The following is a 1,052,500-nucleotide window of genomic DNA, read 5'->3' on the forward strand; positions in this document are numbered from 1 at the left end:
GGCTTAAGGACATGTTTATCACAATCCACAAATTATTATTTTTAAGTGAATGTAGCAAAGAGATCTTGACCATAGATGGACTCCAGTAAGAGTCTGTCCTGGTCAGGTGCTAACAATAACAGACAGAACATACTGTATTTAATTGATTACAAAGTAGGAAACGTTACACTACAGTTTCAAATGCCACTTATTATTTATATTACTTGTTGTCCCTTACAATCAAAGAAAATGACCAATTGGTGAATGTTATATAACCCTAGTATGTTATGACTGCTAGCGTAGAACATTTTCATTTGGCTGCATAACACTTTAAATACGTAACTTACATATAATGTATTCACAGATAATTTTTTTCCTAAATATCCATATGTAAAATAATGTAATGTAAAATGAAACAATGTATGCAACTTTTTTTTATTAACCACTAAACTTTGGAATTACAGCATACTTAAATATTTTTATTGTGTCAATTAGCGCCATTTGATAAGTATATGTGTTTTGCAGTATTTTATAAAATGTAGCTAATTGTCTCCTAAATATTCCAAAGTGTCGCTTGTATTTAGATATTTTGTATTTATGTTGTATTTGCTTTGATATTTCTTCTAATCTTGTTAGTTAATTAACCCTCAAAACTACTGAAGCCGCTACTCACTTTCATTGCCTTTTTGAAGAGGAATGCTCTGCTCAGCTGAATGTTATGTTGCTTTCTGGAGACATATTTCCCTTTTTCTTTTTTAGTAGAGTATAAGTATAAATTAATATGTATTCTTGCATTAAGTGCAGCACCACTAATTTACCCTAAAATGTAATAATGTTTTTCTACTGGGTTTACAAATAACAAATATGTGCAGCTCTGTAGCATTACACATAGGCCTGTGATAAAATCAGACATACTGTAATACAAGTTTCATACCAAGGACAGTACAGAGGACAAGGAACCAAAAGCTGTGAATGGAAGAAGGGTTCACCATTATTATAAGGGGTCTAGTACTGTAAGAATGATGTATGTTGTGGGGATCCTTATCACTGGAGGAGGTGATAGCAAATTCATTAACTGAATTTAAAGACTGAGTATATACAGAGCTGGCCCTAGGCATAGATAAACTAGACAAATGCCTAGGGCTTCTGCTGATTAAAATGATATGTGGCATGCCTATAGTCTGTGTGCGACTGCGGCTGTATCTGCATACAAAATGCTACGCTACAGTGTATTACTGGAAATCACTGTAACGTAGCTATTCATATACAGATACAGCCACAGTCACACAAATAATATAGGCATGCCGCATATCATTTTAATTGGCAGAAGCTGCTTGTGCATCTTAGTCACATAGCAATGCTAATAAGATGCATTTAAAGCAAAAAAAGGCTTCCAACATTGGCAGAGCTGGCCAGGAGCTGCCAGCTGACTCACGCCAGGCATCTCCTGCTGCATGGCATGTTGAGGAAAGATGTATGAGGACACATATGTATCCAAGCAGAGACAGAGGTCACAGTGTGGGCAGCTGTGTGAGTGCTGTGTGCATGTGGGTTGATTGTGCAATAGTGTTCGGCTTGTATGTAAGGGACATTATGTGTGTCATGTGTATAAAGGCATTAATAATGTGCAGCGTATGTGTAAGGGGCACTATGTGTGTCATTATGTGTATAAGGGCATTAATAATGTGCGGCATATGTGTAAGGGGCATTACTGTGTGGTATTAGGTGTATAAAGGCATTACTAATGTGTGTCAATTTGTGCATAAGGTGCTCTACTGTGTGGCGGAATGTATAGAAAGGGCACTACTGTGTAGTCTAATGTGAATAAAGAGCAGTATGGTTTGGTGTAATGTGAATAAGTAGCAATTCAGTGTGATGTAATGTGAATAAGGGGCACTACTGTGAGGAGTAAAGTACATAAGGTAAAGTGGTACTACAGTGTGATGTAACGTGAATAAGGGGCACTATCGTATGATATTATGTGAATAAAGTTGCACTACTGTGTGGTGTCATTTGAATTGGGGGTACTGTTGTGTGGCCATGCCCCTTTCCAGCAAGAACACGTCACTTTTGTGTGCACTGTTCCTTTTTAAATTATAGGGGGTAGGAGCACCAAAATGAGGACTGCTATGGGTGAGTGGTGATGGTGCAGGGAAAGGAGTGCTGGGTCAGAGGTGGAAATAGCAGCGGTGCTAGGGGGCACAAGCCAAAATCTTGCCTAGGGCATCCTATTGGTTATTGCCGGCTCTGAGTATATATTCCCTACTTACATTAAATAGACTTTTTACAGCAGCTGTATTTAGTAGAGGACATTCAGGGGCATGATTGATGCATCAACATAAGTAGAAATTATGAATAGTGGAACATTTGGGGGGGGGGTGTCCCCAGCTTTCCTTTCTGTTCAGTTTTCTACTCACTTGTCCATTGCAAAATGGGTTTAAAGTTTTCCTTCTGTTATCAATGTTGCTATTCCAATGCTTTTGGGTACACAATGTTTTGTCTTCCTACCTCAGTTTCTGTCAGTTACTTTAGTTCATTGATTTATGGTTATTTCAGTCAGTTATTTTAGGTAATTGAATTTTGGTTATTTCTGACAGTTTTTACAGTTCATTAAAGTTGTCATCCAAATCTATCCAATGGAAGGCCCAGAACAGGCTCCCTGTGTCAAAGTTCTGTCTGGCATACACCAATGGGAGGTCCGACCAGGACTTCAACCCTTTAGTATGTGTTCTGGGACCCAATATTATCACTCTGTGAAGTTTACATCTAAATCCATCCAGTAGAGGGCCCATAACATGCTCACCAGGTCAAAATTCTGCCGGGTGAACACAAGCAGAAGGTCCATCCAGTGGAAGGCCCAGAATAGGCTCCCCGGGTCAAAGTTCTTTCCAGCAAACACCATTAGTAGGTCCAACCGGGACCCTAACCCCCCTAAAACCCGTCTGGGATCCAACTGGTCCAACTTGCATTGGTTTCAGACCAATCAGTGCAGGGGGTGTAGTACTGGTGACCGGCGGTCAGGAGACTGCTGGTCAGCTTACCGCCGCCGGGATCCCGGCAGCATACCGACGCCGGGATCCCGGCGGGGAGGGGCGAGTGCAGCAAGCCCCTTGCGGTCTCGCTGCGGGCTCGGTGGCGATCTGCGGTCGCCACGGGTTCTATTCCCACTCTATGGGTGTCGTAGACACTCACGAGTGGAAATAGTCCCTGTTGGTCGGCATGCCGACCATCGGAATACTGACCCGTCGGGCTGGTGGAGGAGGTCATGTGACTGTCGGTCAGCTGACCGGCGGTCACATGAATACCACCCAGTGCAGGGGTGTCCGAATGCATAACCAGAGAGACAAACAAACAGACCAATGAATTTTATATATAAGATTATATATACAGGTTGAGTCTCCCTTATCCAAAATGCTTGGGACCAGAGGTATTTTGGAAATGGGATTTTTCCGTATTTTGGAATAATTGCATACCATAATGAGATATCATGGTGATGGGACCTAAATCTAAGCACAGAATGCATTTATGTTTCATATACACCTTATACACACAGCCTGAAGGTAATTTTAGCCAATATTTTTTATAACTTTGTGCATTAAACAAAGTGTGTGTACATTCACACAATTCATTTATGTTTCATATACACCTTATACACACAGCCTGAAGGACATTTAATACAATATTTTTAATAACTTTGTGTATTAAACAACGTTTGTGTACATTGAGCCATCAGAAAACAAAGGTTTCACTATCTCACTCTCACTCAAAAAAGTCCGTATTTCGGAATATTCCGTATTTCGGAATATTTGGATATGGGATACTCAACCTGTATTATATATCATTTGTATTTGAACTATGTTCTTAATAAAATGTGAATATAAAATGTAAATTAATTTTAATATTTATATAAAATTTTCTTTAAATTTATATTGGCATACCCATTTTCCTACTGACATATTTTTGCTATGGTCTATCTGACTGTACATGTAATGATCCACTTACTTTTTTTTTTTATTCACATGAGTTACATTAACAGAAGAATGCAGATTTATTAAAACCTGAAATAGGTGTTTGAGTCATACCTACAGTAAAATGTGCCTGGGGACCTCCTACAATTGCTGCCTTTCTCCCCTTATCAATACCGATTATGACTCTAATAATAAAAATATTTTTAAAGTGCTACTTCGCTTGACACGCTTCGGGCGCGGTGGCTCACTTTACTTGCCACAAGGTTAGTACAGGTAATAGTTTGTGACATGAATAGTAAAATGCAGCAAAAGTTGTAAAAACATGAAAAAATCCTAAAAAATTTGTCGACCCTTTTCATGTTGACCTTTTCTCATGTCGACCTTTTTACCCTATTGGAATTTTGACTGTCGACCTTTTCACTGTCGACCCTATGGTGTCGACCTATTGACTGTCTACCTTGTAACTATCTTTCAACCACCTCCCGTTTTTGTCAATTGTATTTGCACTGTTATCTGCATACTGTATGAATTGTTTGGTATTGATGACTTTACATGAACATCTATTAACATTGGGAATATGGATGGGAATTTCTCCTTTTCTGAGGAAATCCCTGCCCTTCTGCTTTTATAGCTGCCTTGGAATACTAGCACTATATATAATATTTAGATATTCTCACTGTCTCCTTAGATGTGCGTGCTTGCGTGCGTGCGTGTGTGTGTGTGTGTGTGTGTGTGTGTGCAGAGCCGGCCCTAGCCAATTTGATGCCCTAGGCAAAATTATGGCTGGTGCCCCCTAGCACCGCCGCTAGTTCTGCATCTGACCCAACAACACCGCGGCAGTGTGGCCCACCGGGGGGGGGGGGGGTTACCCTGTGGGTCAGTTCAACCCTGCATAATGCCCCACAGTAATGCCCATAATACACATAATTCCACACAGTAATGTACCTTACACGTATGCCCCACATTATTAATGCCCATAATATGCAAAATTCCACACAATAATGCACCTTACACATATGCCCCACATTAGTAATATCCATAATACACATATTTCCACACAGCAATTCACCTTACACATATGAACCACATTAGTAATATCCATAATACACATAGTTCCACACAGCAATTCACCTTACACTTATGCCCCACATTAGTAATATCCATAATACACATATTTCCACACTTTAATTCACCTTACACATATGAACCACATTAGTAATATCCATAATACACATAATGCCACACAGCAATTCACCTTACACATATGCCCCACATTAGTAATACTAGTAGCTTTTTTTTTATAAAACTTACTTTTGTTTGCTGGCATGCTTGCAGTCAGTGTGTGCACCCATGCAGCTCCCTAGATCCGTGACTGCGTTTTGTGAGATGGGGATGGCAGGATGGGTGCGTGCTTGCGCTCACACCCGTTAAAGGGGCACCCGTACAAGGGATGTGACCTCATAGGGTATGCCATCCTTTTGCAAGCCTCATCCTATATTTTAGCTTGCTGGCTGGACACAGATGGCAGCAAAGTCCAGATACTGACATACTTGTTGGTTATACAAAAAGACCAGTATCAAACATGTAGCAACTGTCCATTGTCTTCACTGTTCAGTGTGTTTGCTGGTGTCTGTTACTCCCGGAAACTGCATGCCCTTTATTTTATACTGCGTGAGCAGTATGCTCTACTCTCCAGTCTGACGCATCTGAAAGTCACGCTGCACTGACGCTTCATATAGAAATAGTGCAACGCAACTTACCACGTTACAGTGCTGGATGGCAAAGGAATTTTACGGCATGGACTGACTGAGAAATAAAGTGTGGGGAGAACACTGCCCATGTTATATTGCTGCAGACACCTGGGGTTTGCACAGGGATAAGGGACACAGGATAACAGGGTCACCCTCCCCCATGTGCACAAGCAGTATAGGTGATGTCAGATTAATGTGGAGCAGTCTTCCACAATACACATGTGGTATCATAAGGAACCATCCAGTAATAACCTTATATAGTCAGTGAAAATGTCACAGGTCCATGAACTGCAGTTACTGGGTTTCTGCTGTCTAAGGTCTCACAAGTCAGGGGCATTCAAGCATGTTGGAGGGAGTTCAAGGGACAGTGTATTCTATTTGACAAATATAAACAGCAGTGTATACAAGTACTGATTGAATACATTTGGAAAGTAACAGTTAGTTTGCAGACTGTCCCTCCCAGCATGAGATACTGCAGAGACATGTTTGGATGCCCCTAGACATGCTTGGATGCCCTAGGCAAATGCCTAGCCTGCCTATAGCTAAGGCCAACTCCTTGTGTGTGTGTGTGTGTGTTTTTTTGTGTAATATATATGATATACACAGAGTAATAGTGCTTGCAAAAATGTACTGTGTAAATGGCTTAGGACAGGACAGATACAGTTGAGCAGTGCTGAATTAACAGGACTCCTCACACATGGGTAGGGGCACACACAGCTATATCACCATATTGTGGGTGGGCACGGAAGGGAAGTGTGGAATATGTGAACTTGCGTAATGTGTGTTATAATGTGAACTAGGATCATACAGTGTATTTAACCCATTTGTGAGTATTTACACATTATACCTTTTAATATAATCTCCATCTCCATAAACCTTACTCCTAGTGCGGATGAATGTCTTGAAGTTGGTTTTCTACTCTGAGCTTTTCGAGTGGAAAATGCAAGGCTGGGAATCAACACCTGTGGTACAAGAATGTCTTGAAGCATCACCTGACTTCAAGCGGCCTGTCTCGCAACACCTGGGAGGAACTCACACTAGGTAGAATGGTGTGGCGAAATGCTGTCAAAATTGGAACTGACGACTTAAATTGTTTTCGCCAAGAAGATCTTGACGCCAAGTACCAAATCTGGAAAACCCACTCGAAGCCCTCCTCTAACTACACAGTCAACCCTAATGGACAGTTATACTGTGCTGCCTGCAGCTGAATTTTCAAGACCAAGGGGGACATTTACTAAGCAGTGATAAGAGCGGAGAAGTGAGCCAGTGGAGAAATTGCCCCATCAACCAATCAGCAGCTTTCTATCATTTTATAGTATGCAAATGATAGCTGTTACTTCAGTGCTGATTGGTTGCCATGGGCACTTCTCTACTGGCTCACTTCTCCGCTCTTATCACGGTCCCCCCAAGTTTGGCTTCGCTAGTCACATAAGAGTGCACGGTAAAAGATTATGTCAGGGAGTCGCTGTCAACGGACACGTCGTGGTGGACATCATCATGATGACAATTTTATTGGTAGGGACCCCCACATATTAGTTGCCCTGGGGCCCCCACAAACCTTAATCCTACCCTAACCCTAACCATCGCATCCTGCAGCCAAACCCTAACCCCTCCCCCCACAGCCTAACCTAAAGCTGCCCCCCAGTGCCTAACCGTAACCCTAACTGTAAACCTAACCCCAGTAAGTACAATTTGCATCCATCTGAATTCTGAGTTTCATAATCCCACTTTCAGCATTCTGACTGTTGGGATCCTGAATATTTACAAACCTCCAAAGAAGCATACACATACATACATAAATGCACGCTTGCCGCTTCCAGGAAGTGCCATTGTATAATCTCGTAACAGTACATGCTCATTTGTGGGAGAAAAACATCTTATGAGAAACTGCATGTTTCCAAAGTAAGTGCCATCTACTATTTATCCACCTTGGACCTTTTTTTTTTTTTTGCCTTTTAAACTTATGTTTAAAAGTATGGAATATTTATTGGAGATCCGGCACACCTGTACATTCAGGTTCCATCAGCAGACAGATTGTCCAAAAACTAAGTTGACAGATTCAGAGTTGTAAGCTATTGCAATTTCAATTTTCTACACTACGCAACTTCTAATGTTAGCAAGTGAAGCTGCCACCCAGAAATGAAAACAGACACCCACTGGAGCGACTGCAACTATTCGCAATCTGTGTACACATAAGCAGCCTATACACAAGAATGTTAAATATCGAATGCTCAAGTAGGGGGATCCGGACTGAAAGTCGACAGTAACTAGGTCGACAATGTCTAGGTCGACCACTATTGGTCGACAGTAACTAGGTCGACAGGGTCTTTAGGTCGACATGTTCTAGGTCGACAGGTCAAAAGGTCGACATGAGTTTTTCACAATTTTTTTCTATTTTTGAACCTTTTCATACTTAACGATCCATGTGGACTACGATTGGAACAGTAATCTGTGCCGAGCGAAGCGGTAGCGGAGCGAAGGCACCATGCTCGAAGCATGGCGAGCGAAGCGAGCCATGCGAGGGGACGCGGTGCATTAATTGGGGTTCCCGGTCACTCTACGAAGAAAACGACACCAAAATAACATTAAAAACTCATGTCGACCTTTTGACCTGTCGACCTAGAACATGTCGACCTAAAGACCCTGTCGACCTAGACACCCTGTCGACCTAGTTACTGTCGACCAATAGTGGTCGACCTAGACATTGTCGACCTAGTTACTGTCGACTTTCAATACCACACCCCAAGTAGGTATGTGGTTATGCAGACTAGAAGCAGCAATAGTCACGATGACGCCATGTTTTTGTACACAGGGGTTCTCAACTGACATCACATACATGTAAACGGCCATGATACGCCTATGTTTTTACAACCATTCCCCACTAACACCATGTTTCCACCCCCAAACAGTCACTTCCTGTCAATCACTTTGCGACTGAATAGTCCTTGCGGATGCAATCGCAAAGGTACCTTTGAGCATGCACAGTGCGATCACAGCGCATGCGTTAGTCTGCCGGTAATCGCTCAGTTGTGAAAACATCGGCATAGTTTACAACTCTATATTACCACAGGTAAGTTCATTTTGATAAATCCACTTTACCAATCTACCATCACACAATGCATCTTATTAGTCATTCTGGGGGAGGTGTATGAAGCAGTTATAACTTATAAGAGAGGAGAAGTGGACCAGGAAAGAAATTGCCCATAGCAACAAATCAGCTATGAGGTAGCATTTATCAAGTCCAGCCTATAAAATGATAGGTAGTAGCTGATTGTTTGCCATGGGCAACTTCTCCTCTGGCCTACTCTTTTCACTGCTTCATACAACTCCCCCTCTGTTTCTCTTTTTGAAATACACATGGTTGCGACAATTGCAAAGTTTTATGGACCCAAATCTATTTGTTGATCCACTGTGTCATCTCAGCAAGGCCCGAATGGACTGCTACTTGCTGTCTACTCACATGTTAAGCCTGTCTGCGTAGGGGCGACACAAACTGCTGATAGTTCACCTTTAAATTTATTCTCTATACTGTACAGTCTGCCAGCAGGCGTTTCTAAGCTTGAATTATTACTTACCCTTTTGTTCTTCATTTGTACTGAGTTGCTTAGATATGTGTAATATTTCCTATTTAAGCTTTATGTACATATTTTAAATATTCAATGAAAATAAAAAGTGAGCGCAGATTTGTTATAGATTGATGGAGTTGCAGTGCACTGTTATACTCTATGTAGACAAAAGTGATTGGACACCCCCTCCGCGCAAGTGAAATGGTGTGCTCCTGCAGCAGACATGTTCGTGAAGGTATAAAATGGGTACAGGGGAACTGATTAGATCATTTGCTAATGAAATGGCTTGCTGGAAGTGTGAAAAGGGGATCATCATAGGTTGTACAGTGTCATGTTTCCAGGGCATGGCTGGACTAGTATACAGAAAATTCAGTAACCCTGATGACTGGTCAGCTCAGAGTTCAGATCTTAACCCCACTGAGAGCCTCTTGGATAAATTGGAGCAACGGATGTGTTCTAGACTGACTCAACCTTCTTCAGTGTCACATTTGGTCACAGTTGGTCACTGCACTTAAGGTGGAATGGCAAAACATACCGCCTGCTGTGTGCAGGAACTTGTGAACAGTTTGCCAAGAAGGGTGTCTGCAGAAATCACTGCACAAGGTGGACTTACAAAGTAGTGACATCAATAAAATCGCGATCTATTTGCTGTCAGTGTCCAATCAGTTTTGTCTACATAGTGTAGCTTGATGAAGTTGGATTGCACTTTTATACGTTGAAGGAGCTGGAGTTCATTATAATAGGTTGAGTTGGAGTTCACTATAATAGGTTGATGGAGCTGGCGTGCACTGTTAAAGGGTGATGGAGCTGGAGAGCACTGTCATAGATTGATGGAGCTGAAGTGCACTGCAGAGGTTTTTCAAGAAAAGGCGGCCAGACTCACATGTCACCTTTCCAAGGGTGCCGACACCAAAATGCAGACTCCTCACCAGTGACAGGAGCCAGATGCTGCAAAGTGACATTATCCTGCAGCACTTGGTTCCTGTCACTGAGAAAAAGTTGCCAGTGCTGGAAGAGTCTCCAGGGGCAGCCTGCATGCCCCCAGAGTGAGGTAATCTGGTGGTTCCCTTTAGTGATATCAGAAGGGCCCCTGCAAGGCAATGTCCCCTGTCTGCAAAGCCCTGCACCCTTTTTGTGAACACTGTAGGCATGCACAGAGGTTTTCTTGCCGCACAGGATGTCACCTACCCCGGTGCCACCACTGGTACATTGTAATGCAGTAGGTTGATGAAGTTGGAGTGTACTATAATAGGTTGATGGAGCTGGACCGTACTGTAATGGGTTGATGGAGCTGACGTGCACTGTTGTAGATTAATGAAGTTGGAGTGCACTGTTATATGTTGATAGAGTTGGAGTGCATTGTTATAGGTTGATGGAGCTGGAGTGCACTGTTATAGGTTGTTGGAGTTGGAATACAGTATTATAGCTTGATGGAGTTGGAGCACACTGTTAAAGGCTGACGGAGTTGGAGTGCACTGTAATAGGTTGATGGAATTAGAGTCCACTGTAATAGGTTGATGGAGTTAGAGTGCACTTTTATAGATTGATGGAGTTGGAGTGCACTGTAATAGGTTGATGAAGTTGGAGTACACTCTAATAGGTTGATGGAGTTAGAGTGCACCGTAATAGGTTGATGAGGTTGGAAAGCACTGTAGTAGGTTGGTGAAGTTGGAATGTACTGTAATAGTTTGATGGAGTTGGAGTGCACTATCATAGATTAGTGGAGTGCACGGTCATATTGCAGATTGTTGGAGCTGGAGTGCATTGTTATAGGTTGATACAATTGGGTAACATAATATTTAATCAATGTATGAGTAATTCTTGGCTAAAATGTAGTAATTGGGTTGAACCAGTTTAGAGAATAAGGTAGCATGTTTACAAAAGTAGCATAAGTACATTTATACATGTTTACATATTTTATGTGATTTAAAGTTTGTTTTAGAAATGTATTTTACAAAGTTGAAGCTGAGGTATCATGAACCATGCATGATAAAATGTAATTTTGCTGTAAATAACACTGCTTGACTAAAGGTATGGAATAATAGCTTAACTGTAGTACTGTATATTGGTAACTGTCTTCTCCATGATGCCTGATAATGGCCCCAGCATCATTAGTCGACATTGCAGTCATTTTGGACCACACTGTTGGCCCATAAGCAGTTGCAGCCTTATAGTGTCATTCTGATTCCTGAGTAACCTTTTCGTTAGTTCCACAAGAGCTGTATTCTTGCTATGGTACCTACATCAAACCTTATTTCTCTTCCCAGATACAGGGCCAAATGCATCATCGCTTGGAAGGTGATAAAATGGAGAGTGAAGAAGTACCAGCCAATCAGCTCCTAACTGCCATTTTTCAAACACAGCCTGTGACATGTCAGTTAGGAGCTGATTTGCTGGTACTTTTTCACTTTCCAAGCGATGACGCATCTATCCGACAGTATGTTAGAATATGAGGAGGAAGATTGCTACTTCTCATTTATATCTAGACAGGTTATGTTTTTTTTTTAAATTAAAAACCACACTATTTCTTTATCATATAATTGGCTATTATACACTACTGTTCCCTTATGTAATCTTCAGTACGTATATAAAAAAGCTATTTAAAATTGTAATCTAGTAAACTGAATCCATTGCCTTTGTTTTGCTCATAATATAAAGTGTTTCTTAGGCTGTGACAACAAGCAGGGACTATTAAAAATACTAATTTAAATTTAAAAACAAAATAAGGTGAAACATAGGTGGTACACAGCTTATGCTTATATTAAAGCAGGGGAAAAAACTTGATATGTGAAAAAGTTTTAATGGGGAAATTATTTGTGAGTAGTTAATTTTCCATAGTAAAGAATGTTTTCTGTGGAGCTTGTATAATGTCCGATTATGGTAAGAGTCAGTCATTTGTCAAAAAACTTTCAACTCAAACCTTATTGAATTCTATTAAGAGATAGCTTTACATTTAAGAAAATGAAAGCTATTTAAAGCCTATATCAACCTCTGGGGTGGAATTTCTTGCAATTATTTTTATGTAAATTCATTGGATAAATACATTTGTGGTGAGTGATGAAAGATACTAACATTTTCTTTTAATGCTATAGCTAAACCCTTTAGGGGATTTAAAACGTGAACGTGAATATAATATTTTGGCAGCTGCGTGGGACTGCTATCAAAGAAGAGTTGTTAGCAACTGCTATGAATTGCAGATAATTCATTTATTAACAGTTGATGATATTGGCATTGATATGAGTGCATTGAAAGAATAATTCCATGCCAGCATCAAATAAATATAAATAGTTCTCTATAAGAAGGCAGAACACTTCACACCTTGGTTACATACCATTAAAGGTCACAGATACTTGTAAAGGTCTGCAGGCGCTTAAGATAAGTTATTATAACATTGAAAAGCAGCTGGCAGAATTTGATAAATCACTTCTTTAATCTTTTTGTATGCAGTAGTGAAGATGTCAAAACTGAAAAGATGTAATAGTCAAACTATTCTTTGCATGCGTACTGTACTTGCCGCTGGCATCTTTTTATTCTGTTTCCAAAATAGAATAGCTCTTCAGATGTATCTTTGAGTCAACAAATATCACAATTCACGTAGCTGGGAGATTTCCTGACAGATCTCTACCCAGAACCCCTTTGTTTCTTGTCATAGCTGGCAAAAATGGTTCACCCTTTATTTATATATAAGATTAATATGAGAAAATTATATTGTTTCTTTCTCAAGCTGGTAACTCACATTGTGATCTAGATATTCAGTTTGGTGCCAAACAACCAGACCGTTGACATCTTTGTGCCTAATGTACAGGTGGTTGTCAAGTTGAATAGCTGAATCTTATGGTGGTCATTCTATGACAACATACAGTACATGCAATAATTGCAGACACTGGATGAGTATAGTTATAACTTATAATCTATGTACTGTTAATTGTTCTAACGAGACTGATAATGTAGATATGGCGATGTGAAGCTCTAATTGAATCTGGACCATTCACAATGTATAAAAGAACACTTAAGAACATTGCTTATAACAATACTGTAAATTTCTAAAATAGTATCTGGATATATACAGCAGTTGTATGGATTTACTTATTTGATATAGAGGTACATTTCACACAAGAGGATCTCAAAGTACAATGAATCCTTTTGGGCAGAAAATAGTACAAACTAAATCCCAATCTACCTGATTTAACCTTAGCTTAACTAAGTAGATATCTTATCTGAGAACTCCAGATACAATTTCAAATAAGGTGCAGACGGAATCTTACTCCTGTTTCTTTCAGCACGTTTGTATGGCTGCCGAAGTTTAAAGCCTCCTGCATGCTGGACCATTGTGTGGGCATTATACCAATCACAATGATGGGTACAGAAAATAAAGATGACATAAGGTTCTGTTGGCAACATACTGTATTTGCATATTCTAAAGCGGACAGCTCTTTGCTGGATCCCAATTTCTCTAGGAGCTACTTTAGTGCAGAGGATGTGGCTTCCAGAAGAAGGACAACTACAGCTAAGGTAAGAAACTGAAAAATCAGGTGAGAGCTAAACTGTAAAAGTTTTCACCCAAATAAGAATTATCCTTAGGGTTTCGTACTATATTTAGTCAGGAAAGGTTTAAATGCTTCAATCATTATTCGCTATGGAGATAATCTGATGGAGATTGGAAACTAGCGGTGAGCTGTAATAACATTTTAGATTACTGTAGGTGTGGGATGTTGGCCGATCGCGGATGTTTTTTATGGGGAGTAATCACTTGCACAGTGATGGCCTTTAAAAAAAAAAAAAAAAGTCTGAGATCGGCCGGCATCCTGCACACCCGACGATCTCTGGTGCCATTAAATCCTGCCGTAGGTGTTGTTTATGCTGCAGTTTAGCTGGGAGGTTAAACTGAAATTGTCAAATTACTCTCACTCTGTCCTCTATAGATCAGGACAAACACATAATAATAAAAGCTTGTCCATTATGCCTTTGTATGCTGGTAATTTTTAGCAGTTGGGTATGTCAAGACAAGTACAGATCCAACTTCCAAAACAAAAGTTTGCCCTAGTATCTCTCTCTCTCTCTCTAGCTTGTCAGTGGAGCACGACCTAAACTGGGTACACACTATACAATTATCTGGAAGATCATATTCCAGATCTGGCTGGTTGGAATGAAAATCTGGTAAAGGATGAGAGCAAATGACAATTGACCATTTTCCCAAACACTGGAAAGCAGTCAAAAACGGTCATTCATAGAAGTTGGTTAAGTCACGGATTTAGCCAATTTGTTTGAACAAATTTACATATATATATATATATATATATATGAGCGGGACGAGCGGGAACGAGAGATGAGCGGGTTCGGTTTTACCCATTTCTTCTTATCGGCTCTCGGATGTCACGTGCTTTGGTTAGCCAATAAGAAAAATCCAGAAAATCTGAACTTGCATTAATTCTGGCATTAAGAACAGAGTAAATCCGAACCCACTCATCTCTAATATATATATATATATATATATATATATATATATAAGATTCAGAGGGGGCACTCTCCAGACTTTTTTTTCCGAGGAAAACTTTGCTATCACGCTGAAATATGTAACGTATACTATGAATAAAATGAATTGATATATTTACAAAAAAGTCTGGAGAATGCCCCCTCTGAATCTTATATACAATTTGGATACCTCGGTATTTGAGTGGGACACCCCAGTGTTTGCGTATCATGAAGATGTGAGTGCTACCATTGTTTGGAGTTATATATATATATATATATATATAAACAATAGGAGTACGGCACAACAGGTGGGTGTGAATAAACTTAAATAGATAGTCACTGTTGACACAATACAAGCACTCCCTTCTTTTTATAGGGTGTCAGCTAGCCCCTAAGTATCAGGCATAGGTAAGATGCCATTTATTTATTGAATTGTTGAGGATAAGTGAGTTTACTTTGGTGAGTGCTGGGTTCTCTGTTTGTATTTATTAGAGCGATGTGGTCATGGGCTACATGCACCCCGCCCTGTGAGTGGTAAGTACAGCTGTGTACCCCGCTTCTGTGGTGGAGAGTGCAGTGTTACATGCACCCCACCCTGTGAGTGGTAAGTGCATAGCTGTGCCCCGCTTCTGGTGCGGTGAGTGCTGTGGTTTTTACTCTGTGTGTATATGAAGGGGTTAATCTATGGTTAGCTCTTATTAACCGTGGCCACTAGCTTTCTCATGCACCCCTGTGTGGACTTCATTATCCTGAACCTGTCTCAGCTGTTTTTTAGCAATCATCTTTGAGCCAGTGCAATAGGTGACTAGTGTGCCTTTAAAAGCCATATAGTCTGTGGCAGGTACACATTACATCTAGCAGGCAGATGATGCAGCAGTGTGGTAGTCAGGTTTTAAGACTCTGTGATAGTGTAGGACCTGTATGAAGGTGGGGTACCTTGAATCGGTATACAGGCTTCCGTGCATTGGCCAATCCACCAACTAAACCCCCATCATTTATTTATTGAATTGTTGAGGATAAGTGAGTTTACTTTGGTGAGTGCTGGGTTCTCTGTTTGTATTTATTAGAGCGATGTGGTCATGGGCTACATGCACCCCGCCCTGTGAGTGGTAAGTACAGCTGTGTACCCCGCTTCTGTGGTGGAGAGTGCAGTGTTACATGCACCCCACCCTGTGAGTGGTAAGTGCATAGCTGTGCCCCGCTTCTGGTGCGGTGAGTGCTGTGGTTTTTACTCTGTGTGTATATGAAGGGGTTAATCTATGGTTAGCTCTTATTAACCGTGGCCACTAGCTTTCTCATGCACCCCTGTGTGGACTTCATTATCCTGAACCTGTCTCAGCTGTTTTTTAGCAATCATCTTTGAGCCAGTGCAATAGGTGACTAGTGTGCCTTTAAAAGCCATATAGTCTGTGGCAGGTACACATTACATCTAGCAGGCAGATGATGCAGCAGTGTGGTAGTCAGGTTTTAAGACTCTGTGATAGTGTAGGACCTGTATGAAGGTGGGGTACCTTGAATCGGTATACAGGCTTCCGTGCATTGGCCAATCCACCAACTAAACCCCCATCATTTATTTATTGAATTGTTGAGGATAAGTGAGTTTACTTTGGTGAGTGCTGGGTTCTCTGTTTGTATTTATTAGAGCGATGTGGTCATGGGCTACATGCACCCCGCCCTGTGAGTGGTAAGTACAGCTGTGTACCCCGCTTCTGTGGTGGAGAGTGCAGTGTTACATGCACCCCACCCTGTGAGTGGTAAGTGCATAGCTGTGCCCCGCTTCTGGTGCGGTGAGTGCTGTGGTTTTTACTCTGTGTGTATATGAAGGGGTTAATCTATGGTTAGCTCTTATTAACCGTGGCCACTAGCTTTCTCATGCACCCCTGTGTGGACTTCATTATCCTGAACCTGTCTCAGCTGTTTTTTAGCAATCATCTTTGAGCCAGTGCAATAGGTGACTAGTGTGCCTTTAAAAGCCATATAGTCTGTGGCAGGTACACATTACATCTAGCAGGCAGATGATGCAGCAGTGTGGTAGTCAGGTTTTAAGACTCTGTGATAGTGTAGGACCTGTATGAAGGTGGGGTACCTTGAATCGGTATACAGGCTTCCGTGCATTGGCCAATCCACCAACTAAACCCCCATCATTTATTTATTGAATTGTTGAGGATAAGTGAGTTTACTTTGGTGAGTGCTGGGTTCTCTGTTTGTATTTATTAGAGCGATGTGGTCATGGGCTACATGCACCCCGCCCTGTGAGTGGTAAGTACAGCTGTGTACCCCGCTTCTGTGGTGGAGAGTGCAGTGTTACATGCACCCCACCCTGTGAGTGGTAAGTGCATAGCTGTGCCCCGCTTCTGGTGCGGTGAGTGCTGTGGTTTTTACTCTGTGTGTATATGAAGGGGTTAATCTATGGTTAGCTCTTATTAACCGTGGCCACTAGCTTTCTCATGCACCCCTGTGTGGACTTCATTATCCTGAACCTGTCTCAGCTGTTTTTTAGCAATCATCTTTGAGCCAGTGCAATAGGTGACTAGTGTGCCTTTAAAAGCCATATAGTCTGTGGCAGGTACACATTACATCTAGCAGGCAGATGATGCAGCAGTGTGGTAGTCAGGTTTTAAGACTCTGTGATAGTGTAGGACCTGTATGAAGGTGGGGTACCTTGAATCGGTATACAGGCTTCCGTGCATTGGCCAATCCACCAACTAAACCCCCATCATTTATTTATTGAATTGTTGAGGATAAGTGAGTTTACTTTGGTGAGTGCTGGGTTCTCTGTTTGTATATATATATATATATATATAAGATTCAGAGGGGGCACTCTCCAGACTTTTTTTTCCGAGGAAAACTTTGCTATCACGCTGAAATATGTAACGTATACTATGAATAAAATGAATTGATATATTTACAAAAAAGTCTGGAGAGTGCCCCCTCTGAATCTTATATACAATTTGGATACCTCGGTATTTGAGTGGGACACCCCAGTGTTTGCGTATCATGAAGATGTGAGTGCTACCATTGTTTGGAGTTATATATATATATATATATATAAACAATAGGAGTACGGCACAACAGGTGGGTGTGAATAAACTTAAATAGATAGTCACTGTTGACACAATACAAGCACTCCCTTCTTTTTATAGGGTGTCAGCTAGCCCCTAAGTATCAGGCATAGGTAAGATGCCATTTAGAAGTTAAAAATAGAAATTGGGGGATAGGGGTATCAGCGACCGATGGTGTCTGAGTAAATCTAACTATCCATGAAGAAATGGCAAAAAAGAGATATGCAGACTTCATCAAGGGGTCAGGTTGGACTGACGAAACGCATTGGTTGTACCTCATGTGAATCTCCTCACTAAGATAAGCTCGAATCGCTCATTTTTTATCCAAATTTATGGTTTTAGCCCTTCATTAATATCCATTGTTTTGTAATAATTTTTTTGTTTACTTCATTTTATAGTTTTATCTTTTTATGAGACTTTATCATTATACTTGTCTATATAAATGTATTGTTAAAATTTTTACTATATCCCAGTACCGCATATCTCTTTTTTGCCATCTCTTCATGGATAGTTATATTTACCCAGACACCGTCGGTCGCGGATACCTCTATCCCTATATATATATATATATATATATATATATATATATATATATAATATAATATATAATATATAATATATATATACACAGGTTGAGTATCCCTTATCCAAAATGCTTGGGACCAGCAGTATTTTGGATACCGGATTATTCCGTATTTTGGAATAATTGCATACCATAATGAGATATCATGGTGATGGGACTCAAGTCTAAGCACAGAATGCATTTATGTTTCATTTACACCTTACACACACAGCATGAAGGTCATTTTAGCCAATATTTTTAATAACTTTGTGCATTAAACAAAGTTTGTGTACATACACACAATTCATTTATGTTTCATATGCACATTATACACACAGCCTGAAGGTCATTTAATACAATATTTTCAATAACTTTGTGTATTAATCAAAGTTTGTGTACATTGAGCCATCAGAAAACAAAGGTTTCACTAACTCATTCTCACTCAAAAAATTCCGTATTTCGGAATATTTGGATATGGGATACTCAAAATAAATAAATATATATATATATATATATATATATATATATATATATATAGAATGTGACAAGAGGCAGAACACCTGAAAATCAATTGCATAGACACACTACCCCATCCATCCGGATGAACCATCACTAACATTTAGCAAGGAGATATGATTTTATTCTATAAAGTGACCTGTATATTATTGCAATTACCTCCCTTGGTAAATTTATGTGTATACCATCTGGAAAGATGTTTAATAATATTGGCCTAGATTGGACAAATCTGATCTATCGCCTATGATAGACAAGTAATGTATAATGTCTCATATGGTCATTATGACATCAAATATTTCCTAGAATATCCCTCTTTATTTTTTTGTTCCTTTCTCCTGTATAAGTATGACATACTATACAACCAATGTTCATTTGAAACTATGGACCATGAAGATGCATTTTACTTTATACTCAGCTGTAAGAGAAGAAATAACCAATCTCATTGTTTTACTTTCTATATACAGTCTTGAACACATTTATAGCATTTACATTATCCTATTTATATGACATTATTGCATGCAATTTTGTTATGCTGCATGTATGTAGACTATCTCTGCTATGAAAAATTAGAATTGTTTCCCTGCCTATGGCTGATATGGACTGAAATATATATCTATGAAGAGTATTATTTATGTTATGGTAAAGGCAAATTCACTTTATGGTAAATGAAAACTACAGTATATTTTTGTACATTTGTGGACAAAAATAATGCCCAATCTATGACAACAAAGGATATTCACTACTTGTAAATGTACAGTATAAGGTTCTGATTTCAGTATTTACAGTGTAAGTCTTTTTGTCCCTGCAAAACATAATAAATGTCATGTTACAGGACAATTATTTATTTTGCCGACTTTTATTATCTAAGGGTTGATACACACTGTATTTTCAGCTGTGGTGACAAAATGGTTTACGTTAGCAGGATTTAACGCGTCTCTGTTGTCGTTTGGTTAGTGTTAGTTTTACTTGAATTCTAGTGACCTTTTCACTTACCTGTGAGTGGAAATAGTCTTGGCTTTATTTACATAGCAGTTTATGCTAAATAGTACCTATATATGCAATGTCTATTGTTATATTGGGTTCACTACGATATGCCGGCGGTCAGGCTCCCGGCAACCAGCATACCGGCGCCGGGAGCCCGACCGCCGGCCTACTGACAGTGTGGCGAGAGCGCAAATGAGCTCACCACGCTACGGGCACGCTATTTTATTCTCCCACCATGAGGGAGAATAAGTGTCGGTATACCGGCGTCGGGATCCCGGCGCCGGTATACTGTGCGCCGGGATCCGGTCAGTCGGCATCCTGAAGACCACCCATTATATTTTGCCTCATTAGGAAAAGGAATAATATATAGTTTGCATACTGTTTCCTATTACTGTATTTGGTATGATACAGTGTAATACCAGTCATTTCCAGCCAATTATAAAGATCACGAATAGGTGTTAAAACACTATAATTTGTTCTCTATTTTAAGAATATTGAAATAAGCAATATAAAAAAAAATTCCTTTATCATTTCAATACATACATTTAAGTGTGCACCACCAGTCTTCTTCTTTTGCCTCTGCAAAAGACTTTGTACAATTCTGTTCTCTTCTCATACATACTTCAGCGCATGTCGACAGAATTGCAGACTATGCAGAGTCGGGCATAAGTGTAATTATATCTGTTTTCATATAGATCTTTGGCTGGTGCAAGATTGCAGTGATAATGAGAGCTACCAACTGTACAGATAGGGGTGATATGACTACAGAGATGTGTACATCTCCACATATGGACAAACATACCCCTTCAGTACTCTGCACGCAATGTGGCATCAATTACGGCCAGCTTGCATTCAACGCTACATCGGTGCCTTCGTGGTTAACTAACAACCAGGTGTTTTGCTTACATTTCAGGATATTAATATTTGTTATGACATTTTGAAGACATTTAACAAAAAAGAAAATCTGTGTATTTGCACGCCAACAGTACAACAGCAGAGTAGATCCCTATTCAGAAATGCACGTTAATGCAATCACAGCTGCGAATTTGGTAGCAGCGGATGTGTGAAAACATGTTAATGCTGCAGCACCTGATAATGCAGTGAGTAACCTTATGGTCGCACAGAATGGCAGCAGGAACTGAGATGCTGGTACCATAGTTTTTGCATATGGGATTGCAGCTGTAGGCTCAGAAATGTCTTGAAAACAGTTGCGACACACCTGCCCCAAACGATCCCTGGCTATAAATCACTTTGCATAGGAATCCTCGCTGCAAGCGGCATCTCTAAAGTACCTTGGCACATGTGCAGTTGGCTAATAATCGCCCAAACCGTAAATATCAGCATTGCGTACATCTGTAAATCAGGCCCTTAGCTGGAAAGTTTAGCTTACGTGTCAATAGAAAACAAAGGGAGCAATAAAGACTGATGTGATGATTCGGCAATTTTACCGTGGCAATAATGAAGATAAGTAACTAAAAACAAACATAAAAGATAACAGAAAAGTATATTGCAAAATATATTCAAGTTCAGTTTTCTTACAACAATGCTGTGCAACGTTTCCAAACTGTGTATACTGGCAACAAGTAACCATTATGTAAACTGCTAATGAAATTGAGTATTTCTCCATTTTAAGCACAATATTGAAAACATTCATCTTTGGCAAGTTCCTGTGAATGTTCCAGAAAGTACCGTACATTGTTTGTTGTCAGAAGTGGCAGAAGCACACAGACGTGGCATAATACGCTCATCAGCTGCAGTGTGGGCACTTCTCTGCCAATTAGTTGGTGTTGAAACATATGAAGCACACAGTGGCTTTGTTCAAGCACAAAGCTGGGTAATACTGTGTTAAAGAGGTCTCTGACATCCATGCATGAAATGACGACCACTAAAGCCTTCTGATGACAGCATGATGAAATATATCTTAGTACCACCCAAAAAATTTAAAATCTGATAAATTAATTCTCAGTAGAGTACTATAACATCACATCCCTCACAATTGACCTGTACACATTCCTGATATAAATAATTCATCACTTGTAAACAAGCTGTACAGTACATGTGTGTTGTCTTAAAGATCAGAATATGTTCTATATTTCCTAAAACTTGGCAGCAGTGGGAGGTCGCTCCTTTTTCTGGTGTAAAACCACATATCTATGTGGGTACATCTTGATCCCATAAAGCTTAAAGAGACGCTGGCATATCTTCAGTTGTGCTACCTCAGATAAATGGAGAAGCTTGTAATGAATCCAGTCTGCTCATTGCACCAAAGCAAAGTGTTAGGCTGTGCAGAAGCACGTCATGCTTGTAGTATTGTTCCCGCTTCATGCACACATCCTGCTCAGAAGGATTTCAGAATAAACCTGATTCACTGGACCCTGGACATGATATTGTGATTTCAAGTCTGGTGCAATGTCTTGTTTTGGAGGAAAGATTTTGCCGCCAAATGTATAACTCTGTGATAATTTCATTCTTTTGTCTTTCACTTTTTCAGACTTCACCACCTGGAAGAAAATATAGTGTACATAAAACATATTATAAATCTAAGTTGTAATTAACTCCTTCTAATATTCCATCAATCGACCTGAAGTATATCCATGTACACAAAACTTACCATATAGGTGGTCATTCCGAGTTGTTCGCTCACTAGCTGCTTTTAGCAGCATTGCAAACGCTAGGCCGCTGCCCTCTGGGAGTGTATCTTAGCTTAGCAGAATAGCGAACGAAAGGTTAGCAGAACTGCTACTAAATAATTCCTTGCAGTTTTTGAGTAGCTCCAGACCTACTCCTAGATTGCGATCACCTTAGTCCGTTTAGTTCCTGCTTTGACGTCACAAACATGCCCTGCGTTCGGCCAGCCACTCCCCCATTTCTCCAGACACTCCTGCGTTTTTGCCTGACACGCCTGTGTTTTTTAGCATACTCCCGGAAAACGCTCAGTTACCACCCAGAAATGCCCCTTTCCTGTCAATCACTCACCTATCAGCAGTGCGACTGAATAGCGCAGCACGAACAGCAAAACTGCTAAGTTTTTAGTTAAATAACTAAGCGCATGCGCGCTGCGTACCATGCGCATTTAGCAGCAAATCGCAGCATAGTGAAAATCGGCAACGAGCGAACAACTCGGAATGAGGGCCTTAGTCTGTTTATATTGCCTGAAGTGCTTACACATGTTTCTAACACCCATCACAACCTAAAGCATTTTCTATGATCAGACCCATAGTCACTGTTTTGTTCTGTTTCACTGAAAATTACTTTTTCATTTCTGATTCTAACTATACATCTATGAATTATTTATACTTCTTTTCATATTTTTAGGAACTATTACATATTCAAAGTAACCACAAATTATCCTGAAATATGTAAGTCTATTTCTCTGTAATAGCGAACACAGTAGTTTTAGTCAATGATCATAGCACTTGGGGGGTAATTCAGAGTTGATTGCAGCAGCAAATTTGCTAGCAGTTGGGCAAAACCATGTGCAGAGAGTTAGATTTGGGTGGGCTATATTGTTTCTGTGCAGGGTAAATACTAGCTGCTTTATTATTACACTGCAATTTAGATTTATGTTTAAACACACCCCACCCAAATCTAATTCTCTCAGTGAACAAGGTTTTGCCCAACTGCTAACAAATTTGCTGCTGCGATCAACTCTGCATTAGGCCCTTAAGGGCCCTACACATTTAACGATCCGCCGGCGAGCTGCCCGATGGCGGATATGGCCGACGGGCGACCCGGTGGTGGGGGGGCAGTGACTGGGGGAGTGAAGTTTCTTCACTCCCCCCCCATAGAAGTGCAGGCAGATATGGACGAGACCGTCCATATTGGCCTGCATGCACAGCCGATGGGGCACCAGCAATGAACGAGAACGGGGCCGTGCATCGTTCATCGCTGGTGCCTCCACACTCAAAGATATGAACGGTATATTGTTCATTAATGAACGAGATCGTTCATATCTTTGACTAATATCGCCCAGTGTGTAGGGCCTATTAGTGTCTGGGTAACTCAGCTATGCAGTGTGCCTTGCTGTGATTACACACTCAGGGGCTCATGTACAGGTGGACAAAAGTCCAAATTATAGAGCAAAATATGCTTTTATTTATGTGTATTCTGCCAGCCTAGGCTGTATTGGCAAAATAGGGGTGGTAAAAGAAGCATGGGCTCCCCTAAAAATGTCAATACCAGCACTAGGCTATGCCTGCAAAGGATATTGCCACTATTGCAGGGAAACCAGCAGACAGTTATTACAGGGTTGTATTCCCTAGCGGTGTGAGGAAAAGTTAGTGTTAGTGCTTCTTTCCTGGTGGAATGCTAAATAAAGCAAAATTAGCCTTTTGTCAGAGTGTACTACAGTACTGCACCCAAGCATGTCTTCAACACCTTAAAGTGTTTGTGTATGCTGGCACCTCTATTACTAAGTGCTAGCATTATCATGGCTACCAGGGTATACTAATACTCTGAGAACAAGAAATAACAGCTTGGCCAGGCATACAGGGTCTGCTGCAATATTAGCACACCATGGAGAAAGATACACTCACACAACAATTAAAAATTGTATTTGAATAAAGACACTCCCCCACATTTTCCACATTATTGCTCCCCAAATTCCAGAAGTTCTGGGGAATCCTCCTTTTCAATCCATGTAAGCATCCATGGGTTAAAGATAAAGAAAAAAACCTCTTAACAAGCTTATGGAAGTGTGACACAAATCACTTCTATATATGCAGTGAGTTTTAACCACGGTCAGAGGCATGAACACAGGAATCTCATACAGTGGGTCAAATGTAATAGCCTATGAGAAGCAGGCTGTGCCGGGCAAACTCGCACAAAGTCTTCTTGCAGGCTATTACATTTTACCCGGTATCTTACTTTTTTAGTGCATCTTATTTTAGTTATGTAAAGTAGAAAGAAAAGGAGATTTATGGTAAGAATTTACCATTGTTAAATCTTTTTGCGAGATACACTGGATTCCACAGGGAATAACATTGGGGGTGTAGAGTTGGATCTTGTTCCGAGGCACCAACAGGCTAAAGCTTTGACTGTTCCCAGGATACCTTGCACCGCCTCCTCTATAGCCCCACCTCCAGGCACTGGAGCTCAGTTTGTAAGTTGGAAGCTGCAGTTTTGTTAACCAGTCCAATGCAGTAGCAGGTAAAAGAGACGATAACAGTTAGTAGCCACAGCCAACCATATGAGCTCCTGAGGGTGCTGACGTCACAACGCAACCGCGTCATTCCACGAAACTCCGCCCCCCTGGGCTAGGTACTCGGGGAGAGGGAGGAGGGGGAAGCTTGTGCAATCACCATTCTAATCCATCTGGCCAAGGTCTGCTTATTCGCAGGCCAGCCATGTTTATGAAAACCAAAAAGGACAAAGAGAATCAGATCTCCGAAGGGAGGCGGTTCTCTTCACTTAGATACGGAGAGTCCGTACCACATCCAAAGACCGCTCTTTGGAAGACAAATCAGGAGAGATAAAGGGGGTCATTCCGAATTGATCGCTAGCTGCCGGTGTTCACTGTGTAGCGATCACTTAAAGAAACTGCAAAACTACGCATGCATGGCGTACAGGTACAAAGAGCATCGTTGTTTTGCACTGCTTGTAGCGACAATTCCATTCACACAGCCGAACGCAAGGAGATTGACAGGAAGAAGGTTTTTATGGGTGTCAACTGACCGTTTTCAGGGAGTGTTTGGAAAAATGCAGGCGTGTCCAGGCGTTTGCAGGGCGAGTATCTGACGTCAATTCTGGGACCTTCGTCCCTGCAATCATCACACAGAATAAGTAACTACAGGACTGGTCTTGTTCTGCACAAAATGTGTTTGTACCCGCTCGGCTGCACAGGCATTTGCACACTTGCAAAGCGTAAATACACTCCCCCGTGGGCGGTGACTATGTGTTTGCACGGCTGCTAAAAGTAGCTAGCGATCGATCAACTCGGAATGACCCCCAAAAGGCCGGCACCACAATCTCTTGGTTAAGGTGGAAAGATGACACCACCTTAGGTAGATAACCAGGGCGAGTTCTAAGAACCGCACGGTCACGGTGAAAAATAAGAAGGGAGACCTATAGGATAAGGCACCCAGGTCTGAAACCCGTCTAGCAGAGGCAATAGCCAGCAAAAACTAAACCTTAAGTGTAAGCCATTTAAGGTCCACAGACTCAAGAGGTTCAAACGGAGACTCTTGTAGGGTGTCCAGAACAACCGACAAACCAAAGAGCCACAGGAGGAACATAGGGAGGTTGAATCCGTAAAACACCCCGAGTGAAGGTATGAATGTCAGGCAGAGTCGCAATTTTTCTCTGAAACCACACTGACAAGGCTGAAACTTGAACCTTGAGGGAGGCCAGACGAAGGCCTGAGTCCAGGCCCTGTTGCAGAAATGCCAGGAGTTTGGCAGTACTGAACTTGTATGCATCGAAATTCACCAGGTGAAGTAAGAATTCTAGACCCTATAATAAATCGGAGCCGAAGCCGGTTTACGAGCTTTCAACATCGTTTGAATGACCGCCTCAGAAAACCTTTGGCCCTCAGAACTGAAGCTTCAAGAGCCAAGCCGTCAAAGCCAGCCGGGCCAAATCCTGGTAAACACATGGGCCCTGAACGAGGAGGTCTGGGCGTTGAGGAAGTAGAAGAGGACACTCTATTGAGAGACCCTGTAGGTCTGAGAACCAATGCTGGCTGGGCCACGCTGGAGTGATCAGAAGTAGGATTCCTCCTTCTTGCTTGAACTTCCTTATTACCCTGGGCAGGAGTGACACCGGAGGGAACACATACAGCTGCCAAAAATTCCATGGAATTGCCAGTGCATCCACGAACGCTGCTTGAGGATCCCTTGTCCTTGCTCCAAAGACCGGAACCTTGTGATTGTGTCGAGACGCCATCAGGTCTACATTTGGTAGGTCCCATTTGTCCACTAGGAGTTGAATCACTTCTGGATGAAGGCTCCACTCTGAGAAAGTCAGCTTCCCAGTTGAGGACTCCCGGAATGAACACTGCCGATATGGCTGGCAGATGGCGTTCCGTCCATTGAAGAAACTTTGACACTTCCAACAATGCCATGCGGCTTCGAGTGCTGCCTTGATGATTTATGTACGCCACCGCGGTGGCGTTGTCTGACTGTACATGAACAGGCCTGTTCTGTACCAGATGCAGGGCCAGTTTCAAAGCATTGAACACTGCCTGCAATTCCAGAATATTTATTGGGAGGAGAGATTCCTCCCTGGTTCACCGATCCTCAAGAGAGTGTTGCTCCAACACCGCACCCCAACTCCGCAGACTGGCATCCGCCATTAGGAGTATCCAGTTGGAGATCCAGAAGGGATGACCCCTGCTCAATTGTTGGTCCTGTAGCCACCAGCTCAGTGACAGACGAACTTCCGGAGTCAAGGAAATCATTTGAGACATGATCCGGTGAGGGAGGCCTTCCTACTTGGCAAGGATTAGCTTCTGTAGAGGGCGAAAGTGAAATTGAGCATACTCTACTATGTAGAAAGCCGACACCATGAGGCCTAGTACTTGCATCGCCCAGTGTATCTACACTCGCGGATGAGAAAGGAAGCATCTTATCCTGTCCTGGAGTTTCAGGACCTTCTCTTGGGACAAGAACAACCATTGAGCAGGGACCAGGGAGGATTTCTTCCAGTTGATGAGCCACCATGGGCTTGCAGGAATTGGACTGTCAGCTCCAGATGGAGGAGAACCTCTGGGGAGTTCGCCAGGATCAACAAGTCATCCAGATATGGCAGGATCCTGATACCCTGATGGCGGAGCAGAGCCGTCATAACTGCCATGACCTTGGTGAAGATTTGCGAAGCCGTGGTCAGTCCAAAAGGCAAGGCCTGGAATTGATAATGTAGGTTGCCAATAGCAAACCGCAGGTATTGCTGATGCGATATGGCAATAGGTATATGTAGGTAAGCATCCTGTATGTCCAGGGATACCATATAGTCCATAGGCTTCAAGGCCAGAATAGAGCGAAGAGTTTCCATACGGAACTTGGAAACCTTCACAAACTTGTTCAGAGACTTGAGGTTGAGAATGGGCTGGGAGGAACCATTCGGTTTCGGAACTAGGAACAGCGTTGAATAGTACCCCCTGCCTCTCTGAGCCAGAGGCACCGGCACTAAAACTCCTGTGTCCAGGAGGGATTGTACCACCAAATGGAGAGTTTTTGCTTTTACCGGATCCGAAGGGATATTTGTCGAACAAAACTGGCGAGGGGGACGCTTCTTGAAAGAGATGGCATATCTGTGAGTGATGACTTCCCTTACCCAGGCATCAGAAGTGGTCTGTAACCATACCTGGGCAAACCGTAGAAGTCAGCCTCCCACCCTGGGATCCCCCAGAGGGAGGCCAGCCCCGTCATGCAGCAGGCATGTCTGGTTTGGAAGCAGGCTGATGGGCAGCCCAGGAACGTTTAATTTTGGGCTTAGAGGTTTTGGAAGTGCGAGCCTGTTTCGGGTACGCCTGACCCTTTGCTTTAGTTGGAGGTCGAAAGGAACGAAAGGTGGTACTCTTAGCCTTCTGAACTGAAGGATTAGTACTCGTCAGACATACAGTTTGAGCAGACGCTAAGTCAGCAATAATCTTGTTCAGATCTTCCCCAAACAAGATGTCTCCCTTAAAAGGGATAACCTCCAAAGTCTCTTTAGAGTCCAGATCCACAGACCAGTACCGCAACCACAGAATATGGCGAGCCAGAATGGACGTAGTTGACGCTTTGGCCACCAGCATCAGAGGCCGCCTCCTGAATATAATGAGAAACTGTGATATATGAAAGACACTGGCATTATCAGAAAAATTAGAAGGTAGCTCCGCTTCAACTACTTGAACACAGAATTCAATAGCCTTTGCAGCCCAAGAAGCCACTATAGTGGGTGTACGCACAGCACCTGCAAGGGTGTAAATAGACTTCAAGCAACCCTCTACACGCGAATCTGTCAGTTCCTTCAGAGAAGTGATGGTAGTGACAGGCAGAGTAGAGGACACCACCAGACGCGTGACATGTGAGTCCACCGGCGGCCACGTTTCCCAATTTTTACTTAACTCTGCAGCGAGGGGATAACGAGCTAGCATCTTCTTAGACAGGGAGAATTTCCTTCCTGGATACTCCCAGGATTCCTGACGTATGTCAACTAAATGGTCGGAATGGGGCAAAACTAATTTAGTGACCTTCTGATGTTTGAACTTATCGGGTTTCTTAGACGTATCTGGAGGTTCAGTTTCATCATCAATCTGAAGAATCAGTTTGATAGCCTCCAAGAGGTCAGGAACATCCACCTGTGAAATAATAGCATCCAAGAGGTCAGGAACATCCACCTGTGAAATAATAGCATCCAAGAGGTCAGGAACATCCACCTGTGAAATAATAGCATCCAAGAGGTCAGGAACATCCACCTGTGAAATAGATTCCCCATCAGAAGCATGTGCATCAGTGTCTGAGGGATCAGTGTATACACCATCTTCATCGGATGAAGTATCTGTAACATGTGTGGATTGTGAGGAAGAAATGGCCCGCTTAGATGACCCTTTGGTACTTGGAGGGCGTGGGTTAGGTTTTTGTTTAACCAAAGACTGATTTAATTGCTATAACTGAGTTGACAGAGCATCTGCCCATAGCAGATTAACTGCAGGGACAATATGTGGCTGCAATGGCACAGGAGGTCCCACAGGGGGTGTAAGTCTCGTTACTAGTGTAGTCAGCAAATAAGAAAAAGCAGCCCAGGTTGGGTCTCGGTGTGCCACCGGTGCTGCAGGCTGACTGAGGGGTACTGAACCCCCGGTACCTGGACCCTCAGCTGGAATATTTTCCTCAGGTGCATCCGCGGCGTCAGCACTGCATGACGCAGGATCCACCATGGATCTCCCGCCCTGTGTAGCAGACATTATGTGGGAATGTAGCCTATGGGCGTAACAGTACAATATAGCCAGACACAGCACCTAACAAAAACCCCCTGTGCAGTGTGACTGCAAATGCAGAGCACAAACAGAGGTATACGGTGACTGAAAGGACAGACAAAAATCCTGTGAAACATTATATATATATATATATATATATATATATATATATATAGCATCTACCACCCGTGTGGTGGGTGCACTCTCGCAGAAATCAATCACTTTGAAGATCTTGATGTGTCAATCAGGTTCAATAACGTTGCCTTTAACATTCGACGTTTCGGTCCTATTGTAGGACCTTTATCAAGACTGGCAATTCAGAGCATCTACATGATCAAAGAGATAAATGCAATATATATAAAATCAGACTAAAAGTATCAGATCATACCCACACCACCACCAGTGCCTCCCAGGCCCTTATAGCAGAAAATAGTGACATCAAGTTAATTAATTAATAGAATCATACTCTATATGGAAACAAGGATGAAGATCAGCATACTCCAAATCTACTCCCACAGGACAAGCATAGGACCTCACACTAGAGTAAACTTCACAGATTTACCTTGGTCAATATTAGACACAATGAGTCAAATGATAGCTCCTGGAACACAGGACTACTATAAAAGAAAATTGGAAAGCTTATTAAAACACTGACCCTCACCAGTGTATAATAGGACACAATATACCATGTAGAAGTCATACCTGGATAATTTAAAAGTAACACTAGGCAGCTACAGATCAATCAGCAAAGGCCATATAGTTTTCAGCAGCAAGGTCTGCAATTTAAAACACAAACAAGATATATAAAATAATCCAAACTAGATAAGATATTCCTACCATTGGGGTCCACACCGGCCAGTCCACTCACCACTCTGCTGTTTAGTATCTGATGATAGCTGCATGCTGCACATCAGCAGCTGCATGCTATTTAACACAATGGGACAGGAAATGCCACTTAACCCCGAGATGTAACTATATGTGTGCTAAACGTTAACCCCATAAGAAATATATTTGTGACCTGACAAGGTCATTGGGAGCACCCGCCTATTTATCTCTATGAACTGATGAGAGTGCAGGATATTCTGTGGGTATATACAGTATATATATATATATATATATATATAGGACCCTGATGCATTTACCCCCCTCAGGGTACAGAATATAGGGATAGCAATATGTGTGAGATACATGGAATAGGAACCACCCAGCAGCTATTGGCACACACAGTCACATGTACAATGTAGAAATTATTACACACAACAATAAAACTGCACTGGACTAGCAATACTAAGTAAAGCTATGTATGTAAACAGATATAACAATACACAGTAAATACCGGATGTATATCACAGGGTACTTGTACTGAAATATCACTGTAGTTATGCACTTTTTCTTAACTAACACTGTGTAAACGACATGTAGAATACTTAAGTGTCCTGTAAATGCACAGCGCTGATGAGGTAGGCGGCTTTACAGAGGAGACAATGCCCAGCAGTCCCAGGATCAGCGCAGCTCTTGTAATGGCGCCTAAACGCTGACAGGGAGTGAGGGAGAGAGAGAAATGCGGACTAAAAACTTTTTTTGAAACCGCACTGGATACTGATAAATAACTACTTAGTAATCCTATGCCAACATATAGGCTGTGGCTAAATAAATTTATTGTGCAGCACTCGGTTGGCGGTGCTCCCAGATAAATAGTCAATGAAGACTTTATATGTAAGAAAGGTTTTTTACGAAAACGCAAAAAAGAAGAAAGGGACTATAATTGCCTTTTCTGGGGCACTCTTATTGTTAAAAATTATCTTTTATTTGCTTAATTTAAAAATATATCTAGTTGCTACTGAAACATATTTAAGCTATAACACATGACCATAAATTTGTATGTAGCGAAAATATAACCCAGAATGGTTAACCAAACAAATATGTAATCACAATTGGGTCTAACCATAGGCCCACAAATATACCCATGTTCGGTTAACCATAGAATGTTCCCACAATTGTGTCTAATAATAGTTCCACAATTGAGTCTCACAATGGACTAGAAACATACAAGAAAAAAGCATGAAATAGATAAAGAAGGCATGAAATCAACTTTTGCTGGTAATAGTGGAGTTTGTATGTACTCCCTTTTGTACCCTGCTGAAACAACAGCATTTGGCCTAATTTGTTTTCCAATGGGGCATTGCATGTCACCCACACGTCTGATTGGTGGATAGACATGGCAACCCATGTGATATAGATACATTTTTCTTTTGGCATAGATCATTTTCTGTTGGGCATCTGATGCAATACTGAATTTATTTTATAGAACTTGATGTATTGTGCCAATTTATACCAATAATATACTGTCTTGAGGTAGCTCAAGAATATGGTTTCAATCCAGTCTGTAGCAGGGTATTTGTATTATCCACACGTCTGGATGGTGGTGTATCACAGGAATAGGACCTGCTATCAAGCAAGTAACAACAAATGGAGTACATACAAACTCCAACATTACGAGCAAGATTTTTCCTTTTTTCTCTGGTCTTGCATTTTTTCTGTGGTAATTTTATCACAGGAATAGGATTGGGTATAAAGCAAGTATTAACAAAAAGGATAACATACAAACTCCAATATTACCAGCAAAAGTTGATTTCATGCCTTCTTTATCTCTTTCATGCTTTTTTCTTGTATGTTTCCTGTGGCAACATTACTATTCTTTTGATTTTCAGAACTTATGGTACTAGGTGGTGGACAGAGCGCCCACAATTCCCAAAATAGTCCATTGTGAGACTCAATTGTGGAACTATTTTTAGACACAATTGTGGGAACATTCTATGGTTAACCGGACCTGGGTATATTTGTGGGCCTACGGTTAGACCCAATTTTGATGACATATTTGTTTGGTTAACCATTCTAGGTTATATTTTCGCTACATACAAATTTATGGTCATGTGTTATAGCTTAAATATGTTTCAGTCGCAACTAGATATATTTTTAAATTAAGCAAATAAAAGTTAATTTTTAACAAAGTATAATACAATAAGAGTGCCCCAGAAAAGGCAATTATAGTCCCTTTCTTCTTTTTTGCGTTTTCGTAAAAAACCTTTCTTACATATAGAGAGAGAAATGCAGATCCAGGGTAGGAACATTTGCAGTAAATGGCGCCTGGGACTGGGGGAGGGGCTACAGGTCAGAGCCTTATCCCCTCTGCTGGACTTCATATTGCGGGGCCTATACTAAACGGATATTAGTAAATCCGACCTGTGCCCCTTGCCCTGGTGGATATAGTGGGGTCCCTGCATGGCCACAGTGTCCATGCCAGTGGCGCAGTCTGTCTCCGGAGACTGCGCCAGATCGCGATTTCGGCGGATCCCACCTGGGGGACCCTATTACCTCCTCCCTGAACTTGCGGCCACGTGGTCCCAGAGAGCAGCGTCGGGTGTGTGCCTGATGAAGCTGGAGCACCTCCGCTGTAAGTACTCGGCAACCAGGGTGCGGGAGTATACAGTGCCGCTGGAGGAGGTGAGGGAACCGCAGCATGCTATGTCAGACTGACACATAGCACTTCTAAGTGCCTGTGCTGCAACCCTTGAAGTCTTCTTTCTTCAGAAAAGCTCTTTCCAGGGCTGCCTAGCGCAGCTCTTTCTGTTAGCTGCCTGCACTGCAGGTTCCAACTTACAAACTGAGCTCCAGTGCCTGGAGGTGGGGTTATAGAGGAGGCAGTGCAAGGCATCCTGGGAACAGTCAAAGCTTTAGCCTGTTGGTGCCTTGGATCAAGATCCAACTCTACACCCCCGATGTTATTCTGTGTGGAATACCAGTGTACCCCGCTGCAGAAATATACATTTAATATAAAATGCACATTCGCAGACACATTAAGGTACCTGTGGATCTGCATATTGCGCAGATTGCATATTTTTAATGGACATAATTTATGCCTACTTGTTTGGTAAAAATTACGAGATGTAGTTGGCACCCCGGTAGTCAGGATACTGGCGGATGGAAGACTGGCGCGCGGAATCTCGACACCTGTCAGAATACAGATGCCGGAATCCCGACAGCCGACATCCCGAACGTAAGTATCAGGGGAAGGTTAAGCTTTGCGCTGGAGGGTTAGGGTTTGGCTGTGGGGAGGGTTAGGGTTAGTTTGTGGTGGGGGAAGGTTAGGGTAAGGCTGTGGGGGGGTTAGGGTTAGGCTGCAGGAAATCAGGGTTGTGGGCAGAGCCGTTTCTTGCTTTGGGCGAGGCGTGCCATCTCACGGGGCGCCCGCCACAACTCTTTTGGTAGCTCCTGGTGCTCTCCCTCCTCCCCGGCATTACTACTCCACTCCGGGGGCGGAGTTTCACGTAATGACGCGTACGCATCGTGATGTCAAGACGCAAACACATCATTACGTAAAACTCTTACCCCGAGCGGAGTACTAATGATGGGGAGGAGGGGGAGCAACAGGACTGACAGAGCAACGGGCGAGAGGAGGAGGAGGGAGATGCTGGCTGGCGACGGCTGGACGGGTGATGTAAAGTAAACACCCCTTACAAAGAGCATTACACAGCCCTGGCAAATAGCATTACACAGCCCTGGAAACTAGCATTGCACAGCCCTGGCAACGATCATGACACCCGTTCCAGAGCATGAAACCCCTGGCAACCAGCATGACACCCAACACGTGAAACCCTTGGCAACGAGCAGGTAATTTAAAAGTAATTAGAAGCTTTACTGTAGGGTATAATGTATCAAGGGCATTGCGGTGTGTGGCATAGTATGGTGCAGGGGGCATTGCGGTGTGGGGCTTAATATGGTGGAATTTATTTTTTTCCCAGTGGTGGCCATGATCTGATGGTTCAGAGTCAAAAAGTGGGGTGTACGGTAGTCTTTTCAGGTGAGACCACGCCCGTTTTAGAGATCACGCCCATTTTAGCGAGGTCATGCCCCCTTGCCTTGAGTGTGCGCAAATTTGTATTTTTTATATATACGGGGGGGGGGGGGGGTTGGGGCATATTTTTTTATGTCAAAGGGGAGGGCTGCGCATTTTTACATTTCTCACTAGGAGACAAATTGGCTAGAAACAGCCCTGGTTGGGGGATGGGAGTGGGTTAGAATACTTATCTTGCAACTGTCGGGATCTTGGCCATCAGGTTGCCGGGGTTAGTGACTGCCGGCATTCTCAATACCGTGATCCCCCACCCAACCCAAAATAACATCCAACTATACATGAGCTCCTCCCCCCCATGTCAAATTCCATTTACATTGATTTTACTGTGTTTTAACCTCTACAAATATGTCATTCCATAAACTTGCCTTCTTTTCACCCAGAAAATAGTTGAGTGGGTGATCTATATAGGATTCTGGGCACAATCTTAATCCATGCAGACATGTGTAAGTGGCTGGTTATCTGTGTAAAACGAAACCTTTTGCCTTATGTCATGTGTTTATGTTATACTGTATGTTCATATGTTATTATCATGTTGTGTTTAAAATACTGTATTTCTTTATACAGTGCTTCATAATATGTTGGAACTATGGGCCTAATTCAGATCTGATCGCAGCAGCAAATTTGTTAGCTAATGGGCAAAATCATGTGCACTGCAGGGGGGGGGGGGGCAGATATAACATGTGCAGAGAGAGTTAGATTTGGGTGTGGTGTGTTCAAACTTTAATATAAATTGCAGTGTAAAAATAAAGCAGCCAGTATTTACCCTGCACAGAAACAATATAACCCACCCAAATCTAACTCTCTCTGCAAATGTTATATCTGCCCCACCTGCAGGGCACATGGTTTTGTCCATTAGCTAACAAATTTACTGCTGCGAACAGAGCTGATTAACCCCCTAAATACATATAAAAGGAAGAATAATATTTAAATAATATTAAACAGGACATTATGTGTTATACAAATTAAATAAGCAGATAGGGACATTCTGTACAGATATATATGGTGAATTTCCACTGGCCTTGATTGGACAAATCTGATCTTTCTACTATGTTAGACAAGTAATATATATTTATAATGGTTTAATATGATCATTGTGACATTAAAACAGTTCTAGAAAGTTCCTATTCATGTTTTCATTCCTTTCTCTCCTATAACTATGACATACCATGCAACCAATATTCTTTTGACCTATGGACCATGAAGATGCATTTTCCTATATGTTTAGAGAAGAAATGACCATTATACCTGATATTACCAATGATACTGTCAGGCCTCACTCTAGTTCAGTCTCTGACTTATCCTGCAGTTAGTCCATATGTACATATGCTTTGAAATATTCCAAGTTTTGCATGCAATGGTCATTTTTTGGGATCTCTTCACCAACATGGCAAAGCTGCCCCACTGACTCAGAAACAGGGTTTCTCCTACAGTTCCAGACGCACATTGCCCACCCCGGGTAGCAGCTGAGTAGCATCTGTGCACCTCGGGCTCAATAAATAACTGGATGCATTCCTTTCATTTCATCTTAGCCTAATGAACCTGTTGTTTGTAGGTGCTAGAAACTACCAATGGTGGTCATTCCGAGTTGTTCGCTCGGTAATTTTCTTCGCATCGCAGCGATTTTCCACTAATTGCACATGCGCAATGTTCGCACTGCGACTGCGCCAAGTAAATTTGCTATGAAGATAGGTATTTTACTCATGGCATTACGAGGTTTTCTCTTCGTTCTGGAGATCAGAGTGTGATTGACAGGAAGTGGGTGTTTCTGGCCGGAAACTGGCCGTTTTATGGGAGTGTGTGTAAAAACACTACCGTTTCTGGGAAAAACGCGGGAGTGGTTGGAGAAATGGAGGAGTGTCTGGGCGAACGCTGGGTGTGTTTGTGACGTCAAACCAGGAACGACAAGCACTGAACTGATCGCACTGGAAGAGTAAGTCTCGAGCTACTCAGAAACTGCACAGAATCTTTTGTTCGCAATTTTGATAAGCTAAGATTCACTCCCAGTAGGCGGCGGCTTAGCGTGTGCAAAGCTGCTAAAAGCAGCTTGCGAGCGAACAACTCGGAATGACCACCAATATTTCAGGCTTATATAAACAGCTACCTGGGAACACACTTCCACTTTATTGAGCTTTCATCCTTGAATGAGTACTCTGAATTCTTGTTACCTGGCTGCCTTTCTGTGTTTGACTGTTGTCTCTCAATCTACCGTCTCTAGCTCTGGCTCATGGATGACTATCTCATCATCACTGGCTTTGGATCCTTCCCCTGGCTAAACCTTGGGTTTGACACAACCTGACTCCATTGACTCATTTATGGTATTTAAAGAGAAGGTGCCTTAATACAACACTTTTCCTATTCTACAACCCCCTCCCTCCTCATCACTGTCCATTCCATGTCCATGTTTATGCCATTATTTCCCATAATGGTATGTGACTCAATGAAACCAAACTTCATGTATGTCATTGCCCTGAATATGTGATTTGTTCTGGTTTCTCATTGTCATGTTACAGCTTTATGCATATGTTGTCACTTCATTTATGTTTCCATATTTTGGGTAGAGTGTTTTGCATACATGTAACCTTTTATGCGACTATATAACTTTCTTCTGTATCTTATATAATTCTTAAATAAAAATACATAAAACGGATAAGGTGCTTCTTTTTGTAAAGATTGGTCCTCTGTGTTACTGATATTGTAATCTAACAAAGCAATATTTACAAACATAATTCCTCAGTGACCTTACAGAATACATTGGCCATAAAAAGTGCCAATAGCCTGGCACCTTTGTTATCTCAAATTATACAACAGAAGCAGATAAACCTTATGCAAGATAAGTTGAATGAACTCAAATCCACTAGTTTTCTGCGTGACCTCTCCAAGTTCCACCAGTGGGACAATCTTTTTGAATACTATTGCAACCTAAACTCCATCTGGCTATGCTGGAGAAGTTCACCTGTAAGAATGGGTAGTGGAGTACCTACCAATTTACTTCTCAGTATCTGCTATTTATTATAAACAACACATCTATTCCATAGATCTGCTAAAAGTCAGCATGATACCATCCTTACCAGATGTGTCCTAGCTTGGTCAATGCCTTATTTGGAATGAGAGGCTTCTTTTATTTAGTCCCTACTTCACTTAAGGTAATCTTATACAACAACCTTCCATGGCCCTCACCATAGTGTTACAACCAAAGCAACTTTAACCAAGTTAAGACATGGTACTAGATCTATAGTATGATGAAATACAAAACCATATTTCAGAGACAGGTGGGTAAATCGCTGTGGCTAGACATTCATTTTGTTTGGCTCTTAATTGAGGATAATCTGGCATGTATGAACAACTGGAGGAATTCACTTGCCTGTGCATGACTACTGACACTTGTCGTTCAGAACGATGGGAAGAAAATAAGAAGGATTGTAATCCTGCATCAGGTACCTCCTCTTCCTAGTGTCCTAATCTTTATGTTATTTAGCAATAATGTACACATGAAAATTGGTGGAGTCCACTGTCCTCTAATGGCACAAGAAATACATTCCCGCCATAGCAATTACCTCTGTCTGTGTAATGCTAACAAAAAACATTTTCTGCAACAGTGTCCTCTTTATGGCATAAAAACCTGTTTGTCCATCTTTTACCTGCAAATATAAGCCACCATTCCAGAATGCTCTCATGACTTGGCACTGCATGTCAAACTCCAGAACAATTATATAACCATTTTATTTATCACTGATTCTGGGTCTATGTGAAGCTTTTTGGATAAAACGTTTACTGCAGATTCAAAAATGTCTATTGTTCTGAGCCACTTAACTTACAATTGGACATGTTTGCCGGCGGCTTACACCCTACACTTAAGGCACAGGTTATCGCCAGCAGCTATATTTGAATCCTTTCAAAGCCGCATCAGTATACCACCTGCTTTATTTTTCTGTCACCTGCAAGCCCTCTCAATGAGACTATAGAGGAGCTGCACACTGTGAATGGCTCAATTATGGGAACATGTACCTTTCAGCTCAGGAGCGCAATTTCAACTCCAGATTTCTCTGGTAAATAGATTATGTCATAATACAGGTTTGTCATTTGTTTCTACTCAACGCGGAATTTCTTCAGATAATTAACCACCATTATCAGAATTGCTAGTGTTGACAAACAATATTCATTTATTCATTACTGCGGTTAAGCCAGACTACCATTATGCAGATCACAGGATTCAATTAACACTTTGTATACCAGTGGCATTTGTGCATTTATTCAGATATATTTTATATGTAATTTTATACAACAGTAATTCATTGAATACACATTTTTTAACTTATAAGTGTCTTGATTGTTCAGCTCCGTTATACCAGGAATCCACTACAATATTATATTGCATTATCTATTAGTTTATTATGAGCGCAGTACCAACAAACAGATAATGCAATATATCATATTATATTGTAGGGCGATTCTCCGTGATGCACAGGACAGCTACACAAATTCAAACGACATACTTCTCCAAAAGACCGAGATTTTAGTGGGTTCTAAGTTATAGGATAAGGCATTGTTACTAAGCAATTAAGTTTTCATATAACAACAATTTCTTAACAGACCAGTTTAAAAGTGTGTGATGCATAGGACTTTATGTTCACTTTCTGGAGAAACACACCGTATTGTATTGGGGGCCTACTCAGAATTAAACATCTAAGTATTCTATATCCACACTAATTCATAGCCAACTTTAGAGCATGTTAGTCAATAATACTGTACATATGAATTTTAAAAAATGGCAGCTGAGTGGATGGCAGAGAGAAGCAAAATAAAGCCACATAAAAGTATTAACAAGATACATTTTACTGGAACTTGGGGATAATTAAGGACAATGGTTGATAACGGCTGGTATCCTAAGTGTCTTCCTGATTGCAATTTGTGGCAGGTATCCAAACTGTAACCTGCTGGCTCTACTCTCATATGGAGCTGTCCCCAGATCTTCTGCAGAGAAGCCGCTGGAAAGTGTGATGTGGGCCCGGCCAGTGGCAGGGTGGTCCGCTCAGCAGTGCAGGCACAAAGCGCTGCTATGTTTTTCATGTAGGAAACATCCACTTTTGCAAGGAGGCTATGATGGAAGATCTGTCCCAGCTATTTATTCACAAGTATGGAGCGCCAACTATGTAGGATATAGCTAATGTATAGGATGTGCAACAACTGCTGTGTAGGTGATCAGATTGTAATTCCAAATAATGACACTATCAGAAGGTCTGGAAAGAAGTTGCTCCTCTTGTCTGAATCACAATAATCAGAATGTTGACATGGACAGAGAGTTGATATTCAACATGATGACATTCACAATATGGATACAGATATAATGTCAGTATTGTGAATGTCAACAGCCAGAATATCGACAACCAATTTTAGGGTTGATAGGATTATGGTTAAATGAGAAGTCAATGCAAAGTCACATGGTCAACATGCAAACTGTCGACATTCACAATGTTGATATTCTTACAATAATAACATTCTGACTGTCACCTTAATATACCACACTCTTTGGTAGTGGTACACTAGAATGGGGAATGAACAAAAATAAAGCATAACTTTTATCTATTAGCGCTTAAAAAATGGAAATTAGCAGAATAATTAGAATCACAGTGAAAGATATAAGATGAAATTGTGCAATGTATTACCCTTTTCTATATATTATCCTATTCTAGATATCCGTAACTGTATTGGCTTACTTGATAGGAATCTTTATCTTTATAGGGTATGCTTAGAATGTGAATGGCTAGGAGAGCCTTCCCTTGTAAGATGATCAGTGCCAGGTCTTATATGTGGCATATACATGTAGTCTGAAAGCTAAGTATAGGATGTTATAATCACAGTATAAGAAATTGATATAGATCACTGTTGTACTATGATTTTAGGCAAAGATACTGTGGAGTATCTGATAATGAGCCCTCACACTCAAGTGAAATGTTATCAAGATAGTAATCGTTGTCTACCCACATTATATTAAAGACAGATATTATAAGACATAACCTTTCTGAAGTCCAATTGAATAAATGTTCTCTATTAAATACACTACTAAGTTTAGCTAAATATTTACATGACATAAAACTATGTGCTACAATATAAGAAATTGAATTTTCATGTTGGGTGTTTGTTAGTTTTGTTTACTCTGAAAAACTACGTCTACCCAATAGTTTTAAAGGGATATTAACAGACTTCATTTGTTTGACCTTATAATTTGAATGGCTAATAGTGTTTGCGATTTTTTGAGACACTAGGAAGGTTTCCTCAATAATGAAAGCATATAATGAGGCTCCATTTATAGATCTGGATTTAACTAATAATTACCCAATATCACACTCTAATTGAATATCTCACTAACTATACCTTATATACAGTATATAACTGAAGAAACTAAATAATGCACAGCAAAACTATACTTTAATCACAAATTCCTACTCTATTAAACGACCTCTATTTTATTTTGCTGAGCTTTTAAAAAATTATTCAAAAGTTATAAACTCATGTAAGTAGTATCATCAATAAAAGATAAGTTTTATATGTGTGCACCACATCAGGACAACGTTTGTCTCTCCTTTTTTATTGCTACATGAAATGTAACCATGAGTGTGGGTTTTTTAGACATATTCCAACAAAAATATTGAATATCATGTAAGAATAACTAGATATTATATTTTGTGACCTTTAAGATATCTATTATTATTAAAGTTATACCTATTGGGAAGTTGCAGTAATATGTAATTTTATAAGACATATTGACAGATGAATGGCTATTCATTCAATATTTTTGCATCATTTTCCACCATTTTTCCGGTCAGATCTTTGAATTTGAGTTGTAAAATGTTTTCTGTTATGCCTAGAACAGTACTTTTAACTGGTTCTCTGATCCCCCATTAGTGGTGATGTTTAGGATGGTGCATTGTGTGTAAGCATGTTCTAGTAATAAATCTGCCTTTGTTTAGGTCATTGTGTTTATCTTTAAAGACACATCACTTCGGCTATAGGAGTTCTCTTTATGTTTAAGTCACGCACACAAGCCAACACTGCAAACATTCTACAACATCAGCATTGAAGCAACTTTGTAGTACCAGAGACAGTTGACACTGTTCTCTGGTCTGTGAGGTGTGTATATGATATTGGAAGAAACATCCAGACAACAAATACGTTTAGTGACTTAAACTTCCTACAACTGTGTGTTTAGCAGTATTATATACTGCATGTTTTATTTGCATTGATCCATGCATTGTAAGTGACCTGCATACTGACACAACCAGCATTTGTTTATTCTACCATTGTGAGTTGCATGAATTGCAACTAGAACCATGTGCACAATATATTGTATGACAAGTGCCTGATTATTGGAGTAATCTGGTTTCATTTGCATAGCTGCTGCATAATAAACTGTGATGTTTCACTGAAGCCATGTACCACTCTGGGTTTACATGTACAGAGATAAATATGAACTTTACTACATACGCTTGCAGGATGCTTATACTGGAGTGAACATGCTAACATACTAATATTGATCACACTACGTCTACAACTCTAAACACACCTATGGTATCCCGTCAGAATGTCGAAACATGTTCGAAATAATGACATGTTCATTATGTCGACATTTTACATGTGGACTGTCAGAATGCCAACAGTACATTTTAGTGTTATATTTAGCTTTAGAGTTATGTTTAGGGTCAGGCTTAAATATTTTAAAAAATAATATGCTAACATTCAGACTGTCAACATGTCATAACACACTCAGACCTACACCCTTGCCTCTTTAATAAAATTACATCTTTAAACACTACTTAGAATATCCTACTGATGCTGTAGAAACATTTAAGTAGAGACACCTCAACACACTAGATGGACCCGGATACTGTGTGGGGGTGTGGCCACTCTCCCTATAAAATTACTAGGATACTACTATGTGTGCTGCGTGTCCCTCAACAAGGGGCAGATTCGGTGGGGTGAGGTGATCAGTGCAATCACCACCCTCCTGCATATAATGCAAGCAAAGTAGATGATGACACTGCTGTACCAAATATGCACATAGCACACATGCTGTACAGGGTGTTGTTTCTATAAAGTGCAGTCTCATACCCATTCTGTATTGAGCCGCAACTCCCACTCTACCCTGAGTAGGCCGACCAGCTGGTGCTGCTTTGTATAGTGCCCTCACTGAAGGTGTTGGGGCCTCTTTACCTGCCAAGGCTCACTGACAGCCAGGCAATCACAAGGGTACAACTGCTCAGCAGTAGCACAGTCTCTTTTGGCACACTGCAGCCCAGCACATGGGAGAGAGGCTGCTGCTGCTAACAGGTAGTAGAAGTGTTACGGGGGGTGGGGGGCAGTCCTGGGCCTGAGTAATTAGTACCTGCCTCCCCTTCTCAGTGGCCCTGCACACTAGGAGCCCAATTCCGAGGTGGGAGTAAAGCAGCAAACAGATTTGCAACATGGGACCTGATTCAAGTAGCAAAGTACTTGCAGTACATGCAGTAAAGTACTGATGTTCGTACTTTGCACAGTCAGTGAGTGACAGTCTTATGGCATTTGGGGGTGGGGAAGGGATGGCGCCGGCCTCCATTTCTGAAAATGGAGGGGGTCTTTCTGTGGTTGTTGGGGGAGGGCCAGGATCTCTGTCCAAGAATGGATATTTCTTGGCCTCTTGCTTGGACCTGCAGCAGCCGGCTTACATTACCCCATGGGTCACACAGCCAGCTGATGGTGTTGCAGTTGATCCTATGCTGCGTCCTAGGATGCAGCTCGGGTCAGTGATGGAAGCAGGAGGAGTGACACCTCCTGCTGCATTACCATATTAGAGCTATCACTGCTGCTTCCATGTAAGCGGCAGCAGCAATAGCTCCTCCAACCACATCTGAATCAGGCCCATGTCTTGTCCACACAGTTACTTGCTCTTTTTGGCTTTACTCCTGCCTCAGAATCAGGTTCTAGAAAGGCATCTGCACATAGAGGCAGAATCTGCAGAAACATAACCCAACCTGCTAACACTATAGCATAATATTTGAATATGTGAAAATGGGAGTCCTGCAAAAGGGGTGTGTGGTCTATGTGTAAGGGGGAATGGCTTTGCGGCCACGCACCCGTTTTCCATCGCTAAGGGGGCGTGCCCATTGCTCTGTGAGCTGTTGGCATGCCCTCAGTCCTCTGTTTCCATTGAATAGATGCACGTGCACATCGTCAATTCACTGCTGTTCTTCTGCGAATGACAGGAGCAGTGGCGGATCTTGCCACGGGCAAGCAGGACTTTTGCCCGGGGCGCTGCCTTCCGGAGGGCGCCGGCGCCATCCGGAGGGCGCCGCACCATGGCAAGATCCTCCACTGTCAGTGTGCGCCCCAGCAGTGTCCCCCCGCTGTGCCCCCCCTTCCGCTGTGAGAAGGGAACCAGACGCTACGCGTCTGGTTTCCCTTCGTGGCGCTGGTCCTCCCCCGCTCTGAAGGGAATCAGACGCTAAGCTTCTAGTTTCCCTTCATGGAGAGGACCTTTGGTGTGCGGTGCGCGATGATGTCATCGCGCACCGCACAGCATTGTGGCATAGACGCTAGGGGTCATAATTGACCTCTAGTGCCTATGCTGTGCTATGGGAGAGACGTCATGACTGACGTCTCTCCCATTGATCCGAGGAGAAGAGCGGCGCCGGTCTGCAGGGCCTGGAAACAGGAGCGGGATACAGTAAGTATACTTTTTTTTCTTTCCTTTTTTTCCCCAGCGGCGCTACAAATGGGGGGCGTGACGGACCACGCCCCCATGTTAAGCCACGCCCCCAACTTTTGCCCGGGGCGCCGCAAGGGCAAGAACCGGCCCTGGACAGGAGCCCCCCAACTGCCCTCCCACCCACTGCGGAACACTGTGGCACGCAGGTGGGACAGCGGGACAGTCCCCCAAAAACTTGACTGTCCCACGAAAATCAGGAGAGTTGGGAGGTATGTTATAAAACCATCCCGTGCATTCAATAATATTTATTCTCCTAGAAGACAAATCAGATAATCCTGATTTATAGCTTCAATAAAACATGTAAGCAGACACTAAGGATGCCTTCTTTACCTGAAACACTTTGGTATATTTGAAGATTTGTTCGTATAGTATGCCTAAAAGGAGCTTCTTTGCTGAAATTCAACTGAATGGAGCGAAAACCGTAGGACAGTGCCATCTCTCTGCCAGCTCAGAGCTGTGATAAAATGAAGTCCTGTGGAATGCAGTGATAACTGCTGCCGGCCACACATCAGCACATATAATCATATATGTAATGTTGTATGTAACATATGTGCTGGCTTGCCTTACCCATGGATCAGCAGCCGTCACTGTGTGTGACATGCCAGCTGGCGATGCACGAGAGACAGCACTCTGCTTGTCTGGCATCTTCTATAAGGCCACAGACCGATTCTCACTGGCTCACTGAAGTCGGGGGCAGGCGTATAGAAAATGATAAACAAGCGTGGTGGTGTCTCCCATGCAGCGGCGGAAGGTCAGCAATACACGCAGCAGCAGCTGCTGATCACTGGGCAAGCCAGCACATATATTACATACAACATCACATGTATGTTTATATGTGCTGACTGGCTCCTCCCTGCAATGTGTGGTCGCTGCTTCCCAGGGGCAGCAGCTGCCACTGGTGGAATGGAAATTATGTACACCTATCTGCACAGCCAGCAATGGGGGTAATTCAGAGATGATCGCAGTAGCAAATTTGTTAGCAGTTGGGCAAAACAATGTGCACTGCAGGGGGAGGGGGGCAGATGTAACGTGCAGAGAGAGTTAAGGCCAGTACTCACTGGCAGATCAGGGGAGAGATGTGTGCTGAACGAACCGCTCAGCACACATCTCTCCCCCCCGCTCAGCACAGCGCGATGTGTGCTGAGCGTGCGGGGGGAGACGGGAGGCGCTCATTTCACCCAGCGGGTGAAATGAGCGATCTGCTAGATTGGCCTGCATGGCAGGCCAATCTAGCACCAGCGTTAGCGCTGCACAGGGCCGCGCATCGCTATCGCTGTAGGGGGTACACACGGAGCGATCTTGCTGAAAATCTAAGCAATCTAGTCAGATTGCTTAGATTACCGCTCCGTGAGTACCCCCCTTTAGATTTGGGTGGGGTGTGTTCAAACTGAAATCTAAATTGCAGTGTAAAAATAAAGCAGCCAATATTTACCCTGCACAGAAACAAAATAACCTACCCAAATCTAAAGGCCCATACACACTGGGTGATTTTGAGCTGAAAGCAGCTCACTTTTGATATTTTCAGCTGCTTTCAGCTCAAACCACCTAGTGTGTATGCACAAGCGATTAGCAGTGAGCGCTGATGCGCGCTCCCGCTTCATCGCCAGCGGCCGCCGTTCATCTACTGGTATTACCAGTAGATGAACGGCGGGGTGAGCGGCTTTCCATAGCGTCCTGCTATGGAAAGCCGCTCACCCCCGGTGACATCACTGGGCAGGGGGGAAAAGCGCTACATACTGAGCGATTTTCAGCCCAGCGATGACAGCCATCATCACTGTGCATACACGCTGGGTAAAACGTACAGTGTGTATGTACCTTAACTCTCTCTGCAAATGTTATATCTGCCACACCTGCACTGCACATGGTTTTGCCCAACTGCTAACAAATTTGCTGCTGCATCAACTCCCAACCAATGTCCCTACAAATGTCTTCTCTCCATTCCTATCTCATTTCATAATCATTTTGTTCTGCAAAATGAAATCATATTTTCGCACTGCTCCACAATATTGTCATAGTTGGGAAAAAGAATGGCCATTGAACCCTAAAATAATTATCAACTAGCAGCAGGGATCGTTGACTGCTACATTGCAGGATTTTTCTGATAAAAGGGGCCCATTTATCGAGTGATAAAACTCATTGCGTATAATAAATGGTGCTCCAGCCAATCAGACACCCCTCTCAGATCAAAATCTCTCTGTACATTTTAAAACTTTCCTCTCCTGCAGTACAGTTTTCTCAAGGTGCTTGATTCTATACTTTGATCCCTAATGAGCTTGAGTATTCCATCTGTCAAGCAATGTACCACTCACGAATCATGCCACCACAATTATAGTGTATATTTATTATCAGGACTTGATCCTGATAATTCTAATCTGTAATCGTCATTTCTCATAGTAATCAGATCTTAAGGATACCTGGCATTTAACAAAATTCACATCCAGATACATGGACTCTGATAGGACTGCATCCCGCAATGTATAAAATTAAAGTGTTAGCCACACTACTCAGGGGCGTAGCCAGCTTAGCCCACGTGAAAACACCATGTTATAGACAACCTATTTACATTTTACACGGAGTCAGATGCAAGTGGATATGTACCTGAGATGCGTATGATTCTGCCCCTGAAGCTCTGCAGAATGAGCTAATACAAGATTTGTTGTATAAAATTTGAAAAACATTCACTAAAATAAGAAAATGATAATAGCTAAGGGGATAAATGTGTTTCAGTGTTATTTAATTAAAAATCTTTCTTAGCAGGAACATTTCTAATTTAATTTGCCAACTACTACAAAATGAAAAAGGAGAATAGATGACTACACACACTCTATGTCTAAGTACCCTGTTGCGTGATATGTTTTAGAGAGGGTGTCAGCACATGTGTGGCCTCCTATTTGTCTCTAAGCACGATCACTGTTAGATATAAAGTGACTTTAATTACACTGCGTCATGCTATTTGTTTTCTCAAATAAGGGACTAAGGGGTCTATTTATAAAGACTTGGATGGAGCTAAAGCACCAGCCAATCAGCTCCTACTGTAACTGCCGTGTCACAGGCTGGGTTTGAAAAATGACAGTTAGGAGATGATTGGCTGGTACTTTATCTCTGTCCACGTTATCTCCATCCAAGGCTTAGTAAATAGACCCCTAAGGACATACAGCAAAGTACAAAAAAATAGATAAATATATTTTAGAATAATACTAGTGGAGCAGTAGTAACCCTAATGGCTCCTTCCTGTGCTGTCTGACACAGCGCTTCTGATTTCTACAGCTAATTCCAGATCCGCTCAAGGATTGCTGGCAGTAACACTCCTAGACAACCAACAGTGACATTGCTAGACATCTGCAGTGTATAAGGGTCATGTAGCTGTCTGCCTCTGAAGACTGGTTCAGTGTACTAAGATCACACACACCCTATGGCAAGGTGCATGGTGGTACGCTAGTGGGGCTCAAGACTCTGGGGATATCCCCTATACCTTGGTGAGCCAGTATGACATGGTCAAATTCAATGACTACTTCTATTGGAATTACATAATTATGTGCTATCATAAGCTAAAGGTGTCAAAATCTGCATACAGATGCATTCATACTGTACATACAGGGCCATACTGGCCATCTGGCACTTCTGGCACATGCCAGGAGGGCCGATGGTCAGGTGGGCCGGTCCGGTCTGGTCCCACAGAGAGCCGGGAAGGAAAAGCGCAGCACAGCCTCTGGCTCTCTGCCACGAATCCACGCCCCACGGAATTGCAGCGCTCCCCGCCCCTAGCAAGCATCACCATAGAAATGAGGGCATGCCATAAGTCCATGCCCCCTTGACTCACGGCATGCCCCTGTACATCGTGACGGTGCGTCCCACGATGTGCGCGCGTTCACAATTGCCCGGGCCAAAACGGAGGCCCAGTCCATCGCTGCATACATATTTTAGGTGCACATGAGCGTTATGGAAATGCAGATTTTCCTCTACAAAGCAACAAACTTCTGTCTAACTCTTTATAGACCTCACCCAGGGCCGTCTTTTCGTATGGCCTCAATGGGCACTTGCCCAAGTGCCCTAGAAGTATAAGGGCCCGAGGTTGATAGCTGAGGGTCCCCTCTTTCCAGGGGTACCAGATTTTTTAAAATCGGCCCAGGGGAACTAGAGATATCAGACTTCAAAGCAGTGGTCCCCATCCAAGCCTGTTAATTGCTCTTCCCAGCCAGATATCTCGGATTCTGTTTGACTTATAGTTTTCTGAAGGTATACTCCAAAAGCTGGGACTCTCCCCTTTTGGTGAACACTGACAGCTTGTCTCTACTATGCCCAGAACCAGAAATATCAGCCTTGCAACAGCTGGTCCCTGCTCCAGCTCCACACACCTGGTATACAGTTTTATATTTTCATTGGTGGATTGCTCTGGCTTCTGAACTCTGTTTCCTAAATCCCCAGTACCTCCTGAAAGGTGGGACTCTTTTGTGTTTTTATCCCATTCAAAGCTAAGAAATGTATTTCCAGGAACTGGAGATACCTGCAGTCAAGCAAGCTGCCCTCCCACCAGAAAATGGTGAATATTTAGCCCACTCCACTACCCCTCCCCTGCGTATTAAAACCCCCTACGACCCTGAAAGTCATGTAGCAGGGCCTCTTCATTCAGCCCAATGCCCCCTTATACCGTTTAGTGTTCCCTCCGCCGCATCTGTTCAGTAAAGGATTAATTAGCAGAAATTACTGCTTCAAGTCCTACATGCTGAGCTGAAGATAGCATACCCCCTACCGCCCACGGGACATCAAAGCTGCCGCTGATAGCACCCCCAGCCCCTACCGCTGGAGGATAGGTAGGGGCCCCAGTGCATTGTTCTGCCCAGGGGCCCACACTGCTGTTAAGATGCCCTGACCTCACCTATATACACTCATACTGTATATAGGAAAGATAAAACATTATTGCAGCTTATTGTATTATAAGAACTATTTTCATGGTCAAATAAATCTTTGGAGATTTCTGGCATCCTTAAAATTTTCAGTAACTAATATATCTTAAAACATATATAAACTCTTGTTTAAATACCTCATGATAATGGCATCCACATTTCCCTTGCAAGAATTCCTTGTAGCGTCCAATAGTAATTCTAAATGTATCCACCACTTCATAACCACACAGTTTTGCCGTCTTTAGGATTAGACTGTTTTCATCAAATAAATGTCTTACTTGGATCTGTATACAAAATTTGAAATGTAATAATTTAATACTGTTATAGTAAATCTGTTATTACCAATTAAAAACGCATAAAGCAAATTAGACTTTAGTTAAGTGATTATAAAAATTATATCATAAATGATATACAGTAATTGCCTAATACAAAATTTTTATTATTTCGATGACAACATATTGAGGCATTTCAGGTCACATCCATAAGCCACATATAGTAAGCTGCATTAAAAAGAACATTTGAATGATTGTGTCAGAAATCAAACTACGAGACAGTTGAAACCTAAATAACATTAGGAATGTAGTAAAACAACTGAAATGGAAGGTAATGAAAGCCTTGTTCAAAAGAGTTTACAATCTAATAAATGCGTGGAACACTTTATACATAATGTAGGGGAATAACATTTGTGCTGGTTGGGTGATACAATAGGAATGAGGAGAGATTGTAGGCGTTTTAACAGAGGAGGGGGCCCCTGTGCAGACTATGGGTGGGCCCCCTGTGCAGACTATGGGTGGGCCCCCTCCCCTGTACCAGGCAGCAGACTCCGGCATCATGCCATTGTCTCATGCGCATGCACAGGTCTCCGGAAATATGACACCCGCCATGTACTGGAGACCGAAATCACTACTACGCATGCGCGGTTGCAATTTTGGCTGCAAGTTTTGCCATATTTGCAGCGCCCGACGCTGGACTCCGGAGAGGTAAGTATTACAATATGGGTGCAATGTGTGCACCGTACACATTGCACCGATTATAGAAACACCAACGGGTGAAGAAAGGAAACTTAATTGTACAAATCTTATACAGTCAGCTGATCGCAATCATATTGTCCTGTTAATTTTCCTCCCTTACACTTTTAGTTCTAGAGAAGGATGAGATTGGGTTACCCATCGGGGAACATAATAACCAATATATTGCCTGTTCAATGAAGGGACTATATGTCTGTAATGCATCTGTGGGTGTGTACACCCGATATGTCTGTGAACCACATCATTTACAGACATGGGGTTGGTGCTACAGCAATGTTATATCTTTTTTTTTATTTGTCTGTAACCTGTTCTGTGTTTTTCTGTTAAAGTTTACTCCATGCTCAGAGGTACCACAGTGGACACTACATGTGTGACATTATACAGTATGCCAACTTGTTATTGACTGGTGGGAAGACAAAGGGGCATTTTTATCTTTATTCCTGCAAAATGCTGTTAATAAATATGCCCCATAGTGCTTTCCTCCATGTGCAGAATTTGGATTTGGCTGAGATTTATCAGTGATATGTTAATTTTTTTGGAATGACACCGACTAATGAAGATAGTCTCAAACTGAATGACTTGAGGCTACTCTTTGCTTGTGAAATCAAATAAAAAATAAGTCTTTCAGGTATTAATTTAACATTACAAGTGTGATAGCACTTAAGGTGGGTACACACTAGGCGGCGAGCTCTATGAGCGACGTGCTCACTGAGTGGTATGAAGTTCATATCGCTCAGCGACATCACGCAGCGGTCGGGTCGTGCAGGCAGCTTATGGTCAACAGACCAAATTGAGCTACCTGCACGGCCGACAGCGAGGGTCATTAATGACCCGCGGGGCAGCGCATCGCTGGTTGGTGGCGGCATACACACTTGCCGAGAAAGTGAGCGACGTCACTCAGGAAGGGTGAAAGTGAGTGATGTCGCTCATTTTCTCGGCAAGTGTGTATGCACCATTTGTTAGATATATTTTGTACATAACATATAATGTTTACTGGGTCACAACAGTCATTACCCTCACACATTTGCATGAGAGTAATCCTAAAGAGCAACATCTTAGCTAGAACTGTAATGAGTGTAAGTTAGTTGGATGCATAAACGTATGAGATCTTCAGCAAATTCCTTTCAAGCGACCAGAGAAGAAGTTTTGGTTAGGACAATTGGTACGTACTGTACTTCAATCACCTTCAGAATATCTTCAGGTGACAGAAAGATTTTTATTAGAGCTGTCCAGACTCGAATCTCAGAGATCTGAGCCCACCTGAACTTTGCCGTTCCGAAGGAATCTGAGTATATCTATGTATAAATGAAAATTACTTTTAGGAACTAAAAACTTGAATTTGTAAAACACTTTTATTTAAATTGGTAATTATTAATAATTAAATTAAATGACCTGAAAAAACAAACCTGTATCCATTAAATACAACGTACTGTACTGTAGCTACTAAAATGCACAAGCTAAGCTTAAACAGAGATGATCATATATCAAAGAACAACACTGGAGTGGCTAACATCTAGAATTAATCAAGTGCTTTAATATAAAATTACGTCTTATCAAATTTATCAATGTTTATTGATTTTTATTTTTGAACCAAAACACTTGAGTGTGGGTTTTTTTTTTCCAAAACCAAAACACGATGGTGAATTAGAACCAAAACTAAAACACGGGTTCTGGGCAAATCTCAAATTGGGATTTGGCCTGAAGGTAAATTCAGATGTGGAGACTTTCAGTTTTGGAATCATGACTTGCTCATGTCTCAAGAATTATGTGAGGAGACAATCCGGACGTAGAATTGTGCAACACATAAACACTGTGGATTTTCCAGCAGACACTTGCATTGCTCATCATAATTTGGATTCCTCATGCTTATGCTTCTTGGGGATTGAAAATAAATCAAAGAACCAGGAGGTGCAATTCTCATTAAATAGTGCTGAGGAAGGACTACTGTGTACTAAAATTATTATTTGTTTGTTCTATGATGATCAATTTGAATTGTGATATAATGTTATCTTAAACCTGTGAAATGTTTTACAGTGTTTATTACAATCCTACTGCAGAACTTTTTCCTGTGAGCTATAGCTATAGAATATTAGTATTGTTATTTATATGTTTTGAAACATACAGTATGTGTGCGATTTGTACAGTCTCCATGTCAGTGATTCCTCAGTCAGTCCCAGTTCTGATGAAGTTTCTGACGAGGGCTCAGGGTAGGGAGAAGAAACATCTTGGAGCAAGGAACGTTTGTGCAAGAGAATGTTGAACATTACTTACTGGAGGAATGGCCTTGTACATTTGACACACACTGTGTTTTTTTTAAATTACTTATGATTTACCTAAATGCTTCTGGCCTTGTATTAATAATTAGGGATTTTTTAAATGCAGTCATTTTAAGTATAATACTGTTCATGGACGTTAGTTCACAGACATACAGAGTATTAAATAATGAAGAACAAATTGATTGATTGTATGTTATATGGCATTTTATCGACATGTCAAGACTAATATTTTTTTGTTTACTGCACAATACTATCACAAACTAATATATTAATTTAGTTAGTAGAAAATATTACCATGGGTATTCAGATTATAAAGGGTTAGTTCAACTTTCTGTTCCAAATGTTTATAATCATATGACTTTCTATGCATTTTTATTAAATGTAATTTTGTATTAATGTATTTGAATACTAGATGTTATCCATGCCACTGTTGTTCTTTGATATATGATCATCTCTGTTTAAGCTTAGCTTGTGCATTGGAATAGCTACAGTATGTTGTGTTCAATGGATACAGGTATATGTTTTTTTCCAGATCATTTCATGTAATTATTAATAATTACCAATTTAAATATAAGCAGTTTACAAATTCAAGTTTTTAGTTTCTAAAAGCAATTTTTATTTATACATAGATTTATACAAACACCCAGATGTTACATTGGTTTAGTATGGAACATGACTATTTAACTATTCAATGAGTACACAAGTAATAGAGTATCATTTTCTTTTTTGTTTTAGAAAAAATAATAGAAATATACCAATGATTAGATTCAATATTTAGTATTACATGATATAAATATATATTGTAACAGACATTAATCTACAGTTTTTAATTAGTGGTGTTGGTCATTTTCAATCATAACATCTCATAATCAGGCTCTTGGATCCAAATGTCCTGAATCTTACAGTTCACTGCAACTTAAGGTTTTATATGCAGAAACCTAATATATGTTTGTGTAATAAGAAAACACACATCAACTAGATATGCCTAAAAAGCTGTATTGTAAATATTTCAGTAAGTATCACAGCAGGATGCACATTTGTTTCATACATATTCATAATAGCACGATGTAGCCCTTTTTGATGCACATTGTTTGTATAGATTGGCGCCAATACACCTGGTTAGTAACTAACCCAAATATGTAGGATGCTTATTTAATGGCATGTAGTATTTAAATCAGTATTACAGAGAGGAGCCTCATGCAGTGTTTAGTTCACCTCAAAGCAGACATATTTTGAATGTTTACAGTGCGGTTGTTTGGTCATATTGAGCAGACAGGAATTTGTTTGCTAGTCACTGTGGATGTGTTATGTGAGCACTTCTGCCTAGACTTGGAGCACAGTCAGTACTGCACATATGGGTAGAGTTGTAATGTCAGAAAATGTAAGATGTGCAACATACGGGATTATATTATTTATGGTGTGATTGTTCTGTTGTATTATGTTCGTTAACCATCTCACTTGTATGTCAGTATTTGACTTGACACTTTTATACAAATGCAGGATAGCCATGTCCAGCGTTTTCATTCTGTTCACAATGGTTTAACATGTGGGTTAGATTACTACCAACTTGTTAAGCAGACAGACTTTTTACAAACATATTATGTATACCACATGGATAAAGACTTCAGTACCTCATGGCTTGCATTATCTACAGCACAAAGAAGACTTGCAGCACCATTTCTGGAAAGGAGATGTTTGGGTGACATCTTGGTGGTCTGAGTAAAATATTATATATTTTAGTGGGATCACAATTGGTGTTTAACTGCAGTTTTTATAATCAGTGATCAAACCATAGGAGATGTAGCAAGCCTTGGAATGTGATAAAATGGAGAAGTTACACAAAACAACCAGTTTCTGAAATTTATCTAGCAGTCTTTGAAATGTCAGAGGCTCATTGGTTGTTTTAGGCAACTTTTCCACTTTCTCTCTCTACAAGACTTGATACATATGAGAACAAAACTTGATTAGTATTACCAAATGTGATGTTTTATTCTGCCAATATATTAGCTGGTGTAAATATTTAGCAATTATTATATTGTCTGTGAGGTGTTCCCTGTACATTAAAGTGTGTATCATAAACTTTTGTAGGGAATTATCTATCTAAATGAAAAGCAGAACAAGAAGTGATTATTAATGCTTTTAGAACAGACACAGAACATGGGTCTTATTATAAATATTTTCTAACAATGAGAACTTACAGCCTCAGCTATTAACCACAGTTCAGTCGAGTCCATAATTGCAGTTGCTGACGAGAACCTGGACGATTCCCCTATAGATTGCAGCATGACTAAATGGGAAATGGCCCTGTTTGAAGAAGCTATGTGTCACTGCAAAGCATGTGCAAACAGGGCCAAATTGACAATGGGGCGGATGGAGCTCCAGCTCCAGGCCTACTTATAAAAATAGGCCCAGCATTATGACAGCATGATGATTGCTGGCTAAACAGTTGGCAATAAATCATAAGTATTAAAATTGTATTCATATTTTTCTGACAAATAATGCAAATGTTATACATTTACATATGTAGGGAGATATTGGGGCTGATAATGTAGGGGGTGTATATGCCCACATGGTTTTGGCCACATCCACACAGCATTGGTTACAATTACTCCCCTTCTCACAATAGACCTTTGAACATTTCCAGCCCCAGGCCCATTTGGGCCCTTAATCCAGCCCTGTGTGCAAAGAACGACATGGCTGTGCCATCTTGGGAGCAAGACTGGCCACCCAGACAGGACTGGGCTTGGCTACTTTAAAACTGCCCCCCCCCCTCTCGGTGCCCCTAATGATTGCTATGACACAGTTATGATCACTGAGTATATTTTCCTGCAATTACTGTGAGAAGCACTGCTACAGGAATGAGATTATGGGGCTGATGCAGAGTGGAATGTTTGCCATTTGTGGAGTGGATCTTGCATGATTTCATGCTGCACATGCTCTGAAAATGGGTACACATAAGTAAGGGTGAAACAGAGTCATACGCTTTTCAACCACAGCCACAACTAACAAAGGCAGAACACCAGTGATGGGCATGCTCACATGACGGTCAGCGAGGGCATAGTCACACAAATGCACACCTGGGCATAAATGACGTAATATAGGATAGGTGCAAATACACATTTCTGATATGCTTCACACTTGTTAAAAATGCTGCAGGTTAAGTCTCCCATATCCCAAACTCCAAAATATGGATTTTTTTTCGAGTGTGACTAATATAGCAACACCTTTACCTTCTCAAACTTTGTTACATGCACAAAATGATGAAATATATTATCTACAATTCCCTTCAGGCTATGTGTATAAGGTCATACAGACCAAACGGTAGTGGGTGTCCCTGCACACATCAGCCAAAATACCAATAAAATAGCAAAATAGTATATTTACATTTATATAAAAAAGCACATACAGATCTGTATTTAACACAATACAATCATACAATTACAATGACACTCCCGGGAATGTATTAAATTCAATGTATATGTAGTATATTCATCACCACTACCTTTTTGCCTGTACAGATGGAGCCGCGCTCATGTAAGGCGGCCCTATCGTAAACGAGCACTGCCGGCGTGACTAGGTGATCCGTCCGCCTAGTCACGCTGAGAGTGCACAGAGACGCTCCCATTCAGAGCGTCTCTGACCGGGCGCGCGGACGGGGATGCTCTCCATTCAAGTAAATGGAGTGTGTCTCCGTCGTGGGCGCCCATGCCCGAGCAGGCGCGCCTGGTCACAGATGGAGCCACGACTACAGTGGCTCCATCTGTATATTCTTTGTGAGAGAAGTGGCAATTCTCTCAGCAGGTGTGCAGCAGCTACTTTCATCCAGTCTATTGGGACATCCATTGCAGTTAGGTGCCTGGATTATTTTTTTCTTTTTATATGTATAAGGTGGGGTTGGGTTCATGTGACCGGCGGTCAAGAGACCGCTGGTCACTATACCAATGCCAGGATCCTGGCTGTGAGATTGCCAGCAGGAGGGGAGCACAGCGAAGCCCCTTGCGGGCACGCTACGCTCGCCACGCAGCAGGCTCGGTTGCTCACTGCACTTGCCACAGGTCCTATTTCAACTCTATGGGTGTCATGGACACCCAGGCGTGGGAATAGTCCCTGTTGGTCGGCATGCCGACCGGCGGGCTAGTGAGCGGTCAGGATCCCGCCGTCAGTATTGTGACCGGCGGTCAATTAACCGCATCCCATAAGGTGTATATGAAACATAAGTAGAGTAGTAAGTATAAGTAGTATATGTGTTTAGACTTGGGTCCAATTCCCAAGATTCCTCATTATAATGTGCAGATATTCCAAAATATGGAAAAATCCAATATCTAAAATACTTCTGGTTCCAAGCATTTTGGATATGGGAGACCAACCTGTTAACATTTCCTGTGCAAGCTCCTCCTGCGCATTGTACATCCAATTTAATTTAAATTCTGCATCAGCCCCTGTGAGCGCAGTGCGGAGGAAGATAAGAGACATTTTTAAATGTTCTATAATACATTTTAGGTGTGTCCCAAAGCATATTATACCTGTATTAATGTAATGATTATTACTTCTTGGATTAAAACATGCACAGATGCCTGATTTTAAAAGGCCGAGGTAGCATCTCACCCAACAACAGAGACAACAAAACACATCTTGAAGAAAATAGAGTAACTGAGGAATTTCATGTTCACAGATCATTTTCAGTGTGTACATGGAATCTACTAAAACAGAATGATTGTAATCTACCGACATCATTAGATGTTATCATGTAATGTTGTACCACTGCAGAATGCATTGTTATATTATACATTATCTTGTATTACAATGAATAACATCAGCTGTAGTTGCATCTGCCAAGAGGTTTGTGCCGGAATCTGGAATCGTTCCAGGAGACTGTGAATGGGAATTGAGTGCAGGCAGTACATACTGTATACCTCTATTTACCTCAAACTATTTTCCATTGTCTGTTCAGTCTGTAAACATGTACTTTTGGAATTGTTCATGTGGGTCTGTTTTATTCTGCAAATTATTCATTATTATAGTTAACATTTCTTTTGATTTTCAGAGTTTACAGTGCATATGTGCTTTTTTAAAATTCTAAGTAGAACTGTTGTTTTCTTTGCTTTTTATTTTATGAAGCGTAAAGCATTTTTTTTTATCAAGTCAGGAAAAGATCTGTCTTCAATGCTTTTTTATTAGCTCATATAAAGTTGGATGTAAATCTTTTTTTCTAGAACTGCACTGCGCATATGCACAAAAACTATACATCCTTTGCCAGGCTCGGACTGGCCCATAGGGGTACAGGGGAAACCACCGGTGGGCCCCACTGCCTGGGGGCCCACCCTCTCAATTATACATTATAAATATGTTACATTATATTGCACAGGATTATTGTGTATTTTCTACAGGGCATTGCTGTTATTAATCTGGTACATTATCATGCATGCACTAGCAGTATTTACCATATATATTATTTATCAAGGGGCCCAGACCATGCATTAATGGGTTGCCAAGCCTCTAAGAGTGGGCCCCTACCACTGCATTTCCCCGGTGGGCCCTTCATGCCCCAGTCCAACACTGTCCTTTGCAGACATATCCAATTCTTCCATTTGCAGCTCCTTCTTTTCACTTCTTCTGCTTGTACTGTAACTCTGTAGCTTGTACTGTACTGTGTACTGATTACAATGGTGGACAGGGAATGGAGTGCAAGCATAGGCCCCATACAGCAATGTTCAGTTGTGACACATTTAGAGAGGCAAGCACCCACATATATGCCTATCAGGAGGTATATCTGCTTTAGGTGGCTGACCCCTGGTGCCAGGTAGATGATGATGATGATGATGATGATGATGATGATGATAATGATCATCACCAATCACCATCAGCAGCAGCAGCAGCATGGAGTTCCCTAGACAAAGCTGACACCAGAACTACAGTAAGCAGTATGACAAGATGGGCTGGTAAAACTACACCAGGGAAACCACAGCATGTGCACCCCTGCCATAATGTCTCACAGCCTTAGTCTGTTCAGCATGTGGCTGAAGTGCCTAGGGAAATTTGGCCACATAAAAAAGCCAACACCATGTCCTAGAAGAAACAGCTCCATGCTAAAACACTGGGGCTCCTCTCAACATTCCTGACAAAGGGTGTTGGAGTAATAAATGGTTAATAAAATGAAGAAAAGTCTGTATTTTTGCATGGGGAACTTCTGGTCCTAGCAAGACCTGGCAGCTATATACATCATAGGTATGTTATTGGTGCTTTACTAGTGCTGACATACCCTTTTCTGCAAGAGCATGGTGACACTCTACTTCAGACTGCTATTATCCTCTGTCACCAGCAATAGTTATCTGCAACATAGAGGCCAGACGAATATTGGATGTGTAAACAGCTTAGATACTGGAGGATTTCAGCCATTCATTGAGTGGTAATAGCTTTTTCATCTACTATTTATTTCATCAGAAACAATTTGGGTAGATTTTTTCTAAGAGAGATTTATTTCATCTTCACATATGCAATTTACTAACATCACGGAATAATTTGAGTAACCTTTGCTTATTAACCCTCATAGAGCAGATACATACAGTATATGATTACAGTGCGGTTCATTTATAAGAAAAAATTCTGTAACATTCATTTGAATATCTGTACATATTATAAATGCAAGTCTGTCTGTCTGTCTGTCTGTCTGTCTGTTTGTTTGTCTGTCTGACATAACTCAGAAACCACTGAACTGACTGCAATGTGGTTTTGACTACTGTGTAGGTAATTTTCCCAGGTAGGTTTCAGGTTAAGACTGGGTACACAATAGACGATGTTTACCCTGCCCAACTTCGCCGCCGACGGGATCCGACGGGCAGAGTCACGTGACATAGAAACATAGAATTTGATGGCAGATAAGAACCACTTAGCCCATCTAGTCAGTCCCTTTTTTAACCATATTGTTACATCAAACCCTATTTGATCCTTATTTCTTTGTAAGGATATCCTTATGTCTATCCCATGCATGTTTAACTTTAAATCTATCTATCTATCTATCTATCTATCTATCTATCTATCTATCTATCTATCTATCTATCTATCCATCCAAGCGGAGCTGGGTACTACAGCTAGTTAGAATATATATGTTATATAATATATATTACAGTGGGGTTCATAAATATAGTATATATATATATATATATATATATATCTACTATAAATACTTACAAATGAAAGTCTGTCTGTCTGATTACACATTAAAAATGGCATAATTAAAAGGAAGACCTAATATATTTTTATAGTGTCAGTTGTGGGGTGAGCATTGGGGTGTGGGCAGGCCTGGCGCTACCCGCTCAGCAAAGGGATGCAGTGCAGGTAGGCGCCTGGCATGAGAGGTGCTCTAGCTGCCCTGCATCCCCACTGCTGCGCCTGGCCTCCCTACTGCTGCTGGCTGCTGTGCCTGTCACACTGACAGACAGGCAGCAGCGCCGGCAGCTTGAAGCTCCTCTTATCCCCTGGCCCTGACAGCGTCATCTTCAGGTTCCGTGTCACAGTCCACTCCACTGTCAAGCCCGAAAAGGGGGCGGGCTACATGGTGACAAGTGGCGGAGCTACACGGGACCAGGTCAGGCTGCAGAGAACAGAAAGTAAAACTGCTACAGAGCCTGCTAGCCAGATGGTAAGTTGAGGGAGAGTGATTGAGAAAGTGTGTGTGTGTGTGTGTGTGTGTGTATGTCTGTGTGCATCTACAGTCTGTATGTGTGTATATAATAGTTGCATACCCTGCCGCAGCTCTCGGTTTACAAAGGAGGCTTCCGCTGCCCCTGAATTCCCCAGTGAGTCGAGTAGTGGTCCCCTGCTTCAGCTTTAGCCTATCTGTGTTAATAAGAGGTGTATGCAGCAGCATGTACCAGCCTGTGCTCCTCCCACTGGCAGGGGGTGCTGCTATTCTATAACGGGATGTGGTCAAGATCCCGCCGGATGGGATCCCGATGGTCGGGATACCGACACCGGGCTCCCGACCGGCACAATCCCAAAATATTCTCCCTCTGTGGGTGTCCACGACACCCATAGAGGGAGAATAAATTAGTTGCCGAGCGTAGTGAGGCACCGTGCCCGCAGCGTGGTGAGGGCAGCGAGCCCGCAAGGGGCTGCGTTGCGCTCACCCCCCTGTTGGGATCCCGGTATCAGTATTCCGACTGCCGGGATCCTGTCTGGTGGGATCTCGTACTGATCCCTCTGTAACGCCGTACTGACTGTCAGCACGATAACCTGGGCGCCGGGATGGTAACGCACCATACACCGGATACCGGCACCCTGCAGCCACAGTCTCGGTGAGTGAGATACAAGTGGGGGAAGGGGAAGGACCCAGGGTGGTACAGAATCCCCGTCTCATTCGCCCCTGTGTTACTGCGGCGTGCATATTGTGTGACAGGTGCTCATTGCAATACTGCTTGCTGTATGCCTCCTACAGCTGCCTACTCTATTGACTATTTCCCAGGGGCGTTTCTACAGAGGAGGGGGCCCGTGTGCACCTCTGGGTAGGCCCCCTCCTCTGTACGGCACTGGTCTCCGGAAACATGGTGCCCGCCATGATCCGGAGACCAAATTTGGCATAGATTTCCACCGCAATCGCTTCGCCCGCCACTGGACTCAGGTAAGGTATGTATTTAAGTGGGTGCAGTGTGCGCGGTGTTGGCCTCCCTGGACCCAGGGGCCCGTGTGCATCGCACACATTGCACCCATTATAGAAACACCAATGCTATTTCCATATGCTGCCTCTCTGGTTGCAGCTCCCGGGCCAGCAGCAGCCGGCTACTGATACTGACAAACAATACACACCGCTGCTTTCCCTGTGTACAGTACATGTAGACTGTGGCATGCTGGAGCCCGCACAGTGCTGGAATCTGCTGATACTGCGCATGCGCCACGTCCATGGAACAAAAATCATTTACATACAAAATATAATGTGTCGCCTCCTACAGTAATTGAGGGAAATGTATGGTGGACGCTCTCTAATATTAATGTTATATAACTTAGTGGTCACCAGAATCTGCAGGAGTCATGGTGGAACATAATGGATGGGAGGTCAGTGTGTCTCCTGCTGCTGCTAGTGTGGAGGTCTGTGGCTGGGAAACGAGCTGCAGTGAGGTCCCGTGGAGGTGAGGCAGCTACAGTAGTATGGAACGTCTGCAGTGTGTACAGTGTCTGCTCCCTACATGGGTCGGATATGAACTTTCAAACCCGTGACTGGCAAAGCCACCTGCAGTGTGCTCTACTCATGGAAAGGGGTGCTTCTTACCTGTCTGTCCCCAGGAGGAGGAAAGGGGACCTTGTACTGGGAAAAGAGGGCTGTGCATATATATATATATATATATATATATACATATATATACATATATATATATACAGGGTTTAACCTATCTATCCTGTACTAAGGGCACACTAATCAGATACAGAAACATTTTGTGATGGGTGTTTTATTGGAGCATAGCATGTGTGGTTTTGGACTCAGGCGACTGAACTGTGCACATTGGAGTCATACTCTGACAGATATTCTGCACCTAGCATAGGGTTGGTGCAAGTCCTACTGTTAGTTCCGATGATTGCAACTGAAGACACGTAATGTGGACATTCCAGCCCTGGCGCATTTAGACGCACATTGTACACCAAGGGAAAGGGATTTTAATGGTATTGGCATAAAGTCACAGATGCAACCAGCAAAATATGCTAAAAAGACCCCTGAGTGCCAAAGGATATGCTCATGGGTGAATCTAGACACGCCCTTTCGGCGGAGCATGGCACACCCCCTCGATGGCGCATACTACTACTGACTAGATTCTCCCTGAAATTAGTTTCCAAAAGTATGCAAGTATGGTGTATCTGTGTGTATATATGTGTGTGTATCTACAGTATGTGTGTGTATGTATGTATGTATGTATGTATGTATGTATGTATGTGTGTGTGTGTGTGTGTTTCTATGTGTATGTGTGATTGTGTGTCTGTGAGTGTGTGTGTGTGCATCTATGTGTATGTATGTGTGTCTGTCTGTGTGTATCTACAGTATGTGTGTATCTATGTGTATGTATGTGTGTGTGTATCTACAGTATGTGTGTGTATCTGTGTATGTGTGTGTGGGGGGCATAATGTGTATAAGTGGCACTTCTGTGGGCATTATACAGTATGTAACCGGTACTACTACAGGGAGCATTATGTGTATAAGCGGCGCAACTACAGCAGATATTATGTGTATAAGCGGCGCTACTACAGCAGGTATTATGTGCATAAGCGGCACTACTACAGCAGGTATTATGTATATAAGCAGCGCTACAACAGCAGGTATTATGTGTATAAGTGGCGCTACTACAGCAGGTATTATGTGTATAAGCGGCGCTACTACAGCAGGTATTATGTATATAAGTGACGCTACTACATCAGATATTATGTATATAAGTGGCACCACTACGGGTGACATTATGTGTGTAAACAGCACTACTATGAGCGGAGTAATGTGAATAAGATTGTGCTACTGTGTGGCATAATTTGAAATGGGTGTACTATTGTGTGGCCATACCCCTTCCTTGAGAGACCACACCCCTTTTTTGACGCACACTGTCCCTTTGTAAAATATGGAAGGGCGCAAATTTATAGTTTGCAGGGGGGCGCCGAACACCCTAGCACCAGCCCTGGGTGTGGGTCCCCTGAGCTGTTCTGGCTGGGCCACTTTTGGGCATCACCACTTAACACTTATTTTAACATCTTATATCACTTTTTGTAACACTTTTTTACACATTATCCACTGTTGTAAAACTCCTAGCGCTGAGTAGCTGCTTTCACTCACCTAATACTTTGTAACACTTCACTGCTATCTTTTATTTGTGTAATTTTTATTTACATTTTGAAAAATAATGTTTGCATAGTGCACCAACATCTTTTTTTCTATGTGTAGTACTATAAGTCTCAGCAAGGTAGCACCTCTCATTACAAGCAGCTAGGGTGTGCAGTCTAGAGCGCCGATTGTGATGCGGTTTTCACCATTATGTGGATAATTTTCACACGCAGATTTTAGGTTAAGTATCATCATGGTCGGTCGTCAGGGGGCTATGGGCGGGGACTATATAAAAAGGTGTGTTATAATGATGGAAACCCACTAACATGATTGGATACACCAGATCACCTGACCGTGCATTTTTTCCCCAACATTTATACGTGAACTACTTCAAATTGTCACCAAAACCACCATCAGAGAGCCACAGCTGTATTATTCCACAACTGTAAATGCCAGCATCATTCACAGAGACACAACTCAAAGAAAAGAATCCCTGCCTCGCTGACAGCAGCACATCCCTGCCATCCCTGAATCCCTGCCTCAGTGACAGACACACACATTTTTTAAAAATTACTACATACTGTAACACACAGGATCTGAGATCAATCCTCACCAACGATGACCGATGCAATGATTATCTGTCCAAGAACATGAACATTACAGGATTATTTTTTCCTCCAAATCTATATCTGTTTCACCCTACATCATCACGGGTGTAGTAGGGTATGCCGGCGGCCGTGCTCCCGGCGGCCAGCATACGGCACCAGAATCCCGACCGCTGGCATACCGACAAGCTGGGCGAGCGCAAATGAGCCCCTTGCGGGCTCACTGCACTTGCCACGCTGCCCACTACGCTATCTATTCTCCCTCCAGGGGGGGGGGGGTCGTGGACCCCCAAGAGGGAGAAAAGTTGTCGGTATGCCGGCTGCCGGCAAACTGAAGACCACCCATCATCACATGTAGAACTATTTCATAACAACAGGGACTATTTTATAAGCTAGATATGCCACTCTTGGGTGTGCAATTGTACTATGAAATGCACACGCCTTCGGTGGTGGAACACACTTGGCCTACGCTATCATATATGTTTAGGTTTGCATAAGAATAACACTGATACGAAAAGTTGCTGTTTGTACAATAAACATATTGGTTTATTGCTTCTAATCTTGATACTTGTGAAGAATAATGAGCTCTAGCACCTGGGCTATAATTTTTTTTATTATTAATTATTTATTTATATATATTTTGAGTCACTGACTGGACACATATTTTCTATCTATCTATCTATCTATCTATCTATCTATCTATCTATCTATCTATCTATCTATCTATCTGTCTGTCTGTCTGTCTCTGTCTGTCTGTCTCTGTCTGTCTGTCTGTCTGTCTAAGTGTAGCTGATATTATAATATATTGTATTAACACAGATTTTGAATAAGATGTTTAGATACCCCTAATTCTAACCCTAACCCACACCTCCCGCAGCCTAACCCTATCTTCCCCCTCCTGTAGCCTAACCCTTACCTCCCCCAAACTAACCCTAATCTCTACCTCCCGCAGCTTAACTCTAACCATTCCTCCTGCAGCCTAAACCTCACCTCTCCCTAGTGCCTATCCTTAACCCCAAACCCTGTACATACCTCTGGGATGTGTTGGGATTCTGACTGTCAGGATCCCGCTGTCGGTCTTCTCACTGTCCGTATCCCGACTGCCGGTATTTTGACGGCATCCCTTTCATACTTACCTAAAGTCTACAATTTGCATAACATGTGAGGGTCCAAGTGAGAAAAAGGAGAAATAGATGGAGCTGCAATAGAATCTTTCTTAACATGAAAAATTCATGAAAACATATTTCATACTTACGGGTGATAAGGAACGAATGCCATGCACTGGTAAATGGAATCCCATCCCTATAGACTTTACTATTACCAAAATATCCAAGAGATTTTCCCTGTGAATACAGAAGGCATCTATTTGAGTAATGTTAGATATTATTCCAAAAAAACTTATTTTCAGCTTCAGTTTGCTTATAATAAATATTGAGCAAAAATAAAAAGAACATTTCTCCACATCAGACCCACAATCACATCTTGGAAAGAAGTAACTTAAAATCAGTGTTGGTTTTAGAGTTTTGAATGCTTACTGCAAAATGTTCAAAAGTGGTGAGACTTCTGATATGGTTATGTGGTATCCACTGGCATATTTATAATGGGTGCAGTGTGTGCGGTCAGCACGGGCCCCTGAGTCCACATCTCACATGCTGCACCCATTTCTTGAATAGAGTCCCAAACTGACGGCAGCACCGCTGTAGCAATCAACATGAAAATGGCACGGCGGCCATTTTCATGGTGTTTTACGCATGCATAGAAGAGAAATTGATGGACGCCGCGCCATTTTTCCGGAGATCTGTGTATGCGCATGAGAGTCTACAGCACTGCCAGAAGAAAGGAAGGGGCCCGGATGGTGGAAGATGCACACGGTCCTCCTCCTCTCTTAAAAATGCTCCTGGTGCTTTCCTTTATTAATAGGAAGAAAAGCATTACCCATTGGGCAACACTGGACTGCCCATCTCTAATACTTCTGGCAAATGCCAAAGGGCCCATGGCCTGATGGGCCGGTCCGGCTATGCAGAGATACTGAGGCTGGAGAAGTACTCTGCCTAGCTGCCCTGCACACATAGACAGGGGCTGGCAGAGCAGCTCCACCTCCCGACGCTGTGCTGGTCACCCGCCATACAGAGACATGGGGCATGCAGTGAGGCCAGGCCCCCATGATTTGCAGCATGCCTGTCTGAGTTGTGATCATGTTCACTTTTTGTGCAGGTGCTCTATATTCATCAGTTCATCAGATACATATAAACGAAATTGGGAAAACAAGGTTATGATGCATTGTCACATTGGAGGGGAGTGCTGGCTGATATTGGAAGTATACTATTGTGCTTTTGGTAGCACCTGTTGCAAGGCACCTGATAGAAACTTTTTTAGTCTGTACTTGTGAACCTATTCTTACCCTACACCTATTTGTGCCTGTTGGAAGATGGAACACAATTTGGCAGCATCACATGACCTTTTGGGCTGTCAGATTATGAGCAACATGGCTCCTGGTGAGACTTAGCATCACGCCAGCACAAATTGAAAATATTCTATTTAAAGAAAGTTTATCCATTACAAAGCAAACACACAATACGGAGGACTGTTATTACCAGATACTGAAACTCAAATGTGGCGTGTCCCAGTCAGAGTACTATAGGGAACATAAAATACCAAGCAGGTGCGGGTATGAAATGTGGCCACGATAGGGCATCATAACCCTCAATTCTTGAGGAAATGGGTTGCCATTCTAAATAAATGTGGGTTTGACCTCATGGTATTAGTCATAGAGGATGCCAACAGAGAATTATAAAACACAGGAATGAAGATTGCTGCATTTGATTATGACAAGAGAAAGGTCCTTGAGGAGGATAAGTCACAAAACTGGATCCTGAAATTAGAAGCCCAGGTTGACCAATTCAGAAAGGATCTTTTAAAATTCAAATGCAACAAGACATTTCCTGTTGATCAAGATTATGAGGAGAACAAGGTATATAGGTGGTTGATGGGCACAGAATCGAGTTTAAGATCAAAACCAACCTATAGACGGAGACCATGGCAAAAACCAAAGTGAGGTGATAAAAGTGGTAATTCAAGCACTGACAGTGGCTTTGGTATCTCTGAATCAGAAGACTCTGTGAGCCAAAAGAGTGGCCCTTTAGGACGACAACTGCAGGAGGGGGCTAGTACATCAAACGCTCTCCCACCCATCGGAGTAGGCAGAACAAGAGGCGCCAGAAAAACGGCTCTGAAGAACAAAGCTTAATAATTTGTCCAAAAGGACACTGACTGCTCCATAGATTCAGATATTAAACCGTGATGAAATTTACAGAATCCCCAGCTAAGATAAGGTTGAATCTCTCCAAAATGCAGAGAAGCTTTAAACCAGTTGGAATACTAGCAAGATATAGTTATACAACAAAGACCGAGCCATCATGCTACTGGGTTTAAAATATTACCGTGATAATATTCTATCGCAATTGGCCAAGGACGGGGTATATAAGAGGCTTTGATTGGATTGGACATAGGACAACAGAAAGAGTTATTTAACATTCTGAAAGAGGCCAAAGATAAGAAATTGCTCCCCAATAAGGTTCATGCAGATTTCTGTTATTTACTTCCAAGGACCCCAGTGCTATACACATTTCCGAAATTACACAAATATGATACTATACCGCCAGGTAGACCGATTATTTCAGCCAGAGACTCCCTGTACCAACCGGTCTCTCAATTATTGGATTGTGTGCTGCAACCTCTGTTGGTACAACAGGGTACCTTCCTGAAGGACTCAAATACATTTATTTAAAAAAACTTTTGCATGAGCTTCTGCCAGTTATGGATTGTCCTTTAAAGTTACCGGAAAGGTCCCCGGGAGGCCGAACGCACTGTGGGGCCAATTGCCACATGTGGCTCCACCCCCAGTAACGCATCACTCAGCATAATATCTGGCAGCCGCCATCACCTATCAGAGGCCGCATCTTGGTGGAGCTCTGACACTGTGAGGATAGGCTGTAATCTCACGTAACAGAGCTCCTCCAGTCGCCAGTTCACCGCAGCCACAGCACCCACACACGGTGACTGATATCTCTCCTCTCCTGCTCTATCGGCCCTCCCACTCTCTGCTACACCTTTTCACTCACACCCCAACCGCCCATCTTCTCCCTCCTGTACCCGCAGCACCCCCCTCGGGACCCCCGTCTCCCATCCTTGGCACACCCAATTCGCTGCACCCCCTCCCCCACCCGCAACACCCCAACCCGAGGTGTAATGTAAGTAACAGACGCCGCTGTGCAGTGTAATGTGAGTAACAGATGCCACTGGGTGGTGTAATGTGACGCCGCTGTGTGTAATGTGAATAATGTGACACCGCCATGCACTGTAATGTGAATAATGTGATCCGCTGTGTGGTGTAATGTGAGTAACAGGCGCCGCTGGGTGTTATAATGTGAGTAACAAACGCCACAAGGTGTTGTAATGTGTTGTAATATGTAATGTTGTAATGTGTGTAAGGTGTCTGGGTGTTGTAATGTGAGTTACTGACATCGCAAGGCGCTGTAGTGTGATGTCACTGTACACTGTAATGTGAATAACGGAAGCTTCTGTGCAGTGTAATGTGAGTAATGGATGCCGCTGGGCAGTGTAATGTGAATAACGGATGCTGCTGGGCATTGTAATGTGAGTAATGGACGTCGCTGTGAAGTGTAATGTGAGTATCGGATTTCACTGGGCATGGTAATGTGAGTGTCATATGCCACTGGGTGGTGTAATGTGACGCTGCTGTGCGCTGTAATGTGAATAATGTGACACCACTGTGCAGTGTAATGTGAGTAATGGATGTCGCTGGGTGTTATAATGTGAGTAACGGCCACCGCCGAGTATTGTAATGTGAGTAACGGGTGCTGCAGAGTATTTTAATTTGAGTAACAGATGTCGCTGGGCGCTGTAATGTAATGTCACTGTGTGCTGTAATGTGAATAATGGAAGCTTCTGTGCGTAGTAATGTGAGTAATGGATGCCACTGGGAGTTGTAATGTTAGTAATGGATGCCACTGAGCGGTGTAATGTGAGTAATGGATGCCACTGGGCAGTGTAATGTGACGCAGCTGTGCACTGTAATGTGAATAATGTGACAACGCTGTGCACTGTAATGTGAGTAACAGACGCCACTGGGTGTTATAATGTAAGTAATGGACACAACAGAGCATTGTAATGTGAGTAACAGACATCGCTGGGTGCTGTAATGTGATGTCACTGTACACTGTAATGTGAATAAAGGAAGCTTCTGTGCAGCGTAATGTGAGTAATGGACGCTGCTGAATGATGTAATGTGAATAACGGATGCCGCAGGGCATTGTAATGTGAGTAATGGACACCGCTGTGCAGTGTAATGTGAGTAACGGATGCCGCTGGGTGTTGTAATGTGAGTAATGGATGCTGATGGGTGCTGTAATGTGTGTAACAGACACAGCTGGGCATTGTAATGTGATGCCGCTGTGTGCTGTAATGTGAATAACAGACGCAGCTGTGCATTGTAATGTATGGGATGCCTCTGTGCATTGTAATTTGATTACGGACCCGCTGTGCAGTGTAATGTGAGTAACGGACGCCGCTGGGCATTGTAATGTGATGCCGCTGTGTGCTGTAATGTGAATAACAGACGCAGCTGTGCATTGTAATGTATCGGATGCCTCTGTGCATTGTAATTTGATTAACGGACCCGCTGTGCAGTGTAATGTGAGTAACGGACGCCGCTGGGCATTGTAATGTGAGTAACACAAAGCATGACTCAGGAGAGTAAGAAACTGCTACTGGCTCTGAGTGCATCCTTCAGGGATGGATTGACAGTGCGCCCCCACAGATACCTTTGTCTTTATTTTTAGCAAAACTTAATTTCTTGATTAAAATGGATTGGGAGGAAGCAATAGTAGACAAGGAAAAACAGGTGGAATGCTTTTTCACATTGTGGCAGTCATACATAGATACCCTCCCCCTTAAAACCAGATGTCAGATCCACCATAGCTTGAAAAACACTACTTGGTATCTTAAGGTGTGTACACACGTGAGATTTTTTCTTACGATTTTGACTATATAGTTAAACTTGTAAGGAACGTTAGTGCAGATCGCAAGGTCCCGCGCGGTTGGTATTGCAAGCCTAGATAGACTGTGCAGGCAAGTCAATTTTGACTATATCGTAGAAAATAGCAAAACTGCAATCAACCTGTCCCTAACGTCTGAAGAGCATATGAAACCTTTAATGGTGGAGAATATGTTTAAAAACATTTATTCTTTAAAATTGGCGGAAACAGGAGGGGGTGATAACAAAACTGTATGACATTAATTTTTATTATTAAAGAATGAGAGACTACTTATAAAGTATCAAACTGTGATTCGATCATTATTTGACAATTAGTCTCTCTGAAATTCACTAAAGGATACACAAAATCTGAATAAATGTGCATAGTACAAAATAATATATTATGGTAATTAATTTACAACCTTAACACTCGCTATTATATCCATTCAGTTACAAATTATCTCTAACATTTATGAATAGTAATAATTAGTAATTATCTCTAACTTAAAAGGACTATTATAACAAAGCTAATTATAACTTGCAATTGTCCTCTATATATAAGTTCAGTGTTGCTATAATTAATTGTAATCAGAAAAGTGTCTCTTCTAAGTGGTCTCCATTTACTTAAAACTCATAAAAATAAAGAGAACAATATAATTGATGAGATATGGTACTTTTGGGTTTAAAGATTTATTATTATGAACTTTTGTAAATGCTATAGTAATTAAACTATAATACAATGCTGTATTACATTTCTGTATAGCTATAAGATGATATTTAGCGGCTACTAGATCTCAGCACTTGCAGATCATATGATTAACTAGGTGATTCATCGCGCCCTACGGGCGCTCTTCACACCGTCGTAAGGGGCTACGCCCCCGTAATCTCTAGTTGGTTTTAAACGGGGGTGTTGGGCATGGTCGAGGGGGTGCATAGGTGCTGTACTTGTGTAAAGGTAGGTGTATTAGGGGTAGGGGCATAGTAGTTATGAGTTTTCAGTTGTGGTCTCTTGTGGTTTGTGGAGGATGAAGAATGTTGTGAGGTTTTTGGAGTGGTGGTAGGGCGTGTTAAGTTGATTGTGTGGAGTGGGCCTGTAAATGTTTGTAGTGCATGTGGTTGGTTGTAGGGTAGACGGGTAGTGTTGTGGGGTAACTGTTGTTGTTGTTATGGGCAGATATAATCCGTGTTGAGGGTCAGAGTTTGTACGTGGTAGGTGTATATATTGCATGCTGTATTGTGGAGGGGGGTGAAGGAACAATGTTTGGTGTTTAGTTTGTTGTGGAAGGGGTACATAGATTGTGCATGGTGTAGAGAAAATTGTGTGTTTGGGGGGCTGAGCAGAGTGAGGGTGGATGTGGTGTGGCCAGTGTATAAGTTGGGCTAGGGATGAGGGGTGGGTGAGGGTTTAGGAGGTGCAGTAGTTGGTGGAGTGGTATGTGTGTGCTTTAGAGTGAGTGTGTTGGAAGGTGGCATGGCTGTGGGTTATCTGCATAGGTTGCTATGTGTAGGGTAGTGTGGTGTGTGGCTGGGAGGTTGTGTGGGGGGGGGGGCAGCAATTGGCATGTGGGTGCCTGGTTGTGAGACGGGTACTGTTGTGGCCTAATTGTTGTGGTGATGGGTTGACATAATCCATGGGCTGTATAGAGAGAGAGGTGGGTGTGTAATAGGGGTAGTGTGGTGTTGTGCAGGATTGTGGAGTGTGTGGAAGGGAATGTGGGTGTTGGAGTGTTATGTAGGAGGGGTATGTTGGTGTGTGTGTGTGTGTGTGTGTTAAGAAAAAGTGTTGGGTAGTGATGTATGGTGCTTGCGGAATAGCGTGGGGGTCGGTGGCTGCCTCTATATGTATTGGTCTGGGGGTGAGGGATGGGGGTGGTGACAGGATGTGCAGTGTGTGATGTGGTTGTGGGTGTTAGGGGGATGGAGTTGGAGGTGTGCATGGGTGGAGTGTGTTGATATGTGATGGATGGGTGGAGGGTGGTGGGGTTTTTTTTTTTGGGGGGGGGTAGGGGTGTGTGCATGGAAGGGGGGGCCATTAGGTGAAGGTAGAGGAATTATTTATTATTATTTTTTTGGGGGGGAGAAGCTGGATGGGTGTTGTATTTGTGGTGGGTGGTTGGCAGGTATGGGGTTATGGTGGGTGTGGGATGTGTAGGAGAGGGGTTTGAGTGGGTGTGAGTGTGTGTGTGTAAGAAGGTGTGTTGGGGTGTGTGTGATTTGTGTATGTTATTGTGGTGTGAGGGTGATAGGGGTAGGTGTGAAAGTTGGTGGGTGTTGGTGGTGTACACATGGGGAAGGTCTATTGTCTGTGTTTGGGGGTGGGTGTAGGGTGCGTGTGTTATGTTAGGAGTGTGCAGGCTGAGTGTGTGTGTGTGTGTGTGTGTGTGTGTGTAAAAGTATAGTAGACCATGGTATATGTAGGTGTAAAAGGCAGCACCGCGGGCCACCCCACCCTGAGATGAGTGAGATGTGAGCAGAGTTGTGAGCAAAAGGAAGGCATGCTCATTTATGGCCTTCGGGGGATGGCTGATAGGGGTGTGTGGATGGATGATGGGGGGGGGGGGGTAATGATGGCTGATAAGGGGTGGGGGGATGGCTGATAGGGGGGGGATGTATGGCTGATAGAGGGGGGGTGGCTGATAGAGGGGGATGGCTGATAGATGGGGGTGTATGGCTGATGGGGGGTGCCTGATAGAGGGGTGTGTGGCTGATAGGGGGGTGGCAGGGGCGGTGATGGCTGATGGGAGGTGATGGGGTGATGGCTGATAGGGGGGCGGAATGGCTGATAGGGGGGGTGGGGGTGATGGCTGACATGGGGTAGAAGGCTGACAGGGGGGGGGGTAGATGGCTGAGGGGGGGTAGATGGCTGACAGGGGGGGTAGATGGCTGACAGGGGGGGTAAGTCATGGGGGGATGGCTGACAGGGGGGTGATGGGTGATGGCTGACAGGGGGGATAGATGGCTGACAGGGGGGGTAGATGGCTGACAGGGGGGGTAAGTCATGGGGGGATGGCTGACAGGGGGGTGATGGGTGATGGGGGGGGTGATGGCTGATAGGGGGTGGGATGGGTGATGGGGGTTGATGGCTGACGGGGGTGTGTGATGGCTGAGGGGGGGAGATGGCTGACAGGGGGGGGAGATGGCTGATGGGGGGGGGGGGGCGGAGATGGCTGACAGGGGGGAGGTAGATGGCTGAGGGGGGGTAGATGGCTGACGGGGGGGTAGATGGCTGAGGGGGGAGGGGTAGATGGCTGAGGGGGGGGGTGGCTAACAGGGGGGTGGGGTGATAGGGTGATGGCTGAGAGGGGGTGATGGCTGATAGGGGGGGTGATGGCTGATAGGGGTAAGAGGTGATGGCTGAGAGGGGGTGGTGGCTCATGGGGGGGTGATGGCTGGCAGGGGGGGGTGATGGGGTGATGGCTGATAGGGGTGTGATGGCTGATAGGGGGGCGGGATGGCTGGGTGCGGGTGTATGGTGCTGGGAGGGGAGAGACTTTGTGTATGTGGCGCTGGGGCTGGAGCGGCGAGAGCCCTGTCTCCTGCACACAGGACAGGTGCGGGTGACGGGGATGTGTGAGTGCAGCGGGTCCCGGCGGTACAGTGTGGTCCGCGGTCGGGAGACAGTTTGTGCTGGGGTTGTGGGGAGGGCGGGTGCGGTCTGTGCGGCCGTGGTGTGGACGGAGTGCTGCGGGACTGTGTGCCCGCGGTGCGCCTGCAAAGTGACAGATGGTCCGGCGGGGGTGGGGTGTTATCGGCGGTGTGTGCTGCGGCCGTGGCGGGGAAGGTGTGTGTGCTAACGGGAGGGGCGGTGTGCAGTGCGGATGACGGGAGGGCCGGTGTGCAGTGCGGTGCGGCCATGGTGCGTGTCCCTGCCACTGGATGTGGGGTTAGGCTGGGCAGTGTGGTGAGTTATGCAGGCGTCGGGATGGGGGGTGGGTGGGCCGTCCATGGCTGGATGTGGGAGCTGGTGGAGGGGGGGGTTGGGTGTGTGTGGTGCGGGTAACATTGGGGTGTCCGTGGTTACCTGGCACTGTGGGGTGTCCATGCACTGGTGGCTGGGGCTGGTGGGTGGATTCTGTGGCTGCTGCTCCGTTCTCCTAGTGGTGTGCTGGGACAGGGCAGGAGCTGCTAACTTCACCCACCACTGTGACTCCGCCTAGCGTTAGAGGGCCAAGCACAGAGTCACGGGGCAAATATATAGGAGATGTTGTTATGTTCTACTCACTTGCCCCTCTTCTTGCTCACAGTTCACAGGGGGCGGGATGTACTAAGCGGAAAATGCGGTAAACTCCCTGTTTACCGCATTTTCCTGATGTACTAACCCCCGGCCAGCAGGACAGCGCCGCGGCGGGGTACGCCAGCTTTAGCTGGCGTACGTCCTCAGAAGCCTATGGGCTTCTCTCTGCGGCGCTGTGTGAGGGATCCGATCGGATCCCTCCCAACATGCCCTGCGGCCGCCCCCGTCACCCCGCGCATGCGCAGACTGACTCCTGGGGCCGAATCCCGGAAGTCAGGCTGCCGCTGCGCATCGCGGAGGACAGCTCTTATCGGAAGAGCTGTCCTCCGCAATGCTGATCGCATATATTAGTACATATGCGATCAGCATTGTGGTGCAGGGCGGCGATGGGCGGCGATTTACATTAGTACATCCCGCCCTGAAAGTGGTCCTGGCTGGAGGCTGCTTCACACTGAGGTACTGTGCTAGTAACACTTGTGTTCTGCCTGCTTTGGGCTACAGTGAATAGAGAGGTGTCATTTGGCAGTGACGTTTGCCTCAGGTAGAAAACATTTATTACACTTACCTAACAGAAAATACACATTTTCATTATAAATAACACATTCTCTGATGAAAAAGATCACTTCCAGCACTGATAGTGACTCTAATGTCACATACATGAAAGGCAATGGCGGACAGCTGTAAGTATTCTGTAAGAGCAACAGAGTCAGCTTCATCCCATGTCAACATTGTGCTGCAGAAAAATTTGCCTGAGGGGTGGACCCTAGTGGTCATATGACCTTTAGCTCAAACAGCTAATAGTCTCCTCAGTAGGTGGCAATCTTTTCACTTTACCTTGTTCCAGCAGTAATCGGGAGGTTTGCCTATAACCCACCAGCTGTTGCTAGTTTGCAAGTTTCCTGACAAATAAAATGATGTGTCTAATGCAGTGACATTACCTGTATGTATATAACTGATTAGTACACAATTGTTTGCCTGGAACTCTGATGTTGAGAGATCTGCACCTGCTCAGATGCTGCACTGCGCATGTGCAGAGATGGGGTTGGAAATAGGGACCATTTAAAAAAAAAAAAAAAGGGATGTGTGGCCCCCCATTTGTAGGCATGCCGAGTCCAGGGTCTTCATCTTCCAAAGCAGATTTCCTGGCCCCAGCAGAAGAGTTCTGGCCACCCTTCTGAGAAAGCTTAGGCACTTGATCTGCTGTCCTGGCAGGAGGCATCTTTTTTATTCTGACAATTCCTAATGCATTAACATGTTATCCCATCACTGCTGCATCTTTGGCAGCAGTGATGAAAATAGTGTCATGAGTCTTATGATAAGGTAAACTTAACTCTAAATATAATTTCAAGAGGTTTCTTAATAACCAGTTTATTTTTGTTTCTTGCCCTTGTTATTATATAATAATAATAATAATAATAATAATAATAATAATACATTAGGTAGTAATAATTAACAGGTTACACACATCTACTTTCTTATCTCTGGATCAGGTACATCAATACATAGGGACAAGTGGACAGCTTGGCCCTCGTAAACAGTTGAGAGGGTAGCCAGACATTGCATTGGGTAGGTTGCTAGGAAGTGGCAACACACCACTAGTCCAGAGGAACACAAGAGCCGAGAAGGGGTGGGCAGGAGAAGGGGCAGACCAGATGAAGTACATTACTAATTCCCATACTAGGGGCCATGCAGTCTATTGCTACAATGCACAACCCCTCCTCTTCCGTGTTGGTCCCTCCTACTCATAGTCCATGGCAGGACCAATTATTTCCTATGCAGCTCTAGTAGCAACATCCCAGGATCACAGTGGCAGCAGCAGCAGCACTTAATTAGATCAGAAACAGGTGTGTGAATGTGTGTAGGAGGGGATGGGGGGAGGTCTTGAGGATGGATATCAAGGTTCTGTGACGGTGAGAGTAATGGGTATAGTTGAAGGAGTTTAATAAGTATAAAGATATATGATTCAAACTAATTGATGATGGAGATATTTATTAAATGATAAGGGATTTAGGCCCTCATTCCGAGTTGTTCGCTCGCAAGCTGCTTTTAGCAGCTTTGCACACGCTAAGCCGCCGCCTACTGGGAGTGAATCTTAGCTTATCAAACTTGCGAACGAAAGATTAGCAAAATTGCGAATAGACACTTCTTAGCAGTTTCTGAGTAGCTCCACACTTACTCGGCATCTGCGATCAGTTCAGTCAGTTTCGTTCCTGGTTTGACGTCACAAACACTCCCAGCGTTCGGCCAGACACTCCTCCGTTTCTCCAGCCACTCCCGCGTTTTTCCCAGAAACGGTAGCGTTTTTTCGCACACACCCATAAAACGGCCAGTTTCCGCCCAGAAACACCCACTTCCTGTCAATCACATTACGATCACCAGAACGAAGAAAAAACCTCGTAATGCCGTGAGTAAAATACCTAACTGCATAGCAAATTTACTTGGCGCAGTCGCACTGCGGACATTGCGCATGCACATTAGCGACTAATCGCTCCGTTGCGAGAAAAATATAATGAGCGAACAACAGCTCGGAATGACCCCCTTAATGATTATAAAGAGGTTCATTAATGATGAGGGAATGATAATGTGTGACGGTCTCCAAAATGCTACCAGTGTTGTATGGCGGTCTCAAATTAATGCAATCTGTATTGTATGGTGGTAAATAGGGTGTTTTCTCTATTGTATAATATATTTAAAATCCTCTCTGTATTGATGGTAATGACCAGGAGGCAGTCTATATTATATATTGTCCTTTTTCTGTAAATGATGTTCATATAGAGAAAACTGACATCAGTTGTGCATTTTTTTACCAGCTTTATATATTGCAATTTATGGTTGATTGGAGACAATTCTTTGAATACAACCTTATTCCATAAAAATTGAATATTAATATAGATATCATTTATACCATATAAATACATATTTTTCCTAGCTCTGTTGTTAATGACATCTGTACAGGTGTGGTCAACCATATTTGAAAGAGGGAAATCCCCTTTTTTCAAATGGTGTGGACCATTAGCTGCTACAGTGTTGTCTGGGGACCTGTGACAATATCACACTGTGCTACGGAAAAAAATATGTTTTCCATAGATGGGGGAGCACTTATTGTAGGGACACCATTGTTTGAAAAGAGAGGACAATTTCTAAAACAGTATATAAAAAATGATGTTTCCTACAGATGGGGAGGTTATTTATTTCATACCAAGATCTCCCTCATCTTGTCTCAAATAATAAAAGGTTTCCCTCAATGAATGCAATAGTTTGCCTTACTTAAAAAAAATGGTAGACCCTGTTGGGCTATCAATTGTTCCTACACTTTGTAAGCATTTAAAATGAGACAGGGAAAATGAGCCAATAAAATATAATAATTCTGTTACAGTATTGTTTCAAGTACAGGTATTTATTTGCTCTGAAAATTGCACATGAAAATCCTGCTTTTTGAAATTGTGGACACTTGGATAAATGCTGAAGCAAGATCCAAAAGTATTTCTGCTATTTTTAGAAAAAAAGTTATATCACATGTTAGAAGAAGCAAAAACTAATGGCATTTTGTAAAAATGTAAAGTCTTCTGACAAAAAAACCCAAAACAAGGTATAATTTGCAAAGGGTATAAATCATGCGGAATCTGCTGTTTCTGAATGATTTAAGGGGGTGTTAACTTTGATAAATAGGCCCCTAAAAATGTTATACTATTTATAAAAACACCATTAACAGTAATTTATAACTTCAGCATTTACTTCACTGGCCATCGAAGAACAATTTTTATATCTTCGCAAGGCATAGAAAAGACCAGGAGGAACTTATTAATCTTACATCAGAGGAATATATTAGCATGCATTAACATATTAATAGAGACCTTGCATATAAAGTATAAGTCTAAAGGAAAAAAAAAAACAAGCTGTAACTATATCTTTGCAATATGCAGCTTTATTGAAACCAAACCTGCATGGCACCTGGTTATTTCCTGTGTGTGCTGTACTGATTGCAGTGTTTTCCAATCTCCATCTCCATCTATAATGTTTTAGTGTGTGACACATTCCAAGATCACTTACTGGCATTTCTGTAGTCTGCCTATTAGCATTACTTGAGTCTCTAATTACAGGGGTTCTACTCTTAAAACAGCCCTTAGAATTATAACATGTAGACTTAATCTACATGATTACAGTTAAACTGTATTAAGTCTGTATTTATTCCTTAATGAATAAAACATTGTACTAACAATTCATCAAAAACATTTTCATTTTGGTATTGTATTTTGGTATTGGCATGTGGTTTACATAGAAAAATATTTAAATTTACTTTTTCTAAATAATGTATGTTATCACACACAGGGGGGATCATTTAGTGTTGGAAGCATATGTGCTCTAATTGTATGTAGAAAATGGTGTACTGTATGCAAGAAAAAGCATACTTACTGTGCTTGCATAAGTGGAGGCTATAATACCACTTATTGTTGTTCTTTGTATGTGATACTAAATTATAAAAGTCTAAGCAGTGATAAAAGTGGAGAAGTGAGCCAGTGGAGAAGTTGCCCATGGCAACCAATCAGTATTGGCGTAACATTTATCATTTGCATACTATAAAAGTATACAGAGCAGGAGATTGGTTGCCATGGGCATCTTCTTCACTGGCTCACTTCTCCACTTTTATCACTGCTTATTACATGTCCTCCTAAGTCTGTGCAATTTTGGATCGTTATAATCATCCAAAATTGAATAGTATAGTTACAGTTTAGATTTTAAATTAAATGTAAATCTTTTCTTAATGAGATTCACTGTGTATTTTCTAGTTTACAATCCCACTATAATCTAGGAAATGGTAAAGATTTAGAAGTGTTTCTGAATTAAAATGAGCATAAACCAGCATTGTCCATCAATGACACAATTAATATGAGAATTACCTGTTTAGCACTCTGTTAATAATCTGCAAATGATCTGAGTTAAGCCATTGAACTCCACCTACAACCAATATGGTCTGGTTTGTGTTCTTAAGAGGACGAGATCTAAAATCAGGAATACTGACCAGTTAAAAATGGTTGTTATAAAACTTACATCATTCATAGCAAAGAAAGGGTCTCTATGGGGCATATTCAATTAGCCACTGGATTTACAGCTGCCTCTTAGAAGCTAGGGTAAGTGCCCAGAGTTATTCAGTTACTGTCCGCGGTAAGCCCCGAGGGTACACATAGTGCAGATATCCGCTCGCACCTCAAGAGGGTGTTACAGACATTTGCATTAAGTGCATCCGCTGGGCTTACTGTGCACGGTAACTGCATAGCTCTGTACACTTAGGAGTCTATGTACTAAGCCTTGGAGAGAGATAGAGTGGAGAGAGATAAAGTATCAGCCAATCAGCTCCTAACTGCCATGTTACAGGCTGTGTTTGAAAAATGACAGTTTGGAGCTGATTGGTTGGTATTTTATCTCCATCCACTTTACCTCTCTCCAAGTCTTAGTACATAGACCTTTTAACCTGTAATCTATGCCTTGCTGTGCATTAACTGTGGGGCTTACTGAGGGATATGAGGCTTACTCGAATAGCTCCGGGCCTGTGGTAAGTCCAATGGCAAATTGAAGATGACCCTATGAATAATAAAACACCTACTCTTTGGGGTTATTTCAATTTGGTGTAAGCAGTGCAATGTGCCATTGTAACACTGTGCAGAATCCGTCAATGGTACAATAACTCACTCCAATCTCGCAATGGAGTTACAGAATTTTGTACATAGGCTGGGGCTGCCATGAGTGTCACATATAAGTGGACTAACTAGTGTGTAAAGCTGACTCACTTTTAATGGATATTGCTCTAAGATACATACTGACAATTAAAACAATAATTCAAAAGAACAATACATTTTTCATTTCACTGTACACTAATTACAGTTTAATCCCTTTATAGAACAGTATAACTCCTGACCAGGTATCAATACAGATATTAATATGTATGACACCTCCTGTCAATTGCTATCACATGTACTAACATTTGTATCACAAAGTACTTCATATGCACAGAGGGGTGGTCTTCAGTTTGCCGGCTGTCGGGATCCCGGCAAACAGTATACCGGCGCCGGAATCCCGTCAGCCGGCATACCGACACTTTTTCTCCCTCTTGGGGGTCCACAACCCCCCTGGAGGGAGAATAAATAGAGTGGCGCGCGTAGTGCGCCACCGTGCCCGCAAGGGGCTCATTTGCGCTCGCCACACTGTCGGTATGCCGGCGGTCGGGATCCCGGCGCCGGTATGCTGGTCGCCGGGAGCCCGGCCGCCGGCATACCATAGTACACCCGCACAGAGCCCTTTAAAGTTGTGACTTTGTGAAATATGCTTATTACTAGCAGTGCTGTAATAGGTGATTGTATACCTTTCAATGAGATGTTCTAGTGCTTCTTCAAAGGTCGGTCGTTGTCTGACATCAATCCAAAATTGTGGATAGTAAGAGTAGCTAATACTCGTCCTTCCATAATTTATGTTATTATAGAGTTTCATGTCGTGAATCTTCTCCCATTCCATTAAGGTTCCATTTAATCGCTCTATCAGATAATACATCATTCCTCGGTTGGTGGAGTCTCCAATAAAAAGAATCTGATAGTATAAAATCAAACAGTTGTATACATAAGGAGCCCTGTATTCTTATACCTTATGTATAATATCACGTTAAGTTTAAATTTTACTCATATATAATATAGAATAAACATAATAAAGGTTGAATAACTATAAAATAATGCTCAAATGTGCCAGATGCCAACAAACAGGTAAATAAATAAAAACCAATAAAAAGCAGTTGAAAACAAAGATTTATTAATATATACTGTATTAAGGTTAAAAAACATTGTCTGCAGTATTCAATATAAGTAAGTGAATAATGCATTTGTGTAATAACGATATTACACAAAGGTGTGATTAGAGGCTGCATAGATAGTGCCTTGTCCTTTAATGAATGGAAAATGTTGGATTGTAGTTTAAAATAGTCTCATGTGCAACAACATGACGTGGTGCTATCCATGGATGTACAGTATTTACTATAATTAGTGTATAGTATGGACAGCAGGGAAAATGATGTGTAATTTAACATAAGACAAAACTTTTTCACTGTTTATTCTAAATAAAAATGATAAAACTGTGCTGAGAATCATTCATACTAATAATGACAGTGCCTGTGTGTAATGATTATCTTCTGTTTTTTATTATTATTATTATTATTATTATTATTATTATTATTATCATTTTATTTATATGGCGCCACAAGGGTTCCGCAGCGCCCAATTACAGAGTACATATGCACATAATCAAAACAGGAAAACAGTGACTTACAGTTGATGACAAGTACAGGGTAACTAAGCATAACTACACCAGTAAATGACAGAGAAGTTCCAGGTGGCCAAAAAACTGCTTGATTTGGGCAGTTGAGGATTATTAAAGTAAGAAAAGGATAAGCACATGAGGGAAGAGGGCCCTACTCATGAGAGCTTACAATCTACGGGGAGGGGTAGACAGACAGTTTTTTTTTACATTTGATTGCGATACAGAATGTTAACACTTGTTACATTCTGCCTAAATTGCAGCATAACATTGGATCCAAACCTAGGTGGAAATTACCTGTAGTGCGCAACAATTTTATAGTTTGTTATAATCTCACATTTTTTCTGTGATTTTTGCTAAAGAATTACATAGTGCAATTTTTTTTACAGACAAAACCCAGCAAGATTTGCCTTTAATAAAACTGCACCATCAAATTGCAGGTCATTACATTTAGTCATACAGTATGCTTTTGGACTTAGAAATCTTTTCTTTCTTTTTTGTTGTTGCTGTCAGTCAAAATTCATTAATGATAGAACTATGGAAAGCCTTATTGTTATAATTGTAATATAGTAATTATATAGTAATTATCCATTGTACAGCCCTACAATTAAGTGGGAAAATGAACTAAATAATTTTATACATAGAGCTACACCAGAGTTTCCCAAAATCTGCCATTACTGTCCAGGTTTTAAGACAATCCATACTTGATCACAGGTGACTTAGGGCCTAATTTAGACCTGATCGCAGCAGCAGATTTTTTCTCTAATGGGCAAAACCATGTGCACTGCAGGGTGGAGGGGGCGGCAGATATAACATGTGCAGAGAGAGTTAGATTTGGGTGGGGTGTGTTCAAACTGAAATGTAAAGTGTAGTGTAAAAATAAGGCAGCTAGTATTTACCCTGCACAGAAACAAAATAACCCACCCAAATCTAACTCTTTCTGCACGTGTTAAATCTGCCCCCTCTGCAGTGCACATGGTTTTGCCCATTAGAGAAATATTTTGCTGCAATCAGGTCTGAATAAGTCCCTTAATTAGTACCTCAGTCAACTTGACTTAATCATTTTGGGCTCAAGCATGGGTATCCTTACAACCTGGACGGTAATAACAGAGTTTGGGAAACTCTGGGCTACACACTATTTACTGTGGTGGTTATTCAAAGCTGTTAATTTTGAAAGGTTTTGCCCGAAGAATATAAAAATGGCAACAAGGGCCCTCATTCCGAGTCGTTCACTCGGTATTTTTCATCGCATCGCAATGAAAATCCGCTTAGTACGCATGCGCAATATTCGCACTGCGACTGCGCCAAGTAATTTAACAATGAAGATAGTATTTTTACTCACGGCTTTTTCATCGCTCCAGCGATCGTAATGTGATTGACAGGAAATGGGTGTTACTGGGCGGAAACACGGCGTTTTATGGGCGTGTGGATGAAAACGCTACCGTTTCCAGAAAAAACGCAGGAGTGGCTGGAGAAACGGGGGAGTGTCTGGGCGAACGCTGGGTGTGTTTGTGACGTCAATCCAGGAACGACAAGCACTGAACTGATCGCACAGGCAGAGTAAGGTTGAAGTTACTCAGAAACTGCAAAGTAGTTTGTAATCGCAATATTGCGATTACATCGGTCGCAATTTTAAGAAGCTAAGATACACTCCCAGTAGGCGTAGGCTTAGCGTGTGTAACTCTGCTAAATTCGCCTTGCGACCGATCAACTCGGAATGAGGGCCAATATACAATGCAAAACCATTGTAACCATCAGAATTGAAAACCTTCCAAGTAGTGAATATAGGGCCTTATTTAGCCTCAGCAAAATTGCAAAATCTCAAATCAGGTAATTATCAGCAGACTGCACATGCGCTGCGAGTGCATTGCGCATGCATGGTGGCTAAAATACAAATGCAATTTAGTGAAATGCGATCGCAATTTGATTGACAGGAAGTGACCGTTTGTAGGTGATAAGATGGTGTTTGTGAGGAGTGGTTGGAAAAACGCAGGCGGATCATGGAGGTTTTTTCGGGACATGTATCTGATATCAGTTGCAATGGATTGCGACTAAAAAATTGCACCAGTGCAACTGCATTCTCATTAATACGATTAGCCCTGGGTCAACTGCAATTCTTGATGGTACTCTATTTCTGCGTATACATTGCAATTCTGCTGTTGAATATGCAATTGTGCAATTGCTTCGGTGGGGTTCTTTTACCTTTCTGGGCGGCTATTCACATGCAGAAGCAGGATTAAGAAAATTGCAATTTCAGTCTCAATAGCGATCCAAGCTGAATTAGGCCCATGGTCCATTATCTTATTGTTTTAGTACTGAGAGGAATGGGAATGAAGACAGACATTGGGGCAGATTGTAAGTTGAAGTTACTCCAGTTTACATAATTTAAAAATGCAATCTGGTTTCATATGACAAAAAAAAGTGCTAAGCATATGTGCATGTGTGAGCTTAACATGAGAAATGTAACTGGACAGGTAGGATGGCATGTAGGCGGAGTACAATAAGTACCAGGGACGTGAGTGTACAGGGACGTGAGTGAGGTAAATGGCTCAGGAGGCACTGGCTAGTACCAGAGACAGATTTACACATAATATATGAGCCAAAGGGTACATATGGTCATTATACACAGGTGCAGCAGAATAATTTCCTGCCAATTTGATGAGTTTTGATTAGAGATGTGCTGAAAAGATATGCTCACCTGCCATAGACTTTTTACTCCAGAGTTTTTACTATAAAAGTGATTAGTATAATACAAAGAAGATATTTTTAACATATTCTTTGTATTTTCCATATACTTTATACAGTAAAAACTCTGATGCAAACATTAGTGTGACAGGTAAGGCTCTGCCTCACCTGTCTCACCCCAAAGCAGGTCACTGTTAAGTACATGTTCACAGTGTTGGACTGAGACAAGAAATGCCCACAGAGAAAACCAACAATAGGGCACACTTAATGGGCATTTGTGGGCATGGCTTAACTGAAAAATAAATATATATATATATATATATATATATATATATGTGTGTAAATATTACTATTTTTTTGTTAAATATTGGAATTAGGTGTGTTATTATTGCAGGATTATTTATGAACAGTTGGATGTCACAAATTAATTTAGAATGTTTCAGTAACATCTAAGCTTGTGCAGCAGACCAATTACCCACTAATGTTACATGGCCACTGAGTATGGACAGAATTTTGTACAATCATTTGTTTTTTTAAAGAACAGTATATTATATACCCACATACATTAAATTACAACATAAGCAAAGCCGTGACATGTATGCAAGAAGAGGGTACGGTCACATCACATTGGGGCAAGCATGTCAGGAACATATCCATGGTTTCAAAGTCTTTGGCCCACTACCAGCCAGCTTCCCCTTCCCAGAACATCTCTTTAATACATCTGCACAGCATTGATGACACATCCATTATGTGTGTGGGTGCTAAGGGATGCAGATCAACTGCCACTAATCTTTTAAACAATAAGGAAATAATATGAAACTAACCAGAAAATTACATACGATAGCCCTGAGACACTAATAATATTTTTTCCACAGTTTGCAACAAATTTGTCAATGTCCCATGCACTGTAAGGTAACAAGGCTGTATATAATTATGGGGTTAACTCATGATTCCTTACAGGACCATTATACATGCAGAGCCACTAGTTCTCACAATTTTTGTTGAAACAGGCCCATTCATTATTAGGGGCCCAATGGGTCCGCCTAATATTCAGCAAACTCTGAAACATCTTCAGGTTCCAAAAGCTCCACTCCATCCTTGGAGCGACTGGTTGCAAAGTGGGATCCAATCGGATCCCTCTGATTCTGTGTCACCTGTGGCTGTACCTATGTGTGGACTCAGGTCACACGTGCAATTTATATTTCCAGCCCAGCACTTGGCATTTTTATACCTTTAATTGTCTGAGCTGGTTTAGTAAAGCTAATTGCAATTGTAACCACATATTAATTCATGATACCCCTTCATTCAACATTCTAAACCCCAGCATGCCCAAATAATTCTTTGGGATCTCTTTATGTTTTCTAACAACAACATAAAATTTTGCCCATGAACATCAATATTATTAAACTTTCCCAAAGCAATCACTTGCAGATCCTGTATCCCAATGTTAATGGCCTGTAGACACCGCCCCCTCAGCACTTACCTCTTCTTTTTTATGTGTGGATTTGATGTAGCTATGCAGTATAGCCAACGGCCTCTAATTCCTAAGTGCCGGGTTCTATGATAATGTAACAATCTCTCCTGGGCTAAGTACTATACAGTCATACAGCACTGTGATGCTCCAATAACACAGTGACAAGATTGGGCATATGCAGATTCTTTTATAGAGCATAGTAAAAAAACATGCACCTGAAGTCTAATTGGCCTGACCTCTAAGTCTGGTGGGCAAGACATGTGATGTTATTGTGGCTGATGAGTAATGCACAACAACACTCAGTTAAGAGACAGCTTGTAGATTTTAACCATTTAACTACAGCACAAGTTAATAAACTGATTGCATGATGATTGCAGCCATTAACTTAATTCTTCTCAATGGCTGATTAAATTAATCTCTGGAGCTGACAGGTGCTGTCTTTGATGCACATGCTTATATTACAGTTTATGTGCATGTTATAGCAATTTTTTTTAATTTTTCACACACAAAAGGGAGATTTGTAGCTATTGTATTACAAAGATTAATTTAAAATTTGATTGAAACCCATGAGAAAATTCAGATTTTGCAAACATAACAAATGGTTAATAATATGGTTGTAAGTACTATATATGCAACCTAAGAGGTGTGGCTATTAAATAAGTCTGTGCTCATAAAAAATAAATCATACCTTGTGAGCTAAAAGGAAGTAGGTAACATTGACTTTGGACTATCACAAAGCAGTTTTGCAAGTTTCACCCCTCTCACACAGATAGTTTGCTGTTACAAAAGTAGAGCAGTGTTAGGTTTAATTGAACAAAATGTCCACCAAATCTTTCCGTATGATAACCGAAGCTAATGGGGAGATTGTCACATGTATGTAACATGCCCATGTGTTTGAGTGGAACAAAAGATTTAGTGCTTGTCATGAGGATGTGGAAAATGACGAACAGAAGGCCTTGCACATCAAAAAGAAATGAAAATGTGGAAAAAATTGAGAAAATTGATTTAATTGGATGTTGACATCCGGTGATAGCAGAAATGGTAAACATTGACAATGAAACTGTTAGGCAAGTTTTGCATCAAGATCTTAACATGACAAAAATTGGTGCTAAGATGGATCCAAAAATTCTCAGTGCCGGGCAGAAAGAAAATCGAAAGCAAATTTGAACAGATATATTGGAACAAAGTCAAGCAAATTTACATTTACTGTGTGACTTCTTCCTTTTCCCTCAAACCAAATCTGTACTCAAAGGAATCTGTTTTGCATCAGTTACTGAGGTAAAGAAGAAAATGTCAGAGTTGTTGAGACAACTGACAGATAATGAGCTACAGCATGGCTTTGACCAATGAAAAATAAGAATGCAGTGGTGTGTGGATGTAGAAGGGGAGAACATAGAAGAGGAACAGAGTTAAAATGTACTTAATATAATTAAATAAAAATTATAAGATCAGTCTTGTCATTTAATAGTCACACCTGGGCTAAACAAATTCTAAACGCTACTGATGTAGACCTACAAAATTTTGTTATGCATACAATGCAGCTTATTTTAAATTTATTTTTTATTTTTTTATTCCATTAAAAATGCATCCAACCAGCATCTGGTCCATTGTATGAAATCATGAACTATTCCAAATGTGCAGAGCTCCTGCCCTCTCAGAGTCAGAACTATTATGCACAAATCAAAGAAAAGGTAATAGACCTGTACGGAAGGCGAGCTAATGAAGCGGAATGTTATTACTGAAGCACTGTTATATATTAAAAATTGTTATCTGAGATTTGGTGATTGCTTTGATTGGATGAATACACACTGTTTCTTCTTTTCAATCTTAGTTTTAAGTTTCTTTGATAAACATATGCACATGTAGCTTATTAACCAATTAGTACAAAGCGTATTCCATATTCACATTATAGAACTACACTTCGATGCTAGAGTTTAGAGTTAGTAAATGTTTAAAATTTTAACCTACAACAGACTTGTTACATTGGAAGAGATGCCAATGTATTTTTAGGCAGCAGGATAAATTTACCTGCTTTTAATTATATCACACAAATACTGACCAGAATTATTTTAACATTGTTATGTGCCCCCTTCCCAATATTAAATATATCTGATCATTTTATATTTGCCACTCCTGAAACATAACTTGTAAAATTGGTACCTCCCAGCTGGATATATTGCTAACTAGGAAGTCAGGCTCATAATGCAATATAAGTTAAGCACTGAGAATCTGATTTTCAGTAATTTTTACAACTAGTTCTGTTTTACAACTGTTTTTTTTTCCAAGTTGTAAATAAAAAAAACAAATCCACAGAAAAGTGAAGTTTAGTGAAAACAATGGATCTAAAGTGGTTGTAGGTTCACGTGGTATTTGCACTTTTGTACAGCGCACTTCTTCCGGCTTTCTTCACCACCCCACAAACCTATGTGCACTTGTAGTCTGCAAAAGTACGTATCTCAAAGACCAGAAAGTAGGTATGGCACTTGAAGCACGTCATCTTAGTGCAAAACCACATAGATTTGCAGTACAAATACACTGTGCTTACTAAATGAGGTCTAACACGTGCAAGCTTTTCAAAAGATTAGGCTACATTAGTAATTTGTTATTTGTGACAAATTATTGTTATTATTAAGCTGTATTTTCTGGAACAATCCATATATCATAGAAGTTTGCTCCATCTTGGATAGTGCCTGGCACATTGCTTTTTGGAGATACAAAACACAAACAATCCACTGAAGGCAACATGCAGAGCCGGCCCTAGCCAATTTGATGCCCTAGGCAAAATTTTGTCTGGTGCCCCCCAGCTCCGCCGCTAGTTCTGCATCTGTACCTGCAACGCTCAGGTAGTGGGGCCCACCGGGGGGTTACCCTGTGGGCCAGTTCAACTCTGCACAATGCCACACAGTAATGACCATAATACATATAATTCCACACAGTAAAGGAACCTTACACATATGCCCCACATTAGTAATGCCCATAATACACATAATGCCACACAGTAATGCACCTTACAGATATGCCCCACATTAGTAATGCCCATAATACACATATACTGCCACAGATACTGCCACACTTGCTGGTTATACAAAAAGATCAGTATCAAACATGTAGAAACTGTCCATTCTCATCACTATTCAGTGTGTTTGCTGGTGTCTGTTACTGCATGCCCTTTACTTTATACTGTGGGAGCTAAATGCTCTGCCCTCCAGTCTGATGTGTCCGAAAGTCACGCTGCACTGATGTTTAGAAATAGCACAACGCATCTCACTGACCACGTTACAGTGCTAGATGGCAGGGGAATTTTACGGTATGGACTGACTAGGAAATAAAGTGTGGGGAGAACACTGCCCATGTTATGTCCCTGCAGACACCTGGGGTTTGCACAGGGATAAGGGACACACACAGGATGGCAGGGTACCCCTCCCCCATGTGCACAAGCAGTATAGGTGATGTCAGGTTTCTGTGAAGCAGTCTTCCAAAATACACATGTGTTATCATAAGAAGCCATCCAGTAATAACCTTATATAGTCAGTAAAAATGTCACAGGTCCAGGAATTGCATTTACTGGGCTTCTGCTGTCTGTCTGAGGTCTCACAAGTCAGGGGCATTCAAGCATGTCGGAAGAAGTTTAAGGCACAGTGTGCATTTTTTTTGACAAATGTAAACAGCAGTGTATACAAGTACTGATTGAATACATTTGGAAAGTAACAGTTAGTTTGCGGACTGTCCCTCTCAGCATGAGATACTGCAGGGACATGCTTGGATGCCCCTAGACATGCTTGAATGCCCTAGGCAAATGCCTAGCCTGCCTATAGCTAAGGCCGGCTCTGGCAACATGCAGCCATGTTTAATGTAAGTAAATGAATCTTCTAAACTAGGTGAGTTAATGTATTGTATTCCATTTACTTCCAATCATCATACAATATAAAGCACCACTGAGGTGTCCTAACTATCTGCACTGTCTATGTCAGTGGTGCAAGTAGAAATATTTTCTTAGTGGTAATGAGTGCCAAAAAATGGGCGTAGTCATGTGTTGTGAGGGGGTGTGGCCACATGTCACTAGTGGGAGTGGCTACATGACACTAGCGGACAACACAGACCCTTTTCTTTGGACTCTGGGGGCAAGGCTGGAAATATATAGTAATGCCTCCAGTATAACAAATACATATAGTAATGCCCCCAATTTGATAACAATATATAGTAATGCCTCCAGGATGCTTGTGGTGCATTATAATTGTGGTAATGGCAAAGTGTGTGGCAGGTGGTACTGCGTACCCACTGCCAAATTCTTAAGGGTACTCCGTACCCGAGCGTTCCCGCATACTTGCACCACTGGTCTATGTGGGATTTGTATATCCCTCCAGTGTTTGCATGGGTTTTAGCCCACATATCCAAACACATACTAGTAGGCTGTCTCCTGGCAAAATAGGAACCATGGTGTGTATGTGTGTCTCAGGTTCGTGCGGGGAGCTAAATAGCACTGTATCTCCATGTTATGTCAGCTGCTACCCAGGGGTTAAAGTGGCGGGGAACGAGGTGGAACTGAGTTCCACCACCTGTAATGGTAGGGGGAACTAGTTCCACCACCTCCATTGCCCTGCATAGTAATTCCAACAGAAAAACCTGACTCATTACCTAGATGATGCAGGTGGTGCTAGTGTTACTGATGAGCTGCAGCCACCTCCCCCTTCCTCAGGTCCTGGTGGCTCCATGCTCCTCCTCCATTTACAGCCCACCACCCCTGGTACTCACATACAATGTGTCTGTTGGACAACATTCATCCCCTGCTCAGGTCATATCAGCTTCCTTTTCTGTCACACACCGTATGTGATGTCATGCTGTCACCACTGCTGAAATGAAGGGGAGCCATGAAGAGGAGCAGGCTCTGTGCATCTTGAAGACAATTTGAGAGGGGCTGAAGGGACAAGAAAGGTGGGGAAGCTGATGGAGGGATACAGGGCATGGAGCTGCTGAAGGAACACAGGGCATGGAGCTGCTGTAAGAACACAGGTGGTGAGCTGTTGAAGTGACAGAGGCAGAGATGTGTATAAGGGCTACTACTGTGGGCATTATGTGTATAAGCGGCACTACTGTGGTCATTATGTGTAAGGGGCACTACTATTGTGGCCATTATGTGTAAGGGGCACTACTACGGTGGATATTCTGTATATAAGCAGCACTACTACTGTGGGCATTTTGTGTATAAGTAACACTACTGTGGTCATTATGTTTAAGGGGCACTACAACTGTTGGCATTATGTGTAAGGGGCACTATTTCTGTGAAAATTGTGTATATATGGGGCACTACTGTGTGGGATAACATGTATAGAGGGTAGTATTGTGTAGTGCAATCTGAATAAAGGGCACTACTGAGTGACGTAACCTGAATAAGGGGCATTACTATGTGGTATAATATGAAGCAGGGGCACTGCATGCGGTGTGAATAATGAATGTGAATAAGATTGTGCTACTGTGTGAATTGTGAATTGAAGATTGTGCTACTGTGTGGTGTAATTTGATTTAAGGGTACTATTATGCGACCACGCTGCATTATTGTGAGATCAGTGTCCCTTTATAAAGTATGGGAAGTAGGACACTGATTTATAATTTGCAGGGGGGTGCCAGAATCAATAGTACTGTCCCTGGCTCCACTTAGTATAAGAGAAAGGGTGCGGGGGGGGGCGGGGTAAATAAGTTCCACCACCTCTCCAGGACCACTTTAAGCCCTGCTGCTACCTATAATTTTATAGAATGCACTTGATAAATGTTACCTCAAAGCTGATGTGGCCATTTACTTATTATTTATTACCAGTTACTTATATAGTGCACACATATTCTGCACCACTTTACAGAGAATACTTGGCCATTCATGTTTTTCCCTGCCCCAGTGGAGCTTACAATCTATATTCCCTATCACATGTACATACACACACATTCATGCTAGAGTTAATTTTGTTGGGAGCAAAGTAACCTACCAGTATATTTTTGGATTGTGAGAGAATAACGGAGCACACAGATGATACTCGCGCAAGTACGGGGAGAATATACAAACTCCACACAGTTAGAGCGATGGTGGGAATTGAACCCACGACCTCAATGCTGTGAGGCAGTAATGCTAACCATTACACCATCCATGCTGCCCATCCGTGCTGGCCATGGGCAACTTCTCCACTGGCCCACATCTCCACTCTTTTCACTGCTTCATACACCTTCCCCAATATTAGGTTTCCTGGGGCCTGATTCATAGGTGGACAGAGACACAGTCATGTCTGCATCTTTCAGCAATTGCCAGTCTGTGACATTATACAAATGCTACAACAAAGCCCTTCCCTGGTGAACATCCCTGTGTCTGACTGTGCAAGGACTGAGATGCCCACTTTGAGCACCTATTGGCAGTGTAATATCGCCTGGAGCATCTTTACAACACAGCATCTGTTGCACTATTGAAACCCTATGGCAGGTTCAGATATTCTGTCTGAGTATGGCCTGCACTGTGACACTCTCATAATACGGTCATAAGATGGGACATCTCCATGGCAGGCAGCTACCCGCCACATCCCGGGTCGCAGCGGCTGCGCGTGACATCATGCAGTCGCCACAGCCCACCCCCGCAATGGTCTGGACATGCCTGCGCCTGGACTGCGTCCCACCAATGGCGTCCTAGCACCGTTGGCATGCCCCCTCCCGCCCTGCGACCGCCTCTGCCTGTCAACCAGGCAGAGGTGATGGCAGCCCTGAGATGCTTTTAAAATCTCACTGGGCCTCCCAGGGTGTGCACGCACAGTGCACACGCTACGCGAGAGCACTCCCCAAAAGGCTTCAGACTGCGATCGCTGCAGCGATCCAGTCTGAATTAAGCCCAGTGGCAACAGCGCCTTTTTGTGTGTACACACTTTATGGTATATGCCATTGCTCATACATAGAAACACAGCAACGTTTTAGCCATACTCGTTGTGATTCACTCTTACATTGAAACTTTATTACTTTAGATTTTGCAACAAGACCTATTTAATAATGTATAGAATACACATTGTTGTATTTCATACAATAAGAAGTTGTGACATTGTTAGCATAAAAAGGCTGGCATGAAATAGACAATACAGAACACATTAATACCTTTCTTTCTTTCAGGCACTGCTGTAGCTCATGGATCGGTAACATTGGATGATGGCAATGATAAGGCTGCCATGATATTGCTCTCCAGTCGCAAGTTCTATTATCTGAGCAGCTCAAACACGGGACAACCCATTGACCTACAGTACATAAAACACACGGTTCTTTTTAAGCACTGCAGATTGATTTAAATATTTTCTGCTAAATATATCATGCTGGGATGAAATAATACATTCATTATGCACTGCAATAATGCATTTGTTTTTGTTTATATTAAACATAAAGAATATGTAAATTCTTATATAAAAAATGCTCCATTTTTTAGCATACGAAATAAACTTAACAAACTTGGAATTGCAAGACCAGTCATCCATGATCCAAAACTCAAGTATCACGCTTGGGGAGATTTACGTATACCACACATTATTATCACCAAAATATGGTGAGCACAAAGTCATCTGTTATTAATGTCAAACATATAGAAGCGCACATATATTGTGGCTAATTATTTAATATCAAGAGCCCTACTGTATATGTGGTTATGAATTGGTATTTTTGTTTCAAATAGTCCTTGAAGATGCCCAGTTTCTTCACTAAATTTCTCTGGCAACCCAAGCATTATGTACATACATTCCATATCCTATTGGGAAACACATTTACACACAGCTGATGAGGTGCTTAGGAACTTAATTACATGACAGGTAGACTCAGGGAACGTGTATGTGTGTGTGAGTGGGGTGTGTGTGGGGGGCGGGGAGTCGCAGACGGGATGAAGCAGTAGGAAAAGCAGGGGTCAGAACAGAATAGAGGGGATGGTGATAGAGTGCAGGGAAGGATGTAAGGTGATAGACAGAGTGTAGGGCAGCGTTTTGTCTTTCTTTTCTTTACCAGGACTTCATCAGGAGAATAAAGTCCTGGTAAAGAAAAGAAGGAAGAAACTCGGTGAGGCTGTGTGGTACTCCTGCTCTGGGATCCATATGCTGTTGTCTCTCCTTGAACTCAGATAAACTTTTATTGCACTGACCAAAAACCTGTGCACATTTTGGGGCATATTCATCAAGAAAGAATTGTGCAATAAGAATTTTTAGTTTTCAACTCTTATTCTCACACAATTGTTTCATGATTCATCATGCCCCAGTGAGAAAATTATAGCTTTCAAAAAACTGGTCTTTTGGAGAAGACAGTTTTTGAGCAGTGATAATTTTCCCCTTTGGCTGCGGGGTGCTCAGCTATAGAAACGGTCACTGCACCAGATCCAGACCCCCGTCGACACCCTAAATAGCCCCCCCTCCTCCACATCATATTGCCGTGGGGCTGCCTGGCATAATGAGCTGTGCAGCCGTGGCCCCCCACATGCCCCACCCCTCGCAGGCATGTTATTTGTGCCACGGCCATGAATGCTCCCACTGCACCGATTGATTATTGCAGCCGCGACAGCCCCCACTCGCTGTACCTGATGACACCACCCACAGGGCATCAGCCGAGGACAGCTGGAGCAGCGCGGCCCACTCACCCCCTGCCGAGACTTTCAAGTCCATGTGTCCGGCTGTAAAGGGAGGTGAGCGCTCAGCCACAGACCCCTCTCTCCCCCGCCGGCTCCTTACTGCCGGGGCTGGCAGGTCGGACTGCAGCCGCTCACTACCTCTCTCGGGACTTTACTGCCAGGGCAGGTCAGCTGCAGGGATTGCTCTGCAGCCACGGCACCCCTCCTCTCCCCCACTCCTGCACAAGCTGCCGTGTAAATTTTAAGGATAAAGAATATGCCCCTCTATCTTGTACGCTTTACCTTTTTTTTTTTTTTGTATGTGTGTATTAAATATTTTAAAAACATATTGCACTATATTTATTTTTTTATTTTCCAACTGTATATTATTCACTGCAAAATGAATCCTGAGAGGACTGTGTAAGCTGAGAAGCAATTCCTGGATTTATTATTCATAAAAGAGCTTTCAGCCCAAATGGTACTGGGCTTTAATTTGGGTACGTGTGGATGAATACCTTTTATATGTCACCTTGGAAAATCATATTTAATACAGTAAGAGGTGCATTTTGTCACTTTCTTTATCTCTGGGCTGACCAGAGAATCCTAATAAAACACATTAATAATAAGATGATTAAATTGTTATCATATAATTATTAATTTGTTAGGGGACAGAAAATGGTTAATTCGTTTTGTTTGACAAAGTGATAAATATTACTGAAAACTGGATAGTTTTAAATCATGGCCTGTTAACAGTCACTGAGTGTACCAGGTTATGGAATTGTGCAGGAGGGATGCAACACCATTCCCGCATAAGAAGACATTTGGCTGTTGCCTGGGAATTGTAAATCACTGTGATGATTACACTGTCCTTTCATGCCACAGTTTGACATTTGCAGTCAATTTACAGTATATCTGCAGGTGCTTATCCTTCTATTTACTCACACTTCGATTAATGCACAAATTGTGGAGTACGGTGTCCCCACTGATACCCACCAATGCTGATGTCTATCCTTTTAGTTCCATGCTACCATCAACTTAAATACTGTATCTTATAAAGCATTCAAAACTTGATCTGCCTAGGTCACTAAGACTTCTGCCAAATGTGCTCCAACAATCTCACAAGTCACAAGGTCCCCTCTTGCAGCCATGCTAGCCATAATTGTAGGCAACCAGGGCATTATAGCCTTTTTGTTCATGACCTTGATCATACAGGGATGTTACTTGCTTATTTAGCGCCATACTGTGCACCATTTTTATTCAATATATATTTCAAACCCCTTATATAAACAGGTGTTTCAATTTTTTTGTCCACTACCTACATGTGTGTTTTTAATACAGTATGTGTAACTGTGTATATACAGTCGGTAGTCGCTTTGTAAATATAGACTAAGGAAAGGCTGTACTGAGAAATCCTGTGGACACTTTTTTGTCTACTCACCTACAGGAGATGCATTGACATTAGCATGTGAGCTTAGTTAGCACAGCGATATTGTGCACACAATCTCCTATTGTGTATACAGTGGGGCAAAAAAGTATTTGGACAGCCACCGATTGTGCACGTTGACCCACTTAAAAAGATGAAAGAGGTCTGTAATTTCCATCATAGGTACACTTCACTTGTGAGAGACAGAATCTGAAAAAAACAAACTAGGAAATCACATTGTATGATTTTTAAACAATTTATTTGTATATTCTTGTGGAAAATAAATATTTGGACAATCAAAAAGTTTAACTAAATACTTTGTAATATAACCTCGGTTGGCAATTACAGAGGTCAAACGTTTCCTGTAGTTCTTGACCAGGTTTGCACACACTGTAGCAGGTATTTTGTCCCACTCTTCCATGCAGATCTTCTCTAGATCTGTCATGTTTTGGGGCTGTTGCCGGGCAACACGGACTTTCAACTCCCTCCACAGATTTTCTATTGGGTTGAGGTCTGGAGACTGGCTAGGCCACTCCAGGACCTTGAAATGCTTCTTACGGAGCCACTCCTTAGTTGCTCGGGCGGTGTGTTAGGGGTCATTGTCATGCTGGAAGACCCAGCCACGTTCCATCTTTAATGCTCTTACTGAGGGAAGGAGGTTTTTGCCCAAAATCTCACAATACATGGCCCCGTTCATCCTCTCCTTAATATGGATCAGTCGTCCTGTCCCCTTTGCAGAAAAGCAGCACAAAAGCATGATGTTTCCACTACCATGCTTCACAGTGGGTATGGTGTTCTTGGGATGCCAATCATCATTCTTCTCCCTCCAAACACGGCAAGTGGAGTTTATACCAAAAAGTTTGATTTTGCTCTCATCTGACCACATTACATTCTCCCAATCCTCCTCTGGATCATCCAGATGGTCACTGGCAAACTTTATAAGGGCCTAGACATGTGCTGGCTTAAGCAGGGGGACCTTTCGGGTGCTGCAGGATTTAAATCCATGACGACGTAGTGTGTTACTAATTGCAACCTTTGTGACTGTGGTCCCAGCTCTCTTGAGGTCATTGACCAGGTCCCCCCGTGTAGTTCTGGGCTGATTCCTCACCGTTCTCAAGATCAATGATACCCCACGAGGTGAGATCTTACATAGAGCCCCAGGTCGAGGGAGATTGTCAGTGATCTTGTATTTCTTCCATTTTTTAATAATTGCGCCAACAGTTGATCTCTTCTCACCAAGCTGCTTGCCTATTGTCGAGTAGCTCATCCCAGCCTTGTGCAGCTCTACAATTTTGTCCCTGTTGTCCTTAGACAGCTCTCTGGTCTTGGCCATGGTGGAGAGGTAGCAGTCTGACTGAGGGTTTGGACAGGTGTCTATTATACAGATAACCAGTTCAAACAGGTGCCATTAATAAAGGTAATGAGTGAAGGATAGAAGAGCTTCTAAAAGAAGAAGTAACAGGTCTGTGAGAGCCAGAAATCTTGCTGTTTGATAGGTGTCAGGCTCTGGAGCCTTACTTCCAGTGGGTGCTCCCACAGGTTACCGTCCTGCTGGTTGGCGCGGCTGCGGCGGCAGGTCCTCCTGGACGGATGTGCGGCTGCCAAGGGCCAAGGGGCCGAGGGTCTGGAGAGCCAGGCGCTGCGGCGGGGATCACTGCAGTAAGGTCCTCTAGTGGTGACACAGCATAGTGTGTCAGAGACAGAAGCTGGCTAAAGCTGTGTGCTAACAGCTAAGTATGTCTCCTGTGCTGGGGGCAGCCATGTTGGAGACCAGAGTATTACCAATGATGTTCCCAATCTGTGTCCAGCCAATCCTGCATGTTTTCCCCTTACAAAAGGGGGCTGGCTCAGAGGGAGAGTGCCAGTGCTTCAAGTTACCTCCTTGTGAAAGGTTCACCAGCTCTGTGCTCCCAGGTTACTTCTGGTTAACTGGTCCTGGTTGCTCTCATCTATCGGTTACCTAAATGCTGCTGCCCTCCTGCTTTCTAAGTCCATTGCCACTCGTGGAAGCGCTCACGGGGTCCCAGGTCGTAGAGGAGCTCCAGGTGCTAACAGCGGTTCCCACAGACATCTTAATTTCTTCAAAGTCCAAGTTCTTCAGCCTCGTCTTTCAATCACAAACCACAGTCTCCATTTCTTCAAAGTCCAAGTTCTTCAGCCTCGTCTTTCAATCACAAACCACATCTTCATTTCTTCAACATCCAAGTACTTCAGCCTTGTCTTTTAATCATAAATGCATTCTTCAGTTCTTCTTTACCGGAGTTCTTCAGCTTCACTCTTCAAGTCATTTAACCATAGACTCTAATTCTTCCAGTTTCTTCTATTTCTCAAATATTCGTGTACAGCAGGGGCGGGGAACCTATTTTCTACTGAGGGCCATTTGGATATTTATAAAATCCTTCAGGGGCCATACAAAAATTATCAACTTAAAAAATTACCCTGCCCCCCAGTAGGTCTGCCCCTTAGAGGTACTGTGTGTGCGCGCGCGCCACAAAATGGGTGTGGCCAGTTAAAATGGGACGTGATACACATATGCCCCCAATAGTGCAGTGCCAGATCCACAATTGCCCCCACAGTGCCAGGTATACAAATGCCCCCACAGTGCCAGGTATACAGATGCCCCACAGTGCCAGGTATACAAATGCCCCTCACAGTGCCAAGTATACAGATGTCCCCACAGTGCCAGGTATACAGATGCCCCCACAGTGCCAGGTATACAGATGTCCCCACAGTGCCAGGTATACAAATGCCCCTCACAGTGCCAGGTATACAGATGTCCCCACAGTGCCAGGTATACAGATGAACCCACAGTTTCAGGTATACAGATGCCCCCACAGTGCCAGGTATACAGATGCCCCCACAGTGCCAGGTATACAAATGCACCTCACAGTGCCAGGTATACAGATGCCCCCCACAGTGCCAGGTATACAGATGTCCCCACAGTGCCAGGTATACAAATGCCCCTCACAGTGCCAGGTATACAGATGTCCCCACAGTGCCAGGTATACAGATGACCCCACAGTGCCAGGTATACAGATGTCCCCACAGTGCCAGGTATACAAATGCCCCTTACAGTGCCAGGTATACAGATGTCCCCACAGTGCCAGGTATACAGATGACCCCACAATGCCAGGTATACAGATGCCCCCCACAGTGCCAGGTATACAAATGCCCCTCACAGTGCCAGGTATACAGATGCCCCCCACAGTGCCAAGTATACAGATGTCCCCACAGTGCCAGGTATACAGATGTCCCCACAGTGCCAGGTATACAAATGCCCCCCACAGTGCCAGGTATACAGATGTCCCCACAGTGCCAGGTATACAGATGACCCCACAGTGCCAGGTATACAGATGCCCCCACAGTGCCAGGTATACAAATGCCCCTCACAGTGCCAGGTATACAGATGTCCCCACAGTGCCAGGTATACAAATGCTCCTCACAGTGCCAGGTATACAGATGCCCCCCACAGTGCCAGGTATACAGATGCCCCCCACAGTGCCAGGTATACAGATGCCCCCCCGTCCCCCCATCCCCCCGTGCTGCTTACCACTCCTTTCGGCGGGACACGGAGGAGAGCGCGGCTATGTTGGGTGGCGGCGTGTAGGACTTGAAACCAACCGCCGGTTCGAGAGCCAATCAGAGCTCGCGGACCGGCAGCCGCGGCTCCTGATTGGCTGCCGGTCCGCGAGCTCTGATTGGCTTATGAACCGGCGGCTGGTTTCCAGTCCTACACGCCGCCGCTCCCACCCGACAGCCGCGCTCTCCTCCCTGTTCTGACAGCTGAGACACGCTGCCGCCGGACTGAGCGGCGGCGTGTCTCATTGAGAGAAGCGGGTGGGCCGGAGCAAACGGCTTCGCGGGCCTTATACGGCCTGCGGGCCGGAAGTTCCCCACCCCTGGTGTACAGCCTGATTATTCATTAAAACTACAGTTATCTTCCTACAAAGTCCCCCTTTTCTTTACGCCCTCCGGCCAACGTTAACACTTAGCTTGGCTTCCACCCCATGGAGAGGAATTACATTCAGCCACCTCGTTTACTTTCCTCACAGGTAGCTGTCCCTTCAGCCAAAACTCGGTTGTCGGAACCCCAACTTACACAGAGCGTGACAATAGGTGTCCAAATATTTATTATCCACAAGAATCTACAAGTAAATTGTTTAAAAATCATACAATGTGATTTCCTGTTTTTTTCCCCTTCAGATTCTGTCTCTCACAGTTGAAGTGTACCTATGATGGAGATTACAGACCTCTCTCATCTTTTTAAGTGGGTCAACTTGCACAATCAGTGGCCGTCCAAATACTTTTTTGCCCCACTGTATGTTAACACATAGTTATTTATGGTTATGGATCAATAGATTTACAGTAAGAAGGTCTACAATCAGTAGGTTGAAATCATATGGTCAACAGTGAAAAGGTCGACATTGTCATTAGGTCGACCTATGAAATGTCGACACAGGAAAAGGTCGACAGGTACAAAAGATCGACACATGAAAAGATCACTATGGAAAATGGTTGACACTGGAAAAGGTCGATACAACATTTTTTTAAGTTTTTGGGTGTCGTTTTTGCCGTCACCGGATGTGAAACCCCAATAAGTGTACAAGGTCCCCTTTGCATGGCTTGCTTCAGTTACTATTCCCAATCATAGTCCACGTGGATGGTAAAGTATGAAAAAGTTGAGAAAAGATTAAAAAACTTATGTCGATCATATATGTGTCGACAGCCATCTTTGCAAGTACAATGGCCCTCATTCCGAGTTGTTCGCTCGGTATTTTTCATCGCATCGCAGTGAAAATCCGCTTAGTACGCATGCGCAATGTTCGCACTGCGACTGCGCCAAGTAACTTTACTATGAAGAAAGTATTTTTACTCACGGCTTTTTCTTCGCTCCGGCGATCGTAATGTGATTGACAGGAAATGGGTGTTACTGGGCGGATACACGGCGTTTCAGGGGTGTGTGGATGAAAACGCTACCGTTTCCGGAAAAAACGCAGGAGTGGCCGGGGAAACGGTGGGAGTGCCTGGGCGAACGCTGGGTGTGTTTGTGACGTCAACCAGGAACGACAAGCACTGAAATGATCGCACAGGCAGAGTAAGTCTGGAGCTACTCTGAAACTGCTAACTCGTTTGTAATCGCAATATTGCGCGTACGTCGGTCCCAATTTTAAGAAGCTAAGATTCACTCCCAGTAGGCGGCGGCTTAGCGTGTGTAACTCTGCTACATTCGCCTTGCGAGCGAACAACTCGGAATGAGGGCCTATGTCTGTATACAGTCACACAAGGTATTAGGATGTTACTCATTTGGCGAGCAGGTGCTAGCTATCTAAACACACTGAGACAATTTACCACATCTGCAAAATGTAATGAGTTTCAATCCCTGCATATGCTTGTGTAGTGGTTCTAGCTCCCTTATGTTTGCATTCAGCAATGTCTCACTTGCTACTTTTTTGCATAGCAATATAAATTAAAATAACAATAAAATTAATTATACCGTTAGACTATGGGGGAAATTAAATTATGTGTGAGTTTTCAAAAATCTCACATAGTTACCTCGCACAATTCGCCTTCATTCGTGCATCCTAGATTTCAATCACAAATTTCAATTTGCACTTCTCGCAGGGTGTGCAAATTTTGTCCAAAACGCAATTGAGAAACGAGCATGAAAAAAGTGTGGAGACCTTCCAGGACCCCCAAAAAGTGACAACTTAATTATTAGGATCACATAAAAAGCTGTTAGTGGGCATAAGGAAATACTGGAAGTTTTTAAAAGGAGTCACATTGCTGATTTGTGCATTAAAAGAAAAAGTTAAATAATGTTAAAGCTTATGAATTGTTTTTAATTACTAAGGAACTAAATGTAAAAAAGCAAAAAAATAAGTAGAAAAAAAGGCAATTTGGGGGTAATTTGAGGCCATTTGAATTGAAATAAAAAATTCTAAATCTATAAAAATTATACAAAGCAATTATTTTTCTCTGAAATAAATACATTCATTTTTATTTTGGAGTGCATAAACTAGCAAAAAAGGTGATTTTGGGGTAATTTGACGCCATTTATTTTTTTTCACCACAAAAACGCCATGTAATTATTGGCCCAATTAAGCTAATTGAAAACTTCTAAATGTCTAATTAGTCATTAGGGGGGATGTCCAAGGGGTTCCGTAGCAAGACCATTTTTACCTTAAAATACAGATTTTCCCTACCTTTTCACTTGTATAGGAGGAGTGTGGACAGAAACAGGCAAATTTACTCTGAAAAGAAATTGGAATTGAATTGCAAATCTAATTTGCAATGTGAATTTGCTGTGCAGCATCAAACTCGCACCTAATTGAATTCCCCCCAATGTATTTTGTAAATTGTGAAAATACATTTTGAATATGTATGCCTAAAATATTTTATATTTTATGTTGCATGCTTTTTGCAATACCTTTGGCATCTCCAGTCTCACATTTTCTTTGCCATGCTTGTGAAAGCTCCAGCGATTCAGAAGAAATATCCTGTAACCCACACGACTCGTCAACATAAATAATTAAACCACAATCCTGTAAAATAAAATAAAAAATAAAAAGCGTAAAAATGAACAAAGAGAAATAAGTGACTGATAATGTAAACCTAATTCAGACATTAAAGTAGCCTTGATAAAAATTTGAAAAATGGCTTCATGTAGGCAGGGCCAAATCAACTGTAGGCTGGGCCAACACGAACGTAGGCAGGGTTAAAAGACATTTTCCCTAGCGGTGTAAAAATAAAAAATACACAATGCACCCTAGTGACAACCATACAACACATAAAGTACTCCAGTGATCATCATAAAATATAGACTGCCCCAGTGACGACCACACAACACAGATAGCACTCCAGTGACCATCATAAAGTATAGAGTGTTCCAGTGACCTCTATACAATGCTGATAGTTTTTCTAGTGCATTTTATGAGGTCCATCATTTTGCTATTTGAGACTGATGCATATTACTTCTCCAGGGAGTAAATTGAAAATATAAGTGACCAAGAATACTTTGCACTTGCAGTAGCTGCTCTGTGTGATAAAGCCAACATTGTATCAATGTAAATGCACCATAATAAGGAAATAATGTGTATTTTGTCATGCACAACAGCGGTTAGAAAGTATTCCGTCACTGCATTTGAAATGGCGGCCAGCTCAGTCAGGGAAACTCATTTGTGACTGCATCTTAGCAGTACTTCAGTAGTAGTGACCTATTAAATCACTGCATACTGCATATATCCCATTGCTTTCCCATGCATGACCAGGTACTTATTCAGCAAAAGGAAAACACCCAGGGATCTATTCATGAAGCAGTGAAAAGTATGGAGAAGTGAGCCAGTGGAGCAGTTGCCCATGGCAACCAATCAACATTGAAGTAACATTTATAATTTGCATACTATACAATTGTACTGAGCAGCTGATTGTTTGCCATGGGCAACTTCTACACAGGCTCACTTCTCCACTCTTTTCACTGCTTCATGAATAGACCCCTGGGAGAGGCTGAGGCAGAAATGAATGGATGCCTGCTTGCATAGTGTATCTTGCATGAATTTGCTCTGTGCGTGCTAATAAAATGAGCACATGCAAATGTGAGACTGCAAAGTCCAACGCATTCCAACCTCATCTACATATATGACTGGGCAGACGGAATGGAAGTGTGATGGGGTGTTCTCACATAGGCAAAGTTCAGTAAGGATGTGTTAACACAATGGGGGTCCCCCACAGACCAACACATGTTAGGAGGCTGATCTTTTGCACCTTGTATAGGACTGATGCAAGTACACACTGATGATGATGATGATGATGATGATGATTAGTAAAAAACCAGGTGCATATGCAGCCGATACAAAGGCGTGCACATAACAAGATACAAACTATGTATATGTGTGAAACTAAGCTATTTTTCTGAACATGTAATGTACAATCACTTAGGTTGTAATTCAGACCTGATCGCTGCTCTGCTTTTTTGCACAGTGGGAGATCAGGTCTGAACTACGCATGCGTATGCACCGCAATGTGCAGGCACGATGGACCGCAGCAACGGGGATGGCCGATCAGTGACGGGTTTGTGCCAAAAATCCGATCGCTTGGGCATTCGCAAGGAGGTCGACAGGAAGAGGGCATTTGTGGGTCGCAACTGACCGTTTTCAAGGAGTGTCTGCAAAAACACAGGCGTGTCCAAGCATTTTCAGGGAGGGTGTCTGACGTCAAATCTGGTTCCGGACAGGCTGAAGTGATTGCAGCGGAGTAAGTCCTGGGCTGCGCAGAGGCTGCACAAAATCAGTTTGTACAGCTCTGCTACACATGCGATCGCACACTTGCACAGCTTAAATACACTCTCCTGTGGACGGCGACTATCCCATCATAGGGCTGCAAAAATCGCTGTCCATTATCAGGTCTGAATTACCTCCTTTATTTCCAGCCCTGCATCAGCCACACGGTGTTGCAATCCTCTATCATTTGCACCAGATTTTAACTCCCTTGTCTTAGAAAAGATGTGACCCTAAGTAATCAGGTGTAGTACGTTATGCCGGTGCTTGGGATCCCGGTGCTCAGCATACCGGCGCCGGGATCCTGACCGCCGGCATGCAGGCAGCAGGGTGAGCGCAAAAAAAAGAGCCCCTTGCAGGCTCGCTGCTCTCGCTACACTGTGGGCACGGAGGCGTGCTATGCACGCCACACTATTTATTCTCCCTCCAGGGGTGTCATGGACACCCCAAGAGGGAGAATAGTTGTCGGTATGCCGGCTGTTGGGATTCCTGCGCCGGTATGCTGAGCGCCGGTATCCTGACAGGCGGCATATCAAATGCCTCCCTAAGTTATCATGCACACAGCTCATACAGCAGAGGCTACTTATATACAGGTTGGCACTGCTTCTATTTTGGAGAAGTATACCTATTATCAGACTAGTTTGCTAAATTCCATTTACTGATGAAAATAGAAAACTTTGCATTAGAGCAGTGGTTCCCATACTTGGTCATCCTAACAGTCACCCTAACAGGCCAGGGTTTAACCTTATCCATACATGAGCACAGGTGACTTAATTTGCACCGCATTTAGCTTGATTTTACAATCTGTGCTCTGCCATGTATATCCTAAAATCCTGGATTGATACCTATGGTTATACTACCTGTGTGTCCTGAAGAATGGACTGAGGTCCTGAAACGTAGACAGTGGATACAGGTTATTATTTCTTTGGAGTCCTGTTGAAGGACTATATATATATATATATATATATATATATTGTTACTATGCAATTGTGGCACTCCTAGAGGTGACTGAGAAACACTGGCATGTATATGTTTTTTCCTATTCATCTTACAAGCATTTATTCTTTTGAATGCAGGGTGAATACTGTTTTTTTTTTTTTTTGCATGTAGCACACAAATGCTAGAGAGTTTTATTTTTACACTGCAATTTATATTCCTATTTGGACAAGTCTCACTTAAACCTAAGGGGTAGATTTTAAAAAGCCTCTAAAAATGAAAAGTAGAGGGTTTGCCCAACAGCAGCCAATCAGATTTTAGCTATAATTTCTCTATTGCATTCTAGAAAATGATTGACAGAATCTGATTGGTTGCTTTGGTCAATACGTCCAATATCAACTCCTCAATCTCTGCACATTTTAAATTGGCTCCACCTGCAGATAGTTTTGTCAAGGTGCAAAGTTACTTTTTTTTGTTTTGCTCCAAACTCAGAATTATCCCCGCAATGTTTTCAATTGGGACCAAAAGACCACAGAACTCTTATCCCACATTTTAACTGGGTCACTGTGTTAGTTTCTGTCAAATTCCAGACATGCTTTCATTTGGTTTTGTTCAGTAATGGCTTCTTTCTAGTCACCTTCCCATACAAGCCAGTTGTATGTAGACCGGATGATATGGTTGCTGGTGCGTTTTCATGGGTTGGGTATGAAATGCCGTCTGTCAAGATGTGGTATGTCAACAGTCAAAATACAGACAATGGGTGGTAAGTAGTCTAACCCTCCCCCTACCCTACCCCTAACCCTCCCTTATAGGTGACTTACCCTAAACCCTCGCCCCCTCCCCCCGCAGCGTAACCCTAATCCCCCGGGTGGCGCTTAAACCTAACCCCCTTCCCCACAGCCTAAGCCTAACCCCCTTCCCCACAGCCTAAACCTAACCACCTCCCCCGCAGCCTTACCCTAACCCCCCTGGTGGTACCTAACTCCCCATCTCAACATCCTAACCCTCCTCCCTGCATCCTAACCTTAAGTTCCCCTTGGGTCGCCTAAACCCAAACCCCCATCTTTGCGTAGAACTTACCCGCCCGGCTGTGTTGACGATCAGGATCCCGTCATTCGGAATTCCAGGGTCGGTGCCCTGGCCCCTTTTGGGATTCCAGCATCTGCATTCCGTCTTGTGTCGGGATTCCAGCGCTGGTGTCTTGTGTGCCGGGATCCCGACCGCCGGGTTTGTAACCGCATCCCGTTTTCACTACAGTCTCAGACACTGAACATTGTAGTACCTTCAAAATGCTGTTTGGCCTCTCTGCAGATACAGTTATAGACATACACAAGAGAGGAAAAAGCTATAAAATAATATTTACGTGCAAGTCCCCTTCTTGCTCTGATGCTAAGATTTGGGAGACACCCTTGTCTAGGCAGTGCCTAGGGGCCTATTCATCATCATCACTAAGTGTAACTAAAAAATAAATTTTCAATTGTATTTGTTAAATACAGGTATCGGAGCTGCTCAGCCTAGCGGTAATGCAGGAGATTATATAACCTGCTTACTCTTCATCTCCGATCCTGGCTGCTATTCCCATACTGTAATATGTGGACCTTCATTTTTCAAACTCTGAAATCCAATTCTACAAGTAGAATACCACAGTATCGGGGGCATTAGAGGCATATTAATGAATATATCCCTGGGTGTTTTAATGCAGCTTTCATTTCCTCATTATTGATTTAACAGTTACCATTGGGATATTCAAGCACTTGAAAGTTATTTTACAGCCTTTTCCTATCTTGTGCATGTCTACAATTTTTATTGATCACCCTTTGGTTTTCATTTTCACAGCTTTTCTTCAGATTTACTGTATGACCAATGTTATTGGAATTAGGGGACCTTGTATCTATAGCAACTGATCTTTTGAATGATTCACAGACAGACGCTACTTGAAAGCCAATTGTTAGGGCAATTTATTTCATTGGTGTTACCTTGGAGCTACCATAGAACATGAAAATAAGGATACACCAGGGCCATCATGTTATATGTTTACATTTTTTATTTGCATGAATTTATGGTGGCTATTAATGTATCCCTGGCTTCCTATGTGAAAAGTTCCTGGCTAAAGCTGGGAACACAGTGAATGATATATCGGCCACTCAATCGAATGTCCGATATATCATAAGCCCATCTGCGGTTGTATACCCCCGATATGTCTGTGAACGATGTTTACAGATATATCACCTTGACCCTGTAGCACAGCTGATGGCTGATATATCTACGGATATAATGCCGCATTTGGCTGTGTGTACAGGCGGTCTACTGACATCAGGCACGACACATCGGGCGGATGATTGGTAAGTGTATATGCACTTACCAATTGTCAGATAGGTCGGCCAGATGTGTACCCCGGTTAAAGTAGGGAAGACTTCCACTAAGTGACCAACCTAGAATATATTACAACATGTGTGAATGCTAATCTTTTGTTAATTACAGATGTGGAAATTTAAAGGTTGAAAATGTTTGTAAGGGCACTGACTATGCACACGCCAATATTTTGTAGATTTGTTTTTTATTCTGCCTTTAAAAATTCAAAATTACCTGACTTTACCAAACATTATGCAATGGTTGAGTTTCAACGTAAAGGCTGCAATCTTTAAACCAGTTCCCGATGTGCTCACATGTTAATGTATTTTTTTTGACAGCAATTAAATACATGTATATACTGTACTACATTGTATAACTAACCTCAATAAATGTGAATAAGGATGGCATGTATACAAATGTCATGCACTACAGTCTTCTGCTGTTCTTGTGTATATGTATGGACCATACGTTTCTATAACCCCATGTTATAGCAGTGTATGGTCCCATGTGCCCTACATCTGTGTTTTTTTTAATACATCAGGAAAACAGACCGCACATGTGGTTACTACATCTATTTGACTGAGTCCTAAGTACTATGTCAGTATGATACATGCGTTGTACATATAATTGCTATCTGCATCATGTTGCAGATTTCAATAGAGAATGATTGGAATAATGACCAAATCAGTCATAATTTATCAAACATAAATTTCAAATGACAAAGTATTTCATCTGTTATGTTTGATGTGACATCAGTTCATAATTCTTGTGTATGAACCCACTAACTTACAGATTGTGCAGCCTGTTTCTGCTATATACTGTATGAAACTTAGATGCAAGACACAAAAGCTCAGGGTATGAATTGCCCGCAAGTGATACAAGCTAGAGAAGCATTACCCGCATTACCTTTACATTCAATGTCAGCATTCTCTAAAATACTAAAAACAGACAGATTGGTGAAAAGGTTTAGAGCCATATTTAATTAGTCATGTTAAATAACCACTAATTGGTCTGCCGGGACAATTAAAGTACAGCCCATGGCAGCCCACTGTAAGCTTACAGGCCTCACTTAACGCAGATTTATTTTTGAGCCTGAAGGAGGCTTGAACATAGATCTGCGGTAAGTGCACCTATCGCGGGTACTATGAATGCATTAACCCATAGGTCCAGGTAATTTTCACAGAATCTACTGGTTAACGTACATAAGCGGCATATTTACTGCGCAAGAAAAAGGTGCTGAAATTGAATAGCTACACCTGAGGCTACAACCCTTCTGCCTGCGCTGTAAATTACCACTGCAAATTGAATATGGCTCTTAGTTGAGTATATATTTTAGGTATTTTATTTAATTTACTTACATGCATATTTTAACATTAATTTCAAAGACCTGTCAGCATATATGGCTATGTTTAGAATATTGCTATAGAAGTATTTAACCTATGGACTGGGAAGCAAAAAATTGAAGTCCTGTCTTTCAGGATGGCTTATCATTATTAACACTTATTTATATAGTGTCAGCTTATCCTCACAGTGCTTTACAAGGGAAATGTTGCAATTTGTGCAAAACCTATTGGGTGCTACCATCTAAAAAATAAATAACGAAGGGTAACACCCACTGCTATATATATAATTAAACCGCACATCTAATTGAATTCCCTATTATTATTATTATTATTATTATTATTATTACTACTACAACTACTACTTTTTCTTATTATTATTTATTCTTCCTTATATTGCATCATAAGGTGTCCACAGCGTCATACAATGGTAAGAACAAAATGACATAAATATTACATGAAAACACTGATTAATAATAAACACAATAATAAAACCAAAGACGTTGAAGGGCTAGGGCTAGTAGAGGGTAAGATACAGTACAGAGAGAGTCTCAATATGGCTTTTAGAAACAAGCAATGATGGATCTCACAGATAATGGGGAGTAGCAGGTAAACTACACACAATGGGGTAAATGTATGCAGCAGTGATAAGAGTGGAGAAATGAGCCAGTGGATAAGTTGCTCATGGAGACAAATCAGCATTGAAGTAACATTTATAATTTGCATACTATAAAATTATACAGAGCAGCTGATTGGTTGCCATGGGCAACTTCTCCACTGGCTCACTTCTCCATTCTTATCACTGCTTCATACATTTACCCCAATAAGCCTTGACCCATTTAGTTGTAGGCGAATATGGAAACCAGAGTCATCAGTGGGAAAAATGGAGGCAAGGGAACATATACTGTAAGCACTGGTGACAGGGCTAGGACAAGAGGATATTTCTGCAATTTAGAATGTGAATCAGATTAATGATTATCCTTACATTGCTCCTGGTTTGTCTTCCTGGGGTAATGGACCAAAGTTGTGAGTTCAAACTATTTGTTAAAATTCTGCTTAATATTGTCAAAGTCGAAAAATATTGCAGTACACACATCACGTACAAACTACACACAAAAGGCCTTCGTGCGTGTACTTGTTCTGCCGTGCATGCGCATATTCGCAATTTGCGTATGGTCGCTCCCACGGTCCTGCGCATTAGCGCATGGTATGAGTATTTACGTTAGAGTTTGTGGACGCATGGTAAAGCTATCAAAACACATCACATATTTAATCCAAATAGTGCACAATGTACACATAGTCTCCCTGCACCACACCAGCAAGTTACAACAGTTTAAATGGTATCAGAACAAAGGGATTCCCCTTTACAGGATAGGAGGGGACAGAACAAGGTTATAAGGTGGTGTTTGGTATCCAGCTGTAGGGTATTTTAAGGGTAATGTTCCGGTGTTGGTTTGCAGAAGATCGCACGTTCCTGCGAAAAGTTATGTGCAGGAGCAGAATATAGATATAAACTGTATTTACTGTACATTAGGTATGCGGCGGGAACCCAGAGGAGACCACCCACAAGTGCATCTGGAACAGACATCACCCACCTATTCAAACTAACCTATGACCTCTCCTGTACTGTAAATGACCATCCCTGTGTCCAATGGACAAAGAGATTACAGTATCCATTGTGTTAAGTTTTGGAAGATTGTATAAAAGGAGCCAGCTGCAGGCCTGGTCACACAAGACTCTAAAAGTTATCTATCTAGATGACCGAGGACCAGACTGTGTAGCGCGGCGAAAACCAAACACGTATGTACCATTGACTGTAGCCATTATTCTTTTGTATTGTATTGGTTTGTTATTGTAACCCCCTTTCAGTAATAATATGTTGTGGTGTCGGAACCCGACATTTTAAATACAATCTTGTGTCGTGTTTTCCTTTCCCTGCTAAGGTTTAAAGTGTATTACTATCGCATGCATAGCTGTTAAGGGTTCACGGAGTATCTTTGGGTGTGTACGCGCTGAGTGTACTTTGTACAGCCAGCGCGGTGTTTGTACGCAAAGTATGTACACGGTATGGGGCTCTGTACGCTAATGGTGTAATAAGTACTTAGGCTGAGGATTAAGTATAGTGGCTGCAGCGGCTCCATTTAAAGTGTATGAAATGTCTTTTTAAAGTGTTGCTTTTAGTCCTGTATGTAAATCAGCATTTACAATTGGGAGCATTGTCCGGTTTCCACATACTCACAGCCTAACAGGTCATAGCAGACTTAATCTATCGGCAAAGGGCGGAAAGAAGGTATCCTACGTAACCTTTTCTTGGTCGATGGATACACTGAAAACCCTACTTGTGTGCTGATTAGATGGCATCTGCTCTGTATGGTTTGCAGAGGTGCTGGTAGAACCCATAAAACACAGGAATAAAAGCTATTTAAAAATCTGTGAATTTTTTGGGGGCGACAAAAAGCATACACAAAAGGCACCCATACTTTGCATACCCTCTCACATTGTTGCCACAAGATTCAGATTGCTAGATTAATTTAAATCTGTGTGAAACTGGATACATTTGTTGCTATATAGTTAAAACTGAAATAACAGTGTTTAAGGAATTAAATATAAGACACAAATGCAGTTCTGGCCTGGTTGTAAAGGTATACAGAAAAAACTAGGTGTTGTGTTAAGTGAACGATTATAGTTAGTATTGCTCACATTTATAGAGACTGTGTGGTTTGTTGAATTGCGGACGTACAGTTTTGTACATGTGTCTCGGACAAAGTACAGGACTGCGCACGCAGCGTAAAAGACACGCACGGTCGCATGTTTATGCAAAGTGCGTAAGAGTGTGGGCGCTAAGTACAAATTACACAATAGTGTCGTTTAGTTAAAAGGTGGGACAGTAGCCATGTTACAATAGCACAAAACTATCCATTTTCTAAAGCAGATTAGTATAATACTTTTGTTTAAACTGTATTGCCTCTGAGGGTAAAGCTGCCAATCTGACTGAGTGAAAATTTTCTGTACAGAAAAACAAAGTGTATTTGAGTGAGCGAAAGCGGAGTGAGTGTATTTGAACCCCGGAAATCGGGTCCCATGGTACACCAAGTAAGTGGAGGTTTGGTGGCGTGAGGCGGCTGACTCACGTTAATATAGATTGAAATACGCAAATCGTGAGGAGATTTGCAGAGGAGCGTAATAGGGAATTGTGCATTGTGTAGTATTGAAGTAAAAAGGTTTTTTGTTATGCTCCGAACTGAGGGTCGCAGTTTGTTCATCGACCCGTGGTCGTACGGCAGATAGGTAACAAGTACCTATACGCTGTGCGATTGGACCGCGCGTTTGTGGGTGCGGTACATAGTGCAAGTTGATACCCCTTTTACAAGTTTTTGCGTAAAATCGCGGTATCATTAGCGCTGTGTAGAGCATACGCAAGCGTGATTGTGTATACAAAAAAGGTGTATAGGGAGTTTTCGCTGGTCTCCCTCAGGAAAATCTCCAGCAGTGGATATTTACTGGAAAAGGTAAGTCACTCCTAACACTTCCAGTAAATAGAAACCAATAGGGCCTCACTGGGTACGCGGTGTTCACTATTGGAGTGAGTCTTGGTACTCAGCGGAGAAGGAGCGAGTGAAATCGCTAGGTGTCTTTCACCATCTATTTGCGGTGTGCATTGGGGATTGCGTTTATTGGTAAAAAGTCCGCGATGGGATCCAATTGCACAAGCAGTGGGCGTTTGGTAGCTAGAGTTCAGGCTGAAGAAGTGGGACCGAAAAGGTCAGAATTGCGACCGAGAGGGTCAGCAAGGTTTATTATGTGTGAAAAATATGATTCACACATGGAGGCTTTTTGCAATGAATGGTTATGTATGACTGACAAAGATAGAGTACCATTCCCTAAGGTGGGCAGCTTTGAATCGGAGGTATTGCAGAACTTAAGGATAAGGATATGTCTGATAAAATCCAGAAAACAAAGGATTAGACATACAGATTGTTTAAATTTATGGCAGCAAGAGGGGGAGATGCAAAGGGAATTAGCTCGCGCAGCAGGTTCCAAACCTAGCGGGAAAACAATGGCGACCGCACCACCATATATTGTTGGGGAGAAAGTGGCTACAAGCAATGGTGCATTAGTACAGGATAAGAATGTGATTGATAAATGTACTAATGCTAACCCTTGCCAGCTGTATCCCATTTTACATTTTCCTCAGGATTGTGAGCAGGAAGATGATCCCAGCACGATATCGGCACTCTCTCTAGCAGCCACTATACAAGATACTCAGGTGGGCATGGCCCAACCATCAAGAGTTGTAGCAAGGCCCCCTAGCGGAGGAATAAGTGAGGTCATGTCCACAGGTGAGTACGGTACTATACATTGTGCAGAAACTATAGCTCCCCACATTATAGAATCAAACCAGAAGGATGTAATTGAATTAAATCCTGTCAGGGTAATTGTAGTTCCCAATGGGAAAACTGACAATCAGGGAGTAACTCCCATCAGGAACATTGCCATGCATTGTCCCTGGTCCCGGGCAGAGTTAAGGTCAATTATGTCTGAATTTCCCGATCCCAGAAAAGATCTAGTAGGATGCCAGAGATTCATTACAGAGTTAGGTAACGCCCATGAGCCTACAAATAAAGATTGGCGAACAGTGCTACGAGTGTGTTTACCCTCAAATATTGACACCACGAAATTCATAGCAGACAGTAAGTTAGATGCAGACGTACCTCTCACTGATGAATACAATCAGGAGAACATAAAGCAAATCAATCTGCAACTAGGAGTGTATTTCCCTACTGTTGTCAAGTGGAATAAAATTTTCTCCATAAGACAAAAGGAAGGTGAAATGACATCCGAGTATTTCCATCGAGCACTACAGGAAATGGCTAGATACACTGGGATCGAGGACATTAAAGCTAATGCACATCACAGGGAGTCTCAGGGGGATAAGCTGATGACAGTAAGTATAAATGCTCTTACAACAAAACCACATCAGCCAAAACTCCAGACCCCTGATGGTAAGTCACGGTCAATAATATGCTTCTATTGTAAAAAGGAAGGACATTTTGCAAGGGACTGTAGGAATAAAGGTACACATAACGTATACTGACCCCCTAGACTAGAATATGAACCACACTACAATTCACATAATTGGGATCAGGGACCACATAGGAGAAATTACGAGCCACATGCAGGGGAAACAAGGAGGTACCCACCAAGGAGAGATTGGCAGACCTCCGAAAATTCTCAGTTACCCCCCTCACATATTGTAGCTGCCAATGCGCTGTGGGAGGGTCCCAATATACAATAGGGGTTGGGCCACACCTGTAGTCTGCAGCCAGTGAAATTGATTGCTAGCCTTGGTAGCGAACCTGAGGTCACGTTTGATGTAGCTGGTGTACCATTACCATTTCTTGTAGATACAGGGGCGGCGAGGTCAGTGTTGAATTCCACATCAGGTATAAAGACTACGGGAAAAATGATTTTGGCATTGGGAGTAACAGGAACGGTGCAACAATACCCTTTGAGTAGACCTACAGAGATTACGATAGGGCCCTTGCAAACCAAACATTCTTTTCTGTTGGCTGCATCGGCTCTGACTAATCTACTCGGCAGAGACTTATTGTGTAAAATGCGGTGTGTCATATATTGTACTCCTGAGGGTGTCTTCTTGGATATACCTGAGAACCACGCTCAAGAAGTGCAAGATATATTAGACACCAAACAAAAAATGAGACAGCGCTATTCACGTTGTATATAAAAGGTAACCTTTACTTTATATTTTATGCAAAGTACATATATAAAATTTTACACATATAGATATCACATTACGATACCGGCCAGTATCAATTGATCTAAAATATACAATGTATTAAGAACAATTCCACATTAAAAAAAATTCATCCAATTTTATCCAGCTAAAATAACAGATATCTTATAACTCTATAAATCTCTTAATGAGGCTCTGAGATAAGATATTCTATACTCTTGATATAGCACGATATGCGTAATTAGTAAGCAGGTAAGTCTTTCAGAAGCTCCACATGCAGATGTTAGTCAAGCAGATAAGATTTTGAAACAGATAGATATGTACATTAGTTCAAGCAAACTGTTTATTAGTGCACTATAATTGTAATTGATGATGCAGCTGTTAGTTGGAAATCAGCTGTTATTGCTTTTAGTCAGGTAGATATGTAGATATAAACTTCTGTTAGATTAAATACCGTCCATAAATCATACCAGGCTTAATGTTATGATGTTGAACATATATCGCTATTTAGATGTAGTCAGTTGTCATGCCAAAAAGCAGCCGGGATTTCCAGTGACCGCTATCACTCTGTACTGCCGCGGCTGTGGCTGTTTGAAGTGGGCATCAGGATATGCTGCACTAAGGAAGTAAACTCACACACCGGAGAGGGGGACATAGACCCCAGCCACCATTGCCTATTGCGGGAGAGGCTGCTACACCCACAAGCATTGTGAGGAGAGGTATTAAAATAGAGTACATAGTACATTGTACTCGTGGTGAAGTGTGGACTTTCAGCTTTTAGATTCTTATATCTATTGCTTTTTGGCATGACAGCTGACTACATCTAAATAGCGATATATGTTCAACATCATAACATTAATCCTGGTATGATTTATGGATGGTATTTAATCTAATAGAAGTTTATATCTACATATCTACCTGACTAAAAGCAATAACAGCTGATTTCCAACTAACAGCTGCATCATCAATTACAATTATAGTGCACTAATAAACAGTTTTCTTGAACTAATGGACATATCTATCTGTTTCAAAATCTTATCTGCTTGACTAACATCTGCATGTGGAGCTACTGAAAGACTTACCTGCTTACTAATTACGCATATCGTGCTATATCAAGAGTATAGAATATCTTATCTCAGAGCCTCATTAAGAGATTTATAGAGTTATAAGATATCTGTTATTTTAGCTGGATAAAATTGGATGCATTTTTCTTAATGTGGAATTGTTCTTAATACATTGTATATTTTAGATCAATTGATACTGGCCGGTATCGTAATGTGATATCTATATGTGTAAAACTTTATATATGTACTTTGCATAAAATATAAAGTAAAGGTTACCTTTTATATACAACGTGAACAGCGCAGTCTCATTTTTTGTTTGGTTTCTTTAACTCTTGGGATAACTGGGATCAGTGTCCCGAGACTAGCGGCTTTTCACATTGTAGTTGACAGCGCCAAGTGTAAATCTCTATATATATATATTAGACACCCCTCAAAGGCTAATGTCGCATTCTACTGTTATAGACAAGTGTCCATCAAAGGTAGAGGAAATGATCTCACAAATACCGGGTTCCCTTTGGACCAAAGATGGACAAGACACTGGATTGATGGCGAATGTAGCTCCAGTAGTAGTACAAGTTAAAGATGGTAGGATAGCTCCAAAAATCCCTCAGTATCCTCTAAAGCCAGAGGTAAAATTTGGAGTGTACTCCGTCATAGAGCGGCTGCTACAGCAGGGCATCCTAGTCAGGATGTCCAGCAGCGCCAATAGTCCCATCTTCCCTGTGAAAAAGAGTGGGGGGAGGGGTTACAGGCTAGTGCAGGATCTAAGGGGGATAAACAAGATAGTTGAGAGTCAATTCCCCGAGTGCCCAATACAGCTGTCATCCTAATGCAAATTCCCTCTACTGCAAAATTCTTCACTGTCATTGACCTCTGTTCTGCTTTCTTTTCTGTCCCTCTTCACCTTGACAGCCAATACCTTTTTGCCTTTACATACAGGGGAGTACAGTACACCTGGACTCGTCTCCCCCAAGGTTTCATTGACAGCCTAAATATTTTCTCCCAGGCTTTGCATGACTGTTTACAATCCTTTCAACCTGAGAGTGGATCAGTACTAATATGGTATGTTGATGACTTATTGTTGTGTTCTGACTCACTCGAATCGTCCTTGAAAGACACGAAACAGCTTCTGTTTCATCTTTCCCAAATGGGACACAAGGTTTCAAAGGACAAGTTGCAGTTGTGCTGGACCAGGGTCAAATATTTGGGACATTGCTTGACTCAAGGACTTAGACACCTCACTGCTGATAGAATACAGGCAATTCGCGACATGACTCTGCCACAAACTCAGCAACAGATCCGCACTTTCCTTGGAATGTGTGGGTACTGTCGAAACTAGATTCCAGGGTTCTCTATACTGGCTTTACCTTGGCAAGAAATGGTCTCTTTGAACAAACCGGAACGGATCTAGCACACAGATGAGTCCGAACTAGCATTTGAGAGACTCAAACAGTGCCTATCACAGGCACCTGCATTAGGTATGCCAGATTATGAGAAGCCCTTTAAATTATACGGTACAGAAAGTGCCGGGTGCGCGGCAGGGTTTTTTAACTCAGAGACATGGTGATGCCAGCAGACCGGCAGCTTACTACAGTGCACAGTTGGACACTGTAGCGCGGTCTCTCCCCACTTGCTTGCAAAGTGTTGCAACGATAGCTTTGCTGGTAAGTAAAAGCGAGGACGTAGTGTTAGGACATGACCTGACCATTCATACACCTCATGCAGTTTCAGCCTTATTAAACTCAGCCCAAACCCGACATGTCTCATCTGCTCGGTTTACAAAGTGGGAATTATCACTGATGGCCCCGGTAAACATCACCATTAAGAGATGCAGCTCACTAAATCCTGCAACTTACTTGCCAAGTGTGCCTAGACAGGCACAAAGGGTGGAGGATGAGAATGTTGGTGAAGGAGGATTTAGTGCAGACACTGATACGCATGATTGTATGGAATACCTGAATCAGACTTTCACAGCGAGACCTGACATCAGTGACAACCCACTGGAAGGAGTAGACTTTACCTTCTACACTGATGGTAGTTGCCACAGACAGACAGAATCGGGAGACTTGTGCACTGGATATGCAGTTGTAGATGACGAACGTATCATAGAAGTTGAACCCCTGGGCCCACCGCACTCAGCACAAGTTGCTGAGTTGGTCGCCCTAACCAGAGCGTGTGAATTGGCCAAGGGTAAGTCAGCTAATATATACACAGATTCTAGGTATGCCTTTGGAGTGGTGCATGATTTTGGGGCTCTATGGCGCCTCAGAAATTTCATGACGGCAGCTGGCACACCTGTAGAGCATGCGTCCCACATCAAAAGGATTTTGACAGCAATACAGGAACCAGACAGAGTGGCTGTTATCAAGTGCAAAGCACACACTTATACCCAAGACCCAATTTCACTTGGTAACAGCCGGGCAGATGAACTTGCTAAATCAGTAGCAAGCACCCCCATACAAACGAACATCACATCACTGATGACATTTAACACGATCAACACATAACAATTAATCAAAATGCTAAATTTGTGTTCCCTACAGGAAAAGGCAGTCTGGAGGGCAAAGGGGTATGGCCAGGAGTCCTCAGGACTGTGGACAGGTGGACACAGTAAGCCAGTGGCCCCCAGAGCATATCTTCCAAGCCTAGCTGAGGCGGCACATGGTCTGACTCATCTGGGCAAAGAGGGTATGTGCAAGTTGGTAAGAGTCTACTTGTATGCGCCAGGATTCTCTTCTCATGCAGGTAAAAGAGAAATTACATGTTTTACTTGCTTGAGGAAGAATATTGGAAAGGCAATACCAACAGAGCCATCCCATATCCCTCCTACAGACGGACCTTTTCAGGTAATACAAATCGATTTCATACAGTTACCACCCTGTAAGAATTTGAAATATGTGTTAGTTTGTATTGATGTATTTTCCAACTGGGTAGAAGCGGTCCCTGCTGCCACAAATATTGCTACGTTCACTGCAAAGAAAATTGTGCAGGAATCTGTGTGTAGATATGGTATCCCTAGAATAATTGAAAGTGACAGGGGTACCCATTTTACAGGTGAAGTCTTTCAGGTCATGTGCAAACTGATGGGAATTAATAGCAAGCTGCATACTCCGTACCGTCCACAGGCGAGTGCAAAGGTAGAGAGAGTGAACAGCACTATTAAGAACAAGCTGAGCAAATTAATGGCTGAAACTGGATTGTTGTGGCCAGAAGCTTTGCCACTTGTGTTGTACAGCATCAGAACCACTCCCATGTCTCCACTTAACTTATCACCCTTTGAAATTCTTTTTGGTCGACAACCTCATGTAATGATAGGATGATTTGAAATGTAATAATGAAGTGACTGTGAAATATTTGGTTGGGATGAGCCAGCAGCTGAGAAATCAACAAAGAAATTTAAAGCTGGTGATTCCTGACCTACCGAACAGTAATTGTCATGACATTGAGCCTGGGGATTATGTGATGATTCGAAATTTCTTGCGCTCAGTTTGCCTCATAGACAGGTGGGAAGGACCATACCAAGTCTTGTTAACCAGCACGACAGCATTGAAGGTCGCCGAAAGAGAGACTTGGGTCCACTCGTCCCACTGCAAGAAGGTCGGTGACCCGGAGAGTACTCGTGACAAAGAGCAGAGTGTAGAGAATCTCGTATCACTGGAGTGTTTGTTCCGGGAAAGTTGAGAGGCAGGACTGTTGAAGGGCATCTGAGCAGAGAGAGCAACAAGATCTAGAATGGATGTCGCACCATTTTCTTTTTTCACCTCCCCCTGCATTTTCCTTTCTTTTCTCCTTCTTATTTTCCTCCTTTCTCCTAACGAAATGGATCGATCACAAGAGACTGCGTTTCGGGTTCTGTTAGTAATTCTAGTTTTGATCAGGACAGTTTGTTTTGGTGAGGGTACCAGAGAGGCCGAGCAGGGATCTGGAATGGGTTCTGATGGCGAGTATGAATTTGTAGGATCTCAGGAGCAGCACATCACTCTAGTAAAGGCTGGCATCGGTAAGCGCTCTGGTAGTCAGGGAGTTTGGAGGCACTGTGAAGGGTTATTGTCTGATGAATATTGTATTTGTAGGAATTGTGAGAATATAGTAGAGGATGGGTGCATCCAGAGATGTCAGTCCAACCTTAATATCGACATGGACCGCCATCTGTTGAGTGATTACCACTCACTAGTGGGTAAGGTCTTAAACCAGACAGAATGCTGGGTGTGCTCACAAGTACCTCAAGGTCAGAGTAAGTCAGGATTAGTACCATACCTTTAGCAATAGACGAGGTACTCGAATTGCAGGGTGGGAGACCGGTGGACAAGAAATTCAATATCTCTAGGCTCCCTAGTTTGAAGCTCCACCAGTATCATGTAGACAGGTCCTTATTGTGTTTTAATATTTCCAATTACCAAAAACTGGGAAATTGGGAAGTGACGTGGAATATCCAGACAATGACTTTTTCACACATAGCTGATAGGATACCCACAGACTCTGAACTTGTACGCCAAATAGCCAACAGTGGGAGGTATTTTCGGTATAGGTATACCCGTGGAAGCAAGACCATGTGGGTTAGAAAAGTATTGTCAGGGTATTGTGCTCATATCGTCCAGCCCGATACTTGTACTGAGCAGATGGGAGAACTAGGGATTAGTTTCTTTACTTGGAAAATTTGTAATATGGTGATGTTATATTTTGTCCCCTATGTTCTCCCAGATGATGCCTATTTCATATGTGGGAGGAAGGCGTACAAGTGGCTTGCCCTGAGCTCAGAGGGATTGTGTTATATTGGGAGAGTACTACTGGAGGTCATGACCATAACCCATGATAAAATGAAAGACGTTCACCGCAGTGCTCAGGCTCCTTATGCTCATACCCACTATGAACACATCATCAAGAGACACCTCATAGATAGGGCAGAGCACGCAGCCTCTGATTTGATCCACGAATCCACCGGGATTCCGTTCCTTCTCGCATTAGACATTACCCGTACTGCCAGAGGAACTATAAATTATAGGTATATCCATGCGCTAGCGAACTTGATAGATAATATCACTGAGATGTATGACGACACCTTCAGGTATACGAGAAGGGAGTTACAAGCTTACAAGAAGGAACTGATTCAGCACAGGATGGTCCTTAATTATGACACAGCCGTGACAGGTGGGTACTGTGTTACTCTGGCAACTCAATATGGTGTGAAGTGCTGTACATATATTATAAACAGCACTGACGACCCAACGGAGATCATCGATCAAAAGATGGACGATATCTTGCAGTTGAAGTGGGAGTTCAGGAGGAAGCACAACCTTACCTTAGCGACTGTGAGTAATGAACTGACCGGCTGGGTCTCATGGTTGAACCCACGCAAATGGTTCTCAGGTTTGGGAGAGTGGGCTCAAAATGTCATTATGAGTGTGGGGAAGTTTCTCCTTTGTATCCTGGGAGTCGTCATAATTATTGGTTCGATATTTAGGTGTGTTCAAATTCTAATGCGGTGAAAGCATGGCACAAATTTGATGAGTCTAAGGAGCGAGGGCACTGTTATAGCAGCAGATTTAATTTACAACCCATCCATAGAGACAGCGTTATGATAATGATTGCAAATGAATTCCATGGCCTGTTTCTTTCACCCGTTTTTCTTTGTTTCCCCCTCTGCCCAGATACATCTATCCAGAAAAGACGTCAGCCCTACCCAAAATGTTTATGTTAATGTATTTTTATATATGTGTCTTATCTTCATCTCTGCAACCTCCAGCTGATGGCACACATAGTCGACAGGTGATATCCACATATACTAGCACTCACATATCTTTCCCCCTCCATGTATCATCAACTAAATGTGCACCCCATTTGTTGGAACGTGAAGCCGAAAAGAGCTCGGTAGTGTTTGTTGGCCCATTTACAGACCCTTAATACGGGATGAGAAGGATTTAATGTATACTTCGCAATACTTCGAAGCTTATGTAGAACATATACGGCACTATGATACATGCCCCTCAGACATGGATTCATACATACATGCTTTTACTATCCCACTAGGTCATACATTTCCCACCTACAACTCTCCCCCGACCATCCAAGCTTCTGTAGATATTGTATAGATATTTTTCTGTTTATTGATTAGGTAGTGGTAGTTATTGGTGACTGCCAAAGGGTGGACTGTCAAAGTCGAAAAAATATTGCAGTACACACATCACGTACAAACTACACACAGATGGCCTCCGTGTGTGTACTTGTTCTGCCGTGCGTGCGCATATTCGCAATTTGCGTATGGTCGCTCCCGCGGTCCTGCGCATTAGCGCGTGGTATGAGTATTTACGGTAGAGTTTGTGGATGCATGGAAAAGCTATCAAAACACATTACATATTAAATCCAAATAGTGCACAATGTACACATAGTCTCCCTGCACCACACCAGCAAGTTACAACAGTTAAAATGGTATCAGAACAAAGGGATTCACCTTTACAGGATAGGATGGGACAGAACAAGGTTATAAGGTGGTGTTTGGTATCCAGCTGTAGGGTATTTTAAGGGTAATATTCCGGTGTTGGTTTGCAGAAGATTGCACGTTCCTGCGAAAAGTTATGTGCAGGAGCAGAATATAGATATAAACTGTATTTACTGTACATTAGGTATGCGGCGGGAACCCAGAGGAGACCACCCACAAGTGCATCTGGAACAGACATCGCCCACCTATTCAAACTAACCTATGACCTCTCCTGTACTGTAAATGACTATCCCTGTGTCCAATGGACAAAGAGATTACAGTATCCATTGTGTTAAGTTTTAGAAGATTGTATAAAAGGAGCCAGCTGCAGGCCTGGTCACACAAGACTCTAAAAGTTATCTATCTAGATGACCGAGGACCAGACTGGGTGGCGCGGCGAAAACCAAACACGTATGTACCATTGACTGTAGCCATTATACTTTTTTCTATTGTATTGCTTTGTTATTGTAACCCCCTTTCAGTAATAATATGTTGTGGTGTCGGAACCCGACATTTTAAATACAATCTGGTGTCGTGTTTTCCTTTCCCTGCTAAGGTTTAAAGTGTATTACTATCGCATGCATAGCTGTTAAGGGTTCACGGAGTATCTTTGGGTGTGTGCGCGCTGAGTGTACTTTGTACAGCCAGTGCAGCGTTTGTACGCACAGTACGTACACGGTATGGGGCTCTGTACGCTAATGGTGTAATAAGTACTTAGGTTGAGGATTAAGTATAGCGGCCGCAGCGGCTCCATTTAAAGTGTATGAAATGTCTTTTTAAAATGTTGCTTTTAGTCCTGTATGTAAATCAGCATTTACAATATCTATTTAGATACTGTACATGTCTATCTCAGTTGTGGATGTCCACACAGTACTATGTATTACTGTGAGACTGGCTTCCCTTGTCAATAATACATTTGAATAAGGTGAAAAGCCATCTAGGCTTGTGGCTTTGGGAGTTATTCAGGTTGCATCGCTACTGCGATGTGACCACAATTCCCCGGTGCCGAAGCCAGTGTGCATACGCAGGTTTCATCCTGCATGTGCACGGCCTGGTCAACGCAATTGTCAGTTAGAAACGTTCATGGGACAGGTAGGGGTGCGATGGGCTATTGCAGGTTCGGCGTAGGGAAAACGGGGCTGGGACAGCAGCATTTTCGGGGTGGCTGCGTGAAGTCACATGCAGCTGCTCTGATGGGAAAAATGGCGGCTGGCTACCTGAATACGCGGCCTGCAGGGGGTCATCCACAATTGTTGCAACCGCAATGTCAATTGTGGTCATGGCTGGGGCCACCAGTTAGCCTTGCCCTGTGATGGGCGGCACCCAGCATGGTACAGCAGGGATAGCAGATTCAGATTTTTAGCAGAAGCTGCAATCCGTGCTGAATAACCCCCTTTGTCTGCTTTCTGGAACCTTAGCAACCTGAATAATTTTGTCTGTGGTCATATTGGTAATAAGCTGTTCTGCAGCTTTTCTGGTAATATTATTTAGGAGGGTTTGTCTATGAGAGACATATTTCAATTAATTGTGCCTGTCATTCTTTTGTAGCACCACTGGAAAGTTGTGGGAGATTATATAAATGTAGATCATATATGAAGTTTTTTTGAATGGAAATTATAATTTTGAATCATTAATATAAAGGTGTTACCCAGTCACTGAACATTCACAGAAACGAAGTCTAAGTGCATAATTCAGCATGGATCGCTAATATGAGAAATCGCAAATTGAGCGATTATGGAATGATTCGCATTGCGCATGCACGAGGGGTAATAGCGGCAGAAACTGTGTACAGATCCTAATCACAATGAAGCTTGCGTTTCTGAGCCGAAATCTGCCGTTTTCTGGGTGTGTCAGAAAAAATGCAGGCATGGCCAGATATTTTTGGGAAGGTTCTCTGACGTCAGCGCAGACCACTTCCAGCCCGTCTCAGTCGCAGATTAATGACAGCCTCAGACCTACTCACATTTGCTCAGATGGCAAAAAATCGTCGATGTACTGGAACTTGCGTATGCATCTGCGAATGGATAGCAATTTGTGATGCATTTGCAAATTTGCAGGGGGCATTTTTTCTTTCTGTCAGGGCGGCGCCTTTCTATTCGCAGACTACTGCAATTTCTCAGATTAGCGATGCATGCTGAATTAGGCCCTAAGGGCGGTATCCAATTATCCTTGGTAATTTATTGCAGCTAATTGACTCCCCAGGTCTAACCTGTTAGCCCTGATGCCGGCACTTTTCAGGGATTTTATTTAGCGAAACCAAATCCCTGATAAGTAGGCATTTTTCTCGCAATTGCAGCCACGAAAACACATTGGGAGTAATTCCAAGGTGATCGCAGCAGGAAATTTTTTAGCAGTTTGGCATAACCATGTGCACTGCAGGGGAGGCAGATTTAACATGTGCAGAGAGAGTTAGATTTGGGTGGGGTGTGTTCAATCTGCAATCTAATTTGCAGTGTAAATATAAAGCAGCCAGTATTTACCCTGCACAGAAACAAAATAACCCACCCAAATCTAACTCTCTCTGCACATGTTATATCTGCCTCCCCTGTAGTGCACATGGTTTTGCCCAACTGCTAACAAAAATCCTGCTGCGATCAACTTGGAATTACCCCCATAGGTCCATGGCTTTTCGCAGTTCCTTTGTATTTTTGCACAAAAAAAAGGTAATTTTTCTTGTGAAAAAAACAGGCTATAATTGGATAGCCTGAAAATTACCATCAGGCAAAAATTGCAAAAACCACAGTTCTTTGGGGAGAGAAATTGCCGTGGCTAATAGGATATCCCCTTAATTATGGTGTAGACTCACAAAGCCACTGTTTTAGGTCTGTGCTCATTCTCTGCTGCAGGTGTAAAAATAGCCAGCCAACTTCATAAATGCAGTTATTTTATCTCTGCAGCAAGCTATAGTTCATTCCTGTATTTAATCCTGTGCTGGTGTTATTCATTGTTCCCAGGAGCAGCCATTTGCTACATTGTAAAGCGAAATACAGGGGCCTGTGATTGTCTAATATTCATCTGCGATGTTCACTTGGAGCCACAGGGTCTGGGCACGCTGTGTAGATATTTAGCAGTGTTACTCCAACTAACATTAACATCAGACAGTTTTGCCCTCGCACAGAAACAATTTGCACAGGGCTTCACACAACAGCTTCAAATTCCTAAATGGCTTGTGACTGCTCTCAACAAAGTGCTAGAGGACAACTTAACAGGGATTTTCTTGTTCATACTTGTGTATATGTTTAACTCCTTAATAACTCCCGTAATAAATAAGGTGGGGACTTACGCAGCATGTTAACAAGAAATATTATTTCAATGATCAGTTATTAAAACATGCTTTTATTTTAGCTAAAGAGAAACAACTGAAAGACTGGATAGGACTCTTGCTGATAAAACATACTGTACAGGAAGTATATATATACTGTATATATTATTTTTATTTCTTCACACATTCAGCCATAAAAAACAGAATGAGTCCTGCTTATTGAGATTGCTGGCTGGGCAGCAATGACGCACTTCTGCTGTTTTCCAATAACACATTTATTTTCATTTGTTTGCAAGAAAAAAAATATATATCAGTATATTACAATTCTTTATTCTCTGTATGATTACTGACACAGCACAATATAAATTAATCTGTATTGGGAATTGCCATATTGCAGGATTTGTAAAATCATTGTAAATATAAATTTATATTCTACAAAAGAACTATTCCATCCAATCCAGGTGCTCCTTAATTTTTTTTTGAATATTTGCTCATTTCCAGAACTCATTGTATTCATGTGATTATGTTTCGAATAAAAGAAGTAGAAAACAAAATAAACATAAAAATCATAGGCCTATAGCACAAAGTTATTGGATATCTCAATAATAAGACCAGTCTTAAAAACACAGGCTCAGCGTGTGCTCCCTCCCTCAGTGGCAGAGTATACTATGCATGTACAGGTCTCCAGGAACCAGTGGCGTGCAGTGAGGTCAGTGGCTGGTGAGGCACTGCAGCCATAATGTTCGCTGAGTCCTGCTGATGACCCCTACCCATTGGAGTTTCTATAATGGGTGCAGTGTGTGTGGCACACACTACACCCATACATTATACTTACCTCTCTGGAGTCCCGCAACGGTGGCACCGCTGTGCGGGCACAAATCACCGCCGCGGCCATTTCTGAGTGATTTGCGGACTGAAGGTGTCCCCGGGAACAAGGCACAGCCGCCATGTTCCCGGAGACTTGCGCATGCGCAGTAGACTCTGGCATTATGCCAGAGTCTACTGATGCCAGAGAGGAGGGGGCCTGCGATGGAGCTGCACATGGGTCCCATCCTCTCTTAAATCGCCCCTGCCTCTACCGCCGCTAAGCTGATGCCTGCTACCACAAACTGATGACAGTTACAGCCACTGTCCCTGATACAGCAGCTTGTTCAGGTGAGGGATCTTTTCAGATCCCTCCACACCGTTTCACAGCTCTGTGTCCATTGCTGCAGTAATCCTGTTGCCCTTCTCACCACACTGGGCAGACCCTGCAGCAGAAGTCTGCAGCTACTTTACAAGCTTCCTGTCAGGAAAACAGCAAGAAAAAGGAAAGACTCTTTTTGGGGCACTGTTTTAAAAAATAACTTTTGTTGACATTTAATAATAAATAATAAAAAAAGGGGAAAAAAATTCTTTAAAGGTTGAGTAAGCACAGTATGGGAAGAATCATGGGTATAACAGTGCTCATTGTGAACATATGTAAAAAAAGAATATATAAGTAATTAATATAATTTGAAGGTAATTACCTATGATTGTTCAATATGCTGATTGAATAAAATGATCCCTGACAGTCACAGGAAAAGGCATATACTGTACTGTATTTAACCCTCAAATTTTCTGGCTATCAACAGGCCAATATTTATGGGTTTAGTAAAGCCTATCTTATCTTAAGAGAATAATCATAATGTTCCATAGTGTTAATGTTGTACTGTATATGAGGAAAAATCAAAGTGAAATATCATCAAGTGGCGATAGTATTTAATGTTTACCAACACATCCACGGTATACAGTAGCGGATTTTGCCACGGGCAAGCAGGACTTTTGCCCGGGCGCCACCTTCCGGAGGGCGCCGGCACCATCCGGAGGGCGCTGCACCATGGCAAGATCCGCTACTGTGCCCCCCGCTGCCGCTGTGTCCCCCGCTGGTCCCCCGCTGTGAAGAGGACTAAACGCTATCCGTTTAGTTTCCCTTCATGGAGAGGACCTTTGCTGTGCGGTGCGCGATAACGTCATCACGCACCGCACAGCATTGTGGGACTGGCACAGACGCTAGGGGTCATGATTGACCTCTAGTGTCTATGCTGTGCTATGGGAGAGACGTCATGACGTCTCTCCCACAGATCCGAGGAGAGGAGTGACACCGGCGGAGGTCTGCAATGGCCGGGACTCAGGAGCGGGGATTGTAAGTATTCTTTTTTTTTTTTAAGCGGCGCTACTGGGGGCACAAATGGTGCTACTGGGGGCACAAATGGGGGCACAAATCTACAGGGGGCATAACTGACCACGCCCCTGTATGAAGCCACGCCCCTATTTTCCGCCCGGGGCGCCACAAGGGCTAGAACCGGCCCTGATGGTATACCACCGATATAATATGGCAGAACACTGAAGGCGATAATTCTGTGGCTTAATAGAATTCTTTTTGCTAAATCTGAGTTGTCAGTTATCATAGGAGCACAGTAAACATTATTTATCATCAAAAAAGCTGTGACAATAGGCTCCATGAATTGCAAACATTCCCTTTGATAGATTTGTGTGCAAACCAAAGCAGAAACACTGTTCATTTAAATCAGCAGCCACGGAGTACTTGCATTGGTAAGCAGAGAATGTCAAGCTGTTACACTTGTGAAATATATCATGGTAACAGTGTAGCCTCAGAACAACTTGATACAATCATTGTGTGTTAATTGCTCGATAGGCACATTGAAACATTACTTGGTAAAAAACATTCAGAAGAGCTCGTATTAAATTCTCATAGGGCTGTAGTCACATTCTGAATGGAGTAATTCTCTTTAAAGATATTGCAGCTGCCAGCTATAAATATTTGTGCTGCTAGAGAATTGCTGGCACCTCGGTATATATCAGGTGCTAAAGAAACGTACAATTGTACGTATATGGGTAAATTAGTAATTAAAAAAATCTAGGTACAGAGGAACTAAGAGCCCCTTCTTATTCAGTAGTTCAGAAATGCAGCTACAGTACTGCTCAGTCACTCACTTCTATAATAGCATTGAATGACTGAGTGAGCGTGCCTCTGTATCACAATAAGGAAGGGAGAAGGAAGAAAAATGAGGCTTCTGCTGTTCGTTTTATAATCCCCAGGCAGCCTTAATGTATAAAGGCTGAGTGCAAGGCTGAGTGTAGGGGTGAATCCAAATGAGAGAACCATGAATTAGATAATGAAATACGAGAGTAATGGCAAAAGGAAAAAGAGCCACACCAGGGTTTGCGATGGATTGCTGCTACCAATTGTGTGTTGTTAATACCACAGTGAACAGTGGAAAGCGCGTTGCATCCACTGTCCTGTAAGTAAGTAGAGACTGAGGTTGGCAGGCAAGCATTGACAATCAGCATATGTCCTGGTGCTTCAGCATTGCAGGAACATGAGCCGCTGTTAAGAGCTGCACTGTCAGCCCTCCGTTAGTGAGGAGAATGTGTCTGGTGTGGTAATGTAGCAATGTTTGTAGAGGGTGCAAGCCAACTGTTATTAGTAGCGGGAACGGAGAGGGGGGTCGCTGCTCCTGCACAACGGAAAACCCTGAGAGGCACGAGGTCCCTGTCGGGGGGCAAACACAGCAGGTTTCAGCGTGGCTGCAGAAATGCCCCCCCCCCCCCCCCCCCCCCCCCCAGCCCCCAGAGAGCCTTGCTCATACTGCCAGGCAGACCCAGCAGCGATACCTCCTTACAAGGCAGCCCTCCCACCCAGTGGAGCTTCCATCACCTGTAGTGATCTCTCCGGCCAGAGTCCTCACATGGATCCATGGCACTCCCTGCTCACCTGGACACCCGCTGGTGGTGCAGTGTTCACAGAGGATCTGGGTAGGGTGCGGGGACACTGGGGACCATAGATAAGTGGCAAACAACTCTGTATGGAACTGCTAATTATTGCAAGTGAAGCTGCTGTCCAGGACACAATATAGACGCCAACCGGAGCCATCGCTAAGACCTCCGCAATTGCGTATACATACACCGTACCAGTGCAATAAAGAGGAACACCAACTCCTAGGGTTGGCTATGGCTACGCATACTGACCGCGGCAATAGCCACTGCCATGTTTCTCTACATACATGATCACAGCTGAAGGCAAATACACATTTAAAAGCTGCATTGCTGCCTCCACACCTACGTTACCTCCCCTAAACATTCTCTTCCTGTCAATCAGTGTATAACATGTCAGTGTGTGCGCAATCACAAAGGTACTGTGACAGGTGAGATCATGGCACATGCGCAGTCTGCTATCAATCGCTCTACTGCAAAAACACTGGCAATGCATAGAAACATGACCTTGCAAACAAGCACCACACATATATTAAATGGCAGAACTGGCAAACATAGCTGAGTGAAATACATGTGTTATTGGCACGCTGCACTTGCAAGACCTGATGGAAAGCAGCCAAGTGAACAAAAAACCCTGTATACTTATCAAAACTATGGGCCTAATTCAGACTTGATCGCAGCAGCAAACTTTTTCTCTAATGGGCAAAACCATGTGCACTGCAGGTGGGGCAGATACAACTTGTGCAGAGAGATTTAGATTTGGGTGGGGTGTGTTCAAACTGAAATCTAAATTGCAGTGTAAAAATTAGAGATGAGCGGGTTTGGTTCTCAGAGAACCGAACCCCCCTAAACTTCACCACCAGAGCCCGGATCCGAGTCAGACTCGGGTTTTCCCGCCAGACTCGGAAACCAGAACGAAGCAAAACTACATCATCCTGCTGTCGGATTCTCGCGGGGTTTGTATTCCATATAAGGAGCCGTGCATTGCCGCCATTTTCACACCGGCATTGGAGAGTGTAGAGAGAGGACATGTCTCCGTCCTCAGTGTCCTCAGTGTCTGTGTCTTGTGCTGCATCTGTCCAGTCACAGTTTTTGTGTCCTCTGCCGCCATATGTCCAGTGCTGCTGTATAAGTACAGTCCAGTGGTACTGTGTTGTGCTGCATCAGTCCAGTGGTGGTGTCTTGTACTGCATCAGTCCAGTCACAGTGCTGGTGTCCTCTACTGCCATATGTTCAGTGCTGCTGTATAAATCCAGTCCATTGCATTGGTGCTGTGTTGTCCTGCTCAGTCCAGTGGTGGTGTCCCTGTGCTGCTGTATATGTCCAGTGATCCTGCCGTATATGGCCATTGATACTGCCATATATGTCCAGTGGTACTGCGGTATAAATCCAGGGATCCTGCCGTATAATGCCAGTGATCCTGCCGTATTATTCCAGTGGTACTGGCATATAAATCCAGTGATCCTGCTGTATAATTCCAGAGGTACTGGCGTATAAGTCCAGTACAGTGATACTGCCGTATATGTCCAGTGATACTGCCATAAATGTCCAGCGGTACTGCCGTATATATCCAGCGGTACTGCTGTATAAATCCAGTGATCATGCCGTATTATTCCAGTGGCACTGGCGTATAATTCCAGTGATCCTGCTGTATAATTCCAGTGATCCTGCCGTATAATTCCAGTGATCCTGCCGTATAATTCCAGTGATCCTGCCATATAAGCACAGTGATCCTGCTGTATAATTCAAGTGATCCTGCTGTATAATTCAAGTGATCCTGCTGTATAATTCAAGTGATCCTGCCGTATAAATCCAGTGATCCTGCCGTATAAGTCCAGTGATCCTGCCGTATAAGTCCAGTGATCCTGCCGTATAATTCCAGTGATCCTGACAAATAATTCCAGTGGTACTGGCGTATAAATCCAGTGATCCTGCCGTATAATTACAGTGGTACTGGCATATAAATCCAGTCCAGTGATACTGCCGTATATGTCCAGTGATACTGCCGTATATGTTCATTGATACTGCCGTATATATCCAGCGGTACTGCCGTATATGGCCAGCAGTACTGCCGTAAAAATCCAGTGATTCTGCCATATAATTCCAGTGGTACTGGCGTATACTGTAAATCCAGTGATCCTGCCATATAATTCCAGTGGTACTGGCGTATAACTCCAGTCCAGTGATACTGCCATATATGTTCAGAGATACTGCCGTATATGTCCATTGATACTGCCGTATATGTCCAGTGGTACTGCCATATAAATCCAGTGATCCTGCCGTATAATTCCAGTGGAGCTGGCGTAAAAGTCCAGTGATCCTGCCATATAATTCCAGTGATCCTTCTGTATAAGTCCAGTGATCCTGCCGTATAATTCCAGTGATCCTGCCGTATAATTCCAGTGGTAATGTCGTATAAGTCAAGTGATCCTGCTGTATAATTCCAGTGATCCAGCCGTATAATTGCAGTGATCCTGCCGTATAAATCCAGTGATCCTGCTGTATAATTCCAGTGATCCAGCCGTATAATTCCAGTGGTACTGGTGGATAAGTCCAGTGATCCTGCCGTATAATTCCAGTGATCCTACCGTATAATTCCAGTGGTAATGTCGTACAAATTAAGTGATCCTGCTGTATAATTCCAGTGATCTAGCCGTATAATTGCAGTGATCCTGCCGTATAAATCCAGTGATCCTGCTGTATAATTCCAGTGATCCTGCCGTATAATTCCAGTGGTACTGGTGGATAAGTCCAGTGATCCTGCCGTATAATTACAGTGTACTGGCGTATAAGTACAGTCCAGTGATACTATAGTATATGTCCAGTGATACTGCCATATATGTCCATTGATACTGCCCTATATGTCCAGCGGTACTGCTGTATATGTCCAGTGGTACTGCCGTATAAATCCAGTGATCCTGCCGTATATTTCCAGTGGTATTGGCGTATAAATCCAGTGATCCTACCGTATAATTCCAGTGGTACTGGCGTATAAGTCCAGTCCAGTAATACTGCCATATATATGTCCAGTAATACTGCCGTATATGTCCAGCGGTGCTGCCGTATATGTCCAGAGATACTGCCGTATATGTCCAGTGATACTGGCGTATATGTCCATTGATACTGCCGTATATGTCCAGCAGTACTGCTGTATAAAACCAGTGATCCTGCCGTAAAATTCCAGTGGTACTGGCGTATAATTCCAGTGATCCTGCCGTATAATTCCAGTGGTACTGGCGTATAAGAGTCCAGTCCAGTGATACTGCCATATATGTCCAGTAATACTGCCGTATATGTCCATTGATACTGCCGTATATGTCCAGCGGTACTGTCATATATATGTCAAGAGATACTGCCGTATATGTCCATTGATACTGCTATATATGTCCAGCGGTACTGCCGTATAAATCCAGTGACCCTGCTGTATAATTCCAGTGGTACTGGTGTATAAATCCAGTGATCCTGCCGTATAATTCCACTGATCCTGCAGTATAATTGCAGTGAAACTGCCGTATAAATAGAGTGATCCTGACGTATAATTCCAGTGTTCCTGCCGTATAATTCCAGTGGTACTGGTGTATAAGTCCAGTGATCCTGCTGTATAATTCCAGTGATCCTGCTGTATAATTCCAGTGATCCTGCTGTATAAATTCAGTGATCCTGCTGTATAATTCCAGTGATCCTGCTGTATTATTCCAGTGGTACTGGTGTATAAGTCCAGTGATCCTGCTGTATAATTCCAGTGATCCTGCTGTATAAATTCAGTGATCCTGCCGTATAAATTCAGTGATCCTGCCGTATAATTCCAGTGATCCTGCTGTATTATTCCAGTGGTACTGGTGTATAAGTCCAGTGATCCTGTTGTATAATTCCAGTGATCCTGCTGTATAATTGCAGTGATCCTGCCGTATAAATTCAGTGATCCTGCCGTATAATTCCAGTGATCCTGCTGTATTATTCCAGTGGTACTGGCGTATAAGTCCAGTGATCCTGCCGTATAATTACAGTGTACTGCCGTATAAGTCCAGTCCAGTGATACTGCCATATATGTCCAGTGATACTGCCATATATGTCCATTGATACTGCTGTATATGTCCAGCGGTACTGCCGTAAATGTCCAGCAGTACTGCTGTGTAAATCCAGTGATCCAGCATATAATTCCAGTGGTACTGGCGTATAAGTCCAGATCAGTGAAACTGCTGTGTATGTCCAGTAATACTGCCATATATGTCCAGCGGTACAGCCGTATAAATCCAGTGATCCTGCCGTATAATTCCAGTGGTACTGGCGTATAAATCGAGTGATCCTGTCATATAATTCCAGTGATCCTGCCGTATAATTGCAGTGATCCTGTCGTATAAGTCCAGTCATCCTGCTGTATAATTCCAGTGATCCTGCCGTATAAATCCAGTGGTACTGGCGTATAAATCTATTAATCCTGCTGTATAATTGCAGTGATCCTGCTGTCAGGGCCGGTTCAGGGGTTTTTTGCACCCCGGGCGGCAATAGGGGCGTGGCGTCATACAGGGGGCGTGGTCAGTTACGCCCCCTGTACAGTAGTAGCGCCGCTGAAATGATGTGCGGTGCGCGATGACGTCATCGCGCACCGCACAGCAAAGGTCCTCTCCACAAAGGGAAACTAGACGCTACGCGTCTAGTTCCCTTCGTGGAGAGGACCTTTGCTGTGCGGTGCGCAATGACGTCAACGCACACCGCACATCATTACAGTAAAGGTCCTCTCCACGAAGGGAAACTAGACGCGTAGCATCTAGTTTCCCTTCACAGCGGGCAGCGGCAGCGGGACAGAGCGGGCAGCGGGGGGCACAGCAGCAGCGGATCTTGCCATGGTGCGGCGCCCTCCGAAAGGCGGAACCCCGGGCAAAAGTCCTGCTTTCCCGTGGCAAGATCCGCTACTGCCTGCCGTATAAGTCCAGTGATCCTGCCGTATAATTTCAGTGGTACCGGCATATAAGTCCAGTGATCCTGCCGTATAATTACAGTGTACTGGCGTATAAATCCAGTCCAGTGATACTGCCGTATATGTCCAGTGATACTGCCGTAGATATCCATTGGTACTGCCGTATATGTCCAGCGGTATTGCCGTATATGTCCAGCGGTACTGCCGTATATGTCCAGCGGTACTGTTGTATAAATCCAGTGATCCTGCCGTATAAGTCCAGTGATCCTGCCGTATAATTACAGTGGTACTGGCATATAAATACAGTCCAGTGATACTGCCGTATATGTCCAGTAATACTGCCGTATATGTCCAGCGGTACTGCCGTATATGTCCAGAGATACTGCCGTATATGTCCATTGATACTGCCGCATATATCCAGCGGTACTGCCGTATATGTCCAGCGGTACTGCCGTATAAAGCCAGTGATCCTGCCATATATTTCCAGTGGTAATGGCGTATAAGTCCAGTCCATTGATACTGCCGCATATGTCCAGCGGTACTGCCGTATATGTCCAGCAGTACTGCTGTATAAATCCAGTGATCCTGCCGTATAATTCCAGTGGTACTGCGGTATAAGTCCAGTGATCCTGTCGTATTATTCCAGTGATCCTGCCATATAATTGCAGTTATCCTGCCGTATAAACCCAGTGATCCTGCCATATAATTCCAGTGATCCTGCCGTATAATTGCAGTGATTCTGCCGTGTAAATCCAGTGATCCTGCCGTATAATTCCAGTGGTACTGGAGTATAAACCCAGTGATCCTGCCATATGATTCCAGTGATCCTGCCAAATAATTCCTGTGATCCTGCCATATAATTCCAGTGGTACTGGCATATAAATGCAGTGATCTTGCCGTATAAACCCAGTGATCCTGCCGTATATATGCCCATTGATACTGCCGCATATGTCCAATGGTACTGCCGTATAAAACCAATGATCCTGCTGTATAATTCCAGTAGTACTGGCGTATAAATCCAGTGATCCTGCCGTATAATTGCAGTTTTCCTGCCGTATAAACCCAGTGATCCTGCCATATAAACCCAGTGATCCTGCCGTATAATTGCAGTGATTCTGCCGTGTAAATCTAGTGATCCTGCCATATAATTCCAGTGGTACTGGAGTATAAATCCAGTGATCCTGGCATCTAAATGCAGTGATCTTGCCGTATAAGTCCAGTGATCCTGCCGTATATACGCCCATTGATTCTGCCGCATATGTCCAGTGGTACTGCCGTATAAATCCAATGATCCTGTCGTATAATTCCAGTGGTACTGGTGTATAAGTCCAATGATCCTGCCGTATAAATTCAGTGATCCTGCTGTATATGTCCATTGATACTGCCGTATATGTCCCGTGGTACTGCCGTATAAATCCAGTGATCCTGACGTATAAATCCAGTGATCCTGCCGTATAATTCCAGTGATCCTGCCATACAATTCCAGTGATCCTGCCGTATAATTCCATATAACTCCATATAATTCCATATAAATCCAGTCCAGTGGTGCTGCCATATAGGTTCATCGGTGCTGTCCTGTGCTGTATATTATTTACTCCAAATAAAGGAGTTATTAATATCTAATCCAAATAATTTTGTCCTGTGTATGTACCACATATTGTTATATAACTCCAGAAAAATAATGGAGAACAAAAATTTGGAGGATAAAATAGGGAAAGATCAAGAACCACTTCTTCCTAGTGCTGAAGCTGCTGCCACTAGTCATGACATAGACGATGAAATCCCATCAACGTCATCTGCCAAGGCCGATGCCCAATGTGATAGTAGAGGGCATGTAAAATCCAAAAAGATAAAGTTCAGTAAAAAGACCCAAAAAAAGAAATTGAAATGGTCTGAGAAGAAAAACTGGTCAATATGCCATTTACGACACGGAGTGGCAAGGAACGGCTAAGGCCCTGGCCTATGTTCATAACTAGTGGTTCAGCTTCACATGACGATGGAAGCCCTCATCCTCCCGCTAGAAAAATGATAAGAGTTAAGCTAGAAAAAGCACAGAAAAGAACTGTGCGTTCTCACAAATCCCCAAGGAGAGTCCAAGTGTGTCAGCGGTTGCGATGCCTGACCTTCCCAACATTGAATGGGAAGAGGTGGCTCCTTCCACCATTTGCACGCCCCCTGCAAGTGCTGGAAGGAGCACCCACAGTCCAGGTTCTGATATTCAAATTGAAGATGTCACTGTTGAAGTACACCAGGATGAGGATATGGGTGTTGCTGGCGCTGAGGAGGAAGTTGACGATGAGGAATCTGATAGTGATGCGGTTTGTGTAAGTCAGGCACTGGGGGAGACACCTGTTGTCCTTGGGACGAAGAAGCCCATTGTGATGCCTGGGCAAACTACCAAAAAAGCCACCTCTTTGGTGTGGAATTATTTATCCACAAATCCAGACAACAGGTGTCATACCGTGTGTTGCCTCTGTCAATCTGTAATAAGTAGGGGTAAGGATGTTAACCACCTAGGAACATCCTCCTATATACCTCACCTGCTGCGCATTCATCAGAAGTCAGTGTCAAGATGTGAAACTTTGAGTAAGAGTGTAAGCAGTCCACTGACACCTAAATCCCTTCTTCCTCCTGTACCCTAGCTCCTGCAAGCCACACCACCAACTCCCTCAACGTCAACCTCCTCCTCAGTCAGGAACGTCAGTAGTCATGCAGGCCATGTCCCTGGCAAGAATGAGGCGTCCTCACCTAACTGGGATTCCTCTGGAGGATCCTTGATGGAGGATCCTTGAGTGGTATGACTGCTGTTGTTGCCGCTGCTGTTGTTGCTGCTGGGAGTCGATCGTCATCCCAGAGGAGAAGTCGGAAGACCACTTGTACTACTTCCAGTAAGCAATTGACTGTCCAACAGTCCTTTGTGAGGAAGATGAAATATGACAGCAGTCATCCTGTAGCAAAGCGGATAACTGAGGTCTTGACAGCTATGTTGGTGTTAGACGTGCATTCGGTATCCGCCATTAGTTCAGTGGGACTTAGAGAATTGATGGAGGTAGTGTGTCCCCGATACCAAATACCATCTAGGTTCCACTTCACTAGGCAGGTGATACCGAGAATGTACAGAGACGTCAGAAAAAGTGTCCTCAGTGTCCTAAAAAATGCAGTTGTACCCACTGTCCACTCAACCACGGACATGTGGACAAGTGGAACAGGGCAGACTAACGACTATACGAATGTGACAGCCCACTGGGTAGATTTATGGCCTCCCGCAGCAACAACAGCAGCGGCACCAGTAGCAGCATCTCGCAAACGCCAACTCGTTCCCAGGCAGGCAACGCTATGTATCACCGCTTTCCGTAAGAGGCACACAGCTGACAACCTCTTACGGAAACTGAGGGACATCATTGAACAATGGCTTACCCCAATTAGACTCTCCTGGGGATTTGTGATATCGGACAATGCCACCAATATTGTGCGTGCATTACATCTGGGCAAATTCCAGCACGTCCCATGTTTTGCACATACAATTAATTTGATGGTGCAGAATTTTTTGAAAAATGACAGGGGCGTGCAGGAGATGCTGTTGGTGGCCCAAAAAATTGCGGGCCACTTTCAGCATTCAGCCACCGTGTGCCGAAGACTGGAGCGCCATCAAACATCCTGAACCTGGCCTGCCATCACCTGAAGCAAGAGGTGATAATGAGGTGAAATTCAACACTCTGTATGCTTCAGAGGATGGAGGAGCAGCAAAAGGCCATTCAAGCCTAAACATCCACCTACGATATAGGCAGAGCCGGCCATAGGCAAACTAGGCAATTGCCTAGGGCATTTGATATGCCTAGGGGCATCAGCAGCTTCTGCTGATTAAAATGATATGCGGCATGCCTATATTCTGTGTGTAACATTTCATATACAGATACAGCCACAGTCTCACACAGTATATAGGCATGCTGCATATCATTTTAATCAGCAGAAGCTGCCTGTGCATCCTAGCCACATAGCAATGCAAATAAGATGCATTTTCATCAAAAAATAGGTGCCCAACATTAGCATTGAGGCAAGATTTATGAGGACACATCTGTTTCCAAGAAGAGGCAGAGGTCACAGTGTTAGTGGCAGTGTGAGTGCTGTGTGCATGTGAGTGGGTAGGTTGTGCAGTAGTGTTCAGAATATGTGTAAGGAGCATTATGTGTGTCATGTAAAAATGCATTAATAATGTGCAACATATGTGTAAGGGGCACTATGTGTGTCATTATATGTATAAGGGCATTAATAATGTGCAGCATATGTGTAACAGGGTACTACTGTATGGGTGTCATATGTGTAAGGGACATTATGTGTAAAAGGACATTAATAAAGGTTGTCATAATGCGTAAGGTGAATTATGTTTATAAGGACATTAATAATGTGTCTCATATGTGTAAGGGGCATTACTCTGTTTCATTATGTGTATAAGGTGCTCTACTATGTGTTGTTGCGTATAGAAAGGGCACTACTGTGTCATCTAATGTGAATAAAGAGCAATAGGGTGTGGTGTAATGTGAATAAGGAGCAATTCAGTGTGAAGTAATGTGAATAAGGGGCTCTACAGTGAGGAGCAACGTTTATAAGGTAAAGTGATACTACTGTGGGATGTAATATGAATTATGGACACTATTGCATGATCAAATGTGAATAAAGTTGCATTACTGTGTGGCGTAATTGGAATTGGAGGTACTATTGTGTGGCCATGCCCCTTGCCAGCAAAAACACACCCCTTTTTGGGCTGTGTGCCAAATGTGTGAACTGTTCCTATTTAAAATATAGGGGGTACAAACACCAAAATAAGGACTGCTATGGGTGATGGGTGATGGTGCTGGGAAAGAGGTGCAAGGTCAGAGGCAGAACTAGCGGTGGTGCTAGGGGGCACCAGCCAAAATCTTGCCTAGGGCATCATATTGGCTAGGGCCGGCTCTGGATATAGGCAAAGGAGGGGGAATGCACCTGACTCAAGCACAGTGGAGAATGATTTCCGTGTTGTGCAAGGTTCTCCAACCCTTCGAGCTTGCCACACGTGAAGTCAGTTCAGACACTGCCAGCTTGAGTCAGGTCATTCCCCTCATCAGGCTTTTGCAGAAGCAGCTGTAGAAATTTAAGGAGGAGCTAAGATGGAGCGATTCCGCAAAGTATGTGGGACTTGTGGATGGAGCCCTTCATTTGCTTTGCCAGGATTCAAAGGTGGTCAATCTCTTGAAATCAGAGCACTACATTTTGGCCACCGTTCTCGATCCTAGGTTTAAAGCCTACATTGTATCTCTCTTTCCGGCAGACACAAGTCTGCAGAGGTTCAAAGACCTGCTGGTGAGAAAATTGTCAACGCAAGCGGAACATGACCCGTCAACAGCACCTCCTTCATTTTCTCCTGCAAATAGGGCTGCGAGGAAAAGGATAAGATTTCCTAGCCCACCCGCTGGCGGTGATGCAGGGCAGTCAGAAGCGAGTGCTGACATCTGGTCCTGACTGAAGGACCTGCATATGATTCTGTCACCATTGAAAGAATGGTGGAGGATTATATGAGTGATAGCATCCAAGTAGGCATGTCAGACAGTCCGTACGTATACTGGCAGGAAAAAGAGGCAATTTGGAGGCCCTTGCACAAACTGGCTTTATTTTACCTAAGTCGCCCCCCCCCCCCCCCCCCCTTCAGTGTGTACTCCGAAAAAGTGTCTAGTGCAGCTGGTAACCTTGTCAGCGATCGGCATAGGAGGTTACTTCCACAAAATGTGGAGAAGATGATGTTCATCAAAATGAATTATAAATTCCTCCGGGAAGACCTTGACCAGCAATTGCCTCCAGAAAGTACACAGGGACCTATGATGGTGGATTCCAGTGGGGACGAATTAATACTCTGTGAGGAGGAGGATGTACACACTGAAAGGGGTGAGGAATCGGAGGATGAGGATGAGGTCGACATCTTGCCTCTGTACAGCCAGTTTGTACAAGGAGAGATTGATTGCTTCTTTTTTGGTGGGGGCCCAAACAAACCAGTCATTTCAGTCACAGTTGTGTGGCAGACCCTGTAGCTGAAATGATTGGTTTGTTAAAGTGTGCATGTCCTGTTTATACAACATAAGGGTGGATGGGAGGACCCAAGGACAATTCCATCTTGCACCTCTTTTTCTTCTTTGCATCATGTGCTGCTTGGGGCCTAGTTTTGTTAAGTGCCATCCTGTCTGCAACTGCAGTGCCACTACTAGATGGCCGACAACAAGAACTGAAGAAAAAATCTGCACTCTCAAATATCCAGTAACTTTACTGCAGTGAGGGAGAAAGCCTCACTTCGATACCCCAATGTATATCATAAGGGATTCCTCATATATATCTCCTGGGGGTGCTACCTAGGACAACCAAACTGGCATATAGTACAAAAGAGAGAATGGGGTTGTACTAATTAGGTGCACAGTGAAATATAATAAAATATAACTTTTATTTATTAATAAAAAAACCCAGTATTGGGTTGACATGCGAAATATAGAGGTAAAAAGAATAGAGATTTGAGAATGTGCTCTAAGATAGAAAAGTGATGAAGATTAAAAGTTCATCCGCTCCGAGGATTGCATTGGCTATTATATATACTAATATATTGATGTGTGTACCACAAAAAAAATGTCTTAATAGACAAATAAACACTGATGTGTCTCTTCTGTTTCAAACGACTGTGGCTATCTGGTATTCTTTTGTTGGTAAATATTGTGTACTACCAGTTTATGCACTCTTCACCAATCACACAAAAATGAGATATCCAGCTATTGGATCATTGTTAGAATAAAATTGCAATTGTGCAGTATGTCTAGCTGTCAATTACTCCTTAAATGGGTGAACTACAGTTCTGAGAATGAGCTAGGAAGACACATGTGCTGTCTATATTGGCTGCTCACACCTCATATTTGCCTGGCATGATCAAAAAAAGGTCATTATCTGTTGTATGGGGACTGCTTTTAGGAAACGAAATATCCGTATCCTGGGTCCCGCAATGGGAGGATGCCAACACTGCAGTATTGTAGAATAATCGATATTAATTGTCGTTTGTTGCCATATTGGTAACAATTCAAATGAGTTGTCCCTCATACATTTTGATATGGTATACTAATGAGACCGTGCTTGAATGACATGGAGGCGGCCGCGCTGTAGCAATGTCCCACTTGACCCTTATATGGTTGGTAAGTATTGCCTCATGTGTCCTGATTTAATGTGTTGACCTCTGGAGCATCCAAAGTATAAGATGCTATGAATAGTAGTGCTGTTAATAGGCAGTAGGACAGTACCTATACTGCAGCAGCTATAATCTAATAACAATTCCAATGCTTCTGTGTTGACCCTGTAATGGTCATCTACTCTAACACAATACAAGCCAATATTGTTATGAGATAGAGTGAGTTGAGCACGACTCTGTTTATATTTGGGTAGAACTATGCTACCACGATTATACCAACATTTATCCTATTAACCGGGATTCCCGTCTCGGCCGTGCTATAATTCTCAGTCTCTATTTTAATCAAAATGCAAGCTACTGTTAAAAATAGTGCTGAGGTTTGCAAATAACCTAGTTGTTAGTACTGCATCAGCATATAGTTGTTCAGCACTTGTACGATCGGCAGGTGTTCCCGTACTAGCCATGCCGTACTAGTTGTCAGCAGTTGGAGTATGTAATTCACATGCTGCTGCTAGTGAAGGTGTTACTGGTTAATATATCCTAAATTAATAAATTGACCTCTAGAGCATCCAAGGTATTAGATGCTGTGTGTGATAACGCTGTTTGTTGGTACAAATAGTACAGTACCTATGCCGCAACAGCTGAAATTAATTAATGATCCAATTATCTGATATCACTTTATGGACCATGTATAGTCAACTGTTCTGAGACAATACAGGGCAACTTTATTTGAGAATAGAAATGAGTTTAAACACGATTTATTGTGAGTAGAACTGTGTTACAACAATTACACCAGCGTTTATCCTATTAACGGTAATTCCTATCCTGGCCATGCTGTGATTCTCAATCTCTAATACACTTAGGATACACGCTACTGCTAAAGAGAGTGCTATAGTTTGCAAATAGACTAGGTAATAGTACTGCATCAGCATATAGTTATTCGACATTAGTCTAATCAGCGGGCATTCCCGTGTTAGCCGTACAGTACTGATTGCCAACAGTTGGAATATATAATTTGCATGCTGCGGCTGACGAAGATGTTACTGGTTAAGGTAACAATAGACAGGATACACGCTACTGCTAAAGAGAGTGCTATAGTTTGCAAATAAACTGGGTATTAATACTGCATCAGCATGTAGTTGCTCGACGTTAGTCTGATCAGCAGGCATTCCCGTGTTAGCCATACAGTACTAATTGCCAACAGTTAGAATATATAATTTACATGCTGCTGTTAATAAAGATTTAACTGGTTAAAGTAACAATTAACTTGGAAGTCAGAGCTGCAACGGTTTCTAATTGATCAGCATTTGTCCGATCCACGGGGTATTTCCGTGATCACCGTGCAGCAATCTGACAATCGCGGGCACACACAATATGACAATCATCAATGTAAGAGCATCGGAGCAGAAGTAGGTGCCGATGCGCACATTTCGCATACAGCTTTTTCCAGGCTTGGAAAAAGCTGTATGCGAAATGCGCGCATCGGCACCTACTTCTGCTCCGATGCTCTTACATTGATGATTGTCATATTGTGTGTGCCCGCGGTTGTCAGATTGCTGCACGGTGATCACGGGAATACCCCGTGGATCGGACAAATGCTGATCAATTAGAAACCGTTGCAGCTCTGACTTCCAAGTTAATTGTTACTTTAACCAGTTAAATCTTTATTAACAGCAGCATGTAATTTATATATTCTAACTGTTGGCAATTAGTACTGTATGGCTAACACGGGAATGCCCGCTGATCAGACTAACGTCGAGCAACTACATGCTGATGCAGTATTAATACCCAGTTTATTTGCAAACTATAGCACTCTCTTTAGCAGTAGCATGTATCCTGTCTATTGTTACCTTAACCAGTAACATCTTCGTCAGCCACAGCATGCAAATTATATATTCCAACTGTTGGCAATCAGTACTGTACGGCTAACACGGGAATGCCCGCTGATTAGACTAATGTCGAATAACTATATGCTGATGCAGTACTATTACCTAGTCTATTTGCAAACTACAGCACTCTCTTTAGCAGTAGCGTGTATCCTAAGTATATTAGAGATTGAGAATCACAGCATGGCCAGGATAGGAATTACCGTTAATAGGATAAACGCTGGTGTAATTGTTGTAACACAGTTCTACTCACAATAAATCGTGTTTAAACTCATTTCTATTCTCAAATAAAGTTGCCCTGTATTGTCCCAGAACAGTTGACTATACATGGTCCATAAAGTGATATCAGATAATTGGATCATTAATTAATTTCAGCTGTTCCGGCATAGGTACTGTCCTATTTGTACCAACAAACAGCGTTATCACACACAGCATCTCATACCTTGGATGCTCTAGAGGTCAATTTATTAATTTAGGACATATTAACCAGTAACACCTTCACTAGCAGCAGCATGTGAATTACATACTCCAACTGCTGACAACTAGTACGGCACGGCTAGTACGGGAACACCTGCCGATCGTACAAGTGCTGAACAACTATATGCTCATGCAGTACTAACAACTAGGTTATTTGCAAACCTCAGCACTATTTTTAACAGTAGCTTGCATTTTGATTAAAATAGAGACTGAGAATTATAGCACGGCCGAGACGGGAATCCCGGTTAATAGGATAAATGTTGGTATAATCGTGGTAGCATAGTTCTACCCAAATATAAACAGAGTCGTGCTCAACTCACTCTATCTCATAACAATATTGGCTTGTATTGTGTTAGAGTAGATGACCATTACAGGGTCAACACAGAAGCATTGGAATTGTTATTAGATTATAGCTGCTGCAGTGTAGGTACTGTCATACTGCCTATTAACAGCACTACTATTCATAGCATCTTATACTTTGGATGCTCCAGAGGTCAACACATTAAATCAGGACACATGAGGCAATACTTACCAACCATATAAGGGGGAAGTGGGACATTGCTACAGCGCGGCCGCCTCCATGTCATTCAAGCACGGTCTCATTAGTATACCATATCAAAATGTATGAGGGACAACTCATTTGAATTGTTACCAATATGGCAACAAACGACAATTAATATCGATTATTCTACAATACTGCAGTGTTGGCATCCTCCCATTACGGGACCCAGGATACGGATATTTTGTTTCCTAAAAGCAGTCCCCATACAATAGATAATGACCTTTTTTTGATCATGCCAGGCAAATATGAGGTGTGAGCAGCCAATATAGACAGCACATGTGTCTTCCTAGCTCATTCTCAGAACTGTAGTTCACCCATTTAAGGAGTAATTGACAGCTAGACATACTGCACAATTGCAATTTTATTCTAACAATGATCCAATAGCTGGATATCTCATTTTTGTGTGATTGGTGAAGAGTGCATAAACTGGTAGTACACAATATTTACCAACAAAAGAATACCAGATAGCCACAGTCGTTTGAAACAGAAGAGACACATCAGTGTTTATTTGTCTATTAAGACATTTTTTTGTGGTACACACATCAATATATTAGTATATATAATAGCCAATGCAATCATCGGAGCGGATTAACTTTTAATCTTCATCACTTTTCTATCTTAGAGCACATTCTTGAAACTCTATTCTTTTTACCTCTATATTTCGCATGTCAACCCAATACTGTTTTTTTTTATTAATAAATAAATGTTATATTTTATTATATTTCACTGTGCACCTAATTAGTACAACCCCATTCTCTCTTTTGTACCACTACTAGATGGGCCAGGTGTTTGTGCCACACTTGTGTCGCCTAACTTAGTCATACAGCTACCTTATTGCACCTATTTTACTTCTTTGCATGATGTGCTGTTTGGGGCCTAGTTTTTTTAAGTGCCATCCTGTCTGCAACTGCAGTGCCACTCCTAGATGGGCCAGGTGTTTGTGCCGCACACTTGTGTCGCTTAGCTTAGTCATACAGCCACCTCGGTGCAAGTGAAGGCCTTTTGGCCTAAAAACAATATTGTGAGGTGTGAGGTGTGCAGAATAGACTGGAAATGAGTGGAAATGAATGTTATTGAGGTTAATAATACAGTAGAAACAAAATTACCCCCAAATTATGTGATTTTAGCTGTTTTTGGTTTTTTTCAGATGCAAAACCAAAACCAAAACACGCAAGGGTGGTTTTGGCAAAACCAATCCAAAACCAAAACACGAGCGGGGAATTAGAACCAAAACCAAAACACAAAAAGTTCCTGCCGCACATCTCTAGTAAAAATAAAGCAGCTAGTATTTACCCTGTACAGAAACAACATAACCCATCCAAATCTAACTCTCTCTGCACATTACAGCTGCACCCCCTGCAGTGCACATTGTTTTGACCATTAGAGAAAGATTTTGCTGCTGCGATCAGGTCTGAGTAAGGACCTATAATCGATTCCTTTAGTAACATGTACAAAATCAAAATCCCCATGTGCATGAGCACATGGGACATTTTGTGGTCCTAGGGGAGGGTCCCTGTGTGGTGACCCTCCCTTAAGAACCACCTGTGTGGTACCCCTCTCCCGAGACATAAAGGCAGACACCTGTGTGGGGACCATCTCCTAGGACCCACCTGTGTGGTACCCCTCTCCATGGGACATAAAGGCAAACACCTGTGTGGGGACCTTCTCCTTGGACCCACCTGTGCAGTACCCCTCTCCTGGAACATAAAGGCAGAAACCTGTGTTGGGACCCTCTCCTAGGACCTTACCTGTATGGTACCCCTCTCCTGGGACACAAAGGCAGACACCTGTATGGGGACCCTCTCCTAGGACCCACCTGTGTGGTACAACTCTTCTGGGACATAAAGGCAGACACCTGTGTGGGGACAATCTTCTAGGAACCACCTGTGTGGTACCCCTCTCCTGGGACATAAAGGCAGACAACTGTGTGGAGATCCTCTCCTAGGATCTACCTGTGTGGTACCCCTCTCCTGGGACATAAAGGCAGACACCTGTGCGGGGACCCTCTCCTAGGACCTACCTGTGTGGTACCCCTCTCCTGGGACATAAAGGCAGACACCTGTGCGGGAACCCTCTCCTAGGACCGCCCTGTGTAGTACCACTCTCTTGGGACATAAAATTAGACACTTGTATGGTTCCTATCTCCAGGGTTATAAAGGCAACACCAGTGGTGCAAGTAGAAATATTTTCTTAGTGGTACTGAGTGCTGAAAAATGGGCGTGGTCATGTGTTGTGAGGGTGTGTGGCCATATGCTGCTAGTGGGAGTGGCTACATGACACTAGCGGCATGGCCACATGACACAGACCCTTTTTTGGGGGGAATCTGGAGGTAAGGCTAAAAATGTATGGTAATGCCTCCAGTATAATAGTGATACCTCCAGTATAATAGAAATATATAGTAATGCCCCCAATTTAATAACAATATATAGTAATGCCTCCATTATAACAGGAAAATACAGCCACTGTCGCACTCCCAGTAACCCTAACAAAGTGGGCGGAGCCGTCATGCTTCCAAGCACCATGGTCTTGTTGCTTTGTGGCACATTATAATTGTGGTAATAGCAAAGTGTGTGTCAGGTGGTACTGCGTACCCGCTGCCAAATTCTTACGGGTACTCCGTACCCGAGTGTACCCGCAAACTTTCACCGCTGGGCAACACCCATGTGTCACACCTCTTCTGGGATATATAGGCAGACACCCGGTGGTTGTAGTGGAAATCAGGGGGCTTTACTTAGGCAGGCCCAAAGCCTGAGTCACCCTGATATTTCCATACCCCCCACTTTTAAATAATTATACAGTGATATGAGTCTAATACCAGGGACACTTACCAGGGGTATAGGGTCTCTGCCTGTCTAACATGCACCACAGGCCTGAAGCCTGACTGCACCCACAGGCCTAGAATCCAGCAACCTTGGTGGTCTAGGGAGGCATGGGAGTAACTATAGTGGGTGCAAGGGATGCCATTGCTATGGGGCCCAGAGGTTTAGGGGGACTGGACCCAGGTTATAAAATTGCATACCAAATTCCCCTGATTTGCCTGCTAATCCGTTGGATCTGATCCATTGCCAGCCTGAATTGTGTGACATTACATTTTCAATGAGAGGTGTGCGTAGTGGATGTTATAATGGTAAGGGGGCACTGTAATGTGGCATAATTTAAACTGGAGGGCATTGTAATGTGTCATAATCTGATCTGCTCATTGCTATGTGAGGCCACTATAATGTTACATAATAAGAACTAGGGCACTGTAATGTGGCACAATATGAAATGCAGGCGTTATATTGTGACAATATCAACTGGGGTACTGTAACGTGGCATAATATGAACTGGAGGGCACTCTAATGTGGCATAGTATGAGCAGGGGGCATTGTAATGTGGCATTATATGAACTGGGAGCACTGTATGAACCAGGGCACTATTAACCGTCATAAAAGTAATTAATGCTGTGGAGAGGTGTCTCTCTTGTTGGGACAGGGGTCCCTTCAATATATTGCTATAGGGCCCACAAAGTTCTGGTTATGCCTCTGTAGGGAGGGTTAAATAAGTTGAGGTGGCCCAAGCTTCCTACCGTGGTGCTGTGAGAGGCTGCAGTGGGGAGCTGCACTTAGATCTTTTTCTTTCGACCACTGCAGCACTCTCTGGTACTCAGCTTCTTGCTAGTCCATCCTAGCCAGCAGCATTTCCTCTGCTTTCTTCCACCAGGGCTTCTTCCATGCACAGCACTTCAATCTTCTTTTCTTCTGGTGGTCTTCTTTCCTCCGCTCTTAGCATCCCCTCTGCATTATTTTGAATTTGTTACCGGCCGCAAGATAATCTTGTGCAATCTCCAACTATTGAAGCTCATTTAAATGTCTCATACTACAGTAATACAGTACATCCCATTTTTGCATTTGGCTAAGTTATTGTTAATAACCTGAAATCATGAAGAAGGGTCCTGATTCTCCCAACTCATCCTATTAGAAAAAGCTAAAATTTGTACCTACACAGTCACCATCATTTCCACAAGCAAACACTTGGGGGATGACATAAAATTGAAGAAACTTAATTTGCACTGCTTAATAATAATAATAATAATAATAATAATAATAATAATAATAATAATTTTATGTATATAGCGCTCTTTTTGATCGCAATCTAGGAGTAGGTCTGGAGCTACTCAGAAACTGCAGGGAAATATTTAATAGCAGAACTGCTAATCTTTCGTTCGCAATTCTGCTAAGCTAAGATACACTCCCAGAGGGTGGCGGCTTAGCGTGTGCACTGCTGTTAAAAGCAGCTAGCGAGCGATCAACTCGGAATGAGGGCCATGGTTTTGCCCAACTGCTAACAAATTTGCTGCTGCGATCAACTCAGAATGACCCTGTTTCTCCCATAGGACTCAAGGTGCTTTACAGGCATCAAAGATATAGCATATGGTACATAGAATTTAGTATTATGCCAAGTAAAAAAAACACAGAAATAAAAAATAGAAAGAAACCAAGGGAGCCCAATATATATAATGCAGTAATGGAGCAGTCACATTGGGTAATTGTGACCGGACGGTCTCGTCCCCAGTACACAGAATGGATGCTTAGGTCACACGGGACCTCACCACATAGGGGATTCTCGCTTACCGTCAGTAACCGCCTGTTACTGACTCCACCCACTGCGCTGTGGGCGGGATTATGCTACCACCACCAAACTCCTAACCAGCCGTGGCATTTTGAACCACGGTTCTGCTCTGTATGTGCCGACACGCTGCCTTACCACACCTGTGTGGTATGGACGAATCCCCACTAGTCCTCTACCGGTAGCTGGCGGAAGGCGGAACTTGGAGACGCTGATTCACCCCAGACAGCCGGTGAACGGAGTTATGTTTCGCATAGCCCTGTAGGTCACAAGATGATGCAATCTTCTTGAGGCAGATGATGTTTTAATGCCAACAAATAGTTCTGAAAAGAACTTCAGCAATACAGCGAGATGTTTACAGCAGAATGAAGATGGTGCAATACAATTTTCACGGGGCAAACTGCCCTCCTTTTATCCTACTCCAATACACACTACCACAGGGGGTAAGTCCGCCCTGTGGTTTACAACCAATCAATGTTTACCCATGGGCTGTGCATGCCTCGGTCACATGCACAGCTAACATTGTCCTCTATGGACAGTGGGGAGTGGTCATTCTCCTTTGACTTTCCCATCCTGGAGGATCAGGATACGCCCCGGTGCCATTCAGTCTAGGCTGGGGGAAGTTTTCCCGCCTAAACTGACTTCCAGAAACCTGCCCGGGACCTAGCCCACTGTCTGCAGCCTGGATTCGGGCTCCAGAGCTGGGCAGCCTAAATCCCCTGTCAGGGTTTCCTGGCCATTACGGGTGATCCCTATGGAGCTCCAGAAAACCACTCAGCTTGTTTCAAAGCTGAGCTTCTCCTCTCTCTTCCAAGACCACTTTCAAGTGTGAGGCTGGAAGGGAAAGTATTCCGTTTTTGGGGAAAAGGTCTGGGAGAATCCATCAGCCTGCACAGCCATGGATTCCCCCCTTCTGGGACACACAACCAAGTAAGTGCAATTTACCTTTAAATACATTACATTTAACACATGTGTTCCCCTTTAAATATACACTGAGCCTGTGCCCTGCACAGGCTCCACATACCTAGACACTGCAGTGCCTCACATCACAATATATATTTTATTACATTTAAAACAATGTTTTGGTTTTTGAATACTGTGCCCAGCACTCAGCGCTGGGCTCCCCTTGCCCTGCAGCCTGGCTGCTAGGGCTCTCTCAGTTCTGGAGGTAAGGGGCTGGCTTCCCCCATCCTCCAGCCTGCCTGCCTGCCACTGGGGTCCAGGGAGATGGTTATCCCTGTCCCCCCAGTGTGGCACTACTTGGTGGCCTCGCCGCACCGTGCGGCGCACCCCCCGATCTAAAGCCCGGTGGCCCGGGACACTTGTCCCGGCCGCTGTGGCGCTGTGTCTCTGGAGCGCTGAGGCGCCAGGAGCCTAGCTCCCGGTCCCCAGTTTACACTGCCCTTCACGTGCCTCCGCCGCTAGGGAGCCGGCAAGCCCGGTCCCCCGTGAGCGGCACCCCCCCCCCATGCATCGCAGCAGCCCGGGATGCCCATCCCGGCTGCCACGGCTGGCTACCTCCAGCGTGCTGAGGCACCGGGAGCAGAGCTCCCGTCCCCCAGCAGAGGCAACCACAGAGCACGCTGCAGCGGGAGCTGAGCTCCCAGCCGCATCGGCTCACCCTTCCCCCCTGGCGCGCACACACAGCTAGTGCACTGGGGGGCTGTGCTCTATGCCGCGGTCGCCGGGAGCAGAGCTCCCGGGCTCCGGCGGCGCACACCAATCGCTGCAGCGGGAGCTGATCTCCCGGCTGCAGTGGTTCCCCTCTCCCCCGGCGCACACACACTGCTCAGTGCGCCGGGGGCCGCCCTCACTGCCGCGGTCGCCGGAGAGGTCCGGGACCACGGCACACATCAAGAATATATTAATAAATCACACGGCGCCTAGCGCCCAATACATTTTAAAAGTGGCGCCAAGCGCCTATTGTCCATAACTATGGCGCCGGGCACTGATGGTTAACGCCTTCAGTGCCATGGCCGCCATTGTCCACGTGGGCTGGGGGTATCTCCGGCCACACTCCTCCCACCCATTCAAGCGGGTCAACCAGGGACCCATTTCCCAACGATTTGGTCCCTGGTCCCGCAGTCCTTAATGAGGTTACCGGGAGTTCTTTGGGGGTTCAGGCTCCTCCTGACGTGACAGTCCATCCGCATTGCTATGAGCCTTGCCTTGCTTGTGGATAATATGAAAGTCATAAACCTGATGAGCAAGGTTCCACCGCAACAGTCTGCCGTTTTCCCCCGTGGTGTGCTGGAGCCACTGTAATGGATTGTGGTCCATTACCACAGTAAAATGGCGGCCATACAAATAGGGCTGAAGCTTCTTCACAGCCCAAACAATAGCCAAACACTCCTTTTCAATTGTGGCATACCCCACCTCCCGCGGTAGCAGCTTTCTGCTCAAATAGGCCACAGGGTGCTCCTGTCCATCCGGCCCCTCCTGGCTCAGTACTGCCCCGAGTCTGTACTGTGACGCATCAATCTGTACAACAAAGTTTTTACTATAGTCCGGCGCCATCAGTACTGGAGCTTTTACTAGAGCTGTTTTCAACGACTGGAATGCCAACTCACATGCGGTCGTCCATTCAACTATCTTGGGAAGTTTGTTCTTAGTAAGATCAGTCAGGGGTTTGGCCACGGAACTAAAGTCAGGTACAAAATGTCTGTAGTACCCTGTGATCCCTAAGAAAGCCAGGACCTGTCTCTGGGTTGTGGGCCGGGGCCAGTCGCGGATTGCCTCCACCTTCTCTGGTTCAGGCTTCACCTTACCTCCCCCCACACGGTGTCCCAGGTACTGTACCTCTGACATCCCCATTTGGCACTTGTCTACCCCGATGGTCAGACCTGCCCACCGAATCCTCTCTAACACCAACCCCACGTGCCTCAGGTGCTCTTCCCTGGTTCGGCTGAAGACAGCAATGTCATCCAAGTAGGCCTGGGCGAAATCTCTGAACCCCTTCAGCAGGTCATCGACCACACTCTGGAAGGTGGCTGGCGCATTCTTCATCCCAAATGGCATGGTTTTGAACTCAAACAAGCCAAAGGAGGTGATGAAGGGGGACCGTTCCTGAGCCTCGGGAGTCATTGGTATCTGCCAATACCCCTTGCTCAGGTCGAACGTAGAGATGTATTTCACTCCAGCCAACTCGTCTAACAGTGCGTCAATGCGGGGTAGTGTATAGGCGTCGGATTTGGTCACTTCGTTCAACCGGCGGCAGTCTACGCAGAATCTGTTTGTCCGGTCCTTCTTGGGAACCAGTACAACGGAGGCGGCCCAGGGACTGTTGGAGCGTGTGATTACGCCTAGCGCTAACATCTCCTGCACCTCCTGGTAGATACTCGCCTGTGCCTCTGGTGAGACCCGATACGCGGGTTGCCGAATCGGCCTATGCTCACCAGTGTCTACATGATGGGCACATAGGGAAGTCAGGCTGGGCTTCCTGCTGAACTGGGCCTCAAAGGACTGCAGCACTGACTCCAGCTGCTCCCTCTTGTAGTTACCAAGCTCACTGCTCCAGCTTACTTCCTCTACACCACCCTCACCCTTGGAATCCGCGAGGAGGTCAGGAATGGGTTCTTTTCCTGGTTCCTCCATCGGCAGGCAGCACACAGCGGCTACCAACTCCACACGCTCGTGGTATGCCTTTAACATGTTTACATGGTAGGTACGCTGCCTCCTACCATCGCTGTCAAATGACACCACGTAGGTGATGTCGCTAAGGCATTTTGCGACCATGTACGGTCCCGCCCAGGCAGCCTGGAGCTTGTTCTGACGTGTGGGCACCAGAACCAGCACCTTCTGCCCTACTCCAAAGACCCAAGCACATGCGCCCTGGTCATACCAAGTCTTCTGCTTGGTCTGTGCTTCCGCAAGATTCGCTTGCGCTAGTCCCATGAGATTCTCTAACGATCTCTGAGCTTCAACACATACTCCACCACGGACTCATCCTAGTGGATCAGCTCCCCCTCCCAAGACTCCTGACACAGGTCAAGAGGTCCACGAACTCTGCGGCCATATAGTAACTCGAAGGGTGAGAATCCGGTCGACTCCTGGGGCACCTCCCGATATGCAAACAGGAGGTGCGGCAGGTATCGATCCCAGTCTCCCCCCTCCGAAGTCACAAATGCCCGTAGCATCTGCTTCAGAGTGCCATTAAATCTCTCGCAAAGTCCGTTAGTCTGGGGATGATAGGGGGCAGTGCGGAGTTGACGCACTCCGCACCTCGCCCAGACACACTGGACCAGTTCACTCATAAACTGCGTCCCGTGATCAAGTAGGATCTCACTGGGGAACCCTACTCTACTAAATATGCCTAGCAGAGCATCCGCTACCTTTTCCACAGTGATGGCGAACAGAGCCACAGCCTCTGCATACCGGGTAACATAATCCACCACGGTGAGGATGCATCTCTTCCCCGATCTACTGGGCACAGGTAGGGGACCTACTATGTCCACAGCCACTCGTTGGAAAGGTTCCCCGACTATTGGCAAAGACCTCATGGGAGCCCGAGCAATGGGGCGTCCAAGCCGTTGGCATACATCACAGGACTTACAGTAGGACCGGATGTCATCCGACACTCCGGGCCAAAAAAAGTTCAGTGTTCGGTCCCTCCCCATGTGTCCCGCCAAAGGGATTTCATGTGCAACTGACATCAGTTGCTCCCGAAAGCTCCTGGGAACCACCTGTTGAACTTGCTCCCGCACTGGCCCCCATCCCAGAAAGGCCGCTGCCAGCTTGGCGCCTTATACCTTCCAGGGATGGGTCAGAGAGCTGAGCTTCCCTAAACTCCTGCCTGCGGCCCTCACTTTCTCCTAAGTCTGGACACTCTACAGGTGGAATATTAGGGTCAGTCAAGTTGGGGTCAGTCATGGTAGGGTCGGGGTGGTCGCTCATACTCACCGCCGGAGTTGGCAAACCCCTAGGGACAGGAGCATCACTGGGCACACCCGCAGGATTCAACAAACTGGAACCGACATCCTCTGCATTGCTAGGGAACGTAGGCCCACCAGAGGCAAGAGGCAGATGTGCTGATCTGGCCGCTGTGATCTTTTCCTCTGGGATGGCTGACGCTGTGGTTGGCAGTTGTCTAGCCGCTGTGGTCTTTTCCTCTGGGCTGGGCTACACTGGCAGAGACGATGAAGACTGTAGTCTAGCCGCTTAACTTCGGGTGATGGCGTTCGCAAAGGCAGTAACGATTCCTCCACCGAGATCATTCCCAAAGACGACATTAGTTGGGAGGCCATCCATTATGGCAACATTTCTTAGCTCTTGTCCAGCTCCCCAGTCGAGGTAGACTCTGGCCATGGGCACTTCTCGCTCTAGCCCATCGGCCACTGTAACTTTTGCAGTGCAACCCTGCAGTACTGCAGCAGGATCGACAAGGTGGGGGCTCATAACAGTTATGGAGGCCCCAGAGTCTCTTAAGCCTTAGCCCTGCAGGGACCCCACTTGGACCGGCTGAAGGTGCCGCCACATATTTGGTGGGGGCTTCTTAGCCATGCAGGTGACTCTCTCTGCAGAGTCTACCTGTTCCTCGCCACACTCCATCGGACTGACAGGAGGGGGTACAGTCTCTGAAGGCTCATCTCCATGGGTTAAGCATGCAATCCGGGCTCCAGCACTCGGATTTGGGGCACGAGTCTGGGGTGCTTGGGATGCAGGACAGTTCATCCTCAGATGTCCGATTTTCCCACAGCCATAGCACTTTTTGTCCAGGCGTGGCTCCGATGTCCTCTGATTACTGGCAGGGGCACTGCAGGGTGGTTGCTGGCCAAAAGCACCCGGGTTGGAAGATGCTTGCCTTGGGGGGGGATGAGCTGAAGAGGGGTGTCCCCTGGTGGTACAGTCTTTTGGGGCTGAATGCTGGTTGGGCGCTTTTGCCCCTGCGGCCGAATTGCCACATACTCGTCTGCTAACTGGGCAGCCATCTTTAAGCTGGGTGGCTCCCGGTCTAGCACCAACTCCTTCACTTCTGGGGCGCACCTGCGGTAGAACTGCTCCCTGCAGATCAGGTAGATCAGTGTGTCCCATGTAGTGGCTTCAGAATCCTTCCCCCACTTCACCACGTACTGCTGCAGCTGGGTGGTGAACTGCTCATGAGTGCTGCTAGAATTCTTGGTCAAGTCTCTGAACTTCTTCCTGTAAGACTCTGGAGTGATGAAGAATCGCTGGAGGAGGGCCTTCGCGACTTCGTCGTAATCCCCACAGTCCTCCGTGGCCACTCCTTGATAGGCCTCCAATGCCTCTCCATGCAGAGTGGGCACAAGGTGTCTCACCCACTCCAACTTGGGTAAATCGTGTAGTTTACAAGTCCTTTCAAAAACTTGTAAATGTCCATCAATGTCCGCATCACTGTCTGCAAACTTGGCAAACTGAACGCGTCCCGATCTGTGTACAGCAGCCGACAATGGCTCCTGGGGTACCACAGCTTGTGATGCTCGCTCCGCATGCCACATCCGAATGACAAGCATGCGTTTTTGCTCCGTTGCCCTTTCCCCCAATTCCACTAGCCGATCTGCTAGGGTATCCATGCCACCCCCCCTGGGACGTTGGGATCCTGGCCCTGCTAGGGATTGCTGGGAAACATGACTGTTGATAGAGGGGGCAGGGCTTGTGGGTCTCACCGGTTCCATACGAAGGTCCACTGGTGGGCCGTCCTCTCCGATGCTGATACCGTCAGTGCTTTCCACCTCCGCCCGGCGGGACTCCTCCAAGCTCATGAGCGCCGCTCTCATGACACTCTTGGACGCGTTGTAGTGGATCTCCACACCTTCCTGCTGACACACGATCTCCAGATCATCCTTGGACATTCCGCTGAAGTCCACCATCTTGTGTGTTCTCCTGCGCTGCAGTTACTCCTCTCCTGAGTAACTCGGCTTCTCCATTCCGGTGACCGAAAAGCTGCATGGGATGATCCCACTGCTATGCCACCAATTTCTTTGACTGGATGGTCTCGTCCCCAGTACACAGAATGGATGCTTAGGTCACACGGGACCTGACCACATAGGGGATTCCCGCTTACCGTCAGTAACCGCCTGTTACTGACTCCACCCACTGTGCTGTGGGCGGGTTTATGCTGCCACCACCAAACTCCTAACCTGCCGTGGCATTTGGAACCACAGTTCTGCTCTGAATGTGCCGACACGCTGCCTTACCACACCTGTGTGGTATTAATGAATCCCCACTAGTCCTCTACCGGTAGCTGGCGGAAGGCGGAACTTGGAGACGCTGATTCACCCTAGACAGCCGGTGAACGGGGCTATGTTTCGCATAGCCCTGTAGGTCACAAGATGACGCAATCTTCTTGAGGCAGATGAGTTTTAATGCCAACAAATAGTTCTGAAAAGAACTTCAGCAATACAGCGAGATGTTTACAGCAGAATGAAGATGGTACAATACAATTTTCATGGGGCAACTGCCCTCCATTTATCCTACTCCAATACACACTACCACAGGGGGTAAGTCCGCCCTGTGGTTTACAACCAATCAATGTCTACCCATGGGCTGTGCATGCCTCGGTCACATGCACAGCTAACATTGTCCTCTATGGAAAGTGGGGAGTGGTCATACTCCTTTGACTGTCCCATCCTGGAGGATCAGGATACGCCCCGATGCCATTCAGTCTAGGCTGGGGGAAGTTTTCCCGCCTAAACTGACTTCCAGAAACCTGCCCGGGACCTAGCCCACTGTCTGCAGCCTGGATTCGGGCTCCAGAGCTGGGCAGCCTAGATCCCCGGTCAGGGTTTCCTGGCCATTACGGGTGATCCCTATGGAGCTCCAGAAAATCACTCAGCTTGTTTCAAAGCTGAGCTTCTCCTCGCTCTTCCAATGCCACTTTCAAGTGTGAGGCTGGAAGGGAAAGTATTCTGTTTTTGGGGAAAAGGTCTGGGAGAATCTATCAGCCTGCACAGCCATGGATTCTCCCCTCCTGGGACACACAACCAAGTAAGTGCAATTTACCTTTAAATACATTACATTTAACACATGTGTTCCCCTTTAAATATACACATACTTAGGCACTGCAGTGCCTCACATCACAATATATATTTTATTACATTTAAAACAATGTTTTGGTTTTTGAATACTGTGCCCAGCGCTCAGCGCTGGCCTCCCCTAGCCCTGCAGCCTGGCTGCTAGGGCTCTCTCAGTGCTGGAGGTATGGGGCTGGCTTCCCCCATCCTCCAACCTGCCTGCCTGCCACTGGGGTCCAGGGAGCTGGTTCTCCCTGTCCCCCCAGTGTGGCACTACATGGAGGCCTTGCCACACCGTGCGGCGCACCCCCCTGATCTAAAGACCGGCGGCCCGGGACACTTGTCCCAGCCGCCGTGGTTCTGTGTCTCTGGAGTACTGTCCTGGCTGCCCGTCCCGTCCCGGCTGCCGCGGCTGGCTACCTCCAGCGTGTTGAGGCGCCCCCAGCAGAGGCAAACACAGAGTGCGCTGCAGCGGGAGCTGAGCTCCCAGCTGCAGCGGCTCACCCTTCTCTCCCCCGGTGCGCACACACAGCTAGTGCGCCGGGGGGCTGTGCTCTATGCCGCGGTCGCCGGGAGCAGAGCTCCCGTGCTCCGACGATGCACACCAATCGCTGCAGCGGGAGCTGATCTCCAGGTTGCAGCGGCTCCCCTCTCCCCCGGCGCACACACACTGCTCAGTGCACCGGGGGCCGCCCTCACTGCCGCGGTCGCCGGAGAGGTCCGGGACCGCGGCACACATCAAGAATATATTAATAAATCACACGGCACCTAGCGCCCAATACATTTTAAAAGTGGTGCCAAGTGCCTATTGTCCATAAATATGGTGCCGGGCACTGAGGGTTAACCCCTTCAGTGCCACGGCTGCCATTGTCCACGTGGGCTGGGGGTCTCTCCGGCCACAGTAATAAATTCCACAGGTTATATTTTCCACCTACAAAAGGCACCAGGTGAGGAAGGTTGGTTCTGCCTTGTAAATGATTGGCGCTTTAAAAAATATGAGCAGACACACACAAACGGGGTTTGGGTTTGTTAGTAAACCAAAAAAGCACACTAATGGGGAAAACCATGTGCACTGCAGGTTGGGCAGATGTAACATGTGCAGAGAGATTTAGATTAGGGTGGGTTATATTGTTTCTGTACAGGGTAAATACTGGCTGTTTTATTTTGACTAGTGATGTGCACCGGAAATTTTTCGGGTTTTGTGTTTTGGTTTTGGATTTGGTTCCGCGGCCGTGTTTTGGATTCGGACGCGTTTTGGCAAAACCTCCCTGAAAATATTTTGTCGGATTCGGGTGTGTTTTGGATTCGGGTGTTTTTTTACAAAAACCCCTCAAAAACAGCTTAAATCATAGAATTTGGGGGTCATTTTGATCCCATAGTATTATTAACCTCAATAACCATAATTTCCACTCATTTCCAGTCTATTCTCAACACCTCACACCTCAAAATATTACTTTTAGTCCTAAAATTTGCACCGAGGTCACTGGATGACTAAGCTAAGCGACCCAAGTGGCCAAAACAAACACCTGGCCCATCTAGGAGTGGCACTGCAGTGTCAGACATGATGGCAGATTTAAAAAATAGTCCCCAAACAGCACATGATGCAAAGAAAAAAAGAGGTGCACCAAGGTCGCTGGATGGCTAAGCTAAGCGACCCAAGTGGCCGACACAAACACCTGGCCCATCTAGGAGTGGCACTGCAGTGTCAGACAGGATGGCACTTCAAAAAATAGTCCCCAAACAGCACATGATGCAAAGATAAATGAAAGAAAAAAGAGGTGCAAGATGGAATTGTCCTTGGGCCCTCCCACCCACCCTTATGTTGTATAAACAGGACATGCACACTTTAACAAACCCATCACTTCAGCGACAGGGTCTGCCACACGACTGTGACTGAAATGACTGGTTGGTTTGGGCCCCCACCAAAAAAGAAGCAATCAATCTCTCCTTGCACAAACTGGCTCTACAGAGGAAAGATGTCCACCTCCTCCTCATCGTCCGATTCCTCACCCCTTTCACTGTGTACATCCCCCTCCTCACAGATTATTAATTCGTCCCCACTGGAATCCACCATCTCAGGTCCCTGTGTACTTTCTGGAGGCAATTGCTGGTGAATGTCTCCACGGAGGAATTGATTATAATTCATTTTGATTAACATCATCTTCTCCACATTTTCTGGAAGTAACCTCGTACGCTGATTGCTGACAAGGTGAGCGGCTGCACTAAACACTCTTTCGGAGTACACACTGGAGGGGGGGGGGGGGCAACTCAGGTAAACTGAAGCCAGTTTCTGCAAAGGCCTCCAAATTGCCTCTTTTTCCTGCCAGTATACGTACGGAATGTCTGACGTGCCTACTTGGATGCGGTCACTCATATAATCCTCCACCATTCTTTCAATGGTGAGAGAATCATATGCAGTGACAGTAGACGACATGTCAGTAATCGTTGGCAGGTCCTTCAGTCCGGACCAGATGTCAGCACTCGCTCCAGACTGTCCTAAATCACCGCCAGCGGGTGGGCTCGGAATTCTTAGCCTTTTCCTCGCAGCCCCAGTTGCGGGAGAATGTGAAGGAGGAGCTGTTGACGGGTCACGTTCCGCTTGACTTGACAATTTTCTCACCAGCAGGTCTTTGAACCTCTGCAGACTTGTGTCTGCCGGAAAGAGAGATACAACGTAGGTTTTAAATCTAGGATCGACCACGTGGCCAAAATGTAGTGCTCTGATTTCAACAGATTGACCACTCGTGAATCCTGGTTAAGCGAATTAAGGGCTCCATCCACAAGTCCCACATGCCTAGCGGAATCGTTATGTTTTAGCTTCTCCTTCAATCTCTCCAGCTTCTTCTGCAAAAGCCTGATGAGGGGAATGACCTGACTCAGGCTGGCAGTGTCTGAACTGACTTCACGTGTGGCAAGTTCAAAGGGTTGCAGAACCTTGCACAATGTTGAAATCATTCTCCACTGCGCTTGAGTCAGGTGCATTCCCCCTCCTGTGCCTATATCATAGGTAGCTGTATAGGCTTGAATGGCCTTTTGCTGCTCCTCCATCCTCTGAAGCATATAGAAGGTTGAATTCCACCTCGTTACCACCTCTTGCTTCAGATGATGGCGGGGCAGGTTCAGGAGTGTTTGCTGGTGCTCCAGTCTTCGTCATGCGGTGGCTGAATGCTGAAAGTGGCCCACAATTCTTCGGGCCACCGACAGCATCTCTTGCACGCCCCTGTCGTTTTTTTAAATAATTCTGCACCACCAAATTCAATGTATGTGCAAAACATGGGACATGCTGGAATTTGCCCACATGTAATGCACGCACAATATTGGTGGTGTTGTCCGATGTCACAAATCCCCAGGAGAGTCCAATTGGGATAAGCCATTCTGCGATGATGTTCCTAAGTTTCCGTAAGAGGTTGTCAGCTGTGTGCCTCTTATGGAAAGCGGTGATACAAAGCGTAGCCTGCCTAGGAACGAGTTGGCGTTTGCGAGATGCTGCTACTGGTGCCGCCGCTGCTGTTCTTGCTGCGGGAGGCAATACATCTACCCAGTGGGCTGTCACAGTCATATAGTCCTGAGTCTGCCCTGCTCCACTTGTCCACATGTCCGTGGTTAAGTGGACATTGGGTACAACTGCATTTTTTAGGACACTGGTGACTCTTTTTCTGAGGTCTGTGTACATTCTCTGTATCGCCTGCCTAGAGAAGTGGAACCTAGATGGTATTTGGTACCGGGGACACACTAACTCAATAAAATTGTCTAATTCCCTGTGAATTAACGGTGGATACCGGACACAAGTTTAACACCACCCAGGCTGCCAAGGCCTGAGTTATCTGCTTTGCAGGCGGATGACTGCTGTGATATTTCATGTTCCTCACAAAGGACTGTTGGACAGTCAATTGCTTACTGGAAGTAGTACAAGTGGTCTTCCAACTTCCCCTCTGGGATGACGATCGACTCCCAGCAGCAACAACAGCAGTGCCAGCAGCAGTAGGCATTACACTCAAGGATGCATTGGAGGAATCCCAGGCAGGAGAGGACTCGTTAGATATGCCAGTGACATTGCCTGCAGTACTATTAGCTTTCTGTCTAAGGAGGAAATTGACACTGAGGAAGTTGGTGGTGTGGTTTGCAGGAGCTTGGTTACAAGAGGAAGGGATTTAGTTGTCAGTGGACTGCTTCCGCTGTCACCCAATGTTTCTTGAACTTGTCAATGACTTTTGATGAATGCGCTCCAGGTGACGTATAAGGGAGGATGTTCCTAGGTGGTTAACGTCCTTACCCCTACTTATTACAGCTTGACAAAGGCAACACACGGCTTGACACCTGTTGTCTGCACTTCTGTTAAAATAAATCCACACCGAAGAGGTGATTTTTTTTGTAATTTGACCAGGCATGTCAATGGCCATATTCGTCCCACGGACAACAGGTGTCTCCCCGGGTGTCTGACTTAAACAAACCACCTCACCATCAGAGTCCTCCTTGTCAATTTCCTCCTCAGCGCCAGCAACACCCATATCCTCATCCTGGTGTACTTCAACAGTGACATCTTCAATTTGACTATCAGGAACTGGGCTGCGGGTGCTCCTTCCAGCACTTGCAGGGGGCGTGCAAATGGTGGAAGGCGCCACTTCTTCCCGTTCAGTGTTGGGAAGGTCAGGCATCGCAACCGACACAATTGGACTCTCCTTGGGGATTTGTGATTTAGAAGAACGCACAGTACTTTGCTGTGCTTTTGCCAGCTTAAGTCTTTTCATTTTTCTAGCGAGAGGATGAGTGCTTCCATCCTCATGTGAATCTGAACCACTAGCCATGAACATAGGCCAGGCCTCAGCCGTTCCTTGCCACTCCGTGTCGTAAATGGCATATTGGCAAGTTTACGCTTCTCATCAGACGCTTTTAATTTTGATTTTTGGGTCATTTTACTGAACTTTTGTTTTTTGAATTTTACATGCTCTCTACTATGACATTGGGCATCGGCCTTGGCAGACGACGTTGATGGCATTTCATCGTCTCGGCCATGACTAGTGGCAGCAGCTTCAGCACGAGGTGGAAGTGGATCTTGATCTTTCCCTATTTTACCCTCCACATTTTTGTTCTCCATTTTTTAATGTGTGGAATTATATGCCAGTAATATATATCAATAGCAATGGCCTACTGTACTGTACTGCTATATATATATACTGGTGGTCACAGCAAAATTCTGCACTGTCCTCCTACTATATACTGCGCACAACTAAAATGCAGCACAGGTATGGATGGATAGTATACTTGACGACACAGAGGTAGAGCAGTGGACTACTGTACCGTACTGCTATATATATACTGGTGGTCACAGCAAAATTCTGCACTGTCCTCCTACTATATACTGCGCACAACTAAAATGCAGCACAGGTATGGCTGGATAGTATACTTGACAACACAGAGGTAGAGCAGTGGACTACTGTACCGTACTGCTATATATATATACTGGTGGTCACAGCAAAATTCTGCACTGTCCTCCTACTATATACTGCGCACAACTAAAATGCAGCACAGGTATGGATGGATAGTATACTTGACGACACAGAGGTAGAGCAGTGGACTACTGTACCGTACTGCTATATATATACTGGTGGTCACAGCAAATTTCTGCACTGTCCTCCTACTATATACTGCGCACAACTAAAATGCAGCACAGGTATGGATGGATAGTATACTTGACAACACAGAGGTAGAGCAGTGGACTACTGTACCGTACTGCTATATATATATACTGGTGGTCACAGCAAAATTCTGCACTGTCCTCCAACTATATACTGCGCACAACTAAAATGCAGCACAGGTATGGTTGGATAGTATACTTGACAACACAGAGGTAGAGCAGTGGACTACTGTACCGTACTGCTATATATATACTGGTGGTCACAGCAAAATTCTGCACTGTCCTCCTACTATATACTGCGCACAACTAAAATGCAGCACAGGTATGGATGGATAGTATACTTGACGACACAGAGGTAGAGCAGTGGACTACTGTACTGTACTGTACTGCTATATATATATACTGGTGGTCACAGCAAAATTCTGCACCGCCCTCCTACTATATACTGCGCACAACTAAAATGCAGCACAGGTATGGATGGATAGTATACTTGACGACACAGAGGTAGAGCAGTGGACTACTGTACCGTACTGCTATATATATACTGGTGGTCACAGCAAAATTCTGCACTGTCCTCCTACTATATACTGCGCACAACTAAAATGCAGCACAGGTATGGATGGATAGTATACTTGACGACACAAAGGTAGAGCAATGGACTACTGTACCATACTGCTATATATACTGGTGGTCACAGCAAAATTCTGCACTGTCCTTCTACTATATACTACAATGCAGCACAGATATGGAGCATTTTTCAGGCAGAGAACGTAGATATTTTCAGCACAGTGAGCACAGATATTTGCAAGCACACTGAGCACAGATATTTGCAGCAAACTGAGCACAGATATTTGCAGCACACTGAACACAGAAATTGAGAGAACGCAGCCACATCCTCTCGCTATCATCTCCAAAGCATGAGTGAAAATGGCGGCGACGCGCGGCTCCTTATATAGAATATGAATCTCGCGAGAATCCGACAGCGGGATGATGACGTTCGGGCTCGCTCGGGTTAACCGAGCAAGGCGGGAAGGACCGAGGCTGCCTCGGAACTGTGTAAAATGGGTGAAGTTCGGGGGGGTTCGGATCTTGAGGAACCGAACCCGCTCATCACTAATTTTGACACTGCAATATAGATTTCAGTTTGAACATACCCCACCCAAATCTAACTCTCTCTGCACATGTTATATCTGTCCCTCCTGAAGTGCACATGGTTTTGCCCATTAAGGTGCTTTTTTGGTCCGCTAACAAACCTGAAAAAGGCCCAAAGTCCCGCACCTCTGGCAGCTCGCAGGCTATTATATTTAGACCCTTATTTTTGTTCCTTATGATGAGACATCTACTGCTATTTAACATTAATATTTGTCTATCCGCGTTATACAGTAAATATATTTTGGGGTAGTTTATCTTTTCACACAATAGACATAGCATACATGTTATTATTCTATTAATAAGGAAAGTTGTCATTGTAAATGGTACTTCATTAACATCATAACAATGTTACACAGATATTTATAGAGGTTATTTAAAAGTAAAAGTATTTAAAGGTGGATGGAGCATCACTCCCACAAAATCTACAGGTAGCATGCAGTTAACATTTTATGTATCTGTGAAGTTACCAAAATGTAGTGTAGTACTATCAACACCCCTGTAAGTTTTCTCAAAGATGAAAGGCTCACTGACCCCAAGCATATTTACAAAGTGCCACTCAAACTAAAGATGAGAGGGACGCAAGGCAACATAAATGATTAGATAGTTTTTCACAGTGTCTGTTTCTAGAAAGCCTGGAGCCTCATATTTTAACAGCAGTTCTAATGTGTCTGGACTGAAGTAAAGAGTCACAACATAGGCTTTACCATGAGAACAAGAAACCTGTGTTTAAAGCTTTTCTTGAATATAGGTGGCATTTATAAGACATGAACATGTAGGGGTCTATTTGTTATCCCTTAATTTATTTATTAAATCAAAAATGTTCACCTACTTTGTAGAAACTATCAGTGCCATTCATTATAAAGGTAATGCAGTAGATATCATGGATATCTCTTGCTTGCTTTTCACTCCTGATTAGGGAGGCCAATCCCGGGCCATTTTTTCAATCCCGGGTATCGGGATTGAAAAATGGTCAATCCCGGGATTCCCGGGATACCTGGGATTGGCTTTCAACTGTTTCCAGCCATCCCCCATGCCCCTCCTCGCCCCTCCCCACCTGCCCTGCAGACATTAAAAAAAGTACAAACCAGCACAGCCGGGTAGCTGGGTAGGAGGAGGCGGCGGGGAAGTGCAGGGGAGACGGTGGTTGAGTGCAGGGAAGCCGGGAGGAGGCGGTGGGTAAGTGTTGGAGGAGCCGGCAGGTAAGTGTAGGGGGAGGCAGGAGGAGGCAGCGGGTGAATACCGCCGTACCTCCTGTTCTGTGGCTGCTGACAGCGCAGCGGGACCTCACAGTCCCAGGTCACGCTGCGCAGGGGGAGCCGAGAGGAGGGAGCCGGGCAGCGTCTGAGCGTCCTGAGGACGCTCAACGCTGATCCCTCAATCCCTGGGATTGGAGCTTCCAATCCCGGGATTGAATCCCGGCCGTTTTTGGGCCTAAATCCCGGGATCCCGCCGATCCCGAGATTGGCCTCCCTACTCCTGATCTAGCCTGCTGTCTCCATACTATTGTAGGGGGCTAAATTCATCATAATACTAGAGATGTGCGGCGGGCACTTTTCGTGTTTTGTGTTTTGGTTTTGGATCTGGATCCCCGCTCGTGTTTTGGATCTGGATTGGTTTTGCCAAAACCACCCTTTTGGGTTTTGGTTTTGAATTTGGATCTGGATGGTTTTTGAAAATCCCCCCACAAAAACAGCTAAAATCACAAAATTTGGGGGTAATTTTGATCCTACGGTATTATTAACCTCAATAACACTCATTTACACTAATTTCCAGTCTATTATGAACACCTCACACCTCACAATATTGTTTTTAGGCCAAAAGGTTGTACTGAGGCCCATATAGGAGTAGCACTGCAGTGGCAGACAGGAGGGCAGATTTAAAAAATAAGCCCCAAACAGCACATGATGCAATAAAAAAAAAAGAGGTGCAATGAGGTAGCTGGATGGCTAAGCTAAGTGACACAAGTGTGAGGCACAAACACCTGGCCCATCTAGGAGTGGCACTGCAGTGTCAGAAAGGATGGCACTTAAAAAAACTAGTCCCCAAACCGCACATGATGCAAAGAAGAAAAAGAGGTGCACGAGGTGGCTGGATGACTAAGTTAAGCGACACAAGTGTGAGGCACAAACACCTCGCCCATCTGGAGCGGCATTGCAGTGGCAGACAGGATGGCAGTTTTAAAAACTAGACCCCACACAGCACATGATGCAAAGAAAGAAAGAGGTGCACCAAGGTCGCTGGATGGCTAAGCTAAGCGACACAAGTGTGAGGCACAAAAACCTGGCCCATCTAGGAGTGGCACTGCAGTGTCAGACAGGATGACACTTAAAAAAACTAGTCTCCAAACAACATATGATGCAAAAAAGAAAAAGAGGTGCACCGAGGTTGCTGTATGACTAAGCTAAGCAACACAAGAGTGCAGCACAAACACCTGGCCCATCTAAGAGTGGCACGCGGTGGCTGAATGTCAAAAGTGGCCTGCAATTTTTCGGGTCACCAACAACATCTCCTGCATGCCCCTGTAATTCCTCAAAAAATTCTGCACCACCAAATTAATTGTATGTGCAAAACATGGGACGTGCTGGAATTTGCCCAGATGTAATATATGCACAATATTCGTGGCACAGGAGAGTGTACCCCTAAACCACAAACACACGGCAAAGCCTGTAAAAATAATTTGGATAATAATACCTTTTTATTTGGATAGCGTTATATAACAATATGCGGCACAGAAGAGCATACCCCTAAACCACACCGGGCAAACCCTGTAAAAATTATTTTGATTAAATATTAATAACCCCTTTATTTGGAGTAAATAATATACAGCACAGGACAGCACCACTGGACTTATATGGCAGTATCCTTAAACATATATGGCTGCACCACTGGACTTGACTTATCCGGCAGTACCACTGGACTTATCCGGCAGTACCACTGGACTTATCCGGCAGTACCCCTGAACTTATCTGGCAGTAACCCTGAACTTATACGGCAGTACCCCTGAACTTATACGGCAGTACCCCTGAACTTATATGGCTGCACCACTGGACTGGACTTATACGGTAGTACCACTGGACTTATACGGCAGTACCCCTGAACTTACACGGCTGCACCACTGGACTGGACTTATACGGCAGTACCACTGGACTTATGCGGCAGTACCACTGTACTTATACGGCTGCACCACTGGACTGGACTTTTATGGCAGTACCACTGGACTTATACGGCAGTACCCCATAACTTATACGGCAGTACCGCTGGACTTATACGGCTGCACCACTTAACTGGACTTATACGGCAGTACCACTGGACTTATTTGGCAGTACCACTGGACTTATGGCAGCACAGAACACCACCACTGGACTTATGGCAGCACAGGACACCACCACTGGACTGATGCAGCACAACACAGCACCACTGCACTGTACATATACAGCAGCACCACTGGACATATGGCAGCACAGGATACCGCCACTGGACTTATGGCAGCACAGGACACCACCACTGCTGATGCAGCACAAGACAGCACCACTGGAATGGACTTATACAGCAGCACTGGGCTTATGGCAGCACAGGACACCACAACTGTGACTGAACTGATGCAGCACAGGACACCACTATGTGACTGATGCAGCACAAGACAGCACCACTGGACTGGACTTATACAGCAGCACTGGGCTTATGGCAGCACAGGACACCACCACCACTGTGACTGAAAAGATCTGACTGAAAACAGGCAAACTCACTTGAATACACATATCTGCATAGCCATCAATTTCATTTGCATTCCCTCTCTGAACTCTATATGTGTAACAAAATCTGGTTACATCCATTTGGCTGCAAGTAGAGATACGGAGCATGCACCAGACTTTCTTACATGTTGCTCTATATTATAATGTTTACTCCCATTCCCTCCCCATTAAGATATGCAGAACAATATGTAGAGCCAAGTGTGATATTCAAATCCCTATTAGCATTATGTATGATGGTTCCTTTATTATTGCTAATTATCAGTATAGAAACATAGAATTTGACGGCGGATAAGAACCACTTGGCCCATCTAGTCTGCCCATTTAAACTTACACAATAGGGTTAATTTTTTTGTCAGGAGCTAATTAATCTATCAGTATAATTTTGGATTGTGGGGTTAAACCGGAGAACTCCTAGGAAACCCATGCAAATATGGGGAGAATATGCAAATTCCACACAGTTAGGGCCATACTGGGAATCACACCCATGACCTCAGTGCTGTGAGGTTGTAACGCTAACCATTACACCGTCCGTACCATCCAATATGGGTTTACACTGCAAATAGTGTTACCATTTTAAGGTTTATGCAATTACACTGATATTAATTGTAATTGCTCAGTGGTTTATGAGAAGATTCTGGTTTTAGCCTTCTTGTTTCAAATACGATGGTTACTTTCAATTGAGTTGATTCCCATTCATAAGGGAGAAGCATCCTAGCAACCTTGACATATTATGCATAACTGTCAAATTAGTGCAACACTGCACTGACCATGCATTCTATTCTATTAAATAAATCCTGGCTAAATTACAAATGTATTCCCTTTTTTTATTCAATTCATTTTTTATAGGAATATAAATCTGTGAAATGGAATTAATATTAGTTTTTCTCAGCAAGTAAGTCACTAAAACAAATGGCTTTGATTACAATAAACATCCTAGTGATATTTGGTGGACCCCCTTCATTCGAAGTAAAGCATTCGTTACCTCTAATACCAGGAAATAAAGACACGGAGACTTGATTTTGGCAGAAAAATTGCTAGCTATTTATTTGACCCTAACCATAGCAAAAACCTGTAATTGAAAACTTTGTTAAAATGCCAAATCAGCCGGCATAATGGTGGCAGCAAAAAGAACGGCTCTATTAAACTAACGCTAACCTTAAAATGGTAAAATCAACAACCATCCTACTTTAAACTACACACTATCACAATCGGTATTAGGTGTCAACTCAACCCCCACAGTGACTACCCACCCAGGACGGGTGCCCTGCCGCTGCCTCCCGGACGGGTGGTCGAGCGGCCAATAAGTCGATGGAGGTGAGTGCACCTAAACCATATAATCACTACAGCTAACAATAAAAATACAAACTGCCGTTCTTTTCCGCCAATAAATAGCCAACGATACTTCCAGCCAACAATTCAACGCCAAGGCACTCCGTGCCGAAACCTCTACCCACAGGGCGGGAGGAAGGGAAGGCAATTCACCAGCAGAGAGAACCAAGATGGCCTAGCCTACTCTATATATATTAACCCTCCCCTTTTTCTAAGGGCTGTACTTCCTCACAGCTAGGTCCACCCCTCACAAGATGTTTAACTCATTCCTTTCCTATGTAGTCAATTCTCTCTCCTAAACATCCTAGTGATATTTGGTGGACCCCCTTCATTCGAAGTAAAGCATTCGTTACCACTAATACCAGGAAATAAAGACACGGAGACTTGATTTTGGCAGAAAAATTGCTAGCTATTTATTTGACCCTAACCATAGCAAAAACCTGTAATTGAAAACTTTGTTAAAATGCCGAATCAGCCGGCATAATGGTGGCAGCAAAAAGAACGGCTCTATTAAACTAACGCTAACCTTAAAATGGTAAAATCAACAACCATCTTACTTTAAACTACACACTATCACAATCGGTAATAGGTGTCAACTCAACCCCCACAGTGACTACCCACCCAGGACGGGTGCCCTGCCGCTGCCTCCCGGACGGGTGGTCGAGCGGCCAATAAGTCGATGGAGGTGAGTGCACCTAAACCATATAACACTGTAAATCACTACAGCTAACAATAAAAATACAAACTGCCGTTCTTTTCCGCCAAAAGCGAAAGACTCCTCCCCAGAGTCCTCGCACCGCCACCATAACCTCACCCTAACTCCTGCAACACTAGGAACAGATCCTCCAGGAAAAACATCATCCCCTCACCGGATAGATGCACACCATCAGGCCGAAAAAGGTGACTGTCTCGGAACCGAATCCTAGGGTGGCGAACTACTTTGCCTCCGTGGGACAGCACCCACTTCGCCACCGCCCCATTCACTTTTTTTCTGGCCTCATCCATCACGCGACCGTCCGCCACACCTCGCCAGATCAACCTTGGCACCATCAGGAAAAATACCAATACACAATTGGTCCATGCTGCGGCCACCCTTGCCAGATCCTGTATCATGGCACACCGTAGCTCCAAAGAAGTCCCCTTCCCAAGGTCGTTGCCACCTAGATGGACAACCAGTACCTTGGGGACTCCATGCTTGCTGGCCTGACTGACTAGTCTATTCCTCAGATCTTTCCACATCATTCCTCGCCAACCAAGCCATCTAATTCCCTGAGCCCTAGGAAACCTCTGAGCCCCCTCCGAGGCCAAGAACTTTGCTGCCCAAAAGACATACGAGTGGCCCACCACCCAAACGGGCAAGTCATCAGCAAACCAACCTGAAGAAGAGGAAAAGGGGTAAAATTGGTTACTAGATATCTATGCCATTGTTTGTCATTGCGTTAACCTGAAGGATCTGCCAAAAAGAAAAATTTTTGCTTCCGAATATTGCAGCAGTCACGGCCTAGCCAATCTGCACGAGCTTCGAGCCAATTTGAAGCAGAACATGAACACACGAAGGGAAGGATAAAATAACGTAAGAAAATAATCTGTGGGGGGGGGGGGAGGGGGTATAAAAAAGGGGTAAAACATGTAAGAACTCAGCTGGAGGTGAAAGCGTAAAACCTGCTGAGGGACTTTGATTAGAACAGATTAGCCAAATTGAAGATCAGAATTCAGTCCGTCAAGTCAGGCAAAAATCGCAAAATAACTCCAGACCCCCGCTGCTGGCTCACGCCAACAGCGGCGAGTGGCTAATCCCTGAGTAGGATAACAAACGGGTAAACAGACCAACATACAACGCCATAACACACTGAACAGAAACAACATGATCTTAACACTATAAATTTACACAGACTTCGCGCGAGCCAACATCTCAAGCAACGGGGCGAATATATCGTCTGTAACTTGACGACTTCCATCGCCCCACAGCCTGGATTTCAGCCCTTGAGAAACCCGCCGACGTCGCAGCCCCTATGCGGAAAGAATGTGTCCCAAAAGCAGCGGGTGAAAGGCCCAAGCTCGTCAGACAGCGACCCAGCATCCAACGAAATTGATACTTCGTCACTGGCAGCCCGTCATAGTGCAGCAGCCACGACCCCCGACTGTCAGGCCTTACTGCCGCATATTGTACTGCCAACCGTACTGGGCATATGCTCTCCTCAAGTGACGGAACCAACGTGACCCATCGACCTCTCCCCACCTGGTCCGTCTTAGAGCGTCGCAATCTGCAAAGCAAGGATCTCTCACCCACCACCACATCCCCGACGAGCATGCGCGAATCTGCTCGCTTAGAAGGCGCTACCAATTCCGAAACCCTAAAGGCTCCGTGGTAAGCCATGGAGAACGCCAAACTAAAAAGCAGTGATTCAAACATGGACGACGCGCTACCTCTGACCGCCCCGATGACAGCCGGCATCAAGGCCGCATCAATGGGCCGCCTCCTGTCAGGCAGCGTCGGCGCCACACGCGCCCATCCTTTCATCGCCTTCAGCAGAATCCCACTTTTCGTCACGTTGGGAACGCCCTTAATTTTGCTGAAGAACGAAATACCCACCAAGTATCGGGATACCACCGCTCTGGACCTGCCCGAAACATACAGCTGCCAAATAAAAGAAAGCATCATCCGATGCCCGCTCTTACCTCATTGATTCCGTCCTCGAACAAACTCCTCCCATTCGCTCCAAGCTTGTCCGTAAGCCTTCAGCGTGGTTGGCGCGACCGATCGCAGTGCTAGACCCTCCAGTCCGGCCCGATGACCTGCCAGACATAACCGGGACAGTGAAAACCCTGCTCGTCGGCCTCAGGAGCCAACAAGCAAAACCTTTCCCACTGCCCTCGTGACAATGCGTCGGCAATTCCATTCTCCAGCCCCGGCACATGCTGCGCGCGAAACCACACGTTCTTGCGTAGGCATGTCAACAGCAACTGCCCCAGCACCCTGAGAACCACCAGTGACTTTGCCCTCTGGTTGTTTATCGCGTGCACCACGCCCAGATTGTCACATCTAAACAAGATGCTGCGATGGGCCAGCCGCTCGCCCCAGATCTCCAGCGCCACCATGATGGGGAAAAGCTCAAGGAGCAAAAGGTCCTTCGTCAACCCTGCACGACGCCAATCCGCCGGCCATGAGGCCGCGCACCAAGATCCCTCCAGATAGCAACCGAATCCGGAGGCCCCCGCTGCTTCGGTGAACAGCTGCAATCTAGCGCTGTCGACCGTTGGGGCCTGCCATATACACACCCCGTTGAAGTCCTCCAGGAACGAGGCCCATACAGCCAGATCCCTTTTAATCTCAGCGGACAAACGTACGAAATGGTGTGGCCTGGCGCACCCCGCAGTCGCCCTTTCTAGCTTCCGGCAGAAAACCCTGCCCATTGGAATTACCCGACAAGCAAAGTTCAACATGCCCAGCAAGGATTGCGCCTGCCGCAGTTTTACCTTGCGCGACCCCTCGAACCGGCAAATAGCGTCGCGCAGCTTGACCACTTTGTCTCTAGGCAGACGGCACGATCCCGCCACCGTGTCAATCTCAATCCCCAAAAATGACAAACAGGAAACCGGCCCCTCTGTCTTGTCTTCGGCCACGGGAACTCCGAAGTGACAAAACAGAGCTCGGATGCTGAAAAGCAAGTCGCCGCATCGCGGCGAGTTCGCTGGTCCCGTACACAGGAAGTCATCGAGGTAATGGGCGACCCCGTGGCCACCCGACGAAGACTCCACGCACCAATGCAGGAATGTGCTAAATCGTTCGAAATATGAGCACGAAACGGAACATCCCATCGGCAAGCACTTGTCGATGAAATATTCCGTTCCAATCCGGAAACCCATAAAGCGAAATGAGTCCGGATGTAGCGGCAGCAACCTAAAAGCGGACTCAACATCGATCTTAGCCATGAGGGCCCCAGCACCGTAGCTGCGGACCAGCTCCAACGCCTCGTCAAGCGATTGATACACCACCAAGCAATGAGCCGGTGGTATCGCGTCGTTGACCGACGCCCCCGACGGGTAAGAAAGATGCTGGATAAGCCTGAAAGCGCCTGGAGTCTTCTTGGGAACCACCCCCACCGGGGAGATGACTAAACCCCCCACTGGGGGTGACGGAAACGGCCCCTCCATCCTGCCCAGCCTGACCTCTTTGTCTACCTTCTCCCGCAGCACCAAAGGCAAGGCACGAGCAGACTGGAGGTTCCTTTGGGCACTCGCCGTAACCTCGCTCGCAACAGGCAAGCGAAAACCAAAACGAAAACCTGAAAACAAAAATAACGCGTCGGCCCTATTTGGATACCAATCCAACCACCTGCCCATCGTATCCAAATTAATTGGCGTTGGCGCTCTGCGGAGCGCTCCCGCCCGCGGCCGATCTTGGGTAAGGTTGCTTACCCCGAGTACCTTGACGACTACCTTTGAAGCAGGAGGAGGCCGGGTGGGACCCGCCACACTGCAGGCATGAGTGTCGAAACCGACACTGCTTGCCAAAGGAACATGTCGCGTTGTTAAACGCGAAGCATTTTCCCTTTGCTGAGGCCTGTCCCCCTGCACGGACGGCCGACCTACCTGGCTTTGCCGATCCGCCGTCCGCGCCGGGCCCATGGGCGGACGACCCTGCGCGGTGCCCGTCCGCTCCCGCGTTCCGGGGCTCCTTACCCTGTTGCATGGCCCGAGTGACCTTGAGCCACACTTCCACGTCCTTAAACCCAAAGTCCATAACCTGTAACCCGTCCTGCTTCTCCCGGAACTCTTCATCATATCTACGCCATTCGGTGCCCGACGACGTGCGCTGCATATCATGTACGAGATGCAGATACCGAATTATATTCATGTGCTCGTCCGGCCTATCTTCTAGGTAACAAGCCGCGAAGACCCAAAAACCAGCCAGCCAGTTATCGAAGGTACGGAAGGCCTCGGCCCCGATGCCCTTCTTTGCTGCCGCCGCTTTAAAGTCCTTCTTCGCGTCTTTTGTCAAGACGAACACATCGACGTAGTCCCCCCTGCGAATCTTTCTCCGGCAGCTGTCCCTTAGCCCCTGCATAACGGCAGTATACTCGCAGCGAACTACACCGGGTAGGTCGCGTTGCTTCTTGGCCCTGCGAGCGTCTTCGCTAAGTCGCCTTCGCCTCTTCCGCCTCTCCTGCTGCCCCGCCGCCCTCTTGGCGAATTTCGTCGCGCGTTTCTTTGCCCTAGTCGTGCTACTGACTTTGGACGCTTGCGACGACGGGGAGGAAGAAGAGGATGAAGAGGAAGAAGAGGAGGAGCTGCGGGAACTCAATCGCGTGCAAGAGCCCGACCCCAACTGCTCCGCCTCACCTGATGCCGTCGACTGCTCAGATCCGGAATCCTCCGGCGTAACAAAACCGACATCTTCATCTTCCGACACCGTCATCTCCGCATCTCCGCGCTCACTTGCAGGCGAAAGAGGGAAAGAGGACGCAGACAGCAGTCGCAGCGCGCGCCTAGCACCCCGGGGGGCAGGCGTATCCTCCGACAGCTCCCATTCGCCCCGCCCGGGCTGCTGCTGCAGTTGTGACGCGGCCACTCCTAGCTCGTGGCAGGCGCGAGCAACCCGTTAGGCCGCAGGCATTGGGCGCGAACCGGAACCGTCCGCCGCCGGCGGCGCACCTGAACCGCTCGCCAACTCTGGGGCCGCGGCCAGCGGCCCCAGCGCCACCTCAACCGTTCCTAGGGCCGCCGCCAGCATACCGGGAGGGTCAGTACCACCCCAGGACGCGGCGCCGACCCCCGCGGGCTCCCGGGCCGGCGGCGGCGCGCGCCGATCCACCCAGCGTCCCAGAGTTGTCCCACGGTGCCCTGCTGCCCGGCGCCCAGATGGGCCAGGCGGGGAACCGCCCGCGCCCCTGAGGTGCCGCGGCCCGGCCCCCAGCCCAGAACCACCGGCACCTGCAGACTGTTCTGTGCTATGCCTTCGGTAATCCCTGGGGGCACCCACCCCCCGTCGGCCGGAGCTACTTCCGCCCGCTGGGTGGGCCCCGCGTCGTGAGGGATCCCTTGACCTCGCCTCCCTGCCAATACCTGGTTGATCGCTGCCCCTCCTCCTCCCCCCCCGCCCCTCGCCGGGTTCCGGCTGAAGGGGAGAGGGCTGGGGAGACGAGGAGGCCTGCGGCGCCGCTGCACGCACTCGTGCGCGAGCGCCGCCGCCGCCGGCGTGCATGGGCACGTGAGCATGCCATGCGCGCGTCCCACTGCTTCCCGCCCGCGATCCTCCGGCAGGGACCTCCGCAGCTTCCAACATGCGAGGCCCCGCGACAGGCCTCGCTCGGCTAAGCGACGACTCCCGCCCGGCTCCCCCCCCCCCGCCTGGCACCACCACTCGGCCTAGGCAAGTGGGGCGTAGTCGGAGCCGATTGCGGCTCCACGGGCGGTCGCCCGGTGAGGCGCGCCTGCGCGCGCCCGCGGGCACTGGACACCAATGACTCCTCCGCAGTGATCGGAGGAGAGGGCTGCTGCCCTATCACCTCCGTGCGACCTGGCGGAGCCCCCGGCCCACCCCGCTGCCCGCGCCCAGATGGCAACGCCGCCCTGGCCTCAAGCGGCGGGGCCGACCCGTCCCGCCGTCCCGTCTGCCGTCCCGCACCTGTGGAGGCCCCAGGGGACAGGGCCCAGTCCCCCAGGCCAGCCACCCCGTCATCGGGCCCAGCCCGACCGCCGGACACGCGGTATCGGGCTGGGGTCCCAGCAGATCGACGAGGACGGGCAGACATAGATAGAGGAGTATTGAAGTAAGTGTAAGAAAAACTGGGGAATATTCTGCACTGTTACAAGGCAATTCACCAGCAGAGAGAACCAAGATGGCCTAGCCTACTCTATATATATTAACCCTCCCCTTTTTCTAAGGGCTGTACTTCCTCACAGCTAGGTCCACCCCTCACAAGATGTTTAACTCATTCCTTTCCTATGTAGTCAATTCTCTCTCCTTACATAATGTAATCTCAAATCAGGTTCTCATATAGAAAGTGTTATGTTTCACATTGCTAATGTAATTACATTTATGAATTCATTGATGCATGATTTATGATCTAGATGTTATCCAGCCTCCATTTTTACAATGGACATGAGAGCTAATAAGGCTTTTTTTAAAGCATGTTTGACTCAATATGCATCACTTTCTTGATGAAGTGGGACACACGCATGGGGGACGAGTTGTAGTGGTGTTAATGAGGACACACATGGAGGGAGGGATCACACACACACTCATACATACTTACAACACATGCCGCTGAAGACTGCATTTCGACAGGCAGGAGGAAGAAGACACCACTTCAGAAGGTGAGTAATTAAGGACTAATTAAGCTAATTGGAAACTTCCAATTGTTTAATTAATCATGGGGGGGGGGGGAGCAGAACAAGTCCCAATTATTTTTCCCTAAGAATAATGATTTTTGGAAAAATCATACTTGCTCTGAGGGTGCAAGAAAAAAGATGCAGTGGTTTCCTTGCCTCATTTTCTCTCCTTCAATTGAATAGGAAAAAAACCCACAGCTGCCCGGCTACTGAATGTGCTTCTACGTGTACCTGCAGGGGGTATTTGTTAGCCACCAGGCTCCTCAAACAAGCCCGATCCCAGATAATTAGTACCTGCTCCCACCCCTCTCTCTGCACTCCTCTATATATACACATACAGTCTGGAAATACGCTGTATACACTAAAGAGAGCACAGACTCTGGCACAGAGTCTTTGCTAGCTCCTGTGCAGTCACCATTTTTCCAAATATATCTCCTGACGCAAGTAGGAAGTGTACACTACACAGGCACGGTATCATATCTGCCCTGGGTGCAGAATGTGCAGCCTGGGGAACCTATGGGGCTGTATGCATAATGGACTATTAATGGTCTAGAACAGGGGTGGGCAATTATTTCAGCTGGGGGGCCGCTTAACACTTCCAGCGAATATTCGAGGGCCACACACAAAATACTCAAAAAGAGTCCCCTTTTTACACATTACGGCAGACAGCGTGCCCTTTTTTACACAATACGGCAGACAGCGTCCCTCTTTTTACACATTACGGTAGACAGCGTCCCTCTTTTTACACATTACGGCAGACAGCGTGCCCTTTTTTACACATTACGGCACACAGCGTCCCTCTTTTTACACATTACGGCAGACAGCGTCCCTCTTTTTACACATTACGGCAGACAGCGTCACTCTTTTTACACATTACGGCAGACAGCGTCCCCTTTTTACACATTACGGCAGACAGTGTGCTCTTTTTACACATTACGGCAGACATCGTCCCCCTTTTTTACACATTACGGCAGACATCGTCCCCCTTTTTTACACATTACGGCAGACATCGTCCCCCTTTTTACACATTACGGCAGACAGCATCCCCCATTTTTACACATTACGGCAGACAGCATCCCCCATTTTTACACATTAAGGCAGACAGTCCCTACCCCCCTTTCCTCCCCTCCCCTAAACCCATATTGCAGTTTTTAATCCCCCTCCCTCCCCACCCCTAAACCTATATGGCAGCTTAAGCACTGATCCAGGGGTTGGCTGGACAGGGGGTTTACCTGTTTGTCACCGTGACAAACGATCCCCGCTGTCCGAAGATCCGCGCTGCTGCTGGCCGGAGTCACCACTGATGTGGCCTCTCCTGCTCCGGCTCGCTGCCCGCCGCTTCTCCTCACTGGCCACCGCTTAATCTCCTCCTCACAGGCCGCCGCTCCTGGTCACTGCAGTGCCCGCTCCCCGTGCCGCCCAGCTAACAGAGGAAATCCCGGTCAGCTGACTCTGTGACGTGACCGGGATTTCCTCAGCGGCGCCGCGTCTGAGAGCAGTGCAATGACAAGCGGCCTGTCGGGCCGCTTGTCATTGCACTCTGGTGGGGCACAGCGGGCCAGGCAGGATCGGTCCGCGGGCCACATCCGGCCCGCGGGCCGCCTGTTGCCCACCCCTAGTCTAGAACATGCCTGATCCCTTTACACTGCAAACAAAAGGAATACAGCAGATCTCTTGGAGACACTACAGGACTAATATAATGAATGACCCTTGTGTGTTCCAGCGCATTGTACAATGGGATAATATATGGGGATGGAGGCGCTGCGGTAACCTGCTGTCACATTCTTATTTGTTAGAAACTAAGTGATTGATTATTCCCCATATACAAAAAATCTATGCAGGTAAACACTGTTTAACGTATTGCAGCTTTCTATAACTGCTCATAAAGTTATTCTCTAAACCTGTTTAGTAGATCATAATTTACATTCTTGACAGGTACAGATATATTTGTACAAACTGCTTGACCAGAAAAGTATCTTTGCCACTGGGGAGATTTAATATGTCAGTCTAAAGTTTCTAATATTGCTTATGTGATATGCATTATTCAAGGATTTATTCTAGAAATGTATTCTTAAGTGTGGTAACATTGAAACTGCTGAGATATGTATATAGGGCCTAATTCATGATTGTACACAACTGCAATTGCCATTTTCTAGGCTACGGAGCAGCTAATGTTAGTGGGTGACGCTGCCACCCAGAAATGAAAAGAGACGCCCACCGGAGCCATCGCAAACTTTAGTACAATTGCATACACATTCACAGCCCTATAAGGGTTGGTGTATGGCTATGCAGACAGGACGCAGTAGTAGCGGCACAGACGCCATGTTTTTTGCACATACAAGCTCGCAGACTTCATTAGATACACGCCCGCGAAAATGGCCATGACATGCTGCGCTTTCCCAAACACTTCCCGTTAACACCTCCAAATGGTCACTTCCTGTCAATCACTTTTGCTTGAAATCCATATTGCAAGCGGGATCACAGCCGCACCTTCACACATGCACATTGTGATCGCAGAACATGCACATTCTGCCTATATTTGCCCCAGTGTGTGATAATCGCCCATTGAGTACAAACATTAATTAGGCCCTTAGTTTTCATCAAAATAGTGGTAAAATGTTTCCTATTTGTACAATATATTTAATATGTATTTTCCAAACTCATTTGTCTTTAGAAGAATCCTAGATATAACTTAATAAAAATATAATTGTATTCTGGGGTGTAATAAAGAATGTTACATGCATGTGTTAGCATTACTAAGTAATTCATGCTCAATTACAATGGCACCTAGCTGTACTAAACAGTGTCAGTATCAGAAATGTCCTTCATTTTGTTTCTTGTTACTATATTCAGTGTCGGACTGGGGCATGTAGGGCCCACCGGGGGATTGGAGTGGTAGGGGCCAGTGTTTAGGGGTGTGGCCAGTCTGCAGAGTGGGTGGGGTCTGCCACCTCATTGGTTTGACTAACTATTAGAGAGTGCAATGTCTGGGCCCCTTCATAAATATATACAGTAAGTCAGATGCTGCATTCAATCATGATAATGTATCAGATTAATAACAGATTACTGACAGCAATGCACTGTAGAAAATAAACCATAGTCCAGTATAAGGTAACCTATGTATAATGTATAATTCAAGTGCACAATAGCAGAAGGTGGGCCCCCCAGGCAGAGGGGCCCACCGGTGTTTTCCCCTGTACCCCTGTGGGCCAGTCCAAGCCTGTATATAATCCTTTTATCAGAACATCGCTCCAACATCGCCTTTACAACACAACATTGCAGTGAATAACGTTAGAGAGGCATATAAGAGGCAGGTGCCTTCCGTGTGTTTTGCAACAAATTATGTTTTTGTGGTAGGTACGCCCACTGAAAGCACTGACCATGCACACCATTATGGAATTATGTCCTCAACGTGTTACAGCCACAACCCAGATGCCCAATTCCAAATATACTAATGTTGGGAGGTATGCAATTTCCAACTGTAACAATAATTTGTTTTAAAGGCATTGGACAGTCTGGAATACAATATGTAGAGTTAGGAATAGAGCCTGGAAATCACTAAGCTAATACTAGCTGTACTTTGTATCCAGTTACTGACATCGGATGAGGTCAACTGATTAATTAATTTTTAAATTAAAAGTTATTTCCAAAGTAAAATATTGTTAAAGTGGCTAATTTCCTCCCCACAATCTTGTATCACAAAAAGATGCCAATGCCAATGTTCCAGCTATCATTGATCATTCTTCCAAGGGAAGATTAAGGTTTGCACTTAAGAGGATGGTTCAGTTCTTTCTTAAGTTGAAACATGCTTTTATGTGGTTTAGCTATTTTCATCTTCGGCAATACATTATAGGGAAAGCTGTATGTGGTTTATTAACTATTAACAGAAAGCCACAGGCGAATAGTATTTTATTAGACAAAAAAGCAATAAAAAAAATTATACCAGCATGTAGCCCTGTGCATTAAGGTGCTATATTTTACATTACGTTTTAAGCCATTTGTATTTGTTTTTTCTTAATTTCTCATTTTAACATATAATGCAACTTTTTGTGTCCAGAGTGACTTGTTTTTATTACGGTCAGCAAGTATCAGCTGCATATTTCTTTTTCCTTGTATTCCATTCCACAAACTTTCGAATACAAGTTGTGTGCACTTTAAAAGGCAAATATCGTATTTTAATGTAATATCAAATGTATACTAAAATTAGAAATGTGCAGTTTAGTTCTCCAGGAATCCTAGTACATCTGAATTTTGTGGATCTGAATCAAACCAAAACCCGATCTGGATCCCCCGAGGATATCGATCCAAAACGAATCCTGGTTTGAATCTTCCCACGATTTGGAATTCAGATTTGAAAACTGAATTTTGGGTTTTGGATTGCAAAAATTACCTGATTTTAGCTGTTTTTATAAAAAATTTTCAATGATTATCAATTTTTGTATCAATTTTAAAATGAACCAAAACACTTGAGGGTGAATTTGCTACAACCAAACCACGATGAATGAATTAGAACCAAAGCCAAAACATGGGGGTCAACACACGTCTTATTAAAACAAATGAATATAACTAATTTGCATAGAGAAAATTGTTATCCTTTCATTTTGTTTCAGCCCAAAATCTGTTTCCTGAGACAGCTGCATAAGCATTATAGGCAGCCTCTGTATTGTGTGTTTGGTAATTGACCTAAAAACATGCATAGCTCTTCTCCATACTTCTTTTGCATATTATCTTTTTGTTTAGAGAGCACACTTCAAATATACAAACTGAGCTATATGAAAAGTTATCTTGTTTAATATACACTCAAATAGATGGAGCTCCAGCACCAGGCCCCAGATAAAGATAGGCCCATCACCATGACAGCATGATGATGATTAGCTGCCCAGTTGGTCACATGGTTGTCATAAATTATAAGAACTAAAATTATATTTTTCATTTCTTCACAAAGTGATGCTGTTTTTTTTACTTGAACGTATTTTGTGAGATATTGGGGCTTATAGTGTAGGGAGAGTGCACACTCATATGTCACTGGCCACACCCACAAAACATTAGCCATACCTCCTCAACTTCTCACAATAGGCCCTTGATCATTTTCAGCCCCAGGCCCATGTGGACCTTAATCCGGCCCTTCAATGATAGAACACAACTATGATTATTACAATCCTTGATTCATAAAGTGCTAAAACACTACAAAGCTTTTATACAAAATAATGCAAAAGGTTGAAGAGGGCCCTTATAATGATAAATTCCAATCTAAAGAAAATACTAGTGCTGTATCTAGGTAAAGGCACACAACGATATTGTATGACTTATCCTTTGTATACACCTTGGGGCTGATGCAGGGCGAGAACTATGCCAGTGAGCTAGCATATATTGCAGGGTTTTGCTGCTCTGCGCAGGCTCTCAAAGAATGACTTACTATGACTGGAGAGGCTGTATAGGGGAGGAAAGGGGTGGTCTAACAAAGGCAGCATACAAAAAAAGACACATATAAGGCTGTTAGTAGGGTGCTTCTTTCACCCCTGGGGCACATACACACTAATGAGTTATGACGTGCCCTAAGCTACATGGCATGCATATGCAGCAGGCTGTTGAGGCGTATACATCCAGAGATATGTTTGGCTCTCCATTTGGGCAAAAATGCACTATTTTTTTGTGTTTTTTTTTTTATTCCTTTGTTTTAGAGTAATGTAGTAATACAAGCCTGCGAATAACATACAAACATGTGGGACCCTCCCTGGGGCAAATCAGTTCCATTTTTAATAGTACTAGTGCTCTATTTGGCAGTACTGTTGTTGAAATACAAGTCCCAGAAAGCCCTGATAGCCATTGACTGTATGGGCATACTGGCACTTCTAGAACTACAAGTGGCAGCAGGCCTATGTCTGCCAGAGCATGCTGAAGGAATGGAAACTGCAAGAAAAAGCATGCCCTGGCAGCCATGGCCCACTGGAACATTTAGGGGTCTATTTACTAAAATTTGGATGCAGAGCTGGCCTTAGGCATAGGCAAACCTGGCAAATGCCTAGGTGCACAAGCAGATTCTGTTGATTAAAACGATATGCGGCATGCCTATATTCTGTGTGTGACTGTGGCTGTATCTGCATATGAAATGCTACGGTACAGTGCATTTCTGTAAATCCCTGTAACATAGCATTTTTTCTGCAGATACAGCCACAATCGCACACATATGCAAGCTAATTAACATTTTAATCAGCAGAAGCTGCTTGTGCATCCTAGTCACATAGCAATGAAAATAAGATGCATTGTCTGCAAAAAAGGTGCCCAATGTTAGCAAAGCTGGATGGGAGCTGTATGGCATATTGAGGCAAGATGTATGAGGACATATCTGTATCTAAGCAGAGGCAGAGATCACAGTGTTAGCGGGCGTGTGAGTACTGTATGTGGGTAGGTTCGTTGTGCAAAAGTGTTCGGCATATGTGTAAGGGGCATTATGTGTGTCATGTGTATAAATGCATTAATAATGTGCGACATATGTGTAAGGGGCATTATGTGTGTCATTATGTTTATAAGGACATTAATAATGTGCGACTTATGTGTAAGGGACATTAGAAACATAGAATTTGATGGCAGATAAGAACCACTTGGCCCAACTAGTCTTCCCCTTTTTTTAACCATATTTTTACGTGTATGAGGGAATTAATAAAGGTTGGCATAATGTGTAAGGCGCATGATTGTTATAAGGATATTAATAATGTGTTTCATATGTGTAAGGAGCATTACTGTGAGGTATTATGTGTATAAAGGCATTACTAATGTGTGGCATTATCTGTATAAGGTGCTTTACTGTATGGGGTAATGTATAGAAAGGGCACTATTGTGTGGTCTAATGTGAATAAAGAGCAACATGGTGTGGTATAATGTGAATAAGGATCAATTCAGTGTGATGTAATGTGAATAAGAGGCACTACTATGAGGAGTAACATATATAAAGTCGTACTACTGTGTGATGTAACGTGAAAAAGGGACACTATTGCATGATAAAATGTGAATAAAGTTACACTACTGTCTGGCGTAATTTGAATTGGGAGTACTATTGTGTGGCCATGCCAGTTCCCAAAAGAACACACCCCTTTTTGGGCTGCGCGCCGAATGTGCACACTGTTCCGATTTAAAATATATGGGGTAGGAGCACCAAAATGAGGACTGCTATGGGTGAGGGGTGATGGTGCTGGGAAAGGGGTGCAGGGTCAGAGGCGGAACTTGCAGCGTTGCTAGGGGGCAACCAGCCAAAATCTTGCCTAGGGCATCATATTGGTTAGGGCCAGCTCTGCTTGGACGGCGATAAAGTAAATGGAGATAAAGTACCAGCCAATCTGCTCCTGTCATTTTTCAAACCAGCCTGTGACATGGCAGTTAGGAGGTGATTGGCTGGGACTTTATCTCCGTCCACTTTATCTCCATTCAAGGCTTAGTAAATTGACCCCTTAGTACTAAAATAATTCCAGAGTGTAACAAAAAATACCAAGACATTGATATACATAGTAGTTTAATAAAATTCCACAAAATCCTTCCCTAACCATTTTATTAGTCTTCTAAATTCATTGGGGATATTTATTTTTTTGTTCCTGAAGTAGCCTAAACTAATTAAAAATAAAAATATGTAAGTGAAGCACAATACTTGATAAACTTGGATGCCAATGAATCAACTTAATTGACCTTAAGGGGTCAATGGGGGTAATTCCAAGTTGATCGCAGCAGGAATTTTGTTAGCAGTTGGGCAAAACCATGGGGGTAATTTTGAGTTGATCGCAGCAGCAAGTTTGTTAGCAATTGGGCAAAACCATGTGCACTGCAGGGGGGGGGGGGGTGGGGGGGGGCAGATATAACATTTGCAGAGAGAGTTAGATTTGGCTGGGTTATTTTGTTTCTGTGTAGGGTAAATACTGGCTGCTTTATTTTTACACTGCAATTTATATTGCAGATTGAACACACCACACCCAAATCTAACTCTCTCTGCACATGTTATATCTGCCTCCCCTGCAGTGGACATGGGCCCTCATTCCGAGTTGTTCGCTCGGTATTTTTCATCGCATCGCAGTGAGAATTCTCTTAGTGCGCATGCGTAATGTTCGCACTGCGCATGCGTCAAGTAACTTTACTAAGAAGAAAGTAATTTTACTCACGGCTTTTTCGTCGCTCCGGAGAACGCATTGTGATTGACAGGAAATGGGTGTTACTGGGCGGATGTACGGCGTTTTAGGGGCGTGTGGCAGGAAACGCTACCGTTTCCGGAAAAAACGCAGGCGTGTCTGGAGAAACGGTGGGAGTGCTTGGGCGAACGCTGGGTGTGTTTATGACGTCAGCCGGGACCGAAAAGCACTGAATTGATCGCACAGGCAGAGTAAGTCTGGAGTTACTCAGAAACTGCTAACTCGGTTTTGATCGCAATATTGCGAATACATCGGTCGCACATTTAAGATGTTTAGATTCACTCCCAGTAGGCGGCGGCTTAGCGTGTGTAACTCTGCTATAATCGCCTTGCGAGCGAACAACTCGGAATGAGGGCCATGGTTTTGCCCAATTGCTAACAAAGTTCCTGCTGCGATCAACTCAGAATTACCCCCTATGTGCACTGCAGGAGAGGCAGATATAACATGTGCAGAGAGAGTTAGATTTGGGTGTGGTGTGTTCAATCTGCAATCTAATTTGCAGTGTAAAAATAAAGCAGCCAGTATTTACCCTGCACAGAAACAAAATAACCCACCCAAATCTAACTCTTTCTGCACATGTTATATCTGCCTCCCCTGCAGTGCACATGGTTTTGCCTAACTGCTAAAAAATTTCCTGCTGCAATCAACTTGGAATTACCCCCAATATGTGATCAGCCAATCAGAGCAGTTTTCCAATGCACCAGCCAATAAAATCAAAGTCACCCAACCCATAAACTGTTTGTGTATTAATCCAGTCATCTGGAAATATAAACAACTCTAACAAGGCCGCTTATTCAGGGGACATGTTACCCTTACCTTTGCCTCAGCTGCACACTACTTGTGCTATCCTGCCCCTAATCCGCCATTCTGGGTTTAAAATCCAGACTCCCATTATTGAATAGAAATCCTTTTTTTTGCAGCAGAACAATCTGATTTAAATGCAACATGTTGAATATATTAAAATATGTTGTGGATGCTTAATATAAGCAGAAATATAATAAAATGAATATTAAAAATTACAAAAACAAAAATGATATATAGAAACTAGCACAGCTGCAACTAATTTGCAGGGGCGGATTGGCCATAGGGCTCACCAGGACGATTCCTGGTAGGCCAACATGGCTACATGTTATGTTATACCTCTTGTGCTGCCCATGTCAGGCCACTTCTACAAAATTTTACAGGGCCACTTTTAGTTCCCAATATCCGTCCCTGGTCTCAGACACAACTGCGACAAAAGATGCATGGAAGGCCCAACTGTGTACAATCAGGCCCTATGATGAGCTACCCCACCCCTCTAAACAGACCCCACCTTCTCATCTGCCCGCACTCCCATTAGGACTGCTTTCATAAATTTCCCAGGCTGGTTTTCCATCCCAATCCGCCCCTGTTAATCTGATATCACTTTTGGGAGCACTACGACTGCTGGCAAAGGTAACCATACAAGCCGTGTGCTCCCCAAACTCCTGCAGATGTAGGAAGGACCTTTTATAATAGACATTTTATTCAGGTGGGAATTTCAAGCTACAAATGAATAAATGTAACTATATGCACTATTTACCATGGGCATTCTGCACATGAAATAATAATACTATTTCTAATCAACATTTAATGACACCCTGAATAGCCGCGGTCCACACCATTCACTTACTTGTGTGCTGAACAATATCTACAAGGGTCACCAGCTTACTACAGGAATACCATAAGTATGCTACCTACCAGGCCCGGCGCAACCCGCTCAGCAGAGGGATGCAGTGCAGGTAGGCGTCAGGGTGGAGAGGAGCTCTACCTGCTCTGCATCCCCGCTGTACCTTACTTGCCGCTGGCTGCCGCTGTGCACAGGCTGCGGTGCCGGCAGCTCTGTTGTTATAAACTACGGCATAATTTTATTGTGCTCCTCTCCGGCACTTACAGTGGAGACCGCACACGGAGAGTGTGGTAATCTCCGCCCCCTTACGTCATCGCAGCACCTCATATTCCTGCTGCAGACCTGAAATGACACGACTTGCTTCTCCGCGACTTCCCCTCCGCGGCAGCAATAAAGCCCCAAGAGTTCCACAGCTCGTCACGCTGTACAGGAAGCGTGCTCTCCTGGCAAGTGAACCGGTTATACAAGGCAGCCACGTAGCCAGAAACTCGGCATCTTGAGTGGGGGGACGCAGCTTTCAGCTGTAGAGCATTTCAGGTCACTGGGCTGGGGGAGGGCATGGGGGATGCACAGTGTTCGGTATCTGTGTTCTTACTGTTCTGTCACTTTCAAACCCCCACCCCATGTTCTGTCCCAGCCATTTTGTCACAGAACCCTTTCCCTCTGTGTTCTGTCACTATTCCTCTCCCCCTCTGTGTTCTGTCACTGTTTCACCCACCCCCCCACTCCCTGTTCTGTCACTCCCCCCCCCCCCCCCTGTGTTTTGGCACTATTTCACCCCCTTCTGTTCTGTCACTACTTCACCACCCCCCTCTGTTCTGTCACTACTTCACTCCCCCCCCGTGTTCTGTCACTATTTCACACACAAACACACACACGCACACACACACACACACACACACACACACACACACACACACACACACTTTCTGTCACCATTTTACCCCTCCTCTGTGTTCTGTCACTGTGTCGAACAACCCCAACCCCTTGTTCTGTCACTGTTTCACCCCACCCACTGGCGTGCGCAGCACATTTTATTGGGGGGTGCACCGTCGGAGGGGTGTGTCTAGCACCGCCTTTTGGGCGTGTCTAGCACCATCTATTGATGGTCAACGCATATAAAATTTCCACCTTTGTACCAATCCTAATAAAGCAGATACATTGTCAGATGTTGTGGTGTGCACCAAACAAACACCCCTGATGGCACTCACTGCAATTACACTGCTCCTCCTCAGCCTAGTCTGGCTCCCCCTCTCTTTCCCCTGCAAGCTGCAGCAGCTTACTTACAAGTCAGTCACTCACTGACACTGACAGTCGCAGACTAGTACTGTTGCTGCTGGAAAAACGAGTGACCTGTCAATGCTGCTGCCGGCCGCCTGCCAGTATTGAATTTGTCTTCCTAAGAGGAACGCTGGCTGCATGCTGCTCCTCATCAGTGGCTTGCGTTGGCATAGAATAGAAGGATTGAGGTGGGCGTGTAGCGGGTGTGACGGGTGGGCATGTGAGCAGCATGACATAATCACATCACATCACGCTGTTTTTGTACATGGTGGTGGAGCTGGGAATTTGAAAGCCGGTGGCAGTGGCACCCTTGATTCACCCAGGTATCCGGTCTGTAATGCAGTCCTGACAGGGTGCAGCACAGAGGGTACAGTAATCAGCCTGCTCGGCGATCCCTGCATCAGGCATGTGAGATCGGGGTGCCAGACATTAGGGGGTGCCTGTGCGCACCAGGCACCCCCCCTGCGCACACCTATGACCCCACCCCCCGTGTTCTGTCACTGTTTCACACACCCCACCCCTCTGTGTTCTGTCCAAGCTATTGTGTCACCTGCCCCCCTCCCCCTTTGTGAAGTATGATAAGGCACAAATTTATAGTTTGTAGGGGGGCGCCGTAAACCCTAGCTCCGGCCCTGCTACCTACAGTTTAATGCCTTGACAGAAACATCTTACAATGCAAGTGTCAAACACTGACATAATTACAGTATACTACTACTTTATTTTAGATATAAATAGTCTCTGACACTTTTTACAGCTGAGTGCCCTGGTCTTGGAAAACATTTGATAGACACCTTCCTGTATCTTACCGGGCAAATAAATGTCTTCCTTGTAGGTAAAGGTAAAATAGCTAAAACGCTTTTGCACTGTAATTTGAATTTAAATCCTGGATTTCTGATTAACATGCTAAAAATATCTAATATGATTTTAGAATGTTTGCATGTCAGAGCTTACAAAATACTAGACTTATATTTCTAACAGAAGTAATAGCACCAAACCATGTAATGAATTTTTAGTTCTTTCATTCTTAAGAGTAGGCACTTTTACTCGTTTTGTATACATTTACTTTGCTGCTGAATATTCAGATGCCGCAGGCTAACATGTGGGGCACAGCTGATGCCGAGAGGATATCAAACTCTTTTAAACCAGATTTGCATGTTTGTTTTACAACAGATGTTGTCTTTTGACACCAGTCATTTTGACTAGGGATCTCTTAGAGAAGAGTAAGCCATCTGCAGATGCAACAAGCTCTTTACAAGAAATACACTTTTTCTGTCTGCACAATAATTTTACATGATCAACTGGTAGTGGACACAAAGGGAAACACCTGGGTAAACGAGGGACCTTACGCATATTGAAGGCAAGGACATCCATCCATGTGGCTCATGAATGAATTAAGGAAATAACATCCCCGCATGTTCAGGGTCATGTATACAATTTCTGGCCTGCCTGACTACAAGGCTGTAAGGCTAGACTGGCTACAAGAGGTGATCTCAGTGACTATGAAGAGGAATGATAGTTGAGGCATGTTTAGCAGGAGCTTCAACAACCAACTTGCTGTTCCAAAAGCAACAGTGTCTAAGGCATAGGTCGGCAAACTCGGTCCTCAGGACCCCACACAGTGCACGTTTTGCAGGTCTCCTCACAGAATCACAAGTGAAATGATTAACTCCACCTGCAGACCTTTTAAAATGTGTCTGTGAGTAATTAATACATCTGTGCACCTGCTGGGTTACCTGCAAAACATGCTCTGTGTGGGGTAATGAGGACCGAGTTTGCAGACCTATGGTCTAAGGCAGGCATGTCCAAACTGCAGCCCTCCAGCTGTTGAGAAACTACACATCCCAGCATGCCCTGACACAGCTTTTGAATTCTCTGACAGCAAAACTGTGTCAGGGCATGCTGGGATATGTAGTTTCACAACAGCTGGAGGGCCGCAGTTTGGACATGCCTGGTCTAAGGCAATGGCAGCATGGAACTACAAGGGAAGATCAGCAGCAGCAAAGGTTGCAGTGCGAAGAAACGCTGTTGTAATATCAATGCATTTATTTGTGGTGCAAGGCAAAACAGACAAGCAACTGCAGACTGGTGCACACCTATCGTAAAATGTTGAAACAACTCCACTGAGCAGGATGTTATTGTTTGGGAGTTAATGGTAAAAAGAGCACAGCCATTGGACTTTTGGGCAGAGGAGGAAGGTGATATGGTTGGATGAATCACCCTTTTTTCATTTATTGGCATGGATTGTGGGCAGTCACTACCTTAGAAGGCAATGGTAATAATAATCATTATTTAACGATACTGAGGTATCATCCTCATCCCAAGTTTCAGCAATTCTTTACTGAAAGGAGGGCAGCCTTCAAGGAGAAAAAAAAAACACTTTTACACAGAGCACACATAGGGTCTGATTGCAATGCAAGACCTGTCAATAGATAGATAGATAGATAGATAGATAGATAGATAGATAGATAGATAGATAGATAGATAGATAAAGTCCTAGATACTTGATGGAACAAAACGCGTTGCTGGACTACTTGTGCTGCATATTTCACAAGGACTACTGATTGATTCTCCTGCAGATAAGCTCTATGTTTGTAACTTAAATGTATGTCTGGATATATCATCATTAAAATGTTTTTGTATATATACATCTCTTATCCATATCATCTGATTTCACATGGTCCGCTGCTGCTACAAACTGAGCACTAAAGGCTATTAAAGTTTGGTGTCTACTGGGCAAGTTATGACCAAAGCAGGTTAAGGCAAAAAAACTAAGGGGATCTTACTAAGCAGTGATAAGAGCAGAGAAGTGAGCCAGTGGAGAAGTGCCCATGGCAACCAATCATCACTGAAGTAACATCTATAATTTGCATACTATAAAATTAAACAGAGCTGCTGATTGGTTGATGGGCCAACTTCTCCACTGGCTCACTTCTCCGCTCTTATCACTGTTTAGTAAATGTCCCCCTAAAACTTTTTTGCTGCATCTTATGGTACGTGTGCTACCTATCACCTCATTGTTTGATTCTTCAAGATTTTGGATATATTGCACTAGGAGGCACTTGTTTTTCATTATTATTATTATTATTATTTACAGATTGTCACTACCAATGTGAACCATTGGATTGGATAACGGAGCTGCCACTGAAACGTTACAAGAGTGCACTGTCTTTCTAATAAAAAGGACGTAATACACTGTATATTTTTGTTTTCACATTTATTGCACTTTATTTTTCACAACTTGTGTTTAGTGCCATATCACTATTTTATATATATATATATATATATATATATCTATCATACAATTGCCCACGGCACTCCTAAAGCCCTCAGGTATGATGAAAGTGATTGATCAGCCGGTGCCCTCCAATGGTAGCAGCATGCGCTGTGTCCAGTAATATGTATAGCAATCAGGCGGCACTCACGGCGTGGAAATGAAGACAGAGAAGCAGTCTGAAGTGCATCAACGTTTCAATGTCACAATAACATTTTCGTCATGATATATATATCATGCAAACCAAATACTGGCTGCTTTTGCATGTAGCCCACAGATGCTGGACAGGTTTATTCTTATACAGCTATGTAGATTTGATTTTGTACACAGCCCTGTAACATCTATATCTGTGTATAGTTTAAATCTCCCCCACCTGCAGTGCAAGATGGTTTTGCTTTACTCCCACCTCAGAATCAGGCCCATAGTCATCAAATAATGTAATGTGCATAAGTCTGCTGTTATTCTGATGTTATTCTCAGGTCCGAATTCAATTAGCTCCGTTAATATAACGAGGGTAAAAGAAGGGAAGTAGCCTTGGTATTTAATGCCTGGGGCTATTCAATTCCAGTCCCTTTTTCACCCTAAACCCTTTTTAACACCCGTTAAATAACGTGTTAATTAATGTTTTCACACACAGAATCTGTGATAAGTTTACAAATCTAACAAGGTTGCGCCACCCGTTAACAAGCTAGCTATCAAGGATTTGTTTCAAGCCTGCTCAGGCTAAAACATAATCCCCATTAAGTGCATCTTGCGGTATGCCTTTGGGGCTAATTGAATAGCCTCGGGAGGATAACTTGAACAGCAGTAAATTACCATTACTAATTGAATTTTCCCATTAGTCACCACATACAGACTTAGGGGGAGATGTAGTGGAGAAGTGAGCCAGTGGAGAAGTTGCCCATGGTAAACAATCAGCTGCTCTGTATAATTTTATAGTGTGCAAATTATAAAATGTTCCTTCAATGCTGATTGGTTGCCATGGGCAACTTCTCCACTGGCTCACTTTTCCACACTTTTCACTGCTTAGTACATCTCCCCCTTCTACAGAAATATCTGAAAAACAAATAAAAAAAAACACCTCAGGTAATTAGTATATGCTATATTGCTACTTTCATATCAAATGGCAAATTTTGTGATTCTTTTTATGAAATTATGGTACACCTATCCTGCACACTTCCAGACATTGGAAGACTCAATGCCAGGAAGGGCATATGGAGGGCATTTCCAGCAGAGCGTTCCGGGTGCAGAACAGGTCAGAGGGCGCTGGCTGTGACTTCAGTCTGATTCCAGAAGCTGTCTAGTAACTAAAAGACTTCCAGCTCCTGGTGCACTGCTTCTTGCTCTTGGAAGCAATGGGCTCACTGATCCGCTCCTCCTCTGCTCCTGACACAGTGACACAGCAAGGAGCCCGTCCTGGATCCTGACAGTCCCCACTCTTATCAGCCATCCAATATCCTAGCAGTGGTGCAAAAGTCAGGTGATGAAGATGTTGTGATGCTGCTGTAAATGCTCATGATGACTCTGTGATGCTACCTGGTGGAGCAGCAGTGTAGAGAAGCAGAAAAACAGGAGGGGGCCAGCAGAACAACGCATAGAGACCTGGGAGGGAGGGGGGAATGCAATATAAGACAGAGGGTGGTATGTGTAGACAATACAAGACAAAGGGGTAGGGGAAAGGACAATTAAAAGGCGGATGGGGGGGGGGGAGAGGACAATACAAGACATGGGGTGAAGACAATGCAAGATACAGTATTGGAGGGAATCTAAAACTTGGGGTGTGGGGACACAATATAGAAAGCATAGAAAAGGGGGAGTGCACAGAGTACACTACAGGGCATAAGTATTGGAGGGTGATGTAGTGAATAATACAAACAATACAAATCATACATACAGTACGTGTTGGACAGTGTTATGTAGGTCATATGTATAGGGGGCAGCACAATGCAGGACATACAGATGAGGGAGCATAACAATGCAGGACATTCAGATAGGGAGGGGGACCGACAGCACAATGCATGACATACACATGGGTATGGGGTCGACAGCACAATGCAAGAAAATGTATATGAGGACGGATGGACAGCACAGTTCAGAAAGTACACATTGAGGGAGGGCAGACAGCACAAAGCAGGACATACAGATGAAGGGGAGTAAAGGTTAAGAACAAAATTTACAGATTAGGGGTAGCACAATACAAATCATATTGGGGGAGGCTTAGCACAACAAATGCAGATATGGGGGTCATATCAATACGATGCAGACACACAAAGGGGCATATACAGATATATGGAAGGTCTTAAGGAAAGACAAAAAAATGTGGCCTCCTCCTATGTTTTTATCCTGATGGAGACATAGGGCCTAATTCAAACCTGAATGTAGATGTGCTAAATGTAGCACATCTACGATCAGTTATACATGCGGGGGGACGCCCAGCATGTCAGGCCCTAACCCCCCCCCCCCCCGCACAAGTACAAAAGCATCACACAGCGGCGATGCTTTTGTTCTTCACGAGTAGCTCCCTACCAGCGCACGGAGCTGCCCGTCGCTGTCTGGGTCGCAGCGGCTGCGTGTGATGTCACGCAGCCGCTGCGGCCCGCAAAAACGCACAGCAGCGATCAGGTCTGAATTAGGCCCATAGTCCCAATCATTTTTGGGACTGGTTAATTTGCTTTTATTCGCCTTAACCTTCTCCTCTAGCTGACTTTACTAGGATTCCGGGGGTATATATAATAAAGGTCAGTTTTTGGTTTTGGTCATGTTTCCATGAGTTTTGCAAACCGACCATTTCCAAGTCAATACTGGCAACAAAATTACCAAAAACCTGACTTTAGAACAGTTTAGAGCATTGGACCAACAATAAAAAAAATGTTACACAGATTTACTAATGGTCGGTTTTAAAACTAACTAAAAACCGACCAAAAAACGTCGGGAAACTGACCAAACATTAGACCTGTGGCAGGTGAGTTTCGGAGAAGCACGGCACAAAACATTATGATCTGTACAGCCTTCATTAGGTTTACAATATTAAAAAGAGATACATTTTTTAAAAAAAGCATGGGGTCCCTCCCCAAATCAATAACCAGCCCTGGACCTCTCAGCATGGGCTGATATGGGAAAATAAGGGGGAAAACACGGTGGGGTTCCCCCTTATTTTCCTATAACCAGCCGGGAAAAGGGCGCAGGAGGGTTGTTGCTATAGCAGGGGGACACACAGCATACAATTAATGCCATAATGGCAACCAGCCCCACATTGGTCAGCCAAGGGCTGGATTTCTCCAGAAAGGCATGATCCCATTGCAGACCGTAGCATTGTTCAGCTGACATTTGTTTCATCCTGGAGGCAGTATGGCAATGCTTTTTGAATTAGGCCATGCTCCCTTTAGTAACTGATCCATGGCTGTCTTAATGACTCTGATGAAGGGTGTAAAGTGCACAAGGACCCATGAGGCCCTATGCCACACACCTTTTATTCTCTGATTGGCCTCTGTGGCTGTCTGTGCAGTGGAACACAGCACAGTGGGTGGTGGAGCACTGCCAGCCCTCTACCAAGCCCTTAAAACATCTCTGCCTTACACCTTTTTTGTACACATTGTATTGTGATTGAATAAACCTTTTTTTAACAGTATTATACTCTGTATGCATTTTCTACTATCGCTATATGAGCTGGGCAATAGACCTAAAAGATGTACAGTAACTCGATAGGTTGCCTTGAACCTATAAAAAATGAACAGATAAGCCTTACTGTAAATACTCTGCACGCTGGCATGCAGTCCAGTACAATTTAAATGAAGCTACAGTATTTCTATCATATTATTATATAATTAGACACATTCATGTTATTCATATAAACATTTGGCTCATACTGCACTAATATAAGTGTCTTGCTATCTTTTATTCCTCGCCTGAAAAACTGGGTGAACTCTGACCCCTAAAATATACTTGAATACTGATGAAATAACAAAAACTAGCCCTTGAAAATACACTAACTATAAATATTGTTGGAAACTAGGAAAGTGTTAAACACCAGTCGAGCACCTGTTAAGGGTTCCATACAGACATCCATAAAGCAATCACCACTCATTTTATACCATAAAGAGCAAGTTCTAATGTTTCAAATGTCTTCAGAATTTTAACTTACTGCAGACATCTTATAATTCTGGCTACTTACTTCTACGTTGCATGTGTTATACAATACACTCAATGAATATTCAATTGAGCCTGCTGTCAGTGCTTTGTTTTAATGTCAGACGTGCAAATATTAAGACATGCATATTTGATGTGCTATAAATATTAAGCAATTAAATCAAACACTACATTGTTTGCCCTATCCACATCTCTATGTAGCGTAGAAACAACACATCAATGTTTTGTGGGTCATATCACTCAACTGCTTTCAAAGTTAGCATGCTACATTTTACTGGAGCATTCTTCATGAAACACATGTGCTGCATAGTTCCATGAATGTATTATTCATGGCATATACTTGTTAATGCGACAGTAGTTAAAAATATGATACTTTGAAGTTCAAGACATTAGAAATACCTCCTAATAGCAAGTCACTTAGAAGTACATCTGTATCATTCCACAATGCATGACACGTTAATCTGAGTCTTAGCTTGTAAGTAAAAGCACCTGAACATGTTATCGCTGCATTTCCTTGGATTAAAGAAAAGCTTTCAGAAATGTAGGATTTATCTTAAAATAAAATAAGTTACATTCGGGTCAACTTGCTTGGAATTCTGTTGGGATGTTTAGTGACAACTGAATTAGCGCAATATAAATATAGATCGACTTTCAACTCTAATTTTAGAACAATGGTTTTGCGCTTTTATGGTGAAAATTATAGTTTTCAGCATTTTTAAGCATGTCACTCATTGGAAAGAAGCCAACGTATCCATGCATGACCTGTGCATATTAATGTACTGTAGATGGGAAACTGAAATTCTATAAACCTAAAGCCAAATGTTATGTTAATTCAGGTATTTGTATACATTTTATTCAGTAGCACTAGTAAAGCTCATTATTGTTGAATGTCAGACTTGTGACTAAACATTGGAAATAACCGCATTTAAAAAAAAAATCATTTTATAGTAGGGCAGTGGTTCTCAAACTGTAAATAATAAAAACTGCTGTGGCACCCTGAGTGGTTCTCAAACTGTGTGCCGTGGCACCCTGGGGTGTCTTGGATTAGTCATCTACTACCAATTCAAATTATTAATGTAATAGGCAAAACAAGTGGGGTGTGGATTATAGGGTCGACAGTAACTATGGCGGCAGTCATTAGGTTGACTGTCGATTGTTGACCACTATTGGTCGACAGTGACTAGGTCGACATGTTCATTAGGTCAACATGGACAAGGTCAACATGAAAAAAGGTCGACATGAGTTTTTATATTTTTTGGGTGACGTTTTCTTCGTACAGTGATGGGGAACCCCAATTAGTGCACCGTATCCCCCTTGCTTCAGGTAACTATTCCCAATCGTAGTCCACGTGGATCGTAAAGTATGGAAAAGTTCAAAAAAGAAAAACATTTTTTGTAAAAAAAAACTCATGTCGACCTTTTCATGTGTCGACCTTTGCCATACCGACCTAGTGACCATGTTGGCCTAATGCATGTCGACCAATAGTGGTCGACCTTATGAGTGTTGACCTAAAGACCGGATACCAACCAGTGCCGGTGGCTGCCAATCATACAATATGTGGACAAACAGAGGCAAGTCTTGTCCATCACCACATAACTGACCCTAAGGATGAGATATAAACACAAATTACTTAATTTAATATTTATTTCTAAATTTCTCAATAAGAAACTCTTTTGGCCTCGGGGTGCCATGAATTCTGATACACTAGGGTGCCGTGATTCAAAAAAGTTTGGGAACCACTGTAGTAGGGTTTGATCTCTTGACAGTAGTCAATATTATTCTGTACAGTATCTTTTTTGCAAGATAGTCTTAATCACTGAGACACATTTCCTAAATAATAGTGGAATAGAAAGTTTTGTGCTAATTTGCTGTGGAATAATACATTAAAAATGAGTTATTCATTATGTATTTTCTTTGTGCCTCACCACATAAAATGATGAGCTGAGTTTGCTGCGTGACAAACGCTGCAGAGGTTTTCAGGTTAGCAAATATGTTTATTGGAATTCTCACAACCTCAAGTAGTAATCTTCCAGTACTTCATAATAAGCAAGTCATAAAGAACTGCTGTATTCAAGCCTATGGCTGATATATTCAGTAAGTTTACTTCAACCAAGCATTATGGCAAGAACTAATCTTGCTAATAAACTCAACTATGGAGGAACCTTTCTTCTCAATCAGGTCAGCGTTCACCTCATTATATAATAAGAAAAAGGAAACTCATGTTATATGATGTCTTCAAGGACAAATGAGGCTGTCAGAGGAGGTGTCCCTTATATATAAAAGCCTTAACTAAATGTTAATGAAAAACTTCCTTTGCTATAAATTCTTATTAAGGAATTTCCTGACGGCCCCAGTGAATGCACGCAGGGGTCGCAGGCTGAAATTACAAATCTTTTTTTAAGATGGCAGTCATTTTGCCGTCACAAATCCATGAGACAACCTGTACTAAAAGGGCACAGACATACAGGGCGGAATTCAAATGTAATTTGACCGACAGCCAGCAGATGGCGCCCAACGGAGATATTCAATTGTAGCTCTGTTTGGGCGCGTTGGCTGCAGGTGCTGACATTTCATATCGCACCTCCCTCCCCAGCCCCACTATATTTTAATTCTTAGGGCTATATTCATTATCCCTAAAAGCTAACAATTTTTTCAAAAATTTTTTTTGTGTGAAATCCTCATTCATTAAAGCTGTAACAATATGACTAATATCTCCATTGTTACAGCCTGCTTAGATAATCTCTACACGAATTAGTACATTCATAAAACTCTGAAGAAGCATTTTCTTCGGAGTTTGAACGTGAAACTGTTCGCCATCCTGGGACGGCGTTCAGTTTCACGAATGTGCATCCAAGCTGTATACTGCTCTGTATACAGCTCAGCTGACAGGCAGGGGAAGGCAGGGAAAGGGTGGGCGTGAGGCTGCAGCAGCACTCACCTCTGTATATGTCCAGGTGGGAGCAGTAAGAGAGCTGCGTCTGAGCACTCACCTCTCCCCACTGACAGTCCCGGCAGTGGAGGTGGAGTGGTCACAGCTGCGCTGAGCTTTCCGGTTCACCGATCACATTACCAGTACGAGGATGGGGCGGCAGGGAGAGGGGTGGGTGTTGGCTTCACACAATGGCGGCGGGGGTCTGTAATAGCGGTAGGTTGTATAGCTGTGAGGTGTGTATTGTAATTATCTATTAGCTGCAGGGTGTAGGGGAGGTACAGGCGCCGGCAACAATTTGTAAATGTTAGAGGTGCATGCACAGTGTGAGGAAGTCCTTAAGTACACCTGACCTGCAGGGTGAAAAATATCACTTTTCCGAAAAACTGCTTCACAAAAATAGCAGTTTTTCGGAAGTGATATTTTTATATGGGATGCATGATGAATTTCGAAAAAAATTGTGAAATGAGAGGGTGAAAACTGAAAACTAAAAATTTTCATTTCACAATTTTTTCATGATGAATATGCCCCTTGGTCTGTGAAAACAATGTTCCTAATGCCTAGGTCCCACTAAGTCCTTCCTTTTGTCTATTCTATTTCTTAGTTTGCAGTCTTCTGCCCACATTTTAATATACTACAGTATGTTTCATAACAACACTGTAAGCATATTAGCCATCATTAACTTAAGGTCTACAGCATAGGTGTAACAATAGTGGATGCAGGGGCTGCCATTGCTATGGGAGCAAGGTCATATAGTTGTCTAAAAAGTTCCCTGAATTGTCCGCTAATTGTCTGCCTCATTCCCTGGCATCAAAGAGGTGGCGGCCTCTCCCTCTCAGTAAAGCTCCACACTGATATGATCTATCTGTCTTGCATCTATTGCCTTCTAACAGGCACAACTGAGCTAATAAGTGAGCCTAGCACTGTCAGACAGTAGACTTCTCTTCATTACAGCTTTTGCGGAGTCAGCGGGATTGAGAGTGTGCCAAAGTTATCATCTCCACTGGAAGTAGAATTTCCTGCATTAAGAAGTATCCCTCTCAGGTAGGACTTGGTTGGTCCCCAACCCCCTCCTCCCCTGTTTAAACACTCAATGGCAGCTACTATTAACTCACCTCTTTAGGCCCTACAGACATAGGACTGCCATGTAATATTCAAAAGTTGCCAACAGAGATAAGCAACTGAAACGACATCAACAGCAATTAAGGTGAGATAAATAAGAGGCCAACGGGATATTTCCTCTAATCACACATCTATGAAGGATAAAGCTGCTTAATGGGGTGACATTCCATTTGTAGTCAGTGTTGTGTGTAGTAGATGTAATAATGGTTAGGAGGTTTGTGTAGTGTATGTTATAACTTATTTGGCGCATTGTAATATGGCAAAATCTGAACTGGGAATACTGTAATGTGGACTGTAATCTGGCATAATATTAACTCGATGAACTTTAATGTTACAAAATATGAACTGGGGCACAATATTATGGAATAATATGAATTTGGTGCACTGTAAAAGTAACAAAGTCTGAACTGGGGCACTGTAATGTGGCTTAATACAAACTGGAAGGCATAGTAATGTGGCACAATATGACCTAGAGCACAGGTTCTCAAACTCAGTCCTCAGGACCCCACACGGTTCATGTTTTGCAGGTCACCTGTAGATTTTTAAAATGTGGCAGTTGGTGATACACAATGCAGCTGCTGGGTGACATGGAAAACGTGAACCATGTGGGGTTCTGAGGCCTGAGTTTGAGAACCACTGAACTAGAGGAAATAGAGGAAGTGTGTCATGGTATGAATTTAGGACACCACAATGTAGAATTCTATTTACTGGTGGCACTACAATGCAATAGTGGATTTACCGCAAGGCTTCCAAAGTGGACCCTCAGGGCCCAGCAGATCCCAGAGGGCCCACCAACAGGTCCTGGATTAATCACTGCATTTCCAAAAATCTCAGCGCACTGGGCTGATTTAATGGTCCCGGCATGCTGTCAGTGATTAGACAACTTCTGGGTACCTGCTCCTCAAGTGCTTGCCTGTGTCCACCTTCCTGTTGAATATGTTGCGCTTGTGACGTCATGACGCACGTGCGTATGACGTTATACACAGGTAAAGAGGAGCCGGCCAGGACACAGTGCAAACGCTGCCACTGGGACCATGATGGGACTGCTCTGAGCCCTACACTGTGTCCAGAAGCAGGCTGCAGGAGGAGCGCATCTGACACTCTGAAGCTGCCGCACTGTCCTGCTGACCAGTGATGTGCGGTGAGGTCATAGGCTCGGGAGGCACTGATTATATATATATATATATATATATATATATATAAAAACAACAATATCCTTATCTTGTGCCCAAGCAGGAGCAGCACTATGGGAGAGATTTCTGTTGACATTTCTCAAATACACATAAAATAAAACACAATTCCCAAGTGTGCTGTGTTAATTGCATATGATTTGCATAAATTCTTCCAAGAAAACCCAATTGGATGTACACTGTAAACTGGAGAGTACTGTTTCCTGGGGTCCTTATCAAAGTGTGAGCTCAAAAGGGAGTATCTTCACAAACTGGGTTAATAACTCGTGGCTGACAGACCCAACGCATTTCATCTAAACGACTTCATCAGGGGTAACTCAGTAAGGAAAGTAGGATCAAATAAGTACTTAAGAATCTGTATGTAAAAGGGCATACGGTAGCCTTAAGAGTAAGTGGATTCATCTCATATATAGCTTCTAAAAGTGCTTATGGTATAGCTCCTCTAAAAAATTATGATACCCATATGCCGAGGTCCTTAAGAAGTCAGACCGTTTCTACCTCCTCTATAGGGTCCCAATGTTTTAGATTCAGAAAAAAGATGGATTTTTGGCAAAGATTCTTAAATTTACCATGACATGAATCTGATCACACTACAGAACTGATACCCATGTTCTCCAATTCTGCAGCTACTGAAATGACTACAAGCTTCTGACATTTTTACCATGTTAAATCTTAGAGCAGAATAGCTTATAATGTTGCTAGGATCACAGCATTCTACATCCTTAACAAATACTATGTCATTCCCCTTCACCTTTGCAGTACCCTTCTGTCATTCAGCACTTCATTAATGACAGGTTTAAGATGGGTCTATTCATGAAGCAGTGAAAAGAGCGGAGAAATAAGCCAGTGGAGAAGTTGCCCATGGCAACCAATCAGCTTTTAAGTAACATTTATCAAGTGCATTCTATAAAATTATATGTAGCAGCTGATTGGTTGTCATGGGGAACTCCTCCACTGACTCACTTTCCTACTCTTTTCACTGCTTTATGAATAGATTAGTGGCCTAGTTTGCAGTGGCTTACTTGGAAGGCATCATTGTTTATTGCCTGCCTCTTTTAAAACAACAATATCATGTACAAATAGTCAGCATCATTTTATTTTGCCAAACTGGAAAAACATTCCTTCAAATAAGAACAACTGGAGTAGTAGGGCCACATAATTTCCCCCTAGGCTTACAGATGTATCCTCCCAAGTCCAAAATCATGATCAAGAGCTTCTTTCTATTAAATCTGCCTACATCTGCTGAGAGTATCTTCATTTCTGTTTAACATATTTAAGGATCACTAAAGTACTTTAAAATGGTTTACTGTAGCAGGTTAACCCTCACCTGGCATGGTGGGCCCTGTTCTTTGTAGGGTTCCAGATTTACTGTATACTGTATATTAGGGATGAGCGGGTTTAGTTCCATGAGAATCGAACGCGCCCGAACTTGGAGATCTGAGCCCGGATCCGAGCCAGGCTCAATTTTGCGCGCCTGACTCAGATCCGAAAATGAGGCAAACATCATCAACCCGCTGTCGGATCCTGCAGGTTTTGGATTCTATATATAGTCCCGGTGATCGGCGCCATCTTCACTCCAGACTTGGAGAGTGCACAGTAAGGACGTAGTTAGAGAAGGGGACAGGAGAGAGCATAGGGGTTGCAGGAGAGTTGAATTAACCTGGGGTGCTGCTTGTGTAGGTGTGCTGTCCCTGTGTTAGGGCTCTGCATAGTAGTGCACTGCATATAGCATACTGTGGCTGTGTATAAGACCAGGCGTTGTTCTCTGTCTGTAAGGGGCTGTGTACTGCGGTACACTACTGCTATATTTCCTCTGTGTGTGATCCAAAGCAAAAAATATATTTTTATTGGTGCGTCACTCTGACTACTAGTATTGCGGCTGCCGTACGCTACTGCTATCTATCTGTGTGTGATCCAAAGCAAAAATATATTTTTATTGGTGCATCACTCTGACTACTAGTACTGCCGTACACTACTGCTATATATCTGTGCGTGATCGTGAGCAAAAAATATATATCTATTGGTGCGTCACTCAGTGACAACTACTAGTACTGCTGTACACTACTGCTATATATTCTGTGTGTGCAATCCAAAGCAAAAAATATATTTCTCTTGGTGTGTCACTCAGTGACTACTAGTACTGCGGCTGCCGTACACTACTGCTATATATGATATATCCTGTGTGTGTGATCTAGAGCAAAAAATATATTTCTGACTCATTTGTGCAACACTGTTGCTGTATCATATGAAGCATTTGTATGTTGTCACCATTCAAATAATGGTTGCTGATTATTTCAGTGATAGCATCCAAATAGGAATGTCAGTCTATTTCAATACTGGCAGGACAAAAAAGGCAATTTGGAGGCCCTTGCACAAACTGGCTTTGTTTTACTTAAGTTGCCCACCCTCCAGTGTGTACTCATAAAGAATTTTTAGCGCAGCCTTTTGGCCTAAAAACAATATTGTGAGCTGTGAGGTGTTCAGAATAGACTGGAGATGAGTGGAAATGAATGTTATTGAAGTTAATAATACTGTAGAAAGTAACAACCCCCCCCCCCCCCCACAAATTCTGTTATTTTAGATGTTTTGATGATTTTTTCCAAAAAATACAGATCCAAAACCAACAACCGCAAGGGTGGTTTTGGCAAAACCAATACAGATCCAAAACACGAAGGAGATCCAAAACCAAAACACAAACCCCCAAAAATGGCCTGGTGCACACCCCTACTCTATATCACTGGACCGGTATACAAATGCTGATGCACAGTGAGACTGCTATTACTTCCTCTTGCTATATTCACCAGTTAATATTTTGTTAGATAACATAAAAGTATTATCAAAGCAAGTTAAAATAAACAACTTCAAAAGCATGAGTCCTAAAGCAAGTGGGTAATTTGCCTAAATGCTTCCTCTGATACAGTTTTAATGTTTATTTTTTGTTGCAGTGGATCAAACAATGTATTGTGTGAACACCATTGTCTGTTAAAGTACCTCCCAATGACCTTGTATGCACTGTGTGACATCTCCCCTATGAAGGAAGAGGCCTCCACTCATTTTTCCTCTATATGTGTGTATATATTGTACACTTTACACTTGAAGGTGAGGCACCTTCCCTCTGGCATTGGCACCCCTCTCATTTACCCTCAGGTGTTTTAATGAGCATTTCAGATCACACATTAATAAGGACTCTATTGGAATGTAAAACCTTGATACATTTATATAATGTGATAGTATTAGAGATGTTAGGGACCCAAATTATGAAGTCACCTGGTTGCGGAACATGGGCCCACATATTTGTGCAAATGTGTGCTAAGAACTTCACTTACACTCCAAGTTAAATGTGAGGGTTTATCTAAATTATTTGTATTATCATTGTTCTCAGTGCTAGGAGTGTGCGCCATTATTTTTCTTCCCCCAGCATAGTATTAGAAGCCTAAGCATGATAGCACCTCTTAATATCTCTAGTAATAGGGTGTGCAGTCCAGCCCCCCCCCCACCTCTTTTTGATTTTCCTATGGCCTTGTTGTATGTACTTTATGACCCTCTTCCCATACAGACACACATGGGGGTAATTGTAATAGGGTGCGAAAATCCAGAGGAACAGAAGTTTATGCAAGAATACCCGTATTTTTAATGAGACAATCATTTTCAAGCAAAACCAGATTGATTTTTTACATGATTGCCACTTTAAAAACATGGGCTTTCTTCAACAAACTCTCATACCTCCGGCTTCTCGCATCCTATTACATTTACCCAGGGTCTTGTATGATTTATAATATATGAACCTCATGGCAGAGCTGGTTTAAGACTGGAGGGCTCTAGCACTAGGTAAAATGACAACACAGTGCAGTAAAAGTGGTCCTGGGCTCCCCAACCTTTCTGCGTAATCTCTCTCAATTTCATTGTGTTACATCAAAGATTGGCTCCTTGAATCCAGTATTTATACTGATTATTAACTAGAAGAAAAATTTATTGACTCCGTATTCTCCATGCGCACTACTGCATACAAACTTTAAAAATATTCCTTTAGAACTGTGGGATAACATTCTATTCAGAGATGCTAATTATGCATGGAAGAACATCAACACAAAATGTAAAAATAATCCAACGGTATCCCCTTAAATTCCTTTATGGGGAAATCTGGCCTTTTCACCATCAATAACAAATTCCAACTACAAAGGTTTGTCGTCCATTACAAATGTCTTTGACCGAGGGGGACAGTTTCATTCCTTCATGACATTACAACAAAATTATGCAATACCAAGGCAACATTTGTATATGTTTCTTCAGGTAAGACATTACATTAATTCTCTTCCTAAATTGCCATGTTCGGAGCAATCATCCAATCCATTATTCTCACTACTTAATACGCTACCTTCATTATCATATAAGCTTAAGTTTCTTTATGTTCACCTAACAGATAATCACTCTGCTACTCATTGGACCTTTTCAGTTGATAAATGGTCCACAGATATTACGCCAATTAATAAGGTTTCAGATTTAATCCAGTTTTATGACTCAACACTTAAATTTCTTAGTTCTTGATATTTACAAGAGGTGCATATACGCACGATTCACACAGCATATATCTCCCCGGTTCAACGCAGATGCATAGTGTCATCAGAATCAGGGGTGTGTCCGAAATGTGATATGTCAAATGCCTCTTTCATACACTGTATATGGGAATGTGGTAAGGTCAAAAAATTCTGGTGTAAAGTTACTTAATTTGCCAATACTATGTTCTCCTTTAACTTAAAACCAGATTTACTAGCATGTACATGTTGCAATTTAAAAAAACTGGAATCTAGGGCCGAACAAAGCTCTTATTATCCGTCTTCTTACAACTTTAGTAACCATAGCAAAGAAGGTAATCCTTACTCATTGGGTTAACAAATCTTCTCTCTCACTAACGGAAGTTAAGCATAAATGAATACAGATTTTATATTATGACAGAAGATCCACCATGCCAGATATCAATAGCAAAGTAGAAAAATTCTACCAGAAATGGGAACACTTTATAGATACGTTTGACGAAAGCGCGCAAAATCACATTATTTAGTTATACAAAAACACAGAGTGGTATCTCCTTAGACGTATTGATTCAGAGCCTTGAAACGCCTGCTAGTATTCTATTCCAATACATTTTTCTTCTTGCTTAAACCCACAACCAGTGATGCTTAATATGCTCCCCTATTTTCCCCTGTCTCGTCAATACCCTAGTGTGTCTCTCCCCTGTGTTTCATGTTGTCCTACGGTTCAATAAAGTTATTAAGGTGGTTAGGATCCAGCACAGTATTTCGTCTTTTTGAAGGAAACTTGTTTTTCCGTTTTTTTCATCACATTTTGAGATCTTGATATCGACAACTGTTTTTTCTGCAAATGATAATATACTTAATGTAGAACAATTTGGCTAACAAAAATAACTTGTATTATATATAATTACCTCTATGCTGGAATCTTCAGTTTATTCTTCTTTCATGTATTTGTCCCACTTACAACAGTGGAAGCATTTGTGACTTTTTTCAGAACAAAAACAAAGTTGTGTATATTGTATACACTTTATTTTATTTTATGCAAAAAAAAAAAACAATAAAACTTTATTTAAAACAAAAACAAAACTGTGTGTGGGGGGCTCTAAGGACCAACATTTGGATTTCCGGGCATGAGCCCTCATTCAGATGTAGATAGATTTGCTATCGCTGCTGCTTACATAGACCTCCCTTCCCTCCTCTCAGGAGCGATGCCGCCTGAAGTCTGCACTGAAACGGAAAGCACAGGTATCCCCCAGTCACCGGCTCGGACTCCACCCCTCCCTCTTCTTTCTTTGTAATTTATACAGCTTGCGGTGCACTTTGCACTGCATATGTACACTAATGTTGGGGGGCCCCTAGAAGCAGGGGGACTGTGGTATCATTATTTCAACCTTGAATTTAAAAAGAATGAGTAGCAGACCTTCAAACAGGACCTAAATCATCCCTCTTTATTTAATATTATAGTAAACTGGGCTTAATAAATTCTTAAATTAATTAATTAATTCCAGGTAACCGAAATAGGAAAAGAAAAAAAAAAATACTGTATGCTACACCTCCCAGTGTGGCTCAGGCACACCAGGCACCTTGGGGTAAATGTATGAAGCAGTGATAATAATGGAGAAGTGAGCCAGGGGAGAAGTTGCCCATGACAACCTAGCAGCTGCTCTGTATATGTTTATAGTATGCAAATTATAAATGTTACTTCAATGCTGAATGGTTGCCATGGGCAACTTCTCCACTGGCTCACTTCTCTACTCTTATCACTGCTTCATACATTTACCCCCTTGTGCAGTATGGCATATTGAAGCTGCTGTAGGTGTATGAGGGCACATCTGTAGCGTCCTTATAGTACATACAACTGTATATAATTCTAAGAGACGTTGTTCTTCTTCAATTATGCTATCAAAGCCTTTCTAATTCCTAGCCCATATATATTTCTGTGAATCCTCTAGTCTGTCTGCCCCACTGCACACCCCTGCAGCTCTCTTTCTCTCTCTCACCAACAACACCTGTTTTATTTTAAAAAGAAACTGTATGTATTATTTCCCCAGCAGTCCATTACATTACACCTACATACTGCTGCTACACATTTTATACTATTACAATTCCATCAGGCACTGGCTAATAACATCAGGAATACATTCACATTACCCACATGCAACTGAAAAACCTATTTTGATGTTTTCTTTACAGGATCAATGTGTTCTGGATATACATATAATAATATAATATAAAGTAAAACGTTATAGATTTCAACGGAAACAAAAGTTATATGTAATAAATAATAAATCATTACAGACACAGGGCCTTATTCAGGTCGCATAGCAATTTCTGAGATGGGGCTGCAGTGCACACGGCGCATGCGCATGCAGTTAATGCAGTCAAGCCGCATTAACTGCGAGCGCCTCTGCCCGATTGACAGGCAGAAGCGTTCGCGGGGTGGGGGGGCGTTTGCGGATGGTTGTGGGGGTGGCATTTTTAGGGCAGCTGCATGACATCACATGCAGCCGCTCTGATTGATAAAATGGCGTCAGGGCTGACTGTGACGGCAGGAGGCTTCCCTAGTTTCTGCGACCGTGCACTAATTGCAGCGTGGTCACAGTTGGTGGGTGGCAGGTAGCATGCTGAGTGGCCTTGCCCTGCGATGGGCAGCCACCAGCATGTGAAAGAACAGATTGCAAATTCTGCTTTTTAGCAGAATTTGCAATCCGTACTGAATAGAATCCACAGTATTATAACATAATAGCAAATATCAGTTGTCTTCTCACATTTGTATAAGTAACATTTCCTTGCACACAACATCTATTCACCACTGCTCTGCACAGAGCAGTGACTGACAGGAGCCTCCCAACTGCGCCCCCACCGCGGGACACTGTGGCCTATGGGTGGGACAGCGGGACAGACCCAAAAAATGGGATTGTCCAGCGAAAATCGGGACAGTTTGGAGGTATGGTTTTACTTAGGTAATTTCCCCCAAACTAACTATACTCGAACTGTAACTCCCACACTCCAAAGACATATTACTGTAGTAGGTGAATTGAACATTGACTAAAGGGTCTATTCATGAAGCAGTGAAAAGTGTGGAGTGAGCCAATGGAGAAGTTGCCCATGGCAACCAATCAGCTGCTACGTATAATTTTATAGAGTGCACTTTACTCCACTGGCTCACTTCTCCACTTTTTGTCACTGCTTCATGGATAGACCCCTAAATTACAGTAATTTATATGTGTTTCTCCACATGTCCATGTGGTAGGGAATGTAGATTGTTCTACTGGGGCAAGGACTGATGACAGTGATTAAATATTCTCTGTAAAAAGTGTGTAATGTGTGGAGGTGTTATGTACAAGGCAATAATAAATCATAATGATAGAACCTAATAATAAGAATTTACTCACCGATAATTCTATTTCTCGTAGTCCGTAGTGGATGCTGGGGACTCGGTAAGGACCATGGGGAATAGACTGCTCCGCAGGAGACTGGGCACACTAAAAGAAAGATTTGGTACTACCTGGTGTGCACTGGCTCCTCCCTCTATGCCCCTCCTCCAGACCTCAGTTAGGATACTGTGCCCGGAAGAGCTGACACAATAAGGAAGGATTTTGAATCCCGGGTAAGACTCATACCAGCCACACCAATCACACCGTATAACTCGTGATATTTTACCCAGTTAACAGTATGAATAACAACTGAGCCTCTCAACAGATGGCTCAACAATAACCCTTTAGTTAGGCAATAACTATATACAAGTATTGCAGACAATCCGCACTTGGGATGGGCGCCCAGCATCCACTACGGACTACGAGAAATAGAATTATCGGTGAGTAAATTCTTATTTTCTCTAACGTCCTAGTGGATGCTGGGGACTCCGTAAGGACCATGGGGATTATACCAGAGCTCCCAAACGGGCGGGAGAGTGCGGATGACTCTGCAGCACCGAATGAGAGAACTCAAGGTCCTCCTCAGCCAGGGTATCAAATTTGTAGAATTTAGCAAACGTGTTTGCCCCTGACCAAGTAGCAGCTCGGCAAAGTTGTAAAGCCGAGACCCCTCGGGCAGCCGCCCAAGATGAGCCCACCTTCCTCGTGGAATGGGCTTTCACTGATTTAGGATGCGGCAAACCAGCCGCAGAATGCGCCGGTTGAATTGTGCTACAAATCCAGCGAGCAACAGTCTGCTTAGAAGCAGGAGCACCTATTTTGTTGGGTGCATACAGGATAAAAAGCGAGTCAGTTTTCCTGACTCCATCCGTCCTGGAAACATAAATTTTCAAGGCCCTGACTACGTCCAGTAACTTGGAATCCTCCAAGTCCTTAGTAGCCGCAGGCACTACAATAGGTTGGTTCAAGTGAAAAGCTGATACCACCTTAGGGAGAAACTGGGGACGAGTCCTCAATTCTGCCCTATCCATATGGAAAATCAGATAAGGGCTTTTACACGACAAAGCCGCCAATTCTGACACACGCCTGGCCGAAGCCAAGGCCAATAACATGACCACTTTCCACGTGAGATATTTGAGATCCACGGTTTTAAGTGGTTCAAACCAATGTGATTTTAGGAAACTCAACACCACATTGAGATCCCAAGGTGCCACAGGAGGCACAAAAGGGGGCTGAATATGAAGCACTCCCTTTACAAAAGTCTGAACTTCAGGCAGTGAAGCCAGTTCTTTCTGGAAGAAAATCGACAGAGCCGAAATCTGGACCTTAATGGAACCCAATTTTAGGCCCATAGTCACTCCTGACTGTAGGAAGTGCAGAAAACGACCCAGCTGAAATTCCTCTGTGGGGCCTTCCTGGCCTCACCCCACGCAACATATTTTCGCCAAATGCGGTGATAATGGTTTGCGGTTACTTCTTTCCTGGCTTTTATCAGCGTAGGAATGACTTCCTCCGGAATGCCCTTTTCCTTTAGGATCCGGAATTCAACCGCCATGCCGTCAAACGCAGCCGCGGTAAGTCTTGGAACAGACAGGGCCCCTGTTGTAGCAGATCCTGTCTGAGCGGTAGAGGCCATGGGTCCTCTGATAACATTTCTTGAAGTTCCGGGTACCAAGCTCTTCTTGGCCAATCCGGAACCACGAGTATCGTTCTTACTCCTCGCCTTCTTATTATTCTCAGTACCTTAGGTATGAGGGGCAGAGGAGGGAACACATAAACCGACTGGTACACCCACGGTGTCACTAGCGCGTCCACAGCTATCGCCTGAGGGTCCCTTGACCTGGCGCAATATCTCTTTAGCTTTTTGTTGAGGCGGGACGCCATCATGTCCACCTGTGGCCTTTCCCAACGGTTTACCAACAGTAGGAAGACTTCTGGATGAAGTCCCCACTCTCCCGGGTGTAGGTCGTGTCTGCTGAGGAAGTCTGCTTCCCAGTTGTCCACTCCCGGAATGAACACTGCCGACAGTGCTATTATGTGATTTTCCGCCCATCGGAGAATCCTTGCGGCTTCTGCCATCGCCAACCTGCTTTTTGTGCCGCCCTGTCGGTTTACATGGGTGACTGCTGTGATGTTGTCTGACTGGATCAGTACCGGCTGGTTTTGAAGCAGGGGTTTTGCCTGACTTAGGGCATTGTAAATGGCTCTTAGTTCCAGAATATTTATGTGCAGGGAAGTCTTCTAATTTGACCATAGTCCTTGGAAGTTTCTTCCCTGTGTGACTGCTCCCCAGCCTCGAAGGCTGGCATCCGTGGTCACCAGGACTCAGTCCTGTATGCCGAATCTGCGGCCCTCTAGAAGATGAGCACTCTGCAGCCACCACAGTAGAGACACCCTGGTCCTTGGAGACAGGGTTATCAGACGATGCATCTGAAGATGCGATCCCGACCACTTGTCCAAGAGGTCCCACTGGAAGGTCCTTGCATGGAACCTGCCGAATGGAATTGCTTCGCATGAAGCCACCATTTTTCCCAGGACTCGTGTGCAGTGATGCACCGATACCCGTTTTGGTTTTAGGAGGTCTCTGACTAGAGATGACAGCTCCTTGGCTTTCTCCTGCGGGAGAAACACTTTTTTCTGTTCTGTGTCCAGAACCATCCCCAGGAACAGCAGGCGTGTGGTAGGAACCAGCTGTGACTTTGGAATGTATAGAATCCATCCGTGCTGTTGTAGCACTTCCCGAGATAGTGCTACTCCGACCAACAACTGCTCCATGGACCTCGCCTTTATAAGGAGATCGTCCAAGTACGGGATAATTAAAAACTCCCTTTTTTCGAAGGAGTATCATCATTTCTGCCATTACCTTGGTAAAGACCCTCGGTGCCGTGGACAGTCCAAACGGCAGTGTTTGGAATTGGTAATGGCGATCCTGTACCACAATCTGAGGTACTCCTGGTGAGGATGGTAAATGGGGACATGTAGGTAAGCATCCTTGATGTCCAGGGATACCATGTAATCCCCCTCCTCCAGGCTTGCAATAACCGCCCTGAGCGATTCCATCTTGAACTTGAATTTTTTTATGTATGTGTTCAAGGACTTCAAATTTAAAATGGGTCTCACCGAACCGTCCGGTTTCGGTACCACAAACAGTGTGGAATAGTAACCCCGTCCTTGTTGAAGTAGGGGCACCTTGACTATCACCTGCTGGGAATACAGCTTGTGAATTGCCTCTAGCACAGCCTCCCTGCCTGAGGGAGTTGTCGGCAAGGCAGATTTGAGGAAACGGCGGGGGGGAGACGCCTCGAATTCCAGCCTGTACCCCTGAGATACTACTTGAAGGATCCAGGGATCCACCTGTGAGCGAGCCCACTGATCGCTGAAATTTTTGAGGCGGCCCCCCACCGTACCTGGCTACGCCTGTGGAGCCCCCGCGTCATGCGGTGGACTCAGAGGAAGCGGGGGAAGAATTTAGATTCTGGGAACTGGCTGACTGGTGCAGCTTTTTCCCTCTTCCCTCGTCACTGTGCAGAAAGGAAGCGCCTTTTGACCCGCTTGCTTTTCTGAAGCCGAAAGGACTGTACCTGATAATACAGTGCTTTCTTAGGCTGTGAGGAAACCTGAGGTAAAATTTTTTCTTCCCAGCTGTTGCTGTGGATACGAGGTCCCAGAGACCATCCCCAAACAATTCCTCACCCTTATAAGGCTCTATGTGCCTTTTAAAGTCAGCATCACCTGTCCAGTGTCGGGTCTCTAATACCCTCCAGACAGAATGGCCATTGCATTAATTCTGGATGCCAGCCGGCAAAATATCCCTCTGTGCATCCCTCATATATAAGACGACGACTTATGTTCGCAAAATAGTATCCCTGTTTGACAGGGTTACAGACCACGCTGCAGCAGCACTATCTGCAGGTCTCAGTCTAGTACCTGAGTGTGTAATTACAGACTTCAGGATAGCCTCCTGCTTTTTATCAGCAGGTACCTTCAAAGTGGCCGTATCCTAAGATGGCAGTGCCACCTTTTTTTGACAAACGTGTGAGCGCCTTATCCACCCTAGGGGATATCTCCCAGCGTAACTTATCCTTTGGCGGGAAAAGGTACGCCATCAGTAACTTTTTAGAAATGACCAGTTTCTTATCGGGGGAACCCACGCTTTTTCACACTTCATTCACTCATTTGATGGGGGAACAAAACACTGTCTGCTATTTCTCCCCAAACATAAAACCCTTTTTTAGTGGTACTTGGGTTAATGTCAGAAATGTGTAACACATTTTTTATTGCCGGGATCATGTAACGGATGTTCCCAGTGGATTGTGTATATGTCTCAACCTCGTCGACACTGGAGTCAGACTCAGTGTCGACATCTGTGTCTGCCATCTGAGGGAGCGGGCGTTTTTGAGCCCCTGATGGCCTTTGAGACGCCTGGGCAGGCGCGGGCTGAGAAGCCGGCTGTCCCATAGCTGTTACGTCATCCAGCCTTTTATGTAAGGAGTTGACACTGTCGGTTAATACCTTCCACCTATCCATCCACTCTGGTGTCGGCCCCCAGGGGGCGACATCCCATTTATCGGTATCTGCTCCGCCTCCACATAAGCCTCCTCATCAAACATGTCGACACAGCCGTACCGACACACCGCACACACACAGGGAATGCTCTGACTGATGACAGGACCCCACACAGCCCTTTGGGGAGACAGAGAGAGAGTATGCCAGCACACACCAGAGCGCTATATAATGTAGGGATAAACACTATCACTGAGTGAATTTTCCCCAATAGCTGCTTGTATAAACAATATTGCGCCTAAATTTAGTGCCCCCCCTCTCTTTTTAACCCTTTGAGCCTGAGAACTACAGGGGAGAGCCTGGGGAGCTGTCTTCCAGCTACACTGTGAAGAGAAAATGGCGCCGGTGTGCTGAGGGAGATGGCTCCGCCCCTTTTTCGGCGGACTTTTCTCCCGCTTTTTTATGGATTCTGGCAGGGGTAATTACCACATATATAGCCTCTGGGGCTATATATTGTGGTTATTTTGCCAGCCAAGGTGATATTATTGCTGCTCAGGGCGCCCCCCCCCAGCGCCCTGCACCCTCAGTGACCGGAGTGTGAAGTGTGCATGAGGAGCAATGGCGCACAGCTGCAGTGCTGTGCGCTACCTTGGTGAAGACTGAAGTCTTCTGCCGCCGCTTTTCCGGACCATCTTCTTGTTTCTGGCTCTGTAAGGGGGACGGCGGCGCGGCTCCGGGAACGAACACCAAGGACTGGGCCTGCGGTCGATCCCTCTGGAGCTAATGGTGTCCAGTAGCCTAAGAAGCCCAAGCTAGCTGCAAGCAGGTAGGATCGCTTCTTCTCCCCTTAGTCCCTCGTTGCAGTGAGCCTGTTGCCAGCAGGTCTCACTGTAAAATAAAAAACCTAACATATACTTTCTTTCTAGGAGCTCAGGAGAGCCCCTAATGTGCATCCAGCTCGGCCGGGCACAGAAATCTAACTGAGGTCTGGAGGAGGGGCATAGAGGGAGGAGCCAGTGCACACCAGTTAGTACCAAATCTTTCTTTTAGTGTGCCCAGTCTCCTGCGGAGCCGTCTATTCCCCATGGTCCTTACGGAGTCCCCAGCATCCACTAGGACGTTAGAGAAAACTGATTAATCTGTTACTATAGCTCATTTACACCCAAGCCCAACCTGTTTTCTTAGGGTGTGTTACATTAAATGTAACATTTCTGAAGCTTTCACTGGACTATTCAGAAAGCTATCATCGTTCATGGAGAAATGAGGAAACCGGTTGTAATGAATATGAAGTATATCAAGATCCATAATTAAGACCAGGCAGTATGACATACACTGTGTTTCATTCTTAGGAGTGGTTATTGAGAAAGTAGTTGAAATACAATTGAAAATTAATGTGTCCAAAATTGAAATCTATGACAGATTTGGGTTATGTTTCAGGAAACAGCATACCACAGAAGAGTTCTTGTTTGTGTGCCAAGCAATCTTTTGCTGACAAGACACACTATGAATTGCTCAAGCTTTGCTCTTCTGAACTCCTGCTAAAGGCCACGTAATGTAATGTAGATGTGTCTTGGAAGAAACACTTTATTTCTCTAATAAAGCACAAACTGTATCCACCACTAAACAGTTACTGCACATAGATAAAAATGACTAGGATGTAATTTAGCGTAGGAAAGGAGAGAAAAAGAAAGAGATAACTAACCACATGTAATTTTGCATTTGCATGAGTGGAGACTCAAGATAATACCTGACTGGTGAATAAGAAGAGACAGGCGCCTTAACATGAGGTGGAAGAATGTGTGCCTAATAAGCTCAATTCTGTCTCCCACTGGTTATATTATGAATGTACAGTATATTTATTATAGATGTTTATCCTTTTTCTGACCACTTAAGTTACTTATATGAGATAAATGTACATGATACAGAAAGTCAGTTTTTTGGACTGTCTCTGCAACACTCTCTATTACACTGTATGTACCTTTCATAGTGTTGTATGTATACACACACACACACACACACACACACACACACACACACACACACACACACACATACACGTTTAGAGTGGAAAATATTTCCTACATGCCAACTATGAAAAAAAGCTTGAGATTGAGGGCCTTATACAAAGGCCTGCATGATGCAGGCGCAGGCGTGATTTTGCCAATTTAGCCCATAGTTTTAATGCAGCAATATTTAAACTGCAAAAACCAACCTGGTTCTTTATTATAATTTACCCATACATATTTGCCTACTTCCAGGATTCACTATATCATTCAGTAGGGACAACCAAGGGCGTCTTAACAGCAGTGTAATCCCATGGGCAAAACAATGCACTAGGGCCCCTACCCATCCTCCAGCAGTAAGGGCTGCTATCAGTGGCAGCTTTGATGTCCTGTGGGTGGTAAGGGGTGTTCTATTTTCCGCTCAGCCTGTAGGACCTGGTGCAGTAATTTCTGCGAATTACACCTTTACTGCACAGATGATGGGAGACTGGGCGGGAGGGATAACACTAAACTGTAGAAGGGGGCATTGGGCTAAATGAAGTGGCCCCGGTACATGACTTCCAGGGTGGTAGGGGGTGTTTAATATGCAGAGGAGGGGTGGATAGTGTAGTGGGCTTAATGTTCGTCTTTTTCAGGTATGAGAGCAGCTTGCTTGGCTGCAGATATCTCCAGTTCATTGAAATAGACTTCTTAGCGTTCAATGGGATCAAACGGAGAGAGTCCCACCTTTCAGGAGGTTCTGTGGACTTGGGGATAAGAGTTCAGTAGCCAGAGCAATCCTTCAACAAAAATGTAAAACTGCATAGCAGGCATGTGGAGTTGAAGCAGGGACCAGTTGGAAGGCTGATATCTATGGTTCTGGGCATAATAGAGGCAAGCTGCCAGTGTCCACCAAAAGGGTAGAATCCAAGCTTTTGGGGTATTCCCTCAGAAAAACTCTAAATCATACAGAACCCGAGATATCTAGCTGGGAAGAGCAATTAACAGGATTGTATGGGGACCACTGCTTTCAAGTCAGATATCTACGGTTTCCCAGGGCCGATTTTAAAAAATCTGGTACCACTGTAAAAAAGGGACCTTCAGCTATCAGCCTAAGGACCTTATACTCCTAGGACCTTGGGCAACTGACCATTGAGCCCATATAAAAAGACAGCCCTGGGGATAAATCTATGATGACATGATGCTTCTCAAATTGCATTCTCAAGCCCCCATCCCAACAATTTCACTAGTTAAGTAGTACGTTTGAGTGTGCCCTGAACTTCCAGTAGTCCAGGAGAACTTCTCAAAGTTTATAAGTCTCTCGGAGAGAGAGACAAGTCTGCCATACATATAGCTGCATAACTCTATTATCAGAAGAATACAGACTGATTTACACTAACAAACAATTGAGTGTTTTAGACATCACTGCACATAAGCAATGCAAAAATGTAAACTGGATTACGCAAATGTGTATTATTTGTAATCTATAATACACGTTAATGTTTATCTAGTATATCTTAATAACTGTGTGATGTGACTTTTTAATATATGTCTAATAAATTATTTCAGGCTCAGTTGGCTTTCTCTGGTTTGTGTTATCCTTAAAATATTTAATCAATCCTTAAAAACCACACTTGGACAATTTTGCTGAGATAACTACTATCATATGTTTTTATGTCATTATAGCACATTTATAAAGGACAACTGTAATTAAAATACATTTTTTAATGTTGTGTAATCTTCAATATAATTAAGATCTGCAGTGAATTTAAAATAAACAGACATCAATTGCAGTATTTTTATTTTATTTAGGGGGATATCAACTGGTGATGAATCCCTTCTCCCAGCTGAATCAGCGTGTCAATAGCCATGCAATATAGCAGCCTGACCTTGCACAAAAGTGTTCGCTGCCCCAAAGGGTAGCAAGCAGTTTTGTGAGAATCTGGCATTCGCGAAGGTTGCGAGATGGGGTGCTTATTAAGATGATCCCTCTCTCTTTAGTAAGCTAGTGATTCTAGACACTGAGGTGTTTATTTACTAAAGGTCACTTTTCATAGATTTTTTTTATTGATTTCAAATCAACCTAATTCGATGTGGTACTTCCAGGGCTAAAACACACATTTACTAACATTTAAAAATGAATATCAAAAATCAGCTGTTAGTAAATGTGTGTTTCAGCCCCTGAATATTAATTCAGATCGATTTCCATCAATTAAAAAGTGATAATAATTTAGTAAATAAACCCCTGAGAATAGGGAGGAGAGAAGGGAAAAATCTTTCGGTGAGGTCTCCTTTTGAATTGTTAAAACATAAAATGTATTATTAGGAAAAGTTTGGTTGAGGGCTTTACCACCAAATCAAAGAAGTAGCTGCTGTGAGAGGCAGTGAGGGGTATCCACACTTTCTCTAGGTTTTTGGGTAAAAATATGGGTATGTCTCACTGCGCTTACCTCCTCGATACATGAATGCCTATGTACTAATGGGAATTAAACCAGTGATTTATTTGAACTGTAATTCATGTATCTATTAAAGTGCTGTAACTAACATTTTAGCGCTGTGTGCAAGAAATGGCATTGGTGCCCCCACCCCCCTTATCTAAACCAGGGCCAGTGCACGCCGGAGGGGTGCACCAAAAATATAGGGGCATGGCCGGAGGAGCGCACCAAAAATATAGGGGCATGGCTTCAAGGGATAGGGGTGTGGCCACAAAATAATACCAATTCACAGTAAATAATACCAATGCATAGTAATACCAATGCACAGTAGTCTCCATTATTCAAATTATGCCACACAGTAGTGCCACTATACCAGGTAGAGCCCATTTTACACATTACGGCAGGTAGAGTCCCCTTTTACACATTATGGCAAATGCGTTGTGTGCAGTGCCAGATACATATGCCCCCAGCTCCAGGTACACATATATCCCCAGTGCCAGGTACACATATGCCCCCAGCAGTGGCGGAACTTGCGGGTGTTGGGCTCAGGTGCAAAAATATGCTCTGGGCCCCCCCTCCTCCATCCAATGGCAGTGGGTGACTGGAAGATATAGAGGGAGACAGCAAGAGGCAGGGGGAAACAGTAAGAGGCAGTGGTAACAGTGGAAGGCAGAGGGTGACGGGGAGGCTGAGGGTGAATGGAAGGTAGAGATTGACAGGGAGAGGCTGACAAGGAGATTGTTGGTGATGGGAGGGGGCAGATTGTGACAGGGGAAGTCTGAAGGCGATATCTGTGAGGTGGCTGGAGGCAGACACACTGCAATATTGTGCATTTTTGGAACCATTGTGAATGAGGACCACTGTAACATCCATTCCGTGAAGTGGGAGCCAATTGTGTAAACCAATAGTTGCTGGCTCAGGTACAGCACAACGCAGTAGTCCAATAATGTTTTTATGGGAAGCGGTTAATTTGCCAGCTGCTGGGATCCTGGCGGTCAGGATACTGATGCTGGCATCCCGACAGCTGTCAATGCTGACAGCCAGAATAAGGGTGCAACAGGACTATTTCCACTCGTGGGTGTCCATGATGCCCATAACGTGAGAATAGATCATGTAGGTCCTGAGGCGAGCGTAGTGAGCCACTTAGCTCGCAAGGTAACTCTTACCGCTTGCCCCACTGCTTGCATTCTGGCGGGTGGGATGCCGCTGTCAAAACACTGACAGCCGGCATCCCGTCCACCAGCAAATCATATGTAAACCGTTTTTATGCCCTACTTTTGCTACCTCATGACTGGCTCAGTCTGTGAGATGTGCTCAGGCAGGGTCAGCACTATGGAAGCTGGGACGGGCAGAGAGGGGATTGCCACTTCTTCCTGGCAGCAGCAGCAGGGCAGAAACAGGCAGTGCATGTCTCCGCTGCTGTAGAACTACAAGCATCACACTAGCACAGGTCTACAGCATGATTTCAGAGGGGACATCACAGCTCCTACACCTTCCTGATCCCCTCAAATCTCCTGACTCCCCCCCCCCCTCCCCCTCTTACTTTTTTAGGTCAATGCAGGCCAGCCTGTGTGGAGCTGAAACCTGCCAGTGTGGCCTCCTGTGTCAGCTCTGTAGACTCTCTGCTGCTGTAGTCATGGTTGTAGGTGAGGCCCATGCTGGAGTAAGACATAGAGCTGCTCACTCTAAACTCTGTACTAGGATGCAGTGCAGGTGCGGAGGAAGTGTGACAGTACAGCAGCGCACAGTAACCACCACTGTCAGCACTACGGAGGCAGGGCGAGCAAAAATGAGATCACTTGAGGCAGGGGCAGAGCGGCTCCTCATATCCGTCCACTTGACATTCATCCCGGCGGGACTGCAGTCAGCACCCAGCAAATCACTTGGGAGGAGGCAGTCCATAGAGGTGGACCAGGAATAGACGGGAGAGGGGCAGGAGGGTCCTTCCTCCTCCTGCCGAATGCTTTGATAGTGCGTGTGCTACCGTTGGACTCCGGAGAGCAGCAGCTCCGGGCCCGTGGGAAGGGGATGGGAAGGAGGGAGGGGGACTCGGGAGCTGCAGCAGCGCAATGTCATTGGTGGTGGTGCCGCTGCAGCTATCCCTCTCTTTCACATTGGCTGGCTGCGATCGCTCCCTCCCTGCTCTGTCCGATCAGTGTGATCCCCCTGGTCTTTATTCCCTGCCGCTCTGTTGTTTACACCCTGACAGACACGTCACATCCGCCCTCACTGTGATTGCGGTGCATCACTTCCGCCTTTTGGAGCGCACTGTATCACTGCCGAAGAAAGAGGAGAAAAGAAGGAATAATAGGAAGAGTTTTAAAAAATAAAAGGTAAAATGTGCATGGGGTTTGAAATGTATAATTAAATTAAGACTATAAATAATGTAGGTATTATGATTTGGTCTATTTGGTATTTTCCCATATTTGCCTATATAGGTAATTAACTAGTGGTGGCAATAAGCTTTGTCCTTTCTTTGCATCCAGCGGATCTATTCACATAGGAATGGATGAAGTTCGATTTTTATCACTGTAAATCTAAGAGATGAGGGATCGCTGTTATGTGTAGTTTTGAAGTGATCTGGAATGCTATGGTTCTCATTATTTTTTATATTGTTTAGATGTTTATTGATTCTAATGCTCAGTTTCTGAAAGGTCTTGCCTACAAATTGAAGGCCACAGGGACATGTGATGGGATATATGACCCCTGTGGAATTGCAAGTGATTCGCTCTTTAATCCTTTGCTCCTTTCCTGTGGCTTTTGAAAGAACTGTTTTAATCGGTTTGGTTGTTGAATTCCTAGTTTTCTTGCATGCCATACAGGTGTAACAGGCATAGAAGCCCGAATTCGTATTTCCTAGCCAGGTAGATGTTTCTGTTTTGTCTTTTTTCAGGTAGCTTCTCACAGGTATGTTCCTAATTGTAGGTGCTCTTCTAAATATCACTTTCGGGGCAGCTGGTAGGATGCTTTGAAGTTCCTCATCGGCTGTTAGAATGTGCCAGTATATTCTTATACTCTTCTCCAGTAAATTTCTTTGGCTGGAGTAGTCAGTTAGGAATAAGAGTTCGTGATCATCTTCATCCTGTTTTTTCCTTATGTGTCAGAAGAACTCTTCTCTCAATTTCTTTTATGATGTTTTTATCCTTCTTCAATTCTTCATGGCTGTATCCCTTCTCTTTGAATTGCTTCATCAGATGGTCTATTTGTATATCACTATCTTCCACTCTCAAACAATTCCTCTTGATTCTTCTCATCTGACCTCTGGGAATATTCGAGATCCATTTTGGATGGTGATTACTTCTGGCATTAAGATAATTATTGCAATCTACTTTCTTGACATACATTCTAGTTTCAATTCTATTATCTTCTATAAATATATTGCGATCCAGAAAGTTCAGTGATTTTTTGCTGATTTCGCTCATAAATTCTAGATTTTCTTTATTATTGTTGATTTTGCAGATGAAATGTTCCAGGTTTTCTTGTTCCCCATCCCATATTATGAGTACATCATCAATGTATCTCGCCCAGACAATTAAATTGGGTAGGTAGATGTTATTCGTCCAAATATTTCCGTTCTCCCATTGCGCCAAAAACAGGTTCGCGTAGGATGGTGTGAAATATGTCCCCATTGCTGTTCCTTCAGTTTGAATGTAGAACTTCTCTCCATAACAGAAATAGTTGTGCTTTAATGTAAATTTGATAGCTTCTAGGATGAAGTCAATTTGTTTGATTTCCATTCCAGATTCATTAATGAGAATTTTCTGTACATTCTTGCAACATTGTTCATGTTTAATACATGTATATAGTGACTTAACGTCACATGTTGCCATAAGGTACATTTCTTTCCATTCAAGTTATTTTAAACTGGTAAGTACTTGTGTCGTATCCTTTATATAACTCTTTTGTTTTACCACCAAGGGTTTTAGGAAATCATCAATATAACATGAGAGTTTTGATATCAAAGAGTTTATTCCAGCTACAATTGGCCTTTCTAGTGGTACTTTTTCATCCTTATGCACCTTTGGGAGGTGATAGAATACTGCTGTCTTTGGGTGCTTCAGATAGATTAATTTGTATTCCTCCTTTGTAAGGATCATATCTTCAGTTGCTTGTCTCAAAATGGTGTCTAATTCCTCTTTGAACTCATCCATTGGATCTTTGGTTACTAGTTGATAGGTGTCTTTATCCCCTAACAGTTTAATTGACTCGTCATATGTAATCCGGTCCATAATCATGACTCCACACCCTTTTTCTGCTTGTTTAATGACAATCTGGTCGTTCTTCCCCAAACACTTAAGGGCTTTGTTCTCTTTTTTAGTCAAGTTCTATTTATGTCTGGGGTATAGGGTGTCCAGTTTGTCCATGATATCCAACTTCAGGTGTGCTGGATAAAATGTAGATTTAACTTTAAAATTGGTGTGTATATAGGGATCTTTGTTTTCTTCATTCTTTTCTATCTTTTGATGATCATTTCTATGAATGAATTTTTTCAGGGTTATTTTCCTTATAAATTTGTGTAAGTCAATTGTATTAAATTTATCTAAACAGTTAATATTAATATGGGTAGAGGTATCTTAATGGCGCTGACTAAGCAGCAAAGATCTTCTGTCATGGTTATACCCTATAACCAAAATATAGACTTGAAAAAAAGTGGGGTGGTGACAGAAAATCAAGTGCGCTTAGGTTCTAGAACAGGTGCATGCATGCAGCACCTTGTGATATAGAGCTGATACTTTTCTTAATTTCAACTCTGAGTTTTGCAATCAAGGCGGATATTTCTGAATAGATGATTTCCTTATACATCAAACACCAATGAACATGTAAATAAATAAAAAACAATGTACATAGTGTGATATTGTTTCAAATATGTCCCAAATAAGAACAGCAGAATGCTAGATGGTATATAGAATATGTGTATCCCTAAGGTTCAAATTGGAGGCTTCACCGGACAAATGCAGTTTTCAAGCACGTAATCAATGTGGAAATCTTCAGTGTTGCTATCAACGGTGCGGTCTCATTCAAATATGTGGGAACAAGAAATACGAACCCACATAGCATGTTACCGTTTAACAATTTATTCAACAAACACTTGATACATAATACAAATAAATAAAAATAGGAATAGGATTGGTGGCGTTTACCAGATCAAGAGTCTAATTTAAGCCTGTAGATCTTAAATGGAAGTGCCAGGTTCCGGATACTGGACCTCCTCGCTTGAATCGGATTCCACCTGCAGCGCTCTAACCAATCCTGGAATTTGTCCTCCTGTCACAGGCTAACGCGTATCGAGATGTTGCTCTTCGTCAGGGCGATGTGACAGTAGGATAGAGAAAGTGAAACTAAATAGCATGGTGGCCAACTACTTCCGAGTGAACAGCACTTCCGGGTCAATAACTAAAAGTTGTTACTCCTTAATAAAATCTCTCAGTGAAGACATTAACCGCTTAAACTGGTTATTTAAAATAACATATATAAGAAGATATAGAAAATTATATATATATATATATATATATATAATTTTCTATATCTTCTTATATATGTTATTTTAGGTGACCTAGAGTCCAGATTATATATATATATATATATATATATATAATCTGGAGTCTAGGTCACCTAAAATGCCATATGGAATGCACAACCGGAAGTGCGTTTACTTCCGTCCGCCGTAGTATGGAATATTGCGTGGACCGAACACTTATAAATACAAATGTGTACTGTTGGATCAAAGCGTCCTTGGAAATTATGGAGGCTTTAGTGTTATACTCCGATGTAATACTCCCAATAATGCATTGCATATATTGTATCTGAAGCGGCGTCACTTCCGCCGGCCATGGAGCGCAAACAGAGAGTCTTGAGGCGCATACCGCCCGGAAATGCCGTACCGGAAGTGACGTCACTTCTGCACTTTGTGAAGCGCACACTGTACTGCTACCCATCTCGAGACAGGGAAAATAAGCTGTGGGACGTAATAGGTTCCTTATCCACTCTACATAATAAAGAAGTTGAATTAAGTACACTGTATAATACCAAGGGTAATCTACGCACTGTGGTGATGAATCTGTCCTGTTAGGGATGTGCTGCTGGTTAATGGGTGTCCTTACCCTCTTAATACTAAACAAAAAATGGCTGCTAAGCCTAAACAGCGCTCACCCCTACAGTAGTGTCTGCTTATACAAATATTGTGCAACACAATGATGAATAAATATGAATATTTATTGGATGGTAATAATCCTAATAAAGTAAAGCTACTGTGGGCAAATAAAGTAGGAAAATAATATCATTGATGTAGGGAAAAAAGAAGAAAGAAAGAAATCTTTGAAAAAACAAAACTTGAAAAGTGCAACTCTGCACTATTGTAATGAACAGTAAAAATGAGGGGGAAAAATGCAGGTTTTTAATGCTTTACTTGTTCATCTGACATAAAATAAATTGCAACTGCACTGTATAAGGTATATCACATTACTGGTGTGACATGTCATAAAATGTTTGAGATTGTATTGTTGTTCTCTTACTGTGAATTTGGTATATTTTGAAGTGGAGGTCTTTATTTCTTTACACGCCAAACAACTGCCACAGTGGTGAAATCCTTTAGTTCTGATTGGATGTGTGTTTTTTGTAGGAAGTGCACTTCTTGTCGGACAAACAAGTAGAGCATTAAAAACACGTCTTGGGGAACATCTGAGGAATATTAGAAAAGGACTCCAAACACACTCGTTATCTAACCATTTTAAGGAGGTTCACAATTGCTCAACTTCTGAGATCACTATGTTTTTAGCCATCGATAATGTCCGCAGTTATTGGAGAGAACAGAAATGCGATGGATACATAGACTAAAAACCCTAGCCCCAAAGGGGTTGAATCAAGATTTCGAATTGAAATGGTTTTTGGAATAAGCCACCACCCATTCTCTATCTTCACTCTATTGTCCTCTTTGAAATCACTATCCCCTTACCTTTTAGTCACCCTTTTTTTTTTTTAAATGATATTTAGATTTTTATCTATGACTATTTCGTTTTTATGCATTATTTGTATTGCTCCCTTTTTTTCGGTTGCTTTCCAGAATTATGATGTCCAGGGTAAATCAACCATCAATGAAGAAATAGCAACCTATGAACTTTGGAAATCCTATTGGACTTTTAAATCATGGAACTTTTTAGAAGCATAACATATGAATTATTACATGGACATACAGTGCTAACCAACTCTTTTGTATTTAACTTTGTATAGTGAAACAGGAAACAATTGTGTTCCATATTTTATTGTTCCCTGTTTTGAGACGTGCGTTCCACGGAGAGCGGAAGTGATGTCACTTCCGGCACGTCATCTCCGGGCGGCATGCGTCTCATGGCCCTCCGTTTGTGCTCCAAAGCCGGCAGAAGTGATGTCACTTCCGATACAATATGTGCAATATATGTATCATTGGAAGAACTACATGTGAATCACTACACAGACATACAGTGTACTTAATTCAACTTCTTTATTATGTACAGTGGATAAGGAAGCTATTGCGTCCCACAGCTTATTTTCCCTGTCTTGAGATGGGTAGCAGTACAGTGTGCGTTTCACGAAGTGCAGAAGTGATGTCACTTCCGGTACGGCATTTCCGGGCGGTATGTGCCTCAAGACTCTCTGTTTGCACTCCACGGCCAAGGTGCTGCATGCATACACCTGTTCTAGAACCTAAGCGCACTTGATTTTCTGTCACCACCCCACTTTTTATCTTAACAGTTGTTTGGGGCAAAGTTTAAGCCCTTTTGTAATACTGTAGTTTCTGCCTTAGTGAGTTGGTTTTGGCTTAAATTGAAAATCCCCTCTGTTGGGTCCTTTTCTTCTGTTGTAGAGAGTTCTTTTGTCTTTTCTTTTGACCTGTTTTTTGTTCCTCCTCATTCTCCCTGTATGTTGAACTTCTTTTTCTTCTTCTTTTTCCTCTTTCCTTTGAACTTGGTACAATTTTTGGGATGGCTCCCGTACTCCTGAACAATTGGTTTTTTTTTTGGCCAGTTCTAAAAAAGCATCAAGGAATTCTTCAGTTTTTTCATAGTCCTCCTCCATATTAGTAAATTTTGTTTCTTCAGGTTGTGTGGTTTTCTTTCTGTTATTTATTCTTTCCATTAGAGTTCTTGCTGAGGTCTCCATGAGTTCTTGTCAATCCTGTTTACCTCGGTTGAAACTCATTCTATGTGCATCGTCCGTTCGGTGGTTTGGGATTCTATCTTTCTTTATTTTGTCATTCCCTATATACACACCAATCTTAAAGTTAAATCTACATTTTATCCAGCACACCTGATGGGACATTTAATAAATTCTTTCCAGAGACTCATTGAGTCAGATATCATGGACATACCAGACACCCTATATCCCAGACATAAATAGAACCTGACTGAAAAAGAGAACAAAGCCCTTAAGTGTTTGGGGAAGAATGACCAGATTGTCATTAAACAAGCAGATAAAGGGGGTGGAGTCATGATTATGGACCGGATTACATATGACAACAAGTCAATTAAACTGTTAGGGGATAAAGACACCTATCAACTATTAACCAAAGAACCAACGGATGAGTTCAAAGGGGATCTAGACACCATTTTGAGACAAGCAACTGAAGATATGATCCTTACAAAGGAGGAATACAAATTTGTCTATCTGACACACCCAAAGACAGCAGTATTCTATCACCTTCCAAAGGTGAATAAGGATGAAAAAGTACCACCAGGAAGGCCAATTATAGCTGGAATAAACTCTTTGACATCAAAACTCTTATGTTATATTGATGATTTCCTAAAACCCTTGGTGGTAAAACAAAAGAGTTGTATAAGGGATATGACACAAGTACTTACCAGTTTAAAAGAACTTGAATGGAAAAATTTTTACCTTATGGCAACATGTGATGTTAAGTCACTATATAGATGTATTAAACATAAACAAGGGTGCGAGAATGTACAGAAAATTCTCATTAATGAATCTGGAATGGAAATCAAACAAATTGACTTCATCCTAGAAGCTATCGAATTTACATTAAAGCACAACTATTTCTGGTATGGAGAGAAGTTCTACATTCAAACTAAAGGAACAGCAATGGGGACATATTTCACACCATCCTACGTGAACCTGTTTTTTGGCGCAATGGGAGAACGAAAATATTAGGATGAATAACATCTACATATCCAATTTAATCATCTGGGCGAGATACATTGATGATGTACTTATAATACTGAATGGGGCACAAGAAAACCTGGAACATTTCATCTGCAAAATCAACAATAATAAAGAAAATCGAGAATTTATGAGCGAAATCAGCAAAAAAATCACTGAACTTTCTGGATCTCAATATATTTATAGAAGATAATAGAATTGAAACTATTGAATGTATGTCAAGAAAGTAGATTGCAATAATTATCTTAATGCCAGAAGTAATCACCATCCAAAATGGATCTCGAATATTCCCAGAGGTCAGATGAGAAGAATCAAGAGGAATTGTTTGAGAGTGGAAGATAGTTATATACAAATAGACCATCTGATGAAGCAGTTCAAAGAGAGGGGATACAGCCATGAAGAATTGAAGAAGGATAAAAACATCATAAAAGAAATTGAGAGAAGAGATCTGCTGACATATAAGGAAAAAAAGGATGAAGATGGTCACAAACTCTTATTCCTCACTCACTACTCCAGCCAAAGAAATTTACCGGAGAAGAGTATAAGAAGACACTGGCACATTCTAACAGGTGATGAGGAACTTAAAAGCATCCTACCAGATGCCCCGAAAGTGATATATAGAAGAACACCTACCTACAATTAGGAACATACTTGTGAGAAGCTACCTGAAAAAAGACAAAACAGAAACATCTACCTGGCTAGGAAATACGAATTCGGGCTTCTATGCCTGTAACAACTGTATGGCATGCAAGAAAACTAGGAATTCAACAACCAAACCCATTAAAACGGTTCTTTCAAAAGCCACAGGAAAGGAGCAAAGGATTAAAGAGTGAATCACTTGCAATTCCACAGGGGTCATATATCTCATCACATGTCCCTGTGGCCTTCAATATGTAGGCAAGACCTTTTGGAAACTGAGCATTAGAATCAATGAACATCTAAACAATATCAAAAATAATAAGGAGAACCATAGCATTCCAGATCACTTCAAAACTACACATAACAACGATCCCTCATCTTAGATTTAATGCGATAAAACAAATAAAAGAAGTGGAGAGGGGGCAATTGGGATAATTGCCTCTTAAAAGAAGAAGCCCGGATGATATTCGAACTAGGGACTTTATCTCCAAAAGGACTCAATGCATATATCGAACTTCATCCATTCCTATGTGAATAGATCCACTGGATGTAAAGAAAGGGCAAAGCTTATTGCCACCACTAGTTTATTACCTATATAGGCAAATATGGGATAATACCAAATAGACCAAATCATAATACCTACATTATTTATAGTCTTCATTTAATTATACATTTCAAACCCCATGCACACTTTACCTTTTATTTTTTTAAACTCTTCCTATAATTCCTTCTTTTCTCCTCTTTCTTCCCCCTTGGGAATAATATAATCAACCCCCCATAAACAATAACCTATTATTGGCTCCACAGAGAATATGAGATATATGCCTCTATGATTATTTCATATACATGTGTGTATGTGTTTTATATATATATATATGTGTATGTCTGTATTAATATATAATATATATGCGTATGTATATATATATATATATATATATATATTATGATGTATTCATAATTACATTTTTATCTTGATTAGAAACCTGATTATATTTTCTTCTTTTACTCGAATATTCCTTATTTTTATATGCAGGCTTTTCAAACATTACACTTTGTTTATATCAGTTTCTTTATGTTATCTAAATTCAAAAAATGTATATGTTGTCTGTATATGTCCTATATCATATCCTCCAGATGTACCTTTTTAGCAGGTATAGTACCTTTTTTTATGGTCTGTACCGATTTTTGGCTCTCCAAACTTCCATTGATAGTATAGGAAAAGGGGTGTGGCCACGCCACTTTACCCGTGGCTACGCCCCCTTTTTGAATTTGTACTGATTTTTATGTGTAAATTGTTGGAGGGTGTGCTATATATGTATTACAATCACTATAGCTACAAATTATTATTGCCACAGTATCGGGCAGATCACCTATGTAAGTCAGGGCGGAAGTTGTACAGCCTGGTGGAAGACAGATGCTGAAACAGCTAGCATTCACACCATAAAGCCATACTCATTACATTACATTACAGCCGGGCGGAAGTGACGCTACTGAGGCACCCAACGGCGGTGATACAGTATGCTCCAAGTGTGCTAAGATGGAAGTGATGCACCACAATCCCAGTGAGGGCGGATGCGACGTGTCCATCAGGGCGGAAACAACAGAGCGGCAGGGACTATAGACCATGGGGATCACACTGATCAGACATCCTGATGAAGCCTGTGAACAGGCAAATCCAGTTGATTCCAGCACAAGTGATCAATCTGCCGGCAGACTCCTGGGGGTATATTTACTAAGGTCCCGATTTTGACCGAGATGGTGTTTTATCTTCAAAGTGTCATCTCGGGAATTTACTAAACTCAAATTTCGGCAGTGATGAGGGCATTCGTATTTTTTTGGAAGTCAAAGGAAAAAAATATGAATGAATACACCATCGGTCAAATACGACTGTTTTTTGATACAACTCGGTAATTTACTAAAAAGTGTATTTCACGAACAGTGCCGGCAATAGCCAAACACTGCCGTGAAAAAATACAAATCGTAAAAAAAAGCAAATTTAAAACAGACCTGCTTTTTTTTACCGTGTTCTGATAGGCATGCACGGATCCATGAGATCCGTGCATGTTTATCAGTGGGAAGGGGTGGGAAAGTGTTAAATTTTCTGGAAAAAAATGCGTGGGGTCCCCCCTCCTAAGCAAAACCATCCTCTGGCTCTTTGAGCCGGTCCTGGTTGACAAAATATGGGAAAAAAAATTACAGGGGTTCCCCCATATTTCATAAACCAGCACCGGGCTCTGCGCCTGGTCCTGGTTCCAAAAATACGGGGGACAAAAAGCGTAGGGGTCCCCCGTATTTTTGAAACCAGCACCGGGCTCCACTAGCCAGGTACATAATGCCACAGCCGGGGGACACTTTTATACTGGTCCCGGCGGCCCTGGCATTACATACCCAACTAGTCACCCCTGGCCGGGGTACCCTGGAGGAGTGGGAACCCCTTAAATCAAGGGGTCCCCCCCTCCAGCCACCCAAGGGCCAGGGGTGAAGCCCGAGGATGTCCCCCCCATCCAAGGGCTGCGGATGGGGGGCTGATAGCCTTTTGAAAAAAATGTGAATATTGTTTTTAGTAGCAGTACTACAAGTCCCAGCAAGCCTCCCCCGCAAGCTGGTACTTGGAGAACCACAAGTACCAGCATGCGGTGGAAAACCGGGCCCGCTGGTACCTGTAGTACTACTACTAAAAAAATACCCCCCAAAAAACAGGACACACACCGTGACAGTATAAGTTTATTACATACATGCACACCTCCAAACATACATACTTACCTATGTTCACACGAGGCTCGGTCCTCTTCTCCATGTAGAATCCTAGGGGTACCTGTGAAAAAAATTATACTCACATAATCCAGTGTAACTTCTGTTTTTTGTATAATCCACGTAATTGGCAAAACAAAAAAACGGAAACCCGACCACGCACTGAAAGGGGTCCCATGTTTACACATGGGACCCCTTTCCCCGACTGCCAGGACCCCCCCTGACTCCTGTCAAAGAGGGTCCCTTCAGCCAATCAGGGAGCGCCACGTCGTGGCACTCTCCTGATTGGCTGTGTGCTCCTGTAGTGTCTGTCAGGCTGCACACGGCAGAGATACAATGTTGCGCCTATGCGCTCCATTGTATCCAATGTTGGGAACTTTGCGGTCAGCGGTGAGGTTACTTTCGGTCAACCGCTGACCGCAAAGTTCCCACCATTGGATACAATGGAGCGCATAGGCGCTACATTGTATCTCTGCCGTGTGCTGCCTCACAGACACTACAGGAGCACACAGCCAATCAGGAGGGTGCCACGACGTGGCGCTCCCTGATTGGCAGAAGGGACCCTCTTTGACAGTAGTCAGGGGGGGTCCTGGCAGTCGGGGAAAGGGGTCCCATGTGTAAACATGGGGCCCCTTTCAGTGCGTGGTCGGGTTTCCGTTTTTTTGTTTTGCCAAGTACGTGGATTATACAAAGAACAGAAGGTACACTGGATTATGTGAGTATAATTTTTTTTCACAGGTACCCCTAGGATTCTACATGGAGAAGAGGGCCGAGCCTCGTGTGAACATAGGTAAGTATGTATGTTTGGAGTTGTGCATGTATGTGATAAACTTATACTGTCATGGTGTGTGTGTCCTGTTTTTTTGGGGGTATTTTTTAGTACTAGTACTACAGGTACCAGCGGGCCCGGTTTTACACTGCATGCTGGTACTTGTGGTTCTCCAAGTACCAGCTTGCGGGGGAGGCTTGCTGGGACTTGTAGTACTGCTACTAAAAACAATATTCACATTTTTTTTTCAAAAGGCTATCAGCCCCCCATCCGCAGCCCTTGGATGGCTTCAACCCCTCCAGCCACCAACCCTGGCCCTTGGGTGGCTGGAGGGGGGGACCCCTTGATTTAAGGGGTTTCCACTCCTCCAGGGTACCCCGGCCAGGGGTGACTAGTTGGGTATGTAATGCCAGGGCCGCCGGGACCAGTATAAAAGTGTCCCCCGGCTGTGGCATTATGTACCTGGCTAGTGGAGCCCGGTGCTGGTTTCAAAAATACGGGGGACCCCTACGCTTTTTGTCCCCCGTATTTTTGGAACCAGGACCAGGCGCAGAGCCCGGTGCTGGTTTATGAAATATGGGGGAACCCCTGTCATTTTTCCCCCCATATTTTGTCAACCAGGACCGGCTCAAAGAGCCCGAGGCTGGTTTTGTTTAGGAGGGGGACCCCACGCATTTTTTTTTTTAGATTTGTAACAATGTTATTTTTTTTACGAAAGGTGCACAATGAAGCCCTGCACGGATCTCACAGATCCGGCCGAGATTCATTGTGTTAATGTCGGCAGTGTTTTACTATTCACTCCCGTAAAACACTGCCAAAAAATACGAATGACATCGACATCGGACAACACGAAAATGCAGAATACGACAGCTTAGTAAATTAGTCGTAATAAATTCAAAAAGTTGCAAATTTACACTTTCGATGTCATTCGTGTTTGAACTTTAACCTCATTCTGAAAAATACGATTTTTAGTAAATATACCCCCTGGATTCCTTTGGATTCTTTTGCATTCTGACAAGGGAAACTCGCTGAAAAGCTGCAGATCCATGCCAACGCTGTGAGTAATCACTCCTTAGTCTAAACTGGCCAGGCTGTACAATACTCACCTATCTGAGGGACATTAGACACTGTAGTGAAAGTACTTTAGATACCTGTGCCATACACTGACTTCACCTCACATGAGGCTTGCAACTATATTGTGTTTGGGGACGAGGAATCCGCTTCTACGTGGTGTATCTATTCCCAAATCAACACATATAATGTAGAAAAGTTTCATAACTGTCAGAATAACTTTCTTTGAATAAGATTCCATTGTTTTCCACAAAATATTTATTTAATTTGTTTAAAACCCCTTATGTTGTTTCTGGATGATTTAACAAATACGAAGACATTTTTATGTTACAAACAAATTATTATTTTTAGGTTGTGCCTATTGGGCTCATTGCGCCTGTTTATGTGACTTCGAACATTGCGCCTGACCGAAGTTTAAGTTTCAGTTTGAACACTTGCCACCCTAATCTAACTCTCTGCACGTTACATCTGCCCCACCTGCAGTGAAACATGGTTTTGCACAGTGCTTGCTTTTTGCTTTGCTTGCAAATCAGAATCAGGCCCTATGTTCATAAACCTAAATAATGATACAGAACCAGAAGTAGGTGCATAACAGGCTTATTGGGCCTTTTTCAGTATTTGGAAACATGAGTAAGCAGTAGCCATACAGAAAAATCCAGACTATATATACATATGTTACTCAGCAGTGGACAGGCAGATGATCAAAGTCCCAGAAAAAGTGTATATCATTGGCAGGCTGCAGATGGATAAATACTAGAGATGAGCGCCTGAAATTTTTCGGGTTTTGTGTTTTGGTTTTGGGTTCGGTTCCGCGGCCGTGTTTTGGGTTCGACCGCGTTTTGGCAAAACCTCACCGAATTTTTTTTGTCGGATTCGGGTGTGTTTTGGATTCGGGTGTTTTTTTCAAAAAACCCTAAAAAACAGCTTAAATCATAGAATTTGGGGGTCATTTTGATCCCATATTATTATTAACCTCAAAAACCATAATTTCCACTCATTTTCAGTCTATTCTGAATACCTCACACCTCACAATATTATTTTTAGTCCTAAAATTTGCACCAAGGTCGCTGGATGACTAAGCTAAGCGACACTAGTGGCCGACACAAACACCTGGCCCATCTAGGAGTGGCACTGCAGTGTCACGCAGGATGTCCCTTCCAAAAAACCCTCCCCAATCAGCACATGACGCAAAGAAAAAAAGAGGCGCAATGAGGTAGCTGACTGTGTGAGTAAGATAAGCGACCCTAGTGGCCGACACAAACACCGCCCATTTAGGAGTGGCACTGCAGTGTCACGCAGGATGTCCCTTCCAAAAAACCCTCCCCAATCAGCACATGACGCAAAGAAAAAAAGAGGCGCAATGAGGTAGCTGACTGTGTGAGTAAGATTAGCGACCCTAGTGGCCGACACAAACACCGGGCCCATTTAGGAGTGGCACTGCAGTGTCACGCAGGATGTCCCTTCCAAAAAACCCTCCCCATTCAGCACATGACGCAAAGAAAAAAAGAGGCGCAATGAGGTAGCTGACTGTGTGAGTAAGATTAGCGACCCTAGTGGCCGACACAAACACCGGGCCCATTTAGGAGTGGCACTGCAGTGTCACGCAGGATGTCCCTTCCAAAAAACCCTCCCCAATCAGCACATGACGCAAAGAAAAAAAGAGGCGCAATGAGGTAGCTGACTGTGTGAGTAAGATTAGCGACCCTAGTGGCCGACACAAACACCGGGCCCATTTAGGAGTGGCACTGCAGTGTCACGCAGGATGTCCCTTCCAAAAAACCCTCCCCAATCAGCACATGACGCAAAGAAAAAAAGAGGCGCAATGAGGTAGCTGACTGTGTGAGTAAGATTAGCGACCCTAGTGGCCGACACAAACACCAGGCCCATTTAGGAGTGGCACTGCAGTGTCACGCAGGATGTCCCTTCCAAAAAACCCTCCCCAATCAGCACATGACGCAAAGAAAAAAAGAGGCGCAATGAGGTAGCTGACTGTGTGAGTAAGATTAGCGACCCTAGTGGCCGACACAAACACCGGGCCCATTTAGGAGTGGCACTGCAGTGTCACGCAGGATGTCCCTTCCAAAAAACCCTCCCCAATCAGCACATGACGCAAAGAAAAAAAGAGGCGCAATGAGGTAGCTGACTGTGTGAGTAAGATTAGCGACCCTAGTGGCCGACACAAACACCGGGCCCATTTAGGAGTGGCACTGCAGTGTCACGCAGGATGTCCCTTCCAAAAAACCCTCCCCAATCAGCACATGACGCAAAGAAAAAAAGAGGCGCAATGAGGTAGCTGACTGTGTGAGTAAGATTAGCGACCCTAGTGGCCGACACAAACACCAGGCCCATTTAGGAGTGGCACTGCAGTGTCACGCAGGATGTCCCTTCCAAAAAACCCTCCCCAATCAGCACATGACGCAAAGAAAAAAAGAGGCGCAATGAGGTAGCTGACTGTGTGAGTAAGATTAGCGACCCTAGTGGCCGACACAAACACCGGGCCCATTTAGGAGTGGCACTGCAGTGTCACGCAGGATGTCCCTTCCAAAAAACCCTCCCCAATCAGCACATGACGCAAAGAAAAAAAGAGGCGCAATGAGGTAGCTGACTGTGTGAGTAAGATTAGCGACCCTAGTGGCCGACACAAACACCGGGCCCATTTAGGAGTGGCACTGCAGTGTCACGCAGGATGTCCCTTCCAAAAAACCCTCCCCAATCAGCACATGACGCAAAGAAAAAAAGAGGCGCAATGAGGTAGCTGACTGTGTGAGTAAGATTAGCGACCCTAGTGGCCGACACAAACACCGGGCCCATTTAGGAGTGGCACTGCAGTGTCACGCAGGATGTCCCTTCCAAAAAACCCTCCCCAATCAGCACATGACGCAAAGAAAAAAAGAGGCGCAATGAGGTAGCTGACTGTGTGAGTAAGATTAGCGACCCTAGTGGCCGACACAAACACCGGGCCCATTTAGGAGTGGCACTGCAGTGTCACGCAGGATGTCCCTTCCAAAAAACCCTCCCCAATCAGCACATGACGCAAAGAAAAAAAGAGGCGCAATGAGGTAGCTGACTGTGTGAGTAAGATTAGCGACCCTAGTGGCCGACACAAACACCGGGCCCATTTAGAAATGGCACTGCAGTGTCACGCAGGATGTCCCTTCCAAAAAACCCTCCCCAAACAGCACATGACGCAAAGAAAAATAAAAGAAAAAAGAGGTGCAAGATGGAATTGTCCTTGGGCCCTCCCACCCACCCTTATGTTGTATAAACAAAACAGGACATGCACACTTTAACCAACCCATCATTTCAGTGACAGGGTCTGCCACACGACTGTGACTGATATGACGGGTTGGTTTGGACCCCCCCCAAAAAAGAAGCAATTAATCTCTCCTTGCACAAACTGGCTCTACAGAGGCAAGATGTCCACCTCATCATCACCCTCCGATATATCACCGTGTACATCCCCCTCCTCACAGATTATCAATTCGTCCCCACTGGAATCCACCATCTCAGCTCCCTGTGTACTTTGTGGAGGCAATTGCTGCTGGTCAATGTCTCCGCGGAGGAATTGATTATAATTCATTTTAATGAACATCATCTTCTCCACATTTTCTGGATGTAACCTCGTACGCCGATTGCTGACAAGGTGAGCGGCGGCACTAAACACTCTTTCGGAGTACACACTTGTGGGAGGGCAACTTAGGTAGAATAAAGCCAGTTTGTGCAATGGCCTCCAAATTGCCTCTTTTTCCTGCCAGTATAAGTATGGACTGTGTGACGTGCCTACTTGGATGCGGTCACTCATATAATCCTCCACCATTCTTTCAATGGTGAGAGAATCATATGCAGTGACAGTAGACGACATGTCCGTAATCGTTGTCAGGTCCTTCAGTCCGGACCAGATGTCAGCATCAGCAGTCGCTCCAGACTGCCCTGCATCACCGCCAGCGGGTGGGCTCGGAATTCTGAGCCTTTTCCTCGCACCCCCAGTTGCGGGAGAATGTGAAGGAGGAGATGTTGACAGGTCGCGTTCCGCTTGACTTGACAATTTTCTCACCAGCAGGTCTTTCAACCCCAGCAGACTTGTGTCTGCCGGAAAGAGAGATCCAAGGTAGGCTTTAAATCTAGGATCGAGCACGGTGGCCAAAATGTAGTGCTCTGATTTCAACAGATTGACCACCCGTGAATCCTTGTTAAGCGAATTAAGGGCTCCATCCACAAGTCCCACATGCCTAGCGGAATCGCTCCGTGTTAGCTCCTCCTTCAATGTCTCCAGCTTCTTCTGCAAAAGCCTGATGAGGGGAATGACCTGACTCAGGCTGGCAGTGTCTGAACTGACTTCACGTGTGGCAAGTTCAAAGGGCATCAGAACCTTGCACAACGTTGAAATCATTCTCCACTGCGCTTGAGACAGGTGCATTCCACCTACTATATCGTGCTCAATTGTATAGGCTTGAATGGCCTTTTGCTGCTCCTCCAACCTCTGAAGCATATAGAGGGTTGAATTCCACCTCGTTACCACTTCTTGCTTCAGATGATGGCAGGGCAGGTTCAGTAGTTTTTGGTGGTGCTCCAGTCTTCTGTACGTGGTGCCTGTACGCCGAAAGTGTCCCGCAATTTTTCTGGCCACCGACAGCATCTCTTGCACGCCCCTGTCGTTTTTTAAATAATTCTGCACCACCAAATTCAAGGTATGTGCAAAACATGGGACGTGCTGGAATTTGCCCATATTTAATGCACACACAATATTGCTGGCGTTGTCCGATGCCACAAATCCACAGGAGAGTCCAATTGGGGTAAGCCATTCCGCGATGATCTTCCTCAGTTGCCGTAAGAGGTTTTCAGCTGTGTGCGTATTCTGGAAACCGGTGATACAAAGCGTAGCCTGCCTAGGAAAGAGTTGGCGTTTGCGAGATGCTGCTACTGGTGCCGCCGCTGCTGTTCTTGCGGCGGGAGTCCATACATCTACCCAGTGGGCTGTCACAGTCATATAGTCCTGACCCTGCCCTGCTCCACTTGTCCACATGTCCGTGGTTAAGTGGACATTGGGTACAACTGCATTTTTTAGGACACTGGTGAGTCTTTTTCTGAGGTCTGTGTACATTTTCGGTATCGCCTGCCTAGAGAAGTGGAACCTAGATGGTATTTGGTAACGGGGGCACACTGCCTCAATAAATTGTCTAGTTCCCTGTGAACTAACGGCGGATACCGGACGCACGTCTAACACCAACATAGTTGTCAAGGCCTCAGTTATCCGCTTTGCAGCAGGATGACTGCTGTGATATTTAATCTTCCTCGCAAAGGACTGTTGAACAGTCAATTGCTTACTGGAAGTAGTACAAGTGGGCTTACGACTTCCCCTCTGGGATGACCATCGACTCCCAGCAGCAACAACAGCAGCGCCAGCAGCAGTAGGCGTTACACGCAAGGATGCATCGGAGGAATCCCAGGCAGGAGAGGACTCGTCAGAATTGCCAGTGACATGGCCTGCAGGACTATTGGCATTCCTGGGGAAGGAGGAAATTGACACTGAGGGAGTTGGTGGGGTGGTTTGCGTGAGCTTGGTTACAAGAGGAAGGGATTTACTGGTCAGTGGACTGCTTCCGCTGTCACCCAAAGTTTTTGAACTTGTCACTGACTTATTATGAATGCGCTGCAGGTGACGTATAAGGGAGGATGTTCCGAGGTGGTTAACGTCCTTACCCCTACTTATTACAGCTTGACAAAGGGAACACACGGCTTGACACCTGTTGTCCGCATTTCTGTTGAAATAGTTCCACACCGAAGAGCTGATTTTTTTGGTATTTTCACCAGGCATGTCAACGGCCATATTCCTCCCACGGACAACAGGTGTCTCCCCGGGTGCCTGACTTAAACAAACCACCTCACCATCAGAATCCTCCTGGTCAATTTCCTCCCCAGCGCCAGCAACACCCATATCCTCCTCATCCTGGTGTACTTCAACACTGACATCTTCAATCTGACTATCAGGAACTGGACTGCGGGTGCTCCTTCCAGCACTTGCAGGGGGCGTGCAAATGGTGGAAGGCGCATGCTCTTCACGTCCAGTGTTGGGAAGGTCAGGCATCGCAACCGACACAATTGGACTCTCCTTGTGGATTTGGGATTTCGAAGAACGCACAGTTCTTTGCGGTGCTACTGCTTTTGCCAGCTTGAGTCTTTTCATTTTTCTAGCGAGAGGCTGAGTGCCTCCATCCTCATGTGAAGCTGAACCACTAGCCATGAACATAGGCCAGGGCCTCAGCCGTTCCTTGCCACTCCGTGTGGTAAATGGCATATTGGCAAGTTTACGCTTCTCCTCCGACAATTTTATTTTAGGTTTTGGAGTCCTTTTTTTACTGATATTTGGTGTTTTGGATTTGACATGCTCTGTACTATGACATTGGGCATCGGCCTTGGCAGACGACGTTGCTGGCATTTCATCGTCTCGGCCATGACTAGTGGCAGCAGCTTCAGCACGAGGTGGAAGTGGATCTTGATCTTTCCCTAATTTTGTAACCTCAACATTTTTGTTCTCCATATTTTAATAGGCACAACTAAAAGGCACCTCAGGTAAACAATGGAGATGGATGGATACTAGTATACAATTATGGACGGACTGCCGAGTGCCGACACAGAGGTAGCTACAGCCGTGAACTACCGTACTGTGTCTGCTGCTAATATAGACTGGTTGATAAAGAGATGTAGTAGTATGTATGTATAAAGAAGAAAGAAAAAAAAACCACGGGTAGGTGGCATACAATTATGGACGGACTGCCGAGTGCCGACACAGAGGTAGCCACAGCCGTGAACTACCGTACTGTACTGTGTCTGCTGCTAATATAGACTGGTTGATAAAGAGATGTCGAAGTATGTATGTATGAAGAAGAAAGAAAAAAAAACCACGGTTAGGTGGTATACAATTATGGACGGACTGCCGAGTGCCGACACAGAGGTAGCCACAGCCGTGAACTACCGTACTGTACTGTGTCTGCTGCTAATATAGACTGGTTGATAAAGAGATGTCGTAGTATGTATGTATAAAGAAGAAAGAAAAAAAAACCACGGTTAGGTGGTATACAATTATGGACGGACTGCCGAGTGCCGACACAGAGGTAGCCACAGCCGTGAACTACCGTACTGTACTGTGTCTGCTGCTAATATAGACTGGTTGATAAAGAGATGTCGTAGTATGTATGTATGAAGAAGAAAGAAAAAAAAACCACGGTTAGGTGGTATACAATTATGGACGGACTGCCGAGTGCCGACACAGAGGTAGCCACAGCCGTGAACTACCGTACTGTACTGTGTCTGCTGCTAATATAGACTGGTTGATAAAGAGATGTCGTAGTATGTATGTATAAAGAAGAAAGAAAAAAAAACCACGGTTAGGTGGTATACAATTATGGACGGACTTCCGAGTGCCGACACAGAGGTAGCCACAGCCGTGAACTACCGTACTGTACTGTGTCTGCTGCTAATATAGACTGGTTGATAAAGAGATGTCGTAGTATGTATGTATGAAGAAGAAAGAAAAAAAAACCACGGTTAGGTGGTATACAATTATGGACGGACTGCCGAGTGCCGACACAGAGGTAGCCACAGCCGTGAACTACCGTACTGTACTGTGTCTGCTGCTAATATAGACTGGTTGATAAAGAGATGTCGTAGTATGTATGTATAAAGAAGAAAGAAAAAAAAACCACGGTTAGGTGGTATACAATTATGGACGGACTGCCGAGTGCCGACACAGAGGTAGCCACAGCCGTGAACTACCGTACTGTACTGTGTCTGCTGCTAATATAGACTGGTTGATAAAGAGATGTAGTAGTATGTATGTATAAAGAAGAAAAAAAAAAAACCACGGGTAGGTGGTATACAATTATGGATGGACTGCCGAGTGCCGACACAGAGGTAGCTACAGCCGTGAACTACCGTACTGTGTCTGCTGCGACTGGATGATAAATAATGATATAAAAAATATATATATATCACTACTGCAGCCGGACAGTTATATATATTATATAATGACGGACCTGCTGGACACTGTCTGTCAGCAGAATGAGTTTTTTATAGAATAAAAAAAAAAACACCACACAAGTGAAGTCACACGACGAGTGTTAACTTTTTCAGGCAATCACAATATAGTATACTACTAACTATACTGGTGGTCAGTGTGGTCAGGTCACTGGTCAGTCACACTGGCAGTGGCACTCCTGCAGCAAAAGTGTGCACTGTTTAATTTTAATATAATATGTACTCCTGGCTCCTGCTATAACCTATAACTGGCACTGCAGTGCTCCCCAGTCTCCCCCACAATTATAAGCTGTGTGAGCTGAGCACAGTCAGATATATAATATATACATAGATGATGCAGCACACTGGGCTGAGCAGTGCACACAGATATGGTATGTGACTGTCTTGTACTCCTGGCTCCTGCTATAACCTATAACTGGCACTGCAGTGCTCCCCAGTCTCCCCCACAATTATAAGCTGTGTGAGCTGAGCACAGTCAGATATATATACATAGATGATGCAGGCATGCAGCACAGTGGGCTGAGCAGTGCACACAGATATGGTATGTGACTGAGTCACTGTGTGTACCGTTTTTTTCAGGCAGAGAACGGATATATTAAATAAAACAACTGCACTGCTGGTGGTCACTGTGGTCAGTCACTAAACTCTGCACTCTCTTCTACAGTATCAGCCTCAGGTCAATCTCTCTCTCTCTCTCCTAATCTAAATGGAGAGGACGCCAGCCACGTCCTCTCCCTATCAATCTCAATGCACGTGTGAAAATGGCGGCGACGCGCGGCTCCTTATATAGAATCCGAGTCTCGCGAGAATCCGACAGCGTCATGATGACGTTCGGGCGCGCTCGGGTTAACCGAGCAAGGCGGGAAGATCCGAGTCGCTCGGACCCGTGAAAAAAAACATGAAGTTCGTGCGGGTTCGGATTCAGAGAAACCGAACCCGCTCATCTCTAATAAATACAGAGTTCAGACAAAGAGCAACAGCAGATAAAGACTATATATAGATTTGACTAAGCAGTGGACATGCAGGTAAACCCTCACAGGTAGGCATGCTAGTATTAGTATAAATAGGGGGTTCAGCAAACAGTACTTGAGATTAGCATCCAGATAGCTTATAACATTGTCACTAATTTCTTGCGTATCAGTACAGAGCTTTCACCTGACCAACACGGGTTGTGGTCAGAAGGGTCTGGAGGAACAATTCAATGGTGCTTAGAGCTCTGTTAAGATAGTTTCCCCCTTAAGCTGTATATAGAATGAAGACAAGGACTTGCAGCAATACGTAGACTTTACAAAAAAAGTATACAATAGTGGATGAAACACGTACCGCTATGCAAGAAGTGAGTGGAGAGGTCTTCAGCTATCTGGACACTAACCTCATGGATTGTTCACAATTGTTAAATTGCTTTATAGACTGAATGATGAAAATCATTCTGAAGACACCTACTGTATAGTATGATTCTATGATATGTTTAACCGGGATGTAGTTGGCATCCCAACAATCAGAATGTCGGCAGCCAGAAGACCAGCATCTGCATCCCAACACTGCTCAGATTCCCAACACCGGAATACTGATGGTCACAATCCCAAACATAACTATGAGGGGGAGGGTTAGGGTCAGGTTGCGGGAGGGAGGTTAGGGTTGGGCACTAGAGGGAGGGTTACAGTTATGGTATGGAACGGGAGGGTTAGGGTCAGGTTGCTGGAGGGAGGTTAGGGTTGGGCACTAGAGGGAGGGTTACAGTTAGGGTATGGAACGGGAGGGTTAGGGTCAGGTTGCTGGAGGGAGGTTAGGGTTGGGCACTAGAGGGAGGGTTACAGTTAGGGTATGGAATGGGAGGGTTAGGGTCAGGTTGCTGGAGGGAGGTTTTGGAGGGTTACAGTTAGGGTATGAAATGGGAGGGTTAGGAACAGGTTGCAGGAGGGGAGGTTAGGGTTGGGCACTAGAGGGAGGGTTACAGTTAGGGTATGAAATGGGAGGGTTAGGAACAGGTTGCAGGAGGGGAGGTTAGGGTTGGGCACTAGAGGGAGTGTTACAGTTAGGATATGAAATGGGAGGGTTAGGATCAGGTTGCAGGAGGGAAGGTTAGGGTTGGGCACTAGAGGAAGGGTTACAGTTAGGGTATGAAATGTCAGGGTTTGGGTTAGGTTGTGGGAGGGGAGGTTAGGGTTGGGCACTAGAGGGAGGGTTACAGTTAGGGTATGAAATGGGAGGGTTGGGGTCAGGTTGCAGGAGGGAAGGTTAGGGTTGGGCACTAGAGGGAGGGTTACAGTTAGGGTATGAAATGGGAGGGTTAGGAACAGGTTGCAGGAGGGGAGGTTAGGGTTGGGCACTAGAGGGAGGGTTACAGTTAGGGTATGAAATGGGAGGGTTAGGATCAGGTTGCAGGAGGAGAGGTTAGGGTTGGGCACTAGAGGGAGGGTTACAGTTAGGGTATGAAATGGGAGGGTTAGGGTCAGGTTGCAGGAGGGAAGGTTAGGGTTGGGCACTAGAGGGAGGGTTACAGTTAGGGTATGAAATGGGAGGGTTAGGATCAGGTTGCAGGAGGGAAGGTTAGGGTTGGGCACTAGAGAAAGGGTTACAGTTAGGGTATGAAATGGGAGGGTTAGGGTAAGGTTGTGGGAGGGGAGGTTAGGGTTGGGCACTAGAGGGAGGGTTACAGTTAGGGTATGAAATGGGAGGGTTAGGATCAGGTTGCAGGAGGGAAGGTTAGGATTGGGCATTAGAGGGAGGGTTACAGTTAGGGTTTGAAATGGGAGGGTTAGGGTAAGGTTATGGGAGGGAAGGTTAGGGTTGGGCACTAGATGGAGGGTTACAGTTAGGGTATGAAATGGGAGGGTTAGGGTCAGGTTGTGGGAGCGGAGGTTAGGGTTGGGCACTAGATGGAGGGTTACAGTTAGGGTATGAAATGGGAGGGTTAGGGTCAGGTGGCGGGAGGGGAGGTTAGGGTTGGGCACTAGAGGGAGTGTTACAGTTAGGGTATGAAATGGGAGGGTTAGGATTAGGTTGCAGTAGGGAAGGTTAGGGTTGGGCATTAGAGGGAGGGTTACAGTTAGGGTTTGAAATGGGAGGGTTAGGGTAAGGTTGTAGGAGGGAAGGTTAGGGTAGGGCACTAGAGGGAGGGTTACAGTTAGGGTATGAAATGGGAGGGTTAGGATCAGGTTGCAGGAGGGAAGGTTAGGGTTGGGCATTAGAGGGAGGGTTACAGTTAGGGTTTGAAATGGGAGGGTTAGGGTAAGGTTGTGGGAGGGAAGGTTAGGGTTGGGCACTAGAGGGAGGGTTACAGTTAGGGTATGAAATGGGAAGGTTAGGGTTAGGCTGCGGGTACAGAGGGTTAGGGGCAGGGTAATCCTACTTACCAAAATGTGTCGGGATTCTGACCGCCAGCATCCTGACAGTCGGGATCCTGTACCCAACCCATCTAACCATGGCATTTGTCTACAGCATATGTTACCTATTTGTTGATTTAGGTTTTCTGGCACCCATTTAGATAATAACATCCTCTGGGTATGGAATCATCCTCTCTTGCACTTGTTACTTCTATTGCACTGTGTTATATTGAATGCTATACATTATTGCAACTCAAATTCCTTTTATTGTTTATGAGCAATCCACCCATATGAGGTAGATTTTTACATTGTCTTAATAAGTATCAAATATATGAATCATATATTTCTGACTTGTAATCATGATGAAAACTGAAGTAAGGGAATAACAAACTTTCAGCAAGCTAGTTATCAAATTCCAGTGTTTTGATGTATATCATCTGCTGACTTTTACTTGTATTATCCAAGCGTTTCCCATGGTGCAAAATCAAATAATTTGTATAAAAAAGGATGAAGTACTGTAGAATAATAAAATGCGTATAAAGATTGCCAGGGGTAAAAGTTACTTGTAATTTTACATGGTATTTCACAAGATAGAGATCCCATTTCGGAAACGTGTTTTTCTATGTGTTAACATTCTTTTGTTACTCTCTACAACCAAACTGAAACTTACATTTATTTTTCAGATTAAAAAATGGATAGATTTAAGAATATGTTTGTTTATTGTATAAAATATTCATTTAAATTGTTAGTATCCTATTTAGTGCCATCATTTTACGCAGCGCTGTACAGAAAAGAATTGTCATTCTAATCAGTCCATGCCTCATTGGAGCGTACATCCTAATTACGTAACACACAAGCACATTAGTCAGCATCCAATTAACTAATCAGCATGTTTTTAGAGTGTGGTAAAATGTTGCAGTAGTGTACTCAGAGGAAACCTGCTGTATGCAAACAAAGGGAGAACATACAAATACCAAATAGATAGGGCCTAGGATGGACATAGAATTTATGACTCCAATGCTATAAGCCAGCAATGCTAACCACTGCCCTAATGGATATCATTTTACATATATTTCTGAGTTTAATGTTCATTTATACAATACACATATTTTGCTCAAGATTTTCTTTCGGTTCTCCTATTCAGTCATTGACCATCTGTCATTTAATCTTATTCTCTAGGATACCCTCTTTTCTTACATACCACACCATAATCCTAGTTACCCCTCATCTATCATGGGGTTGGGTACCGGTCATGTGACCGGTGGTTGGGAGACCCCTGGTTACCATACCGACACCGGGATTCCGGCTTTTAGATGCCCGGCGGGGATGTGTGTGTGTGTACGTGGTACTAGCTTTATATACAGTATAACAAAGATAACATTCAGACAGTAAAGGGACCCATACATCAAGGGAGTACTGGGGAAAATCCCTGATCTCCCAATGCCTAGGTCAGGGGACCAGAGAAATCCAACATGATAAAATCCTTGATTAGCCTATTACGACCAAAACATGATTGGCATTGGCGTGTCTGAGGTTTTTAACATGCAGTTTTTTTACAGATTCCCAGATGGATCGCGATCATTGAGGTCAATCAGCAGATCGGATAGGCGTCAGGGAATTACTTGCCCATCTTCATACGCAGCTGCGGATCTCACAAGCATGCAAGAGGCTTCTATTTACACAAGATGGCTCTGCAGCATTAGCATATTTACACACAGCATCTGCATCCAAAGACATAGCTGCTGAGTGATCTGTGCCCATCTCTGAATCACACACAAGGTGCATTACAGAGTTAACCCAGACTTAGAGCTGGCCACTGTTTCCAATGGCATAATGAAGGATGCAACTTTGAGATAACCAGCACAAGCAGTAACACATAGGCCGGTATTCAATTCCCACAGAGAAACATTGGGGGCGAAAAACTATTGTTTTTGTGATGTTTCTTTGATATTTTTTTCCAGCTATCCAATGAAGTCACCCCAAAAAAAACATTTTCTCCCCAAAACACACAGGTCCAGTGAAACCTGTGTGTTTTCGGTAGAAACGGCCCTGTTTTCAGATGAAAATGGGGCTGTTTTCCTGGTTTTTGCATCACCTGCTGGAGGCAGGTAAAACAAAATCCCTGATAAGCTGCGGCTTGCGCTGGCTTATCAGGGTTAATTGGATAGCCCCCGACGATACAATTACCCACAATCAATGATTGCAGGTGATTGAATACCGGCCATAACCTGCTTCTATACCATAGGCTTCTACTGTAATTCCAGAGCACTCTAAAACTGAAATATATTTGTGTATTGTATATAGGGGGTCATTCCGAGTTGATCGCTCGCTGCCGATTTTCACAGCACAGCGATCAGGTTAAAAAACAGCAAAACTGCGCATGCAAAGCGATGGATGTAGCAAAGATTCCATTCGCACAGCAGAACGTAAGGTGATTGACAGGAAGAGGGCGTTTATGGGTGTCAACTGACCCTTTTCTGGGAGTGTTTGGGAAAACGCAGGCGTGTCCAGGCATTTGCAGGGCAGATGTCTGACGTCAATTCCAGCACCAAAAAGACTGAAGTGATCGCAAGGGATGAGTAAGTCCAGAGCTACTCTGAAACTGCACAAACTGTTTTTGCTACGCTCAGCTGCAAAGGCGTCCGCAAACTTGCAAAGCGAAAATACACTCCGACGTGGGCGGCGATTATGTGTTTGCACGGCTGCTAAAAGTAGCTAGCGAGCGATCAACTCAAAATGACCCCCATAGTTTCATTTATTACTAGCACTTGCTATGTCATGTTACCTATCAAAAAATTTAATCTGTAGAAGTGTTGGAAATAATAAAAATGTTGCAACAGGTAATCCCTTATGGAAAATGCACTTGCCACTCTCAGTGATTTCCCTCTTACTGGTGGCTTGAGTACATTTATATGTGATACGCAAAGGTATGTAAATGGATTTCTAACTAGATTAAAAGGTCAAGTGATCTTTCAAGGAATAACTGACCTTACCCCCCACTACTGCTTACATATGTACAGATGCATTCCTGGCCCTTCAGTTAATAGATTCCATATTTCCCAGCATACAGTCTTGTTTTAACCAATATACATTCTCTTACATACCAAAGTTTTCATAAAACACCATGGAGCTGATGCAGAGTAAAAAGCAACTTGGCCACTGACACTCTCACATTGGGGTATATTCATCATGAAGATAATTGTGAACTGAGAATTTGTAGTTTTCAATTCTTAGCACAATTTTTCAGTATTCATTATTCCCAGACTTTTTTTTGGAAAGCGATATATTTCTCCTTATCGCCAGGTCTTGTAGGATCTGTCTGGGTGTAGGCGCAGCCTGCCTACCTCCTCCCCGCCGGCACCCTGTAAACAGAGGTCCCCCCACCGCTTCCCATCACTATACTATTAATACTGCACTGCCGGTCGGTGCCTTACTGCCGCGGCTGCACGCGCACACCGCACACACCACCCTCCTGCGGCATTATACAAGTTATTTTCGGGACCCATAGTAGCGTTGGACGCCCGCAGCCTCCTCCCCTTCCCCTCCGTCATGTTATTGTCGGAACGCAGGCAAAAAAACAGTAGCGGAGGCCAACCGCACTCCCCCTCCCCCCCCCCCCCCCCTCCGGCATGTTAGTGCCGGATCACTGTAGCGGCAGCCATCCATTGGGTAGTGTAGAAATTGTGACATTTTAAGGATGATGATTATGCACCATAAAGTGCACAGAGAATAATGTATACATTAGATTGTACACAATGCTCGTGCCTGCCATCATATGCACGTTTACAGCATCAGTTGGCCTTTTGCACCAGCCCACACTGGTCCTGATTCTGAGTCTGATACAGCTCCATAGGATGTTGCAGCATGCAAATGTGATCAAACTGCACTCTGTAGCAAACATGCAATATGCGGCCTTGTGTATCTCTGGTTGATTCTGAGTAGGAGAAATCTGTCTGGTTCTCTGTGGCTGCTAAATGGGAGTTTTTTGGTGGCAACAGGGCAGCATCAATATATGCAAAAGAAACAGTATGTGGCAGTGTCATGGGAATACTGTGGGCATGTACTGTATGCCAAGGGGATGCCTAGTTCAGTCAGATCTCTTGCACCCAGCATACAGTATGGTTCAGGTAGCCCCGCCCCCGTAACGCCCATCTTCTCCCTGGAAACAGAGCATTGCCCGCCCACCCGCACTGCGACCGCCTCTGCCTGATTGACAGGCAGAGGCGATTGCATTTTCTGCGGACCCCCCACAGAAAATGCGGCCACATGTAAAGGACGGGCGCTGCGAATGCGACTGCGGGGCGAACGTAAACATTCCGGTTGGATCGTGGTTTGCGATCCAACTGAATTAGCCCCAAATGCTTCAGGCTTCCCTGACACCTACCCAATCTATTTATTTAGATACAGTGTCAGGGTCATAGATCAGTCATTGTGACCAGACACCTTGCCATTGTCATACGTATGTTAACCTAGCAAAGCCTATTGACTCAGTCTGTCTATTGTACAGCTAAAATGATGTGCTCATTACAAAAGTTACTTTATTGGGTGCACATAATACATCTGAAAACAGCTGTAATCATGTGTACACACAATTCTGCCAGGGGTGTTGTATGTGTGCCCAGCGGTCAGGAGACCGGTAACCAGCAATCTGAAATAATCCAGATTGAGCGACCTGGGATTTCAACTCGGGTAGCAACCAGAGTTGAACATGTGTTCAACCTGGATCGCTGTGCGATGTGAGCGGGTAATCAGGGTCGATGCAACCTGGCACCTGTTCACACTATAGGAAGAGGTGGCACTTGGAGATCATCTGATCTCCAAGCACCGCTTCCACACGTGTCACCGCTGATGTCACCAACCCCGCAAAATGCCAGGTTGGTGCCGTGGTCTGAAAGCCAGATAGCCCCCTTCAGAAATGGAGATGTGACTGAGGCCCTCATTCCGAGTTGATCGCTCGCTGCCGTTTTTCGCAGCATAGCGATCAGGCTAAAAATCGGCTGTTCTGCGCATGCGTATGGTATGCAGCGCTCACGCCCGAAGTACTTTCACACAAAACTATGCAGTTTTACACAAGCTCGAGCGACGCTTTTCAGTCGCTCGAGTGTTCGTAGTATGATTGACAGGAAGTGTTTCTGGGCGGCAACTCAGCGTTTTCAGGGAGTGTGCTGAAAAACGCAGGCGTGCCTGATAAAAACGCAGGAGTGGTTGGGGAAACGGGGGAGTGGCTGGCCGAACGCAGGGCGTGTTTGTGACGTCAATCCAGGAACTAAACATTTTGCAGTCATCACAAGCTAGGAGTAAGTATCAAGCCACTCTGAAACTGCATGACATTTTTTAGTAGCAGAACTGCTAACCTTTCGTTCGCACTTCTGCAAAGCTAACATACACTCCCATAGGGCGGCGGCCTAGCGTTTGCACTGCTTCTAAAAGCAGCTAGCGAGCGATCAACTCGGAATGAGGGCCTGAGTGGCATGCACATACGCAGTGTGAAAATACGCAAGATACATCAGCAAAACTGACTTACTTTCAACTCTGCAACAGCCGTCTAGACTTCATTGAGTGTTGCATAGCTAGTCACAATGTACCAATACAGTTGTAATATGCCACAAAATGACAAGAAGGTGCACACATGAGAGAAAGAGAGATAAGAGGGACCAACTTGTAAGTCAAGAATTTGAAAGGGTTTTAAGAGAAGATGGTCATGGACAGATGTACATTGTATACAGTATATAGAATTGATACATTAAATAACATATGTTCAAGCTATACCAAAAAGGTTGTTACCTGGCTGCACTCTAAAACTGTATTTAATGTCTGCTGTGTATCCTATATATAAGATTCAATACAATATCATGTTTTAAAACTTACACTAGGGAAGCTGACCCATATCTGTAGTATGTATCTTAATAGTAATTATGATAATACTTAATTTGCAATAAAATATACCATGGGTTTTTTTTCTTAAAAAAGGAAAGTACTGTCTAGGCCCCAGAACTGACTCTCTGGGTAGAATTTAATTCCCAGCACAATGACGTAGCTCCCAGAATAAGTGCCTGGAGGAAAGCATAGTCAATTGTGATTGCCACTTAATCAGGGGATGCCGGAGGGGCGTGGCCTAGCCGGCATCAGGGAAGGCTGGGATCTGGTGGAGCTCCGAGCTGAAACTCCCAATAAATGTGCCCTGTCCTAAATTTAGAACACCCGGCTGGCCTCTAGCTACACACCCGAACCTGCTGACCTGTCCGGTACCGGGAGCTGAGTGCTGCGGAGTCGGGGGGGCCCTGCTTCGCCCCCTGCGGATTGCGGCCTACCTCCGGTGCTGAGGCCGGGACCTCGATTTCGGGGACGGGCCGCTGGAGCGATCGGTCGGCTGGCCCGGGACGGCCCGCCTCACACCACGGATCACCCCCCCTGCTTAGACGTCACCCCCCACTGCAAGATCCATCACCATGCTAACCAGGGAATCAGCCAGGGGCCGAGGACAACGGAGACCGTTTGAGGTGAGGGCTGCTGCGAGCGGCGGCGGCCATCTTGCGGTTGGCGCCGCTGAACTTACTAACACTGCAGCTGTTGCTGGGGCGCTCCCTCGGGGTTACTGGGCCTGACACTACGCTCCCACTGTGCTGACCCTTTGCACCGGCGGCCGCGGACATAGTAAAGACCCGCGGGACGGGACGTCTCCGGCGGCCATCTTGGGACTGGCGCCATCTCAGTGCCTGATCCCCACCTTGTGCTTCCTAGAGTGCAGAGACCGCGGAGCCGGGAGAGACACTAGGCCTCTCTGCGGGTTGCGGCCTGCCTCCCCTACACTGCCCGGGGACTAGATTTCAGGGCGGCCTGCCGGAGGTACCATCGGGGCCCGTTGGCCCACCTTGATCCGCCTGTGACCTGGTGACCCCCGGACTGTTCCTCCACCGTACTCACCACCAGTGGAGCCGAGTACCGTCCGCGGCTGCCACGACTCTCCCCGCCTCTCCAACAATTCGGAGGCTCCTAGCAAGATAGACAGGGACTCGCTGGTCCCTGTCCACGACACCGAAGCTCTACTGCTGCTGCTATACTCCCACACCCGGTCCCCCTTGTGGTGACTCCTGGACAGTAGCGTACCACCCCTTCGGCCCAGGTCTCCCATACGAGCGACACCGCCACACTCTCCAGCACCGTACCTGCCTCCCTCATTGTTGCACCTACTTATCTACAATACGCAACTGCACAATACGACAGCGGAGCGCTATCTCTGATCTATCAGCGGTCACCCACCGCTGCGAGTGTGACGTACAGCCCATAACCCTCGGACCTCTTCTTACGTACTCCCAGACCCTCGTCGCTACCAGAGCCGTGTGGAAGCCACGGCTCCACTCCAAATACGTGGTGACTAGCATACACACACACGGCAACGACTGGGCATCCCTCAACTCTCTAAGACGCCCACCAATTCTCATGTTCCACTGATTACACCATAACTCAGCCCTCCAGTGGTTCCCTCTCTGGCAACTTGATAGTCCCACTCTACCCACCTACCTCAGCGCCTTGTGTGGTCCCTTCTTCTCCAAACCCGTCTACCGAGGTGCAAACATGTCCAAACCCAACCCGAATACAAGAAGACGTGCGGGTACAGACATTTCCCAACATTTCACCAAAACCGACAAGAGCGACAAACCCTCCCTACCCTCTGGCCCTCCCTCTCCCAGCCTATCTTCTCCAGGTGGAAACGACCCATCATCCTCACCCGTCCCATCGACCAAAGAGGACATCATGGCTCTGAAGTCGCTCATAATGGACTTTAAAAAATCATTGGAAACCAAGCTCGACAGAGCAGTTACCTCTATTAGGTCAGATATCTCATCCCTGTCCTCCAGAACTTCCAAATTGGAAGCCAGACAAGACGTTCTACAGAAAGACCACATAGAAACGGTCAGAGATATAGACCACCTCATCCAAGATATAACGGAGCTCCGAGCCAAGAACGAGGACTTGGAAAATCGCGAAAGGAGAAATAACCTCAGAATTCGCAACATTCCAGAGTCCGTCCTCCCGGCGGCCCTCGAAACATACCTCCAACGGCTGTTCTCCACCCTTTTGCCAAGTGCAGGTTCTCGGGAACTGCCTTTGGAAAGAGCTCACAGGGCCCTCCGACCTAGGCCCCGAGATGGCGAACCCCCGAGAGACGTCATCATGCGCTTTCTCAACTTCAAGGATAAAGAGATGGTCCTTCTCCCGACCCGGGGCAAGCCACACATAATGTTCGAGGACGGCAAATTACAATTCTTTCAGGACTTGGCCCCCTCCACCATACTTAAAAGGAGAGAACTCAGAGATCTAACTTCCGCTCTCCGCACACGAGTTATCCGCTACCGTTGGGGATTCCCCTTTAAACTCCTGGTTAAATATAATGGAAAAACAATCGTCATTAAAGACCCTAGAGAAGGGGGTGACTTCCTATCACACCTGGAGGACTCTGACCCACTCGTCGAGCAAAGTTCTAACCTTCACCCACCCTGATCGCCTCAGCACCTATAGTTACATGGACACTCCATTCGTTATATTGCTATAGTACTCCTGTTGACTACTTTACCTGTTTTAGTTTTACATCTTGATTGTTCCATATACCTATTGTATATTGTCTGCCCTTACTTTTCTCCAGCCCACCTTGCTAACCCCGCTACTTGAAGTCCCGCGGTTAAAGCTACCCCCTTGGGCCCGCAAACATATGTGCTTCACGCAGCATATTGATAACTAACACACACTTTATACTCCTATATAGGAACCAAGATGTTCAGTTTGAAAATCTAACTACTTTTTTTTGTATTAATGTAGTATTGCTATTATCGCACTTGTTGTTTGACCTTGCATGCCACCCTTTAACCACATGCCATTCACACAATGACTTATTCCCCTCTCAGCTAATACTGCCTCTTTCACACAGACCACCACTGGAGGGACGTGTTCCTTCAATCCCTGTACTTACCACACAAGCCCACACTGTTGTTTTCAAGCACCTAGACCCGCTTCCCCACCTCTTCCCCTCCGTGGAGGGAGTACGATCGCTCCCCGACGTTCCTCCACTTTGGATCCTTTGATCCTACTCTCTGTGCCCGGTCCTTCTCGCTGGTCGTAAGGAACTCCTACACAGGCTTGCCCTCCTCCCCCCCCCCCTTTTTTTTTTTTTTACTACTGTTTATTTTGTCTTCCTCCTCTCCTTCTATGCCTTTCTCTTTCTCCTCCATTTCTCCTTTGCGCACCCTTCTAACACCTTAAAAGATGCCCCTGCTCCTGGCGTCCTTGAACACCAAGGGTCTCAATACCCCCCAGAAGCGCTCATCCCTGTTCCGTTCTCTTCAAACTCTAAAAGCGGGAATTGTGCTCATCCAAGAAACTCACTTCAAATCCCAATCGCACCCATCCCTAACCACTAAACGCTACCCAACGGCTTTTTATTCCTCAAGCCAATCGAAACACAATGGGGTGGCCGTCCTGATCCACTCCAAAATCCCATTCACACTACAATCGACCCACACAGACTCTGATGGCCGGTATATTATTCTGATGGGCATGCTCGGACACCTAGAATGCACGATCGCCACTGTCTACGCCCCCAACTCCGGGCAATCCTCTTTTTTTAATTCTTTTTTCTCAGATCTAAACAAAATCAGAAAAGGTTACTTAATACTTGGAGGGGACTTCAACACTGTCCCAGACACTGACCTAGATAAATCCTCTGGCCAGACCCGCCCCCATCGAGACTCATCTTCACGCTCTTTAAATAAACACATCCACGAATCTGGCCTCTTCGACGTCTGGCGAGCTCTCAACCCAACAGCTAGAGACTATACCTTCTTCTCGACTCCGCACCAATCATACTCTCGAATTGATCTTTTTTACTGCGGCACATTGCTCTCTCAACACGTACTAGACTCATCTATTCTCACTAACCCTTGGTCAGACCACTCCATTATCACTGCCACCTTCGACTTCCTTGACACCCCGACAACTCGCCCCAATTGGTGACTAAACGAAACGCTCTTGAAAATCCCTCAGTTTCAGGAAAAAATCTATCTAGCTCTAGCTGACTACTTCTCCTTAAACATGACTGACTCCATTTGCACCCCACTAATCTGGGAAGCCCACAAAGCCGTAATCAGGGGACACATCATTAACTATGCGTCATATAGGAACAGGGATCGCAAACAAAAAATATCATCCCTCACAGTTGAGGTCCACAACTTAGAAACACTACATAAGCAACGACCCTCGCAACCTCTTTATTCAAAGCTCACATCTACTAGAGCAACTTTAAACGCTTTGCTAGCCGAAAAAACCGAGCACTCACTCCGCTGGCTGAAACAAAAATTCTACGAAAAAAGTAATAAAGCCGATTCGCTATTGGCCGGCAGATTGAGGGCTCGGAAAGCGCACACTGCTATCCCGGCTATCAAAGACGAACACAACTCCCTCCAGTACAACCCAAGGACTATTAACTCTCTCTTTCGGACGTATTATGAGCAGCTCTACAATTTACCAGACACTTCCTCTTCATTAGACCCGACCCACCCCACGGTTTCAGACTACTTAGCTTCCTCAGATCTACCTCGTATCGACGCCAACACCTCCATGGCCCTTAACAAACCCATCACCCCCGAGGAATTAACCCTTGCCATCGGTAGTCAGAAACCATCTAAGGCCCCGGGCCCGGATGGCTACCCAATGTCATATTATAAAACTTTTCAACCTGCACTACTTCCCCACCTCACGTCAATATTTAACCTTATCTTAGATGGGTCTCCCTTCCACCCCCACACTACCAAGGCCGTCATTACCGTGATCCCAAAACCCAATAAAGACCCCCAGTTTATCTCTAACTACAGACCCATATCACTTCTAAACTCAGATTTGAAAATCTTTGCCAAAGTACTAGCTAATAGACTTAACCCTATCCTCCCCTCGCTCATACACCCCGACCAAGTGGGCTTCGTTCAATCTAGACAGGCACTCGACAACACTAGGCGTGTCGTGGATATTATCGACCACATTAATCTTCACAAGATCCCGTCCCTGACTCTTGCCCTGGATGCAGAGAAGGCCTTTAACAGAGTTTCTTGGCCTTTCATGCGACAGACTCTACAATGTTTTGGCCTTCAAGGTAAATTCCTTCAAGCCATACAAGCCTTATACCAGAACCCCTCGGCTTCGATTCTTTCCAACGGCCTACTATCGGACCCCCTCAAAATTTCGAATGGAACACGACAGGGATGCCCATTATCTCCCCTCATATTCGCACTCGTCATTGAACGCCTTGCAAACCACATCCGGATCAATCCTGACATCACGGGAGTCCAAGTCAACCACACTCAATACACCATCTCCCTCTTCGCCGATGACATCCTCTTGACCCTGACAAACCCAACTATTTCTCTCCCGAACCTCTTCCAAGAACTAACCACGTATGGCAACCTCTCGGGTTATAAAACTAATCAGACAAAATCCGAAGCCCTCTCTTTGCACATCCCCAAACTAACTAAATTACAACTACAAAAGAACTTTAATTTTTCCTGGCGCAGACGCTCCCTCAAATATCTCGGGATCTCCATCACCAAATCTTACAGCTCTCTCTACAAGGCTAACTACCCCCCTCTCATCACATCAATCCTTACTGATATCCAACAATGGGAATCTTACTTTCTCTCTTGGGTGGGACGAATTAACGCTGTAAAAATGAATATCCTTCCCAAACTTCTCTACTTGTTTCAGACACTTCCAATTTCGGTGCCCTCCCAGACTCTTAATAATCTCCAGTCCTCCCTCTGTAAATTTATTTGGGACCACAAAAAGCCTAGAATCCAGCGGGATATCTTAGCTAAACACTCTCAAAACGGCGGTCTGGGCCTTCCCATCCTCCAACGCTATTATGACACGACCAGATTAAGTCAAATGGTTGCCTGGCATGCCCCAAAACACACTAAAAGATGGGTTGATTTAGAGAGCGATTTGTCGGGACTCCCATCTATCTCTCACTTGCCTTGGCTCTCTAGTAAACTACGCACCCCACCCCACCGCACCTCCCCCGCAATAGAATTGACACTTACACATTGGCGGAATCTGAACAAAAAAATTTAAATTATCAAACCACCCCTCCCCTCTGACTCCCATCTGGAGCAACCCAGCATTTACCCCGGGACTCTCTCGGGAAATGGCCCGCCCCTGGATCTCGGCAGGAGCTACCAGAATACACCACTTCACAGGGACGCACTCCATTAAGTCATTCTCTGACCTACAAACTACGCACAACCTACCTAACTCTCTGTTCTATCAATACCTACAAATTCGCCACTTTCTTTCCTCCCTACAGTTAACGTTTCCTCTATCGGCCCCCACACCTCTTGAGAGACTCTGTATTTACAACCCTACCAGTAGAGGCACCATCTCCCTCCTCTACAAAACCATCCTCAGCCCTACACCCCCACCTCTCGAACCACACGAGATAGCTTGGGAGGTTGACATGGGGTGTCACTTAGATGACGAGGGTTGGGACACAATCCGCACCACGATTTCACAATGCTCCATCAGCGTGGCCATCCTGGAAAACTCGTACAAAATATACACAAGATGGTACCTAGTACCGGACCGACTGCATAGGATTTACCCTGACACCTCCAACCTTTGCTGGAGGAACTGCGGTCACTTAGGCACGTTCTATCATGTTTGGTGGACCTGCCCGGTGATTGTTCAATACTGGGCAAAGGTCCGTAAGCTTATCTCACGATTAATCGACTTACCAGTGCCCCTATCGCCCGCGAACCTCCTCCTCTGCTCTCCGCCCGACCACATCTCTAAGGACTCTAAAAACCTGGTTCTCTTTATATCTTGCGCAGCAAAATATCAAATAGCAAGTAAATGGAAGAACCCCGAAGCCCCCAGCAGCCAGGCTCTCACAAATAGAATCTGGTTTGTTGCAAACATGGAATACATTACTAGTCTTCGCCAAAACACAGTTAAAAAGTTCCACTCCACCTGGCTCCCATGGTACAGATTCCATGACCACCCCCTCCCAGGAATAAATTAATTAAGGACCCCGCTCCGCAACTACTGCCCCTCCTCCTATATCCCCCCCCCCTTTTTTTCCCCTCTCTCTTTTTTCTTTTCTCCTATCCCCTGGACCCACGTCCCCTTAAAGAAACCGTTCTATTCCCTTACTCTCTTCCTTCCTACACAGCACTGGACCCTTTGGTTTCCAGTTCTTCGTCTCCTACACGATTTCTCTATCAATCGCACCACACTCTTTTACCGCTCTCATAAAGAAATTTTTTGTATTTGTAACCATTCTGGCTTTACAGCCTCCTGTTTACTGTTTATACACTAGCAGTTGATTTATATGTTTCTATCATAAAATAAAAATTTATAGGATGAAAAAAGAAAAAAGAAAAAAAATCAGGGGATGCCGTTTACTGCGAATAATGGGGGTCATTCCGAGTTGATCGTAGCTGTGCTAAATTTAGCACAGATACGATCAGGTACTCAGACATGTGGGGGGATGCCCAGCACAGGCCTAGTCCGCCCCGCATGTCAGTGCCACCCCACCCCCCCTCCACGCAGAAATGCAAAAGCATCGCACAGCAGCATTGCTTTTGCATTTGAGGAGTAACTCCCGGCCAGCGCAGCTCCTGCGGCTGGCCGGGAGAACCTCTTCACTGCCCGGGTCGTAGTGGCTGCGTGTGACGTCACACAGCCGCCGCGGCCCGCCCACCAATGGTCCGGCCACGCCTGCGTTGGCCAGACCACGCCCCCTAAACGGCGACTCAATGCCGCCGTCCAGCCCCCTCCCGCCCAGCGACCGCCTCTGCCTGTCAATCAGGCAGAGGCGATCGCTAGAGAACAATGGCCTTCGGCCTTCCAGCATACGCCGGCGCCAGCGCATGCGCAGATCCGACCCGATCGCTGCGCTGTGATAAACTGCAGCGATCGATCGGGTCGGAATGACCCCCAATGCCCAGGACTTAAGTGCTAGGCACAATGCTGTGTGCACACATGGTAAGCTCACAACTAGCATTGCGGTGCTATGAGGGTGAAATCAGGTTTACATTGTGGCCAATTGAATAGCTCCGCATAATAATTTCCAGAGCTTAAATTTAAGAACCTTGCGCTGAATTCCTCATAGGTCATGAACCTCAATGTTACACAGTGTTGTTTATTGTATTAGTTTTATCAGTATAAAATTTTGATTATTAGTAAACATTAATATGTGATGATATATAATGAATGGTATTAAACATAAATTATTGCCTGATAGTGTCTTTTGTCTGGCCTTGGACATTAAAGAACAATACTATGTATAGTAGTTTTCAAGATACAGCTCAATGGGCCTGATTAAGAGATGGATATTGCATATCCACAGCAACTTTCTATCAGTGGGTATGCAATAATATGCTAATGCCCAGTGGTAGAAGTGGAATTTTTAAAGTGGGGTTATGGAAGAAGGAAAGGGTTAGAGCGTGCCGAAGGCGTGTGGCAAAATAGTGGCGTGGCTTCACGGGGAAGGGGCGTGGCCACAGAATAGTACCAATTCACATCACACCGCAAAGTAGTGTCCATCAGTCACATTACACCACACAGTAGTACCCCTTGTACACATTACGCCAGGTAGAGCCCTCTATACAACACAGGAAATACAAAGACACAAGGGAATAAAACTTATTCATGCCCTTTGCATTATTTGTCATTTTTGCTCTTTATAGTAATGCCCCTTACACATTATGCCACACACCGTAATGCCCATTCCACATTTATTCCACACACCATAATGCCCATTCCACATTATTCTACACACCGTAATGCCCATTCAACATTATGCCACACATTACGCCATACACTGTAGTTACCATTACACATTATGCCACATACAGTTATGCCCCTGACACCATTTTATGCTCCACACACACACAATAATGTCCCTTACAAATTATGGCAGTAAGGCCAGTGATTATTTTTAAATTACCTGCTCATTGCCAGGGGTCTCATGCTCATTGCCATGATTTTCATGCCCTGGGTTCCATGCTCATTGCCAACGGTTTCATGCTCATTACCAATGGTTTATGCCCTGGGTTCCATGCTCATTGCCATCGGTTTCATGCTCATTGTCAGGGGTTTCATGCTCATTGTCAGGGGTTAGTGACACGTGGCATGCCAGATGTGGCAATGGGGCACTTTTATATCAGATATATATCAGCACTTATGCCCTCATTTATCATTGCTATTTTTAACCAGTGCTAATTAATGCTACCGCTTGCCACTTTTTTTTAATATAGAATTCAGCATTAAAGAAGCTCTCGGTGAGCGGTAATGTTAATACACCCCGCAGCGCTGTTTGTAAAGTCTAAACAGCACTGACGAGTGAAAAAAAAAACTCCCCCTGAAAGCTGCGCATGCGCCGTCTGTCTGGCTTTCCAGCACATGTGCAGTAGGCAGAGCGGGTGCAGGGTGAGAGAAGCTGGGGCAGCAACAGCAAGGCAGCCACAGGATGTTGTATAGCAGCATCAGCAGCCGGCCTCCCTCCCCCGGTACCCAGTCACTTCCTGTAACTGGTACCAGCATCTGTTCTCAGTGTTCCATGCAGCCGCCCCTCCCCCCACCCTACCATCAGTTCTTACCCAATGTGTGTGCGTCCTGTGCCATGCGGGTGTCTGTGTGTGTCCTGTATTGTGTGTGTGTCCTGTACTGTGTGTGTGTCTGTGTGTGTCCTGTGCCGTGTGTGGCGGTAGAGTGGGAGTGAGAAGAAGAAGCAGTGAGAGCTGCACGCCGGGATCACGGCTTCCGGTGCGGTGGCAGCGGTGGGGGGGAGTACGGACCCGCTGCGGCCCGAGTGTGCTGCACACAGGGGGACTGGGCTAGCCGGCTCCCTGAGCAGTGCTGGCCGCTGAGATCTGGGAGTTTTGCTCCCAGTTCCCAAGCGCCACAAGTAGGCAGAGCAGAGCTGCTGCAGACAGAGCTTGTCTGCACAGCTGGGGACTGGGAGCGCATCGGCCCTGCTCAGTAATTGAAGTGGCAGTATGCCATACTGTTGTGTACCACCCCACTTCCCACTTCGAGCACTGCTAATGCCACAGAAAGCGTTTTGTGTCACCTTCTCTGATCCGCGTCTGCATCTAAAGACACGCATTGAATCATCTACATGACCATCAGACCCTTGGGTTACTCAGTATGGAAAGTGTTTTCATGCTGCCGGGGCCAGTAAAGCTGAGTCAAGGACTTCACTACTGGCCTCAGTACGCCCAGAAAATGGGGCAGACTTGATGCAGCTTTCTGCTAGTGATGAGCGCCTGAAATTTTTCGGGTTTTGTGTTTTGGTTTTGGGTTCGGTTCCGCGGCCGTGTTTTGGGTTCGACCGCGTTTTGGCAAAACCTCACCGAATTTTTTTTGTCGGATTCGGGTGTGTTTTGGATTCGGGTGTTTTTTTCAAAAAACCCTAAAAAACAGATTAAATCATAGAATTTGGGGGTCATTTTGATCCCATATTATTATTAACCTCAAAAACCATAATTTCCACTCATTTTCAGTCTATTCTGAATACCTCACACCTCACAATATTATTTTTAGTCCTAAAATTTGCACCGAGGTCGCTGGATGACTAAGCTAAGCGACCCTAGTGGCCGACACAAACACCTGGCCCATCTAGGAGTGGCACTGCAGTGTCACGCAGGATGTCCCTTCCAAAAAACCCTCCCCAAACAGCACATGACGCAAAGAAAAAAAGAGGCGCAATGAGGGTGCTGTGTGAGTAAGATTAGCGACCCTAGTGGCCGACACAAACACCGGGCCCATTTAGGAGTGGCACTGCAGTGTCACGCAGGATGTCCCTTCCAAAAAACCCTCCCCAAACAGCACATGACGCAAAGAAAAAAAGAGGCGCAATGAGGTAGCTGTGTGAGTAAGATTAGCGACCCTAGTGGCCGACACAAACACCGGGCCCATCTAGGAGTGGCACTGCAGTGTCACGTAGGATGTCCCTTCCAAAAAACCCTCCCCAAACAGCACATGACGCAAAGAAAAAAAGAGGCGCAATGAGGTAGCTGTGTGAGTAAGATTAGCGACCGTAGTGGCCGACACAAACACCGGGCCCATTTAGGAGTGGCACTGCAGTGTCACGCAGGATGTCCCTTCCAAAAAACCCTCCCCAAACAGCACATGACGCAAAGAAAAAAAGAGGCGCAATGAGGTAGCTGTGTGAGTAAGATTAGCGACCCTAGAGGCCGACACAAACACCGGGCCCATCTAGGAGTGGCACTGCAGTGTCACGTAGGATGTCCCTTCCAAAAAACCCTCCCCAAACAGCACATGACGCAAAGAAAAAAAGAGGCGCAATGAGGTAGCTGTGTGAGTAAGATTAGCGACCGTAGTGGCCGACACAAACACCGGGCCCATTTAGGAGTGGCACTGCAGTGTCACGCAGGATGTCCCTTCCAAAAAACCCTCCCCAAACAGCACATGACGCAAAGAAAAAAAGAGGCGCAATGAGGTAGCTGTGTGAGTAAGATTAGCGACCCTAGTGGCCGACACAAACACCGGGCCCATCTAGGAGTGGCACTGCAGTGTCACGCAGGATGTCCCTTCCAAAAAACCCTCCCCAAACAGCACATGACGCAAAGAAAAAAAGAGGCGCAATGAGGTAGCTGTGTGAGTAAGATTAGCGACCGTAGTGGCCGACACAAACACCGGGCCCATTTAGGAGTGGCACTGCAGTGTCACGCAGGATGTCCCTTCCAAAAAACCCCCCCCAAACAGCACATGACGCAAAGAAAAAAAGAGGCGCAATGAGGTAGCTGTGTGAGTAAGATTAGCGACCCTAGTGGCCGACACAAACACCGGGCCCATCTAGGAGTGTCACTGCAGTGTCACGCAGGATGGCCCTTCCAAAAAACCCTCCCCAAACAGCACATGACGCAAAGAAAAAAAGAGGCGCAATGAGGTAGCTGACTGTGTGAGTAAGATAAGCGACCCTAGTGGCCGACACAAACACCGGGCCCATTTAGGAGTGGCACTGCAGTGTCACGCAGGATGTCCCTTCCAAAAAACCCTCCCCAAACAGCACATGACGCAAAGAAAAATAAAAGAAAAAAGAGGTGCAAGATGGAATTGTCCTTGGGCCCTCCCACCCACCCTTATGTTGTATAAACAAAACAGGACATGCACACTTTAACCAACCCATCATTTCAGTGACAGGGTCTGCCACACGACTGTGACTGATATGACGGGTTGGTTTGGACCCCCCCCAAAAAAGAAGCAATTAATCTCTCCTTGCACAAACTGGCTCTACAGAGGCAAGATGTCCACCTCATCATCATCCTCCGATATATCACCGTGTACATCCCCCTCCTCACAGATTATCAATTCGTCCCCACTGGAATCCACCATCTCAGCTCCCTGTGTACTTTGTGGAGGCAATTGCTGCTGGTCAATGTCTCCGCGGAGGAATTGATTATAATTCATTTTAATGAACATCATCTTCTCCACATTTTCTGGATGTAACCTCGTACGCCGATTGCTGACAAGGTGAGCGGCGGCACTAAACACTCTTTCGGAGTACACACTTGTGGGAGGGCAACTTAGGTAGAATAAAGCCAGTTTGTGCAAGGGCCTCCAAATTGCCTCTTTTTCCTGCCAGTATAAGTATGGACTGTGTGACGTGCCTACTTGGATGCGGTCACTCATATAATCCTCCACCATTCTTTCAATGGGGAGAGAATCATATGCAGTGACAGTAGACGACATGTCCGTAATCGTTGTCAGGTCCTTCAGTCCGGACCAGATGTCAGCATCAGCAGTCGCTCCAGACTGCCCTGCATCACCGCCAGCGGGTGGGCTCGGAATTCTGAGCCTTTTCCTCGCACCCCCAGTTGCGGGAGAATGTGAAGGAGGAGATGTTGACAGGTCGCGTTCCGCTTGACTTGACAATTTTCTCACCAGCAGGTCTTTCAACCCCAGCAGACTTGTGTCTGCCGGAAAGAGAGATCCAAGGTAGGCTTTAAATCTAGGATCGAGCATGGTGGCCAAAATGTAGTGCTCTGATTTCAACAGATTGACCACCCGTGAATCCTTGTTAAGCGAATTAAGGGCTCCATCCACAAGTCCCACATGCCTAGCGGAATCGCTCCGTGTTAGCTCCTCCTTCAATGTCTCCAGCTTCTTCTGCAAAAGCCTGATGAGGGGAATGACCTGACTCAGGCTGGCAGTGTCTGAACTGACTTCACGTGTGGCAAGTTCAAAGGGCAGCAGAACCTTGCACAACGTTGAAATCATTCTCCACTGCGCTTGAGACAGGTGCATTCCACCTCCTATATCGTGCTCAATTGTATAGGCTTGAATGGCCTTTTGCTGCTCCTCCAACCTCTGAAGCATATAGAGGGTTGAATTCCACCTCGTTACCACTTCTTGCTTCAGATGATGGCAGGGCAGGTTCAGTAGTTTTTGGTGGTGCTCCAGTCTTCTGTACGTGGTGCCTGTACGCCGAAAGTGTCCCGCAATTCTTCTGGCCATTGACAGCATCTCTTGCACGCCCCTGTCGTTTTTTAAATAATTCTGCACCACCAAATTCAAGGTATGTGCAAAACATGGGACGTGCTGGAATTTGCCCATATTTAATGCACACACAATATTGCTGGCGTTGTCCGATGCCACAAATCCACAGGAGAGTCCAATTGGGGTAAGCCATTCCGCGATGATCTTCCTCAGTTGCCGTAAGAGGTTTTCAGCTGTGTGCGTATTCTGGAAACCGGTGATACAAAGCGTAGCCTGCCTAGGAAAGAGTTGGCGTTTGCGAGATGCTGCTACTGGTGCCGCCGCTGCTGTTCTTGCGGCGGGAGTCCATACATCTACCCAGTGGGCTGTCACAGTCATATAGTCCTGACCCTGCCCTGCTCCACTTGTCCACATGTCCGTGGTTAAGTGGACATTGGGTACAGCTGCATTTTTTAGGACACTGGTGACTCTTTTTCTGAGGTCTGTGTACATTTTCGGTATCGCCTGCCTAGAGAAATGGAACCTAGATGGTATTTGGTACCGGGGACACAGTACCTCCAACAAGTCTCTAGTTGGCTCTGCAGTAATGATGGATACCGGAACAACGTTTCTCACCACCCAGGATGCCAAGGCCTCAGTTATCCGCTTTGCAGTAGGATGACTGCTGTGATATTTCATCTTCCTCGCAAAGGACTGTTGGACAGTCAATTGCTTGGTGGAAGTAGTAAAAGTGGTCTTACGACTTCCCCTCTGGGATGACCATCGACTCCCAGCAGCAACAACAGCAGCGCCAGCAGCAGTAGGCGTTACACGCAAGGATGCATCTGAGGAATCCCAGGCAGGAGAGGAATCATCAAAATTGCCAGTGACATGGCCTGCAGGACTATTGGCATTCCTGGGGAAGGAGGAAATTGACACTGAGGGAGTTGGTGGGGTGGTTTGCGTGAGCTTGGTTACAAGAGGAAGGGATTTACTGGTCAGTGGACTGCTTCCGCTGTCACCCAAAGTTTTTGAACTTGTCACTGACTTATTATGAATGCGCTGCAGGTGACGTATAAGGGAGGATGTTCCGAGGTGGTTAACGTCCTTACCCCTACTTATTACAGCTTGACAAAGGGAACACACGGCTTGACACCTGTTGTCCGCATTTCTGTTGAAATAGTTCCACACCGAAGAGCTGATTTTTTTGGTATTTTCACCAGGCATGTCAACGGCCATATTCCTCCCACGGACAACAGGTGTCTCCCCGGGTGCCTGACTTAAACAAACCACCTCACCATCAGAATCCTCCTGGTCAATTTCCTCCCCAGCGCCAGCAACACCCATATCCTCCTCATCCTGGTGTACTTCAACACTGACATCTTCAATCTGACTATCAGGAACTGGACTGCGGGTGCTCCTTCCAGCACTTGCAGGGGGCGTGCAAATGGTGGAAGGCGCATGCTCTTCACGTCCAGTGTTGGGAAGGTCAGGCATCGCAACCGACACAATTGGACTCTCCTTGTGGATTTGGGATTTCGAAGAACGCACAGTTCTTTGCGGTGCTACTGCTTTTGCCAGCTTGAGTCTTTTCATTTTTCTAGCGAGAGGCTGAGTGCCTCCATCCTCATGTGAAGCTGAACCACTAGCCATGAACATAGGCCAGGGCCTCAGCCGTTCCTTGCCACTCCGTGTGGTAAATGGCATATTGGCAAGTTTACGCTTCTCCTCCGACAATTTTATTTTAGGTTTTGGAGTCCTTTTTTTACTGATATTTGGTGTTTTGGATTTGACATGCTCTGTACTATGACATTGGGCATCGGCCTTGGCAGACGACGTTGCTGGCATTTCATCGTCTCGGCCATGACTAGTGGCAGCAGCTTCAGCACGAGGTGGAAGTGGATCTTGATCTTTCCCTAATTTTGTAACCTCAACATTTTTGTTCTCCATATTTTAATAGGCACAACTAAAAGGCACCTCAGGTAAACAATGGAGATGGATGGATACTAGTATACAATTATGGACGGACTGCCGAGTGCCGACACAGAGGTAGCTACAGCCGTGGACTACCGTACTGTACTGTGTCTGCTGCTAATATAGACTGGTTGATAAAGAGATGTAGTAGTATGTATGTATAAAGAAGAAAGAAAAAAAAACCACGGGTAGGTGGTATACAATTATGGACGGACTGCCGAGTGCCGACACAGAGGTAGCTACAGCCGTGAACTACCGTACTGTACTGTGTCTGCTGCTAATATAGACTGGTTGATAAAGAGATGTAGTAGTATGTATGTATAAAGAAGAAAGAAAAAAAAACCACGGGTAGGTGGTATACAATTATGGACGGACTGCCGAGTGCCGACACAGAGGTAGCTACAGCCGTGGACTACCGTACTGTACTGTGTCTGCTGCTAATATAGACTGGTTGATAAAGAGATGTAGTAGTATGTATGTATAAAGAAGAAAGAAAAAAAAACCTCGGGTAGGTGGTATACAATTATGGACGGACTGCCGAGTGCCGACACAGAGGTAGCTACAGCCGTGGACTACCGTACTGTACTGTGTCTGCTGCTAATATAGACTGGTTGATAAAGAGATGTAGTAGTATGTATGTATAAAGAAGAAAGAAAAAAAAACCACGGGTAGGTGGTATACAATTATGGACGGACTGCCGAGTGCCGACACAGAGGTAGCTACAGCCGTGGACTACCGTACTGTACTGTGTCTGCTGCTAATATAGACTGGTTGATAAAGAGATGTAGTAGTATGTATGTATAAAGAAGAAAGAAAAAAAAACCACGGGTAGGTGGTATACAATTATGGACGGACTGCCGAGTGCCGACACAGAGGTAGCTACAGCCGTGAACTACCGTACTGTACTGTGTCTGCTGCTAATATAGACTGGTTGATAAAGAGATGTAGTAGTATGTATGTATAAAGAAGAAAGAAAAAAAAACCACGGGTAGGTGGTATACAATTATGGATGGACTGCCGAGTGCCGACACAGAGGTAGCTACAGCCGTGAACTACCGTACTGTGTCTGCTGCGACTGGATGATAAATAATGATATAAAAAATATATATATATCACTACTGCAGCCGGACAGGTATATATTATATAATGACGGACCTGCTGGACACTGTCTGTCAGCAGAATGAGTTTTTTATAGAATAAAAAAAAAACACCACACAAGTGAAGTCACACGACGAGTGTTTAACTTTTTCAGGCAATCATAATATAGTATACTACTAACTATACTGGTGGTCAGTGTGGTCAGGTCACTGGTCAGTCACACTGGCAGTGGCACTCCTGCAGCAAAAGTGTGCACTGTTTAATTTTAATATAATATGTACTCCTGGCTCCTGCTATAACCTATAACTGGCACTGCAGTGCTCCCCAGTCTCCCCCACAATTATAAGCTGTGTGAGCTGAGCACAGTCAGATATATTTACATAGATGATGCAGCACACTGGGCTGAGCAGTGCACACAGATATGGTATGTGACTGAGTCACTGTGTGTATCGTTTTTTTCAGGCAGAGAACGGATATATTAAATAAAACAAAACTGCACTGTCTGGTGGTCACTGTGGTCAGTCACTAGTAAACTCTGCACTCTCTACACTTCTACAGTACTCCTAAGCTCCAGTAAATCAGGTCAATCTCTCTCTCTCTCTCTTCTAATCTAAATGGAGAGGACGCCAGCCACGTCCTCTCCCTATCAATCTCAATGCACGTGTGAAAATGGCGGCGACGCGCGGCTCCTTATATAGAATCCGAGTCTCGCGAGAATCCGACAGCGTCATGATGACGTTCGGGCGCGCTCGGGTTAACCGAGCAAGGCGGGAGGATCCGAGTCTGCTCGGACCCGTGAAAAAAACCATGAAGTTCGGGCGGGTTCGGATTCAGAGAAACCGAACCCGCTCATCTCTACTTTCTGCATGCTGGCCATCCCCTCTTCCCTACCCCCAAAAGGATGCAGCATGTCAATCTTGCTGCGGCTTAAGGAGCACTGTGATCGTTATCGCAGAAACAGATCTGCACATGCAGGGTCGGACTGGCCCACAGGTGAACAGGGGAAACCACCGGTGGGCCCCACTGCCTATGGGCCCTCCTCCTCCTCTAGGGATCAGGCTCCAGACTTTATCCTAGTGCACTTTAATTATGCATTATACTTATGTTACATTATACTTCACAAGAATATGGTTTAACATATATTTACCAAGGGAGATAGAACATGTACTCTGTAATGGTTAGCCAAACCTCTGTGGTGGCTGGCCACGCCACAGTAGAGCCTGGCCACACCCTTAAGCATGGGCCCCTACAACAGAATTCCCCCGGTGGGCCCTTCATGTCCCATTCCGACACTGTGAACATGCGCTGGACAAATCATGCACAGGCGTGACTCATCTAGCATTGGAGATGTTTGTGTATCTCTCTGAATTAGGCCCAGTGATAACGTATCACTGATTGTTAGAGTATCAGGGATTTCTGATTTTCTCCCGAAAGATAAATTTTAATAAATTTGCTTTGATTTTCCAGAATTTTGGTCTAACTCACAGTTTGTAATGTTACCTATGTGAACAACAGTTAGTTTCCAATTGACTTCCCAGGCTAATTTATTTCTCTTGATCATTACTAAGCTGTGACAGCTTCCATTCTCCTTCCCTGGTGTTGTTTGCCAGATTTAGCAACTAATGTAAAGAGCTAGACCCACATTTTCTCACAGGTCTCTGTACAACAAATATAATTGCTATACTGTACTCCACTCGCTAATCATTTAGATGACTATCATTTTAGACAAGCAGTTAGCCTGTAAAACAAATCACAGCACAATTAAACATATATATATATATATATATATATATATATATATAAAACACAGCAGAAGGAAGCGGCACTCGGAGTCTTTAGCAGTCGTGCAAAATCAGCTAACAAGCTTTAATATGTAGACATCAACGTATCGGGGTTTGCCCCTTCATCAGGATAACTCACAAACCGTGCATATAGTGAATTAATACCATACCTTAACCAATAACGATTTCAGGATCTCCCGCCTGTGCACCGGGACCTAGACGCCACGCCCCCAACCCGGCAACTGCCGCGGCCGGAAGTGACGCGACCAATCTGGTGCACGCCGGGAAATCACCCGCACAGTCAGTTGTTAATCATTTTCGTTTATATGCATTAACATATGCTCAGTGGTTATGCCATGCAATATTTACATTGCAGGTTGCTATGGGCACATTGAACGCGCTACAGGTGTGCGGCGCCGCGTCTCCATGGTGATTTCCCGGCGTGCGCCGGGACGGGTCGCGTCACTTCCGGACGCGGCAGTTGCCAGGTTGGGGGCGTGGTGGCTAGGTCCCGGTGCGCGGGTGGGAGATCCTGAAATCGTTATTGGTTAAGGTATGGTATTTATTCACTATATGCACGGTTTGTGAGTTATCCTGATGAAGGGGGAAACCCCGAAACGTTGATGTCTACATATTAAAGCTTGTTTGCTAATTTTGCACGACTACTAAAGACTCCGAGTGCCGCTTCCTTCTGCTGTGGTATACGTGGGGGCGCTGACCCCTTCAAAGAGGGCACCGGAGCAAGTATAGTCGTGTTATCTGGAGTGCCGGCTCCTTCATATGGATATATATATATATATATATATATATATATACTGTATAAAGTATGATGCAGTCAGTTAATATACCAGCTGTTGGAATCCCGACGTTCAGGAGAACAATGCCGGAATCCTGACAGCCAGTGAAATGCCATCGGCTGAAATCCCGACAAACCTGGAACAGTGCCAAAAAGGGGCGTTGTCTTGCTGGTAAGGGGCATGGTCACATGATAGTACCAATTCAAATTACATCACACACTAGTGCAATGTTATTTACATTATATCACACGATGGTGTCCCTTATTAACGTTACACACCATAGTGGTGCCCCTTATTCACATTACACCACAACGTATCATTCCTTGTTGATATTACAAAACACTGCATCGCTCCTTGTTGACATTACACCACACTATATTGCTCTTTATTCACATTACACCACTCAGTAGTGCCCTTTATACACATTATCCAACACACTAATAGCGCATCTTATACACATTCCACACATTAATGCCCCTTACCCATATGCCCCTCATTAGTTATGCCCTTATGCACATAATGCCACACAGTAATACATCATACACATATGCCCCACATCAGTAATGCCCTCATACACATAATGCCACACAGTATTGCATCTTAAACATGTAGGGGCTAATTTAGGTTGGATCACAGTGTGCGATCCAACTGAAATTTTTGCTGAATAGATGCGCGTGCATGCGCAGTGCCCATCCTGCGCATGCACCCACATTTTCTGTGGGGGGCTGCAGAAAATGCGGTCATCTCTGCCTGTCAATCAGGCAGAGGCGGTCGTGGGGTGGGGCGGGGGGGGGGGGGGAGACGCAAAGCTCCATTTCCAGGGAGGAGATGGAGCATTGCGGGGGCGTAGCTACGTGAAGAATGGGTGGTGTGGCGCGAACAGGGGCATGATCGTGGTGGCTGCGTGACATCACATGCAGCTGCCGCGATGGGTAAGATGGCACTGGGTTTCCTGCGGCTGCAGCTAAGCTTTTTATGATGAAGCAGAAATTACGAGGTGATCACAATTTCTGCTTTATCAAGGGGGGGAGGCGCCGGTCAGCATGCTGTGCAGCCTTGACCAGCGATGGGCGGCCCCCAGCATGCGATCCAAAGGATAGTAAATTCTGCTGATTAGCAGAATTTGCTATCCTTACTGAATTAGCCCCATAGTATGCCCCACATTAGTAGCTTTTTGATATAAAACTTAACTTTTGCTATTTGCCAGTGTATCTGCCCCTGCATCTCCCTGAATCTGTGACTGCACTTTGTGGATTGGAAGTGTGAGGCTGGGTGTCGCCATGGCTGCAGGAAGACAGTGTCTTCGCAAAGGCCCATGAGTGGAGGAGCTGCTGCTGCTGGTTATGTGCAGCAGCCCTCCTCCCACGGACATTTTGATGTTCCCCAATGCCCTCACTGACTGCTCCCAGCCTGTCAGCTCCTGCTGCTGCTGGCTCCTGGCTGACCTGCCTGATCAGAGCTGAGAGTTCCAATCATGGTAGCCATCCCAAAGCAGGACCTCCACCAGCCCTAGGCAGGCTTGAATGCCACTAGGCATTTGCCTAGCTCGCCTATGCCTAGAGCTGGTTCTAGGATTGGCTAACCATTAGAGAGTGCATAGTCTGAGCCCCTTGATAGATATATATATATATATATATATATATATATATCAAATTCTGTACCGCTACTGAAGAGAGTGCACTAGAGTCCTGTGAAGTATAAGGTAACATATGTATAATGTATAATTCAAATGCACAGTCTGGAACCTGATCCTAGAGGAGGAGGTGGGGGTTCCCAGGCAGTTGGGCCCACCGTGGGTTTTCCCTGTACCCTTGTGGGCCAGTCCAAACCTGCCCCATGAAAAAATTTACATACAGTAACTGCTGATGACCTTTTTTTCCCCATTACAGTGCCTTGCTTCTCGACATGAAAATCTGGCGAGATTTGCTCCAGGTTGATCATGTTAGTTGGATGATGTTTATGGACTTCAGTTTTCATATAATGCCCCATATTCTCAGTTAGAATGATATTTGGACTTTTACTTGGTCATGGTAGAGCATTTACCCTTTTTTATTCAACCCATGAGTGTTGCTTTGGCATTGTGTTTGGGATTATTGTCCAGATGCAGGCTGTCTTGCAATACCTCCTTGTATTGTGCACCATTTTTTGGTCCTTTAATTTCCAAACAATATCCAGTTTCCACCACTGAAGAAATGTATCCCCACTTTCAATATACTGTCATCCCTCCATCTCCAATGTTGGCATGGTGTTTGCTGAGGAATGAGATTCGTTAGATCTGCGCCACAATTTTTTGTGTCATTTGACCAAGAAACCTTAAGCTACATGTTATTTAGGTTACACGTATGTTTTCTGGCAAACTCCAGAAGTGTTTTAATGTGGTTTTATTCAGTAATGATTTTTCTAGCCACCCTCCTATACAGGCCAGTTGTATGCATAGTTCTTGATATGGTGGATACGGTAGCTGCGTCTTCACTTCAGTTTCAGCCACTGAACTCTTTACCTCCTTCAACGTGATAGTTGGCCTCTCAGTGGCTTCTCTTGCAAATCCCCTTCTTTCACTGACACTGACTTTTGAGGAACAGCCTTATCTAGGCAGTGCCTAGGAGCAATAATGCAGCTTCGATTTCCTCACAACTGATCAAGCAGTACTCACTGGGATACCCAAACAGATGGATATTATTTGGAAGCCTTTTCTTATCTCTTTAATTGTCTTAAGTGGGGTACACACTTACAAATGTGTGCCAGAGATGTGTGCTGAGCGACCTAGCAGAGAATACTCAGCACACATCTCAGGACGCTCAGCACACAGCACATATATATATATTGATACAGCAGCTAGGAGTGTTACTTACTGATGAGAGGCACTATTGCAGTGGTCTGCTTTGTTCAAATTGACACTTGGAAGATATCCAGTGATTAGCTGCTCTATGGGCTTAATTTAATCTAATTGGCACTATTGCAGTGGTCTGCTTTGTTCAAATTGACACTTGGAAGATATCCAGTGATTAGCTGCTCTATGGGCTTAATTTAATCTAATTGGCACTATTGCAGTGGTCTGCTTTGTTCAAATTGACACTTGGACGATATCCAGTGACTAGCTGCTTTATGGCCTTAATTCAATCTAACTGATTCAAAATTACTTATGTAATTTCAAACCGGGCTTTGCCCAGTGGAAAATCACTAAAATGTGTCACTTCTAATTCAAATTGATATTCCATATGGTGAAATTTGGTCCGATACCATTTTAAGTATTGTTTATTTGCCTTTTGAAGACACGATAAGATGTATGTCCATATTGTGATTCTTTGATTATAATACACCCCTGTAAAATGAAACGCGTTGGGTTAAAACATTGTTTTCTGACATTTCTTCAAGGAAGATCACTCTTGATGTTGTTTGAACTACCAACACAATTATTGTCTGTACAACATCATTTATTGTTATCTTGGGCAAATTGTAAACAGTTTTATTTACTGTATTTTAAAATAAAAAAAAATCTTTTTTAAGATTGTTTTATTATACAAACAAATGTTGTGCATACCAAAGAACAATATCAGCTCCCTGGGGAAACTTTTTTCTATATTGTCTGTAATATCATACCCCATCTAACAGGGTGTAGCTCTTTACATTTCTAGCGCGAGAAAGGTCTTATTTCTCTCCAACTATATATATATATATATATATATATATGTGGTAAGGTCATGTCCGGCACTCCCAGCTGAAGAAATCACCCGTTGTAAATGCTCCGGTGCCCTCCTCAAGGACCCTGCGGTCCGTGCATAGACAAAGGGGAAAAAGGACGGCGGCACTCAAGAGACTGTAATGCGTTGAAACCAAGCGGTGCTTTATCTACGTTTCGGGGTTCGTAGCCCCGTCATCAGGACACACACAGTGAGGCACAACAAAGTGAAAACTTATATACCTTACCTGACGCGTGGACGGCTGAAACAGAGTCAGGTAAGGTATAAAAGTTTTCACTTTGTTGTAGCTGTAGGTCCCTTTTTTCCAGGGGTACCAGTTCTTTTAAAATCGGCCCTGGGGAACTTGAGATATCTGACTTCAAAGCAGTGGCCCCATCTGAGCCTGTGAATTGCTCTTCCCAGCCAGACATCTCCGGTTTTGTCTGACTTAGAGTTTTTCTGAGGGTATACCCCAAAAGCTGGGACTCTTCCCTTTTGGTTGACACTGGCAGCTTGTCTCTACTACTGTATGCCCAGAACCAGAGATATCAGCCTTCCAGCAGCTGGTCCCTGCTCCAGCTCCACACACCTGGTATGCCCTCCGGCCCCTTCTCCCACAATCTGTGCAGTAAAGGAGTAATTAACAGAAATTACTGCTCCAGGTCCTACATGCTGAGTGGAAGATAGAACATCCGCTACTGCCCACGGGACATCAAAGCTGCCACTGATAGCATGCCCCTACCCCTACTGCTGAAGGGTGGGTAGGGGCCCCAGTGCATTGCTTTGCCTGTGGGCCTACACTGCTGTTAAGACGGTCCTGCATGAGGATACTAACACTGAGACAGTTGCATTGCTTGAACGAACAGGAGTGTACAGAATAGTTGGATGAGTCTAGGTGAGAGAGTGACAAGAAAATCAGCTTGCTTTGCAGCTTTAAGCAGGTAAATATGCTGGGTGTTGTTGTTCCATGCTGCTGCAGAAAATACAGAAAGAGAGCTTGCGGAAACTGCAGATGCTGCAGTGAATTGAATGTTGCCAATACCTGCTCTTGTTATGTATGTATACTTGCCCAGAGCCCAGGAACCATTATGATGCCAGTCCATTTTAAAACTTTGTAAGCAGTAGCACAGAATTAAAAAATTGACAAATAATTGAAATTTTATTTGTCTAAAATTCAGTAATGATAGAATCTGTTTGGGTCATCGTATATATCGAGGGGTCAGATTGGCACCTAAAGGACATGTGTAGGTGATCTGATGGCATGGAGATGGTCAGATTATCATTTAAGAGGCATGTGGAGACATATATAGCATAGCGGCACTTAAGAGACATGTAGTGGGGAATGACTGGCATTTGCCAGCTGTTGGTCAGAGTAGTGCTATTTGCTGGCAGTTATTGCTCAGTATGTAGAGGTGTAAACCAGGTTAAATCAGCAAACTTTGTCCTTTGGGCAACAAGCCTATAGAGATCTGATTTTCATTTCAATGTCAGGTGACAGAATCAGTGTTATAAAATGCATCTAAAATTAAAGTTAGATGCATTTTTTAACACTACCTAAAGCTTCTGGGGTCTAGGAAGCCACAAGGGCATTCACTTCTAATTTCCCACTTTGACCACTTTTTATGACAATCACCTTTATGGCATCACTGCCTCCTTAGAATGTAGGTTTTGCATACAGACACTATTCACCATAGAACAGAGTATCAAGGACTAATACACAGTGCTTTCCTGGTCAAAAAGAAAAAAATACACTGAAAATATTTCTACAAGCTTCCCATCTGCTTTAATTATTTCCAATTTCGTGACCTCTAGGCTAATCCTTCTATCATTCTTGTTAGTTACTTTAAGCAAGCAGACATCAAACACACTGCAATAGGTCACAAGGTTTAATGGGAATAAAGATAATCATCCGAATTACATTTTTGGGTGTGATGGTCAGACAACTTCAGTAACAAACATTCTCCTTGCTTTCACTGTGAGTTAGCAACAAATACTGTATGTAAATGCAATGGTTTTCTCTTTCAAATATTGTCGTATTAAAAGAAAAGCACAGTGAGAACTCAAAACAGATATGAATATCGAACTCTACTTGTTCATTACCATTTCTCAAACCTTATTTTGGATGGTCAAAGCTAACCAATGAGGATTGCAGAATATGATTTTAAACTTGACAAAGCTGATTGACAATATCTCACTTTGATCTGAAACTGTTTTTTTCCGAGATTCTACTTTTTTTTAAAGCATTTTAATATGATCTATTCAAGGCTTCGGTTGACTCCTTAAAACATGAGATTACCTATAGATTTTACTTATTTTTAGTACGCAACCTATCACTCTGTAATCTCACTGCATCAACACAAATCACTTTTTGAAGCTGAAAAAAATGGCTGATCAAAACTCACTTACACAGCACTCCTCTGAGAATGTACATTAGTTATTGGTAAATCATCACTTAATGAGGGCCATACATTTACGACCCGATGACAATCCGATCCGCCTTTCCACCAATTGGCAGACCTCAATGATCGGCAAAATACAGCATGTTAAAAATCACTGGCATGCTGACCGTCTTGAATATCAATGCAGCTTACATCTCTCTCCTATGAGCGGCCCTCACTTGTCTTCATTACCAGACCAATAAAATTACAAAATAGGCACCCTATTTTCTCTATGAGAACCGTCCAAGTCAGTTCCCAGAACACTCACTTTCCTTCTCTGGCTTTGAAATATATACTTTGCACCTATTGGCTGGGATGTAATGAAGTCTGAGTTCGGTGGCCGTGCAGGATGTTTTTTTTAAAGGGGCAATCAAGTACAAGGATAAACTATGTCTTGTACATGATTGCCCCTTTAAAACAATGTCCGAGTTTGGCTGGCATCCCACACGGCCGACGAACTCGGACATCATTACATCCCACTCATTGTCTTGATTCCACATTTGTGTTGCTATCATTTATCAGACTCTTGTCTCCAACTTCCATGAGACCTTTGCTGCATGGCTCACATATTTCTTATCTTTTACCTATTCTCATACTACAGATATCCTCATGCACCTAGCATTTAGATGCCATCTGGCACGAGACGCCCAGAATGACTGGTACACTCTAAGAGACGTAGTGTGCGACAGTTTTCTATAAATGTTGCTTCTTATTTTCATTGTAGATACAGCAAAATATCACTGAAAGTGTACTAGAGTTTCAGATGAAAGGGACTTGTGAGAAAAAAAGCAGTAGCTGCCACATGGTAGCACTTTGTACATAGACTCGGACTCATTCGCACACAGATGTACAGGTGTTGCTCATCAAACTGATCAGTGTAGTCTAGCAAAGTAGTTTGTCCCTCCCCGTTGTTATTGTATGCAAATAAGACACACATATTGAGCGAGAAGTGTTTTGCGTGGCCGAGTTGTGTGGGACCCTGCGCACCGAGAGGCGCTATTTGCTGCAACTTGGTCAATAGTGTATGAGGACACATCTGTATGTGATTTTAGCATTACTGTTGTCACCATCTCACAAATTATTTTGCTTATGCCCTTTAGAGTCTTCCAGTGGGCATTTTTGCATTCATCTGATGACACTGCTTTGACCTCACCTTCTCCCACTTCTGCTCTCTCCCTAGTTTCAACAATTTGCCTTCCAACACTCCAACAAAAATAGCTTTATTTCCTACAGTATATGCTTACTTTAATTCCTGCATTCAAATCCACAGGCATACAGTGAAACCTTAATGCTCTAATCTGATCCATGTTCTCATAGGCACTTAAACCATACATCTCACCTATAACTACACTGTCTTTCCCTGATTTTGCTGCCTCTACCTACAACAGCACAGTAATTTCTGCCCTAGAAGAAGCAGTTCTAGGCACCACATACAGTACAGTACTGTCAGGACCATAGAGAGCCACGCGGGGCCCTGGTAAAGGGGGGTGGGGGTGGCTTAAATAGGGGCTGTGACAATGCCCTTTACTATAAAAACATTTACACAGTGCTAGATTATTTGCTTTCTATGTGCGGTGGCCATATTCCCAAAAAGATCACTGGAAAGATGGCGCTAGCGATGCCAGCAACAGACAGGTATACTGGGGGGGATATTGGACCCGGGGGCCCTACAGCAGCCCGGGCCCGGGTAATTTGTACCCCCCTCTTGGCACCACTGATTATAGTTTCCAGTGATCTACACAACATTTAAAGTAGATCAACAACCTGCAAAAATGCTAGAACACCGCTGTTCTTACAATCCTTAAATGTTAATTTATTTTTTTCTACTTACATAACTGCCCTTTCATTTGCCAATCAAACCTACTTCTGACTGCTGCAGAATTTTAGCCAACTTCAACTCTTCTGCCCACCTACACTAACTCACCCTTCCTCTTTTAAAGTCTACATCATTTGCTATCTACTTAAAATACAAAAATTATACAAATTGACAAGATATTTCTTCACGTCAGACCCCACATAATAACCCATATTCTTCTACAGTCGCAAATATACCTAACATTATTCTTGGTCATAGCTAAGGATGCATTTCCGCACTTGACTCATCATCTCATACCACAACTTGCCTGACCCTAGCCCCTCTCTATTTCTCTGCTTCTGACTCTACGCCATATCTGCCTCACTCACTTCTTCAGTACATCTCTGACCTGGCCGATTTACATCCTCCTTTAAAGGTATATTCATCTCAGCAATCTTTAAGAACCCACATTTGACCCAGCCTATCTTTCCAAATAAATACTTATTTCATTCCTGCCCACCTGAACTTCAGGAATCCGAGTGAATCCGAGTCCAGACTCGGTTCTTCCCACCATTTTTGGATCCTGAAACAAGGCAAAACATCATCTTCCCGGCGCTGGATTTAGCATGTTTTGGATTTGATATAAGACCCTCCTGTGGTGATTGTGTGCCATTTAAGCACTGTAGACAGTATGGAGAGGGTGTTGAGACTGGGCTGAGTGTTTCTTAGGGGCACTTTCCAAACAAAGAAACAAAAATGATAATATAAATGCTGTGAGTCGCAGTGTAAAGTTGTTGTCATTTTTAAAAAAAATTAAAAAATACTTTTTTTTTAAACGTGTGTTCGTTCAGGGCCAGGCAGTGGCACTGTGTTACAATAATGCTCAGTAGGTGCTGTGCAACTGCGTTAATAATATAATAGTTGTGAATCAATATGGATTACGATCAGTCAATAGAAGAGTAGGAGCAGCAACCAAGTACTAGTGCTGTGGCTGCAGACAGTCATTATAGTTCTACAACATCTACTAAAGGTGGTCCAGGGGGCAGAAAGTTTAGAAGAGGTCTCCTGAAATCAAAATCTTTCACAGTGTTAAAAAAGGTAGATGTGTCACCTTAAAAACTCAGTGCCCAAAACAACGCTAAGGGCTGGATGTAATGCAGAGCGAGTAGGCTGGAGCTCTGAGATTCCAGCTGAACTCATAATTTTTTTACAGCGGCAATCATTTACAAGTCTGAAGAACAAACTGTTCACAAAACCCTAAGGAGACTCATAGGGTATGTGTGAGTCTGACAATTCTCACACTGTACTCATAGAGAAGTATCCTTTTGCCTCGTTCCACCATTTCTGCACACTCTGCAAATATAGGGGTGAGCAGTACAAGTAAAGATGATGATGATGATGATGATGATGATGATATAATAGAAATTGAGGATGCTAGTGTGAAAGTGCAACAGGATGAGGGGGATATTTGTGTACTAATTAAACATCGTGCAAGACTTCATTAGTATTGGATAATGAAATGCATCTGGGCGAAGCTATTACACAGAGCCACAGACATAATGTGTGCTGTGCTATAGTTCTGGAATAGAAGCTTGGAACGTATACAGCAGCAGTGTTACAGTGTCCAGTGGGGAAAGTCACAAATGCTTGCTGACAGAGAGTGGGTTTGTTGTGAAAGTAACATCACACAGACGAGCAGGAAGAGATGCACCGATATCAGGCATGTCATATGCTGCTATCTTGAAACTGAGATCAGAGGCGTATCTAGGGTAGGGCGAGTGGGGCACATGCCCTGGGCACCTTGGCAGGCCCAGGAGAGGGGGGTGCCGCCGGCGTCCAGGGCATCATGCCCCACTTGCCCCCATCAACCCTAAATGTGAGGGGAGGAGAGCGCAGCGTCTCTCCCTCCCCTCACCGCTGCTGCTGCCAGCACTAGCAGTGCTGCCAGCAGCGCTGCTGTGTCCGGTCTCCGGCGCTAGCCAATCAGAGCTTGCGGACCGGCTCCTGATTGGCTGCTGGTCCACGAGCTCTGATTGGCTAGCGAACCGGCGCCAGACAGCCGCCGGAGACCTGGAGCGGTGAGGGGAAGGAGAGGCGCTGCGCTCTTCTCCCCTCACATAACAACAAGCCAGCGGCCGGTGACTGACGGGGGGTCCGGCGGCACGGGGGGGGGGGGGGTCTGGCGGCTCAGTGGGGCAAGTATCTGGCATCAAGTGGGGCCTGGCACTGTGGGGCATGTATCTGGCACTGTGGGGCAATGTAACTGACACTGTGGGGCAATGTATCTGGCACTGTGGGGCAATGTAACTGGCACTGTGGGGCATGTATCTGGCACTGTGGGGCAATGTAACTGGCACTGTGGGGCATTGTATCCGGCACTGTGGGGCAATGTAACTGGCACTGAGTGGGGCATGTATCTGGCACTGTGTGGCAATGTATCTGGCACTGTGGGGCATGTATCCGGCACTGTGGGGCATTGTATCCGGCACTGTGGGGCAATGTAACTGGCACTGTGGGGCATGTATCTGGCACTGTGGGGCAATGTAACTGGCACTGTGGGGCATGTATCCGGCACTGTGGGGCAATGTAACTGGCACTGTGGGCCATTTTCAGTGGCCACACCCCTTCTGGAGCGTAGCCACACACCCTTCTAGTTACGCCTCTGACTGAGATGTATGTAACTTATGCTAATTATGTTATTAAAAGTTTATAAACTTTACAACAGTTGGTGATGCTTTAAAAGGGAAGCTGCACAATGAGGTGCATTCAGGTGCCATTGGAGTTATCAGTAGTGATAGCGCTGTATGGTGATGCAGCAGTAGGTGCCTATTACAAACAGATGCCACTTGCTGCAATCGGGGCAGCTTACAGCATCTATGGTGATGCACTTGCCCGTCTGTTGCAGGTGCCAGGAAATCTCTGTCCTATGACGGAGATACCTGATCTCTTTCCACCCACTAAATGATGGTGCCCCCTCCCCGCCCCCTGAATGGCAGCAGACTGTCAATCACTGACAGTCTGCTGCCATCCTGCTTCCAACGGGCCCCCCAATACTTATAAATTATTGACTACTGGTTAAGGACAAAGGACACACTTTAAGGACTTCTTTGTGCAGACAAATTTTCCTCAATTCATTATATATATGTGTATGTTTCTTTTTGGTTACAGGGTGCTATTAGCTTTAATGTATATTTTATTTGTCACCATTCTTTGACTCGGTTATGTACCTAATAAATGGACACTTATTTTTCATGTGACCCCTCGACTGTTTTTTTTTTTTTTTTTTTTTTTGCAGCTTTGTAAAAGCCCTTTAATGCCTTGTCTAATGTTTGGCTTTCAGTTTGACATTTTGGCCAAGCAGAGAAAGATTACATTGCATAAAGGGAGACTTATGTCCCACCTCTGTCATATTAAATCTAATACAGCAATGTTGAGCTCTATGTGTACTTTACGTCTAAGCAATTTGATAAGCTCTTTCACTTACACACTGATCATTGCATCTATGACTCTGTAAGCTTAAATACTGCGTTATATCCAGAAAAGATTATATCAGTTGCTATTATGCTTATGCATAAGAGAGTTTGGAAATGCTTTAAAAGTAGTATTGTTTATTATGAAGAGAAATACCTGTGTATTTTTTAAAAAAATCTTACATAGAATCATTTGGCAGGAAAGTTAACTTTTGTTTATTTGCTTAAGAAACAACAAATATAATCACTCACTAAATGTATTTTCTTGGGTTGATCAAATCCAAATGTGTTGTCATTATTACCTACTTTATATTAGCTGACATCAGCAAGAATGACCAACTACATCTACAAATATTCTGCCTGTTTACCCAATAGTTTTGGAATCTGCTCTGGGGAGGTTGCACTGTGACAGTCCGCATAAATAAATAGTTTATACACTCACAATATGTAGTTATTGCTCCTCATCAAATTTAAAATCAGAACATGCTATATGATAAACCGATAAAGGGGTTGTTCAGTTCACTTTTTGGTATCTACGGTTTATCAATAGAAAAAAAGAGTGCAAGATGTTTTGACACCTTCTATGGGGCAATTCGATTGTTTTGTGAGTGCCCAAATGTAATGGCACCCACTAGAGCTATTCAATTGTTTCCCCCGTTGGACACGCATGCCCCGTGTGTGCGCACATTAGAACAGTGTTTAGCCATGCAAAGTGGCTAAATCCATCTATAGTATTGGTAAGAGTGTTCAAACTCCCATTTGAGCGCCCAAACCACTGTGCATTCACACATTTCAGCTCACAGCCTCCTGAGGTGCAAACTGAAATGTGCAAATACACATTATGAGAACCCTAACTAGGACTTTATATGGGTTTAGCCACTTTGCGCAGCTAAACCTTATATTAATGGCCACTCACATGGGGCATACGTGTCAAACGGGGGGAACATTACAAATGTGTCCCCCTGGCTGCATGTGCGTCTAAACGGAGCAACAATTGAATTGCACTGTTTGGCACAATCTAGTGACAGCCGGGGCGAACAATAATTGAATTCCCAACCAGCAGAAATCTAAATTCCTCATAAGAGGTTGATCATGAGCAACATTGCAGACTTACACTTTACCATAAATAGCAACTGTCTACTGAGATACATACTAAGGTCTTGCCGCAATTACAACTGAATTACAAATGCTATTTTATCTGGCACACGCACAAATGTAAAAGGCTATCTGTGCACACAAAATAGGATAAGGTTAGAAATAGAAAAATGAAATCACTATAAGAATAAAAGAGATGCTTCCTTGGTGTAAAAACCTTGTCAAAGTTGTGTTAAGCTCAAGATTACAAATGCTCACATTTAGCATATAAAACAGTCTTATCTATCATTCTAAGCAACTCATAAGACCAAATGCTTTTTAGAGTTTATCACCATAAATGGTTGCAGTGGTGAGTATTCCTGATTCTAATATAATCACTCCAGGAGACAGCTAAGACTTGGGAGGCCATGCTATGCATTTCATCTGGATGACTTCATCAGGGACATGGTCTCACACTTCTCATCCAGCATATTAATAAATAGCTTGATTATTCACACATGTGAAGCTCAGATATATAGGCACATTATTTTCAATGGTATATACAGTACTATAGAACATGGATTATACATTGTTTCCAAAGTGCACTATGTAACATACACACATAAGTACAAAAATGTAATTTCACTGATTTATAAACATGTGTTCCTGGCAAACACTCCACAAAATAATCTTCTCCTATTCTAACACATATTGGGGCAGACTCAATTAGCCATAAACTGGGCTGTACAACTTCTTACACTGGGTAAAACTTGTAGCCACAATTAATTCTATTTAATTAGAAATGCACAATAATGCAGCTTTTATTTTACACATCCAGAGTAGGTGAAAAGTATTGAAAAATCCTTAATTTAATGTAAAAAAGTCAGAACACCATGCAGTACCCTAGGAAAACTCTTAGATGTGTATAAATTGGAAGTATGGCAACTAAAATATGTTGAAAGCAGTAAAATGGGTAAAATGATGTGGGACATGCATGATGAGGTGTTGTATTGATGGGAAAAGGGTTTTTGAAATTGCAGATGAGAGGTAAAGTATTATTTTTCCAAGTTTTTACAATGATATTTTAATGTACCCCAAAATCACATGATATAGATGACAGCTGATAAAAGTGAGGTAATCATGTGGTTTGTGTGCGTACATGTTGGACCTTACGTGCATGGCATGCTGGCCTGCTGCTGAGCTTTTCACAATGTCCACCGACACTGGTAATCTGTGCCTATGCATCTGATATGTAAAGGAACATGATAGATACAACATTCATTACATGTTTACAGAGAGTGGGCTCATTCTGTATTAGACACAAGGTTCAGTCCAACAAGGGGAGGAGCATCGCCAACTGGCCCTTAGAATCCTGGGGCCCTTGGGCAACTGCCCTTCAAAACAATAGGAAGAGACGGCCCTGATCTCTGCTATATGCTAGAACATACTTTTTGCATCTGTGCAAAGAGATCCCTTTGAATCTGCTATACTAAGGAGTATATTTACTAAAGGTCGACATATCAATTTTTATTGATTTCAAATCTATCTAAATCAATGTTGTGTTTCTTGGGCTAAAACACACATTAGCTAATAGATGATTTATATTTTTTATTAAATGTTAGTAAATGTGTGTTTTTAGCCCCTGAAACACATCACACATGTTTCAGATCAATTTTAATTTATTTGAAATTGATAAAAATGTATGGAAATCGACATTTAGTAAATACCTATACCCTTATGTGTGTATAATGTGGGGAGCTTATTGTATAGAGCAGCGGTTTTCAAACTGTGTGCTGTGGCACCCTGGGGTGACTCAGGACACTTGCAGGGGTGTCTTGTATTGGTGATCTAGGACCAATTCAAATTATTTATGGTAAATGTAATAGGGAAAACCAGTGCTAGTGGCTGTCAGTCATAACATATGTGGGCAAACAGAAGCAAATCTTGTCCCTCACCACACAACTGAATCTAAGAATGACATATAAACACAATTAATTTAATTTAATATTTCCTTGTAATTTCTCAATAAGAAACTTTGGCCCAGGGTGCCGAGATTCAAGATCATTTTAGAACCACTGGTATAGTTACTAGAAACCAGTTTATAAAACATTGATCTGTCTTTGAAATTGTTGTCATTTTTGTAGTTATTTGTTTACGTTACATATTGCACTTTGCAGACATTGTATAATTTATATGATATATTGTATTGAAAATACTGTGAATGCCACTGTCTTCTGGAGTCAGTGGCAGAACTTGGGAGTGGTAGGATAGGTGCAAAAATATAATTTGGGCCCCCTCCTCTACCCCAACCCAAGTTCACAATATGCCACATGGCAGATGGTGACAGAAAGAGGGTAACAGTGAGTGACAGGGGGAGGCGGTGGGTGACAGGGGTACAAGCATAATGCCCTGTGTAGTGTGTAGAACAGAGGGCATGTACCTTGGTGGGGGCAGGAACACAGTGGCCTCTGCTCTGTCTGTGACAAAGAACCCTGCTACTTGTGCTTTCCTCAGTTTGGCACTCAGTCAGGCAAACTCTCACAGTGCCAGTTACACCGGGTGTGTGAGCTGCTTTAATTCACAGGCAGCAGTGAATCAGAAAATAATGTGCAGCTGTCTGATTAATAAAGGCTGTGATCATCAGTGCTGATAGTTGGCAGGACTCCTCTGCCAGTCCAGCACACACAAATTCAGCCCTGCCACCCTAAGGTAAGGAGCAGGTTCCCCAGGCAGTGCGGCCCACCGTGCTCTCTGCACCAATGGCCATTCATCTGACATTGCTTAAAGTGATCGGGGGGGGGGGGGTTCTGGGAATAACTCATTGCTGGTCTGGGAAGCAGTGGGCCCTAAGTCCTCATGCACACCGGTGAAATGCGCCTGCTGCACCAATGATAGTTCCTCCTCTGCCTGGAGTGATGGCATGAGAATTTGGATGACTTCACGCAGGTACTAGGTTTGGTGATATACAATGAAAACCGTTTGGTATCCTTATGAGTTGTTTGGAATGAATGGCAAGCCTGATGTCACTAAAACTTTGTACAAAGATATTACAACATTGAAGAATATATTTTCTATACACACACACACACACACACACACACACACACACACACACATACAATATATATATATATATATTTAGATTTATATATATACACACACACACACACACACACACACACACACACACACACACACACACACACATCTACAATTTATTTATTTGTGTGTGTATATAAATTGTCCTTTTTAAATGCAATTTGAATTCTCCTGACATTTCTTGATGTTACTGTAAATGCATACACAACCGAATGCTTATATACAGTAAATGCATCATACTGAATCAATTGAGGAGTGTGACTGAAGCAAGGACAATCTTTTGTACTCTCCGTGCTGACATTACTAAGAGCCACACACTTTTATATGAATAGCCTTGAACTTAATCCAGGATTACTGAAATGCATGAGAATTGTTAGAAAGCTGGAATCAACATCCCTAGATCTGTCTTTGTATTGTAACCTTCAACACAGTATCAGCTTGCACTGAAACTTGAAGATCCTAATGGGATTAAACATAAAAGAAAGTTAGAAAAAGTATTTGGATTAGAAATTCAAGTAAAGCCTACTGTGAGAAAGGCCACGCTGCTGTCACTGACCTTATCCTCTATAAGTATGATACCAGTTGAGCCCATTTAAGTGTCAAAATGGAACCCTCCCATATATTTACCCTTTCACTAGTGCAACAGGTGTTAATTTAAGAGTGAAACATAAAAGGTACTGATACACTGTTCTGACGCCTTATCTCTTCAACCATATGTACAACAGGCACAGAGACCAGAATATTTTCTAACACTTATTTGCAGAAATACTCTTAATTATGTAATAGCTATGCATCACCAGTATATACTTTATGCCAGTTTTTCAACTTAAAAAAAAGTGTTTTCTTTTTAATATATAAGGCCTTTTAAATGATATATTAAGTAAGCTAAATAAAAAATAGGTTCACCCCAGAAACCCTTCCCATCTGGGCAGAAGCACTTTATTCTGCATGCTGTGATCACTCTCAGACAGGCAATCTGCACCCCACACAGCAGGGAAGCTGTGATGTGTAGAGGACAGTGGTCTGGGAACAAGTATATTGCAGACTGACAGCCCGAATTGAAAGCAGAATCAGGCTATCAGAAGAGAGTGCTCATTGTCAGCATGATCACATCACAACTGTACTGATCTGCAGGGTGGAGTAAGCCTGTGGGGGAGAAATTATAACGCTTGGAATAAAATGCTCTTGTTCGCTTTCCAGCGGAAAAATAAAACCACTATACATCTTGGTGATAAATCAACTTTAAATATAATTACTATCAAATGTCTTTGTACAATTACATATGCATGTTTAGTCTCATCTGGTAAAGCAATATATGTAATGCAAAAATAAAATCTACATTACATAATCTACTACAGCGTGTCTAGATGCAGGGAGGCCTCGCCCTCTACCTACCCTCACAGCTCTTGCTGGCTGGCAGACTTCCAGGCACATACTTATTTCTAGTTAAAAGTGGGCAAGTATGGGTTACAGTGGCAAACATACGATTTCTAGAGGGGGTTTCCAAATGCAGTACACAATCTCCCACTCTGTGGAACAATGGTGCAAATGTGGGAGTCTGGGGGAGGGTTAGAAGAACCTAGTAAAGACCCTGGACATCAGTAAACATTGGACTTTTTATGCACTGTATACTGTATGGAATACTGTATTGATGTTTAACACTATAGATGGTCTATAGTATAGGCTGTAACAAACATTTAAATAATATAAATTAGTAGTCAGGAAAAGGTTAAACATACTATAATAAATAAATAAATAAATACACAAACATAATAGTACTGCACTTTCTAAGCACACATTCTCCCACCTCACGGTAAGGCTCCTGTCTCTTCTTCCTGGTAGCTACACTCTGGTCCAGTGCACTGATTGAGGACTGAGATCCACACACAAAGCAAACTTGTTAGAAGAAGCTGCTACCACTGGGCATGTGCAGCGGCTCTGCTCTGTCCCTTAAATGGCATGATGTGGCAAAAGCTCTAGTTATCGTATTATGGGCCTAATTCAAGGTTTATTGCAAAACAATATTTTCCTCTAATGGGCAAAACCATGTGCACTGCAGGTAGAGCAGATACAGTATAACATGTGCAGAGAGAGTTCGATTTTGGTGGGTTATATTGTTTCTGTGCAGGGTAAATACTGTCTGCTTTATTTTTACACTGCAATTTAGATTTCAGTTTGAACACACCCCACCCAAATCTAACTCTCACTGCACATGTTATATCTGCCCCACCTGCAGTGCACATGGTTTAGCCCATTAGAGGAAAATGTTTTGCAATCAACCTTGAATTAGGCCATATATACCATTGCTATTGTCATAATTTGAGCCGCTTGCCAAGATAAGGGGGGCTTCTGGGCAACCGGAACCCTACCCTGCGTTTGCCTATGGGTTAGGTGTCTCAGAGTTAGTATTGTGCTGGACTGCTCACAAGCTTGCATATTTGTTCAATAATATGGTCCTTTCTGACCAAATGATAGACCACAGCATAGTGTGTGGCCCATCCTTAACTATCAAAGCATGCTAATATTTAATCGTTCTTGCATAAATGACTCTCTGGCTGACCACATCTGCATGGCCCAATTATAATGTGACAATTGTAGAACGTCCTCCATTAGCATGTGTGCTGTCTATAGCAAACATTAATACTTTATGATAACATCAGTCAGAGAAAGGAGTAAAATAAACCCAGCAATCAGAAAAAAAACCCAGTTTCCACCAAAATTGTAAATGACTGAAATACTAGGTAAGTAGTAATATACTAGAAAAGGTATGTCATTGGTTGGCTGCTTCAGCTTTGAGGTGTGTGTTTACGTGAATTTGTGTGGCACTTTTTTTCAAAATGTGATTAAGCAACAATTTCTGTCTCTCCTACATGCTAGTGTACAGTATGTCCAATGTGCCCAGTTCACTAAAAACATATACTGATCCAAGAAGTTGGAAGTGGTAATGGTTTTTTCTTTACCTTTTTCATATTTTATAGGTCTCAGTGTTTAAAGTTTTAATACTGATTATACATTGTAACATAATCTACAGTAAGCTTGAGAAATACTATTTTCCACAGCAGTATACTTGAATCAGAGACATATGCTGGTGTGTATTGCATGACCGGCGGTCAGATGGTCAGCATACCGGCAGCGGAATGCCGTTGTGGGGGAAGGGCGGGGGTTGGGGCATGTGTACCAAACCCCTTGCGTGCTCGCCACGCTACGGGCTCGGTGGCGACCTGCGAGCGACACGGGTTCTATTCCCACACCGACCGTCGGGATAGTGAGGGTGCGGGATGTAGGGGGAGGTAATGTGACCATCGGTCTCCTGACCGCCGGTCTCATAACTACATCCCATATATGTACTGACTACTAGGCTTAATAAAGCCCTGTATTTGTAAGATCTGAAACCTTGGCACCAGGCTGTCAGAATTTCTGGGTGTTACTTGTGCGTGCATACATCATGCTCTGTTGTCATATTTATGTTTTACTACTACGAGACACAATATATTCTCCGATATATTTTTTCCCATACAGTCACTGCTTGAGATGCAACATGAACTTCAATTATTCCCCAATTTAAACAAGGCTCACGTTACCTGGTTAATAGAAAAGCATCCAACACATGTATCTTATGAAAGAAAAACTCTTGTGTCTATAGATCTGTATTTGTTATAATTACGCACATAAAAAAATAAACATACCAGTCTGACATGTGCTACTCATTGATAAATGAGCCTAATTAATTCAAAGCAAACATTGTCTAACAAATCTCTCAGGGATTTTAAGATTTCTGAAGACGTACAATAAGCTCTGATTTGAGTTCAAAATATTTTTTCAAAATTGCTTAACAATACAAATATAAACAGTAATACTCAATGAACATGTCAGATAACCAAAAACAGAACATTTTAATTATTTGGAGGAAGACTATAAACTACATATGTGGTCCCATCATTTTTTTAAACAACTTTTTAAGTTTAATTTTTAATTTCATTTAAAATTTCATTTAAATAACTTTTTAATTTTAATATATAATAACCAGAAAATTAACCATCATTTTTTTAAAACAAATTAAAAGTTGCCAGTTTAATTAGGTTAACATCTATTTGAAAACGTATTTCGATAAACAAAACATATGTCTAGGGGGTGTCTAGCACCACCATTTGAGTGTGTCTAGTACAAACCTGCAGCATCTCATGCGACCGTTATAATTAGGTAGTTATTTGAGAGATGTAGCATAGCAATAAGCTTAGCAACAGATGCAACTGTAACTGGACTAAAGAAGGACAGACAACAAATAAATGGAGCACAGGTGGATGAAATAGATGTCATGTGTATTGTGTTTCTGTGGTGGATATAAGGTGAACCATGGTAATATCTTGCTCTAGGATGCAGGGGCAATCAGCTGTGTAGGTGTCTGCTTAAGGTTTGGCAATAATTAAAGTCACAGCTGCCAATATGATCTATATTATACGGAAGCAGGACCGGACTGCCCATCTGGCACTTCTGGCATATGTCAGAAGGGCCGATGGGCTGGTGGGCTGGTCCAGTCCAGCAGAGAACTGAGAAGGCCACGCGCAGCACAGCCTCCGGCTCTCTGCTTTAGCTACCCCCAGCGGTCTCCATGGAAATGGGGGCGTGCCGTGAGTCCACGTCCCCAGACTCGCGGTGCGCCCCCAGCAAGTGTCTGCATGGAAATGGGGGAGTGCCACGAGTCCATGTCCCCCTGATTCGCAGCATGCCCCCGTACATTGTGCCAGCTCGCCCTCCGTGACGTGCATAGGCCTCCCCCCCTTCCTGCGTATTCACAAATGCCCGAGCCGAAACGGAGCCCCAGTCTGACCCTGCGTAACGGAAGGCATTTGTTTGCTGCCTTATTAACCACTGACTTTATGAACTCATTTACCTATTCCAAATACATCATTTAATAGAAACCAAGACTAACAAACTTACACTGTTAGAGGCACATAATCATAGAAAGGTAAGAGGGCTCCAATATTATAGGTCATGTTGGATTGACATCTACTGTACGAAATGGACCAATAATAGTTTCTAAACTCCACTGACAGATATTTCCCCCCTCCAGATGAGGTGTCTGCGAGGTAAGGCCAATATGTAACTTAATGTGGCATGTTATAAAATAGCAGTGCACTTCTGTTGGGAGGTACAGTGTGCATCTCAGCGGCTCAGTAATGTTTTCTTCTGGTACATAATGCTGCTCAGTTTAAAGTAGAATTGTCCTCCATCATCTGGTTCTAAAAGAATGTGTGTAAAAAACAAAACACTTTAGCGACTGTATTTTTGTTCTTTCCCAGATTTTAAAGTGGCAGGGGGTATAAATCACTGGACTGCTTGCTGGAAATGCCTAAACACAATGTCACTGATATCAATTCAAGCCCTCTAACAAAGAGAAGAAACAGTAAAAAAGAACTATGTAAAAGAGTTAGTATTTAAAGGACAAATGGTTTGTATTATGGCTCTGTAAAGGAAGTGTTAGACCATGATGACAGGCCCTATTTGAATACAACCTCTGACATATCTGTCTATATATATGACACATATTCTGAGAAGTCGAACATGTATGGTAAATCTCCTGGTTACTTTCTTATAACAGAATAAACAACACGGAAACAAAACACAAACAATATAATAAAGAATGGGAAACAATTACTGTACCTGTACAAAGCCACACATTTTATAATGGTCAAACAAAGGCAGACTCGGACGTTCTTCCCGGTAGACAGTTATTCTATAGCTTCCCAATAATACTGGTGATGGCTTAGACTCATCAGTTACATGTAAAGTGACTTTATTAAGGCCCAATCCAAGCGGATAAATTGAAACTCTGGAAAAGAAAACAAGGACAATTCAAACCATTCTGGGAGATGGGCAGAGTAAAGAAGTTCCTAATACATTACTGAGTATATTGAAGCCACGTTTTGAGGAGATTTCTACAAATAAATAAAAGTGGTGCATTTTCAGGGGATCCTTGCTATGCAGAGGCACAGAAACAATTCCACTTTGCTAAGGGACTTGAATTTTGACCACTTCAGAGCTGTCAGTCTTTTTCTCTAAACTACAGTATATTCTGTTATACAATGGTGTCAAAGTCAGAAAAATATCTCTACACACACTGCCATATTTGCACCTCATACTGGTCCGTGCTGCGCATGCGTACGCTCTCCCGTACGTGCGCATACTCACAATCGCGGGCACCCGCAGGCGCATGGTATGCGTATTTACGGTAGAGTTTATGCGATCATAGCGTGCGACTCAATCATTACATATTTTCACTAATAATGTATTTTGTAGATCATGGTCCCTTTGATAGATTCTGAAAGTTTGGTTAATATAGAATGTTCATGAACAGAGAAATCCCTCTTTGTTTGATACGAAGGGTCAGACAGGAGTAATACAGTGGTGTTTAGTATCCATCGGAAGAATATTTAATTAGAAATATTCCGGTGTTGGTTTGAAGCAGATCAATCGCTCGTGCGAATAGTTATGGACATAAGAAGTTTATGAACATTTACTTTATTTGCACTTTATTACCCATGCGGCGGGAAACCCAGTTTCCCTCCCACCTGAGCAGTTGGAAATAGTCACAGCCCACCTGTATGAATCAACCTATGACCTTTTGTTATAATGCGAAGCCGAATTCCTGTGTCCAATGAACAATGAGATTGTAGGGGCCATTGAATTGTATTGTGTGTGGGGCATAAATAGGCAGGCCGACCATATCCAGTTCACTCTCTTCAACGGTTCTCATTGCTGATAATCGGGAGCTGGATATCGAGGCGCATGCGATCGTTTCCCCTTGTGCGTAAGTGTTTCTCCGCAGCTATATTGATCTTCTTGTTATTGTGGGCCAATCTCTCTCAATTTCTCTCTCTCTCTCTCTCCTTCTCTTTCTCACTCATTTTTCCCTTAAATTGTATTGTATTGTATTTCTTGTGTAGTTATCTGGTTAGGTAGTCTATGTTATATTGTAGTGTATGACTTGTATTGTGTTTAACTCTTTTGCAAGTATAGCATTCATAATATATATTTTAGGCGTTGGACCCTGAGCACGGTATCTGTGTGTTTCTTATAGTATTAAGTATTCTCAGAGCGTCGGTGACGCTCAAACAGCTTTTAAGGTAATAAGGTTATACTGTGTTGCATTTACTCTCTAATATTACACTAAGGTTTTACTGCACAATACACTGTTTATGGTTTAAATACAAAGGTTTAATATAGTGAGCGTCAGCGCCGCTGGTGATCTCCTCGTGGTCCCGAGCGTTCGCTACGCTATAGCGAATCATTACTTTAGTCAACAGCCAATAACGTGCCTGCCTGCGATCTCTTGGCCGTGAGTGAACGTGACGCTTGAGCGTCTCGATCACGGCAAAGCGATTGTTACGCAACTAGCGTACCCTTACGGTACTTCATACATAAATAGCGTACAGTGTTCTTAGACCTCATAAAGGGTATTATATACGATAAATATTTAGCTTTATCAATTGGCGGCTCGTCCTGTCCTTCACATATCTGCACTAGGTAATTTCAGCAGACATTATCCAGCAGCAAAGGGCGGGAGATCATATTCCTCGTAGTGCTGTTTGGATAAGCGTCTGCTTCTCTTAGTAAAGGGTGCTGAAGGAATCCGGGAACCGGAGGTAAGAACAAAACAATAGTGTCTTTTTAAAACTGTTTATTTTTCTGTCTTGCGTACACACGCACGCACACATATATATCTGCATTTCCTTTTCATTGGTGTATTTTCGTATGTCACTCTCCTGTTTGCCAGCTCTATAGTTGATAAACGTATAAATTGTGTTACGGTGGATCTTTGCTTTGCGTACACGTGTCTCTAACAAAAGACTGAGACTTGCGTACGCAATCCAAGGGCCGACGCACGCAGCGTATATTACGCAACGGAGCGTACGGGTACGCCCACGTAACTCAAATCACAAGTTTTTTTTCTCTCCTCTCAACGCGATAAGTAGCGCCACGCGGTAAATAACGCCAGGCGATAAATCGCGCGCAAAAAAATAATTTTTAATTCCAAATTTAAATTAATAGATCCTTCTCCTAATTTGTAACATATCTGGTCTAAAGAGACATTTCTGCGCAGAAATAGAAATAGAAACAAAAGTGTACATGTGGTGAGTGAGTGTGTTGTATACAATTTTACAGGTTGAACCACAAGAAAAGTCGAGTACTCGTGAGGTACATGCGTGTAAGTGACGTACATGGTGGCTAGGGAGGCATCCCTGGTTAAATATACAATTTGAGCATTAGAGTGTAGCAGACCAGGAGGTCATACTGTAACAGACCAGGAGGTCATAGCAGACCAACAGGTTCAGGTACAGCAGACAAGGAAGTCCGCTATACAGTCCACAGGCACAACACCAAGAAAGGGTTGGTGCAACACCCATATAGGCCATATAAGTTCTGGCTGAAGGAATTCGCAGCCGTAATTTTCGATTCCACTGGTCGCTCAGTACATAAGATTAGTTGCTTGTGTACTAAACGATTGTACCGCACGTAATTGTGTGCATTAGTAAACCTGACCGGTACTATTTGTGTACGAAGGTCATAAACGCTATTTGTACATTCTAACGTGATTTGTGTAACTTTTTTTTATTTTAAGGGAAGTTCGCTGCTCACTCAGGAACTATCCAGCAACCAATAGTTACTGGAAAGAGTAAGTGTTCTTCGGAGCACCCTCACAGGTTCCAGTAAATAGAGGTTCAGGTCGCAGGGGCCCTAGGTCGAGTACGCCAGCACCATATCGGTGTGATCAGGTCGTATTGGTCGGCGTGGGCGAGTGAGTGGGGTACTCGGTAAACCGCCACCGTCAGCCTATTTTGGGCATTTGGTTTGCGTAAGGGTTGGTTAAATAAAGCAACACCTTCGAACTATGGGGGCCACTTGTTCAGGTAGGGGGCGATCAACCTCGGTTCGGGTTGATTCAGTGAACCGACCAATTGGGTCGGCAAGGTATGTAATGTGTGAGAAATACGGAAGTCACACAGAAGCTTTTTGTGATGAATGGGAGAGAATGACAGTACATGACGGGGAGAAATTCCCAAGAGTAGGTAGCTTCAGCACAGAAGTGTTAACGAATTTAAGGAGAAGGATATGTCTCATTAAATCAACAAAGAGACGAATCAAACATTACGATTATTTGCAGTTGTGGCAGCAGGAAGGTGACATACAGAGAGGATTGGCTCAGGCGGCGGGATCTGGCTCAATCAGAAAACTGATAGCCACGGCCCCACCGCCACCATACATATCAGGAGAGAAATTGGTTGCGGAGAATGACGCACTAAGGTGTAACACACAAACACTTAGCAACTGTGTAAATGTTAAAGATAATGTTAACCAATTAACCAATACAAGTATTAACCCGTGCAAGTTGTACCCTGTTTTGAACTTTCCTCAGGAGTGTGATCAAGAAGACGAATCGGCAACAATTTCAGCGCTCTCTCTAGCAGCCACCATAGCAGAGACCACAGTAGGCACAGCTCCACCCACGAGATTAGTAACAAAGGCCCCTAGCGGAGGGATAGGTGAGGTCGTGTCTACAGGTAAGTACGGCACCATACACTATGCTGAAGCCATTTCACCACAGGCTGTAGAACCCACACAGAGTGATGTTGTTAGAGTTAATCCTGTCAGGGTAATAGCTGTTCCAAATGGGAAAACTGACACAACAGGGGTCACCCCTGTGAGGAACATTGCCATGTATAGCCCATTTTCCAGAATGGAATTAAGGACCATCGTGTCTGAATTCCCTGACCCTAGAAAAGATTTAGTTGCCAGTCAAAAATACATCAGAGACTTAGGTAACACTGTAGAGCCCAACAATAAAGACTGGCAGATATTGCTGAGAGCATGTTTACCCTCCAATGTTGACGCAACTCAATTTTTAGCTGATTGCGGATTAGATCAGGATGTACCTCTTACAGATGTGTACAACAAAGACAATGTAAAAAGAATAAACTTACAGTTAAAAGAATATTTCCCAGCGGTAGTCAGATGGAACAAGATATTCTCCATTAAACAGAAGGAGTCAGAGACAGCTGCAGAGTATTTTCACAAAGCATTATCAGAAATGGCAAAATACACAGGCATAGAGGACATCAAAACAAACATAAACCATCGAGAAGTAGCAGTATCGGTACTGATGGATGGTTTAAAAGAGTCATTGAAGACTAGGGTACAGACCACACAACCATGTTGGCGAGGTCTGTCTGTGGCTACTTTGAGAGAGGCTGCTATTGATCACGATAGGAACATCACCAGACACAGGGAACAACAAAGTGATAAGTTAATGGCCGTAAGTATACAGGCCCTGACCACAAGGCAGCCTTTGTTTGTATCACCAAACCCTGTGGGTAAGTCAAGTGTGGTTACTTGTTATTCTTGTCATAAACAGGGACACATGGCACGAGATTGTAGAGTAAAGAATGTACGAAACTCATACCAACCCCCTAGACAACGACACGACACACGACACTGGGAGCAAGGTCCGCAGAAACGGAGTTATGAGCCACATGCAGGGGAAACAAAAAGATACCCCCCAAACAGAGATTGGCAAACCTCTGGTAGTTCCCAGCTAACTCCCTCACAAGTAGTTGCTGCCAGCGGGATTCAGGGAGGTCACCATACCCAATAGGGGTGTGGCCATACCTGTAATCTGCAGCCAGTAAAATTGATTGCAAGTCTTGGAAGTGAACCAGAAATTGCAATCAATGTAGCTGGTAAATCATTAAACTTTCTTGTAGACACAGGGGCGGCCAAATCAGTGATAAATTTGACAGTGGGCATGAGGACCACTGGTAGGACAATTCCAGCCGTGGGAGTAACAGGAGTAGTCCAGCATTACCCTGTTAGCAAACCAGCAGAGATTACAATAGGGCCTTTACATACCAAGCATTCCTTTTTGCTGGCTGCATCGGCACCGACCAATCTCCTGGGAAGAGACTTATTGTGTAAAATGGGGTGCGTCATTTATTGTACTCCTGAAGGTGTATTCTTGGACATACCTGAGAATCACGCTCAGGAAGTACGAGACATGTTAGACTCCCCGTCAAAATTAATGTCACATACCACTATGACAAATAGGACTCCCTCCCAAGTAGAAGAAATGACATCTCAGATACCAGAGTCACTTTGGACTAAAGATGGACAGGACACTGGATTAATGGCAAACGTAGCTCCGGTAGTTGTACAAGTAAAAGATGGTAGGATAGCTCCAAAAATCCCACAGTACCCTCTGAAGCCAGAGGTAGAGTTAGGAGTTTACCCAGTAATAGAGCGCTTGCTACAACAGGGCATTCTGGTAAGAACGTCCAGCACTGCTAATAGTCCCATCTTCCCTGTGAAAAAGAGTGGGGGGGAGGGGTTACCGGCTAGTGCAGGATCTAAGGGGGATTAACAAAATAGTTGAGAGTCAGTTCCCCGTAGTGCCAAATCCTGCTGTCATCCTAGTGCAGATCCCTCCCACTGCGAAATTTTTCACTGTTATTGACCTCTGCTCCGCTTTCTTTTCGGTACCTCTGCACCCTGACAGTCAATATTTGTTCGCATTTACATACAGAGGAGTCCAATACACATGGACTCGATTACCACAAGGATTCATAGATAGCCCAAGTATATTTTCTCAAGCTTTGCATGATTGTTTACAGTCTTTCCAACCAGTGAATGGATCAGTATTAATACAGTACGTGGATGATCTACTACTGTGTTCTGATTCATTGGAGGCATCCCTGAAGGATACGAAACAGCTCCTGTTTCATCTTTCAGACACAGGACACAAGGTTTCCAAAGACAAGTTGCAATTATGCCAAACTAAGGTAAAATATTTGGGACACTGTTTAACACAAGGACTGAGACACCTGACCGCTGATAGAATTCAAGCAATTAGAGACATGACTCTGCCACAAACCCAGCAACAGATCAGAACATTTTTAGGAATGTGTGGGTATTGCCGTAATTGGATCCCAGGGTTTTCCATGTTAGCGTTACCTTTGCAGGAAATGGTCTCCTCAAACAAACCTGATCGGATTTCGCATACAGACGAGTCTGAGGCAGCATTTGAGAGACTTAAACAGTGCCTAACGCAGGCACCAGCATTAGGTATGCCGGACTATGGGAAACCCTTTGAACTATACGGAACAGAAAGTGCTGGTTGCGCGGCAGGCGTACTAACCCAAAAGCACGGTGATGCCAGCAGGCCAGTTGCATACTACAGCGCTCAGCTAGACACGGTAGCGCGATCCCTCCCCACATGCTTGCGAAGCGTTGCTGCGATAGCATTGCTAGTAACGAAAAGCAAAGACGTCGTGCTAGGTCACAACCTCACAATTCATACACCGCATGCAGTGTCAGCCTTGTTAAATTCTGCCCAAACCAGGCACGTCTCATCAGCGCGGTTTACAAGATGGGAATTGGCACTAATGGCCCCCGTAAACATCACCATAAGGAGATGCAGTGCATTAAATCCTGCAACATATCTCCCAAGTGTGTCTGGACAGACCCAAAGGGTGGAGGATGAGAGTACTGGGGAAGGAGGATTTAATACAAAGGAAGACACTCATGATTGTATAGAATATTTGACCCAAAATTTTACCGCAAGGCCTGACATCAGTGACAACCCACTGGAAGATGCAGAACTTACGTTCTACACGGACGGTAGTTGTCATAGACAGTCAGACTCGGGAGACTTGTGTACTGGATACGCAGTCGTAGATGACCAAGGCACCATAGAAGCGGAACCGCTAGGCCCACCTCACTCAGCCCAGGTTGCTGAACTGGTCGCCCTAACCAGAGCATGTGAATTGGCTAAGGGCAAATCAGCCAATATCTACACCGACTCTAGATACGCATTCGGGGTAGTCCATGATTTCGGAGCCCTATGGCGCCTCAGAAATTTCATGACGGCAGCTGGTACACCGGTAGCGCATGCAGCCCACATAAAAAGGCTTCTAACAGCGATACAGGAACCCGACAGAGTGGCTGTTATCAAATGTAAAGCACATACATATAGCCAAGACCCAGTATCGCTTGGTAACAGCCGAGCAGACGAAGCAGCTAAGTTAGCAGCTGCTACCCCCAGACAGACAGACACCACACAACTGATGGTATTTAATACCATCAACACACAGAAGTTGTGTGAGATGCAAAATTTGTGTTCCACACAGGAAAAGGCAGTCTGGAAGGCAAAGGGATATGGCCAGGAGTCCTCAGGACTCTGGACGGATGGACATGGTAAACCAATGGCCCCCAGAGCATATCTTCCATGTCTGGCTGAAGCAGCTCACGGGCTGACTCATCTAGGCAAGGAGGGGATGTGCAAATTGGTAAGAGCATATTGGTGCGCCCCAGGATTCTCCTCTCATGCGAGTAAAAGAGCCATGTCGTGCCTTACCTGTTTGAGAAAGAATATTGGAAAGGCAATACCTACAGAACCATCCCATATCCCACCTGCCGGCGGCCCTTTCCAGGTAATACAAATTGACTTTATACAATTACCCCCTTGTCGAAATTTGAAATATGTACTTGTTTGTATAGATGTTTTCTCAAATTGGGTCGAAGCATTTCCAGCGGCCACAAATACCGCTATGTTTACTGCTAAGAAAATTGTGCAGGAATTTGTATGTAGATATGGTATCCCTAGAATTATCGAAAGTGATAGGGGTACCCATTTTACAGGTGATGTCTTTCAAGGAATGTGTAAATTGATGGGAATTGATAGCAAGCTGCACACTCCATACCGTCCACAGGCGAGTGCGAAGGTCGAAAGAGTGAACAGCACTATTAAAAATAAATTGAGTAAAGTGATGGCAGAAACAGGATTGACATGGCCAGTAGCTTTACCTATTGTACTGTACAGCATCAGAACCACTCCCAGGTCCCCTCTTAATCTGTCCCCTTTTGAAATCTTGTTTGGTCGACAACCGCATGTTATGATTAACCCTCAGGATGATTTGAAGTGTAACAATGAAGTAACTGTAAAATACTTGATTAACATGAGTAAACAGTTGAGGAATCAAAATGATAATCTGAAGTTAGTGATTCCTGATTTACCAGATAGTAATTGTCATGACATTGAACCTGGGGATTATGTAATGATACGGAATTTTCTACGCTCAGGTTGCCTTATTGACAGATGGGAAGGACCATACCAGGTCTTATTGACTAGCACTACAGCATTGAAGGTTGCTGAGAGAGAGACTTGGGTTCATTCGTCCCACTGTAAGAAGGTCGTTGATCCAGAGAAGTCCTGTGATAAGGAACAGACGGTAGAGGTTGTATCGCTAGAGTGTCTGTTCCAAGAGGACTAAGGCGGCACCTGAGCATCGAGAACCACAAGATCAAAAGCAGTTGTCGATCCCCTGTTCCCTTTTATTGTTTTTCTCCACTTCCCATCCCCTCTCCCTCAAATTATTTTTCCCCCCTTTTCATTCTTCTTCGTCTCCTCCTAAGATGGACTTGCCCCAAGAGACTGTGATCCGGATTTTCCTGTTGACCATGATGTTGACCAGAGCAGTCTGTTCCGGCGAGAGTACCATGGAGGTCGAGAGAGGTTCTGGAATGGGTTCTGATGATAAAGATGGAGGCGTAGTTTTCCGAGAACAACATAATCAACAAGCAAAGGCGAGTATCAGAAAACGATCCGATAGCATTGACCATAGAAGGAATTGTGAAGGATTGTTAGCTGAAGAAAACTGTATCTGTAGGCTCTGTAACAATGTCATTGAGGATGGGTGCATTAAGAAATGCCAATCCAGTTTTAATATCCATATGGACCGGCATCCATTGAGTGACTATCACTCCTTAGTGGGTAATGTGTTAAACAAAACAGATTGTTGGGTATGCTCTCAAGTACCTCAGGGTCATAGCAAATCAGGGCTAGTACCATTTCCTTTAACGATAGAGGAGGTACTTGAGTTAAATGGTGGGAGACCGGTGGACCGGAGGTTTAATATCTCCAGCCCTCCTAGTTTGAAGCTCCACCAATACCATGTGGATAGGTCCCTATTATGTTTCAACATCTCCAATCCCCGAAAACCGGGAAATTGGGAAGTGTCATGGAGTAACCACCCCATGACCTTTTCGCATAGAGCAGATAGAATGCCTACAGATACAGAGCTTGTACGCCACATAGCCAGTAGAGGAAAATCTTTCCGGTATAGGTATACCTTAGGAAATAGGATTACTAAAGTTGGAGAGGTATCACCAGGATACTGTGCACATATCGTACAACCTGATACGTGTACTAAGCAGATGGAAGAATTAGGGTTAGGAGAGTTCACATGGAAGGTGTGTAATATGGTTATGTCCTACTCCGTCCCATATGTTCTCCCCGATGATGCATATTTCATATGCGGGAGAAAGGCGTACAAGTGGCTTGCCCCAAACTCTGAAGGATTGTGTTATATTGGAAAAGTACTGCCTGAAGTAATGACTGTATCACATGACAAAATGAAAGACATACACCGTGGTGCCCAAGCTCCTTATACTCACACCCATTACGAGCACGTTGTTAAAAGGCACCTGATAGAGAAGACAGAGCATCCGGCCTCTGATCTGATAAGTGAATCCACCGGGATTCAATTCTTAATCGCGTTAGATTTCACCCGCACCGCTAGAGGAGTGCTGAATTATAAATACATATCGGCGCTCGCAAATTTGTTAGATAATATCACTGAAATGTATGATGACACGTTTAGGTACACTGGAAGAGAACTTCAGGCTTACAAAACAGAACTGGTACAGCATAGAATGGTTCTCAATTACCTCACAGCAGTGACAGGCGGATATTGTGTCACACTGGCAACACAATACGGCGTGAAATGTTGCACATATATTACGAATAGCACCGAGGATCCGGTCGAGGTCATAGACCAAAAGATGGACGATATTCTCCAATTGAAGTGGGAATTTCGCAGGAGACACAATCTCACTCTTGCTACTGTAGGTAATGAGCTGACTGGTTGGGTGTCATGGTTGAACCCGCGAAATTGGTTTTCTGGTTTAGGAGACTGGGCTCAAGGAGTCATAATGGATGTTGGGAAGTTTCTCCTATGTATCTTAGGTGTTGTCATATCGATTGGATTGATATTTAGATGCGGTCAGGCTTTAATGAAGTGCAATCATCGTACTAGGGTAATGAGTTTAAGGAGTGAGGAAACTGTAATTAACCTGGACTTGATTTATGACCCAAATGTAGAAACAATGATGTGATGAAAATGCGATTTCTACGGTCCGTTTCTTTCACCTGTTTTTCTGTTTTTCTCCAAGATAAAAAGACCCCCTTGGACGAGGAAGTTGACAAGACACTATACAGACAACGGATTGACCAAAGAAGAAGTTTTGACCACTTTAGATACGGACATTTGATGAACTTTGCCATGGATCCCCAGTTTCCCTAGAATTCTTAAACTCACGCTAGCCCAACATTTTTGTAAATCTATTGGCATTGACAAAGCTTTTTGCTCGCACCTAATGGGCAAAACAGCGCAAAGAAGACGACTTTCAACTGATACCGAACAAAACCTCAATCGACGACTGTACATTAACCTGACATAGAATACCACCGCATTTACCGTAATTATGTCTTTTCTTCATTTCTACAACCCTCAGGTAATGACACACATAGTCGATAGGGAATACAGGCACAGATATCAGCAATCACATATCTCCCCCATTCATGTATCATCAACTAAAATGTGCTTCCCCATTTTGTTACAACCAAAACCGAAAATAGCTCGGTAAAGTTTGACAGCCCATCCACAGACCCGTACCACGGGATAAGAAGGAATTCAAATGTATACTTCGCAATACCTCGAAGCTTGATTTACAACACGTACGGCACGATGATACATGACCCCCAAAACATGGACTCATACACACATGCTTCTGCTATCTCACTAGGTCATACCCTCTTCCCACCTACTCCTCACTCCTCCCTTACCCAACCATGGAAATGAATTAACCCCTGACATATATTTTTCTCCTTTTGAAATGTTTTAGAAGGTGGCAGTTATTATTGACTGCCAAAGGGTGGACTGTCAAAGTCAGAAAAATATCTCTACACACACTGCCATATTTGCACCTCATACTGGTCCGTGCTGCGCATGCGTACGCTCTCCCGTACGTGCGCATACTCACAATCGCGGGCACCCGCAGGCGCATGGTATGCGTATTTACGGTAGAGTTTATGCGATCATAGCGTGCGACTCAATCATTACATATTTTCACTAATAATGTATTTTGTAGATCATGGTCCCTTTGATAGATTCTGAAAGTTTGGTTAATATAGAATGTTCATGAACAGAGAAATCCCTCTTTGTTTGATATGAAGGGTCAGACAGGAGTAATACAGTGGTGTTTAGTATCCATCGGAAGAATATTTAATTAGAAATATTCCGGTGTTGGTTTGAAGCAGATCAATCGCTCGTGCGAATAGTTATGGACATAAGAAGTTTATGAACATTTACTTTATTTGCACTTTATTACCCATGCGGCGGGAAACCCAGTTTCCCTCCCACCTGAGCAGTTGGAAATAGTCACAGCCCACCTGTATGAATCAACCTATGACCTTTTGTTATAATGCGAAGCCGAATTCCTGTGTCCAATGAACAATGAGATTGTAGGGGCCATTGAATTGTATTGTGTGTGGGGCATAAATAGGCAGGCCGACCATATCCAGTTCACTCTCTTCAACGGTTCTCATTGCTGATAATCGGGAGCTGGATATCGAGGCGCATGCGATCGTTTCCCCTTGTGCGTAAGTGTTTCTCCGCAGCTATATTGATCTTCTTGTTATTGTGGGCCAATCTCTCTCAATTTCTCTCTCTCTCTCTCTCCTTCTCTTTCTCACTCATTTTTCCCTTAAATTGTATTGTATTGTATTTCTCGTGTAGTTATCTGGTTAGGTAGTCTATGTTATATTGTAGTGTATGACTTGTATTGTGTTTAACTCTTTTGCAAGTATAGCATTCATAATATATATTTTAGGCGTTGGACCCTGAGCACGGTATCTGTGTGTTTCTTATAGTATTAAGTATTCTCAGAGCGTCGGTGACGCTCAAACAGCTTTTAAGGTAATAAGGTTATACTGTGTTGCATTTACTCTCTAATATTACACTAAGGTTTTACTGCACAATACACTGTTTATGGTTTAAATACAAAGGTTTAATATAGTGAGCGTCAGCGCCGCTGGTGATCTCCTCGTGGTCCCGAGCGTTCGCTACGCTATAGCGAATCATTACTTTAGTCAACAGCCAATAACGTGCCTGCCTGCGATCTCTTGGCCGTGAGTGAACGTGACGCTTGAGCGTCTCGATCACGGCAAAGCGATTGTTACGCAACTAGCGTACCCTTACGGTACTTCATACATAAATAGCGTACAGTGTTCTTAGACCTCATAAAGGGTATTATATACGATAAATATTTAGCTTTATCAATGGCATAGAATTGCATTTACAAATGCACTCTGACCAATGTAGAAAGACTTCACACATGCACACACAAATTATAGCCACGATTGAGGTTAAACCAATCAGATTTTGAGAAGACTAAATAAAAAGTACATTTTCTTGAAAGGGGTGGAATTACTATTGGTGTAGGGGGTGCACCTATTAAATATGGACATAAAAGTTAGGAAAAAAGTAAAAAAAAATCAAACATATCCTTATTTCTATCCCTATAGCCTTTTAAGATCTATAGATATGTAAGTTTCTGTTTAACATGTCTTTTCATTATAGGTTTTTAGTAAGCACTGCTGTATGGTTTAAAATGCACAAACAAAATGACAAGTATATAAACACTCATCTGTCAAACATGTCCACCTGGTCTCAGACTCCACAGCCAATACAAAGCTAGTACCAGGCATTTTGGCGTTTCCAACGCATTTGTTCAGCTGCGCTAATTACGTCAGACTTCATCAAGTACATACACCTACTTTTGAATGCATTTGAAAACATTTATTAAATATAGAACAAAGGTACTTGCAATTGTGCGCACCACTGGGATAGTCAATACTAGAGGGTGTAATTAAATGTCAGTCTCAGTCAATTCCATAGATTCAAGGTGATCTCTAGATGATCTTGTAGTCAGATACTCTTTTCTTATGGAATTCTATGTTTACAAGAAAACACCAAATCTTTTTCCTTATGGCAGTGTGACTTATAACAGAACTCCTTAGTCCACACTCATCTGAATATGAAAGGAAAAGAGATGATGCAAATAGTGAAGTACGTTTTAATTCCAAATGTTGGTCAATACCATAATTATATTAAAAATCCAATCCACCAATATGATACTTCAGCATGCGTACCAAAATCTGTGGGGTGACAAGAGCGACCACCCACAAACAGCATGAATTTATCTGATACCTTCCCGGGTTCAGGCATTGGATCACTGCTGAAGATTGGCCGCTCCCGATCCTTCCCACAGAACAGCTGATAGATCTGTCTGGTCACAGTATTGGTGGATTGGATTTTTAATATGATTATGGTATTGACCAATATTTTGAATTAAAACGTACTTCACTATTTGCATCCTCTCTTTTACTTTCATATTCAGATGAGTGTGGCCTAAGGAGTTCTGTTATAAGTGACACTGCCATAAGGAAAAAGATTTGGTGTTTTCTCGTAACATAGAATTCCATAAGAAAAGAGTATCTGACTACAAGATCATCTAGAGATCACCTCAAATCTATGTGATTTTTGATATGCTACACTAGGAGGCGCCCTTGTTTTTTTCTTTTTGTTTGCAGAATTTATTTGGGTTATATGTGGGATTCCTTAATGATGATTGCTGCCATTTTATATAAGCAGTGCACCCTGATTCATAGGTGCAAGCAGAAGGGATCGCTGCTGCACCTTGGCAAATGCCACCAGAGGCATCTTTTATAAATTGGACACCCACCCCACGAGGCTTTTCTGATTTGCTGTCTGTGTCAGAAGAAGCAGCAATGTTTCACCATCATGAAACTGACACGTTGAAAGTCTGAGAAAGGCTAAAGTTTCTCAGACTGTCTGCCAAAACTTAATGCCAAAGCCAGTAAATTTGACAGCCACTGACATCTGCACATCCCCAAAATGGAGGTTATGCACATCCATTATGTGAAACACTCCCCGTCTTCTGCCACAAAACATGCAGCATGTCAATCATACTGCTGCATCCAGGGCTCTACGACTTGGTTCACAGTAGCCTTGCTGCACATGTGCACTGCTGTCTTGCTGCATGTGCGGTCCCAAAAGTATTGGTCACTTGCAACCAAATCGGGACTGAGTGCAGCCATGAATCATGCCCCATGTCTCCTGGATTATCCGCGTTTGCTGTTCTTCCCTGGCGTAGAATCTATTGTGTAACAATGCTAGGCCTCCTGACTACATTTTCTCTGCTTCCAAACCCATACTTGTATCCAGCCACTAGAATCCAGTTAGGGTACAACATCAGGTACCTGTACCTTGTACAGCTGTCCCTGCCCAGCTCATGCTTCACATGAGGCAAAGCCTGGAACTGTATCAACCCTTCTAAAGAGGGCTAGTGGAGACATTGCCTAAAGCAACCAATCAAAATCCAGCTATCACATGCTTAATATTTCCTATTTAATGCTTAACAATAGTCCCATGCATTTCTATTCACAATTGTTGGAGAACTAGTCTACGGTTCTATCCCCTTCCGCATGTTACCTTCAAGTCATCCTCCAAATGAAATGTGTTTTTCCTTGATATAGAAATTGAATTGCTTACAAACGGTGCCGGACTGGGGCATGAAGGGCCCACCGGGGAATGCAGTGGTAAGGGCCCATGTTTAGGGGTGTGGTCAGTGTCCAGAGGGGGTGTGGGCAGCCGCTACATTGGTTTTCCAAACTATTAGTGAGTACATGGGCTGGGCCCCTTGACATATATATAAATACTGCTAGTGCGTGCATGATAATGTACCAGATAAATATTGGCAATGCACTGTAGAGAATACATCATAGTCCTGTGCAGTATAATGTAACACATGTATAATGTATAATTAAAGAACACAGTCTAGAACCTGATCCCTAGAGGAGGAGGAGGGCCCCTAGGCAGTGGGGCCTACCGGTGGTACCCTGTGGGCCAGTCCGACCCTGCTTACAAATACTAGCTGCAATTTACAGTACTTTACAGTATCAATCAAATCTCAGCACAATTAGCTATTTTGTTCTTACAAAGCTGTGGAAAGCTTGCCAGTGATGAGATAACAATGCAATATAATAAAGCACCTCTAAAACATTGATACACAGAAACCTAATGCAATTGACAGAAACACAATCCCTTTTCAACTGCACATGGAAAACAAAATGATTTTGGTTACTGAAGCTTGTGGTTTGATGTAAATCACAATAAAGACTGACATACCAGTTAAGTCCTGTTAAATCACTTTAACAGTTAGTATGGAAAATATGAACAAACTGAGGCAAACATGAAAACATATGTGGAAATTGTACAAATATTTCCCATTATTATAAGTAAGACAGCTACTGCTCTTTGGCTAATCTGAATGGTTTTAAAGGTAAAATACTGTATCAAGATTTTCATTTTATTATTAATAATATACTTCACAACTACAGGTTGAGTATCCCATATCCAAATATTCCGAAATACGGAATATTCCGAAATACGGACTTTTTTGAGTGAGAGTGAGATAGTGAAACCTTTGTTTTTTGATGGTTCAATGTACACAAACTTTGTTTAATACACAAAGTTATTAAAAATATTGTATTAAATGTCCTTCAGGCTGTGTGTATAAGGTGTATATGAAACATAAATGAATTGTGTGACTGTAGACACACTTTGTTTAATGCACAAAGTTATAAAAAATATTGGCTAAAATGACCTTCAGGCTGTGTGTATAAGGTGTATATGAAACATAAATGCATACTGTGCTTAGATTTAGGTCCCATCACCATGATATCTCATTATGGTATGCAATTATTCCAAAATACGGAAAAATCCCATATCCAAAATACCTCTGGTCCCAAGCATTTTGGATATGGGATACTCAACCTGTATATACATTTCTTAATTTATATGAAATACAAACAATGTTTACTGCAGACATCCCACCATTCGAACTGTAACTGAAAAATGTGATCGATTATTCCTCAGCAGGACCTGATAAACTACGGGGCGAATGGATTTACAGCTCCAGGGCTTCACATAAATATAAGCCCATCACCATGGCAGATTGATGAGGACCAGCTGCCTAGCTGGCCACACATTCAGCCTTAAATCATTCCAAAAAGTATTGGAACTTTAGTTTTGGAACTTGTGTTCCCCCCCCCCCCCCCCCCCACAAAATTCTGTATTTTTTCTCATTTTATAAAGGGAGACATTGGGGCTGATAGTTTAGGTTTGTACACATCCACAAGGCTCTGATCACACCCATACAGCACTGGTCACAGCCCTGGGCCCATGGGACCCTTAATCCTGCCCTGCTCCTCAGCTCCAAACAAACCATACTATATGACATTTGAGTCACACCCATTGGCTCAGAGGTAACCCCTCTTCATTAAGGTTACAGGACCTCAAAATATTATGACAGTGCCACATAAAATCATTTATATGAAGTATTCTGTATGTACATGAGTGGCACATTTGCACTGGAAGCTAAGGCATATGACTAAGTGGAAGAGTAAAATAAAGACTGATCCAGTAAAAAGCTGACTGCTTTCTCTCCTATAAAAAAAATACAGTAAGTTCAACTGTTCATTTCAAAATCATTGATTACCTACTGTATAATGGGGTAGATTGACCATTGGTTTCACCATTAATGTTCCCGGTGGGCCCAAGGGTCAGCTAAGTTTGTATTATTTTTTGTCAGATTTGTTTTGATCTGCACCCTGGTCTGGATGGCCACGGAACATCTGTGCCAGCTCTGGATTATTATAAACCAGCTTTATTATCAGTACCCTTCTCAGGGATCAGCCAGCTACTACATAATTCACATGGACCACCCCAGGGCTGATCTGTCCATCATTTTACTCTTCCAACACCTCCCTCCAGAAAGGGCTGGTGCATTCTGCTTTTCTCCATGTTGCAGGAAGGAGGGAGGAAACACCAAGTGTCCCAGGCCACAGACACTCCAACACATTTTCTTCACAACTACTGGGGGTGGCCTCCAGCTGATACATATTTAACTCAAACCGTGATTGGCTTCTTGCTTGATAAGCATAAACATGACATTGGATCAAACAGACTATGATGAGGAGCTAACAGGAGCAGAGCAGTCCGAAGGACTCAGCAGTAGTAGTCACATAGAAGAGAAGAGGAAACAAATAGAAGACATCAATGAGCAGAGTCTAAAGGAAAGTGCTGCTGTACAGATTGGGCAAGAAAAAAGAATTAATAAGAAGGTGTGGTCACCAATGTGACAGGCCAACAAGTACATGTATTATTATTATTATTATTATTATTATTATTAACAATTATGTATGAGGATAAACAAAGTAAAGGTACAATATACATAATTACAATCCATTAGAGAAAATGTAACTATGGAAGTGTTGAAACAAGAGGAAGTAGGGGCCTGATCATGAGAGTTTACAATCTTTAAAGAAAGTAGGAGTTAGGTATAGACCTGGTGGGCTAGGGTGCATTTGTGAGTACTGAGGGAGTGACTGGAGCACTGGATGTTTAGGAAAAAGTCTGATAGAATGAGAGAGGATTTCATAGGTTAGGAGCAGTGAAGGAGAAGTATTGGAGGCAGTAGTGAGTCAAAGGTTGTGGTGATGTTCTGGAGATGGAAAGGACACGTAAATGTAAGAGCAGAATTGGTGGCCTCAAACCCACCAATTCTGAGATGATGATGATGATGATGTTGTTGTTGATCGTGAATGATGAATGGGAAGGTGGAAACATAAGAAGCATGATAGATAATTAGCTCAGTTTAGAAAATATTATGCTTGGGAAAGACATCAAAGGAGGACAGATACTGTAGACTTGGATGTTATCAGCATAAAGATGGTATGGAAGACTGAAAGAGCTAATAAGCTTTCAAAATGAGGATATGTACAGTAGATTGAGAAGAGTAGGGGGTCTAGGACAGAGACTTGGGACAGTCCTAAGAGAAAAGGGAGAAGGTATTTTGATGGATATAGATCAGTTAGATATTTTGGAAGAAAGGCAACTGAGACCAAGTGAGTGAGGAGAGGGGAAGAAGAAGTAGATGGTTGACTGGGGAGAGATAAGGAAGAAAAGCTGAGTAGAACTGACCTTAAATTAGGAGAAAAAGAATGATGGTTTGAATGATGTGACATGGAAGGTGCAAATGGAAGAAAGAAGGATGCCAACACAAACACCTGGTGTGTGTGTGTGTGTGTGTGTGTGTGTGTGTGTGTGTGTGTGTGTGTGTGTGTGTGTGTGTGAGAAGTGCCCAATAGGAGACAGAACCAGGAGAGGTGGAGTCAGACAGGTATATCCAGGTTTTAGTGTGGCCAAGGAGATTAAAATTAGTTATACAGAAGGATCAGACTCACTCCAGTGGTACTGTGCTGTGGCACGGCCTGGGGAACCAGATGGGGGTAGCAGGTACAGAATACCCAGAGCATGGCCTCTGTATTGGCCAGGAGTGCAGGGGAGACATAAGCACGTTCTCCCTGTAATGCTACATCATCCCCTTATGCATGCACTGTCACAAACCCCAGTCACGTATACAATGTGGGGGAACAGTTGTGCCCCCTCCAGCAACCATGCCCCCAGAATCTACATGTAGACACCTTATTCACAGTGAGCATGTGACCATATTCCCTCACATGCTGTACTTGAATTCATGAATCAGCCAAACAGATTTGCCCATCTACAGTATAATGGTAAAACTCATTTTTAACAGGGCCTGAATGCCTTTTAGTTTTAGCATGTAATACAATACAATGGGCTAGATGCATCAGCTTGAAGAATGATAAAGTGGAGAGAGATACTCAATATGTTCAGTGGCCCCAAGAGGGGGGTCACATACAAATTAACCGGGCCTGGGCTACTGGAGGGGTTTTGGAGGGGGCCCGGGTCCGATACCCCCCCCCCCCAGCAGAATACCTGTGCCACTATACTGTTGCCAGCGGCTGTGGCACCATCTTCCTGGTGGTCTCTTTGGGAAGATGGCGCCGCACTTAGAAAGCAAAGACTGTGCCAAAGTCTTTGCTCTCTAGTGGCCAGCGTCATTTTTCCAAATATCACTGGGAAGATGGCGCTGGCTGGGGAGGAGGGACCGGCTTCCTGTTCAAGTAAGATAGGAAGCGGGTGACCTCCCCAGAGCCCACCTCTACCCCTCCTGTGTTAAAACTGCGTCCCTCCATCTCCCATGGAGGGTGCGGGACTGAGTATATAATTTATTTAATACTAACTGGCATCTCTATGGCCCTGAATATGTTCCCACCTTATAAATGAATGATAATAATGTGTGATTTGTCCAAATAATTATGTGATCTGAGATGCAATAAGTGCAATAGTGGCATCTCTTATTTATTTATTACCAGTTATTTATATAACGCACACATATTCCGCAGCGCTTTTACAGAGAATATTTGCCCATTCACATCAGTCCCTGCCCCAGTGGAGCTTACAATCTACATTCTCTATCACATGTACATGCACACACATTCACGCTGGGGTTAATTTTGTTGGGAGCCAATTAACCTACCAGTATATTTTTGGATTGTGGGAGGAAACCGGAGAACCCGGAGGAAACCCACGCAAGTACAGGGAGAATGTACAAACTCCACACAGTTAGGGCCATGGTGGGAATGGAACTCATGACCTCAGTGCTGTGAGGCAGTAATGCTAACCATTCCACCATCCTTATATGGTCCTTCTGATATCAAATCTGAATCTATTTAAAGCTGATAACTGGGTATATTAATGAAAAATGTCATGTGTCGATGACTGTGCTATTTTTTTTACTTAATTAGGCAAACCAGGAGTTATTTGCAGTGGGAGCAGCTACAGTATTGTTGACAAGAAACATAAAAAAAAATTGAATTCCATGATTTTAGTGAAACTACTGTACAGTACCTGTGCTTTTTTATTTTAAAAATGTACTCCTAGCTATAATTACAATAGTATCAAAAATGTTTAGTGGTTTATAACAAAATGAAAATGTTGAAAGAAAGAATTGTACAATTAACAGAAAAAGTATAAACATATAGTAAGCATTTCTTTATGCCTCTTAGGTACACCTAAAAACACTGGTATAACTTACCTTGGTCCATCCCTGTAATCCAGGTACACTTGGCTTCTGCAGTTTGCAGGCTCTGCTCTGATTTCCACTGTCACTACATCAAATGGTAATTCTGCATAGTAGTCTTTGATCATTGGGTTAAATTCTGGAATCAGTTCCAGCGGAGGTTTGCTAAAGATACCCCGGATGTAAGATTGTGTATCATTATCTATTTCAACAAAAACAATGAAGGGAGCGACGAGTTAATATTATAGAGTGTGTATATAAGGGTATAAAATATTAACTGCTAAGAACTGCATGGAAAAAGGCAGAACCAATTCTGAGCTTGTGCCTACCTACGTGTGCTAACCCTCTTTCTCCTTACATTGTTATCACGCAGGTGTCTACTGTGCCCCCTGAATGGGGGGTACATAACATAAAATAAGCATACAGCAGAATATGGAAAAATTATACATGATAGGCATTTCACAAATATGGGGAAGGGGGGTATCTGCATACATGGGGGTAATAATACTGCATGCAACATCTCCATATCTAGGAATGGGGCTATTAACCCTCTCACTGCTGGATCCCCTAGGAAGGCTCAGGACAGTCACTAACACAATGGGTGCACCTGGGAGTGGTGGTTGAACTCTTTCTGCCTGTGCACCCATGTCATGGAATTAGGCACAATGAATGGGACCCCAGCAGTCCTATCACAGTATAGAATGAATGGATCTGGGACTGTCACCAGTTTTTGAGATATACCAACATATAATACAAATACAGTGAGCATGCCAATGAACACCTTACAATACACAGAGCATTATAATTTAGGAAAAGGGGATTGGGGGATTCCATACTGAAGTCTAAAAATTATTACTCAATAGATAGAACCGACATAACAGTATCTCTGCTATTAGGTGCTGAGGTACATTTTTGCATTTATAAATTACTGTCAATCTTCTATTAAGATGTCAATATGGTATTAACTCCATGTCTCCCTTGCATTGGTAACAGGGGCGGATTGGGATGAAAAACCAGCCCAAGAAATTTATGGAAGCAACGCTACTGCGGGTGGGGTCTGATAAGGAGGCAGGATCCCTGCTCATAGGGCCTGATTGTACGCAATTGCGGTCTTCCTTGTGTCTTTTGCGGCAGACCAGGTATGAATTGGGAACTAAAAGTGGCCCTGTAAAATTTTGTAGAAGTGGCCCAACATGGGCAGCACAAGAGGTATCACTTACCGTGTAGCCATGACAGCATCACTGGGTGGCAGTTACTGTACTGCAGAGATGGAATAACAGAATGAATGGGGACAATGCAGTGTGCTGAGTGCAGCGGACTGCCTGTCATGTGGGGAGTGTGGGCCACATGACAACACACTTCCTGGTGAGCCCTATGGCCAATCTGCTCCTGCTGGTGAACACCACCAGGGGTTGCAGGAGTTGGAATTACTGCTAAAGCAGAGCCAATCATACTTTTTTCTATATGAGCGAGATATATCCCCCGTGCTCTCACTGCCCTGTTCACTACTTATCCAAAATACACAGGGGAGAAGTACAGATGTGTCCTCATACATCTTGCCTCAGTATGCCATGCAGCAGGAGATGCCTGGCGTGAGTCAGCCGGCAGCTCTGCTAACGCTGGGCATCTATTTTTATTATTTACAGAAAATGTGTCTTATTCTCATCGTAATGTGACTAGATACAGCCACCATCACACACAGAATATAGGCATGCCGCATATAATTTTTATCAGCTTGTGCGTCCTATTTACATAGAAATGCGACTTAGATGCATTTACACCGAAAAAGTTGCAGGTAAAGATGCTCGGCGCTACCGAGTCACACCACGCAATGGTGTGACTAGGAGGGCTGTTTAATGCGACTGCAGCAAGGATGTAGGAGTACACATCTGTAGAAGCAAAGAGATTATCACATTAGCCAGATTGTATTATTTGCTACAACCTCTATAATTGCCTTAACAAGTTCAACTTTATTTAATACTGAAGGCACAATACAGAGTGGGATTTGATAAACATCACACCAGGTTCATTGAGACTAACTGTGTGTACACACGGTGAGATCCCTGCTATGTTCGATTTTGATTATGCGATTTCCCTTGAACTCCCTCAGAGACCAGATAGCACAGATTGTACAGATTTTGACTATCTGTGCTTGAGATTTTGTCTATGTACGATTTTGACTAAGTGCCAATTTTGACTATACTTTGTACTAGATTGTACACTAGATAGTCAAGATTGACTTGCCTGCACAGTCTATCGAGCCTTACGATACCGACCCCACGGGAGCGCGCATCAGGATCGAATCTGTATCGCAAGCTGCCTAGCACCATGAGATATGCACTAACTTTTCATAAGATTTTGACTATATAGACAAAATCTCACAGATTTATCTCACCGTGTGTACACACCCTTAATCTGGGCATACACTATACAATTATTTGTCAGACTATCTGTCCAATCTGACTGGTTGGAATGAAAATCTAACAATCAACCATTTGCTCTCAAACACTGGAAAATGGACAAAAGCAGTCATACATACAAATTGTTAAATCATGGATTTTACCAATTTGTCTGAATGACCATTTTTGGCAATTGTTCAGTGTTTAGGAGCAAATTAACCAATTGTCATTTGCTCCCATACATTACCATATTGTCATTCAAAGCAGCCAGACTGGACAGACGGTCTGCCAGAAAATTGTATAGTGTATGCCAATCATAAGCTATACACTCATTTGTCAGCATGCTATTGCATGATATTGGTATTAAGCAGCTGCTTAAACTAGTCATCCGGCGGGATGTAATGGAGTCTGAGATCATCGGAGGTACGGGATGCCGGCTGATCTTGGGGGATAATTCAGAGTTGATCGCAGCAGCAAATTTGTTAGCAGTTGGGCAAAACCATGTGCACTGCAGGGGGGATAGATATAACATTTGCAGAGAGAGTTAGATTTGGGTGGGTTGTTTTGTTTCTGTGCAGGGTAAATACTGGCTGCTTTATTTTTACACTGCAATTTAGATTTCAGTTTGAACACACCCCACCCAAATCTAACTCTCTCTGCACATGTTATATCTGCCCGCCACCCCCACCCCTGCACTGCACATGGGCCCTTATTCCGAATTGTTCGCTGGCTGGCTGCTTTTAGCAGCATTGCACACGCTAAGCCGCCGCCCTCTGGGAGTGTATCTTTGCTTAGCAGAATTGCGAACGAAAGATTAGCACAATCGCGAATAGAAATTTCTTAGCAGTTTCTGAGTAGCTCCAGACTTACTCAGCCATTGCGATCAGTTCAGTCAGTTTCGTTCCTGGTTTGACGTCACAAACACACCCAGCGTTCGCCCAGACACTCCCCCGTTTCTTCAGACACTCCCGCGTTCTTCCCAGAAACGCCAGCGTTTTTTCACACACGCCCAGAAAACGGCCAGTTTCCGCCCAGAAACACCCACTTCCTGTCAATCACAGTACGATCACCAGAACGATGAAAAATCCTCGTTATGCCGTGAGTAAAATACCTAACTTTTGTGTAAAATAACTGAGCGCATGCGCTCTGCGAACCTTGCGCATGCGCAGTAAGCGACTAATCGCAATATAGCGAAAATCGGCAACGAGCGAACAACTCGGAATGACCACCATGGTTTTGCCCAACTGCTAACAAATTTGCTGCTGCGATAAACTCTGTATTAGGCTTCTGGATGTTTTTTAAAGGGGTAATCACTTACAAGGCACAACCATGCCTTGTGAGCAATTGCTCCTTTTAAAAAAAGCCAGAGATCGGCCGGCATCTCACACCTCCAATGATCTCGGACTCCATTACATCCCGCCCCACTTATTTAATAATGTGGATTTTTGGAAAAGGTGCACTGTGGACTTCAATGCACCTCATTTGGAATTAACTATCATTGTGACATATTCTTTGTCATGCAGCCTGCATCAGATATAATACTAATCATTAGACACAGGATAGTACATTTGTACTTATATCGCTGATAATAATTGTACACCCCATATTTATTACCAAGAGGCGAAATGACACAATCTTAGTTGAGATTGTCTGTCTTATGACGATATTAGAGATTTAATGATTGTCTATATATAATCTCTCTGTGACTTTGCCTATTTGCACAACAAGCACTTTGGATGCTTTTTTAAAATGTAATATTCCTTCCCGCTGAAACTGTTTGATCAATTGTAAGGGTATTTCAGAGAATATTTTCCTATCTATGATATAATGCCTAAATACTGACCATTACAGACAGTGGTAACATAACATATAATACATTTTTATTACGTTTGCCACTGGTTCTCATGATATTCTTCTTGTAAAAAGTACTAAATTAAAAGTTATATTTTATTGAACATATTTACCAAAGTGTGCCCCAGCAAGTACTTCCTTTCTCCCTTGTACAATACACAGAGCATCCCAGTGACCACATACAATACAAAAAGTATCCCAGTGACTGGCATACAATACAGTGAGCATCTCTGTGACCACCATAAAATACAAAGAGCATCCAGGTGACTGTAATACAATACACAGAGTATCCTTCTGACTACCATATAATACACGGGTGGCACTTGATATACTGGCTGTCGGGATCCCGGCGCTCACCATAACAACGCCAGAATCCCGACCGCCAGTATACCGACAAGTATTCTCTCTCTTGGGGTGTCCATGACACCCCTGGAGGGAGAATAAATACGTGCACCACCATGCCCTCAATGGGCTCTTTTGCGCTCACCCCGCTGCCGGCATTCTGGCGGTTGGGATCTTGGTGCCAGGATCCCAAGCTCTGGGGAAACACACCACACCCATAATACACAGAGCATACCAATTCCCATTAGTAGACACTAGGGGGTAAATTTACTAAGGTGGGAGGTTTTTTTTAGAACTGGTGATGTTGCTCGTAGCAACCAATCAGATTCTACTTAACATTTATCTAGCTGTTTCTAGAAGATAATAGAATCTGATTAGTTGCTATGGGCAACATCACCAGTTCTAATGAAACTCTCACCGTCTTAAATTAACCCCTATATGTACCAACAAAAACATAAATTCTGTGAATTTACTAGTTAATGGAAAACTATAGCAGTGCAACAAATATTTCAAGAAATATAGCTTACAGTCTATATCTTGAAAATTTGTTTAACCAGTATACCATGAAAACCATGGAAACAAAAAGTTTTCATGGTCAAGGAAAATCCAAGAGGGAAATATATACTTTGTGTTTCAGTTTTCTACTTTTGAAATCAGTGCATAGAGGAAGAAATTGTAAAATTCCTCACTCTCCTTTTGCTGAACCGAAGGAAATGGTTCCCTTTGCGATATATGAGGTCGACAGGCTGTTCACTGCAACAATAAGAAACAAGGCTCCAGCTGGAGTGGCCACTATTTTCTATTTGTGGGTTGTGGATTCTAGGTCATCCATTCCTGGTTTCTGGGGGCCTGGGGCACATGCCTCCCATAATAGCCCATCCTCAATGAGGCTGAGTGTCCCTATATGAATGGTTCCCATTCAAACCCAACTTGCGTATGTTAAAACATATAACTTGCAAATACATGTATCTCATGGTTTTTAGAGAGGATCTTTCTTTGGATAATTGTTGTTTTGCATACACTGGGGGGGCATGATGCAGCAGCGGGGGTGTGGTGAGGATAGTGGATGACGAATGACGTATAAATGGGGGGGGTTTGCCAGGGGATGCTGGGCAGATGGTGGCTGGTGCTCAGCTGAGAGACTTGCCCACTCTTCCGGGGAGCCGGGAGCGCCACCCGATTTTCAGGAGCCTCCTGGCCATTCTGAGAGAGTAGGCAAGCATGATCAAGGGGCCCAGACCAGGCACTCTCTAATGGTTAGACAAGCCTCTAAGCATGGGCCCCTACCACTGCATTACCCCGGTGGGCCCTTCATGCCCCAGTCCGACACTCTAGCACAAGCCATCAGGGGGTGCTGTGAGCAACAGAAATGCTCAGTGCATGGAGATGCCAATGCCAGAAGGAGGATCCCAGCCACCCCCTGCACCTCACCCAGCCCACCCTACACTAGAGGCAAGCATTGTAGACTCACAGGCCAAAATTTACTAAGAATTCGAGTTTGTCCGATTTGTGTTTTTTTTCTAAGTCCCAATCCGGGAATTCACTAAGCACCAATCTCTGCAGTGTTTGGACTATTCGTAATGGTTTGATTATCAAAGTTCAGAAATATGAATGAATAGACCATCGGCCAAACACGGCTGTTATTTCATACAATACGGGCATTCACTATATTGTATCTGTGCCGTGTGCTGCCTCACAGACACTACAGGAACACACAGCCAATCAGGAGAGTGCCACGACGTGGCGCTCCCTGATTGGCTGAAGGGACCCTCTTTGACAGGAGTCAGGGGGGGTCCTGGCAGTCGGGGAAAGGGGTCCCATGTGTAAACATGGGACCCCTTTCAGTGCGTGGTCGGGTTTCCGTTTTTTTGATTTGCCAAGTACGTGGATTATACTTTGGACACAATCTACACTGGATTATGTGAGTATAATTTTTTTCACAGGTCCCCCAAGGATTCTACATGGAGAAGAGGACCGAGCCTCGTGGGAACATAGGTAAGTATGTATGTATGGAGGTGTGCATGTATGTAATAAACTTATACGTTCACGGTGTGTGTGTCCTGTTTTTATTGGGGTATTTTTTTAGTAGTAGTACTACAGGTACCAGCGGGCCAGGTTTTCAACCGCATGCTGGTACTTGTGGTTCTCCAAGTACCAGCTTGCGGGGGAGGCTTGCTGGGACTTGTAGTACTGCTACTAAAAACAATATTCACATTTTTTACACATGGCTATCAGCCCCCCATCCGCCACCCTTGGATGGGGGGGGGACAGCCTCGGGCTTCACCCCTGGCCCTTGGATGGCTGGAGGGAGGGGACCCCTTGATTTAAGGGGTTCCCACTCCTCCAGGGTACCCCGGCCAGTGGTGACTAGTTGGGTATATAATGCCAGGGCTGCAGGGACCAGTATAAAAGTGTCCCCCGGCTGTGGCATTATGTACCTGGCTAGTGGAGCCCGGTGCTGGTTTCAAAAATACAGGGGACCCCTACGCTTTTTGTCCCCCGTATTTTTGGAACCAGGACTAGGCGCAGAGCCCGGTGCTGGTTGATGAAATATGGGGGAACCCCTGTCATTTTTTTCTCCATATTTTGTCAACCAGGACCGTCTCAAAGAGCCCGAGGCTGGTTGTGCTTAGGAGGGGGGACCCCACGCAATTTTTTTCGGATTTTTTACTACTTAAAACACCTTTTTAAGGTACACAATGAAGCCCTGCACGGATCTCACAGATCCGGCCGGGATTCCTTGTGTTTTGTCAGGCAGTGTTTTACTCATCACTCCCGTAAAACACTGCCTAACATTACGAATCACATCAACATCGGAAAATACGAATTGGGAAAAGTCGGCAGCTTAGTGAATGATCGTATCAGGATTCAAAAAGTTGCAGTAAAATGCACCCGATACCATTCGAGTTCAAACACCCTTCAAAACGGCAAAAACATGAATCTTTGTAAATATACCCCACAGTCGATCCCTCTCCTACCCCGAGCACGCCATCAGTAAGTGAAATGCCAGGTTGGAGGGGAGGGAGTGCACAATGGGGTACTGCTTACCTACTGTAAGAGGGTTTGGTCTGTCCTTCAGCTCCCCCCACTCACTATCTCACAATGCCACCAGGCTAAATGTATGGGGTGAACAATGCTACAGATATGCGCAATCTGCAGCACCACAAGTCTTAACACTTTGAGATGATCACTCTTCAAAACTGTTTAAAACACAAAAATTTCCTATACATTATTAATGTTCTCACTGCATTTGTAGCTATAGTGCAATATTTGACCCAATTCAGCTGAGTGTAGAACGTTCATATAACTATAAATTTACCTTAAGCTATTTTTTTTCTCTTATTTAAGAGAACTCCACTGGGGGAAATAGTTCTTTAACACCATGTTCTCTATATAAATACACAAATAACTTATGTGGGAATGTATTTCACACAACACACTTACCATCGCTGCACTTCATTTGTTTATTTTTCACTGTAAATATAAAAAAAAGACATTATCAAGTTCAATAGCATTCTTTTAAAAATGTCATGGCATAGCATATTTGGGGTCAGAAATATACAGATCCAGCGAATTTTCTTTCTGAGCAGTTGAAATGGGATGTAATCACGGTACCGGTGGTCGGGATACCGGCGGTCATGATACCGACACCAGAATCCCAACCGCTAGAAACGCCGACAGTTGGCATGCCGACTTACAGGGACTATTCCCACTCATGGGTGTCCACAACACCCATAGAGTGGTAATAGAACTTGTGGCGAGCGCAGCGAGCCACCGAGCCCGCTGTGTAGTGAACGCAGTGAGCCCGCAAGGGGCTTTGTTCTGCTCCCCCCCAGCATTTTGGCGGGCGTGATTCCGTCGTTGGCATGCTGACCGCCGGGATTCCGGCCGCCGGCATCACATACCCAATCTGTTGAAACATATTAAACTGTCATTTGTTTCCCCAATTGTGCATAGAATGCATGAATATATATTCTATGAGCTAGACATAGTTGCAAGTTATATCTGTAGAGATCATGATGTTGGAGAATGTAACTGCTTCCTCTATGCTGCTGAGTTTTTTGGGACCTCTTGGCCAGGCTTGTCATATTATGCTCTTAGGGGCTTATTCATTCAAGGTGAATGGGTCCATTATCACATTGACTAGACTGGGGAAGGGGGGAGGAGGTAGAGGTTCTATACGCAAATTAAACTGCAAGTAGACTCTGTGTCATCTTTATATATACAGTATGTAGCAGGAAAATTCCTGTAAAATGCACAATACAGTACACTTTGGGGTATATTTACTAGAGATGTGCACCGGAAATTTTTCGGGTTTTGTGTTTTGGTTTTGGGTTCGGTTCCGCGGCCGTGTTTTGGGTTCGAACGCGTTTTGGCAAAACCTCACCGAATATTTTTTGTCGGATTCGGGTGTGTTTTGGATTCGGGTGTTTTTTTCAAAAAACCCTAAAAAACAGCTTAAATCATAGAATTTGGGGGTCATTTTGATCCCAAAGTATTATTAACCTCAATAACCATAATTTCCACTCATTTTCAGTCTATTCTGAACACCTCACACCTCACAATATTATTTTTAGTCCTAAAATTTGCACCGAGGTCGCTGGATGGCTAAGCTAAGCGACCCAAGTGGCCGACACAAACACCTGGCCCATCTAGGAGTGGCACTGCAGTGTCACGCAGGATGGCCCTTCCAAAAAATACTCCCCAAACAGCACATGACGCAAAGAAGAAAAAAAAGAGGCGCAATGAGGTAGCTGTGTGAGTAAGCTAAGCGACCCTAGTGGCCGACACAAACACCTGGCCCATCTAGGAGTGGCACTGCAGTGTCACGCAGGATGGCCCTTCCAAAAAACACTCCCCAAACAGCACATGACGCAAAGAAGAAAAAAAAGAGGCGCAATGAGGTAGCTGTGTGACTAAGCTCAGCGACCCAAGTGGCCGACACAAACACCTGGCCCATCTAGGAGTGTCACTGCAGTGTCACGCAGGATGGCCCTTCCAAAAAATACTCCCCAAACAGCACATGACGCAAAGAAGAAAAAAAAGAGGCGCAATGAGGTAGCTGTGTGAGTAAGCTAAGCGACCCTAGTGGCCGACACAAACACCTGGCCCATCTAGGAGTGGCACTGCAGTGTCACGCAGGATGGCCCTTCCAAAAAATACTCCCCAAACAGCACATGACACAAAGAAAAATGAAAGAAAAAAGAGGTGCAAGATGGAATTGTCCTTGGGCCCTCCCACCCACCCTTATGTTGTATAAACAGGACATGCACACTTTAACCAACCCATCATTTCAGTGACAGGGTCTGCCACACGACTGTGACTGAAATGACGGGTTGTTTTGGACCCCCACCAAAAAAGAAGCAATTAATCTCTCCTTGCACAAACTGGCTCTACAGAGGCAAGATGTCCACCTCATCATCATCCTCCGATTCATCACCGTGTACATCCCCCTCCTCACAGATTATCAATTCGTCCCCACTGGAATCCACCATCTCAGCTCCCTGTGTACTTTGTGGAGGCAATTGCTGCTGGTCAATGTCTCCACGGAGGAATTGATTATAATTCATTTTAATGAACATCATCTTCTCCACATTTTCTGGAAGTAACCTCGTACGCCGATTGCTGACAAGGTGAGCGGCGGCACTAAACACTCTTTCGGAGTACACACTTGTGGGAGGGCAACTTAGGTAGAATAAAGCCAGTTTCTGCAAGGGCCTCCAAATTGCCTCTTTTTCCTGCCAGTATACGTACGGACTGTCTGACGTGCCTACTTGGATGCGGTCACTCATATAATCCTCCACCATTCTTTCAATGGAGAGAGAATCATATGCAGTGCCAGTAGACGACATGTCCGTAATCGTTGGCAGATCCTTCAGTCCGGACCAGATGTCAGCATCAGCAGTCGCTCCAGACTGCCCTGCATCACCGCCAGCGGGTGGGCTCGGAATTCTGAGCCTTTTCCTCGCACCCCCAATTGCGGGAGAATGTGAAGGAGGAGCTGTTGACCGATCAAGTTCCACTTGACTTGATAATTTTCCCACCAGCAGGTCTTTGAACCCCTGCAGACTTGTGTCTGCCGGAAAGAGAGATCCAACGTAGGTTTTAAATCTAGGATCGAGCACGGTGGCCAAAATGTAGTGCTCTGATTTCAACAGATTGACCACCCGTGAATCCTGGTTAAGCGAATGAAGGGCTCCATCCACAAGTCCCACATGCCTAGCGGAATCGCTATGTCTTAGCTCCTCCTTCAATGTCTCCAGCTTCTTCTGCAAAAGCCTGATGAGGGGAATGACCTGACTCAGGCTGGCAGTGTCTGAACTGACTTCACGTGTGGCAAGTTCAAAGGGTTGCAGAACCTTGCACAATGTTGAAATCATTCTCCACTGCGCTTGAGTCAGGTGCATTCCCCCTCCTGTGCCTATATCATAGGTAGCTGTATAGGCTTGAATGGCCTTTTGCTGCTCCTCCATCCTCTGAAGCATATAGAAGGTTGAATTCCACCTCGTTACCACTTCTTGCTTCAGATGATGGCAGGGCAGGTTCAGGCGTTTTTGGTGTTGCTCCAGTCTTCTGTACGTGGTGCCTGTACGCCGAAAGTGTCCCGCAATTCTTATGGCCACCGACAGCATCTCTTGCACGCCCCTCTCGTTTTTTAAATAATTCTGCACCACCAAATTCAAGGTATGTGCAAAACATGGGACGTGCTGGAATTTGCCCAAATATAATGCACGCACAATATTGCTGGCGTTGTCCGATGCCACAAATCCACAGGAGAGTCCAATTGGGGTAAGCCATTCTGCGATGATCTTCCTCAGTTGCCGTAAGAGGTTTTCAGCTGTGTGCGTATTCTGGAAAGCGGTGATACAAAGCGTAGCCTGCCTAGGAAAGAGTTGGCGTTTGCGAGATGCTGCTACTGGTGCCGCCGCTGCTGTTCTTGCGGTGGGAGTCAATACATCTACCCAGTGGGCTGTCACAGTCATATAGTCCTGAGTCTGCCTGCTCCACTTGTCCACATGTCCGTGGTTAAGTGGACATTGGGTACAACTGCATTTTTTAGGACACTGGTGAGTATTTTTCTGAGGTCTGTGTACATTTTCGGTATCGCCTGCCTAGAGAAATGGAACCTAGATGGTATTTGGTACCTGGGACACAGTACCTCAATCAAGTCTATAGTTGGCTCTGAAGTAATGATGGATACCGGAACCACGTTTCTCACCGCCCAGGATGCCAAGGCCTCAGTTATCCGCTTTGCAGCAGGATGACTGCTGTAATATTTCATCTTCCTCGCAAAGGACTGTTGGACAGTCAATTGCTTGGTGGAAGTAGTAAAAGTGGTCTTACGACTTCCCCTCTGGGATGACCATCGACTCCCAGCAGCAACAACAGCAGCGCCAGCAGCAGTAGGCGTTACACTCAAGGATGCATCGGAGGAATCCCAGGCAGGAGAGGACTCGTCAGAATTGCCAGTGACGTGGCCTGCAGGACTATTGGCATTCCTGGGGAAGGAGGAAATTGACACTGAGGGAGTTGGTGGGGTGGTTTGCGTGAGCTTGGTTACAAGAGGAAGGGATTTACTGGTCAGTGGACTGCTTCCGCTGTCGCCCAAAGTTTTTGAACTTGTCACTGACTTATGATGAATGCGCTGCAGGTGACGTATAAGGGAGGATGTTCCGAGGTGGTTAACGTCCTTACCCCTACTTATTACAGCTTGACAAAGGCAACACACGGCTTGACAAATGTTGTCCGCATTTCTGTTGAAATACTTCAACACCGAAGAGCTGATTTTTTTGGTATTTTCACCAGGCATGTCAATGGCCATATTCCTCCCACGGACAACAGGTGTCTCCCCGGGTGCCTGACTTAAACAAACCACCTCACCATCAGAATCCTCCTTGTCAATTTCCTCCCCAGCGCCAGCAACACCCATATCCTCCTCATCCTGGTGTACTTCAACACTGACATCTTCAATCTGACTATCAGGAATTGGACTGCGGGTGCTCCTTTCAGCACTTGCAGGGGGCGTGCAAATGGTGGAAGGCGCATGCTCTTCACGTCCAGTGTTGGGAAGGTCAGGCATCGCAACCGACACAATTGGACTCTCCTTGTGGATTTGTGATTTCGAAGAACGCACAGTTCTTTGCTGTGCTTTTGCCAGCTTAAGTCTTTTCATTTTTCTAGCGAGAGGCTGAGTGCTTCCATCCTCATGTGAAGCTGAACCACTAGCCATGAACATAGGCCAGGGCCTCAGCCGTTCCTTGCCACTCCGTGTGGTAAATGGCATATTGGCAAGTTTACGCTTCTCCGACGACGATTTTAATTTAGATTTTTGAGTCCTTTTTTTACTGATCTTTTGTGTTATGGATTTTACATGCTCTGTACTATGACATTGGGCATCGGCCTTGGCAGACGACGTTGATGGAATTTCATCGTCTCGGCCATGACTAGTGGCAGCAGCTTCAGCACGAGGTGGAACTGGATCTTGATCTTTCCCTATTTTTGGAACCTCAACATTTTTGTTCTCCATATTTTAATAGGCACAACTAAAAGGCACCTCAGGTAAACAATGGAGATGGATGGATACTAGTATACTTATGGATGACGAGTGACTGACGACACAGAGGTAGCTACAGCCGTGGACTACCGTACTGTGTCTGCTAGTATAGAGATGATAATTAATGATATAAAAAAAATATATATATAACTACTGTAGGTATATATAATATAATGACGTACCTGGTGGACACTGTCAGCAGACTGCTAAACTACTAGTATGAAGAAGATAGAAAAAAAAACCCCACCACAGGTAGGTAGGTATACAATTATGGACGAGTGACGACACAGAGGTAGGTACAGCCGTGGCCTACCGTACTGCGTCTGCTAGTATAGATAATATACTAAATATATTACTACTGTAGGTATATAATATAATGACGGACCTGGTGGACACTGTCAGCAGACTCCTAAACTACTAGTATGAAGAAGATAGAAAAAAAAAAACCCACCACAGGTAGGTATACAATTATGGACGAGCACTGACGACACAGAGATAGCCACAGCCGTGGACTACCGTACTGCGTCTGCTAGTATAGATAATATACTAAATATATTACTACTGTAGGATTATAATGACGGACCTGGTGGACACTGTCAGCAGACTCCTAAACTACTAGTATGAAGAAGATAGAAAAAAAAACCCACCACAGGTAGGTAGGTATACAATTATGGACGAGCACTGATGACACAGAGATAGCCACAGCCGTGGACTACCGTACTGCGTCTGCTAATATAGAGATGATAAAGATGATAGAGATGAAAAAAATATATATAACACTACTGTAGGTAAATATTTATATAATATAATGAATGACGGACCTGCTGGACACTGTCAGGAAAATGCATTTATACTATAGAATAAAATAAAAAAAAACACCACAGGAGTGTTTAACTTTTTCAGGCAGACAATATACTGGTGGTCACTGGCAGCAAAAGTGTGCACTGTACTCCTGCTATAACTGCACCCCAGTCTCCCCCACAATTCAGCTGTGTGAGCAGTGAGCACTCAGCACAGTCAGATATACATAGATGATATATCATGCAGCACACTGAGGCTGAGCACAGATATGGTATGTGACTGTGTATCGTTTTTTTTCAGGCAGAGAACGGATTATAAATAAAACTGGTGGTCACTATCAGCAAAACTCTGCACTGTACTGAGTACTCCTAATGCTCCCCAAAATTAGTAAATCAAGTGTCTCTCTAATCTATTCTAAACGGAGAGGACGCCAGCCACGTCCTCTCCCTATCAATCTCAATGCACGTGTGAAAATGGCGGCGACGCACGGCTCCTTATATAGAATCCGAGTCTCGCGAGAATCCGACAGCGGGATGATGACGTTCGGGCGCGCTCGGGTTAACCGAGCAAGGCGGGAGGATCCGAGTCTGCTCGGACCCGTGCAAAAAAGGCTGAAGTTCGGGCGGGTTCGGATTCCGAGGAACCGAACCCGCTCATCTCTAATATTTGCTATAGGCAGATTTTAATTTCTGTAGCTAGATTTCGAATTGATGAAAACCAAAACGCAGGTACATTTACTCAGGGACACTTACTGAAATGTAAAATTAATTATCAAAATCATTTGTTAGTAAATGTGTATTGCAGCCCAACAAAACATCAGTTTCAAATTGATCTAAATAAATGAAAATTGTCCTTTATTAAATTTACCCCTTATATGTGTTTTTTTGCTTTAGGCAAATACAAAGAAACATATTAATACACACTCCAACATTTTACAGAAAGGCTTATTGTCACAACACATAGGGGGTCATTCCGAGTTGATCGTTAGCTGCCGTTGTTCGCAGCGCAGCAACCAGGCTAAAAACGGCATTTCTGCGCATGCGTATGCACCGCAATGTGCACGCGCGACGTACAGGTACAAAGTACTTTGTGGTTTTGCACAGGTTCTAGCGAAGCTTTCAGTCGCACGGCTGAATGCAGGAAGATTGACATGAAGTGGGTGTTTCTGGGTGTCAACTGACCGTTTTTAGGGAGTGCTTAGAAAAAAGCAGGTGTGTTGGGGAAAATGCAGGCATGGCTGGGCAAATGCTGGGTGGGTGTGTGATGTCAAAAGCCGTCCCTCCGACGTTAGAATCAACGCACACGAAGAGTAACTACAGGGCTGTTCTTGTTAAGGATGAAGGGTTGTCCTAATGTGCGCTTATTGTTAGCAGCCCGTCTCTATTTGCAGATAGGGGAATCCCTCCAAAACCCCTGGTTCTAGATTTGTATGTGTGTTGAGCAATAGATGTGTAGGCGCTAACTCTAGAAAATGAATGTGGGATGGAAACTTCCCTTTAATTATTGTATATCAAGGCGATGTATAGTTCCTCCAAGGTCCTGTCTCAAGCCTATCTTCTACCAGATTCAACTCGAATAGTCCCCGAATTCATATGGAAAGGAAAGGAAAAAAACCATATGGTGTAGTACGTACAGGTAACAAGTGATGTATATACTGTGGAAAGTCTCTTCCCAAAGTGACACCTGAACAGTGGTGTGCGGAACAGAGACACTAGCCCAATTACCAGATATATGAATTCAATCAGGCGTGTAACACTATCCCTTTCAATTGATCCAGATGTTAACTCCGCAGAGCCCGAACCCAGTGCTTCTCAGAATTTCAGACCTCTTCCCCAAATAACTCCATACACAGTGGCACACTGATATTATAAATGGCTCAATTACCAGACTCAGATGTACGTTCAGCATGTGTCAACGTCCTTTGTGATGTTCATGGACGACAATTTCCATCAACAAACCGGCCCAGATACAGCATCAATTCACATAGATAAAAAATATATGAAAGAAACGCATAGCATAATACGTTTTTTTATTTATGTTTTTTTTTTAACCCTTTCCACTGTTCAGGTGTCACTTTGGGAAGAGACTTTCCACAGTATATACATCACTTGTTACCTGTACGTACTACACCATATGTTTTTTTTCCTTTCCTTTCCATATGAATTCGGGGACTATTCGAGTTGAATCTGGTAGAAGATAGGCTTGAGACAGGACCTTGGAGGAACTATACATCGCCTTGATATACAATAATTAAAGGGAAGTTTCCATCCCACATTCATTTTCTAGAGTTAGCGCCTACACATCTATTGCTCAACACACATACAGGGCTGTTCTTGTTTTACCCAAAATGATTTTGCAGGCGCTCTGCTGCACAAGCGTTCGCACTTCTGCAAAGCGAAAATACACTCCCCGGTGGGCAGCGACAATGCGTTTGCACGGCTGCTAAAAGTAGCTAGCGAGCGATCAACTCAAAATGACCCCCATAGTTCATACCAGTTCATCCAAACTAAACACTGGTTTGTTTTTATGCCTCTTTAAAAATGAATACTGATGTTCAGACACATAGACAGAATTAGATTAAAGAAATCTGATTTAATCCTCGTGCCTGGATGTCTAGAGCTCCTCCATACATATCATCAGCAATAAAAAAAGAAGAATCCTTGCAACTATACAAAACCACTACTGCAGAGGAAGATGTATGGGGAGAGAGAGAGAGAGAACACACAAACCTGAGGAAGTTCTTGGAACAGCAGGTAACACATTTTGCACTTGAAATGTTTGACTGTAAAATAAATAAATGTTACGGAGTTATTTTTTCTCAAATACAGCCAATAGATATGATTTTCAATTCTAGTAATTTAGATACCGCCACCCCCACCCCAATAATAATACTATTATGGGACACCCTCCCCCTCCCACTATTTGCTTTACTCAGCACAGTTCTGGCACATTACTGTGTGGGGCATAATATGATGTCAGGGGATAATATGGTGTCAGGGCATAACTGGGTGTAAAATACTTTTTTAATGCAAGGCCATGGCCCTTCATCTTAAGGCAACACCCTTTTTTTTGCACGTGCCTTTGGCACTCGCAAATGTGTTTTTTCTCTCCAAAAGTGTCCATGTGGAAGGGGGGTGGGTACGGAGGGGAAGGGGGGAGGAGTGGGTGGTAAGGGATGAATGCATGTTTTACTGGTTGCACTGGGAGCAAAATTGTCTAGAAATGAGTATGACACTAGAATGCTCTCTGTTTTGTATTTAATACCCCTTTTCCACTAGCTCTAAAAACACGGGTAAATGCGCAGTGTATGGAAGGGCGGCGCTGGGAGATCATGTGATCTCCCAGCGCCGCCCCTGCCGCGTCAGCAGCAGCATCACCAACCCGGCAATATGCCGGGTTGGTGAGCTGAGTGGAAAAGGGGTATAGAAGGGGGCTGTAGCATGGGTTGCAGCCATGTATGGCTCCCGGCTGCGACCCGTGCTACAAGTGGAAAAGGGGTATAAGTTAATAGAATGCTCACAGTATGTAACATCAGTCACTAGAATGCTCCGTCTATTATTTTCCTGCTTTGAGAGATGAGGCTGATAGAGGTTGTATATCTGAATATAGTTCTTAGACAAACAGTTTTCACATATTTCTTTAGCGAAATAAATCATATCCACATTAGACAAATATTTGCAATTTCTTTGTCCAACCAATGAATAATAATAATAATAATAATAATTTATAAATCCCTCTCTCCAATTGGACTCAAGGTGCATAGCAGAGGGTTGATATCGGGATCCCGGTGCTTGGGTTGCCAGCAGTCAGAATACCGACAGCTGCATCCCACTCTCAGGATCTTGACACCTATTAGGTGACTATGATACCCCTAATCACTAACCCTAACCCTCCTTACCACACCCTGACCCAAACCTCCCCGGTGGTGCCTAACCCGAACTTACCCTCCCCGCAGCCTAACCTTTCTCCCTGAACCTAAACATGCCCCCGTGGCCTAAACCTAACCCCAACCGCTGTGGCTTACCTGTCTGCAGTCCCTGCAGCCAGTAGTTCGGGATCCTGGCATTCGGGAACCCAGCACCAGCATTGCAATCAATGTCGGAATCCGTGCATAGGTATTCCAAGCAGTGTCAGGATTCCCGAGTCGGCACTCCGACTGCTGGGATCCCGAACACCGGGATCCTAATTGGATCCCCTTAGCAGATTGTAGAAACAAAATACAATACAGAGTCAATGAACACATTAAAGGGGATTAGTTTTTCAAGAAAATACTGAGACCATGGGATAATTACAAAGGGTGTGGTAGCCATTTTGAGTCATAGGTTACAGGAATTATTCATTCTACCATCCAAGGGGTAATGGTGATGCAGATTTGGTGCACTTCATAGGATTACCCTGGGCAGAACAGGCAATACATGGAACTGATTACAGGTAATGGATGCAATAAAATGAAATGGCAAGAATCTTGCAAGATCATCAGTACCATGCATTTTTCATTCCACACAGAGCACCAGATGAGGCAGCCATGTTGGACGCACTACATTGGTCACAATGTGAGAAAAAGCAATACATGGAAGAAGGGCGTACAAGGATAAAATGAATTGTTAACCAACTTAATACATATGTGTCCCGCTACATTGTTGCTGCAAATAACAACATTCTGTAGTGGGACCACGATGTGTACGTAGTGCGGCATGCCGCCTCATACACGTCGCTAGCCAGCTCCCATAGACTTCAAATGGGCACTCTGGCTCCCATAGAAGTGAATGTATAGCGCGAGCATACACATAGCATATGCTTCAAATACACTTCGCATCAACACTGCAAAGGACACATCTGTACTCTTTGCTTAAACAATCCACAGTTGCCCATCCGATCCCTGAAAGTACCAGGTGATGAGGCCACTTAGGGTGCACTACATAACTTACAGTGGGCAGAATTGCCAGTCCATAGAAGTGCACCATGCAGTGGGAGATTGCAGAGAGAGAAAGAGCAGGTCCTGTGCGATGAGGATTGGATTTCGGGTCCTGTCTGCTGCCTTGGGCAGGTAGATTCTGTGGGGATCTCTGCTTCATCTAAGCTTGGGTGTCAGGTGGTTATAAATGGTCTCAAGGGCCCAGGAAAAACTAGGTCCCCGAGCACGCCACTTTCTGGTGTTTGCCCAATAGGCTAAACATTGTAAGTCAGCCCCAACCATGTAGAATTTCTCATAATCCTTTGTAGAATTTGATCAAGCCATTTTGCATGATTGGATGTACAATTGTACATGCACTCGGAGCTAAACATAATGGGGCTGATTCTGAAGTGATTCTGTGTTCATCCATTTGTATTAATGAATGAGCAAGGACTGAGATTCCCCACTCACAGCATTTTAATACGCTGCATAACCCTCCAGTGTACCTTTAGACGCACCATTGGTCGCACCATCGAGAGTTGTAACAGCTATATGGCAGGTACAGTTTTTCGTCTGAGTATGGCCTCCTATTTGAGCATATGCACGTCTGTGTGTGTTTAGCCACTCTTATTCCCATGCTGGAGACACTCCCAAAAGAAGCTACCTGCAGTGTCGGACTGGGGCATGAAGGGCCCACCAGGGGAATGCTGTTGTAGGGGCCCATGCTTAAGGGTGTGGCCAGACTCCACTGGGGCGTGGCCATCCACCACAGAGTTTTGGCTAACCATTACAGAGTACATGTTCTGTGCCCCTTGGTAAATATATATAATAAACCATATTTTTGTGAAGTAAAATGTAACATACGTATAATGCATAATTCTAGTGCACTAGGATAGAGTCTGGAACCTGATCATTAGAGAGGAGGGCTCACAGGCAGTGGGGCCCACCGGGGGTCTCCTCTTTTCCCCTGTGGGCCAGTGCGACTCTGGCTACCTCTGTGTACACCTTGTTTGCCAATTCTTTGTGCGGGCTTTAGAATCTGTACTGTGTCTTTCTCTACTGTGTCTGTGTCTGTGTGCACAGACAATTGGGGCACATTTGCGGCATGCCTCAGACACATGCACAATAGAATTTTTTTTGCCCATTTCCATGCACATCACCACTGCATCCTCCTCTGAATCAGGCCCAATGTGAGGCATAATTATGCTCAATAATATTTAAAGGTTAAACTTATTGGGCCCGATTCAGAGTTGTACAATAATGCTAATGCAGCAGTGTCACGGTCCGGCGGATCGGGTTCCGGGACCAGCGGTACTTACCTGTCCGGAAGCTCTGGCGCGGTCCCTCCGGTGGTGGTGCGGGGTGCTGGCGAGGGACACGACTTGCAGGCATATCTGGGAGGAGAGGTCTCAGAGGCAGCAGCAAACGTTTGTGCAGCTTCCAGCTGCAGAGGTAAGGGATGGGCGTCGCCGCCTTGGAAGGATCAGCTAATCTAAAACACTCAGTCACCTGCAAGGTTTGCAAAACCAATGGGAAACAGTCTGCAGGTATAAATCTGGGGATTTCTGGGTAAGAAATCGCCAGTGCAACGTCTCTCACACAGTACTGTGTGTGTGTGTGTGTGTGTGTGTGTGTGTGTGTGTGTGTGTGTGTGTGTGTGTGTCAATCTGCGCTCCACAGCCTTGAATCTACAGCATTCTGTTCCAGTTTCTCTGCAAGTTCCTAGAATTCCAGGCTTCCTCACTTCACTGACTGAATCCTTAGTTCTCAGCTCCAGCATAATCCTCTCAGAAGTCCTATGAAAAAGACTTTTATCCAGCCTGCCCGGTTTATCCTGTGGAAAGCTACCGACACCGAAACCCAAGCCACAACTCTGGATATTCAAAATCCAAGCCCCGTGACAGTTTGCACTGGCCCAATGGATCCGGAGGGAGCGCAAGGTTCCGGTACGGACCTTCTACAGAGTATCGCTTCTCGTGTCGGGAGTCTGGAGGAGTCCCAGCGTCAGTTGGCGCAATTTTTTCAAGGTATATCTACTCGGCAAGATTCCATGCAGGTCGACATCGCCAACATGGCCACCAGTCGACGAACTGAACCTCAACAAGTTGCGCCTCCTCCAGTGTCGATGGTTGCGTCACCCTCTTCCTTACCTACGCCCACCAAGTTTGACGGGAACCCGAAGATGTGTCGTGGGTTCTTGAATCAGTGTGAGATTCATTTCTCTATGCAGCCTTTCAACTTCCCGTCCCAGAAAGCTAAAGTTGCTTATATAGTATCTCTCCTGGCAGGCTCTGCTCTGGACTGAGTGTCACCTCTGTGGGAAAGAGCCGATCCCCTACTTGATAATTACTCTGAATTCCTAGTCTCCTTCCGGAAGATTTTTGACGAACCCGGAAGGACCACATCGGCTTCTATTGAGATAATGCGTCTCCGGCAAGGGAACCGGACCGTCGGTCAGTAGGCAGTACAGTTTCAGACCTATGCCTCTGAACTCCGGTGGAACGAGGAAGCATTAGTAGCCGCCTTCTGGAGTGGTCTAGCAGAGAAAATTAAGGATGAACTGGCTACTAGGGATTTACCACCCAAGTTGGACGATCTGATTTCCCTGTGTACCAAGGTGGATCTGCGCTTCCGAGAGCGACAATTGGAAAAGAATCAAGGGGAACGTCCGAGATTCCGTCCTCTGCCACCTCCTTCTACCTCTCCACCTGAGGTGACTCAAGACGAGCCTATGCAAGTTAATAGGGCTCGCCTCACGCCTGAGGAACGTCAAAGGAGACGCAGGGAGAACTTGTGTCTGTATTGCGGAGCTTCCGGCCACTTGGTGGCTTCCTGCACTCAGCGTCCGGGAAACTAGACCTCCTTACCAGCCGTGGAGACACTAGGTTAGGAGTGTTGAATTCGTCTCCATCTCACTCTGAACCAGCCTTTGAAGTTACCTTGACCTTGCCGCAGGGTCCTAAAAAATTCCATTATCTTCTAGATTCGGGAGCCGCTGGGAATTTCGTCACAGCAGATGTGGTGCAGCAATTTCAGATACCTACAGTCAAGCTTCCTCGTCCGATTTCTCTTTCCGCTGTAGACGGTAGCAGAATATCCAGTGGAATTGTCACCCAACAGACTCTCCCTCTTCAGTTATGTGTAGGAGCACTCCATAAGGAGTTACTTAATTTCTTAGTTATTCCAAAGGCTACTCATGATATTGTTTTAGGGCTTCCTTGGCTCCAGAGGCACAACCCAAGAATTAATTGGGAAAATATGCAAGTTTTGGCTTGGGGAGAGACCTGTACCCGTTCTTGTCTTTCTTGTATCAAACCTCTGTATAAATGCAACCTGGAATCTCATCCTCTAATTCCGCCTCAGTATTCTTCTTATTCTGATGTCTTTAGCAAGCAAGCAGCAGAGGTTCTTCCTCCTCACAGATCCTGGGACTGTCCTATTGATCTTCTACCTGGGAAAACACCTCCTAGGGGGCGAGTATACCCTCTCTCGGCTCCTGAGACAGAATCCATGTCGGAGTACATTAAGGAAAATCTGGCCAGAGGGTTCATCCGGCCTTCCACATCCCCGGCCGGTGCAGGGTTTTTCTTTGTACAGAAAAAAGATGGAGGTCTTCGCCCTTGCATCGATTACCGGGGTTTAAATGAAATAACAATCAAAAATCGTTACCCATTACCCCTGATCTCGGAGCTTTTTGATCGAGTTAAGGGTGCTTCAATCTTCTCCAAATTAGATCTCAGAGGAGCATATAATCTGATCCGGATTAGAGCGGGTGATCAGTGGAAAACGGCCTTTAACACTCGAGATGGGCATTTCGAGTATCAAGTTATGCCCTTCGGCCTTAGTAATGCGCCAGCTGTTTTCCAGAACTTTGTGAATGAAATCTTCAGAGATCTACTGTATAAATCAGTCGTAGTATATCTAGATGACATCTTGATTTTCTCGTCCTCTATGAAAGACCATCGTTTGCAAGTTCAAGAGGTGCTTAAGAGACTGCGGCAACACCACTTATACTGCAAGCTTGAAAAATGTGTTTTTGAACAGCCTTCTATGCCTTTCCTGGGGTACATAATTTCAGGATCTGGGTTGGAGATGGACCCAGTCAAGGTACAAGCGATCCTCAATTGGCCCAAACCCAACACTCTTAAATCTATACAGCGATTCTTGGGCTTTGCAAGCTTCCATCGAAGATTTATCAAGGGATTCTCTGATATAGTGGCTCCTATCACCGCTCTTACCCGGAAGGAGGCTAATCCTAGGGAATGGTCACCAGCGGCTGAAGCAGTGTTCCTACACTTGAAACAGGCCTTCACTACGGCTCCGGTTCTAAGGCAACCTGATACCAACAAAGCCTTTGTATTGGAGGTTGACGCTTCTGCCGACGCTGCGGGAGCAGTCCTCCCCCAGAGGTCGGAGGATAACAAGTTGCATCCATGCGGATTCTTTTCCAAAAAATTTCTTCCAGCAGAGAGGAATTATACTATAGGGGAGCAAGAACTTTTGGCCGTAAAGTTAGCTCTAGAAGAGTGGCGGTATCTCTTGGAGGGAGCCAAATTCCCCATCTCTATTTTCACTGATCATAAGAACCTAATCTTCCTCAGGAATATCCAGTGTCTGAACCCTCGCTTAGCTCGGTGGGCTATGTTCTTCACCAGATTCAACTTTGTTCTTACTTTAAGACCCGGGGCTCAAAACCAAAAAGCAGATGCTCTCTCCCGGTCCTACTCCTCAGATGACTCTAAGGACTCACCTCCTCCTCAGCCGGTATTAGAGACTCGAAATTTTACTTCGACTAAGATTCAACCTCCAGTGGGGAGGGTGTTCGTTCAACTCTCTCTCTCCGGAAGAGGTTGTTATCCTGGGCTCATTCTTCACGGTTTTCTGGTCATGCTGGAGTCCACAAGACGACCAAATTTATTCAGCGCTCTTATTGGTGGCCTTCTTTAAAGTCTGATGTCTCTACCTTCATTGCCTCCTGTACCAAATGTGCACAACACAAGATCCTTCAACAACGTCCCGTTGGGCAATTGTCTCCGTTAGCTGTTCCCAAGTTGCCTTGGACACATCTTTCTATGGACTTTGTCACAGATTTACCCACCTCTAAAGGGTACACAACCATTTGGGTAGTTGTCGATCGCTTCTCCAAGATGGCTCGATTTGTACCCCTCAAGGGTCTTCCTTCGGCACCTGAATTAGCACAGCTCTTCATCTCAGAAATCTTCAGATTCCATGGTCTGCCAACCGAGATAGTTTCCGATCGCGGAGTCCAGTTTGTGGCCAGGTTTTGGAGAGCTCTCTGCACAGCTTTACAAATTCAACTAAAATTTTCGACAGCATATCATCCTCAGACCAACGGGAGCATGGAGAGAGTCAACCAGGATTTGGAGACCTTCCTCAGAATTCATGTCTCGTCCTCCCAGGACGACTGGTTCGAACATCTGCAGAATTTGCTCATAACAATTCCTACCACTCTTCCACAGATCATACTCCCTTCTTCACAGTATATGGGTTACATCCCCAGGTTCCTCCGTTCTTGGCTCTACCCAATCTGAATCTTCCTGCAGTACAAAAAACTTTTAAAGAACTCTCCAGAATTTGAAAATAGTTCATCAAAATCTACGAAAGACATCCATCCATTATAAATTCTGGGCGGATAAGAAAAGAAGAATTGCACCTAAACTATCTGTTTGGCTCTCAACTCGTAACTTGAGGTTACGTGTTCCATCTATGAAATTTGCTCCTCGATACATCGGTCCCTTCCCAGTGGAACAGGTGATCAGCCCAGTAACTTACAAACTTAAGTTACCTTCCTATTTAAGAGTCTTCCCAACCTTCCATATCTCGCTTCTAAAACCCCTAATTTTAAACAAGTTCTGCAAAATTCTTCCCCGTTCTCCAAGAGTGGTCACAGACCGCGGGGTCGAATTCGAGGTTAAGAAGGTCCTTGATTCCCAGATGCGACACGGTCTTCTACAATATCTCCTGGACTGGAAGGGGTATGGTCCTGAAGAGCATTCTTGGGAGGATCCATCAGATATACACGCCCCTGCGTTGCTTCACAAGTTTCATGAAGAGAATCCTAGCAAGCCTGGTGGCTGTCCAGTGGCCATCCCTAAAAGGGGTGGTAATGTCACGGTCCGGCGGATCGGGTTCCGGGACCAGCGGTACTTACCTGTCCGGACAATCTGGCATGGTCCCTCCGGTGGGGGTGCGGGCTGCTGGCGAGGGACATGACTTGCAGGCATATCTGGGAGGAGAGGTCTCAGAGGCAGCAGCAAACGTTTGTGCAGCTTCCAGCTGCAGAGGTATGGGATGGGCGTCGCCGCCTTGGAAGGATCAGGTATTCTAAAACACTCAGTCATCTGCAAGGTTTGCAAAACCAATGGGAAACAGTCTGCAGGTATAAATCTGGGGATTTCTGGGTAAGAAATCGCCAGTGCAACGTCTCTCACACAGTACTGTGTGTGTGTGTGTGTGTGTGTGTGTGTGTGTTTGTGTGTGTGTGTGTGTGTGTGTCAATCTGCGCTCCACAGCCTTGAATCTACAGCATTCTGATCCAGTTTCTCTGCAAGTTCCTTGATTTCCAGGCTTCTTCACTTCACTGACTGAATCCTCAGTTCTCAGCTCCAGCATAATCCTCTCAGAAGTCCTATGAAAAAGACTTTTATCCAGCCTGCCCGGTTTATCCTGTGGAAAACTACCGACACCGAAACCCAAGCCACAACTCCGGATATTCAAAATCCAAGCCCAGTGACAAGCAGGAGGCATCTGGTGTAAAAAGAAGCCTCCAGCATGCTTTCATGATCCGCTACGTCTCAAGACACACCATCGGATCACTCTGCATGACCATCGGTCTCTGAATAACCTTCATATGACTATCGCAGATCTGCAGCCGAGGTAAGTAAATCTGCATAGCCAGATGCAGACACTGACTTTGGCACTCCCATAAAAGGAATGGACCCGGTCGCCACCCCTTCCCTGCCCCCAAATGCCCTGAGACTATCAATCAGCCTGGGTCTTAGAGGGTACTGCATGCGAGAACGTAGGACCCACTCTGCTTATGCACAGGACGGATTCTGCACACACGCAGTATCACCACCATCGGACTTGTACACAAACCATGGGGTTAGCATACAAGTCTGAATCAGGTCCTATGTCCAGTTAAAGATGAACAGAAACAAGTGCCAAAGCAAGTAATGACAGCATAGAATAAATAATATTAAATAACTTATACATTCTATTTTACAAGATTAATACATATTTTAATTCATAATGTTTGGAAAAAAGAATATATAATCTAACTATATCTATCAGTGTGTGTATATACATATATATGTACACATAATGTGAGGAGATCAATGTAGGCATGCCCTCTCCTACGGTAGATGGGCACTTCCAAACACACTGAAACCAGGAAACAGCACACCCGTCCAGGGTTTTTGTGCAGTCTAGCAGTAGTTACTGTAGTTTTATTGTGCAGTACAGAAAACATAAAAACAAATCCAAACCCATCTGGCTTTAACTAAACAACAGGTTCCTTTTCTCAGAGTGGTAGAACATAATCACCCTACCACAAACACAGACATATGTACAGTACTCATGGTCATAAAATCACAGTGTGTCTTAACAGGTCCGCTACCTGTTCCCCCAAGTAGTGAGACCCTGAGTAAAGCCCCGACAAGGCTTATATCAGCCCCCTACAGGTGCACATAAAAATTAGCCTGTTCTAAGGCTGAAGACCTGAAATGGGCCCAATAGATAGAGCCCGCCCTCTTTTTCGACCCATAACCCAAGGAACCCATGGCCGGCTTTTACTAAAGCTTTTTTATCCAGCCTGTTTTGCAATCCCAGACATTTTCCTGGAGTTTCATATTGGTCAGAAACCTGGAACAAACATATCTCCCATTTACAACTTTACCTGTGCTTTAATCATAATAAATTTATATAGTGTAAGCACACTAACATGCAAATAAATTGACATTTACATGGTGCCTTCTATTAGTCTGTTATTACAATTAACCAAATGTGTATCCAACAATCTGCATTCATGTATAATTTGAAACATGTGGCTGGATGCGTCATCGATTGGAGAGTGATAAAATGGAGAAAGAAAAAGTGCCAGCCAATCAGGTCCTAACTGCCATGTCACGGGCTGTGTTTAAAAAATGGCAGTTAGGAGCCGATTGGCTGGCACTTTTTCACTCTCCATTTTATCACTTTTCAAGCGATGATGTATCTGGCCCCATGTTCTTTAATAATAAACCAATATTTAACACTAACAACATACCTCTTTGTTAAAGTGAATTTGTTCAATAACTTTAGATGTTCAACTAAGGTAGAAAGAAGTTCATGTTCTGCTACCATTGATTCAAGCTTTTTCAAATGACTAGCTCTGTGGTAAAGGTAATTTCTCCAAGCTTTTACTCGTAGAGAAGTAGAAGGATAAAGCTGTAAAATATAAAAAAAAAATATGTAGCGTAATTTTCTTCCAAACAACATTTTAAATAAATTTTACTTTTTCAGTAGTAGTAAAAGAGGTAAATTATATGTATCTCAATTATAAACTTGTAAAGTGGTTTCTGTGCAAATCACCACAGGATTCTGAAGAGCTGCAGAAGTGTATCTTTACTGATGCAGTTATGCTGAATGTTGGTTAGCAGTGATGCCACTTCCATCATCCAAATTAAAGCAATACAGCATACATATTTGCCATCTGAGTAAGCCTCAGGTTACGCTGGATGGACGACTGTTCTTGCTGCTGGGGCGAGAGAAGCTGCATCCAAGGAACTCCCAGAACTCAGCCCATCCCAGGCTGCAGCTTGGGGGCATTACATCCTGCACAGTTATAGCACCCCATCAAGGGAAATGTACATAAAAAATTGGAATTACGTACATCTCTGAATCAGGCCCTTAATACCCGTAATTTTGTAGAAAGTCGTAGATTCAATTAGGCTGTGCTCATAAGCATAATTGCAGTAACCAGATTTCAGTAACCCCCCTTCCCATTGCAAACAGCGGCACTTTGAGCAGGGAATGAGAGAGGAATGATGACTGATGTGATGGGCGGGGATAAGCTATCGCATCTGCCATTCCTTCCCACGCTGCTGCTGACAACTCCGCCTCCGCCCATTGGTCCTCACGCCAGCACCCCCCCTGTGCGCAAACGGGCCCACTTTACGGCAGCACAGAACTTCAGAGTTTAAACATTTCCTATGGGTGTTAGCCACACAACTCCGTATTGGACACCCCCCCCCCCCCCCCCCCTTCCCTTCCTGGGCCCTGCACAGCTGTCGGTGCCTCTATTTATTAGCAATGTGTTTCATACTGTTGCAATAGCAGCAATGTGCTACAGAGGAACCAGGGGTATTTAGCTGATAAGCCCAGGGAAGTTATGTATTGGGAGGATAGAAAATGTGGGTCTAATTCATAGTTGATCACAGCAGCAAATTTGCTAGCAGTTGGGCAAAACCATGTACACTGCAGGAGGGGTAGATATAACATGTGCAGAGAGAGCTAGATTTGGGTGGGGTGTGTTCAAACTGAAATCTAATTTGCAGTGTAAAAATAAAGCAGCCATAATTTACTCGGCACAGAAACAAAATAACCCACCCAAATGTAACTCTCTCTGCACATGTTATATCTGCTACACCTGGAGTGCACATGGGGGGTCATTCTGAGATGATCGCACGTAGCAACTTTTTGCTGCTCGTGCGATCAACCTGACGCTGCCTATGGGGGAGTGCAGCCCTGCTATGCTAAAAAAGTTTCAAGCCAGTGCTACGGTTCCAGCAATGAAGGTCCCAGTCCTGACGTCAGACATCTGCCCTCCAAACACCTGGATCCTCCTGCGTTAGACTCACCACGCCTGGAAAACGGTGAGTATCCACCCCGGAACGCCTCCCGCCTGTCCGTCTTCTTGCGATCTCCGCTGCGATCACATTTCTCGTTGGCGGTGTCCTTGCCCGGTGACGATCGTCACCAGGCAACGACACGCGTGCACAATGCATCTGCCGCACAATTGCATTTCCAACCCGTTCGCACCGCAGTGAAAAACCGCTGCATGCGAACAGGTCGGAATGACCCCCATGGTTTTGCCCAACTGCTAACAAATTTGGTGCTGCGATCAACTCTGAATTACCCCCTGTGTGTCTTACCTGCAGTGCACCTTCCAACTGCAATCTAGTGAAGCTGAAAGCATGTCAGTGATTAATCAGAGCACCTGGGAAGGACTCCCTTACAGTGCCATAACTAAATATTTAAGCACTGTGTGCAAGAAAAAGAATCTGCACCCCCCATAATTAAAATAGGGCCAGTGCACGCCATATGCAAGAGAAAAAAATATAGGAGCGTGGCTTCATGGGGAAGTGGCTTGGCCAAAAAATAATACCAATTCACATTACTCTGCACAGTAGTCTCCATTATTCAAATTACGCTGCACAATAGTGCCACTTACACACATTACGCCAGGTAAAGCCCGTCACACATTATGACAGGTAGAGCCCCATTTGACACATTATGGCAGGCAGAGCTCCCTTTTACACATTACGGCAGGTAAAGTCATCCTTTTTACACATTACGGCTGCAGAGTCCCCCTTTTTACACATTACGGCAGGTAGAGCCGCCTTTTTACACATTAGGGCAGATATAAGTATTTTTATTTTTTTAAATAATGCTTTATTGGACATCTGCATAAAACATATATATTACACATAACAAAAGGATCATAATAACACGGAGGCCACATTAGCGGCCTTAACAATCAACATGGCATGGAAGGAAACAAACAAAAATAAATGGCTCCGATTTAGGTAAAGGCAGTAAACAACACTCAACGGTAATTTATTTTTCTAAAAAGGAGGTCGACCCAGGGTAAGTACTTCAAGAGTGTACCACGTAGTGTGGGATATAGCTTGTCGAAGAGGGGTCTTAATGGCGTTGTCCAGCATCTGTACATAAGGGAGCCAAATTCCAAAGAACCTTTCTATTTTACTTTCTCTGTCAATTAACATTTCAAGCCATTCCATATGAAATAAGTGTGAAAGTCTTGGTAGTAATAAAGCCAAAGACAGAGAATCAGTAGCTATCCATTGTGACAGGATGATTTTCTTACCAGCAGCCGCTATTTTAGTTAACAGTATGCGCTGGCCAAGGGACAGTGTGGGGGTATGAGGTGTGCAATACATGTCCCAGATAGCCCATTCCGGGGAGACCACCATGGTAATATGTAGTTTTTCCTTGATAAAGGTTTGTATTAAGCCCCAAAATTTACTGACTTCTGGACAGCTCCATAAACAGTGGTAAATATCTGCATCAGACATGCAGCACTTGAAGCATTTGGAATCAGGAGCTGTGCCCATTTGGAATCGCAATTTCGGTGTAATATAGGAGCGATGTAGGAATTGATAATTCATCTCAGCGTATGACGCTGATATGAGGGTTTTATTGATTCTAATAAATGCAGCAAGCATGGCAGAGGTAGTGATAGTTGGGAAGTTTGACGACCATTTAGTCAGTCCTGACCGAGTGGTCTCCCAATCAATGTTTTTTTTGAGAAATGTGTAGAGAAATGTTGTGGAGTGGTGCACTCTAGGCATGGATTGTAGAATGGTATCTATGCTATTAGATTTGTCTTCTACAGTCATTGTGATCAGTGATTTATTGAGGCAGCTACGGATTTGAAAATATACAAATAGTGGGATTGTAGTTTGTGGGAATCCCTCACAAAGACTTGTATACGTGCGTACCTGGTAAGTGTCTCGACATAATAACTGGTATAGCAATCTGATTCCCTGGATTGATAGGGCTGCCAACGTGTTTTGTACAGTGGACCCTCGGAAATCTGGATTATGGGCTAGGGGGAGGAAAGTCGTGTTATAGCTAGAAATACCCATCATAGAACGTGCCTGTCTCCATGCTGTGCAAGAAGTAGTTAGTAAAATGTTGTTTTTAATCTGGGGAGAAAAAGAAGACGGACGTGTATGTAGTAAGCTAGCAAGTGGGGCCTCAGGACAAAAAGCCTGCTCCAAGCCAGTATTAGCAAAGGTCTCTGTCTCATGTAACCAATCAACCGCGTAGCGATAATTTGCGGCTAGCATATAGCTTCTAAGGCAGGGTAAATTAACACTACCTAATAAATAATGAGATTCTGTTTTTTTTGTGCGCCCAAATGAATTCACTAAAGGCCCTGTTTAGAGTTTTCAAGTCTGCGTCAGATAGCAGTAATGGTAGCATTTGAATAGGATATAATATTCTCGGGAAGGTGATCATTTTGATCAATTGGCATCTGCCCAGGTAGGAGAGGGGTGGGTGTTTCCATGCCTGGAAGTCAGCTAGGGTACGTGCGATGACTCGCGGGAAATTACATCCATATAGATCGGCTGGATCAATGGGTATTTGGAGCCCTAAATATGTGATTGTCTGATTTGCCCAACGAAAGGGGAACTGATTATTCGAATTATGAGTCGCGCGAGGGTGCAGGGCCAGAGCTTCAGTTTTCGATTTGTTGACCTTGAACCAAGAGATCGATTCAAAGGTTGTCAATAAGGACATTAAACTGGGAAACGCAGCTTGAGGGTTTGAGAAATATAGTAATAAGTCGTCAGCATAGGCCGTGATTTTAAGGTCATGATTACCAACTTTAATCCCACACCAGGTGGAATTTAAATAACAATGTCTGATAAGCGGGTCTAAAGCAAGGTCGAAAAGGAGTGGGGAAAGTGGGCACCCCTGTCTCGTGCCTCTGTGGAGCGTGAAAGTGTTGGTGTTCATGCCATTCACCGTGAGGAATGCAGCCGGGGAAGCATATAGGGTGCGGAAAAATCTGACAAAACTGGCTCCAAATCTTTGCCAGTGAAGCACTCTCAGTAGGTGAGACCAAGACACTCGGTCGAATGCTTTATCAGCATCACAGCTCACCAGTAAAGACGATCCCTCCGGTGATTGGGCTGATATGGTCAGTGTAGCTATTAATTGTCTAATGTTATGTACTGATGTTCTCCCCTTTACGAAGCCAGTTCGGGATGGATGTAATATCGTGGGCAACACTACCTGCAACCCAATAGCCATAAGAGCAGTCAGGATTTTAAAGTCCTGATTTAAAAGGGAAATCGGGCGGTACGATTGGACTAGGGTGGGGTCTTTCCCAAGTTTCGGCAGTACTATTACGCGGGCCTGATTAAAAGTTGGAGGGGCAGCATTCCCAGATAAAATAGAGTTAAATAGGGGCAAGAGGTGGGGTGTGACGTGGGGCAGCAACAATTTATAGTACTCTGCACTTAATCCATCCGTGCCTGGGGATTTGCCATTAGCTAGCTGCTTTATCACCGTCAATAGTTCTAGTTCAGTAATTGGTACCATAAGGGAGGCCCGGTCGTCCCCTGTCAATGTAGGGGACCCGGCCGAGCGAAGGAAGGCCATGCCTTTAACGGCGTCATCTGGTGGGGCTGCGTACAGTTCTCTGTAGTAAGTTAAGAAGGAATCAGCGATAACCGACGGGTCCGAGGACAGGTGAGGGCCGGTAAGAAGCGACGAAATATGTGGGGTAGGACGTTGGCTGCGAACCACATTTGCTAGCCATTTACCTGCTTTATTACCCCATTTAAGATATCTGTGCTTTTGAAAGTCTAAGGCGTATTGGGCCCTTTCTGTGCAAAGAGTGTCATATAGGTGCTTCGTTTCCGTGTAAATTCTGCGGTTATCGTCTGTCGGAGAGGACAGCAATTTCGCATATGAGTTAGTTAGTGCTAGTCCCAGATCACGAAACCTTTGGTTGAGCTTTTTACGCTTATTTGCAACATATGCAATTATGTAACCCCGTACTACCGGCTTGGAGGCAGACCAGAAAAGATTTATATCGTCCGCGTGTTGCGCATAGTCTTTAGTGTAGTGTATGAAGTTAGTCTCTAAGTAGGTCTTAAACTCAGGGGATGTGTACAAATAAGAAGGAAACCTCCAATTATAGGAGGTTGTTTTAGGAGAACTTAGCTCAAGGGCGAACCACGTAGGTGCATGATCAGAGATGGCTATATTTTCTACCTTAGAGTCGCTCACCCGAGAAAGCAGTGCAACAGGCAGTAGCCAATAATCTATCCTAGTGGATGTGGCGTGTGGATGTGAATAGAACGTGTATTCACGACCGACAGGGTGTTGGTGTCGCCAAGGATCTGCCAGATTAAGTGAGGAAGTTAGAAACTGTAACGACGCTGGCACGGAGTAGCTCCATCCGCTAAGTACATCCGATCTATCCAGGGCCGGATGAAGTGTGGAATTATAGTCCCCCCCTAATATCAGTCTGCCCTCCGCCCATTCCTGAAGTCGGACATAAACATCCGAAAAGAAAGCATTGTGTTCCGAATTTGGAGCGTAGAGGGTCCCCAATGTGCAGAGCTCTCCTTCTAATTGCAGCTTTACGAGCAGGAACCTACCCTCATCGTCAGCTTGATTAACCAATATGGAATATATAAGAGTCTTATGAAATATAATTACCACACCCCTTTTCTTAGAAGTAAATGAGGCCGACCTGTAATCGCGAAACCAACTGTCCCGCAGGACATTAGGGTCCCTCGACCTCCAGTGGGTCTCCTGTAACATCGCTATATCCGGCCGTAGGCGTTTGAGATGTTGCAATATCTTTCTACGTTTAATCGGAGTAATCATGCCTTCTTCGTTCCAAGTGAGGAACTTTAGGCTCGTCTTACTCTCTGAAGAAACAGCCATGTCAAACTGAAATCAACCAAATCCTGTCCTATTGGACACGTGAAACAGTAAAAAGATGATCAGTGTGGCTCCCCCTATCCCAGCGAGTAGGGAGACCCAGCTATCGGTAAAAACAGTAGACCTATATCATGTGATCAGCACCAAATACCATTGTAAACAAATTGTTGCAGTATGTCCCTTTTCAGAATTTTTTTTTTTTTAACCCAAAACAGTGGCCTAAGAGACACACTATAAACTAGTAACTTAACTCCAACTAGATTGAGGAAGAGGGGGGAAAAGGGAGAGAGAGGTAGGAGGAAGAAGAGCAAGGGAGGGGAAAAAAAGAAGGGTTGAAAGACCCAATAACAACCAATGTCAAAATTATACAGTGCAGCGACAATCATGACATGAATGTAACTTGCAATCAACCATACATTACCAAACATGGTATCAATGAGGGGGATGATATATACGCTGAGTTCCTAAAAAGTCTCAATATCAGTCCCTGTCTCTGGAGGCAGGCGAGGACGGGCACCGCAGTGAGTCTGCGAAAGTCTTATCCGCTGAAGACGTGTCAAACAGGTATGTTTTTCCGTTATGTTGAGCGCGGAGCTTTGCTGGATAGAGCAGGGCAAAACGTACACCTTCCTCAAACAGGATCTTGCAAGCTGGAGAGAATTCCCTTCTTCTCATGGCCACATTGTACGAGAAGTCCTGGAACAGAAGCAGCTTATCGCCGGGATAGGCAAGCCCCTGCGTTTTGCAGTACACCTCCATCACCTTTACTTTATCCGTATAATTAAGGAGTTTAAATATAACTGGTCTGGGCCTGCGACGATCTGCTTGAAAGGCAGGACCAATACGATGCGCTCTCTCAATCATAATGGATTCGCCTTCTACTAAGCAGCCCAGTTCAGTCGGTAACCAGGTGGAGACCAGGGACAACAACTCCCTGGGGTTGACGGATTCCGGTAAGCCAATCATATGGAGAATGTTTCGACGATTACGATTTTCTAAGTCTTCAAGCTTCTCCTGCATCGCAGAAATAGCTGACGCTTGAGAGTCGACGACGGAGCGGGCAGCGGTTAGATCGTCTTCCAGGTTCGAAACACGTTGTTCGGTCTCATCTAGCCATGTGCTATGTTCCTTTAGCTTTGCCATGGTGGATTCAATGGCATCCTTTAGTCCAGCAAGTTTCTTGTCTAACAGCGGTGAGAGTATTTCAGAGATTTCCTGCGCTCTGGCCACTGCGTCCATTGTGTATCTAGAAGGATCCGACATGCCGTCCAGGACATTGGCGTTAGGCGAAGAGGGTGGGGAGCCAGCATGAGCTGAGGCCGAAGCCCTGGTATCTTTGGATTTCGCCGATGCAGAGCCACGACCACCTCTTTGGGACTTCGCCACGTACTTATCCATGATAATGAAAAAGTTGTGCGTCACAGTATTGAAGTAGGTAATATCAGTTATCCTGCCCAGCAGGGAGGAGTGATTCAGTTGAGTTATGAGCACGTAGCCATGGTAGATGATATAGGGGGTCACCATGAATTGCTCTCCAGTAGTGCTAGCTCTCAGCAAAGCCTGTAAGAGACGTAAGGCTCTGCGATCCCTATGCAAAGATCAGAACAATGGACCGAGACAGTGAATTGAGGAGAAGCGTCAGAACAGGTCGGCAATATCTTCACTACTCCCCCTTGCCGACAAAGTACTGCCACAGTAGGAAAATATCTTGTCTCCCCTGCTGTCGTCCAGGTGACTGGTAACGGCCTCTACCTGGCACAGGGGGTCACTTTAGAAAAGCCACTGTCGTTTATGCAGGGCCCGTGAGCTGATGGTGGTATTAGAGTGGACTTCAAAAAGCAGCACAGAGAGGTAGTCTTAATCCTGCAGCCAGCGTTATATAGTGTACCTGGCTTCTGATAACCCCAGTCAGCGGGAGCCCAGGCAGGGGCAGAGACTCGGGCAGAAACAGCAGATGTAGCGGGGGGGCCTGCACGGCACGCTCACTCGTCCCCTAGTAGCGCCTTCCCCGCAGGCTGACTTCCAGCCCGCCACCCAGCAGTGTCCGTCACCGCGATCCGAGGTACGGGGGAGCATGGAGCCGCAGATAGTCTCCAGCGTCTTCCGTCCAAGTAACGAGCAGGACGGGGGGAGGAAGGGAGCAGGGTGCCCGGCCACTTGTAGTATAGCGGCCGCGGGCAGCAGACACCACAGCTGGTGCACGAGATCCGTGGAAGAAGGCGGTGGGGAGCCGGGGAGACAGTCACCTCTTTCCCACCTTTATCTTCGCTAGGCCCGATGCACTTTTGAGGGTCCGGGGCGCAGTGTAAACCCCACTAAACAGGTTAGTGATAACAGGGGATGGAGAGCTCAGTTTAAAATGCAGCCATTACTTGGTCCGCCCACCCAGATATAAGTATTTTAAAAAAAATATCACTTACAAGTGGCTGTAGCAATAGGATGCAGCAGCCAGTGGAGGGACTGAGACAGTCGGAGGTTACAGCAGCTGCCAAGTGCCAATACATACAGCACAAGTGCACGACCCACGATTCATGGGTCTTTGAAGGGAGTGGAGCCAAATTCCGGAGGGGTGGAGCTTAAATAGCGGCCTGCGGCTATTGCTTCTTTGCCATGCAGAGCTGCAGCGGCGGGCGGCAATGAGATAGAGCGGGCAGCAGCTGTGCAGTAGGTGCTACCAGATGGTGCGCCAACAGTGCAGTTGCGCTGTGTGCAAGGCATGACTGGCACACACCTAGTTACGGCCCTGCTCCCTTATGAAGGCAGGGTGGATGTGTCACCTGCCTGTCAGTCTGGGAGGGTGAGGAGGAGCTTAAGGTAGAAAAGACTGTCTGGGCAGGGTAAATACTGGCGGCTTTATTTTTACACTGCAATTTAGATTAAAGTTTGAACACACCCCACCCAAATCTAACTCTCACTGCACATGTTATTTCTGCACCCCCCCCCCCCGCAGTGCACATGGATTGCCCAACTGCTAACAAATTTTCTGCTGCGATCAACTCCGAATTAGGCCCTAGGTCTCTGTAAGATAGTGATAGGGCCGTGAACATTTACTGAATGATGTTTACTGGTCTGTGGTAATTCTGACAAAATAAATCATAGTGGACAAGTCCTGAGTCAGTGTGTGCTGCCACTACACAGCTTCTTTGTCACAAGTGGTGTCAGTACGTGGGATTCTAAGGGAAACTAGTTTCCACTTCCTGACCCACAAAAAAGCCAAAAAGGAGGAAATACTGAAAATGCTTGTGAGCAGGCAGCAGCAGCAGCAATTTCAGAAGCAACTGATACAGATGCAACAGCTGCAAGAATTGCAGTATGAATGGCTGCTGCTGCAATGCCCTCAACAACAGCCGTGTACTAAGGAGAAGCCCAAGCTTCATAAAATGTCAGCTAATGATGACATAGAAGCCTACCTCACCACCTTCGTCAGAACGGCAAATGGCCACTGGAAGTCTGAGTGGAGAAGCTGGCACCATACTAGTCTGGTGAGGCTCAGTGTGTTTATATGGACCTCGAAAAGAGGGAGGCATTAATGTACTTGATCTTAAAGACCGAGATACTCTCTTTTGTTGGCATTACCAGGCAAGGACGAGCTCAGCGCTTCGATGAGTGGCGTTTCTATAAAAAAACAACAACTATGGTCAAAACTCAGTTGGCCGTTTGATCAAAATGCTGAAGAAGTGGTTGAAACCAGAGGAAAATGTTCCCTATCGGATGTTGGAGCTTCTGGCAATAGACCACTGCAAGTGGACTTTGGAGGGTCTACAGATATGGTGGTGCAGGCAGACCCCTCATGAACTTGCCACACTGGTGGATTGATTTTGGGCATTGCAACAAATGGGCAAGCCTCTTCATTTTGTGACAAATCCTGTGACAGGACTATTTTCATTACAGGACATTGCCTGGGACCAAGTTAATGATGATGGAACAAGCCTTTAAGGTAGTAATGGAGGTAAACAGGCTTTCTCCGAGTAGCCCCACCATCAAGGGGAGGGCCTTACTTTGTGATTAAGAATGATTGCCTGTATAAAGGGAGCTCTGTATTGGAGAGAGATGTGTAACAGCTAGAAGTGGCTCAAGTTTGCCAAAAAACGCAAAATCATGCACGTGGGTCTCAAAAATCCAAAGGCTAAATATAGTATTAATGGCACTATACTGGAAACTACTGAGGAGGAAAGGGATCTAGGAGTCACTATTTCAGGTGACTTAAAGGCAGGTAAGCAATGTAACAAAGCAATGAGGAAGGCTAGTCAGATGCTTGGTTGCATAGGGAGAGGAATCAGCAGCAGAAAGAAAGAAGTAATAATGCGACTGTATAGGTCATTGGTACGGCCTCACCTGGAATACTGAGTTCAATTCTGGAGGCCATATCTTCAAAAGGATATTAATACATTAGAGACTGTACAAAGAAGGGCAACTAAAATGGTGCATGCCTACATCACAAAACATACCCAGAAAGACAAAAAAATAATAATCTCAATATGTGTACATAGTTTGGAGCAGAGAAGCGAAAGCGGGGACATGATAGTAACTTTACAAAATATATCAACGGTTTTAACAAAGTCTAGGAGGGAAACATTCTCCAAATGTAGAGAAGTATTAAAACACGAGAACGAGCACTGAAGCTGGAGGGAGGAAGGTTAAGGGAAATTTGAAGAAAAATTACTTCACAGAAAGGGTAGTGGACAAATGGAATAGCCTCTCATCAGAGGTGGTATAGGCTAAGACAGTAGAAGAATTTAAAAATACATGGGATAAACATAAGGATATCCTTACTAAGAAATAAGGCTCAAATAAGGTTTGAGGTAAAAATATGGTAAAAACGGTGAAGACTAGATGGGCCAAGTGTTTCTTATCTGCTGTTAAATTCTATATTTATTTTTTTAATTACATATCCCGCTGTTACTATAAGCAGCACATACCCATGTTTGGGGGGGAGGGGTACCTGGGTTAGGACAAAATCATGGAGGAAGTCCTGCTCAGGTTTTTAGTTTTTTTTAAACATTACATTTTTATTGATTATAAAAACTGCAGAAGGTAAGCATACAGACAGCTAAAGAGCATCATGGCATAAAATACAAAAAGTACACAGATAATGAAATCAGCAGCCGTGTACATGAAATCTCAAATACACAAAACAGAATACACTCAAAAGAAACATAAGAGGGGGGGGGGGGGGAAGATACAAAGGACAAGGACACAATAGGGTAAATGAGTAGAGTAGAAAAAACACATTGCAAGTGCCCAGGGGCATAGCTATCATAAGAAAACTCAAACACTTACAATGCCATTTCAGATTTCGGAGACCTCAAAATAGACAAATCAATAGGGTCACTGTAAATAGTAGAATGTCCCCATCTTTTTCGGTATTCACTCCACTTAAGCCATCTCATATGAATTGAGGAAGCCGGCTGTCTCAAATACAAAATGTTTCTGAGTTTTATTAATAATGGCCTGTATACATGGTACCGACTGTAATTTCCACAGCTGCTCAATTGCAGTTTTACTTGAAATCAAAATATGGCCTAGAATGTAACTATCACAACTTAGTAAACGGTGCTCAGTGTAATGGAACAAGGTGACAACTGGATCATCAGGGAGGTTTATTCCTAGTACCTCACGTATAAGAGAGAACACCTCAGTCCACAGCGGCCTCAGAACTTCCTGCTTAGGTTTTATTGCCTAGGTGTATGTATAGGAATGAAAAAGTATTGCCGAGCTTGCCCTGTTTGACAAAGAACCTGCCCTAAACCCTCAAACTGGGCCCCTCTTGTTCCATTACCATTGATACAGGTGCTCTTTGAATAAATTGGAATGGACTTGATTGGGCACCTAGAGAAGTTGTCTCAAGGACATCAGTATGTTTTTGTGGTGCTAGACTATGCAATATGCTATCTGGAGGCAATTACCTTACATAATATAAAGTCTAGCACAATAACTAGGAAGTCATTACATCTGAAGAAGCCGCCAGTGTGTTAGTGGCCGAGAAATGCATTAGGTGTCCTCACTTCCACTGTCTACTAAGTGGGATCTTACAACCTTACATTTACAGATTGTCCTGTTAACATCCTGGCTAGAACCGGGACCTGCTGCTAAGCCGGCGTAAATACCAAACAATGTGCAGCTCTGATTTTCCTGCTGAGCAGCTGCTGGGATGACGCTGATACTATTGTGTATGACACAGCATTTTGAATTGTTGACTGAGCGGATTTCCAGGTCTTGCATCCCTGCTCACTGCATGTGCAGTCCAGTAAGAGCTGTGGACTTCATCCTACTTCAGCAGTGCATCTAGACATGATTGCCTGAACCCCTTCTTTGAAGTCCCATAAATTGGTCTGTGGCCTGAACCAACAAGCTTTTAACTGTCACTATCCTGCTGTGACTGTTTGTCTCAAGGGGCTCATTCCACTACCGCTGTTTGGAACCCACATGCAAGTTTAAACTGCTCACAAGAGTGTCACGCTCAGCTAGTTTTGAGGATCCGACAGCTGAGAGTTGCCCAAGGAAGTAGTTGTCTGCGGATGAAGAAGACATGGGGGCTGGATATAGTTCCTTCTCATGGGACAGGGATCAATGGGGAACGTAGGTGGAGCTATGAGTCCGTGGGTAGTAGTTCTTGAGAACGAGACTGAGGGAAAAGAACTGTGGCTTGTGAACGTTGACATGAGGACGAGGTTTGAATACAAAGAACTGCGGACTGTGACTTGAAAAGACGAGGCTGAGGATAATGAACTGCGGACTGTGAATGGTGGTTTGAAGACGTGGCTCGAGATAAAGAGCTGCGGACTGTGGCTTGAAAGACGAGACTGTAGATAATGAACTGCAGACTGTGGATGGTGGTTTAAAGACGTGGCTGGGGACAAAGAACTGCGGACTGTCGATGGTGGTTTAAAGACGTGGCTGGAGACAAAGAACTGCGGACTGTGGCTTGAAAGACGAGACTGTAGATAATGAACTGCGGACTGTGGATGGTGGTTTAAAAGACATGGCTGGAGACAAAGAACTGCGCACTGTGGCTTGAAAGACGAGACTGTAGATAATGAACTGTGGACTGTGGCTTGAAAGGTGAAGCAGAAAGCCCGAGACCGTCCATGTCCTAATGCTCTTACTGGACCGGGGTTTCCAGGGGCGCTTCCACAGGCAGTGGTAGGTTAGGAATGGCAGGGCTGCAGCAGTAACTGAGAAACGGCTAAGCAGAGTTAGGAGTAACCAGAACACGGCAAGAATCCTGGGAGCACAGGGCTAAAGCACCTACAACAGGGTTGTAACTTGAAGCACCGGCCTCCCTGTCATAAACCAGCCCCCTTTTATAAGGAGAACTCTCCCTGGATTGGCTGGAAGAAACAGGAAGCCTGCACTATGCTCCAAAACTTGGTCTCCAACATGGCGGCACCCAGTAAGGCAGACCTCCCTGCATAGCCATACAGCCCATTGCCCCAGGTCTCCTAGCAACCGCCCGGCAAGAGAGACCGGCTGTAGCTGTGTCTCGCCGCCTACCGCTACACACGGACCCGGCGTGGCAGCCCTCCTCCGCCGCTGCCCACACGCTGCCTTACAGCAAGCCCCGCGGCCCCGGCGTACCAGTAAGACCCCGGACGCTGACAGTAACCCCCCCTTTGTGGGTGGACTCTGGACACCTATATGGTTTGGCTGGAAACTTGGCATGAAATGCCCGAAGAAGTCTTGGAGCATGGACATCTTCTGCTCCTACTCAAGACCTTTCCTCAGGTCAATATCCTTTCCAATCAACAAGGTACTGGAGACGACCACATAGTTTGCGGGAATCGAGGATCTTGTGAATCTCAAATTCATCTCCTTGTGCTGATTGGATCTTGGGAGATTTGGGCAGAGCAGCTCTGAATCGATTAAGTACCAACGGTTTTAAAAGAGAAATATGAAATGCATTAGGGATTCTTAAATGCGGAGGCAACTTTACCTTATAAGCCACAGGATTTAATACTTTCTCGATTGGGTAAGGCCCAATAAATCTGGGAGCAAACATTTTAGTAGGTACCTTCAATCTCAGGTTACATGTGGAAACCCAGTCCCGATCTCCCACCTTAAGGCTCGGTACAGCTTTCCGCTTCAGATCCGCATAAGTCTTATACCTCTTGGATGTTTTAAGAAAGGCCTCGTGAACTTGTCTCCAAATTTTGGTAAATTGTCGAAGTGCTGATTCTGCGGCAGGAACTTCGAGCGTAGGTAGAAGTTGGAAGTCAGGAACCTTTGGATGGTAACCATAGTTTATGAAAAATTGAGAAGATTTTGTAGCGGAATGATAGAGATTGTTATGGGCAAATTCTGCAAATGGGAGAAAGTCCAGGCAGTCATCCTGGGAGGAAGACATGAATAAACGTAGAAATGTCTCCAGGTCCTGGTTCATTCTCTCCATTTGACCATCTGTTTGGGGATGATATCCTGAGGAGAAATTCAGTTTCACACCGAGAGCAGAACATAGGGATCTCCAAAACTTGGCCACAAACTGAGGACCTCTATCTGATACAATATCCTGCGGTAGACCATTGAGTCGGAAGATCTCTGCTATGAACAATTTTGCCAACTGGGATGCTGATGGAAGGCCAGCCAGAGGAACGAAGTGTGCCATTTTAGAGAACCGGTCAACTATGACCCACGCGGTATTTCGTCCGCCAGAAGCAGGTAAATCGGTAATAAAATCCATAGAGATATGCGTCCATGGTCTTTGCGGTACAGGTAACGGGTGGAGTAAACCGGCTGGAGGACTCTTGGGACTTTTATGTTGGGCACACTTCAGACAAGCAGCCACGAATTCCTGAACATCCGTCCTGAGATGAGGCCACTAGTAGGAACGCTGAATGAACTTGAACATTTTATGAGCACCCGCATGGCCCATGAAGGAAGAGCAGTGAGCCCATGTAAGCAGTTTCTTGCGTAGATTCGAGGCAACAAATATTTTCCCAGGAGGAGGAAGTGGGGAAGTATAAGTGGCTGAGAAAGAGGTGGAGTCCAAAATAAACTGTTCCTTTGAACGATCAGAGGGTTCTTCAGAACTTAGGGAACGAGATAGTGCATCTGATTTCTTGTTAAGGGAGCCTGGTCGGTAACTGAGTTTAAAGTTAAAATGGGTAAAGAAGAGGGCCCATCTTGCCTGGCGGGGGTTTAGACATTGGGCTGATTGTAAGTATAGAAGGTTCTTGTGATCCATGATTACAGATATTGGATGTTGGGCTCCTTCCAGAAGATACCTCCACTCCTCAAATGCTAACTTAATCGCCAGTAGTTCTTGCTCTCCAATAGCGTAATTCTGTTCAGCGGGAGAAAATCTTTGTGAAAAGAACACTTGTCCTCGAAGAACTGAGACAATACTGCTCCTACTCCTATGGTGGAGGCATCAACCTCAACCTGGAATGGTCGGTTGAGATCGGGTTGTCGCAGGACAGGGGAGGTCATGAAGGCTTCCTTTAGAGAAGAAAAGGCTTCTAAAGCCTCCGGGGACCACTTGGCCGGATCTGCTCCTTTTCTGGTTAATGCGATAAATAATGGGAGCTATGACATATGAGTAATTTTTAACAAATCTCCGGTAGAAGTTGGCGAATCCCAAAAAACGCTGAACCCCCTTAAGGGAAGCAGGAAGCAACCTATCCTGGATCGCCTGGACTTTAGCGGGATCCATCTGTAACTTCTGCCCCGAGAGGATGTAACCGAGAAATGGAATTGAGGACACTTCGAAGGTACATTTCTCTAGTTTGCAGAATAACTGATTCCTTCTTAAACGGGTTAAAACTTCTTTGACCTGTTCACGATGGGTCCTCAGATCCCTGGAAAAGATGAGGATGTCATCCAAATACACCACCAAGCAAACATAAAGGAGATCTCTGAAAATTTTGTTGACGAATTCCTGAAAGACAGCTGGGGCATTACACAGGCCGAAGGGCATTACCAGGTATTCGTAATGTCTGTCTCGAGTATTAAACGCTGTCTTCCACTCGTCTCCTGGACGGATGCGTATTAGATTGTAGGCCCCTTGCAAGTCCAACTTGGAGAAAACCGTAGCCCCCTTAACTCAATCAAATAGTTCTGGAATCAGGGGCAACAGATACCGGTTCTCAATAGTTATCTCATTGAGACCTCTGTAGTCGATGCAGGGCCGCAACCCCCCATCCTTCTTCTTGACAAGAAGAAGTCGATGCAGGGCCGCAACCCCCCGTCCTTCTCCAGCCGGAGAGGTGGAGGCCCGGATGAAGCCTTTATCCAAATTCTCCCGGATATACTCCGACATTGCTTGTGTCTCAGGGAGCGAGAGAGGGTAAGTTCGACCCCGGGGAGGAGTTTTGCCTGGTACCAAATCAATGGGACAGTCCCAAGTTCGATTTGGAGGCAATGTGTCTGCTCCGTGTTTGTTAAAGACATCTTGGTAGGCCTGGTATTCCGCAAGAAGACTAGAGGAGCTGGGAGAACAGAGGGATCTTACTGTGAGCAAACAATTCTGAAAGCAGTTTCTTCCCCAAGATAGAACATCCATAGTTTGCCAGCATAGGCGTGCGCAGCACATTTTATTAGGGGGTGCACCGTCGGAGGGGTGTGTCTAGCACCGCCTTTTGGGTGTGTTTAGCACCATCTATTGACGGTCAACGCAATATAAAATATCCACCCTTGTACCAATCCTAATAAAGCAGATACATTGTCAGATGTTGTGGTGTGCACCAAGCAAACACTCCTGCTCCTCCTCAGCCTGGTCTGGCTCCCCCCTCACTTTTCTCTGCAAACTGCAGCAGCTTACTTACAAGTCACTCACTCACTGACACTGACAGTCACAGACTAGTACTACTGCTGCTGCTGGAATAACGTGTTACGTGTCAATGCTGCTGCCGACCGCCTGCCAGTAATGAATTTGTCTTCCTAAGAGGAACGCTAGCTGCATGCTGAGCCTCATCAGTGGCTGGCGTTGGCATAGCATAGAAGGAGAGAGGTGGGCATGTGGCGGGTGTGACGGGTGGTCATGCGAGCAGCATGACGTAATCACATCTCGCTGTTTTTGTACATGGAGGTGGAGCCGAGAGTTTGAAAGCCGGTGACAGTGGCACCCTTGATTAACCCAGGCGTCTGGTCAGTAATGCAGTCCTGTCAGGGTGCAGCGCAGAGGGGACAGTAATCAGCCTGCTCGGCGATCGCTGCATCAGGCATGTGAGATTGGGGTGCCAGACATTAGGGGGTGCCTGTGCGCACCAGGCACCCCCCCTGCGCACACCTAAGTTTGCCAGTCTATGTGGGGATTGTGTTTAGTCAGCCACGGGAATCCTAGAATCAGTTCGTGAGAGTCTTTAGGAATTACAAGAAAAGAGATGTTTTCTGAATGAAGAACACCGACCTTTATCTTGAGAGGAATAGTACGAAAAGATATAATTCCCTCGGGAATATAACTTCCATCCACTGCAGTAATAGAAATAGTACGATCCAAACGGACCGTTTGAATTCCGGATCGTTTAACCAGAGCTGAGGTAATGAAATTTTTGGTGGCTCCGGAATCAAGTAGTGCAGGGATGAGAAGAGTGGAAGAAAGGAGCTCCAGATGGGTTAACAAAACAGACTCTTTCTTGGCAGGTAATTCTGAGGATTCTCCTAACTTAACCTCTCCAGCATAAATTAGGAGCGGGCGTTTCCCGGACGCTGACTACAGGATCTAACAAAATAATCGGATGCACCGCAATACATGCATAAGTTCCCTTGTCGCCGCCTCTGGCGTTCTTCGTTGGAGAGACGGGAACGATTGATCTTCATGGTTTCTTCGGTAGTCGGGGATGGCTGTCTCGGGGATGGGACGACTCGGGGCTTGGGTCAATCTGACCGTGATCTCTCCAGACAATGTTCTCTGTACCTCAGGTCTCATTTATTACACAAGGAGATTATCTTGTCTGGTACATCCGGTGTTGCTAGATCGTCCTTGATCTTCTCGGAGAGGCCATTCCAGAAAGCCGCAATAAGGGCCTCTTCATTCCAGTTTAATTCTGAGGAGAGAGTCCAGAACTGGATTACGTACTGACTAACCGTACATGCGCCCTGACGTAGACGCATGATCTCCAAAGAAGCGGCAGAGGTCCTGCCCGGTTTGTCGAAGATTCTTCGAAAAGTGGCCACGAAGTCTGGATAATTAGAAAGGATGGGATCCGCTCTCTCCCACAAAGGTGAAGCCCATTCCAACGCTTGTCCAGAGAGCAGAGAAATTATGTAGGCTATTTTGGTTCGTGCTGAAGGGAAATTGGCTGACTGGAGTTCAAACTGAATTTCGCACTGGTTAAGGAACCCTCAACATAGTTTTGGATTTCCATCGAACTTACTGGGTGATGGCAAATGCAAGCATGTAAGTGGAATTGGCGCAGGAGGAGGTGGAGCCGGAGGCGCTATTGAAGGAGCGGCCGTAACAACTTGAGGGGCCGATATGGCAACACAGAGGGAATCGAGGCGGTCAGACATATTCTGCATAAACTGCACAATTTGAGATTGTGTGGCCTCGTGCTTACTCAAACGGGACCAAATATCCGCAGTAGAATCATCTCCTGAGGCCTGATCATCTGTCGGATCCATGGTGCCAGTGCTTACTGTCACGCTCGGCTGGTTTTGAGGATCCGACAGCTGAGACTTGACCAAGGAAGTAGTTGTCTGCGGATGAAGAAGACGTGGGGGCTGGATATAGTTCCTTCTCATGGGACAGGGATCAATGGGGAACGTAGGTGGAGCTATGAGTCCATGGGTAGCAGTTCTTGAGAACAAGACTGAGGGAAAAGAACTGTGGCTTGTGAACGTTGACATGAGGACGAGGTTTGAAGACAAAGAACTGCGGACTGTGACTTGAAAAGACGAGGCTAAGGATAATGAACTGCGGACTGTGAATGGTGGTTTGAAGACGTGGCTCGAGATAAAGAGCTGCGGACTGTGGCTTGAAAGACAAGACTGTAGATAATGAACTGCAGACTGTGGATGGCGGTTTAAAGACGTGGCTGGGGACAAAGAACTGCGGACTGTGGATGGTGGTTTAAAGACGTGGCTGGAGACAAAGAACTGCGGACTGTGGCTTGAAAGAAGAGACTGTAGATAATGAACTGCGGGCTGTGGATGGTGGTTTAAAAGACATGGCTGGAGACAAAGAACTGCGCACTGTGGCTTGAAAGACGAGACTGTAGATAATGAACTGTGGACTGTGGCTTGAAAGGTGAAGCAGAAAGCCCGAGACCATCCATGCCCTAATGCTCTTACTGGACCGGGGGTTTCCAGGGGCGCTTCCACAGGCGGTAGGTTAGGAACGGCAGGGCTGCTGCAGTAACCGAGAAATGGCTAAGCAGAGTTAGGAGTAACCAGAACATGGCAAGAATCCTGGGAGCACAGGGCTAAAGCACCTACAACAGGGTTGTAACTTGAAGCACTGGCCTCCCTGTCATAAACCAGCCCCCTTTTATAAGGAGAACTCTCCCTGGATTGGCTGGAAGAAACAGGAAGCCTGCACTATGCTCCAAAACTTGGTCTCCAACATGGCGGCAGACCTCCCTGCATAGCCATACAGCCCATTGCCCCTGGTCTCCTAGCAACCGCCCGGCAAGAGAGACCCACTGTAGCTGCGTCCCGCCGCCACGAGCAGACCCCCTGCTGACCCGGCGTGGCAGCCCTCCTCCGCCGCTGCCCACACGCCACCTGAACAGCAAGCCCCATGGCCCCGGCGTACCGGTAAGACCCCGGACGCTGACAAAGAGCTGTCACGCTGGGCATAATCTTGGTGGACTACAATTGCAGTAGATTATCCAGAGGCTCCTACAGGTAACCAACATATTTGCTGATCTCACCTCTACACATTTGCTGTTACCATGAGCAACTAGTAGATAGTATCACCTTCTGTGCAAGTATTTTGAGCCATGTAAAGCTATTTTTCTACAACTAGTTGTATTATACAATTGACAACAGAAGGCGACTGGAATATCTTTTAGCTTGACTGTGCTATGTTGTTACTTTTTACAGTATTCTCTGTATTAGCAAGTCCCTTGCCTACATTGTAGCAATAGACTTCCCTATTGCTACAATTTTTAATATTGACACCAGTTTGGCTCACAGAGCAATATTGCTCATTACACTGTGTTCATTATGAGTTTATTGTAGGTTTCCATGAAATTGACACATTGGGGTATATTTACTAAAGTGGCGTTTATAAAAGTGGAGATGTTGCCTATAGAAACCAATCAGATTCTAGCTATTATCTTCTAATCTAGAAGGTACAAGATACATTAAAGTAGAATCTGATTGGTTCCTATGGGTAATATTTCCACTTCTATAAACCCACACTTTAGTAAATACAGTCTGCCCCATTGTGTCAACAGTATTTTATTGTATTTTTTTATGTATTTAGAATTGTTGTTGAACTCATATGCTAAATTGATATCTCTATATCTCTCTTTCTCTTTGAACATAGATAAGGCATGTTGGAATCTCTGGCAAAAAAAGCAATGTGCAAACACTTAACATGTTGACATACTGTATCATGCCCAGTCCAAACTTTAGAATGGGATATAATAAGTGAATCACTGGGATATTGCAGCCCGGTTTCACATCGTATTTTCTGGTGTATTATGTCACCTTCACGAAGATCTTTTTTTCAAGTTAATATTAGGATTTACTCAATGTTTTTTATGGTGGATATTTCAGGTCAATTTGCTTATTTAAAATGCCCTTCAGATTTAGCTTCATACATACAAAATCATCACCATCTCAAAGAATAACACCAGGGGCAGATTGGCCATAGGGCTCCCCAGATTCCTGGTAGGCTGAGGTGTCTGTTGGGCCTGTTTTGTGTGTTGTCAAGTGGTCCCACCCCCACTCGACAGGCAGCCCACCACACTCAAGGCCCTATTCAGGTTGGATTGCAAAAATTGAGCATCGCAATCCGGATGATTATCAAATGACTGCGCATGCATAGCGTTTGCATTGCACATGCATGAGGGGAAATAGCAACAGAAATTGCATACAGGATCGTAATCGCAATGCAGCCACTGTTTGACTGACAGGAAGCCAGCATTTCTGTGCGGAAACCTGCTGTGTTCTGGGTGTGTCTGAAAAAACGCTGGTGTGCCCAGGCATTTTTAAGGAGGGCCTCTGACGTCAGCGATGACCACTTCCAGCCTCTTGCGTCACCAAAATTTTTAACTGGTTACCTGGTGCAGATGGGAAAAATCTTTGATGTTCCGGTAATTGTGTATAATTTTGTGATCAGATCACACATTGCGATGCATTCACAATTTGTGCAATGGGCATTTTTTTCTCTATTTCTGGATGGCAACTATTTGATCGCAGCAACTGCTTTTTAGCAGAAACTGCAGACCATGCTGAATGATGTCCTCAGTACACTACATTGTCCCCATTCATTCTGTTATTTCATCTCTGCAGTACAGTAACTCTGCCATTCAGTGATGCTGCCATGGCTACACGGTATGTTATACCTCTTTTGCTGCCCACGTCGGGCCACCTCAACAAAATTTTACAGGGCCATAGTTCCCAATCCACCCCTGGTCTCAGACACAACTGCAGCAAAAAATGCAAGGAAGGCAGCAACAGTGTACAATCAGGCGCTATGAGGAGGGATCCTGCCCCTCTCAGCAGACCCCACCTCCTCATAAGACCGTACCCCCATTAGGTCTGCTTCCATAAATTTCCCGGGCTGGTTTTCCATCCCAACCCACCCCTGAATAACACTTTGTTATCCTCCTCTCACCTCTCTGAGGCTTTGTTTAGTAAGTATAAACTTAGGGCCTAATTCAGTAAGGATCGCTTAGGTGATCCTTGCTGCAGTTTCCAGATGGTAAACTGCGCATGCACAGGACCCATTCTGCACATGTGCAGAACAGGTTCTGCAATTGCATCGCAGGGATTCAGAGGGAGGGACGGGGCAGCCTGCATCGGAGAAAATGGAGGTACGTTGCCCTCATTTTCCGGAAGTGGCAAGTCCAAGGCCTTAGTCGAGTACAGTTACCTTGGCCCTGTGATGGCAAGCACAGCCTGCCATCACAGATAAACATCACGACCAATGGTTGCGATGTTCATCACAGATAAACATCACGACCAATGATTGCGATGTTCATCACAGATGCAATCGCATCACAAATGTAGGAAGGAGTTGGTATGTACCTCCTCCTGCATTTGCATTGCAAAGGATTGCATTTGCAAAGCTGCTTTGCAATTGCAATCCTTACTGAATTAAGGGGGTTAGTCAGGTTTGTTAGCAAACCAAAAAAAGCAAGCAACCGCGCAAAACCATGTTGCACTGCAGGTGGGGCAGATGTAACATGTGCAGAAAGATTTAGATTTGGTGGGTTATATTGTTTCTGTGCAGGGTAAATACAGGCTGCTTTATTTTTACACTGCAATTTAAATCAGTTTGAGCACATCCCACCCAAATCTAAATCTCTCTGCACAATACATCTGCCCCACCTGCAGTGCACATGGTTTTGCCCAGTTGCTTGCTTTTATGGTTTGCTAACAAACCTGAATAAGGCCCTAGGCCCTCGGCCCAGTGTTTGCATCGATACACTTCACTAAGTACCTTGATGGAGTAAAAGGAGGACAACCTTGAGCTCTACACACACTCCCTTAAATACATTGTCTTCAAAGAAGAGTATTGACTTCACATGAAGGGAATTTTGTGTTATAATATTATTATGATGGATCACTTGTGCCCTGCAGCTAGTTAGGATAACACTTAGCTATTATGAAAATACTGACTGATAAATATTTTTAAAAGATTTCCTGAAATGGCTTTGTCTGCAGGACTTGCTACCTATAAAAATCATATATAGACAAATAGGCTGAAGAACAGGTATGGTATACACATACCAACTATGACATTTTATACATTTATAAAAAAAAAATATTTTAAAATTGCTATGGTGTTATATGCACAGGTGTACACCAATCATTTATACTTATTGCTTAACTTCACACTCGACTGTCACTCTAAACAAAGATGTAGCAAAATTATGCTTTGCTTGAAATTCCAGTGGCAGATTTAAAGGTCTTTAACCACTTACAGTAACTGATGATTTTTTCCCCCAAAAACCGCTCCGAAACTGTCATTTTTTATGAGTGAATTAGGTGAAGAAGATGAATTTAACCCTATCCAAAATGATTTAAGTAAAAAAAAAATGTTTTATTTTTTAAATTACCCCCCCAAACATCGAAACATCGATTGGGAACATTGTGACCATCGGAACATCGGTAACTTCGCGACCATCACTTCTATTGTCTGCAGCCGCTGGGGCTGGGGGATCCTGCCATGCTGACCGATCAGCAATGGCAGACACAGGGGGAGGGTGCAGGAAGGTAGAGGGACCTTCCGGTCCCTCTGACAGCAGCAGCGGAGGGAAGTTTCCCTGTCGCTGCTAACACAGTTTATCTGACTGGTCGCATCCTGTGCGACCAGGTCATATAAAGCACCTGCAGGCATGGTCGCATCTGATGCGACCATGCCAGGCAAGTGGTTAAAGAGTTTTCTGGAAGTCACACACACCTGTTTTTTAAAGTAGCATTCATTTATATGGTCAAACCTGGTTTTGCCATGTAAATGGTTGCCACTTTAAAAAAAAAACAGGGGAAATCTCCCAAAATCTCTCACTTTCTGATTCTCGCACCCTATTACATTCCCCCCCAGGACTTGTTGCAGCAAGAGGGGGGAATAAGAATGAGGAAGGAGAATCTTGCAGAGGAAATACAGTGTAGGTGGTCCAAGAAGGTGGGAATGCTTAAGATGAACAAAATGAGCAGGTTAACTTATGTTGGCGCCGCTGCTGCAAGTAACTCCTGGGGTACTCCATGTCTGACTGTCGCCACTATTGACTTGGTGAGCCCACCCCATTAAGCCCGATCTATTGGCTCCGGGAGAAAGTGGCGCTTGGACCAGGAGCGTGGGATACACAATGTAGAACCAGCCCTGTGTGAGGAGAGGTAAGGCAGGATTGTACATCAAAGGAGCCGGCACCACAGAATTGTATGACAGAGGCTTAAGAGATTTGAGCTACACAAAAAGAATACAGAGGAGAGTCTGGCAGATTGAGGGAGCAGCGGCACCAGTGGAGCGGGGACCAGACATAGCCCATCAAGTGGAGCTCATGTTGTGATGTGCCCACTGATCAGAGCTGAGTTGCGGACGGCACAGCATTAATGATACAGAAGGAGCCAATCCAGTGACTGGATCTGGCTACAAGCACTGCTTCCGCGAAGTCTGACAGGTCTTGGAGGCTGGAGGGGAGGAGCTGTAGTGGCAATTATCCCCCTGCCTATCTCCCTGCTGGTGCTGTAGCCTGTGGGGTAGCCTAATGGGAAATTTGCCACTGGTTGAAATATGAATGATCTACCATCACTGTTATTATCAATGACATTTTGTGATTTGCTGTCCTCTCCATACCTGCTCTCTATTTTTACTGTATTCACCCACCCCCATTTTTATCTCATCCTCTGTCTGTGTCACTGTAACCAATCAGATTTTATTTATCATTCATCTAGCAACTAGACCCCTGGGGACTAAGGGGCCCACTGCTGCCCAGAGAAGCAATGAGTTTTCCCTTGGCCAGCCACCTAACCTATGTTGGATGACTAGCTTGGCAGGGAGCAGGGTGGGCCCCACATCCTGAGGGACCTGCCCTTGCCTTTGGGAGGTGGGGCTTACCTTCTGTGTGCAGTCACATCAGTCTGTCATCTGAGGTAAACTAATAGGACTCCTGCCACCTATCAGCGCAGGTGATCACTGACGCATGCTGCCTCTACTTTACAGACAGCTCTAATTCACAGAAGCAGCTAACAGCCAGTGTAACTGACGCTGCAAAAGCCTGTATGACCAAGTGCTGAGGAAAGCATAGGCAGTGAAGCCAGTGATGGGCTTGGCCGGGAAGGGGGGGGGGGGGGGGGAAGCAGGTTGGCACATACCCAGAGCAGTAGTTCCCCTTATACAATGCCCACAGCAGTAGTGCCTCTTATGCCATGCCCACTTTAGTGGTAGTGCCCCTTATGCAATGCCCAATGTAGTGGTAGTGCCCCTTATGCAATGCCCACAGTGGTAGTGCCTCTTATGTAGTTATGTAGAGGCCATAGTAGTTGTGCCCCTTATGCAGTTCCCCTTATACCCCCAGGAGTGATGCTCATTATGCAGTGGCTCCATTAGTAGTGCCCCCTCATGGAGGAGGACCATGGAGGCACCAGGACCTGAGGAAGGAGTAGGTGGCTGCAGCTCATCAGCAACACTAGTGCCGCATGTATCATCGATTAACGCAGATGATGGGGTGGGCTTTTCTCTTGGAATTACTGTGCAGGGCAATGGAGATGGTGGAACTAGTTCCCCATACCATTACAGGTGGTGGAACTCACTTCCACCTCGTTCCCCCCCCCCACACACACACACACACACACACACACACACACACACACACACACACACACACACACACACTTTAACCTCTGCCTATGACTGGAGACTGACTGTTTATAAGAGCATCAGCCTCACACTTAGAGTCCCACTCATGGCTGCGAGTCCAGACATGGTCAGTTCAGATGTGACTGGGACACAGCGCTGGCTCACCTATTTCAGATTATAAAGTAAGTTTATGTCAAAGAAAAAGTAAACAAAAAATAATAATTCATTGAGTCTTGTAAACTAATTTTTTTATTTTTTGAGATGCATTACAGTACAAAGGGGCAGGTGTACTACCAGCCAATCAGCTTCTGTCATTTTTCAAAAACAGCCTGATTGGTTGGTATTTTATTTCTTTCAACTTTATCACTCTCCACGGCTTAGTACATCCCCCCATAGTATTTTTAAATAGTGAGGTTGATCAAGTGACTTTTTTTCAAAACATAAATATATATGTAAACTATAAATATATATGTGTACAAAGTGAGAAACGGTCAGTGCCTAAAAGTGCAAAATACTGTGTGAAAAGTGCAGATAAATAGTTTTGTTTATCTTTATGTTGTCTGGATCTTGGATATTCCGTAAGACCAATCGGACAGTGGAGTAATTTATATATAGAGAATATGAAAAAGAAAAATGGGATCCGGTCTTTAGGTTGACAATATCTAAGTCGACCACTAATGGTTGACAGTAAGTAGGTCGACATGGTTTCTAGGTCGACAAGGACTCTAGGTCGACATGTACTAGGTCGACATGACAATAGGTCGACATGAGTTTTTTGCCTTTTACTTTACGATCCATGTGAACTACGATTGGTGCACTAAACGGTGCATTGGTTGGGGTTCCCCATCACTGTACAGAGAAAATGACACCAAAATAAGTGAAAAAACTCATGTCGACCTTTTGTTATGTCGACCTAGAAACCCTGTTGACCTACTTACTGTCAACCAATAGTGGTCGACCTAGACAGTGTTGACCTAAGTCTAGTCTATCTAACATACCACACCCAAGAAAAACATAGTAATCATACCATCGTGCATATTTCTTAAAAACGTGTCAATTGCACATTTTTGTCTGTTATGATATAGTATAACACACCAAAGTTATATTAGGAACTATATTTTCTGGTCACTTGGCACCAAAACCAGAATCATATAAAAATGACACATATTTATTAAAACAATAAAGGGATAAAGGGAATAGCACAAGATCCAATGGTAAGTATCACACATACAATTAAATAAAAATAAAGTGCTTATCTGTCCAGTATAGGAGTCCAGGCCCTGAGAGCAACCCAAAGCATTTTGTATGTATAGCAGACTTCTTCAAGGGGTACCCACTTTCCTGTGAGCTATCAGTAATAACGTGATTAATGTGCACCTTGTCATTCAGGTACATCCCCCTGTATTGAAATAAACATTTCTCAGCAATGTCATACCCGGTACTTGAACTTACATCCTAATGCACCACAGTCATACACCTAACATATGGAGCTATTTGCTCTTGCATAAGAAGCCTGGCAATGATATGAAACTATGGCGGTCATTCTGACCTGAACGCTCACTGCAGTTCTTTGCAGCGCAGCAATCAGGTCAGAACTGCGCATGTGCCGGTGCCGCAGTGCGCCGGCGCATGGCTGACAGCCGATGGCTATCGTTTCCTAGGAGGCGGTGCTAGGCGAAAGGGGGCAGCATGGTGGCATTTGGCTGCCGTTTTGTGAGTGCAGTCCGGCCAACGCAGGCTTGGCCGGACCGTGCGGGGGGCGGGCCGCAGCAGCTGCGTGATGTCACACGGAGCCGCTGCGACCCAGGTAACGATGAGTAGCTCCCGGCCAGCACGCAAAAGCTGCGCTGGCCGGGAGCTACTCCTGAAGTGCAAAAGCATCACCGCTGTGCAATGCTTTTGCACTTCTGCGACGGGGGAAGGGACTGACATGCGAGGCGGGCTAGCCCTGTGCTGGGTGTCCCCCCGCATGTCTGTGCTCCTGATCGTAGCTGTGCTAAATTTAGCACAGCTACGATCAAGTTGGAATCACCCCCTATGGGTAATTGTCAGAAATGAGAAATGTGTTATAAACACAGGAGTCTGCCTGACCCGTCCACTCCTAGTACATCAGTCATAGTTACATAGTTACATTAGGGCCAAATGTAATAGAGTGAGAGTTTCAGAAAGTGAGAGATTTGGTAAGATTTTTCAGGTTTTTTTAAAGTGGCAATCATGTACACTGCAAAACCAGGCTGATCTTGCTGTGTAAATGATTGCCACTTTTAAAAAAAAACTGCAAAACCTTACCAAATCTCTCACTTTTTGAAACTCTCACTCTATTACATTTGGCCCGTAGTTTCTAAGGTTGAAAAAAGACAATTTGTCCATCAAGTTCAACCTATTATTGGTCTCCTACACTGTATTATTTGTAGGACAATTTTATCTGTTGTGAATGTTGGCTGTTATGCTTATTCCTCTTTTTTTTTTTTTTTTTTTAGATATAATGCGTGATCTACCCACTATTACCCTGTATATCCTTATCCATTAGGAATTTATCTAGCCCGTTCTTATGACCGAGTTCGCCATTACTACTCTCTCAGGCAGGAAATTCCTAATACGTATTGTCCTAACAGTGAAGAAACCTTTACGTCTCTGTGCAAAATCTCCTCTTCTCTAACCTAAGTGGATGTCCACACATCCTCTGTGTTGATCTTACTAAAAACAAATCACCCGCAAGCTCTGTGTATTGTCCCCTTATATATTTGTAAATGTTAATCATGTCCCCTCTTAGTCTCCTCTTTTCCAGTGTAAACATACCCAGATCAGCAAGCCTTTCCTCGTATTCGAGCGTCTCCATCCCCTTAGTCAATTTGGTCGCCTGTCTCTGAACCTTTTCTAGTTCCTGGACATCCTTTTTGTAGTATGGTGCCCAAAATTGTGCACAGTGGGGGTAATTCCAAGTTGATCGCAGCAGGATTTTTGATAGCAATTGGGCAAAACCATGTACACTGCAGGGGAGGCAGATATAACATGTGCAGAGAGAGTTAGATTTGGGTGGGTTATTTTGTTTCTATGCAGGGTAAATACTGGCTGCTTTATTTTTACACTGCAATTTAGATTGCAGATTGAACACACCACACCCAAATCTATCTCTCTGCACATGTTATATATCTGCCTCCCCTGCAGTGCACATGGTTTTGCCCAATTGCTAACAAACTTGAAGCTGCAATCAACTCAGAATTACCCCCAGTATTCGAGATGTGGCCTCACAAGTGATTTATATAATGGGAGTATAACACTCTCATCCCTTGCATCAATGCCCCGTTTTGTGCATGATAATATCTTGTTTGCCTTAGTTGCTGCATTCCTACTTTGGGTACTACTGCTGAGTTTGTTGTCTATATGAACACCTAAGTTTTTTTCCAGTACAGAAGATTTAGGTGTTCATCATATAGTCAGAGACTTTGCGCATGTGCAGCACCCTTTCTGTGTGTGATTGACAGTCTACTGCCACTTTGGTGGTGGTAAGGGGGCAGCATAGGCCTGCGTTTCCCAAAACAGAAGTGTGCTGCCACCATTTATGGGGAGGGAAGAGGCCAGGAATCTCCGTCATTGGATTTCCTGGCCTCTGCCTCGGCCAGCTTGCATGGCACAATGGGTACTGCAGCCACCCGATGTTGTGTGAGTGATCCGATGTAGGATGCAGCTCAGATCACTATTGCAGCAGGAGGTGTCTGCTTGTAATAGATACCTCCTGCTGCATCACCATACAGCGCTATTACTGCTGCTTCCAAGGAAACATCAGTGATAGCAACTCCAACAACATCTGAATTATGCCTAGTATGCGGTATGATCTCCCATAAGTTACAGTGGAGAATCATATGGTAAGATAATTTAATACATAAGATTTACTAAAATATCACCCATCCCAAAAAGAACAAACAATGCCTACCCCCCACCCCCGACACACACACACACACACACACACACACACACACACACACACACACACACACGTGGTAGATGGTTTCCTATGATCTAAACAAAACCAGAAGCTTGTTTTCTGCGATTATATGTTTCTTTATAAAGGTAATGTGCAGTAAAGCATTGTATAAGACCTTAGATGTATCTATTGGTGTATACCAAAGCTGTGTAAAATCTCTTTCCTGCTTTCATGAGTAAAGGCGGGTACACACAGAGAGATCCGTGCTTAATTTCCGTGTGTATGCCCCATAGCGATAGCGACACACGTCCCTGAGCATCACTATTGCCGGTACTAGATTGGCCTGCATGCAGGCACAATGTAGTAACAAGAGACAAGATATTTCCATTTTCTCATCTTTACCATCACTATCCTGTACCATCTCTAACCCGAGTATGCTCCCTAAAGTTTATTTTTTAGAACATTTTATGCACGATTGTTTAAAATAAAGGTTTTTATTGTCTAAAAAACCTGTTTCCCATATTTCACTTCACATCTGGAGAAATTAAGCTGAGAGGTGAATGTGAATCAACCAGTAATAAAGACCCACCTACTCTGCAAAGTACACAAGGCTCAGTTTGTGAGTGGTTGGCTTAAGGGGGCATTCCCTGATTTTTTGGGGTTTTCCACCTGTGGTGTGAATACAAGATAAAGGATGCATTAATGTCTGCATGCAAGTATTGCATCTGTGAGTTCTTTGTTGAAGGGGGCATCCCCTGAAACCATTTCTGTCTGGAGGAAGTATCTTTCCTGATATTATATGGTGATGATCTCGTTATATTATTCACCCTTGTGAGTGATTTGATTTAGGTGTTAAACCTCGACATATTGTTCATTATTACCAGTGGTGTGGTGCATGAAAATGACTATCATACTGTGACCTATACAGTATTACATGAGGATTTTGGTCTCTCTGTGTTTTCTTTTATGTTATACATCGCTTAAAGAGATGAGTGGGACACCCAAAGAACCACATTAAACCAGGGGAGTACATCACCCTTATTTACCTCTATCTTGATGTATATGTTTGTTATTTCTTTATTTTAAGCGCCCATATGTATCGGAGATATCTTGTCTCTTGTAACTAGTCTTTGAGGTCTTTGGTGTGACTTCATACCTCTCGATCCATTAGGGCTGCTTAATTAATTGTGCGCACTCAGACGGTATCATTCTAGGCACAATGTAGTAGATCACTCATTTCACTGCTGTGTGAAGTGAGCATCCTCCCCCGCACTCAGCACACATCGCGCTGTGTGCTGAGCGGGGGGGAGATGTTTGCTGAGCAGTCTGTGCTAGATCACTCAGCACACATCTCCCCATGTGTACGGGCCTTAACTGTAAGTGCACGCTGTGTATTACCAGGCATTATTCACATTTATTTCTTCTTGTACAGGTTGAGTATCCCATATCCAAATATTCCGAAATACGGAATATTCCGAAATACGGACTTTTTTGAGTGAGAGTGAGATAGTGAAACCTTTGTTTTCTGATGGCTCAGTGTACACAAACTTTGTTTAATACTCAAAGTTATTACAAATATTGTATTAAATGACCTCCAGGCTGTGTGTATAAGGTGTGTATGAAACATAAATGAATTGTGTGAATGTACACACACTTTGTTTAATTCAAAAAGTTATTAAAAATATTGGCTAAAATTACCTTCAGGCTGTGTGTATAAGGTGTGTAAGTAACATAAATGCATTCTGTGCTTAGATTTAGGTCCCATTGTGATATCCCATCGTGATATCTCATTATGGTATGCAATTATTCCAAAATACGGAAAAATCCCATATCCAAAATATCTCTGGTCCCAAGCATTTTGGATAAGGGATACTGAACCTGTACTTGGATAGCCTGGGTCTGTTTAAGGTTATAGAAGAGTTATAGGAGATGTCCGTTGCAAATGTATTGGCCTTGCACTCATTCATTACTACAATTAGTTTAGTTTTTTGTCCTGTATTCATCACTAGCTGAAAGATGTGCTGGATATCGGATGAATAAATGGGGGCGCTTGCCTGAGCTCTCTGCTTTTAATCATTGCCATCATCAGCCAAGCATTTGCTAATAATGGATTGGTGATTGTGTCTGGGAGTCGGTGAAGAGTTCAACATCATTCTACAAATGTCCTATTAGCCTGCACATAATAAATATATTATGTAAAAACAGAGAATTGGTGAACTTGGAACAAAGCCGTAAAAAAAGACCAGATAACACTAAAATGTGCAATGTACTTTTGAGAGATTTATTTCTAAATCAGACAATGGGCTTACTAAATTTATACTAAATCACATTTTCTATTTTATGAACTATTAATCAAGTCCACATGAATGTTGATTTGAAGCCTCATCGTCAGAGTATTTTCAGTAAAAAACTAATAGGAATTCAGCACAATTTTGATTTATCTGATAAGCAGAAACATCTGTTGAGATCACTAGATTCAATTATTGCAATCTACTAGATCTGTGGTAGAAGTGGATCTGTAAAAGAGCATGCAGGTTTTTGTATTCATATCCCCAATTTCTAACATGATTTTCAAAATTATTGTTGCAAAGATTTCTGCTGTCTTCTGGTTGGAAAAAAAAATCAGTTAAATTGTTTATAATCTATTTAGTTAAAAGCTGATCTAGAACAAACACCACTAGTATTACAAAGAAGCTACAAAGTTAAAATGTATACAAAAGGAAGAACAAAAATAATAAAAACAAATGCACCATATTCAATTTTCTCTCTTCATGTTATAGACTGTTGATTGAAAATGCTTATCCTGAAACCTCCAAATTTCTAGGCAACTGGGAACGCGATTTGAAAGTCTCTTTCATCCATCAGGACCAGCTAAAGATTTTTGATAATTCCTTTGACAGGGCCGGCTCTATCATTAGGCAGCCTTAGGGAGTGGGATCTGGGGACACCCTTGAGTTTTAAAAATGAAGGCTGTCTCGAAGGCATCCTTGTTGAAATTAATACAGACAGTGGCTGTTGAACTTCTAAGATGCCACCTCCACACTGTCACCTAAGGGGCTCAAAAGTATGTTTTTATGTGTGGGTTGAGGGGAGGAGGGGGAGTAGATTGAAGTGTTGCCAAGGATGTCAAGAGACCTTGCACCAGCCTGCTTTGCCAGCTCTGTTAGATATTTGGTAATTAAGACTAAGTGATCTCCTGCTGGTATAGATGCCCACAAACATTAGCTAAAATATTTCCTGCTGCATCCAATAGTTGCTGGCACTGCAATTCTGCTGTCGGGGTACCCTCTTCTATTTAGTGGGACTTTCTATGTCTCTATCTGTATCAGGCTTCAGCTGTGTAGTTCCCTCGGATTCCTCTTTATGGCTTTTAAATTTGTACCCTGGGATGTCGGTGGCCCCACCTTATCTGAAGGAATGGTTTTGTAGAATAGATCTTTATATGGATATGGAAGACTTACATCTAGGAGTTGAGAAACAATATGAATTTAGCACCACATGGCTCCCTTGGCATGAGTTCTGATTATTAAAATGCTTTAACTTGAGAACTTGGCACTCTGGGTAGAATGCTCCTCTAGAACCATTCCAATTCCCTTCCTAGCCCTCCTCCTCCATTATGAAGTGTTTATTATATTTTCCCTTCTTTATTTTTAGTGTCTGTTGTTGTTGTTGTTGTTGTTGTTGTTATTGTATATTGGTTAAGATTCTATTAGTGATTTATTGTACTGACTTCTGTATTTGCTGCTGGATATTGTTAAGGTGCATACACACGGTGAGATTTTGGCTAGCTTTGATTCTGACTATGCGATATGGACTATGCGATTTTGTCTATCTGTACTTGCGATATTGGCTATGTGCAATTTTGACTAAGTGCCAATTTTGATTATACTTTAGTGCTAGATAGTCAAAATTGACTTGCCTGCACAGTCTATCTAGCCTTGAAATACCAACCCGCGGGATCTCGCATCGGGATCGCATCAGTATCGCAAGGTGTATACCAAAAAAGAATAGAGTAGTCCACAAGCGCTACTATAATAGGGGGGGTCTCTAGTTGAATATTGCCCAAATGTTTTCTCTATCTAGATATAGAATTCTTTTCCCTCAGTGCTGTAAAGTTCTTTTCCTTTTCCTTTACAGCACTGAGGGAAAAGAATTCTATATCTAGATAGAGAAAACATTTGGGCAATATTCAACTAGAGACCCCCCCTATTATAGTAGCGCTTGTGGACTACTCTATTCTTTTTTGGTATACACATGTTTATCAAAGAGTGGTGCTCTTTGAGAGTATAGTATAAAGTCGCGACTAAGGCGCAAGTTATTCTTCTCTGTTTTTTGCTATAATAAGTATCGCAAGGTGGTTAACACCTTGCGATTTGCACTAACTGTCCTTGCGATTTTTACTATGTAGTCAAAATTGCAAGGATAAATCTCACCATGTGTATGATCCTTAAGACTACAAATTGTTGATTTGTGGGTGGAGGGGGGTGTGTGTTTCTTGGTACTACAAAACAATAAACATATAATGCAAACAAAATGCACAGATTTATAACTGTATTTATAACTCAACTGTAGCAGCTGAGCTCTGTGCAGAGCTGATCTTAATGTCGCTCACTGTTTGGCCTGACTTTGCATAGAATGACTGTATATCTGCAACCTTGCTGTTACTGGCAGGGCCAAACTAACAATGTAGCAGATGGGACTACAGCCCCAGGCCTACACAACAAAATAAGACCATCATTATGAAGCAGGATGATGATCAGCCTCCCAGCTGGCCACATTGTTGGCCATAATTTGTAATATTAAAACTGTGGCCCAGATTTATCAAGCCTTAGAGAGTGATAAATAGAACGGTGATAAAGTGCCAGCCAATCAGCTCCTAACTGTCATTTTTTAAACACAGCCTGTAACGTGGCAGTTAGGGGTTGGTTGGTTGGTTGGTTGGTTGGTTGGTTGGTTGGTACTTTATCACCGTGCAATTTATCACTCTCCAAGGTTTGATAAATCTGGGCTTGTATTTCTATTTACCTCATAAAGTGATGCAATTTTCTACTTTTACATATTTGGCGAGACACTGGGGAAGATAGTGTAAGGGTGTACACGCCCACATGGTACTGGCCACACCCACACAGCACTGGTCACGCCTCCTACACTAGTCTAATTACACTCTTAATAATTTTCAGCCACAGGCCCATGTGACCATACTCTGGCCCTAGTATCTGCAGCCTCAGCTTCAAATGAAGAGGCAGACAGTGATGCTTCTGGGTCAGTGATGTAGGTCTGGTCATAGTTTTATTTTTTCTTAAATCACAGAAACTAATACCCAAAGTAAAAACCTGAAAATGACAGAGAAACTGTCATACCATTTATGTAATATACATGATTAAATGTACAGTACACGCAATCTGATATATGTAGGGAAAATGAAAAGACCCTGAAAGTATGGTGGAGTGAACACATTGTAAATACCACAAAAGGCGCTGAAAATCATCCTTTTCCCTCCATTTTAAATAGAAGCAGGAAAAATATGTAAGCGGTATTAAACGTTTTTGTGGGATTTCTGTGACAAAAAATAACTGTAGAACAAATGATAGAGAAAAAAGATTGGCTAAAAACGGAATGAGAATGATTTATGACCTGAATACACTTAAGCCTTTAGGTTTTAATCACAATTTCAAAATTAAATGATTTCTTTAATCATTACTGCTGGTTTATCCACCTCTGTTTTATACATACTTTTGTTTGTAATTGTCTATTATTTGTGAAGGACTTGAATTCTGGGATTTTCATTTTTTATAGGTATTGTATATTATTGTTACATTTTTATACTATAGTTGTGGGTGTACCTGGGAGGTCACTCGCCATTTACAGTTGGCCTCTAGGACTCTTGAATTTATTAGTATCTGGGAATAAATATACTTTAATCTGTACCTGGATTTTACTTAGGTGGGGCCTATATAATAATCCAGAAAACCTAATTTACATTGAATTGTTCAGTTCCTCTGTACACGTTTATATGGAGGATAAATGTATTATTTCAATAGTTTTTACTATAATGTCTAGTATGATACTACTATTATGACAACTGCCATATCTGAATGTGCAGCCCATTATATTTATATGTTGGGTATTAAAATGTCCATATATGCTGTCCGCAGGCATCCTTATGGTATGCTATATTCTAGTTAACATATCTGTCCTGGAGGTCACAATGACTGCTATGGTGATCTAATATTGGAGCAGGAGATTTAAAGATGGCAGCCAAGTTGTTGTTAAGACAATGGCCATGAGATGCAGCTGACTAGCTCATTTTATTGAGAATGGACAGGAATTAAAATAAGCCTGGCTGCCATGATGATCACATCATGTGTAATACCCCATAAAAGGGTCTCCCATGTAGTAGTTGGGTCAACCCTGTCCCCCCACTGTTAAATTACATGGCTATAGTTATGTGTCACAGCCACTGTAGTTGTTTTAAGGTCTCACTGCCCCAGTAGTAAAGTGCTGCCCCATAAAAAAGTTATGGCAGTGTATTAGTTGAACTTTAAATGACCCTGTCAGGCTAGATGAAAGGAAGTTTGGTGCCACCCATAGGAAAATTTTCCCCTTGGTCAGCCACAGCCTTACCTGGGAAAATCCCCCCCAGAGGACTGGAGGCTTAGGCTGCAGGGTAGAGGAGTGCAGGGGCTGGCTGTTACAAGGGGACCTCAGGCCAGTGAGAGACTGCAGACCCTGAAGCAGAGGTGGACCAATCAGCAGCAAGAGGGATAAAAAGAAGCAGCTGAGGGGAGACAGGAAACTCACACAGATGGGAAGTGTACCTGTGCAGGAGCAGCCATGTAGTTCAGAGAGACACACACAGATAGGAGCCTGCCTGTGAGGGGTGCAGTAATGTAGCCACCAGTAAGGCTGAGCGGGGTACGGCAAGGAGACCAGCAGCCAGGAGGACAAAGATGGCAGGAGAGGTCTGGGAGTCAGCAGCTTGGCACTGTCAGGGAACTGCTGCAGTGTGAGGATCCTGGCTGCATGGAGCCGTGCAAAGACCCAAGAGGACCCGTGCTGAGAGAACTCTTACTGGAAGTCCCAAAGGAGGCAGGCAATGCTTAGGACACCCCTTTACTGGCTGAAGAACCCCTTCAGCACTACTAATAAACAGGCAGTTCAGAGGACAACCTGTCAGCTTCTGAGAAGTTAAATAGAAAAAGGAAGAAGAAGAAGACTCTTTTATTGGGCGCACTCTTGAAGCTAGAATAGTGAAAAAATACAAATAAAATTTAACTTTTATTAATAATAATGTATATATATGCCATAGAAGAAATATATGCCAGGAAGTGGTATCAATATAACCACAAAGGGTTCACCAAAATGTGTTATAATATATAGCAGAGTCAGCGTGAAAACTGTCAATTCTTGTAATCAAATATTACATATGTTATAGTGTACCAATCTATCGGACGATAATATATCACACCAAGCTCTGAGCCCAGTCCGTCTCCTACTCAACTACACTTTTGTTGTTGAAATACACCAGATGTATCTCCTAATGGCTGGATGGCATATTAATAAATTCATTGGATTCCAAAGTCTAAAGCTTGTAAGCTTGCGAGCAGGGCCTTCCTACCTCTATGTCTGTCTGTTTTTGCCCAGTTTTGTTCTATAACTATTGATCTAATTGTAAAGCGCAACGGAATATGCTGCACTATATAAGAAACTGCTAATAAATAAATAAAGTGAAAAGATAGTAAGGAAGGAAGTGATAGAGGGTGGATCTGCTTTTAGTGTTAGGTACAGAGGGGGTAATTCAGACTTGATCGTAGATGTGCTAAATTTAGCACATTTACGATCACTTTCACTAGTGATGAGCGGGTTCAGTTTCAGAGAAACCGAACCCCCCCGAACTTTACCCTTTTTACACGGGTCCGAGCCATACTCGGATTCTCCCGTATGGCTCGGCTAACCCGAGCGCGCCCGAACGTCATCATCCTGCTGTCGGATTCTCGCGAGATTCGGATTCTATATAAGCAGCCGCGCGTCGCCGCCATTTTCACACGTGCATTGAGATTGATAGGGAGAGGACGTGGCTGGCGTCCTCTCCGTTTATATAGTTATAGTTAGTCTGATTGCTACTGCTTAGCTTATTGTGGGGAGGATTGGGGAGCAGCTGTTAGGAGGAGTACAGTGCAGAGTTTTGCTAGTTTTTTTTAATCCGTTCTCTGCCTGAAAAAAACGCTCCATACCATATCTGTGCTCAGCCTCAGTGTGCTGCATGATATATCTGACTGTGCTGAGTGCTCACACTGCTTAATTGTGGGGGAGACTGGGAAGCAGCTATAGCAGGAGTACAGTGCACAGTTTTGCTGACAGTGACCACCAGTATACGTTTGTCTGCCTGAAAAACACTCCTGTGGTGTCTTTTTTTCTTTATACTATAAGTATAAATGCAGTCTGCTGACAGTGTCCACCAGGTCCATTATACTGTATATAGCAGTACGGTAGGCCACTGCTGTACCTACCTCTGTGTCTTCAGTCACTCGTCGTCATACATAAAGTATACTATCCATCCATCTACATTGTATACCTGTGGTGTCTTTTTTTCTTAATACTATAAACGCAGTCTGCTGACAGTGTCCACCAGGTCCATTATACTGTATATAGCAGTACGGTAGGCCACTGCTGTACCTACCTCTGTGTCTTCAGTCACTCGTCGTCATACATAAAGTATACTATCCATCCATCTACATTGTATACCTGTGGTGTCTTTTTTTCTTTATACTATAAACGCAGTCTGCTGACAGTGTCCACCAGGTCCATTATACTGTATATAGCAGTACGGTAGGCCACTGCTGTACCTACCTCTGTGTCTTCAGTCACTCGTCGTCATACATAAAGTATACTATCCATCCATCTACATTGTATACCTGTGGTGTCTTTTTTTCTTTATACTATAAACGCAGTCTGCTGACAGTGTCCACCAGGTCCATTATACTGTATATAGCAGTACGGTAGGCCACTGCTGTACCTACCTCTGTGTCTTCAGTCACTCGTCGTCATACATAAAGTATACTATCCATCCATCTACATTGTATACCTGTGGTGTCTTTTTTTCTTTATACTATAAACGCAGTCTGCTGACAGTGTCCACCAGGTCCATTATACTGTATATAGCAGTACGGTAGGCCACTGCTGTACCTACCTCTGTGTCTTCAGTCACTCGTCGTCATACATAAAGTATACTATCCATCCATCTACATTGTATACTTGTGGTGCCTTTTAGTTGTGTGCATTAAAATATGGAGAACAAAAATGTGGAGGTTAAAAAAATAGGGAAAGATCAAGATCCACTTCCACCTCGTGCTGAAGCTGCTGCCACTAGTCATGGCCGAGACGATGAAATGCCATCAACGTCGTCTGCCAAGGCCGATGCCCAATGTCATAGTACAGAGCATGTAAAATCCAAAACACAAAAGATCAGTAAAAAAATGACCCAAAAATCAAAATTAAAAGCGTCTGAGGAGAAGCGTAAACTTGCCAATATGCCATTTACGACACGGAGTGGCAAGGAACGGCTGAGGCCCTGGCCTATGTTCATGGCTAGTGGTTCAGCTTCACATGAGGATGGAAGCACTCATCCTCTCGCTAGAAAAAAGAAGAGACTTAAGCTGGCAAAAGCACAGCAAAGAACTGTGCGTTCTTCGAAATCACAAATCCCCAAGGAGAGTCCAATTGTGTCGGTTGCGATGCCTGACCTTCCCAACACTGGACGGGAAGAGCTTGCACCTTCCATCATTTGCACGCCCCCTGCAAGTGCTGGAAGGAGCACCCGCAGTCCAGTTCCTGATAGTCAAATTGAAGATGTCACTGTTGAAGTACACCAGGATGAGGATATGGGTGTTGCTGGCGCTGGGGAGGAAATTGACAAGGAGGATTCTGATGGTGAGGTGGTTTGTTTAAGTCAGGCACCCGGGGAGACACCTGTTGTCCGTGGGACGAATATGGCCATTGACATGCCTGGTCAAAATACAAAAAAAATCAGCTCTTCGGTGTGGAATTATTTCAACAGAAATGCGGACAACAGGTGTCAAGCCATGTGTTGCCTTTGTCAAGCTGTAATAAGTAGGGGTAAGGACGTTAACCACCTAGGAACATCCTCCCTTATACGTCACCTGCAGCGCATTCATCATAAGTCAGTGACAAGTTCAAAAACTTTGGGTGACAGCGGAAGCAGTCCACTGACCACTAAATCCCTTCCTCTTGTAACCAAGCTCCTGCAAACCACACCACCAACTCCCTCAGTGTCAATTTCCTCCTTACCCAGGAAAGCCAATAGTCCTGCAGGCCATGTCACTGGCAAGTCTGACGAGTCCTCTCCTGCCTGGGATTCCTCCGATGCATCCTTGAGTGTAACGCCTACTGCTGCTGGCGCTGCTGTTGTTGCTGCTGGGAGTCGATCGTCATCCCTGAGGGGAAGTCGGAAGACCACTTGTACTACTTCCAGTAAGCAATTGACTGTCCAACAGTCCTTTGCGAGGAAGATGAAATATCACAGCAGTCATCCTGCTGCAAAGCGGATAACTGAGGCCTTGGCAGCCTGGGCGGTGAGAAACGTGGTTCCGGTATCCATCGTTAATTCAGAGCCAACTAGAGACTTGATTGAGCTACTGTGTCCCCGGTACCAAATACCATCTAGGTTCCATTTCTCTAGGCAGGCGATACCGAAAATGTACACAGACCCCAGAAAAAGAGTCACCAGTGTCTTAAAAAATGCAGTTGTACCCAATGTCCACTTAACCACGGACATGTGGACAAGTGGAGCAGGGCAGACTCAGGACTACATGACTGTGACAGCCCACTGGGTAGATGTATTGCCTCCCGCTGCAAGAACAGCAGCGGCGGCACCAGTAGCAGCATCTCGCAAACGCCAACTCGTTCCTAGGCAGGCTACGCTTTGTATCACCGCTTTCCAGAATACGCACACAGCTGAAAACCTCCCACGGCAACTGAGGAAGATCATCGCAGAATGGCTTACCCCAATTGGACTCTCCTGGGGATTTGTGGCATCGGACAACGCCAGCAATATTGTGCGTGCATTACATCTGGGCAAATGTTTTGCACATACCTTGAATTTGGTGGTGCAGAATTATTTAAAAAACGACAGGGGCGTGCAAGAGATGCTGTCAGTGGCCAGAAGAATTGCGGGCCACTTTCGGCGTACAGGCACCGCGTACAGAAGACTGGAGCACCACCAAAAACACCTGAACCTGCCCTGCCATCATCTGAAGCAAGAGGTGGTAACAAGGTGGAATTCAACCCTCTATATGCTTCAGAGGATGGAGGAGCAGCAAAAGGCCATTCAAGCCTATACATCTGGCCACGATATAGGCAAAGGAGGTGGAATGCACCTGACTCAAGCGCAGTGGAGAATGATTTCAACGTTGTGCAAGGTTCTGCAACCTTTTGAACTTGCCACACGTGAAGTCAGTTCAGACACTGCCAGCCTGAGTCAGGTCATTCCCCTCATCAGGCTTTTGCAGAAGAAGCTGGAGACATTGAAGGAGGAGCTAAAACAGAGCGATTCCGCTAGGCATGTGGGACTTGTGGATGGAGCCCTTCATTCGCTTAACCAGGATTCACGGGTGGTCGATCTGTTGAAATCAGAGCACTACATTTTGGCCACCGTGCTCGATCCTAGATTTAAAACCTACGTTGTATCTCTCTTTCCGGCAGACACAAGTCTGCAGAGGTTCAAAGACCTGCTGGTGAGAAAATTGTCAAGTCAAGCGGAACGTGACCCGTCAACAGCTCCTCCTTCACATTCTCCCGCAACTGGGGGTGCGAGGAAAAGGCTACGAATTCCGAGCCCACCCGCTGGCGGTGATGCAGGGCAGTCTGGAGCGAGTGCTGACATCTGGTCCGGACTGAAGGACCTGCCAACGATTACTGACATGTCGTCTACTGTCACTGCATATGATTCTCTCACCATTGAAAGAATGGTGGAGGATTATATGAGTGACCGCATCCAAGTAGGCACGTCAGACAGTCCGTACGTATACTGGCAGAAAAAAAAGGCAATTTGGAGGCCCTTGCACAAACTGGCTTTATTCTACCTAAGTTGTCCTCCCTCCAGTGTGTACTCCGAAAGAGTGTTTAGTGCCGCCGCTCACCTTGTCAGCAATCGGCGTACGAGGTTACTTCCAGAAAATGTGGAGAAGATGATGTTCATTAAAATGAATTATAATCAATTCCTCCGTGGAGACATTCACCAGCAGCAATTGCCTCCAGAAAGTACACGGGGACCTGAGATGGTGGATTCCAGTGGGGACGAATTAATAATCTGTGAGGAGGGGGATGTACACAATGAAAGGGGTGATGAATCGGACGATGATGATGAGGTGGACATCTTGCCTCTGTAGAGCCAGTTTGTGCAAGGAGAGATTGATTGCTTCTTTTTTGGTGGGGGCCCAAACCAACCAGTCATTTCAGTCACAGTCGTGTGGCAGACCCTGTCGCTGAAATGATGGGTTCGTTAAAGTGTGCATGTCCTGTTTATACAACATAAGGGTGGGTGGGAGGGCCCAAGGACAATTCCATCTTGCACCTCTTTTTTCTTTCATTTTTCTTTGCGTCATGTGCTGTTTGGGGAGTATTTTTTTGAAGGGCCATCCTGCGTGACACTGCAGTGCCACTCCTAGATGGGCCAGGTGTTTGTGTCGGCCACTTGGGTCGCTTATCTTAGTCACACAGCTACCTCATTGCGCCTCTTTTTTTCTTTGCGTCATGTGCTGTTTGGGGAGTATTTTTTTGAAGGGCCATCCTGCGTGACACTGCAGTGACACTTCTAGATGGGCCAGGTGTTTGTGTCGGCCACTTGGGTCGCTTATCTTAGTCACACAGCTACATCATTCCGCCTCTTTTTTTCTTTGCGTCATGTGCTGTTTGGGGAGTATTTTTTTGAAGGGCCATCCTGCGTGACACTGCAGTGCCACTCCTAGATGGGCCAGGTGTTTGTGTCGGCCACTTGGGTCGCTTAGCTTAGTCACACAGCTACCTCGGTGCAAATTTTAGGACTAAAAATAATATTGTGAGGTGTGAGGTGTTCAGAATAGACTGAAAATGAGTGGAAATTATGGTTATTGAGGTTAATAATACTATGGGATCAAAATGACCCCCAAATTCTATGATTTAAGCTGTTTTTTAGGGTTTTTTGAAAAAAAACACCCGAATACAAAACACACCCGAATCAGCCAAAAAAATTTCGGTGAGGTTTTGCCAAAACGTGTTCGAACTAGTGATGAGCGGATTCGGTTTTACTCGGTTTTACTCGGTTTTACTCGGTTCTCAAAACAGCATCTTATTGGCTCACGGATGTCACGTGTTTTGGATAGCCAATAAGATGCCGTTTTGAGAACCGAGTAAAACCGAGTAAAACCGAACCTCGCTCATCACTAGTTCGAACCCAAAACACGGCCGCGGAACCGAACCCAAAACCAAAACCCGAAAAATTTCCGGTGCACATCACTAACTTTCACAGACATGGGGGGGGGGGACGCCCAGCACAGGGATAGTCCACCCCGCATGTCTGGCTCTGCCCCCCCCCTCCGCACAGGTACAATAACATTGCACGTCGGTGATGCTTTTGTACCTGAAGAGTAGCTCCCTACCAGCGCAGCTACTGCTCTCCGGGTCGCAGCGGCTGCATGTGATGTGATGCAGCCGCCGCGGTCCGCAATCCGCATGGTCCAGGCATGCCTGCATTGCCCTGACTGCACCCCCAAAACGGTGGTCCAATGCCGCCGGCCCGCCCCCTCCCGCCTAGCAAACACCTCTGCCTGTCAATAAGATAGAGGCAATCGCTGTGCTGAGATGCCGATCACATCTCTGGCATGCGCAGGCGCACTGCGGCGCCTGCGCATGCCCAGTTCAGACCGGATCGCCATTGTGCAAAAATGCACAGCAGCAATCAGGTCGGAATTAGCCCCAGAGTCCGATGAAGCCCTGATTTCTACAACACTTGGTATTCCCAGGGGGTCTCCCATCCAGGTACTAACCAAGCCCAACACTGCTTAGCTTCCAAGATCGGACGGTATTGGGCATTGACAGTGTGATATGGTAGTAGTATACCTTCAGGAATCACTAATGAGAGTCCACCTAGCACTCTAAAAAGTGCTTGAAATGGTAGGATGGTTTGAGATATAGCTGAATAAATAGTCAGAAAGAAGCATTAAAACGGATCTGCTGCCATTGTTAGATAAGGGTCTAATATATATGAAACCGCATTATATAGCCCTTAAATCAGTGATGAGAGTCAGTTGGGATAAAGAAAGTATTAGCTTGATAGATTAGAAGGGAATCCAAAAAGCATTTTTAAATATTGCTCAGTGTAGCCAATTGATTTATTTTGTGGAAATGCACCAAATACTGAGTTTATCCAAATAATTGTTGTATGGAAAATACACCAAATACCAAATGTGGCCAAAAGGATACATATCATTTTTAACAGTTAATCAAGGACAATAAGAAGAAAGATCTTAATTAACTGAAGTATAATATAACAACCCTTGTTCTTATCTATATTATTTTTGTTATTGTGTATGTCCAAGTAATTGTTATGTATAAGATACATCTGAAACTAAATGTGTCCAAAGGGTTACATGTGAAACTATATTTTTCAATACAGAACAATAGGATAAAAGGTCTTGGATAACTGTGGAGTAACATAGCAGTTCCTGTTCTCCTCACTATTCATTAACCATATCTACAGTTTCTCAGTAAATTATAACCCATCTGGGGTTTATATCACTGCTGTCACCAATACAGTATGTAAAGCATACCCAGCTGCACTATTGAATGGAGTCAAATCCCCAATCCTTAAGATGCGTTTCGCACACTGCATGGGCTTGTTCACTTCCGGATGAGAGAAGTCTCTGAGCTGTAAAGGGACCTTGCAGTGACCTGGACTCCTGGAGAAAAGCTGCAGGGGGTGAGGCACCTGGTTAAGTTTTCCCTAATGTTGCAATTAGGTGATTTAATGCCTGGGGCTGGTTGGGCAAGCATGGCCACTATAGCGGATGAATAGTATTCTGGTCTAGAGGGTCACTTGCCCCTTTGCCACTTTCATTGTGTAAATTAATACCTGGAAGTAGAGGGATTGGATGCTTGATTGGGAACAAGGTGTCAAATAGAAGGGGCTGTTGTGGAACATGTTCTAGTGTAGGTTCCCAGAGGCTTGTCTGATGTCCCCTATGGCTAATCCAGTGTACAGTTCATTTGAAGACTGAAAAGTGCATTTTTAACATACAGTATTAATATTTGCACATGCTACTACTCGACTAATGGATTAGTTAAAGGCTGAAAATTGTTCATGTCACCTCGTTAAAACTTTCTTATGCTTAAAAACTGCTAACAGTTCATTGAAGTCTAAAGTTTGTAATGTTTACCTGTTGCTACCTGTTTATTCATAAGTCTGCTAGCCATTTATTTAAGATTGAATAATTGCCTGCATATATCTCAAATGTTGCTTGTGTTATGCAACTGTGATACTTACCTGCCAACTTATTATAATGAATGCTATTGAAGTGTATTTTATGTGTCAAGTGCTATTGAGTTTATGCTAGCATAAGACTTACCTGTTAGCTTAAAGGTAATGTTTAAAAATGTGACTGGCATGCCTAACACTAAACTACTAAACTTGCAAAGGACTTTGGGGGTCATTCTGACCCGATCGCACGCTGCAGTTTATTGCAGCAGTACGATCGGGTCAGAACTGCGCATGCGCCAGCGCATGCCAGACGGCCCAAGGCCGTCGGGTTGCTACGATCACCTCTGCCTGATTGACAGGCAGAGGCAGTCACTGGGCGGGCGGAACTGCGGTGTTTGGCCGCCATTTCGGTGGAGCGGTCCGGCCAATGCAGGCGTGGCCGGACCGAACGGGGGGCGGGCCGCAGCGGCTGCATGACGTCACATTGTCCGGACTGTGTCCCACCAACCGCATTCTGATGCCGTTGGCATGCCCCCTCCCGCCCCATGACCGCCTCTGCCTGTCAATCAGGCAGAGGCGATCGCAGCCCTGAGATGCTTTTAGCACCCCCCAGAGGGCTTCAGACTGCGATCGCGAATTAGGCCCTTTGTGCAAATGCTTCTGTCTTCTAATTGCCGTACTGATCAAGGCCTACTTTTCTGAGTTTAAGAAATGTAACTGTTACGGTGTGCTATTGTCAAAACAAATCTCTTTTTGGAGGTGAAATTCCTACCTTATCTTGTTATGTGTTAGACTAAAGTGGAGTTGGATCCTTTATTCTGTGTGGTCATTATGTCTGAGGGGAAAAATCAGGCCTGCTTCTCTGATATTACCCGAACCTGGTCCATTTTAATACCCCATACTCACTTCTATGTTCTGGCACCATCTTTGGGGTGTTAATCGCCATGGATGCACCGCCAGTCAGCTACATCCCGTTTATTGTTAATGGGAGGAAGTAATCAGTTGGCAGGAGAGGCGGTATAAATTTGTGGAGCGAAGAGGGCGGGTGGGAATGTAAAGGGAGATAAGGTTAGATATGTAAATGGCAGAGGAATGGGTGAGGGCTTTGTAAGTGAGTGTGAGAAGTTTGATTGGATTTGGAAGGGGAAGGAGAGCCAGTGTAGGGCTTGTAAGAGAGAGAAAGTGGACATAGTACGCTTGGAGAGAAAGATTAGCCAGGCAGCAGCATTGAAGTTAGATTGGAGAGTGACATTTGTCCGAGAGGCCAGATAGGAAGTCACTAAAGTAGTCCAGTCTCCAAAGTGAGAGAGGGTCTGATCCTGGAAATATTTTTGAGATGAAAACAGCAGGACTGCGAGAGGAGCTGAATGTGTGGTTTGAAGGAGGGAGGAATCAAGGATAACTCCAAGACAGCGTAATTGAGGGCTAGAGGAGATAGTTGTGCCATCAACAAATAATGAAATTGTGGAAAGGGGTGGTAAAGTGGGAGGGTCGGAAGAAGATCCCCTCAGTCTTAGACATGTTAAGTTTAAGAGCGCGCTGAGAAACCCAAGAAGAGATAGCAGAGGCAAAGAGAGAGATGGACAAACAAGTGAGGAGAGAGGGGAAGAGGTCAGGGGAGGAAAGGTAGATTTGAGAGCGATAAAATGAGAGGTCCATGAACAGAACCTTACAGGACACCTACTGTTAGAGGAAGTGTGGGAGAGGTGGAGTCATGAGAGGAGACTGAGAAGAAGCGGTCAGAGGTAGGATGACAGCCAGGACAGGCAGTATCATGCAGACAAATGGAGTGAAGGATTTGCAGGAGGAGGTTGGTCCACAGTGTCAAAAGCAGCAGAGAGGTTAATCAGAATAATCAGAGAGTAGTGTCCGTTGTATTTGGCACCATGGAGGTCATTGCAGACGTTTGTGAGGGCAGTTTCAGTGCAGTGAAGAGGACAGTAGCCAGACTGAAATGGGTCAAGCAGGGAGTGGGAGGAAATAAAGGCAGTAAGGCGGTTGGAGACAATACACTGAAGGAGTTTGGAGGCAAAAGGCTGGACAGAGATGGGTCAGTAGTTGGAGGGAGTGTTAAAAATGGGTGTACTACGATATCCCAACTGTCGGGATCCCGGCACCGGGATCCCAACCGCTGGAATGCCGGCAGTGGGGTGAGTGCAAAAGAGCAGACATTCCTAGTAAAGTACGGAGTAGACACATCAATGAGCTTCATTTTGAGGATCAGTGCAGAAATTAGATTTCAATTTGTGAAGGAAGTTTATTGCAATGAGATAGATAACTCCAAGGGTGAGTTTATATGAGTGTTTTTTTCGAGTAATGGCCAATTTGCGCCATAATCCACCTTTATTTCTACAATTCAGCTCAGAAATGGTAGAGATTGAATTTCATCCTGTACAGTACTCTTAACAAAACAAAATAGTTTCCATGCACAGTTAATGGTGCGATACACAGACTGGTCTTGTTTCCACTAGCACAAGAAAACCAGGATTGTCAGTTCCCCTTGCTATACTTATTGATCTGTATCACTGCTTTATATTGAAGCACAAAACAGTATGATCCTTTCCCAGTGTATACCAGCCTCACATGCAACAGAGCTGGAAAACATCCAGATACCCTTGGGATGGAGTAATTAACAAAATAGGGACTGCTAATTTAGAAGTTGGCCATCCACTATCTGTGTGTCATATTAGACAGGGGTCTCTTTCTTGAATGACATAGGGCCTGATTCAGAGATGGAGTCAGTAGCTACAGCTGCTACGTCTTTGAACGTAAAGGCTGTACTAAAATATGCTAATGAAGCAGGAGGCATAGTGCGTAAATAGACACCTCCTGACGGCTTCCCTAATCCGCTGTGGTGCCCGAGTATGCAGCATCGGTCATCGATATGGACATCGGTCATCTGAGTAAGTAGTCTGAATGAGAATAAAACCCTAACATAGTCCTGGAAAAACATAAGTGCATTCCTATTCTAAGAAGACATAAAGCTTATTAAGCACTGGAAGACCATTGAGCCCCACTGGTACAAACATAAAGGTATTTTGTGGTGTGCCTTGGTAAGCTTCATAAATGACCTTCACTAAAATGTATTATCAGTAATCACAGCCATAACTATATGTGTACAAATGGTGCAGAGGTGGACAGTGCTCTGTTGGTGGACACGTCACTACCCCACAGCTCTTCCTTCTGGCTAGTAGGGTGCAGCCAGTATTTCTCCGGGCATGCACTCTGCCATCTGTACTGGTTCAGTATTATATCTTGGTGGCAGTATGCCGGAAGCAGGGAGGGCAGAAACAGTCCCGTTGTGGGCTCACTGCGCTCACCACGCTGTTAAACAGCTTGAAAACGTGTTCAATAACACAGGTTTGTCCCAGGTTATTGGTGTGAAAGGCATATTATTAGCTGATTAGTTGGTACTTTATCTCTCTCCACTTTATATCTCTCTAAGTGTTGATAAATCTTTGATAAAGCTTTTTCTGGAAGCAGATAACTGCTTCCATAAATGTACTCATAGAAAAACCTGAATTTTATAACGATAATGATACAATATATGATACATTACCATCTCAAACTTTCCCAGTTTTGTCAGTTCTTGAAAAAAAATCTGTAATTTATCCATTTCCTCCCAAGTCATATGTAGAAGAGGGTCCAACCAGCAAATGTTTGCCTAAAAACAAAATAACAGCAATAACATTTTCAATGTATGTTTCACCTACATAACAGTAGCGCTAGTATAAAGAGAGGACATAAAGGAAATGATGCCATAGCACTTAGAGGAAATGGGGGTTCCATGCGCTTCTCATTTGGCCCATTTTACATTTATCACATTCTCCGTTGTTTATTTTGGAAGGTTGGGTTAAAAAGTACATGCTAGACATTTGATTGTTGGGACTCAATGTTGTAGATCAACCTAATATTTGGCACTTCATTTACATCAGTTTATCTTTAATATAAGAGGAACAATCCTTATTTTTCTCTACTCAATATTTACTAAAAGCATACCTCACATTTGCAGATTTCAGTTTAACCCCAAAAGAGAGGTGAAGTGCCCCCTTTTCATTTTGTATAAAGCAAGGAACTTATTTTGCCACAAAACAGGAACAAGAGAGGATTTGCAGATCAAAGACTAATTATTTATCTTAAATGTTGTATTTTATATAATGTATTCCTATTATTCCTATAATTTTCAGATGGTAGGAAATTGAATGAAAAATCTATTATTAAAAGCACAAATTCTGTATAAAGCTAAAAGTACACCTATTGGGCATTGAATTGTTAAGGTTGATTTAATGATGACATAAGTTAATATTTCATAACAAATTACATAATTAAGATATCACTGATGATGATAATACATCAAATATTTTTACCATGTTTACATTATATTATGTAGATAAAAGTAGTTGGACACTGACGGCAAATAGATTAATGAAATTTTATTGACGACCACGTGCAGTGATTACTGCAGACACCCTTCTTGGCAAACTGTCCACAAGTTCCTGGACAACAGCAGGAGGTATGTTTTGATATTCAGTCTTACGTCCAGTGACCAACTGCGACACTTTTGGGGAGAGTATCTTGCACATTGTCTATACTCCAGAAATAGGTGTATACAAGTACGGACCAATCAGAACACTCATATGATGACTGCTATGAAACCAAAAGTACAGTAAGGGTTAAATATACACATATGGGTGAAAATGTGCACTTCGTTCCATGCATGCAATGCTGGAGCATCTGCAGCCAACTGTCGGTCAACTCTCAAAACCAGTGATGGGAATTCACTGATAAAATAATAACAAAAACGAGAGGAAAACAGTAACTTTATATGGTGGTGCATTTGAAAATAGTATTTGAATTGTGGCTCAGTCAATCTGTCATTGGCTACAACATCTGCACCACCAGATAAACTTTTGACTGTACTGAGGAGTTTGGAGGTTGCACCTAATAGTTTGGAATAGTTCTTGAACAAAATCATTATGAGAAGTAATAATAGGAACATGAGCCCTTTTTGAATTGTAAGACACTCAGGCGCAGATGTACAGTACTAAGGGGGACATTTACTAAGCAGTGATTAGAGCGGAGAAGTGAGCCAGTGGAGAAGTGCCCCATCAACCAATCAGCAGCTCTGTATCATTTAATAGTATGCAAATTATAGATGTTACTTCAGTGCTGATTGGTTGTCATGGGCAACTTCTCCTCTGGCTCACTTCTCTACTCTTATCACTGCTTAGCAGTGGTGCAAGTGGGCGGGTACGGGTGGGTACGGCGTACCCGTAAGAATTTAGCCGTGGGTACGCCGTACCCACACCGACGGGCCGCTGCTCCTCTTCCCTCCCTCCCTCTGCTGGCTCCACACCGCACCCGCCGTCCCCGCCGCATCGCCGCTGATGTGAGGGGAGGAGAGCGCAGCCTGCGCCTCTCCTTCCCCTCAGTCTCCGGCGGGTGTCATAGTTTAATTCAGCGCCGATCCGTGAGCCAATCAGAGCTCGCACCGCGAGCTCTGATGGGCTCACGGATCGGCGCTGAATTAAACTGTGAGACACCCGCCGGAGACTGAGGGGAAGGAGAGGCGCAGGCTGCGCTCTGCTTCCCTCACATGACAGACAAGACAGCAGCGGCCAGCGGCAGCGGTGAGCAGGGAAGGGGGGGGGGCATGTTATACCTGGCACTGGGGGATATCTGGCACTGGGGGGGCATTTCTATCTGGCACTGGGGGATATCTGGCACTGGGGGCATATCTGGCACAGGGGGGCATATATACCTGGCACTGGGGGATATCTGGCACAGGGGGGGCATGTATACCTGGCACTGGGGGATATCTGGCACTGGGGGGGCATGTATACCTGGCACTGGGGGATATCTGGCACTGGGGGCATATCTGGCACAGGGGGGCATATATACCTGGCACTGGGGGATATCTGGCACAGGTGGGGCATGTATACCTGGCACTGGGGGATATCTGGCACTGGGGGGGCATGTATACCTGGCACTGGGGGATATCTGGCACTGGGGGCATATCTGGCACTGTAGGGGCATTTCTGTATCTGGCACGGGGGGCAATGTATATCTGACACAGTGGGGGCATTTGTGTATTTGGCACTGTGGGGCAATGTGTATCTGACACTGTGAGGCAATGTATATCTGGCACTCTGGGGGCATTTCTGTATCTGGCACTGTGGGGCAATGTGTATCTGGCACTGTGAGGCAATGTGTATCTGGCACTGTGGGGCAATGTGTATCTGGCACTGTGGGGCAATGTATATCTGGCACTGTGGGGCAACGTGTATCTGGCACTATTGGGGTCATACGTGTATCTGCCCCTCCCCCCATATGTGTATCACGCCCCCATTTTCATTGGCCACGCCCCATGTGGCATTTGGCCACACCCATTTTTTTGCGCGCGCCTTCGGCGCACGCACACAGTGCCCGTAAGACATTTTTTCTACTTGCACCACTGCTGCTTAGTAAATGTCCCCCTAAGTCTTGGAGAGGCTGTAACATGGCAATTAGGAGCTGATTGGCTGGTACTTTATCTCTCTCTCTCCACTTTATCACTCTACAAGGCTTAGTACATCTCTCCATTAATATTGTCTACATCTATTAAAAACAATTCTATGCCACTTAGTGCAGGACATATTACTTTATATTCCATGTACAGTATTTTAGAGTTGGTTAGGCATTGTTTATTGCAAGTTATTGTTGAAATGTTCAATACTGATGAGTGTGGGTATATATATAAATATATATATATATATATATATATATATATATATATATAAAAATTCTGGAAAGCGGCGTTAAAGATATTTACTATGTAAAAATTTGGAGTACACAGGAAATGGAGTTGTCTCCAATCTGAAGGAAACATGCTGGAGTGTAATACAAATGCCAGCATAGCAAGCACCAAAGAATGGCAGTTCAATAGCCAAAATCTCCACTGAGTCAAACTGCCAGGACATGTTGAAATGTATATGAAACATTTTATATGGCTTATTCCTTTCCACATACAGTATACAATAAATGTTAACAATGGTTTTTAAATGAGAAGACTTACCTTTGCAGAAGGACTTCCCTGGACTTTTTCTAGTACTCCTAAAAAGCCAAGTGAGTTGTTTTGAAATATAAATACAAATACATCTTCCAAAATAATTTCCATTGTAATGTGATCTTCCAGATTTAGGCTACTGAACTCAAACTGTTCTTTTACCTTGGAAACAAGACAAGGATATACTATATGTAATCAGAAGTAACACATAGGGGGAAATTTACTAAGCTCCCGATTTTGACCGAGATGCCGTTTTTTCATCAAAGTGTCATCTCGGTAATTTACTAAGCAATAATCACGGCAGTGATGAGGGCATTCGTAATTTTTTGCAAGTCCAAGAAAAAAATTACGAATGAATACACCATCGGTCAAAACGCGGCTGTTTAAGTATGAATCTCGGTAATTTACTAAGAAGTGCAAAGCAAAAAAAAAACAAACACTGCCGTGAAAAATTACAACTCGTAAAAAAGTGCTAAAAAAAAACAGACCTACTTTTTTTTTCCGTGATTGGATAGGCATGCAGGGATCCATGAGATCCGTGCATGTATATCAGTGGGAAGGGGTGGGAAAGTTGTTATTTTATTAAAAAAAATTGCGTGGGGTCCCCCCTCCTAAGCATAACCAGCCTCGGGCTCTTTGAGCCGATCCTGGTTGCAGAAATATGGGGAAAAAATTGACAGGGGTTCCCCCATATTTAAGCAACCAGCATCGGGCTCTGCGCCTGGTCCTGGTTCCAAAAATACGGGGGACAAAAAGAGTAGGGGTCCCCCGTATTTTTAAAACCAGCACCGGGCTCCACTAGCTGGACAGATAATGCCACAGCCGGGGGTCACTTTGATATAGTGCCCTGCGGCCGTGGCATCAAAAATCCAACTAGTCACCCCTGGCCGGGGTACCCTGGGGGAGTGGGGACCCCTTCAATCAAGGGGTCCCCCCCCCCAGCCACACAAGGGCCAGGGGTGAAGCCCGAGGCTGTCCCCCCCCATCCAATGGGCTGCGGATGGGGAGGCTGATAGCCTTTTGTGATAATGAAAAGATATTGTTTTTAGTAGCAGTACTACAAGGCCCAGCAAGCCTCCCCCGCATGCTGGTACTTGGAGAACCACAAGTACCAGCATGCGACGGAAAAACGGGCCCGCTGGTACCTGTAGTACTACTACTAAAAAAATACCCAAAAAAAGACAAGACACACACACCGTGAAAGTAAAGATTTATTACATACATGCACACAAACATACATACATACTTACCTTATGTTCACACGCAGGTCGGTCCTCTTCTCCAGTAGAATCCAAGGGGTACCTGTTGAATAAATTCTACTCACCAGATCGCGGGTCCCAGGGTCCTCGGGGCATCCATTTGTAATCCACGTACTTGCATAAAATAAGAAAACGGAAAGCCGAGCCACGAACTGAAAGGGGCCCCATGTTTTCACATGGGACTCCTTACCCCGAATGCCAGAAACCCACTCTGACTTCTGTCTAAGTGGGTTTCTTCAGCCAATCAGGGAGCGCCACGTTGTAGCACTCTCCTGATCGGCTGTGTGCTCCTGTACTGAGTGACAGGCGGCACACGGCAGTGTTACAATGTAGCGCCTATGCGCTCCATTGTAACCAATGGTGGGAACTTTCTGCCCTGCGGTTGACCTAAAGTGACGTCACCGCTGAGCAGAAAGTTCCCAGCATTGGTTACAATGGAGCGCATAGGCGCTACATTGTAACACTGCCGTGTGCCGCCTGTCACTCAGTACAGGAGCACACAGCCGATCAGGAGAGTGCTACAACGTGGCACTCCCTGATTGTCTGAAGAAACCCACTTAGACATCAGTCAGAGTGGGTTTCTGGCAGTCGGGAAAAGGGGATCCATGTGCAAACATGGGTCCCCTTTTAGTGCGTGGCTCGGGTGTCCGTTTTGTTATTTTTTTCAAGTACGTGGATTACACCTGGATTCCCCGAGGACCCTGGACCCCTGGATCTCGTGAGTATAATTTCTTCAACAGGTACCCCTTGGATTCTACTGGAGAAGAGGACCGACCTGCGTGGGAACATAAGGTAAGTATGTATGTATGTGTGTATGTATGTAATAAAATTATACTTTCACGGTGTGTGTGTCTTGTGTTTTTTTGGGTATTTTTTTAGTAGTAGTACTACAGGTACCAGCGGGCCCGTTTTTCCGCCGCATGCTGGTACTTGTGGTTCTCCAAGTACCAGCATGCGGGGGAGGCTTGCTGGGACTTGTAGTACTGCTACTAAAAACAATATCTTTTCTTTTACAACAAAGGCTATCAGCCCCCCCATCCGCAGCCCATTGGATGGGGGGGGACAGCCTCGGGCTTCACCCCTGGCCCTTGGGTGGCTGGGGGGGGGGACCCCTTGATTGAAGGGGTCCCCACTCCCCCAGGGTACCCCGGCCAGGGGTGACTAGTTGGATTTTTGATGCCACGGCCGCAGGGCACTATATAAAAGTGACCCCCGGCTGTGGCATTATCTGTCCAGCTAGTGGAGCCCGGTGCTGGTTTTAAAAATACGGGGGACCCCTACTCTTTTTGTCCCCCGTATTTTTGGAACCAGGACCAGGCGCAGAGCCCGATGCTGGTTGCTTAAATATGGGGGAACCCCTGTCATTTTTTTTCCCATATTTCGGCAACCAGGATCGGCTCAAAGAGCCCGAGGCTGGTTATGCTTAGGAGGGGGGACCCCACGCAATTTTTTTTAAATATTTGACAGTGTTTAATTTAAAAAAAACAAAAAAAATGAACCCCAGCACGGATCACACAGATCCGGCCGAGATTCATTGTAAAAAAGTCGGCAGTGTTTTGCTAATCACTGCCGTAAAAATAGAAAAAAAAACACGAATGACATCGACATCGGAACAAAAGAAAAACCCGAATACGACAGCTTAGTAAATTAGTCGTAATCAATTCAAAAAGTTGCAGTTTTACACTTTCGATGTCATTCGTGATTGAACTTTGACCTGAAACGGGAAAATACGAATCTTAGTAAATTTACCCCATAGAGAGCACACTCCCCGTATATAACTAGTATACACAGCAGACAAAGGTAGCTATTTACAGCTGTTTGGAATCTTTTAATATATAGTTCAGAAATACAAAATGAGTTATTTAAATGTGAAGGTATTCTTTGTACTGGAATAGTCCATTAAACTGGATTCTCTTTTCCTGATCACATTTAAGCATAGTTGCCGACTTCTGGGCTGCTCTCTCCGGGAGAGAGCAGCCCGTCGGCTCAGCAGGGGGGGCGGGCAGTGAGGTGACGTGACAGGGGGCGGGCCAGAGGTGGAACGGAGGCGGACCAGAGGTGGAATGGGGCGTGGCTTCTGGACTGCATCATTTAAGCCGCGATTACCGGCATTATACAGCAGGGGGCGTGGTTACGATGACGCGATTCAACAAGAATCGCGTCATCGCCTGCCCAGACCGCCCACTTTACTCGTTAAGTGGGCGGCGGGCAGGGGGTGACCCGCGGATATCGGGAGACTTGCCTGCTCTTCCGGGGGGCCGGGAGGGTCACCCGTTTTTCGAGAGCCTCCCGGCCATTCCGGGAGGGTAGGCAAGTATGCATTTAAGCCTTTTGGAGTACAGTAAAGTGTTCTTGTTTTTTGTGTGTGGAAATTTCCTTAATGATTGCTCTTGCAGTTTAACCTGAAATATGTTAGCATTCATTATCAACCATAGAAGTAAAAAAACTGTCACAGTGCACCAGAATAATAGCATATACATTTTTCTTTTAAACACAGATCAACACTGATTTAATACACTATTTTAAAAATACATAAAAAGATAATATTTTGCCTGGACAGCTGCTATAATGTTATAATATAGAGGGTCATTCCGAGTTGTTCGCTCATTGCCGATTTTTGCTATGCTGCGATTTGTTGCTAACTGCGCATGCGCATGGTACACAGAGCGCATGCGCTAAGTTATTTAACACAAAACTTAGTAGATTTGCTGGTGTTCGAGCTACGTTTTTCAGTCGCACTGCTGATCGGTGAATGATTGACAGGAAAGGGGCGTTTCTGGGTGGTAACTGAGCCTTTTCCGGGAGTGTGCAAAAAAACGCAGGCATGTCAGGGAAAAACGCGGGAGTGTCTGGAGAAACGGGGGAGTGGCTGGCCGAACGCAGGGCGTGTTTGTGACGTCAAACCAGGAACTAAACGGACTGAGCTGATCGCAATCTAGGAGTAGGTCTGGAGCTACTCAGAAACTGCAAAGAATCACTTAGTAGCAATTTTGCTAATCTTTCGTTCGCAATTCTGCTAAGGTAAGATACACTCCCAGAGGGCGGCGGCCTAGCGTGTGCAATGCTGCTAAAAGCAGCTAGCGAGCGAACAACTCGGAATGAGGGCCATAGTGTATCACTTTACTTGACACAATGTGATAGATTTTGCAGACACAACCTTATAATAATGTATCAGCAGTGACTTTATCTCCTTAAGAAAATGATACAATAGATATCAACAAGTACCCATAGACTTGTATCACGCAGCTTCCCAGCTGATTCAATGGAAATTAAGGAGCTGCTTAAACCTGAATATATCCAGTGATTAAGGTTTAGGAATCCAACATTTTTGTTGATGGTATATAATTAAAATAGTCCTGGCAATGGGGGTTATTCCGACCTGTTCGCACGCAGCCATTTTTCGCAACACAGCAATCAGGTCACTACTGCGCATGTGTATGCACCGCAATGCGCAGGCACATCGTACGGATACAAAGTGGCTCATTGCTGAGTGATGGATTTAACGAAGAATCCATTCGCACAGCTGATCGCAAGGAGATTGACAGGAAGAAGGCGTTTGTGAGTGTTAACTGACCGTTTTCTGAGAGTGTTTGGGAAAATGTAGGCAAGTCCAAGCGTTTGCAGGGCGGGTGTCTGCCGTCAATTCCGGGACCAGACAAGCTGAAGTGATCGCAGTGGCTGAGTAAGTTCAGACCTACTCAGAAACTGCACAAAATGTTTTTGCAGAGCTCGGCTGCTCAGCGTTCACACACTTGCAAAGTGAAAATACACTCACCTATAGGCGGCAACTATCTGATCGCAGCACTGCAGAAAGTAGCTAGCGAGCGATCAACTCAGAATGACCCCCAATGTGTTTATAAAATACGTAATGAAGAAACAACTTTGCAGCTTATTTAGTAAGCAATAGAACAGGTGAGTTTAATGAGCTTAAATGTTCTTTCTATTGCAGCATGCGCTTTACAGCCGCCTATTGCTTTCTTTGTAAGAGTAAGGATTAAAATGTCACTTTTTACATCTGGCCAGACCGTAAAGGCAATATATTTCAGAGGGTTACAGTATCTCATCACTTTGCTTTTATGCAGAGAGTATCGGACAGTGGTGTAAGTTCTTCCCCATCGCCCAGTGGCAAGTTAGAGTTTTGTGCCCCCACTCCTTGTAAAAAAGGGAAAATTATACACAATTTGGGGCTAGGACAAAGGTGACAGGACCAGGAGGGACAGTGCCAGGAGAGGTGTGACAGGCCCAGTACTGAGATGAAAGGAACAGTACAGTGGGGCATGGACAGACTAAGACAGAGAGGACAGGAACAGGACAGGGGTGACAGGGCCAGGACGGGTGTAGTATGGTATGCCAGTGGCCGGGCTCCCGACACCAGCATACCAGCATACCGTCCTCCGGCATACCGACAGTGTGGCGAGTGCAAATGAGCCCCTTGCGGGCACGGTGGCGCGCTATGCGCGCCACGCTATTTATTCACTATCCAGGGGGGTCGTGGACCCCCAAGATGGAGAAAAAGTGTCGGTATGCCAGGTGTCGGGATTCCGGCGCCGGTATACTGTGCGCTGGAATCCCGACAGCTGTCAAACTGAAGACCACCCACCAGGACAGAACAGAGGGGACAGGAGAGAGGTGACAGGGCCAATACAGAGATGACAGGGACAGTAAAGTGGGGAAGAACAGAAATGACAGGATTGAGGTAGATAACCAAGATAGAGGTGACAGGGACAAGAGAGAGGTGTCAGGGACACAATAAGGACATAGGTGACAGGGCCAGGACAGAGGGTACAGTGGTGACAGGGACAATACAGAACAGAGGGGTGACAGGAACAGGACCATGACAGAGGTACCAGGACAGAGGTGACAGGGACAGAACCGAAGGGACCGGAGAGAGGGTTAACAGGACCAGGAAAGGGGTAGCACGGACATAACCAGGACAGAGGTGACAGGACAAGGACAGAGCTGACAGGGACAGAACAGAAGGGTCAGGAGAAAGGGATGATAGGGCCAGTATAGAGGTGACAGGGACAGGAGAGAAGGGAGACAGAGCCAGCACAGAGGTGACGGGAAAGTGGTGATAGAGACAAAAGAGAGGGGAGACAGGGACAGGAGAGCGATGACAGGGACAGGACAGAAGGGCCAGGAAAGAGGGAAGACAGGGCAGAGGTGACAGGGACAGGACAGGGGTGAGAGGACAGAAGGGCCAGGAGAGATGGGAGACAGGGCCAGCACAGAGGGGACAGGACAGGGGTGACAGGGCCAGCACAGAAGAGAGAGGACAGAGGTGACAGGAACAGGACAGAAGGGTCAGGAGAGAGGGGAGACAGGGCCAGCACAGAATGGGACAGGACAGAGGTGACAAGGCCAGTACAGAGGGGACAGGACATAGGTGACAAAGACAGGACAGGGGTGACAGGGACAGGACAGAAGGGCCAGGAGATAGGAGAGACATGACTGCAGGGAGGTGAGAGGGACAGGAGAGTGGGGAGACAGGACCAGGACACAGCCCTGAATTCAGCACTGGTGGGAGGAGGTAGTTGGCAGCCCGGAGGCACTCACTATATATACTGTAACTGATACAGTATGCCCTACTTCCAGTCCCACTCACTACACTACTTAGCTTCAGGACAAACACAGCCGCTTTCCATCCCTACACCCCACGCAGTTCCCCGTCCCATACCTTTGCCTCTCCACACCCCGTTAAACTGTTGCAGCTATAATCGCTGTCCTCCGCCAGTGACTCGCTGGCTGAAGCTTGGCCACTTCCTCTTTGTTTCACAGCAGCCGGCTCCTGGATCACTGGGCAGCAGCAGCAGCAGCAGCAGAGGCTGGGAGCCGCGAGGGAGTGGAGAACGCAGGTGGCCAGCTGGAGCGCTGGCCGGCTATGTGAGTGCATGTGGCGGTGGAAGAAAAATCCGGTCTGGGTCTTGAAAAGGGCAGCAGACGGCTCCTCTGTTTATTCAAGTAGGAAGGGCACGGAACAGTCAGGGTACAATAAATGAAGTGCACCCCTTTAGGGCTGGAGCTCAGCAGCTGCAGACTCCGTTGTCTCTGGCAGTTCCGCCCCTGGTATAGGATAGTCCTCCCGACTGCTGGTGCTCACTCCATTTTTGCAGTCATCTCCGGAGGCAGCTCACTCCAAGCAAGTGGTTCAGATGTTTGATTTAGCGTGTATTCTGACAGATATTAACATGGTTAAAACATGGATGTTTTTTAATGCCTCCCAGTATAAAAATCATCCACTTTTCAACCATGTTACCATGTGTCAGAATAGTGATATGAAGGTTCTATCAATCACAGGCATAGAACAAGTAAAAACTACAAACAAAGGAGGTGATCGGTTTGGAAAACTATGCAGACATGAAGCCTACTGGATTTACAGTTTGAAATCACTTATGCAATGTGGACTAAATGATACCATCAAGTTAAATAACATCTAAGATGTGAACTAGCGGCTAATGCCATACAAACCCAAAGAAGCTAAGTGCGTCAGGGTGGGCGCCCTGTGGAATCCGGTGTACCTCGCAGAAAGATTTAACTAAGTCTACCATAAATCTCCTTTTCTGCAGCGGGGTACACTGGTATTCCACAGAGAATAACATCGGGGATGTCCTAAAGTAGTTCCTCATGGGAGGGGATGCACTGTAGCGGGCACAAGAACCCGGCATCCAAAGGAAGGCATAGAACCTGATGAATGTGTTCACAGAGAACCACGTAACCACCTTGCATAATTGTTCAGCAGACGCGCCTCGGCGGGCCGCCCAAGAAGGTCCAACAGACAGGGTAGAATGGGCTTTGATAGCAGCAGGAGCTGGGAGTCCAGCCTGTGCATAAGCTTGTGCAATCACTATTCTAATCCATCTGGCCATGGTCTGCTTTCACGTTTGTGAAAACCAAAAAGTACAGAAAAAGGTATCTGACCTCCTGAGGGAGGCAGTCCTCTCTACGTAAATACGGAGAACCCGTACAACATCCAAAGACCACTCTTTGGAGGACAAACAAGAAGAGATAAAGGCCGGTACCACAATCTCTTGGTTACGATGAAAATATTATACCATCTTAGGTAGATAACCAGGGCGAGTACGAAGAACTTCCCGGTCACGGTGAAAAATCAGTGTCACAACTGAGGGCCTGAGCTGACGGGAGGCAGCCTCAGTTGTAGGGGCTGAGATGTACCGGAACCTGGGAGGTTGTATCAGACCCCTGGACATGTAAGTAACATGAATAATAACTGCCCGAAGGCGTGACCACGACAACTTGGATAAAAGTCAATGATGTTTATTATGACAACTCCGCAACACAGCAGCAGTAAAAGAAAACATAAAAGTCAGCAAAGAATAAATACAGTTCCTGGGTACTACAGGGTGGCAGGAGCCACAGGGCACTGGTAGTGTGAGATAGTTCTAATAATCTTCTAGATGGAAAGTCCTTACCAGGCCCGACTGTAGCAATGGAGATAACCCAGGATTGTACCAGCTGGTGTTCCAGGAAAAGCTGGGCTGCTGAAGATAAAACGGCTGCTGTGGATACTGGCTGGAACCAGACTGTTGTTAGCACGGAGTGGATACTGGCTGGAACCAGTTAAATAATAAATGAACTTGGGAGCGATGAAATATGAACTGAAGTTAGGAGTTTGAGAGCGGTGAAATTATAATACCGGTGGAGAGTGGTAAAGTGTAGAAAGGACACCGGCCCTTTAAGAGAAGCTGTACTCTGCTGGAAGCTGGGCTGGAAGCAGGTAATGTTGTAACTGGAAACAGATGAATCCACAATGGATCGGAGAGTCAGGCTACACCGCAGGTGGAATGCTGGTGCGGGTCTCTATGGTGGAAGTCTTGAGACAGGAGCTGGAACCTGGAAGACAATCACAGGAGAGAGACAAACAGGAACTAGGTTTGACAACCAAAGCACTGACGCCTTCCTTGCTCAGGCACAGTGTATTTATACCTGCAGCAAGGAAGGGATTGGCTAGGCAATTATGCAGATTAACAATACTGACAACAGATTGGAGTAAATGATCAGCTGACAGAATCCAAGATGGCTGCGCCCATGCAGACACTAGGAGGGAAGTTTGGTTTGTAATCCATGTGGTAATGAAAACAGTAATGGCGGCGCCGGCCACTGGAGACAGGAGGCGCCAGGCTGACAGATGCACATCCAACCACGCGGACACAGCGGAGGCCGCGGCTGACGTAATCGCCACTCAGACACTCTGCATGCAGAAGTTCAGGGACGGCGGCGGAGGCCGCGGGAGACGCCATGCCAGGTGTAATATGGCGTTTACTGTGACAGCGTCCCAGAGTGACAGGAGAGGATACAGGAATGTACACATCAGGATAACAGATGGGATCCGGTCCTGGAGCGCTGAGCCAGCCTTAGGAGGCATCTGATGGGTAAGAAATGGCGTCCAGATACCCGGATCGTGACAGCACCCCCCCCCCCCCTTTAGGAGTGGCCCCAGGACACTTCTTTGGCTTTTGAGGAAACTTGGAATGGAATCTCCGGACCAAGGCAGGAGCATGGACATCAGAAGCATTGGTCCATGAACGTTCCTCAGGACCATAACCCTTCCAGTCAATAAGATATTGTAGTTGACCGTAACGGTGACGTGAGTCCAGGATCTTGGCCACTTCATACTCAACGCCTCGTTGAGTTTGGACTTTCGGAGTTGGAGGAAGTGAAGAATGAAACCGATTCAAGATCAGCGGTTTCAACAGGGAAACATGGAATGTCCTGGGTATTTTTAAGAAGGGAGGCAACTGGAGTCTGTAAGCAACAGGATTGATGACTTGTTCAATCTTGAAAGGACCGATATAGCGAGGTGCAAACTTCATACTGGGAACTCTTAACCTCAAATTCTTCGTGGATAACCATACCCGATCACCCACCTTGAGAGCAGGAACTGCTCGACGCTTCTTATCCGCAAACTTCTTGTACCTGAACGATGCCTTGAGCAGAGCTGATCGTACGCTCTTCCAGATATTGGCAAACTGATGCAAGGTGATATCCACTGCGGGAACAGAAGTTGCTGGAAGCGGTTGGAACTCAGGGACTTTAGGGTGGAATCCAAAGTTAGTGAAGAATGGTGTTGAAGCAGATGAAGAATGATACTGGTTGTTATGACAGAACTCGGCCCAGGGAAGTAATTGAACCCAGTCATCTTGATAGGAGGACACATAGATGCGGAGGAAGGCCTCCAAGTCCTGATTCACCCTCTCGGTTTGACCATTGGTCTGAGGATGGTAAGCCGTGGAAAACTTTAGCTTGACTTGGAGGACTTGACATAAACTTCGCCAGAATTTGGCTGTGAATTGAACTCCTCGATCTGAGATAATTTCTTCAGGAAGACCGTGGAGTCGGAAGATCTCTTGTATGAATACTTGAGCCAACTTGGAAGCTGACGGAAGACCGGTGAGAGGAATGAAGTGTGCCATCTTGGTGAACCGGTCAACTACCACCCAGATGGTATTGAACTTGTTGCACATGGGTAAATCTGTAATAAAATCCATCGACAAATGGGTCCAAGGTCGACGGGGAACAGATAGTGGAACCAGTTGCCCCGCAGGCGACTGGCGGGATACCTTATGTTGAGCACACTTTGGGCAAGATGCAATAAACTCCAAGACATCCTTTTTCAGAGTTGGCCACCAATAGGACCTAGAGATAAACTCCAGGGTTTTTTGGATACCTGTATGTCCGGCAAAACGGGAAGCATGGGCCCAATGCATGAGCTTCTTCCTTAGCATCGGTTTCACAAAACTTTTCCCTGATGGGGGCGTAGAGTCCATCCCTACCGTGGAGAATGCCAACGGATTTATAATAGGATGCTTGTCTGAAGACTCTGACTCATTTTCTTGCTCCCATGAGCGGGAAAGGGCATCGGCCTTGCGATTCTGAGAGCCCGGACAGAACTGGAGTTTAAAGTCGAACCTGGAAAAGAAAAGTGCCCATCTGGCCTGACGAGGGTTGAGACATTGTGCACCTTTCAGATATAAAAGGTTCTTGTGGTCTGTAAGTATGGTGATTGAATGAGAAGCTCCCTCCAACAGATACCTCCACTCTTCTAGAGCGAGCTTGATGGCTAGCAACTCCTGGTCGCCAATGGCATAGTTGCGCTCAGCTGGAGAGAACTTCCGGGAGAAGAAACTGCAAGGGTGTAAATGGCCATCTTTAGCCCTCTGAGATAACACCGCTCCTACTCCAACGGAGGAGGCATCCACCTCTAAGATGAAAGGAGAGTCGATGTCAGGCTGTTTCAGAACAGGCGCAGAGATGAACCTTTGTTTTAAAAGATGAAATGCTTGCATGGCTTCTTCAGACCACTTGGACGGGTTAGCACCCTTCTTAGTGAAAGCAGTAATAGGCGCCACAATGGTGGAAAAGTCTCGTATAAACTTTCGGTAATAGTTGGCGAACCCTAAGAACCTCTGGACCCCTTTGAGGGTTAAGGGTACCGGCCAATTTTGGATTGCTTGTAGTTTCTCAGGATCCATCTCTAGTCCGGAACCGGACACAATGTACCCTAGAAACGGAATGGACTTGACTTCAAAGACGCATTTCTCTAATTTACAATAGAGATGATTGACACGGAGACGGTACAGAACCTCTTTAACCCAAAAACGATGTTCCTCTAAATCGTTGGCAAAAATGAGGATATCGTCTAGATAGACCACGACATGACGGTATAGAATGTCTCTGAAGATCTCATTGACAAAATGCTGGAAGACAGCTGGAGCATTGCTCAATCCGAAGGGCATGACGAGGTACTCATAATGTCCGTCACGGGTGTTAAAGGCGGTCTTCCACTCGTCACCCTCACGGATCCGGATGAGATTGTATGCACCTCTCAAGTCCCGCTTTGTAAAGATGGTAGCTCCGCTAACTCTGTCAAAGAGCTCAGTAATCAGGGGTAAAGGATAACGGTTCTTGATGGTAATGTCGTTCAAACCTCTGTAGTCGATGCACGGCCGCAGACCACCATCTTTCTTTTTTACAAAAAAGAAGCCTGCGCCGGCTGGAGAAGAAGAAGGTCGAATGAACCCCTTTGCTAGGTTCTCTTTAATGTATTCCTCCATAGAATGCATCTCAGGCAGAGACAACGGATAAGTTCGGCCTCGAGGTGGAACCTTCCCTGGAACGAGATCAATCGGGCAGTCCCATTCTCTATGAGGAGGAAGGATATCAGCAGAAGCTTTACTGAACACATCCGTGAAATCTTGAAATGGAGGAGGTGGAACATCAGACGACCTGGGGGAGGAAGAACAGACAGGCAATACTTTAAACAAACATGTCTCAGCACAGGAGGAACCCCATGCCAGGATTTGCGTAGTCGTCCAATCAATTGTAGGATTGTGAAGACGGAGCCATGGAAGGCCCAGGACCACAGGATGTGTGGCTCTTGGAATAACTAAAAAAGAAATAAGTTCGGAATGAAGAACTCCCACTCTCAGACGAACTGGTAGAGTCCTTAAAGAAATAACTGCATCAAAAATTTTGCTGCCATCCACGGCAGTTAAAGAAATGAACGAAGGAAGTCTCTCGGTGGGTAGAGACCACCGTTTAACATAGGCTTCGGTAATAAAGTTCCCAGCTGCTCCGGAATCCAGGAGGGCAATGACGTTCCGATAACGTTGAGCAACTTGAAGCAAGACTGGGAGATTACAATCTTGAGGAGATGGAGAGGAGATCATTACTCCTAGCCGGCCCTCTCCTTGGCGAGCTAGGGTTTGGAGTTTTCCCGGACGTTCGGGACAGGCATTAATGGTGTGAGACGGAGCTGCACAATAAAGACAGAGAGACTCGGAGAGACGTCTTCGGCGCTCAGCAGGCGTTAAACGGGAACGGCCAATTTGCATGGGCTCATCTTTAGTTGGTGACAGTTGGCGAGGAGGAGGAGCAGAAGATTTTGGAGCAGATGATCTTCCACGCTCAGTTGCTCTCTCTCTGAAACGTAAATCAACTTTTGTGCAGAGTGAGATTAGCTCATCTAACTTAGAGGGTAAGTCTCTGGTAGCTAACTCATCTTTAATACGCTCAGATAAGCCATGCCAGAATGCAGCATACAGGGCCTCGTCGTTCCATGCCAGTTCGGATGCCAGGATCTGGAACTGTATCAGATATTGTCCTACAGTACGTGACCCCTGGCGTAAACGGAGAATCTCGGATGAAGCTGAGGTTACCCGGCCTGGCTCGTCGAAGATGCGCCTGAATGTTGACACGAAGGCAGTGTAGGAAGATAGCAGGGTGTCGGACCTCTCCCATAACGGTGATGCCCAATCAAGGGCTGAGCCACTGAGAAGAGAAATAATGTAGGCAATTTTTGTACGGTCACTGGGAAAATTGCCAGGTTGTAGCTCAAACTGAATCTCACACTGGTTGAGAAATCCCCTGCAGAATCTTGGAGATCCGTCAAATTTTGCTGGCGTTGGAAGATGAAGACGTGGAGCAGAAATGGGTAAGGTGGGTGGGGTTATAGCTGGAGTCACTGTGGTTGACGCACCAGACGCGCCTGATCCACGGAGAGTTGTCTGAATCCCATCCAGCCGAGTAGAGAAATCCTGGAGACAGCGGATGATGTGGCCCTGTGCAGCCTCCTGATGTTCTAGTCGGGCTGCCAGTTCTTGCATCGGCCTTGCCGCTTGATCCTGGTCTCCGGCTGGATTCATTAGGTCAGTGCTTACTGTCACAACTGAGGGCCTGAGCTGACGGGAGGCAGCCTCAGTTGTAGGGGCTGAGATGTACCGGAACCTGGGAGGTTGTATCAGACCCCTGGACATGTAAGTAACATGAATAATAACTGCCCGAAGGCGTGACCACGACAACTTGGATAAAAGTCAATGATGTTTATTATGACAACTCCGCAACACAGCAGCAGTAAAAGAAAACATAAAAGTCAGCAAAGAATAAATACAGTTCCTGGGTACTACAGGGTGGCAGGAGCCACAGGGCACTGGTAGTGTGAGATAGTTCTAATAATCTACTAGATGGAAAGTCCTTACCAGGCCCGACTGTAGCAATGGAGATAACCCAGGATTGTACCAGCTGGTGTTCCAGGAAAAGCTGGGCTGCTGAAGATAAAACGGCTGCTGTGGATACTGGCTGGAACCAGACTGTTGTTAGCACGGAGTGGATACTGGCTGGAACCAGTTAAATAATAAATGAACTTGGGAGCGATGAAATATGAACTGAAGTTAGGAGTTTGAGAGCGGTGAAATTATAATACCGGTGGAGAGTGGTAAAGTGTAGAAAGGACACCGGCCCTTTAAGAGAAGCTGTACTCTGCTGGAAGCTGGGCTGGAAGCAGGTAATGTTGTAACTGGAAGCAGATGAATCCACAATGGACCGGAGAGTCAGGCTACACCGCAGGTGGAATGCTGGTGCGGGTCTCTATGGTGGAAGTCTTGAGACAGGAGCTGGAACCTGGAAGACAATCACAGGAGAGAGACAAACAGGAACTAGGTTTGACAACCAAAGCACTGACGCCTTCCTTGCTCAGGCACAGTGTATTTATACCTGCAGCAAGGAAGGGATTGGCTAGGCAATTATGCAGATTAACAATACTGACAACAGATTGGAGTAAATGATCAGCTGACAGAATCCAAGATGGCTGCGCTCATGCAGACACTTGGAGGGAAGTTTGGTTTGTAATCCATGTGGTAATGAAAACAGTAATGGCGGCGCCGGCCACTGGAGACAGGAGGCGCCAGGCTGACAGATGCACATCCAACCACGCGGACACAGCGGAGGCCGCGGCTGACGTAATCGCCACTCAGACACTCTGCATGCAGAAGTTCAGGGACGGCGGCGGAGGCCGCGGGAGACGCCATGCCAGGTGTAATATGGCGTTTACTGTGACAGCGTCCAAGAGTGACAGGAGAGGATACAGGAATGTACACATCAGGATAACAGATGGGATCCGGTCCTGGAGCGCTGAGCCAGCCTTAGGAGGCATCTGATGGGTAAGAAATGGCGTCCAGATACCCGGATCGTGACAATCAGAAAGGGTGGACGACAGGACAAGGCGCCTAAGTCCGACACCCTCCTAGCAGAGGCAATAGCCAGTAAAAACACGACCTTAAGTGTAAGACATTTAAGATCCACAGACTCAAGAGATTCAAATGGAGACTCTTGTAGGGCATTTAAGACAACAGACAGATCCCATGGAGCCACATGAGGGACATAGGGAGGCTGAATCCATAAAACGCCCTGAGTGAAAGTATGAACATCAGGAGTAGACGTAATTTTCCTCTGAAACCACACCGACAAGGCAAATATATGAACCTTGAGGGAGGCCAGACGAAGGCCTAAATCTAGGCCTTGTTGCAGAAAAGCCAAAAGCCTAGAAGTACTGAACGAATAGGCATCATAATTCTTAGCAGCACACCATGTGAAGTAAGAGTTCCAGACCCTGTAATAAATCCGTGCAGAAGCCGGCTTGCGAGCCTTCAACATAGTTTGAATAACTGCCTCTGAGAATCCCTTGGCCCTCAGGAGTGAAGCTAAAAGAGCCACGCAGTCAAAGCCAGTCTGGCCAGGTCCGGATAGACACAAGGGCCCTGAATGAGGAGGTCTGGGCATTGAGGAAGTAGAAGAGGATACTCTATCGAGAGACCCTGCAGGTCTGAGAACCATTGCTGTCTGGGCCACTCTGGAGCGACTAGAAGTAGTATTCCTCTTTCTTGCTTGAACTTCCTTAGAACCCTGGGCAGGAGTGACACTGGAGGGAACACGTATGGCAGCCGAAAGTTCCATGGAACTGCCAGTGCGTCCACGAATGCTACTTGAGGATCTCTTGTCCTTGATCCGAAGACCCGAAACCTTGTGGTTGTGTTGAGACACCATTAGGTCTACATCTGGTAGGCTCCACTTGACCACTAGGAGTTGAAAGACTTCCGGATGAAGACTCCACTCTCCGGCGTGAACGTCCTGACGACTGAGGAAATTCACTTCCCAGTTGAGGACTCTGGGGATGAACACTGCCAATATTGCTGGCAGATGGCGTTCCGCCCAATGGAGGATTTTTGATACTTCCAGCATTGCCATGCAGCTTCGAGTGTCACCTTGATGATTTATGTATGCCACCATAGTGGCGTTGTCTGATTGTACTTGAACAGGCCTGTTCTGTACTAGAGGCAGGGCCAGTGTCAATGCACTGAACACTGCCTGCAATTCTAGAATGTTTATCAGGAGGAGAGATTCCTCCCTGGTCCACCGACCCTGGAGAGAGTATTGCTCCAACACCACGCCCCAAACTCGCAGACTGGCATCTGTTGTCAGGAGGACCCAGTTGGAGATCTAGAATGGGTGGCCCCTCCTCAACTGTTGGTCCTGTAGCCACCAGCTCAGTGACAGATGAACCTCCGGAGTCAAGGAGATCATTTGAGACCTGATCCAATGAGGGAGTCCATCCCACTTGAAAAGGATTAACTTCTGCAGAGGGCGGGAATAAAATTGAGCATACTCTACCATATCGAAAGCCGACACCATGAGGCCTAGTACTTGCATCGCCGAGTGTATCGACACTCTTGAGTGAGAGAGGAAGTATCTGATCCTGTCCTGAAGTTTCAGGACTTTTGCTGGAGACAGAAACAATCTCTGGCTGTGTGTGTCCAGCAGCGCCCCCAGGTGCATCATGCTCCGAGCAGGGGCCAGCGAGGACTTTTTCCAGTTGATGAGCCACCCGTGGGCTTGTAGGAATTGGACAGTCAGTTTCAGATGACTGAGGAGAACCTCTTGGGAGTTTGCCAGGATCAGCAAGTCGTCCAGATATGGAGATGAGCTGTCATCACGGCCATTACCTTGGTGAATATCCGAGGGGCCGTGGTAAATCCAAATGGAAGGGCCTGGAATTGATAATGTAGGTTGGCAATAGAAAACCGCAGATACTGCTGATGCGACATGGCAATAGGAATATGCAGGTAAGCATCTTGTATGTCCAGGGATTCCATATAGTCTTTGGGTTCCATGCCCAGTACAATAGAGCGCAGAGTTTCCATACGGAATTTGGACACTCTCACAAATTTGTTCAATAATTTGAGGTTGAGTATAGGCCGGAAGGACCCATTTGGCTTTGGAACTAGAAACAGGGTCGAATAGTATCCCCTGCTTCTCTGGGACAGTGGTACCAGCACTACCACTCCTGTGTCCAGGAGGGATTGTACAACCAAGTGTAGAGCTTGCAATTTTAATGGATCCACAGGGATAACCATTGTGCAAAACTGGCGAGGGGAACGTCTCTTGAAGGAGATTGCGTACCCATGAGAGACAATTTCCCACACCCAGGCATCCGAAGTGGTCTTTAACCAGGCCTGGTCGAACTGCAGAAGTTGGCCTCCCACCCTGGGGTCCCCCAGGGGGAGGCCCGCCCCGTCATGCAGCAGGCTTGTCTTGTTTGGAAGCAGGCTGACGGGCGGCCCAGGATTGTTTAGATTTAGACTTAGTGGTTTTGGAAGCATGAGCATGTCGCTAATACGCTTGACCCTTTGCCATCCCTGGAGGGCGAAAGGAATGAAAGGTAGCCTTCGGAGCAGAAGGATTTGTATTTGGGAGACACGCAGTCTTGGCAGTAGCCAAGTCATTTACAATCTTGTTCAGATCCTCCCCAAATAGGATGTCTCCTTTAAAAGGGAGCACCTCCAAGGTCTTTTTGGAGTCCAGGTCCACCTTCCAGGACCTCAACCACATAATTCGGCGAGCCAGGATAGACGTAGTAGATGCCTTAGCCACCATTACACCTGCATCAGAGGCCGCCTACTAAATATAGTGGGAGGCTGTGGTAATATAGGACAGATATTGTCTGGCAGTGTCAGAAAAATCCTGAGGCATCTCATCCTCAATTACCTGAACCCATGCTTCAATTCCTTTTGCAGCCCAGGAGGCTGCCATAGTGGGTCATTGTACAGCACCTGTAAGGGAGTAAATAGACTTCAGGCATCCCTCCACACGCTTATCTGTCAGTTCCTTCAGTGAGGTGACAGTGGTGACAGAGTAGATGACACCACCAGATTGGCAACATGAGAGTCCACCGGCAGTGGAGTTTCCCACTTGTTACTCAACTCTGCAGGGATAGGATAACGAGCTAGCATCTTTTTAGACAGGAAAAAAATTATTTCCTGGAGATGACCAGGATTCCTGACGTATGTCAATTAAATGGTCAGAATGTTGTAAGACTAATTTAGCAACCATCTGACGTTTAAACTTATCAGGTTTCTTAGACATAGTAGTAGGCTCAACATCATCATCTATTTGAAGAATTAGCTTAATAGCCTCCACTAGGTCAGGAAAATCAACCCGGGATGTAGATTCCTCATCAGAAGCAACTGTATCAGTGTCTGACGGATCGGTATATTCCCCATCCTCATCGGAAGAATTATCCAAAATATTAGTGGATTGTGAGGAAGAAATGGCCCGTTTAGATGACCCCTTGGCCCCAGAGGGACGTGGGGTAGACTTTTGTCTAACCAAAGATTGATTTAATTGCTGTAACTGGGTAGACAGAGTATCTGTCCATGACGGATTAACTACAGGGACAATATATGGCTGCATTGGCACAGGAGGTCACACAGGGGGCGTTAAACGTGTCACAAGTGTAGTCAGCATACTTCAGAACGCTGCCCAAGGTGGGTCCTGATTGGCCACAGGTGCTGCAGGTTGACTGGGTGTATGGCACTCAGCACCTGAACCAGCAGCTAAAACTTTTCCCTCAGGTAAATCCATGGTGTCAGTACTGCAGGATGCAGAAGCGTCCACGGATTTCCTGCCCTGTGTGGCAAACATTAAAAGGAACGTAGCCTTAGGGCGTAACAGTACAATATAACCAGACAAACACAATACCTGCAAATAACCCCCTGTGTTATGTGACAGTAAATGCAGGACACGGAACAGAGGATTTAAGTGGTATGAGGTGACTGAGAAACACAGGGAAAATACCAAATCGTATATTCTGTGTGAAACTATATATATATATATATATATATATATATATATATATGGGACCCTGATGCACCTAGCCCCTCAGGGTACAGAATATAGTGATAGCAATATGTGATACAGGAGAATGGAATCCCACACAACAGCTACAGGCACACTCAGTCACATGTACAATGCAGAAGTTATTACATATAAACAATAAAACTGCACTGGACTAGAAAAACTACATATAAATATGTATAGGTATAGATATAACAATGCACAGTAGATACTGGATGTATATCACAGAATACTTGTACAAAATTTTCAGATAAGAGTACACTTGTTCTTAACTAACACTGTCTAAAATGACACGTAGAATACGTAAGTGCCTGTAAATGCACAGCGCTGATGAGACAGGCGGCTTTACAGAGGAAACAGAGCCCTGCAATCCCGGAGATCAGTACAGCAAGTAATGAAGATGGCGCCAAAATCTCTGTCAGGGAGTGAGGGAGAGTGAACTGCAGCTCCAGGGCCAGAACACCAGCAGTATATGGCGCCCGGAGCTGAGGGAGAGTCTACAGATCAGCGCCTTATCCCCTATGTTGGTCCTCACCACCGGGCACTGTGGAGCCTATACCAAACGGATTTTAGTAAATCTGACCTGTGCTCCCTTGCCCTGGTGGATATAGTGGGGTCCCTGTGCAGTACAGTGTCCATGGCAGCGGCACGGTCCATCTCCTGGGACCACAACCGGATCGCGATTACCGGCGGGTCCCACCTGGGGGACCCTCTTACCTCCTCCCTGATGTGCAGCCACGCGATCCTGGAGAGTGTCAGCGGTGGTGTGCCTGATGACCGATGCGCCTCCGCTGCAAGTACCCGGGAAACCGGACGCAGGAGTATGGATCACTGCTGGGGGAGGTGATGGAGCAGCAGCACAGAATGCCAGAATGACATATAAAGTGCTGTGACACTTGAAGTCTTCTTAAAAAGCTCTTTTCAGGGCTGCCTAGCGCAGCCCCACCTGTTAGCTGCCTGCTCTGTAGGCACCAACTTACAAACTGAGCTCCAGTGCCTGGAGGCGGGGTTACAGAGGAGGCGGTGCAATGCATCCTGGGAACAGTCAAAGGTTTAGCCTGTTGGTGCCTCTGATCAAGATCCAACTCTACACCCCAATGTCATTGCCTGTGGAATATCAGTGTACCGCACTGCAGAATTACTTCCATATATCCCATTTACTGGCAAGCTATTTGTTTTAGATTGTGTACTGTACATAGAACTGTTAGAATTGACTATTCTGTTACCTGCAAATTCTGTCAGTGTTGAGAATTCTAGGTATGGATAGCTCAACCAGTTTAGGTAACTTCACCAGTTTAGGTCGCGGATAATGAAAAATAGAAGTGTTTCCCCATAGACTGGAAGTACCCGGAGTCCATTTGGATGAGTGTTATAAAAGAAGTTATTTTTTTCAGATGGCAGGGGTGTTAGTAGCTGTGATGTAAGTGGCAGCAACCAATAATCTGTATTCCAAAATCTACATTTAAGAAAAAGTTCTGAAGTCCAAACAAAATTTACTTGTATACAACATGCCACTGAAAACATTTGGAGACCATTTACTGCAGGATCTGGTATCTTGACATTCTCCAAAGTGCCTGTCAATTGTATATGGAAAACAAATAATGGAATAAAGTAAGAAGTAGCAAGTAACTGTATACCTGAACAACCCACGTTGCAATGCAAAGGGTACAAATATAACATCTCTTTTCATCCAGGGCAGATACTGGCTGCTTTTGAATGTAGCCCACAAATGCTGGACAGCTTTAGTTAGACACTGCAAGTTAGATTTCAGTTTGCACACACCTCTCACACATCTAAATCTCTCGGCACATTTTACATCTGCCCCACCTGCAGTGCAACATGGTTTTATCAAGGTGCACTGCTACTTGCTCTTTCTTATTTTATTCCTAAATCAGAATCAGGCCCCCAGTGTGTAGGTTGTGTCTATGCAACACCTCTGCAGCTGCTCACTTCCGGAAGCGTTATCACATAGGGTTGGAGCACACCAATTTTTACATGCACATAGGTTATCAACAAAAGAGTAAGGCCCAGATTTATCAAGCCTTGGAGAGTGATAAATAGCACGGTGATAAAGTACCAGCTAATCAGCTCCTAACTGTCATTTTTCAAACCTAGCCTGTAACATGGCAGTCAGGAGCTGGTTGGCTGGTACTTTATCACCAAGCTATTTATCATTATCCAAGGCTTGATAAATAAGGGCCTAAAAAGGATGAAAACTTTTTATTTCTAAACTTAGATAATAACATATTGATGCGCCTCATACTGTAAGCAGGATAATAATAGTGAACACCACGCTGGCCTCTAGTAGCACTATATGTTTTTGCATTGGGCTTTAGCTACATTATGATATTGGAAATTATTCAAAATAAAACTGTTATATATGGGATAAATCTGATCCTATTTTATAGCTTATAACTAAGCGGTTTTGCAGCTGGGAGAATCATAAAGAAATCCCACTGGGACTTATTTGCGAAGATTTATATATTCCTGAATGTGAGATCATTTAGTCAGATGGATTTATCTTCCCTTTTTATTAGCATTGTGATTCTCAGCTCAGATTAGTTTGGAAACTTCAACAGCACTGCAGTACGGCTATCTGGGCCCTATTCAAAGTAATGTGAGGTGAGTCGGGTGGCAATGATCTAATGCACTGCTGGAAATCACTGCAAATACAATCCTCTCACACAAACTATAAGAAGATATAGAAAAATGTGGATGTCTAAGCCAGTAATTGGTTCACTAACCAGGTAGACTAGTCAACACAGGGTTAATGCAGCAGGAATGCAAAGCAGGAACATGCAGTATGACAGATCCAGCCAGGAGCGGGTTAATGCAAGGGTGTACGGACAAACTGGAGCACATACCTTTCCATACACAAAGTGGTGGCAGTCAGGTGTATATAGTACCCTGTGGTGGTGACACACTGGCGCAGTGTATACCTATGGCACAGTCTCTCTCAGGAAATACTCAGGGGCACATCCTAACCCTATGGCAGATGGAGTGGAAGATGTGCGGATTAGGCGCACATGTGCAATAACACATTAGGTCAGAGGTCACGTACATAATGTCTGCACATGTCTGTTACTATGGGGAGATATAGATAGATAGATAGATAGATAGATAGATAGATAGATAGATAGATAGATAGATAGATAGATAGATAGATAGATAGATATTGAATCCGTAATGCAGCACTCCACAATATCACATATAACTTCTCCAGTGCCCTCCTTAGGTACTCCCCGGCCAGGAGCCCAAATGTAGAACAGCAGGTCGGCGGCACTCAGAATAATACAAGGTGAAACTTTCAATTTATATATCACATATATATATATATATATATATATATACACACACACACACACACACACACACACACACACACACACACATATATTGTAAGCAGATAGTGGTAATGTAGTGGTAATGAGCGCTACACCTATTCACATAAAAGACACAACAACGTTTAAAGTAAGGATTTTTCCTATATGTGTCTCATACAGTATGGTAACAAGCTCCCCTTTTCATTTCAGAATGCTGCTATTTCTTCTAAAAAAAATCCTGTTATTCTAGCAGTTCATAAAATTGTATGTAGCGATATAGGAAAAGCACCTTCAGTGTTGACAATATCATAAACAAATTAGTGCATGTACTAAACATATAAATCAATAAGACTTATCTATACAGTATGTGCCATATGTGCAAAGTGCAAAGGTTTTAATGCAGCACTGTAAACTACGCAAAAAATACCACAATTCTGTGAACACTATAATGCACAAAGAACCAACAAAGTGCAAAAAATGCAATCTAGAGCTGCGTACCCGAGATGTCTTCATAAGACACACTTCCTTCTGGTATATCCAATTGTCCAGATTAATTCTTTTGTTCCAGCTGCAGTCTCCCCTCAACTCTGACTGAAGCCTTTCTTGAAGGAAGACTGCAATTGGAACAAGGAAAATTAATGTGGACTATGAATACCACAGTGGGTCACTACACCAAACTAAGCACACAACCCTAAGTAAAAGGAAATCCTACTGTATAGGCAACATTCCTCGGAAGCACTGTACCAGCTACTCAGTCACAATCTTACACTTCTCTACCAATGAAGCAGGCCCCAGATGCCATATCTCCCTACTGTTGACAGACCTACAAATCTGAATAATAAACAACCTTCTAGTAAAATGTATAATAATGATTATAAAAGTAGAAATGTTTGTGAAAAAATAAAACATGTGTAACAACACTAAAGCAACATCTTAAAGAGCAACTGACTGCTTCCCCAGGCAATGCAAAGTTTCTGATTCAATTGTTGTTTCATAATTGTCACTAATTCATTACTAATTATGAAAAAATTTTTTAGCAAGAAGGTTATTTATTGGCAAATATTAATCATATTGACGAGAGTCAAGAGATTAAGGCAGTGGTCACCAATCCGTTGCGCGCCGCCACAATCTGGGTAGCTCAACCCCCGGGGTGCTACTAGTCGACCTCAGGAGGAGTCTGCAATTGAGTCCCCCTTCCAGTCCATAGCACTTCTCCACCTTGGAGGAGACAGATGCTAGAGGTCATACTTGACTTCCAGTGTCTGACAGGCATCACAGTGCTACAGCGTTACCAGGAAGTGCCGGGAGTGCTCAGTGCCGGGAGAAGATGCAGCTTTCTGTTCTGACATGCCTGACAACAAGAATTACACCCCTGACAACAAGCATTACACCCCTGACAATGAGCATTACATCCACAGTATGAAACCCCTGGCAACAAGCATTACACCCCTGGCAATGGGCATTACACCCCTGGCAACGAGCATGATGCCCACAGCATGAAACCCCTGGCAATGACCATCGCACCCAGAGCATTAAACCCCTGGCAACAAGCATGGAACTCAGAGCATGAAACCCCTCGCAACAAGCATGAAACCCAGAGCATGAAACCCCTGGCAAGGAGCATGGAACCCAGAGCATGAAACCCCTGGCAACGAGCATGGAACTCAGAGAATGAAACCACTGACAACAAGTATAAGTCCCTTGACAATGAGCAAGCAATTTAAAAGTAATTAGAAGCCTTACTGTGGAGCATAATGTGTAATGGGCATTACTGTGTGAGGCATAAAGTGTCCCAGGCATTACGGTGTGTGGCATAATATATCACTGGCATTGCGGTGGGTGCCATATTGTGTCACAGGCATTACGATTTGTGATGTAATGTGTCAGGGGCATTGTGGTATGTGGCATAATGTATCACGGGCATTACGGTGTGTAGCATAATATATCATGGGTATAGCAACATTATCACTATGTTAATTAAATGCATTGTTGTTTTTCCGTGAAACATTTTTTTTCATTTTCAATAAATGACCTTAAATATTTTGCTTATTAGCCAGATTTTTTGTTCCAGAAATTTTAGTAGCTCTTTTGGAGGTTTCATTTTCCTTGAGTAGCTCACACCCAATTAAGGTTGGAGACCACTGGATTAAGAGGTCTATGTACTAAGCCTTGGAAAGAGATAAAGGGAAGAGAGATAAAGTACCAATCAGCTCCTGTCATATTTCAAACACAACCTCTAACATAGAAGTTAGGAGCTGATTGGCTGGTACTTTATTTCTCTCCACGTTCTTTCTCTGTAAGGATTAGTACATAGGGGGCTATACATAGATCGATGCAACTGCTGCGTTCGCATGCAGTGGCTGCGTAGATCTGGTCTGCGCACGCGCAATAGTGTGAATACGCGACCCTTCAACATGCGGCCACAAACCCTGCAAGGATACACCGCAAGGTGATTGACAGCAGCGGCATCAGGTGGTTATCGGTGCAGAGTCTGCGGGCGTGGTCTGGACAGCACAGCATGTCAGGACCATTTATGGGGTGACTGCGTGATGTTACACACAGCCGCTCTGTGAAAAAATGGCGCCAGACCGCCTGTCAGTGTAGCCAGGCTGTGCAGACAGGGGTCAACCTCAAATCGATGAGTTTGCAATTAAATTGCAAATGCATCGTGGGGCGGTGCGACACACACATGTTGGGCAGCCTTGCCCTGTGCTGGGCAGCCCCCAACATGTGAGTAGATGGACGCAGATCTTGCTGTGGAAGCAAGATCTGCATCCATCTTTGAATAACCCCCATAGACCCCTATCACTCTTCACATGTTGTAACCTACTTGCATTATAACTGTGAAGGACTGAACACAACACTTACTGAATAAAGTGACACTATATTCTAAATAAAATACTATTTTACTATTGGATGATTTCTCAATTATCTCATGAAAATTAGTATATAGTGGATCTCCTAACTTATACATTGTTTATTTGAATTAGCCTGAAATTAGAGCCCTCAATTATTTAGAATTCACACTTTCTTAGGGGTACATACACCTATAATATAATTTTTTTGGGGGTCCCTAATCCAGCACCGAAAACAAGTCTTGCTGTTTCCCCTGGATCTATGTGGGAAGTTCCCATCTCCTGAGCTGCAGGACCCAGACCCCCATTTAAAATATTTTGGTACTCACTTTAGAGGTGCCAGTTAGAAACATTACTTAGGGGGAGAAGTATGAAGCAATTAAAAGAGTGGCGAAGTGCGCCAGTGGAGAAGTTATCCATGGCTACCAATCAGCTGCTACCTAAAACTTTATAGAATGCACTTAATAAGTGCTGCCTCAAAGCTGAATGGGTGTATAGAAGTGTATACAAGTGGAGATGTTACTAGCAAAACAAGCAAAAAGGTAGACAGTACTAAAGGTCAACAGGGTCAAAAGATAGACAGGGTCAAAAAGTTGACATGAAAATGATCGACATAAAAAAGGTAGACACAGTTTTTTTTTATTTTACATGTTTTTGTACTTTATATTACCTTCTCTATTCATGTCGGCATAGAGTTGGTTATAAGCCTTGTGGTGAGCACAGTGAGCCACCAAGCCCGAAGTGTGGCGAGTGAAGCGAGCCCCCAAGGGGATGCCTTTCTACAACTGGGGGTCACAGATGACAAATCTATCCACATAAAACCCCAGAAATATGGTATCTACCTTTTTTTATGTCGACCATTTTCATGTTGACCTTTTGATCCTGTTGACCTCTTGTACTGTCTAATTTTTCATGTCTACATTTTGACCCTGTCGACCTTTTGACTGTCTGACATGTGGTGTCTATCTATTGACTGTCTAACTAGACACTGTCTATCTATTATACCACACCCCTTCATTGGAACAACTCATCCCGATGATCAGACTCTCATATTGGCATTTGTTTGCTAAATCAGGCAAATGACTATGGCTAGGCTGTATTCCGCATGGAACGCGCTGATCCACCATTCAGAAACAGAAATAGTCAGCCCCGCATTTGTTGCTCTCACACGCATGTATAGACAGGAGCAGTTATGAAAAAATTGTGCATTAGGCAACAAACAGAGAAGAAATAGCATTTATGCTGTAGGCTTCATTTCCCTGTATTCGCTAATTATGCTTCACATCATACATACACACTTTGCATGAAGCCTCATGACACTTTTGACACATTTTTCATGCATTAGGTACACTTTACAATCTCTTGCTATATTCAGTAACATTTACTGTATCCTAACTATGATATTCTAAATGGATCAGCTTACTGTTCTGAGATCTGGGACACAACAAACTACGAAAAACAACGAACAAATTTAGAGTTTTGGAGTTATAGTTAATAAGTTTTAGAACAAACCTGAAAAAACATTAAGAAATATGCTCTAAAGTGACAAGAACATTGTCCACAACACTAGTTTTTAAGAACAACACTTAACTCCATATTTCTACTAGGCATCTTATTGATTCGGAGACCACTACAGCCAAAACTGGTGACTTCCATATTTATCTAAACACTTAACTTCATATACTGTAAGTAATGCTACAATATTATAATAATGCCAACACCACATTCACAAAACAGCATGTGCGAAATTTCCTATTTTACAATCATCATTAAGATCACATTTTAACAACTGCATCTGACCCATAAATACGATATACAAATATATCATAGTGCTATAAAAAGTGTCCATACCTAGTCTGACAATAAGGATGTCTTAACAAATGCCACAACAGCCTGTGTAGAAGATCACATAGTCATACAGTAGGTGCAAATTCAATTAGCCGCGTAAGCCATTCAGATGGCTTTGGGTGTTATGATATGGAAGGCTGATTTCTGCTTGTGGACTATGACGCTGCAAGCAAAGATCAGCCTACTATGTATGGCTGATATACTATAGGACTTAATCTGCCTTTTTTTTGTGCTGATCTGAAAGAGCTTCATAACAATCGTGGTGACAAAATGAATTCTGGGGGGATTTTTAGCTTTACGACTTGATACATATTAGGGCAATGTACGAACTGAAGAATTACGAAGCTGTCCTGCTTCCTTATGCTAGTTCTAGCTAAGCGCAATTCATGGTGTATGCCCAGCTCTGGTCTGTAAAAACACCACAATATCAACCATAATATGAAACTACACTTAGCTTTGTGCATTGACAAAGTCTAACCTGCTACTGCTTTAAGACCACACCATTACATTTACGCTTTTTCTACTTAATGTTAAGTTTATTTATAATCATACTGATTCATGACAGTGATGGGACATAATGACAGTCTTTATTGCATGTTATGAATGCCGCTCCTCTGGCTTGAATGCCATTCGTCGGTTTGATTTATTAGGTGAACTGTGATTATAGCCCTATAGTAAAGCCTTATGTTCTGGAGTCCAGTAGGTTTGTATATACTGCACATATTGCCTATATCATCACACAACTCTTCCTGTATTGCATTCATTACTGTAAACCAAATCCAAAACCGATTATTTCTGTACAGGTTCTTAGACTGGCAGCTGTACAAGTGCCCAGGCTTTACATTGCTTGCCACTTCATCTGGTGCCACACTCTGTCATGTCAAATATTTATTCTACACTTGTCACTCTCACTAGTTGGCCTGACCATCCACTCTAACTGAAGCTCTCATTGTACTGGAAAGTCATTGTACTGGATAGGCCCAATATTAAGTGTATTGTACTGACTGTAAGTTACTTTACAAAGAAGACACATGTATGAAAAGGAGAAAACTATTTCCCACAATCTTTGCTTAAGCGAAAGTGGTGCTTTTGTAGGGCCAAATCAAATAACTGAAATCATGGAACGGAAGGTAAATCTTGTAATTTACATGGAAAATAAAACACTGAATAACCTTTATTTGGTAACTTGGAGCCAGAGGACAATGAGCCAAATTCAATTAGCCATGCGGTTTACCCCATGGCTAATTGCAGCATACCAAACTAATTCTACGATCAGGGATTAACCCGTGCGTTAATCCCGTAGGTTGTACTAGAAGTCAGCAACATAAGGGCACCATTGGGGGGTTAATGCATGGGGAAAACCCATTGATTCCACAGTTTACACAGAATCATTGAGTTTACGCAGGTTAACTCCTGATTTTTGGTGCAGGTAATCAGAATATCAGAATATGTCCCAATATGTCAGGTCCTAGCAGTGGTGAAAAAAGAAAATTACATATGAAATGACAACCAAATGCTGGTTTCATGCAGTACCCATCAATGCATGAACCTTAAACTAATTGCGTGTCCACCCAGTACAACTAAGCAGCACTGTTCGTTACACCCAAAAATAAGACACATTATATTGTTAAGGAAAATAATAAGGCTAAGGGAAACTGCTAAAGCAATGTAAATTAATGCCGTCTTCTCTTATCATATACAACTTTACAAACAAACAATCAAGAAATGTCCTAATTGAAGAAATAAAACATGCCTTTCCAAGCAAAATATATTTTTTTACAGCACAGCATTGATAAAATAACATTGATCAAGAGCGTAATACAGTACAGTATGTGTACAAAGGGTCAGTCAAAATCCCAAAGAAATAAACTTGAAACGTTGACTCTTATCCAACCTGTCAATGACATCATAGTCTGGTTTGGAGAAACATGTCACAAACCAAATGACAGTTTCAAAAATTAGATATCATGTTAATTACACATTTAGCATTCTTTTTTTGCTGATGGTAATGACGCTGATAATAATGCACATATTGATTGTGCTTACTTCTCAATATTTTATTTATATTAACGTATGTGTCTGCTGTGATTTATAGCTTTACCTGTCAAAAAAAGGTTGGAAGAACTTCATTTTACAGAGGCATGGTTTGAAGCCACTAATTTTCTCCAAAAAGAGCCTCATATCACTGCTCCTCTGATGGAAGACTCTTCCACTATTATACCCTGTGACTTCTAAAAGTATGGCCACCATTGCTACTTGCCCTTTGACCATCATTATTAAACCATCATTTGTAGCCATCGACTGTTCACAAGTGTGCATGCCCAAATGAGCAAGAATAGTTTGAGAATGCACAAATAAGCATAGTCAGTGAATTACATAAAAAAAACTTTCCTGGACAACAAGAATATGAGTATAGTATACAATAAGGTGCTTAGATCCTAGTCAAAGACAGATGATTATTAAAACAGCACCTGCTACCCTAAAAGCTGATAACTGTTCAGTTGCTCATAACACTTACTTCGAGCACTGAGGGAGGTGAGGCACTGCTGTATCCAATGTCAAACGTTAATAGTTGAAACCCTTCATTGTACCTGAAATAAGTTATATATAAGTTTTCACAAGTTGTAAACATGAATTGTTACAATGGCACTAGTTGTTGCTCTATATTCTCTTGATCTCAGGCAACATTCATTTACTGGCCAGCTATTGAACTACTACACAGCACCGTTCTAGATCTCTATATAGATCTGTTGGCTTCCTGAGTAGATAAAACCTGTTTAAGTACAACTACAGTACAAGCATGCATTTCCATCTTTATTATTTTATATTGCCCTTTTTTCACTTAAGTACAAATTCCACATAAATGTAATAGTCTTCAAAAAAAGGTAAAGTAAAAAAAAAAGTAAATATTTTTATTACTCAAAGTTTAAATTAAAATAAAGCACACAATAAACTTGCTTTTTTGGTCACATGTCAAGAAATCATGGATAGATGTGTGCATAAAGCATCTATTAATAATGGGTATTTTGGACTCACCACACACTAGGTTGATAATTATCATGCCCAGCATTTTTCCCTTTCTCTCATGTCTCTACCCCTCATTCCCCCAATATTCCTGTCTATCATCTCTGCCCCATCTCCCTCTTATTTCTCCTTGAATAACACCTCAAAACATCGATCTCTCATTCTGTCCCCCGACCTACCATTCTTTGTGTTAGGGTCTCCTGCCCTGTGCTGCCACGTCGTCATGGCAACCGGGAGACAAGTGCTAGTGGGGTAACCTGAGCGCAGCTGATACTCCGGTTCGGGTCTTTTGCTGTGCAGTGGTTATAGGCTCTGTGCACGGCAGGGGATCCGGTGCTGGTTTTTGTGCTCACAGTCTGTGAGGTCTGAGTGGGGCGTGGACAGCACCTGCTTTATAAGGCCTCTTTTCAGGGTAAGCAGATGCTGCTGAATCTTTGTTGGTTAGTCAGTTCATGAAAGTTAGCCAGTACTGTGTAGCTTTGTATTTGTTTGTTGCTTACTGCAAATAGGCCTGGGGATTTGGTATTACACTCTGCCAATCCAGACCTAGCAGTAAGACTGGAGTCAGTCGTTTAGCTTGCTGGGGTTCTGTTACTACTCTGTGAACTTAGCAAGTTTGCGGCTGTATTCTAAGACTTGCCTGTCTAATCCTGTCTCACTGTGCTAGGTGTCAGGGGTCAGTTTAGTGGCAGTAAGCTAAAACCTGTGCACTGCAAGTGAGAATCAGGATTGTGGAGTCTCTCCTTGTGTCTATCATTCCATCTCTGACCAAGGAGTTTACTGCCACACCCGTTGGTAACCCTTTAGGGTTTTGCTGTTGCCCTTAGCAACAGCATTTCGGGTTCTCTACGTATTAAAACACAACATCTTGCTATTTCCATCTGAGCAGTTCTAATACAAGGGAGATACCCAGTTCCTTAGCCTCTGGGCTTCTCTGTTCACTTTGTGTGTATTTTGTTACCCTATCACCTTCTGTGTACGTTATGTCATATTCCCCAGTTTGTCTGTGAGTCCATTTGTTTTGCATAACAGTTCAAACACCAGTACATTCCTGCAGACACTGGAGTGCATAACAGTTCTGACACCAGTACTTTCCTGCAGGCACTGGTGTGCATAACATATTCAGCAGCCTAATACTCCTGTTGAAATTTTGTGGGAATATGGAGCATACCCCTCAAAATACGTTGCAACAGGTGGTCGATCAGGTGCAGGTCCTGACTCGACAATTTAATGATTTGTCCATTAAAATGCACACCTCCCAGGCTGCTGGCGGAGCTCCCGCAGCAGCAGCACCTGCAGGGGTTAAGGAGCCGAAAGTAAATCTCCCGGATCGTTTTTCTGGAGATCGCTCGCAGTTCTTTTGTTTCAAGGAGAGCTGCAAGCTATACTTCCGGCTTAGGCCTCAGTCTTCTGGGTCGGAGATTCAGCGGGTGGGCATAGTGATTTCCTTGCTACAAGGAGACCCACAGGTCTGGGCATATGGGTTGCAGCCTGACTGTCCGTCGCTTAAAAGTGTTGATGCTTTTTTTACGGCACTGGGCATGTTGTATGATGACCCTGACAAGACGGCCTCAGCCGAGGCTCAGATTTCGATCCTTAAGCAAGGGCGAAGGCCAGTTGAGGTTTACTGTACGGAGTTTCGGAGGTTGGCCCATGATACCCAGTGGAATGACCCAGCCCTGAGACACCAGTACCGAAGAGGTCTTTCTAACCAGATAAAGGACCAACTGGTACAATATCCCTTGCCTGATAGCTTGGATCAGCTCATGCAGTTATCCATCCGGGTGGATAGACGGCTGAGAGAGCGTAGGCTTGAAAGGGAGACTGAGATTTCCTTCCTTCCCAAGGGAACCTCAGACTCTGAGGAATTTTCTGAGGAGCCTATGCAGATTGGGGCTACCCGCCTCTCCTCGCGTGAGAAGACGCGGAGGAGACAGCAGGGCTTGTGTTTGTACTGTGGGAATAAAGGTCATGTGGTAGTATCATGCCCAGAAAAGCCGGAAAACTTCAGGGCCTGAGGGTGATGGGAAATATCCTGTCAGGCCAGAAGTCAGAATTTCCCAAGAAGACTTTTATCATTCCGGTGACCTTGAAGATCCTCGGTCAAACTGTCAAGACTGAGGCCTTTGTGGACAGTGGGGTCGACGGGGTTTTTATGGACCGCCAATTCGCCCTGAAACACTCTGTTCCCTTAGTACCCTTGGCATCGGAAATTGAGATTTGTGGGTTAAACGGGGAACCATTATCCCAAGGTAAAATTACCTCTTGCACTAGCCAGATTTCTTTGTTTATTGGAGCCACACACTCTGAAAAATTGTCCTTTTATGTGACTGTCTGTACTTTTGCCCCATTGGTGTTGGGGTTACCCTGGTTAAGGGCCCACAATCCTCAATTTGACTGGGTCTCTGGGGAGATTCTTAGTTGGGGTACTGATTGTTTCAGGAGTTGCTTGAGCCTTCCAGTCAGGCTCTCGCAGCTAAGTTTGCCAGGATTGCCAGGGTGTTATGCAGATTTTGCGGACGTGTTCTCCAAAAAAGTTGCAGAGGTACTACCTCCCCATCGCCCCTATGACTGTGCCATTGATTTGTTGCCAAATGCTAAGCTTCCCAAGAGCAGGTTGTACTCCCTGTCACGTCCTGAGACTCAGGCTATGGCAGAGTACATTCAGGAGAACTTGGCTAAGGGATTTATCAGACCTTCACAGTCTCCAGTTGGGTCGGGGTTCTTCTTCGTGGGTAAAAAGGACGGTTCGTTGCGACCCTGCATCGACTTCAGGGAATTGAACCGTATCACGATTAAAAACTCATACCCACTGCCTCTCATTTCGGTCTTGTTTGACCAGCTTCGTACTGCCACCATTTTTTCTAAGATTGACCTACGCGGTGCGTACAATCTAATCCGAATAAGAGAGGGGGATGAATGGAAGACTGCCTTTAATACCCACTCAGGGCATTATGAATATTTGGTGATGCCTTTTGGGCTCTGTAATGCCCCGGCAGTCTTCCAGGATTTCATGAATGATGTGCTCAGGGAATATTTGGATAGATTCTTAGTTGTATACTTAGATGACATCCTAATCTTCTCCCATTCCCTGGAGGAACATCGGAAGCATGTACGCTTAGTCCTCCAGAAACTCAGAGACCACCGGCTTGGGGCGAAGCTGGAGAAGTGCGAATTTGAAGTTCAGCAAATCGCATTTCTAGGATATATTATCTCCCCAGAAGGTTTCCAAATGGAGGGTTCCAAGGTACAGGCAGTCCTGGATTGGGTGCAGCCCACTAGTTTGAAGGCGCTTCAGCGTTTCCTGGGCTTTGCGAATTTTTATAGACGATTTATCGCTGGATTTTCGTCTATAGTGGCGCCCTTGGTGGCACTCACTAAGAAAGGGGCGGATGTTGCTCACTGGTCTTGTGAGGCTAAAGCGGCTTTTGCCCGTCTCAAAAGGGCATTTGTTTCGGCCAAGGTGCTGCGACACCCAGATCCAGAGCGTCCTTTTGTGGTGGAGGTGGATGCCTCTGAGATGGGTATTGGGGCAGTGCTTTCTCAGATGGGAGTGTCTGATAATCGCCTTCATCCCTGTGCTTACTTTTCCCGTAAATTTTCGCCTGCCGAGATGAATTATGACGTGGGTAACCGGGAATTGTTGGCTATTAAGGATGCACTCGAGGAGTGGAGACACTGGCTTGAGGGGGCTAAGTTTGTGGTCTCAATTCTCACTGACCATAAGAATCTGGCATATTTAGAGTCAGCGAAGCGTCTCAATGCCAGGCAGGCACGATGGGCTTTGTTTTTTGCTCGCTTTAATTTTTTGATAACATATCGCCCTGGGTCAAAAAACATCAAGGCTGATGCGCTCTCGCGGAGTTTTGCTCCAATCCAGGAGACCACCGAGGAGCCGTTGCCCATTGTTTCCCCATCATGTATTAAAGTGGGCATTACCCAGGACCTCTTATCATTAGTCCTTAGAGCACAGGAGCAGGCTCCTCCAGACCTTCCGGTAGGTCTTTTGTTTGTGCCTCCTAGGTTAAGACAGCGAGTGTTCCTGGAATTCCATGCCAAGAAGTCGGCAGGTCACCCGGGTATTGCCAGAACTCGGGAGTTGCTATCTAGGGCGGTGTGGTGGCCCTCAGTGGCTAAGGATGTGGATCAGTGGGTTCGGGCATGTGACATCTGTGCCCGAAATAAGACTCCTAGAGGGGTTCCTGTTGGCCCATTACATCCACTCTCTATCCCATCTAAGCCATGGACCCACATTTCAATGGATTTTGTGGTGGACTTGCCCAAATCCTCGGGGATGACAGCCATCTGGGTTGTCGTTGACAGGTTTTCGAAGATGGCGCACTTCGTTCCACTGGTTGGGCTGCCATCAGCCAGACGCCTGTCTGAATTATTTATGCTGCATGTTGTGCGTCTCCACGGGTTGCCACTTGATGTGGTCTCTGACCGCGGATCCCAGTTTGTGGCCAAATTCTGGAGGGCATTTTGTTCCGATCTCCAGATTTCTGTCAGCTTGTCGTCAGGCTACCATCCGCAGTCTAATGGGCAGACTGAAAGGGTGAACCAGTCCTTGGAGCAGTTCCTCAGGTGTTATGTCTCCAAGTGTCAGACTGACTGGGTTGCTCATCTGTCCATGGCGGAGTTTGCCTATAACAACGCGGCTCACTCTGCTACAGGGATCTCTCCCTTCCTTTGTGTGTATGGGCATCATCCTAAGGCCAATTCTTTTGACCCCCTGGACTCCACGCCTGGTGGTTCCTCTGTGGTTTCGGTCCTTAGAGGTATTTGGCGGAAAGTGAAGAAAGCCCTTGTGTCTGTGTCATTAGTGACCAAAAGGGTTTTTGATAAGCGGAAAAGACCCTGCAGCTTCAAATTAGGAGACTTCGTCTGGTTGTCAACCAAGAATTTGAAGTTGAGACAGCCATCTCATAAGTTAGGCCCCCGGTTCATCGGCCCTTATAAGATCACCAGGGTTATCAATCCGGTGGCATTTCAGTTAGATCTGCCCCGTTCTTTGGGTATCAATAAAACATTTCATTGTTCCCTTTTAAAACGGGCGATTAGTAATCCTTCTTCCAGTGGAAGACCTTCCCCTCTTCTGATACGTGGCCAGAGGGAGTTTGTTGTTGAAAGGATTCTTGACTCCAAGGTGGTTCGGGGTCGGCTGTCATTTTTGGTGCACTGGAAGGGGTATGGCCCGGAGGAGCGGTCGTGGGTGCGCAGTTGTGATCTTCATGCCCCCAGACTGATACGCTCTTTCTTCTCGCAGTTCCCCGATAAACCCGGTGGTAGGGGTTCTTTGACCCCTCGTCAGAGGGGGGGTACTGTTAGGGTCTCCTGCCCTGTGCTGCCACGTCGTCATGGCAACCGGGAGACAAGTGCTAGTGGGGTAACCTGAGCGCAGCTGATACTCCGGTTCGGGTCTTTTGCTGTGCAGTGGTTATAGGCTCTGTGCACGGCAGGGGATCCGGTGCTGGTTTTTGTGCTCACAGTCTGTGAGGTCTGAGTGGGGCGTGGACAGCACCTGCTTTATAAGGCCTCTTTTCAGGGTAAGCAGATGCTGCTGAATCTTTGTTGGTTAGTCAGTTCATGAAAGTTAGCCAGTACTGTGTAGCTTTGTATTTGTTTGTTGCTTACTGCAAATAGGCCTGGGGATTTGGTATTACACTCTGCCAATCCAGACCTAGCAGTAAGACTGGAGTCAGTCGTTTAGCTTGCTGGGGTTCTGTTACTACTCTGTGAACTTAGCAAGTTTGCGGCTGTATTCTAAGACTTGCCTGTCTAATCCTGTCTCACTGTGCTAGGTGTCAGGGGTCAGTTTAGTGGCAGTAAGCTAAAACCTGTGCACTGCAAGTGAGAATCAGGATTGTGGAGTCTCTCCTTGTGTCTATCATTCCATCTCTGACCAAGGAGTTTACTGCCACACCCGTTGGTAACCCTTTAGGGTTTTGCTGTTGCCCTTAGCAACAGCATTTCGGGTTCTCTACGTATTAAAACACAACATCTTGCTATTTCCATCTGAGCAGTTCTAATACAAGGGAGATACCCAGTTCCTTAGCCTCTGGGCTTCTCTGTTCACTTTGTGTGTATTTTGTTACCCTATCACCTTCTGTGTACGTTATGTCATATTCCCCAGTTTGTCTGTGAGTCCATTTGTTTTGCATAACAGTTCAAACACCAGTACATTCCTGCAGACACTGGAGTGCATAACAGTTCTGACACCAGTACTTTCCTGCAGGCACTGGTGTGCATAACACTTTGTTACTCATCTTTTGTCCCCCTTACTCAATCCCTCATCACCATTTCTCATCTGTCTCCCTTCCCATCTCATCACTATTCCACTACCTCCTACCTCCCCATATCTCATATCTCTCTCCCTTACCTCTCCTTTCTCATCTCTGTCTCCATTACCTGCCCCACTTCTTCATGGGTCTCATTTGAGTCCTCTCCCCACTCCACCTGACACAATATGCTGCATGTTAATGGTTAGGGCAGCCGTAAGACCCGAGTGAGCACTGCCCATAACAGCAACTGTGACAACTGAGAGTAGGCAGCAGAACTGGTAGTGGGAGTAGCAGCCGGCAGTACAGCTTGCAGGAACGTCCAGTTCATCAGTGTGATCAGTGGCAATCACAGCAAATGGTATGGATGCACATCATAGCATGTGGGCAGTATTCTTTGCAACAGAGTTGTTGTGGGATGCTGGGATTAGGCTGACATGGTTGTATCTCATGCGACCATTTATCCTGATACATCCACCAGCTGTGAATGACAAAATCCATTCTGCACATGTGCCAAATGGCCCCCTGGCAGTGATGTAGCAGTTTGTGACCTCTGACATCACTGCCAAAATTACCCTCCAGCCATACGAACAGCACTATGGAGTGCATGCACCGGAAATCAAAGTTCAAGGAGGGGAACTTTGGTTGAGCCACAGTGGGGATCTATGGACAGTGGTGAACTAGGGGGTGGAAGGTAATGCCACTGGGGATATAGTGCCATTGTTTTATTTGGGGTTCCATTGCCACTCGGGGTGAGAGGTGCTGATACAACAGGGGCCTATGGAGATAGGTGGTTGGGAGACACCCCCCAGTCATGTTTTTTCTTTTTTCAATAAAATATTTAAAACCATTTAAAAAATGCATTTAGAATTAATTAAAGAAAAACAAAGTATTATTTTTGTCCAGCTTTTGGGGGTTAAAATAGCCAATTTAGTGGTTAAAGAGCTGATTCTGCCAAATGCTCTGCCTAATGAGCTTTTAAACAGCAGTAAAAAGTTTGTGACTGCTGACATTTAAGTTAATAATGTGAAATAAAAGGAATCCGATATAATTTAATAACATTGTTCCTAAAGGAATATACTTATACAGGTGATTACATTAACTGCTTATACACTACATTTTAAACTGAGAGTTAAGCCAGGTACACCCTGTATAATTTTTACTTAAGATGCAGTAAACTCACAATTTATCCGTGTGAGGAAAAACTCTGATATTCATATGTACACACTATACAATTGTTTCTTCTGATCCTACTCTATTTATTTGTCCTAGTGATCAGAAGGAAATGTTGTGTCCCTATACACACTGCACAGATTTTCTGTATAGTGGCCACCTAATAAATAAAATGCAAATAATTGGCTGAACTGTGAGAGCATACAGTAAAAGGAAATACAGTCATAACCATTTTGCAGTGTTGTTTTGTGTATTGTTACGGTTGGTTCACAGGGGCGAGGTAAGTATGTTCCCCCTTCTCTCCTACCCCCAACCCTTTCTACCCTAACCTTAGTGCCTAACCTGCCTCGGGTGGTGTATAAACTTAACCTCCCCCTGTTGGTGCCTAACCCTAACCTCCCCTTCCCACAGCCCAGGGCCGAACTGCCCATCTGGCACTACTGGCAAATGCCAGAAGGGCTGATGGGCTTGTGGGCCGGTCCTGTCAGGAAGAGAGGTGGGAAGGCCGCGCACAGTGCAGCATCCGGCTCTCAGCTCTGGCCGCTCCCCAGCCTCCCTTCTCGTCTCCATAGAAATGGAGGAGTGAAACGAGTCCACGCCCACCTGACTCGTAGCACGCCCCCGACTTTGGTGCCCGCGTGCCCCATACATGGTGCGCGCGCCCCCTGGTATGTGTGCGCACGCCTTTGCCACGCGTGTGCACACACATGCCAGGGCCGAATTCGGACCTCATTCCATCACTGCCACAGCCTAACCCTAACCCCACCCCAGGCACAGCCTAGCCCAACACCCACCAGTGGCACCTAAATCTTACCCCCCTCCCTTCCCCCACAGCCATATCCTAACCCTCCCGTCTATACTAATCTTCAGAATTCCAGATGCCGGGATTCCGGCTTTGGGATCCTGATCTGTTCTGGATTCCAGCATTAGTGTTCTGATAAGTGTCAGGATTTCGACATCGTTATTTCGACTGCCAGGTTCCCAACAACTGGTATCTTGAACATATACTATTTATATATTATATATTTTATATACTGTAGTATATATAAATAGGCACATTTTACACAAGTAAAAAGTTTATTGAGAATTACAGTACTGTCTTCTATATATTGACATATTCACACTTTTACTAGAACATACATTAGCATAGACTGTCCACTATTAACAACACACAGTGATGACAAAGGAAACAAATACATGACATTGTAAACAACGTGGAACACGGTTTATCACATCAAATACATATGGAGACATTCAGGGGCAGATTTATTAACCCTGGTGAAGTGATAAAGTGGAAGGTGATAAAGGACCAGCCAGTCAGCTCCTAACTGTCATTTTTCAAACCCAGTCTGTGATATGGCAGTTAGGATCTGATTGGCTGGTCCTTTATCACCTTCCACTATATCACTTCACCAAGCTTAATAAATCTGCTCCTCAGTGAGATAATGATTATATGCTCTACAAAAGGATAGCATAGAATACATCATTAGAGATTTACAAAAGCATGTCCAGAGTGACCTGAGACCTGTCGGCAGATAGGTCATCAGAGTGTGTACACCGCATTAGGTTTACGATACCATGACCAGATTTACTGCATCTTATGAGCATGATAGAAGATGCGATCATGTGATCAGACCGATTTATCTTTATGTGCATACATATTATACAATTATGTCAGATCATAAAATCCTCAGTAAGATTATAAGTGGCAATTAGTATGGGAATACCAAGTAAAAATAGTGAAATAATGATGGAAAGTGGGAAAGTGACACTCATATGTAACCAAATCATACTTGCCTACTCTCCTGGAAGTTGTGGGAGACTCCCGATATATCAGGTAGACCCCACGCACTCCCCGAAGAGTAGGGAGATCTCCTACATCCCACTACCAAGTGAAGCATGCAGGATAAGGAGAGTATACCTGGGATTTGTGGCTACATATGGAGGACGCGGAGGCTAAATTACATGAAATAGCATCATTTAGCCCAACCCCTTCCTCACAGACCTGCAAATCGTGGCAATTTTCCAGTGGTAATAATGTGTCAGCCTCCCCACCTGCAGTGGCCAGCATTGTCTCCTCTTCGTGCAATGAAATTAGGTAATTATGGAGCAAATGCTGCAATGTATTTAGCTCTTACAGGTCTGCATAAATTATTTTGTTTCAGTATGAATAAGGAAGTATAACTCAGGTAATAATAAGGGTGAATTGCAGTTGACAGACATATATCACACTTTCGTCTACTTTGATTTACCTGTTCAGTGTATTTTGTCCTGTGGCACTGACTTCACTCATTACCTCCAAGGTAAGTAACAATTTGCTTATCATCTCCTTTAAGGCGTTAAACTCTTGTAAGGGAGACTTTAACTTGAAGAACTGTTCATAAAAGTGCTGTAACTGTAATGGGGGTGACACAAATACCAAACATTTTTCAAAATGCATTAAGAACACTTTCACATCATGCTAGTTACTCTGATTAATTGATGCTGCTTTCAACCATTTATCACTCCTGCAAGCTGTCAGTCACCTGCACCTGTATTTAGAAAACAGCATTCCCACACTGCTATCATTATCCACACTCATACCCTGAAACACGCTGTCATCAAAATCCTCCATGCTCCATGGAGAATGCTGGTAACACAATATGCAGAAAAAGGCATGCCACTTAGCTCTGCCACAGAAATATAAAATACAAGCATTAACAGTCTTTCAGTGTTATTCCACTAAATGCTGTAATTGCTATACTGTTTATTTAATCTATATCATCACATATCAAACACTTGTCAGTCTATACATTTACAGCAGTGGCTTTCCGATTAAATGGTAACAAATAAAGTACACATCACTTGATAAAGAAAGATCAATGTAAATATTAATAACACAATAGGAAAATTTAAGAACAAAGAAAAATACACATGAAATAATTAGGCATTATAGAGAATGGACTTCCTTTGGCCCAGTGCTCTTGTTACACTTCTGTGGTTCTTCCAGTGAATGATCTAAGGCTATAAACATTCTTAACATTTGTTTTGGATCAGTGATAATTGTTTTGCTTCTGGGCAAAGAACTAAATGTTTAATTAATTGGTCAACCAGTTTGAATTGTTAAGAGGCTCATTTTTACTTTTTTCTGGCATCAGATTAAAAGGCATCTTCCAAAATACTTCTGCATCTTGAAAAGTTATCAAGAAGCACAAAAGCACAAACTATTTGTATGTTAAATTACTATATATTAAGCTATAGAATGTATAAGGTAGTAGAAATGTGGTTTCATTGTCAGGAGACAAGTTATCAAAGGAACTTAACTAAGGTGTTTAGGTCGGGATCTTAATGTTATCAAATTATAACCATACTGTAACATACTGTAAACAAATCATTGGGGTTTACTAAACGGGTACATTACAGCAGCAATAAGCAGTGAGTTTACCACCTGTGCTGTACACCAATGTGCAACAATATTCAGTGGCTGTATTCAATGATGATCAATTATTGCAAAGGAAGCAACCCTATCTGGGAATACACATGTCCACCTGCTAAAGCTGGGTGGTATGGTAAAACAAAATTAAATAGGATCCAATAGGACTGCCAAACCAGCCGATCATGTGACATGACACATCACATGATCGGGAAAGTACAGCTATGTCATTTAATGTGATTTTAGAATAAATAAGAGTAAGAATACTCGTTTTAAGATGATATTTATCATATGAACTTATAGGATTATTATGGTCTTACTGTAAAGTCTTTATATTATTTTTAGGGATGGTTTGCTTTGAATGATTTTCTGAACAAACAGGTGATGCTTATTGATTCATTAAGAAGGGTATAAATAGAGTACCCAGTACTCATAGGATTTATGCTCCTGAGGAAGCTGGATTATACTTGTGCCAGTGAAACGCGTTGAGCTTTTCCTACATTTATCTGGACTCCACTTTCTTAACGGACTCACGGGACCTCTGTCATCCTCTGGCAAAAATTGGACTCTCCCTCCTATCACTGGATGAAATACATTTAACCGGTTGGCCCACACCTACAGCTGTAAATGGACTTGTCATAATGCTGATGCCTACGTTTCTGTGGATCCGGTAATTATCTGCATACTACAGTGTATACATCTGGGGAGATTGTCCTAGTCATAAGGATTGGACTATTGGTCATATAAGAAAGTGGCACACTGCACAAAACAAGCTTATCCAGATAAGACGAATGAACTCTACCAATTAGTGGTAATAGGGATATATTCCATCCTTTTTTAATTGTTTTTATATGTAATGTTAATAAATTGTTTATAATTTTATACACAAAGCAAACCATCTCATATTAATTTGTCAGCCAGCGCGGGTATACACTTTCTTTCGCTCCAGTTTATATTTTGAGGATTTGACCTTCCTCATACCTGCTGCTGTTGGTTGCGCACTTACACATTCTCTCCTTTCTTACAAATAAAAGAAAACTTTTAACTAGAGAGGTGTGCTGCCCCCGTGTTTTGGTTTAGCTTCTAATTTGTTGTCAAGATTCGGTTTTTGGTTTTGCCAAAACCGCCCTCACTAGTTTTAGTTTTGCATCTGTATTTTTTGCAAAAATTAGTAAAAGCAGCAAAAATAACATAACTGGGGTCTTTCTTTTGTTCATACTGTATTATTAACCTCAATAACATTAATTTTCAGTCACTTCCAGTCAATTCTGACCACTTAACAGTACATAATATTGTTTTCAACAATACTGGCCAAAGGCTGCAGCGAGCTGGCTGGTTACTTTGCGACAGAGCAGTGGCACAAAGACAAGGCAGTTTATAGCACATCTATGAAAGGGTGGTATTCATGTGACCGCCGGTCAGCTGACCGACAGTCACATGACCTCCTCCACCAGCCCGACGGGTCACTGTCCCGATGGTCGGCATGCCGACCTACAGGGACTATTTCCACTCGTGGGTGTCCACGACACTCATAGAGTGGGAATAGAACCCGTGGCGACCGCAGGTCGCCACCGAGCCCGCAGCGTGGCGAGCGCAGTGAGCCCACAAGGGGCTTGCTGCACTCGCCCCTCCCCGCCGGGATCCCGGCGTCGGTATGCTGCCGGGATCCCAGTGTCGGTAAGCTGACCAGCGGTCAGGAGACCACCGGTCAGCCGTACTACACCCCTATGAAACACTGCCACACAGCATTGGCAGAAAAGAAGAGCAATGCTAGATGGAATTGTCCATGGTCCATCCCATCCAGTATTATGTTGGATATTAAAAAGGACATGCACAATTTAACAAACCAAGCACTTCAGTGGCTGGGACTGACACTATTAAGGTTGAAGTGCTTGATTTGCTTGGGACCTGACAAACAATTTTTTTTGGAAGGACTACCTCTGATTACTAACCAGGAGGTTGATGATGATAATGTTGGCAGTGGAGATTGCATGGGCTGGTCCAAACAAATTTTGTAAAATAAATGTCATGAACTCGCCGCAAATGACGTAACATGGAGGAGGTGCCTATATGGGTAATGTTCCCAATCTCTACTAACTTTGGCCTCACAAATGTAGCAGATGACTTCATATTCCTTGTCAGGATTTGGGTAAAAATAATCCCACACCCAAGAGGTGACTTTTTGGTCTTATTCCCAGTCACCACAAAGGTTTTCTTTTTGTCTAGGCAAGAACTGCTGCCACTGGTGACTGACTGACTTACACAAACAGCAGCATCAACATTCTCATCCTCATTAGCGTCAGATAGTACACAAATATCCCACTCATCCTGTTACACTTCCACACTAGCATCCTCAATGTCTATTATGTCATAATCACCATGTTTACTTGTACTGCTCATCCCCACATTTGCAGATGGTGTAAGGAGGCAAAGGAGGCTTCTCTCTGAGTACAGTTTGAGAAAATACCGACACACACATAGCTATCATGGACACCCTTAGACTATACTCTGGGATTTGTGAACACACAGTTCTTCAGTCTTAGTGTTCTTTTTTTGGCCACTGATTTGTTGGTTTTTAATGTGACACATCTGCATCATTTTTTACATTTTTAAAGATTTTGATTTTATGTGCCCTTTCCAAAACGTTCTGCTCTCTGGACCACCTTTAGTAAATGTTGTTGTACTATCATGACTGGCAGCAGCCACAACTTTGGTACTTGTAAGCTGATCCTGCTCTTCCATCGATTGATTGTGATCCTTATCGACTCAGTGCTTATATTTATTGATGCAGTGGGGCACAGCACCTACTGGACTTTACTGAACACACAAGTTGCACACAAAAAATAACAGCTTTTTTTTCACAAATGGCAAATTCACACTGTGGATTCACAGTGGTAATATTTATTAACGCAGTAGGGCAGAGCACCTACTGGGCTTTACTGAATGCACAAGTTGTACAAAAAACATTTTTGTTTATTTTGTTCTGTTTTTCCACCTTTACCAAAAGTTTTGTGGCACCAACATGCACTGTGCACCAATAAAGGGTTAATGCTGCCCTGTATCAGGAGCTCTAGGTTGCAATATAGGCAGTGACAAAAAACACCAGTGTGCACCAAGGGTGAATGCTGCCTCTGTATTAGCAGCTCTGGGGTGCACTGCAGGCTAACATCAATAAATAAAATAGATGGTTAATGTCATGGTTGAAAAAACAAAATGGTATTAAAATAATAATAAATAATTCTGCCCTTAGGACCTCTGGGCTGTAATGTAGGCAGTGACAAAAAACAACAGTGTGCACTGTGCACCAAAGGTTAAAGCTGCCCCTGTATTAGTGAAAACATGGGACCCCTTTCAGTCCGCTGGTCCGGGTGTGCGTTTATTTGTTTTGCCAAGTACGAGGATTTATATCTGGACACTGGATTGAGGTGAGTATAATTTGATTCACAGGTACCCCGGATCGTCGGATCAGGAGACGTGGCAGTCGGCGGGTCAACATAGGTAAGTATGTGTGTGTCGGCAGGTGTGCAATAAAGTTTTACTCTCAAGGTGTGTGTCTCCTGTTTTATTTGGGTATTTTTTTCCAGTAGTACTACAGGTACCAGCGGGCCCGTTTTTCTCCCGCATGCTGGTACTTGTGGTTCTACAAGTATCACCTTGCGGGGGAGGCTTGCTGGGACTTGTAGTACTACAGGAAAAAACAATATTCTTGTCATTTTCTCAAGGCTATCAGCCTCCCATCCGCAGCCCTTGGATGGGGGGACAGCCTCGGGCTTCACCCCTGGCCCTTGGGTGGCTGGGGGGGGGACCCCTTGATTGAAGGGGTCCCCACTCCCCCAGGGTACCCCGGCCAGGGGTGACTAGTTGGATATTTAATGCCACGGACGCAGGGCGCTGTATAAAAGTGACCCCCGGCTGTGGCATTATCTGTCCAGCTAGTGGAGCCCGATGCTGGTGTAAAAAATACAGGGGACCCCTACTCTTTTTGTCCCCCGTATTTTTTGCCCCAGGAGCAGAGCCCGGTGCTGGTTTTAAAAATACGGGGGATCCCCTGTCCATTTTTCCCCCGGATTTTTAGAACCAGGACCGGCTCGAAGAGCCCGAGGCTGGTTATGCTTTGGAGGGGGGACCCCACGCCATTTTTTTCCGTGTTTTTTCCCGTTTTTACCCGTTTTTAAAAAAACGGAACAAAATCCGTCAAATCGGCCGTTTTTCGTCAGTGGGACTGTCGAATCCGTTTTTTATTGCATATGGTCAATTTCGGCACCCACTTGCCGAAATTAGACTGTCGAATTGTGTCGAATTGAAAAACGGACGAAAAATTGCCGCGATTCGCCGCTAATTGCATATACCCCATTGTGGCCATAGACAGAGATATGTTACAGTGTATGATCATACGATATCTGTGTTCCTTCCCTGGGAAAGAAACATTTTCCCGTTCCTCCCATGAAGTAACATGGAAAATGTTGGGCATACACTGGCAGATGTGGCTGTCCAATTATTGGATCAGTTGGGCATGTTGAAAGATTTTTATGTCTAACTGTCCAATCACTGCTGATCGGTTGTGGCCATACATTATATAACTATAGGCTGATAACTGCATAATGTACACTTAGCTTTAGTAGACTTTTGCCTGGGAGACTTCATTCCCTATTTGCCCTGTTTTCAAAATATCATGACATTTAGATAATAAATAAGGTGAAAAAAACAATGATAATTAATTTTATATATCCTTTTTTTCTGCAATTAGAAACATCAATTAGTCTGGTACACCTGAAAAACTAAATTAGGTAAACCTGGAGCAGACAATTGTCACTCAGATTAATTGGGCAAAGTTAGAAACTACGTGTCTCTTAAAGGCTGACAATGGGGGTCATTCCGAGTTGTTCGCTCGCAAGCTGCTTTTAGCAGCTTTGCACACGCTAAGCCGCCGCCTACTGGGAGTGAATCTTAGCTTATCAAAATTGCGAACGAAAGATTAGCAGAATTGCGAATAGACACTTCTTAGCAGTTTCTGAGTAGCTCCAAACTTACTCGGCATCTGCGATCAGTTCAGTGCTTGTCGTTCCTGGTTTGACGTCACAAACACACCCAGCGTTCGCCCAGACACTCCTCCGTTTCTCCAGCCACTCCCGCGTTTTTCCCAGAAACGGTAGCGTTTTTTCACACACTCCCATAAAACGGCCAGTTTCCACCCAGAAACACCCACTTCCTGTCAATCACATTACGATCACCAGAACGAAGAAAAAACCTCGTAATGCCGTGAGTAAAATACCTAACTGCATAGCAAATTTACTTGGTGCAGTCGCACTGCGGACATTGCGCATGCGCAATAGCGACTAATCGCTCCGTTGCGAGAAAAAAATAACGAGCGAACAACTCAGAATGACCCCCATTGATCCACGAGAGTAAAGTAAAACTATCCATGTGAGTACATTCATTCAGCTTAAAAACTTGCCATCAAACTAAAAGTGTACATGTTGAAAAACAGTTGATCTAATATGACCAAATATAAATGTCCAAATCAATCAATCAATCAATCAATCAATCAATACAATGAACGTATATTCAGTGTAAATGTTTGATCAATAAGAAGTGTCGATTTTATTGAAGCTGACTGCTGTGTGTGTAGTGATTGTCCAACAACTGCACTTGTTATATGTGGTGCATCAGAACTGTAACAGGGTGTCGTAGTGTAATATTTACACTTTTTAATTTGAGAGGACACAAGTATTACTGTACATACTACAAGTTATATATAGTATAAGAAACAATGGGGAAGATGTATTAAGCCTGGAGAAGGCATAAAGAAGTGATAAAGCGGTGATAAATGCACCAACCAACAGCTCCGAACCGTCAATTTACATATTGGAGCTGATTGGCTGGTGTGTGTATCACCTTGCACATATCACTGGTTTATCACTTCCTTATGCCTTCTCCAGGTTAATACATCTGCCCCAATGTTTACAAGGTCCAAGTTTCTTTCAAGATGACTGAAAAATACGTAATATAGTACTGCTGTATTTTATAACAAACAGTAAATGTAACTTGAGGTCACTTTGGAGCAGGGATGATTGCTTCCTATAAAGACCGCATCCACAGCACACACAAAAAAATAGTTCAGAAGCATGATTTTCAACAAACCACATTCTAAGATGAGCTTTAGCTAGGCTTTTGTCAGAAACACAGCACAACAATGGACAATAGGATGATAAAATGTGCCCACCTGTATAAGCCACCGCAAGCATGGACAACACTAATGTATTATGGCCCAAATGTATTAAGCCTTAACAAGTGATAAAGTGTAGATGGATAAAGGGCCTAATTCAGACATGATCGCTGCTGTGCAAATTCGCACAGCAGTTAATTATCGAATGACTGTGCATGTGTATGGATCATAATGCACAGACGCGACGCCGAACAGTGCAAAAATCCTGCATTTTTTTTTCTCGCTAGTCGAACGCAGGCTGATTGACAGGAAGTGGGCATTTGGGGGTGGTAACTGGGAGTGTCTGGAAAAATGCAGGTGCTCCCAAGCGTTTTCAGGGTGGGTGTGTGACGTCAGCTCCGGCCCCGATCAGCCTGTTTCTTTCGCACTGTAGCAGTAATGGGCCCTACACACTTGCAGATGTGGGCGGCCGATATGAACGATCTCGTTCAGTAATGACCAATAAATCGTTCATATCGCTCAGTGTGTATGCACCAACAATGATAAATGGTCGTTCACCATTGGTTTTCCCTCGTTCTACATAGCAAGCTAATTTGGATGATGGTCGTTAATCACTGAAATCGACCATCGTCAAAATCGGAAACGTCGGCAAGTGTGTAGGGCCCATAAGTCCTGGGCTACGCACAGAATGGAAAAAAATAATTCAATGGTGAGTGAGTTGCGAACGGATTTGCAGATGTCCACTGTCCGGCGAAGTTTTCGCAAGGCGTACACATGCATTCGCACTCTTAATGGGGCAGGTTTTCACTCTCTATGAGCGGCAGCTATCTGATCGCAGACCTCTGCAAAAATGCAGAGGAGTGATCAGGTCTGAATTAGGCCCAAAGAGTGATAAATGATCAGCCAGTTAGCTCCTAACTGTCATTTTTCAAACAAAGCCTGTTACACAGCAGTTAGGAAGCTGATTGGCTGGTCATTTGTCACTCTTTATCCATCTCCACTTTATCTCTTGTTAAGGCTTAACACAGTTGGGCCTATATCTTTATTTTATACAGAAAGCTTAGTGACCTAGGGTTACTCTTAGGGTGGTATTCAAATGATATATCACGCCCAATTTCCTTTCTAAAATTATCTCTGTTATCACGCATATTGCGCCCATAGTGATCAGGTTTAGCTGTGTAAAGGGTTGGGTGCCTCCCTACTAAGGGGGTAGCGAGCTGAAATAATGATACCATGCCCCTGAGGACAGAAACAGAACGGGTGTGGAAAGGGGTGTAAAGAATTGAATCCCGCCCTTTAAATTCTTTTATGTCGGCCAATGTTATGTCAGGAAATGTTCTTACTGAAATTGCAAAGGACATTATTGGACAGTAAATGCAATGGGAAGTTCACTATTATTGGTCCTAAGGGGGATACACACGTAGCACTGTGTACTTAAATTCTAACCATGTGTATGCCCCATAGCGATATCGATGTGCGGCCCCGCGCGGCGCTGTCGCCGACTCTAGATTGGCACGATCTAGTTAGATTGCACTGTGTGCTGAATGGGACAGTGATGTGTGCTGAGCGTTCTGTGCTAGATCACTCAGCACACATTGGTACGTGTGTACCCCCCTTTAGTATTCAATCATCTTGAATGAACTAAGGGGGTCATTCCGAGTTGTTCGCTCTGTATTTTTTTCTCGCAACGGAGCGATTAGTCGCTAATGCGCATGCGCAATGTCCGCAGTGCGACTGCGCCAAGTAAATTTGCTATGCAGTTAGGTATTTTACTCACGGCATTACGAGGTTTTTTCTTCGTTCTGGTGATCGTAATGTGATTGACAGGAAGTGGGTGTTTCTGGGCGGAAACTGGACGTTTTATGGGAGTGCGGAAAAACGCAACCGTTTCTGGGAAAAACGCGGGAGTGGCTGGAGAAACGGAGGAGTGTCTGGGCGAACGCTGGGTGTGTTTGTGACGTTAAACCAGGAACGACAAACACTGAACTGATTGCAGATGCCGAGTAAGTGTGGAGCTACTCAGAAACTGCTAAGAAGTGTCTATTCGCTATTTTGCTAATCTTTCGTTCGCAATTTTGATAAGCTAAGATTCACTCCCAGTAGGCGGCGGCTTAGCGTGTGCAAAGCTGCTAAAAGCAGCTTGCGAGCGAACAACTCGGAATGACCCCCTAAGAGGCTTCAGTGATACCAGAAATGATCTGCGCAATGTCTATCAGCTAGCCAAAATTAGCTTTGTATAACTTATGTTACAGCTACGAAAGAACATTGGGTTTATTGTTACAAATATCTATTTTACATTATTCTGACATATACAGTATACATTGTTGTATTTATCTGGAACACGGTGTACAACATACAGTATCAAAACCTATTGTGACAGAGACACCTTGTGGTCATAAAGCTTCATTTCATTGCACTTTCAGTATAACAGTTCAACACACCACTGATCTTATTTTGTCATATTGCAACATTTATTTACAGTTTTTAATTACAGGATAAAGTAATTGACAAGAAACAAAGTGGTGAGGTGCAGTCAAATTCTCCTTGACATGTCAATTGACTTTTTGCTTTAGTGCAGAGCAAGGTGATGTTTTGGAGGAAAGAAACTTGAAACAGCTGATAGTAAGAGTTGGGTAGACTGAGAGTGCTCCTTGCAAACAAAAGGGGTTATTCAGGTTTGTAAGCAAACCAAAAAATTACCAATTGGGCAAAACCATGCTGCACTGCATGTGGGACAGAGAGAGTTAGATTTGGGTGGGTTAACGTGCAGAGAGAGTTAGATTTGGGTGGGTTATATTGTTTCTGTGCAGGGTAAATACTGTCTGCTTTGTTTTTGCACTGCAATTGAGATTTCAATTTGAACACGACCCACCCAAATCTAACTCTCTCTGCACATGTTACATCTGCCCCACCTGCAGCGCAGCATGGTTTTGCCCAACTGCTAACTTTTTTGGTTTGCTAACAACTCTGAATAACCCCCATAGAGTAGGGCAAAAATTAGCATATTGCAAAGTAAAAATATTGAAATTAAAGGAAAGATTTAAGTGGGTGCCTTTTTATGGAGACGTTATTGTATAGAGGAGAAAACAGTTAACTTTTTGTACCAGGTGAAGGTGATTTGTGACTGGACAAATGGCACCACTGCAAAAAAATGGTGAACTGCTCAATCAGATAGTGATGTCACTCAGGTGCTAAAAGGGAGGGGTAATTCTGTGAAGGAAAAAACAATGGTTCCCTAATGCACACTGAGTGAATAATATTACTACATAATAGAATATTATTCACTCAGTGTGCATTAGGGAACCATTGTTTTTTCCTTCACAGAATTACCCCTCCCTTTTAGCACCTGAGTGACATCACTATCTGATTGAGCAGTTCACCATTTTTTTGCATTGTATTGAGAGGCATGAACGGGTCAGCATTAGGAGGGATTGCTGACTCTAGACTGCCATAGGGGGAAGTCAGGGGTATCCCCAGGTAAGCTGGCTCTCAGATGCTGTAGGAGCCATTACCATGTGGCCTTACACTGGGAATTCAACCCAGACATATTTGGAATTATTTATGGGGTGGGTGTGGGGTGTGGTGGCCCCTGTGTCGGTATCGCTGGGCTGCTTCAGGTCGGCACACCCTAACACTTTATTAACACTTATGAGTTTTCCCTATCACTTTGTATATATCTTTGTATTATTTTAATCACACCACTCACATAGCACTTCTGTGCTTCTTATTAACCCTATTAACTCTCACCTGTGTGCTGACCTGGGGTAGCCGACCTGTGCCGACATTATGGGGTCCTGCACCCCGGACCCATACCTAATATTAGGGACCCCCAGTGACGGAGAGGCCTTGTCGATCGGCCTGGGGGCTTAACCCTATATCTGCAGATACACGCAACCAAGATCTCCGTATTATCTGACTATTATGTAGGAATATTATTCACTCAGTGTGCATTAGGGAACCATTGTTTTTTCCTTCACAGAATTACCCCTCCCTTTTAGCACCTGAGTGACATCACTATCTGATTGAGCAGTTCACCATTTTTTTGCATTGTATTGAGAGGCATGAACGGGTCAGCATTAGGAGGGATTGCTGACTCTAGACTGCCATAGGGGGAAGTCAGGGGTATCCCCAGGTAAGCTGGCTCTCAGATGCTGTAGGAGCCATTACCATGTGGCCTTACACTGGGAATTCAACCCAGACATATTTGGAATTATTTATGGGGTGGGTGTGGGGTGTGGTGGCCCCTGTGTCGGTATCGCTGGGCTGCTTCAGGTCGGCACACCCTAACACTTTATTAACACTTATGAGTTTTCCCTATCACTTTGTATATATCTTTGTATTATTTTAATCACACCACTCACATAGCACTTCTGTGCTTCTTATTAACCCTATTAACTCTCACCTGTGTGCTGACCTGGGGTAGCCGACCTGTGCCGACATTATGGGGTCCTGCACCCCGGACCCATACCTAATATTAGGGACCCCCAGTGACGGAGAGGCCTTGTCGATCGGCCTGGGGGCTTAACCCTATATCTGCAGATATACGCAACCAAGATCTCCGTATTATCTGACTATTACAAATGGCACCACTGCAAATAACCGATGTGGAAACTGCGGGGCACCACATGCCATTGATGTTAGAGGTGAATGTTGGCTTCAAAGGTGCGTGAGGGCCGACCAGTATGCTACAGTGGAGCAGCTCTCTGAAAATGAACCTGAGATACTAGACATGTGAAAAAAATGACAATTCAGCAAACGTCTAGCTGCTGTTTCCGTCTCTGAACAAAATAAATTTAGTACATCAGGGGGGGTTTCTGGGTACTTGGTAATGGAGATATGCCATCTGGGCTAAACTCCTTTTGAAGGTTTTGGGCTGGTCCCTGGACAGCCTGCTGCTAGTCACAGCATTTGTGGCTGAATCATTCACTATCCAGTTGAAGAGTAATGATCACAGCATATGTAGCAGTGCTCTCCACCTTAGCAGTATTGGTTCTATGTGATTAATGCTGTAACAGCTGCATAGCCCACAAATCACAACTTTCTAGCTAGTCTTACTGCCCGGTTATGGATCAATAGATCTACAGTAAGAAGGTCTACAATCATTAAGTCAACATCATATGGTCGACAGTAAAAAGGTGGCCATGATCATTAGGTCATCCTATGAAAGGTTGGCAACTGAAAAGGATGACAGGTACAAAAGGTTGACACATGAAAAGGTTGACATGAAAAATGGTCAACACAACTGTTTTGCATATATTTTTTGTGTTGTTTTCGGCATCTGAGCATGTGGATCCCCAATTGGTGTACAACTTTACTCTTCATACTTCAGGCAGGTTATAATTCCCAATCATAGTCCACGTGGTTGATAAAGTAGGAAAAAGATAAAAAAAAGATAAAAAAACACATGTCGACCATTCAAACCTGTCAACCATAAGCACTGTCGACATTTCATAGAGTGACCTAATGACCATGTTGAACTTTTGACTATGTCGACCTAATGAATGTCAATCATATTGTGTCAACCTAATGACTGTCTAACTAGACACTGTAGATTTATTGACCGCATACCTTCTCTCCCTAGTAGATTCCCATAGGGAAAAAAATACTAAAAAGTAGTGGAGGAACCTTAAAATATATATATATATATCTCCCACATAATTGTTTCCTGAAATATAGGCAAACGCAGGGGGGTTTCCAGTTACCTGGACACCTCCCTTCCTACAGCCCGGCCAGTGACAACTACATTCAATAGCTGCACATGTCCAGCAGCAGCAAATTTTCCTACCAAGTTTGTTGTATGTGTCTGTGGATCTGAGTGCTCATTTATCGCACCAAAGAGAGTGTCTGGTGTTTTACAGTGATCTGCATATGTCTGAAGTACTGTATTACATAAACTGCACTGTGTTTGGGGCAGACTCTAGCATATTACATGCTAATTATTAGTGATGAGCGGGTTCGGTTCCTCGAAATCCGAACCCCACCGAACTTCACCCATTTTACACGAGTCCGAGGCAGACTCGGATCCTCCCGCCTTGCTCGGTTAACCCGAACTCGCCCGAACGTCATCATCCTGCTGTCGGATTCTCGCGAGATTCATATCCTATATAAGGATCCGCGCGTCGCCGCCATTTTCACTCGTGCATTGGAGATAATAGGGAGAGGACGTGCAGCGTCCTCTCAGTTGTGTTCAGTGTGCTGCAAATATCTGTGCTCAGTTTGCTGCAAGTATCTGTGCTCAGTGTGCTTGCAAATATCTGTGCTGAGTGTGCTGAAAATATCTACGTTCTCTGCCTGAAAAATGCTCCATATCTGTGCTGCATTGTAGTATAGGAGGACAGGACAGTGCAGAATTTTGCTGACCAGTGACCACCAGTATAGCAGTATGGTACAGTAGTCCACTGCTCTACCTACCTCTGTGTCGTCAAGTATACTATCCATCCATCCCTGTGGTGCATTTTAGTTGTTGTGCGGTGTATATATAGTAGGAGGACAGTGCATAATTTTGCTGACCACCAGTATATAATATATAGCAGTACGGTACAGTAGTCCACTGCTCTACCTACCTCTGTGTCGTCAAGTATACTATCCATCCATACCTGTGGTGCATTTTAGTTGTTGTGCGCAGTAGTAGGAGGACAGTGCATAATTTTGATGACCACCAGTATATAATATATAGCAGTACGGTACAGTAGGCCACTGCTCTACCTACCTCTGTGTCGTCAAGTATACTATCCATCCATCCCTGTGGTGCATTTAAGTGGTGCGGTGTGTATATATAGTAGGAGGACAGTGCATAATTTTGCTGACCACCAGTATATAATATATAGCAGTACGGTACAGTAGGCCACTGCTCTACCTACCTCTGTGTCGTCAAGTATACTATCCATCCATCCCTGTGGTGCATTTAAGTGGTGCGGTGTATATATAGTAGGAGGGCAGTGCATAATTTTGCTGACCGCCAGTATATAATATATAGCAGTACGGTACAGTAGGCCACTGCTCAACCTACCTCTGTGTCGTCAAGTATACTAACCATCCATCCCTGTGGTGCATTTAAGTGGTGCGGTGTATATATAGTAGGAGGACAGTGCATAATTTTGCTGACCACCAGTATATTATATATAGCAGTACGGTACAGTAGTCCACAGCTCTACATACCTCTGTGTCATCAAGTATACTATCCATCCATACCTGTGGTGCATTTTAGTTGTTGTGCGGTGTATATGTAGTAGGAGGACAGTGCATAATTTTACTGACCACCAATATATATAATATATAGTGTGATACCCTGAAACTGCAACCCAAATCAACTGTGGCACTACAGGTGCCAGCATGACTTTAATAAAAGTAAAATGTTTGCTGGAGTTGCATAAGCACTGTGCCAGCAGCCTACAGCTTGCAGCACAGAAGGAGTTAACAGCACAGCTCATAGCAATACAGATCAGTCTGCAAAATGCAAAGGGCATGACTCACCCTTTTGCAAACTAAGAGCGGGAAATCCCAGATAGAATGTGGTCCTGGGAATGCAAAGTTATAAAAGGGTTGTCCTGCAGCAGCCTGCAGAACAGTGAGCTGAGGAGAGTGAGCAGGCAGTGAGGAGACTGAGAGAACAGTGAGCTGAGGAGATCGGGGCAGAGGCAGTAAGACGGAGAAAGAAAGGACCGCGGTGTGAGGGGAACGAAGAGAGCGCGCCCACCCGCCGGACTCGCCGCTGCCTGCCACGGCCGGAGAAAAGGAACAACACCGCCGCGTGTACAAGAGAGGGAGGTGGCTCAGGTCACAGAGGCTTCCTGACACCTGCCCAACATCAAAGACGCCACGGCACAAGGGCTGGAGATCCGGAAGGGGGGAGATCGCGTGGGAAGAGGATTCCCCTAACAACAGTCATACGGGAGAGACTGCAGTGACTGGGAGCACGGCTGCAGACAGCAGGGGCAACGAATATACCGCAGGTACTCTCACTTATCCCCAATATCCCAGCTATCCGGGTTACAGGAACCCCAAGTACAGAAGTACTGTACCTGGGTCTTCATAGATGTTTCCATGTAAAGTAGAGGGTTATCATTAACTGCCGCCTGTCAGAAAGGGGGACGCCCCTAACCCTAAACAGCTCCGTCAAAGACTCTCCCTATGTAATAGCGCCTCCTAACGGGTCCATGTTATGACCTTCACACTTATACTGCACCCGGTTGTTACAACACAGTTCAACAAAAGGTAACAGGACTGTGCAAACCCCTGTTCTTACTGTGCAAGCCAGAACTGGTCTGTTTACTAGTTTATATCACTGGATGATAACTGACTTACCTTTCTGTGGATACAAATGCGGTTGGTACCGTGAATCATTACTGCTATTCTGTATTATGGAGAAAGTGGTTTTGCATGCCTGTTTACAACTGTTTACCTTGCGTCCACTGACGCCTCCTTAGAAGTCCTCTGTTTCAGTATAAGCAGTCTATTAGAGAGACATTGGCCGCAAACGCCTCTGGGGCGCAGGAACTGAACGTTACGGTCCAGCATATAACGCCCCCCTCGTGGACAGTTTAGGGATGGCTCCCGCGTTACTGCCAGGACATACTTTACCCTAATAGGACATTATCCTCCAAATGATTGGTAGTACGGGTGAAGTATTTGATTGTTTGATTTGGTCAAAGTTATACCTTCGAGGTGTTAAAACTGTGAATGTTGTTATAAGACAGGGAAAGACTCAGGTTATTGTAATAATGTTCAACCTATGCAACTGTGTTTAATGAAAATTGAGTTACAGCGGTGACTGATATCGTCAGTGCAATAAATGGTTGTCACCGTCTCCATGTGTCGTGGTCCTTGAGCACATTGGGTTTGGGTTGCCCTTCCGGGGTTCTCCTGGTCCTTCTGCCCCAGCCTTACAGGTGAGGAGAAGAATAGACGCTGGCCAAGACATCATTGAAGAGTGGATACGGCCGATTACGAGACCGACAGAGTTTCAGGTACGAACCCTTTTATAGAGATATTACACTTGGCGTCCGCGAACAGGATCGTTTCAAGATGTCGAACCCAGATGTTCCGGAGTCGTCCTCGGCACAGGGACAACCACCAGCGGCACCCGGAAATCCGACAGGGACAACGGCATCACCGATCACCATGCCATATTACTTTGGGGCCTCATGGTTGCCGACATATGCAGGAAAACAAGTCCCTGGCTCAAGTACTTTCAAGGCATTCAAAGACAAAATGCTCTCCATGTTCCGCCTATATACGCTCACGGAAGAACAAAAAGTAGAGATCCTGAAGGGACAATTAACCGGCCCAGCACTGAGGGAAGTAGAAGCATGGGAGGATACGGAGAAGAAGAGTGCAGATTGTATACTCCAGAAATTAAGGAACATATTTGAATGCAGAACGGTAGCAGAACTAAAAAGCCGTCTGTACGCAAGAAAGCAACGACCAGGCGAATCTCTACGGGAGTTTGCACTAGGCCTACAGGAAGCCTTGAGGGCTGTACGAACACTAGATCCACTGGATGCCGGACTGACCGATGACACCCTAATTAATTTATTTATGGAAGGAGCACAAGGTGAAGCAATTCGGTCACAATTACGAATGTGGAAACGCCAAAAACCGGACAGTTCCTTCTCTGCATTTAAAGAAGATGTTCTACAGATCTTAGGAATGAATCAGGGCAACGAGGCTGAAGACGACGAGACACCAAGGAAAGTGGACGAAGAAAGCCTCCAGAGCACCCCTTCGTACAAGAATGTAGACACCACTACCCGAGCGGGGGCAGTCCTTCAGCAGGCACAGGCCCCAACAGGGCCAGACCCTATCGAAACCCTTAACCGACAGATGTCAGAAATGACGCTCAGCCTGTCTCGGATGAGCCAGAAGCTGGAAGAACTCTGCAAAGAACCAAGTGGAAGCCGACGCAGAGAAGGGCGTCAAGAACGCGGTGGAAGACGCCACCCTTGATGGGAGGTCACGAGGGAGTCAGGCCGAAGGCCTACCGATCGGTTTGACCCACAGGGTCGACCGATTTGTAGGGGATGTCACCAGAGCGGACACATCGAACGGAACTGCCCACTTGACCCTTTAAACGGGGGGACCCCGAGGCGAGGGACCGACCCTCGGGAGGAGAACCACTAACAGGTCCGCCATCGCGGGATTGGTGGCCCCAGTATGTAGGAGAGTGCCCTCACCTGAACATCCGCATCAATGGGATCGAGATACCAGCTCTCTTGGATACGGGCTCACAAGTCTCTACAATCCGATTCACGGAGTTCCTCCAACACTGGGACGAAGCTATCATTGTGTCCCCACCCACTACATGGCTCCACTTGCTAGCCAGCAATGAACAACCCATCGCCTTCCAAGGCTACTGGGAAGCCGACGTGGAAGTAGGAAACGCCGCCCTGGCCCGCCAAGGATACCTTATCACCACGGCGCCCAACGCACACTTGCCACCCGTGATCCTAGGCATGAACATTCTGCGAAACTGTCCAGAGGAACTAGTAGAAGCCCTGCGACACGAGATGAAGACCGCGACCCCTAAGGAGCGAAAGGCCCTGCAACAGACCGTCAAAGTACTAGAGGGCCGAAGGAAATTCATTAATGGTCAGGGTGAGATTGGAAAAGCCCGTATCACCGACCGCCAACCTGTTCTGTTGAAACCGAATTCGGAGCAAGTGGTGTGGTGCAAAACGAGAATTGGTCCGGGGGGAAGAAACTACGAGGCTCTGGTGGAACCCTGTGACCGGGACGGACAACAGCCGTTCGCTGTGGCGAGGACACTAGCCAAGGTGGTACACGGGAGGGTACCAGTCCGTCTTCTGAACCCACACTCATATGCCATCAGACTCTACAAGTATTGTCCGGTGGCGAAGGTCAGTTGGATCGACTTCCAAGACATCGTGAGACAGGGGGTAACCATGGCTCAATCAGGAGCGGCAGACGGCGAAAAGTCGGCGGCTGAGGAAGAACCCCCATGGTGGGCCGAGATCCAGATTGGCGATGTTGACACCCCCACTGACCAAAGAGATGGAATATTACAGCTGGTGCGACGCAACGTTGCTGCATTCAGCCAACACCCTTCGGATTTTGGTCAAGCGGATGAAGTGTATCATCACATTCCCACCGGGACAACCCCTCCTATCAAGGAACGCCACCGACCCCTCCCCCAACTATGTACCAGCCAGTGAGGAACATGATTGCGGAAATGAAAGAGGCTGGAGTCATCCGTGAAAGCCACAGCCCATGGGCCGCTCCACTGGTGATAGTGAAGAAGAAGGACGGTAGCCTGCGCTTCTGCGTAGATTATCGCAGGCTCAATGCTGCAACCCACAAGGACGCCTATCCGCTTCCCCGAATCGAAGAATCTCTGACAGCCTTGAAGACGGCGGCGTATTTCTCCACACTGGACCTCACCAGCGGCTACTGGCAGGTCCAAATGGCCCCTGAAGACATTGAGAAGACGGCCTTCACTACGCCAATGGGCTTATTCGAATTCCTAAGGATGCCATTTGGACTCTGCAACGCCCCGGCCACCTTCCAACGTGTCATGGAGCATTGTCTCGGACACCGCAACTTCGAGATGGTCCTGCTGTACCTCGACGATGTGATAATCTTCTCCAGAAACTACGAGGACCATCTGCGACATTTGGAAGAAGTGTTCCAACAGTTGATCCACTGCGGCCTGAAGCTTAAACCGAGCAAATGTCACCTGCTCAAGCCCAAGGTCCAGTATCTGGGGCATGTCGTCAGCGCTGAGGGCGTGATGCCCGATCCGGAGAAGATCAGAGTCGTTCAGGACTGGCCAGTCCCCAAGACCGTCAGAGATGTCCGAAGCTATTTGGGATTTGTGGGGTACTATCGACGCTTCATTGAACAATTTGCCGCAGTGGCAGCCCCGTTGCACGAATTACTCAGAGGCCAATCGGGTCATGAGCGAAGAGGGTCGTCCCTGGTATGTTGGGGAGAGGAACAGCAGAGAGCCTTTCATCGGTTGAAGACGTCCTTAATCGAAGCCCCGTTGTTGGCCTATCCCGATTATGAACAACCATTTCAAGTTTACACAGATGCTAGTCACCGGGGTTTAGGGGCCGTACTCTCCCAGGTGCAGGACGGGCGGGAAAGAGTGATTACATACGCCAGCCGGGGCCTCCGCAAGACCGAGCGTAACTGTGAGAATTACAGCGCATTTAAGCTAGAGTTACTCGCCCTCATCTGGGCCGTCACCGAGAAGTTTAAACACTATCTGGCCGCCATGCCATTCGTCATCATGACGGACAATAACCCGCTGGCACATCTGTCCACTGCTAAGCTCGGAGCCCTGGAACAGAGATGGGTATCCCGATTAGCAAATTTCCAGTACACCGTATCCTACCGAAGTGGGAAGTCCAACGGGAACGCCGATGCCCTCTCCCGGTTACCCACCGTGGACATTACAGAGGAAGATAGAGATGTGGATGAGGATGTCGAAACCCCGGTGTTTAAAGTCTCTCGAAAGGGACGAACGGTCACGTCAGACCCCCTATCCGTCACCGGACCTCCACGAGTGGAGAATGCCCTACTGGATGCTCCCACAGTCGACTGGCACAAGAAGCAGCGGAAGAATCCAGTGCTGAGGGAACTTGTGGCCTTGTTGCACCAGCGGCGCCCATTGACCCGGGCCCAACGGGATAAAGCCGACCCGGAATTGATAAAGTTACTACGGCATAGGGACCGCATTCACTTGGAGGAGGGGATCCTAGTGCGTACCAGCATAGATCCAAGTACCCACCAACCAGTCACTCAGGTGGTTGTATCCAAAGATCAAGCTGCTCTTCTGCTCATGGCCTACCATGACAAGTCCGGGCACTTCGGCACACAAAAGACTGAAGCTATCCTACGCACACGGTATTTCTGGGTGGGCATGCGAGAAGATGTAGAAAGATGGTGCCGCGACTGTGTTCCATGCACAAGGAAAAGGCAGGCCGACATTACCCAAAAGGATCCTCCGCATCCCATTAAGAGTCAACATCCACTACAAATTGTTGCCCTGGACCACGTGAAATTGGAGCCGAGCACCAATGGATATCTGTATGTCCTTACAATAACGGACCATTACAGTAAATTCCTAGTAGCCGTCCCGGCCAAAGACCTCACTGCAAAAACCACTGCTGAACTGTTTTTGAAGCACTTTGCCAGGCCCTATGGGTATCCAGACTGCATCTTGACCGACCAAGGCCCTGCCTTTGAGTCGCAGTTGTTTCACGAACTGTGTTCCTACTACGGCTGTCGGAAAGCTCGGACCACAGCCTATCACCCACAAGGGAATGGATTGTGCGAAAGAGCTAACCAGACCCTCATCGGGATGCTCCGGGGCCTGGTGGCAGAAGATCGCACCAAGTGGCCGACCGTACTCCCCGAATTAACCTATCTTTACAACAACACTGAACATTGCTCTACCGGCTTCACACCGTACTACCTCATGTTCGGCCGACGAGGCAAATTACCCCAGGACCTGGAATTGACCCCTGCTGTAGTCCCTCCCATCGACCCAAAGACCGACTGGGTCCGTGAGCACCAGCGGAGGATAGAAGCTGCCCGAGAAATTGTAATAAAAAGAATTGAGCATGCCCAGCAGCGCCAAGAGATAAACTACAATGCCCACATCCGACCGGAGGCACTGAAGACTGGGGACCTTGTCTGGAAGAAACGGAATCACCGTACCAGCAAGCTTGACGCTATGTGGGAAAGTTGCCCGTACGTCGTGATCAGTGTTCCTGAGGGCGACCGATACACCTACAAGATCCGTAAGGGCCCGGAAGGTCCAGCCAGCGTGGTACCAAGAGACCAACTCAAGCTCTGTACCGTAGAGTTACCAATGAGAAGCGCAGATCCACCTGTGGCAGAGGGACGGGAGGCCCTAGGGGGCATACCCTTACACGATCCCATGGAGCTCTTAGTGTTTATGGGTGGACTACCACCACCGTATTCAGCCCCATCCATAACGTCAAACCCGGTGTTCAATGGGCCTGTTGAAGACCAGGATCGGCCTAGCCTAATTACCGCTCCTGACGAGAGCGACATCCCTGGGGTTGAGACCAGAAGGTCAGGACGCAGCACCCAGGGCGTCCCGCCTTTAAGGTATAGGGAGTAAACTGTTAACCGTTTCCACTGTATACTTATATCTGATTTGTTTACACCTGTTTATTGTTATGCTTAAATTGAGATTTATATTAGAGACTTTGGCCTGCTGCCATAGGCGTGAGGACACGCAAGATTTTAGCTGGGGTGCATGTGATACCCTGAAACTGCAACCCAAATCAACTGTGGCACTACAGGTGCCAGCATGACTTTAATAAAAGTAAAATGTTTGCTGGAGTTGCATAAGCACTGTGCCAGCAGCCTACAGCTTGCAGCACAGAAGGAGTTAACAGCACATAGCAATACAGATCAGTCTGCAAAATGCAAAGGGCATGACTCACCCTTTTGCAAACTAAGAGCGGGAAATCCCAGATAGAATGTGGTCCTGGGAATGCAAAGTTATAAAAGGGTTGTCCTGCAGCAGCCTGCAGAACAGTGAGCTGAGGAGAGTGAGCAGGCAGTGAGGAGACTGAGAGAACAGTGAGCTGAGGAGATCGGGGCAGAGGCGGTAAGACGGAGAAACAAAGGACCGCGGTGTGAGGGGAACGAAGAGAGCGCGCCCACCCGCCACACTCGCCGCTGCCTGCCACGGCCGGAGAAAAGGAACAACACCGCCGCGTGTACAAGAGAGGGAGGTGGCTCAGGTCACAGAGGCTTCCTGACACCTGCCCAACATCAAAGATGCCACGGCACAAGGGCTGGAGATCCGGAAGGGGGGAGATCGCGTGGGAAGAGGATTCCCCTAACAACAGTCATACGGGAGAGACTGCAGTGACTGGGAGCACGGCTGCAGACAGCAGGAGCAACGAATATACCGCAGGTACTCTCACTTATCCCCAATATCCCAGCTATCCGGGTTACAGGAACCCCAAGTACAGAAGTACTGTACCTGGGTCTTCATAGATGTTTCCATGTAAAGTAGAGGGTTATCATTAACTGCCGCCTGTCAGAAAGGGGGATGCCCCTAACCCTAAACAGCTCCGTCAAAGACTCTCCCTATGTAATAGCGCCTCCTAACGGGTCCATGTTATGACCTTCACACTTATACTGCACCCGGTTGTTACAACACAGTTCAACAAAAGGTAACAGGACTGTGCAAACCCCTGTTCTTACTGTGCAAGCCAGAACTGGTCTGTTTACTAGTTTATATCACTGGATGATAACTGACTTACCTTTCTGTGGATACAAATGCGGTTGGTACCGTGAATCATTACTGCTATTCTGTATTATGGAGAAAGTGGTTTTGCATGCCTGTTTACAACTGTTTACCTTGCGTCCACTGACGCCTCCTTAGAAGTCCTCTGTTTCAGTATAAGCAGTCTATTAGAGAGACATTGGCCGCAAACGCCTCTGGGGCGCAGGAACTGAACGTTACGGTCCAGCATATAACGCCCCCCTCGTGGACAGTTTAGGGATGGCTCCCGCGTTACTGCCAGGACATACTTTACCCTAATAGGACATTATCCTCCAAATGATTGGTAGTACGGGTGAAGTATTTGATTGTTTGATTTGGTCAAAGTTATACCTTCGAGGTGTTAAAACTGTGAATGTTGTTATAAGACAGGGAAAGACTCAGGTTATTGTAATAATGTTCAACCTATGCAACTGTGTTTAATGAAAATTGAGTTACAGCGGTGACTGATATCGTCAGTGCAATAAATGGTTGTCACCGTCTCCATGTGTCGTGGTCCTTGAGCACATTGGGTTTGGGTTGCCCTTCCGGGGTTCTCCTGGTCCTTCTGCCCCAGCCTTACAGGTGAGGAGAAGAATAGACGCTGGCCAAGACATCATTGAAGAGTGGATACGGCCGATTACGAGACCGACAGAGTTTCAGGTACGAACCCTTTTATAGAGATATTACATATAGCAGTACGGTACAGTTGGCCACTGCTCTACCTACCTCTGTGTCGTCAAGTATACTATCCATCCATCCCTGTGGTGCATTTAAGTGGTGCAGTGTATATATAGTAGGAGGACAGTGCATAATTTTGCTGACCACCAGTATATAATATATAGCAGTACGGTACAGTAGGCCACTGCTCTACCTACCTCTATGTCGTCAAGTATACTATCCATCCATCCCTGTGGTGCAGTGTATATATAGTAGGAGGGCAGTGCATAATTTAGCTGACTGCCAGTATATAATATATAGCAGTATGGTACAGTAGGCCACTGCTCTACCTACCTCTGTGTCGTCAAGTATACTATCCATCCATCCATCCCTGTGGTGCATTTAAGTGGTGCGGTGTATATAGTAGGAGGACAGTGCATAATTTTGCTGACTGCCAGTATATTATATATAGCAGTACGGTACAGTAGTCCACTGCTCTACCTACCTCTGTGTCGTCAAGTATACTATCCATCCATCCCTGTGGTGCATTTTAGTTGTTGTGCGGTGTATATATAGTAGGAGGACAGTGCATAATTTTTCTGACCACCAGTATATAATATATAGCAGTACAGTACAGTAGGCCACTGCTCTACCTACCTCTGTGTCGTCAAGTATACTATCCATCCATCCCTGTGGTGCATTTAAGTGGTGCAGTGTATATATAGTAGGAGGACAGTGCATAATTTTGCTGACCACCAGTATATAATATATAGCAGTACGGTACAGTAGGCCACTGCTCTACCTACCTCTGTGTCGTCAAGTATACTATCCATCCATCCCTGTGGTGCATTTAAGTGGTGCAGTGTATATATAGTAGGAGGACAGTGCATAATTTTGCTGACCACCAGTATATAATATATAGCAGTACGGTACAGTAGGCCACTGCTCTTCCTACCTCTGTGTCATCAAGTATTCTATCCATCCATCCCTGTGGTGCATTTAAGTGGTGCGGTGTATATATAGTAGGAGGGCAGTGCAGAATTTTGCTGACCACCAGTATATAATATATAGCAGTACGGTACAGTAGTCCACTGCTCTACCTACCTCTGTGTCGTCAAGTATACTATCCATCCATCCCATCCATCTATCCATCTATGCTATCCATTCATCGTGTGGCAGACCCTGTCGCTGAAATGATGGGTTTGTTAAAGTGTGCATGTCCTGTTTATACAACATACGGGTGGGTGGGAGGGCCCAAGGACAATTCCATCGTGCACCTCTTTTTTCTTTCATTTTTCTTTGCATCATGTGCTGTTTGGGGACTATTTTTTTAATCTGCCATCCTGTCTGACACTGCAGTGCCACTCCTAGATGGGCCAAGTGTTTGTGTCGGCCACTTGGGTCGCTTAGCTTAGTCACACAGCTACCTCATTGCGCCTCTTTTTTTTCTTTGCATCATGTGCTGTTTGGGGACTATTTTTTTAATCTGCCATCCTGTCTGACACTGCAGTGCCACTCCTAGATGGGCCAGGTGTTTGTGTCAGCCACTTGGGTCGCTTAACTTAGTCACACAGCTACCTCATTGCGCCTCTTTTTTTTCTTTGCATCATGTGCTGTTTGGGGACTATTTTTTGAAGTGCCATTCTGTCTGACACTGCAGTGCCACTCCTAGATGGGCCAGGTGTTTGTGTCGGCCACTTGGGTCGCTTAGCTTAGTCACACAGCTACCTCATTGCGTCTCTTTTTTTCTTTGCATCATGTGCTGTTTGGGGACTATTTTTGTAATCTGCCATCCTGTCTGCCACTACAGTGCCACTCCTAGATGGGCCAGGTGTTTGTGTCGGCCACGTGGGTCGCTTAGCTTAGTCATCCAGCGACCTCGGTGCAAATTTTAGGACTAAAAATAATATTGTGAGGTGTGAGGTGTTCAGAATAGACTGGAAATGAGTGGAAATTATGGTTATTGAGGTTAATAATACTATGGGATCAAAATGACCCCCAAATTCTATGATTTAAGCTGTTTTTGAGGGGTTTTTGTAAAAAAAACACCGAATCCAAAACACAACCGAATCCGACAAAAAATTTTCAGGGAGATTTTGCCAAAACGTGTCCAAATCCAAAACACGGCCGTGGAACCGAATCCAAAACCAAAACACAAAACCCGAAAAATGTCCGGTGCACATCACTACTAATTATGCATATTCATGGGCTGGCGACAATCACTCTAATAGCAAACATTTGGAACCCCCCCTCCAGAAATCCTGCGTTTGCCCCTGTGAAAGATGTGGTATTTTAATTTGAAAGAGGGGAGTCCCCTCTTTGTAAATAGGTGCACAATAGAAGTTACTGTACTGCATGTTGCTAGTGTGCAGGTAGATTGTTACCAGACAGGTATGATCCAAAGTCTTCCCTGTATACCAGTGTGTATCTGCAGGCATCTACCAAGATGGAGATAGATGCTGTCAGGGCAGTGACGTGCGGTGAGCTCAGTGGCTGGGGAGGCACTGGAAGCTAACCAACCCCCCCCCCCCCTCTATAGAGGGGGGAAAAGAAAAAAAGTTTAGTCCCCCATACTTCACTAAAAGCAGCACCAGGCAGAACCAGCCAGTGGGGGTAATGCCATAGCAGGGGAGACACTCAATGTGGGGTCCCCCTTCCATAACATTAATCTGCCCCCAAGCCAGTCAGCCCAGGGCTGGAATTCCTCGGAAAGTGGGGCACCCAAAAAATAAAAATGTGGTGCCCCCCCCCCCCCCCCCAGCAACAACCAGAACTGTGCTATGCCCGCACCCCTGGTGGCGGTGGGTGCGGGGTTCATGCTATGATAATATTGTTCTTTACAGGCGGCCTACAGGTCCCAGCAAGCCTGCCCCAGCATGCCAACACTTGGAGAACCACAAGTGCCAGCATGCCCGGACATAAAAGGCCCGCTGGCAGCTGTAGTCCGCCTGTAAAGAAAATATTAAAATAAAACACCACACGTTTAAAAAAAAAAAAGTTTTATTAGTCAAGGTCTTCACCTGGGAGCGGCGGCCTTTAAGCTACTTTGCATGGCCGCCGCCTCCCCAGGGCTTCTAGCATCTGGTGGGCGGCGGCCATGCAAAAGAGGGGGCGGGGCGAGGACGCTGCGAGCTGTGGTTGGCTCGCGGCAGCCATCTTGAATTTAAAAAATGACGCTGAGGCGCCATTTTTGAAACTGGTACCGCTCCGCTGCCAAACTCTGAATGGCAGGCAGGAATCTCAAATCCCTGCTTGCCACTAATACTATCACCTCTGCCGCGTCCTGCCACCCGCACCTCCGCCGTATCCGGCTGCCCGCACCTCCGCCCGCATCTCTGCCACGTCCCGCCGCCACCGACTTCTGCACCTCCGTCGTGCCCACAGAGTGATGACAGCGGAATCAGTGATGGATCTGCTGGCCAATCACTCTGGCCTCACTGACAAGGGCGTACTTTCATGGGTTGAAAGCATGTTCCTGTATCAAGGCGGCACTTTAGTAGGTGCCACTTTACACTTGAATTTCAATAGGCTTTTACAGCCCGTAGCATGGCCCCGCCTCCGACCCCCCCCCCGCTCCAGCCCCTTTCCCATTGGCAACGGGAGGCACCACTATTGATGCCTCACAAACTCATTTTAACTGTAGTAATGATTAGATTAATATAAAGGAGATATTTATGACACAGAATATGTGTCATAAATATCTTCTTTGTATTATTTTAATCATTAATGACAAGGGAGGCACTGCCTCCCCTGACTGCACGTCCCTGTCTTAGGGAAACAACAGCGCCATCCCCTCTGCCCCGCACACTGGGCAGCAGCACCAGTGGTACACCAATCGTTACTGCCCTGCTTCAGTGATAGCTGAATGCATTTTTTGTTCAGAACGAACATGTACAACTTCTATTGCAGATTAAGAAGACATTTACATGTGTGTATGTTGTGTTGCATTTTTCTCAAATTATGTCCAACTCATAAATAGCAGTTATTCTGTATACAACAGGTGCAGAAATGTGCATACTTGTTTACACGCAGTGGAGGGGCTACCACCAATGCACAGGATGGAGGGAAATGTAGCTCCTTACGGGTTCACTACGGCTGGCCGGCGGTCGGGCTCCCGGCGACCAGCATCCCGGCGCCGGGAGCCCGACCGCCGGCTTACCGACAGCGTGGCGAGCGCAAATGAGCCCCTTGCGGGCTCGCTGCGCTCGCCACGCTACGGGCACGGTGGCGCGCTACGCGCGCCACACTATTTTATTCTCCCTCTATGGGGGTCGTGGACCTCCACGAGGGAAAATAAGTGTCGGTATGCCGGCTGTCGGGCTCCCGGCGCCGGTATACTGAGCGCTGGGAGCCCGACCGCCGGCATACAGAAGACCACCCCTCCTTACAACTGTTTTCATTATTACCTGCACCCATAGTAATTTAATAGGCTGTGCAGTGAAGCCCATACAGAGCAAAGTCAGGGTGTATAATCCACATCATTGGGACAATCCACATACTGCTATCGAGTCTGGTGATTTAATGATCTGTTCCTGTCCCCATGATAGCATAGATATGCGGCTTGGTAGTTTAGTTGCGTTATCCTATTTGTAGAAAAAGCCCATAATGTCCGGCATGCATCAGAGTTGCTACTGAAACACACTTAAGCATAGGGTTCACGTTATGGAAGCAATTCACTGAGCGATTTACATGATACCAGCTCTTCTAGCACCATGTGCAAGAATTTTTGGAGCGACCAACCTTCCCCAATCGCTTGGTCAAGAGACCGCCTGTCACAATACCGGCACCTACATCCCAGACCCTCACTATCCCGATGGTCGGAGTGCCGACCAACAGGGACTATTTCCACTCGTGGGTGTCCACGACACCCACGACACCCGGTCACACATGCCCAACCCGATAAAGACTCATAGTAGACATACATAACAACAAGGCCTATGAATTAGATCCCAATTTTCTGAAAGTTTGTGGAGGAAGGCTTACTACAAATGTAATCAGTATGATATCCCAACGTACAGGATCCCGGCAGTCGTAATGCGATGGCGGTATCCCGCTGATGAGGAGACTGACAAGGGTGAGTTAGGGGTGTTCTCCCCTCTCCACACACCCCTAAACGTAACCCTCCCTTCCCGCAGCCTAACCCTAACCTCCCCCTTAGTGCCTAACCCTAACTCAATGACAGAGGTGCCTAATCCTAACCCCCATCCCCGCTGCCTAAACCTAACCCTCCCTCCGCCGCAGCCTAAGCTTACCACCCCCCCATCTCCCTGGAGGGGCCTAATCCTAACCTCCCCTCCCCGTCAGAAACAGTAACGTTATTATCTCATATAGAGAATGTCATGCATTGTTATTCCTCATCAATTATCAGTGGGACAATAAAGATCTGTACCTTTATTGGAGTAAATGGTTTCTTGGGCTGTCTCTGAACCATTGCGATAGAATGAATAAATGCTCGGAGTGGTGACAGAGATGTGATTAGCACAAATATCCTGATGAGTGGAGTATCTGGAGATGGATGATGCTGGTAGATGAATCTTATATTTCTAAAACATAGAAGGTTACATACAAAATCTATTAGCGTGCACCAATATTTTATGTTTATTTTCATTTTTAAAAATCAGATGTAATGTTAATCATATATTATATATAAAAATAAAACAATACAAATAAATCTATAATATAAATTGTATAAAGACACTGCTGAAAGCAATCAAAAGGGAGCTAGAACCAAGAGATGGAACTGTTGAATGAACAATATTAGCAATGTTGGGAAATTACTGTTTAATGCCATATTTATCTATTCTACTGAAATGTCCTGGAGAAACCCAAAATTCGAGGAGCTCCACTGTAGTCCGGGGACAGTAGACCACCATCCCAGATTCCCATCACTTCCCCAGTGAAGTGGGCAGTCTGTGGGCTTGATGTTACGTTCCTGGTGCTCAGAACAAGAGAGATGTTGCGTAGTGAGTCCAGAGCACCAGGACGTGACGCTGAATTAAGGTGTGGTATGGAAATAGCCCCTAGCACCCTACCTCCATTGTTTCAGCCGTGTGGTCAGTTCACGTCTGCCTGACTATGGTTTCTTGGGCCCACGGCAGCTGCGTTTGAAGGGCGGATTAGGTCTGCCCAACTCCCATGCCCCCAGGTCTTAGAGTGAGACAAGGCGTGAACCGAGACAGGATAATAACAAGGGGACCTCTAACTAAAACAACAGAAGGCTAGGGGCCACTAACAACCCTAAAACTAAATATATGTGCGGCACGCCGCCAAAGGAAAAGAACAACAAAAGATACCACTGTCCACACCCCACACGGCACCGTCGTGTACTGGGGAGGACAGTGAAAAGCGGAAACCTCCGCAAAATCACCAGTACAAAACAAACACAAGGACTAAGCGGCCTAGGCCGCAACACGCGGCAGAAGCCCCTACTCACGAAACCGGGAGAGAATCCCAACAAGCAAGAACCCCCAGATGACTGCAACAGGTTCACTTGGACTGGAAGGATTCCCAGGACCGGCTTCAGAACTCCAGGACTCAGGAGCACAGGGAGCAGGATCGACCAGATACAGCAGACCAGGAACAAACTTAGCAAGGCAGGAACAGCATACAGGAAGCTATCACCGGCGAGGCTGCAGCACTTGATAGCACAATTTGCACAAATCGAGTCATCTTCGTCACCCATTTGTTGCACAATGCCACAACTCATGCCATTGTACAATGGAGGCAACGTGATCAGGGTGCCAAGAGGAAGGGGGTTGAGCACAAAGTGTCTAAAGCTCACTGGCTTGTCAGGGAGATGTAACCTAGTCCCAAAGATTGTGCAGCCAAGCCCCCCTTGGCAGACGACACAGTTTCACAGCAACACATAATTTTTGCAGAGAGCATCCCTGCATTGTATGCCCACCCCCGGCCAGCATTAGTGCCCAGTGCACACCCCGCATATTAATGCGACCTTGAATGGGATCAGTGAAATGTGAATGGTCATGGTGACTAATTCCTACACGTCATTTCTATACTCCATACATTAAAATTTACTCACATAACACATGTGCTACCCTGTAGGAATCACTTATAGACCTGTCCCAGCCACTGATAATACCACGCTGTTGCATATTCTTATTATACAGTAACAGACCACTCTGACAACAGCCATCTAGTCGTCGATGAGATACCATTAAAATGAGACCATTCTGAAAAAGCGGTGGAGGCCAGTGTCAATGTCTGTAAAGATTATTTTAAAAAGAGCAGTTTGAGGAGAGACAGTTGGAGCAGTTGGGAGCACAGAGCTGGGGGGAGTGGGGGGAGGTGGAATAAATGTAAAAAACAGAGTTCGAACCACCCCCCCCCAAAAAGAGCTCCAGCGCTCAGAGCTTAGGCAGCTTGCTACTATTAGTGTGGGGAAAGAACAGGGGAGTAATTCAGAGTTGATCGCAGCAGCAAATTTGTTAGTAGTTGGGCAAAACCATGTGCACTGTAGGTGGGGCAGATATAACATTTGCAGAGAGAGTTAGATATGGGTGGGTTATATTGTCTGTGTGCAGGGTAAATACTGGCTGCTTTATTTTTACACTCCAATTTAGAATTCAGTGTGAACACACCCCACCCAAAGCTAACTCTCTCTGCACATGTTATATCTGCCACCCCTGCAGTGCACATGGACCCTCATTCCGAGTTGATCGCTCGCTAGCTACTTTTAGCAGCCGTGCAAACGCATAGTCGCCGCCCACGGGGGAGTGTATTTTCGCTTTGCAAGTGTGCGAACGGTTTTGCAGCCAAGCTCTGCAAATCAGTTTGTGCAGTTTCTGAGTAGGTCTGGACTTCAGTTTTTTTGGTCCCGGAATTGACGTTAGACACCCGCCCTGCAAACGCTTGGACATGCCTACGTTTTTCCAAACACTCCCAGAAAACGGTCAGTTGACACCCATAAACGACCTCCTTCTGTCAATCTCCTTGCAATCGGCTGTGCGAATGGAATCTTCATTAAATCCATCGCTCAGCAACAATCCGCTTTGCACCCGTACGATGTGCCTGTGCACTGCAGTGCATACACATGCTCAGTTTTGCCGAGCTTTGAGCTGATCGCTGCGCAGCGAAAAGCAGCAGCGAACGATCAATTCAGAATGACCCCCATGGTTTTGCCCAACTGCTAACAAATTTGCTGCTGCGATCAACTCTGAATTAGGCCCAGTGTGCGATCCATCATAAAAGCTGAAACCAGCAACAGCTGTGCACTTCTCCCAAGGAAAAACCAGCCCTGTGCAGTGGGTTTTGATGTAAGAAATGAATAAGATACACTTTCAGCACCATTTTTGCATCACACTTTATGTTTGAATTTTGGATGCAAATATGTCCAACTCCAAATGGAGTAACACTTAGCACATACAAAGCGATTAAATACAGTACTTACAAAGATGTGTTGGGTGAGTGGTTTATGTCCCAAGGTCTTACATTGGAGATGCTTTCCCTTTCTAATGATGCTTCAGCATAGGTTGCACATACTGAAAGATTTTGAAGTTCTGTAGAAAGAGAGATACCAGACAATGTAAATTTGGAACATATTTTGAAGCCAAGATTACCTTTTATTAAAATACATACACATATTTTACATACATACATACATACATACATACCCACAGGCTTCTTTTAATACATACATACACACAGGCTTCTTCTTTGATGTCAAGGAAAGGTACATTGGCCCTCATTCCGAGTCGTTCGCTTGGTATTTTTCATCGCATCGCAATGAAAATCCGCTTAGTACGCATGCGCAATATTCGCACTGCGACTGCGCCAAGTAATTTAACAATGAAGATAGTATTTTTACTCACGGCTTTTTCATCGCTCCGGCGATCGTAATGTGATTGACAGGAAATGGGTGTTACTGGGCGGAAACACGGCGTTTTATGGGCGTGTGGTTGAAAACGCTACCGTTTCCGGAAAAAACGCAGGAGTGGCTGGAGAAACGGGGGAGTGTCTGAGCGAACGCTGGGTGTGTTTGTGACGTCAAACCAGGAACGACAAGCACTGAACTGATCGCACAGGCAGAGTAAGGTTGAAGTTACTCAGAAACTGCAAAGTAGTTTGTAATCGCAATATTGCGATTACATCGGTCGCAATTTTAAGAAGCTAAGATACACTCCCAGTAGGCGTAGGCTTAGCGTGTGTAACTCTGCTAAATTCGCCTTGCGACCGATCAACTCGGAATGAGGGCCATTGATACACTGCCCCTTGTCACCAGACCAGACCAGGGGCGTAGAGAGCCACGCCTGGGGAAAGCCTTGAAAAAGTGGGCGCGACAATGCCTGCTAATATTAAATTATCAAGCTCCATGGTGGGGGGGGGGAGGGCACCATTATACCAAGGGGGGGGGGGTGTCATCCTTTTCCTACCTTACTTGATCAGGAAGCGTTTCACTCCTTCCCAGCCAGCGCCATCTTCCCATTGATGTTTGGGAAGATGACTCTGGCCACTAGAGAGTCTTTGCTTTCAATATGCGGTGCCGTCTTCCCGACGATATCACCGGGAAGATGGCACTGGCTACAGGTATACCCTGGGGAAGAGGGGGGGAGCAGACCCTGACAGACATCACCCCTCCCCCCCTCCCCACGTTGCCACTGCACCAGACATCAGATTCACAAGCGGATCAATAATATTGCCCTAATTTCTCACAGGTAATTGTAACAGGTGCCTAAGATCTTACAGTTTTCTCTTTTCTCTCGCTGGAATCCCCCCTATGCACACTTATACTGTCTTTACATCTTATGGTTTTTGTATCACTGTTCTTAGAGGCAGGGCCAGATTAAGGCTTGCGAGGGCCCTGGGGCAACTAACTTGTGGGGGCTCCCACCAATAAAATGGCCCTTAACCGCCCCTTCCCCTCCAATATGGCCACAGTGCCCCTCTTGTATGCCACACAGTGCACTCTCTGGTGACCTATGTCTGCAGAGTACTTACCTCACAGCCAGCTTACAGAGCACTGCAGCTCCTAAATCCCTGAATCAGCGGCACAGAACTGATGTGTCATGTGACAGCGATGAGAGGAATCGGGAGCTGCTCTACTCTGCATGCAGTCTGTCTCCATGCAGAATGCAGAGCCGCAACAGTGTAGTCCGGGAACAGCTGTTCTCTGCAATTTCAAGGTCAGACTCACCCTGTGTGGGGGCCCCTCTGTGGTTTCTCTGATTAATGTACTAAATATCCTTTACACTTCTTCATAATTTTGACACTTATTCCTGTGTATTATTGCAGTGGTATTTACCATTTATGATTTCTGTGATTTCTGTGTCTGTATCCTCACTGTAATGCGCTGTGTGCTGTGACATATATCCATATTGGCCTGCATGTATAAACGAGCCGGCACCAACGATGAACGAGCGTGAGGCCGCGCATCATTCATCATTGGTACCTACACACTGAGCGATATGAACGATATCTCGTTCATTAATGAACGAGATCGTTCATATCTTTCAGTGTTATCGCTTAGTGTGTAGGGCCTATAAGGTAGCACATGGATGAGTAATTAATTGTCATGTACGTTTGTATTTCCATTCAGTGTCTGTGTGGTCAGACAGAGCATTAAGAGCAGCTGCTGTCCGGCTGGATAAATTATAAGTCCATTAGACTACTGCGATAATGTAACCAATTCATTCCCTTGTATATGTAATACAATTGTATCATTTCCAGCTTATGTCCTGTCTATCAGCAGATTAGTTCTAGCTCCCTATTGTTTGCCTTCAGCACTTGCTACATTTCAGATTATTAAATATATTGAGAAAGGTTGTTTAGAAAATATATATGATGTTAATTTTATTTTAAACATTCATATCTTGAATTATCAGTTCTAGATAACTATGAGCCTGTCAGCGTCCGGAGTCTTACCGGTACGCTGGGGCCGCGGGGCTGGCCTCCTTGGCGATGTGCGGGCAGCGGCGGAGGTGGGTTGCTGCACCAGATCCGTGGGCAGCAGTAGCGGCGGTGAGGGGGTCCGCTCGTGGCGGCGGGACGTCGCTACAGTGGGTCGCTCTTGCTGAGCCATTGCTAGGAGACCAGGTCCAGTGAGCAATGTGGCTTTGCAAAAAGGTCTGCATTACTGGGTGCCGCCATGTTGGAGACCAAGTTTTGAGCATAGTTCCTGTTTCCTGTCTCTTCCAGCCAATCCAGGGGAAGCTCTCCCTATAAAAGGGGGCTTGTTTAGGACAGGGATGCCAGTGCTTCAAGTTACAACCCTGTTGTAGGTGCTTTAGCCTTTGCTCCCAGGATTCCTGCTGTATTCTGGTTCCTCCTGATCCTGCTGGGTCGGTTCTCTGTTGCTGCTGCAGCCCTGCCATTCCTACCCTGCTACTGCCTGTGGAAGCGCCCCTGGAAAACCCGGTCCAGTAAGACTCTTTGGGCACAGTCGGCCCCGGGTCTTCTGCCCCGTCTATCAAGCCACACTCCACAGATCTCCTTCACCAGCCACGCCTTTGTACCATCGACCACCGCCTGCAGATTATTATCCTTCAGCCTCGTTTTCCAAACCACAGTCCACAGTCTTTGTCTCCAGCCACGTCTTCAACCCTCATCCACAGTTCATCATCTACAGTCTCGTCTTTCAAATCACAGTCCACAGTTCTTTGCCTCCAGCCACGTCTTAATCATCGTGCTCCAGCCTCGGTTCGCTACCTCAGCCCTGTACATAATAAATACTTTCCATTGACTCTCAAACCCCGCCTATGTTCTTCATTGCTCTGTGTCCCATGCGAAGGAACTATATCCAGCCCCCTCATCTGGTTCATTCACAGCCTGCTACCTCCTCGGGCAAATCTCAGCTGCCGGATGCTCAAACTCTGCTAGACGTGACAGTAAGCACTGGCCCAATGGATTCGACGGGTGATCAGGCCTCAGTAGGGGATTCAACTGCAGATATCTGGTCTCACTTAAGAAAGCAGGAGGCCACACAATCTCAAATCGTTCAGTTCATGCAGAGTATGTCCGAACGTCTCGATTCTCTCTGTGTTGCCATGACGGCCTCTCAAGTATCTACAGCTGCTCCCACATTAGCACCTCCAGTCCCGCTTCCTCCTGTACCAGTACCACTTCCACGGTTGCATTTGCCACCTCCCAATAAATTCGATGGGAATCCAAAACAATGCCGCGGGGTTCTTAACCAGTGCGAAATCCAGTTCGAACTACAGTCGGCCAACTTCCCATCGGTACGAACCAAAGTAGCCTATATAATTTCTTTACTTACCGGGCAAGCGTTGGAATGGGCTTCACCTTTGTGGGAGAGGATGGATCCCATCTTATCTAACTATCCAGAATTCGTGGCCACCTTCCGAAAAATCTTCGACGAACCGGGCAGGACTTCAGCTGCCTCGTTGGAGATCCTGCGTCTGCGTCAGGGCACGTGTACGTACGGTCTGTCAGTACGTGATCCAGTTTCGCACCCTTTCCTCGGAACTGAACTGGAACGAGGAGGCTCTCATTGCAGCTTTCTGGAGCGGTCTCTCCGAAAAGATCAAAGATGACCTCGCAACTCATGACGTACCTGATAAGTTGGATACACTAATTTCTTTATGCAATAAGTTAGACCTGAGGTACAGAGAACGCTGTATGGAGAGTTGTTCTTCCACCAACACCATCATCACCAACTGCGGAAGAACCCATGCAGATTAATCGTTCCCACCTCTCCAATGAAGAACGTCAGAGACGGCGACAAGGGAACCTCTGCCTGTATTGTGGTGCATCTGATCACTTTGTTAAAACTTGCAATCTACGGCCGGGAAATGCCCGCTCCTAGTTTGTGCTGGAGAGGTCAAGCTAGGAGAATTCTCAGAATTACATACCAAGAAAGAGTCTGTCCTGTTAACCCAATTGGAGCTCCCTTCTTCCTCTCTTCTCATCCCTGCACTACTCGACTCCGGAGCCGCCGAAAGCTTCATTACGTCATCTCTGGTCAAACGATCTGGAATACAAACAGTTCCTTTGGATCGTATCATTTCTGTTACCGCAGTGGATGGAAGTTATATCCCTGAGGGTATTATATCCTTTCGTACTATTCCTCTCAAGATGAAGGTCGGAGTTCTCCTTTCAGAAGAAATCTCTTTCCTTGTAATTCCTAAAGCCTCTCATGAACTAATCCTAGGGTTTCCATGGTTAATCAGACACAATCCCCACATAGATTGGCAAACTATGGATGTTATCTCTTGGGGACAAGACTGTTTTCAGAACTGTTTACCTTCAGTTAGACCTCTCTGTTCTTCCAGCCCTTCCAGCCTTCCTGTGGAGTACCAAGCTTTTCAAGATGTTTTCAGTAAGCAAGGGGCGGACACCTTGCCGCCGCATCGTACTTGGGATTGTCCCATTGAGCTAGTACCGGGTAAGACTCCTCCCCGAGGTCGAATTTACCCTCTCTCACTTCCCAAGACACAGGCCATGTCGGAGTATATCCGGGAGAACTTGGAGAAAGGGTTCATCAGGTCTTCTACATCTCCGGCTGGAGCGGGGTTTTTCTTTGTCAAAAAGAAAGATGGGGGGTTGCGGCCCTGTATTGACTATAGAGGTCTCAATGACATAACAGTTAAGAACAGATATCCGTTACCTCTGATTCCAGAACTGTTCGACCGTGTTAAAGGAGCTACTGTATTTACTAAGTTCGACTTACGGGGGGCCTACAATCTTATACGTATTCACCCAGGGGACGAATGGAAGACGGCATTTAATACCCACGATGGCCATTACGAATACCTGGTAATGCCTTTTGGCCTATGTAACGCCCCAGCCGTCTTTCAAGAGTTCGTTAACGAAATCTTCAGAGATCTTCTCTATGACTGCTTGGTAGTATATCTGGATGACATCCTCATTTTTTCTAAGGATCTGAAGACCCATCGGGAACAAGTCAAAGAAGTGTTAACTCATTTACGAAGGAATCAGTTATTCTGTAAGTTAGAGAAGTGCACCTTTGAAGTACCCACAATTCCATTCCTCGGTTACATTCTTTCAGGGCAGAGGTTACAGATGGACCCCGCTAAAGTCCAGGCGATTCAGGATTGGGCACTTCCAGCTACCCTTAAAGGAATTCAATGTTTCTTGGGGATTGCTAACTTCTACTGAAGATTCATTCAAAATTATTCTTCTGTCATAGCTCCTATAACCACATTAACTAGGAAGGGAGCCGATCCTGCCAAGTGGTCTCCTGAGGCTTTGGAAGCTTCTTCATCTTTAAAGGAGGCCTGCACGACTGCTCCAGTTCTTCGACAACCCGATCTCAGCCGTCCGTTCTTGGTGGAGGTTGATGCCTCTACTGTGGGAGTGGGAGCAGTATTATCCCAGCTTTTCGAGGACAAGAAGGTCCATCCCTGTGCGTTCTTCTCGCGAAGATTCTCCCCCGCTGAACAGAATTATGCTATTGGGGAACAGGAATTACTGGCAATTAAGTTGGCCTTTGAGGAGTGGAGGTATTTGTTGGAGGGAGCTCAGCATCCAATTTCGGTAACCACAGATCACAAGAACCTCCTGTATCTACAGTCAGCCCGATGTCTGAACCCACGCCAAGCAAGATGGGCACTCTTCTTTACCCGTTTTAATTTTAAACTCAGTTACCGACCAGGTTCCCTCAACAAAAAGGCAGATGCCTTATCTCGCTCCCAAAGTTCAGAAGAACCCTCTGACCATTCAAAAGAGCAATTTATCCTGGAATCCACCTCTTTTTCTGCAACTAATACCTCTCCACTTCCTCCTCCAGGGAAGATCTTCGTTCCACCAAATCTGCGCAAAAAACTTCTCACATGGGCTCACTCCTCCTTCATGGGCCATGCGGGCGGTCATAAGACACTTAAATTCATTCAGCGCTCCTACTGGTGGCCTCATCTCAGGACTGACGTTCAGGAATTCGTGGCTGCCTGTCCAAAATGTGCTCAGCATAAAAGTCCCAAAGGTCCACCAGCCGGGTTACTCCATCCTTTACTGGTACCACTAAGACCATGGACGCATATTTCTATGGACTTTATTACAGATTTACCTATGTCTGGTGGGCGGAACACCGTATGGGTCATAGTTGACCGATTCTCTAAAATGGCACACTTTGTTCCTCTGGCTAACCTTCCATCTGCATCCCAGTTGGCAAAATTGTTTATAGCAGAGATCTTTCGACTCCATGGTCTACCACAGGAAATCGTGTCTGATTGAGGTCCTCAATTTGTGGCCAAGTTTTGGAGATCCCTATGTTCTGCTCTTGGCGTGAAATTAAACTTCTCCTCAGGCTATCATCCCCAAACGGATGGTCAAACAGAGAGAGTGAACCAGGATCTGGAGACTTTTCTGCGTTTATTCATGTCCTCCTCACAGGACAACTGGCTGGACTTCCTCCCATTCGCAGAATTTGCCCATAACAATCTTTATCACTCTGCCACAAAATCTTCTCCATTCTTCATTAATTATGGTTACCATCCAAGAGTTTCTGACTTCCAACTTCTGCCTACGCTCGAGGTTCCTGCCGCAGAGTCAACACTTCGACAACTTACTGAAGCCTGGAAACAAGTTCACAAGACTTTGCTCAAGACTTCCAAGAGATATAAGACCTATGCAGATCTGAAACGAAAAGCTGTACCAAGCCTTAAGGTAGGAGATCGTGTTTGGGTTTCCACACGTAACCTAAGATTAAAGGTCCCTACAAAAAAGTTTGCTCCCAGATTTATTGGGCCTTACCCAATCGAAAAAGTGTTGAATCCTGTGGCTTATAAAGTGAAATTACCTCCGCAGTTAAGAATTCCTAATGCATTTCATATTTCTCTCTTAAAACCATTGGTACTTAATCGGTTCAGAGCCGCTCTGCCTAAATCACCCAAGATCCAATCTGCACATGGAGACGAATTTGAGATTCATAAGATCCTTGATTCTCGCAGACGTTATGGTCGCATCCAGTACCTTGTCAATTGGAAGGGGTATGGGCCAGAGCAGAGATCTTGGGTAGATGCAGAGGATGTCCATGCTCCAAGACTTCTTCGAACATTTCATGCCAAGTTTCCAACTAAACTACATAGGTGTCCGGAGTCCACCCGCAAAGCGGGGGGTACTGTCAGCGTCCAGAGTCTTACCGGTACGCTGGGGCCGCGGGGCTGGCCTCCTTGGTGATGTGCGGGCAGCGGCGGAGGTGGGCTGCTGTGCCAGATCTGTGGGCAGCAGTAGCGGCGGTGAGGGGGTCCGCTCGTGGCGGCGGGACGTCGCTACAGTGGGTCGCTCTGCTGAGCCATTGCTAGGAGACCAGGGGCAGTGAGCAATGTGGCTTTGCAAAAAGGTCTGCATTACTGGGCGCCGCCATGTTGGAGACCAAGTTTTGAGCATAGTTACTGTTTCCTGTCTCTTCCAGCCAATCCAGGGGAAGCTCTCCCTATAAAAGGGGGCTGGTTTAGGACAGGGATGCCAGTGCTTCAAGTTACAACCCTGTTGTAGGTGCTTTAGCCTGTGCTCCCAGGATTCCTGCTGTATTCTGGTTCCTCCTGATCCTGCTTGGTCGGTTCTCTGTTGCTGCTGCAGCCCTGCCGTTCCTACCCTGCTACTGCCTGTGGAAGCGCCCCTGGAAAACCCGGTCCAGTAAGACTCTTTGGGCACAGTCGGCCCCGGGTCTTCTGCCCCGTCTTTCAAGCCACACTCCACAGATCTCCTTCACCAGCCACGCCTTTGTACCATCGACCACCGCCTGCAGATTATTATCCTTCAGCCTCGTTTTCCAAACCACAGTCCACAGTCCTTGTCTCCAGCCACGTCCTCATCCACAGTTCCACAGTTCATCATCTACAGTCTCGTCTTTCAAATCACAGTCCACAGTTCTTTGCCTCCAGCCACGTCTTAATCATCGTGCTCCAGCCTCGGTTCGCTACCTCAGCCCTGTACATAATAAATACTTTCCATTGACTCTCAAACCCCGCCTACGTTCTTCATTGCTCTGTGTCCCATGCGAAGGAACTATATCCAGCCCCCTCATCTGGTTCATTCACAGCCTGCTACCTCCTCGGGCAAATCTCAGCTGCCGGATCCTCAAACTCTACTAGACGTGACAGAGCCTCATTCAGAGATTTACTTAAATCTGATGTTTACCCAAGACTCTGATGTTTTTAAACTGCACATGTGCAGAAGCCGATGCCGCTCGCAGTACTTCAAAAGCCATGATTGACATGCTGGTGACATTTAGGGAGGCGACGGGCATAGTTCCAGAAAACTAGGGCAAGTCGGCTTCATTTTCTGGTCATGCTGAAGCCTGTGGCTGCGTCCTTGGATGCAGCTTCACTGGCCCCGGCAGCATGATTGAGCAGATATCCTGAGTAACCTCAGGGTTACACAGATATCCGATGTTCATGCAGGTGATCCGATGCTGCTTTTTTGGACACAACAGCTTATCACAGAAGCCGGCAGTGGGCGTCTTATTACTTAACATGCCCCCTGTGGCTTCTGCATAATACTGCATGGTCTCTGTATACAAAGATGCAGCAACTTTGTAAATAGGGTTCACCTCTGAATCAGCTCCTATGTTTTTTAAGATACTCTGGACCTTATTCATGTTTGCAAGCAATGGCCGAAGTTCACGCAATGGAGCGATTATCTACAGACTGTGCACGTGCTGTGGTCGCAAAGCATATGCCAAGGTACCTTTGCAATTCTGCTCGCAATAATTATTTCATGGAAAAGTGATGGACTTTAAGTGACCATTTGGAGGTGTTAATGGGGAGTTTACAGGGAGTGGCCGCAAAAACTCAGGCATGTCATGGCCATTTTCAGTAAGTGTATCTCTCATTAGCTGTGAGCTCTTACGTGCAAAAACATGGCCTTCGTCGCTACTGCTGTGTCCAGTCTGCGTAGTCATAGACCAACCCTTAGCCCCAATGTTCCTCGTATTTGCGTATAAGCTTAGAATGTGTACACAATTGCGAATGAGTTCGTGATAGCTCCGGTGGGCATCTCTTTTCATTTCTTGGCGGCAGCTTCACTAGCTAACATTAGCAGCCCCGTAGCCTAGAAAATCGCAATTGCATTTGCGCACTAGCATGAGTTTGGCCCACTGTTCTGAGCAAACCCTTAGACTTGATTCTATAAATAACTAGATGTATACACATAAATATTAAAAAAAAAAATATATATATATATATATATATATATATAAAATAAAATATGTAAATACACCATTTCTACAGCAAATAATAAAAGAATACAAATCCATACATTACCTTCTTACCAATGTGATGATTATTTTGGAGAAAACATGACATTTTTCTGTTTACCAGCAGATGGCAAGCGAGAGCTGATAAGACACTGTTCACAGCAAAAAGCCTTATCATCAATAAAGCCTGCATCATTCAGGAAAGTGCTGTGCTGCAGGTTCAGCATTGCCAAATTCCAGCATACTGCTGAAAACAACTTTTCAACCTGGTGCTGAAGAGTCGTCTATACATTGCTAGACCAAACATTCATCCCTATATTACATATCACAATATTTTTATTAGATCTGTATTAACGTTTTTTGTGTGTTGTTGTATGGAACAGGGCTGTAACCAGAGGTTGGCCAGGATGGCACTCGCCAGGAGCGTTCGTCAAAGGTAGGCACCACCTGGTTCAGCTTACCAACCAGCAGGGGGCATGTCTGCTACACAGATGACCCATTCTAAATCTTAATTATTACTCATCACCAGGGGCGGAACTGCCGGAGACAATGGAGTCTTTTGCCGCCGGGCTTCAGCCCTGAAGGGGGAACTTCATCCATTGTTCCCTGGCCGTTCCGTGCCCTTTTAACTATAGTAGATACAGCAGCTGCCAGATGGAGGGCAGCGGCGTCAGCGGAGGCAGCATGTACAGCGCAGGGACTAGTAACAGGCTCCGCCGTACTATCATCACCCAGCACAGCTTCCCCTCTGTTCCCCACCGCTAGCTGCAACACTGCCAGCAGTGGGGAACAGCGGCTCCTTCACACACTGCCACAGCACATAAAGGGAGCCGGGCAGCGGCCAGCGCTGTAGCTGCCCGCCTGCACGCTCCGCCCCCTCCCGGCTCCCGGCCACTACTGCTGCTGTACCATGTGATCCCGGTGGAAACAAGAGAAGACCAGTGCGGGGAGCGGAGAGGCAAAGGTATGGGATGGGGTGTGTGGCTGGGAAGTGGCTGAGTGTCCTCTGTCCTGTTTCTCATGTACAGTAGGTAATGTAACAGAACACCTGCTGCTGTCACCGCTTACATGGTCTTTTTGACTAAGCTTGGCTCTTTCTCCTTCCCTGTTCCCACCCCATCCCTGCCACCTCTGTACTGGCCCTGTCTCCCCTCTCTCCTGTCCCTGTCACCCCTGTCCTGTACTATCCCTGTCACCCCTGTCCTATCCCTGTCACCCCTGTACTGTCTCCCCTCTCTCCTGTCCCTGTCACCCCTGTCCTGTGCTTTCCCTGTCACCCCTGTGCTGGCCCTGTCTCCCCTCTCTCCTGTTCCTGTCACCCCTGTCCTGTCCTATCCCTGTCACCCCTGTCCTATCCCTGTCACCCCTGTGCTGTCCCTGTCTCCCCTCTCTCCGGTCCCTACCCCCCCTGTCCTGTCCTATCCCTGTCACCCCTGTCCTATCCCTGTCACTCCTGTGCTGGCCCTGTCTCCCCTCTCTCCTGTCACCCTTGTCCTGTCCTTCTCACCTCTTACCTCAGCTGACCCTTCTGTACAGTCCCTGTCATCCCTGTCCTGACCCTGTCACACCTGTGCTGCCCCTGTCACCCCTCTTTCCTACCCCTGTACTGTCCCATCCCTGCCACCTCTGTGCTGGCTCTGTGTCCCCTCTTTTGTGTCACTGTCACCCCTGTCCTGTCCTTGTCGCCTCTGTGCTGCAGGCCCTGTCATCTCTCTCTACTGTCCCTTCCGTTCTGTCCCCTCTGTCCAGTCCCTGCCACCCCTGTCCCTGTCAACTCTGTCCTGGCCCTGTTAACCCTCTCTCCTATCCCTTCAGTTCTGTCCTGGTATCTCTGTCCTGGTTCTGCCCATGTCACCCCTGTCCTGTCCCTATCCTTTCTATCCTGGCCCTGTCACCTATGTCCTGGTCCTATCCCCTCTCTCTTGTTCCTATCACCTCTATCTTGGGTCTCTATCTTGGTCCTTTCATTTTTGTTCTTTCCCACTGGACTGTCCCTGTCATCTCTGTATTGGCCCTGTCCCCAACACACTTCTCTCCTGTCCCCTATATTCTGTCATGGCCCTGTCATCCCTGTACTCTCCCTGTCCCCTCTGTCCTGGTCCTGTCACCCATCTCTTCTGCCCCTCTGTTCTGTCCTGGCCCTGTCACCTCTGTCTTAGTCTGTCCTGGCCCCACTGGACTTTCCCTTTCATCTCCGTACTTGCCCTGTCACCTCTGTCCTGGCACCTTTTTTTTCGAGGGGTGGGGGCACCAAGCTCTAACTTGCCTCCGAGCAACGGGGATGAACTTACGCCACTGCTCATCACTTTGAGATTTATTTGCACTATTCAGCGATGTTTGGATTGTTGACCATTAGAGGGAGGGAACAAATCATCCCAAGTCTAGTGCCAGGCTGTATCTTTGTGGGCTGGCCCGGCGTCTGCAGTCAGGTAGTACATCGCAGGGAGGCCGGTCTCTGTCAGTAATGATGGAAGTAACATCTGTACTGAAGATATAGAAGTGAGGAGCCTGAGTTTGCCATCTGGGACTTTACAATTGGTAGAACTGGCCAGTGGACGCCAGGAACTGCACCCTATAACCACAGAGGGGTGTGTGCTTTTTCACTGACCTTTTTTGTTTATAGTGTAAGCTCAGATCATTCTGACTATACTCTGCAGAACAATGTTTAGGGGTAGTAAATAATAGCATAATATCATCTATTTTCTTAGCTGGAGGGGGCATGACCAGGTCATGGAGGGATGTGACTAGTGTTTTAAAGGATGCGGTTAATTGACCGGCTGTCAGGACCCCGGAGTTCAGGATACCAATGCCGCAATCCAGACAGCCGGTGAAATGCCGGTGGTCGGAGTCCTGACCAAGGCACAGTATTCCCACTCGGGTGGTGGTCCAGTGTGGCGAGCTTGGCCCGATGCGTGGCGACATTCTGCCTGTCGGGATCCCGGCATCGGACTCCTGAATGCTGGGATCCCGACCGGCGGTAAAGCATACCGAACTCTCTTTTAGTAGATCATATCTCCTTCCAAAGCAATGCTTTGCATAGGTCTGATTGGTGTAGCACTGCCTTCACGTTGCATGACGCTGATGAACTCCACAGGGCATTGCCACCATTTTAATGATTCTGCTTAGGTCATGCCCTCCTCGCTGCACTCTAACTCAGATCATACCCCCCTCTCTAAATTCAGGTCATACCCTTTTTGCATCCATCTTGCCCAACACCCCTACCCTCCTGCCACTGTTACCACTCAGTTTCATCTACCTCAGTATCCCCGACGGACCACATATTTATATCAACACATAAATTCAATTGAGTTTTTTTATCCTAAAAAAAGACAAATGCGCACAGTATGCCACCAAAACAACAACAAAAATGGTTTGTTACAAAATACTAATAATTATACTGTATGATTCTCAAAATTTGTAAATGAAACATGAATGAGTGCTGCGAATACAAATAATGCTCAACGCATCAGAGGACAAAGTAACTGAGGCTTAAAAGATTATGAGGAAACTGGTAAAATAGGCACCACATGATATATGTATAATATGGGCTCCTAGAAGTTCATTACAATCTCTTGTGCAGCTAACTTAACAATACCCCTGTTTGCACCAGTGACGTGCAGTGGGGTGAGGCAGGTGAGGCAGAGCCTTTTCTGTCATACTAATGTTTGTGCCAGAGTTTTGACTGTATAAAGTATATGAAAAATAGAAATAATTTGTTTGAAATATATTCTTTGTATTATTCTATTCATTTTTATAGCCAAAACTCCGGAGTAAAAAGTCTATGGCAGGTGAGGCAGTGCCTGTCTTTTCATCACATCTCTGATCAAAACTCACCAAATTTCCAGGAGTTTATACTGCTGCACCTGTGTATAATGCCCAGATGTACCCTTTGGCTCATATATTGCATGTAAATCTGGCTCTGGTGCTAGCCAGTGCCTCCTGAGCCATTTAGCTCACCGCACGTCCCTGGTTTGCACTAAGCTCCTCCCACAGGAAATAGCTCCGGCAGTTACTACCTTTATCACCAAACCATGCACTTATCAAAAAAATGGGTTCAGTTACTCAATACATAACATCCCAAAGGAAGAAACACAACTCTAATGGCCTACATGTTTCAATTCATAAATTGACTTGATTACGTTTGTTAAACTTTAGGTTTAAAACACAGATATGGTACAATACTAAATGCAGGTCAAGTGCATTGTGTTACTGCACAAATAAGGCAATCCATTTGCCCAACATCTCTAGTGTTTTTACACACTGCACATTCCCCTTATCAAAGCGTATACAACTACAGGTGAGTAGTATGCATTTTAATTTTAATTTCTGCTTGTAACTGCTCTGTAACTTAGGGGTCTATGCAGGGGCGTTTTAAGAGAGGAGGAGGCCCGCGTGCAGTCTCCTCCATTCGGGCCCTCTCTTCTCTGCCGGCAGCGCTGGCCATTTTCCCTGAGATTTCTCTACTGCGCATGTGCAGAACTCCATGAAAATGGCAGCTGGGCCATTTTCACAGAGTTTTAACACCACCTTGGACGTCGCCGCGGGACTCCGGAGGAGTGAGTATTCAGAAAATGGGTGCAGTGTGTGCGGTGGGGGCCCCCTCTGGACTCAGGGGCCCGTGTGCACCGCACACACTGCACCCATTATAGAAACGCCAGTGGGTCTATGGCCCAAATGTATTAAGCGTGAACAAGAGATAAATCTGAGATGCATAAGGAGAGATAAGGGGGGTCATTCTGACCCGATCGCACGCTGCAGTTTTTCGCAGCGTAACGATCGGGTCAGAACCGTGCTGGCGCCTCAGTGCACCGCCGCATGGCCGCCCATCGCTACGGTACGATCGCCTCTGCTTGAGTGACAGGCAGAGGCGGTCGATGGGTGCAAGGGGGCAAAGCAGCGGCTTTGGCCGCCATTTCGTGGGCGCGGTCCGGCCAATGCAGGCGTGGCCGGACCGTGCAGGGAGAGGCCCGCAGCGGCTGCGTGACGTCACATGCAGCCGTTGCGGGCCGGGGACGAAGACTAGCTCCCAGCCAGCATGCTAAAGCTGCGCTGGCCGGGAGCTACTCTTGAAGTGCAAAGGTATTGCCGCTGTGCGATGCCTTTGCACTTCTGCAGGGGGGGGGGGGGTGGCAATGACATGCAGGGCGGACTAGCCCTGTGCTGGGCGTCCCCCCGCATGTCTGAGTTCATAATCGTAGCTACGATCAACTCGGAATGACCCCCAAAGTCCCAGCCAAACAGCTTCCTAACTGTCATGTCACAGGTGTTTGAAAAATGACAGGAGCCGATTGGCTACTAATTTATCTCTCCTTATGTGTCTCAGATTTATCTCTTGTTAATGCTTAATACATTTGAGCCTATGTGCTAAGCATTGGAGAGAGATAACATGGTTAGAGATAAAGTACCAGCCAAACAGCTACTAACTGTCAGGTTTCAAACACAGCCTGTAAGATGGCAGTTAAGAGTTGATTTGCTGATACTTTATCTCCATTCACTTTATCTCTCTCCAAGGCTAGTTAGTACATAGACCCCTTAGTGTTCTCAAGTAGGTTAAATTCAGAGCAGGTGCATAGATGGAATAGTGGGCAGTTCAGAATTGTGTGTACACAACATTTGCATGTTTGTGGATATATCTTTTACGCCGAGTATGTGGCGGACGCAAGTGCGCTCTGATGAAGGCAGAGATGGCTATGAGGTTTGCTGCTGAAATGGGTACTTATGGGTATACGCATTTGGGGCCTAATTCAGACCAGATCGTAGCAGCAATTTTGTTAGCAGTTGGGCAAAACCATGTGCACTGCAGGGGGGGCAGATATAACATGTGCAGAGAGACAGATTTGGGTGGGGTGTATTCAAACTGAATTCTAAATTGCAGTGTAAAAATAAAGCAGCCAGTATTTACCCTGCACAGAAACAAAATAACCCACCCAAATCTAACTCTCTCTGCAAATGTATAGTTTACAGTGGGGGACATACAGGTGAAACTCAGAAAATTAGAATATCATGCAAAAGTTAATTTATTTCAGTAATTCAACTTAAAAAGTGAAACTAATAAATTATATAGACTCATTACATGCAAAGTGAGATACTTCAAGACTGTATTTGTCATTTTGATGATTGTAGTTTACAGCTTAAGACAGGTATGGCCAAACTGCGGCCCTCCAGCTGAGAAACTACATATCCCAGCTAGTGATGTGCACCGGACATTTTTCGGGTTTTGTGTTTTGGTTTTGGATTCGGTTCCGCGGCCGTGTTTTGGATTCGGATGCGTTTTGGCAAAAACCTTCCTGGAATTTTTTGTCGGATTCGGGTGTGTTTTGGATTCGGGTGTTTTTTTACAAAACCCCCTCAAAAACAGCTTAAATCATAGAATTTGGGGGTCATTTTGATCCCATAGTATTATTAACCTCAATAACCATCATTTCCACTCATTTTCAGTAGGGATGTGCACCGGAAATTTTTCAGGTTTTGTGTTTTGGTCTTGGGTTCGGTTCCGTGGCCGTGTTTTGGGTTCGAACGCGTTTTGGCAAAACCTCACCGAATTTTTTTTGTCGGATTCGGGTGTGTTTTGGATTCGGGTGTTTTTTTCAAAAAACCCTAAAAAACAGCTTAAATCATAGAATTTGGGGGTCATTTTGATCCCAAAGTATTATTAACCTCAATAACCATAATTTCCACTCATTTTCAGTCTATTCTGAACACCTCACACCTCACAATATTATTTTTAGTCCTAAAATTTGCACCGAAGTCGCTGGATGACTAAGCTCAGCGACCCAAGTGGCCGACACAAACACCTGGCCCATCTAGGAGTGGCACTGCAGTGTCACGCAGGATGGCCCTTCCAAAAAACACTCCCCAAACAGCACATGACGCAAAGAAAAAAAGAGGCGCAATGAGGTAGCTGTGTGACTAAGCTCAGTGACCCAAGTGGCCGACACAAACACCTGGCCCATCTAGGAGTGGCACTGCAGTGTCACGCAGGATGGCCCTTCCAAAAAACACTCCCCAAACAGCACATGACGCAAAGAAAAAAAGAGGCGCAATGAGGTAGCTGTGTGAGTAAGCTAAGCAACCCTAGTGGCCGACACAAACACCTGGCCCATCTAGGAGTGGCACTGCAGTGTCAGGCCGGATGGCCCTTCCAAAAAATACTCCCCAAACAGCACATGACGCAAAGAAGAAAAAAAAGAGGCGCAATGAGGTAGCTGTGTGACTAAGATAAGTGACCCTAGTGGCCGACACAAACACCTGGCCCATCTAGGAGTGGCACTGCAGTGTCACGCAGGATGGCCCTTCCAAAAAATACTCCCCAAACAGCACATGACGCAAAGAAGAAAAAAAAGAGGCGCAATGAGGTAGCTGTGTGACTAAGATAAGCGACCCTAGTGGCCGACACAAACACCTGGCCCATCTAGGAGTGGCACTGCAGTGTCACGCAGGATGGCCCTTCCAAAAAACACTCCCCAAACAGCACATGACGCAAAGAAAAATGAAAGAAAAAAGAGGTGCAAGATGGAATTGTCCTTGGGCCCTCCCACCCACCCTTATGTTGTATAAACAGGACATGCACACTTTAACCAACCCATCATTTCAGTGACAGGGTCTGCCACACGACTGTGACTGAAATGACGGGTTGGTTTGGACCCCCACCAAAAAAGAAGCAATTAATCTCTCCTTGCACAAACTGGCTCTACAGAGGCAAGATGTCCACCTCATCATCATCCTCCGATTCATCACCGTGTACATCCCCCTCCTCACAGATTATCAATTCGTCCCCACTGGAATCCACCATCACAGCTCCCTGTGTACTTTGTGGAGGCAATTGCTGCTGGTGAATGTCTCCATGGAGGAATTGATTATAATTCATTTTAATGAACATCATCTTCTCCACATTTTCTGGAAGTAACCTCGTATGCCGATTGCTGACAAGGTGAGCGGCGGCACTAAACACTCTTTCGGAGTACACACTTGTGGGAGGGCAACTTAGGTAGAATAAAGCCAGTTTGTGCAAGGGCCTCCAAATTGCCTCTTTTTCCTGCCAGTATACGTACGGACTGTCTGACGTGCCTACTTGGATGCGGTCACTCATATAATCCTCCACCATTCTTTCAATGGTGAGAGAATCATATGCAGTGACAGTAGACGACATGTCCGTAATCGTTGGCAGGTCCTTCAGTCCGGACCAGATGTCAGCATCAGCAGTCGCTCCAGACTGCCCTGCATCACCGCCAGCGGGTGGGCTCGGAATTCTGAGCCTTTTCCTCGCACCCCCAGTTGCGGGAGAATGTGAAGGAGGAGATGTTGACAGGTCGCGTTCCGCTTGACTTGACAATTTTCTCACCAGCAGTTCTTTGAACCCCTGCAGACTTGTGTCTGCCGGAAAGAGAGATACAACGTATGTTTTAAATCTAGGATCGAGCACGGTGGCCAAAATGTAGTGCTCTGATTTCAACAGATTGACCACCCGTGAATCCTTGTTAAGCGAATTAAGGGCTCCATCCACAAGACCCACATGCCTAGCGGAATCGCTTAGTGTTAGCTCCTCCTTCAATGTCTCCAGCTTCTTCTGCAAAAGCCTGATGAGGGGAATGACCTGACTCAGGCTGGCAGTGTCTGAACTGACTTCACGTGTGGCAAGTTCAAAAGGTTGCAGAACCTTGCACAACGTTGAAATCATTCTCCACTGCGCTTGAGACAGGTGCATTCCACCTCCTATATCGTGGTCAGTTGTATAGGCTTGAATGGCCATTTGCTGCTCCTCCAACCTCTGAAGCATATAGAGGGTTGAATTCCACCTCGTTACCACTTCTTGCTTCAGATGATGGCAGGGCAGGTTCAGGCGTTTTTGGTGTTGCTCCAGTCTTCTGTACGTGGTGCCTGTACGCTGAAAGTGTCCCGCAATTCTTATGGCCACCGACAGCATCTCTTGCACGCCCCTGTCGTTTTTTAAATAATTCTGCACCACCAAATTCAAGGTATGTGCAAAACATGGGACGTGCTGGAATTTGCCCAGATTTAATGCACACACAATATTGCTGGCGTTGTCCGATGTCACAAATCCACAGGAGAGTCCAATTGGGGTAAGCCATTCTGAGATGATCTTCCTAAGTTGCCGTAAGAGGTTTTCAGCTGTGTGCGTATTCTGGAAAGCGGTGATACAAAGCGTAGCCTGCCTAGGAAAGAGTTGGCGTTTGCGAGATGCTGCTACTGGTGCCACCGCTGCTGTTCTTGCGGCGGGAGTCAATACATCTACCCAGTGGGCTGTCACAGTCATATAGTCCTGAGTCTGCCCTGCTCCACTTGTCCACATGTCCGTGGTTAAGTGGACATTGGGTACAACTGCCTTTTTTAGGACACTGGTGACTCTTTTTCTGAGGTCTGTGTACATTTTCGGTATCGCCTGCCTAGAGAAATGGAACCTAGATGGTATTTGGTACCGGGGACACAGTACCTCAAACAAGTCTATAGTTGGCTCTGCAGTAATGATGGATACCGGAACCACGTTTCTTACCGCCCAGGATGCCAAGGCCTCAGTTATCCGCTTTGCAGCAGGATGACTGCTGTGATATTTCATCTTCCTCGCAAAGGACTGTTGGACAGTCAATTGCTTGGTGGAAGTAGTAAAAGTGGTCTTACGACTTCCCCTCTGGGATGACGATCGACTCCCAGCAGCAACAACAGCAGCGCCAGCAGCAGTAGGCGTTACACTCAAGGATGCATCGGAGGAATCCCAGGCAGGAGAGGACTCGTCAGAATTGCCAGTGACATGGCCTGCAGGACTATTGGCATTCCTGGGGAAGGAGGAAATTGACACTGAGGGAGTTGGTTGGGTGGTTTGCGTGAGCTTGGTTACAAGAGGAAGGGATTTACTGGTCAGTGGACTGCTTCCGCTGTCGCCCAAAGTTTTTGAACTTGTCACTGACTTATGATGAATGCGCTGCAGGTGACGTATAAGGGAGGATGTTCCGAGGTGGTTAACGTCCTTACCCCTACTTATTACAGCTTGACAAAGGCAACACACGGCTTGACACCTGTTGTCCGCATTTCTGTTGATATACTTCCACACCGAAGAGCTGATTTTTTTGGTATTTTCACCAGGCATGTCAATGGCCATATTCCTCCCACGGACAACAGGTGTCTCCCCGGGTGCCTGACTTAAACAAACCACCTCACCATCAGAATCCTCCTTGTCAATTTCCTCCCCAGCGCCAGCAACACCCATATCCTCCTCATCCTGGTGTACTTCAACACTGACATCTTCAATCTGACTATCAGGAACTGGACTGTGGGTGCTCCTTCCAGCACTTGCAGGGGGCGTGCAAATGGTGGAAGGCGCATGCTCTTCACGTCCAGTGTTGGGAAGGTCAGGCATCGCAACCGACACAATTGGACTCTCCTTGTGGATTTGTGATTTCGAAGAACGCACAGTTCTTTGCTGTGCTTTTGCCAGCTTAAGTCTTTTCATTTTTCTAGCGAGAGGCTGAGTGCTTCCATCCTCATGTGAAGCTGAACCACTAGCCATGAACATAGGCCAGGGCCTCAGCCGTTCCTTGCCACTCCGTGTGATAAATGGCACATTGGCAAGTTTACGCTTCTCCTCCGACGATTTTATTTTAGATTTTTGAGTCCTTTTTTTACTGATATTTTGAGTTTTGGACTTTACATGCTCTGTACTATGACATTGGGCATCGGCCTTGGCAGACGACGTTGATGGAATTTCATCGTCTCGGCCATGACTAGTGGCAGCAGCTTCAGCACGAGGTGGAAGTGGATCTTGATCTTTCCCTATTTTTGGAACCTCAACATTTTTGTTCTCCATATTTTAATAGGCACAACTAAAAGGCACCTCAGGTAAACAATGGAGATGGATGGATACTAGTATACTTATGGATGACGAGTGACTGACGACACAGAGGTAGCTACAGCCGTGGACTACCGTACTGCGTCTGCTAGTATAGAGATGATAATGATATAAAAAATATATATATATCACTACTGCAGGTATATATAATATAATGACGGACCTGCTGGACACTGTCAGCCGACTCCTAAACTACTAGTATGAAGAAGATAGAAAAAAAAACCCACCACAGGTAGCTATACAATTATGGACGAGCACTGACGACACAGAGGTAGCTACAGCCATGGACTACCGTACTGCGTCTGCTAGTATAGAAATGATAATGATATAAAAAATATATATATATCACTACTGCAGGTATATATTATATAATGACGGACCTGCTGGACACTGCCAGCAGACTCCTAAACTACTAGTATGAAGAAGATAGAAAAAAAAAAACCACCACAGGTAGGTATACAATTATGGACGAGCACTGACGACACAGAGGTAGCTACAGCCGTGGACTACCGTACTGCGTCTGCTAGTATAGAGATGATAATGATATAAAAATATATATATATCACTACTGCAGGTATATATAATATAATGACGGACCTGCTGGACACTGTCAGCAGACTCCTAAACTACTAGTATGAAGAAGATAGAAAAAAAAAACCCACCACAGGTAGGTATACAATTATGGACGAGCACTGACGACACAGAGGTAGCTACAGCCGTGGACTACCGTACTGCGTCTGCTAGTATAGAGATGATAATGATATAAAAAATATATATATATCACAACTGCAGGTATATATAATATAATGACGGACCTGCTGGACACTGTCAGCAGACTCCTAAACTACTAGTATGAAGAAGATAGAAAAAAAAACCACCACAGGTAGGTATACAATTATGGACGAGCACTGACGACACAGAGGTAGCTACAGCCGTGGACTACCGTACTGCGTCTGCTAGTATAGAGATGATAATGATATAAAAAATATATATATATCACTACTGCAGGTATATATAATATAATGACGGACCTGCTGGACACTGTCAGCAGACTCCTAAACTACTAGTATGAAGAAGATAGAAAAAAAAAACCCACCACAGGTAGGTATACAATTATGGACGAGCACTGACGACACAGAGGTAGCTACAGCCGTGGACTACCGTACTGCGTCTGCTAGTATAGAGATGATAATGATATAAAAAATATATATATATCACTACTGCAGGTATATATAATATAATGACGGACCTGCTGGACACTGTCAGCAGACTCCTAAACTACTAGTATGAAGAAGATAGAAAAAAAAACCACCACAGGTAGGTATACAATTATGGACGAGCACTGACGACACAGAGGTAGCTACAGCCGTGGACTACCGTACTGCGTCTGCTAGTATAGAGATGATAATGATATAAAAAATATATATATATATCACTACTGCAGGTATATATAATATAATGACGGACCTGCTGGACACTGTCAGCAGACTCCTAAACTACTAGTATGAAGAAGATAGAAAAAAAAACCCCACCACAGGTAGGTATACAATTATGGACGAGCACTGACGACACAGAGGTAGCTACAGCCGTGGACTACCGTACTGCGTCTGCTAGTATAGAGATGATAATGATATAAAAAATATATATATATCACTACTGCAGGTATATATAATATAATGACGGACCTGCTGGACACTGTCAGCAGACTCCTAAACTACTAGTATGAAGAAGATAGAAAAAAAACCCCACCACAGGTAGGTATACAATTATGGACGAGCACTGACGACACAGAGGTAGCTACAGCCGTGGACTACCGTACTGCGTCTGCTAGTATAGAGATGATAATGATATAAAAAATATATATATATCACTACTGCAGGTATATATAATATAATGACGGACCTGCTGGACACTGTCAGCAGACTCCTAAACTACTAGTATGAAGAAGATAGAAAAAAAAAAAACCACCACAGGTAGGTATACAATTATGGACGAGCACTGACGACACAGAGGTAGCCACAGCCGTGGACTACCGTACTGCGTCTGCTAATATAGAGATGATAAAGATGATAGAGATGAACAAAAAAAATATAACACTACTGCAGGTAAATATTTATATAATATAATGAATGACGGACCTGCTGGACACTGTCAGCAGAATGCGTTTATAGAATAAAAAAAAAAAAACACCACAGGAGTGTTTAACTTTTTCAGGCAGACAATATACTGGTGGTCACTGGTCAGTCACACTGGCAGCAAAAGTGTGCACTGTACTCCTGCTATAACTGCACCCCAGTCTCCCACACAATTCAGCTGTGTGAGCAGTGAGCACTAAGCACAGTCAGATATACATAGATGATATTATCATGCAGCACACTGAGGCTGAGCACAGATATGGTATGTGACTGTGTATCGTTTTTTTTCAGGCAGAGAACGGATTATATTAAATAATAAATAAAACTGGTGGTGGTCACTAGTAACTATCAGCAAAACTCTGCACTCTGAGTACTCCTAATGCTCCCCAAAATTACTAAGTTAGTAGTAAATCAACTCAAGTGTCTCTATCTATTCTAACGGAGAGGACGCCAGCCACGTCCTCTCCCTATCAATCTCAATGCACGTGTGAAAATGGCGGCGACGCGCGGCTCCTTATATAGAATCCGAGTCTCGCGATAGAATACGAGCCTCGCGAGAATCCGACAGCGGGATGATGACGTTCGGGCGCGCTCGGGTTAACCGAGCAAGGCGGGAAGATCCGAGTCTGCCTCGGACCCGTGTAAAAAGGCTGAAGTTCGGGGGGGTTCGGATTCCGAGGAACCGAACCCGCTCATCTCTAATTTTCAGTCTATTCTGAACACCTCACAATATTATTTTTAGTCCTAAAATTTGCACCGAGGTCGCTGGATGACTAAGCTAAGCGACCCAAGTGGCCGACACAAACACTTGGCCCATCTAGGAGTGGCACTGCAGTGTCAGACAGGATGGCACTTCAAAAAAATAGTCCCCAAACAGCACATGATGCAAAGAAAAAAAGAGGCGCAATGAGGTAGCTGTGTGACTAAGCTAAGCGACCCAAGTGGCCGACACAAACACCTGGCACATCTAGGAGTGGCACTGCAGTGTCAGACAGGATGGCACTTCAAAAAAATAGTCCCCAAACAGCACATGATGCAAAGAAAAAAAGAGGCGCAATGAGGTAGCTGTGTGACTAAGCTAAGCGACCCAAGTGGCCGACACAAACACCTGGCCCATCTAGGAGTGGCACTGCAGTGTCAGACAGGATGGCACTTCAAAAAAATAGTCCCCAAACAGCACATGATGCAAAGAAAAAAAGAGGTGCACCAAGGTCGCTGGATGGCTAAGCTAAGCGACACAAGTGGCCGACACAAACACCTGGCCCATCTAGGAGTGGCACTGCAGTGTCAGGCAGGATGGCACTTCAAAAAAATAGTCCCCAAACAGCACATGATGCAAAGAAAAATTAAAGAAAAAAGAGGTGCAAGATGAAATTGTCCTTGGGCCCTCCCACCCACCCTTATGTTGTATAAACAGGACATGCACACTTTAACAAACCCATCATTTCAGCGACAGGGTCTGCCACCCAACTGTGACTGAAATGACTGGTTGGTTTGGGCCCCCACCAAAAAAGAAGCAATCAATCTCTCCTTGCACAAACTGGCTCTACAGAGGCAAGATGTCCACCTCCTCCTCATCATCCGATTCCTCACCCCTCCTCACAGATTATTAATTCGTCCCCACTGGAATCCACCATCTCAGGTCCCTGTGTACTTTCTGGAGGCAATTGCTGGTGAATGTCTCCACGGAGGAATTGATTATAATTCATTTTGATGAACATCATCTTCTCCACATTTTCTGGAAGTAACCTCGTACGCCGATTGCTGACAAGGTGAGCGGCTGCACTAAACACTCTTTCGGAGTACACACTGGAGGGTGGGCAACTTAGGTAAAATAAAGCCAGTTTCTGCAAGGGCCTCCAAATTGCCTCTTTTTCCTGCCAGTATACGTACGGACTGTCTGACGTGCCTACTTGGATGCGGTCACTCATATAATCCTCCACCATTCTTTCAATAGTGAGAGAATCATATGCAGTGACAGTAGACGACATGTCAGTAATCGTTGGCAGGTCCTTCAGTCCGGACCAGATGTCAGCACTCGCTCCAGACTACCCTGCATCACCGCCAGCGGGTGGGCTCGGAATTCTTAGCCTTTTCCTCACACCCCCAGTTGCGGGAGAATGTGAAGGAGGAGCTGTTGACGGGTCACGTTCCACTTGACTTGACAATTTTCTCACCAGCAGGTCTTTGAACCTCTGCAGACTTGTGTCTGCCGGAAAGAGAGATCCAACGTAGGTTTTAAATCTAGGATCGAGCACGGTGGCCAAAATGTAGTGCTCTGATTTCAACAGATTGACCACCCGTGAATCCTGGTTAAGCGAATTAAGGGCTCCATCCACAAGTCCCAAATGCCTAGCGGAATCGCTCTGTTTTAGCTCCTCCTTCAATGTCTCCAGCTTCTTCTGCAAAAGCCTGATGAGGGGAATGACCTGACTCAGGCTGGCAGTGTCTGAACTGACTTCACGTGTGGCAAGTTCAAAGGGTTGCAGAACCTTGCACAATGTTGAAATCATTCTCCACTGCGCTTGAGTCAGGTGCATTCCCCCTCCTTTGCCTATATCGTAGGCAGATGTATAGGCTTGAATGGCCTTTTGCTGTTCCTCCATCCTCTGAAGCATATAGAGGGTTGAATTCGACCTCGTTACCACCTCTTGCTTCAGATGATGGCAGGGCAGGTTCAGGACTGTTTGCTGGTGCTCCAGTCTTCGGCACGCGGTGGCTGAATGGCAAAAGTGTCCCGCAATTCTTCGGGCCACCGACAGCATCTCTTGCACGCCCATGTCATTTTTTAAATAATTCTGCACCACCAAATTCAATGTATGTGCAAAACATGGGACGTGCTGGAATTTGCCCAGATGTAATGCAAGCACAATATTGCTGGCGTTGTCCGATGTCACAAATCCCCAGGAAAGTCCATTTGGGGTAAGCCATTCTGCGATGATGTTCCTCAGTTTCCGTAAGAGGTTGTCAGCTGTGTGCCTCTTCTGGAAAGCGGTGATACAAAGCGTAGCCTACCTAGGAACGAGTTGGCGTTTGCGAGATGCTGCTACTGGTGCCGCCGCTGCTGTTCTTGCTGCGGGAGGCAATACATCTACCCAGTGGGCTGTCACAGTCATATAGTCCTGAGTCTGCCCTGCTCCACTTGTCCACATGTCCGTGGTTAAGTGGACATTGGGTACAACTGCCTTTTTTAGGACACTGGTGACTCTTTTTCTGAGGTCTGTGTAAATTTTCGGTATCGCCTGCCTAGAGAAATGGAACCTAGATGGTATTTGGTAATGGGGACACAGTACCTCAATCAAGTCTGTAGTTGCCTGTGAATTAACGGTGGATAACGGAAACACGTTTCTCACCGCCCAGGCTGCCAAGGCCTGAGTTATCCGCTTTGCAGCAGGATGACTGCTGTGATATTTCATCTTCCTCGCAAAGGACTGTTGGACAGTCAATTGCTTACTGGAAGTAGTACAAGTGGTCTTCCGACTTCCCCTCTGGGATGACGATCGACTCCCAGCAGCAACAACAGCAGCGCCAGCAGCAGTAGGCGTTGCACTCAAGGATGCATCGGAGGAATCCCAGGCAGGAGAGGACTCGTCAGACTTGCCAGTGACATGGCCTGCAGGACTATTGGCTTTCCTGTGTAAGGAGGAAATTGACACTGAGGGAGTTGGTGGTGTGGTTTGCAGGAGCTTGGTTACAAGAGGATGGGATTTAGTGGTCAGTGGACTGCTTCCGCTGTCATCCAGTTTTTGAACTTGTCACTGACTTATGATGAATGCGCTGCAGGTGACGTATAAGGGAGGATGTTCCGAGGTGGTTAACGTCCTTACCCCTACTTATTACAGCTTGACAAAGGCAACACACGGCTTGACACCTGTTGTCCGCATTTGTGTTAAAATAATTCCACACCGAAGAGGTGATTTTTTTTGTAATTTGACCAGGCATGTCAATGGCCATATTCGTCCCACGGACAACAGGTGTCTCCCCGGGTGCCTGACTTAAACAAACCACCTCACCATCAGAATCCTCCTTGTCAATTTCCTCCTCAGCGCCAGCAACACCCATATCCTCATCCTGGTGTACTTCAACAGTGACATCTTCAATTTGACTATCAGGAACTGGACTGCGGGTGCTCCTTCCAGCACTTGCAGGGGGCGTGCAAATGGTGGAAGGCGCCACCTCTTCCCGTCCAGTGTTGGGAAGGTCAGGCATCGCAGTTGACACAATTGGACTCTCCTTGGGGATTTGTGATTTAGAAGAATGCACAGTTCTTTGCTGTGCTTTTGCCAGCTTAAGTCTTTTCATTTTTCTAGCGAGAGGATGAGTGCTTCCATCCTCATGTGAAGCTGAACCACTAGCCATGAACATAGGCCAGGGCCTCAGCCGTTCCATGCCACTCCGTGTCGTAAATGGCATAATGACAAGTTTACGCTACTCCTCAGACGTTTTTAATTTTGATTTTTGGGTCATTTTACTGAACTTTTGTGTTTTGGATTTTACATGCTCTCTACTATGACATTGGGCATCGGCCTTGGCAGACGACGTTGATGGCATTTCATCGTCTCGGCCATGACTAGTGGCAGCAGCTTCAGCACGAGGTGGAAGTGGATCTTGATCTTTCCCTATTTTACCCTCCACATTTTTGTTCTCCATTTTTTAATGTGTGGAATTATATACCAGTATCAATAGCAATGGCCTACTACTATATATACTGCGCACAACTGAAATGCACCACAGGTATGGATGGATAGTATACTTGACGACACAGAGGTAGGTAGAGCAGTGGCCTACTGTACCGTACTGCTATATATTATATACTGGTGGTCAGCAAACTGTGCAAAACTGAAATGCACCACAGGTATGGATGGATAGTATACTTGACGACACAGAGGTAGGTAGAGCAGTGGCCTACTGTACCGTACTGCTATATATTATCTACTGGTGGTCAGCAAACTGTGCAAAACTGAAATGCACCACAGGTATGGATGGATAGTATACTTGACGACACAGAGGTAGGTAGAGCAGTGGCCTACTGTACCGTACTGCTATATATTATATACTGGTGGTCAGCAAACTGTGCAAAACTGAAATGCACCACAGGTATGGATGGACAGTATACTTGACGACACAGAGGTAGGTAGAGCAGTGGCCTACTGTACCGTACTGCTATATATTATATACTGGTGGTCAGCAAACTGTGCAAAACTGAAATCCACCACAGGTATGGATGGTTAGTATACTTGACGACACAGAGGTAGGTAGAGCAGTGGTCTACTGTACCGTACTGCTATATATTATATACTGGTGGTCAGCAAACTGTGCAAAACTGAAATGCACCACAGGTATGGATGGATAGTATACTTGACGACACAGTGGTAGGTAGAGCAGTGGCCTACTGTACCGTACTGCTATATATTATATACTGGTGGTCAGCAAACTGTGCAAAACTGAAATGCACCACAGGTATGGATGGATAGTATACTTGACGACACAGAGGTAGGTAGAGCAGTGGCCTACTGTACCGTACTGCTATATATTATATACTGGTGGTCAGCAAACTGTGCAAAACTGAAATGCACCACAGGTATGGATGGATAGTATACTTGACGACCAGAGGTAGGTAGAGCAGTGGCCTACTGTACCGTACTGCTATATATTATATACTGGTGGTCAGCAAACTGTGCAAAACTGAAATGCACCACAGGTATGGATGGATAGTATACTTGACGACACAGAGGTAGGTAGAGCAGTGGCCTACTGTACCGTACTGCTATATATTATATACTGGTGGTCAGCAAACTGTGCAAAACTGAAATGCACCACAGGTATGGATGGTTAGTATACTTGACGACACAGAGGTAGGTAGAGCAGTGGTCTACTGTACCGTACTGCTATATATTATATACTGGTGGTCAGCAAACTGTGCAAAACTGAAATGCACCACAGGTATGGATGGATAGTATACTTGACGACACAGTGGTAGGTAGAGCAGTGGCCTACTGTACCGTACTGCTATATATTATATACTGGTGGTCAGCAAACTGTGCAAAACTGAAATGCACCACAGGTATGGATGGATAGTATACTTGACGACACAGAGGTAGGTAGAGCAGTGGCCTACTGTACCGTACTGCTATATATTATATACTGGTGGTCAGCAAACTGTGCAAAACTGAAATGCACCACAGGTATGGATGGATAGTATACTTGACGACCAGAGGTAGGTAGAGCAGTGGCCTACTGTACCGTACTGCTATATATTATATACTGGTGGTCAGCAAACTGTGCAAAACTGAAATGCACCACAGGTATGGATGGATAGTATACTTGACGACAAAGAGGTAGGTAGAGCAGTGGCCTTCTGTACCGTACTCCTATATATTATATACTGGTGGTCAGCAAAATGGTGCACTGTACTCCTACTATATACTACAATGCAGCACAGATATGGAGCGTTTTTCAGGCAGAGAACGTATAATACTGTTGGTCACTGGTCAGTAAAACTCTGCACTGTACTCCTCCTATATAATACTGCTGGTCCCCAGTCCCCACAATAAAGCAGTGTGAGCACAGATATATGCAGCACACTGAGCACAGATATGGAGCGTTTTTCAGGCAGAGAACGTATAATACTGGTGGTCACTGGTCAGCAAAACTCTGCACTGTACTCCTCTTATAATACTGCTGGTCCCCAGAATAAAAATATTTGCAGCCCCCTGAAAGTTCTGAAACAAAGTGAGAGGACGCCAGCCACGTCCTCTCACTATCATTTCCAATGCACGAGTGAAAAATGGCGGCGACGCGCGGCTCCTTATATAGAATCCGAATCTCGCGAGAATCTGACACCGGGATGATGACGTTCGGGTTAACCGAGCAATACTGGAGTATCCGAGTATGCCTCGGACCCGTGTAAAATGGGTGAAGTTCGGGGGGGTTCGGATTCCGAGGAACCGAACCCGCTCATCACTAATCCCAGCATGCCCTGACACAGTTTTGCTGTCAGAGAATGCTAAAGCTGTGTCAGGGCATTCTGGGATGTGTAGTTTCTCAACAGCTGGAGGGCCGCAGTTTGGACATGCCTGGCTTAAGATAACCCCAAATCCAAAATGTCAGAAAATGTGAATATTACATTAAACCAATAAAAAAAGGATTTTAAACACAGCCCTCTGAAAAGTATAATCATGCATATGTACTCAGCACTTGGTTTGGGCCCCTTTTGCATGAATTACTGCCTCAATACAGTGTGGCATGGATTCTATTAGCCTGTGGCACTGCTGAGGTGTAATAGAAGATCAGGATGCTTCAATAGCGGCCTTCAGCTCTTCTGCATTGTTCAGTCTCATGTCTCATCTTTCTCTTGACAATGCCCCATAGATTCTCTATGGGTTTCAGGTCACGCGAGTTTGCTGGCCAATCCAGCACAATAATCCCACGGTCACTGAACCAGGTTTTGGTACTTTTGGCAGTGTGGGCAGGTGCCAAGTCCTGCTGGAAAATGAAGTCAGCATTTCCATAAAGCTTGTCTGCTGAAGGAAGCATAAAGTGCTCTAAAATGTCCTGGTAGACGGTTGCGTTGACTCTGGACCTAATAAAGCACAGTGGACCAACACCAGCAGATGACATGATTAGCAGAATTTGCTATCCTTACTGAATTAGCCCCAGCATCAGCCCTAAATTTTTTTGTTACCAGAAATATTATTTTTATAGACTTGGTATAGTACTGGTGTTGGCGGAACAGTAACAGGAGTTTTACTGTATTACTTTCAATTACATTTGGTACTTGTGGGGTATTTGACACATACATACATCTGCAAAATACTTTAAGACATAGCAAACAGCTTTCATTTTTCAGGCAGTGCTACACAGTGGGGGTGATTCAGAGGTGGATACATGGATAGTAGGTTTCCCTTTGCTCATGTCTCTGAGATGCACTGCATATGCATCCCAATGTTTACCACTGGGAGATAGACATGGAGAGCCATGTAATTTCGATGGATATATCTAGGTGGGAACTGGGGGTTGTGGCTAACAGTCATGGGTGTGTAGCGGGTGTGTTGGTGTCAGTGACTCCATCTAAAGATGCAGCTGCTCTACAGTGGCACATGCAGGCGCAATATTTGATGGTGCGGCCAATGGTGCGCTGATAGCCCGTCTTTGTAGACATATTGGTGGATACATGACTCAGCTGGAGGGCATCACATTAGGACACCCATTTGCAAAAATATGCAGAAGCAACTGCATTCACCTCTGAATCACCCCCAATTTGTGAATTTTTATAATAAAATTGTACAGTTATAAACCCAAATTTGTGCAGTTCTAAGAACTACAGAAGTGATAATTCCCTGCAATGAGGGCTCAGCACGCTCCTCTGACCCCTGTTTTCCCCTTGGACAGTACAGGAGACACAAATGGACGTTGATCATTCTTTTTTAACCAACACTAGCATTAAATGAATATTAGCATATCTGTAATCACATGTTATGTGTGTACTAGTCTAGCATGTACAGTATGCTATGTAATGCTGAGTAGATATGCACACTGGCAAAACCATGTTTCACTGCAGCTTGGCAAATGTATAATAAGTGGAATCCGGTCTTAGGTGGACCACACTTAGGTCGACAATCATTAGGTCGACCAATATTGGTCGACATGGTCTATAGGTCGACATGGTCACTAGGTCAACATGTACTAGGTCGACATGGAAAAAGGTCGACATGAGATGTTCAAAAAAAATTCATTTTTGGAACTTTTTCATACTTTACGATCCACGTGGAGTACGATTGGGAATAGTAACCTGTGGCGAGCGCAGCGGTAGCAGAGCGAGGCACCTTGCCCGAAGCATAGCGAGCCATGCGAGCACTAATTACGGTTCCCTGTCACTTTACGAAGAAAACGACACACAAAAAAAGAAAAAACTAATTTCAACCTTTTTCCATGTCGCCCTTGTTCATGCTGACCTAATGACTGTGTAGTGGTCGACCTAATGACTGTCGACCTAAGTGTGGTCGACCCTATGATCCACACCCATAATAAGCATACAGATTTAGGAGGTTATGTAATAGGTTCCAAGATTATGACACCAGCTGGATTTCTGGAGTTCACCAGAATAATATGGCAATCCGAAGGTTTTGCCTTATAATAAGATTTTACTTACCGGTAAATCTATTTCTCGTAGTCCGTAGTGGATGCTGGGGACTCCGTAAGGACCATGGGGATAGACGGGCTCCGCAGGAGACATGGGCACTTTAAGAAAGAATTTAGGTTCTGGTGTGCACTGGCTCCTCCCTCTATGTCCCTCCTCCAGACCTCAGTTAGAGAAACTGTGCCCAGAAGAGCTGACAGTACAAGGGGAAAGGATTTTGGTAATCCAGGGCAAGATTCATACCAGCCACACCAATCACACTGTATAACATGTGAAAACAACCAGTTAACAGCATGACAAACGACAGAGCATCAGGTCAAACCCTGATGCAACCATAACATAACCCTTATTGAAGCAATAACTATATACAAGCATTGCAGAAGAAGTCCGCACTTGGGACGGACGCCCAGCATCCACTACGTACTACGAGAAATAGATTTACCGGTAAGTAAAATCTTATTTTCTCTAACGTCCTAGTGGATGCTGGGGACTCCGTAAGTACCATGGGGATTATACCAAAGCTCCCAAACGGGCGGGAGAGTGCGGATGACCCTGCAGCACCGATTGAGCAAACAAGAGGTCCTCCTCAGCCAGGGTATCAAACTTGTAGAACTTTGCAAAAGTGTTTGAACCTGACCAAGTAGCCGCTCGGCAAAGTTGTAATGCCGAGACCCCTCGGGCAGCCGCCCAAGAAGAGCCCACCTTCCTAGTGGAATGGGCCTTAACTGATTTTGGCAGCGGCAATCCAGCCGCAGAATGAGCCTGCTGAATCGTGTTACAGATCCAGCGAGCAATAGTTTGCTTTGAAGCAGGAGCACCAAGCTTGTTGGATGCATACAGGATAAACAACGACTCTGTTTTCCTGACCCTAGCCGTTCTGGCTACATAAACCTTCAAAGCCCTGACCACATCCAGCAACTCGGAATCCTCCAAGTCAGTAGTAGCCAAAGGCACCACAATAGGTTGGTTTATATGAAAAGATGAAACCACTTTCGGCAGAAATTGTGGACGGGTCCGCAATTCTGCTCTATCCACATGGAAAACCAGATAGGGGCTTTTATGTGACAAAGCCGCCAACTCTGACACACGCCTAGCCGAAGCCAAGGCTAATAGCATGACCACCTTCCACGTGAGATATTTCAACTCCACCGTTTTAAGTGGTTCAAACCAGTGGGATTTCAGGAAACTTAACACCACGTTAAGATCCCAAGGTGCCACTGGAGGCACAAAAGGAGGCTGAATATGCAGCACTCCCTTTACAAATGATGAACTTCAGGTAGAGAAGCCAACTCCTTTTGAAAGAAAATGGATAGGGACGAAATCTGGACCTTAATGGAACCCAATTTTAGGCCCAAATTCACTCGGGACTGTAGGAAGTGAAGGAAACGGCCCAGCTGGAATTCCTCCGTAGGAGCATTCCTGGCCTCACACCAAGCAACATATTTTCGCCATATACGGTGATAATGTTGAGCTGTCACGTCCTTCCTAGCCTTTATCAGCATAGGAATGACCTCATCTGGAATGCCTTTCTCTGCTAGGATCCGGCGTTCAACCGCCATGCCATCAAACGCAGCCGCTGTAAGTCTTGGAACAGACAGGGCCCCTGTTGCAACAAGTCCTGTCGTAGAGGAAGAGGCCACGGGTCCTCTGTGAGCATTTCTTGCAGATCTGGATACCAAGTCCTTCGTGGCCAATCTGGAACAATGAGGATTGTTCTCACTCCTCTTTTTCTTATTATCCTCAGCACCTTGGGTATGAGAGGAAGAGGAGGAAATACATAGACCGACTGGAACACCCACGGTGTGACCAGGTGTAATCTGTGCGAAGACTTCCTGATGAAGTTCCCACTCTCCCGGGTGGAGGTCGTGTCTGCTGAGAAAGTCTGCTTCCCAGTTGTCCACTCCCGGGATGAACACTGCTGACAGTGCGCTTACGTGATTCTCCGCCCAGCGAAGAATTCTGGTGGCTTACGCCATCGCCACCCTGCTCCTTGTGCAGCCTTGTCGGTTTACATGAGCCACTGCGGTGATGTTGTCTGACTGAATCAGAACCGGTTGGTCGCGAAGCAGGGTCTCCGCTTGACGTAGGGCGTTGTATATGGCCCTTAGTTCCAGTATGTTGATGTGAAGGCAAGTCTCTTGACTTGACCACAGACCTTGGAAATTTCTTCACTGTGTGACTGCTCCCCAACCTCGGAGGCTTGCGTCCATGGTCACCAGGACCCAGGCCTGAATGCCGAATCTGCGGCCCTCGAGAAGGTGAGCGCTCTGCAGCCACCACAGGAGTGACACCCTGGCCCTGGGGGATAGGGTGATTAACTGATGCATCTGAAGATGTGATCCGGACCACTTGTCCAGTAAGTCCCATTGAAAGGTCCTCGCATGGAACCTGCCAAAGGGAATCGCCTCGTATGATGCCACCATCTTTCCCAGGACTCGAGTGCAGTGATGTACTGACACCTGTTTTGGTTTTAATAGGTTCCTGACCAGTGTCATGAGTTCCTGAGTTTTCTCTATCGGGAGATAAACCCTTTTCTGGTCTGTGTCTAGAATCATGCCCAGGAAAGGCAGACGAGTCGTAGGAACCAACTGCGACTTTGGAATATTCAGAATCCAGCCGTGTTGCCGTAACACTTCCAGAGAAAGTGCGACGCTGTTCAGCAACTGCTCTCTTGATCTCGCTTTTATGAGGAGATCGTCCAAGTACGGGATAATGGTGACCCCTTGCTTCCGCAGGAGTACCATCATTTCCGCCATTACCTTGGTAAATATTCTCGGTGCCGTGGAGAGACCAAACGGCAACGTCTGAAATTGGTAATGACAATCCTGTACCACAAATCTGAGGTACGCCTGATGAGGTGGATAAATGGGGACATGAAGGTATGCATCCTTTATGTCCAGAGACACCATAAAATCCCCCCCTTCCAGGCTTGCGATGACCGCTCTAGACGATTCCATCTTGAACTTGAACCTTTTCAGGTATATGTTCAGGGATTTTAAATTCAATATGGGTCTGACCGAACCGTCCGGTTTTGGGACTACAAACATGGTCGAATAATAACCCCTTCCCTTGACCTTGACCACCACCTGTTGAAGATGCAATTTGTGAATTGCAGTTAACACTATTTCCCTCTCGTGGGGGGAAGCTGGTAGGGCCGATTTGAGGTATCGGCCCTACCAGCTTGTATCCCTGAGACACAATTTCTATCGCCCAGGGATCCACCTGGGAGTGAACCCACTTGTGGCTAAAATTCCGAAGACGTGCCCCCACCGGGCCTAGCTCCGCCTGTGGAGCCCCAGCGTCATGCGGTGGATTTTGTAGAGGCCGGAGAGGACTTCTGTTCCTGGGAACTAGCTGTGTTGTGCAGCTTCTTACCTCTGCCCCTGCCTCTGGCAAGAAAGGACGCACCTCGGACTTTCTTGTTTCTTTGTGATCGAAAGGCCTGCATTTGATAATATGGTGCTCTCTTAGGCTGTGAGGGAATAAAGGGCAAAAAATTTGACTTTCCAGCTGTAGCTGTGGAGACCAGGTCCGAGAGACCCTCCCCAAACAATTCCTCACCCTTGTAAGGTAAAACCTCCATATGCCTTTTTGAGTCTGCATCACCTGTCCATTGCCGAGTCCACAGGACCCTTCTGGCAGAAATCGACATAGCATTTATTCTAGAACCCAGTAGACTAATGTCTCTTTGAGCATCTCTCATATATAGGACAGCGTCTTTAATATGCCCCAGGGTCAACAATACAGTATCCTTGTCTAAGGTATCAATTTCCTCAGATAAGGTATCCGTCCATGCTGCTACAGCACTACACACCCAGGCCGACGTGATTGCCGGCCTCAATAAGGTACCTGAATGTGTATAAATGGACAGGGTAACCTCCTGTTTGCGATCCGCAGCATCTTTGAGGGTAGCCGTATCCTGTGACGGCAGGGCTACCTTCTTGGATAAGCGTGTTAAAGCTTTGTCCACCCTAGGGGAGGATTCCCAGCGTAACCTGTCCGTTGGCGGGAAAGGATACGCCATAAGAATCCTTTTGGAAATCTGCAGTTTTTTATCTGGAGATTCCCAAGCCTTTTCACATAACTCATTTAGCTCGTGTGAGAGGGGAAAGGTTACCTCCGGCTTCTTTTCCCCATACATATGCACCCTCTTGTCAGGGACTGGGGTTTCCTCTGTGATGTGCAACACATCCTTAATTGCTATAATCATATAACGGATGGATTTAGCCAATTTTGGCTGTAACTTTGCATCATCGTAATCGACACTGGAGTCAGAATCCATGTCGGTATCTGTGTCAACAGTTTGGGATAGTGGGCGCTTCTGAGACCCTGACGGCCTCTGCGACATAGGATCAGGCACGGGTTGGCACCCTGACTGTCCCGAGGCTTCAGCTTTTTCTAACTTTTTATGCAAGGAATTAACATTATCATTTAAAACCTTCCACATATCCATCCAATCAGGTGTCGGGGCCGTCGGCGGAAACACCACATTCATTTGCTCCAGCTCTGCTTCCACATAGCCTTCCTCATCATACATGTCGACACAAGTGTACCGACACACCACACACACAGGGAATGCCCTCTCTGAAGACAGTTCCCCCACAAGGCCCTTTGGAGAGACAGAGGGGTATATGCAATTGCCGGCGAATCGCGGCAATTTTTCGCCCGTTTTTTAATTCGACACAATTCGACCGTCGAATTCCGGCAAGTGGGTGCCGGAATTCAACATATTCAATAAAAAATGGATTCGACAATCCCGCTGTCGAAAAACGGCCGATTTGACGGATTTTGATTAGACTTGTAAAAATTAAAAAAAAACGGGAAAAACGGTAAAACCCCTCCAAAAAAATTGCGTGGGGTCCCTCCTCCTAAGCATAACCAGCCTTGGGCTCTTCGAGCCGGTCCTGGTTCTAAAAATCCGGGGGGAAAACTGACAGGGGATCCCCCGTATTTTTAAAACCAGCACCGGGTTCTGCGCCTGGTGCTGGTGCAAAAAATACGGGGGACAAAAAGCATAGGGGTCCCCCGTATTTTTTACACCAGCATCGGGCTCCACTAGCTGGACAGATAATGCCACAGCCGGGGGTCACTTTTATACAGCGCCCTGCGGCCGTGGCATTAAATAACCAACTAGTCACCCCTGGCCAGGGTACCCTGGGGGAGTGGGGACCCCTTCAATCAAGGGCCCCCCCCCAGCCACCCAAGGGCCAGGGGTGAAGCCCGAGGCTGTCCCCCCCATCCAAGGGCTGCGGATGGGGGGCTGATAGCCTTGAGAAAAATTTTAGAATATTGTTTTTTCCAGAAGAACTACAAGTCCCAGCAAGCCTCCCCCGCAAGCTGGTACTTGCAGAACCACAAGTACCAGCATGCGGGTAGAAAAACGGGCCCGCTGGTACCTGTAGTTCTACTGAAAAAAAAATACCCAAATAAAAACAGGAGACACACACCGTGAAAGTAAAAGTTTATTTCATACATGTCGACACACATACTTACCTATGTTGACCCACCGACAGCCACGCCCCCCTCGTCACTGAAGAATCCGGGGTACCTGTGAATAAAATTATACTCACCTGATCCAGTGTCCGGATCTTTTTAAATAATCCTCGTACTTGGCAAAACAACAAAACGGCAACCCGGACCAAACGGACTGAAAGGGGTCCCATGTTTACACATGGGACCCCTTTCCACGAATGCCGGGACCCCACGTGACTCCTGTCATAGAGGGTCCCTTCAGCCAATCAGCGAGCGCAACGTCGTGGCACTCTGCTGATTGGCTATGCGCGTCTGAGCTGTCAGACAGCGCATCGCAAAGCCTTACCATTATATTCAATGGTGGGAACTTTGCGGTCAGCGGTGAGGTCACCCGCGGTCAGCGGCTGACCGCGGGTAACCCCACCGCTGACCGCAAAGTTCCTACCATTGAAACTAATGGAGGGAGCTGTGCGATGCGCTGTCTGCCGGCTCAGACGCGCATACAGCCAATCACGGTGTGCGTGTCCTGTTTTTATTTGGGTATTTTTTTCCAGTAGAACTACAGGTACCAGCTGGTACTTGTGGTTCTCCAAGTACCAGCTTGCGGGGGAGGCTTGCTGGGACTTGTAGTACTACTGGAAAAAACAACATTCTTTCAATTTTCAAAAGGCTATCAGCCCCCCATCCGCAGCCCTTGGATGGGGGGGGACAGCCTCGGGCTTCACCCCTGGCCCTTTGGGTGGATGGAGGGGGGGACCCCTTGATTGAAGGGGTCCCCACTCCTCCAGGGTACCCCGGCCAGGGGTGACTAGTTGCGTATTTAATGCCACGGCCGCAGGGCGCTGTATAAAAGTGACCCCCGGCTGTGGCAGTATCTACCCAGCTAGTGGAGCCCGATGCTGGTGTAAAAAATATGGGGGACCCCTACGCTTTTTGTCCCCCGTATTTTTTGCCCCAGCACCAGGCGCAGAGCCCGGTGCTGGTTTTAAAAATACGGGGGTCCCATGTCAGTTTTCCCCCCGGATTTTTAAAACCAGGACCAGCTCGAAGAGCCCGAGGCTGGTTATGCTTAGGAGGGGGGATCCCACGCATTTTTTTTCCTGATTTTTACCATTCCATTTAAAAAAAAATGTTTTAAAAATAATATTTTTAAAAATATATAAATAATACTTGTGCCTCCAAAATAGACAAACCAAGTACCTAATCCCTTCTAATATAAATAGATATGCTATTACCAATAAAAAAAAAAACACAAAAAAAACATGTTTTTAAATTTTTTTATTAGATTCCGCCAGCAAAATGTGGCGGATTGAAAATGACGAATTTACTGTCTAAAAGCACTGTTGTCGAATTTACAATCTTCAATTGAATATACTTTTGTCGAATTGCCGCATTTGTACCATTGCAGAAATGTCGAATTTGACAAATGTCGAATTTCCAAAAGTCGAATTTGGAAAGTCCGGTTTTTTGTCGAAAAGTACTGAATTGCATTGTCGAATTATTATTTTTGGCGAAAATGTTCCGTTTTTTGACATTTTCGGGAATTCGACCGCAATTGCATATACCCCAGAGAGAGAGAGTATGCCAGCACACACCCCAGCGCTATAAACCCAGGAATAACACAGTAACTTAATGTTAACCCAGTAGCTGCTGTTTATATTGCTTTTTGCACCTAATTATGTGCCCCCCCTCTCTTTTTACCCTCTTCTACCGTGTATCTGCAGGGGAGAGCCTGGGGAGCTTCCTCTCAACGGAGCTGTGGAGAAAAAATGGTGCTGGTGAGTGCTGAGGAAGAAGCCCCGCCCCCTCGGCGGCGGGCTTCTGTCCCGCTTAAATATGCAATTTTTTGGCGGGGGCTCATACATATATACAGTGCCCAGCTGTATATATGCTTAACTTTGCCAAAAGAGGTCCCAAATGCTGCCCAGGGCGCCCCCCCCCCCCCCCCCCCGTGCCCTGCACCCTTACAGTGACCGGAGTATGTGTGTGGAGCAATGGCGCACAGCTGCAGTGCTGTGCGTTACCTTAGTGAAGAACACGGAGTCTTCTGCCGCCTGTAAAGTCTTCTTTGCTTCTCATACTCACCCGGCTTCTGTCTTCCGGCTCTGCGAGGGGGACGGCGGCGCGGCTCCGGGACCGGACAGCGAGGGTGAGATCCTGCGTACCGATCCCTCTGGAGCTAATGGTGTCCAGTAGCCTAAGAAGCAGAACCTAGCTTCAGAGAGTAGGGCTGCTTCTCTCCCCTCAGTCCCACGATGCAGGGAGTCTGTTGCCAGCAGAGCTCCCTGAAAATAAAAAACCTAACAAAATACTTTCTCTCAGCAAACTCAGGAGAGCTCACTGAACAGCACCCAGCTCGTCTGGGCACAGTATCAAACTAAGGTCTGGAGGAGGGGCATAGAGGGAGGAGCCAGTGCACACCAGAACCTAAATTCTTTCTTAAAGTGCCCATGTCTCCTGCGGAGCCCGTCTATCCCCATGGTCCTTACGGAGTCCCCAGCATCCACTAGGACGTTAGAGAAAATTGATTGCTGCTTTAAATTTAGTGTCAAACTTAGTGATATCTGCCAGTTTCGTAATCTCAGAACCTTTTACACAACCCCACTAGTGTTGGGAATGGTGTCTGAAGTCAGTGTAAAAACAAAGCTGCCTAGTATATTGTCGCCACATACAAAGTCAGCTGTATTTACCCTACATAGTAAAAGGTGTGTGTGTGTGTGTGTGTGTGTGTGTGTGTGTGTGTGTGTGTGTGTGTGTGTGTGTGTGGTGTCAGATTGATGAGCTGTTCAGCCAGAGGCGGGCTGGCCTGGGGGGCAGGGTGCCATGTGCCCCTCGGGCCACGCTATTGCCAAGGGTCACAGGCCCGCCGCCACCTTCCACTACACCAGCGGTGGCCAACCCCCGGCTCTCGAGCCACATGCGGCTCTATTTATCTCCACATGCGGCTTGTAAGCTCCTGCGGCGCCTCCCGCTGCCCCAGTCTGCAGTGCCCGGCGCCAGCCCGTGAGCCAATCAGAGCTTGCCGACCGGCAGTCAATCAGGAGTCTTCGCTGCCGGTCCACGAACTCTGATTGGCACACGGACCGGTGCCTAATTAGAGAGAATCAATGCTGACGGACAGTGGAGAGTGAGGGACAGGAGAGGCGCACGCTGCGCTCCCTTCCCCTCACAAGCATCAGACTGAGCAGAGCAGCAGCGCGGCGGTGAGCAGCCCTTGGGGGGGGGGAGGTGCAGTGTGGGGACATGTGTATCATACACTGGGGGCATATCTGGCACTGGGGGAGAACGTGTATCTGGCACTGGGGGCATATCTGGCACGGGGGGACATGTGTTTCTGGCACTGGAGGCATATCTGGCACTAGTGGGAGGACATGTGTTTCTGGCACTGGGGGCATATCTGGCACTGGGGAGACGTGTAGCTGGCAGTGGGGGCATATCTGGCACTGGGGAGATGTGTAGTTGACAGTGGGGGCATATTTGGCACTGGGGGCATATCTGGCACTGGAGGGACGTGTATCTGGCACTGGGGGCATATCTGGCACTAGTGGGAGGACATGTGTTTCTGGCACTGGGGGCATATCTGGCACTGGGGAGACGTGTAGCTGGCAGTGGGGGCATATCTGGCACTGGGGAGATGTGTAGTTGACAGTGGGGGCATATTTGGCACTGGGGGCATATCTGGCACTGGAGGGACGTGTATCTGGCACTGGGGGCATATTTGGCAATAGGGGGACATGTGTTTCTGGCACTGGGGGCATATCTTGCACTGGGGGGATGCGTATCTGGCACTGGGGGCATATCTGGCACTGGGGAGATGTGTAGCTGGCAGTGGGGGCATATCTGGCACTGGGGAGATGTGTAGCTGACAGTGGGGCCATATTTGGCACTGGGGGGCATATCTGGCACTGAGACAATGTGTATCTGTCACTGTGGGCATATCTGGCACTGGGGGGACATGTGTATCTGGCACTGGGGGCATATCTGGCACTGGGGGCATATCTGGCACTGGGGGTACATGTGTATCTTACATTGGGGGCATATCTGGCACTGGAGAGATGTGTATCTGGCAGTGGGGGCATATCTGGCACTGGGGAGATGTGTATCTGGCAGTGGGGGCATATCTGGCACTATGGGGACATATATGTATCTGGCACTGTGGGGGCATATTGGCACTGTGGTGGGATATATGTATCTGGCACTGTGGAGGAATATATGTATCTGGCACTGTGGGGACATATATGTATCTGGCACTGTGGGGACATATATGTATCTGGCACTGTGGGCACATATATGTATCTGGCACTGTGGAGGAATATATGTATCTGGCACCGTGGAGGAATATATGTATCTGGCACTGTGGGGGCATATGTGTATCTGGCACTGTGGTGGGATATATGTATCTAGCACTGTGGGGACATATATGTATCTGGCACTGTGGGGACATATATGTATCTGGCACTGTGGAGGCACCCATTTTTTGGTGGTTTTATATGTATATGGCACTGTACAGGAGCTTTATTTGTATGTGCTACTGTACAACATGACTAAAAATGGGGTTATGACACAAGGCCATACTCCTACAAACGTCAAACCGAAAGGTGTGCACATAAAAATGGGGTGTGGCTTTGTGACTACTATGCCACGCCCCCATTTTTGCGGCGCACACATGATATGGCTCTTACCCTTGACTACAGATATATTCTAGCTCTTTGCCACTGTCAGGTTGGCCACCCCTGCACTACACAGCTCTGCTGAAGCTGCGGCTGCACTGACAAATTTATAATAAAGTATCTTTGGGACAATTTACACCAGGCCTAATTTTTTTTTATTAATAAATATTTTTTAAACAAAAAAAACTCCATTTAAGATGGCGACATTACTTATGGGCCAGTGCTCTGGACTTGCCCCCCAGGCTAAAAGTTGCCAGCCAGCCGCTGTGTTCAGCAATATTTGTGCAGCACTTATGTCATATCAATGATGCAGTGTGTGTTGCAGTAAGCCAACATACCTGGAAAGAGTGCAGCCACCTCACACATCCTGGCTTTCTTGCACAGTAGTTGCTGCATTTGTGGCAGTATGTGCACCTACAAAAAATAATACTTCATGTTAAAAACTGATATTTAAGTAACTCTGTTTACACTCATTATTCTTTCTTTACATGTACCTTTATTACTGTAGATGTTTCATTGACTTACATCAGGGGTCGGCAACCCTTGGCATGTGAGGATGCTGTGGCTGAACCACTTGCCCATTATGCAGTGACCCAATATCTGGCATCACTATCTTATCCATGTTCCTTTAATGTTCACACTCTGCTTCTCTCTCATCTCTCTGCTTTCTTGCAGACTTAAAATGTTCATGGCAGCAACAAGAAGGTGTTTTATAATGTATACACTGTATACATCGCATAGCGGAGATGCTTTTGTATTTGAGGAGTAACTCCTGGCCAGCGCAGCTCCTGCAGCTGGCTGGGAGAACCTCTTCGCCGCCCGGGTTGCAGCGGCTGCGTGTGACATCACGCAGCCGCTGCGGCCCGCCCGCCCCCCACAACAGTCCGGCCACGCCTGCGTTGGCTGGACTGCACCCCCTAAATGGCGGCTTAATGCTGCTGTCCAGCCCCCTCCCGCCCAGCGACCTGACAGGCAGAGGCGATCGCTAGGCAACGACGGCCTTCGGCTGTCTGGCATGCGCCGGCGCTCTACGGCACAGGCGCATGTGCACTACTGACCCGATCGCACTGCTGTGATAAACTGCAGCGTGTGATCGGGTCAGAATGACCCCGCTTATGTGTGTCATTATGTGTATAAGGGCATTAATAATGTGGCAGTTATGTGTACGGGGCATTACGTATGCCATTATGTGTATAAAGGCATTAATAATTTGTGGCACATGTGTAAGGGACATTATGTGTATAAGGGCATTAATAAAGGTTGGCATAATGTGTAAGGCGCATTATGTTTATAAGGACATTAATAATGTGTGTCATATGTGTAAGGGACATTACTGTGTGGTATTATGTGTATAAATGCATTACTAATGTGTGGTATTATGTGTATAAGGTGCTCTACTGTGTGACGTAATGTATAGAAAGGGCACTACTATGTGGTCTAATGTGATTAAAGAGCAATATGGTGTGGTGTAATGTGAATAAGGAACAATATGGTATATTATAATGTGCATAAGAAGCAATTCAGTGTGATGTAATGTGAATAAGGGGCACTACTGTGTGGCATAATGTATAGAAAGGGAACTACTGTGTGGTCTATGATGTGGTGTAATGTGAATAAGGAGCAATTCAGTGTGAATAATGTGAACGTGAAATGTGAATAAGGGGCACTATTGTGAGGAGTAATGTTTATAAGGTAAAGTGGTACTACTGTGTGATGTAACATGAATAATGGACACTGTCACATGATAAAATGTGAATAAAGTTGCAGTACTGTGTGGTGTAATTTGAATTGGGTGTACTATTGTGTGACCATGCCCCTTCCCAGTCTGAACACACCCCTTTTTGGGCTGTGCGCCAAATGTGCACACTGTTCCTATTTAAAATATAGGGGGCAGGAACACCAAAATGAGGACTGCTATGGGTGAGGGGTGATGGTGCTGGGAAAGGGGTGCAGGCTCAATGGCAGAACTAGCGGCAGTTACTAGGAGGCACCAGCCAAAATCTTGCCTAGGGCATCATATTGGTTAGGGTCGGCTCTGAGTAGGGCACTCTACAGAGTAGGTGCTGCCCGAAGAAAGTCCTGCAGCCATGAATGGGAGTGAATAGTGACTGTGGATGAGAGACACAGATCTTGTGAAGGGTAGAGAGGTTGGGTTGGGAGATATTTGAGATATATTACGAGATGTACGTTGGAGTAGTTTGGTTAATGGCCTTGTGTGTGAGTAAAAGTACTTGGTGAACATCTAACGCCTCACAGCTACATTCAGAATGGATTGTAGTGGTGAGAGTCTCTTTTTCCAGTAAGAAGACTATTGCTATAATCAGTACAGAAGATAATGAGAGCATGGATTATAGTTTTTGCAGTGTCTTGTGTGAGGTATGCATACTATGAGCCTATATTCAGATTACTTATATCTGACTTATGTGGACAGAGAGCTATACATTCTAATTTTAGCAAAGTAATATATATAGACTCTGGGACAGTGCTAGAGTGTCCTAGTGACCTTAGTGCCTAGAGTCTGTTGCTTTGCTGGCTGGAGAGGAGGTGTCCTCTTAGCGCTCGCCCCGCTGCCGGCATTCTGGCGGGCGGGATGCTGCTGTTGGGATATTGACATCCGGCATCCGTCCGCCGTTAAAACATATTGAATCCTATGCCACACACCATAATTCCCCTTACATGTAATGCCACACACCATAATGCCCCTTACACGTTATGCCACACACCGTAAACCATATTACAACTTATGCCAAACACCGTAATGCCCATAACACATGCCACACACCATAACGCCTATTACAACTTATGCCACACACTGTAATGACCATTACACGTTATGCAACACACCATAATGCCTACTACAACTTATGCCACACACCTTAATGCCCATTACACGTTATGCTACACACCGTAATGCCCATTTCATATTAATCGACACACCGTAATGCCCATTACACATTATGCCAAACATTATGCCATACACTGTAATGCCCATTGTAGTTTATGCCATACAGTTATGCCCCTGTGACCATTTTATGCCCCACACACATTAATGTCCCTTACAAATTATGCCCCACAGTAAGGCTTCTAATTACCTGCTCGTTGCTAAGGGTTTCATGCTCATTGCCTGGGGTTTCATGCTCTGGGTTCCATGCTCATTGCCAGGGGTCTAATGCTCATTGACAAGGGTCTCATGCTCGTTGCCAGGGGTTTCATGCTCTGGTTCCATGCTCATTGTCAGGGGTCTAATCCTAGTATAGAAAAAAAATTAATGGTATAACTTATCCGGCGCTACTGTTTAGAAGTGCTTCCACTAGGATTTCTTCACAAATCTCTATTTGTAAGAAGGATTTGAATCCACATACCAAAAAAGATCATAAAGCGATGTACATAGTGACATTACATTGTCTATTAAAATTATACGTCACTATGTACATCCCTTTATAATCTTTTTTGGGTATGTGGATTCAAATCCTTCTTACAAAGAGAGATTTGTGAAGAAATCCTAGTGGAAGCACTTCTAAACAGTAGCGCCGGATAAGTTATACCATTCGTTTTTTTTATATATATGTTGTGGTGGAGGTGAGGGGAATCCTCCCATTTTGGTATTTAGCTGTCTGGTGGCACACTGATTTAAAGCGCACCTGTTGCAGTCACATTCCATTGTTTGCACATTGTCTAATGCTTGTAGCCAGGGGTCTCATGCTCGTTGCCAGTGGTCTCATGCTCTTTGCCAAGGGTTTCATGCTTGCTGTCAGGGGTGTTATGCTCTGGGATCCATGTTTGTTGCCAGGGGTTTCCTGCTCATTGCCACAGGGTTCATGCTCATTGCTTTGGGGTTCATGTATTGCCGCCTGTTCGCCCACACCCCTGCTGCAGCTGACACCATTGTGGGAGACGGTCAGATGCTAGAGGTTCCCCTTGAACTCTAGCACCTGGAGGAGAGCAGGGAGACAGACGCTAGAGGTCAAGCGGGAGCTCTAGCGTCTGACTGTCTCCCTCAATGGTGTCGGTTGCAGTGGGCGCCCACACAGCCCACGACACCTGCTGCAGCGGGGTTGCGGTGGGCAGGCCCCAGCATCCCAGACGCCCGCCCTGCTTGCCCACACCTAAAACCGCACCTGGTCCCAGCATACCGAACACTCTGAACCATACTTATCTACTTTTATGGTCTCATCTCTGGGAGAAGGCCAGAGAGGAGACAATGCATGACACTTTGGGGGTGGAGCCAGGTTGTCTTATCACTAAGCCCTGTCCCCACTGCGGCAAAATGCCGTGATTTGCGGGTCCAAGGAAAGGAGGCAAGGCTAAATGGCTTATGCAGTGCACTGCACTGTGTGGTCACCTTCCTGATACATAGCAGATGCAGCAAAGACAGCGGGATCAGAAGGCTGCCATAAACCTTACTCACACACTAACGAATACTGACCCTGCTAGAGAAATATAAGGACAGGGATATTCAGGTATATTCCATTGCATATACATACAGGGAATTAGTAATCCTTTAATGAAACAGACTTGTGTCCTGTTATCATTTGTTTAAGTGACAGTTTAAGATGCTTTCCATTAGCTTACAACACAGTAATACATTTCATGTTTTCATTATCCCCAGCGCTTCTATCAAACAATCCTAATCAAAACATTACAAATTGGTTTCAGAAATATAAAAGCTGACACCTCTGTAGCTGAAATTAAACAGACTCCACTCTGTGTACAGTGTGAAGTTGTGGTGCCAGATGCCATAATTCTCAGAACGGACTTCTATGGTTTTCTCCTACTAGTAGAGGTTCATCTTGACATTAGACAATAATAAGATATCATTAAAACATATTACCGTAAAACAAACCCTTTAACCTACAGTATGAAACAATTTCTTTATAGCATTTGCATTTCCTGGTAAGCAGTACGTTTGGTTGGAATAGTGGCAAGAGAATGGTCAAAGTCAAAGTAGAAGGTTACGGCAGGAAGGTAAAGGGAAGGAACCGGACAGAGTAAAGCTAGACACACAGCTACCCAGTATTGGCTGATCTTCCTGATAACTGTATAGGTGTCTATGCAGTAGCGCTAGAAGATAAACATCATAAAACATTCCTGAAACCGACCGGATCGAGAGGTCACATCTTACAAGCAACTAAAACTTTAAGATGCACATTTACCAACATATTATTTTTTATATACATTTTAAATTATAGTAAATGTGCGTTTTAGCCCCTGAAACACAACATCAATTTAGATCAATTTAAAATCAATTAAAATCGACCTTTTGTCAAGAAATGTTTTCTTTCTTATTTTGCTGATATGAAGTATCTGCTAATCTCTGTTTTGATAATTGTATTATTTGTTATGCTGTGTAACGGGAAGTTTGCTTTTTATACACTATATGTTTTTGCTACAATAAGTAAGGAAAATTTGAGAAAAAAATGTATAAAAACAGCATCATATACAATGCTCATCTAATTAATGTAAATACTTTAAGACATTCATTTTCTTCATTAGTTAAATATTATTACTAATATTAATACTCCTAGGGGATTATTTACTAAGTACCAGATTCTAAAACTAGAGATGTGCGGTTTGGATTTCTTGAGAATGCCGAACATCCCAGAATTTAGGGGATCCAAGTGTTTCTGATCTTCTGATCCCCAACGCGGGTTTTTACACCAGAATTAGATCCCAAAACAAGGCAAAACATTACGTTCCTGGTGTTGGATCTGACGTGTTTTGGATTTCCCCTGATGTTACGTGTTTTGGATTCTATATAAGTTCCTCCCTCTTGATTGCAGGCTCCATTTTACACTGGAGAGCGGAGGGAAAGGGTGTGGGATGGGGCTAAGCATTTATTAATTCACCATCAGGGCGCCATTAGGGTGCTATAGAAATAGGAGTGGGAAGACTATTATTAATACAAACATGCACTACACTTACTTCACTGGCTACAGTCTGGCTGTCAGTGTCACTCTGCAGGCATCATCATTGTCAGTGCACTGTATTTGTGACACACACATACACACACTGCACAGTGCACAGCGTTTGAGTTTTTATTGCTGTTATAAAAAAAAATCTATATTGTTTTTAAATCCTGTTAAATAGACACTTATTTTACATTTTTAAGAGTGACCAGTGTATACTATATTCATATTATTAGGTGAGTTGTGTTACAGCCAGGTGCCTGGCTGATAAATACCGCCTATAAGTCAACTAGAAAACAATTCTTATTAATGAAGTTGACCAGTTGTTCCGGCTGCCATTACTAAAAAAATTAGTTATGTGCACCGGAAATTTTTCGGGTTTTGTGTTTTGGTTTTGGATTCGGTTCCGCGGCCGTGTTTTGGATTCGGACGCGTTTTGGCAGAACCTCCCTGAAATTTTTTTGTCGGATTCGGGTGTGATTTGGATTTGTTTTTTTTTTACAAAAAACCCTCAAAAACAGCTTAAATCATAGAATTTGGGGGTCATTTTGATCCCATAGTATTATTAACCTCAATAACCATAATTTCCACTCATTTCCAGTCTATTCTGAACACCTCACACCTCACAATATTATTTTTAGTCCTAAAATTTGCACCGAGGTCGCTGGATGACTAAGCTAAGCGACCCAAGTGGCCGACACAAACACCTGGCCCATCTAGGAGTGGCACTGCAGTGTCAGACAGGATGGCCGATTTAAAAAATGGTCCCCAAACAGCACATGATGCAAAGAAAAAAAGAGGTGCACCCAAGTCGCTGGATGTCTAAGCTAAGCGACCCAAGTGGCCGACACAAACACCTGGCCCACCTAGGAGTGGCACTGCAGTTTTCTAGCGAGAGGATAAGTGCTTCCATCCTCATGTGAATCTGAACCACTAGCCATGAACATAGGCCAGGGCCTCAGCCATTCTTTGCCACTCCGTGTTGTAAATGGCATATTGGCAAGTTTACGCTTCTCATCAGATGCTTTTAATTTTGATTTTTGGGTAATTTTACTGAACTTTTGTAGTATACTTCACGACACAGAGGTAGAGCAATGGACTACTGTACCGTACTGCTATATATATATGCTGGTGGTCAGCAAAATTCTGCACTGTCCTCCTACTATATAATACTGCGCAAAACTAAAATGCAGCACAGGTATGGATGGATAGTATACTTGACGACACAGAGGTAGGTAGAGCAGTGGACTACTGTACCGTACTGCTATATATTATATACTGGTGGTCAGCAAAATTCTGCACTGTCCTCCTACTATATATACTGCGCACAACTAAAATGCACCACAGGTATGGATGGATAGTATACTTGACGACACAGAGGTAGGTAGAGCAGTGCACTACTGTACTGTACTGCTATATATTATATACTGGTGGTCAGCAAAATTCTGCACTGTCCTCCTACTATATATACTGCGCACAACTAAAATGTACCACAGGTATCGATGGATAGTATACTTGATGACACAGAGGTAGGTAGAGCAGTGGACTACTGTACCGTACTGCTATATATTATATACTGGTGGTCAGCAAGATTCTGCACTGTCCTCCTACTATATATACTGCGCACAACTAAAATGCACCACAGGTATGGATGGATAGTATACTTGACGACACAGAGGTAGGTAGAGCAGTGGACTACTGTACCGTACTGCTATATATTATATACTGGTGGTCAGCAAAATTCTGCCCTGTCCTCCTACTATATAAACTGCGCACAACTAAAATGCACCACAGGTATGGATGGATAGTATACTTGACGACACAGAGGTAGGTAGAGCAGTGGACTACTGTACCGAACTGCTATATATTATATACTGGTGGTCAGCAAAATTCTGCACTGTCCTCCTACTATATATACTGCGCACAACTAAAATGCACCACAGGTATGGATGGATAGTATACTTGATGACACAGAGGTAGGTAGAGCAGTGAACTACTGTACCGTACTGCTATATATTATATACTGGTGGTCAGCAAAATTCTGCACTGTCCTCCTGCTATATATACTGCGCACAACTAAAATGCACCACAGGTATGGATGGATAGTATACTTGACGACACAGAGTAGGTAGAGCAGTGGACTACTGTACTGTACTGCTATATATTATATACTGGTGGTCAGCAAAATTCTGCACTGTCCTCCTACTATATATACTGCGCACAACTAAAATGCACCACAGGTATGGATGGATAGTATACTTGACGACATAGAGGTAAGTAGAGCAGTGGACTACTCTACCGTACTGCTATATAATACTGGTGGTCACTGGTCAGCAAAATTCTGCACTGTCCTCCTACTATATACTACAATGCAGCACAGATATGGAGCGTTTTTCAGGCAGAGAACGTAGATATTTTCAGCACACTGAGTACAGATATTTGCAGCACACTGAGCACAGATATTTGCAGCACACTGAACACAGAAACTGAGAGAACGCTGCACGTCCTCTCCCTATCATCTCCAATGCACGAGTGAAAATGGCGGCGATGCGCGGCTCCTTATATAGAATACGAATCTCGCAAGAATCTGACAGCGGGATGATGACGTTCGGGCGCGCTCGGGTTAACCGAGCAAGGCGGGAGGATCCGAGTCTGCCTCAGAACTGTGTAAAATGGGTGAAGTTCAGGGGGTTCGGATTCCGAGGAACCGAACCCGCTCATTACTACTAAAAATGAAAACAAGTAATGCAGTGTACACCATATTAGCAGTGTTTTACATGAATCATACATACCTGGTGCCTGGCCTGCGTGATACTTACCACATATCTGAACTGTCTACTAGATTATAATTCTCATTCTTATTATTGAAGTTGGCCAGTTGTTCCTGCTGCCATTATTAAAAATGAAAACAAGAGATGCAGTGTATATCATATTAGCAGTGTTTTACAGGTATCAGCATACCAAATTATGTTCCAGTGTTTGGCTGGAATACACTGTATCATAACATTTTGTATGCAGATACAGTTGCTATTCCACACAGAATATCGATATGCTGCATATAATTTTAATCAGCAAAAGCTGTCTGTACGTCCTATTAGCATCGTTTTAAGTCTAAGATGCAATTTCTGGTGCAAAATGTACAAAAATTTCATGTACAGTACACAAACTATTTTGAGTGATCAAAATTGTTGTTTTTTTTAAGGTTAGAAATAATTTAAAAAATGTTTATTTGTTGTAAATGTTCTGTAATTGTGTACTTGTAATTGATTTTCAACATTGACAAATACAACTCGCCCAATAAAACCAGCTCTATTTATGTCTGACTTTGTAGAGCTGGTTTGTGTAAGATTTTCAAATTCGGACTCCATTACATCGTCCGAGTTGTATGTTTAACATGGGGAAAACATCTGGTTTCGACTTTTTATCATACGCTCTCTTTAACAGTAGAAAACATCTGACTTTGCACATACTTGGACGCTGTTACATTGGCCGGGTTTGCAAAATGTCCGACTCCTATTATATCCCAGCCTATGAATGAATATAATTATGAAGGACTGCTATTTATAAAGTATGATTAGGGCCATTATGAACAGTAAATAGAAGTACTGAAACGGAATATTGAAAGAAGAGTTGCGTACAGAGGAGGGTTTGAATATATTTATAATGGAGATCAGTGCATCAAATGTTTGTTTTACCTTAAGGTGTTTGGAAGGTCATCAACATCATGTCATACATGTAAACTCCAAGTAAACTCTGACAGCTCCAAGCTTAAATAATCATAATCTAAGTTTACTTAGATAATAACTAAGATTACATATGGAAAAGATAAAAAACGAACAGAAAGCAAGAAAATATTATGTAATGTAGGAAAAGTGTGCCTTTAAGTATAAGATTTATTTTTTTCCTTTTAGCGAATTGAATCAGTTACCATGAAAACTAAGATTAAATCTATTAAAACGCAACAAACTTTTGTTGCTTACCTTTATTAGATTTCATTTATGTGACTGGAAAAGTTGTGACCATTAGTTTTTTAAAATATCCAAGTAATGCCTTTTAAATGTTTTGTTTCTGATGTATTTATATAATGTAATACAAGTTTAATAATAATGCATAGTTCTCCGTATGCAATATCATAGTGAAGAGCTGAATAATTAGAGGAGTACTGTTCCCATAAGACAGCATTTGGGGCATATATACATTCTACTAACAGAACATGCTTTAAAAAAGTCTCAAGTACCAGGAGCTGAATTATATAAGGCGTGAAGTAAATTTGTAACTTTGTCCTGCTGCAGCTCCGAGAGCTGGAGAGCGTTCCTTTGGTAGTATTGATCCACTTATAAATCAGGAGGAGTCTGTCCTATTTAAAAACACTATTTGATTTAAGCTGGCCACTGTGTCTCTGAGAAGGTAATTACTATCTAAATTCTGGAACCCAGTGTTGAAATGCCCAAGACCAAGGGTTGTTTTATCTCCTACTGTAAGTTATTGTATAGTACGCTTCTAAAAGCTGGGTGTTAGTAGAATTCATTGGGACTTAAGAGTTCCTAAGAGGCTCGATGTTCAATAGAGACCATTCCTTCAGACTAATGTGATTGATTTTATAGTATATTCATTGTGCAGCATATCTTAGAATTGGTGGGTTATTCAGGTTTGTTAGCAAACCAAAAAGCAAGCAACTAGGCAAAACCACATTGTACTGCAGGTGGGGCAGATGTAACATGTGCAGGCAGAATTAGATTTGGGTGGGGTGTGGTCAAACTAACATCTTAATTGCAGTGTGAAAGTTAAAATGCCAGTATTTACCATGCACAGAAACAATGTAACCCACCCAAATCTAAGGGGGACATTTACTAAGCAGTGATAAGAGCAGAGAAGTGAGCCAGTGGAGAAGTTGCCCCATCAACCAATCACCAGCTCTGTATCATTTTATAGTATGCAAATTATAGATGTTACTTCAGTGCTAATTGGATGCCATAGGCAACTTCTCCACTGGCTCACTTCTCTGCTCTTATCACTGCTTAGTAAATGTCCCCCTAAATCTCTCTGCACATGTTATATCTGCCCCACCTGCAGTGCACATGGTTTTGGCCTGTTGCTTGGTTTATTGGTTTGCTAACTAACCTGAATAACCTTCATTATCACTATTCACTCCACTGATTAAATTCGCTCCCAATATATTGTTAGTAATAACTGTGCAAACTGCTACTCCCATCAGTGCTTTATGTTGTAGTTTTTAATATTTTTTTAATTGTTTAAAAAATGGTTTATTAAATACTGTATGTTCCGTGAAGCCATTCCTGTTAATAAGGTATTTGTTATGCACACCAGTGACAGCAGGAATGTACTGGTGTCTGAACGGTGAGGGATGCAAAACAAATGAAGTCACAGACAGACTGGGGAATATGACATTACATACACAGAAGGTGATAGGGTAACAAAATAAACACAAAGTGAACACAGAAGCCCAAAGGCTAAGAAACTGGGTGTCTCCCTAGTATTAGGAATGCTCAGATGGAAAGAAGCGAGATGTAGTGATTTAATACGTAGAGAACCCGAAATGCTGTTGCTAAGGGCAACAGCAAAACCCTAAAGGGTTACCAACGGGTGTGGCAGTAAACTCCTTGGTCAGAGATGGAATAATAGACACAAGGAGAGTCTCCACAATCCTAGTCCTCACTTGCAGTGCACTGGTTCAGCTTACTGCCACTAAACTAACACCTGAACACCTTGCACAGTGAGAAAGGATTTTGGCAGGCAAGTCTGAGAATACAGCCGCAAACTTGCTAGGTTCACAGAGTAGCAAAAGAACCCCAGCAGGTTAAACAACTGACTTCAGTCTTACTGCTAGGTCTGGATTGGCAGAGTGTAATACCAAATCCCAAGGCCTATTTGCAGTAAGCAACAAACAAATACAAAGTTTACACAGTACTAGCTAGCTTTCAGGAACTGACTAACCAACAAAGATTCAGCAGCATCTGCCTAACCTGAGAAGAGGGTTTATATAGCAGGTGCTGTCCACGCCCCACTCAGACCTCACAGACTGTGAGCACAAAAACCAGCACCGGATCCCCTGCCGTGCACAGAGCCTGTAACCACTGCACAGCAAAAGACCCGAACCGGAGTATCAGCTACGCTCAGGTTACTCCGCTAGAACTTGTCTCCCGGTTGCCATGACGACGTGGCAGCACAGAGCAGGAGACCCTAACAGTATTCTATCATATTGACTATGTTAAAGTAATTTTAAGTTATTTGTGTTAGGTTGTATTACAAATGGAAGCAAACTAATAGACGGGAGCAAGAAGGATTCATTGGGACTTTAGAGTTCCAAAAGGGCACAAAATTCAGGAGAGACTATACCATTGTACTAAAGTTTTAATGTGACTATACTGTATATCATTGAGCACATATTAGAATGTTAATGCTCGTCACCATTTTATTATATTTGCTACTGTTATATTTCAGTTATAGCTGTTATTGATTTTAGTGGCATACATGTTGCTGTTTTTAATATTCTTGTTTTTAATTAATAAAATGTTCATGATACGGTATTGATTGTTTTAAGTTATTTTATGTATATACTGTACAAGCGATGATCTTAAGCATTTTGTGTGTATACTGTCACATTAAAAAGCATCCATACAGTTGTTACATTCTTGGGCCCACGGCAGCCGCGTTTGAAGGGCGGATTAAGTCAGCCCAACTCCGATGCCCCCCGGTCTTAATTGGAGACAAGGCGTAAACTGAGACGGGGCGAGAACAAGGGGACCTCTAACTAAATAAAGAACAGAGCTAGGGGCTACTACTAAACTCAAACAAAACGTATGTGCGGCACTGCCGCCAAAGGAAAAGGACAACAAAGGTAATACTGTCCACACCCTACACGGCACCGTCGTGTACCGGGGAGGACAGCTAGGGCGGAAACCTCCACAAAAACACCAATAACAAATATAACAAAAGAATACTTCGACCTAGGCCGCAAGACGCTGCAGAAGCTGCTACTCACAACACCGGGAAGGTAACCACAAGTGAACGGGAATCCCGAGATAACAGGCACAGGTTACAATCGACTGGAGGGTAGGAAGGACTTCTATGACCGGCTTCCGAACACCAGGACTCAGGACCACTGGAAGAGGGTAGACCAGATAACAGAACACTGAGCAAGGAATTCTCCAGAGCAGGAACAGCTCACAGAAAGCTATCACCGGCATCAGTGTAAGGCACTGAGGGAGGATATAAGAGGTATCTGCACCAATAGCTAAAGAGCACCTAATGAGAAAATGTCGTGCAGCTGCCCTGCTGCACGACCACACGCTGACAGGTGCTGATAATTTATTTACATGGCAACGGGGAACGCGGTCCACCTGTGGCATCCCTGTTGCTATGGACCCAGCAGCTCAGCACGCTCAGGGCGGGGAGCAGGAGGAGGCACGGTGGACGTGATGTGTTGGGACCGTTGCTTAGCAACGGTCGGGCGCTGGAGCGAGCCGCCGCGCCTAACAGTACCCCCCCTTGAGGAGGGGTTATAGAACCCCTATACCCGGGTTTATGAGGACATTCCTGAAAGAACAACCTCCGAAGCCTAGGGGCATGCAAATCCTTGTCTAGGGCCCAAGATCTTTCCTCTGGGCCGTACCCTTTCCAATGAACCAAAAATTAGAGCCCGACCACGAGAAAATTTAGAATCTAAGACCTTCTCCACTAGGAATTCTTGTTGACCCTGAACATCCACCGGAGGTCTATACTGGAAAATTATCAGAGGAAATCTCCTGGAAAGAACATATGGCTTCAATAGAGAACAATGGAAAGTGTTGCCGATTTTAAGTGACTTTGGCAACCGTAGCCGAAAAGCCACTGGATTGAATTTTTGACAATAAGGAACGGTCCAATAAATCTGGGTCCCAATCTAGCCGAGGGTTGTCGGAGCTTGATGTTGTGGGTTGATAACCACACCTTATCCCCTACCTTAAATGTGCACGGGCGTCGGAACCTATCAGAAAAAAATTTCTCCTGAAAAGCAGCCTTCTTAAGGGCAAGATGTACCTTTCTCCAAATAACTCTGAGACGGGAGGTTAAGGTCAAAGAAGAAGCTGGAAAATGGGGAGTAAAGGAATTGGCTCTAGGGTGAAAGCCCAGGACCGAAAAGAACGGAGACTCCTTGGTAGATGAATGGCAAGCGTTATTGTAGGCGAACTCGGCCAGAGGAAGAAAATCTGACCAATCGTTCTGAAGTTTGGCAGAATAAAGACGTAAATATTGTTTTAGTGACTGATTCACACGTTCAGTCTGCCCGTTAGACTGTGGATGGTATCCAGACGTTAAACAAAGTTTCATGTTTAACTAGGCACAAAAACGCTTCCAAAAACGGGCAATAAACTGTGGTCCCTGGTCAGAGACTATATCCACGGGTAAACCATGAAGCCTGAAGACATGGTGGAGAAATAGAACTGCCAGAACTTGAGTGGTGAGTAATCGGGGTAAAGCAATGAAGTGGGCCATTTTGATAAAACGGTCCACAACTACCCAAATTACCCGGAACCCGGATGAAAGAGGAAGATCCACCACGAAATCCATGGAAATGTGTAACCATGGCCTGAGTGGAATTGCAAGAGGCATGAGTTGCCCGACCGGCAAGGATCAGGACACTTTGTGCTTAGCACAATCCTGACAGGAAAGGAAAAATTCCCTAACATCCTTGGAAAAATTAGGCCACCACACCGAGCGAGAGATTAACTCCAAGGTTTTAGCAATACCAGGATGACCAGCAACCTTACTATCATGAAACTCTGCGAGGACACTGCCTCTCAAGCACTCAGGAACAAAGAGACGACCAACAGGAGTATCACTGGGAGCCTGCTGCTGAACCTGGACAAGTTGTGTGAACAAATCCTGTGTGAGGCCGGCCCGGATGACGGATGTTGAGACAATGGGAGTTGCGGAAGAGTGGTTATTGTGAGCAGGAAGAAAACGTGACAGGGCATCGGCCTTAGTATTCTTAGAACCGGGCCTGTAGGTGATGATGAACTTGAATCGTGTAAAAAACAGCGCCCAACGCGCCTTCCGTGCATTTAGCCGTTTTGCTGATTCAATATACTGTAGATTCTTGTGGTCAGTGAACACCGTAATGGTATGCTTTGCTCCTTCAAGCCAGTGCCTCCATTCCTCAAAAGCCCATTTGAGTGCCAGCAACTCTCGATTACCAACATCATAGTTGGATTCAACAGAGGAGAATTTCCTGGACATGAAGGCACAAGGGTGTAACACCAGAGACTTGGGGTCTTCCTGAGAAAGAATGGCTCCCACTCCAACCTCTGAGGCGTCCACCTCGACAATAAAGGGAAGATCAGGGTTGGGGTGTCTGAGAACTGGAGCTGAGACAAAGGCCTGTTTTAGGGCCCGGAAGGCAGACCCGGCTTGAGGCGTCCAGTTGGAAGGATCAGCTCCTTTTCTTGTTAACGCCATAATAGGAGCAACTAAATCTGAAAAGGCATGAATAAAACGCCTATAATAATTCGCAAAACCCAAAAACCACTGGATAGCCTTCAAGTTAGTGGGTTGCGTCCAGCTTAGGATAGCCTGGAGTTTCTTAGGTTCCATAAAAAATCCCTTTGGAGAAATATTATACCCTAAAAAGGACACCCCAGTGATGTGGAAATCACACTTCTCCAATTTAGCGTACAAATGGTTCTCCCGCAACCTTTGAAGCACTTGCCGCACATGGACAACATGCTGTTCAGGAGACTCAGAGTAAATTAAAATGTCGTCCAAATAAACAACCACAAACTTCCCTAAAAAGTCACGGAGGACGTCGTAAATAAGATCCTGAAATACCACAGGAGCGTTAGACAGCCCGATCGGGATCACAAGATATTCGTAATGTCCGGACTGAGTACTGAAAGCCGTCTTCCACTCATCCACAGATCTTATTCGGATGAGGTTGTAGGCTCCTCTGAGATCGATTTTGGAGAAAATAACCGCAGTGCGGAGCTGATCAAACAACACCGAAATCAACGGTAAGGGGTAGGTGTTTTTAATAGAAATCTTATTCAAGGCCCGATAGTCTATGCGCGGTCTTAGAGATCCGTCTTTTTTCTCAACAAAAAAGACCCCTGCACTTAACAGAGATTTCGAGGGCCTAATAAACCCCTTCTTCAGGCTTTCCTGTACATAGTCATCCATGGCCTTAGTCTCGGGGCCAGATAAAGCATAAAGTCTCCCTTTTGGCAGAGTGGCACCAGGAACAAGGTCAATGGTGCAGTCATATAACTGGTGGGGTGGCAGGATATCAGCGTTACCCTTAGAGAAAACATCAGCAAAATCCTGATATACCGAAGGTATGAGATCCGGATTAACAGCCGCGACTCGGACTGGACGAGAAATACATTCTTTAACACAGAAGGAACCCCACTGGGAAATGTCCCCAGACCGCCAATCTATGGTGTGATTATGAAGGGCCTAAGACGACAGGCACAGCCGGACAATGGTTGAGATAAAACTAAATTTTTTGGAATGTAGGGCCCCCACTGTCAGTTGTACTGGAGTGGTCCGATGAGTAATTACCCCATTAGAGAGTGGACCACCGTCTAGTCCATGCATTGTGATAGGTCTATCTAATTGAAGCTGCGGAACTCCCAAAGCCTGAGCCCAAGCAAGATCCATAAAGTTCCCGGCAGCTCCGCTGTCAATGAAGGCTGAAACAAATGAACTGAGACCACCATAATAAATTTTTACAGGAACTAACAAGGAATCATTTGAGGAGATTAACTGCAGACCCAAGTGAACCCCCTCACAATTCACTTGGTCAGAGCGTTTCCATGTTTATTTGGGCAGTTACATGCAATATGTCCCTTGCCACCACAATATAAGCAGAGCCCTGAATTTAGCCTTCTGGCTCTTTCTTCTGGGGACAGCCGGGAGAGACCCACTTGCATGGGCTCCTCGACGTCCTCAGGGAGAGCATACACAAATGGACTAGACCTGAAATTAGCCCTCTTTCAGCCCTCCGCTCTCGGAGACGATGATCAATCTTAATAGCAAGCTCCATGAGCTTATCTAAAGTCTCCGGAGCTGGATACTGAAGGAGACTATCCTTGATTACTTCAGGCAGGCCGAGGCGAAACTGACTGCGCAGGGCAGGATCATTCCAGCCACAGTCGTTCGACCAATGGCGAAATTCTGTACAATATACCTCTGCGGGATTTTTACCCTGTTTAAGTGCACGCAGGTGGCTCTCAACCGACACTTCTCTATCTGGATCATCATACAAAAGGCCTAATGACTTAAAGAAGGCATCTACTGTTAGCAAGGCTGCATTATCGGATTTCAACCCAAAAGCCCAGCTTTGTGGATCGCCTTGAAGCAAAGACATCACAATGTCCACCCGCTGAGACTCTGTACCTGAGGACCGGGGCCTTAAACAAAAATAAAGTTTACAGGCTTCCTTAAAATTAAAGAAATCTTTTCGGTTACCCGAAAAGCGGTCAGGAAGGTGCATCTTTGGTTCATGAATTACACCCGGGGAGGCTCGCAGGAGATCTTCCTGTGACCTTACCCGAAGGGTAAGATACTGCACCATCTGAGTGAGTTAATGAATCTGATTGGCCAAAAGCTGGCTGGGATTCTGTCCTAATGCTGCCGGATTCATGAGGACAGAATTTCAAGGCCACCCTGATAGAATATTGGAATTAGCTGTTTTTTGGGCCGGTGATAATGTTACGTTCTCTGTGCTCAGAACGTAAGATACTGAGGGGTATATGCAATTGCGGTCGAATTGCCGCAAATGTCGAAAAATGGGGCATTTTCGACACAAAAAAAATATTCGACAATGCAATACAGTACTTTTCGACAAAAAAACTGACTTTTCAGATTCGACTTTTTGAAATTCGACAGTTGACAAATTCGACATGTCTGCAATGGTAAAAAAGCGGCTTTTCAACAAAAGTATATTCAATTGAAGAATGCCGATTCGACAACAGTGCTTTTCGACAGTAAATTCGTCAATATCATTCCACCTCACTTTGCTGGCGGAATCTAATAAAAAAATGTAAAAACATGTTTTATTTGTGTTTTTTTTATTGCTAATAGCATATCTATTTATATTAGAAGGGATTAGGTACTTGGTTTGTCTATTAGGATTTACAACTATTATTTATATATTTTTTTAAATAATATATTTTTTTTTAACTGACTAAAATTGAGAGAGCATGGTTTTCAGTGGGAAGGGGTGGGAATTGATTAAAATTCAGGAAAAAAATGCGTGGGGTCCCCCCTCCTAAGCATAACCAGCCTCGGGCTCTTTGAGCCAGTCCTGGTTGTAAAAATACGGGGGGAAATTGACTGGGGATCCCCCGTATTTTTAGACCCAGCACCGGGCTCTGTGTCCGGTCCTGGTGCAAAAAATACGGGGGACAAAAAGTGTAGGAGTCCCCCGTATTTTCAACACCAGCACCGGGCTCCACTAGCTGGAGAGATAATGCCACAGCCGGGGGACACTTTTATACCGGTCCCTGGGGCCGTGGCATTAAATCTCCAACTAGTCACCCCTGGCCAGGGTACCCTGGAGGAGTGTGGACCCCTTAAATCAAGGGGTCCCCCCCTCCAGCCACCCAAGGGCCAGCGGTGAAGCCTGAGGCTGCCCCCTCCATCCATGGGCTGTGGATGGGGGGCTGATAGCCTTGTGTAAAATGAAAGAATATTGTTTTTTGCAGAAGAACTACAAGTCCCAGCAAGCCTCCCCGCAAGCTGGTACTTGGAGAACCACAAGTACCAGCATGCGGGGGTAAAACGGGCCCGCTGGTACCTGTAGTTCTTCTGCAAAAAAAATACCCAAATAAAAACAGGACACGCACACGTGAAAGTACAACTTTATTACACACATGCCGACACACACATACTTACCTATGTTTACACGCCGACTCTGTCCACGTCTCCAAGTAGAATCCGGGGTACCTGAAAATAAAATTATACTCACCTAAATCCAGTGTGTCCTGTTCTTTTTTTTGTAATCCACGTACTTGGCAAAAAAACAAACCGCATACCCGATCCACGAACTGAAAGGGGTCCAATGTTTACACATGGGACCCCTTTCCCCGAATGCTGAGACCCCCCCATGACTCCTGTCACAGAGGGTCCCTTCAGCCAATCAGGGAGTGCCACGTCGTGGCACTCTCCTGATTGGCTTTGCGCGTCTGAGCTGTCAGACAGCGCATTGCACAGCCGCACCATTATTTTCAATGGTGAGAACTTTGCGGTCAGCGGTGAGGTCACTCGCGGTCAGCGGCTGACCGCGGGTAACCTCACCGCTGACCGCAAAGTTCCAACCATTGAAGATAATGGAGAGGCTGTGCGATGCGCTGTCTGACAGCTCAGACGCGCATAGCCAATCAGGAGAGTGCCACGACGTGGCACTCCCTGATTGGCTGAAGGGACCCTCTGTGACAGGAGTCACGGGGGGGGGGGGGGTCTCAGCATTCGGGGAAAGGGGTCCCATGTGTAAACATGGGATCCCTTTCAGTGCATGGTCCAGGTAAATGCGGTTTGTTTTTTTGCCAAGTACGTGGATTGCAAAAAAAGACAATAGTACCCCATTGTTCACATTACACCACATAGTAGTGTCCCTTATTCACATTAAGACACACAGTAGTGCACCTTATTCCCGTTACACAACACAGTAGTGCCCCTTATACATGTTACACTACACAGTAGTGCCTCTTATACACAATGCTCAAAGTAGTAGTGCCGCTTATACACATAATGCCCACAGTAGTAGTGACACTTATACACATAATGCCCTCGGGTAGTAGTGCATCTTATACACATAATGCTCACTGTAGCATGTGCCAGTGTGTGGGTTGCTCTGGCCCTGTATACATTTCTGGAAGCAGCCAAATTAGGGGTGGATCTGTTGAGATGATGGGGTGTGAGGGTGGTAGTATGCTCCCTATAAATTAGAGGCAATCATGGCCTGCCTTGCATCATTAGCTGCAGTTATGTTTGTAACTTTTTTCTAATACCGCTACACTGGTTATCTGTGTATACGTTGGAAGGCTGCATGTTGAAGTTTGTCTATTATATATACACATATGTCCATGTCCGTGCATACAGATGAGGCGGCACTCCATCGGTCTCCATCATGGGCATTGAGCATTAAATATATACATGTGTGTATATATATATATATATATATATATATGTGTACAAAAGAAGCTAACAGCGCCACAGATGCAGTATCTAGGGTATATACAACAGTATGGGAAAAGTTACGTTCTGAAATAGTTAACAGAACATATCCTGGTGGACACTCCCTTCAAAATATTAGGGCGTCAGCTAACGAACCTCAAAAATATGTAGGCACTGGTATATATGCCTATAGGTTAGAAAATGGTGCAGGGAGATGAGGTATTTGTAAACGACCAAAGGTGTCTAATCAATAATGTGAAAGCCAGGTGCTATAAAAATAAATATTTTTTAATTTTAAAAAGACAAAGCACTACAAAGGGGTAATGTGTAAAAAAATATAACAGTATTTCAAATGCAGCCTAGTTAAGAAATATTAGATAAAAAATAAACAAAAAAGGCTAAGCTAAAAAAGTCAGAGACACATATGCCAAAAATTCATAAAGGAGTACATAGAAACACAGAGAATCGGGTATAAAATGCACAGGATAAAACATGAAAAAAAGGGCGGGGGGGGAGAGGTAGCTTATCTTATGAGGTTGAGGTAAAATCAGAGGAGCACCCAACGCGTTTCGTCCCTCATGGACTTCATCAAGGGGTCTCTGACTTTTTTAGCTTAGCCTTTTTTGTTTATTTTTTATCTAATATTTCTTAACTAGGCTGCATTTGAAATACTGTTATATTTTTTTACACATTACCCCTTTGTAGTGCTTTGTCTTTTTAAAATTAAAAAATATTTATTTTTATAGCACCTGGCTTTCACATTATTGATTAGACACCTTTGGTCGCTTACAAATACCTCATCTCCCTGCACCATATATATATATATATGCTAAGATTTGGCAAAAAATTACAAGCTGGGCAGCATTATCTCCTATATATTAGGCTACATCTGTGACTCTGTGCCTGCCGTAACGCTGGGCGGAGTCAGAGTCACAGATCGGATCCGGCTGCCAAAACAAATCACGTGCCTGCCTCCCCCGCTGGAGATTACACTGTGCCCTGACGTCCACCACCCAGGATACACTGAGCCGCGGGCAGCTATGTCCAATCCCCACACTCCTACCCCCGCCAACGGAGTGTCCCCCCCGGGCGCCCGCTAGCCGATCCAGTGAACCCCCGCCCGCTCCCTATCCCTCGCCGCCAGAGTTGCAGGGACTTCAACACCCCCGTATCCTCCGCCAGCGGACCTGCATGAACTTCAAACCCCCCCCCCCCGCTCGCGCGCCCGCCAGCCGATACAATGCCACAGCGCACCTTTTACCCGGCAGCTCGGACTCTGAGCTGCAGCTGCTGCTCCCGCACACAGCTACAGCGTTTGCCGAGCAGGGCAGCAGGAGAGCAGGCAGCTCATCTACAATGCTCCTCTGCATGCCACTCGCTGCATAGTGCACGCCTCCTCCGCTCCACTGCCGACTCCGCACAGCTGCCAACGGGTGTGGGGCAAGCAAAGTTTTGTGTGTGGGAGGGGGGCAGTCTGCAGTGTGTGTGGTGGGGAAGGGTGTTAGTCTGTAGGCTGAGGGTGTGTGTGTGTGTGTGTGTGTGTGTGTGATTCTGCTGTCCATGTGTGCTGTGCAGTCCCTGTGTCTGTAATCTGCAGTCCGTGTGTGTTTGGGGTGGTGGGGGGGTGTAAACTGCAGCCAGTGTGTGTGTAGGGGCATTCTGCTGTCCATGTGTGTTTGTGTGCTGTGCAGTCACTGTGTCTAATCTGCAGTCCGTGTTGGAGGAGGGGGGGTTGTTAGGCTGCAGGCTGTGTGTGTCCGTGCGTGTGTGTGCAAGGGGGGGGGCCTTCTGCTGTCCATGTGTGTTTGTGTGATGTGCAGTGTAAGTGTGTGAGGGAGGGAGCAGTTTGCAGCCAGTGTGCGTGTGTTGTGGGGGGGGGGGGGGGGGGGGGGGGGGCATTCCCCATGAGGCCACATCCCTATATTTTTAACACAGATAGTGGCGTGTTACCGGGATCGTCCTCTCCCTGCCCCGTGCTAGAGGAAAGGTCACTGGCCTTATCTGACAAGAGCCACCAACTCCTGCAGGATGTCCCGGCCACAGGGCTCATGAGTGTGGGCTGGCCGGGGCGGCAGCGCAGGAAGCGGCCCAGGTGAGTACCGGACTCCAGAGGCCGGGGCTCCCCGTACTCCCCGCTCACATTGCTCTCTTCATTGCCACACTTCAGCGGCTACTGCCTTACAGCACTACATTCTCCCGCACACGCCTGGCCTGTCTGTCATCTGTCATCACCAGGTGCATGTATATAATTTGTGTGTGTGTGTATTTATATGTGTGTACACCCGCCCCTCTCCCACCTCCGCCTCTCCTGCACCCGCCCCTCCCACACCTGCAGCATTAAAATTATTGCACGCCCCGAGGGCGTGCAAGGGTTAAGGGGGCGTAGCCCCTTGCGATGGTGTGAACAGCGCCCGTAGGGCGCGATGAATCACCTAGTGTTACTATATATATATATATATATATATATATAGTCATATATATAATCGTAACAAAATATAATTATTCACATGTCCAGTCAGCAGCAGTACATACCTTTCACAGAAGCACTGCTGGACGCTGATACCCCTTGACAGCTGCAGCCTGGGTAGCTCGGTCACAGTAATCAAGACCTCCTTCACGGAGCTGAGGCTGAGATGGCTGCTGCAGTTGTAGTACATGTGGTGGGGCGGCGCTTGGTTTTGTGTCACATGTTGGGGTTTGATGTGACATCACGGTGCTGCCCCGCTGGATAGAGAGGTACTGTGCGGCACAGGGAGGGCTGTGAAACCTTCCGCTGCGCCTCTATTACCAAAATGCTCATGTCCGATTTTTCAACCTCGGGAAAGTGGGTAAGGGGGGTTTGCGGCTCCAGTGGGCGGGGCCTTAGGCAGCCGCTGTAACAGGAAACAAAAATATTCCTGTGAACAGCAGCGCAGCAGATCTTGTGGGCCTATGCATGTGGGGTGAGATCGCGGGAGTCTATGGTGCGGGCGGCAATATGTGGATCGTTTCCGTGGAGAGGAGCTAGAAGCACTGTAACAATAGGCGGCAGTGCGCTGCTTATTCTATGTGGATAGAGTAATTGAGCCGCTGCCGATGGGTTATATTCACACTGACAGCGCTGCACGGATACCGCGGCCACCCATATGTTATCAGCCGCCAGCGCTGTCAGTGTGAATATAACCCATCGGCAGCGGCTCCATTACTCTATGCACATAGAATAAGCAGCGCACTGACGGCTATTGTTACAGTGCTTCTACCAACTGTCTTCTCCTCCGCTCCGCGGTAACGCTCCACATATTGCAAGGGACAAGAATGGAAGCATTAATCGGCAGCGTGACCACCCTCTAGTGGCCACCGCCCATAGGCAGCTGCCTAAAGCTGCCTAGTGGTGGCGCCGGCCCTGGGTACTGCCGTATATGTCCAGCCCAATCGCAGGGTAGGGAGGGAGCGGGCAACATGATGTGGGAGCCAAATCATGGGGGTGGGAGGGGGTAACATGCAGGAGCCCAATCGTGGGGGTAGGGGGAGCAGGTAACATCATGCGGGAGCCCAATCCCATCTGGGAGATCAGGTAACATGCAGGAGCTTAATTGTGGGTGGGGAAGAGTGCATAACATGGTGCTGAAGCCCAATCGCGGGAAACAAGCGGGAGCCCAAGCGTGGGGGTAGGGGGGGGGAATCAGGTAACAATATGCGGGGGCAGTGGGTAACACGTTGGAGACTAAATGCACCAGGGGGATGAGGGAAAAATAATGCGGGGGGGGGAGGAGAGGGGGTAACATGCAGAAGCCCAATCGTGGGGGGAGTGGGAGCGGGTAACATCATGCAGGAGCCCAATCTCCGTGTGTGTGTGTGGGGGGGGGGTCACGTCAGGATTGCAGGGAGAAGATGTCAGAAGAACAGTCAGTGTTAAGAAAGATATGTATTCACTGATATTATATACTTTAAGGTAACGCCCTCCTGGTACGCTCCTGATCAAGGGGGGAGCTGGTAACAAGGTGAAGGAAAGGGGGGGGGCGGCAAAATGTGGGAGCCCAATTGCAGGGGGGGGAGAAGAGATGAACCTAGGAGCTGGTAATAATATGCAGGAGGAGGGGGACTCAGGGAGGCAGCAGCAGGTCGCGTTCGGTGAGTGCCAGTGGTTTTCAGATGCGGGCGGGAGCCAGTCGCGGGACTGCATAGAGCCGAGGGTGAGCGCGAATGAGATGACATGCAGACGCAGTTAATCGTAGGGGGGAGGCGGCGCCGGAGCGGTAACATGACGGGCAGCGGAGCAGACCAGGCCAGCGGCAGCGGGTGACTGCTTCATCATGTGCCCACACAGGCCACTGCCCAAATGCAGGGGGGATTGGGGGGGGGGGGGGGACGCCGGAGACCATCGCAGGCAGCAGTGATAACATAGCGCACTGCGGTGACTCCGTGACTGCACACATAATGATAATGTGGGACTCAGGAGCACATGCGGCAGGCGTCAGCAGCCTGAACATAACATGATTCAACTATGCGGGCTATTGCAGAGGTGGGGGGGGGGGCGTGCCACCCCCCTCACCTCTGCGATAGCCCGCATAGTGGAATGTTATGTTCAGGCTGCTGCCGCCTGCCGCATGTGCTCCTGCAGGGTTGCAGAATGAATGAGGCCAGGACTCACACAGACAGTCAACTCACTCGTTGATGAAATACAGTACAGACGCCCACAAGCTGCTCCTCTGTCTCTCTTAAAGAAAAGGAGGAGTTTGGCTGGGCTGAGGCGAGGGCGAGGCAGCTGATAAAGAAAGTGTTCCCTTTAATTCACTGTGCGGTGCCGCCCTCTAGTGGTCACCGCCCATAGGCAGCTGCCTAAAGCTGCCTAGTGGTAGCGCCAGCCCTGCTTGTAGGTGCTGTCCTGCGCATGCTTGGTCCAGCCAATAACAGGAAGAGGCGTTCACGGGGCAGTGATGTGGCATTGCGGGAGGGGGTTGAGACGCCACAAATGGGGGTGGGTTGGCACCATTTTCGGGGCAGCTGTGTGACGTCACATGCATCCACTCTGAAGGCGGCCTTGCCCTGCGCTGGACAGCCCCCAGCATGCGATAGAAATTATTACAAATTCTGCTTTTTAGCAGAGTCTGCAATCCAAACTGAATAGGGTCTATAGTGCAATGAGTACAAAGTAATGACCCAGGTCTGATCATTGCCAATGCGGTAGAGATGGATGCCTAGGGTATGCATGCCAACCAACGCTGGATTGTATTAAATCTTTTTTAAAACAGATGGACATCAACATTGGTTTACAAAGCCCATCATAACTGCTGATTAGATAATTCAGTGGTTTGGTGCTTCAATTTGCCAAAAGTGTGCAGGCATTTCAATACCCCAGAAGCACTGTTGCTTAGTAAATTTAGTGCTAGGTTTTCACAACCTGTACATAAAAATGTTTTACTTACCCTTCTCAGGTGTGGTAGTTCAGCAAGTTCTTCCATTTCCTTGCAGTGTGCTTCTACACTTTTATTTGAAGAAATGTATATCAGGACATGTCTGTCTTAAAACAGGAATACAAACCAGTTAGGATGCTATTTAACATAAAACTGTACCAACACAATAATGCCTTGGCATTTACCAGGTTAAAGTGATTTAAGTTTAAAAAAAATTTAAATGGAAAAAAATATAGGCCCTGATGCAAAGGTGGATGCAAATGATGCTATAAAGTCCTTCTCTGGTGTACATTCGTGCATATAACTGTGCAAGGACTGAGATGCCTGAAGCATGTAAGGCCCACGGCAGGGGTGTATTAAGTGAGGAGGGGGCCCGTGTGCAGTCTCCGTCAAAGACCCTCATCTCTAGCAGTCAGCACAGTGGCTCTGTCAGCACTAAAGTCAGTTTAGTGTGCAGTTTAGTGTGCATGCGCAGGTCTGCGGGACAATGGCACAGTGCCCATATTCCCAGTGATATTTTTTACTATGCATGTGCAAAATGCAGGGAAAATGGCCACAGCGACATTTTCCTGGGGATTCATGCTGCTGCTGCTGCTGCTGACCAAGAAATGGGTGCAGTATGGGTGTGTGCACTGCACACCTTGCATCAATTATAAATTTGTCACTGGCCCACTGGGGTCCCCGCTGAAGGAATGCAGCAGAAAGCTGAAGAGGTGTGGCCAGTGAATTTAAGGGGTGCGGCAGAGCATTGCAATGCCTGCCATACAGAGCATTGCAGTGACTGCCATGTAACACAAGGATCATTGCAATAATATATATTATAACGCCGGGAGCATCACAGTGACCACCATATAATGCAGAAACAGCACAGTGACAGCCAGATAATACAGAGAGCAATGCCGTTACCACCAGATAATACAGAAACAGCACAGTGACAGCCAGATAGTACAGAGAGCAATGCTGTTACCACCAGATAATACAGAAACAGCACAGTGACAGCCAGATAGTACAGAGAGCATTGCTGTTACCACCAGATAATACAGAAACAGCACAGTGACAGCCAGATAGTACAGAGAGCAATGCTGTTACCACCAGATAATACAGAAACAGCACAGTGACAGCCAGATAGTACAGAGAGCAATGCTGTTACCACCAGATAATACAGAAACAGCACAGTGACAGCCAGATAGTACAGAGAGCAATGCTGTTACCACCAGATAATACAGAAACAGCACAGTGACAGCAAGATAATACAGAGAGCAATGCCGTTACCACCAGATAATACAGAAACAGCACAGTGACAGCCAGATAGTACAGAGAGCAATGCCGTTACCACCAGATAATACAGAAACAGCACAGTGACAGCCAGATAGTACAGAGAGCAATGCTGTTACCACCAGATAATACAGAAACAGCACAGTGACAGCCAGATAGTACAGAGAGCAATGCTGTTACCACCAGATAATACAGAAACAGCACAGTGACAGCCAGATAGTACAGAGAGCATTGCTGTTACCACCAGATAATACAGAAACAGCACAGTGACAGCCAGATAGTACAGAGAGCAATGCCGTTACCACCAGATAATACAGAAACAGCACAGTGACAGCAAGATAATACAGAGAGCAATGCCGTTACCAACAGATAATACAGAAACAGCACAGTGACAGCCAGATAGTGCAGAGAGCAATGCCGTTACCACCAGATAATACAGAAACAGCACAGTGACAGCCAGATAGTACAGAGAGCATTGCTGTTACCACCAGATAATACAGAAACAGCACAGTGACAGCCAGATAGTGCAGAGAGCAATGCCGTTACCACCAGATAATACAGAAACAGCACAGTGACAGCCAGATAGTACAGAGAGCATTGCTGTTACCACCAGATAATACAGAAACAGCACAGTGACAGCCAGATAGTGCAGAGAGCAATGCCGTTACCACCAGATAATACAGAAACAGCACAGTGACAGCCAGATAGTACAGAGAGCATTGCTGTTACCACCAGATAATACAGAAACAGCACAGTGACAGCCAGATAGTACAGAGAGCAATGCTGTTACCACCAGATAATACAGAAACAGCACAGTGACAGCCAGATAGTACAGAGAGCAATGCTGTTATCACCAGATAATACAGAGAGCAACAACCCTCCTGCAGATGTCCTGCCCTTCCCTCCACTTAACAGACTTATTCTGCCCCCTTTGTGGGTGACAGCCTTTGGCTCCCCTACACAGGCGACAGGTTTAATCAAGAAAGATGACAACAGCAATGCTACTATAAAGGTCACTTACTAATTGGCCAAATGAACATGAGCAGAGCTTTCACTCATCCATATGTTTTTCGACTTGTCGGAATTTCCAACAGGGCGGAAGAACGGCACTTCAATTGAATATTGAAGCGTCGGAAAGTTCTGATTATCTTCGGAAAGTGCCGTCTTTCCGCCCTGTCGAAACTTCCAACTGTGACTACATACTCCCTTTAGTCCAGTAACTTGATCTGTCACTGGATCCTGTTCCCATTCTCAGGGCTGGAGATACTGTTGTGAACATTTGTGTTTTATCAATATAACAACAATGTAACACAAAGCAGCACTGTGTGAGAGGAGAGCAGTGTACCCAACCTGTGGAAGCTTTGGAGGTGCAGTTCAGATCACAGAGGCTACCTAGGGAGGCTAGGGAGGTGCTGCACAGATCACATCCACTACCTGTGGGGGCTGAGGAGTTGCTGCACACATCACAGCACCTATCTGGGGAGGTGCTGCACAGATCACATCCATCCACTACCTGTGGGGGCTGAGGAGTTGCTGCACACATCACAGCACCTACCTGGGGAGGTGCTGCACAGATCACAGCCACTACCTGTGGAGGCTGAGGAGTTGCTGCACAGATCACAGTACCTACCTGGGGAGGTGCTGCACAGATCACAGCCACTACTTGTGGGGGCCGAGGAGTTGCTGCACAGATCACAGCACCTACCTGGGGAGGTGCTGCACAGATCACAGTCACTACCTGTGGGGGCTGAGGAGTTGCTGCACAGATCACAGCACCTACCTGGGGAGCTGCTGCACAGATCACAGACACTACCTGTGGGGGGATGAGGAGTTGCTGCACAGATCACAGCACCTACCTGGGGAGGTGCTGCAAAGATCACAGCCACTACCTGTGGGGGCTGAGAAGTTGCTGCACAGATCACAGCACCTACCTGGGGAGCTGCTGCACAGATCACAGACACTACCTGTGGGGGGCTGAGGAGTTGCTGCACACATCACAGCACCTACCTGGGGAGGTGCTGCAAAGATCACAGCCACTACCTGTGGGGGCTGAGAAGTTGCTGCACAGATCACATCCACTACCTGTGGGGGCTGAGCAGTTGCTGCACAGATCACATCCCCCACCTGGGGAGGGGCTGCACAGATCACATCCCCCACCTGGGGAGGTGCTGCACAGATCACAGCCACTACCTGTGGGGGCCGAGGGGTTGCTGCAAATATCACAGCACCTACCTGGGGAGGTGCTGCACAGATCACAGCCTCTACCTGTGGGGGCTGAGAAATTGCTGCACAGATCATAGCACCTACCTGGGGAGCTGCTGCACAGATCACAGCCTCTACCTGTGGGGGCTGAGAAGCTGCTGCACAGATCACAGCACCTACCTGGGGAGGTGCAGCACAGATCACAGCCACTACCTGTGGGGACTGAGTTACTGTTATGCACACCAGTGCCTGCAGGAAAGTACTGGTGTCAGAACTGTCATGCACTCCAGTGCCTGCAGGAATGTACTGGTGTTTGAACTGTTATGCAAAACAAATGGACTCACAGACAGACTGGGGAATATGACATAACGTACACAGAAGGTGATAGGGTAACAAAATACACACAAAGTGAACAGAGAAGCCCAGAGGCTAAGGAACTGGGTATCTCCCTTGTATTAGAACTGCTCAGATGGGAAAAGCAAGATGTTGTGTTTTAATACGTAGAAAACCCGAAATGCTGTTGCTAAGGGCAACAGCAAAACCCTAAAGGGTTACCAACGGGTGTGGCAGTAAACTCCTTGGTCAGAGATGGAATGATAGACACAAGGAGAGTCTCCACAATCCTAATTCTCACTTGCAGTGCACAGGTTCAGCTTACTGCCACTAAACTGACCCCTGACACCTAGCACAGTTAGACAGGATTAGACAGGCAAGTCTTAGAATACAGCCGCAAACTTGCTAAGTTCACAGAGTAGTAACAGAACCCCAGCAAGCTAAACGACTGACTCCAGTCTTACTGCTAGGTCTGGATTGGCAGAGTGTAATACCAAATCCCCAGGCCTATTTGCAGTAAGCAACAAACAAATACAAAGCTACACAGTACTGGCTAACTTTCAGGAACTGACTAACCAACAAAGATTCAGCAGCATCTGCTTACCCTGAGAAGAGGCCTTATAAAGCAGGTGCTGTCCACGCCCCACTCAGACCTCACAGACTGTGAGCACAAAAACCAGCACCGGATCCCCTGCCGTGCACAGAGCCTATAACCACTGCACAGCAAAAGACCCGAACCGGAGTATCAGCTGCGCTCAGGTTACTCCGCTAGCACTTGTCTCCCGGTTGCCATGACGACGTGGCAGCACAGGGCAGGAGACCCTAACAGTACCCCCCCTCTGACGAGGGGTCAAAGAACCCCTACCACCGGGTTTATCGGGGAACTGCGAGAAGAAAGAGCGTATCAGTCTGGGGGCATGAAGATCACAACTGCGCACCCACGACCGCTCCTCCAGGCCATACCCCTTCCAGTGCACCAAAAATGACAGCCGACCCCGAACCACCTTGGAGTCAAGAATCCTTTCAACAACAAACTCCCTCTGGCCACGTATCAGAAGAGGGGAAGGTCTTCCACTGGAAGAAGGATTACTAATCGCCCGTTTTAAAAGGGAACAATGAAATGTTTTATTGATACCCAAAGAACGGGGCAGATCTAACTGAAATGCCACCGGATTGATAACCCTGGTGATCTTATAAGGGCCGATGAACCGGGGGCCTAACTTATGAGACGGCTGTCTCAACTTCAAATTCTTGGTAGACAACCAGACGAAGTCTTCTAATTTGAAGCTGCAGGGTCTTTTCCGCTTATCAAAAACCCTTTTGGTCACTAATGACACAGACACAAGGGCTTTCTTCACTTTCCGTCAAATACCTCTAAGGACCGAAACCACAGAGGAACCACCAGGCGTGGAGTCCAGGGGGTCAAAAGAATTGGCCTTAGGATGATGCCCATACACACAAAGGAAGGGAGAGATCCCTGTAGCAGAGTGAGCCGCGTTGTTATAGGCAAACTCCGCCATGGACAGATGAGCAACCCAGTCAGTCTGACACTTGGAGACATAACACCTGAGGAACTGCTCCAAGGACTGGTTCACCCTTTCAGTCTGCCCATTAGACTGCGGATGGTAGCCTGACGACAAGCTGACAGAAATCTGGAGATCGGAACAAAATGCCCTCCAGAATTTGGCCACAAACTGAGATCCGCGGTCAGAGACCACATCAAGTGGCAACCCGTGGAGACGCACAACATGCAGCATAAATAACTCAGACAGGCGTCTGGCCGATGGCAGCCCAACCAGTGGAACGAAGTGCGCCATCTTCAAAAACCTGTCAACGACAACCCAGATGGCTGTCATCCCCGAGGATTTGGGCAAGTCCACCACAAAATCCATTGAAATGTGGGTCCATGGCTTAGATGGGATAGAGAGTGGATGTAATGGGCCAACAGGAACCCCTCTAGGAGTCTTATTTCGGGCACAGATGTCACATGCCCGAACCCACTGATCCACATCCTTAGCCACCGAGGGCCACCACACCGCCCTAGATAGCAACTCCCGAGTTCTGGCAATACCCGGGTGACCTGCCGACTTCTTGGCATGGAATTCCAGGAACACTCGCTGTCTTAACCTAGGAGGCACAAACAAAAGACCTACCGGAAGGTCTGGAGGAGTCTGCTCCTGTGCTCTAAGGACTAATGATAAGAGGTCCTGGGTAATGCCCACTTTAATACATGATGGGGAAACAATGGGCAACGGCTCCTCGGTGGTCTCCTGGATTGGAGCAAAACTCCGCGAGAGCGCATCAGCCTTGATGTTTTTTGACCCAGGGCGATATGTTATCAAAAAATTAAAGCGAGCAAAAAACAAAGCCCATCGTGCCTGCCTGGCATTGAGACGCTTCGCTGACTCTAAATATGCCAGATTCTTATGGTCAGTGAGAATTGAGACCACAAACTTAGCCCCCTCAAGCCAGTGTCTCCACTCCTCGAGTGCATCCTTAATAGCCAACAATTCCCGGTTACCCACGTCATAATTCATCTCGGCAGGCGAAAATTTACGGGAAAAGTAAGCACAGGGATGAAGGCGATTATCAGACACTCCCATCTGAGAAAGCACTGCCCCAATACCCATCTCAAAGGCATCCACCTCCACCATAAAAGGACGCTCTGGATCTGGGTGTCGCAGCACCTTGGCCGAAACAAATGCCCTTTTGAGATGGGCAAAAGCCGCTTTAGCCTCACAAGACCAGTGAGCAACATCCGCCCCTTTCTTAGTGAGTGCCACCAAGGGCGCCACTATAGACGAAAATCCAGCGATAAATTGTCTATAAAAATTTGCAAAGCCCAGGAAACGCTGAAGCGCCTTCAAACTAGTGGGCTGCACCCAATCCAGGACTGCCTGTACCTTGGAACCCTCCATTTGGAAACCTTCTGGGGAGATAATATATCCTAGAAATGCGATTTGCTGAACTTCAAATTCGCACTTCTCCAGCTTCGCCCCAAGCCGGTGGTCTCTGAGTTTCTGGAGGACTAAGCGTACATGCTTCCGATGTTCCTCCAGGGAATGGGAGAAGATTAGGATGTCATCTAAGTATACAACTAAGAATCTATCCAAATATTCCCTGAGCACATCATTCATGAAATCCTGGAAGACTGCCGGGGCATTACAGAGCCCAAAAGGCATCACCAAATATTCATAATGCCCTGAGTGGGTATTAAAGGCAGTCTTCCATTCATCCCCCTCTCTTATTCGGATTAGATTGTACGCACCGCGTAGGTCAATCTTAGAAAAAATGGTGGCAGTACGAAGCTGGTCAAACAAGACCGAAATGAGAAGCAGTGGGTATGAGTTTTTGATCGTGATACGGTTCAATTCCCTGAAGTCGATGCAGGGTCGCAACGAACCGTCCTTTTTACCCACGAAGAAGAACCCCGACCCAACTGGAGACTGTGAAGGTCTGATAAATCCCTTAGCCAAGTTCTCCTGAATGTACTCTGCCATAGCCTGAGTCTCAGGACGTGACAGGGAGTACAACCTGCTCTTGGGAAGCTTAGCATTTGGCAACAAATCAATGGCACAGTCATAGGGGCGATGGGGAGGTAGTACCTCTGCAACTTTTTTGGAGAACACGTCCGCAAAATCTGCATAACACCCTGGCAATCCTGGCAAACTTAGCTGCGAGAGCCTGACTGGAAGGCTCAAGCAACTCCTGAAACAATCAGTACCCCAACTAAGAATCTCCCCAGAGACCCAGTCAAATTGAGGATTGTGGGCCCTTAACCAGGGTAACCCCAACACCAATGGGGCAAAAGTACAGACAGTCACATAAAAGGACAATTTTTCAGAGTGTGTGGCTCCAATAAACAAAGAAATCTGGCTAGTGCAAGAGGTAATTTTACCTTGGGATAATGGTTCCCCGTTTAACCCACAAATCTCAATTTCCGATGCCAAGGGTACTAAGGGAACAGAGTGTTTCAGGGCGAATTGGCGGTCCATAAAAACCCCGTCGGCCCCACTGTCCACAAAGGCCTCAGTCTTGACAGCTTGACCGAGGATCTTCAAGGTCACCAGAATGATAAAAGTCTTCTTGGGAAATTCTGACTTCTGGCCTGACAGGATATTTCCCATCACCCTCAGGCCCTGAAGTTTTCCGGCTTTTCTGGGCATGATACTACCACATGACCTTTATTCCCACAGTACAAACACAACCCCTGCTGTCTCCTCCGCGTCTTCTCACGCGAGGAGAGGCGGGTAGCCCCAATCTGCATAGGCTCCTCGGAAAATTCCTCAGAGTCTGAGGTTCCCTTGGGAAGGAAGGAAATCTCAGCCTCCCTTTCAAGCCTACGCTCTCTCAGCCGTCTATCCACCCGGATGGATAACTGCATGAGCTGATCCAAGCTATCAGGCAAGGGATATTGTACCAGTTGGTCCTTTATCTGGTTAGAAAGACCTCTTCGGTACTGGTGTCTCAGGGCTGGGTCATTCCACTGGGTATCATGGGCCAACCTCCGAAACTCCGTACAGTAAACCTCAACTGGCCTTCGCCCTTGCTTAAGGATCGAAATCTGAGCCTCGGCTGAGGCCGTCTTGTCAGGGTCATCATACAACATGCCCAGTGCAGTAAAAAAAGCATCAACACTTTTAAGCGACGGACAGTCAGGCTGCAACCCATATGCCCAGACCTGTGGGTCTCCTTGTAGCAAGGAAATCACTATGCCCACCCGCTGAATCTCCGACCCAGAAGACTGAGGCCTAAGCCGGAAGTATAGCTTGCAGCTCTCCTTGAAACAAAAGAACTGCGAGCGATCTCCAGAAAAACGATCCGGGAGATTTACTTTCGGCTCCTTAACCCCTGCAGGTGCTGCTGCTGCGGGAGCTCCGCCAGCAGCCTGGGAGGTGTGCATTTTAATGGACAAATCATTAAATTGTCGAGTCAGGACCTGCACCTGATCGACCACGTGTTGCAACGTATTTTGAGGGGTATGCTCCATATTCCCACACAATTTCAACAGGAGTATTAGGCTGCTGAATATGTTATGCACACCAGTGCCTGCAGGAAAGTACTGGTGTCAGAACTGTTATGCACTCCAGTGCCTGCAGGAATGTACTGGTGTTTGAACTGTTATGCAAAACAAATGGACTCACAGACAGACTGGGGAATATGACATAACGTACACAGAAGGTGATAGGGTAACAAAATACACACAAAGTGAACAGAGAAGCCCAGAGGCTAAGGAACTGGGTATCTCCCTTGTATTAGAACTGCTCAGATGGGAAAAGCAAGATGTTGTGTTTTAATACGTAGAAAACCCGAAATGCTGTTGCTAAGGGCAACAGCAAAACCCTAAAGGGTTACCAACGGGTGTGGCAGTAAACTCCTTGGTCAGAGATGGAATGATAGACACAAGGAGAGTCTCCACAATCCTAATTCTCACTTGCAGTGCACAGGTTCAGTTTACTGCCACTAAACTGACCCCTGACACCTAGCACAGTGAGACAGGATTAGACAGGCAAGTCTTAGAATACAGCCGCAAACTTGCTAAGTTCACAGAGTAGTAACAGAACCCCAGCAAGCTAAACGACTGACTCCAGTCTTACTGCTAGGTCTGGATTGGCAGAGTGTAATACCAAATCCCCAGGCCTATTTGCAGTAAGCAACAAACAAATACAAAGCTACACAGTACTGGCTAACTTTCAGGAACTGACTAACCAACAAAGATTCAGCAGCATCTGCTTACCCTGAGAAGAGGCCTTATAAAGCAGGTGCTGTCCACGCCCCACTCAGACCTCACAGACTGTGAGCACAAAAACCAGCACCGGATCCCCTGCCGTGCACAGAGCCTATAACCACTGCACAGCAAAAGACCCGAACCGGAGTATCAGCTGCGCTCAGGTTACTCCGCTAGCACTTGTCTCCCGGTTGCCATGACGACGTGGCAGCACAGGGCAGGAGACCCTAACAGTTACTGCACAGATCACAGCCACTACCTGTGGAGGCTGAGGAGTTGCTGCACAGATCACAGCACCTACCTGGGGAGGTGCTGCACAGATCACAGACACTACCTGTGGGGGCTGAGTTGCTGCACAGATCACAGCACCTACCTGGGGAGGTGCTGCACAGATCACAGCCACTACCTGGGGAAGATACAGAGGGGAACACAGATCACAGTCACTGGAGGCTATAAGAGGGGGCGGGGGCACAGGCCACAGTTACTATCTGGGAACGATAAAGGGCGGTCACAAATCGCAGCCTGGCAGATACAGCCCCTGCTACTGTCTGTCAAAGGACAAGTTAAGGAAAGCAGAGCCCAGAGGTCCCTGACTGTCCACAATACACACTTATACCTGGCACTCATTGAATGAAACATGCTCGTAAAACAGTCAGTGTGTGCTGCATAACAGACTGCACTGTACTCACAAGAAACCACAGCAAGCCACAGTCAGCCAGCAGAGCAGGCACTCCCATGAGGCTGATGATGATGATGATGATGATGATGATCACCACCACAGGTCAGAGGAGCATGTGATGAGCTCCTCCTCTCGCCTTTTGCAGAGTCTCATGGGATTTATTTCCTCGTAATGCACTGCCCCAGAAGCTGCCAGACTCCTTTGCTCACTTGCTGCCTGTAGCCCCCAGGTCAGTCAAAACAGTCTTGATGACTGACCCGTCAAGCTGCTGTAATGCAACCTGCACTCTTTTTGAGGACTAGCACTATTGCCAACATTATTTCATCACATGTGTAGAGTGTCAATTATATTGTTGAGAGGTGGAACCAATAGTCACATGAATTGAATGTGTTAGTTCAAAATAATTGTGACTGATATTTCAATTTGAACTTGATAGATACAACAGACACAGAATGGGTGGGATGTAATGAAGTCTCAGTTCAGCAGCCATGCGGGATGCTGGCCGAACTCTGACTTTTTTTAAAGGGTCAATCATTTACAAAGCATGCTTTTGCCTTGTAAATGATTGCCCCTTTAAAAAAAGTCAGAGTTCAGCCGGCATCCCGCATGGCTGCTGAACTGAGACTTCATTGCATCCCACCCATTATCTATAAACCTTTGTGACAAAAATCTTATTATAATATTAAACATAAATGTCTAAAAACCAATTACAAGGTCCTGCACTGATGGTACAGGTGCCCCAGTCTTTTGGTGAAATTGTTTCCCGAGTTACCCAACAATTGTTGAAGCTGTAATACTGCTGTCAGGATACCAGTGCACATTTGGTGGGAATGTCCAGTGCTCGCCTTGGTTTGGGACAGAGTAATTTCCACAGCCAAAATTATTCTTCAGGAAGATTTACCCTCATGCCCTAGTTTTTATCTGTTAAATATTTTACCCAGGCTTCAAGCGCAGTATAATAAATCGCTGCTGTGGAATATCCTTAATGCCTCTAAAGCTGGTCATACAATGACAGATACAAATACCTGTCCGGGACTGACTCAGGCTGACAGGGGATCAGTGCAGCGCTGCGATCAGATAGTCGCCGCCTCTGGGTGAGTGTATTTTCGCTTTGCAAGTGTGTGAGCGCCTTTGCAGCCGAGCGGTACAAAAACAGTTTGTGCAGTTTCTGAGTAGCTCTGGACTTCCTCAGCCGCTGCGATCACTTCAGTCTTTTTAATCCCAGAATTGACGTCAGACACCCGCCCTGCAAACGCTTGGACACACCTGCATTTTCCCAAACACTCCCAGAAAACGGTCAGTTGACACCCATAAACGGGTGTGGATCATCAAATCGACAGTGTCTAGGTAGACAATGTTTAGGTTGACCATCACTAGGTCGACAGTCACTAGGTCAACAGGGTCTGAAGGTCGACAGGGTTTCTAGGTCGACATGTGCTAGGTCGACAGGTCAAAAGGTCGACATGAGTTTTACAGAAAATGTTGTGTCGTTTTCTCCGTACAGTGACCGGGAAGCCCAATTAGTGCACCGTGTCCCCTCGCATGGCTCGCTTCGCTCGGCACAGATTTCCGTTCCAATCGTAGTCCACGTGGATCGTTAAGTATGAAAAAGTTCAAAAAAGAAAAAAATGTGAAAAACTCATGTCGACCTTTTGACCTGTTGACCTAGCACATGCCGACCTAGAAACCCTGTCGACCTTCTGACCCTGTCGACCTAGTGACTGTCAACCTATAGTGGTCGACCTAAACATTGTCGACCTAGACAGTGTCTATCTTCAGACCGGATCCCCCATAAACGCCCATTTTCTGTCAATCACCTTGCGATCGACTGTGCGAATGGATTCTTCATAAAATCCATCGCCCAGCACCGATCCTCTTTGTACCCGTACGATGCGCCTGCGCATTGAGGGGCATATGCATGCACAGTTTTGCCGAGTTTCAACCTGATCGCAGCGCTGCAAAAAGTTGCTAGAGAGCGATCAACTCGGAATGACCCCCTTTATTACAAACATTTTTTATTTATTTTTTTGTTAGACAGATCCTGGTTATATGTAGCTCATCTTCTTGGTGAGTAAAAGGATTGGTTCCACCACACATTCATGTGTAGATTATTTATTGGTCAGTGTTGAACAGTTCTCATTTCTAAAGATCATCAAATTAGGCCCTGATTCAGTGGTGCGGCATTAATATGTAAATGCTAGTTTTAGTCTTCCACTTGTGTACTAGCCTGCAATGGACTGTGCAAGCCCAGGCACGCCCACTTTCCATGCACATGGAAAGTGCAGCTCCACTGGTGGTTCTGAACACCATTGGCACACCATCGTGTGCACTAACACCACTTGCACCGGCCTAGGCAGGCACATTGTCTCCTTCTGAAATTCATGTAAACATGGCCTCTGTGGCTGCAGAACTACATTTGGGAACGCAGCTGTGTTCACTGACACGCCTGTGACACTTTCACAACACGCCCATGAGACAACTTTTTTTGTGTTCTCTTCAGGCCACCTCCCTGTCACCTCCCAGGAACACCCATGGTTTTGTGCCACCAATACTAATGCCAGCAACTCCATATGTAACAGCAGTCTCTGCGTATACTCAGGGGAACGCATGTGCCATAGGGGCTTTCAGCACTTTTCGTGGATACCAAGTAGCAAAAAATTGCTCAACTGCACAAACTGCATTCACTAATGAAAACAAGAAATGCAGGAGTGAAGGAGAAACTAATAACCTCGAAATAGCTGCAATGTGTATCGCAGTTCTCTGTGAAGCAGAGATCTGCAATACATGTTGCAGATATTGGGGGTCATTCTGAGTTGATCGCTCGTTGCCGATTTTCGCAACGGAGCAATTAAGGCAAAAATGCGCATGCGCATGGTACGCAGTGCGCATGTGCTAAATATTTTAGCACAAAACTTAGTAGATTTACTCACGTCCGAACTAAGAATTTTCATCGTTGAAGTGATCGGAGTGTGATTGACAGGAAGTGGGTGTTTCTGGGCAGAAACTGGCCGTTTTCAGGGAGTGTGCGGAAAAACGCAGGCGTGCCAGGATAAAACGTAGGAGTGTCTGGAGAAACGGGGGAGTGGCTGGCCGAACGCTGGGCGTGTTTGTGATGTCAAACCAGGAATGAAACGGGCTGAGCTGATCGCAGTGTAGGAGTAAGTCTCAAGCTACTCAGAAACTGCTAAGAATTTTCTATTCGCAATTCTGCTAATCTTTCGTTCGCAATTCTGCTAAGCTAAGATACACTCCCAGAGGGCGGCTGGCCTAGCGTGTGCAATGCTGCTAAAATCTGCTAGCGAGCGAACAACTCGGAATGACCCCCATTGTGAGGTTACTATTTCCCCATTTTCCCAGTCACCACTGCATTTCTGCTTCCTATCTCAATATACATTTTTTTGCTTTTATATTTTTTTCTCCATATTTTAATACTTCTATGTTAAATGCAATTTTTTTTAATGCTTTAAACACTTGCCTGGCATGGCCACATTAGATGCAACACACCAGACTTGGTTTTCCCCGACATGGTCACATCTGATGTGATCAGTCAGAAACAGTGACTTGGCGACTGCTGGAAGATTATCTCAGAGAGACCTCCCAGGCCCTTTGCAGCCTTCTTACTCCCCCAGTGCCTGCCGTCCAGTTAATCACTGCTGATCAGGCAACCCAGCATATCCCACCCCGCGGTTGCAAAGATTAACAGCCATCAAAGAAATTTAATAGAAGCCACCTTATCTTGCCTGTGTACACCCAGCAGCTGCAGAGAGCAGCAGCCACCTGAAAAATGTAAGTTTGCAATGTCATGATGGTCTGATCATGGATGGTCAGCCATCAATGTCAGCCTTCGATATTTTTACTGATGTCAAAAAATTGCCACTTTTTTTTTTTATAAAATCATGTTGGATATGTCTTAAATAGCTGTCCTTATTTAACCATAAAGAAGACCTGACAATTTCTGAATGGTTCTTGGAAAAAATATTAGCCAGTTAAATGGTTTAAGTTGAAGTCGCTTCGCCTTTGAATAAATAGCATATATTTTATATATTGATTGACTCTTCTTAAACTGGGAAGACCATCACTAAGTAGACATTATTTTTTCTAAGAACAGCACTCAAGATTTTTTAGGTCCTTGGGGGGTTATTCAGGATCATGCCGCAATAGCGGCCCGCAGTGAAAGTTTGCCGGTGATGGCAAACTGCGCAATGCGCAGCAGCCATATAGCAGCTGAGCGGCCATACACATTGTGGTCGCATCCCTGATAGATGTGACCGCAATGTGATTGATAGGCGACGGCACTGCAGGGGTGGAGTTACGGCATTGCAAGGGTGGCACCAGAAAATGGGGGTGGGCCAGAACCATTTTTGGGACAGCTGCAGGACGTCACACGCAACCACTCTGAAATAAAATGGCTGCTGACCACCTGAGAGCGCAGCCAGCTTGCGCTGCCAGGGGTCAACCTTAGACCTGATGTGTCAATCTAATTGCGGATGCATTGGAAGGGGGGGGGGGGGGTCAGCCTCACACATGCTCGGCAGCCTCCTATGTGAACAATTCTGCATCTATGAACACAATCACTATCGACACCGGGACAAGCCCACGGCACTCCCATATGATGCAATATTTCTGTGCCACTGTTACCTCCCGGTTCCTGCCCAAGAAGGCCCCATGCATTCCTACTACCATGCATCTGGCTTTGTGCTGCCACTCTGATCCGGACACAAGCACCCTACCCCCCAACTGTTCCAAATACAACGGGACAGTCCCGCTAATTGGACACTGTCCCGCTGTCCCTCCCGCAGGTCTCAGTGTCCCGCGGTTGCAGTGGGGCGGATTGCGAGAGCCAGTGATCACCGCTACTCTGCTCTGCAAAGCAGCCAGTGATTACTGAATAACAGTGCAGGGAGGGTTAGCAGAGGACTGCCCAGCTGCTCAGGGAGCGCTGGGCACGCCCCCAAAATTACAAAAAATGGAGGTCGCTGTGCTAGGCCCTGCCCACTCACTCAAGGCCCTGCCCATTCCTCCAGAATCCCCACCCCTTTTTAACTGGAGCCATGCCTCTGGCGCCGCAGGTACTGGATCCAAACATTCGAAAGTTGGGAGGTATGCATGTACTGTGTGACCCATGATGCAATGAGAGGGGTGCAAATACACAGTACTGACTGCTTTTACATGTAGCCCAGAAATACTGAATAGTTTTAGTTTTACACTGCCATTTAGATTTTAATTTGGGCACACCTCTCTCAAATCTAAATCTCTCTGCACATTTTAAATCTACACTACCTACAGTGCAACATTAATTTACCAAGGTGCAAAGTAGAGGAGGTTTAATAGAGGAGGGGGCCCATGTGCAGACTCCATAAAGGCCCCATCTTCTCTGTGGCGCAACATTGTGCCAGAGTGTACTGCACATGCGCAGGTGTCTGGAAACATGTCCCCTGCCCTGCTCCCGGTGACTAATCTCTAATGCACACGCGCAATTCACCAGGAAAATGGCTGCTATGCCAATCAATTTCTGCTGCTTTGCCAACATGGGACTGCAGAGGGGTAAGTAATTAAACAAGAGTTGCAGTGTGTGTGTGTTTATATGTGTGTGCAAGCCCACACTGCACCCATTATAGAGATACACCAAAGGTGCAAAGTTACATGTTTGGTGTTTTTTTGCTTTACTCCAAACTCAGAATCAGACCCTTAGTGTTTGCTTATTAGGCACATATGCATGCGACTGTACAGCAGTCCCCGAGTGTGTGCTTCTGTAGTCTGTATAAAACTCAGCCTGCAAAGGTAAGCCAGGGCATTGCTTTAAAACCATGTTAAAGTCCCAACCACAGAAAACCTAAAGAGGGATGTTGGCAGATTGAAACCATTCTTGCCACCACATTTGACTCTAACAGTGGCACTTTTTTCATCCAGGATACATTTCAGTTACTTTGATAAATAACATCTGGTTATGATTTGAACATTTCAATCCAAGTCTTCTGGAGGAAACAGTTCTGTTTGTGTTAAGCCAAATGAGACACAGGCCTTTTGTTTTCTCTACTCAGATTAAAGAAAGGAAAACTGAAAAATATGGGAGGTCAGCAGAAGATCATATGTGCATCTGATGACTGCAAAGGCAAAGTCACGACAAAGAACTGCCTACAATCACATTGGAGCCACCCTCTTATTCAATTACAATTTCTCCTGTTTTCTGTAAAACCTCTGCTCATGTGATGCTAATTTTTATACTAAGTAACTCATGACATTGAAATGTTCCTCATAACTGTCTTTGTTTAATGTATAACACTATTATAGCATAGCCCTATTACATTGCAAAGAGTGCAGTCTGATACTCTTGGTTTTGTATTTGTGAACAAAAAACATTCAAATTTCATATACAACACCCCGATGCACCTAGGTATGCTACACAGCTGGATCAAAAAATCCTTTGTGCGCTTTCAAGGAATTTACCTCAACCATCACATTGCACAATGAGGGCATTCAGTGCAATCTTTTCAGATATAAGTAATATACAGTCCACAAAACTGTAGTTACCAGGTTATTTTCGTTTTTTGAAGATACAGTCATGCAACCACTAATAGTGTGTTAGAAGTATATGGTTGAATCTATGCAGGGGCGCTTTAACTGAGGGTGCACCTAAGGGTGGTCCTCTGCACGGCACAGTAGTCTCAGGTATAATGCCAGAGTCTACTGCGCATGCGCAGGTCTCCGTAAACATGGCACCCACCATGTTCCAGAGAACAATTTGGCTACTGCCCATGTGCGGCGACCATTTTGGCAGCAATTTTTGCAGCGACAGCAGCACCCGATGCTGGACTCTGGAAAGGTAAGTGTTCAATTCTGGGCGCAGTGTGTGCTGTGTGGGCCCCCCTGGATCCAGGGGCCCGTGTGCACCGTACACACAGCACCCATTATAGAAACGCCAATGAATCATTCCTAAAGTGCATTAGGGTATTTTGCCACGTACTAGATACACAAAGAAGGAGTATCCGCACTGCAAAAAAACATATCAATAATAAAGTTTTTGTATAAATGAATTATTATATGCAAAAATCTCAAATCTGTGTAAAATTATCATAAATATGTATAATTAATCAGGGATGGGGCACTCTGTGTATCTAAATAAATGAACCAAACAAAAAGGAGACACACCTACAAAAGCACTTAATCCAGGAATTAAATAATTACTTTTATTATTATATACTTTATTAACTGAATTAAAGTCTGATAACAGGTCTGTGCATCTGCACTATTGTTCTTTTATTTGAGGACGCTTTTAAAGTACAATGGGGGTAGTTCAATTCCGGTCGAAGGGTGCAAATTGCCTCTGCTGCAGCGTTTAATCGCTGGCAACAGCACCTCATCTTGCACCCGTCACTCGGCCAGCCAAAAGCTAAATTCGCACACAAGTGCTCGCTATCCTATGGGGCAACGAACAATTTGTGCAAGGTAGGGCTGCCATACAGTGCTGCTATTGTAATGCTGATTTGACCGTGCAAACAGATTCCCCTCTATTTCCTACTATAAACATTACATCTAATTGGTTTAATATACATCAGAACAGTATCTTCTTTAGACATTAATAGACACTTTAGGGGAAATTCAATTGTTATCGCCCCTGATCTCCCGTCTAAAGTGAAATGCCGGCAGCGGCGCCCGACAGGAGCAACAATTGAATAGCTCCGTACAGCGCGCAGGAGAGACAGCTGCTGGCGCTAACAATTGAATTCCCCCCTTTGTTTATTATGAGCAACTACTTTATACTTTTGCAACAACTTAATTATGTTTTCAAACTGGAATACTTAACATCACACAACATTTCTGATGCACTGTTACTGGAACAGTAATTCAGCTATGTGAAAATTACAGGGTTTCTTGTAAGATATAATAGTATTTATCTATAATACCTACTAAGCTTCCCTAGCCATTTAAATCACTAAATTAAATAACTTTTTCTTTCTTCACCTACACATATGTGGATATTCCTTTACTTGTTTTTAAATATTTGGTTGTAACATCATCTACCAATCAATAAAAGAGACCTCCGTAATACAAATTTTAATTATAAAAATGAAAGTGCATTTTTAATTCTCTGGATCAGAGTGTATCTTTAGGTGTTTGATGCACATACTTGATACATCAGGCATAATCAAAAAATGGAAAACATACGTTAAGCTAATGAAAAACCCAAACATACTGCACGGTACTCTTTTCCTCCTTCACCCAAAGTGACAGGTTAGCTTTGGAGTCTGTGTAACATGTGTATATTTTAAAAAAAGTTAGTATTTTACTATGTGGCACCTTGAATCTCAGTAGACCTTAACAGCCATTAGCTAGAACTACAAGCGCCAGTATGCTCATGTCTGTCAGAGCATGCTACCGTACTTGAAGAATTACAATCAAAAGCATGCCTGGGCATACAGGGCTTGCTGTCACCTGTAGGGCAACATAGTAAATATTTAAACACACAGACACTGTGGAGCATAGCCAATTAGCCACAGGATTTACCCCAGGGCTACTTGTCAGCACTGACTGATTAAATTGCTGTCCGTTAACCAGCGCGGTAAGCCACAGAGGGTGTACTTTTCCTGGTCGCTTCAGAAGTTTCAGGGAAAATCTGGGATTTAACACAAGGTAAACCCATAGATGCCAGCATTTTATGCAGAATTTTTGGATTACCGCACATTACGTCAGGGTTTTCGAAAATGCAGACTAATGGAATAGGTCCAGACATTAAACCTGGCATTTTTCCCTGCGCTGTATTGGATATACCCTGTGTCAAAAGACATTTCATTAATCTAAAGATCCTTTCCTTCTTCTTCCACTTCTTCTCTTTTACCACCCCCCACCCACACCCAGCATAGACGGTACTATAGTTGGTCTGCTCAGAAAAGTGATGCAAATCACAGATCAGGTGTATGTCTGCAGTAAGTTGATTGGCTAGAGCATGAAACGATTGCTCTGGTTGGTTACTTGGAGATAGCACCCTTTATGGGTTATTTTATCAATGAAGTTCATTCATAAAATGTATCAATGGACTTCATAGCTTTGATTTGCTTATTCTTAAACTAGTTTCCAAAATGGTGACCTGCATGCTACCTGAAATCACTCAAACCTACTGAATTTAAAATTAAGCTATAAACCTTTATACTTCATCTCTGATCTGGCAGATGAATTCTACATCAAGGACAGGCCTTTCTTCAGCCCAAGCATTCCGAGGCTAATAATGTATTTAACTGTAATTTATAGGAACTCAAACAGGCAGTCAGAAGGTTAGGGATGTCAGCATCATGCACAATATGCTGTTAGTGTGTGATGTAGTATCAGTTTACATTGATGTATTATCAGTATGGAGAACTTTCTATAATAGCTTTACTATTAAATAATACAATGTTCTTTGTTAAGTACTCTAGCTGTAAATGCTATGCCTGACACCAAGGATGCAATCTGGTATTGTAGTTTATAATCTGCATTAAAGTGATTGATTACATTATTTATGCATTACAAAGAGTGTAACCCTTTTGGAGCAAGTTGACGTTAAAGGAAACTCCTTTATCATGTAGTTATCACTACTATCCCAATTCTCAGGGACACCAATGAGCTAACCTCACTTTCCGGCAACAACATTGATCTACAGCTTCACCTGATACGGCGGTCATCTTTTCTGATAATCTTTCATAACGTCGTAACAGGATAAAGAGGAATACACTTTATTCTTATTAACTTGATACTTATAATAATTTAATGCAAAGAATTGTTACCCCACATTAGGCCACTAGAAACTACTGGATTAATGGATAAGGAGAGGAAAGTATATACACACAGTTAAAGTAAAATGTAAGTTGCAACACTTGCATTTCTAAGTAACTGATGTAATTGTGGGGCTACAGTATTGCATCCCCACTTATCATCACTAATGTAAAAACATAACATTACATAACAATACATTCTTAAATGCATAGAGAGCCATCCAAAATTACATATAATGATATAATATTCATTAAAAGGATACTGAACGAAAGAACTATAACCTCCAGCATTAATAGAGACTCTTCTATTGGAGTGGAGCTGTTCTTAATTTAGATTTACCAATATGCTACATTAACTGTTTGGATTTCTGTTGAACTTGGAGGGTATCATCCATTTATTGTGTTTACGTGCTTTATCAATGTTATATTTTTAATGATAATATGAAATAAATTTAAATATTTTCGTTTATACACACTCTTTTAATGAATATTGGGGGTAATTCCAAGTTGATCGCAGCAGGATTTTTGTTAGCAATTGGGCAAAACCATGTGCACTGCAGGGAAGGCAGATATAACATGTGCAGAGAGAGTTAGATTTGGGTGGGGTGTGTTCAATCTGCAATCTAATTTGCAGTGTAAAAATAAAGCAGCCAGTATTTACCCTGCACAGAAACAAAATAACCCACCCAAATCTTACTCTCTCTACACATGTTATATCTGCCTCCCCTGCAGTGCACATGGTTTTGCCCAATTGCTATCAAAAATCCTGCTGCGATCAACTTGGAATTACCCCCATTATGTCATGATATGTATCCATTTTTCCTGAAACAATTCAGAGTTGTTTGTTAGGGAGCAGCATGCTTTAATTAGATTTTCACAAGTGATTATTGGATTAATAATTGATAGTATATAATTTATACATTGTTTTACTTCTCTTTGAGCCTGATTATACTATTTGTAATTTGATCAAAGTATTAAATGATATTTATGACCTTGTGAAAATGATGCAACCATAAAATACTTATTTGGCAATGGCCCTGGATAAAAAAAATTTAATTGAAAACTAACTAAAAGTATTTATAATCTTTATGGGCAGCAGAGAATTACTGTGGCTCCTGCTACCACAATTAGCGATAAGCCATTTTAGTTACGGAATTCACATGAAGTTTTCCGTTCGCTCAACTGAGCCTGGAGAGTGGTGTTGAGAGCTAGTATTACTCCACGAACATATTTCATTATTCACATACAGTAGCTGTTCAGGTATCATGATATTACTTTTTTGAAAATTCAAACTGACTTTTTCTGCGCTACAAAGTAACAGTGAATTGTGAGAGCTGTGTACCCTTCACTGTTGACACGGTGCTTATTCATATAAATCTATGTGAACGGGGTCGGATTAAGGTTTGTAGGGGCCCTGGGGCAACTTAGTTGTGGGTGCACCACCCACTTCTAAAATAGCTGAAAGACACCCCTGAGCACCCCCACCCCCCCTCCTAGACAGACACACAAAGACCTACCTCCCTACTTTGTCAGCACAGCGCACTGCAGCAGTGCAAGCCACCGGTTCACAGGACTCAACGTCTCATGGGATTTCAATGCAGTATCCTGTGAGAATGACTGCTGTCTGTACCCTGGAGTCCTCCTCAGAAGCCACTGTTAATGAGCATCTGAGCAACCAGAGTTGGACTGCTCCGCTGCAAGCAGCTGTCTGTGGGGGCCCCTAATGTGTGGGAGCCCCGGGACAACCACCCCTATTGCCCCTCCCTCTGGACCTGTATGTGAACCAGGAGTATTTTAACAGAGGAGGGGGCCCGTGTGCAGACTCCGGTGGGCCCCTCCTCTTCACATCGCAGCAGACTCTAGCATTGATCCATAGTCTACTGTGCATGTGCAGGTCTTTGGAAACATGTACAATGCGGGACTCCGGAAAGGTAAATAATAAAACATAGGTGCAGTGTGTGTAGTGTTGGAACCCCTGGACCCAGGAGCCCATGTGCACCGTACATATTGCACCCATCATAGAAACGCCAATGATGCAAACCCTGGAAGTGTCTGGTGCGAGTGTGCACTGATAATTATGACGGCTACAAAACCAAGCGTAAGGATAGTGGTTATCCAACAGCAGAGATGCGTGCATCATCGGTCGCACCATCTAACATCAGACAACCCTATGGTCGCTCAGACTGTCCGACAGAACTAAGAACTAAGGGCCTAATTCAGCATGGATCATAGATGTGTGAAAAAACGCACATCTACGATCCATTACTGTGACATGCGGGGGGATGCTCAGCACAGGGCAAGTCTGCGGCGATGCTGTCGCATGTTTAGGGTAGCCCTCTGCCTATGCAGCCTAGCTGTGAGGGCAGGTGGCTATCCGCCATGTTTTGGTTTGCAGTGGCTGAATGTGACGTCATACAGCCGCAGCAGCCAGCCCCGCAAACAGACCAGACACGCCTGAGTTGTCCAGACCGTGCTCCCCCAACACCAAGTTAATTACCTCTTTAACGCCGCTGTGATGCCCCTTCCCGCCCCACGAACGCCTATGCCTGTCAATCAGGCAGAGGCGTTCGCACAAGTGAGATGCTTTTGCAGCGTCGTTCCATGCTGAATTAGGCCCTAAATCACTGGAACAATTTTGACTGAGTACAGTGATGCAGTAGATTGAGAAACAAAAAGTTGGAAACCGCACTGGTATAATTGGTGTATGTGTATAATGATAGTTATCTGTATAAACTGATAATTAAATTTAAGGTTCAAATCCTTATTTTGGGGAGCAGATACTTAAGGTAACACATTCCTTATTTTTATGTATCAAAAAGCTACCCATCAGTGGTGCTCCCCCGAGTCAGTTATTCATAGTGTAAACATGAAAAAAAGAAAAAAGAAGACTCTTGTTGGGAAGCACTCATATACAGATAATGTTGTACGACTAAATGTCACAATAGCTAACTAAAATACAATATTTTATTAATTCTCATTAAAATTAATTATTGAGGAGTTCAATGAGCGCCGATGTTTGTTAAATAGTGACATTGCGAAAATATAAAAAGTAATATATAAATTGCAAGGTACAAATACCTAATTCAGGCCGAAGTGGGTATATCATAATTTTGTTAATAATCACACTCCAACTGTAGGACAACCTGTGATAAAAAGTTGCTCATTTATTGTAAATATGACCATCAGAGCCGGCCTTAGCCAATTTGATGCCCTAGGCAAAATTTTGTCTGGTGCCCCCTAGCACCGCCGCTGGTTCTGCATCTGACCCAGCCACACTTAGGCAGTGGGGCCCACCGGGGGGGGGGTACACTGTGGGCCAGATCAACCCTACATAATGGCACACAGTGATGCCCATAATACACATAATTCCACATAGCAATGCACCTTACACATATGCCCCACATTAGTAATGCTAGTAGCTTTTTTTATATAACTTACTTTTGCTTGCTGGTGTGCTTGCAGTCAGTGTGTGCGCCCATGCAGCTCCCTGGACCATGACTGCGTTTTGTGAGATGGGGGTGGCAGGATGGGTGAGTGCTTGCGCTCACACCCGTTAAAGGGGCACCCATACAAGGGATGTGACCTCACAGGGTATGCCATAATGGCAGGGGAATTTTACGGCATGGACTGACTAGGAAATAAAGTGTGGGGAGAACACTGCCCATGTTATGTCCCTGCAGACACCTGGGGTTTGCACAGGGATAAGGGACACACACACACAGGATGGCAGGGTCCCCCTCCCCCATGTGCACAAGCAGTATAGGTGATGTCAGATTTATGTGAAGCAGTCTCCCAAATACACATGTGGTATCATTAGGAGCCATCCAGTAATAACCTTATATAGTCAGTGAATATGTCACAGGTCCAGGAATTGCATTTACTGGGCTTCTGCTGTCTGTCTGAGTTCTCACAAGTCAGGGGCATTCAAGCATGTCAGAGGGAGTTTTAAGAACTTTAAGGGAGAGTGTGCATTTTTTTTTTATAAATGTAAACAGCAGTGTATACAAGTACTGATTGAATACATTTGGAAAGTAACAGTTAGTTTGCAGACTGTCCCTCCCAGCATGAGATACTGCAGGGACATGCTTGGATGCCCCTAGACATGCTTGGATGCCCTAGGCAAATGCCTAGCCTGCCTATAGCTAAGGCCGGCTCTGATGACCATCATTTATAAACTGCTATATATCCCAAATGGGAATTTTAATCCTAGCAGATAGTTGAATCATAGGTCATAACCGAGATGTAGGACAATGCTCTATATTGGTGACAGATGGGTGGCAAATATTTGCAGTACCAGGGTGTTCCTTGGTAGTCTCCTATCCAAGTACTTAACCCGGCCCTCCACTGCTTGGCTTCCAAGATCAGATGAGATTGGGCATCTCCAGCGGGGTATGACCGCAGACCTTATGCTCACCCTTGTCACACTGTGTCCAAAATTGGGCACAGACAGGAGCCAATTTGCATTGTTATGTGAGCCACAGGTATCGACACAGCTGATTTGATGTGGAAATCAAATTTTTTTATCATAGATGATAAAGTATAACAAAAGATTAAATACCCATCTAAGTTTTCACGGCTTTGGTAGTCGCAGTACAAGTAGGAATAAACCTCTATACTGCACAGTTATCACATGTATGAAAATAAATCATTAGATCATAATATTATTTTAACTGTGCAAAAGAGGGAAACCTCCAAATTTGGTCTCCAAAAAACAATAATGAACGTATGAGATTACACTATGAATTGTGAAAATCAAAAAAACATAAGCAATGAAACCTTCAGCTCTCATGACCAATCAGAAATTATTCTCAAGTAATAGAAAAATAATAAGTTGACACAGAGTGTGTTCTATATGATATATATATGTCATAAGTTAATACTGAGATAAATATGGATTTCTGCAGTGTAAAAAAAGGAGAGAGAGAAGGCGTTTGTGTGTTGGATAGGGTCCAGAATTAGCAGATGTATCCACATCCGCTTTTTAGATAGAAATATAGACCCCAAAAGAGTTGCACTTATTCCCTTGCTGGTGATAATTGACTGTCACTTGTTCATATAGTATAATAGTCTATGTACCATGTGGGTAAGATATTATAAATACCGGTCCGTGCAATGAAAATGCACTGGTGCACAAATCACATGTATATACCAAACCTGGTGTACATTCATAAAGTTTTGGTCCTACTTGTATACTGAGGGAGATCCTGGTATAAGGAAGGTGCCGGCCGCGTCTGCCCGCGTTCTGCCTGCTGCCGAGCTCCGGCCGCACTATACTTCCTGTTAGGCTGGTTCCCTTGGCGACGGACTTTGCCGAGAACGGCTCGTTGCGGTCACGTGTGCGCACCACGTGACCGTGAGGATGTAGTCTCCTTCCTGACGTACGTTTCGCAAATAGCTTGGTCACAGGACGCCCTGTGACCAAGCTATTTGCGAAACGTACGTCAGGAAGGAGACTACATCCTCACGGTCACGTGGTGCGCACACGTGACCGCAACGAGCCGTTCTCGGCAAAGTCCGTCGCCAAGGGAACCAGCCTAACAGGAAGTATAGTGCGGCCGGAGCTCGGCAGCAGGCAGAACGCGGGCAGACGCGGCCGGCACCTTCCTTATACCAGGATCTCCCTCAGTATACAAGTAGGACCAAAACTTTATGAATGTACACCAGGTTTGGTATATACATGTGATTTGTGCACCAGTGCATTTTCATTGCACGGACCGGTATTTATAATATCTTACCCACATGGTACATAGACTATTATACTATATGAACAAGTGACAGTCAATTATCACCAGCAAGGGAATAAGTGCAACTCTTTTGGGGTCTATATTTCTATCTAAAAAGCGGATGTGGATACATCTGCTAATTCTGGACCCTATCCAACACACAAACGCCTTCTCTCTCTCCTTTTTTTACACTGCAGAAATCCATATTTATCTCAGTATTAACTTATGACATATATATATCATATAGAACACACTCTGTGTCAACTTATTATTTTTCTATTACTTGAGAATAATTTCTGATTGGTCATGAGAGCTGAAGGTTTCATTGCTTATGTTTTTTTGATTTTCACAATTCATAGTGTAATCTCATACGTTCATTATTGTTTTTTGGAGACCAAATTTGGAGGTTTCCCTCTTTTGCACAGTTAAAATAATATTATGATCTAATGATTTATTTTCATACATGTGATAACTGTGCAGTATAGAGGTTTATTCCTACTTGTACTGCGACTACCTAAGCCGTGAAAACTTAGATGGGTATTTAATCTTTTGTTATACTTTATCATCTATGATAAAAAAATTTGATTTCCACATCAAATCAGCTGTGTCGATACCTGTGGCTCACATAACAACGCAAATTGGCTCCTGTCTGTGCCCAATTTTGGACACAGTGTGACAAGGGTGAGCATAAGGTCTGCGGTCATACCCCGCTGGAGATGCCCAATCTCATCTGATCTTGGAAGCCAAGCAGTGGAGGGCCGGGTTAAGTACTTGGATAGGAGACTACCAAGGAACACCCTGGTACTGCAAATATTTGCCACCCATCTGTCACCAATATAGAGCATTGTCCTACATCTCGGTTATGACCTATGATTCAACTATCTGCTAGGATTAAAATTCCCATTTGGGATATATAGCAGTTTATAAATGATGGTCATATTTACAATAAATGAGCAACTTTTTATCACAGGTTGTCCTACAGTTGGAGTGTGATTATTAACAAAATTATAGATATACCCACTTCGGCCTGAATTAGGTATTTGTACCTTGCAATTTATATATTACTTTTTATATTTTCGCAATGTCACTATTTAACAAACATCGGCGCTCATTGAACTCCTCAATAATTAATTTTAATGAGAATTAATAAAATATTGTATTTTAGTTAGCTATTGTGACATTTAGTCGTACAACATTATCTGTATATGAGTGCTTCCCAACAAGAGTCTTCTTTTTTCTTTTTTTCATGTTTACAGTGATGCAGTCACAGACTCAAACATGCCCTTAAGTGGTCATGACATGCCTGCCTTTGAATCACCACTCCCCTGATAACCACCCACTTCTTCACTGCGGCCGCCACATCTAATCCATCACGGCACATGTGCAATGAGACTCAGTCACATACACAGTAGGAAAAAAATCTCTCAGATCCACAAACATCAGCATTGCATCCATCAGGCCCTTAATTCTGTGCATGCAAGGTGGGAGTAATTATATAAAACTTACTGTTCAACTCAGCCTCGTAGTGTCCAGAAGTCTGCCATGCATAGAAACTGCAGCCATCATCAGAATGCCATCGCAAATCTCACAATTTGGTGAATATCATTAGCAGATTTTTCGGAATACATATGTTTCACCGGTGGCCGGAATCCTGACTGTCATGATCCTGACAGCGGGATCCCGGCCACCAATATGCCGGCAGCGGGGCGAGCGCTAGAAAGCCCCTTATGGGCTCGCTGCGTGCAGTGGCTGTGCTCACCACAGCATCTATTCTCCCTCTATGGGTGTCGTGGACACCCATAGAGGGAAAAAAGCCTGTGGTGCTTGGATTCTGCCGGCGGGATTTCACCACCCGATTTTTCATATATGGGGACTTGCATTTTAGATTGTAGCGGTGCTTTAGGCTCAGGTATATAACCCAGAACACAAACTAATAATACATATCTATGCACATAGATTATTTACTTTGGCTGTTCATTTGTACATACTCCCAGTTTTATTTCTTTCCAGGGTTGTACAAAAATAGCTCCAGTGAGAAGTTTCCCGATCTAACAGATTAGTCTATACCAAATCATGTTCTTCCATGGAATTTATATTAACCATGTGTATGGCTTGTCTATACTTGAGCTTGTTATTGAAAAGAGAGATTTCATCATTCAAACAACATTTGTTATAAGAAATTGTGTCAAAAGCATTCTTAAGAATAACAAATGAAATGTTCTCCACATTCATGTTAAGTCTGTTGAAAAGTTTAAATGTAGAATCTTGAAATAAAATGGTCCATGGAAGTTAGTGATATTTTTTCCATATAAACCTTAACTAAAACTACTGGCATCTGTCCAACCCAAACTCATTCCAAAATAGAACTCTCGCAAGAGAGAAAGATAACAAGTGTTTCAAGCTGAATTTGGAACAAAACAAACTACACTGGATGCTAAGTTTTATTACCTTTCTTGTTATGTAATGTCTGCCTCCACTTCAGGCAAAAATAAATAAAAAACACAAAGATTTAAATGAGAATTTCAAATTAGTGAAAATATTTTTCAGCACATGGTGTGACTTCATGCCCTTGATAAATTGATACAACAATAAAAATACTTAAGTGGAAATGACACTGGATCAAACTTTGTAATTCAAATCTTTTACTAAAAATATATTACTGAGCCACCTTAATAGTTTTCTAAAGCTGGACATACAAAGATAATAGACCTGATTCTGAGTCAGCTGCAGCAGTAATGTCGGATATAAGAAAGAGGGAGTGGGGGCCTCTTAATTTGGATTTCCACTGGCCTCTATGTACCTTTGAAATGGCCTGCATGCATATGCACCTTAATGAAGGCTTGTGTGCAGCCACGTCTCTGTTTGAGAAATTAACATTTCTGGGTGTCAAATTGGCAGATACTTGCGAACCCAGGCATGAGATCATTCTGTGGGAGTGATGATACTTGCGGCTGTGGATGGAAAACCAGTGGTCAGTGCCAGTATGCACATGAAGCCATACTTATACTTACATTAGCATAAGGTAGTAAATATGGCTGGCACTACGTCTCCACTTGTGGCCCCTTTGCATCTGACTCAGAATAAGGTCCTAACATTGGTGTATCTATAATGGGTGCATGGTGTGCGGGGCCAAGGCCACCTGGGTCCAGGGGGGCCACACCTCCCACCATGGACCCATATAATTATACTCTGGAGTGCCCACCGACTTCCCGATAATTTGTGCATATGCAGAAGATATGGCGCCAGACTCCATGTTCCCAGAAAACTGTACACGTGCAGCAGACTCTAGCACAAAGCCAGAGTCTACAGATCTGCGGTCACTGCCAGAGAGGAAGGGGCCCGCATGGAGTCTGCCCAAGAGCTAAAGGCAATGAAGCAAACCAGTAAAGCATATACAAAGCAATATCAATATTAATGAGAACTAGACTTTGTCGGTGTGTAGGACAAAGAAGGACACAAAAGTGTAGAAGGGTGGTTAAGTCAACCAACGTCAGTGTCACTCTTTGAAGAGCAAAGCATTCAGTACTCATGCCATGTGTGTCTATATTTTTCAAGAGGTACCTGTTATTATGGAGAAGCTAATGAATATCCAGGCCAAGATAGTGCTGATACACTTTGTAAATTTATGTGTCAGGTCCTAATAGAAAACACACAAATAGCCGAAGCAAAGGACATACAAAGATGTATTTACACTTAAATAAAGAAACTCATAACTACAAATAGAGAGAGAAAAATATGTACATAGAGAAGAAAAGCATATGCACAAAGAGAATAGTGTAACAACACTCAAACTTATGCCACCTACTGCCCCCAATTGACCTAACTGCCAACAATATAGCCAAGAGAAGGGTAAGTATAGTAGTGATGGACAGAAGGTGCAGAGAAGCAGGAATGTAGGACGTATGTGGGGGAAGGTGGAATAGGACAGCGGTGGGGACAAAGGTGGGAAATCAGACATGGACCCATCAAAGAATGGGTCCAAAATTACTAGTCTATATAATAATCGAGAATAGCATGCCTGAGACTGGCATGTGCATTCAATTTAGGGGGACAGCAGACACCCCCACACTTTCTGCAAAAGGGCAATATACTAGTATTATACTGTATATAGTTTGTTTAAGACTTTATGAACCTCATACAGAGATGGACAAGATCTGTATCTAAATGCAAATGTAAAATGTGCTTGGAAAAATAATGGCACTTTGCTCCTTCTGCCAGTATGGCTGCAAACATGGGACACGAAAAACTGTGCACAGGCAGAAAATGCACCTCCCTCCTCCTTCACATAACAGGAGCAGATGTACCATAAATAGGACGTGTGGCTTTACTGTGAGCACAAAACATGAGGAAAAAACACAGTACAGAAAAGGACATGGCCACACCTCATTGGAGCATGTTGCGAGGCATGCAGAGCTGCCCATCTAGGCTATCAAGCGGCCAGACTGGCCCATCTGGCCATTGACCCTTCTGGCATTTGCCAGAAGTGCCATATGGCCAGCCCAGCTCCTCCCCTTGGCACAGGGAGCCATAAGTGCCAAAAGTGGCTTAGCTGCCAGGGCATAAGAAGCGCATTGGGAATAAAGATGCAAGTGGCATTTATAGCTAATGATAAATGAAGTCTTATATGTTTTGTCTCTATTTTCTTGACGTAACTGTGTGATTGAATATTTGTCCTATATCTGCACTGGGATTGTGAGTACTACAAGTGCAATAAAAGCATAGGTGTGTATGATACTGTTGGTACAGGAACTCTTGAGTGTTGTTAACTGCGAGACAGAAAGGACTGGAGTTGGTGTTGGTATATATAGCACAAGAGAAATGTGGAAAGCGTGCAAATAATTAACAAGCTATTTAAGAATATTATAATAAATATTGACTGGTATATGACTGTATACAATAACACCTTCTGTTCTGTCCTCACTATAGGCTTCCCTATGGCCCATGTGTAGTCTGACAGACAGCTTAATTCCATTCCTACAGTACTTACTAGATCCATACTAGATGTGAAAGTCTGATGAACGGTGATTTATTGTAATAATACTGTAGGACTAAAAAGCATTGAATTGGTAAAATGACAATGCTACCAACAGAATATACAGTTCTCCATCTGTTCCTTCAAGCTCACAGCATACATTTGGGCTCTTTAGTGGAAGCCTAGAGGAAACCAAGGAATGACTGATATGAGGCTGACAACCAGATGGAGCTTACAGGAAAATAAATTCACACAACAAACACTAAATCATGGCAAAGCATGACACCGTAATTATATTCAGGATAGTTCCTTCCCTGTCAGCCTAGAAGTCAGAAGTCTGCAGATGAGTGGATGGAATATGAGAAGGGCCAAGCCATTCTGTTGGAACTAGTAGGATGATGGGGAAGTTTGTGGCAGAATCTGCAACAGTGAAGCCACGTGTATGGAAAGCTGTAAAATATAGTGCAATCAGAGCATATTCGAGTACAGTGACTTTTTAGGAAGGAGAATAGCTTCATCCTCATTTCCCCAACAGGAATACACTGACATCATACATTTTCCATTTCCTATGATCATTTTATTCATACCTCATTTACCAGTGGCGCAGAGAGGGGGGCAGTATTAATTACCCGGGCTTATTGGAGGGGCCGAGTGGGCCAAGGTCCATGTTCCCGTGCACCCCTCCCCTTGCCTTACATGCCAGCCGGCTTCCACAGTTGGACGTCTGCGCCACTTCATGGCACATAAAAAGTATTTTCCTACACTTTTTTTAGAGGGGATGTGACCACACCTCCACAATTAGAGCACATTCCCTATCATTACCAGGGCCTGGGAATCCTTTCTACAGCCCTGTCATTTGCTGCAATGAAATGCAACATATTGTCAAAATGGAGGACAACCCTCACACAACTACATGGTTGTGATGCAGTTGGAAAGGTGGAGTCTTTTCAGGGAAGCTTAATGCCAAAGCAAAATCATACAGGACATCGCCTGCTAGACAATCAGGCTCAATTAAAACTATAATAACTTTAGATTGTACATGTGTTCACTCTGTAAATGTTATGCTACTTCATTGAACAAAGCAAAATAATTTGACTGTGCAATAAACTAACTCTTAGTCATAAGTACTAGGTACAACAACTCCATTTCCAATCAATTACTAAATAAAACCATTCTGCACACATATGTACTTACCTAGAGAATTCTGGTTGTGCTTTACAAATGCTGTGATACTGTCAATATCTGTAAATTGCAGGGCTGAGTATCTGTGATGTGCTAGAATTCGCTTGTACAGGATGGATTCCTCATTAGCAAGTGAGGGATGGATATGTAATAAGATTTTTTCCGGCGTACTGTAACCTAGTTTCTTCTTAAGTCTGTCTTCATACTATTAAAATAAAATGTACATTAGCATAGAAGAACTAGAATCAAAACTATATAGAGTCAAATATGTATATATCATGGCATTTTGTACTATAGATTTGGTGTGACAGAAGGACGCTTTCCTGGAAAACAAAGGAAATATTGAAGCCCTACCTATTGTACATATTGCAAATTCCTGACTGCACACACCCATCTCAAATTCCCTACTGAATACTAGAGATGCTTGAGTTGGTTCCAAGGTTGTTCTTCAATTAGTACAGCAAATTAATGCTACAGTTTGCAAACAATTAGAGCAAGGTGAATATGTTAAACAAAGTCTGAGCTCGGATTAAACATATTTGAACCTAAGTGGCAGCATATTATACAAATTTTTATGGGTTTTCATGAAAACATCAAGCTCGATCAAAGTAATGTTCACTGTTCAAATGATAACTATACAAATACTATAAAATGTATCAATTTAAGCTTGAAGTAGCCAATGTCATTGTTTATTCTTATATCTTTTGTTATAACTGCACAGTTCGAAAATTAACTTTGTATTTGTGAAACTGTAACACTGTGCACTATAGCTGTATCCAAGTTGAACTGCCCCATTAATCATGGTCACATTGCTGACTTAAACTGGCAAAATTTAAAATAATTGTGAACCAATCTGAGTTATTCAGCTGGGTAGGTGTTTCCTCTGTCTGTCACATATTTTGATAGATACTCACAAAAAGAGGGTCCACCTGTTGTCAGGGAAATATAAGCGTTGGTAATTCAATTAGTGGTTCAATCAGTGTCATTGATTTGCCCTGATTGTAATTAGGAATGCCGGAATGTATATCTATTACTCATGATCATCTTGCATTCCATAATTTGAGTGTACATATTATATTCCATATTATATTCCCTTGTGCACGCATTCATATTTCATTAGAGGCAGGGCAATATAATATAATATAATATTGTACTGTGAATATATATATATATATGTGTGTGTGTGTGTATACAGTATAAAGTGTCAAGATCGGGGTAGGGTTGCCATCTCCTGGGGTAGATGGACGCACTTTCCTGTGCTGCCAAAATAGCGATACGCCAGTCCAGGGTATTTGGTACAAATAGCCTCAACTATTTTTATTTACAGCAAAAGTAAAAATCTAACATAAATCCTAGTCTGTCCAGCTCTGACTATACAGAACGTTTCCCTCTCTATCTATGACCTACTGTCCAACTCACCAAAACAGCAATTCAGTTCAGCACTCACTTTAAGTAGTAATGCTGTCTCACTTTAAGTAGTCATGCAGTCTGGGCTAAACTGGGCCCCCTCTACCTCCCTCTCCATCCATAACCCCAGGAACCCTTGAGTAGCTTTTACAAAGCCCCAGAAGCTCTTAGCAAACCATTTAACTATACACCTTTCCTGGTGTTTTAAACACATAGGTCAGAAACCTAGGACAAATATATCTGTTCTCAAACACAATTCCAGTGCTTTTATCACTATACTGCATCTATCATCTATTTATCTATCTATCTATCTATCTATCTATCTATCTATCTATCTATCTATCTACCTATCTATCTATTAGTACTTCTGATACTTAGCAAAAACTGTGTGGGAAAAACTAGACTTCTTGAACATAAGGCAATGTCTCTCCTGCAGAGTTCGGGTTTGTTTATAGAAACTACACTGTAGATCTCTAAACCTGACATTTAGTCATTCCCAGAGCCAGAATGTAACTTTCTCTTTTTCTTGGCTTGAAAGGACTTTTTTTTAAAGCAGTGAGATGTGTAAACTATTTTCAGCCAACTGACAGAGAACATGTACTATTATATAAATGTATGCAGTTTAGACCACATACCTTCCTGTCTTCATTCTACAATCTTTACAGTAACAGTTAAGGCAACTCTGACAACCTGAATTACAGAGTTGACAATGCAACAGTCAAGAACATACTTGCAGAATGCAGAAAGTAATGTAGAAATATAAAGACATGTTATGTATTTTCTGTACCATAATCAGGACCAGCCCCACGCATATGCGGGGTACGCGGCTGCATACAACACCACATGAGGATGCTGCCGCAGATACCCAGCCACCCACAGCCATGCTGGAGGTAGTATAGCTGCGGCTCCCCATCCTGTCTTCTACATGCTGGCAGCAACTGTGGAAAGGAGGAGGGGGTCCACGGCGCTAGATCACTACCAGCTTATGAACAAGTGCCACCGCCGTGTGGGGGGGGGGGCATTTGTGCTGTCCTAAAAACCAGCAGACGGAATCTCTGCCCCCCGACCACCCCATGAGGCCCACTTGAAACAGAAAACCTACTCGCTGGCTGCACAGCTTAGCCACCATAGGGATGGCCATCGACCATCGATGATTCGAAATCATCAATGGTCTATGACCGATGTTGAATACTTTTACCATCAAAGGGGGAGAACCAGATGGTTTCCCTCCATCGATGGTTTAGTGCTATCAAATTTTTTATTTTTATTTTCCTCATAGTGTCAGGGCACGGAGCTTAGCCACGCCACCTGAGCTGTGAAGCCACACCCCCAGGCTCTGATTGGCCTGCAGTTCAATTAACAGTAATGCAGGGATGACCATCGATGGGTAAAACCATCGATGGTTCCTTTACAGATGGTTTTACACCATCAAGGTTATTCATTAATGGTACCATCGATATTGTCCATCGATGGATAATCTACCAATGGCCATCCCTAGCCACCGGAGAAGTAATGCTGCACTGTGTTGGGGGCCCGGGATGCCCGCCCCTGTCACCTTTCCCTCCAGCCCTGCACAGAATATTTAGCAGCAGATTCATAAATTCATAATTATACTACTGAGTTGTAATTTTGCCTTTAGTATTTTATAAATAGCAAAGCATGGATATCTAGCCATTACCTCTTGTAACTTTCATGCCTGTCACCCAGGTCTGTGTTTCTACTACTCACCCAGTGACTGCAGGTGCCCTAACTCAATCAGCTATGGCTGTTTGCAATGGCTACAGGGTAACATTTTCTACACATAGCCAGATCCTATATGGCCCAGTAAGTGCAGCCAACGATTGCAGTAGCTTACCACAGTCAGACATTTTCTGCATATGAGCAGGTGCCGCCTCGGGAGAGGTGCACACGGGGCTAATTGTGCTGTTCTATAAAGCAGCAGTTGGAAGCTCAGCCCCTGACCATGACTATCCCTGTGAACCACCGCCATAATCTGACACCGGAGGCGGCCCGGCTGGGTGATGATGACTAATGATCCTCATTAGTCCTGTCCTGTTGCAGTGACTGGGTGAGTTTTTGATGTACTCAGTTATGTTTGGCACCATAGGTAAATATGTTTACTGGAGGGGATGTGTATACACCAAGGGATGTACAGTATATATGCATATGTGTGGGGAATGTGCACATACAGGAGAATGTATATGTGAATATTCTAGTATGTTTTATAAAAAAGCTGGGCTGTATATTGTACAGGAGGCTGTATATATGTCTATTGGGGAGGGGTATGTATATGGGAATGCAGTCAATATTCAAGCTGTCGGGATCCCAGCGTTAAGGAAACTTAAGATGACCGAAATCCCGACAAAGACTGGATATTCCCACTCGGTTGGTGGGTCCACCCCACCAGAGTATGAATAGAACCTGGCCCGAAGCGTGGTGAGGGAACTCGCAGCTCGGATTCCGGCAGACGGGATGCCGCTGTCAGTATAGTGACAGCCGGCATCCCATCTGCCGGGATATCATATGTATTCTGTATATAAGCATATGAGAGGTATGTGCATGTACGGTATGGGTGTATATAAGTTTATGTGTGGGGGGATATGCATGTACAGGAGGTGGTGCATATATGTACTGTATATGTGTGAGGGGATGTCCATGTACAGGAGGGTGTATAAATGTAAATTGGAGTGGGGTATGAGTATATACATGAGGTGTATATATGTATATTAGAGTGTATGTATATATATATATATATGCATATGGGGTATGCCAATTTTCAAGATGGGGGTATAAATGTAACTGCAGTAAGGGAGAAGCTAAGTGGGGGACGTAGGACTCGGAAGTCAGGAGATACCAATGCCCCATGAACCTAGATAGAAGACTCAGGGGGCAGCAGGGACATGGCTGGGGTAGTGAAGGTAATGGCTCTGACTGGGTGCAGCAGCCGGGAATCATCTGTATGCTGCGGATCAGCTGTGGTGGCTGTCTGGGCATGTTTGGTGGTGGGTACAGCAGGCCTTTGGCTGTTGAATTGCGACTCCATGCATGTGCGCAGTGTACATAAACGTGCGTGAGGATGTGTTTGTGTAATAAAGTTGGCTCTGCTGTGGCGTAACATGTATAAAAGGCTCTACCATGACATAATGTGTATGAGGGGCTCTACTGTAGTGTTACATGTATAAGCAGCTGTACTGTGGCGCAATGAGTATAAGTGGCTCTACTGTAGTGTAACATGTATAAAGGGTTCTACCATGGCATAACATGTAAAAGGGGCTCTGCTGTGGTGTATTATTATTATTATTATTATCCTTTATTTATATGGCGCCACAAGGGTTCCGCAGCGCCCGATTACAGAGTACAAATGCACATAAAAAATAGGAAAACAGTGACTTACAGTTGAATACAATATAGGACAAGTACAGGGCAGCTAAGCATAACTACACCAGTAAACATAGAGATAAGTTCCAGGTGGTCAAAAAACTGTGGGATCTGGGCGGTTGAGGATTATTAAAGTAAGAAAAGTATAAGCACATGAGGGAAGAGGGCCCTACTCGTGAGAGCTTACATTCTAAGGGGAGGGGTAGACAGACAGGGATGACACAGATGGGGTACATAGAGAGCGTGGAACAGAGGGTTATGTTGAGATTTGGCTACGTTTGGTAAAGAAATGGGTCTTAAGAGCCCGTTTGAAGTTTTGTAGAGAGGTGGAGAGTCTGAGGGGGAGAGGTAAAGAATTCCAGAGAAATGGAGCAGCACGTGAAAAATCTTGGAGATAGGAGTGGGAGGAAGTAATCAGAAGACAGGAGAGACGGCGTGCATTAGCAGAGCGAAGAGGACGGGTGGGAGAGTAAAGGGAGATAAGGTCAGAGATGTAGATGGGAGAGGAGTGGGTGAGTGCTTTGTAAGTGAGTGTGAGAAGTTTGAATTGGATTCTGAAAGGGAAGGGAAGCCAGTGGAGGGCCTGTAGGAGGGGGGAGGTAGACGTAGTGCGTTTGGTGAGGAAGATGAGCCGGGCAGCAGCATTGAGGATAGATTGGAGTGGAGAGAGGTGATTGTCAGGGAGGCCAGTTAAGAGGAGATTACAGTAGTCCAGTCTGGAAATAATCAGTGAGTGAATAATGATCTTAGTGGCATCCTGTGTGAGAAAAGGTCTGATTCTAGAAATGTTTTTGAGATGAAAATGACAGGTTTGTGAGAGGTGCTGAATGTGTGGTTTGAAGGAGAGGGAGGAGTCAAGGATTACGCCAAGACAGCGTACTTGGGGGCTAGGGGAGATAGTTGTGCCATCAATGGATAATGAGATTGTGGGAGGTGAGGCTGTGCGGGAGGGTGGGAAGATGATCAGCTCAGTCTTAGACATGTTGAGTTTAAGAAAGTGCTGAGACATCCAGGAAGAGATAGCAGAAAGACAGTTTGAGGTACGAGTGAGGAGAGCCGTGGAGAGATCAGGGGAGGAGAGGTAGATTTGAGTGTCATCAGCATAGAGGTGATATTGGAAGTTAAAAGAACTAATGAGTTCACCTAAAGAGGACGTATAGAGAGAGAAAAGGAGAGGACCAAGAACAGAGCCTTGGGGGACACCAACAGTTAGTGGAAGTGGGGGGGAGGTAGCATCATGAGAGGAGACAGAGAAGGAACGATCAGAGAGGTAGGAGGACAGCCAGGAGAGGGCAGTATCACGCAGACCAAGAGAGTGAAGGATTTGCAGAAGGAGAGGATGGTCCACAGTGTCAAAAGCAGCAGAGAGGTCAAGAAGAATAAGCAGAGAGTAGTGGCCCTTAGATTTGGCTGCATGGAGGTCATTGCAGACTTTTGTGAGGGCAGTTTCAGTGGAGTGGAGAGAACGGAAACCAGACTGGAATGGGTCAAGCAGTGAGTGAGAGGAAAGAAAGGCAGTGAGGCGATTATAGACAATACGCTCAAGAAGTTTGGAGGCAAAGGGGAGGAGAGAGATGGGTCGATAGTTGGAGAGAGTGTTAGGATCAAGGGTAGGTTTTTTAAGAATAGGGGAGACAAGATGTGTATAAGTGGCTCTACTGTGGTTTACCATGTATAGGGGCTTTGCTAGGTGGTGTAACGTGTATAAGGGGTACTACTGTGAGGTGTAATGTTAACAGTAGATAGTACTGTGTGGTGTAATGTGACTAACGGACACTACTATGCAGTGTAATATGAATAGTGGACACTGCTGTGTGGTGTAATGTGAATAGCAGACACCACTCTGGGGTGTAATTTGGATAATGGACACTACTGTGTGGTGTAATGTGAATAGCAGACACCACTCTGTGGTGTAATGTGAATAATGTGAATAATGGACACTACTGTGTGGTGTAATGTGACTAACAGACACCACTGTGCGCTGTAATGTGACACCACTCTGTGGTGTAATGTATATTGGTACTATTATGTGGCCATGCCCCTTCCCCATGAAACCACACCCCTATATATTCAACTAAGGGGTGCCAAAATATATATTTGCTTACCAGAAAAATTAGGCTCAGGCCAGCCCTGACCATAATCAAGAAAATCTCACATGTACATATTCTACATATAAGTAAACAGTGATCATGTAATTACAAATATATCCTGCAAAGTCTTGCTCAATTCTTACTTTATCCACATGAATCGAAATAATAAAAAGAAGTGTAACTCTGGTCTCTGGTTCTGTGGGTGACAGTGATGCATTGCACATTGGCGCTATAGTACCAGGGCCGTAACTAGGGGGCTAAGGGGGCATGAGCTCCCGGGTGCAGGATTTGAGTGGGCACCAAGGAGTTACAGAGGAGCAGGTTTTTTTGTTTAGTTTTTTTTATCGGCAGTGCTGTGCTGCTCCAGTGAGACAGCAGACAGCCCCCAGGGCAATGTATCTGACTCTCCTGTATGCCCGCAGCTAGCTCCGACGCTGTGCGGGTGAGCTCCAGTACCTGGGATTTCTCCCATGTTTGCTACTGTCTTAAACTATCTTCTTTGCCATGCAATGCTGCGACTAGCATGCGGTGCACCATACAAGCTACTATAGAAGCGAAACAAAGAAAAACAATAGGAAAGCGCTGATTTAATCTGCTTGTAGATTTTATTAAATAGTTATTTCTCAAGACTAAAATTATTACCGGCCAGTATCAATAAAAATCAATCACATTTATTAAGAACAATTATATATTATAAGAACCTATAGAGACAGTGACCTAAAAAACTGTGATATAGCTGCAAACCAAGCACTGAGGAAGCCGCCGAGGTTTGAAGGCGGGGAAACGCGTCTGTTTCTTCTCCCATTCACGGGATATAGTAGAGGTGCACTTACCAGCCGGCCGGCTCAGATTTTACCCCACTGCAACCAGGGGTTAAGCGAAGGAGAAGTGATCGCATACTCCTGATAAGGCTGACGGCAAACTAGGAGCCGGGAGGAACATCGTTGTCACTGAGGTGGTTTATGGACTCCAGATAAGGCTGTGAAAGAAAGCTGCAGCCGGGAGGAAGATCATCCAACCGTGGTGTGACAGGTTTGCAGACGTAGTTACAATCACGCTGTGATTTATGACCTGTTGATGTGAGCTCTGGACTAAGTGATAGATATATTGCGTGGCCATGCATGAATGATCATTGAACTTGGTAGCTAAGCTAATAAAAAGCTACTAATTGCACTATAAAGACAACAGGCAACTACCAACTATAAAGAAAGGAGTTTCCAAGTGCATGCTTTATCAGTTACATTGTATATGTGGATTCAACAGCAAGTGTGTTGCCAGCTTGGGTAATACAAAGTATCACTTAAGGACATTTAACAGAGACTTGGGCCAAAATTTACTAAGAATTCGAGTTTGTCCGATTTGTGTTTTTTTTTTCTAAGTCCCAATCCGGGAATTCACTAAGCACCAATCTCGGCAGTGTTTGGACTATTCGTAATGGTTTGATTAGCAAAGTTCAGAAATACGAATGAATAGACCATCGGTCAAACGCGGCTGTTATTTCATACAATACGGGCATTCACTATTCATTCGTATTTGGGTGTTAGTTTCTGAGTGCTCAATTGCGGTCGTATTTTTTTGCGATTCGGTAAAAAAAGCGGCAAAAAAATAGACCTACTTTTTTCAATCGTGTTTACATGTTTTGCATCTCAAAAATCAATCACACCTGAATACGGATGCCTATAAAAGGATGTTAGGCCCATTTCAATCCACCTACACTCAGAAATGGCAGCAGCACTGTGGACCAGTGATATTTTGTGTGCTGTGGGATTTCTCAGACTCAGACATCAGCCTGTAAGTAACCAGGGATAACAAACTGAACATGGTCAGCAGGTTGTACAGGTTCCGCGGAGGCTGCGCAGGCCTCGTTTTTTTAGGGGGCGTTTAAACTTGAACGCATTGTCCGATGATACAGTCATACAGATGTTCCGTCTAAATCGTAACAATATTTTCCGTCTGTATGACCTTGTCAAACTGAACCTAGACCCTGAGACAGCACGCTCTCGCTCTGTCTCATGGCCTGCACAAACTCCTGGCTGTGTTGCACTTTATGGCTACTGGCAGCTTTCAGGCTGTGTCTGGGGATGTCATAGGAATCTCACAGCCCTCATTTTCCAGAATATTAACACAGGTAATGTATACCTAACTACCTCTTCTGTTTTTTGTTTGTTTTCATTTCTCGGTGGCCAGTTCTGTCCTAAAATCTCATGTTTATTGTTCTTTCAAATATACACACAGCTGTTGGCTGTTTTGCAGCCCCACATCGATGCCTCAATCTACTTCCCTACAGAGGAGTCTCAGTGGCATGCCGTCAGGGTAGATTTCTATGAGCTGGCTGGCATGCCCAATGTGCTTGGAGCCATAGATTGCACACACATTCAGCTGAGACCACCTAGGGGCAGGCAGCACATATATACTAATCGCCATTTCGAACACTCCACAAATGTGCAGGTGGTTTGTGATGCAAATCTCAAAATAATGAGTGTTGTTGCTGGTTACCCTGGGGGCTGCCATGACTCCTTCATCCTCAGTCAGTCATCCCTCTTTGATAAGTTTGAGGACGGACAAATGCCAGATGGATGGCTGCTGGGTATGTAATTTGATATGTGTAGGCCTGCGTATACTTTGTCCAAATACAGGGGCAGATGTATTAACCTGTAGAAGGCATAAGGAAGTGAGAAACCAGTGATATGTGCAAGGTGATAAAGGCACCAGCCAATCAGCTCCAATATGTAAATGAACATTTAGGAACAGATTGTCCGCTGCCTTTATAACCTTGCACATATCACTGGTTTATCACTTCCTTATGCCTTCTACAGGTTAATACATCTGCCCCACAGTGTGTTACTTATGTGTTGCTGTATCTTAACATGAATCACGTTACTATATCTGTCTTTTAGGTGATGGAGGATATGGCTGTTTCTCTTGGCTTCTAACTCCATTGTCCCGACCTGATACCCCTGCTGAACCACAATTACAATAATGCACATAAGTCCACGCGGAATGTGATAGAAAGATGTTTTGGTGTGCTGAAATCTAGGTTTCGGTGTCTGGATAAGTCTGGTGGCCTTTTGTTGTATAGTCCCTCCAAGGTGACTCAAATTGTGTCCTGCTGCTGCTTTCTTCATAACATGTGTTTGCAACAACATCTGCCACATGTTGACGAGGAGGAGGAGGAGGAGGATGAAGAAAGCAGCCAGCAAGCAGAGGAATTAGAGACATCTGGTGATACTTGGAGTACAGATGTAGGGAGGCAGGTTAGGCAAGAGCTCATCACTCGCTATTTCTAAGGTAAGTTTGTTTTGCTTATTTCATTTGTTGTGTAATCATAAATAGATGTTGGTCCATTTTTAGTGTAAAGACCATTACTCAGAATGTGTCTGTCTCCTTGAGACATACAAACATACCCTCGCTTTATGCAAAACAAATGTCGCATGTGTCTTGTGTTTTTAAAAAAATCTAAACAACAGATTATGAGTGGCATGCATTAAGTCTGGATAAGTGTTCATAAACTTGCACTGATAATTTATTACAAGCACACATAATCCACATAGTAATTTATTTAGTATTTTACTTTATGATTGTGTTGGACGTCCTAATGCACAGGTTCTCAAACTCGGCCCTCCGGACCACACACAGTGCATGTTTTGCAGGTAACCCAGTAGAAGCACAGGTGTATGAATTACTCACAGACACATTTTAAAAGATTCACAGGTGGAGCTAATTATGTCACTTGTGATTCTGTGAGGAGACCTGCAAAACATGCACTGTGTGGGGTCCTGAAGGCTGAGTTTGAGAACCTGTGTTCTAAATAAACAGTCCTCAACATATAATATGTTAGCCTTGAGGAATACATGTGTCCCTATGTGTGATGCTCCATCATATTTAAGGGACACAAACTTACTCTCATCAAAAATAATTTATTTTGTAATGTTTGCAGCAGTAAACTTGCTGATTTGTAAGGAAATACACAGTTTGCCACATATATACATTATTATCCACATTATTTGTGTTTTGGTTTAGAATTTCTTTTTATGTGGTTTCTGCATCATGTGTAATAACATTATTACTCATTTTTAACACACACAAACATGGCCCAACAATAATGACATTCATATTGTCAATGAATTATCTCAATTCAATGACAACATATTAAAAGCTTTTTACACAACTCAATTGTGTTATTCTTGTAATGTTGTATAGAGAAGAAAGGTAAAATAGTTAACAATCACATTGTAATTTGGATTGGCTGCAGGATATGAGAATTATTGGAATCTAGAAAGAGTAATGATTATAAAAAAATCAAGTGGTATGGTTACTTCCTGCTAACATGTATGTGCAGCTCCAACAACATTTCCCTCCTCCAAAATAAAAAAGATGGTAAAGAATAAATGTGCGTACAAATTTGATGCTGTTGTTTGTAGCACTTATAATTAATGATGTTGTATAAATTGTCAAGGAACTAAGTGTTAGATATATTTAGCCAAACATACACTAACTATTTTGAATTACTTCTCAGAAATGTTAAATTTGTTTGTTTTGTTTTATTTTTTTTTTGGGTGCCTGCTTGTCCTGCCCTTTGCCAATAGCACTGTCATGTTGTCGTGCTCTAGTGGAGCGTCTTGGTGGTGATGAGACTGGCGTGATATTTGGAGTAGTCGTACCAGAACTGCTGCTTGTTTGCTGTTGGTGCATGGATCTGAGTGTTTCATTCAGGTTAGTGAGGGTGGCATTGAGTTCACGTGTAGCAGCATTTTGATTGTCTACAATTCGGAATAAACTTTCATTAATCTTTTGATTGTTTTGAGAAATGTTCATATAACTTTGCTGTTGTCTGTGCTGTTCTTCCATTAGTCTGTGCTGTTCTTCCATTATGCGCTGTAAGTTGCCCATGACCTGTGTAATGTCTGTACGCATGAGTTCCATGGTATTGCCAATTCTGGTTGTTTGTTCATTTTGTCTACTCAGATTTCTGGTGATTCTTCTGAGGTGACATGGTAGGCTTGCAAACATTTGTGTCTGCCTACGCAGGCAATCTTCATTAGTGGCCTGCTGTCTAGCCCAAATGGTCCAAAACACCTGATCAGGGCCTTGTGTTACTGGTGTTGTTGGGCTGTGTTGTGGTGGTGGTGTGCTTTGCTGTGGTGGTGTACTCACAGGTGCTGGGGGGCTGATTCCTTGGCTTTCATGGCTGCATTTCTAAGATGATTGCCTCCTCCATGTCACTGTGTTGCAGTTGTTGCGGAGGGATGCTGTTACCAGGACTAGAAGCTGAAATGTATAAAAATTTGCTGTTAGCAATCCATATGTTTGATAAATGAAAACAAATCACTACACATGGAACACATGTCATTCACTGTTGCTTTCAGATATTCTGCCTAGCAACATCATCACTCTTAACTTAAATACATACATATGCCTGTTTGTGGCAAATGTTTCTGGTTACTTAATTGTGAAAGCAAACACTTTAGTTTTATTGTAGATCAGACATACTCCAACATAAAAACACATTGTAACCCATAATGTGTTACCTTATAGCTTTTCTCAAACAAATATAGTAATGTTTTTAAATGTATTTGGCAATGTGAGCTCAAACATACATGATAAAATTTGAAAATCAACCTTACTATTTGCAAAAATTAAACATGAGTTTCTGTTGCAGCATCTTACACACAATGTGCTACTGTATGCCTCAAGTGGACATACATATCTTTACTGGATGTGGACAAGGCCATTTTGTTTGGATTCCATTTCATGTTTTACTTACTTCGGTAATTATTTAAGTTTTGATGTGTTTTTACTTAATGCGGTTAAGAAAAAGTTTGTTAACGATCTGAAATTGTGTATATTTATTTCAGTTTGACAATCAAGATGAGGGGAGTGTGGATGACGTCTTGGAGGTGTGTCCAAAATTTGGAGTGGGGAGACCGAACATACTGTGGATAATCTTCGTGGTGGGGTAGCCTGCTGTGGTTGGCCCTGGACATCAGCCCTTGCTTTCTTTGCTGCCACATGCTTTTTGTGGTGGTGTCTTCCAGAAGTCCCACTTCTGCTGCTCCAGACTTCTTTTGATGGACCTATTAATGAAAGTTACATTTGGTTATGCCCATTCCTTTACAAACATACCCTATACTACAATGGACACTTTACCTGCTTCCGCAGCGTCATCATCTTCAAATGTGATGGGAGTTACTGGAGGACGAGTATTACTGCTTTTTACAAACACTGTAAAAAAATAAAAATAATTTTTATTCATGCTATTGTTGATACATCCACCCATTATGCTTATAAACATTTATTCTTTAAGAAATGCTTGCTTTATTTTTCTGAAAAACATAATGACCGGAAACCAAAAAACCACTACATAAAACAATAAACATTGTCCAATAGCCATATGCACTATGGAAAGTTCAACACAGGAAAACATGTACAGGACACTGACATAGGCCACAAGTAAATATACATACATTAACAACCAAAAACACACACATCTTAATTTTGTAATGAAAGGAAAAATATTACAGATGCAATATAGAAATTGCTGTGTGATGTGGCACTCCAAACACACATTACCACTATATGAGCCAAACAAAAAACAAAAAAAAATTGGACTGCAGTGTTGTGTCACGGTACAAATACAAACTCAAACTGAACAAACAAATAGTGGTTTTTAACAAAAAAAATATTAGATTCTGTAATAATGACATTACACATGTAAGTGGTTTCCAAACCACTTTCCACTACTCCAGCCTCTAACATGACAACCACTGTTTTGGAAACATTGCACATGGATAACCTAAATATAAAACATAGGCCAAATTAAACATACAAAAATGTCCAAAAGGAAAACATTATTGCAGGACAATTCAATGACACACCAAGTCCAAACTACACATGCAAAATATACTTGAAAAAAACACATGACATACAATAAAGTAAGATGTTACATTGGCTTTTGGAGAAAACATTACCAATTTTTTTTTATTTCCTGACACACACTTGAAGATGGGAGTAATATGCAACGTCACATGACACACATTTGAAAAAAAAAAAAAAAAAATAAGTTCATAGAATGTTAATGCAAATAAACATGCTCACCATTCTTCCTGGGCCTATTTGAATCCCGGACATGGGTTGCAGAGACTACTTCAGGAGGTATTACACTCCGCATGGGCTCCTCATACTCCAGATATCTTGCAATATAGGCCTGCCCACCACCGGTTTTTCGAGCCGACTTCGCCTCCTTGGTCATCTTGGACTTGACACGTCGCTTTATGTCATAGTACCGTTTGCGGCACATGTCCTCCATCCGCTTGACCACCCCCTCACTATTGACAGAAGCAACAACTTTTGCCCACAACACCGTCTTCTTCCGTGTTGGCACCTTGGCGGACTCAGGCCCAAATAGCTGCTGCTGATAATTCATCAGCTCCCGCACCAATGCCACATTTTCTGCATAACTAAACTTGACATTCCGCCCAGTCTTAGTAGTGGTGCGTGGCTGCGGAGCTGTCTGACTGTCACTATCACTGTCACTTGAGGCTGCTGCAGCAACCTCACCCACCTCCTCCACCTCACTAACCTCACTAACACTCACCTCCTCCACCTGACCGACCTCCTCCCCCTCACTCACACCCTGCACCTCACCCACCTCTGAGTCACACATAATTGTGTGTCTAAACACTTAACACAGGGAAAAAAAATACAAACAACACACTCCTCCACTACCACTACACAACTCACACACACACACACACACACACACACACACACAAACACTGACAAGGGACTATACAGAAAAATAACTTGGACCAAAAATGAGACAAAACCACAAAAAACAAGACTACAAGAATGACAAGATGACTTATAAACACAATACCACACTCAGAAATCGATACCAACACTCCTCACCAAAACACTAATTCACCTACCTCCACAGCACAACCTCCCTCCTCCTCACCACTAACTAAACCCACAAGGTGCGGACGGTTTGGGGCGTATTTATATGGTTGCGCACAGACACTCCTACCATCTGAAATACAACCAATCACGAACGGGGATGAAAATCGAAACTAAAAGTGAAAATGCGTCCGGGGTCTTAAAAAAACCCTGCCGCGTTTAACTTAGAAAAAATACCAGAAAAAACAACCAAAAGACGTACGCAAATGACAATGACGGCCGAGAATGGTCCAAAAAAACCCGACTGGCATCGACATCGGAAAACACGAAAATCATAAAGTCGACTGCTTCGTAACTTGCCGTATATAGTTTCAAAAAGTTGCATGAAAATGCACCCGATACAAGATGAGTTTAAACACTACACAATCCGACACAAACACGAATATTAGTAAATATTGGCCTTGGTTTGAAGCTATATCACAGTTTTTTAGGTCACTGTCTCTATAGGTTCTTATAATATATAATTGTTCTTAATAAATGTGATTGATTTTTATTGATACTGGGCGGTATTAATTTTGGTCTTGAGAAATAACTATTTCATAAAATCTACAAGCAGATTAAATCAGCGCTTTCCTATTGTTTTTCTTTGTTTTGCTGAATATGAGGGGTTTATAAACCAATTACCCCTGGGAAAGCAGCTAGTTTTCTCTGTTCAATAAAGTCGCCAGGTTTTGTTGGTTTTTTTACTATAGAAGCGCACTGTGCACCCAGTTAGCAGTATCAACCTACGCTTTGCCTCTCAGATGGGGGGATCTGGTGTAGCTTATAGGGGGGTGTAGTGCAGTGATGTAGTGTACCATATAGGGTATGTAGTGTGGTGATGTATTACAGTATATTGGGGCATGTAGTGCACCGATGTGGTGTAGCATATAAGGGGATGTAGTGTAGTGATGTAGTGTAGCACATAGGGTATGTAGTGCAGTGCATAGGGGCATGTAGTGTAGTGATGTAGTTCATCGTGTAGGGGATGTAGTGTAGTGATGTAGTGCAGTGGATAGGGGAGTAGCGCAGTGATGAAGTATTATGATATAGTGCAATGTGTGGGGACACACAGAGGAGCATGTAATTGAACACGCTGGCGGGGCATGTGACGCATAGGGCATGTGAGGTACAAAGGGGAATATTGTCCAGTAGTATCCCATTTTTTTCAAAATGTTTGATTATCTGATTATTTTAGTCTGATAGGGTTTTTTGTGTGTGTGGGTTTTTTTTTTTTTTTTTCCAAATTACTGCCTTGCCCCGGGTGACGAAAATCCTAGTTTCGGCCCTGATAGTACGTAACACCTACTACTGCGTAGCCTACTACTAAAAGTAAATATGGTTGGAAACCGTATATGATGTGTCACTTTCTGTGAAGTACTCAGGGATGGAACAAAACATTGCTGGGCCACAGTGACATGTGGTCAGGGTAGGCGGGGGAGGTAGAATTTGTATTAGAATTATACAAAGAAGTTATTTATAACTTAGAAATATCATCTTTGTATTAGTCATATCATCTTTGTGTTATTTTAATAATTTGTGGTCAAAACTCCCCACTAAGTCATATATGTGTGTGTAAATGTTACCCTGATACTAGCCAGTACCTCACCAACCATTGACCGTCCTCATCTCTTGTGTCATTTTCTTTTTTTAATCTTGCTTACAGGGCTGCCATCAGAAATTGTGGTGCCCAAGAATGACAAAATAGGCACTCCCCCTCCCCTTCCCACACCCCAAAAAAAACAATGCAATGCTGTCTGTCCTCCCAGAGTCCCATTCTGCTCTTCTATTTCACATTCACTGAACTCGCTCTCAGGTGCTAGCATGTACTGTACAAGCAGTGGCAAACTACTACTGCCATTGAAGGGTCTGCAGTAGCTATTGGGCTGGCCCCTTCCTACAAAGGAACCTGTGTAAAGGGCCCCATACACTAGAACGATATAGTCTAGAGGCTGAAGTCTGGGCGATTTCCCTTGAACTCTCCCGAGAGCTTCCCGGGAGTGTTTATATACGATTCCAAACGATTTGGTACAATGTGACTTTTTGGAGCATGCTATACATCACATAGGATATGTCAAGCGCCTACATATCGCATAGGATGTATTGCATGCATTCACAGGTACGCTCAGATGCATCTGATGGGCTGGATTAGGGTGCTTCAAACTTTCTACTATAGATCACAAGCGATATATCGTGAGCACAAAAACTACCGTTCGATTCCATACAATTCCACTTGATCACGACAAATAACGAGTGCAGCACCAACAACCTGGAGGAGTCGACCCAACGCTCACGGGGCAGCGCGTCGGATTGGATCAGATTGGATACACAGCAAAAATGCATGATTTCACCCAATATATAGTCCCGAGCAGAGGCGGATTGGCCATAGGGTTTACAGGGAAGATCTCTGGTGAGCCGACGCATCCGCGGGGCCTGTTTTGTTTGAGGACATGTGGTCATTTTTATAGACATAATGAATAAGATGCAAAATAATTTGCATATATGAAAATTACGTTGCCACTTAGCCTGTGATTGCAGATGATCTAGTGCAGGCCTGGCCAACCTGTGGCTCTCCAGCTGTTGTAAAACTACAAGTCCCATCATGCTTTGCCACAGTTTTGCTATTAGGGAATGCTAAAACTGTGGCAAGGCATGCTTGGATGTGTAGTTTCACAACATCTGGAGAGCCACAGGTTGGCCAGGCCTGATCTAGTGTATGCTCTATCTGCCTGCTTGGCTGACATATAAGATTGAGTGAATAGTGATTGGGATACGGTTGGTGTAATAAGCAAGAAAATATATCTTTCTAAAGAATGATATAGTTTCCTAAATTCTGAAGGAGTATCATATAATGTGCTCATAATATTTAATTGTATTTCTTTTTAACTTCCCCCGTGATGCTGGACATGCCCACTATCTGGAAAGTCTTGGGGGGAGGGTGCTGCTGCCATGGCCCATGGCTAGACCTTACACCTCTGGTGCTGCCCATGTGGGGCCACTAGTACAAATTTTTCCAGGGCTGCTTTATGTTTCCAATCCGCCCCTGGTCCCGAGTGACCAAATTGAGCTGAATTTGAGCAAAATCGTTCTAGTGTATGGGGCCCTTAACTCACGGATGTCCTGGTTTAAAGGGTTTGAAGGTATAGTATGACGCGGCGCCTTCTGAGTGACGTCATCTAGCTGCTCCCCCGCCTTACTGCTAAACGCAGCGGTAGCGGTGAAAACATCTGAAGCCGTGGACAGCCAGTCTCCATCTCAAGGCTGAGGAATCCCACGGATATTAAAAGTAGGGATAGGTAGGGCAAAGCAAAATCGGACTGGCTAAAAATTCCTTTACCACAAAATGCTCCAAAAGGAGCTGTAAACATTGTTTTTTTAACAAACAAATTTCTTTTTTACAGGTGCCACTCATGTAAGTAGCGCTCACTTTTATTACTATATCCTATTTTATATGAGCTGCTTTTATAAATACAGGCGCAGAATACATATTTACTTTAAATGAATTACATTGATACTTTTTTTATTATTATTATTATTATTATTATATGTCTGAGAAAATAAATTATATTTATTTTTAGGTTTGTAACAGTTTTGAAACTATATTAATCACTCACAGGGAGTTCTTGGAGTTTCAGTCAATACTACTTACTGTAAAAACAACAAATAATAGTTTGCCTTTTTGAACTATAGTACGTTGACTATTTAATATATATAGAAACAGAGAAGTGGACAAACGAGCTCTCTTGGCAATTTATACCTGTGTGACTAATAATAATCATTGATATTAGCAGCTTTCTCACCAATAATATTTCATTTTCAATATATTTGTGTGGACATGATAACAAACGTAATGTAAATGCATCCAGATTGCATGAAATTAACTTTTTCATACACAGCTTAATTAATAACACTCATGATAGCACTCATGATGCGGAATAAAAGTGATTACTATGCTACCCTAGTAGTTATATCCAGCATAGAAAACAATAGAATGTGCACAATGTTTACAAAGAGAGTATAGGAACACCAAAATCACCAAAATAAAGCAAATGTGTAAATCTAGGGCTGTTGCAGAGCAGTTGGTAAATATAAAAAGTGAATATACAGTACCAGCTGCAAGTGAGCTGAGGAACAGTGTGCTTCTACGTTTATTGCAACCAAATGTGGAATTTTAATAGAATGTAATTCTACCTGAGGTTATTGTGGCATTCCTGGAAAAGTAGATACTGACTGATTTACCAGGGCCAGTTTCAAAAGCTGGAAGGCAAATGTGCTCTTCAATATAGACATGTAGGTGCATTTCTGCAGGATGCATATAAAAAAAAGCAATAAATGTGCTATAAACAAGATTTAAAAAATGACACAAGGGTAGAATTAGTTGTATTAGTGAGGTGCGGTGAGGTCAATGGATGAGGAGGCACTGGCTAGTATTAGAGCCCGATTTACACACATGTAAGACCCCCATGGCTCATATTGACATAAGACAAAGGTGTAGCAGTATATACTTTGTTAAGGTGTGTGTGTGTGTGTGTGTGTGTGTGTGTGTGTGTGTGTGTGTGTGTGTGTGTGTGTGTGTGTGTAAGCAATAAATAAAAATGATTTGTGTAAGCAATAAATAAAAATGATTAGAATAATACAAAAACAATATTTCTAAGTTATAAATATCTTCTTTGTATTATTTTAATATTTTTTATACAAACCCTGGAATATGACAGGTGAGGCTCTGCCTCCCATGACTACCCTGACTGCATATTACTGAATTATACATCTCTCTCTCTCTCTACAGTATATACTGTATCTATGTATAATATATAATAGCCCAGATCTGACACTCTGTGACTGAGTGGATAACGATGGGTGTGGCTAGGAGCGCTAGGTCTATCACACCCAGCCCACAGCTGATTGGCTGAGAAATGCCCTCCCACACAGGTTACATCCAATGGGAGGCTCTGCCCTTTGCCTGCTGTGTGTTCCCTGGCCTGGACTTTACAGGGCTGCAGAGGGACTCGCCGTCGGGGGAAAGCTGCGTGCCTGTACAGCAGGAGAATATTATCTTTCACTGTAATGCATATGATATACATAGCACACTGTCTCCGTGTGTAGTAACTTTTATATGTGGTGCAGTACATGTAATTGTTGTGAACCATGAGTGTCAGTGCAGATGTGTAATGATAGCCAGTGGCACATGCTATCCCGCTGTATAACACACAGGAGCCTGGTATAGGTATCTCATCGGTAGTCAGCAATGTAAGGTGCTCCATTGTATGCGTCCCACCGCCAGCGTGTCACGCTTTCTCGGCGGCCGTGAGGGCTGGCTGATGCCGCGTCTCCTGGGCTCTCCCCTTTCCTTCCCTCTCCTCTCCGTATTAGCGGTTGCTGTAACAGCAGCCGGCCAGGGTTCACAGTTGTTATACATTGCTCATAACACAGCCACAGGCCGCCGGCAGCTGCTGTTACAGCAACCGCTAATACGGAGAGGAGAGAGGAGTGGAAAGGACAGCAGACCCCTCACGGTCGCCGAGTAAATGTGACACGCTGCTGGTGGGACGCATACAACGGAGCGGCTTACACTGCTGACTACCGATGATATACCTACAGCGGTCTCCTTTGCCCTTTGCCCATGCAATATTTAACCACTCACAAAATTATGATTGGAGGTAATACTCCATATCATACAAATATTGCACGCCCCAAGGACGTGCGAGGGTTAAAGGGGCATAGCCCCTTGTGACGGTGTGAAGAGCGCCCATAGGGCGTGATGAATCACCTAGTATCTATGTAATTTACATATTACAATTTATGAATAATGTTAATGTAAGATTGACAATACAACTACAGTCTACATGTGATTTCTTTTACAGATATAAAGGGATAGACTTTTTCATTTTGTTAGCAAAATTCTACTATGATGCATGGGATTAGAGTCCCCTATGACACTGCTTTCCCTTTGTCTAAATATCACAGGGATGTCCTGCCACATCATTAAGTACCGTACCCCTAACCTTCACAGCAAGTACCCCTGGGTGGATGTAGAGCCATCAGAGCTGTCATACCAGGTAAGTCACCATTAGACAACCAGACATGTTTTGTTTATATTCTAATCATGTCAACATTTCATCAGTGTTGGCATGATGATTGTCGACCTGGTCAGCATTTTGGTACTGCTCTAAGACAATAGTGATTTGTATTAAATGGCAAATAATATATATAACATATTAAAACTTAAGTGTAACAACCATGGAGTTAACTGTAGACCCTCTGGAACACTGAGTCCATCATTTGAAGGTAGTAATAGTGATTGTGATTTTCAAAAACTTATTAATAATTACTACATAAGCCCAAATACAATAACCTGAAAAATGTGGACAGTGACGTGATTTTGATGATGTGGTCTTAAAACCAATCTGTGCTTTAAATCTGGAGGACTTTTATTGACATTTTGCATGAAATTGCGTTTGAAGTGTATGAAAACATGGAAACCGGAAATCATCCTTTGTAAATCTGGAGCTTCCAAAGGGGGAGACCCTCACTTTTACTGAAGCACAAATTAGCTTGATTTTATTTAACACATAGAAAGCAGGAATACAGCATGATTCTTCAGCTGATGAGGTCTATAATTCTCTAATTAAATTAAAGAAGAAGGAAATAGATTACTCATTGCATGGCAGCACTCTGCTTATAATCGCTCTACGATGATCCCCCGTGGATTTAGAGTAAAAAACTGCCCCACCATTGGACGGAATAATGCAGAATTTTCCATAGATAGATAGCTATCCTCAAATGTAGCTTTGATTTGATGATCCTGGTAATTGAGGAAGTGGGGAGAGAATTAAATAATAAAAGAGTAAAAATTTATACACTTTCCCAAATACATAAACACAACCTGGAGGACAGTTCCTATCAACAACTGGGGAAAAAATCTCTCCAGTGTGAAACCTACTCAAAAATAAAAAAATAAGTACTTACTTTAATACAACCATTCCCATAAACACCTTTGAAATATACAGTTCCAAAAATCCACAAGAATTACAAAAATAAACCATGGCAGACCCATAATATCTGCCAGGGGTTCTTTATACCAACCGGTTTCACAATATTTGGATTGCCTCATTCAGCCTTATGTCATGGCACATAAAATGTTCCTCAAAGATTCCACTTCACTCTTGAAGATGTTACAGCTTTTACCTTCATTAACTGACCACACAATCTTAAATACCCTTGATGTTAAGAACCTGTATATGCTTATACCACACAACAATGGTCTAACAACAACAACAAGAGCCTTTCTGGATGAAGAAGCATTTAAAGAATTGGATCCTGACCTTTTCCTGCAACTATTAATACTTACCTTAAAATGTAATTACTTTTTATTTAATGGCATATACTACAAGCAGAAGACTGGACGTGCCATGGGTTCAAACGTGGCACCAGCCCTCTCCAACATCTATATGTTTGCTCAGAAAAGTAAAAAATATTTTCAGATCCACAACTAGAGGAGAACATCAGCCAATGCGTATGCTACGTCGACGACCTCCTGTTAATACGAAGAGGAGTTGAATTATACTTGAGAAATTTAGTTGAAATGGAATGGATTCAAACTGACCTAGGGCCTAATTCAGATCTAATCATAGCAGCAAATTTGTTAGCAGATGGGCAAAACCATGTGCACTGCAGGGAGGGCAGATATAACATTAGCAGAGAGAGTTAGATTTGGGTGTGGTGTGTTCAAACTAAAATCTAAATTGCAGTGTAAAAATAAAGCAGCCAGTATTTACCCTGCACAGAAACAATATAACCCACCCAAATCTAACTCTCTCTGCACATGTTATATCTGTCCCCCCTGCAGTGCACATGGCTTTGCCCGTCTGCTAACAAATTTGCTGCTACGATCAACTCTGAATTACCCCCTTCGTACAAGTATATATCACTTAGATGTGACCATTCACATAATGTGTAATAAAACCATGACATCTATGTACAGCAAGGAGACAAATTGTAATACCCTGTTGTTTGCAAGCAGCTTCCATCCCCCAATCACAGATGATCAGGGTGGCATGTATCACCAGCAACCCAGAGGAGACAGTGGTTCAGGTTAATGCCATTGTGGAAAAATTTATTAATAAAGGCTATGATAAAAAAAATCTTCAACCAGTAAAAAACGGAAGTTTTAAACATCCCAAGGGAACAACTTTTAACAAATACCAGAAGACACAAAGTACAAAAAATGATTCCCTTGGTAGCAGAAAATTTTTAAATCAAACACGCTTTATCAAGTTTGTGATATATGCCATCAGCTGTCTGTGTGATTTAGTGTATGTGGGATAGACCACAGGTCCTCAATAAAAGCTGCTGTGGAAGGAAAAGATAGCAACCAGTCGCAAGACACTTTAATGAAACAAAGGATGCTTTAAACAGCTTGCAATATCAAATCACAGACCATATCCCCCCACTCTCTAGGGAGGTTGACAGACAAAAAATGCTATTGAAATAAAAAGCCAGAGGGGATTTTCTCTTTGGACACAGAATTTCCAAGAGGACTAAATTAAAAATTTCACAAAAGTGTCTGCATTTAAGAAATTGATTTGTCTGTCTATATTCCTCTTCTAAATAAGACCTGCAGCAGCTTCCTTTACAATTTGCAACATTGTTTCTGAAAAGGCATGTATAGCTTTAACTGTATCTTTTTACAAGTTATGTCTATTTCCTGTTTTACTCATTTGTTACACTTTATATAATTTTTCTGTGCACAGTTAATTTTTTATCACTCGGGCTAAGATTTGCTAATTCTCTAAATATCCGTCTGACAGTGAGCGTTACCTGATATCTATGGTAACCACCCCAGAACCACATGCGGCGCACTGTCATGCAATGATGACAACACTAGCCGTGACTCCCCCGGCTACAAATGGGCAATCCCAAGAACGCACAGTATTGGATACTTATTCACATATAGGTAAGCACTTCTTTGTTTTTTCCTGTTCTCTTCATGTCATATCCTGATGAAAAGACCCACAGGGGCTGGAAACATTGATAACCTGTATTAGAACTGGGGAGTGCTTCCTCATATATGGGATCAGGGACACAGTATGTATATTGTTAACCCTTAGGATGGCACCCAGGCAAGTGACTGAGCAATACATCGAGTGATATATATATATATATATATATATATATATATAATCGGTTAAAGTGGGCCAGAATGGGGCGAACTGCGTTCCGTCACCTCTAACTGCAGGCAGATCCAGTTCTGCCTCTGCCTGGCCACAGCATCAGGTCCCGGCTGCATTGTAAAATTGGCAGTGGCCGCCAGCTGCCTAGTGGCAGCTTCTCATTGACTAATGGTCCGTGATTGGTGCGCAATCGGCGCTAGCTTCAAAAGAGCAGCCCATTCTTTTGAACAGCAGACAGCTGGTCTGCAAGTTAGGACTGTCTGGCGGCTGCTGCCAAGTTTACTGTGCAGCGGGGACCTGATTCTCCAGGCTCCAGCTCCAGCTCTGATGACGGAGGACAGGGGTGATGTGGGGGATGATGAGCAAAGCAGGGGGTGAGATGACGGGGGGGATGATGAGCAAAGCAGGGGGTGAGAATTGGAGTGGTGGTGGTGAGAGAAGCAGGGGGTAAGATTGGGGGGTGGTGAGAGGAGCAGAGGGTGAGATTGGGGGTGGTGGTGAGAGAAGCAGGGGGTAAGATTGGGAGAGGGGTGAGAGGATCAAGTGAGATTGGGGGGATGTGAGAGGAGCAGAGTGTGAGAGAAGAATATTTACCATTTTCCATCCTCTTGCTCATCTCCCCTGCTGACTCACAAAAAAAAGGAGAAAAGAAATGGTCGCACAGACGAAATTAATTTGCAAATCAATTATATGTGTTTGTTCTTTCCCCGCTTATCATTAGACGGATATCACAGTATTATAACCGGGGGAGGTGCTCCTGGAATAAAATTTGACATGAATATAACTAAAGAAAGAAAAGGTATTCCGTACTAGGGTACACTCAAAAGCGAATACACTGATATTTCCTAAAAGTCAACGCCCCATAGGGGAGAGGACCAATAAGAAATTAAAATATAACTCTTATTGATATACGTTAAAGCTTGCGAAATATGTGCAAGTGAAAAAATAATATTGATAATGAAAAAATTATAATAAAAATTGTACTAAATAAATGTGATATTAAAAAGCTGAACCACTGTATGAATGTGTGTGGTATTTGTTCTTCCAATGAAAAGTGTGTATCACTTAATTCTGTGGTTTCATCAGATGCTGCTACAACAGTTACAATACTGTAGCAGCTTGTGACAGGGAGAGTGCTTGTATCAATTTGACTATAATGACCTCATTCTTTTATGCCTAATTCACCTCACACACTAACATGGAGTATATCTGGCGTCTAAATATCATTGAGGCATAACACGCACCCGTCTCCTAACATAGTGTTGTCTACCACAGTTATATATTAAATTAATAAATATTTGTGGATACACACATGGAAAGTAATAAATAAATAAATAAGCTGCTAAATTTAATTCATTAATGAAAAATAGTGAAAGTCCACTTATTATACACAATAGTCCTTTGCATATATAATATGAAATGTCCCCATCAATGTCAATAATTAGAGACCAGAGATCCAAAGACCAATATATTATATAGGGGGCATAGAAGAAAATAACCCTATGTTTTCACTATCTTATGGGCTGAACTGTCAACTGTAGGTATAGCGGGCAACAATAATCTCACTGTGCATAATGGATATTTACCCTGCACCCACGTTTTAAAGATTAATCTGTATTGCTATGCCCTGACATGATAGTCTAATAATAGAGCAGCATCAATCAGCATCCACTGTCTCAAATATACAATATATCGTGACGTCGGATGTTTGACTAGTGACAGCCGGCGTCTCCGGGCACTGACAGTTTGAATGTATCACAAAGCCCTAACACCTTGATCTTATGAATTGCAGCCGGCGTCTCCCAGCTGCAGCTATAGGTGGTATGTGTGAGGTAACAGTGGGTTATTGAATAATGATCCGACTGACCGCGGCCGGCGTCTCTCTGTTCGCGTGGTCAGAACAGTTTAATCCGACTGACCGCGGCCGGCGTCTCCCGGTTCACGTGGTCAGAACAGATATTGCCGGACTATGACGTGTTCAATAGGCGCAAAAACCAGCTTAACGGATCCTTTTCTCAGGTATCGGTTAGTGGTGTGAATGCGCCTACAGTGCAGCCGTTCGTAGTGTAACCCATACTTGCCTACCTGACCCTCTCCATGAGGGAGAAACTGCTCTGTTCCTGGACTTTCCTGGTAATGTATGATTGCCATCACCTGTGGTGAGCTAGTTAATTGATAAGAAAGGAGTTTCACCACAGGTGATGGCAATCATACATTACCAGGAAAGTCCAGAAACAGAGCATTTTCTCCCTCATGGAGAGGGTCAGGTAGGCAAGTATGGACTGTAACCGTGCTGCTAGCAAGTACGTCATACGACAGCTAACACTAAGTATGTCACTATTAAAGTTGAAGCAGCAATTTAACATATATCGGGGGTAATTCCAAGTTGATCGCAGCAGGAAATTTTTTAGCAGTTGGGCAAAACCATGTGCACTGCAGGGGAGGCAGATATAACATGTGCAGAGAGAGTTAGATTTGGGTGTGGTAAATTCAATCTGCAATCTAAATTTTAGTGTAAAAATAAAGCAGTCAGTATTTACCCTGCACAGAAACAATATAACCCACCCAAATCTAACTCTCTCTGCACATGTTATATCTGCCCCCCCCCCCCCTGCAGTGCACATCGTTTTGCCCAACTGCAAAAAAAATCTCCTGCTGCGATAAACTTTGAATTACCCCCATCATACACACACAAACATTTCGCATTATTAATGGCTTAAATACCCATAGTGGTTGAGCTAACAGAAGGACGGACACGTTTCAAGCGTGACCTGTCCTGCCAGGACGGGTCACGATTGAAACGTGTCCATCCTTCTGTTAGCTCAACCACTATGGGTATTTAAGCCATTAATAATGTGAAATGTTTGTGTGTGTATGATATATGTTAAATTGCTGCTTCAACTTTAATAGTGACATACTTAGCGTTAGCTGTCGTATGTGTGACGTGCTTGCTAGCAGCACGGTTACACTACGAACGGCTGCACTGTAGGCGCATTCACACCGCTAACCGATACCTGAGAACAGGATCCGTTAAGCTGGTTGTTGCGCCTATTGAACACGTCATAGTCTGGCAATATCTGTTCTGACCACGTGAACCGGGAGACGCCGGCCGCGGTCAGTCGGATTAAACTGTTCTAACCGCATGAACCGGGAGATGCCGGCCGCGGTCAGTCGGATCATTATTCAATAACCCACTGTTACCTCACACATACCATATTGATGCTGCTCTATTATTAGACTATCATGTCAGGGCATAGCAATACAGATTAATCTTTAAAACGTGGGTGCAGGGTAAATATCCATTATGCACAGTGAGATTATTGTTGCCCACTATACCTACACTTGACAGTTCAGCCCATAAGATAGTGAAAACAAAGGTTTATTTTCTTCTATGCCCCCTATATAATATATTGGTGTTTGGATCTCTGGTCTCTAATTATTGACATTGATGGGGACATTTAATATTATATATGCAAAGGACTATTGTGTATAATAAGTGGACTTTCACTATTTTTCATTAATGAATCAAATTTAGCAGCTTATTTATTTATTACTTTCCATGTGTGTATCCACAAATATTTATTAATTTAATATATAACTGTGGTAGACAACACTATGTTAGGAGACGGGTGCATGTTATGCCTCAATGATATTTAGACGCCAGATATACTCCATGTTAGTGTGTGAGGTGAATTAGGCATAAAAGAATGAGGTCATTCTAGTCAAATTGATACAAGCACTCTCCCTGTCACAAGCTGCTACAGTATTGTAACTGTTGTAGCAGCATCTGATGAAACCACAGAATTAAGTGATACACACTTTTCATTGGAAGAACAAATACCACACACATTCATACAGTGGTTCAGCTTTTTAATATCACATTTATTTAGTACACTTTAAATTTTTATTATCATTTATTCATTATAAATATTATTTTTTCACTTGCACATATTTCGCAAGCTTTAACGTATATATATATAAATGTTATATTTTAATTTATTACTGGTCCTCTCCCCTATGGGGCGTTGACTTTTAGGAAATATCAGTGTATTCGCTTTTGAGTGTGCCCTAGTACGGAATACCTTTTCTTTCTTTAGCTATATTCATCTCCCATGCTGCATTGGGCTGGAGCATTTAAAAATGTAATTATGCTGACATTTTCTGGCTTACTTTGTGTTGCCAGAACTGATTCAATGGCTGCAGCATCAGTCATCAGCATATAAAATACAAAATGCACAGATGGATTTAGTGTTGTACAAAAATGGTACTCCTAACAGCTTCTCATTAGCTGGTGGTCAGAGAGCTGTGAATGGCGCACAGTCGGCACAAGATTCAAAGTGCGGCCTCGCTTCTTTTGAATAGCAGCCGGTCCGTGAGCCAGGACTCTCTGGTGGCCGCTACCAGATTTACACCGCAGCCAGTACCTGATGCTCCAGGCCACAGTCCAGGCCACGGTGAGATGGGGGAGTGAGAGGCACCATGGTGAGAGGAGCAGGGAGTGAGTTGGGAAAGTGAGAGGAGCGGGGGGTGAGTTGGCGGAGTGAGAGGAATGGGGGGAGTGAGAGGAGCAGGGCGTGAGTTGGGGGAGTGAGAGGAGCAGGGCGTGAGTTGGGGGAGTGAGAGGAGCAGGGCGTGAGTTGGGGGAGTGAGAGGAGCAGGGGGTGAGATGGGTAGGGAGTGAGAGGAACAGGCGGTGAGACTGGGAGTGAGAGGTGCAGATGGGGGAGTGAGAGGTGCTGGGGCGAGATAGAAGCATTATTTTGAATTGGGGTACTTTTGAGTAGCCATGCCCCTGTGCTTGTGAGACCACACCCCTTTTTGCAGCGGGGAGGGGTCGTGTGGGAGATGAGTTCCCCCACCTCTCCAGGACCACTTTAAGCCGTGTGTGTGTGTGTGTGTGTGTGTGTGTGTGTGTGTGTGTGTGTGTGTATATATATATATATATTTTGTAACAAGCGACCTTCCACCAGACAAGACGCTGACACAGTTGTATGTAAGAAATGCGGACCGTTTACTTCCACGGCATAGTAAACAGACTTTTTCACAGCAAGTTCAATGGGTACCTCAGTTAGGCACCGGTTCACAAACAGCAGGTACACAACTCAGGCTCACTGTCTCTAACCCACTGGCCCGCCCTCTATCGCCTGGCCACTTGTTGGCATCAGGAGCGCTGAGCCTTTGCCCTAACGAGCAATCAGGTGTGCCTGATTGCTGGGAGCGCTTGCTCCAATACCTGGACCGGACCTACATGGATGGGATCTCATGTATGAAATTGCAAGGTATTTCTGTGTATCAACAGCAATACAATACTATAATTTCCTACTGCCAGATAACCTTTGACACAACATTAAAGAGACAACCTGCTATGTCCCAACACCTCCCTGGGCTTAGCGCTCGGCACCCCTGAACTGTTGTGCCCTGTACTGCAAACACCAGAGGTGGCATCCGGACTGGACTGCCACTATATTTATTTATAATTTCAAAATATTTCTCAATGAAATATATGTTTATAGCCCCTCTGTTTTTTCCACACTAGAGTTACTTGTGGGTATAATAAATAGACTGGATGTAGAGCAAAACCTGTCAAGCAGCACAGGAATTAGAGGTAAATCAATAACATAAAGTTTATTATATGGAAATGATCTAATTTTCAATTCATTTTATGCTTCTGTGTATTTATTTTCTCATAATTTACAGATCAACCCAAGTATTAAAGGCATGACATATGCAATGATTCCATGAAATTAAGGTCACTAGATTTTATACCTAATTCTACAAAGGACTCTAAATGTGAGTTATGCTGGCCGGCACAAGCAATATTTAAAGGCTAAAAATTAGATTACTGGAATTCAGCTTTATTTCCTGTACTTCAACTGGGAAGTTCCCGGGGTTCACAGTGATCCTATATTTTGAGTCTGTTGTACTGAAGATACATTTCATTACATTTTTTTTTTACCTTATCTTAGCAATATAATAAATTATGTGTCCCAAAAAGGTTGGGAGTGACTGCCAATTTTGTTCCAGGGCATTACATCGCAGAAAAGCCTTGGACTATAAATGTTATTTATTTGAAGCATAAGAAAAGAGCATAGCACACAGCAAAAGTGATTTAACACTCAATAATTTCCAGTGACATGAAAGCAGACAATTAACTGCCTGTTCGCATATTGCTTTTATTATGGAAGAGTTTGGCATCATATCTAAATGAGGTGTAAACAGCAAACTGAAACCTTTTCACAGTATCAGCAGTAAAGTGTAAATTTTCTTCTTGCTTGTTTTTAAAAAGACTTGACACAGATTGAACAATGTATTTGTATAATAAAAAGGTGAACATTTTAAAAGAACTAAAGTTTTTCAATAGCACAATGGTATTTCAGCTAATGTATGTGGTTTTAGGTAGTGATGAGCGGGTTCGGTTTCTCGGAAACCGAACCCCCCCGAACTTCACCCTTTTTACACGGGTCCGAGCCATACTAGGATTCTCCCGTATGGCTCGGGTAACCCGAGCGCGCCCGAACGTCATCATCCCGCTGTCGGATTCTCGCGAGATTCGGATTCTATATAAGCAGCCGCGCGTCGCCGCCATTTTCACTCGTGCATTGGAAATGTTAGGGAGAGGACGTGGCTGGCGTCCTCTCCGTTATTGTTGAACTTGATTGTGCTGTGCACTATTGCTTAATTGTGGGGAGGGCTGGGGAGCAGCTGTATAACATAGGAGGAGTACAGTGCAGAGTTTTGCTGATCAGTGACCACCAGTTATCCGTTCTCTGCCTGAAAAAAACGCTCCATATCTGTGCTGTGTGCTGCATATATCTGTGCTCACACTGCTTAATTGTGGGGACTGGGGAGCAGCTGTATTATATAGCAGGAGTACAGTGCAGAGTTTTGCTGACAGTGACCACCAGTATACGTTGTCTGCCTGAAAAACACTCCATATCTGTGCTCAGTGTGCTGCTTTATTGTGGGGACTGGGGACCACCAGTATAATATTATATAGGAGGAGTACAGTGCAGAGTTTTGCTGACCAGTGACCACCAGTATATAATATATAGCATTACGGTACAATAGGCCACTGCTGTACCTACCTCTGTGTCGTCATTCATTAAGTATACTATCCATCTACATTCTATACCTGTGGTGCATTTTAGTTTTGCAGTTTGCTGACACAGTGACCACCAGTATACTATATATAGCAGTACGGAAGGCCACTGCTGTACCTACCTCTGTGTCGTCATTCATTAAGTATATTATCCATCTACATTCTATACCTGTGGTGCATTTTAGTTTTGCAGTTTGCTGACACAGTGACCACCAGTATATATAGCAGTACGGTACGGAAGGCCACTGCTGTACCTACCTCTGTGTCATCATTAAGTATACTATCCATCTACATTCTATACCTGTGGTGCATTTTAGTTTTGCAGTTTGCTGACACAGTGACCACCAGTATATATAGCAGTACGGTACGGAAGGCCACTGCTGTACCTACCTCTGTGTCGTCATTAAGTATACTATCCATCTACATTCTATACCTGTGGTGCATTTTAGTTTTGCAGTTTGCTGACACAGTGACCACCAGTATACTATATATAGCAGTACGGAAGGCCACTGCTGTACCTACCTCTGTGTCGTCATTAAGTATACTATCCATCTACATTCTATACCTGTGGTGCATTTTAGTTTTGCAGTTTGCTGACACAGTGACCACCAGTATATATAGCAGTACGGTACGGAAGGCCACTGCTCTACCTACCTCTGTGTCGTCAAGTATACTATCCATCCATACCTGTGGTGCATTTCAGTTGTGCGCAGTAAATATAGTAGTAGGCCATTGCTATTGATACTGGCATATAATTCCACACATTAAAAAATGGAGAACAAAAATGTGGAGGTTAAAATAGGGAAAGATCAAGATCCACTTCCACCTCGTGCTGAAGCTGCTGCCACTAGTCATGGCCGAGACGATGAAATGCCATCAACGTCATCTTCCAAGGCCGATGCCCAATGTCATAGTAGAGAGCATGTAAAATCCAAAAAACAAAAGTTCAGTAAAATTACCCAAAAATCAAAATTAAAAGCATCTGAGGAGAAGCGTAAACTTGCCAATATGCCATTTACAACACGGAGTGGCGAGGAACGGCTGAGGCCCTGGCCTATGTTCATGGCTAGTGGTTCAGCTTCACATGAGGATGGAAGCACTCATCCTCTCGCTAGAAAAATGAAAAGACTTAAGCTGGCAAAAGCACAGCAAAGAACTGTGCGTTCTTCTAAATCACAAATACCCAAGGAGAGTCCAATTGTGTCGGTTGCGATGCCTGACCTTCCCAACACTGGACGGGAAGAGCTTGCGCCTTCCACCATTTGCACGCCCCCTGCAAGTGCTGGAAGGAGCACCCGCAGTCCAGTTCCTGATAGTCGAATTGAAGATGTCACTGTTGAAGTACACCAGGATGAGGATATGGGTGTTGCTGGCGCTGGGGAGGAAATTGACATTGAGGATTCTGATGGTGAGGTGGTTTGTTTAAGTCAGGCACCCGGGGAGACACCTGTTGTCCGTGGGACGAATATGGCCATTGACATGCCTGGTCAAAATACAAAAAAAGTCACCTCTTCGGTGTGGAATTATTTCAACACAAATGCGGACAACAGGTGTCAAGCCGTGTGTTGCCTTTGTCAAGCTGTAATGAGTAGGGGTAAGGATGTTAACCACCTCGGAACATCCTCCCTTATACGTCACCTGCAGCGCATTCATCATAAGTCAGTGACAAGTTCAAAAACTTTGGGTGACAGCGGAAGCAGTCCACTGACCACTAAATCCCTTCCTCTTGTAACCAAGCTCCTGCAAACCACACCACCAACTCCCTCAGTGTCAATTTCCTCCTTACCCAGGAAAGCCAATAGTCCTGCAGGCCATGTCACTGGCAAGTCTGACGAGTCCTCTCCTGCCTGGGATTCCTCCGATGCATCCTTGAGTGTAACGCCTACTGCTGCTGGCGCTGCTGTTGTAGCTGCTGGGAGTCGATCGTCATCCCAGAGGGGAAGTCGGAAGACCACTTGTACTACTTCCAGTAAGCAATTGACTGTCCAACAGTCCTTTGCGAGGAAGATGAAATATCACAGCAGTCATCCTGCTGCAAAGCAGATAACTCAGGCCTTGGCAGCCTGGGCGGTGAGAAACGTGGTTCCGGTATCCACCGTTAATTCAGAGCCAACTAGAGACTTGATTGAGGTACTGTGTTCCCAGTACCAAATACCATCTAGGTTCCATTTCTCTAGGCAGGCGATACCGAAAATGTACACAGACCTCAGAAAAAGACTAAAAAATGCAGTTGCACCCAATGTCCACTTAACCACGGACATGTGGACAAGTGGAGCAGGGCAGACTCAGGACTATATGACTGTGACATCCACTGGGTAGATGTATTGCCTCCCGCAGCAAGAACAGCAGCAGCGGCACCAGTAGCAGCATCTCGCAAACGCCAACTCGTTCCTAGGCAGGCTACGCTTTGTATCACCGCTTTCCAGAATAGGCACACAGCTGACAACCTCTTACGGAAACTGAGGAAGATCATCGCAGAATGGCTTACCCCAATTGGACTCTCCTGGGGATTTGTGACATCGGACAACGCCAGCAATATTGTGCGTGCATTACATCTGGGCAAATTCCAGCACGTCCCATGTTTTGCACATACATTGAATTTGGTGGTGCAGAATTATTTAAAAAACGACAGGGGCGTGCAGGAGATGCTGTCGGTGGCCCGAAGAATTGCGGGCCACTTTCGGCATTCAGCCACTGCGTACAGAAGACTGGAGCACCACCAAACATTCCTGAACCTGCTGCCATCATCTGAAGCAAGAGGTGGTAACGAGGTGGAATTCAACCCTCTATATGCTTCAGAGGATGGAGGAGCAGCAAAAGGCCATTCAAGCCTATACATCTGCCCACGATATAGGCAAAGGAGGGGGAATGCACCTGACTCAAGCGCAGTGGAGAATGATTCTCACGTTGTGCAAGGTTCTGCAACCCTTTGAACTTGCCACACGTGAAGTCAGTTCAGACACTGCAGCCTGAGTCAGGTCATTCCCCTCATCAGGCTTTTGCAGAAGAAGCTGGAGACATTGAAGGAGGAGCTAAAACAGAGCGATTCCGCTAGGCATGTGGGACTTGTGGATGGAGCCCTTCATTCGCTTAACCAGGATTCACGGGTGGTCAATCTGTTGAAATCAGAGCACTACATTTTGGCCACCGTGCTCGATCCTAGATTTAAAACCTACGTTGTATCTCTCTTTCCGGCAGACACAAGTCTGCAGAGGCTCAAAGACCTGCTGGTGAGAAAATTGTCAAGTCAAGCGGAACGTGACCCGTCAACATCTCCTCCTTCACATTCTCCCACAACTGGGGTGCGAGGAAAGGCTAAGAATTCCGAGCCCACCTGCTGGCGGTGATGCAGGGCAGTCTGGAGCGAGTGCTGACATCTGGTCCGGACTGAAGGACCTGCCAACGATTACTGACATGTCGTCTACTGTCACTTCATATGATTCTCTCACCATTGAAAGAATGGTGGAGGATTATATGAGTGACCGCATCCAAGTAGGCACGTCAGACAGTCCGTACGTATACTGGCAGGAAAAAGAGGCAATTTGGAGGCCCTTGCACAAACTGGCTTTATTCTACCTAAGTTGCCCTCCCTCCAGTGTGTACTCCGAAAGAGTGTTTAGTGCAGCCGCTCACCTTGTCAGCAATCGGCGTACGAGGTTACTTCCAGAAAATGTGGAGAAGATGATGTTCATCAAAATGAATTATAATCAATTCCTCCGTGGAGACATTCACCAGCAGCAATTGCCTCCACAAAGTACACAGGGACCTGAGATGGTCGATTCCAGTGGGGTCGAATTAATAATCTGTGAGGAGGGGAATGTACACAGTGAAAGGGGTGACGAATCGGAGGATGATGATGAGGTTGACATCTTGCCTCTGTAGAGCCAGTTTGTGCAAGGAGAGATTGATTGCTTCTTTTTTTGGTGGGGGCCCAAACCAACCAGTCATTTCAGTCACAGTCGTGTGGCAGACCCTGTCGCTGAAATGATGGGTTCGTTAAAGTGTGCATGTTATGTTTATACAACATAAGGGTGGGTGGGAGGCCCAAGGACAATTCCATCTTGCACCTCTTTTTTCTTTAATTTTTCTTTGCATCATGTGCTGTTTGGGGACAATTTTTTGAAGTGCCATCCTGCCTGACACTGCAGTGCCACTCCTAGATGGGCCAGGTGTTTGTGTCGGCCACTTGTGTCGCTTAGCTTAGTCACACAGCGACCTTGGTGCGCCTCTTTTTTTCTTTGCATCATGTGCTGTTTGGGGACAATTTTTTTGAAGTGCCATCCTGCCTGACACTGCAGTGCCACTCCTAGATGGGCCAGGTGTTTGTGTCGGCCACTTGTGTCGCTTAGCTTAGTCACACAGCGACCTTGGTGCGCCTCTTTTTTTCTTTGCATCATGTGCTGTTTGGGGACAATTTTTTTGAAGTGCCATCCTGCCTGACACTGCAGTGCCACTCCTAGATGGGCCAGGTGTTTGTGTCGGCCACTTGTGTCGCTTAGCTTAGTCACACAGCGACCTTGGTGCGCCTCTTTTTTTCTTTGCATCATGTGCTGTTTGGGGACAATTTTTTTGAAGTGCCATCCTGCCTGACACTGCAGTGCCACTCCTAGATGGGCCAGGTGTTTGTGTCGGCCACTTGTGTCGCTTAGCTTAGTCACACAGCGACCTTGGTGCGCCTCTTTTTTTCTTTGCATCATGTGCTGTTTGGGGACAATTTTTTTGAAGTGCCATCCTGCCTGACACTGCAATGCCACTCCTAGATGGGCCAGGTGTTTGTGTCGGCCACTTGTGTCGCTTAGCTTAGCCATCCAGCGACCTCGGTGCAAATTTTAGGACTAAAAATAATATTGGGAGGTGTGAGGTGTTCAGAATAGACTGGAAATGAGTGGAAATTATGGTTATTGAGGTTAATAAAACTATGGGATCAAAATGACCCCCAAATTCTACGATTTAAGCTGTTTTTGAGGGTTTTTTGTAAAAAAACACCCGAATCCAAAACACACCTGAATCCGACAAAAAAATTTCGGTGAGGTTTTGCCAAAACACGTCCGAATCCAAAACACGGCCGCGGAACCGAATCCAAAACCAAAACACAAAACCCGAAAAATGTCCGGTGCACATCACTAGTTTTAGGGCTCCCAGGGAAGGAGACCAAGCAGTGGTGTAACTAGAAATTTTTCTCCCCCAAGCCAAAAAATTCTTCGGCGGCCCCCCCCCCCCCCCCCCCAGTTCCCCCATCCCCCATAATTGGCACTAGTAAAGGGACAAACATGCGCGCCGCAAAAAGGGTGTGTGGCTTTGTTGAAATGGGCGTGGCTTCACATAAAGGGGCGTGGCATTGCAGGAAAAGAACTACCTTATACCCCAGTTTTGCAACCAGCACGCCCAGACGTTAGCCAACACAGAAAAGAAAAATAATCCTGATTCATGCCCCTTAAATTATTTGTCATTTTTCCTCCTTATAGTAATGCCCAGTATACATTATGCCACATACTGCAATGGCCCTTAGACATTATGCCGCACACAATAATGCACATGACACAATATGCACACACCGTAATGCCCCCGACACATTATGCCACACACCGTAATGCCTGTGACACATTATGACAGGAATCGCAATGCCCGTTATACATTATGCTACACACTGCAATGCCCCTGATACATTATAGCACATACAATGTCTGTGCCACATTATGACACACACTGCAATGACCCTGAGACATTATACCACATACCACAATGCCCGTGATATAGTATACAACACACCGTAATGCCTGACACATTATGACACACACCGCAATGTCCGTGGTACATTATGCCACACACTGCAATGACCCTGTGACATTATACCACATATCACAATGCCCGTGATATAGTATACCATACACCGTAATGCCTGTAACACATACTGCAATGCCCGTTATACCCTATGCCACACACCGCAATGCCCGTTATACATTATGCCACACTGCAATGCCCCTGAGACATTATACCACATACCACAATGCCCGTGATATAGTATGCCACACAGCGTAATGCCTGTGACACATTATGACACACACCGCAATGTCTGTGATACATTATGCCACACCGTAATGCCCATTACACATTAAGTCCTACAGTAAGGCTTCTAATTACTTTTAAATTACCTGCTCGTTGCCAGGGGTTGCATGCTCTTGGTTCCATGCACGGTGCCAGGGGTTTTCATGCTCAGGGTGTCATGCTCGTTGCCAGGGGTTTCATGCACTCGGTGTCATGCTCGTTGCTAGGGGGTAGTGCTTTTTGCTAGGGCTGTGCTCCCAGTGCCACATTTGCCCCCAGTGCCAGATATTCCCCCACAGTGCCAAGTACTCACATGCCCCCAGTGCCAAATATAGCCCCCCCCCATGTGCCAGGCACACATATCCCCCCCCCCCAGTGCCACATATGCCCCCAGTGCCAGATATTCCCCCACAGTGCCAAGTACTCAAATGCCCCAGTGCCAAATATAGCCCCCCCCCATGTGCCAGGTACACATATACCCCCCCCAGTGCCACATATGCCCCCTCAGTGCCACATAAGCCACCTCTCACTGTGCTGCATATGCTCCCCCAGTGCTTCCCCCTCCCCGGCTCCCCCGCTGATTTGTGATGGAGGGACACGGAGGGCGCAGCGCGCGCCTCGCCTGTGTCCCTCCTGGGTCTCCGGCGGGTCTGTTAAAGGAAGTGCCGCTTCGTGAGCCAATCAGACCTCACGAACGGCACTTCCTTTATTAGACCCGCCGGAGACCCAGGAGGGACACAGGAGAGGTGCGCGCTGTGCCCTCCGTGTCCCTCCTTACAGCAGCGGAGGGTTAGTGAGAGCAGATTAAACATGCGGACGATCGTCCGCATGTCAATCTGCGCTAAAGCAGTGGCGGCTCCCCCGCAGCCCCTCGACCCCAAGCCACCGCGAGGGCTGCGGGGGCAGTAGTTACGCCACTGAGACCAAGCATATACAATAATTAGAAGGAAGGCAAACCTGGACAGGGATACTAGAACAAAGAATGTACAAAGGAAGCTGAGTTCAGTATTCTTAAGGCAGAATCAGTACCAAAGGGTGAGAGAGAGAGAGTTGTATGGCATTACACAACTTACCCGCAGCTGTGCAATACCATACAACTATGACTCAGGCCCTATGAGCTCTGTATAAAAGATGGTGTTCTACCAGGATCACATGGGACAGATGATGTACTGATTCAGGGATACATTTAATCTTCTAATTGTTCAGCCTGGCCAGATTATCCATGTCCTCTTGGTGGTCTTATAAAGAGGTCAGTTTCATCAAGATTTGTTTAACATCATCCTCCATGTTATTTTCGTAGGTTACTGCTTATTCTAGTCATCTCTCCCTCTGAACAGTACGATATCCAATAGAAGATAGTTCACTACCAGACTAATGGATGGATGTTTGGACTTTTGCGTGAAGCAATGACTTAAGTTCTTTATTTTATGAGTCAAAATGTCCTATATTTTGATAGGTGCTAAATCATAATCACCAGAGGTTTCTGACAAATCCGGACTCAGGCCCAGTGTAAAGAATTAATTCTTTGAGCAGTAGGCCTAATGAGGAGCTGGAGATCTCCAAGATGGGCTGATAAAGTATAAAGGTGCCTCATGTGCCTCAGAAGATAGATCTCACAGGAGGAGGGTAGACTCTGTAAATGAAGATTCATTTTGTGGACTGCGATTATGGTACAGTAGGTCTTTTGTAATGGCTAGCTGAGCTCTACAGAAAAGCACCTCTACGCATTGACTATCATGCAGCAAAGCACCTCAATGCATTCACTACCATGCCATGCCCCTGACATGTTCCCATTTACTGCAGATGCAGTACATTTTGCACTTCTATATTAGAATTATGTCTAACTCTACAGTACATAAGCCCCTCAATGTGCAGATAAAAACAAACATAATTCCATTTAGCTAGGTAGTCAAACACATGGGACTGTCCTTAAAAAAACTAACCAAAAAAACCCCAAAACAGGACGCGAAAGTCCTAACTGGGCAGCAGGATTAGTCTGTGTATGGCCAGTATTACAGTCAGATCTTCTCTGATAAAATAATAATGAATATTCATTGACATTTAAATTGTCATGTACATTTAATTTACAAGTATGGGATATAAAAGTAAACTAAATAAAGCAACTGTGACGAGACAAACAATATTGCTCCCGTAATTCAAATAAAATGTTCAAATATGTTTAAAGGGTCACTAATTAAAATTAATCCAATCTGAAAATGCACCAATTAATATTACCAGTATACAACATAAATAAATACTTTGGTGTTTGTCATTCTAGTTAAGTTTTCTAAAGTACAAGCAGTGCGGTTTCTAGCAGCAGGTGAGCTTTGTGATCGCACGGGGCGCCCGCCATGGCACTTGCTGGCTCCTATCCTGCTCCCCCTCCTCCCTCCGATGGTACCCGCTCGGGGGGTGTCACAACGCAACTGTGTCATTTTGTGAAACTCCGCTCCTGAGTGGAGTGCTATTGGAGGCAGAAGGGGGAGCAGGACAACAGCGCTGGTGCCCGGCGCCAGCACGTATACACCCCTGGCAATGAGCATTACTCCTGGTAATGAGCATTACCCCTGGCAATGAGCATTACACACTCCTGGGAACGAGCATGGCACCCAGAGCCAAAGAATGAAACCCCTGGCAATGAGCATAGAACCTAGAGCACGAAACCCCTAGCAATGAGCAGGTAATTTAAAAGTAATTAGAGGCATTACTGTAGGGCAAATGTATCACAGGCATTACTGTGTGGGGATTAATATGGTGTAATTTTTTTTCTTTTATGTGGTGGCCAAGGTCTTTTAGTGCAAGGTCAAAAACTGGGGTGTAAGGTAGTCTTTTCCTGTGAGACCATGCCCATTTTAGCAAAGCCACGCCCCTTCATCAGGCGCATGCATGCACACCTTTGTTTTTTTATATATCGGGGGCGCATTTTAGAATGACTAAGAGGGGGGGGGCACATTTTTTATTACTGTTCACACTGGGAGCCAAATTGTTTAGAAACAGCCCTGAGTAGAAGACACAGCTAGTAGTAACATTCTGGGAGCTTCTAAAGAGACAAGGTATGAAAGTATAAAGCCAGGTCTACAAACAGAGCTTCATGTGAACCAGTAGCAAGCAAGTCACCAGCTAGAGAGAGAGAAAGGCTTCAGAGCTGCTCAGCATGTTCAGGCACAGCGAAAGGGGGGTACAAAGGGCACCCCTATCCCAGGCCCTGAGGTCCTGAGGGGCCCCAAAGTTCACAGGGACAACCCCACCCCCTTCCCAATTACCGGTACTGGCTGCCAGCAGCAGATCAGCAGTGCCGCGATTCACGGGTGTTTAGTGGGCGGGACCTAATGCAGAGAAGTTGCCGCCCCCATGAAAGACATGTTCTGCAGTTGGGTAATGTCTCTCCAGTTTGCCCTCTTTCTCCCTAACAATCTCTCCCCTCTCTCTCTCGCATTGACAGTCTCTCTCACTGTCTCTTTCCCTCTCTCTGCCTAATACTCTATTTCCTCTCTCCCTGACACTCTCTCTGTCCCTGACACTCTCTCTCTCTCTCTCTCTCCCTCCATGACACTGTGACACTGCCTGTCTCTCTCTCTCCCTGTTCCTGATACTGTCTCTTCCTCTCTCTTTCTCTCCCTCCCTCCATAACTCTGCCTCTCTCTCTCTCTCTATGAAACTCTGTCTCTCTCTTTCTCTGACACATTCTCTCTCCCTCTCTTCCTGACACTTGGTCTCTCTCCCTGACTGTGTCCCTCTCACACTCTCCCTGACACAGTCTCTCTCTTACCCTCTTTCTCTTCCTGACACTGTCTCTCTCCCTGACACAGTCTCTGCCTCTCTCCCTGACTGTTTCTCTCGCTGACACTCTCCCCCTGACACTGTCTTCCTCTCTCTCCCTGACACTCTTTCCCTGACAGTCTCTTTCTCTCTCCCTGACTGTCTTTCTCACCGCTACTCTCTCTGTGACTTTATATCTCTCCCCTTGACTCTGTATCTCTCTTCCTGACACTGTCTCTCTCTATCCCTTCTCTCTCTCTCCCTCTCTCCATCCGTCCCTGATACTGTCTTTCTCTCTCTCTTTTTCCCTCCATCACTCTCTCTCTGAGACTGTCTCTCTCTCTGACACTCTCTCCTCTCTCTCCCTGACACTTGGTCTCTCTCCCTGACGGTGTCTCTCTCACACTCTCCCTGACACTGTCTCTCTCTGAATCTCCTGGACACTGTCTCTCTCTTACCCTCTCTCTCTCCCTGACAGTCTCTTCCTCTCTCCCTGTCTCTCTCATTGACACTCTCTCCCTGACACTGTCTCTCTCCCTGACACTGTCTCTCTCCCTGACACTGTCTCTCTCCCTGACAATGTCTCTCTCTCCCTGATACAGTCTCTCTCTCCCTGTCTCTCTCTCTCACTGACATTCTCAGTGATTCTCTCTCTCTCTCTCTCTCTCTCTCTCTTTCTTTCCCTGACACTCTTTGTCTCTCTTGCTCCCTTCTTTTTCTTTAACTCTCGCTTGCACCCCTCCCATCCTCCCTTTCTTGCTCTTCTCCTTTTCTGATACACTCTCTCTCCCTCTCCTCTCTCATCCCTTTCTCTCTGGCACCCTCTCTCGCGCTCCTCTCTCTCTCTCGCGTTCTTTCCTTTCTCATATTCCCTCTTTTTTCATGAAACCTTCTCTCTTTTACTCTGACGCCCTCTCTCTCTCTCCCTGACCCAACCCTCTCTCTCTCACCCTGACACCCTTTCTCTCGCGCTCCCAGGGGAGGGATGTGTGTGTGGGAGGGTCGAGGGGGGGGGGGGCAGAGATATCCATGTGCACAAGAAAATAAGGGATCCCTTCTGCGCTCATCCAACAACAATAAACAGTAATGCAATAAATGATAGGTTCCCAATGAACGGTCACGGGTGACGTCAGATGGGTCAGATCTCTGCATTTAAGGTCATCCAACTACGAGGATAAGAACTTTCCACCTCGGAGAAGGTAAAGAAGAACCAAGCGACTTAAGACACCTCTACATGCGGGACATACCACGACTCCTTGTGAGTACGGTATGCATTGAGTCTCCCTACATCCAGCACTTCCGCTTTGTATAAGAACTAAAAGAGACTATAATTTAGTCATAGACTTATCCATTGGGAACCTATCATTTATTGCATTACTGTTTATTGTTGTTGGATGAGCGCAGAAGGGATCCCTTATTTTCTTGTGCATTGTGTTCCAGGGTGATTGAGTGATCATCTGTTGGTATCCCTACTGCAGCTCTCTGAGGCGCAGCAGTCCTCTACCTCCCCTTTTTTAGAGATATCCATGTACCAGGCCTCAATATTTCTGTTGCTGGCCCTGAGCATGCTTCATGGCTATCAGGAGTGTATTGATGAAACCTGTCGTGCCACAGTGCAAGTGAGCTGAGCGTCTTGTCCAAGAGCAAGTACTGCTAATTTCTCAGATGAAATCTAACAGTTTGGTGTAATTTATTTACACATCAGAATCTACCTTTTGTGTGTTGCAGGAACGTTCGCTGATATACGGCTTATAACGCTCCTACAACAGTCGAGATCGGGAGGTCACATCTTATGAGCTGTTTAATATTTGTTGGCCTGACCTCCCAATCTCATAGAAGCCCATACACACTGAGCTACAGTATTTCTAGCACAGTGGGCCTCATTCCAACCTGGTCGCACGCAGGCTATTTTTTTACACTGCTGCGACCAGGTAATTGCCACCTACAGGGAAGGGGGTTAAGGGCTTTTCAGGGGTGCGATGGGCTGTGCAGTGAGCTGCACAAACAAAAGTTTGTGCAGTTTCTGCACAGCCCAGGACTTACTCAGATGCTGTGACGATCCGGGCCGGGTGTGACGTCAGGAACCCTCCTCCGCAACGGCTGGGCATGCCTGCATTTCTCCGGACACTCCCAGAAAACGGTGAGTTGCCACCCTGGAATGCCTTCTGCCTGTCAATCTTCTTCGTCGCGGCCCAGCGACTCCCGTAGCGGGCTAGCGACGCACCTGCACTTTGCGATCCGTGCATGTGCGCAGTACAGACCCGATCGCATGGTTGCAAAAAAATGCAGCATGCAATCGGGTCTGAATGACCCACAGTGTGTATGGGGCTCCCAGGGGAATTGGTGGGCACACAGCACTTGACTGATCTGCAGCATTTACCTGAACAGCAGAGTAATTGCAAAGTGTTTACTCAGCTTTGTTATATATTGGTTGAAGTCTGATGTACATTAAAAAAAAAATCTATGACTACACTAGAGATGAGCAGAATAATTAGGAAAGTTTCAAAGTTTGATGATGGAGAAACACTAGACTAAAGTGCACTAGCACAGAATACAAGAATTTACCAAATGATGTCAGACTTCAAAAATGTATGTAGCAGTGATGCCTAGCACTAAAGCTTATGTAACAAACTTTTACTGGTATATATCAATTACTGTGAAAAATCCTATGTTAAGTTCCTTTGTTTGATGGAAAAAAGTTGAAGGAACAATGGACAGGACTAAGGACCCTATTCAGTAAGGATTTCAAATTCTGCCTATTAGCAGAATTTGCAATCCTTTTGATCGCAAATCGCAAGGCAAGGCCACCCAGCATGCTACCCGTCGCCTCCCGCCTGCGACCACGCTGTAATTGCGGTCATACCGCAATTTTAGTCTGATCGCAGAAAGTAAGGAAGCATTCTGCTGGCGTAGCCTGGCTGCGACTGCAGGAGGCCCGCTGCCATCTTTGTGATCGCAGCAGCTGTGTGTGACATCACGCAGCCAACCCAATCACACCCACGCCCCCTGTTTGCACCACCACGCCTCCATTTTTTCGTCACCGCCCCTGCAACGCCTTTGAAATGGAGCGCTGCTGCCCCCCTCCCACCCCGCGAACGCCTCTGTCTGATTGATAAACAGAGGTGTTCGCATGCAGGCACATGCACAGGATGTTATTAATTTTTGGAGCTGGATCGCGTTTTGCGATTCAACCTGAATAGGGACCTGAGTTGGAAAAGTTAATCTCTCTGCTTGAATCAACATAATATATTCATCATACAGTGATGGTACCGTATGTCATCTGCTTGTTGTTCTTGCCATCATTACATTCATATTTTTTCTGTCCCACAAAATCCAAAAAGGATTATAAGTCTCGTTATTCCTAGCAGTTGCTACCCATATTATACAATTACTTCAAGCAAATATAAAAATCTGTATATTCAACTTTTATATTAATTTGTATATCTATGTGATTGAAAATATTCATCTGATTGTTACCATGCAGTATCAGGGAAATGGATGTGTTTATTAGCCAGGTACTGCAGTTAGAAATAGCTGATTGCTAATTATACCCCTGGTGTGATGTGCATGTTGTGAATGGACAGATCGATCACATGACTTGGAGACCTGGCCTTTATAAACCTGAACAGTTGGAAAAGCAGCACTCTTTGATAAAGGGGATAGGAATCCCCGAAACATGTTAGAGATCTGCCGTTATTTGTAACCAGCTTCAGCAATAAACTTCACTAGTGATCAAGTGAGCGGTACATATCATCTATACCCTGTCCGTGACTGCAGCCGGACTTAGCCGCAAGTGGAGACCAGCTTCCGCACCAGACTCCCAGTGTTGTTCTTGCTGTGCTGCAAACTTTGTGATTTTATTGTATATTATCTTTTAATATTAAACATCAGCTGTTTGGACCGTACATTAGACGGGACAGCTGTTTCCTGGGGTGTTCTAAAGATACCCTTATGTGAACGCGTGACAGAATTAATATGTAAGTGATCATATGTTATGAAGTTATCCCGTTTTATTATATATTGAAGAAATTATATTGGGGGTTAAAGATACCTTGTTTGGCCTACAGGTGAGAACCCTAATGTAAGTTCTTAATTAAGAGGGTGTGTTTCCTGGTGTACCACTCACGAATATTGAAGGATTAAGAACAGCATACTGCAAGTGAACAGTGCCAGTTTTATTTTTTTGCATTAGTGTCCTGTGGAGATTTATAGGTGTTCTCCTTTAAACTGTGTGGCTGGAGTTTACTGGTCAGCGCAGAAACCACATTTTGATTCTTGTGCTACGGGGGTGTCGGTGACAGCTAACCCTCTGAGGGGATTGGCTATGGCTAATGCCCCTAGTGCCTAACCCTAACCCCCACCCCTATACTCACCTTCGGGATGTCGGCTGACGGTGTTCTGGTGCTGGTCTCCTGAAGGACGTCGGGATTCCGGCGTTGGTCACATGACCATCAGCATCCCGACTGCTGGGATGCCCTTTCGCATCCCTGTCTGAAGTAAGGGTATTTAACCACATGGGGGGTATTGAATTAGTGCCGTTTTTTCAACCAGTAGAAAAAAAATCCTGCATTTTTCGCCTGTTTTAAGGTCGAATTGACATTCAACCTATTCATTACTCGTGCCGTTTTATCAACGGGTCGAAAAATCTGGTATAGGCAAAAACCACGTGTATCAGCGAATTTATCGCCGATACACACGTTTTGTCAAATTTGCGGGCGTTTTTGCCTGTTTTGAGGTCGTTTTTCATGCTGATTCAACAAAAAAACAAAACGAAAAGGCATGGGCAAAAATGGATTAAAAAACGGGCAAAAACACCTGCTATTAAATACGCCCACATCGAATTAGTGCTGGTTTTCCGACGGTCGGAAAACTCAGCACTAATTGAATATACCCCATAGAAGTGCTTGCTATATGAAACCTTTGGCTCTGTCAACTTGAAGGAGTACTTCCATTTCTCCAGTTCATTCATGAGTGTTATATATTGTTTTATTAATGATAACATGCTATTCAAATGTGTTTGTTTTTTTAAGCACTAATTATTGACAAAGAATGTAAAGAAGCTCTACATACACAGCAATGAAAGAGCAAATATATTTTCTCTTTAATATTTTCTGTCATAGTTTACATGATTCACTAAACATAATAATAATAATAGTAATAATAATAATAATAATAATAATAATAATAATTGTATCATGGTCTTTTCACAATACTAAATACAATGAACAATCCCTACACAAATCCACTCATCTGTTAGCTAGCAATTTCTGGTATTTATTTTATCTGCTTGCAGAAGTGCAGTCAAAATGAACTCTATCAACTGCACGGCTATTGAACTCTCACCATATGACTGTAGCAGTTAGGGTAAAGACTGGCAATTGTAGTCTGCTGGTAGAGAAGCTGAAATTTACTGTTAATAATATTGACATCACTATAGGGCATACACACAGAGAGATGTGTGCTTCATTTCTAAACAATCTAGTCAGATTGCTTAGAATTTAAGCACACATCGCTACATGTGTATGCCTCTTAACACTCTGATTTTTCACTGCTAGCTTTTATTTGAGTGGTGCCCTGGGGTGGTTTTTTATATGATGTATAATTATTACATTTATTATAATTCCAATGGTTCTATGGTGCACCTGCTCTCATTTTCTATGTTGTGGTATTAAGTCTCAGCTAGGCAGCACATCCCATTATAAGTAGCTAGGGTGTGTAGTCCAGGCCCTCTTTCCCCAATATATTCAATATTATGTGTGTGTATACACACCTGAAGGCTAGAGACGTCTTTCAATCTGGATTGGCACCCCACCCACTGACTCTGAGGCTTTTAAATAGGGACCTAGCATTTCTGTGTATCAATGACACAAGTAAGATCTTTATAATTATATAGCAAGTCGGTTTTGGGGTGAAATTTTGGGGTATGGGGCTCCTTGGATTACTCTGGCTGGGTGCTTTGGGGCATCACCATTTTACACTTATTTTTAACACTAATATCACTCTGTTTTTATTTATGTAACATTTTCACACATCTTTCACTTTTTGAACACTTTACATTGATTATTTAATACTTTAACATTCTGATACTTCACTGCTGTCCTCTCCCTAACACTCAGCGGCTACTTTCACTTAACGAACACACTGATTTTTAACTGCTATCTTTTTTTTGTTTTGTTTTTTGTGTGGTGCCCTGGGGTGGTTTGGCTGGGGTGGTTTGGGGGTGCCCTTCTTCCCAGAGATGAACCCCTATAAAGTTAGGGACCTGCCCAATGAGGTTTACCTTGACCAATGGTGGGCAGGCTCATAATCAGAGCCGGCCCTAACCAATATGATGCCCTAGGCAAGATTTTGGCTGGTGCCCCCTAGAACCGCCACTAGTTCTGCAGGAGATGCCTGGCATGAGTCATCTGGCAGCTCTGCTAACGTCTGGCGCTCTTTGTTTATGAAAATGCATCTTATTTGCATTACTATGAAGCTAGGAAGGATGCACAAGCAGCTTCTGCTGATTAAAATAATATGCAGCATGCCTATATTCTGTGCGCGACTGCATCTGCATACGAAATGCCACATTACAGTGATTTCCAGGAATACACTGCAATGTAGTATTTCATATACAGATACAGCCGCAGTCACACACAGAATATAGGCATGCCGCATATCATTTTAATCAGCAGAAGCTGCTGATGCCCCTAAGCATAACAAATGCCCTAGGCATTTACCAAGTTTGCCTATGCCTAAGGCCGGCTCTGCTCATAATATTAGCCAATTTTATGCCAAAATCCTCAAATATGATGTATAATTATTACATTTATTATACTACGAATGGTCCTATGGTGCACCTACTCTCTTTTCCTATGTTTTAGTATTAAGTCCTAGCTAGGTAACAAATTCCATTATAAGTAGCTAGAGTGTGCAGTGCAGGTCCTCTTTTCCCAATAGGGTAGTTCAAAGATGGACACAGTTCGCATCACTGCTGCATTTTATGGATGCAGCTGCTGTGTGCAAATATGCTAATGCTGCAGAAGACGTCTTGTGCTAATAGATACTTCCCGCATGCTTGTGTGAGCCACTGCTGCGTCCGAAGATGCAGCAGAGGATCACATGCGTGAACATCGCCCCTCTGAGTAGCCTTCACGTTACTCAGGATGGCCATATATTGCAGGCTTGCAGGACCAGGAAATCTGCCCCATTTAGGAGAACGATCCCCATCACCTTCCCACAGGTAAGGATAGAGGCACCCACGGGTAGGGGCAGAGGCACACATGGGTAAGAGCAGAGGGTTGGGACACAGCCACCCACAGGTAAGGATAGAGGCACCCACGGGTAGGGGCAGGGGCACCCACAGGTAAGGATAGAGGCACCCACAAGTAAGGATAGAGGCACACACGGGTAGGGGCATAGGCATACAGGTAGGAGCAGAGGCACCTACCGGTGAGGGCAAATGCACACACAGGTAGGGGCAGAGGCACACATGGGTGGGGGCAGAGGCATGCTTTAGTGTCAAAGCTAAGCAAGGAGACCTAGAGCCCTTTGACATAGAGTCAGCCTGCAAACCTAACACATTTAACATACAGCGGACGTAGCTTGGCCTGTTGTCCCAGCATTTACAGCACTGAGCAGGGCAGCATCAGAGGCGGGACAGGACAGAGAAGGTGGCGGATTATTCTCTTCAGCACCAGCATTTTGACAGCATCAATCCGGGTAAGCCCAGAGGTGCGGCCTGACAAAGATTGGCATTATTCTTTAAATTCCATAGCGAAGCATGAGTATTCAGCTAGTTATAAATAAACAAAACTGATGGCCCCTGTGTAGTGTCTCATTTTACAATATCTTGACTTGATTTTATACCTGATAACCAGGGGTGAAAGTAAGAGGGAACGAGGTGGAACTGAGTTCCACCACCTCTAATGGCAGGTGAAACTAGTTCCACCTCCTTCACAACCCTGCACATTAACTCCAACAGAATAGCCTGTCCCACTATCTTTGTCAATAGATGATGCGGGTGACGCTAGTGTCACTACCTGCAACTGCCTCCCCCTCAGGTCCTGGCAGCTCCACTGTCCTCTGCCTGCAGCCCAGCCCTCCTGATACTCACACACGCTTTGCCTGTCCTCAGGTGCCAGTGGCTTCCTTTTCTAGCACGGCATCTGTGATGTCATGCTGTCACCGCCACTAAAGTGAAGAAGAGACACAAAGAGAAGTAGGCTTTTTGCATGCTGAAGACAAGCTGAAATGGGGCTTGAGAGACACAGAGAGGCAGGGAATGGAGCTGCTGGAGGGACACGGTCAGGGAGCTGCTGGAGTTACAGAGACAGAGATGTGTATAAGGGGCACTGCTGGAGTTACAGAGACAGAGATGTGGATAAGGGGCACTGCTGTGGGCATTATTTGTATAAGGGGTACTACAACTGTGGGCATTATGTGTATAAGTGGCACTACTGCAGGCATTATGTGTATGTGTCAATTCTGTGGGCATTGTTTTATAAGTGGCATTACTGTAGACATTATGTGTAAGGGCAGTGCCGTTTCTAGCGGCGGGCGAGCCGTGCAACCGCACGGGGCGCCCGCCGCGGCACTTTAAGTGTTATTTCCCCCTCTCCTCCCTCTCCCCGAGCGCTCCTGCTCGAGGGGGCGGAGTTTCGCGAAATGACGCGTTTGCGTCATGACGCAAACGCGTCATTCCACGAAGCCCCGCCCCCCAAGCAGGAGCGCTCGGGGAGAGGGAGGAGAGAAGCTGGAAGGAGGCGGCGGCGGGGGCGGCTGGCGCGAGGGACGTCCGGCGGCGGGATCCGAAGAGCGGAACATGTAAGTATATCTCTCTTCTCTCTCTCCCCCTTCCTTCCCCCCCACCACTTGACACCTGCCTGCCACACTGGGGATACCTGCCTGCTGCACTGTGTAAAATGGGGACACCTGCCTGCCACGCTGTGTAAAATGGGGGCCTGCCTGCCACGCTGTGTAAAATGGGGGCCTGCCTGCCACGCTGTGTAAAATGGGGGCCTGCCTGCCGCGCTGTGTAAAATGGGGACACCTGCCTGCCGCACTGTGTAAAATGGGGACACCTGCCTGCCGCACTGTGTAAAATGGGGACACCTGCCTGCCGCGCTGTGTAAAATGGGGACACCTGCCTGCCACGCTGTGTAAAATGGGGGCCTGCCTGCCACGCTGTGTAAAATGGGGGCCTGCCTGCCGCACTGTGTAAAATGGGGACACCTGCCTCACTGTGTAAAATGGGGACACCTGCCTGCCGCACTGTGTAAAATGGGGGCACCTGCCTGCCGCACTGTGTAAAATGGGGACACCTGTCTGCCGCACTGTGTAAAATGGGGACACCTGCCTGCCGCACTGTGTAAAATGGGGACACCTGCCTGCCGCACTGTGTAAAATGGGCGCCTGCCTGCCGCACTATGTAAAATGGGGACACCTGCCTCACTGTGTAAAATGGGGACACCTGCCTCACTGTGTAAAATGGGGACACCTGCCTCACTGTGTAAAATGGGGACACCTGCCTGCCGCACTGTGTAAAATGGGAACACCTGCCTGCCGCACTGTGTAAAATGGGGACACCTGCCTGCCGCACTGTGTAAAATGGGGATACCTGCCTGCGTACTGTGTAAAATGGGGATATCTGCCTTCCGCACTGTGTAAAATGGGGAAACCTGCCTGCCACACTTTGTAAAATGGGGATACCTGCCTGCCGCGCTGTGTAAAATGGGGATATCTGCCTGCCGCACTGTGTAAAATGGGGATACCTGCCTGCGTACTGTGTAAAATGGGGATATCTGCCTGCTGCGCTCTGTAAAATGGGGACACCTGCCTGCCGCACTGTGTAAAATAGGGACACTTGGCTGCTGTAATGTGTAAAATGGGGACTTTTTTTATTTTTTCCCCCCTGTGGTGGGCGTGATGATATCAGATGAGGCCACGCCTTGTTGGGAGCGCGCGCGCCTCCGGCGCGCGCATACTTTTTCTTTTTATAGCTATAAGGGGGGGGGCGCAATTTTTTTTATAGCAATGGGGGGGGGGCACATTTTTAAATCTCGCACTGGGAGCCAAATTGTCTAGAAACGGCCCTGTGTAAGGGGCACTACTATAATGGGTGTTGTGTGTAAGGGGGACGACTGTTGTGGGCATTGTCTATAAGGGACACTACTGTGTGATGTAATGTGAATAAGGGGCACTACTGTGTGGTGTAATATGAATCACGGGAACTACATGTGATGTATTGTGAAAAAGATTGTTCTACTTTGTGGCATAATTTGAATTGGGGATACTGAGTGACTACACCCTTATTTGTGAGACCACGCACATTTTTCTGCAACCAGCAGGGTGCCCTCAACCCTAGCCCTTGCTCCACCCAATGGGAGGGGGTAGTAGGTGATGGGGGAAATGAGTTCCACCACCTCTGAAGGACCACTTTAAGCCCTGCTGATAACTATAAGAAATGAACATTTTACTTGAAGTCCTTAATTACAGAATAACTGATTACATTCACCAGATAACTGATTACATTCACCAGAATAACTGATTACATTCACATGCTCTGTAGGAGTAACTAGTGGTTTTTTGATGGCTTTTAATTTTTTCCAAATGACCTATTGTGGAACAGGCGTTCTACTGTACAACGTGCTCGTACAGCAACTAGTATTATGTTTACCCAAGGAGAGCTTTTAAACTATGCCATATATATATATATATGTACAATGCTGACATCTGTACCTAGAAAATTATCCAATAATATAGAAGATCACTAATCCTGTGTACTGTACCTTCAGAAACAAAGTTAAAGCAGGATCAGTAACTTCATATCCATTGGTAACATGCTCAGTAACAAGGTAATTGATTATTCAATATGATGTGTCTTCAGTAACTTACATCCTTTATCCTTCTGACTATGCTGCCCCACTTATAGAGGCAATCCTTCTCTCTGGTCACGTCAAGGAGGTCCTGGAGTGTCCCAGCGTCATACTTCTGTAAGGTCCAGGATGGGCTCCTCCACAGTAGGGTGAGGCACTGATATAGAAGGACACACACCGCCACAAGCAGGGCAACAAGTACCAGACTGGGGCAATATCGTCGTCTCCAACCCATGTCCTCCTCTCCACCACTTCTTCTACAGTATAAGCCCTTGAATGTAACTTCTAGGCAGAAGTGTGGGACATTATGCTCATCTCTAGGTCCGTGGCGTCCATGGTGCAATAAATAGCGGACAGTTATGTTGCAGATGAGCTAAAATTGCTGCCACCAAAGTTGAAAAATCCAGAGAGAGAGAGAGACTTTGAGAACAGACTAAACTAAATAGCATTAAATGGCAGCAGATTGGAAAAGCAATACGAATCCCGTGGTCCATCTGGAAGTTCAGAATCCTTCATCACCGAAAACGGGCATGCAGAGAGAAAGTATTGTGTCATCTGCATCCATGTTACAGACTGCTGATATAAATAGCTGAGACTCGCAAAGTTTACTTTCCACCAACAGCTTTGTTGAAAAGTTGAGTTTACTTCCAAAGTCCTCTCCTCCGTCTGAGCAGGACGCTTCCCCCCCGTCCCCTGACTGCTGCTGATGTGTGCGCTGCTGCCTATGGCTGCCGGCCGAGGAACACAAGCACAGCACATGCACGCACCATCTGAATCCTCTTGGACCACAGGCATTAGAAAGACTTGCTTTCTTTTTGGGTGGGGTTGCACTAGCACAGGAACTACAGAATAATAATGCAGTTTAGGTGTTATGCCCAACTCGGCGAGGTAAGAATTCGCTAACTAGTCTCACTATTTCACTATTCAAGGTTTCCTTTATATTATTATTATTATTATTCTACTACTCTAAAATTAAAACCAGATGTTTCCAACGTAAGCCTGCACATGCTCATTTTACAGTAAACCTCTGGTTGCGTATCTGGATAGCACAGTTTCCATTAATGTTTGTATTAGGGGTACTGCTTATTATTAATTATTATTATTATTATTATTATTATTATTATACACACTATGACATTCTCATATGATTCCCTTGTTGCAGGATTCATATGTCCACTAAAGCTATTTAACATTGTTTGATACAATTGTACATACCACAAAGAAACATAAAATCAAGAAAACAGTCTGTTCATGTTGCTACATAGATATAATCCCAGAATGTTGCTACATGTATATTATTCCAGAATGTTGCCACAGAGATAGAATCCCAGAATGTTGCTTCAGTACATGTATATTATTCCAGAATGTTACCACAGAGATAGAATCCCAGAATGTTGCTACATGTATATTATTCCAGAATGTTACCACAGAGATATAATCCCAGAATGTTACTTCAGTACATGTATATTATTCCAGAATGTTACCACAGATATATAATCCCAGAATGTTACTTCAGTACATGTATATTATTCCAGAATGTTACCACAGAGATATAATCCCAGAATGTTACTTCAGTACATGTATATTATTCCAGAATGTTGCCACAGAGATATAATCCCAGAATGTTGCTACATGTATATTATCCCAGAATGTTGCCACAGATATAATCCCAGAATGTTGCTACATGTATATTTTACCAGAATGTTGCCACATAGATAATCCCAGAATGTTGCTACATGTATATTATCCCAGAATGTTGCCAAATGTGTCAGTGAGTAATGTAACCTGTTCAACTGCTAGGTGACCTGGAAAACATGAACTGTTGGGGGTACTTGAGGACCGAGGTTGAGAACCACTGCCTTAGTGCATCCATCGTCACAGGACCCATTCACGCATGTGCAGAACAGATCTTGCGCATGTGCAATGTACTTTGCTGCATGAACAGCACCTCCAACCATATCTGAATAACCCCCAATGTGAACTAGATGGAACATCATCAATGTGGCTAAATGTGAGCTGGGGGCACTGTGCTCCATATTGTGAAATAGGGGGCACTGTGTGGCATAAAATAAATGAGGGCATTTCTGTGGTGCATTAAATAAACTAGGGCACTATAATGGGCCATGAAATGGATTAAGGCACTACTATGGTGTATAAAATGAACTAGGGCACTACTATAGTGTATAAAATAAGAATTTACTTACCGATAATTCTATTTCTCGTAGTCCGTAGTGGATGCTGGGAACTCCGTAAGGACCATGGGGAATAGCGGCTCCGCAGGAGACTGGGCACAAAAGTAAAAGCTTTAGGACTACCTGGTGTGCACTGGCTCCTCCCCCCATGACCCTCCTCCAAGCCTCAGTTAGGATACTGTGCCCGGACGAGCGTACACAATAAGGAAGGATTTTGAATCCCGGGTAAGACTCATACCAGCCACACCAATCACACCGTACAACCTGTGATCTGAACCCAGTTAACAGCATGATAACAGAGGAGCCTCTGAAAAGATGGCTCACAACAATAATAACCTGATTTTTGTAACAATAACTGTGGCCCTCATTCCGAGTCGTTCGCTCGGTATTTTTCATCGCATCGCAATGAAAATCCGCTTAGTACGCATGCGCAATATTCGCACTGCGACTGCGCCAAGTAATTTAACAATGAAGATAGTATTTTTACTCACGGCTTTTTCATCGCTCCGGCGATCGTAATGTGATTGACAGGAAATGGGTGTTACTGGGCGGAAACACGGCGTTTTATGGGCGTGTGGTTGAAAACGCTACCGTTTCCGGAAAAAACGCAGGAGTGGCTGGAGAAACGGGGGAGTGTCTGGGCGAACGCTGGGTGTGTTTGTGACGTCAAACCAGGAACGACAAGCACTGAACTGATCGCACAGGCAGAGTAAGGTTGAAGTTACTCAGAAACTGCTCAGTAGTTTGTAATCGTAATATTGCGATTACATCGGTCGCAATTTTAAGAAGCTAAGATACACTCCCAGTAGGCGTAGGCTTAGCGTGTGTAACTCTGCTAAATTCGCCTTGCGACCGATCAACTCGGAATGAGGGCCTATGTACAAGTATTGCAGACAATCCGCACTTGGGATGGGCGCCCAGCATCCACTACGGACTACGAGAAATAGAATTATCGGTAAGTAAATTCTTATTTTCTCTGACGTCCTAGTGGATGCTGGGAACTCCGTAAGGACCATGGGGATAATACCAAAGCTCCCAAATGGGCGGGAGAGTGCGGATGACTCTGCAGCACCGAATGAGAGAACTCCAGGTCCTCCTCAGCCAGGGTATCAAATTTGTAGAATTTAGCAAACGTGTTTGCCCCTGACCAAGTAGCTGCTCGGCAAAGTTGTAAAGCCGAGACCCCTCGGGCAGCCGCCCAAGATGAGCCCACTTTCCTTGTGGGATGGGCTTTTACAGATTTTGGCTGTGGCAGGCCTGCCACAGAATGTGCAAGCTGAATTGTACTACAAATCCAACGAGCAATAGTCTGCTTAGAAGCAGGAGCACCCAGCTTGTTGGGTGCATACAGGATAAACAGCGAGTCAGATTTTCTGACTCCAGCCGTCCTGGAAACATATATTTTCAGGGCCCTGACTACGTCCAGCAACTTGGAGTCCTCCAAGTCCCTAGTAGCCGCAGGAACCACAATAGGCTGGTTCAAGTGAAACGCTGAAACCACCTTAGGGAGAAATTGAGGACGAGTCCTCAATTCTGCCCTGTCCGTATGAAAAATTAGGTAAGGGCTTTTATAGGATAAAGCCGCCAATTCTGAGACACGCCTGGCTGAAGCCAGGGCTAACAGCATTACCACTTTCCATGTGAGATATTTTAAGTCCACAGTGGTGAGTGGTTCAAACCAATGTGATTTTAGGAACCCCAAAACTACATTGAGATCCCAAGGTGCCACTGGAGGCACAAAAGGAGGCTGTATATGCAGTACCCCCTTGACAAACGTCTGAACTTCAGGAACTGAAGCCAGTTCTTTCTGGAAGAAAATCGACAGGGCCGAAATTTGAACCTTAATGGACCCTAATTTTAGGCCCATAGACAGTCCTGTTTGCAGGAAATGCAGGAAACGACCCAGTTGAAATTCCTCTGTAGGGGCCTTCCTGGCCTCACACCACGCAACATATTTACGCCAAATACGGTGATAATGTTGCACGGTTACATCCTTCCTGGCTTTGATCAGGGTAGGGATGACTTCATCCGGAATGCCTTTTTCCTTCAGGATCCGGCGTTCAACCGCCATGCCGTCAAACGCAGCCGCGGTAAGTCTTGGAACAGACAGGGTCCCTGCTGGAGCAGGTCCTTTCTTAGAGGTAGAGGCCACGGGTCCTCCGTGAGCATCTCTTGAAGTTCCGGGTACCAAGTCCTTCTTGGCCAATCCGGAGCCACGAGTATAGTCCTTACTCCTCTCCTTCTTATGATTCTCAGTACCCTGGGTATGAGAGGCAGAGGAGGGAACACATACACTGACTGGTACACCCACGGTGTTACCAGAGCGTCCACAGCTATTGCCTGAGGGTCCCTTGACCTGGCGCAATATCTGTCTAGTTTTTTGTTGAGGCGGGACGCCATCATGTCCACCTTTGGTTTTTCCCAACGGTTCACAATCATGTGGAAGACTTCTGGGTGAAGTCCCCACTCCCCCGGGTGGAGGTCGTGTCTGCTGAGGAAGTCTGCTTCCCAGTTGTCCACTCCCGCAATGAACACTGCTGACAGTGCTATCACATGATTTTCCGCCCAGCGAAGAATCCTTGCAACTTCTGCCATTGCCCTCCTGCTTCTTGTGCCGCCCTGTCTGTTTACGTGGGCGACTGCCGTGATGTTGTCCGACTGGATCAACACCGGCTGACCCTGAAGCAGAGGCCTTGCTTGACTTAGGGCATTGTAAATGGCCCTTAGTTCCAGGATATTTATGTGAAATGACGTTTCCATGCTTGACCACAAGCCCTGGAAATTTCTTCCCTGTGTGACTGCTCCCCAGCCTCTCAGGCTGGCATCCGTGGTCACCAGGACCCAGTCCTGAATGCCGAATCTGCGGCCCTCTAGAAGATGAGCACTCTGCAACCACCACAGGAGAGACACCCTTGTCCTTGGAGACAGGGTTATCCGCTGATGCATCTGAAGATGCGATCCGGACCATTTGTCCAGCAGATCCCACTGAAAAGTTCTTGCGTGGAATCTGCCGAATGGAATCGCTTCGTAAGAAGCCACCATTTTTCCCAGGACCCTTGTGCATTGATGCACTGACACTTGGCCTGGTTTTAGGAGGTTCCTGACTAGCTCGGATAACTCCCTGGCTTTCTCCTCCGGGAGAAACACCTTTTTCTGGACTGTGTCCAGAATCATCCCTAGGAACAGCAGACGTGTCGTCGGAATCAGCTGCGATTTTGGAATATTTAGAATCCACCCGTGCTGTCGTAGTACTACTTGAGATAGTGCTACTCCGACCTCTAACTGTTCCCTGGACCTTGCCCTTATCAGGAGATCGTCCAAGTAAGGGATAATTAAGACGCCTTTTCTTCGAAGAAGAATCATCATTTCGGCCATTACCTTGGTAAAGACCCGGGGTGCCGTGGACAATCCAAACGGCAGCATCTGAAACGGATAATGACAGTTCTGTACCACAAACCTGAGGTACCCTTGGTGAGAAGGGCAAATTGGGACATGGAGGTAAGCATCCTTGATGTCCAGAGACACCATATAGTCCCCTTCTTCCAGGTTCGCTATCACTGCTCTGAGTGACTCCATCTTGAATTTGAACCTTTGTATGTAAGTGTTCAAGGATTTCAGATTTAAAATAGGTCTCACCGAGCCGTCCGGCTTCGGTACCACAAACAGCGTGGAATAATATCCCTTTCCCTGTTGTAGGAGGGGTACCTTGATTATCACCTGCTGGGAATACAGCTTGTGAATGGCTTCCAATACCGCCTCCCTGTCGGAGGGAGACGTTGGTAAAGCAGACTTCAGGAACCGGCGAGGGGGAGACGTCTCGAATTCCAATTTGTACCCCTGAGATACTACCTGCAGGATCCAGGGGTCCACTTGCGAGTGAGCCCACTGCGCGCTGAAATTCTTGAGACGACCCCCCACCGTACCTGAGTCCGCTTGTAAGGCCCCAGCGTCATGCTGAGGACTTGGCAGAAGCGGGGGAGGGCTTCTGTTCCTGGGAAGAGGCTGCCTGCTGCAGTCTTTTTCCCCTTCCTCTGCCCCGGGGCAGATATGAGTGGCCTTTTGCCCGCTTGCCCTTATGGGGACGAAAGGACTGAGCCTGAAAAGACGGTGTCTTTTTCTGCTGAGAGGTGACCTGGGGTAAAAAGGTGGATTTCCCAGCCGTTGCCGTGGCCACCAGGTCCGATAGACCGACCCCAAATAACTCCTCCCCTTTATACGGCAATACTTCCATATGCCGTTTGGAATCCGCATCACCTGACCACTGCCGCGTCCATAACCCTCTTCTGGCAGAAATGGACAGCGCACTTACTCTTGATGCCAGAGTGCAAATATCCCTCTGTGCATCTCGCATATATAGAAATGCATCCTTTAAATGCTCTATAGTCAATAATATACTGTCCCTGTCCAGGGTATCAATATTTTCAGTCAGGGAATCCGACCAAGCCACCCCAGCACTGCACATCCAGGCTGAGGCGATTGCTGGTCGCAGTATAACACCAGTATGTGTGTATATACTTTTTAGGATATTTTCCAGCTTCCTATCAGCTGGCTCCTTGAGGGCGGCCGTATCTGGAGACGGTAACGCCACTTGTTTTGATAAGCGTGTGAGCGCCTTATCTACCCTAGGGGGTGTTTCCCAACGCGCCCTAACCTCTGGCGGGAAAGGGTATAATGCCAATAATTTTTTTAGTAATTAGCAGTTTTTTATCGGGGGAAACCCACGCTTCATCACACACCTCATTTAATTCATCTGATTCAGGAAAAACTACGGGTAGTTTTTTCACACCTCACATAATACCCTTTTTTGTGGTACTTGTAGTATCAGAAATGTTCAAAACCTCCTTCATTGCCGTGATCATGTAACGTGTGGCCCTACTGGAAAACACGTTTGTTTCCTCACCGTCGACACTGGAGTCAGTGTCCGTGTCTGGGTCTGTGTCGACCATCTGAGGTAACGGGCGCTTTAGAGCCCCTGACGGTGTTTGAGACGCCTGGACAGGTAATAACTGATTTGCCGGCTGTCTCATGTCGTCAACAGTCTTTTGTAAAGTGCTGACGCTATCACGTAATTCCTTCCATAAGACCATCCAGTCAGGTGTCGACTCCCTAGGGGGTGACATCACTATTACAGGCAATTGCTCCGCCTCCATACCATTTTCCTCCTCATACATGTCGACACAACGTACCGACACACAGCACACACACAGGGAATGCTCTGATAGAGGACAGGACCCCACTAGCCCTTTGGGGAGACAGAGGGAGAGTTTGCCAGCACACACCAGAGCGCTATATATATACAGGGATAACCTTATATAAGTGTTTTTCCCTTATATAGCTGCTGTATTGATTAATCTGCCAAATTAGTGCCCCCCCCCTCTCTTGTTTTACCCTGTTTCTGTAGTGCAGGACTGCAGGGGAGAGTCAGGGAGACGTCCTTCCAGCGGAGCTGTGAGGGAAAATGGCGCTTGTGTGCTGAGGAGATAGGCTCCGCCCCCTTCTCGGCGGCCTTTCTCCCGCTTTTTTAAGGAAAAACTGGCAGGGGTTAAATGCATCCATATAGCCCAGGAGCTATATGTGATGTATTTTTCGCCATCTAAGGTGTTTTTATTGCGTCTCAGGGCGCCCCCCCCCCCCCAGCGCCCTGCACCCTCAGTGACCGGAGTGTGAAGTGTGCTGAGAGCAATGGCGCACAGCAGCGGTGCTGTGCGCTACCTTATTGAAGACAGGACGTCTTCTGCCGCCGATTTCCCGGACCTCTTCTGTCTTCTGGCTCTGTAAGGGGGCCGGCGGCGCGGCTCTGGGACCCATCCATGGCTGGGCCTGTGATCGTCCCTCTGGAGCTAATGTCCAGTAGCCTAAGAAGCCCAATCCACTCTGCACGCAGGTGAGTTCGCTTCTTCTCCCCTTAGTCCCTCGGTGCAGTGAACCTGTTGCCAGCAGGACTCACTGAAAATAAAAAACCTATACTTAAACTTTTTCACTAAGCAGCTCAGGAGAGCCACCTAGTGTGCACCCTTCTCGTTCGGGCACAAAAATCTAACTGAGGCTTGGAGGAGGGTCATGGGGGGAGGAGCCAGTGCACACCAGGTAGTCCTAAAGCTTTTACTTTTGTGCCCAGTCTCCTGCGGAGCCGCTATTCCCCATGGTCCTTACGGAGTTCCCAGCATCCACTAGGACGTCAGAGAAAATTAACAATTGTTGTGGAGAGGAGTGTCTACTAGAGATGAGCGGGTTCGGTTTCTCTGAATCCGAACCCGCCAGAACTTCATGTTTTTTTTCACGGGTCCGAGCGACTCGGATCTTCCCGCCTTGCTCGGTTAACCCGAGCGCGCCCGAACGTCATCATGACGCTGTCGGATTCTCGCGAGGCTCGGATTCTATCGCGAGACTCGGATTCTATATAAGGAGCCGCGCGTCGCCGCCATTTTCACACGTGCATTGAGATTGATAGGGAGAGGACGTGGCTGGCGTCCTCTCCGTTTAGAATAGATTAGAGAGACACTTGATTTACTAATTTTGGGGAGCATTAGGAGTACTCAGTACAGTGCAGAGTTTTGCTGATAGTGACCACCAGTTTTATTTATAATCCGTTCTCTGCCTGAAAAAAGCGATACACAGCACACAGTGACTCAGTCACATACCATATCTGTGTGCACTGCTCAGGCTCAGGCCAGTGTGCTGCATCATCTATTATCTATATCAGAGCCGGATTAACAATGGGGCGGGTGGAGCTGCAGCTCCAGGCCCTCCCATGAAAATAGGCCCACAGCCTCCCCTGCAGTGATGTGCAGCCAATGTTGACAAGTGAAAGCAAATCCTGTCACACGAGGCTGAAGACAGACTCAACACTAACAGCCCAGCTCACATCCCGGTCCGCTCCGCTCCCACCTCCCGTCCTCAACCCGCGATCAGCAGCAGAAAGCCCATCCGCCCACAAAACATCCTGAAGCTCCGCCCCCAGCCGCCCGGAGCTCCGCCCCCAGCCGTCTGAAGCTCCGCTCGCTCGCTGCACCGAACGGCCACGAACAGCAGACTGCGTACACGCTACTACCCCCCTCTCTCCTCTGGCTATAACTCCCGCCTTCTGCACAGAGCTAGGACCACAGAAGATGCGGGGGGGGGGGGGGAGAGGGGAGAGGATATGCAGGCTCAGTGGTCCCACAACCGCAGTGATGTGATGACGCTGCCAGAAGACAGCAGCCCTGGAGTCAGTCACACCTTCGCTCTGCTGTGCTGGCTCCACCTTGTAAAATGGACCTCTGCTTCCTCACCCAATGCGGATCCCACTCAGACTAGGTGAGTGTGCATACAGTAGCCTACACGTTTTCTTTATCCCACCACTTACACCCCCCACTCCAGTTTGTGTGTTTTGTGCCCATTCCTATATGTTCTACTTCATCCAGTGCTGCTCTCACCCCCTCCTCTCTATATCCTATCCCTCCCCCTATCTCTCTATTCCCTATCCCTCCCCCTATCTCTCTCGTCCCTATCCCTCTCTAGTGTTCACTCTAGGCTGTTTTAGCAGGGCGCCGCGCCCTGCCCGTTTTTTAACAGGCAAAACCCGCCCTGCCCCTTTTGCGGCGCCCTGCTAGAACAGCCGCCCGCTCCCTGCCCTCCCGGCGTGTATAGATGCCGTGCGCATGCGCGCGGCATCCATTCACGCATTGGGAGAGGGCTGGGGGAAGCCCAGCACCGACGGAGGTGCTGGGCACGCCCCCAACAGTGACGTCGCCGGCCACAGACGCTCTCTATAGTAGCGTCTGTGGGCCGCACCGCCCCCTAAAATGACGGAGGCGTGGCCACGCCCCCTAATTTGCGTGGCTGCGCCCCCATTTCGTGCACATGTGCCCCCCTGAGTCCGGCGCCCTGCCCCTTTTCACTCCTAGAGTGAACACTACCTCTCCCCTCCTCTCGCTCTCTCTCTCTCTCTATGCCCTATTCCTCCCCCCTCCTCTTGCTCTCTCCAGCGCTGTAACTAGGCGTATGCAGAAGGGGCATTGCCCACAGCGCACACCTAGTTAGAGCGCATATTCCCCCTGCGCTCCCACTGTCCGTACCTGACTACTGCGCTCCCTTATACGGCCCCTCCTCTCTTGGCCCCTGTGTACAGCGCTCCTGCGGCCCGCCCCCCTCTCTTGGCCTGCAGTGTAGTGTACAGAGGGGCGGTGGGTCAGGAGCCAGCAGCAGCACAGCTACAGGAAGAAGAAGAAATCATGTAAGTGGCTGCCCTCACACTACACTAAAGTACACTACATTACAGCCTAAGGGTAGGGGGGCTGTACGGTGCTCTGCCTGCCGTAATGAGTAAAAGGTAGCTCCACCAGCCATAATGTGTAAAAAGGGGACGCTGTCTGCCGTAATGTGTAAAAAAGGGCACGCTGTCTGCCGTAATGTGTAAAAAGGGGACGCTGTCTGCCGTAATGTGTAAAAAGGGGGAGGCTGCCGTAATGTGTAATAAAGGGACGCTGTCTGCCGTAATGTGTAAAAAAGGGCACGCTGTCTGCCGTAATGTGTAAAAAAGGGCACGCTGTCAGCCGTAATGTGTAAAAAGGGGACGCTGTCTGCCGTAATGTGTAAAAAGGGGACGCTGTCTGCCGTAATGTGTAAAAAGGGGGACGCTGTCTGCCGTAATGTGTAAAAAGGGGGACGCTGTCTGCCGTAATGTGTAAAAAGGACGCTGTCTGCCGTAATGTGTAAAAAGGGGACGCTGTCTGCCGTAATGTGTAAAAAGGGGGACGCTGTCTGCCGTAATGTGTAAAAGGGGCTCTACCTGGTGTAGTGGCGCTACTGTGCAGCGAAATTTGAATAATGGAGACTACTATGTACCGTAATATGAATTGGTATTATTTTGTGGCCGCAACCCTTCTCCATGAAGCCACGCCTCTATATTTGTTATGTGTGCCTGCTGCGCACACTGCCCCTATTTTACATAAAGGGGGGTGGCCGATGCCATTTCTTGCACACAGCGCCAAAATGTCTAGTTACGGCACTGTCTCTCTCTATTGCCCACCCCTCCTCTCTCTCTCTTTTCCCTATCCCTCCCCCTCCTCTCACTCTCTCTATTCCCTATACCTCCCCCTCTCTCTATTTCCTATCCCTCCCCCCTCTCACTCTCTCTATTCCCTATACCTCCCCCTCTCTCTATTCCCTATCCCTCCCCCTCTCTCTGTGTTCCCTATTCCTCCCCCCTCCTCTTGCTCTCTCTATTGCCTATCCCCCTCCTCCTCTCGCTCTATTCCCTATCCCTCCCCCCTCCTGTCGCTCTCTATTCCCTATCCCTCCTCTTGCTCTCTCTCTCTCTCTCTCTCTCTCCCTCTCTATTCCCTATCCCTCCCCACTCCTCTCACTTGCTCTCTCTATTCCCTATCCCTCCCCCTCCTCTCGCTCTTCCTTTTCCCTCCCCCCTCCTCTGGCTTTCTTTCTCTATTCCCTATCCCACCCCCGCTCTCTCTATTCTCTGTCCCTCCTCTCCTCTCTCTCTCTATTCCCTATCCCTCCCCCCTCTCTCTATTCCCTCTCCCTCTCTATTCCCTATCCCTCTTCACTCCTCTCCATCTCTCTCTCTATTTCCTATCCCTCCCTCCCTCCCCATCTCTCTTCTTCTCTTCCTCTCTCTCTGTTTTGTTTTTATCTAGGGCTATTTTTGGACCGGAAAACCCCAGAACACCGTTCCTAAAGGTCTTTTCTAAAATGGCATCATCAGGAATGGCGTTCCAGGATGTCTGTGGCCTACCCTGCTGCTGCCGCCACTTCCCGTGTCTGAAGGGAGGAGAGCACAGCGTGCATCTCTCCTGTGTGCATACAGTAGCTCACACTTTTTTGGCCATTTAAAATGTAGCTCAGCCGTCAGCCAATCAGAGCTTGTGGACCACAGCGGTGGCTCATGATTGGCTGCTGCCCCGCAAGCTTTGATTGGCTCACAAGCCGGCGCCGTATTTCAAATGGCTGCCGGAAACGTGACAGACTGACACAGTGAGGGGCAGGAGGGACAGGTGCTGCGCTCTCCTCCCTTCCCTTCAGACACTGGAATAGGCAGCAGGAGCAGCAGCAGCGGAGGTGAGCACTATACTAGGGGCATTGTGTATCTGGCACTACTGGGGGCACTGTGTAACTGGCACTACTGGGGGCACTGTGTAACTACCACTACTGGGGGCACTGTGTAACTGGCACTGCTGGGGGCACCGTGTAACTGGCACTACTGGGGGCACTGTGTAACTACCACTACTGGGGGCACTGTGTAACTGCCACTACTGGGGGCATTGTGTATCTAGCACTACTGGGGGCATTGTGTATCTAGCACTACTGGGGGCACTGTGTGTCTAGCACTACTGGGGGCACTGTGCAATTGGCACTACTGGGGGCATTGTGTTACTGGCACTACTTGGGGCACTGTGTATCTGGCAGTACTGGGGGCATTGTGTATCTAGCACTACTGGGGGCATTGTGTTACTGGCACTACTGGGGGCATTGTGTAACTGGCACTGCTGGGGGCACTGTGTAACTACCACTACTGGGGGCATTGTGTATCTAGCACTACTGGGGGCATTGTGTATCTAGCACTACTGGGGGCACTGTGTGTCTAGCACTACTGGGGGCACTGTGCAATTGGCACTACTGGGGGCATTGTGTTACTGGCACTACTGGGGGCACTGTGTAACTGGCACTACTGGGGGCACTGTGTAACTGGCACTACTGGGGGCACTGTGTATCTAGCACTACTGGGGGCATTGTGCAACTGGCATTACTGGGGTCATTATGTTACTGGCACTGCTGGGGGCATTGTGTAAATGGCACTACTGGGGGCATTGTGTATCTAGCACTACTGGGGGCATTGTGTATCTAGCACTACTGGGGGCATTGTGTATCTAGCACTACTGGGGGCACTGTGCAATTGGCACTACTGGGGGCATTGTGTTACTGGCACTACTTGGGGCACTGTGTATCTGGCTGTACTGGGGCATTGTGTATCTAGCACTAGTGGGGGCATTGTGTTACTGGCACTACTGGGGGCACTGTGTAACTGGCACTACTGGGGGCACTGTGTAACTGGCACTACTGGGGGCACTGTGTATCTAGCACTACTGGGGGCATTGTGCAACTGGCATTACTGGGGGCATTATGTTACTGGCACTGCTGGGGGCATTGTGTAAATGGCACTACTGGGGGCAGTATGTGTATATATTGAACTACTTGGGGTATTATGTGTTTAAAAAATAATAATAATATACTGTATATAATGGACACTATTGTGCAGTGTAATGTGAAATAGTGCTATTCTGTAGCCATGCCCTTCCCCACAAAGTCACGGCCCTTTATATTTGGTGGGATATCCCTGTTCAAATACATCACACTTGAGCGGTGCCATTAATTCCAATAACTACTGATTATAGATAGTTACCATAGAAATACTTACTTGCTGTATGATTTTTTAAATTCCAGAAGCCATGGTGTGTGGCTGTGATGTCTTCTGTATTTTATGGTGGTAGTTTGAGTTGTCTATTTTATATTGGTTTACAATGTTCTTTGTATTGTGTGGTGGTCAATTGGATGCTTGGTATATAACATGACAGGCACTACGGTGCTCTCTGTTTTATCAACGGCCACTGATGCTCTCTGTATAATATGAATGTCACTGTAGTGCTCTCTGTATTATCTAGCAGTCACTGTAAAGCACTCTGTATTATATGGCATTCGCTTCAGTGCTCTCTGTATTATATGGCTGCCAGTGCAATGCTATCTGTATTATATGGTGGTCACTGTAATGATATCTGCATTATTAATTTAATTTACTGCAATGGCTAGGTATGCAGGATGAACACTAATAGAAATATGGAGAAACTGTGACACAGGCCATACCCCCCTATATAGACCACGCCCACACATCACTAGTTATACCACCACAGCGCTTATCATACCTGCAGCAGCACACACTAGGCCTTTACTGATTTTCAGCTCCAGGCCCATGTGGACCTTAATCTGGCACTGATCTATATATAATATTATATATATCTGTCTGACTGCTCAGCTCACACAGCTTATAATTGTGGGGGAGACTGGGGAGCACTACTGCAGTGCCAGTTATAGGTTATAGCAGGAGCCAGGAGTACATAATATATTATATAGTGAGTGACCACCAGACACACAGTGCAGTTTATTTAATATATCCGTTCTCTGCCTGAAAAAAGCGATACACACAGTGACTCAGTCAGTCACATACCATATCTGTGTGCACTGCTCAGGCTCAGGCCAGTGTGCTGCATCATCTATATAATATATATTATATATCTGTCTGACTGCTCAGCTCACACAGCTTATAATTGTGGGGGAGACTGGGGAGCACTACTGCAGTGCCAGTTATAGGTTATAGCAGGAGCCAGGAGTACATAATATTATATTAAAACAGTGCACACTTTTGCTGCAGGAGTGCCACTGCCAGTGTGACTAGTGACCAGTGACCTGACCACCAGTATATATAATATTAGTAGTATACTATCTCTTTATCAACCAGTCTATATTAGCAGCAGACACAGTACAGTGCGGTAGTTCACGGCTGTGGCTACCTCTGTGTCGGCACTCGGCAGCCCGTCCATAATTGTATATACCACCTAACCGTGGTTTTTTTTTCTTTCTTTATACATACATACTAGTTACGAGTATACTATCTCTTTATCAACCAGTCTATATATTAGCAGCAGACACAGTACAGTGCGGTAGTTCACGGCTGTGGCTACCTCTGTGTCGGCACTCGGCAGCCCGTCCATAATTGTATATACCACCTAACCGTGGTTTTTTTTTCTTTCTTTATACATACATACTAGTTACGAGTATACTATCTCTTTATCAACCAGTCTATATATTAGCAGCAGACACAGTACAGTGCGGTAGTTCATGGCTGTGGCTACCTCTGTGTCGGCACTCGGCAGCCCGTCCATAATTGTATATACCACCTAACCGTGGTTTTTTTTTCTTTCTTTATACATACATACTAGTTACGAGTATACTATCTCTTTATCAACCAGTCTATATATTAGCAGCAGACACAGTACAGTGCGGTAGTTCACGGCTGTGGCTACCTCTGTGTCTGCACTCGGCAGCCCGTCCATAATTGTATATACCACCTAACCGTGGTTTTTTTTTCTTTCTTTATACATACATACTAGTTACGAGTATACTATCTCTTTATCAACCAGTCTATATATTAGCAGCAGACACAGTACAGTGCGGTAGTTCACGGCTGTGGCTACCTCTGTGTCGGCACTCGGCAGCCCGTCCATAATTGTATATACCACCTAACCGTGGTTTTTTTTTCTTTCTTTATACATACATACTAGTTACGAGTATACTATCTCTTTATCAACCAGTCTATATATTAGCAGCAGACACAGTACAGTGCGGTAGTTCACGGCTGTGGCTACCTCTGTGTCGGCACTCGGCAGCCCGTCCATAATTGTATATACCACCTAACCGTGGTTTTTTTTTCTTTCTTTATACATACATACTAGTTACGAGTATACTATCTCTTTATCAACCAGTCTATATATTAGCAGCAGACACAGTACAGTGCGGTAGTTCACGGCTGTGGCTACCTCTGTGTCGGCACTCGGCAGCCCGTCCATAATTGTATATACCACCTAACCGTGGTTTTTTTTTCTTTCTTTATACATACATACTAGTTACGAGTATACTATCTCTTTATCAACCAGTCTATATATTAGCAGCAGACACAGTACAGTGCGGTAGTTCACGGCTGTGGCTACCTCTGTGTCGGCACTCGGCAGCCCGTCCATAATTGTATATACCACCTAACCGTGGTTTTTTTTTCTTTCTTTATACATACATACTAGTTACGAGTATACTATCTCTTTATCAACCAGTCTATATATTAGCAGCAGACACAGTACAGTGCGGTAGTTCACGGCTGTGGCTACCTCTGTGTCGGCACTCGGCAGCCCGTCCATAATTGTATATACCACCTAACCGTGGTTTTTTTTTCTTTCTTTATACATACATACTAGTTACGAGTATACTATCTCTTTATCAACCAGTCTATATATTAGCAGCAGACACAGTACAGTGCGGTAGTTCACGGCTGTGGCTACCTCTGTGTCGGCACTCGGCAGCCCGTCCATAATTGTATACTAGTATCCAATCCATCCATCTCCATTGTTTACCTGAGGTGCCTTTTAGTTGTGCCTATTAAAATATGGAGAACAAAAATGTTGAGGTTCCAAAATTAGGGAAAGATCAAGATCCACTTCCACCTCGTGCTGAAGCTGCTGCCACTAGTCATGGCCGAGACGATGAAATGCCAGCAACGTCGTCTGCCAAGGCCGATGCCCAATGGCATAGTACAGAGCATGTCAAAACCAAAACACCAAATATCAGTAAAAAAAGGACTCCAAAACCTAAAATAAAATTGTCGGAGGAGAAGCGTAAACTTGCCAATATGCCATTTACCACACGGAGTGGCAAGGAACGGCTGAGGCCCTGGCCTATGTTCATGGCTAGTGGTTCAGCTTCACATGAGGATGGAAGCACTCAGCCTCTCGCTAGAAAACTGAAAAGACTCAAGCTGGCAAAAGCACCGCAAAGAACTGTGCGTTCTTTGAAATCCCAAATCCACAAGGAGAGTCCAATTGTGTCGGTTGCGATGCCTGACCTTCCCAACACTGGACGTGAAGAGCATGCGCCTTCCACCATTTGCACGCCCCCTGCAAGTGCTGGAAGGAGCACCCGCAGTCCAGTTCCTGATAGTCAGATTGAAGATGTCAGTGTTGAAGTACACCAGGATGAGGAGGATATGGGTGTTGCTGGCGCTGGGGAGGAAATTGACCAGGAGGATTCTGATGGTGAGGTGGTTTGTTTAAGTCAGGCACCCGGGGAGACACCTGTTGTCCGTGGGAGGAATATGGCCGTTGACATGCCAGGTGAAAATACCAAAAAAATCAGCTCTTCGGTGTGGAGGTATTTCACCAGAAATGCGGACAACAGGTGTCAAGCCGTGTGTTCCCTTTGTCAAGCTGTAATAAGTAGGGGTAAGGATGTTAACCACCTCGGAACATCCTCCCTTATACGTCACCTGCAGCGCATTCATAATAAGTCAGTGACAAGTTCAAAAACTTTGGGTGACAGCGGAAGCAGTCCACTGACCAGTAAATCCCTTCCTCTTGTAACCAAGCTCACGCAAACCACCCCACCAACTCCCTCAGTGTCAATTTCCTCCTTCCCCAGGAATGCCAATAGTCCTGCAGGCCATGTCACTGGCAATTCTGACGAGTCCTCTCCTGCCTGGGATTCCTCCGATGCATCCTTGCGTGTAACGCCTACTGCTGCTGGCGCTGCTGTTGTTGCCGCTGGGAGTCGATGGTCATCCCAGAGGGGAAGTCGTAAGCCCACTTGTACTACTTCCAGTAAGCAATTGACTGTTCAACAGTCCTTTGCGAGGAAGATGAAATATCACAGCAGTCATCCTACTGCAAAGCGGATAACTGAGTCCTTGACAACTATGTTGGTGTTAGACGTGCGTCCGGTATCCGCCGTTAGTTCACAGGGAACTAGACAATTTATTGAGGCAGTGTGCCCCCGTTACCAAATACCATCTAGGTTCCACTTCTCTAGGCAGGCGATACCGAGAATGTACACGGACGTCAGAAAAAGACTCACCAGTGTCCTAAAAAATGCAGTTGTACCCAATGTCCACTTAACCACGGACATGTGGACAAGTGGAGCAGGGCAGGGTCAGGACTATATGACTGTGACAGCCCACTGGGTAGATGTATGGACTCCCGCCGCAAGAACAGCAGCGGCGGCACCAGTAGCAGCATCTCGCAAACGCCAACTCTTTCCTAGGCAGGCTACGCTTTGTATCACCGCTTTCCAGAATACGCACACAGCTGAAAACCTCTTACGGCAACTGAGGAAGATCATCGCGGAATGGCTTACCCCAATTGGGCTCTCCTGTGGATTTGTGGCATCGGACAACGCCAGCAATATTGTGCGTGCATTAAATATGGGCAAATTCCAGCACGTCCCATGTTTTGCACATACCTTGAATTTGGTGGTGCAGAATTTTTTTAAAAACGACAGGGGCGTGCAAGAGATGCTGTCGGTGGCCAGAAAAATTGCGGGACACTTTCGGCGTACAGGCACCACGTACAGAAGACTGGAGCACCACCAAAAACTACTGAACCTGCCCTGCCATCATCTGAAGCAAGAAGTGGTAACGAGGTGGAATTCAACCCTCTATATGCTTCAGAGGTTGGAGGAGCAGCAAAAGGCCATTCAAGCCTATACAATTGAGCACGATATAGTAGGTGGAATGCACCTGTCTCAAGTGCAGTGGAGAATGATTTCAACGTTGTGCAAGGTTCTGATGCCCTTTGAACTTGCCACACGTGAAGTCAGTTCAGACACTGCCAGCCTGAGTCAGGTCATTCCCCTCATCAGGCTTTTGCAGAAGAAGCTGGAGGCATTGAAGAAGGAGCTAAAAGGGAGCGATTCCACTAGGCATGTGGGACTTGTGGATGCAGCCCTTAATTCGCTTAACAAGGATTCACGGGTGGTCAATCTGTTGAAATCAGAGCACTACATTTTGGCCACCGTGCTCGATCCTAGATTTAAAGCCTACCTTGGATCTCTCTTTCCGGCAGACACAGGTCTGCTGGGGTTGAAAGACCTGCTGGTGACAAAATTGTCAAGTCAAGCGGAACGCGACCTGTCAACATCTCCTCCTTCACATTCTCCCGCAACTGGGGGTGCGAGGAAAAGGCTCAGAATTCCGAGCCCACCCGCTGGCGGGGATGCAGGGCAGTCTGGAGCGACTGCTGATGCTGACATCTGGTCCGGACTGAAGGACCTGACAACGATTACGGACATGTCGTCTACTGTCACTGCATATGATTCTCTCAACATTGATAGAATGGTGGAGGATTATATGAGTGACCGCATCCAAGTAGGCACGTCACACAGTCCGTACTTATACTGGCAGGAAAAAGAGGCAATTTGGAGGCCCTTGCACAAACTGGCTTTATTCTACCTAAGTTGCCCTCCCACAAGTGTGTACTCCGAAAGAGTGTTTAGTGCCGCCGCTCACCTTGTCAGCAATCGGCGTACGAGGTTACATCCAGAAAATGTGGAGAAGATGATGTTCATTAAAATGAATTATAATCAATTCCTCCGCGGAGACATTGACCAGCAGCAATTGCCTCCACAAAGTACACAGGGAGCTGAGATGGTGGATTCCAGTGGGGACGAATTGATAATCTGTGAGGAGGGGGATGTACACGGTGATATATCGGAGGGTGAAGATGAGGTGGACATCTTGCCTCTGTAGAGCCAGTTTGTGCAAGGAGAGATTAATTGCTTCTTTTTTGGGGGGGGTCCAAACCAACCCGTCATATCAGTCACAGTCGTGTGGCAGACCCTGTCACTGAAATGATGGGTTGGTTAAAGTGTGCATGTCCTGTTTTGTTTATACAACATAAGGGTGGGTGGGAGGGCCCAAGGACAATTCCATCTTGCACCTCTTTTTTCTTTTCTTTTTCTTTGCATCATGTGCTGATTGGGGAGGGTTTTTTGGAAGGGACATCCTGCGTGACACTGCAGTGCCACTCCTAGATGGGCCCGGTGTTTGTGTCGGCCACTAGGGTCGCTAATCTTACTCACACAGTCAGCTACCTCATTGCGCCTCTTTTTTTCTTTGCGTCATGTGCTGTTTGGGGAGGGTTTTTTGGAAGGGACATCCTGCGTGACACTGCAGTGCCACTCCTAGATGGGCCCGGTGTTTGTGTCGGCCACTAGGGTCGCTAATCTTACTCACACAGCTACCTCATTGCGCCTCTTTTTTTCTTTGCGTCATGTGCTGTTTGGGGAGGGTTTTTTGGAAGGGACATCCTGCGTGACACTGCAGTGCCACTCCTAGATGGGCCCGGTGTTTGTGTCGGCCACTAGGGTCGCTAATCTTACTCACACAGCTACCTCATTGCGCCTCTTTTTTTCTTTGCGTCATGTGCTGTTTGGGGAGGGTTTTTTGGAAGGGACATCCTGCGTGACACTGCAGTGCCACTCCTAGATGGGCCCGGTGTTTGTGTCGGCCACTAGGGTCGCTTATCTTACTCACACAGCGACCTCGGTGCAAATTTTAGGACTAAAAATAATATTGTGAGGTGTGAGGTATTCAGAATAGACTGAAAATGAGTGTAAATTATGGTTTTTGAGGTTAATAATACTTTGGGATCAAAATGACCCCCAAATTCTATGATTTAAGCTGTTTTTTAGTGTTTTTTGAAAAAAACACCCGAATCCAAAACACACCCGAATCCGACAAAAAAAATTCAGTGAGGTTTTGCCAAAACGCGTTCGAACCCAAAACACGGCCGCGGAACCGAACCCAAAACCAAAACACAAAACCCGAAAAATTTCAGGCGCTCATCTCTAGTGTCTACTGTATAAGCATTTTGGGGGCCCATAAAATTTATTTACGGGGCCAACATAGTTCAAATTACGCACTGATAAGAATGCACTAGACATCAGGAAATAAGATCTCTTTTTTACAGTGACCAACAGAAAATGGGCTGTGTCTTGCACATTCGTGAGTTGTGTAGGGCGTATGCTGTGTGGTTAAAATTGTTTGTGGATCAGTGTCATTGTTAAATATGCATAGGCAGTTCTGGTATAACATTATACAGTGGCTCCTACATTAGTGTGTGGAGAAATAAGGGGGTTTCCTTTGATGTACAATGTAAATACAAATATTGGAATGGTAAATGTGTCCAGCACACATCACGGGTGTGGGTGTGGGGACATGCAATGACATATTTTACTGAATTCAGATACAAACACTCTTTTTATTACATATGGTACTTGATTTAATATTATACTTGTATGTTTAAAAATCTTTAAGACTACTTGTAAACATTTTTGCTTTACTGTGGGTAATTCTGTGTGATATAGGACATCATCTGCAATCCTGAGGCTGGAACTGGACAGGGCTGAGGCAGAATTTGTATCGTGTGTACTGCCAGCTGAGGCTATAAGGAAATTACATCAGGCCAGCTGCATTCACTTTATTCCAAAATATAACACAGTGAGGTACATTGGAAATAATCATATTTCTTTTTGGACACGATATTTTATATTTTATAATTACAACCCAGTGCAGTGTAAAAATGAAATTGTACTGTGGGGTACAGGAAACAACAGCCCAAAAATAATTATTTGCACCCAGTGCAGTGCAACATGTTTTATCGAGGATCACACTGACTTGCTTCTTTCGCTATGCTCTTAACTCATAAGTAGCCCCATAGTAACTTGGCAAAATATCACTATTTGTTAAATAAGACATCAAGAATATTATTGTAGTTGTCTGTACCAGGCAAAGGGAAATTAACAAAGTACGATATTATTGTTGCTGAATTATTCTAGTTGTTTAATATTTAAGTAGGCCCAGGGGCAGATTGAGCCAGTGGGAAAGGTCCTGCTGGGTCAGTCTTATGGCCTTCTTTCACATTTCCTGCTGCCAGACAGCAGCTACCGTGTCCGGAGGTCAGCTGTGATCGGGTAGACAGTTCTTTCTCCTAGATTGCTCACCCTCCAGTCTGTAACGCTGGAACTCCCCTTATGTCAGTGGCAATAACTCCACCCCTGCAACATGCAGCTCACCGGTATCAAGTTCCAGCCCCTTACACATCCTTCTCATCACCAAGGGGTGGGCTGAAAGGGTGATGTGCCCAGGGGCCCAGCTGCAGAAACCCCACCAGCAGTACAAGCATGGGGCCAGCCGCAGTAATCTAGCTAGTGCCATATAGCCTGGTGGCCGCATGTGCCGCATTCAGCCCCCAGGTGTGATTTAGACCCTGAAACACAACAACACAACACAACAATGATAATGATCAATTTAAATCAATTTAATATTGATGAAAATCAATCTTTAGTAAATGTACTCCTAGGACTGGGATGTTTTTTTGGCCGGTTACAACTGCAACCAACCAGAGAGAACTCATCTATAAGATACATAGGCACCTTAGCAACTTGCTATGCAAATTCACAGAAAATGTGAGGACAACCTATTACATTTACCACACAATTGCCCTCATTCCGAGTTGTTCGCTCGCTAGCTGCTTTTAGAAGCATTGCACACGCTAAGCCGCCGCCCTCTGGGAGTGTATCTTAGCTTAGCAGAATTGCGAACGAAAGATTCGCAGAATTGCGAATAGAAATTTCTTAGCAGTTTCCGAGTAGCTCGAGACTTACTCAGCCATTGCGATCAGTTCAGTCAGTTTCGTTCCTGGTTTGACGTCACAAACACACCCAGCGTTCGCCCAGACCAGAGGCGTATCTAGGGTAGGGTGAGCGGGGCACATGCCCTGGGTGCCTTGGCAGGTCCAGGAGAGGGGTGCGCCGCCGGCGGCCAGGGCATCATGCCCCACTCGCCCCCGTCAACCCTAAATGTGAGGGGAGGAGAGCGCAGCGTCTCTCCCTCCCCTCACCGCCGCTGCCAGCAGCGCTGCTGTGTCCGGTCTCCAGCGTTAGCCAATCAGAGCTTGCGGACCGGCTCCTGATTGGCTGCCGGTCCGCGAGCTCTGATTGGCTAGCGAACCGGCGCCAGACAGCCGCCGGAGACCTGGAGCGGTGAGGGGACGGAGATGCGCTGCGCTGCGCTCTCCTCCCCTCACATTCACATATCAACAACAAGGCGGCCGGTGAGTGACCGGGGGGGTGGGGTGGCGGCGGCGGCACAGTGGGGCATGTATCTGGCACCAAATGGGGCATGTAACTGGCACTGAGTGGGGCCTGGCACTGTGGGGCATGTAACTGGCACTGTGGGGCATGTATCTGGCACTGTGGGGCATGTATCTGGCACTGTGGGGCAATGTAACTGGCACAGTGGGGCATGTATTTGGCACTGTGGGGCTATGTAACTGGCACTGTGGGGCAATGTAACTAGTACTGTGGGGCATGTATCTGGCACTGAGTGGGGCATGTATCTGACACTGTGGGGCAATGTATCTGGCACTGTGGGGCAATGTAACTGGCACTGTGGGGCAATGTAACTGGCACTGTGGGGCAATGTTACTGGCACTGTGGGGCATGTATCTGGCACTGAGTGGGGCATGTATCTGGCACTGTGGGGCAATGTATCTGGCACTGTGGGGCATGTATACGGCACTGTGGGGCATGTATCCGGCACTGTGGGGCAATGTAACTGGCACTGTGGGGCATGTATCTGGCACTGTGGGGCATGTATACGGCACTGTGGGGCATGTATCCGGCACTGTGGGGCAATGTAACTGGCACTGTGGGGCATGTATCCGGCACTGTGGGGCATTGTATGTAAATTCCTCGTTATGCCGTGAGTAAAATACCTAACTTTTGTGTAAAATAACTAAGCGTATGCGCTCTGCGAACCTTGCGCACGCGCAGTAAGCGACTAATCGCAATATAGCGAAAATCGGCAACGAGCGAACAACTCGGAATGACCACCCATATTCAATAAAAAAAAAAAAAAATTATAAAGTTTTTTCAAGGTGCACCTTTACTGTACTTGCTTCTGTTTGCTTTGTATCCATCTCAGAATTAGGCCCAATCTTTCTCTCTCATATGCTGTATTATCTCCGTCTCGCCCCCCTCCACCCCCGGCTTGTTTGGCCCGCCCCCTCTCTGGCAAGCACTGCTCTCTGTCTGTCCCACCCCCTGCTCTTATGCTTATCACAGTGGAAGCCGTTGGGACGCATACCGAGGCTTCCACTGCAAATGCATTGAGGAGACAGGGGATATATATATAATATATATATATATATATATATATATATATATACATGGTCATAACTAGAGTGGTGCCATAGGCAAACGCAGGTGGGGGGGGTTCCAGAAACCCCCCTATTCTTGGCAAGTGACTCAAGTTATGACAACAATAGCAATGGTATATAATATGATTACTAGAGCTGCCGCCATATGCAGTTTAAGGGACAGAGCAGAGATGCTGCAAAGGCAGCTTCTTCTACCAAGTGCGCTAGTTCTATTTTGTTTGTGTATTTATATATTATAGTTTCATGACCCATTTATTTATATTATTTAAATGTTTGATACAGCCTATACTATAGACCAGGGGTGGGCAATTATTTCAGCTGGGGGGCCGCTTAACACTTCCAGCGAATATTCGAGGGCCACATACAAAATATCTTGTATATACAATATCTATCACAAAAATGCTGTTAGATTTTGATTAAAAAATATTTTATTATACGAAGCAAACAGAATAAGAAAATGAACACTGATACAATATAGAACACAGTAAATGTCTAGGTAGGAGTAAAGGGAACAGAAATGGAGGAAGAGGAGGAGAAGACAGAAAGAAGACAGAAAACAAGAGAGAGAAAAAATAACAAACACTCAAGCCTTCGTACAATCAAGTGGAGTGTTCGTTTAAAAAAAAAAAACTAACAATCAAAGGTGGAATTAACAATTACATAAAAGAGTCAGTGAGATGAATGAAACCTCTGATGCGCATTAACCAGAGAAGCGAAGTCAGGCATCATCTCTGTTGTCGCAATCCGAAGCACAGCTGCAAGGTGCTCATCATTCATGGAAGATCTGTGTTTTGACTTGTTAAATTTCATCACAGAAAATGCCTGCTCGCATATGTAGGTTGAACTAAATAGCACAAGCATCTTCCGCGCATGAGCCTTGATCTTTGGAAAGTTTTGACCATTGAGAGAGGCATAAAACCGTGGAAGAGGTTCTGATTTGAATTGCTCTTTAAGCAAAGCATCACACTGCAGGTCAATAAGCTCAAGTTGAAGATCACAAGGAGCATTGTCGACATCAAATGTGAAAGGTGAGGAGACCAAAGATAAATCTTTTTCTATTGTTTTGAAATCATTGAATCTCCGTGAAAACTCCCCATGTAAATCGAGTACTGATGATGCATATTTTTCCAGATTTTCATCTGAAACAGCAACTTGATGCAAAGTGCAGAAATGAGTGAACTGCTTGTTCCTTAAATGACGGGAGAAAAGCAGCAATTTGGTCATAAATGACTTCACGCTGAAATGCAGATCATGAGCAAAAAGCCCCTTCCCTTGCAATCTTAGATTTAATTCATTCATGTGGCCCATAACATCAACAGCAAATGCGAAATCAGATAGCCAATCCTTATTTTTCAGCTGGGGAAAACCGGGTTCTTTTCCTTTCATGTTTAGAAACACCCCAATCTGCTCTCTCAGCTCCCACACTCTTTTCAAAACATTCCCCAAGCTAAGCCATCTCACATTGGTATGATACAGGATATCTGTGTGCTCAGCATCAGTCTCCTCTAGCAGAGCTACAAATTGTCTGTGATTTAATCCTCTTGCGCGAATGTAGTTGACCACTTTTGTAACTGTGTCTACAACGTTGCTTAATTTTAAAACACTTTTACAAAGGACCTCTTGATGTATGATGCAATGTAGAAAGACAATTTTGAGTTCTGGATTCTTTTCACTGACTTGGTCTTGAATTCTTTTTAGCAATCCAATATTTTTTCCTGTTAGATTGGGGCTTCCGTCAGTTGTCACACCAGCCAATTTTTCCCACTCCACTCCAAGTTTGGATACACACTGATTTACAGCCTCCAATAAATCCTTTCCAGTTGTTGTATCTTTCATGGACTGCATTGATGCCAGTTCTTCTGTAATATCAAAATTTTCATTGATACCTCGAATGAAAATCATCAACTGGGCCGTGTCTTTGACATCACAACTTTCATCCAGTGCTAACGCAAAATATGACATATTGTTGACTTTCTTTTTTAATTGCAGTTCCATATTCTCGGATATGTCCTCGATGCGCCTCACAACAGTTCGCCGTGACAAGCTAATATTTTCAAACATTTTTTTCTTGTCTGGGCACAATATTGCAGCAGAGTCAACCATACATTCCTTTATAAATTCTCCTTCGGTGAACGGCTTACTGTTCTTGGCGATTTTGTGTGCTATTAAATAGCTCACCTTTGTAATTCCATCCTGTGCAGATGACAATTTTGTGAAAAATGTTTGCTCTTTTTGGATTCGAGCAACCATCTCATTGGCTTTCTCCAATTTGTCTTCAGCAGATAAATTTTTATACTTCAAAGCATGCTTTGTCTCGAAATGGCGATTTAAATTAGGGCCCTCATTCCGAGTTGATCGGTCGCAAGGCGAATTTAGCAGAGTTACACACGCTAAGCCGCCGCCTACTGGGAGTGTATCTTAGCATCTTAAAATTGCGACCGATGTATTCGCAATATTGCGATCACAAACTACTTAGCAGTTTTAGAGTAGCTCCACACTTACTCTGCCTGTGCGATCAGTTCAGTGCTTGTCGTTCCTGGTTTGACGTCACAAACACACCCAGCGTTCGCCCAACCACTCCCCCGTTTCTCCGGCCACTCCTGCGTTTTTTCCGGAAACGGTAGCGTTTTCAGCCACACGCCCATAAAACGGCCTGTTTCCGCCCAGTAACACCCATTTCCTGTCAATCACATTACGATCGCCGGAGCGATGAAAAAGCCGTGAGTAAAAATACTATCTTCATTGTTAAATTACTTGGCGCAGTCGCAGTGCGAATATTGCGCATGCGTACTAAGCGGATTTTCATTGCGATGCGATGAAAAATACCGAGCGAACGACTCGGAATTCTTTGAATACTGCCACGGATTCCTTACAAACTAAGCACACTGCTTTTTCACCAACAAGTAAAAAAAAATATTTAGGAGTCCATTCTTTGTTGAATTTTCTGCATTCACCGTCTATCTTTCTTTTCTTTGTGAAACTCATTTCTTAGTCTGTTGATTTTAAATCAAAATCAAAATTTAGGCAATAAATATAAACAAGACTCACACAGTGGTGCGCATTACTGACATCTGTATGATGTTTTTATGTTCTCCGATGTTTGTATGGCTTTCCTCCCACACCACAAAAATATACTGGGAGGTGTTGCGGAATTCATACTGTAAGCATCAAAAGGGAGGGGACTGATATGAATGACAAATATTTATAGGAGTAAGTCCTGGGCTGCGCAGAGACTGCACAAAGTAGATTTTTGCAGCTCTTCGTACACATACGATCGCACACTTGCATAGGCGAATTTACACTCCCCCTGGGAACGGCGACTACCCGAACGCAGGACAGCAAAATTAGCAGCACAGTGATCAAGTCTGCATCAGCCCTTTAATCAGCAGTTGCAGCAAAATGCATATGCAACCAACTCAAAATAAGACCCGTTATAGGGCCCAAGTCAGACACGATCACTGCTGTGCATTTTTGCACAGCAGATGATCGGCTTTGAACTGTGCATACACTGCAATGTGCAGGCACGTCAGTCTGCAGCGCCGGGATGGTGCGAACAAAGCGATCGCACAGGCGATCGCAAGCCGATTGACAGGAAGAGGACGTTTGTGGATGGCAATTGACCGTTTTAGAGGAGTGTCCGGAAAAACGCAGGAGGCACCAGGCATTTCGAGGGAGGGTTTCTGACGTCAGCTCCGGCCCCGATCATCGCAGCAGCCGAGTAAGTCCTGGGCTGCGCAGAGACTGCACAAAGTAGATTTTTGCAGCTCTTCGTACACATACGATCGCACACTTGCATAGGCGAATTTACACTCCCCCTGGGGACGGCGACTACCCGAACGCAGGACAGCAAAATTAGCAGCACAGTGATCAAGTCTGCATCAGCCCTTTAATCAGCAGTTGCAGCAAAATGCATATGCAACCAACTCAAAATAAGACCCGTTATAGGGCCCAAGTCAGACACGATCACTGCTGTGCATTTTTGCACAGCAGATGATTGGCTTTGAACTGTGCATACACTGCAATGTGCAGGCACGTCAGTCTGCAGCGCCGGGATGGTGCGAACAAAGCGATCGCACAGGCGATCGCAAGCCGATTGACAGGAAGAGGACGTTTGTGGATGGCAATTGACTGTTTTAGAGGAGTGTCCGGAAAAACGAAGGAGGCACCAGGCATTTCGAGGGAGGGTTTCTGACGTCAGCTCCGGCCCCGATCATCGCAGCGGTTGAGTAAGTCCTGGGCTGCGCAGAGACTGCACAAATTTCTGTTTGTGCAGCTCTCTTGCACATGCGATCGCAACCCCGGCACAGCGATTACCCCCTCCCCCTGATCGCAGCAGTGCAAAAATCGCCTGCTAGCGATCAGGTCTGAATAAGGCCCATAGTTATGTATATAACTATAAAAACATAGTACATATAACTATAAAAACACACACACCACAATACAATATACAATACATACATAGTACATACATACATACATACATAGTAGAATACATCGTTTTTTTTACAGGCACAATACATATGTCCAATAAACACAGTGATCCAGTAATAAAAAAAAAAAACACGGGGCTGAAAACAAACAGCACCCTGTGTAATGCTGCAGCCTCAAACACCCCCCCCCACCACCACCCCTGGACCCATATAGCAGTCTATCTTCCCCTCTCTCCTAAACCTATATGGCAGTCCCTACCCCCCTTTCCCCACCCTCCCCTAAACCTATATAGCAGTCCTTACCCTCCCCACCCCCACTCCCCTAAACCCATACAACCATTTTTAACTCCCCTCCCCATAACTTATAGGGCAGCTTTATCCAGGGGGTTTACCTATTTTACCCCACTGTCAGTGGTGATCCGCGCTGCTGCTGCTGATCGTACTTCTCCCCGCTGGCCGCCGCCGTTTCTTCTCCCCGCTGGCCGCCGCCGTTTCTTCTCCCCACTGGCCGCTTCGTTCAGCTCTTCAGTGCCTGCCCAGCGTCGCCCCCCGTGACGCCCAGCGCATGAGATAGAGGAAATCCCGGTCAGCTGACCATGTGACGTGACCGGGATTTCCTCAGCGGCGCCGCGTCTGCGAGCAGTGCAATGACAAGCGGCCTGTCGGGCCGCTTGTCATTGCACTCTGGTGGGGCACAGCGGGCCAGGCAGGATCGGTCCGCGGGCCGCATCCGGCCCGCGGGCCGCATGTTGCCCACCCCTACTATAGACCATCTATAGCGTTAAATATTAATACTGTATTACATAAAGTGTGCAGTGTATAAAAAGTCCATTGTTTACATTAATGTCCAAGGTCATTATTAGGTTCTTCTACCACTCTCCCAGACTCCCGCACTTGCTCCATTGCTCCGTGGAGTGGGAGATTGTGGACTGTGGGGGTAATTCAGATCTGATCGCAGCACCAAATTTGTTAGCTAATGTGCAAAACTATCTGCACTGCAGGTGGGACAGATATAACGTGCAGAGAGAGTTAGATTTGGGTGGGTTATATTGTTTCTGTGCAGGGTAAATACTGGCTGCTTTATTTTTACACTGCAATTTAGATTTCAGTTTGAACACACCACATCGAAATCTATCTCTCTCTGCACATGTTATATCTGCCCCACCTGCAGTGCACATGGTTTTGCCCATTAGCTAACAAATTTGCTGCTGCGATCAGATCTGAATTAGGCCCTGTATTTGGAAACCTCCCTCTAGAAATTCTGCGTTTGCCACTGGACATTCTACAGCACCTGTCAATTTTCTGCTTTAATCAATCTCACTTGCAACTTTCTCCTCCTTAATATTCAGCATCACCTGGCAGCCTTCATCTCCCCATCATGTCCCTAAGCACCTTCAGTCACACACTCCTTTATTTATGGCATAAAATTCAAAATACCTCCATTCTTCCCATACAGGAGCAAATAGTTCCATGAGTAAGGTCAGTAGCGGATCTTGCCACGGGCAAGCAGGACTTTTGCCCAGGGCGCCGCCTTCCGGAGGGCGCTGGCGCCGTCCGGAGGGCGCCGCATCGTGGCAAGATCCGCCACTGCTGCCCGCTGTGTCCCCCGTCCGCCTCCGCTGCCCGCTGCCGTCCCCGTCCGCCTCCTGTGAAGGGAACTAGACGCTCTGCGTCTAGTTTCCCTTCGTGGAGAGTAACTTTGCTGAGCGGTGCGCGATGATGTCATCGCGCACCGCACAGCAAAGGTCCTCTCCATGAAGGGAACTAGACGCATAGCGTCTAGTTTCCCTTCGTGGAGAGGACCTCTTGCTGTGCGGTGCGCGATGACGTCATCGCGCACCGCTCAGCATTCAAGCGGCGCTAGCAATGTACAGGAGGCGTAACTGACCACGCCCCCTGTATTAGGCCACGCCCTTTTCCTGCCCGGGGCGCAGAGCGCCCTTGAACCGGCCCTGAGTAAGGTGTAAGCTCTCAAATCATGTGCAGAAATGATTGAAGAGAGGATTGATATCTATATCTTCCCAAATCCGTTTCGACACAGGCGGGCTTTGTCAGTGAATGTGTGTGTGTGTGTGTGTGTGTGTGTGTGTGTGTGTGTGTGTGTGTGTGTGTGTATATATACATATATATATATATATATATATATATATATATATAAACAGGCAAATGGTCTGGGTCTCCCCTTAGCAGTCATATGTGACTGGGTGTTCCCACATTGAATTTCATACATACATCTCCCGTTCAGTGCGGCACTCCTGCTACTTGAAGAAGTAACTCTTTACTCCAACATGTGGTTAGCAACGTTTCAGTGCTTTATTCCCTGCCCTGTCATTAGCCTGATGACAGTGCAGGGAATAAAGCACTGAAACATTGCTAGCCATATGCTGTAGTAAAGACTTTTTTCTTCAAGTATCAGGAGTACTGCACCGAACGGGAGATGTATGTGTATGTATACCATGTGCCGGATACCATTTGGGAGGTGTACATGCTTGAATCAGGGCACCGGGGCACGTAGAATCTGCTGCAGGAGTGCTAGCATACAGAGGAGCATATATACAGTTGCAAGAAAAAGTATGTGAACCCGTTGGAATTTCCTGGATTTGTGCATAAATTGGTCATAAAATGTGTTCTGATCTTCATCTAAGTCACAACAATAGACAAACGGGACAATATTTACTAATATTCGTGTTTGAGTCGGTTTGTGTAGTGTTTAAACTCGTTTTGTGGCCCTCATTCCGAGTTGTTCGCTCGGTAAAAATCTTTGCATCGCAGCGATTTTCCGCTTAATGTGCATGCGCAATGTCCGCACTGCGACTGCGCCAAGTAAATTTGCTATGCACTTAGTAATTTTACTCACGGCTTTTTCATCGTTCAGGCGATCGTAATGTGATTGACAGGAAATGGGTGTTACTGGGCGGAAACAGGCCGTTTTATGGGCGTGTGGGAAAAAACGCTACAGTTTCCGGAAAAAACGCAGGAGTGGCCGGAGGAACGGAGGAGTGTCTGGGCGAACGCTGGGTGTGTTTGTGACGTCAAACCAGGAACGACAAGCACTGAACTGATCGCAGATGCCGAGTAAGTCTGGAGCTACTCAGAAACTGCTACGAGGTGTGTAATCGCAATATTGCGAATACATCGGTCGCAATTTTAAGATGCTAAGATTCACTCCCAGTAGGCGGCGGCTTAGCATGAGCAAATCTGCTAAAATCCGCTTGCGAGCGAACAACTCGGAATGAGGGCCAGTATCGGGTGCATTTTCATGCAACTTTTTGAAACTATATACGCCAAGTTACTAAGCATTCGAGTTTATTGTTTTCGTGTTTTCCAATGTCGATGCCAGTTGTTTTTTTTGGGCACATTTACGGCCTTCATTGTCGTTTGTGTACATGTTTTTGTTGTTTTTGCTGGGTTTTTTTCTAAGTTAAACGCGGCAGGGTTTATTTAAACCCCGGCCGCATTTTCACTTTTAGTTTCGTTTTTCATCCCCGTTCGTGATTGGTTGTGTTTCAGATGTAGGAATGTCTGTGCGCAACCATATAAATACGCCCCAAACCGTACGCACCTCGTGGGTTTAGTTAGTGGTGAGGAAGGAGGTTGTGCCGTGGAGGTTGGTGAGTAGTTTGTTTGGTGAGGAGTTTTTTGGCCGATTTCTGAGTGTAGTATTGTGTTTGAAAGTAGTCTTGTCATTCTTGTAGTCTTGCGTTTTTTGGTTTTGTCTCATTTTTTGTCCAAGTTTTTTTAATTTAGTGTCCCTTGTCTGTGTGTGTGTGTGTGTGTGTGTGTGTGTGTGTGTGTGTGTGTGTGTGTGTGTGTGTGTGTGTGAGTTGTGCAGTGGTAGTGGAGGAGTGTGTTGTTTGTTTGTTTGTGTTTCTTCTGTTTTAAGTGTTTAGACACAATTATGTGTGATTCGGAGGTGGGTGAGGTGGAGGGTGCGAGTGAGGGGGAGGAGGTCGGTCAGGTGGAGGAGGTAAGTGTGAGTGAGGTTAGTGAGGTGGAGGAGGTGGGTGAGGTTGCTGCAGCAGCCTCAAGTGACAGTGATAGTGACAGTCAGAGAGCTCCGCAGCCACGCACCACTACTAAAACTGGGCGGAATGTCAAGTTTAGTTATGCAGAAAATGTGGCATTGGTGCGGGAGCTGATGAAGCATCAGCGGCAGCTATTTGGACCTGAGTCCACCAAGGTGCCAACACGGAAGAAGACGGTGTTGTGGGCAAAAGTTGTTGCTGCTGTCAATAGTGAGGGGGTGGTCAAGCGGACGGAGGACATGTGCCGCAAACGGTACTATGACATAAAGCGAAGTGTCAAGTACAAAGTGGCCAAGGAGGCGAAGTCGGCTCAAAAAAACGGTGGTGGGCAGCCCTATATTGCAAGATATCTGGAGTATGAGGAGCCCATGCGGAGTGTAATACCTCCTGAAGTAGTCTCTGCAACCCATGTCCGGGATTCAGATAGGCCCAGGAAGAATGGTGAGCATGTGTATTTGCATTAACATTCTATGAACTTATTTTTTTTGTTTTGTTTTTTTTTTCAAATGTGTGTCATGTGACGTTGCATATTACTCCCATCTTCAAGTGTGTGTCAGGAAATAAAAAAATTTTGGTAATGTTTCTCCAAAAGCCAATGTAACATCTTACTTTTTTGTATGTCATGTGTTTTTTTCTGTATATTTTCCATGTGTAGTTTGGACTTGGTGTGTCATTGAATTGTCCAGCAATAATGTTTTCCTTTTGCACATTTTTACGTTTTTAATTTGGACTATGTTTTATATTTAGGTTATCCATGTGCAATGTTGCAAAAACAGTGGTTGTCATGTTAGAGGCTGGAGAACTGGAAAGTGGTTTGGGAACCACTTACATGTGTAATGTCATTAGTACTGAATGTATTAACTTTTTATATAAACCCACTATTTGTATGTTCAGTTTGAGTCTGTATTTGTACCCTGACACAACACTGCAGTCTCGTTCTTTTTCTTTCTTTTTTTTGGCTTTTGTTTTTGTTTGGCTCATATAGTGGTAATGTGTGTTTGGAGTGCCACATCACAGAGCAATTTCTATATTGCATCTGTTAAATTTTTCCTTTCATTACAAAATGAAGATGTGTGTGTTTTCGGTTGTTAGTGTATGTATTTTTACTTGTGTCCTATGTCTGTGTCCTGTACATGTTTTCTTGTGTTGCACTTTCCATAGTGCATATGGCTATTGGACAATGTTTTTTGTTTTATGCAGTGGTTTTTTGGTTTACGGACCTTATTTTTTTGGTCCAAAAAAAAAAAACAAGCATTTTTAACAGAATTAATGTTTATAAGCATAATGGGTGGATGTATCCACAATAGCATGAATACATGAGTTTTTATTTTGGTTTTACAGTGTTGGAAAAAAGCAGTACTGCCCGTCCTACAGTAACTCCCATGACATCTGATGATGATGACGCTGCGGAAGCAGGTAAAGTGTCCATTGTAGTATAGGGTATGTTTGTAAAGGAATGGCCATAACAACATTTAACTTTCAATACTAGGTCCATCAAAAGAAGTCTGGAGCAGCAGAAGTCAGACTTCTGTAACACACCACCAAAAAAAAACATGTGGCAGCAAAGAAAGCAAGGTCTGATGTCCAGGGCCAACCACAGCAGGCTACCCCGCCACGAAGATTATTGACAGTATGTTCGGTCCCCCCACTCCAAATTTTGGACACACCTCCAAGACGTGAACCACACTCCCCTCATCTTGATTGTGAGTATCAAACTGAAATAAATTTAAGAAATTTCAGATCGTAATTAAACTTTTACTTAAACACATTAAGTCAAAACACATCAAAATCTGATATACTTACCGAAGTCAGTAACACATGAAATGTAATCCTACAGAAATGGCCTTGTCCACATCCTGTAAATATATGTATGTCCCCTTCAGCCATACAGTAGCACATTGTGTGTAAGATGCTGCAACAGAAACTCATGTTTAATTTTGGAAATTACTAAGGTTGTTTAACAATTTTTCACATGTGTGTTTGACCTAACATTGCCAAATACATATAAAAACATTACTATGTTTGTTTTTGAAAAGCTATAAGGTAACACATTATGGATTACAATGTGTTTTTATGGTGGAGTATGTCTGATATACAATAAAACTAATGTGTTTGCTTTCACAATGAAGTAACCAGACTCATTTGCCACAAACAGGCATATGTATGTATTGAAGTTATGAGTGATGACGTTGCTAGGCAGGATATCTGAAAGCAACAGTCAATGACATGTGTTCCATGTGTAGTGATTTGTTATAATTTATCAAACATATGGATAGCTAACGGATAATTTTTCTAAATTTCAGCTTCTAGTCCTGGTAACAGCATCCCTCCGCAACAACAGCAACACAGTGACATGGATGAGACAATCATGTTAGAAATGCAGCCATTAAGCCAAGGAATCAGGCCCCCAGCACCTGTGAGTACACCAACACACCAAAGCACACCACCACCACAACACAGCCCAACCACACCAGTAACACAAGGCCCTGATCAAGTGTTTTGGAGCATTTGGGCTAGACAGCAGGCCACTAATGAAGATTGCCTGCGTAGGCAGCCACAAATGTTTGCAAGCCTACCATGTCACCTCAGAAGAATAACCAGAAATATGAGTAGACAAAATGAACAAACCACAAGAATTGGCAATACCATGGAACTCATGCGTGCAGACATTACACAGGTCATGGGCAACTTACAGCGCATAATGGAAGAACAGCACAGACTAATGGAAGAACAGCACAGACAACAGCAAAGCTATATGAACATTTTTCAAAACAATCAAAAGATAAATGAATCTTTATTCCGAATTGTAGACAATCAAAATGCTGCTACACGTGAACTCAATGCCACCCTCACTAACCTCAATGAAACACTCAGATCCATGCACCAACAGCAAACAAGCAGCAGTTCAGGTACGACTACTCCAAATATCATGCCAGTGTCCTCACCACCAAGGCGCTCCACCAGAGCACGCCAACACGACAGTGGTAAAGGCAAAGGCCAGTCCAAGCAGCCAACACCAAAATAAAATAAAATAGATACACCGATCTCTGTATAGAGAAGAAAATAAACACAGTAAGTGTAGGTTTTTCACAATATATATAACACTTACCACCTTGACAATTTGTTGAACATCATTAATTATAAGTGTTACAAACAACAACAGGATTTTTGCCAACACATTTATTCTTTCACATCTTAAATTTTTTTGTGAGGAGGAGAAAGTTATTTGATCTGCACATTGATGTTAGCATGCAGTAACAAGACCACTTGATTTTTTCCTAATCATTACTCTTTCTAGATTCCAATCATTCTCATATCCTGCAGGCAGACTAATTGGCAGCCATGCAGAATGTATTTAGCATGCAGTAACAAGACCACTTGATTTTTTTCTAATCATTACTCTTTCTAGATTCCAATCATTCTCATATCCTGCAGGCAGACTAATTGGCAGCCATGCAGTATGTATTTAGCATGCAGTAACAAGACCACTTGATTTTTTTTCTAATCATTACTCTTTCTAGATTCCAATCATTCTCATATCCTGCAGGCAGACTAATTGGCAGCCATGCAGATTCATCCATGACCAAAACAAATTACAATGTGTTTGTTAACTCTTTTACCTTTCTTCTGTATACGACATTACAAGAATAACACAAATGAGTTGGCTAAAAAGGTCGTAATATGTTGTAATAGCATTTAGATAATTCAGTGCCAAAATGAATGTCATTATTGTTGTGCCATGTTTGTGTGTGTTAAAAATGAGTATTCAGTTTCGTACACAAGATGCAGAAACAAATTAATGGTATTTGTATTTAATGAGCACAAATAATGTGCATAATAATGAATATATGGGAAACTGTGTATTGACTTACAAATCAGCAAGTTTACTGCAGCAAACATTACAAAATAAATTATTTTTGATGATACTAAGTTTGTGTCCCTTAAATACGATGGAGCATCACACATAGGGACACATATATTCCTCAAGGCTAACATATTATATGTGGAGGAGTGATTCATTAGGACACAGGTTCTCTTACTCGGTCCTCAGGACCCCACACAGTGCATGTTTTGCAGGTCTCCACACAGAATCACAAGTGACATAATTATCTCCACCTGTTAAACTTTTAAAATGTGTCTGTGAGTAATTCATACACCTGTGCTCCTACTGGGTTACCTGCAAAACATGCACTGTTTGTGGTCCTGAGGGACGAGTTTGAGACCCTGTGCATTAGGACGTTACACACAATCTTAAAGTAAAATACTAAAACAAATACTTTGTGGATTATGTGTGCTTGTAATAAATTATCAGTGCAAGTTTAATAACACTTATCCAGACTTCATGCATGCCACTCATAATCTGTTTTGAGTTGTAAAATAAACAATACACATGCCACATTTGTTTTGCATAAAGCGAGGGTATGTTTGTATGTCTCAAGGAGACAGACACATTCTGAGTGATGGTTTTTAAAAGAAAAATGGGACAACATATATTAATGCTTACATAACAAATGAAAGAAGCAAACAAAACTTACCTTAAAAATAACTATGAGTTCTTGCCTAACCTGCCTCCCTACATCTGTACTCCAAGTATCACCAGATGTCTCTAATTCCTCTGCTTGCTGGCTGCTTTCTTCTTCCTCCTCCTCCTCCTCAACATGTGGCAGATGTTGTTGCAAACACATGTTATGAAGAAAGCAGCAGCAGAACACAATTTGAGTGACCTTCAAGGGACTATACAACAAAAGGCCACCCGACTTATCCAGACACTGAAACCTAGATTTCAGCACACCAAAACATCTTTCTATCACATTCCACGTGGACTTATGTGCATGATTGTAATTGTGTTCAGCAGGGGTATCAGGTCGGGACAATGGAGTTAGAAGCCAAGAGAAACAGCCATATCCTCCATCACCTAAAAAAAAGATATAGTAACGTGATTCATGTTAAGATACAGCAACACATAAGTAACACACTGTGGGGCAGATGTATTAACCTGGAGAAGGCATAAGGAAGTGATAAACCAGTGATATGTGCAAGGTAATAAAGGCAGCAGGCAAACAGATCCTAACTGATAATTGACATATTGGAGCTGATTGCCTGGTGCCTTTATCACCTTGCACATATCTGGTTTATAACTTCCTTATGCGTTCTCCAGGTTAATACATCTGGCCCTGTATTTGGACAAAGTAGACACATGCCTACACATATCAAATTACATACCCAGCAGCCACCCATCTGGCATTTGTCCGTCCTCAAACTTATCAAAGAGGGATGACTGACTGAGGATGAAGGAGTCATGGCAGCCCCCAGGGTAACCAGCAACAACACTCATTATTTTGAGATTTGCATCACAAATCACCTGCACATTTGTGGAGTGCTCTAGATGTCAATTGGTATAGATGTGCTGCCTGCCCCTAGGTGATCTCAGCTGAATGTGTGTGCAATCTATGGCTCCCAGCACATTGGGCATGCCAGCCAGCTCATAGAAATCTACCCTGACGGCATGCCACTGAGTCTCCTGGGTAGGGAAGCAGATTGAGGCATCGATGTGGGGCTGCAAAACAGCCAACACCTGTGTGTATATTTGAAAGAACAATAAACATGAGATTTAAGGACAGAACTGGCCACCGACAGTAATTAAAAACAACAAAAAACAGAGGAGGTAGTTAGGTATACATCACCTGTGTTAATATTCTAGAAAATGAGGGCTGTGAGATTCCTATGACATTCCCAGACACAGCCTGAAAGCTGCCAGTAGCCATAAAGTGCAACACAGCCAGGAGTTTGTGCAGGCCTGAGACAGAGCGAGAGCGTGCTGTCTCAGGGTCTAGGCCCAGTTTGACAAGGTCATACAGACGGAAAATGTTGTTACGATTTAGACGGAACATCTGTATGACCCTATCATCAGACAATGCGTTCAAGTTTAAACGCCCCCTAAAAAAACGAGGCCTGCGCAGCCTCCGCGGAACCTGTACAACCTGCTGACCATGTTCAGTTTGTTGGCCCTGGTTACTTACAGGCTGATGTCTGAGTCTGAGGAATCCCACAGCACACAAAATATCACTGGCCCACAGTTCTGCTGCCATTTCTGAGAGTAGGTGGATTGAAATGGGCCTAAAGGCGTGTACACATGGTGAGATTTATCTGTCCAATCTGTCTGGTGAGAACAAAAATCTGGCAATGGATGAGAGCAAATGACAATCAACCATTTTCTCCCAAACACTGGAAAATGGATTAAAACTATTGATTTAACACATTTTTCCAAACAAACTGATTTAACCTATTTGTTTGAACAACCATTGTCTATTTTCCAGTGGTTGGGAGCAAATGGTCTATTGTCATTTGCTCTCATCCATTACCAGATTTTTGTTCTCACTAGACAGATTGGACAGATAAATCTCACCATGTGTACACACCTTAAGATCCTTTTATAGGCATCCTAATTCAGGTGTGAGTGATTTGTTAGTTGCAACACATGTAAACACGCCTGGAAAAAGCAGGTCTATTTTTTTGCCGCTTTTTTCAACGAATCGCAAAAAAATATGACCGCAATTGAGCACTCAGAGACTAACACCCAAATACGAATGAATAGTGAATACCCGTGTTGTAGAAAATAACAGCCGCGTTTGACCGATGGTCTATTCATTCGTATTTCTGAACTTTGTCATTCAAACCATTACGAATAGTCCAAACACTGCCGAGATTTGTGCTTAGTGAATTCCCGTGTTGGGACTTAGAAAAAAAAACACAAATCGGACAAACTCGATTTTTTTGTAAATATTGGCCACAGTCTGCTGAAATTAATACCACACAAACAATTATATGTTCTCATGTTTTTATTGAACACACCATGTAAACATTCACAGTGCAGGGTGGACAAAGTATGTGAACTCTTGGATTTAATAACTGGTTGACCCTCCTTTGGCAGCAATAACCTCAACCAAACATTTCCTATAGTTGCATATCAGACCTGTACAATGGTCAGGGGGCATTTTGGACCATTCCTCTTTACAAAACTGTTTCAGTTCAGCAATATTCTTGGGTTGTCTGGTGTGAATCGCTCTCTTGAGGTCATGCCACAGCATCTCAATCGGGTTGAGGTCAGGACTCTGACTGGGCCACTCCAGAAGGCATATTTTCTTCTGTTGAAGCCATTCTGTTGTTGATCTACTTATGTGCTTTGGGTTGATTTCCTGTTGCATTGCACCCTTCTTCTGTTGAGCTTCAATTGGTTGACAGATGACCTTAAGTTCTCCTGCAAAATGTCTTGATAAACTTAGGAATTCATTTTTTCATCGATGATAGCAATCTGTCCAGGCCCTGGGGCAGCAAAGCAGCCCCAAACCATGATGCCCCATCCACCATACTTCACAGTTCGGATGAGGTTTTGATGTTGGTGTGCTGTGCCTTTTTTTCTCCACACATAGTGTTGTGTGTTCCTTCTAAACAACTCAACTTTAGTTTCACCTGCCCACAGAATATTTTGCCAGTAGTGCTTTGGAACATTCAGGTGCTCTTTTGCAAACTTCAAACGTGCAGCAATGTTTTTTTTGGACAGCAGTGGCTTCCTCCATGGTATCCTCCCATGAACTCCATTCTTGTTCAGTGTTTTACCAGTGCCGTAACTAGACATTTTAGCGCTGTGTGCAAGAAACCGCACCGGTCCCCCCCCTATTTAAAATAGGGCCAGTGCGCGCCGAAAGCGTGCCCCAAAAATATGAGGTGTGGCTTCATGGGGAAGAGGTGTGGCCACAAAATAATACCAATTCATATTACGCAGCACAGTAGTCTCCATTGTTCAAATTACTCCGCACAGCAGCGCCACTACACCGTTTTACACATTACGCCAGGTGGAATTCGCTTTTTACACATTACGGCAGGCAGAGTCCCCCCTTTTTACACATTACGGCAGCCAGAGTCCCCTTTTTACACATTACGGTCAGAGTCTCCTTTTTACACATTACGGCAGACAGCATCCCCCTTTATTACACATTACGGCAGACAGCGTCCCCTTTTACACATTACGCAGGCAGAGCACCTTACACCCCCCTCCCTACTCTTAGGGTGTAGTGTAGTGTACTGTAGGAAAGTGTAGAGTATTGAAGTGTAGTGTAGTACAATGTAGACTAGTGTAGTGTGTAGGCACATTCTCCCTTCCCTCCAGGTGATACCTGTTATAATTACCCCCTAAACAGCCCCATTTACCCTGATTAAGGAGAGGAGGGGGTTAAACAGAAAGAGACCTTCATTTATTCATTATATGCAGCTTGTACTGCTGTCCCAGGCTGCAAGTCATTGGTGGCAGTGTGAGAAAAGCCAGTGCTGAGTGACCTGTTGAAAGAAGGAGCCGCACTGCGAGTTACTGCAGTGCTGACAGGCTCCAGCAACTCCGAGTGCCTCCCCACCAGCCCCAGTGTTTACCTGCTCCTGACGAGGTGGATCCAGTGGGGAAGCGGCAGCCGTGGCAGAGAAGGTCCGTGATGACAGGCACAACCCACCCTTAGAGGCGGTCCCGGGTGGTACTTGGTGCGCAGTGACTGGCCTCCCCCTGTGCCTGTTAGGTGCGGAGGCGGAGACCAGGAACTTCGGGCTGCGGGCGCCATACAAGCTGTTGGAATGTCAGTCAGTTGGGGGGGAATATGCAGCAACTCTGGGAGTCGAGGTGTATGTAAAAGGTGTGCCCACAGGGCAAATGCGCTGTGGGCAATGCACCTTCTGCACACACCTAGTTACGACACTGTGTTTTACATATGGTAGATTCCTCAACAGAGATGTTAGCATGTGCTAGAGATTTCTGTCAGTCTTTAGCTGACACTCTAGGATTCTTCTTCACCTCACTGAGCATTCTGCGCTGTGCTTTTGCAGTCATCTTTACAGGACGCCCACTCCTAGGGAGAGTAGCAACAGTGCTGAACTTTCTCCATTTATAGACAATTTATCTTACCATGGACTGATGAACATCAAGGCTTTTAGAGATACTTTTGTAACCCTTTCCAGCTTTATGCAAGTCAACAATTCTTAATCGTAGGTCTTCTGAGAGCTCTTTTTTGCGAGGCATGGTTCACATCAGGCAATGCTTCTTGAGAATTGCAAACTCAAAACTGGTGTGTGTTTTTTAAAGAGCAGGGCAGCTTTAACAAACACCTCCAATCTTGTCTCATTGATTGGATTTGAGGTTGCCTGACTCCCTGACTCAGATTAGCTCTTGGAGAAGTCATTAGCCTAGGGGTTCACATACTTTGTCCACCCTGCACTGTGAATGTTTACATGGTGTGCTCAATAAAAACATGAGAACATATGATTGTTTGTGTGATATTAGTTTCAGCAGACTCTGTCTATTGTTGTGACTTAGATGAAGAGCAGAACACATTTTATGACCAATTTATGCACAAATCCAGGAAATTCCAAAGGGTTCACATACTTTTTTCTTGCAAGTGTGTGTGTGTGTGTGTGTGTGTGTGTGTGTGTGTGTGTGTGTGTGTGTGTGTGTGTGTGTGTGTAATATATATATATATATATATGCGCTTGTTAACATTTTATCTCATTAATTTAACAGCAATATTTCAATATTATAATATTCATTTAAAAATAAATTTTTATAGACAAAAAACAGCTGGTATTATATCTGAGTATTCTACAAGGCATAAAAAACAAATCCTAGTTCTGTACAGTTACTAATAATATATCTCAATTTATAACACCTGTGTTAGTTGGAGACACTTCATATAAATTTAAAAAAAGCGCTTTCATATATTTAGTTCCTCTCTTTTTTGGGGGTGTTCCATAGAGTAGGATACAATATGTGTTAGGAGAAATAAAATCTGTGCAAATAGCCAAAAGTACTTTTTGCTTCTATTTATGCAGCTGTTTCCAATGCAAGGTTGTAATGATTAGTATAGCAGCAGCTTAGAGAATTGCACAGTCCAACCAGAGAAGACTAAGGGGGAGATGTACTAAGCAGTGATAAAAGTGGAGAAGTGAACCAGTAGAGAAGTAAATGTTACGTCAATGCTGATTGGTTGCCATGGGCAACTTCTCCACTGGCTCACTTCTCCACTTTTATCACTGCTTACTACATCTCCCTCTTAGTGCAAGCAAAGCATTTGTTAGTGCAGCATAGCATAAAACTCTGAATAGACAACTTTGCATTAAAAGTAATTCATCATGGCCATGATAAAGCTCAGTTCAAATTTTTACCAGTTTTTCCTCCTGGGTCTTTTTGTGTGCAGTCACTCCTGTACTTCCTGCTGTATTATGCTGACGCTTCAGACAGCCATATCTGGAGATGAATAAGAGGTGCAGTCACAGATTGAGGATCCCAGAGGAGGATACAATGACCAGCAGGTGTGTAGTGCTCTGTGACATGTTTCCCCGCCTCTGTCAATGTATCAGCGGCTTCCTCAGTCAATATTGTAACTGTATGTCATGCTGCTCATTTAACTAAACCAGCGCCACTCACGCATGCGCAGTGAGGTTGCTGTTTAAGCGTCAATTTCATTTTTAATCAACTGTGCATTTGTGGCGGCCATTGTGGGCTAGCTTCCATTCCATTCACCTCATTCTACTGCACATGCACAGTGGTCATTTTACGTTGGCTTTGCATTACACACGCCAATTTGCATTCCACCATGTCCCAGTGTGCTTGCTGCATTTGTGCATTTGTTAAGGATGTATTTTATGGATGATGTTTGAACTGGATTTGGACTATGCTAGAATCTCTAATTAAACTAGTTCCACAAACACTGCAGCTCAGAATCATTATGTGACATTTCCTCACCCCTGCTATGAGAACACCAGGACCAATGCCTACTACCTCTTTGTTTGAGAACATTATGACTGCCCTGGGCCTACCCCTCAAGCTGAGAAGGGAACTTAGGGGGGTGAGCACCAGGACCAGGCTCAGCAGGGTCATCTCCATTGGACATTCGTGTTCTCCCTACATTCGCACACCCACGTTCACTGCTCCCATGAGACCAGGACATTTATCATTTTCTTAAAATAATGTTATTACTGTTTTCCTCCATCTGTTGGTTCCTACAAATGTTCTTTTTTCTTCTTTTTCTTCTTACAGCGTACTTCCACCCCACTGTGTGCTATTCCTGTAATGTGTACCTCTACTGATTACACACCCTGCCAGCAGCAACCTACACAATGCACCCCAGATGCTACCTTGGTTGGTTCCTCCATGGGCAGGATGTACTTCATGTGGATCTTTCCATGCAGGGTATAGCATACTACTATACTCATGTCAGTTTTCTCATATATGCATTTGGCCCTTGTATGGTTCATCTACCACAGTGTAACCTTCGTAGAATGCCCAACATGGCTGCCTCATCTGGAACGCTTGTGGATGGGATGAAAAATACAAGGACCTGATGGTTTCGTTGGGACCCTACTTTGAGCATTAGGACCCTGCAATCACCCCATTTTATGTCATTTCTTATAGGGCTAGACTATTCCACCCAGGGTAATCCTATGCAGTGTGCCCTAGATGGGTGATCTTCAGTATGCCGAATGTCGGGATCCCGGCGCACATTATACCGGCGCCGGAATCCCGACACCCGGCATACCGACAGCTATTCTCCTCGTGGGGGTCCACGACCCCCCTGGAGGGAGAATAAAATAGTGTGGCGCGCGCAGCGCGCCACCGTGCCCGCAGCGTGGCGAGCGCAGTGAGCCCGCAAGGGGCTCCTTAGCGCTCGCCATGCTATCGGTATGCCGGCGGTCGGGCTCCCGGCGCCGGTATGCTGGTCGGCGGGAGCCCGAGCGCCGGCATACCGTACTACACCCCCCTAGATGGCTGCCCTAGCTGGTACCCTGTGAGGGTGGATATAGCAGTAACTAGTCAATTCAATTTCTTTTTTAATCCTTAATACAATCAGCTTCAGTACCTTCTTTTATATATATATATATATATATATATATATATACTGTAATATATATATATATATATATATATATATATATATATAGAAAGAAATCCTCCACGGCACTCAGTAAATAACACGCAAAGAGGCAGAAATATAGCAACGTTTCGAAGGATTTATTCCCTCATCGTCAGGCACAAAATACAGTGTACAAACAGCTCACCTTATACCCCAGGTAACCCACGTGTCGGCGGCGGCGTCCGGAAGTCAGGGGGACGGCATCCACAAAGGACGTCATCAACCGCTGCCCGTTGCCATAGCCACCAAATAAAACATACATTTAAAATAAACGGGATACAATGGAGTTACGGGCAGATGCATAACTGTAAATACTCAAAAAACATGCTTATACAATATCCAAAAAATATATATAATCAAAAGAAATACAACAGACACAAAAAACAGAGGAAATGAAGCAGGTCCCTAATCAGATACACGCATAAATCCCTGATTGCTCATTCAGGCCCTTAGGAGATATGGTCTGTAGCCTATGAATCCATCTCGCCTCACACCTAAGTAATTTTAGAGACCGATCACCCCCTCTCACATCAAGGGGGATATGATCGATGATAATATAACGCAAAGTGGCCAGACTGTGTCCAGCTTCCATAAAGTGTCTGGCAACAGGCTGGTCACTCTGTTTCTTCTCAATAGCATTACGTATGGCATACCTATGAGCTGCCATTCTTTCACGTAGGGTACGTTCCGTTTTGCCAACATAACTCAAGCCACACGGACATGTTAATAAATAAATTATAAAACGTGTGGTACAAGTGACTTTATGCTTTATAATAAATTTCTGACCGCTATGAGGATGGTTGAATGTAGTGCTAGCAACAAGAGAGCGGCAGGTCGTGCAGTTTAAGCATTTATAACAGCCTGGTTTACGACCCAAAAATCCAGAATCAAGCGCATTGGTCCACTGTGAGGTGATGTCAGTCTTGACCACAAAGTCACGAATGTTCCGACCTCTGGTATAACAGTTCATTAAATTGGTATCAGACAAATTAAGAGTTTTATCAGACTTAACTATTGGCCAAAGTTTTTTACTCGTTTGATTAATGATTTGACTGGATGTATTAAAGTGTGTCACCCAAGGCATTTTGGAAACCGTACCCAGCTTATCCTTACGTTTCAATAGAGTGGATCGTGGTGTATTGAGAGCTCTGTGTTTTGCTTTAATGAGCATATCATAGTTATAGCCCCTACACAAAAAGTCAGAGATCATCTTGTCAATGCTCTCAGCTGCAGTATGTAAATCGCAGCAAATCCGACATACTCTAATAAACTGAGAGTATGGCAAACCGTATTTTAAAGGTTTTGGATGAAAGCTACTGGCGTGTAATATCGAATTCCTATCAGTAGTCTTTTTAAATAAAGAGGTAACCAGCCGATTACCACAAAGATCAATAGTGACATCCAAAAAATGTACACTGGTCTGATCAATATTATAAGTGAATTTAATGGGGCAATCTGTCGCATTATGTTCACTCATGAGATGATCAAAAGCAAGTTTGGAACCAGTCCAGATAATTAACAAGTCATCTATGTAACGACCAAAAAATAAAATATTGTCAGATACTGCAGGATTGGAGAAAAAAATCTGTTCTTCCATAACAAACATATAGGCATTAGCGTACGACGGGGCCACATTCGACCCCATCGCTACGCCGGACACCTGTAAGTAGAAATGGCCATCAAAATAAAAATAATTGTGAGTTAAGATCATCTCAAGAATGTCACAGACAAAATCAACATTGGGACCTCCATATAGCTCATGTGTGGAAATTAACTGTCGAACTGCCCTAATACCATCCTCATTAGGGATAACAGTGTACAGACTGGCAATGTCGGCACTACAAAGCCAGCTGTCAACTGGAACATGAATCTCACCTAACTTGTTCAAAAGAGCAGTTGTATCAGATAAATAGTTAACATGATTAGTAATGCATGGTTGGAGCAAAGAGTCTAAATAAACAGAGCAGTTTTGAAACAACGATCCACGAGCAGAAATAATGGGTCGGCCAGGTGGACAGACCAAATCCTTATGAATCTTAGGGAGGGTATAGATCAATGGCACCTTGGGAGATTTAGGACAAAGTGCATCAGCCAACGATTGATCTATAACCCCCTCATTTACAGCTGATGTAAGCATGGAAGATAATATATATATACATACATACACATACAGTCTGGCACACAAAGTATAAATATTTTAATCAAAGATACATATCTATTTTATTATCATATTTCAAAAAAAGGGCTTGGTGGACAGTATTATTCTAACATTCAATCTCTTTATAGCAAATAGCATTGCCAGCAAACAACCACTTTTTGGGTCACAAAGAGGGTTCCAAGGTATCGATAGAAAATACATTGGAAATAATAAAAACAGCAAATATTCATGAAATGTTATAGGAAGCTAGACAAGCTACATAGACATATGACAATAAAAGATATATTAAATGTAGGCATAATGAGAATTTAAAATCCTATCAGCCTATATGGAAAACCATAAAATCCCCACATAATCTGTGTGAGATATAGTAAAAACAAAGTATATCATATGAACCCTGAGTTTAAGACAAGGGATGTAAAAGTTAATAAAAAGATTGCATTTGAACAACAACTCAGTAAATAAAGAGCAAAAAATGCATGAGGATCTGAATGATTAGGAGAAGGAAGGGGTAAGAGAATTTAATAGGAAACATAGAAATCAAAATAATACTCCATATACAGAGAGAAAATTCATGAAATTACAAAAACAGCAATACACAAATTATAATAGATAAAGACAATTTAGAGAGAACCATCAGACACATGGATATAGGAATGATAGGGAGAATGGATATAGACAGTGGAGCAATGTGCATAAAAATAGATACAAAGTATTAAGCCAATAAATCAGGTAATAAGCAATATACACCTGAATGACATAAGAAATGTAAACATCAGAGATCAGAAACCGATGATGATTTTGAATCCCCCTATAAATCAGGTAATAAGCAATATACACCTGAATGACATAAGAAATGTAAACATCAGAGATCAGAAACCGATGATGATTTTGAATCCCCCTATAAATAGACTTTTTTGTGGAAACAATTTCCCAAGATACACTTTCAAGGAAAGTCCAAAGGGACAATTCAAATGAACAAGAGAAAAAGGCCAAAAGAATCCAGGGAAGTGAGGGGAAACCCCCCCCCCCAAAAAAAAATCAGTGTATCTGATAAATGAAAAAGGTAAATGAGTCTTTAATTTATCCTCTAAAAAAATTAAATGAGGATTAATTGAGACCCCTGAAAAAAGGACTGATCTTTGCCCTAGTTGCTAAACCAAATCTATTTACCCTCTTTGTAGATCTTAATAGATATGTTAGAACCCTGAGTCGCAAGAGGTACTGAAAGATACGAAAAAATGCATGGTAGCAGGCTCATCAATCCAGTGCCGTAACTAGGCATTTTAGCGCTGTGTGCAAGAGACGTCATTGGCGCCCCCCCACCTTATGTAAAACATGGGCAGTGCGCGCCGTAGGCGCGTGCAAAAAATTAGGGGCGTGGCTTCATGGGGAAAGGGTGTGGCCACAAAATAATACCAATTCATACTACGGTGCACAGTAGTCTCCATTATTCAAATTACACCGCACAGTAGCGCCACTACACCAGAGCCCCTTTTTACACATTATGGCAGACAGCGTCTCCTTTTTACACATTACTGTGTAAAATATATATATATATATTAATATATTACACATACATACATACATACATTACACTGTATATACTATACATATTATAGAGACACATATTATATAAACACATATATCTATACACATACATATGTATATACTACGAATAATTTATAATGAGAATATTATATAGCTAATAATGTAGTGCCCAACCTGCCCTGCAGCTGCATACCTGTATTTGCTATAAGCAGCCATCAGGGAAAAGGACTAGAGACCCTGACGTTGCTGGGCTCATGAAGTCTGTGGCCAGTGGAGTCTAGAGTCACATAGCCTCCAGCCAGGTTACTTCATGTGCGGTGCGGTGCGGGCAGCAGGCGGCGCGTTCGTGACGTCATACTCCATGTGGAACAGGCGCAGGGAAGGCTTGGGAAGCCTGCCTTCCACTACAGCGCCGTCATAGGTAAAACATACATGCTGGTGTCAGTCGGGGTCAGGGGGAGGTAGTTTGAGCTGGAGGGGGCGGGGCCTTGATGGCCGCTGGCAGGCTGCTGCAGAACGGAAAAAAATCCTGTCTGCAGCATAGAGTAGTGTATAGATGCAGAGCAGGGAGGATCGGTCAACATGCCCCAGCCGCCCGTATAGTGGAGCTGAGGCGCCTTGCGGCTGGGGCGGGCTGCGGCTGGGCAATGGAGCTGTACGGAGCTCTGATGCTCCGTACAGTTTTAAACAGGGCCGTGACTGTGCGCTCCCCAGGGCTCTGCTCTGTGTGCGAGGCCCCTCTCGCACACACCTAGTTACGGCCCTGCATCAATCATACTGGATACAAAAGATCAGGAGATGATTAACATATTAGAATCTCTACAAAATTAAACAGATCCACAGAGAGAGAGAAAGATGTATTACCTAAATGGAGAGAATAAGTTTAAAACCAAATCAGATTTTTATCCCTTTCCATTTAAAGGCCCATATATTGAGGTTTTTGTACAATAGGTCAATATCGCAGAATGTGCGAAATAGCTGCAGATAAGAACTTCAAGGACAACCTGAAAAAAGGAGAACAGAAAGATATAAAGACCCTCTATTCAGATAAAGAAATTATATTCAAATCTGCCAATAAGGGTGGTGGGATTGTTATCCTGGATGTAGTTGGCTATTTGAAGGAAGCTCATGGGCTATAAAACCACTCTTTATCAGAAAGAATTGAAAGAACTTTTGGATTCAGCCTTGGATGATGGCGCAATACCAAGGGCTGTTTTAAATTTCTTATATGATTTGCACCCTGTCATACCCACGTTTTATTATTTACCAAAAATTCATAAATCACTAATTTCACCACCGGGCATCCCTATTATTTCTGGTGGTGGGTCACTCAAAAAGAATTTGTAAGCTTTTTTGGATTATCATTTGCAGGGCCACCTTAGGAGTCTAAGGCCATATATAAAATACACTAAACACTTTTTAAATTGTATAAAATCAATTGTATGGAGAGGTTCTATATTGCTTATGTGTGATGTAGAGGCACTCTATTCCAACATTCTACATGAAAAGGGATTGGAGGCGGTTAAATATTATCTAGATATTAACATGTCCATCTGCTTGAGTGGCTTTATTTTGGAATCTATTAAATGTATTCTACAGCACAATTATATTTTATTTGATTCACATGTTTATCTACAAACACAGGGTACAGCCATGGGGACCAGGTTTGCACTCAGTTTCGCTAACCTCTATATGGGTAGGTTTAAGGAGGACCATGTGTGGGGTGGTGGATTTGGGGTAAACCTGGTCCTCTATGGGCATTTGTTTGACAATTTGTTTATCATTTGGGGTGGGGACTTTCCTTCCTTGCTCAAATTTGTGGATGGATTAAATAATAATAATTATGGATTAAAGTTTACATCCACATATTGTACCTGTTAGGTTCCTGGTGCTCAGAACAAGGGAGATGTTCATGAAGTGAGTCCAGAGCACCAGGACGTAACGCTGGGAAAGGGGAATGGAAAGGAAATAGCCCCTGGCGCCCTAACTCTGTTGTCTCACCCGTGCTGTCAGAAATCCCTTGCGAGACTATGGTTTCTTGAGCCCTTGGCAGCCGCGTTTGAAGGGCGGATTATGTCTGCCCAACTCCGATGCCCCCCGGTCTTAGTGAGAGACAAAGGGAAATCCGAGACAGGATGATAACAAGAGGCCCTCTAACTAAGCAAACAGGCCAGGGGCTACAAGCTAACTAAAAACCTAAAGTATGTGCGGAGAAACCGCCAAAGGAAAAGAACAACAAAGGAAATGCTGATCACACGCCGACACAATACCTTTGTGTACCGGCGGTGACAGCATAAGCAGAACCCTCTGCAAAACACCAGGGACAGAAATAATAATGGAATACAGCGGCCTAGGCCAACGGACGCGGCAAAAGCCGCTACTCACGGAACCGGTACGAATACTGGCAAACGGACAGGAACCCTCAATGATGCCGACACACACTCTCAGAACTGGAGGACAGGCAGAATCCCAAGCGACAGACCGGTGGACACCAGGAAACCAGGAACTTGACCAGGGATAGGCAAAGCCACTGGACCTCAGGGCAGGAACGCCTCACAGCAGGACACGGGATCAGACACAGGAATCGACACAGGGACTGACACAGGAATCAACACAGGAAGCAGCTAGTCAGACACTGCTATACAGGAGCTCAGGGACTGGCAGGAATCAGCTCAGACTTCAAGCAGACTGAAAACCAAGAAATATCACCAGCATCTGTGAATTGCAAACAGCCAGCATATAACAGAGAGGCCTAATTAATAATCCCATGCAGCTGCCCTGTTGCATGACTCTAAACTGACAAGATGCAATTAGCAGCCAGGTGAGGCTGAACACATGGGAACAAGCTGCAATTACACAGACTCACCAGCAGCAGCAGACAAGAGTATTCTAAAACAGAGCTACGGGAAATCCTGGCATGCAAGACAACTTTATAAACATAAAATAGGAATGAACCACTACCTGTGGTTCATAACAGTATCCCCTCCTTAAGGGTGAGCTCCGAGCACCCCATGACACCCACGGGGAACATAAACAGAAGTATAACATAAAATACAGAACAAAAATGCAAAACAGGAATGAGCCACAGCCGTGGCTCATAACAGTACCACAGATATGTTTTCTTGATATTGTGCTATCAGTAAAAAATGGCCAATTAAGAACAGAGACCTTTACTAAACCAGTGGACCAGAACAGGTATTTTAACTACAAAAGTTCACATGCTAAGATATGGAAAGCAAATATACCTAAGGGACAGTTTACTAAAATAAAACGTAACTGTACAACAGAAGAATCTTATAATAGATAGGCAGACCTACTTTTCCAGTCCTTTTTAAAACAAGGCTATCCAAAAGGAATATTGTAAAAAGCCCAAAATGAGGTTGATAAATTGAACAGAGATGATCTCCTGTTGACGAGACAGGAAATGTCGAATGCTGAAACTAGCAATAGATCAGCGTTATTTATAACAAAGTATAACAATTGTTCTCAGGGGATTAGAACCATCATCAAAAACAACTCTTCATTGTTAAAACTGGATACAGTACTAAGGGATGTAGTTGATCGAGAAGGAAAAGTGATATTTAGGAGGTCAGATAATATTAAATCCAAATTAGTGTCCAGCCATTTTAAATGTAAGGATAAAATAATAAAGCTAGAAAATTCTTGGCTTCCAATAAAACCAGTAGGATTTCATAGATTTGGAAAACCTTATGTAATGCATCCACACAGACAGGAAAGTAACGGAGTTTGTTTCAAATTCCAATGGAGGAACACATAAGACGAAGGAATGTATTAATTGTAGGTCATCCTTTGTTATTTATATTATACAGTGTGCATGTGGAAAGCAATATGTTGGATGGACAACATGAATGCTAAATATCAGGTTTATGGAGCACTGGAGAAATATAAACAAGGGAATAAAAACAACCCCCCTTTTCAGTCACATCTTGCAATGTAAAGATATTTCCCTGGAAAAAGAGGTGTCTATCATGGGTATAGAACATATAAAACCAACAATAAGAGGAGGAAACAGATTAGGTTCACTATGTCGTAGAGAGACTTTTTGAATTAATCCGTTAGGTATGCTCTTTCCAAACGGTTTAAATGATACCACTGAATTAAATAACATAGAAATGGTTGTGAAACAGATGAGATCTTTTGAGGATTCCCTTATCCTCCTATATTATTCAAGGTCACATTGTTTGTTGGTGGAGCTTAGGAAAAAGGGAAAATAAAAATAAGGGGGATAAATATTAAATCTTTTATACATGACTAATCTGTTAAAGTAGACGTAAAAAAAAAAGTAAAGTAGAAAACTTTTTATGTTTATAGATTCAGATTGTTTATGTGGGAATTTGATGGTTTTCCATATAGGCTGATGGGGTTTTAAATTCCCATTATGCCTACATTTAATGTATCTATTTTGTCATATATTTATGTAGATCTCTACAACATTTCATGAATATTTGCTGTTATTTGTTTTTCTTATTGCCTATGTTTTTTTTCTATTGATATCTTGGAACCCTATTTGGGACCCAAAAAAGAGGTTGAGTGCTGATAATACTATTTGCTATAAAGAGGTTGGATGTTAGAATAATACTGTCCACCAAGCATTTTTTTTAAATACGATTATACAATACTGTATGTATTTTAGATTAAAATATATATACACACTATATCTGTTTTGTGTGTTAGAATGCTTTTATATATAAGAAAGTATTGAAGCTGATTGTATTAAGGATTAAAAAAGAAATTGTACCAAGTAGATACTGCTAATATCTCCAATACTAACCAGGAAGCACACTGGGACGTGGTGGAAAATTGACGTATGGAACGCAAAGCTGATGTAAAATGCTCACCATGCATGTGCAATGGAATGCAAACCAATGGCTGGAACACAAGCTTGCCCAAAATGGCCACTGCACATGCACCGTTGATTGAAAATGAAATTGAGGCTTGAGCAGCAGCCTCACTGCGCATGCACGAGTGGCGCTGGTTTAGTTAAATGAACAGCATGACACAGTTACAATAATGACTGAGGGAGCAGCTGATACATTGGTAGAGGCGGGGAAATGCATTTTAGAGCCCCTACACCGCAGCTGGGGTGAGAGGAGCTTGGAAGATCCAGGACTTTGGACAACCAGTTTTGCCGGCAAAACACCCCTCCGTCGACTGATACAAATTACAAAATGCAATATTGATTGCTAACCAAATTTGGACAAGTGACTCAGTTCTAGAAATTCACTATATGAAAACTGTCAATATTAAGATACTATCCATTTGGATTGCGACTCACATCTAGGAATTTCATACGTATGTTTTCACTAACATTTTTTTGATGGACAATTTTTGTTAAGCATCCAAGAGGAGCCTCAATTTTTATCAAATTATTATTAAATTCTTTCACAAAGACGATTTTTTTTTTAATTTCTCTTTCTCTTTTCTCCTCCTCCTCTCTTTCTATCCTTTTCCCTCTCCCCCTATCTGTCCCTTCACTTTTTTTCTTCTTTCCATGTCAATACACTATGTAACAATTTGATGATACACACAATTTGGAATACACACATTCTACATATAGCTACTTCCTCAGGGGAGTGGGGATTTCCCCTACTCCATAAGCAGCATACCCTATATGGTTATATTACTTGTTTTTCTAGTCAGCGCAGCCACTGTTCCACACCTCTGGTCATTGTATCCACCTCTGGGATCCTCAATCCATGTCAGCATAATACAGCAGGGAGTACAGGAGTGACTGCACACAACCCCCCCCCCCCCCCCCAAAAAAAAAAAAAAAAAACAGGAGGAAAAAGTGGTAAAAATTTGGACTGATCATGGCCATGTTGATTTACTTTTAATACAAAATGCTTTATTCAGAGTTATGTGCTATGATGCACTAACAAATTCTTTGTTTACACTAGGTCTTGTCTGGTTGGACTGTGCTTTTCTCTAAGCTGCTGCTATACTAATCATTACAAGCTTGTACTAGAAATATCTCCATAAATAGGAGCAGAAAGTACTTTTGGCTATTTGCACAGATTTGATTTCTCCTAACACATATTGTATTCTATTCTGTTTATTTATGCCATATAAAATACTCAGAAATAACACCAGCTGTTTTTTGTCTTTTAAAATATATTTTTATATGAATATTATAATATTGAAATATTGCTATTAAATTGAGATACACTGCCAGCGTTTTCTTCTTTTTTCTGTTTGGTTTCAAAGGGTTAGGTAAAGTGCCCTACACATTTAGCCATGTTGATGGGCGATATGAACGATATCGTTCTGAAATGAATGATATATCATTCATATCGTTAAGTGTAGAGGCACAGATGATGATGTGTGTCCCCGCGGTCATTCGTCGTTGACTTTCCATCGTTTTTCAATGTTAGTCAATTTGGACGATAAATGATAATAATTCAGATCACTCGTCATCCAAATCGCTGACATCGCCAAGTGTGTAGGGCCCATTAATCCCTCAGTTGAGAGCTGCAGGCAAACAGACATCATTGAATAGACAATTAGCACCAGGTGCTGTTTTTATCCATATATATACAGTATATATATAATATATAATCATGTGGGAAGGGGCATCATAGCAAGTGCCTTCACTGGATGCAGGGGTTCACACTATGTCCCTGTATAAAAAATATGGGTGGGTGCCAATGCAGTGCAAAAATGTCTAGTTACAGGTGTGTGTGTGTGTGTGTGTGTGTGTGTGTGTGTGTGTGTGTGTGTGTGTGTGTGTGTGTGTGTGTATATGTATATATGGGATGCGGTTAATTTACTGGCTGTCGGGATCCCGGCATTCGGAATCCCGACAACCAGGGACATGCCGGCGGTTGGAATCCCAACAAAAGCACGGTATTCCCACTCGCAAAGCTCGCCACTGGGCCCAAAGTGTGGCGAGCGGACGCGCTGTGCTCGCTCCTGAGATTCCAGCGGTCTCCTGACCGCCGGTATCTCATACCGAATCGGTATATATATATATCTATATATATAAAGCAGGGAAGTCCCGCACTCTCACCCAACACAGGTAACTGCTGGGGTGCCAATCAAAGCCTGGCCCAATATGGGGTCAGACTCATAGTACAATACAGAGTACATCCACAAAAAGTGGAAGACAGATAGCACTCTCCAGACTTGCGTAATAAATGCCAGAAAAATTTATTCAAAAAATGGTTCCTTATGTTTCCATAACAATCAGAAAATAAAAGGGCTCACCAACGTTTCGGTCCCATGCTGGGACCTTTTTCAAGGTAGTAGCAAATTAGAGAAAAGTCCAATGTAGTCACAGCGTCATCAGAGATGGTTCCTTGTCTACATCTCTGATGACGCTGTGACTACATTGGACTTTTCTCTAATTTGCTACTACCTTGAAAAAGGTCCCAGCATAAGGAACCATTTTTTGAATAAATTTTTCTGGCATTTATTACGCAAGTCTGGAGAGTGCTATCTGTCTTCCACTTTTTGTGGATGTACTCTGTATTGTATCTATATATATATATATATATATATATATATATATATATATATATATAAAACAATAGAGGATAGCGCCTAGGTAAATTCAGTAAGACCCCCTAAAACAGAGGAATATAATGACTATATAGTCAGGCCTAACACTCCTCACAAGTAAGTAAGTGGCAGCTTTTAAACAATATGAAGATAAATATAAAAAATGAAGTATAAAAAGCGCCTAATAGTGTTGGTGAATCACTCTTCGTGAAAAATTGTGATAATAAAACAGACAAAGTATAACAACTTAGCTGCGGATATTTCTGGTGGATGACTCTTAGAAACCGGACATGTAAAGGAGAGATAAAATTGACATAGTGTGTACTGTTTTTAAATTTCCACAGGTGTTTAAAAAGCAGTTTATAGGAACTGTGCAGGTTCCAAATTTATAGTAAAAAACTATGTTTAGTTAAAAACAATAGTTTAATAAACACACTCCTGCCATACATGCAGGTTACATACATAGATAAAACAGCACAAAAGTTTTAAGGACATATATAGCAGCTGATTCAATTCTAAAATGCAGGTATTAATCGTACAATATTAAGAAGTATAGCAGGCTTATCTGTCCACATATATAGTTTTCGGATTAGATTTCATCCGTAAATGCAAGTATCAAACGTACAAGATAAAAGGTAAAAACATGGCTTATCTGTCCACGAATGGGAAGTCAAAGGGGTGAGCATGGGACAGGGACTGGATGCTCACCCCTTTGACTTCCCATTCGTGGACAGATAAGCCATGTTTTTACCTTTTATCTTGTACGTTTGATACTTGCATTTACGGATGAAATCTAATCCGAAAACTATATATGTGGACAGATAAGCCTGCTATACTTCTTAATATTGTACGATTAATACCTGCATTTTAGAATTGAATCAGCTGCTATATATGTCCTTAAAACTTTTGTGCTGTTTTATCTATGTATGTAACCTGCATGTATGGCAGGAGTGTGTTTATTAAACTATTGTTTTTAACTAAACATAGTTTTTTACTATAAATTTGGAACCTGCACAGTTCCTATAAACTGCTTTTTAAACACCTGTGGAAATTTAAAAACAGTACACACTATGTCAATTTTATCTCTCCTTTACATGTCCGGTTTCTAAGAGTCATCCACCAGAAATATCCGCAGCTAAGTTGTTATACTTTGTCTGTTTTATTATCACAATTTTTCACGAAGAGTGATTCACCAACACTATTAGGCGCTTTTTGTACTTCATTTTTTATATATATATATATATATATATATATAAAACACAAAGAATTATCCTAATCTTGCGCCAAGGGAAAAAGCAGCACTACAGGTGAGATCTTCGTTGCCAAATCTCCAATTTACATAAACAGAAAAAACAATTCCTGAGTGCGCTATAGTTCTTGTATAGATTGAACGGAAGTCCTTCCAAATGTATATATCTTATACTGTAGAAGATGGGGTTTTCTGAGTTCCTGCAGTGGATAACCCCTCACCCAAAAGTCACCCAAACAGACAATTAGAATAAAATTATTTAATAACAAAATAAGTTCATAAAAATCCTTATACAAAAGGTCTTATGAATTCATAAGACCTTTTGTATAAGGATTTTTATGAACTTATTTTGTTATTAAATAATTTTATTCTAATTGTCTGTTTGGGTGACTTTTGGGTGAGGGGTTATCCACTGCAGGAACTCCGAAAACCCCATCTTCTACAATATAAGATATATCCATTTGGAAGGACTTCCGTTCAATCTATAAAAGAAATATATATATATATATATATATATATATATATATATATATATATTAGTAATGAGCGGGTTCGGTTCCTCGGAAACCGAACCCCCCCGAACTTCAGCCATTTTACACGGGTCCGAGGCATACTCGGATTCTCCCGTATGGCTCGGTTAACCCGAGCGCGCCCGAACGTCATCATCCCGCTGTCGGATTCTCGCGAGATTCGGATTCTATATAAGCAGCCGCGCGTCGCGCCATTTTCACTCGTGCATTGGAAATGTTAGGGAGAGGACGTGGCTGGCGTCCTCTCCGTTTATTAATGTTGATGCAAATATTTGTGCTTATTGCTTAATTGTGGGGACTGGGGAGCAGCTGTATTATATAGGAGGAGTACAGTGCAGAGTTTTGCTGATCATTGACCACCAGTTTTATCCGTTCTCTGTCTGAAAAACGCTCCATATCTGTGCTCAGTGTGCTGCATATATCTGTGCTCACACTGCTTTATTGTGGGGACTGGGGACCAGCAGTATTATATAGGAGTGCAGTGCAGTGCAGAGTTTTGCTGACCAGTGACCACCAGTATTATACGTTGTCTGCCTGAAAAACGCTCCATATCTGTGCTCAGTGTGCTGCATATATCTGTGCTCACACTGCTTAATTGTGGGGACTGGGGACCAGCAGTATTATATAGGAGGAGTACAGTGCAGAGTTTTGCTGACAGTGACCACCAGTATATATAGCAGTACGGTACGGAAGGCCACTGCCCTACCTACCTCTGTGTCGTCAAGTATACTATTCATCTAGATTCTATACCTGTGGTGCATTTTAGTTTTGCAGTTTGCTGACAGTGACCACCAATATATATAGCAGTACGGTACGGAAGGCCACTGCTCTACCTACCTCTGTGTCGTCAAGTATACTATCCATCTAGATTCTATACCTCTGGTGCATTTTTGTTTTGCAGTTTGCTGACAGTGACCACCAGTATATAAAGCAGTACGGTACGGAAGGCCACTGCTCTACCTACCTCTGTGTCATCAAGTATACTATCCATCTAGATTCTATACCTGTGGTGCATTTTAGTATTGCAGTTTGCTGACAGTGACCACCAGTGTATATATAGCAGTACGGTACGGTAGGCCACTGCTCTACCTACCTCTGTGTCGTCAAGTTAACTATCCATCTAGATTCTATACCTGTGGTGCATTTTAGTTTTGCAGTTTGCTGACAGTGACCACCAGTATATATAGCAGTACGGTACGGAAGGCCACTGCTCTACCTACCTCTGTGTCGTCAAGTAAACTATCCATCCATACCTGTGGTGCATTTCAGTTGTGCGCAGTATATATAGTAGTAGGCCATTGCTATTGATACTGGCATATAATTTCACACATTAAAAAATGGAGAACAAAAATGTGGTGGTTAAAATAGGGAAAGATCAAGATCCACTTCCACCTCGTGCTGAAGCTGCTGCCACTAGTCATGGCCGAGACAATGAAATGCCATCAACGTCGTCTGCCAAGGCCGATGCCCAATGTCATAGTAGAGAGCATGTAAAATGACCCAAAAATCAAAATTTAAAGCGTCTGATGAGAAGCGTAAACTTGCCAATATGCCATTTACGACACGGAGTGGCAAGGAACGGCTGAGGCCCTGGCCTATGTTCATGGCTAGTGGTTCAGATTCACATGAGGATGGAAGCACTCATCCTCTCGCTAGAAAACACACAGCGACCTTGGTGCGCCTCTTTTTTTCTTTGCATCATGTTCTGTTTGGGGACTATTTTTTTGAAGTGCCATCCTGCCTGACACTGCAGTGCCACTCCTAGATGAGCCAGGTGTTTGTGTCGGCCACTTGTGTCGCTTAGCTTAGCCATCCAGCGACCTCGGTGCAAATTTTAGGACTAAAAATAATATTGTGAGGTGCGAGGTGTTCAGAATAGACTGAAAATGAGTGTAAATTACGGTTATTGAGGTTAATAATACTATGGGATCAAAATGACCCCCAAATTCTATGATTTAAGCTGTTTTTGAGGGTTTTTTGTAAAAAAACAGCCGAATCCAAAACACACCCGAATCCGACAAAAAATTTTCTGGGAGGTTTTGCCAAAACGCGTCCGAATCCAAAACACGGCCGCGGAACCGAATCCAAAACCAAAACCCGAAAAATTTCCGGTGCACATCACTAATATATACAGTATATATATTACTGTATATACATACAGTGCATCCGGGAATTATTCACATCGCTTCACTTTTCCCACATTTTGTTATGTTACAGCCTTTTTCCAAACTGGGATAAATTATTTTTTCCCCCTCAAAATTCTACACACAATACCCCATAATGACGTTGTGAAAAAAGTGTTTTTGAGATTTTTGCATATTTATTAAAAATAAAAAACTAAGATATCACATGTACATAAGTATACACAGCCTTTGCTCAATACCTTGTTGATGCACCTTTGGTAGCAATTACAGCCTCAAGTCTTTTTGAATATGATGCTACAAGCTTGGCACACCTATCTTTGGGCAGTTTCGCCCATTCCTCTTTGTAGCACCACTCAAGCTCCATCAGGTTGTATGGGAAGCGTCAGTGCACAGCCATTTTCAGTTCTCTACAGAGATGTTCAATCGGATTCAAGTCTGGGCTCTGGCTGGACCACTCAAGAACATTCACAGAGTTGTCCTGAAGCTACTCCTTTGATATCTTGGCTGTGTGCTTAGGGTCGTTGCCAAGCTGAAAGATGAACCATCGCCCTAATCTGAGGTCAAGAGCACTATGGAACAGGTTTTCATCCAGAATGTCTCTGTACATTGCTGCATTCATCTTTCCCTCTATCTTGACTAGTCTCCCAGTTCCTGCCACTGAAAAACATCCCACAGCACGATGCTGCCACCACCATGCTTCACTGTTGGGATGGTATTGGCCTGGTGATAAGTGGTGCCTGGTTTCTTCCAAACATGACGCCTGGCATTCACGCCAAAGAGTTCAATCTTTGTCTCATCAGACCAGAGAATTTTGTTTCTCATGGTCTGAGAGTCCTCCAGGTGCATTTTGGCAAACTCCAGGTGGGCTGCCATGTGCTTTTTACTAAGGAGTGGCTACGTCTGATTGGTGGATTACTGCAGAGATGATTGTCCTTCTGGAAGGTTCTCCTGTCTCCACAGAGGAATGCTGTATCTCTGAAAGAGTGACCATCAACTTCTTGGTCACACTCCTGACTAGGGCCCTTCTCCCCCAATCGCTCAGTTTAGACAGCCAGCCAGCTCTAGGAAGAGTCCTGGTGGTTCCAAACTTCTTCCATTTATGGATGATGGAGGGAACTGTGCTCAGTGGGACCTTCAAAGCAGCAGATATTTTTCTGTACCCTTCCCCAGATTTGTGCCTCAAGACAATCCTGTCTAAGAGGTCTACAGATAATTCCATTGACTTCATGCTTGGTTTGTGCTCAGACATGCATTGGGACCTTATAAAGACAGGTGTGTGCCTTTCCAAATCATGTCCAATCAACTGAATTTACCACAGGTGGACTCCAATTAAGCTGTAGGAACATCTCAAAGATGATCAGTGGAAACAGGATGCACCTGAGCTCAATTTTGAGCTTCATGGCAAAGGCTGTGAATACTTATGTACATGTGATTTCTTCATTTTTTTTATTTTTTCATGTTGTCATTATGGGGTATAGTGTGTAGAATTTTGAGGGAAAAAATAATTTACTCAATTTTGGAATAAGGTTGTAACATAACATATCCATTTGGAAGGACTTCCGTTCAATCTATAAAAGAAATATATATATATATATATATATATATATATTAGTGATGAGCGGGTTCGGTTCCTCGGAAACCGAACCCCCCCGAACTTCACCCATTTTACACGGGTCCGAGGCATACTCGGATTCTCCCGTATGGCTCGGTTAACCCGAGCGTGCCCGAACGTCATCATCCCGCTGTCGGATTCTCGCGAGATTCGGATTCTATATAATCAGCCGCGCGTCGCCGCCATTTTCACTCGTGCATTGGAAATGTTAGGGAGAGGACGTGGCTGGCGTCCTCTCCGTTTATTAATGTTGATGCAAATATTTGTGCTTATTGCTTAATTGTGGGGACTGGGGAGCAGCTGTATTATATAGGAGGAGTACAGTGCAGAGTTTTGCTGATCAGTGACCACCAGTTTTATCCGTTCTCTGTCTGAAAAACGCTCCATATCTGTGCTCAGTGTGCTGCATATATCTGTGCTCACACTGCTTTTATTGTGGGGACTGGGGACCAGCATTATTATATAGGAGGAGTGCAGTGCAGAGTTTTGCTGACCAGTGACCACCAGTATTATACGTTGTCTGCCTGAAAAACGCTCCATATCTGTGCTCAGTGTGCTGCATATATCTGTGCTCACACTGCTTAATTGTGGGGACTGGGGACCAGCAGTATTATATAGGAGGAGTACAGTGCAGAGTTTTGCTGACCAGTGACCACCAGTATTATACGTTGTCTGCCTGAAAAACGCTCCATATCTGTGCTCAGTGTGCTGCATATATCTGTGCTCACACTGCTTCATTGTGGGGACTGGGGACCAGCTGTATTATATAGGAGGAGTACAGTGCAGAGTTTTGCTGACCAGTGACCACCAGTATTATACGTTGTCTGCCTGAAAAACGCTCCATATCTGTGCTCAGTGTGCTGCATATATCTGTGCTCACACTGCTTTATTTTGGGGACTGGGGACCAGCAGTATTATATAGGAGGAGTACAGTGCAGAGTTTTGCTGACAGTGACCACCAGTATATATAGCAGTACGGTACGGAAGGCCACTGCCCTACCTACCTCTGTGTCGTCAAGTATACTATTCATCTAGATTCTATACCTGTGGTGCATTTTAGTTTTGCAGTTTGCTGACAGTGACCACCAATATATATAGCAGTACGGTACGGAAGGCCACTGCTCTACCTACTTCTGTGTCGTCAAGTATACTATCCATCTAGATTCTATACCTCTGGTGCATTTTTATTTTGCAGTTTGCTGACATTGACCACCAGTATATAAAGCAGTACGGTACGGAAGGCCACTGCTCTACCTACCTCTGTGTCGTCAAGTATACTATCCATCTAGATTCTATACCTGTGGTGCATTTTAGTTTTGCAGTTTGCTGACAGTGACCACCAGTATATATAGCAGTACGGTACGGAAGGCCACTGCTCTACCTACCTCTGTGTCGTCAAGTATACTATCCATCTAGATTCTATACCTGTGGTGCATTTTAGTTTTGCAGTTTGCTGACAGTGACCACCAGTATATATAGCAGTACGGTACGGAAGGCCACTGCTCTACCTACCTCTGTGTCGTCAAGTAAACTATCCATCCATACCTGTGGTGCATTTCAGTTGTGCGCAGTATATATAGTAGTAGGCCATTGCTATTGATACTGGCATATAATTCCACACATTAAAAAATGGAGAACAAAAATGTGGTGGTTAAAATAGGGAAAGATCAAGATCCACTTCCACCTCGTGCTGAAGCTGCTGCCACTAGTCATGGCCGAGACGATGAAATGCCATCAACGTCGTCTGCCAAGGCCGATGCCCAATGTCATAGTAGAGAGCATGTAAAATCCAAAAAACAAAAGTTCAGTAAAATGACGCAAAAATCAAAATTGAAAGCGTCTGATGAGAAGCGTAAACTTGCCAATATGCCATTTACGGCACGGAGTGGCAAGGAACGGCTGAGGCCCTGGCCTATGTTCATGGCTAGTGGTTCAGATTCACATGAGGATGGAAGCACTCATCCTCTCGCTAGAAAACACACAGCGACCTTGGTGCACCTCTTTTTTTCTTTGCATCATGTGCTGTTTGGGGACAATTTTTTTGAAGTGCCATCCTGCCTGACACTGCAGTGCCACTCCTAGATGGGCCAGGTGTTTGTGTCGGCCACTTGTGTCGCTTAGCTTAGTCACACAGCGACCTTGGTGCGCCTCTTTTTTTCTTTGCATCATGTGCTGTTTGGGGACTATTTTTTGAAGTGCCATCCTGCCTGACACTGCAGTGCCACTCCTAGATGGGCCAGGTGTTTGTGTCGGCCACTTGTGTCGCTTAGCTTAGTCACACAGCGACCTTGGTGTGCCTCTTTTTTTCTTTGCATCATGTGCTGTTTGGGGACAATTTATTTGAAGTGCCATACTGCCTGACACTGCAGTGCCACTCCTAGATGGGCCAGGTGTTTGTGTCGGCCACTTGTGTCGCTTAGCTTAGTCACACAGCGACCTTGGTGCGCCTCTTTTTTTCTTTGCATCATGTTCTGTTTGGAGACTATTTTTTGAAGTGCCATCCTGCCTGACACTGCAGTGCCACTCCTAGATGGGCCAGGTGTTTGTGTCGGCCACTTGTGTCGCTTAGCTTAGCCATCCAGCGACCTCGGTGCAAATTTTAGGACTAAAAATAATATTGTGAGGTGTTCAGAATAGACTGAAAATGAGTGTAAATTATGGTTATTGAGGTTAATAATACTATGGGATCAAAATGACCCCCAAATTCTATGATTTAAGCTGTTTTTGAGGGTTATTTGTAAAAAAACAGCCGAATCCAAAACACACCCGAATCCGACTAAAAAAAATTTCTGGGAGGTTTTGCCAAAACGCGTCCGAATCCAAAACACGGCCGCGGAACCGAATCCAAAACCAAAACCCGAAAAATTTCCGGTGCACATCACTAATATATACAGTATATATATTACTGTATATACATACAGTGCATCCGGGAATTATTCACATCGCTTCACTTTTCCCACATTTTGTTATGTTACAGCCTTTTTCCAAACTGGGATAAATTATTTTTTCCCCCTCAAAATTCTACACACAATACCCCATAATGAGATTTTTGCATATTTATTAAAAATAAAAAACTAAGATATCACATGTACATAAGTATACACAGCCTTTGCTCAATACCTTGTTGATGCACCTTTGGTAGCAATTAAAGCCTCAAGTCTTTTTGAATATGATGCTACAAGCTTGGCACACCTATCTTTGGTCAGTTTCGCCCATTCCTCTTTGCAGCACCTCTCAAGCTCCATCAGGTTGTATGGGAAGCGTCAGTGCACAGCCATTTTCCGTTCTCTACAGAGATGTTCAATCGGATTCAAGTCTGGGCTCTGGCTGGACCACTCAAGAACATTCACAGAGTTGTCCTGAAGCTACTCCTTTGATATCTTGGCTGTGTGCTTAGGGTCGTTGCCAAGCTGAAAGATGAACCATCGCCCTAATCTGAGGTCAAGAGCACTATGGAACAGGTTTTCATCCAGAATGTCTCTGTACATTGCTGCATTCATCTTTCCCTCTATCTTGACTAGTCTCCCAGTTCCTGCCGCTGAAAAACATCCCACAGCATGATGCTGCCACCACCATGCTTCACTGTTGGGATGGTATTGGCCTGGTGATAAGTGGTGCCTGGTTTCTTCCAAACATGACGCCTGGCATTCACGCCAAAGAGTTCAATCTTTGTCTCATCAGACCAGAGAATTTTGTTTCTCATGGTCTGAGAGTCCTCCAGGTGCAATTTGGCAAACTCCAGGTGGGCAGCCATGTGCTTTTTACTAAGGAGTGGCTACGTCTGATTGGTGGATTACTGCAGAGATGATTGTCCTTCTGGAAGGTTCTCCTGTCTCCACAGAGGAATGCTGTAACTCTGAAAGAGTGACCATCAACTTCTTGGTCACACTCCTGACTAGGGCCCTTCTCCCCCAATCGCTCAGTTTAGACAGCCAGCCAGCTCTAGGAAGAGTCCTGGTGGTTCCAAACTTCTTCCATTTATGGATGATGGAGGGAACTGTGCTCAGTGGGACCTTCAAAGCAGCAGATATTTTTCTGTACCCTTCCCCAGATTTGTGCCTCAAGACAATCCTGTCTCAGAGGTCTACAGATAATTCCATTGACTTCATGCTTGGTTTGTGCTCAGACATGCATTGGGACCTTATAAAGACAGGTGTGTGCCTTTCCAAATCATGTCCAATCAACTGAATTTACCACAGGTGGACTCCAATTAAGCTGTAGGAACATCTCAAAGATGATCAGTGGAAACAGGATGCACCTGAGCTCAATTTTGAGCTTCATGGCAAAGGCTGTGAATACTTATGTACATGTGATTTCTTCATTTTTTTTATTTTTTCATGTTGTCATTATGGGGTATAGTGTGTAGAATTTTGAGGGAAAAAAATAATTTATTCAATTTTGGAATAAGGTTGTAACATAACAAAATGTGGAAAAAGTGAAGCACTGTGAATACTTTCCGGATGCACTGTATTGATTGTCCAAAACAGGCAGCACTCCCATGTTGCTATATAACAATGTTTGGATGCCCTCCTAGGTGTCCCTTTGCATGGAACCCCGTATATGCAGCATACAGGCGGCACTCCAATAAAATGCGTTGAGTCACAGTAATATATTTCAATGTTTCATCATCAGGATACAAAATGTTACATTGTACTGACCTTAAATAAGCAAACCCCCTCCACCCCATGCAGCTTCTGCTGTCGGGACTCCCGAAAGACGTCTACTGATGACGTCACCCACTGAGGCCGTTGGCATGGCTACATTGAAAACAAACCAGTGTATAATATACAAAATAAATATATATAAAAATTACAAGTACAAGAGACATCAGGTAGATTACTGTAATACAACAATAACAACGTACTGAACATAATGGTCCTTCATACATATATAGATTGTAACAGCAGCACCACACGACTATACAGAGTTACAGAAAACTATGCAAGCCAGTATGTTCATTCAAACCCCTAGGTGATACGGTTCCCAACCTGTGTATCCATTGGGCTTCCCTACTGAGTCATTTACGTGCTGTCACCCCGCTGGATGGAGTCCGGTATATGGTCAATCTACATAATATGAAATGTGGACACTGCATGTCCTGCTGTCATGAAATGCAGAGCAACTGGCTGGTCGCTACATCCATTTTCAAAAGCTGCTTTAATAGACGGGCGATGCATCACAATGCGCTCATGTGGGGTCCTTTCAGTTTTTCCCACATCATTTAAACCACAGGGACATGTGATCAAATAGATAACAAATTTTGTTAGGCAAGATAATGTCTGATCTCAATATATACCCCACTGTGGGGATGCCTGAGACCCGTGACGGTAATCATATGTCTGCAAGTTACACAATTCAAACATCGGTAGCATCCTGGTTTCAAATATAAAAAATTGGATTGTATTTTCGGTTGCTGCCGTATATCTGTGACATCAGTTCTCATTACCAGGTCCCTGATACTATGACCCCTGGTACAACCGGCAATAATTTCCTCACTACTTTATTCACTGCTCCACTTTTTAGGGATATAATGGTTCACCCATGGTAATCTTTTTTTATTCTCCTTCTGTTCTCATTGACATAACAATTCCTCTCTAGGCACGGTCATAGCAAGTACCTTGACTCTCATGGAGGAATCCCTCCTATATCTTATATCTACAAAAATCTGCAGCATAACATCAATATGTGCCTCAGCATTGAGAGGATTGCTACAGATATGTTTAGCCCGAATTAATTGAGAAAAAGGTACTTTACAATGTAACCTTTTGTATCCTAAAGACGAGATTAAAGGTCTCGAAATGTTGAAATATATTCCTGACTTGAAGCATTCTATTGGAGTGCCGCCTATATTCTGCATATATATATATATATAAACAGTTCTTTCAGACCGACACTCCCTCAGGTAAAGTAGTAGACTCCGGTGCCCTCAGATCCAATGGTAGCACATGATAGAAAACATACTGCGGCACTCGAAGATTTAAATGTGTCAAATTGTATTTCAAAACGGCAACATGGAAGCTTTACAATTTGACAGATTTAAATCTTTGAGTGCCGCAGTTTGTTTTCTATTCCAGGTTGAGTATCCCATATCCAAATATTCCGAAATACGGAATATTCCGAAATACGGACTTTTTTGAGTGAGAGTGAGATAGTGAAACCTTTGTTTTTTAATGGCTCAATGTACACAAACTTTGTTTAATACACAAAGTTATTAAAAATATTGTATTAAATGACCTTCAGGCTGTGTGTATAAGGTGTATATGAAACATAAATGAATTGTGTGAATGTAGACACACTTTGTTTAATGCACAAAGTTATAAAAAATATTGGCTAAAATTACCTTCCGGCTGTGTGTATAAGGTGTATATGTAACATAAATGCATTTTGTGCTTAGATTTAGGTCCCATCAGCATGATATCCCATTATGGTATGCAATTATTCCAAAATACGGAAAAATCCCATATCCAAAATACCTCTGGTCCCAAGCATTTTGGATAAGGGATACTCAACCTGTATATATATATATATATATATATATATGAAACGAAATAGAGGAGATGGCGCCAAGGGAGTTATATCAACGCCCTACCTAAAAACGGACCCTTACAGTACTCTCCGGATAAATTACGTCAGATAACAAATACTAACATAAAAATGTATTAAAACAACATATAAACCTGACACAAATGTTCATAAGTATACAGAGTTGATACATTTACATTTGTCGCACAATTTGAACAATCAGTTTGTAGTGATGAGGAAAAAGCGTAGATATATCACTACAATTTCCTCCTTCTCCTTATTGTAGATTCGGAGGTAACATCAGATAATAGATAGATAAATAACCCAACGCGTTTCGTCTTGTTCCAAGACTTCATCAGGGGTAAAATCTCATATATCATCAGCTTGAGTCTGACATTCAGATATTCGAATATGGGGAAGATTCATATGTGTATAGAATCTAACTGGTTCGCAAGCATAAGGAACCTCGTCGGTCAGCAGCTTGAACCTGACACTCAGAGACTCAGGAGTGAAGGCAATTCAAATGGGTATAATGTCTAACCAATTTAGAACACGTGGTAGACACTCCAGTGGTGCAGTGCTGACAGCCAAGTCTCTGTATATATATATGTATTATACAGAGACTTGGCTGTCAGCACTGCACCACTGGAGGGTCTACCACGTGTTCTAAATTGGTTAGACATTATACCCATTTGAATTGCCTTCACTCCTGAGTCTCTGAGTGTCAGGTTCAAGCTGCTGACCGACGAGGTTCCTTATGCTTGCGAACCAGTTAGATTCTATACATATATGAATCTTCCCCATATTCAAATATCTGAATGTCAGACTCAAGCTGATGATATATGAGATTTTACCCCTGATGAAGTCTTGGAACAAGACGAAACGCGTTGGGTTATTTATCTATCTATTATCTGATGTTACCTCCGAATCTACAATAAGGAGAAGGAGGAAATTGTAGTGATATATCTACGCTTTTTCCTCATCACTACAAACTGATTGTTCAAATTGTGCGACAAATGTAAATGTATCAACTCTGTATACTTATGAACATTTGTGTCGGGTTTATATGTTGTTTTAATACATTTTTATGTTAGTATTTGTTATCTGACGTAATTTATCCGGAGAGTACTGTAAGGGTCCGTTTTTAGGTAGGGCGTTGATATAACTCCCTTGGCGCCATCTCCTCTATTTCGTTTCATATTTTCACACATTTAGTTCCTCCTAACAGGGAACTTAGAGGATACAGGCAGCCATATAATTAATTAATTTTAGTGTTTTATTTTAAATAGCGCAGTGGGAGAGTAATTCTTGTCATATATATATATATACAGTATGTGTGTGTGTGTGTGTGTGTGTGTGTGTGTGTGTGTATATATATATATATATATATATATAACAGCCAAACTCTGCTACAAAGGTACGGTTGTGGAAGATAGTTTCATGTCACAGGTCCTACACCATGGCAAGACTAAGCACAGCAACAGGACACAAGGTAGATATACTGCATCAGCACAGTCTCTCCCAGGCAAAGATTTAAAATCAGAATGGGATTTCAGGATGTGCTGTTCAAGCACTTTTGAAGAAGCATTAAAAAAAAACCAGGTAATATTGAGGACCATAGATGCAGTGGTCGACCAAGGAAACTCAGATGAAAGACACATCAGGCTTTCCTTCAAAATTGGAATATGTCCAGCAGAGCCAGCAGCTCAGAACTGGCAGAAACCAATGGGACCCAGGTACACCCATCTACTGTTCGGTGAAGTCTGGTCACAAGTGGTCTTCATGAAAGAATTTCGTCCTAAAAGCTATACCTTTGAAACAAGGCCAAGCAACTCAACTATGCACGAAAACATAGGAACTGGGATGCAGAAAAATGGCAGCAGGTGCCCTGGACTGATGAGTCAAAATTTGAAATATTTGGTTGTAACAGAAGGCAGTTGCTGAAGGGCTGGAGAGCAGTACAATAATGAGTGTCTGCAGGCAACAGTGAAGCACTATCTTCAGCATAAAGATGAACAAGGAGTCCTGGAAGTTATAATATGGCCTCCACAGAGACCTGGGGCAATATTTACTAATATTCGTGTTTGATTCGGTTTGTGTAGTGTTTAAACTCGTTTTGTATCGGGTGCATTTTCATGCAACTTTTTGAATCCATATACGCAAAGTTACGAAGCAGTCAACTTTATGGTTTTCGTGTTTTCCGATGTCGATGCCAGTCTGTTTTTTTTGGCACATTTACGGCCGTCATTGTCGTTTGCATACGTGTTTTTGTTGTATTTGCTGGTTTTTTTCCTAAGTTAAACGCGGCAGGGTTTTTTTTTTCCCCGCGGCCGCATTTTCACTTTCAGTTTCGTTTTTCATCCCCGTTCGTGATTGGTTGTGTTTCAGATGGTAGGAGTGTCTGTGCGCAACCATATAAATACGCCCAAACCGTCCGCACCTCGTGGGTTTAGTTAGTGGTGAGGAGGAGGGAGGTTGTGCTGTGGAGGTAGGTGAATTTGTGGTTTGGTGAGGAGTGTTGGTAGCGATTTCTGAGTGTGGTATTGTGTTTGAAAGTCGCCTTGTCATTCTTGTAGTCTTGTATTTTGTGGTTTTGTTTCATTTTTAGTCCAAGTTGTTTTTCTTTATAGTCCCTTGTCAGTGTTTGTGTGTGTGTGTGTGTGTGTGCGTGCGTGCGTGTGTGTGTGTGTGTGTGTGTGTGTGTGTGTGTGTGTATTGTGTAGTGGTAGTGGAGGAGTGTGTTGTTTGTCTTTTTTTTCTGTGATAACTGTTTAGACACACAATTATGTGTGACTCAGAGGTGGGTGAGGTGGAGGGTGTGAGTGAGGGGGAGGAGGTTGGTCAGGTGGAGGAGGTGAGTGTTAGTGAGGTTAGTGAGGTGGAGGAAGTGGGTGAGGTTGCTGCAGCAGCCTCAAGTGATAGTGACAGTCAGAGTGCTCCGCAGCCACGCACCACTACTAAGACTGGGCGGAATGCAAAGTTTAGTTTTGCAGAAAATGTGGCATTGGTGCATGAGCTGATGAAGTATCAGAGGCAGCTATTTGGGCCGGAGTCCGCCAAGGTGCCAACACGGAGGAAGATGGTGTTGTGGGCGAAAGTAGTTGCTGCTGTCAATAGTGAGGGGGTGGTCAAGCGGACGGAGGACACGTGCCGCAAACGGTACTATGACATAAAGCGACATGTCAAGTCCAAAATGGCCAAGGAGGCCAAGTCGGCTCGATAAACCAGTGGTGGGCAGCCCTATATTGCAAGATATCTGGAGTATGAGGAGCCCATGCGGAGTGTAATACCTCCTGAAGTAGTCTCTGCAACCCATGTCCGGGATTCAGATAGGCCCAGGAAGAATGGTGAGCATGTGTATTTGCATTTACATTCTATGACCTTATTTATTTATTTATTTATTTAAATGTCTGTCATGTGACGTTGCATATTACTCCCATCTTCAAGTGTGTGTCAGCAAATACATTGTTTTGGTTAATGTTTTATACAAAAGCCAATGTAACATCTTACTTTATTGTATGTCATGTGTTTTTATGAAATATATTTTGCATGTGTAGTTTGGACTTGGTGTGTCTCTGAATTGTCCTGCAATAATGTTTTCCTTTTGGGCCTTTTTTTTTTAATAATTGTGACTATGTTTTATATTTATGTGATCCATGTGCAATGTTTAAAAAACAGTGGTTGTCATGTTAGAGGCTGGAGTAGTGGAAAGTGGTTTGGAAACCACTTACATGTGTAATGTCATTATTAGATAATGTAATATTTTTTAACAAAATACCACTATTTCTTTGATAATTTTTAGTTTGTATTTGTACCGTGATACCACACTGCAGTGTAATTTTTAAAATATTTATACATTTTGGTTTGGCTCATATAGTGGTAATGTGTGTTTGGAGTGCCACATCACAGAGCAATTTATATATTGCATCTGTAATATTTTTCCTTTCAATACAAAATGAAGATGTGTGTGTTTTTGGTTGGTAATGTTTTTTTTTTTTTACTTGTGGCCTATATCAGTGTCCTGTACATGTTTTCCTGTGTTGATTTTTCCATAGTGCATATGTCTATTGGACATTGTTTATTGTTTTATGTATTGTTTTTTTTTGTTTCCGGTCCTTCTGGGTTTTTTTTAAATAAAGCAAGCATTTCTTAAAGAATAAATGTTTATAAGCATAATGGGTGGATGTATCAACAATAGCATGAATATTTTTATTTTTTATTTTTTATACAGTGTTTGAAAAAAGCAGTACTACTCGTCGGCCAGTAACTCCTATCACATCTGATGATGATGATGCTGCGGAAGCAGGTAAAGTGTCCATTGTAGTATAGGGTATGTTTGTAAAGGAATGGCCATAACAAAATTGCACTTTCATTAAAAGGTCCATCAAAAGAAGTATGGAGCAGCAGAAGTGGGACTTCTGTAGGACATCACCACAAAAAACCTGTGGCCGAAAAGAAAGCAAGGTCGTATGTCCCGGACCAACCACAGCAGGCTACCCCGCCACGAAGATTATCGTCCATATGTTCTGTCCCCCCACTCCAAATTTTGGACACACCCCCAAGACGTCATCCACACTACCCTCATCTTGATTGTGAGTATCAAACTGAAATAAATGTAAAAAATGTCTGAACGTAATCCAAATTTTTCTTAACCGCATTAAGTCAAAACACATCAAAAACTTAGATACTTACCGCAGTAAGTAAAACCTGAAATGGAATCCAAGCTAAATGGCCTTGTCCACATCCAGTAAAGATATGTATGTCCACTTGAGCCATACAGTATGACATTGTGTGTAAGATGCTGCAACAAAAAAGCATGTTTTTTTAATAGAAAAAAGTAAGGTTGTTTTTCCAAATTTCACATGTGTGTGTTTGAGGTAACATTGCAAAATACATATAAAAACATTACTATGTTTGTTTGATCAAAGCTATAAGGTAAAACATTATGGATTCCAATGTGTTTTTATGGTGGAGTATGTGTGAGCTACAATAAAACTAAAGTGTTTGCTTTCACAATTAAGCAACCAGACACATTTGCCACAAACAGGCATATGTATGTATTTAAGTTATGAGTGATGATGTTGCTAGGCAGAATAGTTGAAAGCAACAGTGAATGACATGTGTTCCATGTGTAGTGATTTGTTTACATTTCTCAAACATATGGATAGCTAACGGAGATTTGTTTAACATTTCAGCTTCGAGTCCTGGAAACAGCATCCCTCCGCAACAACAGCAACACAGTGACATGGAGGAGACAAACATCTTGGAAATGCAGCCATTAAGGCAAGGAATGAGCCCCCCAGCACCTGTGAGTACACCACCACAGCAAAGCACACCACCACCACCACCACAACACAGCCCAACAACACCAGTAACACAAGGCCCTGATCAGGTGTTTTGGACCATTTGGGCTAGACAGTAGGCCACTAATGAAGATTGCCTGCGTAGGCAGACACAAATGTTTGCAAGCCTACCATGTCACCTCAGAAGAATATCAAGAAATCTGAGTAGACAAAATGAACAAATAACCAGAATTGGCAATACCATGGAACTCGTGCGACTTACAACTTACAGCACATAATGGAAGAACAGCACAGACAAATGGAAGAACAGCACAGACAACAGCAAAGTTATATGAACATTTTTCAAAACAATCAAAAGATTAATGAAAGTTTATTCCGAATTGTAGACAATCAAAATGCTGCTACATGTGAACTCAATGCCACCCTCACTAACCTGAATGAAACACTCAGATGCATGCACCAACAGCAAACAAGCAGCAGTTCTGGTACGACTACTCCAAATATCATGCCAGTCTCATCACCACCAAGACACTCCACCAGAGCACGACAACATGACAGTGCTAAAGGCAAAGGGCAGGACAAGCAGCCACCAAAAAAAATTTGAAAAAAATACAAGTTAGACATTTGTGATAAGTAACTCGAAATAGTTAGTAAGTGTATGTTTGGCAAAAAATATATAACACTTAGCTCCTTGACAATTTATACAACATCATTAATTATAAGTGGTACAAACAACAACATAAAATTTGTACGCACATTTATTCTTTACCATTTTTTTTGTATTGGAGGAGGGAAATGTTGATGGAGCCGCACATACGTGTTAGCAGGAAGTAAACAGACCACTTGATTTTTTTCTAATCATTACTCTTTCTAGATTCCAATCATTCTCATATCCTGCAGACACAATAATTGGCAGCCAGGCAGAATGTCTTTAGCAGGAAGTAAACAGACCACTTGATTTTTTTCTAATTATTACTCTTTCTAGATTCCAATCATTCTCATATCCTGCAGACAATCCAAATTACAATGTTATTGATAACTATTTTACCTTTCTTCTCTATACAACATTACAAGAAGAATACAATTGAGTTGCGTAAAAAGCTTTTAATATGTTGGCATTGAATTTTTAAAAAAACATTGACAAAATGAATGTCAGTAATGTTGGGACATGTTTGTGTGTGTTAAAAATTAGTAAGTGGTATTACACATGATGCAGAAACCAACAAATAAGAACTTTTTAACCAAAAAAATAAGAATTTACTTACCGATAATTCTATTTCTCATAGTCCGTAGTGGATGCTGGGGACTCCGAAAGGACCATGGGGAATAGCGGCTCCGCAGGAGACTGGGCACAAAAGTAAAAAGCTTTAGGACTACCTGGTGTGCACTGGCTCCTCCCCCTATGACCCTCCTCCAAGCCTCAGTTAGGATACTGTGCCCGGACGAGCGTACACAATAAGGAAGGATTTTGAATCCCGGGTAAGACTCATACCAGCCACACCAATCACACCGTACAACTTGTGATCTGAACCCAGTTAACAGCATGATAACAGAAGGAGCCTCTGAAAAGATGGCTCACAACAACAATAACCCGATTTTTGTAACAATAACTATGTACAAGTAATGCAGACAATCCGCACTTGGGATGGGCGCCCAGCATCCACTACGGACTATGAGAAATAGAATTATCGGTAAGTAAATTCTTATTTTCTCTAACGTCCTAGTGGATGCTGGGGACTCCGAAAGGACCATGGGGATTATACCAAAGCTCCCAAACCAGGCGGGAGAGTGCGGATGACTCTGCAGCACCGAATGAGAGAACTCCAGGTCCTCCTCAGCCAGGGTATCAAATTTGTAGAATTTAGCAAACGTGTTTGCCCCTGACCAAGTAGCTGCTCGGCAAAGTTGTAAAGCCGAGACCCCTCGGGCAGCCGCCCAAGATGAGCCCACTTTCCGTGTGGAATGGGCTTTTACAGATTTTGGCTGTGGCAGGCCTGCCACAGAATGTGCAAGCTGAATTGTACTACAAATCCAACGAGCAATCGTCTGCTTAGAAGCAGGAGCATCCAGCTTGTTGGGTGCATACAGGATAAACAGCGAATCAGAATTTCTGACTCCAGCCGTCCTGGAAACATATATTTTCAGGGCCCTGACTACGTCTAGCAACTTGGAATCCTCCAAGTCCCTAGTAGCCGCAGTCACCACAATAGGCTGGTTTAAGTGAAAAGCTGAAACCACCTTAGGGAGAAATTGAGGACGAGTCCTCAATTCTGCCCTGTCCGTATGAAAAATTAGGTAAGGGCTTTTATAGGATAAAGCCGCCAATTCTGAGACACGCCTGGCTGAAGCCAGGGCTAACAGCATTACCACTTTCCATGTGAGATATTTCAAGTCCACAGTGGTGAGTGGTTCAAACCAATGTGATTTTAGGAATCCCGAAACTACATTGAGATCCCAAGGTGCCACTGGAGGCACAAAAGGAGGCTGTATATGCAGTACTCCCTTGACAAACGTCTGAACTTCAGGAACAGAAGCCAGTTCTTTTTGGAAGAATATTGACAGGGCCGAAATTTGAACCTTAATGGACCCCAATTTGAGGCCCATAGACAGTCCTGTTTGCAGGAAATGCAGGAAACGACCCAGTTGAAATTCCTCTGTAGGGGCCTTCCTGGCCTCGCACCACACAACATATTTACGCCAAATACGGTGATAATGTTGTACGGTTACATCCTTCCTGGCTTTGATCAGGGTAGGGATGACTTCATCCGGAATGCCTTTTTCCTTCAGGATCCGGCGTTCAACCGCCATGCCGTCAAACGCAGCCGCGGTAAGTCTTGGAACAGACATGCTCCCTGCTGGAGCAGGTCCTTTCTTAGAGGTAGAGGCCACGGGTCTTCCGTGAGCATCTCTTGAATTTCCGGGTACCAAGTCCTTCTTGGCCAATCCGGAGCCACGAGTATAGTCTTTACTCCTCTCCTTCTTATGATTCTCAGTACTTTTGGTATGAGAGGAAGAGGAGGGAACACATACACTGACACGGTGTTACCAGAGCGTCCACAGCTATTGCCTGAGGGTCCCTTGACCTGGCGCAATATCTGTCCAGTTTTTTGTTGAGGCGGGACGCCATCATGTCCACCTTTGGTTTTTCCCAACGGTTCACAATCATGTGGAAGACTTCTGGGTGAAGTCCCCACTCCCCCGGGTGAAGATCGTGTCTGCTGAGGAAGTCTGCTTCCCAGTTGTCCACTCCCGGAATGAACACTGCTGACAGTGCTATCACATGATTCTCCGCCCAGCGAAGAATCCTTGCCACTTCCATCATTGCCCTCCTGCTTCTTGTGCCGCCCTGTCTGTTTACGTGGGCGACTGCCGTGATGTTGTCCGACTGGATCAACACCGGCTGACCCTGAAGTAGAGGTCTTGCCTTACTTAGGGCATTGTAAATGGCCCTTAGTTCCAGGATATTTATGTGAAGTGACGTTTCCATGCTTGACCACAAGCCCTGGAAATTTTTTCCCTGTGTGACTGCTCCCCAGCCTCTCAGGCTGGCATCCGTGGTCACCAGGACCCAATCCTGAATGCCGAATCTGCGTCCCTCTAGGAGATGAGCACTCTGTAACCACCACAGGAGAGACACCCTTGTCCTTGGAGACAGGGTTATCCGCTGATGCATTTGAAGATGCGATCCGGACCATTTGTCCAGCAGATCCCACTGAAAAGTTCTTGCGTGGAATCTGCCGAATGGAATCGCTTCGTAAGAAGCCACCATCTTTCCCAGGACCCTTGTGCATTGATGTACTGACACTTGGCCTGGTCTTAGGAGGTTCCTAACTAGGTCGGATAATTCCTTGGCCTTCTCCTCCGGGAGAAACACCTTTTTCTGTACTGTGTCCAGAATCATCCCTAGGAACAGCAGACGTGTCGTCGGAATCAGCTGCGATTTTGGAATATTTAGAATCCATCCGTGCTGTCGTAGTACTACTTGAGATAGTGCTACTCCGACCTCTAACTGTTCTCTGGACCTTGCCCTTATCAGGAGATCGTCCAAGTAAGGGATAATTAAGACGCCTTTTCTTCGAAGAAGAATCATCATTTCGGCCATTACCTTGGTAAAGACCCGGGGTGCCGTGGACAATCCAAACGGCAGCGTCTGAAACTGATAGTGACAGTTCTGTACCACAAACCTGAGGTACCCTTGGTGAGAAGGGCAAATTGGGACATGGAGGTAAGCATCCTTGATGTCCAGAGACACCATATAGTCCCCTTCTTCCAGGTTCGCTATCACTGCTCTGAGTGACTCCATCTTGAACTTGAACCTTTTTATGTAAGTGTTCAAGGATTTCAGATTTAAAATGGGTCTCACCGAGCCGTCCGGCTTCGGTACCACAAACAGCGTGGAATAATACCCCTTTCCCTGTTGTAGGAGGGGTACCTTGATTATCACCTGCTGGGAATACAGCTTGTGAATGGCTTCCAATACCGCCTCCCTGTCGGGGGGAGACGTTGGTAAAGCAGACTTCAGGAACCGGAGAGGGGGAGACGTCTCGAATTCCAATTTGTACCCCTGAGATACTACCTGCAGGATCCAGGGGTCCACTTGCGAGTGAGCCCACTGCGCGCTGAAATTCTTGAGACGGGCCCCCACCGTGCCTGAGTCCGCTTGTAAGGCCCCAGCGTCATGCTGAGGACTTGGCAGAAGCGGGGAGGGCTTCTGTTCGTGGGAAGAGGCTGTCTGCTGCAGTCTTTTTCCCCTTCCTCTGCCCCGGGGCAGATATGAGTGGCCTTTTGCCCGCTTGCCCTTATGGGGACGAAAGGACTGAGCCTGAAAAGACGGTATCTTTTTCTGCTGCGAGGTGACTGACCCCAAATAACTCCTCCCCTTTATACGGCAATACTTCCATATGCCGTTTGGAATCCGCATCCCCTGACCACTGTCGCGTCCATAATCCTCTTCTGGCAGAAATGGACATCGCACTTACTCTTGATGCCAGAGTGCAAATATCCCTCTGTGCATCTCGCATATATAGAAATGCATCCTTTAAATGCTCTATAGTCAATAATATATTGTCCCTGTCCAGGGTATCAATATTTTCAGTCAGGGAATCCGACCAAGCCACCCCAGCACTGCACATCCAGGCTGAGGCGATTGCTGGTCGCAGTATAATACCAGTATGTGTGTATATACTTTTTTTTATCAAACTGATTTTTATTGAGGTTTTCCAATTATATGAAACAGTCGTTTGATAATAAAACATCAACATCTTAAGCATAATGTGACGGTCCCTAGAACAAAAGGATCGCTTGAAAAATGGAACATTACAAGAATATCAAGTCAAACGACAATATGCTGTATGAGAATATGGAAATACAGTTAGGGGGGTGGGGGGGGGGGGGGGGGGGGATGAAAGGTCAGGGAGGGGGGGGGGGGGGGGGGGCTGTCCGCCCATTCAAGGCAGTAACACCATATTAGGGTAGAGTCATGCATAAATAACCATACATCATTTAGCCTAGATCTTAGTCAAGTTATTGTAGCTGAGCTGGTATAATATTATATTGTTAATTAAGGTGATAGGTTGGGAATGTATAGTATACAGAGAGAGACAGAAATCTATCAGATTGGCGAGAAAATAAAGAGGGGAATAGGAAAAGGAGAAGAAGGAGGCCAGGTTATCTGGGCATTTTCCACTGAGAGTTTTCAAAAGCTGCATTTATTGTGGACTGGGTGGTTTGATCTAAAGTATCCATATAAGGGCCCCATTTTTTGTTAAACCCGGCAAGGCCAGAGGGGCCTGTAAGGAGAGTGGACCTTCGGTCGAAATACAGATATTGTAACATAGTTTTCAGAACTTCGGCTAAGGAGGGGGTCGATCTGACAACCCAGTGCTTCAGAATTGCTTTTTTGGCTATGGTGAATAGCATGGTCAGCATAGGGAAAAGTAGGCTAATCTCTTTCCTCGATCTCCATATAGAGAAATTTATGCAGAGACAAGCCAGCGGATCGGGTCTTAAGGTCGTGTGGAAATTAGTGTTTATGAACATAAATATTTTATTCCAGAAGCGTTGGATCCTAGTACAGCTCCAGAGGCAGTGGTAGAAAGAGGCTCTAGCTCCTTTGCATTTAGGGCATCTATTGGGGATTGCAGGATCGGTGGGTATCTGTTCATAAGGAGGCAAGTATGCTTTGTGGATGGATTTTATGTGAACCTCTTGTAAGTACGCAGAGCTAAGAATTGACATGGTCCGTTGGTGGTGGTCTACAAGGAGGTCATAGGAGGTCATACTCGGAATGTCTGTTTGCCAGGAGGTAACCAGTCTGGGAATATATGACATGGAAGGGATATTAACAATGAGTGAGTAAATTTGCTTTAGTTTATAGGGATGGGATTCCCAGTGCTTTAGAATCTTTGCTAGTGGGGAAGGGGGAGATGAGAGGGTAGAGTCTAGGCGTAGTGAATGCAGGTAATGTCTCACTTGTAGGTACATATAGAAATGGGAGGACGGAATAGAGTACTTGTCTCTCAGTGTTGCAAATTGAGCAATATGACCACCCGGATCAAAGACCTGTGAAGCGGAGCACAGCCCCCTCTCCCGCCATCGAACAAAAAGAGCATTGTTAAGGGAAGGAGGAAAGGAAGGGTTTCCCCAAAGGGATATATAAGAGGAGACAGTGTGATCAGCTTTGAGTTTCTTATGTATTTTCACCCAGCTTAAATACGTGTCTCGGAATAGAGGGTGTTGCAGGATTGATGAGGGTATGTCGGCTTTTTTGGTGTGTAGGAGGGCGCATGGCGAGTACGGTTGGAAGGCGTCAGTATCTAGGGCCAAGTCAGTATACGTGCTTTTTCCCAACAGCCAGTCAGCTGCATATCTGAGAAAAATTGTAAGAGAGTAAGAAAGAAAGTCTGGGACCCCCAGTCCACCCATTGATTTGTCCATTATTAGTTTTGCAAAGGCCACTTTTGGTTTCTTCCCATTCCATATAAATCGGGTCATAGCTTTGCGTAATATTTCGCCATCCGTTTCTCTAAGGCTAAATGGGAGAGATTGCATAATATACAAAATTTTTGGAAATATTACAGATTTAAGGACTGCAATCCTCCCTAGCAATGAGAGCGGTAAGGTAGCCCAGCCTTCTAGTTTAGAAAGCACGGCTTTAATGGCCGGTGTGTAGTTTATCTCGTAGATCCGTGAGATATCTCGTGTGATATTTACCCCTAGATATTTGAAATGTGACTGAGTGATCGTGAAGGGTGATGCTTGAGTGAGAGAGGATAGTGTGGCAGGGGAAACGTGTATAGGAAGTAATTCTGATTTTGTGACATTGATTTTATAGCCCGCCGTTTCACCAAAGTCTGAAATCAAACGCAGGATTTCCGGGACTGATGTGAGAGGGTTCGAGACAAATAATAACATGTCGTCGGCGAACAGGGCGACTTTAAGCTCATTATTGCCGACAGAGATGCCAGTAAAGGAAGGGGAGAGCCTAAGAGCTAATGCTAGAGGTTCAAGAGCAATGGCAAAGAGGAGTGGGGAGAGAGGACATCCTTGCCTAGTGCCTTTTTCTATATAAAAGGGGTTGGAAAGGAAACCGTTACAGGAAATTTGAGTGGCCGGGGATGTATACAGTGTACGAATAGCTTCAATGAACGCATCTGGGATCTTAAATCGTGCTAGGGTTGCGTAGAGGTGTGGCCATTCGACAAGGTCGAAGGCCTTTTCTGCGTCCAAGGATATGATGGCGTGTCCTGCAGTGGACACGTCACCATGACAGGCATGTAGGGCTGCTATTACCCTTCTCACATTGACCACTGAGTGTCTGCCTGCGATAAAGCCTGTCTGATCGGGGTGAACGATGTGGGGGAGTATAGGTTTCAGACGGTCGGCCAATATCTTGGCGAACAACTTGTAATCTAGGTTTAGCAAAGATATTGGTCGATATGAGCCTGGATGGGATAGATCTCTGCCTGGTTTAGGGAGCAATTTGAGGAGTGCCGAATTAAAGTGCGGTGGGGGAGTCTTAGCTGATAATAATGAGTTGAAAATGTCTACCAGAATGAAGTCAACTTTGAGGGAGAGGAGTTTATAGAACTCTCCACTGTAGCCGTCAGGACCAGGGGCCTTATTGGGTTTTAATTGTTTGATCGCTGATCGGACTTCAGTGATGGTGATCGGGGATAGAAGTTGAGCTGTCATATCATCTGTAATAGCAGGGTAAGGTAATGCTTCCCAAAAGGATGGGGGGTTGAGCGAGTTAGCTATGGGAGTGGGGGGAGGATGTGGCGGTTGAGAGCAAGCTGTCAGGGGGTGTGAAGCAGGCGAAGGTGGTTGTGGGGTGTTTGTGAGGGTGGATGAATATAGTTGGGAAAAGTAAGACTGCATAATGTGTGCAATCTGCTTATTTGTGGAAGTCAGTGTGCCTTGCTGCGTGCGGAGAGGGTGAACCACTGCAGGTGAGAATGAGCCACGTAGTAGGTTAGAGAGTAAGCGGCCAGACTTGTTCCCAAATTTGTGGAACTTGTAGTGGACAGAAAAAAGGTATTTATTTCCCATTTCGGAAATGTGTTCATCAAAGTGGGTTTTAGTAAGTAGATATGCTTGTTTAGTAGCTGGTGAAGGAGCTCGTTTGTATGTCTGATATGCTGAGGTGAGAGCGTTCTGGAGTTCCAAATACTGCTTTGAGAAATTCTTATTGGAGGCTGCGGTAAAGGACATAATCGCCCCTCTGAGTACTGCTTTCGCTGCCATCCAGAACAAAAAGGGATTCGTCTGGAGGTGTTCAGAATTGGTAGTGTAATAGTCGTCCCAAGCAGCCTCCAAGAAGGACTTGAAAGTATCAGAATGGCAGAGTCTAGTTGGGAATTTCCATAGCCTAGTCGTGTCTTTATCGTCTGGGAAGTGGATAGTCAATGATATCATAGCATGATCTGACAGTGAGATGGGGGCAATAGAGCAGTCTGTGACCTGAGGAAAAAGAGCGTGAGAGATGAAGAAGTAGTCGATGCGAGAGAGAGAGCCGTGCGCCGCTGAGAGACAAGTGTACTCCCTTTCTGTTGGGTATAGGGCTCTCCATAGGTCAATAACCTGTAGGGTGGAGGTCAGAAGGGGGATGCCTACCTTTGGGAGTGGAGGGGGGGTCCCTCGGGTGTTTGATCTGTCTAATAGGGAGGAAGAGATTAGATTAAAATCTCCACCAATAATCAAATTGTCTCCCATAAAGGGGGTCAGGAGGGCAATCAAACTCTGGAAGTATGACTTAGAGTAGGGAGGGGGAATATATACATTAGCCAGCGTGAGCCTCTTGCCCAGGATATCTACCGTGACCACCACGTATCTACCTGTATCATCAGTAACAATGCGGTGTACCTCATGAGCCAGATTGCGTTTTACCAGGATGACCACTCCTCTTGCCTTGGAGCCGTAGGAAGAAGATGCCAATACAGACCAACCCAGCATTCCTAGTTTCGCAGATTCAGAGGGAGTCAGGTGAGTTTCCTGGAGGAATGCCACGTCCACGCCAGATTTCTGTAAGAAAATCAGAATTTTCCTGCGTTTCGCTGGAGAGTTAATTCCCCCAACGTTCCAGGTTGCGTAGCGTAGACTAGGCATCCCTGCAGGAAACAGGGAGAAAAAGAAACAACATCTTAAACCCTGAGAAGACAAAAGGGGGAACTTTTAGTATAACAATGTCAGAGGGTGTCATACATTCTGGCCAGTTTGTATAGGGTAGGACAGCGCCCTCATGAGATGAGGTGGGGTACCAGACAGTGAGGGAGGGGAGGGGGGTACGGGAGGGGAGATAGGGAACATGAATGAAAAGAGGCAAACAAACGCTAGCATTTGTTGCCAGACTTCCAAGCAATAGCACATAGAGTAATATGTCAAAAAGAACACTCATCCAGCACGGAGGGGCGTGTCCGTCCCCGCACCTCAAAGTGCTACAAGATATTAACGTGAAACTGTTTAACTGGGGCCCGTAGGTCCCGACAGCGAGTTACACCTAAGAACATTGAGATAACATGTTATATAGAGAATATGAGAATATGAGCCACTAAGTATGGAGAAAAAAGACATAGTGGTATAAATTCTGAGCTCAGTGTACAGACATGAAGTCATGTAAAGCAGAAAGAACTAAAATGAGGCAATTTTGAACAAGTAGCATAGTTCTTCATTTAGCTGAATCAGAGATGTCTGCATCCTTGGCCTGGGACAGCTCCTGGAGGTAAGCCAAAGCGTCAGGCGGGGTGGAGAAGTCCTTGAAAGAAGACCCATCATAGATGCGAAGCCTGGCAGGATATAACAGGCCAAATTTGCGCCCTTCAGCGACTAGTTGGGAGCAAACGGGTGAAAAGGATTTCCTGGCCCGTGATAGTTCAGCGGAGTAGTCTTGAAAGATATGAAGCTTATGACCTTCCCATGCTAGGGATTTAGCTTTGCGCGAGGCTGACCAAATCTCCATTTTGTGTAGATAATTTAAGCAGCGAAACAGGGTAACCCGGGGTCTCGGCCTGTTAGGGGTCGGAGTCGGGCCCACCCTATGGACCCTCTCTATTACCATGTCTTGGCAAACCGCCTCTATGCCTAAAAGCGAGGGTAGAGTGTTGCGGACAAAATGGGCCAAAGCGGGCCCCTTGATTGATTCAGGGAGGCCGACCAGCCTAATATTATTCCGACGCGATCTGTTTTCAATATCGTCTATCTTGTTCCACAGCTGGTAAGAGTCATTAGTGAGACGTTTCACGGTGTGTTGCAAGTCTCCTATATCATGGGAGGCCACGCTGATTTGTTGCTCTGCGCTGGAAACCCTGTGGGTTAAGTGTTGTAGCTGGCTAGTAATATCAGCCACTGCTTTGGTTAGGAGTGGGGTCATAGTAGCTGTAATGGCTGCCACCACCTCTGAGTAGGTCACAGGGGCATCGCAGCCCGCACTTACGTGTCCCCCAGGTCCTTCGGCCGCGGTTTTCTTGTGCAGGGGAGGTGCACTCTCTGCTGCCGAGTCTGCCTGCATGGTCCCTGCGGCCCGCCGCTTCTCCTGGCGTGGAGGCTGCGGCTGCTGCTGCTGCTGGTCCGTTTGGGATTGCGGCGTCGGCGAGGTTAGGAAGCGGTCCATATTGACTGCAGGGGTGTAGGGTCACTGCGGGAGGACTCCGGGCGCCAAACGAGGCTTGGAAAGCCTAGTAAAATGTATTTTTTGAGGAGCGGGGGACGGAGCTCAAAACGGAGCTCAGGTCTCCATGAAGCCGGAACCGGAAGTCGTGTATATACTTTTAAGGATATTTTTCCAGCTTTCTATCAGCTGGTTCCTTGAGGGCGGCCGTATCAGGGGACGGTAACGCCACTTGTTTTGATAAGCGTGTGAGCGCCTTATCTACGCTAGGGGGTGTTTCCCAACGCGCCCTAACCTCTGGCGGGAAAGGGTATAATGCCAATAACTTTTTAGAAATTAGCAGTTTTTTATCGGGGGAAACCCACGCTTCATCACACACCTCATTTAATTCATTTGATTCGGGAAAAACTACGGGTAGTTTTTTCACACCCCACATAATACCCTTTTTTGTGGTACTTGTAGTATCAGAAATGTTCAAAACCTCCTTCATTGCCGTGATCATGTAACGTGTGGCCCTACTGGAAAATACGTTTGTTTCCTCACCGTCGACACTGGAGTCAGTGTCCGTGTCTGTATCGACCTGAGGTAACGGGCGCTTTAGAGCCCCTGACGGTGTTTGAGACGCCTGTACAGGTATTAACTGATTTGCCGGCTGTCTCATGTCGTCAACAGTCTTTTGTAAAGTGCTGACACTATCACGTAATTCTTTCCATAAGACCATCCAGTCAGGTGTCGACTCCCTAGGGGGTGACATCACTAACACAGGCAATTGCTCAGCCTCCACACCATTTTCCTCCTCATACATGTCAACACAACGTACCGACACACAGCACACACACAGGGAATGCTCTGATAGAGGACAGGACCCCACTAGCCCTTTGGGGAGACAGAGGGAGAGTTTGCCAGCACACACCAGAGCGCTATATATATACAGGGATAACCTTATATAAGTGTTTTTCCCTAATATAGCTGCTGTATATATTTATATGCCAATTTAGTGCCCCCCCTCTCTTGTTTTACCCTGTTTCTGTAGTGCAGGACTACAGGGGAGAGTCAGGGAGCCTTCCTCCAACGGAGCTGTGAGGAAAAAATGGCGCCAGTGTGCTGAGGAGATAGGCTCCGCCCCTTTTTCGGCGGCCTTTCTCCCGCTTTTTTATGTAAAAATAGGCAGGGGTTAAATACATCCATATAGCCCAGGAGCTATATGTGATGTATTTTTTTTGCCAAAAAGGTGTTTTTATTGCGTCTCAGGGCGCTCCCCCCCAGCACCCTGCACCCTCAGTGACCGGAGTGTGAAGTGTGCTGAGAGCAATGGCGCACAGCTGCGGTGCTGTGCGCTACCTTAGTGAAGACAGGACGTCTTCTGCCGCCGATTTTCCGGACCTCTTCAGTCTTCTGGCTCTGTAAGGGGGACGGCGGCGCTGCTCCGGGACCCATCCATGGCTGGGCCTGTGATCGTCCCCCTGGAGCTAATGTCCAGTAGCCTAAGAAGCCCAATCCACTCTGCACGCAGGTGAGTTCGCTTCTTCTCCCCTTAGTCCCTCGATGCAGTGAGCCTGTTGCCAGCAGGTCTCACTGAAAATAAAAAAACCTATTTAAACTTTTACTCTAAGCAGCTCAGGAGAGCCACCTAGATTGCACCCTTCTCGTTCGGGCACAAAATCTTAACTGAGGCTTGGAGGAGGGTCATAGGGGGAGGAGCCAGTGCACACCAGGTAGTCCTAAAGCTTTTTACTTTTGTGCCCAGTCTCCTGCGGAGCCGCTATTCCCCATGGTCCTTTCGGAGTCCCCAGCATCCACTAGGACGTTAGAGAAACAAAGAATGTGTATAATAATGTATATATGTGGCAAACTGTGTATTTACTTACACATCAGCAAGTTTACTGCATCAAACATTAGGAAATAAATTATTTCTGATTACAGTAAGTTTGTGTCCCTTAAATATGATGGAGCATCACACATAGGGACACATGTATACCTCAAGGCTAACATATTATATGTTGAGGAGTGTTTTTTGGGAACACAGGTTCTCAAACTCGGCCCTCAGGACCCCACACAGTGCATTTTTTGCAGGTCTACTCACAGAATCACAAGTGACATAATTAGCTCCACCTGTGAACCTTTTAACATATGTCTATGAGTAATTCATACACCTGTGCTTCTACTGGGTTACGTGAAAAACATGCACTGTGTGTGGTCCTGAGGGCCGAGTTTGTGAACCTGTGCATTAGGACGTTACACACAATGATAAAGTAAAATACTAAATGGATTATGTGTGCTTGTAATAAATTAGCACTGCAAGTTTACGATCACTTATCCAGACTTAATGCATGCCACTCATAATCTGTTGTTTTGAGTTGTAAAATACACACAATACACATGCGACATTTGTTTTGCATAAAGCGAGGGTATGTTTGTATGTGTCAAGGAGACAGACACATTCTGAGTAATGGTTTTGCCAATAAAAATGGCAAAACATCTATTTATGATTACACAACAAATGAAATAAGCAAACCAAACTTACCTTAGAAATAGCGAGTGATGACCTCTTGCCTAACCTGCCTCCCTACATCTGTACTCCAAGTATCACCAGATGTATCTAATTCCTCTGCTTGCTGGCTGCTTTCTTCCTCCTCCTCCTCCTCCTCAACATGTGGCAGATGTTGTTGCAAACACATGTTATGAAGAAAGCAGCAGCAGAACACAATTTGAGTCACATTGGAGGGACTATACAACAAAAGCCCACCAGACTTATCCAGACACCGAAACCTAGATTTTAGCACACCAAAACATCTTTTTATCACATTCCGCGTGGACTTATGTGCATGATTGTAATTGTGTTCAGCAGGGGTATCAGGTCGGGACAATGGAGTTAGAAGCCAAGAGAAACAGCCATATCCTCTATCACCTAAAAGACAGATATAGTATCGTGATTCATGTTAAGATACAGCAACACATAAGTGACACACTGTGGGGCAGATGTATTAACCTGTACAAGGCATAAGGAAGTGATAAACCAGTGATATGTGCAAGGTAATAAAGGCAGCAGACAATCTGTTCCTAAATGTTCATTTACATATTGGAGCTGATTGGCTGGTGCCTTTATCACCTTGCACATATCACTGGTTTCTCACTTCCTTATGCCTTCTACAGGTTAATACATCTGCACCTGTATTTCGACAAAGTATACGCAGGCCTACACATATCAAATTACATACCCAGCAGCCATCCATCTGGCATTTGTCCGTCCACAAACTTATCAAAGAGGGATGACTGACTGAGGATGAAGGAGTCATGGCAGCCCCCAGGGTAACCAGCAACAACACTCATTATTTTGAGATTTGCATCACAAACCACCTGCACATTTGTGGAGTGTTCGAAATGGCGATTAGTATATATGTGCTGCCTGCCCCTAGGTGGTCTCAGCTGAATGTGTGTGCAATCTATGGCTCCAAGCACATTGGACATGCCAGCTCATAGAAATCTACCCTGACGGCATGCCACTGAGACTCCTGGGTAGGGAAGCAGATTGAGGCATCGATGTGGGGCTGCAAAACAGCCAACACCTGTGTGTATATTTTAAAGAACAATAAACATGAGATTTTAGGACAGAACTGGCCACCGAGAAATTAAAACAAACAAAAAACAGAAGAGGTAGTTAGGTATACATCACCTGTGTTAAGATTCTGGAAAATGAGGGCTGTGAGATTCCTATGACATCCCCAGACACAGCCTGAAAGCTGCCAGTAGCCAGAAAGTGCAACACAGCCAGGAGTTTGTGCAGGCCTGAGACAGAGCGAGAGCATGCTGTCTCAGGGTCTAGGCCCAGTTTGACAAGGTCATACAGACGGAAAATGTTGTTACGATTTAGACGGTACATCTGTATGACCTTATCATCGGACAATGCGTTCAAGTTTAAACGCCCCCTAAAAAAATGAGGCCTGCGCAGCCTCCGCGGAACCTGTACAACCTGCTGACCATGTTCAGTTTCTTGGCCCTGGGTACTTACAGGCTGATGTCTAAGTCTGAGGAATCCCACAGCACACAAAAGATCACTGGCCCACAGTCCTGCTGCCATTTCTGAGTGTAGGTGTATTGAAATGGGCCTAACATCCTTTTATAGGCATCTTAATTCAGGTGTGATTGATTTTTGAGTTGCAACACATGTAAACACGATTGAAAAAAGCAGGTCTATTTTTTTGCCGCTTTTTTTACCGATTTGCAAAAAAATACGACCGCAATTGAGCACTCAGAAACTAACACCCAAATACGAATGAATAGTGAATTCCCATATTGTATGAAATAACAGCCGCGTTTGACCGATGGTCTATTCATTCGTATTTCGGAACTTTGCAAATCAAACCATTACGAATAGTCCAAACACTGCCGAGATTGGTGCTTAGTGAATTCCCGGATTGGGACTTAGAAAAAAAAAACACAAATCGGACAAACTCGAATTCTTAGTAAATATTGGCCCTGATCTCAACATCGAATCTGTCTGGGATTACATAAAGACACAGAAGGATTCCACAGAAGATCTGTGGTTAGTTCTCCAAGATGTTTGGAACAACCTCCCTGCCGAGTTCCTTCAAAAACTGTGCAAGTGTACCTAGAAGCATTGATGCTGCTTTTGAAGGCAAAGTGGATCACACCAAATATTGATTTGATTTAGATTTTTTTTCTGTTCATTCACTTTGCATTTTGTTAATTGATAAAAATAAATTAACACTTCTATTTTCGAAAGCATTCTTACTTTGCAGCATTTTTTCTAAACCTGCCTAAAACTTTTGCACAGTACTGTATATATACAGTATATTGTATATAATTTAACCATAAATGTAGTACTTTAGTCAATCATACTCATTCCAAACAAACTAAAAACTCAGTAGAAATTAAATGTACATATTTATTTATTAATTTACTGCTGGAGTATCCACATTTGTGTCTGCTTTTGCTTGAGCAGTGGGATGGGAACAGGAAGGAGATTGGTGGGAGATAAGAGCTGAGCGACGTGGGAGAACCCTGTGGGGGATAGGAGAGAAGACTAGTCTGGAAACTGGTCAAGGAATGGTGAGAAGGCAAGTGAGGGAACTGGGTATGTTATGGAGACTGGATAGGGAATTGTAAGAAGACAAGTGAAGGAGATTGGGCATGGAGTAGCGTTTGTGCAGGGGATAGGGTGATGCAGGGGAGTATTGAGAGAGGAGGGGGCTCGTGTGCAGTCTCTGTTTTGGCCCAATCCTCTCTAGCCGGCAGCACAGTATAGACTCTGAGCACTAGGATCACTAGGAGACCCTAGCGCTGTGCCAGATTCAAGTGCGCATGCGTAGGTCTCTGGGAAAATTATGTGATGGACATTTTCCTGGTGCTTTTCCAACTGCACATGAGAGAAAATGGCAGCCACACCATCTTCCCATTAATTTCTGCAGTGCTGCTGCCACCAACCGGGGACTCCATAGGAGTAAAGGGCCCTACACACCCGCCGAGCTGCCCGACGGCGGATACGGCCGACGAGCGACCCGGCAGCGGGGTGGCAGTGACGGGGGGAGTGAAGTTTCTTCACTCCCCCCGTCACGCGGCTCCATTGAAGTGCAGGCAAATATGGACGAGATCGTCCATATTGGCCTGCATGCACAGCCGACGGGAGACCAGCGATGTACGAGCGCGGGGCCGCGCATCGTTCATCGCTGGAGTCTCCACACTGAAAGATATGAACGAGTTCTCGTTCATTTATGAACGAGATCGTTCATATCTTTCAGAATATCGGCCAGTGTGTAGGGCCTATAAATATTCATGAAATTGGTACAGGGTGTGCAGTGTAGGCCCCACTGGACCCAGGGCCCCATGTGCAACATTATAGATACACCACCGGGGTGATGGTAAATGAGAGGTCAGTGCATGGTATGAAGCCTGGGCAGAGGAGAGGGGAACATAGGTATGTCCACGTCCATAATTACTGTTATACAATGCCACCATTTGGTGGCCATGGTTGCACCTTGTTACCTAGTTGTAGCTACTGTATCCAGTGAACATAGGGCCTAATTCAGACCTGGACGCTGCTACAACAGCAGTTGCAGGATAAAGCCCGGTGAGGTGTGCACATGCGCAGCAGCTGCACTGCTCGTGCGACAGCATCTTACTTGTGCGATTGCCTCTGCCTGATTAACAGGCAGAGGCGGTCGCGGGACATGTCGGTGGCGTTGCGGCGGCGTTTTCAGGGCACGGTCCTGATAACGCAGGTGTATCTGGACCGTTTGTGGGGTCACACGCAGCTGCTGCTGACAAAAACTGCAGCAGCTAGGCTGCATAGGCAGGGAGCTACTTGGCAGGTGCGAAAGCATCGCCGGCGTTCGATGCTTTCGCATGTCTGAGCGGAAGAGGGAGCAGAGATGACACAGCAGGGCATGAGGTTGGAGTGACCATATTACATATGTTTGGAAAATTTGCCCAGAATCCGTAAATGGTTCAGGCTGCAGCAATCAGGAAACAACTGGGGTGAAACTGAAAATGTCTAGATATCACTCAAAAAAATTATAATAACACTTTCAAATTAATATAGCAAGTCACTATGTTTCTTCATTAATATTATATTATTATTATTATTATTATTATTATTTTTAATATATAGTAATCTGAATATAATTTCAGGTAGAACTGCAACATGTCCAATTGTATGCAAATACATTAACAAGAAGACATGACCTTACTGGCACAACTTACAAGAAAAGTTGCAGTCTTTCTCAAATGAAAATGTGATTACTTGATGGCCGCTAAGCGCGCACACATGCAGTCTTAACTGCTTACACCTGTGCTTAATGAAGGAATAATTAAAGCTGGGATGGTAGTGAATCAATCTAGCTTTAAGTGCCATCTGTCATATTCCTTCTACCATCACTATCATCAACACACCTACCCTATGCTGGGTGCAAGAGGTCCGTTTGAATCAGGTATGTGTTTGGTGTACACATGCTTCAGAAGACCCCAGAAGTCATGCCCACAACACTCAGATAATCTGGATCTTTCCTGTGCATCCACAAAGAAGTTACTCAAAAATGACCATTTCACTGAGAGATCCGTAGAATGTGCACACGAACAAAGGAAAATACCTCTGTGCACATGTGTATGCATGTGGCAGTGCATGTGCTGTCTGCGAATATTCATGGGATGCGTCTGCTTTAGCACTTGCGTTCTAGTCAGAATCAGGCTGTATATACTATTTTCATTTTTTTCTCTCAGGCCATCTGTGCCAGCTACAGAATTCACCTTCCAAATGGCTGCAAAAAAAACAAGCCTATTACTTCTAAATTGGAAAGGTCCATGACTTTTTTTCCACAAATGGCACAGACACAAACCAAGAAAGTCAGACATTCATAATCCTCATGTTAGCATTTCAGACAACTTGCACCTTGACGGAGTGGTAGTAATGTTGGTTGCTATAAATCTCAAGTGAGATGCTCTCAGAGCAATAAGGGGAGCTGGTTGACTGGCAGCATTGGGTTGCCTAAGCAACACAGTTGCAGGAGAGACAGTTTAAGATTGCAACAGTCCACATTGGCACACGCTGCTCTTCATACCATGGTCAACCATTCTGACCTCTGTTTAGAGTCAGCAAGCCTTCCAAAAACTGCTCTGTCCACTTCTCCAGCATCTTTTAAATCCAAGTCTAGTTTATTGCTGGTACATACCTGAAAGATATATCTGCAGTTGGTCGTTGTTCGGATACACTGAGCAACCGCCACTGCCATTGCTAATTGAGCTCCTGGTCACATCATCTCCCTCTGCAGACACTACTGAGCCTCATTTTGACTTGTTTTAAGGACATTACATCAAAGATGGATCAGCCTGTAGTGTGTTTTTCCACTTTAATTTTGAGTGTGACTTCAAATCCAGACCTCCATGGGTTAATAAATTTGATTTCCATTGATCATTTGTGTGTGATTTTGTTGTCAGCACATTCAACTATGTAAAGAACAAAGTATTTAATAAGAATATTTCATTCATTCAGATCTAGGATGTGTTATTTTAGTGTTCCCTTTATTTTTTTGAGCAGTGTATATATATATATATATATATATATATATTTATTTATTTGTATACAGGCTTGCTTGGGAAAGCCTAGTGTTAATGTGTGATGGGTATGAATGTGTAAATATATTACTATTGTTTAAATCAAGCATATAATTATACCTTTACTCTTCTTCTAGGATCTTCAGATCGAGCTGGAACATGTACGAAACATCTTACAGGTAAGTACCAGAATGTTTAATAAAATTGGCTAATGTAGCAATATTCAGACATTTCATTACAATTCAATTCCGATTGATATAACAGCTAAATTGATCACTAAACATATTAAGAAGAGAACTATACAGATATCCTTACATGCAATACAAAACCCTGCTTGTCATAAAAAATACCTCAACATCCAAAGTATCTAATTACCCGGGTAATAAAGTTTAGGTAAACTGCAGTTACATATGCATATGCCGTTGGGGCCCATATTGAAGTGCACTGGAATTGTACTTAACTGGTAGTCTCTTCATTAGAGTATTCAAAAGCTACTTGCTGTGGAAATCCTAAACCTCCTTTGTTGAACTGTATAGTTGTGTACTTTATCTAGAAACACAGTTTCAATTTTCAGCTGTCTAGTGTTTTCCTCAAAGATTTAATACTGCAACTTTCCTGAGCAACGCTGTATCAGTGTCGGACTGGGGCATGAAGGGCCCATCGGGGGAATGCAGTGATAGGGGCCCATACTTAGGGGTGTGGTCAGCCTACAAACGGGGTGTGGCCAACCCCCACAGAGGCTTGAAATACACAATAGTCTTGTGCAGTGTAATGCAACATATCTACCATGTATAATACAAGTGCACAGTCTGGAACCTGATCCTTAGAGGAAGGAGTGGTGCCCCAGGCAGTAGGGCCTACCGGTGGTTTCCCCTGTACCCCTATGGGCCAGTCCGACCCTGCACTATATCCTTATATCACATAGCCCAGAGACAGTCATTTACACACCAGCTTAGCTCCTGTCTTATCAGTCACTGCTCTGCTGCTTCTCTCAACTTTATATAGGACTTCACTCTTGTTTTACCAATAAATGATACTTTTCTGTAGGTATACAGCTTACTATCCTCCTCTTAGTGACATGGAATAGCTCTCCCCCGACTTACATCAATAGAGGAGTAAAGTGGCTCAGCCTCTAGCACAGTCACAGTCGCACAGTCTCTGGGTATGGATACTATATGATGCGACAGCTGATACGATGTCAAGATAGTAAGCCAGTAGTCTGTCTCCTCTGAAGGCTGCTTTCTTTAAGGTAACACTGACACCTTCATATGGTCAATTACCTTTTTTCATATTAATTATCGGTGGCTCAGGGTGCTTTTACTCCCTGCATTTATCCTTCTACTGCCTGTCTTCCAGTACTCACTTTGGCAATATACTGTATATGTGTATATGGATATAGCTCTGCTATCAATGTCTATGGGGTGCTCTGTGCTCTCTAGTGTTCATTTAATTGTCTGTCCCACAGCACTCACTTTACTGACAGGTATCCATCAGGCCAGTAGGGTGAATTCCTCCTCTTGTGTCATCCGCCTAAGCTCCGCCTCGGAGCGGGAGCCCGCCTCTCTCCTAGATCGTGATTCACTAGGTCGCTCCGGGTTCCACCTCTCAACACCGCATAAGCACCTAAGCACCCTGGGCGTCTGGAAGCGCTGACCACATCTGGCGTGGTATCTCCGTGTCTCTCGGTCGCTGCTTTATCACTGCCAGTCCTGCTGTCGTACCTCCCGTGCCTCTGCCGGTAAATCAACTGCCTATAACTGACTCTTTTCCCCGCAGCTGCTTCTTATATCCTCTCCATCAGCCGGCTCATGCACCTTTTTCAACCCTTCTCCTGTCTCAGGCCCTGGGCCCTTAATATCTGCACGTGGGTTTCTAGAGCCTTCTTCCTCTACTTCCCCACCAGGGCAGGCTTATACTACATACAACAACCTGTCATATTATAATAATCTATACAATCCATACAATACATGTATATCAATTATCTACTATGCACATATTTATGTCCAATATTTTCATAGCATATGTACAATGTAATGTAATTATTATACTTATACATTTACACACTATTAATTATCTACTTTAATTACCCTATACCGTGAATATGTAATGGTGTCACTTTCCAGAATATTAATATATGTAGACATGTGTATAGTGGCTACACAGTGAAGCCATTCATTCATCAGGGGTTATTATTCCAGTTCCAGAAATACAGAAGAGGTTAGGAATTCAGTCTCTTGGTGGTCCAAAAACCAGATGGTTTATTTTGATACATTTTGAAGCTAAATCAGCTAATCTCCTAGCATCATGTGGACAAGTTCAAGATGGGGGCTGAGCTTATATGTAGCATTGAGCAGAACCGATTCATGGTCTCCGTGGATGAAGGAATCTGTATTGCATCTAATCGCAGCATCAATGATTCTAGCGTCTATGTATACACGTAGCATGAAAGTGGCTGTATTTGTGGGGAAGCCAGATTATACTACCAGCCAGATTTCATTCAACTAATGCCACCCATTGATTGTAAACCAATAGCTACAACTGTAATCATTAATATTGACACTTGCACCAACCCCATGCTAAGTACAAAAGATCTCTCTTCCCTGTATGTATAACTACAGATCGCAGAGATTTAAAGACATGCCCACAACACTCCCACAAGTCAAGACGGTTCAGTGGGATCACATTGTTGCTGCCCAGTTACTGCTCTGCAACTCGTAAATAAACAGAAAAACAGATCCAGTATCATGAAAGGCTGGTAGTTTTCCTCAAAAGAGGAGTCAGCTAGTCTTGGAATATTGTCTGGTGGTGATAACAACTGTGATAAGGGACTTTAAACTTCATTTCCAATACCAGGAATTCAAAGATGTTTTGGTAAGAAGAAAGTATGAGCATTATCACTACATGGCCTGATGATTGCCTAATGCCCAATAGGCCTCATTCCAATGGACACTTTACCATAAAGTGTTTATTCCCCCTATCTGAATCTTCTGTAATAACTTAAGTATTTTAAAGGAAAACAGCAATGATAATTTAAATAGGGACTTATTACAGTCATCCGCATAACCAGCTGGTGCAACATGGAGGCCTTTGGCCTTGCACATATAATCATGCCCTAAATGCTGTGACCATTAGCAAGATATCTACTTATCCTTAATCCAAACTTTGGGCCTAATTCAGCATGGATAGCAATTTAGATTTCGCAATATGGCCAATGGACTGTGCATATGCTGCATACGCAATGTGCATGCATCAGAGGTGCACTGTGATCGCGGTGCGTTTGCATGTTAAAGTAAAGCTATCGCACATTGACAGGAAGTGAGCGTTTAGGGGTGTGGCAGTTTGTGGGAGTGGTGGCAAAAACGCAGGCATGTCATGGCTGTTTGGTGGGTGGGTCACTGACGTCATCTGCTTGTATGCAACAGCATGTGCAGATTTGTGGATGCTCTGCCTGGGCACAGATTAAATTTACCCCTTTGATGATCTCGATTTTGCGTATGGATTGCAATGTATATGCAAAATTGCAGTGGGCGTCTTTTTCCATTTCTGGGCAGCAACTACCTATGCGAATCATTGCAATTGAGTTTGCAAAGAAATGTACTTTTACTAGCAGTAGCGATCCGTGCTGAATTAGGCCCTTAGTTCAGTGATCATAGTCTGCTAAAATCTTATGAAAGTTGACATGGTGACTATCAACCATGTGACTGGAAACCAGTGTTTTTGGAGGTTGCTTTTACGACAAGCATCTTGTATAGCTAGAGTCAAAGTTGTCAACCTCTGTTTAATTTTCTTACATGGTCAGGGGTAATTTAATGTTTTTTGGCCAAATTTTAGATGAACTTGTGGATGTTTCTCTTTGTGAGAAATGTTTTCTATTTTGCCACTCTGCCCGATAGCCCAGAAATGCAGAATATGGGAGATTGTGGTCATATGCCATATTCCTTTTGGCAGCCTACCTTATACATTTTATCCATGTCCTATCCTACACTTTGGAGGATTATCATTTGATTACACCATCTATGACACAAGCATGGATCTCTTTAAAACCTGGATTGTTAGGGATCCTTGAGAGAGTTGAGAACCACTTGTGTAGCATTAGTACAGTACCTCACAGCAAAGGTCATGAGATTAATGTCCAGTCCTGGCCGATCGGTGTGCAGTTTGCATGTTCTCCATACATTTGCATGGGTTTGCTCCCACACTAAAAACATATTTAGTCGGTTAATTAATGTGTGGCCATGTGATAAGGAAAATGATTGTATGCTCCACTAGGGCAGGGACTTCCTCTCTAAAGCATGGTAGAATGTGTGTTCACTATATAATTAACTGTAAACAAATAATTCATTGTGAGGGTGCTAAAATGACCTAGGTCATGTTAACTCTAGTTTCACAAAATGGGTAAACTTTGGTCATCTAGGATTACCCAAAGGGGTTGGTCTGCACCTAAGCAGTCTGCTGACAGATTAATTACTTATGGCCATATGTTTATATCCACCCATATGGGTCACATTAGGATATCTCAAAGGTTCCAGTTTCTCCCCAGTAGATTCATAAATTTTACACAAATACAACAATTTTGCTACTGTGATTTTAACATCTACTGTATGTAGGCTTTCTTCTTTGGGGTCCATGGTCTCCACAGGGAATACCTTGGAAAGTCCAAAAGCAGTTGTAATAGGGAGGGAATGCTCCTAAGCTGAAAGGAGGACATTGTGGCCAAAGGTTGCATCCTGATTGGCAAACGTATCAAAAGCATAGAACCTAAGAAACGTGTGGGCAGAAGACCACATAGCAGCCTTGTACAATTATCCAGTAGACACTCTACGGCGTACTGTCCATGAATGGCCCACAGAGTAGTAGAGTGAGCGGAGAATGTACTTGGAACAGGAAGATCAGTCTGCATGTAAGCCTGTGAGGTGGTCATATGGAGCCGACGTGAGAATGTTTGCTTATTAGCGTGCCAGCCCTACTTGTTGAATCCATAGAGGATAAAAAAGGAAACCATTTTCCTAACAGAAGCAGCACGGTCAACGTAGATACGGAGAGCAAGGACCACATCCAACGAGGTATCCTGTTGTGAAAGACCAGTTTCCTGGAAGGCCAGTACCACAATTGGTTCATTGATATGGAATTTACACACTACCTTAGATAGATATCCACGTGCAGTACGAAGGACCCCCAGTCTCGTGGAATATCAAAAAGGGGGGAGCGACAGGAGAGAGCTTCCAAGTCAGAGACTCTTTGTGCTGAAGTTATAGCCAGGAGAGTTTTAGCAGTGAGCCACTTGAGGTCCATCATCTCCAATGGTTCAAAAGGAGTCCATTGTAAGGTTCAAAGAGCCAAAGACAGATCCCACGGAGCAACCGGAGAGACGAATGGAGGCTGTATCCAGAGTACCCCCTGAAGTAAGGGACACAGTTTCTCCTGGAACCAGATACACAAGGCCAAAACCTGGACCTTCAGAGAAGCCAGGAGAAGACCCATGTTTAGGTTCACCAGTAAGAAGGCTAACAGCCAAGGAATCCTAATAACTTTAGGATTGTAGTTACGATGCGCACACCACTGAATGCAAGAGTGCCAGATACTGTAATATATGTGCTGAGGCTGGTTTCTGAGCCCGAAGCATAGCTTAAACCACCATCCTAGAAAAACCTTTGTCCATTGGGAGGGATGTCTCAAGAGCCATGCCGTCAAAGACAAGTGAGGCAGTTCTGTATGAAGGAAGGACCCCTGAGAGAGCACATCTAGACAGAGAGGCAGAGAGAAGGGCTAGTCTATGGAGAGAAATGAAGAACCGGGAACCAGTGGGCCATGCAGGAGCCATGAGGATGAGCGTTCCGCTGTCCTCCTTGAACTTGCGAATTACAGTACTCTGGGAATGAGAGACACTGGGGGGAAGAGATAGGCCAGACGAAATGTCCATGGGACTGTGAACGCGTCCAATAGGCTTGCTTCTGGATCTCGTGTCCTGGCCCCATACACTGGGACTTTGCAGTTGTGTCTGGAGGCCATGAAATCCATGTTTGGAAGGCCCCATTTGTGTACCAGACGCTGAAGAGACTAATCTGCAGCGTGAACATCCTATCGACTGAGAAAGTCTGCTTCCAAGTTGAGGACTCCCAGAATGAATATTGCGGATGTGGACGGAAGATGGAATTCTGCTCAGGCTAGAATCTGAGTTACTTCTTGCATTGCTGCCGCACTGCAAGTGCCTCCATATCGATTTATATAAGCCACTGCCGTGGCGTTGTCTGACTGGATTTCTACCGAAGAACCCTGTAGAAGGTCCTGATCCATTTGGAGGGCCCAGTACACTGCCCGGTTCCAGGACATTCATTGGGAGATCCTTTTCCGTCAAAGACGGCATCCATGGTGAGAAGCGTCCAGTGAGAAATCCAGCATGGACGCCCCTTGTCCAGGTTGGATGAGCCGCCATCACCACCATGAGCTTGGTGAACACACTGGGAGCTGTGGACAGGCCGAAGGGTAGGGCTTGGTATTGGAAATGCTGACGTAAATACTGTTGATGACAGGGTGCTCTAGGTACATGTAGTGTAACAGGAGTCTAGCTAGAATGTGCTCTGCTTCAAAAATTCCACCAGCAACTGACTCCAGGCTTGTGCAAAAACAACAAATACCTTTTATTCAGGTTGCTCAAAAACAAAGATACACATAAAACAAAGATCACTGTCTTTAGTATAAACAACCAGTGAGGTTAGGCCCTGCTGCACTCCCTCTTACTAAATAAGGAACCCTTCAGGTCCCGGCATCCTGACACTAGTGCCCCAGTCTTCTGGATCCCACTGTCCCTAGCAGGCCTATCACCTGGACACTAACTGCCTTCAGGCTCACTGACTCATTGGAGAGACTCTGCTTTAAACCCAGCACCCAGGTGTTGGCTGATGAAGCAGCTTCTTGGGTTAAGAAGCCTATAAGACCTGGTCTGGGCCAAATGGATGGAAACCCGGTCCATCCACACTTCCCATCAACCCCCAGGACCCTGTGTGTAGCTTACAGGTGGCAAAGTACCTCTCCTGCCACATACCCTTTCCCTCAGCTTTTCCTGGCTCAGAAAAGCGGCATGTGACATTGGCAAGGTTTCACATTTGCCAATTATTTTGGGCTGACAAATCTTTGGGACATAACTTGGGCCCATACACCTGGGTCCCAAGTTCCTCTCCCAAGTACACGTCCGAGGCCCTTTTAACTGGCCTTGGAATCTATTTCCATTAAAGGTTGGTGGCACCGACTCCACTGTGCCACCTTCTCTTTTCCTCCACTTTGGCATAGTGGCCGAAGTGGTCATTTTAATGGACAACTTCCTGTTGCCCACTAAACTTCCCCTTGTCTTCACCTTTCCACCTTTAGGGATGTTTCTCTTTTTGGGCTCAGATTTACTGGCTACTGAGGAAGTCGCTTCATTCTTGTCTGGGTGTTTGTGACACCTGACCTTAACCAACTCTGGACTGGAGAAGGTTTTTAAGTTCACTCTGGGCCTAGTAGTCACCCTGGCCCTCACGTGTCTTGGCCTATATGGACAATTCCACCTTTTATGGCCAAGCTCTTGGCACCGGTAATACCTAGTCCCTGCCCCGACTTTAATTGTTCTGAGGTCATGGTCCAACTTCGCCCCCACCCTTTCCCTCAGAGTGAGGCATTGGTTCTGAGTCTCAGTAAGTCCTTTCATTTGTTGAACTTTTAGTTCTTCCTCCAGTTTTTCCAGCTTTGATAATATTTTCTTCATTAACGTGACTGCTTCATCCTCCGATCTCCCATCTTTGACCCTAGTCATTGACTCCTGCTGTTCTATGACCGGCACATAACCCATTTTGAGTCTCTTGTCCAGGTCTCTTATTTGACTCCGTAGTCCAGGAATCTCCTTCACTACTTCTTTTAGCTGGCTGTTACTTAGGGCCAGCTTTTGGAACTCTCCCCTCAAGTTTTCCAGCTCTCATGTCTCATATAGAGAATTCTCTCTGGGTTGAGCAACCTCAGAAATGGGACTCTGCACCGATTCCTCTGAGACAGGTTCTTGCTCCTTACTTAGTGTGTCCTCTATGAACTGTCCCAGTTCAGCAGTTGGATCTTGAGCCTCCCTTGGTGGATCATGCCGTGGTGCAATAACCCCAAGATCGAAATCTTGCACCTTATCCTCCTCATACACATCGGGAACCCCTTCAGCAGCAGGTTCCTGGATGACTTTGGAAGTGGACTCCTGTATGACTAGCCCATGTAGGTGAGACACCTCCAAAGGTACGGTCTTTGTCTGTGATTCATCAGAGAAAGTCTCACATGTGCACTGAATGTTGAGAACCGGGGGCTTCTGAACCTGTGATGTCCCATCAGGGATTAACTTGTGAACATACGTCGCGTCAACAGGTGAAGGATCCTGGGTTTCCAAGACCTCAACAGAAGCAATCTCTAGCTCAGATAAGACTTCCTGTTCTAGGATGTGCTCTTGAGTAGTCATCAAATTGCCATCTGTCCAGGTAGATTCCTGAGGGTTCATCATTCTGCCACAGATCCAGTAGATTAGAGGATTCTTGTTTTGGAGGTGATCACTTGACATCAAGTCAACCTCTCCCAGCTCCATTACCGCTTCCTCCCTGTCAACTGAGGAGCAGCCGGGAATCCTACATCCTCATCTCGTGTCTCCATAAACACATCTTCTGTGGGCTCCATCTTGAACAGGTTCCACTGAACTCAGGGCTTTATTCCACTCTTCTCCCAAGCTACTACAAAGTTCTTTTTCCAGAGAATGAGGTGGTCCTGCTTCGAAGGAACTTCTCACTGCCGTCCTAGTGGTTAACAACAAAACACTGCCATCTGATGTGGCTCTCTTGCTGCTTGCAAAATTACCTTGGATTTTCTGTGCGCTGCACAATAATGGTGGCTGCAGCCTCCTCCATGCTCTGGAATGGTAATACCAACTGAATGGACATTAGTGCCTGTAAATGCTCTACCTCTGAGGAAGGGCCCTCATTTCCACTTTCCAGGCAGATGGCCTTACTAGTGGCATAGCAGGGAGCCTTCCAGGCCTTAGGCACTGGCAGCTCTGGCTCAACTTTCCTGTTCCTTCTGGCTGGAACAGGGAATCCAGTATAGCCGGGTTCCAATACAGTATGGTACCATTCTTCCGAAGCCTGCACCACCGTTGGCATCATTTCCCCCAAAGATGGCATCTCCACTTCGGCTGATAATGTCTCTGACCCAACCTTCGTCATAACGTCTTCAGCAATTGGTGTAGCTACGCCTGTGTCTGAACTGAAACTAGGCATAGCCAATGGTTTTAGCTTAGAAACCTCCTTCTGAAGCTCCGCCAAGTCTTGCGACAAAGCCTTATTGGCCAGCACCAAACTCCCATATCGTGTCTGGTCACAGGAGATTTCCTGTAATAGTCCTTGTCTCTGTACTACAAAGTTTTCAGATCTGGGTTTAGCCTTTGCCAAGGTTTTCTGCAACTCTGACACCTGGCCTGAGAGCTTGGCAATCTCTTTTCTACTCCTTCCCAATTTGGTCAGAGAGTCAAACAAAAGAGATTCCTTCTCCTCCAGCTTTTGCGTTAAGGTGTTCACCTGCTCTTGAAGAAAATAAAATTTTTCCTAAAGCTCTTCTAGCTCCTGGTCCTTTAATTGGTCATTCCTTTGACACCAAAAAAAAGGTTCCATGCTAAAATCTTCCCTAAGATCTGGATTACTCCCCAATAAGCTTTCCACTTCACTCTCCAACTGTGGGGTTTGATAGGGTCACATAAGTTCCTGACCTGAGGTGTTAGAGCTGTCACCCCTTTTGTTTTTTAGCATGAATTCTCTTTTTGTTACCCATTTGAAGAGACACTTCAGAATATGCTGTATATCTGAAAATCTTTATTCACCCTGTTACCTTTGAAAACTGTAAGTGAAAGGGAAAATAAAAATTCCTTTTTTTCTTTTTAGCACAGATTAAGCTTTTAGCAAAGCACTGAAAGGTAGCATGTACATAGTGGTCACAAATACCTTACACTGGTAGTGCAAATAAACAACTTCTCCCTTCAGGCTCTTACAACTAGAACTCAGGGATTGCTGGGACACATAGTGCCACATAATTTATCTATTTAAATAGAACCACATTTATAAAAGGTTTCAACTTTGCTTGATTGGTCTTAATGAGCTAATTAACAGGGACATCAGACTGCCATTACCAGATTTTGCAGGCACAGGTAAAAATAAGCTTGGAAAAGAAATTCAGTCATAAATTATCAGCTGCTTGCAACCCCTTAGAGCAAATCAGCACAGCTACTTTCAATGAATGGTGCAAAGTATATAAGACAGAACAGGCCATGCACCCTGTTTAACCTCTGTGCTGCCAACGCAAACCATTGCACCAAAATCAAACACATTCAGTTTAAACAAAACATAGAATTATTTTTACCCTGTAGGGTTGGTTTTAACCACTACTCACAACACCGTTGGTCTGGAACTGATGCCCACGAGTTCAGCTTGGTCTGGAGTTCGCTGGTATGTGTGCCGCTATCTTGCGGCTGTTGGATCCTCTGCCACGTGTGACACGACCAGCAGAAGGGCCCCACATTGGGCGCCATTTGTAACAGAAGTCTTGCTAGAATGTGCTCTGCTACAAAAATTCCACCAGCGACCGACTCCAGGCTTGTGCAAAAACAACAAATACCTTTTATTCAGGTTGCTCAAATACAAATATACACATAAAACAAAGATCACTGTCTTTAGTATAAACAACCAGGGAGGTTAGGCCCTGCCGCACTCCCTCTTACTAAATAAGGAACCCTTCAGGTCCCGGCATCCTGACACTAGTGCCCCAGTCTTCCAGATCCCACTGTCCCTAGCAGGCCTATCATCTGGACACTAACTGCCTTCAGAAGCCCTGACTCATGGGGAGACTCTGCTTTAAACCCAGCACCAAGGTGCTGGCAGATGAAGCAGCTTCTTGGGCTAAGAAGCCTATGAGACCTGGTCTCGGCCAAATGGATGGGAACCCGGTCCATCCACACTTCCCATCCACCCTCAAGACCCTGTGTGTAGCTTACAGGTGGCAAAGTACCTCTCCTGCCACAGTAGGCACACATCCTGTATATCCAGGGAAACCATATAATCCCCAGGCTGCATAGCTAAGACAATGGAACGGAGAGTCTATATACTGACTTTGGGTACCTTGAGGTATTTGTTGCGCAATTTCAGATTTAGAATGGAGTGGTATGACCCATTTGGTTTCCGAACCATAAAGAGTGTAGAATAGAATCCCTGGCCCTGTTGAGACCGGGGGACAGGGATGATATCCAACCATAGCAAGGAGAGAATGACTCCCTTCTGCATCTGTGCTTTGCCAGATTCTGTCGATGTAGTGGTAGGAAAGTACTGTCTGGGGTGACTCTTCAGGAAGGAGAGAGCATACCCGCGAGAGACCACTTCTTGGACACAGGTGTCTGTGGTGATTTGACGCCATGCCTGAGCGAAATTAAGAAGTCACCCTCCTACCCTGGGATCCCCCAGGGGGAGGGCCATCCCATCAGGCTGAGGGTTTATCCTCTGTCTTGTAGGTGGATACCTAGTGGCCCAGGCCCGTTTCATTTTGGAGGCCTTGACTGTTTGAGATAGTCATAGAAAGATCTGACCCTTGGCCTTGCCCTGGATGAAAGGATCATAGTCCTAGGCTGCACTGATGAAGCCAACAAGGTAGGCAAGCTGTCTTGGAGGTTGCCAGTTTCTCATCAATCTTGTACAGTTCTGGTCCAAACAGGAAATCACCTGTGTATGGCAGAGTTTCAGGGCCTTCTTGGCATACGAATCCGCTTTCCATGAACGGAGCCACACTATGCGGCGTGCTGCAATGGAAACAGCGGATGCTTTGGAGGATAAAAGAACAGAATCCAAAGCAGCCTCACCAGTGTAATAGGCAGCATCCCTTACATTGGCAATAAGAGACAATTGTTCCGTGGTAGGCTTAGACGTGAAACTGTGTTCAAGGTTGTCAGCCTAAGTTTCAATGGCTTTAGCTACCCAGGCTGTAGCCATAATCGGTCTGGGATGCAGTTATGTGACTGCCAGTCAGGAGAACGCTGGTCACTATTCAGATGCCGGGATCCTGACTGGTGAATAGCCCGACGGTTGGCATGCCGACCAACAGGGACTATTCTCACTCATGGGTGTCCACGACACCCACAGAGTGGATATAGAACCTGTGGTGAGCGCAGCGAGACACAAAGCACCCAGTGTTACGAGCACAGTGAGCCTAAAAGGGACTTCATTGCGCTCGCCCAACCTGCCGGCCATCTAAGTCGGGATCCCGCCATCGGTATGGTGACCAGCGGTCTCCCAACCGCCGGTCACACAAACCCAACCCATCGGTCATGCTGTGGCTCCTGTAAGGGAGTACAAAGATTTAAGACACACATCCAGGGGCGGATAAACAATGGGGCGGGTGGAGCTGCAGCTCCAGGTCCCCCATGAAAATAGGCCCAGATGGTGCTGGTAGAAATCGGTGACAAGCAAAAAATAATAATTGTCTTACTGTCACCACCGTCAGTGGCCGTCCGAAGCCCCGCCCACTATGTCCCTCACCCCTCCTGGTGTCCGACTCCACATGCACTAGTGCGGCACAGTTGAATCGCTTTTCTGTGCAGATGCACTGAAGTGCTAAGAGGCTGGCCGCGGGCTGAGGCGGTCCGGCCTCTCCCCTCCACTTATGTTTCTTCCCCCTCCTCTTGGACGCTGCTCAAAGCCGCGAGATCCAAATGACCGGGACCCGCTGCTGCCTGCGCAAATGCCCGGGACCCGCTGCTGCCTGCGCAAATGACCAGGACCCGCTGCTGCCTGCGCAAATGACGGGGAGCCGCTGCCGCCAACGATGGGGACCCGCTGTTATCGAAGGTGCAAAGTGCTGCCTGTACAGGGAGAGGAAGAGGGAGGGGATGCCTGGTCACCTGCTAACAAAGTGCTACCTGTACAGGGTTAGGGGATGCCTGTCTCAACCCATTACCCTGTCCCTTCTCTCTCTCTCTCTCTCTCTCTCTCCTCTTCTCTTTCTGTGTCTCCCCCTTCTCTCTCTTTCTCTCACTGTCTCCCCCTTTCTCTCCCTCTCTCTTTGTGTCCCTCCCTCTGTCTCCCCCCTTAATTCACTCTGTCCCCCTTCTCTGTGTCTCCCCCTCTCCCCTTCTCGCTCTGTATCCCCCCTTCTCTTTCTCTATCTCTCTGTAGCCCCTGTGTCTCTCTGTGTGTCTCCCCCTTCTTTCTCCGCGTGGGTCTCCCCCTTCTCTCTCCACGTGAGTCTCCCCCTTCTCTCCCGCGTGGGTCTCGCCCTTCTCTCTCCGCGTGGGTCTCCCCCTTCTCTCTCCGCGTGGGTCTCCCCCTTCTCTCTCCGTGTGGGTCTCCCCCTTCTCTCTCTCCGCATGGGTCTCCCCCTTCTCTCTCCGCATGGGTCTCCCCCTTCTCTCTCCGCATGGGTCTCCCCCTTCTCTCTTCGCGTGTTTCTCCCCCTTCTTTCTTCGTGTGTGTTTCCCCCTTCTCTCTCTCTCTGTCTCCCCCTTCTCTCTTTGCGTGTGTCTCCCCCTTCTCTCTTCGCGTGTGTCTCCCCCTTCTCTATTCGTGTGTGTCTCCCCCTTCTCTCTCTCTGTCTCCCCCTTCTTTCTGTCTCCCCATTCTCTCCCTGTGTGTCTCCCCACTTCTCTCTCTCTCTCTCTCTCTGTATCCCCTTTCTCTCTCTCTCTGTCTCCCCACTTCTCTCTCTCTCTCTCTCTCTCTGTATCCACCTTCTCTCTGTCTATCCCCCTTCTCTCTCATCACTCCTCTCTACCCCTTTCTATCTCTAGCACTTCTCCCCCCTCTCTCTGTCTCCCACTTCTCCCTCTTCTGTGTCTCCCCCTTCTCACTCTCTCCTCTCCCTCTCACCCTCTCTCTCTGCATCTTCCCCCTTCCCTCTCTCTCTCCCTAATCTCTGTCTCTCCCTTCTCCCTCTGTGTCTCCTCCCATTCTCTCTGTCCCCCCTTTCTCTCTCCCTCTCATCCCCTCTCTGTCTTCTCTCTCTCTCTGTCTCCCCCTTCTCCCCGTGTGTCTCCCCACGTCTCTCTCTATATATGTATCCCCCCTTCTCTCTCTCTCTCTATCCCCCTTCTCTCTTCCCTCTGTCTCTCAACACTTCTCTCTCCCTTTCTATCTCTACCACTTCTCCCCCCTCTCTCCGTCTCCCACGTCTCCCCCTTCTCTCTCCATGTTTCCCCCCTTTTTTCTTTCTCTGTTTCCCCCCTTTTTTCTTTCTCTCTGTTTCCCCCTTCTCTCTCCTCTCCCCCTCATCCTTTTCTCTCTCTCACCTCTCTGTATCTTCCCCCATCTCTCTCTCTCTCTCTTCATGTCTCTCCTTTCTTTCTTTCTTTTTCTTTCTCTTTCTTTCTTTCTTTCTTTCTTTCTTTCTTTCTTTCTCTCTCTCTCTCTCTCTCTCTGTCTAACCACCTTCTCTCTCTCTGTCTCCCCTTCTCTCTCCCCCAGTCTCTCTCTTTATCTTTCTCTCTCTCTCTCTCTCTCTCTCTCTCTCTCTTCCCTTTCACTAATATACAGTAAGTATTGCAGGGAATGTTAGGGTTAGGCACTAGGGTGAAGGCTAGTGTTATGCTACGGGAGGGGGAGGTTAGAATTTAGATGTGCAAGGGGAAGGTTAGGGTTAGACTGCATGAGGAGAGGGTTAGGGAGAGGGTAAAGGGTAAGGTTAGTTTACTTACCAAGACATGTGTGTATTTTGATCGCCGGCATCCTCACTGTTGGGATCCCATACCCAACCCATAGCGGGGCACATATAGGCATATTCACATACGGACATATAGACACAGGTACATACGGACATACAGGAGCACATTCAGACATAGGCACATAAAGACATAGCAGAGCACATATAGGTATACTACAGACACAAGAGGACATACAGAAGCACATACGTAAATAGGCACATACGAACATATAGGAGCACATAAAGACATAGCAGAGCACATATAGGCATACTACGAGTACATACGGAAATACAGGGTCACATACAGACATAGAGTAACACATTTGGACATAGACGAGCACATACAGACATAGAGTAACACATTTGGACATAGAGGAGCACATACAGGCATAGGCACATAAGAACACCCATGGATGCCACCCCACAGAACAGGTCGCACCCCCACATCACTAGTCATGCCACCACAGCACTGGTCACACCCCTGTGGGAGCACACAATAGGCCTTTCAGCAATTTCAGCTCCAGGCCCATGTGGACCTTAATCTGGCACTGCACACATCCAGTTGTCCATCTAGTTCCATAATAGAGGATGCTGTTGGGATAGGGAGGATGGAACTTTAAATTAAATGTGTCACATGAGCATCAACCGGATGTGGATTTTTTCCATTTTGCACAACCAGATTTGGGTAACGGGTAAAAGGAGCTGAGCTTTTTAGGAACCATAAGTTTCTTAGTAGGAGTTTTCCAAGCCTCATTCCACTACCACTACCTTCTGCCACTTGCACAGAGGATCCTTAGATAGAGGGGCTGGTTCAGCATCTTCTAATTGAAGTGAGAATTTGACCGCCCTAATTAATGCAACCACATAAAATTTGGGGTTTACCTCCTTGTCCCGAGGGATTCTGCATCAGAAATCTTGGCTTGATCTGCATGAGCAGATGATTCTTCCGAATCAGAAAGTGACTTAGATTATGAGGAAAGCACAGTACGCTTAGTGGCAGTAACTGCAGGTAGAGCTACTTGGCCTTGTACTAAATGCTAAAATTCAGCAAAGGAAGCAGCCAGACTCTACACAGAGCTAGAGCAGGAGTCCTACCATGGAGGAGGGATGGATGGGGCTTCAATAGTCTGATAAACAGGCTACAATGGCTGCTGGAATCCCATAGGGGGAGTTATGGTGGGCTGTACTGACTGTGGTAGACCCATAGGGGGGAGTCACAGGTGGGGTAGCAATATGATCAGCAATCTTTGCCAGTAGAGTAGAAAAAGAAGCCCATGGGGACTCTTGTACTGGAACTCGGGCAGCAGAGGTGCTCGGAGGTACCAGGCAAGCTGTACACTGTCCACCCTGTGATAAATCCAGAGGTAAAACATCCATGTTACAGGTACTACATGCTACCAATGTAGGTGCCCCAGTCTGCTTAGCTTTCCTTTTGCTAGACATAATTGTTATAAGTGTACACACACACAATATAGTAATGTGTAGAGCATAACTGGAATAGTATGTGACAAGGAGCCTTCACAAATACAATGTAATGTGTGGCAGAGTAAACCCAAAACACACCAGTGTTCAAGGGTCACTTAATATGAGTGAAAGTACAGGGAAAGCAATTATAATGTAGTGAAAAACAAGAGAAAAGTTCAAGCAGCAGCACTAGCATAAGTCACATACAAGGCAGAAATACAATTTTAACTGGTTTAACTGCAATGAGCACTGATATCAACTACTCAGCCATGTGGAGAAGGCCTGGTAGGATGCAGCGCTGCATACAATCTGACAGTGAGACGAGGTATACAGGGAGACTAAGCTCAGGCAGAGCTTTCAGCTATGGATACCCAGCGTCTCTGTGAAGAAGGATGAGGTTGGAGCAGCCCAGGGCCAGAAGACCGCAGTGGAATGGTGCCCTGAGATAGGGAAGGGGCCACTGGGGAATTGCTGACCTCCCCTGTGCTGACTTCAACCACCAGTACTCCTGGCCTGTAAAGGGTCCCCAACGCCAGTATATATTTATGCCCTGGTCTCCAGTGCATCCGCACAGTGCGCCATGGTCTGGGAGCACGTCAGCGCCAGCAGTCCACGGTCCATCTCCCGGGATTGGCAGAATAATGGCTGCGCAATGTGCGGGTTCCACCTTACATATCCCTCAATGTATCTCAGGTGCCTTCTGCTAGTAGAAGTATGCCAGGGGGTCCCGCCAAAATCAAAGACCCACTCGGGGTGTCTCGCCCCGGCAGGGGTATAGGAGCATCAGTGCTGGCGTCCCTTGGACTGTCAGGTGCTGAATGCTCAAAAAAGAAAATCAAATGCTTGGGTTGCTTTGCTGCAGGCTCTGTTCAGTGGTGACCAGCTCCTGTTGGCACCAAAAAAACACCCTGAAGTGCCTGAGCATGGGGGCTAGGAATGAGGGGAGAGGAGCCCAGTGCATCCTGGGAGGATCACAGCTAAAGCTGTTCAGCGGCAGTCCTGGTCTCCACCACCAATACCCAAGGTATTCCCTGTGGAGACCATGGCCCCCGAAGAAGAAAATAGGAATTTAATATGTACCGGTAATTCCTTTTCTCGTAGTCCGTAGTGGATACTGGGGAACTGTACTTTAGTACTATGGGTATAGATTGGGTCCACTGGAGCCTGGCACTTTAAAACCTTTAGTGTGTGTATGTGTGTGCTGGCTCCTCCCCTCTATGCCCCTCCTACCAGGCTCAGTCTAGGAAACTGTGCCCGAGGAGACAGACATACCACGAGAGAAGAAACAGGTACAACAGTGGTGAGGCACTAAGCCCACACATAACCATAACTGAAAGGAGGGCTCTAACCAAAACAGAGGATAGCAACACCAACCCAACCAAGATAGCAAAGCTATCCCAACAACAAAATGGGACCGCAACGGCGGGCCATCCAAACACTTACTCAGGTAAGCAGGAATCAAAGCACCGAGGCGGGCGCCCAGTATCCACTACAGACTATGAGAAAAGGAATTACCGGTAGGTATTAAATTCCTATTTTCTCTTACGTCCTAGTGGATACTGGGGAACTGTACTTAAGTTCCATGGGGAAGTCCCAAAGCTCCCAAACGGGTGGGAGAGTGCTGAGACACCTGTAACACCGCTTGACCAAACTGAAGGTCATCCTTGGCCAAGGTGTCAAACCAATAGTACTTAACAAAAGTGTTCGACCTAGACCAAGTAGCAGCTTGGCACAACTGTAAGGCCGAGACACCCAGGGCAGCCGCCCAGGAAGAGACCACAGTTCTCGTCGAGTGGGCCTGAATAGACATCAGCAAAGGCAGAGCCGCCAAAGTATAAGCCTGTTGAATGGTCACCCTGAGCCAGTGAGCAATTGATTGCTTAGAAGCCGGATGACCAATCTTGGTGGAATCAAAAAGAAAAAACAGCGAGTCAGATTTCCGATGACGAGCAGCCCGTTTGACATAAATCTTCAGAGCCCTCACCACATCCAAGGACTCTGGACCAATGGAGGCGTCAGACAACACCGGAACCACAATGGGTTGATTCACATGAAAAGCTGACACCACTTTCAGCAAAAACTGAAGTCGGGTCCGCCCTGTCTTCATGAAAATCAAATAAGGGCCCTAACAGGATAAGGCCCCCAATTCAGAGACACATCTGGCAGACGTCAATGCTAACATCATCGCCGTCTTCCAGGTGAGAAATTTCAACTCCACCCTATCTAAGGGTTCAAACCAGTCCAATTGAAGAAAGGACAGAACCACATTGAGATTCCACGGAGCCGTGGGAGGTACGAAGGGCGGTTGCATATGAAGAACACCTTTTAGGAAGGTTTGCACTTCCGGCAACATGACAAGCTGTTTCTGGAAGAAAACAGAGAGCGCCGAAATCTGGACTTTGATGGAGCCTAAATATAGGCCCATATCTACTCCTGCTTGTAGGAAAAGTAGAAAACGACCCATTCTAAATACCACGGGAGAAACCTTTCTACTTTCACACCTGGAAACATACTTTTTTCAGATACAATATAATGTTTAGACATAACCATCTTCCTGGCCTGGACCATGGTGGAAATAACCCGGGATGGAAGACCTTTTCTAGCTAGAATCTCCCTCTCAACTTCCAAGCCGTCAAACGTAGCCGCTGTAAGTCTGGATAGACGTATGGACCTTGTTGAAGATCCTTTTAAAGTGGCAGAAGACAGGTATCCTCCAGAGCCATGGTTAGGAGGTCCAAGTACCACGCCCGTCGAGGCCAATCCGTGGCATTTAGAATTGGGATCAGCGGTAGAGGAGGGAACAGGTACACAAACTGGTATGTCCACGGTGTCGTCAACGCGTCCACTGCTACAGCCTGCGGATCCCTCGTTCTGGAACAGTAATAGCATAGCTTCTTGTTGAGACGAGAAGCCATCAGCCATCAGATCTACCTGCGGACAGCATCACCGGTGAATTAACTGTTGAAACACCTAGGGATGTAGACCCCATTCCCCCGCATAGAGGTTGTGTCTGCTGAGGAAGTCCGCTTCCCAGTTGTCCACTCCTGGAATGAATATGGCTGAGATAGCCCTTGCGTTGGCCTCCACCCAGACGAGTATTCTTGAGACTTCTCGCATCGCCGCTTTGCATTTTGTTCCCCTTGTCGGTTTATGTATGCCACCGCCATGGCATTGTCTGATTGGACCTGGATCACCTGATCCTTCAGGAGAAGGGAAGCTTGCAGAAGAGCATTGTAAATTGCCCTGAGTTCCAGGATGTTTATCAGCAGAGCAGATTCCTGAACTGACCATCTCCCCTAGAACTGGGCCCCTTGGGTCACAGCTCCCAACCCCAGAGTCTGGTATCCGTTGTCAGTAGAATCCACGAGTGGATATTGAAATTCCTGCCTTCTACCCGGTGAGGAACTTGTAGCCACCATAACAGAGAAATCCGGGCTTTTGTAGATAAGGTCACTTCCTGATGCATGTGAAGGTGAGGACTCCGACCATTTGTCCAGCAGATCCAGCTGTAATAGCTGGGCATGAAATCTGCTGTATTGGATTGCCTCGCAAGCAGCAACCATCCTGCCCAGCAAGCGTATGCAAAGATGTATGGATACCTTGCGAGAACGGAGCACTGAGCGAACCATAGCCTGTATAGCCAGGGCCTTGTCCATTGGAAGAAACACCTTCTGAGACACCGTATCCAGTATCATTCCCCGGAACTGAAGATGTTGGGTCGGTTCCAGGTGAGATTTCTGGAAATTTAGGATCCACCCATGATCCGTAAGTAGGAAAATCGTCAGATCTATACTGTGTAACAGACGCTCCATGGACATAGCCTTTATCAGGCGATCGTCCAAGTAGGGGACTATGTTGACTCCCATCATGTGCAGTTGCAGCATCATCTCCACCATGACCTTGGTGAAAACCCTCGGAGTTGTGGACAGGCCAAAGGGCAAAGCCTGAAACTGGAAATGGTCGTCCGAGATGGCGAACCGGAGGGAAGCCTGATAAGGGGGCCACATTGGAATGTGTAAGTAAGCATCCTTGACATCTAGGGATAGATACCAGGAATTCCCCCTCTTCCAGACCGGACACCACCATATTGAAATTGAACACCCACAGATATGGGTTTAGAGACTTCAGGTTTAAGATCGGTCATACCGAGCTGTCTGGTCTTGGAACGACAAAAAGACTGGAGTAAAAACCCCTGTTGCGGAGGAGGTACTGAAACCACCACCCCTGTTCGCAAAAGTTTTTTGAATAGCCTCTTGCAAGGTAATTTTTGCTGCGGGTAAAACTGGCAAGCCCGATTTGAAATATCTGTGAGGAGAAAGTGCTTGAAATTCCAGTCGGTATCCCTGGGAAATGAGGTCCCTCACCCAAGGATCACGGCAGGACTTTGCCCACACGTGGGCAAAGTGTTGAAGGTGAGCACCCACCTGAAAGTCACCTTGCTGCTGGTGCCAACCGTCACACGGAAGGCTTAGCGGCAGGGGATATGGTGGTCTGGTCCAAGGAGGCAGCAGCTGCAGGTTTACGGGACTTACCACAAGATCCTCTGGAGTGGTGGAGACCCCTCGGCCTCTGCCTCGGAACCTTGCCACACAAAAGAACTGCAAGGAGGGCCCTGTGCAAGAATGTCTAGCAGGTAGCGTAGCTGACGGCAGATAGGTACTTACCCGCAGTTGAGGGAGATCCATTTATTTAATTTGTCTCCAAACAAGGCATCACCTGTAAAGGGAAGATTTTCTACACACTTTTTGGAATCAGCATCCGCTGACCACTGACGCAACCACAGAGCTCTGCATGCCGAAACAGCCATAGCAGTAGTGCGGCCATTAATCTTACACAATTCTTTTATAGCCTCGCTCATAAAATTTGCAGCATCCTGTATATGTTGCAGCAGCGTAATGACCTCATCCCGGGGCAGAGTGTCTAAACCATCAATAACAGTATCAGACCACTTAACCACCACCCTGGAAATCCACCCACAAACAATTGTGGGGCATTGTGCTATGCCTGCTGCCATATATATTGCCTTGAGAGTGGTCTCAATTTTATGGTCAGCTGGCTCTTTAAGGGCTATGGCCCCTGGCACTGGCAGTACCAATTTCTTAGACAGTCTGGATCAACTGACTGGGGGGGGGATTCCCTTACCTTCCTGTCCCCTGCTGGGAGGGGAAAAGTAGCTAAAAACCTCTGAGGAATTTTACATTTCTTATCGGAGTTTAACCATGCCTCCCTGGCTAGAGAATTTAATTCTTTAGACACAGGAAAGGTGACCAAGGTCTTTGGTCTAACATTAAAGTACAACTCCTCATCTGGTTCTGTGTCCTAATCCGGTATGTGAAGAACCTCTCTTACAGCATAAATGAGGGCCTGCACCCCGGGGGGACAAAGAGCTGTCCTCATCTATAGCATCACAATCCACATCGGAGCACCTGTGGCAGTGAGCGTTTACGTGAAACGAACAGGGAGGGCTGAGAAGCCTTTCTGGTAACTGCTTCTTTAGCCATACAATCAATAGACTGTTTCAACACACATCTCTCCTTTTTAGCTGCAGCTAATTCTGAATTTACATTCTGAATCATGCTTTTAAAATTATTTAACCGGTCAGGTGCCTGTGAACTGTGTCCCTGTGGAGATAAGAAGCACTGTTCACACATGAGAGACTCCGCTGATGAAGGGGTAGAGTTACAAGCAGCACACATAACCATGTCCACAGACATATGTACACAACAGTAATACAGCTCAGCTCACTGAAAAACCTCCACACAGACCCTAGAGAGCCCCTGGAGTGACACTGAGGAACGGAGACCAGCACAAATACACAGCAGCAGTGTGTGGAAATATGTTACAAACTGATAGAAGTGCAGTGGCGCTACCGCTGGCGAGCTTTCCCCCCCCTGCTGACACCCTGGTACCAATACAGAGTCTGTAACAGCATGGGTCCCTAGAGGAGCAGCATGCATGCAGCCTTGATGATCCACAGCAGCAGGAAATGGAGCTTTTCCGCCTCTGGTCCCGCTCCGGGAAGCCCCGCCCTTGCAATGGTGCACGGTCCCTGTATTATTATACATGAGCCCTGAGCCAGTGTAGTCCGAGGCGGGCACTGCAGCTCGAGGCCCATGTCTGCCACGTGACATGCCACCAAAACTGACCCAGGGACCCGCTAACGAAGACCCCAGTGTTAACAATCACCGCACCTATATATCTTCGGCATCTGTTAGAGGGTGGCGGCTAGCTGCTGGCGTGGGCACATACACTAGCGATATAAAACTTTTTTTGTGCACGCACAGGCGCTCGAGAGGGCCCTGTAAAGATAGACACTCTTACGTGCGTCTGTGCGCTAACAATATTCCAGGCGCAACAATTATTTCATAAATCAATTATATATTAATCCATAGGTATCCCAATCTTTAGATACCTAAAAAGCTATACTGATCACCAGTGCCGTAACTAGACATTTTAGCGCTGTGTGCAAGAAACGGCATCGGCGCGCCCCCCCCCCTCGTAGCGTAAACTGGTGGCAGTGCGCGCAGTAGTCGCGCTCAAAAAATAGGGGCATGGCTTCACGGGAAAGGGGTGTGGCCACAAATAATACCAATTCATATAATGGTGCACAGTAGTCTCCATTATTCAAATTACGCCGCACAGTAGCGCCACTACACCAGGTACAGCCCCTTTTACACCATACGGCAGACAGCGCCCCCTTTTTACACATTACGGCAGACAGCATCCCCATTTTTACACATTACGGCAAACAGCATCCCCTTTTTTACACATTACGGCAGACAGAGTCCCCTTTCTACACATTACAGCAGACAGTGTCCCCTTTTTATACATCACGGCAGACAGCGTCCCCCTTTTTACACATTACGGCAGAGTCCCATTTTTACACATTACGGCTGACAGAGTCCCCTTTTTACACATTACGGCAGAGTCCCCTTTTTTGCAGGTGGTGCCGCCTAAAACAGTGAATCTGCGGCATGCGGGTGTGATGCTCCAAGGTGCGCCCTTAGTGCATTTGTGCTGTGGGCAAGGCACCATCGGCACACACCTAGTTACGGCTCTGCTGATCACCAAACAATTGAAGCAAGTTGCTCCGACTTAATAGCCTAAGGTTAAACTGTACTGGTATCACAAATATATACTTTAAGAGAGCGCATAAGTTCCAATCACATTTATTGCATATTAAAAAACTTTATATATAAAAAAAGAATGATAATAAAATACATTTATAGGCTTAGATTATTAATTCGAATGCATAAATAGCACTTTATGGGCTATAGAACCACTGCAATTTCTAATATAGGCTGTATGTCTCCAGAGTGCTTTCAAAGTTCATAGATGCCAATGCAGTCCATATCCATATATTCATATAGCTCTTAATTAGCTCTATTGGCCAATGATATTGGTGTCCAGCTTTTTATTGTATATCCTGGAGATTTCCCATATAAGTGGGCATATAACACTCGCTAAAAGCCAGATGTTTTTATTCTGGGTCCAGATAGTTATTATGTGCAAATGCAGTCTCTGGATCCAAACTATCCTGATGTGTGCACTCACCAGGAGCTGGCATTAACAGCTCACCGCTCTACTTCACTTCTTTACCAACGTGATGTGTGGTCTAGATAGGTAACAGTGACCAGCTAGGTCAATGGGGTGTAGTATGGTATGCCGGCGGCCGTGCTCCCGGCGACCAGCATACCGGCGCCGGGAGCCCGACCGCCGGCATACCGACAGTGTAGCGTGCGCAAAAGAGCCCCTTGCGGGCACGGTGGGCTATTTATACTCCCTCCAGGGGGGTCGTGGACCCCACAAGGGAGAATAGCTGTGGTATGCCGGGTGTCGGGATCCCGGCGCCGGTATACTGTGCGCCGGGATCCCGACATTCGGCATACTGAAGACCACCCAGGTCAATGTGATGTTTTCGTCTCACCTCACCGCGGACAGGATAGTGATGCTTCTTGTAGAATGGAGTGGCCGATGGCTGTAGCGGTGTGCCGCGAGATGTTTCTTTGCAAGGACCAAGGCTAGATAAATGGTCTCACTTCACTACGGCCAAAGCCATAAATGGCTGTGTTAATCTGCTGTACCGCCGTTGTTCGCCTGTAGAAAAACTGGATAGGTGGAGCAGATAGATGCAGCACTCCGAAGCAGGCAGATATATCAAAACACCAGTGCCAAATCCTTAACACGTTTCTCCGTTATGACGTTTGAATGGTTTCATCAGCACCTCAGGAGCTCAGTGTCCTGTCAGCTGGGATTACGAACCATTAACCCTCAGGAGGTTCTTTCGGTCCCCCCTCTAAGTCCCACGAAGCAGGTAGACTGGATGCCAACCAGTACTACCTAAAAATAATAAACTAAAGTAAAAAATAAAGGAAACTCTGGAGCTCCAGAGAAATGCACACGGTTCCTTGGGCACATTTTTCTAAAACTGAGTCTGGTAAGAGGGGCATATAGGGGAGGAGTCAGCACACACATACACACACTAAAGGTTATAACGTGCCAGGCCCCAGTGGACCTGATCTATACCCATGGTAGTAAAGTACAGTTACCCACTATCCCCTAGGACGTAAGAGAATAAAAATAGGATTTTAATTACCTACTGCTAAATCCTTTTCTCGTAGTCCGTAGAGGATGCTGGGGTCCATTCAGTACCATCGGGTATAGACGGGTCCTTTGGGAGCCACTGGCACTTTAAGACTTTAATAGTGTGGGCTGGCTCCTCCCCCTATTCCCCTCCTACCAGACTCAGTCTAGAAACTGTGCCCGAGAGACGGACATACTTCAGAGAGAAGGAAATACACATATAGTGGTGAGATTCACACCAGCTCACACATAACAAAAAAGGAAAGGCAAGCTGACCAACTTGGAACAATTCAGCAATGGCTGAAACAACAATACTGAACCAAGTAACAATGTAGGAATACGAAGCACTGGGCAGACACCCAGCATCCTCTACGGACTACGAGAAAAGGATTTACAGGTAGGTAATTAAAATCCTATTTTCTCTTGAGTCCTAGAGGATGCTGGGGTCCATTTAGTACCATGGGGATGTACCAAAGCTCCCAGTATGGGAGGGAGAGTGCTGAGGTTCCTGCAGAACAGCTTGACCAAACTTTAGGTCCAAAGTATCAAACTTGTAGAACTTAGCAAACGTGTTCGACCCAGACCAAGTAGCTGCTCGGCAAAGCTGTAAAGCTGAGACACCCCGGGCAGCCGCACAGGAAGAACCCACTTTACGAGTAGAGTGGGCCTTAACAGATTTTGGACACGGCAAGCCTGCCGTAGAATAAGCATGCTAGATAGTAAACCTGATCCAACGAAAAATCGTCTGCCTAGAAGCAGGGCACCCAACCTTGTTGGGATCATAAAGGACCAATAAAGCGTCCGACTTCCTGTGACGAGAAGTTCTCTTCACATAAATTTTCAAAGCCCTCACTACATCCAAGGACTTTGAGGTAATTGAGGAGTCAGTAGCCACTGGCACCACAATAGGTTGGTTGATATGAAAAGCTGACACAAACTTAGCAAGAAATTGCTGACGCGTTCTGAGCTCAGCCTTATCTTCATTGAAAATCAAATAGGTGCTCTTGCAAGACAAACCCCCCAATTCAGACACACGTCTAGCAGAGGCCAATGCCAACAGTGTGACCGCCTTCCAAGTAATAAACTTGACGTCCACCTCCTGCAAAGGTTTGAACCAATCCGATTGCAGGAACTGCAGTACCACATTAAGATCCCAAGGTGCCGTAAGAGGCACAAAGGGAGGTTGGATGTGCAGAACCCCTTTCAAGAAAGTCTGAACCTCAGGAAGGGCAGCCAATTGTTTCAGGAAGAAAATGGACAAGGCCGAAATCTGGACTTTTATGGAGCCCAAGCGTAGGCACACATCCACACCAGCCTGCAGAAAGAGGAGAAACTGTCCTAGTTGAAACTCCACTGTTGGATACTTCTTGGATTCACACCAAGACACATACTTTTTACAAATTCGATGGTAATGTTTAGACGTAACTCCCTTCCTAGCCTGAATTAGAGTAGGAATTACCTTTTTCGAAATGACCTTTCCGAGCTAATATCTGGCGTTCAACCTCCATGCATCAAACGTAGCTGCGGTAAGTCGAACGGCCCCTGTTGAAGAAGGTCCTCGCGAAGAGGAAGAGGCCTCAGATCCTCCAGGAGTAACTCCAAAAGATCCGCATACCAAGTCCGTCTTGGCCAGTCCAGAGCAATGAAGATCGCCTGAACTCTTGTTCTTTTTATTAGCTTGAGAATTCTTGGGATGAGTGGAAGTGGAGGGAACACATACACTGACTAGAACACCCACGGAGTTACCAGTGCATCCACCGCCACTGCCTATGGGTCTCTCGACCTGGAGCAGTACCTGCAAAGCTTCTTGTTGAGGCGAGAGGCCATCATGTCTACCTGACGTACACTCCATCGGCTTGTCACCTCTGCGAACACCTCTGGGTGGAGGCTCCATTCTCCTGGATGAAGATCGTGTCTGCTGAGAAAGTCCGCTTCTCAGTTGTCCACTCCCAAAATGAAGATTGCTGATAGGGCCACCGCGTGCTTTTATGCCCAGAGAGGAGGATTCTTGTTACCTCTGTCATTGCCGCTCTGCTCTTCGTTCCGCCCTGTCGGTTTATGTAGGACATTGTCCGACTGAACCTGAATGGCCTGATCTTGCAGATGTGCCGCTTGTAGAAGGCTGTTGTATACGGCCCTTAATTCCAGAATGTTTATCGGAAGGATGGATTCCAGACTTGACCACTTTCCGTGGAAAATTTTCCCTTGGATGACTGCTCCCCAACCTCTGAGACTTGCATCCGTGGTTAGAAGGATCCAATTCTGAATCCCGAAATTTGCGTCCCTCGAGTAGGTGAGAAGTTTTCAGCCACCAGAGGAGTGAAATTCTGGCTTTCGGCAACAGGCGTATTCGCTAGTGCATGTGAAGATGTGATCCTGACCACTTGTCTAGGAGATCCAGTTGGAAGGACCTCGCATGGATTCTTCCATACTGAAGAGCCTTGTGGGAGGCTACCATCTTCCCCAGAAGGCAAATGCACTGATGAACCGATACCCGGGCTGGCATTAGGACATCCCGTACCATTGATTGGATCACAAACGCTTTCTCTACTGGTAGAAACACCCTCTGCACTTCCGTGTCAAGTATCATCCCCAGGAAGGGCAGTCTTCTTGTCGTTTCCAAATGTGACTTTGGGAGGTTCAGGATCCACCCATGATCCTGGAGTATTCGAGTTGAGAGAACAATACTCTGCAACAACCTCTACCTGCAAGATGCTTTTATCAAGAGATCGTCCAGATATGGGATTATGTTCACTCCTTGCCTGCGGAGGAGTAGCATCATCTCTGCCATGACCTTGGTGAACACTATCGGTGCTGTGGAGAGGCCAAACGGCAGTGCTTGGAACTGAGTTGGCCAGATCGGAATGTGAAGGTACACATCCTTGATATCCAGGGATACTAGGAATTCCCCTTCCTCCAGACCTGAGATCACCGCTCTCAGAGATTACATCTTGAATTTGAATTCCCTTAAGTAGGGGTTTAAATACGTTAGGTTTAAAATCGGCCTTACCGAACCATCCGGTTTCGGCACCACAAACAGGTTGGATAACCCCTGTGGGGTAGGTGAGGTGGAACTGGGACAATAGCCAGCCCACACTATTAAACTCTTAAAGTGCCAGTGGCTCCCAAAGGACCCATCTATACCCCATGGTACTAAATGGACCCCAGTATCCTCTAGGACGTAAGAGAAATAAATTACAAAAGGCAATTGTTTCTGATCGACAGCCAGAAGTTAGTCCATGCAAGACTTATTAATGCAAACTTGTCTGCTCTTAGCAGAAAAACGTAACTATTCATACTGAAAAAAGTAGATAGAAATTTAGTGCTGTATAACCAGTACTCAGTAGAGTGGGATACAGGGAGACTCACTTCCAAGATAGATCAATACGTTAACGAACGCTGAGGGGATCCAGACGCTACTAGTGTACACTGCCTCTCCGGTAACTTTGAGTGAACACAGACGCACTGATCATACAGACGCCTGTACTGCGACCGGGTCTCCTTACGGTAGCGCCTAGTGTACACAGACGCAGCGGCTATGCTGTGACCGAGACCCCTCGTGGTAGCGTCTGAGACGGAAGTGAGGCAATCAGTTCATGGCAAGAGACCGACAGAAACTGGTCATGAACTGGGGGGGAGGAGCGACCAGGAGAGCGTCTGACTCCCCACCGCTGACATCAATCCTAGGGATCGCAGACTCATGCTAATCCTGGTGTTTTATGATCCCTAAGGACTAGCGCTGGTGCACCCGTGGTGGCGGAGCGCCAGCTACTGTTTGGTAGTCTCCTCCCAATACAGTGCGGCTGTGTCCGTTATTCTGCTTCTAAGTGGAATCGATGCCTTACCTTCTCCCCATGCTCCGGCCACAGCCTGGTCACGTCTGCTGGATCTGCTAGTATATCCGACACAGACGCGCGTCGAGACAGCACTTGTACCGTGGGTAAGTCTTGTTGCTACCCGGCGGAGAGTTGTTGGAGCGACTCTTTCCCATATGCGTGTAAGACGCTGTTAGGAAAGATCACTCAGAAAACATAGTAAAACTCTAAAAATAAATTAAGAAAGCTTAGGGCTGCCAAAAACAGCAGCCCTGTGACCATGGTCCGGGTCCTGCCGCACCAAACAAAAAACTGATTTGCCTGAGCCAGTAGGCGGGGATATATGGACGGGCCCATTGCATCATGGGAGGACTGAAAGCTTGTGATCGCTTGATGCCAATCCGCTGTTGCTCCATCATATACCATTGTTATCCTGTGGATAACCTGTGGACCCTGTTGGAGAGAAAACAATTCAGTAAGTTTATGCCTTTATGCCGTCCCTCCCCCCCCCCATCTCTCCTCCTCTGGATTTGGAGAGCCATTGAGCGTGGAGGGTGGGAGATCACAGGTTCGGACCCTGGATCAACCTCTGATTTCTAGATCAAAGTGTATGAGCTAGGGCTGCATGACCACATGGAGTGAATGCTGCTGTCCCAATCACTGTCTTAAGATGGCCACAGACTCGCTGCAAGAGTGAGGGAGTAGACACCCTCCTCATCATCATTTCACCACCTGGGTCTCCGATTCCTCTCAGGAGCAAGTAAATTATGCAAGGGTCTGGAAATAGATCCAGAAGGTAAGAGGAGAGCACCCCCAGCCCTGGCCCACACTAATTCATGTATAACGTGAATCTTATGTTCATAGCATGTACTATGGGCCTAATTCAGACCTGATCACAGCAGCAACATTTTTCTCTAATGGGCAAAACCATGTGCAGTGCAGGTGGGGCAGATATAACATTTGCAGAGAGACTTAGATTTGGGTGGGTTATCTTGTTTCTGTGCCGGGTAAATACTGGTTGCTTTATTTTTACACTGCAATTTACATTTCAGTTTGAATACACCCCACCCAAATCTAACTCTCTCTGCACATGATACATCTGCCCCACCAGCACTGCACATGGTTTTGCCCATTAGAGAAAAATGTTGCTGCTGCGATCAGGTCTGAATTAGGCTCTACGTGTGAATCCCAAGGCTAGGCCATGCATCCCGCCCCTTCGCAGCTCTTCCTTCCAGCTGCAGCACTCAAGAAAGCAGCCTCCCCACACCACAGAGTCTGGCTGAAGACCCATAGAGGTGGCATGGGCTTGGCAAAGAGATCAAGCTGCTAGGATAGGAGGCAAAACTGCACGGCAAGTTTGTGTAAGTTTGGGTGTAATTGTGATGCCCTGTTACCATGCCTTATTTGGCACAAGGAAATCGGGTTGTAACCAGAAAAGAGGTTGGTTATAAATTTGAATAGCCTGACAAGAGGGATCTACTCTTGTGAATGTGCAAAAATTGCAGTTTGTGAACCACAGTTGAGATATTAGGGATTGTCAGTGCCAAAGTATAAAGGTTTAATCAGATTTTTTTTTTGTATTTGGGTCAGAAAAATGCAAATACTGTAGGTATATTTTCAATTACACAATACCCTAATGTAGGTAGGAAAACAATACTGTATTACCTAGCTCCTGGGAGCGGGATACAGGGAGACTAGTGTATATCTAGACACACAGCAAATAATACAGCAATATATGTACACAATTTCTCATTTGCGTAAGGCACTTATTCAACTACGGAGGTAGGTAGGAAATCAGTGCTGTAATACCAGCCTCCAGATAGCGTGATACAGGCAGACTAGAACCCAGCTTCCTTATTCAATAATGCCGCTAAAAAACGGCTATCAGTTACAGACACACCAGTGAATACAGCCGCATAACGACTACAACGCACCATGGGGGTAATTCCAAGTTGATCGCAGCAGGAAATTTTTTAGCAGTTGGGCAAAACCATGTGCACTGCAGGGGAGATGGGGGTAATTCCAAGTTGATCGCAGCAGGAAATTTTTTAGCAGTTGGGCAAAACCATGTGCACTGTAGGGGAGGCAGATATAACATTTGCAGAGAGAGTTAGATTTGGGTGGGTTATTTTGTTTCTGTGCAGGGTAAATACTGGCTGCTTTACTTTTACACTGCAATTTAGATTGCAGATTTAACTCCCCCCACCCAAATCTAACTCTCTCTGCACATGTTATATCTGCCTCCCCTGCACTGCACATGGTTTTGCCCAACTGCTAAAAAATTTCCTGCTGCGATCAACTTGGAATTACCCCCTATGTGTATTTAGTCTCATTGCGTCTCAGTCTCATTGCATCTCAGACAGAAGCAGGCAAATGCAGTTAATGGCGGGAAACTCGGTGGAAACTGGTCATGAACTGGGGGGTGGGGCGACCAGGGGAGCTCCTTACTCCCCACTGCTGACATCCAAACCAGGGGTCACAGACTAATTAATCCTCAAAGCCTATGATCCCTGAGGTCTAGCGTGGGTGCACCCGAGTTGGAAGACCGCGTCAGGGACTGTCCGGTAGTCTCCTCCAGAGACAGTAAGGCTGTGTTACATGTTTCTTAACCCGCTAACCGGATACCGACGCCTTACCTTCTAACCATGCTCTGGCCGCAGCATAGGATCGTCAGAATTGACCTGCTAGTATATCCAGCTGATGCCCGCCGTAACACCAATGTTTACATGAAGGAAAATGTTGTTGCGACATCGGCGGGAAGTTGTTGCAGCAAATTTGTCAATGCGTTTAAGACACATATTAAAGTCACTGAACCCCCCCAAAAAACGATACAAAATAATAAAGCTTGTGAAGAAAAACAGCCACACCGTTTGGTCCGGCTCCTGCTGCACAAAACAATATAACAGAATTCCCTGGGCCAGGAGGCAGGGTTAAAGGGAGGCTGGACCGATGCATGCTGGGAGCTATGAAAGCTTTAACCGTTTGGTGCCTGATCCTCTGACACCACCTACAACCCAATGTAAATCCTGTGGATCCTGAAGGAGAAATTATCTTTTATATCATATACAACATCAGCATTGCTGAGTAAGATTATCAGTGTTTTAGACTATATATGCTGACAATGGTAGATTACCACTTTTCTACCTTTAATACTGAGTGCAGTTCTGAGAATCTGTTTTTGTTGTGTGTACATGGATAACTGTGAAATACTACTGATTTGTGTACCAGATGCATTTGCACACAGCAAACATGTATGTTCAAAGGACTGATTAACATTATGCACTAAAAAAGTGTTCATACTAGAGATGAGCGGGTTCGGTTCTCAGAAAACTGAACCGTACCGAACTTCACGCTCTGAGCCCGGTTCCAAGTCAGGCTCAGGTTTTCCCACCTGACTCGGAAACGCGAACGCAGCAAAACGTCATCATCCCGCTGTCGGATTCTCGCGGGATTTGGAATCCATATAAGGAGCCGCGCGCTGCAGCCATTTTCACTCCAGTCTCGGAGAGTGTAGTGAGAGGACGCGTCTCCGTCCTCCAGTGTCTGTGTGGGGGCGGGAAAGTGGGGTGGCAAGTCTTGTGCTGTGTTGTGCTGCTCAGATGCTTCTGAGGAAACAGCCACAAGTACAAGGCTGAGAAACGCGTCAAGTGTTTACCCCTGTCTATGAGGACACAAGCCTTCTTTTAAACAGCTATTCACTTCTCCCAGTGCCGACGGGACTCTGTGTGATTCCGCTACCCACGGGCCAGCATTAATCAGCTAACAGAGTTCAGAATCTACTGGCCGGAGGACTCCCAAATATCCCAGCCACCTGCCTACAATCTATTTCCAGCAGGAGATCTCCAGCGCTGCGGCTAGCGGTGAAGCCGCTGAGCGCTGTGTGGGACGGGACTAGATGTCTGGTGAGAGCAGAGGCGGACTGGCCATAGAGTTTACAGGGAAGATTCCCGGTGGGCCGACGCACCCGTGGGGCCTGTTTTGTATGAGGATATGTGGTCTTTTTTATAGACATAATGAATAAGATGCAAATAAATTTTCATATATGAAAATTACTTTGCCACTTAGCCTGTGATTGCAGATGATCTAGTGTATGCTCTGTCTGCCTGCTTGGCTGACATATAAGATTGAGTGAATAGTGATTGGGATACGGTTGGTGTAATAAACAAGAAAATATATCTTTCTAAAGAATTATATAGTTTCCTAAATTCTGAAGGTGTATCATATAATGTGCTCATAATATTTAATTTTATTTATTTTTAACTTCCCACTTGATGCTGGACATGCCCACTATCTGGAAAGTCTTGGGGGGAGGGTGCTGCTGCCATGGCCCATGGTTAGACCTTACACCTCTGGTGCTGCCCATGTGGGGCCACTAGTACAAATTTTTCCAGGGCCACTTTTTGTTCCCAATCCGCCCCTGGGTGAGAGACACGCTAATAGAGAGCATTGAATATACTGGCCGGAGGACCTCCTTCTATCCGAGCTACCTGCATACAACCGTTTTAGCAGGATATCCCCAGCGCTACCGCTAGCGGTGGAGCCGCTGAGCGCTGTGTGGGACGAGAACGGATGCCCGGGGAGAGGTGTGGTTACAGAGAGCACTGGTGAGATAAGCTATTCCATTGATACAGCCACAGTGGACATTTAGTCATAAGAATATGGTCAGTTCCGCTCAGGGGCGGATCCAGAAGAAAATGATAGGGGGGGCACCATGGAAGGGGCAAGTACATTTGCGTGCGGCTGCGTGAGGTGGCGCTTCTTATACAATGCCCACAGTTGTAGCGCTCGTTATGCAATGTTCACTGTACTGGTAGTGCCCCTTATATAGACCACATAGTAGTGGTGCCCCTTACGCAATGCCCGTATTGCCCCCAGTAGTAATGTTGCCTGTAGTAATGCCCCCAGTCATTATGCCCCCAGTGGTAATTTCCCTGCAGTCATGACCCCAGTAGTTTACCCCCCCTTTAGTTTAGCCCCCAAGTAGTAATGCCCCTGTAGTTAAGCCGCCAGTAGTAATGCCCCTGTAGTTACACCGCCAGTAGTTAGCACCTTTGTAGTTGGCCCCCAGTAATAGTCCCCCAGTAGATGCCCCCCCAGTAATAATGTCCCCCAGCAGTTTGCCCCCAGTAGATGCCCCCTAATAATAATGTCCTCCAGTAGTTTGCCCCCAGTAGTAATGCCCCTTAGGAGTTTGCCCCCAATAGATGACCCGCCAGTAGTAATGCCCCCAGTAGATGCCCCCCAGTAATAATGCCCCCAGTAGATGCCCCCCAGGAAAAATGTCCCCCAGTAGCTGCCCCCAATAGATGACCCCCCAGTAGTAATGCCCCCCTACGAGTTTGCCCCAATAGATGACCCCCCTGTAGTAATGCCCCCAGTAGATGGCCCCCAGTAGCTGCCCCCAATAGATGACCCCTCAGTAGTGATGCCCCCAGTAGATGCCCCAGTTATAATGCCCCCAGTAGTTTGACCCCCAGTAGTAATGCCCCTTGTTGATGCCCCCCAGTAGTAATGTCCCCCATAGTTAGCCCCCAGTAGTAATGTCCCCCATAGTTAGCCTCCCAGTAGTAATGTCCCCCATAGTTAGCCCCCAGTAGTAATGTCCCCCATAGTTAGCCCCCAGTAGTAATGTCCCCCATAGTTAGCCCCCAGTAGTAATGTCCCCCATAGTTAGCCCCCAGTAGATGCATTAAGGAAATAAAAAACATACTTACCGAGCCCCGTTCCCGCGCCGCTGCAGTCCTCCTCCTGGCGTCCGCTCCTCAGTCACTCAGCACTATCAGAGAGACGTCATGACTGACGTCTCTCCCATAGCGCACAGTGACAGCGCCGGAAGCCGGAGCTCAGTACTGAGCTCCTGCCTCCGGCTGCCGCTGTGCAGTGAGACGGGCGCCCGCTGGTAACACAATCTCAGCGGGCGCCCGTCATCTCCGTATGCGGCGGCGGCGGCACGGGGGGGGTGTGTTCCCAAATGACAGGGGGGGCACGGGCCCGAGTGCCCCCCCCCTAAATCCGCCACTGGTTCCGCTAATAACTTCCACCTATATTATTTGCACTAGACGGGGTGACGCCCGTCAGAAGATAATCAGCTGACTTGACTAGTTTCTAAATAGAGATTTGGGATTGATAAATCACTCACTATAATCCAGTTTGTTAAACATCAGAGACACTCTGGATTTACATTATCACAATGTTGTCCTAGTGAGGGGTTAATAGCGAATTATAATCTTATGCATTTTCTCCGGATATGATTGGGCTGTGAATCAGTAAATGTTTTTAGGAGGCAGTGTATTCTAGTGTGATCATGCACTGTGGAGTTAATTGTATCATTCATTTAATGATTTAGTGTTTCAATTAGCAAAGAAACACTATTGCTAGTGTAACTATTGTGGTAGCTGTGTTAAGTACTATTAATTGAAGGAGATAGGCTTTTGCAATATGTCATGAACATTTAGGTGTATTATATTATATCATTATAATTGAAGTGTTTTTTAAGATATAATTAAAAACTTTTTATGATAAGTCTTTATTTGGTACAGCGCTTTCATTTTTTCTCAATTTTGTTCCACTATTTTTATTGGGAATCAACAAGCCAATAATTTCAGAGCAGCAGTCCTTAATAAGGCAAGGAGTACTAAATAACTTTTATTAACATTTAATTGGGACAGCTGACACACATTTTTTAGCTTAGCGCTATTTCTGTTGTAAGTTTGAATTAATTTGGTGGTGCAGAATTTTTAGAAAAATGACGGGTGTGCAGGAGATGCTGTCAGTGGCCCGAAAAATTGCGGGCCACTTTCGGCATTCTGCCACTGCATGCCGAAGACTGGAGCACCAGCAAAAACTCTTGAACCTGCCCCGCCATCAACTGAAGCAAGAGGTGGTAACGAGGTGGAATTCAACACTCTATATGCTTCAGAGGATGAAGGAGCAGCAAAAGGCCATTCAAGCGGGTGTAGTACGGCTGACCAGCGGTCAGGAGACCGCCGGTCAGCTTACCAACGCTGGGATCCCGGCAGCATACCGACGCCAGGATCCCGGCGGGGAGGGGTGAGTGCAGCAAGCCCCTTGCAGGCTCGGTGGCGACCTGCGGTCGCCACGGGTTCTATTCCCACTCTATGGGTGTCGTGGACACCCACGAGTGGAAATAGTCCCTGTTGGTCGGCATGCCGACCATCGGGATAGTGAGCCGTCGGGATGGTGGAGGAGGTCATGTGACTGTCGGTCAGCTGACCGGCGGTCACATGAATACCACACATTCAAGCCTATACATCCACCTACGATATAGGCAAAGGAGGGGTAATGCACCTGACTCAAGCGCAGTGGAGAATGATTTCCGTCTTGCGCAAGGTTCTCCAACCCTTCGAACTTGCCACACGTGAAGTCAGTTCACACACTGCCAGCTTGAGTCAGATCATTCCCTTCATCAGGCTTTTGCAGAAGCAGCTGGATAAATTGAAGGAGGAGCTAAGACGGAGCGATTCCGCAAAGTATGTGGGATTTGTGGATGAAGCCCTTAATTCGCTTTGCCAGGATTCAAGGGTGGTCAATCTGTTGAAATCAGAGCACTAAAGAGGTTTAAAGCCTACGTTGTATCTCTCTTTCCAGCAGACACAAGTGTGCAGAGGTGCAAAAACCTGCTGGTTAGTAAATTGTCAACTCAAGCGGAACGTGACCTGTCAACAGCTCCTCCTTCAATTTCTCCCGCCACTGGGGCTGCAAGGAAAAAGATAACATTTCCTAGCCCACCCACTGGCGGTGATGCAGGGCAGTCAGGAGCGAAACCTGATATCTGGTCCAGACTGAAGGACCTGCCAACGATTACCGACATGTCTACTGTCACAGCATATGATTCTGTCACCATTGAAAGAATGGTGGAGGTGGAGGATTATATGAGTGACAGCATCCAAGTAGGCATGTCAGATAGTCCGTACGTATACTGGCAGGAAAAAATAAGAATTTACTCACCGGTAATTCTATTTCTCGTAGTCCGTAGTGGATGCTGGGGACTCCGTAAGGACCATGGGGAATAGACGGGCTCCGCAGGAGACTGGGCACTCTTAAAAGAAAGATTCAGTACTATCTGGTGTGCACTGGCTCCTCCCTCTATGCCCCTCCTCCAGACCTCAGTTAAGGAAACTGTGCCCGGTAGAGCTGACATTACAAGGAAAGGATTTTGGAATCCAGGGTAAGACTCATACCAGCCACACCAATCACACTGTACAACTTGTGATAAACTTACCCAGTTAACAGTATGAACAACAACTGAGCATCACTCAATCGATGCTACATAACCATAACCCTTTGTTAAGCAATAACTATATACACGTACTGCAGAAAGTCCGCACTTGGGACGGGCGCCCAGCATCCACTACGGACTACGAGAAATAGAATTACCGGTGAGTAAATTCTTATTTTCTCTAACGTCCTAGTGGATGCTGGGGACTCCGTAAGGACCATGGGGATTATACCAAAGCTCCCAAACGGGCGGGAGAGTGCGGATGACTCTGCAGCACCGAATGGGCAAACACAAGGTCCTCCTCAGCCAGGGTATCAAACCTGTAGAATTTTGCAAAAGTGTTTGAACCCGACCAAGTAGCAGCTCGGTAAAGCTGTAATGCCGAGACCCCTCGGGCAGCCGCCCAAGAAGAGCCCACTTTCCTTGTGGAATGGGCTTTCACTGATTTCGGCTGCGGCAATCCCGCGCAGAATGAGCCTGCTGAATCGTGTTACAGATCCAGCGAGCAATAGTTTGCTTTGAAGCAGGAGCACCCAGCTTGTTGGATGCATACAGGATAAACAGCGAGTCAGTCTTCCTGACTCCAGCCGTTCTGGTTACATAAATCTTCAAAGCCCGGACTACGTCCAGCAACTTGGAGTCCTCCAAGTCACGAGTAGCCGCAGGCACCACAATAGGTTGGTTCAAATTAAAAGATGACACCACCTTTGGCAGAAACCGCGGACGAGTCCGCAAGTCTGCCCTGTCCATATGGAAAACCAGATAGGGGCTTTTACATGACAAAGCCGCCAATTCTGAAACACGCCTAGCTGAAGCTAAAGCCAACAGCATGGCCACTTTCCACGTGAGATACTTTAGTTCCACGGTCTTAAGTGGCTCAAACCAGTGGGATTTCAGGAAATCCAACACCACGTTGAGATCCCAAGGTGCCACTGGTGGCACAAAAGGGGGCTGAATATGCAGCACTCCCTTAACAAACGTCTGAACCTCAGGCAGTGAAGCCAGTTCTTTTTGAAAGAAGATGGATAGGGCCGAATACTGGACCTTTATGGACCATAATTTTAGGCCCATAGTCACACCTGACTGTAGGAAGTGCAGGAATCGACCCAGCTGGAATTCCCTGTGTAGGGGCCTTCCTGGCCTCACACCAAGCAACATATTTTCGCCATATACGGTGATAATGCTTTGCTGTCACGTCCTTCCTAGCCTTTATCAGCGTAGGAATAACTTCATCCGGAATGCCCTTTTCTGCTAGGATCCGGCGTTCAACCGCCATGCCGTCAAACGCAGCCGCGGTACGTCTTGGAACAGACAGGGCCCCTGTTGCAACAGGTCCTGTCTGAGAGGCAGAGGCCATGGTTCCTCTGTGAGCATTTCTTGCAGTTCCGGGTACCAAGTCCTTCTTGGCCAGTCCGGAACAATGAGTATTGTTTTCACTCTTCTTTTCCTTACGATTCTCAGTACCTTGGGTATGAGAGGAAGAGGAGGAAACACATAGACCGACTGGAACACCCACGGTGTTACCAGTGCGTCCACAGCTATCGCCTGAGGGTCCCTTGACCTGGCACAATACCTTTTTAGCTTTTTGTTGAGGCGGGACGCCATCATGTCCACCTGTGGCAGTTCCCACCGATTTGCAATCTGCTTGAAGACTTTGTGATGAAGTCCCCACTCTCCCGGGTGGAGATCGTGCTTCTTGTGCCGCCCTGGCGGTTTACATGAGCCACTGCGGTGATGTTGTCTGACTGAATCAGCACCGGTTGGTTGCGAAGCAGAGGCTCCGCTTGACTCAGGGCGTTGTATATGGCCCTTAGTTCCAGGATATTTATGTGCAGACAAGCCTCCTGACTTGACCACAACCCTTGGAAGTTTCTTCCCTGAGTGACTGCCCCCCATCCTCGGAGGCTCGCATCCGTGGTCACCAGGACCCAGTCCTGTATGCCGAACCTGCGGCCCTCGAGAAGGTGAGCACTCTGCAGCCACCACAGAAGAGACACCCTGGCCCTGGGGGACAGGGTGATCAGCCGATGCATCTGAAGATGCGAGCCGGACCACTTGTCCAACAGATCCCACTGAAAGAACCTCGCATGGAACCTGCCGAAGGGAATGGCTTCGTATGATGTCACCATCTTTCCCAGGACTCGCGTGCAGTGATGCACCGACACCTGTTTCGGTTTTAAGAGGTCTCTGACTAGAGTCACGAGCTCCTGAGCCTTCTCCGCCGGGAGAAACACCTTCTTCTGGTCTGTGTCCAGAATCATGCCCAGATAGGGCAGACGCGTCGTAGGAATCAGCTGCGATTTTGGGATATTCAGAATCCAGCCGTGCTGTTGCAACACTTCCTGAGAGTGTGCTACGCTGATCAGCAACTGCTCTCTGGACCTCGCCTTTATAAGGAGATCGTCCAAGTATGGGATAATTGTGACTCCTTGCTTTCTCAGGAGCACCATCATTTCCGCCATTACCTTGGTAAATATTCTCGGTGCCGTGGAGAGCCCAAATGGCAACGTCTGGAATTGGTAATGACAGTCCTGTACCACAAATCTGAGGTACTCCTGATGAGGTGGATAAATGGGGACATGCAAGTAAGCATCCCTGATGTCCAGAGACACCATAAAATCCCCCTCTTCCAGGCTTGCAATGACTGCTCTGAGCGATTCCATTTTGAACTTGAATTTCTTCAGATAAATGTTCAGGGATTTTAAATTCAAGATGGGTCGTCTGACCGAACCGTCCGGTTTCGGTACTACAAACATAGTGGAATAGTAACCCCTTCCCTGTTGAAGGAGAGAAACCTTTACAACCACCTGCTGGAGGTATAACTTGTGAATTGCTGCCAGCACTACCTCCCTTTCCATGGGGGAAGCTGGCAAGGCCGATTTTAGGTAATGGTGAGGGGGCGTCACCTCGAATTCCAGTTTTTATCCCTGAGACACAACTTGTATAGCCCAAGGATCCACCCGTGAGCGAACCCACTGGTGGCTGAAATGTCGGAGACGCGCCCCCACGGCTCCTGGCTCCGCCTGTGGAGCCCCAGCGTCATGCGGTGGATTTAGTGGAAGCCGGGGAGGACTCTTGTTCCTGGGAACTAGCTGCGTGGTGCAGCCTCTTTCCCCTACCCCAGCCAAGAAAGGATGCACCTCTGACTTTCTTGCTCTTTTGCGAACGAAAGGACTGCATTTGGTAATACGGTGCTTTCTTAGGCTGTGGAGGGACATAAGGCAAGAAATTTGACTTCCCAGCCGTAGCTGTGGAAACTAGGTCTGAGAGACCGTCCCCAAACAGTTCCTCACCCTTATAAGGTAAAACCTCCATGTGTTTTTTAGAGTCGGTATCCCCTGTCCATTGCCGAGTCCATAAGACCCTTCTGGCAGAAATGGACATTGCGTTTACTCTAGAGCCCAGCAGGCAAATGTCCCTCTGGGCATCCCGCATATATAGGACCGCGTCCTTGATATGTGCCAGGGTCATTAGAACAGGGTCCCTGTCCAGGGTATCTAACTCCTCAGACAGAGTATCCGTCCATGCAGCTACCGCACTACACATCCAGGCCGAAGCAATTGCTGGCCTCAGCAGCGTACCAGAATGTGTGTAAACAGACTTCAGGATAGCTTCCTGCTTTCTATCCGCAGGATCCTTTAGGGCGGCCGTATCCTGAGACGGCAGGGCCACCTCCTTAGATAAGCGTGTCAACGCCTTGTCTACCCTGGGGGAGGATTCCCAGCGTAACCTGTCCGTTGGCGGGAAAGGATACGCCATCAGCAATCTCTCGGAAATTACTACCTTCCTATCAGGGGAATCCCATGCTTTTTCACATAATTCATTCAATTCATGTGACGGGGGAAAAGCCACTTCTTGCTTTTTCTCCCCATACATATAAATCCTCTTGTCAGGGACAGGATTTTCCTCAGAAATGTGTAACACATCCTTCATTGCCACAATCATGTAGCGGATGGCTTTAGTCATTTTAGGCTGCAACTTTGCATCATCGTCATCGACACTGGAATCAGATTCCGTGTCGACATCTGTGTCAACTAACTGGGATATTGGGCGCTTTTGAGACCCTGACGGCCTCTGCGCTGTGGGAGCAGGCATAGGTTGAGACCCCGACTGTCCCAAGGCTACAGCTTTATCCAATCTGTTATGTAAGGCGCTTACATTATCATTTAACACCTTCCACATATCCATCCAATCAGGTGTCGGCCCCGTCGGGGGCGACACCACATCTATTTGCACTTGTTCTGCCTCCACGTATCCTTCCTCATCAAACATGTCGACACAGGCGTACCGACACACCGCACACATACAGGGAACGCTCTGACTGAGGACAGGACCCCACAAAGGCTTTTGGGGAGACAGAGAGTATGCCAGCACACACCCCAGCGCTATATAAGCCAGGGATTACACTGTACCTTAGTGTTTATCCAGTAGCTGCTGTTTTTATATATATATATATCTCTGCGCCTAAATTTATGTGCCCCCCCTCTCTTTTTTACCCTCTATTGCACCTGTATAATGCAAGGGAGAGCCTGGGGAGCGTCCTTCCAGCGGAGCTGTGAAGAGAAAATGGCGCTGGTGTGCTGAGGAAGAAGGCCCCGCCCCCTCAGCGGCGGGCTTCTGTCCCGCTTCTCATGTGTAAAAATGGCGGGGGCTCGCACATATATACAGTGCCTGACTGTATATATGTATACTTTTGCCATCAGGTATCTCAATTGCTGCCCAGGGCGCCCCCCCCTGCGCCCTGCACCCTACAGTGACCGGAGTGTGTGGGTGTGCTGCGGGAGCAATGGCGCACAGCTGCAGTGCTGTGCACTACCTTAAGTGAAGACAGGAGTCTTCTGCCGCCGATTTCGATGTCTTCTTGCTTCTGTACTTCTGGCTCTGCGAGGGGGACGGCGGCGCGGCTCCGGGAACGGACGATCAAGGTTAGGTACCTGTGTTCGATCCCTCTGGAGCTAATGGTGTCCAGTAGCCTAAGAAGCGCAACTTAGTTGCAGTGAGTAGGTTTGCTTCTCTCCCCTCAGTCCCACGTAGCAGAGAGTCTGTTGCCAGCAGAAGCTCTCTGAAAATAAAAAACCTGACAAAATACTTTCTTTTCTAGCAAGCTCAGGAGAGCCCACTAGGAGCACCCAGCTCTGGCCGGGCACAGATTCTAACTGAGGTCTGGAGGAGGGGCATAGAGGGAGGAGCCAGTGCACACCAGATAGTACTGAATCTTTCTTTAGAGTGCCCAGTCTCCTGCGGAGCCCGTCTATTCCCCATGGTCCTTACGGAGTCCCCAGCATCCACTAGGACGTTAGAGAAAGAGGCAATTCGGAGGCCCTTGCACAAACTGGCTTTATTTTACCTAAGTTGCCCCCCCTCCAGTGTGCACTAAAGAGTGTTTAGTGCAGCCGGTAACCTTGTCAGCGATCGGCGTAGTAGGTTACTGAAGAAGATGATGCTCATCAAAATGAATGATAAATTCCTCCGAGAAGACCTTTATCAGCAATTGCCTCCAGAAAGTACACAGGGACCTGTGATGGTGGATTCCAGTGGGGACGAATTAATACTCAGTGAGGAGGATGTACACAGTGAAAGGGGTGAGGAATCGGAGGATGATGATGAGGTCGACATCTTGCCTCCGTAGAACCAGTTTGTGCAAGGAGAGATTGATTGCTTCTTTTTTGGTGGGGGCCCAAAAAAAACAGTCATTTCAGCCACAGTCGTGTGGCAGACCCTGTCGCCGAAATGATGGGTTTGTTATGCATGTCCTGTTTATACAAGATACAATTCCATCTTGCACCTCTTTTTCTTCTTTGCATCATGTGCTGTTTGGGAACTAGATTTTTTAAGTGCCATTCTGTCTGACACTGCAGTGCTACTCCTAGATGGGCCAGGTGTTTGTGCCGCACACTTGTGTTGCTTAGCTTGGCCATCTAGCTACCTAATTGCACCTTTTTTTCTTCTTTGCATCATGTGCTGTTTGGGGACTAGTTTATGAATAGTGCCATCTTGTCTGCAACTGCAGTGCCACTCCTAGATGGGCCAGGTGTTTGTGCCGCACACTTGTGTCGCTTAGCTTAGTCATACAGCCTACTCGGTGCAACTTTTAGTCCTAAAAACAATATATTGTGAGGTGTGAGGTGTTCAGAATAGACTGGAAATGAGTGGAAATTAATGTTATTGAGGTTAATATTACCGTAGGAGCACAATTACCCCCAAATTCTGTGATTTTAGCTGTGTTTAGGGTTTTTTCCAAAAATCATCCAGATCCAAAACCAAAACACGAAAGGGTGGTTTTGGCAAAACCAAGCCAAAACACGAAAAAAAGTGCCCACCGCACATCTCTAGTTCATACTAGCTCCCTGCACTTGTCAAAAACCGTGCAGTTCCTCTCTCCTGTGGTGCTTCTTGCACATTCTGGTTTATCTCAGCACTGAGATACAGAACAGAGTGAGCTAAAATAGGATTTTAATACCTACCGGTAAATCCTTTTCTCTTAGTCTGTAGAGGATGCTGTGGTTCCAAAAGGACCATGGGGTATAGACGGGATCCGCAGGAGACATGGGCACACTATAAGACTTTGAATGGGTGTGAACTGGCTCCTCCCTCTATGCCCTCCTCCAGACTTCAGTTAGAAAACTGTGCCCAGGGAGATGGACATTTCGAGGAAAGAATTTATTGTTTAAACACGGTGAGTGTCATACCAGCTCACACCTCGAACATGCCGCAGAACGTGGCATTCAATAGAACACCAGCTGACGGCATGGAAAAAACATACAGCAATATGCTGACCGAAAATGTAACACAACCTGTGTGTAACATGACCAATAATCACATATCGCATGCCATGGCATGAATAACAGCAGCAACAGACTTGACTGCAAAGAAACACCACATGAGTGTAACAACAACCAATAGCTGCAGATACAGTCGCCCAGCATCCTCTACGGACTAAGAGAAAAGGATTTACCGGTAGGTATTAAAAATAAGAATTTACTTACCGATAATTCTATTTCTCGGAGTCCGTAGTGGATGCTGGGGTTCCTGAAAGGACCATGGGGAATAGCGGCTCCGCAGGAGACAGGGCACAAAAGTAAAGCTTTCCGATCAGGTGGTGTGCACTGGCTCCTCCCCCTATGACCCTCCTCCAAGCCAGTTAGGTACTGTGCCCGGACGAGCGTACACAATAAGGGAGGAATTTTGAATCCCGGGTAAGACTCATACCAGCCACACCAATCACACCGTACAACTTGTGATCTAAACCCAGTTAACAGTATGATAACAGCGGAGCCTCTGAAAAGATGGCTCACAACAATAATAACCCGATTTTTGTAACTATGTACAAGTATTGCAGATAATCCGCACTTGGGATGGGCGCCCAGCATCCACTACGGACTCCGAGAAATAGAATTATCGGTAAGTAAATTCTTATTTTCTCTATCGTCCTAGTGGATGCTGGGGTTCCTGAAAGGACCATGGGGATTATACCAAAGCTCCCAAACGGGCGGGAGAGTGCGGATGACTCTGCAGCACCGAATGAGAGAACTCCAGGTCCTCCTTAGCCAGGGTATCAAATTTGTAGGATTTTACAAACGTGTTTGCCCCTGACTAAATAACCGCTCGGCAAAGTTGTAAAGCCGAGACCCCTCGGGCAGCCGCCCAAGATGAGCCCACCTTCCTTGTGGAATGGGCATTTACATATTTTGGCTGTGGCAGGCCTGCCACAGAATGTGCAAGCTGAATTGTATTACACATCCAACTAGCAATAGTCTGCTTAAAAGCAAGAGCACCCAGTTTGTTGGGTGCATACAGGATAACAGCAAGTCAGTTTTCCTGACTCCAGCCGTCCTGGAACCTATATTTTCAGGGCCCTGACAACATCTAGCAACTTGGAGTCCTCCAAGTCCCTAGTAGGTGCAAGGCACCACAATAAGCTGGTTCAGGTGAAACACTGACACCACCTTAGGGAGAGAACTGGGGACGAGTCCGCAGCTCTGCCCTGTCCGAATGGACAAACAAATATGGGCTTTTTTGAGAAAAAAACCACCAATTTGACACTCGCCTGGTCCAGGCCAGGGCCAAGAACATGGTCACTTTTCATGTGAGATGCTTCAAATCCACAGATTTGACTGGTTTTAAACCAATGTGATTTGAAGAATCCCAGAACTACGTTGAGATCCCACAGTGCCACTGGAGGCACAAAAGAGGGTTGTATATGCAATACTCCCTTGACAAAGTTCTGGACTTCAGGAACTGAAGCCAATTCTTTCTGGAAGAAAATTGACAGGGCCGAAATTTGAACCTTAATGGACCCCAATTTGAGGCCCATAGACACTCCTGTTTGCAGGAAATGCAGGAATCGACCGAGTTGAAATTTCTTTGTGGGGCCTTCCTGGCCTCACACCACGCAACATATTTTCGCCACATGTGGTGATAATGTTGTGCGGTCACCTCCTTTCTGGCTTTGACCAGGGTAGGAATGACCTCTTCCGGAATGCCTTTTTCCCTTAGGATCCGGCGTTCCACCGCCATGCCAACAAACGCAGCTGCGGTAAGTCTTGGAACAGACATGGTACTTGCTGAAGCAAGTCCCTTCTTAGCGGCAGAGGCCATAAGACCTCTGTAAACATCTCTTGAAGTTCCGGGTACCAAGTCCTTCTTGGCCAATCCGGAGCCATGAGTATAGTTCTTACTCCTCTACGTCTTATAATTCTCAGCACCTTAGGTATGAGAAGCAGAGGAGGGAACACATACACCGACTGGTACACCCACGGTGTTACCAGAACGTCCACAGCTATTGCCTGAGGGTCTCTTGACCTGGCGCAATACCTGTCCCGTTTTTTGTTCAGACGGGACGCCATCATGTCCACCTTTGGTATTTCCCAACGGTTTACAATCATGTGGAAAAAACTTCCCGATGAAGTTTCCACTCTCCCGGGTGGAGGTCGTGCCTGCTGAGGAAGTCTGCTTCCCAGTTTCCATTCCCGGGATGAAACACTGCTGACAGTGCTATCACATGATTTTCCGCCCAGCGAAAAGTCCTTGCAGTTTTTGCCATTGCCCTCCTGCTTCTTGTGTCGCCCTGTCTGTTTACGTGGGCGACTGCCGTGATGTTTTTCCCACTGGATCAATACCGGCTGACCTTGAAGCAGAGGTCTTGCTAAGCTTAGAGCATTATAAATTTACCCTTAGCTCCAGTATATTTATGTGGAGAAAAGTCTCCAGACTTGATCACACTCCCTGGAAATTTTTTCCTTGTGTGACTGCTCCCCAGCCTCTCGGGCTGGGCTCCGTGGTCACCAGCATCCAATCCTGAATGCCGAATCTGCGGCCCTCTAGAAGATGAGCACTCTATAACCACCACAGGAGAGACACCCTTGTCCTTGGATATAGGGTTATCCGCTGATGCATCTGAAGATGCGATCCGGGCCATTTGTCCAGCAGATCCCACTGAAAAGTTCTTGCGTGAAATCTGCCGAATGGAATTGCTTCGTAGGAAGCCACCATTTTCTACCAGGACCCTTGTGCAATGATGCACTGTTTTTAGGAGGTTCCTGACTAGCTCGGATAACTCCCTGGCTTTCTCTTTCGGGAGAAACACCTTTTTCTGGACTGTGTCCAGAATCATCCCTAGGCACAGCAGACGTGTCGTCGGGATCAGCTGCGATTTTGGAATATTTAGAATCCACCCGTGCTGTTGTAGCAGTATCCGAGATAGTGCTACTCCTACCTCCAACTGTTCCCTGGACTATGCCCTTATCAGGAGATCGTCCAAGTAAGGGATAATTAAGACGCCTTTTCTTCGAAGAAGAATCATCATTTCGGCCATTACCTTAGTAAAGACCCGGGGTGCCGTGGACAATCCAAACGGCAGCGTCTGAAACTGATAGTGACAGTTCTGCACCACGAACCTGAGGTACCCTTAGTGAGAAGGGCAAATTTGGGACATAGAGGTAAGCATCCCTGATGTCCCGGGACACTATATAGTCCCCTTCTTCCTGTTCGTTATCACTGCTCTGAGTGACTCCATCTTGATTTGAACCTTTGTAAGTGTTCAAAAATTTTTTAGATTTAGAATAAGTCTCACCTAGCCTTCTGGCTTCAGTACCACAATATAGTGTGGAATAATACCCCTTTTCTTGTAGTAGGAGGGGTAATTTAATTATCACCTGCTGGGAATACAGCTTGTGAATTTTTTCCCATACTGCCTCCTTGTCGGAGGGAGACCTTGGTAAAGCAGACTTCAGGAGCCTGCGAAGGGGAAACGTCTCGACATTCCAATCTGTACCCCTGGGATACTACTTGTAGGATCCAGGGGTCCTGTACGGTCTCAGCGCCATGCTGAGAACTTGTCAGAAGCGGTGGAACGCTTCTGTTCCTGGGAATGGGCTGCCTGCTGCAGTCTTCTTCCCTTTCCTCTATCCCTGGGCAGATATGATCTTATAGGGACGAAAGGACTGAGGCTGAAAAGACGGTGTCTTTTTCTGCAGAGATGTGACTTAGGGTAAAAACGGTGGATTTTCCAGCAGTTGCCGTGGCCACCAGGTCCGATGGACCGACCCCAAATAACTCCTCTTCCTTTATACGGCAATACACCTTTGTGCCGTTTGGAATCTGCATCACCTGACCCCTGTCGTGTCCATAACATCTTCTGGCAGTTATGGACATCGCATTTACTCTTGATGCCAGAGTGCAAATATCCCTCTGTGCATCTCGCATATATAGAAATGCATCCTTTAAATGCTCTATAGTCAATAAAATACTGTCCCTGTCAAGGGTATCAATATTTTTAGTCAGGGAATCTGACCAAGCCACCCCAGCTCTGCACATCCAGGCTGAGGCGATCGCTGGTCGCAGTATAACACCAGTATGTGTGTATATACTTTTTATGATATTTTCCAGCCTCCTGTCAGCTGGTCCTTGAGGACGGCCCTATCTATAGACGGTACCGCCACTTGTTTTGATAAGCGTGTGAGCGCCTTATCCACCCTAAGGGGTGTTTCCCAACGCGCCCTAACTTCTGGCGGGAAAGGGTATACCGCCCATAATTTTCTATCGGGGGGAACCCACGCATCATCACACACTTTATTTAATTTATCTGATTCAGGAAAAACTATGGTAGTTTTTTCACATCCCACATAATACCCTCTTTTGTGGTACTTGTAGTATCAGAAATATGTAACACCTCCTTCATTGCCTTTAACGTGTGGCCCTAATAAGGAATACGTTTGTTTATTCACCGTCGACACTGGATTCAGTGTCCCTGTCTGTGTCTGTGTCGACCGACTAAAGTAAACGGGCGTTTTAAAACCCCTGACGGTGTTTTTGAGACGTCTGGACCGGTACTAATTGTTTGTCGGCCGTCTCATGTCGTCAACCGACCTTGCAGCGTGTTGACATTATCACGTAATTCCCTAAATAAGCCATCCATTCCGGTGTCGACTCCCTAGAGAGTGACATCACCATTACAGGCAATTGCTCCGCCTCCTCACCAACATCGTCCTCCTACATGTCGACACACACGTACCGACACACAGCACACACACAGGGAATGCTCTGATAGAGGACAGGACCCACTAGCCCTTTGGAGAGACAGAGGGAGAGTTTGCCAGCACACACCAAAAACGCTATAATTATATAGGGACAACCTTATATAAGTGTTTTCCCTTATAGCATCTTTTTTATATATTTCTAACGCCAAATTAGTGCCCCCCCTCTCTGTTTTAACCCTGTTTCTGTAGTGCAGTGCAGGGGAGAGCCTGGGAGCCTTCCCTCCAGCCTTTCTGTGAGGGAAAATGGCGCTGTGTGCTGAGGAGATAGGCCCCGCCCCTTTTTCGGCGGCCTCGTCTCCCGCTCTTAACGGATTCTGGCAGGGGTTAAATATCTCCATATAGCCTCCGGAGGCTATATGTGAGGTATTTTTAGCCAAAATAGGTTTTCATTTGCCTCCCAGGGCGCCCCCCTCCCAGCGCCCTGCACCCTCAGTGACTGCCGTGTGAAGTGTGCTGAGAGGAAAATGGCGCACAGCTGCAGTGCTGTGCGCTACCTTTAGAAGACTGAGGAGTCTTCTGCCGCCGATTCTGGACCTCTTCTTATTTCAGCATCTGCAAGGGGGCCGGCGGCAAGGCTCCGGTGACCATCCAGGCTGTACCTGTGATCGTCCCTCTGGAGCTGATGTCCAGTAGCCAAGAAGCCAATCCATCCTGCACGCAGGTGAGTTCACTTCTTCTCCCCTAAGTCCCTCGTTGCAGTGATCCTGTTGCCAGCAGGACTCACTGTAAAATAAAAAACCTAAGCTAAACTTTTCTAAGCAGCTCTTTAGGAGAGCCACCTAGATTGCACCCTTCTCGGCCGGGCACAAAAATCTAACTGGCTTGGAGGAGGGTCATAGGGGGAGGAGCCAGTGCACACCACCTGATCGGAAAGCTTTACTTTTGTGCCCTGTCTCCTGCGGAGCCGCTATTCCCCATGGTCCTTTCAGGAACCCCAGCATCCACTAGGACGATAGAGAAATCCTATTTTCTCATACGTCCTAGAGGATGCTGGGGTTCCAAAAGGACCATGGGGTTTATACCAAAGCTCCAGACCGGGCGGGAGAGTGCGGACAACTCTGCAGCACCGATTGAGCAAACCTGAGGTCATCAGCCAGGGTATCAAACTTGTAGAACTTAGCAGAAGTGTTTGAACCCGACCAAGTAGCCACTCGGCCAAGTTGAAACGCCGAGAGTCCTCGGGCATCTGCCCCAAGAAGAGCCCACCTTCCTGGTAGAATGGGCCTTCCCCGACTTCGGTACCGGCCATCCAGCCGTAGAATGAGCATGCCGAATCGTATTACAGATCCAGCGTGTAACAGTCTGCTTAGAAGCAGGGGCCCCACTATTGTTGGGAGCATACAGGATAAACAGAGCGTCTGTTTCCCCAATCTGAGCCGTTCTGGCGACATAAATATTAAAATCTCTGACTACCTCAAGAGACTTCGAATCAGCCAAGGCTTAAGTAGCCCCAGGCACCACAATAGGCTGGTTCCTGTGAAACGCAGAAACCACTTTAGGCAGAAATTGTTGCCAATTTCTCAATTCCACTCTATCCACAAGGAAGATCAAAGAGGGGCTCTTGTGAGACAAAGCCACCAATTCCGACACCCGCCTCGCGGACGCCAAGGCCAATAGCATGACCACTTTCCAAGTGAGAAATTTTTACCTTTCGTAAAGGTTCCAACCAGTGTGACATAAGAAACTGCAACACCCAGTCAAGGTCCCACGGTGCCAATGGGGGCACAAATGGAGGTTGGATGTGCAGCACTCCTTTCACAAAAGTCTGAACTTCCGGAAAGGTGGTCAATTCTTTTTGAAAGAAAATTTATAAGGCCAAACTGCACTGAAATGCAGCCTAACTTTAGGCCAGCAACCACACCTGCTTGCAAAGAATGGAGAAAAACGACCCAGCTGAAATTCTTCCGTAGGAGCTTTCTTGGATTCACACCAAGACACATATTTTCTCCAAATACGGTGGTAATGCTTTGCCGTTACTTCTTTTCTGGCCTGAAGAAGTGTGGGAATGACTTCACTGGGAATACACTTTCGGGCTAGGACATGGCGTTTAACCGCCGCGCCATTAAACGCAGCCGCGGTAAGTCTTGATACATGCCCTGATCTTGCTGTAACAGGTCCTCTCGTAGAGAAAGAGGCCAGGGATCTTCTGTGAGTAAATCTTGAAGCTCTGGATACCAAGCCCTCCTTGGCTAGACCGGAACAATGAGGATCGCCTGATCCTTTGTTCTTCTTAAGTTTATCACCTTCAGAAAGAGTGAAAGTGGAGGGGACACATAGACCGACTGAAAACACCCAAGGTGTCACGAGGGCGTCTACTGCTATAGCTTGAGTGTCCCTTGACCTGGAACAATATCCCTGAGGTCTCTCGTTGAGGCGAGACGCCAACATGTCCAATTGAGGCACTCCTCAAAGACTTGTCACTTCTGTGAAAACTTCTCAATGACGACTGTATTTCTCCCATATGGAGATCGCGTCTGCAGAGGAAATCTATGTCTCCGTCGTCTACATCCGGAACAAAGACTGCTAATATAGCGTTTACCTGTCTTTCCGCTCAGCGGAAAACTTTTGCGGCTTCTGCCATTGCCGCTTTGCTCCTTGTTCCGCCCTAGCGGCTTACTTACGCCACTGCTGTCAAGTCGTCCGAAAGAATTAACACGGGCAGATCACGAAGAATATGTTCGTTGAAAATAGCTCTTAATTCAAGAAAGCTTATTGCAGACAAGCTTCACAGCTTGACCTTTTCCCCTGGAAATACTTCCCTTGGAAAGACTGCTCCCCAGCCTCGGAGATTTGCATGCATGGACACCAGGATCTAATCCTGGATCCCGAACCTTCGTCCCTCTAGGAGGTGAGAACTGTGCAGACACCACAGGAGCGATATCCTGGTCATTAGGATTATATTCCGCTGCATGTGCAGGTGAGACCCGGACCACATGTCCAACTGGTCCCGTGAAAACCACTCTGGCATTTGACCTGCTCACCGAAAAGGCCTCTTAGGCCGCACCCATCTTCTTCATCAACGGAACATATTGATGGGTAGTCACTGCAAATCTGATCCGATTCTAGATCCTCAGACCTCTTTCCACAGGAAAAAACAAAAACCTCAACCGTTCAGTATCTACTCTGATACCCACCTCCGACATCTGCGTCGTTGGGAACAACAGCCATTCCCTGTGTTGAAGAACAGTCAGAGAGAAACAACGATTTGTCCCACTTATTTCTTGACCTCGCCGTAGTCAGGAGAGCGTCTCAGTACAGAATAACAATGGTTCCTACTATTGAAAGAAAACCATCATACTGCCATCACTCCGGTGAAATGGCAAAGACAATCCTGGATAGCAACCCAGGTAAGCTTAATGCGGAGAAAAACGCATTTAAACCCTTTTCTACCTTTACGTGCTGGAGCTCCCTGGCCTGAGAGATTCCATCCTGTAGTTAAACTTCTTAAGTAGAAATCTTTGTTTCTTTTTTTTTTTTTTTAACAGGGATGGTATGGCGTCGTGTACTACCTCCCCTTCCAGAGGAGAATCGGTAAGATCTATTTGAAAAATCAGTGAGGGGAATCATCTGTAAACTCCAGTATGTCCCCCTTTGGATTCTATTATTATCTAATGGACTTGGACCTAATTATTAAGGTCCAAGTCCATTCCCGGACTGACTGAAGAGTATTAGACGAGTTCCCACCGGAGTGGGCTCCAGCAAGATAGACCCAGCGACATGCGGTGGATGTGGTAGAAACAGAAGACGATATCCGCTTCTGCGAACCTAAAAAGGCTGCAGAGCAACTTACCTTTTCACCTTCCAATATCTGCAAAGAAAGGGAAAAAAAGAACGGTATCCAACCGGTTAAAATGACTGCATGTGTATGACCATGTACTGAATGCCCAAAATGTGGATCTAACCAGGAAACCTTATGGTCGACAGAAAACATAGTATTCGTCGACAGCAGGGAGTAGTAACTAGGCAAAATAACATTAATGCGACCCCGAGGGGTCTGAGGGAAGTATACATACATAATTTTAATATCACTCCCCCACAATACTACCATGTCTGTGCTCGAGCTACAGGCCCATGGAACCGTACCATACATATACATATAAATATATATACAGGTATAAGTTAGTTACAGCATGTTAATTTACACCCAGTAATAACAGTTGGTGCCGACAGGGTCACCCACATACTACTGTGTCTCCCATACAGAGTTTACTTTGAAAAATCATACAACTACCGACCTGCTGACACTTCATCTACTGAATCAAGTACCAACAGGAGTCGGCGATGCTGACAGAGATTCCCATAGCTGTTTGCGACAGAGCACTCACACATGTTGACACACGTGCACTAAAAAGCTATAGTGGGTATATCTGACAGGGAAAACACAGACACTTATGCACAACTCAATGAATACACGCCCATTATCTAATATAGTGCTATATTTTATTCTATATTGCACTAAATCACTGTGCCCCCCTTCGTTTACACTGCTAGCTGTACACAGTGCTTTGGCGGGGACTGTGGAGAAAATGGCGCTGTATCATGTTGTGAGGTCGAAGCCACGCCCCCTCCTCGGCGCGCTTCAGCCCCGCTATTATTTTAGCGTTTTATACTGGCGGGGTTCCGTGTACAGTGCCTATGCACTGTATACATGTTTAGCCAGGCTCAAGGGAGAGGTATATTGCCCCCCCCTGCGCCCTTGTAGTGCCGTTGTGTGGGAGCAATGGCGCGCTGCGCGGTACCTCTGAGACTCTGAAGTTTTCTGCCGTCACTGAAGTCTTCTGTTCTACTAATACTCACCCGGCTTCTTTCTTCTGGCTTCTGTGAGGGGGGGGTGACGTGCGACTCCGGGAACAAGCAGCTAGGCGCACCAAGTGATCGAAGCAGAGCCCTTAACTCAGAAGAAGTAGGTCTGACTTCTCTCCCCTCAGTCCCACGAAGCAGAGAGCATGTAGCCAGCAGGTCTTTCTGAAAATAAAAAACCTAACAAAGTCTTTTCAGAGAAACTCAGTAGAGCTCCTAGTGTGTGTCCAGTCTCTCCTGGGCACAGAATCTAACTGAAGTCTGGAGGAGGGGCATAGAGGGAGGAGCCAGTTCACACCCATTCAAAGTCTTATAGTGTGCCCATGTCTTCTTGGGGCAGATGCCCGAGGACTCTCGGCGTTCCAACTTTGCCGAGCGGCTACTTGGTCGGGTTCAAACACTTCTGCTAAGTTCTACAAGTTTGATACCCTGGCTGATGAGGACCTCCGGTTTGCTCAATCGGTACTGCAGAGTTGTCTTCACTCTCCTGCCCGGTCTGGAGCTTTGGTATAAACCCCATGGTCCTTTTGGAACCCCAGCATCCTCTAGGATGTATGAGAAAAATAAGAATTTACTTACCGATAATTCTATTTCTCGGAGTCCGTAGTGGATGCTGGGGTTCCTGAAAGGACCATGGGGAATAGCGGCTCCGCAGGAGACAGGGCACAAAAAGTAAAGCTTTACGATCAGGTGGTGTGTACTGGCTCCTCCCCCTATGACCCTCCTCCAAGCCTCAGTTAGGTACTGTGCCCGGACGAGCGTACACAATAAGGAAGGATTTTGAATCCCGGGTAAGACTCATACCAGCCACACCAATCACACTGTACAACCTGTGATCTGAACCCAGTTAACAGTATGATAACAGCGGAGCCTCTGAAAAGATGGCTCACAACAATAATAACCCGATTTTTGTAACTATGTACAAGTATTGCAGACAATCCGCACTTGGGATGGGCGCCCAGCATCCACTACGGACTCCGAGAAATAGAATTATCGGTAAGTAAATTCTTATTTTCTCTATCGTCCTAGTGGATGCTGGGGTTCCTGAAAGGACCATGGGGATAATACCAAAGCTCCCAAACGGGCGGGAGAGTGCGGATGACTCTGCAGCACCGAATGAGAGAACTCCAGGTCCTCCTTAGCCAGGGTATCAAATTTGTAGGATTTTACAAACGTGTTTGCCCCTGACTAAATAACCGCTCGGCAAAGTTGTAAAGCCGAGACCCCTCGGGCAGCCGCCCAAGATGAGCCCACCTTCCTTGTGGAATGGGCATTTACATATTTTGGCTGTGGCAGGCCTGCCACAGAATGTGCAAGCTGAATTGTATTACACATCCAACTAGCAATAGTCTGCTTAGAAGCAAGAGCACCCAGTTTGTTGGGTGCATACAGGATAACAGCAAGTCAGTTTTCCTGACTCCAGCCGTCCTGGAACATATTTTCAGGGCCCTGACAACATCTAGCAACTTGGAGTCCTCCAAGTCCCTAGTAGGTGCAAGGCACCACAATAAGCTGGTTCAGGTGAAACACTGACACCACCTTAGGGAGAGAACTGGGGACGAGTCCGCAGCTCTGCCCTGTCCGAATGGACAAACAGAAATGGGCTTTTTTGAGAAAAAACCACCAATTTGACACTCGCCTGGTCCAGGCCAGGGCCAAGAGCATGGTCACTTTTCATGTGAGATGCTTCAAATCCACAGATTTGACTGGTTTTAAACCAATGTGATTTGAGGAATCCCAGAACTACGTTGAGATCCCACAGTGCCACTGGAGGCACAAAAGGGGGTTGTATATGCAATACTCCCTTGACAAACTTCTGGACTTCAGGAACTGAAGCCAATTCTTTCTGGAAGAAATTCGACAGGGCCGAAATTTGAACCTTAATGGACCCCAATTTGCGGCCCATAGACACTCCTGTTTGCAGGAAATGCAGGAAACGACCGAGTTGAAATTTCTTTGTGGGGCCATCCTGGCCTCACACCACGCAACATATTTTCGCCACATGTGGTGATAATGTTGTGCGGTCACCTCCTTTCTGGCTTTGACCAGGGTAGGAATGACCTCTTCCGGAATGCCTTTTTCCCTTAGGATCCGGCGTTCCACCGCCATGCCGACAAACGCAGCTGCGGTAAGTCTTGGAACAGACATGGTACTTGCTGAAGCAAATCCCTTCTTAGCAGCAGAGGCCATAAGACCTCTGTAAGCATCTCTTGAAGTTCCGGGTACCAAGTCCTTCTTGGCCAATCCGGAGCCATGAGTATAGTTCTTACTCCTCTACGTCTTATAATTCTCAGCACCTTAGGTATGAGAAGCAGAGGAGGGAACACATACACCGACTGGTACACCCACGGTGTTACCAGAACGTCCACAGCTATTGCCTGAGGGTCTCTTGACCTGGCGCAATACCTGTCCCGTTTTTTGTTCAGACGGGACGCCATCATGTCCACCTTTGGTATTTCCCAACGGTTTACAATCATGTGGAAAAAACTTCCCGATGAAGTTTCCACTCTCCCGGGTGGAGGTCGTGCTGAGGAAGTCTGCTTCCCAGTTTCCATTCCCGGGATGAAACACTGCTGACAGTGCTATCACATGATTTTCCGCCCAGCGAAAAGTCCTTGCAGTTTTTGCCATTGCCCTCCTGCTTCTTGTGTCGCCCTGTCTGTTTACGTGGGCGACTGCCGTGATGTTTTTCCCACTGGATCAATACCGGCTGACCTTGAAGCAGAGGTCTTGCTAAGCTTAGAGCATTATAAATTTACCCTTATCTCCAGTATATTTATGTGGAGAAAAGTCTCCAGACTTGATCACACTCTCTGGAAATTTTTTCCTTGTGTGACTGCTCCCCAGCCTCTCGGGCTGGGCTCCGTGGTCACCAGCATCCAATCCTGAATGCCGAATCTGCGGCCCTCTAGAAGATGAGCACTCTATAACCACCACAGGAGAGACACCCTTGTCCTTGGATATAGGGTTATCCGCTGATGCATCTGAAGATGCGATCCGGACCATTTGTCCAGCAGATCCCACTGAAAAGTTCTTGCGTGAAATCTGCCGAATGGAATTGCTTCGTAGGAAGCCACCATTTTTACCAGGACCCTTGTGCAATGATGCACTGTTTTTAGGAGGTTCCTGACTAGCTCGGATAACTCCCTGGCTTTCTCTTCCGGGAGAAACACCTTTTTCTGGACTGTGTCCAGAATCATCCCTAGGCACAGCAGACGTGTCGTCGGGATCAGCTGCGATTTTGGAATATTTAGAATCCACCCGTGCTGTTGTAGCAGTATCCGAGATAGTGCTACTCCGACCTCCAACTGTTCCCTGGACTATGCCCTTATCAGGAGATCGTCCAAGTAAGGGATAATTAAGACGCCTTTTCTTCGAAGAAGAATCATCATTTCGGCCATTACCTTGGTAAAGACCCGGGGTGCCGTGGACAATCCAAACGGCAGCGTCTGAAACTGATAGTGACAGTTCTGCACCACGAACCTGAGGTACCCTTAGTGAGAAGGGCAAATTTGGGACATAGAGGTAAGCATCCCTGATGTCCCGGGACACTATATAGTCCCCTTCTTCCTGGTTCGTTATCACTGCTCTGAGTGACTCCATCTTGATTTGAACCTTTGTAAGTGTTCAAAAATTTTTTTTTTTTAGAATAAGTCTCACCTAGCCTTCTGGCTTCAGTACCACAATATAGTGTGGAATAATACCCCTTTTCTTGTAGTAGGAGAGGTAATTTAATTATCACCTGCTGGGAATACAGCTTGTGAATTTTTTCCCATACTGCCTCCTTGTCGGAGGGAGACCTTGGTAAAGCAGACTTCAGGAGCCTGCGAAGGGGAAACGTCTCGACATTCCAATCTGTACCCCTGGGATACTACTTGTAGGATCCAGGGGTCCTGTACGGTCTCAGCGCCATGCTGAGAACTTGTCAGAAGCGGTGGAACGCTTCTGTTCCTGAGAATGGGCTGCCTGCTGCAGTCTTCTTCCCTTTCCTCTATCCCTGGGCAGATATGATCTTATAGGGACGAAAGGACTGAGGCTGAAAAGACGGTGTCTTTTTCTGCAGAGATGTGACTTAGGGTAAAAACGGTGGATTTTCCAGCAGTTGCCGTGGCCACCAGGTCCGATGGACCGACCCCAAATAACTCCTCTTCCTTTATACGGCAATACACCTTTGTGCCGTTTGGAATCTGCATCACCTGACCACTGTCGTGTCCATAACATCTTCTGGCAGATATGGACATCGCATTTACTCTTGATGCCAGAGTGCAAATATCCCTCTGTGCATCTCGCATATATAGAAATGCATCCTTTAAATGCTCTATAGTCAATAAAATACTGTCCCTGTCAAGGGTATCAATATTTTTAGTCAGGGAATCCGACCAAGCCACCCCAGCTCTGCACATCCAGGCTGAGGCGATCGCTGGTCGCAGTATAACACCAGTATGTGTGTATATACTTTTTATGATATTTTCCAGCCTCCTGTCAGCTGGTCCTTGAGGACGGCCCTATCTATAGACGGTACCGCCACTTGTTTTGATAAGCGTGTGAGCGCCTTAGCCACCCTAAGGGGTGTTTCCCAACGCGCCCTAACTTCTGGCGGGAAAGGGTATACCGCCCCTAATTTTCTATCGGGGGGAACCCACGCATCATCACACACTTTATTTAATTTATCTGATTCAGGAAAAACTACGGTAGTTTTTTCACATCCCACATAATACCCTCTTTTGTGGTACTTGTAGTATCAGAAATATGTAACACCTCCTTCATTGCCTTTAACGTGTGGCCCTAATAAGGAATACGTTTGTTTATTCACCGTCGACACTGGATTCAGTGTCCGTGTCTGTGTCGACCGACTAAGGTAAACGGGCGTTTTAAACCCCTGACGGTGTTTTTGAGACGTCTGGACCGGTACTAATTGTTTGTCGGCCGTCTCATGTCGTCAACTGACCTTGCAGCGTGTTGACATTATCACGTAATTCCCTAAATAAGCCATCCATTCCGGTGTCGACTCCCTAGAGAGTGACATCACCATTACAGGCAATTGCTCCGCCTCCTCACCAACATCGTCCTCATACATGTCGACACACACGTACCGACACACAGCACACACACAGGGAATGCTCTGATAGAGGACAGGACCCACTAGCCCTTTGGAGAGACAGAGGGAGAGTTTGCCAGCACACACCAAAAACGCTATAATTATATAGGGACAACCTTATATAAGTGTTTTCCCTTATAGCATCTTTATTATATATTTCTAACGCCAAATTAGTGCCCCCCCCTCTCTGTTTTAACCCTGTTCCTGTAGTGCAGTGCAGGGGAGAGCCTGGGAGCCTTCCCTCCAGCCTTTCTGTGAGGGAAAATGGCGCTGTGTGCTGAGGAGATAGGCCCCGCCCCTTTTTCGGCGGCCTCGTCTCCCGCTCTTAACGGATTCTGGCAGGGGTTAAATATCTCCATATAGCCTCCGGAGGCTATATGTGAGGTATTTTTAGCCAAAATAGGTTTTCATTTGCCTCCCAGGGCGCCCCCCTCCCAGCGCCCTGCACCCTCAGTGACTGCCGTGTGAAGTGTGCTGAGAGGAAAATGGCGCACAGCTGCAGTGCTGTGCGCTACCTTTAGAAGACTGAGGAGTCTTCTGCCGCCGATTCTGGACCTCTTCTTACTTCAGCATCTGCAAGGGGGCCGGCGGCAAGGCTCCGGTGACCATCCAGGCTGTACCTGTGATCGTCCCTCTGGAGCTGATGTCCAGTAGCCAAGAAGCCAATCCATCCTGCACGCAGGTGAGTTCACTTCTTCTCCCCTAAGTCCCTCGTTGCAGTGATCCTGTTGCCAGCAGGACTCACTGTAAAATAAAAAACCTAAGCTAAACTTTTCTAAGCAGCTCTTTAGGAGAGCCACCTAGATTGCACCCTTCTCGGCCGGGCACAAAAATCTAACTGAGGCTTGGAGGAGGGTCATAGGGGGAGGAGCCAGTACACACCACCTGATCGTAAAGCTTTACTTTGTGTGCCCTGTCTCCTGCGGAGCCGCTATTCCCCATGGTCCTTTCAGGAACCCCAGCATCCACTAGGACGATAGAGAAATAGGATTTTAATACCTACCAGTAAATCCTTTTCTTAGTCCGTAGAGGATGCTGGGCGCCCGTCCCAGTGCGGACTGTATCTGCAGCTATTGGTTGTCGTTACACTCATGTGGTGTTTCTTTGCAGTCAAGTCTGTTGCTGCTGTTATTCATGCCATGGCATGCGATATGTGATTATTGGTTATGTTACACACAGGTTGTGTTACATTTTCGGTCAGCATATTGCTGTATGTTTTTTCCATGCCGTCAGCTGGTGTTCTATTGAATGCCACGGTCTGCGGCATGTTCGAGGTGTGAGCTGGTATGACACTCACCGTGTTTAAACAATAAATTCTTTCCTCGAAATGTCTGTCTCCATGGGCACAGTTTTCTAACTGAAGTCTGGAGGAGGGCATAGAGGGAGGAGCCAGTTCACACCCATTCAAAGTCTTATAGTGTGCCCATGTCTCCTGCAGATCCCGTCTATACCCCATGGTCCTTTTGGAACCCCGGCATCCTCTAGGACATATGAGAAAAGCATATCCCAAGGTTAATCCTGAGGAGACCATGGACCCTGAAGAAGAAAGAGGAGCTGCATGGGTTGTAAAGGTGCAGGGTGTTAGAATGAACATTATACTGCACTTCAGGAAAAGGTGTTTTTTCACTAGAGACTGTTGCCACATATTGTTATGGGTGAGGGTGGGTTGCCTTCATGTAAATTTGGAAGTAGGAGGTTTTTTAAGGTGCATGTAAGGCAGTGGTTTCCAAACTTTTTTGAATCACGGCGCCCTAGAATATCAGAATTTTTTTCACTGCACGCCCTAGGCCAAATATTTATTGAGAAATTTAGAAAGAAATATTAAATTAAGTAGATCACGTTTATATGTCATCCTTAGGGTCAGTTATGTGGTGAGGGATAAGATTTGCTTCTGTTTGGCCACATATTTTATGACTGGCAGCCACCAGCACTGGTTTTGCCTATTATATTGACCATGAATAATTTGAATTGGTCCTGGACCACCAACCCAGGGCACCCCCTGCAAGTGTCCCGAGGCACCCCAGGGAGCCACGGCACACAGTTTGGGAACCTTTGATGTAAGGGGTATGTGGAGGAGTCACAAAAAATAGGATTTTAATACCTACCAATAAATCCTTTTATTTTAGTCCGTAGAGGATGCTGGGGTCACATTCAGAACCATGGGGTATAGACGGGATCCACAGGAGACATGGGCACTTTAAGACTTTCAAAGGGTGTGAACTGGCTCCTCCCTCTATGCCCCTCCTCCAGACTCCAGTTATAGGAACTTTGCCCAGGGAGACGGACATTTTGAGGAAAGGATTTATTGTTAAACCACGGTGAACCTCTTCCAGCTCACACCTCAAGCATGCCGCAGAACGTGGCATTCAACAGAATACAAGCCAGCGGCATGAACGATTGCAGCAACATGCTGACAAGAACCGCAACACAACATGTATGTAGCCACAAGTAATAACTGCAGATACAGTACGCACTGGGACAGGCACCCAGCATCCTCTACGGACTAAGAGAAAAGGATTTTCTCATACATCCTAGAGGATGCTGGGGTCACATTCAGAACCATGGGGTTATACCAAAGCTCTAGAACGGGCGGGAGAGTGCGAATGACTCTGCAGTACCGAATGACCAAACTTGATGTCATCATCGGCCAAGGTACCAAACTTGTAAAACTTAGCAAAAAAAAGTGTTTACAACTTTGCCGAGCAGCTACTTGGTAATGTCGAGACCCCTCCGGCAGCCACCCAGGATGATCCCACCATTCTAGTAGAATGGGCCCTCACCGATTTCGGTAACGGCAATCCAGCCGTGGAATGAGCATGCTGAATCGTACCACAGATCCAGCGTGCAATAGTCTGCTTGGAAGCAAGGCACCCCAACTTGTTGGGAGCAAACCGGATAGACAGAGCCTCTGTTTTCCTAATCTGAGCTGGTCTGGTGACATAAATCTTCAAAGCTCTGACCATCTCGAAACTTTGACTCAACGAAGGAGTCAGTGGCCACAGGCACCACCATAGGTTGGTTCATGTGGAAAGATGAAACCACCTTCGGTAGAAATTGTTGACGTGTCCTCAATTCTGCTCAATCTTCATGGAAGATCAAATAAGGGCTCTTGTGAGACAAGGCCGCTAACTCAGACACTCGCCTTGCAGAAGCCAAGGCCAACAGGATGACCACTTTTCAAGTGGGAAAATTCAACTCCACCTTCTGTAAAGGTGCAAACCAATGTGATGGAAGGAACTGCAACACCACATGAAGAACCCACGGTGCCACAGGAGGCACAAATGGAGTTTGGATGTGCAACAAGCTTTTCCCAAAAGTCTGAACTTCTGGAAGGGAGGCCGTTTCTGAAAGAAACCGATAAGGCTGAACTCTGTACCTTAATTGCGCCCAATGTTAGGCCCGCATCCACACCTGCTTGTAGAAAATGGAGAAAACATCCTAGTTGAAACTCCTCCGTAGGAGCCTTCTCGGATTCACACCAAGAACATATTTTCTCCAACTACGGCGGTAAAGATTAGACGTTACCCGTTTTTTCTGGCTTGAATAAGTGTGGTAATGACTTCACTGGGAATACCCTCACAGCTAGGATTTTGTGCTCAACAGGCAAGCCGTCAAACGTAGCCACGGTAAGCCTTGATACACGCACGGCCCCTGTCATAGTAGGTCCTCGCGCAGAGGAAGAGGGCAGGGATCTCCTATGAGTAATTCCAGAATATCTGGATATCAAGCCCTCCTTGCCATTTTGGGACCAAGAGGATTGCTCGAATCTTTGTTCTACTTATGATTTTTAGAACTTTTGGAATGAGAGAAAATGGAGAGAATCCATACACCAACTGAAACACCCACGGTGTCACCAGTGCATCTACTGCTATTGCTTGAGGTCCTTTCGACCTGGAACAATATCTCTGAAGCTTCTTGTTGAGACGAGATGCCATCATGTTTACTTGAGGAAACTCCCCAACGACTGGTCACCTCAGCGAAGACCTCTTGGTGGAGGCCCCACTCTCCCGGATGGAGATCGTGTCTGCTGAAGTCGTCCCTAGAATGAAGATTGCTGACCGAGCGTTTGTATGTCTTTCCGCCCCGCGGAGGACCTTTGTGGCTTCTGCCATCGTTGCTCTGCTTTTTGTTCCGCCTCGGCGGTTTATGTACGCTACTGTTGTTACATCGTCCAACTGGATCAATACGGCCAGATTGCGAAGATGTTCCGCTTGCAGAAGGCCGTTGTAAATGGCCCTCAACTCCAGAATGATTATGCGGAGACAAGTTTCTTGACTTGACCATCTTCCTTGGAAGAATTTCCTCCATGTGACTGTACCCCAGCCTCGGAGGCTGCATCCGTGGCTACCAAGATCCAGTCCTGGATCCCTAACCCGCACCCCTCTAGGAGGTGAGAGCTGTGTAGCCACCACAAGAGTGAGATTCTGGTCTCAGAAGACAAGATAATCCTTCGGTGCATGTGTAAGTGGGATCCGGACCACTTGTCCAACAGGTCCCTCTGGAACACTCTGGCATGAAATCTGCCAACTGAATGGCCTCGTAGGCCGCAACCATCTTCCCCAGCAACCGAATGCATTGATAGATTGACACTTTTGCTGGTTTCAGAACATGTTTGACCAGGCACTGAAGTTCCAGAGCCTTTTTCCCTGGAAGAAAAACTCTGTAGTTCTATGTACAGTATCCTTCCCAAGAAACGACAGCCATGTTGTTGGAATTAACTCTGCTTTTGGCAAGTTTAGGAGCCAACCATGTTGTTGAAGAACTGTCAGGGATAGTGCAACATTTTGCACCAACTGGTCCCTGGATCTCGCCTTTATCAGGAGATCGTCCAAGTACGGGATAATCGTGACTCCATGCTTTTGAAGGAGAACCATCATTTCCGCCATTATTTCGGTGAAAATCCTCGGAGCCGTGGATAGACCAAACGGCATCGTCTGAAACTGGTAATGACAATTCTGAATTGCAAACCTCAGTGACGCCGAGGAAAATGGAAATCTGTAAGTAGGCATCCATTATGTCTAACAATGAAACCTCTTTCCACCAGACTGGAAATCACTGTCCTGAGAGATTCCATCTTTGAGTTTCTTTTGGTAGAAATCGAGGGATTTCCGTTTAGGATTGACCTCTGTCCGGTCTCAGGACCACGAAAAAGGCTTGAGTAAACGGCTTCACCCTGTTGTGACGAGGGAACCAGGACAACAACATGATTCAGACACAATTCTTTGTATTGCGTCGCATACTACCTCCCTGTTCGTCAGAGAACTTTAAGGCCGATTTGAAAAATCGTTGAGGGGAAACGTCTCAAAGTGCCAGTTTTCCGAATAAAACCAGAACTGACTGAAGAGGTTTATTGTTTGTTTTTTTAGACGCGCCCCCACCGGTGCGGCCTCCCGCAAGAGAGCCCCAGCAGCCTGCGGGGGATTCGGCGGACACAGATGATGATTTCTGCACCCGTGAACTGGAAGAGACTACGGACCTCTTCCCTTTCCTAAACCTGCAAAGAAAAGGGAATCTAACTTACTGTGCATCTATTGGGTCGAGATGACGGCATCCGATAATGATGCGTCTTCATTCGTTGTGATTGACCATAGGGCCAGAAGGTTGACTTACCTGCGGCCGTTGCTGAGATCAAACTAACTAGGCCATCAGCAAAAAAGGCTTCTCCTTCACAGGGAAGAGGCTCCATTTCTTCTTGGAGTCAGTATCAGCATTCCACTGGTGAATGCACAACGACCGCCTAGCCGAGACCGCTATAGAAATGGCCTGTGAATCCAAGAGTCCAATTTCGCCTGCAGTCTCACTTAAGCATGCTGCAGCGTACTTGATATGACCCAACGTAAGGAGTATCTCATCTCCCTCCAGGGTATCTATATCGGACGACAAAGGTATCCTATCATTTTCGAATACTACTAACTCACCCATGCGCCTGCCATGGCAGGTCTAAGTAAGGTACCCGTGGACATAGCTAGGATATAGCGTAGCTTCCTGTATACGATCCACTGGATTTGTGACATGGTCCCATGCAGAGCAGGGCGTGACTCACACTTTATTCTGTCCGCAGCGGGAACGAATAACCATCGGAAGCCACCAGGATTCTTTCTCAAACAGAGCGCTCAGTACATGAGATTAGCTATCCGTATATATCTATACATACATATATACACTATATACATATAAACATATATTAATCCACATACATATATAGACCCTCCGCCAGGAACCGCAGGGTTCTCCGTGACGTTAATACGGCCTTAATTGTACTGCACAATATTGGATCTAATCAGGAAACAATCTGGTCGACACAGGAATCAGTATCCGTGTCGGTATCAGGGAGTAGCAACTGGGCAAAAATAAGAATTTACTTACCGATAATTCTATTTCTCGTAGTCCGTAGTGGATGCTGGGGACTCCGTAAGGACCATGGGGAATAGCGGCTCCGCAGGAGACTGGGCACAAAAGTAAAGCTTTAGGACTACCTGGTGTGCACTGGCCCCTCCCCCTATGACCCTCCTCCAAGCCTCAGTTAGGATACTGTGCCCGGACGAGCGTACACAATAAGGAAGGATTTTGAATCCCGGGTAAGACTCATACCAGCCACACCGATCACACCGTATAACTTGTGATCTAAACCCAGTTAACAGCATGATAACAGAGGAGTCTCTAGAAAAGATGGCTCACTACAGCAATAACCCGATTTTTGGTAACAATAACTATGTACCAGTATTGCAGACAATCCGCACTTGGGATGGGCGCCCAGCATCCACTACGGACTACGAGAAATAGAATTATCGGTAAGTAAATTCTTATTTTCTCTGACGTCCTAGTGGATGCTGGGGACTCCGTAAGGACCATGGGGATTATACCAAAGCTCCCAAACGGGCGGGAGAGTGCGGATGACTCTGCAGCACCAATTGAGAGAACTCCAGGTCCTCCTCAGCCAGGGTAATCAAATTTGTAGAATTTTACAAACGTATTTGCTCCTGACCAAGTAGCTGCTCGGCAAAGTTGTAAAGCCGAGACCCCTCGGGCAGCCGCCCAAGATGAGCCCACCTTCCTTGTGGAGTGGGCATTTACAGATTTTTGGCTGTGGCAGGCCTGCCACAGAATGTGCAAGCTGAATTGTACTACAAATCCAACGAGCAATAGTCTGCTTAGAAGCAGGAGCACCCAGCTTGTTGGGTGCATACAGGATAAACAGCGAGTCAGATTTTCTGACTCCAGCCGTCCTGGAAACATATATTTTCAGGGCCCTGACAACGTCTAGCAACTTGGAGTCCTCCAAGTCCCTAGTAGCCGCAGGCACCACAATAGGTTGGTTCAGGTGAAACGCTGAAACCTTAGGGAGAAACTGAGGACGAGTCCTCAATTCCGCCCAGTCCGAATGGAAAATCAGATAAGGGCTTTTACAGGATAAAGCCGCCAATTCTGACACGCGCCTGGCCCAGGCCAGGGCCAACAGCATGACCACTTTCTATGTGAGATATTTTAACTCCACAGATTTAAGTGGTTCAAACCAATGTGACTTTTGGAACCCAAAAACTACATTGAGATCCCAAGGTGCCACTGGAGGCACAAAAGGAGGCTGTATATACAGTACCCCTTTTACAAACGTCTGAACTTCAGGGACTGAAGCTAGTTCTTTTTGAAAGAAAATTGACAGGGCCGAAATTTGAACCTTAATGGACCCCAATTTCAGGCCCATAGACACTCCTGTTTACAGGAAATGTAGGAATCGACCCAGTTGAAATTCCTCCGTCGGGCCTTACTGGCCTCGCACCACGCAACATATTTTCGCCAAATGCGGTGATAATGTTTTGCGGTTACATCCTTCCTGGCTTTGATCAGGATAGGGATGACTTCATCCGGAATGCCTTTTTCCTTCAGGATCCGGCGTTCAACCGCCATGCCGTCAAACGCAGCCGCGGTAAGTCTTGGAACAGACAGGGTCCTTGCTGGAGCAGGTCCCTTCTTAGAGGTAGAGGCCACGGATCCTCCGTGAGCATCTCTTGAAGTTCCGGTTACCAAGTCCTTCTTGGCCAATCCGGAGCCACGAATATAGTGCTTACTCCTCTCCATCTTATAATTCTCAGTACCTTGGGTATGAGAGGCAGAGGAGGGAACACATACACTGACTGGTACACCCACGGTGTTACCAGAGCGTCTACAGCTATTGCCTGAGGGTCCCTTGACCTGGCGCAATACCTGTCGAGTTTTCCCCAACGGTTTATAATTATGTGGAAGACTTCTGGGTGAAGTCCCCACTCTCCCGGGTGGAGGTCGTGTCTGCTGAAGGAAGTCTGCTTCCCAGTTGTCCACTCCCGGAATGAATACTGCTGATAGTGCTATCACATGATTTTCCGCCCAGCGAAGAATCCTTGCAGCTTCTGCCATTGCCCTCCTGCTTCTTGTGCCACCCTGTCTGTTTACGTGGGTGACTGCCGTGATGTTGTCCGACTGGATCAACACCGGCTGACCTTGAAGCAGAGGTCTTGCTAAGCTTAGAGCATTGTTAATGGCCCTTAGCTTCAGGATATTTATGTGAAGTGATGTCTCCAGGCTTGACCATAAGCCCTGGAAATTCCTTCCCTGTGTGACTGCTCCCCAGCCTCGCAGGCTGGCATCCGTGGTCACCAGGACCCAGTCCTGAAAGCCGAATCTGCGGCCCTCTAGAAGATGAGCACTCTGCAACCACCACAGGAGGGACACCCTTGTCCTTGGTGACAGGGTTATCCGCTGATGCATCTGAAGATGCGACCCGGACCATTTGTCCAGCAGGTCCCACTGGAAAGTTCTTTCGTGGAATCTGCCGAATGGAATTGCTTCGTAGGAAGCCACCATTTTTCCCAGAACCCTTGTGCATTGATGCACTGAGACTTGGCTCGGTTTTAGGAGGTTCCTGACTAGCTCGGATAACTCCCTGGCTTTCTCCTCCGGGAGAAACACCTTTTTCTGGACTGTGTCCAGGATCATCCCTAGGAACAGAAGACGAGTCGTCGGAACCAGCTGCGATTTTGGAATATTGAGAATCCAACCGTGCTGCCGCAACACTACCTGAGATAGTGCTACACCGACCTCCAACTGTTCTCTGGATCTTACCCTTATCAGGAGATCGTCCAAGTAAGGGATAACTAAAACTCCCTTCCTTCGAAGGAGTATCATCATTTCGGCCATTACCTTGGTAAAGACCCGGGGTGCCGTGGACCATCCAAACGGCAGCGTCTGAAACTGATAGTGACAGTTCTGTACCACAAACCTGAGGTACCCTTGGTGAGAAGGGTAAATTGGGACATGAAGGTAAGCATCCTTGATGTCCAGAGACACCATGTAGTCCCCTTCTTCCAGGTTCGCAATCACTGCTCTGAGTGACTCCATCTTGAATTTGAACTTCTGTATGTAAGTGTTCAAAGATTTTAGATTTAAAATCGGTCTCACCGAGCCGTCCGGCTTCGGTACCACAACAGTGTGGAATAATACCCCTTTCCCTGTTGCAGGAGGGGTACCTTGATTATCACCTGCTGGGAATACAGCTTGTGAATGGCTTCCAAAACTGCCTCCCTGTCGGAGGGAGACGTCGGTAAAGCCGACTTTTGGAAACGGCGAGGGGGAGACGTCTCAAATTCCAATTTGTACCCCTGAGATACCACCTGAAGGATCCAGGGGTCTACTTGCGAGTGAGCCCACTGCGCGCTGAAATTCATCGAGACGGGCCCCCACCGTGCCTGAGTCCGCTTGTAAAGCCCCAGCGTCATGCTGAGGGCTTGGCAGAGGCGGGAGAGGGCTTCTGTTCCTGGGAACTGGCTGATTTCTGCAGCCTTTTTCCTCTCCCTCTGTCACGGGGCAGAAATGAGGAACCTTTTGCCCGCTTGCCCTTATGGGAACGAAAGGACTGCGCCTGATAATACGGCGTCTTCTTATGTTGAGAGGCGACCTGGGGTAAAAACGTGGATTTCCCAGCTGTTGCCGTGGCCACCAGGTCTGAAAGACCTACCCCAAATAACTCCTCCCATTTATAAGGCAATACTTCCATATGCCGTTTGGAATCCGCATCACCTGACCACTGTCGTGTCTATAACCCTCTTCTGGCAGAAATGGACAACGCACTTACTCTTGATGCCAGTCGGCAAATATTCCGCTGTGCATCACGCATATATAGAAATGCATCTTTTAAATGCTCTATAGGCAATAATATACTGTCCCTATCTAGGGTATCAATATTTTCAGTCAGGGAATCCGACCACGCCAACCCAGCACTGCACTTCCAGGCTGAGGCGATTGCTGGTCGCAGTATAACACCAGTATGTGTGTAAATACCTTTTAGGATACCCTCCTGCTTTCTATCAGCAGGATCCTTAAGGGCGGCCATCTCAGGAGAGGGTAGAGCCCTTGTTTTTACAAGCGTGTGAGCGCTTTATCCACCCTAGGGGGTGTTTCCCAACGCACCCTAACCTCTGGCGGGAAAGGATATAATGCCAATAACTTTTTATCGGGGGAAACCCACGCTTCATCACACACCTCATTTAATTTCTCAGATTCAGGAAAACTACAGGTAGTTTTTCCTCACCGAACATAATACCCCTTTTGGTGGTACTCGTATTATCAGAAATGTGTAAAACATTTTTCATTGCCTCAATCATGTAACGTGTGGCCCTACTGGAAGTCACATTTGTCTCTTCACCGTCGACACTGGAGTCAGTATCCGTGTCGGCGTCTGTATCTGCCATCTGAGGTAACGGGCGCTTTAGAGCCCCTGACGGCCTATGAGACGTCTGGACAGGCACAAGCTGAGTAGCCGGCTGTCTCATGTCAACCACTGTCTTTTGTAAAGAGCTGACACTGTTAATTTCTTCCAACAGTTCACCCACTCAGGTGTCGACCCCCTAGGGGGTGACATCCCTATTACAGGCAATTTGCTCCGCCTCCACATCATTTTCCTCCTCATACATGTCGACACAAACGTACCGACACACAGCACACACACAGGGAATGCTCTGATAGAGGACAGGACCCCACTAGCCCTTTGGGGAGACAGAGGGAGAGTTTGCCAGCACACACCAGAGCGCTATATATATACAGGGATAACCTTATATAAGTGTTTTTCCCCTTATAGCTGCTGTATTGTTAATACTGCGCCTAATTAGTGCCCCCCTCTCTTTTTTTAACCCTTTCTGTAGTGTAGTGACTGCAGGGGAGAGCCAGGGAGCTTCCCTCCAACGGAGCTGTGAGGGAAAATGGCGCCAGTGTGCTGAGATAGGCTCCGCCCCTTTTTCGCGGACTTTTCTCCTGCTTTTTTATGGATTCTGGCATGGGTTAAAATTCATCCATATAGCCCTGGGGGCTATATGTGATGTATTTTCGCCAGCCAAGGTGTTTTTATTGCTGCTCAGGGCGCCCCCCCCTAGCGCCCTGCACCCTCAGTGACCGAAGTGTGCTGAGGAGCAATGGCGCACAGCTGCAGTGCTGTGCGCTACCTTGGTGAAGACAGGATGTCTTCCGCCGCCGATTTTCCGGACCTCTTCTTGCTTCTGGCTCTGTAAGGGGGCCGGCGGCGCGGCTCTGGGACCGGACTCCATGGCTGGGCCTGTGTTCGATCCCTCTGGAGCTAATGGTGTCCAGTAGCCTAAGAAGCCCAATCCACTCTGCACGCAGGTGAGTTCGCTTCTTCTCCCCTTAGTCCCTCGATGCAGTGAGCCTGTTGCCAGCAGGTCTCACTGAAAATAAAAAACCTAAAACTAACTTTTCACTAAGCAGCTCAGGAGAGCCACCTAGTGTGCACCCTTCTCGTTCGGGCACAAAAATCTAACTGAGGCTTGGAGGAGGGTCATAGGGGGAGGGGCCAGTGCACACCAGGTAGTCCTAAAGCTTTACTTTTGTGCCCAGTCTCCTGCAGAGCCGCTATTCCCCATGGTCCTTACGGAGTCCCCAGCATCCACTAGGACGTCAGAGAAATAACATTTTATGTTATTAATTTACTGAATGCTCTCTTGGATCTAAACTGGAATCACTATAGTCGACACTGGAATTCGTGTCCGTGTCGGAATCAGTATGTAACATTTCTAATCTCTTACTGATAGGCTTCCTATTGGCATTCAAGACATTCACTCAGTCAGGAGTCGGCGATGCCGACACAGTCACCCCCTCATACGTCTGTCCCCCTAATATAGCTTCCTCCTGGGAAGAGCCCTCAGCCTCAGACATGTCGACCAACAAACACACCGCCTTATATGAGACAGACCCACAGTAAGACTGTCAGATGGACACAGAGGATTTTTACCAGCTCACAACTCAGCGCAATCATACAAAGTCTGTGAATAGACTCATGATAACAGACTTGCAGCGCTTTATCTGAAATACCCTGCCCAAATTACACTGTGCCCCGCCCCCCTTTTTTTAGCACCCTGAGACTTGTGTCAACAGTGAGGGAGGACCAGCGTCTCCGCAGCATGTAGGAGAAAAAGGCGATGAGCTGTGCTGGCCAAGTGAGGAAGAAGTCCCGCCCCTGTAATGGCGCGCTTCTTCCAGCTCTTAAATAAATAATGTCTCTGGCGGGGGTAGGACAGAGCCTAGGCACTAATGTCCCCTTCTGCCAGCCAAAAAGAGGAATTATACATGCTGCCCAGGGCACCCCCCCCCCCCCCCTGCAGTGCCTGTGAACCGGGAGCATGGCGCGCAGCGTTCTCGCCTGCCGTGCGGTACCTCATAATGCCGTCACTGAAGTCTTCTTTTCTTCTGCTACTCATCTGTCTTCTGGCTCTGTAAGGGGGTGACGGCAGGCTGTGGGAGCGAGCATCTGAGCGTACCCAGCGATCAAACCCTCAGGAGCTAATGGTGTCCTGTTGCCAGCAGAGCCCTTGAACTCACTAGAAGTGGGTCATACTTCTCTCCCCTTAGTCCCACGAAACAGGGAGGTTGTTGCCAGCAGCCTCCCTGAACATAAAAAACCTAACAAAAAAGTATTTTCAGAGAAACTCAGTAGAGCTCCCTGTAGTGCATCCAGTCTCACTGGGCACAATTCTAAAACTGGAGTCTGGAGGAGGGGCATAGAGGGAGGAGCCAGTTCACACCCTTTGAAAGTCTTAAAGTGTCCATGTCTCCTGCGGATCCAGTCTATACCCCATGGTTCTGAATGTGATCCCAGCATCCTCTAGGACGTATGAGAAAATGGGCAAGTATAGGACACTGCATAAAACCGATGGTAGGGAAGTATGAGGGGCACGGGACTAAGGGGGTGATTCAGATATGATCGTAGATGCGCTAAATTTAGCACATCTACGATCAGTTGCTCTGACATGTGAGGGGACGCCCAGCATAGGGCTAGTCCGCCCTGCACGTCAGGCCCTACCCCCCCTGCAAGGGTGCAAAAGTATCACAGGGCGACTATGCTTTTGCACCCGCTGAGTAGCTCCATGCCTGCGTAGCCTAGCGCCAGCTGCCAGGCTAGCCACCGCGTCCTGGATCGCAACGGCTGCGTGCGACTTCACACAGCTGCCGCAACCCGCAACGGTCCGGACACACCTGCGTTGTCCAGAACACGCCCCGCCAACAGCATTCTAAAGCCGTTGGCACGCCCCCTCCCGCAACCGTCTCTGCCTGTCAATCAGGCAGAGGCGATCACAGCCCTGAGATGCTGTTAGCATTTCCCTGGGCTTCCCGGTGCACCCGCTGCACATTTGCACTCCACAAAGTATAATTACTGCAGACCATTGCTACTTTCTTGTTAAAGATCTATTTGATAATTACTGCAGACCATAGCACATTACATTGCATGTTTAGAAAATTGTTTTAAGTGGATTAATAACTGTAGTCTGCAAAAACTTATAGTGATTGACTGGGGTTTACTGACCTCACATTTGGTAGTTGTGATTAACACCTTTTGGTGGAGGGTTGCTGTGTGGGGGAGGGGGTTGTAATCAGAAAGGACATGTGTTTGTAGACTTATTTATTCAGTATAGCCTAGGACGCCAGTCCTATAGGACACTGCAGTGGCTAGTTTATGAAGTGGCTAGTTATCAAGTGGCAGCTAAAATCAACAGCAGTGTTATACCTGTGTTAAACCGAAGGAAAACAGAAGGCAAACAAACTAACAAGATAACAGAAGGACTGCATTACAACCACAAAACTCTGGAACTTTATGTGGCCTCTCCTCGCCTCAAACATGAGAACACCAAGACCAGGCTTACCACCACTCTGGCTGAGAACATCAAGTCTGCCCCTGGGCCTAACCATCAAGATGAACAGGGAACTGTGGGGGCACAGCACCAGGACCAGGCTCTGCAGGGACATCCCCATTGCTTCTGAGTATGCCCCCCACATTCTCCTACCCACCCGTACTAAGATCTGATCAAAATAATGTTATCCCAATCCTACTTCTGCCACTAGTTACCTGCTATTGTGTTTTTTTCCCCATTCCTCGCTTCCACCCCACCATGTGTTTTTCCTGTAATGTTTACCTCCACTGATTGCACACTTTTCCATTGTGCCCTACATGCAGGGTACATCATACTACTACATAAGCATCAGTTTTCCCATATATGAACTTGGCCCTTGTATGGCTCACCTCCCACAGTGTAACCTTCAAAGTGCGCCCAACATGGCTGCCCCATATGGTACACTTGTGGATGGGATGAAAAATACATAGGCCTGATGGTTTTGATGGAACCCTACTCTGAACTGTAGGACTCTGAAATCACCCCCATTTTGTGTCATCTCTTCTAGGGGTGGACTATTCCACCCTGGGTAATCCTACGCTGAGCGCCCAAGATGGCTGCCGCACTTGGTACCTTGTGAGGGTGGAATACACAACCCTTGGAAGTTATTACCCAAAATGCCTACACCAATCCTGCATTATGCTTTCTGTGTGCTTAAGGTTTTCTTTTATATCTGTGTGGCTTATCTATTGTATTACTCATGTGCATTGTTTCTGATATCTGTAAAGCGCGTTGAGTCCTGTTGGAGAAAGAGCGCTATATAAATAAAATTATTATTATTAAAGTGCTTCAGACTGCGATCGCCACCACGGTCCAGTCTGAATTTCCTCCAAGAACAAGTTAGCTAGGACCCTAATGATTTTAACTGAGGGATCCCTGGGACCCACATTTTTTCGCTCAGCGCAATTACTTATATCTTAAATATCTTCCTAATAGTTCAACTGATAACAAATTATGGATAATAATTACTTTATTTGCTAATATCACTATGTAATAATGAACACACACAAAAAATACATCCTGTAAAAAAACTTAATCACATTGATACTTAACTACACTATATTTTGTGTAGTAACAATGGCAACATTTTACTCCTCACATAATAGATTAAATAATTATGTATGTATACACTTAATGGATGCCAGCCCAAAAACAAAACTCATTTTCTTCAGCCAGCTGAAATTTGTTTCAAAAGGAAACAAAATATGTTTATAAAGTGTTTAGAAATTACTGCATACTCATACTTTGTAGTAGATCCTGTGACATTTTTATACAATGTTACATAACAACTTGGAATTCGTGCAAGAGATACCTCTTTAATATATAAATGTAAATATAAGTTGCAAAAAAATGTTTTTTTTTGTTTTTTTTTTAAAAAGCAATATTGAAATCCTTTAAAGGACAGAAATGTGAGTCAATGATTCCAACTATGAGTACACACAAATCATGAGGTGCTGATCCCCTGGAACACTATTCTGCCGAATACACCAGTTACCATACAATATACCAAGCAAACTGACTGTCATGACATGAAATGGTGTTAATGTCTGCTTAAAAAAAAAGATCTTTTTTTGCGTTAAGTATGTTTTTTAAATGTTATTTATGTCTGCTTCCTCTTCTCTTCATGGCAGCAGTACACTGTGGGCAATACCATTTGCCTTTAGGAGCCTCCGACAATCCAACACATCCATAATGAAACCATTCAATAGGGCACTGAAAACAAAAAAAATGTATTACAAAGGTAATTTACAGAAAGTTGGTTAATAATCTTAATCTTCAAACTCAACCACTGATATATGGTATTCCTTACACATAGAACAGAAAGAATGTTTTTGCATTTTGTGATCTATTCCAATCAGATGACCTAGCTTTCACAAGAGATTAGTGATATTTTATGCATATTATTTTATTGGAAATATGTTTTTGTTAAGTGGTATTCAAAATGTAATGATCAAAACTTACACAATTTAACATAGAAAAACAGACTTCATTTTCTGCAACAGTTAACTTAGGTCTGCAATACAACACTGCTACAACAAATTGTTTTAGCATGAGGTATATTTGGCAAATAAGACTCATAGGGGTATATTCAATTGAAGTCGAAAACTGCCGTCTGTCGAAAAGACGGCAGTTTGACTTTTTTTGGTCGAATCCTGATTCAACATATTCAATATTTTGCAACAAATTTCGACAAGTCGATAAATGCGACATGTCGAAAAGCATGTGGATCAGCGGAATAGCTGCCGATCCACGTGTTAATGTCGAAAACGGGGCCAAATCCAACAGGTTTTGGCCCCGTTTTTTACCATCTCAGTCCGACATCAAAATGTCGGAATGAGATGGACCCAGAGGAGGCAGGGGGGAGTTGGGCCGCAGGGACAGCAGGCAGGCATACAGGGAGATCAGCGCTACAGTAGCGCTGCAGCTGGATGTCACTCACCCGCCCGACCTCACGGCAGCTTCCGCCCGGCTCCAGCACGCTGATCTCCTCTGGCTGCCGCCGGCTGTCCCCCAGCGGCTCGCCCCCCCCTTTTCCTCCTCTGGGTCCCATCTAAATTCGACTTGAAAAAGTCGAATTTTAGATGGGATTGAATAGGGGTTGTCGGATCCATTCCGACAAATACATGTCGGTATGGATCCGACTTTAATTGAATATACCCCATAATATACACTGTGGCCATTTTTTTTTTTATATTTGGTGTTCCCAGATGCACATTGGCAACAGATTGCTAAAGTATGGCATCACTTAGTGTAAAAAAAAGTTTTAATCTACTGTATCTGGAAAATGCATGTGCTTTTAAAGGGCCATCAAAACAGAAGCAGATAAGTTCTACATTTCAAGCAACATAAATATACAAAGTCATAACCATGTTACAACAAAGTGTGGTTGCACCAGGAAGACACAGCTGTAGAAAACACAGCTGTAGACAGAAAAGAACTGTATGATAAATGTTTTAGACCTAGCAGAGGGAAAAAAAAAAAAAAAGGACTCATGCACATGGTATTATAAAGCCCGGAGAACATGCCAATAGAATGTTTGTTCTAGTGATAAAAGAACTACAAATGGGATGTTTTTTTAAGCGACAAAAGAAGTACAAAATTCAACCCGCTGTCCCTTTCCTATATGTAGTAGAACGCCTCTTTAAACTCCATCAGGTTCTAAAACTTTTACATTATGGGCCTAAATAAACCACGAGAGAACATAGTATCTATAGGAAAGCAAATTATAAGAGAAGCCCATAAAGAAAGCTTCTGCTATAGTAACCTGCAGACTCACATTTGGAGGACACAAAAGCAAAAATGTGTCGAACCTCCATCATTAGAGACAGTCACACACAATAAAACAGAAGTTCATAAACAGGGAAATGGACTGTGCACAAGTTATGATCTCACCATCAATTGGAGGAAGCAAATACACCTTAAGGTGCCAACATGTGGAAGTCAGCATCCTAACAGCTAAAACGCATCAAGGTCGAAAATAAGAATTTACTTACCGATAATTCTATTTCTCGGAGTCCGTAGTGGATGCTGGGGTTCCTGAAAGGACCATGGGGAATAGCGGCTCCGCAGGAGACAGGGCACAAAAAGTAAAGCTTTAGGATCAGGTGGTGTGCACTGGCTCCTCCCCCTATGACCCTCCTCCAAGCCTCAGTTAGGATACTGTGCCCGGACGAGCGTACACAATAAGGAAGGATTTTGAATCCCGGGTAAGACTCATACCAGCCACACCAATCACACTGTACAACCTGTGATCTGAACCCAGTTAACAGTATGATAACAGCGGAGCCTCTGAAAAGATGGCTCACAACAATAATAACCCGATTTTTGTAACTATGTACAAGTATTGCAGATAATCCGCACTTGGGATGGGCGCCCAGCATCCACTACGGACTCCGAGAAATAGAATTATCGGTAAGTAAATTCTTATTTTCTCTATCGTCCTAGTGGATGCTGGGGTTCCTGAAAGGACCATGGGGATTATACCAAAGCTCCCAAACGGGCGGGAGAGTGCGGATGACTCTGCAGCACCGAATGAGAGAACTCCAGGTCCTCCTTAGCCAGGGTATCAAATTTGTAGGATTTTACAAACGTGTTTGCCCCTGACTAAGTAGCCGCTCGGCAAAGTTGTAAAGTCGAGACCCCTCGGGCAGCCGCCCAAGATGAGCCCACCTTCCTTGTGGAATGGGCATTTACATATTTTGGCTGTGGCAGGCCTGCCACAGAATGTGCAAGCTGAATTGTATTACACATCCAACTAGCAATAGTCTGCTTAGAAGCAAGAGCACCCAGTTTGTTGGGTGCATACAGGATAACAGCAAGTCAGTTTTCCTGACTCCAGCCGTCCTGGAACCTATATTTTCAGGGCCCTGACAACATCTAGCAACTTGGAGTCCTCCAAGTCCCTAGTAGGCGCAAGGCACCACAATAAGCTGGTACAGGTGAAACACTGACACCACCTTAGGGAGAGAACTGGGGACGAGTCCGCAGCTCTGCCCTGTCCGAATGGACAAACAGATATGGGCTTTTTTGAGAAAAAAACCACCAATTTGACACTCGCCTGGCCCAGGCCAGGGCCAAGAGCATGGTCACTTTTCATGTGAGATGCTTCAAATCCACAGATTTGACTGGTTTTAAACCAATGTGATTTGAGGAATCCCAGAACTACGTTGAGATCCCACAGTGCCACTGGGGGCACAAAAGGGGGTTGTATATGCAATACTCCCTTGACAAACTTCTGGACTTCAGGAACTGAAGCCAATTCTTTCTGGAAGAAAATCGACAGGGCCGAAATTTGAACCTTAATGGACCCCAATTTGAGGCCCATAGACACTCCTGTTTGCAGGAAATGCAGGAATCGACCGAGTTGAAATTTCTTCGTGGGGCCTTCCTGGCCTCACACCACGCAACATATTTTCGCCACATGTGGTGATAATGTTGTGCGGTCACCTCCTTCCTGGCTTTGACCAGGGTAGGAATGACCTCTTCCGGAATGCCTTTTTCCCTTAGGATCCGGCGTTCCACCGCCATGCCGTCAAACGCAGCTGCGGTAAGTCTTGGAACAGACATGGTACTTGCTGAAGCAAGTCCCTTCTTAGCGGCAGAGGCCATAAGTCCTCTGTGAGCATCTCTTGAAGTTCCGGGTACCAAGTCCTTCTTGGCCAATCCGGAGCCATGAGTATAGTTCTTACTCCTCTACGTCTTATAATTCTCAGTACCTTAGGTATGAGAGGCAGAGGAGGGAACACATACACCGACTGGTACACCCACGGTGTTACCAGAACGTCCACAGCTATTGCCTGAGGGTCTCTTGACCTGGCGCAATACCTGTCCCGTTTTTTGTTCAGACGGGACGCCATCATGTCCACCTTTGGTATTTCCCAACGGTTCACAATTATGTGGAAAAACTTCCCGATGAAGTTTCCACTCTCCCGGGTGGAGGTCGTGCCTGCTGAGGAAGTCTGCTTCCCAGTTTCCATTCCCGGAATGAAACACTGCTGACAGTGCTATCACATGATTTTCCGCCCAGCGAAAAGTCCTTGCAGTTTTTGCCATTGCCCTCCTGCTTCTTGTGCCGCCCTGTCTGTTTACGTGGGCGACTGCCGTGATGTTTTTCCCACTGGATCAATACCGGCTGACCTTGAAGCAGAGGTCTTGCTAAGCTTAGAGCATTATAAAAGTACCCTTAGCTCCAGTATATTTATGTGGAGAAAAGTCTCCAGACTTGATCACACTCCCTGGAAATTTTTTCCTTGTGTGACTGCTCCCCAGCCTCTCGGGCTGGCCTCCGTGGTCACCAGCATCCAATCCTGAATGCCGAATCTGCGGCCCTCTAGAAGATGAGCACTCTGTAACCACCACAGGAGAGACACCCTTGTCCTTGGATATTTGGTTATCCGCTGATGCATCTGAAGATGCGATCCGGACCATTTGTCCAGCAGATCCCACTGAAAAGTTCTTGCGTGAAATCTGCCGAATGGAATTGCTTCGTAGGAAGCCACCATTTTTACCAGGACCCTTGTGCAATGATGCACTGACACTTTTCCTGGTTTTAGGAGGTTCCTGACTAGCTCGGATAACTCCCTGGCTTTCTCTTCCGGGAGAAACACCTTTTTCTGGACTGTGTCCAGAATCATCCCTAGGCACAGCAGACGTGTCGTCGGGATCAGCTGCGATTTTGGAATATTTAGAATCCACCCGTGCTGTTGTAGCAGTATCCGAGATAGTGCTACTCCGACCTCCAACTGTTCCCTGGACTTTGCCCTTATCAGGAGATCGTCCAAGTAAGGGATAATTAAGACGCCTTTTCTTCGAAGAAGAATCATCATTTCGGCCATTACCTTGGTAAAGACCCGGGGTGCCGTGGACAATCCAAACGGCAGCGTCTGAAACTGATAGTGACAGTTCTGTACCACGAACCTGAAGTACCCTTAGTGAGAAAGGCAAATTTGGGACATGGAGGTAAGCATCCCTGATGTCCCGGGACACTATATAGTCCCCTTCTTCCTGGTTCGTTATCACTGCTCTGAGTGACTCCATCTTGATTTGAACCTTTGTAAGTGTTCAAATTTTTTAGATTTAGAATAGGTCTCACCTAGCCTTCTGGCTTCAGTACCACAATATAGTGTGGAATAATACCCCTTTCCTTGTTGTAGGAGGGGTAATTTGATTATCACCTGCTGGGAATACAGCTTGTGAATTGTTTCCCATACTGCCTCCTTGTCGGAGGGAGACCTTGGTAAAGCAGACTTCAGGAGCCTGCGAGGGGGAAACGTCTCGACATTCCAATCTGTACCCCTGGGATACTACTTGTAGGATCCAGGGGTCCTGTACGGTCCCAGCGTCATGCTGAGAGCTTGGCAGAAGCGGTGGAAGGCTTCTGTTCCTGGGAATGGGCTGCCTGCTGCAGTCTTCTTCCCTTTCCTCTATCCCTGGGCAGATATGACTCTTATAGGGACGAAAGGACTGAGGCTGAAAAGACGGTGTCTTTTTCTGCAGAGATGTGACTTAGGGTAAAAACGGTGGATTTTCCAGCAGTTGCCGTGGCCACCAGGTCCGATGGACCGACCCCAAATAACTCCTCTTCCTTTATACGGCAATACACCTTTGTGCCGTTTGGAATCTGCATCACCTGACCACTGTCGTGTCCATAAACATCTTCTGGCAGATATGGACATCGCACTTACTCTTGATGCCATAGTGCAAATATCCCTCTGTGCATCTCGTATATATAGAAATGCATCCTTTAAATGCTCTATAGTCAATAAAATACTGTCCCTGTCAAGGGTATCAATATTTTTAGTCAGGGAATCCGACCAAGCCACCCCAGCTCTGCACATCCAGGCTGAGGCGATCGCTGGTCGCAGTATAACACCAGTATGTGTGTATATACTTTTTATGATATTTTCCAGCCTCCTGTCAGCTGGCTCCTTGAGGACGGCCCTATCTATAGACGGTACCGCCACTTGTTTTGATAAGCGTGTGAGCGCCTTATCCACCCTAAGGGGTGTTTCCCACCGCGCCCTAACTTCTGGCGGGAAAGGGTATACCGCCAATAATTTTCTATCGGGGGGAACCCACGCATCACACACTTCATTTAATTTATCTGATTCAGGAAAAACTACAGGTAGTTTTTTCACATCCCACATAATACCCTCTTTTGTGGTACTTGTAGTATCAGAAATATGTAACACCTCCTTCATTGCCCTTAACAAGTAACGTGTGGCCCTAAAGGGAAATACGTTTGTTTCTTCACCGTCGACACTGAAATCAGTGTCCGTGTCTGTGTCTGTCGACCGACTGAGGTATTTCTAAGCAGCTCTTTAGGAGAGCCACCTAGATTGCACCCTTCTCGGCCGGGCACAAAAACCTAACTGAGGCTTGGAGGAGGGTCATAGGGGGAGGAGCCAGTGCACACCACCTGATCCTAAAGCTTTACTTTTTGTGCCCTGTCTCCTGCGGAGCCGCTATTCCCCATGGTCCTTTCAGGAACCCCAGCATCCACTAGGACGATAGAGAAAATATCTTTTATTGCGATGAGCCATCATTGCTTTATTTGTAGTCCTGCATGGAAATAGTTAGCTAGTATTCACGCTAGACTGTTTTAACAGGGCGCCGCACCCTGCCTTTTTTTAAAGTGGCAAAATGCGCCCTGCCCTTATCGAGTCGCCCTGCTGAAACAGCCTGCTCAGGGCAGTCCCTGCTCACGGGTTTCAGTGTGCCATGGGTGAGAAGATATGCAGTTTCTGATCGCAGCCAGGGGAACAGATACCATGCGTACAGCATCTATTCACATTGAGGGAAGCCAAGCACCTCCTAAGTGCTGGGCCGCACCCTCTTCGCCCAATCCGGCCCCCTTTTCAGAAGCGATCCCCACATATCAGCGCACTGTCCCTGTTCTGCCAGGAACAGTATAAGCTTGAGGCAAACTACAGTCTTAGATGAACACCGTCCAAAGAACCAATGAAAAACAAGATCAGGTCAGCATAAAAACTCTGAATGAGGGCAGCCTAATTTAGCAATAATGCTTGCTCTCTCTCTCCATCCATCAATAAAAGTTACTTTACAATGCAGTAGAGGCAAGTGATGCTATATACAGAGATCTAGCACAGAAAGCCCACCACTGGAAGAGCACACGTTACCCAAATCTTGGAACCCCATGAACTCCGCCACAACTAGCAGGGGTCTAGATACTGGTGTCTGACTTGCAGATATCCTAACCATTTCTTTCCTCATGGTATAGTGCATGACTTGATCGGTCATAACCGGAGTAGTGTTAGCGTTTCTTTAGCAGTCAATTTATTGTCTTTTGTTGCATTAAAATTCAGAACGGCAGTCCCTTCATATTAAATCAGCAAATACTGGATAGCAAATAGTACAGTAATCAACTTAAGGTAGTTAACATTCCTCTAGAGACCAACAACTCTGCCAGTGTTTGTAATGATATACTGCTCTATTTTTAGTAAAAAAAGCTGATAAACTAGAATAATAAGATTTTAACCCTACCGGTAAATCCTTTTCTCCTAGTCCGTAGAGGATGCTGGGGACTCCGTAAGGACCATGGGGTATAGACGGGCTCCGCAGGAGACATGGGCACTCTAAAGACTTTAGATGGGTGTGCACTGGCTCCTCCCTCTATGCCCCTCCTCCAGACCTCAGTTAGAGAACTGTGCCCAGAGGAGACGGACAGTACGAGGAAAGGATTTTTGTTAATCTAAGGGCAAGATACATACCAGCCCACACCATCCACACCGTACAACTTGGAACATACGAACCAGTTAACAGTATGAAACAAAACAGCATCAGCCAGAGACTGATCAAAACTGTAACATAACCCTTATGTAAGCAATAACTATATACAAGTCTTGCAGAATTTTGTCCGCACTGGGACGGGTGCCCAGCATCCTCTACGGACTAGGAGAAAAAGATTTACCGTTTTTTTTTAAACATTAAATTTTTATTGAATGGTGAGAGGGAAGAAAAAAGGAATCCTCCTCTCTCTTTTTGTACAAATAAGTCAGGGGAACAGAAAAAAAAAAGAAGTAGGGAAAACATTGGGGGGGGGGGTTCAGAGTCAGACATAAAGTGAAATACACTACAATACATGGTTACATACTTTTGGTGAAGTGTACAAAAATATACTGTAAAGATCTACGATAGGCACATATGCATAAATAGGCTAATGCACAGGATACAGAGAGAATTAGGCGGTCAGGGGACATTGAGCTCATTTAACTCTGTCACAGCAAATAGCGGGGCAACTACAAATGAAGAATCTAGTTCGGTATTATATGTAGACCATTTGGACCATTTCATGAGAATAGAGGAAGAAGAGGGCAAGTATCTGGCTTCAGCAGTTTCATAAACAAAATGCCTATGGACTTTTTGTTGTATAACTACCAGGGACGGGACATTATCTGTTTTCCATAATTGAGCTATAGCAGCTTTAGTGGCAACTAAGATCTGGCCCAAGACGTATCTGTCGCCTGGAGGGAGGTGGTCTGTATAAAGGTGGAAGAGCGCTAAAGCGGGGTCCATAGGGATAGAGGAGCCCAAAACCGTATTAATCAGTTGGAATACATCACTCCATAGGCGGTTGAGTAAAGGGCATTTCCAGAAGACATGAAAGATGTCTCCTGTATATCCGCAGTTTCTCCAGCAGAATTTGGATTGTGAGGGCCAGATTCTGTGCTGCTTTTCTGGGGTAAAGTAAGCCCTCTGTATGAGCTTAAAGAACATTTCAGAGTGATTTATGCATTTTGAAATTGTGAAACAGGATCTAAATATTCCGTCCCAGTCCTCATTCGAGAGGGCTCTGTTTAAGTCCCTCTCCCATAGAGTCTGGGCCCTCAATTTGGTATGTGTGGAGTTAGCTAATTGGAGTTTATACCACCAGGAGATCCCGCCCCTATACCTCGGTGACAACAAATGGAGCTTAATATATGCTGGGAGAGAGGGTCTAGAGCCATCAAACTTAGGAAAGGAGTGTATCCAACTCCTCAACTGTAGGTATTTAAAAAAATCTTGAGACCGTATGCCATATAGCTCCTGTAGTCGGGAGAAGGGAGCCTGCCACATACAAGTCACTTAGGGAGGAGAGGCCTTTCCTCCTCCAGTCGCTGAGGTCTATATTAAAAATCATGGTAGAGAAGGAGTCTAGCGATAGAAGGGAGCATGGCAAAGTAATCTCATCTGAAGACAATACCAACTTGTGCCACGCACCCAGAGTAGTTTCAACGGACTTACAGGACCTTCCCTTGGCTTTCGCAGCGGAAGGAGGCATCCACAAGAGATCAGGGAGCGCAACCGGGTGCATGCAAGTGGCCTCCACCATCACCCATGATTTCGGATTCTCGACGGTGAACCAATCCCTAGTTTGGTTCAAGATACAGGCCATATGGTATAGTTCCAAATCAAATCCAAAGCAACGCCACCCGCACTTTTGGGCAAAACCAGGGTCTTTTTAGCAACTCTTGGCCGGGAGCCTCTGCACACATACTTGGTTATGATTTGATTAAATTTAATATATAACAGCTTGGGGAGGGGCCTCGGTATGGCACGAAACAAGTACATAAGTTTGGGGAGGAGCACCATTTTAGCCGCGGCAATCCGACCTAGCCAAGAGACCTCATGCATCATCCATTCCCCAGTCAGCTCCGCAAAAGCTTTTAATAAAGGGTCAAAAATAAGAATTTACTTACCGATAATTCTATTTCTCATAGTCCGTAGTGGATGCTGGGGACTCCGTAAGGACCATGGGGAATAGCGGCTCCGCAGGAGACTGAGCACATCTAAAGAAAGATTTAGGACTATCTGGTGTGCACTGGCTCTTCCCCCTATGACCCTCCTCCAAGCCTCAGTTAGGATACTGTGCCCGGACGAGCGTACACAATAAGGAAGGATTTTGAATCCCGGGTAAGACTCATACCAGCCACACCAATCACACCGTATAACCTGTGATCTGAACCCAGTTAACAGCATAACAGAGGAGCCTCTGAAAGATGGCTCACAACAATAATAACCCGATTTTTGTAACAATAACTATGTACAAGTATTGCAGACAATCCGCACTTGGGATGGGCGCCCAGCATCCACTACGGACTATGAGAAATAGAATTATCGGTAAGTAAATTCTTATTTTCTCTAACGTCCTAAGTGGATGCTGGGGACTCCGTAAGGACCATGGGGATTATACCAAAGCTCCCAAATGGGCGGGAGAGTGCGGATGACTCTGCAGCACCAAATGAGAGAACTCCAGGTCCTCCTCAGCCAGGATATCAATTTTGTAGAATTTTACAAACGTATTTGCTCCTGACCAAGTAGCTGCTCGGCAAAGTTGTAAAGCCGAGACCACTCGGGCAGCCGCCCAAGATGAGCCCACCTTCCTTGTGGAGTGGGCATTTACAGATTTTTGGCTGTGGCAGGCCTGCCACAGAATGTGCAAGCTGAATTGTACTACAAATCCAACGAGCAATAGTCTGCTTAGAAGCAGGAGCACCCAGCTTGTTGGGTGCATACAGGATAAACAGCGAGTCAGATTTCCTGACTCCAGCCGTCCTGGAAACATATATTTTCAGGGCACTGACAACGTCTAGCAACTTGGAGGCCTCCAAGTCCCTAGTAGCCGCAGGCACCACCAATAGGTTGGTTCAGGTGAAACGCTGAAACCACCTTGGGGAGAAACGGAGGACGAGTCCTCAATTCCGCCCTGTCCGAATGGAAAATCAGATAAGGGCTTTTTCAGGATAAAGCCGCCCATTCTGACACGCGCCTGGCCCAGGCCAGGGCCAAAAGCATGACCACTTCTCATGTGAGATATTTTAACTCCACAGATTTAAGTGGTTCAAACCAATGTGACTTTTGGAACCCAAAACTACATTGAGATCCCAAAGTGCCACTGGAGGCACAAAAGGAGGCTGTATATGCAGTACCCCTTTTACAAACGTCTGAACTTCAGGGACTGAAGCTAGTTCTTTTTTGGAAGAAAATTGACAGGGCCGAAATTTGAACCTTAATGGACCCCAATTTTAGGCCCATAGACACTCCTGTTTGCAGGAAATGTAGGAATCGACCCAGTTGAATTTCCTCCGTCGGGCCTTACTGGCCTCGCACCACGCAACATATTTTCGCCAATTGCGGTGATAATGTTTTTGCGGTTACATCCTTCCTGGCTTTGATCAGGATAGGGATGACTTCATCCGGAATGCCTTTTTTCCTTCAGGATCCGGCGTTCAACCGCCATGCCGTCAAACGCAGCCGCGGTAAGTCTTGGAACAGACAGGGTCCTTGCTGGAGCAGGTCCCTTCTTAGAGGTAGAGGCCACGGATCTTCCGTGAGCATCTCTTGAAGTTCCGGTTACCAAGTTCTTCTTGGCCAATCCGGAACCACGAATATAGAGCTTACTCCTCTCCATCTTATCAATCTCAGTACCTTGGGTATGAGAGGCAGAGGAGGGAACACATACCCTGACTGGTACACCCACGGTGTTACCAGAGCGTCTACAGCATATTGCCTGAGGGTCCCTGGACCTGGCGCAATACCTGTCGAGTTTTTAATCATGTGGGAGACTTCTGGGTGAAGTCCCCACTCTCCCGGGTGGAGGTCGTGCTGAGGAAGTCTGCTTCCCAGTTGTCCACTCCCGGAATGAATACTGCTGACAGTGCTATCACATGATTTTCCGCCCAGCGAAGAATCCTTGCAGCTTCTGCCATTGCCCTCCTGCTTCTTGTGCCACCCTGTCTGTTTACGTGGGTGACTGCCGTGATGTTGTCCGACTGGATCAACACCGGCTGACCTTGAAGCAGAGGTCTTGCTAAGCTTAGAGCATTGTAAATGTCCCTTAGCTTCAGGATATTTATGTGAAGTGATGTCTCCAGGCTTGACCATAAGCCCTGGATATTCCTTCCCTGTGTGACTGCTCCCCAGCCTCGCAGGCTGGCATCCGTGGTCACCAGGACCCAGTCCTGAATGCCTAATCTGCGGCCCTCTAGAAGATGAGCACTCTGCAACCACCACAGGAGGGACACCCTTGTCCTTGGTGACAGGGTTATCCGCTGATGCATCTGAAGATGCGACCCGGACCATTTGTCCAGCAGGTCCCACTGGTGCGTGGAATCTGTCGAATGGGATTGCTTCGTAGGAAGCCACCATTTTACCCAGAACCCTTGTGCATTGATGCACTGAGACTTGGCTCGGTTTTAGGAGGTTCCTGACTAGCTCGGATAACTCCCTGGCTTTCTCCTCCGGGAGAAACACCTTTTTCTGGACTGTGTCCAGGATCATCCCTAGGAACAGAAGACACGTCGTCGGAACCAGGTGCGATTTTGGAATATTGAGAATCCAATCGTGCTGCCGCAACACTACCTGAGATAGTGCTACACCGACCTCCAACTGTTCCCTGGATCTTACCCTTATCAGGGAATTGTCCAAGTAAGGGATAACTAAAATTCACTTCCTTCGAAGGAATATCATCATTTCGGCCATTACCTTGGTAAAGACCCGGGGTGCCGTGGACCATCCATACGGCAGCGTCTGAACTGATAGTGACAGTTCTGTACCATAAACCTGAGGTACCCTTGGTGAGAAGGGTAAATTTTGACATGAAGGTAAGCATCCTTGATGTCCCGAGACATCATGTAGTCCCCTTCTTCCAGGTTCGCAATCACTGCTCTGAGTGACTCAATCTTGAATTTGAACCTCTGTATGTAAGTGTTCAAAGATTTTAGATTTAGAATCGGTCTCACCGAGCCGTCCGGCTTCGGTACCACAACAGTGTGGAATAATACCCCGTTCCCTGTTGCAGGAGGGGTATCTTGATTATCACCTGCTGGGAATACAGCTTGTGAATGGCTTCCAAAACTGTCTCCCTGTCAGAAGGAGACATCGGTAAAGCCGACTTTAGGAAACGGCGAGGGGGAGACGTCTCGAATTCTAATTTGTACCCCTGAGATATCACCTGAAGGATCCAGGGGTCTACTTGCGAGTGAGCCCACTGCGCGCTGAAATTCATTGAGACGGGCCCCCCCACCGTGCCTGATTCTGCTTGTAAAGCCCCAGCGTATACTGAGGGCTTGGCAGAGGCGGGAGAGGGTTTCTGTTCCTGGGAACTGGCTGATTTCTGCAGCCTTTTTCCTCTCCCTCTGTCACGGGGCAGAAATGAGGAACCTTGTCCACGAAAAGACTGCGCCTGATAATACGGCGTCTTCTCATGTTGAGAGGCGACCTGGGGTACAAACGTGGAATTCCCAGCTGTTGCCGTGGCCACCAGGTCTGAAAGACCGACCCCAAATAACTCCTCCCCTTAATAAAGCAATACTTCCAAATGCCGTTTGGAATACGCATCACCTGACCACTGACGTGTCCATAACCCTCTACTCGTAGAAATGGACAACGCGCTTAGACTTGATGCCAGTCGGCAAATATTCCGCTGTGCATCACGCATATATAGAAATGCATCTTTTAAATGCTCTATAGGCAAAAATATACTATCCCTATCTATGGTATCAATATTTTCAGTCAGGGAATCCGACCACGCCAACCCAGCACTGCACATCCAGGCTGAGGCGATTGCTGGTCGCAGTATAACACCAGTATGTGTGTAAATACCTTTTAGGATATCCTCCTGCTTTCTATCAGCAGGATCCTTAAGGGCGGCCATCTCAGGCGAAGGTAGAGCCCTTACAAGCGTGTGAGCGCTTTATCCACCCTAAGGGGTGTTTCCCAACGCACCCTAACCTCTGGCGGGAAAGGATATAATGCCAATAACATTTTAGAAATTATCAGTTGTTATCGGGGGAAACCCACGCTTCATCACACACCTCATTTAATTTCTCAGATTCAGGAAAACTACAGGTAGTTTTTCCTCACCGAACACAATACCCCTTTTTTGGTGGTACTCGTATTATCAGAAATGTGTAAAACATTTTTCATTGCCTCAATCATGTAACGTGTGGCCCTACTGGAAGTCACATTCGTCTCTTCACCGTCGACACTGGAGTCAGTATCCGTGTCGGCGTCTATATCTGCCATCTGAGGTGACGGGCGCTTTAGAGCCCCTGACGGCCTATGAGACGTCTGGACAGGCACAAGCTGAGTAGCCGGCTGTCTCATGTCAACCACTGTCTTTTATACAGAGCTGACACTGTCACGTAATTCCTTCCAACAGTTCATCCACTCAGGTGTCGACCCCCTAGGGGGTGACATCACTATTACAGGCAATCTGCTCCGTCTCCACATCATTTTTCTCCTCATACATGTCGACACAAAAGTACCGACATACAGCACACACACAGGGAATGCTCTGATAGAGGACAGGACCCCACTAGCCCTTTGGGGAGACAGAGGGAGAGTTTGCCAGCACACACCAGAGCGATATATATATATATATACAGGGATAACCTTATATAAGTGTTTTTCCCCTTATAGCTGCTGTATAGTTAATACTGCGCCTAATTAGTGCCCCCCTCTCTTTTTTTTAACCCTTTCTGTAGTGTAGTGACTGCAGGGGAGAGACAGGGAGCTTCCCTCCAACGGAGCTGTGAGGGAAAATGGCGCCAGTGTGCTGAGGAGATAGGCTCCGCCCCTTTTTCGCGGACTTTTCTCCTGCTTTTTTATGGATTCTGGCAGGGGTTAAATGCATCCATATAGCCCAGGAGCTATATGTGATGCATTTTTTTTGCCATCCAAGGTGTTTTTATTGCGTCTCAGGGCGCCCCCCCCCAGCGCCCTGCACCCTCAGTGACCGAAGTGTGAAGTGTGCTGAGAGCAATGGCGCACAGCTGCAGTGCTGTGCGCTACCTTGTTGAAGACAGGACGTCTTCTGCCGCCGATTTTCCGGACCTCTTCTGCCTTCTGGCTCTGTAAGGGGGCCGGCGGCGCGGCTCTGGGACCCATCCAAGCTGGGCCTGTGATCGTCCCTCTGGAGCTAATGTCCAGTAGCCTAAGAAGCCCAATCCACTCTGCACGCAGGTGAGTTCGCTTCTTCTCCCCTTAGTCCCTCGATGCAGTGAGCCTGTTGCCAGCAGGTCTCACTGAAAATAAAAAACCTAATCTAAAACTTTCACTAAGAAGCTCAGGAGAGCCCCTAGTGTGCACCCTTCTCGTTCGGGCACAGAGATCTAACTGAGGCTTGGAGGAGGGTCATAGGGGGAGGAGCCAGTGCACACCAGATAGTCCTAAAGCTTTCTTTAGATGTGCCCAGTCTCCTGCGGAGCCGCTATTCCCCATGGTCCTTACGGAGTCCCCAGCATCCACTTAGGACGTTAGAGAAATTACGATTAATCAGCTCCTCCTCTCCAGCCAAATGAATCCCTAAGTACTTCAAGGAATGGGTCTGCCAGGCATATCTGTATAGGTCTTTCATTCTAGAGATCGCGTTTAAAGAAATGTGGAACGGAAGGGCTTCCGTTTTAGAGGTGTTGAGTCTATAATATGAAACGTCTGAGTATTGTTGAAGGACCGAGTGTAGGGTCAGGAGGGAGTCTTCGGGATCTGTTAAGCATAGTAAGACATCGTCTGCAAATAGGCTAACTTTATGTGCTACACCTCCTATAATTAATCCCTTAATCGAATCATGAGATCTGATCCTAACAGCCAGGGGTTCAACTGCCATAATAAAAATAAGAGGGGATAGAGGGCACCCCTGTCGGGTGCCGTTAGTAATATCAAAACTCGGAGAGGTGCATCCGTTCACATAAACCCTTGCCGAGGGCAAGGAGTATAATGCTAGGATAGAGTCCATGATCCGTCCGGCGAAGCCAAACTTCTCCAGCGTCAGCTGCATGAAATCCCAATTTAGTCTATCGAACGCCTTCTCGGCGTCCAATGAGAGAACTAGAAGAGGTTCCCGTTTTGCTGAGCAGTGCTCAATGATGTCTATTACCTTCCGTGTATTGTCCGGGGCTTGGCGGTTTGGCACAAAGCCAACCTGGTCAGGGTGAATTAGGGAAGGGAGAAGAGGACTAATACGATTAGCGACCATTTTGGCATATATCTTAAGATCTGAGTTCAGCAGAGCAATTGGTCTGAAGTTTTGTACAGAGGTATGGGACTTCCCTGGTTTAGGGATGGCTACAATTTGAGCTTCCACATTTCTTTGGGGAAACTACCCCTCTCTGAGGCCTCATTGAACACTGAAAGCAAAACCGGGGCCAGACTGTCTCTGAAGGATTTATAAAAAGCTGAGGGATAGCCATCCGGGCCCGGTGTCTTATCTTTAGGTAAAGAATCTATAGCTACTTCTATCTCGGTTAAGGTCCAGGGGGAACTAATATCTCTACACATTTCTGGAGACAACGAGGGGAGCTCGAGACCATCAAGGAAGTCCCGGATGGCACCCCTAGTGGGCTGAAAGGTAGAACTGTCGTCTTTTAAATTGTAAAGTTTAGAGTAGTAAGTCGCAAACACTGTCGCAATTTCGTCCGGATCATGGACTCTAGCACCCTTATCCGAGTAAATAGTATGTATCTTACCCCTAGCCTTTCTACCTCGTAGTTTGCTTGCCAGTAGTCTACTGGCTCGGTTTCCATGTACATAGAACTTTTGATTTAACCTGTGTATGTTACGGTGGACCTCCGCCAAATAGAAGGAGTTTACCACATCTCTAGCAGTCTGCAGCTGTTTCAAGAGAGGCCGGTTATGCGGGTCTCTTTTATGGGAGACTTCCAAAGAGGAAACTTTGCGTTCAGCAGAGGCAAGGTTTTTTCGGTATTCCCGTTTGAGTCTCGCCGCTATTTGTATTGCAGTTCCCCGAAGCACTGCCTTAAGGGCGCACCAAAAGTTAAAGACTGATGTGTCCCGAGGGCAGTTCTCGGAGAGATAATGGGTTATAGTAGATTGGATAGCCTGCTTAGTTTCTGGGTTGAGAAGACTTTGTTTACCCAAGCGCCAGGGACCAGCAGAGACGAGTCTATTGGCTATGTGCCACTTAATAAACAATGGGGAGTGATCGGACCATGACATGGGGAGGATAGATATGGCGCTAATGGACTGGGAGGTCCATTTGTCTGCTAAAGCAAAATCAATTCTGGAGTAGGTGGAGTGTACATGTGAATAGTATGTGTAATCCCGGACGGTCGGGTGTTTAACGCGCCAGACGTCCAGCAAGTCATGTTCCGCCAATAGTTGGCGGAATCCCTGCGCATTCCTACGAAGCTGACCGGGACACGGAGTCTGTCTGCGGGAGTTGTCAATTTCAGGATCAGCAGTGAGGTTAAAGTCGCCTAGCAGGAGCAACGTGCCTTTGGACAGTTGTCGCACCTTGGCGCAGAGTTTTCTACAAAACATCAGCTGTTTAGTATTAGGGGCGTAACAGGACACTAAAGTTACCTCCTTATTTTCAAGTTGACCTGACACAATTAGATATCTCCCTTCGGGGTCACTATATTGCGAGGTGAAAGAACGGACAGTGCTGAGAAATCAGAATTGCAACCCCGGCCTTCTTTGCCGGGCCATTCGCGAAGTAACAGTGTGGGAATCGCGTATTAGAGAACTGCGGGGGTGCGGACTTAATAAAATGTGTCTCTTGGAGGGCAACTATGTGCGCTTTAAGTTTGTGAAAGTAATTGAGGGCCAACTTCCTTTTATGGGGGGAGTTAAGCCCCTTCACATTCATAGATACTATGTTAACCATTGTAGTATTACAACAGATAAAATAAAGACGTATGCAACCAGACCAATCATTACAACTTTGACAGTATGACTCGAGAACCCGGGGGGACTATCTAACAGGGAGGGGCGACAGAAGAGAAAAAAAGAGTAGACAAAGCAGAAGGAAAGAAAAATTTGCCCCTCTCGGGGGCACATTTGGACGCCTAACCATGGCGTCTCTAAACTAGACTGGGGGGTTAGTGGCCTAACTGCCCTCACCTTTAAAGAAACAAACATTTTAAGACGTAGCTCTACCATATTCCATATCCGTACCCTCGGGCCTCCCACGCCCCCACCCAAGGTACCCTCCGCATGAGGATCAGGTGAAACAGAGAGATGGGACTGAGGGCACCCAGAGGACACCCATGAGGACCTCAAAACTTCCTAAACATTATTGGAGCCCGGTGCTGAAACAAAATGAGATCCCACAATAAGTACATCCAACATTGTAGAGCTACTAGTAAGACATGACTAAGGTAAACATGAACAAGAACAATGCAAACAGGAGATAGAAAGTATACTCAAACAATCGCCACCGACTAGGCCCAGTCCCGCTGGAGGCCACCGTCAGAAGATGCTTGTGGGAGAAGGCTTGCAATGTTCCATTTCGCGAGGATCTTTTTACCATCCTCGACATTCGTAATTGCCACAGTGGAGCCCTCTCGGGAAATCAGCAATTTTGTAGGGAAGCCCCATCGATACATAATGTTCTCTTTACGTAGAATGGAAGTAATGTGGTGTAGAGAGCGTCTTTTAGCCAAAGTGTCACGGGACAGGTCTCCAAACAGCTGTAACTCTCCTAGGACTTCTGAAGAATCTTCCGAGGGCCTGGCAGCCTTTAAGAGGGCCTCCTTCACGTGGTAATAGTGCATCCTCATGAGCACGTCTCGGGAATCTACGTCCGGAGCGTTCCTTGCCTTGGGGAGTCTATGAATACGGTCGATAAGGAAGTCTGCCTGCTTGTATGGTGGGAGAAGCTTGCCGAAAAGTGACACTGCAAAATCATTCAAAGCACTGTTGGAGACATTCTCCGGAACACCGCGTAGTTTCAAATTGTTCCGTCTCGATCTGTCTTCTGCTTCAGAGATTTTATCTTTAAGGGCAGACACTTCGGCCTGTAACAGCTCGTGGGAGGAAATGAGGTCGTTATGGGAGGTCACTACTTCTCCCATTTTTGTTTCCAGGGTGTCAGTGCGGCCCCCAATATCATCTATCGACTTCTGGCATTCTCTCATAGTGGCCCTGAATTCTGCAGCCATTTCGTCTTTAAACTGCGCCAGTACACTTTTCAATACATCCACCGTAAGAGAGACAGTGTCCCCGAGGGAGCCGGCCGGGCTGCCGGTTGGAGCTGGAGGGGGTGGCTGTGAAGGTGGTGAAGATATGAGGCTGGTGTCCTTGGGGGCCTTGCTTTTTTCCTCCTTGGATTTAGAAGCCATGGGAGACGGTCTGAAAAACGCTACCTGGGAGACCGCCTTGTCCCCTTTATTGCGTTTAGGAGGCATGGCGGGTACTATGCGGAATAAAACGGCACGTGCTAGAGAGATATCCAAGAAATCAAACAGAGAGGGCTCCACGTGGAAGGCAAAGTGTCATGTCATAGCATAGAAGGAGTAGGTGAGGCAGACATGCGGTGAGTAATTCACATCAGGGGGGAGCAGCAGGCAAGAGTTGTTGTGTCAATTTCCCAAGGGTTAAACACAGAGACCCCCTGTAGAAGCTGCTGCAGGTGAGATGGATGTTTTAGCAGGTCCAGGCAGCAGAAGGGAGAGTGTGACTTGCAGCGTGTGCATCCACAGTGACATCTAGAGAGCCTCAGGAGCACTGCACCAGGGTGTACCAAGATGGCCGCCGCCGGGAGCACAGGCAGGCAGGGGATTTCACTCACTAACTACAGCCACAGCAGACAGGGAGGGCGCTTCCCCGCTTCCAAAGGTACCTGAGGGTCTTATGTAGGCAGGAGACTCTGTGTGGGTGAGTTCAGGCAGGAGGGGGAGCAGCTGCAGGTCCCGTTTTGGCTGCAATCCAGTCCTGGAGCTCGTTTCTGGGTAGGCTCTAAACTCGAGGCCCCGGCTTCACAGCAAAAAGTAGGCCTCAGGCAGTGAACAGCTGTAAAAAGCACCCGGCGGCAGCCCCGAGCACAGGGCAACGTCCCCAGCAGTGGGTAAGGCTGGGCTGGTAGACAGAGACACAGGGGCAGGCAGCAATTGGTGATATTAACCCTGTAGTGGACAGAGCTGTGTCAGCACATCCACTCAGAGCAGCATCCAGGCCACGCCCCAGATTTAAAATCTTATTTTCTCTTACGTCCTAGAGGATGCTGGGGACTCCGTAAGGACCATGGGGATTATACCAAAGCTCCAGACCGGGCGGGAGAGTGCGGATGACTCTGCAGCACCGATTGAGCAAACATAAGGTCCTCCTCAGCCAAGGTATCAAACTTGTAGAATTTAGCAAAAGTGTTTGAACCCGACCAAGTCGCCGCTCGGCAAAGCTGTAATGCCGAGACGCCTCGGGCAGCTGCCCAAGAAGAGCCCACCTTCCTAGTGGAATGGGCCTTTACCGAATTTGGTAACGGCAATCTAGCCGTTAGATGAGCCTGCTGAATCGTGTTACAGATCCAATAGTCTGTTTAGAAGCAGGAGCGCCAAGCTTGTTGGCTGCATACAGGACAAACAGTGCCTCTGTTTTCCTAACCCGAGCCGTCCTGGCTACATAAATCTTGTGTTCCCTTCACCAGAAGGACTTTCTCTTCTTCATAAGGACCTTTGCGGTCAGAAGTTTTTACAGATCTTTTAAATAGCAGAGCGTTATTACGGTACAAAAAAGAACAGTGATATACAAAGAGTGTACCTTGGGACAAGAGCACTTTAATAATTATAGACAGAGTAAAACGCTGACGCGTATCGGTCTTTCTTATACTGTCTTGTATTGTCTGTGTATATTTGTTTTGTATACCGGTATTAGGATTGTTTTATTTTATATATTTTTATAATTATATAATTCTTATTTAAATCATTCAAATAAACACATTTATTTACAAAGAATATATGCCTAGACTTTGTTTATAGTGAGTGCGGGAGATCCTTTTCTATTTTCACAGGACAAACAGTGCCTCTGTTTTCCTAACCTGAGCCGTCCTGGCTACATAAATCTTTAAGGCCCTGACTACATCAAGGGACTTGGAATCCTCCAAGTCAGCCGTAGCCATTTTTCCCAGTACTCGAGTGTATTGATGGACTGACACTTTTTTCGGTTTTAACAGGTCTCTGACCATGTTCTGGAGTTCCTGGGCTTTTTCCATCGGGAGAAAAACCCTCTTTTGTGCCGTGTCCAGAATCATGCCTAAGAAAGATAGCCGAGTCGTTGGAATCAACTCTGACTTCGGTAGATTTAGAATCCAGCCATGCTGCTGCAGCACTCTCAGGGAGAGTGACACGCTTTTCTGCAATTGATCTCTCGATCTCGCTTTTATCAGGAGATCGTCCAAGTACGGGATAATTGTGACTCCCTGCTTGCGCAGGAGCACCATCATTTCCGCCATTACCTTGGTAAAAATTCTCGGGGCCGTGGAAAGCCCAAACGGCAACGTCTGAAACTGGTAATGACAGTCCTGTACAGCGAATCTCAGGTACGCCTGATGAGGGGGATATATGGGGACATGAAGGTATGCATCCTTTATGTCTAGTGACACCATAAAATCCCCCCCCTCCAGGCTGGAGATAACTGCCCGGAGCGATTCCATCTTGAATTTGAACTTTTTCAAGTACAGGTTTAGGGATTTTAGATTTAGAATGGGTCTGACGAGCCATCCGGTTTCGGGACCACAAACAGGGTTGAATAGTACCCCTTCCCCTGTTGAACTAGGGGCACCTTGACAATCACTTGTTGCTGACACAGTTTTTGAATTGCAGCTCAAACTATCTCCCTTTCTGGGGGAGAAGCTGGTAAAGCCGATTTGAAAAATCGTCGAGGAGGCACGTCTTCGAATTCCAGCTTGTAGCCTTGGGATACAATCTCCATCACCCAAGGATCCACGTCTGACTGAACCCAGACCTGGCTGAAGAGCCGAAGACGTGCCCCCACCGGCGTGGACTCCCTCAGTGGAGCCCCAGCGTCATGCGGTGGATTTAGTAGAAGCCGGGGAGGACTTCTGCTCCTGGGAACTAGCCGTAGCAGGCATTCTTTTCCCTCTACCCTTACCTCTGGCGAGAAAGGAAGAGCCCCGACCTCTTCTGGACTTATGCGACCGAAAGGACTGCATCTGATATTGCTGTGTTTTCTTTTGCTGTGGGGGAACATAAGGTAAAAAGGTAGATTTACCCGCGGTAGCTGTGGAAACCAGGTCCGCGAGACCTTCCCCAAATAAAACCTCACCCTTGTAAGGCAAAACTTCCATATGTCTCTGAGTCGGCATCACCCGTCCATTGACGGGTCCACAAGGCTCGCCTAGCAGAAATCGCCATGGCGTTGGCTCTTGAACCTAACAGCCCAACGTCTCTGGAAGCGTCTCTCATATATAAGACTGCATCTTTAATATGACCTAAGGTCAATAAAATGCTATCCCTATCTAGGGTATCAATGTCAGATGACAAGGTATCTGCCCAAGCTGCTACAGCGCTAAAAACCCAAGCCGACGCTATTGCCGGTCTGAGCAAGGCACCCGTATGTGCATAAATAGATTTTAGGGTAGTTTCCTGTCTGCGATCAGCAGGATCCTTGAGGGCTGCCGTATCTGGAGATGGTAGCGCCACCTTTTTGGACAAGCGCGTTAAAGCCTTGTCCACCTTGGGCGAGAATTCCCACCGTAACCTGTCCTGTGCAGGGAAAGGATACGCCATAAGAATTCTCTTGGGAATCTGCAGTTTCTTGTCTGGAGTTTCCCAAACCTTTTCAAATAACTCGTTCAGCTCATGAGATGAGTAAGAATCCGTGTCGTTATCAGTGTCTGTTACTTGGGACAGGGGACGTTTCTGAGACCCCGGAGGGCCCTGTGATACAGCCAAAGCCATGGCTCGACTCCCTGACTTTTCTCTGGACTCTGCTTTGTCCATTCTCTTATGTAATGAAGACACATTTGCATTTAAAACATTCCACATATCCAGCCAATCAGGTGTCGGCGTTGCCGACGGAGACACCACGATCATCTGCTCCACCTCCTCCTTAGATGAGCCTTCCGCTTCAGACATGCCGACACACATGTACCGACACCCCCACACACTCAGGGATAGATAGAGAGAGAGAGAGAGAGAGAGAGAGAGAGAGAGAGAGATAGATATATATATAGACAGTCCCCCAATAAGGCCCCTTGGAGAGACAGAGAGAGAGTATGCCAGCACACTCCCAGCGCCACCGGATACTGGAATAAAATCCCAGCCAGTACAGCGCTTTTATAAATATGCTCACTGCGCCAAATAAATGTGCCCCCCTCTTTTTTGCCCTCTGTATGTGATCTGGAGGGGAGAGTTCGGGGAGCCAGCTTCTCTGCAGCGTGCTGTGGAGAAAATGGCGCTGGTTAGTGCTGAGGGATCAAGCTCCGCCCCCTCACCGGCGGCCTTCGATCCCGCTCAAATCTTTATACTGGCGGGGGTTTTTGTCATATACTGCCTCCGCAGTATATATCTCTGCCAGTGTCCCTAAAAGGTTAATAATTGCTGTCCAGAGCGCCCCCCCTGCGCCCTGCACCCATACAGTGCCGCCAGTGTGTGTGTGTGTTGGGAGCAATGGCGCGTAGCGTTACCTCATAGAAGATCCAAAGTCTTCTGCCGCCTTTGAAGTCTTCTTTCTTCTCATACTCACCCGGCTTCTATCTTCCGGCTCTGTGAGGAGGACGGCTGCGCGGCTCCGGGACGAACGGCGAGGGTGAGACCTTCGTTCTGACCCTCTGGAGCTAATGGTGTCCAGTAGCCTAAGAAGTAGAGCCTATCATTTAAGTAGATCTGCTTCTCTCTCCTCAGTCCCACGATGCAGGGAGCCTGTTGCCAGCAGTGCTCCCTAAAAATAAAAAACCTAACAAAAGTCTTTTACAGAGAAACTCAGTAGAGCTCCCCTGTAGTGCACCCAGTCTCCTCTAGGCACAGGATCTAACTGAGGTCTGGAGGAGGGGCATAGTGGGAGGAGCCAGTGCACACCCATCTAAAGTCTTTAGAGTGCCCATGTCTCCTGCGGAGCCCGTCTATACCCCATGGTCCTTACGGAGTCCCCAGCATCCTCTAGGACGTAAGAGAAAATAGCATGCAGAAATGAGAAGGTATTCATCTACCAACTGGAGTGGACATACAGTATGTGACAAAGAAAGTTCTCAACTCTAAAACAAAATTGGGGGTCCATATGAAACCTTGAGACTTTGAAGTTCTCCAATATTGGGACCTTAAACTCTGCAGTTTCATGGTTCACCAGAACGTGGTTAAAGTTTAAGTTTTCCATTTTATTATGTATTGCCGACTGAACACCACTGACTGAAATGCCTTCAATGTCCAAACAGAACATAAAAATAAGAAGATGAAATAACAACACACTGGGGGGAATTCAAATGTTTGAAAAGTCGGTTGGGTGTCTGTTTTTTACTGTCTATTAGATAGGAAAAAACAGACACCCAACTGACTTTTCAAACATTTAAAATTCCCCCCTATATATGCATTACACTATGCTGAGACTAAAACATAAAAATAGGTGTTGCATAGAGAACTTCTTGTCCCAAGCATTCAACACGTCATCTAAGTACTAAATTACATATATTCCATTACTGAAAATTATAATTTCCAAGAATAGCATTACAAAAAAACACTCAATATGCCAGTCAAACACTTAGGTAGGGTCTTGCATTGCATGCAGTCACACACATAATAAGGATATTTTTGGCAATTTCACAAAACTGAAGTGTGGAAATATGAATCAATATCCAAGGACACTAGGCATTGATGTCAAACCACAATTTAGATAAAAGCGAAAAACCACCAGAGGAAATCACCTGCCTTTTCAAACAACCAGGGTTTAGAAAACACACCTTTTTAAATGGTCAAAAGATATTAAATAAACTGCATCTTTCATAAAAAAAGATCAACTTTTGGATCTTTCTACAGCTAGGGGGGGAAGGAAAATGAAGAAGGAATGGTAGAGTTTAAATGTGGCATCCCCTAAAGGACCTGCTATTCGTTGAAGAACATCAAAACAGAATTACGAGAGTAGGTTTTAACCGCAAAATAGCCAAAATCTATCCTGTGAGTTTTCATTAATCTAGAGCCCCATATATCGCAAAAATAAACAAGGACCAATAGGATTACATCAGATGAAGCAACGTCTGGGTTTTTTACAGTACATTAATCATAAATTATTTCTCTAACCAGGCAGCTTCAAACACATGGCACAATGCACTTAAACTTCTAAAAATGCTTTTCAAAGACACTGACCAATATTATTATTATTTTTTTTAATACGATGTGCTAGCAGTGATTCTCCCAGTAGTTTTGTTGCTCCCTTTAACAAGCGGTAAAGTCAAGCATTGCTTTGAAGTGTTTTCCCTTTGTAAATAACAGAAGATCATTTATGTGTACGTATAGAATGTGTTCTATTGAAATCACATTTCATTGAATCAAATTCAAAAGACTTCATATTAGCTATGTAACATAGTAAATATGTATCAGATTATTATTTTTTTATTATTGTAAATTATGTATATATTTAATGGCTGATAGTTTAAAGATACTTACATCTTGGTTGTCGCAGCCTACCATTTCACCATAGGATACCTAGAACAGAAAAGTCACAGCTTACATCTGAACTGAAATTAATGTATATGAAGGTTTTGAAACTCCTGACATACACATGACAAACTAGATAAATAAAACTATGTATTGGTTTAAATATGTTTAGAGGTAACATATATAACAATACTTATTGCAATTGTATGCATGTAGTTTTTATTTTTGAATAACTATTTTTAGGAGACAATTAAGGCAAGTCATATTTAGAAGAGATCCAGTATTTTACAGTATCTTAAAAGCAACAGTAAAAATAATATGGTAGTTCTAGGACAGCAAATATAAGTATGAGGGAGGGGAAGGAGGAGGATGGGAATATGCTGGGGGAGGGGATACAGATGAGAAGGAAACTGCAGTCAGGAATTTCCCCAAGAAAAAAAAGAAGTTGGGGCATGGGAAAAGCCCTTGCAGCTGGGGCATGGGAAAAGCCCTTGCAGCTGGGGCATGGGAAAATAAGATTTTACTCACCGGTAAATCTATTTCTCGTAGTCCGTAGTGGATGCTGGGAACTCCGAAAGGACCATGGGGAATAGCGGCTCCGCAGGAGACTGGGCACAACTAAAGAAAGCTTTTAGGTCACCTGGTGTGCACTGGCTCCTCCCACTATGACCCTCCTCCAAGCCTCAGTTAGGACACTGTGCCCGGACGAGCTGACATAATAAGGAAGGATTTTGAATCCCGGGTAAGACTCCTACCAGCCACACCAATCACACCGTATAACTCGTGATACTATACCCAGTTTAACAGTATGAAAACAACTGAGCCTCTCAACAGATGGCTCAACAATAACCCTTTAGTTAACAATAACTATGTACAAGTATTGCAGACAATCCGCACTTGGGATGGGCGCCCAGCATCCACTACGGACTACGAGAAATAGATTTACCGGTGAGTAAAATCTTATTTTCTCTGACGTCCTAGTGGATGCTGGGAACTCCGAAAGGACCATAGGGATTATACCAAAGCTCCCAAACGGGCGGGAGAGTGCGGATGACTCTGCAGCACCGAATGAGAGAACTCAAGGTCCTCCTCAGCCAGGGTATCAAATTTGTAGAATTTTGCAAACGTGTTTGCCCTTGACCAAGTAGCAGCTCGGCAAAGTTGTAAAGCAGAGACCCCTCGGGCAGCCGCCCAAGATGAGCCCACCTTCCTTGTGGAATGGGCTTTTACCGATTTAGGATGCGGCAGTCCAGCCGCAGAATGCGCCAGCTGAATTGTGCTACAAATCCAGCGAGCAATAGTCTGCTTAGAAGCAGGAGCACCCAGTTTGTTGGGTGCATACAGGATAAATAGCGAGTCAGTTTTCCTGACTCTAGCCGTCCTGGAAACATAAATTTTCAAGGCCCTGACTACGTCCAGTAACTTGGAATCCTCCAAGTCCCTAGTAGCCGCAGGCACCACAATAGGTTGGTTCAAGTGAAAAGCTGATACCACCTTAGGGAGAAACTGAGGACGAGTCCTCAATTCCGCCCTATCCATATGGAAAATCAGATAAGGGCTTTTACATGACAAAGCTGCCAATTCGGACACACGCCTGGCTGAAGCCAAGGCCAATAACATGACCACTTTCCACGTGAGATATTTTAGATCCACGGTTTTAAGTGGCTCAAACCAATGTGATTTTAAGAAACTCAACACCACGTTGAGATCCCAAGGTGCCACTGGAGGCACAAACGGGGGCTGAATATGCAGCACTCCTTTCACAAACGTCTGAACTTCAGGTAGTGAAGCTTGTTCTTTCTGGAAGAAAATCGACAGAGCCGAGATCTGTACCTTAATGGAGCCTAATTTCAGGCCCATAGTCACTCCTGTTTGTAGGAAATGCAGAAATCGACCTAGTTGAAATTCCTCTGTTGGGGCCTTATTGGCCTCACACCAAGCAACATATTTCCGCCATATGCGGTGATAATGCTTTGCAGTTACATCTTTCCTGGCTTTAATCAGCGTAGGAATGACTTCCTCCGGAATGCCCTTTTCCTTCAGGATCCGGCGTTCAACCGCCATGCCGTCAAACGCAGCCGCGGTAAGTCTTGGAACAGACAGGGCCCCTGCTGCAGCAGGTCCTGTCTGAGCGGCAGAGGCCATGGGTCCTCTGAGATCATCTCTTGAAGTTCCGGGTACCATGCTCGTCTTGGCCAATCCGGAACCACGAGTATTGTTCTTACTCCTCGTCTTCTTATTATTCTCAGTACCCTTGGTATGAGAGGCAGAAGGAGGGAACACAAACTGACTGGTACACCCACGGTGTCACTAGAGCGTCCACAGCTATCGCCTGAGGGTCCCTTGACCTGGCGCAATAATAAGATTTTACTTACCGATAAATCTATTTCTCGGAGTCCGTAGTGGATGCTGGGGTTCCTGAAAGGACCATGGGGAATAGCGGCTCCGCAGGAGACAGGGCACAAAAAGTAAAGCTTTTTCAGATCAGGTGGTGTGCACTGGCTCCTCCCCCTATGACCCTCCTCCAGACTCCAGTTAGGTACTGTGCCCGGACGAGCGTACACAATAAGGGAGGATTTTGAATCCCGGGTAAGACTCGTACCAGCCACACCAATCACACCGTACAACCTGTGATCTAAACCCAGTTAACAGTATGATAACAGCGGAGCCTCTGAAAGATGGCTTCCTTCAACAATAACCCGAATTAGTTAACAATAACTATGTACAATTTATGCAGACAATCCGCACTTGGGATGGGCGCCCAGCATCCACTACGGACTCCGAGAAATAGATTTATCGGTAAGTAAAATCTTATTTTCTCTATCGTCCTAGTGGATGCTGGGGTTCCTGAAAGGACCATGGGGATTATACCAAAGCTCCCAAACGGGCGGGAGAGTGCGGATGACTCTGCAGCACCGAATGAGAGAACTCCAGGTCCTCCTTAGCCAGAGTATCAAATTTGTAAAATTTTACAAACGTGTTCTCCCCTGACCACGTAGCTGCTCGGCAAAGTTGTAATGCCGAGACCCCTCGGGCAGCCGCCCAAGATGAGCCCACCTTCCTTGTGGAATGGGCCTTTACAGATTTAGGCTGTGGCAGGCCTGCCACAGAATGTGCAAGTTGGATTGTGCTACAGATCCAACGAGCAATCGTCTGCTTAGACGCAGGAGCACCCATCTTGTTGGGTGCATACAATATAAACAACGAGTCAGATTTTCTGACTCCAGCTGTCCTTGCAATATATATTTTTAATGCTCTGACAACGTCCAGTAACTTGGAGTCCTCCAAGTCACTTGTAGCCGCAGGCACTACAATAGGCTGGTTCAGATGAAATGCTGACACCACCTTAGGGAGAAAATGCGGACGAGTCCGCAGTTCTGCCCTGTCCGAATGGAAAATCAGATATGGGCTTTTGTAAGATAAAGCTGCCAATTCTGATACTCTCCTGGCAGAAGCCAGGGCTAGAAGCATGGTCACTTTCCAAGTGAGATATTTCAAATCCACCTTATTTAGTGGTTCAAACCAATGAGATTTTAGAAAGTCCAAAACCACATTGAGATCCCACGGTGCCACTGGAGGCACCACAGGAGGCTGTATATGCAGCACTCCCTTAACAAAGGTCTGGACTTCAGGGACTGAAGCCAATTCTTTTTGAAAGAAAATCGACAGGGCCGAAATTTGAACCTTAATAGATCCCAATTTGAGACCCATAGACAATCCTGATTGCAGGAAATGTAGGAATCGACCCAGTTGAAATTCCTCCGTCGGAGCACTCCGATCTTCGCACCACGCAACATATTTTCGCCAAATTCGGTGATAATGTTGCACGGTTACTTCCTTCCTTGCTTTAATCAAAGTAGGAATGACTTCTTCCGGCATGCCTTTTTCCTTTAGAATCCGGCGTTCAACCGCCATGCCGTCAAACGCAGCCGCGGTAAGTCTTGAAACAGACAGGGACCCTGCTGAAGCAAGTCCCTCCTTAGAGGTAGAGGCCACGGATCTTCCGTGATCATCTCTTGAAGTTCCGGGTACCAAGTCCTTCTTGGCCAATCCGGAACCACTAGTATCGTTCTTACGCCTCTTTGCCGTATAATTCTCAATACTTTTGGTATGAGAGGCAGAGGAGGAAACACATACACCGACTGGTACACCCAAGGCGTTACCAGCGCGTCCACAGCTATTGCCTGCGGATCTCTTGACCTGGCGCAATACCTGTCCAGTTTTTTGTTGAGGCGAGACGCCATCATGTCCACCATTGGTCTTTCCCAACGGGTTACCAGCATGTGGAAGACTTCTGGATGAAGTCCCCACTCTCCCGGGTGAAGATCGTGTCTGCTGAGGAAGTCTGCTTCCCAGTTGTCCACTCCCGGGATGAACACTGCTGACAGTGCTATCACATGATTCTCTGCCCAGCGAAGAATCCTTGCAGCTTCTGCCATTGCACTCCTGCTTCTTGTGCCGCCCTGTCTGTTCACATGGGCGACTGCCGTGATGTTGTCCGACTGGATCAACACCGGTTTTCCCTGAAGCAGAGGTTCTGCCTGGCTTAGAGCATTGTATATTGCTCTTAGTTCCAGAATGTTTATGTGAAGAGACGTTTCCAGGCTCGTCCATACTCCCTGGAAGTTTCTTCCTTGTGTGACTGCTCCCCAGCCTCTCAGGCTGGCGTCCGTGGTCACCAGGATCCAATCCTGTATGCCGAATCTGCGGCCCTCCAATAGATGAGGACTCTGCAACCACCACAGAAGAGACACCCTTGTCCTTGGAGACAGGGTTATCCGTAGGTGCATCTGAAGATGCGACCCTGACCATTTGTCCAACAGATCCCTTTGGAAAATTCTTGCGTGGAATCTGCCGAATGGAATTGCTTCGTAAGAAGCCACCATTTTTCCCAGGACTCTTGTGCATTGATGTACAGACACCTTTCCTGGTTTTAGGAGGTTCCTGACAAGCTCGGATAACTCCTTGGCTTTTTCCTCCGGGAGAAAAACCTTTTTCTGAACCGTGTCCAGAATCATCCCTAGGAACAGCAGACGAGTTGTCGGCATTAACTGGGATTTTGGAATATTCAGAATCCACCCGTGCTGTTTTAGCACTTCTTGAGACAGTGCTAATCCCATCTCTAGCTGTTCTCTGGACCTCGCCCTTATTAGGAGATCGTCCAAGTATGGGATAATTAATATGCCTTTTCTTCGAAGAAGAATCATCATCTCGGCCATTACCTTTGTAAAGATCCGAGGTGCCGTGGACAATCCGAACGGCAGCGTCTGAAACTGATAGTGACAGTTTTGTACAACGAACCTGAGGTACCCCTGGTGTGAGGGGTAAATTGGAACGTGGAGATACGCATCCTTGATGTCCAAGGATACCATAAAGTCCCCCTCTTCCAGGTTCGCTATCACTGCTCTGAGTGACTCCATCTTGAACTTGAACTTCTTTATGTACAGGTTCAAGGATTTCAGATTTAGAATAGGCCTTACCGAGCCATCCGGCTTCGGTACCACAAAAAGAGTGGAATAATACCCCTTCCCTTGTTGTAGAAGAGGTACCTTGACTATCACCTGCTGAGAGTACAGCTTGTGAATGGCTTCCAAAACCGTCTCCCTTTCGGAGGGGGACGTTGGTAAAGCAGACTTCAGGAAACGGCGAGGTGGATCTGTCTCTAATTCCAACCTGTACCCTTGAGATATTATCTGCAGGATCCAGGGATCTACCTGCGAGTGAGCCCACTGCGCGCTGTAATTTTTGAGACGACCGCCCACCGTCCCCGAGTCCGCTTGAGAAGCCCCAGCGTCATGCTGAGGCTTTTGTAGAAGCCGGGGAGGGCTTCTGTTCCTGGGAAGGAGCTGCGTGTTGCTGTCTCTTCCCTCGACCTCTGCCTCGTGGCAGATATGAATAGCCCTTTGCTCTCTTATTTTAAAAGGAACGAAAGGGCTGCGGTTGAAAAGTCGGTGCCTTTTTCTGTTGGGGAGTGACTTGAGGTAGAAAGGTGGATTTCCCGGCTGTAGCCGTGGCCACCAAATCTGATAGACCGACTCCAAATAACTCCTCCCCTTTATACGGCAAAACTTCCATATGCCGTTTTGAATCCGCATCGCCTGTCCACTGTCGCGTCCATAAAGCTCTTCTGGCCGAAATGGACATAGCACTTACCCGTGATGCCAGTGTGCAGATATCCCTCTGTGCATCACGCATATAAAGAAATGCATCCTTTATTTGTTCTAACGACAGTAAAATATTGTCCCTGTCCAGGGTATCAATATTTTCAATCAGGGACTCTGACCAAACTACCCCAGCACTGCCCATCCAGGCAGTCGCTACAGCTGGTCGTAGTATAACACCTGCATGTGTGTATATACTTTTTTGGATATTTTCCATCCTCCTATCTGATGGATCTTTAAGTGCGGCCGTCTCAGGAGAGGGTAACGCCACTTGTTTAGATAAGCGTGTTAGCGCCTTGTCCACCCTAGGAGGTGTTTCCCAGCGCTCCCTAACCTCTGGCGGGAAAGGGTATAATGCCAATAATTTCTTTGAAATTATCAGCTTTTTATCAGGGGCAACCCACGCTTCATTACACACGTCATTTAATTCTTCTGATTCAGGAAAAACTATAGGTAGTTTTTTCATACCCCACATAATACCCTGTTTAGTGGTACCTGTAGTATCAGCTAAATGTAACGCCTCCTTCATTGCCAAAATCATATAACGTGTGGCCCTACTGGAAAATACGGTTGAATCGTCACCGTCACCACTGGAGTCAGTGCCTGCGTCTGGGTCTGTGTCGACCGACTGAGGCAAAGGGCGTTTCACAGCCCCTGACGGTGTTTGAGTCGCCTGGACAGGCACTAATTGATTGTCCGGCCGCCTCATGTCGTCAAACGACTGCTTTAGCGTGTTGACACTATCCCGTAGTTCCATAAATAAAGGCATCCATTCTGGTGTCGACTCCCTAGGGGGTGACATCCTCATATTTGGCAATTGCTCCGCCTCCACACCAATATCGTCCTCATACATGTCGACACCCACGTACCGACACACAGCAGACACACAGGGAATGCTCCTAACGAAGACAGGACCCACTAGCCCTTTGGGGAGACAGAGGGAGAGTTTGCCAGCACACACCAAAAGCGCTATATATATATCAGGGATAGCCTTATAATAAGTGCTCCCTTATAGCTGCTTTGTTATATCAAAATATCGCCATAAATTTGCCCCCCCCTCTCTGTTTTACCCTGTTTCTGTAGTGCAGTGCAGGGGAGAGACTTGGGAGCCGTCCTGACCAGCGGAGCTGTGAGAGGAAATGGCGCCGTGTGCTGAGGAGATAGGCCCCGCCCCTTTTCTGGCGGGCTCGTCTCCCGCTATTTAGAAAAATCAGGCAGGGGTTAAATATCTCCATATAGCCTCTAGGGGCTATATGTGAGGTATTTTTAGCCTTTATAGGTATTCATTTGCCTCCCAGGGCGCCCCCCTCCCAGCGCCCTGCACCCTCAGTGACTGCCGTGTGAAGTGTGCTGAGAGGAAAATGGCGCACAGCTGCAGTGCTGTGCGCTACCTTTAGAAGACTGCAGGAGTCTTCAGCCGCCGATTCTGGACCTCTTCTGACTTCAGCATCTGCAAGGGGGCCGGCGGCGCGGCTCCGGTGACCATCCAGGCTGTACCTGTGATCGTCCCTCTGGAGCTTGATGTCCAGTAGCCAAGAAGCCAATCCATCCTGCACGCAGGTGAGTTGACTCCTTCTCCCCTCAGTCCCTCGCTGCAGTGATCCTGTTGCCAGCAGGAATCACTGTAAAATAAAAAACCTAGCTAAACTTTTTCTAAGCAGCTCTTTAGGAGAGCCACCTAGATTGCACCCTTCTCGGCCGGGCACAAAAATCTAACTGGAGTCTGGAGGAGGGTCATAGGGGGAGGAGCCAGTGCACACCACCTGATCTGAAAAAGCTTTACTTTTTGTGCCCTGTCTCCTGCGGAGCCGCTATTCCCCATGGTCCTTTCAGGAACCCCAGCATCCACTAGGACGATAGAGAAATCTCTCTAGTTTTTTGTTTAGGCGGGACGCCATCATGTCCACCTGTGGTCGTTCCCATCGATTTACAATCAGCGTGAAGACTTCTGGATGAAGTCCCCACTCTCCCGGGTGGAGGTCGTGCCTGCTGAGAAAGTCTGCTTCCCAGTTGTCCACTCCCGGAATGAACACTGCTGACAGTGCTAGTACGTGATTGTCCGCCCATCGGAGAATCCTTGTGGCTTCTGCCATTGCCATCCTGCTTCTTGTGCCGCCCTGTCGATTTACATGGGCGACTGCCGTGATGTTGTCTGACTGGATCAGTACCGGTTGGTGTAGAAGCAGGGATTTTGCCTGACTTAGAGCATTGTAAATGGCCCTTAGTTCCATAATATTTATGTGTAGGGAAGTCTCCTGACTCGACCATAGTCCTTGGAAGTTTCTTCCCTGTGTGACTGCCCCCCAGCCTCGAAGGCTGGCATCCGTGGTCACCAGGACCCAGTCCTGTATGCCGAATCTGCGGCCCTCTAGAAGATAAGCACTCTGCAGCCACCACAGTTCTTGGAGACAGGGTTATTAGGCGATGCATCTGAAGATGCGATCCGGACCATTGGTCCAACAGGTCCCACTGAAAGATTCTGGCATGGAACCTGCCGAAAGGAATTGCTTCGTAAGAAGCCACCATCTTTCCCAGGACCCGCGTGCAGTGATGCACCGATACCTGTTTTGGTTTCAGGAGGTCTCTGACTAGAGATGACAGCTCCTCGGCTTTCTCCTCCGGGAGAAACACTTTTTTCTGGACTGTATCCAGAATCATACCCAGGAACAGTAGACGTGTCGTCGGAACCAGCTGTGATTTTGGAATATTCAGAATCCAACCGTGCTGGTGTAGCACCTCCTGAGATAGTGCTACTCCCACCAATAACTGCTCCTTGGACCTCGCCTTTATTAGGAGATCGTCCAAGTACGGGAAAATTAAAACTCCCTTTCTTCGAAGGAGTATCATCATTTCCGCCATTACCTTGGTAAACACCCTCGGTGCCGTGGAGAGTCCAAACGGCAGCGTCTGGAATTGGTAATGGCAATCCTGTACCACAAATCTGAGGTACTCCTGGTGAGGATAGTAAATGGGGACATGCAGGTAAGCATCCTTGATGTCCAGGGATACCATGTAATCCCCCTCGTCCAGGCTTGCAATAACCGCCCTGAGCGATTCCATCTTGAACTTGAATTTTTTTATGTATGTGTTCAAGGATTTCAAATTTAAAATGGGTCTCACCGAACCGTCCGGTTTCGGTACCACAAACAGTGTGGAATAGTAACCCCGTCCTTGTTGAAGTAGGGGCACCTTGATTATCACCTGCTGGGAATACAGCTTGTGAATTGCCGCTAGCACAGCCTTCCTGTCTGAAGGAGTAATCGGCAAGGCAGATTTTAGGAACCGGTGGGGTGGAGACGCCTCGAATTCCAGTTTGTACCCTTGAGATACTATTTGCACGATCCAGGGATCCACCTGTGAGCGAGCCCACTGATCGCTGAAATTTTTGAGGAGGCCCCCCACCGTACCTGGCTCCGCCTGTGGAGCCCCACCGTCATGCGGCGGACTTGGAAGAAGCGGGGGAGGACTTTTGCTCCTGGGAACCTGCTGTTTGTTGCAGCCTTTTTCCCCTACCTCTGCCTCTGGACAGAAAGGACTCGCCTTTTCCACGCTTGTTTTTCTGAGTCCGAAAGGACTGTACCTGATAAAACGGCGCCTTTTTAGGCTGTGAGGGAACATGGGGTAAAAATGCTGACTTCCCAGCAGTTGCTGTGGAAACTAGGTCCGAGAGACCATCCCCAAATAACTCCTCACCCTTATAAGGCAAAACTTCCATGTGCCTTTTTGAATCTGCATCCCCTGTCCACTGGCAAGTCCATAAGCCTCTCCTAGCAGAAATGGACAATGCACTTATTTTAGATGCCAGCCGGCAGATCTCCCTCTGTGCATCTCTCATGTATAAGACTGAGTCTTTTATATGCTCTATGGTTAGCAGAATAGTGTCCCTGTCTAGGGTGTCAATATTTTCTGACAGGGAATCTGACCACGCAGCGGCAGCACTGCACATCCATGCTGACGCAATAGCTGGTCTAAGTATAATGCCTGAGTGTGTATATACAGACTTCAGGATCGCCTCCTGCTTTCTATCAGCAGGTTCCTTGAGGGCGGCCGTATCCGGAGACCTTTTTAGACAAACGTGTGAGCGCTTTATCCACCCTAGGGGGTGTCTCCCAACGTGACCTATCCTCTGGCGGGAAAGGGAACGCCATTAGTAACTTCTTAGAGATTACCAATCTTTTATCAGGGAAAGCCCACGCTTCTTCACACACTTCATTTAATTCTTCTGATGGGGGAAAAACTACGGGTAGTTTTTTCTCCCCAAACATAATACCCTTTTTAGTGGTACCTGGGTTTATATCAGAAATTTGTAACACCTCTTTCATTGCTTCAATCATGCAACGAATGGCCTTAGTGGACATTAGACTAGACTCATCGTCGTCGACACTGGTGTCAGTATCCGTGTCGACATCCGCGTCTGCCATCTGAGGTAGCGGGCGTTTTAGAGCCCCCGATGGCCTTTGAGACGCCTGGACAGGCACGAGCTGAGAAGCCGGCTGTCCCGCATTTGGCATGTCGTCAAATTTTTTGTGTAAGGAGTCGACACGTGCACGCAATTCCTTCCATAAGTCCATCCACTCAGGTGTCTGCCCCGCAGGGGGTGACATCCCTTCTATAGGCATCTGCTCCGCCTCCACATCATTATCCTCATCAAATATGTCGACACAGCCGTACCGACACACCGCACACACACAGGGAATGCTCTAACAGAGGACAGGACCCACAAAAGCCCTTTGGGGAGACAGAGTGAGAGTATGCCAGCACACACCAGAGCGCTATATAATGCAGGGACTAACTGAATTATGTCCCCTATAGCTGCTGTTATATATACTGCGCCTAAATTTAGTGCCCCCCATCTCTTTTTTACCCTTTTCTGTAGTGTAGACTGCAGGGGAGAGCCAGGGAGCTTCCTTCCAGCGGAGCTGTGAGGGAGAAATGGCGCCAGTGTGCTGAAGGAGATAGCTCCGCCCCTTTTTCGCGGACTATTCTCCCGCTTTTTCATGGATTCTGGCAGGGGTAATTATCACATATATAGCCTCTGGGGCTATATATTGTGGTATTTTTGCCAGCCAAGGTGTTTTTATTGCTGCTCAGGGCGCCCCCCCCTAGCGCCCTGCACCCTCAGTGACCGGAGTGTGAAGTGTGTATGAGGAGCAATGGCGCACAGCTGCAGTGCTGTGCGCTACCTTGGTGAAGACTGATGTCTTCTGCCGCCGATTTTCCGGACCTCTTCTTGCTTCTGGCTCTGTAAGGGGGACGGCGGCGCGGCTCCGGGACCGAACACCAAGGCCAGTTCCATGCGGTCGATCCCTCTGGAGTTAATGGTGTCCAGTAGCCTAAGAAGCCCAAGCTAGCTGCAAGCAGGTAGGTTCGCTTCTTCTCCCCTTAGTCCCTCGCTGCAGTGAGCCTGTTGCCAGCAGGTCTCACTGTAAAATAAAAAACCTAATTATATACTTTCTTTTTAGAAGCTCAGGAGAGCCCCTAGTGTGCATCCAACCTCGGCCGGGCACAAAATCTAACTGAGGCTTGGAGGAGGGTCATAGTGGGAGGAGCCAGTGCACACCAGGTGACCTAAAAGCTTTCTTTAGTTGTGCCCAGTCTCCTGCGGAGCCGCTATTCCCCATGGTCCTTTCGGAGTTCCCAGCATCCACTAGGACGTCAGAGAAAAGCCCTTGCAGTTGGGGCATGGGAAAAGCCCTTGCAGTTGGGGCATGGGAAAAGCCCTTGCAGGCTGCAAGTTTAGCTTCTGAAGGGCACTTGATGCTACAATCAGATTGTTTATTTTACTGAAGAGGTAACTACAATTTTGAGGGAAAGTAGAATGCTGCACACTTCTTTAAAGAACTAGCATACTATTTGAGATGTATGTTTCTTTTGTACAAGGTGGTATGGGCCATATAATTGTGTTTTACAGTAACAGTTATCAAGTTGGAAAAAAATAATTATCGTTTATCACCACACATTGGGGGTATTTCTGCACCGCATTTGAAGTGTGACACTCAACTCATGCTACCATGGCTCATACAAAGTTTATTTTGTATGTTTAAGTTTTCTTTCTAAAAAGTGGTGGTTCATATATTTAATTAGCTAATAATTATTTGTAATAATTGCCTTGAATGCAAAAAAAAAAAGGCTTCTCAAGAAATGCTCAAAAGAATGCATGGTTGATTACAACTCCACAGTAAACAGACAACGCATAAACAAACATTTTTACTAGGTCTTACAGCTGTACAGCTTTTATACATTCATTTTCACATCTCCGCCTGAAGTCAGTGGATTAATGATATTTATAACTACTATTAATATAGTGAACAACCTATCTACTGGCAAGGGCATGCACTGATAAGAAACAATAAGAATTTACTTACCGATAATTCTATTTCTCATAGTCCGTAGTGGATGCTGGGGACTCCGAAAGGACCATGGGGAATAGCGGCTCCGCAGGAGACTGGGCACAAAAGTAAAAGCTTTAAGACTACCTGGTGTGCACTGGCTCCTCCCCCTATGACCCTCCTCCAAGCCTCAGTTAGGATACTGTGCCCGGACGAGCGTACACAATAAGGAAGGATTTTGAATCCCGGGTAAGACTCATACCAGCCACACCAATCACACCGTACAACTTGTGATCTGAACCCAGTTAACAGCATGATAACAGAGGAGCCTCTGAAAAGATGGCTCACAACAATAATAACCCGATTTTTTGTAACAATAACTATGTACAAGTATTGCAGACAATCCGCACTTGGGATGGGCGCCCAGCATCCACTACGGACTATGAGAAATAGAATTATCGGTAAGTAAATTCTTATTTTCTCTGACGTCCTAGTGGATGCTGGGGACTCCGAAAGGACCATGGGGATTATACCAAAGCTCCCAAACGGGCGAGAGAGTGCGGATGACTCTGCAGCACCGAATGAGAGAACTCCAGGTCCTCCTCAGCCAGGGTATCAAATTTGTAGAATTTAGCAAACGTGTTTGCCCCTGACCAAGTAGCTGCTCGGCAAAGTTGTAAAGCCGAGACCCCTCGGGCAGCCGCCCAAGATGAGCCCACTTTACGTGTGGAATGGGCTTTTACAGATTTTGGCTGTGGCAGGCCTGCCACAGAATGTGCAAGCTGAATTGTACTACAAATCCAACGAGCAATAGTCTGCTTAGAAGCAGGAGCACCCAGCTTGTTGGGTGCATACAGGATAAACAGCGAGTCAGATTTTCTGACTCCAGCCGTCCTGGAAACATATATTTTCAGGGCCCTGACTACGTCCAGCAACTTGGAATCCTCCAAGTCCCTAGTAGCCGCAGGCACCACAATAGGCTGGTTTAAGTGAAATGCTGAAACCACCTTAGGGAGAAATTGAGGACGAGTCCTCAATTCTGCCCTGTCCGTATGAAAAATTAGGTAAGGGCTTTTATAGGATAAAGCCGCCAATTCTGAGACACGCCTGGCTGAGGCCAGGGCTAACAGCATTACCTCTTTCCATGTGAGATATTTTAAGTCCACAGTGGTGAGTGGTTCAAACCAATGTGATTTTAGGAACCCCAAAACTACATTGAGATCCCAAGGTGCCACTGGAGGCACAAAAGGAGGCTGTATATGCAGTACCCCCTTGACAAACGTCTGAACTTCAGGAACTGAAGCTAGTTCTTTTTGGAAGAATATTGACAGGGCCAAAATTTGAACCTTAATGGACCCTAATTTTAGGCCCATAGACAGTCCTGTTTGCAGGAAATGCAGGAAACGACCCAGTTGAAATTCCTCTGTAGGGGCCTTCCTGGCCTCACACCACGCAACATATTTACGCCAAATACGGTGATAATGTTGCACAGTTACATCCTTCCTGGCTTTGATCAGGGTAGGGATGACTTCATCCGGAATGCCTTTTTCCTTCAGGATCCGGCGTTCAACCGCCATGCCGTCAAACGCAGCCGCGGTAAGTCTTGGAACAGACATGGTCCCTGCTGGAGCAGGTCCTTTCTTAGAGGTAGAGGCCACGGGTCTTCCGTGAGCATCTCTTGAAGTTCCGGGTACCAAGTCCTTCTTGGCCAATCCGGAGCCACGAGTATAGTTGAGGCGGGACGCCATCATGTCCACCTTTGGTTTTTCCCAACGGTTCACAATCATGTGGAAGACTTCTGGGTGAAGTCCCCACTCCCCCGGGTGGAGATCGTGTCTGCTGAGGAAGTCTGCTTCCCAGTTGTCCACTCCCGGAATGAACACTGCTGACAGTGCTATCACATGATTTTCCGCCCAGCGAAGAATCCTTGCAACTTCCGTCATTGCCCTCCTGCTTCTTGTGCCGCCCTGTCTGTTTACGTGGGCGACTGCCGTGATGTTGTCCGACTGGATCAGCACCGGCTGACCCTGAAGCAGAGGCCTTGCCTGACTTAGGGCATTGTAAATGGCCCTTAGTTCCAGGATATTTATGTGAAGTGACGTTTCCATGCTTGACCACAAGCCCTGGAAATTTCTTCCCTGTGTGACTGCTCCCCAGCCTCTCAGGCTGGCATCCGCGGTCACCAGGACCCAGTCCTGAATGCTGAATCTGCGGCCCTCTAGAAGATGAGCACTCTGCAACCACTACAGGAGAGACACCCTTGTCCTTGGAGACGGGGTTATCCGCTGATGCATTTGAAGATGCGATCCGGACCATTTGTCCAGCAGATCCCACTGAAAAGTTCTTGCGTGGAATCTGCCGAATGGAATCGCTTCGTAAGAAGCCACCATTTTTCCCAGGACCCTTGTGCATTGATGCACTGACACTTGGCCTGGTTTTAGGAGGTTCCTGACTAGGTCGGATAACTCCCTGGCTTTCTCCTCCGGGAGAAACACCTTTTTCTGTACAGTGTCCAGAATCATCCCTAGGAACAGCAGACGTGTCGTCGTAATCAGCTGCGATTTTGGAATATTTAGAATCCATCCGTGCTGTCGTAGTACTACTTGAGATAGTGCTACTCCGACCTCTAACTGTTCTCTGGACCTTGCCCTTATCAGGAGATCGTCCAAGTAAGGGATAATTAAGACGCCTTCTCTTCGAAGAAGAATCATCATTTCGGCCATTACCTTGGTAAAGACCCGGGGTGCCGTGGACAATCCAAACGGCAGCGTCTGAAACTGATAGTGACAGTTCTGTACCACAAACCTGAGGTACCCTTGGTGAGAAGGGCAAATTGGGACATGGAGGTAAGCATCCTTGATGTCCAGAGACACCATATAGTCCCCTTCTTCCAGGTTCGCTATCACTGCTCTGAGTGACTCCATCTTGAATTTGAACCTTTGTATGTAAGTGTTCAAGGATTTCAGATTTAAAATAGGTCTCACCGAGCCGTCCGGCTTCGGTACCACAAACAGCGTGGAATAATACCCCTTTCCCTGTTGTAGGAGGGGTACCTTGATTATCACCTGCTGGGAATACAGCTTGTGAATGGCTTCCAATACCGCCTCCCTGTCGGGGGGAGACGTTGGTAAAGCAGACTTCAGGAACCGGCGAGGGGGAGACGTCTCGAATTCCAATTTGTACCCCTGAGATACTACCTGCAGGATCCAGGGGTCCACTTGCGAGTGAGCCCACTGCGCGCTGAAATTCTTGAGACGGGCCCCCACCGTGCCTGAGTCCGCTTGTAAGGCCCCAGCGTCATGCTGAGGACTTGGCAGAAGCGGGGGAGGGCTTCTGTTCCTGGGAAGAGGCTGTCTGCTGCAGTCTTTATCCCCTTCCTCTGCCCCGGGGCAGATACGAGTGGCCTTTTGCCCGCTTGCCCTTATGGGGACGAAAGGACAGCCTGAAAAGACGGTGTCTTTTTCTGCTGAAAGGTGACCTGGGGTAAAAAGGTGGATTTCCCAGCCGTTGCCACCAGGTCCGATAGACCGACCCCAAATAACTCCTCCCCTTTATACGGCAATACTTCCATATGCCGTTTGGAATCCGCATCACCTGACCACTGTCGCGTCCATAACCCTCTTCTGGCAGAAATGGACAGCGCACTTACTCTTGATGCCAGAGTGCAAATATCCCTCTGTGCATCTCTCATATATAGAAATGCATCCTTTAAATGCTCTATAGTCAATAATATATTGTCCCTGTCCAGGGTATCAATATTTTCAGTCAGGGAATCCGACCAAGCCACCCCAGCACTGCACATCCAGGCTGAGGCGATTGCTGGTCGCAGTATAATACCAGTATGTGTGTATATACTTTTTAGGATATTTTCCAGCTTCCTATCAGCTGGTTCCTTGAGGGCGGCCGTATCAGGAGACGGTAACGCCACTTGTTTTGATAAGCGTGTGAGCGCCTTATCTACCCTAGGGGGTGTTTCCCAACGCGCCCTAACCTCTGGCGGGAAAGGGTATAATGCCAATAATTTTTTAGAAATTAGCATTTTTTTTTATCGGGGGAAACCCACGCTTCATCACACACCTCATTTAATTCATCTGATTCAGGAAAAAATAAGAATTTACTTACCGATAATTCTATTTCTCGTAGTCCGTAGTGGATGCTGGGGACTCCGTAAGGACCATGGGGAATAGCGGCTCCGCAGGAGACAGGGCACAAAAGTAAAAGCTTTAGGATCAGGTGGTGTGCACTGGCTCCTCCCCCTATGACCCTCCTCCAAGCCTCAGTTAGGATACTGTGCCCGGACGAGCGTACACAATAAGGAAGGATTTTGAATCCCGGGTAAGACTCATACCAGCCACACCAATCACACTGTACAACCTGTGATCTGAACCCAGTTAACAGCATGATAACAGCGGAGCCTCTGAAAAGATGGCTCACAACAATAATAACCCGATTTTTGTAACAATAACTATGTACAAGTATTGCAGACAATCCGCACTTGGGATGGGCGCCCAGCATCCACTACGGACTACGAGAAATAGAATTATCGGTAAGTAAATTCTTATTTTCTCTGACGTCCTAAGTGGATGCTGGGGACTCCGTAAGGACCATGGGGATTATACCAAAGCTCCCAAACGGGCGGGAGAGTGCGGATGACTATGCAGCACCGAATGAGAGAACTCCAGGTCCTCCTCAGCCAGGGTATCAAATTTGTAAAATTTTTCAAACGTGTTTGCCCCTGACCAAGTAGCAGCTCGGCAAAGTTGTAAAGCCGAGACCCCTCGGGCAGCCGCCCAAGATGAGCCCACCTTCCTTGTGGAATGGGCATTTACATATTTTGGCTGTGGCAGGCCTGCCACAGAATGTGCAAGCTGAATTGTACTACACATCCAACTAGCAATCGTCTGCTTAGAAGCAAGAGCACCCAGTTTGTTGAGTGCATACAGGATAACAGCAAGTCAGTTTTCCTGACTCCAGCCGTCCTGGAAATATATATTTTCAGGGCCCTGACAACATCTAGCAACTTGGAGTCCTCCAAGTCCCTAGTAGCCGCAGGTACCACAATAAGCTGGTTCAGGTGAAACGCTGACACCACCTTAGGGAGAAACTGGGGACGAGTCCGCAGCTCTGCCCTGTCCGAAAGGACAATCAGATATGGGCTTTTGTGAGACAAAGCCGCCAATTCTGACACTCGCCTGGCCGAGGCCAGGGCCAACAGCATGGTCACTTTCCATGTGAGATATTTCAAATCCACAGATTTGAGCGGTTTAAACCAATGTGATTTGAGGAATCCCAGAACTACGTTGAGATCCCACAGTGCCACTGGAGGCACAAAAAGGTGATTTTTGTTACTTACCGTAAAATCTCTTTCTCTGATTCCATCTGGGGGACGCTGCGCCATTACTTGTGGGTTAGAGGTGTGTGGTTGTGGAGTTTGGCACAGAACTATTAAAACCTGACTCCTCCCCCCTCTAACCCCTCCCATCTCCTTCCTGCCTAGCCAGTACCTCAGTTAACGTTTAGCCAAGCCAAAGGAGATAGATCAAAGAAAATTAACTGGTTAAACCAGACAAACATCTGGGAGGGATCGCAGCGTCCCCCAGATGGAATCAGAGAAAGAGATTTTACGGTAAGTAACAAAAATCACCTTTTCTCTTTCATCCATCTGGGGGACGCTGCGCCATTACTTGTGGGATTTCCCAAAGCAAGCTAATAAGAGGAGGGAGACGGGGACGGCATAGCCGTCTTTAATATACGACGCCCAACAGCGGCAGTCTCCAAACCAAAAGTATGAAAACGGTGAAAGTATGTGTGAAAGTATGAATTGACGACCAGGTTGCCGCCCTGCACAGTTGCTCAACAGATGCACCACCGCGAACAGCCCCAAGAGGCTCCAACAGCTCTAGTAGAATGAGCCCTAATTGAGTCAGGAACCGAAACATTAGCAGACACGTAAGCCTGTCTTACGGCCGAAGTTATCCAACGGGCCACAGTATTTTTGGAGGCCGGCCAACCTCGTTTCGGAGCATCAATCAAAACCAGCAAGTTATCCGTACGCCGGAATGACTCGGTGCGAGACAAATAGACACGTAAAGCTCGAACCACATCCAGGAGAGCTAAATGAGAGTCCTCCCCAGGAGAAGATGTCGGAGTAAAGGCCGGAAGGACAATGTCCTGATTTAAATGGAATTTTGAAACAACCTTTGGAAGGAAAGAAGGCTTAGTCCGTAGAACCACCCGGTTCTCATGAAACACTAACAAGGGGGGTCTGCAAGAAAGAGCCGCCAACTCAGATACTCGTCTAGCTGAGGCAATAGCCAACAGAAAAACAACTTTCTGTGTCAGATAACGGAGTTCAACCGATTCTAAGGGTTCAAATGGAGAGGTCTGAAGAGTCGTAAGGACCAAGTTTAAATCCCAGGGAGGAACCGGAGGGACAAAAGGTGGTTGAATCCGAAGTACTCCCTGCAGGAATGTTTGAACCTCTGGAATATTTGCTAGTTTCTTCTGAAAAAGAACCGATAAAGCTGAAACCTGACCTTTTAGTGAAGAAAGCTTTAGGCCCTTGTCGAGACCCTCCTGAAGGAAAGAGAGTAGGCGAGGTAGCCTAAACAAATGCGGAGTTAGTCTCCGTTTTTCGCACCCTGCAATGTAAATACGCCATATCCTATGGTAAATGCCAGAGGTCACCGGTTTCCTTGCTCGAATCATCATCTGAACAACCGATCGAGAAAGACCTTTTGCCTTCAAAATCTTGGATTCAAGAGCCAAGCCGTCAAAGCCATCCTATGTAAATCTGGGTGGCGACAAGGTCCTTGAATAAGAAGATCTGGTCGCAGAGGTAGGCGAAAGGAGTCTGACGACCATACTTGCGCAGTAGAGTGTACCACTGTCGACGCGGCCAATCTGGAGCCACTAGAATCACTGCGAGACCCTGTCACCGAATGCGTTGAAGTAGACGCGGGATCAGTGGAATTGGCGGAAACACATATCCCAGTTGAAACTGCCATGGAGCAGTTAGAGCATCGATCAGGAATGCCTGTGGATCCTGAGTCCTTGCGCCGTAGTGAGGAAGTTCTGCGTTGAGGCGGGACGCCATCAGGTCTATGTCTGGCATTCCCATCGGTCCACTAGAGAGAGGAACACCTCCTGATGAAGTTCCCATTCTCCCAGATGAATCGTGTGATGACTCAAAAAGTCTGCTTCCCTCCTGGAATGTGGATCGCGGAGATCACCGGAACCCAACGTTCCGCCCACGCGAGGATCTGAGCGACTTCTCTCATTGCGGACCAGCTGCGAGTTCCTCCCTGTTTGTTGATGTAAGCCACTGCGGTGGCATTGTCGGACTGCACACGAACTGGTTGACCCTGTACCATGGTTTGAATGTGAAGGAGTGCATACCGAATCGCCCTTAGTTCCAGAATGTTGATTTGCAATTTTGACTCCTGATTGCTCCAGCGTCCCTGGAAGTGAGGAGTCTGGAACACTGCCCCCCAACCACTGAGGTTTGCATCCATGGTGACCATGATCCAAGACCAGATAGTGAAAGGTGTACCCTTTTTCAAATTCCGACTGTGAAGCCACCATTGAAGAGACTGACGAGTCTTTACCGACAAGCGGATCAACTGTAATTCGAGACGCGGTTCCGTCCGAGTCCAACAGTTGAGAATCTGAGTCTGGAGAGGTCGGGCATGAAATCTGGCATATGGAACTGCCTCGAAAGAGGATACCATCTTGCCCAACACCTGCATACATCTGAGGACCGACACTACTGGTAAGTGTAACAGGGTTCGGATTCTGGACTGTAGTCCCTGAATCTTGTCCGCCGGAAGAAACACCTTCTGGCTGTTGGTGTCGAATAGAAGTCCTAGAAAAATCATTGTCTGAGAAGGAAGTAGAGATGACTTTGGAAAGTTGATTATCCACCCGAACGATTGTAGCGTCTCCATCGTGAGATGCAGGTTCTGAGTGAGAATCTCCGCTGATGGTGCCTTGACCAACAGGTCGTCCAAATATGGAGTGATGTTGACCCCTTGACAACGGAGAACTGCGACTACATGACCTATGACCTTTGTAAAAAACCCAGGGAGCCGTAGAGAGACCAAAGGGAAGAGCCTGAAACTGAAAGTGCTCCGGGCCCACTGCAAATCTCAGTAGAGATTGATGTCCTACCCAAATCGGGACATGTAAGTAAGCGTCTTTTATGTTCTTGAATTTTTGGGTTGAGGGATACGGGTTGAGAGCCTTCAGATTCAGAATGGTTCGAAACGAACCATCCGGCTTGTCTACGAGAAAAAGACCTGAGTAAAAACCCCGACCCCTCTGATGAGAGGGAACCGGAATGATTACTCCATTTTGTAAGAGGGTTGTTATTGCCTGAAGGAGAGCTTGACGTCTGGAGGGATCGTCTGGGAGAGGTGTTATAAATAGTCGGGTTGGGACTGTTTCTTCGAAATCCAACATATATCCTCTGGATATGACTCCCATTATCCACCGATCCGGTTTCGATAGGAGCCACACATCCTTGAACTGAAGTAACCGGGCCCCAACCTTCTTTGATCCCTCCAGGAGACCTGAGGCGTCATGGCTCAGGTTTGTCGGCAGGCTTACTGGCCGGCCTGCGAATAGCCTGGGATCCTCTTCCTCTGAAAGACCCCCGTCTTGGAAATCTGTAGGAAGCACGAAAGGATTGGAAACTACCTCTGCCCTGTGTACGAAAGGACCGAAACCTTGTAGGTTTTGGTTTGTGAGGTGTAGATGGAAGGAAAGGGCTCTTTCCTCCAGTAGTGTCTGAAATAATCTTCTTTAACTCTGATCCAAAAAGAAACTCACCTTCAAAAGGCACTGCCGTCAAGGTTTGCTTTGAGTCAGAATCAGCATTCCAAACTCTAAGCCACAAGGAGCGTCTTGCGGATACTGTCAAGGCTGAAACCCGAGACTGTAGCGCAACTGAATCCAACCAGGCCTCACCCACATAAGTGAGGGCCTCCGAAATCTGCTCTGCTAATTGGATGGCTTCTGACGGATCGTCCGACTGCATTCCCGATACCACCTGTGCAAGCCATTCATCCACGGCCTTAAGTACCCAGGCACTCGCCAGTACTGGACGGAGGGAAACACCTGATAAAGAAAACATAGATTTTAGTAATGCTTCTATCTTCCTATCGGTAGTGTCTTTTAAGGTCACAGACTGTACCGACGGAATCACCGTAGCTTTTGCCAGATGTGAAATAGGAGCGTCTACCTTTGGGTCCGTCTCCCAAAATTTTGTATCTTCCTCCGTAAAGGGATATAGAAACTTTAACTTTTTAGGCGCCTGAAAACGAGAATCCGGCTTAAGCCAGGGTTCTTTTAAAATATCTGCAAAGTGAGAATAAGAAGGGAAGGCAGTAACCTGTCTCTTCTGTCGTTTGAAGAAGGGGGAAGGAGTCTCCTCCACCGCCGCGTCCTGAATATTAAGAGTCTGACGAATGGCTTCTATTAGCAATCTAACTTCCCAAGCCGAAACTTCATCCCATTCAGGATCTACCTCCCCCTCCTCCAAAGGAGATGACAGAGTGTCCGCCTCCTTACCTGGAAACGCTATAGCTGGTAACGGCTGCGATCGCTTAGTAGCAGTCGAACTGCTGGCCGCATTTACAAACTTATTTAAAGGACTGAGTTAAATCAGTGATACTCCTGCCCATATTCTGGGCCCTCAAGGGCTCCACCTGAGTCCGAGCAGATTCAGTCTCTCTAGACTGACGCAAATCTGAAATTGCACCAGAACATGCTGTACATAGGGTACCCGCGTCAGTACTACATTTTGCTAGCTTTGAGCCACACTGAGAGCAGGAAAATTAAACCACTGAGGCCGTTTTTCCCTTTGAAGGTTTGTCCGGTTTACTAGTCATTTTCTCTATTCTGAATGTACTAAAGAAAGTAGCATACAATTGTGACTAGTGACCTTTCAATAAGAAATTTATAGCTTGAAGAGATCTCTGGGACTGTAACCCAGTATGCTGGCTCTCTTTGCCAAGTAATAAACAGCCTTAGCTCATTAGCTTGATTGTAATCTCCCCCTATGAATAGCCCCTCTATACTTGCGGTTTTGTAAATAAAGTCTCCCCCTGAGAGGCTCTCCTGTACTGCACAGCGTCCCCTCCGGAAGATGGCGTCAGGCAAAGTGACGCGCGCGCGGGCAGAGCAGGGCGGGAAGCCGTCCCTGCACTCTCTGTTACTACGCGATCAACCGGAAGTTCGGGCTGCCGCGCGTTGCTAAGTATAGCGACTTACGCGGCGGCTTCTCCGGGATCCCCGTCCGTCCCCACAGCCCCTCAGACACTACTGCGGGTGTAGGGATACAGGTCTCCGGCATAGCTCCCGCTGGCGGGCTTGCGCCGGGGGAGAGGGGGTCGTGAAATATTAATAATCAAATAAATAAATATTAAATAAAATAATAATAATAATAATAAAATAATAATAAAAGCAGTTAGGGACAGCCCAATACTGTCAGTGACAGATTGTGGCTGTCCAGTACCTTTTTGATCTGTCGTTTTAGTGAATAAAAAGGCCCCAGTGACCAAGGTATGGTGGCCCTTTCTGACAGCATCCTTGTTCCATTTATACCTGTCACCTGTAGACAGGGACTAGGTATAGAAAAATAAGAAAGGAAAAAGAAAAAAAAAAAAAAAAAATCTAAGGAGAAAGAAAAACTGTGTCTGTACTCCACAGGCACAAAACTAAAACTGAGGTACTGGCTAGGCAGGAAGGAGATGGGAGGGGTTAGAGGGGGGAGGAGTCAGGTTTTAATAGTTCTGTGCCAAACTCCACAACCACACACCTCTAACCCACAAGTAATGGCGCAGCGTCCCCCAGATGGATGAAAGAGAAAGGGGTTGTATATGCAGTACTCTCTTGACAAACTTCTGGACTTCAGGAACTGAAGCCAATTCTTTCTGGAAGAAAATCGACAGGGCCGAAATTTGAACCTTAATGGACCCAATTTTGAGGCCCATAGACACTCCTGTTTGCAGGAAATGCAGGAATCGACCGAGTTGAAATTCCTCCGTGGGGGCCTTCCTGGCCTCACACCATGCAACATATTTTCTCCAAATGCGGTGATAATGTTGTGGGGTCACCTCCTTCCTGGCTCTGACCAGGGTAGGGATGACCTCTTCCGGAATGCCTTTTTCCCTTAGGATCCGGCGTTCAACCGCCATGCCGTCAAACGCAGCCGCGGTAAGTCTTGGAACAGACATGATCCTTGCTGAAGCAAGTCCCTTCTTAGTATCTCTTGAAGTTCCGGGTACCAAGTCCTTCTTGGCCAATCCGGAGCCACGAGTATAGTTCTTACTCCTCTCCGTCTTATAATTCTCAGTACCTTGGGTATGAGAGGCAGAGGAGGGAACACATACACCGACTGGTACACCCACGGTGTTACCAGAGCGTCCCAGCTATTGCCTGAGGGTCTCTTGACCTGGCGCAATACCTGTCCAGTTTTTTGTTCAGACGGGACGCCATCATGTCCACCTTTGGTCTTTCCCAACGGTTCACAATCATGTGGAAGACTTCCAGATGAAGTCCCCACTCTCCCGGGTGGAGGTCGTGCCTGTTGAGGAAGTCTGCTTCCCAGTTGTCCACTCCCGGAATGAACACCGCTGACAGTGTTATCACATGATTTTTCGCCCAGCGAAGAATCCTTGCTGCCATTGCCCTCCTGCTTCTTGTGCCGCCCTGTCTGTTTACGTGGGCGACTGCCGTGATGTTGTCCGACTGGATCAGCACCGGTTGACTTTGAAGCAGAGGTCTTCCTAGGCTCAGAGCATTGTAAATTGCCCTTAGCTCCAGTATATTTATGTGGAGAGAAGTCTCCAGACTTGACCACACTCCTTGGAAATTTCTTCCCTGTGTGACTGCTCCCCAGCCTCTCAGGCTGGCATCCGTGGTCACCAGGACCCAGTCCTGAATGCCGAATCTGCTGCCCTCTAGTAGATGAGCACTCTGCAGCCACCACAGAAGAGACACCCTTGTCCTTGGAGACAGGATTATCCGCTGATGCATCTGAAAATGCGATCCGGACCATTCGTCCAGCAGATCCCACTGAAAAATTCTTGCGTGAAATCTGCCGAATGGAATCGCTTCGTAAGAAGCCACCATTTTTCCCAGGACTCTTGTGCATTGATGCACTGACACTTGGCCTGGTTCTAGGAGGTTCCTAACTAGCTCGGATAACTCCCTGGCTTTCTCCTCCGGGAGAAACACCTTTTTCTGGACTGTGTCCAGAATCATCCCTAGGAACAGCAGACGTGTCGTCGGAATCAGCTGCGATTTTGGAATATTTAGAATCCACCCGTGCTGTAGTAGAACTACTTGAGATAGTGCTACTCCGACCTCCAACTGTTCTCTGGACCTTGCCCTTATCAGGAGATCGTCCAAGTAAGGGATAATTAAGACGCCTTTTCTTTGAAGAAGAATCATCATTTCGGCCATTACCTTGGTAAAGACCCGGGGTGCCGTGGACAATCCAAACGGCAGCGTCTGAAACTGATAGTGACAGTTCTGTACCACAAACCTGAGGTACCCTTGGTGAGAAGGGCAAATTGGGACATGGAGGTAAGCATCCTTGATGTCCAGGGACACCATATAGTCCCCTTCTTCCTGGTTCGCTATCACTGCTCTGAGTGACTCCATCTTGATTTGAACCTTTTTATGTAAGTGTTCAAAGATTTCAGATTTAGAATAGGTCTCACCGAGCCGTCTGGCTTCAGTACCACAAATAGTGTGGAATAATACCCCTTTCCTTGTTGTAGGAGGGGTACTTTGATTATCACCTGCTGGGAATACAGCTTGTGAATCGTTTCCAATACTGCCTCCCTGTCGGAGGGAGACGTTGGTAAAGCAGATTTCAGGAACCTGCGAGGGGGAGACGTCTCGAATTTCCAATCTGTACCCCTGGGATACTACTTGTAGGATCCAGGGGTCCACTTGCGAGTGAGCCCACTGCGCGCTGAAACTCTTGAGACGACCCCCCCCACCGCACCTGAGTCCGCTTGTACGGCCCCAGCGTCATGCTGAGGACTTGGCAGAAGCGGTGGAGGGCTTCTGTTCCTGGGAAGGGGCTGCCTGCTGCAGTCTTCTTCCCTTTCCTCTACCCCTGGCCAGATATGACTGGCCTTTTGCCCGCTTGCCCTTATGGGGACGAAAGGACTGAGGCTGAAAAGATGGTGTCTTTTTCTGCTGAGATGTGACTTGGGGTAAAAAAGGTGGATTTTCCAGCTGTTGCCGTGGCCACCAGGTCCGATGGACCGACCCCAAATAACTCCTCCCCTTTATACGGCAATACTTCCATGTGCCGTTTGGAATCCGTATCACCTGACCACTGTCGTGTCCATAAACATCTTCTGGCAGACATGGACATCGCACTTACTCTTGATGCCAGAGTGCAAATATCCCTCTGTGCATCTCGCATATATAGAAATGCATCCTTTAAATGCTCTATAGTCAATAAAATACTGTCCCTGTCAAGGGTATCAATATTTTCAGTCAGGGAATCCGACCAAGCCACCCCAGCGCTGCACATCCAGGCTGAGGCGATCGCTGGTCGCAGTATAACACCAGTATGTGTGTATATACTTTTTAGGATATTTTCCAGCCTCCTATCAGCTGGCTCCTTGAGGGCGGCCGTATCTGGAGACGGTAACGCCACTTGTTTTGATAAGCGTGCGAGCGCCTTATCCACCCTAGGGGGTGTTTCCCAACGCGCCCTAACTTCTGGCGGGAAAGGGTATAACGCCAATAATTTTCTATCGGGGAAAACCCACGCATCATCACACACTTCATTTAATTTATCTGATTCAGGAAAAACTACAGGTAGTTTTTTCACACCCCACATAATACCCTTTTTTGTGGTACTTGTAGTATCAGAAATATGTAACACCTCCTTCATTGCCCTTAACATGTAACGTGTGGCCCTAATGGAAAATACGTTTGTTTCTTCACCGTCGACACTGGAGTCAGTGTCCGTGTCGACCGACTGAGGTAATGGGCGTTTTAAAGCCCCTGACGGTGTTTGAGACGCCTGGACAGGTACTAATTGGTTTGCCGGCCGTCTCATGTCGTCAACCGACCTTGCAGCGTGTTGACATTATCACGTAATTCCCTAAATAAGCCATCCATTCCGGTGTCGACTCCCTAGAGAGTGACATCACCATTACAGGCAATTGCTCCGCCTCCTCACCAACCTCGTCCTCATACATGTCGACACACACGTACCGACACACAGCACACACACAGGGAATGCTCTGATAGAGGACAGGACCCCACTAGCCCTTTGGGGAGACAGAGGGAGAGTTTGCCAGCACACACCAAAACGCTATAATTATACAGGGACAACCTTATATAAGTGTTTTCCCTTATAGCATCTTAATATATTATAATATCGCCACCAAAATGCCCCCCCTCTCTGTTTTAACCCTGTTTCTGTAGTGCAGTGCAGGGGAGAGCCTGGGAGCCTTCCTAGCAGCGGAGCTGTGTAGGAAAATGGCGCTGTGTGCTGAGGAGAATAGGCCCCGCCCCCTTTTCGGCGGGCTTCTTCTCCCGTTTTTCTGACAACCTGGCAGGGGTTAAATACATCCATATAGCCCCAGAGGCTATATGTGATGTATTTTTAGCCAGCATAGGTACTTTCATTGCTGCCCAGGGCGCCCCCCCCAGCGCCCTGCACCCTCAGTGACCGTTGGTGTGAAGTGTGCTGAGAGCAATGGCGCACAGCTGCCGTGCTGTGCGCTACCTTAAGAAGACTGGGAAGTCTTCAGCCGCCGATTTCTGGACCTCTTCTCTCTTCAGCATCTGCAAGGGGGTCGGCGGCGCGGCTCCGGTGACCCATCCAGGCTGTACCTGTGATCGTCCCTCTGGAGCTAGTGTCCAGTAGCCTAAGAAGCCAATCCATCCTGCACGCAGGTGAGTTTACTTCTTCTCCCCTAAGTCCCTCGTTGCAGTGAGCCTGTTGCCAGCAGGACTCACTGAAAATAAAAAACCTAACAAAACTTTTACTCTAAGCAGCTCTTTAGGAGAGCCACCTAGATTGCACCCTTCTCGGCCGGGCACAAAAACCTAACTGAGGCTTGGAGGAGGGTCATAGGGGGAGGAGCCAGTGCACACCACCTGATCCTAAAGCTTTTACTTTTGTGCCCTGTCTCCTGCGGAGCCGCTATTCCCCATGGTCCTTACGGAGTCCCCAGCATCCACTTAGGACGTCAGAGAAACTACGGGTAGTTTTTTCACACCCCACATAATACCCTTTTTTGTGGTACTTTTAGTATTAGAAATGTTCAAAACCTCCTTCCTTGCCGTGATCATGTAACGTGTGGCCCTACTGGAAAATACGTTTGTTTCCTCACCGTCGACACTGGAGTCAGTGTCCGTGTCTGGGTCTGTGTCGACCACCTGAGGTAACGGGCGCTTTAGAGCCCCTGACGGTGTTTGAGACGCCTGTACAGGTATTAACTGATTTGCCGGCTGTCTCATGTCGTCAACAGTCTTTTGTAAAGTGCTGACACTATCACGTAATTCCTTCCATAAGACCATCCAGTCAGGTGTCGACTCCCTAGGGGGTGACATCACTAATACAGGCAATTTCTCCGCCTCCATACCATTTTTCCTCCTCATACATGTCGACACAACGTACCGACACACAGCACACACACAGGGAATGCTCTGATAGAGGACAGGACCCCACTAGCCCATTGGGGAGACAGAGGGAGAGTTTGCCAGCACACACCAGAGCGCTATATATACACAGGGATAACCTTATACAAGTGTTTTCCCCTTATATAGCTGCTGTATAGATTTATCTGCCAAATTAGTGCCCCCCCTCTCTTGTTTTACCCTGTTTCTGTAGTGCAGGACTGCAGGGGAGAGCCAGGGAGCTTCCCTCCAACGGAGCTGTGAGGAAAAATGGCGCCAGTGTGCTGAGGAGATAGGCTCCGCCCCCTTCTCCCGCTTTTTTATGGAAAAACAGGCATGAGTTAAATGCATCCATATAGCCCAGGAGCTATATGTGATGCATTTTTTGCCCCCTAAGGTGTTTATATTGCGTCTCAGGGCGCCCCCACCCAGCGCCCTGCACCCTCAGTGACCGGAGTGTGAAGTGTGCTGAGAGCAATGGCGCACAGCTGCGGTGCTGTGCGCTACCTTATTGAAGACAGGACGTCTTCTGCCGCCGATTTTTCCGGACCTCTTCTGCTCTTCTGGCTCTGTAAGGGGGACGGCGGCGCGGCTCTGGGACCCATCCATGGCTGGGCCTGTGATCGTCCCTCTGGAGCTAATGTCCAGTAGCCTAAGAAGCCCAATCCACTCTGCACGCAGGTGAGTTCGCTTCTTCTCCCCTTAGTCCCTCGATGCAGTGAGCCTGTTGCCAGCAGGTCTCACTGAAAATAAAAAACCTAAAACTAAACTTTTTTCTAAGCAGCTCAGGAGAGCCACCTAGACTGCACCCTTCTCGTTCGGGCACAAAAATCTAACTGAGGCTTGGAGGAGGGTCATAGGGGGAGGAGCCAGTGCACACCAGGTAGTCTTAAAGCTTTTACTTTTGTGCCCAGTCTCCTGCGGAGCCGCTATTCCCCATGGTCCTTTCGGAGTCCCCAGCATCCACTAGGACGTCAGAGAAAATAAGAATTTACTTACCGATAATTCTATTTCTCATAGTCCGTAGTGGATGCTGGGGACTCCGTAAGGACCATGGGGGATAGCGGCTCCGCAGGAGACTGGGCACATCTAAAGAAAGCTTTAGGACTAACTGGTGTGCACTGGCTCCTCCCCCTATGACCCTCCTCCAAGCCTCAGTTAGGATACTGTGCCCGGACGAGCGTACACAATAAGGAAGGATTTTGAATCCCGGGTAAGACTCATACCAGCCACACCAATCACACCGTATAACCTGTGATCTGAACCCAGTTAACAGCATGATAACAGAGGAGCCTCTGAAAGATGGCTCACAACAATAATAACCCGATTTTTGTAACAATAACTATGTACAAGTATTGCAGACAATCCGCACTTGGGATGGGCGCCCAGCATCCACTACGGACTATGAGAAATAGAATTATCGGTAAGTAAATTCTTATTTTCTCTAACGTCCTAAGTGGATGCTGGGGACTCCGTAAGGACCATGGGGATTATACCAAAGCTCCCAAACGGGCGGGAGAGTGCGGATGACTCTGCAGCACCAAATGAGAGAACTCCAGGTCCTCCTCAGCCAGGATATCAATTTTGTAGAATTTTACAAACGTATTTGCTCCTGACCAAGTAGCTGCTCGGCAAAGTTGTAAAGCCGAGACCCCTCGGGCAGCCGCCCAAGATGAGCCCACCTTCCTTGTGGAGTGGGCATTTACAGATTTTTGGCTGTGGCAGGCCTGCCACAGAATGTGCAAGCTGAATTGTACTACAAATCCAACGAGCAATAGTCTGCTTAGAAGCAGGAGCACCCAGCTTGTTGGGTGCACACAGGATAAACAGCGAGTCAGATTTCCTGACTCCAGCCGTCCTGGAAACATATTTTCAGGGCACTGACAACGTCTAGCAACTTGGAGGCCTCCAAGTCCCTAGTAGCCGCAGGCACCACCAATAGGTTGGTTCAGGTGAGACGCTGAAACCACCTTGGGGAGAAACTGAGGACGAGTCCTCAATTCCGCCCTGTCCGAATGGAAAATCAGATAAGGGCTTTTTCAGGATAAAGCCGCCAATTCTGACACGCGCCTGGCCCAGGCCAGGGCCAACAGCATGACCACTTTCCATGTGAGATATTTTAACTCCACAGATTTAAGTGGTTCAAACCAATGTGACTTTTGGAACCCAAAACTACATTGAGATCCCAAAGTGCCACTGGAGGCACAAAAGGAGGCTGTATATGCAGTACCCCTTTTACAAACGTCTGAACTTCAGGGACTGAAGCTAGTTCTTTTTGGAAGAAAATTGACAGGGCCGAAATTTGAACCTTAATGGACCCCAATTTCAGGCCCATAGACACTCCTGTTTGCAGGAAATGTAGGAATCGACCCAGTTGAATTTCCTCCGTCGGGCCTTACTGGCCTTGCACCACGCAACATATTTTCGCCAATTGCGGTGATAATGTTTTTGCGGTTACATCCTTCCTGGCTTTGATCAGGATAGGGATGACTTCATCCGGAATGCCTTTTTTCCTTCAGGATCCGGCGTTCAACCGCCATGCCGTCAAACGCAGCCGCGGTAAGTCTTGGAACAGACAGGGTCCTTGCTGGAGCAGGTCCCTTCTTAGAGGTAGAGGCCACGGATCCTCCGTGAGCATCTCTTGAAGTTCCGGTTACCAAGTCCTTCTTGGCCAATCCGGAGCCACGAATATAGTGCTTTCTCCTCTCCATCTTATCAATCTCAGTACCTTGGGTATGAGAGGCAGAGGAGGAAACACATACACTGACTGGTACACCCACGGTGTTACCAGAGCGTCTACAACTATTGCCTGAGGGTCTCTTGACCTGGCGCAATACCTGTCGAGTTTTTTAATCATGTGGACGACTTCTGGGTGAAGTCCCCACTCTCCCGGGTGGAGGTCGTGCTGAGGAAGTCTGCTTCCCAGTTGTCCACTCCCGGAATGAATACTGTTGACAGTGCTATCACATGATTTTCCGCCCAGCGAAGAATCCCTGCAGCTTCTGCCATTGCCCTCCTGCTTCTTGTGCCACCCTGTCTGTTTACGTGGGTGACTGCCATGATGTTGTCCGACTGGATCAACACCGGCTGACCTTGAAGCAGAGGTCTTGCTAAGCTTAGAGCATTTGTAAATGGCCCTTAGCTTCAGGATATTTATGTGAAGTGATGTCTCCAGGCTTGACCATAAGCCCTGGATATTCCTTCCCTGTGTGACTGCTCCCCAGCCTCGCAGGCTGGCATCCGTGGTCACCAGGACCCAGTCCTGAATGCCGAATCTGCGGCCCTCTAGAAGATGAGCACTCTGCAACCACCACAGGATGGATACCCATGTCCTTGGTGACAGGGTTATCCGCTGATGCATCTGAAAATGCGACCCGGACCATTTGTCCAGTAGGTTCCACTGGAAAGTTCTTGCGTGGAATCTAACGAATGGGATTGCTTCGTAGGAAGCCACCATTTTTACCCAGAACCCTTGTGCATTGTTGCACTGAGACTTGGTTCGGTTTTAGGAGGTTCCTGACTAGCTCGGATAACTCCCTGGCTTTCTCTTCCGGGAGAAACACCTTTTTTCTGGACTGTGTCCAGGAACATCCCTAGGAAACAGAAGACAAGTCGTCGGAACCAGCTGCGATTTTGGAATATTGAGAATCCAATCGTGCTGCCGCAACACTACCTGAGATAGTGCTACACCGACTTCCAACTGTTCCCTGGATCTTACCCTTATCAGGGAATCGTCCAAGTAAGGGATAACTAAAATTCCCTTCCTTCGAAGGGATATCATTTCGGCCATTACCTTGAGAGCCTGAGTGATCTGGGCCTGGGGTTGCCAGGGCAGAGATCAAATGGCCAGGGGAGAGATTATCTTCGTGGATATTACTCAAATAGCCACAGACAGAGGAGAGCTGGGTATGGTTCCGGACGGGTAAATCCAGGATGGCATCTAAACCCCGTGAGAGGCTGGAAGCGGTGTCCACGCAGAGAAAGACGGCAGAAGCGTGGAAAGAGGGCTGGAGTGAGGGTGAGACTACAGTTTTGTCCCGTAAAGCCCCCTTTGCCCAGTTTACTTTTGGCAAATGTGCGTTCCCTGATAAATAAATTGGATGACTTTCAAGCAGAGATAGCAAACAAACGGTGCCTGAAAAATGGCTCCTTATTAGTTCTTACAGAGACTTGGTTGACTGCGTCTGTTCCTGATTCCGCTCTGGGACTCACGGACAGAATTTTATTTAGAGCTGATAGAACAAATGCATCGGGGAAATGTAGGGGTGGTGGGGTTTGTATTTATGTGAATACGCTTTGGTGTTCAAATGCTGTCTTTGTTGAATCTTACTGCACTGAGGATTTAGAATTCTTAGTGATCAAGTGCAGGCCTTATTATTTGCCCCGTGAATATTCTGTTATCTTGGTTATGGCTGTTTACATTTGCCCGCAAGCCACTGCAGGTTATGCACTCGACACTTTATATGACAGGTTAACTAGTTTACAGGCTAAATACGTGGATGCCGCTTTTATTATTGCTGGAGATTTTAATCAGACTGACTTACAGTCGGTCTTACCTAAATTTTATAAAAATATTCAGGTGCTAACACGTGGCGATAATATTTTAGATCAGGTATACACAAATATGGATCTTGCTTATGAGACTGTTGTCCTCCCACATATTGGGAAATCAGACCATGTTTCCCTGTTCCTGATCCCTAAGTATATACCTCTGGTAAAACGGGTTAGGCCCACAAAGAAAACTATTACTGTTAGGCCGGAAAATGCGGTAGAAAGGCTCCAGGACTCTTTAGCTTTTACAAATTGGGAGTTGTTAATTGAGGAGTCCATGAGGAGCGGGTCTATTGATATTGATCTATTAGCTATTTCGGTGATAGGCTATATAAACTGCTGCACTGAAAGTGTTACATCCAAGCGGTGCTTTAAAGTCTTTGCGAACGAGAAACCCTGGTTAAACTCCGAAGTCCGCTCATTGTTAAAGTCAAGGGACATAGCTTTTAAAACAGGGGATAAGGAAGCATACTCAATGGCCAGAGCAGATTTGAGGAGAGGGATAAAAAAGGCTAAAAGGGAATTTTCAACTGAAATGGAGGTCAAGTTAAAACAGTGCAATGACACTAAGAGTATGTGGCGTAGCCTGCAAGATATTACGGATTATAAACCTAGGAAGGCGGTGTCAAGTGCAGTAAATAGCACTATGGCGGAAGATTTAAATGTCTTCTATTCAAGATTTGACAGACATGATTCAACTAGTGTTGAAGCGGTTGGGATTAGACCTGGTGAGGCCTCGTTAGTCTTGGATGAGCAAGAGGTGCTGAAGTGTCTAAGAGGTGTTAGCACGGGCAAATCCGCTGGCCCAGATGGGATTCATGGGAAAGTTCTTAGGAAATGTTGTAATGAATTAGCTGGGATTTTTACAGTATTATTTAATATCTCTTTGCAGGTCTGTAAAATACCCAAGTGTTTTAAGCATACAGAAATCATCCCCCTACCCAAAAAGGGTGTACCAAAGTGCTTGGATGATTATCGGCCCATTGCGCTAACTTCATTAGTTATGAAATGCTTCGAACGGCTGATGTTAAAACATATTAAATCCCACTTTCCTGCGAACTTTGATCCTTTTCAATTTGCGTATCGGCAGAATAGGTCTACAGAGGACGCAGCCCTGACTGTTTTACATCAGGCACAGACCCATTTAGAGAAGAAAGGGACCTATGTGAGAATTTTATTTGTGGATTTTAGTTCCGCATTTAATACTATTGTACCAACATCTTTGGTCTCTAAGCTTTTTAACCTAGGCGTAAACGGGTTCACGTGCAATTGGATTTTAAATTTTTTGACAGCAAGGCCGCAAGTAGTTAGGCTTGGTAAATTTATGTCTAGTGAGATCTGTATAAGTACGGGGGGTTCCACAAGGGTGCGTTTTGAGCCCGTTATTATATTCTCTATTTACGTATGATTGTTTCTCAACTTCTGATTCCGTCAAAGTAGTGAAATTTGCAGATGACACGGCGGTTGTCGGCTTGATAAGTGGTAATGATGAGTCATCTTATAGATTTGAAATTTTACGTTTACTGGAATGGAGTAATATAAATTGTTTGGTTTTAAACACGTCTAAAACAAAGGAGATGGTTGTTGATTTTAGGCGAGGTTGTAATAGACCACTATTTCCTGTGTCTTTGGATGGAAAACCGATAGAGGAGGTGGTCTCTTTTAAATTTTTAGGTACATATATCACAAACGACCTAACTTGGTCTACGAACAGTGTCTTCTTGATTAAAAAGGCGCAGCAACGCCTTTTTTTTTTTTGAGGAGGCTTAGAGCTGTTTGCTTAAGTACAAGCACTTTGGTTAGGTTTTATCACAGTATCGTAGAGAGCGTTTTAACATATGGGATGATAGTGTGGTTTGGAAATTGCACTACAGCAGAACGAATAGCTTTTGTGAGGGTGGTTAAAACTGCCAGTAGGATCATTGGGGTGCCTCTGCCAAGTATGAAAGACTTGTATACTAGAAATGTATTAAGGAAAGCTAGGAGTATATTTACTGATGAGAGTCATCCAAATTGTTTGATCTTTGAAAAATTGCCATCCTTAAAACGGTTCAGGAGTATCCGCGCTCATTCAAACCGCATGTTAAACAGCTTTTTTCCAACTGCTATCCGGCTGCTAAATGATCAGTAGGCTGTGTGCAATTGTTTTCCAAATGTAGCAAATGTTACTGTTATTTTTATGGCTTTGTGAGACTCCTATTGCTTTTTCATTTACATTTTCGTTGTCGATTTTGTTAATGACAAATAAAGTATATTATTATTATTATTATTAAAGACCCGGAGTGTCGTGGACCATCCCTACGGCAGCGTCTGAACTGATAGTGACAGTTCTGTACCATAACCTGAGGTACCCTTGGTGAGAAGGGTAAATTTTGACATGAAGGTAAGCATCCTTGATGTCCCGAGACATCATGTAGTCCCCTTCTTCCAGGTTCGCAATCACTGCTCTGAGTGACTCAATCTTGAATTTGAACCTCTGTATGTAAGTGTTCAAAGATTTTAGATTTAGAATCGGTCTCACCGAGCCGTCTGGCTTCGGTACCACAATAGTGTGGAATAATACCCCGTTCCCTGTTGCAGGAGGGGTACCTTGATTATCACCTGCTGGGAATACAGCTTGTGAATGGCTTCCAAAACTGCCTCCCTGTCAGAGGGAGACGTCGGTAAAGCCGACTTTTGGAAACGGCGAGGGGGAGACGTCTCGAATTTCAATATATACCCTTGAGATATTACCTGAAGGATCCAGGGGTCTACTTGCGAGTGAGCCCACTGCGCACTGAAATTTATTGAGAACGGGCCCCCACCGTGCCTGAGCTTGTAAGGCCCTAGCGTCATACTGAGGGCTTTGCAGAGGCGGGAAAGGATTTCTGTTCCTGCGAACTGGGTAATCTCTTCAGCCTTTTTCCTCTCCCTCTGTCACGAGCAGAAAAGAGGAACCTTTTGTCCGCTTGCCAACAAAGGACTGCGCCTGATAATACGGCGTCTTATTTTGAGAGGCGACCTGGGGTACAAACGTGGATTTCCCAGTTGTTGCCGTGGCCACCAGGTCTAAAAGACCGACCCCAAATGTCCCCTTTCAAAGGCAATACTTCCAAATGCCGTTTGGAATCCGCATCACCTGACCATTTTACTGGTAGAATTGGACAACGCACTTATACTTGATGCCAGTCAGCAAATATTCCGCTGTGCATCCTGCATATATAGAAATGCATCTTTTAAATGCTCTATAGGCAATAATATACTATCCTTATCTAGGATATCAATATTTCCAGTCAGGGAATCCGACCATGCCAACCCAGCACTGCACCTCCAGGCTGAGGCGATTGCTGGTCGCAGTATAACACCAGTATGTGTGTGAATACATTTTTGGATACCCTCCTGCTTTCTATCAGCAGGATCCTTAAGGGCGGCCATCTCATGAGAGGGTAGAGCCCTTGTTCTTACAAGCGTGTGAGCGCCTTATCCCCCCTAGGGGGTGTTTCCCAACGCACCCTAACCTCTGGCGGGAAAGGGTATACAGCCAATACTTTTTAAGAAATTATCAATTGTTATCGGGGGGAAACCCACGCATCATCACACACCTCATTTTATTTCTCAGATTCAGGAAAACTACAGGTAGTTTTTCCTTCACCGAACATAATACCCCTTTTTGGTGGTACTCGTATTATCAGAAATGTATAAAACATTTTCCATTGTCTCAATCATGTAACGTGTGGCCCTACTGGAAATCACGGTGGTCTCTTCACCGTCGACACAGGAGTCAGTATCCGTGTCGGCGTCTGTATCTGCCATCTGAGGTAACGGGCGCTTTAGAGCCCCTGACGGCCTATGAGACGTCTGGACAGGCACAAGCTGAGTAGCCGGCTGTCTCATGTCAACCACTGTTTTTTTATACAGAGCTGACACTGTCACGTAATTTTCAACAGTACATCCACTCAGGTGTCGACCCCCTAGGTGGTGACATCACTGTTACAGACACTCTGCTCCGTCTCCACATCATTTTTCTCCTCATACATGTCGACACAAACGTACCGACACACAGCACACACACAGGGAATGCTCTGATAGAGGACAGGACCCCACTAGCCCTTTGGGGAGACAGAGGAAGAGTATGCCAGCACACACCAGAGCGCTATATATATATATATATATATATATATATATATATATATATATATATATACAGGGATAACCTTATATAAGTGTTTTTCCCCTTATAGCTGCTGTATGTTTTAATGCTGCGCCTAATTAGTGCCCCCCTCTCTTTTTTTAACCCTTTCTGTAGTGTAGTGACTGCAGGGAAGAGCCAGGGAGCTTCCCTCCAACTGAGCTGTGAGGGAAAATGGCGCCAGTGTGCTGAGGAGATAAGGCCGCCGAAAAGGGGGCGGAGCCTATCACCCGTTTTTCTGTATATTCTGGCAGGGGTTAAATGCATCCATATAGCCCAGGAGCTATATGTGATGTATTTTTTGCCATGTAAGGTATTTTTATCATGTTTTATTGCGTTTCAGGGCGCCCCCCCCAGCGCCCTGCACCCTCAGTGACCGGAGTATGAAGTGTGCTGAGAGCAATGGCGCACAGCTGCAGTGCTGTGCGCTACCTTATTGAAGACAGGAACGTCTTCTGCCGCCGATTTTTCCGGACCTCTTCGCTCTTCTGGCTCTGTAAGGGGGCCGGCGGCGCGGCTTCGGGACCCATCCAGGCTGGGCCTGTGATCGTCCCTCTGGAGCTAATGTCCAGTAGCCAAGAAGCCCAATCCACTCTGCACGCAGGTGAGTTCGCTTCTTCTCCCCTTAGTCCCTCGATGCAGTGAGCCTGTTGCCAGCAGGTCTCACTGAAAATAACAAACCTAAACTAAAACTTTCACTAAGAAGCTCAGGAGAGCCCCTAGTGTGCACCCTTCTCGTCGGGCACAGAAATCTAACTGAGGCTTGGAGGAGGGTCATAGGGGGAGGAGCCAGTGCACACCAGTTAGTCCTAAAGCTTTCTTTAGATGTGCCCAGTCTCCTGCGGAGCCGCTATCCCCCATGGTCCTTACGGAGTCCCCAGCATCCACTTAGGACGTTAGAGAAATTATGTTATCAAGCTTACTGTTGTCTGGACATTAATTCTGAAAGATCGCGAATTTAGGGTCAGGACCTTCAACCATCACCAAGAGCTAAGTGAAATAACACCACACAAGTGGGGTAGAGTATTGTTACTGTTCTTTTTTTACTGTAACTGTGCAGGTCTCTAAAGGGGCTTTGTAGTACACCTCTCTACTAAGTCTCCTCCTGTCTTAAAGTACGATGATGTGGTAACAGCACTACCATATCTTTGGAGTTGCCCAGCTCTCACCATAACAGAAGATAATAATTAAAAGCTTTAGATCTGCTATGTTGGCTCTCCCCTGCTATACTCACGAATACTAATTATTTAGTGCAAGGGTTATTTAAAGCGGAAAATCACTATTAACAACTGCAACAAATATGTACACTAATAGGCAGAAAACCAACCTGATTACAGATGCAGTAACGAGGTTCATTTGGATCATATGTCCAATCAACTTGGCTATTCGAATCGGATTCTGGAATGGCTGCTGCCTGCTGAGACAGTTCGTGCGCTAAAGCAGATGACGATGAGCAAGAAGACAGAGAGGAAGAGGACGAGGAGGATGAAGACTGCTGGCTTGATGATTTATTGTTGCTCCTTAAACAAAAAATAAAAGCACAAATTAGTAAATATATTTTCAGGTACTACTATTTAAATGAAATTACAAATATTGATGCTCCTCAATAAGTAATTAACATCAAAAGGAAGCACTTTCAGATTAAAATGATTGCCAGACGCAACACAATGACAAAAATATATACATCTACAGCAACTCACTTGCTTTTTCGCCCACTTCTAGAATCTGTGGTGGCTGAAGATGTCAAAGTCTGAGTTAGCGTAGAAGCCAGAGCTGAAGAGGAGTAAGTGGATGATTCTCTAGACAAGAACTCCCTCCCAAGCTGGAAGTCATTATTTTTAAAGGCTTCATAACTGGCTTTCATGCTTGATGTTCTTCTACCTTCTTTCATCTATGAATAAATTCATGATCAACAAATCATTGTTTCATACACAAAGAAAATCATGAGCAGTTTGCATTTACAATGTATATACCTGTGCTGTAACCTGAACTGCCTGAGCAGCTGCCATTGTAATAGCACCAGCTCCTGCACCAGCCCCAGTACTAGCTCCAGAGGACAGAGAGCTCAAATTATATGATGCAATTGGCTGAGAAGAATTCACGGTGTAAACATTAGTGGTGGAGGAGGAAGAAGAGGAGGAGGATGAGGACACATTGTTTCTACAACCTGGGGAGACAAAAAAACAACAACTCTGGTAAATTCTCAAAAAAGTCCCCTGCTTTGAGTGCTAGTGGAGAACAGCTCTATACAGATATGTCCACATACACCTTGTCCTTAAATTGTGCCAAATTGCCCAGCGTGGTACGCCACAGTCTTTGCAACTAAGCAGTGCCCATGCTTCCCGTCACACAGTCTTGTGCAATATTATTTCTTCTTCCTTCATATATCTTCTTCACATCTCTAATGTAACAAAGTGTAACTGTAAAAATAAGAATTTACTTACCGATAATTCTATTTCTTGTAGTCCGTAGTGGATGCTGGGGACTCCGTCAGGACCATGGGGATTAGCGGCTCCGCAGGAGACAGGGCACAAAAGTAAAAGCTTTAGGATCAGGTGGTGTGCACTGGCTCCTCCCCCTATGACCCTCCTCCAAGCCTCAGTTAGGATACTGTGCCCGGACGAGCGTACACAATAAGGAAGGATTTTGAATCCCGGGTAAGACTCATACCAGCCACACCAATCACACTGTACAACCTGTGATCTGAACCCAGTTAACAGCATGATAACAGCGGAGCATCTGAAAAGATGGCTCACAACAATAATAACCCGATTTTGTAACAATAACTATGTACAAGTATTGCAGACAATCCGCACTTGGGATGGGCGCCCAGCATCCACTACGGACTACGAGAAATAGAATTATCGGTAAGTAAATTCTTATTTTCTCTGACGTCCTAAGTGGATGCTGGGGACTCCGTCAGGACCATGGGGATTATACCAAAGCTCCCAAACGGGCGGGAGAGTGCGGATGACTCTGCAGCACCGAATGAGAGAACTCCAGGTCCTCCTCAGTCAGGGTGTGCCCCTGACCAAGTATCAGCTCGGCAAAGTTGTAAAGCCGAGACCCCTCGGGCAGCCGCCCAAGATGAGCCCACCTTCCTTGTGGAATGGGCATTTACATATTTTGGCTGTGGCAGGCCTGCCACAGAATGTGCAAGCTGAATTGTACTACACATCCAACTAGCAATCGTCTGCTTAGAAGCAAGAGCACCCAGTTTGTTGGGTGCATACAGGATAACAGCAAGTCAGTTTTCCTGACTCCAGCCGTCCTGGAAACTATATTTTCAGGGCCCTGACAACATCTAGCAACTTGGAGTCCTCCAAGTCCCTAGTAGCCGCAGGTACCACAATAAGCTGGTTCGGGTGAAACACTGACACCACCTTAGGGAGAAACTGGGGATGAGTCCGCAGCTCTGCCCTGTCCGAATGGACAATCAGATATGGGCTTTTTTGAGACAAACGCCGCCAATTCTGACACTCGCCTGGCCGAGGCCAGGGCCAACAGCATGGTCACTTTCCCTGTGAGATATTTCAAATCCACAGATTTGAGCGGTTTAAACCAATGTGATTTTAGGAATCCCAGAACTACGTTGAGATCCCACAGTGCCACTGGAGGCACAAAAGGGGGTTGTATATGCAGTACTCCCTTGACAAACTTCTGGACTTCAGGAACTGAAGCCAATTCTTTCTGGAAGAAAATCGACAGGGCCGAAATTTGAACCTTAATGGACCCCAATTTGAGGCCCATAGACACTCCTGTTTGCAGGAAATGCAGGAAACGACCGAGTTGAAATTTCTTCATGGGGCCTTCCTGGCCTCACACCACGCAACATATTTTCGCCACATGTGGTGATAATGTTGTGCGGTCACCTCCTTCCTGGCTTTGACCAGGGTAGGAATGACCTCTTCCGGAATGCCTTTTTCCCTTAGGATCCGGCGTTCAACCGCCATGCCGTCAAACGCAGCCGCGGTAAGTCTTGGAACAGACATGGTACTTGCTGAAGCAAGTCCCTTCTTAGCGGCAGAGGCCATGAGTCCTCTGTGAGCATCTCTTGAAGTTCCTCGGTACCAAGTCCTTCTTGGCCAATCCGGAGCCACGAGTATAGTTCTTACTCCTCTACGTCTTATAATTCTCAATACCTTGGGTATGAGAAGCAGAGGAGGGAAGACATACACCGACTGGTACACCCACGGTGTTACCAGAACGTCCACAGCTATTGCCTGAGGGTCTTTTGACCTGGCGCAATACTTGTCCAGTTTTTTGTTCAGGCGGGACGCCATCATGTCCACCTTTGGTCTTTTCCAACGGTTCACAATCATGTGGAAGACTTCCCGATGAAGTCCCCACTCTCCCGGGTGGAGGTTGTGCCTGCTGAGGAAGTCTGCTTCCCAGTTGTCCACTCCCGGAATGAACACTGCTGACAGTGCTATCACATGATTTTCCGCCCAGCGAAAAATCCTTGCAGTTTCTGCCATTGCCCTCCTGCTTCTTGTGCCGCCCTGTCTGTTTACGTGGGCGACTGCCGTGATGTTGTCCCACTGGATCAATACCGGCTGACCTTGAAGCAGAGGTCTTGCTAAGCTTAGAGCATTGTAAATTGCCCTTAGCTCCAGTATATTTATGTGGAGAAAAATCTCCAGACTTGATCACACTCCCTGGAAATTTTTTCCCTGTGTGACTGCTCCCCAGCCTCTCAGGCTGGCCTCTGTGGTCACCAGCATCCAATCCTGAATGCCGAATCTGCGGCCCTCTAGAAGATGAGCACTCTGTAACCACCACAGGAGAGACACCCTTGTCCTTGGAGATAGGGTTATCCGCTGATGCATCTGAAAATGCGATCCGGACCATTTGTCCAGCAGATCCCACTGAAAAGTTCTTGCGTGGAATCTGCCGAATGGAATCGCTTCGTAATAAGCCACCATTTTTCCCAGGACTCTTGTGCAATGATGCACTGACACTTTTCCTGGTTTTAGGAGGTTCCTGACTAGCTCGGATAACTCCCTGGCTTTCTCCTCCGGGAGAAACACCTTTTTCTGGACTGTGTCCAGAACCATCCCTAGGAACAGCAGACGTGTCGTCGGAAACGACTGCGATTTTGGATATTTAGAATCCACCCATGCTGTCGTAGAACTACTTGAGATAGTGCTACTCCGACTTCCAACTGTTCTCTGGACCTTGCCCTTATCAGGAGATCGTCCAAGTAAGGGATAATTAAGACGCCTTTTCTTTGAAGAAGAATCATAATTTCGGCCATTACTTTGGTAAAGACCCGGGGTGCCGTGGACAATCCAAACGGCAGCGTCTGAAACTGATAGTGACAGTTCCGTACCACGAACCTGAGGTACCCTTGGTGAGAAGGGCAATTTGGGACATGGAGGTAAGCATCCTTGATGTCCAGGGACACCATATAGTCCCCTTCTTCCTGGTTCGCTATCACTGCTCTGAGTGACTCCATCTTGATTTGAACCTTTGTATGTAAGTGTTCAAAGATTTCCCATTTAGAATAGGTCTCACCGAGCCGTCTGGCTTCAGTACCACAATATAGTGTGGAATAATACCCCTTTCCTTGTTGTAGGAGGGGTACTTTGATTATCACCTGCTGGGAATACAGCTTGTGAATTGTTTCCAATACTGCCTCCCTGTCGGAGGAAGACGTTGGTAAAGCAGACATCAGGAGCCTGCGAAGGGGAGACGTCTCGAATCTCCAGTCTGTACCCCTGGGATACTACTTGTAGGATCCAGGGGTCCACTTGCGAGTGAGCCCCTACGCGCTGAAACTCTTGAGACGACCCCCCACCGCACTTGAGTCCGCTTGTACGGCCCCAGCGTCATGCTGAGGACTTGGCAGAAGCTGTGGAGGGCTTCTGTTCCTGGGAATGGGCTGCCTGCTGCAGTCTTCTTCCCTTTCCTCTATCCCTGGGCAGATATGACTGGCCTTTTGCCCGCTTGCCCTTATGGGGACGAAAGGACTGAGGCTGAAAAGACGGTGTCTTTTTCTGCTGAGATGTGATTTGGGGTAAAAAAGGTGGATTTTCCAGCTGTTGCCGAGGCCACCAGGTCCGATGGACCGACCCCAAATAACTCCTCCCCTTTATACGGCAATACTTCCATGTGCCGTTTGGAATCTGCATCACCTGACCACTGTCGTGTCCATAAACATCTTCTGGCAGATATGGACATCGCACTTACTCTTGATGCCAGAGTGCAAATATCCCTCTGTGTATCTCGCATATATAGAAATGCATCCTTTAAATGCTCTATAGTCAATAAAATACTGTCCCTGTCAAGGGTATCAATATTTTCAGTCAGGGAATCCGACCAAGCCACCCCAGCGCTGCACATCCAGGCTGAGGCGATCGCTGGTCGCAGTATAACACCAGTATGTGTGTATATACCTTTTTAGGATATTTTCCAGCCTCTCAGCTGGCTCCTTGAGGGCGGCCCTATCTGGAGACGGTACCGCCACTTGTTTTGATAAGCGTGTGAGCGCCTTATCCACCCTAAAGGGTGTTTCCCAACGCGCCCTAACTTCTGGCGGGAAAGGGTATACCGCCAATAATTTTCTATCGGGGGAAACCCACGCATCATCACACACTTCATTTAATTTATCTGATTCAGGAAAAACTACAGGTAGTTTTTTCACACCCCACATAATACCCTTCTTGTGGTACTTGTAGTATCAGAAATATGTAACACCTCCTTCATTGCCCTTAACATGTAACGTGTGGCCCTAAAGGAAAATACGTTTGTTTCTTCACCGTCGACACTGGAGTCAGTGTCCGTGTCTGTGTCGACCGACTGAGGTAAATGAGCATTTTACAGCCCCTGACGGTGTTTGAGACGCCTGGACAGGTACTAATTTGTTTGCCGGCCGTCTCATGTCGTCAACCGACCTTGCAGCGTGTTGACATTATCACGTAATTCCTTAAATAAGCCATCCATTCCGGTGTCGACTCCCTAGAGAGTGACATCACCATTTCAGGCAATTGCTCCGCCTCCTCACCAACATCGTCCTCATACATGTCGACACACACGTACCGACACAGCACACACACAGGGAATGCTCTGATAGAGGACAGGACCCCACTAGCCCTTTGGGGAGACAGAGGGAGAGTTTGCCAGCACACACCAAAAACGCTATAATTATACAGGGACAACCTTTATATAAGTGTTTTTCCCTTATAGCATTTTAATATATATATATACATATCGCCAAATAAGTGCCCCCCCTCTCTGTTTTAACCCTGTTTCTGTAGTGCAGTGCAGGGGAGAGCCTGGGAGCCTTCCCACCAGCATTTCTGTGAGGGAAAATGGCGCTGTGTGCTGAAGAGAATAGGCCCCGCCCCCTTTTCGGCGGGCTTCTTCTCCCGTTTTTTTGAGACCTGGCAGGGGTTAAATACATCCATATAGCCCCCAGGGGCTATATGTGATGTATTTTTAGCCAGAATAAGGTACTATCATTGCTGCCCAGGGCGCCCCCCCCCCAGCGCCCTGCACCCTCAGTGACCGCTGCTATGAAGTGTGCTGACAACAATGGCGCACAGCTGCAGTGCTGTGCGCTACCTTATGAAGACTGAAGAGTCTTCTGCCGCCGTTTCTGGACCTTCACTTTTCGGCATCTGCAAGGGGGGTCGGCGGCACGGCTCCGGGACGAACCCCAGGGTGAGACCTGTGTTCCGACTCCCTCTGGAGCTAATGGTGTCCAGTAGCCTAAGAAGCCAATCCATCCTGCACGCAGGTGAGTTCACTTCTCTCCCCTAAGTCCCTCGTAGCAGTGAGCCTGTTGCCAGCAGGACTCACTGAAAATAAAAAACCTAAAAAACTTTTACTCTAAGCAGCTCTTTAGGAGAGCCACCTAGATTGCACCCTTCTCGGCCGGGCACAAAAATCTAACTGAGGCTTGGAGGAGGGTCATAGGGGGAGGAGCCAGTGCACACCACCTGATCCTAAAGCTTTTACTTTTGTGCCCTGTCTCCTGCGGAGCCGCTAATCCCCATGGTCCTGACGGAGTCCCCAGCATCCACTTAGGACGTCAGAGAAAAGCATAGGTGCTCTGTACACTGGCATTGCATGCAGTAGCGATGTGCGACTCAGAGGCTAACATGGGATAAAAGGCAAAAGACTAAGGACCGATGTGAGCGAGTCGTTCCATGCATCATGCCACACAGTGTTTTGCTTAATCTACAACTTTGGGCCTAACTAATTCAGATCTGATCGCAGATATGCTAAATTTAGCACATCTACGATCAGTTACTCAGACATGCGGGGGGACGTGTCTGGCTCTGCCTCCCCCCGCATGGTTGCAAAAGCACTGCACGACGGCGATGCTTTTGCACCCGGCGAGTAGCACCCTGCCTGCGCAGCACCTGCGCGCTGGCAGGGAGCTACCCGCTGTGTCCCGGGTCGCATCGGCTGCGTGTGATGTCATGCAGCCATTGCAGCAACGGACCGGACACGCTGGCGTTATCTGGACCGCGTCCAACCAACAGCATTCTAATGCTGTTGCCACGCCCCCGTCCGCCCCGGTCGGTCAATAAATTTTAGAATCTCACTGGGCCTCCCCGGGTGCACAGTACACAAAGAAAATAAGAATTTACTTACCGATAATTCTATTTCTCGTAGTCCGTAGTGGATGCTGGGAACTCCGTAAGGACCATGGGAAATAGCGGCTCCGCAGGAGACTGGGCACAAAAGTAAAGCTTTAGGACTACCTGGTGTGCACTGGCTCCTCCCCCTATGACCCTCCTCCAAGCCTCAGTTAGGATACTGTGCCCGGACGAGCGTACACAATAAGGAAGGATTTTGAATCCCGGGTAAGACTCATACCAGCCACACCAATCACACTGTACAACCTGTGATCTGAACCCAGTTAACAGTATGATAACAGAGGAGCCTCTGAAAAGATGGCTCACTACAACAATAACCCGATTTAGTTAACAATAACTATGTACAAGTATTGCAGACAATCCGCACTTGGGATGGGCGCCCAGCATCCACTACGGACTACGAGAAATAGAATTAATCGGTAAGTAAATTCTTATTTTCTCTGACGTCCTAGTGGATGCTGGGAACTCCGTAAGGACCATGGGGATTATACCAAAGCTCCCAAACGGGCGGGAGAGTGCGGATGACTCTGCAGCACCGAATGAGAGAACTCCAGGTCCTCCTCAGCCAGGGTATCAAATTTGTAGAATTTAGCAAACGTGTTTGCCCCTGACCAAGTAGCTGCTCGGCAAAGTTGTAAAGCCGAGACCCCTCGGGCAGCCGCCCAAGATGAGCCCACTTTCCGTGTGGAATGGGCTTTTACAGATTTTGGCTGTGGCAGGCCTGCCACAGATTGTGCAAGCTGAATTGTACTACAAATCCAACGAGCAATAGTCTGCTTAGAAGCAGGAGCACCCAGCTTGTTGGGTGCATACAGGATAAACAGCGAGTCAGATTTTCTGACTCCAGCCGTCCTGGAAACATATATTTTCAGGGCCCTGACAACGTCTAGCAACTTGGGAGTCCTCCAAGTCCCTAGTAGCCGCAGGCACCACAATAGGTTGGTTCAGGTGAAACGCTGAAACCACCTTAGGGAGAAACCGAGGACGAGTCCTCAATTCCGCCCTGTCCGTATGGAAAATCAGATAAGGGCTTTTACAGAATAAAGCCGCCAATTCTGACACGCGCCTGGCCCAGGCCAGGGCCAACATCTTTAAGTGGTTCAAACCAATGTGACTTTTGGAACCCAAAAACTACATTGAGATCCCAAGGTGCCACTGGAGGCACAAAAGGAGGCTGTATATGCAGTACCCCTTTTACAAACGTCTGCACTTCAGGGACTGAAGCTAGTTCTTTCTGGAAGAAAATTGACAGGGCCGAAATTTTAACCTTAATGGACCCCAATTTCAGGCCCATAGACACTCCTGTTTGCAGGAAATGTAGGAATCGACCCAGTTGAAATTCCTCCGTCGGGCCTTACTGGCCTCGCACCACGCAACATTTTCGCCAAATGCGGTGATAATGTTTTGCGGTTACATCCTTCCTGGCTTTGATCAGGATAGGGATGACTTCATCCGGAATGCCTTTTTCTTTCAGGATCCGGCGTTCAACCGCCATGCCGTCAAACGCAGCCGCGGTAAGTCTTGGAACAGACAGGGTCCCTGCTGGAGCAGGTCCCTTCTTAGAGGTAGAGGCCACGGATCCTCCGTGAGCCTCTCCTGAAGTTCCGGGTACCAAGTCCTTCTTGGCCAATCCGGAGCCACGAATATAGTGCTTACTCCTCTCCATCTTATAATTCTCAGTACCTTGGGTATGAGAGGCAGAGGAGGGAACACATACACTGACTGGTACACCCACGGTGTTACCAGAGCGTCTACAGCTATTGCCTGAGGGTCCCTTGACCTGGCGCAATACCTGTCGAGTTTTTTGTTGAGGCGGGACGCCATCATGTCCACCTTTGGTTTTTCCAACGGTTTATAATCATGTGGAAGACTTCTGGGTGAAGTCCCCATTCTCCCGGGTGGAGGTCGTGTCTGCTGAGGAAGTCTGCTTCCCAGTTGTCCACTCCCGGAATGAATACTGCTGACAGTGCTATCACATGATTTTCCGCCCAGCGAAGAATCCTTGCAGCTTCTGCCATTGACTGCTTCTTGTGCCACCCTGTCTGTCTGTTTACGTGGGTGACTGCCGTGATGTTGTCCGACTGGATCAACCCGGCTGACTTTGAAGCAGAGGTCTTGCTAAGCTTAGAGCATTGTAAATGGCTCTTAGCACCAGGATATTTATGTGAAGTGATGTCTCCAGGCTTGACCATAAGCCCTGGAAAATTCTTCCCTGTGTGACTGCTCCCCAGCCTCGCAGGCTGGCATCCGTGGTCACCAGGACCTAGTCCTGAATGCCGAATCTGCGCCTCCACGTAGCCCTCCACATCAAACATGTCGACACACCGCACACACACAGGGAATGCTCTGACTGAGGACAGGACCCCACAAAGTCCTTTGGGGAGACAGAGAGAGAGTATGCCAGCACACACCACAGCGCTATATAACACAGGGATTTTCACTATACTGAGTGATTTTTCCCAATAGCTGCTTATTAAGACCAATTTGCGCCTAAATTTATGTGCCCCCCCCTCTCTTTTTTCCCCTGTTGTACTGGATATTGCAGGGGAGAGCCTGGGGAGCGTCCTTCCAGCGGAGCTGTGAAGAGAAAATGGCGCTGGCTGTGCTGAGGAAGATAGCCCCGCCCCTTCAGCGGCGGGCTTCTCCCGCTTTTTATAATGTTAATGGCGGGGGGTTTAGCACATATACAGTGTTATACACTGTATTATGTGCTATTTGTGCCAAAAGGTAAACTAATTGCTGCCCAGGGCGCCCCCCCCAGCGCCCTGCACCCAACAGTGACCGGAGTGTGTGGTGTGCTATGGGAGCAATGGCGCACAGCTGCAGTGCTGTGCACTACCTTAATGAAGACAGGAGTCTTCAGCCGCCGTTTTTCATCTTTATCTTCCGTCTTCTGGCTCTGCAAGGAGGACAGCGGCGCGGCTCCGGGAACGGACGATCAAGGTCGGGCCCTGTGTTCGATCCCTCTGGAGCTAATGGTGTCCAGTAGCCTTAGAAGCACTAGCTAGCTGCAAGCAGGGAGGTTTGCTTCTCTCCCCTCAGTCCCTCGTAGCAGTGAGTCTGTTGCCAGCAGATCTCACTGAAAATAAAAAACCTAACAATTACTTTCTTTTCTAGTGAGCTCAGGAGAGCCCACTAAGTGCATCCAGCTCTGGCCGGGCACAGATTCTAACTGAGGTCTGGAGGAGGGGCATAGAGGGAGGAGCCAGTGCACACCAGATATAGTACCTAATCTTTCTTTTAAGAGTGCCCAGTCTCCTGCGGAGCCCGTCTATTCCCCATGGTCCTTACGGAGTTCCCAGCATCCACTAGGACGTCAGAGAAATAGGTGTTTTATAGTATAATTACCTGGGGGGGAGGGGGAAGCACTGATATTTTAGATTCTGTCCTTTTTCTGCTTTAGCCGACTGTCCGTGAGTGCAGCGACTCTGCACTACTACATATGCAAATCTATCTTCTGTATCTACACACTCACTCCATGTCCAAAAGTTTGAAGTCATGAGATTAAAGGTAATAATGCAAGTTCACAATTTCCTCATCTCAATTTAAAAACTTTAGCAAGTGCCTAACTAAGTACACTGCAACCTAGCGTATACACTAAGTTAAGGGTTCAGAACATCTCTAATATTTCTGTCTTCTGGTCTTTGAGTGTTCTGGCTTGAGTTCCCTAGGGTTCATTCTCCTTCTATAATAATTTTATTTTCTGTTGTGTAGCAATCACAGGGGGAGTGCAGAGCAGCAGGCATGTTTTTTTTCTCCTGATACCAGGAGAGCGTGACGCTAGGCTGCCTGAGGGAGGAGGCAGGAAGCTCAGGCAGGAAGGAGGGCGGAGCTGCTTCGTTTCACTGATGCCCTGATCACTGCACACAGTGATTGGGACAAAGGGTATCAGCCTTTGCTGCTTTGCAGCCGCTGGGTGCATGGGTGCTCTCTTGCTGCCCGATCACTGTAGCCAGCAGTGATTGGGATACTAATGTGTGCACTGGGGGCAGAGCTGCAACGAGTGCAGGAGGGCTGGAAGGTCCCTTTGAGTGGGTGTTCTAACTGGTCGCATCATATGCAACCATGTCAGGGAAAGCTCAGCCTCATGTGGCCGACCATGCCCGGCAAGTGGTTAAAGAAGTTCACTGAAGTACTAAAAAAGGTACAGTAAAAAAAGAAAGGGGAAAAAAAAAAAAAGTACTCTGTCTAATTATGCCTAGTACAAGGAAAATAATATACTAGAGATGTTCTCTCCCTGCAGACTAAAATGTGGGCAAACATCTATACATTCCTCGATCCATTGTATATGCGTGTATGCTATGAAGATGCAGAAGCATTAGCTGATAAATGGCCTGTAACACTCCTGCAACAGTCAGAACCGGGAGGTCGCGTCTCATGTGCTGTACATGCAATGGATTCCCATAGAGAAGCCGCCAACCCACTCCCCCGCCGGATTCCCACACAGGAGCCGCAAACCCCCCCCTTCCCCTCCCTCCTCCTCACAGGTCACAGCTCATTGCACACACTGCCCAGCTGATCGGGAGCATTAACCCAATCAGCTGAGGATAGTATAGATGTGCTCCTGGCTTAAGAGCAAAGTTTGGAAACTATGGTTGCCCCCTCCTCTCTGCCGCATGTTTTGTCCAGTGGAAACTGGCTATAATACTTTGTCACTAGACTACCTGAATAAAAATGTGAAAAAGGTCTACAACTTGTTGCGAACTACAATTTACTTGCCTGGTGTATTTTCTTTGGAAGCATCAGAAGTAAGAGTTGATAACAACACCTCAGACTTGAACTTTTTCTCTGGTACATGGTCTGTTGTAGAATGATGGGAAGATGAATTGTGCTTCCTTTCTGTGGATGCAAGCACTTCTGTTTAACTGTTATCGTACTTTCAAAATGTAAATAAAACAAACATTGAGGGGAAATTTTTCAAAACTTGGGAGAGATAAGGTGTAGAAATTGCTCATAGCAACCAAAAGCTTGTCATTTTTCTAGAACAGCTGGTAAATGAGACAGAAGCTACTGGTTGCTATGGGCAACCTCTCCACTTTATCTTTCCATGATTCTGTAAAAATCCTTCTTATTTTTACTTACTCTCTCCTGAAGAATGAGAATGAACGTGATGGTTATTAACTGGCTGTGATGGTGTATCTAATTCCAGAGACCCTAGAAGATAAGTAAAATTATAATCATTATATAAGTAAGCATTTAAATCTCTTTACGTTGGTGCTCACTGATCCGAAATTCTTCCCTCATTGAGCAAGCAGTCATTAGGCAATACTAGTTTAATAGTAACTACTGAAAGATGGTGATATGTCCAGGTGGATTGTCAGAGTCACAGCATTTATAATCCATATAATGTAATACGGACATCACAGCCGTGTACTCACTTCTTTCCAGTATTTCAGTAATCCCTGCATTATCAGCCTCTAGCTCCATTTTGAATTTTGCCAGTTCTTGGTCCAATTTTCTTAGATGTCGATCTACCTATGAAAGAAAACCAAACAACTGAGTTAACAAAAGATGCAGAGAGGAGGATTTTGGTACTTACCTTTTTCGGAAGCCATACGGGACACTGGCACAACTTCAAGACTGTGGGGTGATGATGGTGGCTTACAGGGTGCTGGCACTTTAAATAATCTAAGAAGTGAAACAGGCTCCTCCCCCTCTATCCCCCATCATCTCTCAGTTATGAATTAGCCGAGAGGAGACGGGAAGAAGAGAACAGAAACTAGATGAGGGAAGAGAGCATAACAAAATTAAACACAACAGAACGACAAGGAAGGCAAGAGAACAGCAACGGGCAGGTGGCCAGTGTCCCCTATGGCTTCCGGAAAAAGGGATTTATCGGTAAGTACCAAAATCCTCCTTTTTCTGTCAGCCACTAGGGGACACTGGCACAACTTCAAGACTGTGGGGACGTCCCAAAGTTTCCCCCCTGGGCGGGTGATCGCTGAGGACCTTGCAAAACAAAAGACGGCCAAACTGTGAAGATGAAGCCGCAAAAGTATCAAACATGTAGAATTTAGCAAATGTATGAATACTGGGCCAAGTGGCTGCACGACAGAGTTGAGACGTGGTAGCACCCCTACTAGCGGCCCACGAAGACCCAACTGAACGCGTAGAGTGGGCCGCAATGGATACTAGTGGTCGCCTAGACTGGTGGAGATCGGCCTGACGAACAGTCAATTTAATCCAGCGGGCCAGGGTCTGCTTAGTAACAGGCCACCCACAACGAGGGGCATCATAAAGCATCAGACTTCATGAAAGGCGCGGTCCGCTCTACTTAAATCTTCAAGGTTCTCACTACATCCAGAGAAGGTGTCCCAGAATCGTCCTGCAAAGATGGAACCACAATAGGCTGATTGATGTGAAAAGCAGACACGACCTTGGGAAGGAAAGAAGCACGTGTTCTCAATTCCGCCCGATAAGGATGAAAAATAAAAAAGAGGGGTCTGCAAGACAAAGCACTTTATTCAGAAACCAGGCTGAAGCTATGGCTAGTAGAAAAGCAGTCTTCCAAGTGAGATATCGAAGGTCAGCTTCTTCCAAAGGTTCAAAACAGGTTGACTGTAGAAATTCCAGCACCAGATTTAAATCCCAAGGAGCTGTAGGTGGAACAAACAGAGGTTGTACCCATAGAAACCCATGTAGAAAGGTTTGCACATCCGCCTAGAAGTGCTAATAATCGATAAAGCAGATACCTGAACGAAGTCCGGAATCCAGCCCTGTTTGAAGAAACACTAAAGAACCGTGAAAGACTAAAAGAATCCGATGGAAATCCTCTTTGATCACACCAAGCTATATAGGATCGCCAGATACGATGGTAAAGGGCTGCCGTAACCGGTTTTCGTGCCTGCAACAGTGTGGGGATCACACATTCGGTAATTCCTTTTCTTTTCAGGATGTCTGCCTCAATAGCCATCCCGTTAAACGTAGCCGTGGTAAATCTGGATGCACGAGGTCGTACGGCCAAGGCACGGCCAGAGCATCCACAGCTTCCGCTTGAGGATCCCGGGATCTGGAGATGTATATTGGAAGCTGATGATTGAGACTGGATGCCATGAGATCCACGTCTGGACACTCCCAGCATTGTATCAGATCGTTGAACACCTCTGGGTGAAGTGCCTATTCTCCCTGATGTAGATCCTGTCGGCTGAGGTAGTCTGCTTCCCAATTGTCCACTCCTGGAATGAATACCGCCAAAAGAATTATTGCGTTGCATTCTGCCGATTGGAAGAATACGCGACACCTCTCGCATTGCCTGGCGACTGTGAGTTCCGCCTTGTTTGTTTACGTACGCTACAGCAGTCGCGTTGTCCGATTGAACTTTCACCACCTTGGATCGAAGAATGTGGGCGGCTTGTACCAGCACATTGTAGCTTGCTCTCAGTTTCAACAAATTTATTGTCAACAGCGATTCTTATGGAGACCAATGGCCCTGAAGATGGGAGTCCAACACAACCGCACCCCATCCCGAGGCTGGCATCCATCGTGAAGAGCGTCCAGTCCCACACACTGAACCACCTGCCCGTAGTGAGATTGTGCAGCTGGAGCCACCAAAGAAGCGAAACTCGTGTCTCCGGAGTCAGACGAACTAACTGTTGAACATGTAGATGTGACCAAATGTCCGAACTCCAGAGTTTCGAAAGCAGCTACCATCTTCTCAAGCAGACGAATGCATAAATGGACTGATACCCATCGTGGCTTGAGAACAGCCCGCACCAGTTTCTGTATACTCAGAGCTTTGTCTTGTGGCAGAAAAAAAACTCTCTGTACATTGCTGTCCAGGATCACACCGAGAAACTGGAGACGCTGAGATGGCTGAAGGTTGGATTATCCGAAAATTGATTATCCATCCATGTTCTACCAACACATTGTATGTTAATAGAGCATGCTCCTGGAGAATGAGATCAGATGGAGTCTTGAGGAGGTGGTCGTCTAGGTATGGTATTATTGGTACAGGCATTAGCACAGCTGATTCTATTAAGGTCCGTATTGCACCTTGAAGGGCTAAACGTTTGTCCAGAATGATGGGAAGACTTATCGTAAAATATTTCTTTGGCGGTAAAACTTTGAAATCTAACTTGTACCCTTGGGAGACGATGTTGCGAATCCACGCATTGTCGGATATTTTGAACCAGGTATCCTGAAAATTTTGAAGTCGCGCTCCAGCCGTACCTGAGCCCCTGTGGGAAGGGAGACTGTCATGCTACGGCCTTTTCTGTAGGCTTTAAGTCTTGACGACGGGCAGTGACTGGTTGCTTGCCACGACCTCTACATCGCAAGGGTGTAGCTCTTCTGCGTCCTCTAAAAGGTTGAGTGGAACGAAGGGATCAAAAGGAGGTTCCAGTATAAGAGCGTTTAGACAGTGGTGGAAGGGTCAGTAAAAAGGTAGATTTACCACCCGTATCTTGTAGAATTAACGTGTCCAATTATTTTCCAAAAAGAATGTCACCTGTAAACGGAAGTGCCTCTGCCGCTCTTTTTGACTCCGTGTCTACTTGCCATGACCTCAGCCAAAGGGCTATTATAGCTGCAATAGTTGCTGCTGAGATCCTCCAGTTAAATTGTCCGATATCTCTAGCCGATTCTCCTAAGTATATAGCAGATTCTTTAATGTGTTCGGCTAGGATAACTACATCTTCTAACGGAGCCCCTCAAAAGTTACTCCCGGAAAAGGGAATGCCGTTTTCTTTGACAACCTGGAAAGAGGGGAGTCTACTCGAGGGGACTTCTCCCATTTATCCGTCATAGCCGATCGAAACTGATAAACACTAAGGAATCTTTTGGGCATCTGAAATCGCTTATCCGGGTTTTTCCAAGCCTCTGTCAGCTGATCATCCAGCTTCTTTAAAAAAGGATACGTGACCGAAAGAACGGTGTTTTCTACCAAATAATGCAGTATCTGGCGACTCCGGTGTTGTAGTCTCGGAAATGTTCAAAATTTGTCTTATAGCTAAAATAAGAGGTGCAACCCCATGAGAAGATTCTAGTAGAACTTCGTCATCTGCATCTGTAATTTCGCTCAACTCACGATCGTCCTTCTCAGAAAAGTTCTTCTCCGGATTTATCGGACTGAAGAATTAAGGGTACTGGACGTTTCTTAGCCTTGGACTCTGTCTGCGGCTGTTTACTGGACGAGTCCAAGCGTTTTGTGAGACCCTCTACCGACCTGGCTAATCCTGACACCCAAGGTGGTTCTGTAGCAATAGAAGGTGCATCACTTTGAGGAATCTACCTAACTGTCTGACGAGTCTTCCGTAAAGCAGCCACCTCAGTATGTAATTGAGAGATGGTTCCTGTTAGCGCTACCGCCAAGGGGGAAAAATTATCGTCTTGGGACAGGTTAACTAATGTAAACTCCTAAGCACATGCCTCACACAGGGAGGAATCCTCCATGTGAGTTTTCTTGTTACACTTCGCACAGACGAACAATTTTTGTGACGCCCTATTCGCTGGTCCCTTGCCTGCCATTTTAGAGATGCATACAATTTTCCACCAGCACTCTCAATAATATATATATAGAGAGAGAGAGAGAGAGAGAGAGAGAGGAGAGTCAGAAGGATAGAGGGAGGTGTTTGACTGACTCCCCTATTCCCCTAGTCCGTACACATTAGACGATGTCGCTCTGTGAGCGACATCGTCTAATGTTTCCCCTCCCGGGCCGGCCGGTCGGCGGCCGACTGTACACACTGAGTAATATGACCGCTCATATCGCTCAGTGACGTCACGCCTCCGCCAGCCGTGCATGCAGATCCTGGATGACAGTCCAGATCCTGAATGCATGCACTGCCGACAGCGACGATCGTTGCAGACCCACGGGGCCGCGCATCAGTCGTCGCTGGCGGCATACACACTTGCCGATAAAATGAGCAACGTCACTCAGGAAGGGGGAAAATGAGTGACGTCACTCATTTTATCGGCAAGTGTGTATGGGCCTTAAATCCCCTCAGCCACTAGCAATGTGCACCTGTCTCTGCTCTACAGTGCAGATTCCTGAGGAGAAAAACAATTGTTGCCATTAATGAGCTGCCTAGCTGAGGAAGGTGTTTGACCGACAGGTTGAAAACCCACCAACTCTGCCCCCATCCCCTATGCAGAGGCACCCATCTCACCAGGTCCATCAGGTTTTGAGTGGGTGCCTCAATTAAACAATAAGCTCATGTCCTCCTCCCTCTCTATAAATTTAGACTTTAGCCTTACTGCACTGGAGGGCTGGACTATCTCTCCAGTTCCAGATTAAGTTTGTTTAATGCTGATAAACTCTGCCACGCTATGTCTGTTGGCGCGGCAGTGCAGTGGGAGTCCCGCCGCTATCGCGGCCAGTGTGACTGAGCAGAGGAAGGGATGGAGGCCAGCCGCTGTGCCTACACGGAGGCTCACTCACCAAACCGGAGCCTCAGGATGCGGCTGTGTTGGGAGGAACAGTGCTTCACTGTTTAAGTGCTGTTCTCCTGTGCAGCTTGCTCCTGGTGTGTGACCCGGACCCTACTTCTCTGGATAAGTGACGAAGGGTTTCTGAGGCTAAGGGAACTAAGTCCCAAGAAAGAAGAAAAAAAAAATGTAAATAAAGTAAAGTAATATAACTGAGCAGGAGCTCAGTCAGCAGTGACCGGCTCCCTCGGCACAAATTCAAAACTGAGGGATGATGGGGGATAGAGGGGAAGGAGCCTGTTTCACTTCTTAGATTATTTCAAGTGCCAGCTCCCTGTAAGCCACCATCACCACCCCACAGTCTTGAAGTTGTGCCAGTGTCCACTAGTGGCTGACAGAAAAAGTTCATATTTGAATTTCACAAAGTTAGTTGTACAGTAGTAAAGTCGAAGGATTACTACAGTTGTGTCCCAAACACTTCAAAAAAAATTGATGTAATACAATGTCTATGGATGTAGTCACAGATAGCGAGGGCCTCATCGGTCATCATGACTTGCCATTTATAAAGCCCTGAATGAAAATAACCACTTCCTAATAAGCACAAGTTATTTATGTTAATTGGGAGGAAAAACTTGATAAAAGATGCAGAAGATTTTATTTGAAAAATTATTTTAATTAACATTACACTTACCAAATCATAAATTTGATTTGCTAGTTGTACTTTTTCATCTGCATCTTCCAACGCTTTAAAGTAATCCTGCAATTGGTAAGTTCAAGATAAAGACAAATGAAAATGGATAAAAAAAAATTAAAAAAACAAAACCCTAAAAACTACTTTCATTGGCAGTTGTTGCACACTACTTTTTATTTTTTATTCAGATACCTTACAGCAGATATCTTACTTTTTTTATAGAACTCATTTGCTCTTCTCTCCATTCAGGTTTGTTTTTCTTGGCATTGGCAAAAAACTCCCCAACTCTCTGTTCCAGTTGGTCCATAGCATCTGAATAATAATGAAAAAAAAAACAATTGAAGCTTCATTAAAAAGAACAGGAATGAGGTGTCAATCTTGGTGTAGCTACAATAATTATTTATCATGAAAGTATGTTGGTTAAATGCAGAACAATAAATGGCTTCTCTGTTTCATTTAAACATTAAGATACAAGATTACGTGGAGGTGATTGGCAAGTCGGTACTGTAATACTACCAAGTTTTTGCTGCACTGTATTTTAATAGATCACAATTACAGAAGGATATGAAATTAGATTATGTATAGTTGCTAAACATATAAATCTGGATAGCTCTTTAGTTAAATAAACTTTGCAAGCGTACGGATGTTATGCTATGATTTATCCAAGATGGAATAAGACTGCGATTGTTGAGTTGGATACTAGCTATGATTAGGTAATTCTTAGAATACAGGAATAATCAAGTTAAATTAAAAAAGCAGATAAAACTTACAATTGGACATCACCACACTAAAAATAATGACTTATGAAGTTAAACAATACACCTGAAATTAGTAAAGTGCACATATGTTGTTATTAGCAAAAAGTCATTTCCAAATAAGAAACTATAAAAGTGCCCAGTGCGATTTTGCCCGATTTCAACGATAAATCGGATGAAAATGGGCAAATTGCATATGCTTTACCTCTGATGCGATGCATGGTTCCGTGTGCATCGGATCGGAGCCCCAAGATCGGAAGTACTGCACTTTACCTTGGATCCCGCAGGCTGAGATCGCATACGATACATTGTATGCGATCCTGCCGCCAGGGAAGCTGCCGGGCGAGTCAAGAGAAATATTATGCGACTTCTCCCTTGGAGAAGTCGCGTAAGTGTGTGGGCACCTTTAGTTTCATACTATGATTTTCTACTCCATGCATTTCAGCATTTGTTAAGAGACTTTTGCGGGGGGAGGGGGGGATTAAATTATGTTTTTATTTACTGCGGGCTAATTGTTCCCCCAATGCTATTCAATTAACCCCTACCGGCATCCCTTATCAGGGATTATTTTTTTTTACACCTCTAAACAAAGGTGTAGATGTTTGCCATGTCGACCAATATTGGTCAACGTAATGACTTTCGGCCCAAGTGTGGTCGACCTAAAGACCGGAATACTATGTAAGGAAAGGACTCAAAATACTGCAGCACAATGCTGCAGAATATCATAGGAGCTATTTTCATCTGTTTATGACCATAAAAACACCTGTGTGTTTTCATTCATTATTTCAGAGAATTGTTTCTTTGGACATAAGGAAGTGATTTTACTTATTGGTAACAGAGACACCTCAAACAAAAAGTTACTGCTTGGGGCAGTTAGAAGAAACTACTATAGTGTATGAGCAACTATCTGCAATGCTTGGAACTTCAGGTTCTCTAGACATCTCTGTAATACCCCTTTCAGATCAAAAGCTCGGGTCCAGCCCGGGTCACTGAACACAGGTTTCAAGCCGGGTCATAAGCAGTTTGAAACCCATTCACACTACATTAACAGGTTTCTCCATTTCCAATGCTTGCAGGTGACCTCATCTCCAAGTGGCGGCTCTTCATAGGGTTAGAATCTGACTGTGATCAGATGCCCCGGGTTACCATTCACACTACCTTGTAACCCGGATTATTTTCCATGGACACAGTCACACCCAGCCACGACCCAGGTTACCTCGGAAATAAACCAGGTCAAATCAGCGGTGTGAAAGTGGTTTAATTTGGCGTTCTAGGACTAAAACATTCACTTATTGTATACCGAAATATTACATGTCTCCCCACTGTCCCCGTCATTCCTCTCACTAAACTGCTTAGCAGTGCTCCCCACGATGTCTTTAAGACATGTGGCCTTTATGTTTAGGAGATCTGGCCCTTAGGTTGACTGCACTTAGGTCGACATATACAAGGTCAACATGAGTTTTTCACTTTTTTTTTTACTTTTTCATACTTTATGAATCACGTGGACAAGGATTAGAATAGTAACCTGTGGCGAGCACAGCAAGGCACCTTGCCTGAATGCGAGGGGACACAGTGCACTAATTGGGGTTCACGGTCACTTTACGGAGAAAACGACACAAAAAAACAACAACAACTCCTCATGTCGGCCTTTCTCCATGTCGACCTAGATACAGTCAATCCTTTGATTCACACCCGTTGAGGAGGATGCCACGCTCATTCAGCAGCAGCTCTAGAATATATTTTCCACTTTCTGTATTTTTATTGAATATCATGGATGTGTTTACACATGAAATCCCATAAATGTTAATGATCACAAACATGTAATTCTAGTGGGGGGAATCCAATTGCAGACAAAGGTGTGAATTGCCGCAAAACGCTGGCAAGGGCACAGCATCTTCACCAAATTCGCACATCTTTGATCACAGCCCTATGGGGCTGCAAGCAGTTTTGCGTGAGTTTAAGCTGCCATAGAGGGTGGCTCTAGCTGCGCTAACTCAGGGACACCAGAACTTTGCCCGCAGCTGGAGGGTAGAGGCACGGGATTGTGTGTGACAACCATAACTGACATTTTTCCAGTGCAGCTTTAAACAAAAAAAAAAAGTAAAGTGGTTGCTATGGGTAACACATTGAGTTGCATGGCAGGATGAGTCGGGATAACGGTCACATGGAGAGTGGATAGATATAGAGATGACCACTGCCCCCTAGTGACGGGGGCTGGTATTGCAGCAATGGCAGGGACGCGCTCTCCCGATATGCGCTTTATCCTCCCACAGCGGCCCGGCCTGTACTGAGCACCTGGTCCCGTCACACAAAGATGATACGGCGGCGTCGCCGCTGCTAGTAGTGCGGCCAGTGCCAGGAGCTGCTCACGTACTCTGCACCTGTAAGTCCATCTCCCGCATTTCCGTAAACCTGTCGCGCAGATCCATGGGAAGCTGCTCGATCACTGCGGAGAGACAGGAGGGGAGGGAGAGACAGAGGGCGGTTATTAGGCGGCGCCATGCCAGTCCGCGACCGGGACCCGCTCCCTACCGTACATACGGCGCCCTGCGCGGCTATGGTGCCCGGGCAGTGCACTCACTCTCTAGGTAATCTTCCAGGTACAGCATCTTTCCGTCTTAAGTCACCACAGACACAGCGACTGCCGTATATTACACAGAGACAATATGGCGCCTGGCTCTCAGCAACAAAACACTGGCGGGGAGGTGAGGGCGGCAGGCGATGGCGCTGATTGGTTGCATCTGCTGGTGACGTCCGTGCACTCCCGCACAGATTGCTGGGAAATGTATTTTCAGGTCCCTAGTCTACACAGCCCATCCATTGGTGCCTTGTCTTGCTGTGGTCACAATACTAATTATCACTGGTAAAGCTGTGTCTCTAATGTCTGGCTGGGGCTATTTTCCTGCTGTCACTGTGTTTCTCCTGTGCTGAATTCTGTCTCCTTCTTGTAGTGCTCTCGTCTATTAAGGCTATTATGCAAGCAAAAAGAGAAACTGAGGTTTGGATTTAATGAATCAACTGTCATTATTCTACTGATGTCATCACTAGTTATACTTTTATATTTATTATTTAATGGTTTTTGACTGTGTATTCAATGTATATCAGCTTTAATACGCAGCACATGTCAGGGTGTGTGTTTCTGCAAGCTAGAAGCGTGTTAAGACATGGCTGCCCGGTAGATGCTAGAATCAAGTGGGCTAAGGGACCTTTTCCATAAGGGGGAGGAGCTACGCCAGCGGGATAGTTCCTCTACTATCCACGCCACCAACTATTACCTTTAGTAATCAGGTGGCGAGCGGAGCGGAGCGAGCCACCGTGCCCGAAGCGTGGCGAGCGAAGCGAGCCCACGAGGGTACTTTTCGGGTACCCTGTTCGCCCGTAGCTCCTCCCCCTGGTGACGTGTCTCCTCCCCTAGATACGTCAGAAGGTCCCTTCTCCCACTCCGAAATAGAATCAACCATGGCTGCCCATAAGAATTATGGCCACCTAATAAATTTTGGCCCTGCCCTCACCCCCTCCATGGAAGATGACTGAATTTTTTTATATTTCACAATATAGTTGTACATTGATATTCATTTAAGTATTTGGTAATTGAATTATTAATAGGTTTACTTGTGTCCCCCCCAACTTTACAAAACAGATTGACTTGTGCCCCCCACCCCAAAAAAATCTAAATAAAGTCAGCATTTATATGTTATGTAGGATGAACTGAATTATATCCCTTTTACACCGCCAGCATATAACACCAGACCCTCCAACATGACCCGCCCCACTAGGTACAAAATGCTCTGTTTCTGGACTTCCCTCTTAATTTATTATTGCCATACCTGTGAAGAAACAGCTTTCTTATCATTTAACTAGTTCAACACAGGTGATGGCAATAATAAATTAAGAGGGAAGTCCAGAAACAGAGCATTTTGTACCTAGTGGGGCGGGTCATGTTGGAGGGTATGTTACACGGGTTATTGCACATGAACGTGCATAACCTGTGTTATATGCTGGAACTAAGAGTCATGTACAACGGTCTTCTGCAAGCGGCACATCTTCTGAACGATCAGGCCATTCAAGTTCAGTCGGACAATGTAACGACAGTGGCCTACATAAACCGACAAAGCGGAACGAAGAGCATAGCTGCAATGTCAGAGGTAACAAAAATCATCCTCTGGGCGGAAAAGCACGCTGTGTCGCTGTCAGCAATCTTCATTCCCAGAGTGGACAACTGGGAAGCGGACTTCCCCAGCAGACACGATCTCCATCCAGGAGAGTGGGGCCTCCATCCAGAGGTGTTCACGGAGGTGACAAATCTTTGGGAGATTCCACAAATACACATGATGGCCTCCCGCCTCAACAAAAAACTTCAGAGGTATTGCTCGAGGTCAAGAGTCCCGCAGGCAGTGGCGGTGAATGCCCTGGTAACTCCGTGGATGTTCCAGTCGGTGTACGTGTTTCCTCCACTTCCACTAATTCCAAAAGTTCTAAAGCTCTTAAGGAGAACAAGAGTTCATGCAATCCTCATTGCTCCGGACTGGCCAAGAAGGGCTTGGTACGCGGACCTTCTGGATCTACTGCTGGAAGAGCCGAGGCCTCTTCCTCTTCGGGAGGACCTGCTGCAGCAAGGGCTGTTCGCTTATCAAGATTTACCGCGGCTACGTTTGACGGCATGGAGGTTGAACGCCAGATCTTAGCTCGGAAGGGCATTCCGAACAAGGTTATTCCTACCCTGATACAGGCTAGGAAAGGAGTAACGTCTAAACATTACCATTGCATTTGGAAAAAGTTGTATCTTGGTGTGAGTCCAAGAAGTTTCCTACGGTGGAGTTTCAACTGGCACGATTTCTCCTCTTCCTGCAAGCAGGTGTTTATATGGGCCTGCGGTTGGGATCCGTAAAGGTCCAGATTTTGGCCCTGTCCATTTTCTTTCAGAAACAGTTGGCTTCCCTCCCTGAGGTTCAGACTTTTTTGAAAGGGGTTCTGCACATCCAGCCTCCCTTTGTGCCACCTACGGCACCCTGGGATCTTAACATGGTGTTACAGTTCCTCCAATCAGATTGGTTTGAACCTCTAACGGAGGTTGAGGTCAAGTTTCTCACGTGGAAGGCTGTCACTCTGTTGGCCTTAGCTTCTGCTAGACGTTTGTCGGAGTTGGGGGCTTTGTCTTGTAAGAGCCCCTACTTGATCTTCCATGAAGACACGTCAGCAGTTCCTTCCGAAGGTTGTGTCAGCATGTCATATCAACCAACCTATTGTGGTGCCAGTCGCTACTGACTCCTCAATTTCATCAAAGTCCTTGGATGTTGTGAGGGCTTTGAAGATCTATGTGAAGAGGACTGCTCGTCACAGAAAATCGGACTCTTTGTCCTGTGTGATCCCAAGAAACTTGGGTGTCCTGCTTCTAAGCAGACTATCTCTCCCTGGATCAGGTTCACTATCCAGCATGCGTATTCTACAGCAGGATTGCCATGTCCTACATTTGTTAAGGCCCACTCTACTCGTAAGGTGGGTTCTTCCTGGGCGGCTGCCCGGGGTGTCTCGGCTTTACAGCTTTGCTGAGCGGCTACTTGCTCTGGGTCGAACACGTTTGCTAAGTTTTACAAGTTCGATACTTTGGTTTCTGAGGACTTGACGTTTGGTCAATCAGTTCTGCAGAAGCCTCCGCGCTCTCCCTCCCATTCTGGGAGCTTTGGTACATCCCCATGGTACTAATGTGGACCCCAGCATCCTCTAGGATATAAGAGAAAATAGGATTATAATTACCTACCGGTAAATCCTTTTCTCGTAGTCCGTAGAGGATGCTGGGTGCCCGCCCAGCGCTTCGTGATCCTGCAGTGGTTGCTTAGTTCAGTACTGCTTAATTCTTGGTTAAGTACTGTTTTGTTACTTGGTTAAGTGACCTTGGGGGTAATTCCAAATTGATCGCAGCAGGAAATTTTTTAGCAGTTGGGCAAAACCTTGTGCACTGCAGGGGGGGCAGATATAACATTTGCAGAGAGAGTTAGATTTGGGTGTGGTGAGTTCAATCTGCAATCTAAATTGCAGTGTAAAAATAAAGCAGCCAGTATTTACCCTGCACAGAAACAAAATAACCCACCCAAATCTAACTCTCTCTGCAAATGTTATATCTGCCCCCCCTGCAGTGCACATGGTTTTGCCCAACTGCTAAAAAATATCCTGCTGCGATCAATTTGGAATTACCCCCCTTGTTCAGCCGTTGCTGAGTTTTTAAACTGGTTAGCTTGGTTTGCCTTGTATGTGTGAGCGGGTGTGAATCTCGCCACTATCTGTGTAAAATCCTTCTCTTGAAGTTGTCCGTCTCCTCGGGCACAGTTCCTATGCTGAGTCTGGTAGGGGGGGCATAGAGGGAGGAGCCAGCCCACACTCTCAAACTCTTAAAGTGCCAATGGCTCCTAGTGGACCCGTCTATACCCCATGGTACTAATGTGGACCCCAGCATCCTCTACGGACTACGAGAAAAGGATTTAGCGGTAGGTAATTAAAATCCTATTTTTAATTATTATGAACTCCCCTGGGTAACAGAGAAACTACAATTGACTGGCGATGTTGGTGAACACAAAATTAAGTTTATTTCTCTTACGTCCTAGAGGATGCTGGGGACTCCGTAAGGACCATGGGGTATAGACGGGCTCCGCAGGAGACATGGGCACTCTAAGACTTTAGATGGGTCTGAACTGGCTCCTCCCTCTATGCCCCTCCTCCAGACCTCAGTTAGATCCTGTGCCCAGAGGAGACTGGATGCACTACAGGGGAGCTCTACTGAGTTTCTCTGAAAAGACTTTTGTTAGGTTTTTTATTTTCAGGGAGCACTGTTGGCAACAGGCTCCCTGCTTCGTGGGACTGAGGGGAGAGAAGCAGACCCACTTTCCTGGACTGATGGGCTCTGCTTCTTAGGCTACTGGACACCATTAGCTCCAGAGGGTCGGAACACAGGTGTCGTCCTTGCTGTTCGTCCTATAGCCGCGCTGCCGTCCTCCTCACAGAGCCGGAAGATTAAAGCCGGGTAAGTATAGGAAGCAAGAAGACTTCAAAGGCGGCAGAAGACTTTGGATCTTCATGAGGTACCGCGCAGCGCGCCATTGCTCCCACAACGCACACAGGCACAGCAAGGGTGCAGGGCGCAGGGGGGGCGCCCTGGGCAGCAATTTTTACCTCACATAAGACTGGCACACTTATATGGATACTGCAGAGGCAGTATATAATAAATCCCCTGCCAGTATAATAAAAATAGCCGGACCGAAGCCCGCCGTCGATGGGGCAGAGCTTGATCTTCCAGCACTAAACAGCGCCATTTTCTCCACAGCATGCTGCAGAGAAGCTGCTCCCGGACTCTCCCCTGCTGAACAAGTAACAGGGGGCAAAAACGAGGGGGAAGGGCACATTTATTTGGTGCTAATTCTATATATATAAATCGCTGTACAGGCTGGGACTTTGTTTCAGTATCTAGTGGTGCTGGGTGTGTGCTGGCATACTCTCTCTCTCTGTCTCTCCAAAGAGCCTTATTGTGGGTCTGTCCCCATATTCATATATCCCAGTGTGTGTGGGGGTGTCAGTACGTGTGTGTCGACATGTCTGAAGCGGAAGGCTCGTCTAGGGAGGAAGCAGAGCAGATGGTGGTGGTGTCTCCGTCGGCACAGCCGACACCTGATTGGTTGGACAAGACCCTTCAGGGTCCCATAAACGTCCCTTTTCCCAGATAGCAGACACGGATACCGACTCCAGTGTCGACTATGATGATGCAAGGTTGCACCCAAGAGTGGCCAAGAGTATTCAATATATGATTATTGAAATAAAAGATATTTTGCATATCACAGAGGACCCCTCTGTCCCTGACACGAGGGTCTGCATGTTTAAGGAAAAGAAACCTGAGGTAACGTTTCCCCCATCTAATGACTTGAATGCTTTATTTGAAAAGGCTTTGGAAACTCCAGACAAGAGACTGCAGGTTCCCAAGAGAATTATTATGGCGTATCCTTTCCCCTCAAAGGACAGGGTACGGTGGGAATCCTCGCCCACGGTGGACAAGGCCTTGACGCGTTTGTCCAAAAAGGTGGCACTACCGTCCCCGGACACGGCGGCCCTAAAGGATCCTGCGGATCGCAGGCAGGAAACTACCTTAAAATCAATTTATGCGACTACGGGAGCCCTGCTCAGACCTGCAGTAGAGTCGGCATGGGTGGGTAGCGCAGTTGCAGCTTGGGCAGATAACTTGTCATCTGACATTGACACCCTAGATAAAGATAGTATTTTGTTGACCTTAGGTCACATCAAGGACGCAGCGTTATATATGAGAGAGGCTGCGAGAGATATTGGGCTTTTGGGTTCAAGAGCCAATGCCATGGCAGTTTCTGCTAGAAGGTCCCTGTGGACCCGTCAATGGACAGGTGATGCTGACTCAAAGAGACATATGGAGGCTTTGCCTTACAAAGGTGAAGTTTTATTTGGGGAGGGCCTCGCGGACCTGGTTTCCACAGCTACCGCGGGTAAGTCTTCTTTTTTGCCTTACGTTCCCCCACAGCAGAAGAAAACACCTCAATACCAGAAGCAGTCCTTTCGGTCTCATAAGTTCAGAAAGGGGCGTGGCTCTTCCTTCCTCGCCAGAGGTAGAGGTTAGAGGGAAAAGAACACCAGCTACGGCTAGTTCCCAGGAACAAAAATCCTCCCCGACCTCTACAAAATCCACCGCATGACGCTGGGGCTCCGCTGCGGGAGTCCGCACCAGTGGGGGCACGTCTTCGACTCTTCAGCCAAGTCTGGGTTCAGTCGGATTTGGATCATTGGGTGGTCGAAATTGTATCCCAAGGCTACAAGCTGGAGTTCGAAGATGTGCCTCCACACCGATTTTTCAAATCGGCCTTGCCAGCTTCTCCCCAGAGAGGGAAATAGTTTCAGCTGCCATACAAAAGCTGTGTCAACAGCAAGTGATTATCAGGGTTCCCCTAGTGCAACAGGGGAAAGGGTTTTATGCAACCCTATTTGTGGTCCCGAAGCCGGATGGCTCGGTCAGACCAATTCTGAATCTAAAATCCCTAAACCTATATTTCTCTGACGTCCTAGTGGACCATGGGGAATAGTGGCTCCGCAGGAGACTGGGCACAACTAAAGAAAGCTTTAGGACTACCTGGTGTGCACTGGCTCCTCCCTCTATGACCCTCCTCCAGACCTCAGTTAGAATCTTGTGCCCGGCTGAGCTGGATGCACACTAGGGGCTCTCCTGAGCTCCTAGAAAAGAAAGTATATTTTAGGTTTTTTTATTTTCAGTGAGATCTGCTGGCAACAGACTCACTGCTACGAGGGACTAAGGGGAGAAGAAGCGAACCTACCTGCTTGCAGCTAGCTTGGTCTTCTTAGGCTACTGGACACCATTAGCTCCAGAGGGATCGAACACAGGGCCCGACCTCGATCGTCCGGTCCCGGAGCCGCGCCGCCGTCCCCCTTACAGAGCCAGAAGCAAGAAGATGGTCCTGAAAATCGGCGGCAGAAGACTTCGGTCTTCAACAAGGTAGCGCACAGCACTGCAGCTGTGCGCCATTGCTCCTCATGCATACCTCACACTCCGGTCACTGATGGGAGCAGGGCGCTGGGGGGGGGGGCGCCCTGAACAGCAATATTAACACCTTGGCTGGCAAAAAAATCACAATATATAGTCCTAGAAGCTATATATGTGAAAAATACCCCTGCCAGAGATCCATAAAAAAGCGGGAGAAGTCAGCCGAAAAAGGGGCAGGGCTATCTCCCTCAGCACACTGGCGCCATTTTCTCTTCACAGTGCAGCTGGAAGACAGCTCCCCAGGCTCTCCCCTGTAGTTTTCAGGCTCAAAGGGTTAAAAAGAGAGGGGGGGCACTAAATGTAGGCGCAAATCTGTGTATTATAGCAGCTATAAGGGAAAAATCACTGTGGGTAGTGTGAATCCCTGCATTATATAGCGCTCTGGTGTGTGCTGGCATACTCTCTCTCTGTCTCCCCAAAGGACTTTGTGGGGTCCTGTCCTTAGTCAGAGCATTCCATGTGTGTGTGCGGTGTGTCGGTACGGCTGTGTCGACATGGTTGATGAGGAGGCTTATGTGGAGGCGGAGCAGATGCCGATAAATGTGATGTCGCCCCCTGTGGGGCCGACACCAGAGTGGATGGATAGGTGGAAGGTATTAACCGACAGTGTCAACTCCTTACATAAAAGGCTGGATGACGTAACAGCTGTGGGACAGCCGGCTTCTCAGCCCGCGCCTGCCCAGGCGTCTCAAAGGCCATCAGGGGCTCAAAAACGCCCGCTACCTCAGATGGCAGACACAGATGTCGACACGGAGTCTGACTCCAGTGTCGACGAGGTTGAGACATATACACAATCCACTAGGAACATCCGTTGCATGATCTCGGCAATGAAAAATGTGTTACACATTTCTGACATTAACCCAGGTACCAAAAAAAAAAAGGGGTTTTATGTTTGGGGAGAAAAAGCAGCCAGTGTTTTGTTCCCCCATCAGATGCGTGAATGAAGTGTGTGAAGAAGCGTGGGTTCCCCCGATAAGAAACTGGTAATTTCTAAAAAGTTACTGATGGCGTACCCTTTCCCGCCAGAGGATAGGTCACGTTGGGAGATATCCCCTAGGGTGGATAAGGCGCTCACACGTTTGTCAAAAAAGGTGGCACTGCCGTCTTAGGATACGGCCACTTTGAAGGAGCCTGCTGATAAAAAGCAGGAGGCTATCCTGAAGTCTGTATATACACACTCAGGTACTATACTGAGACCTGCAATTGCCTCAGCATGGATAGTGCTGCTGCAGCGTGGTCTATTACCCTGTCAGGACAGGGATACTATTTTGCTAACCATAGAGCATATTAAAGACGTCGTCTTATATATGAGGGATGCACAGAGGGATATTTGCCGGCTGGCATCCAGAATTAATGCAATGTCCATTCTGCCAGGAGGGTATTAGGGACCCGGCAGTGGACAGGCGATGCTGACTTTAGAAGGCACATGAAGATTCTGCCTTATAAGGGTGAGGAATTGTTTGGGGATGGTCTCTGGGACCTCGTATCCACAACAACAGCTGGGAGAAAAAACTTTACCTCAAGTTTCCTCACAGCCTAAGAAAGCACCGTATTATAAGATACAGTCCTTTCGGCTTCAGAAAAGCAAGCGGGTCAAAGGCGCTTCCTTTCTGCACAGAGACAAGGAAAGAGGGAAAAAGCTGCACCAGACAGCCAGTTCCCAGGATCAAAAATCTTCCCCCGCTTCCTCTGAGTCCACCGCATGACGCTGGGGCTCCACAGGTGGAGCCAGGTGCGGTGGGGGCGCGTCTCGGGAACTTCAGCGACCAGTGGGCTCGCTCACAGGTGGATCCCTGTGTTCTGCAAGTAGTATCACAGGGATACAAGCTGGAGTTCGAGGCGACTCCCCCTCGCCGTTACCTCAAATCAGCCTTGCCTGCTGCCCTCGAGGGGAGGTAGTACTGGCGGCAATTCACAAGCTGTACTTCCAGCAGGTGATAATCAAGGTACCCCTCCTTCAACAAGGCCGGGGTTACTATTCCACAATGTTTGTGGTACCGAAACCAGACGGTTCGGTGAGACCCATTCTAAAATTGAAATCCTTGAACACTTATATACGAAGGTTCAAGTTCAAAATGGAATCACTCAGGGCGGTTATTGCAAGCCTGGACGAAGGGGATTACATGGTATCACTGGACATCAAGGATGCTTACCTGCATGTCCCCATTTACCCTCCTCACCAGGAGTACCTCAAAATTGTGGCACAGGACTGTCATTACCAATTCCAGACGTTGCCGTTGGTCTGTCCCCGGCACCGAGGGTATTTACCAAGGTAATGGCCGAAATGATGATACTCCTTCGAAAAAAGGGAGTTATAATTGTCCCGTACTTGGACGATCTCCTTATAAAGGCGAGGTCCAGGGAGCAGTTGTTCGTCGGAGTAGCACTATCTCGGGAAGTGCTACAACAGCACGGCTGGATTCTGAATAGTCCAAAGTCGCAGCTGGTTCCTACGACGCGTCTACTGTTCCTGGGTATGGTTCTGGACACAGAACAGGAAAAAGGGTTTCTCCCGGAGGAGAGGGCCAAGGAGTTGTCATCTCTAGTCAGAGACCTCCTAATACAAATACAGGTGTCGGTGCATCAATGCACGCAAGTCCTGGGAAAGATGGTAACTTCTTACGAAGAAATTCCATTCGGCAGGTTCCATGCAAGGATCTTCCAGTGGGATCTGTTGGACAAGTGGTCCGGGTCGCATCTTCAGATGCATCGGCTGATAACCCTGTCTCCAAGGGCCAGGGTGTTGCTGTTGTGGTGGCTGCAGAGTGCTCATCTTCTAGATGGCCGCAAATTCGGCATACAGGACTGGGTCCTGGTGACCACGGATGCCAGCCTTCGAGGCTGGGGGGCAGTCATACAGGGAAGAAACTTCCAAGGACTATGGTCAAGTCAGGAGACTTCCCTACACATAAATATTCTGGGACTAAGGGCCATTCACAATGCCCTAAGTCAGGCTAGACCCTGCTTCAACACCAGCCGGTGCTGATCCAGTCAGACAACATCACGGCGGTCGCCCATGTAAACCAGCAGGGCGGCACAAGAAGCAGGATGGCGATGGCAGAAGCCACAAGGATTTTCCGATGGGCGGAAAATCATGTGTTAGCACTGTCAGCAGTGTTCATTCCCGGAGTGGACAACTGGGAAGCAGACTTTCTCAGCAGGCACGACCTCCACCCGGGAGAGTGGAGACTTCATCCAGAAGTCTTCAAAATGATTGTACACCATTGGGAAAGGCCACAGGTGGACATGATGGCGTCCCGCCTCAACAAAAAGCTAAAAAGATGTTGCGCCAGGTCAAGGGACCCTCAGGCGATAGCAGTGGGCGCTCTGGTAACACCGTGGGTGTACCAGTCGGTGTATGTGTTCCCTCCTCTGCCTCTCATATCCAAGGTACTGAGAATAATAAGAAGGAGAGGAGTAAGAACTATACTCGTGGTTCCGGATTGGCCAAGAAGAGCTTGGTACCCAGAACTTCAAGAAATGATCTCAGAGGACCCATGGCCTCTGCCGCTCAGACAGGACCTGCTGCAGCAGGGGCCCTGCCTGTTCCAAGACTTACCACGGCTGTGTTTGACGGCATGGCGGTTGAACACCGGATCCTAAAGGAAAAAGGCATTCCGGAGGAAGTCATTCCTACGCTGATTAAGGCTAGGAAAGATGTGATCGCAAAATATTATCACCGCATATGGCGAAAATATGTTGCTTGGTGTGAGGCCAGGAAGGCCCCAACGGAGGAATTTCAACTGGGTCGATTTCTGCGCTTCCTACAGTCAGGAGTGACTATGGGCCTGAAATTGGGTTCCATTAAGGTCCAGATTTCGGCTCTGTACATTTTGTTCCAAAAAGAACTGGCTTCATTGCCTGAAGTTCAGACTTTTGTTAAGGGAGTGCTGCATATTCAGCCCCCGTTTGTGCCTCTAGTGGCACCGTGGGATCTCAACGTGGTGTTGGATTTCCTGAAGTCGCATTGGGTTGAGCCACTTAAATCCGTAGAGCTAAAATACCTCACGTGGAAAGTGGTCATGCTGTTGGCCTTGGCGTCGGCCAGGCGTGTATCAGCATTGGCGGCTTTGTCATGCAAAAGCCCTTATCTGATTTTCATATGGATAGGGCGGAATTGAGGACTCGTTCCCAATTCCTTCCTAAGGTGGTATCAGCTTTTCATGTGAACCAACCTATTGTGGTGCCTGCGGCTACGTGGGACTTGGAGGACTCCAAGTTACTGGACGTAGTCAGGGCCCTGAAAATATATGGTTCCAGGACGGCTGGAGTCAGGAAAACTGACTCGCTATTTATCCTGTATGCACCCAACAAGCTGGGTGCTCCTGCTTCTAAGCAGACTATTGCTCGCTGGATCTGTAGCACGATTCAACTTGCACATTCTGCGGCTGGACTGCCACACCCTAAATCTGTAAAAGCCCATTCCACGAGGAAAGTGGGCTCTTCTTTGGCGGCTGCCCGAGGGGTCTCGGCTTTACAACTTTGCCGAGCTGTTACTTGGTCGGGTTCAAACATTTTTGCAAGAGTCTACAAGTTTGATACCCTGGCTGAGGAGGACCTTGAGTTTGCTCATTCGGTGCTGCAGAGTCATCCGCACTCTCCCGCCCGTTTGGGAGCTTTGGTATAATCCCCATGGTCCTTACGGAGTTCCCAGCATCCACTAGGACGTTAGAGAAAATAAGATTTTACTCACCGGTAAATCTATTTCTCGTAGTCCGTAGTGGATGCTGGGCGCCCATCCCAAGTGCGGATTGTCTGCAATACTTGTATATAGTTATTGCCTAACCAAAGGGTTATTGTTATGAGCCATCTGTTAGTGAGGCTCAGTTATATTTCATACTGTTAACTGGGTATAATATCACGAGTTATACGGTGTGATTGGTGTGGCTGGTATGAGTCTTACCCGGGATTCCAAATCCTTTCCTTGTTGTGTCAGCTCTTCCGGGCACAGTATCCTAACTGAGGTCTGGAGGAGGGTCATAGAGGGAGGAGCCAGTGCACACCAGGTAGTCCTAAAGCTTTCTTTAGTTGTGCCCAGTCTCCTGCGGAGCCGCTATTCCCCATGGTCCTTACGGAGTTCCCAGCATCCACTACGGACTACGAGAAATAGATTTACCGGTGAGTAAAATCTTATTTTGAAGAGGTTCAAATTCAAGATGGAATCTCTCCGGGCAGTGATCTCCAGCCTGGAAGGGGGGGATTTTATGGTGTCACTAGACATAAAGGATGCATACCTTCATGTCCCCATATATCCTCCTCATCAGGCGTACCTGAGATTCGCTGTACAGGATTGTCATTACCAGTTTCAGATGTTGCCGTTTGGGCTTTCCACGGCCCCGAGAATTTTCACCAAGGTAATGGCGGAAATGATGGTGCTCCTACGCAAGCAGGGGGTCACAATTATCCCATACTTAGACGATCTCCTGATAAAGGCAAGATCAAGAGATCAATGACTAAAAAGTGTGTCTCTCTCCCTGAGAGTATTACAACAACACGGCTGGATACTAAATCTACCAAAGTCGCAGTTGGTTCCGACAACTCGGCTGTCATTTTTGGGCATGATTCTGAACACGGAAAAAAAGAGGGTTTTTCTCCCCATGGAAAAAGCCCAGGAACTCCAGAACATGGTCAAGGACCTGCTGAAACCAAAAAGAGTGTCAGTTCATCAATGCACTCGAGAATTGGGAAAGATGGTGGCGGCTTACGAGGCCATTCCGTTCGGCAGGTTCCATGCGAGAACTTTTCAGTGGGACCTTCTGGACAAGTGGTCAGGGTCCCATCTACAGATGCATCGGAGGATAAGCCTGTCCCCCAGGGCTAGGGTCTCTCTCCTGTGGTGGCTCCAGAGTGCTCACCTTCTAGAGGGTCGCAGGTTCGGCATTCAAGATTGGGTTAGTGTGACCACGGACGCGAGCCGCCGAGGATGGGGAGCAGTCACCCAAGGAAAAAATTTTCAGGGAATATGGTCAAGCCAGGAGGCTTGTCTACACATCAATGTGCTGGAATTAAGGGCCATATACAACGGCCTGCAACAGGCGGAGAATCTACTTCGCAACCTACCCGTTCTGATCCAGTCAGACAACGTCACAGCCGTGGCGCGCGTAAACCGCCAGGGCGGGACAAGGAGCAGAGCAGCAATGGCAGAAGCCACCAGGATTCTTCGCTGGGCGGAAAATCATGTAAGCGCTCTGTCAGCGGTCTTCATTCCGGGAGTAGACAACTGGGAGGCAGACTTCCTCAGCAGGCACGATCTCCATCCAGTAGAGTGTGGACTTCATCAAGAGGTCTTTGCAGAGGTAACAAGTTGTTGGGGACTTCCTCAAATAGACATGATGGCGTCACGCCTCAACAGAAAGCTTCGGACGTATTGTTCCAGGTCGAGGGACCCTCAGGCAGTGGCGGTGGACGCCCTGGTGACACCGTGGGTGTTTCAGTCGGTCTATGTGTTCCCTCCGCTTCCACTTATCTCAAAAATATTGAGAATCATAAGACGAACAAAAGTGCAGACAATACTCATTGTCCCAGATTGGCCTCGAAGGGCCTGGTATTCAAATCTTCAGGAAATGATCACAGAAGATCCGTGGCCTCTTCCTCCCAGGGAGGACCTGTTGCAACAGGGGCCCTGTGTGTTCCAAGACTTGCCGCGGTTACGTTTGACGGCATGGCGGTTGAACACCAAATCCTAGCTAGGAAAGGTATTCCGGGGGAAGTCATCCCTACTCTAATCAAAGCTAGGAAGGAGGTAACGGCGAAGCACTATCACCGTAACTGGAGGAAATATGTATCTTGGTGTGAAGCCAAGAATGCTCCTACGGAAGATTTTCAGCTGGGTCGTTTTCTCCATTTTCTACAGACAGGAGTGGATATGGGCCTAAAGTTAGGCTCCATTAAGGTGCAGATTTCGGCCTTATCTATATTCTTTCAGAAGGAATTGGCTTCTCTCCCAGAAGTCCAGACTTTTGTAAAGGGAGTGCTGCACATCCAACCTCCTTTTGTGCCCCCAGTGGTTTGAACCTCTTCAAACAGTTGAATTAAAATTTCTCACTTGGAAAGTGGTCATGTTGTTGGCCTTGGCATCTGCGAGGCGGGTGTCCGAATTGGCGGCTTTGTCTCACAAGAGCCCCTATCTAATTTTCCATGTGGATCGAGCAGAGTTGAGGACTCGCCCTCAATTTCTGCCTAAAGTGGTTTCGTCGTTTCATATGAACCAACCTATTGTGGTGCATGTGGCTATGGGTGACGTGGAGGATTCCAACTCCCTTGATGTAGTCAGGGCCTTAAAAATTTATGTAGCCAGGACGGCTCGGGTTAGGAAAACAGAGGCACTGTTTGTCCTGTATGCAGCCAACAAGGTTGGCGCTCCTGCTTCTAAGCAGACTATTGCTCGCTGGATCTGTAACACGATTCAGCAGGCTCATTCTACGGCTGGATTGCTGTTACCAAATTCGGTAAAGGCCCATTCCACTAGGAAGGTGGGCTCTTCTTGGGCGGCTGCCCGAGGCGTCTCGGCATTACAGCTTTGCCGAGCAGCTACTTGGTCGGGTTCAAACACTTTTGCAAAATTCTACAAGTTTGATACCCTGGCTGATGAGGACCTCATGTTTGCTCAATTGGTGCTGCAGAGTCATCCGCACTCTCCCGCCCTGTCTGGAGCTTTGGTATAAACCCCATGGTCCTTACGGAGTCCCCAGCATCCTCTAGGACGTAAGAGAAAATAAAATTTTAAACCTACCGGTAAATCTTTTTCTCCTAGTCCGTAGAGGATGCTGGGCGCCCGTCCCAGTGCGGACAAATTCTGCAAGGCTTGTATATAGTTGTTGCTTACATAAGGGTTATGTTACAGTTGAGATCAGTCTCTGGCTGATGCTGTTTTGTTCATACTGTTAACTGGTTTAGTATATACCATGTTGTACGGTCTGTATGGTGTGGGCTGGTATGTATCTCGCCCTTAGATTAACAAAAATCCTTTCCTCGTACTGTCCGTCTCCTCTGGGCACAGTTCTATAACTGAGGTCTGGAGGAGGGGCATAGAGGGAGGAACCAGTTCACACCCATCTAAAGTCTTAGAGTGCCCATGTCTCCTGCGGAGCCTGTCTATACCCCATGGTCCTTACGGAGTCCCCAGCATCCTCTACGGACTAGGAGAAAAAGATTTACTGGTAGGTTTAAAATCTTATTTACAGGTACTCACAAGAAACGGGTGTGCGCATAAACCAGTGATTTGAAATAATGCTTGATAAACAGATGGTCACAGGAGCAAGGATACTTGAAATGCAGATGCTGATAACGTAAATGAATAAGGCAGGTAACTGGTATGAATTATAAATCAAACTAAAGTCCAGAATTACAGCAGAATGCAAACAAGCTTGTAAGTGCAGGGATGACACATACTGATAAACAAGAGTCCTGATGTGAATGAAGAGCAAACTAATGTCCAGAAATAATAACAGAGGGATAACCTGAACTGGTGAAGAAGTTCTTTAAGAGTTGCAGACCTGTAGCTGATACTGGAGTCCAAAAGAATCACAAAATACAGGAATTAGACTGGAGACATGAAAATGGCATCCACAGGACTAACGGTTCCGGTATGAATGGTCGACCATGTTATGGTCGACAGTCATTAGGTCGACCACTATTTGTCGACAGGGACAAATGGTCGACACATGAAAAGGTCGACATGAGGGGGGTTTTTTTACCTTTTTTTTGTATTGTTTTCTGTGTAAAGTGATGGGGAACCCCAATTAGTGCACAGTGTCCCCTCGCATGGCTCGCTTCGCTCGCCATGCTTCGGGAAAGGTGCCTCGCTCCGCTGCCACTGCGCTCGGCACAGGTTACTGTTCCCAATCGTAGTCCACGTGGATCGTAAAGTATGGAAAAGTTCCACATAAGAAATTTTTTTTGAAAAACTCATGTTGACCTTTTCATGTGTCAACCTTTCATGTGTCGACTTTTTTCATGTGTCCATGTCAATGTCGACCAATAGTGATCGACCTAATGACTGTTGACCATAACATGGTCGACCATCCAAACTGATACCAGGACTAACACAGGCATCCAGATTTCAGGCAGACAACATTAATGACTCAGCACTGAATGCTGGGACCAGGGGGATTAAATAGGCCAGGAACCAGGTGTTTTCAATGCTGGTAATTAAATACCTGATACCTGACCACAATTCCAAGACAGAACTGCAGCGTCTAAAGCCGTGTACACACAGCGTGATGCGCTGTATACCTGACACTGACTATTCGACGGGGCCGGCTGATATAGTCAATGTTGGCCTGCCTGCGCAGTCTTTTTCTTGTGATGCCGATCCCGCGGGACAGCACATCGGCATTGCAAGGTGTGTACACACGGTGCAATATGCACTAACTTTCCTTACGAATCTGACTATATAGTCAAAATCGTAAGGAACGTTAAGTGCATATCACACTGTGTGTACACATCTTTAGACAGAATCCAGAACTGCTGCACACAAATAAGCTCCTTGGTGACCCGTAGTGGTAGGGGAACATACTGCTGGGGAACAAAGCAAAATAACAGACAGAACTATAACATTGATGTAACTCATTTTTATGAATGTTCTTATAACTTAACTGTGGCCCCTTCCCCTCTCTTTCTGTAGTTAAAACTAAGCAATAATAATTATATAGATGAGCTGCAATTGCCTTGTTTCCTTCGGCCAGTTCCACAAGTCTTATTATCTGCTTTTCTCCTTTCATTTATATATCTATAAAAAGTTTTGCCCCCCTTTATGTACTGACTGGGCCATTTTCTCCTCAGCTTGTGCCTTTGCATGTCTGATTACCTTCTTTAGCCTTCTTCCATCTGACATTATACTCCTTTGTCCTCATTATTTTGAGTCTGCTCATACTTCCAAAGGTCTGTTTCACACGCAGCGTTTTTGGCCGGATGGCAAAAAGCCGGACAAACTTGGTCCGGCTTTTTGTCATCCAGCAGAGTCTTTCACACACAATGGCTTTGAGCCGTGTGTAATGCTGTGCGCATGTGCAGCAGCAGACACGGCTTGAAAAAAACCCGTTGTGTCTGAAAGCTCCCATTCACACACACGGTTCACTGCATACAAGGACGGCACGACCCCGGCACGGCAGCCAGACTTTTCAGTGGATATTTCCGGCTGCAACCCGGCAGCCGTGCCGTGCCGTGCCGTGTGAAAGCCCCCTACACTTTACATTATTAATTACAATACCGGCACGGGAAAAAACTATCCGGCTTTTTCCCGGCCGGCATAAGCCACCGCGTGTGTAGTAGCCCTAAAGGCCATCTTTTTTGCTTTTACACTAGTTGATACCTCTTTTGTAAACAACACTGTCCTCCTTTTCCTTGTGCTTTTCCTAACCCTTTCCTATTGCTCTTTTTAATTTTTCCCACCTCTCCCTCACTCTTTCCAAGTAACTCCAATATGCCAAGACTCTGTGTTAGCCACAATAACCAAATCATTCCTTGTCACTATTTCAATTAGTTCTGGAATTTTATCACCCAAGCTCCTAGAATTTGCACATATACAGTAGCTCTAAAAGTTTTGTTTGTGCGTCTCCTATTCTAACCAATATTAAGACACTTAGGTCAGTACATAAGACAATGTTATTTATAGTTAGCAATTACCTGGTCTCATAGTAACATAGTTTCTGAGGTTAAAAAAAGACAATTTGTCCAATCGAGTTCAACCTGTTAGTGATCTCCTACACTGAAATATTTTTAAGACTTAATTTCTCTGACGTCCTAGTGGATGCTGGGGACTCCGTAAGGACCATGGGGAATAGACGGCTCCGCAGGAGACTGGGCACATCTAAAGAAAGATTTAGGACTATCTGGTGTGCACTGGCTCCTCCCCATATGACCCTCCTCCAAGCCTCAGTTAGATTTCTGTGCCCGGCTGAGCTGGATGCACACTAGGGGCTCTACTGAGCTCCTAGAAGAAAGTATAGTTTAGGTTTTTTATTTTCAGTGAGACCTGCTGGCAACAGGCTCACTGCAACGAGGGACTAAGGGGAGAAGAAGCGAACCTACCTAAGTGGTGGTAGCTTGGGCTTCTTAGGCTACTGGACACCATTAGCTCCAGAGGGATCGAACACAGCACCCGACCTCGTCGTCCGTTCCCGGAGCCGCGCCGCCGTCCCCCTTACAGAGCCAGAAACAAGAAGGTGGTCCGGAAAATCGGCGGCTGAAGACTTCTGTCTTCTCCAAGGTAGCGCACAGCACTGCAGCTGTGCGCCATTGCTCCTCATGCACACCACACACTGCGGTCACTGATGGGTGCAGGGCGCTGGGGGGGGGCGCCCTGAGCAGCAATAATAACACCTTGGCTGGCAAAACTAACACCATATATAGCCCCAGAGGCTGTATAGGTGTATATTAACCCCTGCCAGAAACGATAAAATAGCGTGAGAAAGCCCGCCGAAAAAGGGGCGGAGCCAACTCCCTCAGCACACTGGCGCCATTATTCCCTCACAGCTTCGCTGGAAGGAAGCTCCCTGGCTCTCCCCTGCAGTCCTGCACTACAGAAAGGGTAAAAAAGAGAGGGGGGGCACAATTTAGGCGCAGTATATATATATTATAGGCAGCTATAGGGGAAAGCACTCTGTATAGTGATATCCCTGTGTTATATAGCGCCCTGGTGTGTGCTGGCATACTCTCCCTCTGTCTCCCCAAAGGGCTTTGTGGGGTCCTGTCCTCTGTAAGAGCATTCCCTGTGTGTCTGCTGTGTGTTGGTACTGTTGTGTCGACATGTATGATGAGGATAATGATGTGGAGGCGGAGCAAATGCCTGTGAATGTGATGTCACCCCCTGCGGGGTCGACACCAGTGTGGATGGACTTATGGAAGGAATTACGTGACAGTGTCAGCTCCTTACATAAAAGGTTTGACGACATAGGACAGCCGGCTACTCAGCTTGTGCCTGTCCAAGCGTCTCAAATGTCATCAGGGGCTATAAAACGCCCGCTACCTCAGATGACAGATACAGATGTCGACACGGATACCGACTCCAGTGTCGACGATGATGAGACGAGTGTACCCTCCAATAGATCCACCCGTTATATGATTGAGGCTATGAAAAATGTATTACACATATCTGATGATACCCCAGGTACCACAAAAAAGGGTATTATGTTTGGTGAGAAAAAACTACCAGTAGTTTTTCCTGCATCTGACGAATTAAATGAGGTGTGTGAGGAAGCGTGGACTTCCCCAGATAAGAAATTGATCATTTCTAAACGGTTAATGGCTGCGTACCCTTTCCCGCCAGAGGATAGGTCACGCTGGGAAACACCCCCTAGGGTAGATAAAGCGCTGACACGCTTCTCAAAGAAGGTGACACTACCGTCTCCGGATACGGCCGCCCTAAAAGAACCTGCTGATAGAAAGCTGGAAAGTACCCTAAAAGCTATATACACACACACTGGCATTATATTGAGACCCGCTATTGCATCAGCTTGGATGTGCTGTGCTGCTGTTGCGTGGTCAGACTCCCTGTCGGAAAACATTGATACCATGGATAGGGACAATAGTTTGCTAACGATTGACCATATAAAAGACGCGGTCTTATACATGCGTGATGCACAGAGGGATATTTGCCGGCTGGCATCAAAAATAAGCGCTATGTCCATTGCCGCCAGACGGGGGTTATGGACTAGGCAATGGTCAGGTGATGCCGACTCCAAGCGGCACATGGAAGTTTTACCCTATAAAGGGGGGAACTTTTTGGGGAAGGTCTTTCAGACCTCGTTTCCACAGCTACTGCTGGGAAATCGACTTTTTTGCCACAGGCTACCCCACAGCAAAAGAAAGCACCGTATTATCAGGTACAGTCCTTTCGGCCCCAGAAAAATAAGCGGGCTAGAGGCTCATCCTTTCTGCCGAGGGGCAGAGGAAGGGGGAAAAAGCTGCAGCACACAGCTAGTTCCCAGGAGCAGAAGTCCTCCCCTGCGTCCGGTAAGTCCACAGCATGACGCTGGGGCTGCTCAGGCGGAATCGGGAACGGTGGGGGCACGTCTCAGGTTTTTCAGCACACAGTGGGCTCTCTCACAAGTGATTCCCTGGGTCCTTCAAGTAGTATCTCAGGGGTACAGGCTGGAATTCGAGACGTCTCCCCCCCGCCGTTTCCTAAAATCTGCCTTGCCGGCAACTCCCTCTGCCAGGGAGGCAGTGTTGGTGGCTATTCAAAAACTGTATTCACAGAAAGTGATCGTCAAGGTACCCCTCCTTCAGCAAGGAAAGGGTTACTACTCCACAATGTTTGTGGTACCGAAACCGGACGGTTCGGTGAGACCCATATTAAATTTAAAAGCCTTGAACACTTATATCAAAAGGTTCAAGTTCAAGATGGAATCGCTCAGGGCGGTTATTGCGAGCCTGGAGGAGGGGGATTACATGGTATCCCTGGACATCAAGGATGTGTACCTGCATGTCCCCATTTACCCTCCGCACCAGGAGTACCTCAGATTTGTAGTACAGGACTGTCACTATCAGTTCCAGACGCTGCCGTTTGGGTTATCCACGGCACCGAGGGTCTTTACCAAGGTAATGGCCGAAATGATGATACTCCTTCGCAAGAAGGGAGTTTTAATTATCCCGTACTTGGACGATCTCCTGATAAAGGCGAGGTCCAAAGAACAGTTGATAATGGGGGTGGCACTTTCTCAGGAAGTGCTACAACAGCACGGCTGGATTCTGAACACTCCAAAGTCACAGCTGGTCCCGACGACACGTCTTCTGTTCCTGGGAATGATTCTGGACACAGACCAGAAAAGAGTGTTTCTTCCACTGGAAAAAGCCGAGGAATTGTCATCTCTGGTCAGAGACATCCTAAAACCAGGAAAAGTGTCGGTACATCAATGCACACGAGTCCTGGGAAAAATGGTAGCTTCGTACGAAGCAATTCCATTCGGAAGGTTCCACGCAAGGATGTTCCAGTGGGACCTGTTGGACAAATGGTCCGGGTCCCATCTCCAGATGCAACAGCGGATAACCCTATCGGCCAGAACCAGGGTGTCGCTGCTGTGGTGGCTGCAGAGGGCTCATCTACTAGAGGGCCGCAGATTCGGAATACAGGACTGGGTCCTGGTGACCACGGATGCCAGCCTTCGGGGCTGGGGGGCAGTCACAAAGGGAAGAAATTTCCAAGGACTGTGGTCAAATCAGGAGATTTCTCTTCACATAAATATCCTGGAGCTAAGGGCCATTTACAATGCCCTAAGCCAGGCAAGACCCCTGCTTCAAAACCAGCCGGTACTGATCCAGTCAGACAACATCACGGCGGTCGCCCATGTAAACAGACAGGGCGGCACGAGAAGCAGGATGGCGATGGCAGAAGCCACAAGGATTCTCAGATGGGCAGAGAATCATGTGTTAGCACTGACGGCAGTGTTCATTCCGGGAGTGGACAACTGGGAAGCAGACTTCCTTAGCAGGCACGACCTCCACCCGGGAGAATGGGGACTTCATCCAGAAGTCTTCCAAATGCTGGTCAACCGGTGGGAAAAACCACAGGTAGACATGATGGCGTCCCGCCTCAACAAGAAGTTGAAAAGATATTGCGCCCGGTCAAGAGACCCTCAGGCGATAGCGGTGGACGCTCTAGTGACACCATGGATGTACCAGTCGGTTTATGTGTTTCCTCCTCTACCTCTCATACCCAAGGTACTGAGAATAATAAGAAGGCGAGGAGTGAAAACCATACTCGTGGTTCCTGATTGGCCAAGAAGAGCTTGGTACCCGGAACTTCAAGAGATGCTTACAGAGGACCCTTGGCCTCTGCCGCTCAGACAAGACCTGCTGCAGCAGGGACCCTGTCTGTTCCAAGACTTACCGCGGCTGCGTTTGACGGCATGGCGGTTGAACACCGGATCCTGAAGGAAAAGGGTATTCCGGAGGAAGTCATCCCTACCCTGATCAAAGCCAGGAAGGATGTCACCGCAAGACATTATCACTGCATTTGGCGAAAATATGTTGCTTGGTGTGAGGCCATGAAGGCCCCGACGGAGGAATTTCAACTGGGTCGATTCCTGCACTTCCTGCAAGCAGGGGTGACGTTGGGCCTCAAATTGGGGTCCATAAAGGTCCAGATTTCGGCTCTGTCGATTTTCTTCCAAAAAGAACTGGCTTCACTGCCCGAAGTTCAGACTTTTGTCAAAGGAGTACTGCATATTCAGCCTCCTTTTGTGCCCCCAGTGGCACCTTGGGATCTCAATGTGGTTTTGGCATTCCTGAAATCACATTGGTTCGAACCACTTAAGACTGTGGATTTAAAATATCTCATGTGGAAAGTGGTCATGCTGTTGGCCTTGGCGTCGGCCAGGCGGGTTTCAGAATTGGCGGCTTTGTCTTGTAAAAGCCCTTATCTGATTTTCCATATGGATAGGGCAGAATTGAGGACTCGTCCTCAGTTTCTCCCAAAGGTGGTCTCAGCTTTTCACTTGAACCAACCTATTGTGGTGCCTGCGGCTACTAGGGACTTGGAGGATTCCAAGTTGCTGGACGTAGTCAGGGCCCTAAAAAATTTATATTTCCAGGACGGCTGGAGTCAGAAAGACTGACTCGCTGTTTATTCTGTATGCACCCACCAAGCTGGGTGCTCCTGCTTCTAAGCAGTCTATTGCGCGCTGGATTTGTAGCACTATTCAGCTGGCGCATTCTGTGGTAGGCTTACCGCAGCCTAAATCTGTAAAAGCCCATTCCACACGGAAGGTGGGCTCATCTTGGGCGGCTGCCCGAGGGGTCTCGGCTTTACAACTTTGCCGAGCAGCTACTTGGTCGGGGGCAAACACGTTTGCAAAATTCTACAAATTTGATACCCTGGCTGAGGAGGACCTGGAATTCTCTCATTCGGTGCTGCAGAGTCATCCGCACTCTCCCGCCCGTTTGGGAGCTTTGGTATAATCCCCATGGTCCTTACGGAGTCCCCAGCATCCACTAGGACGTCAGAGAAAATAAGAATTTACTCACCGGTAATTCTATTTCTCGTAGTCCGTAGTGGATGCTGGGCGCCCATCCCAAGTGCGGATTGTCTGCAATACCTGTACATAGTTATTGTTACAAAAATCGGGTTTTGTTGTGAGCCATCTCTTCAGAGGCTCCATTTGTTATCACACTGTTAACCGGGGTTCCTATCACGTGTTATATGGTGTGATTGGTGTGGCTGGTATGAGTCTTACCCGGGATTCAAAAATCCTTCCTTATTGTGTCAGCTCTTCCGGGCACAGTTCCTAACTGAGGCTTGGAGGAGGGTCATAGGGGGAGGAGCCAGTGCACACCAGATAGTCCTAAATCTTTCTTTAGATGTGCCCAGTCTCCTGCGGAGCCGTCTATTCCCCATGGTCCTTACGGAGTCCCCAGCATCCACTACGGACTACGAGAAATAGAATTACCGGTGAGTAAATTCTTATTTTTACCTATGGTGAATGTTTAGCCGTATTCTAACTTACTCTGTTTTTTGTTTTTTTATTACTATAGTACATGATTTACCCACCATAACCCTGTATATCCTTATCCATTAGGAATTTATCTAGCCCATTCTTAAAAGTAATGACCGAGTCCGCCATTACTACTCTCTCAGGCAGGGAATTCCAAATACGTATTCCTTTTCGTCTCTGTGTGCAAAATCTCCTTCTCAAACCGAAGCGGGTGTCCATGTGTCCTTTTTGATCATCTTTCCAAAAACAAATCCCCTGTTAGCTCTGTATATTGATCCCTTATATATTTGTAAATGTTAATCATGTCCCCTCATAATCTCATTTTTTCCAGTGTAAACATGCCTAGCCTAGCAAGCTTTTCCTCATATTCTAGCGTGTCCATCCCCTTAATGAATTTGGTTGCCCGTCTCTGAACCATTTCTAGTTTCAGGATATCCATTTTGTAGTATAGTGCCCATACTTGTGCACAGTATTCGAGATGTGGCCTCACTAGTGATTTATATAATGGGAGTATAACACACTCATCCCTTGCATCAATTTTTACTTTGGGTACTACTGTTAAGTTTGTTATCTATGTGAACACCTAAATCTATTCGAGTACAGAATCCCCTAGTTTCTCCCCATTTAGTATGTAGGTAGTGTTCTTGTTCTTGCTATCGAAGTGTATTACCTTACATTTGTCTATATTGAACCTCATTCTCCATTTTAAAGGCCATGCTTTCAGTTTAAATAAGTCGTTCTGAAGAGACTCAGCATGCTCCACCGAATTTATAACCACAGTTTGGTATCATCTGCAAAAATTTACACTGTGCTCTCTAGACCTACTTCTAGATGATTTATTAAAATGGTGAACAATAGTGGTCCAAGTACAGACCCCTGTGGCACACCACTGAGTACCTCAGTCCATTTAGAAAAAGTTCCATTTACCACTACTCGCTGCTCCCTTTTATCCAACCAGTTACCCAAGTGCATAATGTGCTCCCTAACCCAAGTTCTCTTAACTTGTAGATAAGTCTCATGTGAGGTACTGTATCGAAAGCTTTTAGCTTTAGCTAATGACTACATCCACCTCTTTACCCTGATCTAGGTTTGCACTAACTGTTTCATAAAAGCCTATTAAGTAAGTTTGACATGATCTATCCTTCACAAATCCATGTTGGTTCCTATTAATAACCTTATTGGTTTCAAGGAACTCCTGTATTCTATCACTTAAAATTCCTTCCAGTACTTTCCCCACTATAGATGTAAGACTTACTAGTCTATAATTACTCGGTTCATATTTACTACCCTTTTTAAATATTGGTACTACTTACGCTATACGCCAGTCTTTGGGAACCATGCCTGATGTAAGCGAGTCAATGAAAATCAAATATAGGGGTCTTGCTAATTCAGAGTGTAGCTCCATGAGAACCCTTGGGTGAATTCTGTCGGGACCAGGTGACTTATTAATCTTAATTTTTTTTTAAACGGTCACATACTACTTCCTCACTTAAATAAGCACTTAGCAGTGGGACATTCTCATTGGTGAGGTTATACGTCAATCCCGCCATCTGGTCCTCTCTTCTGAATACTGACTAGAAAAATTTGTTTAATTTTTCCGCTATGTCATTGTAATCTTTGATTAAGATGCCCAACTTGCCTTTTAAAGGGCCTATACTCTCTTTCTTTCTTTCTTTCTTTCTTTCTTTCTTTCTTTTTTTGCTGTTGATGTATTTAAAAAACTTTTTGGGGTTTGATTTACTTTCCTTTGCCATTAGCTTTTCCGTTTCTATTTTCTCTGACGTCCTAGTGGATGCTGGGAACTCCGTAAGGACCATGGGGAATAGCGGCTCCGCAGGAGACTGGGCACAAAAGTAAAGCTTTAGGACTACCTGGTGTGCACTGGCTCCTCCCCCTATGACCCTCCTCCAAGCCTCAGTTAGATTTTTGTGCCCGGCCGAGAAGGGTGCACACTAGGGGCTCTCCTGAGCTTCTTAGTGAAAGTTTAGTTTTAGGTTTTTTATTTTCAGTGAGACCTGCTGGCAACAGGCTCACTGCATCGAGGGACTAAGGGGAGAAGAAGCGAACTCACCTGCGTGCAGAGTGGATTGGGCTTCTTAGGCTACTGGACACCATTAGCTCCAGAGGGACCGAACACAGGCCCAGCCTCGGAGCTCGGTCCCAGAGCCGCGCCGCCGGCCCCCTTACAGAGCCAGAAGCAAGAAGAGGTCCGGAAAAATCGTCGGCAGAAGACATCAGTCTTCAACAAGGTAGCGCACAGCACTGCAGCTGTGCGCCATTGTTACTCAGGCACACTTCGGTCACTGAGGGTGCAGGGCGCTAGGGGGGGGCGCCCTGAGCAGCAATGTAAACACCTTGGCTGGCATAAATACACCACATATAACCCCCAGGGCTATATGGATGTATTTTAACCCCTGCCAGATTCCACAGAAAAACGGGAGAAAAGGCCGCCGAGAAGGGGCGGAGCCTATCTCCTCAGCACACTGGCGCCATTTTCTCTCACAGCTCCGTTGGAGAGAAGCTCCCTGGCTCTCCCCTGCAGTTACTACACTACAGAAAGGGGTTAAAAAAGAGAGGGGGGCACTAATTAGGCGCAGTATAACAATACAGCAGCTATAAGGGGAAAAACACTTATATAAGGTTATCCCTGTATATATGTAGCACTCTGGTGTGTGCTGGCATACTCTCCCTCTGTCTCCCCAAAGGGCTAGTGGGGTCCTGTCCTCTATCAGAGCATTCCCTGTGTGTGTGCTGTGTGTCGGTACGTTGTCTCGACATGTATGAGGAGGAAAATGAGGTGGAGGAGGAGCAATTGCCTGTAACAGAGATGTCACCCCCTAGGGAGTCGACACCTGAGTTGATGAATGTGACAGTGTCAGCTCTTTACAAAAGATTGATGACATGAGACAGCCGGCGACACAGCCTGTGCCTGTCCAGGTGTCTCAAAAGCCATCAGGGGCTCTAAAACGCCCGTTACCACAGATGGCAGATACAGACGCCGACACGGATACTGACTCCAGTGTCGACGATTAAGAGACGAATGTGACTTCCAGTAGGGCCACACGTTACATGATTGAGGCTATGGAAAATGTTTTTACACATTTCTGATAATACCAGTACCACTAAAAAGGGTATTATGTTGGGTGAGAAAAAACTGCCTGTAGTTTTTCCTGCATCTGAGGAATTAAATGAAGTGTGTGATGATGCATGGGTTTCCCCCGATAAAAACTGTTAATTCCTAAAAAGTTATTAGCATCATACCCCTTGCCGCCAGAGGATAGGGCACGTTGGGAAACACCCCCTAGGGTGAATAAAGCGCTCACACGCTTGTCTAAACAGGTGGCACTACCGTCCCCGGATACGGCCGCCCTTAAGGAACCTGCTGACAGAAAGCAGTAAAATATCCTAAAATGTATATACACTCACACGGGTGTGATACTGCGACCAGCAATCGCCTCAGCCTGGATGTGCAGTGCTGGGGTGGCTTGGTCGGATTCCCTGACTGACAATATTGATACCCTAGATAGGGACAGTATATTACTGACTATAGAGCATTTAAAAGATGCATTTCTATATATGCGTGATGCACAGAGGGATATTTGCCGACTGGCATCAAGAGTAAGTGCGCTGTCCATTTCTGCCAGAAGAGGGTTATGGACAAGACAGTGGTCAGGTGATGCTGATTCCAAAAGGCATATGGAAGTATCGCCTTATAAAAGGGAGGAGTTATTTGGGGTAGGTCTAACAGACCTGGTGGCCACGGCAACGGCTGGGAAATCCACAATTTTACCCCAGGTAGCCTCTCAACATAAGAAGACGCCGTATTATCAGGCGCAGTCCTTTGGGCCCCATAAGAGCAAGCGGGCAAAAGGCTCCTCATTTCTGCCCCGTGGCAGAGGGAGTGGAAAAAGGCTGCAGCAAACAGCCAGTTCCCAGGAACAGAAGCCCTCTCCCGTTTTCTGCCAAGTCCTCAGCATGACGCTGGGGCTTTACAAGCGGACTCAGGCACGGTGGGGGCCCGTATCAAAAATTTCAGCGTGCAGTGGGCTCACTCACAGGTGGACCCCTGGATCCTTCAGGTGGTATCTCAGGGGTACAAATTGGAATTCGAGACGTCTCCCCTTCGCCGTTTCCTAAAGTCTGCTTTACCGACGTCTCCCTCCGACAGGGAGGCGGTATGGGAAGCCATTCACAAGCTGTATTCCCAGCAGGTGATAATCAAGGTACCCCTCCTACAACAGGGAAAGGGGTATTATTCCACACTGGTTGTGGTACCGAAGCCGGACGGCTCGGTGAGACCTAATTTAAATCTGAAATCCTTGAACACTTACATACAAAGGTTCAAATTCAAGATGGAGTCACTCAGAGCGGTGATGGCAAACCTGGAAGAAGGGGATTATATGGTGTCTCTGGACATCAAGGATGCTTATCTCCATGTCCCAATTTACCCTTCTCACCAAGGGTACCTCAGGTTTGTGGTACAGAACTGTCACTATCAGTTTCAGACGCTGCCGTTTGGTTTGTCCACGGCACCCCGGGTCTTTACCAAAGTAATGGCCGAAATGATGATACTCCTTCGAAGGAAGGGAGTTTTAATTATCCCTTACTTGGACGATCTCCGGATAATGGCAAGATCCAGGGAACAGTTGGTAGTCGGGGTAGCACTATCTCAAGTAGTGTTGCGGCAGCACGGTTGGATTCTTAATATTCCAAAATCGCAGCTGATCCCGACGACACGTCTTTTATTCCTAAGGATGATCCTGGACACAGTCCAGAAAAAAGGTGTTTCTCCTGGAGGAGAAAGCCAGGGAGTTATCCGAACTAGTCAGAAACCTCCTAAAACCAGGCCAAGTGTCAGTGCATCAGTGCACAAGGGTCCTGGGAAAAATGGTGGCTTCCTACGAAGCAATTCCATTCGGCAGATTCCACGCAAGAACTTTCCAGTGGGACCTGCTGGGAAAATGGTCCGGATCGCATCTTCAGATGCATCAGCGGATAACCCTGTCACCAAAGACAAGGGTGTCTCTCCTGTGGTGGTTGCAGAGTGCTCATCTTCTAGAGGGCGCAGATTCGGCATTCGGGACTGGGTACTGGTGACCACGGATGCCAGCCTGCGAGGCTGGGGAGCAGTCACACAGGGAAGACATTTTCAGGGCTTGTGGTCAAGCCTGGAGACATCACTTCACATAAATATCTTGGAGCTAAGGGCCATTTACAATGCCCTAAGCCAAGCAAGACCTCTGCTTCAAGGTCAGCCGGTGCTGATCCAGTCGGACAACATCACGGCAGTCGCCCACGTAGACAGACAGGGCGGCACAAGAAGCAGGAGGGCAATGGCAGAAGCTGCAAGGATTTTTCGCTGGGCGGAAAATCATGTGATAGCATTGTCAACAGTGTTCATTCCGGGAGTGGACAACTGGGAAACAGACTTCCTCAGCAGAAGTCTTCCACATGATTGTAAACCGTTGGGAAAAACCAAAGGTGGACATGATGGCGTCCCGCCTAAACAAAAAATTGGACAGGTATTGCGCCAGGTCAAGGGACCCTCAGGCAATAGCTGTGGACGCTCTGGTAACACCGTGGGTGTACCAGTCAGTGTATGTGTTCCCTCCTCTTCCTCTCTTACCAAAAGTACTGAGAATTATAAGACTGAGGGGAGTAAGAACTATACTCGTGGCTCCGGATTGGCCAAGAAGGACTTGGTACCCGGAACTTCAAGAGATGCTCACGGAGGACCCGTGGCCTCTACCTCTAAGAAGGGACCTGCTCCATCAAGGACCCTATCCCAAGACGTACCGCAGGCTGCGTTTGACGGCAGGGTGGTTGAACGCCGGATCCTGAAGGAAAAAGGCATTCCGGATGAAGTCATCCCTACCCTGATCAAAGCCAGGAAGGATGTAACCGCAAAGCATTATCACCGCATTAGGCGAAAATATGTTGCGTGGTGCGAGGCCAGTAAGGCCCAGATGGAGGAATTTCAACTAGGTCGATTCCTGCATTTCCTGCAAACAGGAGTGTCTATGGGCCTAAAATTGGGGTCCATTAAGGTTCAAATTTCGGCCCTGTCAATTTTCTTCCAGAAAGAACTAGCTTCAGTTCCTGAAGTTCAGACGTTTGTAAAAGGGGTACTGCATATACAGCCTCCTTTTGTGCCTCCAGTGGCACTTTGGGACCTCAATGTAGTTTTGGGGTTCCTAAAGTCACAATGGTTTGAACCACTTGAATCTGTGGAGTTAAAATATCTCACATGGAAAGTGGTCATGCTGTTGGCCCTGGCCTCGGCCAGGCGCGTGTCAGAATTGGCGGCTTTATCCTGTAAAAGCCCTTATCTGATCTTCCATTCAGACAGGGCGGAATTGAGGACTCGTCCTCAATTTCTCCCTAAGGTGGTTTCAGCGTTTCACTTGAACCAGCCTATTGTGGTACCTGCGGCTACTAGGGACTTGGAGGACTCCAAGTTGCTGGACGTAATCAGGGCCCTGAAAATATATGTTTCCAGGACGGCTGGAGTCAGAAAATCTGACTCGTTGTTTATCCTGTATGCACCCAACAAGCTGGGTGCTCCTGCTTCTAAGCAGACTATTGCTCGTTGGATTTGTAGTACAATTCAGCTTGCACGTTCTGTGGCAGGCCTGCCACAGCCAAAATCTGTAAAAGCCCATTCCACAAGGAAGGTGGGCTCATCTTGGGCGGCTGCCCGAGGGGTCTCGGCTTTACAACTTTGCCGAGCAGCTACTTGGTCAGGGGCAAACACGTTTGCTAAATTCTACAAATTTGATACCCTGGCTGAGGAGGACCTGGAGTTCTCTCATTCGGTGCTGCAGAGTCATCCGCACTCTCCCGCCCGTTTGGGAGCTTTGGTATAATCCCCATGGTCCTTACGGAGTTCCCAGCATCCACTAGGACGTCAGAGAAAATAAGAATTTACTTACCGATAATTCTATTTCTCGTAGTCCGTAGTGGATGCTGGGCGCCCGTCCCAAGTGCGGATTGTCTGCAATACTTGTACATAGTTATTGTTACAAAAATCGGGTTATTATTGTTGTGAGCCATCTTTCCAGAGGCTCCTCTGTTTTCATGATGTTAACTGGGTTCAGATCACAGGTTATACGGTGTGATTGGTGTGGCTGGTATGAGTCTTACCCGGGATTCAAAATCCTTCCTTATTGTGTATGCTCGTCCGGGCACAGTATCCTAACTGAGGCTTGGAGGAGGGTCATAGGGGGAGGAGCCAGTGCACACCAGGTAGTCCTAAAGCTTTACTTTTGTGCCCAGTCTCCTGCGGAGCCGCTATTCCCCATGGTCCTTACGGAGCTCCCAGCATCCACTACGGACTACGAGAAATAGAATTATCGGTAAGTAAATTCTTATTTTAGACGCTCTAAGTTCTTTTTTGCATATTTTGTTACAATCCTTGTAGTACTGGAATGACTCCGCCTCCCGTCCGATTTATACTTTTTTAATGCTCGCCTCTTTTTGGCCATTAGTTCCTTAATCTTTTTGTTAAGCCACATTGGTTTGGAATTTTTATTCCTTTGTTTGCTGCCCATGGGAATGAATTTACGAGTATAACTAGCGAGCAACGTTTTTAATGAATCCCATTTCTCTGTGGTATTCTTGCCTAGAAACAAAATATCCCAATGTCCCTTAAAGCTTCCTTCATCATGGCAAAGTTGAGCCTATATAGGGCTGAGTCTTAATTGAGCTTATATAGGGCTTTTTGTGAAAACTGATATTGATTGTGACCATATTTTGGTTGCTATTTCCCATGGGCTTCCCTACTATAATATTTGATATTAATTCCCCATTGTTTGTTAGTACCAGGTCTAAGATTGCATTGTACCTAGTTGGTTCCTCGATTAATTGAAGTAAGTAATGATCATTTAGTGTGTTTGAAAACCTATTACCCCTAGCAGTATCACATGAATCATTTGTCTAATTAATCTCTGGATAGTTAAAATCACCCAACACTATTACGTCTCCTAATCCTGATGCTTTTTTGATTTGCTTCAGTTTCCTCATCAGACACATTAATATCAGGCGGCTTGTAGCATATCCCTATTAGTATCTTTTTAAGTCCCTTTCCCCCACATGCAATTTCTACCCATAAAGTCTCCACAGTATTTACAGTCCCATCGCAATTATTATCCTTTATATCATGTTTTAAAAAAGGCTTTACATAAAGACATACCCCATACTATTTATTTATTCTGTCTCTCCTTAACAGCGTATAACCTTCCAGATTAACTGTCCAATCATGAGTTTCGTCCCACCAAGTTTCAGTAATACCTATAACATCGTACTGTTTGTTTGCTTCAAGGACTTCTAGTTCCCCCTTTTTCCCTGTAAGGCTTCTAGCATTTACATACATACAATTAAGATAAGTATTCCCTCTTATTCTAAGAACATCATTTTCTATATGCGTTATTGTGGTGATCCATAATCATCGTTAATTCGTGCTTTGGTAATACCCTTACCAGCTGCTCTTTCCCTCCCCCCTTCTCTACCCCCATTCAGCTCACTACCTCCATCCTTACTATTCTCACTGCTTGACCCACAGTTTCTAGCTAAACCCTCCCCCCAGGTGCCTATTTTTAAATCTCCAACCTTCTAACCATCCCCCAGCACTGCTGCCCCCTCCTCATTCAGGTGCAATCCATCATGACAAAAAAGATGATGCCTGACTGATAAGTCCACCCAGTGTTCCAGGAACATAAACCCGTCTTTTCTACACCAGTCTGTAAGCCACACATTTACCTCCCTAATCTCCCTCTGCCTCCATGGGCTAGTGCATGGCACAGGTAGTATTTTGGAGAATATTACCCTAGATGTCCTTGCCTGTAGTTTCTGGCCTAAGTCCCTATAATCTTTCTTAAGGACATCCCACCCACTACTAACTTTGTCATTGGTGCCAACATGCACCAAGACCGCCGAGTCATTCCCGACCCCTCCTAACTATCTGCCTGGTCTGCATGTGTCGTACCCGAGCACCTGGGGGTCAACAGACTGTACAGCGATCGTGGTCCCGTTAGCAGATTGCCCTGTCTGTCTTCCTGATAATAGAATCCCCTGGTACTACAATCTGACTAGGTACATTGCTTTCTTTTATCCCATCTGTGCCGGAGGAACCGTTCCTCCTGTTGCTCGAGGGAACAGTCTCCTCCAGCTCCATCATTTTTTCACTGCCACCCACAGAATCTTAATTTAATCGGGCAAATTTATTGGGGTTTGGCAGTTCAGCGATGTCCTGACTCTCCCTCTTTTTCTTCTTCCTTCTGTGACCCAGCTGGCTACTTGACTGTCCTTGTCCTCCTCTACCAGTGTCACCCCCTGCAACTCCTCCACCATTCGATCTAAGCTTTGCTCGAGATTCTGAATATCCCTCAGTCTTGTAAGGGTTTGCTCTAGATCACTTACCTGGGCTTCCGGGGCAGCCGTTCGCACACACCTCATACAGATGTATTCACACTGGGACGGTAGCTCCAGGTGCGCATACATCTTGCACAACATGCTCTGAGTGAGATTCTCAATCACAGCCGGTGCCATTTTGTTTGTTAACTCCAATTCCCTGTTACCTTCAGAAGAACAATACAAACTATGCAATACACTACGGTACTATAGCCTAGCTGTGAAGAGAAACAATGTTCAACAACAGAATAGTACTTAATAATACAGTGTGTAATAATGTTTCTGCAGCGGGGTACACTGGGGTTCCACAGGGATACCATAGGGGTGTAGAGTTGGATCTTGATCCGAGGCACCAACAGGCTAAAAACTTTGACTGTTCCCAAGATGCACAGTGCTGCCTCCTCTATAAGCCCACCTCTGTGCACAGAGGATCAGTTTGTAAGTTGGTGCCTGCAGTGCAGGCAGCTAACAGGGAGGGCTGCGCTAGGCAGCCCTGAAAAGAGAAGGACAAGGGATCCTCAAGCAGCATTCGTGGACGCACTGGCAATTCCATGGAACTTTCGGCTGCCGCACGTGTTCCCTCCGGTGTCACTCCTGCCCAGGGTAATAAGGAAGTTCAAGCAAGAAGGAGGAATACTACTTCTAATTGCTCCAGCGTGGCCCAGATGGCATTGGTTCTCAGACCTGCAGGGTCTCTCAATAAAGTGCCCTCTACTACTTCCGCAACGCCCAGACCTCCTCGTTCAGGGCCCTTGTGTCTACCAGGATTTGGACCAGGCTGGCTTTGACGGCGTGGCTCTTGAAGCTTCCGCACTGAGGGCCAAAGGATTTTCTGAGGCGGTCATTCAAACTATGTTGAAGGCCCGTAAACCGGCGTCTGCTCGGATTTATTATAGGGTCTGGAATTCTTACTTCACCTGGTGTGTAACTAACCATTATGACGCATACAAGTTCAGTACTGCCAAGCTTTTAGCTTTCCTGCAACAGGGCCTGGACTTAGGCCTTCGTCTGGCCTCCCTCAAGGTTCATATTTCTGCCTTGTCGATATGGTTTCAGAGAAAAATTGCGACTCTGCCTGATGTTCATACATTCACTCAGGGTGTTTTATGGATTCAACCTCCCTATGTCCCGCCTGTGGCTCCTTGGGATTTGGCGGTTGTTCTGGACACCTTACAAGAGTCTCCGTTTGATCCTCTTGAGTTTGTGGACCTTAAGTGGCTTACTCTTAAGTTCTTGTTTTTGCTGGCTGTTGCCTCTGCTAGACGGGTTTCAGACTCGGGTGCCTTATCTTGTAGGTCACCCTTTCTGATTTTTCACCGTGACCAGGCGGTTCTTAGAACTCGTCCTGGTTATTTGCCTACGGTGGTGTCGTCTTTCCACCTTAACCAGGAAATTGTGGTTCCGACATTTACCTCTCCAGGTTTATCCTCCAAAGAGCGGTCTTTGGATGTGGTACGGGCTCTCCGTATTTATGTGAATAGGACAGCTTCTCTTAGGAGATCTGATTCCCTCTTTGTCATTTTTGGTTTTTACAAATGTGGTTGGCCTGCTAATAAGCAGACCTTGGCCAGATGGATTAGAATGGTGATTGCACATGCTTAAGTACAGGCTGGCCTTCCAGCTCCTGCTACCTTCTTGGGCGGCCCGCTGTGGTGCGACCCTTGAAAAATTGTGCAAAGCGGCTACGTGGTCCTCAGTAAACACGTTCATAAGGTTCTATGCCCTCGATACTTCTGCCTCCCAGGATGCCTCCTTTGGACGCCGGGTTCTTGTGCCTACTACAGTGCGTCCCCTCCCATGAGGAACTGCTTTAGGACATCCCCGATGTTATCCCTGTGGAACCCAAGTGTACCCCGCTACAGAAAAGGAGATTTATGGTAAGAACTTACCTTTTGTTAAATCTCTTTCTGCGAGGTACACTGGGTTCCACAGGGCGCCCACCCTGACTCACTTAGCTTCTTTGGGTTTGTATGGCATTAGCCACTGGTACCTTCTCCTGTCGTGAGAATGTGGTATATGTGGCTACTAACGGTTGTCGTCTCTTTTACCTGCTACTGCATGGGACTGGTTAACAAATATAAGCTCCTGTGCATGGAGGAGGGGTTGTAGAGGAGGCGGCGCTGTGCATCTTGGGAACAGTCAAAGCTTATAGCCTGTTGGTGCCTCGGATCAAGATCCAACTCTACACCCCGATGTTATCCCTGTGGAACCCAGTGTACCTCGCAGAAAGAGATTTAACAAAGGTAAGTTCTTACCATAAATCTCCTTATCAATGCAAAATAGTCAATACAGTAATTGTAATGATACTTGCGTGTCCGGGGGGAATCAGGACCACCTGTAGGCTCCTTACAGCAGCTTATAGCACCTTTTTCACTGTGTTCTGCTCCCGGCACCCGCCTCTGTCAGGGACCCCTGAGGCTCCAGGCCATCCTGCACCCGGTGCCTTGCTCCCAAGTGCACATGCGTGCACGTCACTTCCGGTCAGCGCGGCTCCGTCAACAGCGCGTCTCCTCCTCCTCAGCAGCATCTCTTCCTTGCCAAATCAGATGATACGTTTTTCATGTACTGTTCTGAATATGAATATTCACTTTGTGATTCCCACACTAGCTGCCCCTGAAGTTAAGTTATAGTAAGTCACAGGTCTACATCTGAGCCAATTGGTTAGCTGCTGAAGAACAATTTTTAATGTGTTTGAGCATACACCAAGCAGTATTAAACAATAAAGTATGCTTCACTAAACAACGTCTCCCACACAGGTAATAACAATTACGAGGAGGTCATGAAATCACATGCATTTAAAAACACAGACAAGTTTGCATGAGGGTGAAGGCAGGTTGGATTTGCTGGTAGTTCCAAGTTTCAGAGATGTTTGGTTGAATGTTTTCTTCTGTTTATGTCCTATTTAAGTCTTGAATAAGTCCTAATTTTTCATAAAACTAAGTACCATTTTATTTAAAAAAAAAAAGTCCATATAATAAGAAAACATTGCCAAGTCTAATGAATTCTCTTGACGAATGGTTGTGGCACTCCAGCTGCTGTGAAACTACGCATCCCAGCATGCTCTGCCACAGTTTTTCTGTTGGGCATGCTAAAACAGTGGCAGGGCATGTTGGAATGTGTAGTTACACAGCATGTGAAATTTAGTTACACACCCTTGGGAACAGTGACTGGCTACTAATGTTTCTTGTAGCCATCTATAAGCTTTTTGCACCTGTCTGTTGGTGGTTTTCCCATTATTCCTTTGCAATTTAGTCTTGAATGTTTGCAGATTTCCTTTTTCCAATATCAGATTTCAGCGCTCTTCAAAGCGTTTCAAATGGATTGAGATCAGGAGGCTGATTTTGAGTCTGACACAGATGCATTCGTGTCTGCGTTTTTTGGCGGTTACCTGTCTGTGACGTTATGCAAATGCCAAGGCCCTTCCCTGGCGTACATCCATGTGTCCAAATATGCAAAGACTGAGACACCCACTGTCAGCATTCATATATACATCTTTAGACACAACATCGGTTGCACTGTGACTGTTCTGCACTTTGCTACTGTGAACTTTCAGTCAGTGATGGGGAGGATAGTAGGCATCTCACAAGCCACCTTCTCGTTCTACCTGGGCCAAGTCCAAGACACACTCATGACCTACTCCCACACTTTAATCTACTTACATAGCCAAGAGTCACAGTGGCATGATGTCAGGTTCGCTTATTATAAACTGTGTGCAAACTGAGCTGATACCACCTAGGGTGAGGGTCCATGTGTATCTAATTTGTAACCATAGCCATTCCACTTACACCAATGTGTAGGCGGTTTGTGATGCAAACCTAAGAATCATGAGTGCTGTGGTCAGCTATCCTCTTTTATCCTCCGTCATCCCTGTGTGCCAAGATTGAGGCAGGACAAATGCCATAGGGATGGTTGATTGGTAAGTACACATTCATCTGGTTAATTCCTCAGTACACACCTATTAATCCAGTTATATTAACCTTCAAATTAATTTATTTGCCTTATAGAAGATTCTTTTTATGGATGTTTCTCCTGGCGTCTGACTGTCGCTTTCCGATAGTCCTGCTGAATGCAAGTATAATGAAACACATAAGACCACTAGATCTGTGATAGAATATACATGTGGCCTATTACAATTTAGCTTCCGCTTCGTTGCGCTCGCCCCCCTGCCTGCATTCTGGTTTACAGGATACCGATGTCGGTATACTGACATTTGGCATCCCGATCGCCGGCATCCCATACCGATCCCACCCAAACAACTGACTTGAATCCAATTGAAAATCTATGGAAAGAACTAAAGATCAGAGTTCATAGAAGAGGCCCACGGAACCTTCAAGATTTAAAGACCGTGTGGAAGAATGGGCCAAAATCACATCTGAGCAATGCATGTGACTAGTTTCTCCATACAGGAGGCATCTTGAAGCTGTCATTACCAACAAAGGCTTTTGTACGAAGTATTAAATACATTTCAGTAAGCGTGTTCAATACTGTTTCCCTGTGTCATCTCACATTAATACACATAACTTAATTTATGGACATCTATGGTTTGATTTCTTTGCGTGAGTGGATTGCATGGATTTTGCTGACATTTGGTGAACGTTGCATTACAATAGCCCCATTACAAATATATTTACTAGGAAAAATGTGTGTTCAATACGTATGGTGGGTACACACTGATAGCTATATCTGCAGATCAATTGATCTGCAGATATATCTATGGATGGATCGGGCAGTGTGCAGCACACTGCCCGATCACGCCCGCACAGTTCAGCTGTCAATCACCGCCGGCTTTAGCAGCTTTTGTACAGGCGATCGGCTGGTCACCTGTACACACAGCGATGCGCCAATATATCGGTAGATATATTGGGCGTCGGCTATGCTGCAGGGCCGACGCGATATGTCTGTGAACGATGGAGTTCACAGACATTTCGCCCGTACACACTAGCTGACGGACCCGCGATATATCGGCCGTTCAATAGAACGGTCAATATATCGGCCAGTGTGTATGGGCCTATACTTTACCCGTTGTATCACAACATTGCTATTTTTACCTTCCGGAAAAATGTGTCTTCTTAATTGTTACCAATTATTGAGCATCCTGCAAAAATCACCCTTTCCAGTAAATGTAAAATTATGTGTGTCTAAAGCTGGGTACACACTGGTATATATCTGCAGTTCAATCGATCTTCAGCTATATCTACCGATGGTTGTTCATACACACAGAAAGATGTACCAATATATCTGCAGATACATTGTCCATCTGCTGTGTTGTACAGCAGATGAAATATATATTTGAAAGATGTCATTAACAGACATATTGCTTGTACATACCTGCAGATCAACAAAAGATATATTGGCAGATCAATTGATTGGCCAGTATATCTGCCAGCGTGTACCCAGCTTAATGCTGAGTAGACACTAGTAGATATATCTATGGATAGACCGGGCAGTGTGTTGTGCATACACACTGCCCGATCTGTCAGGACTGATGTCACAAACTGGGCGGGTGTTCAACCACTGCCGGCTGCCGCAACATGTGTACGGGTGGTCGGTTGACCGCCCGTGCACACACAGCGAAGCACCAATATATCGGTAGATATGTTGGTCATCAGCTGTGCTGCAGGGCCGATATTTGATGGCGTTCACAGTCATATCGTTCGTACACACTGACTGACGGACCCACAATATATTGGCCAATATATCAGCCAGTGTGTATGCACCGTTACCTTCCTTATGAATTAATGTTTGACGTCACCTGTGGTGAACTACTTATCCAAGGTGTCAACACAGGTGATGTACTGCAAAAATAAAGATTGAAGTCCAGGTGTAAGGGCAGAGGCACTCATGGGTAGGGGCAAAGGCACCCACGGGTAGGGGCAGAGGCACCCACGTGTAAGGGCAGAGGCACCCACGGGTAGGGGCAGAGGCACCCACAGGTAGGGGTAGAGGCACACACAGGTAAGGATAGAGGCACCGACGGGTAGGGGCAGAGGCACCCACAGGTAAGGATAGAGGAAAACATGGGTAGGGGCAGACATATACGGGTAATAGCAGATGCACACACGGGTAGGGGCAGAGGTATACTTTAGTTTCTAAGCTAAGCAAGGAGACCTAGGGCCCTTTAACATGGAGTCAGCCTGCAAACCTAACATATTTAACATACAGTGGGCGGAGCTTGGCCTGTTGTCCCAGCATTAACAGCACTGAGCAGGGCAGCATCAGAGGTGTATTATTCTCTTCAGCACCAGCATTTTGACAGCATCAATCCGGGGGAAGCCCAGAGGTTCTATCTGACAAAGATTGGTATTATTCTTTGCATTCCGTAGCGAAGCACGGGTATTCAGCTAGTTGTAAATATAAAAAAAATGCTATAAAAAGTAATGATATAAGTATAAAAAGTGAAATATCAACCTATATCTGAGTTCAGGGAGATATAATAAAAGAGTCCCGATACTCCAGGCTGATGTATTTATAAACGTGATCCTTAATAAGCAGATTGAATATACTGTGTACCCACACCCGCTCACTTACAACTGGAACCGTGGAAGCTGTATCTGAGTTTCTTTCTTCCTCTGTGGGAGCTGCAATGCCGACTATTTGTCTCCAGCAGACCCAGACATGTATCCCAATATCTTCACTGCTGGAAGCTGCTTGTTTGGAAGGAGCCGGCAACGGGACCAGTAGGATATCTCCGTGTGCCGAATGGTAAATGCCGCTCAACTTCCTATCCGTGCAGGTATTCGTTGCATGGTCCAAACTTGGAATAGCTGGAAAGCAGGTAGTCCTCTAACATGGTTTGCTCTAAACTTAGAGCTTACGAGTGCCTATTTATTGCTGGACTATTTTTATATATATATATATATATATATATATATATATCAATTTTACCCTTATCTTGCGCTATATAAAGGGTAGCCCCTCTAAAACAACCCTACTGCTAAATCAAGGTTACAGGACACACGTTACAAACAAATTCTGAGGGCGCACAATATACTATTCAATATGAGATTGTATTAAAAATTTAAAAGGTGATATAATATTCAGCTACCAAACACAGATATAGATAAAAATTTATTGTACACTTGTATTAGTACAAAATGATAATAACATATAAATATGCAGTCAATCCCATATAATGCAATTCATTTTGGAGGGTTACTGCCTTTTAAGAAGAGAAAAACTCTAAAACCGACGTGTTTCATCCTCAAAGGGACTTCATCAGGGTAAAATCGGTTTGGAGAGAAAGCTAATGAAGCCACCATTCAAGGATAATGAAGCAAAACCTCTACTGATAAGGAGGATCCACAATTAAGCTGAAAGCCAAAATGTAGCTAGTGATTTGATGAAGAAGAGGACTGACCTGATCTCATCAATTAATTTATTTTGGAATAATCCCAATAAATGTATATTTAGGCTCCTGTTAGATGTGAGTCTGCCTCCTTCTAGAATGCAAGTCACTTGCATTCTAGAAGGAGACAGACACATCTAACAGGAGCCTAAATATATACGATATGGTAAGAACTTACCGTTGATAACGGTAATACTCCTATGTCTACAAGTTTCCACAGGATAACATTGGGATATGATGGAGCGATAGCGGATTGGCACCAAACGATCACAAGCTTTCTGGCCTCCCAGGATGCAATGGGCTCGTCCATATAATCCCGCCCACCGACTCAGTCAAATCAGTTGTTTCCAAAGCATTTAGGCAGGAGCATTATGTAGAACCCTATTCAGGCAAGAAGAACACACATGCACACCCTTCCACGCAAGAGGGAAGAGGTTAGTGAGTATAAAGATGCTCAAATCAGGTGCGTCAAGGTGGGATCCCTGTGGACATAAGAGAAATACCGTTATCAACTGTAAATTCTTACCATAATGTATATTTCTCCGGCAGGGTCCACAGGTTATCCACAGGATAACATTGGGACTTTCCAAAGCAATTTTTAGTGGTGAAGAAGCTCCTGATTAGACAGGAGAACCTTTCGCCCGAATTCAGCGTCATGAGAGGCAAAGGTATCCAAGGCATAATGTCTAATGAAAGTTAATGGAAGACCATGTGGCTGTCTTACATATCTGTTCTGCTGAAGCACCATGTTGTGCTGCTCATGAAGGACCTACCTTACGTGTAGAGTGAGCAGAGACATTAGCCGAAACAGGGAGATCAGCTCGAGAGTATGCTTCTGAAATCGTCATTCGAAGCCATCTTGCTAGAGTCTGTTTAGTAGCAGGCCATCCCCTCTTGTGAAATCCGTAGAGAATGAAGAGAGAATGGCACTGGTACGATCTACGTAGATTCTTAATGCTCGGACTACGTCCAGCGATGCTTCTCCCGCAGAAAGTCCCGATACCTGAAAAGCCGGGACTACAATTTTTTCGTTAAGGTGAAACTTCAAGACCACCTTTGGAAGATAACCAGACTTAGTTCTGAGAACTGCTTTATCTGGATAAAAAATCAGAAAAGGAGATTTACATGACAGCGCTCCTAAATCTGATACTCTTCTAGCTGATGTCATAGTCAGTAGAAAGAGTACTTTAGCTGTCAACCATTTAAAATCCACTTTCTTAAGTGGTTCAACTGGAGCCCCTTGAAGGGCTTTGAGGACCAGACTTAAATTTCAAGGAAAAAAAGGTGGTTGAATGCGCAGCATTCCCTGGAAAAAAGTACGCACATCTTGTAAAGTGGCAATTTTCTTTTGAAACCATACAGTCAGTGCTGAAACTTGAACTCTCAAGGAAGCCACCTTCAAACCCTTATCCATTCCTGCCTGAAGGAAATCTAAGATTCTGGATACTCTGAAAGATTTTGGATCCATATTTCTTACACTGCACCAATGAATATAGGCTTGCCATATTCGGTGATAAATGCGAGCTGAGGAGGGTTTCCTTGCTCTGAACATTGTTTGAATTACCTGTTGTGAAAAACCTTTTGACTTCAGGACAGAGGTTTCAATAGCCACGCCGTCAAAGACAGCCGATTCAGATGCCTGTGATAACAAGGACCCTGCATCAGTAGATCTGGACGTTGAGGGAGCAGAATTGGAGCATCCATCGACATCCTCTGCAGATCTATGTACCAATGCCTTCTGGGCCAAGCCAGAGCTATTAGAATCACGGCACCCTTTGCTTGCTTTATTTCTCATACGTCCTAGAGGATGCTGGGGTCCACTTCAGTACCATGGGGTATAGACGGTTCCGCAGGAGCCATGGGCACTTTAAGACTTTTCAAGGGTGTGAACTGGCTCCTCCCTCTATGCCCCTCCCCCAGACCTCAGATTAGAAAATGTGCCCAGGCAGACTGGATGCACTTCAAGGGAGCTCTACTGAGTTTCTCTGAAAGACATGTTAGGTTTTTTATTTTCAGGGAGGACTGCTGGCAACAGTCTCCCTGCTTCGTGGGACTTAGGGGGCAGAAGTAGGAACCAACTTCCTGAATAGTTTCATGGCTCTGCTTCTGGCTGACAGGATACCATTAGCTCCTGATGGGTACTGAACGCTAGTTGCGGCTATGTGCTCACTCCCACAGGCCGCCGTCACCCCCCCTTACAGAACCAGAAGTCAGAAGACAGGTGAGTGTGGGAAGAAAAGAATCTACAGTCATCGTGACGACTAAAAGGTACCGCGCAGCGGGCAGGAACGCTGCGCGCCATGCTACCCACACACACACAGGCACTGCAGGGCGCCGGGGGGCACCCTGGGCAGCATGAAACCTACTAAACTGGCACTAATGAAGGGCATAAGATGCTGAGGCACAGTCCTACCCCCGCCAGTATAAATATCAGTATCTAAAAATCTGAGGGGAAACGCGCCATTACGGGGGCGGGGCTACCTCAGTCAGCCAGCAAACTGTTCAGCACCATTTTCTCTCCCTCCAGGCTGCAGAGAAGAATGCTGGTCCTCCTCCACTGCTGAACCAAGTATCAGGGTGAAAAACAGGGGGGGCACAGTGAATTTTGGTGCTATATATTGTGTGATAATATCATTATAAAAGCGCTGCAGGTCTGTGGGCATTTTGTGTTCACAGACATTTTATTACTGGTGCTGGGTTGTGAACTGGCAAATCCTATCTGTGTCCTTCTGACAGACTTTACTGTGGGTTTGTCCCCTATAAGTCCCGGAGTGTCTGTTGTGTGATTGTGCACGTGTGTTACATGTCTGAGGCAGGGAGCTCTTCCCCTGAGGGAGCCATTTTAGGGACACAGAGTTGTAATGTGGTGGCACTGCCGGCACACCATGAGCCTGAATGGGTGAAAGAAATACGTGATAGTGTGAATCATATCAGTAAGAGATTAGAAAAGTCTGAGTCTCATGCAGAAAGCTGGAGAAAATCAGTGGAAGATGTGATTTTTAGTGGTTCTGCTTTTTCATCCACAGACGTGACATAAAAGTCTGGGTCACATAAAAGACCATTTGCACAAATAGTATAAACTGATACCGACATGGACTATTCCTGTGTCGACACTAGTGATTCCAGGGGAATAGATCCTAAATTGGCAAAAAGCATTCAATACATGATTGTTGCTATAAGGGAGGTTTTGGAAGTTACGGAAGCCCCTCCTGTACCTCAGGAGAAGGCTTATTTTTATAAAGAAAAGAAAATTAATGTAACTTTCCCTCCTCACGAGCTAAATACTCTCTTTGAGGGAGTTTGGGCAAACCCTGAAAAGAAATTTTAGATTCCCAAAAGGATTCAGGTTGCTTATCCTTTCCCGGCAGAGGACAGGAAAAGATGGGAGTCACCCCCAGTTTTAGACAATGCCCTGTCACGGTTAACAAAAAAGGTGATTCTCCTTGCACCTGGGACAGCTTCACTAAAGGAGCCGGCAGACCGCAAGTTGGAGACTACGTTAAAATCTGTTTATGTGGCCAATGGTACACTGCTCAAGCCCACCACTGCTTGCGCATGGGTGAGTAGTGCTATCGAAAAATGGTCAGATAAATTGTCATCTGAAATTGACACGATAGAGACGAGATACTCCTAAAGTTAGGTCATATCAAAGACGCTGCTGCATACATGCTAGAGGCCATGAAGGATATTGGGCTTTTAGGTTCAAAAGCCGCTACCATGGCAGTCTCGGCTCGGAAGGCATTGTGGATTCGCCAGTGGAATGCTGACGCAGATTCCAAAAGAAATATGGAGGCTCTCCCATATAAAGCTGAGGCCTTGTTTGGAGATGGGCTGGATGCGTTGGTCTCTGCGGTTACCACAGGTAAGTCGACATTCTTGCCTTATGCTCCAGCACCGACAAAAAAGACACCACTCTCAGATGCAGTCCTTTCGGCCCAACAAATACAAAAAGGCCAAAGGTTCCCCCTTCTTTGCAGGTAGAGGACGAGGAAAAAAGTCCGCAGCATCTCCCGGATCGTAGGAGCAGAAGTCCACCCCTGCTTCTGCCAAATCTGCAGCATTACGCTGGGGCTCCCTTGCGGGAGTCCGCTCGAGTGGGAACATGTCTGAAACTTTTCTGTCAGATCTGGGCTCAATCTGGCCTGGACCCTTGGGTTTTGCAAATAGTGTCCCAGGGATACCAGCTGGAGTTTCAAGACGTCCACCCATGCCGATTTTTCAAATCGACCTTGCCAGCTTCTCTTCCAGACAGAAGTAGTAAAGGCTGCAATTCAAAAATTATGTCAGGATCAAGTCATTGTCCTGGTACCCTTGTCACAGCAGGGAGGAGGTTTTTATTCAAGCCTCTTCGTAGTTCCGAAGCCGGACGGCTCGGTCAGACCAATTCTGAACCTAAAATCTCTGAATCTCTACCTGAAAAGGTTCAAGTTCAAGATGGAATCTCTGAGGGCAGTGATTTCCAGTCTGGACGAAGGAGATGTCATGGTGTCGGTAGACATAAAAGATGCCTACTTAAATGTTCCCATTTATCCTCCACATCAGGCATATCTGAGATTCGCAAAACAGGATTGCCATTACCAGTTCCAGACGTTGCCGTTCGGACTCTCCACGGCACCGAGGGTGTTCACCAAGGTGATGGCAGAGATGATGATCCTCCTTTGACAACAAGGAGTCCATATAATTCCTTACCTGGGCGATCTCCTGATAAAAGCGAGATCCAAGGAACAGTTGGTGCAGAACATTGCACTCTCCCTATCAGTGCTCCAACAACACGGTTGGATTTTGATTTTTCCAAAGTCACAGTTGGAACCAACAACAAGATTGTCTTTTCTGGGGATGATACTGGACACAGAAGTTCAGAGGGTATTTCTTCCAGTGGAAAAAGCTCTGGAGGTCCAGAAAATGGTCAAACAAGTTTTAAAATCGACAAGAGTGTCAATACACCAATGCATTGGGTTGTTGGGAAAGATGGTAATGGCCTACGAGGCCATACAGTTTGGCAGATTCCATGCCAGAGTTTTCCAGTGGGATCTGTTGGACAAGTGGTCCGGATCCCACCTACACATGCACCAGAGGATAATCCTGTCATCCAAAGCCAGGATTTCACTCCTGTGGTGGCTGCACAGTTCTCACCTATTAGAGGGACGCAGATTCGGGATTCAGGACTGGGTCCTAGTAACCACGGATGCAAGTCTCCGAGGCTGGGGAGCAGTTATACAGGGAAGAAGTTTCCAAGTAAAATGGTCAAGTCAGGAATCCTGTCTTCACATAAACATTCTGGAATTGAGAGCCATTTACAACGGCCTTCTACAAGCGGTGCATCTTCTACAAGATCAGTCGGTGCAGATCCAGTTGGACAGTGTAACAGCAGTCGCGTACATAAACCATCAGGGCGGAACGAAAAGCAGAGCGGCAATGGCAGAGGTGACAAAGATCCTCCTCTGGGCAGAAAGACATGCAAAAGCTCTGTCGGCAATTTTCATTCCGGGAGTGGACAACTGGGAAGCAGACTTCCTCAGCAGACACGATCTCCATCCAGGAGAGTGGGGCCTCCACCAAGAAGTCTTCGCAGAGATGACAAGTCTTTGGGGAGTTCCTCAAGTAGACATGATGGCATCTCGTCTCAACAAGAAGCTTCAGAGATATTGGGGGTCATTCCGAGTTGTTCGCTCGCAAGCTGCTTTTAGCAGCTTTGCACACGCTAAGCCGCCGCCTACTGGGAGTGAATCTTAGCATATTAAAATTGCGAACGAAAGATTAGCAGAATTGCGAATAGACACTTCTTAGCAGTTTCTGAGTAGCTCCAGACTTACTCGGCATCTGCGATCAGTTCAGTGCTTGTCATTCCTGGTTTGACGTCACAAACACACCCAGCGTTCGCCCAGACACTCCTCCATTTCTCCAGCCACTCCCGCGTTTTTCCCAGAAACGGTAGCGTTTTTTCACACACTCCCATAAAACGGCCTGTTTCCGCCCAGAAACACCCACTTCCTGTCAATCACATTACGATCACCAGAACGAAGAAAAAACCTCGTAATGCCGTGAGTTAAATTCCTAACTGCATCGCAAATTTACTTGGCGCAGTCGCACTGCGGACATTGCGCATGCGCATTAGCGACTATTCGCTCCGTTGCGACAAAAAAATAACGAGCGAACAACTCGGAATGACCCCCATTGTTCCAGGTTGAGAGACCCTCAAGCAGTAGCAGTGGATGCACTGGTGACCCAGTGGGTGTTTCGGTCAGTATATGTCTTCCCTCCTCTTCCACTAATACCAAAGGTTCTCAAAATAATAAGAAGAACAAGGGCAATCCTCATTGCCCCAGACTGGCCAAGGAGGGCTTGGTATCCAGATCTTCAGGAGTTAATCATGGGAGATCCTCGGCCTCTTCCTCCTCGCGAGGACCTGCTACAGCAGGGGCCGTGCGTATATCAAGACTTACCGCGGCTACGTTTGACGGCATGGTTGTTGAGCGCCGGTTCCTAGCCCGAAAGGGGATTCCCAAGGAAGTCATTCCCACTCTTGTTCGGGCCAGGAAAGGAGTAACGTCAAAACATTACCACCGTATTTGGAGAAAATATGTGTCTTGGTGTGAATCCAAGAAGACTCCTACGAAAGAGTTTCATTTGGGACGTTTTCTCCATTTTCTGCAGGCAGGTGTGGATGCGGGCCTAAGATTGGGTTCAATCAAGGTTCAGATTTCGGCCTTATCAGTTTTATTTAAAAATCAATTGGCCTCCTTTCCAGAAGTTCAGACGTTCGTGAAAGGGGTGCTGCACATCCAACCTCCATTTGTGCCTCCGGTGGCACCATGGGATCTTAATGTGGTGTTGCAATTCCTTCAGTCGGATTGGTTTGAACCGCTACAGGAGATAGAATTTAAGTTTCTCACTTGGAAAGTGGTCATGCTATTGGCCTTGGCATCCGCAAGGCGGGTGTCTGAGTTGGGGACCTTGTCTCACAAGAGCCCTTACCTGATCTTCCATAAAGATAGGGCAGAGTTGAGAACTCGACAACAATTTCTTCAAAAGGTGGTTTCGTCTTTCCATATAAACCAACCTATTGTGGTGCCAGTGACTACTGACACCTTCACTGAGTCAAAGTCTCTGGATGTGGTTAGAGCTTTGAAAATTTATGTCGCAAGGACAGCTCGGATAAGGAAAACAGAGGCTCTGTTTGTCCTGTATGCTCCCAACAAGATTGGGTGTCCTGCATCTAAGCAGACTATTGCGCGCTGGATCAGAGGGACGATTCAGTTTGCTCTTTCCACGGCAGGATTGCCGATACCGAAGTCGGTATATGCCCATTCTACTAGAAAGGTGGGCTCATCCTGGGCGGCTGCCCGGGGGGTCTCTGCGTTACAACTTTGCCGAGCAGCAACTTGGTCAGGGGCAAACACGTTTGCAAAGTTCTACAAGTTTGACACCTTGGCCGATGAGGACCTCAAGTTTGGTCAGTCGGTGCTGCAGGGTCATCCGCACTCTCCCGCCCGTACTGGAGCTTTGGTATAACCCCATGGTACTGAAGTGGACCCCAGCATCCTCTAGGACGTATGAGAAAACAGGATTTTAATACCTACCGGCAAATCCTTTTATCCTAGTCCGTAGAGGATGCTGGGCACGCGACCCAGTGCGTACTTTACCTGCTGTATGTAAATTTTTTGTTACACGAGTATTGTGTTACGGTTATTTTCAGCATGTTGCTGCAGTTGTTCATGCCCGTTGGCATGTGTTAAGTTGAATGCCATGTTGTGCGGCATGGTTGAGGTGTGAGCTGGTATGAATCTCACCTTTAGTTTAAAAGTAAATCCTTCCCTCGAAATGTCCGTCTCCCTGGGCACAATTCCTATACTGAGGTCTGGAGGAGGGGCATAGAGGGAGGAGCCAGTTCACACCCTTGAAAAATCTTAAAGTGCCCATGGCTCCTGCGGAACCGTCTATACCCCATGGTACTGAAGTGGACCCCAGAATCCTCTACGGACTAGGAGAAAAGGATTTACCGATAGGTATTAAAATCCTGTTTTTCCTCACCACCCTGGGTATCAGGGAGATTGGAGGAAACAGATATGCCAGATGAAATTCCCATTTCACTGACAGTGCGTCCACAAGGATCGCTCCGGGGTCTTTTGTTCTTGACCCGTATGCCGGAACTTTGTTGTTCAGACGGGACGCCATGAGATCTATCTCTGGCAACCCCCAATTGTCTGAAATACTTCCGGGTGTAGAGGCCATTCGCTTGCTCGAATGGTGTGTCGACTGAGAAAGTCTGCTTCCCAGTTTAGGACTCCTGGGACGCACACTGCGGACAATGCTGGAAGATTGAGTTCTGCCCACTTTAGTATGTGACTTACCTCCTTCATTGCTCTTTGGCTGCGAGTTCCTCCCTGATGGTTGAGGTACGCTACTGCTGTTGCATTGTCCGAGCGGATCTGGACTGGTTTTCCTTGCAGAATGTCCTTTGCCTGAATCAGTGCCATGTATATGGCCCGAATTTCTAACAGGTTTATTGGCAGGCAACTTTCTTCTATGGTCCATTGTCCCTGGAACCATAATTTTACGGTCACTGCTCCCCAGCCCTGAAGACTGGCATCCGTTGTCAGGATCTCCCAATCTGATATCCAAAAGGGTCTCCCCTTGTCTAGATGGGATGTCTGTAGCCACCAGGCTAATGACCTTTTTACCTTTACTGGAAGTAACAGAATTTTGTTTCTTTATTGTCTGATGTACTCCATTCCATCTGGTCAGAATCAGATGTTGCAAAGGTCTTGAGTGGAATTGTGCATATTCCACCATGTCGAATGTTGACACCATCAACCCCATCACTCGCATTGCCGTGTGGACTGATATTGTTTGACTGTGCAACAATACCTGAGTCATTAATGGCACCTTGGTTATCTTTTCCAAAGGTAAAAATATTTTCTGCAGACTTGAATCCAATACAGCCCCTAAGTGAATCATCCGTTGTGACAGAATCAGAGACGACTTTGCCCAATTTATGAGCCATCTGTGTTTCTGTAGACAAGTTATTGTCTGTTGAAGATGGCTCAAGAGCAATTCCTGGGATTGTGCCTGGATGAAAAGATCGTCGAGGTATTGAAAAATCCTTATCCCCTGTTTGCGGAGATAAGCTGCCATAACAACCATGATCTTGGTAAATACTCTGGGGGCTGTGGCTAACCCAAATGCCTGGAATTGAAAATGTTGCTGGAGGATAGCGTACCTGAGGTAACACTGATGGGACAATGCTATCGGCACATGCAGGTAAGCATCCTGTATATCCAGAGATACCATATAATCCCCTGGTTCCATGGCCAAAACTATGGAGCGTAATGTCTCCATGTGAAACCTTGGGACCCAAATGTATTTGTTTAACATTTTGAGATTGAGGATGGGCCGAAATGACCCATTTGGCTTCTGGACCAAAAATAGGTTGGAGTAAAAATCCTGCCCCCGTTGTGCCGGGGTACTGGAATAATTACCCCGGACTATAGCAATTTCTGAACTGCTTCTTGCAGGGCTCTGGCCTTCGGCTCTATATGAGACGGGCTGGTTCAAAAAAACCTTTGAGGAGGCTGCTTCTTGAAAGGGCAGACATAACCCAGAGATACCACTTCTTGCACCCGAGCGTCTGTTGTTGACTGCTGCCATATGTGTGCAAACTGAAGAAGACGGCCCCCTACCTTGGAGTCCCCCAAGTGGAGGCCCACACCATCAGGCTGATGGTTTCTGTTCTGGTTTAGAAGCTGGCCCTCTAGTGGCCCATTGATTCTTTGCTTTACCAGACTTATTGTACTGGATCTGCTTTGATTCATTTTTACCTTTTGTTTTACCTTGCCACCAAAATGGCCGAAATCCTGAGCCCTTAGGCTTAGGGTTATAACTGGTAGGAAACCTGACCTTCTTGGATTCAGCTTCTGACTCCAGAATATCTGTCAGTTCTTTACCAAAAAGAATGTTTCCAACAAAAGGCAAAGCTTCCAGAACCTTTTTGGATTCTGAATCAGCTTTCCATGTATGTAGCCAAATTGCTCTGCGAGCAGCTACCGTTAAGGCTGATGCTTTAGAAGCAATCGTACCCATATCCATTGCTGCTTCTTCTAAGAATAGTGCAGCCTGTTTCATATGGCCTATATGGGACTCCTGCTCCCTAGTAGGTGCTGAGAGCCCATTTTCCAGTTCTTCAGCCCATTCAACTACCGCTTTTGCGGTCCAGGCTGAGGCCATAGCCGGCCTTATGACTGCCCCTGACAGAGAAAATATGTTTTTCAAAAAACCATCAACTCTTCTGTCTGTGACATCATTTAATGATGTAGATGGCAAAGGTAAAATAGATTTTCGCACTAGTCGAATGACGTGCGTATCTACTTTAGGAGGCACTTCTCTTTTTAAACAGTCCCCAGCTGGAAAAGAATAGTAAGAATCCCATTTTTTTGGGAATTCTATATTTCCTATTGGGCGTAGCCCAAGGTTCCTCCATAATTTCTGTCAGTTCCTCTGACCCTGGAAACTCAACCCGAACTGTTTTGGGATGTTTAAACACAGGTGGTTTAGTTTTAATTATTGGCTCAGCTGAATCCTATAGAGACAGAATAGCCTTCATTGCTCCAATTACCTCAGCTATGTCTTCTGAGCTGAAACCCTCCATTTGTTCTTCATTTGGTGAAGTAGCATATATGGAGTCATCATCTGTTGTATCATCCTGTGTAGCCTGTGAATTTGATGCTATATTTACCCTTGGTTTATCAGCTTGTTGATTTGTAGAAGCTGTAGGGGTTATACCATAAGATGGGAGTTGCATGTATGGGTTAATAGCGTACCCTATTCCTGAGGTTGAAGCTGCAGGGACCAACCTGTCAGCTATACTGGATAGGGTTTGTGCAAACACGGCCCAAGGTGGATCTACTTGTGATTGAACAGGGATCTGCCTTGCAATCTGCTGAAACGCAAAACAATTTGCACATAACCCATCGTGTGCCAGAGTTTGAGTTGATAACCCCACCTTACAGGATAAACATGTTTTGAGTGTTGGTGTTACTGTTAATGTAACCTCATCACCCTTGCCGCTCTTAGACATGATAAACAATCAGCTTTTCCACAGTATACTACACAAATCTGACCCCAACCCAAGCTCCATCATTGAGGTTCAGCAGAAAACACTGACAAACATATATAAAGTCAGCAATCACACTAGCAGTCAGTCACATGTTATATATTAGTCATATATTTGTGATATGAGCATATTATCAACTACGAACACATTTCAAGTATGTAGGAGTACATCTACTGTATTCTGTTCTATACGGTTATTTTAATGTATTCAGACGCAATTGCGGAGAAAACCACAGTATTGTACATAAACTCATATCAATAGGCACACGCAATTGCGGAGAAAACCACAGTATTGTACATAAACTCATATCAATAGGCACTATTGTACATAAACTCATATCAATAGGCACTAAACTTAACTATTCATACTGACAAAAAGTAGATAGAAATTTAGTGCTGTATAACCCTTACTACGTAGAGTCTGATACAAGGAGACTCACCCCACTTCCAGGATCGATCAATACGTTAGTAACTGCTGAGTGGATCCAGACGCTGCTAGTGTACACTGCCGCTCCGGTAACTTTTAGTGGACACAGACGCTCAGTGAATGTTAGTGCATGCAGACTGTGACCTGGTCTCTTAGCGGTAAACTTTAGTGTATACAGACGCAGCGGCCTATGCTGCGACCGAGTCCCCTTGTGGTAGCGTCTGAGTCGGAAGTGAGGCAATCAGTTCATGGCGGGAGACGCACGGTAACTGGTCATGAACTGGGGGGAGGGGTGACCAGGAGAGCGTCTGACTCCCCACTGCTGACATCAACCCTAGGGATCGCAGCTTCAAACTAATCCTGGCGCCTTATGATCCCTAAAGCCTAGCGCTGGAGCACCCGTGGTGGCGGCGCGCCAGCTACTGTTTGGTAGTCTCCTCCCAAAACAGTGCGGCTGTGTCCGTATTCCCCTTCTAAGCGGAACCGATGCCTTACCTTCTTCCCGTGCTCCGGCCACATCCTGGTAACGTCTGCTGCACCTGCTAGTTACATCCGACACAGACGCCCATCGAGACAGCACTTGTACCGTGGGTAAGCGTTGTTGCGACCTGGCAGAGAGTTGTTGGAGCGACTCTTTCCAATATGCGTGTAAGACGCTGTTAGGAAAGATCACTCAGAAAACATAGTAAGACTATAAAAATAAATCAAATAAAGCTTAGAGCTGCCAAAAACCAGCAGCCCTGTGACGATGGTCCGGCTCCTGCCGAACCAAACAAAAAACTGATTTGACTGAGTCGGTAGGTGGGATTATATGGACGAGCCCATTGCATCCTGGGAGTCCAGAAAGCTTGTGATCGTTTGGTGCCAATCCACTGTCGCTCCATTATATCCCAATGTTATCCTGTGGATAACCTGTGGACCCTGCCGGAGAAATACATTTATTGGGATTATTCCAAAATAAATTAATTGATGAGATCAGGTCAGTCCTTTCTTCATCAAATCACTAGCTACATTTTGGCTTTCAGCTTAATCGCGGATCCTCCTTATCAGTAGAGGTTTTGATTCATTATCCTTGAATGGTGGCTTCATAAGCTTTCTCTCCAAACCAATTTACCCTGATGAAGTCCTTTTGAGGACGAAACGCGTCGGTTTTAGAGTTTTTCTCTTCTTAAAAGGCAGTAACCCTCAAAAATGAATTGCATTATATGGGATTGACTGCATATTTGTATGTTATTATCATTTTGTACTAATACATGTGTACAATAAATTTTTATCTATATCTGTGTTTGGTAGCTGAATATTATATCACCTTTTATATTTTTAATATAATCTCGTATTGAATAGTATATTGTGCGCCCTCAGAGTTTGTTTGTAATAATATATATATATATATATATATATATATATATATATGGCCTGTATATGTAGTGATATGGAATAAATTTTCACAGCATTTTTTCACTACTGAGAGTCTCCGAGTGCCGCTGCTTGTATGATGTGCTAAGTATCGAGTGTTTCCAGAGGGCACCGGAGCAAATACCTAGTGAGGGGTGAGTGCCGGTCCTACATACTGTATATATATATATGTATATATTATCCAATGTTGTCCGGAGGATTAGGATATTTGGACCCGGTGCCCTCACATAAAACAAAGTTACATACGATACAGCAGCATGGTGCGGCACTCATTAATGGAGAGAATAAATCACACAACCACCACAGTCTGGTATCAATGTTTCAATCAGGAGCGATTGTCATCAGGATACAAAGAACAACTGATAAAAGTCACCTTGTATCACCCCCATCACCATGTGTGACAGCGCTTAACGCTGAAACTCACCCAGCGGCGGCGCTGCATGATGACGTCATCGCACACTCACGTGACGCACTTCCACCCTTGTAGTGGCATTGTTGCCCGGGTAACCGTATACACAGAAATAGCCACATCAAACTGGTAAAATGGGCTGCCATTTGTACACAAAATAGGTCTGAATTACTGAATACTGTTGGCGTCCACACATAAACAATAAACAAAACCAATCTGGTGGTACCACTAGCAAATAGATAATGTATGTAATATATAACACACTGCATCAATTGCACATAATAGTTTAGTGCTCTCCACGGAGCTACGTATATGGTTGGCTGGTGTTAGCAAACTGTTACTCCAACTGACCACAGTCAAATGTGTAATCATACCAATGTATACATATAATTACTGGCAGGTACCAAAACGGCAAATGTTATAATGTCCGCCTGCTAGTATATCAATAGCAGCAGCTCATCCACCATACAAGATAGAGCAAAACAGAAAATGAACAATCACGTGGTGATGGGGGGTGATATAAGGTGAGTTTTATCAGTTCTTTGTATTCTGATGACAATCGCTCCTGATTGAAATGTTGAAACCAGACTGTGGTGGTCGTGTGATTTATTCTCTCCTCCAATGAGCCGCGAGTGCCGCACCATGCTGCTGTATCGCGTGTGTGTGTGTACATATATATATATATATATAAATATATATAGTCACGATCAGGGTAACTGGACGCCGTTTCCTGCCTGTTAGGTGTCTCCTGAGGTTGGCTCAGCGAGCTAGGGCCGGGCTATAACTATGTTTTTGGTTACATTTCATGGGTATTGCCTGCAGCGCTGGTTCAGCGGCCTCCTTAGTGTATACACTTACGGTGGTATGGCACTCTCAGCCCCGTCGTGGCCGTCACTGCCACGCCTGTGGTCTTCCGCTGGATGTGCGTCCTCTGTGTGCCGCAGCCGCCGCCATACCTGTGGCTGCTGTGCGCGTCTGGGCGCATTGAGTTTCTGCTGCTGCGGCCTCCGCCGCTATGCCATCCTGGCATGGGGTCCTTCCTGTTCTAGGACATGTCTACATAAAGTGCTTTCAGTTTGCAACTCCTCAAAATCTCCTGATGTTCCACCTTCTCCATATCAGGATTTCACCGATGTATTCAGCAAGTCTTCAGCCGATATTCTTTCTCCCCATAGAGAATGGGATTGCCCTATCGATCTCATTCCAGGGAAAACTCCTCGTGGACGCACGTATCCATTGTCGTTGCCTGAGACCCACTCCATGGAGGAGTATATCATTGAAAATCTGGCTAAAGGGTTTATCTGGCCTTCGACTTCTCCAGCTGGCGCAGGCTTCTTCTTCGTAAAGAAGAAAGATGGCGGCCTGCGGCCTTGTATTGACTACCGGGGTCTGAATGACAACACAATAAAAAATCGGTATCCTCTGCCGCTTATCACCGAGTTATTTGACCGCGTCAGTGGAGCCACTATCTTCACAAAGTTAGATCTGAGGGATGCTTATAATCTCATCCGAATCCGAAAGGGTGACGAGTGGAAGACCGCTTTTAACACCCGTGACGGACATTACGAGTACCTCGTCATGCCTTTCGGACTCATCAATGCTCCAGCGGTATTCCAACACTTCGTGAATGAGATCTTCAGAGACATTCTTTATCGTCATGTTGTGGTTTATCTCGATGATATCCTTATCTTCGCGAATGATCTGGAGGAACATCGGTTCTGGGTAAAAGAGGTCTTGTCCCGTCTCCGTACCAATCATCTGTATTGCAAACTGGAAAAGTGCGTCTTTGAAGTAAAATCCATCCCGTTCCTGGGGTATATTGTATCCGGTTCCGGTCTGGAGATGGATCCTGAGAAACTTCAAGCGATCCGAGATTGGCCGATTCCTGTAACCCTCAAGGGCATCCAGAGATTAGTAGGGTTTGACAATTATTACAGGGAATTTATTTGAGACTTCCACCATTGTAGCACCTATTACGGCTCTTACCAAAAAAGGTGCCAATCCTTCCAAATGGTCAGAAGAAGCTACCCAAGCCTTTCATTTGTTGAAACAAAGATTCATCTCTGCTCTGGTTTTGAAACAGCCAGATACTAGTTCGCCCTTTTCTTTTCCAGATTTGACTTCAAATAGCAGTTTTGTCCAGGGTCACAAAACTGCAATTTTCTTTTCCAGATTTGACTTCAAATTGCAGTTTTGTCCAGGGTCACAGAATCGCAAGGCTGATGCCCTTTCCCGCTCCTGGGAGCAAGAAAATGAGTCTGAGTCTACTGACAAGCAATATATCATTGATCCAGTGGCGTTCTCCGCAGTAAGGATGGACTCTATGCCCCCGCCAGGAAAAAAGTTTTGTGAAGCCGGCTCTCAGAAGGAAGCTCTTGCATTGGGCACATTCCTCTCGCTTTGCCGGACACGCGGGCATACACATGACCTTAGAATTTGTTTCCAGATCATACTGGTGGCCGACCCTAAAGAAGGACATTGCTGAATTTGTGGCCTCCTGCCCAAAATGTGCCCAACACAAAGTACCCCGCCAGTCATCCGCTGGGCAACTGGTTCCTTTGTCTGTTCCTCATCGTCTGTGGACCCATCTTTCGATGGATTTCGTCACAGATCTCCCTGTGTGTAACACATTCAACACCATCTGGGTGGTAGTTGACCGGTTCACCAAGATGGCTAATTTCATTCCTCTCACCGGTCTTCCGTCAGCTTCCAAATTGACACAAGTCTTTATTCAAGAGATCTTCAGATTACACGGTCTCCCTGTGGAGATAATTTCCGATAGGGGTGTTCAGTTTGTGGCCAAGTTCTGGCAAAGTCTTTGTCAGGCGCTCTAAGTCAAGCTGAAATTCTCTACAGCCTATCGCCCTCAAACCAACGGGCAAACTGAGAGGGTGAATCAAGACTTGGAGGCCTTCCTCCGTATCTACGTATCCTCTTCCCAAGATGATTGGGTTCAACTTCTCCCATGGGCTGAATTCTGCCACAACAATCAGTATCATTCTTCATCTTCCTCCACGCCATTCTTCACCAATTATGGGTTTCACCCAAAAGTTCCTGAGTTCCAACCGCTTCCAGCAACGTCGGTGCCTGCAGCTGATATCACAATTCGACAGTTTTCAAATAACTGGAAGAATGTTCGTGCAGCTCTTTTGAAAGCATCCTCCAGGTACAAGAGATTTGCGGATAAGATGTGTAGGAAAATTCCTGCACTTAAAGTTGGTGACCACATTTGGCTGTCTACGAAGAATCTACGACTGAGGGTTTCCGAGTATGAAATTTGCCACCCCCCCCCCCCCCGCTATATCGGACCCTTCCTGATTTGAACAAGTTGTCAACCTAGTGGCTTACAAGCTTCAGCTACCTCCGTTTCTGCAAGTTCCTAGGACGTTCCATGTCTCACTGCTCAAACTAGTGATTCTGAATCGCTTCTATTCAGCGCTTCCCTCTGCTCCCAAAGTCCAGGCTCAACGTGGTGTTGAGTATGAGGTCGCCAAGATCCTGGATTCACGTATTAGATATGGTCATCTCCAGTATTTGATAGATTGGAAGGGCTATGGTCCTAAATTGGTTCAGAAATTCCATACCAGATTTCTGCGAAAACCTAAGAAGTGTCCTGGGGCCACTCCTAAAGGGGGGGGGGGGGTGCTGTCATGATCCGGGTAACTGCCCGCCATTTCCTGCCTGTTAGGTGTCTCCTGAGGTTGGCTCAGCGAGCTAAGGCTGGGCTATAACTATGTTTTGTGTTACATTTCATGGGTATTGCCTGCAGCGCTGGTTCAGCGGCCGCCTTAGTGTATACACTTACGGTAGTGTGGCGCTCTCAGCCCCGTCGCGGCCGTCACTGCCGCGCCTGTGGTCTTCTGCTGGATGTGCATCCTCTGTGTGCCGCGGCCGCCATCCCTGTGACCACTGTGCGTGTCTGGGCGCGTGGAGTTTCTGCTGCTGCGGCCTCCGCCATTACCGTTTGACACATGGTTTCTGAGTGCTTCTTTCCCCTTCAATCTCTGTCAATGGGCGCAGCCATTTTGGATTGAATCACATGATACTCTCCTCACCTATCCGTAGTGCTGCCGGAGCCTGAGCATAATTGTCAGCCAATCCCTGCTATCCAGCAGGTATTAATATCCTGTCTCAGCACCCAGAAGGTTGTCAGTGCTTCCATTGTCTCTCCAGCGTTCCAGTATGCAGCTTCACCAAGAACTCTCCTGTGAACACTCCCTGCAGTATAGCCTGACTCCCTTGTGGTTACTCTCTGCGGTGCAGCTCCAGTTCTTATGCTGATGCTCTGTGGTGCAACCTGCCTTCCTTGTTCCCGCACCCAGCGCTGGCAGAGTGTATGACTCCGGCTTCCAGCAGCCACTCTCTAGCAGTCCTCCGTCTCCACTACTACCAGTACTCACCATAACAGTGGAGTTTTTACCTGCGATCCCCAGCATCACTCAAAGCCTTACCTGCGATCCCCAGCATCACTCAAAGCTTTACCTGCGATCCCCAGCATCACTTAAAGCTTTACCTTCGATCCCCAGCATCACTTTATGTTTCACTTGTGTTCCCAAGTATCATAAAGCACTCCCACTTATACTCCGGATTACTGGTCTTAACCAGTTGTGATTCAGAGACTCACTTGTGACATTTATTGTTTGGTTGCACATTCATTGACTTTTATGATTTAATAAAAACCCTCAAAGGCACCTCCTGTTGTCGTGGTCACGCCTTCGGGCATCTGGTACTACTGTCTTAGCACATGTCTAGGAGTCCCCTATTACCTCCTAAATTCACGTACCCGTCAGTCCCTACAACTGAGGCTTCCAGCTACCGACACCAGCCCTCAGTTGTGACATATATCTATATATATATATAAATATATCCATATCGGGTCGCACTCTCATTTTCCATATTGTATCCACTGGAGTGTCAACCTCAATACAGCACAGTATCGACATATAGATGTCTAAACAGGGGCACTCTCCAGAATTTCATACACACACACACACACACAGATAGTTGGTCCGGCACTCCACCAATACTGCAGCTGCCACAGGTGCCCTCCGCAATGTTGGATACAGGAAAAAAGATGTACAAGTCAACACATGTCTGATCCTGATGGTGCTGTCTTTATGTGGATGTTTGAATGATGGCCATGTCACCATGTTTTGGCAGGTGGTGCACTTCAGACATTTGTAGCAGCCCGGACTTCTGGTAAGGAATACAGATGTTGAGGGACCGGCAGAAAAATTGGTAATATCTGTGTGAAAGACCATGTCCTTAATATTCTTACCTCTGTTATGGAACAACATTGGTCTAACTTATTTTAAACTATGGAGGTCCTTATCTGTTGTTATTGTGGGCCACAGGGCTCTAGAAGCTCTTGCAAGAACTATGCTTGCAGTGCTGTCTGGTTGACCAGTGGAATTAAGTTTTCTTAGGGATGGCTGCCAATAGTTGAGATCTAGGGGTTTTTAGTACTTCTTGTTTCTGTTTCACCAGAAGTTTAGAATCATATACCTTCATTAGGAACTTCCAAATTATTTTGTTCAATTCGTCATCAAGCATGAGTGGATTGCTGTTAATTCGCACCACCCTAATCATTTGGGACTTAGGTAGTTCCCTTTTAAGGGCTTATGGATGGTGACTACTGGCCCTCAAGAGCTTATTCTTGTCAGTTGATTTGGAATAAACCCCTGTGGAGATTCTGCCATCGTTAGTGGTTACCAATACGTCCAGATAACTGATTGAACAGTTGGAGGCTTGAAATGTCAATTCAATGGGGGAGTCCCTCGCATTGATGGATGACTATTTTTGAAAGCATTCTTACTTTGCAGTATTTTGTCCACACCTGCCTAAACATTTTACATAGTAGTGTGTGTGTGTGTGTGTGTGTGTGTGTGTGTGTGTGTGTGTGTGTGTGTGTGTGTGTATAAATATATATATATATATATATATATACATGACCCTAGACATGTATGAGTCTTCAAAGGGGCATTTGTTATACAGTTTAAGAGCAGGATGATAAATAACCCAGTCATTGCTTAATTTACATGGATAAACATTAATAAGGTAATATAGTAATGCAGTATAGCTGTATTAATGTGTAGATGTGTTAATGGAGAATTTCTGGGAGCAGTGGTCCAGTTGCCTCTACTACTTGTCACATTGAACGCAGGGTGAGTGCCGGTTGGTCCAGATGCTGCCTGATTTTAACTGACATTGCAGGATAGTGTCAGAGTGCATCCCTGATGACAGAACGCAGTGGTGTACCTTGAGTTGGGATGGAACAGCTGATTCCTGTGGTCTTTCTTAAGCGCTTGGAGCTGGAACTCTTGTGTGCACAAGATTATTTGAAAGCAGGGTATGACGCACGTTTCACCCAGCAGGTGGGTTTGTTTGAATACATCCTGTTCTAGTTTTGGTCAGAATACTTCCCGTATAGTGGAGATCTAATCGTTTATTTGTGTAATAATGAGAAATGAAAAATAGTGGTTAGTGAAATAAAGTAAATTTATTGAATCAAATGGTAGAAGCACAGATTTATGGGGTGTTCATTCCTTCGCTCCCAGAAACCAATGGTTTTATCTAGTATTTATGATACTAGTCTCATTTGCAGTGCTGCTGAGGAAGCTGTCAGTTGCACTGAGAAATGCATTGCAGAGACACAAGCACTTTCATGTGAGATACTTTTTTTTTCATTTTATAATTTATCATCAACATTTTTTAATGTCTATGTTATTTTATAATAATTTTATGCTGTTATGTATATTTTATTGGTTCAGAAGCATTTTTAAATGTGATTTTTTTTTTTTTTATATACTTGCTTTGCAAAGTCCATTATTCATTAATTTAAACACTATGGGGGGAAGTCAGTTGGGCACGAGGTTTAGTGAGGTAAAAAACCTTGCGAACCTTGCGCCCAATTTTGGATTTCCACTGGTATGCATGCTACCGATACCTGTGGTATCCAATTTAAAGAAAATGGGCATGGGGTTTGCAGCTCTGAAAACCCTGTGGTTCATGAATAAAGGGGGAAAAATCATACCCGTCCGGTGCTCTCCATGGCTCCCAGTTGTCTCCCCTCCATCTTCCCACTTGGGGAGGGGGCTGCTGGGAGATGTAGTTCTCCCAACTGCTGCCTCTGAGGAGGTGTTCACACACACAGGAGTGTTACACACACACACGAGGGGTCACACACACACATCCACTCACACATACTTACACACACCTTACATACTTACCACTGCTGCAGAGGACAGGATCCCTATGCTGGTGTAAAATTCACCACTTTGGAATGTGAGTAATTACTAATTAAGCCAATTATAAACTTCCAGTTGCTTAATTAGTCCTGGGGAGGGGTGTGTTGCAAGGATGCCAGAGCTTGTCCGAATGATTTTTCCTAAAAATAAAGAATTTAGGAAAATCAGACTCACTCTGGGGTCCTGTAATTGACAACAAAACCCTGCAACTGTGGGAAAAACCCAGTAGGGTCACCCAATCCCTTTGTACACCATTGGTTTGTGGGGGTGGAGGCATAAACACCCCAGACATCTGTGCTTTTATAATTTGATTTAATAAATTTATTTATTTCCGTAAGCCTATGGCTGATCTTTTCTGCACATCAATTTCTCATTCTTGTGTGATTGAGAGCTTAGACCTCCGCTAAGTGGAAAAAATTCTGACAGCACCAAGAGCCCACAACAATTTTTATTAGGGTTTGCACACTGATGGTCTAACTAATTTCTTCTACTACTTTAAAAGAAAATATGTTATGTCCAGCACTGAAGAAAGACCAGTCTTCTATATGCCTATCTTCCTGGCTACAGACAGTGTTCATGTTAGCAGTCCGCACAATACAGAGGGGAAGGTGGTTATGGATCAGTGCGATCCTCAGCTGCTGGCAGATTGTCCAGAAAGAGAGAAACCATTCCATCAATGAAGCAACCACCCAAGTGCACCAAACGCCATACTACTGGCATAAGTGCATCTGATGTACACATAACATAAACCTGGAACATATGTTACTATTGCATTGCATCTTGACATGTGTCGGATTCATCATATCGTGGTAAGTATATCTTAACATCCATTTTTTTTAATAGGGTTTTTGTGGGGGGTACTTTATCCTATTCGTCATCTGCCCCAATATCTTTCCTTTAAAGTCAGTAAAATGAATAGCTTGAAAACTTACAAACCAGACACAGGCTGTATTGTTTCCCTGCTACACCCACTATATTTTTAACCAAATATTTGATGATTCCGTCAAAAAGTGACTAGGGCTTAAAGTCATTTAACATATATGAGAAGGAAATTAATTTTACTGTTGCACAAAGATACCTACAGTATGTTTTTTTTTTTTTTAAAGTTACAGGATGAGGATCTACAGGAAAAACAATTTAATACTAATGGTTATGAAGAGAAATATGCAAATAAAGTTCATATAAGGAGATAGTTTATCATTTCCTGCTGAGAGGCAGATCTCTGGGAGGCAATGGAGTCATCTGCCGCCGGGCTCCTGCTCTTGAGGGGGGCACCTCTCCTCCCATTCTGTGACACCATTGAATTAAGTTCATTGATAGCTGCCACTATCTCTTCAGTAGCCAACTTCCTCACTGGTCCCTGCACCTTACAAATCACACCCTCTTTATTATACTGAATATACACATTTTACAAGTGTCATAGCCAGGATTAGAAACCACAACCTATTATACTGGAAGCAGACACCTTATTGATGAAGCTGTTTGCTCCTGTATAGGAAATAAGAGAATTTTAACTATATGAAGTTACTTCTCAGACAATTACACATAACTTCATATAGTTAAAATTCTCATGCTTCCTATGCAGGAGCAAATAGATCCATCAGTAAAGTGTCTGCTGTCAGTGTAACAGGTCATGGATTCTAATCCTGGGTATGACTGCTAAGAAATGTGTGATTTAAAATAAGACAATTAAATGTATAAATATAGTATATAATTTTTTTTCAGAACACTCCATACATACATACAGACACACACACACACACACACACAAACACACACAAACACACAAACACACACACACACACACACTTATCTTAATATAGGAAATAGGGGGGCACCAATATTTATCTTGCCTCCGGGCAACTGGGACGAACTTACGCCACTGCTGAGACGACCTGTCAGTGGTTAAGATACAGATTACAAATTAAGCAACATAAATAAACCAAAATTCACAAAAACTAATATTATAATTTGTTTAAATGTAGTATGTTTTTCTGTAAAAAGTTGTATTTTCCATATATGTACTGCTTATGTGCATATAATTATATAGTAATTGCTGTTTTTGGGTTATATAGGCAGGGCCGGCTCCAGGCCTACTAGCACCCTGAGCGAGAAAATGTAAAAGCGCCCCCCCCCCCCATGCGCGCGCCGAAGGCGCGCGCGCTCCCGGAAAAGTGGGTGTGGCCTCTGGAAAAGTGGGCGTGGCCTCATAACTTCATATCATCAAACTATAAACATATTTTCACACAATTAGCAGCCTTACACATAGCCACAGTAGTGTTCCTTACACACAATGTCTCCAGTATAGTGCCAGATACACGACATGCCCCGCAGCAGTGCCAGCTACACATGACATGCCCCGCAGCAGTGCCAGCTACACATGACATGCCCCGCAGCAGTGCCAGCTACACATGATAGTGTTCACTTTTTAGGGCATGGTGCTGATCACAGGGAGGGCACATTTTTAAGTTAGGAGGGCAAAATGATGTACATACTGCTTGTTGTTCCCATACCTATATGTCAAAGAATGGACAGTGCGCGCCGAAGGCGCGCAGCAAAAATTAAGGGGAGTTACTTCGTGGGGAAGGTACGTGGCCACATAATAGTGGCAATTTGCATTACACCACACAGTAGTGCAGCTAATACACACTGCACCAGGTAGAACCCCCTATACACTTTGCGCCAGGCACAGCACTGAGACACATTGCCTAGCCACAGACGCCTAGCGGGAACACTACATGACACGCCCCCCAGCAGTGCCAGCTACACGCGACAAGCCCCCCAGCAGTGCCAGCTACACGCGACAAGCCCCCCAGCAGTGCCAGCTACACGCGACAAGCCCCCCAGCAGTGCCAGCTACACGCGACATGCCCCCCAGCAGTGCCAGCTACACGCGACAAGCCCCCCAGCAGTGCCAGCTACACGCGACAAGCCCCCCAGCAGTGCCAGCTACACGCGACATGCCCCCCAGCAGTGCCAGCTACACGCGACATGCCCCCCAGCAGTGCCAGCTACACGCGACATGCCCCCCAGCAGTGCCAGCTACACGCGACATGCCCCCCAGCAGTGCCAGCTACACGCGACATGCCCCCCAGCAGTGCCAGCTACACGCGACATGCCCCCCAGCAGTGCCAGCTACACGCGACATGCTCCCCAGCAGTGCCAGCTACACGCGACATGCCCCCCCCAGCAGTGCCAGCTACATAAATGGCCACAGAGTGCCAGATACATAAGTGCCCACACAGTGCCAGATATAAAAATGCCCACACAGTGCCAGATATGTCCCCACAGTGCCATATATAAAATTGCCCCCACAGTGCCAGATATGCCCCCACAGGGCCAGATACATAAATGCCCCCAGTGCCAGATACATAAATGCCCACACATTGCCAGATGCATAAATGCCCCCAGTGCCAGATGCATTATTGCCCCCCACAGTGTCAGATACATTAATGCCCCCAGTGCCAGATATGCCCCCACAGTGCCAGATATGCCCCTACAGTGCCAGATATGCCCCAGTGCCAGATATGCCCCAGTGCCAGATATGCCCCCACAGTGCCAGATAAATAAATGCCCCCCACAGTGCCAGATAAATAAGTGCCCCCACAGTGCAGATATACCCCCACAGTGCCAGATACATAAATACCCCCACAGTGCCAGATACATACATGCCCCCACAGTGCCAGATACATACATGCCCCCACAGTGCCAGATACATACATGCCCCCACAGTGCAGATACATAAATGCCCCCACAGCGCAGATATGCCCCCACAGTGCCAGAAATGCCCCCACAGTGCCAGATACATTAATGCCCCCTCACAGTGCACAGATAAATGCCCCCCCCCCCGCAGTGCCAGATAAATGAATGCCCCCCACAGTGCCAGATAAATGCCCCCACAGTGCCAGATACATAAATGCCCCCACAGTGCAAGATTCATAAATGCCCCCACAGTGCAGATATGACCCCACAGCGACAGATATGCCCCCACACTGTGCCAGTGCCCCCACAGTGCAGATATGCCCCCACACAGTGCCAGTGCCCCCACAGTGCAGATATGCCCCCACACAGTGCCAATGCCCCCACATAGTGCCAATGCCCCCACAGTGCAAGATTCATAAATGCCCCCACAGTGCAGATATGACCCCACAGCGACAGATATGCCCCCACACTGTGCCAGTGCCCCCACAGTGCAGATATGCCCCCACACAGTGCCAGTGCCCCCACAGTGCAGATATGCCCCCACACAGTGCCAATGCCCCCACATAGTGCCAGTGCCCCCACAGTGCCAGTGCCCCCACACAGTGCCAGTGCCCCCACACACAGTGCCAGTGCCCGGCCCCGACGATCCCAACATACCTGCGGCGACGCTGGGAGGGGACGTGCTGCTGTTGAGCCTGAGGGCCACCGACTGTTCCCGGCCGCTTGGTGCGCGCTGCGCGGCGTCTGACGTCAGGCGCCGCGCAGCGCAGCGCACAGTTTTGAAAGGCCGGGGACGGCGGGGAGAGCTGCCTGCAGTGTACAGGGCCGGCTCCAGGTAAGACTATGGCGGCGCCAGCGCGCGGCGCCCATTAAGGGTGGCGCCCCGCGCGGCCGCTCTAGTCGAACGTGCCTAGAGCCGGCCCTGTATATAGGGGATCACTTAGAGATGGTCCATGCCACCACCCGAGGGGGAAGTTTCCACCGGGCCTGATGTGTGGCGAGGCTGCGAGGGAACACACTTCACTCGTCGTCAGCTTTCTAGCTGTCTGGATTCCGGCATCGGTCTGCTCATCGCCGGGATCCCGACAGCTGAGATATCATACTAATCCCAACTGGATATGCTGATTCCATTCTGTTTCTGCCTCCTGGGTCCTTCCAGTCAGTTGCTGCAATCCAAATGACAGGTTGTTTGGTGCTATTAAGTCTGAGCAGTTGGAAAATCTTTTCACATCCAAACATACCACTGATTTGGACGTCTATAATTCGTCTACTGTGCTTTGATTTTGGTGCGATCTTGATGATTTGACAAACACGATTCTTAGTTAATCTGGGATTTGTATTTATGTCCATGTAAAGAATACAATGTTAGCACAATGGTGTCTTGACATCTATTTGTGTGTTAAGTCATGTTTCACCTGCATTTTGCTATCAATTTTGCCTTTAGTAAATCTCTGATTTGCAAAATTGATGTAAAATATCTTGAAAACATCAAATTGACAAGAATTGATCTTTAGTAGATTTACCCACAAGTGCCTGTAGAGACAGAAAGGGTTAGGATGGAGTCTTGTAAATGTAGGCCATGTACAGTATAGGTGTGGCCACATAATTGCTTTCTACAGTATGTAGAAAAGGACAAAGCCACAGATATGCCTAACTACCATGGTGCAAAGTTCCATGTTGATAATGATAATCACCTACAGTAACTCTATACATCCCTTAGCTCCTGACATACCATGCCCATCTGTTTAAATATATACTGAGTTAAATATTTCTCTTACGTCCTAGGGGATACTGGGAATCCATTTAGTACCATGGGGTATAGACAGGTCCACTAGGAGCCATAGGCACTTTAAGAATTTGATAGAGTGCGCCGGCTCCTCCCTCTATGCCCTCCTATCAGACTCAGTTTAGAAAATGTGCCTGGAGGAGCCGGTCACGCTTAGGGAAGCTCCTGAAGAGTTTTCTGCATTTATGTTTCTGTTTGTTGTTTTCAGGCAGGTCTGGTTGGCACCAGACTGCCTGCTTCGTGGGACTCAGGGGGGGGGGGGGGGGGCGGCCCAACCTCCTTTAGGGTTAATAGTCCCATTCCCCGCTGACAGGACACTAAGCTCCTGATGGAACCATTTGCAGGCCCTGCCACGGCGAGCGTGCATTCACGCAGTACGCCGCCACCCCTAACATAGCCAGAAGTAAGAAGAATGGTGAGTAGGAAGCCAGCATCCCGGTTAGCGGGTCGCCGGCTGAAATGGCGGCATGAGGGTAGGAGCGCAGCGCTGATAGGCAGGCTGCGGCTCCAGGCTCAGAGACATGCAGTGTGTATGTGCAGTGCCATAACTAGACATTTTAGCGCTGTGTGCAAGATAGGGCATCAGCGCTTCCCCACTTTGGGGAGGGAAGAGACATGTAAGAGAGAAAGTGAGGAGGGAGAAATGTTGAGAGAGAGACATGGCAGCCTCATACTTACCAGGCTCCTCTCCTGCAGCTAGCAACCCGGCGACTTCCTGAGCAGGTCCCGAGCTGAGCTGCAGTAACGTCCGGGGGTTAAGTGCATATGATCTGCGCCGCGGGGTGCTTGACAGTGTGCCCTGCATCTCCAGCCTGGTAAGCAGCAGTCCGCGCTGCTTCCGGGTATCGGGGCCAGGGTCTGACTCTTGATGCTGGGGATGGGAGAGGGATGCGGCGGCAGGGACATGGTGGGTATACATGGGAGGATGCCGGCACCTAGCCGCACCGCAGGCAGCAGCAAACAGCCCTGTCAGCGGGCAGCACATGCTTAAATTGCTTAGCGCTGAATCCGCTACTGATGTGGGCGGCCCTGTGTTTGTGCCAGCGGATGCGCCCACAGTGCAGATGCGCTGTGTGCAACGCCCCGCTATCACACACCTAGTTACGGCCCTGTGTATGTGTGTTCCGCTGTGAGGGGTGAGCTGAGGCCACAGCTAACTATACCCTCACTGGCAGATCAGCTTAGAGGGGTTCTAACCCACTGTAAAGCAACCCATATAACCTCAGCCAGTATAAAAAACCGGGAAGACAATGCGCCATTAAAGGGGCGGGGCTTCACTATGAGCGGATCCAGCGGCTCACCAGCGCCGTTTTTCCTCTGCAGCTCTCACTGAACAGACAGGCAGAGAAGCGCAGCTCCTCGACAAGGACTCCAGGTTACCTTAGCGGTACCAGGGGGTCATAGCAAGGAGGGGAAGCAGTATAATAGTACTGATACCCTATTAAAGGTGCTTATTCTGCGACCCAGCTAGGCTTAAGCTTTAGCTAGAAGGGCACTGTGTGGCTGGCTCTATCATACTCTGTGTCTCCCTAGAAGGACTCTGTGTGGGTTAAAGGTGCTTAACCTTTCTCGTGTGTGTGTGTACATTCACATTACACTGTCTAAGGAGTGTGTTTCATGCACAGCAGAGTGTTTTTCTTCCCCAGGGGGATCACTACAATGTACTCAGGATAGTACACATTCTCAGGCTAGTGGATCTGAACCAGCATGGTTGGATTCTCTAAAAGGGATGATCTCGAATATTTCTAATAAATTATCCCAGAATGAGAAAGAGACGCAATACTTAGGACAGTCCGTGGATGACCTGATGAATAGAGATTCAGGCCCTCATTCCGAGTTGATCGCTCGCTAGCTACTTTTAGCAGCCGTGCAAATGCATAGTTGCCGCCCACTGGGGAGTGTATTTTCATTTTGCAGAAGTGCGAACGCCTGTGCAGCCGCACGGCAGCAAACACATTTTGTGCAGAACAAGACCAGCCCTGTAGTTACTTATTCTGTGCGATGATTGCTGCGGCGAATGACATGGTAATGACGTCAGATACCCGCCCAGCAAACGACCGGCCATGCCTGCTTTTTTCCAAACTCTCCCAGAAAATGGTCAGTTGCCACCCAGAAACTCCCACTTCCTGTCAATCTCTTGCATTCAGTTGTGCGATTGGAATCGTCGCTAGAACCAGTACAAAACCACAAAGGACCTCATACCCGTACGACGCACGTGTGCATTGCGGTGCATGCGCAGATTAGCCCTTTTTTTCACTGATCGCTACGCAGCGAACCACGGCAGCTAGCGATCAACTCGGAATGACCCCCTCAGTTCCCATACCAGCGTCTCAGACCCCTACCATTTGTCCACAAAGCGTACACTGGCCCAGATCCTGCAGACTGACACTGATGATGACGTGTCAGATGCAGAGAAGGGTGAGATGGACTCAGTGGGGGGGGGGGGGGGGAGTGCAGCTCTGTCACAGGGTACAGGCTCTGATAGAAGCTATTAGAGATGTTTTGCAAATTCCTGATAAGGTGACAGAGGAGGATGAGGTATCTTATTTTAATGTAAAAAAGAGATCCTCTGCTACTTTTCCTGCATCAAAAGAGTTGAAATCTCTGTTTGAAGAAACCTGGGTTAATCCTGATAAAAAGTTTCAGATCCCTAAGAGATTACTCACATCCTTCCCTTTTCCACTGGATGATAGAAAAAAATGGGAAAACCCACCGGTTGTTGGTTCATCGGTATCTCGGTTGTCACGTAAAATAGTCTTACCTGTCCCTGGGGCAGCCTCCTTAAAGGACATGGCTGACCGCAAAATTGAGAACACTCTCAAATCCCTGTACACAGCTGCTGGGGTGGCCCAGAGACCCACTATTGCTTGTGCATGGATCACTTGGGTCATTGCTAAATGGTCAGGTAATCTAATTGACGAGTTAGATTCCTTATCCAGGGAAGAGATAGTTTTACTCCTACCGCATATACAAGAAATAGGTTTGCTCAATGCACGCACCACGGCCATGGCAGTGTCAGCACGCAGGGGCCTATGGCTGCACCAGTGGACTGCAGATGCGGATTCCAGGAAAGGCGTGGAAAACCTACCATTTACAGGTGAGGCCCTGTTTGGAGCTGAACTGGATACGTGGATTTCCAAGGCTACGGCAGGTAAGTCTACATACCTTCCTTCCGCAGCCTCCCCAGCTGGGAACACCTACTCTGCTTCAACGCTGCAGTCCTTTCGGACAGCAACATTTTTAAATAAAACCAAAGGTTCTTCTACGGCCTTCAAAGGCAAAACTTTGAGGTAAACCCAAGAAACCAGCAACTGCAGGTTCACAGAAACAGAACCCCGGTTCTGCTTCCTCTAAGCCTTCAGCATGATGGTGAACCACAGGTGGGAGCCCGATTAAGATATTTCAGTCACATATGGGCAACGTCATGCCAGGTTCCCTGGGTCAAAGATCTTATCGCCTCGGGCTACAGACTGGAGTTTCAGGAACTCCCACCTCACAGATTCTTCAAATCAGGCTTACCAGCTTCTCAAGAAGCAAGTGTGACTTTACAGGAAGCAATTCAAAACCTGGTACATACTCAGGTCATTGTTCCAGTTCCACTTCAGCTGCAAAACCAGGGTTATTATTCCAACCTGTTTGTGGGAACGAAACCGGACGGTTCGGTAAGGCCCATTTAAAACCTCATGTCATTGAACCCGTGCTTACGAGTGTTCAAGTTAAAGATGGATTCTCTGAGAGCGGTGATCTCAGAGGGGGAATTCTTGGTGTCTCTGGATATCACGGATGCATACCTTCACATTCCGATTTGGCCGTCTCATCAGGCTTATCTAAGGTTTGCATTACAGGACTGTCACTACCAGTTCCAGGCCCTGCCATTTGGCTTCTCTACCGCACCGAGGGTGTTTACCAAGGTTATGGCAGAGATGATGTTTCTCCTCCGCAAACAACGAGTGAACATAATACCGTACCTGGACAATCTGATGATAAAAGCACCATCCAGGGAGAAGTTGTTGGACAACATTGCCCTCTCAACCTGACTACTCCGGGATCACGGGTGGATTCTGAACCTACCAAAATTTCATCTAGAACCAACACGGAGGCTTCCATTCTTGGGGATGATACTGGATACAGAGGCACAGAAAGTATTCCTTCCTGGATTACCAATAATCCAGTCTATGATACGGGATGTTCTAAAACCAACCCGTATGTTGGTGCATCTATGCATTCGCCTCCTGGGGAAGATGGTAGCCTCTTACGAGGCACTACAATATGGAAGGTTTCACACAAGGCCCTTCCAGCTGGATCTGTTAGACAAGTGGTCCAGTTCACACCTTCACATGCACCAGAGGATCCATCTGTCGCCAAAAGCCAGACGCAAGCCTCAGAGGTTGGAGAGCAGTTACCCAGGGGGAACAGTTCCAAGGACAATGATCAAGTCAGGAAACCATCCTTCCAATCAACATTCTGGAAAGGGCATATACAACGCCCTTCTACAGGCATCACATCTTCAAGATCACGCCATTCAGGTTCAGTCGGACAATGTGACAGCGGTAACATACATAAACCGACAGGGAGGAATGAAGAGCAGAGCAGCAATGTCAGAGGTGTCAAGGATTCTCCTCTGGGCGGAAAGACATGCTGTGGTGTTGTTGGCAATCTTCATCCCGGGAGTAGACAACTGGGAAGCAGACTTCCTCAGCAGATACGACCTCCACCCAGGAGAGTGGGGCCTTCACCTGGAGGTGTTCGGGTGCTTGACACGTCAGTGAGGAAAGCCACAAATTGGCATGATGGCATCTTGTCTCAACAAGAAACTCAAGCGGTATTGTTCCAGGTCGAGAGACCCACAAGCAGTGGTGGTGGATGCTCTGGTGACTCCTTGGGTCTACCAGATGGTGCACGTGTTTCCACCACTTCCATTGATCCCAAAAATTCTCAAAAGAATAAAAAGGTAAAAGCTTCCTGGGGCGGCGTACTGACACTTTGGAGTCTCAAATGACTGATGTGCGCAAAAAACTAACGGATATCGAGGGACGCCTACGTCGCAACAATGTCCGTTTCATCGGTCTGCCCGAGAAGGAGGAGGGCTCATCTCCTGAGGAATTTCTAGAGGCGTGGCTTCGGAAGGCATTTGGACCCGATGAATTCTCGCCGCATTTCACCATAGAACGAGCTCATAGAGTTCCGATGCGCCCGTTGCCTCCGGGGGCCCCGCCTCGTACCTTCATCGCCAAGTTCCTTCACTTCCGCGACCGGGACACTGTTCTGAAACTTGCTCGCACGAAAGGCCCCCTAAAATGGAACGGGTCGCCAATATCGGTCTTCCCAGACTTTGCGGTGGAGGTGCAGAAAGATAGAGCTCAGTTTCTGCCTGTTAAGCGGAGACTCCGGGAACTTGAACTGCCATACGCCATGCTCTTTCCATCACGATTACGAGTGGTAGCTGATGGGGAGACCAAGTTTTTTGAGGCTCCTCGTGAGGCGATGATGTGGCTGGATAGACGCTTCCCGGCGAGACGGGCCCTTGCTGATGAGTGATTAATTCCTGTGACTGTGTGGCAAAAGATTTTATGTACAGGATAAGATTATATGCATATCTACTGGAGTGATACAGGATGTGGGGGAAAATGTTTAACTATCTATGCTGTTCCCTGAGGATATGAGGGTGGTAGGGGGGTTAATTACTTACCTGATTTTCTGTCTTGTTATTCTTCTCATACAGGCAATTACTATATTAATAATGCTGGGATATGTCGGGTGGGGGGCCGGGGGAGAAGAGGGATATATCGGCGGTCCGAATATACCTGATTATATTTGATCTTAAGTCCCGGGGGGTGACTTTGTATATCTCGCCTCTTTTTCTATCCTATGGGGGCGAATCAGTCTACAGGCTGGGGAAGTTTTGTTTTGTTTGTGTTTTGTTTTCTCTTTCTTAGGGCTATTGTATTTCTGGCTCCACCCAGGGTATAACAAGGTGTGTGCTCTGGGCTTGAGCCGGTATTAGGTTCAGGGATCCAAGTATGCTGCAGGTTGGGAGTAGTATACAGGGTGGGGGGAGGGGGGAAGTTGTAGGCTATGGTTGTTTCTGGTATGGATGGTCGAAATTTGAGTGTGTGTGGCTTACGAATCTACTCATTGAGCGGTGGTGCCTTGTTCTTGTATACAGAGTAGATGGATCTGGCTGGCTGCTGGCTGTAGCCTCTCTTATTATCAAAACGACCCCTCATGGTTGGACTTAGGTTGGTGTCATGGAATGTAAGGGGACTCAATGACAAGATCAAGAGATCCCTTGTGCTTAGACAAATTAAGCAATATGCCGCTGATGTGATATGTCTTATGGAGACCCACCTGGTGGGCAGCAAGACCCTTGCCCTTAAAAGACCTTGGGTAGGGTGGGCATTCCATTCCACACACACTTCTGCCTCTCGGGGGGTCTCTATCCTTATAAAGAAGGCAGTTCCCTTTGTACTGGAGTCAGTACAAACGGACCCATGGGGAATATATGTGTTTTTAAAGTGTAAAATCCACTGTACCCCTCTGCTTTTGCTGTCCGTATATGTGCCCCCCCCGTATTCCTCCGATGTCCTAAAAAGGGTTGCAGGATTTATGGCCTCGTCACCGGGTATACCCGTGGTTTGTGTGGGGGATTTCAACAATGTTTTAGATAAAGCGATGGATAGATTCTCCACCAATCCCTCTGGTCCACACTCTGGTAGAAATGATTTTGCTGAGGTTGTGTCGGGACTGGGCCTGGTTGATCCCTGGAGACTAAGACATCCATCTGCTAAACAATATTCATGCTTCTCACATTCCCACTCCTCGTTCTCTAGGATTGACCTGGCCCTTCTCTCGAACGATCTGATTCCTAGGGTCCAGGATAGCAAATATGAGACTAGGGGTATATCGGACCACTCCCCTTTAACATTGACCCTGGACTTTGGCTGCTCTAGAGGCCAGGCAGTGTGGAAGTTTAACCCGTTTTGGCTAGTACATATGGGAGATGGCTCCGATTTGGTGACTGCGTGGCGGGAATTTTTTGAGATAAATAAGGCTGGGCAACCTATCTCTAATTTATGGGATGCGTTCAAGGCCTTTTTGCGGGGAACCCTAATTAAACGAGTGGCTAATTTAAAAACCTTTTTCAGGCACCGGGAGTCCGAGCTAGAGACCTTGAGTGTTGCTGCAGAGGTAAAATACTTACAGGATTGCTTGGATAGTTCCAAATCTGCATGGTTGACAGCGCAGGGGGAATGGAAGGAATGTCTAATGGAAAAGACTCAGCATAGACTCCTCTTCTCCTCTCACACCTTCTACGCCTCCGGGGATAGGCCGGGATCATATTTAGCCTCTTTGGCACGAGGTGAGAGATCCGCTAATACCGTGGTTGAAATAGAGGCCTCAGACGGTACCACTGTAGTGCAGACCCCACAGATTGCGTCGGAATTCGTGTCGTACTATAGACGTTTATATAGCTCTAAACTGGACTGTACCCCGATGCAATTAGACGAATATTTACAGACTATACAGCTTCCCTTGCTGACTGGTGAGGCGCATGACTTCCTCGAGGCACCTATTTCGCCGGAGGAGATTGCGGATGCGATCAGTGCTGCCCCCAATGGGAAGGCTTCAGGGCCCGATGGCATACCGTCTGAGCTATATAGGCGCCATTTAGATTTTTTTGTCCCCCAATTGCTTGAGCTATATAGTCAAATATTCTCCCATTATCTATGGCGGAGGCATTGATTATTGTCCTTCCGAAGCCCGATAAGGACCATAGGAAGGTTGATTCTTATAGACCTATCTCCCTTCTACCGACCGATATCAAAATTCTGGCCAAAATCCTGGCATGTAGATTAAATAAGGTAATTACACAGATCATACACCCAGATCAGACGGGATTTATGCCCAATAAATCAACATCCATTAATCTCAGACGATTATTTACCCATCTACAGGTCCCCCGTGAGGCACCCTCATCCATAGTAGTATCACTAGACGCCTCTAAGGCCTTTGACTCCGTGGAGTGCCAGTACTTGTGGAGGGTCATGCGCAAGTTTGGTATAGGCCCTAACTTTATCAAATTTGTCCGCCTGATGTATTCCTCTCCCCTGGCTAGAGTGACGGTGAATGGCTTTGTGTCACATTCCTTTCCGTTGTCCAGAGGCACTCGTCAGGGATGCCCATTGTCCCCTACCCTGTTTGCTATAGCCATTGAACCCCTTGCATGTCTTCTGCGAGCGAACCCTGAGATTATTGGATACACCGTGGGCACCAGGGAGGAGAAAATAGCTCTTTATGCCGATGATATCCTGCTATTTGTGGATCGCTATGCTGAGTCTATGCCTAAGATTTTAGATATTATTAATAAGTTCGGATGTTACTCAGGGCTCCTGATCAATTGGGAGAAATCCTCCATTATTCCGCTTCAAGGTGAGGTCCCTGCCTCCCCATTGGTTGTTCTCCCGCTAAGATGGGTGAATTCCTTTAAGTATCTGGGCATATGGGTATCCAATGACCCTCATAAATTTACTTCCCTTAATATTACACCGCAAATATCTTACCTTCGCAATAAGGTGAAGGTCTGGGGGAAATTGCCCCTGACGGCTACAGGGAGGGTTAATCTGGTAAAAATGGTTTTTCAACCCAAACTCCTATACATACTTCAACAATCCCCAATATACATACCCCAGAAAACTTTCAAACAGATAGATGGCTTGATGTCCTCTCTGGTTTGGGCTAGTAAACGGGCACGGTTGAAACTTAATACTCTGACTAGGCCCAAAACCTCAGGGGGGCTGGCTCTTCCCAACTTTCGTCTTTATTATTTTGCAGCACAACTAGCACATCTATGGGAATGGGTTAATGAATCTGACACTTCAAGTTTGCATTCTCAGCTGGTATTGCAGGAATACCCAGGTGGTTCACCACTGAGACTGCTTCTCTGTGGAAGTGTCAAAGTATCGGCACTACCACTCTTTAAACAATATATTACTGTTTGGAGACTGGCGCATCGGATATTGCAAGGACAGGGCATTGACCCTGACACTCCCCTGGACAATAAATATGGATTGCCAGAGTTGTGTCAGCTTCAAGTCAGGGAGGTGTGGGAACCATGGGGGGTGACTTCACTGGGACACTTGTATATTGATGGGTTTTTTAGATCTTTCCAGCAGATTCAACAGGAATTTAACGTCCCCTCAGCGTATTTTTATCGCTTCCTTCAATTGAGACATGCGGTGTCTGCCCAATTCCCCGATGGCCCGCCGGCGCTTACTGATTCTCCGGTCAAATTGCTGTTGCAGACAGTGGGACCCGGTCACTTAGTATCCAAAATATATGGCCGGTTACTTCAAATGCATCATATAGACCCCCTTAGCTCCCTTAAGACCAAGTGGGAATCTGACCTAGGTCCAGTGTCGGATGAGATATGGGAGGGTGCCCTGGGATCTCGCCGGCTTTCAACATCATCTGTCCGATATCAACAAATTCAGTTGTTCGTGCTGCACAGGGTATATATGTCACCTCTGCGATTGTCACATATAGGGGGATCCCACAGCTCAAAATGTCCCAAATGCGGCACTATGGGAGCAGACTTTTGGCATATGATATGGATATGCCCTCTGGTGTCGAAGTTTTGGGAGGAGGTTATACGTGCCATAGTTGTTACGGGTATCCCCTCTACCGTACTTACACCTATCTCTTGCATATTGGCAACTATAGATGAGGAAACTCTAGACCCGCCCAGTCGACGATATGTTATAAACCTCAGTGCTCTGGCCAAGGTTTGCATAGCCAGATTATGGATGGCTAATGAAGCCCCGGCGCCACAATCCTGGATTGCTCTGGTTAATACTACTGTTGCACATGAAAAATTCGTATATCTGGCCAGGAATGCGGAAAAAAAGTTTATTGCTATATGGGGAAGGTGGATGAGCTCTCGCTATTTCGCTTCAAGGATGAATACTGCTGAACCCTAGATCTATTTAACTGCCCGATATGAGTGGTCTTTGTGTGAGTTCTCTGGGGTGAGTGGCCCGTGGCCGGCCGGATCCAAAGGCACGATGATATCGTGATAAAAGATAATACAATGTGGGTCTAATATATAGGAATTCTGGATCACCACTGCTCTATTGCTATTTATGATTCTGAATGAGATATTTAATACCACATCACACTATGCTCTCTCTGCAATACCGTAGCATGTTGTTGTTACTTGTTTAAGTGTTATAGTCTAGCTGTTGTAAGTATGTTATGCTTGCCCTAGGCAATGTTTAAATGTTAAAACATTGTAAAAACCAATAAAAAACTATTGAATTTAAAAAAAAAAAAGGTAAAAGCTTCAAGCAAGTCTCATTGCTCCAGACTGGCCAAGAAGGGCCTGGTACGCGGATCTACTGGAGATGCTCCTAGAGGACCCGTAGCCTCTACCTGTACGTGAGGATCTTCCACAACAGGGGGTGTTCGTCTATCAAGACTTACCATGGCTACGTTTGACGGCATGGAGCTTGAGCGTCAAATCCTAGCTCGGAAAGGGATCTCGGATAGGGTAATTCCAACCTTGATCCTAGCCAGAAAGGGAGTAACGTCTAAACATTACCACCGTATTTGGAAAAAATACGTCTCTTGGTGTGAGAACTGGAAATTTCCTGCGGTGGAATTTCAACTGAGACGTTTTCTCCTTTTTCTGCAGTCAGGTGTGGATGTGGGCTTACGTTTGGGCCCCATAAAAGTCCAGATTTTGGCCTTATCCATTTTCTTCCAGAAACAATTGGCTTCGCTCCCTGAGGGTCAGACATTTTTGAAGGGGGTTCTGCACATCCAACCGCCCTTTGTACCTCCTACCGCACCTTGGGATCTCAACGTGGTGTTGCAGTTCCTGTAATCGGAATGGTTTGAGCCTTTACAGGACGTTGACGTAAAGTTTCTTACGTGGAAGACTGTCACACTGTTGGCCTTGGCTCAGCAAGACGTGTGTCGGAGCTGGGGGCATTGTCTCACAAGAGCCCCTATTTGATTTTTCATGAAGATAGAGCTGAACTCAGAACTCGTCAGCAATTTCTTCCTAAGGTGGTGTCTGCGTTTCATATCAATCAACCTGTTGTTGTTCCAGTGGTTACCGACAACTCTGCTACTTCAGAGTCCTTGGATGTTGTAAGGGCTTTAAAGATCTATGTGAAGTGGACAGCTCGTCACAGAAAATCTGTCTCGCTGTTTCTTCTCTATGATCCCAATAAGATTGGGTGTCCTGCTTCAAAGCAGTCTATTGCTCGCTGGATCAGGCTTACTATCCAGCATGCTTATGCTACGGCAGGCCTTCCGGTTCCAAGATCTGTACAGGTCCACTCTACAAGGTCGGTGGGTTCTTCCTGGGCGGCTGCTCGGGGTGTCTCGGCTTACAGCTCTGCCGAGCAGCTACTTGGTCAGGTTCGAACACGTTTGCTAAGTTCTACAAGTTCGATAATTTGGCCCCTGAGGACCTTCAGTTTGGTAAATCAGTTCTGCAGGAACCTCAGCACTCTCCCACCCAGTTTGGGAGCTTTGGTATACCCCCATGGTACTAATGTGGACCCCAGTATCCTCTAGGATGTAAGAGAAAATAGGATTTGAATTACCTACCAGTAAATCCTTTTCTCGTAGTCCGTAGAGGATACTGGGCGCCTGCCCAGTGCTTATTTTATTCCTGCACTGTTACTTGGTTAAGTATTGTTGGTTCAGCTGTTGCTGTTCCTGGTTTAATGTTTGGTTAGCTTGGCTTTCCTCTAGTTTGTGTGTGCTGGTTCGGAATCTCACCACTATCTTTTCTATCCTTCTCTCAAAGTATGTCTGTCTATTCGGGCACAGTTTCCTAGACTGAGTGTGGTAGGAGGGGCATAGAGAGAGGAGCCAGACCACACTAACAAATTCTTAAAGTGCTCATGGCTCCTAGTAGACCCGTCTATACCCCATGGTACTAATGTGGACCCCAGTATCCTCTACGGACTATGAGAAAAGGATTTACCGGTAGGTAATTAAAATCCTATTTTCTTCAGGCAGGCTCCGCAGCTCACTGACTGGCAGCAAGTAGATGGGGCTGTGGGGAGAGGTGGGCTCCGGCTTGTACATTTTGTGTAGATTCTTGAAATTATGTCAGCAGGGGAAGAAGCCCTGCCACAGACAATGAGGAGCCTGGAAATCTACCATGAGGTGGATCCATGGAGACCCAGCAGACTGAATGGCCTTCAGACAAAAAAGGTTAGTATTTGTTATAGAAGAAATTACCCATTGCCTCTCCCCGGTGTCACCCGCTGCCTCTCCCCAACGTCACCCGCTGTCTCTCCCCAACGTCACCCGCTGTCTCTCCTCAGCTTCACCCCACTGCCTCTCCCCAGCATCACCTACTGCCTCTCCCCAGTGTCACCTACTGCCTCTCCCCAGTGTCACACACGGCCTGTCACCAACTACCTCTCCCCAGTGTGACCCACTGCCTTTCCCCAGCATCACCCACAGCCTGTCACCTGCTGCCTCTCCCCAGTGTCACTGCCTTTTCCCAGTGTCACCGACTGCCTCTCCTCAACATCACCCACTGCCTCTCCCCAGTGTCACCCACTGACTCTCAGTGCCTCTCTGCAGCATCACCCATTGGTTCTCCCCAGTGTCACCCACTGTCTGTCATCTATTGCCTCTCCCCAGTGTCACCCACACTCATGAAAGAAAAGGTGCTTTACCAGAGTCGTCTTAATGTAGCCTCCAAATATCGGGAAATATCTGAAAAACACTTTTTCAGGCCTTATTCTGAGTCACCCACAGCAGCGCGCGCAGCAGTGTCTATTGCCGGTCGCCTTTCTGTGAGCTTATACAAATAACCTACAAGCTCCTTCCCTTGTGTACATCCATGCAGCTGAACATGTAAGAATTGAGATGCCCACTTATAGTGCTTGTGCACGCTGTAATACTGATTGCAGCAATCAGCAGTCCTTGGTACGCCACCATCGTTCACACCATCCATACTATGATGATTCTATAATGGCTGAACACTACTCTCTGGTGGTTGTCCACAACCCTTCTGGAGACTGTCCACACCCCTTATTGGACCACTATGATTTCCTTCCTCTGGTGGGCACTTCATGCCGCAATCCGACACTGCCTGCTACCGCAGTTACCAATGTCAAATGATCATACAACTGTTGTTATTACCAAGCCTGGTTAAGGATCACTGTGCAGCCTAATTCCATTTCACAATCCCGCTGGTGACTATTGTAAACCTCCTATGTTCCATACCACATACTTCCCAACATGACCCTCTCCAGGAGGGACAGAGTGCTCTGCACCTGGACTTCCCTTTTAATTTATGATTGCCATCACCTGTGCTGAAACACCTTTCTAATCCATTAACCTGTTCAAAACAGGTGCTGGCAATCGTAAATTAAGAGAAAAGTCTAGAAGCGGAGCATTTTGTCCCTCCTGGAGAGGGTCATGGTGGGGGATATGATACCAATAGGACATATCAACAGTAATCAAGTGATCAACAGCAGTTGGAACACCTGTCGGAACCAGTGGCGTAAGTTTGTCACAGTTGCCCGGAGACAAGAAAAATATTGGTGCCCCCCTATTTCCTATATTAAGATAAGTGTGTGTGTGTGTGTTTGTGTGTATATATATATATATATATATATATATAGTTCAGGGGTAAGTCGGCGGCACTCAGTCAGACTTATACGGCTGCAGTATAAACAAGTGGTTTATTAGGCCAACATGGTTCGGGGATTAGACCCCGTCCTCAGGGCCAGACAATGCCGTATAAGTCTGACTGAGTGCCGCCGACTTACCCCTGAACCATATAGTGGAACTGAGCTTTCACCGGGAGGGCACCTCAGCAGCTGTATTAACAGAGAGGAGTGCCGGGGTGATTTGTAACGTGTGTGTGTGTGTGTGTGTGTGTGTGTGTGTGTGTGTGTGTGTGTGTGTGTGTGTGTGTGTAAAAAATATTTTTATTATTTGCTCCTGCATAGCAAGCCTTTCGAATCTAACTATATGAAGCTACTACAAAACCGTTGCAACTAGGCAGATCTTTGTAGGGGTCCAGCCACACACTACATAGATCTGCTCTGCTCAGTCACTCACAATGCTGATTATTTCTCTGACAATTAATTTGCAAGTGTCATACCCAGGATTAGAACCCACAACCTATTACACTGGAAGCATGCACCTTACTGATAGAGATATTTTCTGCTGTACAGGAAGTAGGAGAATTCTAACTATATGAAGTTACTTGTAATTGTCAGAGAAATAACTTCATATAGTTAGAATTCTCATGTTTCCTTTATAGGAGCAAATAGCTTCATCAGTAAGTTGTCTGCTTCCAGTGTACCTGTATCTATAATAAAGAGGGTGTGATTTGTAAGGTGTAGTGACTATTGGGGAAGTCGGCTACGGAAGAAATACTGGCTGCTGTCAATTAACTTAATTGATTAATGTCACTGAACACACGGAACAGGAGGAAAGTTGCCCCCCTTCAAAGCAGGAGCCCGGCGGAAGCTGACTCCGTTGCCTCACAGAGTTCTGCCTCTGGTCGGAACTGTTTGCATCAACTTTAAATATTTAATAAACTTCTATCGCAGTACAACAGCTGCGTTAACCTATTACTTATTCCCTTGAGAATGCCTTTTTTTATTTACTGTAACTGAGAAATGTACACTATTTTTGAGATTTTGATAACCTAAACTGTTTTTTAACTTAGCAGTTTAATGTTTACTTTTCTAAATGGAATAGCTTTCATTTCCATAAATACTGGAAAAATGGGGTTGTTTTTAATGTAATTCTCTCGTAATGAATTACATTGGTGAGACCTTGGAACATGGAATGCTGTCTCATTTGAAGAACACTAGGCCTGATTTAGAGATGTACATAGATGCTGTTGCAGTTGGAGGAATCTCTGAACCACCGATTGAGTACAAAGATGCAACCACCAGATGCACATCAGGCAAACATCGAACTTATAACCCTATGCTCCTACAGCATGACCTCTGAAAGTAAGATGCCGGAGCCATTACAACTGCATTGGGGATTGCAGTTGCAAGCTGTGACATGCCCATTAAGTGGTAGGGGAACACCTGCATTCGAGTCACCACTCCCCCATTACTGACCACAAACAGTCCTTTACCTTCAATCACCTTGTGAATAAATCCTCACTGCATCCTCCATTGCAAGATCACCACAGCAGGCGGCGTCCTCCTCCATTTTAAAATGATGGCGGGCGGGCTGGAGAGCAGATGCGCTGAAGAGTATAAGCGGCAGGCCAGAGTGAAAATTTGGGGATGTGCAGAGTGACCTTGCTGACATCATGCTGCGCACAGCCGGGCAGCAAGGGCTGGGCAGCGTCTGAGGCTGAACCAAGCGCTAATCTCAACGGCGCTGCTTGGACAAAAAAAAATACAGCGCATGGCAGGTTAATCCTGTGAATCCCGGGATTGGACGCTTCAAACCTGGGATTCAAATCCCGGCATTTTTGGCCTCAAATCCCGGGATCCCGCTGATCCAGATCCCAGGATTTGCCACCCTAGTGCACATATTTATACTTATAGACATCATTCTTATTCCATGAATGTGCAATAGATAGCACCAGAGCACAATATTGGAAAATTTGGCTGGATGACAGAATTAATTTTAAAATCACAAGTGTTATAACTGGCTATCTTAGTTCATCCCATGATGCCTACATCCTCAGCAATAAATCCCTGTCTGCAAAAGTTCTTACACAGGGTAGCAGTGGTACATATACACAGGGTGACAAAGGGATATATACAGGGTGACAGGAGGACATATACATGGGATCGCAGGCCAGTGGGTCATGTACAGGGTGACAATGCATGTTCCCCCTGTCCCCCCTACCCCTTCAATCTGGTTTTTCCAGCCCCCATGTTAATGTACCACCTCTCACCACATTAGCCACTTCTGTTTTCCTGGTCCTATTCTACCTGTGAGAGTGTCAGCCAGCTGGCTCTGATTTCTTGCAGTCTGAAGCAGGCAGTGCCGTGAATGCACAGATGTTGGGGCTCCAGCAAGCCACTGGGTCTTGGTGCCTCGCGGTTGTCAGCTCCACTCCGGCCGGGCAGAATTAACAGGGGTTTGTGCCCCCCCTACCCCTGCCCCCCACTCCCATATCTGCCTATGTGGTCATGCATCATGGGGGCATGAACATACTTCATGGGGCATGGATTGCGGCATGCCCCAATCTAAGCATACTGGCTGAGCAGCTGGTCCCGGAGCTATTCAATTCAGCGCACTGTTATGTTGGAGAATGCAGGTACTCGTGACTTAAACTGGGGGTTTAGTCACGAGAACCAACATTCCCCAACATAAGATCCTGTTTGTGCCGTGCAAGGCACAAAACAGCGTTGCGGCACTAGTTTTGTTGGATTTCTGCTCAGACCTCAGGAGAGGTGCGAGCGGAAATCCTGTAATTGGACTTAACAGCGCACTGAAATAAATAGCACTGCTACCTCCTTCCCGGTGCTATTAACAGCGCGCTGAATTATATCGACCCCTATGAGAGAAAAAACATAGTTGTCATCATAAACATCATTTCAATTCACTTACAGAAAATTAGGCTCTCAAAGAATTGTCTGCTGAAACCAACATTATAAAAAAAAATCTGCCAATAAAGGCAGGGAAGTAGTGGTGTAGGAGGATACTACAAATTATTTAATGGAAGCAAAGAGACAACTTTATGGTACAACTTTTTTTATAATTTTAGATCTAAAGACTCTACTTCAGTCTTTCAGATATATTGAAAGATTTGTTAAGTTCTGCAATAGGAGAGATAATTATATCCAAAAAGAAGTTAGAATTTTTGTTTTCTTCACATTCTGTCACTCCTATTTATTATCAACTTCCTGATATAAACATATCCCTGCACATTCCACTGGGCTATCTTGTTACCTGTAGTATAAAGTCTTTGGGGGAGATTGCTAAACCTTGAAAAGTGATACATTTAATTGTGATAAAGTACCAGCCAATCAGCTCCTAAATGCCATGTTTCAAGCTGCTATTCTGTCTTTCTATGTCAGTGATTTTCAACCTTTTTAAACTCGTGGCACACTAACCAAGATTTTAAAATTGCCGAGGCACACCATCTTTTTTTTCGGGGCTGCAGTAATAAAACACACACACCTGCACCCCCGCATAGTAATACCACACACCTCCCCCCCTATAGTAATACTACATACCTTCCCCACTATAGTAATACCACACACCTCCCCCCCTATAGTAATACCACACACCTCCCCCCCTATAGTAATACCACACACCTCCCCCCCTATAGTAATACCACACACCTCCCCCCCTATAGTAATACCACACACCTCCCCCCCTATAGTAATACCACACACCTCCCCCCCTATAGTAATACCACACACCTTCCCCCCTATAGTAATTCCACACACCTTCCCCACCCTATAGTAATTCCACACACCTTCCCCACCCTATAGTAATTCCACACACCTCCCAACGCCATAGTAATTCCTCACACATTAATGTTATATATATATATATATATATATATATAGCAACCTTAACTCTTGCCCTGTCTGTGGGGAGAAGTGAGGAGCACTGGGACGAGGCTGCATTGAGGAGGAGCAGTAGCGAGTGAGTGTCGAGTGTACTGTGCACTGCAAACGGGGGAACGAGACGTGCGGTGCGTGACCTATGAGTCACCATAGGTCACGAGCCGGCTGTCATTGAAGTTCAGCGCTGCCCGGCAACTAGGCATATCTGGCTGGCTGCTGCGGCAAGTCTGTGTGGCGGGCGGCAGCGGGTCTGTGTGCGGTCGGCGGCAGCGGGTCTGTGTGCGGTCGGCGGCGGCGGGTCTGTGTGCGGTCGGCGGCAGCGGGTCTGTGTGCGGTCGGCGGCAGCGGGTTTGTGTGCGGTCGGCGGCAGGTCTGTATGTAGGCTGCAGCGGGTCTGTGTGCAGGCGGCACACCTGGAAACTGCTCGCGGCACACCAGTGTGCCGCGGCACACCTGTTGAAAAAGGCTGTTCTATGTGGATTATGCTACTTCACTGAGATCCTATTTAAGACTTTTGAATATGATTGAAGTCAAATGGAATACTAATTATTATGATCTCTATTGTCACAAAACCACTCCCTATACAAACATTCTTTATGAGAGTGGAATTAAAGCAAAATAAAATATTAATTGATGATGAGAACTTGGGTGGGAGCAAAATTAGTTCACACTTTTTTCTCCAGGTTTTTCATCTTCAGATTCCTGGCACAGCAATGGGGACCAGGTTTGGTCCAAGTTGTTCTAACCTCTACATAGGCATACTTGAGGAGCTGCTGATTTTGGTGTGATTCTCTATAGATGTTACTGAATATTAGTGATCTAATTTTCTTTTGTTGAGCAACTAAAGCAGAATCCCTTCAATCTTTCTTTTTATGCACTTATCACCCCAAGACTATAAATATTTTGGCTATAACACTTGCATAGGCATGCACACATGGAGTCTCAAGTGTTCTCAGGGACACTCTAGTGTCCAGTGCCATCTCCATACTTGTCAGCAAAATTAAGTGTTGTCGGCATTCTTTTCAGATGGTAGTGTCAGTGAATCACTCACTAAATGACTCACAAGAAACCTTTTAATGCAAACCCTAAATTTTCTGCACCCCCCTAGGAGCTGAGGACAGAGCAGTGCAGTGATCTGTACATGCACTATATAAAATACACACTTTGGTTCTATCTGGTGTAATATGAATTGGGAGTACTACTGTATGGCATAGTATGGTCATAGGTACAGTAAGTCAGGTTAGGAGGTTGGGAGTGTTGATCAAAATATGATATGGGTGGGACATTACCAAAAGATTATAAGTATTAAAAATTATAAGTATTAAAAACTTTCTTATCTTACTTTTGGACATACTTCTTAAATCAGAATTGGATCCACAACCAAATGTGATCTTTTGAAAAGCAAGCTTAAAATATTAGCTCCCTTTTTTTTCAGTAGTAAAAGTTAATTGAGGGGGCAATATGTGGCTGTCAATAGCATTGGGTTTCATTAGCTGTAGCAAGCAAGGTGCATTACCTATAAACATATTTTGCATTGGATTACTTAGTTTGAATTACACAGGAGCATCTCTAATGGAAACATTCATTTTTATATTTGTATAAGTTTTTGATCTTTTTTTTTTTTGCTAAATTTGCTGATATTACAATTGAATATTTATCAGAGCTTGGAGTGAGATAAAGTGGAGAGAGATAAAGTATCAACCAATCAGTCAGAGTTATGGTAGCAGCTGATTGGTTAGTAGTTCATATCCCTCTGTAGACTTTATTTCTCTCCAATCTTTGTTAAATCGCCCCATTACTTTCTGTATGGTCTACATTTGAGAGGTGTAGACACTCTCTTGGGGGTGACTAGCGTTTTCTAAACACTTTCACAGAGCACACACTTTTGTTATATCAATTATTTTTCCTTATACTTGCACATTTATAAATATGTATTATATTATATATTATCACTCAGACAATCCCAGCATGATACCATTATGTAAGTTTAAATCTGTTTAATAAATGAAAGTCTGCTCTATGGTACAAATTTAGAACCGTGCTCCTGGAAATCTAGTGTCAGTATTGTGAAGTATGCGTGTGAAAATAGCGCTATGGGAAAAGAGTTGTGTATGAGGCATGAATTCTGGGATGAGTTATTCCTAGCAGTGTGGTGCAGTTATCAAATGTCTTGCAGAACCCAACAATGAGTCTGGGAGGAACGGTGCGCAGGCGCTGCACACTCCTTTCTCCTGCTAGTCTGAACTTGGCAGAGCACCGAGCAGCTGAGAGCTTTGCAAAACACAGGGGGCTCCTCTGCTACAAGAAGAACGCTGCTGAGATTCTCCGCTTCAGTTTTTAGAAATGAGACTTTTACTATACTGTATGTGGATACCTATAGCAGTTTTGGCAATGCCCTGATCCCTCTTCTGTCGATATGTCTGCAACGTAATGTAAGTGCAATAATTGCAATAAGATTTGTGGAACGGGGCAGCAGGGTTGCACAGTAAGCTGTCCCAAACTATGACTCATTAATAATTAGGTGCCAGCGCAGTGCCACTCACAGCTAGCAGGGCATGGCGCTAGTTGTTGCTGGGTACTTGATAGTTGTGCAGAGTTGTTTGGAAAGTTGCTTGCTTGTCGTTAGCTCAGCTACAGCTAATGAATGAGAGCTCAGTGCGGACTGTAAGTGTCTCTGCTTCTTTTCTGATACACAGCTGCACAGACACAAATGGCTGCAGGTCACAGCCCCTGGCTGGAGAATCCAGCATTCCAGAACTGTGCACAACCCATTTATTCTCACATTCCCAGGCACAGTCCTTCTCTCCAGTCACTACTGTCACACTGCTGCGGGACGCCTTGTGCAGACAGCGAGGTACTGTAGCATGCACTCTTACTACATGCACATACACACAGTACAGTAGCTAATCTGCCTCCTTATGCCGCTTGCTGCATGTCCTGTCACATCTAGAATAAGTTCAGCATTTTGTTGGTACCGTTTCATACTATGCCAGTTTCCAGTGAGTATTATCTGTTTAATAACTGTTTTGTTTGTTTTATCGTGAACTATGTTTCTTCTACTTTTGGCAATTGTTTCACCTGTGGTGATGTTTATTTATTCACAGGGATTGTAAACTTCTTGTATCATATACATACGCCCCTCAATACTCATTTATACTGTCCCTAATGTGTTTTAAGTGAATTTAAAGTATCTCCCCAAATTACTAACAGGGTTGAATTTATCTGAAAATTCTTTTGATACATTAGATATTTTAATATTTGCTAATATTTGAGTGTTATTTTATTGTTATAACTTATGTTTAATAGACTGAACCCCTTGAATCTAACAGAGGTACAACCTAGGGAATAAATTGAGAACCTAGGATTTAGCAGACAAGCAAAGTTACTTTCAGTACTTTCAGGATACACACAGTGTACTATGGGGGTCATTCCGAGTTGTTCGCTTGTTGGCGATTTTCGCTATATTGCGATTAGTCGCTTACTGCGCATGCGCAAGGTTCGCAGAGCGCATGCGCTTAGTTATTTTACACAAAAGTTAGGTATTTTACTCACGGCATAACGATGATTTTTCATCGTTCTGGTGATTGTAGTGTGATTGACAGGAAGTGGGGGTTTCTGGGCGGAAACTTGCCATTTTCTGGGAGTATGCGAAAAAACGCTGGCGTTTCTGGGAAAAACGCGGGAGTGTCTGAAGAAACGGGGGAGTGTCTGGACGAACGCTGGGTGTGTTTGTGACGTCAAACCAGGAACGAAACTGACTGAACTGATCGCAATGTAGGAGTAAGTCTGGAGCTACTCAGAAACTGCTAAGAAATTTCTATTCGCAATTCTGCTAATCTTTCGTTCGCAATTCTCCTTAGCTAAGATACACTCCCAGTAGGCGGCGGCTTAGCGTGTGCAAATCTGCTAAAAGCAGCTAGCGAGCGAACAACTCGGAATGATGGCCTATGTTTGTATTTCTCCTGAGTGGTGTATACATACTGTAGTATTAACATGTGCTGTCGCTGTTATACTAAAGTGCATTTCCTCCAAAGACTCCAGTGATAAGTGTGTGTTTTAAACATGTTTATCTTTTTCTATCATATTTTCTTTCTTTCTTTCTTTCTTTCTTTCTTTCTTTCTTTCTTTCTTTCATATGTTCTAAGAAAGGAAAATTTCATTTTATAAAAAAAGAAAATGAATCAAGTGGTTTTGGAGAGTTATTATTACTTAGAATGTTGGCTAAGATTTCACTCTCCTAACCAGGCCACTGAGACACAGTGAACCAGTAGTTTTGATTTGGTGTATTGTTGTCCTCACAAAAATATATTCCCATTCTGACACATTCATTCACTAGAAACTTTGGGATATTGTTTCTATTCATTTCCCTTTAGAGTGTAAGCTCTTGGAGTAGAGCTCTCATTCTCATATTTGTATAAATGATAAAACGCTGTAAACGTTATCATTTTGTTAAATTTTCTGTGCATCTGACATTCATCAACATTACTAAAAATCAACTTTAATTGTAATAGGGATACATTGCAAACACAATACATTGCTAGAAAGAAGCATTTACATCTGCATTTACACATGCGTTTGGCTGGACTTGATGATTTATCACAAAAACGTATATCTTTTATACACTATTATATATATATATATATATATATATATATATGTTTGTCCTGAGGAAGGGGGTACGTCCCCCGAAACTTAGACGTGATTAAACACTGATTGGTTTTGTTTCACCAAATTTGCCAGTCTCCGAGTGCCGCCTTTCTTCTCTGCATATATATATATATATATATATATATATAGGTAAAACGGACCTGAACAATGGATTTGTTTTTTATGCATACCATCCAATTAAAAGCCAGTGCATGTGTAGTGTAATAGTGCCAAGATGTTCTGTTCATTATTATAGTGAATAAACTGTGTTTATAGACCTGTTGATAGTAATGATTTTCCAGCTTGTACAAAACACAAAATCTAATAGGACAGTGAATTCAGGCTTAAGTTGTTACTTGCAGGTACTTCCTGATGAAAATAATGGAGTAGCTTAGCTTGTGTTTGTGTTTTGTTTAATGTACTCTTTTTTTTTGTTTTTTTTATTGTGTTGCATACTTAGATTTATTAGCACTGTAAACTTTGAATGTGTGGCAGGCACAAGGTCATATATTGTCTATCAGGTGTGAAATAGCTACTTGTTTAGTATATTTCCCCATTAACTGCTCCAGAAGTTGCTAAAAGTGTATATTCTTTGCTGCTAATAGTCTTTGGCCAAATTTACATGGTTAAATTATGCTTATGCTACAAAGTATGTATTGGCTCTCTGTTTATATTAATAGATACATTTTGAATTAGGAAATGGACCACACTGAAGGCTAAATTTATTATGCAGCAATTTTCAAAGCCGCTGGGTCTTTGGCAGTATTTAAAGTGGCAATAATATATTTTTAGATGTAAACCAGGTTTGTCTTTAATATTGGCCCTTTATATCTAGTGACCAAAAGTCTTATTTTTTTCTGAAGCAGGATAAATATTCCAAACAGGCAATGGCATACAGTATTGCTTTAATATACAGTAGTTTGAAAAAAAAAGTATGACATTGCAATTTATTTGTGTTGTATTTCAGCGTGCACTGGCTAACCACCATACATCGGTAGAACAATAGTCAGTAGAGCTTTCATCGGAAGAACAGATGAATATAGCAGCCCCCGGGGGTTCCAGTTTTGGGAAGGACACCTTAGTAAAATCCTTTACCTAGGTTGTTAGTGTGTCATGAAGTGACTCGTACAGGCAGAAATGACTCACATTTTATTGCAAGCTCACCTAAATCACTGCTCAGCCCTCAGTAGTTACATGACATTCTGAAATGAATGATTCAAAATAGAAGTATGCATTTTACCATGAATGTGGGTACTTTGGAGTACATTTTCATAAAGTCACAAACATAAATAGTGAATATTTGAAGATTAATCATCAAAAATATAATACATTTATTAACCACTTAATAAAGATACTCCATACCTACGTGCTACTATCACATAGATAAAACACAGGTGCATGGAACATCTTATGATCCAGCGCTGCAATATAATGCTAGTATTTCTTAATACTGTGAAATTTGTCTTTCCCAATTCCATATTTATCTTTCTCTGTTAAGTTGTTATTAGTTTCAGTGGCAAATGCAGGATTTCTAGAGGGGGGTTTCCAAATGCAATCCACATTCTCCACTCTGCGAAATATTGGAGCAAGTGCGGGAGTCTGGGGGAGCGGTAGAAGACCTTAGTAACGACCCTTGACATTAATGTAAACATTGGTCTTTTTATACACTGGATACTGTATGGAATACAGTATTAATATTTAACACTATAGATGATCTTGGGTATAGGCTGTATCAAATATATTTAAATAATATAAATAAGTGGTCAGGAAAAGGTTAAACATATCATAGTAAATAAATACACAAATATAATAGAACCAATACTGCATTTTCTAAGCACAAATCCTACCACCTCATGGTAAGGCTCCTGTCCCTTCTTAATGGTAGCTACTCTTTGGTCCAGTGCACTGATTGAGGACTCACACCGCAGACTTGGTCGAAGAAGTTGCTATCACTGGGCATGTGCAGCAACTCTGCACTGTCCGTTAAACTGCGTGATGTGGTGGTAGCTCTAGTAATAGTGTTATATACCATTGCTATTGTCATAATTTCAGGCACTTGCCAAGAAGAGGGGTGTTCCGGGCAACTGGAAATCCCCCCTGCATTTGCCTATGAGTTTTAATTTGAACATGTTGCTTATGATAACATAAATAGAGCCTCATTCAGTCTTGCATGCAAGTCTGCTCTGTGGATAGATATTGCAATTTTTACCAAACTATTCATGCGTTAGGACCTACATACGCAAATTTGGACAACTATTGGAGATTCAGGACAGGATGTATCAACCCAAAAACTGCAGTCAAAATGGGTGGTATTGGTGGAGTGCCGCATTCTCCATATGCATTATAGTGATCGGCAGTGAATAACAGAGATTCACTGCAGCCCACCAGCACTGCACTCCCAATAGAATGCTATGGAGCTGCGATGTGCTGGTATGCACCATGCACCTTGTGCCTAATAGTTAACACCATCTATAGATAGCATTGCCTAGAGAAGCCTATGGGCTTCTTTGCACTGAGTTCTCCTGAGATCCCTCTCTGTTTACCCGCTGCTTGCGTGTGTGCTAGCAGGCGGCCGCTCATGCGCAGTAGGACTCCCAGGTCATAATCCTGGATGTCTTGTGTTCACAAGTGACAGCTCTTATCAGAAGAGCTGTCCCTTGTCTAAACAGCTTAGACTGTCCAGTCAGATATAGAGCGAGGCGGGCCATCGGCATCCCGGGACACTGTAGAGTGCTGGGATGCCTTTGGCCCGCCCTGCTCTCTTGCTGACTTGACAGGCTCAGCTGTCAGTCATCAGCCATGCACCGCCCCCATCTCTTACACACTTTCAGTGAGCCTGGATGCTGATCAAGACTCCTTCCCCGGGTCCCACCCCCAACTCGGGACTAACCTAACAATGAAACTGCAGTGCTGTTTCATTGGGCATGTGTGTACCACCGATGGTTAAAACCAATGATGGTACATTATGCCATCGAAGGCAACTATCGATGGAAGGCAATCCGATGGCCATTCCTACTCATCGGTATGCGGACATATCTGTTTTTTGGAGAGGTTGGAAAACTAAAATGTTTTCAAAAACAACAGGTGGGTGGAGGTGGGTCCACAAATAATAATAATCATGACACTGAGGCATTGATTTAGGTTTGTAATAGCACTATGGGATCTTACAAACAAATACACTTGTCTTTCTTGTGCTCTAAGTTATATTATAGCTTTTAGAAGGATTTGCTTTTACTAAAACTATTTGCAAGTTGATCTCTTTCCTCCTCTTTCTCTTTTGAAGTGCTTTGAATCTGGTTGTCCCTGGAGAGGATGAAGTGGTGAAAGGATGGGGCTTTCTCCTGCAAGATTGCACAATGGCCAGAGAGGACTCTGTGAAGTGCCTGCGTTGCCTGCTCTATGCCCTCAATTTACTTTTCTGGGTGAGTCAAGAGGGCCAGGCAATCCCAGTCTGTCAAGCAGGTGGCAATGTCTCGACTCAGGTTACAGCTGGCCAAGAGAGAAAGCACCAAAGGGCACAGCTAAGCATGAATTCATTTAGCAGGATTACTATGTATTTTCCAAAGATCTAAGGGTTGTCTTGTAGTAGTTCCTTTGATCAACATACACTGCTGCCGCATGTGCCAGTTCTTCTGCCAGCTTTTTCTACTTTATCAAAGGGAGAGGGTGATAAATAACTACCCTGGAATTAAAGAAGCAGTGCATTTCTTTCATCATACTCCTAAATGGGCCCAGTAATATGACTTATAGTCATATCTAGAATTATTCATTAACTTCTTATGTGTGAAATGCATATTCCTGGCCTTTAAAATCCTCCAAATTGCATTCACTTGAAAGTGATAGAGAGGACGATGTGTTTAACACAATGAAAACCTGTGACTGCTTTCTGGCAGAACTTGCTGATGTCTTTAGTTTGAAAACAGCTGAGCAGTTTGAAAGCATTCTGGGTAAATCATAAATTTTTCAGTATTGGTATTCTACACAGATAAAATAACCTAACTCTGAACAGAACATGGCTTGTCAAATATGATTAGATGAATGTTGATTTCACTATGTATACTTGTCAGTTTCTCTCTAAACTTGTAGATAAGAAAAAAAGCAACTTGTCTTAACTGGTTTAGGACTGAGATGGATAGCATATACTATGTCTGTGTTGTGCAGTTTCTCGTATCTGATTTGTGCTTGTTTAGCCCTGAACTTTGAAAATCTGAAACACTGAGCCTATTAATAATTACATTTTAAGACATAATGGTGCATTTTATTTCCTTTTTAAACTACTCTAGTATATTTGTATTACTTTATAATCAATACACTAGGCATGCAGAAACAAGTTAAATCCCAGGAATAAATGTATAGCATGTACTGTAGGTGTTCATTTTCTTCATGCCTTGTCCAAACATTGCTAAAAATGGATGAAATATAGCACACACTGCATTAGTACATCTGTAATACATTGCATCTTTAATAGTGTAATGTATTGTTATGGCAGCATGGGTTAATGCTACCATAGTAGGACATGCTGGGTTTTAAAATGTTAAATGCAGTTTTACAATTTTAGAAATTGATGGTGGGAACTGCATCATAATTGAATCTAATTATAATGTGCAATTGTGCGTTTACTAATGATTGGGCTGAACAAGCCCACAGTGCCCAGACGACAGCTTAATCTTGGGGTGAGGGTTTTGTTCAACTTAATGCAAATAATGTATGTCAGAAACATGCAGAGCCTAATTTTACATGGATTTTTTATTTGTACCTCCTTAGCTGCTGATTTTGCATGCCCTTATGTCTTGCGGACTGCTTCTTGAATGCACAGTATGCTGGGCTGCAAATGCATACCTCCCAACACGACCCTCTCCAGGAGGGACAGAATGCTCTGCTCCTGGACTTCCTTCTTAATGTATGATTGCCATCACCTGTGCTGGAACACCTTTCTTATCCATTAACCTGTTCAAAGCAGGTTCCGGCAATCACAAATTAAGAGAAAAGTCCAGAAGCAGAGCATGTTGTCCCTCCTGGAGAGGGTCATGTTGGGAGGTATGCAAATGTGAAATGTCAGGTGAAAGCACTGCCAACACTAAAGAGTACAGTTGGTGGCCTAGGACTAAACCAAATTATTTATGGTCAGCGTGATTGGCAAAACCAGCGCTGGAGGCTGCCAATCATAAAATATGTGGACAAACAGAAGCATAACCCTGTATTTCACCACATAACTGACCCTAAGCATGACATATAAGTCAAAATGTGGTTATTTTAATATTTTTTTTCTGAATTTCTCAACAAGAAACTTCTGAGTAAGGGATGCCATGAAACAAAAAAAGTTTGGAAACCACTGTTTTATTATCTCATTTTATTAATTTAGGCATATAGGCACACTCATCCTTGTCATTACAGGTAAGCACAAAGTATGCTACATTTAACTCAATGTTCAGTATTAAAAATATATTTATTTAGAAATTCTATTTGACTGCAAATCTGATAACACTGCAATGAGCTCCAACACTGACGAGGCCAAAAATGGAAAAACACTGATTTTATGTTCTGTCACCCTAAAGTTTTATAGACTGCTTATGACCAGGACCTTATCTGTGTGGAGTTTGCATAGTCTTTCTATGTTTTTGTGGGGGTTTTTCACTTATTTTGGTGTCCTTCCACATACCAAAGACTTACTAGCATGTTAATTGGTTGTAGTATAGACTATAAACACCACTGGGGTATACGCACTGACACAAATAATTAAACATCTGTACAGTGATGCGTGATATGTGACCATTATATAAATAACTGTTAATAAATAAATTACTCCTGACAGCTAGATACCAAATAGTATCATGTCTTCTGTTTTTGCTGTGGTATAGCAGTACAATTACAGTTTGCCTGAGTGCTACAGTTTGTCTGGAGAAATTTAGATACTCTTTATTCCTAGTGGTAAGGACTTACCATTGTTCAGATAAAGTTGGTTTTACATAGTGCCTTGTGCATGTGTGTTTAATTTTGCAGCTGACACTCTGCATTTGCATATAGTCTGCAAATATATTTATGCTTTCTCATGGGAGGAGGGAGCAGAGGGAGATTTTGTTCTCTTAATATTATTATGTAAAAGGAATTGTATCTCAGATATGTCAGGTGTTTTTTAAAGTTAAAGATATGGTTGGTTCTAAATCGGAGTGGGAGAAGGGACCTTCTGACGTCACTAGGGGAGGAGACAAGTCACCAGGGGGAGGAGCTACGGCCAAACAGGGTACCCGAAAAGTTCCCTCGCGGGCTCGCTTCGCTTGCTACGCATTGGGCTCGTTGGCTCGCTTCGCTCGCCACCTGATTACTAAAGGTAATAGTTGGTGGCGTGGATAGTAGAGGAACTATCCCGCTGGCCTAGCTTCTCCCACTGTGTCGTGGCTCCTCCCCCTGATGTAAAAGGTCCCTTTGGCCAGAGGCGTCACTGAACTCTTTTGTACCTGGTGCTACAGGGGGCGTGGTGACCCGTGTGAGGGGCGTGGCTTCATGGGAGGGGGTGTGGCTAATCAACCCGACCCGCATTTTCGTCACTCCGGAGGTCCGGGAGCTGTGGCCTGCCCCCGGAGACTGGCATGTCTGCAGTGCCAGCTCCTACATGGTGACAGGAGCCAGGTTGCTGCTCGTAATGTTACAATGCAGCACCCAGCTCCTTTCACTGAGCAGGAGCCGGCACTTTGGTGTCACCCCTCAGCGGATGACACCCGGGTGCGGGCCGCACCACCCGCCCCCACCCTGTGACGCCACTGCCTTAGGCCACTTGAATCTAGCATCAACCTTAAAGATATTGGCATATTTACTCACAAAATGAAACCACTTCATAACAGAGGAAACTATTCATATAAATGAACATAGGCCCTCATTCCGAGTTGATCGCTAGCTGCCGTTGTTCGCAGCGCAGCGATCAGGCTAAAAATCGGCACTTCTGCGCATGCGTATGATGCACAGTGCTCACGCGCGATGTACTTTCACAAAAGCCGATGTAGTTTCACACAAGGTCTAGCGACGCTTTTCAGTTGCACTGCTGATCGTTGAGTGATTGACAGGAAGTGGGTGTTTCTGGGTGGTAACTGACCGTTTTCGGGGAGTGTGTGTAAAAATGCAGGCGTGCCACATAAAAACGCAGGAGTGGCTGGGGAAACGGGGGAGTGGCTGGCTAAACGCAGGGCGTGTTTGTGACGTCAAAACAGGAACTAAATAGTCTGAAGTGATCGCAAGGAAGGAGTAGGTCTGCAGCTACTCAGAAACTGCTTGAAAAAATGTTGTCGCCGTTCTGCGATCCTTTCGGTCGCACTTCTGCTAAGCTAAGATACACTCCCAGAGGGCGGCGGCTTAGCGTTTGCACTGCTGTTAAAAGCAGCTAGTGAGCGATCAAATCGGAATGAGGGCCATGGTAAATGGGTTGTTTTAGAAATATTAGTTTAGTGCATATAGAGCTGTTCCAACATTTATAGAAAAAGAAATACAGAACCATTGATTCTACACTGTACAATATACAAAATACTATTTTTCTGTTGGGCTTAGTTTGGCAAGTGAAAAGAGGCAGTACTAGGTATTACTTTTGATAAAGCTAAATATTTATCTTATTTAAAACCCTTTAAGAGGCCTAAGAACACTGTACGCTATTGACGTATGGAGTACCGTAAGGGTACGCACGTTGCGTAGCAATCGCTTAGCCGAGGTCGAGACGCTCAAGCGTCACGTTCGCTCACGGTCAAGAGATCACAGGCCGGCACACTATTGGCTGCTGACTAACGTAATGGTTCGCTATAGCGTGGCGGACGCTCGGGACCACGAGGAGATCACCAGCGGAGCAGATGCTCACAATGTTAAACCTTTATATCTAAACCATAAACAATGTAATATGCTGTAAAACCTTAGTGTAGAGATAGGGTGTAGATGCAACACAGTGTAACCTTATTAACTTAATAGCTGTTCGAGCGTCACCGACGCTCTGAGAATACTTAACACTATAAGAAATACTCAGATACCGTGCTTAGGGTCTAACGCCTTATATGAATGTTATACTTGCAAAAAGAATAATACAATACAAGTCACACACTACAATATAACATAGACTAACTAACCAGGTAACTACACATGAAATACAATACAATACTATTACGTTCAAGAGAATACGAGAGAAAGAGAAGAGAGAGAGAGAGAGATATGGCCCATAATAACAAGAAAGACAATATGATTGTGGAGAAAACTTACGCACAAGGGGAACGATCGCATGCGCCTCTGGACATCCAGCTCCCGATTTTCAGCAATGAGAACCGTTGAAGAGTGAGCTGGATGTGATCGGCTTGTCTATTTATGCCCCACACACAATACAATTCAATGGTCCCTACAATCTCATTGTTCATTGGACACAGGAATTCCTCCTCGCATTATAACAAAAGGTCATAGGTTGATTCATACAGGTGGGCTGTGACGATTTCCAACTGCTCAGGTGGGTGGGAAACTAGGTTTCCCGCCGCATGGATAAGTAAGTGCAAATAATAGTAAATGGACATAAACTTCTTATGTCCATAACTATTCGCACGAGCGATTAATCCGCTTCAAACCAACACCGGAATATTGCTAATTAAATACTCTTCCGATGGATACTAAACACCACAGTATTACTCCTGTCTGACCCTTCGTATCAAACAAAGAGGGATTTCTCTGTCCATGAACATGCTACATTAACCAAACTTTCAGAATCTATCAAAGGGACCATGATCTACAAAATACATTATATAGTGGAAATATGTAACGAAAGAGTCGCCCGCTAGACGCATACAATCTCTACCGTAAATGCGCATACCGTGCGCCTGCGGGTGCCCGCAACAGCGAGTATGCGCACGCACGGGAGAGCGCACGCATGCGCAGCAGGGACACATATGAGGTGCAAATATGGCAGTGTGCATTCATGATATTTTTCTGACTTTGACAGTCCACCCTTTGGCAGTCAACAATAACTGCCACTTCCTAAAACATTTCAAAACGAGAAAAATATATGTCAGGGGTTAATACATTTCCATGGTTGGGTAGGGGAGGAGAGGAGAAAGTAGGAAAAGGGTATGACCTAGTGAGATAGCAGAAGCATGTGTGTATGAATCCGTGTTTTGGGGGGTCATGTATCATCGTGCCGTACGTGTTTTAAATCAAGCTTCGAGGCATTGCGAAGTATACATTTGAATTCCTTCTTATCCCGTGGTACGGGTCTGTGGATGGGCTGTCAAACTTTACCGAGCTCTTTTCGGCTGTGGTTGTAACAAAATGGGGAGCACATTTTAGTTGATGATACATGAATGGGGGAATATGTGATTGCTGATATCTGTGCCTGTATTCCCTATCGACTATGTGTGTAATTACCTGAAGGTTGTAGAGATGAAGAAAAGACATAATTACGGTAAATGCAGTGGTATTCTATGTCAGGTAAATGAACATTTGTCGGTTGAAGTCTTGTTCGGTGTCTGTTGAATGCAGTCTTCTTTGTGCTTTTGCCAAAAGGCGTGTGGGCAAAAAGCTTTGTCAATGTCCATAGACTTACAAAAGTGTTGGGCTAGCGTAATTTTAAAATTTCTAGGGAAACTGGGGGTCTATGGCAAAGTTCATCAAATATCTGTGTATAAGGTTGTCAAAACTTCTTCTTTAATCCATCAGTTGTCTGTATACAGGATCATCAAATTCCTCGTCAAACGTAGGTCTTGTTACCTTGGAGAAACCGGAAAAACAGGTGAAAGAAACGGACCGTAGAAATCGCATTTTCATCACATCATTGTTTCTACAGTTGGGTCATAAATCAAATCCATTGGAATTACAATTCCCTCACTCCTTAAACTCATCACCCTAGTACCTCGTTTGCACTTCATTAAAGCCTGACCGCATCTAAATATCAAGCCAATCGTTATGATAACACCTAAGATACATAGGAGAAACTTCCCTACATCCATTATGACTCCTTGAGCCCATTCTCCTAAACCGGAGAACCAATTTCGCGGGTTCAACCATGACACCCAACTAGTCAGCTCATTACTCACAGCAGCAAGGGTGAGATTGTGTCTCCTGCGAAATTCCCACTTCAATTGGAGAATATCGTCCATCTTTTGGTCTATGACCTCGACCGGGTCCTCGGTACTATTTGTAATATATGTGCAACATTTCACGCCGTACTGCGTTGCCAGTGTGACACAATATCCACCTGTTACTGCCGTGAGATAATTGAGAATCATTCTATGCTGAACTAGTTCTGTTTTATAAGCTTGAAGTTCTCTTCCAGTATACCTAAACGTGTCATCATACATTTCTGTGATATTGTCTAACAAATTTGCGAATGCAGATATGTATTTATAATTCAACACTCCTCTGGCGGTGCGAGTGATGTCTAACGCGATTAGAAACTGAATCCCGGTGGATTCATGGATCATGTCAGAGGCCGGATGCTCTGTTCTTTCTATCAGGTGCCGTTTAACTACGTGCTCGTAATGGGTGTGAGTATAAGGAGCTTGGGCAACACGGTGTATATCTTTCATTTTGGCATGTGATACAGTCATTACTTCAGGCAATACTTTTCCAATATAACACAATCCTTCAGAGTTTGGGGCAAGCCACTTATACGCCTTCCTCCCGCATATGAAATATGCATCATCGGGGAGAACATATGGGACGGAGTAGGACATAACCATATTACACATCTTCCATGTGAAATCTCCTAACCCTAATTCTCCCATCTGTCTAGTACACGTATCAGCTTGTACGATATGTGCACAGTATCCTGGTGATACCTCTCCAACTCTCGTAATCCTATTTCCTAGGGTATACCTATATCGGAAAGGTTTTCCTCTACTGGCTATGTGGCGTATAAGCTCTGTATCTGTCGGCATTCTATCTGCTCTATATGAAAAGGTCATGGTTTGGTTACTCCATGACACTTCCCAATTTCCCGGCTTTCGGGGATTGGAAATGTTAAAACATATGAGGGATCTATCCACATGATATTGGTGGAGCTTCAAACTAGGAGGACTGGAGATATTAAACCTCCTATCCACCGGCCTCCCACCACTTAGCTCAAGTACCTCCCCTATCGTCAAAGGAAATGGTACTAGTCCTGATTTGCTATGACCTTGAGGTACTTGAGAGCATACCCAACAATCTGTTTGATTTAACACACTACCCACTAAGGAGTGATAGTCACTCAAGGGATGCCGGTCCATGTGGATATTAAAACTGGATTGGCATTTCTTGATGCACCCATCCTCAACTACATTGTCACAGAGCCTACAGATACAGTTTTCTTCAGCTAACAATCCTTCACAATTCCTTCTATGGTCAATGCTATCGGATCGTTTTCTGATACTCGCCTTTGCTTGTTGATTATGTTGTTCTTGGAAAACTACGCCTCCATCTCTGTCATCAGAACCCATTCCAGAACCTCTCTCGACCTCCATGGTACTCTCGCCGGAACAGACTGCTCTGGTCAACATCATGGTCAACAGGAAAATCCGGATCACAGTCTCTTGGGGCAAGTCCATCTTATAGGAGGAAACGAAGAAGAATGAGAAGGGGGAAAAATAATTTGAGGGAGGGGGGATGGGAAGTGGAGAAAAACAATAAAAGGGAACAGGGAATCGACAACTGCTTTTGATCTTGTGATTCTCAATGCTCAGGTGCCGCCTCAGTCCTCCTGGAACAGACACTCCAGTGATACAACTTCCTCTACCGTCTGTTCCTTATCACGGGACCTCTCTGGATCAGCAACCTTCTTACAATGGGACGAATGAACCCAAGTCTCTCTCTCGGCAACTTTCAATGCTGTAGTGCTAGTCAATAAGACTTGGTATGGTCCTTCCCATCTGTCAATAAGGCAACCTGAGCGTAGAAAATTCCGTATCATTACATAATCCCCAGGTTCAATGTCATGAAAATTACTATCTGGCAAATCAGGAATCACTAACTTCAAATTATCATTTTGATTCCTTAGCTGTTTACTCATATTAACCAGGTACTTTACAGTCACTTCATTGTTACACTTCAAATAATCCTGAGGGTTAATCATAACATGCGGTTGTCGACCAAACAAGATTTCAAAGGGAGACAGATTAAGAGGGGACCTGGGAGTGGTTCTGATGCTGTACAGTACAATGGGTAGAGCTTCTGGCCATGTCAATCCTGTTTCTGCCATAACTTTGCTCAGTTTATTTTTAATAGTGCTGTTCACTCTTTCCACCTTCGCACTCGCCTGTGGACGGTATGGAGTGTGCAGCTTGCTATCAATTCCCATCAACTTACACATTCCTTGAAAGACATCACCTGTAAAATGGGTACCCCTATCACTTTCAATTATTCTAGGGATACCATATCTACATACAAATTCCTGCACAATTTTCTTAGCAGTAAACATAGCGGTATTTGTGGCCGCAGGAAATGCTTCGACCCAATTTGAGAATACATCTATACAAACAAGTACATATTTCAAATTTCGACAAGGGGGTAATTGAATAAAGTCAATCTGTATTACCTGAAAAGGACCGCCTGTAGGTGGGATATGAGATGGTTCTGTTGGTATTGCCTTTCCGATATTCTTTCTCAAGCATGTAAGGCATGACATTGCTCTCTTACTTGCATGAGATGAAAATCCTGGGGCGCACCAATATGCTCTTACCAGCTTGCACATTCCTTCCTTGCCCAGATGAGTCAGCCCGTGAGCTGCCTCAGCTAAACATGGGAGATATGCTCTGGGGGCCACCGGTTTACCTTGTCCATCCGTCCAGAGTCCTGAGGACTCCTGGCCATATCCCTTTGCCTTCCAGACTGCCTTTTCCTGTGTGGAACACAAATTTTGCATCTCACACAACTTCTGTGTGTTGATGGTATTAAATACCATCAGTTGTGTGGTGTCTGTCTGTCTGGGGGTCCCAGCTGCTAACTTAGCTGCTTCGTCTGCTCGGCTGTTACCAAGTGATACTGGGTCTTGGCTATATGTGTGTGCTTTACACTTGATAACAGCCACTCTGTCGGGTTCCTGTATCGCTGTTAGAAGCCTTTTGATGTGAGCTGCATGCGCTACCGGTGTACCAGCTGCCGTCATGAAATTTCTGAGGCGCCATAGGGCTCCGAAATCATGGACTACCCCGAATGCGTATCTAGAATCGGTGTAGATATTGGCTGATTTGCCCTTAGCCAATTCACATGCTCTGGTTAGGGCGACCAGTTCAGCAACCTGGGCTGAGTGAGGTGGGCCTAGCGGTTCCGCTTCTATGGTGCCTTGGTCATCTACGACTGCGTATCCAGTACACAAGTCTCCCGAGTCTGACTGTCTGTGACAACTACCGTCCGTGTAGAAAGTTAGTTCTACATCTTCCAGTGGGTTGTCACTGATGTCAGGCCTTGCGGTAAAATTTTGGGTCAAATATTCCATACAATCCTGTGTGTCCTCCTTTGTATTAAATTCTCCTTCCCCACCACTCTCATCCTCCACCCTTTGTGCCTGTCCAGGCACACCTGGGAGATATGTTGCAGGATTGAATGCACTGCATCTCCTTATGGTGATGTTTACGGGGGCCATTAGTGCCAATTCCCATCTTGTAAACCGCGCTGATGAGACGTGCCTGGTTTGGGCAGAATTTAGCAAGGCTGACACTGCATGTGGTGTATGAATTGTGAGGTTGTGACCTAGCACTACATCTTCGCTTTTCGTTACTAGCAATGCTATCGCAGCAACGCTTCGCAAGCATGTGGGGAGGGATCGCGCTACCGTGTCTAGCTGAGCGCTGTAGTATGCTACTGGCCTGCTGGCATCACCGTGCTTTTGGGTTAAGACGCCTGCCGCGCAACCAGCACTTTCTGTTCCGTACAGCTCAAAGGGTTTCCCATAGTCTGGCATACCTAATGCTGGTGCCTGCGTTAGGCACTGTTTAAGTCTCTCAAATGCCATCTCGGACTCGTCTGTATGCGAAATCCGATCAGGTTTGTTTGAGGAAACCATCTCCTGCAAAGGTAATGCTAGAATGGAAAATCCTGGGATCCAGTTACGGCAATACCCACACATTCCTAAAAATATTCTGATCTGTTGCTGGGTTTGTGGCAGAGTCATGTCTCTAATTGCTTGAATTCTATCAGCGGTCAGGTGTCTCAGTCCTTGTGTTAGACAGTGTCCCAAATATTTTACCTTAGTTTGGCATAATTGCAACTTGTCGTTGGAAACCTTGTGTCCTGTGTCTGAAAGATGAAACAGGAGCTGTTTCGTATCCTTCAGGGATGCTTCCAATGAATCAGAACACAGTAGTAGATCATCCACGTACTGTATTAATACTGATCCACTCTCTGGTTGGAAAGACTGTAAACAATCATGCAAAGCCTGGGAAAATATACTTGGACTGTCTATGAAACCTTGTGGTAATCGAGTCCATGTGTATTGGACTCCTCTGTATGTGAATGCAAACAAATATTGGCTGTCAGGGTGCAGAGGTACCGAAAAGAAAGCGGAACAGAGGTCAATAACAGTGAAAAATTTCGCAGTGGGAGGGATTTGCATAAGGATGACAGCTGGATTTGGCACTACGGGGAACTGACTCTCAACTATTTTGTTAATCCCCCTTAGATCCTGCACTAGCCGGTAACCCCTCCCCCCACTCTTTTTCACAGGGAAGATGGGACTATTGGCAGTGCTGGACGTTCTTACCAGAATGCCCTGTTGTAGCAAGCGCTCTATTACTGGGTAAACTCCTAACTCCACCTCTGGCTTCAGAGGGTACTGTGGGATTTTTGGAGCTATCCTACCATCTTTTACTTGCACAACTACCGGAGCTACGTTTGCCATCAATCCAGTGTCTTGTCCGTCTTTAGTCCAAAGTGACTCTGGTATCTGGGATGTCATTTCTTCTACTTGGGATGGAGTCCTATTTGTCATAATGGTATGTGACATTAATTTTGATGGGGAGTCTAACATGTCTTGCACTTCCTGAGCGTGATTCTCAGGTATGTCCAAGAATACACCCTCAGGAGTACAATAAATGACGCACCCCATTTTACACAATAAGTCTCTTCCCAGGAGATTAGTCGGTGCCGATGCAGCCAGCAAAAAGGAATGCTTGGTATGTAAAGGCCCTACTGTAATCTCGGCTGGTTTGCTAACAGGGTAGTGCTGGACTACTCCTGTTACCCCTATGGCTGGAATTGTCTTACCAGTGGTTCTCATGCCCACTGTCGAATTTATCACTGATTTGGCCGCCCCTGTGTCTACAAGAAAGTTTAATGATTTACCAGCTACATTGATTGCAATTTCGGGTTCACTTCCAAGATTTGCAATTAATTTTACTGGCTGCAGATTCCAGGTATGGCCACACCCCTATTGGGTATGGTGACCTCCCTGAATCCCGCTGGCAGCAACTACTTGTGAAGGGGTCAAATGGGAACTGCCAGAGGCTTGCCAGTCTCTGTTCGGGGGGTATCTTTTTGTTTCCCCTGCATGTGGCTCATAACTCCGTTTCTGCGGACCCTGCTCCCAATGTCGTGTGTCGTGTCGTTGTCTAGGGGGTTGATATGAGTTTTGTGAATTTTTCACTCTACAGTCTCGTGCCATGTGTCCCTGTCTATGACATGAAAAACAAGTTACCACATTTGACTTACCCACAGGGTTTGGTGATTTATACAAAGGCTGCCTTGTGGTCAGGGCCTGTATACTTACGGCCATTAACTTATCACCTTGTGACTCCCTGTGTCGGGTGATATTCCGGTCGTGATCAATAGCAGCCTCTCTCAAAGTAGCCACCGACAGACCTCGCCAACATGGTTGCGTGGTCTGTACCCTTGTCTTTAATGTCTCTTTTAAACCATCCATTAGTACAGATACTGCTACTTCTCGATGGTTTATGTTTGTTTTAATGTCCTCTATACCTGTGTATTTTGCCATTTCTAGTAATGACCTGTGAAAATATTCTGCAGCAGTTTCTGACTCTTTCTGTCTAATGGAGAAAATCTTGTTCCACTTAACTACCGCTGGAAAATACTCCTTTAACTGTAAACTTATTCTTTTTACGTTATCTTTGTTGTACACATCTGTAAGAGGTACATCCTGATCTAATCCACAGTCAGCTAAAAATTGAGCTGCGTCGACATTGGAGGGTAAACATGCCCTCAGCAATACCTGCCAGTCTTTGTTATTGGGCTCTAAAGTGTTCCCTAGGTCTCTGATGTATTTCTGGCTAGCAACTAAATCTTTTCTAGGATCAGGGAATTCAGACACTATGGTTCTTAATTCCATTCGGGAAAATGGGCTGTACATGGCAATGTTCCTAACAGGTGTGATTCCTGTCGTGTCAGTTTTCCCATTTGGCACTGCTATTACCCTAACAGGATTAAGTCTACTAACATCACTCTGTGTAGGTTCTACAGCCTGTGGTGAAATGGTTTCAGCGTAGTGTATGGTGCCGTACTTACCTGTAGATACGACTTCACCTATCCCTCCGCTAGGGGCTTTTGTTACTAATCTCGTGGGTGGAGCCGTGCCTACTGTTGTCTCTGCTATGGTGGCTGCCAGAGAGAGCGCTGATATTGTTGCCGATTCGTCCTCTTGATCACACTCCTGGGGAAAGTTCAAAACAGGGTACAACTTGCACGGGTTAATACTTGCATTAGTTAACTTATTAACATTTACACAGTTGCTAAGTGTTTGTTTGTTACACCCTAATGCGTCATTCTCCGCAACCAATTTCTCTCCTGATATGTATGGTGGCGGCGGGGCCGTCGCTATCAATTTCTTGATAGGATTAGATCCCGCCGCCAGAGCCAATCCTCTCTGTATTTCACCCTCCTGTTGCCATAACTGCAAATAATCATAATGTTGGATTCGTCTCTTTGTTGATTTAATGAGACATATCCTCCTCCTTAAATTTTGCAACACTTCTGGGCTAAAGCTACCTACTCTTGGGAATTTCTCCCCGTCATGCACTGTCATTCTCTCCCATTCATCACATAAAACCTCTGTATGTGAACCATATTTTTCACACATTACGTACCTTGCCGACCCGACTGGTCGGTTTACTGAATCAACCCGAACCGAGGTTGATCGCCCCCTTCCTGAACAATTGGCCCCCATAACTTGCAGGCGTTGCTTTCACCACCTCTGACCTTCAATCAGGGTCTTCAGCGAACCCTTACAAAAACCAAAATATTCACGATAGGCTGATGGTGGCGGTTTACCGAGTACCCCACTCACTCGCCCACGCCGACCAATACGACCCACACACTGCCTTAGCGCTGGCGTACTCGACCCAGGGCCCCTATGAACCTCTATTTACTGGAACATGCGAGGGATATCCGCAGAACACTTACTCTTTCCAGTAACTATTGGTTGTTGGACAATTCCTGAGTGACCAGCGAACTTCCCTTCAGAAAATAAAAAATTACACAAATCACATCAGAGTGTACAAATAGTTTTATGACCGGGTTCGTACACAAATGGTACTGGTCAGATTAACTAATGTACACAATTACGTGCGGTACAATCGTTCAGCACATAAGCAACTAATCTTATGTGCTGAGCGACCAGTGGAATCGAAAATTTCGGCTGCGAATTCCTTCAGCCAGAGCTTTATTGGCCTATATGGGTTTTGCACCAACCCCCTGGGTTGTGCCCTTTTCTCTTATTTATGGCAGACTTCTTAGTCTGCTGTACCTGGACCTCCTGGTCTGTAGTATGACCTCCTGGTCTACTATACTCTACTGCTCAAATTTTATGTTTAACCAGAGATGCCTCCCTAGCCACCATGCACGTCACTTACATGTATGTACTCCTGCGAGTACTCGACTTCTTGTGGTTCAATCTCAAAAATTGTATAAACTTAAAAACACTCACTCATCACATGTACACTTTTTGTTTCTATTTCTATTTCTGCGCAGAAATTTTCTTTAAACCAGATGTGTTGTGAATTTGGAGAAGGATCTGTTAATCTAAATTTCGGACACTAAAATAGACTTGCGCTACTTACCACGTTGCCACCTTTCCGCCTGTTGCAATAACACTATCGTGTGATTTGAGTTACGTGGGCGTACCCGGACGCTCCGTTGCGTAATTTACGCTGCGTGCGTCGGCCTTTGAGTTGCGTACGCGAGTCTCACCCTTTGTTAGAGACACGTGTACGCAAAGCAAATATCCACCGTAACACAACTAACACGTTTATCAATGTAGATGATCCTCGATCGTCTACCTCGCAACACACCAATCTCTCCTTATACCTTAGGTAGAGTTGCGTGTGGGCTTTACACTTTATCCCTTTATATATTACATTTACACTTTAACTATGAAATAGCGACAAATCTCTCTTAGCACGTTTTATCAATTATAAAATGGCAAACAGGAGAGTGATATATGAAAATACACGAATGAAAAGAAATGCAGATATGTGCGTGCGTACGCAAGATAGAAATAAACAGTTTTAAAAGACACTAGCGTGTTGTTCTTACCTCCGGTTCCGGATTCCTTCAGCACCCTTTACTAAGCGAAGCAGACGCTTATCCAAACAGCACTACGAGGAATATGACCTCCCGCCCTTTGCTGCTGGATAATATCTGCTGAAATTACCTAGCAGAGATATGTGAAGGACAGGACGAGCCGCCAATTGATAAAGCTAAATATTTATCTTATTTAAAACCCTTTAAGAGGCCTAAGAACACTGTACGCTATTGACGTATGGAGTACCGTAAGGGTACGCACGTTGCGTAGCAATCGCTTAGCCGAGGTCGAGACGCTCAAGCGTCACGTTCGCTCGCGGTCAAGAGATCACAGGCCGGCACACTATTGGCTGCTGACTAACGTAATGGTTCGCTATAGCGTGGCGGACGCTCGGGACCACGAGGAGATCACCAGCGGAGCAGATGCTCACAATGTTAAACCTTTATATCTAAACCATAAACAATGTAATATGCTGTAAAACCTTAGTGTAGAGATAGGGTGTAGATGCAACACAGTGTAACCTTATTAACTTAATAGCTGTTCGAGCGTCACCGACGCTCTGAGAATACTTAACACTATAAGAAATACTCAGATACCGTGCTTAGGGTCTAACGCCTTATATGAATGTTATACTTGCAAAAAGAATAATACAATACAAGTCACACACTACAATATAACATAGACTAACTAACCAGGTAACTACACATGAAATACAATACAATACTATTACGTTCAAGAGAATACGAGAGAAAGAGAAGAGAGAGAGAGAGAGATATGGCCCATAATAACAAGAAAGACAATATGATTGCGGAGATAACTTACGCACAAGGGGAACGATCGCATGCGCCTCTGGACATCCAGCTCCCGATTTTCAGCAATGAGAACCGTTGAAGAGTGAGCTGGATGTGATCGGCTTGTCTATTTATGCCCCACACACAATACAATTCAATGGTCCCTACAATCTCATTGTTCATTGGACACAGGAATTCCTCCTCGCATTATAACAAAAGGTCATAGGTTGATTCATACAGGTGGGCTGTGACGATTTCCAACTGCTCAGGTGGGTGGGAAACTAGGTTTCCCGCCGCATGCATAAGTAAGTGCAAATAATAGTAAATGGACATAAACTTCTTATGTCCATAACTATTCGCACGAGCGATTAATCCGCTTCAAACCAACACCGGAATATTGCTAATTAAATACTCTTCCGATGGATACTAAACACCACAGTATTACTCCTGTCTGACCCTTCGTATCAAACAAAGAGGGATTTCTCTGTCCATGAACATGCTACATTAACCAAACTTTCAGAATCTATCAAAGGGACCATGATCTACAAAATACATTATATAGTGGAAATATGTAACGAAAGAGTCGCCCGCTAGACGCATACAATCTCTACCGTAAATGCGCATACCGTGCGCCTGCGGGTGCCCGCAACAGCGAGTATGCGCACGCACGGGAGAGCGCACGCATGCGCAGCAGGGACACATATGAGGTGCAAATATGGCAGTGTGCATTCGTGATATTTTTCTGACTTTGACACTTTGTTACTGTGTATAAGGCAGATGCTAGCTCCGTAATATTTAAGCCCAGCAATATTCATTGGACAAGATAGAAGATGCTTGCCCACAGGGGGTACAATATTCTGAGCTACACCTAGCACATTACTGATACCAATGCTCTAATGCCATCCATCAGTTAATTCAATGTAATGTTATTGTATGGTACTGGTCAATATAGTTTGATTTCATGGAGGTTATGGGGTTGATGTGTCAAACAGTGAAAAGAGTGAATAAGTGGTATAGTGGAGAAGTTGCCTAAAGCAACCAATGTGCAGCTACATATCAGTACTTGAAAAAAACTTCTTCCAAGTTCCTCAAAAGCTGATTGGTTGCCATGGGCAAATTCTCCACTGTTCCGCTTCTCAATTTTTTCACAGCTTGAAACATCAACCCCTATGTTTCTTGGTCTGGGAATTATCAGAAACAGTGTATTTTTTTATTTTAATGTGTCAATATGTTTTATACAGCTGAAAGGTATTACATACAGTGTTTAAAAACATGCTATTTTATTACTTTACAGTTAAAAAAAAAATCTTACATTTATTAGTTCAGTAATTAAAAAATGTATATAAACTTAAAGGAGAACATACTAGACTCTTGGTTATTTCATAACTGTAAATAGGGCCTTATAACTTATCCAGACTTAAAACCAGTAATGTGCTGAAGGGTTAGTGAAATTTAGTGCTGTCAGATGTCCTCCGTTTGTTTACTGATCTCAAATTTCACTTACTGGCTGGCAAATATGTGACTATATTTGTTCTGGATGTCTGTACGTTTACTATGTCTTCCTCTAAACAATTATCATTCCTTACACTTTCCAACAGCATATTTACATTTTACATTCTCATTACAACACAAAAGCCCTTTCCCCATCTGTATTAATATACCGTATGTACTGTAGTAATAAATATTCCCAAAATGTTTTGCTACACATACCAATATCATCTCCCCAAGTTCAAAGGAATATATAATAAGGCCCTCACCTGGCTACTATCTCATATACCTTCTGTAGCCAACCATTTAATAGAGCTTTGCCAACTTATATAATGTAATATATTAAATACATTTTATAAAATACACTTCATTTTAGGAATGACCATCTGTAGGGAAGAATCAAATAGCTGAAGTGTTTCCGCCATCAGATAAAATCTTTTGATGCTACAGTATGTGGGCATGATTTTTGAACTACAGTATTGCATGGTTTATACAATCAATGGTACAGTTGTGCGCAGATGGCAGAACTGGTGCAAAGTTGTGCTGCCCCAGTATTTCTCCCTGTTGTGTATTACAGTACATAACCACACATCAGGAGAACACACATCCAATGGCCATTCCAGCTTTAACTATATTTATAGAAAATTAGATAAATGTCCATTATAAAATGTTTATGCTTTACATTATGTGCACAAAATTAATTGCTAGCATACAGTACCTTGATTAACTAAATTATGAGTTAATTGTCTATTGAAAAAATTTAACAAATCAACTGAAATATATCACCTATTTAGTATGTAGTGAATTGTTTCATCTGTAATATATATATATATATATACTAGGTGATTCATCGCGCCCTACGGGTGCTCTTCACACCGTCGTTAGGGGCTACGCCCCGTTAACCGGGTGTAGCGGGGGGAGAGGTGGGTATGGGGGTGGAGTGGGGGGGTGTCACGGGTGGGGGAGGGGGCGGTTTGCCGGTGTGGTGCATTTGGGGGGGAGGGGGTTTGAGGGTGCCACGGTTGCAGGGGCAGGTGCTACAGGTAGGGGAGGGGTGGGGGTGCGGGAGCAGGGGTGCTGTGCGTAGGAGAGGGGCGGGGGTACCATGGGTGGGGGGTTGGGAGCAGGGGTGATGTGGGTGTGGGAGGGCTGTGGGAGAAGCTGGTGTGGGAGTGCCGTGGATGGGGGAGGGGGGGTGCTGGGGGTGGAGGGACAGGTGCGGAGGGGGGGCAGGGGCTGGAGCAGTGGTGGTGCAGTTGGGCGGTGGGAGGCAGCTGCTGGGGTTCAGAGGGTTGGGGCGGTGGTGAGGGTGGGGGAGGGGTGGGTGCAGGATAGGGCAGTTGCGGTGGTGGTGCGGGTTGGGTGAAGGGTGCAGCAGGGGGGAGAGGTGGGTATGGGGGAGGGGCAGGGTTGCAGCGGGTGGGGGAGGGGCGGGGGGTGCTGCAGGTGTGGGAGCTACGGGTGGGGGCGTGAGTGCCATGGGTGGGAGCGGATGTGGGGGATGCATTGGGTGCCGCAGGGGGGGCCAGCGGGTGTTGGGGCTGTGGGTGGGGGAGGGGGCAGAGTGCCACGGGTGGTGCGGGTGTTGGTGCTGCGGGTGGGGGAGGGGGTGGAGTGCCACGGGTGGTGGGTGGATGCGGTGGGTGTCGCGGGTAGGTGGCGCGGGTGTTGGTGCTGCGGGTGGGAGTGCCGCGGGTGGGGGGCGAATGCGGTTGGTTGCCTCGGGTGTTGGTGCTACGGGTGGGGGAGGGGGCGGGAGTTCCGCGGGCGGGTGGCGCGGGTGTTTGTGCTCTGGGTGGGGGAGGGGACGGGAGTGCCGCGGGTGGTGGGTGGATGCGGCGGGTGTTTGTGCTATGGGTGGGGGCGGGAGCAGTGGCGCCACAACGTGGGTGCGGGGGGTGCGGGCCGCACCCGGGTGTTACCCTCTGAGGGGTGACACCAAAGTGCCGGCTCCTGTCACAGTCCAGAAGCCAGCACTGCAGATTCAGCAGTGTCCGGGTGAAGGCCGTATGCCCCGACCTACAATGTGCCGAAAACGGGGGTCGGGACGCGGAGCCACGCCCCCTTCCACGAAGCCACGCCCCCTTTTCACCCGCGACCGCGGGTAAGTGATGGTGGATGCCGCGGGTGGGGGACAGATGCGAGTGGTTGCCGCGGGTGGGAGGGGGGGCGAGTTGTGCTGAAAACGGGGGTCGGGACACGGAGCCACGCCCCTTCCGCGAAGCCACGCCCCCTTTTCACCCGCGACCGCGGGTAAGTGACGGGTGGATGCCGCGGGTGGGAGAGGGAGCGAGAGCAGCTGCCAGTGCTCAGCATGTCCCCCTGAACTCTGCAGCAGCCGCTAGTCTGTGAGGCGGGTAGTGTGAGTTCCGCTCACAGTCAGCGGCTGCGGTGTCACCAGAGAGTGTACGGGGAGGAGGGAGACAGGGGACTGGGCGGAGATGGGGAGGGGACTGGGCGGAGATCGGGAGGGGACTGTTCCTGGCCAGATCTGTGCCTGTGACTCCGCCCAGCGTTACGGGCACAGAGTCACAGACTTGGGCAAATATATATATATATATATATATATATATATAAACTATCAGCAAAGTGTTTACTTAATATAAATAATAATAGTTATTTATGTAAAACTTACCCTTGGTAACTCTTTTTCTTTGAGGTCCATGGAATCCACACGATTAACCTTGGGGTATGCTTGGTGGAGACCAGGATTTAGGCACCGAACATCAAAGCTTTGAGCCTCACAGGCTGCACTGGGTCCCTCTCCCTTCATACCCTGCCCACAGCTCAGGCTCTTCAGTTTTAGCCCAAAGCAGGAGCTGGAGAAGAGGGAAGGAAGCATGGTACACACAGAAAACACACTCTCACTTGTAGGAGAAGGGAACTGGTGACCGAGAGAAGTAACCCATTGAAGCTAGGTGCATTAGGGTGGGCACCCTGTGGGTCCCATTGACCTAAAAGGAAAAGATTAAACGAGGGTTAGGTTTACCATAACTGTTTTTTCTTCTTCAGGGTACATTGTCTTCATGAGGTTAACCTTGGGGATGTACCAGAGCAGTTGTAATAGGGAGGGAATGCTCCTAAGCTGAAAGGAGGACATTGCGCCAAAGGTTGCATCCTGAGAGGCAGATGTATCAAAGGCGCAGAACTCAAGAAACATGTGGGCAGAGGACTACGTAGAGGTCTTGCATATTTGTTCATCAGCTGCACCATGGCGTGCTTCCAAACAAAGGTCCCAAAGAGTGAGTAGAATGAGCAGAGACTGTACTTGGTACTGGAAGGCCAGCTTGCATGTAGGCTTGTGAGATGGTAAAGCGGAGCCAATGAGTCAAAATCTGTTTATTGGCCAGCCAGCCAGACTTGTGGAATCCATAGAGGACAAACAGGGAATCCATTTACCTAATAGAACTGGTATGGTCCACGTAGATCTGCAAAGCACAGACCATATCCAGCAAAGCTTCCTCAGGTGAAAGGCCAGGTGTAAGGAAGGCCGGCACCACAATTTCCTTTTTGATGTGGAACTTGGATACTACCTTGGGGAGGTATCCCTGTTCAGTATGAAGGACAGCCCTATCTTGATGAAAATTTCAGAAAGGGAGGCCTGCATGAGAGTGCCCTCAAGTCAGATTTCTCTGTGGGTGGAGGCGATGGCCAAGAGGAAGAGGGTCTTTGTGGTCAACCATTGGAGGTCAAGAGTATCCAATGGTTCAAAGAGAGGCTGTTGTAAAGCTGGAAGAACCAAAGACAAATGCCAAGGAGCTACTGGAGGGACAAAGGGAGGTTGAATCCGGTGTACCCCCTTAAGGAAAGTATGGACATCTGGCAAGGGAGTAAGTTGTTTTTGAAACCAGATGGACAAAGCAGAAACATGAACTTTGAGAGATGCAAGGCAGGGACATACATCCAGGCCAGCCTGTAGAAAAGCTAGGAGTCTAGAAATCCGAACCACCATAGGATCATAGTGCAATGAGCACACCACTGAAAGTAAGAGTACCAGATATGGTAATATATGTGCGCTGATGCTGGTATTCAAGCACGGAGCATGGTTTAAATAACCGCATTAAAAAAAAACAATTTTTTCCTTAGGATGGATGACTCAAGAGCCATGCCATCAAAGACAAACAAACTAGGTCCAAGTGTAGTCTGGGAGCTTGTGACAAAAGGTCTGGTTGAAGAGGAAGTGTGAAGGGTGGATCTGTGGAGAGACACTGAAATTCCATGAACCAATGGCGCCTGGGCCATGCCGGAGCCACCAGAATGATTGTGCCACCCTCCTCTTTGAATTTGCATTTTGGGAAGGAGAGTTATTGAAGGTAAGAGATAAGTCAGATGAAAGTTCCACTGGACCGTTAGAGTGTCCACAAAGGCTGCATCCGTATCCCTCATCCTGAACCCATACACGGTTACCTTGTGGCCGTGTCTGGAGGCCATGAGGTCCACATACAGTAGACCCCACTTGTTCACCAGAAGCTGAAAGATGTCTGGGTGGAGAAACCACCCTCTGATGTGAATGTCCTGTTGACAGAGGTAGTCTGCTTTCTAGTTGAGGACCCCTGGGATGAAGATCGCTGAGATGGCTGGAAGGTGGAATTCTGCTCAGACAAGAATCTGAGCTACTTCCTGCATTATGGCGGCACTGCGAGTGCCCCCCTGCCGACTGATATAAGCCACTGCTCTGGTGTTGTCTGTACTTGCATGGGAGAGCCGTGAAAAGGCTTAGATTGCAATTGTGCATATCCCACCAAGCTGTTTTAGAAGTTGCCAGGTTATTAACAGTCTTGTCCAATTCTGGCCCAAAATTAAATTCGCCTGTGTATGGAAGTGTTTCCAGGGCTTTTTTTTAGCATCAGAGTATGCCTTCCAGGAGCTAAGCCAAACAATACGGTATGCTAATACAGAAGCAGCCAAAGCCTTAGGCAGGCCTGTCCAACCTGCGGTCCTCCAGCTATTGTGAAACTACACATCCCAGCATGCCCTGACACAGTTTTAGCATTTCCTGACAGCAAAACTGTGGCAGGGCATGATGGGAATTGTAGTTTCACAACAGTTGGAGGGCCGCAGGTTAGACAGGCCTGCCTTAGAGGACAGTAGAGCAGTATCCAGAGCAGCTTCCCCAATGAAATAGGCGGCATCTCTGATGTTGGAAATTAAAGACAGTTGATCCTTGTTGCTTCCTAAGGAAAGCTATTTTTGAGGGTATCTGCCCAGTTTTCAATGGCTTTAGCCACCCAGATCGTAGCCGTGGCAGGTCTGGCTGTGCCACCTGTAATTAAATATAAAGATTTAAGACACACATACAATTGTCTATATGGAAGGTCCTTAAGGGAGGACGCTGTTGGAAGTGGAAGAATGGAACTTTTAATGAAACGTGTCACATGAGCATCCACAGTAGGTGGATTTTCCCATTTTGTACAATCAGTAGTGAGTAACGGGAAAAAAGGAGCCCAGCCTTTTGGAACCTTAAACTTCTTGCTAGGAGTTTTCCATGCCTCATTCATAGACTCATAGAAATGATCAGAGTGTGGAAACTCAGCTACTACAACCTTCTGTCGTTTACACAAAGGATTCTTAGATTTTGGGGCCAGTTCAGTTTCCTCAAGCTGGAGTGAGAATTTAACCACCCTAACTAAAGCAGCCACATTAAATTTGAACTGTACCTCTTCCTCCCCAGAGTTCTTCGGAATCTGAGATTGGTGTAGACTGTGAGGATGGCGCAGTACGCTTAGTAGTAGTAGATGTAGGCGCTGTCACCTGGCACTATAATATGTTCTGATATGCAGCTGATGAAGCAGTCAGAAAACATGTCCAACCAAGGAGGAGGGATGGGTGGGGCTGGTATGGGTTGATAAACAGGCTGTAATGGCTGTGGCAGACCCATAGAGGGAACCACAGATTGGGCTGAAATATGGTCAGCAATTTTAGCCAGCATGTTAGAAAAAGAGGCCCATGGAGGCTTTTGTGCTGGTGCTGGGGGAGCTGATGGGTCCAGTGGTACAAAACAAGCAGTGCACTGACCATCCTGTAATAAATTCTGAAGTAAAACTTATGTGTTACAGGTCCTACATGACAGAGTAGGATCCCCAGTCTGTTTAGCTGCCTTGCCTTTGTTAGACATAACTGCAAGGAGTGTACACACACGATATGGTAATGTGCAACGTGTAACTGAGAATAGTATGTGACAGTGAGCCTGCACAAAGGGTGGTCTTCTGTATGCCGGCGGTCGGGCTCCCGGCGCTCAGTATACCGGCGCCGGGAGCCCGACAGCCGGCATACCGACACTTATTTTCCCTCGTGGGGGTCCACGACCCCCATAGAGGGAGAATAAAATCGCGCCACCGTGCCCGTAGCGTGGCAAGCGCAGCGAGCCCGCAAGGGGCTCATTTGCTCTCGCCACGCTGTCGGTAAGCCGGCGGTCGGGCTCCCGGCGCCGGGATGCTGGTCGCCGGGAGCCCGACCGCCGGCCAGCCATAGTGAACCCTGCACAAATACAATAATTTGCAATGTGTGGCAAAGTAAACCCTGTACACACTGGTATCTAAGGTCACTGTAGAAAAAAAGGTACAGGTAAAGCAATATAGGGGCTAATTCAGACCTGATCACTGCTGTGTGTTTCTGCACAGCAGCAGCCAGGTCTGAACTACGCATGCGCCGCTGTATGCCACCGCATGCCAGACAGCCGATGACTGTCTTAGCCCTGCGATCACCTCTGTCTGACAGGCAGAGGCGGTTGCGGGGCAGGAGGGTGTGGGCCGGCGGCGTTTGTCTGCCGTTTAGGGGGCGCGGTCTGGGCAGCACAGGCATGCCCGGACTGTTGGGGGGGGGGGGGCGGGCCACTGTGGCTGCGTGACGTCACACGCAGCCCCTGCTACCTTCACAGCGACTCTTTCAGTACAAAGGCATCGCCGCTGTGTGATACTTATGTACTTGTGCGGGGGGTGGGGGGGCCTGACATGCGGGGCAGACTAGCCCTGTGCTGTGTCCCCCCCCTCCCCCGCATGTCTGTGTGACTGATCGTAGATGTGCTAAATTTAGCACATCTACAATCAGGTATGAATTAGGACCATAATGTACAGAGAAAGAGAAATACACACAGCAGAACTAGCATAGCTCACATACAATGCAAAAATACATTTTAACTGCAGTGGGCACTGATATTAGAATAGAGCTGGTAGGAAGCAGCGCTTTGTAAAACCTGACTCCAAGGAGAGTTATACAGGGAGACCAAACCCAGCATTCCTGGAGACCTGCAGAGCTCATGAAATGGCTGCCCAGCATCTCTGTGAGGAAGGAGGGTAAAGGAGGAGCAGCCAAGGTGGGAAGACCTCAGCGGAATGGTGCCCTGGGCTGGGGGAGGCGCCACTGGTGAAGCACTGACCTCCCCTTGCTGACACCCACCTCCGGTTCCCTGCAGTCCGTGATACCCCCGTGTGCCTCTTCTAACGTAAGGTGTCAGGGTTCTGCTGAAATCAACAAGCCGTGGCTGGTGTCACAGCAATGGTGGGGGTGATGGAGCAGCAGTGCTGGCATCCAATGGACTGCCTAGTGCTGCTTGCTCATTTAAAAGTGAAGTAAAAAGTAAAACATTTTAAAAGCTTGGCCAGCAGTATGCAGCCCTACTGTTCAACGGTGACCAACTCCTGCTGGCACCAAACAAAAGCGGAAGAGCTTGAGTTGTCGGCGGGGTATGAGGGGAGAGGGTCCCGGTGCATCCTGGGGTGCTCAAAGCTTCACTGTTTGGTACCTGAATCCTGGTCTCCACCAAGCACAGCCCAAGGTTAAGCCTGTGGAGACCATGGACCCTGAAGAAGAGAATTGTAGTAGCATAATCTTTAGCAGATTATAAAGCTGTGCTTACATGATGTTAGCCAAATTGTGTCAGTATCCGGAGCCTTACCTCTGGCGGGGGCTCCTGGGGGTTGCCATGCCGATGGTTGGCGCGGCTGCGGTGACAGGGAACTGCTGGCAGCGGGTCCTCCTGGACGGGTGTGCGACTTCCGAGGGCCGGGGGTCCGGAGAGCCGGGCGCTGTAGCAGGGGTTGCTGCAGCAGGGTCCTCTAGTGTGACACAGCCAGTGTGTCAGAGGCCAGAGCTGGGCTAAAGCTGTGTACTACAGCTAAGTATGTCTCCTGTGCTGGGGGCAGCCATGTTGGAGACCAGAGAATTGCCAATGAAGTTCCCACTCGGTGTCCAGCCAATCCTGTGTGATTCCCCCTTACAAAAGGGGGCTGGCCCAGAGGGAGAATGCCAGTGCTTCAAGTTACTTTTCTGTGAAAAGTACTCTAGCTCTGTGCTCCCAGGTTGCTTCTGGTGTCCTGGTCCTGGTTGCTCTTATCCGTCGGTACTCTAATGCTGCTGCAGTCCTGTTGTCTAAGCCCGTCGCCACTCGTGGAAGCACTCACGGGTCACCAGGTCGTAGAGGTGCTTCAGGTGCTAACGGTGGTTCCCGCAGACGTCTCCTAACCTCAAGCCACAGTATCCACTTCTTCAAAGTCAAAGCTCTTCAGCCTCATCATTCTATCACCAGCCACAGTATCCACTTCTTCAAAGTCAGAGTTCTCCAGCCTCGTCTTTTCAATCACCAACTACAACATCCACTTTTTCAAAGTCAAAGTTTTTCAGCCTTGTCTTTCTATCAAAAACCACAGTCCTTCAGTTCTTCATTACCGGAGTGTTTCAGCTTCATTCTTCAAGTCGTATAACCATAGACTCCAGTTCTTTAATTCAGTTTCTTTCAATTCCCCATGTATTTGTGTACAACCTGTTATTCATTAAAACTACAGTTATCTTCTTACGGAGTCCTCCTAGTTCCTTACGCCCTCCTGCCAACGCTACCACTTAATTGGGCCTCCACCCCATGAGGAGGAATTACATTCAGCCACCTCGTTTATTCACCTCACAGGCAGCCATCCCTATTGCCAAAACTCGGGTGTCGGAACCCCAACTTACGCAGAGTGTGACAAATTGGCTGTTTCTAACAAATGAAACTAAAATATGACCTTCTGGATGACATCCACATGTGTAGGTTAGGTTTTGGCTGTGGGGGAAGGGTAAGGGTAAGATTGCGGGGAGGGAGGGTAGGTTAAGGCACTAAGAAGGGTGGGTGGGTTAGGCACTAAGGGGGGAGAGCTATGTTTTGGCTGCGGGGGGTGGGGGGGTTGTAGTTTAACACTACCGGGAAAGGTTAGGCTGTGGAGGGGGGGGGGGGAGAGGTTAGGGTCAAGCTGCGAGAAGGGAGGGTTAGTGGGGTTGGAGGTTAGGGTTTAACTATCTTAGTTCGATATCAGTTACAAGTAGAGTTTTAGACAGCCAGGGATGTCTTCATATTCCATACATTTCTTAGAGAGTTCTGTTTTACACTAAAGATTGCAGTCTTATTAACCCACAACCTAACGGTGTCAGCCACATCCACTTTTGTTTACCCTAAAATTGATTAAATACATTGGTAAGTGATTTGTGAAAATTTACATAATGATAGTAATATTGGCCCTCATTCCGAGTTGTTCGCTCGGTATTTTTCATCGCATCGCAGTGAAAATCCGCTTAGTACGCATGCGCAATGTTCGCACTGCGACTGCGCCAAGTAACTTTACTATGAAGAAAGTATTTTTACTCACGGCTTTTTCTTCGCTCCGGCGATCGTAATGTGATTGACAGGAAATGGGTGTTACTGGGCGGATACACGGCGTTTCAGGGGCGTGTGGCTGAAAACGCTACCGTTTCCGGAAAAAACGCAGGAGTGGCCGGGGAAACGGTGGGAGTGCCTGGGCGAACGCTGGGTGTGTTTGTGACGTCAACCAGGAACGACAAGCACTGAAATGATCGCACAGGCAGAGTAAGTCTGGAGCTACTCTGAAACTGCTAACTCGTTTGTAATCGCAATATTGCGCGTACGTCGGTCGCAATTTTAAGAAGCTAAGATTCACTCCCAGTAGGCGGCGGCTTAGCGTGTGTAACTCTGCTACATTCGCCTTGCGAGCGATCAACTCGGAATGAGGGCCATTGTACATGAAATTGCAATATTTCATAAATAGATTAATAGTATGCAGACAGACCTATTTTTGTCATGAATTGAGTAGGTTCGATAAACAATGGGCACTCACTTTTCATGATTGTTTATATATTGTTGTAGCACTGGTGGTCCTGGGTGCATGTAGACCTTGCTCTGGACAACTGTTTGATATTTCCTTTGGCTAATTTGTGTTATGTGCATGGGCACAAATATGGTAGGATATACATAAGGAATGTCAGGACATTCTTTATTTAGACTACTAGCACAGTGAATGTACTCAGCCAGGAGTTGACTTAACATACAACATTCTCTCCTATTGACGCATTAAACTAGACAGTTACTATAGGTTTTGAATCAGCTTTCTAGACTACACTGCTTCCCAGTAATAGCCAATGCGGCTCCACATTCATACACCTGCACAATTTCAGCAGCTATGATAGTAAGTAAATATTACAGCATAATAACAAAAGAAAAAGAAGAGGAGGAACATAGTGCAATAAAGTTCATATACAGAAACGACGATCAGAACAAATGTACTCACAGTGATAAGGAGCCTTCAGACATTTAAATGTATAAGCATAGAGTACTAGTATGGTCTCCAAGCAGGCCCAGACTGGCCATCTGGCACTTCTGCCAAATGCCAGGAGGGCCGATGGCCTATTGAGCTGGTGCTGCCACAAGGCACACCTAGAGACCGGGTTCTGGCTGAGCAGCTCTGCCTCCCTCGGCTCTGCTTGGCCACCTGACATACAGAGAGACGTAGGCATGCTGCGAAGCCAGGCCCTTGTGACTAGTCGCTTGCCCCCTTGACTCTTGACCATGCCTACTTGTCGTGCGCACCATTGGAGTGCCAGGGCTGTCTAAGAGCCCAAGTCCATCCCTGTCTGCAAGTACTGGTCAGCAATCACGTCACTAGTGTGGAAGACTGCATCATTATAAAATAATAATATTGCTTACATATTAAAGGGACTACCGCATTGAACTACCTGCCAACTGTCTCTTCTTTCGTATTGCTGCCTGACTGTACTGGCTGTGTTATTCACAAGAACGGGCTCTGATTTGTACACCTGGTACTAAAAAAAACCCACTGTGATTATACTAGTTACCACAAAGGGCTTTTATTTCTATACTGGCCTCTACAAATGGCTCTGACTTTCATATTGTATACTTGTCACTGACTCCATTGTATGCTTACTTATGTTCTGGCTGCCCCATCCTCTGCTATACAGTGCCATAATTACCGTAATTGTAAAGTGGGAGGTGGAACCTTGTTGGTCAGGAAGTAGGCAGCACTGGGTGGCCATAGGGCAGGCATGTCCAAACTGCGGCCCTCCAGCTGTTGCAAAACTACACATCCCAGCATGCCCTGACACAGATTTAGCATTCTTTGACAGCAAAACTGTGTCAGGGCATGCTGGGATATGTAGTTTCACAACAGCTGGAGGGCCGCAGTTTGGACATGCCTGCCATAGGGGCTCTGGTAGAATTGTCCACTTTTCCTGCCATATGGGAGAGACTGCCAAGATTGAGGAGTCTCCTGGAGAGTAGGCAAGCATGATACATTGTAGATACCCACTAGGGGTTAACACAAGGGGTTACACAAGAATTGTGTTGTATTTTCCTGTTCATTGTAATTTTCCTTTGAATCATACTTGTCTACTCTATCGGAACGGCGAGAGGCTCCTGAAAATCGAATGGTGCTCCCGTCTACCCCGTAAAAGTGGGCAAGTCTTCCCCGAAGCCATGCACAGTCCTGCCACCCACTTACCGAGTGAAGTGGGAGGACCGAGTAGCCAATGACGCGATTTGTGCGGAATCGTGTCATCGCAGCCATGACCCCACTGTAGAATGCTGGTAATCCACAGCCTCCTGTGCCACGGCATGCCCCCTATGCCAAACCACATCCTCTGTATTGCCTACTGCTGTGCCCACCTGGCTGCCCCCCCAAAGGTCGGCAACTACGCAACTATGTTTATTCCCGTGATGCACTTCCGTTGGCCGTCACAACCATCACCATGGAAACCCACGAGCATGTGTTCCAGCGGCTGTGCCTTAGCGTTCCACCTGTGCTAGTCCAGAGAGAGCTTCTCGTCCTGCAAGCCTGTGGAGATATGAAAAAACGGGCTCAGAGACAGGAAATATAAAAATACATATTATAAACATATACAGTATATCAAAAATCTTAAAAATGAAGCCATTATCACATTAATAACAGATAGATCTTACATAACTCATTTCTGACATGTCAAAGATATACAATGCTTCAACAAAGGATTATACTGGTTCCCAATATACAGATCCTTAAACAATAGAATTCCAGTTAATTTTGACGTTCAGACCTCCTGGTTTGGTGGTCCCTAATCTCAAAATCCAACAAGATTCATTGATAAGTAGGGTTTTGGCTCTATCCCCGCCCCTCAAGGTCTCTGGTACGTGGTCAATTATAAAATATCTGATGGAATCTAATGGATGGTTGCAATCCCTAAAGTGACGTGGGACCAGTTAATCAATATCCTTCCCATTGAGGGACAGGCGGATTGCTGATCTGTGTGCATTCATACGCTTCTTGAATTTTCGTGTGGTTTGCCCGACATAGTACAAACTGCACGGGCAAACCACAACGTACACAACATGAGTGGTGTTGCAAGTTACCACATATCTTATATCATATCTTTTATCCAAAAGTGGATGTTTAAACTTCTTACAGGGGATTATACATTTACGGGTAGTACAATCATTGCATGAATAGCATCCCATAGGCTTAGTATATACATTAGAAGCCCTCGGGATGTTGTGACCTGAAATGTCAGTGTGCACCAATCAGTCCCTCAAATTACTACCCCGCCTAAATGCAGCCACAAGTCTCTTACTTTTAAACATAGGCAGATCTTTATCTGTACCTACAACAGGCCAAAGAGTCATAGTGGCTCTTTTGATAATAGGGCTAGCCACTGTGTAGTCACTACTCCAAGGTAGAATCTGTTCTTGGTCACGCTTTTTAGGGTTCAATAGATCAACTCGAGACATATTAAGGACCTCCTCTTTCTGGGCCCCTAATAACTTAATTTCATACCCTCTAGATGCAAATTTTGAGATTATCTTGTCTATTTCACCTGGTACTTTGTCCCTATTACTAGCGATGCGTGCAACACGCATTATTTGGGACAATGGTAATACCTTCTTGAGGGCAACGGGATGATGACTCGAGGCCACCAGTAGTGTGTTCCTATCTGTAGGCTTACTATACACCTCAGTTTCAAATTCGTTATCAACTGTAGTAACATGAACATCTAAGAAATTCATCGCTTTGGTACTGCAAGCATAAGTAAATTTGATTGGTGTAGGTAAACTATTAATTTCACACATCATATCCAGAAAAGATTGTTCCCCACCCGACCAGAGCAGGAACACATCATCTATATACCTCTTGTATAGCATGATGTGCCTGCTTCGCTCATGGTCTGCAAGAAACATTTTAGATTCTAGTTCAAAAATATAGACATTTGCATAAGAGAAGGCGACAGAAGACCCCATCACATCCCCTCTTTGCTGTAGGTAATAACCACTGTCACATAATTTTTTTTGATACAGTGTAAGTTCAAGAAGCTGCAAAAATAATGAATGGTCAAATACATCAACCGGAACATTAGCCTCAATAAAATGCTTCATCACTGTCACACCACCCTCATGGGGGATGCTAGTATATAAGCTGCAGATGTCTAAACAACATATTAATGTTCCAGGTGGCAGTTCTTGAAAGTCACTGAGAATATTGAGAAACAATGTTGTGTCTTTAAGGAAGGTATTCTGTTGAGGTAGACAAGGCTGTAAAATACAGTCCAGTAATTGTGCTACTGGGGAGAAGAGAGAGTCTCGGGCAAAGATTATCGGCCTACCCGACGGTTTCAAACTATTCCTATGTAACTTCGGAATAGTGTACAACACCAGGACTTTGGGATATTGGACACACAATGCATTAAATATCTTTTTAGTGCTCTTATGTTCCTCATATGCTATCTAAAGATGTTATACAGTTCCTTCTAGTACAATGGAGTAGGATCACGGTGTAACTTCTTGTACACCTGCACATCAGCCAATTGGGACATTATTTCAGATCTATAATCATCTATACTCTGGATAACGATTGCCCCACTTTCATCGGCGGGTCTAATCAAAATGTCCTCATAGGCTGCTAGCTGTTTCAGTGCTCCATGTTCTGTTTTAGACAAATTCAAATGCAGTTTACAGGGCGAACCAGAGAATTTGGTCATGGCCTCGTCCATTAACCTAGAAAACGTCTTAATAGCTCTACTTCAGAGAAGGTTCTATAGAGATAGGTTAAAAATTAAGTTTTTTTCTTCTCCTGTGTTTTTTTAAGCCTCTGGTTTTGCTCGCCCCTGCGGGTGATCGTTTGTCTTGAAATCTTGATGAATCCTTTTTTCCTTCTAAAGGGTGTTATGAGCCACGGCAGTGGCTCATTCCTGTTTTGCATTTTGGTTATGTATTTTATGTTATACTTCTGTTTTTGTCCCCTTTGGGTTTCATGGGGTGTCCGGAGTCCACCCTTAAGGAGGAGGTACTGTTATGAACCACAAGCAGTGGTTCATTCCTGTTTGCATTCTGTTTATTAATTTAATGTATTGTAGTTCTGTTTGCATGCCAGGATTTCCATTGTATTTGTTTAGAAGACTCTTGTTGGCCGCCGGTGGTGAGTCGGTGTAATTGCAGCCTGTTTCTATGTGTTTAGCCTCACCTGTCTGATAGTTGATCATTATGTGGTGAGTCTCTGTACTGCAATCTGGCTCTTGTCTGTGTTACTCTCACCTGCAGCTGTTTTGGTCATTATCTTGTGCCTGGCTTCCAGCATCCTGATTGGGGTGTGTTCCCTTATTACCTAGCTAGCTCTGCAGTTCTGAGCTGGTGATAGACATTCTGTTAAGATACCTGTATGTTCCTGATTAGTGTCTTGTCCGGTATTGCATCTGTGTCCCAGCCCTGTCTGATACTGGAATCCCGTGTACTCAGCTCTGTCAGAGTCTGCAGCTTCTTGTGAGCTGCTTCCTGTCCTGGAGCGTTCCTGTCCTGAAACCCAGTGATTCTTTCAACCTTTGATCCATTAGTCCTGTGGTATTGCCTGTTCCTGATCCAGTTATCCTGTGTCTTGGTGTCCTCTGGCCTGTTATCGGAATCCTGCCTGCCCTCGGGTTCTGTGAGCCTGTGTCTGCGGCTTTGGGGGTTCTTGTTTGTCCGCCTGTATTCCCACCGGTTTCGTGAGTAGCGGCTTTGCCGCATCTTACGGCCTTGGCCGTAGCTTCTTGTTATATTTGCTTTGGATTTTCTGCAGAGGGTTCTGCGTATGCTGTCATCGCCGGTACACAACAGTATTGTGTCGGCGTGTGGACAGCATTGCCTTTGTTGTAGTTTGTCTTGGTGGCTGAGCCGCACATACTTTTGTTTAGAGTTCTGGAGTTGCCCCTAACTCTGTTTCAGGTTTTAGTTAGAGGTTCCCCTTGTTATCGCCTCGTATCAGTTTACGCCTTGTCTCCAACTAAGACCGGGGGGCATCGGAGTTGGGCAGACTTAATCCGCCCTTCACACGCGGCTACCGTGGGCCCAAGCAAACATAGTCTTTCAGGCATAGACTGACCACGAGGGTGAGACAATGGGAGTCAGGGCTTCTTAGGGGTAACTGCTTAACTTTGCCCTTATTACAGCATTAGGTTCCTATACTCGGAGCTTGTCCATCCTGTTCCCTGAGTACCGAGTACAGTGAATGTAACATTATCACCAGCCATACTACAAAAAAGAAACAAAGCTAGTGGAGTAGTTTTTTATTTTTTGGTTCAGTCCAGTGTTCAGTATCCAGTCCAGTGTTCAGAATCCAGTCCTGTCTAGAATCCAGTCCTGTCTAAAATCCAGTCCAGTCTTGTCTTGTCTAGTTCAAAATCCAGTCCAGTCTTGTCTTGTCTAGTTCAGAATCCAGCCCAGTCTTGTCTTGTTTGTCTAGTTCAGAATCCAGCCTAGTTTTGTCTTGTCTAGTTCTGAATCCAGCCCAGTATTGTCTGTCTAGCCTGAAATCCTCCTGTGCCAACCATGCAAGCCCTGCAGGCATCTCTCTCAGCCGTGAACTCTGCTTTCGGTGCCTTGAGACCTGAACGGCTGGAGGTTTTGCAGCAATCCTTAAAGCAACTGCAAAACCTTCTGACCAAAATTTTGCTTATCCTACCAGAAGTTGTTCAGAGTTCATCTATCTCTAAAGAGACTCTTGCTCACAATATATTGACAAGAGAATCCTCAGGTTTGGTTGGAGAGAAAAGGTTTAAAAGTTTTCTGCGGCCCAGGCTCTCAGAAGAGGAGCGTCTGCGTCGCAGAAACTTACATTTATGCCTATATTGTGGAGGTTTAGGCCACTATCTGCAGACCTGTGAGTTGCGCAAGCCAAAGTGTGGCGACAAGTCCTGCCCTCTGGCAAGTTGAGTCAGGATTCAAGACCTACTCCTGCCTCTACTGTGGCAGAGGTACTTGTCACAAAACCCACACTAAAAAGCACTCTGTCCTATAATTGGGGTCCTTATAGATTCAGGAACCAAAGGAGAATGTTTCTCTCATCTCTTGACTTTCCTGTTGAATCAGAGTTGCAAACCCCCGAAGCGGTGCCTGATGCCCGGGGTCCTGAAGCGGTGCCTGATGCCCGGGGTCCTGAAGCGGTGCCTGATGCCCGGGGTCCTGAAGCGGTGCCCGATGCATGGGGTCCTGTAGTGGTGCCTGATGCCTGGGGTCCTGAAGCAGTGCCTGATGCTCAGCGTCCTGGAGTGGTGCCTGATGCTCAGGGTCCTAGAGTGGTGCCCGATGCTCAGGGTCCTGGAGTGGTGCCCGATGCTCAGGGTCCTGGAGTGGTGCCTGATGCTCAGGGTCCTGGAGCGGTGCCAGATGCTCAGGGCCTAGGAGTGGTGCCCGATGCTCAGGGCCTAGGAGCGGTGCCTGATGCTCCAGGTCTAGGAGCAGTGCCCGATGCTCTGGGTCTAGGAGCGGTGCCCGATGCTCTGGGTCTAGGAGCGGTGCCCGATGCTCCGGGTCTAGGAGCAGTGCCCGATGCTCTGAGTTTAGGAGCGGTGCCCGATGCTCCGGGTCTAGGAGCAGTGCCGATGCTCCTGGTCGAAGAGGGACATCGGATATAATAGCTCAGGTGTCAATCCCAGAAGGGGTCTTAGAAGCTGTTACCCCAGGTGGGGACTTTAAGGGCACAATCCATGATTGGGTATCTAAAATCATGGCTCATAGATGGAATTCGAGAAGCACAACCCCAGAAGGGATCTTTTAAGCAGTATCTCCAGGTGGGGTCTCGAAAGGCACAGCCTCCAGAGGGGTTCTAAAAGCCGTTTCCTCTGGAGGGGTCTCTAATGGCTTAGCCCCAGTAGAGGTCTTAGAGGCCATAATCTCAGAGAGGGAGTCAGAGGGTCCGGTCCCAGAGAAGGAGTCCGAGGGTCCGGTCCCAGAGAAGGAGTCCGAGGGTCCGGTCCCAGAGAAGGAGTCCGAGGGTCCGGTCCCAGAGAGGGTGTCCGAGGGTCCGGTCCCAGAGAGGGAGTCCGAGGGTCCGGTCCCAGAGAGGGAGTCCGAGGGTCCGGTGCCAGAGAAGGAGTCCGATGGTCTGGTCCCAGAGTAGGAGTCCGAGGGGCCCGTCCCAGAGAAGGACTCCGAGGGTCCGGTTCCAGAGAAGAGGACCGAGGGTCCGGTCCCAGAGAAGGATTCCGAGGGTCCGGTCCCAGAGAGGGAGTCCAAGGGTCCGGTCCCAGCATGAGAATCTGAGGTGCTGACCCCAGAGGGGGTCCCGAAGGCCACTGCCCCAGCGGGGTTCCCGAAGGGCACTGCCCCAGCGGGGTTCCTGAAGGCCACTGCCCCAGCGGGGTTCCCAAAGGCCACTGCCCCAGCGGGGTTCCCGAAGGCCACTGCCCCAGCGGGGTTCCCGAAGGCCACTACCCCAGCGGGGGTCCCTAAGGCCGCTGTCCCAGAGGGGATTCTGAAGGCCACTGCCCCTGGTGGGGTTTAGAAGGTCACTGCCCCTGGTGGGGTTCAGAAAGTCACAGCCTCGAGTAAGGTCTGTAGTGACTTGGTCACAGTGAAGCACTCCAGCCAGTCAGCACAAAAATCACAGCCTATTACCATTGCTGCTAGATGTGCTTTCCTGTCTTCTCCCTACAGGAATTCTCCTAAAGTTTCAGTACCTAGGGGAATGGAACCAATTTATGGTCTGTTCTCAGATTCTGAAACTGATGAGATTTCTTATGTGCCTGGGCATTCTAGTAGGAAAGGGAAGAATCATCTGACTGCTCGACCTATATATTTTGAAGATTTTTTTGAGCCAGAGATGTCTTCCTTTCCTGGTGTCTAAAAGCAGGCACAGGGGAAAAAGAAGAAGAAGAAAGAGAAATATTACTGACTCTTGCCTTGTTGTTTATAAAAAAAAAAGATTTTTTTTTCTTGTCTTGTGTCCAGTGGCCACCGTCAAGGGGGGCTCTGTTACAAGCTGTTGCCACAGCTTGTTTCTGATTCTTGTCGTTGTCTGTTTTTTAAAGTGTCAGGTTTTTTTAGTGTATCTCTTGTTTTGGGAAACCTGTATTTTGGGGTCCGTTGACCCCTCCTCAAGGGGGAAGGGGGGTACTGTTATGAGCCACGGCAGTGGCTCATTCCTGTTTTGCATTTTGGTTATGTAATACTTCTGTTTTTGTTCCCCTTGGGTTTCATGGGGTGTCCAGAATCCACCCTTAAGGAGGAGGTACTGCTATGAACCACAAGCAGTGGTTCATTCCTGTTTGCATTCTGTTTATTAATTTAATGTATTGTAGTTCTGTTTGCATGCCAGGATTTCCATTGTATTTGTTTAGAAGACTCATGTTGGCCGCCGGTGGTGAGTCGGTGTAATTGCAGCCTGTTTCTATGTGTTTAGCCTCACCTGTCTGATAGTTGATCATTATGTGGTGAGTCTCTGTACTGCAATCTGGCTCTTGTCTGTGTTACTCTCACCTGCAGCTGTTTTAGTCATTATCTTGTGCCTGGCTTCCAGCATCCTGATTGGGGTGTGTTCCCTTATTACCTAGCTAGCTCTGCAGTTCTGAGCTGGTGATAGACATTCTGTTAAGATACCTGTATGTTCCTGATTAGTGTCTTGTCCAGTATTGCATATGTGTCCCGGCCCTGTCTGATACTGGAATCCTGTGTACTCAGCTCTGTCAGAGTCCGGAGCTTCTTGTGAGCTGCTTCCTGTCCTGGAGCATTCCTGTCCTGAAACCCAGTGATTCTGTCAACCTTTGATCCATTAGTCCTGTGGTATTGCCTGTTCCTGATCCAGTTATCCTGTGTCTTGGTGTCCTCTGGCCTGTTGTCGGAATCCTGCCTGCCCTCCGGTTCTGTGAGCCTGTTTCTGCGGCTTTGGGGGTTCTTGTCCGTCCGCCTGTATTCCCACCGGCTTCGTGAGTAGCGGCTTTGCCGCATCTTACGGCCTTGGCCGTAGCTTCTTGTTATATTTGCTTTGGATTTTCTGCAGAGGGTTCTGCGTATGCTGTCATCGCCGGTACACAACAGTATTGTGTCGGCGTGTGGACAGCATTGCCTTTGTTGTAGTTTGTCTTGGCGGCTGAGCCGCACATACTTTTGTTTAGAGTTCTGGAGTTGCCCCTAACTCTGTTTCAGGTTTTAGTTAGAGGTTCCCCTTGTTATCGCCTCGTATCAGTTTACGCCTTGTCTCCAACTAAGATCGGGGGCCATCGGAGTTGGGCAGACTTAATCCGCCCTTCAAACGCGGCTACCGTGGGCCCAAGCAAACATAGTCTTGCAGACGTAGACTGACCACGAGGGTGAGACAACAGAGTCAGGGCTTCTTAGGGGTAACTGCTGAACTTCGCCCTTATTACAGCATTAGGTTCCTGTACTCGGAGCTTGTCCACCCTGTTCCCTGAGTACCGAGTACAGTTAACGTAACATTATCACCAGCCATACTACAAAAAAGAAACAAAGCTAGTGAGTAGTTTTTTATTTTTTGGTTCAGTCCAGTGTTCAGTATCCAGTCCAGTGTTCAGTATCCAGTCCAGTGTTCAGAATCCAATCCAGTGTTCAGAATCCAGTCCTGTGTAGAATCCAGTCCTGTCTAAAATCCAGTCCAGTCTTGTGTAGTTCAAAATACAGTCCAGTCTTGTCTTGTCTAGTTCAGAATCCAGCCCAGTCTTGTCTTGTCTAGTTCAGAATCCAGCCCAGTCTTGTCTTGTTTGTCTAGTTCAGAATCCAGCCTAGTCTTGTCTTGTCTAGTTCTGAATCCAGCCCAGTATTGTCTGTCTATCCTGAAATCCTCCTGTGCCAACCATGCAAGCCCTGCAGGCATCTCTCTCAGCCGTGAACTCTGCTTTCGGTGCCTTGAGACCTCAACGGCTGGATGTTTTGCAGGAATCTTTAAAGCAACTGCAAAACCTTCTGACCTAAATTTTGCTTATCCTACCAGAAGTTGTTCAGAGTTCATCTATCTCTAAAGAGACTCTTGCTCACAATATATTGACAAGAGAATCCTCCGGTTTGGTTGGAGAGAAAAGGTTTAAAAGTTTTCTGCGGCCCAGGCTCTCAGAAGAGGAGCGTCTGCGTCGCAGAAACTTACATTTATGCCTATATTGTGGGGGTTTAGGCCACTATCTGCAGACCTGTGAGTTGCGCAAGCCAAAGTGCCGCGACAAGTCCTGCCATCTGGCAAGTTGAGTCAGGATTCAAGACCTACTCCTGCCTCTACTGTGGCAGAGGTACTTGTCACAAAACCCACACTAAATAGCACTCTGTCCTATAATTGGGGTTCTTGGGCTAGGGAGCTCCATTATAGACTCAGGAACCAAAGGAGAATGTTTCTCTCATCTCTTGACTTTCCTGTTGAATCAGAGTTGCAAACCCCCGAAGCGGTGCCTGATGCCCAGGGTCCTGAAATGGTGCCCGATGCCCGGGGTCCTGAAGTGGTGCCCGATACCCGGGGTCCTGAAGCAGTGCCTGATGCTCAGGGTCCTGGAGTGGTGCCTGATGCTCAGGGTCCTTGAGTGGTGCCTGATGCTCAGGGTCCTGGAGTGGTGCCTGATGCTCAGGGTCCTGGAGTGGTGCCTGATGCTCAGGGTCCTGGAGCGGTGCCTGATGCTCAGGGTCCTGGAGCAGTGCCCGATGCTCAGGGCCTAAGAGCTGTGCCCGATGCTCAGGGCCTAGGAGCGGTGCCTGATGCTCATGGCCTAGGAGCGGTGCCCGATGCTCCAGGTCTAGGAGCGGTGCCCAATGCTCTGGGTCTAGGAGCAGTGCCCGATGCTCTGGGTCTAGGAGCGGTGCCCAATGCTTTGGGTCTAGTAGCGGTGCCCGATGCTCTGGGTCTAGGAGCGGTGCCCGATGCTCCGGGTCTAGGAGCAGTGCCCGATGCTCTGAGTCGAAGAGGGACATCAGATATAATAGCTCAGGTGTCAATCCCAGAAGGGGTCTCAGAAGCTGTTACCCCAGGTGAGGACTTTAAGGGCACAATCCATGATTGGGTATCTAAAATCATGGCTCATAGATGGAATTCGAGAAGCACAACTCCAGAAGGGATCTTTTAAGCAGTATCTCCAGGTGGGGTCTCGAAAGGCACAGCCTCCAGAGGGGTTCTAGAAGCCGTTTCCTCTGGAGGGGTCTCTAATGGCTTATCCCCAGTAGAGGTCTTAGAGGCCATAATCTCAGAGAGGGAGTCAGAGGGTCCGGTCCCAGAGAGGGAGTCCGAGGGTCCGGTCCCAGAGAAGGAGTCCGACAGTCTGGTCCCAGAGAAGGAGTCTGAGGGGCCGGTCCCAGAGAAGGAGTCTGAGGGGCCGGTCCCAGAGAAGGAGTCTGAGGGTCCAGTCCCAGAGAAGGAGTCCGAGGGTCTGGTCCTAGAAAGGCAGTCCCGAGGGTCCAGTCCCAGCAAGAGAATCCGAGGTGCTGACCCCAGAGGGGGTCCCGAAGGCCACTGCCCCAGCGGGGTTCCCGAAGGCCACTGCCCCAACGGGGTTCCCGAAGGCCACTGCCCCAGTGGGGTTCCCGAAGGCCACTGCCCCAGCGGGGGTTTCAAATGCCACTGCCCCAGAGGGGGTTCTGAAGGCCACTGCACCTGGTTGGATTCAGAAGGTCACTGCCCCTGGTGGGGCTCAGAAAGTCACAGCCTCAAGTAAGGTCTGTAGTGACAATGCTAAATTCCTTTGTCGTATAAACAACCCTTTATGAAGCTAAGAACACTGTACGCTGTTTACTTAAGAAGTACCGTAATGGTACGCTATCTGCGTAGCGATCGCTCAGCCGTAGGTGAGACGCTCAAGCGTCACGTTCGCTCACGGCCCAGGGATCACAGGACACGTTATTGGTTATGTCTAGGGTAATGATTCGCTATGGCGTAGCTTACGCTCGAGACCACGAGGAGGTCACCAGCGATGCAGACGCTCACAACACTATACCTTTATGATAAAACCAATACCAATGAAATACACTGAATACCTTAATGTGAGTACAGGGTGTAAGTGCAACCTTGTGTAACCTGACTAACTACAAAGCTGCTTGAGCGTCACCGACGCTCAAGTGAACACTTATCACTATAGAAAATACACAGATACTGGTTTAGGTTCCAAGGCCTATTAACTGTATTATGTCTAATATACTTGTAAAAGGGGATAACAGTACATATGATACACTACAATATAACAGAGACTTCCTAACCACAGATCTAAACAATAAATACAAAAAGACAATACTATACTAACCTGAATGCTATACAATACAATGCTATAATACTATGAGAGATATAAGAGTAAAGAAGAGAGAGAGAGATGGAGAGAGAGAGAGAGGAATTGGCTCACAGAAAGACAATGATTACGGAGAGAAACTTACGCACAAAGGGTATGATCGCCTGCGCCTCGATATCCAGCTCCCGGCTATCAGCAGATAACCGTTGATGAGAGAGTGAGAGCTGGATGTGGTCGGCCTGCCTATTTATGCCCCACACACAATGCAATCTCCTGGTCCTACAATCCCATTGTCCATTGGCCGAAGGAATTCGGCCCTGCATCATAACAAAAGGTCATAGGGTGATTCATACAGGTGGGCTGTGACGATTTCCAACAGCTCAGGTGGGTGGGAAACTGGGTTTCCCGCCGCATACCTGAGTATGTGTAAATAATAGAAATGGACATAAACTTCTTATGTCCATAACTATTCGCACGAGCGATTAATACGCTCCAAACCAACACCGGAATATTGCTAATTAAATACTCTTCCGATGGGTACCAAACACTGCTGTATGATTCCTGTTAGACCCTTTGTACGATATAAAGAGGGATTCCTCAGCTCTGGGACATTGTATTTTAACCAAACTTTCAGAATCTATCAAAGGGACCATGATCTATAAACTACATTAATTGTGAACATTTGTAACGAATGAGTCGCACGCTACGACTACATAAACTCTACCGTAAATACGCATACCGCGCCTGCGAGTGCACGTTATTGCGGGTATGCGCATCCACGGGAGAGCGCACGCACGCGCAGCGCGGACCAGTGTGCGGTGCAAATATGGCAACGTGCATTGAGACATTTTTCTGACTTTGACAGTCCACCCTTTGGCAGTCAATAATAACTGCCACAAAACATTTAAGGAGAAAAATGTAAGTCAGGGGTTAATTGATTTCCATGGTTGGGTAGGGGAGGAGAGAGGAGAAGGTGTGAAGAGGGTATGACCTAGTGAGATAGCAGAAGCATGTGTGTATGAATCCATGTTTGGGGGGTCATGTATCATCGTGCCGTACGTGTTGTAAATCAAGCTTCGAGGTATTGCGAAGTATACATTTGAATTCCTTCTTATCCTGTGGTACAGGTCTGTGGATGGGCTGTCAAACTCTACCGAGCTCATTTCGGCTGTGGTTGTAACAAAATGGGGATGCACATTTTAGTTGATGATACATGAATGGGGGAGGTATGTGGTTGCTGATATCTGTGCCTGTATTCCCTATCGTCTATGTGTGTCGTTACCTGAGGGTTGTAGAGATGAAGATAAAGAACACTTACGAAAAATGCAATGATATTCTATGTCAGGGAAATGTACATCTGTCGTCGAAGTTGTTTTCGGTATCTGTTGAGAGTCGTCTTCTTTGTGCTGTATTGCTCCTTAGGCATGAGCAAATAGCTTTGTCTGAGCCATCAGATTTACAAAAATGTTGGGCTAGCGTGAGTTTAAAGATACTAGGGAAACTGGGGATCCATGGCAAAGTTCATCAAGTGTCCATATTTAAAGTTGTCAAATCTTCTTCTTCGGTGCTTGTCTGTTGTCTGTATACATCTCGTCTCGTCAGCTTCCTCGTCCAAGGGGGTCTTTGTATCTGGGAGAAAAGCAGAAAAACAGGTGAAAGAAACGGACCGTATAATCGCATTTTCATCACATTCTGGTTTCTATCATTGGGTCATAAATCAAATCCAGGTTAATTACAGTTTCCTCACTCCTCAAGCTCATCACTTTTGTACTTTGTTTGCACCTCATTAAAGCCTGCCCGCATCTAAATATCAATCCAATCGATATAACGACACCCAAGATACATAGTAGAAACTTTCCAACATCCATTATGACTCCTTGAGCCCAATCTCCTAAACCGGAGAACCAATTTCGCGGGTTCAACCATGACACCCAACCAGTCAGCTCATTACCTACAGCAGCAAGGGTGAGATTGTGTTTTCGACGAAATTCCCACTTCAATTGGAGAATATCGTCCATCTTTTGGTCTATGACCTCTACCGGATCCTCGGTGCTATTTGTGATATACGTGCAACACTTTATGCCGTACTGTGTTGCCAATGTAACACAATATCCGCCTGTTACTGCTGTAAGATAATTAAGAACCATCCTATGCTGAACTAGTTCTGTTTTATAAGCTTGAAGTTCTCTTCCAGTGTATCTAAACGTGTCATCATACATTTCAGTGATATTATCTAACAAATTGGCGAGTGCGGAAATGTATCTATAATTCATCACTCCCCGAGCGGTACGAGTGAAATCTAACGCTACCAGAACCTGAATCCCGGTGGATTCATGGATAAGATCAGAGGCCGGATGCTCTAACCTTTCTGACAGTTGTCTTTTAACTCGGTGCTCGTAATGAGTGTGAGTATAAGGAGCTTGGGCACCACGGTGTATGTCCTTCATTTTGTCATGTGTAACAGTCATCACTTCAGGCAATACTTTTCCAATATAACACAATCCTTCAGAGTTTGGGGCAAGCCACTTGTACGCCTTTCTCCCGCATATGAAATATGCATCATCGGGGAGAACATATGGGACGGAGAAGGACATGACCATGTTACAAACCTTCCAGGTGAAATCTCCTGACCCTAATTCTTCCATCTGCCTAATGCACGTATCGGTTTGTACGATATGTGCACAGTATCCTGGTGATACCTCTCCAACTCTAGTAATCCTATTTCCTAAGGTATATCGATACCGGAAAGATTTTCCTCTACTGGCTATGTGGCGTACGAGCTCTGTATCTGTAGGCATTCTATCTGCTCTGTGTGAAAAGGTCATGGTGTGGTTACTCCATGACACTTCCCAATTTCCCGGTTTTCTAGGATTGGAGATGTTAAAACATAAGAGGGACCTATCCACATGGTATTGGTGGAGCTTCAAACTAGGAGGGCTGGAGATATTAAACCTCCGGTCCACCGGTCTCCCACCACTTAGCTCAAGTACCTCCCCTAACGTTAAAGGAAATGGTACTAGCCCTGATTTGCTGTGACCCTGAGGTACTTGAGAGCATACCCAACAATCTGTTTGGTTTAACACGTTACCCACTAAGGAGTGATAGTCACTCAATGGATGCCGGTCTATATGGATATTAAAACTAGATTGGCATTTCTTTATGCATCCATCTTCAACCAGATTATCACAGAGCCTACAGATACAATTTTCTTCAGCTAACAATCCATCACAATTTCTTCTATCGGATCGTTTTCTGATACTCGCCTTTGCTTGTTGGTTTGGTTGATCTTGGAAAACTACGCCTCCATCATCATAATCGGAACCCATTCCAGAACCTCTTTCGACCTCTATGGTACTCTCGCCGGAACAGACTGCTCTGGTCAACATCATGGTTAACATCAAAATCCGGATCACAGTCTCTTGGGGCAAGTCCATCTTTGAGGAGGAAATGGAGAAGAATGAGAAGGGGGAAAAAGAAGTTTCAAGGAAGAGGGGATGGGAAGTGGAGAAAAACAATAAAAGGGAGAGGGGAGTCGACAACTGCTTTCGGTCTTCAAGGCTCAGGTGCCGCCTCAATCCTCCTGGAACAGACACTCCAGTGATACAACCTCTACCGTCTGTTCCTTATCGCGGGACTTCTCTGGATCAGCAACCTTTTTGCAGTGGGATGAATGGACCCAAGTCTCTCTCTCAGCAACCTTCAATGCTGTGGTGCTAGTCAATAAGACCTGGTATGGTCCTTCCCATCTATCAATAAGACAACCTGAGCGTAGAAAATTTCGTATCATTACATAATCCCCAGGTTCAATGTCGTGACAATTACTATCTGGTAAATCAGGAATCACCAACTTCAGATTATCATTTTGATTCCTCAACTGTTTACTCATGTTAATCAAGTACTTTACAGTTACTTCATTGTTACATTTCAAATCATCCTGAGGGTTAATCATGACATGCGGTTGTCGACCAAACAAGATTTCAAAAGGAGACAGATTAAGAGGGGACCTGGGAGTGGTTCTGATGCTATACAAAACAATGGGTAAAGCTTCTGGCCAGAAATACATTGTGGCGGAGGTCATGCTGGGGTTTGGTAGACTTCTGCAAGGACCAAGTGGATATGCAATGTGTGAATTCTTACCACTACTAGTCAGAGATGGGGATAGAGAGAGGGAGAGAAAAACATTTTTCACAAATACATTTACAACTTTTCACCTGGTCATTCCTGTGTCTTTAGTGAATGACCTCCCATTTCATTAACCGTTACTTCAGGCTTGCCTCCATTCCTAATAATCACCTTTCCTGCCTATGTGATCCTTGATTATAATGGTGTGTATTGTAATTTTGCTCATTTCTTGGTCTAGGGGGTCTAACTTTATGTGTGTTATTACAGTTGCTGGCATAATGCCCTTCTCTCCTACAATGGTAACAAATCCTGGGCTCCCTCCACGTGTCAATGACCTGAGGTTTTGGTTGATTTGATGCCTCCTCAAACGCTCGGATGCTCATCATCATCAATCGTTTCCCCTGTACTTCCCTGGTTCCTTGGATACCATGATTATGTCGTTGTCTTTCTCTTGATCTACAATCTCTTGCAATGTGTCCCTTGACGAGTACCCGGCTTTCCTTTTGGTTCCACCTTAAAGTTATATAAACTTTTGTATACAAAACACACTCACTCAACACAAGTACACTTTTGTTTCTATATCTATTTCTGCGCAGAAATTTGTCTTTAGCCCAACAGTGTTACCAATTAGGAGCAGGATCTGTTAAACTAAATTTCCGATTTTCCAAAAATAGATTTGCGTTATTTACCGCTTCGCGTTATCTACCGCTGTGCGTTACTTATCGCCTTGCGCTAATTATCGCTTTGCGCTAATTCAACTTTTTTCGTGACTTGAGCTACGTGAGCGTAACCGGACGCTACGTTGCGTAATGTACGCTGCGTGCGTCTGCCTTTTGGATTGCGTACGCTAGTCTTTGTTAGCGACACGTGTACGCAATGCAAAGGATCCACCGTAACACAATATATTTTTATCAATGTAAATGATCCCTGATCATCTACCGCAATCCACACTGACTGCCTTGTATCTCAGACAAACCGTGTGTTTGTTCTATACTTTAACTATTACCTCTACTATGAAATAACAGCAAATCTCTTTTTAGCACTTTCTATCAACTATAAAATTGGCAAACAGGAATAGTGATATACGAAAATGAAACAGAAATGCAGATATATGTATGCGTGCGTGTATACGCAAGACAGAAGAGAAATAAAACAGTTTTAAAAGACACAAGCGTTTTGTTCTTACTTCCGGTTCCCGGATTCCTTCAGCATTCTTTATCTAAGCGAAGCAGACGCTTATCCCGTCAGCACTATGAGACAATCTCCCACCCTTTGCTGGGGGATAATGTCTGCTGATCTACCTAGTGCAGATGTGAGAAGTATAGGACGAGTCCCCAATTGACAATGCTAAATTCCTTTGTCGTATAAACAACCCTTTATGAAGCTAAGAACACTGTACGCTGTTTACTTAAGAAGTACCGTAATGGTACGCTATCTGCGTAGCGATCGCTCAGCCGTAGGCGAGACGCTCAAGCGTCACGTTCGCTCACGGCCCAGGGATCACAGGACACGTTATTGGTTATGTCTAGGGTAATGATTCGCTATGGCGTAGCTTACGCTCGAGACCACGAGGAGGTCACCAGCGATGCAGACGCTCACAACACTATACCTTTATGATAAAACCAATACCAATGAAATACACTGAATACCTTAATGTGAGTACAGGGTGTAAGTGCAACCTTGTGTAACCTGACTAACTACAAAGCTGCTTGAGCGTCACCGACGCTCAAGTGAACACTTATCACTATAGAAATTACACAGATACTGGTTTAGGTTCCAAGGCCTATTAACTGTATTATGTCTAATATACTTGTAAAAGGGGATAACAGTACATATGATACACTACAATATAACAGAGACTTCCTAACCACAGATCTAAACAATAAATACAAAAAGACAATACTATACTAACCTGAATGCTATACAATACAATGCTATAATACTATGAGAGATATAAGAGTAAAGAAGAGAGAGAGAGATGGAGAGAGAGAGAGAGGAATTGGCTCACAGAAAGACAATGATTACGGAGAGAAACTTACGCACAAAGGGTATGATCGCCTGCGCCTCGATATCCAGCTCCCGGCTATCAGCAGATAACCGTTGATGAGAGAGTGAGAGCTGGATGTGGTCGGCCTGCCTATTTATGCCCCACACACAATGCAATCTCCTGGTCCTACAATCCCATTGTCCATTGGCCGAAGGAATTCGGCCCTGCATCATAACAAAAGGTCATAGGGTGATTCATACAGGTGGGCTGTGACGATTTCCAACAGCTCAGGTGGGTGGGAAACTGGGTTTCCCGCCGCATACCTGAGTATGTGTAAATAATAGAAATGGACATAAACTTCTTATGTCCATAACTATTCGCACGAGCGATTAATACGCTCCAAACCAACACCGGAATATTGCTAATTAAATACTCTTCCGATGGGTACCAAACACTGCTGTATGATTCCTGTTAGACCCTTTGTACGATATAAAGAGGGATTCCTCAGCTCTGGGACATTGTATTTTAACCAAACTTTCAGAATCTATCAAAGGGACCATGATCTATAAACTACATTAATTGTGAACATTTGTAACGAATGAGTCGCACGCTACGACTACATAAACTCTACCGTAAATACGCATACCGCGCCTGCGAGTGCACGTTATTGCGGGTATGCGCATCCACGGGAGAGCGCACGCACGCGCAGCGCGGACCAGTGTGCGGTGCAAATATGGCAACGTGCATTGAGACATTTTTCTGACTTTGACAGTAGTGACTCGGTTACAGTGAAGCACTCCAGCCAGTTAGCACAAAAATCACAGCCTATTACCATTGCTGCTGGATGTGCTTTCCTGTCTTCTCCCTACAGGAATTCTCCTAAAGTTTCAGTACCTAGGGGAATGGAACCAATTTATGGTCTGTTCTCAGATTCTGAAACTGATGAGATTTCTTATGTGCCTAGGCATTCTAGTAGGAAAGGGAAGAATCATCTGACTGCTCGACCTATATATTTTGAAGATTTTTTTGAGCCAGAGATGTCTTCCTTTCCTGGTGTCTTCAAGCAGGCACAGGGGAAAAAGAAGAAGAAAAAGAAATAATGCTGACTCTTGCCTCGTTGTTTATAAAAAAAAAGATTTTTTTTTTCTTGTCTTGTGTCCAGTGGCCACCGTCAAGGGGGGCACTGTTACAAGCTGTTGCCACAGCTTGTTTCTGTTTCTTGTCGTTGTCTGTTTTTAAAGTGTCAGGTTTTTTTTAGTGTATCTCTTGTTTTGGGAAACCTGTATTTTGGGGTCCATTGACCCCTCCTCAAGGAGGGGGGGTACTGTTATGAGCCACGGCAGTGGCTCATTCCTGTTTTGCATTTTGGTTATGTATTTTATGTTATACTTCTGTTTTTGTTCCCCTTGGGTTTCATGGGGTGTCCGGAGTCCACCCTTAAGGAGGAGGTACTGTTTTGAACCACAAGCAATGGTTCATTCCTGTTTGCATTCTGTTTATTAATTTAATGTATTGTAGTTCTGTTTGCATGCCAGGATTTCCATTGTATTTGTTTAGAAGACTCTTGTTGGCCGCCGGTGGTGAGTCGGTGTAATTGCAGCCTGTTTCTATGTGTCTAGCCTCACCTGTCTGATAGTTGATCATTATGTGGTGAGTCTCTGTACTGCAATCTCGCTCTTGTCTGTGTTACTCTCACCTGCAGCTGTTTTGGTCATTATCTTGTGCCTGGCTTCCAGCATCCTGATTGAGGTGTGTTCCCTTATTACCTAGCTAGCTCTGCAGTTCTGAGCTGGTGATAGACATTCTGTTAAGATACCTGTATGTTCCTGATTAGTGTCTTGTCCAGTATTGCATCTGTGTCCCGGCCCTGTCTGATACGGGAATCCCGTGTACTCAGCTCTGTCAGAGTCTGGAGCTTCTTGTGAGCTGCTTCCTGTCCTGGAGCGTTCCTGTCCTGAAACCCAGTGATTCTGTCAACCTTTGATCCATTAGTCCTGTGGTGTTGCCTGTTCCTGATCCAGTTATCCTGTGTCTTGGTGTCCTCTGGCCTGTTGTCGGAATCCTGCCTGCCCTCCAGTTCTGTGAGCCTGTGTCTGCGGCTTTGGGGGTTCTTGTGCGTCCGCCTGTATTCCCACCGGTTTCGTGAGTAGCGGCTTTGCCGCATCTTACGGCCTTGGCCGTAGCTTCTTGTTATATTTGCTTTGGATTTTCTGCAGAGGGTTCTGCGTATGCTGTCATCGCCGGTACACAACAGTATTGTGTCGGCATGTGGACAGCATTGCCTTTGTTGTAGTTTGTCTTGGTGGATGAGCCGCACATACTTTTGTTTAGAGTTCTGGAGTTGCCCCTAACTCTGTTTCAGGAGCGGTGCCCGATGCTCCGGGTCTAGGAGCGGTGCCCGATGCTCCGGGTCTAGGAGCAGTGCCCGATGCTCCGGGTCGAAGAGGGACATCGGATATGATAGCTCAGGGGTCAATCCCAGAAGGGGTCTCAGAAGCTGTTACCCCAGGTGGGGACTTTAAGGGCACAATCCATGATTGGGTATCTAAAATCATGGCTCATAGATGGAATTCGAGAAGCACAACCCCAGAAGGGATCTTTTAAGCAGCATCTCCAGGTGGGGTCTCGAAAGGCACAGCCTCCAGAGGGGTTCTAGAAGCCGTTTCCTCTGGAGGGGTCTCTAATGGCTTAGCCCCAGTAGAGGTCTTAGAGGCCATAATCTCAGAGAGGGAGTCCGAGGGTCCGGTCCCAGAGAAGGAGTCCGAGGGTCCGGTCCCAGAGAAGGAGTCCGAGGTCCGGTCCCAGAGAAGGAGTCCGAGGGTCCGGTCCCAGAGAAGGAGTCCGAGGGTCCGGTCCCAGCAAGAGAATCCGAGGTTCTGACCCCAGAGAGGTTCCTGAAGGCCACTGCCCCAGCGGGGTTCCCGAAGGGCACTGCCCCAGCGGGACTCCCGAAGGCCACTGCCCCAGCGGGGTTTCGAAGGCCACTGCCCCAGCAGGGTTCCCGAAGGCCACTGCCCCAGCGTGGGTTCCGAAGGCCACTGCCCCAGACGGGGTTCTGAAGGCCACTGCCCCAGCGGGGGTTCCAAAGGCCACTGCCCCAGAGGGGGTTCCAAAGGCCACTGCCCCTGGTGGGGTTCAGAAAGTCACTACCCCTGGTGGAGTTCAGAAAGTAACAACCTCGAGTAAGGTCTGTAGTGACTTGGTCACAGTGAAGCACTCCAGCCAGTTAGCACAAATATCACAGCCTATTACCATTGCTGCTGGATGTGCTCTCCTGTCTTCTCCCTACAGGAATTCTCCTAAAGTTTCAGTACCTAGGGGAATGGAACCAATTTATGGTCTGTTTTCAGATTCTGAAACTGATGAGATTTCTTATGTGCCTGGGCATTCTAGTAGGAAAGGGAAGAATCATCTGACTGCTCGACCTATATATTTTGAAGATTTTTTTGAGCCAGAGAAGTCTTCCTTTCCTGGTGTCTTCAAGCAGGCACAGGGGGAAAAGAAGAAGAAGAAAAAAAAAGAAATATTGCTGACTCTTGCCTTGTTGTTTATAAAAAAAATTTTTTTTCTTGTCTTGTGTCCAGTGGCCACCGTCAAGGGGGGCACTGTTACAAGCTGTTGCCACAGCTTGTTTCTGTTTCTTGTCTGTTTTTTTAAAGTGTCATTTTTTTTTAGTGCATCTCTTGTTTTGGGAAACCTGTATTTTGGGGTCCGTTGACCCCTCTTCAAGGGGGGGGGGGTACTGTTATGAGCTACGGCAGTGGCTCATTCCTGTTTTGCATTTTGGTTATGTATTTTATGTTATACTTCTGTTTTTGTTCCCCTTGGGTTTCATGGGGTGTCCGGAGTCCACCCTTAAGGAGGAGGTACTGTTATGAACCACAAGCAGTGGTTCATTCCTGTTTGCATTCTGTTTATTAATTTAATGTATTGTAGTTCTGTTTGCATGCCAGGATTTCCATTGTATTTGTTTAGAAGACTCTTGTTGGCCACCAGTGGTGAGTCGGTGTAATTGCAGCCTGTTTCTATGTGTTTAGCCTCACCTGTCTGATAGTTGATCATTATGTGGTGAGTTTCTGTACTGCAATCTGGCTCTTGTCTGTGTTAATCTCACCTGCAGCTGTTTTGGTCATTATCTTGTGCCTGGCTTCCAGCATCCTGATTGGGGTGTGTTCCCTTATTACCTAGCTAGCTCTGCAGTTCTGAGCTGGTGATAGACATTCTGTTAAGATACCTGTATGTTCCTGATTAGTGTCTTGTCCAGTATTGCATCTATGTCCCGGCCCTGTCTGATACTGGAATCCCGTGTACTCAGCTCTGTCAGAGTCCGGAGCTTCTTGTGAGCTGCTTCCTGTCCTGGAGCGTTCCTGTCCTGAAACCCAGTGATTCTGTCAACCTTTGATCCATTAGTCCTGTGGTATTGCCTGTTCCTGATCCAGTTATCCTGTGTCTTGGTGTCCTCTGGCCTGTTGTCGGAATCCTGCCTGCCCTCCGGTTCTGTGAGCCTGTGTCTTCGGCTTTGGGGGTTCTTGTCCGTCCGCCTGTATTCCCACCGGTTTCGTGAGTAGCGGCTTTGCCGCATCTTACGGCCTTGGCCGTAGCTTCTTGTTATATTTGCTTTGGATTTTCTGCAGAGGGTTCTGCGTATGCTGTCATCGCCGGTACACAACAGTATTGTGTCGGCGTGTGGACAGCATTGCCTTTGTTGTAGTTTGTCTTGGCGGCTGAGCCGCACATACTTTTGTTTAGAGTTCTGGAGTTGCCCCTAACTGTGTTTCAGGTTTTAGTTAGAGGTTCCCTTTGTTATTGCCTCGTATCAGTTTACGCCTTGTCTCCAACTAAGACCGGGGGGCATCGGAGTTGGGCAGACTTAATCCGCCCTTCAAACGCGGCTGCCGTGGGCCCAAGCAAACATAGTCTTGCAGGCATAGACTGACCACGAGGGTGAAACAATGGGAGTCAGGGCTTCTTAGGGGTAACTGCTGAACTTCGCCCTTATTACAGCATTACGTTCCTGTACTCAGAGCTTGTCCACCCTGTTCCCTGAGTACTGAGTACAGTGAACGTAACAAAGGGACCATGTCAGTTTTATTGCCATCATCCGTCTCTAATACCACAAAGTCACTATCCGTGCTGGATCTCCCATCCACACCACATGGGGGTTGTTTTTTCCTTTACCAAGGTCGGCGTCTATATGCCACTATTGATCTTTCTTGGCCACCTCCACCTGTCAGCTATTTATTCACCAGATACTCATCGTAGTCGGAATCCACAGCAAACCTTGTGCTCCTTTTAAATTTAAGCAATTTTCTACGGTATTGCTCACACTGGGACTTCAATCGCTGTATCCAATTACAATTGGAGGTGTCCAATTGGTGATAGTAAATAAATGTGCATACAACTTAATGATCTTGGTAGTGGAGGAAGCTAACAGAGAACTATCAGTTACCTGACAAAAAATAGTGGCCTATGAAAAGGAATACTGTAAGATGCTGGATGATGACATCAATTGTAATTGGATACAGCAATTGGAGTCCCAGTGCGAGCAATACCATAGAGAATTGCTTAAATTTAAAAGGAGCACAAGGTTTGCTGTGGATTCTGAGTACAATGAGAATCTGGTCTATTAACAGGCATGTCAAGCTCAAAATCCCAACTGCGTGGGCCGCAAGAAAAAGTAAAAGTCTTATATGCAAATTTGAAAGGTTTATTAGAAAAACCAACAATAAAGTATAATCAAAAAGATTTTAAGTATCAGGAAGAAAACAACTTTAATAGCGTGAACTGAGAGATGCATACCTCCCAACATTGACCCTACCTGAAGAGGGACACGCGCGGCGAAGTCGCGCGCGCTCCCGAAAAGGGGCGTGGTCTATGGAAAAGGGGGCGTGGCTTCGCGGGAGGACCCACGATCGCGAGCCACGCCCCCTTTTTCGTCACTGAGGGGGCATGCCCAGCGCTCTGTGAGCCGCTGGCATGCCTCCTCTCCCTCTGTCTGCACTGAATAGACGCTGTGCACATGCGCACAGCGTCTATTCACCGCTGCTCTGCTAAGCAGGGCAGCGAGAGACGGAGCCTCCCAACTGCCCCCCCCCCCCCCCACCGCGGGACACTGCGGCCCGCGGGTGGGACAGCGGGACAGTCCCCAAAAAACGGGACTGTCCCGCGAAAATCGGGACAGTTGGGAGGTATGGAGATGTGTTATATACTGTATCATATATCCCTCATATATAACTGTGCGGTCCCCTCTCCTATATAACACATATCAGTGTGAGCTAGTAAAATGTGTCACTTCCAGACCCCCTCTATCCTTCCAGTCCAGCCACATGCTCCCTGGTATCCCCATCTGCTCCTTGTATCCCCTCCAGACACAAACCCTCTGTGCCTCCTCTGCCAGCCCCCTCCAATTTACCTTCTTCGGTGAGAGATGTTTTTCTATACAGATTCCAGAAGAATCCTCCTGCAATTAGGGCAGCTGGGTACACAGGGCAGTAGGGCACACACACATACAGGGCGTGATGGCTTCAGGGCTAATGGCACTGAGCAGACCGGATGCAGCGGGGGGCAGTGCTTTGCAAAGGCAGCCGGGCATGCTCTGCAGCTACCGCCGTGGACATTTCCCCATCACTATCACCATTTCTCTGATGTCCTAGTGGATGCTGGGAACTCCGTAAGGACCATGGGGAATAGCGGCTCCGCAGGAGACTGGGCACATCTAAAGAAAGCTTTAGGACTATCTGGTGTGCACTGGCTCCTCCCCCTATGACCCTCCTCCAAGCCTCAGTTAGATTTTTGTGCCCGACCGAGCAGGGTGCAATCTAGGGGGCTCTCCTGAGCTTCTTAGATAAAAGTTAGTTTTAGGTTTTTTATTTTCAGTGAGACCTGCTGGCAACAGGCTCACTGCATCGAGGGACTAAGGGGAGAAGAAGCGAACCTGCCTGCTTGCAGCCAGCTTGGGCTTCTTAGGCTACTGGACACCATTAGCTCCAGAGGGATCGAACACAGGCCCAGCCTCAGAGTCCGGTCCCAGAGCCGCGCCGCCGGCCCCCTTACAGAGCCAGAAGCAAGAAGAGGTCCGGAAAATCGGCGGCAGAAGACATCAGTCTTCATCAAGGTAGCGCACAGCACTGCAGCTGTGCGCCATTGCTCCTCATGCACACCTCACACTGCGGTCACTGATGGGTGCAGGGCGCTGGGGGGGGGCGCCCTGAGCAGCAATATTAACACCTTGGCTGGCAAAAATACATCACATATAACCCCCAGGGCTATATGGATGTACATTAACCCCTGCCAGAATCCATAAAAATGCGGGAGAAAAGTCAGCGAAAAAGGGGCGGAGCTATCTCCTTCAGCACACTGGCGCCATTTTTCCCTCACAGCTCCGTTGGAGGGAAGCTCCCTGGCTCTCCCCTGCAGTTAATACACTACAGAAAGGGTTAAAAAGAGAGGGGGGGGCACAATTTAGGCGCAGTATACAATATACATGCAGCTATAAGGGAAAACACTTTTTTATAGGTGCTATCCCTGTGATATATAGCGCCCTGGTGTGTGCTGGCATACTCTCCCTCTGTCTCCCCAAAGGGCTTTGTGGGGTCCTGTCCTCTATCAGAGCATTCCCTGTGTGTGTGCTGTGTGTCGGTACGGCTGTGTCGACAGGTATGTAGAGGATAATGAGGTGGAGGCGGAGCGAATGCCTGTAAATATGTTGTCACCCCCTGCGGGGTCGACACCGGTGTGGTTGAACTTATGGAAGGATTACGTGAAAGTGTCAACTCCTTACACAAAAGGTCGACGACACGGAACAGCCGGCTACTCAGCTTGTGCCTGTTCCAGCGTCTCAAATGTCATGGGGGGCTCTAAAATCGCCCGCTACCTCAGATAACAGACACAGATGTCGACACGGATACTGACTCCAGTGTCGACATCGATGAGACTGGTGTACCCTCCAAATAGGTCCACCCGTTACAGGATTGAGGCAATGAAAAATGTATTACACATTTATGATTATACCCCAGGTACCACATAAAAGGGTATTGTGTTTGGTGAGAGAAAACTATTAGTAGTTTTTCCTGCATCTGAGAAATTAAATGAGGTGTGTGAGGAAGAGTGGTCTTCCCCCGGTAAGAAATTGATAATTTCTACAACGGTTATTGGCAGCGTACCCTTTCCCGCCAGAGGATAGGTCACGCGGGGAAACACCCCATAGGGTAGATACAGCGCTTACACGCTTATCAGAAAAGGTGGCACTACCGTTTCCGGGTACGGCTGCCCTGAAGGAACCTGCTGATAGAAAGCAGGAGGTTACCCTATAAGATATGGTCACACACTAGGGCATTATATTGCGACCAGCCGTTGCTTCGGCATGGATGTGCAGTGCTCCCGCTGCGTGGTCAGATTCCCTGTCGGAAAATAACTATGGATAGGGACAATATTTTGCTGAAAATAGAGCATATAAAAGACGTGGTCTTATACATGCGTGATGCACAGAGGGATATTTGCCGGCTGGCATCAAAAATAAGCGCTAGGTCCATTGCCGCCAGACGGGGGTTATGGACTTGGCAATGGTCAGGCGATGCCGACTCGAATCGGCACATGGAAGTTGCCCTATAAGGGGGTAAAACTGTTTGGGGATAGTTTTTTCAGACCTCGTTTCCACAGCTACTGCTGGGAAATTATTTTTTTTTGCCACAGGCTACCCCACAACAAAAGAAAGCACCGTATCATCAAGTACAGTCCTTTGGGCCCCAGAAAAGCAAGAGGGCTAGAGGCTCATCCTTTCTGCCGAGAGGCAAAGGTAGAGGAAAAAGCTGCAACACACAGCTAGTTCCCAAGAGCAGAAGTCCTCCCTGCGTCCGGTAGGTCCACAGCATGGTGCTGGGGCTGCTCAGGCGGACCCGGGTACGGTGGGGGCCCGTCTCAGATATCTCAGCGGACAGTGGGCTCTCTCACATGGATCCCTGGGTCCTTCAAGTAGTATCTCAGGGGTACAGGCTGGAGTTCGAGATGTTCTTCCCCCCGCCGTTTCCTAAAATCTGCCTTACCGGCACCTCCCTCTGCCAGGGAGACGGTGTTGGTGGATATTCAACACTATAATCACAACAAGTGATTGTCAAGGTGCCCCTCCTTCAGCAAGGAAGGGGTTACTATTCCACAGTGGTTGTGGTACCGCAACGGTTCGGTGAGACCCATCTTGAAATTAAAATACTTGAACTTTTATATCAGAAGATTCAAGTTCAAGATGGAATCGCTCAGGGCGGTTATTACGAGCCTGGACGAGGGGGATTACAGGGTCTCCCTGGACATCAAGGATGCGTACCTGCATGTCCCCATTTACCCCCCTCACCAGGAGTACCTCAGATATGTGGTACAGGACTGTCACTATCAGTTCCAGACGCGGCCGTTGGAGTTGTCCACGGCACCGAAGGTCTTTACCTAGGTAATGGCCGAAGTGATGATACTCCTTCGCAAGAAGGAAGTTTTTATTATCCCGTACTTGGACGATCTCCTGATAAAGGCGCGGTCCAAAGAACAGTTGGTAGTGGGGGTAGCACTCTCTCGGGAAGTGCTACAACAGCACGACTGGATTCTCAATATTCCAAAGTCACAGCTGGTCCCGACGACACGTCTTCTGTTCCTGGGAATGTTTCTGAACGCAGACCAGAAAAGAGTGTTTCTTCCAGTGGAAAAAGCCGAGGAGTTGTCATCTCTAGTCAGAGACATCCTAAAACCAGGACTGGTGTCGGTACATCAATGCACACGAGTCCTGGGAAAAATGGTAGCTTCGTACGAAGCATAATTCCATTCGGAAGACTCCACGCAAGGACGTTCCAGTGGGACCTGTGGGACTAATGGTCCGGGTCCCATGTACAGATACAACAGCGGATAACCCTGTCAGCAAGAAACAGGGTGTCGCTGCTGTGGTGGCTGCAGAGGGCTCATCTACTAGAGGGCCGCAGATTCGGAATACAGGACTGGGTCCTGGTGACCACGGATGCCAGCCTTCGGGGCTGGGGTGCAGTCACACAGGGAAGAAATTTCCAAGGAGATTTCGCTTCACATAAATATTCTGCAGCTAAGGGCCATTTACAATGCCCTAAGCCAAGCAAGGCCCCTGCTTCAGAACCAGCCGGTACTGATCCAATCAGACGACATCACGGCGGTCGCCCATGTAAACAGACAGGGCGGCACAAGAAGCAGGATGGCGATGGCAGAAGCCACAAGGATTCTCCGATGGGCGACCTACACCCAGGAGAATGGGGACTTCATCCAGAAGTTTTCCAAATGCGGGTAAACCGTTGGGAATGACCACGGGTGGACATGATGGCGTCCCGCCTCAACAAGAAGTTGAAAAGATATTGCGCCAGGTCAAGGGACCCTCAGGCGATCGCTGGGGACGCTCTAGTGACACCGTGGGTGTACCAGTCGGTTTATGTGTCTCCTCCTCTACCTCTCATACCCAAGGTACTGAGAATAATAAGAAGGCGAGGAGTGAAAACCATACTCGGGGTTCCGGATTGGCCATGAAGAGCTTGGTACCCGGAACTTCAAGAGATGCTGGCAGAGGACCCTTGGCCTCTGCCGCTCAGACAAGACCTGCTGCAGCAGGGACCCTGTCTGTTCCAAGACTTACCGCGGCTGCGTTTGACGGCATGGCGGTAGAACACCGGATCCTAAAGGAAAAGGGTATTCCGAAGGAAGTCATCCCTACCCTGATCATAGCCAGGAAGGATGTCACCGCAAGACATTATCGCCGCGTTTGGCGAAAATTTGTTGCTTGGTGGGAGGCCATGAAGGCCCCGACGGAGGAATTTCAACTATGTCGATTCCTGCACTTCCTGCAAGCAGGGGTGACGTTTGGGCCTCAAATTGGGGTCCATCAAGGTCCAGATTTCGGCTCTGTCGATTTTCTTCCAGAAAGAACTGGCTTCACTGCCTGAAGTTCAGACTTTGGTTAAAGGAGTACTACATATTCAGCCTCCTTTTGTGCCTCCTGTGGCATTTTTTGGATCTCAACGTGGTGTTGGATTTCATAAAGTCGCATTGGTTGAGCCACTTAAAACCATGGAGCTAAAGTATCTCGCGTGGAAAGTGGTCATGCTGTTGGCCTTGGCCTTGGCCAGGCGTGTGTCAGAATTGGCGGCTTTGTCATGTAAAAGGCCTTATCTGATTTTCTATATGGATAGGGCAGAGTTGAGGACTCGTCCTCAGTTTCTCCCGAAGGTGGTCTCAGGTTTTCACTTGAACCAACCTATTGTGGTGCCTGCGGCTACTGGGGTCTTGGAGGATTCCAAGTTGCTGGACGTAGTCAGGGCCCTGAAAATTTTATTTTTCCAGGACGGCTGGAGTCAGGAAAACGGACTCGCTGTTTATCCTGATGGCACCCAACAAGCTGGGTGCTCCTGCTTCTAAGCAGTCTATTGCGCGCTGGATTTGTAGCACTATTCAGCTGGCGCATTCTGCGGTAGGATTACCGCAGCCTAAATCAATAAAAGCCCATTCCACAAGGACGGTGGGCTCATCTTGGGCGGCTGCCCGAGGGGTCTCGGCTTTACAACTTTGCCGAGCAGCTACTTGGTCAGGGGCAAACACGTTTGCAAAATTCTATGAATTTGATACCCTGGCTGAGGAGGACCTGGAGTTCTCTCATTCGGTGCTGCAGAGTCATCCGCACTCTCCCGCCCGTTTGGGAGCTTTGGTATAATCCCCATGGTCCTTACGGAGTTCCCAGCATCCACTTAGGACGTTAGAGAAAATAAGAATTTACTTACCGATAATTCTATTTCTCGTAGTCCGTAGTGGATGCTGGGCGCCCATCCCAAGTGCGGATTGTCTGCAATACTTGTACATAGTTATTGTTAACTAATCGGGTTCTTGTTGTGAGCCATCTATTCAGAGGCTCCTCTGTTATCATGCTGCTAACTGGGTTTCATATCACAAGTTGTACGGTGTGATTGGTGTGGCTTGTATGAGTCTTACCCGGGATTCAAAATCCTTCCTTATTGTGTACGCTCGTCCGGGCACAGTATCCTAACTGAGGCTTGGAGGAGGGTCATAGGGGGAGGAGCCAGTGCACACCAGATAGTCCTAAAGCTTTCTTTAGATGTGCCCAGTCTCCTGCGGAGCCGCTATTCCCCATGGTCCTTACGGAGTTCCCAGCATCCACTACGGACTACGAGAAATAGAATTATCGGTAAGTAAATTCTTATTTTTCTTGCGCATTTGCAGAATGGTGAATGCTGCCCAAACAGAGCTAAGCTCCGATCACGGCAGATGGGCCAACAGCAACTCATCCATTGGTGGCGGGCCGCATTCCATTGTTTTTAAAAAAGTCAACTTGGGCTGCAAAAGTATGCACTGTGGGCTACATACGGCCCACGGCCCGCGAGTTTGACATGTCTGATCTAGAAGGCTATTAGTGGCTATAAGCAAAGTATTTGGGGCTCTCAAAAGATGTCTAACAGTTACTTTTTTTAATTTTTTACTAACAGAAAACTTCTAGAAAGCACAGTGTTTTTTATGATTTTATTTTTGGAAAATGCAAGTCTCTAGATGCATTTGGGATGCATAAAAATGCTTATAAGGTGATATTTTTGTAAGTTTAAAAACATCTGTCCCAACACTACAACACCATCATATATCTGCCCCACCATAATTTAACCCATCATTTTGCTCTTTGCAGAATATCACTCCACAAATGACATGTCAATTTTTGCTAAATTATGGTATTTAAAAATTTCTAAGTCAATTATTAATCATTAGAAGGGTGTCTCAGGGGTTCTGAGCCAAGTTCCAACATTTTTACAGTAAAATTGGGATTTTACTCTACTTTTCACATGATCAGGGCCCACAGCTACCACAATCTGAAGATGGCAGTAACCCTATGGGCTATTCACTGCATTTGTAGCTGGTGGAGGGTTCCCCTGGAACCTTCACCAGAAAATAGCCTCTGCGTATGTGCAGTCAGCAGGACCACACATGTGCAAAAGCCCCAGCACCCCTCACAGCACATCACAGGGATGGGCTGCTTTTGGAGCCCCTGTCCCTGTGGGTGCTGGATAACACAGTAAGATGAAGTGATCGCATATTGCAATGCAATCCTGGGTGCTAATATTTCCCCCAGATCACATTGCATATGTGATTAATGATAAATGGGCGACCTAGTGTGTGCCATGCTGCTGTCTGTCCTTTTCTGCTTCCCCACACCAGACTGTCCAGTGCTATCGATCTTGAACAGGTCATTGAATGAATTGTTATGGTTTCCCTGGCACCTATTTTAGACCTTGAACAGTTGTAGCAAGAAGTGCTGCAGTATTTCCCAAATTACATAAAGTTAATAATGAACATTAAGGCTATCTAGAGGGAAATTCAATTATCTAATTCCATAAATTAAAAAGTACAGCTAGTCCCATATAGTGTTTCTTTTTGTGTTTTTCTTTTTATATCAGTGAATACATTATTTGAGATGGGTTTTCATGAAATGAAATGAAACATAAACAGTTAATTACAATTGGAATGTTTCTTCCAAAACATAGAAAAAGAAAAAGCAGACAGAATGAGCAGGGCCGTCTTAACAGCAGTGTGGGCCCCTGGGCACAGCAATGCACTGGGGCCCCTACCCATCCTCTATGGGAGGGGGTGCTATCAGCGGCAGCTTTGATGTCCCGCGGGCGGTATGGAATGTTCTATCTTCCGCTCAGCATGTAGGACCTGGAGCAGTAATTTCTGCTAATTACTCCTTTACTGCACAGAAGGGGTGGGAGGGAGAACTCTAAACTGTAGAAGGTGGCATTGGGCTGAATGAAGGGGCCCCGGTACATGACTTCCAGGGTGGTATGGGGTGTTTAATACGTAAGGGAGGGGTCGACAGTGGAGTGGGCTTAATATTTATCATTTTCTGGTCAGACAGCAGCTTGCTTGACTGCAGATATCTCAAGTTCCTGGAAAAAAAATTCTTAGCTTTGAACGGGATAAAAAAATTAGAGTGTCTCACTTGTCAGGAGGTACTGGGGACTTGGAGATCAGAGTTCAGGAGCCAGAGCAAACCACCAGCAAATATATAAAACTGCATATTAGGCGTGTGGAGCTTGAGCAGGGACCAGCTGCTTGAAGGCTGATATCTCTGGCTCTTGGCACAGTAGAGACAGGCTGCTAGTGTCCACTAAAAGTGGAGAGTCTCAGCTTTTGAAATGTACCCTCAGAAAAACTCTAAGGGGCCCTACACACTCGGCGATGCGCCGCCGAGGTGCCCGACGGCCGATACGGCCGACGAGCAACCCGGCGGCGGGGGAGCAGTGACGGGGGGAGTGAAGTTTCTTCACTCCCCCCGTCACCCGGCTGCATTGAAGTGCAGGCAAATATGGACGAGATCGTCCATATTGGCCTGCATGCACAGCCGACGGGAGATCAGCGATGAACGAGCGCGGGGCCGCGCATCGTTCATCGCTGGAGTCTCCACACTGAAAGATATGAACGAGTTCTCGTTCATTTATGAACGAGATCGTTCATATCTTTCAGAATATCGGCATGTGTGTAGGGCCTATAAGTCATACAGAGCCTGAGATATCTGGCTGGGAAGAGCAATTACCAGGCTTGGATGGGGACCACTGCTTTGAAGTCAGATATCTCTGGTTCCCTAGGGCCGATTTTCAAAAATCTGGTACCCCTGGAAAGAGGAGACCATCAGCTATCAGCCTAGGGCCCTTATACTCCTGGGGCCCTTGGGCAAGAGCCCATTGAGCCCATACGAAAAGACGGCCCTGAGAATGAGAACTTAAACATAAACAAATGCATAAAGTTAGTAAGAGGAGGGGAGGTTTTCAACCATTTTACCAATTTCAAATAAGTACATTTTGTGGTCACTGGTACTGGCTAGTTAGTTGATATTACCTAATGTGAAGTTTGCATAGTGTTGTGATATTATATTTTTATTGTTATAATGTCTGGCATTCTATTTTATTTGCACATTAACTGCTCATTACAATTTATATTTTTACATTATATCTGATTGTTTTTCACTGCAGACTAGAGCTATGAAAGACTTGATAAGCTCTAAAGTTGGCTTTCCGGGTTTTTTGGCTGTAAGTGTCCGATGCTTATTATCACAGGTCTGCTATCATTATTGCTTCTGTTTTATTAGGGTTGAACTTCTGCCAACTGACACTCATTCACCTCCAGAGAGCAGCTGTGAATGGTCCACATATCAGTTATGAGCTTTGATTTGGCAAATAAAAATGTTACTTGTTACAGCATTTATGCCGTATTACTCCGTTACACTCCACTATTACATTCAAGAATACATTGGAGCTCATTTACAAAGCATGTTGAATGAGCAGCAGAACATGTCTGGGTTATGTATCAGTGTGCCTAGATGGTTCGCCTGAAAAGACTATAGTGGTTGATTCTGAGTCATACGCTGTGGCGTCCACTTTAACTAATGCTATTCAAAGCCCTTCACCTTGTGTACAAGTGTGCATCTGAGTTCAATGCTTTTATTAGCAAGACACAGCTATAAAAGCATTGCCCTTTTAAATATCAGGCATAAACATGCTTAGAAGCTTTGTAAATAAACCCCCAAGTGTCTGGCTTTGCATCACTCCCGTGACAGACCCACATCACTTCTATCATATGGAATATCTTCGTGCGGCTAAAAAAATGGTTAGGATTGTATGATTATACTATCAAACCTGTTCAATTCTCCTGACTATTGCTCAACTGATTATATGTCGTGAAGGTTGTGATACTAAATGCCAGTGTTCTGGATGCTGACGATCACATGATCTGCGGCATCCTGACTTTTAGAATACCCACAGGGGACGGCGTAATTAATTTACCCCTCCCATGATCTCTACCCTAACCATCCTGGGATGGTCATGTACCGGGGTTGGTCACCTGTCCACCACACCAGGATGCTGACCCCATCCTGCTGTGACTCTAGATTGCCTTCATACATTTTGCAGTACAGTGCATCCAGAAAAATATTCACAGCGCTTAATTTTTTCCATATTTTGTTGTTACAGCCTTATTCCAAAGTAGAATAAATTCATTTTTTCCCTCAAAATTCTACATACAATACCCCATAATAACAACGTTATTTTTTTTTTTTTAGATTTTTGTACATTTATTAAAAATAAAAAAACGAAGAAATCACATGTATTCCTCCAAACATGACGCCTGGCATTCACACCAAAGAGTTCAATCTTTGTCTCATCAGACCAGAGAATTTGTTTCTCATGGTCTGAAAGTCCTTCAGGTGCATTTTGGCAAACTCCAGGTGGGCTGCCATGTACTTTTTACTAAGGAGTGACTTCCGTCTGGCCACTCTACCATACAGGCCTGATTGGTGGATTGCTGCAGATATGTTTGTCCTTCTGGAAGGTTCTCCTCTCTCCACAGAAGAATGCTGTAGCTCTGACAGAGTGACCATTGGGTTCTTGGTCACGTCCCTGACTAGGTCCCTTCTCCCCTGATCGCTCAGTTTAGACGGCCGGCCAGCTCTAGGAAGAGTCCTGGTGGTTCCAAACTTCTTCCATTTACGGATGATGGAGGCCACTGTGCTCAATGGGACCTTCAAAGCAGCAGATATTTTTCTGTACCCTTCCCAAAATTTGTGCCTCGAGACAATCCTGTCTCAGAAGTCTACAGACAATTCCTTTGACTTCGTGCTTGGTTTGTGCTCAGACATGCACTGTCAAGTGTGGTGCCTTATATAGACGGGTGTGTGTCTGTCCAAATCATGTCCAATCAACTGAATTTACCACAGGTGGACTCCAATTAAACTGTAGGAACATCTCACGGATGATCAGTGGAAACAGGATGCACCTGAGCTCAATTTTGAGCTTCATGGCAAAGGCTGTGAATACTTATGTACATGTGATGTCTTAGTTTTTATTTTTAACAAATTTGCCAAAATCACACAAAAACTTTTTTCACGTTGTTATTATGGGGTATTGTGTGGCCTTCAGCAGTATCATGCAATCTATGTCCAGCATTTATCACGGGCGCTCTGTACTTGTGCTGCCCTCTTCTCCTAGTCAGACTTGTTTTTCAAAAAAATGTAGTGTGGCTGGCGCAGTGTATGTCATGGCAAATATTTACCCTGTACATACATCAAGAGCTGAAGTGTAAATATAAAATTTTAAAATGGAACAGCAAAGGAGATTTCTAATTTTTAAAATTTTAAATTACCTACTTTATTTATCACCCTAAATGTATTAATAGCTGTTCATACTTTGTTTCTTTAGTATTTCACACTCTAGCAATGCAGCAGACTCAATCCTTCATTGCTGCATCGTTAACCAACACCAGTAGTTCCAACATGAAAAGCCAATGGGGGTCATTCCGAGTTGATCGCTCGCTAGCAGTTTTTAGCAGCCGTGCAAATGCATTGTCGCCGCCCACTGGGGAGTGTATTTTCACTTTGCAGAAGTGCGAACGCTTGGGCAGTAGAGCACCTACAAAATCTTTTTGTGCAAAACAAGACCAGCCCTGTAGTTACTCTTTGTGTGCGTTGATTCTAACGATGGAGGGTTGGCTTTTGACGTCACACACCCGCCCAGCGAACGCCCAGCCACGCCTGCGTTTTTCCTGCCACGCCTGTGTTTTTCTAAAGACTCCCTGAAAACACTCAGTTGCCACCCAGAAACGCCCACTTCATGTCAATCTTCCTGCGTTCGGCCGTGTGACAGGAATGTTCGTTAGACTCTGTGCAAACCCACGATGCTCATTGTACCCGTACGATGCGCCTGCGCTGCAAACAACGGCAGCTAGCGATCAACTCGGAATGACCCCCATTGTTTAATAAATAATGGTTGCAGTCATGTCACTTTATAAAAAGTAAGCAAATATTTTCCTCTTTAATTTAGTACAGAGGAAATAAAATGTCTACACACCCTTATTGAATTTGTAGATATTTACAGTATGAAGTAAAGCCTAAAATGTAAACCAATTATATTAGATTGTTTTCTACCTTTAGGGCCTGATTCAGACGCTTACATATAGTAGAAGCAGCAGTGAAAGCCTTCTGCTGCATTACTGATCCAAAATGCATCTGAGGACAGAGTATTGGATTTTCCCCAACACCAATGGCTGGCTGCGTGACTCATGGGGTCGTGCAAGGTGGCTGCCGCAAGTCCTACAGAGGCCAGGAAATCTCCATCCTCTGACAGAGATCCTGGGCTCTTCCCTTTGTCCCAACACTTGCGACACACCTCCATTTGGAGAAACGGAGGCTTTTACTGCCCCTTCTCCTCCCGCAAATGGCCGTCCCTGCATCCTGCGCATGCGCAGAACGGTACCGCACATGCGCAAAGTACCAAACATTGGTATTTTGCACATAAGGGCGCACCTCCAACCACATCTGAATCAGGCCTCTAATTTGACTTTACAACCAACAAATGTGAGTAAAAATCATGTACACAATTTAAAAAAGCAAAATACTGTACAAAACCTATACTACCCTGGCAACATAAGTATGCACATCCCTAAACATATACTTTGTGGTAGCACCAGTTACTTTTATTATACCAGCGTGTATTTTTTATTAACGCTCTATGAACTATATATACCTGGATCTTGCAGTTTTATCCCAGCCTTCCCTGCAGATTTTTTTGAGTTCCATCAAATTGTGAGGGGATCTTCTGGATGTGTGCTTTGAATCAATATCATGTTGGAAGGTGAAATCCTCTTCATCTTTCTGATAGAGGCCAGCAGGTTCCATGCCAAAATATCTTTCCTGACTAGAGCCCCAGTCTCTGATAAAGTGAAGCAGCCCTAAAGCATGATTCTGCCACCACCATGTGTCACAGTATCATGTTGTTTGTGTTAAAAGCTGTGTTATATATGCAACAAATATATAGTTTTAAGTTAAGATTGTAAAGTTATTAGACCATCAGACATTTTCTCATATGGTTTTGGATGACTGAATGCATGTTTTTGTGAGAAGTAGCTTTTGTTTTTCTTTGAGCACCTTTAATGTTGCCTATGGATCTCTTACTAGCTCTCCTGATGAAGTATCTATTTGTTCTGGCAGCTTTGGAGGGACATTCTGATCATGGTTATGGCCCTGTCAACATTTTTTCTCCTCTTATTGACGATAGTCCTCACAGTATCCCATAGTACAATTAATGCCATTGAAACCCTTATATTCCTCTCTCCTGACTGGTATCTTTCAACAATGCGTTAACATTTATGTTTTGAATGCTCCTTGTAGGCTGTGGAAATCCTGCAGGAAAAGCTGGGGGCTAATCACAATCACTTTCATTACTGGTAGGTGTATCCTAATTAGCTTTGCATAGAGAGGCGGATCCAGAAGCAAATGACAGGTGGGGGGAGGGTGCACCACAATAGGGAAAGTAAGGCCTTGCTGCAAGGGGAGTAGCCTCGTTGGGGGCATAGAGTACATACAGTAAACAGGCTCAAGACTTTAAGATGCTTGCCATACCTTGGGTCTTGTTTCCTGGTTGGTGACATTGTTATGGTGGCTGTTCCAAGTGACGACAGCAGACTGGCTCCTCTCAGTCGTCTATGCACCTTGGCTGAAGCACGTGAGTTACACAGTCAGTCATTAAAGTAAAGCAGGGAAAGTGCAGTTAAAAAGCGATTGGGCTACATTGGTACAAAAGTGGCTTATATTAATGTAATTGATGACTGGGCCACCCACACAGAAAGAGTGGGACGGAGGGGTCCGACAAAACTTTTGACATTTTTGTAGCCTTTTGGGATGGTGATGATCACATTAGGTGCAGGTGCACAGCACTTGTAATTTGTTGGTTGCAAGATCACATTAAAGGGCCTATTTATTAAAGAATATTTGTGGGATATCCCCAGAAAAAACTTGTTTTCATGGGAACCTGCAAGTCATATATACCTACTTTCATGATCGCCTCTTTTGGAGAAACTCAGGAGATGGAGGGGGCTGATGATGGGGGTGGAACTAGACTATTTGTATCATTCATATGCATATATGAATAGTGATGGGGCCAAAATAACATGATCATCATAGAATTGGGTCACTAGTCCCCACCCCCCTCCATGCAGACCACAATTTCAGGTGTTATTCTCCCCATCCTGCCCACTTCACAAGGAAGTGGGAGGGATGCAGGAGAAGTACCCACTCTACTGGAAGCACATGGGACTACCGAAAAATTGTGGGTCTCCTGCAGGTTCCAGGTGAGTAGGTAAGTATGCCACAAATATTAAGGCTCCCTTCAGTGTATCTACGGAAAATCACAGCGGCATCCTCCGATCCCCTATTTTCAATCACAAAAGCAGCCCTGATAGGTTTCTGTGGGGGTTGTTTAAATTAAAAATGTACAAAGCTCATTCATTTTCAGTTGGTGTTAGCCATTGCAGCCTCTGGGCCACAGTGTGCACATTTTTTGGGGGGGGATTGGGATCCCCCTGGACTGGTGTTGTCTGCTTGCACATGCACAACTGGATAGTACAGCGGAGGTCCAAAGCAGGAAGTAAAGTGATTGCATATGCATTACTGATCACTGTGATGGGCTCTTATTGCAGCCCTAGTTCTGGTGATTTGATAGACTCCAAAGAACAACCATTCCTTATTGCTGCGAATTGCAGTGATAAGGAATCTTTAATATTAAGGGCACACTGCAATTAATAAAATAAATATGCTCCTAAATAGTGAAAAGGGCTGACATTATTTTGTTTTTATTTCAGGTGTTTCTTCACAAAAACCTGCAGTGTGAGGACATAATATTCCTGTTGATGTCATTTACTGTTTCAATAAGTCAAATATGCTGAAAATCACACTTAGCTTTAAATGTACATATGGCCTTTTCACTGTTTAAAATAGCTACTGAAACTGATTGCTAAAATGGTTAGTTCATTATACACTGCTCAAAAAAAAGGAACACTTCAACAACACAATGTAACTCCAAGTCAATCACACTTCTGTGAAATCAAACTGTCCACTTAGGAAGCAACACTGATTGACAATCGATTTCACATGTTGTTGTGCAAATGGAATAGACAACAGGTGGAAATTATAGGCAATTAGCAAGACACCCCCAATAAAGGAGTTGTTCTGCAGGTGGTGACCACAGACCACTTCTCAGCTCCTATGCCTTCTGGCTGATGTTTTGGTCACTTTTGAAAGCTGGCGGTGCTTTCACTCTAGTGGTAGCATGAGACGGAGTCTACAACCCACACAAGTGGCTCAGGTAGTGCAGCTCATCCAGGATGGCACATCAATGCAAGCTGTGGCAAGAAGGTTTGCTGTGTCTGTCAGCGTAGTGTCCAGATCATGGAGGCGCTACCAGGAGACAGGCCAGTACATCAGGAGACATGGAGGAGGCCGTAGGAGGGCAACAACCCAGCAGCAGGACCGCTGCCTCCGCCTTTGTGCAAGGAGGAACAGGAGGAGCACTGCCAGAGCGCTGCAAAATGACCTCCAGCAAGCCACAAATGTGCATGTGTCTACTCAAATGATCAGAAACAGACCCCATGAGGGTGGTATGAGGGCCCGACATCCACAGGTGGGGGTTGTGCTTACAACCTAACACCTTGCAGGACATTTGGCATTTGCCAGAGAACACCAAGATTGGCAAATTCGCCACTGGCGCCCTGTACTCTTCACAGATGAAAGCAGGTTCTCACTGAGCACATGTGACAGACGTGACAGAGTCTGGAGACGCCAAGGAGAACGTTCTGCTGCCTGCAACATCCTCCAGCATGACCGGTTTGGCAGTGGGTCAGTAATGGTGTGGGGTGGCATTTCTTTGGGGGGCCGCACAGCCCTCCATGTGCTTGCCAGAGGTAGCCTGACTGCCATTAGGTACCGAGATGAGATCCTAGGACCCCTTGTGAGACCATATGCTGGTGCGGTTGGCCCTGGGTTCCTCCTAATGCAAGACAATGCTAGACCTCATGTGGCTGGAGTGTGTCAGCAGTTCCTGCAAGACGAAGGCATTGATGCTATGGACTGGCCCACCCGTTCCCCAGACCTGAATCCAATTGAGCACATCTGGGACATCATGTCTCGCTCCATCCACCAACGCACCACAGACTGTCCAGGAGTTGGCGGATGCTTTAGTCCAGGTCTGGGAGGAGATCCCCCAGGAGACCATCCGCCACCTCATCAGGAGCATGCCCAGGCATTGTAGGGAGGTCATACAGGCACGTGGAGGCCACACACACTACTGAGCCTCATTTTGACTTGTTTTAAGGACATTACATCAAAGTTGGATCAGCCTGTAGTGTGTTTTTTCACTTTAATTTTGAGTGTGACTCCAAATCCAGACCTCCATGGGTTAATAAATTTGATTTCCATTGATAATTTTTGTGTGATTTTGATGTCAGCACATTCAACTATGTAAAGAACAAAGTATTTAATAAGAATATTTCATTCATTCAGATCTAGGATGTGTTAGTTTAGTGTTTTTTTGAGCAGTGTATAATGTCTTTACAAGATTAATAAAAGAATATCTCCCTCCTGAGACTTTGGAATGTGTTTCTGTCATTTGAAATAGATGTATACATTGTTCTTCACCCCTGTGCCTGTTCAGTGTCTCATGCCTGGCATATTACATTTAAGGTTGTTTGCTTGTGATTTGTGGCGGTGTTACTTAACGTCTGGTTTGGCTCTTAGGCAAAAGGATATGTCTAGCTTGCAGTGCTTACCTTGGTCTGTGTAGAGCTTTGTGTACACTAGAGACAATACATTGAGTCAAACATTAATCCCATGTCCTTGAAGATCCTCACTGCCTTACGTTACAGTAATTCCAAGCAGTACTATGTGTTTCAATGGACTCCCTTTTTATTTATGTACTTAGATTTTTATAAAGTGCTTGATGTACCTGATTCCAAAGGCTAACATGTTGAGAGTTACTAGCTAGCAGATAAATGTTTTATTAGTGGAGGAAATAAGATGATTGCTACGTAAACTGTGTGGCATTGGAGAAAGTAAAGCAAAATGCACTAGATTACTTACAAATAAGCAAATGAAAACTCAAAATACTTATTAAAATCAGGAAATGACTACTTGGACGAGAATTACTTGTGAACATAAATTAATTTCTCAGTCTTAGATTATTGCAAATATAAGACAGTCTCTTATACAGTTGCATTGATCTTTAATTATTGGCCATAGGATGATTTAAAATCTGTATTAGCCGTGTTACTTTTTTCCTTCAATTCCTGTTTCTGTTTGATGATAGCTTGCCATTGGTTTTTCTTGTTTGTTTTTGTATTAGGACCCTATGTTTTACAACAAAGCACAGCTCAATACACTAAAAAAATAAAATTGTTGTAAAATTATATTTACAGTCTGTATGTCAGATTTCATGTAATTACCCGCATTAGTGTATACAGGTTGAGTCTCCCATATCCAAATATCTGATATCCAAAATACAAAAATGTTTGAGCTTGACTGTGATAGTGACACTTCTGCTTTCTACAGTGTATGCAAACATTGGTTAATGCAGTAGATTATTAAAAATATGGTATAAAATTACCTTCAGGCTGTGGTCTTATATATCAAAGTTTGGAGAGAGTTAGAGTGGAGAGAACTAAACTATATCAACCAATCAGCTCCATAAACACAGCCTGTCACATGACAGGAGCTGATTGGCTGGTACTTTGTTTCTCTCCAAGCTTTGACATATATGCCCCTTTGTGTATAAGGTGTATATGTAACAGAAATTCATGTTGTGTTTAGGGTCCCATCCCCAAGCTATCTCATTATGGTATGCAGATATTCCAAAATACAGAACAATCTGGAATCTAAAAGATTACTGGTCCCAAGCATTTTGGATACAGTTGAATTAACCTGTATTAATGGTACTGAAATTCAGACCTGGATTTCAAGCATATGGTGACATGAGGTTTATGTAATAATGCACGGAACTCTATGACAAGTGGCAAATTTCAATCTAAGGGCAGTGGTATCCCAGCAATGTACACAATGGCTGAGCTTTGTAAATCTGATTTTTAATTTCATCAAGGTCTCATTTTTCTCTTCAGTGTCCCATAGACACCATAATAGTCTTAGCACATATTTATTTACATTTTTTGTTTTAACTTTTGTAATTACATAGTTTCATAATTTGTACAGAGGGCCATTACCTGATGTTTTACGTAAGAATACTTTTCATTAGTAACCTTATTCGAAATTATTAGAGTGGTCACATATTTTATTTAAAATAGCAGGAATGCTTGTGCAACATTTCCCCCCCCCCCAAAACCATGTTACACAACCAGCAATAGATTGATTTAATACTTGAGTGTGAGCAGTGACTATGTATACATGTGTTACCACTATTAGCCACTATTACTTATGCTTGCCTATTATTCCTGTTTCCAATACATCAACTTCAAGAACTAATTGTTCACATCCTGCCTAATATATTAATATATGTTATTAGTTTCACCTGTCAGTGGTTTTAATGTTATAGTTGATGGGTTATAAATATGCACACTGAAGTAAATAACTACAGTGTAACATCCACATTTCATTTCATTTAAGGAAATGGGATAGTTAGCTATGGACATAATTGTTGCATCTCAGTGCACACCCCAACCTCTTTTATTTCTTACAAAATAGATAAAAGTGTGGTGCTTTAAAACGGGGTGCAGCTCTATCCTAAAAGCCCACCTGCAGGGCCAAAGTGTATTTCTCTGACGTCCTAAGTGGATGCTGGGACTCCGTAAGGACCATGGGAATAGCGGCTCCGCAGGAGACTGGGCACAACTAAAAGAAAGCTTTTGGTCTAACTGGTGTGCACTGGCTCCTCCCCCTATGACCCTCCTCCAGACCTCAGTTAGAATCTTGTGCCCGGCTGAGCTGGATGCACACTAGGGGCTCTCCTGAGCTCCTAGAAAAGAAAGTATATTTTAGGTTTTTTATTTTCAGTGAGATCTGCTGGCAACAGACTCACTGCTACGAGGGACTAAGGGGAGAAGAAGCGAACCTACCTGCTTGCAGCTAGCTTGGGCTTCTTAGGCTACTGGACACCATTAGCTCCAGAGGGATCGAACACAGGGCCCGACCTCGATCGTCCGGTCCCGGAGCCGCGCCGCCGTCCCCCTTACAGAGCCAGAAGCATGAAGATGGTCCTGAAAATCGGCGGCAGAAGACTTCGGTCTTCAACAAGGTAGCGCACAGCACTGCAGCCATTGCTCCTCATGCACACCTCACACTCCGGTCACTGATGGGTGCAGGGCGCTGGGGGGGGGGGGGTGCCCTGAGCAGCAATATTAATACCTTGGCTGGCAAATATTCACAATATATAGTCCCAGAGGCAATATATGTGAAAAATACCCCTGCCAGGATCCATAAAAAAGCGGGAGAAAGTCCGCCGAAAGGGGTCCTGTCCTCTGTCAGTGCATTCCCTGTGTGCGTGCGGTGTGTCGGTGCGGCTGTGTCGACATGTTTGATGAGGAGGCTTATGTGGAGGCGGAGCAGATGCCGATAAATGTGATGTCACCCCCTGCGGGGCCGACACCTGAGTGGATGGTTATGTGGAAGGAATTACGTGACAGTGTCGACTCCTTACATAAAAGGTTTGACGACATACCAAATATGGGACAGCCGGCTTCTCAGCCTGTGCCTGCCCAGGCGTCTCAAAAGCCATCAGGGGCTCTAAAACGCCCGCTACCTCAGATGGCAGACACAGATGTCGACATGGATACTGACTCCAGTGTCGACGACGATGAGACTAATGTAACTTCCAATAGGGCCACACGTTACATGATTGAGGCTATGAAAAATGTGTTGCACATTTCTGATGTTACCCCAGGTACCACAAAAAAGGGTATTATGTTTGGAGAGAAAAAACTACCAGTAGTTTTTCCTCCATCTGAGGAATTAAATGAAGTGTGTGAAGAAGCGTGGGCTTCCCCCGATAAGAAACTGGTAATTTCTAAAAGGTTACTAATGACGTACCCTTTCCCGCCAGAGGATAGGTCAAGTTGGGAAACATCCCCTAGGGTGGATAAAGCGCTCACACGCTTGTCAAAGAAGGTGGCACTACCGTCTCCGGATACGGCCGCCCTAAAGGAGCCTGCTGATAGAAAGCAGGAGGCTATCCTGAAGTCTGTATATACACACACAGGTATTATACTGAGACCAGCTATTGCTTCAGCATGGATGTGCAGTGCTGCAGCTGCGTGGTCAGATTCCCTGTCGGAAAATATTGATACCCTAGACAGGGACACTATATTGCTAACCGTAGAGCATATTAAAGACGCAGTCTTATACATGAGAGATGCACAGAGGGATATTTGCCGGCTGGCATCTAAAATAAGTGCAATGTCCATTTCTGCCAGGAGAGTGTTATGGACTCGGCAGTGGACAGGTGATGCAGATTCTAAAAGGCACATGGAAGTTTTGCCTTATAAGGGTGAGGAGTTGTTCGGGGATGGTCTCTCGGACCTCGTTTCCACAGCAAAGGCTGGGAAGTCAGCATTTTTACCCCATGTTCCCTCACAGCCAAAGAAAGCACCGTATTATCAGGTACAGTCCTTTCGGCCCCATAAGGGCAAGCGGGTTAAAGGCGCGTCCTTTCTGCCCAGAGGCAGAGGTAGAGGGAAAAAGCTGCAGCATACAGCCAGTTCCCAGGAGCAAAAGTCCTCCCCCGCTTCCTCCAAGTCCACCGCATGACGCTGGGGCTCCACAGGCGGAGCCAGGTACGGTGGGGGCCCGTCTCAAAAAATGACATCCCGCCTAAACAAAAAGCTAGAAAGATATTGCGCCAGGTCAAGAGACCCTCAGGCGATAGCTGTGGACCCTCTAGTGACACTGTGGGTCTACCGGTCGGTTTATGTGTTCCCTCCTCTTCCTCTCATACCAAAGGTACTGAGGATAATAAGGAGAAGAGGAGTAAGAACTATACTCATTGTTCCGGATTGGCCAAGAAGAGCTTGGTACCCGGAACTTCAAGAAATTATCTCAGAGGACCCATGGCCTCTGCCGCTCAGACAGGACCTGCTGCAGCAGGGGCCCTTTCTGTTCCAAGACTTACCGCGGCTGCGTTTGACGGCATGGCGGTTGAACACCGGATCCTGAAGGAAAAGGGCATTCCGGAGGAAGTCATTCCTACGCTGATTAAAGCTAGGAAAGAAGTGACCGCAAACCATTATCACCGCATTTGGCGAAAATATGTTGCGTGGTGTGAGGCCAGGAAGGCCCCAACGGAAGAATTTCAGCTGGGCCGTTTTCTGCACTTCCTACAGTCAGGGGTGACTATGGGCCTAAAATTGGGTTCCATTAAGGTCCAGATTTCGGCTCTATCGATTTTCTTCCAGAGAGAGCTGGCTTCACTACCTGAAGTTCAGACTTTTGTTAAGGGAGTGCTGCATATTCAGCCCCCTTTTGTGCCTCCAGTGGCACCTTGGGATCTCAACGTGGTGTTGGATTTCCTAAAGTCACATTGGTTTGAGCCACTTAAAACCGTGGAATTGAAATATCTCACGTGGAAAGTGGTCATGCTGTTGGCCTTGGCTTCGGCCAGGCGTGTATCAGAATTGGCGGCTTTGTCATGTAAAAGCCCTTATCTGATTTTCCATATGGATAGGGCAGAATTGAGGACTCGTCCCCAGTTTCTCCCTAAGGTGGTATCAGCCTTTCATCTGAACCAACCTATCGTGGTGCCTGCGGCTACTAAAGACTTGGAGGCTTCCAAGTTGTTGGACGTAGTCAGGGCCCTGAAAATTTATGTTTTCAGGACAGCTGGAGTCAGAAAGACTCCCAACAAGTTGGGTGCACCTGCTTCAAAGCAGACTATTGCTCGCTGGATCTGTAGTACGATTCAGCTTGCACATTCTGCGGCTGGACTGCCGCATCCTAAATCAGTGAAAGCCCATTCCACGAGGAAGGTGGGCTCTTCTTGGGCGCTGCCCGAGGGGTCTCGGCTCTACAACTTTGCCGAGCAGCTACTTGGTCGGGGTCAAACACATTTGCTAAATTCTACAAGTTTGACACCCTGGCTGAGGAGGACCTAGAGTTTGCCCATTCGGTGCTGCAGAGTCATCCGCACTCTCCCGCCCGTTTGGGAGCTTTGGTATAATCCCCATGGTCCTTACGGAGTCCCAGCATCCACTTAGGACGTCAGAGAAAATAAGATTTTACTCACCGGTAAATCTATTTCTCGTAGTCCGTAGTGGATGCTGGGCGCCCATCCCAAGTGCGGATTGTCTGCAATACTTGTATATAGTTATTGTTTAACTAAAGGGTTATTGTTGAGCCATCTGTTGAGAGGCTCAGTTATTGTCATACTGTTAACTGGGTATTGTATCACGAGTTATACGGTGTGATTGGTGTGGCTGGTATGAGTCTTACCCGGGATTCAAAATCCTTCCTTATTGTGTCAGCTCTTCCGGGCACAGTATCCTATCTGAGGTCTGGAGGAGGGTCATAGGGGGAGGAGCCAGTGCACACCAGTTAGACCAAAAGCTATCTTTTAGTTGTGCACAGTCTGCTGCGGAGCCGCTATTCCCATGGTCCTTACGGAGTCCCAGCATCCACTACGGACTACGAGAAATAGATTTACCGGTGAGTAAAATCTTATTATAAAGTTAAAGAAAATAAGAATAAAGCGCAAACCCCTATGGAGTTAAAAAAAATTTCTATGATAAAAATCCTGACTGTAATGGCCGTTTACAATAGCCCAGTTACAGTAAGACAGTCCATTTAAATGTTCTTAATCACCAACTCTAGCCCAAGAGTTCTTCTATGTCCTTTAAAACCAATCGACTTTTAAGGTTTCTCCTCCCTTTGTTTCACTCTGGGAACGGGTATCTCAGATAAGAAAACAGGAAAGGCAAAAATAGTGTAATACAATTTTTATTAAGGACAATGTAAAATATAGTCTTAGCAGCGTACCTCAGGTGAAGGTGTTTAATGCACACCAATTCTCGCAAGTGGTTAGAGGGATCTTTTCTGGTACTTCCTGGCAACAGGAGTCCTCCTTCTCACAGAGTCCTGGGTAGGCAGCAGCAAAAGGTCTTTCACCGACGCGTTTCGGCTCCTGGGAGCCTTTATCAAGGGAATTGGTGTGCATTAAACACCTTCACCTGAGGTACGCTGCTAAGACTATATTTTACATTGTCCTTAATAAAAATTGTATTACACTATTTTTGCCTTTCCTGTTTTCTTATCTGAGATACCCGTTCCCAGAGTGAAACAAAGGGAGGAGAAACCTTAAAAGTCGATTGGTTTCGAAGGACATAGAAGAACTCTTGGGCTAGAGTTGGTGATTAAGAACATTTAAATGGACTGTCTTACTGTAACTGGGCTATTGTAAACGGCCATTACAGTCAGGATTTTTATCATAGACATTTTTTTTACTCCATAGGGGTTTGCGCTTTATTCTTATTTTCTTTAACTCTTTTATTTCTTCCCTATTTGTACAGTAGCAGGGATTTAATGTGCATAATAATTTTCAGTGCAGGAAGACCACAGTCCACGTTAATGAGGTGCCAATCTTTAGCACACTATCACTCTGCTAGCCTTGGTATAGTTACAGTTTTCACCCAAATAACTTTCTTTTATGTATTGCCTTCACTAGAAGATACTAAAGTATGTAGCCTTGGTAATGCTAGGACTTTAGTTTTTGCTGCCATCAGACACTGTGAACTGTATCCAGGAGATTTTAGCACTATATCATTTTATCAATTGGCATGTTAGTCTCAACAGAGTCATTAGAGATTCGGGATCTGGTCTGAAGATCGACAGTGTCTAGATCGACAATGTTTAGGTCGACCACTATAGGTCGACATGTTTTCAAGGTCAACAGGATTTCTAGATCGACATGTTCTAGGTCGACAGGTCAAAAGGTCAACATGAGTTTTTAATTTTTTTTTCTTCTTTTGAACTTTTTCATACTTAACGATCCACGCGGACTATGAGTGGGAATAGTAACCTGTGCCGAGCGCAGCGAGGCACCTTGCCCGAAGCGAGCCATGCGAGGGGACACGGTGCACTAATTGGGCTTCCCGGTCACTGTACGGAGAAAACAACACCAGAAAAACATGAAAAACTCATGTCGACCTTTTGATCTGTCGACCTAGAACATGTCGACATAGAAACCCTGTCGACCTAGTGACTGTCGGCCTATAGTGGTTGACCTAAACATTGTCGACCTAGACACTGTCGATCTAATGATCCACACCCAGAGATTCTGTGTATCCAGAGCAAATGGGAAAAAAATAAATCCTTGTTTAAGGGACTGTGAGCTTATAATAACATATTCCAGTCTGTAGGCATATAGTAAATAGTAGTGTGCAATTTGTTGTCAATACATATCCGAAAAATGAACTGTGATAAAATCTTGTTCCCCTGTCCAAATAATGATAGGGACACAGGATTTTTTATATTAAGTAAAGAACAGTGTTTCATCAGCATTATTCGGGGTGCTAAAGAACAAATTTTTGTAATCTAAAACATATAATCATTAGCTAACGAAGGTGCTACCTATGAATGCTGTACATAATACTGTCCATCAAAAAGGAAAAACATCTGGTTAAAGTAAATTCCAATAGTTGTATAAAGAAGCTAATGTTTGGCCCAATATAGTTGGTATTAATTATTAACATCTTTATTGCCAATAATCCTTGAGCATGTGGTATATTCATGTAGAAGCTTGCCATATCTCGGCTACAGTATATACATTGTTTACTTTGGTGGAGACAATATTGCAGATTGCAGATATATGGACATGTTTGGCTGTGTGTACTGGCGATACGACAGCCACCCATACACCGGCTGCAGGGACTGACATCACAGCTGGGCGAGCAAATTCAAATGCTGCCCAGTTGTAACATTGGGACTGACAGTGTATGCTTACCAAATCGACAATATGTGGCGGATCTGCCTAACGGCGGCACCGTTGGTTTAGTGGACCTGATTCGGGGTTTGTAAGCAAAGCAAAAAAAAGCACACAACTAGGCAAAACTATGTTGCACTGCAGGTGGGGCAGATGTAACATGTGCAGAGAGATTTAAATTTGGGTGGGTTATATTGTTTCTGTGCAGGATAAATATTGGCTGCTTTTGTATGTAGCCCTCAAATGTTAGGGGTCTGGTACAGAAGTTAAACATTATAAAGATAAACAGTCATTAGGTCTACACCATAAGGTCGTCAGGGTCAAAAGGTCGACACAAACAGTACTGTGTTATTTTGTGTTTTTAAACATTTTTACCCAAATTAGTTGAACTGCGTTCCCTCGCAGGCTCGCTTCACTTGCCACGATTTGGGCTCGGGGGCTTGCTCCACTTTCCTTTGCTCGTCACAAGGTTACTAAAGGTAATCGTTTGTGACATGGGCCCTCATTCCGAGTTGTTCGCTCGCTAGCTGCTTTTAGCAGCATTGCACACGCTAGGCCGCCGCCCTCTGGGAGTGTATCTTAGCTTAGCAGAATAGCGAACGAAAGATTAGCAGAACTGCTACTAAATAATTCTTTGCAGTTTCTGAGTAGCTCCAGATCTACTCACAGATTGCGATCAGCTCAGTCCGTTTAGTTCCTGGTTTGACGTCACAAACACGCCCTGCGTTCGGCCAACCACTCCCCCATTTCTCCAGACACTCCCGCGTTTTTCCCTGACACACCAGCATTTTTTAGCACACTCCTGGAAAACGCTCAGTTACCACCCAGAAATGCCCCTTTCCTGTCAATCATTCACCGATCACCAGTGCGACTGAAAAGCGTCGCTCGAACACCAGCAAATCTTTTAAGTTTTGTGTTAAATAACTTAGCGCATGCGCTCTGCGTACCATGCGCATGCGCAGTTAGCAACAAATCGCAGCATAGCGAAAACTCCTCTCTGCACATGTTACATCTGGCCCACCTGCAGTGCACATGGTTTTCCCCAGTTCTGTGCTTTTTTGCTTTGCTGGCGAACCTGAATCGGGTGGCAGGCCAAGTGTCTACCCAGCACTAGGTGGATGCTCTCTTTGGAAAGAGTTACAATGCAGTCTCTTACACTTTACAATCCTATGCGTAGCATGCAGCACCTGATATGTTCAACTTGTAAGAATGGTACATCATACCTCCCAACTGTCCCTCGAAAATCGGGACAGTTGGGAGGTATGGGTTCATGGACCCAGATGGCAGGTTAAATGGAGAGGATGCTTTTATTTCTACTTAGAATCTATGATTGATAATACGTGACACAAATTATTAGTAGTCCTATAATTATGCACCAAGATAAATGCATATCTCTAATCAGTCACAATATTGACAGGGTAAGTTTCCAAGGTACTATGGCTGTGTACACACCTAACAGATATGTCGGTGGACATGCTGACCGAGCAGCCGATCAAGGTAAGTGTACACACGTACCGACTAGCCTCTCAATATGTTGGTCACCTTCATGCAGCTGGACGGGCATTTGAATTTGCACACCCAGCTGTGATGTTGGCCCCTGTAGATGCTGACCGCCAGTACACACAGCACGATGTGCCAATATATTGAACATCGGCTGTGCTGCAGGGCCAACGTGATATGTCTATGAACGACGTTGTTCACAGACATATGGATGGTACACACCCGCCAACGTGCCCACAGTATATTGGCTGTTTAATTGAACGGCCGATATATCGGCCAGTATGTACCAAGCTTTACACAAGTAAGGGCAACTAGTTTAGCAACTTCTGATGAATAAATTAAAGGCAAAATGTTACTGTTAGTTACAGCCTGTTGCAAATACAGTGTTCTTAGTTGAATTAGAAGGCAAAAGAGAAAGTGGTGAATGAGAAACTGCAGGTGCTAAGGTGATGTTCTGAAAGAAGGAACGAGGCAGGGACATGCAGTCAGGGGAGACAGGGGACATTCTGTGTAATAAGTAAATGCTTATTATTGTATTCATTTTTCCACTGTAAAAACAGGTTTAAATTAGTGTAGGAGGCCCCGAGAGCAGTGCCTCCCGCGGACAATAATAAAGGATCGGAAGTGGGGGGCGGGGCTAAGACATGGGCAGTAAAACGCCCATTTAAAAAGCACTGTAAGCGGCACTAGTGTGAGTGCCTCAGTGACAGGGGCGTGCTTTCAGCCCATATCAAAGCACGCCCCTGTCACTGAGGCAGATATGACTGGGCACCAGAATCACAGCTCTCCCTGGGATCCAGCCCACCCTCCACCCTGAGAGAGGCCCCTGCACCAGTGCACCAGTTCCCATGGACTGCTCACCTGAGTCACCTCTCATTGATTGCTGGGTCCCACTCTCACTGCCGCCGGAATTGACCATTGCTCCAGGTAAGGGCCAGCGTCAGCAGCGCCGCAACCCGACATACTCCACATCCTCCGTCCCTCCACATGTCAGTGTCTGCGCCACTGTAGAGAGCCGATGTAGAGAGCCGGATGTCCCACCATCTCCCGTGTTCATGCTGAGCGCTACTGTGTACAGACCATAGGCTGCCCTGCGCTCTGTGTTTCAGATAGCAGGGCAGCACATGGTCCGTACACAGCAGCGCTCAGCACGGAGATGTGCGCACTGTGCCAGGGGATAATGGGGGGGGGGCAATTACTCCATATGTGCCAGGGGAAAAGGGGAGGGGGGGTCATTACTGTATATTTGCTGGGGCGTAAGGGGAGGGAGGTGGTGATTACTAGATATGTGCTGGGGCATAAGGGGAGGGGGGTGGTGATTACTGGATATGTGCTGGGGCATAAGGGGAGGGGTGGTGATTACTAGATATGTGCTGGGGCATAAGGGGAGGGGGTGGTGATTACTAGATATGTGCTGGGGCATAAGGGGAGGGGGGGGGTGATTACTGGATATGTGCTGGGGCATAAGAGGAGGGGAGGTGATTACTAGATATGTGCTGGGGCATAAGGGGAGGGGGGTGGTGATTACTGGATATGTGCTGGGGCATAAGGGGAGGGGTGGTGATTACTAGATATGTGCTGGGGCATAAGGGGAGGGGGTGATGATTACTAGATATGTGCTGGGGCATAAGGGGAGGGGGGTGGTGATTACTGGATATGTGCTGGGGCATAAGAGGAGGGGAGGTGATTACTAGATATGTGCTGGGGCATAAGGGGAGGGGGTGGTGATTACTAGATATGTGCTGGGGCATAAGGGGAGGGTGGTGATTACTGGATATATGCTGGGGCATAAGGGGAGGTGATTACTAGATATGTGCTGGGGCATAAGGGGAGGGGGTGGTGATTACTAGATATGTGCTGGGGCATAAGGGGAGGGGGGTGGTGATTACTGGATATGTGCTGGGGCATAAGGGGAGGGGGGTGATTACTGTGTGTGTGTGTGTGTGTGTGTGTGTGTGTGTGTGTGTGTGTGTGTGTGTGTGTTGGGGTATAAGAGGGGGGTGATTACTGTGTGTGTTGGGGTATAAGAGGAGGGGGGTTAATTACTGTGTGTGTGCCGGGCTATAAGGAGAGGGGGACGATTACTACCACTGTCTTTATGAACCGGCCTGCAGCTGTAATCCCGCTTCCAGGCAGACCCTCCACTGCTCTCCTTAACCCGCCCTGGCTGCTGCTGCTTCCCAGACTTTGCGGGCATTGGTGGCGGCATCGGATTGGGAATTAGCTGTCGGGGCGACTTTAGCAGGCATTGGCAGCTTGCATGGGTGGCAGTACAGTAGCGGGCACTGGCAGTGGCCATAGTGGCGGTGGTAACGGACATGCCTCACCAGCCACTGACCATACTGCACGCCACTGGAGCACTGAGGTGTTTTAGAACTCCACAAGTGAAAAGGTTGGGGTAAAACAAAATGAAGGCAGTGGCCATCACAATGAGTTGAGGGGTAGAAGAAGTGAGTAGAAGTGTACAAGAGCTGGTCAAATGGAACAGGTCAAGAGAAAGCTGTCAAATGCCTCTGCTGAGTGCCCTGTACCTGGCATTTAAATGGGGGTCTCTGACCGCCGACATCGCTGCCGGAATTGAGTCCCAAAATGTTTTGCTGCCAGCATTCTGGAGCTCATGCGCCAGGGAATCACAGCACAATCTGGCTGATCTCTGCAAGTGCAGAGATCAGCTGCAGCAGGGAGGATTGATCATCAGTCCCACCTGACCTGGCACTTTGCATGGGGGAGGAGGGGAGTATATGCCCATGGGGGGGGGGGGGGGGGGGGCTGCGGGGTGGTTACCTCCAGGAGGGGAACTATAACCAGAGGGGGTGGGGGAGGTGGGAGACAAAAGTTAATATTTGACTGATTCTCAGAAGGTGGGTGGGGAAGGAGGGGTAGAATCTAAAAAATACCTTGGGGACGGTGCAAAGAAAGGGGTCTTTTTACAGTATGGTGTGGTTGATAAATCATAGCTATATATATTTTTTAAATAAAATATTTTTATATTTTATCAAACTTGCTTTTGAAACTTTATCAAGTAATTAAAAAAAGAAAAAAAAGACAATTCCTGAGCAGTATGTAAAAAAATGAAGTAATAACTTAACCAGCGCTTTTTCCAATTGGTTTTCATACACCGTCCCGTTATTTCAATTGGGAATATGGCAAATGAGAAAAAAAGTGCATATAGTGTAACACAGTTTAATGCACATGTATTTGACAAACAATATATAGGATAGAACATTATAACGCTTTAAAATTCAACAAATTGTATAAAGTGCAGTGCAAGGCATTCTTTCTTTTCAAAGGAGGCTTTCCTAGCAGGTGATATATGGAATAATTACCAGATGTGTAGGAACTGTGATATACACAGTTCAATTGCGTTTCTAAATGGTGACTGTCGGTCCCGGGTAAATCGTCAGCACCAATGGTTAACTGTCAATGTCCTCACCAGCCGGATTCACTCCTCCATTCCTGAGCAGTGCAGTATTCAATTAGCGGGCATTTCCAACAGGTTTTGCCCATGTCCGACAATGCTGATCCAAATTTTTTTGAAGTCGGATCAGCATTGCCGAAAATGGGCCAAAAACCTATTGGAAATTACCGCAAATTCGACAAAATCCGTGGATTCGTGGCTAATCCACTGATCCATGTGTTTTCCGACAAGTCAGAATTGCTGAGAAGTCGGAATTTTTTTCCATTGAATAGATCGAATCCTGATTCAACAAAAAAAAGTCGGAAACTGGCGTCTTTCCAACTTGACGGCAATTCCAACTTCAATTGAATAGACCCCAAAGTGGTTAAATGACAGGTCATTTGTGAAAGTACTGGAAAGAGAACAATGAGTGTGCAGCATGTGGAAAGGAGAAGTTTAAGCCCACCCCATGTCTGCTTTAGGCCTAGAAGTGTGCATGGAGACATATGAACGGATAGCTTTTTGTTATTGCCGATAGGCGATAGGGTCAGGTTATTTGAATGGAACAGGTTACTGGCAGAGGTAAGTTTGTTACAAACAGTACAAACTTAGGAAGTTGAACATTACAGGAGACAGGTGATAAGTTTGTGGTTTTCTAGATTTATATAGTACTGTACTGTATGTGAAGAATCACGATGAAGTGCATTGAAGTGCATTGAAAAGGCCGAGGATGGTATCTGGTTTACGTGTAAATAGCTGCGAAATAGCCTCATAGGCTAAATCTTCTACTTCGCAAATGTACACACTACGCCGATATCGGCACAATATGTTGTTCCCAGATGAATCGGAACAACATATTGTGCATATCGTGTATGTCTGATTACGTGTTCCCTGGGTTCACATGCAGTATTTTCTGGTTGGCCGTGCTGCACAGCCAATCAAAAAAATATTGCATGTAAGCAGGTGCAGTTTAATGAAGGCTGGAACGAGGGATTGTTCGATCACTCAGTAACTCGTTCTGGTGTGTACAATACCTCCGTCAGCCGGCATAACGGCTGGGTACACATTGTTCTAATGTGTACTCAGCCTTATATGTACCAATTTTATCTGATTAGTTAGGCCAAAATGTTGTAAATAGTAAAGTCTGTCAGCCAAACAAAAATACAGACAACTGCTAGATGAGAATTGCAACTAGAGATTTAAAAAAAAAAAAAAAATCCCTTACATTAGGGTGGCCGCTGGTGTTCCCAACTGAGGATGATTAGTTTTTCTCAAGCTCTTGGCAGTCCACTTAAGACACCAGAGGTCTACTCAGGATGTTTATTTTCATGATAATAATGTGGAAACCAGTGTATTCCGCAAAGGGTTAACGGAGAAGATAACAAAATTATCTTCTCCGTTTATACCCATCTTGCCGAATATCACACAGTAGGGATCATGCCATTGATCTCTACTGTGGTTTAATGTTTTATGCTATTCAGCAAGCATCAAAAACGTTAAACCTCCCGAAAAATCTGTACTTTATATAATGCAGTTTCAGAATAGCGTTATATAAAGAAAATCCTTAATTTGAGCAAAAATGCAGGAACAGAGGGAATTTTTCCCATTAGTCCCTGCAGGATATTATAACAAGTTGCAATTAGGCTACCAATTGTCGCTTGTTACACTGCAGACTTAATGCGAATAGGAGACTATTTGCATTGTTAAGTAAAAGCATGACTGAGTAAAAAGAAAAATAGAAGGTTTTGTTTTCGAATTTACCTTGCATGATAAAAAAAAATATTTTTCATGAAGATATTGCCCGATAACGATCGGGCCAATATCAACTTTCTTGCTGAATTTACCCCCAATAAATTGTTGTGGCAATGCTTAACAGATGCAGAATTAAGTGTCATTGTCCAGAGACAATTTTATTAAAAGAGGGTAAATTTATTGTTGCATTACAGTGTTTTTTCTGACAATTTGTTTCAAACCATATTATTTATATAGGTCTTGTATGTTACTATTTTTGGACAGAAATAATATGTTGGATCTGGAGGCAGGGCCTAGATCTAAGTCCCACAATGGCCAACTTTAAGGACTAGTAGACTTTTATGAATGGGGCCGCATGTTAAAGCGGTATGCGTTCAATTTGCCAGCTGTCAGGATCCTGGCAGTCAGGATTCCGACACCGGAACCCTGACTTCCGGAGAAATGGAGGAGGTCAAAATCCCGACCACCACCCGTAATACCCCCTTGGGTGGTGGTCAACACCACAACCCAATGGGGAATAGATTAGTGTGGCGACCAAAGGTCGCCAGCGGGCCCGGCATGTGGTGAGCTCGGCGAGCCCGTGAATGCACACACTGCGATTGCCTTCCTATTCCCTTGCTTTACCTATTCCTGCCAACCCAGTAACAAAGCCAAGCCCAGTCCAGCCCAGTTCCTGTATTATCCTATGAGGAAGAGTTAAATACAACCACCTCAATTCTTGCATTCCAGCACTGCTGCCAGTAACGCTCTTACTTTACATCAACTCTGAGAAAATCCACATCTCTTGCACACTCAACTACAGTATCTTCACCAGGACGGCGCTCTGCACACAGAAAAAGCCAGGTGCCCACCGCTGAGATGCATATTAGTAATATACATTGCAGCGGGTACTTGGCAGATTGCGGCGGTGGTGGTTCCACCCACAGTGCATCTGCATCGGCCGTACCCCCCTAGTTACAGCCCTGCAGTTTAGTGCACAGTGAGAATGAAACCCATGACTGTAGTGCTGTGAGGCAGTAAAACTTACCATTACTGTGCCTGAAATAATAATTCATATGTAACTACTATTAAAATGAGTTAGGATCTCAAGCAATATCTGAAATATAATGTATAATTCAGGATACCACATTAATGGCATTAATGATACAGTTACATTTAGCAAAGAACAAAATTAGGAAAATTATGTCCTTGGGAATATATATCACATAAAAGTAGTGGTAGAAATTCCCAATTATCCAGTTCTGAATCAGGTTCAATAAGTTAATGTAAAGGAAAAAAAAGGTACCTTAAACAAGCTGTTTGACAGATCTGCTCAGGCCCCTGAAGTTGTAATAACCTCACACTGCACTGTCTGCAAATGAAAAGTTGACTGGGGAACATTGTCACCTGCTCATCCTGCTTCATTCAAACAGGCCAGGCAGTAAGAATAGAAAGGAATGTGCCAAGGGCCATTACCGTTACAGTTACTGTAAGATTGCTTTCATGGAGGGTTTTTTTTTAGATTAAATCACACAATTTAATGAAAAACAAAATGATAAGTGTTATATACTATTAGAAAAGTATAAGGTGAAGTTTTAAGAGAATACTAAATGAATAGAACTATTTCTAAAGCTCTGAGAAAGCTCAGAAAAGCTCTGACATAGAAATCTGTTTAATGAAAAAAAAAAGTACAGGATTAATGTGTAACATTATTATATGTTCTATTGTATCAGAGCTCACTCTGAGTAAAACAATCTTTAAAGTGCTTTCCATTGTGGCTAAAAATAATTAGGAAGAAGTAATGTTGGAATATCTGTACAGTTGATCCTCTTCCCCTGCAGATGAGAAACATTAAAAAGCTCAGCATCCTTCTCCCACTGATGACAACTGTTGTGCACAAATCCATGGTAAACACTCAGCTCACGCAGAGCACATCTGATCACGCTGGTTACAATGCATTATTTCTGAATGTCAACTTATTTAAAAAGAATACTTGAGGAAATGAGCCCAGTACATCTAATTATCTGCTGTTCTGCAGAAAAACTGGAAATGATCATGTCCACTCCTAAGAATCATCCTACTCTAGTTGGTTAAAATGTCCATATTTGTCAACTAAATAATGAATGGTTATTTTTCATGATCAAATTGTGTGTAAATCCACTTTTTCTCATACAGTTTTATTCTTGCATTATCTACCAAAAGATCCTGCAACTAACTTTAGTAAATTGTGCTGCTATTTTTTTTAACCTTAGGTAAGAATTTGCAGTTAGAGTAATATTATTTTATGAGCTGTTCTACTAGTCAATGTAAACCATATTCTGCATGAGAGCTGTCCTAGTGCTGCAACTTTTGAAGCCTAGTGAAACTGTCTATTGAATTTCACACTAGTAATAAATTCTGTCATTGTATGTGTGGAGGGGTGGTCCCTGGTTATATACAGTACATGCCTTTAGATTTAAATAAACAACACATCAGTGGCTCCGCAGATTGTGTTTGTGGAAGCCCTACTGTGTTGCCTGTAAGTCATTTACTGGAATGAATGTCTGTAGACAAGTAAAGAGTTGTCTTGAGTTGAAAGAATAGCAAACAAAATAATTGCTGCAGATTTGTCCTGTATTCTTGTAGGAGAAATAGGGATACTTTTCATTCAAGGAGTGTCATATTTAATGGTTATCAATAGGTTAGCCTGTGAGAAGAGAGTCCAAGCATTCTGCTAGAAATAAGGGTATTGAGGGATTTGTCTATAGTTGCCATGTCTTTTCATTAGAGATGAGCGGGTTCGGTTCTCTGAGAACCGAACCCTACCGAACTTCACGTGTCAAACACGGGTCCGAGCCAGGCTCGGTTGTTCCCGCCTGACTCGGAAAACCCGAATGAAGCAAAGCGTCATCATCACGCTGTCGGATTCTCGTGAGATTCGGATTCCTTATAAAGAGCCGCGCGTCGCCGCCATTTTCACTTGTGCATTGTAGAGGGTACAGAGAGGACGTGGCTACGTTATCTGAGTGTCAAATCTCAGTATCAGTGCTTATTGCTGCTCAGTAATACTAGTACAGTGTCTTGTGCTGCATCTTGCTGCCGTAGGGTGTTCTGGAAGTAGTGTCCTGTGACTGCATTGGTCATCATCATTCCAGTCACAGTGGTATCTGGGGGGTTACAATTCCAGAGTGCTTTTGTGCTGCTCAGTAATACTAGTACAGTGTCTTGTGCTGCATCTTACTGCTGTAGGGTGCTGTGGTAGTGTCCTGTCACTGTGCATAGGTCATCATCATTCCAGTCACAGTGGTATCTGGTATCTATCTAGTGGTATCTAATTCCAGACATTACTGCCGTCTAATTCCAGATATATTACTGGCATATAATTCCACACATTAAAAAATGGAGAACAAAAATTTGGAGGGTAAAATAGGGAAAGATCAAGATCCACTTCCACCTAATGCTGAAGCTGTTGCCACTAGTTATGGCAGAGACGATGAAATGCCAAAAAGCAAAAGTTCGGTAAAATGACCCACAAATCTAAATTAAAATCATCTGATGAGAAGCATAAACTTGCCAATATGCCATTATGACACGGAGTGGCAAGGAACGGCTAAGGCCCTCTCCTATGTTCCTCATGACTAGTGGTTCAGATTCACATGAGGATGGAAGCACTCATCCTCCCGCTAGAAAAATTAAAAGAGTTAAGCTGGCAAAAGCACAGCAAAGAACTGTGCGTTCTTCTAAATCACAAATCCCCAAGGAGAGTCCAATTGTGTCGATTGCGATGCCTGACCTTCCCAACACTGGACGGGAAGAGGTGGCTCCTTCCACCATTTGCACACCCCCTGCAAGTGCTGCAAGGAGCACCCGCAGTCGAGTTCCTGATATTCAAATTGAAGATGTCACTGCTGAAGTACACCAGGATGAGGATATGGGTGTTGCTGGTGCTGAGGAGAAAATTGACGTGGAGGAGTCTGATGGTGAGGTGGTTTGTTTAAATCAGGCACCCGGGGAAACACCTGTTGTCCGTTGGATGAATAAGGTCATTGACATGCCTGGTCAAAATACAAAAAAAAATCACCTCTTCGGTGTGGAATTATTTCAACAGAAATGCGGACAACAGGTGTCAAGCCGTGTGTTGCCTTTGTCAAGCTGTAATAAGTAGGGGTAAGGACGTTAACCACCTAGGAACATCATCCCTTATACGTCACCTGGGGTGCATTCATCAGAAGTCATTGACAAGTTCAAAAATTTTGGGTGACAGCGGAAGCAGTACACTGACAACTACATCCCTTCTTCCTCTTGTACCCAAGCTCCTGCAAACCACACCACCAACTCCCTCAATGTCAATTTCCTCCTTAGACAGGAACGCCAGCAGTCCTGCAGGCCATGTCACTGGCAAGTCTGACGAGTCCTCTCCTAACTGGGATTCCTCATATCCTTGAGTGTAACGCCTACTGCTGCTGTTGTTGCTGCTGGGAGTCGATCATCATCCCAGAGGGGAAGTCGGAAGACCACTTGTACTACTTCCAGTAAGCAATTGACTGTCCAACAGTCCTTTGCGAGGAAGATGAAATATCACAGCAGTCATCCTGTTGCAAAGCGGATAACTCAGGCCTTGACAACTATGTTGGTGTTAGACGTGCATCCGGTATCCACCGTTAGTTCACAGGGACTTAGAGAATTGCTGGAGGTAGTGTGTCCCCGGTACCAAATCCCATCTAGATTCCACTTATCTAGGTAGGCGATACCGAGAATATACACAGACGTCAGAAAAAGTGTCCTCAGTGTCCTAAAAAATGCAGTTGTACCCACTGTCCACTTAACCACGGACATGTGGACAAGTGGAGCAGGGCAGACTAAGGACTATATGACTGTGACAGCCCACTGGGTAGATGTATTGCCTCCCGCAGCAACAACAGCGGCGGCACCAGTAGCAGCATCTCGCAAACGCCAACTCGTTCCTAGGCAGGCTACGCTTTGTATCACCGTTTTCCATAAGAGGCACACAGCTGACAATCTCTTACGGAAACTGAGGAACATCATCGCAGATTGGCTTACCCCAATTTGACTCTCCTGGGGATTTGTGATATCGGACAACACCACCAATATTGTGCGTGCATTACATGTGGGCAAATTCCAGCACGTCCCATGTTTTGCACATACAATTAATTTGGTGGTGCATAATTTTTTTAAAAATGACAGTGGCGTGCAGGAGAAGCTGTCGGTGGCCTGAAAAATTGTGGGCCACTTTCGGCATTCAGCCACCGCGTGCCGAAGACTGGAGCACCTGCAAACACTCCTGAACATGCCCTGCCATCATCTGAAGCAAGAGGTGGTAACGAGGTGGAATTCAACCCTCTATATGCTTCAGAGGATGGAGGAGCAGCAAAAGGCCATTCAAGCCTATACATCTGCCTACGATATAGGCAAAGGAGGGGGAGTGCACCTGACTCAAGTGCAGTGGAGAATGATTTCCATGTTGTGCAAGGTTCTCCAACCCTTTGAACTTGCCACACGTGAAGTCAGTTCAGACACTGCCAGCCTAAGTCAGGTCATTCCCCTCATCAGGCTTTTGCAGAAGCAGCTAGAGAGATTGAAGGAGGAGCTAAAATGGAGCGATTCCGCTAGGCATGTGTGACTTGTGGATAGAGCCCTTCATTCGCTTAACCAGGGTTCAAGGTTGGTCAATCTGTTGAAATCAGAGCACTACATTTTGTCCACCGTGCTCGAACCTAGGTTTAAAGCCTATGTTGTATCTCTCTTTCCGGCAGACACAAGTCTGCAGATGTTCAAAGACCTGCTGGTGAGACAATTGTCAAGTCAAGCGAAACGTGACCCGCCAACAGCTCCTCCTTCATTTTCTACCGCCACTGGAGCTGCCAGAAAAAGGATAAAATTTCCAAAACCACCCGCTGGCGGTGATGCAGGGCAGTCAGGAGCAAGTGCTGACATCTGGTCCAGACTGCAGGACCTGCCAACGATTACTGACAAGTCGCCTACTGTCACTGCATATGATTCTGTCACCATTGAAAGAATGGTGGAGGATTATATGAGTGACAGCATCCAAGTAGGCATGTCAGACAGTCCGTACGTATACTGGCAGGAAAAAGAGGCAATTTGGAGGCCCTTGCACAAACTGGCTTTATTTTACCTAAGTTGCCCCTCCCTCCAGTGTGTACTCCGAAAGAGTGTTTAGTGCAGCCGGTCACCTTGTCAGCGATCGGCGTAGGAGGCTACTTCCAGAAGATGTGGAGGATGATGTTCATCAAAATGAATTATAAATTCCTCCGTGGAGACATTTACCAGCAATTGCCTCCAGAAAGTACACAGTTACCTGTGATGCTGGATTCCAGTGGGGATGAATTAATACTCTGTGAGGAGGAGGATGTATACAGTGAAAGGGGTGAGGAATCGGAGGATGAGGATGAGGTGGACATCTTGCCTCTGTAGAGCCAGTTTGTGCAAGGAGAGATTGAGTGCTTCTTTTTTGGTGGGGGCCCAAACCAACCAGTCTTTTTAGCCACAGTCGTGTGGCAGACCCTGTCGCTGAAATGATTGGTTTGTTAAAGTATGCATGTCCTGTTTATACAACATAAGGGTGGGTGGGAGGGCCCAAGGACAATTCAATCTTGCACCGCTTTTTTTATTTATCTTTGCATCATGTGCTGTTTGGGGACTATTTTTTTAAGTTCCATCCAGTCTGACACTGCATTGCCACTCCTAGATGGGCCAGGTGTTTGTGCCGCCCACTTGGGTCGCTTAGCTTAGTCATCCAGTGACCTTGGTGCAAATTTTAGGACTAAAAATAATATTGTGAGGTGTGAGGTGTTCAGAATAGACTGGAAATTAGTGGAAATTATGGTTATTGAGGTTAATACTATAGGATCAAAATTATCCCCAAATTCTATGATTTTAGCTGTTTTTGAGGTTTTTTTTTAAAAGAAACACCCGAATCCAAAACGCATCCGAATCCGACAAAAATCCGAAAGGGTGGTTTTTCCAAAATGCGTCCGAATCCAAAACACGACTGCGGTACTGAATCCAAAGCACAAAACACGAAAAATGCCCGCTGCACATCTCTACTTTTCATATTCTAATTTAGAGCTCCTTCCTGAACAGATACGGGCCCTCATTCCGAGTTGTTCGCTCGCTAGCTGCCTGCTTTTAGCAGCATTGCACACGCTAGGCCGCCGCCCTCTGGGAGTGTATCTTAGCTTAGCAGAATTGCGAACGAAAGATTAGCAGATTTGCGAATAGAAAATTCTTAGCAGTTTCTGAGTAGCTCGAGACTTACTCCTACACTGCGATCAGTTCAGTCAGTTTCGTTCCTGGTTTGACGTCACAAACACCCCCAGCGTTCGCCCAGACACTCCCGCGTTTTTCCCAGAAACGCCAGCATTTTTTCGCACACTCCCATAAAACGGCCAGTTTCCGCCCAGAAACACCCACTTCCTGTCAATCACACTCCGATGAAAAATCCTCGTTATGCCGTGAGTAAAATACCTAACTTTTGAGTAAAATAACTAAGCGCATGCGCTCTGCGAACCTTGCGCATGCGCAGTAAGCGACTAATCGCAATATAGCGAAACTCGGCAACTAGCGAACAACTCGGAATGAGGGCCATGGTTTTTCAGGTAGAGTATCTTTGTCTGCTGCTGTCCTGTAATGGTGTGCCTTAGGTGCTATTACTAAGAAGCAGGGCTGTCTTAATATTACCTACTAGGTGATTCATCGCGCCCTACGGGCGCTCTTAACACCGTTGTAAGGGGCTACGCCCCTGTGGGCTGAGGGATGGTGGAGGGGGTAGGAGGTGTTGGGCGTGTTGGAGTTGTGGGTGTATGTGGCAGGGGGATTGGGGAGGTTGCACTTGGTGGAGTTGTAGGCGTGGGGATAAGGGGTACGGTGGGCGAAGGTGCCATGGCTAAGGGATGTCTGCATAGGGAGATTTGTGTAGGGTCGTGTGGTGTGTGCATGGGAGGGTGGGTGGTGAGTAGGTTAGGGGGATGTGGAAGTGTGTGTTGAGGTGCAAGGTGCAAGGTTTTTCTGAAAGGTGGTTGTTTGATATTGTGATTGGGTGGTAGATGGATGTGTTTGTGAGGGGTTGTGGTGTAATTGTAGTGGCAGGGTTTGTTGTGTGTTGTCGTAGGTGTGGGAGGGTTGTGTTCATAGCTGTGAGGGTTACTGTTTGCAAACTTGTTGGTGGGTGGGGGTTTAGGGAGTATGGTGAACTGTTGTTGTGGGATCTGGGGTGTGTTTGGAGGGTGCGTCTATTGTGTTTTTGTGGTAGCGGTGGGTGAATTGTTTATGTGTGTGGCAAGGTGAAGTGGATGTGGTATTAGGGTGTTTGTTGGGGATAGAGGTGTGTTATGTTAGCAGATGTTGGAGTTAGAATTGGCGTATTAGTGGCTTTAGGCTATGGGGGTAGTCTTGTGGGGTAGCTGGTGTTTTAATGGTTTGACTGAATTAGTTGGGTGCAGAGGGAGGGCGGTGGGTGTGCGATAGGGTTAGGGTGGTGTGTGGCTGGATTGTGTTTTTTGTGAAGGGTACGTAGTTTGGCGTGTGGTTTTATGAAATGCTGTGGGTAATGATTTATGGTCCTTGGGCAAGTGTGTGGAGAGGGGTCACTGCCTGTATATGTTTTTGCGCAGGGGTGAGGGATGGTGGTGGTGATAGGAGGTGTAGTGTGGGATGGAGTTGGGTGGCAGGGGGATGGGTGAGAGGGTTTAAAGTTGGCATGGGTGGAGGAGGTCCACATAGGATGGGTGGTTGGATGGTGGAGGGTTTTTGTGGGAGGGGGGGGGGGGGAGGGCAGTGGAGGGTGCGTGCGTGTTGTTAAGAGTATGGAGGGTGAGTGTGTGCGTGGGGGGAGGAGTGGAGGGTGCGGCCGTGTTGTTAGGAGTGTGGAGGGTGAGTGTGTGCATGTGTAGGGGGGGAGGGGAAAGTGGAGGGTGTGGGCGTGTGGAGGGTGTGTGTGTAGGGGGGAGGGGAAAGTGAAGTGGAGGGTGCGGGCGTGTTGGTAGGAGTGTGGAGGGTGAGTGTGTGTGGTTGGGGGGAGGGGAAAGTGAAGTGGAGGGTGCGTGCGTGTTGGTAGGAGTGTGGAGGGTGAGTGTGTGTGTGTGTTGGGGGGAGGGGAAAGTGAAGTGGAGGGTGCGGGCGTGTTGGTAGGAGTGTGGAGGGTGAGTGTGTGCATGTGTAGGGGGGGAGGGGAAAGTGGAGGGTGTGGGCGTGTGGAGGGTGTGTGTGTGTGTGTGTGTGTGTGTGTGTGTAGGGGGGAGGGGAAAGTGAAGTGGAGGGTGCGGGCGTGTTGGTAGGAGTGTGGAGGGTGATTGTGTGTGTGTGTGTTGGGGGGAGGGGAAAGTGAAGTGGAGGGTGCGTGCGTGTTGGTAGGAGTGTGGAGGGTGAGTGTGTTGGGGGGAGGGGAAAGTGAAGTGGAGGGTGCGTGCGTGTTGGTAGGATTGTGGAGGGTGAGAGTGTGTGTGTGTGTTGGGGGAGGGGAAAGTGAAGTGGAGGGTGCGTGCGTGTTGGTAGGATTGTGGAGGGTGAGAGTGTGTGTGTAGGGGGGGAGGGGAAAGTGAAGTGGAGGGTGCGTGCGCATTGTTAGAAGTGTGTGTGTAAGGTAGAAGTGGTTGCAGTGTATGTGGTGATAGGTGTTGGTATGTGTGGGGCCATGAGGCTGCTACTTGTTTCCCCCCTTGTGATGGACAGGGTGCGAGTGGGGCTTGGTGCAAGTGGTAGGATTGGTGATATGGTGGGCACGTCATACGCAAGTGGGTGAGTGGGGGCGCTGTCTGCACAACACGGGGTAACAGTAACACAGGCCATAGCTGTACATGCGGCATCACCCTGACAGCACGCCACACCTGACTCTGTACCAGCGCTATCTCTGTCGCTGCTGCTGGCTTGGACCCGACGACCCTGCTGGACGTTTGGAAACAGACAGATTCGTGGGGTCGGAGGCAGCAGCGGTGAGAGAGATAACGCTGGTACAGAGTCAGGTGCGGCGTGCTGTCAGGGTAATGCCGCATGTACAGCTATGGCCTGTGTTACCCCGTGTTGCGGACGGCGGGTCCCGGGCAGCGTGTCAGTGGCTGCATGTGGGAACAGGCCACAGGCTGGTGCAGAGGGAGGGGTGTGGGGTGCGGGTGTCAGTGGGCTCCCGGGCAGTGTGTCCCGTCTGTGGCATCGGTGGCTGGATGCTCTGCTCCCCCCACCGCCGGCTCCGATCCCTGCGGCACACAGCCGCAGCGGCCTCTGCTCCCCCGCACCGCCGGCTCCGATCCCCGCGGCACACAGCCGCAGCGGCCTCTGCTCCCCCCGCACCGCCGGCTCCGATCCCCGGGTCATACATCCGCAGCGGCCTCTGCTCCCCCCACCGCCGGCCAGTGTGTGCAGCGGTAGTGGGGAGGGGGGAGCGGTGTGTGCGGCCGGGGTGTGGAGGGCGTTTAGTTGTGAGTGTGTGGCCGCGTCTGCAATCTTAAAGATGGTAGGGGGGTTAGCGGCGGCCTCGGTTGCGGGTGTGTGTCCCGCCGTGGTGGGGAAGGTGGGTGTTTGCAGGGGAAGGGTGGTGTGGGGTGCGCCTGGCTAGCATTCTTAAAGATGGTAGGGGGTTAGCGGCGGCCTCGGTTGCGGGTGTGTGTCCCGCCGTGGTGGGGAAGGTGGGTGTTTGCAGGGGAAGGGTGGTGTGGGGTGCGCCTGGCTAGGTGGCCATGCTTACCTGGCAGTGTGGGGCGTAAGTGCGCTGCTGGCTTGTGGCAGGGAATGGTGGGTGGAATCTCTGGCTGGTGCTCCCTTCTGCTATTGGTGTGTGCTGTGCTGACACTGGGACAGGGCAGGAGCTGCTAAGTCCGCCCAGGTCTGTGACTCCACCCAGCGTTAGAAATGCAGCCACAGAGTCACAGGGCTAATATATAGGAAATGTGTCAGTTATACGCTATCACATTCTCAAAACTTTAAATTATACAAGCAGTTTAATCATTTAAATATAGCTTTATGGACGTAATTCAAATGTTAGCGCTGTTCACCCTGACAATTGAATAGCTCTGTTGGGTGCGTAGGAGTGACAGCTGCCGGCACTAGCATTTCAGCTCACACTCCCTGTTTGGGTGCCCAAACACCACTTTTCACAATCGCGACCATTAGTTTAGTCGCGTAAAGCTGCTAAACACGACAATAATGTGCGCGATAACGAGCATCAATTGAACATCACCCCTGCAATCTCCTATCACTTTATACCTGAGATCGGGTTGCAACAACAATTGAATTCCCCCCTATAAGAGAGACACAGGGCTTGATTTGATGTATGCAAACTAGAGATGTGCGGCGGACACTTTTCGGGGTTATGTGTGTTGGTTTTGGATCTGGATCCCTGCTCGTGTTTTGGATCTGGATTGGTTTTGCCAAAACCACCCTTTTTGGGTGTGTCCCAGTTACACGCATGTGAGCATACCTGTGTGTCTTGTTTATTTTATTCATATTTTATTTTTAAATAAAACAGATGTTTTAGCAGCCCCTCCTGAGCCCCCACAGCAGCCCCCGGATGGGGCAAGTTGAGTTTTGATAGGTTCGGTAAAGTACTAAACATGACTGTGCAGTAATTTTTTTTTGTTATTGCGCCCCTGCCCCTTACCACTCTACAGTCCAAACTCATTTCATACTATAAGTAGGACTGTGGGAGGAAGCAATGCTAACCTCTAAGCCCACAGCATGCCTCAGCCTGGCAAGCCAGACATCTTCCTGGCTGTAAGCCACCATGAGACTCCATACCTTATTCAGTAACTGTTTGTGCCTCACAGGAGCTCCTGGCCCATCTAGTGCTGCAGTGCAATGGAAAGCAGATGCAATGCAAGATCACTGAGACTCTGTTCTTCTAACACCGCGAGGTCTTGCGATAACCCTATGCAGCCCTTAGGAAAATAAAAGATCCCTGTACAACAAATGTGCATCTTCTAAATAAATAATCCCAAAATGTGGAACAGTAATAATAAATCAAAATTAAGGTCGACTAATTGGAGCCATTCATTTGAGTGAGTCCCTAACATGAAATAATTGAGAAGAACCTCTCTCTAATGCTCCAGTAGAAAATATCATTTTTACCTGTCTGGCAGTTATGATGGATTATGATTCAGTCTCTTCTGAGTCACACTGACTTTGGCCACAAATGTGGTCTCTCCCCACTTTATTTAAAAACACTTCGGCAATTTACATTTCCACCTTTGTGGCTATTTTTCACAAATCTGTTTGTGATGTTGAAGCTTGTTTCATATCTGCTCTAGGCTTTCTTTTAAACCTAGGATCAAGTACAGCAGCACCCCTGGACTTGTACAGCATAGGCAACACCCCTGGAGAATTACACAGCACAGCAGACAGGCAACAGCACCCCTGGATTTAAATGGCAGTGGGGCAGCACCCCTGGACTGATAGGGCAGAGGAGTGTCACCCCATATAGGGCAGCACCCCTGGAATGATGTGGCAAAGAAAAGATGTGCAAGATGGAATTATCCTTTGGCCCTCCCACCCACCCTTATGTTGTATAAACAGGACATGCACACTTTAACAAACCAATCATTTCAGCGACAGGGTATGCCACATGACTGTGGCTGAAATGATTGGTTTGTTTGGGTCCCCACCAAAAAAGAAGCAATTAATATCTCCTTGCACAAACTGGCTCTACAGTGTCAAGATGTCATCCTCATCCTCCGATTCCTCCCCCCTTCAGTGTTTACATACTCACAGAGAAATACTGTTCAAACAGCTACATCATTTTGATGTCAGTGGACTGCTTACGCTATTACCCAAAGTTTCTGAACTTGACAATGACTTATAATGAATGCGCTGTTGGTGACATATAAGGGAGGATGTTCCTAGAAGGTTAACATCCTTACCCCTACTTATTATGGGTTGAGAAAGGCAACAAATGGATGGCTTGACACCTGTTTTCTGGATTTGGGGAGAAATAATTCCACACCGAAGAGGTGGCTTTTTTGGTATTTTGCCCAGGCATGACAATGGGCTTTTTCATCCCACGGGCAACAACTGTCTCCACTGGTGCCTTATTCAAACAAACCACATCACCATCAGAATCCTCATCGTCAACTTCCTCCTCAGCACCAGCTACACCCATATCCTCCTCATCCTGGTGTACTTCTACAGTGACATCCTCAATCTCAGTATCAGCAACTGGACTGGTGATGCACCTCCCAGCACTTGAAGGGGGCGTGCAAATGGTGGTAGGAGCCTCCTCTTCTCATACAGTGTTGTGAAGGTCAGGCCTAGACATCGCAGCTGTGGACAGTGCCAGCACCCCTGTATTTTCACAACACCCCTGTAATTTTACAGCATACATGACAAGGCCAGTGTACATTTATTTTCACTGCACTACTGTATTTTTACAGCATACAGGACCAGTGTACTTTTATTTTAACAACAGCACCCCTGTATTTGCACCCCTGTATTTTTACAGCATACTACAGAGCACACACTAACCCCACCCGATGCCACCACCCACAGAGAGACAGAGGTCTGTCTCCCTTACTCTCCAAGTCCGGAGTGAAAATTACAGTGACACGTGGCTGTTTATATGGAATCCAAAACCTGCGAGAATCCAACAGTGGGTTGTGACATTTTGCCTCGTTCTGGTTTCCGAGTCTGGCGGGAAGTCCTTCACCGGGCTCGGATACCGTCTCGGAGCATGAAGTTCGGGGTGGTTCGGTTCTCAGGGACGACATTTCCATTTATCCAATGCTGCCCATCGCCATCCCTGTTGTGCCTCCAAACAGCTGCAGCATGTGGCCTGGGGCGACCTGCGTGTGATCTCACAGATTGGTATCTGCACATGTATCACCATTGCAGAGGTATCTCACCATTGCAGTTGTACATGAACCATCATGTTTCCATACAACTCTGAATCAGGCTCTTGAATAACACTGTAGACTTAATATAACCAATAGAATACGAATTTACGTATACAATAAGTACAAGTAATGCAAAATGTAACTTTCCCATCTATGGCCCTCATTCCGAGTGGATCGGTCGCAAGGCGAATTTAGCAGAGTTACACACGCTAAGCCGCCGCCTACTGGGAGTGAATCTTAGCTTCTTAAAATTGCGACCGATGTATTCGCAATATTGCGATTACTAACTACTTAGCAGTTTCTGAGTAGCTCCAGACTTACTCTGCCTGTGCGATCATTTCAGTGCTTGTCGTTCCTGGTTGACGTCACAAACACACCCAGCGTTCGCCCAGGCACTCCCACCGTTTCCCCGGCCACTCCTGCGTTTTTTCCGGAAACGGTAGCGTTTTCAGCCACACGCCCCTGAAACGCCGTGTTTACGCCCAGTAACACCCATTTCCTGTCAATCACATTACGATCGCCGGAGCGAAGAAAAAGCCGTGAGTAAAAATACTTTCTTCATAGTAAAGTTACTTGGCGCAGTCGCAGTGCGAACATTGCGCATGCGTACTAAGCGGATTTTCACTGCGATGCGATGAAAAATACCGAGCGAACAACTCGGAATGAGGGCCAATGTGTATATGGCAATAATTAAGATAATAATTTGATGTACTCCTATTAGCTGGC

The 1,052,500-nt window shown here is 45.5% G+C and overlaps 3 protein-coding genes, 1 long non-coding RNA gene and 3 pseudogenes across 10 annotated transcripts in view; 3 read left to right on the forward strand and 4 right to left on the reverse strand.

Moving 5' to 3' along the window:
• Nucleotides 1-21,345: 21,345 nt before the first annotated feature.
• On the reverse strand, nucleotides 21,346-611,867 carry CPED1 (cadherin like and PC-esterase domain containing 1). Of its 2 annotated transcripts, XM_063927206.1 has the most exons (22): nucleotides 611,163-611,867; nucleotides 559,417-559,609; nucleotides 527,577-527,671; nucleotides 502,429-502,504; nucleotides 460,091-460,199; nucleotides 457,073-457,226; nucleotides 428,427-428,569; nucleotides 418,218-418,290; nucleotides 388,439-388,591; nucleotides 384,944-385,048; nucleotides 336,152-336,312; nucleotides 325,700-325,752; nucleotides 317,060-317,089; nucleotides 309,039-309,225; nucleotides 288,483-288,651; nucleotides 102,205-102,319; nucleotides 92,875-93,011; nucleotides 80,662-80,882; nucleotides 79,202-79,303; nucleotides 65,270-65,357; nucleotides 49,454-49,600; nucleotides 21,346-22,361 (listed from the first exon to the last, which is right to left on the reverse strand). In XM_063927206.1, exons 1-22 carry the CDS (start codon nucleotides 611,376-611,378, stop codon nucleotides 22,182-22,184), a joined length of 2,907 nt encoding a protein of 968 aa, XP_063783276.1. In that variant the 5' UTR covers nucleotides 611,379-611,867; the 3' UTR covers nucleotides 21,346-22,181. The 2 variants fall into 2 exon arrangements, with proteins under 2 accessions (XP_063783276.1, XP_063783277.1); XM_063927207.1 differs by lacking the exon at nucleotides 79,202-79,303.
• LOC134936941 (5S ribosomal RNA) lies at nucleotides 379,906-380,024 on the reverse strand (annotated as a pseudogene).
• On the forward strand, nucleotides 473,991-589,657 carry LOC134932623 (uncharacterized). The gene is made up of 4 exons (XR_010179427.1): nucleotides 473,991-474,110; nucleotides 580,179-580,270; nucleotides 583,022-583,167; nucleotides 589,082-589,657. It is a non-coding gene; the product is annotated as an uncharacterized LOC134932623 (long non-coding RNA).
• Nucleotides 551,810-551,930, reverse strand: LOC134936971 (5S ribosomal RNA; annotated as a pseudogene).
• On the forward strand, nucleotides 553,943-554,063 carry LOC134936972 (5S ribosomal RNA; annotated as a pseudogene).
• A 164,851-nt stretch (nucleotides 611,868-776,718) lies between the features above and the next one.
• On the reverse strand, nucleotides 776,719-862,622 carry ING3 (inhibitor of growth family member 3). Its single transcript, XM_063927208.1, has 12 exons — nucleotides 862,483-862,622; nucleotides 862,276-862,347; nucleotides 859,358-859,458; nucleotides 859,147-859,212; nucleotides 853,469-853,565; nucleotides 853,173-853,244; nucleotides 852,810-852,929; nucleotides 841,455-841,648; nucleotides 841,182-841,372; nucleotides 840,809-841,001; nucleotides 802,619-802,657; nucleotides 776,719-777,479 (listed from the first exon to the last, which is right to left on the reverse strand). The coding sequence occupies exons 1-12, from the start codon at nucleotides 862,508-862,510 to the stop codon at nucleotides 777,363-777,365; spliced, it is 1,290 nt and encodes a 429-aa protein (XP_063783278.1). The 5' UTR covers nucleotides 862,511-862,622; the 3' UTR covers nucleotides 776,719-777,362.
• A 168-nt stretch (nucleotides 862,623-862,790) lies between these two features.
• TSPAN12 (tetraspanin 12) overlaps nucleotides 862,791-1,052,500 on the forward strand; it is a 363,516-nt gene continuing 173,806 nt past the window's right edge. For 2 of the 6 annotated variants that reach the window (XM_063927214.1, XM_063927213.1), the window contains exons 1-2: nucleotides 948,512-948,720; nucleotides 954,219-954,357. In XM_063927214.1, coding sequence (XP_063783284.1) covers nucleotides 954,292-954,357 — 66 coding nt within the window. In that variant the 5' untranslated portion in view covers nucleotides 948,512-948,720; nucleotides 954,219-954,291. Of the gene's footprint in view, nucleotides 862,900-948,511; nucleotides 948,721-949,048; nucleotides 949,143-949,207; nucleotides 949,288-954,218; nucleotides 954,358-1,052,500 lie in introns of those variants that run through there. The other 4 variants (XM_063927212.1, XM_063927209.1, XM_063927210.1 and 1 more) reach the window with 4 other exon arrangements.

Source organism: Pseudophryne corroboree, chromosome 6 (genome assembly GCF_028390025.1).
Source record: "Pseudophryne corroboree isolate aPseCor3 chromosome 6, aPseCor3.hap2, whole genome shotgun sequence".
NCBI classification, from domain to species: Eukaryota; Metazoa; Chordata; class Amphibia; order Anura; family Myobatrachidae; genus Pseudophryne; species Pseudophryne corroboree.

Excerpts from the sequence above, each read along its gene's own strand:
- CPED1 (XM_063927206.1), bottom strand. The coding sequence starts at position 611,378 with ATGGGTTGGAGACGACGATATTGCCCCAGTCTGGTACTTGTTGCCCTG. Across the intron at positions 325,753-336,151 it reads AAATTCACTTTAACAAAGAG|TCAAACATTTCAAGTGCAAA; the intron begins GTATGTTGTTAG and ends TTTATTTTACAG. Across the intron at positions 93,012-102,204 it reads TGAGACTGGAGATGCCAAAG|GTCAATGGGTTGTCCCGTGT; the intron begins GTATTGCAAAAA and ends TATGTACTGTAG.
- ING3 (XM_063927208.1), bottom strand. The coding sequence starts at position 862,510 with ATGCTGTACCTGGAAGATTACCTAGAGA. Across the intron at positions 862,348-862,482 it reads CCTGGAAGATTACCTAGAGA|TGATCGAGCAGCTTCCCATG; the intron begins GTGAGTGCACTG and ends GTCTCTCCGCAG. Across the intron at positions 852,930-853,172 it reads TTCTCATTCTTCAGGAGAGA|AAAGGAAGCACAATTCATCT; the intron begins GTAAGTAAAAAT and ends TTGCATCCACAG.